We start from the raw sequence: 1,153,433 nt of genomic DNA, 5'->3' as shown, positions 1-1,153,433 counted from the left end.
GTTTTACTTCTTGATGATATGATCCATAAGGACGTTAAAAGGACTGGGATGAGAATATCCTTGCCTAACTCTTGTTGAGACTAATATCTTGTTTGTACTTTTGTTGCAGCTTATTGTTTACTCTTATTGCAGATTATTTTTTGGTTTAAGTTTCTTTCCTATATTAGTTTCAGAATATCGGCAAGCCTTATCCTATTAAAGGCTTGCGTTAGGTCAGTCAAGCACATAAAGGCAACTTTATTATATTCAATAGCTGTTTCGGCTATTTGTATGATAATGAATATTATATCTTTAGCGAATCTATTATTTTGGAATATTTTCTGTTCTTCATTGATGCCACTCTGTGACACTTCTATCAAAATTTTTGTAAATAGCTTTCTGTGCTTAATAGGCTGATACTTTTATAATTTTGTGGGTCTGTTTTTCCCCTTTTGTAGAGACTGTATGTAATAGATCTTGTACGTATTTCTGATATCACTACTTCTTGATAATTCGTCCCCTTCAGTGCTTTCCTGTTATTTATCTCAGTAGTCTTTTATATATTCCATCCTTGATTATTGACTTAGGGTATTACTTATATTGGTGTTTGTGGGGAGAGAAAACGTAGGGCATATTCCAAATTTACTAATATCAGAAAGTTTTTTTCTCTAGTATGATTTATTGTGTCCTTGTTAAGTCACTGTTTTATACTTTTATGCTGTAATTTCCTACTCTTCCGTTAAGATCTCAAATAACCACTATTTTTTTTATTTCTCCCTATCCCAACTATCGCATTTTGGAGAATATTATAAAATCTTCTGTTTTACCTTACGATTTGCTTATGTCTGAAGCGAAAACTGATGTAATATCGAGTTTACTGTTTCATAGTCAAGGCCGTGTTCGGTATTCTGTGGCTAATATATTCGATATCTTTCATGCCGTGCTCTTCACATTTCTCGTACCGTACAGTAAAAACCCGACACCTGAGCTTACCTAATCTCCTTTGTCATTTCCGCCGTAAATGCTTTAAATCTTCAAATTCACCTCTTTTACCCCGGATTGAGACTGACTGTCATGCTGTTAAGCTACTTGATCCACATAACAGCAGCACACAGAGTTGTACACAAATAGAAATAAATGAGGATAATGACTTCGCAATTTAACTATGAACAAGATCTGAAATTCCACGTAACTTATTTATGAAAATCAAACAATGCTTTTGTAATAAGTCTATTTGTATAAGATTGTAAGTATTGACATAAGAATATAAATGTTAATTTATGATTATTTTCTATTATTTATGAATGATGAGGTAGTGAACATGATTATAACGCAGACTAATAAATATGCTTTAGAACAGACACTTTTGAATAAAAAAATAACTTGGACAGCAATGACTAAAGAAGATTTCTTTAATTTTATTGTTGTTCTTTTCCTTGCTGCTTGTCATCGAAAAAACAAACTTGTCGAAAATTGGTCGACAGATGAATTGTTGTACAACATTTGGAAAAGTTATATCCAGAAACCGCTTTTAAATTATATTACGTATGTTACATTTTGCAGATAATGACCAACAAATTAAAGGAGACTCTTTCCATAAGTTACGAGGAATTTTCGAAAAGATCAAAAATACATTTGGTCAGAGATTTTCGCCATTCCAGAACTTAATTAATTAATTAAGATTAATTAATTAATTAAGTAATTAATTAATTAATGAATTAATTAATTAAGTAATTAATGAAAATGATCAGTCTTCACTTGATATCCAAGGTAAATTAACGCAAGTAGAAATCTAAAACATGTCTGGACGTGGTAAAGGAGGCAAAGTTAAGGGAAAAGCAAAGTCCCGATCAAATCGTGCTGGTTTACAGTTTCCGGTAAAAAGATGCCGAAAAATTTGGTGCCGGAGCTCCTGTATACTTGGCAGCTGTTATGGAATATCTAGCTGCTGAAGTTTTGGAATTGGCAGGAAACGCAGCGAGAGATAACAAGAAGACCCGTATAATTCCTAGACATTTACAGTTAGCTTTAAGAAATGACGAGGAACTAAACAAATTGCTTTCAGGAGTTACCATCGCCCAAGGTGGAGTTTTGCCTAATATACAAGCCGTACTGTTACCTAAGAAGACAGAAAAGAAAGCCTAAGAGCTGTACTCTTTTCCCTTTTTATACAATGTTTACATACAATTAGTTTAATGCTTTTTAAAGGACGCCTGCTTTTCAAGCAGTTTATAAGAACAAAACGTCATCGTTTTGGCATTAAACTATTTCTATTGTGCGGCTGTGAGACAGGATACGTTTTTAATTTTATTGTATATACAGGATCCAAAACGGAATAAGAGTGATACCAGGATCTGAGGATATCAGGGTCAGTTGTAACAACACTTATTTAAGTTTTATTTAGATAAAGGCCAAACTTTCTATTCACGGATAACTGGTATACATCTCCAACGCTTTCTACCTATTTATTTTGAACACAAAACAAATACGTGCGGTACCATTAGAACTAACAGAAAACAAATGCCTGCTTTATCGGGTAAATTAGAAAAAGGCGAAACAAAATCGATGGTTAGCGATAATATGCTAGCCGTTAGATGGAAAGATCGTAAAGACGTTAATATGTTGACAACTTTTCATAAAGATCAAATGATAAATATAAATAAAACAAACAGGAAGACAGGGGAATCGGAGAAGAAACCGGAATGTGTCGTCCACTACAACCAAAATATGGGAGCAGTAGACAGAATGGATATGATGCTAAGTTCCACAGAATGCGTTAGAAAAACATTAAAGTGGTATAAGAAACTATTCTTTCACATTCTTGATCTATGTGTCCTGAACAGTCATGCATTATTCCTTACGCAAAATTTAGGGCAGTTGCCCTTGGCAGATGTCCAATTGAGGCTAACTCGACATCTGCTTGAAAGGTAATTTTGTGAGAGACTATAAATTTATTTTATTTACGAAAATCTTTTATTACAGTTATAATGTACCAAAAACCATACTCAGGACATTGAATAAATCAAAATATCAGCGTCTGAGGGGGCGACATTTTCCGGCTATGGTACCAAATAAAAAAAGTTCGAAGATGCATTGTCCACAAAAAGAGGCGAGATTCAAGATATGGATATGAATAAGGATTAAGTTCCATTCGTCTGGCATTCATCCCATTTTCATAATTATATTAAATAAACTTGTTCGTTAACTTGTTCCTGTCTCTCCTAAAGCTGTGGAGAGAAGCTGTGCTAAGGAATATGAGCTGGTCCAACTTATTTACCTTTCTTCATTTTTTGAATTGCTAGAACCATTTCTTTTTAATTTCGGTGACCATTGCTGTTACTGTCTTCGTTAGTTTAACTAGGCTTCTGTCAAATTTTTTATTTAATAAACTGTCAAGGTACTTTTTCCATTGCCTTTTGACTAATCATCTAGAATACATCTAATCTGATTAAAATCGTTTGCTTTCTTTACTTTATATTTGGCTATTTTTTATATTTTTGTTTTACCGTCCCTGGTATCAAATTAATCGTGTAGATTTTATATGCTTCTATTTAGCTTTTGCCATTGCTGCTTTAACTTTCTTTTTTAAGACAGTATAATTTTGAAGATCTGTATTCGATCTATTTTGTTAAAACTTGTTTGAACACCACCAGGTCTTTTTATTCTTTCTTTTCTCAAGTATTTCAATAGAAGCAACTTTAATATTACTGTCCACATTCCTTGCCATTACATTAGAACTTTTTTTATATTCCAGCACATTTTTTCTACTATTTTTGCTCTGAATAGACCTTCTTTGTCATCTTTTACCATCCATTATTTATCTTTGTGGGGTCCTCTCCGATATTATGTCCAGCACAAGCAAAAATATCTTTTTTTCTTGTCATGAAATAATCTATTAAGTAATTTTGTCTACTTTTTTATGTAATAAGTTGACTGTCTCTAAATTTAACAAAAACTGTTGACCATAATTACATTATCCATAAAATCAGTGTAAAGAAAATCAAACAGCCTTTAAAATGAGTTATCAGTCGGTCCCCTTTGTATTTAAGATTTAAGGGTACTGCAGATATGATAGTAAACTGGTGGTTGATAAACGCCCCCCTTGAAAATGCCTCTGTTTGGTTTTCGGTGCTTTACCCTGTATAATTTTTTTGGTATCAACCGGAAAAATATACGTCAAGAAAAAAAAGATACTCATGACTAACACCCTCATGTGACCCATTAAGATTCTTATAACGTTCCTCGGATAAATGATTGATTTCCATTGTGAATATAATTTAGCCCAGACCCTCAAGATTGCACTTCTAATTTCACGCCATCGCCCTTAACAATGAATAGCGGATATAGAAGTTTCAGTGATAATAATTGATGAGTCAGTTTTATAGAATTAGAAGTGCAACATCACAAATGATAGAACTTTTCCTACTTTAATTTATATCCCACCCTTAATAATGTTTGTTATAATGGATATATGACTGACACTTTCATTATACCATTATTTGCATCATTTTTACAAATTTAATTAACATTCCTTAGAAAGATGATACGGAAATAATTTAAGCAATTTTAATAAATAATAAATATTACAGCTAAATAACTTCTTAAACTATATGTCGGGTGTTAAAACGCCTTAAGTTGTCGTTACTTTACTTAATGCCTAATGTACCTAATAATAATAGTATATATATTAGTACCTAATGACTGCCCAGTCATTAGGTACATTAAAGAGAAAAAATCTCTCTTAGAGACTATCAACTATCTTTTTCTTAATGCGCCATCTCCCTTAGAATGTGGACGATGCAATTGATTACAGCTACGAGCGAAACACCAGCTCTGAAGAACTCGATTGATATTTTGCTGAGCAAAATCGAATTTTTCATTCCATGATCAACCCTGTTGTATTCTGTTTCCCCTCATTTACATGCCCAATGAACGTTAATTTACCAATTAGCCAATTGATCGTTGGCAGCATTTCCTTTTAATCTTCTGCGTTATATTAAGAACTTCGGTGCTTGTTGCTTTTTTTTTTGTTCAGGAAATACGTAATATTCTGCTATAAAGGTACATTTCATAAGCTTCGATGGGTTTTTCTAGTTACCGGTAAAGGGTCCAGCTCTCACAGTCGTAAATAAAAATTAGGAATACTTATATTATTAATTGTTTTGCTGTTGATTATGATTCGTGCTATTACCTTTTAGAGCTTCTGCAAATATGTTTTCCACGTACAGATTAAGGAATCTGAATCCGAATACTCCTGTCATATCTCTCCACTCCACTAATTGAGCTATTTGGTACCAGTATAATTCTGTCATGATTCGTAAGTCAAACTCATTTATATTTATTGCTCTGGGTATTTCTGTTAGTTTCTGATGCTAAATGTAATCAAAAGCTTTGCAACAGTCTATAAAGCAGTGTGTGTACCATTCAAGAATGTTTTAATATGTGAGACATTAAGCTTGTTATATGGTAATCATCACATTTACATGCATTAGCTTTTTTGGGTAAGTTTCATTATTTTTGCTAATCTGAAGATATTTTTCTAGTTCTGTAGATGGTGATCTATCACATAGATTAACCCCAAACCATCTTTTTGTACCAGAAGCTTTAGAGTTTCGGCATGTACCTCATTAGATACTACTGCACCATCTCTTTTTAATAGGATAACAAGTTATCTCTCTTCTTTATGGTTGACAGGATGCCTTTCAATAATATATTTGGCGTGTTGGCATGGTTTTTTGTCGTTTAACATGTTCCTAATGTTTCCTTTCTAGCACTTAGTTTTTCTTTAGTTCGTACAAGGATTTGATTGCTGTTATTCTTCGATAGTCCATTGTTTTTTTTTTATTTTTGATGTACGTTGTGTAAGTCGTGTTTTTTATGTAGATATTTAATTTCACAGCATCTCTCTCTCACCCATTGCTTTGTGGCTTCTATTCACTTTCTACGAATAGTTTGAGTTCCAAAGAAGCATGGCTAAATTTTTCAAGAACAGCCTACGGTTTTCACAGTCATCAGCAGAGCTACTTAAGTTCGCAGTTCGTTGATGTATTTTTTGAAGCAAAATCTGTATGCACACGTCACAAAGCATAGAGATAACTGTAAGGCTGTAGCGTACTCAATATATCGAAGGTAGTTAGGTAGAAGGTTACATACACATCATCATAATCATACAACCTCTTCTGTCCACTGCTGGACATAGGTCTCTCCCATTTTTCGCCACTCTTCACGGTTCTGTGCTTCTTGTTGCCATTTCTTGGATATTCGTCTAATGTCGTCCATCCAGCGTGTTGGTGGTCGTGGTGGTCGTCCTCTGCTGCGTTTGTCTTTTCTTGGGAGCCAGTCAATTAGTTTTCTGGTCCATCTTGTGTCTTTCAGTCTCGCTATGTGACCTGCCCAATTCCATTTCAGCTTGGCTATACATACGTTCGACGACATCACTGATACCTGTTCTTTTCCTTAAGTCTTGATTCCTTATTTTGTCTTTTTTTGTCACGCCGAGAATTGATCTTTCCATGCGCCTTTGTGCCACTCGCATTTTAGTGCTGTTGTTTTTGTGAACGTGAGAGTTTCTGCTCCGTATGTCATAATAGGAAGAAGGCATTGGTCAAATGTCTTCTGTTTCATAGCTATCGGGATGTTGCTCTTAAAGATATCTCTTAGTGAACCATACGTCGGCCAAGCAAGTGTTATTCGTCGTTGAAATTCGTAGGTCTGGTTGTCCTTGCCTATTCTGATTTCATGACCAAGATATATGTACTTTTCTGTCAATTCAACCACTTGATTTTGGACGATTGGGTGTTCGCTGGGAACTAAGTTTGTCATAAATTTGGTCATACTAATGTTCATTTTTAGACCTATTGTTGAAGATACGTTTTCTAATTCTTGTACCATTTGTTGTGCTTCACCCAGATCTTCAGCAATAAGTAGTATGTCGCCGGCAAAACGCAGATGATTGAGCATTTTTCCATCTATTTTTATTCCTCTATTTTCCCACTTTAGCATTTTAAAGGCGTATTCGAGGACCGTTATAAATAATTTAGGTGAGAGAGTGTCGCCCTGTCTCACACCTCGCTTGATATGAATTTCTCTTGTGGTATCATGTAGTTTTACACGCATTGTGGCGTTTTGGTATAATGTTTGTACTAGCTTTGTGAGCCGATAATCTATTCTACTATTGTTCAGAGCAGTTATAATGCTGTCTAATTCCGCAGTGTCGAAGGCTTTGTGAAAGTCTACGAAGATAAGTACCAGTGGTCTGTTATATTCTAGCGACTTTTCTATTGTATATGTATATTACATAAACATGGGAGTCCAAATATCTTAGTTTTCGAAATAAAGAGAGATCCAACTGCACATGGCATATATTTTACGCCTTAGCGACTAGAGAACTTCTACATGAATGCCAAATTAAAATTATGGCATGACTACCACCGAATTATTACCTAAATCCCATTGGTTATTTGTAATTTTTTTACATTGACATAAGTTGCTTTTACAGCATATAATGTAACCGTAAATTATTGTTTATACACCATTTTTCAAAGTAAAAACGTTACACGTCACAATTTATATAAAGTGACTGATAAGCTTTCATATAAGATAGATTATTTTGAACAAGAAATAATGGCGGGACGTTTTTACTATTAATGCTCTAAAAGAGGTAAGTTTAATATTTAGAATATATAATTTTGCATTAAAATATTTTTTATGTATTTTAGTAAGTTGCAGTAGTCTTAAAACTAAGTGTATTTACTGTTAATATAGCAGTTTGACAAATAGTTGATTTTTAAAAATCCTAAAAAAATTAAAAAATAAGTGAGGAATTTTAAAAATTCCTCACTTTCTAACTATTCTGATGTTTTGGCAACGCTGTGGGGTTCTGACGTCGTAAATCTTAAATGACGTGCAATCATTTTTATATGAAAAATTTTATACCATTCTTTTTTATGATGATAAGTAGTGAACTTTGGTCTTTTAGAACCAAATCAAAGAAACTTAAAGCTTAAAGTTCATTTATTTTTGGCTTTAACTGCTAGAGTGCTAACTGCTGAATTGAAGAAGAATATTTAAGAACAGAATCTGTTAACAAGCGTTACAAAATACAATAAAGAGAAACGTAAAGGATTCAAAAGAAGCACACTATTAAGAAAAAGGAAGACTTGTAAAGCAAAAAGAATAAAAGAAAAAGAGAAATCAAACGATTTCTACCTGGCGAAACCGAATTCAAATTTGTATACCAAAATCTAATATCAAAATCTAATACCGTCATTATGTAGAATAAAAGAAGTTAAATTTGCATAAAATAGTCAAATAACTGACTGAATAAAATAACTAAAACATACTGCTAGACAGAGAGAAAAACAACTTTTCACAAAATTAATAACGTATTTAGCAGTTTTACTTTGGTAGAAATTATTGATAAGCCAACACATATAACCTCTGCATCGCAGATTCTAATTGATTATACAATTAATAAATTTAAACAAATAAATATAATTAACTCATTCACTATACGTTGTATTTATCTCATGACAGATGAGCGAAACTTTCCCATTGTGAAATCAATCTATTCACTGAAAATCTGCACCAAATTTTAAGACTATTACAATTTTTATGTCTACGCCTATGTCTAGGTATATGCCTTAAGTTTTAAGGCCACTTAAGGCGAATGCCAAGATATAGATAGCCTTTCAAAATATGGAAGTGTCAGCCAGCTCATTGAAGGTGAAGAGGACCAGAAACCTCCAAACCGACGATTGGAGAGATCGGAAGAGGTGGAGACTAGGAACCGAGAAACACCCACCGAGAAATAGTGTAGACCCACTCGTATGTGAATAATGAAAGAAATTTTTTATATAATTTGATGCAAATCTTGCAAAGAACTTGCTTATTTTAAAAATAATAAAGTCACTAGTTTGTAATTTTGTTAATTAAAGCGATTATCCACCGATCTTCGGCTTCCGGATTACTAGTTATACATATGTTTTCATGTATGTGTGGAAAAAAAATTTAGACCTTTATCGTTATTATTATTTTATTTGACAAAATCTACGGTGAGGGAAACAGTTTTAAAAAAATTCTTTTGATTTGTGATGGTTTTATATAAGCAAAAGTGTAGTTATTATAATAATATTTGAACAAATAATTATTTCTAAGTAATATGTTGTATGTGTATTGTTCCCGATCTTCGAATAAAAATATTAGGAGTAATTATTATACTTGAACGTTTTTAAAACCTATGAAGTAAGATCTAATAAATCATTCGATAAAAATGAATCCAAGCATGAGCAAAATAAATTAAAATCGTTCTCACAGGACGAATTATTCTTAAAATCATTTCCAATGCTCTCGCTGTGAAATCAAACCAAAACGACTGACACGAATCTTACGATTCAGATCAGACTATCTTTTTACCATAAATCATGGTGGATACAGAAAGGCGGAAGGTTGCGTTAATCGAACACTGGAAGTTTGTGTAATTTATAAGCAGTTAATTTTAAGGAGTGTTCGATTTTACGACCAACTCCACCAGTCTGCTGAGTTCCCGACCATATTTACGACCGCCCGGGATAAACACTCCCTATTACTAGCCGAATTATTTGCAGTCTTTTCTTGCCCTTGTCCCTTTTTTTTGGAACGTTGGGTCTTAACTTTATTTAACACTTCAGCGAACTTGGAAATTTTAATCTGGTAGTAGTTTCGCAGAGAATTAACCGTATATGGAACAAATCCGAAGGAAAGGGGTTTTTTCTCCATCTACTTCTACAATTCGCGTAGATTTTCTACGTTTTTTACTTTAGCTCTCTAATCTTGAAATCAATTAAACAACAATCTCAATGTATAATGATAAAGTATAATAATAAGGTAAAAAGTGTTTAAATACGCAAAAAAAAATTTGAGGAAATAAAGCATGTTATACAGGAAGTAATAAATAAAAAAAAGTTTAAAGATCCTTGGTTTCTAGTTAGATCTAAAGCTGGTATTCTGAATCAGTATGATCCATCGAACAAAAAGACAGAAGAGGGAATGTGAAGGTAGTGGGGGCAAAAATATTGTTAGACGGGAAGTGTTCTCAAGTGCTATTTTGAGAGGCCACATTAAACAAGGAAAGAGAGTCTCTTTCCTTGTTTAAGAAATCAAATTTAGTTGGGTTATGTTATTGTTTGTCCCAACTGTCACATGAAAGCTTATTTATATAGAAGTTTTTTTATAATTGTGTCACATTTTAGACTATTATCGTTATTATTTAATTAAAACTTTATTTTATCTTTTTTTGTTAAAATTAACAATAATTCTCGTCTAAGACACATTCTGAAAATATTTTATAGCTACTCTTTTATGAACTTATATGTATACTTATGAATTTATAAAAAAACATGAAACATTTTCCTAATTAAAACAATCATTATATTCAAATTTTCAAACTTTGTACTAATCCCATTAGATAAATTAGAACCCCTACACCACTGTATGATTATTATGAAGTGTCCTAAAATTTCAATTTGGCGCCGGATATATCCACCATATTAAGAAGCCACTTTTATGAATTTTGGTTTCCTTTTCATAAGGATCATACTTCCTCTTTTGTCTTTTTGATCTATGGTATGATCATAGTTTTACTGAAACGTCATTTAATGTTGTCAGAATATGATGCTGATCTTTAATTAAATAATTATAATTTACGATGATTTATGACTAACTATCTATATAAAATTTCTTCCATGAGATCCAGAATCTCCTCGGACATACATTTACTTTTACACATGACAATTATAAAACAAAATCGAAACATACTGCGGGATTAAAATAGTTCTACCTATAAAGAACGGAGATAGTACCAGAAATAGTGTTGCCCAAAATCAGTCTTGGTCATGCAGACTTGGTCTTGTTATTGCGTTTTAGCAAGGCCAAGGCCAAGAACAAGACCGCCTAGTTTTAGCAAGACCAAGACCAATACTGTCCGTGCAAGATTTGAGCAAGAACAAGACTAAGCCTGCGAGACTTTTGCGTCTTGCATTTAGGACTGAGTAACCAAAATATAGATAGTGAGGTGCTATATTTTTTCAGTGTTACTGTATGAAGTTGAAGCCTGGACATTGACGCAAGCGACTGAAAAGTGGATTGAAGCCTTCGAGATGTGGATCTACAGGAGGATACTAAAAATATTTTGTGTGGATCATGTCACCAACGTTGAGGTCCTACAGCGCATGACAAAAGGAAAAGAAGTCCTTAATTAAGTGAAACAACGTAAGCTTGAGTACCTCGGCTACGTGATGCGAAGCGAAGAAAAATATCGAATTCTTCAACTCGTTATGCAGAGTAAAGTATTTGGCAAGAGATGATCGGGACGCCGTCGTATCTCGTGGTTGAAAAACCTCTGACAATGGTTTGGGATTACCGCCGCGGAGCTGTTTCGCAGAGCAGTCAACAAAACCATGATAGCCTTGATGATCGCCAACATCCAGACCAGATAGGTCCGGCATTATAGAAGAAAGAAAACACGAACTAATAATAATATATCTACAAGAGTTGGGATTGAATGTCAAGGGTATAATAGTTATCGTCAATCTGTATTGGAACCAGCCAGCCACAACACGTCTAACGAAACAGATTTCTCAATAAAAAAGGGAATAAAATTCCCGATATTTATGCTTAAATCGTTTTTATAAATTTGCTTGATTTTTTTAGGTTGGAGATTGTCCCTTTTAATGTCAATTCAAATATTGCATATACGCAGTTGACGGATCGGGTCCCTGTTATTAATCACTCCTTGTCAGTTAGTGGTATTATAATGATTTCTCATTATAAATATAGCGTCGGTGCATGATCTTCCCGACCTAACACCCGTTGTTCTTCTCCCAGTGTTATAATTTTATCCAGTTTATTTGTTATCACTTGTTAATTTTAGTGTTTAATAATTTAATTCCTTTGTAGTTTTTCGAGTCCGATTTATCTCCCTTTTCAGAGAGAGGTGTTAGGATGCTTGATCTCTATTCTTGGGGAATTCCATTTGGTTCTATTATTTTTTGGATTAGTTTTAATGTTTGTGCGGTCAGATCTGGTCCTCCATACTTTGGGAGTTCATTCACTATTCTGTCCTCTTCTGGCGATTTTTATTTTTTATTTTTTTCTTTCCGCCTCAATATTTATTCCTTTTGTCGCCACCTCGGGTGTAAGTGGTTCATTATTGTCATCTTTAGTAAATAGGGATCCTAAGTAGTCATGCCAATGTCAAAGCCACGTTTTGTTCTGAATGTGTTTAGTTTTTGTTATTTCGTTGGTCCCTTTTCTATGTTCTCTGATCATTCTCCATTTCTTTTGTGCTCCTTAGAAGTCATGCTCCATATGTTTTGAGAAGCTCTACCAGCGTTCTCTTTTTATTACGTTATATGCCTGTTGTGTTTTTTGTGTTCTGTATTGTAAAAAGGTCTTTTTTTCACATTTTGTATTCACTTCCTCTCTAAACCATGGGGTTTTCTTTTTTGATATGTTAGTGTTCGTTACTTTCCTCTCTTTAAGTGATTCTGTTGCTGCGTTAATTATGTTATTTTTGAGTTTTTTTCAGCTTTCCTTGATATTATCGTTTTCTAATATTTGAATCCCAGCGATCTTCTCTAATATTCTTTTTCTGTATAACTAATCCATTGATTTCGTATTTAGTCCTTCGACTTTGATTTTTGTTTTTGTTGGCTCAGCTATCTTAGCTGCGAACTATTTTAAGATGATTCTTATTTTACATAATACATCTTACATCTTACGTCGATTATTTTCGATATATGTATATATCTGTTAGTTATAACATAATCTATCATAGATATTTGTCCACGATTGTTATTAAATGTACATATATTTGTGTTGGTTGCAAATACATAAAGTGGCAAATTAGAGACTGGAAAATATGTTACTAGCTAGCATCAAAGAGAAGATAACAATAAGTATATTCTCGACTAGTTAGAAATTTATAGACTACCAATTGAGTTTGAGTAAGAAAATATTGAATAACGCTTTGTATTATTCCTTACATACATATTAGTATAGAGATTCCTGACCACATATTTATATACGAGTAGTAAAAAAATCTATACAGCAAAAAAACGCGAATTAAACTTGTGAATAGTCACTTCATTTTTCTTTACAATCTCTAGATTTTCTCAGCTTCAAATAGTAAGGAGCGATTTTCTTTACTGCTAGTTTTGTGTCAAACTTTTTCAACCTTCCCGACGTTGACCTACATCTTATTTACTATGTATTTTCCTGGTTAAAAAGTTTTCCAAAGAAATGAAATCGATCTTTTAACTGTGCCATCAATTCGCTTTAGACGTCTTAGCGCAATTCCAAGTAAACTAACAAAATTAAAACCTAAATTACTAGTATCCTCATCCATCAATGCGCCTCCGCTGGTTGATTAAAGAATCTTTTTTCTTTCGCCTCGTCCAACCAGTAATTTGTTATGGATCTTTAAGGTTTTTGTGCAAATACTTGTTTTTAGTTTAATTATTGGGAATTAGAATTTAATTATTAAATTAAATCTGGGCCCTTAAAATTCTTAAGATAATTATATCATAATTAAAATCATTTGTTTGATGCTTTTTATTTTAATTGGACTGGGTGCTGATTAATCGTTATATATTTATCGTTCTTCCGAGCTTTTTCTGTAACTAGGAGATTTAATACTACTGACGGAAATTTTTACCGGTCAGACAGGAAAATTGAAGTTCCGTCAGTAAATATATTCTTTTACTAAAAACTTTAAAAATTAAAAGTAAAATACGAAAATGCAATTCATCATCATCAGCCATTTTTAGTCCACTGCTGGACATAGTCCTCCCGTAAATAATTCCATTGCATTTTATCTTGATAAAATGCAATTATCTGATGATAAATATAGGCCGTTCAAAGCGTCGACGACTCGAACATGTTGGTAAAACTACTGTGACGTAATTTATAGATACCCAGTTAATTTTTTAGGATTCTTTCATTAACAGCAGAAAAAACAACTTTTCATATTGTAATTGAGAGAAGAGAAAATACAAGTACTTATTTGCTTAATTTCCATTCTCGTATTAGTGTTTTTCACTATTTATTAATTATTTTAATTACTATTATTAGTTTGTAATTGAATAGTGTCTTTTTTTTAAATATATGTACCTAAGCAAATTAATGCATAAGTCGTGATTAAAAAAAACCTTATTGATTTCAACTACATCTATACGGCAATGGTTTATAGCCGTAACGGTAACCCTTAACCTCTATTTGAAGATTTGCATTTGTAGTGAGCTGCCAGTATCAAACAGATATAGTATAGAATAGAGCTGCTCATGAATAAATACAGAAGCATAAAGATACCGACAAATATACCTAGAGTAGGATGAAGATCAATTACTTTATTTATATAATACCAAAATAAAGTAGAATCCAAGCAGAATATACCCGAGTAAACGGTGGAACCAAGAATCGAAATAAGAACACAAATAAGAACCGAAATACGAAATGCCAAAGAAAATTATTTAACAATATAGTGTGAAGAGATAGAGTTGTTGGAACAAAAATACTGTTACGAACATGCTTTTGACATGGCTCATATAACGGTTACAACTCTAACAAGGCCATAAGAACATTCGCGATCCTTCGAGTGAGAGACAGAACAACAGGTCACGTAGGCGAATTAGAGGTGGGACAACTCCTGAATGTTCTGGAACTTAATACTTTTGGTATATAAATGACGCGATGTTAGAAGTTAGTTTAGTTGATAATAGAGTACCGAACTGTAAACTTATAAATAAATATATGTATATAAATTCGAACCGCTCGTTTTATTTAATCACGCTACAATACGATACATTTAATATGCATGAAAAATAAAACAAGCAGCTGGTCCTTAAAAATCCAACACAGCTAGCAAACTGCAAGATCAACAGAGGAACATCACCAAAGAAAAAAAGCAAGAAATATGAATATGGGCCAAATACATACAAGAACTCTTTAATGATAATAGGTCCGAACAACATCCGTCCTACATATAATAATTACTTACCAGTCACATCAGATGAAGTGAAAAAAACAATATCACAACTAAAAGATGGCAAAGCTCCTTGACCTGACAATGCATATGCTGAACTTATGAACTGCATATACTCAACGACTAAAAAAATATTCAATGACATATACACTCGCGATCATAAAATCCGGGTCACCTCGAAAATTTCAAGTTTATTGAATATTTTTGCATCTAGTGTAGTAATAACCTTTTTTTTTAGGCTAATGTACTTTTTATTTGTCATCAATGTTTGTTTTGAAAGAAAAAAAAACCGGTTTTTTTATTGTTTTTATTGAAAAAGCAGAAAACAAACCAAATTATTGATAAAACAGACATACGAAAAAAGAATGAAAAATACAGAACGTGGTAAAACAGTGGAATTTCGATGACTAATATCGTGTATTGCCTCCCCTTGCTCTTGTATAACCTGTATACATATAAGCTGTATAACCTCTTGCAGACGACGGGGCATACTCTCAATTTTTCTCCAAGTTAATGTTGTGGTATGTTATTCCACTCTCTCACTAACAGATCCTTAAGCTCCTGTGCGTTGTTAGGAGGTGGTGTATGGGTTTGAATACATTTTTTCAAATCGTCCCAAAGATGTTCGATGAAATTCAGGTCCGGAGACCTAGCTAGCCAGGGTAACCTCGTAATTCCAAACTCGTCTAAGTATTGCATACTGATCCTGGCAACGCGCGGTCGCGTGTTGTCCTGCAAAAAAACGGCGTCTTCTCCAAGCCCTGTCATGGTGGGCATAACATGTTCTTCCAGAATCTCCGCAATGTACCTTCGTGCAGTTAAGGACCCATTTTCGATGCAGGGTAATTCTATGCGGAAGTCGGAAGATACACCTCCCCAAACCATAACCGAGCCTCCACCAAATGACATTCTTGGAGCAATGCAAGCTTGTGAAAATCATTCACCGGTTCTCCTCCAAACTCTTACACGTCCATCAGATCCAGTTAGGCAGGAACGGGATTCATCTGAGAATAACACTTTGCTCGAATCATTAATTCCCCAATACGCGTATTGTCGAGCAAAAGCTAGTCGTGCAACTCGATGCGCCCGGCGAAGTGGCGGTCCTGTAGCCATTACCCGAGAAGATAGTCCAGTAGAACGAAGTCTTCTCCTGACTGTTGTAACGCTAACATTGCAATTTCGTACTTCCTGTAGACAATGTCGATGCATAACCGCAGTTGAGGTCCAGTTTCGTAATGCCTGAAACGTAAGGAAACGATCATCTCGTGCCGTGGTCGTTCTTCTTCGTCCAGATCCAGGTCGTCTGATTAGCAAACCCGTCTCCTAAAAGCGTTGAAGCACTCGTTGAACCGTAGAAAGGCTTTCGCCAACAGTTCTTACGATTTGCCGTTGAGTATGACCGTCTTCCACAAGCGCAACAATGCGTGCCGTTTCAACAACATTCAAAGGCATTTTTGGCAAAAAATAAACAATAATAAACACTAATAATGGCACTAATACACACTAATGGTGGCAATAATAAACGTTTGTTGCGTTTGAACAGAAAGTCGAATCACAAATGAGACATTTAAATCAAGCGGCAGTTACAGGTACCGTTCATTTTAGCAAGTGTATAGTTTTCCGCGAAATCGGCATTATTGGAATTTTTTGTTACAAAGGAAACCAATAAGGCGACAACAATTCTCAGAAACATGCATTAGTTTGTATTTGTGTTATTATCATTTACGATAAAGCTCCTTAAAAATGAAATAACGGTGATTTTCAAGGTGACCCGGATTTTATGATCGCGAGTGTATTTAAACGGAGTAATACTAATATCATGGCTAAAGTAAACGTTTATTGCTTTACCAAAGAAAATAAAATTTGTATCCTGCAATAATTTCCGTAACCTCAGCTTAATGAGCCACATGCAGATGCATGCTTCATTGATTACCATAAATCAATGAATACAGTAAAACACGACAAGCTGATGGACATATTGACAAATATTGGAATGAAAACCTGTGACCTAAGAATTATTAGCAATCTGTACTGGAATTAAACATCGTCTATCCGTACAGAGGCAGCAGAATCGGATGATATCAAAATTAAACGTGGAGTTCGACAAGAATGTATACTATCACCCTTGATGTTTAACATATACTTTGAGGAAATATTTCAAGAAGCAGTATATGCAACGATTTATCAGTACCCATACAAAAAAAGGTTAGTACAATGTTATATGTTTTCTATACTGTTGTACGGAGTTGAGTCGTGGACTCTCACAGACGCTGCATGTAAAACCACAACGTTTTACTAAGAATGCAAAAAGGAAAAGAGTTGTTAACCACAATAAAAACAGAAAAAAAATTGGAATACCTCGGTCACACCATGAGGAACAGCGAAAGATATGGGTTGCTGCTATTAATTCTTCAAGGAAAAGTGGAAGGAAAACGAGGACCAGAAAGGCGAAGAATTTCATGGCTAAAACATCTACGTACGTGGTTTAACACAGCAACCACAAATTTCTTCAGAGCCGCAGTTTGCAAAATACAGATTGCCATGATGGTCACCAACATCCGAAACAGATATGCAGTACAAGAAGAAAAAACGGTGAATGTGACATTTATTCTGACCACTGTTTAGTAGTTGGAATCACTCAGTAGGAGATTTTTAGCAAATATGCTTAAATCAACATCTAAGAAAATAATTTACCAAACCAGATATAAATAATAAATTTAAGAATTTGACAACATGCATTGAAAAAGGGGCTTATAAGACCATCGACAAAAAAAAGGAAATAAAACACAAAAAATAATCTGCATGATGATCACATTAATAATAAGGATAATTATTAACCGATTTTATTTTGAATGTAAATAGTTTTGAACTTTATATCTCATATTGAATTATTTGTATCGATTTCGTAAAATGCCGTTTTCCTACTCGAAGTTAAACTTTTTGAATTTTTTTTTAACACTTTTTAGAGGCTGTAAACATAACTGGGTTCATTTGAATTTTATGTGCTCCACCAGACCTTTTTTACACTGTCTGCACCTCGTTGCTAAAGTGATTCAGACTACTCCTTTATTACGTTTTACTTAGCCCTTATTCCAGCATATTTATCATCCCAAAACAACTTTAGTGTCTAATAAAATTACACTTGACGATAATAGGGTCCATTTTAAAAAAAATACTTTTTCGCACACATACAACCATACACCGTCTCCCGTCCCTTTCCGTAACAATCTTGCTTTCGCAGCAAAAATAAATGCAGGGCCCATGTTTACTCGTTATCATAAAAAGTTACCACCTAGGCAATTTTCCCTTCAGCCATAACACTTTTTACGTGGCTGAAAGATGAAAGCTGATAATAGCTAGCGAGTAACCATTACTCCGGCTAGCTCATCACATTCTCGACATTACTCTTTTGAGTGGCATCGGCTCTAGTTATATGAGCGGTTGCCAAATTTTATAAGCTGGTTGAGGAAGTGAGAAATTTTAACCAAAAATAGAGGTGGGATATTATAAAAAGAAATAATTGTAGGAAAAATGTTTTTTGAATCCCAAAGTATTATTAAATAAATAAATAAACATCTTTAAATAAATTATGCCTTTATTTCCACCAAGTTTGCACCTTACCACAGGAAATATATAAATAACTATAAATAATAATACTATCTCTCTCTCTCCAATGGCGCTCCAGCCCAAATCGGGCCTTGGCCTCCTCCAAACTATGCCTCCAACCTTCTCCGCGGTCCCGTGCCGATCTTCTCCAAGTTCTCACGTCTAGCAAATTTTGCGCGTCCGCTGCCACTTCATCCTCCCATCTTTTCCGTGGCCTTCCTTGCGCCCTGCATTTTACTATCAAGGGCTCTTTTCGGCAATCTTTCTGTCTCCATTCTTACTACACGACCAGCCCAGCGAAGTCTCTGAAGTTTAACGAATTCTGAGATCGGTGTCTCTTTGAACAGTTGGTAGAGTTCATGGTTATACCTGGATCTCCATATTCCGTTTTCGTTAATAGGTCCAAATATCTTTCTTAGGACTTTTCTTTCGAAGACTTCCAGTTTTCTTTTTGTCTCTTAATAGTATAACGTAATAATATAACGAGCTAATAATAACTCGTTACGACGTTTAGAGAGCTTTGTGATGTGGGTATTTCGTCGTATGCTGAAAATTCCATGGACCAACCGCGTTAGAAAAGTTTTAAGGCGTATGAATAGAGAACGTGAACTCACAAAAATTGTCAAGAAGCGTCAAACGTCTTATTTTGGACACATATTTAGACACGACAGGTATAACTTCCTTCAGCTTATTATAGAAGGGAAAATAGATGGCAGACGCGGCCCGGGTAGACGACAAATGACCTGGCTAAGCAACATCAAAGATTGGACAGAATTAGACTTTCAAAGTTTAATAAGGAAAGCCCAAAATAGGAAAGACTTTGCAGGGGTCATCGCCAACCTTCGTTAAGAAGACGGCACCTAAAGTAGAAGAAGATAAATAATAATTGAATATAAAAGATATTTTCCAATATAACCAACCCAAGTTATTCGAACATTTTTATATACAGAAGAATTTTCTGATACAGCTTGTTTTTGAGTTTATTGGACGCTGCGGTTTGTTCTATTCGGTAATGTAATTAATTGCTACATATAATGTTATGTGGCCTTAAAAGTATTTCTAAGTTGCCGATGTTATTAACCTATGTTTTTAAAGTTAAATACAAGGAATAAAAAACGTTGCAAAAGTATGTACTATATTTTCAGTAAATTTGTATTCCTTATTTTCAAAAACCATTGGGCTAGGTGTTTTAGTATTAATTTTGTTTTATTATTTACCATCTTTAATGGAAGTTTGCCACAACTTCAGGTTAAGATACGTTTGTTGAGGTGTTTCGATTTCCACTTCGGAATTCGTTCTCAAAGTGGAAATCGAAACGTCATAACAAAACATTGTGAAAAATTCCCGTTTTTAGTAAATAATATTAAAATGTCACAAGAGAATAGCTTCAGAACAATATTAAATTTCTTTGGTGTGATGAATCTTCAGATTTTGCTGAATTACTTTTAATATCATTTTACACTGTTTGAATATATGCTAAATATGTAATCCTAATTTGACGTTTCACTACTGAACGTAACTTTCTAAATTATCTCTGGTAAGTGTAACACTTACATTTCTTAATATAATTCCGAGCTGAATGTTTTTTTAATAGTTCTTATAGTATCCCCTTAAAACCATAGAGGATATTTTTTGTTATTACTACTATATAGCAATACAAATGACTTAAAACCATCATTAAAAAATATTGTAAAAGTTTAACAAGGGCATCGTTGGAAGTTTTCGTTAAATTAGGTTGAATATATTTTTAGAATTTAAAATCTTAAGTTCTAAATATATTGAATATATATTTAGAACTCTCAAAAATATATTCAATATTAATTGGTATTAAAGTATTTTTAACAATTAAACAAAACTAGTTAAAAACTAAGCAGAGTGCAAACTTCGACAGTGAAAATGTATTCTTCAATTATCTGTACAACTTAAGAAACAAATTGATCAACAAAAGTTATAGTGCAACCTCCATATCAACCTAGCAAACGTGGCGTAAGTACACCAAAAACCATGTCATATTATCTATATTAATAATAATATAACAAAGTGATCGATTCGAACGTTACTTGATGATAATTCATTTTATCTTACAATAAAACACTGCAAACTTTTGTTTTTAACACTTCCATAAAAGTTATTTTAAAATATTAAAAAATACCCTCCTTACAATCCACAACATCATCGACGCCAAACATCATAAGCAATCCTACCCCAGTAGAAATAACACCACCTTCAATAATTACAAACAATTTCAACTAAACATTAGAGAAAATCCAAATATTAGAGAAAATGCCTCACAATACGATTCATTGATCTTCACTACTTCTGTAGTAAGCAATCCATATGGTAAGGGGTCAAAAAAGTTAACCAGAAACTCCCGCGAAAAACTTTTGCTTTTTCTAGAGTCAATTAAAGACAATAGAAAACAGATCTATGCCATTTTTCCTAAACTATAGTGAAATATGTGACTTTTTAACAAAAGTGCATGAAAAGTGGCGATACAATTGTTTTAACATAGATCATCGCAAAAAATTTAAAGCAGCGGCTGCAGCAAAGGAGACTGTCTATCGAACTGCAACGAGGTTTGGCCATTAACGCAAGCGATCAATAACACAAATTTTAGCGCAATACAATAGTCCTGAAGTTAGTCGCAGACGTATAAACGGCTGGAAAGAACCATGGTCACTAGAGAACACAGTTTTCGTCTTTGCCAGATCAGCACACACACATTCACACGCAAAAAACACTGTTACACTCTTACGTCCTCTTTCTGCTACCGAAGCACTTCGCCGTTAGTGCACTCGGCCGATAACTGAATATTGTGCTCGCCACAAATTCTAGGGTCGGCCGAGGGCGTTTAAACGACTGACGGAACTAAAGCAGAGAACTACGAACAGCTCTCTGACTAAAGTAACATCGAAATGGTAGCAACCAATACTGTCATGCCATCTCACACATCACACTGGGCTACTTGTGGCAAAACCACCTCTCGAAACCCGTTGACGCAAACATCCAATAACGGAATTTTAGTGCAATATACTAGTTCTGAAGTTGGATGTAGACGTAAAAACGGCTTACAGGAACAAAAGTAACTAGAGACTCAGTCTTTATCACATTTAGCTCTTAAACATAAACACTACATTCTGGAAAGAACACCACATCTAGATTAATCCTTCCATCTCTTATTCAACTAGCGACTTCATCTCAACAGCCTTCAAGATGCTCAACAACACACGCCACGGCGCAGTGCCTTTTCGGTGCTGTTCTGCCTTGTACTATGCTAAACCAACACCATTTAAAGCAAACCTGAAAAGGATGACAATATCTCAAACGGGGACTTTATGTTAAATCCTTTTCGAAATAATGAATCCTTATCCTAATCCTCAAATGAACATTGTAGTAGTAGCAGCAAAGGCTAAATCAGAAGCATATAAAAGTGTATGCGATGAACATTATAGCCAAACATTAAGCGATAAAAGTAAAAGATTTTTATTAAATTAGATAAATTCAACTGAAAAATAATAAAATACCATATACAAAAAGCGATGGCAAAATACTTAATAATACAAATAATTGTTTAAATAAAAATTTGACAGAATATAGCTGAGCTAAGAGAGGCAGCAATAGTCACAAAAATAACAGTCCATAAACGACAATTATAAAGTGACTTAAGCACTTTAAAAAATAAAGAAGATGCTTAGTTGGACCAAATGATATTTCTGAGAAAGTATAAACATCTGTGGGAGATACAACCACAGCTGTTCTGTCTTCTAAAATCTCCCAAAAATGATTTGGAAGTCCTGGTCTGAAAAAAGGTATATTTCCAGAGTACCCAAAGACAGCAATTATTATTCCACTTCATAAGGGTGTTAAAAAAATTATTGAAAGACTTATGTCCTTATATAACACGAGAGAAATATAGGTAGACGGGGACCAGTAGGCAGACGGTGCCCTTGACTAAAGGACATACGAGACCGACCATACTTGGGCTTTGGAAAAAAAAAGGTTAAGGAAGACCAAAGATAGAGGAAAATTTGCCAAAATTGTCGGCGATACTAGATAGGATAAAACAATTAAAATAGAAGCAGAACACAACATCAAAAACAGAAAAGCAACATAAGTAGGCCACATAAATGGAGAACCTCTCAAATATCTTCATAATACTACATCAATGTCGGTTGGAATTAAAAATACATAAAACCCCAGAGAAATATTATAAATAGAATATTCTTAAAAATTATTAACACTAAATTAAAAAATATTACAGAAGCCCATAAAGTAAAAAAAAACACGGTTTTTTTCTTTTAGCTACTGCTTCGATTTCTATTATCAAACAGTATGTTCTACAACGGCTCTTATAAAGCTCGTCGGTCGTCGGATATACTAAATAAAGCGGCCATCTGGCAACAATGGTGGTGCTCAGTGCTTTTCCTTATGCACGTCTACAGCTTCATAATATTAAGGAAAATCGCATGGCACGACGTTTCGGAATAAAAAATAGTGGGTACGGCCCAACATTACTGTTGAAATGTGAATGGGCAATTTTCTTAGTAGCTGAACGAACGAGTTATGGCTTTCTTAAAATACTTTCTTTTTCCTTTTCTTTTTGCCAAAGCGTCCAGGACCAGATTGGCTTTGTTACATAAAAAATTAAAAGCTGCTTAGGTTAAGAGGGTTATTTTATTGACTGAGTTTTTTACTTTACACTTTTCTGTGCTACCTCAGAACTTTCTTATCGTCATACAAGTTGGCTACGAAAATAATTGTTTTAAGTATTTATAAAATGCATTTGTACAAATTCTTATAAAAACATTATAAATTTTAGTTTTCTAAATAAAATATTACGTTTATATCTTTCTTGTTTGCTATAAAATAATAAATATAAGTATTTTAAGTAATTACTATTTAAATGGGAATAAGCCACAATTAAAGGTTAAATTAATTTTATTGACGTTTCAATTTCCACTTCTGAAGTGGAAATTAAAACGTCAATAAAATTAATTTAACCTTTAATAGTAGCTCATTGCCATTTAAATAGTAATTACTTTAACGTGCCACAAGAAAATAGCTTCAGAACAATATATATATTTTACCCCATTTACAGAATTATAATATATTTTATATCCTATTTCTCTATCCTTGTCTTTTGCTCTATCCATCTCTCTCTAGCTTCACAAATCTTTATCGGAGTTTAGGTCATTCCTAAAGACAATGTTTCTGATTTCCATATCTTTTACACCAAGGATTTTATTTCCTCATGTAGCTGCTTTCCACCATGTGGATACGTAATAAGCTATTATGGTAACACTTCTAGAGTAGTTGTTTTTTAGCTAGTAGATTGCTTATTAAAACTGAATGAGTGATAGCTCGATTCTATCTATTCCGCTATTTTTTGTAACTCTTACAATAGTTCATTAAAACATTCTTTTTAGATTTTCTAAATTTCTCTTTTGTCTGTTTTTAAAGAGGATTTTGTTCAATAAGTTTGTCTGCGGCAAACAATAGGAACGGACATATAACTGCAGTTTCATCTTATAGTATCGCCATTATACCAACGTATAAATCGTTGGCGATACTTCTCTATGCAACTGCATCTTAACTACTTGAGAGAGGATTGGTAAATATATATTAACTTGTGAAGTATCGTTTTTCTTCAGTACTATTTAAAACGGGAGGATTTTTTAGTAAATAACATTACTTATTTAATGAATTACGTGTTTATCTTTACCTTAAATTACGAATAGCAACTACGAATGAATTACTATTATTACCTGACCGCGATTGGTATCTGTTTACGTTTTTGTAACATCAGAATTCTATTACAAATCGACTCGTTACTAGGCCAAATATGTTTATAAAAGTGCTGAATCTACAAGGTTAATTTTGAAATACAACGACAAAATTTTGAAACAGGACACGCATGTTATCGTGCCCTAGTTTCCCATTGAAAAACAATTATTTATTACAATAGAATATTTTTCATATTTCTTACATTTTTGGATCACGGTATTTTTCTCACTATTTTTAAGATACGTTTTTTATACTATCTTAAGACTATACATAGACAAGATGACCTATATTTATGTTGTTGATATTTTTGTATAACTTTTGGATATTTTGTGTAATTACACCCTTTTTTATTTTTGCAATGATTTTGTTACAAACTTCTCTCTTTTTCCTTTTTATGAATTTACTTCTATCTGCTCTGTGTATTTTAAATTGTCTGCTTTCGTCATTTGGAATTTGGATCATCCTTACTGATGCTTTGGTCTTCGTATCTTGCGCTTGCTGGCATTTTATTGTCATACGAGTATTTTCGTTTTGTACTTTTCCTTTTATCTGTTCTTCTTGTTCCTGTTCAAACACTTCTCATCTCTCGTTCTTTCTATCATGTGTTATATTTTAGCAGCGATTTCCACCTTGTATTTGAGTTTTATGCTATCTTATTAAATATCATAAATAAAATAATATCATTAGATTTCATAAAATAAATTAAAGGACTGTAGTATATAATAAGTCAATTTGTTCTTACATATATACGTTCTTTTTTATCCTAGCAAGTAATTTAAATTTTACTAACAAAGTAGATAATTTCTTAAGCATTTAAAATTTGTTAATTTTTTACAATCAATATTTTTTTACTTTCTCTACAGAATTCTTTATTTCTTTCAATTGGGCTGAATGAATCTTATTATAATTATCGTATGCAAACAGGACATCACATGTTGACCAATGGTCATAGCAGAAGAACATAAGCGTGAACAAAAACTAAAATTATTAGTTTTCAAACATTTTTTCTAAAATTATGCAGCGACAGTAGTCATTTTGTCCGGCTCTGGTTTCGTAAAATGCCGCTTTTTCTTTTCTGTTTGCCAGAAGGCCGGTAGGCTCTAAGCGAAATTGAAAAATAAATTTTCTTTTTCGGTGGCACTTAATGATCCTCGGAGCATTACCTTTAAAATCTACGACAAATCATTAGTACGTGGCGGCACGGTGTAGGTATATTTTTGAATGTGAACTTATTGTAAAGCTGACATTTCGATACGGGATTTTATAGAAGGATTTGTATTAACTCTATGCGATATATTTAAGATATACTATTAGGTATATTATAATTAGAAATAGAAAATTTCTGGGAATACAAGATTATAGAAGTCCAGCCTAGATAGAAATAATTAAGGGAAGAATATAGGACTATAGTTTCAGTGCATGGACAGTACATGATTTGCAGTACTATCATTTTACATATTCTATATATACATATATATATATATATATATATATATATATATATATATATATATATATATATATATATATATATATAACTATTTCCTATATTTACTGAGAACTAACCATAATTTATTAAAAAACGTCTATTTATGAAAATACGTCTATTTTTATGTTTTGATTTTCACTTCGTAGTAATATACGATCTTCTTCTTCTTTGTGTGCCGTGCTTGTATTCAAGCGTTGGATATCATCATATTGACAAGTTGATAAAATGATTATCGGTCGGCAGCTAGATGAAACAGTTCCTCGACCGTTCGACCTGTCCATTGTCTAATGTTACGCAGCCAGGGCAGTTGTTTTCTTCCGACCCAACGTTTTCCTTCGATTTTGCCCTGAATGATTAACCGGACTAAGCGATATTTAGGTCCTCTCATTATATGACCGAAGTATTGGACCTTTCTCATTTTGATGATGTTGATCAATGTTCGCTCTTTGTGCACGGTCTCTAGCACGCGTTCGTTAGATATGTGTGCTGTCCACGGGATTCTGAGCATGCGACGGTAACACCATAACTCAAACGCTTCTAATTTGTTTTTTATTTTTTATTTTTGTTGTCCAGATTTCACATCCATAGAACAAAGTGGACCAGACGTAGACTTCAATACTCTTAGATGTATGGTCAAGACAGACTTCTACTGCATAATACAGAACGCCAGTTAATAAAGTTTTTCCGCGAGTTCTATTCTGGTCGAAATTTCCTCGTCACTTTCAACCCTGCAGTCAATCCAGCTACCCAGATGTCTAAAGTGTTCCACCCTTTCCAGGATTTTGTTATCTAATCTTAGTACTGAGTTTTCGATATTAATTTTTCCGACCACCATCCATTTTGTTTTTTTTGCGTTGATTGTTAAGCCCTTTTCAGTGCATTCGTTATTCGCATATTCGTTAATATACGATAACACAAGAAAATATCTTGCGAATAATACCATACTATAACTATTTCTGTCCAAATGTCAGTCTTCTAAGTAAGCCAAATGTGCCATACGAGTACCATCAGCCGCAAAGATTCTCACTTACCGTTTGATTATACCAAGCAGTTACGCTTTTCATGCTTGTTGTATAATATATGCATCTCCATAGATTTTTTCAACGCAGTTAAAGGGAGTCTTTCTTGTCTTGCTCTTTAGGCAACTTCAGTCTTCTTTAATTTCGGGAATTGGATTTACTGTGTCTTTTCCTGTATTAGCTGTTGATAGGTGTGTCGCAGGGTCTCTATTATTTATCATGATTTCTAACTAATTAATTAATTTTTCTAAACCGTAATTTATCTGTATTTCATCAAATGTTTAAGAAACTTTTTATCTTCCAATATTACTTTGAGAAGTTTCTTTAAATATTGTATAACAATTAATATTTTTTTCATCGGGCTTTCTAAAAGTTTTATTGTTTCAGAAGATTCGTTGAATTCCTCCTTGTTTTCTTTCAATTTCCAAAAATTTCATAGACTGGAAATTGAATCTTTCTGGGTTTTCCACTGATAATGAGAAGTTTCTTTAATCGTTCTTAAAAAACCTGTTTGGTATTATAAGAATCTGTATCTCGTTCCTTCATTTGTCAACTGCTTTATGGCAAGATGTTTTAGTAGCATTGTTAATCGAATCTACAGGAATTTTAGAAATTAACTTTGTAAACCGTGTTTGAAAATAAGTATTTTTTTTAAATTTTTTTACACATAAAAGGCAGATATCAAGCACAGCTTTTTTTAAATAAATCTTTCCAATTACTTTCTCTCACAGGTCATCTTTAGGGGCATCTGAAATAAGCCCAGAAACGTTTTTTAAAGTGAGAGAAAAGTAGCAAACTTTGAAAAAACTCGAAGTTAATGCTTGATAAAACATTTTATATAGCGTTTTAGAATTACTGTGTAAAAAATTGTAGGCGATTTAGCATATTAATAAATGTTATATACAAATACATTTTCACAAATATTAATACTAGACAAAGGACAAACAGTTTAAAAATTGTTTCAATGCTACATTGTGGTTGACAAAAAAAGACAAAATGGCTCCTAGTCCTAACGGAAATGTTAAAGTGACATCTGACATATGACAACTAAGATGGGCAAAAATGTATAAATTGTTTCTTTATATAAAATGACCTCCTTTACTAGAGGTTTGCGATTACTACATTAAAATCTTCTTTAATCTGCACCTCTCTTAGTAATTGTTGATCATTCAAGCCCATCCAAGTTCTAATATTGCAAAACCATGACATTGTTCTTCTGCCCACTCTCCTTTGGCCTTCTTTATTATTTTCAGTTATTATTCGGTCCAGGTTATATTTAGGATTTTTCATTAAATGGCTTAGGTACAAATTTTTTCTTTTCTTAATCGTTGTTATATGTACTAAGTGTTTTTATACAGTTTTAATACTGTTTGATTCGTTATGTGTTGTGTCTATATATTAAGTATTTTGCAATAAAGACACAAGATTATTTACGGACATACCTACTAAATAACAAAAACTGGTTTTTTAAAGAAAAAGCAGAAAAAACTATTCAAGAAAATCAATTCATGTGAACTTTTCAAACATTAAATTTAGAACATCCTCTTTAAGATAAATGATGTCCAATAGGTATAGCATACAAGATATAAGGAAACATATAAACATATACTAAGACCAAGATTAACATATGGTTTGCAACTCTTGGGCTGTGCAAAAGACAAACAATAACTAGGTCATCCAGAGATTCCAGATTAAAGTATTAAGAAACATCGTTTATGTACCTTGGTTCATTAGAAACATCATCTTTTACAGAAACCTGGAAATCCACAGAAATCAAGATAATAATCATCACGAGGATAGTAGATTATCATAAAAAGCGATTTCACAGATTAAGCTCTTCGAGTTAATTTTAAGTCCGTAGTTTAAGATGAAACTTCTTCTTGCAAACAGCAGGGATCTTCAAAATTGTACAGTTGGTCGCCACCACATTGATAAAGCTACATCTGTCATATTGGCTGTCATTTATTAAATCTGTATTGCCAAATCATCATGAATGGCTACAGTATAAAACACTTACAAATAATAACATTGTTTTATCGAAATGGGTGTTCTGTTGTAGAAAATGGGCTTTAAGCAGTTTGCAGTCGTAATGTCCTACTAAGAGGATATTTTGCAGTATGGTGGATAAATTTAGGTCTACTAGTTCAATAAACAATCAACCAACACCCACATGACAAAGAAATGCAAGAGTTGCGAAAAACATCGCCGCTGTTTGTGAGAGTGTCCAGGAATTCGAGGCAGTCGATTTGAAGTCACTCCCAAAAACTCGACTTTTCACAGATCACAACTTAGCGAATTGTGTATTGTGGTATTGTGGCTTAGGTTTGGAGCCGTAAAATGTTTAATGTTTGTTGAATGGGCTCTGAAACAGATATATATATATATATATATATATATATATATATATATATATATATATCTGTTATATTATGAATAAGGATAATTATTCATAATATAATTTATGAAATAAATTTTTATTTTATTTGATATAAATATATGAATCCTTATGAATCATTGAAATAAGGGAGGCTGCACCGTAATTGGAAACGGTTGATAAAGCTGCACATGATGATGATGATGATATATATATATATATATATATATATATATATATATATATATATATATATATATATATATATATTTTCAAAATATTTTTCGACCGTACTGTTTTAATATACATTATATATATATATATATATATATATATATATATATATATATATATATATATATATATATATATATATTGTTATGATTGTTTATTTTGACTGTGATTTTAATTAATTGAGCCAATAAAAGAATTATAACTTAATTGTTATCAAATGTAAAATAAAACTTCTTATATTACCTGTGTTCGATGAATTCAAAGATTTTCTAGTCGTCCTTTATCGAGATAAAGAAGAAGGATAATAATACAAGAAAATAGTATATTACAAAATTTTAAGCATTCTTTATTTTATATGAAAAAGAATAAAACAATTTTCAAATTCTGCCGTTATCTTATCAATCAGCATACAAGAAAATAAATGAAATTTTTATAATAATAAGATTTTAAATCTACATAAATTTATAATAAGTGAAAACCAATTTTACTTAAACTTTCCTTTACTTAAAACAAAAAACAACAAAACTGTAACTTTTGATTAGTCAAACAAAACTTTAAATTTGAATGATAATGACCATGATGTCAACACAGATCCTTCACAGATACCAATTTCAATTGTACAAAACACTTACAGTTTTTTTTTCTTATTAACTTGTATGTTGGCACATACCCAGAAAAGTCCAGTCTCCTCAACGATGTGCTCTCTCCTCTTTGGCACCTCGGCTCCTTCCTAACGTCTCTGCAAACCTCCTGCAGACTACACAAAAACACCTGATTCACTTCTTCTAAAACTCAGCTACTTATTTATGACACAAGGACCTTTTGTCAACTTAATGTCGTAAAACTACATTCACATATACTTCACAAAATACCCACGGTAGATACAAGGTCCTCTTTTAATCTACTTGTTATCTCCTTCTGCAAAACTATTCAATTCTTTTCACAATGCTGGTATCCAAACTCACGAACCACACCCTATCTTCTAACAAACGACTGTTTCTTTCGATGGCCAAATTACAACTGCCTCTCCCCATCTCCTAATCAGGCTAACCCCATTACCATTCAAAAACGACTATCCAATCCAAAGCTCAAATCTTGTTTACTACTGTTAATGTTTGTTCTAAAAATTCTGTGTATTATTTGGGAAGACCAAATTACTGTTTCAGAAAAAGAATAAATAAAAATTGATTTTTCTATCCTCAGTCTGTTAATACACAATCTATACCTGTTTCCCAAGATTAGAATATGGTCATTTAATACACAAACAATGACCAGATTAACTTACAGTAAAATTCTACACAAAGGGGTTTTTTGATAATTTTGTTGGAAACGGAAAAGGTCGTTTGCCAAACAAATTTCCATTCTTATCTACTCTAAATCTTATCTTAAATTACTATATATAAATTTTGTATATAATGATATCTTAAAATTTTATTCCGATGGATCTTTTTATTTATTTTTTTCTTTGGTTGGGAAAGAAGAAGTATGACAATAAGTATGACATATGTAAAATAATCACTATTTTGTAGCATATTTAATTACTTCTGTCTTCAATGCTCATTATAAGTTATATTTGTGGGAGTTCAATGATTTCTGGATTCAAAATAATATCTTTTGCCTCCACTTCCGCTTTTTTTTATCCACCTGTCAAAGATACGAATACATAATTTTCAATCATCCAAAGTAAACCCAGCAGAGTTTCAAAGCATTCACTAATTTTGTCTCGAAAAGAACTCATCGGAAACCAGCTCAAAAAAGCAGTCAACTGAACGTTTCCAGTTACAGCTCCATTCGATTATATGACCGACCCCTACTGCAGGTATTTTATTTAATCTTTAATATGATTAAGGGATACAGTTCCTCGACCCCAAAATAATATCCTGCAATTTGCAGCGAAAATCCCGTTCGACTCTTCAGGCAAATATTTGTGTATTTCGAGCATAGGGAGGTCATTGTGTTTTATAAACTACATAAAATACATAAAGATATACTTTAGTTAATATATTTTTTTAAATATAGAGTTGTAAGTATAAAAAATAATAACTTATAATTTAACAGAAAATTATAAGTTTAAAATATAGAAACTTTAGGAAAAGGAAAAAAGTTTGTATTCTGTAGTTCAGAAACAAAGATTCTGTAATATAAATTAACAATATAAAAATTAAAATTTTATGATTTTATTAAGTTATAATTTACAGTGATTTATGTACAAAGGGCATTAAGTAGATGTTTATGCCCAAAGGCGACTGTCTTACAAGCAAGAGGGCCTCTGGCCCGAGTGTTTGCAAGTCGCCCGAGGGTATACACATCTATTAGTGACCACGGTAGATACAAACTTTTCTATCATACTAGTTTGTTATCTTATTCACAGTCTAAATATTTTTAAAAATTCAGAAAATTTCTTCTGTCAATTTTTAAAAACAATTAAAATAATCCTGTTATAAATTTTAAAATATAAGGCGTAAACTAGAAAAAAAGAAATAAAAATTGGAAATGTTCACACTATCTGCTTATACTCAATAACATCAGCAGTGTTGCCAAGCGACAGTTGAATGAAATGTCCCATTTTGAATCTCAAGCGTTGGAGGAAAAGTCCACTTTTGCATCTGAACCAATTCTTTCACACCAAATTACTATTAGGAACTGTCCACTTTTGCTCTTTATCAAATTGTTAATATGTGGATCTTTAATCACTGATTACAGGGGTGTATTTAACTGATTTTGACCAAAAAGTGGAAATGTCCAGTTTGCATCTAGACTCCTCATATATACTGATTACCATCAGATATCAACTTTTATTAGTTGTATATGAAGTGCTTTAAAATGTGATTTTTACTCAAAAGTATAATATTTTTATGTTTGACAGAATTATGAATGACTAGAATTAAAAATAATACAATAACAAAAGACAAAATAACCACAACAAAATAAAGGTAGAAACTATAAACAGAAAAAAACCTACAAACTACTTGTAATTACATTATTAAATCTACTATCCAAATCAATAAAAAACCACCAAGACTACCTAATTCAAATGCTACAATAACGAGCGATGTCCAACACCGACGAAAGGCTTAAACACCAAATGCTTAAAACTCTTAAAAATATATAAAAATAACAAAAAACCAGCAAAGGACACCAAAAAAAATCCAAAAAACACTAATACTATATTAAGAAAACAGTTAAAAACCAGGGCAAAATGAGAAAACAAGTCCTCGGGATTGCAGGGCATCACACAGTTCCGGAGATTATGAGAAGACTTTAAGTGAACATTAAATTACCCATCGCACTCACATAACTCGGACTCAAGAAATAGGTTAAAATAACAGTAGTCCTCCTTGGTGCAATGGTAATGACGTGGGCAGTGAAGTGTATGGTGCCTCTAAGAACTAACTCCTCCACTCAAGTCATGGACGTCCAATCTGTATTTACCTGCATGTATGCCTACCGAGTTCGGGTTTCCCACTGACTATCCCTCACTCCTTAAGTATACTAACCCCATTGCATCAACTAAATACATACGCTACATGTATAAGTCAACTAAAACAATCGATACCATTGTGTATTGTCTTCCGGCGTTGTTATTTGATATAAAAGTAAAGACTCTCTTAAAGAAAATGGTTATTATATTACTTAATAATTTAAGAAGATAATTTGTAAAGAAGGTAATAATCATGACAGTTTTACTTAAGACACTAAAAAACTGTCGACCCTACACCTGAGAAAATTAAACTGGGTTTAAATTTGCATTCTCAGATATTTTATAAAAAATATCAGGTGCCATCTAGTGTTCTGTGGATTACAGAAACAGAATACGTTATTGTAGAAGGTTTACTTAATTTAAACTAGATTACACTAGTCGGTGAATGAGAAAATGATTTTGTATTAACCACCGCTATACAAAGAGAAATATTTTCATTCAGTCTCACCCAGTAGGTCGGGTCTATCTGACAAGAAAAATATAGTGAAATACGTGTCATAGAATGGCAGGATTAACTGGATGTAAATATCACTTATCGTATATTATTTACACATGAAAAATAATTTTGTTTTAAAAATACCATGAGAATCATCCCACGTGAGAACTAAGGTAAATAAAATTGTGGACTTACTTGCGAATAAAGCAGCACTAAGTAAAAATATTTTTAAGTAGAAAATGCTTCTAAAGGCACACATACACAGACCAACTTATGTTAGCAGAGTAGCAGTAAAATCCTAAAAACTAGAATAGTAAACATAAATCACAAGATACGCAAAAATATTTTGGTTCTGACAGGAAATTAAAGTAAAATGCAAAAAAATGAGTCGCTTATTTTAAACAACAGATCACTACAAATACGAAAATCCTCTAATAATTAAAAAATAAGTATCGAAAATAAGGCATCAGCAAATTAATAAGCAATAAAGAAAAGGTTACCAATCATTTATTTTTTTACGCAACACCATTCCAAATTCATCCGGTATATAAAGCCACAAATAAATCTCGCCAAGAATGCGTTAACCTATTTTTCCAGGTTTCATTTTAAAAAGTTAATTAAAAACTACCATCCGTTTCAGTAATTGGTTAATAAATTTTCTTTCGGGAAAATGATTTCAAATTCGATCACGGCGCATATACAGCTGGAAATATCCGTCTACATCGTAAATCATGCATGTGTATCAACCCTCATGGGAGTATTCTCCCCTGCGAAGCGCCAGCAGAACGTTCTCAGCAACTTAATGAGGAAAGATTTGCTGCACTTTTTAAATTTTATTTTATATTTTTGCCGGTTGTCGACATTTTCAATACAAACGGCAAAAATTGCCTAGAACGCCATTTGTGACTTGTATTTATAACTTCAGCATAATATGAATTTCTTTCAAAAATATTTTATATATACAACTGACTTTTTTGAGTTACCAAATTTTCTATTTTCTATCCATATAAGTCTAAAACTATCAAATTTTTTATCAAAACGGTTCAAATTTCAGAGCTATCAGAGAAATCATTTTCAAATTGCAATTAAAGCGAGGTACATATTTTAAACATACAAATTTAAGAAAAGTAGACAAGATATTTGTTTAAAACCAAAAAATAAACTAAAATATCAGAATGCTCTGCAGAGAAAACTCTACTAACACAGCGAGTAACAGACTGAAGAGAAAAATATGAAAATAATTAAAAATTCTAGAAAGTGAAGCTGCAGAAGAAACTGCCAACAAATTAAAAGAAAAAAAAACGTGTAATTGTAAAATTAGAAATATAAAAAAATATATAAAGAAAAGAAAGAAGCTACACTTAAAAACTACATAAAAGGAAAGAAAAAGAGTGTGGAAATTTTCATCCAGAAGAGAGTACCCGTGAATGAAAAATGAATCAAAAAAAATTAAGTGAGGTCTTGCAAAAACAAGTATAACAAACCTTAAAACATAACACTGAAGCTTCATGAATCTAAAAGCTATAGAGTGAAGAAAAACTGACAAAAATATTTGAAATTAATGGGAAAGTGAGAAAAGCACTATAAATCATATTATTGCACCTAGTTTTCGAAGAGAAATCACCTGAAAATTCAATGTAACTAGCCAAATAAAAGTTAGCATGAATTACTGCATATGCAGATGTATATAAGTGAATGAGAGAGAAGAACACAAGAGTTATATAAATGAAAGAATATAACCAGATACGCACATAGAGTTATAATACCAAAAGAAAAAGCAAAAGAAAAGACATCGTTGTAGAGGATCCAACTACTTCCTGTCCAACTGTTCAACAATCTTAATCCTTGAGTATCCAGTGCCAACGCCTTCAACCGGGTGATTCCCGAACACTATGTGTTCAAACAAGAAAGATGGGTCAAACGACACCGTAGAACACACAGGGTGATTGCACGTATATATACCGTTAGTCCATCTGAGCAGGAACGCTACGTTTTGCGACTTTTTCTTATAAACGTTAATGGCGTCCACATTTTTTAAGTTTTACGGATGGTAAATGAAGTGGAACACGCCAGCTTAAAAATGCTACCGCTATGCTTGGCCTGCTCGTAGACGACATGATGTGGCGATCCACTATAGAAGACACCATTGTATTTACAGCGCCAGCCAAGCTTCGAGATTTATTCGCCTATATGCGTTTTTGTCCACCAATAAATCCGTGTTCTATGACTTTATGGATCATCTAACGGAAGACTTTTTGAACGGATTTCACAATCGACAAGCATAAACTGTGAAGCCTATGTCATGGAACTACTAAAAATGATGCAAATCTGTTAAAAGGAGAAAGGACAATGCATTCTCTACATTCAATACAAACGTTTGTTTCTAGGATCAAAATGACATTAAAATTCAGTAGATTTACTGCGAACTGCAAAATTGCTACTTACAGACGAATGTAAAATGGCTTCTAAGCACACCCTCCACGTGATTGATAGACTTTTGCGGGAGCTTATGACGGATGACATTCAAGACAAGAATAAGTTCCGTTTGGTGAAAAAGTTTTTGTTTTGGGTAGTGACTTTTAGCAATGTGTTTTCATCTCCGCTGTTTCTAACATCCTTTTTGTCCTCTTGTGCCAGGTCGTGTTTCTGCCGCCTATGTCATTATTGGTCTGATGACTGTTTTGTAAATTTTGCCATTCATTTCTTTCCCGATGTTTTTATTTCTCCATATTGTTTTATTCAGGCAACCTGCGGCTCTGTTTGTTCTATTCACTTGATCTTCTACTTCTGTTTCGAACCTTCCGTAGCTAGATAATTTGATGCCTTAATATTTAAAATCTATCACGTGTTACCTATTATTTGACCTTCCAGTTCCAATTTACATCTTAGTAAATTTGTTGTTATAACCATGCATTTTGTCTCTTTTGGGGAAAATAACATGTTAAATTTTTTATCGATTTTATTGAATTGGTGCAGCATACGTTGTAAATTATCTTCACTTTAAGAGTACTATTGCGTCGTCTTCATAGCAGATTATTTTAAGCTGTTTTCCTTCCATTTGGTGTCCTTTTTTGGTTCTTACTTGTTTTAATATTTCATCCATAATCATATTATCATCATATAATTGAGCAATAGAGGACTCAGGGAATCTCCGTGTCTTATCGCATTGCCAGCTTCAATTGGGTCAGTTGTTTTGGTAGATATTGTTGACCGTTTTGATTATTCCTAAAGGTATCTCTCTTGTGTGCAATATGTGAATAACGTCCTTTACTTTGACCCAGTTAAATGTTTTGTTATGGTCCACAAAACATAGATATGCCGGTTTATTGAATTCTAATGATTTCTCTTGCACTTGCCTCATTATAAATATAGCGTCAGTGCATGATCTTCCCGACCTAAAACCTTGTTGCTCTTCTGCTAGTGTTAGAATTCTGTAATTTTTCGGGTACGGTTTGTCTCCCTTTTTGAAGTGAGGTATTAGGATGCTTGATATCCATTATTGGGGAATTCTGTTTTATTCTATTATTTTTTGGATTTATTTAGTAGTTGTTTGGTCAGATCTGGTCCTCCATACTTTATGAGTTCGTTCGGTTTCTGTCCTCTCCTGGTGATTTTCTGTTTTTTGATTTCCTTATTGCTTCGTTATCTCTTCCTCTTCAATATTCATTTTTGGGTTTGACGTCCCTCTGATTTTGGTGGTTCATTATCGTCACCTTTAGCTAATAGGGATCCAAAGTAGTCTAGCCATGTTTTCTTCTGAATGTGCTTTTCTTTGTCCTCTGATCATTCCTTATATTTCTTTCTGTGTTCCGTAAAAGTCGTGTTTCATCTGTTTTGAGAAGATCTACCAATGTTCCCTTTTTATTTCTCTAACTAAAGTATTTGTTTCATTTCTGACTCATTTATAGTAGTTGTATGCCTGTTATGTTTGTTGTGTTCTGTATTGTAAAAAGGCTTTTTTTCACATTTTGTCTTCATTTCCTCTCTAAACATGGGGTTTTGGTTTTGGTGTGTTAGTGTTTGTTACTTTCCTCTCTACAAGTGATTCTGTTGCTTCGTTAATTATAATATTTTTGAGTTTTTTCCAGAATTCGTTTCTAATATTTCGTTCTCAGCAATCTTTTCTGTATTCCGTGAATTCCTCATATATTCATTTGACTCTTATTTAGGTATTACATTAGATTCTAGACTAAGCTTAAAAAGAAAAGAGAATAGCTTAATTTCAAGTATAAAAAAATGTACTGGTTATTGGGAAGACAATCCACTCGTTCAATCTACAACAGAATACTTTTGTACAAACAGATTCTAAAACCTATATGGACATAAGGCACCCAGTTATGAAGTTGTGCTAGTAATTTTGACATCGTCCAGCGATTCTAAGTGCTAAGGATTGTCAACGCTCCTTGGCGCTATATGAACAGTGACCTTCATAGGTACCTAAAAAGGGATACTGTTAACAAAACCATTAAAAAGCTTGCCAAGAGTCATAAACAACGAATTCTTTACCATGTCAATATTGAGGCCATCCAGCTCCTTAACAATACGAATCTGGTTAGAGTGCTCAAGAAGAACAAACATTTTGAGTTAGTTAAGTGAAAAATAGAATAGAGGAAAACCAATGGTATAGGTTTATATGTGTCTAACATATTAACAGATCCTAAAGGATACTAGGGAGTTTGCCATTAGTCTTTCAGTAAGTTTCCAGTAGAAATTTACACTTGAAAAAAGTTGCTTATTGATCATATTGTTTAATCAGATTCTAATATTCTTAAGCATCTTATTGGTGTTCATTAAATAAAATACATCAATACACAAACTAAACTGTACCCCATAAAAACAAGAGAATAAAGAAAATCATTCTTATTTATATTAACAAAAATATGAAAAATATTAATTTTCTTACCTTTGTATATAGAATTGCAACTCAAAATTTATTTTCTCTTCCTTAGTTGATCGTAATATTTTTAGTAAATCGTATTTTATCAACTTGTTATGATATCAACACCAATCTTTGTATAGAGCCGAACACACACCCCTGGGCTCCATCCAATATATCGAAGCCATTTGGCGCGACGGGGTATCAAATTTAATAGATTAATCTCAGAAGATTAACGTACTGAGCTGATGAACAAAATGAGGGGCTTTCTTGCACGTTGCAGGAGCTTTTTTTAAGTATTTAATAAATTTATAAGCGTCATGGGACTTCTAAAGGGAGCTTTTTGTGGTGGTAGAGCTTAATCCAGTAATCACATTAAGGACTAAATAAAATACCTGCAATAAGGGTTCAGTCGTAATCGAAATGTGAATGTAGCAGGCCAGTTCATAGCTCCCAGTTATCTGCGAGTTTCTCTAAAATCAATGATACACTTCTCCAAGAAATTAACGCACCACTTTGAAATACTAAAATATTTTACTAGCGTTAATAAAAATTTCCATTGTAATGTTATATTTAGCAAGCCCCTTGTATATGCTATTCGTACACTATATATTTATTGACTGTGTTTTATCGCTATGTTTTTTTTGCAACAAAACCAAAAGAAGCAAAAAATGTACTAATTCTATAAATACACTTATTTCCAAGTGTTCACGAATTTTATTCGTCTAGTGTTTAATTGTTCATTATTGTCAATTGTATTTATTATGGAGCGTCAATCACTTAATATAACCCGAGATCCCAAGCAGTGCCCAAGCAGTGCCTAAGCAGTGATACTGTCGGAAGAAGGTTGGAGTTATCGAAGAATTGGTCGTCGGTTTAATGTGTTCCACACATCCGTCTCACAGGTATTAGAAAGATTCCTCGAAATAGGATATCATACTCGCAGACCAGAGCAAGGACGAAATCGGGTAAAAACCCCTATTCAAGATAGAATTTTAAGGATTTGTGCTCTTCGACAACGTTATGTAACACATCGAAGTCTACAAGTTTAGCTTCGAGAAACAGAAAGCTCGAAACAGAAGTGGAAGATCAAGTGAATAGAGCAAACTGAGCCGCAGGTTGCCTAAATGAAACAATATGGAGAAATTAAAATATCTAGAAAGAAACGAAAGGCAGAATTTACAAAACAGTCATCAGACCAATAATGATATACGCGGCAGAAACAAGACCTGACACAGAGAGGACAAAAATGATGTTAGAAACAGCCGAGATGAAAACACTTGGAAAAATTGATGGTAAGACACTATGGGACAGAGCTAAAAGTACAGATATACGACGTAGATGCAAAGTGGAGAACATAAAGAAATAGGTAAGAAATAGAAGAGTAGAATGGAACGATCATATAACCCAAATGATAACAAATAGAGTAGTAAAGACGGCAAGAGACGGTTCCCCAATAGGTGTACGATCAGTAAGAAGACCACGAAAACGATGGAACGAAAACTTACTGGAAGCACATGTCTACAACAGACAAAGTCATGTCTATATAAAACGAAGAAGAACAAGAGGAAGACTAAAACTTTTTAAAATGTGTGTTCTTTGAATTCGGTATAGGCAACAAAACTATACTCTGATCCACTAACCGACTATACAATTGATAATTGCTTATTAAACAAGGGAAAAAGTTTGGGGATCTTCCAATAGTTAAACAAACCATTCATATTTTATTAATGACCCAAAAATTTTGTTATATAAAATCTCAGTAATAGTAGTATGCATATTATCATGGGTAGTAGCACAATATTATAAAAAAATGTACAAATAATCGGCATTTACGAAAAAAGGCAAAATGTACAAAAACCGACTAAAATAGATAAAAGGCATTTTGCTTATAATCCAAGCTTATATTATCAGTATGTAATTTGCTAATTAATTATTATATAATTTAATTATTAGTATGGAATAATCTTTTTAAATATTCGTTTGTATGTAACTACTAAATTGTATGTACATACTTCTTTACAAAAACATTTAGTATATGTTTGATATGTTTTGAAAATTCCTTTCTAATCTTTCCAATCGACGTCAGTTCGATTAGTACGCTTCTTGGTTTATTACAGTGATAATGTCTAATTTCCAATTTAATTTAGAGATAATTCGCAAAATAATATATTAATTAAAAGATACTTTGAATTTGATTGATCCTTTGACAATTACTTTATCAATTTATTATTAATTACTCATCTATTAAGCTTAAATAAATCAAAAGCACTTTCAATTTCGATATCAATCAGTCCTACAGTATCATATTCAGCTTTACCATTCAGCGAAACCGAAACGGGATTTAGATGAGTTTAATCTTCCCAGAAAATAAATTTAATAAGGCCCTTTTCACTGGTAAATGATGAACTTGCTAGCTGGCACAAAGAAGGATTTATCTTTTGGAAAGCCGATTATTATTGGTTCTTTGGAGAGATGGAGAAAACAGAGATGGACTGAACTGGCGACATCAACAGTAATGGATGTTTCTAAATAAATATTTTATAAAGAATATCTTTTATCTACCTTCTATATTACTTTCTACGTTTACTCCTATGATAATATGACTCATATAAGAATGTAAAAATACGGCAGATAGTAGAAAAGTAGAGTAGTTTATTAGAAATATAATTTCATATAATTATTTTTTAAATCATCCCCAGTCAGAGTTTGAAAATAATAATGGTTATTTGAACTAACGTAATTTAAATCCTAAAGCAATTAAAACTTATGGATAATGGAACCAAATGGAAATTTATTCTAACGCCATCAGAGTTAAAATATATTTCGCTCAAAGATATCGTTGCCTAAGACATTTGTTGGTGGGAGTAATGCCTTCAGATACCACGTCTGAATCCTACCTTTTAAAACATTAAAGACAAGTTTGATAAAACACAGCGTTATGATACAAAGAGGACTCGTATCTTGTGTTTAGGACCAAGATATGAGTCTTAAGATTAAAAGCGGATAAAAGACTAAAGCGGATCTAGCACTGCTATAAGAAAAATATTATTAAAATTCGATATTTTTTATACGTAACTGAATAATAAAAGTGTTAAAAATAAAAAAATAAGGGTTGAAGATAATAAATTTTATTAAAAACTAAAATTAAAATTATTTAAAATTAAATTCTTCTTTAACAAATCCGTAAAATAGTTTCGAAACACGATTCACATTTCTGCCTTAATCTGAGCCTTCTAAAAATTGCAAGGAAAAACAGACGTTGATAAAGATGTTAATAGAGACATGGGGAATCTAAAATTTGCATTCCACGACATGTCTCCTCAACTAAGCAGAAATCCTTAGCGAATTGGTTTCTTGTACTCATACAGAGTAGATCCGAATAAAATGAAAAAGACAGTCAAGATTTGATTTCACGTACTACTAAAGAAACTATTTTACGGATTTATTATCACATGTCGCTAGTGCGTCCATATCGAAGCCATTTTAGTGTTGCTTCTTAAAGACAGAAAAGATTTATTTTTCACGTTGAGAATGCCTATGAATATCTGTTCTGATGAGCCCTATTAGGGCGAAATACGTATAAACAGATTCATAGACACTTTGTACGTGAAATCAAATCTTGGCTGTCTTTTCATTTTCTTCTTTAACACTTAAAAATAACAGGATTAACATAACAACTATTTCACGGTTCGCTCATAACCAGCCACTTCCAATTATTTATATATTAACTACAAGCACCGTCGAGCTTTTGATCATTGTACTACTAGGAAATTTAAACACAAATGCCTTAGATGCTGATTCTGATTTCAACTTCAATATTACTCCCTATAATAGCGAAGACATGTCACAAAGCGAAGTGAAAACTCATTTGGTAAGTTTTATTGTGTTTATTTTAAATTTTTTATTAATACCGAACTGCCTGATTTTTTGTACAGATTAAAATTTATTTTATTAATTTCCTTTTTTTGTAAAAATTTTAATAACCTAATTTTTACAAATTTTTGCAATCGTTATAATAAATTTATAAACCACTTTTGTATATATGTATTTGTATATGTTTTTGTAGCATAATTGTATTTTATTTGTTTGCCTACTTAATTATAAAATAAGAAACGGTATATGTTGGTGTGGCCACATTTTATTCGTATTAAGTTATTATCGTGATGTCTCTTATAAAATTTGTTATACCTATTACAAAGAAAAGTAATATAAAATTTAAAAACTATTTCATGTAGACAAGGCGAAAAACTCGGATTCGTTCGGAAAAATACTACCATGAGATTTTGTTGCATACCTACTCACTTTCATGAAATACCTCAAAATAAGGTTCAAAAGGTCGCCCAGGCAAAAAGTTGTTTAAATTTTTTAAACAATTTTTTTTAAACAAATTGTAACATTCACTTTTTGGGTCAAGACATTTTATTTTATTTTTTGGATCATTCTGAACAAAATAGGTCTCTTGTAATTTTTCTGTAAACTTCATCGTGCGAATTATAAACAATTTAAAACTGACAAATTCGCAAAATTACTATTTTCAGGACTCAAAAACAAGAGTAAAAAATATTATTTTTGGATTCACCAAAGACCTTAATTCAAGTTTCAACCTTGCTCTATCATTTCTCGATAAGTATTTTGTATTTATTTCAGTTCAAAATATTGTTTTTTAAGTATAAAAGAGAGAAACAAGTTCTATGGCACACATTTTTATTGGTATGAATTTTCATTGTACAAATAAGTGCCCTGCTATACGCGCTTCATTCTTCTTCTTCAAGTGCCATCTCCGCGGCGGAGGTCGGCAATCATCACAGCTATTCGGACTTTTGAGACGGCTGCTCTGAAAAGTTCATTTGATGTACATCCGTACCCCTCTCTCAGGTTGCGCAGCCATGACATTCTACGCCCCCTATGCTTCTCTTTCCTTGGATCTTTCCCTGCATAATCAGTTGGAGCAAGGTGTATTTCTCTCCACGTGTAATATGTCCGAGATATTCTAACTTTCTTGTTTTTATTGAATTTAAAATTTCCATTTCTTTGTTCATCCTTCCCAGAACCTCTTTGTTTGTGACGTATTCTGTCCATGATATTTTTAGAATTCTTCTGCACACCCACAGCTGAAATGATTCCAGTTTTTTCATTGAAGTCGCATTCAAGGTTCAAGATTCCATTCCATAAAATAAAGTCGAAAAAACATAGCACCTCGCCAACCGAACTCTTAGTTCCAGTTTTAAATCCCTGGTACATAGAACTCTTCTCATTTTGTTGAAATTTGCTCTAGCCTTTTCTATTCTTATTTTTATCTCCTGATTGTAATCATTTTGTGGCGTTAATCATTGTTCCCAGGTATGCATATTTGTCCACTTGTTCGACGTTGGTTTCGTTTATTAGAAGATTCTCGTTATTTCTTTGAGTTTTCGATATTCTCATAAATTTCGTCTTCTTGACATTCATTGTTAGACCATACTTTTTTCCATACTCTGCTATTCTGGTCACCAGTCTCTAAAGATCTTCAATGTTTTCGGCTAAGATCACAGTGTCGTCCGCATATCTAATGTTGTTAATGGGAACTCCATTTACCTTTATTCCAGCTGTTTCACCCTCAAGAGCTTTTTTCAGGACCTCTTTGGAGTAGACATTAAAAAGAATTGGCGACAATACGCATCCCTGTCTTACTCCACATCTAATTTCAATTTCTTCTGACAGCTGTTCGTTAACACGTACTTTTGCTCGCTGTTTATAGTATAAATTTGATATGATCCTGAGGTCGTTGTAGTCAATCTTCTTTGATTTTAGGACATTCATTAAATGTTTATGTCGTACTTTATCAAATGCCTTATTATAGTCAATAAAACATGCGTATATATCTTGATTGACGTCCAGGCATCTTTGTATTAGTATATTAAGTGAAAAAAGAGCTTCACATGTTCCTAGGCCTTTGCAAAAACCAAATTGTGTATTATTAACGTCTATGTCCAGTTTGTGATATATTCGGTTATGGATGACTTTAAGTAGTAACTTTAGCGTATGAGACATGAAGCTAATAGTGCGGTAATCGCTGCATTCTCTTGCGTTTTTCTTTTTAGGGAGACAAATAAAAATAGATGTCAACCACTCTTTGGGTAATACGCTTGAACTACAAATTTGGTTCAAGAGTGTCACTAAAACATCAATCTGCTTCTCATCTAGAATTTTTAGGATTTCTATAGGAAGCATATCAGGTCCAGGGTTTTTCCCACTCTTCATTGTTTTTAATGCGTGTAATATTTCTTCTTTTGTAATATATGGACCTATTTCTTCTGACGTAAGTTCTATGTGCTCCAGATCTCCTCTTTCATCATCGAACAATTCATCGATATATTCGCGCTTCATTAACAATGATTAAAAACAATGTTTTAAAATAAAATAAGCCCAGAATTTTTACCAGGAGCCAATAGAAAAAGGCTTGAAGGTAAATATAGGCACTTGATGATTTCAAAAATAATACTGATTACTTGTGCTTTGAGCCTTGACCATTTTCATTTTTCGTTTCAGTATTTTTTAATAATAATTTTTAAATTTACAAAAACATTTAAATAACATTTACAAAAGACATTTTTTGTTTATATTGATCCAAAAAGCCCAAAAATTTTCGCCCGGGCGACCTCCTGACCCTTATTTTGGTGTATTTCATGAAAATGATTAAGGCAAAAAAATCTAATAGGAATATTTTTCCGAAAGAATCCGAGTTTTTCGCCTTGCCTAATGCACTCAAAAACTAAACAATTTTTGTTTGGAAAGAGGGGCAAATTCCACTTATCTTAGGGACCAATTAGTGGGCCAATAATAAAAATTAATCCATTAATACAGGAATATAGTTTATTGGGAATATACGGAGTAAATGATAATAAATTGGTAATCAACAAAGATTCTTTCTTCTAACAGTTAAATAAAAAAATAGGATGAATTGGTACGTGAAGGGAAATCATCTACGGCGGTGACTTCAACTCAAGAATAAGTAAAAAAACAAAAATGAAACGGTGGTTGGAAAATTTGGAGAATATATCTTGAATAACAATGGCCAAAGACTAATTTATGTATGTGAACAGAACCAACTGACTATTTTAATCAAGTTTTCAAAGAAAAAAATACACGCTGTAACGTGTCAAAAATCCGGTTGTGATACCTTACCCTAAATATTTTTCTTTCTCAGTATACACCAACCATTAGGTCCCCTTTTAAAAAGTCATTGCCGTAGTTATCTCCAAGTACAAATAAAACTTTATTACCATGTGCGCGTTTGTTCTTCTTAACGCTGTTAATCCAGTACGGACACTATGTTTGCAAATATAGACAACGATTTCTCAAAGATGAACGGTACATTTGAATCTTTTAATGTTTATTAGACCGTCCGGCCGACAGATCTAAGGTTCCTTTAGATTAAGTTCATTTTCGACTACCCTAATAGTTTCGTCAAATATAGGCTACCAACCAATCCAATGGTAAATTTTTTGTTAAAAACATTTTCCTATAAATAGGCTAACTCTGGCGATCTTTGTCATTTTCCGTTAGAAATTGAATTGTGAAGATCCGGTTTCGCCCATTGCGGAAGAAGTTGCAATTTATCACCCCCTCTGTTGATTAAAATACCTTATTTATTCGTCGTTCCGAATATCAGTGTTAATATACTATAGAGTTCAAAATTTGACTGGTATACAAGCCAAATTCTTTTACAATTAAGACCCTCGCTAATCCAGCCTTCATTATAAGAAAGCTCGATTCAATCGATTTACTTTACAGTTTAATCGGAGGTAATGTACATATCTCCTTCTTTTGCTCAATGATTTAAGTCAAGTTCTTTCTTGGAAAAATTACATATAGAAAAAGAATTACAAAATCTCAAATTGAAACAGTAAGTACTTTATTATTTTTTATTTTTTAATAAAGGTAATCTATTAAAGGAAGGATTCAGATAGTTATCGAAAGAGATCAATACGATATTTGTAATGTGTTGTGATAATAACTGTATCAATATCTGTTGTTTTAAATCATATTTATTTACCTTATTTAAATATTTACCTGAATACTTTTTTTTATTTTTTTACCTTTTTTATTTTAATGATATTTGAACTTTTTTCCTTTGATTTGTATATATATCCCATTTCTGATTGTTTGAGATTGAAATATTAAAAAATAATGGTACCCTTTCTTTTTTAAAGAGTTGTTCTCTTCCTTAATTTCATTTCTTTTTGGATTAGCATCTTTTTTCCTTACACTTACCTCTAAGATTACCCCGCCCATAATCTATCCGGACTGAGCACAGTGCCTTCGAACCTATTGTGTACCGGTATTCTAAGATTAATCCATCACATTCTATATCACTAGGTATGGTACACTTACTGATTTGGCACCCCAACCTGGGACTGTTTAGATGTAACACTAAATTTGACTCCTAGAGCGTATGATATTTTATTGTTTATCGCTTCTTTCATTTTATATTATTTTCTAAGTGATTTTACTTGGTCCTTGACTTAATTGTCCCAAATTTGTTGTCCTCTATTTTTATGTTGTATATTATTGAAATTTTTCATTTCTATTTCGTCGTAATTCTTGTTTTAATGATGGAATAATGAGTTGTGGCTTATAATAATAATAATAAGTATTAGTGCAGTAGATGACACAACACCGATCGAACTGAGGGAACAAGAAATGCGCATAAACCATCTTACTAAGAACGAAAAAATGCGCATCTGCCCGGGCGACATCCGAATGAAGTCAGTCAAGACTATGTCGACAATATAGCGTCGAACTATTGGCTGACATCAGGAAAGATGTTCCCTAAAACAGAAGGTTCATTACTAGCCATTCAGGATCAGGTTATACAAACCAAAAACTACCTGAAATATATCGTCAAAGACCCTCAGGTCCAAAACGACAAATGCCGATATGGATGTCAAGCCCAAGAAACTATCCAACATCTTACCGGGGGCTGCCAGGCATTTGCTGCAACTGAATATAAAGAACGGCATGACTCAGTAGGGAAGATCCTCCATCAAGAGATAGCTTTTAAACTGGGACTTCTATAAAGAAACCATCTCCCATATTATCAATACGTTCCTGAGAGTATGCTTGAGAATGACAACTACAAGCTATACTGGGATCGCACTGTGCTCACAGACCAAATTGTAGCACATAATAGACCAGATCTCATGCTAGTTAATAAACTAACAAGACAAGTAACACTAATCGATGTGGCCATACCTAACAACAATAATCTGCGTGTTAAGTATAACGAAAAAATCGCCAAGTACAGAGATTTGGAAATACAAATAAGGAGACAATGGAGAATGGAAAGTACCCAGACGATACCTATTATTCTTTCTACCACTGGAGTCATCCCGAAGAACCTCCTAGAAAACATAAAAAGCTGGGTCTAAATGAACATCTATATAAGATCATGCAGAAAGCTGTGCTACTTTCGACGTCCAGATGCGTGCGAAAATTTTTGGGAGATACACCGACGTACCAAGTCATCTAGGACTCGATAACATTAAAAGAATCCCACCAGAGCTCAATCCTTTTGATACCGTAGGTATCTGGGATGAGCGAATATTCCCCTTATAGGGAGTGTGAGCCGTATGGCTAAATCTATAATAATAATAATAATATAGTTTATTTATAACAAAAAAAAATGCATTACAATATAAATTTACATATCTTAAGGGAAACGAATTAGATTATGAACTCTACATTTGGGGCACTAAGACTAGGAAGAGTTTTTCCGAGAAAAGGGCTATTATAAACAAATGATTGGTAAACAACACGGGACTCGATCTGATTGCTAATTCTCCACAAGCTATGTGGCACTATTTGAGGATTTTTAGTAGAGACCCTACGAATATCTTCTTTTGGTCATCCCAAACCATATGATTTTACTAAATTTCGTAAGAAAGCATGCTGTCAGAATGGGGAACGAAAAAATCACCAGCGACTTCCAACTTCCGGTAAATAAAAGACTGAAGTCCAGACATAAACTCTTAGTGATAGTTCAACACCTGCCTGACAGAAACTTCTATGTTGTTACTTCCTAGCAGATGGAATCTGCTTCTTAAGAAAGACATAGATATATTTTAATAAAATTTATACAAACCATGGCAAATATGTGGACCTCCTAAGCAAGTAAGGAAAAAGCCATTATATATATCGTGTACGATTGTTGTTCTAACAGAATAGACGGTACAGCATGTAGTGAAGGAATACCATCTCATGGTTTACGAAAGCAATCGCGCGGATTTCCTGTTAGCTACGAATGACGCTATTTCGTATATAGATAAGGTGAATTTTGTGACTTTAAGATGTGTATATGAGAAACTATACGATAAATAAAGAAATAACTGTAATTAAATCAACTGCAATAAAAAATATTCTTGTTAGTAAATTACATCGAATTTTTTTTTATATAAACATTTTTACACAAAGCAAATATTCTACCAATTTTAAATTGTCTTTAGTGACTACCGACAAGACCGAACCTGTTCAAAAACCAATTATTATTGGCTCTTCACCGAAAAAGAGCAAGAGAGACGGAAGAGTGATTGAGCGTAGAATGTTGCAGCCTCACTGGGCCCCAATAGAAATCGAAATCGTTTGAAGTTGTTTTAAGAGAAGGTGGAATTTTCACATTTTCGTCGCATCTAAATCTTTCTGGTTGTAAATAGGTTTTTTAGGTTAGGTTACGCTAACCTTGAAAATGTATTGAAAAGGAAATAATTATAAAGAATTTAGGTTTAATCGTAAACTGTAACGAAACTAGTACTTTCCAATAAAATAATCTCTTTTAAACGTTCTATCATGAATATTATATGATCATTTTTACAAGTACAGCATCACATAAATGGATATAATAAAACTTTCAATGACGTTTTGACATTATGTTCATAACTTTTGGCTTTTGGCTTTTAGTTACCAAAAAGTTTTTTTTTTTATTAAGAAGAAACATTTCCGCATCCACCAAAAGGTTATTACCGGCATTACCCAGTAAACAAAACTTTAAATCTGATACAAAATATTAATTGACCTTAGGTAATTTAATAAGTTTTTTACTTTACAGTTTTCTCCTAATAAATCTGGTAGAGTATTTGGTATATTGTTTATTGAACGTTCTCTATGGTATTTTGTACACTCAATTAACAAATGCACTACGGTAAGAGGCGTAACACATAGGTCGCACAGCGGGCGTTCACTGGCCGAAAGTAAATACGAGTGTGTTACCTTAGTGTGTCCTATACGTAGGCGCGTTAGAACGGTTTGAATAAACCGTGGACTAGCACTAGTTTTCCACTGTCGTGTATCTGGTTTTAGCGATCTTAATTTAGATTGCAATGGAAACCATTCGCGCTGCCACTGACCCATCACTTTTTGTTTAAAAAACGTTTTGAGATCTTTACATACACTCTCACGCACTAATTTAGATTCCGCACTTGTTGCTGCATCACGAGCACTACTGTCTGCCTCTTCATTGCCGATACTTCCTATATGCGATGGGATCCATATAAATTTAGTAGTTATGTGGTTCTCTAGGGCAATTTGTAGTTCAGTTTTTATTAGTTGGTCCAATGGCTGTTTAGGATACAGATGCTGTATTGCAAGAAGAGAGCTGAGCGAGTCGGTGAGAAACAGAGGTTTTGAAATTCTTAAGAGGTTTGCACGTTTTATGGCACGGTACAAAGCAAACAGTTCTTTTTTTATGGCCTTGGCATAGCCAATTGACCAGACTATTTTGTAATTTGTATTCACAGAACAACAGTCAGAGTTCGAGTTAGTACTAAATGTAAGTTTTAATTTTTTTTTTATTTTTATTTTTATTTATTTTTTTTTATTTCGTTATATTACTTTTTGATATTGTATGTAATATGTATATATATTTATAAAGCAAACAGTTCAGTGGTGAAAACACTTGAGCTAGGTAGCTAAATTTGAAAGTAGACGTTGGAGTAACAAATGCACAACCAATGCCATCAGTAGATTTAGATGCATCGGTAAATGTTTGTGCAGTTAAGGTAGTCTCGTTCAAGAATCTCATTTAGTTTGTTTTTGATTAGTATGTTGTTATTGCATTTTTTGAAGAACTCTATTAAAGAGGTGTTGCAATTTGGGATTATTATCAACCATGGAGTCGGATGCTGGATGTTACAGTGAAATACATCTGGGATTGTTGTGTCAAAATTATTCACAATTGATCTTACTCGTGTGTAATAAGGTTTGAGGTTTATTAAAGAGAAAGTCAAGATTATTTTTAGAAAAAGTATTTTCGAAGAGTGGATGATTCTTATTAGCAGCTACAGAAGAAGCGTGTGAAAGTGTTAAAAGTGCCCGCCTATACTGTAATGATAGTTCTCCAGTTTCGGAATGTAAGCTTTCTATGGGTGAAGTGTAAAAAGCTCCGAGAACGATCTGAAGTGTAGCATTGTGGATTGTATCTAATGGTTTTCGAGTACTCTTGGTTGCGGATGCATAAACAATTGAACCATAATCGAGTTTGGATCTAATTAGTGTTTTATACAGAAGGAGTAGTGTAGAGAAGTCGGAATCTTTTACAGATTCCCGTAATTTGTCTTTCTTGTTGGAAAGGTCCCCAATAAGAAAGATCTTAATGGTTTTTATTGAATAACAAAGGGCCTATTGGACCTTGCTGACCTTTTAGTTGACTTCTCTGATGGAATTATTTGTTCTATAGTCGGACCATGGAGTTTATAATATTCTTCTCGAACGGAGCACTTTCGTGACATCTATCTTTCTTCTTTTCGATTGGTAATATGTCCAAAATTCACATCCGTATATTGATATTATGAATATTAAACAGGTGACCAATTTTACTTTTACAGTTATTAAAATATTGAATTGCATTTGTCTTTACATCTAAGTTTTATCTCCTCCTGAAGTGTTCCTTTGCTTGTGATCAATGATCCCAGAGACAATTCTGAGTTTACAACATCAAACTGGTTAGTCTTGGTTATGTGAGATTAGTTATGTTTCCTATCCATCATTATGATTTTTATCTTCGATATGTTTAGCTACAGACCAAATATTTAACTTTTTTTTAAATCAGTCGTTTATTGAGTATAGAGCGAATAGAGAAACCTATACAATCTAATGAGACACAAATGCATTAAAATCTCAATGATTCCCAAAAATAAAACATTACTTACATTAGTTCGCTGAGATTGTATTCACTTACCTGTAACAAAAAAATAAAATGTTAAAAACAGGCGACAAACAAGTAAAGAAATAATTTATCTTATAACTAGATAATTTATGCTGTATGCTACACTTTTAGCTACAAAATAATAAATACATACATTTAAATCACAGAAATATTTTATTTTAACGAATTGATTCAGAATCTATCTTCAGAAACAATTTGGGAAGAAGCTACTAAGGACAACTAAAACAAAAAGCCGAAATATATTTAAATTCTCCATTGTATACCGTATGAAAGAGTTTTTTCTGCAAAACGTGAGCTAGAGCGAGACGAATTCTGATTTCGACGATTTGGTTAATCTGCCAAAAAAAGAGAACCGGATTTATAATGGCGGGCTAGGGGTGAAAGTGCATACGATACGGGTAGATAAGTGAAATAGATTGTGGTAGATTGTAAGGATAATTGAAATAAATTTTTAGTTTAGGGCACTGCATGTACCCTTTTTGTTCCCGGAAGGGTGTATATGGCCTGTTAAAAAGTCACCAGATGGGAAATTAATTTAAATATTGTGTTATACAGTGATTATTGTTGTCATGAAATATGAATATGGAGTATCTTTTTCTGTTAAACGACATTAACAATTTATTTAATACTCCAGCTCGAAAAATGCTAAAAAAGTGCAATGCATCTGGCAAGATAGAGATAGCGATAGGAATACATAAATAATATGGTCAGTTGCCAAATGGTCAGGATTTTCAGCATGAAAAGATACAAAAGATAATATTACACCTATACAATATAAACAAAAACACACAAAATATTAAGTAAAGATAACTTCAAGAGATAAAGAAAAATATGTGTTAATTAACGGCATATATCATATTAAATTTTGTTGATAAGTTTACCGATTTCAAAAATTCTATTCTGTTAGCAACATATTTGGAGTCTTCTAACATTCCGTTTGGAATATTTGTAAATTGATATTGCAGGCCTTTATTGACGTATCATGAATATTTAATAAGAATGCTTTACTGTTATTTTAGTATCATATACCAAGCTCACTGGTTTTCCTTTTCTTTTTAGCAGGTACTTGTTAGTTGCTGATATATATATTCTATTCTATGACGTGATGTAAGGGCTTGATTCTGTTGCTTTGTACGCCAGAAGTTACAAGATAACACAGACTCTCTATCAATTTTTGGTTATAAAATTCAATTGGATTTGCCAACCATATTGCAATTTAAGTTTTAAATAAATTTTTAAAATGAAAACTAAATTTAAATGCACCGTCAGATATTTCACTCATTCGTCTGTCAGTACTGGTTATTGCGGATCTAGCTAAACTGTCTTCTTTTCATTGTCTTCTATTTCAACGTGAAACAGACAAAGGAACACCACTAATAAATTGTTTCAGTATGTTCTGTATGAAATTTACTTAATTTGTTGGATGGGAGGGATAATTATGAGAAATTATTCTCAGATAGCTAAGGTAATCTGATACTATAAGATACTGCATGAGTATTTTTTCTAGAATAAATTGTACGCCTTTAAGTATAAAAAATAGTTTCTGCTATTCGCTCCGTGGGTGACTGACGCGACACCTACCGCCTTCATCTGACAGTTTTGGACCTCCCAATTTGAGGTTAAACATATGTTAAATACAAACGAAAGTGACAATTATTAATAATTGGTTTTTTAATTATATTTTCACCAAAGAAAAGCAGGCCCACCAAATGCAACGATTTTAGACTAATCGGTTTGATGAGCACATACTTAAGATACTTCTAAGAATCATACAAAACCGAGTATTCTTTCTGAGCGAAATAGGAATGGGTAGTAAACAATTGGGATTAATAAATGATCTAGGAACTAAAGAGGCATTATTTTGTATGCCCGTTCTTTTACAAAAAATATGTGAGTTCCGAAGCAACGTTTATGTTTATTTCATCGACTTTGAAAAGGCATTCGACCGAGTCAAACACGATACACTTTTCTATTGAGTGCGGGCAACAGGACTTAAGATATATGACGATAAATGTGGGAGCTAAAATAGTACAATCAAGTAGCCTCTTTCCAAATTAAACATAGTCGTACTGAAAAATTATCAATCAAACTTGGAGTACGACCGGGTTGTATTGTGTCACCCAGTCTTTTTAATCTATACTTTGAATAAATCTTTAGGGAGGCTTTGGATGCTAGACTAGAAACCGTAAGACTAGGCGGAGAAAATTTACAAGATCTTCATATATTGGTAAATCTAGTCAGTAAAGCAAGTTATCGGAGAGGCCTTAAAATTAACGGTTTAAATACAAAGTGGATGGCGGTTGAAATGATTAATATAGATCAAGATCTAATTTCACTTAATCAAAAGAAAATAGAAAGCATTAACCATTTTAAATACATTGGCAGCTCGTTCAATGTAAATTGTGACTCTGATAAAGAGATAATAACCGGGATCGAAATATCACGTAAGGCTTTTATGACATGGAAGTTGTTTACTATTTACCTCGTGTTCGGCATCTCTTCTAAGTAGTCTTGCCATTTACGTTTCCATGCTTTTATAAACCCTATTGTTTATCTATAAGTTACTGCGTTGATTCATAATAATATTAATCCCCCATACAGATATGTCCTCTTCTTTGGTTTCCATCATCTCGATCTAACTCTACTGCATGTACTTTTAGTACTTTCTAATACAGACTCTAGATATATATTTATAGTGAATAATACATCTACTGCAGTTCCAGGATAGATCAAATCGTTAGCAGATTTTTTGTTCTGTTGAAAATTTCTGTACATTTTACCACTATCGTATAACAAACAGCTTTCTTTTGTAAATATCCAATAATCGATCAGCTATCAAACCCTGTATAACAAGTTATTGTTGGACAAATGTTCCTTTAGAAAAGAACTAACTGCAAACATTATTGACATCGGCAGCACTTAAACAAACAATAAACTCAAATAAACTCCGTATAATTCATCAATGAAGTTCCACTAATAAAGTAAGTTTTGATGCAGTACAAACAAACTTCTAAAACCAACATTATTCCGAGTTAATTTTAGCTGCAGCATACCGCTTAGCCACTGATTAGTTTTGAATATGAGGGTTCATTGTTCTCTACAAAAATCCTCTTACGATCACCCCACAACGTGTGATATACACACAGATTCGCCTGGGGCCCCTTTATGGGCCCAATAAAGGGGTTGCTAGCGCAGCTATCCGAAGCGACGGTCCACTGATAATACCTTGGATTATATAATAAAATACGTGCACCACCCGGGCATAATAGACCAAAAATTATAGTGTACCTTTATTCCGAGCAATATTCTGACCGGTAAATCGTCTCTAATTACAAATTCCGGATGCTGGAAATTAAAATAAAGACTTTATCTGCTCGTGTGCGATAAGTGAGATCGAGAGATACCTATTTCTGGTTTCTATGTGCTGTGAAAATTAAATTCTACGAAATTTATATTGTGCTGTAAACGAATTTACATATATACAAGCTGTTGTCGTTTCTAACAAAGCAAATAACAAATGCTAAGTATATTATACGAAATAAAGAATAACTAGACTCGTAAATGTTTTAGAAGTTTAGTATTCTGTATTAAAAACAATTAAACTTTGATTATTAAATATATTATTTAACACTAGGTACGGCCGGTGTTTTCTATTTTAATAGATTTGTGCAAAATGAAGATAGAAGTTCATACCTCATAGACTATGAGATGTGAAATGTACCAGTGTCGTAACAAATAAATATGTTTACAATTAATTAATTAAATTATTATATATTTTTATGATCCTGGGTTCATGTAAATCAAAAAGCGAAGAATGGATCCTTTCCTTAGTCATATTATAAGGTAAAATGATAAAACAGATGAATTATAAAATAGAAATTAGTATAAATATAAAATCGTAGTTAAATTTGTAATAAACTGAGAAATGTATTAGGAAAATGTATTAATATTTAAAATGTATTGTTGTATCAACACAAATTCCTAATTATTTAAATGGGATTTTCTTTACTGACAAAGCTTGATAACATTTTATACAAACTTTCCAAAAAAATTACTTATCGGCTAAGAAAAATCCACATGAAATCTTTGGAGCTTATGTTTAGCATCAATTTTCATTAAATGTATGGCTTGATTGATGATCATTTAATCGTTCCATATTTTCTCCCACAACGATTAACAGGCGAATCTTACCTTAGCTTTTACATATTTTTTTTTTTGTTTAAAGAAATTCTTCTACCGCTAAGACAACATTAATATCATACATAATAGTGCTTCATCCCATTTTAGCATTAATGTACGCAATCGCTTAGATATATTATATCCAAATCGTTAAATTGGTAGGAGAGGTACAGTAAATGTTGAAAATTTTGGTAACCCGAGGAATAGAATCACAGGCGGCTGTGAGAAGAGTTAAATCTTATGTCACGTCTAAGGGAGGTCATTTTGAACATTTATTGTAGCTTATTGTAGCGTTTATCTAAAATTTCTTTAGTGTTGCTTTCTGTTATATTTCTTATTTCTGTTACTGTTATTTTATTAGATAGTTCTTAATAATGTATTAAAGAAATAAAAAATACGCGTTAAGATGTTTTATTTTTTTGCGTAATACCGGGTCACCATATGAACGAGGCAAGGAAAATACTTTTTGGCAAATTAAACGAGGAATTTAAAAATGATTTTAATTTAAAACATTTTTTTTTATTTTAATTAATGTGTCTCGGCTGTGAAGACGATTGACAAACAATATTGTGGACAATAATTACAAAAAGCACATGTTACTAATTGCTACAGTTAAACTATAAGCTTAGAACCTATGACTAAATAATACAACAGTTTTATCACTAAGTTATAAGTTAAAGGTAAAGTAAAGTAAAGTTTCCTTAAGATTGGTTTCTTGAAGGCAGATGATATCTGCTTTTGTATTATTGATTAATTGTTGCAAGCGTTCTAATTGAGGGTAGAACCCACCGCAGTTCCACTGCAGTAACGTGAGAGTAAAATATATCTAAGATTGAGAACGCTGAGAGATTAGAGAAGAGTCGGTTAGATAATTTTCATCATTATTTGTAGATTGCGATGTTGTGTTTTCAATTTCTGAATTGTCTATATTAAGTTGCTGTTTAATTTTCTTAGAAACTCTTGTAAATCTATTCTTAATTTTTCTATCTTCCAGTAAAGGGTATATTCTAAACATGTCGTCGAGTAGTGATCGAACATTTAGAGTGAACTGCTGTGCTTCTTGAAGAGGGTTATTACTGCCGAATGAGTTTTCCAGAAAGGCAAGAAAATTTTCAACCGGTAAAAAGAATAAGTTTGGATTTTCTTGATAAAGATTATTGATTGTGATAAAGATTATTGATTATTTAATATTTAAATATTAAATATTAATAGTGGCGTATTATTTTTTCTTTAAAAACATTGAGACCATTAGACATACGTATGCCAATGATAAATAAAAATGTTTTTTTTTTAATTTTATGTCAAACAATGCCCAATATTTACCTCTTAAAACTCACGAAAATTTATTTGCATATTGGGATAACCCGTACTCCTTCCACATTGCCAAAGTGTCAAAACTACGGTCGAGTCCTACTCTGTTGCCGTTTACATTGTATTATATAGCAAAGTTCGGTTTGTTTGTCAAAAATGTAGTTTTCTAGTGAAATAGTACATAATATTGAAAAATATGAACTTGCTAAAAAATATCAATATTTTAAATGTGCTATAATTGGATGCAATAATAAAAGTGGTATAAATAAAAACCATTATATTCCGTTGTGTGCCTGCTCCAAAAAAAGGTTCTGAATTTTTACTGAGATGAGACTGTATTAAAATTAAAACATTTATGCTAGAAAGTAAGTTTGGTTTAATTATAATAATAATAAACGGTATAATGCTACTAATATAATTATAATAATAATAAACGGTATAATAAACGGCTAAAAAGCTACCAAGCAAATTTTTTTTTTTTTTTTTTTTTTTTTTATTTCAACTTTAACGTGCTCGGCTACTATGGCCACTTACACAGGTACTATAACATGAATTTTCATTACACAAACATTAAGTGTTACATTAAGAATATGTTACAATAATACGGAATAATAATAATATGTTATACAATGTCTAAATTAAAATCTAATTATATTTTTTGATATAAGTGTTCATCTCTAAGGAATTGTAGCACAGCTTTTATTTGGTCAGGGTTGTTTAGGATACCTCGTACTTCACTTTTGAGTTTGTATTGTAATCTTCTGGCCAAATGTTGATGGCATTCAGTGAGAATATGTTTGATTGTCAAATATGATTGGCAGATTTGACAGGAGGGACGGATGCTAGAGGACATTAGGTAGCCGTGTGTGAGTTTTGAATGTCCTATCCGAAGTCGTCTTATCACAATGAGATCTCGTCTTGAGAGGGCTGAATAGTCAAATGTAGGCTGACTGGTTATTGACGGTTGTATTTCGTGCAAGATCGAACGGTTAGAGTTCCAATGCTGCTGCCAAAGGAGTCTGGTTCTTCTTTTAATATATGATTTTAGGTCCTTACAAATTTGAATTTTATCGGTGATTTCAGGTGATGCTGTAGCAAGTTTAGCATAGTGATCTGCAGTTTCATTGCCTTCTATACCAATATGTGATGGCAGCCAGATTATGGTAACTGTTATGTTTTGGGACAAGATAATTTGGTAAGAGTCTAGGATCTTTTGGACGATTGGATGATCAGTAAATATATTTTTGATAGAATAGATTGATGCTAAAGAATCTGTGCATATGGCAACCTGCTTATTAGGTGGAGATATATGGTTAAAAGCTTGCAATATACTAAATAATTCGCCAGTATGAACGCTGCTGATGGCTGGTATAAGTGATGACTTAATTAGTGAATGAGAGGTTGTAACAGAGCAGCCTACTCCTGTGTCATTTTTTGAGGCATCCGTGTATAATATTAGGTCGTATTTATTTGTATTGTTACGATAAATATACTGGCCTAACTTTTATGACTAATTATTCTGTTTTATTGTAGAAATTTCGGTGGAAGTCTAGATTCAAATTATGGTGAATTCTCCAACTTGATGTTCTCGACTATTCCAGTATATCAGGATTTCGTATATAAATACAACATTTTTATATGGAGAGTTAGTTAATTCTCAACACCCGCGCTCGCGAATTTGTTACGTACGGATATAATAAATTATTGTCAGATAAGTTAATATAAATAAAGAAATAAATTAAATCCGTAAGTGTTATAAATATTGGACCTTTTAATAAATTCACAACAAATGGTGTCAGAGTGAGATCGAACATAAATTAGACTTATAATAATAATACAAGTGAATATAAAATAAATTGTAAAAATGGCTACGATTTATGAGCTGACAGTGACTAATTTAAGAAGACATCTTGAAGACAGAGAATTAGCTTCTACCGGAAAAAAGGCTGAGTTAGTCCAACGACTAAAGAACGCTTTGCTAGAAGAAGGACTAGATCCAGAGACTTATATATTTGAAGACAAACATGATGCTGTCCTCTCGTCGATTTCGAAAATTTCTGGTGACATCGCATCATTAGAGAACAAAGTTTCCGGCGACATCGCTTCTTTGGAAGACAAAGTTTCTAACGAGATTTCTTCGCTGGAAAGCAAAGTCTCTGCTAATATCTCTTTGGAAATCTCTAAAGTCACTTCTGAGATGTCTGCCCTGGACGATAGAATATCTTCGTTAAAAAACCAAGTTGCTGCCGATATGTTGGCCTTCGAAGAAAAGATATGGAAAGAGATGGAAAAGAAGCTGGAGGAAACAGGGACAGCAGAGAGAGGAAACAATCCAATTACAGTGGAGACAAAAGAAGACGAGACGAAATGTAAGTTGGAAACACGACCGAAATTTGAAGGAAGTGGAGGTTCTGTCCATGTGAAAGTCCCAACTTTCGACGGAAAATCATCATGGAACAACTACATGAAACAGTTCGAATCAGCCGCAAGAGCAAATGGATGGTCTGAAAAAGAAAAGGCTGTAAACCTGACTATCGCTCTTCGAGGAGATGCCTTAGATGTGCTTCAGACCATAGCCGTAGAGGAGACCGATGATTTCGAACAACTGAAGAAGAGGTTAAATATGCGATATGGCCACGAACATTTGGAGCATGTATATCAGTCGCAGCTTAAAAATCGTAGACAGAAGAAAGATGAGGCTCTTCAAGAATATGAGGTAGATATTGCCAGATTAGTACGATATGCTTATCCAACAGCTCCCGAAGACATGATGGAAAAATTGGCCGTTCAAACGTTTATTGATGGTCTTCGTGATCATGAAATGCAGAGAACACTACGATTAGCTCGTCACAAGACGCTGGTTGATGTCTTATCCGCCGCCCTCGAATACGAGTCAGCTACGCAGGCCTCTGGTGGGTACAGTAAAGTTAGGACTGTAGAAGAGGAAGGAGATGAAGATAAACTTGACCAGCTCGTTAACATGATGAAAAGCATGACATGCAAGAAAAAGAAGACCATAAAATCAAGAAACTCACCATCAGGAAAACCAGAACGAGTCAACCTTAGGGAGGCAGCTTCGACCCGGAACTCTTCCAAAGACCCTCTCATACTAATAGCTTCTTTGAAATGTCGTGAAGATAGTGTATATGTAGATGGAGACATAAATGGTAAAAAGCATACGTTGTTGGTGGATACCGGAGCGACCAGAACCATTATACGCCCGACAGTTATAAACAGCCGAAAGAAACTGTTACCAACGAGGTTGCGACTTCGGACCGCTACAGGTGAAAATGCCAACATTCATGGAGAAATCCAGGTACAATTGGGAATTGGAGCAGAAAAGTTCGTCCATACTGTTATAGTTGCTGACATCGAAGAGGATGTTATATTAGGAATGGACGTAATGAATATGCATGGATTCCAATTGGATTTTAAGAATAAGGTAATCAAAGTTGGCAACGAGGAGGTATTTCTCCATCCACATAATGATAACACTGTGCAAGCAGCCATTACAGAAGATACAGTCGTGCCTGCGAGAAGCGAAACGATCATAGTAGCGCGGCTACAGGGATTTGTGGACGAAGGGAGACCTGTTATGATGGAGCCTTGGAACCACGACGATGAGGTTGGCCGTGGAATCATAATTGGAAAGGAATTGGTGACTTCGGCTAAGGAAATTCCTGTGAGACTTATCAATGTCAACGACTACCCAGTGACCATAAAGAAAGAGACAAAAGTAGGAACTTGTGTACCTGTGACATCCATAATCCGTCAGGCGACAACATCTGATAATTCCAACGATAAATTCGACCAAATGGTTGCAGTTGCAGGACAGTCTCTAAATCAGATGGAGAAAAGGAAATTAAGGGAATTTCTTCGGCAGTATCGTGATATTTTCGTACCGAAAGGAGGAAAGACGGGAAGAACTACGGTTGTTAAGCATAAAATTGATACTGGTAATGCTAAGCCAATTCGTCAAACAGCTCGACGATTACCACAGGCGAAAAGAGAGGAAGCTGAAACGATTGTTCAGGAAATGAAGAAAGACGGGGTGATAGAACCTTCTACGAGCCCATGGGTCTCTCCGGTGGTCCTGGTTAAGAAGAAAGACGGAACGACGAGGTTCTGTGTGGATTACCGTTTGCTGAACAACGTTACCAAGAAAGATAGTTATCCTCTGCCTCGGATCGATGACACATTGGACACATTGGCTGGAAGTAAATTGTTTTCTACTTTGGATTTGAAGTCTGGATACTGGCAGGTAGAAATGGACCCAGTAGATAAAGAAAAGACAGCCTTCACCACAGGATCTGGATTGTGGCAATTCAACGTTATGCCATTTGGACTCTGTAATGCTCCTGCGACATTTGAGAGGCTTATGGAAAATGTGTTGAGAGGGTTATCTTGGAAAACATGCCTAGTTTATTTAGATGACATAATCGTCTTGGGGGAGACATTCGAAGATCATTTGAGGAATTTAGAAAACGTTTTTAATCGACTTAAAGCTGCCCAATTGATGCTAAACCCCAAGAAGTGCCAGCTATTTCAAGGTAAAGTCAATTATCTGGGTCATATAGTCAGTAAAGAAGGAGTGGCCGTGGATAAGGGAAAAATCGATTCCATTAAGGAATGGCCAAAACCAATTGACAAACATCAAGTGAGAAGTTTTCTTGGACTATGTACTTACTACCGGAGGTTTATTAAGAAGTTTGCAGATATCGCTAAGCCATTAACGCGACTTACAGAGGAATCAAGAGAATACCGCTGGGATATAGACTGCCAAAATGCCTTTGAAACGTTGAAAAAGCATTTAATAACAGCACCAATTTTGGGGTATCCACTGCCAGAAGGAGAGTTCATCTTAGATACGGATGCAAGTAATGTGGGAATTGGAGGAGTGCTGTCTCAGATTCAAGGAGGACAGGAACGAGTCCTCGGATATTTTAGTAAAGTTCTTTCAAAACCTGAGCGGAATTATTGCGTCACGAGAAGAGAACTTCTGGCAGTAGTGAAATCAGTAGAGCACTTCTATCAATACCTCTATGGAAGGAAGTTTTTAATCCGAACCGACCATGCCGCCCTTAAGTGGTTGATGCAGTTTAAGAATCCAGAGGGTCAGATAGCCAGGTGGATCGAACGACTCCAAGAATACGATTTTAAGATTGAGCACCGAGCCGGAGTTAGCCACAGAAACGCTGATTCTCTGTCCAGACGGCCATGCCCAGCAGAGTGTCCCCACTGCAACAAAACGGAATCCAAGGAAGCAGCAGTGCTAAGAACGACGATTGTCAACGACGACTGGACGCCTACTAAGATAAGGGAAGAACAAGAGAGAGATCCAGTTATACAGAAAATCCGAAAATGGAAAGAGGAAAACCGTCGACCACCTTGGCAGGAAATATCAAACCTATGCTCAGTAGTTAAGACGTATTGGGCCCAGTGGGACTCATTTATCATCGAAGATGGCTTGCTTAAACGAGTCCTGGAAAATGATGACGGTTCAGAGAAGAGAAGACAGTTGGTGATCCCAAAGAGCAGAATAGCCGAAGTACTTCGTCAGTTACACGACAGTCCATCGGGAGGGCATTTTGGTGTAAGGAAAACCCTTCAGCGAATTCGGGAACGGTTTTATTGGATAAACAGTTCCGACGACGTAAAAGACTGGTGTAAGAAATGTACTATTTGTGCTACGAGTAACGGGCCTCACCGGAAAAGGAGAGCTCCTATGAGACAATATAATGTTGGAAGCCCGTTTGAAAGAATAGCTTTGGACATTGCAGGGCCATTTCCAGAAAGTGAAAATGGGGGCAAGTACATGTTGGTAGTAATGGATTACTTCACTAAGTGGGTCGAGATTTACGCACTTCCAGACCAGAAGGCCGCCACCGTTGCAGATAAGTTGATCCAAGAATATATCAGCCGATTTGGAGTGCCTTTGGAGATCCATAGTGACCAAGGCAGGAACTTCGAAAGTGATCTATTCCAAGGAATATGTGATAGACTAGGCATGAAGAAAACAAGAACTACCGCGTATCATCCGCAATCGGATGGTATGGTAGAACGAATGAATAGGACAGTTGGCAAGTATTTGACAAAGATGGTGTCCGATCATCAGCGAGACTGGGACCAATACCTTCCGTTCTTCACAATGGCCTACAGATCTGCTGTTAACGAATCAACGGGCCAGACACCAGCCAGAGTCCTATTCGGACGCGAAATGCGACTACCTTGTGATCTAGAGTTTGGGTGTCGACCTGGAGAAGATGTAGCAGGTGAAGATTATGTGATCGAATTACGAAGAAGAATGGACGATGTACATGAGTTGGTCCGTTCCCACCTTCAGATCGCTAGCGACCGAATGAAGAAACGGTACGATACACAAGCCGAAAAGGGTTGCTTTAAGAAGAACGACAAAGTATGGCTGTATAATCCCAAGAAGCGAAAAGGTTGTTCTCCCAAATTGCAGCAGTTTTGGGAAGGTCCATACCTCATCATGGAGAAGATCAACGATGTCATCTACCGAATAAGCAAGATTCCGAGGGGAAAGCCGATGATAGTACACCATAACCGGTTGGCATCTTTCGAAGGTGACCACGACGTAGATGAAGAAGTGGAAGTAAACCAAGTCCAAGATGTGTCTGACCTCACGTTTGAGGAATTCATGGGTGCCTATGGAGGTACCGGTAAAGCGAGACATGGTGTTACCACTGAAGAAAAGCAAGATCTACTCGCGCTCCCCGATGACTACTCGCTGGCCCTTACCATCCCGGCCAGTATCAAAGACGCACCAGGGTTGGCATCCGTCTTTCGAAGGAAGTTTGGTCGAGTTGCAGAACTTCAATGCCAAGTGCCAGCTCCCGGTAAAACCTTGAAACTCCAAGATGCATCACGTTACCTTTTCTACCTGGTAACAAAAGACACTGCCCGTGACCAACCTACCTACCGAGATGTATGGGAAGCCTTACTTCAATTGAGAGGGCACGTACTAGAGTCCGACGTGCAAAAGTTAGCCATGCCAAAGTTGGAGTGCCGCCAATTAGATTGGAGGGTTATCCGAAATATGGTGGAGGAGATCTTTAAAGACACCGAAGTCCAGGTGTTAGTCTGTTGCAATCCGCATAGTTACTGGTGCGGAGAGAAAACCGTCCCTTGTCATTTTTATACAACTGGAAGTTGTAAAAGAGGGTCCAGTTGCCGATACCAGCATACAGTTCCGGTTCCAGTCCCGACAAGGTTCCAGGAGGAACCATCTTTTAAGAGGGGGGCAATGTTACGATAAATATACTGGCCTAACTTTTATGACTAATTATTCTGTTTTATTGTAGAAATTTCGGTGGAAGTCTAGATTCAAATTATGGTGAATTCTCCAACTTGATGTTCTCGACTATTCCAGTATATCAGGATTTCGTATATAAATACAACATTTTTATATGGAGAGTTAGTTAATTCTCAACACCCGCGCTCGCGAATTTGTTACGTACGGATATAATAAATTATTGTCAGATAAGTTAATATAAATAAAGAAATAAATTAAATCCGTAAGTGTTATAAATATTGGACCTTTTAATAAATTCACAACAGTATCTATAATGTCTTTAAATGCATTTATAATGATCTCTTTCGGATGTTTATTTTTATCGAAGTTGGTGAGCGAGGTGTTAAATTTGGGCGTGGACATGATCCAAGGAGGAGATGGAGGGAGATAAAGAGGAAGGGTATGTGTAAGAGAGATATCATTAAGTGTCTGTGCTAAAATTAGTGGAATAGGTTTTATTGGTGGTAAGAAATTGGTATTGTGTAAATTATACGTGGACATTACAAATAAGGGATGCACTGGATTAGAGGGGTTAGCTGATACCGATGCTGCATAAGAGAGTAGCAGTTGTTTTCGTCTTATACAAAGAGGAGGTTCGTTAGCTTCGCAATAAAGATTATCTACAGGACTAGATCGAAAAGCGCCAATACAAAGACGAAGGGCTGTGTTGTGAATTGAGTTTAGAAGGTTAATATATGTTTTGGAGGCGGATATATATATGTGACAACCATAATCTAGTTTGGAGCGTATTAGTGATCTGTATATTTTAAGAAGTGAGTTTTCGTCAGATCCCCAATAATGATGTGATAGAGTTTTTATTATGTTTAGTCTTATGCTCGTTTCTCTTTTTATTGCAAATATATGTTGCTTCCAAGTTAGTCGTGAGTCAAACGTTAATCCGAGAATTTTGCATTGTTTAACAACAGGAAGAGGGACATTGTTGATCAAAATAAGTGGAGATGAGAAGGGGGACGTCTACTAAAGTTTATAATTTTAGATTTTACATTGGATAAAGATAACCCCATGTCACTAGTTTTTTTTAAAAGTGTGTCAACAGCAGTTTGAATAAGCTTCGAGGTGGTAGAAGAGTTTTGTCCATGACAGTAAATTACTAGGTCATCAGCATACATGATATGTTTAATAGGGGAAATGAGGTGAGAGCATAAATCACTTATTGCTAGATTAAAAAGTGTAGGACTTAGTACCGATCCCTGAGGTACGCCATCAGTTTGAGTATAAGTAGAAGATAAAATACCGTTGACAGAGACTCTGAACGATCTAGAAGATAGAAAATTTCGTATGAAGTTAAATATATTACCATTAATATTAAGAAGGATAAGTTTGTTTAATATATATTGCCTACTTATAGTGTCAAAAGCACCTTCAATATCAAATATGGCAGCTACGACTTCTTGTCTTTTGTTTAAGGCCTCTGATATATGAGTTTGGAGGATTACAAGGTTGTCTTGGGTTGAACGGTTCTGACGAAATCCTGACTGTTCACTAGCAAATATCTTATGTTTTTCAATGAACCATAGGAGTCTTTTATTAATCATTTTTTCGAATATTTTGCACATCGTACAAGTTAGTGATATAGGTCTATAAGAGTTGGCCAAGGAACGTTCTAGGTTAGGCTTTTTAATAGGTATTACGATAGAGGTTTGCCATTGATTGGGAAATTGGTTAGATGACCAGATTAAATTATACATCTCAAGTATTTTGAGTAGGCTACAGTTTGAGAGCTTTTTGATTAATATGTAAGGAATGTCGTCAGGACCAGCGGCATTGTTTTTACAAGTTTGAATAACTGATACTAGTTCTTCAAAAAGAAAGGGAGAATTAAGATGTGTGATGTCCATTATTGTTTCGGGTGAGGAACAGGGTGGGGTGTTAGGTAATGGTTTTCGTAAGGAGGCATCTATTTTACTTTTGAATTTAGTGTCGAAGTGCGTTGCTAGGGTTTCACCGATTTCTCGATTGTCAGTGATTGTAGTGTTATTTACAGCAATACTAGAGATTTTGAGGTTGGTGTTGTTTCCTTGGATTTGCCTAATCTTTTTCCAGAGGTCCGCCGGATTGGTGTTTGAATTAATAGAGGATACATATTCTCTCCAAGATGATTTTTTACTTTGTTTTATAATAAATCGGGCTTTGGCTCTAGTTTTCTTTAGTTCAATAAGATTCTCCAGATTTTTGTTTTTACGGTAATTTTTAAGAGCTAATTTTTGTTGTTCTGTTGCAGTTTGGCAAGATGTATTCCACCAAGGTACTGCCTTTCTTTTATGGGAAATACTATTTTTGCCTATGTGCAAATTTGCAGCTTTAAGTATGGAATCTGTGATTAATAATAGATTATTGTTAATATTGTCGGATAGGGATAGAGAAGGTAAGATGTTATCTGTTTGTGAAGTATAGTCTATCCAGTCGGCATTTTTTAGCCGCCAGAAGTTTCTGGTTATAGTTTGTTCATGGTTGGAGATATCAGATGATACAAATATTGGAAAGTGGTTGCTGTCATATAGATCATCGGAAGTTTTCCAAGTTAGTGAAGTATATGTTTTTGGGTCGCTAAAACTAAGATCTATCGCCGAAAATGTGCCAGAGGAAAAGTTCAGATGCGTATTAGAGCCTGTATTTAGTAGACAGGAGCCTGTGCAATTGATAACGTTTTCTATAGTTTTACCTTTGCCATTAGTATGGTTTGAACCCCACATAAAGTTATGAGCATTGAAGTCACCTACTAGAATATATGGAACGGGGAGCTGATATATAAGATTTAGAATTTCAATTTCTTTAAGGGGGTAGTTAGGAGGAATGTAAACACTGCATATCGTAAGTTTATTAGGACACCAAGTAGTTACGGCGATAGCCTCGAGTTCGGTGGTGATGAGAAGATGGGATGAATATATTTCACTTGAAATAAAAATAGATGTCCCACCACTGGCTCTGTCACAATTAGTTCTGATATAATGATATCCTTCGAACTTTTTTAGTGTGGGAAGCTTAGATATTTTTGAGTTCGTTTCTTGTAGACATATGATATCGGGTTGTTTTTCTGTCACTAGTTGTGTTGCGTTCTGCACATACGATGACCTCAATATAACAATTGGGGTCATCCTGAAGGGGGAGAGAAGATATTTTGTTCAATCTAGAACACGCTGGTTGCCCCCTTTCGGATTGGGTATGTATATTAAAATAAAAGAAATGAAAACAAGTGGACTGTATAAAACTCTATTTTAACACGAAGTAAAAGCAATCATAAATATACATAACCCAATATACCTACAATTATAAATAAAGAAGAATATAAACTTAAAAGAAGAGGAATATATGTAGTACAAACTTACACACAAAAAGAGAACCATAAACAAAACAAAACTGTCGATTGTATATATACCACGTTATAGATAGAAATAATATACAACAAATAAAAAATATGAATATATATGTCATATAAAAACAAATTATTAAACTCAATGCAAAAGTATACTCATAATACACATTATGAGTTAATATTAGGTAATAAAATACACAACACTGTGATATATATACAAAAAGAATAGTGAAATTATTATAATATAAAAAATATACAAATCTACATAAAGGTAATGAAATGTTCTCAATCAAGTTCAATCGCGATCGCGGCACAACAGATAAAAGTTCGAAGCAAATATGACATCTATATACCAAGTAAACGTACTTGATATATGCAGCAACAAAATTATGGTGTATTGTAGCTTACCCCATAAATCACAGCACCAGCCGCTATTACCAACGTCTTCATCGACGTACACCAGGAACCACAAAATTTCTAATTTCAACTTTTCTACATCAAACCGACTTCCTCGGTCAAAGGACCGCTGGCAAGTGTCGTAAGGTACTCTTAACCCAAACGCACACACATGTGTGTGGTTTGAGAGATAAAATTCGACTCTGATTGTGTAGATGCATCGCTTATCTCCAATACACATCTGTGTCATTTTGCAGATTGCCCGTCTCGTAGCATGTAGTTTTTAACCCAGATGCACCCTTATACATGAAATCTTGATATACGGGGAGAATCAAAACTACCATAAAGTCTTAATATTTAATAAATGTTTATTAACAGTTGCGAAACTGCAACATTCTCCCCGCGTTGGCATACGTGCCAATAAAACATAACTGTACTTTGTACTCCCGACGCACTGTACAAATTAGGAAACCGTAAACACTTCTTCGGTTACGAAACGAACGCCACACTTACAATCCTACAAAGCTATACATTTACAAAAGAGCACAAAGTCTAATAACTTATACATACAACAATAAACTTATACAACAAACGATAATAGGTTACAAATACATAACTACATACTAAATATACATCACTACAATTATACAATTCTCAGTACTATACATAAAACAGATTTCCTCTCTTATAGGAAGTGCATTCCTCTATTATCCTAGGATACAATACATAAACTTGAAGCCATCGAGATGTAGCTATACAAGCGAATCCTCAGGATATCATGGATGGACCACTTAACCAACGGGACCGTATGAAAAAGAACGAGGAAAGAAAGAAAAGTGATGTATATGATTAGAAGGCAATAATCAGAAAGTCTCGGACACATGATGAGAGACGGCACTCAATATAAATACTACAAATAACCTTCTAATAGTTCTCGAAAAGCAAGGAAATGGGAGAAGACAAATATCCTGGTTAACAAACCTAAGGAAATGATTCTCCGCAACAACAACTAAGTTAAGGACAAACAAACAGAATAATTGTAGCCCGAATGGCTACTACAATATTCGAAACGAATAAGCAGCAAAGGCAAAAGAAATATCGTATGAATTATAACACTATCCCTAGATATTAGCAATCTACCTGGACAGACATAATCATGACGAAAATGTAAAATGAAGAAACTCTATTCTTCCATAAGCTTTATCCATAAAAGACAATTATGATAATTTAAACAACAATAAGCAAATTATATCAGGTTGAGACTCAGCTCCATCTCATAAAAAGGCAGTGAATAAGCTAGTAGTAGACTTAGTCAATTAGAATAAATCAAAATTACGATAAATAAGAAATAAAGAGAATAGATAAAATACGAACATTTATGCTATTCAATAAACAATGCTTTCTATACATAATAAGGCAATTTTGAAACGAACGAAAAACAAAAGTGGTGCGACTTCTAAGAATTCTTTCTACTTTAAAGAATTCGTACAATGTCAATAGAAAATGTCTTAACTCTCCAAACGTTGAAACCGTTATTTTATTATAACGTGGCGCAAATACATAAACAAATAAAGCTACGCAAGCTTTAAGCAAAAAGTATATCCCATAATCTATGGCAATAAACAGAAATCTCGAACTGGTAACACAATGATGGATAGGACTCTCAACATTATAAAAAGTGCAACAACTAAGTCCGAAATGATATCTACAATTGGACGTACCTTGGGGCCTTACATGTCCCAACCATACGTGTGTTTTAAACATCTTTAAAACAACTAGATTGTTCGAAGAAAAGAGAAAATGATGCTTCTTAGCATAAGGAATGGTATCATTCCTCAACATACCGCTAACTACTGTCGTACGGTGAATAATTTCCTCTGGAAATAAATTCGGAATATCCAACTGATTATCCGGATTGGCAATACCGGATGGCAACGATTCCAATATACGAGGAAACGAGAGACTTTTTAAGTGTTGAACAATAAGCAATTCAGCTTGCTTTTTACGAACGTTTCTGATGAAACAAAACACAAATTCCTTTACTCGGCGTAAACGAGAAAGATAGGAGTACATTTTAAACGTATGTACCCCGAATGTTAAATCTAGAGATGGGTGTAATGCCACTCTAGTAACTTTTGACCCAATTATGGTCGCAATATCTAAGTTAATAGCTTCTTTAGAATTGTCTCTGTCACGAGACGACAAGAATTTTGGCTCACAAGGCCAAGATTTCGATCGAGCAAGTGTATCGGGGTTAGCTTCTCGCGAAGCTGTATCGGCAACGTCATCATCAGACACCCCATCATGGATGTCGTGCAAAGAAAAATCCTTGGGTAAGGATTGAATATTAGGATGGACCTGAGGTCCAGAGAGATGTACATTATTAAAGGATAGCCCCGTAGAAGAACTCGCGTTTGTATAAGCGTCACGAGTCTTGTAGGACTCTCTATCATTTACCACTACAACAGGTGGAAGGGAATATGCAATACTGCTAAGGCCCGTAGGTAACGCCTTAGGGACAGTATCTACATGAGCTAAAGTCGAGGATAGCTGACCTGACGAACTAAGCGCCATCACATGAGGTATTTGAGACGTGGATGTCTCGAAAGGAGGTTGAGGTTTTGAAAAAGATGAGTCTTTTGACATATGATTTTGAGAAGATTTAACTATATTGAGTAGATGGCATAAATCTGAAATAAGTGTGGGAGGTCTTTCCCCCACATGTAACCTAGAAGAACAATGGGATGCACTACCTACCTTATAATACGTAAAGGATGAGAGGACGGGCTCCCATATTATAAGTCCCATTGCCTTACAAAACAAATCATCTACAATGTTTCGATCCTCGCTATCTTCAGCGGAATCTACCAATAAGTTCTCGATTGCATCCTGTGCGCATTCATATTTATCATACTCAACCTGTAAATACTCACGACGAACTTTCAAAAGATAATCAATATCGACCAATGAAACATTTTCTGCAATCCAATTACAGTGACGAATAATTGCATTCTTGGCAGACCGTCTCTTGAATTTGAGGGTATCCATTGTTTAGACAAAAATGGAGCAGCTAATATTTAAAAACTGACAAGACAAAGAAGAAAAAGATTGTGAACGAGTAAAAGTAATTGTAAATCTCTGGATTTTTTACAGAAACAAACCAAGGAGATACTTGTAATAGTCGAAAGCAGGTCTCTATAATAAGACAACTACAAACAAAATAAAAAAGAACAGTCTCCACAGACCAGGTATCTTATCAAGGAAAAGATATATCCCAACATAAAACGATTACAATCTGTTACTAATGTCCCTACAATCAGGAAAAATTAAACAAAAAAATGGTTGCAATAACCGAAAATACTTTTTCCAACCTCACAAACACTAACGAACACAAAAGAAGAAATGTCTCTACAGACTGGGTATCTTTTTTTACAAAATAAATACCCCAATGTAAATGGTTATACAAACCGCAAAAAGGTCTCTAGCATAAGAAAACCCTGAAAAAGTAAAAGTAAGAATGTCTTTCGGTAGACTGAGTATATGCTTAGACAAAAGAAATACTCCACTGAAAGCACTATCAAAAAATCAGCAAGAAATGGGTATAAAAACCCGAAAAAGGTCTCTGTCATAAGAGCACCTTTAAATAAAGTATATATATAAAAAAAGAAATAGTCTTTCGGCAGACTAATTATCTTTCAGTATAAAAGGAGTCTCAATGTAAAATGATTATAAAAACCGTAAAAAGGTCTCTCTAAAAAGAGCACCTTGAAAATTAATGTAAAGTACAAAATCGTTTTTCTGCAGATAACTGGATATCTTTTAGTATAAAAGATATACCGTAATGTAAATGGGTATAACAACCGCAAAAAAGGCCTCTGTCAGAAGAAAACCTCGAGAAAGCAATGTAAAAAGAAATAGTCTTTCGGCAGACTAGGTATCTTTTCGTAGAAAAGAAATATACAATAAATGGTTATAACAACCACGAAAAGAAGGTCTCTGTCAGAAGAGCACCTGGAACAAAGAATGTAAAGAAGAAATAGTCTTTCGGCAGACTAAGTATCGTCTTTCGGCAGACGAGTAGGTATCTTTTTACATAAAAGAAATACCTGACTATATAGTTATGATAACCGCAAAAAGGTATACAGTAAATAAACCTTGTACAATGTAAAATGTAAAATGTCTTTCGGCAGACTGGGTAACTTTTCAGATAAAAGAAATACCCGACTATACTATGGTTGTGATAACCGTAATAAGGTCTCTAGCATAAGAGAACCTCGACAAAGAAATAGTCTTTCAGCAGACCAGGTATCGTCTTTCGGCAGACGACTGGGTATCTTTTCAGATAAAAGGAATACCCCAACAAATAGCTATCACAACCGACTAGGCTCCTACCATAAGGAACCCGTGAGCAAGACACATAAAATGGTTATCATAATTGATAAGGTCCCTACCATAAGGAATCCGTAAGCAACGACATATTAGCTGGTTATCATAACCGACAAGGCTCCTACCACAAGGAAACCGCAACTACACATGAAAAAGAACATGGAAAAAAGGTATCTACTATCAGAGAACCCTAAACAAACAAAAAAACAGAAAAAGAAGAAGAAAATCCGGCTCGAAGGACCATTATGTTGCGTTCTGCACATACGATGACCTCAATATAACAATTGGGGTCATCCTGAAGGGGGAGAGAAGATATTTTGTTCAATCTAGAACACGCTGGTTGCCCCCTTTCGGATTGGGTATGTATATTAAAATAAAAGAAATGAAAACAAGTGGACTGTATAAAACTCTATTTTAACACGAAGTAAAAGCAATCATAAATATACATAACCCAATATACCTACAATTATAAATAAAGAAGAATATAAACTTAAAAGAAGAGGAATATATGTAGTACAAACTTACACACAAAAAGAGAACCATAAACAAAACAAAACTGTCGATTGTATATATACCACGTTATAGATAGAAATAATATACAACAAATAAAAAATATGAATATATATGTCATATAAAAACAAATTATTAAACTCAATGCAAAAGTATACTCATAATACACATTATGAGTTAATATTAGGTAATAAAATACACAACACTGTGATATATATACAAAAAGAATAGTGAAATTATTATAATATAAAAAATATACAAATCTACATAAAGGTAATGAAATGTTCTCAATCAAGTTCAATCGCGATCGCGGCACAACAGATAAAAGTTCGAAGCAAATATGACATCTATATACCAAGTAAACGTACTTGATATATGCAGCAACAAAATTATGGTGTATTGTAGCTTACCCCATAAATCACAGCACCAGCCGCTATTACCAACGTCTTCATCGACGTACACCAGGAACCACAAAATTTCTAATTTCAACTTTTCTACATCAAACCGACTTCCTCGGTCAAAGGACCGCTGGCAAGTGTCGTAAGGTACTCTTAACCCAAACGCACACACATGTGTGTGGTTTGAGAGATAAAATTCGACTCTGATTGTGTAGATGCATCGCTTATCTCCAATAAACATCTGTGTCATTTTGCAGATTGCCCGTCTCGTAGCATGTAGTTTTTAACCCAGATGCACCCTTATACATGAAATCTTGATATACGGGGAGAATCAAAACTACCATAAAGTCTTAATATTTAATAAATGTTTATTAACAGTTGCGAAACTGCAACAAGTTGTTGGATTCTTTCAATACGGGGAAAGAACCCATCGCAGTTCCATTGGATTAAATTGAAGGTGAATCTTGAGTTGAAGGGGTAAGGGGCAACTGAGATGGTTGTTCTGGCTGTTGGGAGATAAGGATTTTGGTTTCATCATCGGTTAGGAGTTCAGATGAGACGCTGATATTATCAGAGTCATCTGAGTTTAGCTGTCTTTTGATTTTCTTTTGAAGTCTCGTAAGTCGATTTTTAAGGGATCTTTCCTTAGTTTCTGAATGGAGAACTGTTATGTCTTGTAATAGTCCTTCAATATTTGACTTAAAAACAAAAGCTTCATTAAGTGGACTAGGATTACCATGTGTATTTTCTAGGAAAGCAATAAACTGAGTCTCGGTCAAAGTTAAACCAGTTGGATTATTTTTATAAATGGCCGCTACGGATTGTAGTGAACTAGCTGTTAGATTATGTTCCTCTGATTTTGTAGTTTTTGCTTTTTTCTTGTGAGGTTTGGAGATAGTGTTTGTGTTTGTGGATAACGGAGGAAGCATTTGGTTAGACGATGGTTCGGGTGTACTTGCTGAAGATAATAGAGAAGGAATATCAGAATTGCTGTCTGTTGATATAGCTCTTTTTTGTCCTTGTGTGGGTGGAATTGATGGGTGTATAGTTTCAGTATCTATTTCAGTGTGGGTTTCTGTGCAATTTAAAGTAGTTAGGTCTGATTGAACAGGAGTGTTTACGTCAGAAATTATATCAGTAATTTCAGATGTAGAGGGCTCTAGATGGGGTAGTTCAGTTTGAGAAAAAGTAGTTGGATTATTGGTACATGAGTCAGCGGTATGTCCGACCTCTTTACATAAAAAACAATGCAATTTATCCGTAGAAATAAATATTCTATAAGGTGTGTTTTCGTATGTAATAACGAAGTTTCTATCTATTGAAAAGTTCTCTTTATCGGGGATAATATACGTTACTCTTCGGAAGCTCATTATGTGTGCATAACCTTCTCCGAGTGCACCACATTTCACAAATGACACAGGAGAGACCAGCTGTAATCCAATATCTTTAAGGGCTTTCTCAATTATGGAATGTGGAATTGAAGGAGATACGTTAGATATAAGAAGGCGTTTAGCTGGGGTGATAAGTCTTCTGATGGGAACTACTGTAGAGTTGATAGAGATATTTTGATGTGTTTTTAGAAGGTTATCGACAACTGTAGGCGAGGAAAGATAAATACAGATGCGGTTATTTGGAATACGTGATGCAAAGGTAATGTTTTTTGGGATAACAATGTCCCCTATAGCTTTAACATAGTCAAATAAAACAGTATTTGGAATAGCGTGCATTAAAATGGCTTGCTCCTTACGTGGGAAAGTAGGAGGTGGAGGTTTGGATAAAGTAGCAGCGACATATGATTTTGTGGGGAGGACTTGTGGAGTTGTGAGGTTTTGATTTGAGTTCATTTTTGTGAGTGTTCCTGGATACCAAAAACACTTCACTTAATTTTTAGTATTGCAACAGTCGTCCTATTAGGACACTGTGGATAAAATAATAGGAATATAACAGTTACCTGTATCTGCAGTTTTACTTCAGTTGAATATAATAATATTATAGTCCAATAATAATTGCTTTTTCCATAACACACAAAATAATTCGAATTATCACATCACAAGGTAATGTTTACTCGTTGGCTACATCAATGGGAATTTTGAATACTAATTAATTGTAATATAACTATTAAATACTGTTTAATATACACACAATTATTAAAAATTAATAGGAGAACTTTTAATTATCAAGTTTAACTTTGACAGTTACCAAGCAAATTAAACTTTTAGCTTTGTATTTGTCTTTATATTTTGCAAAATGTATTCTGTAAATCTGTTATTACGTACTCAATAAACTCTTATGTTAGGATAAATATGTTTTAATTTTATTACTTTTATTACAATTACTTTTTAGTAATTTTGCACACTTAAAACCATGATAGTGTTTAGAAAAATTCCTAACAAAAATTGGAATTAAAAAAAATTTAATTCGAAATTATTCCACAGGGTGCTTGATATTAACGCTTTTACAACAGCCTTTTAAGTAACCCCGTATGATTACTAAAAGTCAAGCATTTAAGTCTGTACATTAAAATTGGTTATCTTGGCTACAATTTACAAAAAAAATATTAATATTGGAATAAATATAAAATAAGAAATGCACCTCAAATTTTGGTAAATATTAATTTACTTCATTTGTTCATGAAAGTATATGCGTTAAATAAAGAGACTCATGTCCTAATGCTTTAGTGAATCTTGTTTTGAATTTGTTGAATAAAACATAGCTTATAGCCTTTAGATATGTTTCCATTGAACAGAACCGTTGTATATATGTAGGTGAAAGGCTGAATCAGAATACATAATAATCACATAATTTCTGATATAACAGAGTTATACATAAATTTAGAAACCAATTTAGAGTATGGGTTTTGTTCATCAAAGCACGTGTCTGGGTTAATTATTAATTAATACCCAACCCTCATCTCGAGCCCTTTAAAACGGCAAATTTTGTACAAGAAACAACAATAATAAAGACATAAATCAACATTTAATTAAAGAAGTATATTGCCTAGCGATTATCAGTTATTATTGCTCTGTTTCGGTAATTACATTCAGTAAATGTCCGTAGGATATAATTAGAACTAAACTCATTAGAAGTTTGCCAAGGACACTGACTAGAATTTTCGCAGGGAAGAAGTTTTGGAAGTATTAGGCGGGAAGCTGGATTGTAAATGATGAGTGTAGTAGCTCTGTGGAGAAGAGATTTATCTTGATTAAAGATAAGTGATATACAAAATATATACCAAATAGTAAGTTTTAAGTTGCTAAATGCTTTGCGGCGTATTCTAATCAAATTTCTCAATTGCTGAAATTTATAAACATTTGATAGCTTACTTGGTCTTGGTATACTCACTCTCCAATAATGAATATTATAAGAAGTAAGTTATTTTTGAAATTATTAACTAACGTGGTTTATATATAGTATTATAAGTCCTACCAATTTCAAAATGGTTGTTTTGATATCATTTATTAATTGTCAATGGTAATGACGTTGTAATTGTCAGATGTCATATCATTTGTCATTGTTCATATGTTGTGTCAATTTTTTTCCAAACTGACTATAAGTTATACAAATTTTACAGTAGGAAACATGCGTTTAGTATGATAAAAAATGTGTTTTGGCAAGACATTACACAAATATCCGGTTTCAATTTTGTAATGGACATATTAGTTGAGAATTTTAAAATTGGACATAACTACTATTAACTGACGAGTCAAAATTAAGTATTAAGACGTTGTGATGGTAAACTATGTGTTGTCAGATGTCCCGGTGAATAACAATCTAGTGCAAGAGCTCCAAACATTCAGTGGCAGCTTTGTATTGGTTTAAAATACAAGCCTTAAGTAAAATAAAAAATAGTCAAACCTTCCTCTTTGAATCGGTATCAATAGTCTTATAACGTTATTTCTGCTTAACTCTTGCTTTGTCAGAGAGACGGACTGATAAAAATTACCACACAGAACGGTTGGTGAATGTCTCTTGCTTATTCATTACTTTAGGTAACTAGCTGGGAATCTGTTCACTTAATATTTTTTATTTTAACCAAAACATGTATTAAGATATTATGGCAGTACCACACTTCTCTATGTGTTATTTGTTATGTGGCTTCGCTGTATTCGCCCATATTTGTTAATCGTCAGCGAATCATATTTGTTATTCGTCAGCGAATAACAAATACGATACTCCAAACTTGCACCGGCAAGCCAAAAAAATGCCAAATATTTGCGTCGTGCGTGTTTGGCAGAGCCAAAGTGGACGTGGACGTATGCAACTTGATTTATATAGGTAATGGATTTTGACAGGTAAACTTGTGTAGTGCATCGGCATGACTCATAGCTCTTGTCAAAATCCATTACTTCTACTTGAATGCACTTTACCAATATTTGTTTTATTTTTATTATTACAACTTATTTTAAACTTAATTTCTGGCTTATTCCCACTAATAGTAATTTTCTTTGAAGTATGTTAAAAACTCAACAAGGGGACGGATAGGAGTATTTGCTATTTGAATATTTGCTTGCGTGCGAATAAAGCAAATAATTGACGAATGTACCCTCCAAACTTCGTCTTATGCGGTCGAATATGGCGCATAACGGTTAACACATAGTGCAGTCACACTATTATCCTAATACGCTGATCAGCTTAAGTCACTAACTGCCTAATGTCCTAATCAGCTTAAGATGGAATACTGGTAGTTCTGTTATGACATTGTGAAGTCACACTCAACTTCTAATACGGTGATTGGCTTGGGTCACTAATTGCCTTATATGGTCACGAGTAGTTCGGGTATGACACATAAACACAGCGGAACGAGAGATAATAATTTAGTGTGATTTTAATTATGACCATTGTGAACGAGTTTGATTTAATTTAATAAAATAGCTATATTTACGTAAATACGTGTTTTAACTATTTTAATAGACGATACTATTTTAATAGACGATATCAGAAGTGTGTTAAAGAACCTACGGTAGAATTTAGTGAACTGTTTTTAATGTTAAGTGATTAAAAGTGTCCAAAATGCCGAAAAGGAAAAAGTCCAAGCGAGATAGTAGTTCCAGTCATGGTACAATGAATACACAAGTGAAACCACAACAATTTTCGTCTACCGATTCTTCGCCGAGAAGGTAGTCAAGGTATACAAAAACGAAAAGAACACGTAGAATGAAGTAAGTGTACTTAAAGGTTTTTACTAGTCGATATGGAAGAGAAATTTTAATAAATCATACACGTAAAATGTATTAAAGACACTTATCACCTTTTTACTGAATATGGTTTGCAGTAGTAGAAATATATTGTTGTCCGGCATAATAATATATGTGGGCTTACTTTGTTTTACATGCAACAGAACTTTAATTTTATGGAAGTACGTAGCGATATATTGTTTTATTTGAAAACGAAAAGTTGATTAGGTGTAACTTATTTGTTTATTACACAAATTATCTGCTGAATGGTAAGTCGTATCATTTATTTGGTTTTACCTGTATGTAGAGCGGAAAAAGCTGAGAATTTTGGTATACTTAACTCAATATTTTAAAATTTGTCATTTACCTGGTTTTCGCAGTATACCGACGATATTTCAAGCGATTTCTAAGCTTAGAGGTACCTCTAAAACATGGTACGCTAGTTTTATTGAAAATGAAGTTGCATGGTCTCAATTTTCTTGGGCAGAATGGAGATCAGTGTTAGAAAATACTTTTCAAAGTACACGAAATACTTATGATCTTTTTATGGACGTAGCCCATCATAAACCAACAGAGGGTTCTTCATTATATGAATTTTATTTTGAACATTTAGCAAAAATTAATAAACTTAAAGTAAATTTTTCCAAGTCAGATAAGATTTCTTTAATAATTGGTGCTATTAGAGACGAACATATTAAATCTGCTATTGAAGTTGCTCAAATCAAAGATGTCAATTTATTGGCAGTTTATTTAAGAAATAAGCTTTATCACAAAAGTCCAGAAAAATTGCCTGATTTAACAAATCCAATTGTTTTTTCCAAATCAAAATTTGTACATAATAACAAATTTGTTAATAACAAATTTAACAAGAATAAACCTTGTATGTGCTGTGGAATTCAGGGTCATTTAAAAAAAGATTGTCACCACAGAAACCAAATATGCAGCTTTTTTTTTTTTTTTTAAATTAAAGGTCATATTGAACAATACTGTTTTAAAAAGAACAAAGAATGTCAAGAGACAAAAGTAAATAAAACGAACAAAAATTTAGAAAAAAATAAATCCGTTAAACAAATACAGTTTGATTCTTCCGAAAATAAATTTAATAAAATTATTTTCTTAAATGAGCACAGCCATACTGCATTCATTGATTTTGGCAGCGATTGTTCGCTAATTTCAAAAGAATTGGCAGATAAGTTTAAATTAGAAATAAAATCATTAACTAAAGATGTAAAACTATTTGGATTTTTGGGAAATTCTTTATCAGTTGAATATTATGTATTTGCTAAAAGAAAAATCGATTTTGTAGAATTAAATATTATGTTGTATGTCATGGATAAAGATTGGGTTATAATGACCTTCTAATAGGAAGAAATTTTACAGAAGATGTAAATATTATGTATTATAGGATAGATAATAGTTTAACATTTAAATTCCTTAGATAAAGAAAGACTTAGATAAATAAATAAGTACAGGAAATATATCTAAATACGAGAAAATGGTGTTGGAAAATATTTTGCTAAATCACGAGGACTGTTTTTATACAAATTTGAAAGCTCTAAAAAAATCGCATTCTGTTGTTATGAGAATCTATATTACAAGTTCAGATGTAGTTAAGTTTCGTCCCTACAGAACACCTGCAGCTGACAAAGAAATTTTACAAAAAACAGTACCAGAATTATTGGATGCAAATATTATTCGAAAGAGTAATTCATCGTTCGTAAGCCCTTCTTTTCTTATTGATAAAAAAAAGATGTAAATTGGACATGGACATAAGAAGAAACAAAAATTGTTAAAGAAATAAAGAAAGTTATAGTCTCAGAACCAATTTTAACAATATTTAATCCGTAACATGACATAATAGTTTACACGGATGCAAGTAGAGAAGGATTTGGAGGCATAATAACTCAAATTGTTGATGGTCGTGAAAAGTCAATTGCCTATTTTAGCAAGCAAACCAGAAAAGAAGAAAAGAAATATCCTTCTTTTGAACTAAAGCTTTTGGCTATTGTCAAAACCTTAGAAAGTTATAGATATTATTCAGCAGGAAGATCTTTTACTGTAATAACAGACTGCAATTCCGTTAAAAATGCATTAGTAAAACAAACAATAATCCCAAGAATAGCAAAATGGGTTTTGTGTTTACAAGATTTTTGCTTTGAAATAAAACATAAATCAGGAGTACAACTACAACATGTAGATGCCTTAAGTAGGAACTTTGAAAGAACTGAAGCAGAGGAAAGTCTTGAAATTAAAGTGATGCTCATCAAAGAAGACGACTATCTAAGAGAAGCACAGGATACAGATACGGAAATAAATAAAAAAAGATTATTCTTTTGTCAGGAGATCAGGAAAATCATAAAGATACTTTCAAGAAATATGATTTAAGAGGAAACAAAGTTTATAAAATAACAGAATATGGTAGAAGATGGTATGTGCCTAAAAATTGTCGTTGGCAAATTGTCAAAATGAATCATGACGATATTGGACATTTTGCGTTGGATAAAACAATTGAAAGAATAAAAGAACGGTATTGGTTTCCACGAATGCGAAGATTTATTAAGAAATACATTTCGGCTTGTCTTGCCTGTTTATACCATAAATAACCGGGAGGAAAAAAGCCTGGCTATCTACATTCCATTCGAAAATATGCTAGACCGTTTCATACACTCCATGCCGATCATTTAGGGCCATTTGTGTTAACGAAATCACAAAATAAATACGTCTTGGTTTTGATTGATGCCTTTTCTAAATTTGTGTTTGTTGAAGCTGTCCCAGATACATCAAGTAAACATGTTATTCGTGCTTTAGAAGAAATTTTTAAAATATTTGGTAACACCAAACGAATGATATCAGATGCAGGATCAGCTTTTGTTTCAAAAAAATTTTTGAATTATATGGCAGAGAGAGGAATTAGAGTGTTTACAACTGCAGTAGGAATGGCAAGAGGCAACGGCCAAGTAGAAAGGGCAAATAAAACATTACTGGATACCATGGCCACAATGGGTGCAAAATTTGAGTCCGATATGTGGGATAAAAATTTAAAAAAACATTCAACAAGGAATAAACGAGACAAAACACCGAATAACTAAATCTTCTCCCAGTGAAGTGTTTTTCGGGTACAAATTAAGAGTTGATGGAGACAAATACATAGATGATAATGATATGGACATTATTGATGTAATGTTATTGAGAAAGGATGTAGCTAAACGATTAGAAGAAAACAGAATCAAACAGAATAACGAATTTAATAAAAAAAGATGCTCTCCAGTGAAATATGCTGTTGGTGACCTGGTATTGACAAAAGTTACAAGTTTTCCAGCAAACAATGAAAGTAAGAAGCTTTTAGAAAAGTATAGAGGGCCATTCAGGATTGTTGAGGTTCTACCAAATGATAGATATCGTGTAACAGAAGATGTACATTCATCAAGAAAAAGGCGTCCTTATGAAGGAGTTGTTGGTGGAGAAAACATCAAGAGATTTAAGATTCAAAGATCTTAAAATTATTCAGGTTAGTTACATGATAGTGTAGTCATTTTGTAGAATGACATAAAGATATTCTATTGTTTAAAAGGAATTTGTTTGAATAGCTGGAACTAAAAAAAAAATATATTTTAATTGTCATTCTGAAAAATGACAACAAAGTGTTTCAATGATCTGAATGGGTTTATTTGAGTAGTTCTGACTATTTGAAGCAAATTTATTTTATTCGTCATTCTGCAAAATGACAAATAAATGTTCTAATGTTCTGAATGGATTTTCAGTTCGTCATTCTGAAAAATGAGAAATGTTTTAATGTTCTGAATGGATGTTCAGTTCGTCATTCTGAAAAATGACAAATAAATGTTCTAATGTTCTGAATGGATTTTCAGTTCGTCATTCTGAAAAATGACAAATAAATGTTCTAATGTTCTGAATGGATTTTCAGTTCGTCATTCTGAAAAATGACAAATAAATGTTATAGTGTTCTGAATGGATTTTCAGTTCGTCATTCTGAAAAATGACAAATAAATGTTTTAATGTTCTGAATGGATATTCAGTTCACCATTCTGCAAAATGACACCCAAATATTTTAATGTCTTGAATGAGTTTGTTTGAATAGCCGTAGCTATGTGAAACAAATTTATTCACATTGTCATTCTGAAAAATGACAGCCATATGTTTTAATGTTTAAAAATGAGCTTGTATGGATAGTTGTAGCTATCTGAAACGAATTGATTTAGACTATGTCATTCTGCAGAATGATGGAGCCTTTCTATAAATTGGCATTCTTAATAATAAAGAACATATTATTTTTTTTAATAGGTGTTGTACGATCGAGGACGATCGTGACGTCAGGATGGTCGAATGCAGTCACACTATTATCCTAATACGCTGATCAGCTTAAGTCACTAACTGCCTAATGTCCTAATCAGCTTAAGATGGAATACTGGTAGTTCTGTTATAACATTGTGAAGTCACACTCAACTTCTAATACGGTGATTGGCTTGGGTCACTAATTGCCTTATATGGTCACGAGTAGTTCGGGTATGACACATAAACACAGCGGAACGAGAGATAATAATTTAGTGTGATTTTAATTATGACCATTGTGAACGAGTTTGATTTAATTTAATAAAATAGCTATATTTACGTAAATACGTGTTTTAACTATTTTAATAGACGATACTATTTTAATAGACGATAATAGCGAAGTGTGGTGCCGCCATTAGGCATCAAATATTTGAAAAATTAAAACGATGCAATATTTTATGTTATTAGTTCAATGGTAGTACAAAAATTACACTTAAATACTAAGCGTAGTTAGTAATAATAATAATAAGTGGCGTAGTTATTTTTTTCGTAATCTAATATTGATAACAGTGAGGTCGATAACCACTTTTCATGTCGCAAATGAAGTACCCAGAAGTGAAGTCGAAAAAACATATGAAAATCATGTTCTTACGTCGTATTTATAGAATAACTTCATTTGGCATGCATTTTATCAAAATTGTAGACATAATTTATATTTGTATAGTAAGATATAAAATTATAGTTTTTATTTGAATAAATACAATTGATACGGTAGATGATCTGAAAATAGAGGCAAAACTTAACATTTAAATAAAAAACAAAACCAAAAAAAAAAATAAATTTTGATCCTTTTTTCGCCAAAGTATTAAGCTAGTTCGAGAAAGTAAGAAATTTATTAAATAATTTATATTTGGTTGTTTCTGTGTAGCATCTTAATTTATTTGTTAAGTTATTATTATCCTCCTCATTATATAGAGAACTGTTGTCTTCTGTAGAAGACTCACTTTTGAGTGTTAGAGATTACAATAATCCAGACAGTCTTTAGGGAACTTTCTTAAGTTTTCTCTTTGGCAGCTTCCTCAAAGATGTCATCAGGGGATTAGAAGAAACCACCAAATTTACAAAGATATCTGTATTTGTTGCTGCCCGGCTATATTTTTCCCGAAAACAAACGTCTATAAGATTTTAGGTCTTTATGCCTTGTCTCTTCAGCCTCTTTACTCAGTTGGCTTATTAGGACAATGAATTCTGAGACAATTTCTGCATCATACATGACATGTTTGTATACGATCAGAGACATCGGGCACTAAGGATTAAGAGAGACACAAAGTTCAGGTGTTCTTGGTAACTGATTAAATTTTTCAATATTATTGATAAGACCAATAGACACAGTCATCAGAATGCAGTAAAAAATTGTGATAAATGACAGGTCTACTCGTGCAATATCTGCCGAGTATTCACTGTTTAACAAGAATCTATGAGCGGTGTTACCGTCATATGAATTCCCAAATCCTACCTTGGACCGATCTACTAGTAAGTCTAATTCGGTATTGAATATCTCCTATGAAGTACCCTTTTCTTATGTATAGGGCACTAAACACTTTCTGAAGGATATTGAAATTTTTTGAAGAAAAGCATCTACACTACCGTTGTATTGCTTTTTCTCTATGCTGAGGCAAGCGTCACGGAAATAGCGCTGTTAAATATAGCAAATGCCGTTCATCAGTTACTAAAAACTATTAAAATAAGAAAAATTTGATACCTTTGGCATGAGTGCGCAATAAATAAAAAGTAAAATTAAGGGCTGCAGATGAATTAGATGAAAGCAGATATCATGGCTCAGGAACATTCGCGATTGGACGTAAAATTCACCTCGCATAGTTTTGCCGATTATAGCTATTTGTTTAACTGGGGTTTAACTAAATTTCAAAATGGAGTAAACATTTTTATTTTTTTTATTTTATTGTGCAACATTTTGATTTATATTATTTTATATTTTATTATTAAAGAAGGTACTTTACACACTAATTCCAAAATTAGCGTTTCATTCCATTTCAGCCATGGCTTATCGTTTTGACGTGACAACGTCTTAAATTAGGTTGTGGCTCGGAGTCATTTAAGAAAAAGTGTAACGCCCGCTCACGTCTGTTACAGTGAGTCACCGAACGAGAGAGAGGCCCGCCGGACCGGCGAATGCCTTGCGTCTCTCTCCCACTCAAACATGATCGGTCCGCTGCGCGAGGCACTAGAGAATTAGGCGCGTTGAATCGCTAAAGTTGAAAATCGTTGAAAGTATCGTCAGCTGTGTCTGTAGTGAAAATGTGGAGTGCTTACAGTGTCCTATTTTAGGGGGAACCACCAGTATCAGATATAATTTTAGGAAATTACCTAGGGACCTATATTCTTTTATAATATAGCTATGGATTTATCCATTTAATATTGAGCAATGATTGTAAACATTCTTTATAGTTTAAACTTCAATGAAAATTATTAACTGTGTCTAAAGACATATATGATATGAGGTATTTTACCCAAGAGTATTAAGTATAATGAATATACATAAAAACTTAATTTTGGTTTCTTAGGATTTAACATTTTGTCAGCACATTATCTCAAATTCACACTTAAATCAATATGTTTTTACTATTAGGTCTGTTGAATGTTTGTTCTTTACACAAAATTTAGTCTATACGTCATATTTATTAAAGGCGGTAAAATATACATTACAATTCAGTTGTTTATAAACCACTTTCAAAGCATAAAGAACCTTTTAAGCTTTGTTTATATTATTTTGTGTATATTAATTGAGTTAATTGGAGTAGCCCACTTTGATATAAAAATACAGTCAATTTATGGATATTTCAAGGCGACAATCTAAACAAAGCTGATTTCCTCCCATGCATTTTATTAGAAACACTTGAAATTTAAAAAAAAATTAAAAATCGTAAGATGTAAGACCTTAATCGTGAGATCGTGAGATTTGTCTTCAATTCGTAAGTAGATTCGTCATTTACAACAACTACAACAATAAAGGTAAATAATTGTACACTAATATTTCATTATCGTAAACTATGATTGATTGATTAATTGTTAGATTGACACAAAAGTTGAGAAACTGAGTTTATAGCGGCAATTCCTTGTTCCTATTGTGCAATTTAATAATATTCATATCAATAAATATTCTACCGAGAAAAAGACGTTGTCACGTAAAATCTTCGCCCGTAAAACCTACTTTACAGGCAACCGATTTTTTTGTATTTTTTTTTTGTAATTCGCAAATTTTGTTTTTTTTTCCTTTTTGCTATTTTTGTATAAAAACGTTTTATAGCATTTATTAGATTTAGGTATATTAATGTTCCGAAAATGGCTATGATGTTTTTTTCTGCCGATTCCCTGTAGGAGTAGAAATTTATCCCTGGTTGTGCATTGCCTAGAGCAAGACGAGCATAACCTTACATGTACTAATGGTAAATGATTATATAATCAAAACCCAAAAACAAACGAAGAAGAAGATTCCCACTTTGGCCATCTCACTATAAACAATTGTATCAATAATAATGCCTACACAGCGTCAAGGCTACATACTGGATTATAACTGAGCCGCGGGATTCCGTAGTTAATTCGGAGGTCTCCACTTATACCGGTTTCATGTTTGTTCAAATTTAATAAATAATCCTTGATTCATTACCTGTTAGGTACTGATTTTTGCCAGCTTTAGACTAAAGCGGTGACATTGTCAAGATAATAGGTACGAGGGACTTAACTTGTAGTATTCTATTTATGTTTTGAATTTTTATGTCAGTACATTGTTTTCATTTATAAGCTTATTGTTTGGAACAGTATTTAGTGCTTAGTTAAAGATCTTATTTTTTATTATTCTTAATACACTTATATACTATATCATAACCTCATTTAATTACTTATTTCATTGCTTATCTCTATTCTCATTGTTATTATCTTCTGTAAATTTCCCACGTTAAAATTGGCACTTTATTCCTATTTTGTCAAAGGGGGTAAATTAATGGAAATCATTAATTTACCCCAAAATCTTCGAATTAATAGTTTTTTTTTAATTAACTCAAAAATTACTTAATTTATTGCATCTTTTAAACAGGGTCCGATTCGAGTTTTGACTATAGTTTTCCTGCCGCTAATAATTTATGAGTTGTGCCAATTAATTATTTTCATAGTTACAACCACACGTTTAATTTTTTACTGATTTAATTAATTAACCAGTTAATTTTATATTTCTTATAAAAACAGTTAGAGTACACAGAAGTATGTGACCAATTCGTTGGGATCTTTGTATTATAAACGATTTGAAAAGAAATCTATTAAGAGCACGATTCATTCACTATTTACCTGTTTTTCACTATTTACCTGTACTAAGTTTTTTAAATAATTACTAAATACATCGTCTCCTAGAAGTCTGATTCCTTTAAAAATCGCCGTATGTAAATGAGCTCTTAGACTAACAGGAGAACAACGGCAGCCAACTCTCAAGTTTCCGGATGAAACAAACTACCGAAATATATAAAAGTCGAAGTCGGTGTTTAGTCGAAATTATTGGAAATGCAAATTCGCAATTAGGCCGAGAAGATACTTCCCTGAATGCGAAACGGTTGAAATGGTTTTCGGTTATTGGCTTCATTGTAGTTGTTGGATTTTGTCGAACAAAAGACAGGAGTTTAATTAGAGAAGTTTTGCTCCTAATTGTGATTATACAGAAAAAAAGTCCAATTTAACATAAAAGTTTCGGTTGAATTAGAAAGTACAAGGTTTGGCGAGAATGAAATTGAAAATTTGGTTTGGAATTTGGTGAAATTTGCTCAATATAATGCTTAATAGTAAATATATTTAATGAAGGTTCAGATTTTTTTTTATAACTAAAAACTATAAATGGGAAAAAAATCATTCATTAAACAGATTTTCCTTTAACTTTTACATAAAACTCTGCCTATCTATGGAATCCTACCACTATATTTAGAATAATATTTAATCTCAGGATAAGAAAATGGGCTCAATTCTCTGATGACCTAAATAACAAAGTCAGTGCAGCCGATCCATCCAACCCTGGAGATCTACGAAAAATTCGTAGAGATAGTTAAGAAGACATACAGGAGATGCATTCTCAGATGCTACAGACAACAATACTTTCTTAGAGTCACACATGAAACATATGCCTTTAAGGCTGAGTATAAAAGCCTCTTTGAAAAACATACTTTAGTAAAAATACCATTTAATACACCTTAGCATTGCTACAGGTGCTCAGCGAAGCAAAAAACAAAAAATGGGAATAGACTTAAGGGAGAATGAACATGACCTACAGCAGCAAAATATCCTTGAATGCGATAAAAAATAAGTGAAGATTCAACGGAACGACGAGACATAAGCAACGTAAATGACTACCAGGTAGCTCGCAAACTGCTACTGAACGGCAAAACTGACGGCAAAAATAAAAGACAAAAACTAATAAAAGACTCATAAGCCGAATCTAGTTTTTTCGCCACACCAGTTCACATTAATGAACTAAACCATGGCATATAACTTATACAGAATGGTAGTCACCGGGTGATTGGCAACATATTTACAGAATAGAACCATCCTACACCATATATGTCACCGTCAGTCAATTCAACCAATTATCGAACAGTCGGAATTTATACCTGGAAAATTCTGCACTGGACAAGTGTCTTATTTGAGTTTATAGAGAAGTAGGTTTCGAAAATAAAGAGATAACTGGTATCGCACTAAGTGATCTAACAGCTTCTCACGATACCATGAACCACAACAAACTAATAGGTACAATATATAAATCACTGAAAGATCCAAACCTATAAAGATAGTAGTCCATGCTAGAGAACAGGAAATTATTTTATAGTTATAGTATAAAAGGGATAGTTTTATAAAATTTTCCTTTTAGTTTCGTTAAAATCTTTCTATCACACAACACATCACTCGTCTCCTTCTATTTCATCCATCCACTCTAACTGCACCGCACCTATCTACATCTATTTCTCTATTACTTTATAATACCAATTCCAGATATCTAAAACTAATAATTTTTGCAAATGACTATCTTAATCTGCACTATTTTTGTCATATAGATAAACATCAAAAGAAGATGTTCGCAAAGTTAGGATATATCGGATAGGATATTAAATGTGCATAGGTAAATGAGGGCAGTGATCTTGGAATCGAGACAATATTTATATATAATAATACAGAGTAGGTATCGTGACGAACTTTAACTGGCGCAATTTATTTGGCCTGCTTGCCAAAGCAAAAGGTAAATTCCATTGGACATACGATGAGGTACAGAGACATTTACAAAGACATATCAAACCTCTAAGAAGCTTGGACTCTAAAAACCCAATAAGTAAAAAATAGAGGCATTCGAAATATGGCTATATAGGCATATTCTGAAAAATCTTTTAACTGAAAAAGTCTGGAGTTGGACATGGCAGAAAGCTTACGAACACAAATAAAATAAGAAAAACATCGTATCTGGGCCACATACTTTGAAACGATAAATACTATCTTCTGCACGTTATCATGAACAGAAGAGTAGAGGGAAAAAAAGGCTTGGTAAGGAAGAAGAAATCTTAGCTGAGGAATATTAGATTGGACTAACCTCAGTGTTGAATAGATATTTCACGTTGCAAAATATAGGGAAGCGTTTTAAGAATTGACCGAAAAACCTTCGTTAGAAGACGGCAAAATAAGAAGAAAAAGAAATTAAGTGACAACTTGACGATATTTTGAAGCTGGGTTGGGACAATCTTTCTCAAAATGTGATTTAAAATCGCATTTAAAAGCTTGCTTCGTCATTTGAACTTCTAGGGGCGGGAAAGAAATATTCACTACTATTGTTAAATTTTCTTTGGCTTCAGTGAGAAGAATATCAAAGTAAACTTTTTTTTAAATAAACCTTTATCAACAAAGACTTTTTTCATATCAAATCTTATTTTAACAAATCAGTGAACTATATTATAATCGAAAAAATCTGAAAAACGAAAAACTCCTAAAATAGTTTGAAATTATGGACCCTAACTTTACGCTTGGCAGTATAATTACTTTAACGATAAGCAAAAATGATTGTTTTACTACGACTGTGTTGTCACTAACAAATGTAATGTTAAGGTAAAATATATAAAGGTTAGAAGGTAAGCTATTTTTTCTTTTGTGTATATGCTGAATTGAATCGATATATGTGACCTAGTGGAAAAGCCCTCGGTCCCTTTTTACCTTTAATGACTATTCCCTTTTTGTTTTTATATCTGTAGCATATAACAAAAAAGCACACAGTCGCACAAAGAAAACCGGAGATAACCACATGCTCCCCTGGCTCCTCCGGGCGGCGGCGGGGACCCTCGTTCGAAAATCCACGCAATAACGTCGGTTCGACCTTATCTATCCGACTGCAACTCTCAGGGCTTTTCTCTTAGTCGGATAAATTTGAATTTGGAACGTATTCCAACCGCAAAAGTTACACGCACCGTTTGCCCGCGGACCGAAAGACGTGCACTACGTACCAATTCCCTGCACCTTTAGTTTACTTTTGGTTGGTGGTTGTTAAACGATCCCCAATTCCGTATGCCGCATCAGTAACGACTCGTTTACTATCGCTTGACTGAAAGCTTCAACAATTTTCACTGTATATAATTTTTAATTTAAATCTAAAGTTTAGTCATGGTGATTACAGAAGACAATTCATGATTGTACGGACCAGCAGATTATAATAAAAGACAAACAGATTTTTGACTAAGATAATTCCATGAAAATCTCAAAATACACTTTATATCATATCTTTCTTACTGGTCATGAACATTCTAAGCTAAAATATTAGGGAATAAACATAAGCAGCAAATTTTATGTCAACTCAAGAGAACCAAAATTTGGATAATTTATTCTTTAGAAAAGCCGTGAAAACATTATCACATCTAAAAGATCTGACAGTGTTAGAGACAGCTAGAACAATAGAACTTTTGCTTTATTATTTCGTTGGTATGAATTTCTAGTACCGTTTAAAAAAATATATATCGAAGGTAGCAGCGTAATACCTAAGTGCAAAAATAAAGGTTTAAAATGATTTTTATAATCTGCCCCTGCAAAAATTTATCACCAATTTGTTTGAATATAATGATTCTGCCATGATAGTGCCATTACAGTCATCGTTTCAGCAGGTAACCCTTGCCTTTGTCAAGATTCTAAAATGTACAAGATTCAAAACAAAAAGTTATTGTAAAATATATAAACAAACTTACCAAAACGTAAGGCGAGACACTGACATTGAAAAGAAAATGATTGAAAAGAAAAATTTTGTGGTTCACAAAAGAAACATGTTCTTTACAAAATTTCACCTATTAATCTCATCATCCATTCTTCTATAAAAGTCTATAATTGTGCTTTGCTGATAGATCTATAATACCAACAGATCCAGACTACAGACCAACTGCAATTAAAAAAGTAAAAAATGCTCCCCTTAATAATTCATATCCCGAACGTCTCATCGAAACTATTTTCAAAAGACTAAATAAATTTTACAACAATAACAATAAAACCAACAGTATTAAGACTACGTATACAACTCTTTTATATATAAAAAGTTTATCCAAACAACTAACGAACCTTTTAGCCAAATAAAACATAACAGTGGCTCCCAAGGCAACAACCTTTTAAATAAATATTTCACTAAACTACAAACAAAAACTCCAAAACTTAAAAAATTACCTGTTGTTTACGAGATACCATGTACTGAAGGTGCCGTGAAGGTGTTTATATTGGGCAAACTGATAAACTGCTTCAATCCAGAATTCGTTCTCACTAATATGACAAGAAATGTTGTTCTTGTTATACTCTCACTGCGCTCATAAAGCATGAAAATGAGAAGATTTATAAATTTGGCTTCGAAAACATTAAGTTTTAAAGCTGAACAAAAAAAAGAAGAGGGAGATATATAAATCAAGGGAAATAGAAAACAATGACAAAAAAGATATAAACAATTTAAATAAAATATATTTCAATCTGATTTAAATAATAACAAATATAACACCATTAAAAAATTATAACATATCTCCACTTTACCTTTTTTGAAAAAAACCAACGATACGCCCATGTAAAAATAATTATATAATAATGACAGTTAACTCACACCTTCAATATCACAGCAAACAAACTTAATATGAGAATATCAGTAGAAAAAACTAAATGTATAGTGATCAGTAAAGAGCCGTGTAGATGCAAACTAGAAATAGACGGCAAAATTGTAGAACAAGTAATGAAATTCAATTACCTAGGAGTAGAGATCACTAGTGACAGGGATATAAGAACATAGACCACAAGGCAAGCATCAAAAGTGGCAAAAGTAAGTGGCTACCTTCGAGAAACCATATGGAGAAACAAATCTCTGACCACGGAAAGCAAAATGAAAGTATACAAGACAACAGTAAGACCAATCCTAACATATGCAGCGGAGACAAGGACCGATACAAGAAAGACGAAATAACAAATCAACAATATCGAAATGAAAGTATTAAGATCAATATAGCGGGCATATCATTAAGAGACAGACAAACCAACAGAAGTATACGCGAACAATGCAAAATTCAAAATATTAACAGGTGGAAGAAAACAAGAAAAAAAACTGGAACGAACATGTAAACCGAATGGGACCAGATAGATTAGCCAACATCTGTAAAAACAACAAGCCGTATAGTAGAAGACTCGTTGGAAGGCCGCCAAAAAGGTGGAAAGATAATGTACAGTCAACAACGACTGAAAAAGAATAAGAGGCAGACTAACAGGAGTAATCCTAGTCGCGCGAAGAAAAAGAAGAAGAAGAAGACAGTTAACTATGAGATATCAGATATCTATTTTTACTCAATTCATTATTGTCAGTGTCTCGCTTTACGTTTTGATAAGTTTTTTTTATATATTTTACAATAATTTTTTATTCTCAATCTTGTAGATTTTAGAATCTTGACAAAGGTAAGAGTTATTTGCCAAAACGTTGATTTCAATGGCACAATAAAATCTATTTCCAAATAGATTTTATTGTGCCTTTTTCCAAATAGACATTTTGACCTCAGCAGTTAAATCCATTGTATTTCTTATGATTATGGTATCCATAGATGTTGCCGAAATAATATTTTTACCTAAATCCGTAGGTCGGTACATAAATATCGATCGTTTTGGGTAAAGTTCAAAGAACGACATTCAAACTACCTACCGGCTAGCTGGGATTTAACAAGTTTATCTTCGGTCAGTTGTATATTTACCCTGTATGTTTTCCCAGAGAATTGTGTAGGGAAATAATTAGTGAAATATCCAAAAGGATTTTAAAATTATTGCTATTGTTCAACAACATTTTTTAAAAATTGCTTTTTTTTACTACCTACATATTTTAATATACAATCTGTTTCATAGAAGCTATACCTAAGTAAATAGTTTGAAATGAATATTATGTTTTTATAGGAATGAGCCACAATTATTGGTTATGATGGTGATGAAAATCACATTTTTAATTAACTAATATTTGACGTTTCGATTTCCACTCCGGAAATCGTTCTTATCAATCAACTGCATAATTAAACATTTTTTAATACATAATCTCAAATTTGCCTATTAATATCGCTAGATATAAATATTATGTATAAATAATTACCAATCTAAAAAATCTAGTGTCTCTTCTCACGTTTATCATAAATTACATGACATATATATCTTTTTAACTATGACTATGACGAACCAACTAAACGAGACATTCCTCCTAAAGAGATTACCCACAATTTCCCACCCTACGGCCGTGTTAGTATTATAATTTACTCTATTTCCACTAAGTCCGCAAATCTCCAAACAATTTTACAGTACATCACATGCAATTATTTTATGTGTAAGTCTCTTTCGCTGTATATGTGTCGGATGCAAATTGAAATGTTATGGAATTCACACTCCGTGTAATTAGAAATTTAGCCGGTGAAAAGAAGGATTTGGGACTTTTTAATCAGTTCGGAATAAGTTAAGACGGATTCAATGCCTTAGTAAGCAAATGTGTAGGATTTAATTTAGAAATGAATCCGCAAAAAATACCTTTGGAATCTCGTAAAGAAATTTTTAAAAGAGTATTACAAATAAACCCAAGAAGTGTGTAATTAAAATGTACAAGGTGCACACGTTATTTCTAAAAAGATATTGGATAAAAGCTAAAATCCCATAAGGAAACACTTTTAAAACGACATTATTTATTCAAGTAATAAACAAATTTATTTCATATTAAATATTAATAAAATTGAAATTTTCATAACCACTTTAGGATTAGGAAACAATCCCTTCAACTAACTTTAACTAACCCTAGCCATATAATATGGTTGATTTCTAACACTGCGTACAAATATTCTGCTTGGTTAGGTTACAATGGCCTCTGGTATTATCCACCCGAATAAAGAGTTTTATAATATTTCTATTTATATGCAGATGTGTTATAAATAACCCTCACAATAGTTTTCCTCGTTGATGAGTAAGCAAAATTATAATTTTTGGTTTAATGTGATTGTGTGGAATTTCTTATATGTATATACAGTGACAAACCAATTAGGCCTAATAATGAAGTCGTTTCGGAATAAATTGTGTGTGTCAAATTCAAATTTATGCTAAAAGAAGCTATTTTAGCGTTGAAGTCACCCACGCATGATCTGGTTTAAATCGTTCATATATAAGATTATAGAGCAATCTTTAATTATCTTATCTGATTATTGAATATGAATATTGGTGCAATATATTTGAGCGGTGGTAGTTCCGTGGATGGTATTTGAAACCGGTTTTTTCGACTAAATTTTCCAATCTCTCTCTTTTACAATAAAATAATTTTTCTTATCTTTATTTCTTAAATTTATTTTTAGTCTTTTAATATTTGCTTCGTCTTAATTCTCATATTTACGAGAATACATAGCAAATTTTGCTGTGGTCCAATAAATATCGGTAGAAATTTCAAATAGTCATTCTGCTAGATAGATGCAGCCAATGACAAGATAAAACCGTTAAGTTTACTTGTCTAAATTATTTACGATTAGTGGTAATGTTCTCTGAAAAACAAAGGAACGTATTACGATTGATTTTGCGATTTGATCATCAATATTCTACAGGCGCAACGGGAAAATTCTGGGAAATGCACATTTACGACGAAACGAAACTACGACCAATCTGAGATGCAACGAAGTATTTTCCAATTACCGAACATTTTGCTCCATCTCACGAACTATTAGGTTATAAATTTTACCCGACGGGTAATAAGCTTTTACTTTCTCCCATTTCCCCATTTTCATCACATAAGATCTGCAGGACTGGCACTTCATTCATTAAAAATACGAATTTTTGTGATTTTCGAAAATGAGACTAGAGCGGAAAACAAAATGCCGTCGTCTGTTTCGTACTGTGGGTATCTTTATGGTATTTTCAACAGATACTAGTTTATTAAAAAGGTGAACATTATCCCAGAACAGTAAAAGGATTTATGTGGTGCAAATAATTAAGAAGACCTAAATTTAATGCTACCTCGTATAAATCTGTGTTTAAAAGACAAAATGCGATAAAAAGTAGATGTAAGTAGATGTAGTGGGTGTCAAACGTGGAAACAACAATCGTCATCATTCCAAAGAAAGAGCTAACCTTAAGATGGGGTCACTTTATTGTAAAAGTCGGCAATACTATACAGAATGACGACATATAGAATATGCTGGGAAAGTTCCCATAGGTCAGAGAAACTAAAGAGGGGGCCGCTTACTTGAGTTTGCTATTACAAGTAACTATTTGATCACTAATACTCGATTTAAACTCCATGTACTAATTTTATGCTTGGAAAAGTTCTGGACATAGGTTAAAAAATTAAATCGATTACATCTTTACTAATATTCGCTGAAGATCATCAATCCAAACAGTTAGATCATATCCAGGGCCAAATTTCAGATCAGATCATACTCTCCTCGTAACTAAAATAAAGCTCAACTTTAAGCACCAAACAAATGGAGAGAGATAAGGAGGATAGAACTAAGAAAAAAGGATGACATTCTACAAGTGCAAAAAAAGAATACCCTTTTCAAAATTTGTCATCAATTTCCGGATTGGATTTCCCAAGTTTTTGGACCTATTTTATTTTAAATCATTGTTTTTGAATCTTTAATCAAGCGCTTGTGACAGGACGGACGCTCGGGCTGCGGTGTGTATAAGAGAGAGAAACAAGATCTAGAGCACGAATGTTGGCTGGTTTTAATTCTCATTGTACAAATGAGCACCCGTTCTGCCAGACGCGCTTTATTATCAATTAAAAATGGTTTAATAGTTATTTATGCACCAAGAGAGTTATTAAGATAACTACGCACAGAGAGAAACATATTCTAGCCAGAGGGCCTCTGGTCCGAGGGATGGGTGTTGCTCGATGAGCGTAATCATCTGGTAACACCACCCTCGAGCCAGACTCGTTCCCTCCATGCGTAACCATCTTAATAACACCCTTGGTACGTAAATAACTATTAAACTATTGTTTTTTAATATATATATATATATATATATATATATATATATATATATATATATATACATATCTGCTTTACACAGTTCAGTATAAAAAAATGTCGACCTTTATTCTTTTTTCATATTTATTTGATGCTGGAAAAAAGTTTGCGTAGGTATTCATTCGCTTTTTTTCTTTATGAAAAAGTTATTACGAATGTGTTTTTGTCGACCAAAAAAAGACAATATAGCCCATAATTACTTGCTGTTGGTATGAAGGCTAAATAAAACGAAAATCTTTTGACACATATGCATTCAGTCCCATAAATATTCCCCATTAGACCGTAAACACCAAACACTAGTATCTTTTTAAAATAACGATCTCTAGTCGAGTTTACTTTTATTTTTGGTCAAAATTATGACACTCATTTGTGCTGTTTACCCTCGAGTAAATTACTTTGTGGATGACAAAAAATGTTTTAGTGACCCTCATTTATTGAAGGCGCCAGACAGAGCGAAATTACCTACAAATTAAACGACGTGTAAATTCCTGCTAAGAGAAGCGAGTAGCGGCGACGAAAAAAGCTTACATGTGAAATGCGAATCGTCGCGACGACGGATATATACGTCACTAATAAGTTCACCGACACCACGTGAAAACAATACAAATGAAGGGCGTATTCAAAAGTACCTGCTATTTCTGCCTTTCGAAGGAAGACAATACAAAGCTTTTTTAAATGGCGATTTCTAGACAGGAAAAAAGTAACAAAATGGCTACTCTCCTGTCTTTTTTACTTTGGACAAGAAGTGAGAATAATACACAAATGAAATCGATCTTATTATTATAAACTTTTTTGGTCTTTGTACCTATTATGTAATAAGATAATAAATATTGGAATCGCTGGAAGTTGTGGGCATGAAGAGATGCAAAAAATAAAACCTTCTTCTTCTTTAGATGCAAATCCACTAATGGATGTTAGCGATCACATTTTCCATTAATTCTCTACGTCTTGCAATATGTATCAGAGATTGTATGTCGTTAATCCCTGTCCATTGCCTTATGTTTCGGAGCCAGGACATTTTCTTGCGTCCCATTCCTCTCTTGCCTTCAATTTTACCCTCGATTATAAGTTGGAGGAACTGGTATTTTTCGTTTCGCATGATGTGACCTAGATACGCCATTTTCCTTTTCTTGATGGTTTCGAAAAGTTGGCGTTCTTGGTTTATTCTTTTAAGGACATCTATATTTGTGATTTTCGCTGTCCATGGTATTTTTAGGATACGGCGATAGAGCCACATTTCGAAAGCTTCTAATCTGTTTATATCCCTCGTTTTGAGTGTCCAGCCCTCTACGCCATATAGCAGCACTGACCACACGTAGCACTTAGTAAACCTTAGTCTCAGTTGAAGATCGAACTCTGAACAAGTCAGTACCTTCTTGAATTTTACGAAAGCTTGTCGAGCTTGCTCAATGCGACATTTTACTTCCCTGTCCGATGCCCAGTCTTCAAAAAGCCACGATCCCAGGTATTTAAATTTACTCACTCTTTCAATGGACTTAGTATTCAGTGTTATGGTGGAGTTTTCAAGTGCATCCAAGTTTCTGGAGATGATCATAAATTTGGTTTTTTTGGTATTAATCTCTAATCCCATTCGCTTACTGTATTCTCCGATTATAGTGACAAGTTGTTGAAGATCGACTATGTTGTCACAAATTAAGACACCATCATCAGCATATCGTATGTTGTTGATCAGTACTCCATTCACTTTGATTCCCATCTTTGCATCCTCCAGAGACTCTTGAAATATGGCTTCCGAATAAATGTTAAATAAAAGAGGGGAAAGCACACATCCCTGTCGAACGCCCCTTCTTATATGTATGGGTTTGGATATAGAATTGTCTATTTTTAACTGTGCCGTTTGATGCCAGTACAAGTTTTCAATGCATCTTATGTCTTTTTGGTCTATATCAACTTTCTTGAGGATCTGCATTAACTTGTGGTGTTGGACACGATCAAACGCTTTTTGGTAATCCAAAAAGCATAGGAATACATCCTTCTTCTGATCGTAACAATTTTGGACCAGCACCTGTGTTGCTACTATTGCTTCTCGTGTTCCTAAACCTTACCTAAACCCGAACTGGGAGTCACTGATGTCCCATTCACATTTTTTGTATAATCTTTGATGTAGTATTTTTAAGAATATCTTTAAAGTGTGACTCATCAGGCTAATGAGTCTGTGATCCTCACATCTTTTTGCATTGACTTTCTTGGGCAGGGAAATAAAGGTAGAGCGTAACCACTGTTGAGGATAGCAGCCAGTTTCATAAATTAAGTTAAATATTTTGTGTAGTGCTGAAATTCCCCTTTTATCCAGTAATTTGAGTATTTCTGACGGGATTTCATCTGGTCCAGGTGCCTTATTGTTTTTTGAATTTAATATTGCCTTTTCTATCTCCTCTTTGGTGATTGAAGGGCCAGTCAGCTGGTCGTCTGTATAAACTTCACTCATGGGTCTTTCGTCATGGAAGAGCTCCTGGATATAATTTTCCCATATATCAATTTTCTCCTTTTCACCCAGCACTATCTGGTTATCCTGATTAACTATGGTAGTTGGTCTTCGTTTTCTGTATATTCCAGCAGTATATATATATGTATATTCTGCATATTTTCATACATATTGCTGCCATCTTGTTTATTCTTGTGTCTTCGTCGTTCTTCCATTAGTAATAGTATTTCGTCTGTTATCCATTTTTGCCTCTTGTTATTTCGTTTGTACCCTAAGTTGTTTTTCATGATGTCTGTTACAGCACTTGTAATCGTATTCCATGTTGGTGTTAGATCTTCGGCAATGTTTGTCGTCAATATTTGAATTTGTGCGTTTATTTCATTGATTATTTCTGCTTGTATCATTGGGTCTTTCAGTTTGTCCAGTGCTATATGTTGTTGAGTTTCAGGCTTGTTCTTGCATGAAAGAGCGATCTTTATGACGGCCACTAATAGTACGTGGTCAGACCTAAAGTCAAGTCAGTCAAATAAAACCTAAATATATTCAAAGAACTGATTAATATTTATTTACTGTAATTTTTGATTATAGCACGCATACAAGTCGATATTTGATTTATTTACAATAAATTAGTACTAACTTGAATTTAATATGGAATATATACAACAAATGCAGTTGACATCTTCTCTATTTCATTCAAGTGAAAACATTTGGGCATTCTGAGTAAGTCTAGATAAACTATAATATTAGACAATCATATTTTACATTAAAACATTAGTCATTTATCTTTCAAATGCCGTTAATTAGATTTCTTATATGATATCCCCTTTCCCTTGACAGGGGATACCGAACATACTTGCTCAAGGAAAAATAAATTTAGATTAATAAATATTCCTTTTTATACAGAAAATATTCAAAGAGAGGATACAGTTACTTTGTTACTTTGTATGTATGTGGTAAAAGTTGGACGGAATAGTTTTTAGTCCATAACGGGATATTTTAGACACTTTTCTTCAGGGATGATCTTCTATATTTACAAACAAAAGATCCACCGACAATTTTAGTCAAAACAGCATTTAGATGAACATTTACAAAAAAAAACCATAAAAGATTCAAACAGAACCGGTGCAGCGATAACCTTAGAAAGATTTGTCGAAGGGTAAACGGTTTTCTTATCCAGAGAAAGAAACGCCGAATATGTAGATAAGGATTACTATGGAAGGTATATTACGGTATTTTTAACACTAAAAAAAATAACGAAAATTAGACAAAATATAAAAATCATCATTTTGACACGTTACAACTGAGGTTCATAAAACTCAAAAAATAAAAACTTGGGTGGGTTAAAGTCATGGGAATATCTTATGCTTCTTGACCATCATTGCGATCTCCTGGCAACATACACCTCCAAGTACAACGTATACACAAACAACCTAAGGCACTTTTCAGTGACCTATGACAAAAAATTTTGGATTAGAAAGTTATAAAATTGACATAGTAGCAATATAGGAGAACCTGATGTGAATGAAGACCAGTTGTGCTGTAAAGCAGAATGGCAGGATTTAAGCTACTAGGCGTAACATAACATCATACATATGGGGTAACTAGATAGTAAAGGCTAACATAAATAATGTGCCTTGTGCTCCTGTTTAACTCAATACAACATACGCATTGTAACTGTTAAAATACGCGAAGTTATAATGCAAACATTTGAATCGCATACAGACGCTGTAATAGTTATACTCGATGTATATACAAAGCATATAATAATAAGGATTGAAGTGGGTTAAACACATCAATGAGCATATTTAACACTAGAGAAAGGGGCACCTTCAAATCTGCTGCTTGGAAATATGAATTTGACAAGATCTGTTTTATTTTTATCAACCAAAAATATTAAGAATCACTGACAGCATCACAAAAAGTTCTCTCGATCTTTTTTAACAGTCAGCACTTATCTATAGTAATTGAAATTAGCACCACTATACCAATAGTAACCATGCTTTAAGATGAAACCTGCAAGAAGCCACCGGGGTCGCATTTACAAAAGAAATTACAGAATTATGCCACTAAAGCCTAAAAACAGTATAACCCTGCAGCCGTTTACATCTTTTTGTACAGGCCAACATCACTAGGTAAGATTTGCGCTGTGAGCTAATTTATTGTTGCTTATATTCCGTCAACTATGTAGGGTCCTTTATATTGAAAAAATTGAAGAAAGTATTTTTGTGACATAAAATCTTTCAGTGTACGCTTATCAGATTTTACTACGTCTTAAATATTAGTTTTAGATTAATTTATTTTGTTTTTTTTTTATATATATTTAATCTATTTTCTGCATTTTTCCACTCTCTTTTAAATACAGAACAGCTTACAAAATCAATTTTTCTCAAAGAAAATAATTAGTTTTAGGACACTTGATAGATAGACCCTTGAGACATATTGATTTCGAAATATGTACAACGTCTTTCCGAAAACCCTCTAGCGAACGACGAAAGAAAAAATAAGAAAAACTAGTTATTTCAACGGCTTAATCTGAATGCAATTACGTTTTTCTGACGCTTTATATAGAAATAAGAAAAGCTCCGGTAAAAACCTCTCGGAAAACTTTAATTCGCAAAAAGAATAAATAGCTTTTGAGTTGAGAGAAAGAAGTGAAACTCTCGACTACGTCGTTACGGCCCTAATAGGATTCCCTCTTTGAATCATCTGGGAGAGAATCGTTTCATTACTATAATGAGTTTCACTCACTCCGCCATTGTATTTACTTTGTTACAACCATTAATAAGACCGAGATAGAAATTAGGAATCCTGGCCGGAAGACGTATCATCTATGATGCACTTCTAATTTTATATAAAACTGAATCATCAATTATTTCTAGCAGAGTACTCCTCTATCAAACTTTCTTAATTTAAAGCAGAAATCTAAATTAGAGAGAGCGAAAATCTAGTGACGGGGAGAATCGTATCCTAGACACTTCGAATTCCCAACAAATTAGTAAACTTGAACCAGAACGAAAATCTAGAGTTACGTTAGTCAACACTAATAGCAAAGAAACGAAAACTAAGATTTGAACTACGTTTGTGTTAAGTCATTTTTTTAACATAGTATAAGGGTATTTTATTAATATATTTTTTTCATAGCTAATGTTAAAATGTTGCTATAACAACTATTTTGAGTAGATAAAGTATCACTTTAACCGCAAGGGTAGATAAAGTGACACTTTAACAGCAAGAGTAGGTAAAATGTTTTAACTTTTTTCTATTCAATAAAATTTATAAATTCAAACACATCAAGGATTAAAAACAACTGAAATTTTACAATTAATATTATTAGAAATATATATTTTTGAACCATCACAACTTGTACTCTTACTGCTTAAACACTTGATTCGAGGTACTGGATTGATTTTCTGGTCCGCCAAGTATACACTTAGATACATGACTCTTCAATGTAAGATTCTGCAACAGATGATGATTTCTATCCACCTAAATGTTTAACTTTTACTAGATCAGCTCCAGAATTTGCGAACATAGTAGCTGAAGAACGACGGAAATAATGCCCCGTGTACATTTCTGAATTTGCAAGTTTCAAAAAATCTGCAATCTTCTTGGGGATATTATATATAGTGTTAATCCCCACCGGTTGAGTAGTGCACTTTTGCTGTCGTTAATTTACAAAAAACTTACTGTGAGGTACGTTTTTGGGGTGCAAGGCAATATACATTCTCACAATTTCCAAATAACTCAGTCCACTTTTCTTGTCAGTAATAAAAAACGACCTTTCCTGCTTAGTTTTAGCATCAGATAATGAAAAGATTATCACCGATTTTCTGTCGTCGTCGTTCAAACTTCTAATTTGTACAATTACAATTAATAATACAGCAATAAACTTTCTGCTTCCAACGCTGCATTTTCTACTGATGCCAGGTTTTCCTTTTCTTGTGTCAATTTTTTTCCGTCCATTTCGTATTTATTCACTTTGTACACAAAATGCAACCATATTCTCCGCAAAAACCAAAAAGTAATATTTGTTTGACATTTTTTGACAGAGTAATTCATATCCCTAGCAACGGAGCAACACAATAATTGCAATTGCTAAAAATTACAATTTTCTTTGAAATTCTATTTTTCACCTGAACTTGAAGTCTTGCTATAGAAAAAAATGTTGTATTGCACACGACGATACAATCGCATTATATTCTCGAGCATAATTAAAGTCTCGACTGACGTTTCGACGTTAAAAAACGCTCTCGAAGATAAAGTACAATTTTATCGTCTTGTACAATCAATAACTATTTTATGATTTGCTCAAATGCATGTTTTTACAATTTACTAAATCTTATATCTACTTGAGCTTACCTTTACAAAACAAATATATTTTAATAAGATATCTGAGAACTTACTATTAACAAAAAACGTGGCTTCAAAGTAATTTTATAGTTGCACTTGAGGAAAGAGTAGACAATACGAAAATAAATTTACAAAAAAAACTATGAAATTATAAAGTGTTATATATTTTCAAGATAAATCAAGTACTATAATTTTAGAACATTAAATAAAAATTATACAATACATGAGTATCAGAATAATGAAATATCAAGCATTTATCAAATAATACACAAAATTATCAATAAAAAATTAAATAAACTTATATCTAAATCAAAGACCTCATTTTCATTTACTTTTTTACTAGTAACTTAAAAATTAAATCAAAATTATTAATATTACTCTTATTCATACAATAAATGATAGCTTCAAATTATTGACTATTATTGATGGAACTGTTTGTAATTATTGTATCCGTAGAAACTAATTGTAATTTTATGGCCAACTAGGAAAAAACTAGTTTTTCGAAAAAGTTATAGGAGGCAAAAATTTTTTAAAAATTATGTGTTAAACTAATGGTGCCACAAAATTCATTTGATTTAAATGTACTCAAAAGTTTGGTGGGATTTAGGGCTGCACACCCCCCTTAAAATTTTTCTGTGCGCTTAGATTTTGTTGTTTCTTTTCTATGAAAAATGCTTTCAGAAGAAGAAAGTAACGTGTCCATTTTTATTACAAAATGTCAATTAATTAGGGCTGCAGTCATACAATTTTAAACAAATATTATTGGCACTCCAATGGGCTGCAAAATATCCCCAATACTATGTAACTTTGTTTTGGATGAACTTATAACAACATGTAAAGAAACTATATCATTTCACATACCTTTCATTAAACGATATGTAGATGATTTGATTTTATCGGTCCCTGAAAACAAAGTAACTGATGTTTTAAACACATTTAACTCCCAATGTTAATACCTAAAGTTTACGGTTGAGAGAGAGGCAGATGGTATGATTTCTTTTTTAGACATGCTTATCCATCGTGGCATACTAAGAACGGAGTGGTATAGTAAACCTTGTTTTAGTAACCGTTTCATAAATTTTCATTCTCAACATCCATCCAAAATGAAAACAAATTTGGTTTTGGCCTTAAAAACTAGGGTTACTAACCTATCACACATCGATTTCAGGGACAAGGGACTAAAAAAGTTGAGATCTATACTACTAGAGAACTCCTACCCCATAGGGCTTTTAAATAAACTCATTTTCGATTCTTCTTTTCCTTCGCAATTTTCTAACACCCAAAATTTTCATAACAATGAGGTCCGACAATTGACATTGATAAACAACACAACAGTAATACCATCTAAAATAACTTATGGTTCCTTACCCTACATTCCAGTTCTGACATCTAAGCTATTGAACATTTGTAAAAATGTTAATGGCTTAAAAATTACAACAAAGAATGTGAAACCGGTATCGAAGTTATACACAAAGACAAAAAATCCTTTCACAATACAGGAGTCATCGAATGTTGTTTATTCTATACCGTGCGCTAATTGCAACAACGTATACATTGGAGAATCATCTCGTAATTTTCACAATAGGGTGATCTCACATCGTAGTGACATAAAAACTAACAAAATAAATACATGTGCACTCGCAGAACATGCAATAACTCGGAAACATGAGTTCAACTCAAGAAAAAATTCAAGCAGAATGTGGGAAGAGAAAGAATATCCCTTCTTAAGAATTTGAGCGAATGGTTTGAATGCAGTACTGCAAACTAGTTAGAGCGGCAATCATCAGGGTCCGCATAGCTATGATGATTTCCAGTCTTCGATAAAAGATGGAGCTTGAAGAGGAAGGTCTTTTAAACCAAACGTTTTATACACAAGAGAAAGAAAGGTCTACGAAGTCAAACGACCTCCTCATCTAAAATCTATGTCAGAATTTTGCATTTCTTGTCGAATAGATATCGAGTGCCTCTTTTGTCCAACACATTTAATGCCACTTAATAACATTTTAATTTGGATGAAAGATTCGATATATTATCACCGGTAGAAAAGAATTTTTATTTTGTAACTTCAAAGGGCTGTAACTTTTTTTGTGTACACTTTTGTACTAAGGTAAGTTGGATTCAATCAATTTATTTGTGTCCCGGGAATGCGTGATTTAATTTATGACATCCCTTTTTGAAACACCCTTGAAACACTCTTATAACAGAAAATAATTTCCACAAGGAAACTAAGTTCCTGTAGTTGGCTGTATACCATATATTAAAAATTTTTCAATAAAATCCTTTATAAAAAGGTACCGAAGCCAAACCCTGAGGAAGTTGTGTAGAAAAGTAAAATAAGAATTTAATAATCTGGAAGGGGGGGGATGACGGATGATCTAAATTCTAAAATCTAATTTTAAACAAGACATAATGTAAACTAAATTTCATTTAGTAATTTTTAAAGGGTTTTTACCCCCATATTTAGTGGCTACAATCATGTATTAAGCTGTAAGTAGTAACCACATTTTACATTAACCTTAGTCAAAATTTAAATTATTTCATGTTCTTTTTAATTAAGTGGTTAAATACTTTTTAGGACACTGATGATGGAATACTTATTCCGAAAACGTTTTGTCTATTTAACATAGCCCGACTGGGTTTTTATATACCTTTTTATAAAGGATTTTATTAAAAATTTTTTAGAAAATAATTTATTTTTAGGATTTCAGCAACGAAATCAAAATATTTCAACAAGTTTAAATTCTATTTATAGGGGCAATAAATACTGCGTAACAAAAATAACCTAGTTCGGTGAATATAAAATTGAATTTATCTTGTGTAGCATTATTTCTCCTCAACGCTTTCTGCAGTTGTCTTTACTTCTAAAATCCACTTATCCAACCTTTTATCGTTACGTTTGATCCAGTAAAATGGCAGTTTAAACGCAGTTATGTTTCCAATATACTTTTTGTCCCTCGCCTCAGTGTAAGCGACTGCAACTGCACAATTGCACATCTCCTATTGCACAATTATATACCACTGTTTATTGAACGGCATTCGACTAGAAATAGATTTCAATCGCTACATGTTTTCTAGCCGTAAGAAACTAAAACGAGACTTAAAATGGCCGTCCAGCCGATTTGAGCAAACACTGATGCAGATAATGAAAAATCTAAGGTTGCGATCTCGCCCGAATCTCCGGAGCAATTTTAAAGTAATGGTCAATGGATGTGAAAAGGAGTGAGGAAGGAGTGACCGGGAGACAATCTTTCCCGCATGGATTCTGTTCGCCTGTGCACTCCAGCGCCTTCTCAATTTCAACTTAAACTGAATTTGGATTCGGAATGGCTTTATAGCCTTGGAGATATTTCAGGAGATTTATTGGATTCCTATTTATAGTCTACTTCACAATTTATTATAGTTAAGTTTTAAATTTGACTGTAAATACAATTTATTGAATGTAAATTAATAAAAATATTGGTTTCTCAAAAAATACAGAATATAAAGTAAAAGCATTCAAGTAAAATAATAAATACAGAATACAGTTTCTTATTTTTCTTATGTATAAAAAAATTTAGCCGAGTTAAGGGGATTCTGGTGAGTATGTGTTCTCGACGGCGATAGGGAGTCCTTTTTGTTTAGCTTAGTTTGCTTAGCTCTGTTGTTGGAGCTAAGATTGTGTGGGGGACGTATATTTTGCGAAGAGATCGGACTCTGTCCTTTATTAATGGTATATTCCCAATCTGGTAAATCAGTGCTGACAGATAATCTGCACTCTTCGTCATGCACTTTCTGAGGATTATCTTTTCTGTTGTTACAATGGCGTTGGTTTGACGAAGATTTAGTGACGAGTAAACACACGCCTTGTATCCGTATATTCTCTAATAGGTCTGATGAAAGTCTTGTAGGTATGCAAGAGAGTTTTATTAGAGGTATTTCCGAGTTTTCCAGACAGCGCGCCCAGAAGTCTAGCTCTTTTTCTTACCCTGTCTAGGGTGTCTTTGATGGCAATGTCCCAGTTGAGAGTCCTGCTAAAATGAACAACCAAGTAGTACACCGAGTTTATAAAATCAAGATTGCCTCCTAGGAGGGCTATCTTATTCCTCCCAACATCGCTGCTGTGGGGGGTAAAATAAATCTACTTTTAAAAATACTTTTGAATAAAATTAAAATTTGGAGGGTTTGAGTGTGACTTCATTAGTTGCACTACCTGACAATACTGTTCACCTGGTCCTGTGCTCTCTCGAACACAGACGCATGTCCCAGCTTCCGATTGTTTGTTCCTGCAGAAAGTAGTGCAATACCGTCAGCAAATAAATATTCTTGAAACTTTCTTATTTATAAACGACAAAGAATAACCAATGTTTAATAAAACAGATGTTTTATAGAATTGACCAAAATTTTGTTTATAGAATACAATAGTTAATTGAAAATAGGTATTATAACTATATGATGTCAATGATTTTATTAAAGCTAATACATTTATTGTTGTTCTAATTGTTAATGTGTCATTATTCTTTAACTTTGTTTTGATTATTTTAAAGTATTATCTAATGGCATATTTGTTAAGTAAACCATATATGTCAAAATTTACCAAAATATTGTTTGGCTTAAACTCAACATCACTTTTAGATGAACTGATGATGTGTATGGATTTATATACGAAATGTCTTTAATAAAGGATAAAATAGCAATATATATATCGTATACAACGTTTATAAGACAATAGAAAATTTTATACCAAGACTATAAAACGAAATTTGGAAACCGAACTTCCCGCTTTAGATCGCACACAGACGACAGACGGGCGAAGTAGAGCCAACTCAAACCCAAGGAGTATAAAAAGATGAAAGTCTATGAGGGATGCGAAAGTTTCACTAGATTGAACTCCGGATAAGATACTTTTCGTTCCTTTACTTTGATTGTGCGAGCCGTTCACGATGATTATCTTTATCATTGAATTGGAATTTGCCGAGGCTGCACCAGCTCCACCCGCTATTTTTTTAAATCGAATCAAAAGAAGGTCTTTCAATCAGAACGGCGGAGGAGACGGCTTAGCGAATAGTTCTGCACGGAAATAGGGTTACTCCTTTTGAAACATCTGCTTATTACAATGAATCTTTTAGTGGAATAGTCTAAAGCGGGAAACGGCAAGACTATTTTCTTCCGAGGAACATTTTACTACTTTCACAAGTGTATTAGGAAACTCACTGTGCAGTATTATGTAATATAGTTTTGTGTAATCCGTTCAGCATACTGAATTGTTGAATAAGAACGTCATATTACTGCAAATTTAAAATTTGTAGTTAGGTTTTATCAAAATTTATAGCTTAAGCTGCTTACGTACCCAGTAGAAACGTATTTTCGTTATATTCTTATTAATCACCTGATCTTGATTGAAATTCTCACAGCCCATAGAAAAAGACCCAGAAAATTTGCTTATATAAATTTAAAAGATGCCATACTAACATACGGAATAAAATTGTCGTTTGTACTTTTAACAAATTTTGTAAACATAAAGCAAAGTTCAGCAGTGATTATTTCAGATATATTTTTATATAAGGGCAGAATTAGATAGCAACGGTGGATGCTGCGTGAGAGTAGTTCACGTTTATTATTATTTCTTGTTATCTTTTGTTTTTCTGCCCAAGTATATCCAGCAGACAGATAAAAACATGATATGTTGGTTCAAAACACGTTGCATAGTCTGTGAAGTACATTTTTCTGATTATAAACAAAATTGCCAATCACGCGCTAAAGCCAAATAGAGTAAAAGTAAATTTAGTAGGGTATATTTCACATTATGTATACAAATAGTTAAGAAAGGAAATATCTTGAAAAAACAGAATAAAATACCAAGAAAATGTACAGAGTATTTCAAGAAACAAATAATAGAAAACAGAAGCGAGGCAGAAAAACCTCCCCACAATTGCAGACATTAAAGAAGCAGTAAACAAATTAACCAATAATAGTTCCAGCATAAGATCCAGCCTAAGAAACAGCCTCCGACTAGTATCCGTTTGCTAACGATAGTTATGAGTAATCAAGCAGCTACGTGACAAATAGAATACTGAATAAATCAGTTTAAAAAAAACTACCGCAGAATTTCGCTCTCGAATACAGCGTACAAAATATTATCCAACAAAATTTATGAAAGGTTAATACCATAAGCCAAAGAGATTGTCGGCATATATTAACGTGGCTTCTGCAGGAAAAACAAGGAACACAACATTTAACGTTTGAAGGGATGATACAAAAATTGGAGACTACCAGCAAGGATTCAGGAAAGGCAAATCCACTACAGATGCGATCCATATAATTACACAAACAATCGAGAAATCCCACGAACACAACATAGAACTCTACATCCTCTTCGTAGACTTTAGACAATCCTTTGACTGTATTGGAAAAAATAAATTATTTAATGAAATGAAAAATCAAGATTACAAAAATGACTATAGATAGATCTCGAACTAAACTATCAACAAAAAAAGGTAGCAAAAACTCAACTGCAATAGAATCAGGCGATTTCTGTTAACAACACTATTTAACATAGCAGTAGAAGGAACAGTCAAGGCCAAAGGAAATAAAGGATCTATAGCCCACTCCTCAACATAAATAGCAATATTTCCAGTAGGTATAGTTTTTATGGGACGAGACAAGAAAAGATTAAAAAAAGCAGTAAAAATTCTGATAAATGAAGCATGGAAAAGAGGTCTGGAAGAGAAGATAACGTAATGAGGGAAACCAAAATAAAAAATTAGTCTTTCGAAAGAGTTTAATATAATAAAAATAATAGAAGTGAAGAAATAGCAGAGCGAATACTAGCAAGAAAAAAACTATACTGGAGTTATCATAGCCAAAACTGAAAATATATGTTGCAATCAGACCAGTAGTTATATATGCAGCTGAGACAATGCGCCTTACAGATAAAGGTAAAGAAATATTTAGAATATTTAAAAAAAAGATCCTCAGAAAAAATGATGAAACCTATCAGAATGAAAAACTAAGAAATAAGAAGAAAAATGAACTATTAACTAAGAGACTGAATGAAAGAAGAAAGTATAGCCAGATTTATTAAAGCGTAGAGATTAAGATACATATAGAGAAAACGATAAACGACCTACTGATTAAGAAGGTCACCAGATGGAAGCCAGAAACTAAAAGAGCAAGGGTGAGATCCAGAGAGAGATGGAAGGACCAGGTCATGAGAGTTATCAAAATCCTGAAAGTGAAAAACTGGAGAGAACTATGCACAGATCGAAATAAGTGGAAGAAAATTGTAACGAAAGTCAAATCATACAACAAACTGATGACAATGATGATATCATTAGGCCTTCCTTCGTTTAGCTTGGTCGGTGACCTTTTGCACTCTGAGAATAGAATCGGAGGGCCGGTGTCGCAGTAAATTATTTAATCATTTTTAAATAATGATATGAAACTTTTCTATTTGGTACTGAGCTCCAAAATATCACCTAAAAATTCTACCATTAGAGTATTGCGAGAGTTTTGGTCTGTAAATTATGCTGTTACCCTTTATTTCTTTGTTTTTTTATGCAAATGAAAGCTATCATATCGTTGCTTTAGCTTTTTAATTTCTAGACAAGCCTCTTGTAGCGGTCAGTGTATTTTATAATATAAGTCTTTTAGGATTTCCTTATGTATTCCACAACTTTTTTCTTTATATCTCGATTTGTAGTGCCTTCGAAGGTACATTATGTCTTGCGCCATCCCTAGACAAATGTAAACTTAAACACTAACCTAAACATACCAAAAGAAAATATATTTCACAACCACAATACAAATCATATTAAAATATATCATTTGTGGCACACCTTTTGTTAAAAAACAGTTAAATTATTTTCCCGTTTACAAAACGGAATGTTTGAGCATTTTCTTTTCATATATTACTACGAAATCTTTATAAACAAACATTTCACGTAAATAGAACTTTCCGATTTCTTCCGTTTCCGAATAAAATTCCAAAAAAAAGTTAAACAGTATTTACGGAAATATTTGTCTGGAATGGTAGACATTTTCTCGTAAATTCGATAAAAGAAAATGAGCTAATTTATCAAGCAGGGGAAAAATCGCACCGTCTATAACTCAGGCTTGCAGTAAATCAGCGGAAAACTCCGGAACTTCATCGTCCGAGTCATAAATTTGAAAAGAGTAGTAAAAAAAGAAGCCATCATGGTCGGTTTATAGTTAAATCTTGTTTCAGACAAGACCATCGTTAAAACGTTCATGGGAAGAGTCATTTTATTGTTAATTACTAAATATATAGGACGTTATTTCCGGGCAGTTAGGAGTTCGTTCACAGTTTAGACATAAATACCAAACTGATTACTTGTTTCGCAACAAATCAACCAAGAGTTTATGTAAACAACCAAAGTTTTAAACTTCATGAGAATAACATATCAGTATAAAACAACGAACTTAATCATAAAGGGTGGTAATGGTCTTTAAGGATAGCCTACAAGAATGTAATATGTAGTCCTACATATTTTTTTTTTCATGCTCTTCTATTTTGTTATAAAATGTTCTTTCTGTTGGTTGAGTTGTTTTGAAATTAGAGCGAAGAAATAGTTATAGTAAAAGATAGTAGTTTAGGTCACTCCGCGAGGGTATGGTGGTTAGTAGTTTACAAGTACAAATACTTCTTATAGCAGAATTACTTCTTCTTGTCCAAGTAATATTAAATTCTTTAGCTTCTTAAATCGACTCAATATTCGCATTGTTTCAACCACTATATAGTATAGTCCGGATATGTCACTTTTATCATATACTCGAGCATACGATTCGTACAACGATCCTTAAATAACGTTATGACCATGACAAACAGAAGCGATTGGAACTTACATGCCTTCAATCAGATAAATATTTACTACTTTATTAAATGTCCATAAATGTTTTTTTTTTTGTCGAATGATCTAATTCTAATTGAACGTAATACCAAGCTCTGCTTGGTACTTGTCCCCCGTACTATATTATTCCAAAGCTACCTCACTAAATTATAAATATTTTTAGTAGCCGTTCCACTCTATAAAAGCCGATACAAATTTTTATTCGCTCTTTTCAATCATATCAATACAATCATTCTTCATGAAACTCTAGTCACACAAATTGGTTAGTGTCTTGGCCGTATACACAAATAAGTATCTTTTTCTAGTTTTAGGCCTCTGTTTTTTACTTGTTTTTTTTTGCATAGCAGATAATTTCTTTCTTAAAATAAAGCTGGAAACATTTTACCTTTTATCTTTTTTTACTGTATATATGTACCTAGATTACCTTATTTTCTTTAATATCTTATTAATAATATCTTTTCCTACAAATTTATTTTTATTAATACCACACTGTGATTAGAGATTTTGCTAAGATCGTTTTTCTCTGAATACTCAGCTTTATTTCTGATCGGGCTTTTCTTTTGGGAGAAAACTAAAATAAATTTTCTAGCCACTAGCGTGGGGAGCAAGAAATAGCCAACCACACTACCGTGGCGAGCAAGCAATAGCCAACCACACTACCTTGGAGAACAATCAGCAACCGACCATACTACCTTAAATCGACTGATGCATCAGAACATAATTTGAAACCCATTTACCAACATGGCGACATAAGTGATTGCTATTATCTAGAACATCACCCCCGACAGCAGCTAACTTCCACAAAGATCGGACTTCCTAGAGAACTGAACGACTCCTTCAGAATGAACTAAAGCTGAGTACTGTTTTTATACTTTAATTATTTTATACCGGCAACCGGCCGAATCTATGAGTCTCAGTTTAAAAATTTGTTTCTCTTTCACATTCATAATAATTTGAATTCTGTTTATTTTTATTTAATAAATAAATATACCCTTACTATTACTTCGTAAGTTTTTTTATTTCTTGTACCTTTATGGAATTGGTGTGGGGAGAGAATGAACAGGGAACGAACCCAGGGCTGAGCAGTCGGGCAGAGCACCATTCTGATGGATGGATCGGTGGGCGCTGTTCTCTTGAGAGATATTCGAAGAATTTCTCCCCTCGTTTCTCCCAGCAGTGTGGTGTTGCTTAACGCCCTGGTGTTAATAAGATTAAGACGTTACAACATCCAGCCAAGCAGCTATAGGGGCTCTGATAAGCCGTAAGGTAAACTCTAGGCTAATGGAGCAATACGGAGAGAAACTCGACAGACTGGCGGAAGATAACAGTGCTATATTGGTGTGGGTTTCAGGTCTCCAGAAATACATGAAAATGAAAAAGCTGATGAACTTCCTAGAAGAGCATCAGTTTTAAAATACTTTGGTCCACAACCGGACGTAAGATTACCCCAAAGCATCGATAGCAACTGGAAAAAAGCTGAATAAAAAGGCAACATAAAACTCAATATGAAAATATACCTGATCTAATGGCAAAATGTATATTGGATGGAGATGTGTTAATAGAGCTAAAGTACTGCAGAAATTAGCTTACAGTTATAACAGACTTCCCCTCTAAATATACGACAGTCAAGATAAACCTGCATACAATGTGACTGTTGTATGGATATTTAACGCTGCAGACTCTACATCAGAAGATCTAAATCAATCAACTTTATCTTAAATGACTGCTATTCATTGGACCACAGGCGGTAAACACTTTTCGAAAACTACAGAGTGGCTCCAAAAGTATATGGTACCCATAATCTATACCTACCTTCCCTACGAGACAAGATCCCAAATCGCCAGCTACGACAAAGAACAGGAGTGGCTGATGCAGTAGAGAGAGTAGTAACACTAAAATGGAACTGGGCAAATCACGTGGCTCGAATGATAGACAATAGATGGACAAAGCGGATACTGGAACGGAGACCAAGAGATGATGCCTACCGAAGTAGAGGTCGTCCACCAACACGTTGGACTGACGATCTAAAACGTTGTCATGGGAATTGGATGCAAGAGGCACAAGATCGAAATAGATGGAAAATTATGAGGGAGATCTATGTCCAGCAGTGGATAAGCGAAGATTGAATGATGAATCTATACCTGTGTAAGCTGGTTCAGAGTTCCAGAATCTTTTCTGTAACTTTTGGAACGTACTTACTATAACCTCCTGAATGTACTTATAAATAAAATACTGATACCATGATTATTGATCTTATTATTATTGCATTGAGTACCTATGAGATTAGCATGCAAGAACCCAACTAACTATAGATCCCATTAGATCGCTAAGAACGAAAGAAGATGTTAAAGATAAAAAGGCATATTATACATAGAAAAGAAAATAGTATTTTCTATTTTTTTATTTAAAATTGTGTTAGATATTATGTTACGATAATGAAAAATCAATTAAATAAACCTTTGTTTGTCAACCGAGTCTTGTGAACAAAGATATTTCTATTCTATTTCTACCGAAATAAATGAATTACATTTGACAAAACGAAGATATCTAATTGGCTTAAAAAACTGACTGTAAAACAAGATTTTCAAAGTTATTTCCCGAAATTAGAAAATGCATCGTTAAAACCAGAATAATGCATTAAACTAAGTAAAAGTAGTTACTCTTCTACTCTCAACCATAAAAAACTTTTCACATCCTCCTGGAAACAGATCAAATTCCCAAGAATTATTTGAATATAGGGTTAAACTAGATCCGGATTATTCAAAAAAGGCATTGTTAGGTCCAGGTGCAGAGACACTAAGTAGTCTAAGATGTTATACATATGTATCGATTGCCGTACACTCAGCTATTCATGAGGGAATACAACAACTTCTCTTGAAGTAATTTTTTTTCTTAGTGTAACGAGTTTATCTTACAAATAATCAGGATAAATAATGACATTATTCTACCCACAATAGTTTAAAAAATTACTCACCGTTATGAACAAGAAGAGTAGAATCCCGTGCCAGCGCCAATTCTGAATCTGTCAGCGTAGCGTCCGAAGCGTTTTCGGAGGTCGGGGTGTCGCTTAGACCGGCGGGTTGTTGATAAAGAGGATGTTGGTAACTGCTGGGGTTCGAATTGTATCGACGTGGAGAATCTTCACCTTCCGAACCGCTAAGGCTATACGCTGGGTACAATCGACCCTTTCCTGAAACAATGGAAAGATGATCAGTTAATTATAATTTATTTTATATGTATTTTAACGATTGCCTGTATTCTATCACTGGGTGGCATGCACTTTATATGGGATACAAAAATATACAACATACTAAACACAGTAAAGATGACGCAGATGAGAGAAATTATCATCATCATCCAGGCTCAAACGTTAACTGTTGAACATAGGCCGCTTCCTTGTGTTTCCTTCCAACTCCGTAAATCTTGCGCCGTTCTCATCCAGTTTTTATTTAGCCTTCTAAAATCGTCAGCCTATCGTGTAACTAATCGGCGAACACTTCTCTTGTCTTCTCTTGGTCTTCATTCCAATAACCTCTTTGTCCATCTCCATTTTAGTATGGCTATCCTTTCTATGACGTTAGTCACCCTTGTTCTACTCCTGATCTCTTCGTTTTTTATTTTATTTTGCAGAGTAATTCCTAATGTAAATCGCCCATTTTTTTCTGCGTAACTCTCAGTTAAGTAGCCAAGGATTCTGTTAAGGTAAGTTTTTCTGCTCCGTAGGACACATTGATCAAATACTTTTCTCTTCAGCCATGTGGGTAGCTCTCTTTAAAATTTTCTTTCTATTTTCCATATGCCCCATATTTTCCAAGACCGATTATTCTCTTCACTTCATAGGTCTGATTATTACGGTCAATCATAATTTTATGTCCTAGGTATTTTTATTTATCTACGTGTTCTATTTCTTGCCCATCAATACTGATTTTTTTGGTTGGGTACCAAATTTGTCATTAACTTTTTTGTCGAGATGTTTGTACTTAAACCTACATTTTCTGTAGCCACAATGAGTTCTTGTACCATATCTCTTGCAATTCCTAGATTCTCAGCTATTATGACTATATCATCGGCGAAACGTAATAAAAAACGTTTTTTCTCTAGTTCTGTTTTTTAGTTTGCTAATTTATATTTTTTCTTTTGCACGCTTCTTCTCAAAACTTTTATGTCCTTATTTTGCCCAATTTCTTGTATAGTTTTTTCCATTTTCTTTATTGCCTTTGTGACCGTCTTATTTATTTTATTTAGTGCTTCTTTGCTTATACTATTATGTCCTTTCATCTTTTGCCTTAGTTTTATAAGGGTTTTCGTAAGTTGATTTAGTTTTTCATCCTTTTTGTTTATTGCACAATATTTAATCTAAGCCTGCTGCATTTTGTTGACTATTCGTTTGTTCAATATACTGATAAGAAAAATAAAAAAAAATATTCAACCGAATTAAATTAAGGTGATTAGAAAAACCTAAAATAAGTAGTACCAAAAATTGATAAATCAAAACGAAACTTGCACGAACACATCATCAGAATATACTAACGGAAAATAATAAAGTAAGTGATGCAATCCAAAATATTTGTTAAAAAGAAAGTTAAGGTTGATGAAACAGATTATAGAGATAAGAAGAGATAAAAGGAAAGGTATCAACAGATGGCAGAAGTTTTGAACACCCCTGATCTCCGGGAGCACCAAAGAAGAAGTAAAAAGAACATGTAAATGACCCTCGCAAAATAGATTATTTTGCAGCCAATGCCAAACACATACGTATAATAAAATTTTTTAACCAAATATACCATTATAAAAGAAGTTTATTCATTTTAAATTAAAATTAAAATTAAAATATGCAACTTTTTGCACTTCAATAAAAATTTCCAAAATAACAAAAGAGTGCAACTTTAATATAAGCATCGACAAAGAAACCCCAACAAACTTTACAGACGCAAAGGAGTCCAAAAAATCAATAGCTGCGGCGGCTGGAAGACAAATTATCCAATTTGTATCCAGGATTTCAGATACATTCCAAGGCACTTAATAAAATCCAAACAGAAAATCCACCGGCATAAATATGATGCGTGGCGAAAGAATTTCAATTTTCTCGGAAATATTTGGAATGTCAGATGCCGAACGTTGATGGAACACCTTGGATCAGGAACTGATTCCAGAAAAGTGACGGTTCTTTAGTTTCGAGCTTTGTTATTGTTGGATGGTGCGAGTTGAATACTGATTTTTATTCGTGATACGTCTAAACATTTTGTTTTGTTTAAACTTTAGATACAAACACTAAAATATTTTTATTTCGGTTTCTGCTTGCTATTATCTAAGGTCAACGTGTGCCTGAGCACAAAAATTTTACGCAAAATCCTTGTTAAATCTTAAGCGTCAAACTCTCATAAGCTATGAGTATATTTAACTTTTATAAGTATTAACGTAAGTCTTACTGTATCGATGATCAATGGCAAAAAGATATGCTTATAGATTTTTACAAACACACAAAATAACATTATGGAATATGACTAGAGATGTCTCTCAAGGAGACTAATATTGGTAGAACTTAAAATAGAAACAAGTGAAAAAACTGTCAACAAATTTCACATAGAAAGAACTGATAGAAAATGTTAATTTTAAAAAAGGTTTCGATACAGTAGAGGATCAGGCAATAATAAATGTCATACAGAAATTATATAGAACTAATATCTAATATATAGAAAAACCAACCACATCTGCCAGGCTTATAGAACAAACTCAGTCAATTAAAATGAATTGGGGAGTCAGACAGAAGACACCATGTCACCAAAAAGGTCAAGCACTCGAGGAATTATTTAAAAAACTAGACTGGGAAAACTGTGGTATTCATATAAAGGGTCAATACCTAAACCATTTTCGATATGCTGATAGTAACACACTAATATCTAGTAAAACCAATAATTGGCAAAAAATAATTAAATAACGAGTCAAGAAAAATATGATTAAAGATGAACTATGACAAAACTAAAGCTATGACCAAATAAAAACAAAGACCTGAATGTAACAGTAAAACAAACAAAGTTAGAAAAGTAAATGAATATGTAGGTATACTTGGGGCATATCACAACACTGAACAAAACTAGTCCCCCATGTAACAAAACCAATTATTGTAAATCTTTTATTTTTCTATTTGTTTGCTTGTTGCTTATTAACACTTTACAAATTAATAGTTTACGTTATTTTCGTCATAAATCTTCCAGTTTATGTACAACACAATTTGCTACATCGATACAAACCAAAAATGTCATTCGTGGAGCTCTATATCTCGTAAAATTAATCAAAGTACATAAACAACAGTCGTCAGACTGAATTACAAGCCAAAATTAATTCCCTTAACCCTCTCCTTTTCTGTAGCGCAATAATCCCAAAAGAAAAGGGAACAGCAATCGATGAGTTCCTCAAAATATTTTGACTGCAACTAATCGTGACTCCCGACATAAAGTGTCTCCTACTAAACGGGCCATTAAGCGAAAATTGGATATCAAGTCGCCTTCGGCAATTGTTTTAAGCCTCGCATAGCGTTTGGAACACTTCAAATCCAACGCAAAACACAGAGGGGGCTTAAGGTATCACCATTATACTGCCATATTTGGCACTATTTGCTTGTCTGTGTTCCGCTATACCACCTTAATATGCGCTTAATTTCTTTGTAGTTACATGTTTTATTTATAAAGAACACAACTACCTGGAGGTTAATGTATTTAATTTACTGTTTAGTTTATACCTTATATTTGACCCCACATATAACCCTTAATTAACTAATTTTCTTAAAACTAACAGGAGATACATATCCATATAATACTATTGGTAAATAATAGAAGAATAAAAGACCCAAAAAATTTATTTAAAAATTCTTTATAAAAGGTCGATAATTAAAACACTCAATCGGGCTACATCACAGAACGTTTTCGGAATCTATTTCCATTATCAGTGTGTTTAAGTGTACATGTTTTGAGCCACTAAATATTTGGGTAAAAACCCATGATGTTAAAGTTACAATTCGAATTGATAACATGGTAACGTAAGACTCTGCTGGAGGTTGCTGGTCCTGAGACAAAGTATCTACGAGGACTTAGCAGGATAGCAACTGCAAATAAAAGATTCCTCAAAAGTCTTTCCATCTTTAAACATAAGTCAAGCGGCTATGGAGACTCTTAATAGTTGAAGTGCCAGTCGGCAAAAAAGTTTATGACACTCTCTCCAAACTTTGGGTATCGCTTCAGTAGGCCGAGTCTGACATGATTTTCCTCTGCGACTTTTTTTGGTCCTGGGGAGTTTTTCCTTTAATTTTCCCAAAAATTGTCACCCATCAGATAGGAAAATCGAAAAACAAGTTCCAATAAGTTAATATAGGTAGTCTATGATATGGTAGGCCGCCAATGTAATATTTGAAGTCCATTGCTATCACATAATTTTATGGATGATCTAGAAACACAGATTTCAAATCAACCCGTATTAAAACAGTTTTTATATTGGTGGAGATACGTGGACGATATACTGGTCCAGGTGGTTGGGCTTTACAGGAACTAACAGACATCTTCACCAATTATTATCTTACAATAATTCACTTCATAGTTATATTAAATTTACAGTAGAAACAGAATAAAATCAATCCATAAATTTTCTAAATTTAAAAATTATCAGACTTAAAAACAAACATATATCTGTATTTCATAAACCTACCTATACTGACACCTTCTTCTTCTTCTTCTTCTAATGGCGCTACAACCCTTTGTGAATCTTGGCCTGCTTAACAATGTTCTTCCATTCTGCCCTGTCGGATACTTTCCTTCGCCACTGCCTGATGTTCATGGTTTTAAGATCCCTCTCTACGTCGTCTATCCATCTTTTAGGGGGCCTTCCTCTTGTTCTGTTTCCTTGGGGCATCCATCTCTGGACTACTTTTACAGCTCGATTATCTGGCATTCTTTCTAGGTGACCAAGCCAGTTTAGTCTTTGTGATTTTACAAATCTGACAATATCTGCGCTCTGCATTAGTTCATCCAGCTCGTGGTTCATTTTAATTCTCCACGAACTATCGCTGCATTGGGTTGGTCCAAATATCTTCCTTAGTATTTTGCGCTCAAATATTCTCAGTTGATTTTCATCAGTGGTTGAGAGGGTCCACGTTTTGGGTCCAGGGTCCATCCATGTGTGACCACTGGTCTAATTACTGTTTTGTAGATTCTCAGCTTAGACTCACGATTCAGTAACTTACTTTTCATTAAGTCTTTGTATGGATAAAAGCACTTATTACCGATAAGAATCCGTGCTTGTATTTCTTGACTGATGTTGTTGTTGTCATTTATTATTGAGCCTAGGTAGGGAAAAGTGTAGGCATATTTGTAGGTATCGTTGTCTACCTTCAGTCTATACTGACTATACTGTCTATACTGACACCACTATACACAATTCAACATCCCATCCGACAAAACATAAATTGGCAGCCTACCATAGCACGTTACATAGATTAACAGAAAGTTACATAGGCAAAGGCAAAAGCAAAATACTCAAAAAGAAAGGAATAACACCAGCTTTCAGAAGAAATAACAACTTATGAAAATATAAGTACAACAAGAGTCAAAAGAAGAAGTACTTTAACAGTTTAGTGTATACAAACTTGCATGCGGTGACTGTCGAAAAACTTATATCGGTCCAACGGGAAGAACCTTTAACAAGCGTATAAAAGAACACAAAAGAGCTTTCAATAATAGACAAAACATAATCATTATTTTAATGACAAATTGCAAATCCTCCATTTTAAAAATAAGGGCCTGAATCTATTTTTATTTAAATCTATGAAACTTAACAAATTAAAAAATAGACATATAATTCTAAAGAGCAACTTGAGACAAACAGCTCTTCCCTCCGCAACTTATTCAGCTAAAGTCAATAAAGTGTAGAAGAAGAGTAAAAAGACATCACTTGAGAAATGCACTCTATCGAAAGAGTTGCAGTAATAATATATAATAAATATAATAAATAAAGTGTTTTCGGTGTATTATTGTGAAATATCCTTAGCTTTACTTTTTATTTTATTATTTACATAGGTTATAGGTACGACGGGGAGGGTGGAGACCCAAACAATGGCTAGCGTACCACCCTCATCTGGAGATGGACTCGTCTGGGCATTGGTTCTGCCAAAACGGGATAGAATACCTTCTGAATCTTAGGTAAAACTTACATGCGCCCTGTTCTACGCAAATCGTGGCTTGTTGGGTTCGGGTTGCGTTCAGAAAAGTAAGTTTATTGACGTTTCAATTTCCACTTCGGAAATCGTTCTCAAAATACAAACCTTAGTAAATTAAACAAATTTTGTTTCTTTTTTGTTACTTGGTGAAAAATGCTTCTAATTTAATTTTATCTAACTCATTTATATTGACAATTCAGACATACATCATAAATTTTAAAGTAGACGACTTTAAAATGATATTGCCAATATTGTTGAGTTGCATTCCATGGACGACTTTTCTTGTAAGATAGTTCATTCGATTATAAAAAAATCAACTTTAACTTGAGAATATCCGTCAGAAAAAATCATAGCAAAAGACAACCACATGCCACGATGACAGTAAAATTCTCCTGTTAGTGATTCCATAGTAAATTATGAGGGAAAACCCAAGAAAGAACCTCATAATAATATCCCGACATGGTAAGTATTTGGTCGTACATTTAGTTTACTCTCAATAAAAATCAAATTCTGATTTTATACGTTTGTTATTTAAAAAACATTATTGATGTGTCCTCGATATGTTACTGACTTACTAATACTGGTATTTTCCTTTTAATAACTTCCTCTTTTAACATGGGTAACCAGATCCTACTACATTCTGCCGAGGAATTTGCGACACAATTGATCTCATTTAGCATAATTAGAGCCGCTTCTTTGATTTTGCTCTTTTTACGATCCGTTTCTTTTAGGAATTATTAGTATCCGTTTTGTTATTAATAGAAGAATTTTTCACCAACTAACAAAAAAAAACAATATTTGTTTAATTTACTAATGTTTGTATTTTGAGAACGATTTCCGAAGTGGAAATTGAAACGTCAATAACTTATACCTACTTTAACCTTTAATTATGGCTTGCATAAGCCACAGTAAGCTTTGTACATACAAATCAATCTCAATCTCCAATGCACAATGTTGGACTACACCAAAGGGAGAAAAAGGAACAAAGAAAGCTTTCTAAATGAACCACCCAAATAATCACGCAAAATTTCAAGAATGCAAAGAATGCAAAATTTAAAAATAAAAAAATAAGACATCGTGTAAAAAAGTTTTAGCTCCTACATAAAGAAACATTACATAAAGTTTCTCTATAACTTATAGTAAAGGGTAAGACCGGGTCTGAAAAGGTGACAGAAGAGACGGCGAGCGAGAAGGAGAAAACGGCGCAACACTTGAGCTAAAAATTAATACTAACGATGATTAAAAAATCTGCATACAGCCCTCGACGAAGGAAGGCAAGCAGTTGCTTATTTTATAGTCGTCTTGGGAGCAGCGGGTGCGTTTTCTTGTTTAGAATGGCAGCGGTGTTGCCGGAATTTTGATTTAGGTTAGAAATATCTACTTAATTAAATATAAACAACAAAAATGAATGACGATACAGTTTATATTCCTATATTTTAACCGACTAATATCTATAATGTCGACTACTTAAATGATACATTATTCTGGGTTTGCTATAGAAAGTAAAAGATAAGCCTTTGGAGTAGAATAAATATGTTAAAGGCTTTTGAGATGTGATGCTACCGACGAATACTGTGGATCTCACAAGATGTTGAGTGACGATTTCTGAAGTTCTCCACTAAATGGTTAAAGAATGTGAAAGAAGTATTTCACAATAAAAAAAAACGAAAATTATATTACTTTGGATATGTTATGAAAAATAATGGGGCATATGACTTCTTCAGTTGGTTGTTGAAGAAAATTAAAAATTGGTCAAGTAATAATCTATTTGCTCTAAAGCTTGCTCGATATTCGCCCAGATTATTCTCAATTTTAGTTTAAATTTTGTTTTTTATTGATTTAACCAAAACTTTACATTTTGCATCTTCTAATGCAATTCTTCTATAGTTTCGACATTCTGTACCGCCTTTTTTGTGTATTGGGTATTCTTTATTATTAAAATATTAACCAGATATTTGTAAAGTGTCTCGTGTCTTCAGTGTTATATTTGTTAATAAGTAATATATTGTTTGTTCACGTTTGGCCTACTATTGCAATACATATCAACGCGTGGAGGATGACCTCAAAAGGAAATACATAAATTTAGTAGCGGAACGTTGAGAAGTAGTCCGTGTAGTGTTAATATATATGGTCTTTGGGATGTGGTGAGTTTTATTAAATAAACAATATTTAGCAACCCTTGAAGGTAAGCCAATTAGACGATTAAGCCTGCAGTTACCTTTAACTAACCTTATAAGAGAAATAAATATACAGTCCACGAGCCATCGAAGAAGCAAAATATTTATGGGGTAAAGCTTTCCCTGATCCTAAGCATAAGCACCCTATCCGATCTTATACAGGTATACGATAGCTTCTTTCCGCTGCTTGGGTGTTTGTTCTTTGATGCACAGTTTGTGTATTATCTCAGTGATTACTTTTTGCATTATCTTATCACCTTTTTTTAGAAACAAAACCCTGCAATTAATATGGTGTTTTTTATGTTTTTTTATTATAGTTACAATTTCTCTGCTGGCGTTCCTTCAATACAGTTTTGGTATACTGCTTCTTTATCTAATAGTTTTATTTGTTACCTTTGATCTTAATCCGCTACATTTAATATATTTTAGAAATACGTTTTTCAAGTTTTCATGGTAGAAAGTTCCCAGTTTTTAGCAAATGCTCCTTTAGTTTCTGTAGTGTTTATCTTTATGCTGTTTATTCTGGCTGCTAGCAGCTGTATACAAAATCAAAATTGACATGATGATCGCCTACTAATGGATAAGCAGCACAAGAAAAAATATAATATACGTAATCTTTATAGAATATCTAGAAATATAAAAATAAATTATGATTATAATAAAAGTAACTATAACTTCACCATAAAGAAAAAACATCACGACTAACCCTTAGAAAACTTTTTGCCAAAACAAGTCCTCAAATGTGGAAAATCGCTTACTAGAATCCTTTTAATTTATTTCTATAATCAGTAAGTACTAAGAGAAGTTCGAATTAAAAAAAGAAAGGTGCTTAAGAAGAACTCTAAAAGATAATACTAAGACAAGAACTACATAATCGAGTATATTTTATTTTAATTTAAAAATTTGTTTCATTTTACTAAATAAAACAAAATGCAAAGAAAAATAACTAATCACGTCGCATTCCCGGCTCAATTGGCTAAGTTAAATATTATCCCTTCTGATTTACGCTCATGCCATAATATAGCATAATGTGACATCAACCATATTCTTTTCATGTGCGATAAACATAAGTATAAAACAGATCAGCTGTATTCAAAATTATCATATCTTAAAATTCAGACTCTCATAAACATCACCAATTTACTTTCCTTAGACAGTAGAGTTTTCCCTCTACCAAAAAACAACAATCCCAAATCATGTAGTGACTATAGATTGATAAGCCTAATGTGCCACCCTTTAAAGATTCTCTTGAAAATTGTTCAAAACCGAATTTATAAGAAATGTGAGGAGCAGATAGATGAAACTCAGTTTGGCTTCAGAGGAGGCATGGGTACAAGAGAGGCATTATTTGCGTTGACGGTACTCTTGCAGAAATGTCGGGAATATAACAAGAGTGCATATGTATGCTTCAAAGACTTTAGGAAGGCCTTTGACCGAGTGCAGCATATGAAGTTAATAGATGAATTAAAAAACATCAATTTAGACAAAAAAGACATTGAGTTTTTTAAGGCTATATACTGGAACCAGAAAGCAGTCGTAAAGGTGAACGATATAGAAACAAATAATATACCGATTGCGAGAGGGGTTAGGCAAGGATGCGTCTTGTCTCCGACGCTTTTTAACGTGTACTCACAGGTCATATTCAGAAAAGCCTTATGGGAAAGAAAAGAGGGAATAAGAATTGGTGGAGAAATCATAAACACCATGAGATTTGCAGATGGCACGGTAATTATGGCTGAGAGTATAGAAGAACTACAAACTTTACTAGATGCAATAAATAGTGAATGCATTCAAATGGGACTTGACATCAACACAGATTAGACCAAATTTATGATAGTATCAAGGAGTCCAATAAATAATGAACAACTAACTCTTGGTGGACAGCAAATAGAGAGAGTGACAAAATATAAATATCTGGGAGCTTACATCAACACAGAATTAGATCCAGACCAAGAGATCCGGGTACGAATAGAAATTGCAAGGGCAGCGTTCTTAAAATTCAAGCAATTGTTCTGTGACAAAAATCTGAATACTGCGCTGAGACTGAGGTTTGTTGAATGTTACGTCTGGTCGCAACTATTGTACGGGGTAGAAACATGGACACTAAAAGCGCAAATAGTTAAGAAGATTGAAGCCTTTGAACTTTGGATATACCGGAGAATGTTGAGAATTCCATGAACTGCCAGGGTCACCAATGAGGAAGTGCTGAGAAGGATGGGCCGAGACAAAAAATTGTTGGGAACGATAAAGTACGCAAGACTGCATACCTTGGACACATACTGAGAAATAATAAATATAGTCTTTTGCAGGTCATCATGCAGGGTAGAGTCGATGGCAAAAAGGGAATAGGTAGAAAGAGGAAGTCATGGCTGCGAAATATTCGAGACTGGAGAAACATGACTGTAGACGAATTATTCCACGTTGCAAAAGACAGAAAAGCTTTTAAAAATGTGGTCGCCAACCTCCGTTAATGGGGACGGCATAGGAAGAAGAAGAAGACAGTAGAGAAATATATAAACATTAGTAAGTCATTAAATGATAAGTACAAAAGATTCACGATTTGTGATTAATTATAATACATATATTTATATAAATAAATACTATAAAAAGTTGAGCTTGATTTCGATATTGGGAGTATTCTTAATCACGCAAATCGCGTAAAGGTAAACTTGTTTGATATCTTGTACTTGAAGCGATAGTATCGATGTATTATTGTACTTTAGGAGGAGTTAAGATTTCCTTAAATGCTACATGGTTACGGAAAAATTTTTACTTAACAACGAATATATTTCTTCTTCACAATTATTAGTTCTTTAATTTTTTTGTGCAAAATTACGTCTCTCAAAGATGCTCGAAGAGTAACCGCTGATAAAGAATCTTGTCATACCTTAAGATACGGTATGAGTTTTCTCCTAGCTTTTCCTTACATGAGGCTCTTGTACATGAACACCTCACTAGTAATATTCACAGTGTAATTTCTAATTGTTCAACCATGACCGTAATTAAAGAAGCAATAATTTATAAACTTGTAAACACGAAAGCAAGGAACTATTACCGAAGTATTGAAGACGTCAATACGAAGAAAACTCTAGCAAAGAGACGATATTGTAATAGCTTCGTACCCATCACAAAACAGGCTATTTGAGAGCTTCCTCTTTAGTGTTTTATTTAACTCTAGTTATATGTATATATATATATATATATATATATATATATATATATATATATATATATATATATATATATATATTCCATAATGATAAAGAGAGTCTCCAGAGATAACTCTTGTATAATACCGGTGCTCACCTACGGAGCACAGACATGGCCATTTACACAGGCCAATTTGGATAGGATAAGGAAGGCACAAAGAGCGATGGAGAGACAAATGTTGGGTATATCACTTAAAGATAGAAAACGTAACCAGTGGATCAGAACCAGAACAAAGACAGTAGACGCGATAGAACAAGCAGGAAAACTGAAATGGAAATGGGCTGGACACAATGAACGTCTCCAAGCTCCCACAGCAGCTCAAGATAGGGAAAGATGGAGAGAACTTGGGAGACCTACATCCAACAATGGAAGGATAGAGAATAGGTTCAAAAAAAAGAGAGTCTCTCTGAATTTGCCTCGTATATCTGTGTTAGGTTTTCTGATAAACGGATCACGTAATATTCGCCGCTGTACAACAAGTGCCAATAAAAATTTGAAATATTATCCTTTAATAGTTAGTGCTAAAACCGAGTACACGTTACATTTTATACCTTTCGACCAACCTTTAAATATTTCTCCCATAATCCGACAACAATGTATCTCCTTGGCAGAATTAAGTGTCATCAAAAGCACGCCCGATTCATATATGTTTACATGAAGGAAATATGCACGGGATGGAATGGGATGGCGGTGTTTTTACGAGATCGTAAATCTTCCATTTGTGACAAGAATCTCTAATTACATCGCGCCGTCGCTAATGCCAGAGGCGGGACAAAGGAGGACGGTATTTTTTCATTATGCCACTTTGGGAAGTAAGACAAGACGGTGGTAGACTCTGAAACAGCAAATGTCAACATATGCCGAGTGATTTCGTCTTTTATGCGTGCCAAGGGATTTAAAATATCACAAAATTGTTTCTTTTGAAGGTAAATACATTTTGTATCGACAAGAAAACAAAGTTGACACACCACTAAAACATTATAACACTGTCTCAAATATTAATGTAGTGTAAAAATAAGAAACCATGGATCGTTCGGCTGTAAAATTACCAAGCTAAAGTGCAATGCATTTGTATCATAAATACGTTGGAGTCGTTTGAGATCAGCTTATACCAGAGAATATTAATTTGTAAAAGAATAGAGAAACTAAAATATTTAAGACATAAGTGATACAATTAAGAATAATAATATCGTAACTACAAAATTTGAAAGAATGGTTTAGTTTTAAGTGTAGTTAATTATTCAACGTCACAAAAGACATATAAAGTGATTTTTTTTTAAATTCTTTAAGCCTTCTATTCTACACCGGTAGTACAACAGCCAGTTGGCTTATTTTACATCTTCAACTATTATACAAACCCTCGAGACTTTGGTAGATCTATTATCTACAGGCTTTTTGACAGCGACTGATAGACCTTTTATTTGGCACCGCGGCTAAATCGAAGTTTCTCATAGCAAAGTACCGGAGCTGTCTCATTGTGTTAAAGGTTCGCCTCGAGGAGTCTGTTTGGGGTCATAAAGATTTACTTGGGACAGATACAGTCCATAACTAGGCTCGCTTCTCTCCTCCTTCTTTTATATATATATACAAGGATTTCCACAGTTTTCACTGTATTCCTTCACTCAACCGTTTTCTCCAATTTTTCCTGTTTAGCCAGTCCCCTTCCTGTAGGTTTCTTCTACTCATTGCTTCGTCCACTTCATCTCTGAAAGATCTTCGGGGTCTGCCTCTCTTTCTTCTTCCTATCGGGCTCCACTCTGTTATTCTATTTATCCACCGATTTTGGTCTGCTCTTCTGACATGTCCGTACCAGGTTAACCTCTTCTGTTCGATGTAGTCTATTATGTCGTTGTTCATTCTCATTCTCGTCTTAATCTCCATGTTATTTATTCTATCTCTTCTTGTTACTCTGCAGTACTTCTCCTTAGGAATTCCATCTCTGTTGCTCTTGTTTTTGGTTTTCTTATTTATTGTCCAATTTTCACACCCATAAGTGAGGATACTTCTTGTCATGGTATTATATATTTTTTTTGTTTGTTTTCATGCTGATGTTCTTATCCCATAGTACCGGGTTCAATTTTCGTATGCAGTCTCTTGTTTGTCCTAGTCTATTTTTTATATCTTCCTTCGTTGTTCCTTTGTTTGATATTATGAAGCCTAAATACTTATACTTGTCTGTTCCTTTGATTTGTTTACCTTCGTCTATTTTCAGCTGTTTCATTTCTGTATTCTCCGTTGTTAGGTATTCAGTTTTATTTAGGTTTATTTCCATCCCATTCTTTGTATATTCCTGCTCCAGTTTTCTCATCATAAAACTGAGGTCATCCTCGTCTTGTGCGATCACTATTTGGTCGTCGGCAAAATTTAGAGTATATAGATATTCGTTCCTTACTGGTATACCCATTCCTTCGCACTTTCTTTTCCATGGTTTCAGGGTTTTTTCCAGGAATATTTTGAACAGGGTGGGGGATGTGGAGCAACCCTGTAGTAGTCCCTTTGTCGTCTTAAATGGACTGCATATTGTATTGCCCGTTTTGATAGCTACTTCGTTATTCTTGTAGAGTGCTTTTACCGCGTTTATTAATCTTCGTGGAACTTCGATGTCTTCCATTGCTTCCCATAGTTTGGTTCTAGGTATTGAGTCATATGCCTTCTTAAGATCAACAAAAGCCAGATGGACGGATCTATTTTTGGCCATTCTTTTTTCTATTAGTTGTTCGACCGTGTAAATGTGATCTAAGCATGCTTTCCCCGCTGTGAAATCTGCCTGGTCTTCTCCAATTTTATCTTGTATATATATTTCTAATTTTTCCTTTATGGTCTTTCCATACAGTCTGCCTGTAGACGATATAATGCTGATTCCCCGATAGTTTTCGCAGTTTTTTCTATTTTCTTTCTTGTATATTGATGTCATATATGCTTGGGTCCATTCTGCCGGTAAGTCTTCTCCATTCAGTGCTCTCTCAAACAATTTATGTATCATACGGAATAACTTTTCCGATCCATTTTTTATCAATTCATTTGGTATTCCGCCGGAACCTTCTGCTTTTTTGTTCTTTAGAGTTTTGATCGTTCTTTTTACTTCAGCTAGGCTTAATTCGATTTCGTCATGTGTGTAGATTTCTATTCCGTCTATTTCTGATTCTTTGAATTCGGGGTGGTCTTCGATTAGCAATTTTTTATAGTATTCTTGCCATTCGTTTTCTTTGATTTCACCGATCTTGATTTTCTCTGTCTTATTTCTTTGGAGCGACTTCAAGATGCGCCATAACTCTGAATTTCTCGTTCCTCCTATGTGCTGTTCTATCTCTGTGCATGTTTTTTCCCATCTTTCATTTTTTTCATTTGCCACTTTTCTTTTTACTTCTTTATTTTTTTTTCTGTATAGTTCCAAGTCCTCATAGTTTTTTGTGTTCAGGTATTTTATATGGAGTTCTTTTTTCTCTTTTATGCATGTTAGTGTGTCTTCGGTTAATTTCGTAGTTTGGTGGGTGTATTTTTGGTCCACTTCTCCAAGAGCTTCTAGGGCTGCTGTCTTCATGCAGGTTTTTATGTGTTCGTATGTTTATTGTAATGATTCATACCGAAACTCTTCTAGCTTTCTCCTTCTTTTTATATTAGTATTTGTAGACTGAGAACAGTCACTCATTTCTTAGTCCTCCTCTGAGCTACCTCTTTTTGACTCTGTAAATTTAGTTTCCAGAAGGTGGCAAGAAATGATGTTAAGTACGGCAGTACTAAGGCTATGTAATACTTTAAAGTAAGCCAACACTCTTAAGTATCACATAGAAGATATGCTATAGGCACAATGGTTTTAAACCTTGGTACTGGCGTATGTATCGCAGTATGTGTCATGCTTAATCAAGAAATAAGTTATTGACATAGCTGATGCCCCTAGGTAATGTTCTTAGTTGATCTGCGGGTTTTTATTTGGTCATACCTTACCATCTTATTAGTGTAGGAGCCAGATAAGTGCCTCCGTGGCCTTTTGAATTCTAATGGGTCCAATTCAGTTTTATTATATCATTTTGGCTGCCGGCTTTAGAACAAAATGAACCAGCTAGAAAAACGCTTCTTGATAGACCCATTGGTAAGAGAAGAAGAAGAAGAAGATCCAGAAGAAGGTTCCTTGATAACAGCGATAAAGAGAAAGAGAGAAATTATTGAGGAAGCTAGTACCAATGGAGGGTTGTAAAGCTAGAATGATGATGGTGAAAACAAAGATGATAAACTCGCTAAACAATAATATTTTTTATGTTAAGATTTTTTTGTTAACATTTTTATGTTAAATGACCATTTATTGTCCACTTATTTTGATATCCTGTAACTCTCAAAGTAGTTTATTTAACACTTTTATTGTTTATTTAACAACTAATTTTGAAGATTTTTTTCTTCTAGCTCTACATTTTGTGTTGATTTAACTGATTCAAATAATTACGAAAAGCTTTAAGAAGAAAGATATTCAAAAGATCCAATAGTTACTGAGGATTTTTTAATAAAAACAAATAAATATGTAAGAATCTACTTTTCGTATTTATTTTTATCCGTCAATTCATCCTAAGTGTCTTTTGTAATAACCGCTGAGAAAACTCGAATAAAAATTAAGTTGTTATTTGTAACCTGTTTTCCATTTCAAGATTACGACTTCTCCCGCCGATAACCCCAAAAAGACGGCCTATAAAAAGTAATATTCCAACTTTATCGTTAAAATTATATTTCTTCCCTAACACATAAAAAAAGGAACAATCTTTAAGACTTTGAACGATAAAAGCACTCAAAATTCCTTCTTTTCAAAATTCCATAAAACTAAGAGTAAAAAGTTCCTTTACGACCGATTCGAATGTTTTGGTTTTTGATAACCATATGGCGAGACTATTGTTTATGACTCTATTAACGATCGTGTAACTTGAACGTTTAATAGATCTTCATTTGTTTTTCAGCGTAACAGCTGACGGAGTGTTTTTGAGATGACATAAAAAAAATCGCCGCAGTTTTATAAAGGTCCCAAAGAAACAAAATTCCGGGAAGCTTTACATTTATATGTATTATAATATAATATTAAAAAGAAATACATTCTGATTTTAAAAAATATATACTTTTGACATGCTGTAAACATTGATAAACGATTAGACACATTTTAAAAAATTTAAATAAATGATTGAAGAAGAAAAATATAATTAAAAAAATAGGATGCTGTGAGATTTTAAATAACAATTTAATTATCACTCTTGTTATGAACTGTTATATTTTTTGAATGTATAAAGAATACAAAACTTTCGCGATTTCTTGTCTACTTCTGGCGCACAAAAAACATCGCTCCTGTCTGGTAATAACATTCATTCATAAATTATTCACGTTTAATTCTGGCAAAATGGTTAACATGAACTGATTTCCACTGAAATGTAATAGGTTGTCATTTTTGTAGCTACAAATTATATTTTTCGTAATTAATTGTTGGCTCAACTCCAATAAAAACAATCTCCTCCTATCTAAAAGAATAGTTTTCTCATCCAGATTTTTCAACATCTTACATCACTTACTTTACTTTTTTGTGTCCAAGCGTGATCATTTTAAGTGTTTGACCCAGAATCAGGCACAGTTTATTACCTTGGTGTTGGTCTTCTATAGGTCGTCAATCGTGCATGGCCAAGCCCGATCTCATTTGGTTCAGTATTGCCCATATCCTCCAGTCACAGTTCAAACCAGTCGGTGTGTTTGGTTTCGGGGGATACCAGTCTGGAGGGACCACAAACCATTTTTGGATTTCAGCCACAGGTCGTCATGTGAGTGTTCTACCGCACCAACGATCACATATCTGTCGTCAAATGACTACCTGAAGCGCTCGATGTACTCCGTGGTTCGTCTTTGCATGTGCGGTCGTGCTATTCCAGCACACTTACATAGTTTTTTTAGCAGCGTTGCTTTTAGGCACTCTGTTGCTATTCGGCATGCTTTATTTTGGGCCACGTCCACTTTCATAGCGTGTGCTCCATACTCCATACAGGGCTTGCATACTCGATTGTGGAGAAGCTGAGATCCTTTGCTGTGATTAACAGAACGTTCGGCTGGACGCTCTATATAGAGTAGTGGAGTTTGCAAAGTACGTTGTTACGGGATGCTACCTTCAGAGCGGTCTTTTGGCAGTGTGCTTTATATGTGAGTGTTCTGTTCAGCTTTACTTTGATGTATACCTATTGGATGCTCCGCGTGTTTCAATTGGTGTCTGTTTCATCTGATCTTCAGCTTTCTTTTTGTCTTTCTCCCTCTTAGGTGAAAAGAGTAGACTTGGATTTAGTGGTGTTAGTGCTTTTTTCAGCCTGGTTCCGATCCCTTCGAAGGTTCTGTTCTATATGGCCAAAGCAAGGTCATCATCATACAGGAAGTGCTGGGCAGATTGAATGATTAATAAGTTGTTAGTGTAAACGGTTAACAGCATGGGTGATAGTACCTCATCCTGCACTAAGCCATTCTTCCGGTTTGGCCAACAGTTTTTCTTGCCCTCAAAGGAGACGTATAATCTGTTTTCAAGAATAATTTTACGATGCCTGTTAATGCCCTGACCTTTTCAAGGAATATTCTATGACTAACAGCGTCATATGCAGCGGTTAGGTCTACAAACGCCACACCTGTAATTAATTTGTCTTGATAGCCCTGTTCTGTTTGCTCAGTGAGATGTAAAACTTGGCTAGTAGAGTTCTTTCCCGGTCCGGACCCAGCCTGTTCGGGAATGAGACGAGGCTCGAGAATTAACTTCACCCCCTCTAGCAGAATTCTTTTGTAAAGTTTGTACACGTAGAATAATAAAAAGATTGGTTTTTAACTACTGTTAACATTGGAAGGTTTGCTGGGTTTTAGTAGGGCAATAATTTTTGTTTTCCTCCAGATTTTGGGTATCTGGAATGAAGAGACATCAGTTAAACAGTTCTAGCAGCCATGTTTTCGTATCTGTACCAAACTTTTTGATCTGCTTCGTAAATAAGTCATCCTCGCCCGCTGCCTTGCCGTTCTCCGTGGATCTGATGCCAACGTTTAGTTCTTTGAATGTGAAAGGCAAGCAAGCACACTTTGGGGTTAGTTGTCAGCATGGCAATACGCAGTATTTTTTGATCTTTTTGGGCGTGATCTTAGGCTGGAATTTTCATTGACTAGTATTTGATGGGCGATTTGATCTGGTGTAACTTGACTAAAGTAAAAATGCCAAAAAAATAATAGTTAAAGTAACAAAGCTTATCCTTGTATCCATGTTTGGCTTCAGATAAAGTTATTTATCTATAGTACAGGTTCATAAGGTAAAAAGTTTGTTCAAAGTATTGCTGGATCTAGCTTAAGCCTTTAGGTATTAGGTTAAAAATAAAGGTAATCCAGAGGTTTCATAACAAAATGCTAAGGAATAGTTGTGATCCTTCATGGTACGTAAGAACACTTGTATTAATCTAAACGTAAAAATGGAGACAGTTGACCAGATGCGCTAGCAAATATGAACAATGCATATATGGAATTTTATTTGTAAATGGCATATATTTTGTTTTATTTACATTTAAAGTGAGCTCATTAAACTGAAACAATTTTTGAATTGTAGCAAAGTCTGTTTCGGCTTTTTGTTTTAAATAATACCACTCATTTGCATCATAGAATACAATTTGCCTGTAATATTGAATCCGAATAGATCATTGATGTATATATTAAAGAGAATTGATCCTAAGACTAAGATATAATTCTTTCCTCACTAATTTCTTTTTTATATAAAATGTTGTTGCATATTAAGACGATAATTTTTTAGAATATTATATGCAGGCCCTCTAATACCATAATTTTTAAGTTTATTTAGCAATATTTTATGTGAAAAAGTGTCAAATGCCTTTGATGAATGTAAAAATATCCAAATAAGATATTAGCAGTAGGCTAAGGTTTTAATTTTGGTGATAAGATTTCTATGCTATACTTTGTCAAATGTTTAACAGACACCTTAAAATGCAGCTTTATATAAACTTTGATTTTTGAAAGAATTTCTGATAGTTTTTACCAACGTACGAGTATGTTTAGTGGTGTCATTTTGTTTCTTAAACCTAAACTGCTGCCAAACTCTTCTACTACTTCATGCAACTTTAATTTGTGATCGACAAAAAATATTTTGAGACGTTTGTATGTTTTCAGGAAATTTGGCAGCCAGAGCATTCAGCATCATTTGTATTTGTACGACCGCGAATAAAATCAATATGTTGTCTCTTTATTATTACTTCCAACCGAGAAAAGTTGCTTGTTTCTTGAAGCAATGCTTTATTAACAAAAGGAATTAAGATTTTTCTCTCAGGAGAAATAAACTCATCTCATTGATATTAACAACATCATTTTAAGTCCTTAAAGTTTTAAAAGAAAAATTAGATATTATGGTTATTATAAGTGTAGCAATTGATTTTGGCTTATTTCCAACGTACAAATAAAAGAAAGGTTTTTTTAACCCTAAAGTTATATTTTATTCATTATATAATTATAATTTATATCATAATTTGTGATTCATTCTCATCGAGAAATATTTATATTTTCGTTTATTAGGGAGGCAAAAGGAGCTTTTTCGGCTCATCTCCCCCAAATTTTCAGTAGATACCGTACACAGTAAGGCCTCTACATTTTTCTATTTAAATTTAAATTCGGAATTGCTTTTCTATGGAAAATATTATCCTACCCACCCCCAAATCGAAAACTCGTTCTTTCCGGGCCATAATTTGATAATGTGTATAGAAGACTTTCCACATCCAGGCCTCGATCCTTACGGAGCATTTTCATATCACTTCTTTTTGTTTTCTTTGTTCTCGTAACGAGATTAGGCGAAAGCCTTCATTTTCTGACTGGGATGGTATTTTGTTTACTGCAATATCTCTTAAATGCTTTTGGGTCATTTGAGGTATACCCCAATTTAATCTGGGAAATGGGGGGATCCGCAAATGTTGGCAAGACTGGCTGACTTGCCGCAATATATTTAAACCGTATATAAAAAATAAAAAAAAACCGTGTACCAAAAATCATTTAAATATTTTAATAAGAGAGAAGAGTTTTTTTTATTATAAACTTATATTTTTGATCATGGCATAAAACTTAAAGTGAGAAGCGGCTGATTTTTAGAGTTTTTCTATATAAGCTAAAACCACTGTACTTTATCAAAAAACTAAAAGAAAACTATCGGTTAGTTTATTAAAAAAACGTTTCAAATTATGTTTTTTGGTCTACTGACTTATTAATAAACGTTAAAAAGGTAAACATTTTAAAATGGAATAAACTGTAATAAATAACTTCTGCAAAAATAATTTTACAACTTTCAATTTTGCATCAAAGTGAGGCTTTTATAGTGGATAAATATTTTGAAACGATTTATTGAATAATTTTGAAACAATTAAATTTGCTTATCCCAAATTTGTAAAAGTAAACAATTTTTGCATCTTTATAAGAGAGAAAATAGTAAAAGTAAAAGGATTCCACGACACTCCTGTGCTCGTCTGATCAAAACAGATCTCGGTTATCAATAAAGCTAAAGCTTATTGTATTTCCTGCCCATTGTTGTTTCCTACACCCAGTCTAGAATTTTTGTACCCTGTAGAAGTTTGTACAGGTCTTCTGTTTAGTTTGTTCCAAATATATCAGAGTCTCCTCTTGGTCGTTTATACTGTTTTTGTCTTTTATTGTCCAGCGCCTTGCAATCGCATAATACATATTTTAGTTTCTAGTTCCTTATCACAAAGTCTGCAGTTAGGGTCTCTATTGTAAATTCCTATTTAATATAGGAATTCTGTTCTCAGTTTGTTTCTGCCTATATAAAGCAGTTCCTCTGTTTTTTCTCTACATGGTCCAGCAATGACGATTTTCTCCTGTGTTTGTTTTGGGATTCTCTCCCAATATTGCTCATGACACTTTCTGATCCAATCCTTCACAGCCCTACAAACTGCAGCCTTTGGTATTCTCAGAGTTACAGCCGATTCGTTTAATTCGCTCTATTTGCAAGTTACCTTCGATGGTATAATGTCCTGGTATCCACACAAGCTTAACCTTGTTCCGGTCTCCCAGTTTATTCAGTTCTTTGATGCAGTCCCATACCAACCTAGACGTTACTTCCTAATAAACCAGTGCTTTGAGTGCCGCTTGACTGTCAAACAATATATAGATCTACTCTTTTTTAAAGACCCTGTGAATATTTCCTTTTGCACATTACAGGCTCGCATAAATGTCTGCTTAAAAAGCGGTACCCAAGGCAAACCTTTCTCTAATTTTTGGATTATTGGAGTATATTTCTGCCCTCACACCCTCTTTACTTTTTTGATCCATCTATATACCAGATCTTACCCTGCTAATTATGGTACTTCTTGTTTCTCCATACAGTTCTCTCTCGAATGGACACCCTATATGAATACTAAAAATTGTATTTTTTTTGTCGTGTCATCTCGTTTCTTATTAAAATTGTTCTTCGTCACAGTCCTTGTGATATACATAAGTCCCTTCATTGCAAAGCTTCATTGATTATTTTTTTCTGTAGGCTCCCAATCTTGCTTCTCCTTGTACTATCAAATGCAAGGGAGGCAGGTCTAGTGGAGCCTCCATAGCTGCTATTGGAGTAATATGAATGGCACCAGTTATCCCCACACATGCAAGTCCACCACATCGTCGCTGCATAGGCAATTGAGAGTTTGATCACCATGTTGTACACCCAGTGCACCATGTCCAGTTTAATCCCCATTTCTTCCCATACTTACGCTTGACCCTCATAAACGTTGTAACTGCACTGTTTGTTATTTTTTCTAATTGCCTTTTCGAGTAAGTTTCGAGTCTATTATAACCCCGAGATACTTTACCTCTCCCTTTGGCTGAGTTACTTTTCCCTACAGCTTTACAGGGCCTAATTTCTTTTAGTTTTCGTCTGCATATAAAGGTGACTATGAATTATATTAGCCCCTTTCCATAGCCCATTGCCTCGTTATTTCTAGGGCCTCGTTCACGTGATCTCCGACTACCATTTTGTACCTTCCTTACGAGATGATTACGAAATCATCCGCATATTCAATTGTTTTATGACTATTTGTCTTTAAACTTTTAGTCCGTCTATCACCCGTCCACAGTAAGAACAGAACTCCCCCTTGTGGATATCCTCTGCCCACCCGGGCCAACATGTCTTCCCAAGGATAGTGGTATTTATCACTCTATTTCTGAGCATAGACTCTATTTAGTTCAAACATATATGTCCTTGACTCCTTTGCGTCTCAGGGGATTGGATATGGCTGTTATCGAAGTGTTGTCGAAAGCCCCCTTTATGTTCAAAAAGGCTCCCAGCATCACCTCTTTATTTTCAATTGTGTTCTCTACTTTTTCTAAGAGTCTGTGAAGTGCTGTCTGGGTTGAATTCCCTGCTTTGTTGGCATGTTGTTCTTGATATATTGGAATGTATACAAATGTTTTATCTCTAATATACCTGTCAAGCAGTTTCTCTAATAACTTCTGTAGAAATAACATTAGACTTCTTGATCTTAGAGACTATGCCTTTTCCCGTCCTCTTGTCCCAGTTTAGGGATGAAAGTTACTCTAATGTCTCTACGTGCTTTAGGTATGTACCTAAAGGATATACTACTTCTGAGTGCATTGCATATTCTGCTTTAAAAAAGTTAGGGTCCCTCTTGTAATAAAAATGGATACATACCATCCATTCCTGTCGATTTATAGTGCTCGAATGAGTTTATTGCCCATGCTACTTTTTCATAGTTTACAATGTTGTGAATGTCTGCCAGTTAGTTCTTGAGGACCTCTGAAGAGCCTCTTTGCCTACTGATTCCCAGTCAATTGGTGATTCAACTATTTGTGATCCAGGGAAGTGCAGTCTGAAGAGATCTTCACCCGTGTCTCATCATGTATTGGTATACTCGCCCTTGTCATTTAGGAGTGAGCCGCAAAGTAGCATAATTAACTTTAGGTATTATTCAAGATTAATTTTACGTTATAATTTTACGATTTTGTTTGATAGAACAACTCTTCTTCTTTTATTTAAGCGTCGGTTTAGTTGTTTAGTTTTAGTATTTTCTGTCTTAAGCAAAAAATTGTTAATTTTTGCAAATGTGGAATAAACAAATGTGATTGTATAGAAACTATTCGATGAATCGTTTTGGCCTTGTTATCAAATATTATCCACTATTAAAATATTATATTGATGCAAAATTTAAAAGTGTAAAATGGTTTTTGCAAAAGTTTTTAACAATTTATTTCATTTTAAAATGTTTACCCCTTTTTAACGCATATTAATAAACAAATGCATCAAAGAGCTTTTGGCAAAGCCCATTTTAAAAGGTTTTCAATAAACAAACTGATCTTTTGTTCTTCTACCCATACAGACCCCAAAACAATTGATAAATTGTCAGTTACAGTGACTGCCAAAAAACATTGTACTTTTGCTTATTTTCCTAGGCTATTAGTATTGGTCGCTTACAATTATTTAGCAGTTCTCTATATTAACAGCTATAAAAATTATTATACAAAGTAAAGGGCCAATTGAGTATTTCGATATTACTGAATTTTATTTCTGGCTGCTAAAGAAAGGTGGCCAAAAAATAATTAATCATTAAAAATACAATCACAAAAGTTGAAAATCTACAGGACGACACAACAAGGTATTTATGCAAAAAAAAAGCAGATAAATGCAGAATCTGGTTAAAAATTAAAGCAAATATCTTAGACTAGACCTAGGGAAGTTCTAGGCGAAAGAAATATAAATAACTCAAGTATCTCTCAAAGCGAAATACTGCGTGGTTCTGTACAGAAGTGAAAGACAAATGTAAGCACAAGAAAAAGCTAAAGCTGAAGTACATAATACAAGTCAAATTAGACACAACAAGCGTACGGAAATTATAAAAAAATGGGAAATTAAACACACGGACTTGTAAGAAGACTTAAAAACGAGCACTGGGAAAGTTTCTCAAAAGAACTGGAGCATAATTTTATTCTTTTACAAAAAAAATGGCGCTTTATCAAAAGAGGTCAAAGAGGTCAAAAAACGAAGGTGAAGAATTAATAAACCAGAAACACATCGAAAAGGTTTATCTAAACAAGTTACAATATACAAAGGAATAATAAATGACGTTAATTAACAAGGTTATAAACACAATATATGTATATTGCATTCCATAATATGGGAAATAACATGAGGAAGACATGTAGGACGGTGAGAATTTATAGTCCTGTTAAAGAACTCTCGTTTACAGGTCAATAGTTTTAAAGCGAAGCATACAATTGTCAATATATGAAAAAAAAGGCGAAATAGGTATAAAATTGTATATGCTAAGTCAGCCAAGTGGCCTTAGAACATACAATTGTGAATAATGCAGCAAGCCTATTGAATTAAAAATCAAATTTTTGCAGTTGGATGGATCTCAATTAAACTTTTTGCATTCGGGAATTTTATGAACAAAAATAATAATGTGAAAATGAAAATTGCATTATGGAACAAGGAAAATGCATTTCTCAAAGTGCATTTCAAATAGTCTGGTCAATTGGCTAGTCAGTGGTCTAGACAAGACCATTAAATAAATAAAAAAAGTGCATTTCAAAGTGATGAAAAATAATAAGTTTGTAAATCAGAAAATAATTGACGGAAATGAGTTCAATATTACTACTCAAAAGTTTTTGGGGTCACTGAACATAATAAATTATCATGACGGCGATGGCCTTCCACATACCTGGTGCTCAAGATTGGCCTCGTTTCTTTAAGTATTGAGGAATTACATTACAAAATCAGGGCAAACTCGGTACTTAGTGGTTTTGAGATAGCTGATATCGTGGCGATATGACATCAGGACACGCCTCATTTACTAGAGTTTTGTACAAAAGTCGATACAAAATCAGTGCGGATTTGTTACTCGGAAGTTTTTGGAGTCGCTGATCGGCGATGGTGTGCGAGGCACCTGGCTTCCAGGACGGGCCTCGTCTACTGGTGTTCTGTGGAAATTCCATACAAAATCAGCGCAAATTCGCTACTCGTTGGTTTTTTTGGGTTGTATTTGGAGAAGTTTTGCAAAATCCTCTCAATGGTTTCCCAGCAGTTTTAAAGAAAGTTTATCTTAAGGTGCAAAATGGCTGTACGGAGAGCAAAATGGCTTAAACTCTATAGGCTGGGAATTAAAGAATAATCTTAAGTTCCCATAAAAATGACAAAATTACCTGCTTCGTCAAGCATCATGAGCTTGATATTTTGCAGGTGCAAAACCAATTGAGGAAATTCATATGGATGCAGGAAACACCGACAATATTGCAGTGCCGCGTGCAACAATTGTGCAGGCTAATTACACAATTCCAAAAAATATCCTAACTATAAACTTATCATTTTTTATCACTTCGAAATATACTTTGGAAAATGCATTTTTTTTGTTCAATATTACAATTTTCAATTCCACATCATTTTTGTTCAGAAAATTTCCTGACACTCTTATGAATCGAATGCAGCAAGTTTCATTAACATCCATCTGACTGCAAACATTTGTTAGGTTTATTGATTCATTGCCTCGCATCTTTAGAATACATGGAAAAGGTAATCCAAAACAAATAAAAAGCTAAAAAATAAAAAATTAGTTCATCATCATCATCAACTAGCCTCTAACGTCCACTGCTGAACATGCATCTCGCATGTCATCTGTCCATCTCGTTGGGGGTCAACCTCTATTTATATTAGCTTGTATTCGGGGTCTACATTCCAAAATTCTTTTTGTCCACCGGTCATCAACTGATCTTGCTACATGACCTGCCCAGTTCCACTTTACTGTTGTTATCCTTTCAATAACGTCTGCTACTCCTGATCTTTTGCGTATAGTAGCATTGGGTATTCTATCACGTAGAGAAATCCCTAACATTATTCTCTCCGTTACCCTTTCCGCAACTTGTATTTTACTCATTGTTGTTCTTGTGAGTGTTAGGGTTTCTGCGCCGTAGGTCATCACTGGCAAAATACACTTATTAAATACTTTTCTTTTCAGACACATTGGAATCTTAGACCTAAAAATATCCTTCATCTTTCTAAATGTAGCCCAAGCGAGGTTTATTCTTCTTTTCAGCTCGATTGTTTGGTTGTCTCGACTTATTCTAATCTCATGACCCAAGTATTTATAGGAGTCAACTGGCTCAATATCTTTGTCTTCTACTGAGATGTTTTTGTTGTGGACTAAATTTGTCATAAATTGTGTTTTTGAAAAATTTATTTTAAGACCAACTCTTTTGTGGCAGTATGAAGTTCTTGGAGCATTATCTGTGCCTGATCAAAGCTGTCTGAAATAAGAACGATATCATCTGCAAATTTAAGGTTATTTAAAAACTTTTCATGTACATTGATGCCCTTTTCGTTCCAATCTATTGTTTTACAAGCGTATTCTGGCAAAGTTGTAAATAATTTAGGAGACATATTGTCTCCTTGTCGAACGCCTCTTTCAATACGAAAGAGGGATACTGAGGGATACAATACAATAGAAATACTGATAGATGTATCTGATGAGGGATATGTATAGGTGATCTATTCTACATTGTGTTAGAGCTTGGAGCATTTCACTTTGATTGATTAAAATAAAAAAGTAGTTAGCCAGTCAAAAAAAACCTAATGAAGCATACTTTACACAAGTTCGAGAGAAGTCGTCACTACTCGTACATTATCAGAATTTAATTGTCAAGAAAATGCTATGCGGTCAATTTTGATCAACCAAAATAAAACCTTACACAACCAAAGTATTTCCTTATCTTTCCTCATTTTTGCCTAAATAAACTTTTGTTTTATTATTTTGGTGACGCCGCCACCCTTACTATTACTATTAATACGATAGTTTAAAAGGAAAATAAATTTCAATTCTGTTTGTTTATCGGCATATCCGATAAATAAAATAAACTAACATATTTTTCCAATGTGATATTTAACTTAATTTAACTTTATCTTAACTGCAGACTTCCAATCATAATATTTTTTCGTCGAATGAGAACAGTGAGCTAAATCAGAGACAATTTTAGCAAGTTGCGTTCGCTAATAATTCTTTCAGACTCATCTTTCCGTTAAATTAACTAGTCTCGAAAAGACATAAACAAGAATTCTCGTCTCTTTCAGTTCGAAAGACAACAATAAAAGTGAATATGTTTTGAAAATAGAATAATTCTCGGAGACCGTTGAGAATGGCCGATAAGAGCTTGCTTATGTTTATTTTTTTGTTTGCGTTGACCCATTTTGTTTATCGTTACGACGGAAAGTTGGATAGCGTGCCGAATGTTTGCCAAATAGCCGAATACGACGATAAGATATAGGGGTAGTATTTATTCGAAAAATGCGGCAGAGTTTTAGGGATTTGCTTGTTTTTAGCTAATGGATAGTGGAGATAATTTAACGAACTCGTTAAACGCTTTGTTCCTTTAATATTATAGTATATACGAGATGTATGGCGAGGTATAGCAAGACTAACGGTGGAAAATATTATTATATATGGATATTAAAAGTGATTATTTCATACGCGGCAGAAACAAGACCTGACACAGAGTGGATACAAAGAATGTTAGAAACAGCAGATATGAAAAGACTTAGAAAACTTGATTATAAAACAATATGGGATACAGCTAGAAGTACATATATACGACGTAGATGCAAGGAGTAGAACATCAAGGACTGGGTAAGAAATAGAAGAGTAGAATGGAACGACCATATAAGCTGAATGACAAAAAATAAAGTCTTAAAGACGGTTCCTCAATAGGAAGACGAATATGTTATAATCCAAAATTGGCTATACCAATAAGATCGAGAACACTAAACTGTTATAACATATGGTCTCAGACTCAATTTCCTAGCTTTATCTGAGATGAATTATATTTTAATAAATACTGACAATAACTAATAATTGCTTGATTAGTAAGTTTAATTAATAATTATTACCAGTTGCTCTAAAACAATTTAAACATTTTAAAATTAATAATAAACGAATGCAGAATAGGTAATAATTAACGAAGTTGTAACGTTATAAACGCCACATATTTAATAATTTATATTAAAATAATTTATTAATTCCTTTACGTCAGTTTCTTTTTTACTATTTTTTCTTCAAAAAAAGTAGTTGGCGCCCTCTCTCTCTTTCTGTCCGGTAGACTAAATATTCTGTTCTATGTTGACAGAAGAGCTAATTCCATCATAGGCACGTCCTATGGCATCTGTGCTAAACATCATTGTAGTCCCTCCCTACTTTCTGTCAATTAGCTTTTCTAAACGTAGTGGGATAAGATTTTTTGTCTTGTTCTGAAATTTATAAAAGAAGGCAAAAATTATTTTAAGGTTCATTTTATCGTCTCCAGAAATCTCTTGGGGTTAGTACTTTCATTGTATTCTATATTCTATAATTCTGACAGCATTTTCAATATTCATAACCTTACTTCTTTCAAAACCACGTTTTCAATTTTATGCATGTAGGTATCTAACAAAACTTAACTGGTTTTAATAATAATTATATTTCTCTTTATCCTTGCCATCTGCTAATTGCTTGTTTGTTTGTGATTTTGTAAAATAATGGCAAGAAAGTTAACCTCCTATGATGTCTGGTTAATACTGATATTTTATTCTAGTTTATTGGGTTAATTGGATATTTTTTTGGATAATTTTTAAAGTTTTATGGAATAATATGGAATTTATGGGACTAATCAACTGCAGCTGTATGCAAGGCCTCCCATATGCTCTGGAGGCGGCAACAGGATCTTCCCACATAATCTGGAGGCAACATATAATTGGGAGACAGCTTATCGATGCCATAAGTATCAGTTCCAAATTTATTTATTGTAAAACATAAGGCAGGGTTGTTTTTTGCTAGTTAAATATTATTTTTTATGATGAGTAAATATGATTATTCAAATCATTGTTTTATTTGTTACCAGCTAAATTTTCATGGTTGAATTCATAGTTGAAGACAAGACGAATTCACACTTGAGAGACTGAGCTAGGCGAAGCATAGACGATAAGCTCCCATGGTTGATTGAGGTATTATTTTATCATAGTATTTCAATTCTCTTTGGTAGTCTTATCGTTGGTGGGGACACAATTAGCTATTAGGCTGGGGCGCACTACAAGTGATTATCAAATCTGCCGCAATATGACTCCTCCTGAATTTTTGTGGTACCTTTTCATCAATAAATAATTTTAAATATATTTTTGAATAAATATACTACCTAAATAGAATTTTATCATTTCGTGGTCTTTAAAATATATAAATCACATCAATACTACAACAAACTTTTTTAATTTCAACAAAATCAAACGTTCCATTAAAATTTCAAGTGATATTACTAATAATTTAATAACAAAGGTATTTTAAAATTTTTAAATATCAATTTACCTCTTGCGGACAAATTTTAATTAGATTTTTAAATTTAAAACTGCGTTCAAACACAATATCATTTTTAATTTATTGATCGCCATCCGCTTTAAACAAAACTCGTTGCCCAAGAATTCATTTGAAGTTGTATTCAACAGCCTTCTAGAGCAGGCACTAGAGGGTGTGCTCTGGCCTTGTTTATCGCTCTCCTCTGGCGTTGTTTAACGCTCTCCTTTTTTGACGTAGGACCACTCACACTCAGTCCCACTTAGGGCGTTTATCTCCTATCACTTAGCTCCACGAGCCGTAGAAATCCTAGTATCATGCCTGCTGTTCACCGTTCACCCCGCCACCAGCGGCTGTTGTGAAGAGGGCTGGCTTCCAAATTAAAATTATTAATCTAATTATCTAGGCTTCTGGATACTGGTTGGGAATTAATGGCCGAATGGGCAATTGTGACATCTAGAGACAGGCCCTCGACAGGTTCTGTGGTCTCTGTATGATACAAGGGAACATGGCCTCCCAATTTGAATTATCCTTTTTTTGATACAATTTCCTGACCAAGATGGGTGAATAAAATGATAACCTGTACTGATCCATCAAAGCAAGCTCACCTAGTTCACGGATGGTGCTGGAGTATATGGAAGCGGAATCAGATTTGAATCTGTTCAGGCCCTCGGTTCCCATGCATCAGTCTTTCAGGCCTAGATATTTTCGATCTTATGTGTTCAGGAGATATTAGATAGGTTATGTTCAGGCAGGACCATCCATATCTCCTTTGACAGTCAAGAAGCGCTAATCGCTTTGAAAGCGCCCAAAGTCAGCTCTACTAAGGGAGCACTTGTTGATGTTGCGCTGACCAATAGAGTTAAATTGGTATGGGTACCGGGACACATAGGCTTGGAAGGGAACCAACGGGCTAACGCTTTGGCAAGCCAGGGCTTATCCACTCTGCCCGTGGGACGCGAACTTGTAATTGGAGTACCTTTAGTACTGGTCGATTTAGTCTTAAAGAGCTTCTTCTGTGGAGGTTTCAGGACTTCCGGGTCAGTTGTAAAAGTATTAGAATTACGCGGCGAATACTCTCTAGTAGTCAGTATGTTTACCGGCCACTGTAGACTCATGGCTGCATCTTTTTCTGCTTGGTGGAATTGACGGAAGGCCCACAGTGCCGTCTTCGTAATAAGGAGAAGGAAACCTCCTTGCATGTCGTCTGGAAGTACTCAGTACTGGCCTATCAGAGGTGGCAGATCCTGGGTTCGGTCTTTATGCAACCGAGCCAAATAAGGGAGTTACCCTTGAAGAGACTTGTGGCTTTCTGTGAGGCTACAAAGTTACTGAAGGATTACACGTTCGGAAGAAAGAAAGGCTTAGATTTGGAACTTTTACTGATTATATCAGTTATGGGGGCCCGTAGCAGCCTGGGCTTCAGAAATGGCGAAGACTAGGTCCTTATGGACCTATTTCGTATCATACGGGCAATACAATGGACCGGTCGTAGGAGATCTAAGTGACTGAAGGGCTCATAAATGGGCCCTGCCTCGATTTACTATAACAATATCCATAACCAAACAAGGCAACAAATATGACTGTACAGAAGAATGTTGCAAATAAGTTGGACGACAAGAAAAATTAACTTAGAATTGTTGTCAAGAATGAATACTATCCAATATTTCTTGAAGATCGTCAAAGTTAGAAAAACTTCATATCTCGGACATACATTATGCCACAAGGAATACAAACAATTAACTCTAATTATTGGGGGGGAAAATTCAAGATGTGTTATAGAAAGAGGAAAGAAATCGTTGCTCAGAAATTTAAGAGTCGGGACTAAAACTGAAGGAAACGCTTCCGTAAACCATGCCCAAAATAGAAAAGACTTTGCCATACTGGTCGCCAAACTTAATAGGGATAATACATAGAAGGAGAACGAGAACCGTTTATTGCCATACAATGATTTAAATACATATAAGTTTTAACAGCTATTATTCTGACTATCCTGTTAAATATTAAAACAATCCGTTGTTAAATTACACTAAATTTTTCAGGCATTAACAAAAAACAACGCTATAGAGAGGTAACGCTACAGCTAGACAGCTAGTTCCTTTTTTAAAGCGACAGATATTACAATTGAAAATAATTTGAAAGCTCCTATTAATTGTCAAACAAGAAACGCATATCTACTTCACTCCTTTTCCCTCCAATATTTTTTCTCTTGTAAAAATACCCTCCTTCGATTTGATAAAAAACTATGAACTTTATAATTATCTGTGTGAATTATCTCCCAGTACACGGTAAACTTTTGTGAAAGAAATCTTCCGGCTTTCGACAAAAACACGTACAAATTGCAATGTACGGAATTACTAGATTGAAAATTAATACCAGAACGAAACTGTTTATCTGCCTACTTGTAAAAACAATATCATCACATAAAACCATATATGTAGGTACATATGTGTGCACGTACATACGCCAACAATAATTTTGGAATAAATGTAACCTACTGGATCTGTGTATTTATTTTAGTTGTACAAATAAAGGACGTGCCTGTTGGTCCAACGCTACGGTTGAAACGATTATGCTAGTTAAAAGAATAAAAATGCATGGTTATCTTTATAAGGGTACACTGCTATCCCGTCTGAGATATGTAGCACTACCAGTGTCACAATTATCCTAAGGCTGTAAACATTCCAATTAAAAATATTGCAGGACCACTGCAGTGTGCAGTGGTATATTGTAAACCATGTAATTAATGGTTCATAAAGGAGCAACTGCCTAATAAAATAGGGAGAAAAGCTGGCAGGAATAGAATAAGTTATACTTTTTGTATGGAGACTCTGATGACTACTTGCACTCGGCGCTGTTTTAAGAACCTTGTTTGCTCGGATCTTTGAAGCCTTTAATGGTTCATAGGACGTTTTTTTGCCGACAGACTGAATCCGACTCTCAATTGGTGTGATGTTAGCTAATTAATAGATGTATAATAAGGCATAATGACGTCGCCTCATTATTTTCCTTAGGATTTTCCTTTTAGTTGCCTGTATTCGGTGATATGTCTTACGTACTCTCTGTACGTGTAAAACAGAATCCGGTAAGTGTTTTCTAATTTATCTCCTACAACCTGGTTTCAGAATTTCAAAGCTCCTCGTAAATATATTACTACTATAAATCGAATACGCTTTGGACATGCATGCTACCCATGCCATTTATTTAAAATTAAAGTCATCGATGATGATAGTTGCAAACATTGCGGCAAGCTAGGTGACCTCGATCACATCTTCTTTGAATGTCCTAAATTTATTCAGCATTCAAACTCCCTGTATACAAAATTAACTAAATGCAATACATACGCTCCATATAATATACAGTCTTTGTTAGCCATAGGTTCTGTAACAATATATAATTTAATTATAGAATTTTTGTCAGACACATGCATAGCTTTATAAATCTGGTACTCGTTCATGAAAATTTTCATGAGCGTGTATAGGATTAGACTTGTACCCTTTGTTTATCCTATATGTAACAATACCTTATCCGTGGTCCAGTATTGTTTGTCTGTTAAAATAAATGTCTTGACGGACCCCTAGACGAGAAGCGAGTGTCCTTGTATTTTCCTTCGACGTGTTCTTCTATTAATTATTCGTCTATTTCGTTTTAGGGATATCGCTGTGCATTTGTCTGAGAGAAATAATCTGTACTTATCTGTCCATACTTTTTTAAGGAATATATTATAACCTTTCGAGACTGGCTGAATGACGAAAGTCAATGCCACAAAAAAAAAAAATTATCTCCTAATGCTTTTAGGAGATTGGCTGTTTACACCTTTTTTTTTGAGTATTTTTTATATTGGTTGTTATGTTACATGTTATGATCTTTTCTGACGGATATTCTCAAGTTAAAGTTGATTTCATGTAATCGAATGAACTATCTTATAAGTAAAGTCGTCCCAGGAACGCAACTCAACAATATTGGCAATATCATTTTAAAGCCGTCTACTTTAAAATGTATAAGGTATGTCTGAATTGTCAATATAGATGAGTCAGATAAAATTAAATTATTAGAAGAATTTTTCACTAAGTAACAAAAAACAAAATTTGTTTAATTTACTAATGTTTGTATTTTGAGAACGATTTCCGAAGTGGAAATTGAAACGTCAATAAACGTATTTTAACCTTTAATTGTGGCTTATTCCCATTTAAATATAAATTAAGAAAAAAAATTAATTATGCCTTTTTTTCATTAGAAATAGAATAAGAAACAATGTTATCAGCTGAAAGTATTTAGGGGCAATTCGAGGCTATTAACAACAGTTTACATATACATTGGGTATTTTAGAAGGCCCTTTCTAGTTTTCGAACAATATTAAATATGTAACATAAATCATTGTTCTGTTGCACGTTTCATTTATAAGTCTATTTTTTTTTATAGTGGAAGGTCTTTAGGTAAACTCATTTTAAATATCTGCAAGGAGAAACAAAAATACCAAAAAAGTATTTTGATATTTAAACAGGTAGGTAGTATTTTGATGTTTTGGTAAGGTTTGGCGCAACTTTCCAGTTATTTCATCGTCTCACAATTGAGTCTAGGTGCATTTGAGTTTATCGAATACAAATTACTGTTCCGAACTTCGATAATCAGATACTGCGAATCTGCGAATAAGAGATCAATATTATCAGCAAACAGAATGTATTTTCGAATCGAATATTGGGGTGGAGAGGGTTCTGATTGGAGAATAAAGGATGTTGAGAGTTTGTCAGCGACTTTATCCCGAATTATCTGGTCAAGTCGAGAGAAATTTATAATTCTCATACATGAAATCAGTAGTCCCGCTTGGTGGATCAGGCTTGGGTGCCAGAAATGGTTGAAATCATTTTGAACATCGAGGTAGTTGTTCATTTTGTGTCTGTAATGCTGATTGATAGATTGTTAAATAAAGGTTAAACCAAACCGTTATGTGCGGATGAACTAGCTCTAAATCCAAATTCGAAATTGGGGACGATGTGGATTGATTATAGGAACTCTACAAGATTTTCATTAAAGATCCTCTACAGAACTTTAGAAGTGAAATTATTATTTTTTTATCTATTTTGTAATCATAACAGTGCTATTTTCCAGAAAATAAGAAACTCTGTATACTATATTATAATATGATCTTGTTTAACGATGTCTAACTACTCATTTACTTTGAAAGATTACAGTATATAATTTTTCTTCTATTCAGTAAATTCTCATTGCCAAACTAGCTGACACATAGTAATATGTTTCTAAGTTCAAAGACATTCACTTATCTTTAAGTTATTTGTTAACTGCCTCGCAAGCACACAAAACACTACAAAATATCAAATTTCTGTAAACCATTTATTTAAATTATGGTCTTTCAAGAGCGCAATACAATAGAGTTTATTTATGGGGGTGCATTTGTCCCAGTAAACTACGGATCATCTAAGAAGGGTGGTCAGAGGGTTTCTGCCTATCTCATACCAAGGGAAGAGACATCGAAACCAGACATGGTACTGTAAACATCTCCAGTTTATCGGAGACGTGAACGGATCGCCGGCGTCGGTTTTCTACACACCAAGGGACTCAGCCACTATTCTACTCCGATTGCTACAATTATTACACCATATTCAAACGGTAAGTGTTTTTTCTTTGTTACGTCAGGTATTTTCGTGATTTTTAAATTAATTGCTAATTTATTCACAATTAAAATATTGCATTTTTTTGTTATTATTCTAATCATTTAACCAGCGACCTCAGTAAGTTTTACAAAAGTAGTCTGGAGTACTGCTGTTGCGAGCGATTCTGAGTTTTTTATCTGATTTTTCATTAATGTTAATTAAAATTGTAATTCGTGCTACTAGTATTTGTTATTTACACTCTTATTATATAAGAGTGCTGACTATTTTCCAAACAATAAGACCATACTTCAATAAACACGCACTGATTATGCTGAGTGCCAGTGGGAATATACTCTCAGTAGTATTTTTGAGCCATCTTCTGTAGATGCCTTCTGGACCAGAAGCTGTAATTTTGTGATAATACCCAATGTAGAGTTATTATTTGTATCCAAAATTCTGATCGAAATTTGGTTTTTACGGGGTTTAGAAAATAACCTAGAGTGATTGTATGAAGGCTGAGTTTTTTTATCTGATTTGTCATTAATAAGTAATTCGTGTTATCAGTTTTTGCTATTTATTCAAAATTATTATACATCACCGTATAGCGCACTAATAGCCACTCCTTGGACAAATTGTAACTTTTCATGATTTTAGTCCTATTTACTTTGCATCGCGTTTTCACGGGTAAAGTAAATCTAAAAATAAATTTGTGTTGATGTTTATACATGCGATCAGTCGAAAGTGGAGAGAGCTTTTAACTAGCATGGATCCGCAATTGTGTTCATCTCTCTTTTAAAAGCGAAATTTGTTCGATGATATAATTTATCATGCAGTAAACAAATTTTTTAAACTACTGATAGACTTTAAAACCATATAGCTCATAGAAACAGGACTATGCCTCGAAAAAGGAAAGATTCAACGAGGATGAATAATGCGAGAAGGAGGATAGCAATATTACGGAAAGCGAGAAGATATATTTCGATATAAAAATATAGACATATGTGAATTACGGGAGATAAAAAAAAAGGAGAGTGTCAAATTATTCTGGATGACTTTCTGACAATCTACAGGGGTGTTGCGAAAGAAACCAGTACCAAAGAAGGAGTCGCCCTGTTAAGATATACAAAAAATTTTTACACAAAGTACAAAGTACAAGAATGTAATTATATATCTGAGGGAAAATATATTTTTACATAGTAATGTATATTTTTTGCACCAACTGAAAGTAGAGATTTCATCAAATAAAAAGCATACCTACTTTTTTCAGAAGCAAGCAGGTATTGTGATGTGAGAATTTTCGATTGAAAGTTAGGATGCTTTTTGGATTTAAATCAAAATAAGGGAGCACTTTAATATTTTAAATCCAAAAAATTACAGTGTGCTTGAGACGTAATAAGGTAGGTTTTTATTAAATTTCGTGAAAAATGTATGTGGAAGATAAAAATAAAAATCCAAAAACTTGATTATCTGAATTTTTTGTATCAATTTTGAGATTATTTAAAATAAGTCGTACAGTAGACGGTACTGTAGACTAGAGAAAAGCTTCATAATATGCTTACTGTATTTTTAAAATTGAAATAATATTTTAAAATTTAATATATAAATGAATTTTAATATCGAAATAATAAAATCGAAACTGTTAACATGTTGTTACGCAGACTCATTTCAATGCGTAAATGGACTCTTCCCACAGTTTTTTTTTAACTAACGTATTGCCAGATTCCAGTAAGAGCCTAAGACGGTATCCTTTGAATTCTGGTAGTCAACGTCAGAAGACCCTAGGGTAGTGCCGGATTAACCGTGTTCTGGCTAAAACTTTAACCACCGTTTCCGAGTAGCGGTCTTGCCACTTAATTAACAACTAAAATAAAAAATTAAAAACTTACAAACTATCCATAAACTAATAAATAATAATAACCATAAATTTCAAATCCCTGCTATAATTTCCTTCTCTGTCCCCCTATTTCTTCTTCTTCATCACCTCAGAAATCAGACAGTGTAGTTCTCTCCATTCTTTCTCTACTCTTAACATTATGTTTATCATGTTTCTTTCATCCAGCCCGAAACCCATTCGCCTCTCGAAGTCTCCCCTCTCATTTGCCCACCTCTGACAGTTAAAAATGTGGGTGAGAGCGTCCAGTACCTCACAAACAGTATAGTCTAAACAAGTAGATTTGCCTATTCTATTTGTGAAGGTGCCAAAACTACCCTGTCTGGTCAAAAACCGCGTCAGGAAGTAGTCTAGTTTTTTTAATTTACATTCCCACCACGGTCTCAGATCAGGAATAAGCTATTTCGTCGATCTTGTGTTTCCACTATCATTTGCCCATTCTCTCTGCCGCTCCATTGTCGTTCTCTCTCTCTCTCTCTTTCTCTCATTCTCATATTTATCTATTTCGTGTTTCTTTGCGCTACTTTCGTGCTGAAACTCGCCTCTGCATTTTACTACAGAGAAAAAGTAATACAACGCCAGTATAGAAGCTTCGCTTCAAAATGTAAATGCAAAAGTTGCATATCTTTTTATTACCTAAAACTATGCTGTTTAAGTTGTTTCCATAGGCTTTGCAATTTTGCCAGAAATCGTGAAAAACCATTTTTTACCCTTAAAAACCCACAAGCTTCCACTTCCCGGCCTCAGATTTCCCTTCAATTAGTTCTTCTTTATTTTTTTTTATATTTTCTTACTTTTTCAATGAGTTCTATTCTCTTTCTATTTTTTTTTTTCAGTTTTTACCATTTTCAAGGACCATATAGGAGAGATGCAAAGAAGCAGTAAAAATACAATATTAAAAAAAATTGTTACCCAGTTTCCATTTCAAGGTAGGTACTAATAAATATCGGAAAGTAAACGGGTTCCCTCCTTATCCTGCACGTTAGGGTTCAACTATGTTTAGCTCCTTATATAAATTTAAAATAAGTGGAACAAAGTAAATCGACAATATCTAATAAGGTTGTAAAAAAGAAAAAAAATATATACAACTTTCTATAACATAATAGGAATATAATTATAGTACAATTTATATTTATGAAAATAGTCAATGACAATCCTCCAAACCGCAGCTGAAATAAAAACCTTATTAACATTAGCATGTTAACGTGTGGAAAATAATGTAAAATGTATTACAGGAACAAACTACAATGAAAATACACACTTCTAACAAAAGTTATGCTCTTGACATATTTCAAAATTTCTATTACCTGCCGTAACAACTTAACATTATTTGAAAATGACTAAATTTCTACCTCCGACAAACGCTTTAGAGCATTTATCTCCCGCGTTTTGATCAAATTAAATTTTATAATGGTACCGTTGAGTCTCGACAAGGCATTAACCTTATTTATGATGCCATTAGTCTTGCTACGTTATTTGTACTAATAATATTAATAGGGTTGCAAGGGATCTATATTGGACTGTGCGGTGTTGAAGGATGATGGAAAGGATAAAAGAAAAAGCGACGACTAATTTTGTAGCAAAACGATTTTCTTTATCTAATAAATAACAAGCTAACAAAAGGTTGTGTTAATTACTGAGGTAAACATTTGAGGTATGTGTTTACATTTGGTACACAAATATATCAAACCCATAGGCAAACTTCATTACAAAAAGGGGCAAATAAAAAATAATTTTAATTTTAATTCACCTTAATTTAGATAGGTGGGATACATAGAATTATGGACTCTTATTTAACAAAAATATTAAAGTAATGCCAAATTTAAGGACAGAAAAAGATAAATTGAACTGTAACTTATAATAGCAAAAACCAGTCGTATGGTACTTAGTAGCTTATAGTTGATCATACACTGAGGAGAATAAAAATAAGGACTAAGCACCGAGCCTTGGTGCAATCACCCTTTTACATGAAATTTATAAGTCTCTCCCACATCTACACTAACACTAGTTGTCACTCTCTCATACATGTCCCTGACAATCTTTACATATTCACTGGGGTTTCCTTTCTTATTAATTGTTCACCATAGAATCTCTCGAGGCAGTCTATCATACGTTTTCTCAAGATCAATAAATATATCCAGCTAAGGTCAAACATAAAATCTTGTAGATATCTGATGATTAAAAAGCAAAAATAATATAGATATATAGACGTGACCAAATATCAAAATGCAGAGTAAATATCTACAGGTAAGATTCAATAGAGGGTATATCTATTAATGAAAAATTTTTAAATAACTTACGTTTTTCAGACGATAAAGTAATAATGACGGATAACAACAATGATTTACAGAACATAATGTAACGCCTATCGACTGGTGTCATAAATACTACTTGAAGATAAACTTAAAAAAACTAAATGTATGGTTATGACTAAATCATCATCATCGTCAGTGGGTGCTACAACCCTTCGTGAGCCCTGGCCTGCCTCAAAACATTCTTTTATCCTTTCCTGTCGACTGTCTGTCTTCTCCATCTCCTTACCGCAATCTCCCTTAAATCTACTTGCACATCGTACAGATACCTGAGTTTAGGTCGCACCCTTCTTCTTCTTCCTACAGGATTATTAAAAGTTAGTTTAGCTGAATCAGTTGTATCCATCCGCACCGCCCACTCATCTTATACGAGATCTGCTTTACCAAAAATCTATAGATCCAAATTATCTCGTCTTCTTCACAGAATCTGTTCGTAAACTCCGCCATATGTGGTCCTCAATACATTCCCTTCAAAGATTCGTCGTAACTCTTCATCTCGAGTTGTCATTGCCCAAGTTTTCAATCCGTAAGTGAGCATTGGGCGTATTATTGTTGCTCTTGACATATTTCTTGATCTTAGTTGAGTGCCTAGTCCAAAATAACAGCAAGTACCCATGCATATTTATTTTCTTATTTCTTTGGACGTATTGTTTTTGCAGTCATCCAGTGACCATAAGTCGCAGAATTCTTCCATTGTTTCTATAGTTTCGTATGGCACATCTAAGCTATTTTATTGCATTTTTAATATAGCCGGCATATATTTGGTTTTCTGCTTGTTAATCAAAAGTATGATATTTTCTGTGGGGTTTTTGATACATGGAAAAGTTTCAACTGCTTTATATGGAGTTCTTTCAATGATCAAGATGTTATCAGCATATACCATTAAGTGTAGACTACAGGTACTTAAATATCGTACCCGTTAAGTTTATTCCAGAATCTCTTATAACTTTTTTTAACAGTAGCTTGGACAGCGTGTATGATAGCGCATCTCCCTGACGAAGTGCTCTGTTAGTTGTAAATGGTTCTAAAAGATCCCCTTGTAACAGCACTTTACATATATAACTTTTCTTATTGTCATTTTAGTTAATTAATTTTTTTGGTATTACTAATTCGATCATAGCCGAATATAATTGGGATTTGTCACAGTATCGTACGCTGCCATAAAATCTACGAAGATGTAATGGCAGTCTATGTCGTATTCCGACGTTTTTTCTAATACTTGTCTGATAGATGATATGTGGTCAATTGAAAATCTGTTTTTCAAAAAGCCTCTTTGGTAGGATTCTATAATATTGTCAGTATACTGTGCCAGTCGTTCGTTAAGTATTAGGGACAAAATTGTGTATACCGTATTAAAAAGGGAAATCTTTCTAAAGTTAGAACAGTCAAGCACGTTTCTTTTTTTTTTATGTAGGGCATATGATTCCAGTATTCAAATCTTCTGGTAAAGCACGTTCTTGCTATATCTGTATTGTTTATGAAAGAGTGTTACAAATGTTTGACGCCACATTTAAAGATTTCTGCGGGTAGGTTGTCTGCACCAGGTGACTTGTTTCTGCCTAAAGACTGAATTACTTTATTTATTTCTTTCAAAGTTGGTAGATCAGTTTGCTCCAGATCTAGTTCGATATCATATCTACCTTCAGCTGTACTTTCTCCATTAAGTAGAGTACTAAGGTGTTACTGCCACCTTTTCAGTACTTCTACTGTCGTTCAAAACATGACTAAATTAGCAGATGCAATTATCCAATTGGTTATTGAAGATACCGTAATTGAAAGTGTGGATACCTCATAATACAGGGGAGCTTGGATAACATTAAATGTAGACCAAACCAAAGATATATATAAGAATTCTTCGAGGTTACGTATTCTCTACTTTTTTAGGGCTTGGAAACGTGGACACTAAAAAAAGTGCATATAATTAAGTTGTTCGCCTTTGAATTTTGGTGTTTTAGAGGAATCTTTTATTGAGACTATTAGCCGTTTCTAGGTTTTTTTTAGGATGACTCTGACTAAATAAAATTGAAAGTCTTGTATACGGTTGAACTGTTCTTGAAGTTGGTTGAAGTTGAGTTAATCTGTCACATAAGATTATTATTGTTATTACTGGTTGCATATTGCTTAAAAATGAGTTCTAAAATGGATTACCTTAATAGTAAAGCAGAATTGCGGTTATTAACACAAAAATCGGAAGATGCTTATAAAAAAGAATATGACAAGTTCATTAAATGGATGGAAGAGCAAAAGGTAACAGATACAGATGAACGAGTTGTGCTTGCTTACCTTCAGAAAATGACAGAACAGTACAAGCCATCGATTATTGGAAGTACAACTCCATTGGCTTCCGAGAATGTCGGTAGTATTAATTTGAACAGCATTTCCTCTGATTTAAAAAACGGAAGTATAAATATTTCAAACAATACCAAGTGTACTTTTCACATTCATTTAAAAGATTAAGGTTTTTAAAGATTTGAATAAAGCTTTTGAAACATTTGTTAGTAATATTTTATTATTTGATGAGTTATGCACTCCTGTCAGATCAGATCAATATTTAAAACTGTGGATGTTGGCATGGTAACTTTAAAATACGCGCGTTTTTGAAAGTTGAATTTAAACACACTGAGGCGTACTTTAAATAAGCAAAATGGGGTACCATTAAAAAAATTACTTAATTGTGTCATAAAATGTTTAAAATTACAATTGAATTATTCTACGTTAAGATATAAATAACATATTTGATAAGAGGCGTGATATCCTTCAATTAAAGACATATCTCACAATATATTAATAAATATATAACTGTTCCCTTTTTTTAAAGGTACAATAAAAAACCTTTCAACTAACCGCCGATGTCCCTATTGTTATAAAATTTTACGAGAACGCAGAACCCACACAAAAATAATTAAAATACTTTTCAATGGACCATAAAAAACTTCTATGTAATTTGCATATCTTAAAAAGCCATAAACAACTTTCAACTTCCGTAAAATTTTATCGCATCCTCGTTGTCCCGATACTTCTTCCTTCAAGTGTATTTTTTTGTCTTATTTCTGACTACAAATTTAAATGTGAATCATTGCCGCGGTGCATAGAAGGCAGTGCTGGGTGGATAAAGTTAGTCAACAAAAGGAATTCTGCTTTATTTGAATGTTTGTATACTATCTGATATATATATATATATATATATATATATATATATATATATATATATATATATATATATATATTTCTGATATTTTTTAAAAAAACAAAATTTGTTTAATTTACTAATGTTTGTATTTTGAGAAAGATTTCCAAAGTGGAAATTGAAACGTCAATAAACGTACTTTAACCTTTAATTGTGGCTTATTCCCATTTAAATAGTATTTAGTTATGTCCAAAGTCGCATAGAAAGTCATTGCAAGTGCACTGACTATTGAAATATAATATTATACCTAAACATCAGTTCGGTTTTTGCCAAAAACACGGCACAGCTAAACAAGTGCATAGGGTGGTAGAAAAGATACAATCAGTCTTCCAGGAAAAGAGCATTTGCAATGCCATTTTCCTGGATGTTAGTCAAGCATTTGACAAGGTCTGGCACCCAGGATTCTGGGTCTGCCCTGCGGGTCCCGCAAGACATTGTCTTGGGATCAATTTTCTACACAATCTTTACAGCTGATTTTAAAACTAAAGAAGAATTCATGACACTGAAACTACTGGTTACTCGGCCGTAAATCCACCCAATCATTATTTAACAAAATATTGGTATATAACTATAAAGCAATCATCCGACCCATCTGGACATACGGGAATGAACTGAGGGAAACTGTAGCAGATAGCAACGTAGCAATACTAGAGCGATTTCAACATAGGTTCTTCGCTCCATCATTGATGCGCCGTGGTTCATTCCAAATGCAGGCATTTACAGGCTGGAAGATCGAAAAAGTGTAAAAAATAATCGTTAAAAGCAGTAAAAAAGATTTTAACCGACTGGAAAAACACTACAACGAGTTAGAAGTCAATTTGTTGGACAACTCCACACAACCAAAGAGATTGAACATTAGAACTCCTCTTGACTTACCATTTAGAAAATAGGTGTCTAGACTTAGTTTTAGTAGTTATCAGTCATAAACTTACTAGGAGTTAATAGTCATTGGACTAAAACTCTTGATTACATAATATGTTAGTTTAGCAAAGATTCTTGGTGGTACTTGTTTGTATGTAACAAATTATATTTTAAAACAAATAAAAAAAAACAAATGCTGTATATTAATTTATGAAGCAAATTACCTAGAACAGATAAAGGTGGCACTGATTTTGTTCTTTTTTTTTATGCGCCATTAGGGCCAACGAGTCTTATTATCAAACCTGATGTTAGATATTTTTAGGTTTTTAGAATATTAAAATAGTACAATATAATATGTCGCTTAACTTTAGATGGAATGTAGCAAAATAACTGATGATTTACAACTAGATGTTTCCAAAGTAATACTTGTACCAAAAATTCATACAATATTCGTCTTTGCTCTATTATCAGCTCAATAAATACTTAAAACCTCTCCAAATACTTGAATAACATCATAACTTGTACATTTGCAGATCAAACCAACTGCAATGTAAAATATGCATTTACGTTTGTCGAAGAAATCAGAAATGTACTTATGTACTTACATCCCTAGATGCAGTATTTTGTGCAAAAAAGTGCAACGTACTTTTAAATAAAGGCTATCCTAGTAAAACTGTCAAGCAATCTACAACTCAGACTTATATGACGGGCAATGTGATGAAACAGACCAACAGATCCTGTTATTTACAAAGAGTTTCCCTACGCAAATGGCTCAACTAACAATATAATTAGGCGGCTCAGTGGAATTCCTAAAATCAAAATAGATAAATATAGCAGCATATCCAATTACACCTTATTTTGGAAGCTCAAGCACCAGACAGTGCTTCTAAATCAGAGTCATCTCATTTACAAACTTTCTTGTCTCGAATGTGATGGGAAGTATATAGGGCAAACATCGCAGTGATTGAAACAAACAATAACGCAGCATGAAAGTGATTGCAAAAACAGAGAAAAATTATTGTGCAATACCATACCATTCCAACACAATAGGTCACACATTTAATTTATCAAGATCTTGTATATAGAAAACAACTATTAAATCAGAGAATTTTTCTTTTTCACGCATTTTTTAACGAGGTTTTAGATATATATGTAACTTGTAACGTGTTTATCTCTCTTTTATTTCGTAAGTTGGGGGAGTACCTGGATATTTTTTTTCTTGTAAAAACTTTAATATTTTACCAATTCGTCAATTTGTATTGGTTGTATATTTACCCCTTCATGGGTAGTCTGCCTGAAGTTATTCAACAATTTCCATGTCTTTTGAACTTCTCATTAAACTATATATATTGTCAAAATTGTTTTTTTCTGCTCTTTATTTATTTTTTTGTTTTATAAGTTTGCCTTTTGTCTTATTTTCTGTCTTTTTAATCTCTTGTGGTCCCACTTTTAATAAATTTTCTTCTTTTCTTTTATTTGTTTTTCTATATTTGCTCTCCACCAATATGGTTTTTTGTTTTTAAACCATTTTATATTTTAAATATATACTTTTGCTTTTTTTAAATTAAAACTTACGTAGCAAGCCTTGTGTTAATTAAAATACCCACCTACATTTCATTCGTTTTTATGTTTAAGTTTATGTTAAACAAACTGGTACCATACAAAACTTCCCCTAACGTAAAGGTTAAGAAAGGCTCCATTCAAATCACTTTGGACTTCTAAATTCAATGGCCTCCAAAATCAATTACCAGTCGGACTTGGCGGTCATTACGGACCCCTTTTAAGATCTGTCACTGCAACTAAAGTCCCCCCTTCGCCCCTTGCTACTTCGTTTAATGTTATTTATGATTGGCAAGATCTGATAAGGGTAAAAGGTTGTATAGTTTGAATGGGGTTCAAAATTCGGGCGACGCTGGAGACACAATTAATAGGGATTATTTATTAGTATCACGTGTTTCGGGATTGTAAATCTTGAGATATGGCATTTGAGGAATGTTAATCATATGTTTGTCGTCAAGGTTGACCTGGTAATTAAAATGAGTCGGGACGCGCAGGAAATTGGGATGATTATGAATTGGAAATGATAAATTTAAATCTTCCAAGATAAACAGAATAAAAATGTTGTGTGTTACACGAGTTGATACGAAAATAAAGAAAAATAATTAAATCACATACAATAATGAGGTATACTTTAATAAATTAGGCTCAAATAATATATCAAAATCAACTGTAGAATTATTAAATAAACGCTATAAGAAATGGTAAGCTGAAGTTGACAATAAAGGGATAGTCATTTTTTCATCCTAAAGAAGTAAAACTGATACTAAATAAATGCTGCAAATGCTTTTAAATAAATGCTGACAATAAAAAGGATGTTTTAGTTCATAAATAAACTTCAAGCTGATTGGATCATTACCTATAATAACATTTTATATCTTGGGTTATACCAACATTACCCTCCTTCACAGATATGTATCTTGTAAGGGAATCCCAGCGTGTCTTCTTTGATCTGTCTATTTTATCGACTCTTCGTATTGGTCATAATCATTTCTTCAATAAACGTGCATTAATCACCTGTATTTATATGAAATTTTTTTCACGTAAGATATCAGCCCATTCTGGTTTTTCTTAGAGTCAGGAATTTCTAATGCTTATTATGTCAATGTCTTAATTTTTTCTGATTTGGTTATATAATTCTCACAAGCCATGTACCAATCTTTAATTTTTGAATAAGAGAGCAGCTCTCTGATCACCACTCATCCTTACCACTCATCCCTCATTTCTCCACCATTTCTCTCATGGAATTAAACATTATGCAGTTACACTCTCTTTCAAACTTCTCTCCTTCATCCGTCCAATGCTCACACTCCAACATCGTGTATGCCACAGTATCCGATAGACCACAATAAAGACACTCATTGGACTGTATCCAAAACCTGAAAAGATTGCTACGGAAGCAGCCATGGCCTGTAAGTTTTGTCTTTGTCTTCTCTACAATCACCACTCCATTTCTCAACTTGGGTTTGATCACTCTCGCCTCTTTACCGCACTTTCCAAACACTACGACCTTGAAGCTCCTGACTTTGAACATCCACACCGCAAGCTTTCTTGGTCATTTCAGTTCCCAGAGCTGCCGGAGCGGCAAGTCCAATACTTGATCTTCCACACTTTTTCATTTTCTGCCCCAGCAGCTTACATACCGACAGGAACTTAACTGTCGCAGGATACTCTCTCTTTCCAAGGATGAGCTTGTATATGCACTTTTCCGTGCACACTTGTTGCACATCCCCCTTCACCACTCCCACCCTTAAAAACATTGTTTCCATATCTCCGCTGGCATCACCAATTACCAGCACTCCCGGCAGTTTTGATTATCTCTCTCGAAGCTTGCCGATCATGGCGTGTCCGCAGTTATTGCAACGGCTAGATCGTAAGCGGATTTGAGGGGACTACCATTACACATACTTGTCCCCTCGAAAAGCACCTCCGGCCATTATTGACTAACTAGATCCATAATCTCATCAACACCCTTATACTCATTCCAACTCTTTCGAATTTCATTTGCTCAATTCTCATTTATGTGCAGGTCATCAGACACTGTAACCTGCACATCTGCATTCTGGCGCCTATTCTTTACTATGCTCCTGTCTGCTGGCCAAAGATAGGAGGTTCCCGGCATGGGATATCTCCCTCTCCAACCCTAATCCTTTTCACACCAGATTTTCATTTTGGTGTTGACGTTGACTTTCGTCAACCTCAACACCTCTTCTATCTCTACTTTTAACCGGGACATGTCCCTCCCAACCTCATTCAGATTGAGAGGGAATGCTACGGCGATTTCTGCGACTGCGCTCTCCTCTTTCACTTGCCGCTTACCTGGGACCAGCCCGCGTCATCTAGATCGACCGACTCCAAAGAATGTTTGGACCCCTATGAGTCAGATCGGGACTTCGCCGATCTTCTCAGATCGAAAGAACACTCCCGAGCCCTCGCCTCTCGCTCCCCCAGCATCATGTACTTTATTCATATCCATATACATTTCACGAGTATGGCCGAAATATCCATCCAGCGAGACAGTGTGCCCTTACCTCGCCAATGCTACTATACAACGAGAACAATGACGCTAGGCCATTCATCCCATAGGCACGGGTCGCATAACACCTGAAGATTGCGGAATTTATCCCAGTGGTTGTCGCACGCATGTATGCCGGTAAGACCGACACGCATGGGTGCAACTAGATAACCGACATAGCCGCCTCTTCCATGACGGTATATGGCAGAGCAGCTGGAATTTGCTGCTCTCGCCTGGAGTAGATGACCGTCGGTGGGAACAAGGCGTACCAACTTTGATTGCCAACCACGCTTATCTCCCTTAGTAGGCCTAATCTTGTCCCGTCGCGCTAGCTTCACAAAATTTAACAACCGCAACCGGACGCCAAAGAGAACAACCGCCTCTCCATTTAATCGGCTTTTACGACGAGCAGGAGGAACACTGTGGGGATATTCTACTTAAGAGGCCCGTATTGCACACGCGGAGGGCCCACATACTAATATTCTCATATAAGTTCATCAAAGTGATCCTGTACCAGATCTTGAACTACTGCCTTTCAACATAAATAAGATTAAAAATGTACCAATAACTTCTGTTGATGCTGAAAGAAGTTTTTCTATTTATAAACAATTATAGACAGATAGAAAGCATACTATTTTAATTGCAAATTTTGAAAAACACATTATTGTCAATGGTTTAGATAACAATAACACTAGTTTGCGAAATTGCCTATCTACTATGGTTACTGTATTTCTTAAAATATTGTTATTTTGTATTTATTAAAATAAATAAATGTCAAAATTGTATTTCAATCTTACTGCAGTTTTAATCCATATAAAAATACGACTTTTTAAATATTAGCAACAAGGCATTTTAGATTATTATAGGAATTAGTTTTTAAATGAAAAATTTATTAACAAGACGATAATTAACACCTGTATATTTGTATAAACGCACTGCTTGGGGTAATTGCGGGTTGTATTGAGTAGCTCTGCGGTTACCACAGCCGGTCCCAAGCCCGGATAAAATGTGGAGGGTGATTGGCAAGGTTAGCAACCTACCAATCGTAAAAACAAATACAGCTCAAAGAAACAATGTACAGCCTCGGAACCAGATTGATAGTACGAAGACGACTATGGCAAGAAATTAGGATAAGCGAAAAACATCCAAAACCCAGAAGGGAATTACTACTTGGAATATCAGATTGCTCGACTTAAGGGGCCAAGAAATAATCCTAGTGCTAAAAGAAAAGAAATAGACATTTGTGTTCTAAAGGAAACAAAAGAGAAAGGAAAAAGATTATCAAAATTAGGCGAATACATACGAATCTACAGTGGAATAGAAAAAGAAAACAGGACTAAAAAAGGCTTACTAATACATCAAAACTACCAAAATCACATCAAAGAGTGTCAATACATATCAGAAAGGATTGTAACAGCAAAGATAAGAATGGAGAAGGAAGACCTGAACGTCATCGGAGTAAACGGCCAAAAAATAACAAGCCTTAAACAACAAGGGAAACATTTTATGAGGAAAATTTAAATTTTTTGCCAGAAAATTTAATACGTTAATTTCCCCAAAAAAGACAAAAATGCATGGATTTGCTAAGATGTTAATAGAACAAGTAATGGAGTTTAAATATCTAGGCATCACATTATCTAGTTACGGAAAGCTTGAAACTGAAGTGGAAGATCAAGAGAATAGAGCAATCAGAGTAGCAGGTTGCCTGAATGAAATAAAAATATCGGGAAAGAAATGAAAGCAGAATTTACAAAACAGTCCAATAATGACATACGCGACAGAAACACGACCTGACACAGAGAGGACAAAAAGGATGTTAGAAACAGCAGATATGAAAGCACTTAGAAAAATTGATGGTAAGACACTATGGGACAGAGCTAGAAGTCCAGATATACGACATAGATACAAAGTGGAGAACATCAGCGATTGGATAAGGAATACAAAAGTATAATGGAACGATCATATAAGCCGATTGACAACAAATAGAGTAATAAAGACGGCAAGAGACAATTCCCAATAGATCATTAGGAAGACCACGAAAACGATGGAATAACATCTACATATATTTTTACTCTTTTTCTGTTGCGTATGTTCCGGTCTCCACTTACCACGAAATGGGTGTACCTGAGCATTTTAGTTTTCAGTATTTTCTTTTTGTAAATTAAAAATGAGTAATTGCTAATTACGCTTATTATGAAACATAAAGATATTAAGCAATCTATGGAAATCATACTAAGTGAGCTTAATCGAAACGACGAACAATAGTTTTATGCATAATTACAGCAAAAATTCAGTTAATAAAAATGCACTGCAAGAACGAAAAAATAATGTTAAATAAACTGTACATTAGAATAAAATTTATAGAGCTTTTTTATCGTACAAAACGTTGGATTAGCTAAAGGTAAACACAAGATCTTAATATTTCCTTAAAATATACCCCGATAAAATTGCTTACCTCGAAAAGTGAGTATTCATTCCACAGCCTGCATCTACTCACCAATCATAAAATTTATTTTTAATGAGCTCCTTTCTTTGAAAATGCACATTTCAAATAAAAATCTCGGCGAATAAAAGAAACCCGAAAAGCCGAAAGCGTAGGTATATAGAGTAAGAGAGATGAAGTATGCATGGAGGCGGACTTGCCACCTTTTCCAGTCTGCCAAACCACATGAAAGGGATCCGAATATCCAGAAATAAGAACTACTGGTTCTCAAATATTTATTAAATGGTTAAGGCCAAGTAGTTAAGTATGGGAACCGGCTGGAAATTCCAGTAGAATCTGAATAATATGTATCAAAAGATAATCCTGGTTAGTATTTTAATCTGATTTTTGAAGCGATAAGTGTTTCTAAGTTTTTCTCATTTTATCTTTTAAATTAAAAGTTATTTCATTAAAAAAGATTTCCTTATTTACGTTCGGAGGTATAAATTTATTTTATAATTAGTTTTTATTCTTCAAAATTAAGATAGACAAAATAACTTCACTCCTATACATATATTTTTTTACGTTCTATCTGATTAAAAAATAAGATTCATTGCAAATGTGTAGCTTTTTAAAATTCCTTGGTATATATTGACATCCCCTTATATAAGTTAAAACACCGAAAAATATTTTCAATCTTCTTTCCGTCGCCGAGTTGATATAAGCACATTTAACAGTTTGTTTAAATTTCACAGACACATATTCTTTGGTATTTTCTTTTGATCGAAGCCGTTTAATATTCTGCGTTTCAAATAAATATTCCCGTTAAGTGTTTTGTTTATATCAAGTTAAGCGAATGGTTTTTAAGAATTTACTCACTCTCGCCGAGGCCGTTGTCAAGAGCGGTTGGCTTCAGGTTAGTCCAAATTTTACATCGAATTTGTAATGTTTTCTCATTCCTCGTCCCTTTTCATGGAAATCTAGTGTGTAGTGGCAGTTAATTGTGCAGTATGTGCAGTTACAGAGGAGGTTTGAAATGTTGACCATTGTGAGCAGATGTGTTTAATTTAGTCGGAAAAAACCGGCTAATTTGTTAAAAAAAAGTGATTTATACTCAAACTAATGTGTCAGTTAAAAAAAGAATAATCACTGGTTTTTGTTGTATGCCGTCTCTCATTGTGAGATATTTGTAAAGCGGCGTTCCCAACAAATTTGAAAAATACCCACATGTTTCAGTTTTTTAAGAAGTGAAGCTTCAAATTTTGCATCCAGTGTGACAAGTTTCAACCTCAAATTTTGCTCTGTCCTAATTAAGAAGCCGTTTCAACACAATACGCAGTGTGATATGCAGTTTTTGTTCGTGTGGCAGAGATTCTAAGTCCAGTTCCTACCCCCAGAAACTTTAGTAAGTCTAGTTTCCACCCCCAGAAGTTTTAGTGTAATCCAGGTAACTTTTGTGTTTGATTCTTAAAGTAAAAATAAACACTTTTTAATAATAGTTGCTTTCATAAAAATTTAAATTGTAATAATTAAAATTATGTCTTGGGGCGTGGTTTAGCTGTTATTTTAATTGTTTTCAGTTTTAAGCTTTAGTTTTGACATATGACAGCTAGCTTTATTATTTTTGACATCTGATATATATCTAATCATAATTTGTGATTTTGTTTTGTTTTTTAGAAAACGTTTAACCTATATGCACAGTTTCACTTAAAAAGATAATTTTTTATTTGTAATAATTTATTTCTTCTACAAATTATAGCCCAGTAACATTTGTAAGTTTTGTAGTATCTCCAACTTTTAAACGGATGTTGTAAACGGATAGGACATAGTAAGTGTATGTTTTTGTTATTTTTGTATTTACCTTTGTGACTATTAATATAGTCTTTTTGTACTATTTACTTTGTAACTGTTTATGGTGAGACAGTGATAAATGTTTAATTTTTTCCATAAAACATTTTGTTTATTTATTTAAACAAAAAGTTCCCAACCTCTTTTGTGTTTATTAAGATGGAAGAACCTTTTCTTTCATCCAACAGGAAGTTTCCTCGAAACTGCGTCCATTTTAAATAGCTAGAGATCCTTCTTGTTGTTTTGTCCAGGAGATTCACGTAAGTACCCCTTTGTTTCATTTTTGTAGTTGCCCAATCCAATCCCATTGTTTCATTCACTTATCCACGACCCAGCTACTCCAAATAAACCCTGAAAGATGTTCGTATAAGTTTCGTTTATTTTGCTGGCCCTATCTCTAGCCCCGTAATTTCTGTTCCCAATTTTTAACCCCCATAATAATACCCTATGTAATAGGCAAAATAATTCGTTACAAATTTAAGCCACCTAGCTCTATTTGAGAGTGTCTTACCATCAATTTTTTCAAGTGTTTTCATCTCTGCTGTTTTTAACATACTTCTGGTCATCTCTGTGTCAGGTCATGTAGCACAGATTTGCAAGATCAAGTGAATAGAGCAAACGGAGCCGCAGGTTGCCTGAATAAAACAATATGGAGAAATAGTAATATCGAAAAAAAAAATGATTTACAAAAAAGAATTTACAAAAGAGTCATCTGACCAATAATGATATACGCGGCAGAAACGCGACCTAAACACAGAGAGGACAAGAACGATGTTGTTCTCTAAATAAATGCTAAGAACAGCAGATAAAAACCCTTCAAGGACTGGGTAAGAAATAAAAGAGTAGAATGGAACGATCATATAAGCCGAATGATAACAAATAGAGTTGTTAAGATGGCGAGAGATGGTTCTCCAGTAGAAAGACGATCAGTAGGAAAACCACCAAAACAACAACTTACTGGAGGTACATTGAACAATAGACATAGTCATATCTATTGATGGTTGTCATGTTATTCTGTTAACAGTTCGTTACAGTAGAAGTCAAAAGCTCCCAAAAATTTCTTGGAAAACTTCTAAACGAACACTTTACCTACCGACATTTTACCAGACTGACATAATTAGTTGGGTATTTTCTCAAATAAATAAACCAATATAATTTGTTATATTAGAATTTAAGGACATACTTGGACAAAATATTAAAACCTGCATCCAGTAGAACTTTTTTTTGCGCATAATATACTGTCAACGTCGGTTGTTAAGAATCCTTTAAAGAAATATACAGGCTCATATCTGAACGATTTTTGTTTTAAAAACTGTTTGTGTGAAGGTGTTAGTTGAATAGAGGCGTCCGTTAACAAAGAGTTCACTGCATATGAAAAAATACAGACATCTGTCTTCTTTGGAATTACAACTATAGTATTTACTTCAAAAATTATTAGAATCTTATAGTATATTACAGAACCATATATATTAGAGAAAACAGAAAATATTCTAAAAATGTTATTTAAAATTCTTGGTAAGTTCTTAAAAACTCCTAAAATAGATTTACCCCCAAACAGTCACTGCCTAATGCATTTATTCGATAATATTGAAAATCCCCTTGTCTACCCACCAAATCCTCCTAACGCTGCCGCCTTTTCAGGATCCCCTAATATGCGAACCCATAGAGTTGTTAAATCCTATCATCCTATTAGAACACTATCCGCGATCCTAGACAGACACAATTTTCGTTTTAAATTATAAACTTCAGATATGTCAAGCGTGTTTAATGCGATACCGATCACGAGGGAACTACCATGTTATATTGCCTGTCGAATTACCTAATACTATATTATATACTTTATTACTATGTCTGTCAATACAATATACAGATTCTGAAATATTTTAAGGCCTTTATGGCAGTTAGTAGTGCGAAAAAAAAAGGGGATAAAATTACAAATTTAAAGTTTTTAAACCATGGTATATACTGGCTGCTAATACATTGTTATAAAAGCGTATATATTGACGTGGAAAAGAAGCCAAAGAAGTTGGCTGTACACATGAAAACTGTAACAACGGTGTTCATCAAATCAAGCTCATAAAAATGGAATACCTCAACAAAAAAAGCTGACATAATGAAAAAATATGTGCGGAAATGTTTAGCGAGAGCATAATTCCCTTTGCCCGGGAAGTTCATGTCGTTAAGGATTTTATTAATATAGACCTTTCTGGTAATGATCTCTTCTCAATATTTGTAACTATCTATAAAATTAAATATCAGGTTCCTGGCTAAGTTCGTAATGGTATATTTAAGTTGGCATACCGGCGGCTTCTGACAAAAGTACAATAGACTACAAGCCCATGGGACATATTTAATTAATTATTAATAATTAATTAACCGCAAGTTATTGAATCTGATATCCTACCAAAAACACCAGAAGCCAGCAACATTAGTGAACCAGATCCTTCTGGTTTGCAGAAGTTTGTAAGTCCACAAGCTATTAAACCTGCTATCCTACCAAAAACACCAGAAGCAAGCAACATCAGTGAACGAGGTCCTTCTGGTTTGCAGAAGTTTGTAAGTCCATTTGAAATATCGCCAGTGCCGTCGATCAGGAAAAAATCTACAAATCATGGTAGAAAATCATCGAAATCAACGGTAATAACTTCTTCGCCTTACAAGGAAGCATTAGACCAGCAAAACAGCAAAAAGAAATTAAATGTACAAGCAGTAAAACGACACGTTACGGCTGAATTCACAAGAGAGGTGACTAAGAAAAAACTTAAAAACAAGTCAGAGAGGCGACATAAAAAGGAAATCTTCTGATAACGATGTGAGCAGGAATTTCAACCAGCTGATGTAGATATGGATTTAAAAGAGATTCCTGGTGTAACGGATCCAGAAAATATGGATGTAAATTGTATTTTCTGTGACGGAAAATTTTGTGAGGATTATTGAGATGAAAAATGGATTCAGTGCCTTATGTGCAACTTAAGGGCACATATAGATTGTTCTGGTGCAGAAAGAGACGAATATGTGTGTGAATATTGTACGTAAAAAATTATAAAATAAAAATGAAAATTTTTTTACTAGTAGCCCTTATTTATATCACCTTTCCATTTCTTACTTAAATAACACCGTGAGTGTTTTTATGACATTACAGAAAAAAATATCTTACTTGACAGAAAAACGAAATAGCCAAAAGAGTAAATCAATTCTACATGCCAATTATGTAATTTGAACTTTTTCGATCAAAAAATAGTCAAAATATCAGCAATAAACAAAATGGTAACCCATATTGGTACCTTTTCCTCTAACGTTTAAAATTGCATAATTACATTTTATCTTATTTAACGAGCGGAGAAATCTAATGTTACTTGGTTGGCAGTACTGTTAATAAATTGTACACTCTTTGTTCTTCTTCCTCTTCATGAACTTTTAGTTATTTTATTCTAATAAACGTAACCTCAATTTTCAGTGTATGGCATTTAAGTATGGCTAGTCGCGGTTGTAAAAATTGTCGAAATACATTTTGTTACATTTTTGTTATTATTAAACATCAGAGAAATATTACTGACATTGTAAAAAAGGTGTATTTTACATATTTTGGTTTGAAAATTGGTGAACAAGAGTGACCAAGTTAGGCTCCCCACAATGTATGTTATATTTGTGGTGAGGATTTAATGAAGTGGTTGAAGAAAGAAAGAAAAACCTTTCAGATTTGCAGTGCCTATAGTCTGGGGAGAGCAAAAAAATCATTGAAATGATTGTTATTTTTATACTATCGATGTTTCTGGATATAATTACAACAATAAGAAAGTGATTGTTTATCTTAACCTCCCGTCTGCTATCCGTTTGGTAGAGTAGGTATTGATAACCTTTTAAATACTAGTTCGTTTAAATACTAGTATCCAGGAAGTGATGGTGAATATCAGTGTACTTCAGAAAATTTACAAGCATAGTTGTTTACGTAAGCTGAGTTAGTAAGAGATTTGGGTTTGATAAAAGGAAAAATCAGAATTGCTTGGCTCAAGATTAAAAGAAAAGAATGTGATGTCGCCTGGTACATCTGTTTACAAATACAGGTACAGAGATCAATAGTTTGCTTAGTTTTTTAGACAGGAAGGGGATTTGGTCTACTCTCATAATATTGGTGGTCTAATGAATGAGTCTGTTATTGAGTATAATAAGGATGATTGGAGGCTTTTAATAGACTTTTCAAAAACAAGTATAAAAGCTGTACTCTTACACAATGGGAACATTTATGCTTTACTTCCTATTGCTCAATCAGCTCACAATTGAATGATCTGTAGAGATTTAAAAGTTGTTTGCATGCTACTTGATCAAGAAAAGGGATTTACGAAGTTTCCATGTTTTATTTGTGAAAGAAACAGTGAACAAAGAGATAAACACTGGTCCACAAAACATGTTTTAATACCTGGCGAGAAGATCCAAAAAAATCCTTCTTTCACCTCTACACATCAAGTTAGGCTTAATGAAATAGTTTGTCAAGTCCCTGCCTAAAGGTGGAGAATGTTTCAAATACTTGAGTGGAAAGTTTCCTCATTTATTAGAAGCCAAACCGAAAAAAGGTGTTGTTGTTGAACAATATATTCGTAAAATAATGTTCGAATCCACCTTTGAAAACAAGATAACTACTAAGGAAAAAGAAGCTTGAATTGCATTCAAAAAAGTTGTAACAAGTTTTTAGGTAATGTGAAAGACCCTAACTACAAGCTTAGAATAGCTAATTTATTAGAAAAGTTTAAAGATTTGGGATGTCTAATCAGCCTCAAAATCCACTTTTTGCATATCCATCTTGACTTTTTCCCTGAAAATTTGTGCGATGTCAGTGAAGAACAAGCCGAACGATTCCATCAGGATATCAACGTGATGGAGAAACGATACCAGGGATGTTGGAGTACCAACATGATGGGTGATTACTATTGGGCACTTCATTGGAAACAGAGTCCCTCATATAGGAAAAAAAGCTACTTGAGAAGTTTTACAGAAAAAAGAAAAAGAAAATACAACAGCATTGACTGCTGAAATAATTGTACAGACCTTGTGGGATATTAACAAACAAATGTACTATTACAAATTAATAGTACTTAATTAACAGAACTATTCCTTCGGTAACTCTGGCGAGAAAATGGACTTTTCCTCATTGGTGCAAATAATTATTAAAATTTAAATGGTTGCAATAAACAATCAAAAACAATTTATAGGTTTAGGTAAAACTAGGTAAAAACTTACCGCTGGGTCTAATTACCAGGGTTTGCACTACAAAACAACGAACGAAATCAATTTAATATGCGTGCATGGGTTCCCGTGCCGGGTTGCGTCTTTTCTTTTCAACGACTGGTGCTCTTCTCGCGATATGTATTTCCGAGCCCTCAGCGGTACTATTAGGATCGGATGAATACAGGGGAGGAAAAATGTAATGATTAATTTATACAACCATATTTGAATTTAAACATTCTCCCCCCTTTAAAGACCATAAGGTCTAAAAAAAACAAAACGAATTCTAAATACTATCATTACTTAAACAACTAAAACGATAATTAATACAAACAATTCCTATACAAATCTTAAACAAATATTCAAAACTTAAACTACAATAAAAAAATTTAAATTAAAATGGTGGTTTCGTCGCGGTTATATTGACAAAAGCCGAACAAAACAAAATTAATAAAAACGTTATAAAGCGGCCAAAAAAGCTTCCGCGGTCAAATCTCTAGCTAATTCAAGATTTAAAGCCTTTGTAGCGCCACATACAAATAGACACAAATAGGCCTTTTGAGTTCTAACTCCCCTGTAACGAGACATGGTTATCGAAAACGGTCCACCATAATCTAACCCACAAATCGAAAAGGGTTTAATGGCACCGAGACGAAATTTAGGCAAATTACCCATAGGGGGTTGTAAGTTTTTAGGAGATTGTTTCCAACATCTAATACATTTGGACAATACCGAATTAACGGCTTGTTTAGAAGACATTATCCAAAACCTTTGACTAACCAAAAACTGAGTACTCTTAAATCCAGCATGTAAATACTTCTCATGATAATGACGAACTAGAAGAGTAGTAAGGCGAGATTTTTTTGGTAACAAAAACGGGTGTTTTGCTTCATACGATAACGAAGACTGAGATAGACGACCACCTACTCTTAAACACTGAGTACTATCATCTAAAAATACTCCCAACTTACGAAATGGTTTTGGAAAAGAATTTGATTGAAGATGTTCTTCAAAATACTTTTCTTGTGTAAATCTGACGAGGATAATCAACGAGTCTTCTAATTCTACGAAAGTCAAGGGTCCTGACCGTTTCGAACTTTTATAACGAGAGTTGTGCGCGAATCGCAACATTAAAGCCAAAATTCTTTGGATCGAGGTAAAAGACGATTTATTTTTCAGCAAACAAGACAGAAAATGTTCCTCATGAGTGGAAACAAACACTAAAGCTTTCTTTATCTCTTCCAAAGAGGATTTTTCCTGCAATGAGGGAGGAACCTCTGGAAAAATTAATGGAATATTATACAAAAACGAAGGACCTGTTAACCAGTCTAATTTTGATAGAAAAGCGGCCGGTAGCATGCCTCGCGAAGGCGCATCGGCTGCATTATTTCGAGATTCGATATAATGCCAAGAATAATTTTGACTATGGGACTGGATATACGAAATGCGATTTGCGACGAAAGTTTTGAATCTCGAGTGGGAGCTTTTAATCCAGTGCAATACAATTTGAGAATCTAACCAAGCATACACATTTTGAAATATTATATGCTTCCACGACTCTAACACAAACGACATAAGTTTTACCAAATGAACAGCAGCTAACAATTCTAATCGAGGTATAGTAATCTGTTTTATAGGAGCTACTTTCGATTTGGCACACAGTTAATTAACTTGAACTAGGTTACGAGTATCAATACTACGAATATAAACGACACAAGCATATCCCTTTTCACTAGCATCGGCAAATCCATGAAGCTCCAAGATGGGACATGAGGAAATATTCAAAAAACGAGGAATTTTGAACTGTGAAATAAGAGATAGTTCGCTCTTATATTGTTCCCATACACGAATTATTTCCGAAGGAGGACGATCATCCCATTTAAGACCGGTTGCCCAAAGTTGTTGGATTAAATGTTTAATAAAAAAGGTAATAGGTGTTAAGTAACCACAAGGATCATAAATTCGAGCTAATTCGGACAAAAACGATCTTTTAGTACAAGGGACGTCTTGCAATTTGACTGAAAATTGAAAGACGTCGGACTGTGCAATCCACTTCAAACCAAGGATTTTTAATGAAGGACCATTTGCTTCTGGATCAAAATTAATGGAGTGAGGATTAATATGGGATTCAGGAAACTGCGACAACAATTTGGGTTCATTCGAACACCATTTCCGTAACTCAAAGCCTCCTAACTTTAACAAAGCGACTAATTCGTCAACTAAAGTTTGTGCTTCTTCGAGAGTCGAAGCACCAAAAACAAAATCATCAATATACGAAGCATGACGAATAAGCGAGACGGCGTTAGGAAAACGAGAGCCTTCGTCTAATGCTAATTGTTGGAGAGTTCTTAAAGCGAGATACGGCGAAGATACTATTCCAAAAGTAACAGTTAATAAACGATATTCCTGAATTTCCTCAGCGCTAGAGAATCTCCATAACACGCGTTGATAATCCGTGTGTTCAGGAGCGACTAAAATATTACGATACATCTGACGAATGTCCGCACACAGCGCAAAACGATTAAGTCTAAAATTCAACAACAGCGAGACTATGTTCTGTTGCAGCTTAGGACCGACCAGTAAATAGTCGTTTAAAGATTTACCGCGACTGGGACTTTTCTGAGACGCATTATATACAACTCGAATTTTACTTGAAACACTATCTGGTTTCACAACGCAATGATGTGGAATATAATACTTTCCCCTTTTCTTTTCGGCATTAGGGACTAACTCCATATGACCTAAATCAAGATACTCCTGCATATGAAAAGAATATTCTTTTTTCAAATTTGGTTGACGAGATAAGCGTCGTTCTAATGATAGCAATCTATTTAAAGCAATATCATAGCTATCTTGCAAACAAGGCGGCGATTCACGAAAAGGCAAAGATACAACATATTTACCCGAGACGTCCCGATTATGCGTTTCCAGATAAATGTTCTCACACAGAACGTCTTCTGGTTCTGAAACTGGCTTTTCCGGTACGTTTTCCAGTTCCCAAAATTTCGTTAACGAAGAATTTAGTGGGTCTTCAATATTTGAAAGGCAAACAAGCGAAGTCGACGAAAGGTTAGGTGTGCTAGTAGGTCCTAACAAAATATAACCAAAAACGGTATTTAGGGCATCTGGTTGTCCCGCTTTACCTTCAATTTTACCTTCTAACAACACCTTCGAAAATATGCTACAACCAATTAACAAATCTATAGATTGACTACAGTTAAATTCGGGATCGGCTAACTTCAAATTTTTAATATAATTCCACGTCGATATATCAATTTTGGTGCTCGGCAAATCCGAGCAAACCCGATCTGTAATAATAGCCTCCAAGTGAAACACCGGTGACTCCTGATGACCAGGTTGGATAGAAAAACTTATTTGACCTTGATTCAGTTTCGTTTGCATCGAATTGAGTCCGTTAACTTCAAATGAACAAGGAGTTTTAGGCCAACCTAATCTACTGGCAGCTTTACGACTAATGAACGAACTCATTGAACCTGAATCTAGCAGACATCTCAAGGGCTGTTTACACCCCTTACTATCAATCGCGTGAACTAAAACGGTACCGAGCAAAATTTCCTTTTTTGTCTCGTTTTTCTTCCCTATAAAACTAGCAGCACAATGTGATATTTCAGGCGAATTTTGTTCGACTCCCGATGCCCCTGGATTATTAGTATTTTCTATGGACGACTGACTATTGGAACGATTTCTATCAAAGTGCAACAAACTATTATGAAGGTGACTATTACATTTACTACATTTAAAGGCCTTTGGACACGACTTGACAGAATGATTAGCCTGATTAAGACACCTAAAACACGAGGAAGATTCTTTACAAAATTGGTATCTTTCTTTTGGAGATTTTTTCAAAAACAACGAGCAATGGTTAAGAAAATGACTTTGTTTACATAAAGCACAACATATTGACGACGAATTTGTAACAAAGGATGAACTACTATTATGCCTTGACTCATTGGAATGTTTATAATTACACTTTGGCTCCGTATAAGTTGGAGCCCTCGACGATTTCTTAGATTCACTTAAGCTACTATTCAAATTATCGTAAGCAATGTACTGAGTTTCAATAAACTCTACCAATTTTTGAAATGACGGGATTTTATTCGATTTATTTTCTAACTCAAATAACTTTACTGAATCCGCGTCTAATTTCGACAAAAGTAAATTAAACATAATAAAATCCCAATGTTCTGTCGGAAGACCTAATGTTTTCAATGCGGCTAAATTTTCTAAAAACGTATCTACTAATTTAGCCAGATTTTTCGAATTAACTACCGATATTTTCTGTACGCCCAAGATCGCATCCCAATGCGCGGTCGCACAACGACGAACATTTGTGTAGCGTTTAACAATTAGATCGTAAGCAATTTGATAATTATCGCTATTTATTGACAAATTACGAATCAAACTAAGTGGAGTCCCTTCTAAACATCCTTTCAAATACTTAAACTTTTCTACGTCTGCTAGGCCTGCGTTATTATGTACAACCGAATTATATAAGTCTAAAAATGAACTAAACTCCTTAAAATCACCCTTAAATTTAGGCAGCTCTATTTTAGGCAAGCGAATATTTGATTGTGGAACTACTACCGATCTAAATGGTTCTGGAGTTTCAAATTGTGGCTCAAATAATTCCGCACTAAATAGTTTTATTTTATAAAATTGTTCCAAAAATAATTCCCGAACATTTTCTTCAACCCTCGTATCCGCGTCTGGTACAGAAAGAATATTACTAATAATATTAGTGTGATGTTTTAAGAACTCTTCGCGAATCGAATCTAAATCCTCTAGTCTAATTTTAAATAAAGGGCGAATAGAAACGTCTGAAAGGGACTTAAAACCTAAATCGAAAATTAACTGAATATCATTTAACGCAGTTTTTCTTAAAAATTTGAGTTTCCTATTCTTTTCTTCAAGTTTTTCCATTTTAAATTTTTAACAAGTTCCAATAATATTATACAAACGAAAATGTATAAAAATGTGGTCTAAAACCCCGAAATTACCGATTTGTAATTCGATACTTTATTAAAACGACGATAATTCCCTTCTAAAAAGTCCCATATGGTCGACTTTACAAAAAGGTCATAAATTATTCTCGAGCCACGACAAGAGACGCAAACTTAAGATAAGAACCCTCAAAACGATAAAAAATACGACGAGACGAAACCAACCATTCAAATTTAAATATAACAATAAATATTTTTTCAACAAATGAGTTCAAATCCGGCTAGATAGGCCAATGTGGGGTATTAACAAACAAATGTACTATTACAAATTAATAGTACTTAATTAACAGAACTATTCCTTCGGTAACTCTGGCGAGAAAATGGACTTTTCCTCATTGGTGCAAATAATTATTAAAATTTAAATGGTTGCAATAAACAATCAAAAACAATTTATAGGTTTAGGTAAAACTAGGTAAAAACTTACCGCTGGGTCTAATTACCAGGGTTTGCACTACAAAACAACGAACGAAATCAATTTAATATGCGTGCATGGGTTCCCGTGCCGGGTTGCGTCTTTTCTTTTCAACGACTGGTGCTCTTCTCGCGATATGTATTTCCGAGCCCTCAGCGGTACTATTAGGATCGGATGAATACAGGGGAGGAAAAATGTAATGATTAATTTATACAACCATATTTGAATTTAAACAGACCTATACCATTACAACATAAGAATTAGATAAAAGGTTTTATTCTAATAATCTATCATTTTAATGTACTTTGGTATTTTGTTTTTTTTTTTTCAAATTATTATAATGTAGAATAAACCAGTGTCCAAAACCAAATTTGTGAGAAATGTTTTATAAATCTTTATTTTTTGTTGGCCTGTCTTATTTATACAAACATATTCAGTAGTTTAAATGCGAAGTAGAAAGTAATATAGTAGATGCATTACATTAAACTAATCTATCTATGCAACTTTGATCTGCTTATAGATTTACGGTTAAAGTTTACAAACGTTGAACGCTGCAGTTGATAAATTTTGGGAACCGCTGCTTAAAGGAGACGGTGGTTCGCAATTTCCGTTCTTTCAGTACGCACCGCACAAACAGTTGAGTTGAGAGGCGCAACCCCGATAAATAATAGCGCTTCGGCAATTTCCCGAACTTAAATCATTCGCTGTATACACAGACAAAAAAAGGAAATCTTGAATTCTCGCCATTTGGTTGAGAACTCAAATGTTTGCGTTATGGTTTATGGATACGATTTGCTCGGTGATCTTTAAATGTCACACTTTGCTATAAATCGTGTTTGCGTGTCACTGCTTACGCTACAACTTCACAAACTATATTTTGGACACTGGGCGAGAAGGAAACAAACAGTTTTTTTATACGAATATTTTTCTTGAAATTGTGCATGTTTCCGATTTAAAAATCAGAGATTGTACATTGCAAACGGCAACTTATAAAATTTTGATCGTTCAAGTCGAAATCCGCTACAGAAACGAATACAGAAACGCTAAAACTATGACCTAAATACAAAAAATAACTGTTTTTTGTAGCTGATAAAAGGATTGTCGAAAAGAAGCTATTTATATTCACTCATGTTTAACGACTGTCATATTTTACATTCTTCTTTTTGATGTACTTTTTTGTTAAAATATGTAATAAATCATAACTGTTGCACCATTTTAAATGTTTTTACCCACATATTTAGTGGCATGACTCACGTACAGCTGGTAAATTCGGTGATGATTAACTAGTAAGTCCGAAAACGTTTTGTTTTGATGTTTTTAATTATATACCTTTTGTAAAGGATTTTTAGATAAAACTTTTGTGATTTATGGTATACAGCCAACTACAGGAATTTCTAGTGTTGAATAGGTAGAGGAGAGCCTGGTAAATTTCACGTGAAAGTAAAATTGAACCAGGGCTGGGTACTTGGTCCTTATTTATTGTAATAATTGTTGGATTTGATAACTGCGAAACTACAGGGTAACATTCCGTATGTGGCTTATTCCCATTTAAATAGTAATTAATTTAAAATGCCACAAGAAAATAGCTTCAGAACAATATTAGGAATTACTTTAAGTACCTAGGATCGGTATTGTACAGTAGAATTAGGGTGGGATAGATAAAGTGAAAGGAAGCGACTGCTCTTTTGTATATATATATATATATATATATATATATATATATATATATATATATATATATAATGGCTATACACCCCAGTGTGGGGTTAAACCGCAAATGCTTTCTAGATCCTATTTCTTAAGTGGATCAGTCTTTTTTGTTTATCTTATCTTCTTGACAATATCTCTCCATTTTTTCCTGTCTCTAGTTCTTCCTCTCCATTCTCTGACTCCTGCCCTTTGGAGGTCTTCTTCAACTTCTTGCAGCCACTTTGATCTCGGTCTTCTCCTTCTCCTTTTTTCTCCTGGATTCCATTCTATCATTGCGTATCTCACTGCCTCATCGCCTGCTCGCCAAATGTGACCTAACCATCTAACTCTGCATTGCTTTATTTTAGTTACGATGTCTTCCTTAAGTTCTTCCTTAATTTCTGCATTTGTTCTGCTTCTATATTCATTTTGCTCTGTTCTGATTGGTCCTAGTATGGTTCTCATAATCTTTCTCTCTGCTATTCTTATAAGTCTTCTTCATCTTTTTTAACCATCGTCATTGTTTCTCCTGCATATAATAATATTGCCCTAATTATGGTGTTATAAATGCTCATCTTACTTTTTTTAGTCAGTGTTTTGCTTTTAAGTAATCTTTTGTTTGTAAAATAAGCTTTGTTCGCTGCTAATATTTTTTCTTTTATTTCGGATTTCCTTTCTCCGGATTTACTTATTTTAACTCCTAGGTATTTGAAGTATTCTACTTCTTCAAACTCAGAACTTCCTATTTTGATTTTTTCTTTCATTGGTTTTTCCCTAATCTTAATATTTTTGTCTTTTCTTGATTTAATCTTAGCCTATTAGCCCTGAGTAATCAATTGATTTCTCTTTTTCTTTTTAGATGGCGTAGTTACGTCCGTATATAGTTATTTTAATAACTATTTTCTAGGACGGAAGAGATTTTTGTTTTGGTTCAGAGCAGTGACTATACCGTTCTGACGAGATCTAAGGAGGTCGAAATACGTATCAGCGGTTGTCGCTGCATTGTATCGAAACAAAAATCTAATACCGTCATTCTGTTTTATTATTTACTTCGTTTGAAGTACCAGAAACTAAATTCACTACGAATTTTGACCAGGATGAACGGCTTGTGGAATGCAATTTTAGATTCCCTTGCCGAGTAATTTATCCAGCTGTTTGTTTCGCAAATTTTAGGAAACACAGTGGTTAAGATTTGAATTCGGTTTCGCTAGGCAGAAATCGTTTGATTTCTCTTTTTGAAATTTAATGATTACGTCATCCTAGGTGTCTCGGACTGGGTGACGAAAGTATATATTATTTGATCATTTAGGCAAATTATTCAGGAAAGCATAGAAAAAAATCGCGTAATTTAATAAGCAGACTCTCCATCTACGATACTATTTAATGTAGTACTAAAAGAAATACTTTAAAACGTAACATAAATACGCAACATACACTCTAAATACTAGGCCGGTCCGGTAAGTACTTAGCATAATGAAAGAAAAACAAAAATTTCGGAAAAATGGCAATTTATTTCTTAACATAGTCTCCTTTTAGCTCGATACACTTAATCCATCGATGCTTCAAGGTCTTTAACCTATCTAAAAAATGGGTTTCCTTACGTTTCAAAGTAGGTGTCCTTGCCGGCGATGGCCTCCTCATTTGAATAAAATTTTTTCCCGCTAAGTGATTTTTTGAAATTTGGAACCAAAAAGGAGTCGCACGGGGTAAAATCTGGGGAATACGGTAAATGATGCTGCAGTTCGTAGCCCAATTCAAGTAATTTTGCTATGACAACGGCAAAGGTGTGAGCCAGTGCGTTATCATAGTCTATGAGCACTTTTTTCTTCTAAAATTCGGCGTCGGATCGGACCAAAAAGTCGGCATAAAAGGGCCCTGTGACAGTTTTGCCTTTCTCCAGCTAATCGATGTAGATCACACCTTGTGAATTTCAAAAATCAATGGCCATTACCTTTCAGGCTGATAAGACAGCTTTGCCTTCGTCGGAGCACGTTTATTGGGTGAAGTCCACTATTTAGACTGTTACTTGGTCTCTGATATATACCATGTTTCGTTGACGGTTACAAAAGGATCTAAAAACTTTTTCGGATTAAGCGTAAAACACTTCTCTGAAGTAAGCTCACGGTTGCACACCTGTTGTCCGGAATGAGCAACCGAGTCCACCATGGCGCCGACAACATTCTCATGCCCAAAATTGTATGCCGGATATTTATATTAATTGATTTATTTGTCTTGTATCAATTACCGCAAAATGTGATCGTCTTGTTAATACAAAACTACAATGCGGTATTAAGACTAAGATATTTTCCTTCACGATGAAAAGTGGCTCAAGCTATTTCAGTCCATAACATAGGCAAAACTTTAGAATCCGTGACTTAAAATGGACTTATTAGTTTATTACCAATTTTAGCTCAAATTATTGAGAAACTATGTTATTAATAACATTAACCAGGATGTGGTGAAAAACTAAATAACTTAATAACTAAAGTTATTAATAACATTAATCAGGATCTGGAGAAAAAGCGCCATTGTCCGCCATTCGTCTTGGACATCACTCAAGCTTTTGATAAAGTGTGGCATACAGGTTAGCTACATAAAATTAAAAAACAACTATCTAATGAATACTATAGAATATTCAAATCCTACATAACAGACAGATATTTCCAGATAAAATACGGTAGTATAGTAACAGCATTGAGACTCTGGCGTACCTCAAGGTAGTGTGCTTGGTCCTTTCTTATACCTATTATACACGGCCGACCTACCCACTTCTGATCAGTATTGCTTAGCAACGTTTGCTGATGACACAGGTCATTCTCTCGTCCCATACAAATTCTATCCAAGCATCCGTAATGTACAACTAAACAGTCAAGGATTGAATTTAAATTAAGAAAACATTACTGGCTACTTGGAAGAAGATCTGAACTATGAGTAGAAAATAAATTATTAGTATATAAAGTATTTCTAAAACCCATCTGGGTCTATGACACTAAACTGTGGGTGTGTGCAAGCTAGTCCAACATTGAAATCCTGCAGAGCTTTTAATTGAAGGTTCTTAGGTAGATTTAATGCACCACACTGTCTCTAACGACGAAGTCATACATCGTGATCTTTCAGTGAGTGTTATGTGTTATACGCGAATAAAAAACGTGTAGTGATGAGCATTTAAAGTACGGTAGTGCGGTAAACCTATTGGACGACAGCAGGGAAGTAAGAAGAGTTAAGAGACACAAACCCTTGGAATTACAAGATAGATTTATGAAGTAAATTGCTTAGAATACAAGAAAATTGTTTAAATATTAATTTTAGTTCAATTGAATTAGAAAAGTACCTGCACTGGCAGGTAATCTTCGTTCATGATAATTTCGCTGATTGAATCAACAGATTTGATTGTCCACACAGGTCAGATTGCAAATCTTCACTTGGAAAATAAATAAAAAAAATGTCGACATCCGTACTAAAATTATCTTTAGTAACAGTTATTTAAATGTTAATAGCCAAACCATAACTCATCGTATTAGAACAATTTCCCAAGCCGTTTACTAAGTACATTAACACTTTTATATCTAAATGGGTTCATTATCACTTTTAATTAAAAATGAGTTATAAATTATAGAAAATATAATTATGGCGGACAATAATAAAATAAAAGTTCAATCGAAATTGTTGTATCGTACTACGTTTCAAGTTGCCTTTAATTGGATAGATTAAGATAAAATTTGATTTAGTAGTGGAGAGTGTTCGGCTTCAAAAATCTAGTTCAAAGGTCATTGTTTTATTACTTTATATATCATTGTTGCAATACGTTTGTAGACATATTTTTTACATATCAAAGCATTAAAAAACATTCTATTAATTACTTATTAAAAATACTTATCTGAAATTTAAAAAGAATGTGGTTAAAAAGAAAGTGCCACAACAAATTCATGTCGAGGAAATAGGAAACCTTAGATGGATAATTAGTAAAAGAGATTAATATTGATCCTCATTCACTAATGAATGATGACGCTTTAAATATTGTAAGCTTGTTTTCTCTATTGGCTGCGATCCTATGCCAGTTAGACGGCTTCATGTAGCCACCAGAGTCTCCATGTGGTCTGCTCATCGTGTTACGAGATTTTCGTCTTGGTCTTCGGCCTTCTACCTTTGTAATAGTTTCATAGTCGCCATTCTTCGAGCTAAAGTAATCAAGGCATGTTCGGATTACTTTTTTTAATTGCCTGTCATCATTCCTATCAATGATAGGCATTCAATTACCCAAAGCTTCTCCAGAACTGACAGGTTCGTTCCATGTTCTGTCCAGGACACTCGTAAAATTCTTTTATAAACCCACATTTCAAAGGCTTCGAGTTTACTGCTATCGATATTTTTAAGAGTCCATGTTGTTTAGGAAGCACATGTATCAATGGGAAAAATAAGAGCATTGAGCAATCTGAGCTTGCTATTCCTTGGTATTGTTCGGTCTTTCCATATTTTAGTTAATTTAGCTGTTGCGGTTCGGGTCACTGCCAGTCTGCGCTTGATTTCTAAGGATTAATCGCCATTATTGGTTATCAGAAAGACCAAGAGTACAAATCTATTTAACCATTTCGAAATTCGCCACTTGGTATATGTGCGGTAGATTATGATTGCTGTGTCTAGGATCTCAATATTTTTGTTTTTCCGGTGTTAATCTGAAGTCAGAATTCTTCGCTTATCTGTCTTAGCCGTTCGATGGTGGTAACTATTTTCACTTCATTCGCTGCTAGTATAAGTGTATCATCTGCGTGTCGCATGTTACTGATATGCCTCCTATAGTGATTCCTCCATTCCATTAGTCTAATACTTCTCCCATTATATAGTAAGAATATGTTGTATAACAATGGGTTCTTTCTTTGTTTTAAACACGTTTAAATATAATTTTGACCAAGTGAATGAGCATTCCCATATTTTCCATTTTACTTAAAAAAGGATCCCATTTTACTGAATCGAAAGCCTTTGTGTAATCTCCGAAACATAGCAGCATTGGTATGTAGTATTCACTTGATTTTTCTATTAACTATCTGGTGTTAAATATCTGTTCCCGAGTTCCTTTTCCTGGTACTAATCCACGTTGTTTTTCGGCCATCTCTTGAATTAGAAAGTTCTTTAGCCGTTCATTGATTATATGTAGCAGGATTTTGCTTGTATGAGGAATAAGAGCAATGGATGCATATGGTTAGTGATACTTTTTGATGGATGGGTATAAAGGTTGATTCTCACCACTCATCACGAAAATCACCCGTGATCCATATTTTGTTGTCTTCTTCTTGCAGCACCGTCTCCTATCGGAGGTTGGCTACCATCACAGCAATCTTTACATTGTTGGCTGCAGCTCTGAACAACTGTATTGAACTGCATCCATACCACCATCCTTGGATTATGAGTCTAAGCAGAGAGTACTTTTCTCCTCTCATTATGTGGCCCAGATATTCTAGTTTTTTCATTCGTATGGTTTTTATGACTTCGCATTCCTTCCCCATCTTCAGCAGAACATCTTGATTTGTTACTTTTTCTGTCCATGGTATTTTTCACATTCTCCTGTAACACCACATCTCGAATGCCTCAATGTTTTTGATGTTTATCTTTTTCAGTGTCCAGGCTTCCATGCCGTACAGCAGAACGGAGAAAACATAGCACCTTAACATTCTCGTTCTTATGTTTATATTTATGTCCCGGCTGCATAGGAACTTTTTCATTTTGACAAAAGATTGTCTCGCTATCTCTATTCGCCTCTTGATTTCTCTTGTCTGGTCATTAGTATCAGTGAATCAAACCTCTAAATATTTGTAGGACGCAACTCTTTCAACTGGCTGATTATTTATGGTTAAATTCACATTGGTGTTTAGCTTCTTTGTTACAATCATGAATTTAGTCTTTTTGATGTTCAGTTTTAGACCATACTTTTTGGTATGGGTGTTTATGTTATCCATCAAAAACTGTAAATTTGCTAGGTTATCTTTTACTATTAGCGTGTCATCAGCGTATCGTATATTCTTAATTAACTCTCCGTTAATGTTCATATCAATGTTTTGCTCTAGGAGCGCTTCCTGGCATATTGTTTCGCTATATATATTGAATAATAGTGGAGAAAGCACACAACCCTGACGCACACCTCGACGAATCTCAATTTCTTCGGTTAACTCATTATCAACTTTGATTTTTGCTGTTTGTCCCCAGTACAACCTGGATATGATGTTAATGTCGCGACTGTCGATGTTTTTGCTTCTTAGGATTTCATACAGCTTTTGGTGTCTGACTTTATCGACTGCCTTCTCAAAATCTGCATTTGCAAATTTGCATTAACACCCTCAGACCAAACAAAGCTTCCCGTGTTCCCAGTCCACCTCTGAATCCAAACTGTGTGGCGCTTATGTCCTCTTCTAATTTATTAAATATTCTTTTGTGAATTATTTTTAAAAATACTTTTAATGTGTGACTCATCAATGCTATAGTTCTGTGGTCTGAACACTCTCTGGCGTTATTCGTCTTCGGGATTGTGACAAAAGTAGAGGAGAGCCATCTCTTTGGTATGATGCCTGTTCTATAAATTGTGTTAAAGAGGTTCACCATTATTTCAAGTGCGTCGTCGTCTATTAGTTTCAACAATTTTACAGGAATTTCATCTGGTCCTGCAGCTTTACCCCCTTTTGTGTCCCTTATAGCATATTCTACCTTGCTTTTTAGGATTTCAGGCCCTGTTGTGTCGTCTGTAGGTTCTGCCACTGCTATTTGCATCTGCTTTACTATGGATGCTTGTTTCACTTTTTTACCTGTTATTTCCTTGATCTTTTTATGCATGTTAAAGCTATCATACTTTCTATCATATTCTTCTATTTCCTTGCAGTTGTCCACAACCCAGTTTTCTTTTGCTTCTCTAATTTTTCTCTTAATTTTACGGTTCACTTCTTTGTATTTTGTCTTGTTGGTTTTATTTCTTCGCCTTTCATCCATGAGATGGAAAATTTCGTTTGTCATCCATTTCTTTTTCTTAATTTTGCTTGGAGCTAAGGAGCCTTCACTAGCTGTCATAAGGGCCTTTTCTATCTCCATCCATTTATTCTCTACATTGTCTGTGTTCCTATTTTTTGCAGCGATGTTTCTAAGATTGTTGTTTACCTGTTCTCTTGTCCTTTCCAGTATAGTTGCGTTTTTCAGTTGCTTAACGTTTATCTTTTGTTTAACTGCACTTTTCTGTAGTTTCTTGAATCTTATGTTTACTACAGCCACCACCGGATTGTGATCCGATTCTATATCAGTGCCTGGATAGGTTTTTGTAGACGTGATGGAGTTTTTAAACCGGCTTCTGATTAGTATATAATCGATTTGATTCCTGACGATGTTGTCGGCATTATCCCTTGGTGATGTCCACGTGTACAATCTACGGTTTGGTAATCTGAACATTGTGTTCATTACTACAAATTCTTTTTCTTGGCAAAATTGTATGAGACGTTTACCTCGGTCATTTCGTTGTCCAAGTCCAAATTCACCAGTGCATCCATCAGTTTTCACCTTACCAACTTTAGCGTTGAAGTCGCCCATGATTACGGTGACCTCTTCTTTTTTGGTCGATTCCAGAATGTATTCAAGTTGTTTGTAGAATTCTTCTATTTCCTCATCCTCTTTCTCTGCTGTCGGTGCATAGACTTGAATAATGTTAATCTTTCCTTTGTTCGACTTTAGTTGGATTGCTATAATTCGTTCTGAATATGGGGTAAAACTTAGTACAGATTTGTTGACTTCCCTTTCTACTATTATTCCGACGCCATAACGGTGTTTTGTATTATCAGTTCCCGAATAGTAGAACGTGCCGCTTTTAGTTGGACATTTGCCGGAACCTTTCCACTGTACGTCGCTGATACCAAGTATTTTCACGCGTAGTCTTTCCATTTCTGTTGTTACGTTGATTAATTTCCCGGCTGCATACAAGCTTCTTGCATTCCAAGTAGCTATTCTCATAACTTTATTTTTAAGTTTCACGACTTCGTTCGCCACTGTCGTTGAAGTAGAGATCGCAGGAAGACGAGACATTGGGCGAAATAAGTTCTCTTGGCTGCAAAATTTGCGCCAACGGTTTTAGATCAGTGAGGCCAGCACAATTATACGATTAGCACAATATAGAGAAGAATTCCAGCTTAGGATCGCCAACCAGTGATAAGAAGATGTCAAACGAAGAAAAAAAATATCAAAGATAAACCTTGAAAAATATTTATCTTTTACGTTTATTTTGCATCTGAGTGTAGTAAGACAATAAAAAGACGGTTTTTTGAAAAAACCACGAAACTAGTCATTCAATATTTATCTATTTAAAAGATTATTTTCAGCCTTATGGTATAACCTGACGCACACACAGCCGCTAATTTCAGAGAAGTACACCGACCATTTCTACTGCTACTGGCTTAAACGATACCGGTATAATAGACAGGGAAAGTCAAATATCTGCTGACGTCAGGCAGTAGCCTCTTTTTTTACCCAATTCACGAAAAAAACAACAACATCGAGAACACAGTCAGAAAAGTGTCGTTATAGAAGACATAAATACTTATCTCTCGTGAAAGACTTGAAGGTTTTAAAGAACATCTCGTTATCATCAATCAGCTATATATCAAGAGACATCAATAACACACATTTGAATTGTAAGTCCCGAAATTAGTGAAAGTAAAATAAACTGAATGAAATTATAACAACACTAGCAGAAGAACAACAAGGTTTTAGGTTGAAAAGATGATGCACCGACGCTATATTTATAATGAGGATGGATGGTTTCGTGGATCTTAAAAATGCATTTGACCGGATCCAATTAAAAGACGTTGTCCACTTAATGTACGCAAGAGAAATAACTCTAGGAATAATCAAAACGATCGATAATATCTACCAAAACAACACAATCAAAGTAAAAGTAGAAGAAGAACTATTCGACCTTATTGATGCTGGCAATGGGATAAGACAGGGAGATTATCTGAGTCCTATATTGTTCAACCTGATTATGGATGGATAATAAAGGATACCAAATGGGAGAAAAACAACTTAAAATAAGCTGCTATGCAGACGACGCAATACTACTCTCTCAAAATAAAGACGATTTACAACGTATGGTGCACCAATTTAATATAATCGCCAGAAAATTTAACATGTTAATTTCCCCAAAAAAGACAAAATTCATAGTTATAACAGAAAATTTACTAAGACGTAAACTGAAGCTGGAAGGTCAGATAATAAAACAAGTGATGGAGTTTAAACATCTAGGCATCACATTATCTAGATACGGTAAGCTTGAAACTGAAGTGGAAGATCAAGTAAATAGGGCAAACAGAGCAGGCTACCTGAATGAAACAATATGGAGAAATAAAAATATCGGGAAAGAAATTAAAGGCAAAATTTACAAAACACTCATCAGACCATGCCATAAATGACGTACGCGGCAGAAACAGGACCTGACATAGAGAGGAGAAAAGGTTATTAAAAACAGCAGAGATGAAAGAATTTAGAAACATTGATGGTAAGCCTCTATGGGACAGAGCTAGAAGTACAGATATACGACGTAGATGCAAGGTGAAGAACATCAAGAACTGGGTAAGAAATAGAAGAGTAGAATGAAACGATCATATAAGCCAAATGAAATAAATAAAGTAGTAAAGATGACAAGAAATGATTCCACAATAAGACGATTAGAAGGAAGACCACGAAAACGATGGAACGACCACTTACTTAAGGCACATTGAAAAACAGATAGAGTCATGTCTATATAAAAAGAAGAAGAAGAAAATGGTCTACGTCCAGGGCCTCTCTTGCCTTAATCTAGCCTTGTAGAATCAACTGTAGAAGTCGGTATTTACTATTATGCATAATGCTACCCAAGCCAATTTTCTGTTCTTTACGGTGTTGATAATTTCTTTGTCTTTTTTTAGCCTCTGTAGAATAGTTATGTTTGTTTTGTGGTATATATGAGACCCTTAATATACGTCGGTAGCATCACATTTGAAATGACTCTAATGGTCCAAATTTTCCAAATACCTAGAATATTAGAATCTTTTGGATTAAAACTAAAAATCTCAAGTTTCTCAAGAAGTTGTTGTTTAGCTTCCTTTGCAGAAGGTTGCTCGCTTGGTATATTATTCTGTCTTCTAATCAGTAGTAGTTGTTTAGTTTTCTTTGCAAAAGGTTTGCTCTCTTGTCACATAATTCTTTCCTTTAATCAATAGTCGTTGTTTACCTCCCTAAAAAAAAAGATCACTCAACTGTCGCATAACTCTTTCATTTTTAATTAGCTGTTTGGTCTCGACACGATATCATTCCTACCGGTATTAGTTTTTTGTGAGTGTGAAACATTTTGAGTTATTCGATTTGTGTAACGAAAAGGACTAGTGTAGGAGAATAGCTTATCACATAAATTTTCAATAGACTAGTCCACTGCTCGCATCTTATTTATTATTTTACACTAAGAGCGAACAACAAATATTGATCGAATTTATAAACCAAAGTTGCAAAATGCAAATATCGGAAAAGACAATATTCTCTAAACTCAGATTTTATTTTTCAAACAATCGACCAAAAAGTACTGATAACAAAAACGTCCGTCATATTCTAAATGTCTAGGGCAGTCGCTGATATAGATATTTACAGTAAACAAAGCAAAATGCAATTGGCATCCTTATATATCGTCTAAGAAAAGTGCATCGACCCAATGTGTTTTGAACGACTGCCAATTCAGAAATAAATGACATTTTTTAAAAATTGGAAATGCACTCGCAGTATAAATAGTAATCAGATAATTTGTCTGGGGTAAAATATTGGGATTGGCGGATAGGATGTTGCAAAGGGTCACTATTAATATCCACGATATTTTAGATGAATGAAATATGAGGATAACTTAAATAGTCGGGAAGCACGATTTATATTTATTGCTGATGTATTTATATTTATTTAGGAATAACCAATATTCTCTTCAGATTATATTAATATTAATAATATTAGTTGAGAAAATGTACTTAAGGTATGAAAAGCGAGAATTAGCTGGTCATCTGCGCTCAAATAGAAAAGGTAGTTTCATGAGAGAGATAGGAAAGTAGAGAGATAGTCACGCAAAAAATTCTTTGTGGTGTGAATGTAACGAAATCAAAGTATATCTAATATTTTATTATTTTAGACAATATTTACACAATTACGGTTGATTTTAAATTTAAACCTGTAGAATAAAAAAGTAACACAAAGGTAAAACCTTATTTTAAACCAAAAAATTATTATTCTTGTTAGTTACATCATGCATCAGAGATATAAATATCTTCATCACAATCACTGACTGTAATGCAATGTATGTACATGTCTGTATACAAACAAGACAAACAACCCACAGTATGGTGGAGATATGTAGATGACGTGTTCTTCATTTGGCCTGACGGACCAGAAGCATTGAACAAATTTCTAATGGACATTAACAATAAAGAAAAATCCATCAAATTCAACATGAAAAAAGAAAACAACAATCCAGTTCCTTTTCTAGATGTGTTAATCATAAAAAAGGATGAACAATATTTTAATAAAGTCCACAGTAAACCAACCCACATCTACAGATATTTTAATTACCACACAAACCACAACGTAAACAGGAAGAAAAAAAGACTAAAGACACGAAACAACAAAATACCGCATACACAAAAAGGGATTAAAAGATGACAACAATATAATGACAACAGAAAAATTGAAAAGGATAGGAAATAATCAACATCACAAAAACATTTAAAACAACCAACATATCTGTCCTAAACCTAGCAGCACAAAAGAAAAAATCAAATACATAACTACATTTATAAAATACGTTATAAAACCATTTCTATGTGGCAGGAGCCGCAAGACCACCAAGTGTCAGGATAAACGAGCACGAAAAATACATCAAGAACAGAGATTTCAACAAATCTCAGATATGCAAAAATGACTGGGATAACGAACACAGAGTACAAGGGAAGGATGCGTCAATATACATAAAAGAAACAAACATGAAAAAGAGAACAGTCAAAGAAGCAACTCTCATTCTAGTTAATGAAAAAAATATGTAGCAAATCAGCAGAGTGTGGCAGGCAACAATAGCGGATTAATAGGAAGTCAAAGACATACATCTACAATTAATACACAATACCTATGCAACATATAATACACAAACATATAATCTACGTAAACACATATTACAAAAAAAAGCACACAAAGAACACAAAACAGTCAGAATTTGGTATTCCTAGGGTGAAAACATTACCCTCAGATTTTTTTTTAATCAAAAGTATAATATTGCTTACAAGATCAAGGCCAAGTGAGTCGGTTAATCAATTTTGAAAAAAATAACCCATCAGAAACTTCCTTAAAATTTATTTTTCACTGAACTTTCTATTTTAATTTAAAAATGTATATGTTCAGCTTCGAAGAAATATGCAAAAACTTAAAAAAACACTGCAGTGAATTTCACGTTAGGAGATCGATCTCCTCCGCTTGACGGTCAGAGAAGAAATAAATTATATAATAAATATTATTAAATTTCATCAACGAGCAACAAGTCACTTCTCAGTTGTCATACTGTAACTCTGTTTTGTTTGTTGCTAATGCTACCTTATATTACAACATTCTTGCATTAACATTTTTATTGGTGTGGAGAATTTCTTTTCAAACTAGGAATTTGTTTGTTTCTTCCCTTTCGATCAATATGTTACAACCTATTAGTAAGAATAGTCATTTTGTCGTTTTTGGGTATCACATCATATATATTAGTATATTCATTGGACTTTGCCGAAAGAACCGTACTTTTGTTAGTATTTCCCATTATCAGTCGGGTTATACACATAATTGAGTGTTAAATTAGATACTTGGTTTTTATTCTAGGACATCCACATATTTAAAATCTACCACGTTGTCTGTTAATTAGGAAAGCGGATCTATTATGCCCCTTACACTTTTCCATGGTTTTTTTACGCTAAGTGTTCAATATTGTACATTTTCATCCCTTTTGTCAGATCTTTTATTTTGCCAGCTCTTAATAGAGTCTTTAGATTTAATGTTCCTATTTTTGCTCTGTTATTTTTTTAAATTTCGATTTTTGTTTATTTTTGGGCTGTTGACATTCTTGTACTTATTCAAAGCCAATTTGTGTTCCTTATTTTTAGTTTCCTTTATTTTATTATTTTTTGAAATATCGCTTGTCTTTGCTATTTTCGTTAATTTTGTTTCTGCATTTCTAGATATTGTCATAATTTATAATAAAGACATTTTTATTTTCTTTTTTCGACGTTTCGGCAGGAAATCCATATCTTTTTCAAGAAATAATATTGACTAAAAAACATTTTATCAACGACATAATACTTTTTTATGAACCTAACCAAGAAAATCTACTAAAAAATTTGTATTAAGGTTCAAGAACTTAACTCAAACAATATATACAGGCATGGGTAAAAATATGCCTTTCTACCGTGGTATTGAAACCAACTTTGGAAGTACAATCGTCCAACAGATGAAACTCTACAAAAAATTAGTGGCTGAAAGGACAAATCAAAGAAATCGAAGATTTTTTTTACTTAGATGTAAAACAGAAAATTGAGTACCAAAACTTTTAAAATTTAAATATAGAACACATTATTATTAATTCTGTAAACCTTTATCGTAAATTTGGTAACGTTTTTACTGATATTATTGTTCTGAAGCTATTTTCTTGTGGCATTTTAAATTAATTACTATTTAAATGGGAATAAGCCACAATTAAAGGTTAAAATACGTATTGACGTTTCAATTTCCACTTCGGAAATCGTTCTCAAAATACAAATTAGTAAATTTACTAATGTTTGTATTTTGAGAACGATTTCCGAAGTGGAAATTGAAACGTCAATAAACGTATTTTAACCTTTAATTGTGGCTTATTCCCATTTAAATAGTAATTAGTTTTTACTGTATTGAAACAAACTTTCAATTTACTCGTAGAAGATACTACCATCTCATTAATTACCAGTTGCTACCTTTAATACAGTTAAAGAAACTTCCATACAATACAATGAACGTATTTTTTGTAAAATTCGCGATAAAAATATCAAAACAATTAATATGCTATCATTAAAATCAGATAATAAAAATCATAAAAATAAATTGCACGATACTTGGTTAGAAAATTTAACAAGTAGAAATTCTCAGAGACGTACAAGACGTTTTAAGTTTAAGAGATAATTTTGCAGTTCCCATCCGTAATAAAAATTATATTCCAATATTAGAAGTTATTTGTTCATTTGAGAGTTCTATTTCTAATTTAAGTACCAATGTACAGGATGATATTAGAACTAAATGTTTTAACATTTTAACAAATTTTAAAAACAAAAGACTACAAAAAAAATTAAAAAGACTAAAGTCTTTTTAAATGAGAACCCCAATTTAGTTGTTCTAAATCCTGACAAAACTAACAAGACTGTTATTATGGAGTCCGATGACTATGGCAGTAAAATAAATTCTCTATTGAATGACAATACAACATACCGTGAAATGAAAAATGACCCTACGAATATTTTCCAAAAAAGAAATAACGAATTAGTCGATACATGGGAAAAAATGTGCTATATCTCACCAAACATTGCTAATTCCCTCAAGATTCATAATGATGTAACTCCAAAAATATACGGTCTCCCCAAAACACATAAAGAGGATATGCCGATGCGCCCTATTATCGCATGCATTCAGTCTCCTTTTGAAAATCTTACAAAATATTTGAAAAACATTATTTCCAACGTAATAAATAAAAATCCATACTAGTTAAAAGACGCTGATTACCTGAAATTAAAACTCAAAAATAAACATTTACCTCCAAATTATAAATTAGTTTCTCTCGATGTGGTATCTTTTTATACCAATATTCCAATAGCTTTAGCGAAAGACATAAAAAAAAAAGTGGAATAAAATCAAAATGTTCACAGACATCTCTCTAAAAGAATTTCTACTAGCACTCGAAACAACATTAAAGTCAACCTATTTCCTATACAAAAAACAAAATCTTCCAACAAACATATGGATGCGCCATGGGTGCTAGCATATCCAGCGGCATCGCTCAATTAGTTTTAGAGCATCTAGAGGCAATTGTTTTAAATAAAATAGACTTTTATATACCTTTTTCCTATCGCTATATAGATGACTGCTTGAGTGCAGCACCAGAGGATAAAATGGATATTTTACTAAATGAATTCAATAACTTTCACCAAAAACTAAATTTCACATTAGAAGTTGAAACAAATTGTCAAATTAATTTTCTGGGCCTGACTTTACATAGAGAAAACAGCACTATAACTACTTCATGGTATACCAAAAAACCTGGTCGTCGAGATATCTGAATTTCAACTCTCATCATTCCTTTTCTTAAAAGAAATCTGAAGTTATCGGACTCGCCGATAGAGCTATTAGATTATCAGATCCTATCAATAGACCTTAGGCCATTAAAAAAGCAAAAACAGCACTAACACTTAATTCATACCCACATCACCTCATCGACAACACTTTCAAATCGCGACTGCATAAGTTTTACAATAACAATAATAACAATCAAACCAACACGGTAAAGAAAAACTATATGTCTCTCCCCTATATAAAAGGGTTATTAGAACAAATTGCAAATCTTCTGTCTAAACATAACATTACGGTTGCTCATAAGAGGCACAATCTTTTGAAAACGAATTTTACAAGACTTAAAACAAAAACCCCTCTATAAAAAAATCGCATGTTGTGTATGAAATTCCGTGCTCGAATTGTGATAGAGTATACAGGGATGAGTGCCTTAAGAACCGGCAAAATAACGCAAAAGATAGAAAACATAATACGTTGTGAAATAAAAAGAGATGAAAGTAGTAGAGGTGAGAAATTATCGATATTAACCTATAATTTACTTTACAATGCATTAGAATTATCGAAAATTTCTCACCTTTAGACGTTAGCTTATGAGCTGGTTGACTTCAGTCATAGTAATACGTATCACGTAATGTAAGTAAAAACAGTTTAAGTAGGAGTATTTTTTTATCCAAAATTAAAGTATTGATCAATAATAAACTATGATTTGAGACGTCGCATACGCTCTTCTCAATACAGAATTATCATAGCTTGTTATTCTGTATTCGTCAACACAGAATTAATTGTCAAATTACTACTAATTAAACTGTTTACCTATATTTGCTTTATTGCCTTCAATCAGTTTTTACTTTATGCGAAATTTAAAAAAGTAAATATTCGACGTTATACTTGTAATATTATGACTGAAGTCAACTAGCTCATAAGCTAACGTCTAAAGGTGGAAAACTATCGATAGTCCTAATGTAATTTAATGTAAATTAGAGGTTTCTATCGATAAGTTCCCACCTCTACTAATTTCATCTCTTTTTATTTCACAACGTGTTATGTTTTCTATCTTTTGCGTTATTTTGCCGGTTCTTAAGGCACTCATCACTGTATATTGGACACACCAGTCAGCTACTTAAATTAAGAATACGTTCCCACAAATATGACAAAAAAAACTCAACCGCCCCCACAAACATGAAACGAAAAGAAACAAATTTGATTTTGACAAAACCAAGATCCTAAAAAGTGAACTAAACAGGAAGAAGAGGGAGCTACTAGAGTTTATACAAATCAATACGAATAATTATGCAATAAATGATAAAAAAGATGTCAAAAATTTAAACAAGATATATTTTAATTTAATTTATAAACACAAAAAAAGATAATCTCAAAACGCATATGATGTTAAAATACCTAATGGTTTAAATGATAAACCCACATCAATAAACAACATATTAAATTTTAAAATACATATTACATGTAGTGACTTAGTGGGTCTGTCCTAGGCTTTTATTATTATTTTAATTGTGACGTTTAATGTAACTTGTTAGCACCGAATTTTTGCGTGCTGTGTAGGCTAGGTATATACGTATATAGATATATACGTATTTCTAACTATTGGTTATCGTCAGTACGGTATTGATAGGTTTTGTATCATTTGACTCATTTGATATTATTTTGTCTTTCTTTGCATTGCTTTTATTGTTCCAGTCTAGTGTATTGGGTACCTAACCTCCTGTTTCCAGAATTTAAAATACTTTGTATCTATGAACTCTGTGGTAGGATTTTTCAAAATCTATAAATTTACAATGCGTTTTAAGTTTTAAATTTTCATTCTTATCTTATCTCACTTCAAAATTTTTTATAACGTGTTTTATAACAAAACTACTTTTGTTAATATACTTGCGTTTTCAAGAAATGTGTTGTTCTTATTCTTCTATAATGACATGTAATAATATTTTAGTCTATTAATATTAATCCTGGAGTATAAATATTTTAAAGGTTTGCTACGTGAATACTTTCAAAATAAAAAGAGAGACTTTAAAATATGTAAAAATTGTGTAAGACTGTAGTCAGTGATATAATAATTATAATATCGATTATACATTTATTGACTGGACTATGATAAAATGGTGTAATATATTTCATATACTTTTCGCAGCTGATCCCGACATAAGTGTCTTAAATTCTTGGAAGTGCATGCACCTTGTAGTTGTTTAAAAAAAGGGGCGGGCGGGAGTCCGCACATCCACATCATCGATTTCTCATCACCGCCACCACACAGGAACATTGCGTGCTCACCTAAGGATATTGGTAGTACGTGTCAGATGGTAAAATCGTCACGCGATCTTAAAGTCAAAATATACGAAGAGTAACCACTATTTTCTTGAAAGGAGAGGAACCGGAAATTAACTTCGCCCGCACCTTTTGCTTTAATAACTTCGTTTCGGTTCGTTTCGTTGTTTGGGCTTCTTACCGTTCTTCCTCTACAGCAACAATCATTCTGTCAAATCAACAGCCGATCTGATTGTTTACAAATGATTTGCGTGAAAAGAAAATTGCAATCGAAAGAAACATTTTAGAATCGGGTAGTTTTATCTCTGCAGTTGAGGCGTGTTTTACAAAAATCGCATAGGTTTAAATTTAACGAAATTGAGCTAGTGACAATACCTAGTTTAAAGATAAAGATAAAGTGCTGAAATTTTGCTAACTAAAATTTATATATTTTTGCAAAAAACACATATCTCAATTGCGTTTGCACCAAATACAACACAAATTCATACGATAAATCTTACTACAATATATCAACTATGTAGGAAAATAAAAAAACAGGAAATGTGTAGGAACAAACAAATTTACTGTCTAATTAATCCACTTTGGGTTAAACATGTTTAAAAACTGCAGACCGCACAAGAATATTAAGTAGCATTCATCATCACTTGGCGCTACAGCCCTTCGTAAGCCCTGGCCTGCCTCAAAACATTCTTTCATCCTTACCTTTCTGGTGTCTGTCTTCTCATCCCCTCACTCCAATCTCCCTTAACCCTTTGCCGCTTAGTGGCTCCACGGTGGAACCACCTTTAAACAAATTTTTTCCTACTGTCCGAGTAATCGTATGCTGGGACCACCTGACAGAATGCGATGTATACGTCATATATTTCACTTCCCATGCGATTACAAAATTCCAGGAGCAGTTATGCATAGTATACATAATACATTTGGCGCGCTCATAAGTGAATGACAGTGAGTTTATTTAGTGTTGTAAATAAACAAACATTCTTCTACCGATGTATTAATAGACGTATTTATGTTTTACCGTATTGAGTCTTTATGATCTACGTAGATAACTAAGTGAATTTTGATATTTTGATTGGTGGTTCCAATAGGTGTCACTAGACCGATCAGTAACTAATAGGTGTGTTTGTTTTACAGAATTCGAAAATAAAAAGACGTCTTGATTTGAGTAAAACAACAAGTAATGACGCTTACGCTTTACTAACCGATATCTTATCGGATGGATCTGACGTATCCGATTTTCCTTTAGAAATAAGAACTGACAAAGCAGCCCATTTGCCTCAGCATGGAGCCAAAGTACGTTGTACATACTGCAGTATCAATGGAACTGCTCAGTGTACAAGATGACAGTGTACTACATGTAAAGTAGGTTTATGTCTATCTGAAAAAAAAAATTGTTACATTCCATTTCACGCTAAATAATTTTTTCGTTTGTGACCTAGTGGTTCCAAATAGTAGCACCTTTTTTTCTAATAATTACAAAAATAGAATATTAAAAACGTTTGATTTGTCTATCTTTTGCCCTAATATATGCTAAAAACAAATTATTCATTATTAAGTATAAACAAAAATAAGTACGTCCACAAAAGGTTAAATCGTCCCGTACATCGTCCAAATGCCTGAGTTTAGGTTGGCCCATTTTTCTTCTTCCGACTAGTTACATTGCATTATATTACAATTAAGTAGCATTCAATATTTAATAATAAGAAAATAATGAAATATGCACTTTTCAATAAAAGATTTTAAGTATTGATTTCTATGACGTAACTATATTTAATCTTTTGTTTTATTTTTAACTTTCTTCGTAACTTTCGTAACTTTGACGTAACTATATTTATAAATTTTAAAATGTATAAACTGGGTAATCTTATAAAATTTAATGAAATAACGAAAATGTAACATATGACAGAATGTAACGTATCGGAATTTTGACACTTTATAAGTTTTCATTGAAAATGGTAAATTATATTAAAATACCAAAAGAAAATAGCTTCCGAACTATATTTAAGTTCTAACTGAAGTATTGCCATATTTCTATGTCAACAAACAGAGTTTTCTAGAACGTATTCTATAATTACTCTCCAAGTAAACCATCCCTTCTTTTTATTTAACTGAAAACTCTTGACCAATACTAACTTCTGTTGGACGTAATCCTAGAGCACATTAAACTAATGTGTGACATCCCTAATGGCAGTAACAATATCCCTAATTGATTCTAGCAATTTTATCTGAGACGGATTCCAACGGACATTACGTATAAGACAGCTATTTTCGAGATCGCTGGGAAAATATCGGCTATTATGAGCACATTTGTGGCTAACTGTATTAGAGCTTAAGGGAAAGTAATGTTAAATGGTGAAAGCCATAAGGGAAATAGATTTTCAAAGCTGACAAATTACATTAAGAGTAATTAAAAGAATATGGTTAATCAGTATAAAATTATCTAGAATAATATTACTTGATGTACATTATAAAAGTTAAATATGGATGCCACTTTTCTGGTCATTTCTATAGGATGACATTTAATTGGCAATTAAAGATTTAAAATTGCCCTCTTAACTTTGAAATAAAAATAAAGGTTTGAGTTAAAATTTTTAAAGATTTTTATTAAGAAAAATTATATTTAAACAGACGAAAAGGAAAAACTTATCGAATTTTATTTTTATTTTCTGGTCTGAATGCAAATAGCACGCGGCAGTATTTAATTCTAAAATTTTCGTGAAGAATATATAAATTAGTGTTTGACTACAATAATTTGTACAATGCTTGTACACAGAAACTTGGGTATTCGTTAAGTTAGTTGAAAACCAACAGCATTAATTAGAAAACAATTAAACCTAAACACAAAACTGTCAATAAATCAATAAAATTTTGTCAGTCCTATCTCAGATCTTCGAGGATAAAATTATTGAGAAATCACCATAAGAAAGCTCCCACAGCCTAGGTGAATCAAGTCAGAGGAATTATTGGCCATAGTCTACATGAAGGTTCCCTAGCAGCCTAAGACAGAATAGGGTAGAAATCACGATCCGAGCAATGATGTCACGATACTTTTTCGAGAGTGAAAGACAAAACAAGAAATAAAAACTACAATATGTGTTCAAAATGCTATTAATTTTAGTTTAACTTGAAGTTAACTCTTCTCTACAATTCAGTAAAAACATTTTGCAAGATTTGGAATGAGTTGTTGATCCTTTAGTTTTCCTATAGAACAATTTCTCAGTTAAGAATATTAAAAGTGTTTAAAAAATGTTTAAAGAATAATATTGGAACTGGGATTTCCGTGTTTTTTCATATTATACTACAAAAAATTCTCAATAAAAAACTCTTTAGTTATATGTGATCATGTGTCATCATTTTAAAAATGGCCATTTTTAAATTTTTCATTATCCAGTTGATTTATGACTGGACAAAGTATCGTACTGCGATACCTTGCAATAAGCGTACCTAAAATAAATGGGACCAGCCAATCTTTTTTGACATAGTACAACTAAAACACCAATTGTTTGCGGTTATATTAGTTCTTCGACAAAAAAAATATACGGATTTTTTCGGAAAGTCCTCTATAAACAATAGACTGTGCATGTTTAAAGATAACCTGATTATATTTTTGCGTTCTGCTGTAACATGTTGGAGAGTTTCAATATTCTCACATGTAAGTTTAGCCAAAAAGCAAATAGAAGCTACTCTACAAGACTTTACTATGGACAAAATGCGAGGGAATCCTACGACGGGATCGAGCAAGGATTAAGGTGAAAGGATCGTGTGAATAAGCACGCCGGAAAACGCTTAATAAAATTTATTAAAATATTAAATAATTAAAACAAAAAGAGAAATCAAACGATTTCTACTTAGCGAAACCGAATGCAAATCTTAACCACTGTGTTTCCTAAAATTTGCGAAACAAAAACAAACAGCTGGATGAATTAATCGGCAAGGGAATCTAAAATTGCATTCCACAAGCCGTTCATCCTAGTCAAAATTCGTAGTGAATTCAGTTTCTCGTACTTCCAACGAAGTAAATAACAAAACAGAATGACGGTATTAGATTTTTGTTTTGATAAAGTGCAGCAACAACCGTTGATACGTATTTCGACCTCCTTAAGTCTCTTCAGAACGGTATAGCCACTGCTCTAGAGCTGCTCTAGAGCAGTGGCTATACCGTTCTGAAGAGACTTAAGGAGGTCGAAATACGTATCAACGGTTGTTGCTGCACTTTATCAAAACAAAAATCTAATACCGTCATTCTGTATTAAATAATTATTAATTATAGGCCAATTCCCAACCGAAATCATTCAGGCATTCAGAAATCGAATACTACCGCTGACCATTTACTTATACACCTCTACGGGAGTGATATTCAGTAAGTTTTGTTTGTATCTAAAAATTATGGTTTCAAATTTATCATAAAAACTTTAAAATACATAGTACAATAAGCAATTACGTATTGTGATACATACATGTAAAAAAATATAGGTACTAACGATATGAAGTGTAAATCAAATACGTCGTTCGTTAGCAAAAAAATCCTAATAATATCGGTTAACAACATTGTTATAATATCTCCAGGCTATAACATCAGACGTATTCATAATGCATTTCAGCAAATTAAAATTTGGTTAGTACAAATTTTTCGAAACCTACTCTCTATCACCTTAATTCCATATTCTCTATCAGTGGCGTTACATGAAGAAATCATAAATGTACCGTTTACATCGAAAACTGACTTTAAAAAATAAAAAGGGGTAGATAACAACTAAATTTATAAATCATCGAAATCCTGGTAATCACAAGAACGGTTTCTAAACAGTGATTGAAAAAACTCTCTAAGTATATGTTTTAAATAATAATGATTTCCGATTGACCATTTACCCGCTATGTAATTCCTAATAAAATATTATTTTTATTTCGAATTAACGTATCTCAACATCTTTTGTCATTGACACGTGTACAATAAATGATTACAATAGTACAGGGTGATGAGTATTTACATAACAGATACTTCTTCTTCTCATTGCGCCGTCTCCTTTCGAAGGTTGGCGATCCAAATGGCAATTGTAGTTCTGGAAACTGCTGCGCGAAAGATCTCTGCAGATGAGCGGTCGAACCATCTCCTCAGGTCTTTCAGCCACGAGTTCTGGCGTCTTCCTACTGATCTTTTGCCCTGTACTTTTCCTTCCAGTATAACTTGAAGTAATTCATATCTTTCGCCTCTCAGCACATGACCCAAGTATTGCATTTTCCTCTCTTTGATTATTCTTAGTAATTCTTTTTGTTTACACATGCGACGAAGTACCTCAACATTAGTAACTCTTTGTACCCATGGAATCCTCAACATTCGTCTGTATATATACATCTCAAAGGCATCTATTCTTTTTTCTACTTCGGAGTCCATTGTCCAACTTTCACAGCCATACAGTAAGACAGAAAAAACGTAACATCTGATCATTCGGATTCTAAGCTGTAGACTAAGGTCTGATCTTGTAAAAAATGTTTTAATGCTCATGAATGTTTTCCTTGCTTGTTCGATTCTTGACAGGATTTCTTTTTTTGGATTACACTGACTATTGATATTTGTTCCCAAATATTTTATGGAATTTACCTGTTCTATTATTTGACCCTTGGCATACACCTGTACGTTTATTGGTGTCTTTGAAAATACTAAAGTTTTAGTTTTGGAAACGTTTAGATGTAAACCGAACATTTCGCTGTGGTGAACTACCGCATTTATTATATTTTGTAGTTCTTGTGCGTTGCTTGCTATTAAGACGGTATCATCAGCATATCTGATGTTGTCTATGCTGATTCCGTTAATCTTAATTCCGCCTTGGACCTCGTCTAATGCTTCTCTGAATATAGACTCCGAATACAAATTAAAGAGTAGCGGTGATAAGACGCAACCCTGTCTCGCTCCTCGTCGGATTTGTATGTCTTCGGATGTTGTGTGCTCCATTTCAATTGTTGCCGTTTGGTGCCAGTATAGTTCTGAGATAATTCGCAAGTCAGATACTTAAGCAGTTCAAAAATAAGAATATTATATGAACTATATTTTGTTAAACAATTGTGAAGTCTATTAGGCTTTTGAGTCGGCTTGAACAGTTCAGAAGTTCTTTTAAATTGTGGGTTATATTGTTGGCAGTGCGAGTGGCCTGGTAGTATTGATATTATGTGAGGATGTGCTTGATGGTAATAGGAATACCATTGCAGTCGGAGCATAACTGTTGGTCTGTAAACGACATAAGATGACCGTGTGTGTTCTATTCCCAATCTTTGTTTTGTTATCTTCTCTTTTCTGTTCAGGGATGTTTGGGATAAATAGCTGTTAACATTAGGTTGTATTTCTCTGAGTTTTGTGTCTTTGGTGATCCAAAGTTCTGCCAACGTCTCTTGAATATTTCTTTTGAACTCTGATTTTATATCTTCTTGGAGCTGTATGTTGTAGATGGGTAAGTTGGATGAAAATGCTTCTGTTGCAGTGCTGTCTGCTATCTCAATTCTTGGATGCCGAAATAAAAAGCACCCATATTATTGTTATTAAAGTCCCTCGAAATGCGGGGAAATGAATCTATTCTAGTATTTTGTGCACTAAGTGCTGTTGATTGAAAATACTTTCTAACAAATAAATTGCGAATAAGGAATCAGTACACTTTGATGATTGTCCACAAGGAAATTCGAGAGGTTTTGAACTACTGAAGTGTTCTCCGGAAAACACGCTACATTCGTTGGATATTCGGTATTGCCCTAATACTGTATCAACTGTAGTGACAGAACAGCCAACTGTATCTGTTTCGGGATGGATCGGTAATAAGCACCTTATTATAGTGGGCTTATAATATAAGTAATATAAGTATAATTGCTTATTAAATTTATAAAGCAAAGTGTTTATAAAATAAAGGTGTTTTATCATGCCGGGGATCCTGATTTTATAGACGCAAGAGTTTGAGATTTCTTGGCACAAGGGTTGTAGGATTTGTGGGATTCAAACCATATATCTGAGCGAATTTACGAGTCCAGGTATTGGTGACGTTAGAAGATTAAATACTGGATTTGTCGGATTTAATGAAAGTCTTCTAGCATAAGATAGGAGTAGTTGCTGCCTCCGAAGAAAAAGGGATAGTTCATAAGATTCACAATAGACTTTTAGCGGGACTGGATCGAAATGCTCCAAGGCATATTCGGCAGGGCAGGGAACGATTGCGCCGATGGTCATTGTTATAATCCGGTCCGAAAAATGGTCCTTTAAGCTATGGGCATGATTGTGCCGGTAGCAGATTTAATTCTTATAGCACTTACAGTAACCAATAAAATATTAAATAATGTCAAATCATTTAATTTTCAACAATTAACAAAAATTTAGTATAAAGAGAACTTGATGGTAATAATGATCTTCTTACAGTCAACGCAGCACATTTTTTTTTTCTCGATAGTAGAGATTAGCTGATTGTTGTGCTTATGGGATGGTAAAGATGTAAAATGGCATTAGTTTTTAGATAACATAAATCATCGTTAAATGCTGTGTTTGGATTTAAAAAATTAATTCAGGAAAAAGCTTTCTTAGTAGGAAGTCAGGTACCTATATTACATAAGAAATTTACAGAATGAGTTATTACATGTCATCACGATCGAATTAGTTTGTAATAAAATTCAATCCTAATCATAATGATAAACCACCCCCACGGATTTAAGTAATTTTATATCGTAACCAAATTAGGATTTTTTTCGATGGTAGAATAGTATTATGAGAAGAGAAAATTGGGAGGTCTGATTGAAGGGGATACATTACAGAAGGAAAAATGATAATAACTTAAATAAAGAGTAAAAGAACTAACAATACATGTCAATATTAAAACTACAGCTAGCAGAACTTGTACATTTCGATTTACGTTTAAACGAATCTAATCTGATAGTTACTGCTTACCTGTTTTCATTGTTTCTGGATTTAAAATTGAAAAGATAATATTAATTTAGTAATGATAATTTTGCAACATAACCATTATTTAATGTTATTGATGGCAAGTGATAATAATTTATATACAATCAAACTAGATATTGGTTTATTAGACAATCAAACCCACATACAGGTAAAACTAGTGATTTAGTACATGTTTCCGACAGAATAGCATTTAATGACAATTATCGTTCCGCTTATTTTGAACGATTTCTTTTAACTACTAACCAATCCAGCACACTATGAAATTAACAATTATAATTTCATTATCGCACACAAAACAAAAGATATTTATCGAAACTACTGGCTTGAACATTCATGTGAACCAAAACTAAAGAGTAAATACGATTCAGAGCGATTAGATCGCTATCTACGGTTGACAGGCAATGTATTAAACACACCATATTGTTAAGCATGCTTTTGTATAAACGATAGGGAAGGTTATATTATGGAATGGTCACGTGCCGGTGTATTTCTAACTTGATTGACTTCAATGGAATATTATTTTATATCTGTGGTCGCTGCTGTGTTCTGTGGGGTATATATTATTCATTTTGAATGGACTGATAATGTGAAGACTTTGTTGGGGAAAATGATGAAAACGATATTTGTTGATTGCTTTTCAGTGTGGAAGTTATTGAAATTATTGTTAAAAAAAGTTATTAGTTGGACAAAAGTTTAAATAAAATGGTCGATAAAGAAAAATATATATGTTTATCAAACTAGATTTATGAAGACAAGTAATTTATATTTATTTTTAATGTAGCAGAGCGTGTAGCCTTCTGGTCTAATCATGTTACTTATTTACTAAATTTATAATATTCTGTTTTCCTCCATTCTTCTTTGTTTATTTTGTTTTTTCAGTTATAAACTTCTATTTTTCTGATATCTCTTTGTATGCTATCAAACCATTCTTGTATTGGTCGCTCGAATTATTTTTGTTATTGATTACCTTTTGGGATAAATAGTTTATCAATTTCGTATCAAAAATAGAGTAAGACAAGGAGATGCAGTCTCAACGGTACTATGTATTCCATCACTATACAAGATAATAAAAAAAAAACTGTTAAACGCAGGAATTATAAACAAGAATTCAGTACAAATAATAGGATATCTATCTATATAGGGATTTTTACAGCTGTCGCCGCCTTCCTTCTTTCAGCCAACGTCTACAGTCCTTTCTGTTTTGCCATTCTCCATCTCTAAGGTCTCGTCTTTCCATGGCCTCGTCCACTTCATCCCTCCATGATCTTCGGGGTCCACCTCTTTTCCTCCTTCCTATTGGACTCCAATCCGAAATCTTTGCTATCCACCTTGTATGATCTGTTCTTCTCACATGTCCATACCAAATAAAACGTTTTTCTTCGATGTAGCTGAGTATGTCTTGTTCTACTGCCATTCTTCGTTTTATCTCCTCATTTCTAATGCGATCCATTTTTGTCACTCTGCAGCTTCTTCTCATGAACTCCATTTCAGTTGCTGTGATTTTGGACCTGTTTCGTTTATTTATTACCCAATTCTCTGCTCCATAGGTCATTATACTGCGTACCAAGGTGTTATAAATTCTCTTCTTTGTATTTCTGGTAATCTGTCTATCCCACAGTACCCCGTTCATTTGTTTAATACATGTTCTTGTCTGTGCTAATCTGCTGGTTATCTCTTGCTCGATGGTTCCATTTTTTGAGAGTATGAATCCTAAATATTTGAATTTGTCAATGCCGTTAATTTCCCTATTATCGTCAATTTCCAAGTTTCTCACTGGTTCTTGCTCTGTTGTTAAATATTCGGTCGTTTCTAGATTTATTTCCAGTCCATTTTTTGTGTATTCCTTTTCTAATTTTCGGAGCATATAGTACAGATCTTCTTCATCTTGAGCCGTTACCACTTGGTCATCTGCAAAGCTTAATGTGTACAAGAAGTTTTCCCGGATTGGTATTTCCATCCCTTCACATTTCCTTTTCCATGGTTTTAATATTTGTTTGAGGAATATCTTAAACAGTGTAGGAGATGTAGAGCATCCCTGAAATAAGCCTTTTTGCAAATAATAGGATATGTGGATGGTATAACCATAGTAGCAACAAATAACAGGGCATTAAAGAAATGCCTTCCAAAAAATTAAAAGCGAAGCCAAATTGAGAAGACTAAAAATATATAAAATTAAAACAAAATACATTAACATAAGCAAGAAAGAGATTCAAAGAGGTTGAAACGTTTAAATATTTGGAAGTACACAACAGAAGAAATGAAAGTATAAATATGAAAAGAAAAGAAAAAAAAGAAATAAAAAATGTTTAAAGATAAGAAGATAAGTAGAAAGACAAAAATGTACAGATGTTTAAAATTTTAGAAAAAATAGTAGAAGAAAATTAAAAAGCATAAAAAATACATTACTAAGTCATCGCAGAGAACACCAAAGGTTAGAAGCAAAAACAGAACTAGACAAAAGCATTAATAAGTGGAGTACAACCAGATTCGTGGGATATCTATATAAGCAATATAAGGAAAGATAAGATTTGCTACAAGAAAAAAAAATACAAGGAATTTCCACCAACAATGCTGAAAAGATCTTGACTCTCTAATAGACGGACCATCCATCATATTGTCTTGTTATTCAGGCTTCCCAATTATAACTTATCTAATATTAATTCATACTGATGAATCAAAGTATAAGGAAGTGCTGATTTCGAAAAGAAAGAATAAACTAAAATTATAAAAATTTGGTATTTCTATGTTTAGACATGGTTTGCTTTTGTCTATGTTAAAAGTGATAATTGGTTATTAACTTATATGGTAAATGTTCAAAATTAAAATATTATATAATATTAGATTTAAAATATGTAAAACCGACAAATTGCTTCATTTAGCAGTCATGGAAAAAATCATCTACCTGTTTTTTAATAGTTTAAATAAACAAAACATAAGATTCAGGGTGCCTATTTCCCATGGTTTCTTTAAACCCTTGGGAATTTCGTAGAAAACTAAGTATTAAGGTCCATTGTTATTTTGTTTATAGAACACAAAATGTAAAGTACAGTCAATTTGGAGAAATTGGGAAATTTGGTTTGTTTTTGGAAATACGAACAATGATTTGTTAAAAAGATAGTGTGGAAGGAGAGTTTGAATGCTTAGTGAATTTGGAAGAAGGACAAGGGGTTTATCTAATGCTGACTTTAGAAGAAAGGACGCCTAATCCTGACAGTGTCGTTAGATGTAACCGATTGTGGGCAAAGTTAAACAGTGTAAAAGTAATCTGTAAATAACGAGTTAAAAAGTTCAAGTGAATAATGAGTTCCAGTCTATAAATGCTGCTTGGGAGAAGCTGCAGTTTAAGTTTTACAGTATTTATTGTAACTATAAACCAGTTATTATTCATCGGGAGAATCATAGACAACGAGATTCCTGGCAATCCAAAATGATCGAAAAGATCATCAAGGCCAAACAAAGTAGTTACAAAGGTTTTGATGAACGAACATTAGGGACATGTCAGAATATTAGGGACATTTCAGAATTGAAGTTAAAGTTAGAGGTTTATCAAGAAGAAAATTGCAGAGATATAAAGATTTGAAATGGAACAATAAAACAAAAGTATTTATATGAATTATAATGGTTAATTTTCTGTAACTTAATGCTGTTTTAAAAATCAGTTTAATCTGGGTTGCGCAGTTCAATTTATTAGGATAGGATAACGATTATATGTCATTTTTTTTTTATTTTCTTCTATTCCTGTTTTCTGATTAAACACGAGTTAAAGGTAAATGTATTTCTTAACTCAAATAAGAACCTGGAGATATATTAAAAATCTTATTAAGAATTTGGCATCTGTGATTAAAAGTATCCAGATATATGAATTAAAACTCAATAAACAAATTTTGCTAATTGGATTAAAATTCAAAATATAAAATCATAAATACATAAAATCGTTGATTGAATAACCCAAATTTTGGGTTATTCAATCAACGATAAAATACATGCATTTTTAAAATACACAGGTTTTGAGTTAGTTTCGGTTAGAGAACACTGTTACGCCAGCCTTGCTATATATCTCTAGTCGAACCGTCGCGGTATCCGACTAGTGATGGGAAGACCTGGTTCGTTTCGGTGACCCGGGTCTTCCAGGTCATTCATTAAAATGAGCCGTTCATAAAAATCGGTTCATACGAACGACTATAATTAAATTTGTTGTGTAAAGGTCAAGTGTGTAGAGTTTAATTTTGATATGTTTACAAATCTTTCTGAGAGTATATGAATTAATGATAATGCAGGACCCGTTCATAGAGATTCTTTCATTAGAACGACTTTAATTATATTGTTGTTTACGTGTAGAATTCGATATTGTTACTATAAATTTAAGAATGAAATATAGTTTAAGGCTGACATTAAGATTTGTATTTCTCAAATCTTCTCAAAAAGTTAAGTAAAATTACAAATTCCATATTGTTATGTTCATGAATGAATGAAAATGCAACATTTAAAATGGATTTTATTTCCTATAAATTTATAAATAGAACAGACTACGGGACTATTGACTCGAAAATTCGAATGTATCTAATTTTTCAGTTTTGCAGCGTAAGGTTTCGCCGTTCTGGGAAACTGAAATCAGCGATTGAACGATCCTTGGCGGCTCGCGGTTAATGCATTAATTTGACCGAGCAACGCGTCGAGATCACACTGGTCGTTTCGTAAACACTAGACAGTGTCATTCATAGGCATGATTGATAGGGTCATTCGAAAGATAGGGTCACAGAATGTGATTGTATCAATCACGGGTCTTCGAAAAGATCAGATCTTTGTGAACAGATCATTCGTGACCTCATCACTATATCCGACAATTCGAGCTATAGGTTCTAACAGCACCGAGAAAATTCCATGGGGTTCTGGGAACTTCCGAAAAGCGAGACAAGTATAATATGAGAGAATTCCGAATCTAAATAGGTTAGTCGAAAATATAAATTTGTACAGTTAAGTAAATAAATGCTAATTAATGGTGTTTTAGTATAAATGTTACAAAGACTTTAAATAAACTAAAATAAACATTATATCTGCACCTACGATATCAAAAATTACAACACTTTCATCTTTAAAAGGTCTTTTTTCTATTATCAGGAGTGATATCAGGAAAAGATTGAGATCAAAAGATAAAGTGATACAGGAGATATTCAGAAACTATTATTTTACTATTCATCTTTGCTTATAATATGATAAGCTCGTTTCCTGTAATTAAAAACAGTAGATTTTGACAATGATTAACTAATATTACAAAATTTGAATCCAATTAAAACGTTTCAATAGGAGATTAAAAAGTAGTAACCCGATTTTGCCCTTTATGGAATTTAAGAATGATTTTCTAATTCTAAAATTAATTCTTCATGTTTATTTAAAATTAAAGCCACTATATTATGCTACTAACGATTTAATATACAGACCATGTAGTGTTAATCTCCTATAACTTTTCCAGGTCGGTTAATACGTCAAATACCTCAGGAATCGATATCTTAAAGTAGATATTATACTCCATTTAATAGACATAAAAGAAAATTTTAATAAATAGTTAATTTTTGTAACTTAAATAAATTATGTAACTTTTCGAGTGTCACGTCAAATAAGTACGTAACTTTTTTTAATAAATATAAAAGAAAGTTTTATTTAATGAAAACTTGAGAAAGGCTAAATATATAAAATAAAGTTACAAATCAAGATTGTTTCGAAATTAATATTAATAATTAGAAAAATCTGTTTATGTATAAACAGATTTGTTACATACTTGGTCGTTTCTCGCATCCCGATTATTATTCTATATCAGTCTGTATGTAGTTGCTGTTTTTACATCGCTTCAGTTATTTTGATATTATACGCCCTTCTAGGTATTTCTCCCAATTTTATTTTGTTGGTTTATATTTCCTCACCTTTTGTCGTAATCGTTCAGTCTTCATACTTTTTATCTGCTCATCGTCAATTCTCATTGTGTGCATTATAATATATTTACAACATATTTTCAAGTAATTATTTAATGTTATTTTGTTTAATGTCCATACTTTGACTCCACAAGAGACTGCTCTCTATAAAAGCGTTAATAAGATGTTTTTGTGTTTTTTAAAATAGTATCTTTAAAGAAATTTGAACTTACTTGTCCAATCATTGATATTTTCTTGATACTTAATTTTGAATGGCGGTTTTGTCTCTTCCGTTCTTAGTTTATGTCACCTCTAAAAATGTTTTGTTTACAAAACAAATAATCCAAATACACAAAAAGCCAAAGTAAACAAAAGCTTTTTTTGTTTTTTGGTGTCATGATCATTGCGATCAGCGTGATCATTTTAGGTGTGTGGCCAAAAATCGGGCGCAGTTTATTGCCTTGGTGTTGGTCTTTCACAGGTCGTCCATCGTGCATGGTTGTACTAGGGCATGTGATCCATGTTCACTCATTGGCCGCACGTGCATAAGGTGTAATTTTTATTGAGCTGGTCCTATCTTGATCTTTACAGCGGCTATGATTGATATCACTTTGTTCAGTATTGCTCATATTCTCCAGAAGCAGTTCAAAACAGTTGATGTGTTTGGTTTCGAAGGATACCAGGCTGGAGGTTCCCCGGGATCGCCATTAAGAAAACCTTTTTTGGATTACAGCCGCAGTTAGTCGTGTGAACAACACATGTCTGCCGTCAAATGACTGTTTGAAGCGCTCGATGTACTCCATGGTTTACCTTCACAGGTCGGTTCGCTCGGTTTCCGCACACCGATATAGTTTATCTAGTGGCGTTATTTTTAGGCATCCTGTTACTACTCGGCATGTTTCGTTTAGGAAAACGTCCACTTTCTTAGCATGTGCCAAACTACTTCAGAGAGGGCATGCAAACTCGTCCGTGGAGAAGATAAGTTAGGAGGACGTTAGTTAGAGTAGCGGAGTTTGCAAAGTAGATTGTTACGGGATGTTACCTTCAGAGCGATCATTTGGCACTGTGATAAGTGTTCTGTAGAGCTTTACTTCAAGGTATATTGGATGTTCCGCATGTTCCAGTTGGCGTTCGTTCCATAATATGATCTTCAGCTTTTTTTTGCTTTTCTCGCTATTTCGTGGAAAGAGCATACTTGGGGTGAGGCTTTAGCGAGTTCCTGTCATAGTAAATTGTGAGTTCTCGCAGTGTTTCCTCGAGCCTGGTTTCGATCCCTTCGAAAGTGGTACGTACGCAGTACGACCAAAAGCAAGGTCGTTGGCATACAGGAAATGCTGGGCAGTTGGTCATTGGTTGGTCGTTACAGTATACGTTAAACAGTATAAGTTTATATTTAGCATATCATCATGCGCTAAACAAAAGTAACGACCAGAATAAACAATCTTTAATAAATTTCATTAACTTGGTCACTGAAAGTAGCAGGCTTTTATGTCTTTTTATGAAGAGAAATATTTGGGAAAAGCAGATCTGGCTAGATGAAACGCTCATGGCTAATAATCTGAAATATTGGATAATCAAGTATACATTATAAACTCCAATAACTGCACGAGACAGAAATTAATCAAATATATATTGATGGTTCACCTTCACTAACGGAGAGGGCACCCAAGTTAAAAGAATATTTATTTTTGTTATTTATTTTATTATTAATGAAGGATATATACCTTTTTCTAGATGTTCAATTTATTTCTACTCTACAATCCTATAAAATATTTTATTTCTGAACCTTATTATTACTGGACTAAATCTACTTTTATTTTTATATGGTTAAGAGATGCTTATTCAACCATTTTAATCCCTTTAGAAAAATACTATTACACAACGGTATTCAAAAACAACTTTTCGTTTTGTAATGCTTTAACTAAAAGGCAGCTTTTATTTTTATACGTCGACACGAAGGAGAAAACAAATTTCGGTAAATGTTATAATTTTATACAAAACCTTTAAACCTCGTTTTAACAAAGACGAATACCAAGTCCGCATGCATTTTTTAGGGCTACCCTGATGCACTGTGTTTAAATAAATTATATAAATTCAAAAATTGCTATTGGCGTTTCTTTCAGTTAGAATACCTTATCTCAAAGGCAGTGGCATACGACAGGAATTAAACTATTTGTTTTGAGTTATTTGAGCATATCATCCTAGTTATTTTCCAAGTTAATTCCTATAAGGTTTGGTTCTAATAATAAGGGCGGATAATAAGTACCTTGCACTTTAATGCACTTTTTGCATTTTTTTGTGAATTCGTAAACCTTCAACCTGTTATAACGTGATGGGAACTTAGCTTAATGCAGCAGTTTTTTATGTCAAACATTACGATATTTTAAAAGAATTCGTTCTCGACATCAGTGATTCTTCTCAGTAAACAATTGCAGGAACAACTTATTTTTATTAAAGTAAATTATAATTTTATATCCAATATCATTTTACAATTGGAAATGAATTCTGTACCTTTGATCGACCCCATTGATTTGGTGGAAAAGTTTTACACAAACTGTAAAAATGTAAAAAAATTTTTACCAACATTTGAAAATGTTATTAAAAATATTGTAGGTTTTAAAATACTGCAGTACTGCGTTCTCGAGAACGATTTCCGAAGTGGAAATTGAGACGTCAATAAACGAACTTTAACCTTGAATTGTGGCTTATTCCCATTTAAATAGTAATTACTTTAAAATGCCACAAGAAGATAGCTTCAGAACAATATGCAAAATACATGTTTATTACATTAATATTAATAGTCTTTATTTCAAAAAAGGTGCTATCACTGTTGACCGGATTAAATAATGAAATTAGCCGTTGACCAAAATACCTCATTAAAATGAGAATTGTTGTTATGCCAAAGAATATTGTTAACGTCGAAGAATTAAGAACGCAGATTATCGGTCAAAATTAAGAACATTATTGGCGGCGGGACTTAGCAGAGCACCGGTTGAAATTAGGATTAATTATTATCCAAAATTAATTATTCAAAAATCGGCGAATAAAAAACATAAAGAGGCAGAGAATACCAAGAAGACCTTCCTGGGCGATATAAAAGCACATTGGCAGGTACTTGAAATTAATATATGGAGAAGATTGGCTCTTAATGAAAAAGACTGGAAGGATCTTTTAAAGAAAACCAATGCTAATTAAAAAGAAGAAACTTATTTTTATATAGGTAACTAAATTACTACATGGTACTTAGGAACTTAGAATACTTTTTTTTGCGTAGATGCAATATTTCGGCCCAATGCTTTTAAATGTATTTATTTTTTTTCGAATCCTGAGAAAACTAATAAGTATTTTTGAAAAATTTAAACGCAGAATAAAAGATTACGTTATTGTCGAGGGCCAAAAGTCCCCGAGAACTTCCGAAAGTTACAGGGGTAAAAAAAAGAGAATATTTAGTGTGATTTTTAATTACAAATATCTCACTCAAAAAATTTTTTTGTTTTTTCTAAGGGACTTTCTGCCCTCGATAATAATTTATTCTGCATTTAAATTATTTAAAAATACTTACTTGTTAGTTTTCCCAGGATTTGAAAAAAAAATGAATGCATTTAAAAAGCATTGGCCCAAAATTTTGCGCCTACGCCCTTAAGTAAAAACTCTACTACCCGATATATACGAATCTTTCCATGGAAACTCTATGCTTATTGTTTTATTTATCTTTGTCTAGTTGAGATCATATTGATTTACTATGTGATTTAAAGCTTTACCTATTCCGTTTTACATACTTACTAACACTTTTATTATTTATTATACACTAAATGTTTATCATAAATCGAACAAAACAGCAAAAGATTCACTCATCTTTGTTGGTATAAATAATTTTGACAGTAAATTTTGACGAGATTCGTCTATTACAATATTGAGAAATTAGCAAGCTTGGTGTAGTCTTTAATATATCAGTACAACATTGGTATGATTAACTATCTGACCCATCTGTGCTTTGTTTTCGTTTGGTTACTTTGCAACAGTTTAAATAATACGTTTAATAATTCTTACCAGTAATCCCTTACGAATATCAAAAGTCCGCCCTTGACTCTTGTACAATATTGCATGTCAAAACGCCCGGAGCTTTTTTCTTTAACAGTAAACTCAATTCTCACTCGTGCTGAAATCGATCCGAATCCAATCGAAATTGATATTTTGATGTTTAACCCACTTTTCAAATTACAATGTACTTTGTTCCTTCTTATTGCTACTTTAGGAAATTTTAATCGGCTTCAGAATGTATTGTTTTCTTTCCATTTTACCAAGGGTTGTATTTTAAAACGATCTGGTATTAAGGATAGTAAATGTTCTTATATAAATATATCTTTAAGGTTACATTTATTTAATATACATTAATTTTTTTATTTATTAAACGACGACTTGATATGAAAAAAAAAACATAAACATCTATTTATAGTAAATATTTTTCGAAATATTACAACCTTCTTAAAAAATATAAAGTTATAATTCCATTTTTGTTAAGCTTTATATTCACACTTCTCCCACTAGTCTCCCAGCGGTTTGCTTAACAAACCCTTACGTTTAAGTATTTGCCAAGGGTTTATTTTAAAAGAAATCCTTTTGTCATTTATGGTAGTAAAACTTGAAATGTTAAATTAATCAATAAGGTTTTTTGTTTCTAAATGTTTATAAATAAAACAGTGTCAAATTATAAAAAGTGGAACAGTAGGCGGTACTGTAGACGAAGCTTCACACTGTTTTCTGTATTTTTAAAATTTAAATATTTTAAGAATTTAATAACATAATTTTATTATGTATATAAATTATATTTTAAACAAATTGTATATGTTATATAGGTGCTGTTATATAAAAATATGAAATAATCGAATAAGAGGAAACAATTTATATAATATTAAGTGTTTATAGGTGTCAGTTTATTCAGCGTCAAAAAAATCACTAAGGAGGGTCGTGAGGTCTTGTAAATAAACAAACTCTTGTGATGTTTGATACTGAAATTTTGTATCAAAGTGTAAATAACTTTAAACACTGTTCAAAATTAATTTTATGTTATATTTCGCGATATTTTTTGATAGACTAACTCTTCTTGTGTGCTTTAAGTGTGATAGAATCTTTTTAATTTTTTTCTGCCTTATAGTGTTGAAAAAAAAATGTTAGGTTTATCAAATTTAGGATTTAATAAATCACAATTAAACATTCACACAAGTAGAGTCGACAATGGAAGAGGCTTTAAACATGATGTCAACTTACTACAAACAAAACTCATTAAAGCCAAACCCTACTAAAACCCAAGTATGTGCATTCCATCTCAACAACCAACTGGCGCATGTAAAGCTGAATGTTTCTTGGGAGGGACAACGCTTGAAACATACTGATAGGTCCAAATATCTTGGAGTAGTACTAGACCGGTCACTAACGTATAAATTCCACTGTCAAAACACAAGACAAAAGGTTTTTACGAGAAACAACCTTCTCCGGAAACTTGTAGGGAGCAAGTGGGGTGCAAACCCCCAGGTCTTGAAGACAACAGCTGAGGCCTTATGTTTCTCAACAGATGAATATGATTGTCCCGTCTGGGGTAGATCTAGACACGCCCAACAAGTCACCACGGCGTTAAATGAAACATGCAGAATAATTACCGGTTGTATGAAGCCTACCCCCCTTCCCCTACTGTACCGGGTAGCTGGATTCTCATCACCAGATGACCGTAGATGCGCCTCTGCGAAAAGGTTTATAAGAAATGTCAGCGTCGAACCACCCGAACTGTTCCCCCTACATCCAGAACGACCTAATGGAATGAACCTGAACTGGAGAACCTGGCGGACACTGAATCGCATACGCACAGGTGTTGCCCCTGTAAAACAGAACCTCATTAAATGGGGCATCAAGACAGACAGCGACGCACTTTGTGAATGTGGGGAAATACAGAACGTGGAGCACCTGAGAGTATGCAGACTTTGCCCATCACAGTGCACCCTCGATGATTTATGGCTCGCAAATATAAAGGGTGTAGACGTAGCACGATATTGGGCAGAAAAACTGTAGTCGGATCCAGACACGAAAAAATAAAGTAAGGATAAATAAATTAAACTGTTTAAAAAGTATTCAATTTATTGCTTTGAAACTGTAAAATAAATTTAAATAATATATTTTCGACAACAAAAGCCTCCTTTTGGCACAAAATTGACAGTTATAAAGTCATTTTTGCAAAATGTATTAAGAATTTATTCCTTTTTAAAAATTTTACCTTTTTTTAAGGTTTATTTAAAAAAACTATGCACTAAAATTTACCGTAGCCCATTTTAAAGGTTTTTTAATAAAGTAGCCAATTCTTCTTTCAGTTTTTTAATAAAATGAAAAAACCGGAAAATTTTAAAAATTAGCTATTTTTCAAAAAATTGTTAATAAATAAAAACGTACGACAAAAATTTTCATAACTTTTGTTATTTTACCTTATATAGAACCTAAATAAATTTTTAGATAGTAGTTAGATAGTAGTAGAGCGATTGTCTTGATAAATTCTCATTTCCGTGGTCTCTAAAATTATTGTTTTATATATTACATATTATTAAGTGAACTCAACTTGGAATTTATTGATTATAAAACATTCTGAACGTCATACATACTGACTGTTCTCATGAAGTTACTCATTTTGAACGAAAATTCCTTATCTTGGATAGCAATATTTCTATTTTCATAGTTATTTACCGCAAACTTATGCAGTAGTCTTGGTTTATCTTGGAACGGAGCCCGGAAATACAAGTTGCTTATCAAAACATTGTAACAAGAAAGAACTTTCAAAAGTCCAACAACGAACGTACTTGTTTTATGCTTGAGATTTAATAAAGTGGTTTTTATTAAAACACTGTATTTGCCAAAGAACTGTCATCGACTACTTGCTTGCCTTTTTTTCCTTTTTTTTGGTGTTGAAATTATAAAGTAATATAAAACGATCGTTTTTTAAATTTTATTTTCTTAAGCTCTACACTCCTATGTGCAGATTGTTAATCGCATGATATTTTGATTTATATTTGTTTGTTGATACAATAATTAGAACTGTTCTTAAAAACCTGGATAATGTAAAAGCCTTTAAACCTCACGAACATGTTACAAGTGATGAGAACTTAGTATACTCTAGAGCGAGGAGCCTCTTTGTATAATCGATACGGTATCAAAATGTGAGCATTCGTTGGTGTTAAAATATATTTATAAAGCCTTCAAGTTTAGGCTTCAAGTAGTGAAAGATTGTAACGATTCAAAGATCATTTGTTTTAATTCCATTTGATTCAGAAAGCAGTAACTTTTATGCAATCCTATTTAAGGTTATAAATATGCGTTATAAAAAACCCCAATGTCTCTTTAAACAAAATAATCAAAAACTTAAATCTTTATTTTATTCAACTCACATTGAGTCTTAAAACCCTAAAATGGAATAATATGTACATCGAAAAAAAGCCCTGGCTCGAGATCCAACATTGCTTGAATTAGAACGCAAAAACATACTTTCAGTATTTGTTTATAATGGGACTCGTGAGATGGTATTTTTTTGCGAGTGTGACTTTTCGTCTTGACAATGGAAAAGACCGGTTAGCGAAGCTCTCCGCTGGGTGTTACCAGCTTTTCATCGTATAAGCGATTGTTTTTTTGTTTAAGTGTTTAAAAATATCTTTATCTTTAGAGATCAATTGTATCATTGGGTAGCAGTGTTAGTGACAATATGCAGTCATCGGAATAGTACCAGATAATTACATATTTAGCCATATTTTACCAGATAATTACATAATAGGGCTCATCAGAACAGATATTCATAGGCTTTCTCAACTTGAAAAATAAATCTTTTCTGTCTTTAAAAAGCAACAGTAAAATGGCTTCGATATTGACGCAATAGCGACATCTGATAATAAATCCGTAAAATAGTTTCGAAACACAATTCAGATTTCTTGTTTAATCTGAGCCTTGCAATTTTTAGAAGGCTCAGATGAAAGAAGAAATCTGAATTGTGTTTCGAAACTATTTTACGGATTTACATAAGAACTGTTGCTTTTATTGTTTTATTAAATCTGTATGGAGATTGTAGAAGGCAAATTTATGATTTAGCTGTCAATAAATATAACCAGGATGTAACAATTCTAAATTATTTAATTTCTCAGCACATAGGAAAAAGGAGAGTCAGTTTTGTGCAGACATTGTTTATCAGAATAAAGATATTTAGGCAACAAAGGAAACAAAAAAGATAATTATTACTATTTTTTTTATAAAATAGTAAGAATATTGTTTTCGTCTAAACATTGCTTATATTTTATATATATTTTACGTATGAAATTACGTATGTATGTCATTCTTACGTTTAATAAATATATATAATGGCTATACACCCCAGTGTGGGGTTAAACCGAAAATGCTTTCTAGATCATATTTCGTAAGTCGATCAGTCTTTTTTGTTTATCTTATCTTCTTGACAATATCTCTCAATTTTTTCCTGTCTCGAGTTCTTCCTCTCCATTCTCTGACTCCTGCCCTTTGGAGGTCTTCTTCAACTTCTTGCAGCCACTTTGATCTCGGTCTTCCCCTTCTCTTTCTTCCTCCTGGATTCCATTCTATCATTGCGTATGTCACTGCCTCATCGCCTGCTCGCCAAATGCGACCTAACCATCTAACTCTGCATTGCTTTATTTTAGTTACGATGTCTTCCTTAAGTTCTTCCTTAATTTCTGCATTTGTTCTGCTTCTATATTCATTTTGCTTTGTTCTGATTGGTCCTAGTATGGTTCTCATAATCTTTCTCTCTGCTATTCTTAAGTCTTCTTCATCTTTTTTAACCATCGTCATTGTTTCTCCTGCATATAATAATATTGGCCTAATTATGCTGTTATAAATGCTCATCTTCCTTTTTTTTGGCAGCTTTTAAGTAATATTTTGTTTGCAAAATAAGCTTTATTCGCTGCTAATATTTTTTCTTTTATTTCGGATTTCCTTTCTCCGGATTTACTTATTGTAACTCCTAGGTATTTGAAGTATTCTACTTCTTCAAACTCAGAACTTCCCATTTTGATTTTTTCTTTCATTGGTTTTTTCCCTAATCTTAATATTTTTGTCTTTTCTTGATTTAATCTTAGCCCCATTACCTCATCTTTTTCTCTTATTTCTTCTAGCATTTCTTTCATTATTTTTCTGTTCTTTGCAATAATAGCAATATCGTCTGCATATGCAATTATTTGACCACCTCTTGTTCTGAGATTTCCTTTATTTATATTTCGTAGTACATATTCTAATGCTAGATTAAATAGCGTTGTTGATAAGGCATCTCCTTGTTTCATCTCTTTATTTATACTGAATTCCTTTGTTTCTCCTCTTTGTGTCTTTATGCTTATTTTTGTAGTTCTCATTGTCATTTCTATTAATGCTTTGAGTTTATGTGGAATTTTTAATTTTTTAAGTGCTATCATTAATCCGTTCCTTTTAATTAAATCAAATGCCTGTTTGAAGTCTATGAATAACATTTCCAATGCTAATTTATACTCGTTTGCTTTTTTCATTATTTGTTTTATTGTGTGTATTGCATCTATTGTAGATCTTCCTTCTGTGAATCCACATTGGTACTGCCCTACTGTCTGTTTAATAAATATAATTTAGAATAAAAATAAATCTTCGTAAAAACTCGAACGTAAAAATGTACGGGATGCCTATAAGACCCCACTAATCTCTTAAGATTTGTAAGTGTCCTGGGTTTTTAGCTTCAAAAAAGTTCCAAAAGCATTTTCGTAGATATTTTAAAAGAAAAACTACAAACTGCTTTCAATATGCCACACAAACTTAAAAATATCGATATTTTTGCATAAGTTATAGTAGTTATAAAAAAATTAGTATTTCTGAATAATATAACTTTCATTTATTCATTTATTCTACCGAATTAGGTATTTCGATCGAATTCAGAATTGCTATGCATTTACTAAATAATTCGACTAACTCGAGGCACGCAATAGGGAAGACATTCCAATTGAAATTTATAAGCACAGAGATTTGGACGGTTTTTGGGGTCAGTCTGTTTTACTAGTCTCCTTAGTATAACTGAATTCGTCCTTTTTTGTACAGTTTTTACTTTTTACTACATATTGAATTATTGAGTGATGTTAAATGACACAAATAGACAAAATGGACAATACCACAAATAAAAAAATAGACCAGGAAAAAATTCAAATAAAAACAATAGTAAGAAACAATTATAGAGAAGAGTGGAGCTTTCATCCTCACAGGAGTTAGATATAAAAATGTGATATATGATATTAGAAACAAACAAAATAATGACATCAATCAGAAACTTTTTTATAAAGTATTTGAAGAAATAAAAGAACTAAGGTTAGAAAGCAAAAAGGAACTATTAAATCAGAGAAAAGTTCAATAATGAAAATATGGAAATAATACTTTCAATACTGATTATGCAATAAAAATGAAAATAGGCACACTAGAAATAAAGTCCTATATATTGTGGACAGCAGTAGCTCAGTGGCAAGAACTGGTCTTCTAAACCAGAGAGTTTGAATCTTAGCACCAACAAGTGATACGATCTTTTCACCGTGCTTAGAAGGGCACATAAACCCGTCGGTACCCCTGAGCTAGTGTGCACCCACACTAGCTACTTGAAACAGGAGTAATTGTGCTATTGGCACCTTTACAGAACAACAAGCCAAAGAACTAAAAATTAGAACTCTGACATACCCAAATTATATGGCCTAACAAAAATACATAAAGCGAATATACCATTATGTCCAGTTATCACTACTATAAACTCCACAACGTACATCCTATCCAAATTCTTGGGAGATATGAAACAAACATTTGAAGATGAGCCAAGTTTTAATATATAACAGGTTCAGGTTTAGAAGGTTCAGGTTTAGAAGGTTCACAAAACACTTTACAAATGTAGTCCAAAGGGCGGACGAAAGAACGGAAGCCCTACAAAGGATCATGCCGAATATAGGAGGCCCAAGCAGCCAAAACGAAGAATGTACCTGCAAGAGGTACAGTCGACCCTCCTATATAGAACCTTCATTTGAGCAGATGTACTAAATTACAAAAAGAACAGAGACATGATAACCAAAACCCCTATTAAAAGTAACAAGTGCGTACAGGATTACTTCAACGATGGCCCTACAGGTAATAGCGGGCACGCTTCCTGTTCACCTCCTATCGAAAGAACGGTCACCTACCTCAGGTCATAGTCGCATTAGAGAACAATTACTAACAGAAGGACAAGCAGAATGGGAGTAACAGATAGACAAGGCACAATGGACCAAAAAATTAATACCCAATGTGATAGTGGTACAAATGTAAGTTCAAGCGAGAAAATGTTTATTTTATGCAGTTCCTGACTGGACATGGATCTTTCAGGTCTTACACGTATCGTATACGAAAAACCAGCGATGATAGTTGTGTCATATGTAAAGTAGAAGACGATGCGGAGTATTGTATCTTCAGGTGCAAGGTGTTTGCGTCGGAACAACATATAATATGAACAAAGCTAGGAGAGATATATTCTGAAAACTTAATACGTATCGATATGGAAAGCAGAGAGAACTTTGAATTTCTTACAGACCAAGTAACAAAAATTATTAAGAGAAAGTTCATGATAGAGAAAGAAACTGAGACAGGATGAGAGTGATCTGGGGCAATCCGCCTCCATTCAAAACAGGTTATCATTATATATTATATATGAATATATAGATATGTGTATATGTGTGTATATATGTATTTGTGTGTACGTAGGTGTGTGTATGTCTATGTACGTATGTATGTATATACTACACTTTTTTACTATACTGACTTATTGTTACCTATTATTACCTAATACTTAGTATTCCTTTACCTTGTATACCTATACATTCCATTAACTTTTCCCCTAGTTCCTTATTGCTCTTAGATAATACCATCGGCAAGGCCATGTCACTATTTAACATACATTTTCTTCTGGTTTCTCACCGCTGCTAGCTAAGAACCGGTAACAAATCTTCATTATCAATTCAGGTAGTACAAGGCACCCCTAAGTTTCGTTCGCTAACTGACCACGTACGAAGGTATCTTGACGAAGAATGGGTGGTTTTAGTTGGTAGGCAGGGCAACAGGAAGGCATCCATTTGCAGGACCTCCTCTACACAGGGGGAAATGGGCTCGGATGTTTTCCTCTGCCCTGAATCCAACACACACCGAGCAATGGTATGGTGTTTAGAACATTTCCACCCTCACCAAAAAAAAAAGTGTTAATACAAAATAAAATCTGCAATCTATGATATCCAAATCATAAGGACCAATAACCACAAAATAATATTAGATTGGTATCAAAAAGATACTGCATAGGGAGATTTATAAATTATTATTCTAATCATCAGTCTGCATTCTAATTTGCAGTTTTCTTCTGTAGAAGTCACAAAATCTTGACGAAGTATTGAGAGATATACAACAAATAGAGTTTTATTTCCTACTGACCAAATTGCTAATATTTTAAACTATTATTTTACATAGTACGGTTGAAAATAATTCATAAATTCACTCTAAAATTAAAAATCTATAACCAGACTAATTTTCTAAACAGACTGAAAACGAAACTGACACAATGTCATGTCCTGACCACCAACTACGACCGACCGACGTGACTAATAACACTGATAAATCATTTCAGCGTGTATTACACGCTTCAGTGAAGGTTCAAAACGTGTATGACATCTTCAGGACTCTGAAAATGCATTTTTCCTTTCAACTGCTTACGAAACGAAAAGGGAGTCTTTGTTGATATCAATCATACGCGAGCAAACTTTCTGTTATTGAAATAAATGAAGTCATTCAAAAAGACTAACGTTGTGTGTAATTCTAAAATTGATCAGCTAAGTTTATAATTAAATATTTCCTATCTCTAGATTATTAGGCGTCAATGTATAATTCCTACTAAAAAGAGGAATGCTCATTTTGATTTTTAAACTAGTAGGTCGTAGTAGACTATATTCAAACTTATTTTTGTTTACATTTTATATAGTAAAAGTTTTAGGGAATATTTGACGAATTTTTTAAATAAAATTTTTAAGTTGATTTTAAAAGAAAGATTCGTCAATTATTATTGTCTAGATAATGATGAATACTAATAAAGAGCTGTGATTTGAAGAGTTTTTATTATATAGGTATAATAAACAGTGGGTCACCTTGTGGCAGTTCTTTTTTTACTTTAAATGTGTTTGAGCTAAATACTTTCAATGCAATTTTGCTATTTATTATTTCCATTATCTTTTTTTTGCCTTTATTCTTACGCGGGAACGGCTTTACAAATTACATTTTTCCATGACTTTCTAACTTGGCTAGTACTAATGTCAATCCTTTCATAAACATGTGCTGTCTAAGCATCTCCCACAAAGAGGTCTTTCTCTCCTACTGCTTATAGGAAACTCTTTGAATTGGCTGACTAGCTTCTCGAGGTTTGTGGCACTTTTAAATTCTGTTCTTTATAAAATTTTATTTTACATATTTTAAGTTCCATTCTGTATAAGCTTTTAATCTACGTATTACAAATCTTCGAAAAAGAAACACTTGAATTTTGAACGGCTAGACATGAAGACATATAAGTGTTTATTTATACAGTCTTAATTACACCAAACAAATTGCTGTCTCTTTAAATCTAATAAGTTTCTATATCGTTGTTTTAATACTGCGTCTTAACAGCCTAGATTGGAATAAGCAAAGTTATATCATTTGTTTGCATTGGAAACTGTTGCTAAGAGAATTAAAAATGGAAGTACGCATTTGCCAGATGTCCTCTGCAAGGGCAACTAATCTCGTCCGAGGAAGAAATGAGGAGATTGTGAGAATCGACTCGAGATCCAAGGTTAAGAGGTTTAGCATCGCAGTGACAAATTTTTTATTCGATTCCCGTTTGAGTTTTTGAAGAAGCCAAGGATCTGCCTTATTTCGTCAGGTACTGTGAGTTGTCCCGGTACCAACAATTTCCAGTTTAACCCGTTGAACGTCGAGTAAAAATTTCTGTCTTCGTTCGTTCACCAGAGATAGGGGTGAAAATAGCTAACTAAGTTTTTTTAGGATTTTATTGTTGGGAAACCTATTATGGTTTTCTTCAAATTGTCCGCTGGCAACTAGTTTCTTCTTCTATTAAAAAAATTTAGGTCTTTCTTCTTCTTATTGCTCCATCTCATTCCAAAGGTTGGCGATCCAAATGGTAATTGTAGCTTTGGAAACTGAGCACAAAAGATTTCTGTGGATGAGCAGTCAAACCATCTCCTCAGCTCTTTCAACAACGAGTTCTGGCATCTTCCAACTGATCTTTTGCCCTGCACTGTACCTTCCAATATGATTTAGAGTAATTTATATCTTTTACCACTCAACACATTACTCAAAAATTTTATTTTTCTGTTTTTGATTATGCTGAGTAATTCTTTTTGTTTACTTATGCGCCAAATTACCTCACCATCTCAAAGACATCTATTCTTTTTTCTATTTCAGAGTCTATTGTCCAACTTTCACTACCTTACAGCAAAACAGAGAAAACGTAACATCTGATCATTCGAATTCTGAGCTCTAGACTCAGGTCTGATCTTGTAAAAAATGTTCCTTACTTTTTCGATTCTCGACAAGATTTCTTTTTTGGGTTAAACTGGCTGTTGATATTTGCTCCGAAATATTTTACGGAAGTTACCTGATCTATTATTTGTTCCTTGACGTACGTTTGTTGGTATCTTTGAAAATACTAGAATTTTAGTTATGGAAACATTTAGTTGTAAACCTATTATTTCGCTATAAAGAACTACCGCATTTATTATATTCTGCAGTTCTTGTGCATTGCTTGCTATTAGGATGGTATCATTAGCGTACCTGATGTTGTTTATGCTGGTTCCGTTAATCTTGATTCCACCTTGAACCTCGTCTAATGCTTTTTTGAATATAGATTCTGAATACAGATTAAATAATAGTGGCGATAAGACGCATCCTTGTCGCACTCTTCGTCGAATTCGTATAATTTTGGAGGCTGTGTGCTCTATTTTATTTGTTGCTGTTTGGTGCCAATATCGTTTTGAGAGAATTCGCAAGTCTTGTTCGTCAATTCCAGTTGTTCTCAGAATTTCGATCATCTTTAGATGGTTAACGCAGATCATTAATAAGCTGAATATTTCCGTATGGTGGTCAATACAAAAAAGCAAATAAACCTGTTATTACTTAAATTTTCTTCCATATAAACCTAGCGCAGTGCAGTGCTACAGTATTTCTTTAATGGGGTATCTCTTCGTAATTTTTTGAATGTTTTGATTACTATTGTTGTTTTATATAAAACACCTAATTTGTATGTAGAGTAGATAATAATTAATGAGAAATTATCTATATACATACCATGATGGAAGACGTCAATCAGATAATCAAGAAATATGCAGGGAGCCATGAACAACGACTCCATCATCATGTAAACGTCGAGCCTATCCAGCTCCCCAACAATATGAACCTAAAGAAAAGGCCCAAAAGAACAAAGCCTTTTGAACTGGTATAATGAGTGAGTAAAAAGCAGAGCAAAGTGTTGTGCGAGTATGCATGCTAAATTTCTGTGTGAAATGCTTCTGTGTCTTTAGTAAAAAAAAATGATATGATAATGAACAATGTAAATTTAAATTTAAATTAAAATTTTTTAGTTTTTTTTCTAAATAACATTTAATATTGAGATCATTCTTAAATATATTTACGAGGTCATCGAGAGAAATTATATTAAACTTTTTATAAAAATGTATGAAGGCATTAATTTGTAATGGACATTTCTATTTGTAGGATGTAAATTAATTGGTCATTTAAATCTACGTTGCCTGTAACAAGATTGTATATAGTCTTTTTGATTTGTTTAATCTTCCTTTCTTTTGGATCATATATAAATAAATGCTAACAGGTTTGCTAAACTAAAATACAAGCCAGGTGTGACGGTTTCTTGTTATTTAGCTATATATGTATTTTCTTTATTGTTTCTTGTTACTTGTTTGTATATGTATTTTGGTTTTAAGAGTTTCCTTTGTCAGTCGAAGAAAAGACATTGAAAGTGTTGCCATTTTTGGCATATTGTTTATAATTTTTTTTGTTGTATTTCTTCTATGTTTCCAGTTTAACTCTAGTAGCTATCTTCTCCTAATTTTTCTCCAATTTTTTGTTTATGTCGTAATAAGACTGTCGCAAGAACCATCTCCACATCTCTTCCTACTCTAAACAAAGCGACCTTCTTAATCTCCACTCGCCCATTCTTATATGTATTTCGTATATTAATACGCTATGGTTATGGTTGTGGTACATCGGGACAGGGCATTTGTGAGCCCTTCAGATACTTAAAGCTTCTAATATAAATAAATTAATTTATTTTTAACCTGAAGATTTTTTGTTACTTAACTCATCCATCTAAGCAATTTCATTTGTTGTGCTGACGCCCCTTGTGGAGCTAGGTTTGATTCAAGAATATTTGCCTAAATCCTGGAATGAAGAAGAAGGTAAATTTCTTGTGCTCATCATTTTTCTGCTATAACTTTTTAGTTTTTACTTATGGATTTTTTTCACTCTTTTCCTTCTCAGTTGTTTCTTATTAGATATTGCTCTCGATAGTGGTTTTTCTCCCGTTGGGACTACGTTCTCATACTGTTCTAGCTATTATTTTTCTGCGTCTTATTTTTTTTCGCTCAGATAATTTCTTTTATTTATTAGTTTCTACGAATAGAGGATGAAAATAAATTATAAAAAATTATTTTGCTACGTTCTTAATACTAGATATTTCCTAAAAACATTTTCCAAAGACACATATTTATACTACCCCAGTGAAAGAAGTTCGTCGGCAACATTCACTCTCCGACTGATTTAAATCGGTTAAACAAAGGATCTATAATTGATTACTTAGGGAGTTCGGCGACCTTAGCGGTTTAAAGGGCAATAGGGAATTTTACTAATAGACTGAAATAATGAAGAGTGGACAGCGTCCGACGAAATTTTCTAAATTCGGATATTTAATGACCGTCAATAAACAATCAATATTAAATAACTAAAACAAAGAAAATTAATTACTGTTTTTCTATACCAATCTTTTAGGGCTGTAACAATATATTAATTAAAATGCTTATTTGTGATTTGATAAGGAGGGAAAAACATAACCTATTTGTGACCCCTTCGGACAATTAAACCTTCTGATGCGGGTCCATCATACGAACTATGCCCTTAAGGACCTTGTCTTCACAAAAAAATTAACTATTTAAAATAATATATAAATATTTAACTAACTTATTTCTATCTTCACAGTTTCAGTGTAATAGACCTCAACTTTTTAATGCACCAGTAACAAGTCTGTACTTAGATTTTTGCAGAATATTTAGCCTAATCTACTTTCCAATGTAGCCATCGAAGGTATATATAACAGGGACCATATTTGTCACTTGCTTTTTGTCAAAATATTCATGCTATCTACGGAAATAGGTAAATAGGAAAACAGTGTCCCAATGCATAGTGGAGTGTCTAAAGCATATGGAGTCGATTTAAAAAATGGTTTATTAAGAAAATTTAAATACACAGCAGGAACACAACTATTAATTTCTATATCATTATTAGAAATGACCTTTTAACACTCGGGAACACAATTAGTGTTTTACTGTTGTATAAACGATTGCTACAATGCACAACAAAGTTCTGTACATCTAAATCGAACACTCCTCTTCAGTTTTTACAATTTTACGAAATTCAGTACCTTGTCCTACATTGCCTGTGTTCTATATCTTTTAGATTTTATCTCAAGCGATCTACAAAGTTATTGCCAACAACTAAAACCACATCATATTATTTTTGGCGACATGATCTTTCTTTGCACATTATGTTTTTCTACGACTTTCCCAGGTTAACATTTTGATCTCGATTACAACGTTAATTTCTGGAACAGAGGGAACATTGTTTTTAAAATAAAGTATATAATTTGCGACCGGTCCTTCGTATATATTTCCGTATTCCATCCACAGCGGGTTTCACTTTGTAAACACCAATTTGGAGTAAAGTGCGTGTATATTCCGGAGTCCAAAGCTCCAACTCAACGCTAAGTCCCGGTGTGCGGTGACGCGAGCTTTTTACATGACAATAGGCGTAAGTATTCTCGTCGTTGTATTCATGTGGCATCTCCCGGCAATCATGCGGGTTCCATTGGGAACACCGAGAATTACGTCAGTTGTAGTTCCCCGGGGAATATCCCGACAGCAGCGACGCACAGCCACTGCCGTGCCATAAGGAGTCCGAGATATGTGACGAACTGTTCGGCGGATATGAACGACGGTTGGCGAGGTGTGAGACGTAATGTTACCCCCGGGAAGAACAGCTGATTGCTCTACAACGACAACTGAATCATGGCTCGGCTGTCTGTTCTGTTCGGCATCGTTGCCACTTTTTATACAATTCTATAGATTACCTGTTACACATATTAATTAAATTGGTTTAAGTACGGTTTAAGTAAGTTAATAAGTAAGTTAAGTAAGTATTGGTTTAAGTAAGTTAATAATATTCTGTATTGTCTTTGTGAAATTAAAGTAATCTATCTTATCCGTACAGGTTTGAGACTATAAGTTTAAGCTTGTCAGTATCCCACGCAGAACAAACATGAAACATATCTATATTATGGGTCATATCTACAACCGGTTGAACGCAATCGATTGTTCGATTGTGACTAGTAGTCCGATTGATCGCAGGAATATAAAAACATATAGGTTAAAATATAAACTCACTATTGGACCAAATAATTGACAGTTTAATTGAAGTTTATTTAAATTTATGAAGATCATTGCCTAAGAACACTTTGCTATGCAGATGATACTATCCTGCTAGCTAAAAATGAAGAGGACCCACTACTAATACTCTACAGGTTTAACCAAGCAACACAAAAACTGGTGCTAAAATACACAATTTATGTTAAAATCCAAAGATCCGATATCCGAGTCAAATTTTATGTAGAGTATATATATGTAGAGACAAGTAGAGTGTAGACATCGACGTTTGTTTACGATATTCGACCCGACCTGATATAAAATGAATTGTTAAGTTACCAAATAAAGGACGCAAAAGTACCTTCTATATTATTTTGAAAGTACAACATTAGAATCGGTTGAGTTAGCTTAGTGGGAGCCAAACACCACACATCAATGTGACAATGTCTAGATTAATATTTCCGACCGTTTTGAGTACGATTTCATATTAATTTTTATATGAGAATTCTACTGCTAATATCGGCGAATTTTTTATGTACTACCAATTGTCAAATAAATGATAAACCGAACAATCAACTACTTTTGAAGAAGTTTAATTGGACTATTAACTTGACATCTAAGGATGGACTTTACTGTTTAATATAAGAAACTCTATTTTGTATGCATATTTTCAATTTCTGTTATAGAAATAAATGTTTCTAGATCCGTACATATCGGAGAAGCATCGGCAACACCGCGTCAAATTGCCGTCGTCGAAGACATTCCTCACTGAGACTTCCGTCGAAAGTTGGCAGGAAGGGAGTCCTTCCGGGAATGATAAGTCCTATCTTAGAGAGAGAACGCACAAACGGCACATAGGCTTTATGCCGAGCTGAAAGCCGCGTTTGTAGTTACTTAGAATGTTCACTCCGGAGGAATATAATGGGTTCAGACACGTTACGGAAACAGACAGTGCGTAAGAAACAATGTTAGGATTCAGCATGGGTTATTACTGTGCTTTAATCAGGAATTGGATACGTGGAATCTTCATGTTAATTCACGGATGAATGCTCGCTATATATCTCCTTTGAAAGAATTATATTATCCACAAATTATACATATTGTAAATACGTCTCTATAATTGGCTGCTTGATGTAAAGGTTAAAGACAATACAATAGGATTTTATTTTGATCAAATTATAACACGTAAACTGTTATGTACAGACCCTTGGACAATCACATGGTCTATTTTATTGAATTTGCGAAGTATTTTAGTTGTACCCATCTAAACGGTTATTAGCGGGAAGTATAGTATACCAAATTAGATATTATAAAATATTCCCAGCTCTGGAAGAATATATTCCTATAGATTTGAAAACATCTACAATATTATCATCTCCAGTCGATAAATTGGACACCAATAATAAATTGTTTATGCTGTAACTTTGGTAAATGTGATTTAATAGCAAAACCAGGACCTATAATTTTATTAAAACCCATTATAGGCCAACGTTATATTTATAGATCACTGAAAGTTTTATTTATTTTTCAACTGTTAAAATTTGTTTAAATTTAAAAAAATCCATATTTATATTTATCTAGTAAAAATTTTATGAAATAAACTGTAGTAAAGTGAATTATAACATTTATTGTATTATATTTCCAATATCATTTCAATAAAAAAATTATGAACATCAGACAAATTTTCTGACAAAGGATAAAGAATAGTACTTGTTAGATTGCATTTCTGAACATACAGGCCACTTTCTTAACACACTCAGGTGCAAAAAAATCGATACATTCCTTATTTCTTATTTATTTGAAGTTTTATAATTTTAGAGACATTAAATTACGTATATAAAATTTAGGTGTACCCTCGTATACAAGAAATAAAATAATATTTTTAATATTGCTTTTTATATTTCTTAAAACAAATTGGTATTTCAGGTTTTTGTCAAAAAGGGTCAAATAGATATTTATTGAATGTTGTTTTTAATTTAACAACCATACTAGTGTAGTGATTTTATTTTCAAAACGTGTTATATTTTTATTTAATTATCCTTCCTAAATGTCTCTAACTCCGACAGATGCTGCAAGGGCGGTGACTTTAGTTCAAGATGGTCGTAGCCAATATTATGCAGCTGAAATGTTGGGTGTTGGTCGATCTTCGGTTCAAAGAGCAGTTCGGCGTTTTAGCGACACCGGTAACTTCACAAGAAGACCAGATCAGGTCGTAGAAGGGTAACATCCGAAAGAGATGATCGATTTCTGGTCTCATCATGTTTTAGAAATCGACATCTAACTTCAGTTAAACTGGCAAATTGTCTGAGCGAAGTGAGGAATGTGGATGTAAACAGATGGACAGTTCGTCGACGACTTGTAGAAGGTAATTATTTATTATCCAGAAGGCCAGCCCTATCTCCAATACTATCCATAGAACATCGCAGAGCTCGCCTTGCTTTTGCAAGAGAACATGAAAACTGGAGTGATGCAGATTGGAGCAATGTATTGTTCTCAGATGAGTCAAGATTTTGTCTAAGGCCACCAGATGGCCGAGAAAGGGTTTGGAGAAGACACAGAAGGCGATATTTTCAATGTAATATTGCGGAAAGAATAAGTTATCGGGGGGGCTCCGTTATGGTTTGGGCTGGTATCAGTTCAGAAGCCCATACTGATTTAGTTATTGTAGATAGAGGTTCTATGACTGCTGCAAGATACATAACAAGTATTTTAGATCAGCATGTGGTACCTTTTGCTCCTTTCGTTGGACCTAATTTTATTTTTATGGACGACAACGCGCGTCCTCACCGTGCTAGAATCGTAAACCAATATATAGAGGAGGTGAGAATTGTCCGTATGAACTGGCCAGCTTGCAGTCCCGATCTCAATCCCATAGAACATCTATGAACATCTATGAGATGAGATATGATGGGAAGACGTCTTCCAGCACGAGTACCCCGTCCAAACAACTTGGCTGAACTTACAGCGGCTCTTCAATAAACATGGGACCAATTGGATCAATTTGATATCCAGAGGTTAATTACCTCTTTGCCTAGACGTGTACAGGCTGTTATAAGGGCACGAGGGGGAAACACTAGATATTGATTTAGTATCAATGTTTTTCTTAATTTCAGAAAGTTTTGAATATTCTTGTATTTTTGAGTTTTGGCGTATGTCTCTATAAATAAATGTTTTTTTTGGATAATCTGTAAACATTATTTTAATCTAACATATACTTTTGATATATACCTTTATTTAAAACTAATATCTTCAAACGTTTTCTATATTCAGCAAATAATACCCATGTATCGATTTTTTTACACCTGGGTGTAGTTTATTTACCAGTAAAACTTTATTATTTCATAAAAAAAAGTGAATACCAAACAACAGGAGACCTGCGGGAAAATAGATTAACGAAGTCACTAAGACACAAAAACTTTTTTAAAAGAAGCTCGTGGATCATATTATGATGCTCGAGTTGATTTAAATGGAGAAGTACTTTTTGTAGAATCGAACGATATTAAGTGTATTACAATAGCAGCTAATTTTGATAATACAAAACCTCTCGCACAAGCTAGTAGATGGAATCACAAGCTCAAAGGAAAACGTTTTTATTTCTTAACCGCAATTATATAATACATTCATAAGAGGCATGGCTCAACACTACTGCTTTGTTAAAAAAATGTACCACTAAAATTAGAGCTAAGAAGTAATATTGATCAATATTCATACGACTGATTTATATGGCATTAGTAAATTCATGGGTTCTCTAAAACGAGTAAAAAAGTCAAATATGACATTATTAGATTTTCGACGTTCTCTAGCAATTATCTACATAAACTTGACTCTTAGTGCAAGAAGTATAGTAAGAAGATCAAGAACATGAACATCTAAAGTATTTACGGACATAAAATTGGAAATGAACACTTCATGGAGAAACGTGAATAGCAGTGGCGATGTCCAGGAGAAAATTGTAAAGCCAAACCAGTAGCATATTGTAAATATGTGGAAAATGTACTGTAATATTCTCTATAAAATTGTTTTATACAATATCATACAACATAAACATTAAACACTGTCAAAGAAAACCGATAGCACACACATATAAATAACAAATAAACAATTACATAAACTTGATAAACAAATTGAATAACTTTATTAAAACTAATTATTAAATCACTAAAATTTTAATCATATTTTTAAACACTATAGTGTTTAAATACTATAGTAGTAGACCCAACTTTTGCAATATTAAGGTTGTAGTTTTATTTTTACAACGATCATTAAGATTTATTAAAAATGAACAATTTTTAGGTTTTTTACAGTTTTCTGAGCCACAAAATAGGAAATCAACATTTGTAAATCGCCATTTTATAGCCTTAAAGTTGTTTTATCAAATAAGTACCTCCAAATTCGTTCAAAGCAAATTTTAATTTTTACTGGTACACAAAAGTTTTTAAATGGTGCATTGTTGGCCTTAAATTGTTAATAACTTAGAAAGTCCATCGAACTCGCAGCAGGAATCATACAGGTTTAGATCTTCAAGGTCCACAAAACTCAAAAAAACGGGAATATCTTATTGCTCTGGACTAATAATGATGACCGAGAAATAAACTAAATTTAATATTGATTGGGAAGTTATCTGGGAGTCCGATATTGCGACTTATCAGGCAAGATTGTATTCCTTTATAGTGAGATTTGTGTTTGTTATTATTGGTAAGAAGATTTGCGTATTTTTTATGTGATATTGTGATATTGAATAGATGTTTGTTTATGTATGTTTAGAGATGTGGTAGTGATGACTTTCCGCTTTTCCTATATACACTTCCACATCATGTGATGTATATGACCCGAATTATCTATTGGACAATGTTCTTCTTAAAATAAGTTTTTTATTGCAAGATTGGACCAACTACTTAATGTGTTGTGTCAAAGCAAATTGTTTATCAAACCACATATTTAAGAATTTCACAGAAAATTTAAACGATAAAGATGAAAACGATTGAAAGTATTTGAGATTGGGATTGTTTGTCTATTTGACGATTATTTGAAAAAAAAACACTATGCCTACTAATGTTAAAACCAAGAATTGAAAACCTGTAACTAAAGGATCACTCTTGGCATTTTTGTAGAAAGCTTTGGAAAAATGTTGAAGTTTAACTGATAATTCTACCTTTAACGTAAACAATCAAGTTATCTGTATTGAAAAACGTGCTTTTAACTCTTTCATAAGGTCGACCAAAAGGAGTCCAGAATTAATAATTTACATTTGAGAAGTCTGTTCTACAGAAAATTTCCTGCTGTTCTACAGAAAACTGTTTGTTGGCTTTTACACGAAATGATCGGTTTCCGAAAAAGTTCTAAAATTAAGGTAGTTAAAAAAAATGTTCCGTGGCTGTAGCTTTTTTAAGATTTAATATGTTTAAATACTTTTTTAAGTAAATAAATATTGCGATAATATAAATATTTTATTATTGCGATACAATTTTTTGTTGGTAAGAATTTGTGAATAACAATATTGTAATATTTTAGGTCTAATATGTTATCTATGCTAGATATGTTTTGTCAAAGTTAATTTTGTTCATTTATAAGATAATTTAAATTTTCTTAAGACAAATCAGCCCTAAATTGATATTTTTTTCTAATAACTTGCACATTGCTTTAATTAGATACATAAGTTTTTAGGAATGAGGGTTTAGACGATATTTTTGGCTTTTACGAAATGAAAGAATGATGGGTTTTGACCAAACAAATTTTCACTAGTTGCTAGTTGGTTAATGGGATAAGGGCAATGGAAAGAGCAGCGAATAGGAAGCCCAAATTGGATAAAATAAAGGAAAAAAGATATAGAGAGTTCTATAAAAGATTATAAAAAAATTTTGATTTGTAGTTTGAAAATATTAAAAGACAAATATTATCTCGACTATATTTTACGACAAGTTAATAAGTAATATTGATAATATCCTAGTTAACCTGTTAACAGTGGAAAATTAAGCAGTATTTGAATAGCTGAAAAATAGTAAAATTTGAAAGCTGGAGTTTCCAGCGAATTAATAATGATAGAAAGTAACACATGGTAAAAACATCAAAAGACCTGAATAAACTCAATAAAATAAAAAAAAAATAATATAAATGCTTGCGCGTACATTTTACAAATACATGGTTAGATGTAACGGGTATAATTATCCACACTCGATTATATAAAATTAGGAGCAATGGTGAAAAGATGCTCACTTCATGGCTTAGTGACATGGGTGACTAATAAAAAAATAGAAATCAAAATAAATGCAATAAAACTGACGTCTTGGAAAAGAAACTGGTAAGTAACACTAATAAACAAAGTGCGAAATTAACGAATAAGAAAACTAATGAACCTTATGAACAATGAACTAGAAATAGCTAATGAACAAGAATAGCGGAATGCGTAATGAAAAAAACCTCACTGAAGAAGATATATGACAAGAAGAAATGGCGATTGGGATTGTGATGTTGATGCAGTAACGACAAATAAAATATATTATTTAAAGCCACGGATAAGTAAATAATATTCTAATAATCGGTGTCGTATTTATTTATTACTTTGTGTGGCAATTAATATTGTTTTGTTGCGCAACTTTCGCCTTAACAAAGTTTTTATGGGTTACCTAGTTAGGTAACTAAATAATATATAACAAGAAGCACATAACAATGTATTTCCTAATATAACGCGCCCCTAATTCGGAGTTTCCCAACAAATTGCTCAACGTCAGATAGCATCCTCATCGCTGAATACCCAAACAATATCCGCATTGTATAACTTTAAGATATAATTTAATTTTATATAACTTAGCGGGAATTAGCCATCATTAAAATTACTAAGTTCGTACTAATTCGTATATAAGTAACGAAACTCCTCAGCCATTAAACTCCACCGAAACGAAAGTTTCCCACTCTATTGTCATATTTTCCGCTCACTTCCTATTCCAAAAGTTGGCGTGTTATTCCGTTAAGGCTACACTGCTTCGGGGTCCCAACAATAGCCAGAAACTACGTTTTCTCTATTCATCCCATAGTCTGGCCCATTTTGTAAACAAGGGTTTCAAAAGTAAAGTGCGTGTAGGGGGTGGCCCAACATAAAAGGATTTTTCTTAAGTTTGGAGGTAAGAATCAGATTCAGATGTGGCCCAGAAACTTTTCAAACAATGATTACCTCTCTTTTGTTTGGAAATAAAATAATTTGCAGTAGAAATATCTTATTATTTTCAAAATTTCTACCCATTGTCTGAAATAAATTTTAATCTTCCAATCTGCGACTATTTTGCAATTTTACTAGAGACTTCAGAGCTAGTGTCCTTTCTATAATCTATATACTTAATTTATATAATCTAACCTTCCAATTTGGCAGAAATATCCTGAACTGACTGCTCTAGGAGCCAAAGAATATTAAAAACCTTAACAAATCGTAAGTTCGCCAGATTTTTGTGAATATCAGCTAAATTCCGACAAAAATAATCCTAGACTTAACTGATCGATATTAGCAGTTAGAACTAGGAAAACAAATGTTAAATCAATCAAGTAGTGCAACTTTGCAACATAATCAAGACTTTTTAAGATCTATGTATGTCTTTTATTTTTATTGTTACATTGCATGTTTACAATCTACTATATACACAAAGTAATAAGTAAATAGTCTTCTTCTTCTTCTTTTCATATAGACATGACTTGGTTTTTCAATGTGCCTCCATTAAGTTGTCGTTCCACCGTTTTCGTGGTCTTCCTACTGATCGTCTTTCTATTGGTGAACCGTCTCTTGCCGTCTTTACTACTTATTCGGCTTATATGATCGTTCCATTCTACTCATCTATTTCTTATCCAGTTCTTGATGCTCTCCATCTTGCATCTACGTCGTATATCTTTACTTCTAGCTCTGTCCCATAGTATCTTACCATCAATTTTTTATCTCTGCTGTTTCTAACATCCTTTTTGTCCTCTCTGTGTCAGGTCTGGTTTCCGCCACGTATATCATTATTGGTCTGATGACTGTTTTGTAAATTGTGCCTTTCGCTTTTATCCCGATATTTTTATTTCCCCATATTGTTTCGTTTAGGCAGCCTTCGGCTCTGTTTGCTCTATTCACTTGATCTTCCAGTTCAGTTTCGAACTTTCCGTAGCTACATAATGTGATGCCTAGATATTTAAACTTTATTACTTGTTCTATTATCTGACTTTTCAGCTCCAATTTACATCTTAGTAAATTTGCTGTTGTAACCATGCATTTTGTCTTTTTTTGGGAAATTAACATGTTAAATTTTCTGGCGGTTATATTCAATTGGTGCAGTATACGCTGTGAATCATCTTCACTTTGAGAGAGTAGTATTGCGTCGTCTGCATAGCAGAATATTTTATGTTGTTTTTCTTCCATTTGGTATCCTTTTTTAGTTCTTACTTTTTTATTATTTCATCCATAATCAGGTTGAACAATAGAGCAATGAGGAAATCTTCCTGTCTTATCCCATTGCCAGCTTCAATAGGGTCGGTTAGTTCTAGTTAGTCTAGTTAGTTAGTTAGGTCGAATAACGAACTAAGAATAAACAACACATTTTTTGACCACAAAGACCAACACAAATATACATTTAATAACACCCGTGGACAAAGATATATGATAGATTATGTTATAACCAACAAATATATACATCCATCGAAAACAATAGACGTAAGATGACTCAACTCAGCAGATGTCGTTATTGCAGCAAAATTGTGGCTTATTTCCATTAAAATATTATCTACTTTAAAATGCCACAAGAAAATAGCTTCAGAACAATATCAACAAGATACACATCAAGAATATGGCAGTTTGATTTTCTAGATGAAATTGGAGATAGAATGATATTATGTCGTTCATGGCAAGAGGAAAATATGAGAAAATAAGATCTGTAAAACCTATCAAAACTTATGTAAAACGGTAATAAATTGAATCACATTGAAAATATAAGGTGAAATAAAGTATTACGTCTGCCACCATACCACTGTATTTTCAATGCTGTAAGGTTAATATGGGAAATTGTCAAAAACTATTATAACCGACATATTGATTTAGATAGCTATCAACAATGTGATGCTTTAAATATGTGGAAAAAAGCTGTGACAACTGTAAGAAAATCTTTATAGAGATGGCTCTCATCTGTGATAATTGTATCAATAAAAAATCAGATATTAAACATTTGAGTGAAATATACACCTACTAGCCTTTGACCAGAAGAACAGAAGTTAAAAGTGTTTGCCTAGAATCTGTCGCTTAATTTATTGATATGGTTATACACTGATAAACTATTTAAACTGTTTAACATAATACAACAATGACCAAAAAAAAATTTTACTATCTACCTATATATATATATATATATATATATATATATATATATATATATATATATATATATAAATCAAAATTGTACATCAAATAAATGTCTAAGCCTACTTCAATTTATAAATCTGTCAGATATAAAAAAAAATTTATTGAGTTTAACATATCGCACTTTAATTTAAATTGTAGATGTCAAATATGTGTACTTTCTGTGCCTTAGTTTTAGTTTTTATTTATTGTTATGTATTACTGCTTCATTTCTAACATCTTGACAAACATCTTCACTTGGTAAGTATAAAAGAAACTAATTCATCATATGTAAAAGATGCCTAATAACCATCACTGTATTTGTCCCTGATGATGCATAAGAAAATAAGCGAAATATATTGAATATTGTAAAAGGGGTAAACTTTTTCTAGCTGTTTACCCAATTATTTTCCTCCTTTGAATATATATATATATATATATATATATATATATATATATATATATATATATATATATATATATATATATATATCTACATATGTATATACAACTCATTCCAACATGTCAGGCTTTCATTTTTAAATTGAACTATAATAATAATCATATTTATCATATAAAAATAATAATGAAATAAGATACAAAATAATTAATAATAGAAAAGCGCCTTACCAACCAATGCCATGGGAGATAATGATTCTTACCTGTAACAAAATGAGAATGGATAAAAGAAAATAAATAATATTATTATAATTTTAATAAATTGAAAATTATTACAAATTTTTATTCCATGTATCAAAAAAAGAGTAACGAAGCGTAAAAAGTTTATTTATTGATTTAGTTTCTATACAGTTGTATAGTTAATATTTGCAAATCTTATCAATTAAAAATATAAATTTACTTAGAGGAAACTCTCAATTTCTTACTTCCAAAAGACGAAGTGAAAAAGACAATAGGCGAAAGAATGAAGTGATGAATTCAAGTTATGTTATGAAGAGGAAGTACAAGAAAATTAAAGATGGTAAGAAAAGCGTTAAAAGAACCAAACTTACCAAATATGCATATTTATACCAGTATATAAATATAAATATGCACGACTTTTTTTGTCAATAATATGCAGAAAAAATTCCACAGAACATTCCCTAAAAAACACACTATAATTTTAAAAAATATTTATTATATTAAGAGCGTAAGGCACAAAATTTCGGGCCAATGCATTCGTTTTTTTCGAATGCTGAGAAAACTAATAAGTATTTACGAACAATTTAAACGCAGATTGAAAGAATAGATTATTACTGAGGGTCGAAAGTCCCTGAAAACTTCTATAAAGTTTGTTTTAATAAGTTACAGGGGTAAAAAATAGAAAATTTAGTGTGATTTTTAATTTCAAATATCTCATTCAAAAAAACTTTTTGTTTATTCTAAGAGACTTTCGGCCCTCGGTAATAATTTAATCTTTCATTCTGCGTTCAAATGTTTTAAAAATATTTGTTAGTTTTCTCAGAATTCGAAAAAAATGAATGCATTTAAAAAGCATTGGCCCGAATTGCGCCTACGCTCTTAATATATACAATAAGTAATATTAATAATTATATTTAAGTCATCCTAATTTATTATTGTAATTTTATTGCTTAGTTACCAACTACATAATAGTTTACTTTATGTCCATGCGGGCATAAAGTGCACTGGCACAGGCATAATACAGGTATATGCGGCAAAGGCAAAACACAAAAATTGCAAACAAACGCTGCGCTTTGAACCATTAAAATGCGTTTTGATTTTTGTCGATAGGAAATTCTGATTAAAAGATACCGAATTTTTACCATCCAGTTAATACAAATTATTTAATTAATTATTTAAAATTGATTTCGTGCGCGTAGCTGACATTCAAAATCGCCGGTCGCCTCATGCGTTGTTTCTGAGAGAACCGTTCATTCTACACAAAAAAAGCTAATAAAATTTTTTTTTCAAAATTATCTTGGTAAATCGATTTTTTCCCCCTACGAGGGGATGTTTTAGGAAAAGCCAGGGAGTAGTAGTGGTAAACCATTTTGTATCTTTTTTGGTGTCGCAAAATTGACATTCTCAGCAAAATTCAGCTTGGTCGTATGATTTTTAGGGGTGAAATCTTTGATGACTGGACTATATAGCAAAAAGTTACTTGGAAGCCAGTTTTTTATCATATTGAATACATTTTTACGTATTATTTACGACTTTTGAAATTTTACCAATTTGTGCAGAGAGCAGAAAGAGAAAGTATCCGAGAAACAAGAAAAGGATGAACGCCGGAACTTGTCTACCTGATTTATAAAAGTACTTTATGGCTCAAGCGTACTTCTCTCACCAAGATAATTTGCGGTAATTTTACTGAGCATCAAGTGAGCGTGCCGATTGTAGTATTTTTAGTCGTTTCTAGGTTTGACAAACTGTATAGGGCTACTTTTAGAAATGTATGAAAAATGCGCAATTTTTGTAAGTGTCATTAAAGTACATTTTGCAAAATTTGACAAGTAGATAAAACTCTCATTTATATCTTCCTAGATCTTCCTCTACATCGTCTATGCTAGGGATGGCGGTTTTTGACAAAACACCGCTTTTCGGTTATGCCGGTTTTTTTGTTTACGGTTAAACCTGGCGGTTATAACCAGCCAAAAAAACCGGTTTTTCCAAAAACCGGTTTTCGGTTCTTTTAATCCAATAGGTTACAAAGTTACATTTACAATGCGATACTTCTCCAAAATAATACCTTACCTAATCCTAATCACCGTAAAAACCTAATAACCGGTTTTTAGTTTAAAAATAAAAAACCGGTTATAACCGGGACAAAAAAAAACCGATAAAACCGGTTATTGTGAAGTAAAAAAACCGGTTTTCGATTAAAACCGGTAGGTATTTCCCATCCCTAGTCTATGCACCTTTTACGAGGCTTTCCTCTTGTTCTATTTGCTTGGGTTATCCATCTATGGGATAATTGGTCAGCCTAGGTTACTAAGTTAGCATCATATAATAGATCAGTGTTCATAGAACCAAGGATGTGTGTGTAATAGTTATAATTTATTTGGCATTAAATACGTACACCTGTTCCGCACTTGGCTACTCATTTGGTAGTGTTGCTATTGTATTATAAGTGGACTTTTTCTATTTACTTCAGAAGCATCAGATCGTCTGAGTCCACTTAACGTTTAGCAGACTTCAGAAGCATCTAATAAATATTAAGTGGACTAAGACGAATATACATAAAATTTTCAGTAAAAAAATAAGAACATATCTCACTAAGACACGTAAATATTATCCTCGCAATGCAGTAAAAAGAACAACGTTACAGGAAAAGAATTAATTACTATTTAAATGGGAATAAGCCAAAATTAAAGGTTAAATTACGTTTATTGACGTTTCAATTTCCACTTCGGAAATCGTTCTCAAAATACATTTCTGATTTAAAATTTCGAAATTTAAATAGTAATTACTTTAAAATGCCACAAGAAAATAGCTTCAGAACAATAGGAAAAGAACTTTTAGATAAACTTGACCTAGAGTTAGATAATATGGAAAGAGTTCTCAAGAGCTCAATTCTTTTAAAACACAAGATAAATAACGTTAATATAACATTAATGATCATGAAGTTTATATATCTATAAAGTATTGCTTTTCCTTTTTTAATGCCTTTCTCCAAGCATTCTCTCGTCGCGCTTATTGAATTTCAAAAACCTCCTGCAACCAATACAATTCAATTGTATTCAATAAAGTAAAATTATACCTTTCATTAGAAAAAGTTTAATAAACGAGCACATTGACGAAAGTTAAACAGCGTAAAAATATAAGCGATCGCTTTGGAAATGACGACAAGGAGCCATTCGCATCGATAGCGCGCGCCTGGCGAAGACCAAAAAAAGGACAACTCCGAATTTCTCACCGGCAATAATTCAGCGAAAACTTCTATACAGACCGACCAGATGCGATTCTCATTTGCAATGCCGATTGCTTCCGTATCCGCTGACGGTTTCGCAGTGACGACGTAGGTCTAGAGGGTAGCACAGCAAAAATGACAGTTTATACAATAGACAGTTTCCCATTCAAAGGAACATCTAACAAAAATATGTATTTAATCTTTAATAAAAAGAAATATTTTTCATATGTATTGACTATGTTTAGGCCGAATTTGGGACTCCGATTTATAGTTAGCATCATTTATACAATCAGTTTCTTCCCTTATTTCTGTGTTCAATGTTCCTGAACTAAACCATTATTTATACTGTATATACACACAATAATTTTAGTAAGGTAAATGTGGGAGTAATTGAAACTTTGATAAATTACACTACTTGAGTACATATAATTTAAAGAAAATTCAAATATGCTTGTTAATTTTTTACCAAGATATTCTTCAGATAAAATACTTTCTTCTAGAACTAACAGTCATTAGTTATAGTTGAATTTTTTTTTTATTGTGGGTTTAGAAAATAAGTGAATTTTTTCTATTCTTCATCTGAATCACTGCTAGAACTTTCAACCTTTTTCTTTTTTCTTTGATTTTTTTGTTTAAGTTTTAATGCCTCTGTCTCTGGTTTTTTTAATTTTCTGTTTTCTGCAGAGTTAATTTTTTGCCTTTTCTTTTCTTCTTTTTGTTTTTCTTTGTTTCTTAAATACAGTTGATACGAATCAAAGCTTACTACAAGGGAGTTTTTCATTGGGCTGTCTTTTCAAAGTACAAGGATGGATTTAAATGGAGATGGGATTATTTTACCCCCCTGTACACTGAAGCTATTATTGGCGTGGAACAAGCCATTACTGCATCTTCAGTTGTTGATACTGTAGAATTTTCGAGTATATGTTTTTTATCTATATTTTGTGCTGTTGGAATCACATGAAGTCTACTGCCATTACTGAAACTAGAACAAACCATTACTGCATCTTCAGTTGTTGGTATTGTAGAAGTTTCGAGTATGTGATTTTGATCTATATTTTGTACTGTTAGAATCACATGAAGTCTACTGGTTACATTTTTCCATGTAAGGAATAGAGATTTGTCTTGTTCTTGGCCATCCCAATCTTCATGACAATTTTTAAATACCAGCAATTTTTTCTCACCTATTTCCTTTTCCAGGAAAGCAGGGCTATTTTCATCATTTAACGTTTTAGTTATTTACTGTATTGAATGATCTTCTAAATCATTTTGATTTTCGTGACAATTGTCTTTTACTTTTGAGTAGTCTTTATGTAATTTTGAATATTCTTATTCCAAGGCATTAAACTAATTTTTCTGAAGGCATTTTTCATAATTTGTTTCTCAAAATTTTTAAGAATTTTATATACGAGAGGTGCAAAATCAGCTTTTCTTAAATTGGGTGATTGAATATTATCTACACGCCATTGGTGAATTATTGCTTCCCACCTTGATTTCATAGGCTTAAAAAAGTTGAATTGGGGTGTAATGCTATGAGTATTATTCTATTTTTACTACACAATTCACTGGTATACAGTGTTAAATGACTAGTATGACCGTGAATAAATAATACAACAGGTGTCTGTATGTTTCTCTGGTAGGTACTCTAATAGGTACTCTGAGAACCTGATGTCTTTTTGCTGCAGAGGCTATTGGCATCCCAGGGCGAACATCCTCAAATACAGCTGTCATAGCTTCTTCAGGACAAGCTAACATTTTCTATTTCACAGGAGGCATTTTTACCTACAAAAAAACCGTGATGTTATAGTTGAATATTGTGTTGCAATTGTTAACATGCTGTGTCATTTACTGGTTCGGAATAGAAACAGAATAATAATAAAAATACAAAATGCTAATTACTATCTAAAAAGAACAGATATCTACTTTGTCTAGATCTGTGTCTTCTCCAGTAGTTGACAAAGTATTGGTGTAATGGCCAATATTTGGAAAAGTATTACCAAAGCCCTTATCTCTTGCCGTACTGCTTCGCCATAGGCTGATTATCAGACAACAGCATATTCTAGTCTAAGCTGCATTTTAGAATTTGAAACTGCTGCGTTAGCCTTTTTTATTTTTCTGTACACCGAGCCAGAGCTTGAACGCACATCCACTTAACCCTACGACAGTGAAGTGAATGATAGTCGGCCGCATGACCCGCTTGGCTATCTGACCGCTATATGCAAGAATACTATACATTATAGAATGTACTTAAATCAAAGGTACTGCTGAGATCCTCGAAGATAAATATATGCAACTTTAATTATGTTAAATCATTATAGAAACCTGGACCATCAAGAAATACAACTAACTATGAACAAGGCTTAACAAGATTTTAATCCCAAAATATCGAGAAAAATATATGGACCTACATTTCATAAGTTATATGGATAAATATAATAGACATAATTTATATACCATTTGTATATAAATCTCAACGTCTAGTTCCTCAGATACCTACTATCTCTAGTAGCAGGTAATTTGTTCAAGTTGCATATTTGACTACGTTCAATATTTTAGATGATCCTAGATTGTTGATTTTCACTTTTGCTCCTGAAGAGCTGAAAGATTGGATTTAGTTTAGAGCATAGCAATTTGTTGCCTCTCTCCTTTTTTCATGAACCATCCTACACTTTTTCTATCTTGCAGTTTAAAATTCATTATTTCTTTAATTAAAAGATTTTCATTCATTCTGTTTATACTATATGCTCTTTTCTTGTTTGTTCTGTATTCTTTTATTTTTTCATTATCTAATTAGCCTTCTTCGGTCCATCTTTGGACATAGGCCTCCACAATCATTTTCAATTCTTCTCTGTCTGTCGCTACATTCATCCACCTAGAGAACACGTGCTTCTTGATATCATCTGCCCATCTCATTTGGAGCCTTTCTCTGCTTCGTTTATATTCCCACGGTCTCCAACTTATAAGAATTTTGTTCCATCGGTCTTCTTTTTGTCTTATATTGTTTCCGGCAAATCTCCATTTCAATTTTGCAACTTCTTGTCTAACATCCCTAACTTTTGTTTTTTCTCTTATCCATTCGTTTCTCTTTTTATCCATTAGTCTTATGTGCAACATTTGTCTTTCCATTGCTCTTGGGTTTTGGGTTTTTATGATTTTGTCCATGTTTGCTTTTGAAAATGTCTACGTTTGGGAACCATAAGTGAGAACAGGGAGTACGCATTGGTTGTATACTTTGGTCTTAAGATGCTGTGGATATCTTTTGTTTTTAAGAATGTAGCTTAGTTTGACAAATGCCGCCCATGCCAGTCTAACTCTAATTTGCTGTATGATGTCTACTTCATCTATATCTTTATCATCACTGTCTAATTTTTGGGTAAGTTGTTCTTTTAAAAGGTCTTTGTATATCACTTTATATTGCCCTAGTTTATTTCTATCTACTAGATCCCAGTTTCTAATTATTTTTCTTTTTATTTCATAGTTACCATCAATACTTATTTTTGCTCTGACCATCCTGTGATCGCTACCTGTTGTGAATCTGTTAAGAAATTTACATATTTAATGATATATCGTTCCGTCGATAGTATGTAGTCGATCTCCTTTTTTGTGGATCCATTAGGGCTGATCCATGTCGATTTTCGTTGGGGCTTCATTTTGTAAAAGGAGTTCGTTGTGTATAGATGCTTTTCTTCTAGGTAGTTCATCAAAGTAGCACCACAACGGTATCCACGGCGGAGAAGAACATTTTTTCATTATTCTGGTCGAAATTCAGTTCGTGCCTTATTTCGTGTGCTAATTTCATTTAGCGTTAACATCCATATAATAGAGTAGGTGTGACCAATATATTTTAGATTTTTAAATATTATGTAAATTAATTTACACACGTACTGAAGCTTGTCAATTTTGAGACTAACGTCTTTAATTGACAGTGATCCGGAAGACCATTGGTTAATTCTGACTTTGGTCATGAAAACCTTCTATTTTATTTAATCTTCTCATTTATAAAACTTTAGAGTGCTGGTATGTAATGCAACTTAGTTATATGAGTCGCCCTGTATATAAAACGTTGGCAAAAGACAGGTGAGTTTGTTAAAATCGTCGTTGTACACGTGCCATACCGGGTGTTTTCTTAAACGGGTTTCTCAGGTGGTAGGCAAAGGTGAAATATTAAATGTTATGGCTTCTTTTGTTACCGTCTTATCGTCTCGTTACTCTTTTTATTACACGTAAAATCTAATTAAGCTCGAAGTGGAAAGTTCAGATAAATGCTTGAGGTTTATGACGTAACAGTAGGATCTTTATTACGCACACAGTGAATGTTTTTTTATTAATATTTTGGCAAAAACTACAAACTGGGGATGTACTACAAACTACTCTATTAACGTCTACATATAAGTTCAGAAATTTAATTGATTGATAAGAGGACTAGGCTATGGAACTAGAAATTAAGTCTGAGAGGATCTGCTTGAATTAGCAATAAGGTTAGATATGGCGAATGCTAACATATTCTTTTCAAAGAGAGAAAGTCAACTTATACAAATAGACAAAATCACTCCCAAATTGATTATTTCATGACAATAAATGATCATCATCATCATCACTGGCTCGACAACCCTTTTTGGGTCTTGGCCTGTTCCAGGATTCTTCTCCATTCTGATCTGTTTCGTGCTTTTTTTCTCCAGTTTTTTTTTATTTTTAAGGTTGTTATATCATTTTCTATTTGTTCTAAGTATCTCAGCTTCGGTCTTCCTCTTGTTCTTTTTCCTACTGGTATCTGTTTGAATATTTTGTTTGGTATTTCGCCTTCTTCAATTCTTTCTACATGTCCTATCCAACGCAGCCGTCCTATTTTAATGAATGTTATAATATCTGGATCCTGGTATATTTTGTATAGTTCAGAGTTGTATCTTCTTCGCCATATTCCGTTTTCTTTTGTGCCCTTATATATGTGTAGCAAGATTTTTCTTTCGAAGGTGGTTAACAAAGTTTCCTCTCTTTTAGTGAGTGTTCAGGTTTCTGAGCCGTATGTGAGTACCGGTCTTATTAGGGTTTTATATATTTGGTATTTTGTTTTTCTTGTGACGTTATCTGATCTTAGTTGCCTAATTAACATTGCCAATCTGATAACATAAAATCTGCTATTCAAGCTGCTCACAGCTTGAATAGCAGATTTTATGCTATCTGGATCCCAGGACTTTCGTTGTTTTGGACTTTCAATACTTTTTCTAGGCATTCTGCAAAAAAAAACCCTGTATATTACACTGATACAAATATGGGCTAGCTCATATTTGTAGCACCACACTAGTCCATATTGCAACATAACCAAACATATATTCAAATATTAATAACTAAAATTCAACACAAATTAAAAGAAAAAGTCGAAAATATTATGAAAATATTAGGCTTTCGCTTACGATGTGTGATAAAATATTAAATTTTTTCTTAGTTTTCACCGAAAAAAAAAATTGAAATAAAAACATACCTGAAAAATTTCTTGAACAGAGTCAACACTAACATGTAATTGTTTCAACAATGACAGGACCTTGTAACGTTTAAAACGTTACATTTTTGTTCTTATTAATTTCAAAGTACTTTCCACTATTTTCTGCGCATACTATTTGATTTTTATTGATAATAAGTTCTTTTTCCTTTGTTTGTATTCCTATATTTTATTTCAATATTTTCCTATTACAAATAAATCCGCTGATTAATTTCTTAAGTCCCCTCGTAGTCCTACCTTTGCTTACTTTATCGTACAAGAAACAGAAACCCCACTCCTAAATAATTTACTTCTATCAATCCGACCCGATTTAATTTCTTTTTAAAATGAACCAGCAAACAAGAAGGTATTATTATTAAAAATGTAAGTCCTCGTGGTCAGAAACTTCCAACGGTCTGGGTAAGTTAATACTTTGCTCTTTTTACAACAACATATTTTCATACTTTAATCAAGAACACTTTTAGTTTTTCGTATAATTTTGTGTACGCAAGTACTTAAAAACTGCTTACAATTTTTATTTTCTTTTTACCTTTGCTGTAATAATAATAATTCAATATAAATAGTATTTATCGCACAACTTTGTCTTTTTCATTTTTCATTTAATAATTTATCTATTGATTACAATTATTAATTTGTGAGTTTTGGCAACATCAGAGAATTCTGGATCGGTATACAGGTCTCGGAGAGAAGAGCTTTCCGCTTGCCAGAATTCTTCTGTTGTTGGACAAAACTCGTGCCATGACGAGTTTTATAGCGGCTTTTGTTTTTCTAGCCACCTTGGTTTTTATTCAAGAGAATCCACCTTGGTTTTTATTCAAGAGAATCCACCTTGAAGAATACGAAAATGAAATTTTTTTTGGAATAAGAAATCCATCTCGATTTTGAAAGTCCGCATGGCTTTGGATTGGAGAGGGATCCACATGGTTTCGGCTTAGCGGCATGGTTTTTGCAGACATTGTATGGTCCGAGTTGAGAAGGAAACAGCAGGAGGATTTCTCATAGAGTAGAGCTAAGTTTCTTTATTTCTTGAGATTTTGTATATAGATGCTTAATTCCCTGTTGTTAGAACCTCAATTTAATTGTTATTACATTTTGAATTATTAAAATATAAATAAATAAAGATATGTGTTAAAGAAATTATTTTATTAATAATTCCCGATTTCTCAAATTAAGTTAGTTTATGCCGAACATCACCCCTGAGGGGTTTCAATGTGCAATGGGTGAGCTAGCCGTTACAACCTAGGTCAGTGTAAGCTTTATTAGTTATTATTTTACACTAAAGAGTGTCTAGTCAAGCTATTGACGTATATATGGTGGTGTGTATTTCATATTAATTGCGATATCCCATATTAGTAGCATAGCCCATATTTGTACCTTATCTGTTACGATTTCATCATATAAATTTATCAGCAAAGGTGTAATCATTGACAAATTTAATTTCATTTAAAGGATTTTTACGCACATATTTAGTGGTTTTTCTCCTGTATACCTGGTAATAATACACGAATGATGGACTTATTAGTCCGAAAACGTTTTGTGATGTAGCCCGAAAGGGCTTTTTTTTTAGAATAATACATTTTATAAAGTATTTTGTAAATAAATTATTTGTGATTTATGGTACTTATACAGCCAACTACAGGAATTTTATTTTCCTTGTGAATATTAATTTAAGTATAATAAGTTATATAATATTAACCAATTAATTTAAATTTAAAATGGATGACCTACTTTATACACATTAAATTTTAAAAAATAATAAAACCGTCTGTACTTTCCGATAATCGTCTAAACTACGATTCAACTTCAATAACACTAAAACTTTAAAACTGCCATTAAAATGTCGTCCTAAGGGGAAGTTTTATTTAAAACAAAATTATAATATGTTTACCGCTCAAAATGTAGGCCACTTTTAGTTATCCCGTACATTTTATGAATTATCATTCGTCTACTTCTTTCGAGACAAAATACTGTATGCTTTTCTATTCAGCGTTAAATAAAGATCCCAGTCTCATTAATGCTTTTATTTATGAAGTTTATCTTTTGTATATTCTGCCCTCCATCTCTCTTATCACTAATTTTCTCGTTTTTTGCCTCTGGATATTCCCGTTCGAATTCTTTTGTTGGCTCAATTCCATTCAACTTCAAGCACAAAAAATGGAAAATATCTTTCTTATTATGTTAATTATTTTTTAAAAGAAACGAGGCTGACGATAAATTGACTTTGTTGGAGGTGCTAAATTAAACATTTTAGAATTAAAGCAAAATTTGTTCACACTACGTTAAATCATACATAATTAATATTTTCTTTTAAATTTAACTTTAACTTTAAAGTTGTTTCTTTTGTGCATCAATTCGTAGTTAGTAAATGTAGTGAATTGTGTACGGATTACTCGTATTTTCCACTACAAACCACTGAATAAAGTTTTTCAAGTAATCTGTGAATTCATCGCTTTTCTTCATAAACAATTACAAGGATGCTTAAGTTGTGTTTAGTATATTAATTCAACGAAATGTTTTTAAAAGTTCAATTCTATTAAAAAATATGTACGAATATATAACTCCGGTTTGAGTAACTGTTTAGTAAGAGGTTGACCTATTCCTAGGGATGGCTGGCGTGTATTGGATTTAAAGTAGAGAAGTTTATCCGAGCTCCTTTACCTTCAAAAAAAAAACTTCCTGTTTTCCTGCCTACCAACTAAAACTTACTTGTATGTAGTTGACTCCAAAAGTGGGATGGCCGTTGTAAGGCTAAAGACACTTTCGGAGCACTCTATTTTCCTATCTAGCTCTTATCACTGTCGTTGGCCTGGTTGCTGCTTCTCTTCTTATTTCTTCTTAATAACTGCATGGAAGTAATTGTGTACACTATTCCATCCCCCCTTAGTTTCAGTCATCTTCGCAATCATCTCTTTCGCTGTCACAGGGCTCATACCTCTTTCTCTATGCATTCTGTGTACACTGTCCGTCTATTACACTCCAGCATTATGTCGGTAAGACTGCCAGAGTATTCGGAGTATTCGTACTATAGGCATTTTTCTGCATCTGCCTTTTCAAACATACGACGATAGGCCCTAAAACACCCGTGTCCTGCGAGCACTTGCGTCAGGAACTAATTCAGTCCACCCAGACCCTTAAGCTCGGGATTAGCATCTTAGTCCACTGGGCAACATCTTCCGTGTTGTTCCCTTTCTTGTTTTCTTATGTCTGTAGTCAAATGCTCTCTTCTCTCATAGAGATGTATTCTACGACTGACACATGCAGAGGAACACAACCCGTGATATTCCACGACCACCGCAGATACAGTCCTGTAGGTGCATACTAGCGCACACAGTTCTTTACGGTGCCTTCTTTTTTTTGCACAAATCTTTCTGTAGAGTGCTCTTTCGTGCGCGGTATTCTATGATTTGCTGGATTTGCTCGGCGACAACCGGGTTTTATTCATTGTCTTTCTCCTTATGGCTATGCATTTATCTATGAGCTCTTAGATGTCCGCACTTTACCAGTATGACATCCTGCTTACCTCTCGATGATCTATTCTACTGCCTTTCTATAGCTTGTGATTCGTCCTAGGTTTCTCTCATTTGTATGCGGTATTCTATTTCGATTTGCTGGATTTACGATAAAAGGGTTTATCTTTGCTCTACCCCTTGCCCTTGTTATCCTTCTCCTTATGGGTATGCATTTATTTATGAGCTCTTAGATGTCCGCACTCTACCAGTATGGCATCCTGTTTATCTCTCGATGACCTATTCTTACTCCCTTTCTATAGCTTCTGATTTGTCCCAGGTTTTTCACCGTTGGCGTTTGACCATGCGTTGTGCCTACTCCTAATGCGAACATCAACTAGCTTATCAGTTATTATTGCTGGTCCCAACCCCAAATAAAGGTCAAGGGTTAAGCGAAAGGCCAACAAGCTGCCCTTGTAAAAAAACCAGAAAAGTGTCTCGGAATCGAACGTAAACATATAAAAAATGACAATCCTAATAGACAAGGACAGGAGCATTATATACATATACAGTAAAACAGGTAGAAAGAGTAGAAAGAGACATTATGGCAATACAAGAATTAAGCTGGCTGGAAACTAAAAACATAAGACAAGGCGGTGATTTTCTACAGTGGAAACCAGACTCAAAACACGAATACGGCACAGGTTTCGTGGTTTAAGAAGAATACTTAAACAGTATATAACAGTTAACTTCTAATGAAGCTATCAAATAAATAGCGAAATATTGAGTTTCTTAGAAAAAACAAAGATTTTTATTAGAGACCACTTTACCTGATAATTCCAACGTATGTATATATATATATATATACATATATATATATATATATATATATATATATATATATATATATATATATATATATATACTATTTACAAAATTCCCTCTACAGAAAAAAAATTATAGTATAGTTTTCGGAAGGAATGTCTAATTCCCACTTGTATGAGTTGGTGCACTTGCCGCCTACGGGTCGGCCTAAAAACTTTTATACCCACGGGAAATGACCATTCCAAGCTCATTGTAAAATATACATGTTTTATGAAACGTGAAGCAGAACAAGAATGGAGTAAATTAAATAGGATTCAATAGTCGATAACCAACAAATTGACTGGTCTGCAAGTGATAAGCGAAGTTATCTTTTAACTAGACATGAATATCCGAAATGCACCCAAATTATTGATATGTTGAATTCAATAACAGCCTTCTCCCTGAAGTCATTCATCTCTAAATTAAGTTCTCGAATAACTCGACTACAAGGGGTGAACAGACTTGTTGTAAAGTTTCATTGAGAGAAACTTAGATATATACAGCTAGCTACGTACTAACCAGTAGCGGTGGGCTGAAAACTAATCCAGAAATGCAATAGTCTAAGTTTGGCATTCACGGAAATTAGAAACCCGTCCAGATGATTATAGATTTAATTGCATCTGTAAGAGAATAGACAACAGCTATTGTGAGTCAGAGTTAACGCATGGGAATTAGGGGTAATGCGGACGATAGAGGTAGTTACTGTGGACAACTTTTTGTTAGTAGAGGAGCCATCTCTTAGCCGGCGTCTGTTCAGTTTGTAGTTCGAAGTGTAAGGCGCTAACAAATGCTGATAAAAGATTAGCGAATAGTAGCAAAAACAAAATGGTGAATAAAAGCAAGACGAAGACAAACGATGGAAAGAGAGAAGCAAAAAGTTCGAAAATTTACTTCCAATAAGACAAATTTTGCTCAAACGACTTTTGCACAGTATATACCCTAATAGGCCTGGACAGATAATTTTTAAAATGAAAAAAAGATGGTACAATAGGCGGTACAGTAGACTAGATTTAATTCTTGTATAAACTAAGCAAGATGTTTAAAAATAAAAATTGTATTTGTATGAAATTATTTGTAAACGAGAAGTGTCATAAAAATTTAAATCAATGATTCAATATTGTTATTTTTGACTTTTAAATTTTGACAATCGCTACCAATCGAATCTGTCATTGACAGATATAAACCTGCTTAGAATAAATATATAATGACTAGAATAATAGTGTTGTGTCAATCGTTCATTTTACAAGGACCGAATCAATTAGTGACCGACTCTGAAAACGATCGAATGATTTCAATCGTTCGTATATATATATATATATATAATAACGGATTGATTACGGCTGTCGCCGCTTCTTCGCCCCCAATTTCCATCTTTTTCTGTCATATGCAGTTGCCTCTTCCAAGTCTCTTACCGCCATTTCTTTATCAATATGGTTGCGCCAACTTCTCCGTGGTCGTCCTCTCTTTCTTCTTTCAGGAGATATCCATTCCAGTACCCTTCTAGGCTATCTGTACTCTGGCATTCTTTTAACATATCCGAACCAGATTAATTGTTTTCTTTCCATGTCATCATTGATATTTCGCTCCATTTTCATGTCGTTTCTTATTTGTTCGTTCCTAACTCTCTCCAGTTTCGATCTACCGCAGCTTTGTCTCAGATAATCCATTTCTGTCTTCATAAGTTTATTTCTATTAGCTTTGGTAACTTCCCATACTTCCGAACCGTAAAGTGTAATAGTTTGGACTATACTACCGTAAATGTGTTTTTTTGTTTTCTCGTCGAATTGTTTTTTGCCAGAGAAGAGAGTTTAAGGCATGGGTCGCTGCTCTGCCCTTGTTTATTCTTTCCCTGATTTCGTCTGCGCTATTTCCCTTCTTGTTGAAAATGACCCCCAAATATTTGGACGATTGCACGCTTTTGATTTTGTCGTCTTCCAAGACTAGGTCAATAAATCGTTCGTTCGTTTCAATAATTTTCGTTGCCGTTTAAAACAAATAACAAATAACCGATTGATTGAGCTGAATGACTAAATTCCGGTAGTATTGCTTACCGTATTTCATATATGTGTATTCACCTTCATTGTCCTTCGTACATGTTTTTGTTTTTGGGTTCTTATTGTAACTCAGAAATAATTATAAATTTATTTGGAAATATGTGCTGCATCTAGAAATATTTACTGTCATTGTGCAAATTTTAATTTTGCGATTTTATAATTTTAACTACCTAATAACTATTAACAACACAAGCGAAAGCAATCACTTGGACTCGGAAGAATATTTTCCACTCCCGGTCTCTATGTTGCTGCCTTGCCCGCAATTCTTAATTTAATATGTAGTATTTTAAGTTTTCAATCGTTCAAACGAACGCAATCATTCATCCGCATATTATGTCATACATCGGTTCTCGTTGCAAGTGAGGAACGACCCAGGACCGAGGACCGAAAGTCATGAGAGTATAGTCGGTTCGCTATATTTACGCGGGTTTCGAATTAAAAATTTTATTGTAAGTACCCAGTTTTAATTACCTGCTCTTTGGGGAAATATCAACTGGTCAAATGAAATGAAACATAATCCATAACTTTTTTTAATTAATAATATCATAATCATAATAATAATGGAAAATCTTTTATATAATTGACAGTATAATAAGGAGAATTACTTCATTAATGAAGTCTAATGTGGCTAATATAAACCTAATATTAATTTTATATTACACTTCACACAGAAAATATGGTATATGTATATTTGTTCCATGGAGAGAATTTCTAATGAAAAATAAAAAAATTTAACTTGCCAACAAAAATGAAAATTAGTCATTATCATCAAAAATATCATAATCGTCATCATCATCACTGTCATCACCACTAATTGTTATTATGATTGGACTTATTTCGTTTATTTTATTTTCACGAGTCCACCAATCTTCTATTAGTTTCTCGCACTTGAATATACAGTTGCACCACACTTCTGGAGTTACAATTGAAAGTGCCTTTCGCCAAGTTTCCCGAACTGCGTCGTCGCTATAACCGTTAGGCTCAATATGGTTGTCATAATATTGTTTTGCTATTCCCCATATATATTAGATGGGATTAAACTGGCAATGATACGGTGGCAGACGTAAAACTTGATGACCGTAACTTTCAATAATCTGATCCACAACAAAGGTTTTTGGTTTTGCGTGGATATTTGCCAAGCGTAATAATTCTGATTTTAAAATATGTTGTGTAAATGGTATATGTTTCTTTGTCAACCATTCTTTAATTTTATTAACAGTCCAAGAATTCGTTGGACTTTTGTTTAATACTTCAGAATGGTAAGGTGCATTGTCTAAAATAATTACGCTGGGTTCATATTATCGTGATAGTCACTTGATTTTGATTTAGATGAAAATATTAAATCAGCACCTTCTATAAAACCCGATTTCCCTTCTGCATGTAAAATTATGTGTCGATTCCCTTCTCCATCAGTATGTTTGATAGACTTTACGTTATCATCTTGCCATATTCTCTTGGTTGCACCCCTAGAAAATATCCATGTTTCGTCTAAATATATAAAATTTGCCCTTTGTTTTTTTAATTTAGAATATTTTCTTAGAAAGTTAATTCTTTTATGCACAACAGAACTTCTTTCACAAAGGGCTTTTCTGTTATCCTCCTTTTGAAATTTGAAACCCAAAATATGTATCACTTGCCATAGACTTGTTCTGCCAATTTCGTCAAATTTTCTATCTTTTAATTCCGAGAGAATTGTATTTAAGGTCACATGTTCCTTGTTGGCTCGCATTCGATAAATGGTATCACGAATTTCAAATTTTTTTCCATCTGGAATATCTTTCGTTTTCAATAATAGGCGAGTTTTTCGGTGATCTTCTTTCGGCCGTTCATTATTGCGATTTTGTAATACTCCTCTTAGTTTGGTTTCACTAATTCCTAGAGCATCACATACGCGTTGTTGAAAAGACATTACCGATTTTAAAGGACCGCCATTTTCTTTTTCATCCGTAAAATACTTATGTACACTACAAATTAGACTATCTACATCCAACACGCGTCTAGGCATTTTTAAATATTTCCACCAAACATACAATGTCAACACTGGCAAAGAATCAATTCAACTGCAATATTGTAACAAATTTATACCTACCCTAATGTTATTTTAATGTATTTTAAAATATGACCATTAATGCAGTTTTTACCTAATTTTCTGGGAAGTCGTTTACTGCAACTGGTTATCAATAAGTCATTAGCATAATTTAGTTAATCCGAAACCCGCGTAAATATAGCGAACCGACTATATTGGCTGTGCGATTTTGTTCTGGTTCAATCTCGATCGGCGCCGTCGGCAGTCGATCAATAGATTTTTGTCACCATACGATTCGATCGTTATGAACTAGCGGGATTTGGTCGTTCAATACTTTAAAGTGATTGAATCAAAACGAACGAATCAATTGCGATTGATACAACACTACAATAAACGAATTGATCGAGAGTAGTGAATCGATAGGATGAACCGCTATTTAGTTTACTATAGAAAAAGTAATACAACGCCAGTATAGAAGCTTCGCTTTAAAAAAAGTAACAGGATGTTACTTACGAATGTTATTGTAAAAGGAAGAAGATATAACAAAAATTAAAGGAAAAATAATTTACGGGTGATCTAAAGTGAAGAAATAGAGGGGTTTAAGTTTTTAAGGGTAAAAGTGGTTTAAAAAACTACCTAGGAAACTACCTACCTAAAAAAAACTAAAACTCCAATGGAAAAAGTTGCATAACTTAACAGCATAATTGTAGTAGGTATTGATCATTAAACTATTCTGTGCAATTCTTTCATAGTTTAAATTTCTCTTGTGTCAAATTAAATATTTTTTCTTTCGTCCGTATCTATTAGGTATCATATCTTGTAGTTCAGTACTCAGGTAATCGCCTCCTGTGCATTAAAAGCTTTATAAACTTTACATAATATAAAACAATGCAAAAACCAGTTTTTATATAGAAGCGCTGACTCTTCTCTATTGTATTGATTTTAAAAAATCTCGTTCAGTTGGTTAACTTTGCGACGAATGTTCAGGATCCCGAAACGACGAAAACGAGGACCAGATGGGAACGATGCCAGTGCCAGGCTTACTAGATTAGATACGTTGGGGCCCGATTAAATCTTCGTATTGTGTTAGTGAAATGGGTTAATTTTACGCCCATGTACCTCTAGGGATGAATGGAATTACAATGAAGGGTCGAAGCTTATACCTCCATCCGTCTTATCGATGAGATTTTGAGTCCGCGCCACGGTGATGCTCAACTTTTTTGGAGTCGTTCAATTAAGGATAAATTGTTTCAAATTATTGAGTAGGGATAATGCGGGGTTCATTATGTCCCCAAATGAATTGACTGTACGCTGTTTTTGTTTGTTTTTATTTGCGGTTTGATACCGGAATCGTTGGAGCGGAGATAAACTTTTTTAAAATAAAAGTTAATTGTTTGGGAACCTGAAGATTTAATCTTTAGATTTTTGTTCTCTTTAGATATATCCCGATCTCTATTTTTATTATAAGCTGAGTGTTCAATTATTCGTAACAGTTAGTGGTTTTTACTGATAATTGCCTATAAGAGTGTATCGACATCCTGAATGCAATATTACTGAAATAATTAGCTTTGGAATAATTCACTTATGGTCAGAAAATATATAATTTTTAGAGAGCTGGTGGTATTTCAGGGACATGATTTGATAGCTCATGGGTACATTACTTATATCCTAAAACCTCATATTATACAGAATTTACCGCCTATTGGTAATGATTTTCAATCTGAAGACAGAAAAATTAGCTTTACGAGGTAGAACTTAGTACAAGGATTGACCACAAAAATTCCACACTTAACCTCCATCAAGTATTTGTGGGATATTATGGAAAAGTAAATAAGAGCTCTATAACCAGCATCGGCAAACTTAATCAGCTGACATTAAGATTAGTAAAAATGTGGAATCAAATTCACTGTTTGTTTTTTCTTGTTAATTAAGATTTTTTAAACATTTGCCTTCTTCATTATTTCTGTTTTTATTATCATGCTAATTTTCTTTAGAAAATCTCTTTGGGAATGCTAAAAAAATACTCCCAAATATGAATTAATAATTTTTTTTTTACTGAATGATATTTTATGTGCCTCATATTTAACGTCACATTAACATTACGTATAGTTCTTTTTAAGAAAAAGTATTTGCTTTGATATCTCTAAAAACTGTGAAAGTAATCATATTTTTTTCCACCACTTTGAAACTTAAATTTCCGAATCCCGTCGAGAAGGAGGAGGGCAAAAACCGAAAGTTTCAACCGAAAGCGATATGCTCTTGGTATAAATCTACTTTTGGAAAACCAACAGAGATTCATTTTGATCGGGTCTTATATGTCACTTATTAAATGCTATAAATTCTGCCATGTCGGAGTCCACTGCATAAATCGTGGAGTTCAGGAGATCCTGCGGGATACGGCTGGGGAGAGGAAACGAACCGCAAACTCCATCCAACCATTACGATTTCCAACGGAATGTTTTATGCCCTTATTCTCGACGCTATCAATACAAAAACATACAAAATTTTATTATAATTAACTGTATTTACTGAACTGTGGAGCGTTCTTTTGTGTTTGCTGGTTTCTAAGGGTGAGTTTACCATACGAATGAGATTTGTGTTTGGAATTAATATTTACTACCCGTTTATAACATTAATTAAATTCAGCATTTTTAATATGTAACAAGTAAGTAGCATTACATTTTACACCATTATTGTGTTTTGTGTAGTAAAAGACTGATTTTAATACTACTGTAATCTCAAAACTTCTGAACCAAGAACCAATGAACCAATAATCAAAGAAAAACCTTTTGTATTCGATATAAACTATGTAATATGTATATAGACTTTAATCAACCTATTGCTAGTGTGAAGAAAAGTGGTGGCTATAGTATTATATATATATGTAGTAGACTATTTGAAAGGAAATTGATCCATCCTAAAAATAAGGGATTCCGAAACTGTTTTCGTGACATGTTTAACTTTATTTTGTTTGAGACTTTAGCACAATAATTGATTGTGATGATAATTACGGATGCGTTTTTACTAATTTTCTAATTGTCATTCTCAATAGAGATAAACGTTTTCATTAGCTCTTCTACCGTTGATGTTCCAGTTCTATTAATTAGTTTCTCATCTATTGTTTATATAGTATCTGTGTCAAATCATCCAAGTTGTAATTATTTTCTCTAAAATGTATTCTTGTTCGTCTGTCTACGTGGCTGCTTTTCTGTTATTCTAAAAAGTTACTTAGTTAAATGTTTAGATTATTATTAACATTGGGTTGCAGTTATTATTATTACTAACTAATTACTTTGTTGCCTAATCCTATGGGTTGAACGCTTTTTCCGATAATAACAATGACAAGGATTTATTTATCAGATTAACAATTTTAGTTTAGAAAACAACAATATACGCAGACATTTTAAATTAAAAAGAGAATAACAATAATGAATAATGGCACTGTATATTTATAATTTTGATTAAAAATTTTTATTTGCAAATATTAATTTATTAATAACTGCAATATTCCAAGATAAATATTTCAACCTTTGTTTTAATTCATGTAGGTAGATTCATTTTGCTGATGAACTGAATGTGAATATTTCGAATATTCGAAATTATTTGTCGACATCAAATGTTCATCAAGGTCTCTATGTCTCTATTTTGCGTAGAGTGAACATTATACGAATGGTTTTGCTTGCATTAAAATTGGAAAATACTTGCCAAGTTGCTGGTATGTCCAAATTTGAATAAAAGACATCCAAGACTTTACTTTCTGCAGACACTGTATTAAATATAATCTTTGTACTGTATTAAACAAATTGGCACTAAATCACTTCCGAGTTTTCAGCCAAACAAAAAGTTTAAACACGTGTAGTCCAGTAATTAATACCAAAGCGATTGAGAGTATGCAGTCCAGTAATTAGACCGAAGGTACTTTATCGTTTAACTAAAACACACTACAAAGTGCGAATTGAATTCCCGAACGAATTAACGAATTTTTTGTTACTTCTTGTTAGCAAACCATTTGTACTACTCACTGTCTGATATTTCATTATCGTCACTATCTGAATTGTTTATCCTAATAATTAGATGCCGGACCTCATCTATAACTCGCTCGGTTTGAAAAGACTGAACGATTATATCTTCCGTATATCTAATACAATGTTGCTATTGTTCTGCCTTTATTTCTTCCAGCAATTCTTCCCATAAACTAAGAACGCTAGCGTCATTTGTCGTTTTGGATGCATCTTTATCATAAAAATTTTTGGTTATGCCCCAAACTAACTCAAATGCATTATAGTGGCACTGGTAGGACGGAAATCGAAGAACTTCTTGGCCATATTTAAGAGCCATTTAGTCAGTAACAAATTTCTTTTGAATTTTGTGCTTTCCACACCTTTGAAGTAAATGGATTTTTAAAAATATGTCACTGTGATACATTTTCTTTTTTGTCAACCACAATTTTATTTCTTCTTTTGTCCAGCTGCTTGAAGGAAACCTCTCTTTTACTCTTGAGTGGTAGGATGCATTATCCAACACTATTATGGATGGTAGCTTCAATTTTGTTAACAAATTTTCTTCAAACCATTCTTCAAAAATATTTGCATCCATAGTTCCATGGTATTCAACTTTGTGGACCATTGTGGACGAAAAACTTAAACTAGCGTAAGGAATAAAACCCTCATCATTTTCAGGATGAAGTATAATGTAGCGTTTACCATTACCGAAACGACTAGAAGAATAACATTTCGTGGTGTCATATTGCCACGATGATTTTGACATATTTCCTTTAGCGAAAATCCAAGTTTCATCTAAAAATACAACTTGCCTCGGACTATCAGACGTTTTATTGTTCATGTATTTTCTTAAAAAATGCCACCGTTTTGAAACAACATTAGAGAGTTCACACAATACTTGTCTATTATTTGCCTTTTTTTATCGAAAACCTAAATGTTTCAGCACTCTCCACAAACTTGTATAACTAATATTACACAGTTCCTTGTCTTTTATTTTATTTTTTGTAACACAGCACTAGTTGTTACATGTTCTTTTCTTTATACATATTATATATAATATTTTTAATTGCAAGTTTAATTGATTGGTGTAAATCTAAAGTTTTTGGATGTCGACGATTTCTCTTGTTTACTTTACTTATTTTATCCTCACTCATGTTATTAATTCTTCGGAATGTTCTCTCTGAGATACCGCAAGCATCGTACGTGCGTTTCTGAACTGCCATAACTGATGTCAATGGACCCATATTATTTTTTTCCAAACCTTCGACTTTCAGAACTAAATGCCGTTCTTCTGCAGATAACACTCTACGTTTCGACTACGTTTCGACAAAATATAAACTAAACAACATCCATGTTGTTTAGTTTATATTTTGAAAAAGTTTTTAAAAGAGAAAATCGAAAGGTTGTAAATATAACTATTTTTAATTAGTGTCCATTAAATGTAATAGCAAATATTACGAGGGAAGATAACGAGGGGAATAATTTTAGTAAAGCCCTCTGGAAAACAGGAAAGTACAAGAAAGACAAAGAATCTTCATATAAATATGGCAATAGGTGACAAAGGAATCACGCTGTTTCAAAGTGAAAGAGACAGTCAGCTTTTATTAGTAAGCAAAAACTATCTAAAGTAGTCAAAGACGTGAACATTAGCTGACAAGGTTGTATTCTGAGATGACACAGATAAAGAAGAAAAAAGCACAAATTGCAACTATGGCCAAAGTACATGAATTGCACAATATTTCCTTTCCTACTTACGTAAGGAAATAAGGCTCCTAGTGAGAGATTTTGATGATATGTAAAGATCATTAAGATCAGAAAATAAGGAAATAAGGTAAATTTTATAGCCGAATATAAACTCTTAAAAAATATTAAACTGTTAAGAAGCCATTGTAATTAGCTAGAAGGTCAAATTAATTTTGTTATTTAAAATTTTTTTTGTTAGTTGTGCCTGAGATTATTTGAGTAAAGTATTATTTTTGCTAATAGTCAACTCTAATAGTCAACTCAAAATGTTTCTGCTACCTTTTTATATAAAAATCATGTTCTTATATATAGATATATATATATATATATATATATATATATATATATATATATATATATATATATATATATATATATATATATATATATATATATAACGTCCTGGAGTAATTTTCTACCTCATTAATTTTCTCTTTTTTTACACTTCTTGAATACCTATTGATTTTCACCACGCCCTAGTTACCGAAGAAACTTCAACAGCAAAAACCTTCAGTTACAATCAGAAAATTCCGTTTCTTACAGATACGACTACTCTTTGTACATACATTTTAGTTATTTTGATAAAGTTTGAGTCTTCTGGAAAAGTTCTCCATTTATATTAGAGAGTTTCACACTATAAAATAGGTCACACCTCATATCTGCGCCTGGAGAGACGGGACCTATATTCCATTTATAACAATCTAAACATGACATTTTAATACTATCTCCTGACAAGGTTATATATTTCAGGACTATTTTGCAACAGCTGTATAAGTGGGTTGTCCGTTTTATTTTAATTTGTATTCTAAGCATTACCATATCGTCGGAAAATGCTGCCATAATGTATATACAGTAAATTTAACAAGAAAAATCCACAAAAGTATCACAAAAATTAAACTATAAAAAAGGTAGAGCTGAAGCTGATGATTTTGCTTAAGAGAATATATTTTTAGAATGGTCCAAGTCAAAATTACGCTCATATTTCGACTAAAATTTCGTGTATATATATATATATATATATATATATATATATATATATATATATATATATATATATATATATATATATAGTAAACTCTTAAATATTGGGGAAATCTGCAAGAAAGACTCTAATGAGTATCAATTGTTTCGCCGAACGTTTTCGCCAAAGAGAATTCATTTGACTTCTTCGGGGCTAAAAGAGAATAAATTATAATTAGCTACCATATATTATCTATTAAAAACATTATTGATCTTACCGTAACTTAGAATTGTAGAGTTAGAATGTTAAAAAACTTTGCTAGTAACAACATAGTGGTGTTTTTTGTTACTATGTGCAAAAAAAAGTTTTTTTAACGTTGGAAATGTAAGGTAGCTTTGAACTTAAAACGCAAAGGTTTACCCAAGGTTAATCGAAAAACCCAATGTAACTACATTTAAAAGGAGGTAATTCTTTGAATTGTCGGCAAGAACTAAATTTTTGATTGTTAGAAAGTTTAAATGTGAGGTTCTGATTTAGCCAGAACGCATGTGCTGACAAATTCAAGTATGTAGTTCTTTTGAATCTTTATGTCGTTAAGGTTCATTGGTAAAACCGAATAAAATTAAATCCCAGTATAGGGAAATATTATTTTAAATTGTTTATTTTAATTTATTATATTGTTCATTTATTATTATAATATCTATCTATCTAATATCTGAGATGTATCTAAGACAATCAAGGGAATGTTATCTTTTTTAGTTAATGAAAATTAATTATCTTTAGTTAATTCTCTCTTTTCATTCTGTGCAACACACACAGCTTCCACCTTTCTCAATAAATTAAAATTAGCAGTTCCACCTTGGGCTCCATACAGAAGAATAGAGTGGATATAAACAATATTTTACCGTTCGATATTGAAGTTACAAACTTTTGATTACTTAGAAATTCTATTATCTTCAAAAAGGCTGATTTTCATTGCTTTATTCTTGATTGAATGTCTGATTAAGGCTCGTAAGTATTTAAATGTTTCCACTTTTTCAATATCTTTTTTATCAGGATTCTTGTTGTTACTTTTTCCTCTTCCTGATAGCAAAAGTTTTGGGTCTCTTTATATTTATTGTTAAACCAAACTGTTCCCCAGAATCGCAAATTTTTGAGGCAGTAGCTCTAAATAGTTGTTTTGAGCTGCATCCAAACCATTCTTTCAGGTTCTTAAACCATGAAATTCGTCTTCTCCCGACGCTTCTTCTGCCATCTATCTTTCCTTGCATTATGAGTCGTTGGATGCCATACTTCTCGCCCCGCATCACGTGCCCGAGATACTGTAGCTTTTTTTTTCTATAATTGTAAGGTCAATTTCCTTCTCTTTACCTATTCTACTCAGTACTTCATTGTTCATTATGTGAATACTGATTATTAAACATGAGAAAATTTAAGAATGTATAAAAATATTGCCACCACCATCCAATCTCGAAAGAATATTTGGAAAACGAGGTCCAGGAAGAAGAAGAACATCTTGGTTAGAAGCAGATAAGATAAATATTGCCATGATGATCGCCAACATTCGTAACGGATAGGCAAGAAGAAGAAAAACTATTCCAAAGCTTTATTAAAAATAACATAACTTAAGAGCGAATGGAGTTTAATTTAATTTAATAAAAAAACAAGTTAAAAGGGACTGAATTTCACACAAAGTAGTAGGAAGTATATTGAAAAGCTGTACTTCACCACAAGGTGTCTTAAATGTAAATGATAACAATATGAATACCTTTTTCCTTATGTAATATCAATAAATCCAACCTTATACGGAAATCTAATTGTTGGAAATTAACTTAATAATCCAATTAATAAAATTGGTCTATAAATGAAATCCTTATTTAAATCCTCATGTAAGTCATCATAATATAATATTTCTAACTATTTAGAAAACACTATGAACAATAAAAAGTACAAAACGGAAAAGTTTACGTACAGAACAGTTCTTGTGAACATACCTCATTAATTAAAAAAGTTTTCCTTTCCACAATTTCCGACATTTTCAACAAGTGCCTCATTTCCAGATAAATAACCCGCACAAACTTTTCATTTGTTCTGACGACGACGACGTCGCAGAAACGGATAAAATAATAAATAAATTATACTTAGTAAAAACTTGGAAGTTTCGGATGGAAACTGAAAACAGACTTAAGAAAAAATAATGATATCTTTAAGTGAGGAGTCCAACATCTGGGGAGTGCGGGAGCAAATGAAGAAATATCGAGGACATAAACTCACCCTTAACGACTTCCTTACATCCTCACCAGAAAGAAGTTGAAATATGGAATTATTGTTTGTTCTTTGTGATGTTATACTTTTGAGATGACCCTGAATGAGATTTGGGAGGGTGTAAACTTTTTATGTCGGGATTTAATTTCTTTAAAACCGTAAATCTTATCTTATAGATCCTATATATATATATATATATATATATATATATATATATATATATATATATATATATAAATAAAGTTTTATATTGAGGTTGCAGTCATTAATAGGGCAGGAAAGTAAAACTCTTTGTTCTTTAATCAAGCTTTCGCAAAATTTATTTGCTTCTTCAGGATATGCTAAAATATGGTATCAGTAAATACAACGAAATTAGAACTAAATAGCATTGTATAAAACTAGTAAAAAAACTTACAACTTGAGGTTAATCCATTAAATTTTCAAATTTGCAAAACATTAAAACTTAACTTATTTTAAAAATTATACAGTTATGTAAGTACAATATTTCAATTTAATTTAATTTTGTAAAAATTCATTTTGACATCGATTATGTTGATGTTTGATTTATGTCAGAAAGACACTCGTTTCTGTTTATTATATTTTTTGTTGTTGATAACTAGCTCTTGATTGTTATTATGGTTACGTACAAAGTGGCGCCAAATATGAATATTTAAATTTTTTGAAATTCTAATATTTATAGTCAGAAAATCTAATATTGGAAAATTATAGTATTAATTTTCGTAAGACAGAATGTAATTATAGATATTGCTTAGTTTATCAATATCAGTTTTTTTATTAACGCATTGATATTTATTTATGCATACCATTTCTAAGAATTCTCTTTTATTTAATTGGTTTTCGCGTCTTAATATATTAGTTTCATTGAAATTAAATGAATGATTTTTATTAATTGCATGATCTATTAATGCACACGTATTTTTATTATTTTTATTATTTCTAAGGTCACTTATTTCATATTTGGCGCCACTTTGTACGTAACCATAATAACAATCAATATAATAAACGTATTAAACATAACAAAATATAATAAACAGAAACGAGTGTCTTTCTGACATAAATCAAACATCAACATAATCAATGTCAAAATGAATTTTTACAAAATTAAATTAAATTGGAATATTGTACTTACATAACTGTATAATTTTTAAAATAAGTTAAGTTTTAATGTTTTGCAAATTTGAAAATTTAATGGATTAACCTCATGTTGTAAGTTTTTTTACTAGTTTTATACAATGCTATTTAGTTCTAATTTCGTTGTATTTACTGATACCATATTTTAGCATATCCTGAAGAAGCAAATAAATTTTGCGAAAGCTTGATTAAAGAACAAAGAGTTTTACTTTCCTGCCCTATTAATGACTGCAACCTCAATATAAAACTTTATTTTACATAACGTGTCAGTCAATAATACCTAACTACTTATATATATATATATATATATATATATATATATATATATATATATTGTTTTATAGTATCCGCAGTAAATTATTTTTTTATAGAGTGAAGTCTTAATAGTAGAGGAATGAGAAAGAACATGTTAAATTATTATATAAAATGTAATTGATGGTACGTAGTCAGTTATTGTATTACTGATATTGAGAAATGGAATAAAATTTTGTTACAGTTATTTCAAACTGTTACTTTAAAATCAAGAAAAGAGTTACGGAATAATTGAGCATTCAGTTAAATGATCTTTAAATAATTTTTAACTTTAAGAACAATTTTTAACGAGGATTCAGTCACATTAGCATCTTCCTCTTCACAAAAAATTTTGATACTACTGCACCCTTTGGCCAAAAATTTTTGTGTCAGGCTCTCTTAAGGTTTTTTTGATTAATAGTGACGTCATCATAATGCGTTTTGAGACGTACCTATGACATCGATTTTTCCTCCTTATTTCTCCTAATTAAATACTCACATCTACGTTACGATGATTCTGAGTTATTCATTCATCTCCCATCAGTTTTATGGTTAAAAAAATATCTTTTCTGTTAAATAAATAATTTCTATTATTGTTTACAATAAGATTGTTATCTGCTGTTCCAAACTGACTTTTAACCTCAATGATATTATAACCAATGAGAGTCATGTCAGGTGAAGTTTCGGATCGATATTTAGATTACTTGTTTTGCAGTGCAGTACATATCGGATGGTAGAGTGGTGAGAAATCTACGGCGCAAACCTTGATTTTAACCACCATTTGTTGGGGTCATTGAAAATGTACGACATCAATCCCATATGATTACTTGATGCGTAAAAGAAATTTTGGCAACTATGTCGTCTAAAAGTTGTGTTTCTTGCAAATGTTTATACACAGAAATCTATATTTGGGAATAGAATTGTTGATTTTTGGGTAAGATAATTATTTCTTGTACCATAGTCACATGTTTGACAAAATATAACTAAAAACTGTAAAACTAATTTATATATGGTCATAATAAATGGTACAAATTAAAATTTTGCCACGGTTCTAATGTGTAAAAGATCGATCAAAGAATACCCAAAAATTACAGATGTAAAAATCATAACCAATATCGAACCAATCGAATTTCAACTAGCAGATAAATAACTGGCTTCAGATCCAAAAGATCCAATAAAGATGCGGTTTTGACCCTAGGCAAATTATAAAAATTTAATGAGAATATAACATCCTCTCCTACTGTTAATTTTTACATCCATAAAAAAAATTGACAAACTTACTAACTAAAAATATAAAACCATAACAAATCTGTACGACTATGGTTAGAAAATTTAGATAAATTATTTTAAACAGATACGAAAAAAGAAATAAACACAGTTTGTTTTACTTAGATGTTTTTCTTATACGTATTACTTTATCATTTACTATTCCTATCAACTAATTAAATCATTACGCTCTCCTACACATTATAATAACAATAAACATTACGCTTGATTCAAACCAGTTTAATGTTTCCAATACGAAAGGGTTCATATACATAACCTTAAGTGTCTCCTTCAAAAAGAACAGATCCTTTTTACTCTACTATCTACCGCCCTAATAGGATTAAAGATAAAGCGGAAATAACTTAATAACATTAATCTTATCGAGTGTCGTCTTTATTAACCATTAACGATATAAGAAAACAATTTTAATAGGTTCTGTTGGAATAGTTTTATAGTATTGTGTATTTACTAATTAAGATAAAAGCTACAAAAAAGGAAATTTAACACTAGCGGCGCCGAGCAGGTAAAGATGTTTGACAAATAAACCATCACATGGCTTTAAAATAATTTTGGTGTGTAATTCTCATAACAAAGTATAAGTATGATGCCGTACAAGAAATAATACTAGGAGTGGTTGCATAGTTCGTACTGACTTATGTTCCACTAAAAGAAAATCATGTTTAACTGTATGAAACGTATATTCTCAGAGCCCTCACGGTGTTTTAGGCATGATGAGAACTATTAAAATGTTATAATTCACAATGAAATGTTAATTTCCATATGCCAGCGCAATATAAGACCCATAAAATCGTATTATTATAAGTAAGTAAGTGTTAAATGGCAGGCGAATTTCGTAAAATAAATAACTTTCATGCTAGAACAAAAAGATTGGTGGCTGCCGCGCAGTGTCCTCAGATTAAAACTGGTAAGCCGCAAGAGGCAAGGAATTCAGAAAAGGCAGAATCACTTATTACAGTTAACATTTTGAACTCAATATAAACTTTAATAAAACGTTTAGCAATTTAGCATAATTAACAAGGAAAAGATCACAGATCGTCGACTCTCCGTCAACCAAACCCCAGTTAAAAGTGTGACACACTACAACTATCTCGACACCATAATAAATAAAAAATGGACCAACAACCATCAGAAATTAAGAGCGCGCATCGGAAAAGCTAGATCTCCACCTTGAAAAGCTAGAGCTACAACCTCTCTCCCAGTATAAATGACAGAATGTTGCGATGCTATGTCTTTTATTATGTTGTTGAATGTTATGTGGACTTTGAACGAAGATATATGCAGAAGATATGTGCATTTGAGGTGTAGTGATATCGGAGAATACTAAGATCGCTTAGACTGACCAAATCACAAATGAGGAGGTCCTCAGAAGAACCGAGAGGCACTGACCACATTCAAATCTAGAAAACTATAGTACTTCGGACACATTATGCAAAATGAATACAGATTTGCCCTCCTACAAACCATTTTGCAGGGAATTATTTGGAAGGCGCGGTCTAGTAAGAAGAAGAACATTTTGGATACATAAACTCAGGACCTGGTTCTACACAACATATGTGCACCTTTTTAGCGTTGCGGCAGACAAGACAAATATTGCCATGGTGATCGCCAACATTCGTTAGGGGTAGGTAAATCAAGAAGAAGAAGCATCAATAGTTATATCAACGTTTATTGACGTTTCAATTTCCACTACGAATTCCGAAGTGGAAATTGAAACGTCAATAATCGTACTTTAACCTTTAGTTGTGGCTTATTCCCATTTAAATAGTAATTATTAAAATTCAATTTACTTAGTTGTGAAAAAAATGACATCTGGTTTTTTCACTATACCCTTCAATTTTTGAAGTGGAAATCTAAACGTCAAACAATTATAAAATGTAGTTTTCATGCAATGTATTGTGGCTTAATCCCATTTAAACATAATACAGATTGATCATTCGGTCAAAAAACAGAAGAAAAAGTCGAAACAAGACAATAAGAAAAAACGACAATATTAAAAATGTTATTTCCATGGAATATTTTAGTGAGGTTCCTTTTTGGAATAGCTACAGTTACAAATCAAGCCGTTTTTATTAAATTAAGGTTATTGAAATTATAAGACTTTTCAAGCTTCAAAGCATCGTTATATTTCGTCAATATGAGGAGTAGTTATTGCAAATAATAACATTGATAAGATTATGTCAAAACTCTTTAAAAAAAATTTACCCTTTTAGTTCTTGGAAAACATCACGAAAGTATGTTAAACATTCTTGGTGGTTAGATAATTCAAATTAAATAAAACAAAACTGAAATTTCCGTAGTTTTGTAATCAATTAAACTTCCGTATACAACTCTCAACCGCAGTCGAATTCTGGAAATAGTGGAGAAATTCGAGAGAAAAGGTTGAACAGCGGACATAGCGGAGCTGATGACGAGGTGACCGCTGCGGCACACAGGTTGACTCCGTTCGAGCACTCAGACTCGACTACGACTAGAATCGGTTTGTGAGAATGCCCGGAATTCAATTAGTGATGTCCTAACACAATATCTCAGACAAATGGGAATTATTGGCGGAAGGTGAGACGTGGATTGTGCTCCTCGATTTTGGTTTGGTCGAATCGATTTCACAGGGCTTTAGGAATATTTGACAATGCTTGTTACGTCAATAAAACTAAAAGAAGTAATAATACTAATACGAATGTTAAAGAAATAAAATATGTAATATATATTTTCAAAACATATATGTGATTCAGAAATGCGGCTATCATTAAACATGTAATTCATTTACATTATAGAGGCATCAAAAAAATTGTAATTGAATGCTACGAAATCATTTATTTCTATGACTCGGTAATATTCTAAGCACCATGCAAAATAAGGTGACATTAATGATTTGTTAATGAATATTACTTTCTACATATCTAGATATAAAAGTAAACAGGAATATTGACCTAAAGTCTGATATAAAAACAATATTTTACTATACCAAATTTACTTCATTTTTGCCTTTGTCAGGTTAACTTTCTAACGTTACTAAAATTTATATACGCTGTAAATTATGAAGTGCTTAACTATAGTTAAGCACTTGCCTTAGATTTGATTAACTTGCTGGAGTATGGTATTTATTACACCAGTATTAGCTTTCTTTAATTTTTTTATATTGAATTTAAATATGCAGTTTATCGTCAGTCAAGATATTTATAAATACAAAGTAAAATGCCATAATGTACGAGGCGTGTTTTTTAAGTAAGTACCGTTTTGGAATTAAAAAAAGACGTGCAAAGATATGGCAATAATTTTATTTTTACATGAAAGCCTGTATCTTAATCTATTATTCTACATAACTTCCGTGAATATTGAGGCACTTGTCATAACGTAGCACCAGTTTTTGAATACCCTCCTGATAAAATTCTGCCGCCTGACTTGTTAACCACTGCATCACAAATGATTTGACTTCGTTATCGTCTTGAAGGCGCTGACCACCCAGGTGTTTCTTCAAGTGCTGGAACAAATGGTAGTCGCTGGGCGCCAGATCAGGGCTGTATGGAGGATGATCTAGAGTTTCCCATTTAAATGATTTGATGATATCTTTGGTCTGATTAGCTACATGTGGACGGGCATTGTCATGCAGCAAAACGATACCCTTACTCAACTTGCCACGTCTTTTGTTCTGGATTGCACGATGCAGATTTTTCAATGTCTCACAATAAGACGCTGCATTGATTGTCTCATTACAAGGCAGAAACTCCACTAGCAATACTCCTGTTCTGTCCCAAAAAACTGTGCACATGATTTTCCGGGCAGAAATTGTTTGCTTAAACTTCACTCTTTTGGGTGATGATGGATGTCGCCATTCCATGAATTGTTGTTTCGATTCTAGTGTGACGTAGGCCACCCACGTTTCGTCACCAGTAACAATTTGGTCTAAAAAATCTTCACCTTCACTGTGGTACTCAAAAAAAGTCAATGCACTGCCTAAACGTTGGGTTTTGTGCAAATCCGTCAACATTTTTGGAACCCAACTTGAACACAATTTCCGGTAATTCAAGTTCCTGGTAACAATGCGATACAAAACACTACGAGAATACTGAGGAAAGCAGTCGGACAATGATGAAATTGTAAAGCGTCTGTTTTCTCTCACCTTTTCGTCCACTTTCTGCACCAAATTTTTGATTAACGACCGAAGGACGCCCACTCCGTTCTTCATCATGCACATTTGTGCGGCCATCTTTAAATGCTCTCACCTATTTCCTTACCATTCCATCACTCATAATGTTTTGTCCGTAAACTTCAACGATCTCACGATGAATATCGATCGGTTTTACGCCTTTAGCACTAAGAAATCGTATAACAGCCCGTACTTCACAATCAGCGTGACTCACGATTGTTGGAGGCATCTTAAACACCGGAGTAAACAAGTATACAATGAAGAATCAGACTGTAATGGCGTCAGTGCGTAGACAAGAGATGTAGGTAACCAGCGCTCATGCGCGGAACGCCGACCGTAGCGCTGCGGCGGCGGAATCGCAAAACGGTACTTACTTAAAAAACATGCCTCGTATGATATAAATATTATATAATATTTCAATATTGGAAAATTATACATTTTATCATTAAAAATTTTTAATCATACATTGATTTAATAATCTAAAGTGTCAATGGTTAAACCTACGGTAGACACTAAGATACCATAATAACAAAAAATAATGTTGTGACCACATACTATGAAGGAAGTTTTTAATATACTAATATGTCACTCCAACAATGCAACTATCTTTCTAGATTTTGTATCTACATCTAAGTAGAAAACTTAAAAATGCATTCCAGTATAATAAACGGCTCTTCGGCTCTATATTTTGCATTGAATTATGAATCGCAGTAAACCGTATTGTAAATCATTTTTAATTTAAATTATAAACTTTTTCCATGACTGATGACGTGTTTGTTTTGAAACACTTTTTGCTTTAATCTATTTTCCTTTTTCTTACCTTCATTTGTAGCACAAACGTCAATAATTGTAGTATGATTTCTGCTTACTTTTGATCTTATCATTCATTAATATAAGTATATTTTAAAAGTCCACTTTTGTATAATATTAATATAGTTACACCACAACTAGCTCTTTCGTTTTGATCAAATCTGATGTACCAGGGAACCATGGAAAATGACTAAGCTGAACAAGACTTGCGGGACGAAACTGTCCAGCTAGTTTCCTGCAAATATTAAACTCATGTATAAGTTGCCCAAATTGACAATTTGGTTTTCTAAGTCCATTCACTGTAAGTATTTGTTTCTATCAATAATATACTGATAGAAATGTCCTCGTCCTAACAGATTGACTGCCAGAGCTAATACATAAAACTTTTACTGTTTACATATAAAGTTTTACTGACATAAATAATAATACATAAAGTTTTACTGACTAAACTACTTTTGAAAAAACTACCTTATGTGTTTATAAAGTCAACATAGATTTGGAAATTTGCCTATTTTTTATTTTTATTGACATTTATAGCGTGTGTATTATGGCATCTGAGATATTTTTTCCAAAAAAATAGGTGTAGGTGCCAATGTATCCTATAGAACACATGACATTATTGTGGATTTTTTTTTGTTTCAGATAGCGAAACATATTGAAAATACTTATAGAAAAAAACATTTTGTTACTCTACTTTGGAAATATTCTCCATTGGTAAGAGAGTCATTATCCAAATGGGCTAATAAAGTGTTTCTTCTTATTTCAGATTTAAAGTGATTTACTAAAAAGCGTATTAATAGACTGAGACTTTTCAGCTACCTCTTTAGAAAAACAAATATACCTATAGTAGTGAACAAATAATAATAATAATGGACTTTTTAAGTGACGACTCCTTTAAGTGACGAGGATCGTATGACGATCCTGATTTTAAGCCAAGTGAGACAGACGAATAACATTAAGATTCGATTGGGTATTCCGACGAAAATTTTTATCATGAATTGACTCTACGAGTATGTATCTCCATCAGCTTCTAGTTCAACCTTTAGGAATGACAACAATCAACCATGTACATCAAAAGCTTCAAATAAAAGATTGTTGAAAATCAATCAAAGAATGTAGTCTGGGAGATGTGTCAAGAAGATATGTAATCCAAATCAGTTTCAATTTTTTGCAGAATACAACAGTGGTCTAAAAGAAATATAGAAAGCAATGTTTGCATATGCTGAACCATTGGAATATTTCGAACTATTCTTAACTGATGACATAATTAGTGTAATAATTGATGAAACAAATCTTTACGCCACTCAAATACTTACGAATGGTCAAAATATCTCTCAGCAATCCAGACTTCATCAATGGCAACCAGTTTATAAGGCGGAAATATAGCGATTATTTGCTCTTGTTAGATGGATGGAATTGGTGAAAGTACCAGTTCTTCGCGACTATTGGCGAGCAGATACTTACTTACTTAATCAGTAGACCCATTTGTACCTTTCGGTGTTGGGTCGTTTAAAATACAATTCATTACAATACACTATTTGACAGTCTTCTGAGGTGTCCTAGCTCTTAACGAACTTTCTCCATTCCTTCCTGGCGAGCAGATAATTTTATATAATTTCCCACTAGTCAGATTATCTGTTGTTCAGACCTGGCTACTGGAAAGTTATATAAATATTATATATATATATATATATATATATATATATATATAAATATTATATATATATATATACATATATATATATATAAATATACATATATATATATATATATATATATATATATATATATATATATATATATATATATATATATATATATATATATGCACCAGATGCAATAAAATGTTTTGTTTAACGTGCTTTAATAAATATCATTAATTATTTTTTGAAAATAATGTTTTTTTATTTATTATTTCAATTTTTTAATATTTACGCATAAGTATCCACAACCCATTCGAGTGAGATATCCTATGGAGTCACTAATACACGTCTCCAATGTAAAATGCATTAAAGTGTGTATTCTATAGGAAACACCGGCTCAAGGTATACTAATCGACTGGTGTGTCCTATAAGAAACACTGGACTCTCGTCTAGCGTGTGTCCTATAGGAAACACTGGCAGTCAACCAATACGTATCATTTTGTTGAAACGTCGGCAAGGTACACCGAGTACTGAAAACATCGGGTACTCGATGTACTCGGTGTATTCGTTGAAACAAAATATTTATTTCCAAAAAAATATATTTGCATCAAAAATTTTCTTTTTTAAGTATATTTCATACACGCAACTTAATTACTTATCATTCAGAAATCGTAACTTTGAAGGTTACAAATATGAAGGGAGTTACAATAATGTAGCAGAGACTTATAGCAACTTGGTTTTATAAATTATATGTGAAATAAGGTACTATTGAAAAGCATGTTTGGTTCAACCCCATAGATTCTAATAGTACCACGTCCTTATCAAATATTCTTGTTCTCATACTGATTGCAGATTTATGTTCTTCTTCTTCTTTCGGTACCCTGTTCGATTATCGAACGTTGGCGATTATATTGGCAATATTAACTTTGTTTACGGGGGCTCTAAATAAATTAGCGGTGGTCTCTTGATACCATTCTCGGAGATTTCGGAGTCAGGATGATCTTCTTCGGCCTGGGCCTCTCCTTCCGGCAATCTTACCCTGTATTATGAGGTGTAGAAGGTTATACCTCTCTGGATGTCTTATTACATGACCGAAATATTGTAACTTTCGAATTTTTATCGTTTTTGTTATTTCTGTGCTCTTTTTCATTCGATGTAAAACTATTTCATTTCTTATTCGATCAACCCAACTTATTCGCAATACTCGTCGATAAATCTACATCAAATGATTCATGTTGACAATGTCAAAAATATCCGTAAATGGTTTGATTTTCGTCCAAATTAAGCTGCAAAGTAGCTTAGTGAAAACATTAAGCGCCTGGTGTATTTTATTCTAAACAGAGTAACAAAATATTACATAGTCTAAATCTCCCGGTCGGCACTATTTGCAAATCCAACTCAATAACAGACAAATTCAATATCGGCGAATGCATCCACCGATCCCGAAATGCAAGCCCGAAATGATGTCATATATCGGTAAATAAAAACTGTGCAAATGTGTCATTGGTAATGGCTGCAATAAAATCTCGTTCAATAGACTCGATGGAAAACGGTGAATTTCCATATCATTTCCTCGTTTCGGCGCTGCAACGCCATAGTTTGTTTTTCTCATACAAGTTAATAGTCAAGTCAAACAAGATAACATTCATGACTATTGTTTTGAAAAGATCGTTTTTGAATTGAATAATTTTAGCATTCGGTTTAGTGGGTCATATAACAATAACACTCTCTACGCACGCGTCGGCTACCATTTGAAAATTGAATGAATCAACACCACTCATAATTTAGTATTATTTCTGTTGCATTATGTGGTAAATATTTTGACAATTTTATTAAAAATATTTCTAGTAAAAACTTCAATAATTAAAAAGAAATGGCATATCATAAATACTTGCAAAACAAGATAGAGAAGCTTGGAACAGAGGAAGCAGTTTTATATAGAGCAATGCCAAACAACTGTGATACAATCTTAATAAATCTACTCAGTAATTGGTATATGCAGATGACGTTGTCGCACGAACGACCGGTTACTCGAAGAAGATGTTTGCTGCACTGTCAAATGCAGCAGGTAAAATAACGATCAACTATAACAAAATATCGAACAGAAGGTTAACTACGGTAACTCTAATGTAAAGCAGTGCAATAGTTTTCTTACCTGGGAGGTCTGGAAAACATTACGAACGTATTATCTACCTAGATAAATCCAAGACTAAGCCATTTTTTAGGAAGAAAACCAAAAATAATGGTATATCGAAACTTAACACTCCCAGTCCTAAGGTATGAATTTATAGCATCGATGCTTTTTAATATAGATGAAAACAGGCTAATAATATTCAAGAAAAAAACTTAAGAAAAATCTTAAACCTAATAAACGATAATTGAAATTGCTGTCGTTGATATGAGACGGCAATAAACGAAATAGCCGAAGCCAAAGATGTAGTTACTGTAGTAAATATTAGATGCGTACAATGGATACGACATCTGGCCATAGTAAATGAAAGCAACGCTGCAAAAGGACTAGCGATACCCTAGGAGACTAGATGACAAAGTAAACTAACGTTGAAAAAAAACGAATGGTGTGGTCAAAGACGCTAGGAGAATCGATGTGCCAAACTGATAGCAAGCTACAAAGATTAGAATCGAATGGAGGAATCAGGACTAGGCAGGTCGCGGCTCAACTATATTGACAGCACGAATGCTGATAATTATGATAAAGGTAACATTTATTGAGTGTAATATATGAAATTTAGTCCAAAATATTAACAATGCTCTAAAAAATATAACAATCTTCTGAAAATGAGATAGAAAGAGCAATCTACAAACTTTATCTATCAATTGTGTGTCACAGCATGATTATCCATACTCCAATCAACTATTTACGACACTATTTTATAATTTTTCTTTAAATTAATAAAAATAATACTTTATCTCAACTATATCATCTATTTTGACTTTAATAGTATTTGTGTATTCTTTAATTCTATAGGTATATCTGTTTACTCTTTCTACCTTAAAGATCTAACTGCATTTCAAAATTTTCTTCATTTTCAAAATTTTGTTACATAGGGTCTTCCAGTAGCGACTTACAAACTTATTTGACAGTTGGTAGCTACATCTGTCAAATTGGCTGCTGTTTATTTAGTCTGTTTTGCCAAATCACCATGGTTATACATACAGTACAACAGTACGCCCAAATGATTATATTGTTTTAGCAAAATGGACGTTCCGTTTGGACAGCATTCCGTCTACTTCACCCATTTTACGGTCGCCCTAATCATCTTACCGAGAGAAAAATTTGCAGTGTAGTGGACAAATATGAAGTCCACTGGTTGAGTAAACAATCAACCATCACCCATCGTCGAAAAAACGAAAAATCTGCTAAAAACACCACCGCTATCCGTCAGAGTGTGCAGGTGAATCCGAGGCAGTTAATTTTACATCACATATAAGAACTCGGCCTTTCACAGACCACAAACTTGCGAATTTTGCTTCATAACTTATGATGCCTGCATTCACACAAGGTTTAGTTGACGGAGCTAAAGCTAAAAGACCATAGCAACGAAGTTTGTTCACTGAATGGGCTCTGGAACAGTTGGAAACAGTATAATTTTTCGCGAAAAATAATTTTTAGCTATGAGGCCAATTTTTGGATAAATGTAAAGTACCTATGTCAACGAACAGAACTGTCGAAATTAGGACGACACCAATCCATACTGTTACGTTCAAATTAAAAATCGAAATTAAGTCGATAAAATGAAATAGATCAAATCATTTGTCTTTAACAGGTTCGTAATGTATTGTACGAAACATCCTCCGTAAATTTAAAACTCCCGGTTAAAACTATTAGCTCCTACGCCAAAAAAAAGCACGCTATTAGCAGAACGCATTTTCGCGGAAAATTATCGTCGATTGCCGCGAGTTAGGTTACTTTCCAAAAATTTTTCACTCGTTTTTGTGGAGGTAAAAGTAGCCAGTCGTTTTGTCGTGCATTGTGAAAATGTAAGTACCGCCATTTTACATAAATATTTCTAATTTTTATTTTAAATCATTTTATCATCCCTCTTATTTATTTTAAATCATTTTATTATCATTTTTTACTTTAAATCATTTAATCATCTTTCTTATCTTTATCTTAAATAATTTTATCGTCTTTTATCGAAATTAATTTGGACTGCGAATGGGTCTTAAACGAGGATTTTTTTTAGATTTGCACGAGACACCGACATCCACACTACAAGTCCCAAGGGTTGCTGAATAAGGGTATACAATTTGTATTGTATATTGTATATCAAAGTAATTATATTCTCTTATTTTTTGTTTCGTTGCTGGACGTTGTAGGTAAACATGCCCACTTATAAGTTTTCTTGCTATACGGATCTCTCCAGCGGCCTACGCTTTCGTTTTTGGATGTGGCACTACAAAATTATTTGCTGTTTTACCTTACAACGGCAAAGTGTGTTTTTTTAATAAAGACAATAATTAATGTACAAATGTGAAAAAAAAAAATGTAAAAGTGGGTAACCAGGGTCACGTTCCTTATTTGTATGCGCCTAGGGGCGATCTTCATTCCTCCCTTTTTAGAATCCGTTTGGTGTCACAAAATGAGAACTAAAAGCATCCAATGCGTCCCGAAAAGTCAGTGTTTTGTGTATCCGTAATGACCATACACGGCGAGCGCTATACGTATTTTGGAATAATTTGGCAGCGATTGAAAAGAGTGGTCATTTAACGTGAAGGCGATGTGAAATGAACCACCGAGATCGTGCGATTTAGACTTTTTTTGTGGTGTTTTTATTCCACACATAATAGCATTAAAATGCCTTTCAAACGAATAAAAAAATTATCTTACACACTCTTTGTCTTATTTAAATTCAAAGATGGGAAACGTTTAATTAAAGACCCTATATCTGGTTTATCTCATTCCTCGACCCTTTCTAGTACATATTTTTTTGTGCTTTTCTCATTTTTGGCATTATTTCATATATATTTTCTATTTTATATTTTTTTTTGTTTTAATATATATTTTCCGAAATATTTTTGGTTTTTATTGCTTTAACTTCTAATATTTTACGAAAAAGCCTTTAAATATTCCTATTTTATGTTTTCAAATGGTGCATGTCTAAAATTTGTAATTTTCCATATATTCTTTTTTATTCTCGCGAACGTGGTTATTTATAAAATTCTTCGTATGATGTTTCCTGATTTTTCATCTTTGCGGCTTTTACTTTGTATATCACGAAACTGTAATCATGAAAAAAGCAACAACAGAGGAAAAAATTACACAGAGATTAAGACAAACAAGAACAGCAATCCGACAACTTAACTCACTATGGTGGGATAGACACCTAAATATGAAGACAAAAACACGAGATTTATAAAACATTAGTGCGAAGTATTACGACATATGGGGCTGAAAATTGGATCATAAACAAGAAAACCAGCAGTAAGATAGTAGCAACAGAGATGGAATGCCTGCGAAGATACTGCAGAGTAACAAGAATGGATAGGAGAAGTAATGACGAAATAAAGCAAAGAACATTAATAGAAATAGACATACTAACATATATAGAACAAAAAAGACTAAAGTGGTATGGACATGTAAGAAGATTTAGCGACAGCAGATGGATAAAGAGAATAACCGAATGGAGCCCCATAGGAAGGAGGAAAAGAGGACGACCCCGAAAATCCTGGAGGAACAAAGTAGACGACGCCATGAGTAAGAGAGGCCTAAACGATGGAGAATGGGACAACAAAGAGAGATGGAAACGATTGATCGAGGGAAGGCAGTGAATCCTGTAGAATCCCTGAAATTTCTGATCACGTTTTTAAAATTGTAATAATAGTCCCATAATAATAGTAACCCAATTTTACTGGTCTAAATCTGTATAAGATAAAGACTAGGACAGCGACATTAGTGCTCGTTATTATTCGGTCCGACGCTTTGGTATATACCAAAGATGCAATAGCACCCACTCGTTCTAAGTACCCGACAAATGTAGGGAAAATTGAGGCAAATCTTTGTAGGTAAAATTTTCTATACAGCAACTACGTACACGGAAAAGATCTTAATTATTTCTTTAATTTAAAAAATTATACCAAATTGTCTATCATAATAAAAATAGAATGTTCTGGTATTAAGAATTTGGCGAATGTTTTTATTTTCAGTGTGTGTATACTTCTAAAACTATTTTCTTGTAGTATTTTTATAGTTTTTTCACGAGTAGCGATAGGACAAAGAAGAAAAATTGTGATTATAGATGAAGCAGATATTCGAATATAGAGAAGGTATAACCCTTTTCGCTTGTGCGGATAATTTCGCTGTGCTGATAGTAGCGCCGGACGAGCCGGATCTTAGATTTTGGGTAAGAGATACAGGCAACATCGTGAAAGACTGGATGACAGATCACGAACTAGAACTTGCAGCAGAAAAGACCGAGGCCATCATTCTAAAGGGTAAACGGAAAAGACAAGGGATGGATATCCTATGTGCAGGGGTACAACTAACATCAAAGAAATTCATCAAATATCTTAAAGATACATTACACACATATGGTAGCCCAGAAGACAGCGAAGAGTGCGGCTGCGATAAAGAGGGTAATTCCTAACATTGGAGGTCCCAAATCGGAAAGGAGAAGGGCCTTAAATGGTGCAGTCAATCAACCTTTACGCGTTACCAGTCTGGAGTAAGGCGATAGAGATACCGACCTACAAAGGGCTCATGATACAAGTAGACAGAACAAGTCTGTTGCGAGTAGCATACGCCTACAGAACTGTACCTGCTGCGGCTTTGTGGACAATCACGGGTTGTATTCATCTGCATGTGTTAGCAGTAGAAAGGTGACATCTCTATGAGAGAAAAGAATATTTGACAGCAGCCATAAAAAAAGAAGAAAAAGAAAAATCAATAGAAAGATGACAAAAAGAGTGGACCAACAAGAAAGATGTTACTCACTGGACCAAGATGCTGACCCCGAGCCTAAGGGACTGGGTGGACTATGTTCACAGGCGACTGGATTACTTTCTGACTCAAGTTCTGACAGGACATGGGTGTTTTAAGACATATCTTCATAGATTCAGAAAAACAGATACAGATAAATACCTATACTGTGAATACTCTGATACTGTTACTCACACAATGCTGGAGTGTAATAAATGGACAGTGGAGAGAAAAAATATACAGAGAAATAGGTATGAACTGTGTTACTGTGAAAGAGGTGATTATGAAGATGATGGAAAGTAAGGAGGGATGGAATATTGTGGAAGAAAAACACCAGCTAGACCAAAGGCAGAGATAATATATAGATAAGAGAAGGTAGTGCTCTGAAAGTGTCGTCAGCCTTACAGGGGCCATCCCACTTTGGAGAGGAGAGGGTTTTATTTGGTAGGCAGAATAACAGAAAGGCATCTGTTTGCAGGACCTCCTTCTTCTAAGGGGAAATGGGCTTGGATGTATTCCACTACCCTAAATCCTAACACGCCAGCCATCCCTAGAGATGGGTTAACCTCGTACGGTTTTTTAGAAATTTTTATCCTCATAGAGAAAGAAAAAAAGGTGAGGCAGATAAATTGAAACTACTAGAAAATTGGTTCTATTTCCACGTAATAAAACAAAATAATTTGTTTAATCTGTAATTCGAGAAGGAATGTCGAGATGTAAATCCAAAGATATATTAGCTAATTTAAGTCAGAGTTTTATAAGTTTGAAAGGAAAAACGTTTGTCCTAAGTATTAAATTTGCGAAACGTGGAGTATGTAAAGACAGAGTAGGGCTATGTCAGCTTTTTAAGTTCTTCATAACACTCGTTCTTCATAATACAACTATTTCCCAGGCATATAGTACTTCCCATTATTAAGGAATCAACAGGTTTTTATTGTAATAATGTCACTTTGGTTCACCCTTATGTACGATAACTCTTAGAAGAAAAATGGTTGAAGTCTTAAATGGAAAATTGGTACATAGATCCTCTTGGGGTTATTAAGATTTCTTCATTCACTCATATTTTTATGACTTTTCTTTTGTTTGCAGAAAACGACTTAGTATCTCGAAATTCTAAATGCTAAATAAGTTCCTCCAATGTTATGTTCAAGATTTGTCAGGTAATTTGATTTCTACTGTATCGATTTATTAGTAAAATAAAATTAACGTTTATTCATTTTGTTAAGGCAATAAATTATCCTTCGTAAAATTGTCCGTAATATAAAAGTAAAGAACTTAAAATAAGTTACTGTATACACTGCCAACAAAACGACTCTTTTGAGTGAATAACTGTTCAAAATTGTTTAGAAAACAATACATTTTACGTTGTCGTCTTATTTTTAATTTCGTTATTTTACAAAATTGTATTCCATTAAAAACCTTCTTTCAATATAGAAAACAACATAATATATCTAACGTAAATCATGATTAAATAAAAAGGGTTTGATACCAACCTTGAGAGTAACTGCTCATTTCGAAGCGAGGGCATGTGTCGGAGAGCTTTCAAGGATGTAGCGAAGGACACAGACTCACCTGGAAAGACATAAAACTTCATTAAAAATTAAACTCACTCGTAAGTACTAAGATCAACTAGAAATAAAACTCCAGCTCTCTGGTATGTATATAAATAGTACATTATAAGCCAATGTAGATCCTTTAAAGTACATAAAACTATTAAGTAAAAATGGTTAGCTACTAAAAAGTTAACCTAGATAATTCGAAAAAGTTGGCATTGAGGCCAATTCAAGCAACCCCGATTAGTTGGAGATAAAATAAAAAGATGTAATGGAATTTACACTGTGTTTACAGAAGTTTTATTCGTTATAATTATGAAATAAAAGTATAGTGTAATACAATTCTTCTTTTTCTAATTCGTCCTTACTCGACGCAATGAGTACAAGAAAGATGGTAATTTATATGGGTAAATTGTTGATGCATAGTGGAATATAAATATTCCCAGCATCGCTCTTAATGGCTTGATTAAGCGTGAGTATACAATTTACTTTAATTGCTATCGACACATTTAACTTCATTTTTCTAATTCGCTAACATCATACAGTTATCATATTATAAGTTGTCATAAGTTGGTCGTGACGATGTTCCTTTATTTTGTCAGTATATGGTGCCTTTGGAAAATAAACATAGAAACCGGCAGTAACCAGCTGTAAGGTAAGGTTAGGTTAGGTTAGGGTAGATTAGATTAGGGGCAACAGCTGGTTGACTTCTTCATTGCCCCAAGAGTTTTACAACTTCAGTACAACAGAAAAAGTCCTATGATTTCTGTTAAGCGTAATGGAAAAATTTGTCAAATAACCATTGATATTGACCCAACTCACACTATAATCCATCCAAGGATGATATCTGTTGCGGAGATCGCTCGATGCAAAAGAAGTTATACTTTAACAACCGCAACCGGAACAATAGCTCCTATTCAGGGTTATACCGACGTGGAGTTGCAGCTCTGAGGGTAGAAAATCATACATTGTGTGCTGGTAACTAATATCATGGATGATATCAATATTGGTCTAAATTTCTTGCTTCATCATATCGTTAACTTGGATTTAAAAGCAACTGTTTTTCAAATTGAAGATGTTGGTGTGGACGTCAACAAAATGTAGTGAAACAATATGCCGCATCTGTATTAAAGAAGATGTTCTATTACCAGCTCGATTAAAGACTCTAGTACCCATTATTGCGAAACCAGAACCAGACCCATTACCTACTATTCTCAGAAAATTCGAACTAGCTATCCACAACTCTTTAAAAGCATCCTTCTAGGAAGAAGACTAGTTAGAATGCACGGCAACTCGTTTCCTGCCCGAGTAATAAATATCAATGATTACGATGTTCGATTAAAGCAAGTAGTTTGAACGACTACTCTCGAGGGTGTCGGAAATTGTATTGTGCAGCCACAAAAATCCCCGATAGCTTTTAAATTAACAGCACCGCTTTAACTTATATAGCAGAAGTCTCGTGAACATCTCGACAAAAATCAGACAAATTCTAAAGATGTATTCTTCTTGACATCCAACGATTACGGGTGAACGAAGGTAACCCAACATCAAATAAACACTGGAAATGCTACTCCCATAAAACAAGCTCCTAGAAGAGTCCCGTTTGCAAAACAAGAGAAAGTCGAGACAATGTAAAAGGCAATGCAGGAACAAGGTGTAATGGAACCATCACAAAGTCCATGTCTCAGTTGTCTTGGTGGAAAAGAAGGATGGCTCTACTAGATTATGTGTGGATTACAGGAGACTAAATGACGGTCCTGTCAAAAACAGTAATCCATTGCCTTGACACCTTGTATTCTGTGATCAGAGCAAAATGGTTTTTAACATTAGATTTGAAAAGTGGATATTGACAAGTGAAAATGGGTCCAGCCAACTTAATCGTTTATAGTTAAACTTTTGACAAATATCTTTACAAACTTACCAGTGTTTTCAAAGAATTGAGAAGTGCGGATTTAAAATTACCTCCCAAGAAATCTCAGTTAATCCAAAAGCAAGTGGCATTCCTTAGACATATGATTTTATGTAAACGTTAAGAGATGGCCAATCCGTGTAGATAAGCATTGATTGAAAACCTTTTTGAGCTTGTGTTTATATTATCGTCGCCTTGTAAGAGAATTTTCTGACATAACAAAACTTTTACATAAGCTAACGGAAGCATACCAACAGTTTAACTGGAACGAACAGTTACAAAAAAACTTTTGATATACTGAAAGACTCTCTCAATACTGCACCAATATTGTCACCACCACATTCCAAGGCAAGTTTTATAGTCGACACTGATGCCAGAAACGTAGGCCTTGGTGGCGTTCATTCGCAAAACATCAAGGAAAAATAACGAGTTATTGGATACTTTAGTAAAGTCTTCTCTGAAACCAACAAAAATGATTGTGTAATACGAATAGAATTACTAAATATGGTGAAAACATTTAAACACCGCCATAAGTTTTTATATGGACGGAAAAACCTTCCGATATAGACTGATCACGCCTCTCTTCAATGGATACTCCAATTTAATATCGAGATACCCCGAAGGACAGGTATCTCGATGGCTTGAAAAACGGCAGATGTATGATTTTGATATTGAACATCCTAAAAGTTTGCAACATCATAATGCCGATACACTTAATAGACGCCCTTGTCCAGAAGGCTGCAACCGCTGTGGTAAAGTTGAAGCAAATGAACTTTTAGTTAGCCAATTGTATTATGAACCAGATTGGACGAGGAGACCATTAGAATTCCATAATCCTTCGTGCTTAATAACTTGCAGATCGTGATATTGCACTAATCCTTACCATGATAGACAAAGGTATGGATCGACCAATCTGGACTGAGATTTTTGACAAGAGTGTGATACTAAAAAGTTATTGGTCACAATAAGATTTCTTGGAATTAGTGTTTAACATAGAAAATGGAAAAGTTCCGATGGAAGTCAGCACAAATTTTAACTTGTTTTCCCAAAAAGCCGAGTTAGTCAAGTACTTTTGGAGCGTCAAAGCAGTGTATTTAGAGGACATTTAAGAATAAACAAGACTAGCAATAGTCCGAGAACGATTCTACTGGATGATATGTTGCTCGGATGTTGACAGATTGCGTCATGAAGGTATAGAATAAGTGGCTAGTAAAAGTGCTAGAATAAGAGGAAAGGCCTCATTAGGCAATATTTGGTTAAAGCTCCTTACGGAAGGGTCGCTGTGGACATCGCTAGACCATTTCCTCGTACAGTATTTGGTAACCGGTGGAGTGGCCATGGAGTCTTTCAATTAATGGCCGGAAGCATATGCTCTTTTTGATCAAGAGGCCTCGACAGTCGCTGAAGTACTAGTTAATAATTTGTTCTGTCGTTTTGGAGTTTCAAGAGAAATACACTTCAAGCATGGTCGAAATTTTACATTAAATCTGTTATTTTATAGAAAATGTGTGGGAATTGTGAATACCAGAGCTACACCCTTGCGACCTCAGTCGGATGAAATAGTGAAGACATTTAACCAAACTTTACTTCATCACCTTTGAATTGATATTAGTGAAAATCAACATAACTGAAACAACTATTTTCAGCTCTTTCTTCTTGCGTATTAAAGTTCTCTCCATGAGTCCACAAGCGAAGAACCAGCGAAAGTTTTATTTGGGAAAAAGTTGCAACTTACAGCTGATCTATTATTTGTAACTCCTAAACTCCGTAAAGAATATAACGACAGCTACACCTAAAACTTATGACTAATTAAAACTTAAAACTTAAAACATATCTGATAAAATTGACAATGTTAATGAAAAGGTTTGAGAACATTTGAGAATGAAGCGCGATAGGATGAAATCATGATATTATGACAGACGAGTTAACTGCACCGGGTTTAAGGAAGGAGACTTGGTGTGGTTTTATAATCCAGTACGTTATAAGGGGCGATGTCCAAACCTACACAAGTCCAAATCAACACAAGTGATGGGAAGCTCTTTATTCTGTAGTAGCCTGAATCAATGATGTTGTCTACCGAATCAAACGACCAAGAACAAAGATGAAGATCGTACATCTGCTGGTTAGCCCCGTATCAAGGAGACTGTGGACAGGCAAGGTCACCAGTCTAAAGGAGGGGACAATGTTACGAGTGACAATGAAGTGACAGCCGTTGGTATTTGGAATCAACCTTAAATCAGAAGAGTCATGGTATGAAATTTTTATAGAATGTACGGGAGGACAGTTGAGGGTCGAAGTTATTTGTTAAATTAATTAATTTTTGAATGTCAGTATTTTATATACTTTTAATAAAGTTTGAGTTCTTGATTAACGTGTTTCAAGAAACCACGGTACAATATATATCGATACATATGTACATAGCACATCAATGTTATAAAATTTAAAAATTTTTCGGGGGCATCTAATTCTTTCATTGTTAGGAATTAAGGGAATATTTTAGGGTACATTTTTAAAGATATGGTAATATCCTTTGACTGTTGAATAAAAAGATACAATACTACATCTTCGTCCTAATTTTGGTGTGTTCATAAAAAATTATATCGCCTTAAATATATCGCCTATATCGCCTATAAAAGTATTGTCGACTTTACGACATCCAAATGTGGGCAATCTTTATTTTCATTATGTAGATATTATGATGTATATATTACCAATGAGGTAATAACCAGTGTCTATTATTTTCCCCCAAGTGCTATAAAACCGTAAAATGGCTCGTTTTAATAAGGATACTATTCGTTGTTTACGTGAACGTCGACGCATCAGTTAGAGTTAGCTGAGACGTCACAATTGTTTATGACCTATATAATAAATTAACCTTCCATAATAAATTACTGGACCCCCAAAACTAACTGAAAATTTATCACATCTTTTTCTGTAAATTTATGTGAACCAAATATGTAGTGAATAAATTTGTAACAATTTATGTATTTACATTTATTACTTTAGGTTCTATTGATCTATTTATAGTTTAAAAACAAGGTTTCGACCAGTTCGATAGATACAAACTAGACTACGTTCTTCTATATCGAAATTAAATCTGATAAATCGTATTTAAACGGATCCGAAGTAGCAATACAAAATCAAATATCTTTTATGATGATTTCCCAGGACGCTTATTCATGCGGAAGATAATTTAAAAATTCACGTATCTTTTTGTGTTTGCAGCGTGTTCTCAAATCGGTTAAAGTGGGTTGGTGGAGTAAAAAGTCAATTAAAACATAATACAATACATCAAAATTTCTATGGAACGTTCCTATTTTTTTTATTTTTTAACACTTTTATTTATTTTTGAACACTTGTTTGTAAATTTATTTGATTCTTATACTCATTTTCCACAAATTAAGATGTGTCATTTATAAAGAATACACAAAATTTGTAAAGTAAATTATCAAATATTTAATTTAATTTAAATAATATTTTAGTAAGTTTTGACATAAATAGTTTATTTACAAATGTACCATTCAACAAGACTTTGAATATAATCAAGACAAAATTAGACAGTTATAATACATTCGCAACTAGAGCAAGACTAAATATATCAGTTATAATGGAGGTATTGACATTATATACTGATAATACATATTTTTAATTAAATAATGAATTCTATAAACAAAATTTTGGTCTAGCAATGGGCTCTAGTTTATCTGAAATAAATTCAACATTTCAACAACATTCAAAACAACAAACACATTAAGATCTATTTTATAAAACCGGGAGACAACTAGTCAATTTTTTATCTAGGTTAAAGGTAGCCGGTCGATAATTACTCGACACTGACAAGAAACGTAAGCGATAGTTCGATACTTGAACAGACGAGAAGGACGGTTGCCTTTGATAAATACTTAAAAGATAGCTCTTACCAGCTAGGGTAGGAGCTCTTACCAGATCCATATTCCGGATCGAATTCGGTTCGTTGTCGTTATCCATGGTATTTTATACCTTTCCAGTGTTCCATCTCCAGCGCACATTGATGGTACTAGTAGGTTGCGGAAGCAACTACCTGCGGAAGTGCTAATGGTGCTAATTGTCACAAAATATAAACTATCCAAAATCCTATAAAAAACAGCTGCAGCCACCAAGATCTTTTATATGGAGACAGTAGAAAACATAATCCCCAAATATGACAGCAGATATAAAGAGCGTCTCTTTCAACATGTGAATATCAAGGTCATCCAACTCCTCGACAACATAGATGTAGAAAAAAGGCTCAAGAGGACAAAACCTTTCGGGTTAGTGAAGTGAAAATAGTTAGTGTAAAATCAGAGCGTTGTTGGAGCTTAACATACCTCTATAAAGTGTCAATATTACTTAGTGGCAATAAAAGTAAATTAATACCTATATAAACATCACTGAATAATACTATATTTCTTAAAATTGCAACTGCAACAATTTAGATTAGAGTAAAACCACTCATTAATCATGATCATATTCTAGTACAAAGTACCATTATTTTTTTGGTATAAAAATTTAAAAAATCATCTCCGATATATCTTTTCACAGCTTTCTTTACTTTATGTTTGGCTATTTTATATAACTCTGCTTGACTCTCCTTGGTACCAAGTTGATCGTAGAGATTTGGATACGCTTCTGCATTAGTTTTTGATATAGCTACCTTCGATCGCGTTCTGAATACACCAAAATATTTTGTACTTGGCAAAACAAGCTATCATTAAATGATAACTATTTGAAATACTCAAACGAAAACTATATTCCTATATAACCAATAAACATTTTAGTACAAATACTAAAATAATTCATCGGAAAAAGATGAAACATTTGTCGTCACTACGACTACAGTGAAAATATAGGACTTTCATAATAATTTTGTTTATCAAACATTAATAACTGAATCAAATCCAAGTTGATTCGTGCATGTTATGACAAATTTCATACTCTCTTTCGAATAGATTTATGTTTCGGTTAACATAGCGAATTTCACTTAAAAGTGTAAACATACTCCAAACGACTATTTACTTCGTTATGCAAATTGCATTCAATTAAATTTAATAGAGTAAAATTAAAACAGTTACTAATAAACGAAACTAATTCTTGTTCGGGGCTGTAGCTCGTAACATACAGATGGAGCTGAATAAATGGTCGACAATTATTATCATGTTCATTTTTGTTGGGTCTTTATTAAAACGAGATGGCGTGGGAGTAATCACGACGATTTTGTTGTGCATGAAATTTGCATAGAAACAATTGAGATGCTTTGTGATTTAACAAACTGCTGCTTTGTTTACATCTGTCACCATCGCAGACTGCTAGTATCGTAAAAACAACAGTTTTGTCGTAGTTCAAAATCTCGTATAGTATGCTTTGGTTTAAACCTCGCCAAAATAAAATAATTTGAGAATAATTAGATGAACACTATCCTTGTTGGTATACATTGGGAATATATTGGGAACTTTTAACAAGAAATATGTACCTATTTCTCTTAAAAACTATCTTTTTTTAAACTTTTTAAACGTTTATCCTATTTAATATAAAACATTCAGATTCCGAATTTAGACCTCACGCTGAAATTTTGATTTAAACTGATGCTAAAATACTTGGCTTAATAAAAGATGATGAATCTTAAGATGTGGCAAACGCTTCTGCCAGATTATTTAAGTCAACCTACAGAGCTGCAAATATACAGGGTGATTACCTTTTGGGACAAAGTCCGTTATATCTGTTGTTATTATAGATACATTAAAAATGTATATACAAAAACAGAAGGTGGCTGTTAGCTTAACCTTTTAAAATTAGTTACAAATTTAAAGACAATCCTGAAGCCCTAACCCCAGATATCTTTTTCGAGATCCTGAAGCAGGTTACTCCACCTTTCCTTGTTATATCTTCTTATCTCACTCGTGTATTCATTCTGCATTCGCTTTAATTCATTTATTCTCTCTTCCAAATCTCCTACTTGTACTCTTCTTGACCTCTTACACTCCCTTCTTACTCTCATGCAATTTGTCCTCAGATGTTCAAGCTGTTGGTTTCACCAATATGGTTATTTTCTTTCATATTTCCCATTTGATCTTACATAAGTCAACTCCTGTGCATCACTCAGACCCTCAATTAACTCACGCACATCCTCACATTTCGGACCAGTCAAGTTAAAAGCATCTACAAAAATCTCCTCATTTAAACATCTGTTTAGATTGACATCCCCCTTTTTACGTTTCTGTCTTTTGCTAGCTATTTCAAAACTCACATAATTGTGTAAGCTGAACGATTCTTCTCCCAAGGCAGTCCAGCTTATGATGCTGTTTAAGAGTTGGCTCAAGAAAATGACCTCCCTCAAAAATGATTATCTTTTTTTGATTATTTCTATCATTTATATCTCCTTTCTTTACATTTCAAGAAACCATCTTTACCTTTTAATTTTTTGATTAATTGGGTCATTCAATTTATTTAAATGCATTTAAATTTATTCCCTACCTCGCAAGTAGTATATAGCCAAAATAAAATCATCTTTTTTGTTATTCTTTTATCTGATTTATTTTTTACAAAAGCTGTTGTTTCATTTTGCAGAATAATCTGCTATAATATAAGATTGGTAAAAGACTGATACAATGTTAGTACCTACTAAAAAAGTGACAATAGAGTCGTAGAACTTTTTTCACCGGATTTTTTATATAACATTTTATGTAGCGCATTTAAAAATTTGCTGTGCTGATATCGCATTAGGCTGTTGCCCAAATTAAATTAAGCACCCGGTTTTATTTAAATCTGCTAACTTAATTCATCTGGCTTTTAAATCCATTACGCGAATTGCGTCTGTTCTTTATCAACAAAAAGTCCGAGATGATCTCTCCGGCCAACGTCAAATATCCACTCTGTATTCCCTATCCATTCCCTCCGATACCAATCTGAAATAATACACACACAAGCGATTCCATCAGAAAATTGAAATAATCTCTCCGAAACCAGATCCGCAGCTTCCCTTGCCGTTCCCGCCGTGGCCGGAGTACAGAGAGTCGGAGTTAAAGCGCCTGTATTCCGTTATTAGTTTGGTGATGCCATTACCAGAGTTCCATTGGAGGACAAATTGGCTAAAATTATAATATTAAGCCTCGATCGATGGATGCTAAACCTTACCACAACGTTGTTTCACTCAACTGTTTTAGTAAATAACTGGACAGTTGCGGATCTTCTGAACTACAGCAATAAGCCGAACTTGGGCCAACTTTGTCGACCGACAAATAGTTAGTTCATTTATTCGATAGATCGAAAATACTTTTCCTGTTAACGTCAGTTGTTTGGGTTCATTTTATTTTCGAAATTTTATGACAGATTTTATTGTTCACTTACGAAATTCAATTTGGTTCCGTTCGCTTAGGAAAAAATATACGAGCAACAATAAAAGCTTGATTAAAAATATGGATTCCATAAATTTTTATATTATTTCTAATTAAGCAAAAGATAACAAAAAATTCTATCACAGCAAATAATTTAATATAAAAATATAATAGATGTGTATGTGTGTGTATTTTAGAGTCGTTTGAACTGTATGATAATAGTATTAATAGTTTTGGCGTCGAATTTTAGCATGTAATCGCTGTGAAATCAAACATATGATTTTTGACATATTTTATGTACTTCTAAGTCATACTGGCATATAATTTAGTTGAATAAGAATCTTGTTGAGTAGAAGACAGATCTATTGCGCAATACGCCAGTGACTTCCTAGATGTCAAGGGTAAGGGATACGCTTTATGTAAAATAATGACACCATTCTCCATTATCCTAGAAATAGATTATTAAATAAAAAATTTAAAATAAATTGACACATAAAAGCCCAAATTCCGGTTTTCTGTTTAATTTTCTCCCAGAAAATAATTAAAATGTCAACTAAAACGGAGTTAGGTGTTAATATTTAAATTCAGTTTAAATGATTTTAAAACATAAATTCTTTTTAAAACCTTGTCACAACTGTTAACTTAAGCGCAATGATATAATTAAGGAGAACACGTAACTCGATAATAAAATAAAAAGGAACATTTGGTTCTGTAAAAGAAATTAAAAACACCTTTGACTTCTTTAACAGAGCAATTCGTACAATTTTCAAAAAACAGGCAAGAATACAGTTGTGCTGAATTTGAAGAGAGGCAATCATGATCAAAAGTTAGATGAAGAACTCGTGATTTGTACGAAGGTTTACTTAAAAAAAATTCCAAGAATTTCAAGTCATTATGGTAGGTCTGAAAGTTTATGGGAGTACATTGACGGTGGAAATCCATCGCCGAATTTCACAGGGATTACCTAAGAAAAAGTAAGGCGTCAAACCTCCCAGATGTAATCTACTGCCAATACCGAACTTTTTCAATCATACAGTATAATTTACTACAAATTCAAAAAACACAAGTGCAGAGTTTGTTTTATTTACAATAATACAAAAAAATAATCCCATGGAAAATAAAAATCATATTTCAAAAAAAGACTTTTCCAGGCAAAAAAAGAACAATGGCAACAACAAATTAATTCTACTATCGTTGTGAAACTCAAAGGCCACAAAATTGTACAATACTTCATGATGGCTATGCACAAATATGCGGTACACAGCAGTGGCAAACAAAATTAAACACGCATAAATTTTTTGATTAAAGGTCATACCCAAACCGAGGGAGACACAAATCATTCAACCATGGAGAAAGAAGTTAAAAGAACTCTCCGTAGCACACTAATAAACTTTGCCGTCGCAGTGTGTAATGGCAATGAAAACTGCCAAAAAAAAAATTGGCATATCGTGCCAGGTGTATGAGTTGAGTCATAATGAAGTCTTCAAGTTAAAAGCACTGAAGGGCTCCCAAGTAATTGATGTTACTCTTGACAAACATTTGAATGATAAAAGTAATAAAAGACGATGTCACTTTTTACATCAAAACATCCTACGGATCCCACGTTTTAGAGGAGGTAAAAAAACGAAATAGTAAAACAAAAACAACGTCACAACCCTTCTGATTCCTAATAACAAAAATGATATCCCAAAGTTGGTTACTAAAGGAATTATACCAGCAAAACCACATGCTATGATGATAATAAAATTCTCCTGTTAGTGATTCATAGTATCCTATAGTAAATCGTGAGGAAAAAACCAATTAGTCTTACATTGAGTTTACTCTCAATAAACACCAGATTTTGATTTTATATGTATGTTATTTAAACACATAAATGATGTATCCTCGATATATTGTTGATTTACTAATAGTGGTATTTTCTTAGCTTACTATTTGTTACTAATAAAGAAATGCAAAGTCTACAGCCTCGATAAGCCACCAATTGATTTTTTAAAACTTATTGACCACGATTCCACCCAAATTTTATGTTCATTAATGTTTTGTATTTTGGGAACGATTTCCGAAGTGGAAATCGAAAAGTCAAAAATAAACTTGTTTTAAACTTAAATTGTGGCTTATTTACAACAAAAATTGTTATTACGGTAAAGGTTGATATTTCTACATACAAGCGACTACAAACTACAAACAATTAGATAAAAAATACACTAAGGAGAGTTCGTAAGCATTGCGAAGACATTTAAAATTATGAAAAAAAGTACGATAGCTTTAAGCTTCATAAAAAACCATAGTAAAATTTTATAAGCAATGTCAAATCAAGGTACATCAAAAAACTTTCTCGATAAGCTACTCCAAACTCCTAACTCTCCTAACTCTCGATAAGTCCAAAGTCTCGATAAGCTACTGTGACCTTCTAAAACTTATTGACCTCATTGCCATCCATCGGCCTTCCCCTTTTTCTTCTTCCTTGTGGTGTCCACGTCAAAATCTGTTTCGGAATCCTGTCATCTGGCATTCTCTGTACATGGCCGTACCATATTAACTGTTTTGTTTTTATGTGTTATAACTATTGTATGCTTAACTCGTATTCATATACATATATACATCATTTCTCGTATTCTCTCATTTGGTATCCGATCTCTTCTTGATTTGTCTGCTGCTCTTCTCCAGAAGTCCATTTCTGTTGCTAGTAACAGTTTCTCTGTTCGTTGTTTCATTGGCCAAATTTCATTGCCATATGTGATTACACTTTTAAGTATGGTGTTATATATGAGTTGTTTGTTCGCTTAAGATATTGTTTGGTCCCACAGAATGCCATTCATCATGGATATGGCTTTTCTACCCTGTTTGTTTCTGTCTTTTATAGCAGCATCGAGTGTTCCATCTTGAGTTATCTTCATACCCAGGTACTTGTATTCATCACAGTGTCTAATTTCTACCCCATCGTTTAATATAATGGACTGATTTGTCCCTCCAATACACATGGTTTCAGTTTTCCTAATGTTGACTTCTAGACCCCATTTGTTATATTCTTCTATTAGCTTCCGAGTCATGTAACTCAAGTCGTCATGATCCTGAGCAATCAGTATTTGGTCATCAGCAAAACATAAGGTGTATAGTGTAGTCTCGTCATTGAGAGGGATTCCCATGCCATTACGTTTTCTTTTCCACAGCTTGAGTGCTTGTTCCAAATAAATTTTGAAAAGGGTAGGCGAAATACAGCAACCCTGCTTTAGTCCTTTCGTGACCATAAATCCCTCAGATATCCTTGATCCAGTTTTAATTTTTGCAGTTGTTCCATTATACAGACTTTTGACTGCTTTGATAAGACCATGCTTAATGTTGGTTTGCTGTAGGGTTGACCATAGTACATACATAGGGGTACACTGTCATATGCTTTTTGTAAGACTACGTACATCAGATGAACTTCTATATTGACGGCTGTTTTTTTCTCAATAACTTGCGTAATAGAGTAGAATCGCCCAGCTCTAAAACCAGCTTGCTCCTCTGCTTCGTAATCTCTATAGTCATTTTCTATTTTGTTTTTAACAAGTTTCCCATACATCCTACTTATTGTGCTGTTTACCGCAATTCCTCTGTAATTTTCATACTGATCCTTGCTGCCCTTTTTGTGGATAGTTGACATGATAGATAATTTCCATTCTTTTGGTAATTCGGCCCCATTCAAGCAGTCTTGAAAGAGTTTTCTTAACTGTTCCTGGAGTTTGTCTGTGCCGGCTTTCACTAATTCTGCAGGGATGTCACCCGGGCCAGGGGATTTTCCATTTTTCAGGGATTTGGTTATTTCTTCCATCTCTGATTTACTATTTGTAATGGTGATGAATTTATACGTATACCTATCGTGTTGTCTTCCATGTTAGTAAATTCTGGTCTTTGGTCTGTTAGTAATTTTTTGAAATATTCTTCCCATTTTTCTGTTGTTATTGGCGATATAACGTCTTTTTTCTTATTATTTATCATACTTTATAGAATAGTTACCAAATTCTATAAAATATCTATAGGATACAAACCAACCTACATGTTCTTTGTCGATTTAAAAAAGCCATTCGAAAGAATGCCATTATTAGAGGCTATAGCAGAGATTCATCTAATAATAGACAAGAAAGAAGCAATATTGAAGAAAAACGTAATATGCTTAACTCAATTTAGAAGATAAAGAAGAAACCTCTGAAATCTAAAGACTTAAAAGTGACAATCAGGTCGATTCGAAGAAGCATTAGACAGTATCTGTTTGATGTAAATGTACTAAGAAATAGACGCTTTTTGAAAAATCATTCGACAAGTTGAATCATCAAAAACTTATTATTTATAACATGTTTTATTTTTGATTTGAAAAAAAACAAAAATTAACAAAAAACCTTATATTGTGACTCAACTAGAAATTGTCTGTATTCTGTAATACATAAAGCATACTCTTCTATGAAGATATTAGATCTCATTGTATTTTTAGCAGTGTCAATTAACTATCGGCTTATTAGCTTGAAAAAGCGTATTTTGTTCTTGGTTGCTGCTCAAAGATAAATAAACAATTTGACAGACTTTGATGCTCTTGAAACCGTCTATTTACTGGGTTAAGCGAGATTGGGTTACGGGTTTGAAAAGCGGTTGCCTTTCCGCAGCATTAGCGAAAAGTTATGAAATTTAGCGTACACAAGTCCGGGACAGAAATAAGCAGAGAGAAACAGCGAAACAGAAAGAGTTGGGGAGATAGAGAGGACTAAGTTGTAAATAAATTATATCGTCAGTGAGTGTAATTCATTCTGACACTGACAGCATAGATAATGTGGGTCTGAATGAAAACCCAATGAACGCTACGGCCACGGCTTGGCGCGGTAGCAGTAGGATCCCGCTATTGTGTGTCATTAACACTGGATACCGAGCATTTTTTAATTTTGCGGTTTTAATATCACATGAAAGATGTTAGGGAAATGGCGTAAAATATGCGGATTACGAATATTTTAAACGAGATATGCGAATTAAATGCTGGTGACATTATTGCTACATGATAATCTAAATAATTGAAAGGAATATTAATTTTTAATACAAACGAGAATTTCAGACAACAATAATTATTATTACGATATATTATAATGAGTTCTAGTCAGATTTTTTTTTATAGATGATAGAGGCAATATTATTTAAAACAAATGGTGAATTTTCACTTAATAAAAAACTAGTTCTTTTTAGTTATATAATAGAAAAAAGTGGAAAGAGATAAAAATATCACCAGTGAGTAGATAAAAAAAAGGTCATATGAAACTAACGGCAAAAATAAGTATGCTTTTGTGAAAAGTATAAAAACACGAAGACCACTAAACAAAGGTCAAACAAACAAATTGGACAAAACGTTAAGTTTGATGAAATATGTGAAAGTCGGAATGGATGATACAAAGAAATTAATAAAGGAAATGAGAAAAGAGTAACAAGAGTTTCGACAGGAAATGAAAATACTAATAAAAGAGACTAAAGCACAGCCAAAAATATTAGAAATTAAATGCTGAAAAAAGGAAAATGAAAAAACAATTAGATGGGGTAGAAAACAATAGAAAATGATTGAAAAGGAAAGAAAAAAGGAATAATATTTTGACTGGAATATACATGAAAATAATTAACAGTTTTTAAAATTTCGGTTATAAACATTTTCAGGAAGGATAGAGATACCTGCGCCTGAATCCAGTTCCATTAAAATAGTACAATCATTAATAATTAACATGTTAGTCTTATGTGGTTTTACAAAATTATTAACATTATCATATGAGTTGTGGTACATATTTACAACAAAATCAAAATCTTGTACATTCTCTGAATCAGAATGTTTACTATTTAACGGTTTTACATGCTGGGTACTTTTCCCTTTGGTTTTAGCCAAATGGCCAAACCTGGGTACACATTTTAGCCAAATGGCCAACTTTTCGACAAATCTTACAATTATATTTTCTATTTATTATTAATTATACAATTTTTAAAGTCGTGTCTAACACTTAAACTCCACATACGAACCTCCATCTCCTCTTTTTCCTTCGTCACGTGGTTCTCTGCCTCTGCCTTGGTTAAAACTGGTACTGGTACTAGCTATCTTATTAACTTGAAAGGAAGTACTCGCTTCTGTTGCTAAAGTTTCTTTTTTAAAGCCAACTCATAGAGATGTTCTAAGGTTACCATATTATTCAACATGGTACCAAACTTGAATTTTGCTTTATTCTTAATTTTTACATAGAAGTCCCCAACAGACTCATTTTCAGCTTGTGTCAAAGCATAAAATTCTATTCGTTGCTTAAAAACAGAAACTTTTTTGGAGAATTGGTTTTTTAAAAGGATATATGGCTCATCCAAAGTCTTATTTTTGGGTAGAACTGGGTCACATAATCATTTTTATACTTCTTAAGCCCTATCGCCAATTATGGTCAGTATAACAGAAACCATTCTATCATTCTCTACATAATTTGCAATAAAATATTGCTCTAACCTCTCCTGATATATATTCCAATCGTTATCTATCCGGTACTCTTGTAAGTTGCCTATTGTAACTCTTTTAACACTCACCTAAGTGGCAGGAGATTTAATACCTTCCATTTTGCACCTTGCAAATACTAACTAAAATGTCCAAGCGCCTTGCTTGAAATGGTAGTTGTTATTTATCCTCGTGATTGCACCAATCAATATTATGTGGTATCCGCATCTATTGAAATAAATGATCATCAATAAATTAAGGACTTTATTAGTTTTCTCAAACACGTGTATATGAAATATATATATAAGAATACTTATTCTAAGTTATTATATCTTATACTATATGAAGTTAGTCATAAACTTCTACTCGGTACAGGTGGAAGATAACGTACTTGATATAACTGTCACAGGGTGTATACATTACAATAGATACCCAACGAGCTGTAACAAACAGTGAGTAAATTAGTGGAAGAGCAGCTGAATATCTAAAGAAAGTTAAGAAATGCAAACAAACTAGTAGCGGTAACGTGTTTAAGTTAGCAAACAGCTATGCGAAATGCACAAGGTAAAATAAGAAAAATAATAAGGGAGCGTATATTTATTAATCGTAAAATAAATAGAGATTGAAAAATACTGTGAAAACACCAGAAGAGAAGAAACAAGAAGAATCAATGTCAAATGACATATGATAAAAACGAAAAAAGGTGTGAAATCCGGAGACTAGGGGCAGGCACCAAAAAAGATAAAAATAAAAGATTAGTAAATGAACAAATAAAAACAACGATGATAATGGGGCTATACAAAAAAAAACAAGAGAAGAGGTAAATTGATCAAATAAAAAAAATTGGAAAAACAAAGAAGAAAAAAAGAAACTCTAAAAAGTAGCAGATTGTTATAAGGTGCTTAACAAAGCCTTACAAAGAGTAAATGGTTGTATACATAAACAAGCTTTTATTCTACAGAAAAAAAAATAAGTAAACACTAAAAATAAAAACTACATAGTCCAAATAAACTGGCTCGCAGTCTTACATCCAACATACTTGTAATATGTAAACTCATGTAGAACATACCAAATAAACTAGAAAACGTGATAATATGTATCTCTTTAGACATCTCATATGAAGAAAACAGATATTATCCAAACAAAAAAACTGTATAGTAAACTTAGGGAGCTTTCACTGGCTGATTGGTCCGAAAACCAATTTAAACCTTAACAACAAACTGTTAGTCTACAATACAATATTAAAAATTAAACATACTAACCGCCTAAACACTTGCAGTCATATCTAAATCTACTATGAAACGCCTGGACATAAATATTTTGGGATGCAGTAAAGTTCAATTTCCAAATTTTGGATACATAATTACCATTAATGAACACCGTATCTATTATTCGAGAGACGACACAACACGAAACAGAAAAGGAAGATAATGGAGAAATGTTGCGTTATTGAAAATTAACTCCAGTCAATGTAATATAGACTACACTATATAGAGTATAGTACTCATTTAGGTTTATGCACCGACAGCCGAATCTACTGAAGAAGAAATAGAAAACTCTATTCGTTTTCCGTCCCTTAAATTTTTAGTACTTGTTGTAGGCCCTGGTAAGCGAATTATTATGTTAACCTGTCTTGTTCTAGCGGTTCTTGCCTTTGGAGGATGCTTCTTCCACTGAGTTGTACGGTTTTTGCCTGAAATAATAAAAATTTAGCATGACTCGCTAATACATATTCTAGTTTTTTAACATACCTATATAGAAAAGACGGGCAGACTGACGAACCGCAACTGTTTCATCTGCATCTGATATCTCCTGTTCTGATTCACTGTCGTGATTTATAACTTCCTCAATGTCCTGTTCCTCTTCCTTTGATTCATCTTCGCATGCCACTGATTCAATATCACTATTATCTAGTCCCTACTTCTTCTAAAAGTCTCTGCAAGTAAGCTTGCCCGTGCTCGTAATCCCCCATTGTTAAAATCTAACAATATTTTAATTAGAATTAGAGAAATGTACAAATATCTAAGAGCTTACCTCGGAATATTTTTGTATCGATATTAGTGGCGCCGGTCTGAGACACCCGAAAGCTAGTTTACTATAGCACACTATTACACTGTAATGGTCACACGATGACTAACCGTCAGTCACAATGGTACATGAAGGTACTGAAACGTTCGATTCCTTACAATAACCTGTTTAATACCAACATCAAAAAAACAGTCTATCCGGTCTCTCACACAGTGACGCCACTACCCAAAGGTTAAAATTAATTATCAAAGTTAAATTAAAAGGCCGTAGAAAACCAGGAAGAGGCAAATATTCGTGGTTAGAAAATATAACAGATTTCACTAGTTTTAACGCACATCAATCGTTTAGAGCTGCACAATATAGACATTTCTTTGCTGAGATTGTTCTCAACATTTAATAAAGGTAAATATACCTTAAATATAAAAACCTCCAATAGAAAAAAGAAATAAGGAAGGAAAGACGGAACATATTGTAAATAGAGTAAAATTTAAAAATCAGATGATTATTTCTGAACAGATTTCTCGGCCTTTTTCATTCTTTTTAAATTATAATTAATCTCATATTACATATAACTCACATCTTAGATGAGATAAGTTTTAACAAATACTGCCCGTTTAATAAAGTAAGTGCATTCTTCCGCCGATGGCAGACTGCGATGTTGATCTGAACTAAGCGAACATTTCCAGTCCTAACTCGGGATTTGGGATGCATGATGCGAGATGCAGAGTTCCCTCTCATGAGACAATCGCAGGGGAAATCACTATACGTTCCATTGATGTTTGATTGTGTTAGACTCTTCGTTGTAAAATGAAAATGTGAGAAAATGAAAAAGGAATCTCTTTTACGTTACAGAAATAGAGTTCAAACAAAATAACTTTGTTGGTTATATATATATATATATATATATATATATATATATATATATATATAAAGCTGCTATCGCTTTGTTGAATTTAATGGTCAAATCTATGGCCCAGGAGGACAAATTCGTTAAACTTCCCGTTCTCGAATCGTTATCAATAGAGTATTATGACTCATTTCAGTATCCCTGATTCATCAGACACTCGGGCTGATGCAAATTCAAACTCAGAAAGTCCAACGAATGTCTTCTAAAACTTAACCACTGCAGTGGTTAGCGTACAGAGGTGCCATCTACTTTGGTGGCCATGAACAAAAACGATTAGACAATATCGTTTCCTATCCTCTGGAATAAGCGAAATGTGTAGAAGATTAAATCTTTTAGCACAAGCTGCTATCGCTTTGTTGAGTCGAATGGCCAAATATATGGCCTATGAGGACAAATTCGTTAAACTTCCCATGCTCGAATCGGTATCAATAAAATGTTATGACTCATTTTAGCTTTCCTGTTTCATGAGACACTCGTGCTGATACAAATTTAAACTTAAAAAGTCCAACGAATGTCTCCTAAAGTTTAACCACTGCAAAAAGCGCTCCATCTAGTTGAAACCAACAACTTTGTGGTAACTGGTCATTCTGAGTAAGTGCAGAAATAATTTGGTTACTTATTAAATCTAAATACTTGTCACCAGTCAAGTTTCCGTGTATGAAAAAGAGCCTATAAGACTATTTTGGAAAATTTCCATCCAAACACTCAACTTTTTTGGAGACAACACGATCATCATAACTGATAATTCTTAATATTTCAATGTACCTTCAATTATTTGACTGGTGACTACCGTAAGACCCAGAAATGGGTGCAAAAATGCGGATTTATATCGGACCATTTTACTGGTAACCAGATAACCAGATATTCACAATAAAACAGATAAAAAAAAATGCTGGGAGTTTTATCGTAGATGGAGAGATAAGATAATGGAAGCAGCAAAGGCACTAACAGAGACAGAGAAGGTACCCGGACCTGACAGAATTGCGCCGGATATAATATAAACCATTATTGAAGAAAGTCTGAGTGGGTGAAAAACATAATGGACGGCCTCCTTAGCATACAAAAATTCCCCACAGTGTGGAAAGCAGCACACCTTATCCCCCACCTTAAAAATGACAGAATCGAGTGCTTTTAGGCTAATGTGCCTGCTAAATATACTAGGGAAGCTATTCGAAGCATAAAATCAAGGCTCGAAAATAAATAAAAGCAAAGCGAGGTCTGACAGACTGCGAGTATGGCTTCAGAAAAGGCAGATCTGCAAGAGATACCGTAAAAAAATTAGTAAGGGAGACAGAGGCATGTATGTAACTGGATGGTGGTACTCTTGCTGGACATCAAGAACGCATTTAACAACGCGAGCTGGGGGAAGATCATCAGACTCTTAGTAGAAATAGACATATTCCTATACCTGCAGAACTTAGTGAGGGTTTAGTTCATAGACAGGAGCATTAATATAACTAAAGATGATACAATGAAGACATCTGCGGGAGTGCCACAGGATTTAGACCTGCTAATACTAGTGTAGTACTTCGAGAATGGGCCCATAATGGATAGGACAAACACCACTTGAACTAGTTACGAGGTGATTAGAGGATAGAGAAGTGACGCTAGCCACGCAGAAGACGGAGGCCATAATCTTTAATGGTCAAAAAGCGACAGGGAGAAAGAGTATATCTTCTTTACTCTGGAAAGAGAAAATATCCTACCTGCTAAGAAAGACAAATATCTCCGTTAAGAGACCCCTCTCTTAGCGGAGTTATAAGGATACGCCCAAGTGTATTTTCCTTCTTGAAAGTCGTGGCCTAGGGTGTGTCCATGATGCATTGCCTACCAACTAAAACCACCCTCATCTACAAACGTGCGGCTAGTCTTATTTAGACTGTCCTAACACTAATGGGGGGCTTCCTTCGGTTCTGTTTTTTCCTTTAGCGTTTATGTCTGTTGTTGTTTCCTTTCTAAGATCTCCTTCCCTTTTATTATTTTAGTTATTGCCCCCAGGATTTCTTTGTATTTATATCGTTCGATATTTTTCTGTTCTAATAAATTATATAAAAATATTTGCCAAATCTATTAGCTACGCCAATGTCGTGTCGTACATTAGCACAAAGAGAAACTTCTGTTGCCACGATATGTGGAAAATGTTTCAGAAATATCCTGCTCCGTGTATCACTTAACGTTATTGAAATATCAAACAAGGACTATTAGATTTTGGTGATGTGGAATTCTTCTGAAATTGTAGACGCTACGGCTGGTTTAGCAGAATACAATATGTTTAGCTTTGACACAGTTGCCGAGAATATTTAATGTAGTGTGGGAAGCGTATCATTTCCGTACATTTTGGCCTAGTTTAAATTAAACCCTGTTGTCCTGTTCGGGTATATTTGACTCGAAAAACATCGTTTCTTGTATTACAAATTATTACGCGGGATAACGATTTGGCGTTCCGTGACTTTATTATCTAATATGGGGTCTTTTTCAAAAATCAACCTGTACATTTTTTATAAAAATTTAATAGTAAATTATGAGTATAAATTATGAGAATTAGTAAAAATAAGCCCTTTTTCGTCACAAACTGTATAGAAGGTTGAAACGTGTAATAAGAGATAATACAAAGAGACTCCGAGGATTTATCAATTTTTTAGTGGTACTATTTTTAAATCAACAATGAAACGTTAAACTCATTATTTGGCTTAGAACTTAAAAACCACTTAGAGATTTGACATCAACAGACAACTTTTTCAGAAAAAAATATACAAAATGAAATATGCTATTTTTTTTATTTAAATTAATGTGTCTCGGTTCCAAAGACCATTGACACAAACAATATTGTGTACAATAATTACAAAAAGCACATGTTACTAATTGCTACAGTTAATATATAAGCTTAGAACCTATGACTAAATAATACAACAGCTTTATCACTAAGTTATAAGTTAAAGGTAAAGTACATGGAAAATAAGAGATCATATTCTGTTGAACAACTGAATGTCTTTCAAGAAACCAATTAGGTTAAAGACTTGATCGGGTGAATTTATAACGTCTTTGATATTTGACTTAAGTTTATATTACATTCTGTGTTTTGTATACCGGGGCCACTCGATCAGGATGTGTTTCACAGATAATACACTTGAGCAGGTTTGGCAATTGGGCTTCGGCTCAGACTTCATTAAGTATTTATGTGTGAGTCGGGTATGTCCTATTCATAATCTTCGGATGACAGCTTTTTTTTCTAGAGATTGTTGGAAGTTCAAATTTTTCAACAGTCTGTCGGATCTCATGTAATGCATTCTTGATTGTGAATATGTTGTGTTTTTGAGGCTTGACTGTGTTACACAAGAAGCTTGCTTGGCTGCTTGGTCTTCTTTTTTACTACCGGGGATGCCGACATGGGATGGTAGCTAGATGACCGTGACATTTACACCTTGAAAAGCGAGTGCTCTGTAAATCCTATGGATTTCTTGGGTGAATGATAAGGGATGATGAGAGTATAGACTTTTTATCGAGTGTAGTGATTACAGGGAGTCTGTGCATATTGCTTGTTTTTATCATCTGTTTTTAGTTAACAGCTTCTAGTATCGTATAAAGTTCTCCAGTGTAAACGCTGCATAAGTTCGGTAAAAAAGATGATTTTATTATTTCATCATATGTGGTAACGGTACATCCAAAGCCTGCTTCGCTTCTATAGACAGAATCTGTCGACAGATCTGTAGACAGAATTTTTTGGAATTGGTTCTTGCTTATGATTTCTTCGAAGTGTTGCCTTATAAGAAGGTTTGAGGTTTCATGTTTACTGTATTCTAATAGAGAAGTGATTACGTATATTAAATACGTCTACCTCCAGGGCCTTTCTTACCCTAAATCTTGCCTTGTAGAATTAACTGTAGAAGTCGGTATTTATCAGTATTTATCATTACGCATGATGTGGCCGAAGTAAGCCAACTTTCTGTTTTTTATGGTGTTAATAATTTCTTTGTCTTTTCTTAGCCTCTGGAGAATAGTTATGTTACTTTTGTGGTGTATATATAAGACCCTCAACATACGTCGGTAGCACCACATTTCAAATGCCTCCAATCGTTTTATGGCATCTTCTGTAAGGCTCCAGCTTTCTACTCCATATAGGAGGACACTAAAGACGTAACATCTAAGAATTCTTATGCGTATACTGATACTTAAAGATAAGTTGCAGATAATTTTCCTAAGGCTGTTGAAAGAGCTTCTGCCTTTTTCAATACGAGTTTCTATTTCGCAGCTGTGATCCCAAGTATCCTTAATATTGCCGCCCAAATAGCATATTTTTTCACTCTTTCTAACGGTGTATCGTTAATTGTAATTTGGGCGTTTATGCCGGTGTTCTTACTAATGATCATTATTTTTGTCTTCTTGCAATTTAGTTTTAGACCATATTTGTTACATGCTTCTACAACGTTATCCATCATCCTTTGGAACCCCTGCGCACTATCTGCCAGCAACACTGTATTGTCTGTATATCTAATGTTGTTTATAAGTTGGCCATTTACAGCAATCACATCTTATGATTCGTCCAAGGCCTCTCTAAGGATGTTTTCAGAGTATATGTTAAATAATGCCGGTGACAATAATATGCCACCCTGTCTAACTTCTTTTTTGACTGTGAAGATCTCGGACAGTTCATTTTTTAATCGTACTGTTGCTTTTTGTTGGAGATATAAGTTTAAGATCAGTCTTATATCCTTACCATCGAGTCCTGATGTTTTTAGGATATCGATTAGTTTCCCATGTGGGACATCAAATGCCTTCTCGAAATCAATGAAACATGCATACACATCGCAGTTGACATCCTTGGCTCTCTGTATTAGAACTTGCAAACTAAAAAGTGCTTCTCTCGTTCCGAGTCCTGCCCTAAATCCAAATTGAACTTTACTCAGGTGTTCTTCTAATTTGGTGTATATGCGCGAGTGAATGATAGTAAGGAGTACATGGTTCATCAATAGGCGGAAGTTACGAAAAAAAGGAAAATGTGAAAAAAAAACACCTAAAATAGGCAAAAAAGTAGGCAATTATGTATAAGTAATGATTCAGAAGTTACAAAACTTCGATATTCAAATTTCATTTCACATGTTCTTTTCCTAGATAGTTGCAAACAAAATTCTAAATATCATTAACATAAAGTTTATTACAAAAATAATAATTATTATAAAAAACTTGGATAAAATTGATTTTGAAGCATACAATCTACTTTTATCATTAGTTGTAGTTTTTAAGCCTCATGACGAATCAACTAAAAGTTTGTTAAATGGAGCACAGGATGTAGTATATGTCGGGGAACAATGCCCTTTGAAATAATTACAAAAATTTTGCAAGTTATACGTTTTGACAACAAAACTACTAGCCGGGGTAAATTATGTTATAATCTTGCAGCAAAGCCGGAAATTTGGGAAAAATGGGTAAAGAGCCTAGTATCCCAATATCCCTTTAAGCAATACATTTTAAGCCTTATGTGAAAGACTTCTGAGGCCCAAAAACTGTGAATCTATACAGTAAAGAGTATACAGTATCGTGCCAGAACTAAGTCAGGGAGTACGTATGATGTGTAACTTGAGTAGTGATTTAGAAGTCATAATTACTTGTTAAAACATTTTTACATCATACAATTTAGCAAAACTCCTAAAAAGAAAAAATACAATAATGGGGACTACAAGAAAAAACTTAACTATAGGTTCCCACACAAATCACGAGTAAAGAAGTAAATATGTAGTTCGCCTTTTTAATTCAGACTAGATCTTCTGGTATCAACTATATTTCTAAAAAGAATAAAAATGTTACTTTTTAAAAAAAAGTACTTTTGCACCATGAAACGGCTAATAGTGACTAAAATAACAAAAGGGTGCAAATGATTTTAGATTACAATTCCCATATTAGTTCGTTGGTACATAATATACGAAGAAGAAGAGAAATCGTTCCCCAATGAATGTGTTTTATATAATGTTTGTAACAACAAAATGACTAATATTTCTTGTCAAATTGCGTATTTTTGCATTTTATATTGTATTGTAATCGAAGGTTGTCGGAATGATCATAATATTTTTATAAATTCCTGTACAAACCTGAGACAAAAAGTTATCGATATTTGTAATCTTTCTGCTTTGACCATTCCTGTATAATGTCCGTTAAAATTTTCAGCCATTAACACTGTGCTATCATACATTTCCAAATAAGGTATAGAAAAGATACAAAAAAAGTGAATATAATTTATAGTTTCCCTTTTTTTTTAAACCGTTACATGTTTAAAAATCCGAACTGTTGTTTCCGTTTTGGCTACCCGCCTAAATGTGTGGTGTTATAAATTGCTGTGTTGTGGGCCCTAGGGAGCCTGTAGAGTAAATGAAGCTGTCTTAACGGAATCTAATTTCAGTGATGGAGTCAGTGTCATAAATTGTGCCCGAAAACGGCACTTCCTAAATTCTACGACAGCCTGTTTTATGTAAAGTGTTAGTAAAGATTCATATCGGAAATATTTAGAGGAGTAAAATATAAAGCAGCCTGGAAAGCTGTTTCTTTAGAAAGAATATTTTATTGCAATGCGGCTCGATTTAGTTATTGTTGTATTCTAAAATAAATACATATATTTCATTATATTTCATATCATATCATCATTATTTCATAAGCCATTGCTCTCTTGTCAGCGGATTTTGATAAATACTTACTATATAATATGTATGTTTTACCACTTATTTAATAACAAGATATTAGTTATTAGTCTCGACAAAGAAAACTGTCTCGGATTCTATAGCGAATTTTTTAATATTTGTATATGTTACATCTGAATTCTAGACTCCTAAAATCTAGATCTCCTAAAAACTAAAAGAATAAAACTAAAGAGGTTATAATAAAACCTTTGACCTACATTTCTGATCCCAGAACTAATCTACCGGACTATGAGAGCAAACAACAAAGTAATATATAACGCGATATAAGACTCGGAATTTTTTAAGTAAATCAAGATGCTAGCTGCCTCGCTTTGTCTGGAACGAATGGCAGCAAAAACTTTTTGTTTGCTGCTGCGGTTTGGGAAAAAATACTAAAAAAAGCGAAGACAGTCGCTGAGGAATAGATTTATTTGCATGCTTTCAAGGCTTTAATTGTGATGAGTCGGTCGAAAGTTGGAAACCGGCGAAAATTAATTAGATAAAAGTGTCCTAAAAAATTAAGTAATCTTTTATGTTTATAGTAATAAAATGATAAAACCGTTGGACCACTTATTTAACTATAAAAAACTGCATAATTGTCATTTGGTTCCCATTTTAACACAGTTTTCCCTATATACAATCACCCTGTCTTCTCAATATCTCGTTGACTTAGCTTGGGTGTCCTTTTTATCTTATACATCATGATTTTCAGTTTTTATTCGTTTTGTAGCTTAATATTCTTTTTGTAGCTTTATATAACATTCTTGTTATATTTTCGTACCTGATGAGTTAAGTCTGATGTCAAAAGTCATTAACAGTTCTTTCTCTTATAAAAATTGTTCTGGTATCTTTATTTCTAATTTTTTTTATAGTTTAAATTGTCAAACTGATCTTTTAAGACTATTTTTATGGTCATTATTTTGTTTTCTGTTTAGTAATTTAAATTTTAAACGTCGCTTTCGTATCTGAGTGAGATTTCAACAGAGAATCATAAATGTGCAGCTTCGTTTTATTTTTTATTTATCTCAAGTTATCTTAAGAAAAATTGATGACTTTCCATAGAGAACAATTTTTTTTTAATTTGTTTGTAAAAAAACGAAGAAGTTAAAACAAACACGCAAGAACTAGATATACACATCAAAATAATCTAGGGGGGACACCTATATTAATTGCTTTAAATTAATATCAGCTGCAAATACAAAAATAAATTTAGGATTTTAACTTTTCTTGTTGTTTTGTCGATTATTGTACCAACTTGGACGGTAACGCTGATAAGAATCGCTATAAAAATTTAACAAAACTTCAATATGTGTTTTTGGCTATAAGAAAAAAAGTAATATTTCTTTATGGGTTCTTGATTTTCGATGTCTATGTAAATTTTTATTTAGTTTTGCAATTGCTAGAGGTGCTCCAAATGGAAAGAAGTGTCATTGATCGATTGTTGTTAAGACGTCAAGAAACTAGTGATGTTCTTGAACGTCATAGAGGCATAATAGGTCGCAGGCTTTACGAGATATCACTTCCGACTTCTTCAATGGTAATCGGGGGTCCTGTTTGGCATTCTATGTCTTTAATGGCAATCTGCCTTTCTCTGCAAATGTTATTTCCATATATTTCTTTCAAGTGTTTAGTCTCTCTTCCATATTTCAATCTTTATCATGTGATTTTTTTATTGATTAATTTGGATATGAAAGCGTCTTTGATCGGTATACCGTATTTTGAAACAAAATAAACCAATTTACGATGAGAATATTATTTGTTTTTACTCGTTTGACTCAAAACTTGTCTCAATATGTACCAAAGTAGAAACCTTCTTGCACATGGATGGTTTTGACGTTCCAATTATAATTTTACCCAATCCTCAAGAATTAACCAAGCAGAAAACAATAAAAAGTAATCGGAAAACTAGATTCTGCACTAAAGGGAAATCAATGCTCAAATTCCGTTACACCTTGGCATCTATTATAAAGCGGCATTGTCAGATTCAGTTTGGATTTACGAGACTTTATAACGAATCCCCATAGGATGCATTATTAATGTCCCCTCTGGGCCGAGTTGACGCGATTCGCTGCCAATCAATGGCGATGGTCGTGGCAACGCCGGACTCCAGCCACCGCAACGGGCTTAACTGGGATGAATTAGGGCTCCCCCGATGCATTTCCTACCCGTAGTTGGCCCACACTTCAGTGGAGAACAGCGACTTAGAATTGGGGCTTTGATAATGGGATAACGGAAAACGGGCTTCAATGTTTTCTATTTTATTCACAGTCCTCTTAATCATCTACATTTTTATTTGACAATTGATCAAAAATATTTCCTGTATGTGCAATATCGTCTTCCTTTTTTGTTCGTTTTCTTTCTTTCCTTTTCCGTGTTACTGTCATCGTTTGGGGATGACCTTCACCTTTCTATATCCCGTTGATAATTTATCTTTAGCAATTATTGTCCCTTCTTTCTTTTTGTGTAGTGTTGATATGATCATTCTACGTTTTTTGTCTAATGCTCAGTCATTCATTTTTCCATTTAGGAGTGTCCAAAAATTTGTCACTTGACGTATTTGGTTAGATTCTGCTTTATATGCCATTATACATCTGACTTTTTGATTCTAGATTTAATCTCAATGACATAATTTTCATTTGAGCTCATTGTACCATGTACAAATATTGCCATATATTTGGCACAATTATATTTTCGGAAGCCATTTATTATTAAATGATGGTACTGCAGCTAATTGGTATACTTTACACCTTTCATTACTTGTTCACGCTACGCATTCCATAACTTTGGAACCTTGTACTAGCTTTTACAGGTGTAATCGATGGGCATTATTATATGCTGTTGAAGTCACTTTAGAGCCTGTTAGTTTAAAAAGCGTTTGCCATCTTATCTGGTACCTTATACTCATGCAATATTTGATTAACTGTTAGGTTATCTGCCAACAAGTCTATAGCTTAAGTCTTATTCAATTAGTCTCATTGTATGCAGGTGCCATGTAACGGACGCACGTCAATACATGTCCAATATACATTTTCAAGGGGTTCTTCAACAGGTGTTCAGATTAAGGCCTTTTTTTTAATCGCAAACAATGCTTTTTAGCAATTCTTAAGTGAGCTCAGGACCAAAGTATTTTGTAGCTGCTTCTTGTTTTTTTTAGAGCTTATCTAATACCTCCTGAGGACTCTCCTGTTATTATATTATTTCTGCCTGGAATACCTATTTTCTTGGTGAATTAGAATATAAATTCAATTTCTATATTTCGAGCTTTATCTTATCTGATAAATATCTTTCCCTATTTATTAAATCATCTTGTCAGATGATTTTATTTAGAGACGGAAATTATTATTACTGTAAAAATTTTGTCTAAAGGTTTTTTTATAACTATAATTAAAGTATATTTTTTATGATTGCATTCGTGAAAATATTGAATAGAAGGGGCTTAACTCGTCCCTCTGGCGGATCTCATTCTCAGTCAGTACTGATGAGTAAAAAATTGGTAAAAAAAACGTTACTAATAGCAATATACATATATAAAGATAGATGAAAAACTACCTACAACGCGAATTAGGTTTTTCGAGCACTATAAACATGTTTAGATAAAAAAATCAATAAACATAATCAGATAAGTAAAATTAAGGAAAAAGTAATTAATATCAAAAAAATTTGAAGTCGTGCTTCAAATAGGGGAATTGATTTAAGAACAAAATATTAAAAGGAAAGGAAAGCACAGACAAATACAGAAGAAAACCTTAGTATTTAAGATATACTTCATGAACGCGTTTAATTCTAACGTTATTTATTTATTGTGCTGCAGGTCCCGTATTTTCTTACACCATGCAACGCCTCTGGCGGATTTGACTGGACCTCGTCGGGGAATTCTCCACACTTAATTCCTTGATGCATAACTATGTGTTAGGGTGACATAGAGAGGTCGATAACGTAAACGGATATTCAGCCGGATTTCGTCTGGATTTGCCGGACTGTGGGTATTAAGAGTTCAATTGCGACATGTCAAAGGATTAGTCATTAATTGGGTTCCAAGGTAAGAAATACGGGGAATATGAAGACGACACTGAAATTGAAAGGAATGGAATATTCATAAAAACAAAAAGAAAAAAATGGTTTATTTTATGACTAAACTTTTTATGAAAGATTTAAACATTGTGTTTGAAAATTATATCCTACGATGACTTAGTTTAGACGATTTAAGTCTACCAGTAAAGGCCATGGAACCAATAGAGAAATAAGAATTTCTAAATAAGCCGGAAAATAATAATAAATATTAGATTTAGGATCTAAGATTAGGCATAATAACAGTGGGGCAATATGAAGGGTGAGGGAAATATAGTTAATGGGCAATTTATATTATAGCAATAATAATAAAGGTAAGGAAAAATTAAATATGTATAAGTATTAAAAGTAAATACGGTAATAAAACAAATAACGGATATAATGGTATTACAACAACCATGGAGCATGAAATCAACGAATGTAAAATCTCTGGCAATGAAATAGAAGCCATAGAAGAAATGGAAAACATGGATGCCCAAATATTGAGAATAAGCGAAATAAAAAAGATAGAGAGGTGAAAGATCAATATCAACAAAAATATAGCCTATACTATTCCAGACTACCACAGGGACGTAAACCATCCATCGCAAACTAGCAAACAGTGTAGATATAAATATAAATTTTGTTAGATACGTAATGGTTTTTGATTTAATTTCCTTTTTAAAATCCTTTTTTTTTCTATAATTAAAAATAGTTTCTAGATGAATAGACTCTACAAAAGATGATTATCCAAACTGACTATCTCTAACGATTTAAAGTACTCGGTTTCGAAAAAAACTAAAAACCTTAAGCAAATACTGTCTCTGTCGAGATACCTCTCACAATTATAGAACTAAACCGAGCCATCCACTCATAAAAAAATGGCAAGGCATCGCGAGTGGACGCTATCTGCGGCAACAAATAAAAAACTTGAAAACAGTCGCTAGTAATCGGATCTTAGAGCTACAGAGCAACTGCCGGCACAACTGCACAAATCCGAAACTATAAAGTAAATTTAAAGTAATAACGCTTTTAAAGCAAGAAAAGACGTACCTAAAAAATCCGAACAGTCGCTTCTCTATTCCATATCTTTAATTTTTATATAAGACTCCTCCTAAATCGAAGAGGAAGCATAGCCGACAGGATTGGAGCGAAAGAAAAGTCGATGGAAGAGACATAACAAAAGAGTAAAAACCAGACACAACAGGAAAGTGCTCCTAGCTCTTAGCTCCTATTCTCCTCAATATTTACACAAATGAGCAACAGAGTATATGGAATACTTCCTTTATGCTAACTATCTGGCCATCACCGTGCAAGGAAGAAATTAAATCCAGCTAAGGCGCAAGTAAGTATCTCCACACTCACCAAGCAAAAAGAAGGCTCTAAGTCCGATTGGATGGTGTCATTCTCGAATACATAAAGAAACCAATCTGCTTGGTTATTATGCTATGTCGCTTATATATAGACATTAATGCGAGAAAACATGACATAAGTGGTAGACGGTAACAACATCTTTAGAAAACCCGTCAATAAGAGGTGGGGAGTTAGCTTGACCATTTTGAGAACTACCACCAGTGCGCTAAACGAAAAATGCAAACAACAGGTTGTATGAAGTCATCTCCGATAGAAAAACGCCCTCAAGAATCGCAGAAAGGCTCACGCATTTATCGAACGGACCAAGTTAAGCGAAAACTCCAAATTTCTTGCAACGGCAATATACTGAAACACACCACCAACCTAAATATATTGATGTTACTTTGGATTGGTAACTTACCTACAGACAACACTGTAAAAAAAGAAGACAACAGAACAAACAAATAGAAACAGAAAGTATCAACTAGAAACAGCCTATCCAAGAATCTAACGGGAAATCCATTTCCTTAAAAAAAAGGTTGATCCTGCACTGTTTCAGGAAAAGCATCCCTAATGAGTTTTCTCCATATTTTCTTCCCAGAAAATCTGGGGGGAAATGTGAAATATGAAACATCTTTTTACATGAAAGAACGGTCCCCATCGGTGTTCCATCGAGTACTTATGGCTCGCCAACAAAGATGGAATCGACGTAACCCGATATCGGACCAAAATTAAATGAATATCACGTCCGGACACGATAAAGTACCTAAGTAAAGTACGTTGCATTTGTTGTTATAAAAGCTATTTAAAAACTGAATGCTTAAATACAGAACCAATTTTTTTATGTAAGTGAGTGTGTCGAATTTATATGAAGGCCACCGACGACAATACGTTGTAGTTGGTGTTTCAATTCGTAGTGTCTTTGTACGGTTAATTATAAAAAACTCTATAAACTATAAAAAAAATTATTTCTTACAGTGTCAAAAGTATAAACGTAAACAAATACGAGATATGCCAGGTAAAATCATTCCGAGCTATTATAGTTAGATAACAAAACTATTCAGTTTATTTCAATTGACTGCTATGACTAAAAGCTAAAAATGTTAATGACTAAAGTTGAGCGTACGTACAAACAGAACGAAATAAAGCTGAACATTGAGAATGTCGACGATAAAGTGTTAAGTACAAAGTGAATGCATAACTATAAACACGCCCTAGCTTCACTCTCTCCTTTAATGAAGCCTCTGCTTATTTATGGGATACATTAATTAAATTCTTTCCAGCTGTAAAAATTCGAAGAACTCGTCAGCGTGTGCGCTTCGAAGGTAAGACTATCCGTAGAGGAAGGTAACAAACTTAAAATTTTCAGGAACGAGTTAAATCATAATATTTTATATTTCTGTGGTGGTTTCTGGTTTCAGTTTAATTTTTAATAAAAATTGTACAATGAAATTTTTTTTTTAAATAGTAAAAATATATACTTAATAAATTAATAATATTTTGCTGTGATCGAGTCAATTGTCTCTGCTGCCGTTTTGAGTAGTAAAATTAAATAAGTAAGAATCCTCAGTAGTATAAATATCGTCAACATCAGTTGAAACTAACCAAAATAGGGTTTCTTTTTTTTTTTCATCTCGCAACTTCTCTGAAAATAAAATAGAACATACACCAATATAACTGCAAAATCTTATAAATTAAACAATGGAAGTCTAGATACATTCTTATAACAGAAAATACTGGACACAAAAACATACTTACTCAGAAATATCGACTTCATTATGTACACCTCATGTAGAAAATTAGCAATATCACGAAATTAAATTTGCCAAATCAAAGCCAATAACAACAAAGAAGCCAAGAATAAACAAGGATTACAATAAAAATTCGGATTAAAATAAAAAAACAGGTTCCATCATTTATCGAATCAACAAAGGAACTAGTTTTTACTGAACAAGGAAGAATTTGCCAGCTTCCTAGTGTTCTTCTAATCTTCTAACGCGTTAGGCTTAGTTAGAGATGTAGCAGAAACCATAAACTTCAACAAATGAATCCAGAATAACATATAAATTTAGAAAATTGTTTAAACGTAGGAATCAGATAATAATACAGCGTATGAGGATAACACACGAATATCTACAGAAGAAAGAACCTTTCAGAATCTATTTTGTCTGTCTTACCTTTTTAACTGTACTTAAACTTACGCTTCTAAGAGTCACCGTTTTATATAAATTAATGTAAATGAAGATATTGTTAATTTATATATATAAATATATATATATATATAAATATATATATATATAGATATATATATATATATATATATGTATATATATATATATATATATATGGGTAAATTTAGTAGTTTCTTATAAATCCAAATTAAATTAAAACTAATCAAAAAAATAATAGAACAAAATAGAATTCCTCAAGAATGGAGGTCAAGTACAAAAAGGGAGACCCAAAAAAATAACAGAGAAATTAGTTTATTATTAAACACAACACTAAAATTATCAATCAAAGTGATAACAAATAAACTGAATAAAATTATAACACTAGCAGAAGAACAACAAGGTTTTAGGTCGGGAACATCATGCTCCGACGCTATATTTAACACGAGGCAAGAGCAAGACAAACCATTAGAATACAGCAAACCGGCATATCTACAGCCGGAAAAATGAAAGGTTACCCATGAAGGATCATATCAATCACTTATTTTGTATTTGCTGTCTTTTTCTATAATTAACAAATGTTTGTTATAGAAAAAGACAGCAAATACAAAATAAGTGATTGATATGATCGTTTATGGGTAATCTTTCATTTTTCCGACTGTATGTTTCGTGGACCTTACAAAGGAATTTGACCAAGTCAAATTAAAGGACGTTATTCACTTAATGTAAGCAAGAGAAATACCTCCTGGAATAATCACAACGATCGAAAATATCTACCAAAACAACACAATAAAAGTAAAAGCATTTTATATAACCGCCAGAAAATTTAACATGTTGATTTCCCCAAAAAAGACAAGATGCAAGGTTATAACAGCAAGTATACTAAGATGAAAACTGGAGCTGGAAGGTCAGATAATAGAACAAGTGATGCATTTTAAATATCTGAGCACACAATATCTAGCTACGGAAAGCTCGAAACAGAAGTGGAAGACCAAGTGAAACAATATGGAGAAATAAAAATATTGGGAAAGAAATGAAAGGCAAAACTTACAAAACATTTATCACACCAATAATGATATACGCGGCTGACACAGAGAGGACAAAAAGGATGTTAGATATAGAGGAGATGAAAACAGAAAAAATAATGATAAAACACTATGGGGCAGAGCTAGAAGTACAGATATACGACGTAGGTGTAAGGTGGAGAACATTAAGTACTAGGTAAGAAATAGAGAAGTAGAATAGAACCATCATATAAAGCGAATGACAACAAAGAGGGTAGTAAAGGCAGCAAGTGACGGATCCCCAATAGAAAGACGATCAGTAGAAAGACCACGAAAACGATGGAACGACAACTTACTGGAAGCACATTGAAAAACCGACAGAGTCATGCCTACATAAATAGAAGAAAAAGAAAAAAAAAAGATGAAGACAAATAATTTTGTAAAAAATACTGTATAGTGTAGGTTTAACAATATTTACTGTTGTTGTGAAAATATATGTATTTACTATATATATTATTACTAAGGGCTAATATTATTACGTCTACCTATAGGTATTAGTTAATGATTTACTAAACCAATGGATAAATAGTTTTTTTCGGTAGGATGGCTATGGTAACAGTAAAAATAACGACGTGCGAGTAACGTTGTCCGAACAGAACACCCATTATAATAAAACAATTTTATCATTTGGTGATTACCACATAATGTGTTAATTTGGAAAAACATGTTGAATAGACTACAGATAATTTGACATATAGCTTTAACAATATGACCGCTACCTACTGCCAAAGTTCGTATGGAAAAAGGTTATTTAACATGTACATGTAAATTATGTTCATGACTTATTCTTCATATTTTTTGTAGATGATTTTTATCACCTTTAGAACGAATTTAATTAACATTTTTACTATAAAATTTTCTAAATAAAATTTTGGTTTATTTTCATTATTATATTATACAATTTATAAATGCAGATGGAAAAGAAAAATTAAAAATTGGGATAGATTTTACTGAAAAAAAAGCTTGCGTGATACATCACCCTGTTAGTGTCAGCCAAAAAATTAAATCATCTCATTTATGAACAAAAATTTAACAGTAATTTTTTGCTTTGTTAATTACAACAGTAATAAAGCGTGATCATTTGGCACATCCGACATCATAAATACAACATTTCATCCAAATATAAATATAGTTAAACTGAAAACAATAGCAGAACAGGATTTCGAATCAGTTGATAAATTTTGTAGAAGCTGCAGTTCATAAAGATTAATTATTCTGATCACAGTAAAACTTAAATGGAATACACGCCCCGGTTTCAATTTACTCCATATATATTAAACAGAAATTATACCAAAACAATGGTATAAATAACGGGAATATACAGGTCGGTCCTTTAATTTGAAATATACAACTGTGTTTAGCATTTCCATACCCTTTTAAACTAATTCCATTTATTATATGCATATTTATTTATTTTTGATACTACCTAAAATAAGAATGAACTTACGAACAAGATGAAGAAGAAGAAAAATTGACCCATACAGAAGTAAAAGATAAAATGTTGTCAGATGTTTGCTTCTTGCCTACCATTTAAGCACAGTTTGTACTTTCTGTAGCAAATTTGCTTGTGATGACACTTACTAGTTTTAACTTCTTTAGTTACTTCAAGGTACATAGTAAATGATATTTTTCATACATTTTTTCAGACATTTCAAAACTTTAAAACTAAATGTAAATATTTATATGCCTCATAAAATCAATTGTTCTACCTTATTAAATTACCATTTTATAATATAAAATTTATCTGAAAATATACTTATTAATACTTTACTTGAAAATATGTATTAATAGAGTATTTGCGAAGGAAAGAAATGTAGGCAGTACAGCGTTGATCATTTGAAACGAACAATAACTGATTGTGTCAGCTGTAAAAGAGGCATGAAAAACTGTTTTACATTAGTGTGAATATAATATACTCAAAAAATTTCTTTGAATAAGAGCACAGTTTAAAAAAGTGTTGATGAAATAAACCACGATTTTGAAGATTTCTTGTGTATTCATCTGCAAACGAAAAAATTCTCAATTTAGTCGGACGAGACAATGTTATCTAGTAATAGAAAACTACTATTGGCATAAATTCGTCTTGTTATACACCAAGTAATCCAAAAAGAAGTCTTTGTAAAAACTTAACGGTAATAGGCACAAATGGCGTTTCAATATTAAATGTTTTAAAACTAGACTATTTTACTGAATCGAGAGGTTGCTTTATCAAATATATTATCGACAGCTGAAAACGTTTAGAAATTAACCAAAATGTACCCGTGCTGCTTGCAATTCATAGATAGCGTCATTTATCGATAACATTTAGTAGCAAAAATCTCAATGCCAGATTACATGAATCTCTTGAATTAGTTATAAATGCAGTAAACAAAAATCGTAGCAACAACGCATTCTATTCTACACTACTTTTTTAATTTGTAAAGAAAATAACCAGTATTTTCATAGACTACTACCTCATACTGAATTGCGCTGGCTCTGGAAAGGATTGCTTTTACATATATGAGTCATTTTATTAAATTTTTAGATATTTTATTTAGACATTCCCTGTTTATAAGAAAACTTAATACGGAGGAAACCGGACATTGCTTATTAAGGAGATTTGTTAACTGAAGTTAAATACTAAATTAATAAAGTTATCTTGCACGAACTAAGTATGAGTCTGAATATAATAAAAGAAAAGCTCATCATTGCAGCTGTTCTTTGAAGAAGTCATCAAATGAATCAAAATATTGGATGACGCGAATTTTGCCAATTTCGTAACTTGTTGTTAAACATCCAGGATCATGACATTTTAGTCTACGCTCGACATTTAAATACCCTTCACGCATAATTTACTACTACGTTTAAGGATGTATTGACTCTGGAAATTACACAGTGGATTATAAAAACCCACATTTCAGAAATGGATGCAACTTATTCAGCATTATGGACTGTCGTGAATAAGTTTTTGATAGCTTTTTCATTCTTTCTTTTAACGTAGTGAAAAAAAAATATTACCATAGTTGTATTTATTAACATAGTAGGTAGATATTTTTATTTGTAAGATGTATACACTATGTATTTCACATGACGTCTGTCAACAACTAAATTATAGTAAAGGTATAATATAGTATTTATTAACATAGTATGTATGTACATTAAGTACGGAATAATTATATTATTATTATATTAATCATGTTTCACTAATTCTTTAAATATTTATATGCATATTTAAATTCTAAAATAAAGCTCATGCTGATTGTGACTAGCTAAATGACAATTGTCCAAGCCAAGAACAAAAAAAAATTCTAAAATAGCCTTGCTACAGGCAACATCGTCTTTAGTTATATATGAGCCATTAGACAGTTCCCTTAAGCCATACATTATTGTATCTGTATCTTTATAAAAAAGATCTGGCCTTATGGATAGAGAGATTGCTAAAATCAAAACAGTAAAAACAAAAGTAATATGAACTAAATAGCATTATCAAACAAAAACGAAGATAAGCTAAAGAGAACTGGGCAATTGTCGAATGTCAAGAAGCAGAGTGTCTGCATGCTATGCATGACGATCTATATTTTCATTGAAAAGTTAAAGACATTTTTAGAATTAAGATAATGCTAATATCATAATCCCATTACATCCTATCTTGAGCTCCCCGAATCCCTATCAAGTGCATCCAGTACTAGTTGTACTGGAAGCGCTTGAAGCACCTTGTTGAAGGACGTCCTCGATTACGATAAGCATTGTGTCTAGGTGTTTATTCTAAAATTTTCTTGGTCCATCTTTCATCTATGACTTCGGCAACATGTCCTGCCCAGTTCCATTTCAGCGTTATAAGTCTTTTAACTGCGTCCATAACAAGAGATTTTCTCCTGACTATTTGATTTGAAACTGTGTCCCTGAGGGATATATTCAACATTGACCTCTCCATTGTTCTCTGTACCACTTGTATCTTATTGATTACTTTTTTGGTAAGGGTCAATGTTTCTGCTACATACGTTAGAACTGGAAGCACATATTGATCAAAAACATTTCTTTTCAAGCACATGGGAATATATGATCTAAAGACTTTCCTCAGCTTTTTGTAATCCGCCCGTGTTAGTCCTATTGTCCCGATTGACTCTGTTGTTTGATTGTAACTTCCTAATTTAATCTCGTGGCCCAGTTACTTATGGGTATAAACTTAGTATGTTTGCGTGCCATTAGTTGAAATGTTTTTGGCCAGTACAAGGTTGGTCATCTATTGTGTTTTGGAAAAGTTAATTCTAAGGCCAACTCGTGTAAAGAGCTTTGACGACCTTGAAGAAGTTGACAGGCATACTCTACCCGGTCTGCAATAAGGACTATGTCGTCTGCAAACCTCAAGTTGTACAGAAATTTCCCATTTTTGTTGACTCCCAATATTTTCCCAATTATTGTTTCTCATGGCACTATGTAATAAAGCGGTGAATAGTTTAGGAGAAATAGTGTCTCCTTGCCTAATACCCTTATCCAAGAAAAATGTGTTTGTGTCAGCATAATTCTCCCTGCATTACATTCTCTCCCTAGTAATTCTCACTGCAGCTGTTGCGCTATTACGTATATATATTTCGAAGAAGAGTTGTATACCTATGATCAATCCTCTGTAAGAGCTCTTAACATGAAGCTATACTGGACTAAGTTAAATGCTTTCTTAAAGTCTACAAATATTAATATGAATGGCTTGGTGTATTCTATACCTTTCCCTATTCAGAATTTTATCCCTTGTGGGTGGTCATTCATTCCAAACCCTTTCTTAAATCCGGTTTGCTTTAGAAGTTGGTGAAAATCTAGCTTAGGTCCCAGTCTCTTAGTAATTATTATTCTCATAAAGAGCTTATATAAATAAGATAAGAAGATGATAGGTCTGTAGTTTTCAATTTCTGTTAAATCTCCTTTTTTATGCAATATTATTATAATGGTATTCCATTTTTTTGGTGTATATTCTTCTAAGAGGCAGGAATTATAAAGAGTTTTTTAACCTCTTAGGACTCATTCACATCCTAGTTTTATCATTTCACTTACAATGCCATCTTATCCAGGTGATTTGTTATTCTTTATACCTCTTAACGCTGAATTAATTTTCTCTTCGGCTATATCTGGAAGTTCTCCCTGATCCTTGATTTTGTATTCTTGGGATTTTTCCCTATGGAATGTGATCATCTTGACTATATAATGCTCTGTAGTAGTTTTTGCTGATTTTAAGGATTTCTTGTGTTTCATATATGGCATTCCTTGTTTATTTTTTAACTTATAAATATTCTTCGTTCCTGTCTTCAACTTTCATTTTGACTTTTTGGCTCTTGTTTTGTTTTATGATATTAGCTAATTCTTTAGTGTTAAAGTTCCTTATAGCTTTCCTAATGGCTTTTTAAATGGTTTTGTTTAAATTCCTTAGCTCTCCAATGTTCGTTGTCTTCTTATTTTTAACTTCCCTTCTTTATTGCATTCGGTTGCTCGTGTCTTCTGTGAGTTTTTCATGTGTGGTTGTTTGCTTGGCTTATTTATGGCATCCACCAAAATTTTGTTAGGCTGTTCGAAATTAAAATATACATTTATCCATTAGTTACTTAATTTTTTTAACTTCCGGGAAGCCTCGACCTAATCAGAGAAGATAAGTCACCCTATATAGAATAGCATGCACTTTTGAATAGTCCAACGGGCCAAAAGCAATTCAATACATTTATGTGAGGCCAATTAACCTTCCAATTAAAAATAGTATTCAAATCTATGGACGAACGTTCATAATATAAACGGAATACGATTTGCATCGCATTATTGGATTTCTCCATCAATTATATATTTCGGATCGAATCGATCGCTCGGTTGGGTTACATTTTACATTTCGGGCTATATAAGTGTATAATCCTACATATAAATTAACTGTGTATCGAATATAGACCAATTACCATCAATAACAGTCGGGCTGCAAATTTTTAATCCCTCCGGTGCATCGGACGCCAACTCGAACACCGTCACAGGTTTTAGTTTATTTTTAAGCCCGATTAGGCTATGTGTATATGTGTGATGCTGGGCCGCTCGATACCATGCCAGTTTGATTAATCTCCGATGCGATTATTTGATGGAACTATGTTAGAATGGTTACCGTTTTTTCCAAAAACAATTCACAAAGAAATTAAATTTAACAGAAAGATAATCCGGGATTTGGCCTTGCCGTTGGCCATAACCGTCAGGAGCGTACAAATTAACAATGTTTTTTAGGTTAACGTTTAGATAGCGCTGAAGGACAGAAAGCGGATGCAATTTTGTCGAATAAGCGTGAAACGAGTCAGGACGTTTTTACAACAAAATACATGCCATACTCGTATATTAACCTTTGATAACGGCAATTGCTATAACTATTCTAATATTTTAAACTCATAAACATCAATAAACAAGTATCATGCGCATTTTAAATGTCTCACCAAACTCTTATATTTCGCAGCCACGAATATTGCTTTCTTCTGAGCCACTTCGTCCTTTTATCCTACCAATTAAAATTAATGTCTCATTTCACGTCTTGTTATGTTCCTAATAAATTTTTTTTTGTTGTTTTATAGTTTGTGACAGTACACGTTCGGTTCTAGCTTGCTTAACATTATCTCATTCATCACATGATCAACCCATTAGATACACAATAGTTTACGTGATATTAACCTTCCAGTAAACGAGTAGATTTATAGGATTTGCATAGTCGCGCCGGTCGAGGAGACTGGTATTGATTGAATATTGTTATAAGAATAAATAATATGTTACCGTTTCATTAGTAAATAGCTACTTTTGGTTTTATGATTAATATACTAATGTACATACACATAGTACAAGAAAAACATATGGTAATTTTAATTTTATTCAGATAAAACAAAACTGGTATTACTACTAATGCACTTAAAAATTTCAATCAAAAATGTAATTGTTATGATAATTTTTCGACTGTGATAACAACCATTCAAATTTCGTCATTTTGTGTCATGTGGAACAATTTCACCCAATTATGTCAACATTAGACTGATAATTGCATTCAGTGCAATGTCCCTCGGACATTGATGAATGCCTCATAATATAAAAATTAGATTTTAATTTTCAGTGGTAATATCCCTAGGACATTGATAACAGACGAGATAATTTCATGACAAATTTCTCAAGCTCGTTGCTTGGTAACAGCGCTCAGCCTTCGGCTTCGTGCTGTTACCAAGGAACGAGCTTTCGATTGTCATGAAATTATCTCGTCTGTTATCAATGTCCTAGGGATATTACTACTGAAAATTAAAATCTAATTTTTATATTGAAATCTATATTATTGAAGTCTGTAAGTCAATAGTTAAACAATTTAGAAAATTGCCATTACTCTGGTTGGACATTTTCATGACAAATAACTGTAATGTGTTCAAAATACATGTATTTATTGCATCTAAAAACGTACTTTGTTTTTCGGTTCTTTTACCAGTCACGATAACTGCATCTTTCAAGTCTCTTGTTCTTCGGAAGAGTAGAACAAACAGCACCTTCAGTGCTTTAACAGCATATCTCTTAATCGAACCTGAAGATTCATTGGTATATTTGTCATTATAGCACGTGCCTATAAATCAGGATCCAATTATGTATTTGTCAGTTTTATCAAATATTCTCTACTCAAAATATTATTATTAGGATTGTTGAAACAATATAATTACTTACAAATCGCTGCTACATGTAAAACATCATAAAAAAATAAACTAGGCTAAAAAATAACCATTGGCCATCTTCCGAGTATTTCTTGAGCAATTGTAACTAGCCTAAAGTTTGTCTACAACATTAACACCACATTTGGTACGGTTAAATTCCGAGACAATTACTGATTTCCATTTTCACCAGTACTTTCATCTATATCGTCTTAATAGTGCACAGTTAAAACCAAGAACATATTTTTTTCTTCCCTTGCATATATAACAGTAGGATGTATTTAGGTCTACAGACAAACATACTACTATTAGCTGGTCGTGCTGTAGGTTCGGTATACTCTATTGGCTATTCAGATTTGTTCTTTATGGTCGATCCTATTACAGTCAAGTTTTTATCAATTCTTCACCAAAGCGATTTACGTAATCCAACTGCCAATCGTCAAAATGCGATTAGATGTTCAGATATTATTAGTAAGCGGTAAGATATCATCTTTGACTCTAGTTGAAATCTTGAACGGTCCATTTGGCTGCTGTCTAACATACACTTGCATTTGACTTGTATAATACCTATAAATATGTATCAGATAAAAACATTTATATGATTGTGATGGTACTTATTGACGGAAGTCACATCTATATCTAAATCCTGGTAGCATTTCGTCAAAAGTTACATATTTAGACCATTTTGACTGTTACAAAATTATCGAAAGTTTATTTATATAGCTTATCTAGTGATCTTCTGTATTTAAAAAGTGTTTGTTTTGGGCCCAGCATAGTTTTGCAAATTTGCAATTTTTTTTGTGAACGCTGGATTGCAAAATATTGCGCAAAAACTATTAAACTGATCCTAACGAAATCTAGCACATGTTTCACTCGTATAATAAAGTTTTTCTATGCGGAATATAAAGACTGCAACTTAAGGTAATTACTATTAAAATGGCAAAATAGCTTCAGAACAATATTATATTTAAGGTGTCAAAGGCATTTAAAGGAAAAACTCTATTTTTAAGTTTTTTTCTCAATTATTGCTATTTTTAAACAAACAATTTTTAATTTCTAGCTAGTCAAATTTTCTTTTTTTTGTCTTATTTTATTTTGTATATCACTGTTTATTAGGGGAAGGTAAGGGAATATCGACTACTTAACACAAAACTGTTATAGACTGTTTTGCTATAGCTTTTACGTTTTTGAAACTTATGATATGGACATTTAGTTTATTCAGTTAACCAATTACTGCTTTAAAAATATGATAAAATAATTATGACAAATATTTTCAAAATACATATTTTTTAAACTCAAAAAATTTCGGTAATTACATTTACAGTTTGAGCAAATATAAGGAGTAGCAGTATCCGCTTCCGTTCAGTCTGCATGAGCCCAGAGACCACAGAGACGACATCTACACCATAATTCATAACATACTGCACATAGTTTGCTTTTTCGTGTTTTTTGTGCTTTCACGCCATAAGTCTTCTTCTTGAGTAATTTTTCTGTTTTTATCTTAGTAGCTCAAATTGTTCATTGAACTTTCTTAATCTCATTCTTCTTTTGATTTTTTTATTCCTTATTTTCTTATCGTTATTTTAACGGCGTTGATGTTAAAATGGTCGAGTGTTGAGTTTGCCTGCTTCTAGTTTTTGTATACTACTGACTGGTAGTCCCGGTAGAGGGCATAGTTCACTAAAAGATATACGAGATAAGCTTTTATTTTTTAGCTGCACAGATTTATCCTTATCGTCGCTCAGATCAAGGTCTGAAACTTCCTCTAATTCTGATTCAGATAAAGAATCTTCTGATGATCGTGCTGCTTTTGGTCTCAGTTTTTTATTTTGGACTCCACTGGGCCCTGGTGGTTCATCTAGGGGAACAGGTGTTGGCGATAGTGTTTAATGTGTATCGGACAGAGAAGACACATTATCTTGATATTGTTCAACTACTGGTATAGATATTAATTCTTCTTCACAAAAAACATCGGGATTGAAAGGAAAGATTCCTGTGGCTCGAAAATTGAAAATCATTTATAGCCTTCTCAACAGACGCAGCCCTATTCAAGGCATTTTTAAGAAGTTCCGCAACGTCTGTTGTCACATTCTTGGTAGTAAGCTGTCTTGAATGGAGAAAAAAACGTAATATCTAGAGGCTGGAGACGGTGGGAGGTGTGCAGTGGCAGTGAAAGGAGATTTATACCAGTGTCGCGACAAAAATTGTAGAAAGCCATACTTGAATGCGTTGTGTGGTATCTAGCACTAAAAGAACTGGATGGTCTTTAGAAGTATTAATGTGCCGCTGAAAATGTTTCAACCATTCCAAGAAAAGTTGTTCCGTGATCCACCCTGATTTGGAACATCTGTATATTGCACCAATAGGACCGTTTTGGCCAAACTTTCTTTCATCCGATTTTTTCTATAAATACACATAGGTGGAATATATTGACCTGAGGCACTAAAAGCGCATACTAGCGTCGTGGTTTGTCCTCGTTTACCACTGGTAATTGCACCAAGTTGTTTTTGGCCTTTGGCAGCAATAATTTTACAGGTAATATGAACATTACTGGTACCCGTCTCATCAACATTAAAAATTTGATGACATTCAAATTTGTAACAATCACATAGAGTTGCTAAGTTTTTGAAAAATATCTTTAGTTCTTTACGATAAAAAGCAGTAATTATACTCTAACTTGTTGCTTCTGGTTTACGCAAACTGAGTTCTGGATGACGATGCATAAATGAATAAAACCAGTCTTTTCCACACATTTTCGTTGCCATTTTAAATAAATTTTTAATTTTGTTTTGCTCTGCATATTCAAAACCATTTGACGTATGGTACGGGACGTAAGGCCAAAAAACGCCTTTGACAGTTCTAAAATTCTAGATACAAATTCGGATTACTCTTCCTTGGTAAAGACAGCTTTTCGTCCTGGTGTAATTCTTTCGGCCTCCAAACGACCTCTTAATCGGTCTTGCAATGTTCCATAAGGGATGTTGTATAACTTGGATGTTCCTCTTATCGAAAGTATTTTGTCAGCTATATCGCTAAGGGCTCTTTCATCGCCTCTTCGTCCCATGAGGACCGTGTTGTTTTTCTGTGATATGTTCGTGACATCTGAAATAAATAACATCAACTGAGACCTATCACAATTAGGTTAATATCGATTACGTTGGGGTAAAATCGACCACTATGATCGATTTTATCCGAAAGTGTGCTCATTGTTGACATGAACTTTTTTAGAAAACACATAACCTGAAATTATATGATTTTGTGATATCTGTATTCTAGAAATATCTTTTCATGCATTGTGAATACTAAAATATTGACTGCAGATAAGAAAGGAGTCCTTACCTTAAAATACGATTGTAGAATCTTACAAAAATCTTCCATAAAACACAAATTTACTAGACGTTAAGTGCCTATGGCGTATGAAAAACGACTAAGTGGATAGTGCATCAACTGTTGTTGATGCCTATTACCCTGCGGTCGATATTCCCCCACCTTCCCCTATATTATACTTTCAATATTTACCTCTTTCAATATTTTGCAACCGAATATTATTTAATCCTCATCGTTCATGACTTATCACTGAGTCATAGTTAGCTTAACCTTAGTCCTAACTAATGCGTTTTATGAAAATGTGTTTTCGCCAAATTGTTTTTGTCTAAGTGGATTAATAAGTACTTTACCTGTTTAGCTAGGGAAATATAATATTCAGGAATACCGGTTGTTAAATGTTGTTGTTTTGTAAGCAAAAGTTTTATAAATAATATCTAGTAAGCAGTAATAACTATAAGCAGTATCTAATTTTACCAATAGTGTACAATATAAATACCTCCTACACTGCAAATTTCCACTCTTCTATCTTTTAGCAACGAAAAAATCTCTCAGAGTGTTTCATCACAGCTCGAAACGGGGCTTTAAACCATAAAAAGTATAAAACATTCGCGTGAAGGTACTACAGAACGATACAATGTCTTTTTGTTATATAGTAGAAATAGTATTCGACGTGGCCGTGCCAACAACGAGCGTACACACAAATAAATACAAAAAGCAACCCTTCTGTAATACATTTTTTAAATAGCCTGAGATTTGTGCTCGAAACCATAACCGGTGAATATTTTAAAAGGGAAAAGAAGAAAAGATGATAGCGTCGAAAGAAGATGGCGATGATAGATGTAAAAACGACGTGCACATGTTACATGCAAGCTTCCGGGAGAACAGCAATCTGCATAAATATGACATTTTTATTCCAATTCATTCCTTCGAATAAAACACGGTTAATATAGCAAAAACATCGGACTTACGTGGTGAATTTGCGTCAATTTATAAGTATCGAACACGTTTTCGCTGCAACATTTTAACTGTATTTAAAAATAATTCACAAAGACATACGAAAAAGGTAACATAGCAAGATATGGAATAAAGTAGAAATTAAAATTATTTATTGAACATTCTTAATACAATCCAGAAAAATAAGATAAAAAAGTACCCCGTTGAGGACTTTTTATCTTATTTCAGACTTAGGGACCCCTGACTCGGCCAAGTATCTCACAAGTTTTTTAAGTTATATGGACCTCGATTACCAAAATATATACATATGTTTCTTGCAAAGGGTTCGGTGGACTTTTTAAATTGTTAACAATTTAAGGCCAAAAATGCACCATTTTAAGACATTTCGTCTAATAGTAAAAAGCAGGTTGAACGGATTTGGAGGTAATTATTTGATAAAACACGTTTAAGGCTTTAAAATGGCGATTTATGAATGTAGATTTACTAATTTGCTGCTTAGATAAATGTAAAGCAAATGAATTCTTAATTTTCAATCAATGTTCATTGTTTATCCCAAACAACTTTTTTTGCAATAACATAAGCCAGAAAGAAAATTATTCTATCAAAAGGTTTTAAAAAAAGTTGGAAAAAACCATATCCAACATTGCAAAGCTTGGTTGCAAAAACATTGTAATTTCTTGATTATAAACAATTTGAATATTTTTTTTGCTATTGCTCGGGGAGAAGTTATTCATACTCGAAAAGCTGTCATGTTTAAAAAAAAGGTGTTACGATTATTCTGGACAAAGTTAGTACTTTTTTTTTAAATCGGCAATGTCTAAAAATAAAATCTGAATTTCAAACTCGAGCTACAAAATATTTCTGGTTCTTATTGATGGATTTTGACATTTCTTTTTATAATTTGTTTAAAAAATTGTACAGCAAATTGTCAATGATAAAGCATTTACATAAAATTTAACTGTGTGAACATATCTGCCATATTGTTTTAAAAGATGTATGAAATTTGGCAATTATAAAACAACATTATGTAGTTTTAGATAATTTAATTGTAAAAATCATTGATATGTATTACATTTTTTTGATTTTTTTGACACCTTTATTTCTTCTTTCCATACCATGTTCCTAAAAAACGTCTGCGACTACCATGCCTATAATATTTTTATATTGATCTCGGTCATAGGCGACGTGTAGCAATTGGTCTACTCTTAAACTTTGCCGCTAGTGCAAATTTTTCAACCAGGAGAGTTTCGTCGAGAGTTTCGTCCGTTCTATCCACTTCTTCTCTTTAATTTCTGTTGAGGATTAGCAGAAGGAATTTATATCCTATTCCTCTAATAACATGCTTAAGATATTCTAGTTTGTCTCTTAATGATATTTAATAGAGTTCGTTGATGTCCTATTCTTCGAAAATCTTCGTTTCTGGTTCTGCTGGACCATGGTATTTTGAGTATTTTTCGAACAACAATAGTTCAAATTTCCTCGATTTCATTCATGGTATGGACATTTAAAGTCCACCTACATCTATAAGTACAAACCAAATGAAATATCTTGTAAGATTTTTACGAATTTCGATGAATTATTGAAAAGGCGCCTTTGAAAATTTGGCCGATATGAGCACTTTAAACGTGTCGTATATCCCCTCCCGTTAGCTGCACAGAACGAATATAACCCTCTCTTATCCGTCGTTTACCATTCTTTGGTTCCAGTAAAGTTTGGCAAAAAGTTTGATATCTTTGTCATCTAGTTGGATGCTCTGCAAGGCAATTATTAATTTGGTAAACAGTTTGCAAACAAATGCCTTTTCAAAATCAATGACACACACGTATACTTTTCACCACCGTTGAATGGGTGTTTCCATAAAAAAATGTTTTTCTAGTTACAAGGCTTCTCCTGAACCCAAACCGCCGTTAACTAATAATTTATTAATAATAATAATTACCTTAAATTTATTGTTAATTCTGTTTAGAAAAGTGTGCAACAGTATTTTAACAGCATGGCTCAGTAGACTAAGGAGTCTACAATCGCTACATTTCTTAACGTTTGGTTTCTTAGGGAAAGGAATAAAAATCGATGTTAACCAGTCTGATGGAATTTCACTGGTAGTATATATTCGATTGAACAGTACAGTCAGTTCTTTTATATTATTATTTATGAGTAATTTTAGCTATTCGTTGTATTAATTACTATTTAAATGGGAATAAGCTACAATTAAAGGTAACTTAAACAAATTTTGTTAAAAAAAAAATTGTTTAATTTACTGATGTTAGTATTTTGAGAACAATTTCCGAAGTGGAAATTGAAACGTCAATAAACTTATTTTAACTTTTAACTGTGGCTTATTCCCATTTAAATAGTAATTACTTTAAATTGCCACAAGAAAATAGCTTTAGAACAATATATTAATTTTATATTTGATCTGGTCCACTGGCTTTGGAGTTTTGGCTTGGCTTATGGTTGTTTCCACTTCAGCTTTTAAGATTATTGGCGTTTTATTTAAACTTAAGTTTGCTAGTGATTCTCGGTCATTCTTAAACAAGTCTTTTATGTAGTATTTCCATTTGTTTTATTAATTCGTCTTTGAAAGATAGTGCATGGTCTTCATCATTCGTCAACGTTACGGATATATTCCTCTTGTGCAATCCAGTAACTTCTTTAATAGTCTTATGTGTTAAATTGTGATAATTGTGACAAATAGGGTGAAGAGGTGAGATATTTGTAAATTCTGATACTCTCTTAGCATATTATATTTTCCAATAAGTAGTATTTCCCCTTAGTAAAATAAGAAAATTTTTTTTTCTTCTAAAAAAATTCCTATTTTCTACACAATTCCCTCAGGGTTTGGCTTCGGTTCTCTGGGGACCTCAGCTTTCCGTAGTCTATCCGTTTATCACAATTTTCTCAAAAACACCTTAATTTTCATTCTCTTTACTCAAATTTAACAGAGCCACCTACAACAATTTCATTTTACTATTATAGTCAATATAGACCAATAGTTCATTTAACTAACCAACTTATAACTTAATCTTTTATTTTTCTTATGTACCTAGTGTTGCTTTATAACAGATAGGGCCTTTTCTCAAGTTATAAGTTGAGTACTTTACGACCAATATATTACAAAACCACTTCCAACCATCAAATTTTGTCCATTTCATATACTTGTCAACACACAAAATATAACTACATCACTCAGTTTGTCAACACCCAATCAGATATTTATATTCATGAACTCGCAACTCAAGAAGTTTTACATTTTCCAGGTACCAAATGTTGTTTTTTGACATACAGAGCCTAATATAATTGAGTTATAAGTCAATTTTTACATGAACTTTATATCACAATAGTTTATTTCATTCATTGAATAACATTCTCACATATTAAATATATTAATTCCTATACTTTTTTAAGAACCCAACTTTCCACCTGTGTCTAGTTTCCATTTTCCAGGTACCAAATGTTATTAAAACATAAAGGGCCTTATATTAGAATCTTTTCATCACACCACTTGACACTGTATAGTTGGTTGCCTAACTATAATCACATAATTTTCTCACCACAATTTCATTTCACATACATAATTTATAACAATAACATTGATGGTTGATACTGTTATAATTTTATTTTATTTCAACTTTCTCAATTTTAAACAACGTTGGCTTCTGTCTTAAATAGACATATACAGTTACACTGACTGCTCTGTCACAACTTCCGTCATAACCTGCCAAGATTGTCATTTCAATCAGTTGCTTTAATAAAGTCCTCGTAGACATAGCGTCTCAGGATTTGCAACTTAATGTAGAGTCATATGTCGTCTTGTTATCAATCCAACGGTAACTTTACCATCTTAATTGTAAATTAGACATAATGTAAACTAAATTTCATTTAGTAATTTTTAAAGGGTTTTTACCCCCATATTTAGTGGCTACATCCATGTATTAACTAGTAAGTATTAACCACATTTTACATTAACCTTAGTCAAAACTTAAATTATTTCATGTTCTTTTTAATTAAGTGGTTAAATACTTTTTTTAGGACACTGATGATGGAATACTTATTCCGAAAACTTTTTGTCAATTTAACATAGCCCAACTGGGTTTTTTATATACCTTTTTATAAAGGATTTTATTCAAAAATTTTTTAATATATGGTATACAGCCAAATACAGGAACCTAGTTTCCTTGTGGATATTATATTTTTCCTTATCGGATTTTACGAGCTTACTAATATTTCACCTTTTATATACGTAGAATTTAACCGTTCATATATATATAGTAATTTAGAAACATTGGTTAATTCCTCATTAAACTAATGATAAGACTACAGTATAATCTGCAACGTTTTTGTTTTATAAGTCTGCGTATCATAAATTTTTCGTTGGGCCATTCGCAAGATTAATGTTCGCCTCCACCAATGCTTTTCATATTGGATGACAAATAACATCACATAAAGTGAAACCATGCGCCATCTAATACGAAAGGCACTAAAGCATAAAGCCTAGGCCGCGGCAATTAAAAGAATCGTGAAGTGACTACACGAACGATAAATATTTCGTGACAGGACATTAACTTACATGAAACTACATATCTGTGTTTTAATTGATACCGTGCGTACCTATGTACGTAGTACTTATATGAAATCGTTAGGATTGTACTCCGACCCACACGAAGGTATCTTGTTTGCCAACTTAACAAAGTTGATAATAGTGTAAGAGACAATAAAATTTTTAGAAATTATAGAAAATTTAAAGAGAAGTTTAGTATTATTTCTCATAAATATTAGATTAGTTTTTGATAGTATGGCTATTTTAACTGAGCATGGCAATCTTATAACTGTTTTAAAAACTATCATTTATTAATAATTTTAAAAAACTTAATAATAAACTTACTTAATCAATTTAGTAGAGCTTGGACGACCGAACACTAAAATTTATTGTTCATTGTCAGGTCTCCGGACAGGTTACTTAAACACTAAAAATACAGATTGCTATTATTAGGTTCTATAAGATATACCAAGCCAGTATTATATACGCTTAGTTTTAAATAGAATATAACTTGTACTTACATGCCGATACAAGGAATGCAGATATATAGACCCATAAAGAGGTTATTGGATAAAAAAAAACTTGACAAAACGTAGAAACAATTTAAACACACACATCAAGATATTATACATATTAAAATAATATGAATTGAGGTTAAATGTGATAGTTTTTCTTTTTCTAGAGAATTTACGATGTAGTCATGGTCTATGTAAAGGTATTGGCTCTGTCAATTGTAAGACTATTTTGAAATAGACGTTGTTGTTTGTTAATGTCTATAGAATATTGGAAACTTTTTTACAAAATTTATTTCTCCTTAAAATAAATATGTATGTATTATAAATTATAACCTAATTATCTCAATTATACAATTCATTTTTACGCAAAAAATTGTTAACAAAAATTAAGGTAAATTTTTTAATTAAAAAAACGAAAAATATGAAGATTGAAGACCGTAGACCATGGTGTTAGTTCGACTCAATTACTTCTCAATTCAATGGTATATATAAAATAATTTAAATTATTTTTCTTCAAGTTGAATTCGAGGTTTATGTTTAATTTTAATAAAGTTGGTAATAAAAAATAGAAAGTTAGGATAGGGAAAAGATAGGAACCGGATAGGATGTCTATTTATTATGATATCATTGTCTATTTAAACAGATATTTGTCAACAATCATTCTTGTTTTAATTGAAATTTAACAGGGACAAGATAATTATTATGAACTATCATCATCATCGGTCTACTTAAGAATATTGCATATTACGTACACCACTATTTAGAATTTAATTTCAATTTTAATTAGCTATTTAATACAATACTTGTAAACCCATTATTTATTTGTAACGTTTATTAGTAAATAGCTGACCTGGCAGACTATGTTCTATCTTAGCTATATGAGTCAAACATTGCATAGAATCTAGATCGTTTTCGGAAACCAATATACGAGTATGGCGTCAATTTGACTTTGCTACACAATCCACGGCTTCATCTGTAAACTTAAATGCCTTGCAATGTGGACACATAACGTTTATCTGTCATCTGTAATCTAATACCACGTTATAAATGAGTGCTGCTCGATGGCGATTAAACGCAATATTGTTACTATCGATTCCATGGATTTCGTTCTTCTGATCTTTTGCGCTTCGCGCTACTGTTCAGTTTGACCTGTATTTTTTTATTACATATAATACATCTAATTGTTGACACTTTTAAGACTCATAATTAAACTGAAAATAAAAAATGGACTTAACTACTTTAGTGTTTCTATATAATTATGTATTCATGACATTATATAAAGCATGACTCCGATAAACTAACTGCAACCCTTCTAAAGTCCTGTTTGTGTTTGAAAAAATCTCAAACTCTAAAAACATTCACTGAAAAAATTAAAAACTGGATAAACCTTCCGCTTCAATTGATAATGCACTAAGAACATGGTTTTTTTACACAAAAATTCTCTGGTCGAAACCTATCCTACTTGTCATAGAAATATCCGCCTTTCTATCAAATTAAAAAAAAAAGTAGAATATTACAATAAACAATAAATCAATACAATAGAACAATAAAGTATGAAATAATTTTTTTAAAATAAAGAATACGTCTTCTAAATTACGAATAATTCTCTCATCACTATCTCCATCTCCGTTAGTTAAAGAAAAAAGCACTTAAATAGATAGATAACTTTCTGTAATCTCTTATTTATGCTAAATTCTTTGCCAATTCCGCTAAATTCTGCCACATATGTAATTAAATAAATAAACGTTATAAACGTCACACGTTTGTTATTTTTCTTCAAATAATTATTTTATTCAAATTTCTAATTTCATTTGTTGTTAACTCTGTTTTTTTTACAATTTTTCTTCTCAAAATAGTTGTCACTCAACTCTTTCAACTCCAAGGCGATACAAAATAAAAAAAAGTCATTTGGCTACTCTGATTTCCGATCTGCCATGTCAAGTTTTACTTCAATTCAGAAGAAAAAATATATTTTTTGATATCTTTCATCTATTTAAAGTGGAATTTTTGTTCACAAATTCATTTATATTTTATCTTTGTGTGAGTACATATTGCTATCGTTTCATATTTGTAATTAATAATTTTTATATTTTTAGTTAGATTACTGAATCGCATTGAAGCATTTGAAATGTGGACTTAATGGAGACTCTTACAAGTGTCATAGACCGCACATGCCACGCATTAAATTTTTTTAAAAAAAGTAGGTTGCTAACGAGAACTTCTCATCATATTTAATGAAAGAAATATTTACTACCTCATCCATATTCTTAGGGGAAGCAAATACTACATTATCAAACTAATCTTACAAGGAAAGATACAGGGTCGCCGAGGTCCAGGAGAAAACCACATTGGTGGTTGATCTACAAATAGTTTATAAGGTACAGACAACTGCCAATGTGTGACCACGCACATAGCAAACGAAGAAGAAAAAAATTGTTATGATTCTTTCTGATATAAGTAAAACACTTATTACATATTTATTGAACTAAAAATCAAATTGACTAAAGTTTTAATGAGATTATTGTTGTTATTATTTGAGGTAGTGTTTTGTAAGCTGTTGATTTTCAGAATTATTGGTAAATAAGTTTTATTGGTATAATTGGTAATAAATAACTTTTTTAGATCAACTGATGATGCTCATTAAACAGTGGGCGAAAGGTCTTCTTTAAATAGATGAAGTAGCACAACTCTTGTCTTTTTTTTATCTCCAAATTGACCGAAAACATCCCATTCACTTACGAGTGCACCTTTTATATATATATATATATATATATATATATATATATATAAGAATAAGAAAAAAGAAATATATATATATATATATATATATATATATATATATATATATATATATATATATATATATCGAGAAAAAGAGTACGAGTGTCAATCCAATATAAATTAAGGATCACTCGAAGAGTGGTGGGTTTTTCGGTCAAAAGGTGGATATAATAAAGACAAAGAAGGTGGCTACTTCATCTATTTATTGAAGACGTTTCGCGTTCTAATCAAAAAGCATCATCAGTTCATCTAAAAAGAACAATATGAAAAACAATTGAAAATTTCTTTTTTATTGGCGATTAGATAAGAAAGCTAAACACGATAAAAGTTAGAAAGAATATTTGATTTTTTTTGGGTAGAATAAATATATGGTACTTTATGTTTTAAAATATTTGTGTTTTCTTATATTTATTTGTTTATCCTGGATAAAGCACGCAACTAGGAAATGCAAGAAGCCACGAAATAAAGGTAATTAATATAACAAATTAGCCCTGATTGCAATTACATTGAAATTAATCTATTGCATAATTTTATTTATTTTTGATTTGCTTTGTAATAAATAATTAAAGTAAATAATTAATTAAGTTAATTAATAAAAATTGGCTTCATCATACCATAAGCACGGAAAGCAGATCAGAATAATACATATAAATATATAAACAGACAGACTCAATACATATTGTTTATTTATTGAATACTGCTTGTACTAGACACCATCTGTGGCCATAATGTAAATGAATAATCTTAACATAATTAAAAATGTGAGAAACTTCGTGTAAAATATTTTCATTCGCATCTTTTCAGCATTTTAATCTTTTTTCTGTTTAATCAACCTCAGTAAAGTCCGTGTTTAAAGACATTCCAACTAATTGTCCATATTTATCGAGACAGATGGTTAAAGTAAACAGAAATCCACGACCTCGCACATAAATACACTCCGAAATCCCGTTTTATTAGAAATTCTGTCCTCGAATACACTTCTTAATGGAGCAATTTAGCGGCGACTTAACCATCTGTCACATATTTCGACTAACTCGGCTCATAATTGGAGGGTTTCGATCAAATTGTTAAACCCTGATTCAAACAAGAAACAAATCCGTGAAAAGGACCTTGAAAGGACTTGTACTCGTAATATTTATAGATTATTACTGGATTTGGGTTTATGGGAGTACCATAAGGTGTTTTAACGAAGTGAGTATGCTTAATAGCGGAAACACTGAAAGTATACGATCGTTTTATTGGTAGTAGCTATGAAGATTTTAATGATTTTCGCAGACACTTTTAATTTTATTTGAGACATATAAATATTTATTGCATTAAGTTCATATGCATAAAGTTCAACTGTACTATTAACACCCGATAAAAATATAATATTGATGATTTGATGAAAGCAGTTCATAAATTAGTAAATTGATAGTTTTAGATAATCCAGAAAAAACAACACTTTCTTAACACTTTCGTACTGCAACTTTCTTAGATAGTCAGCAAGGTTTGATAATATCATACACCAAAAGTGTAGAAAGCAATGCAATAAAAATAATAATGTCTATTCAATGTAATACAGAATACAAAAGTTTTTAAAATTAAAATGCAAATAGGTTAAACACGCTGTAAAACAATTAAATTGTGGGACACAAAATTAATTTAGTGGTGACCGAGATAAGATAGGAGCATTATGGATGCGCACGACTTTCCCGAAGAGTATATACCTTTTATCGGGATCGTCCACATTAAGTATCACAAACAGAAAATAGTTCTAGCTTATTAATCCTCATAAGATGGACTTTAACTAAGTGTCTCGACGTATCAAAGCTGTGAGAACTACATTAACATGCAGGTTAAACTAAGTTAAAGTAATCAGATATGGCAAAAATCGACTGGCGGCAACTGATTGTTTCTGAACTGACCACAGAGTAGCTCAGAAAACGAAAAGGCCCTGTACTGAAGAGTAAACAGCATAAAAGTATCTACAGAACTCATGTTTGTACATCGATAAGAAAGTTAACGGAAAACCACCATATCAATAATTTTTCTCGTTATGGCGATAAATTCTTCTTTTCCTTCTTCTTTTTATGTAGACATGTCTATTTTTCAATGTACCTCCGATAAGTAGTCATTCCTTGTGGTCTTCCTACTGATCTTCTTCCTGTTAGGAAACAGTCTCTTGCTGTGTTTACTACTCTGTTGTCATTTGACTTATATGATCGTTCCTCTACTCGTTACTCTACTCTTCTATTTCTTACACAGTTTTTTATATTCTCTAACTTGCATCTACGTAGTATATCTGTATTTCTAGCTCCATCCCATAGTGTCTTACCATAAAGTTTTTAAGTCTTTTCTTCTTTGCTGTTTTTAACATCATTTTTTCCTCCCTGAGTCAGGTCGTGTTTCTGCCGCGTATGTCATTATTGGTCCGATTACTGTTTTGTAACTTTTATTTTTCATTTCTTTCCCAACATTTTTATTTCTTCATATTGTTTCATTCGGGCAACCTGCGGCTTTGTTTGCAGTATTCACTTGCTCTTCCACTTCAGTTTCGAGCTTTTGGTAGATTAGTGATACCTAGATATTTAAACTCCATCACTTGTTCTATTATCTGACCTCCCAGCTTCCATTTACATCTTAGTAAATTTTCTGTTATGACCATGAATTTTGTCTTTTTTAGGGAAATTAACATGCTAAATGTTCTTTCGGTTATATTGAATTGGTGCAGCATACGTTGCAAATAATTCTTCACTTTGAGAGAATAGTATTGCGTCGTCTGCATAGCAGATTGTTTTAAGTTGTTTTTCTTCCATTTGGTAATCCTTTTTTAGTTCTTCATTGCCAGCTTCAATAAGGTCAGTTAGCTCTTCTACTTTTACTTTTATTGTGTTGTTTTGATAAATATTTTCGTTCGTTTTGATTATTCTTAGAGGTATCTCTCTGGCGTAACATAAGTGTTTAGTGTCCTTTAATTTGACCCGGTCAAATGCCTTCTTAAGGTTTATGAAACATAAATATGCCGGCTTGTTGTATTCTAATGATTTCTTTTGTACTTGCCTCATTATAAATATAGCGTCAGTACATGATCTTCCTGACCTAAAACCTTGTTGTTTGTCTGCTAGTGTTATAATTTCATTCAGTTTATTTGTTCAGGCGACAAACTGTGATAGGAAAATTAGTACTGATGTCGGACCTGGGAAGCCCAGATCCGGCAGGCAAATTCTATATATATTATTAATTCCATGAACCTTCGAAAGCTCGGGCCCTAATAAGGAAACTTGGCGATGGTAAAAGCTTTTAAAAACGGAAAGTACCTATAAATCCAAGCTCAATGGAATCTCATATTGTTAAGACATTAATAGATACCAGAAATCGGAATCGATCGAGACCGAACATTCTCATCCTTTCATCTCATTTCTCATCCAAGGGAAGAAACAGAGAACACCATGACGAAATTTCTCCTGGAAAAGACCCAGGTTTAGGTGGCATTTACCTCAAATTCATACTTAATTGATGGAAATAGGCAAAAATCTGGTTAGCACATTTCTTCACCAACATCATTCAGATGCACGGGAATTTAAAAACTCAAAATTAATACCAATATTAAGACCGGGTTAACCAGCCTACTACCCCAAAACATTGTCGAATAATTTCTTTATTGTCTATAATGTATAAATTACTTAAAGGACTTATTTTTAACACAATAAGACCAATAATCCTCAAATCTATTACAATCGCACAATCAGGTTTTAGACCAAATAGAGGTTGCAGCGACGGAGTAGTATTTCTCTGTACTTACATAAAAACCTATTTTCAATAAACAGCTATAACGCTCTGTTCCTTTTCTATACCTAGCTGCTTTCTGAATATACGATGAACTATATATAATAATTAAGACCATCAGAAAGGGAGGGGAATTTCTATATTCAATCTAGAACTCGCTGGTTTCTAGCCTTCGCCTTGGATGTGTATATTACTATAGAAAAATAAAAGCAAAAGGACTATATGAAACTCTATTTAAAAAGTTAAATGAATAAGCAAAGATATAGCAACCAGTAGTTATTCATAACCTAAATTGCTTTACCAAAGTTGAACAAATTAGCGTAAAAATATAGCTGTTTTCAAAAACTGCCAAACACCTAGGTCAACACAGTTGGTGAAGAAGGAGTTAATTATAAACCCTTACGCACTATTCTTTGCAAATCCGCCACCATATTATTATAAATACACTCACCGACAGAGTATTTTAAGACGTGGTTACAAGATTAGATCAGAAATAAGTATCCCTAGAAAACCCAAAAATGTTCTGCCACAAGGTTCAGTACTTGCACCACTACTTTTTAGCATTTACATCGAAGACATGCCAACAACCAAATCAACAGTTTGGCTATGCCGATGACTGCGTTTTATTAACACAAACAAGATTCCTAAAGGAAGCTGTAAAGATTCTAACCGAAGACCTAGAAGCTATGAGAAATTATGTTAAAAAATGAAGACTACAACTTAACAAATCTTAACTCGAAGTAACCTGTTTTCACATAAACAAAAATTTGGCTTCAAGAACACATAACGTTTACTTTTATAATACACGACTCAATCACAATAAACACATGTAGGCTAACTTTGGATAGAACATTAAGCTTTAGAGAATATTTAAGTACAGTTGATGAGAAGCTAAAAATCAGAAATAACATCAATCAGAAGCTATGCGCCACAACACAAGGAGCATTGGTATCCACACTCAGGTCTTCAAGTTTAGCTCTTGTTTATTCTGTAACTAAATATTAATTAATAGTAATTAACTAATTAATAATATTTAATTAATAATAATAAACTAATACCAATACACAACAGTGCTCAAGTCAAAATATTGATGTTCAGCTAAATATCACCATGAGAATGATCGCTGCAGTAATTAAATCTACAACAAGCCATTGACTACCAGTGCTGAGCGACATTACACTACCTTTGCCGACTCAACCTTCTAACCAAAGAATATAAAAATATACTTAACAATATAAACTATATAGAAGGTGCAACCAAAAGTCCACTACGCTCTAGAAAATTTCCCATAAAAACCGTAGAAACATGATTACTTAATGAACCCATGAATGGACGGAAGCTCAACCACATACAATTATACCTTGCATCGCTGGGAGATCTCCTGGATTTGACATACCACGTAAGACCTGCAGCACACTTAACCGCATCAGAACTCAACATGGCCGATGTGCATATATATTGCACAGGTGGGCTAAGCTACAATTCCCGTCATGCAGCTGCGGCGAGGATACCAGGGACTGCCACCAGCGCCAGCGGGCGGGCCTACAAGGGCAGTCCCCAAGATTTCCTGTTAGCAGCTCCCGAGTCGATTAACTACAAAAAATTGCTTGATATTTGCCGATATATTGGATATAATTATGTTTTTTATATACAGTTAATTTTAATTTAATTGTTTATTGTAGTCTATAAATTAGATTTATAAGACCTTTACCCAAATTAGCCTAGTATTAACTGTTTTAAATTTAAGCTTTTATTTTGATAAGATATAAATTTGCAAAGCTTGAAACTTTTTAAAGAAACTGCGAATTCAAACATCTACAATATTTATAAATAATAAAATTATTCCACTCTACTGACACTCCTCTCATAATAGAAAATCATGAATAACAATAATGTTCCTTCGTTTTCTTTTTGTTGTGAATTACCAACAACTAGACTTCTGTAGCTATCTTGTTCACATACTTCGTAGGCGGATCCTTATTGTCATAATCTGCAAAACTGTCACGGCCTACACACCAAATAATACGACGAAACACAGAACTCTCCTTACCGGCCTTATAAAACCTGCCTTATATTATTAACAATCAAGCCAACACGTAATCCCGATCCAAATAAAAGTTCATACGTGTTTGGCTATAATAATGTATTCCCAAGTTATTGTCAAGTCAATTATTTGAAGCCATCGAACAAGATTTCTTGTGTAACGTGGGCAGAAAGGATTTCAAAACAAAGAACTTTTCAAATAGACTTGTAGGTGGGGCAAGTATTGCAAAAATTATACACTTGCGAAACGGGCAGGGTAAAAATGAAACTTTATATACATCGTTTAACCTTACTAAGTGAGTTCTTTGTTTATTCTGTTTCTTTTTTAATTTACAGGTCATTTGACCGTCGACGTCAGCTTATTAAAAATTGTGTTATAAGAATTATGATAAAAAAACAATTAACTTGATGTATATATGGAAATACTGTATCCGTCTAAAGATTTATAAAATATGGATTTATACGCTTATGATTTTATGTTAACCAAAAGAAACATAAAAATGTGTAAGAAAACTCTTCCTCTCTCGAATATAAAAATGTTCCTTTTGTATATATAATTTAATATTATATATATTGTATAAATATATATATACATATAATATTATATATATAATAAAATATTTATTAATATTATTATTTATGTGATATGTTTTGTATTATTTATTAAATGTTCATAATTATATTAGTCTTTTGTATTTCAAAATAATAATCTCAAAAAATCACTGTATGATCCAGAACTGTCAATTTTGAAATACGTCTGTGTCATGTCCTCGGTAGTATAGCAGTCAGTATCCCCTCCTGTCACGCGGGAGACCGGTGTTCGATTCCCAGTCGGGGAGGACTTTTTGTCCTCCCCGACCAATGTATAATGGTAAAACATATATGCGTCAGTAGAAAAGTTATGTATATTATTGTCATTTTTATATACTTATGAATATTGCATTTTAATTTGTATTGAATTTTACTGCAGAGTATGTGTAAAAAAATGTTTGCATTCAACTCCTTTCATACATATATGAAAATAAAAATATACATTTTCATCAAAATATTGATTCAATCCTTCATTTACTTATTACAGGTCAAAAGTTGTTTATTAATTGTTAGTAAGTTGTTATTAATTCTGTTTCTCTTTCTGCTATGTCTTACCTATAGCATTACATATGTAATGATTGTGCAGATTGACTCCCAAATAAATTTGTAACGGCGAATGCGTGTATAGAAGTGTAACTTCCACCGGCAGTCCCACTGGACTGCCACACCCGTTTTATTATTATTCTTTTTCCTTAGTTTCTTTTTATTTTTATGCGATTTTAATCTTTTTTGATATAATTTTGTTATTATAGGCTATATAGCTAACTATGACTGTATAGACTTCATACCATTTTTATAATTTCATACTACACTCTTGTATCACTTAATACTGTATACTATATATTACTGACCGCCTTTTATATTGAAGCATTTTACCAATAACACGAGGGGCTCTAATTTATATAAATATATTTATTTATAAGTTTACTGTACGATAATATATTATCAACTTAATTAAACTAATATCAGCGCTGCTTATATATACAAGTTATTATGTACTAAAATAATCTGAAATAGTCTACCTCTATATTCGCTTGAACGTCTCGATATCTCACCCGGTCGATACATCAGGAACAATCTCGAACACACATCATCGTCTCGAGATGCAACCGTTACATGGGGTACGTCCAAATAAGCTCGTTCGTTACACTGCTCCCCTCTTAGATCTGAGCGTCCCGATCAGCAACTCTATAGGTAGGCCCAGGATGGCGGAATCTACAGAACTCTTCAGCTCTGCATGAACCACCCAAGAAGAAATAACAGTCTACTGACTTTAACGGACACGATAATTCGAGTTTAGGCAACACAGTAATTCGTACTCTGGTTTCTCGGAAAATCATCTCAAGCCTGCTTCTGACAATTTTTCAATCCAGGTTTTATAGTGCATGGCCCATCTTGGGTAAGGCCAAATTCTTGAATTTATAATTGGACACGATTTTCTTCAAATTAGTTACAGCACACCATATTTCCTCGTAGCTTGCCTTGTCTGTATACGACTTCCTAGTTACCATATACAGTAAAGATCGGAGACCATCTTCTAATGTCCGTACCCTTCCAACTTTAGGCTGCTGCTTTTTTAACTCGTCCAAATGATCGAACTTGTTATAGAATACCTTTAGTCATCTAAAGGTCTTTGGCAACACAGTGGGCTAGAGAGATGTTATGCGGAACAGTAAAAAGATCCTGCTGAACTTCTGTGGTCAGACCATAATTTAATATAAATTCATTAAAGCTTGGTCGCTGGTTATCTTTGGTCTTATGTTAAAGGATTCGTGCTTCTTCTGTTTCATTTGAGCCAGCCTAAGGTGCACGACGATTTATGTAAACTAGTTTTGGTTTACCTTTCGGCAACTTCTTAATTCGGTATATTACGTCATTTATTCTCTTTTTAATTTCATACGGACCTTGCTATTGTCTTTGCAGTTTAGGAGACAAGCCTCGACGACTTTGTGGATTATAAAACCAAACAAGATCACCTACTTCAAAGCGTTCATTCTTGCATCGAGAATCATATTAATCTTTCATTCTGCCACTGGCCAACTGGACGTATTGTCGGGCAAGTTCATGAATGTTGTTCATTCCTAACTTCAGGCAATGGACATATTCTTCGTTGCAACATGTTCTTCGGAAGGTCTGCAGCCAAATTATAGGTCGCAGGACAAACGAACTTAACATCAGAAAATTTGAAGTCTGGCCTGTAGTTTTATTCATGGCTAAGCGGTAGGCCGGAAATAAATATATGTGCTGGTCCCAATCTTTTTGATGTTCGGATATAACTTTGGACAGGTATTTAACCATCGGACGATTCATCCTCTCGACCATTCCATCTGATTGAGGATGCAGGGGTGTCGTTCTGGTCTCAACCAATCAATTTACAAACGTTTTGGAAAGGGACTCGAAGTTTCGTCCCTGGTCGGAGTGGATCTCCAAGGGAACACCGAATCGGCTAAAGAATTTTTTAACAAGTAGGTACCTCTGCAATGGTAGTAGCTTCTTGATTTGGTATCGCATAGACCTCAGTCCATTTCGTAAAATAATCCATGGCAACCTGGATATATTTATTTCCATCGTTCGTCTCTGGACATGAACCTGCAATGTCGATTGCTACTCTTTCTATTGGACTACAAACATTGTACTGTTTTATGGGTGCCCTATTTTTACCAACTGGACCATTACTGGTTGCACACAGTTTACATTTTCGGCACTACCTTCTTACATCATCTTTACAGTTCACCCAATAGAACCGTTCTCGGACCTTTTATAGAGTCTTCGTAATACCAAAATGTCCACCTGATGCACCGTCATGCAACTTACGCAATACTTCTGACACTTTACTTTTAGGTACAATCAACTAAAGCTTAGATTCTGTAACATCATCGTTTTCAAAGGTTCTATACAGAAGATTATCTTCTAGCACTAGGCAATTCCATTGGCTCTAGTAAGAGGTGACTTCTGGACTACATGTACTAATATCTTGCCAAGTAGGTCTCTCACTTCGATGTATCCAATCCTTTACTCTTTTTATACATTGATCATCTGCCGGGGCATCTTGTAGCTGTTGAGACTGCCATTGATCATTAATGACAGTGGTTCGTCCCACTGGGCAAAGTCGTTCTTCTAATTTAAGACAGTGATTACAATTTGCACTGCACAGCCGTTTCGAAAGAGCATCAGCATTTAAGTGAACTCCTTCAGCCCTGTGTTCGATCTCGTAATCATATTCTTGTAATAGTTCTAACCATCTTGCCATCTGGCCGTTTCGAAAGAGCATCAGCATTTAAGTGAACTCTTTCAGCCCTGTGTTCGATCTCGTAATCATATTCTTGTAATAAACCATCTTGCCATCTGGCCCTCTGGAGTACGGAATTGTAGGAGCCATTTTAGAGCGGCGTGATCCGTACGAAGAAGGAACTTTCTGCCATACAAGTATTTATGGAAATGCTCGCAAGCCTTCACTACGCCTAGCAATTCTCTTCTGGTAACGCAATAGTTTCTTTCTGGTTTCTACAAAACCTTGCTGAAATATTGCTTTTAATTATGTGTTTCTAATATGTCATACGCTAAATAAAAGATACATTTTCCGCAACTGACACGTTTGTTGGTAAAATTAATATGTACAACTAAATTATACCACACATATAATGCCACAATATGTATTTATTTCTTATAAGTGATGTTTTTCTGCAGCCTTTAACTCATCTTAGAAATCTCTTCTGTGCTATACCTGTATTCTTTTCTCGGAGTTTTTAATATTTATCCAACATATACTCTCATAAATGAGCATAGTTTCATAAATGTATATGATGACGTATAATGTTTGTATATATAATGTACATAAATTAAATAAAGTGGCAATAAATCAGTAGGCATTATCAGCTTATTTTTAAAAATGATTATTGTAATTCTCCTATAAAATATTGTTATTATAATTAACAAATAAATTAATGATCCATTACTGTATTTCATGTAAAAACGTTTAATTAACAACATTATCTCAAACCACATTTCTCTCACGTCAAAAATTTAAAAACGTCCACATTAACTGGTGAAATTAAAAAATAAATCTTCACAAAGTTAATATTTATCTAATTACGATAAAATCCATTAATATATACCAAAAACACGTTACTGAAATGTATATTATATCTCCGAATATTAAAAGACATTTTGTTATCCCTAAAATTTTATCGTGCTTCGACCAAATTCTCCCTATCTTAATGACTATAATTATTAATACCTGATTTATCTAAATTGAATTTAAAATAACACGTCTACAATCTTGGATTTAGTTGTTCAACGATCAGATAAGGTTTGCCCGAAAGAACTACATAATGTCTGAATCAGAAGCGGAGCGAAGTGGACAAAAGTAGAAAAAAATTATATGTACCTAGAACGTTTTAAATTCAGTCGTACCTTATTAATAATTACTAAAGTCGTTTTTTGTCCGTCAATTTCAAACAGGTAACGAGTTGTCACGAATGAAACTTTCGAGTATTAGGTACTATATTTTTCTCGGTGTAAAGAATTAGTTACTTTTTACAATTAGATACCTGTATATCAATTATCTTAATCACAAATTATGATCTCATAATTTGTGATTAAGACAATTGATATACTTTTTTTACATTTCGCTCTCGATTAGATTATGGAAACTTCATATATATTTAACGTGAAAATCTGATCTAAGAATCCTTGCTACTAGTCAAAATACAGCACTAGGTACTACTCATATATGTTTCTAGAATGTCTTCCAATCCAATTAATTCCGTATACGAACAAATAAAAACGACTTTTAACTAGGGACCTTGCAGACATTACCAGAGGTACTTCTGACTCTGACTTACTCTATTGACCTTTCATCAACAACAAACTATTAATATAATTTTATCAAACCCTCCCTGAACGGCACTGTTCCTGATCTAAGATTCCAAAACATTTCAACCCTGAATATTTTTATCATGAGAATATAGACCTGATTTTAAATAATTATTAGTTCCTAATGAACGTTTATTACAGAAACACATGTCCCGCAACATTCAGATTCACACCGTATCATTTTCAGGTAGATGTAGGGTGTACGCACAAAAAATTAAACCGTTTTCTATTATACCATAACCAGGTAGAGGTAGCATGTGTAGAGAAAGGAGTCATGTAAGTGTAAGTAATATGTAACAGACTCAGGCCTGCTCGGTGGGATATATGATATTTTTTGATATTACGCTGTATTTTTTTACATATATACGAAACCCTATAGTTTATATACACTGGCGGTTACAGTATCTTATTAAATATGATAGCCTGAACAACGCGCCAAAGAAATTTGACAAGCCCAACCGTGATGAAGGTAATTTTGATACTTCTAAATAGTAAAAAATAAAGATGTTCAATTTTATTACAAACGTACATAAACTTCTTATTAAATTCTAAGCAGATACTCATGTTTATGTAGGTTTATCACAATCTGCTTTAATATTCAGCTCGCGCCCTCTAAACTAGTTTTCGTGTTAGTTATCTACCACCATACCAATCAAAATTAGGTTGACAAACTTCGTTAGAGTCCCACGTTAATAAATCATTGTTTTTAATAGGTAGTCCAGATCGTTCCCCACGATCTAGATGAGTAGCACAGATTTTCAAAGTTGAAATGCTTCTTTAATGATTTGTTGAAGGAAATGGGCATCTGAATTAACATTAACCGGAGTTAAAAGGCCGACATGGGTGGTGGAACGTGACTTTTTAGGCAGTTCATAAAATCCCGATGACTGATGTAATGTTGACGGGACGGGAGAGCGAAACATGTGCAAGAATGAGGGATTTATATATTTAATGGGATGGGTCGATTTGGTTTTATAATTTTAATTGTAATAATTCTTTACTAGTTTGTTATTTTAAACAATATGTATATTAAATTATAATTTTATGACCTCAAAAGAAAAACATAAACAAAAAAAGGAAGGTTGTTCTTGGAAAGGATAATATTTTATTGTTGGAGAAGAATGTATTTTTAATTTCTGTCTGTTTTAAAAGTAATGAGGTGTTGGGACTTAAAATAAGGTGTATACCTGCAAGGTTATTGTATATGGTAGAGCAGCTTTCACTGCGATAAATTAACACTCAGACCTCAGCAGGTCTGAATGTAATCTATTAACACAAAAAAATTGGAAAACAAAGTATATGGAAATGGGGCAGAATGCTAACGGGGATATACATCTAAAGACTGTCACAAATAATTAGGGTAAAGAGTATAATTTCAAAAATGTGCAGGTATTTGAATACACAAGGGTTACTCTGACAAGTAAAGGAAACCAAGAAGAAGATCGAGAAGAGGATTGCAATTGGAAAAAAGCCGGTGGAGCGCAGCACAAACTATTGAAAGCACAAAATATCTCGAGGGCGGCGAAATTGGGACTATACGGACTATACCGAACAGTAATACAACCCACAGTCCTTTATGGCAGCGAAATATTTATGATAAACAAAAATCGAAAATATGATGCTTAATATAAGAAGAGTGTTTAAAGGAAAAGTTAGAGATTGACAAAATATTTGCAGGAGGCGAAGAAATGGAGAAATCAGTAATGACACTCAGATAAAGAACGACTGAACAACATAAGAAACACTGAAACACTGGAACAGTCCAATGTCATTTTTTCAGACAGTGTGGAAGATCTACAGACGCCTGTCTCAAGATTAGTAGCAATAAATAGTAGGGCTGAGCTTGATTTTAACAACAAAAACCAAAATACATGGCTATAAGCAAAAATAGGACGATACTGGGACAATTATTAGTTACACAACAACCGGTATCACAAATCACCAACTTTTGCTATTTGAGTGCAACTTTAAAAGAACAGTGGGAACACTCGACGGCAATTAAGATAAGGATCGAAAAGGCAAGATCAGTTTTAATGAATAAAAATCTTTAACAGTCAAAATATAAAATTGAAAATAATCGTTGGCTTACGAAATTGCTACATATTAACGGTTCTTCCGCCCAAAGTCAAGTCAAGGACTTTAACTGAAGCGTCACTAATGAGACTGAAGCATTTGAAATATGGTGATATAGACGCATGTTGAGAATTTTATAAATAGACAAGTTCACCAATGAATACGTTCTGAACATAATGGGTAAAGAGTCCGAAATAGTCATGACCATACATTGTCGCAACCTAGTATACCTGGGCCATATAATGCGTAATGAACAACGATGTCTATAAAATTAGGTGCATGAAAAAGGATGTCTAGAAAGTAGAAGAATGTACTGTTGGCGTAACCTACAAAAACGGTTTAACTTTACCACTTTTTTTTAGGGCAGCATAGCACCAAAGTTAAAACCATGTTAGTGTTCACCATCCGTAACAAATAGGTACCATAAGTAGATCATCGTCAATTTAGCTTTTAAGCTTACTCCAATAAGAAATTATCTCACCCAAAAACGTAATTTTAATATAATATTACTATCCAATAAAATTTATTCATTTTCCATTTATCTTCAACAAAAATACCTCTGAAAGCATTAATCAGTTATCTTGTCCTAGTGTATTAGGGTTGATTTTCCACCAATACCTCCATTACTCAATATTACCCCGTATCACATCCAGTGCCTCACTACAAATCGAATCAAGTGCTCCTGTTCTGTGTCTCTTACGTCTCCACTGAACCATTTAACTAATTACAGCTAAGTAAATTGGAAGTCGACGTGGAGAAAAATTCTGGAAGAATAACCATAAGTTCTGACTACACAGATTTTCAAGTTCAGCGGCGGAATACAGGGTCTTTATTTTACATTTATTTGTTTTTTTTTTTAATAAGAATCTCTTTACCGAATCAAAGAAAAGGGATAACTGACATGTTGGATATGGAATATATATTTCATATTAAACAATAAAACATAAAAATATAACAATTATTATGAAATATTAAACTGGTTGGTAGCGAAAAATGGGAAAGACTGTGATAACTATAGAGAAAAAAGAAAAAATCATAGGAACTGTACAAGGCAGATGAAGAACATTGAAAAATAATGAAGGAGATAGAATATAATATGCAGGACAAAGATAAAAAAAATAGAAGAAATAATAAGGAAGATACAGAACATTACACACACAATACACAATACAATACAATTGAAAACTACCTGATGAAAAAAGGAAAAATAAAGTCCGTATAGCGCTTGTTAAACGAAAGTGGGAGAAATATTTAAGAGAATTATGTCAAAAGAGACATGTTTAATAAAAAGAAGAAACTATTTTGCATACTGCTGAAGTTAATGAATATAAAAATAAATAATGATAACAAATTAAAAAACATAAAATGTTCGGGATGTGATAAAATAAATTTAGAATTGTTAAAATTGAACTTTTGAAACGAGGTGGATAAGATAATTAAAAAAACTGAAGAATTCCTGCTAGATTCACAGAATTATCATCTATTATCCATATTTAGGACATACAGCATTCACTAAATTTTAGGGCAAAATTCAGTAATTCCAGATACGGTTCCAAAACGACTGGGCTCTTGGAGACCTTTCCATGTTATTGAGCAATAGGTGACCTGGTATGTTGGAGTATATCGTAAAAATTGCACGGTAAACGTCACATACACACAATAAGAAATTCAGAAAGCCTATAAATTTTTTTAGGCATCGATTTGCTTGAAATTTTGATAGTAGTTAAAATATAGCTCAAAGATCAATATCTACCCTATGGCAGTATGTACTTTTTCTCTGGAGGTGGTTATAACCCCAACAACAACCAAAGTTCACAAATTACACGTCAAAAAATTAAAATTATAGACTTACTCATCTAATACAAAAAATCCAAACATATGATATTAAGTACGCTGAAAATGGTAAGTTTTTCATGGAAAATTTTCACAAACTTTTTTAGAGACCTTAAAAAACCTTTAAAACGACTACTGGTAAAAGTAATTTGCATAAAAATTAAGGTAAGTTATGAAATAATTATGAAATATACCCTCCAAACGCAAATACCTTGCAATTTACGTTGATTACAAATAAATATTTAAGATATCCTTAGCAGAATTTGTATATTTTTGGGTCTCCGTTACTGATAAAGCCCTAATTAGATACGTACGTTAGAAATAATTGGTTTCGATTGCGTACAAGTGGCGAATCCCTTGATCTAAATCGAATTAAACGATCGACTTGGCAACATAGAACATCCGCCCACTGCCTTCAGATGTCGTTCTCATCAACAGACACCTCTCATGGCTCTCATTATCAGCAAACCGACGTTAGTTTATCTCCGTTGGCTGTGATCAATCTCTTCCCTGTCAAATGCATGTAAAGCTTTACATGGAATCACACTTGCCACAAAATAAATATCTACTGGATGGCTGCTACGACGATGTCGGATCGCGCCGCTATGAGTCATGTTTGCGAATTCGAATGGGATTAAATATCAATGTGGAGACATGAATTTTGTACTCCTCTAATATAAGAAATTATCATACAGGAATTTTTGTTTCATCGATATTACCGAAGAAAATCCACATACAACAAAAATATAGAAATAAAAACAAGTGTTTGGTGATTATTTATCCCTTTTCAAAACAAGAATATTTCGAAATGGAGGTATTTTTTTTTTTTAGAAATGTCGTAATGTGGTACTTACAATTATTGTTAATAATGAAGTTTATATTGCGTATAGTAAGTTCTACATGCAAAAACGCTAAATACAAAGATACGAAAGTAACAAATATCTATATGATATCCGTAAACTCATACAGAGACTATTCTGTCTAAATCCTATTATCTTCTGACTTTCCGTAAACATGACATCTTTAAAATCATTTTTATGCTCTAAACCAATTTCTACATCCTATCATCTCCATTTATTTCTTATACTGGCGTATTTTATTTATAAAGATTTTTTAATATACCTACATGGTGGCCGGGCAAAAACGAAACAGAGGTATTATCAGAAACTACATTTTTGAAAAACCCAGGTCAATGGTTAACCCTTTACTGGTGGCGTGGTGCCACTCAGTACCCTAGAGAGGTACGAGTTTAATTGTAAAACGATTGCACATTTAACAACACGCACGAACTTTGATGTTGAAACCACATTTCGTTATGTGTTATTCGTTATGCGACATATTCGGCCGTATAAGACGAAGTGTGGAGAGTATATTCGTCAATTATTTTCTTTATTAGCAAGCATAAGCAATAGCAATACCCGAAGAGCAAATACGTCTATTCGTCCTTTTGTCAACTTAAAAGGACACGAATAAGCCAAATGCACGCCGAATGTACGTGTCAACTGCCCACACTTCGCTCGCACCAGTAGTTGTCCCGCTTTTTATCTTAACCTAACTTAATTGTTATTATTTTAACCATTATTTCGACAAATATATGTGTTTTTATACAAGTATCGTACATATTACGCTTTGATTTGTGGTGTACCTACTGTGAAATGGAGTGAACAAGTGAAAAGGTAATGAGATTTCTGGATTTAAGTAAAACTAAGTTGTAACCACTATCAATACGCCCACGTCCCTTTTGATTCTGCCAAACACGCATTAAGTAAATATTTGGCATGTTCGTTCGGCCCACCGGTAAGGGTGGAGTAGCGTATTTGTTATTCGCTGACGAATATCAAATATTTTGACGAATACAACGAAGTCGCATAGCAAATAACACATAGAAAAGTGTGCTGTCGCCACGAGATATGTATTACTTGGTCAGTTTTCTGTGAACAGTGCAAACATCAAGTACAGGTATGCTCTTATCTTCTCGCTACTGGACACGTAAAATACGGTGGGGTCTGCAGTGACCCCATGTCACCATGCATGCAATATTGACATAAATTCTTTTTTACAGAGAATTGGCCAGTACAAGTAAAAAAATTAAATATAATCATAAAAAATACAAATAGACTGTAATTCAATGATCCGATGAACCAGATCCTTATACGGAAGACGATATGGAAGATCAACAGCAAGAGGTAGCTGTATACAAACTCCCATTCAAGCGACGAGACCAAGTTTGCATATCTAGATTACGTATAGGCCATACAAAGTTAACACACGATTACCTTCTAAGTAAAGAACAAATTCCCATGTGTTACAGTTGTGATTGTGTAACTTCAGTGGACCATGTGCTAGTGGACTGCCCTTTGTACACCCTAGAACGACTTCAAGCTGGATTACTCACTTCATCCAAAGAGTGCTTAAACAGCTTCGATAATGACAAAACTATAAACTTTTTACAAAATGCAAGACTACTTCACAAAATATAGTGTAACATATTAACATTTATGTAGTTTATTGTACCATGCTAATAACCCCTAGTGGTTGAAGAATAAAAAAAAAATCAACAATGATCACCATAAAGAAATTGATAATGATACGACAGATTATAGTGAATAAAATGTTTCGGAATCTAAACAAAATACACAAGAGTCTGTTATTGAGAACTAGCACTGACGGTGAATATACTGAGCAAGAATTGGATTTTGAAAATTATTATGAAGATTTAATAGAATTAAAAGGTATCTACAGTACAGTACTTAAAGCATTATTTGGTCTGCTGTTTCTAACAGCAACTTTTAAATCAAATGATGAAGGCTTGAAATCAATTTATGCAACAGATGGAACTGGCAGAATAATTTTCAAGTGCACAATGTCAAAGTATACAACGTATACTTACCATATTAACTTGTCTAAGATTTGATGATCCACAATCCAGAAAGGAGAGGGAAAGTATTAGTAGAACGGCAGCCATCTCTTGGGGTTTCAATATAATCATCGAGAACTCGCAAACAAATTACTGCGTTAATGTTAATGTTAATTGGATTTAGAGGAAAGTGCAAATTTAAAATATGTATGCCCAATAAACTCAATAAATATGATGGAAAAGTAATGACCCTTTGTGATGCTCGAACCTCTTATTTATGTAATGCGTATATATACACTGGTAGAGGTAGTAATGAAGAACGATTATCAGATCAAGAAAAAAAAATTTCAATTCCTATACTCCCAAAGACAATTTTTGGAAACGGTAGAAATATTCCTGCGGATAATTAATTTAGCTCTATTCAGGTTTTAGAAAAGTTATTTGCTAGAACAATTGCATACGTGGGAACACTCAAAAGGAATAAACGAGAAATTCCTAACCAATTTTTGCCAAATAAAACTCGTGTAGATTAATCATCGATCTATGAATTTAAAAGACATGACACTTCTTTCAGATGTGCCTAAAAGACATAAAGCTGTGATATTGATTCTGTAATCTATGCATGGGTCTGAATCAGCTTCTAGTCAAACTAGAAAACTCGAGATGATCTAATTCTACAATAAGAAAGAGGGACTGGATAGTTTTGGATTAAACATGTGAGACTTATTATTCTACTTTTCTACAAACAAGAAGATCATCATCATCAGTAGCTCGACAGTCCGTTCTAGGTCCTGGTTTGTTCTAGGATTTTCCGCCATTCTGTTCTGTTCCTTGCTTTGTTTTTCCAGTTGGTAATCTTAAGTGTGCAGTGATTGCTACTATAGGCCGACTATACTCAAAAGTACTACGAAACCTGATAGAAAATGATATCAAAGACAAACAACCCGAAGAACAAGCGGGATTTAGGGCCGAACGCTTCACTATGGATAATATCTTCACATTAAAAATTGCAATGAAAAAACGAGTGCAGAAAAATAGAGAAACTCATATAGCTTTAATAGATTTGGAAAAAGCATATGACAGTGTACCGATCTCCCAACTATGGATAGAAATGGGTAACTTGAAAATAAACCCAATTCTTATTAACGCCACTCAAAAATATTACGAACAAAACTTTGCAAGAATTAAAATGGGACAAGAAATCACCTCTCCTTTTCAAACAACAAAAGGACTAAGACAAGGCTGCTGTCTGTCACCCACCTTATTTAAAATCTATTTGGACAGATCCTTAGTGAAATGGGTAAAAAAATGTAGAAACATGGGAATAACGGTGGAAGAAAACAAGCTATATACACTTTTCTTTGCGGATGACCAGGTAGTAATTGCCGAAGACAGCTACGATCTTAGCTATATGGTAAGAAAACTGCAAGAAGAATATGAGGTGGCAGGTCTAAACATGAATATGACAAAATGTGAATATCTTTCAGTGGGAACAGATGAAATATGTGACCTAGTCTTGGAAGACGACAAAATCAAAGGCGTGCAATCCTGCAAATATTTGGGGGTCATTTTCAACAAGAAGGGAAATAGCGCAGATGAAATCAGGGAAAGAATAAACAAGGGCAGAGCAGCGACCCGTGCCTTAAACTCTTTTCTCTGGCAAAAAACAATTCGACGAGAAACCAAAAAACACATTTACGGTAGTATAGTCCAAAGTATTACACTTTACGGTTCGGAAGTATGGGACGTCACCAAAGCTAATATAAACAAACTTATGCCGACAGAAATGGATTATCTGAGACGAAGCTGCGGTAGATCGAAACTGGAGAGAGTTAGAAACGAACAAATAAGAAACGAAATGAAAATGGAGAGAAATATCAATGATGACATAGAAAGAAAACAATTAATCTGGTTTGGACATGTTAAAAGAATGCCAGAGTACAGATGGCCTAGGAGAGTACTGGAATGGATCCCTCCTGAAAGAAGAAAGAGAGGACGACCACGGAGAAGTTGGCGCAACGATATTGATGAAGCAATGGCGGCAAGAGACTTAGAAGAGGCAACTGCATATGACAGAAAAAGATGGAAATTGGGGGCGGAGAAGCGGCGACAGCCGTAATAAATCCGTTATTATATATATAATCTTAAGTGTTTTCAGATCTTGTTCCACTTGTTCCATGTATCTAAGTTTGGGTCTTCCCTTTGACCTTTTCCCTACTGGTGTTTGCCTCATTATATGTTTTGGTATTTCAGTCTCCAACAATTGTTCAACATGGTCCATCCAGCGCAGATGTCCGATCTTTATGGATGTTAAACAAGAAGATATATATAGGGCTATATTCTATTAGGTGCTAAATATCTCCCGCAAACTCATATGTTTTATACTCTTGTACAAACCAGAATAACCGTATAAGATGACAAGATTTCAATGAATTAAAGAATTATATGTTTAATTTTAAAAGAACCAATCCCAGTAGTAACGATTCCACTTGCACATAATAAAAGAAGACGATGTAGAAAATGTCCTGGGACCAAGGATAAAAAACTTTTGTGTGTTGCAAGTTTTCTATGGTACCTATTTGTTTAGACTGTACACAAAAAGTATAAAAGAACTGTACAATAATTAAGTAACTGAACTTTTTTGTGAAACGTTATATTTTAATGACTATTTCACTAGACTATTTTTAACTGATAAAACGTCATAACAACGCCACGTTTCCTACTGACAACTCCTTCCTGCTTGTGATTTCTCAGCGACAAAATTATGACAGATACGTCACTATGGTGACTGGTAATTCTATTGTTGTCAGTTTGACAAACGTCATTGAGGCGTAATCAATTTTGGACACATATAATGAATCCAGACGAAAAATCAAGATTTGGATGCCAGTCAGGCGAAGAAATAAAACAATCCAGAGGTCCAGAAGCTCTATTTGGACCCAATTTTCGGGGTTCCTACGGGTGAGAAATTTTACGCTTGAAAGATGTACTAGGAGCTAAATACTGTTTTAATTTGTTAAATACAATCCTTTTGCAACTGTTTTTATTTTTTGTATGGCAAAATTAATACTGTCATTGCTTTTTTATTATTTTAAAAGGTTGAGGAGCGTTTACACCCCACGTCACCGTTTATTTCAAGATTATCTCACATCACCAGTGAAGGGTTAAAGGGGGACATATTTTTTCGTAATTTTTCATTATTTTACTTCCACCTCTAAGCCAGGGTAAGAATATCCCAACAATTTTAAATGGCCATGGGGGGTCAATGATGCTTACCTTTTTAGTCGATTTAGTAAGCCAATGGTTTAGATTTTAATTTTTTTTTAGCCCAGCTTTTGATTTTTTTGTGACCTAAATAAATGATATGATATAAACACATAAAAAACCTGAAATTAGAAGATTCTCTTATGAATATTAGTTCTAAGCATTAATTTGTGGTAGTTGAAAATTTATTACTATGGTTTATTTCATTTTGGAAAGGGTAGATATCGTTTTGTTGTATTTTATGAACAATATAATATGTGTCAGTATGACAGTTTACAATTTAGGGAACGACATTAGTAACGGAATTAGTAAAAAAATTTAGGAAGCTGGGAATGAAGATAATAAAAAACTAGAAACGGAAGGGCCTGTAGTTGATAAACCTAGCGAAGTTTCAGTATTAGGACATGTCCACCTAGATTCCATATTAAGAACGAGGCAAGTAGCAGATGTATCTGAAATCAACCGAACTAACGTCCAAGCTATTTTCAAGAAGAACAAATTCCGTCCATGTAAAATACACTTTGAGGACAAGTACAGTTGAAAAGAACTGCAGGAAATATGAAAATTGCTAAATAGCTCTAAGTATTATTAAATAAGAAAAAAATGTTTCCAAGTGGTAATATGCAATTTTTAATATTTAAGAAAAACTAATAATTATAATGAAATTATTTTAAATTTAAAATATGCATAAAATCTAGATATCCATAGCAATTACGATCTATCTGTCAAAATATTTTATATGGTTTACAACTTAGAGCCCTTTCTTTTAGTTTTTCTTTTTGATCATTAAGAACAATATTGAAATTGTTAAATACTCAAATATTTACAAAGGCCTTATGTTTGCAGGTGTAGGCAAAACCATTTATATTCATCCAATATTTACTATAACGTTAGTGGATACACAAAGTTGCCGGGACGAACAGCTGTGGATTAATTTAGATCAAGGAATAATATTCAATTCTGTGATATTCATTAGTAGTAGAGAGGAATCTGTCTATAATGACGTAATTAGTGTAAATACGATATTTGAATCATTGAATTTGCTATATATGTTTATTTAGTCATAAGATTATAGGTAGCGATTCAATGTACTTCTACTAAATCTATTTGATTGACTAGCGAATTGTATTTTTAGCTATAATTGCTTTGGGTATTTTTTGTATTCTAGTTTTTAAATAAATCAATTTAACAATACACTAATGTATGTGAGTCAAGTACCTGGTTCTAAAATGCCATTTTATTATTATGATTATTATTCCCGAATTCTACCTTAAAAGAAAGCGATAAGCAGAATAAATCAGTTCTATTTAGTGATATTTTTATTTGCTCTGTATTCACGCATACGTTCTGCAAAACGATGTTTTTGTTCTGACTATTGTGGTTCGTATTGCTTCTGCATAGTTTGCACTGGCGTTATGTCCCAGTTATCAACTTTTTCTCAGGAGATGTTTTTGTCAGTTTTTTAGGATGTCGGTTTTTGAGAGGAGTTTCTACGTACTCCATTATTTTTTTGTTGGCCTATTTCTTTGAAGTCTTTGTACATGTCCGAAAAATTTTATATGTCGTTTTCTGATTTTTATTTTATTAATTTTTAAGTTAAAGATTTTTTCAACAGCTTCTGCATCTGCTGTTTATTTAGCACCGACTATTTTTCTTCCTTTTTTTATGTTTTGTAAGTCACATGTTTGTTATTTTTCTTCAAATAATTATTTTTATTTCAATTTCTTTTAAAAAATAGTTGACGCTCAACTTATCTATCAACTAAATATCCTATTTAAGCTTTATTTTTTAATTTTAATCTTTCACTTATTATATTCTAATATTAAGTGATACTATACTATTTCTTTTTGGGATGCCGTCTTACTGCTCATAAAGAGCATCTTATGCTTTCGACCACCGTGGTCTAAATATAACTTTTATCCTCAAAACCACCAGTTCAAACTAAGTGTATTTTTTGCCAATACAAATATACTTAAGTTATCAAATCTAGTCGTTTTCCGTCTGCTAACGAAGAACATGTAACAACACTTTTCACTGTTCGTCGAGAGACCCCTTCTTGGATAAGATATGATATAATTGCCTTAAAAATATCGTTTTAATTTTTGTATTTCTATTGTTTTCAGTGTTCCAATTGTCACCCATACTGTAAATCTTCGCAACAACGTTATTGATTTCCACCGGAGCTCTGCAAAGATTCACCGATAGATAACAGTCTTATTGTCAAGTGTTAATCTAACAAATTCCTATTGGAATTCAATTTGTGGACTTTAATGGATATACGTTGCATTTAATTTAGGGAGAGTACATTAAGTTATTTAATACTGTTGATATTTTTCATTTACATTAAAGTTTTATCACGATTTAAGTTGAATTGGATTAACTAAACTTAATTTTAGATTCTCTTCATAGTCTTGTTCGATCATTCATAGAGAGAACACTTATATTTACAGGTGCTTAACTAGTTATTAAGACCAGTTTTTTGTGACTATCAATAATAAAATAATTTCACTTCGGATAAATAAACAAGAAATATACGAGCATATAAAGGCGAGTATAAAGCAAGCAGCATTCGAAGCCCTTGGGGAAAAAGAACATAATATAACAAATAAACAGCACTATAATGAAATAAATGAACCAACAAAAAGAATAATTGAAGAAAAAAAGCAACTATACAGAAAATGGCTGACTACAAACAACGATGAAGTTTATAAAGAATATAGAGAAAAAGATAGAGAAGTGAAAAAACAAATAACACAGCAAAAGAACGAAGAATGGGAAAGAATCTGCTTAAATATTGAAACATATATAGGAGGTACAAGAACTTCGGAGTCATGGAAAGTACTGAGAGGATTGAAACAAAACTCAAAAGAAAAAACTAAATTGGGAAATATACAGGACAAAGAATGGAAGGACTACTACAAGGAACTATTAACAAAACAAAGACCACAATTCATTGGAAAAGAAAACAGGCGAAGACGAAGCAGATTCCCACAACAAGAAATAGAAATAACAGATAGGGAAATGAGAACGGCCATAAAAGCAATCAAAAATAAGAAAGCACCGGGACCTGGAGGCATCTCACCTGAGCTTATAAAATACGGATCACAAAAATTACACCGGATGATACAATGGATATTTCAGAAAGCCATAAATGGAGAACAGCTCCCAAAGGAATGGACGGCGGCATATATGACATCTATATTTAAGAAAGGAGATAGAAAACGATGCGAAAACTACAGAGGAATAAGCGTAATATCATCAATAGGAAGATTATATGGAAAGATACTGCGAGAAAAATAGAGCAAGCGATAAAAGGCAAAATCGGGGAGGATCAGGCAGGCTTCACGGCAGGAAGATCATGCATAGACCACATATACACACTGGAACAACTGTTGGAAAAGAAAAAAGCAAAAAATAGAGATATACATTTGGCATCTGTGGATCTGAGAAAGGCGTATGACTCTGTACCAAGGTCAGAACTATGGGAGGCAATGTACAAATTAGAAATACAGACGGAACTCATAGAAGCTACAAAAGCTCTGTATAAAGAAAATAAAGTGTCCATTAAAATGGGAACAAGAATCATAGGAGACTTCACCACAACAAAAGGTCTCCTGCAGGGTTGTTCCACATCTCCAACCCTATTCAAAATATACTTAGAGAAAGCCTTGACTACATGGAAAAGAAAATGCGAAGGCATGGGAGTACCGGTACGGAACGAATACCTATATACGTTAAGTTTTGCAGACGATCAAGTAGTGATTGCACAAGACCAAGACGACCTCAGCTACATGATGAAGAAACTACAAGAAGAATATACCAAGGCTGGCCTAGATATTAACCTCGCGAAAACAGAGTACCTATCTACAAGTGAAGAAGACATAGAAGATCTACAGATTGATGACAACGTAACAATCAAAGGAAAGGATAAATTCAAATACCTGGGGTTCATAATCACGAAAAAGGCAACAACAGAGGGAGAAATTACACAAAGATTAGGACAAACAAGAACAGCAATCCGACAACTTAACTCAGTATGGTGGGATAGACACCTAAATATGAAGACAAAAACGCAGATTTATAAAACATTATTGCGAGGTATTATGACATATGGGGCCGAAAATTGGATCATAAACAAGAAAAACAGCAGTAAGATAATAGCAACAGAGATGGAATGCCTGCGAAGATGCTGCAGAGTAACAAGAATGGATAGGAGAAGTAATGACGAAATAAAGCAAAGAACATCAATAGAAACAGACATACTAACATATATAGAACAAAAAAGACTAAAGTGGTATGGACATGTAAGAAGAGCTAGCGACAGCAGATGGATAAAAAGAATAACCGAATGGAGCCCCATAGGAAGGAGGAAAAGAGGACGACCCCGAAAATCCTGGAGGAACGAAGTAGACGACGCCATGAGTAAGAGAGGACTAAACGATGGAGAATGGAACAACAGAGAGAGATGGAAACGGTTGAGCGAGGGAAGGCAGTGAATACTGTAGAATCCCTAAATATATATAAATAAACCCAGTTTTTGTGTTTATTATTGTTTTTGTTTGTGTGTATGTAGTGGTAGTTTACAAAAATGGATGAAAACTCTCCCCCTGACAAAGGTGGGATCCAAAATATGGACCAAATGGAAGAATGCCTACAAACCAAGGAACAGGAAAAAGGAATTAAGCTGTTTAATCTACAAAAAGGTTATCTCTATACGGATAAGGTATATGTATTCGTTGAAAAAACAAATGAAGAAAATATTGGCAAACTGCATCCTATGAAGGTAGGTCATATTTTATATAAAAAATTAGCAATCAAAAATATCCTTAGTATTGACAGAGTAGGGAAGAATAGGGTAAGAGTACAAAATTTAAAAGAGGAACAACTAAAAGCATATATTCCAAATAATTTGCTTCAACGAAAAGGCATAATAAGAAACGTAGATACTGCTCTTAATGACCAATATCTTTTTGATAATATAATATCCAATATAACAGTAACGGAAGTCTTTCGACTCAAAAGTAAAATTGACTTAAATGGAGAGAAAGTATATGTCCCCAGACAAATGGTATCACTTACTTTTGAAGGAAACATTTTACCCAGATATGTATATATAAACAGTGTTGCCTGTTCCGTAGAACCCTATGTGCATAGAGTTAGACAATGCTTCAAATGCTTGCAACATGGACACATATTTCGTAATTGCAACAGTACAAAAACCAGATGTATTAACTGTGGACAAGAGAAAAACGATGACCATAACTGTAGAGACCCACAAGACAGTTATTGTATACACTGTAAAAATTATGGGCATAAATCCATTTCTAAACAGTGTCCAAAATTTAAAGAACAAAACGAAATTAAAAGACATATGGCCGACAAAAATTTAACTTTCTTAGAAGCAAACGACAGTCTAAAAAACTGTTACACATCTGCTGTTAGTACGAGGAATAGTTTTGAAGTATTAGGTATGCTAAATAATAAAAGCTTTCCACCTCTCACAAGTCAAACTAACACCAAATATATACCTAAACCATTCTCATCCAATACCCAAAAACAAACACAAAAAGTACCTCCAAATCAACCTGAAACTTCTTCACATTTTAAAAAAAGGAAAGCCCAATCTCCCTTACCTAAAGCTATGTTTCCTTTTGAATTTGGTCCAAAAAGGTTCCCTCAAATATTTTACACAGTGCCGATCCTGATCCTAATACAGATGAATATATAAACATATTTTTCAATATTTTTAAAAGTGTACTCGAAGAGTTTGATTCTTTTAGCGATTTAGAAAAGTTAGATAAAGCATTTATGATAAAATTAACAATTTCAATAAATTTAGGTAATGGCTAGTAAAATAAAAAATAAAATAAAAATTTTACAATGGAATGCGCAATCTGCTGTAGCCAATAAACTGAGTTTACTTAAATGTTTAAATGGAAATATAATTGATATTGCCTTAATTTCAGAGACATGGTTTAAGCCAGATAAACAATATAATTTCAAGGGTTATAATATTATTCGTAAAGATAGAAATGATGGTTATGCAGGTGTGGCAATCCTTGTCAGAAATGTATTTTGTTTTAAAGAAATTCCAATTAAGAAAAATTTTAATGAAAATATTTTAATGCGTGGTATACAAATATTGAATAACAGTGAAATAACGCTAACATGTTTCTCTTTATACTGCCCACCTGATATACGAACAACAACTGCCGATTGGGACGCAATTCTTAACTGTACCAAGTCAAATAGTATATTTGGAGGTGATTTCAATGCGCATCATTCAACATGGGGATCATACAAAAGTAACACCAAAGGCACGCAAATTATAACCGCTTCAGACAATACGGAGTTAGTACTTTTAAACACCAGATCACCTACACGGTTCACAAATAATGGGAATCATTCAGTGGTGGATGTAACTTTTGCAACTCCAGATATAGCAATTAATTGTGCATGGGAAACTTTACCTGATGTACTGGGTTCAGACCATTTTCCAATTATTATAGAAATTAACAAAGGCATGGAAAGTAAAGACATCATAATACATCCAAAAACAAAATGAAATTTGAATAAAGCAGATTGGACTCTATATCAAGAAGTTGCGAATAACTATTTCTCACAACACATTAAAAATAGCAATAACGCGGAACATAGTTATAGCTTATTAATTGAAGGGATAGGCAGTCAATGCCTCTATACCCATTTAGCAACCCTTTAAACCGAACAAAAAAACTCTTCTTCCACCATGGTGGGATCAAAGCTGCGAAGAGGCTATTAAAAAAAGAAAACAAATGCTCAACACGTATAAGCAACAAAGCACCATGGAAAATTATGTGAAATGTAAAAACGAAATTTCAAAAACAAAAAAGTTTTTAAAATCTAAAGCTAAACTACATTGAAAGCTCTGGTGCGAAAACTTAAATAGAAATACACCATTGACAAACATATGGACTCAGGCCAGAAAAATGAATAGGATCTATGGAAAAGGTAATACATCGGGGAATTATGAATGGCAAGAACAATTTTTAGATAAAATTACACCAGCTAATGCTTTGGATGATACCTCACACATTTTCTCAAAACAAAGACAAAATAACACCAACCATAAAATTTTTAGTCAACCAATTAGCTTACCAGAATTAAATTATATCATAAAAAACAGAAAGAATACATCACCTGGATATGATGATATTAGATATCCTATGATATTACAATTACCAAACAATGCCAAGATGCTTCTAATCAAAATTCTAAATGATATCTGGGTCAATGGGGAAAGTGTAGAAGAACGGGAAAAGGTTATTGTAATACCAATACACAAACCAAACAAAGACCCCCACCTATGTGACTTATATAGACCTATTGCACTTATGCCCTGTATACTTAAGGTTTTCGAAAGAATAATTAAAAACCGATTGAAATGGTGGTTAAATACAACCGGTGCTCTGCCAACTACACAATATGGTTTTAAAAAAGGTTTTGGCACCATAGATGCGGTGACACACTTAGTTACAGACATACAAATAGGCTTAACTGGAAACGAGTATAATGGAACGATGTTTCTAGATGTTAAAGGGGCCTACGATAATGTCAACTGCTTCACCTTACGGGAAAAAATGATACAATTACAAATCCCTCAAGAAGTTGCTAACACGATATGCAAATTATATATAAACAGGCAAGTAGGGCTCAGAGGACATTATAGGTGCCCAGTAAAATACCAAACTGCAAATTTAGGTTTGCCACAAGGATCAGTCCTTGCACCATTACTTTTTAATATATATATACTACTAATTTACACACCTCCATATCTAAAGCAACTATTATACAATATACCGATGATTTTGTTATTTATACACGTAGCAAACATCTCGACAAATGCATTAATCGTTTGAATTGAAGCACGAAACTCGTTTTAAGATCCATAAGTGATTTAGGGCTTCAAATCTCCGCAGAAAAATCCAAAGTTATAATCTTCACCAGACATACCATGAAACCGATGCAGAAAATTACAATAGATGGTATAGAATTTCCGGTGGATACCAATGTCAAATACTTAGGAATCACATTAGACAGAAAATTAACCTGGAAACTTCATATTGAACAAATAGAGACAAAGTGCAATAAAGGGCTAAACTTCTTAAAATCCATTATGCGAACTTGGTGGGGTGCAGAACCTCAAACAGCTCTAATCTTCTATAAAGCTTACATAAGATCAATAATTGATTATGGTTGTACACTTTATGGAACAGCCAATAAAATAAATCTACGTAAGCTGGATATTATACAAAAAAAAATCACTCAGAATATGTCTGGGAGCAATGAAATCTACACCAGTTGAACCGTTAAGAGCTGAAGCAATCGAATCTCCATTAGAACTGAGATCATTTTTAGCTGAAAAAATGATTATTAAGTCGCTAAAGAAAAACTCACCATTCATTAGCAGTATATATAAATTAAACGAATACGACCTAACTAAGCCTTTTTAGATTCATAAACACTCTCCTCCTATTTGTGATGGATTAAGAAACGTGACCTTAAAACCACAAACAAAGGTAGAGACCGACTACCTTGATCACTTTGTTTCCTGTGATGTGAATATACCCCTTTATTCGGAGTTAGCATCATTTAATAGTATAGTCATAAATCAAATTTTAGAGGAACATCCAAACTACGTCACTATATACACTGATGGATCAAAAAACACCTATTGTACAGGTTGCGCATTCGTAATACCTAAACGTATACAGAAAAAATATAAGTTAAACAAAAACACATCTATTTTCACAACTGAGGCAATAGCAATTCTAAAAGCACTAGAATATGTTCATCAGGAAGAGGATCAGAATGCTATAATCCTTTCCGATTCACTTTCCGTTCTTAAAATTTTAAAATCAAACTCAAACACAACTATACCCGGTTCACAATTTGTTGATAGCTCACTACAAGTTTAACCCTAATTAGAAAACTGAAATACAGAGAGGATAAGTAATACGATATAATAGTAAAAACCAACCTAAAACTGACGGTTTAAGACGTTTTCGACTAACCCACCTTATATCTGAAGGAATACAATACCTTATAATCCTATTACGGGGGTATTTTGAATGGTTAGATATGAACGACCAGTGTCGTAGAGTATATGATTGAAACATTTATTTGAACTAAATAAATATATTTTTTAAATTGTACTTATGTAAATTGTATTTTTTAATAAAACTTATTTATTTTATTCAAAAATAAAAAGTTTCTTGCCATTTGTAAAAGATACATTTATTTAATTAAGGAAAAAGGCGCCAAATGTCGCCTGGCAAAATTTCCAATGTGTTTTAAATGTATCCATTATTTTCGAATCCGGAGAAAACTAATAAATATTTTTGAAAAATTTAAACGCAGAATGAAAGATTACATTATTACTCAGGGCAGAAAGTCTCTGAAAACTTCTGCAGTGTTTATTTTAATATGTTATGTAACAGGGGTGAAAATAAAAGAGAAAATATAGTATAATTTTTAATTGAAAATATTGCATGCAAAAGAAACTTTTTATTTATTCTAAAAAATATTTCATTCTGCTTTTAAATTTTTCAAAAATGCTTTTTAGTTTTCTCAGGATTTGAAAAAAAAAATGGATACATTTAAAACACATTGAACATTTTGACAGGCGACATTTTGCGCCTTTCCCCTTTAATACCTTACGATTACAACTACTATTACTTACCTTATATAATTACGATTAGGAAACTATTCAAATTCAAAATAAATAGGATCAACTTCGGAATCCGAGTCGTCTTGAGGGTTAATAATTAGGTTAATAATCTCTACGGTCGCATCAATTATGTTATTAAGATCCCACAATTTTTGTTCTTCTTCTATTACATGTCTTACTGCATCTTTCCAGTTTTGTTTTGTAATATGTCATAAAGACTCGTATAACAATTCACGTACAACTTGTATTTTATATGACGTATTTTTTCTAGCTATATAACTTTTCATTTGTGCTCAAATGAGTTCAATTGGATTTATTTCGCAGTGGTAGAGTGGAAGTCTAAAGACTGTGATGTTTCGCCTTTCCGCCATTTTGTCAACTACGTATTTCTTGAACTTAGATTTGTGTTGCCGGGCAATTTTTAAAAGTTCTGCTTTTACCATTCCATCTTCGTAATGCAGATACTTATTCCGCAGCCAGTCAAGAATATCCTGTTTCTTCCACGCATTCGTTAGAAGTCTTTCTACTAGTCGTGAATGATAAAGTACATTATCTAATACTATAATTGTATTTGCTGGTATGTGTTCAATCATTTGCTCAAAATACTCTTCTAAAACATCAGCTGTCATCTCCTCGTGATAGTCTTTTGTGCTTTTGGAATGAAATTCCAACAAACCATGCTTAACAAATCCTTTTTCACTGCCAATGTTAGAAATTATTAATCTACTGCCTTTACCAGAAGGTGGGGAGATACCAGTAGACCAACCTTCCATAAAGGCTTGCCTGGAGCTTAATATATTTTTATCTGACCAAATTTTTTTTAGAGTATGACCTGAGTTTACGCACTTTTCATCCTGGTAGAAGATGGGCCTTTCTTCAGCCCGAAATTTTCGTATGAATCTTAGATAATTTCTTCTCCAACATCATCTTCTCCTCCCGGTCAATCAAAAGTGATTTTCGGCCTGATTTCTCCCACCGGAAATTTAATTATTTTAAAACTTGCCACAATTTAGTTCGTCCGATATGAGGCAAATCCGGGTCGTCTCTAACTTCTTGTAAAATTTTGTTTAGGTTTGGTATTTCTTTTTTGAAAAAAAATCCATGAATTTTCCTTCGAATACCATTTTTGGCAAATTCATCAATTTCAATAGGCCTTTTCCCTCTCTTTAAGTGTTCGTTTGTGTTTGGGTTAGCTATACCGTGTTTTTTTTCTTTCTGATAGGAACCTATATAAAGTTGACTCTCCTACGCCAGTCATGTTGGCACAACTTTTGACTATGTTGCGAACAGTGTTTGTGGGATTCTGAGAAACCAGAGCATCGTAAACATTCAGGACAATAGTCTCATCTCTTGGTGAATAGATAGACTTACTGACTGTACGCAACAGTACCGGTGTAAAACTTGATGATGAAGCCATCACAAACAATCCAACAAAACGAGCACGAGCGAAAGGTACGTATATGTTCGTAGGTATATGGAATAAAAAATCACTCACGCACTGCATATAATTCGCAAAAGAAATATTCGAGACGCTAATTACTGCCGTAGACGCGGAAACACCGACGAGCCGTAAATTACATGCGATCAAAAACGTACTAAACAAAAAAATTGTTTTCGTTCGTAATAACTTCACCCTTTCAAGTTAAGTTTCGAATATAATTATATTATTAAAAATCTGGGGAATTCCATCTTAATTATCTTGCAACGAATAGTACCTTCGGATATGAATTCCAGGTTTTCTAGTAAAGTAATTAAACGCGAAGATTAGTATTGAAATATCCAAAGAGATAAGGTATTCTTATTTACAAAATTGTTAATGGTTAAATTCTTATTTTTATTAATATAATATAATAACCAACATTAGTCGTGAAAGTTTTAATTGTTTTTTTTTTGCTAAATATATTAGTATTAAAATATTACAATATTATATATAACAGTATTAAAACATTATATTATTATTTAATGAACAAACACCTTAGGAACGCCTATGATTTACGACCGTTTTATGAGTTTGAGGCATATTTCGTGCTCTCAACAATTTGTGAACGAAGAATAATGACATTATTTTTAGCATCCAAGCAATACTCAAACATTTACAAGATCAAAATAAATATATAAAATTCTTCTGGGTCAAAGCACACGCAGGAATAACAAACAATGAAATTCCAGATCAAATTGTCAAAGAAAGCATAGTAATGGGGGAACAAATAAATTACGAATTAACTACAGACGAACAAATAATCATAGCAAAACAGAGAATGATAAAGAAATGGTCCTATTTATGGCAAGAGTACAGCTTTACAAATCCAACACGTTACACCAGACTTAATTAACCAAATTAAGGAGAAAACCTTGGTACAATAGGTACGATTACAGTCTAAAAGTATAACTACTATCAGCAGAATGAAGTTTGGTCACGCATGTTATCCAGCACATTTATGTAAAATAAAAATACTTGAGAGTGATCTTTGTGAAGCCTGTAATAAAATCGGTGACCTGGACCACATCTTTTTTGATTGTTTAAAATATAGAGCTCAACCTAATGAGCTTTTTAGAAAACTTTTAAAATTAAACGCCCATAAAATTGAAAGCCCATATAATATACTGCATCTTCTTGCTTTAGACAGAAAAGAAATTTACGATTGTTTGCTGTCTTTCGTTAGAACAACGAATATACAAAAACATAACCACCTTTGTTAATACCTGATGTCTTTCCTTAATGTACGTATACCTATCTGTCTGAGGCCTACCTTTTATCGTTTATAAAAATGCCCTGATCGGCCCCTGGGCGAGAAGAGTGTAATCCCTGTGTAATCCTTGTATCTGTTTTAAAAAATTTGTGTCTGGCTGTGTGGGTATTTACCCTAAATTAAAAAAAAATATTCTCTTCATATTCATATAAAACATTGCTTTTTTTTATTGTACACATTTTTATTTTCAATAGATTTAATCCTTTCCAAAGAGGACTTAAAGTAAGTTAGGAGTTTGTTTATTCTTGTACATATATATGAATTTGTATAAAATATTTAATTATAGTAAATATATTTTTTATATATTCTGAATGTAGTTTTTCTTTTTGTATTATGAGCATCCCCTTTCAGGTTTTGTTTGGGATTCAAATATATAAAAAACATTGCAAAAATATAACAAACAAATAAAATAATTTCTCAGAATTTTCTCCCACTCCACAACAAAAAATGTGTTTTCGGGACGTCACTGGTAAGCCAAAATAATAAAATGTTCTCTAGTAATTATATACCACTCAATTTGAATTTGACTGTAGTAAATCAATCAGTTCAAAACTTCAGTAAATTATATCTATCTTTCTCTAAATAAATTTTCCATTCAATCTATGATAATATAAAAGATTTCTTTCTTTTTGTTCGCCATCAGATATGCGGATTTCATCAGGTAATGACAGTTGTGAGGCTATGGTAATTAGTTTAGTTAGAGTTGTGTAAATCTTGTGCTTGACAACATTTATAGAGCTGAAGGAATTGTTTCCAACTGAAACAACTATTCGGGAAGTTAACCCAATTACATATTCATTTATGGTTATGACAGTCTTGGATTGAAATTTTGTTGACCTCCAGGAATCTATGTGATTACGTAACGAATAAGGGTACAACTAAAGACATATACACATAAGAAAATGATAAAGTATTTAAGGTAAAAACTTTTTAAGAACATACAAAATGAAATAAATTTGTTTAGATCCTGTACTTATATTTAATGACTATACACCCCGACGAACTGGAACCAAGTTTTCGCATTCTACTCCTTTAGCCCGAAGATATTAATTAATATTAGGTAAAAGCAGGGCAAAAAATGAATCAGTAGTTTGATAATGAGTGCGAGATGGCAACAAACAGTAAAAACGCAGCATATCAAAAAACTCATGAAAAAAGTTCAAAAAAGAAGAGTACAGATGCCTCAGAAGAGAGAAAAAGCGAAAATTCTAAGTGAGATACAAAGTTTATTAATTATTATTTAAATGGGAATAAGCCACAATTAAAGGTTAAAGTACGTTTATTGACGTTTCAATTTTCACTTCGGAAATCGTACTTGTCCGAAGTAGAAATTGAAACGTCAATAAACGTACTTTAACCTTTAATTGTGGCTTATTCCCATTTAAATAGTAATTACTTTAACATGCCACAAGATAGCTTCAGAACAATACAAAGTTTATTTGATAAAAGTGAAACAAGAAAATACTACAAATCTCTAAAGAGTAGCCGTCAAGAATTTAAGACAAAATTAAAAAGTTGTAGAGATATTAACGGTAAAATCCTACATGACACAAACTCAGTTTTTAATGCATGGACCAACATTCCAGTGATCACCTCAGTTTAGACTATATTGAAGAAGGCGAAAACATAGAATACATAGAAAACATCAGCAACTACATATTGACCAATAGGAGAAGTGTCAAATGCCTTCCAAAAAATAATAAAGCCCCAGGTATCACCGAAATCTGGTCTGAAATATGTAAGGAAGGTGGTGAGCATCTTTTGGCAGTAATCCATAAACTGATACCATAGGAGTGGCTAAAGAGAATAATATGTGCTTACTACAAATATAACTTTCGTTTGAGAACATGTAGCTCTGGTATGGTCATCTGTTCTCTCATGCTACCTAAATCGTTAGGAATTTATTCATGACTCGAGTTCAGTGCCTTTAATTTATTTATGATTTGTTTGTGTAATTTAACTGTTCAATAAAATTTTTCTAGAGCATTTACTTTAACTATACCTCAATATAACCCTGTTGATGAACTATTTGCCTGTTATTTTTTTATTATGTATATATTTATTTCATGTGCATGGTGTATCTCTTTCAAACATCAAAATGAAATAGACCAAAATGGAACAACATATAAGAAGAACATGAACATCGAGTAACTATACAGATCTTAAGTTACAAAATTTAAGAAAGAAGAAGTCTAGGACGCCCCTACGAAAGATCTTTATTTCCACCTATTGATGCTAAAATGACAAGAGATTAAAGTCGCTAAGAAATGCAGATATGAAAATTAGCCAGCGGGAAAATTGCTAATAAAATTAATATTTTAGTTTACAATAATCAAAGGTACTGTCTTAGAAAGAAAAATAGTCATTTATGATTATAATTATAGTCAATAAATACATGTCAAGTTCATGTTTTGTTATATTATAAAGGTGTGTAAATCTTCTAGATCTAGAATATCAACTGCTATAAAATAGAAAAAAAAAACAGAAAAATGACACCGCACATCACATTAATATAAACACTTTAAATTATACCACATTTATATCGTTACTCTAATGCCTTATAAGTACTTGGATTATGGTCCAGACCACTAACTTTTTTATGAGCATTCTTTTATCTCGTAGAATTCCCAAGACCACATTAAAAACTTGTAGTTGTTTATATTCATGTAGGCGGAACCCATTACGGGAACCACATGTTCTGCATCTGACAGATTTGTGCATAGGGTTCCGTCAATGCCGCACGAAAAACCAGTTACAAAAGGGTACTACAGATGACAGATATTACGGCACTACGAAAAATCTTTATTTCACATCAAGAAATTATTGCAAGAAGATTAGTAAATGTAGTAAAAAATTGACGAACAAAAGTAAATCAAATGCGTTTAAAAGCATGTGTAAAAAAAATTGAACGATTTGATACCTACTGATATTACAATTGCAACAAAAGTTCTCATCAGAAATCGGTATTTTGAGAACGATTTCCGGTGGAAATTGAAACGTCAATAAACGTAATTTATTCTTTAATTGTGGCTTATTCCCATTTAAATAGTAATCACTTTAACATGCCAAAAATTTGCCTATCGGCAAATCTACCATAAATATTGAAGATCTTAAAACGTGATCACGTGAAAAAATTGCCATTATGTTCGTTCATAAAGCAGATATTTGCGTTCTAGAAAATATCAAAATATTAAAAAAAGACAAGAAATCAATTCCGGTACTGCATGAAAAAAACAGAAGGGTATATACTGATAGAGACAAAGCAGAAGTCATGAAGAACACATTCAAAAGGGGATGTAGGAATAACTACCACCCCGATTTCACAGGACAAGTAGAAAGGAGAAGCCGAATACTAAGAAGAAGAAGGGGTGCAATAAGACCTACACACACTTTCCCAGAGAAGATCAAACAGCTGACCAAAATGACTAACGCAAAAAAGGCTACAGGATCAGACAACATAACCAACAGATAATCTCCCAGCGAAAGCAATCGTACACTTAACAAACGTAATCAACTACATCCTAAAGTTAAAGTACTTTCCTGGCAGATTCAAATAGGCTTATGCAATCTTCTTCTTCTTCTTAGTCGTTAACCTGATGCAGGTATCGTGATATCATAAAGCTATTAGCTAAATTTCCCAATGTTCCTCCACGTTTTTCTATCTTCTGCCATTCTAGCACATTCTGACAATGGAGCGCCAATGGTAGCAACAATATGGTCCGTGTATCGTGTGGAAGATCTACCTCTATTTCTTTTGCCTTCTACTTTTCCCTGGATGGTAAGTTTTTCAAGACCATTTCTTCGAAGCACATGTCCAAAATAGCTTATTATTTGTTCTGATATTTGTGTTCTTAGTCTTTTCTTTATGTTTAGCTGGCTATGACCAGCTAAACATAAAGGCTTATGCAATAATGATAGGAAAACCCGGGAAAGACGAAACCAAAGAACTAGCGGCCTATTATCTTATTACCAGAAATAAGTAGGATTGCAGAACGAGTTATCTTAGCCAGGCTAAACGAGGAGTCCGAGAAGATAGGGACAATACATGAAGCGCAGTTCGAATTCAGAAGTGAACATTTAAAAGAACTGCATGTACTGAGACCAGCCGAAGACATATCTAAAGGCTTCAATGAGAGGAAGTATACAGCAGCCGCTTTTCTCGATGTTAGCAAAGCTATTGACGGAGTAGTGTTATCGCCATACCTAGACACAATTTTCACAGCGGATACGCCAAAATCTAGATTAATGCTAAGCCTATATGCTAATGGCACTGCAATAATAGCCAGCAGTAGCATTCCCGACCTGGCAATAAGATACTTACAAAAATTCGGTTATTTCATAGGGAGAAAATCCTTTTTGCCCTACAGCTAGGGGGCCTAACCACAATCATGAAAAACAGAGGATGCCTCATTACTCATAGCATCCAAAGTAACGATCATTTCATAATCATCCCCATCGTTAGTCACACGTTGGGAAGGGGTGGTGGCATAGCTTAGGGGACAGATAGGTACCACTTCATATTGAAGTGTTACTGGTTTGATCTACAGACATGTGGGTCCCACTGTGCAATGGTACACATATGTTCCTAGGGGCAGCGTTGAATGCTTATGTGTGAAGCACGCTTCCTTGCGGATTGTCAATAAATTTATTGTCAAAACTTCTTTTTTATATTCATAAGAATTACATACTTACTGTATACATAAATCGAAACATATTGTAATTTGGTTAAAGTATAAGGACCAACGAAGAGTTAAAGTATAAGGACCAACCATAATCAAAGTTAATAGTTTAGTCTATGACTACGTTTACATTTAAGAGCAGCTCACAATGTAATTGCCATTAGTGTCAGTAATATAGAAAAGGAAAAAAACACCGGGTTTAAGAATTTAGAAACTGAAACGTTCTCTTCAGGAAAAATGGGAAGAGCTAGCCCAAAATTCATTTACGAAAAAGGTGTCATACTCATTTATATTTCTTGGACGATTATTTTTACTTATTTTTCTGTTTCTATAGACTTTAGGTAATATGTACAATATATTAATGCCACATTTAGCAATGAAAATTTGGAGTATGTTTTTTAAAGATTCGACAATTTAATCGTACATTTTGTATCTTTTTTGCCAGATATAGATTTTATCCCTTTCATACCATTTTATTATTATATTTGCGTATCTATCTCAAATATATTTCTATATATGTATAACATTTAAAAGTAACCAACATTTTCTATATTTTAAACTTAAATTTAATTTATAGTGATACCGAGCGTCATATTCGATAACGGCTGCTCCTTCCCACGCCCTCGATGGTACGATTATGGTTGCCGTCGGTTACAAGGGTCCAGTGATTAATTTCAGCACGCCCTCTTCTGCTGTGTTGCTGCATATGGAATGATTGGTGTTCGATATTGAATATCAATTTATCATGTCTAATGTCTTGGGTGTAAGGATCGGTATTGTAAAGGGATGAGCCGATTTTAAATGAACACTGAAGAATTGTGCAAACAACAAGATTTATCGTGGGCTGTTCCGTTCGACGGAATGAAACAAAGACTGTAAGTGGATAAATATTCTCGTTTCCTCAATGTAAAGGAACATTCTTAGACAAAATTAAAAGCTACCACTTTAATAAACTTAAATTAATACAATTATGAAAAATATTATAAGGTAGTTAATGGAGGTGAAAGAGCGGTTATGACGCAAAAACAGATAACTAGAATTTAAGATATTAAAATCGGGTTTATCAAAAGAGTGAATCACATTACAAGACTTGATCGACAGGAAAATGAAGACGTTCGAGGAGAACTGAACTACTCGATAAATAAGAAAATTAAGAGAATGCAAAACAAAATGGAAACAACATATAAGAAAAATAAATGAAATTCGAATTACTAAACAAATACTAATTGTGGAAACGAATGGAAGAGGTGACCGATTAAAAAATGGGGCGTAAACTAATACAGGAACAGAAAAAATACGGAAACACAAATATTTTCACTCTAATCTTCAACCCAGATATAAAAAAGCGTTATTATTTTCACGTTTGGAACATCTTTCATTCCTTATCAACCTTAGGACCGATTGTTCGAACGCTAATCAAAACTTGATTGTAATCAAATATTTAATTACAATCAAATACGTCACAGCAGCTGTCAAAATTATTAAAATATGCTTATTATTATTATTAATTTGTAAATAAAAACATGAAATTAACATCAGTTATGGTTTATTTTAAAACAATGACCAAGGTGGAGAAATAAGGACATTGAAATTGCAAGACAAGCATTTATAAACATAAAAATAATGTTTGTCAATCGAGACCTTCCTCTGAATCTGAGGATAAGAGCCTTAAGATGCTATGTATTCTCGACTTTGTTGTATGGAATGGAAAGCTGGACACTAAAAGTGGATAATATAAAGAAGTTGGAATCATTTGAGATGTGGTGCTATAGAAGGAATTTGAAAATACTATGGACCCAACGAGTTACAAACGCAGAAGTGTTAAGAAGGCTACAAAAGGATTGCGAGGTCATAAAGCACATCAAAACAAGAAAGCTGGAATATTTAGGCCACATTACCAGAAGTGCGAAATATGAGATATTAAGGCTCATAATTCAAGGTAAAATCAAGGGTAAAAGATCCATAGGAAGACGAAGAATTTCCTTGCTGAGAAACCTAAGAGACTGGTATAGTTGCAGCTCAGTAGATCTTTTTAGAGTAGCCGCCAATAAGGTACGGATAGCTGTGATGATAGCCAACCTCCGATAGGAGAAGGAACTACAAGAAGAAGAATGGTTTATTTTAAATTAAAACGTAAAATAATAAAATTGAATAAAATAAATCAGTCAACATAACCTCAAAATGTGGCGTATTTGATTTTAATTAAATATTTGATTACAATTAAGTTTTGATTAGCGTTCGAACAATCAGCCCTAAGTGTAACGATATTTTAATTAATTGTTTTAGTTAAGCTGTATTTAATTATTACAATTGTCTTTTTCAGCGTTCCCTTCTATTAAGTAAAATATATTTTGTGATCGAGATATCTGTAAAAACAATTCTAGTCAGGAATTCGTTTCGATATATAAACGCAATATTTTGATAAATTGTGCGACAAAATTTAAACTCTACTGCAACCACTCTGCAGCACAACCTAATTTAAACTTAACATTAATAGCCAAAAAAATTGTAACATTGATAAGTACACTTATCATACATTCAAAAAGAGATTACTAAAATTATAACGCAGGCAGGGGAATAGATTCCTCTTCTAAGTAACTAAAAAACTTTCTTTTTGACTTTAGAAGCAAGAAGCATTAAAAACCTAGAATGTTTAAGATTTCATCAAAAAATTCCGAAATATCTCGTAAGGTCTGGAACGTCAGAAAAGTTACATAAACAGAGGTAGATAAACATAAGTTGACAGATCATGTAACAGTAGTAATAATAACGATATAAACCGATTTAGAAAATAAAATACTACAAAAATAAAACAATTTAAAATTTGATTTGAAAATACAAATAGATGAGTTAAAAAGAAAAATTGGTACCCAAGCTTCTTTAACTAATATTGTTTCAGTAACTCATGCCAAATCTGAACTAACAGCCTCATCACCTTTCCTAGTTGAACCAGGCAAAATTAGAACTAGCAAAATTCTAAGCTTGCATTCAATTCAATGCTGCAGCTAGAGCAAATGGCTGGACTAACAAATAAATGGCATGCTTCCTAGGTAGTGTCACTTCAACTTCATGCAATTTCTTCCTCAGGATTTACCCAGTTATAACTCTCTCGTTCAAGTTTTAAATACAAGATGTTGCCAACATAATCTAAAGCGGGCTTTCCAAAGGCAGCTGAAATTTGGATCAAAAACATAACGAAAGCATGAAAGAATTTAAAGCCGATATTAAAAGATTATTAATTATTACATTTGGCATACCCTCAGACACCTTAAGATTTTCTGAACAAATTGATATATAGGCATTTATAGATGGACGACAGGATTTAGAACTGTAATAAGCTCTCGAATTATAACATTATTAAACGCCGATAAGTTAAAAATGGTCCATTATATCGAAAGTAGCAAAGTCCCGACGGGGTACGTACAGTTCAACAATTGGTACTATTAAAATCTCACCATAAAAGTGTGTAGCAGGAACTTCATAGCAGCCTTTCTGGAGGACTTTGGTGTCAAAAGAACACTTGCCAGAGTTCGAGACACATTTTACTGGGTCAATTGTTACCGATATGTAGAAGATTGGTGGACAAAATGCGATTTACGTAACAGTAAAAAAGGCCCTAGAACAAGAAGTCGTGTGTTACAATAAATATACTGGCCTAACTTTTATGACTAATTATTCTGTTTTATTGTAGAAATTTCGGTGGAAGTCTAGATTCAAATTATGGTGAATTCTCCAACTTGATGTTCTCGACTATTCCAGTATATCAGGATTTCGTATATAAATACAACATTTTTATATGGAGAGACAGTGAATTCTCAACACCCGCGCTCGCGAATTTGTTACGTACGAATATAATAAATTATTGTCAGATAAGTTAATATAAATAAAGAAATAAATTAAATCCGTAAGTGTTATAAATATTGAACCTTTTAATAAATTCACAACAAATGGTGTCAGAGTGAGATCGAACATAAATTAGACTTATAATAATAATACAAGTGAATATAAAATAAATTGTGAAAATGACGACGATTTATGAGCTGACAGTGACTACTTTAAGAAGACATCTAGAAGACAGAGAATTAGCTTCTACCGGAAAAAAGGCTGAGTTAGTCCAACGACTAAAGAACGCTTTGCTAGAAGAAGGACTAGATCCAGAGACTTATATATTTGAAGACAAACATGATGCTGTCATCTCGTCGATTTCGAAATTAGAGAACAAAGTCTCTGGCGATATTTCGAAAGTTTCCGGCGACATCGCTTCTTTAGAAAGCAAAGTCACTTCTGAGATGTCTGCCCTGGACGATAGAATATCTTCGTTAAAAAACCAAGTTGCTGCCGATATGTTAGCCTTCGAAGAAAAGATTAAAGAGATGGAAAGGAAGATGGAAGAAACAGGGACAGCAGAGAGAGGTAACAATCCGATTACAGTGGAGATAAAAGAAGACGAGACGAAATTTAAGTTGGAGACACGGCCGAAATTTGAAGGAAGTGGAGGTTCTATTCATGTTAAAGTCCCAACTTTCGACGGAAAATCATCATGGAACAACTACATGAAACAGTTCGAATCAGCCGCAAGAGCAAATGGATGGTCTGAAAAAGAAAAGGCTGTAAACCTGACTATCGCTCTTCGAGGAGATGCCTTAGATGTGCTTCAGACCATAGCCGTAGAGGAGACCGATGATTTCGAACAACTGAAGAAGAGGTTAAATATGCGATATGGCCACGAACATTTGGAGCATGTATATCAGTCACAGCTTAAAAATCGTAGACAGAAGAAAGATGAGGCTCTTCAAGAATATGAGGTAGATATTGCCAGATTAGTACGATATGCTTATCCAACAGCTCCCGAAGACATGATGGAAAAATTGGCCGTTCAAACGTTTATTGATGGTCTTCGTGATCATGAAATGCAGAGAACACTGCGATTAGCTCGTCACAAGACGCTGGTTGATGTCCTATCCGCCGCCCTCGAATATGAGTCAGCTACGCAGGCCTCTGGCGGTTACAGTAAAGTTAGGACTGTAAAAGAGGAAGAAGATGAAGATAAACTTGACCAGCTCTTTAATTTGATGAAAAGCATGACATGCAAGAAAAAGAAGACCATAAAATCAAGAAACTCACCATCAGGAAAACCAGAACGAGTCAACCCTAGGGAGGCAGCTTCGACCCGGAACTCTTCCAAAGACCCTCTTATACTAATAGCTTCTTTGAAATGTCGTGAAGATAGTGTATATGTAGATGGAGAAATAAATGGTAAAAGACATACGTTGTTGGTGGATACCGGAGCGACCAGAACCATTATACGTCCAACAGTTATAAACAGCCGTAAGAAACTGTTACCAACGAGGTTGCGACTTCGGACCGCTACAGGTGAAAATGCCAACATTCATGGAGAAATCCAGGTACAATTGGGAGTTGGAGCAGAAAAGTTCGTCCATACTGTTATAGTTGCTGACATCGAAGAGGATGTTATATTAGGAATGGACGTAATGAATATGCATGGATTCCAATTGGATTTTAAGAATAAGGTAATCAAGGTTGGCAACGAGGAGGTATTTCTTCATCCACATAATGACAACACCGTGCAAGCAGCCATTACAGAAGATACAGTCGTGCCTGCGAGAAGCGAAACGATCATAGTAGCGCGACTACAGGGAATTGTAGACGAAGGGACACCTGTTATGATGGAGCCTTGGAACCACGACGATGAGGTTGGCCGTGGAATCATAATTGGAAAGGAATTGGTGACTTCGGCTAAAGAAATTCCTGTGAGACTTATCAATGTCAACGACTACCCAGTGACCATCAAGAAAGAGACAAAGGTAGGAACTTGTGTACCTGTGACATCCATAATCCGTCAGGCGACAACATCTGATAATTCCAACGACAAATTCGACCAAATGGTTGCAGTTGCAGGACAGTCTCTAAATCAGATGGAGAAAAGGAAATTAAGGGAATTTCTTCGGCAGTATCGTGATATTTTCGTACCGAAAGGAGGAAAGACGGGAAGAACTACCGTTGTCAAGCATAAAATTGATACTGGTAATGCTAAGCCAATTCGTCAAACAGCTCGACGATTACCACAGGCGAAAAGAGAGGAAGCTGAAACGATTGTTCAGGAAATGAAGAAAGACGGGGTGATAGAACCTTCTACGAGCCCATGGGTCTCTCCGGTGGTCCTGGTTAAGAAGAAAGACGGAACGACAAGGTTCTGTGTGGATTACCGTTTGCTGAACAACGTTACCAAGAAAGATAGTTATCCTCTGCCTCGGATCGATGACACATTGGACACATTGGCTGGAAGTAAATTGTTTTCTACTTTGGATTTGAAGTCTGGATACTGGCAGGTAGAAATGGACCCAGTAGATAAAGAAAAGACAGCCTTCACCACAGGATCTGGATTGTGGCAATTCAACGTTATGCCATTTGGACTCTGTAATGCTCCTGCGACATTTGAGAGGCTTATGGAAAATGTGTTGAGAGGGTTATCTTGGAAAACATGCCTGGTTTATTTAGATGACATAATCGTCTTGGGGGAGACATTCGAAGATCATTTGAGGAATTTAGAAAACGTTTTTAATCGACTTAAAGCTGCCCAATTGATGCTAAACCCCAAGAAGTGCCAGCTATTTCAAGGTAAAGTCAATTATCTGGGTCATATAGTCAGTAAAGAAGGAGTGGCCGTGGATAAGGGAAAAATCGATTCCATTAAGGAATGGCCAAAACCAACTGACAAACATCAAGTGAGAAGTTTTCTTGGACTATGTACTTACTACCGGAGGTTTATTAAGAAGTTTGCAGATATCGCTAAGCCATTAACGCGACTTACAGAGGAATCAAGAGAATACCGCTGGGATATAGACTGCCAAAATGCCTTTGAAACGTTGAAAAAGCATTTAATAACAGCACCAATTTTGGGGTATCCACTGCCAGAAGGAGAGTTCATCTTAGATACGGATGCAAGTAATGTGGGAATTGGAGGAGTGCTGTCTCAGATTCAAGGAGGACAGGAACGAGTCCTCGGATATTTTAGTAAAGTTCTTTCAAAACCAGAACGGAATTATTGCGTCACGAGAAGAGAACTTCTGGCAGTAGTGAAATCAGTAGAGCACTTCTATCAATATCTCTATGGCAGAAAGTTTCTAATCCGAACCGACCATGCCGCCCTTAAGTGGTTGATGCAGTTTAAGAATCCAGAGGGTCAGATAGCCAGGTGGATCGAACGACTCCAAGAATACGATTTTAAGATTGAGCACCGGGCCGGAGTTAGCCACAGAAACGCTGATTCTCTTTCCAGAAGGCCATGCCCAGCAGAGTGTTCCCACTGCAACAAAACGGAATCCAAGGAAGCAGCAGTGCTAAGAACGACGATTGTCAACGACGACTGGACGCCTACTAAGATAAGGGAAGAACAAGAGAGAGATCCAGTTATACAGAAAATCCGAAAATGGAAAGAGGAAAACCGTCGACCACCTTGGCAGGAAATATCAAACCTATGCTCAGTAGTTAAGACGTATTGGGCCCAGTGGGACTCATTTATCATCGAAGATGGCTTGCTCAAACGAGTCCTGGAAAATGATGACGGTTCAGAGAAAAGAAGACAGTTGGTGATTCCAAAGAGCAGAATAGCCGAAGTACTTCGTCAGTTACACGACAGTCCATCGGGAGGGCATTTTGGTGTAAGGAAAACCCTTCAGCGAATTCGGGAACGGTTTTATTGGATGAACAGTTCCGACGACGTAAAAGACTGGTGTAAGAAATGTACTATTTGTGCTACGAGTAACGGGCCTCACCGGAAAAGGAGAGCTCCTATGAGACAATATAATGTTGGAAGCCCGTTTGAAAGAATAGCTTTGGACATTGCAGGGCCATTTCCAGAAAGTGAAAATGGGGGCAAGTACATGTTGGTAGTAATGGATTACTTCACTAAGTGGGTCGAGATTTACGCACTTCCAGACCAGAAGGCCGCCACCGTTGCAGATAAGTTGATCCAAGAATATATCAGCCGATTTGGAGTGCCTTTGGAGATCCATAGTGACCAAGGCAGGAACTTCGAAAGTGATCTATTCCAAGGAATATGTGATAGACTAGGCATGAAGAAAACAAGAACTACCGCGTATCATCCGCAATCGGATGGTATGGTAGAACGAATGAATAGGACAGTTGGCAAGTATTTGACAAAGATGGTGTCCGATCATCAGCGAGACTGGGACCAATACCTTCCGTTCTTCACAATGGCCTACAGATCTGCTGTTAACGAATCAACCGGCCAGACACCAGCCAGAGTCCTATTCGGACGCGAAATGCGACTACCTTGTGATCTAGAATTTGGGTGTCGACCTGGAGAAGATGTAGCAGGTGAAGATTATGTGATCGAATTACGAAGAAGAATGGACGATGTACATGAGTTGGTCCGTTCCCACCTTCAGATCGCTAGCGACCGAATGAAGAAACGGTACGATACACAAGCCGAAAAGGGTTGCTTTAAGAAGAACGACAAAGTATGGCTGTATAATCCCAAGAAGCGAAAAGGTTGTTCTCCCAAATTGCAGCAGTTTTGGGAAGGTCCATACCTCATCATGGAGAAGATCAACGATGTCATCTACCGAATAAGCAAGATTCCGAGGGGAAAGCCGATGATAGTACACCATAACCGGTTGGCATCTTTCGAAGGTGACCACGACGTAGATGAAGAAGTGGAAGTAAACCAAGTCCAAGATGTGTCTGACCTCACGTTTGAGGAATTCATGGGTGCCTATGGAGGTACCGGTAAAGCGAGACATGGTGTTACCACTGAAGAAAAGCAAGATCTACTCGCGCTCCCCGATGACTACTCGCTGGCCCTTACCATCCCGGCCAGTATCAAAGACGCACCAGGGTTGGCATCCGTCTTTCGAAGGAAGTTTGGTCGAGTTGCAGAACTTCAATGCCAAGTGCCAGCTCCCGGTAAAACCTTGAAACTCCAAGATGCATCACGTTACCTTTTCTACCTGGTAACAAAAGACACTGCCCGTGACCAACCTACCTACCGAGATGTATGGGAAGCCTTACTTCAATTGAGAGGGCACGTACTAGAGTCCGACGTGCAAAAGTTAGCCATGCCAAAGTTGGAGTGCCGCCAATTAGATTGGAGGGTTATCCGAAATATGGTGGAGGAGATCTTTAAAGACACCGAAGTCCAGGTGTTAGTCTGTTGCAATCCGCATAGTTACTGGTGCGGAGAGAAAACCGTCCCATGTCATTTTTATACAACTGGAAGTTGTAAAAGAGGGTCCAGTTGCCGATACCAGCATACAGTTCCGGTTCCAGTCCCGACAAGGTTCCAGGAGGAACCATCTTTTAAGAGGGGGGCAATGTTACAATAAATATACTGGCCTAACTTTTATGACTAATTATTCTGTTTTATTGTAGAAATTTCGGTGGAAGTCTAGATTCAAATTATGGTGAATTCTCCAACTTGATGTTCTCGACTATTCCAGTATATCAGGATTTCGTATATAAATACAACATTTTTATATGGAGAGACAGTGAATTCTCAACACCCGCGCTCGCGAATTTGTTACGTACGAATATAATAAATTATTGTCAGATAAGTTAATATAAATAAAGAAATAAATTAAATCCGTAAGTGTTATAAATATTGAACCTTTTAATAAATTCACAACACGTGGTAAAATAGTACAATATCTTTTCGGAGAGTTTTTTGAACGACTTGTAGTGTCCGGTCCACGTCTGATTACAAAGAAAGAAAACAAGTAGGTAATAACCGCAATGGATTATTTTTCATAATGGCGTGAAATTCTACCGCTTCCTAACCAAGAAGCGTCTACAGTCGTAGAAGCATTTAAACATATTCTGATCAAGGACAAAAATTTGAATCAGAATTATAGTCCAGTCGTCAGAGAGTTGACCCCTAAAAATCATACGAACAAGCTAAATTTTGCAAACAATAATATTTTGGGGTCTCAAAAAAGACGCAAAAAGGTTTACCAGTTTTATCCCCGAGCTTCCCCTTACAAACTCTCCTCGCAGAAATCGATTTAACAAGAATCTGTACACCGTAGAAAAAAATGTTTTAAATAAAAACTGTAGCTGAAATCTTCTTCTTCTTGCAGTACCGTCTCCTATCGGAGGTTGGCTACCATCACAGCTATCTTTACTTTGTTGGCTGCAGCTCTGAACAACTGTACTGAACTGCACCCATACCACTGCCTTAAATTTCGCAACCAGAAAATCCTCCTACGTCCCACATTTCTCTTTCCCGAGATTTTTCCTTGGATTATGAGTCTAAGCAGAGAGTACTTTTCTTCTCTCATTATGTGGCCCAGATATTCCAGTTTTTTCGTTTGTATGGTTTTTATAGCCTCGCATTCCTTCCCCATCTTCAGCAGAACATCTTGATTTGTTACTCTTTCTGTCCATGGTATTTTCCACATTCTCCTGTAACACCAAGTAGCTAAAATAATTTTAAACAAAAACGTTTAAAGCATTTTTTGTGTATAATGAACCGTTCTCTTAGAAACATCGCTTGAAGCGACCATCGATTTTGCATGTCAGTTACGCACGGAAATCAATGTTCAATAAAATTGGTATCAGCTCGACGTTAAAAATTCGATATCTTTTGATCCATATAATGTCCTATCGATAAAAATCAAGATGCGTTTGAAAGGCAAAGAGTGCAGCTTACGTATGCAGTTTTTGTATTTTGCCGCGAATAAACTCAGTTTTTATAAAGATGTTAAATAAATTAACGTTGCGCGATTTTTGTAATTTTTAATAATTCTCGTGAGATCAATAAAATTCATCACTTTCATTCACCAACTGGTAATATTCTATTTTTAAAGATCAATCTTTAAAACCTATGACATGAAATTTAAATTTTGGGTTGTGGTAACAAATATTAGGCAATTTGAATTATGAATAAAAAACGCAGAATTTAATGGTTTACATTACAAACAATCACACGTCACGGGAAATGCATTTAAGAATACGGTTGTGGGTGTAGTTTATTGCAGAAATTTTTTTTAATGTTTTAGATCGTTTGTTGTGTGAAAGTTTAAACCCAGCGTTTTTTAGGCATATTTCAAACGACTCACATTTGTTGCCAAAACTCTAAACTAAAATTTCATGCCACGGGTTTTAAAGGTTGTGCTTTAGTATTCGAAACTTCATAGTAGCCAGTCAATAAAAGGGATAGATTGTATTGATCTCGTGAAAATCATAAAAAACGGCAAAAATCGCGCACGTCTACTTATTTAATACCTTATAAAATCTGAGATTATTTGCGGCAAAATACAAAAACTGCATACGAAAGCCGAACTATTTACCTTTAAAACCCATTGTGATTTTTGTCGATAGGTCTCTTGAATCAAAAGATATCGAATTTTACCGTCGAGCTGATACAAATTTTATTGAACATTGATTTCGCGCGCGTAACTGACATGCAAAATCGACGGAAACATTTTTCTCTACGGTGTACAGATTCTTGGTAAATCGACTTTTTTGCTTTTTTACCCACCCTCAGGGGGGGGGGTTTAGGGGGAAGCGTGGGGGTAAAAGTGGTAAACTTTTTTACATTTGTTTGGGAACTTACAATTAATATTCTTGGCAAGATTCAACTTGTTCGTATGATTTTTAGAGTTTCAGTGGCATTTTCGTCTCTAACGACTGGAATATTATGGCAAAAATTAATGAAAATCTGGGGTATTAAGAAAACTCACACTACCCCTCTTTATTACCATTCAGATGGAATGGTCAAAAGATTTAATACAACTATTTGTCAATGCCTTTCAATTTTTTTCGCTGATAATATAATCAAAATTTCGGATACTTTAATTTTTCTAATTCTGCTATCCTACAGAAGTTCCGAACATGAAATGTCCGGTTATTCTTCATCCATGATGACCACTTGAAGAGAAATTAAGCTCCATTAAGATCTTAGTTTTGTAAGACTACGTCGTTGCGAAGATGAAATGTAATTTAAATTACATCCCTGATGTATATCCAATATTTGAAAGAAAAATTGGAAATGTCTACAAATTTGCTTATAAAAGTTTGAACCTTCAAACTGATGAAGAACAGATGCGTCATGCATATTCACTCGTAAGGAGTGAAATGTCAGAAAATGTATATAAACACAGTAATTTGATAGTTCAGGTAATAGTAGTAATTGAGCTTCTGAATATTTTCGTCATTCAGTTAAAGTTGTTATCGAATATTGTAATATTGTTGCTGTTTTAATAAAAGGGTTAAAAAAAAGTTTAACTACTGTTTAAAATGCGTTGGTACTAAAAAATAAATGTTTTGACACTGACAGAGACTAGAGTGAAAACAACGATAACTTTGCTAATTTTGTCAATTTGCGGTCAAAAATTTATTAAAACAAAGTACCAATAATTAATAAACAACTACATGTTAAATAGCTCCTTATTTTATAATAATGTTTTTAAAAAAAGGGATTGGAGATCTAAACGTCAAGACAAATTTAAAATCTAATTCTCATCACAAACAATTGTGCTTTAATGCTATATAAATATGTATAATATTTAACTTAAGCCACATGCCACAAGAAAACAATTTCAGAACATTCTTGAAGATCAGGATTGTTGGATAGATCAGCTCATTCCGCGTATGCTGTGTGGTATTATAACTCATTGATGTTGGTGTTCATGTTTATAATTTTTGATAAAATTATGATCATTTATTTTTGCATGATTATTTATTTATTTTCATTTTTGCATGATAATGCAACCGTCCCTTACTTGTTTTTACGCGACCTAAAATTAAATATGTTGTTCTGCGTCAAGTCTACGAAACTCTAGCATATCTTATTTTGTTAATCCAATTTTATGTCCCAGTGTAAATATTTTATTTTGACGTACATGTGAAAGACATATAAAGATTTTATACTTCTGGTTTTAAAGGAGGCATTATATATAATCCCGGCTTAAGAAAGCAGTCTTGGAAGTAATAATGTAGCGACCGGTCGATATGCGTAAACAGCTTGCGGACTAATAAACGATGTAAGTAAATCAGGATTAAGAAATTTGAATATTTTCAATTTTACTGTCGATCTCTTACTTTCAGATTATGATTTTTATCGTCTAACTTAAGGTTATTTCAATAGTGTATTTATTAGCATTAAGACTTAATTGACTCTAGATTAAATTGCTTGATATAAATTCTAATACAAAAATAAATAGTCGGGGAAAAGAAGAAATATTAGGATCTTTTTATATATTTAATTTTATATGAAGGAAAGAGAGATGATCGTGAAAATGACGGGAAGTAAGGAGGGATGGATTATATTGTACATAATTACATTCGAACAGTAATTAAAAAGATAGAAAAAGAGAAAAAACATTAGCCAGACCTACGACAGAGATAAGATAGGTAAGAGAAGGGAGTGCTTTAAAAGTGTCGTCAGCCTTACAGCGGCCATCCCATTTTCGGAGTACGGTGCTTGCGACAGTAAACTTTGCACAAGTAGGAGAGGATTGTATTAGTTGCTAGGTAGGATAACAGAAAGGCATCTGTTTGCAGGACCTCTTTCTTCTAAGGGGAAATGTACTCCTCTACCCTGAATCCAACAAACGCCAGCCATCTCTAGGGATGGGTTAACCTGGTACGGTTTTTAAAGATTTCCACCCTCAGAAAAAAAGGTTTAGAGGTCAACAACCTCTTCTAGTTTACAGGTAATACCGGTTTTATATTTCCTGTAATTTTCCCGAAAATTTTCCGATTTTTTCGATTTTAGTATATACCGAAAATCTATAGATACTGCTATTCTTCAAATTAACTAGATTAAAATTTAACGGGAAATATTGAAAAAATTTAACAAGCCATCGAAAAATCAAAAAAAAGTCTAGCTGTAGCCTATTATACACTCACCCTTGATATTCACCAAGGTATACCATCTAAATAAAGACTTCCACTTAACGAATATCGTCGAGGGTATGTTGCAGAATGAAAGATTCTACGTGAAACTGCAAGGTAAGAATAGTCATTGGAGGAACCAAAAGAACGGTTTGCCCCAAGGCAGTATGTTCTCCCCTTCACTATATAATATTTATGTACACCAATGACTAACCAAACAACTATCAAAATACATATTTATTAGGATAACTATCCACTCTTAAGGCAACCCTGATAACATACAGATTTGTGTATTTCACGTAAGTAACAGAGATGCTGGGAAAAATTTAATATAGAGTGGTATGGATTTAGAATGCAGCATTGTAACTACTCAAAATATTTGGGTGTCAATCATTCAAACAACACTAACATGAACTAAAACAAGTGACCGTAAGGAATAACATCATTCGCAAACTGACACGTTCAAGCTGGGGAACCCAGACATAGGTATTGAGAACATTTACCTTAGCACTTCGCTTTGCTGCAGGTGAGTACCGCGCTTTGGTGTGGGTGGTCCCAGTCCAAGCCAAGCAAAGTGATGTTGCTTTTAGCGATACCAGGAGGATTGTTAGCATATCCCCACCATATGCAAGGCAAAGAATAGCAGCAGAAGTGAAAATAAAGAAGCAGATAACAGAATCAAGACACTATGCAATTCCATCACTACTGTACCTTGACTTTATCAAGACACAGCTTCAAACAAAGAACTACGCCTGGAGAAATCTTAACTCATTGAGAGAAGGAGTGTCAAATTGTAGAAATAACAAAGTAAAGTGAGGCTATACTGAAGTTAACCGATGTGATTGTGGAGAGAGACAGACTCATGATCATCTATTAGTCAGTAGAGATACGAACTTTGTGTCCTTATAAAGATCTTTTTGTAATGATCTGACAAATTAAGTTGCAGAGTTATGGTATAATTAAATATAAACATTTAAATGTTGTTAAGGGATGGTTCACTGTTATATCAATTTTAGTCATTTTGTTATACTTTACTTTTATTTCCACAGTTCTAATTTGTTTTTGGTTCATCACATATGTGTTCCAGACACGGAAATGAAATGAATGACCAAGTAATTATTCTAATAATTTTGTTATAACCTACAAAAACTAAATATAAAACTAAAACTTACCAAACTATAGAAATTTTTTTACATTCGATGCTTACCTGAAACCAAAAGCATAACATTAATAAAATTAATTATATAATTTGTAATTAAAACGAGCAGCTACTACCCTGTTCCTTTTGATCTTTTTTTATGTTGTATTATATGGCAAAATATTAAATTAAATAAATGCTGTTTAATAATGTCAGTATAAGGGAAATAATTTGCATAATTTTTGTATGATACTTTCATAGGCGTATAAAATTTTGCGAATATATGGTAATGAGTACTAAAAAGTATTATTGCGTATTATAAAAGGGGGAATTGAAGCCATAGAAGGTAGAGTTAGATTAGTTTTTTTACAATAAAAAAGTTTATTGTAAAAGCAGAACAGTCATTAACAAAACAAAATAGTTTACGAAACACAGAAGTCATCACTAATGGTCCACTTGATTGACTAGAATACAATTAAAGAACATTCAATAATTGCTATACTACTATATTATATATATGTATATGTATATATATATATATATATATATATATATATATATATATATATATATATTATGATCTGCTTTTAACCTGTTGGTGTTGATGGGACTCAACCACTTTAATTCATTAATCAAAAAAAAAAATTATTAATTAAGAAAATTAAAACATAAACAAAAAACAAATCTCAGGGCTCAAATTTCATATAAATCAACTTCATTTGTGGCTTCTAGTATTTCTTAGTTGTTCCTTATCGGTATAGACACGGGAAAATAAAATTCACACATAAATTCAATAGAAATTATCAATACCATTTATTTTATCAAAAGGAATTAAAATATTAAATATTGAAATTTTCTTAATCCTAGTATATTTATATCATACTAATAACACGAAAAGAGAATCTTATTTTTTATTGTCCCCTTTGTAACTAGAACCAACTTAACAATTTATAACAAACAAATCTGATTGAATTTGGCTTATTTTATAATAATGAATGGTTATGAAATTTAATATGTAATATGGTATTTAATACGAAAAACCCATACATTCATGTCAAAAAAGAAAACGACTGACCTTTGCTGATAAATCGACAATGTCTGCACATGTAAAATTGTTCCTTCCTGGATTATGTTGTAACCAAAAGAACTCGTCCACGTTCTCCAACAATGTGTTTCTCATCAATCATCATCAATTAGCCTATATTTGTTTACTGCTGAACGTAAAATTTTCCACCTATTTCTATCTTGAGCTTCTTGCATCCAGTTTGTGGTGATGCGCTTGATATCATCCGTCCATCTAGTCGGTATTCGTCCTCTGCTTCGATATGCCTCTTGCCTTGGTCGCCATTCCAGAATCTTTCTGGTCCATCTATCATCCGTTAATCTGGTAACATGTCCGGCCCAAGCCCATTTAGCCATGGCTATTTTTTCAACTGCATCTGTGACTCCTGTTCTTCTTATTTCTAGGTTTGGTACTTTATCTCTGATGGTAATACCTAATATTGATCTTTCCATAGCGCGTTGTGTAACTCTTATTTTATCTATTGTTCTTTTTGTCAGAGTCAGTGTTTCTGCACCATATGTAAGAACCGGTAAAACGCACTGGTTAAAAACCTTTCTTTTTAAACAAACTGGAATAATAGACTTGAAAATGTTATTCAATCTACCAAAGGCAGCAAATTTGAGACCTATCGTTCTTTGTATTTCAGTTGTCTGATTATCTCGGCCTAAGCGAATCTCATGCCCTGGATATTTGTAAGCTATTACTTGGTCGATGCTATGGCTCTCAATCAGAATTTTACCGCTGACCCAAGGTTGGTCATAAATTTTGTCTTTGAGGTGTTAATTTTAAGACCAATTGTTTTTGACACTTTAGATAGCGTGTGCAGCATTTTTGTGCAGCTTTATCAACTCTATCAGATATTAAAACGATGTCATCGGCAAATCTTAGGTGGTTCAGATCTGCCCCATTTATATTAATTCCCATGTTATCCTCTCGTTCCATTTGCTTGAACATATATTCAAGAACAGCTGTAAACAATTTAGGGGAGATAGTATCACCCTGTCTAATTCCACATTATATTCGAAACTTCTTGGTATCTTCATGAAGGTGGATACAAACTGTACCAGTTTCGTAAATACTTTTAATCAAGGCGATATATCGGTAGTCAATGTGGCAGTCAGCCAATGCTCGAAGCATTTTATGATGATCTATAGTATCAAACGCCTTTTCATAATCCACGAATATAAGAAAGATAGGCTTTTTATACTCTGTACACTTTTCTATTAGCGTTTTTATAACTTGTATGACCATTTGTTCCGTATCTGGAGCGGAACCCAGCCTATGCACAAGGTTGGTAACTATCCAGTTTGTTCACAAGCCGTTTTGTTATTATCTTTATGAATAGTTTGTATGTATGGGAGAGCAAACTAATAGGTCTGTAGTTCTTTAGGTCTGAAATGTCAACTTTTTTGTGCATTATGGTTATTATTACATTATGCCACTAGGAGGGGGTTACGCCTCTTGTCAAACAAGTATTGAACATCTTTTTCAACACATTTACTAACGTTCCTTCTCCTTCTTTGATTTGTTCAATGACTATCCTATCTTCTCCAGGTGATTTATTGTTTTTCATCTCCGGGAGAGCTGATTTTATTTCCTCTGTTGTGATATCTGGGATGTCTTCTGAGCCTACATGTGTTTCTGCTACTCTGCAAATTCTGCTCTCCTTCTTGTTCAATGCCTCCCACAATGCTCGTTCCTATCTTTTCCTGATGCAATTCTCTTTTTTTCTAATCACTTTTACTTTTTATGACCCAAGGATCTCTCTTATTGACTCGGTGCCACAAACTCAAACAAACAAATTCAAACAAACTTTTCCTCGTTACTAACATAACTGGAAACATCAGACTCCAAGGAGTTTTCAAAAGAACCTCTCTACTTGGTCTATCGCCCGTTCCACTATTCTGCTAATAACAGTAATAACTTTTAACACAACCTGCGGTACTTTTCCAATACACGGTCTTTAAAACTGGACTTCTCCTTTCGATCGAACAAACGCAACTTCCAAAATCATTTATTCTAGATATCGGCTCGTTCTCCCTTCCATCATTATTTTTCATCCAATCAATCAACCATACCATATAATTTACCAAATTTAACCTCTCTTGTAATTCTAAAGAAATTCTCAAACTTTCGTATTTGTTTGTTCTTTCTGGAGTTCCAAGAATAAACAAAACTCCTTATGCCTTTATAACCACAACTTAATTCTACACTTTCCAAAAATTGTGTTATCTATTTTTAACTAATACAAAAGAATATTTTAAAAGCTGTCTACTTTATACAATAATCGCTCTTTGAAATATATACGGGTTACTGGACTTTCCAGCCTACTAATGGCTATCCGAATAATCTTTTATGGTTGTGACTCCTTACCAAATATTCCTATTTCGGCAAAAACACTTTCTTAAAACTAGTTATAAATTATTTTTACAAATTTTGTCATACACAGGGCATTGATCGTGGTCTATGAAGATGCAATTTTTATTTCATTTTTGATTTCAAATAGGAACATAGCAATATATATACATAAATTGTTAAATATGATTTGACATTGCTATTAGTCTAAAAAAAATATTTGTAATATAACATCAAAGTGGTAAATTTCTATATTCAGATATTTTTATATTTTATTAGATCTTAAAATTTTGTATAACTAGACTATGCCTTACTATACCTTACAATAGTTAATGGTGAAATACCGTAAATAAACGAGTAAATAGAATACGCTGTTTCTAAAGTTCTTAATTCTAAGTGAGAGTTTCTTTTCTTACGCCTCATTTTATTTAATTTGTTTTATGATAGTTATATTATAATAATGCTAATACTTATTTATATTACAGAAGATATACACTTACTATTTAAACTGAGAATAATCCTTAAACATATGTCTACATTAATTTTAATTAAACCGACTCCCACGTCTGTCATAACAACTTATTTTAAACATCTTCAATACGAACTGCACGTAGTTCTCATAAGTAATCAAAGAACGCACCCCCATAACTTCATCCGAGCGGTTAAGCAGCTGTCGCATTAATGTACATGTTTTATATACACAATATACATGGAAGGGTATATTAATTAGGTTTTATATCTTTCGTAGGTTGTAAAACACCTGTTTTGTTACATTTTTATTTCCCCATCTTATAAATCTACTGTCAGCACCTCAATGTCAGTAAAAGCTTTTGTATTTTTGGGATTAATTATATAGAGTAGGAACATAAAAAGGTATAAATGACACTTTAACGAAATAACCATTTAAGATGGGAGAGGTTTAAGCTATATGGTTTTATTTACTTTTTTTTATAACGGCCGAAACCGTAAAGGTTCTTGGAACGGGATAATTGGATATTGCAAATTTATTTAATAAAAATTGGTAGGTATATATTATGGAAAATGCAGCTATTTTATTGATATTCTAATACTTCTAAGTAATTCCAGTTGCAGTATCTCTAGTAATACTACTAACAATGTATTTGTCCACAACCAAAAAATATTTATAAAAACTATAGAAAGCGTCTATAATGATATAGTATTTAAAAAGTATTTAAAAATTATTAAAAATATCGCTTTTTTATACTTTTCTCGCTTATAACTTTAAAAAGATTTATTTTGGAACAAAGTTGTTATGAAATAAAATAGTGATAATAAAATTCGCTATAAGACACGACTGGTAAAAATGTTTTAATGTATTACCTTTGCTGCAAAACAGCAATTAATACAAAAAAATGTCTTTAATTTTTCATAATCTAAGTCAACTCAAACTTCTGGTATATTTAGCTCCATGACTTCGATTCCCACAAGATCTATGGGCATATTCTCCATGAACACGGAAAAAGTAGGCGGAGAAATATACAGGAAAAAAAAACAAAAATTATCACAGTATAAAATAAGTCGAATGAAAAGTGATGAAAGGTCGAAAGAAAATTACATAAATTCTAGACAATAACAGATATATCATTAGCTTGACCAGCTGGTCACAAAGGCACCGTAACCATACGCAGAACTAATTACTATTTAACTGGGAATAAGCCACAATTAAAGGTTAAAATACGTTTATTGACGTTTCAATTTCCACTTCGGAAATCGTTCTCAAAATACAAACATTAGTAAATTAAACAAATTTTGTTTTTGTTACTTAGTGAAAAATTCTTCTATTAATTTAATTTTATCTGACTCATCTATATTGACAATTCAGACATACATTATACATTTTAAAGTAGACGACTTTAAAATGATATTGCCAATATTGTTGAGTTGCGTTCCTGGGACGACTTTACTTATAAGATAGTTCATTCGATTACATGAAATCAACTTTAACTTGAGAATATCCGTCAGAAAAGATCATAACATGTAATTCGTCTTTAAAAAGACAAATACATGCCATGATGACAGTAAAATTCTCCGGTTAGTGATTCCATAGTAAATTATGAGGGAAAAACCAGGAAAAAAACCTCATAATACTATCCCGACATGGTAAGTATTTGATCTTGCATTTATTTTACCTTCAATAAATACCAAATTCCGATTTTATATGTTTGTTATTTAAAAAATATAAATGATGTATTCTCTACATGTTACTGACTTACCAATAACATGTAGAGAATACATCATTTATATTTTTTAAATAACAAACATATAAAATCGGAATTTGGTATTTATTGAAGGTAAAATAAATGCAAGATCAAATACTTACCATGTCGGGATAGTATTATGAGGTTTTTTTCCTGGTTTTTCCCTCATAATTTACTATGGAATCACTAACCGGAGAATTTTACTGTCATCATGGCATGTATTTGTCTTTTTAAAGACGAATTACATGTTATGATCTTTTCTGACGGATATTCTCAAGTTAAAGTTGATTTCATGTAATCGAATGAACTATCTTATAAGTAAAGTCGTCCCAGGAACGCAACTCAACAATATTGGCAATATCATTTTAAAGTCGTCTACTTTAAAATGTATAATGTATGTCTGAATTGTCAATATAGATGAGTCAGATAAAATTAAATTAATAGAAGAATTTTTCACTAAGTAACAAAAACAAAATTTGTTTAATTTACTAATGTTTGTATTTTGAGAACGATTTCCGAAGTGGAAATTGAAACGTCAATAAACGTATTTTAACCTTTAATTGTGGCTTATTCCCAGTTAAATAGTAATTAATTTAAAATGCCACAAGAAAATAGCTTCAGAACAATACGCAGAACCTGACGAAATAATTATTGCACCTAAAGACCTAAATATTACCAAACCAGCATCAAGAACATGAGGTCAAAATTCGATAAAATGTCTTTTCCCATCCATCTAAGTGCCAAGAGAGGAAAAAGAGTCCATAAGAAATATGGCCACAATAAAGAACGTATAAGTGGTAAAAGAAAACTTTTTTTTTTTCGTCTTTATAGAGAGGGGGTCTGGAATCTTCAAAAGACATCTCAGTCCAGGACGCCGCCAACTTTAGTGCAGGATCTGCTCTTCGTACTCCCGGCGATAGTTCCCGAGGTTCTTTAAAATGCCCTCTCGTCGCCGAATCTACGCCGAACGCCTACCTGCTAAACCAGACCCTCCTCTGTCATCCAGCGATCCGGAAGCGGAATGGCCGCTGTAAGGCCGGCATTACTTCCGAAGCACTACCTTTATTCATTCATTCTCCATTCATACACATCCACACTCTATTCATCAGCAATGAGGCTCCCTGTCTCGTTCCAGGTAGCGCGTAGAAGACACTCATCGCTCCTAGTTCGGCATCATTCCCATTCCCTTCCTCCAAAAAACAGACTACAGACACAGTCCTGTAGGCGCATGCCACTCGGAACAGACTTGCTCTGTCCACTCGTGTCATGAGACTCTTATAGGCCGTTATCTCTACCACCTCGCTCCAGACTGGTGCCGCGTAGAGTACGATCGACTATACAACACCGTGTAAGACCCTCCTTCTTTCGAATTTGGGTCCTTCAATGTTCGGCATCACCCTCCCCAACGCAGCCGCACTATTCGCAGCCTTCCGGACCACCTCCCGCACGTGATCCCCCCATTTTCCATTCTGGTGCAATGTCACTCCTAGATACTTTACTTGTTTCTTGGGTGTTAGACATGCTCCTGTACATTATAATTCAATATTTTGCCTGTTCCTTGTCCCCTTCAGAATGATGGCTTTGGTTTTCTCTGTCGCAAGTTTCAGTCCGTGCTGCGTTATCCATTTCTTTACGACGCCGCCTGCGTTTAGAACCCGGTATTTGAGATCTGGCTCATCCCGGGCCACTACCAGTACAGCGAGGTCATCCGCGAATGCGGAGGGAGTTGTACCCTCTCCGTATTCACAGTGCATAACCCCGTCATATGCCAGATTCCATAGCGTCGGGCCCAAGACAGATTCCTGGGGAACCCCGGCCGTCACGTCCACGATCGTGCACTTTTCCACCATAATCCTTCTCTCGGACAGATACTCTGCCACCACATTCATCAGGTAACCAGGACATTCTCTCTCTTCTCCATTGCCTTCATTACTTCGTTCCACTGCAACGTATTGAATGCATTCTTAACATCAAACAACAGCAAGGCCGCCCAGCGATGTTCCTCCCCTCTGTTGCGCAATGCTTCGAGTACACTCATGATTGCATCAATCGTCAAAAGAAAACCTAAACAAACCGACAAAAAATTATGGAACTATAGATGACATCCCCGTCCGTCAAATCTGGGAAGTACAACCGTATCAAATAAAATCGACAAGGAATAAGAAAACAGGAAGAGAAAGGTGTTAAGCCGGGATCTCACGGAGAGGCGCTTTTGTCGGTTCACAATTGTCGAAGAAAAATAGAAAATATGTAATAGAAAAACAATTTCTTCTATTATGTACTATATAAAATCTAAAGACGGGAACTATCGCAGCGTGGAAAACTGTTCTTTCCCTTAATATTTGTAGTTTACGATCCGTAAGATTGGGCAAAACAATCTACTTATGGGAAGTGCGTATTGTCCCGTCGTTTGTTGGTAAATCAGCACGGTTCAAAGGAAGGTCAGAAGTTGATGTAGAATTGATACTTACCACTACAACCCTTCCGAAGCATCTAGGGTCTGGTACGGTTAGTATTGTGGTAATTTTACTATGGAGTGGTCTAAAGACGTTGTGTTGGAATTTTTATCTTTGTATAAATTATCCAACCTATTAAAATTTTTACCGCCAACACTGGTGGTGTACAACAGACTAAATTAAATTAAAACCTTGATATTCGAAAGCCCACGTACTATCGGAATTATACGACCATATTTTGGCGTAGGTTGAGTGAATTTATACTAAAATAAATATTTACTAATTTCACAGTAACGTGGGTTGCCAACCGTGTTGTTTTTTCTTTTTATTAATATTTATTTTCTATTTCTCTTCACCGACGTGAACCGGCGAAAAACGTCTCTTCACGCTCCGTGAGTTCCCAGCTTTATGAAATTTCGTTCAGCGATCCCAAAGAGAAGTTCTTATGTAGAGTATAAGAGGATGGAAGAGTACCTAAAAAGGTAAGGTACACTTAAGTGCGTTGGTGAGTGAGCATTAGATGTGACTTTTGTCTTGATTAAATTGTTTTCTATTAATAATTCTATTTTTGTTAACCTGAGTTACCATTTTTTTTTATTTTCAAGTCTTAATATATGAAAAAAAAGTGGTAGAGTAGGCATTACTGTGAACTAACGTAAAGCTTCATACTATGTTTTCTGTATTTCTAAATTTTAAATAACATTTTAAAAATTGAATAAAGAAATTTTATTATTCAGTTATTTTTTGTATTTTAAACAAATTATTTTGTTTGCTATTTATATTTTAAATCATTTGATCGTAAGTTTAATTATTATTATATAAACTAAATAATATGTTTAAAAATAATAATTGTATTTATATGAAATTATTTTAAAACGAGAATTTTTATAAAAATTGAAACAGATAATTAAATGTGATTATTTATCGGGATGACATCTATAACTTTTCTTAAATTTTGACAATCGTTACGAATCGAATCTTTTAGTGACATATATTTTTTTAACTTTTTACTTCTTATTTATTGTTTATATTTTGTTAATTATTTTTCATGCAGTTTTAATTTAAACCTTAGAGTAAATATATGATGACTAAAAACGAATTGACCAAGAGTAGTGAATCGACGTCGAGAACAGCTATTCTATGACGCTACTCGTGACGGCGCCATCTTGTGGCGCCAGTTCTATGACGCTCACCTCAGCATTTTACTTTAGAGAAAAAAGTAATACAACGCCAGTATAGAAGTTTCGCTTCAAAAAACTTTGAAAACTCTTATAATGTCCCCCTTTTCTTGTAACTTAACGAAACACCTTTCCCTCATATTGAATTTATTGAATATTCTGTTGGAAACACGAAAACTTTAAAATTCATTACTATACCACGTAGCTAGCAATAGCGAAAATCAATATCGAGTCTAATTTTCCTCATTCTTGATTAATGGTATAGGTGCTCATAACAGTTGCATGATTCTCCAGTCGCTCGCATGCAGCTGTTTTCCGACTAAAGCTGAAAAGGAAGTAAAGCGGCTACGAAAAATAAAGGAAATTCAGTTAAATATGTAGAGCTTTCTGAGTTTTTCTGTCAACAAATCCAATACAATTGCAAATTTTATTAAAACATTGCGGAAAACGTGTTGAAAATCTGCTTTAAAGCGTTTTTAAATATATTTTTTGATAGATACTACTGTATTGGTATATTCAAGTAATTGTAATAGGATTTTAGTCTATTATCGTCTATTTATCATTTAGTAAAATTGGGTACATACATATTGTGTTTTTTATAGCTTTTTACTGAAACGGTCATACTGGCTTCGAAGACGGCGGAATCAAGAAATGATTAAAGCATAAGGATGTATAAGCCAATTGGGAACAATTGCATTAAAAATCCATAGAGTAAATTTAGTCATATCATCGTCTCCAAAATGACGAAACATAATACTACTACTGATCTTAGAGGTCATTTGAAAGAGAAAACACATCACAAAACTACAAGGATTTCTTAGTCGTAACTATGAGAAATCCTTACATTAAAAATAATCAAATAACAGCTTTAAAAATTATACGAAAAAAAGCTTGTTTTCTGCAAAAAACGACAACACAACTTACTCCTAGAAACTTAGAGCTATTGTATTGTAACGTGTCAACAATCCGGTGATTATATCACTGTCCAACTGTCCAATTTTCGTTATTTTAAATAAAATAACGAAATCTTATTTTGCTTTGTACATAAATGATATCTTTTAATTCTCATAAATATCTTCCCATTAAACTACATTGTTAAGACTCATTTATTTGGACTTACAACTAGGTCCAGAATAATTTTTTTTTAAATACCTCTAGGTGCTATAAAACGATTCATGTTTTGAAATTTCATTGTCCTTTATGTAGTTGCTTATTTATACGCTTATTAATATAGTCCTGATACCCTTTTTTGGGTACGAATATAGTAAATATTATGAGAAATTTAAGAGAGTGGTTTGGCTGTACCACTAACGAACTATTCAAAACAGCAGTAAATAAAATTAGAATCGCCCTAATATTATCCAATCTCCGATAAGAGAGGCACTTAAAGTAGAAGAAGATAGTAAATATTCTTTAGAAGTTTGACCGGAAAAGGTACTGTTAGATGCAGTTCATATCCGACCACCCTAATAATTGCGTCGAAATTTAGGCCACCCAACAACTAAACAGTATTTTGTTATTTGAATATTCTTCCTATAAATAGGCTAACTCTGGCTATCATTTTCATTTTACGTTAAAAATTGAGCTGTAAAGATCCGTTTGCGACAGGAGCTGCAATTTGTGCCACCGCCTGTGTTGGTTAAACTAACCAATTTAATTTTGTAAGTTGAATGCATTTATTGTTTTTAAGCGTTAGCTAAAATCGTATTAACAAGCTGATGTAATGTTTCTAAGGGCAGCAGCTGGATGAAACAATTTTTGACCGTTGGACCTGTCCATTGTCTATATTGTAACGCAGCCAGGCCAGTTGTTTTCTTCGAGTAAGCGATATTTAGGTCCTCTCATTATATGACCGAAGTATTGGACCTGTCTTATTTTGATGATGTTGATCAATTCTCGCTCTTTGTTCATGGTCTCTAGCAACCGTTTGTTAGATATGTCTGTGGTCCACGGGATTCTGAGCTTATGACGGTAATACCACATCTCGAACGCTTATAATTCATTAAGACTTTTTTGTATTTCCTAATATGTCCTCTTTATTTTTCTTACCTTCACCTTTTACACTTTTACTTTATTCTTCGTCTTTCCGTCGATCCGAATCTCTTGTTGCTATATTACCCTATTCAAGATGTGATTGGTGTACAAGCCAAATTCTTCTTCTATTAAGACCCATACTATTTGCTAATGTCCAGCCTTCTTTATCATAGAAAGATTACTACATAGCTAGGTCAGCCTACAGTCGATTCATTTTACAGTTTAATCGAAGGTAATGTGAGTACAAACTCCCTTTCTTTTGATTGACGACTTAAGTAAAGTAATTTCTTAAGAAAATTACAAATAGTGGCTACGACTAGACTAAATATAGTTACCTAATTGATGTCATTCCTTAAAATCTCATATTGAAAAAATTAATACTTGTTGTTACTTAATATTCTTATACAGTCTCAAGCTTAAACATGTTTAACCCAAGGTGGATTAACTAGGCATTAAATTTTATTTATTATTGTTTTTATAATTTATATTGTTTGGCACATTTTAAACTTAATAGCATATTTTTTGTATTTTCTAGTATTGCAACACAGTTAATCCATTAAAGAAACGACTTAGTAGGTTGTTAACTAAAGAGATCAATAAGATATCTTTCATGTGTTATAATACATTTATCAATAGCTGGTATGTTTTATACAATATTTATTTACCTTATTTGAATATTTTACCTGAATGTTAAATGAATGGAGAAGAAGACACAATGATGAACTCCAGAGATTATATGGAGATCAAAACACAGTAGGTACGCTACATTAAAGCAAACCGAATAAGATGGGCGGGCCACGTACTAAGATCGAGTGACAAAAGACTCCTGAACGCCACATTCTGGGAAAGGCCCGAAGGTCAGTTGGTCGCCCAAGAAAGAGATGGAAGGACGCAGTAGCCAGTGATCTACGCAAAATGGGAATACAGCAATGGGAAATAGCTGCTCAGGACCGTCAACAATGAAGAGAAATAGTAAACGCAGCCAAGACTCACATAGAGTTGTAGAGCCAAATGATGATTATGATGATGAATATTTTACCTGGATATTTATGTCTATTTTGTGATATATATGATTTTAATATTTTAGAATATAGTTGATATAGTGTTTTATCTTTTTTACTTTAATGATATTTGATTTTTTTCTGTTTCATATAATATTGAGAAATGAAAGTGAAGAATAATGAGAAAACAGTGGCATCTTTTCTTTTTAGAAGAGTTGTTTTCTTCCTTAATTTCATTTCTTTGTTGCCTAGTATCTAAACTTCCTTACGCTTCTCACCTCAGAATTACTCCGTCCATAATCTACACAGACTGAGTAGTGGTGCCTTCGAGTCTATTGTATACCGGTGTTCTAAGATGAATTCATCATAATCTAGATCACTAGGTATGGTACATTTTTAATAGTTTTATATAAATATCCTTTCTAAAAGGTATATAATTAAAAAGACCCTTTTAGGCTACATCACAAAACGTTTTCGGACTAATAAAAGTCGATCATCAGTGTATTATTATTACCAGGTGTACATGAGTCAAGCTACTAAATATCTGTCCAAACGACATAAACATAATGATCCATGTTGGAGACCATTTGCCACAAGAAATAGCTACCGAAGAATTATGCTTTAGATGTTCATAAAATAAATCAGAAATCCGAACTAGGACTATTTTTCCAGTGTGTAATGTGACTTTATGCAAAAATTGTTTTTTACCGAATATCTCAAAAGAAGTAATATTTTTTGTGTAATGTACTGTTATTCTAATTTTGAATATAAGTTTTTCCTCTATAACACTTTATTTTATCCTAAATAGGATTATGCAAACCCGTTGGTATAAAGAAACAGTTTCAGAACCACATGAAACATGGATTTACACCTTTTATTATAAAGCAAACCCACCAAATGGTTGGTTGCTGTATCAAATCAATGTAGTGTTAATTAAATTATTTAAATGAACCTTTTAAATTCTTAAATTACCAGAAAAATACAGTCTTAAAGGTAGAATTGACCAATAAAACCCATCGCATTATTCATAGGAACACGACGAGATTTGTCAAACAGGCGTGAGAATCTTCCCAATAAATCACTAAAAATTCTTCGTGTTGTTGCCCGATGATGCAACGATTTAATTTTATGGGAAGTATTTTAAAGTTTAACTTTTTAGTAATCGATAATTAAATTTCCTAGTCAACACGGGCCGGAGGCATTTAAAAAATTATTGTGGTACCGTTAAATATTCCAAAGGCGTTATTAACTGAGATGAATATATGTGACACTTAATGTTTAGGTATTAAGTTTATGAAGCGAGGTATTGTAGTTTTTAGTTTGAAAGTCGTAGAATTTTTATTTTAAGCACCTGTGTAGAATGTCTTTCGAATTGAATATGGTAATTTTTTTAATAAAATGCTCACAGCTATTCGTTTATGGTAGGTTAAATGGTCGTAATTATTTTATTTCGTACTTTTTCTCATACCACATGTTCTTTGTTTTTAAATTGCTTTCTTGCATTTTATGTTAATTAAAGAATATCTATCCATATTTAAATAGCTCCAGTCTTCTGAAACAAATTGCCGTAATTCGCTTTGATAAGGGCATATTACACAACTGGAAAGCATAAATTTACTATTATTCCAGTCTTCAGAGACGAAAATGGCACTAAACCTCTAAAAATTTGAAACAAGATTCAAAAAAGTTTGAAACTTCTACTCCCGAGATTCTCCGGCGAAAACAAGAAACATTGATTTACCAAAAATTTTTGCGCAGTAGAAAAGAAATGCAGCTCAAAACCTAATTTTGTAATTAGCACTTTTTCTGTAGAATGAACCGTTTAATCGTACCCAACCGAATGGAAAGGAATAAATATGAGGTATTTGAAATTTTTCTAAAAAACGCAAAATTTAACTTTCACATTACAAACGATCGCAGGTCAATGAAAATGCTTCCACGAAGTTGGTAGTGGGTGGAATTTGTACCTGAAGTGTTTCGAAAAACGTACATGTGTAATCGAGAAAAATATATAATATTGCATTGTCAATAAATAGATAATTGTCAAGATAAAACTAAATTATTAGAGGAATTTTTTATCAATTAACAATAACATTTTTTTATTTATTTTGACGTAAACTTGTGGCTTATTCCCAATAAAAATAGTAATTTTCATTCAGATGCCACAAGAAAACAGTTTCAGAATAATATGTCTTTTGGTAATCAACTTATTATCCTAATTTAACAACTTAATACATTCTTAATAATTAGCTCACGGAATATCAGCTTATCCTTAACATAGTTTTGTTATATTTTTTATTGGGAAGACAGAATTACTCACAAAAAAAAAGAATATTTACTCGGTTGGATTGCATTTGTATTGTAAACGCTTTTTTTTATTTGCAAATCGTTTGAATTTTCTACTTTCATATTGCCCAGAAAATAATCCGTTATATTTCAAACAATATAAATAATACCATTAATAAATGACATAAAATGTGGGAGGTTCTTTGCCCACAAAAAAGTTCAAACGATATGAAAAATTACAGCAGTAAATTTAATTACGTCATAATCATTTTTCAGCAGGCAAGAGCTCTTCTTTTAATCCACTGGAATATTTACTATCTTGACACGCCTTTCAACTCTTTTCCTTTTATCTAATTTGATAGAGAAAAATACGAGGTCGATCCTAAAAGTGATGAGAAGAACTGTTCAAAAATTTAATTTTTCTCAAATACATATCTGTCCAGGAAGACGTCCTTAAAAATATTGACAATACCATTGTAACGTTTATATTTTACAATGTAATTTAATATTTTTGTTGCGCATAAGAATATAATAAGAATAATAATAATTTAATAATAACAAAATCGTCCCGCTTGAGTGAGCGCCGGCTGATGTTCCAGCGCAGCACCTTCAGCAAGTGGAGCTCCTGTTGTTGTTTGGCTCACTTATGGTTCTTCTTGTTGTTGGGCTGTAGCTAATTATATGACAGGGGTCCTCAACACACTTCCACCGACGTCCCGCCTGCTGTCACGTCCAGCGCCGGCTCCAGAAGTGCCCTGCGATCTCCAGGCAGCGACCCTAAACAAAAATTATTAATCTCCATTTTCATGGGTGTGCATTTTATACCTACTGCCAGGTGTCAGTTTTTGTTCCACGGCAAGTATTCCTGCTACCCTATGGGTATTGGTGCTACGAATAGCCAGAAAACATTCTTCATTCGCAAGGGGGCCACGCCTGATAGAAGAACTGACAAGAACTCTCACAGGCTGGACAATATTAATAATAAATAATAATAATGAAATCTCATACCATTTAATAAACTTACTAGGCAAAACAACACTTGGCGATACCTAACACCAATAATTATTTATATGTTAAATACAACGAAGAGATCGCCAAGTACAGAGATCTAGAAATACAAATCAGGAGACAATGGAGAATGGAAAGTACTCAAACAGTACCTATTATTCTATCTACTACTGGTGTTATTTCATAAAAACTCTTGGAGGACATAAAACAGCTAGCTTTAAACGAACATCTCCTCTCGACGTCCAGATGTGTACGAAAATTTTTCGGCAGCATACCAATCCACCTAGGGCTCGATAACTTGGAAACAGTCACACCACATAATACACTTTACAATATATTTATAATTACTAATATAATATATATATCAACATATTATTAATGAAAACGTGTCAAATGAAGATAGTTAGAGAATCTAAACAATAATAAACACACGTACTTTTTCTTCAAGTGCCATGTCCACTATGAACGTTGGATATTAACATGGCAATTCTGATCTTGTTTGCGGCACTTCTGAATAGATCGACCGATGTAAGCCCGAACCATTTCCGAAAATCTTGGAGCCACGAGAGTTTTCCCCTTCCTGACCATCGCCTGCTGTCTATTTTTACCTGAATAGCCAATTAAAGTAGGTGGTCTTCACCGTGTCTCAATATGTGGCCTAGAGAATTTAAGGTTGCTTTGAGTTAATTGTGTCTACGATTACTTCTTCTTTTCCAATTCTGTGGATTTCCTTTATATTGGTGACATGGTCGGTGCAAGATATACGAACAATGCGTTGACGTTCCCACTTTTCGAATGCTTCTTAGTTTTCTTTCATGAGCGCCTCTCATGAGCGTCCAGGACTCCACACTATATTTATCTTAAATAAAATCTGAACGTTATGAAACCTTGCCTAGACTTGCACTTCTTTAAGGTGGGACGGCTCCCTTTTTTTGTTGCGGGAGCTTGGACGAGCAGTACCAGTAGCAAAGTGGGGAGACTAGCAAGGTTTTATTTATTTGGGTGGAGAAGCCAACACAAGCTATGAGTAGAAAATAACCTCAGGTGTTACCAGCTACACATTAGGAAAGGCTCTTGTATCAGCGTTTTAGGATTGCAGTGTATTATTATCTTCGATATCTAAGGAAAGTTACTTCTACTCATCAGGAAGTTCGTTGCCAGTCAAGTGTAAAAGTTTGACTGGAGGGAATGAAACTTTTTTCTTGGGAAGCCTGGTGAAGTAAGAGCGGTAAAATGTAGCTATTTAACTAGTCGTAGTTTTAGGGAAGAATGTAGCTATTTAACTAGTCGTTTGAACTGCAACTGGAGGAATGAGTGAAACATAACCAAATGAAATCGGGCGTGGCCGCTGTGAATACCAATAGAGCAGCTCGATAAAAATGACACCTTATACACGTGCTGCCAATGACAGGACATTAATCAACTGGTCCAGTGCAACTAATGCTGGTTTCCATGTAAGATAGACGACCTATGGAAGGCCAACACCACGATTGACGAGCAAAATTACAAATAGGAGGCCAAGAGCAGAAAAACGTAGTAGAGGAAGATCACCTACACGTTGAGCTGACGGCATCAGGCGTATTATTAAAAATTGACAACAAAAAGCACAAAATCGTAAATATTGGAGGAGTTTAAAGGAAGCATGTGTCCAGCAGTGGACGTGATAGTTCTTGTTCTAGTGATTGTTCTATTCTGGTATTAATTTCTGTACATTGTTCGCTAGAATAGACTAAGTGTGAAGATTGCATGAGACATATAAGAGGGAGTAAAAGCTAGTTTTAGGACAGGTGTGGGAGAGACTGATTAATCTCACGTGAAAGCAGAATTGCAATAACGCTCGATGCTTAGTCCTTATTCCTTTTCATTAGTTGTTATCAGAATAACTACACGGTAACATTCACTGATTCTTAATATTATGATGATGAAGGTAATATTAGTAAGAAGTACTAAGAGTTTTGGATCAAAAACTGAAACAAGCTCGAGAGGTAAAAGATTTAAAATTTAATAGGACAATAGGAGATTATTAAGAATGTTTGTTTAAAAATAAAGTTATTAGATATAAAATGATAATTTTGGTTAGTAAGATGATCGTGAAAAGTAGTAGTTTTAAGTACCTAGGATTACTATTTCAAAAAAATAGGGATAAAGATGGAGATGCATGTAATATAATTAGGTGGGATGGAAAATGTAGTGGAAGAAAGCGAGTAGTATGTTATGTCACAGAAAGATGCCAATGCAACTAAAACAAGAATTGTATAAATCTGTCATAAGACCAGCTACGATGTACGAAACTGAATTTTAGAAAGTTAAAAAGAACAAATAACAACGAATGCATGTGGCGGAATTGAGAATGGATAAGTTCAGTGACAAAAGCCTAGGAGTGACCAATGGATGTCAAAATAAGACAGCACAGATTAAGATGGTTCAGGCATGTTTAACTTTTAATAAACTTAGGTTAGAATAGATAATAAAATATATTATCAAAAACAGTTTAAAAATTCTCAAAAACAAAATCTTTTGAGAAATTGGGAACTTGGAATTCGAAGCGATTGGCAATCGTAGTTAATATCCATCACATATTAAGTACAAAAAAAATAAATTAAAAGAAATTAGTTTTTCTAGAATTTAGAACTAAGATTGGCATACAATCTACAATTTTGTTAGCTATTGATTTAATTTTTCTTAGAAAAGTGTAAACAGAAATAGCGTTTTTAGATTCTCTAAGAATTGCTGAGTGTTTTATGGAGCCTGGTACTTTTAATTAAAGTCTAGGTAGAACTTCTCGAGCGAAACCCGTAAACCGAAAGATTTAGTAGGTTGCCACCTCTGAATACGTTCGCGTTTGTTTCATAAAAAGAATGCAATTAAGCGGATGCGTGCTAAATCCGAACTCTCCTGATTAGATATTCCAGGAATTTCAAAGCTGTAAGCGGGCGGGCACAACTAATACATCACATTTGTCTTTGAAGCTCTTACATGAAAAAAGTCATAAATAAGGGTACGCCTATTTTGCAACAGGCTCTAGAGACGCTATTAATAAAAAGTCTCAGAGAGCGTAAATGTTGTTATAGGTAATAAAGTCAGCGGTTATTAATGTCGGCCTTAATATCTCATAAAGCACTACAAAATAAAACAAGAAGGGTGATTAGAACTGGTTTCTGATTTTGTTACTGTATGATACAAATACGCCTATTATTTTTATAGCCATCACATCATAAATACTGACGGTGTTCTTCTTCAGATGCCCTTTTTATGTTTGAAGGTAGGCCATCTTTAAGGCAAATTAATCTATTAATGTACTAAAATTATTAGCCACAAGCATTTTCGTCCTCCTAAATCCCTTTTTTGCTCAGTCATTCTCATTATGTATTTGTTATGGAATACTATGCGTTTATTTCTTCTCCGGACTAACTCTTTGTTTTGGAATTAAACAGAATATATTGACATGTATAAATTTATTATATTAGAGGATGAAAATTACACTCTGCTTGTTATTTCTTAAAACTATGAATATATAAGTTCTGTTATCTACAATTATTTAACGATGTTTCTGGATGGATTTGAGTACAAGAGATTGGACTCAAATATTAATATTAAAATAGCAAATACGGATAGCTTATCGAACAAAGAAATAAGAGAAATAAATTATTATTATTCCATAGATACGAAGTATTAGGTGAATAAACTAGCGAAACTTATTTATTCTAAATAGGAAAATATTTATGAAGAGTATTGATTCTGATTTCTAACAGCAAATAATTATTAGTGATTATACATGAGAACTTTTCATAATTGTAAATAACATATACCAGGTGACTAAAAACTATATAGAAATACATAGATACTTTAATTATCTTACATGTGAGTAGGTAGGTACATTACACCTCCTTTTGTAAGAATGAAAATAATTGTAAAATGAATTTTCATTTAAATGGTATAAAACATTTGTATACATTATTATTTTATTTTAACACATTTAAATAGTTTCTTTTAGTCTCGATAGTCTTTCACTTCGTCTTATCGGTGTAGTCTCTGTGAAACTAGTCTCTTCATACTTTTTGGATTCACTATAATTATTGTCTTTATTATGTTTACAATCTATACTTAAATCTGTCTCATGTACATGTTTTCGTTTACTTTGACATATATTTAGTGTTAAACAATTTGTAATTTGTTGACAACTATGTGACGGATTTCTACGAAATCGTCGGTAAAAATATTTAATTATCCTGTATAAAATATAAAGTAACATACATTTTATCAAAAATAAGATTGCATAAGTGAAATAAGAACTATTTTTTATTGTGTCTGAAAAATTAATATTTGTTTCTGAGGTCATTTTCTCTAAATTATCTAGTTTATGGCTTGCTAAATTTAATGCATCTCGATCGAGATTATTTAATTGTAAGGGAACAAGGTGTAATTTGGATTCATTATTTATCTTAATATCATCACAACAGACTTCTGGAAGGGATAAATCTGGAATGATAGACTGAAAATTACTTTCTTTTGGATTTGAGACAGATATCAAAATAGTTGATCCGGTGTAAGTTTTGCAATTATTCGAAGTAGAAAAAATACCTGTGTTTGAAAGAACAATAGATATTGGCGTACTAGTCTGACAGCTTAAAGTTAAATCTGTTGGTTTGGGTAAAACATATATCCAAGAATTTGGTTTGTTTAATTTATGCCAAATTTCATATTCTGTTTGAATTATACGAGTATCGCAACTAGATGGTATGTTTGTTATTGAAGTTAACAATTCAGTTTCACAAATTGGATTAGTGTGTGTAAATCGGAAAGTATCAGGATTTTTGCAAATAAGTTTTTCTTCATCTAATGAATAACAGTCTTCTAATGTATCAATAGTAACATAAATGTTTCTATTTTCTGAAAGAACAAGATATTTGACAGATGGAAGAATAAAGGTAAGTCTCTTTAATGTTGGATGAATTATAGGAAGAGATATTAGTTTAAAAAGAGAATAAGGAGTATTACTAACCAAAGGTATACTAACCGTAATTAAAATCTTGTTATCAAAATATATATATTTAAGTAAAATGATATCGAAATATTTATGAGCATAATCGATAGTCAATGGAAATGGATAAGTCGATGTACTAGGTAAATGCGTTACCGTTTTAGATAATTCTTGAATTAGTTGCTCAGGTGTTATAACAGAAGGATGAAGGTTATTATTTCTTGCAAATAGAATAACGTTTATTAAAGTAGAATATTCTTGTTGTAATTCTGTTATAAAGAAAGTTAGTAAGGTAAAATGTTCTTCAATTTTTTGTTTTAAATCTAAATTAAAATATTTATTATTCATTTTATCTGTGTAATTGGTAATTGATTCAAAATTTTTATCAAAAATCACTTTGTTTCGGTCTAGATTTGTAATAGAGTTATTAAAATTTGCAATCGTGGCTTTTACTACATGAATTTGTTGTTTTAGTAAATCAAGAAGATGATTTTCGTTACTTTCAGCTTTGTTAATAGCATTATTGAAATTTTCAGCATCATCACTGTCTAAGGTACCGAATAAGGTCCTGAAAACAGATCCAATTGCATTAAATAGAGCGCGTTTTGGTCTAAAATGTTCATGCAGAATTATGTTTTTTAAAGTTTGTTCATCTTGAAAGAGTCTAGGTATGATTTGTCCTAAGAGTTTTAGTGAAGTATCGCATAATCGTAATTCAATAAGAACTGGTTTGTTTTGACACAGTCTTAATGTTTTTTGATAGGTGAGATCTACAAAATTTAATTTGTCTGTAAAAGGTTGTAAAGGAATATGACTTAATATGTTCCAATGAGTTTCAATAAATTGAACATTTTTTATGTGTTCGTAATAGATTCCAGGTGATTTGTTGATAGGAGTATTGGTATATTTCTTGTGAATTTGTTCACTATTTGTCAGCCATATTATTGCATACCTGAAACAAAAGCATGTTTCAATCTATTCATGTGAACTTTTATTGGTTTTTTATTTACTAAAATTGTGCAATTGACAGGAGAATTTATCTCTAGAATTTTATAAGGTCCATTATAATTTTGTGTAAGTTTTTTGGTTTGACCCTTCTTTGTTTGCTCATTTTGGAGATATACTAATTGTCCTTCTAAGAAAACGGTGTCATTAATCTTTTGGTCATAATATTTTTTACTGACTACTTTAGATTCTAATAGATTCGTTTTTGCTAACTCATGAGATTTTCTAAGCTTAAGTGTTAAATTATCTAAATAATCTTCATATGTATATTTGAGTTCTACTGGTCGTATTATACTGCTAGGTAGATTAGGTGTATATCCAAATATTAGTTCATATGGTGTGAATTTGGTTGAAGTATGATTAGTTGTATTATATGAAAACATAGCAAAATCTAGCCATTCGTCCCAATCGGATTGATCAGCTTTAATATAATGTTTAAGGTAGTCTGCTAAAGTAGCGTGACTCCTTTCTAATGCAGCATTTGATTCTGGATGATAAGCAGTACAATTTATATGTCTGATTTTAAAAAGCTTGGCGATTTGAGAAAATAATTTGGAAGTAAAATCTCGGCCTTGATCAGTAACTATTATATCGGGTTTTCCAAACTTGCAAATAAATCCACGAACCAGATTTTCAGCGATAGTCTTGGTTTCATGATTCGGAATTGCATAAGCTTGAGAAAATTTTGTTAAGTCATCTTGTAATGTTAATATGAACTTATTACCTGACTCGGTTAAAGGTAAAGGACCTACTATATCTAAAAATATTTTTTCTAATGGATTTGAGCTTGTTGTTGTTATCTCCATGGGCTTTACGAATTTTTTTCTAACGAGTTTATTTTTCTGACAAGATTCACAGGTTTTTATAAAGTTTTTAATATCATTTTTCATATTATTCCATTTGAAATGTTTTTTTATACGATTGTATGTCCGATGAAAACCAGAGTGTCCAGCCGTAGGACTAGTGTGATTCTCTTGTAATATTGTAGTTATTTCCTCAGGTTCAGGATTTGTTAGTATATCATGATAAATGATAATAGATATATCAGTTTTTCTAAAAATAAATCTAATCATAGATCTAATTTTTCCCCAACTTAATTTATCGTAGCTAAAAGTTATTCTGGGTAGGCAAATTTTTAATATTTTATCGTTTAATAACCAGTCTCTTAATTTTATTAGGGAATTAAATATATCTTCATAAGAGGTATTGTCCCAATAATTATTTTTTATAAATATGTAATAAAAGTTTTTATTTTGATCAGAAATATATATAATGTCATTTAGTCTTGGATTTTTGGCTTTCAATTTTTCTATATGACTGAATTGTTTATTTATTTGTTTCTGAACGATCTCATTAAAATTTAAATCTACGGAAACAAACAATGCTAAATTTTGTGAAAATGATGTAATCTTTTCATTTGTTTCTTTTATATTATCATTTGTTATTAATATAGTTTCGGATTTAGATAAGAACTGTGAATAAGTGTCATTATTTTCTTTACTCATTTTGTTTATTTGTAAGGTGATTGTTGCCGGGTTTTTGTTTTCTTCGCAAATATTTGTTTCAGATATGGTTAAAGGAGGACGACTTAAACAATCAGCATTTTGATTTAATTTACCTGGTTTATAAATAATTTCATAGCTATATTCTTCTAATGCTAATCTCCACCTAACGAGTCTTGATCCGGGATCTTTTACATTAAATAGCCATGTGAGTGGTTTATGATCCGTATAAATGAAAAATTTATTTCCGTACAAATATGGTCTAAAGTGTTTAACACTCCATACAATTGCAAGTAATTCTTTTTCTGTTGTGCTATAGTTTGATTCCGCTTTGTTCAAGGTACGACTAGCATAAGCAATAGGTAAATCATCTGGTACTTTACCTTGAGAAAGTATGGACCCTATTGCATAATTACTAGCATCCGTTGTTAAGACAAAGGGTTTGGTAAAATCTGGATACTGAAGTATTGGTTCTGAACAAAGTATTGATTTCAGGTTCTCAAATGACTGTTGTTGAATGCTTGTCCAATTAAATTCAACATTTTTCCTCAGCAGTTTTGTTAAAGGTTGTGTTAAAGCACTGAAATTTTTTATAAAGCGTCTATAATAACCAGTGAGACCCAAAAAGCTCTTAATATCTTTTTGTGTTCTGGGTATAGGAAAATCTGTAACAGCACATACCTTTTTTTCGTCCGGTTTGACACCAAATTCAGTTATTAAATGTCCTAAATACATTACTTCGCGACGAAAAAATTCGCACTTATCTGGTTGTATTTTTAAGTTGAATGTAGACAATTTTTCGAATACTTCTTTTAATCTTTTATTATGATTTTCTAATGTATCGGCATGAATGACTATATCGTCGAGATAGACAAAACATCTGTAATTTTGTATTCCTGAGAGGACAGTATTCATTAGCCTTTGAAAAATACTGGGAGCATTTTTTAATCCAAATGGCATTCGTGAATATTGATAATGTCCAGACGGAGTTGAGAAAGCAGTCTTTGGAGAATCCTCAGGATCCATTTTGATCTGGTGAAATCCTGATGTTAAATCTATTGTTGAAAAATATTTTGAATGACCCAATTGGTCTAATATATCGACTATATTCGGAAGTGGAAATGAATCTCCTATAGTAATATCATTTAGTCGTCGATAGTCTATAACAATTCGCCATTTCTTCTTTGCTGAAGCATCGGCCTTTTTTGGCACAACCCAAAGGGGCGAATTCCATGGCGAAGTTGATTCTTCGATAATACCTTGATCTAGCATACCTTTTATTTGAGTTTCGACTTCATGTTTGTGTACTTCAGGATACCTGTATGATTTAGTGCTAATAGGTACATTAGAATTTAAAGGAATTTTGCAAGTTATGGCATTTGTACTGGTAAGTTGATCTCCTTCCAGATAAAAGATATGATTGTACTCCTTGCAAATAGAAATTAAAGATGATTTTTCTTCACTATTTAAATGATCTGTTCTCAAGGCATTTTTTAATTTAGCAATTCTGTTAGAATTCGTATTATCTTTATAAGAAGACATTTTTCGTATATTTGCATTGTTTTGTAAATTTGGAATTTTTTCTATTGCTACTTGAATATCGTTTAATTCAACATCCGTTTCAGTAGTGTTTACGATTGAGGTTAAAAAGAAATCATTTTTTACTTTAACAACACTAGGACATAAAAATACACCTTTAAAGATTTCGCGTTCGGGACATAATCCTTCGCTTAATTCATTATTTATTACTTTAATTTGAACAATTGTTTCAGTTCTTGCGGATAGAATAGTTTTATTACTTCTTGAGTTAGAATTAGAGTTTTGATTTAGTATAAGATCGTCTGAACAGGATTTTTCTTCTGAACAGGATTTTGATTTATGATTTCGTGAAGAGTTACAAGTTTTATTTGTGCATATCTCAGTGGATTTTACACATTTTGGACTTGAATTTTCTTTGGATTTAGAGTTAGATTTAGATTGAATTGGATTGGATAGTAGTTCTTCACTACTTAAGGTTATTTGGATATCATTGGTTTCTAAATAAGAATGATCCTCTATGGATTTAGCATCATAAGGAAATATTTCATCGATATTAGAACTTGTCTCGATATTTTGATCTCTCAGAAATTCGTCATTGTCATTGTTTAATGGAGATTTTATATATTCGATTGAAATAGAACAATTTTTAAAGTTTAATTTATTTTCTTTATAATCAATTTGGCATTTATTTATTTCAAAAAAATCGCTACCTAATATACCGTCGAAATGAAGAGGAAAATCGTCTTCTACGACATAGAAAACATGAGTTTGGACAAAATCTTTTATCTTGAAATTTACGTTACAACTACATATAGTTTTATTTGGATTTAAGACATTTTTATCAATGCCTCGTAGAGTAATAGACTTAGAATAAATTTTTGGAATGTTTAGTATTTTTGAATATTTAATTAAAGAAATATCTGCGCCTGTATCGATTAGAAACTTGCAAGAGGATGGATTAGAATTATTTACTAAGGGTAAATCTACATAGGAAGTGACTGAGAAGTTGATGGTTGTGATACGGCCTGAACTGAACGAACTCCTCGAGAATCGACCGTTGGTTGTCGAGGATTCTGGAAGTTTAAAGAATTTGTTGGATTTTTGTTTTTATTGTTAAATTCGCGTTTTCTACATTCTTCTATAACGTGACCTGGTTTTTTGCAGTATCTGCAAAAACGTTGGGAAGTGTTGGTATTTTCTTTTCTTAAGTTTGGAGGAAAATCAGAATTGGAATTTGAATTTGAAGGTTTATAATTTTGATTTTGAGAATTTGACCTTTGAAGATTTGAATTAGGATATTTTGGGTTTTGAAAACTAGAATTTTGAAGATGTCTAACATTTCTATCTGAATTGTTTTTATATCGACAGTTATTTGAGGAATGGTTATTTCGTTTGCAAATATTACAGAATGGTCTGAAAATTTCTTGTCTTGATAACTGTTCTTGTTCTTCGGCAATTGCTATAGCAACAGCTCTTTCTAAGGAATCTGGATTTCGGGCTTTGATTAAAATAGAGAGGTCTTTGTTTAATCCTCTAATAAAGACATTTAGTGCTTGAGTTTTTAAGAGTTTAGTACATGCATTTCTTGCATCTGGAGATAAGTCTGGATCAAGTGTATTTATTAATTTTATATAGCAATTTTCAACTTTATTTGCAAATGACATTACATTTTCACTGGGCATCTGACGTAAGGAATGTAATTCCAATTGCCACTGACCTTCAGTTCGGCGTTCAGAATAAGCATCTAATAAGAAGTCTTTTAAATCTTTCCATTCGTCAAATGTTCTGTTTCTAGTTATGGCCCTAGCTTTATCGGTTAATTTAGTTTCTATAATGGCTAATAAGATGGGTTTGGATTGCGGATTTACTAAATTGTATGCTTTATCACAATTGTCTATGAATTCGTATAATTTTGATTTTGTACCATCAAATCGAATGAGAAGTTTTTCAGCTATTTCAATTGATACTGACATTTTATTTGAATTAGAAGTAGAAGAATTTGAAAGAGAATTTGAGTCGGGAGAAGGTATTTGTTCGTCAAATAAGTTACTTATATCAGGATATAAAGTAGACATACGTTTACAAGATTTTTAAAATATGAGACAGAATTTAAGATAGAATGTACTTACAAGTAGAATATTGTTGTTGGTCGCATAGTCTATTATTCCACGGGTTCACCTCTACTTCCGATGGAACTACAATTGGGTTATGACTGGAACTGGATTTCGAACTGGATGTACTGGACCCCAATGTAATTAGTTGTAGTGGCGATTTTTCCACACTGACAGTTTTTTTTTGAATGATTCCTCGAAGGAAACAAGTCAATTCAAAAATTCCTCAGCTCTCCTTCTATCAGCAATCAGAGGAACTCTGCTACTAATATCCCACGTTCTGACACCAAATTTTGTTATGGAATACTATGCGTTTATTTCTTCTCCGGACTAACTCTTTGTTTTGGAATTAAACAGAATATATTGACATGTATAAATTTATTATATTAGAGGATGAAAATTACACTCTGCTTGTTATTTCTTAAAACTATGAATATATAAGTTCTGTTATCTACAATTATTTAACGATGTTTCTGGATGGATTTGAGTACAAGAGATTGGACTCAAATATTAATATTAAAATAGCAAATACGGATAGCTTATCGAACAAAGAAATAAGAGAAATAAATTATTATTATTCCATAGATACGAAGTATTAGGTGAATAAACTAGCGAAACTTATTTATTCTAAATAGGAAAATATTTATGAAGAGTATTGATTCTGATTTCTAACAGCAAATAATTATTAGTGATTATACATGAGAACTTTTCATAATTGTAAATAACATATACCAGGTGACTAAAAACTATATAGAAATACATAGATACTTTAATTATCTTACATGTGAGTAGGTAGGTACATTACATATTTAATGGTTATCATCATTTTAGATCACTTATTTATTTTTAGGTTTCGTCCAGCATTCTTATATATTTGAGTATAAAATAATTTTCCCAAGAGAATTAAGAACAACATTCCATGTTGGTGTTTAAAGGAGAAAAGGAGAATCTAGTGAGTTTTATAGTTTCTCAACATAAATGAGTGCCATTTAAAAACCAAGCTAATGTTGCTTTTCGATTTTATTTTTTTTTAATAGCATATTCTCAAAAAAGTCAGAGTACATGTTATATGGATCATTAACGTGATACTGACATAGATCAAAATACTAATGGCAAAATAATGTTTCACTTTAAGAGAATAATACGAACGCAAGACTCGTTTTTAACGTTAATTTATAATTATAAGAGTCAGAGATATTATTTTTACTATGGTAAGTCGAGTTCAATTTTTGTTAAAAGAAAATACACGAAATATATATTAAATAAAAGATAAGTAAAAAACAGCACATTTAAACACATATATGATAAAATTAATATAACTACTAATGCAGAATAATTTACAGAACCTCCAGTTGCAACTAAAAAAATTAAAGCTTTTACATATGGACTACAATACGTTTTTTTAAACGTACAGTGTGTGATCAAATTAATACAGCCACCCCATAAAATTTTACTTTTTGTTTAATAATGTTATACAATTGAGCTATATAACATATTTTTATGCTTAATTTTATTTTACTGTGATTTACGAATATTCACAAAGAAACGAGTAGTTACATGAAAAAACACTTGAAATTATGCCTTAAGCCTAATACTTGATAGTGATATCTTTGCAGCAATACCTGCCTGGCACCTTGTTGGCATACTTTGCATTTCTGGCAATTTTGTTGAATTGTTCTACTTTTGTGACATACTGCTATTAAGCGTTCTATCAATTGACACTTTGTTGTTATAATTTCATTAGAAATTTCATCCTTCATGAGCTTCCAAAAATTTTCTATTGGATTCAGATCTGGCAAATTGCCAGGCCAGTCGAACACCTTTATCTGGTTGTCAGCAAGGAATTTTATAACAGAGTTTGCCTTGTGCCGAGGTTACAAACATTAGTTTGTATTTTGAGAACGATTTCCGAAGTGGAAATTGAAACGTCAATAAACGTATTTTAACCTTTAATTGTGGCTTATTCCCATTTAAATAGTAATTAATTTAAAATGCCACAAGAAAATAGCTTTAGAACAATACAATTTCATTGTTAATAGTCCTCCTCCTTTTGTTTAATTTTTTTTCTACATCTGGTTTATTTATCTATGTCTGGTTAATATTTTCTTCTTCTGTAACGTTATCTGTCATTTTATCTTCTATTTGCTCTCTATTTACATTTGTTATGTCCATTTCTTTTAACTAGTGAATATTATTTATTTCAGTTCCTGAGTTCGCATTATATACAATTTCATTGTTAATAGTCCTCCTCTTTTTCTTTCTTTTTTTTTATATCTGGTTTATTTATCTACATCTGGTTAATATCTTCTTCGTCTTTAACGTTATCTATTATTTTATCTTCTATTTGCTTTCTATTTACATTTGTCGTGTCCATATATTTTAACTAGTGAATAATATTTATTTCAGTTCCTTTTTCAATATCCTTTTTTATTGGAAATTTTTTCTTTAAACCGTATCTTAAACAAATAGTGATCAATATTTATGTTTGCTCTTCTAAAAAACCTAACATCCAAACGGTTGGAACAGTGTCTTGCATAAATGACTTTTTTTTCGAAAGCCGTCTATTATAAACCATCCATACTGAAAAAATAAACGTCGATCAATAAAAAAAGCATGAATATATTGTCACTAAACGTAGACATAAAAAGGATTTTATGGATTAAGAATCTTACGCACTAAATTAGAATATCATCTAACACTCTGTTCAGATCAGCGATGAACAAAATTATCTGGACAAAAGTCATCATCCACATTTTTCAATTTTTTTTTGTTTTTTGTATTTTAAGCAGTGATTCCTAGTACTACAAAAAATAGTTATTTTATTGGATTTAATCTTAAGGTATTTAATATGCTTTATTTGTGTGATTTTTACTGATTTTATTTTAATTATATATTAATTTCCTCATAAAAAGTTCTTTGACCCTGTAATTTTAAAACACCATTTATTTTAACGAATCATCCAATTTCCTGTGCCTAAAGCCGTCATTATTAGACCTCTTATACCGGTCCATGTAAATCACCGAACTCTGTCATCATCAATAAAGACGACAAAAAATAACGAGCCAACAAAAACAAAAAAGTTTCTTGTTCCAGCCGAACTATTTTTCTCACTTTTGCCATAATTCATAAAGGAAAAGGGGAGCCCGAGCAATTAGTATGACATTCAGCTGTCAGAAAGTATTTCTTGCCACACACATCGTACATATAGCGCGCCACATGAACGGCAGACTTCCAGCTTGGTTGCTCCTCCTTACAATGTTTTCTAACCCATTTAAAGCAAATTTCCTGGTGTTTTATGATGACACCGGGTAGTAAGAGAGAACGAACAATCGAGAGGGTAGGGAAAAGTTATAAATTTTGATAATAAACATTGAGTTTAACATACAATGGGAAGTTTTATATTTACACACTGTTGCCAGAAATTATCATATGAACAGGACACACCGAAAAATAAATTATTTGTCTAAAGTAACGTTTAGATTTACACAGGAAGCTTAGTTTAATGAATGCAATAACTAAGAAAAAACAAGGGATCATGTTTATAAAATAACTTGAACATTAATCTATAATTAATTAAAATTTAAAAAACCGAACACTAAAAATAAAAAAATTTAAAGAGATGAATAGGCCAACAAAAAATAAAAAATAGACTAATACAAAAAATGGCACATGCTAACAACAAACAAAAAAAACTTAAGAAACCGGGAAAGTTAATTAAACAAATTTTGTTTAATTTACTAATGTTTGAATATTTTGAGAACGATTTCCGAAGTGGAAATTGAAACGTCAATAAACGTATTTTAACCTTTAATTGTGGCTTATTAGAGAATATAATATAGATACTAATATCTAAACTAGATAAACTAGATAATAATAGAACAAGAAATTAAAGCGAGATTGGCTCAAGCTAGAGACAGTTTCTTTAAGATGCTGGTCTACTCTGCGAGTATCTGCGCTACACATATCGATATCAAACTAAGATTGAAAGTTATAAAATTTTTTGTCTGATCTTTTGTTCTCTATTGAGTTAAAATGTGTACTTTAAATATAGTAAGAGACTGAATAAGTTAGATGCATTTGAACTGGGGTGTACCGTAGGATTTTTAAAATTACTTGAACCTCACGAAAAACAAATAAAAGGGTGCAAATAGACTAAATATCGAAAAAGAACTATTTAGAAAGATTAAGAAGAAACAAATTTTCCTGGCTGCGTATTATTGGAAACTAGATAGGACTAAGCTTTAAAGAACTTATGGATACAGCTGAAGACAAGGAAATATTTTCCACGATAATTGCTAACCTCCAATGATTGTCACGGCACATCAAGCAAAAGAAAACTATGATTATCAGTGGCGTGACAAACGAACTCGATAGAATGGTGGAACATAACTGTCATAGTGGTATGGGTGCTAGGTAATCAAGAAGGACAATTAAAGAGCTGATGAACTTACCAGGAGAGGATCAGTTACAAAATATTTTATCTTTTTATCTTTTATAACGAGTATAATTTTAGCCACACAACACTTAAAGTTTTTCCTTATAATTTAAAGAATTCTAGTATTGATTTCGAGCAATCTATTCTGCACAGTCGGTATCTTTGTAATTTCAGAATAATTCAGTAGCTGTTTATTATGCACCGAATAGCATACTAAATATTGTGCTAATTGTATAGAAAATTATTAGTACAAAACTAAAACGCCTCGCTGGGAAACTTGGTTGATTTATTGAGAAAGGGTTAATTGTATCTTGTGTGCTACGAGGTTCCTTTACATTTTATGTAACAGAATGCATTTTAGGTGAGAGACACTAATGTAGTGAATTAATTAATCGAGTAATGCAGATTTGAATAGTCACGATAGCGTGTTGGTATTGTAGACAGACAGATTTATAGGTATTAGGAAAACAAAGGCAGTTCAAATACTCTTCACGAGGTTAACATACGTTAATTTTAGAATAAAGATACTCTCATATTATTGTTGTGTGTCATTTTATGTTATAATTATTATATTTTGGAAAATAAACATTAAATTTTCATTAAAATTATCTGTTATTCGTGAATAATAATAAATCTGTTCGAAACTCGACATAATTAATTGAGTTTAAAGTTTCCTTAAATTTATATTTTCACGAAACAGAAAATTAGACAATGGAATATGGATGGATACAAATGCAGAACAGCATTAAAAAATTAAAGTAAGGTCTGCTTGCCAATATGCTAAATTCAGTACTGAATTTAGTACTAAAAATATTGTATCTACAAATTAGATGCCCTTGCCGATTCAGTACTAAAAATTAGAGCATGTTCTATTTTCTTGTACTAAAAATGAGGAACTCGTGTCGATTATTTTTATTGAATGTCGTTGTAATATACCATATTTTTTGGTATGTTACCAGACGCGCGAATGAACAAAGTATGTGCTTTGCCTACACGTCAACCCAATACGTATAATTTACCTTGAGTGAAACGATTATTTTCCATATTTAGTCCACCAATATTGAATTGGTTTTGTCAATTATTTCATACAACCAAATGCGCCCCATTACATAGTTTTCGTTGTATCAGATTTCTAATTATGATGACGATCTAGCCAACCTTTAGTTTTAAATTGTTCAGTGGTAAGCAGAGCACACGCCTTCGTTTAGTACACGGTGAATGGATTTAAATGAGTGCAGTGGACAAACGATTTTATTCTGACTTAGTTTAAGTCATCAATATTCATGTTCGTTGCTGCTAAGAGAACGAACGATTTTCTCAATCAGTAGTGATTTTTGTGTTTATCGATGACACTTAATTAATAAGCTTGTTCTTCTTTAAAAAAATTGGTGAAAACGAACGAAATCAATTCGTGGACAGTGTATCGATAGGACCATCAGCCAGCAACTGCTTGGAGATTTCATCTCGAGAAAGATCGTTTAGAAATGCAATTTTGTTGTTATTAGATAGTTTAATTAGCTTATCGTGCAATTGCTCCTATTGTGAGTTTAATACGGGTACATTCGTTTCAACTAAATGGTTCATTGCATCTCGATCATATTCACTTTTATGTCCCAATCTATCTATTCATCAGTGATCCGTTTTATAAATCCCATCAAACATGCAATTTCTCCTTAGCCCTCTTCCTCCTTTATCAGCATATTTTCAACCAATGATCTTTTAGTATTTTTAACAAACCAACAGAATTCCTAGTTTCTACGAAATCCATCAAATTTATATTTTTTTGTTTTCAATACACACTCAACAATAAAGTCTGCATACATTAACTTTCTAAACTTTCCCATATTTTATATAAAAGGCAATAGCTTAATACGATTAATCGCTGGTATCATATTCCCTTCGTTAAAATGGTTTTTCGTGGTCGGTCAGATAGCCACGCGGGCTGGACGGCCGTTTCTCATTCTCTTCATTGCGAGTGGTTCAGTGGATGTGAGTTCGTTTTCCAGCTCGTTGTACAGAAAACAAAAAGGCTAACGTAACAGTTTAAAATTCTAAATGTGTAACGAAGATATTTTGCCTACCACATGGGGTATTATTATAAGGGGTAGAAGATTGGGGATAGAAATTACTGGGGGCGAAGATAGAGCAAGCAAAATAAACGCTACTTGTGCGAACGGCACTCATAGTTTCTTAGGAGAGCTGGGGTCGTGGATAAGTAAATAACAAGGGCTTTGGATTGGGGCAACTACAAAAATATGAAACAAACGGTCATGAATCTCTTGGGACAAAATAAAAAGAAACAGGAAACACCTCTAGTAATTTATAAAGAGCGCCACTTCAAGGTGCCTAATTATAACTATTACAAACACTAGTTGTAACTAGAGAAATAATTATCAGAAATGCAAAACATATCTTTTTCAAATAAAACTCAAAAAAGGGTTAGTTAAAAAAAATAAACAAATGTTAAGAAACAAAATTTAACATTTATTTTTGTGTCACCACAAACAGTTACAAAATAGACAAAATAAAACACTATATCAGTAGTCACAATTAAAAAAAAAATACAGAAAAAACTTACATGTCATCCGTTTACAAACTCCAGGAGTTGGAGATACTACATAAACTTACAAGTGTTACCGCATGGAGATTAACCTTTTTTTTTAAACAAACAAAACAAATAAATGTCGAAAATAATAAAGCTAGCTGTCATAAACATTAAATTTTTAAAACTGAAAACAAATAAAATAACAGCTAAAGTCAAAACCCAAAATTTACAATATTAAATATTACTATTTTTTAAATTTTAATGAATGCAATTATTGTTAAAAAAAATGTCTGTCTTTACTTTAAAATTTGATCAAAAAGTTACCTGGATTTTTCACTAGCAAACTGCACTAAAATTTCTGTAACCACACTCCACTGGAACCTCCGAAACCATAAAACTGTGGGTAGACCTGGGCTTCACTCTCTATGCATCGAACACACGAACAAATCTATCTCCATACTACCAAAAAGCCTTAGATGACAACCAGGGAGAAACAAAACGAGGATGGAAAGGACGATTCTTCCAATCCTCACTCAAAACAATAACTGAACCATTAACTGCTACAAAACTAGTTTTCACTGCTACATATTTCCATAAAAAGGGGCCAAAAACAGAAAACTACAAATTCGACAGATGAATTTAGACAAGACGCTGGAGATCACCGCTCTTCACCGCGGCTCCAAAGAAAGTGCTGAAATTATCTTTAAAAATTGATCGCATAAGTTATAATAAACAAAGCACTTTGGGTATAAACAAAACACAACGGAAATTAAGACGTAGATTATTAATTTGAAAACGCAATAGCGGGCGGTTTGAACAAAGAAATATCGAATAATTTGCGCCTGTGACATAAACAAACAATTAAATGATTTATTATCGACTGAGGCGACGTGAAAAGAACGAAATATTATTTGGGTTTTAAAGTGAAAGATACGAACTAAGAAACATTGAAAACATTCTTCGTTATTATAATGCATATATAAGGGCATTTCAATTTAATACATATACGAGGGGATTTCAAGAAATTTACAAATGCAACAAATGAATCTACGGCTTAGACTAGAATATGCTGGTATCTGATCGGCCTATGGTGGAGCAGTACGGCAAGAGATAAGGGCTTGCAGCTCGGTGATACTCCTCCATAGATCACTACCGGAAAAGCGTACCGCCTAAAATACCGGTGTATATATAAAAATGGTTTTTGCTGAATATTGAAACGAAACAATTTCTATTCATACATATTTATACATTTATTTATAACTAATTTTTTAAATTTCACAATTCACCATACGCCTAAAATAAGTCCATTTCACTTTCAAAAGAAATAAAACATATGAATATAATGTCAGTCTCAAATTTTTTTACCATGTAGAAATAACAATTTTTGTCAGTCGTCCTTTTCCCTGTCATTTAAACTACTTTTGAATCATAATATATATATATATATATATATATATATATATATATATATATATATACAGTATTGGCATTTATGACATTGAGGTTTATTTGTAATTGTTCGCTATTCTTATTTATAATTCATCAAAATTCAATTGTTTTTTGTTTACGTAAGTTTTTCAAAATTATATTTCAAAAAAAAATGTAAGAGAAACATTTATTAGACAAACTAATTTTTTAAATAATGTTTTTTAAATATGTGTAGCAGCATAATTTTATGAATATATGTATTTTTTTAATATTAGGAGATTTGCATAAATACTCCGATTAATATTAAACCGAATTTTAAAAATCCGATGTACAAATTCGAAATATCTCACACTCATTCGACAACTCAAGCATGTCAGTTTTAACCAAGGATATACAATGCCCCAGGTGTATGGCATAACGAACACGAGCTTGTACGTGTTGTCGCAAGTTCTAGCTCTATGAAGCGAAATTTCGAATGCATGTTTCCGCAAAGCAGGCTTTGCAAGTAAACAAACGCTTCACCAAAATTCTTATAAGGGAATCTGGAGTTAGTTTATGTCAGCGGAAGTTTTTTTTTGAAAAGTAAATAATGCACAGATCTTGTGTTTTTTCTTTAGATTATTAAAGTGGTGTTTTCTAAACCATAATATTTTAATATAAGAAAATGAAATGTATATATATATATATATATATATATATATATATATATATATATATATATATATATATATATATATTATATAATATTTTACATGTTGCAAAGCAAAGTTTTAAAAAAATGACTTTCGATATAAACCATTAGCTCAAGTATAGTAGCAACGGCGGAATCATAAAATTTATCTAGTTAAAAGTCGCTACAACGCATTGCACTGAAAAGCTATGGAGGAAAGCACCAAAGCACCTCCAGGAACTCACAGTTGCGCTTTATTAAATACTAACGGAGCCCCGACCCGACAATTAAGAATAGCAATATGTGACGTCGTTAGACCACCATTAAGAGAGCCCCGGCTTACAGTAGAGTTCTCAGGAGCGGGCTGAAGTTGCACTTTGTGCCACTGTACTGTTTGAATTTTAAATAACTCTCTAGTTTTATACATTATCTGGATTACTGGAGGGCCATTGATCAAGAAAAATAAAATAAAGAATTTGGAGGTTACTAAATGTCTCGAAAATCTAAAATTCATAACTTCCAAAGTTATCGACGAGACTATATTACAGCACAAGTTTTTTTATCAAGCTTGTATCGAATATGTCCATTTTACATGTACATCCTTTGACAATTTTGTACAGTTATGGTGTTAACATAACCTTATGAACGGTGCCCACTATTGTCTTAAAAATTATTAAAGTTAAACTTCTTATTAAAGTTACCTCAAAGTATTTATATTTATTTGTTTGTTTTATTAAGGTGTTTCTTGTTATTTATTTTAATTTAATTTATTTATACTACTACTTGTCGGTTTATAACGTTCTCCGCCGTTTTTCGACTTCCAATCGCCACTTAGTCCGGTTGTTCCATAGGTCTTATTCTATAATCCTCTCCCTCAGTTCTTTATTTATTCCTTCGCTCCAACTTTTTCTTGGTCTACCTCGTTTGCTCTTTCCTTCTGGTTGCCATTTTAATATTTCTTTTGGTATTCGTTGTTCATAAGTTGTTTTGTTGTTAGATCATCTGTGATTGTTCGTTTGATTCCCATTATTTCTCTAATGCATTCGTTGGTAATCCTTTCTCGTCTAGATCTTCCAGCGGCTCTTCTTCAAAAATCCATTTCCGTCGCTTTCAGCTGTTATTTATTTATATGTTATTTATATCTAGGTCTTATATGGTGTTTCCAATAACCGTATATTGCGTTTTATCATAATTATTAATTTCTAAACACCAGCTTCCAAATTCTTCTTCCAGCTGATACAACATGTACCTATACGATGTCGTCTTTGTTTTGTGCTAAAACTATTTAATCATCAGCAAATAAAAGGCTGTGGGTATAATTATTGTCAATTTTTTCTTCAATCTACCCATTTGTTGTCCCAGTCTTTTATTGTTTCATTTTAAAGTTTCAATAAGATTGGTGACAGGCAGCATCTTTGTTAAAGTCTTTTATCGACTTTAAAAGGTTCTGAGTAGTTTTGTCCAAATTTTATTTTACACTAATTTTCTTGGAGATGATTGTACGGCTAAAACGCAACAGCTAGTGTTAGAGTGGGTGATCTTCAAACTAAAAAATTCCCGATATAACGTGGAGTATGTCAGGAAGACGTATTCACGTTTAATTGGAATTTTTGGAATTAGTTCAATGTCATAACGTGATGCTAGTATACAGAAAAATAGGGTAATATCCTATCCAGCATACTCCAGAACAATATTCTTAGTGGTGAGACAGGGAAAAACTCTCTGTTAATTCTAGTAAAACAGGAGTAGTCAGAAACTGTCAAAGAAACGAATGAGGTCAAATATCTAGGAGTTATTCTAGTTAAGAATTACCAACAAAGTAAAGCTTACCTTTGTCATGTCGAAGGATATGTGGTAAATTATGGAGTATAAAATCCAAACAGATGTACTGGCTGTATATGGTGCGCTAAGATGATGGTCTAAACGCCGTCAAAAGACTAAAAAAGAGAAGCAGAGTTGTGAATAGTAGCAGATGCAACGCAACATAAATACAGTCCGAAAAATGAAAGATTACCCATGAAGGATCATAGCAATCACTTATTTTGTATTTGCTGTCTTTTTCTATAAATAACAAATGTTTGTTATAGAAAAAGACAGAAAATACAAAATAAGTGATTTATATGATCGTTTATGGGTAATATTTTATTTTTCCGACTGTATATAATTTCGAACAGCCGTTTACCGACCTTTTTAGTAAAAGCCTAGGTTATCACTCAAAATATAAATAAATCTATGCCGTAGAGATGTGCCTGCCGAAACTAATACATACAAGGACAGATCTATAAAAATTATATCTGATAATAAAGCGGCATTAAAGGCACTGAAATTGAGAAGGATTGACTCCAAGTTAGTTTGGAACTGTCTTCAGAATCTGATTTGTATTAGAAAAACTAACAAACTGAGTTAACTCTGGGTGTCTGGACATACTGGTATTGAAGGGTCACAAGAAACGAATCTATTTGCCAGGGGAGGGGCAAAAGCAACATTCATAGGTCCAGAAACTGTCTTAGAAACTGGCATAGCAAGAAGCACAACCAAAAGAACAATATTGGACTGGGTGGAACATCTAAAGTGTAACTACTCATTCAAAGACTTATATATATATGAACCTTCCAACAAGAGATCCAAAGGAATAAGAGAAGATTTACTAGACATGAATAGGAAAGATCTGTGAATTATCGTAGATCCTTCTATAGGACATTATCGCCTCAAGGGGCACATGAACAAAATCGCAGAGAGTGCGAATTGCAGACATTATTAGGCTGATAACGATACAGCCCAGCGCATTCTGTGCAACTGCTTAGGGTGGATAGGACAAGGCTCAATACACTCAATACAAAGCAATTTCAGTTCGAGCCCTACGACTTTGTAAAAGTGTTCTTCTTCTTTAATTTCCATCTTCTATCGAAGGTTGGAAATCATCATGGCTATGCGGACTCTGTTAACTGCCGCTCTAAAAAGTTCTACACTACTGCATTCAGACCATATTCTTAAACCAGGAGTTGCCAATAGACTCAGATGGGCAGGGCATGTGATCTGCAGTAACGACAATCGCCTTATAAACAATGTGTTCTGGAATGGCCAGAGCAAAGAAGGTCTGTAGGGCGGCCTAGAAAACGGTGGAAAGATGCAGTCAAAGAAGATCTAGAGAAAATGGGAGTGCGACAATGGGAATTACTGACACAGGACCAAAAAACATGGAAGGCAATAGTAAACGCGGCAAAGACTTACGAAGAGTTGTAGCGCCATTGGTGATGATGATGATGATGATGATAATAAGTTGTAATAATGAGTATTTTTGCCCTCTCATCACATGTCCTAAGTACTCAAGTTTTCGTCTTTTGATAGTTAATATTATTTCCGCCTCATTTCCTACCCTTCTAGTTACTTTTACGTTTGACATTCTTTGAATCCATGATATTCGTAGGATTCTTCTGTAACACCAAAATTCAAAGGCGGCTAAATTATTAAGATGGACTTGTTTTAGTGTCCACGCTTCCAAGCTATAAAGAAGAGTAGAGAACATGTAACATCGAAGCATTCTCAGGCGTAGTTCTAACCTTATATCCCTACAACAAAGAAACTTTTTAAGTTTAATGAATGATGCACGTGCTATTTCAAGAAGTGTTACCTAAAGTCATTACAGTTAATAAGGCTGTAGATAATTATTGACCGCTAACCCACTTAGGTCGAGTGGGAGGGTGGTTTAGCGCCCACTTATATTGAACCTAACTTACGCTTGTAGTATAGAAAAATTAGATGTTTCTACATTCTACGAGTGTGATGAAAAGGAACTGGGCCGTTAGATCGTAGATCGATTACACCAGACGTGGCAGAGATTACAGCTTCTAGCGAAGGTTGACGATGACTTCTGCAAATTCTTTTCTATCTTGGACCTATTGGACCTGTGTTAGAACTTTGTATTTGACGTGGTCTGATCCATGAATCTTCAGCATGCGGCAAAATATCCACAACCCAAAACTTTCCGGTTTTTGTAGTGTACTGATTTTTAAAAAGTAAACAAGAGATCAAAAGAAAGAAAAAAACTGCTTTTTAGAAGATTCTTTAGCAAACATAAACAAGTAATAGTAACCAACAACAAAATAAACGTTCTTAGTCTATCTCTACTTCTGGGCTCATCTAAGTTTCCGTACAAAATTTTCTTCTGCGCATTTCTCCATTGCTCGATGGAGACAACAGAACTAATTTACAATATATCTTCGAGGACGATACGACACTGATACTTTTTTAAATAATATAAACTATAACACCGATAAAAATTAATTATATACATTATAAGTTATTAAAATGTATTGCTGTATAGTCTTATTTGATATAAATAAAAAAACTATTTGAATTAGCAATAATAAAGTGCCTCAGGTCTTTCATTTAAACGGTTTCAATTTAGTTTTCGACGTTGATAAATGAGCTATTACTCGAAAAAATGAGCAGAGGTGAAAAATATACATTAAGTTGAATACAGCTATTAGCAGCCTATTAAAAGTAAATTAGGTCAGATTATTTTTTGATTAATTGGGTTGGTGTATTAGAGGTTTCCAAAAAATACGTATACAAGTTTTAGTAGCTAAAAAAGATATACAAGATAATAAAATAGTTTTAGACAAAAAACAAAAAAAAAACGAAAACTTCGAATGACGTTAAAATGATGAAATCTAAATTTAATTATTAACTTGCTTGGTTATCAGGTTAAGTTTTTTTATTAGGTTGATAGGTTACAGTTAATTTATCTTCAAGCTCTCTCTCTCTCTCTTTCTCCCTCTTAAAGCTGCCCAAATGTGCCTACTATAAAGATACGATCAATGCAGTTCTTTTATCCAACATTTAGTTTTTGTAACTAGATACAGTATGTGTTGCTTATGTGAGTCCATTTTAAAAAAGGTAAAAAAGAAATAATTAGACTTACTCACAATCAGTTTAATTTTACTATCTGAGACGACCGGTTTCGCTTTCTAAAATTTGCAAAGCATCATCAGGTCGGTGGTACAAAGTAAATTAAATGCTGAAATTATAAAAAGCCCATATTAGGGTGCTGTCTTATAAGGATATAGATCAAAAAGTTATAGATCAAAAAAGTTTTAGTAATTATGCCAATATTACATGTCTGTGTTAATTAATATGCATAAATTGCATTAGCAGACAGAGTAACAACCCACAAATTGGTAAGAGAAAAAGTCTGTTTGTTGAATTGTGATACATTAGAAATAAACAAAATACTAGTTACATTCCGGCACAAGAATTACTATATAGTGATTCGTGATTCATAGTTAATAATAGTAATAACTATCCCTTATTACTGATAATGAATGATCTTTGGAAGATAGCTGGAAGCTTCGGAAGTTGCTTCTAGATAGCAACTTATTTAAAACCATTTTAATAAGTTGCTATCTAGAACCCATTCAGACATACTGATCATAGATTTTTTAGTCCGAAAACGTTCTGTGATGAAGCCCGAAAGATTCTTTTTAAATATATACCTTTTATAAAGGATTTTTAAAATAAAACTTTTGATTTATGGATTTATGGTATACACCTAACTACAAAAATCGAAGAAGATTAGAAAAATAAACAGTAATATAAATACAAAAAAGAAGAACACTAAAACGACACATGAAAAAACTAATAAAATAAAAAAAAATAATATCAAAATAATTAACAAATGACATCCATGCAATTAAGGAAAGACGAAAACTTTAGCTTTCTGGTTCCAACAAATTTTTATTTATTAGTAGATCAACATTATGTATATCTTGATTTTCATAAATATAGTATATGAAAGTATATTTCAAAATCTTATATACTCTGTAAAAAGCTTTTTTTTATTCTATAAAGCAGGAATGTATTTGTCGGTTACCAACCAGACATCTTAATGTACATTTAAAGAGGAAAAAGTCTCCTCCATAGTAACTAGTTTATTTAGTTCTAAATCCCATCTGTCAATATCACTTTATAACTTCCTATATTTCCACAAAGAAACTAAATTCATGGTTGTATACTATGTTCCAAAAAATTTTCATTTAAAAAATAAAATAAATAAAGTATAGGTATATTAATAAAAACCCTATCGGGCTACATCACAGAACGTTTTCGGAATTAATATTTCATCATCAGTGCTATCCTAAAAGTATAACCAATTTAATTAAATCAAACGTGAAAGTTGAAAATGTGAAACGTGAAAAGTTTGACCAAGGTTATTACAAAAAGTGTGGTTGATACTTACTGAATGTACATGTTTGAAGCCACTAAATATATGGGTAAAAACCCCTTAAATATGGTTAGATTAACTATGAGTTACATTTTAAAAAATTCAGTTAACCTATGCTGTTTAAGTAACAAAATTAATTGATTATATGGCACCGTAAGACTCCACTGGGGATTGCTAATCCTTACACGAAAGATCTGTGAAGACTTGTTGATAGCTACTGATCAGATGCTATCAACAAAACGTCGTCAGAAACTGTTTTAATAACATATTTTATGGTTACTATTTTTATTGGGAATAAGCCCCAATTCAAGTTTAATATAAGTTTATTTTTGATGTTTCGTATTTACTACGAATATCGTTCTCCAACTACGAAACATTAATAAATTAGTTTCGTTACTTGGTAAAAAAATCTTCTAATAATATAATTTTATCTTACTTATTTATATTGACAAATCAGGTATATATTATACATTTTAAAGTAGACGACTTTAAAATAATATTGCCAATATAGCCGAGTTGCGTCCTTGGGACGACTTTTTAGTAAGATAGTTTATTCGATTACATGTAATCAAATCAAAACGATTTCAGAAGTGGAAATTGAAATGTCAATATACTTATTTTAATTTTGAATTGTGGCTTATTTTGACTATAAATACTTTATATATCGTGTGAAAAATTTTTGATTTCAGTTTTTCACTTGTATTAAATATAGTGAATTATAAGTAAATACAAAAGAAGAACCAGCAGAATCTAAGTACAGATCTGGAAAATTTAGTTGCCACTTCGAAATATGGCATTAGTTTCGAAAGCGTAGCATTAGAGCTTCAAGCGAGTCCTAATGTGTTGCAGGTTAATTGCTGCCGTCACTTATTTGTCCTTTTATAACAAACCTTTTTGTTCCTACTAAAAATTTAGACCAGAATAAAACCATGGCCGAAAAATGTCCGGATATGTTAGTAAGATATATTAAAAGTTTTATTATTTTAGATTTTTTAAGCGTTTAAACTTATTAAGTCATAAGAAAAGTATAATATGCACGTTATATCTTCGTTATCTTTATTTACCTGAAATGGTAGTCGCGATGGATAACGGAATGAACACGAGGCCAATAAAAATCAACCGAGGAGTAAGACAGGGAGACACCATATCTCCAAAACTATTTACTGCCGCACTTGAAGACATCTTTAAATCACTAAATTGGGAAACGAAGGGACTGTCGATAAACGGAAAGTATTTAAACCATCTAAGATATGCAGATGACGTAGTACTAATAGCCGACAGCTGGAAAGAACTGAAGACGATGATCGATGAGCTTCATACGGAATCCATAAAAAAAGGACTGAAAATGAATCTGAGTAAAACTAAGCTAATGTCGAATAAAGATGATCAACCGACGATAACCATCCAAGGAACAAAAATGGAACATGTAGAAGAATACATATATCTGGGTCAGAATATCAAGGTAAACAAAGAAAACCAAACTACCGAAATAAGCAGACGAGTAAGAATGGGATGGGCCGCATTTGGAAAACTCTCATACATACTGAAAGACAAAAAGATACCCCAAAACCTTCGAACCAAAGTGTTCGATTCTTGTATCCTTCCCGTTCTCACTTACGGAGCTCAAACCTGGACATTCACAAAAAAGAACATGGACAAGATTCGAAAAACTCAGCGAGCCATGGAACGACAGATGCTTGGTATCTCACTAATAGATCGGCAAACGAACGAAGCAATCCGGAACAAAACAAAAATAAAGGACGCCGCGAAACAAGCAGCTAAATTAAAATGGAAATGGGTTGGACACAACGAACGTCTCGAAGATGGTAGATGGAACAAAGAAGTCGGAAACTGGCGACCGTACGATGCGAAGAGACCAAGAGGAAGACCTCAAATGCGCTGGAGCGACGATATCAAAAGAGTCGCAGGACCAATGTGGAAACGCCTAGCACACAACAGGGATGAATGGCGAGAAATGGGAGAGGCCTTTATTCGACAATTCGGATAGAAAAAGGGCTAAAAAAAAAAAAAAAAATCTTTATTTATAGCAATAGTGGTGTTACCTTAAAATAGAATATAATAACAAAACAACAGAATATTTAAATATTCAAAATATTGAAACGGTAAAAAAAGATCCGACAGAAAAGTATCAAAAACAAATTAAAGTAAAGTTGAAAAATTCAAAATCAATAGTAAATTTAACAAAACAGAAATACCTCAATATCATGAACCCCTTGCCTCCTAAATTATACTCTTTTATTAAATTACACAAAACTTGATCATCCAATAAGACATGTAGTTTCTTTTTATAAAGCTCCGTCATATAAACTTCCAAAAAAAGTGTTAGAGATTATTTTAGAACACACGAAATTTCCACCTAAATTTACCGTAAAAAATACAATAGAAAAATAATATTCCTCTTACAGAAACTTTTGTTCTAGTAAAGAACCTTTTAGGCCATAATAATACAAATCCAATCATTACATCTGAAATTTTACATCTTCTTGAAATTTGCATAATCCGTAATTACTTTAAATTTAATAATTAAATATATACATACAAATAACAGTGCAGGACTTATAACGGTAATTCTCTAAACCCATTGCTACCAGATTTTTTATGGATCATCTAGAGACAAATATTTTAAAACGTCCCGTATTCTAACAGTTTTTATATTGGTGGAGTATGGAGAAACGTAGATGGTATGTATTACAAGAACTAATAGGCAACTTGACCAATTTTTATAGTATATTAATTCACTCTATAGACATATTGAATTTACAATAGAAATAGAACAAAATCAATCCATCAATTTTCTAGATTTAAAAATTATCAGACTTAGAAACAAACATGAGTTCTCCATATTTTATAAACCTACCCATACTGACACGAACATACACAATTCATCATCCCATCCTACACAACATAAACTGGCAGCCTATCATAGCATATTACAAAGATTAATAGAAATTGTGATATTGTAGTCAAAATACAACTTTGCAACTGAATTAAATATCAGTCAGCAAATACCAGTAAACAATGGGTACAACGAACAAACAATTAATAAAATTTTAAATCAAAAACTACACAAAAAAGTCCTGAAATTAGTCTTTCCTCCTCCAGAGAAAAAACCCAGTACCTTCTGGTCGATTATATATACAGGAAAAATATTAACAAAAATGGCCAAATACATACAAAAGAAAGGAATAACACCAGCTTTTAGAATAAACAAAAACTTAGGAAAATATATTTAAAACAACAAGAGCCAAAATAAAAAGCACTTACATAGTGATGTATACAAACTTAAATCTTTCCACTGCCCAAAAACTCACATTGGTCAAACTTGTAGAACTTTTAATAAACGTATATCAGAACATAAAAGGGCTTTCATTAATAGAAAAGCAGATTCTACATACGCACTTCACCTTCAATTTCAATTCTTCACATCCAAAATAAAGGCCTTAAGCTATGTTTGTTAGAATCTTTGGAAATTAACAAATTAAAAAATAAAGATATAATTCTAAAAAACCAACTTAAGACAAACAGTTCTCCCCTCTTCAACTTATTCCGTTAAAGACTATAATGTGTAAACACATAAAAAATAGATCACTTAAGAAAGGCAGTGTGCCGAAACAGCTGTAGTGATAATTTATTTTAATAAATTTTGTGGAAGTTTTGAAAACAAAGTTTTCAGTGTTTTATTATTATACATATGTAAATAAAATATAAATTCTCTTAATTCGTGGGTCTGTCGGTCTGTCTAAATATAATAGTTAATTAATTACGTTTTGGTTATTTGTTTAACACCGAACGTAAGAGTGGTATCTCTCCAAATCCATCAGGCAGGTACTTCAAAATAAGGATGGTTCATGGTCTGATTTTAAATACCTGCCAATGTTGGATCTAAAAAGTTATGATACATAAATTCGATATTAAAGTTGAACCATGTTAAAATTTAAAGTCCAAAGATATTTTATTAATATCTTCCGTTGCGTAAATCACTTTGAGATTATTTTATTTAAAGAAAATTATCTTTACTTCTTTTATTTCCGTTTATATCATCGTAGAAAATCTTTGCCACCGCAATCAGAGCAAACGAAATCAAAAAAGAAATCCAATTATCTAGATGTGATTCCTTAGTTGCAATAACTGCATATCGTGCTTCCTGCTGCTTCCCAATTCAACGGATAACAAAAATCCACTCCCTACCTTCGGGATAACTAATTGCAGAACCATTGTCGTGCCGGCGTGTGTATAGCCTGACCTGGCTAAACAATAACTTCGCTGTAACTAGTATGATTGCCGCTGCCAGATTTGTTATTAGGCAACACGCGATGCTTCTGTGTGTTCCAGAACTCCGTAATCAGCTGACGGGCATGCAAAGTCACTTGTCACTCAAATTTTTTATTGCGTTAAAAGGCTTGAAGTTTCTCTTAAAGCTCGCAGAAAAGTTGCTAAAGCTACGCGTGTGGAATGTTGAAGTTGAGGGTATTCGTGGAAGTTGATTCGACTTGAAAATCGTGTGATGGATAGAAATGGGAATGGATTACTTTTAGGAGGAGGCTCAGAATTTAAATTTAATATGACATGTCTTTACGGAAACGTTTTTTAAAAGACTAATATTATCACAATGTCAAAAAATCTGAACAAAATAAAACAAAATAATTATTCGAAGTAAAATTTAACTCTGCCTAAAAAAACTTGCTTTTTCATATAGTTCAAAAATGTCTGAATACGATATACAATAGGGAATATCCACATATAAGTAGGTTCCATATATTTCATTTATCTAACTAGTTAGTCAAAATTAGTCTTACATGGTGTTTTTTTAGACATGTGAAAATGTGACACCTGTTTGTGTATACCACATGTGTCTGTAATCAATCACACATGTATATGATTTTCACGTGTTTTGATATTCTTTTTACGTGACTTGATTTGCTAGAAAATCTAAATAGAGAATACTAAGCAAAGGTTAAAATTGGCGAGAATCGTGTACAAAAAAGCTGCCCTCTTTGGCAAAAAAAGCAAAGCCTAGCAAAGGATCACAGGACATTATGAAAACAGTATTGAAAAAATGGCGGTGTTAATTACGTAGGCTAGGTAGATAACTATGACAACTATAGCTTCAACTGTCTATGAAACTATGCAAATATCCAATTTAAAACGCTACATTCAAGCCCAGCGTAAAATTATCTTGGTTCCACGTCCAGATGTTCCAAGTTAATATAATTCTTGTCAGCATAATACTAGGGTAGTGGGTAGATACTCTTTTGGTTCTCTGTAGAAGATAGTTCCACTTCAAGGATTCGACCCTGCTCACGTGAGCCATAATTATCTCTCAATCTTGTGATACATGGGCTAAATTATGTCCTAGGCACGTTCTTCCACCTTTCTACCGAAATTTTCTATCTTATATTCTACTCTGATGTCGGGCAACAGCAATATCAGCACCAAGATAGAGTGTAAGGAGATGATAATGGATCAGTCTCTTATCGGATACTAGAAGTTTTATTGGCTTTTAGATTGCGACCGAGAAAGCAACGGGAAACTATCGTAATACTCTTCCTTAGTATAATCATCATGACAATTTTAAATACAATATAAGATAAGGCTCTCAATCCACAGCAGACTTTGATAGATGGAGGGTGCTAAAAATCTCCAAGAGGAATTTAAAAATTAGAACATGAAACGTAAGAAGTCTTTGCCAAGCTGTTAAATTATATAGAAAAAAAAAATGAATGGGCATACTTAAATTTGATATTCTCGGAATTATTGAGATTAGATCAAAATACTATACTATTTGGCGAGCGAAAATTAGCAGACCCATCCAAACGGAGTCGGAATTTTAGCTGATAAAATTAACCATAGATCCATCACTGGCTTTATTCTTAAAGATATAAATATAAATATGTGAAAAACATGAAATACAAATGGGTAATCTCAATGCCAAAGTAGGCAAAGGGAATGCAAAGATACAATTGAAGAACATGGAGTTGCTAAGGGCAATGAAAAAGAGAAAAGCCCAAAAATATTTCCAAAAAGAGGAAATGGTAATAAGAAACATGTACAAGCTTCAACCAAGAATATTATACAGTAGACTCCCTCTATAACGAGAACTGAAATGGCAGACTAATTACCTCGGTATAAGCCGATCTCGTTATATCAAACAACAATAATACTGTGCATACATATGAATATGTAGTTTTCTAAAACATTAACTTCCTATGGTGAAGCTATTCGGAGCAATATAAGATGCTAAATATTGTTTGAATGGCGTTTTTAAAAAAATGTTGTTTACTTTTATTGTCAATGAAATGCATTTAAACAAAAAAGACTAGTTTACTTTTATTGTCAATGATCTACGTTAAAACGAAAAATCTGTATTCTGTAAATCTGTATAAAGAGTATTTTCAAGGATAACAAACCATTGCTTATGCAATTGGAAGAAGTCTGTCATTTTTAACTGCTTTATATTTTCCAGTAGTCTATCATATTTTCTAAAGATGTGAAACAGTTTTATGCTTCTTCATTTGCTTTTTATCTTTGGATACAGTTTTTTACAACGTTTTTTAAAGCCCTTTCGACATCTTGTCTATTAAGACCTTCTTATTATTAGGTGCGAATGGTCAACCTCCCACAATGACACTTGTGAATCATAAATTGTAAATTTTCAAAGAAGTTTATTGCGGGCGGCAGTTACAAAGGGTATTAATTTATAGCCACGGCCGGGCCAAAAACATAAAAAACACGTTTTTTGATTTTATTTTCTCTCGTTATAACCAAATTTCCCCCGTTATAGAGGGTTATAGTTCAATATAAATTTCACGGGACATCTAATGTACCGCGTTATAAGCGAAACCTCGTAGGATGCCTTGGGGTACACAGGATAAAATAATAATAAAGCAGATAGACTGTATTATAATAAAAAAAAAATACAGAGAATATCAAATTCGCAGAGACGTATCCAGGTGCTGACGTAGCTTCTGGTCACAATCCAGCTGTTGCTGAATTTAGGTTAAATCTATAAAAATCTAAACAGAGCCAAAAAATGCTCAACATTGATTTCTTCACACTAATAAATAGAGAAACAAAACGTTAAAAAAAGGATACATCTAGAACTACTGCTAGTTACAACTAATAACAGAAAAGGTCATGATGCAGATATCCAATGGAAGAAATTAAACGATATTATATTACAAATAAGTAAAGATGAACTTAATAAAAAGTGGAAGAAAAAAGAAAAAAGCATGGATGACTGATGAAATACCTAAGTTGAAAAGAGAACATTACATTAAAACTGTAGACAAAACAAAATATACAGAAAAATACAAAAAAAAATAAGCAAAATCAGCAAAAAAGCGAGTTCAGTCGCCCACTCTGGTTTAATCGCTCTTCGTAACTGCCCATTCTTAATTAAGCACTGGTGTTTTTCTTCACGTCAGATTTTTTTCCCAATAGCATCCGTATATCCCAGACATTTCCCTAAATGCCACCTAGAAACGCGGTCGATGGAACGTGAGTTATCACATACGAATACGTACATTATATAGTAAAACGTTTCCTTATTCAAACATTGCATACACCACCAAACATTATAAAAAACATTAGACATTATAAAAAAGACATTTTTGTCCTATCTTAATTGATCATAAAACATTAAATACTAAATTATTATGCATAAAGATTTCTGACCAATATATTTAATAACAGTTTAAAAAAAATACCCGTCAACCCATCTCAGCCCATTACATAAAAATAGTTGTCAACGATGGAATGTAGGGAAAGTCCTTCTTCAATTTTAGTTATTTTCGTGTATTTTAGTCACTCGCAGTCCCCCGAGAGAGCCAAAAGAAGTCCTATTTCAGCTTGATCTGTCTCCAACATTCATGAAATGCCCTTACTTCCGGTTCATCTGTTTTTCAATCAACATCTGAAATCGATAAAGTCAGATTCAAAGAGCCTAATTCGACTTGCACTTTTTGATGTTCAGGTACGGCGGAGTTTATGGTTAATTACCTTTTCTTGGTATAATTCGGTCCGGGACTGAGGAAAATAAAATTGTTTTGCAATTTTGTAACTTTCACTGGTTAATGGAGTGAAACTTTGCTGGAAGTTATGGTAAAATCTCCAGAGGGTATTACGTTTTAGTGATAATATTTTGCAGTAACCTTTGACAAAGTAATCGTTAAGGAAATGATTAGTAGTAAAGTATAATATAATAAAGCTAATTCAAGAAAAGTAGTGGCTTTTTTGTCTTGTTTAATTATTCCGATAATTTTTCAGTAAGTAATTATTGTAAGTTTACAATTTCTTCTTTGGATACCTTGACCATTGGTATAAATGCCTTATGGAGAGGACTATTTGCTGTATGGTTATATATTTAAGTCCAGTTTTTTAGTAAACAATCAACCATTACCCGTACATAGACGTAACGCAAGATATAGCGAAAACATCGTCGTTGTCCGTAAAAGTATGCAGGCAAAATCCAAGGCAGTCGATTTCACATCGCTTTCAAGAACTCGGCCTTTTACAGACTATAAAAATAATGCCATATTAGTATTTTGATCATAGCAGGCTCGTGGCTTGGTTAACAATCTTTCTCCTTTTCGGTTTGTTCTTCGCCTTTTCTTTTCAATTGATTACATTGGGATACCTCAGGTCGTCAGTTTCAATCTGTTCCTAGGCCTTCCTTTAGCAGAATTTTTAGCACTCCAACTTTAGTCATGCTTGGGACTTATCCTAACCACCTAAACGCAAGTTAACGAAATTCTTTGAAACAAATTGAAAAAAAGCATCTTTACCTATTTTTGCGCCATTACATGCAACATATTTAGTAAATTTTGTAGCTTGTCTTCATTTCCTCGCCACAACTACGTCGTTTTTTGTATCTTCCAAATCTAAAGATGCTTCTGTTATATAACTTCTCTTTGATAATCTTCTAATATAAGTGGATACCGTCCTTTAATTTAATCATCTTAAATACCTTTTTTGGCTCCACGAAACATGTCGGTTTGTTGAATTCTAATTTTCCCTGATAATTATCCATATTTCCCTTTCTATTCCGTAGGAGTAGTGTTCCATCTGTTTTAAGACACTCTCTCAGTTTTATCTTTTTATTTTTCGGACCAAAGTATTTGTTTCATTTCGGATTTATTTATAGTTATTCTATACTTGTTGTGTTTGTTCTGATCTGTATTTTAAAAAGTCTTTCTCATTTTCTTCACATTTTGTCTTTACTTCCTCTCTAAAGAACGAAATCCTCTTTTTTAATTTGTTAATACTCTTTACTTTTTTCTCTCTTGTTGCTCCGCTAATTATGTAATTTCTGAGTTTTTTAATTATGAATATTTTTTTAATTATTGAAAGTATATTTGTGTTGGCTTTTGAATCCCTCAAAGTGAGGATGATTTACAACGTGTGCTGCACGAATTTAATATATATACTAAGACGTTAATTGGACAAAGAGTGAAAGGCAATAGAACAAGTGATGGCGTTTAAAAATCTAGGCAACACTTTTTCTAGCTACAGAAAGTTCCAAATAGAAGCATGCCTGAATGAAATAATATAAAAGAATAAAAATATCGGGAAAGGAACGAAAGACAGAATTTACTAAACAGTCATCAAATCAATATTAACGTAAGGGTCAGGGACACGATTCGAGAGACACAGAACAAAAATAATGCTAGAAACAGCAGATATGAAAACCGTTAGAAAAATTTATGGTAAGACGCTATGGGACAGGGCTAAAAGTAGAGATATACGACGGAGATGCAAAGTGGATAGCATCAAGGAGTAGGTAAGAAAAAGAAGAGAAAACTAAAACGTTTATATAAGCAAAATGATAACAAAGGGAGTAGTAAAAACGGTGAGAGACGATTCCTCAATAGGAAGAGGACGAGTAGGAAGACCACAAAACGATAGAAATAACTTACCAAAGGCATATTCAAAAACAGACAGTCATGTCTACATAAGAATAAGAAAGAGAAGATTATATTTAGCAAAATGAACGTAAAGTAAAATGAGTCTAGCTTCTCATTTTTTCAAAATTGTCGAATTTTGTCTATATTTCTTTCTGTATATATCTTTCTGCTCTACTTAAATTGTTGTTAAGAAACAATTATTCATCCTTGAATTAACCTTAGGTTACTTTTAAGTACTAATAACTTTAATTGCGAATTATGATTTTTGTTTATGAATCTATATTCAGATTTATTAAGATCTGTCGCAATTTGGTACCACGTTTTTTATTGTGAATTTTCTAATAGAAAAGAAAATACGCCTCCAGTATAAAAATTTATATCCTCCACTTAATCCATTCTTCGCGTTAAATATTATTTACGACCACAACTAATTCCCCGCTAGAACTATTTTAAGCTTATCCTTTCTGAAAAGCGTCAAGAAAAAATGTCGGAACTTCATCTTGAAGACGTATTTTACTTTATGCTTGCTCGAAATAAATGGACGAGATGAATCAGATTAAAACGTTTCTAAAAAAAGTTCGTTGACCACTAACAAAGATTTGTCAGTCTGCTTTACGTTTCGACATTTTAAAGTGTGGGAAATGAACTATGTGGTAATAATTGCTCAGAGCAAATTGTTAACTGACATTAGGTACGGATATTAAGTCGATCGAGACTGAATCTTCGAAGGATGTAAATGGAATCGAATTGATTTTACAAGCTTTGTTAAGTAAAGACGATCGTAAAATCTATAAGCTCGGAATAGTTTCACAGTATATTTATATCTAGTTCAATACGAAAAACTCACTATACCGTTTCACTAACTTTGGGGGAGAGAAGGAAAGAAATGGCTTACCAACATTTAATTACACTACTTTATGCTGTTCTGAAGTATAATTTTTTTGTGGCATTTTATTATAACTTACAATTTTAATTGAGAAACAACCTTAAATTTTTTTAAATAAGTAGTATATTTTAACCTTTAGATTTCCACTTTGGAAATCGTTCTCAAAATACAATTTACTATACCTCAAAATACATATCAATTTATATTTTGAAAACGACTTCTGAAAAAGAAATCTAAACATCAACAAAAGAACCCCGCAAAAACCTTATAAAAGTACCCAAAATTTGACGTTGAAATATTCAATGTGCCCAACAAAAAATTCAATGGGCACAAGACATAAAAATAAAATATTATGAAGAACTTTGAAGAATGTCAAAGTTGGTATTTATTGCAAGAATTTAATGGCATTAGCTCGTTCTTGCAGATCACTCTTAGGAATACAATTGCACTTTAAGCATATGATCAGCGAAGGTATTTACTCTGTCCTTGAGATTGATTCGAACGGTCATTTGGGGGGTCAAAATGACTTCGTCATGAAAATCAGCATTTTTTTTTTCTTTATAACAGAGGTCTACATTTTTATCAAGATGTATCAGAAGATTTGGTAAAGATATAAAAGGATTTTGGTGTTGCTGTTTGCGAATTAGTTGTCATTTGACATCTATAAAGTCGAGATTGAAGTCATTTTAAGGTTTATCTGAAGTTACCTGAAGGTTACCTCCGAACATTTCGGAACACCTACCAAGTCGGCTCGCTCCTCGGCAACCTGGACATGCGCTCTGTAGCTTACACTACCTGGACTAGCTTAAATGTGTCGCTGCAATGAGATATCATATAGAGTTTTTGCTATAAATAATTTAAAGCTGAAAATAAAACAAAAAATCATGATTTTCAAGGCTCAAAACACATTTACAACATCATCTTTTCGACGGATGCAGCTTTTTGAATAATTTGATAAGACGCCAGTTTTACTAAGTTATTGTATGTTACACTGGGTTTTTTAACGAATTCATATTAAACTATTAATAATTTCTGTTATCTGTGACTATGAAAAAGACATCACTGATATGTTTCTAACAATCAACTAAATAAAATGTATATTTAAAAAATTACAAAGGCACTGAGAACCCTAAAGATAAATAAAATACAATTTCGGCCAGACGCGCGGCAGCTCCGGCGCACTCCCTGTCATAAGCGCTTTATTAACAATTAAAAAATATATTCCTGAAGTTAGACGCTTGAACTTTTTGCTTGTGTTTTTGATTTTGAGCTTTGAAAATCGACATTTTTTCTTTTTATTCCTAAATTGTTTACCGAAAACGATTAACTTTTGGAGAACAGTTGATAAACACCATTTTGTGTCTTCTTCTTCAATCATCATAGATATTCGGACTTTTAAGACGGCTGCCCTGAAAACTTTATTTGATATACATCTACGCCTACCTATGCTTCTTCTTGGATCTTTTCCTGCATAATCAGTTGGAACAAGGTGTATTTCTCTCCACGTGTAATATATCCGAGATATTCAAATTTTCTTGTTGTAATTGTAAAAGAAATTTGTCCGAGTCAAAAAAGTTAAGTTTTACATTTTGTTTAACTGAATTATGACTACTTCTTGCATAAGTAACTTCTTCAATCATATTCTGAAGTGTATCACCAAAGTGATTATGCAAAAATATTTAATTTTTTTTTTAAATATGACCATTTTTCCTCCTCTATTAAGACATGGAGAAGTAGCACAAAAAGACACACTATAAGAGAAGAAACACAAAATACTTCAGCGTGAATTGCAAAAAAAAAATTGTAAATCTTCAATGCACAAAAGCATTTTGCAATAATTGTGTTTCAAAACGTTAAAAATAAATTGGTCCATGCTGGGCGTAGAAATATTTTTCTTTCTTTTGACTTGGACATTTTCCTAGTTTTAATATTTTTTTATACTATTACCAATGTGAATAAATATTCACATTGGTAGTATTAGTGAATAAATATTTTTATACTACTAATAAAAATTGTAATATATATACACTATACCTATAGGTAAAATAGATATAAAGTTACTCAAGATCAAGGTACGTATAAAATGTAGAGTTTGTGCGTATTGTGTAATTTTTCAAGTGGGCAATTTCCAAGATAATCAAAACGTTAGCAAAATAATTTAGTATTATTTTTTATAAATTACATTGTGCACCTTCTGTTCTAGAACAACACAGAAGCTTTCAAAATAATGATCTAGACATTTACTTAGGTAGATTCTATTAAACAACTGGACCACATTTGTATGCACTAACCTAATATTTCACTGTCAAAACAAAATTATGATTCGTTTTATCAATTAAAATATAGTGGACCGACTGATAGCGTGAGTGGAGTGGTAGGTTTAGGGTGGTCTAATATCACAAATGAATATTTATCTTTGTATTATAGAAAGTACTACATCTTATTCCAATTAAAATTTTAAATTTATAACTATTTCATATTAACATTACCAATTGTATGTTCTGTGAGGTACAGTGCAAGAGGCTGTTGACTTTTGTATAATTACTGGTAGACTTTAGATTTTTGGAATATTTAGGTAATAGTAAATGCTTTTTATTACTTTTTTGTAAAGGTTAAGATGATATTCTTAGCAATGCAGCATCCGTCAATTACTTTTGTTTCTTCTCTGTATTTATTTTATGTTTATCGTTTGATTTTTGTTTCTAAAATTTTGCTCCATTTTTATCTTCACTATTTAAATAATTCTTCCTTGCATTAAAGTAACATATTCTTATATCTAGCAGCCATGAATTTTGTTTGCCCCCAGAGCTTCTTCGTCCTTCTATATTACATCATTTTACTTTTATTCTTTTTGATTGGTTTTGAATCGCTATCTGTATCTGGATATCCTTGTATCGATTTTTTTTTCTCGAGTATGTTTATTATTGTTTGACGTTTTATGCTATTCAAAGCTTTTTGATAATCTAGAAATACTATATAGTTATCTTTATATAGAAGACATATATGGTTTTAATATATGTTGTCCAGGTCATTAGAATTTTAAAATCTGTTATTGGTTGTTTTTTTTTAATGGACATCATGTATTTACTCTTAAAACAACTTTAGTATGTTTAAGTTACTGATAGTAATTAATTAAGTCATGTTTCTAATGTAAACTGTCTGCCTCTTGACAGAGAGTCCCTTATGGGAAGATTCCTGTGATTTTTTACCTTAGCTTTTAATTTATTATAAACTAATTTTTTTTTCTCAGGTTTCTTAAATTTTATCAGCATGAAGTAAAAAAGGCTTTGAAATAAAAAATACGACTAGGTAGTGCATTATCAACAATCATTGTAACGCGTCATTTGAGTATGTATAATTAATAACCAGTTTTATCACGAGTAAAATATAATAATGCCAAGTGGTAACCTACTGATCCAAAAGTTGGAGAAATTATTATTTATAGTACCATAACTGGAAAACAATGCGTGAAATCTCCAGTAAATTGACTGTACCAACAACTACTGTGTTTAATATAATTAAGAAATATAGTGAAGAAAGAAACTGCCAGTATTGATGTTTGCGGCAAAAGCTCAAGTCGTCCAAGGCTGTTTCTCAAAGGAGTATACGGTATTTGTTTGGAAAATGTAAGTCTGTAAGAAGAAATACACTACGAGAAGTAACTGCTAGGTGGAATAGAGAAACTGGGATGAATGTTTCCAGATAATGCTGTTGCAAATATATCTACAAAAGCGGTCTTAGTTTTTATCAGGTATGTTTGATAGGTTTTTCTTTGCACTATAAATTTTATAATTTTGATTTTTTTTTCGTAGGTCTTCAAACTTCAAAAAGGAATCGTTACATTTAGGCTAAATTAAAACTTTTGTGAGTTACACATAACTGGGACAAAGTTATCTATAGAAACGAAAGGAAATTTGATGTCTGTGTGAAAGGTTACCAAAAGCCCGTGATTCGGAAACAAATAGAAACATTCCATAAGGATTGTCTCAAAAGGACTATAAAGTTTCCACAGGACATTATGGTGTGGGGTTATATGTCGGCTTTGGAAAGTTGGGAAAGTTAAGAACTTTACATTTTCATTTCAATAAGGCATAGTAAATGCAGCCAAATATCAAGATATTTTTAAACATTCGTTTCTACCAAGTGCGGCAAAGTTATATCTATCCGGGGATTTTATCTTTCAGCAGGATGGAGCCTCAGCCCATACGACTAAATCTACCAAAAAATGAATGGAAGGACATGACATTAAAGATAAATGAACCAAACTTTAATCGATATGAATTTCGTGAATAGAACAGCATCAGTGCATGAAAGCTAAATAAAAACCTGAATAACAAACCTATTTTACCAATTCCATACCTATAAAATGTAAATACAGAACAAATATTTAGCCAGCTATTATTAAAATAATAAAACTAAAGATAAAACAGTAATGAGAATGTTATCTTTAGTCCTATTATTTATACTAATTTTATTACAGTTTATTATATACAAACAGTGAGGAGCAAAAAGTATTGAGGACCATATATGGCAGAGTCAACGAACATTGTCAGTGGAGAAGGCGATATAATTTCGAACTTAATAGACTTTTTGGTGATGCAGATATCGTGAAAAATAAACCGCCTAAGATAAGTGGGCCACGTTATGCGGATAGATGAAAGTGATCCTGCTAAAATAACCATGGTAAATGGGCCGGTCGGAGGAAGAAAAGGGCGACCCAAACCCAGATATCTGGACGATGTGCAGGAAGATTCAAAGGAAATTGAAGTAAGAAGATGGAGAAGACAGACACTCGATAGGGAAGGATCGAAGAATATTTTAAGGCAGGTCATTGCTCACGGAGGGCTATAGCGCCAACTAATGAAAAAAGATAAAACAAGAGAGACTAGAAAAATATTTCTTGAGAAGAAGGAAACTTTTAAGGCCACGCTGTTTACTCTTGAAGAATTTAAAACAGCTATTTTAAACATATGAGAAAAACGTCTCTGGTCCAGAAGACCATCATCATTAAAGGCTTTATGTCAATAAAACCATGATAGCGCATGAAGGGGCCAACATAATATCCACCGACTGATAAAGGTCATGAAAGTACAAGAAGAAGGAGCAGAGTACATCAGAGTAGAAAAGATAAAGCATTTTGGGACTTTACAAACCAAGAGGTTATTACTCTTGGAGTCGGGAAAATCACCATCAAAGCTAAGAACTTACGTCCATTTAACTATTGTAGCTGATGAATTTTTTATCTAGATATTTTTATACGATCCTCGATACTATAATGTCGAAGCATATGTGGGGAAATATGATGTATGAAACCAAAATAGATGTACTGGCTATGCATGACGCTATGTCAGACCTATGAGTACATATGACGCACTAATATGGTGGTCTAAACGCCAAAAAAAAAACCACCACCAAGGAAAAGCTGAATAAACTTAACGAGAAGTATATTTAATCATAACAGAAGCGATGTTGACTACACCAACTGCCCTCATGAAGGACCTCCTTCGATTACATATATAAATGGAAAAGGAGACGAATAAAAGAGCATAAAGAAGGCGAGTAAGACGCCAGAAAGCAGGGTAAAAATGATTCAGAATCAAAATTGGAGAGGATATCAAAAATCACACAGATTTGGAAAGACTAAAAAGCCGTTTACAGTACTCTTTCCAAGAAGAGACGACTGGAAGTCAAATAAAACGAATCTTTTAATGGCAGATCAATGCTGGTATAGAGACAGCTGTAAAACCGATGAAGGAGTTGGAGCTGGAGCATAAAGAGGGAAACCAAAGATAAGTTTTAGTTAAAGCCTAGGTAATCACTCTACTATCTTTTAGTCGGAAATTTATGTTATAGAGATATGCCTTCAGAAACTAATAAATCGGAACTACAGGACAGATCTATAAAAAAATTATTTGATAGCCAGGCAATAAATGCACTGGAATCGAATCGGATTGACTCGAAGTTAGTTTGAAACTGTTTTCATATTCTGATTTGGATCAGAACAAGTAACAAGGTAAGTTAATTCTGACAAGCTGAACATACTGGTATTGCAGGAAACACAAAGCGAACCTAGTTGCCAGGGTAGGGACAAAAGAAATATTCATAGGCAAGAACCTTTCGTTGGACTAGCGAGACGCACAGTTAAAAAAACAATATCTAACTGTATGGAACAGATGAAACGTAACCACTAGTACGAAGTAATATTATTGAAACATTTAAAGGGTTTTGTGTATGAAAGAAGAGAACCAAAGATCTTCTAGATATGAAAAGGAATAATCTGCGAATTACTGTAGGTATCCTAACAGTTAACATTAACAATTCGAACCCTTCGTAGAAGTATCAACTAAGACTATAATGGACATTGTTAAAATGGCTGGGCTATGAGGACAACTTTAACCTAGGGATGAGCCATAATATAACTCTTAGATCGTGTGAAAGGGTGGTTTGCCCCCATTCATATTAAACCTATCCTGACCTAACCTAACATAGTAAAATAAACATACATGAAATACAGACACTATAGTATAATTTGTTAAAATAAACAAACCTCCATCAGTCAGTGTATTGTACGTAAATTTTCAAAAAGAAAAATGTAAAAATCAGAAGAAATTTGTATAGAGAAGCCAAAAAATCAGGCAGTTTGTAAATAAAAAAGATAATACAGATTATCAGATCTGACTATTATGGAAAAATATTAATAACGAAGCAGAAGATGCCTAAGAACAGAATAAAAAGTAATAAAAATATAATTGATAAGAAATTCCAAATAGTAATCATAAAAGATTCTCATATAATATTAATAACAGGAAGACACGATGTATAGAAAGTAGTGTACGGAAATGTAGGAGAATAATTAATTCGGAATAATTTATATAGAGATTAATTATAGTAGTAAAGTTTAAAAGTAAAAAAAAAACAAATTGCACTACACTTAGAAGTAGCCTTACCAGAAAAACCATAACTTCCAAAATCAATTTTTCTAATAGATATGAAATTAAATAATCGTTTTTGGTTTCTTAAAAGTTTCGAAATAATAACAAGAATCCATTCATAAAAAAGGAAATAGTAATTAAGACAAATATGACTATAATGTTTTATTTGTATCAACTCTTTAGGACAGTTTAACTTCAAACAAAAAAACAACAGAAGGAAAACAAAATGACCAATGCGGACAACCCTGTAAAAATACTTTCACTGCTGACTTGCCGAAATCGTTGCGCGTTGTAAACAAAAACACAGGCTCTTATAAATCTATAGATTTAACACTCCCCTCAGCAATTTATAACTGGATGGTAAACTCCGGGCAATTATCATTAATCAAACGTTATGAATGGCAAAACTTACACGTTCGCCATCATCGCCTGCCTGCCTGCCTGCCGTCTACGGTGCCGGAGTTAGGAGTTGTACGGTTGTGTTGCTCAACGACTACGAAGCGTACTTTTAATTTTCTTCGCTGTAATTTCTCAGCAATTTTTTGCCTCACAAAGTCTCTCTGAAGATTTACGTGAACGTTCTACATGAGCAAAATGCGCAAACGGTATAAAATGAAAAAGATCTTTTTGTAACCAGTTTTATATTGTGAGTTTGGTTATGGAAATATTTGTTTTTATATACATTTTCTAGAAAGCAAAGCAAACAAATGAATAAAATTAATATATCAATAATTCAATAATTATAAGCAGTGAAAAATGCAACATATTAACTGGTCAAATTATTTACGCATGTTACACATATTATATATATATATATATATATATATATATATATATATATATATATATATATATATATATATATAAACTATAAAACGAGTCTGTAGTCTAAATACAGACGAAATTAGTTATAGTCGGAACCGAAAAAGAAGACGTAGTCAAAGTTAATAAAGACAGTCTACGAGATATTGCAAGTATAGCAAAATCAAAATTTTAGGGGCCGTTACTACTATAAGAATAAAACGCTATATTCTGAGGCCTTAGTTTTTAACGTACTTAGATAATTTCGTTCTTACATAGTTAACTCTTCACTGCATTACTGCGTGTGCAGTGAATTGGTGTGAGAATAACGGTTGTGTAGGGTATATGTACATGTTCACAGTAGTTTAGTCAGAGCTTACAGTCCAAAATTTTTTGATAGATATTCTAATCATAATGAAATCCAGAAAATTATAAGTAACCTACAGAGTTCAACAAGTAGACGTGGCTAAAGAATCACCGGATGTTATATCCATAACATTTTGCAGCCTCCCAAATCTGAGAAATTTTTTTCTTAGGGAAGTCTGTGCAAAGTTTTATGTCCACGATCAAATAGCCAATTCTTTACTAAGGTCGTAAGACGACCAGAATACCCTGTTCGGCCTGTCTAATAGTAGCAACGTCTGGTATTTCACACCAGTCCATAATATTTTTAACAAGGAATGTTGTGATCTGCTAGAAGTAAAATACTTTTATAGGTTTTCAATTTATAAAACGATTTATGATACGAAACGTATCTATGTACAACCTAAACGAAATATCCATGCTAGAAGGCACGAACTCGTGGGTAAATACAATATTTATACCTGACGGATTGCACAAATTGCCTGCATTAATACCAGAATTTTCCAAACCCTTGCTTTTTATTTGTCTCTCAATTTCTGTCTCGGCTCAATGACAGTAATTTGGTAACCGCCATTGTGAGAACCCGATAAAAAATGCATGGGTTTTCGTTCAAATCCGACTCGATATTCCTTAAAATTACTTAGAACGACGTGTAATTTCAAATTCAAAGTAATCATTAATATGAGAAGTAAAAAAATACTAAGATTATAAAATCAGTGTCTGTGTGTAAATGCCGAAGGTGACTGACTTTCTTATGAGTTTGTTACAATGCAATGAGTGAAATGCTAATAAACCAATCCCTCATAAAGGTTTGTGGAACGCATGGTTTTAGCCACTCATTGTTTTCGATTGGTCCTTGGTCTTCTTCTTTTCCGACGTTTTGTTGGTTGTCAGTTCGATATTTCCGTTTTTTATATTTATTAATATTTAGTCAAATATGTTTTCTTGATGATATTGATAATATTTCTTTAACTACCCATATTTTTTAATGTTATCATTTATTAGTGTCGTTTTTGATCTTCTAATCGAGTTCATTTTTTTAAGAAGTACAATTTTTTTCTCATTGCAAAATCTTGGGTTTGTTTGGAAATATATTCCCATGGGATTATTTTGCATAATTACTTTCGTAATATACCCCAAAAAAGATTCAAGAGGTCGCCCAGGCGTTTTTTTTTTATTTTAAATTGTTTACTATTAAAGGAAAAATTACAGCAAGACCTATTTGGTTCAGAATGATTGAAAAGTCAAAAAAAATTTGTCCAGGACGAAAAAATGAATTGCTACAACTTGTCTAAAAAAATTGCTTAAAGAAATTTAAACAACTTTTCTCCTGGGCTATCTCTTGAACAATATTTTGGGATATCTCATAAAAGTGAATATGCAAAAAAATCTTATGGGAATATTTTCCCGAACGAACCCGAGATTTTCGCTTTGCCTAAATGGTTTTATTACCTAGTATCCAAAGAACGACAATAACATTACCTAGAAAAATCTTAACTAAATTAAACATAAAGGTTAATAAAGAGTGACAACTTACTATAGATATACACAGTGTCCTAATGAAAAGTTTTATCGCGGCAAAATGCGGCAAATGTACGACTTTTATATTGAGGGTAACCGTTTTTTGAATTTTTGTCAAAACAAGCACTTTGCCGAATTTTAGAGGATACAAATTTTTATAGCGACACCGTGTATATAGTGTCTACGATATATGTAACACATAAAACATAAAACACACAGCAAGTCACAGATAGTCAAACAATAAATATCATAGACCATGTTGTAATCTATCGTACTGGTCTGAGACTGATTGAACTGATTGCAATTTGTTGATTGAATATAACACAAACTCAAACATAAACGCGAACATTGGCGCCAAGTGTGTCTGGCTGTCTGTCTTATACTACTCATACTCTACTCTTTGCCAATTTTGTAACTACGCCCTGTATAATATTATCATTGATGTGCCATGAAAAATCAAACATGACCTGACACCATGTTTGGATTTTCAATGTCATCATATTGGTTAAATCCTAAAATGTCGCAAATGAAACAAATTTTTTGACTACACCTGTATATCAATATTTTTACCTGCACATCTGATACGCGTCAGCTGCCAGATATCCAGTTGACAAATGGCTCCGATTCTGCCTGTTTTGACTAAGCTGAGCCGGTAATGTAGATGCAATGCTTATCGAGATTGGCGCCATGTCTGTCGGGCTCAACTTTAATTTTCTATGCCGTCATATTTTATTCTATCACATTACATCTTGCACGTCACCAACAGAAGAAAATAAAAGCAAAGATATATCTATTTGACCCTTGTGCTTGATGTTATCTTTTATTAGCTAAAAGGTGTCTAATGACACCACGAACGTCACGATAGGACCCATACTCTCCCATACTCTCCTTAATAGAATAAAATGAAAAATCAAAGATAACAGTGAAATAATGTCTGGTACAAGTAACAAAATCTACGTAAAGACATACACACCTATATCACGCTTAATTTTAAATTTTCCAAATGGCCGTGTTACGAGCAAAGCCCGAAATTGGACAATCCTAGCATTGTACGAAAATTATTGTCCACTTTTAACATTGTACCCCCAAACTGTACAATGTCCGAAATGATCAAAATTAAAAATGATTATCGAAACGTTCATCGATTCGAATCGATTATTATTGACAAGCGACACACCAAATCAAAAATCGAACATTCCTTGTTAATTATTTGATATTTTCTATTTATGTATAGAGTTCTTCTTTTTCGAATCGTCAATGTGATAAAAGGCTGTGTCAAACTAAAATATAAATAATAAGAATTTGTTCTGCAATAGAGTAATAATGTGAGTGAAACATTTTAAAGCTTCAAGAGATAGGTACATCACTATACCAAAATATAGGGAAGATGTTTGTGAATAGATATCTGTCATATTCTCCAAAACTTTGACGAATGGCTACTTACTGAAATTCGAACATTGTACAGCAATTCTTTTATACAAAGTCCGACGATTATGTCTATTTCGGAGATTGTACAGTAAAGGGGTACAATGCTAGAAGTGGACAAGATTTTCCGTACAATGCTAGGATTGTCCACTTTCGGACATTGCTCGTAACAGCCGCATCACAACTGGTTCGTTATGTTAAAGATTTGTGCTGCGAATACTACGTTCCGCAATGGCTAGTTGGCAAAGTGATATTTCAGGGAACCAGCGAACTCTAATTGATTATAGCCTTGGCAGAGTATGGGCGCATTAACCCAACAACAATCAGTGTCGGAGACAAAACAAAAAGGGAGGAACCAAAATATGAGTCAGAAATGACCGATACACTGAGTGGAAAACTTAAAATATAAAGAGAATGAGCAGGCGGGCTACTCCGGTCGAGGACTTTGTCTCTGCCCCAGAAGTCTCAATGATCCCAATTAGGCTCTTATAGGAGAATATTTAGAATAGTAAGGAAGATTTGGTAGAATTTACTGTTGGTACAAAAAGTTAGATATAGTCTTAATACAAGACTCCTGAATATATTGTGGCCAAATAAAAAATAAAAAACAAAATTCAGAAGTTTGATGGACAAACAAGCCAAAATACTGTGATATCGTCAAGGGATATCGAGAAAATGACGATAATGATGACATGCTAATAAAACCTGATAAGTTCCACTTTGTCCTTTCAAATTCTAAATACGAAAGCCAGTAAACTATGATCCTTTCTGTTTAGTATACATTAAATCAACACTAAACCAAAACGTTAATTATATTAGGTCAAAAATAAAACCTCCCTTTACTTTGAACAAATTACCTCGTTTAGTTTAATTTTGAATACTGATTTATATCCGGAAATGCGGTGACGCGAAATTTAAATGTCTCGTTTGTTATCAACCGCATATGTTGGTTGCTTTTGATAGGTTAATGCCATCAGATAAATTGAAAATTAGAGCGAGTACAGACAAAATAACCGACGCGAATTTTGTAATGGGAAATTACCAGATTATTATAATTTAGCGGTATGACACCGAGTCGACCATACAAAGTTGCCGAGCTTTATGATGAGATTTGTGACGGCGAATTCGTTCAGTAGACTATTATTTTGGCTGGGTACACCCATGTAACTCTCATATAGTAATTACCAGAAAGCAATAAAAATAGTTCTAGAAATAGTTCTCTAAGAACTTGGTATAAATTTAATTACTGTTTTGGAGTATCAACACACTTTATGCCGAGGTTAAAGTAAATACAAATATAAATTTAAAAATAAGATTACGTTTTTCATGGCGATATAGGTTTATAGATACGAAGAACACACATGCCAAGATCATAATCACAATAAGAGCAGTCTCTCTACTTACGAATTAAAAAAAAAAAAACTCTACTACAAAGTCATTGTTTTGCTACTTAGGACTTTAAAAACAGAAGGATAAAATCTTACCAACTTATTAGACTACAGATGAGAAAAGATCCCTCGACTCTAGATTCCTTTATCATTAATAATATTTCAGCTAATTTTCTACACATTGACAATCGCTGAATAAACTCTGATAAACTCTGAAGGATGAATGACAAGAGCCTTAAAAAAACATCTAACGTTAAACAATAAACTGACGAATTGGGAAAGTTTTAAACTAAGTCTTAAGCCAACCTAAGTCTTCTGCCGAAGTATGGACGAAAATACGACAAATGCAGGGCCGTAAGACAAGTTTTGGTATTCAAAGTATAAGCTATGAAAACATCGTTATCAATGACACACAACGCATTGCCAATTTACTAGCTGATACGTTTGAACAAAAATCCAAAAGACAATACTCACCTAACATATTATTATCATCAGGCACATTAACCGAAAAGGCCTCCACAATAAAAACTGTACAAGAAATCGATCCTATTAACACACCATTTACATTAGAGGAACTAATGACGGCACTCGATTTGTGTAAAAACACAGCCTCTGGTCCAGATGACATTCCTTTCATATTCTTAAAGAAATTATCGACTCCTTGCATCATTGTTTTATTAAAATTTTACAACGGTATTTGGAACAGTTATGATATTCCTAAGCTGTGGCGAGAATCATATATTATACCAATTAAAAAAGTTCATAACCAAACACGAAGCTTATCTAATTCATATAGGCCAATATCACTGACGTGCACCATGTGCAAATTAATGGAGAAAATGGTGAACAAAAGATTGGTCTGGTTTTTGGAAAAAAATAGAGTTATTTCACCGGCACAATCCGGTTTTAGATCTCATCGCTCTACATCAGATAATTTGGTAATTTTACAGTCACATATTTCCGACTCTATGGCCTGTAAACAAGATTTATTAGCAGCCCTTTTTGATGTAGAAGGAGCCTTTGACACTGTTCAAAAATCTATAATACTCCAAAATCTTCAACAATGTGGACTTGGTGGAAACATATACTACTTTGTGCAGAATTTTTTAGATGATAGAACTTTTAAAGTCATTTTAAACGGAAAGCGGTCATCTACTCGTATTCAACATAATGGAGTACCACAAGGTTCTGTTATAAGCACAACTCTGTTTAGTTTGGTATTTAATGATGTAGGCAAAAGTATTCATCTTCCAGTTAAACACGCATTATACGCTGATGACCTTGTACTCTTTTACAGAGGAAAGAATACCGAAACAACCTCTCGACTAATGCAAACAGCCATTGATAATATAGAAAGGTGGTCGAGGCATATTGGGCTTTCCTTCTCTTCTCAAAAAACTAAAATCATGAGATTTAGCAGAAAAACGACAAAAGATAATCCAATTTTAACATACAACGGAGTATTACTAGATATTATTGATCACCATAAAGTCTTAGGACTGACCTTCGACTCCAGACTTACTTGAAATACACACATACAGGAAACGAAAGGCAACTGCTTAAAAAATATTAATATTCTAAAAAGTTTAGCACATTTTCATTGGGGAGCCGACGAAGAGGTATTGCTTACAGTTTACAGATCCATTATTCGCTCAAAAATAGACTATGGTAGTTTTGTCTATATGTCTGCCTCCAAGTCACATCTGAAAGCTCTTGACTCCGTACACAATACGGGTCTTAGGATCTGATTAGGTGCCTTCAGATCTAGCGCAGCTCAAAGTATGTACTGTGAAGCTAAAGAACCACCACTCTGGTTAAGGAGACAACATCTTTTTTTGTCATATGCAGCTAGCTTATCAGCCAATCCACAAAATCCAGTCTATCAACTAATTATACAACCAAATAATCTCATTCATCATTCTCAGACCACTAGAGCTGCACAGCCCCTCTCTTGCATACTAAATTCTATTCTCGATGGTTTTGATCTTTCTGCAACTTCACCCTTTCATATCTCTACACATCCTCCGTGGCATAAGCAACTTCCGAATGTCAATACTTCCCTTTGCTCTTTCAATAAACATGATACTCCTAAAGCTATAATTAAACAATTGTTCCTAGACATACTTAATCGAAATCAGTTTTGTAAAGTTCTTTATACAGATGCCTCTAAAAATGATGTAGGGGTGGGTAGTGCTGTTGTTTCCTCTTTCAGCACTACAAAACTAATTAAACTTCCTGCCGTTTGTAGTGTATATGTCGTAGGCAAGTATGAAATGCAGGCATTCTCGCAAAAGCCTAGTCATTTTCGTAATGACTTGGCAGTTTGTATAACGTTTTCATTTTTACGAAATGACTTCAACCTTTTAGGCATTTGCGAAACTACCGGAAACGGTAATTCCATTTTGAAACAGTGTTGCAATTTAGGCACAGATCATATAATATAAAAAAATTGTTTCCTTTCCTAAATGAATTATTAAAAGCTCTTCCAAAATCATATTCTTTTGGTGAATAAAAATTTAAAGTCAGTGCAAATGTCCTTGATTCTAGAGAATATTTGGCACCTTTTAAAAACCATCGAATGCTTTGGGTGATTTTCGTAAAGAGGCCTAAAACAATAAAAATGCCGAAATAATTATACAAAAATACAAGTACATAATAATAATTTAATTCATTTTCTCCTCCCTTTTTTATATTATATGATCTGTGCCTAACTTGCAACACTCTTTCAAAATAGAATTATTACCCTTGATATCATGAAATTATCGTTTCCGGTAGTTTCGCAAATGCCTAAAAGGTTGAAGTCATTTCGTAAAAATGAAAACGTTATACAAACTGCCAAGTCATTACGAAAATGACTAGGCTTTTGCGAGAATGCCTGCATTTCATACTTGCCTACGACATATACACTGCAGAACTATATGGTATCGTCGAGGCTTTTTGTATGTTGGAACCAACTGACCGCAATGTAGCGATTTGCACAGACTCCTTATCATCAATACAAGTAATCAAAAACATGTTCTCAGATCATCCTCTGGTAAATTTAATACATGACATATATAATAAACTTACGGATCATGAAGTAATTGTCACTATTGTCTGGGTACCTTCACATGTAGGAGTTGTAGGAAATGAGGCTGCAGATGTAGCCGCAAAAGAAGCTTCTACTTTGGATATACCTATATCAAATATCCAGTTGCATAATGATATTAAGAAAATGTTTAAAAAGCGTATATATGACAAATGGCAAGCTAATTGGAACACAACTCAGAGTCACTTACACGATATACAACCAGTTATACCTTCCTTAGAGCTACCACCTATGCCCAGAAGACACAAGGTTATTCTAAGAAGATTAAGACTTGGACACACTCGTCTTACAGATGGTTTTCTAATGGCATCTACCGATCCACCTTCATGCGGCCATTGCAGCAGTCTCTTAACAGTCAGACATTTTCTTATAGAATGTCCGCATCTTTCTGCTAAAAGAAAACAACACCAGTTGGGAGATAATATTAAAGAAATGTTAAGTGAAACTCAGAAATTTGTAAACCTGTTTAAATATTTAAAAGACATTGAAGTGCTTAGTAAACTCTAAAGTTTAATAATTATGTGTAACGGTTAAATTTGTAAAAAATAAGTACTGTATATTGTCAAATGTAAAATTGTATATACTTTATATTGTATTATACTGTCATCCTGTCAATGACCTCGTAGTCGAGACACGTTAATTAAAATAAAAAAAAAACTAAGTCTTAAAACTACAGTTTCAAATATTGGATCAACGTAAAAATTTGATTGAATTTTGACAATGTGCCAGTTTCTTGTATAGAATTTCCAATCTCCGAAAAATTTGAATAACGCTGGGCCCATAACGGTTTCTTAATATTGTTCTAAAGCTATTTTCTTTTGGCATTTTAAAGTAATTACTATTTAATTTAAATTTAAATTTACACTAATGTTTGCATTGGGTCAACGTATATATACATACGATTTTTGTTTCCTCTTTTTAAACTATCACCTATCAAATAATCCAGAAATGATATAAATTGCATTCTAGCTCAAAACTGCATCATAACACACAAAGCTTTCCGCGTTGAAAGCTTCGCAAGTAGCGCTCTAGAGCTAGAAAAGTATCTAGCTAAAATCTCACTCTCAGCGTGCAATAAAATTGCCCTTACTTTGTGCCGTAACAGCGAACTGATGAAAAATTACGAGCTAAAAACTGAGTCATAGCTATTCGCTTTATAACTGTACCTACAAATTGCTCTTAGAAAGACATATCTCTTAGGATTTTTTTACAAAACCGTGCTTCTTCGTAGTTGGAACAAGCGGGGGAGCCGGAGAGAGAGTAACAGAACCGGTAATTTGTTTTCAAACAATGCACGTTTTTGTTTTCAGTTCGTTGTAGGAATTCTTGTCAATTTTAAATTATAACTTATAGAAATATTCTTTATTTTATCGCTTTATCAAAATAAGTGACAATAGAAGTGATAATATAACACGGAGCTATCGTAAAAATATTTCAGACAAAATTTGGTTAGGGAAACATTCATTTTCCTACCGAAAGAACAATGTTCCTACATTAAGAACTTAGTGTTAGTGAAATAAGCTTTTATTCGGACACGCATCTATAGTTCACCTTTGAAAACACTATCTTTTTCACTCTTTACGTAGAGAAAAGACGTTAAAGTGAAAGTAAGATATTGTATTTTATTTCAATTCGAATTCCACCATTGTACTACACGTGTTTAACAATCAAAAACGCATGTGAAAGTTTAAACTGAAGTGAACTTTAAATTTACGGTTTCCGATTTTTTGTTGCTTCGTATAGATGTTGATAGCGTACCAGGCGTGTTATTTTTATTATAACGGCTAAATACTACACTACGTTTCATTTCGTTTTCAACTTCCTCAACAGTTCCTGATGATATATATATATATATAAGTTCGAATTATCGGGTAAAGTGGTCTGTAATGAAAATCTTTCGTTTTTCTTAATTACTCAATATTTCGCTATTTATTTAACAGCTTCTTCAGGAGTAAACTAAAACAATTTGAACATTACAAAAAATGGCGTGCGTACAAATACATTTTAAAACACTTACAGAATTTAAAAGATTTCGCAAATCAAAAATGACATTGAAGTATTTGAAATATTGACTGTCAAGATTAAATTGTCTTAAGCACGTTCGTTACAGCTATACGATAAAAAATGAAAATTATTTCAAATGTAAAAATAAAAATAACAATAAAAGAAAAGTTAAAAGAATAATATTTCTTTGATGAATTATTAAGGTTAGTTATTTTTAAATTATTAAAATAATTTTAATTTTTTATCGTATAGCTGTAACCAACGTGCTTAAGACAATTTAATCTTGACAGTCAATATTTCAAATACTTCAATGTAATTTTAATTTGCGAAATCTTTTAAATTCTGTAAGTGTTTTAAAATGTATTTGTACGCCATTTTTTGTAATGTTCAAATTATTTTAGTTTACTCCTGAAGAAGCTGTTAAATAAATAGCGAAATATTGAGTAATTAAGAAAAACGAAAGATTTTCATTACAGACCACTTTACCCGATAATTCGAACTTATTTATAAATTTTTTTGTCGAAATAATCATTTCTAATATATATATATATATATATATATATATATATATATATATATATATATATATATATATTAGCGATACCGATATATATATATATATATATATATATATATATATATATATATATATACCACTCATAAAATGAGTTAAAAAAATTTTTAAATTGACAAATTATATAAACTGACACATAAGAAAAAGACAAAATTAAACAACTGAAGTTTTTAGAGAGTAGGCAGATTAAGATCCCGAATTTTAAATTAATTTATATTTAAATGGGAATAAGCCACAATTGTTAAATTACGTTTATTGACGTTATAATTTCCACTTCGGAAATCGTTCTCAAAATACAAAAATATTAGTGAATTAAACAAATTTTTTTTTTAGAAAATTGAGAGAATTAAGACTGCACCATATGGGAAACTTTTTTATTATTGTTGTTATTATTGTTAAAGTTGTCCAAAACCTAAGATGCAACCATCAAATATCAAATTTTATCAATCTTATTCGAGGTATGTCAAAAAATATGAATTTCAGTCAGGAGTAAAGTACCTTTATATTTCACAATATCGAAAATTGTTAATATGACAAGTTGTTTGAAATTAAAAATATATTTTAATAAGCAATTATATTCTTTTAATTGAAAAAATAATTAAGTATGCAAATTTTTCTCAAATTACTGATACCCAACATCATTTTTATCTATTACAAATATAACTATTTAATTATAATTTTACAAAAAAAGTTATTTTTTATAAAAACGTATCTACATGGTCTGAAACTTAAGATGCAGGCATCAGTTATCACGCCTGTTATGAATTTTATACGAGGTATGTAAAAAAATATTAATTTAGCTCCTTTAGCCTCCTAAGAGTAAAGTACCTTTTATTTTTCACAATATTGAAAATTGTTATTATAAAAAGTTGTTTAGAATTAAAAACTATGTTTAAACATGTACTTTCGTTCTTCTAGTTAAAATTTGTTTTCATTTTCAAGATTCATGTTTTTTGACGTACCTCGTATAGGATAAAGAAAATATATTATCTGAAAATTTGCTTGTAAGGTAATGACCATGCAGAACTGTTTATAAAGAATAACTTATTTTTGTGAAATTAATAATAAAAGAGTTATTATAATTGTAGTAGGTAAATAAAAATGATGTTGAATATCAGTAATTTAAGAAAAATTTGCAAAATTTTAGTTTTTTTTTATTATTAGTATGTACTTGCATATTAAAACATAATTCTTAATTCCAAATACCTTTTCATAATTACAATTTTCGATATTGTGAAATATAAAGGTACTTCCGTTTTGAGCAAAATTAATATTTTTTGAAAAACTCCGTATATGACTTAAAAAAATTGATATTTAATAATTGTGTTAAGTTTTGGATCACGTAGAACTTTTTATAAGAAATAACTTTTTTTACAAAACCAAAATTAAAAAGGTTTCCCATATGATGTCGGCTTTATTGGACACCCTATAACTATAATAACAACTATCCCAAAATTTTGGACTTGTCTTTAAACAGAACAGTTTTAAAAAGAATCTTAATTTATTTTTCTGAGCAAAAGTTCAGAAACTGTATCATTCAATAATTACCAGCATACCTTGGCTAGACGTGGGGCATGGATGCTCTCAAAGATACTCTTACAGATCTCTACGAGAGAACTACCACTACATTTTAATTACTATATTTAATTTGCGTCATTAATGTACTAGAAAATGTAAAATGTCACGAGTGTGTGTTTTAATTTAACAAACGTTTGCCTGATATATAAAAAATATTTTACGTACTTAAATGACTCGAAACGTCAACGTGACATCTAAATAAAAAAATCTATTTTCAAGTCAATTTTAATTTATTACGTCGATATGAATTTTGTATACTGACAGTGTTATTATTCGGCGTGAAAAATTAAAAATAATTTGAAACTCGAATGAAAAATTACTCCAATTTGATAATCGACTGTATAAACCGAATGACCGATGGATAGTATGCAACGAGCTCAGGTGGCTGTGATATCATTCATCCTTCCTGTCATCCATCTTGTCTGTTTCCTAAGCCCTTTTTGACCCTTGCTGGAAACTGGTAGCTAGACTTTAAACTTCGCAAAGGCGCTATATGTATGCTTATGATGGCATTTTCCTGTATTACGGGCCATCATTCATTATTCTTTGTCAGGAAAAGTCGAATTTGTAGCAGATGCTTGGTTGGCTTTTATGGCATATTGCACTTTTTTCGTGAATATCGGAGCGATTTCGAGTCGTAAATTTCAAGGGTGGAAAATTTGTTCTTTAATAAAAATGGGTTGCGTTTGTCTTGTGGTGACACACTAACGACATATCGGTGCATTGTTAAACAAAAAATCCATTTCTACAGAGTAAACCGCTTCATAGCTTTTCTAGAAAATATAGCTATTTGTGCTTTTACCTGCTTCTGAGAAATCGAGGCTATGAAATTCAAATGTTTTCTGTTGCTATTGAATTCTGTTGCTATATTTAATATATACACTATAATTTTAAACAGAAGGACAAGAGTTGAGGGAAAAAATATTTTTCGCTATATTAAGGTCAAAATTATTTTTGTATAATCTCGTTAAAAACTACATTTTCACAATAAAAATAGCATTTGCTGTACAAAAAATTAAAAGGTTACTTACTGAATTAAGATTAAAGGGGATAATAAATAAAAATAGCATAAAATAGGATAATAAATAAAAATAAATAAAAAATAGCAAGATATTGATCTTAGTCCCCAGTCAACCTTTTAAATAGTTGAAGGCATCGTTAATAGATATTATGTACATTGAGTTTTAAAAGTGTGTATTATGCACGAAAGATATATTATGCACTCAAAGAAGTGGAAACAATGAATATAGACATAGGACTTCGGGTACTATCTAATAAATGAATATGAACATGAATAAACATTTTACAAATAAAATCCTATCCAGTCAAGATGAACAACAACAGCTGATAAATCTGAAGAATGCAAAAACGAGTCCTATAATGATCTTAGAGTCTTTAGTGCCAAGGCTGAAAATAAAAGATATGATTAAATCGTAGGGAAGCTTTGGATATGGTAAAAAAAATAAAACAGTCACCAACACTTACTTCAAATTTTCACCGGTATGCAGGTAGAGGTGAAGATCACCACAAAAAAATGTACATAGTAGGATCAAGATCATATTGATTTTGTCGTGACTAATAAGACCTATAGAAATGAACTAATTTAAATAAGGATATATTCCGGCGCAGATAAAAAATCCACTGATGTTCAAACGCTGAATCACATTGAAAACAAGAAAAAAACCAAAATTGAATATGATTTAAAAATAATTAAATATTCGTTTCAATAATATCACGAATTCTACAGGGTGATTATTAACTACGTGGTAATACAAACACAATTTTTTAAAAAGTACACCCTGTATATTTTCTCATATTTAGATTCTTCTTATAATCCCTGTTCTTAGAATATGGGATTTGGCACTAATATATAGGGTATTAAACGAGTTATGTTATGACCATTATTATTTTCGCTACGAAATGAACACACTGTATATAAATAAAAACTAAATAAATAAGTATTCATTTTACATAATAAGGTAAATAATATGTTCTTGTTTTCAAATTTAGTTTAACAGAAATCATTCACAAACATTCATATACATGGTGAACTAAAAAAAATTACAGTCCTCTCATATTTTTTTAATGTATCAACCTATATTTTATTATTATTATTTTTTTAATTGCATTTATAATACTCTCTTATTTACATTAAGCATTTCCAATAACTATACCACATTAATTATACTTTATAAATCTTTTATTTGGTCAAAAATCGACTACTGCTCAGTTGCCTACTCATCCGCAACCAAAACAATGTTAAAACAACTTGACTAAATACACAATAATGCCCTTAGAATTGCCCTTGGTGCTTTTCGCACTACCCCCATCCTTACAACATATACGCACACTCCTTATAGTTACTTAGGCCATATCTATCGCAGCAAATAAAAACCATCCCCTATCTCAAAATATATTTACACAACATTAGTAACATAAATATCTACTTTAATAAAACCCGAACAGCAAAACCTTATTACCGACGGGTGAATTTAGCACTTAACTCCATAGACATTAGATTTCCAATCGTTCTTCCAACAAACCTTGACCATCGTTCCCCCAGTGATAGTAAAAGCACACCGAGTGTGTATCTTCTCTTACTTAATTCGGAATACTCTCATTACTTTAATTAAATACTTCACAGCCAAGAGAGCGGCACAAACACAAACAAAAATCAAAGTCAAACGACCAAATACGAAATCTATGAAATACTTATACAGAAAAAGAATATCAGAGAAGATCGGAGGGAATAAAATATTAGAAAACGATAACATGGGGAAAGCTGGAAAAAACTCAAAAATTACATAATTAACGCAGCAACAGAATCACTTGGAGAGAGGAAACTAACGAACACTAACATATCAAAATAGAAATCACCATGGTTCAGGGAGGAAGTAAAGACAAAATGTGAAGAAAAGAAGAAAGCCCTTTTACAATACTCTCTCTCTCTCCAATGGCGCTACAGCCCAAATCGGACCTTGGCCTCCTCCAAACTATGCCTCCAACTTTGTCGGTCCCGCGCCGATCTTCTCCAGGTTCTCACGTCTAGCAAATTTTGCGCGTCCGCTGCCACTTCATCCTCCCATCTTTTCCGTGGCCTTCCTTTTGGTCTTGCGACCTGCATTTTACTATCTAGTGCTCTTTTCGGCAATCTTTCTGTCTTCATTCTTACTATCCTTTTACAATACACAACACAACAAACACAGCAGGCATATAACCACTACAAATGAATCACAAATGAAACTAATACTTTAGTTAGACAAATAAAAAGGAACACTGGCAGAAATTCTCAAAACAGATGGAACACGACTTCTACGGAACACAAAAAGAAATATAGAGAATGATCAGAGGACAAAGAAAAGAGATGAACGAACTAATAAAAACGAAACACATTCAGAAGGAAACGTGGGTAGACTATATTTCGATCCCTATTTGCTAAAGGTGACGATAATGAACCACCAACATCAGAGGTGACGACAAACGAAGAAATAAGTATTAAGAAGGAAGAGGTAAAGGAAGTATTAAGGAAGAACAACAAGGTTTTAGGTCGGAAAGATCATACACCGACGTTATATTTATAATGAGGTAAGTGCAAGAGAAATCATTAAAATACAACAAACCGGCATATCTATGTTTCGTGGATCTTACGAAGACATTTGATCCGGTTAAATTAAAGGACGTTATCCACTTATTGTACGCAATAGAGATACATCTACGAATAATCAAAACGATCAAAAATATCTACCAAAACAACACAATAAAAGTAAAAGTAGAAGAACTAACCGACCCCGTTGCACCTGGAAATGGGATAAGACAGGGAGATTTCTTGAGTCTTCTATTATTTAAATCCTCATTATGGATGAAATAAGAAAAAAGTAAGAAGGAACTAAAAAAGATACCAAATGGGAGAAAAACAACTTAAAATAATCTGCTATGTAGACGACGCAATACTACTCAAAGTGAAGAGGATTTACAACGTATGCTGCACCAATTTAATACAACATCTAGAAAATTTATAATGTTAATTTCCCAAAAAAAATGCATGGTTATACCATCAAATTTACTAAGATATAAATTGGAGCTGGAATGTCAGATAATAAAACAAGTGATTGAGTTTAAATATTTAGGCATCACATTATTTAGCTATGAAAAGCTCGAAACTGAAGTGGAAGATCAAGTGAATAGCGCAAACAGAGCCGCAGGTTGCCTGAATGAAACAATATGGAGAAATAAAAATATCATGAAAAAATAAAAGACAGAATTTACAAAACAGTCATCAGACCAATAATGACAAACGCGACAGATAAACGACTTGACACAGAGAGGACAAAAAGGATGTTAGAAACAGTAGAGATGAAAACACTAAGAAAAATCGATGGTACGATACTATGGGACAGAGGCAGACGTACAGATATACGACGTAGATGTAAGGTGGAGAACATCAAGAACAGGGTAAGAAATAGAAGACTAGAATGGAACGATCATATGTTCAAACTTCCCTTAGAAACAACCATCTTGTCGACAGAAGTTTATGCCATATACCAAGTTCTAAAATATTTAAATACCTTAAACATTCCAGGAGCTCTTATTCTTACCAATTCTTTTATCTTTATCGCAGCCATACAATATTTATATGCCAAACACTCCATAGAAAAGAAAATTAAATCCGAACTTTCAATGCCCAGGAAACAAATAACCTAATAAAATTTGTATGGATCCCATCAAACATCGGCATCGAGGGTAATGAAACAGTAGACAAAAGTGTTGTGTGTTTATGGAAACGCTAGTGGTGCCAATCTCATTCTAAACTTTAATGTATCTAAGATGGCATAATACCTTGGTACCAAGGAACTGAGAATCGCTGTCTAAAAACAGTTTATATATAAACCATAACAATATGCAATGAACATAACAATTAATGTAATATTAGGAAAATAAGTCTAGTTTGTAGTCCATTTCAATGCCATTTAATCTTTGTTTCGCTAGGACATTAGGTGTTTAGATCTCGATTCAGCAACATATAACAGATTTTACCCATGTTATTCCAACACATTCTTACTTTTTCGTAAGCGTACCTTTTGGCGATATTTTTAGGAAACATTTATATTTCTACGTTTTTGTGGCCTTTCAAAAGGTCAAACATATGTAAACACTTCCAATTTCTTCGTTTCTGATTGTGTGTCTTGCTCAAATCGTTGGAAAGATCGACTAACTCAAAGTGGATGTTACTGGTTTCAAGTTCAAATTAAGAGGAAGTGTTCCTAGGTTAGCTCCCTACCCAGGACAAAAAATAGTCCAGGCTCAAAAAACGTATACAACGCCTCGCAAATCGGACGTTTTGTGATCGCCACAACATTGTACCAATACTGAAAAAAAAAAAAAATGAACAACGCATATGTCGACATAATCGAATAAAACCAACACTTACACCGTGCATCCAAAAAGCATCAATTTCGAGCGATGCAGCTAATATTTCAATTAATCAATTATCCTCAGTACATGAAGTCAGCGTTGGCGAGACAAGGACGGGAGAGGGACGTGGGGCTAGGCTGAGGCGCAATGAACAAATTCAATTTACTGCTTGCCTGACTCCAATCACAAATTTCAATTTATTTTAATGTTATATTGTAGGGACAGATATATAAACTGAAAAAGGAATACAGAATTATCTGAATGTCGAGTTCAACGGACGTTTAGAATACACAGGTAACTATTGAAAAATCCTAGTGAGGAATTGTTATTCAAGGATGATAAATGCTAAGTATTTCATTTAGCAAAATTACCACATGCCGTAATTGAAAATGCTATAGATGCAGATTTATTTGAACCTTCATTAAAATTAAGACTAGCAGTCGTAACAGTATGGACGACTTCTTGAAAATGAATTGACGTTTATTGGTGGATTGTGTGTATGTGGGAGTATTTCAGCGAGAAATTTAACAATAAGAAAGGAAAAACAAGGACTGATAATTAAATTTTAATTAATTTAACAGCAGGCAATACATTTTACTAACATCAACACATATACACAAGATAAAGACGAAGCAGGGATAAAACATCGGCATTATATTATATAGTAATTGTTGAAAAATATAAACAATTAACAATTGTAAAGAGCGAATGATTAAGAATTTGGATTATTTGCCAGTTGTAGCTAAGATAAATAATGGTCATCTGTGATTTATGACGAGCAATTTTTATAACACTGGAAAATTCCGTTTAAATTAGATTAGTAATAAATAATATCAAATATTATTTATTACCTATTTGGGTTAACTACTGCGTATTATAAAAATATTGGATAATTGTTGGATTGTTAATTAATTTATATACTGTAAAATGATTTTATTCCTAAACAACTATTCTGTTGTGTAATCGATGCTGGGATTGCAATTATTTACTTTATCGTTAAATTGATAAATAGGTTGATTGAAGATCAGTCTGAATTCTTCTTTAAGCACTTATCATTGAAAAAATATAAATTTTATTTTAAATTACAATAAATCATTAGTCTTTTTAATAATATTTCGGTCCTCAATAATTTAACGCATTTCTTGTAAACATTTTTGCCATTGATATTAAGATACCCCTTAATTTTGGTAAAAACTTTCTCATTTGATGCAAATGTTTTTATTTATAATTAAGCAATGTATTGTTGTGTTTCATTTTATCAATCAAAGATAGAATAAAAATTTTATTTTGTTATAGAAGTTATAGAACGCGGGCACATAAATTTGCAACGCCCTGTACATCGATTTGTAAATATTTGTTATAAGTTAAATATAAATACTTAAATACTTATATGTGAATAGACAATTTGTTTCCCGGTATTTGTAGATACCTATTATATTTTAAAAGCCTTTCTTTTTGTTTCGCTGGAAAGGCCAAAGCCACCAGGTAGTTATTGTATTTAAAAAGTATAAGATAAATCCGTTATCATTTTCAAAGAAAGTTGTTTAGAAGCGATGCTTGGGTTTTTCTGGTGTAAAATAAGAAGAAAGATATAGGAATTTTTTGATTGGTTAGCGAGTTTGGAATGGGGATGAAAGAGAGTGAATGTTTTGAAAGTTTGCAGTAGAAAAGATTATTATGTGATGGTCATCCGAGAGAAGCATTTGAAGTTTTGTATAGTTAGTTAAGAAGCAAGTACTAGTGTTGTTAATTAAAAGTGTGTGGCTGAAAGGTGGAATGAGAGATAGGTCAAAGTTGAGAAGACGAATACCTCCTTGATTCTATAAAGTCCAAGTGAGTAAGTCACAAGGACTATAACTATTAAAAATATTTGCGACAATAAGTAAAACTACTTGGGTCTCAGGCGATTGTTAGTATATGAAAGAGAGGAGAGAATTTTGGAGTTTGTTGAACGAGTACTGGTAAAAGAGGCCTGCTCGTGTTTTGGAGAAAGAGTTGGTGGTATGCTGATAGTTTAATGCTTAGAACGGAGAAGGCTTTTGATTGGTAGCCTAACATAATAAACAAGAGGGAGCTATTTTGGTCGAAAGGAGACAGCCTCGTATGTGAACTAAAAGATCAGTCAATAATTTTTGTGACAGAATTTTTGTATGTTTCAAATACAAGACTATAACATCAAAAGATCATAAATTATCGCTATTTTAAAATACCTTAAATTTTATAAGGTTTTTTTTAAACTTAAACTTAAAAAACGGAGAAAGGTGCGAACATATACGCACCCTTTCTCCGTTACTCGACAAACTTTTTAGTAAAAGTTATAGCAACAGGTCACCGATACAATAAACGTAAGTAACACGCTCATGACTCATTTCATCTTTTTTTTTTGGACTATGGAAGAAGACAAGAAAAAATAAAATAGACAGAGAGTATTGGCAAAAACCACAGTAAAATCAGCTAAAACAAAAACGAGGGAGGAGTGGAAGATGATTACAAGAAAACTATGTCACAAATAATACATTTTTTTTACTTGTTTTGATAATTGTAACTGATTTATATGGTTTATGATGTGCTGAATTTAAAACTGTACTTCGTTTCGTCATAGAAGTTTACGTTATTTTTACAAATTTTGGTATCTATTTTTCTTAATGGTACTCGAAAGAGATATAATCAGTTCATGTAAAAAAAGTAAAGTCACGTTTATTATTTTAAAGAATTATTTATTTTTAAATTAAAACTAGCAAGAGTTATGTTAAGAAAAAAGATATACTAAATAAGAATTATTAGTAAAAAAAACGGGAATCGTATTATAGCACCAAGCCATATTTTTGAAAAAGGTTTATTGTGGACCTAACTGAAAGTCAAAATTAATGTTTCTTAACAATTTATTTTCTTCGGAAGATATTTATGAGAAATAAAAGATGTTATTTATGTACAGAGTAAATCTTTATTTTACAATCAAATATCGAAAAAAATGGACAGGATATAATCACCTGGTTTTTGACAAGTTACAAGGTTGATGGAAGTTTTTCTGTTTATCGCGAATAACAAAAAGCGTTGTATATTCCGATTTTTAAGAAAGAATTTTCTGGAATCAACTTGATTATTTGTGTCAAATATTCTTCAAGGACATCTCCATTAATCTCTTCATGGCAGTCTTTGGTTGGTATTGACTGACTCTCCGGTAAATCACGTTCAACGATCCTTTCACAGCACCCTATATGTGTTATTATTAGTCGGTGGCAGATATTTTTAGTCTCAGCCTTCAATAAAAGTTTAACGAATATTTTAAATACTTTTGTTCTGCTGTTTTTGGTGAGGCAGATAACGTGAAAACCATCAAAATAAACCGTCTTAGATGGGTGAACCACATTATGCGGATGGATGAAAGTGATTCCGCTAAAATAATCATGCTAAATAGGCCAGTCGGAAGAAAAAAAAGATATCTGGACGATTTGAAGGACGATTTAAGTTGAGCCACGTTTAATCTAGATAATACATTTTTTTTTTTTTCATTTTTGTCTATGTTTTTGAATCTCTTAATAATATCGTATTAAACGTATTAATTTTCATAAGGTATGGATTCAACCCTCACATGATGGAAATTCATTTTATCTAGCAATAAAATACTGAAAACAAAATTATTTTAAATTATTATCACTACAGTTGTTTCGGCAAAGTGACTTTCTCAAGTGATTGAAGTATTATTTTGTTCGTTGTCGATTGCCGATTAGTAATAACTGACGATAATTGTTGCAACGACGACATTTTACTTTATAAAGAATCGGTTTAGTTCATTATTCATATTAACGAATACTTTTATTTCACGCTTTTACTTGCAGCCAAAAGAAAATCAAAATTATCATAAACGTATAAAACGCATAAAATGTTCGCGTGACTTCCTCTGTGAGGCGTTAAGAAATAAAAGAATAAAAAAAGAATTACAGATATGTAGTTTTACTCGCTATCCGGTCTCTTTTTCTCCGGTCTCGTCAAAATGAATAAAAATAATCTGTGGCAATGAAATTGGATTCATGTCGAATTAGTAGGGAGATATGGATTCGAAGAGACACCTGGTGCATTTTTAACGACCTGTCAAATCTTCCTCTTTTCCTTCGAAGGCGAAAAAGCGCTAATGTTTAGCGAGATTGGATGTTTTCGGTTTTTTAAGATTTTTCATGCAGTCGAACGATATTCTTTCTTTTTGGAACGGAAAAGATATGATTAATGGTGAGCTAGCGTTTGTTTGTGTTTTTCAAAAGTTGTTTTTAGTAATTAAAATACTGAACTAGAATGAAATTATAAGAATATATCTTATTTTAAAACTGTCTTGTGAGGTTTTTTAGTTTTTGACTAAAAAATATTTTATTTTTAACGTTTTGATTTACTGAAAAGTATTAAATCCGGTGGAAATCTAAATGTCAAAAATTAAATAATTTTATCACGTTGGCGAACAGTTATACTTTATTTCTTTATGGTTAATAGTGGGTACGAGTTCCTAAAGAATCAAAGGTTGTAAATCCGTTATAAACCAGAAACGTGTAGTTTACAATTCACAGAAGAAATTTATTTTACTATAATATCAATAAATGCAGAATGAGGGACACCGATGAGAATGCAATACCTAGGATAGCGAGAGATGAGGTTGTCGAGACGTTAAATAGGATGATGGATGATAATGCAGTAGAATATGATGGAATATCTGTGGAGGTTTGAAAGGCTCTAGGAGATAAAGGGCTTGATGTTTTGTGGCAAATGATGAATAGGATATATACGGAAGAAAGGATGCTCAATGCATAGAGAGAGTGAGATTGTATAAAGATCAAGGGAACATTGAGATTGTAAGAACTATAAAGGGATAAAGTTAACGTCTCACATAATGAAAATTTGAGAGAGAACTGTAAAGCGAAGGTTCAGGAGAGAGACATAGATAGGACAAGAACAATTTAAGTTTATGCCAGGAAGTATGAAGAATAATACATTGCTTGTTTTGAAATTTGGTATTTATAGATCTTAAAAAGTCATACGACACAAGTCCTAGACAAGAGCTATGGAGATGTCTTTTTCTTTGTGTGTCTCATCATTTAAGGACCAATCATCACGGCCCATTTTACTAGATATGCAGCAGCTCTGAACAGTTCTGTTTTTTCTTTCCACTGCTTTAAATATTTCGCTCAGGACAAGTGTTTTCCTTCCACTTTCCTTTGTATAACCAATCGCTTCAACGCATGTTTTTCATTTTTTAGTGTGTGATTAAAGTAATTCATTTTTCTCTTCTTTATAGTAGTGAGCTTTTCTTTTTTTTTATCTTTCTTAACGTTTCCGTGTTTGTTACGTGGTGTGTTCATGATCTGTTCCATATTCTTCGATAATACCACATCTTTAATAGAAAAGTTTGAAAAATTTTAGTTGCGTCCGTAACTATCCAGGCTTCAACTTTATATAAAAGGGTAGAGAGAATACGTAGTATTCCAAGACCCTAGTTCTAATTTCTATTCACAGTTTTCCATTGCATAATACTGCTTTCATCTTATACAAAGCGCTTCTGGCTATCTCAATAAGTCGTTTTATTTCAAGGCTGTGGTCCCATTGTTCGTTTAGTAATTGTATTCTAGACTGCGTTCCAAGTAATTGTATCTGGATACTTTCTGAAAGCTTTTCCTTTAATGTATTGTTTCGTTTTCAAGCTTGTTCTTGCTGACAATCATGATTTTTGTTTTTTTTTGTGTTCAATTCCATACCTCTCGCAGTACTGCGAGAGGTATGGAATGGCACTGAACACAAAAAAAACAAAACTCATGATTTATGGATATGATGAGAGAGAAATGGGTTCCTGACAAGTACGTAAGGCTCGTAGAGGATATATATAAGGGCGCGTATACCAAAGTAAGGACTTTTTAGCGACAAAAGTTTTCCAGAAGCGGGTGGTTTGCATCAAGGCTCTTAACTGAGTTTAATTCTGTTTAATCTGTTATTGATGTCCTGACAGAGAACGTAAGGGAATGCTCTTTGTTGACGATATCATGTTAGTAGAGGAGAGCAAAGAAATGTTGGTGGTTTGGAGGGAGAAGGGCTGCTGAAAGTTAGCAGGTCAAAAACCGAGTTATGTGGTTGGGAGTAATAGGAATGATTGGAGACATCGAATTGCTTGCATAAAGACTAGAACGAGAAGGAGAATTTAAATACTTTGGTTCTTGTATAACAGAAAATGGGACACTAGATCAAAAAATGGGCTGAAGATACAGGCTGAGCGAATAAGTGGGGTACTCTGTGATCAAAAAATCGGGAAAAGGGTAAAAGGAGAGATATATAGATATATAGATAATCCATAAAAATATCTGATAGCAATGGGCTAAGATATATTTGGTAGCAATCATGGGTAATTCTCTAATGCTATTGCTATTAGGTATTTTTATGGATCGTCAAGAAACAACAGGCAACTTGACCAATTCTTATCTTACATTAATTTAGTCTTTAGTTATAGTAAATTTACAATAGAAACAGAACAGAATGAACCATAAATTTTTCTTTATCATTTTAATTACCAATTTTAAATTCTCCATATTCAAAATAAAGGCCTAAAGCTATCTTTATTAGAATCTATGGAAATTAATAAATTAAAAAATACACACATAATTCTGAATGACCAACTTAAGACAAATACCTCTCCCCTTCTTAAAATTGTCAGCTAAAAACTATAAAATAAGGACGCATTTTAAATGTAAAGTCCATCACTTGAGAAAGGCACTCTGCCGAAACAGCTGTAGAGACAATAAATTATTATAATAAATTTTGAGGAAGTGTTGAAAATAAAAGTTTTCAAAGTTTTTTATATTTAGATGTTTTGTAAGTACTATAAGCTGCTGTAGGGTATAATTCAACAATGAGTTTACAAACATTTTTAGAATGCAGCTTATCGAGTGTCTTGGGAATCATTAAATACCTAATTCAATTAAAACTAAAATTTCAGGCGATGCATTTAGTAATTTAAAATTTCCTTAATTTTGTCGTGTCGCAGCCAGTGAAAGTATAAATTCAACATATTTTCTTAGATCAAAATGATTAAAGCTTATTAAGTATTTAAACTCTGCCTCTTGTAAAATTCAGTTAAATACTCAATATTCTTGTATATTTGTAAATATTGTATTGTATTTAGATATTGTAAACCGACAAATTATATTTCGCATATTATATCATTAAAAGTTAACGCACGAAAGGAGTTTTTATCGTCGAAAATAAAAATAAAACCAAAAAAAGAAAAAAAAAAAGAATACATTTGGTAGATGTTCAACTACCTATTGTATTAGTAAAAAAATAAAATCAGTTGAGATAAACGTGGTGTGATTCTCTCGTATATATTTCAAAAATAGTTTGAATAAAAGTCACGTGCTACAAGCCGGCGACTTTATTTTTACGACATGGAATGTTTTTCTTTGTTCCTCATAATCGAGCAAATTGGGCATAGGATGTGGTTGGTTTAAATTAAATTTTGTAGAAAATTACTACTTACCGTACCGCACGTTTCAGATATTCCTAGTCTGCCGTGGAAACGAGTCAATAAACTCATTAAGAAAACCCACCTGTAACAAAAAATCAAATTAGTTTCAAATTACTCCTGTTCTATTTCTGGGTACGTTGTGAGATGCAATTAGTGGAGCATCAGCACTAGGTGGTGATTTTCGTCAATATTTTTGTTGGACCGCAGAAACACGGTGATTTTTTTAAACCAGCTGTTGATTTATTAAATGAGGTCATTTAGAAATATTTTCATAAATATTTTTCATCAGTTTATTTCCATTGGATAAGCATGAAAAAGTGAAAAAAAAAACAAACATAATACAAACACACTAAAATTGTACCAAAACGGTGATTTCAACGGCAGTGTTTAATGCCAGCAGAAAATAACTACATATTCGTTGAGCAAAGTTAAGAACAAATAAGGTATAAATTCTTATACAGTATGATGCAAATGTATGGAATAAATTCATTATTTCAGAAACAGAAGATTAAAAAAAAATCTTAAAACACGTCAATTTTAATTTTTTAATGATCACCAACTGCTATATATGTGTTGAACATTACGTCATTAGTGTCGGCGTAATGACGTAATCGAAGGTTTTTTTTAAATACAAACCGAGGTCACGTGATAGCTCATGTGAAAGGTCTCCTTATCGCCTTTACAACGATATAATCATTTGAATATTTATTTCTACAGTGTTAATCAAAACTGTTGGTTTATTAATACAATTAACTTACAATAAATGTTTACTTAAATACGATTAAATTACAACAAATGTTCAAATTGACCATCTTTAGCAATATTACAATGTGAAAGATGGGCAATAAATTCTTTCCTAACGTTTTCGATGACTTAAGGTGTTATTTGTGCAATTTCCGTTCTGATGTGCTCCTTTAACTCTTCTACATTATTCGGTCGATTTTGATATACTCTGCTCTTTAAATATACCCACAAAAAAATATCTAACAGAGTCAAATCTGGAGACGTTGGTGGCCATTCGATGTGCTCTATTCTACCTATCCACCTACCTGGAAAAAGGTTATTAAGGTAATTTCGTACCTCAACAGTGTAGTGTGGGGGAGTCCCATCATGCACACACACACGCAGTGATCAACCCTGCCCCTAGGAACATGTGTATACCAATGTAAGAATGGGATCCACATGTCCGAAGATCAAACCGGTCACACCTCGCTAGTCGAAGTGGTACCTATCTGACCCCCAGGCTTTTCCACCACCCCTCCTCATCGTGTGACTTACGTGAGGAGGCTTATGATCTGAAATTTACTTAAGATGCCCTGGGTAATAGGACATCCTCGGTTTTTAGTGAATGTGGTTATGCCACCTAACTGTAGGGGTAGCCACATCTAGGCTTTTCTCCTCATTTACTTTACTGACTCAATTGATTTTACTCTAGCTTTACGTCGGGACTTGAGTCCCTAAAAAAAGAAAAAAGAGCGTGTGTTCCGACCATAGAGCCATCAGCCTGAGCTGATGACTCTATGTCCGGAAAAGAGTGTGTGCTCGGTCACTCAGCCGCCGATTTGGCAAAATAAATTTTGTTCTCCTCGCCGGCTGAGCACCCGAGAGGGGTCCGGCCACCAAGCCCATGCATGCCGCACATGACCTCAGTACTCGGATTTCGCGAGTAGATCTTTCATTTCGATCTGCCTTAAGGGCCTAGTCCGCGGAGCGGTATATAGAAGGCCTGGCGGGCCCCTTCTATATTTGCTATATAAGGTAAATTTACGTTAAACGGTTTAATGAAAAGTATGAATGTATCAATATGAATTTACGTTATTTAATCAGAAAACACTTTTTTTGTTTTTTTTTTTGTTTTTTTTTTTTTTTTTTTTTTTTTTTTTTTTTTTTTTTGTGGACTTCCTTGTGGCGTCGGGACTATAAAATGCCTGGGCAACAATTCTTTCCTTTTTTCCTTAATCCTATTTGTGTGCGTGTATTGGGGTGTGCATTCCCAAGTGTATAATGCTCTCACACACCCCGGTGTATATTGGACTTATAATTACCTAAAAACCTAAAAACCTAAAAAAGAAAAGCGTACCCTCTCGCCAGAGTTTTTTTTTGGTGTGTTTTCTGATTGACTGCATTTCTTTGTTCGTTCTTCTTGCAACCATCTCATTCTTTATTTATTCGTTCGGGTTCTCCCTATATCGAGCTATCTGTTGTTTTGGTCTTCTGTGTACCGTCCTTGTGTTTTCATTGTAGTTAGTCAGCTCTCTTAACATTCTGTTGGGGTGGTTTCTTAGTCCGTTAAAAATTTCATATGCTCTCTCGTCTAGCGTGCGTAGGATTCTTGTTTGTCCTGAGTCTCTATATACATATCTCAAGGGTACGTACCTTGGTATCTTAAGGGCATCTCTGACTATTTGATTTTGAGTAGTCTGTATCTTTTTCCTGTTTGTTTTACAGGTGTGTCCCCACGCAGCGGATGCATATGTTAGGACTGGCAGGATAATACTATTCGCAACCCTGATTTTGGTTTTAAATCGTAGTTTACTTTTCCTTCCAATAAGTGTTGAGAGCTGACTTTTCAACGCTTTGGCTTTGCGTATTTGCTGATTGATGTGCTCAGTGAACGTTAGCTTCTTATCTAGATGTACCCCTAGGTATTTAGCCTGGTTGGTCCAGTCTACTGGGGTGTTTTCGATTGTAATTTCGCGATTTGGTACACTTCTTCTGTGACTAAACATTACAGCCTGTGTTTTATCTGGATTTAGGGCTATTTTCCATTTTATGCACCATCTTTGGAATCTGTTTAGTGCTCTTTGCAGATGATTAGCTGCATGATCCGGGTTTCTCCAGCTAACAGCTATTGCTGTGTCGTCAGCGTAAAGACTCAACAGAGAGCCTGGCTCTTTTGGCGTGTCGGCCGTATAGATGGTGTACAGGTACGGCGACAGCACCGCTCCCTGAGGCACACCCGCCTCCAGGGTCCCGACTTCGGATAGGGTTGCCCCTATTCGAACTCTGAACCTTCTGTTGGCAAGATATGATGCAAGGAGGCATGTCATCGCCTCACTGTAACCAAATTCATTCATTTTATAGATGAGTCCATGGTGCCAGACTCTGTCGAAGGCTTTGCTGACGTCCAGAAAAGCTGTAGCTGTGTACATTTTTTCATTAAATCCTTTGGTGATGAATTCTGTAAGTCGTAGTACCTGTAATTCACAGGAGTGTTCGCTTCTGAACCCGAATTGAGCCTCTGGTATGGTTCCTAGCATTTGTGATTCTTCATTGAGTCTTTTTAGTATAACTCTTTCCGCTATCTTGCTTATAGATGATAATAAGCTAATAGGTCTGTAATTTTGCGGAAATGTGCCGTTTTTACCAGGTTTTGCAATCATTATTACGTGTGCCTCTTTCCACCTATCTGGGAAATATCGTAGTTTTAGCATGTTGTTTATTATGTTAGTGATATAAACAATAGCTTTTGTTGGTAGATTTTTCAGCGCCCTATTTGTGATGTTGTCGAGTCCTGGGGCTTTTTTGGCATTTGTCATTTTTATAAGTTCCTTTATTTCTTCGGGAGATGTATGTGTAATACCTATTCTGCCCTTTTTCCTTCTAAGTCTTCTCGCTGTTCTTTCTACCTCTTCTTCAAAGTCTATGTCATCGTCGGGGTCTTCGTTGTTTCTACACGCCCTTTCTAGTTCGTCCTTCATGACTTCGGCTTTGTCGATTTCCGTATGGACAATCCCGTTTACTCCGTGTAGGGGAGGTATGGGTTTCTTGTCCTTTCGAAGGATTTTAGATAACTTCCAGAAGGCGGATTTGTTAGGATTTAGCTCATCGATATAGGAGTCCCAGCTTTCATTTCTATGATTTTGAAGTTGTTTTTTCACTTCCCTGTCTAGCTCATTTGCAATCCTTTTGTCTTCTACCATTCTTGTGCGGTAGGCTCTTCTTCTTTTCCGGTTTTTCTCTTTGATTAGGTTTTGAAGTTCTATACTTATATCCCTGAATCTTCCTTTTTGTCTTGTGATTGTTTCGGTTTTGGAGCTGGCATCGATAGCATTGTTTATTGCTTGTTCTAGTTTTATTACACTGTCTTCTAGTTCTGTAATATTATTAATTGTTGGGATGTTACCGATGTTCTCGCTCACAATTCTTCTAAAGTTTGGCCAACTTGTTTTCTTTCTGTTGTGGGGCTGCAAATAGTTCAATTCTGTTGCGCCCAGGGTCAGGACGATTAGGTTATGTGTCGAATCGCCTTCATTTAGAGAGTGTATCTCGTATTGTTGACCCACGTTGTGTAGGATTGCAATGTCGAGATATGTAGGGAGTTCTCCGTGGAAACATGTCGGTTCTGTTGGTCCGATGACATATGTGTTCGGTCTGTTCTCGAGATGGTTGCAGAGATATCTTCCGTTTCGGTTGGTCGTCCTGTCAAACCAATTGGGAGATCTAGCATTTAGGTCTCCAATAATTATAGTTGGCTCTTCTGAGTTCAGTATTAGGCTCAAATCTTCGTTGAAAATCGGATCATGTGGTCTAACGTAAGCTGACACTATTTTTAGTGTTTCGTTGTTGGCCTTAAGTCGAATAATTGTGGCTTCCATTGTCACCAGTCCGTCTGGTGTTGGGATGTGCTCGTGTTCGAGTCCCCTTTTGACTAATATAGCTGTTCCTCCTGATAATGCTCTATGATCCGTTCTATAGATATCGTAGCCTGGAAATTTTGTTTTTTTCCTTTCCACTAGTTTGGTTTCTTGAAGGGCTACGATATCGAGCTCTAATCTGTTTATTATTTCATCCAGAAGGTTGATTTTTTTGAATATTCCGCCGGAATTCCATGACCCAATGCGTAGATCTTCGTTTTGGTTTGCTAACATTTTCGGACGGCTTCTCCAAATGCAGTCATCATTTTTGTTGCTTTGTCCATCATGGACATCATTTCCATCATTTTGTTATTATACTCTGTATGGAAGTTTGCGATGAGGGTAGCTGCGTCCTGTACCGACACTTCTTGTGGTTGTGCTGGAGATTCTGAGGTGGTTTCAGCGGATTTTTTCGCTGCCTGTGCGTAGCTGACTCCTTTGTTGATTGGAGCGCTGTTTATGGGTCTTCCTACCGGTCTTGTTGGGGCAGGTGTTTTCTTTTTGGGGGCCTTAGAGCATCCTCTATAATTTGCTGTGTGCGCTTCACCACAGTTTGCACATTTGGGGTCGGTTTCCCGGCTTTTCTCACAGTCGTTACTGATGTGGTTTTCTCCGCATTTTACACATCTGGATCCGCAATGGCAAGCCTTTGAGCTGTGATAGAACCCTTGACAGTTATAACACTGTAGGGTGTCTTTTGTGATTTTGAATTCATCCTCCACATAGATGCGCATGTAGCATATATCAGATATTTTTTTAATTTTTGCAACGTCTTCCTCTTTGAGGGTGACGATAAAATGTGGCAGTACTTTTTTATCAGCTTTTTTGGAGATCATATTGATCACCCTTGTTGCTTCTATTCCTTTATTGTATAGTTCGTCTTTAATTGCTACTGTGCTAGTAGTAGCAGATAGCCCTTTTATAATGACTCTTTTTAGTTTATCGCTATCTATGGGATATGCGATGAATTCTACTTTTAAACTGTGTTCTTCTAGGATGTGTACCATTCCTAGGTAATCTTTTCTGGTTTTTGTGTTAATAACAATCGATCTGCCTGATCGTGCAAACTTATTGACTGATATTATGCCTTGGTTGGCTGCTCTCTGCAGGATTTTTTGGTGTTCTCCTACAGTTTTTAGGATTATCGCCGGTGGTTTCGGCTCTTTTACTATAGGCTCCTCGCTTGTTTGCGGTGAGTCTTTTGGTACGTCGTTTTCTTTTTCAACTTGGCTATTTTTGCTCAAGTTATTTTGGGCAGTTTTCTTTTTCTGGCTTCTTTCATGAGCCTCTTTCGCAGCCCTGTTAAATTCGATTTCTTTCCGCTGATTTATTATCTGCGTCTGCTTTTCGGCGACGCTTATTTTTGTTTTCACACTACTGTCTGATTTCTCAGTAGTGGTGCCTGTCTTTTTTCCTTTTTTGTTTTGGACTTGTGTCCAACCTGCAGGTTCTTTGGTTGTTATGATTCTTTCCGGCTCTTTAGGCTTGCCTTTGCTACCGGATGGCTTTACGGGGGGAGGTGAACCGATTCCTAGTTCCACTAGCTTTACAACGTCATTATCGAGGGAGGCTTTCCACGGGTCGATTTCCATTATTGACTCTTCTTTCTCCTTGGCTGCTGTTAATGCCATTATATGTTGTACAAGTTTTTGTATCTCCTTGTCCTTTTCTTTGTTTTCGTTTCTCAGCTCAGTCATCTGAGCGAGAAGGTCTTGGATTTGTTTATTTGCCTTTTCCTCGCGGATACGGCTTTCTTCTTTAAGGGATTTGATCTGTTCCGTCAGTACATTGACCGATCTTAAAAGCTCATTGGCCTTTTCCCTTTCCGCCATTTCTCTGGCCTTTTTCTTTACTTCTTCGTCTTCCGAAGAGTCTTCTTTGGGCCTTAGCCTTTTCATTTTCTTGCCGATTTCGGGCTCGGCTTCATTTTTGGAGACGTTGTCCACGGCGGGTTGTGTCTCTACTACAGTTGGGGGTGGGGCTTCGCGCGATTCTGCAGCTGGGCTCGGCTCTTCGTCGATGGCGTCCATCGTATTGATATCGTCATCGGTGTCGATTTCGCTTTTTTCTTCCTCTGACTCGGGCAGATAGGAGTCATCGTCAGATATTACGATTTCTATGTCGTCGATCGCGGGATTAGTCGATTTAATAAATTTATTATATAGCTCGATCGAGCTGTCAACAGAGGGGTTTGATGATTCGGCTAAATCATTCTCTTCTTCTTCTTGTGTTGTCACCTGCGTGACAACACTTTCTGGGGGGGGAATATCACTCATATTGCCGTAAGGCAGTGAACAAATAGTTCATAAGATATAAGAAAATTCTACTTAGACGACTCTGTTTTTTTTCCACCGACTGACCGCTGTCAGTACGGCTTACTGGGTGCCGTCCCAGGTACCTCGCGGTAGTTCACTCCCTGTATTCACAGTGAGGGATCCTCTTCCTGTTTCTCACACCTCAGGAGCAGGGGCCGTTTCTGTCCGACCTTGTCAAATGTCAAGGCCTTACAGTGTCATCCCTGACGACACACTGAGGTGATCCCGAATTCTTCGCAAACGCGAAGCTATTATAGCCTCCGCGAGGAGCCTATAAAAACAGCTCCTCGACGGTTTAACTAGTAACAACCTCGCATCCGCTTTTCGCCAATATGTAGGACAAGTGCCTATGCCACACTCGGTGTCTTACCCACCGGGAGCTGAAAAGCTCCGTTGACAATAGGTCAGTCGCCCCCACCTAAGCACGCTTCTCTCTCACGTCCGTACTGTTCGGCTGCTAGAGTCGAACTCAGTCCCATCATGTTGGTACTACAAATCATTTTTATTTGGAAATAGCTGATTCAGCTGTGGCAACAGATAATCCTGAAGGAATTCTAGATAACGAGAAGCAGTTAAGTTTTCCTTAAAAAAATAAGGCCCAACAATTTGATTATTTATAATGCCGGTCCAAACATTCACCTTCTCGGGATATTGTGACCTGTACTCTTTCATCCAATGTGGATTTTCACTTGCCCAGTATCGATATGTCTGGCGATTTATGTGACCGTTCAGCATAAAAGACGCTTCATCAGAAAAAAATAGTTTTGGTTTTGACTTGGTGATGTTCTTCAGTTCCTTTTCGCGCAGTACTATGTATTGTTTTAATATATAGTACTGCGCAAAATTTAATTTAAGAGAGTGGTATGGGTGCAGTTCAATACAGTTGTTCAGAGCTGCAGCTAACAATCTAAAGATTGCTGTGATGGTAGCCAACCTCCGATAGGAGACGGTACTGCAAGAAGAATATATTGTTTCTTTTCATATGTTAGTGGTATTTAACAGATTCTTCAACTAAACTAATTATGTCCAATTTTGGAACTGATGTGTATGTAACTGCACAATTCAGACCGTTTGAGAGCACAAGGTTATCTGTTGCTTTAGCTTTGTGTAGGATGCTGTTCAATCTTCTGCTTAAATAGAATGGCCTTCTTAAGAATCTTAAGACCTTCGAGAATGTTATTGTCGTGGCAACGTCTTAAAAATTTAATGGATATCGATACATGAGCTAATTTCTTGTAAAGTGAGTCTAAGTTTCTATAATGTCTGGTAACACTTCGCCCATACCTGTTGTTTAATAAGGTTCTAAAACTGTTTTCTTGTAGCATGTCTAAGATAATTATTATGTTTGTATGGGATTAAGCCATAATTGATTATAATTAAATTTTGACTAACTAAAATTTGATCCCACTTTTTTTTTAAATCATAAGCTATCGAGAACAATAATTACTATACAGATTTTCTCGTTTTAGTCATTTAAACAGCCGTAGTTTGCAATGTTTATTTATTAAATTAATTTTCATTAACTATCGGTGAATTTCCTCCACATTGCTATCGTTGTTTTGTTGTTAAACTTTTGTATTTTGTGTCCCAATTTATGAATAAATACCCGTATTTAATTTGGTCAACTCGATCGTAAATGCATTGATAAACATATTATGTAAATCATTTTTTTGTTCTAAATTATATATAAATAACGACATAATATTTATTTGACGAAATACATAAATGCATATCAATTTTTATTATACGAAATTTATTCAGTTGCATGATGTCAATATAGTAGCCGAATCGTAGGTAATTGTGATCATCCAACCAACTGAACGCCATGATAAATGACCTTAATTTTTATTTCAAATGACCGGAACTGAATTATTGTTCATTAAAACATTTTTAATGTTGGTACTTGAATCGTTTATAAAGTTCGATATTGTACAGTATGCTCTTGCCTTAATAACAAAATAGACCTCATATGTATAATAAACAAAAGGTAAAAAAATTCAGTACTAGCACACACATATATATATATATATATATATATATATATATATATATATATATATATATATATATATATATATATATATATATATATATATATATATATATATATATATATATAATTCTTTGGTAGGTAACTTTCGGGAAAGCGTAAGTCAAGGATCTGCTAGAGATGGTATAAGCCAGTTTGGTGTAGAACTTTATTCTAAATGTGAAATTTTCGGTGATAGGCTGTCACCTTCATCAGCACCTAAATGGACATACTTATTTAGTACAAATGGTGGAAGTTAACATTTAAAATCCTACATTGAAAATGTTCAGTTGGTCCTAATAAATATGTTAAAATTGTTAAAAAATACATTTAAAATTTTCAATACAAACATTACAACACAAAAGGGTATTTTTACAAATACAACACAAAAACATCTAAAACCAAACAAAAACCGGATCTTCATGTTTAAGGTAGAAAAGAAGAGGTAGAGAGTACGGTAGAAAAAAAGTTCTTTTTTGATGACAATGTTTCTGATTTCTGTCAATACCTAGATGTCATATGTAACAAGGTTAACAATCAACATCTAGGTATTGGCAGAAATCAGAAACATTGTCATCAAAAAAGAAGAAAAATTCAAAATTCAATATATATATATATATATATATATATATATATATAAGAAAAATGTTAATGCGAGTTAATAGTAAAATAAAGGTAAAAGATATCGGCATAGCTCGCAACAAAGAAAAATAAAACGGATGTGGCCGTCCAATCGGACTGCCGGTAGAAGTTATACTTCTATACACGCGTTCGCCGTTACAAATTTATATGGGAGTCAATTTGCACAATTATTACATATGTAATGCTATAGGTAAGAGAGAGCAGAAAGAGAAACAGAATTAGGTATATAGGTATATGGTGCCTCGTTTGCTGTATATAAACAACATTTTACCTGTAATAGGAGTATAATAAATAAAGGATTGAATTATTATTTTGATAAAAAGTAATGGAAATAAAATACCATTATTACTAATGTGCAGCTACATTGTGCAGCTATGGGGTCTTGGACAAAGAAGTGATAAATCAAGTACAAAAAGCAAACAGACTGACAAGATGAATTAATACCATTATATGGCAAAACAGACACATTATAACACTGAGATAAAGTCAAGAATTTATAAAGTCAGTGTAAGACCAATAATGACATATTCCTCAGAAACAAGACCCGACACAGCCACAATACAAAGGCTACTGGAAACGGCAGAGATGAGAGTGAAAGTACTGAGAAGAAATACAGGAAATAAGCTGAGAGATCGAAAAAGAAGCGAAGACATTAAAAGAAAATGTACGTACAGTGTATAAGCGAATAGACAATAAATAGAAAAAAATTAAATGGAAGAACCCCATAAGTAGAATGGGGGAGACCCGCGTCGTCAAAATAGCAAGAGGTAAGTCACCAGAAGTATCGGACAGCCGGGCAGAAGAGGGATTGACAACCTTCTATATATGTATTAATTCGCCAATGAACAAGCAGAATTGCTTATAAAGAATAAGAATAAGAAATTCAATAGGGTTGGACCTTGGTCCACGCTATATATCAAGTATCAAGTTTTTAGAATTTTTCCTTTATAGTTATAGCACCTAAAGGCAGAAAAACAGACAGACAATAACTAAAATAAATAAATAAATAAATATTAAATAAATATTAAAATGTTGTTCTGAAGCTATTTTCTTGTGGCATTTTAAATTAATTTATATTTAAATGGAAATAAGCCACAATTAAAGGTTAAAATACGTTTATTGACGTTTCAATTTCCACTTCGGAAAACGATTTCCGAAGTGGAAATTGAAACGTCAATAAACGTATTTTAACCTTTAATTGTGGCTTATTCCCATTTAAATATAAATAAATATTAAAATGATCAAAAATTTTAGTATATAGTTTGATCTCATAAATTGTGGAGATAATTACAACATATTCAACATATATTCTAGCGAAAATGCTAACGTGGAAAAAAATACTGAATAACCCAAACAACTCTTTTCTGAACCTTAAAACTTGAATTACTAAATTTTAGGTAACTGAACTAAGCATCAGTTTTATTAATAGCGTCTTGGCGCCATTTTGTAAGATACGTTTAAATGGGACAATGGAGAAATTAATATATTATTTGAAAACACTGGTATAAATCATTAGGTCTCTTGATTTTTTTGATTCTTTGTGGCACCGTTTCAAAATCCCCACTAAATTGTGAAAATCTTATTAAATTAACTCTTGGTGAAAGAATAGTGACATTATCCATCTGTCTTCCCAGATGGATAACGTCACTAGTATCATATATATGCCAAAAAATCTTTAAAAATAAAATCGACTTTTTTGAGATTTATATCCATACATATAAACATAATATACATAAAATTATATTTTTCCCTTTCATCTCTACGCCGAGGACTACTATAATATTATGTTCTAAATATTCAATGATAAATAAAATAGTTTGGAAAATTCAATAATGTATAAAATTATCGAAACAATATTAAAAAAGATATTATGATTTTTCCATTCTTTGATTTTTAAAACCAAAGTTACAAAAATCAGAACATAATAATTAAAAAAATATATTCCCTCATTGGGATCGAACTCGAGACGTCGCGACTTCTGGTTCTAAATACCGCGCTTCAACTCATTCGACCAGTAACCTTAAATATTAAGGTGGCAAATAATCAATGTCATTATTTGAAAAGAACATTATTAAGATGCCAATTTTTTGGTTGTATTTTGTGTTTGTGTTTGTTTATTTATTGTATTCCAAAAATGGAAAGGTTATTATGAATCATCGAAGTTCCAGGAAGAATGTTTATTTGTAAAAGACTTTGGCCAAATGTATATATCTACCGAATTAATTTGAAATAATAATAATAATAATAATAAATATTAAATATATACAAAAGGAACATTTTTATTCTCGAGAGAGAAAAAGAGAAACAATATATCGTCTGTCTATCTCTTACCTATATCTTACATATGTAATGATTTTGCCGATTCACCCCCGTACAAATTTCCAACGTCGAACGCGCGTATAGAAGTAGGTATAACTTCAAAAAATATAATAAAATATGTGTATAAGATGGAAGGCAACCGTATATACGTATTTATGACTATTGGTCGTCTTCAGTACAGTGCAGCCAACTTAGAAAAGGAGCATAAATTGGGAAAGGATCACTACAGGAGTGGATTGGATGACTTGAGTGGATAAGCGCATTTAGCTTTTTTTTTGGATAAGTACTTTTATTAGAAATTACTTAAAACAGTTTGTTTCGTTTGTGTTTACGTTATTATAATAATAAAAGTTTAAACAGACTTAAAAATAAGTTTTTATTTTAAAAATACAAGTGCTCGGTTTTTCGTGCCGGTGAGTTTAGAAAAATATCAAAAAATTGACCCCCAAGGTCCTGTCTGAAAAATAAATAGAAAGTTATATTTTATCCCACAAAAGATATCACGTATCACTCTGTATAGTCGGTTCAATATTGTATGAATGTAATTAAACCGCATGGAGCTCTGTTGGTGTAGTCACCGCAGAAATTTATTGTCTGGATACGTTTACTACGTAATTTAGTTTTTTACTGTCCAATAAATGTGAAAATTATTCAGTGTTCTCGCTTAAAAAAACTAAATAAAACAACAAATTTATTTTTGTGCTTTGTCTTTTTTTTCAATTTTGGCAGGCGTATTATTAACACATAAGCTTCTTGTAGAGTAATTATTTGATAGGTTTGCAGTGAATTATTATGAAAATCTTATGCATTCTTCAATAGGAAGATTTTATAAGCATTGTCTGAGTATCTGGATGGTGAATGGAAAGTAAAAACAAATGGACCATACTGATACTGCCTACTTGCGGATTTTGGATTTTTTAATATTTTGAAGGATAAATAGTTTTTATTTACATACTGTTACTGTCACTGCCAAATCTTTAAATTTGTCAGATAACTTATTCTGTTCAACCTCGAAAAATGGCTCCACATGCTAGCAAAGAACTAAAAACAAGAATTGTAACAACAGTTTCTAATATTAATAAAATATAGAGAGAACAATAAAGTCTCTAGAGAAAGCAAGGTTCTGGAAGACCAAAAATGTCTACCGCTCATGAAGATCGTACGCTTTTGGAGAGTTTAGAAGAGAATCCTTTTGAAGATGCGAAAACTGCAAGAATCATGTCACAGTTTCTGGGAAGAAAGACAACAACTTGACGCATAATTAAAGCATCGCGTTTTAGGTACCGAACTGCAGCAAAAAACAAGCTCTTACACCACAACAGAAGTAGTCAAGACTTATATTTGCTTTAAACCATCAGCTACAAAATCAAGATTTTTGAGAGAGGGTAATATTTACAAATAAAAAATTTTTTCAATCTTCTGAAAAGGGCAAAATTGGGGTGTATAGTCCAGATAATAATAGATTTAATCATCTATATGTTAATAGATATTGAGCAGCTGGTCATTTTAGCGCCAATGTATGGGAATGAATTTCATCTAAAGGAATAGGAATGGTATAGCCTATTGATAGCAGGTTTGTTGGGCAGACTTATCTAAAGATTCTTAAAAACATTATGTTTCCCAGTATAGAACAGTTGTAACCAGAAAATAATTTTATTCTCCAACAAGATAATTGTCCTGTTCACACTGCAAATATAATAAACCAGTGGCTCCAGAATAACAACATCGAAACCTCTTCATGGCCCAGCTACAGTCCAGATTTAAACCCAATCGAGAATGTCTGGGGGTTATTAAAAAACAGTTTTATCGGCGTAATTTTACACCTCAAAATGCTGAAGAGGTATGGCATGGTATGCAACAGGTTTGGGAAGAGCTCTTTGAAGAAGACAATTTCATAGATCCTTTCACGCAGATGGATCAAATACTACAAGCTGTTATCAATGTTAATGGAGATATTACAAAATATTAATATTATTCTGAAGCTATTTTCTTGTAAAGTAATGGTAAAGTAATTACTATTTAAATGGGAATAAGCCACAATTAAAGGTTAAAGTTTATTTCTTTATAATTATAAGTACTTATATTATAAGTACGTTTCAATTTCCACTTCAGAAATCGATCGCAAAATTACAAATATTACAAACATTAGTAAATTAAACAAATTTTATTTATTTTTTGTTACTTGGTGAAAAATTCTTCTAATAATTTAATTTTTTATCTGACTCATATATATTGACAATTCACATACATTATACATTTTAAAGTAGACGACTAGTACATTGGCAATGATATTGCCAATATTGTTGAGTTGCGTTCCTGGGACGATTTTACTTATAAGATAATTCATTCGATTACATGAAATCAACTTTAACTTGAGAATATCCATCAGAAAAAAATCATAGCATGTAATTCGTCTTTAAAAGGACACACACATGCCATGATAACAGTAAAATTCTCCTGTTAGTGATTCCATAGTAAATTATGAGAGAAAAACCAGGAAAAAACCTCATAATACTATCCCGACATGATAAGTATTTGGTGGTGCATTTAGTTTACTTTCAATAAACACCAAATTCTGATTTTATATGTTTGTTATTTAAAAAACATAAATGATGTATCCTCTATATGACTTACCAATACTGGTATTTTCCTCTTAATAACTTCCTCTTTCAATATGGGTAACCAGATCCTACTACATTCTGCCGAGGAATTTGCGACACAATTGGTCTCATTTAGCATAATTAGAGCCGCTCCTTTGATGTTTCTCTTTTGAACGTCCTTGTCTTTTAGGACTATATTTGAATCATTCCATTGAACCCATCTTCCAGACCCTCGCTTTCTTTCGAGAGTGTCTCGTTCCCTCCATTTTTTATTAATAGAAAAACTGTGGTTCTGCTTATGTTAAAAAGTTTTGCTGCCTCTGATAGTGGCCAGTTATCTTTTAATTTGGTTACAATTCTTGCTTGAATATATTTCATTTGCCATTTGTTTTATTCCTTAATAATTATAAAAATAATAACAACAACCCTATTTTGTGTAAAAACTATCATTTATATACTCAAATATATATTCAAAATATTATCAAAATTTAGACCTTAATAATTATTTTATAGTCTTATTAAAATTTATGAAATAACATATGTAATCAATTGTTTGTTGTTTGTTTGTTTATTTTACTATTTGTCTGCCATAATGAATATAATATAATCTCAGACTAACAAATACACTGCTCAAAATGATCAAATCTTACTAAGGGTCGTATCAGTTTTTTAGGAACCAGTTATACATTGTTAAGATCAGTACTTTTAAAAGTTTTAAATATGTTGTCATGTTACTTATGTTTATTGCTACAATTTCTTTGTATTATTTTTCGTATAAAATAGTATTAATTTTATCACTGATCAAGAAAAGTGACTTTGAATTTAGAGATTGAAATTTGTCAAAAGCCACATATATTGCACACATAATCAACACATGCCATATTGTAAGGAAGTTCCGGAAGACAAACAGGTCATATTGTATACTGACATATCGTTCATTATGCATATAAACAATAGGATTTAGATCTGCGACTCCCCATATTGTTTCATTGTTTCATCACAGGTTACGGAGATGATGGAGGAGTAACAACAATAATGCGTTTGCCGTTACAAACATTGCATTCGAATCGACAAATTTAGTCTTTAAATTTATCAGTTAAACGTAAAGTCTATCTTAATTAAGCAGCTACTTATTTAGATAAAATTAATTAATTAACAACTGACAAAATTTACCATAAATCTTTAGCATAAACCATAAACTGAAATTATAACGCATTAATTGTAAAAACACTATTTAATTAATTTTTAATACAATTTTTGGCGTGATATATTATATGGCCTATTTAATAAAAAATGCTACATAATATTAAAGTTAAAGCTTATTTATTAGTAGTTTGGGTTAAAAATTGTTGTTCTACGACTTTGTTTATTTTCGACCTTTTTCCAGAAAGTAATTTAAAAAAAATCTGTCAGCATCGCAATTGAATCGCGTATTTGATAAAACCCACATGTCAAAAAATTAAAATTTTGAGAAAAGTTTAAAAAAAAATTTTAATGTTTTTATTTTTTCCTACGATAAACCTCTCATAAACTTTTTAATACTCAACATATTTTTTGCACTTATTGGAACTTTTGTATTGGGGTATGCAACTACTTCGGGAAAGGATGTGACAACAGTAGATGTTCCTAACCTAAATTTTTGCTTTATTAGGCCATCAATAAAATCACGAGCAGACGCAACACCTTGCTGTAGCTAATATGAATAAAATTAGAAATGAGAAAAGAAAATTTATATTCCTTTCTAACACCTCTTCCGTAAAATGCTGTAGACAAAGAATTTTTTTTGTGTAATAAATGGGCCACCATTTTTTGTAATCTTTGATCAACGTATTCTCTTCATCCATAACGTATACCCAAAATTTGTTTTTTGTGCTTAAACTGACAGTCAATGAAACATAATCTTTTACTAGAATAAGATGGTTATTTTTATTAAGTTTTTTTTACCATAGCAAAATCCCTGCCACATGGCATAAAAAAATGTCCCCTTATAGGGAAATACTGGTTCATACTTTAAAATTGTCCGAGATCTGTAAGAGCTAAGCATATTCTACCAAACTGTGTGGTTCTTATTGTTACCACCACATCCATCAGAAAAAATATGGAAATGTTTAACGTTTGGTGGAACTTCTCTGTTTATAAAATCCTTAATAAAGGAGCAAATCTTATTTGATCCTTTTTTGTCCTTCATACCTTCGTGATATACATAAAACATGGTTTTAGAGGAATTAGAGGGAGGGCAAGATTTTGCATGTAGTTCATGCAAATTGCCCCTACTGTGGCATCTGCTTGGCATAACTCTTAAATCGACTTCATCTTGCTATAAAATTTTTTGGCTCTTCTTTGTTGAATAATTTTCTCCGCCACAGCTACACGTTTAGCAACGTCTAGCTACCGTCAAGCTCTACAACTAAAAGTAAAAATCTTACCTAAGTGATTTTGATAGACAAAAACAAAATTATTTATCTTACCGTCCGTTGATTTACTTGGATGCCTCTATAATTTAGATGTTCTTTGCTCCTTACTCGTGCATTTTTAATAACTCTATTTTTATAACTAACTTATTTCAGTTTCTTTTTGCGTTTTTTAGGAATAACTTTCACAGAACGATACTCCTCAAACGACGACATTGTAAAAACTAAACATTTAAACATAAACATATTCAACACACGAAACTTTATTATGTAGAGGTTAGAAGTTATCATGTAGAGGTTAGAAGTCATTTATTCGGGAAACACAAGACTTGTGGGATTCTTCAAATAAATAAATATTTTAAACTAGCAATTACTATTTTAATAGAAATAAGCCACAATTGAAGATTTAAGTAAGTTTATTGACGTTTCAATTTTAACTTTGGAAATCGTTCATAAATTCGGAAATTCCAAATACAAACATTAATGTTTGTATTTTGAGAACGATTTCCGACGTAGAAATTGAAACATCAATAAACTTACTTTTACCTTTAATTGTGGCTTATTCCCATTTAAATAGTAATTACTTTAAAATGCCACAATAAAATAGCTTTAGAACAATATTTTAAACTAGCGTAAAAAGTGTTATATGGGTTGGACATGTGTGATTTCTCTTCAAATCTATGCGTTTATATGAGGATATATTGTTAAGCTAAAAATGTCGAAATGTCATATTTATGGACATGTGAGATTTCTCAAATAAGCGATTCAATTACGGTTTAACTAGTTCCACAGCAAATACCTCTTTAACATGGTATCTCCTGTAGTAATAAGTGTAGGGAGAGAGTTTATCGCGCCTCACGTGTTCGGGTCTTCAAATAAAACATTTGGCGGCAAATTCAAAATGTGTGCCTTAAATAATTTGCTACTAAACAATCAAACATTACTAATTTTCTGTACCAATATATATATATTGTATTGTTTTCTGTGCAAACATAATTGGTTTTCTGTACCAAAAATTAATATTACGTTCTAGATACTAACAGAGAGGCAAGTCTAGTATCAAGAAAATACGTTAAACGTTCATCACCTTCTATGTTTAATTCTATATCTGGATAAAAGTCAGCAAAGGTCTTGGCAATAGTTGCTAACTCCTTACGAAAATAATAATGTCTACGTATTTTTGGTAAAAAATAAATAAACAAGAAGTAAGAATATGACTCTATCCAACGGGTCATCCATGACATATAAATCTAAAATTTAACCTAATTAATTTTATTATATAAACAAAATGAGTATTTTTTTTTTTTTGATAAAATGAAAGGCAGATATCGAGCTAAGCTTTATTAATTAAATCTTGCCCAAGTACTTTCGGTTCCTAGAGCATCTTCAGGGGCATCTAAAATAAGCCAAGAAACGTTTTCTTAAATGAAGAATTGACTTACTTCGTCAATTTTGGACTATCCAACAACCGCAGAATGTCAAACATAAAATTAAACATAAAATTGTACATAACACTACACTAAACAAGGACAAACAGTTTAAAATTATTTAAAAAATAGTCAAAGCTACATTCTAGTCGGCAACAGGAGAGAGTGGTTACCGGTATTAACGGAAATGTTAAAGTGACATGTGACATATGACAGCTTGGATGGGCAGTCACAATCATGGAGATGTGATCTGCACAATTTGAAAATTCTATGTAAGTAAGCATTGACCAAAGGTCCAACTGACACTACTATAGGAAATCAACTGATGAAATATGACATATAGAATATTTTAACTAGATTGCATAATCCAGATCTCACACATAAACCTGTCTATAATAATTAGGGTGTTATTTTGAGAGCAACTGAAGTAGACGTAAAGTATGAATGCATGCTAATTGCGCGGACCTCAAATTCTAATGAGCAAAATATAACAATCCTCTGATCAGTATGGATTAAAACTCAATGTTAAGAAAATTAAATATATTTTGATAGTTAGGAGACAATTATATACAGGATAATGGTATAAAAGTCAGAGATGCTGTACTGTAGAAACTCATATATCTCGGCAGTAATATTAATGAGAGCTAGGATCCAACTGTAGAAATTAAAGCCGAATAGAACAAGCCCGAGCTGCTTTTGTAAAAATGAAGAACTTACTTTACAGTTACGATCTTAGTATTGACCTTCGCGTTAGAATGCTATATTGCTATATATTTCCAGAGCTACTACAGGGAGTAGAAGCGTGGACTCTAATTGGGACTATGCTTAAATGCTTGGAAGTCTCCCAGATGTGGGCATACAGATGACTACTAACAATAAGAATATAATAAAGAAACGCAAGCTGGAATACTTCGGTCATTATGAGACACCCTGAAAAATATATACATTTGCATCTGATCACTCAGAAAACGATCTAAGGTGAACGTGGTCCTGGTAGAGAAAGAACATCATTGCTAAAAAATATAAGACAATGGTACGGAAAATCGACTACATCAATATTTATATCTGCTATCAATAAAGTCGCGATAGAGAATATGGTAGCATACATGATATCCAACTATCGATAACGGTCATGAAACTGGAAGAAGAAGATTTATTTCTATTGTTTGATGGCTGTAAAGACCTCAATAAACTTTAAGTATATGTTTATAAACAAATATTCAATGATTTGTTGATGGTATGTTTGATATAAATTTTCGTTATATATTCAGAATTATTTTATGGCAAATATTCATCGTTTTGTTTCAAAAATATATTTGGCATTATCTAAACGTCGTAAACATAAAATATGTTTGTAGCCAAGTAGCAAAACAAAACTTTTCTTGTTTTGTTTTAGTTAAGAGCTTGGCATAATTATAGTAGATGCCGTGGCATATCCGACTGGCAACGTGAAAATATTTCCAGGCGAATAGCAAGGATTAAACACACATAATATCTGCTTGTCATAACTTTCCGGTAACAAGAACCCAGTTCCACCGCCTTCTGCCCATTCGACGACAATCAGGCAAAGGTAAACAGGAGCGATAATACCCCCTAGGGCGTTAATCACGGCTTAAATCACAATAAACTAGATTACAATAACAACCAGTAGTTAGACATCATTTGGGGGTAGGTTGAGTTTATGTGTTCTACACACGATCCTCATTGATAACCGTAGTCATATGAGGTCAGAAACTCAGAAAGCGAGTCACGCAACGTTGTCACGAGGCTATGAATCTGAGCTGCCTCCTGTCAGCGTGTCTACAATGGCTCGGGTGCTTCGGCAAATGCCTTTATCGCCTGTCTATCTAACCTTTCTCGTAGTTATTAAGTTATTTTAATCAAGTTAATGTATTCATCGAGATCATTTCTCGAGATTAGTCTCTTAAATAAAGGTTTATCAATTTGTTGTCTAAACTTTCTTGTCGGCCAATTTTTAGTATCGATTACACGGGTACAAAGTGAAGTCGGTTATGAAAAAGGGTTACAACGAGCAGAGCCCGTTGCATGTTTCTTTAGCGTTTAGATAAAGTATATAAGAAAAGTTTACAGTTAAATATATTACAGGTAGTAAAATATTTGTTTAAAAAATATATTTTCATTGCGTTTTAAAATTATTTTCTGGTGGCGTTTTTATATTAACTACTATAATTTATGGTAATAAACAGCAACTTTAATTAAAACACGTTCTAGAAATATAAATAAGACAAATTATTTCGTATAGCTACTTGGAAATTGAACAATTCTTCTCATAGTTTAAATCTATTTGCCTTATACTTGATACACTAGGCGGTATCTGTTCAAAAGCACCCCCATTTAAGTCAATCACATAAGATCCTATTTTTTTCCTTTACTTACTTCAGAACATCATTAAAAAGAACATCATTAAGAATTGTAATTTCCTTAAATAAATATACTTCAAAAGATGAGCTACATTTTAATTAAACAATTTGTGAAAAAAATTAGATTAGTTCAATTTTTTTCTTCTTTTCTTTGCTATATCTCGGTAGCTGTACATTTTAGAAAAGTTTTGTAAACAAAAATTTAAAGTTTTGATTGAAAATTTAAAAAATAATTCTTTTTATTGCAAAATTCACTAAATTCATTAAAAAAGATCAAAAGACAATGTTTTTCAATAATCTGTTTCAGATATTCAACAACCACATAGAACATTCAAAATTTACTCTACTACTAGAAAATTTTTTTGTTATATAAGTTATTTTATCTCTTTATTAGCGTAAAAATTGTACAGTTGTTCTTAAAAAACATTCTCAAGGCTCTTCTATTCGACGAATTTCAATGAACGGAAATTATTTTTATTTTTCACTTGCATTTTATTTACACACTTCGCACTCTCAATGGAACACTAACATAACTGAAAACTGTATAGTTTTGAGATAAATCAACCCAGTTTTCATTATGGTAAAAAAAAGTCACGATCGATCTTTCTGTTAATAAATTTTAAAACTCAATTAGTTCTTCCTATTGTCTAACTAATGGTATACAGTAAAATGATTTTTTTAAATAATAAGAGGTTTTAAACCAAATTGTTTATTATGCCGTCATGCAAATTGAGTTCTATGGTGGTGTTACATTAAAATTTTGTACAATTTTTGTTTTAAGTTTTACGCAAGAGAACTTTAATTTGATTCAAAAACAGTTACGTTAATAACTAAATAAACTAATCATTTACTAACGAACCAAGGTTATTAAATTGACTTATTTGCTGGTTAATTAGAACTAATTGGAGAAACGGAATTAAGGTATAATGATTATAATATTTACAATGTTATCACTCACTCCTTAAATTAAGGTAAAAATTTTGATAAGGTTTCTCAATCAGATTCTTATTGCACAAAGTGACAAAGCCTTCCTTTTTTTTTTCGTGAAATTTTCAGTTCTTCTTGGTAGGCCTGTTTTAGAAGAAGTGTTTTAGGACGACCAACATAAGCTCCGCGCTTTTTTTGTGGATTGTTAACAATAATTAGTTCCTTATATGACACTTCAGAACTGTAATCATATTTATAATAAATTGTTTTTGTATCGTTGTTCTCACTAGTTGCTTTGACTTGCAATATTTTAATATCGGTCCACTTTACTTTGTTCTTCTCCTTGTCCAGTACGAAATTATTTCCGACATTAGCGCTCAATATTTGTAGGTCGTATATTTCGGTTCTATCCATTTCCTTCACCTTATAAGGCTTTCCTCTCTTTTTAGCTCCTTAAATAATTGGTATCTATTGTGCAGGAATAAATATTGGACCTCCTTTTAAAATCCTTTTTTTCTCTTTTTCTATGCACGAATGCATCGAGTCACCTTCATTCTGTGTGTGTCCAGTTATGAAAAATTTGTGCGTTATGCTGGACACACCAAGAATGTAAAGGGCATAGAGATACAAGAAGGCAATTTATTTGTTTTTATTTTGTCCTGCACAATTATCAGAATAAAACGTAACATCTTTCCCTATGCAGTACGACTTTAAAAATTGGAGGACACAACTTTCGATTTCATTGGCTCCGCGTTTTGCGACATTTTCCGACCAAATGTAGCAAAACCCTTCCTTGCTCACAATATTAAATATTGTCAAGTTGTAGGTAGCCAATTTACTTTTATAGTAAAAATCTGACACCTCAGATGCCGGTGTAGAAAGAACCGCTTGTAAATCATAAACGGCTACAATTCTATCTTCACTATTTTCCGCCTCTTTAATATCTTTTTCTTTCTCTTCTCGCGACAAATCTTTCAGTTTCGTATGTAATGAATATTCTTCTTGCAATTCTTGTTTCTCTTCCGGTGAGGAATTTTTGTACGTGCTGCACTGGTCTTTCTTTGATTAGTGCCACCCAATGTTATATTCATAATTAAAAATTTGTTCATAAATGCAATTTTTAACAAACTCCTTGCCAGCTTCTTCACATTCTCTCTTGTAATCACGGTATAACGTTGCAAGGGTTAGACTTCCTTCAATAAACTGTCTTTCTGTCTGGTTTCTTAAATAGTGGGACTCCACTGTGGGTATCGATTCAATGTGCTTCCTAAGACCGGATCTAACTTTTTGTGGTTCTTGTGTTTTCCACGTTGATCAGTCATAGCAATGTTTTGTCGTTCCTTTTTTTAAATGTCGTGTGTATCATCATGTCACCCACGTCTAGAGTTGCCATAAAGAATTTCTTGCAAATTCGAATCTTTTGACCTTCAGAAGGTAGGTAGAATCCTTGATTTTGTTTTCTCTGACTACCTTCTCTAACATAACGGTATTTGGGAACAATTATTTTGGTGTTAGAACAAATAAATTGTCTTTGTCTCGTGTTGTCTCCCAAGGCCCAAAAGGACGTCAAAATATCTTGTCGTTGCTCCACATTTATTTTATTGTTGCACTCAAATTTACACTTTTCTCCACAGGGTTCTCTCAAAGCTTTTCCACGAACATTCTTATTTGACTTCACATAGGCTTCCCCTAATTTTTTTTGTTTTTTTCTAATATTACGTGCCCATTCTTGTGGGTTCCTTTTTCGCTTTCTTGACTTTCCATTTTTTTGGTTTTCATTAGCTGGTTTATTTTTAATATTGTTTGTTGTAGTGGTAGGTATTAGGTCTATACCAACAGGATGGCTATCATTTTCTACAATTAATACTGGAAGATTTTCATCTGAGTCAGAACTATCTACATTATTCTCTGGATTGTATTCTTCTGATGATTCATTACTGCTATCTGATATAATATCTGATCTATACATTTTATTATTATCTTCATATTTTTCATTGCCAATGTTTGACCCAAGTGTAATCTGAACATTATCACCTTCATGTAAAGAAGATGCCATGTCATCATCACAAATAGAATATTGTACCATTTGGGGCTCAAAAGAGTTACTTTCGATAATGTTGTTCTCACTGAAATGCATTTCGTTGGGAACTTCAATGATAACTCCTTCGTCCTGGTGGGCAAGATTGTTTTCTGCAGCAAAGATCATGGACGCAGACATGATAATATCAGTAATATCAATATCATTAGAAGCCAATAAAAGCTTGGGACCTATGGGAGTAGCAGTTAGTAGTAATACCATTGTGAGCTATTGGATCGTCATCATTAATTATTGTATTATTTTGGGGGACATTATAAGTAGGAGAACTTGGTGGTGAATGAACCTGAAACCAATATACCTAATATTGTCATTCTGTAAAATAATAAATTAAGATAACTGGTAAGGTAGTACAATATTGAGTAAGTACATGAGCTTTTCTCGACCACTCATTTTAAATAATAATCCTTGTTTATCACTGAAAACAGCTACCACGCGAGTGCAACACCAAATGCAACACAACTTAAACAAACCATTGTAGACAAAACTAACCTCACATTTTAGTATTATGGCAGTTTAACGGCAGTAAATTTTAGATTACAATTTCATACTCAAAACCGACATATTTCATTTTGCGTTAGTTTTACACTTATATAAAACAAACGTTATTATAATGTAAAACTAACACATTTTGCCTTATGTTGATATAGCATTATAAAAGGATGTAAAATAAACTGGCAACAACAATGAACAAGCACCATAGTCTGATGTTATGTTGGTTTACCACTAGTAAAAAATATTACTAATATCAGCATTTTTAATGCAAAACTACCATGAAAATTTATGTGTTGCTTTTTCATTGACAAATTCAGACAATTTTTAAAATGTTATCAGAACATATCGGCAGTTTTCTATGTAATGCATATAATTCACGAGATGTTGTGGTTTTCCATTCGAAAGATTACAACTTTTGCAGTTCAGTCAGCACAATAACTAAAAATTGTTTTTTTCTGACTAATGTTAGTCTTCCATTGACAGTGCGACTTGTTATATCCTAGGGCATAATTATTGCCTATAACGCACTTTTGTATAAGAAAAAAAAGCAAGTTTTTTATTTTAAACAATTTTGAAAGGAGTAAATATTTTAAATAAGTAAATAAGAACTAAAATTTTTTAACCTTAAAAATCTTTATAAATATTGAAAGTACAATTTTTTAAAAACTGAATATAAATAAATGACATAAATTCATAACTGAACATAAATCCAACTGACAACCACATAATATAAGCAAACGTCAAAATATCATCTCTCTCATCATAACTGCCATCTCTCTTCAATCCTGAGCCCCCGGAGTAAGTGTAGTGGTCATCGTGATTTCGTGTATTGTGTGTCTCCAAAGACGTCTGTCTCTGGTCATTTCCTTTAACTCGTGCATAGGTCTTTTGCATATGCTTGTAATTTAATGGATCCATCTTGTTGTATATCTTCCCGTGAACTTCGGCCTTCTACCTTTCGTTGGCTAATAAGTCTTTCCATGTTTTCTGTGTCTGCTCTCATAGCATGTCCAACGTATTTTAATTGTTGGTGATAAACTTTGCTGGATAGCCATTCGCTGACTTTTAGCTCATTTATAAAATTGAAATATTTCTCCTGTGGTCGGTCCACGGAATTCTAACCATCTTTCTTTCCTACGGCAACTTTTGCTGTATCACATCTGTTTTTTATTTCTTCCTGTAGTGACCTTGTGTGATCAATGATACCAAATATAAATATCAGCTCACAACCTCACACCGGTCAATCGTGATTATGTGTGGATGATTGTCATGTAGTCTATCTACAATCGTGATTTGTCTCTTTGATATGTATAGTACAGACCAAATATTTGACTTTCTATAGAACAACTAACTCTTCTTGACTATTTGCAAGAAAGGCTGTGTCGTCTACAATATATATATATATATATATATATATATATATATATATATATATATATATATATCAAGTGGTGATTCCTGAGAATGCAGTCAGTCTATTTGGCCCACAAGACAAAGAAAACTCTGACTTACTGTCAAGCTTTCGAATTTATTTTAATTCTTTTTCAAGACATCTGTTAACAAAGAAATATAAAAATTATCTAGTTATAATTGTTAATTGTCTTACTTACTAGTCGTGAGATTACAGTTTATGTTGACCTTATGAAACAAAACATTATACATATATTAAAAGAATTTTTAAAAAAAATTTTGTTAAAATAACTATATTGTCATTATATATGTCATTGTCATGTTGGTTTGATTAATGGACATATATGAATGAATATACAGTTATTTTACGTGGAAAGCAAAACCAGTAACAATAGTTTTTATTATTATTAATTTAATTGTCGATAAAAAATAAATTAATCCAGTCAGTTTGGCTTAAGCACATATCAATTCACAAGTTTCAATTCTAGAGAGGCAGAAAAATGAACAGAAGCGGTTATTTTTAGAAATGCCATATACAGAAAAATAAAAAATGTATAAATAGAAAATCAGATATTGACAAATTAAGTAACATTTATTGTTACATATTAACATATCAATAAGCACCATCATAATCTCATTTTCTATCGACATCCCAACATTAAAAAATTGATATATCTCGTGTGGGTGTAGTGACATAACCGTTAATTTTTTTAAATAGAAATCGGTATAATGCGACACCTCGTTTGAAGGAGAATTTAATTCTCTATTTAACGACATTACATTTTTAACTTAAACATTTTTTTAACGGTACAAAAACAATTTTTTTTAATTTAAATTCAACTAAATTACAACTAATGATTTAATTAATAATGTACTTTAAAGTAACCAAATTATGCATAATAATTATTTTAAATTAAATGTTCGAAATGCCATCCATCGGTTTCTTGACAATATGCGAATCTACGGACACATTCATACCGATTTCTATTTAAAAAAATTAACGGTTATGTTACTACACCCATATCGGTGACGTCATCCCTACTCCATGTACGTTATAAGATGGGTATTTTATAACAAAAATCGACCTGTTTTGGGATTTCCCTCAAAACTCGACGGTTCTCGAAATAATGATAATATTCCATAATTTAGCCGTTCACTGTATACGTACTGGCGCGTGTCACACCTCGTAGACCAAAATATGTATAAAACTTTTAAGTTAAGTTAGCTTTTATGTATCACAAAGTATCGTTAAAGATGCATTCGATAAATTGCAGCTCAGTTTTATTGTACGCCATGTATTAGTTAATTTGACCACTATAAATCCTAACAAGTTTAATTTCACTCCTTAGTGTATTTTAATCACTAATTGTGTTATTAAATAGTGTCTCTAAAACGTGGTAAGTTGACGCAAATAGCTGCAAGTCGATTGTGGTCGTCTTTGACTTCGACATAATACGCACACAAGAGAAAGATAGAGACAGCGTGAAAGCGTAAACTAGACGTCTGAATGAATTATAGCGACCGCGAGATTGCGCTATGTACGACATCCAATTAGATAGCTGTAATTTGAGTTTATAAATGGCATACTAATCATTATTAATTTAACGGGTGCCACCATCGCGCCGAAAATTAACATTCTTAACGCACCAGCCCATTCTTCCCGCTAACCGAAATTTCAGCCGCCAAATTTTGCATACTAACAATAAGAATTTACGCTCAAAACAATGATTTATTTGAAATTTGTCAGTTTTGTTGTATATACTAGTTAATATTTGTTACATTAAGTCAACATAAAATTGAATCAACAATAAATTCTGACTAACTTTCGGTAGTAGAGTATCTTCCGAAAACATATCGTCCATTGAAACTGTAACTGTTTAAAAGTAAGTTGGTTTAATCAAAGAAAACATTAAGGAAATTAAAAAATAGAAAATTACCACGAGAGGACAGAACACCGAACGAACTCCTAAAAGTACGGAGGACCAGATCAGATTAAACAACTATTACAACTAATCCAAAAACTAGTAGAACAAAACAGAATTCCTCAAGAATGGAGATCAAGCATCCTAATACCTGTCTTGAAAAAGGGAGACAAATCGGACCCGGAAAATTACCGAGGAATTAATTTATTAAAGACTACACTAAAATTAACGACTAAAGTGATAACAAAAAAACTGAATGAAATTATAACACTAACAGAAGAACGACAAAATTTTAGGTCGGGAAGATCATGCATCGACGCTATATTTTTATAATGAGACAAGAGCAAGAGAAATTATTAGAATACAATAAACTGGCATATCTTTGTTTCATTTGACAGGGTTAAATTAAAGGACGTTATCCACTTATTGTATCTCTAGGAATAATCAAAACATTCTAAAGTATGTACCAAAACAACACAATAAAAGTAAAAGTAGAAGAAAAACTAATCAATCCTATTGAAACTGACAATGGAATGAGACAGGGAGATTCCTTGAGACCCCTTTTGTTTAACCGGAGTATGAATGAAATAATAAAAAACTAAGAATTAAAACATGTTATATAATGGGAGAAAAACAACTTAAAATAATCTGCTATGCAGTCTACGCAATACTACTCTCTCAAAGTGAAGATGATTTACAACATAGGCTGCACCAATTTAATATATATAATATAATAATACCGGGTTGGTTACGGCTGTAGCCGCTTCTCCGCCCCCAATTTCCATCTTTTTCTGTCATATGCAGTTGCCTCTTCTAAGTCTCTTGCCGCCATTGTTTCATCAATATCGTTGCGCCAACTTCTCTGTGGTCGTCCTCTCTTTCTTTTTTTAGGAGGGATCCATTCCAGTACTCTTCTAGGCCATCTGTACTCTGGCATTCTTTTAATATGTCCAAACCAGATTAATTGTTTTCTGATATTTCGCTCCATTTTCATTTCGTTTCTTATTTGTTCGTTTCTAACTCGCTCGAGTTTCGATATACCGCAGCTTCGTCTCAGATAATCCATTTCTGTCATCATAAGTTTGTTCCGAACTTCCGAACCGTAAAGTGTAATACTTTGGATGTAATAAATAATCTTCACTTATCGTCTTGTATGGTAGATTTATTTAAACACACTAGATACTCATAATTTAGCTTATTAGTTATCTAAGTACAATACTAGATAGTACTCAGTTGACGTTGACTAACTTAGACCGTTCTCTTCATTCTTCATTCTTAACAATATTGATAATAATACCCCTAATCCCGTGATTTCCAGCTATTTAACACACGTTAGTTTGTTATCATAATACGTTTGTTATTTGTTAATTGATACACGTTATTTAATAATCTTTCGACTACCTTGCAAATTTCACTAGGTCAGAGTGTGTCCTCGTTACAACGATATTTTCAATGTCGTAAACAAACAATCATCCGTTTAGCAATAAGCAATAAACTGAATTGGGTTACTTAGATCTGATGCTTAATTAAATCCCAATACATCCCTATCCCTCAGAAGAAAAATTTTCTGAGTGCTGTTCGTTTTCAATCAATTACATGAACTGTTTTTACTCTTCCCTTCCGAAAGAAGAAAATTTTTCGTGTCATCATCAACTGATTACTGTACATATATACATTATTTACATTCAGTATTTACATATACATATTTATAGAATTATATACAAATTTTTGGTACATATTTCCTTATATCTAAAAAAATTTAGTAACCTAACCTAACCTAACCTCAGCATATTATAAGGTTACCCAAATTGTTCCCTTATAATATGCTATCTGGTATCCTTCATTATGCCTTACTGGTATATTAATTTAATATTTTACGTACGTTTTTTCTTACCTTACGTTAAATCATTTAGATTGTATTACCTGATATTACCACCTATTATGTGGTTGATTACATATTATATATTACCCCCTATTATGTGCACATAATATTTACAATAACCTTTACATATTTTAAATAATAAATAAAAATTTATAATAATAAAATCTTATATTAATTCTTGTATTAATTCTTGCATTAATTCTTGCATTAATTCTTGCATTAATTCTTGGTACCAAGTAATAGTTCTGTTTTCACTTTTCATATATACACTATTAATAACTTTGACATCTCACAATAAAGTTTTGTCGTTTTATTCATTTATTCATTTATCCCTATTTCTTTTGTTTAACTACTACTATACAGTCTAACGTTTTTCTTTTTGTTATACACATTCTAAATATATATATTGTACGAACTTAAAACTATATTTACACATTATATTCATTTAAATATATTTTTATATATTATTTGCATTCAAAAGTACATGTATATATTACAAGTATATTCATTGACTCTAATTGTAGCAAAGTATTGTTTCCTTAATTATTCTAGCTATAAACTCTGTGCCTTGGTCTGCTATTATTTTTCTGGGTACTCCATACCTCAAGATAAATTTTTCTACCAATTATTTGGCTACTGTTTTGGCTTATTTTATTTTCTATTACATATTCTTCTACGTAGTTGCTTAATTCGCATTGTACGTCAATATATCTGTTTCCATTTTCATCCATGTACATTTTCATGGGTTCCTTGTTTATGATTTACTGCTTATGCCTTTGGCAGTCATCGCATCTCTTCGCATTTCACATATTTCTCAACATTTCTTCGTAATTCGTTCCACAAATAGTATTAACTTATATTTCTGTATTTAACATATCCTATTTATTCTTCCATATCCTTCCTGTAACATGTGGAAGTCATTAATTATAACTCTTCTTGATCTGCTTATCTTGTACTATATTATGTATTGATTGTATTATGTTTATCTTGTACTATACAAGCTTTTATACTTTCCTTAAAAAAATTATTATTTTTCTCTTCGTATTTTATTAAGATTTGGTTAATTCTTTTTTCATCTCGTTTTATTCTCATTTCATTATTATCATTTTCTTTATAATCTTCTGCACTCACATTTGTGAGCCAAAATCTCACCAAGTCTCTCCGAGGGTCTTAATATTTCCTCTTGCATCGTAAATAAAATTTTAAATATACGGATCTTAATATTAAAATATTTAACCTGGTCAGTTATATTTTAATTATTTCAAGTTTATGGACATGCTTACTACGTACATTCCAACTATATTAAATATCATACTATTAACCTAATGTCATTATGTAATGTTTTTATAACTAATACTGTGTTTGCTTTCGTAATGAAATTATTATAGTTATGGTTTTTTTTTTGTTAATTGTTTGGTTTCTCGTCTTTTACAAACTAACTTTTGCTTGTACATCTGGGTCTTTTCCAAAATAAAAACATCTGCAAATTTTGCACTTTTTCTATGGGTCTTTTTCTTCAAATATTAATGTTTTTTACTGTGCTTAATAGTTGTTTGACACTTTTTTACTCTTTGCCGTGTTTCTTCCATATAAAATATACAAAATTTTTTCCTGGTTTTGTATCTTCGGAATAAAACTTCTAATTTATATTTCTCGATTATTTACATTTATGATTCGTATAGATAACATAATTTTAATCGGTTTATCTATTAATCCTACTGTAAATTCCTTCTCAACTTCTGGTTTCTTTATTACTGTAACTGTTTCTTCTATTTTTCAGTTCGATCTCGAAATTAATTTCGTCAAATATGTAATAATACTGACATATACTTTTCAAAATAATCTGTTCATCATTTTTCGCCTTTGTGCGTACTTAATTTACTTAACATATTTTCTTCTCTTGCATATAAATAAAATAATTGTAGGGAATCGTCTTTCATTGTGACAAACTTCCTTTTCAATAATTTTCCATTTACTTTATTAAAAAAAATCATTATTCAAAATTCGTTTCGCAGTTTTTATCCATTATGTAGTTACTGTATTGTCGTGCTGGAGCCGCAGGACTCTCAGCGGGTTGGGATTCAAGTACCACCCTAGCTTATCCTCTTAGCAGCCTCCTGCTCGACGTAGGTTTCAACCATTAAGGTCGAACCATATGCAGTTTGCCTACATTTCTGTCAAAAATCTACTTCTGTCACTGTATTCATATTCGCATGCGGTGCGTAATATGCTCTTGCTGTGCCTCTATTTCTGTGGCATCTCACCTGTGTCCATTGATTATTCTTTGTTCTACGTTGTGATTGCCAATCTGCTCTGTTTCTATTACGATATATCCTCGTATTATGTCTTCCATATTCACTTATATTTCTATAATTTTTGTTTCTATATTGTTTTCTTTCTTTGAATTTATTTTTATAATATCCATATATTGTATTCTTACTTTCTTTTCTCATATCAAAATCGTATTTGTTCCTGTAATTTAATACTTTTCCTTGTGTGCTATCTTCTGTCTCGTCGATCGATAAAAATTTGTACATTATCTCTTGTGTGGTTGAAAAGTTACAAGCTTCCAAAATGAATTTAGCTTTTTCTGTGTTGACGTTGCGTTTCATTGCAGCTACTACTGCCTCCGTTGTGTATTTTTTTGCTAGTTCCAATGACATTCCTTCCGCTACGTATGCAACTTTTAGCTGTTCCGCTAATTCTTCCACTTCAGATGCATAGACCTCTGCATCTTTATGTCCTTGTCTTTTCTTCGCCAATTTAGCTATTACCGTCTTTGGACTGTCGCCTCTCAGTTCTCTCTTCAGTACCTCTGCTATTCTTGCGATTGTATCCTCTGTAGCTATAACGTTTCTGGCCTTATTCGTTAATCTTGTCTTTATTAATGTTGTCGCTGTCTCCCCGTGTCCTATCGCTATTTTCTCAAGGAGTTCTAGTGCATCTAAAAATGATTGCAGTTTACCTGCTTTTCCATCAAACTCGCTGGGTAACACCTTGCTTGCGATATTTAAAAATTCGTTTGTTGTAAGAGCCATACTTATTTCTTGCTCTGTGTCGCTATGTTCTTCCTTCTTTATAGGTTGTTGTTTCTTTGTCACAGGTAGAGAAACTGGTTTAAAATCTTTTACATTTTGAGTATATTCTTTATCCGAAATTTCCATAATGTTATTATCATTTAAAACTTTTCTATTTCCACTGAGTCCTTGTATTTGCAATGATTCGGCCGTTTCAATGAAGGTATTTAAATCTTCTTGTCTAATTTGTACTTCTCCATGGTATATAAATTGTAGTAAGTCTCTTAGTGCTTCGTAAGTCACGTTTGTCAAAATTACTATAGGATGTTGACAGGGATTTGACATAAAAATTTCTTTAAAATATGGGCTACAAACCGAAAGAACCATTTTATGCGCTTTTATGCATTTTCCTTGTGCTGAAAGCGTTACGTCTACAAAATCTTGACTCTTCCATAATGAATTTATTCCTGAACTCATATTTTCGTAGAAATTGTTCCAACATAATGAAAATTTCTCTGACGCCATGGTCAATTGTCTTTAAAAGTTCTTTTAAATTCGTTTTTCTTCCTTATAAATGTAACAATAATTCTAAATATCCTAATTTATTGTAGCTAAATAGTAAAATAAAAAGTCATATCCGATTTCTTCGTCTATATTAATTGAAGAATTTGTCATTTAAGCAAAATCATGTCGTAATTTAATATTTTCCGACTTAGTCACAGTATATTTTCATGGTCAAATATAAATATTTTTTAAACTATACCTTAAGAAAATAAAATTATATGTCACATTTGGTTCATTAAAAAATAGAAATAAAAATAAATAGAATTTGATATATAAACAGTTATTTAGCGATAATTAAAAAAAAAATAAATTATATTCTGTACTACTTTTAAAAGCAATAAAAATTGTGTACTCAACATTCTGAACTTGAATTAGTTAAATTCTTATATTCAAATACTAAGTAATAATTTCTGTTAGACTGTATAATTTACATAAGGGATAAAAAATAAAATTTACTTACATAATATATTTCACATATTGTTTTTGATAATTCACATTTGTCCATTTATCCATTTTTCCCATTTATTGTCCGTTATCAGGAGCTGGAATTCCGTCGCGGGACTCCTGGCCGGTTTGGTTCGGAATTTGGCGGTAATTTCCTTACCTGCTGATGCATTTTCCACAGTGGGTTCCATATATCATCTATTATGTAAATTTCCATTTAAATTTCCAGTATGTGGTTGGCATTTTTGATTTGTTTCTGCGAATCAGAAAACTCCTTATTCGAAAGGTAGGATCGCCATGTAATAAATAATCTTCACTTATCGTCTTGTATGGTAGATTTATTTAAACACACTAGATACTCATAATTTAGCTTATTAGTTATCTAAGTACAATACTAGATAGTACTCAGTTGACGTTGACTAACTTAGACCGTTCTCTTCATTCTTCATTCTTAACAATATTGATAATAATACCCCTAATCCCGTGATTTCCAGCTATTTAACACACGTTAGTTTGTTATCATAATACGTTTGTTATTTGTTAATTGATACACGTTATTTAATAATCTTTCGACTACCTTGCAAATTTCACTAGGTCAGAGTGTGTCCTCGTTACAACGATATTTTCAATGTCGTAAACAAACAATCATCCGTTTAGCAATAAGCAATAAACTGAATTGGGTTACTTAGATCTGATGCTTAATTAAATCCCAATACATGGACTATACTACCGTAAATGTGTTTTTTTGTTTTTCGTAGAATTGTTTTTTGCCAGAGAAGAGAGTTTAAGGCACGGGTCGCTGCTCTGCCCTTGTTTATTCTTTTCCTGATTTCATCTGCGCTATTTACCTTCTTGTTGGAAATGACCCCCAAATATTTGCAGGATTGGACGCCTTTGATTTTGTCGTCTTCCAAGACTAGGTCACATATTTCATCTGTTCCCACTGAGAGATATTCACATTTTGTCATATTCATGTTTAGACCTGCCAACTCATATTCTTCTTGCAGTTTTCTTACCATATAGCTAAGATCGTAGCTGTCTTCGGCAATTACTACCTGGTCATTCGCAAAGAAAAGTGTATATAGCGTGTTTTCTTCTACCGTTATTCCCATATTTCTATATTATTTTACCCATAATATTGTTCTGAAGCTATTTTCTTGTGGCATGTTAAAGTAGTTACTATTTAAATGGGAATAAGCTACAATTAAAGGTTAAAGTACGTTTATTGACGTTTTAGAAGAAGGATTCCCGAAGTGGAAATTTGAACGTCAATAAACGTACTTTAACCTTTAATTGTGGCTTATTCCCATTTAAATAGTAATTATTGTTTACCTATTTCACTAAGGATCTGTCCAAATAGATTTTAAATAAAATAGGTGACAGACAGCAGTTTTGTCTTAGTCTCTTTGTTGTTTGAAAAGGAGAGGTGATTTCTTGTCCCATTTTAATTCTTGCAAAGTTTTGTTCGCAGTACTTTTGAGTGGCGTTAATAAGAATTGGGTTTATTTTCAAGTTACCCATTTCTATCTATAGTTGGAAGATCGGTACACTGTCATATGCTTTTTCCAAATCTAATAAAGCTATATGGGTTTCTCTATTTCTCTGCACTCGTTTTTCCATTGCAATTTTTAATGTGAAAGTATTATCCATAGTGGAGCGTCCGGCCCTAAATCCCGCTTGTTCTTCGGGTTGTTTGTCTTTAATATCATTTTCTGTTAGGTTTCGTAGCAATTTTGAGTATAGTCGGCCTATAGTAGCAATCACTGCGATCCCTCTATAGTTTTTAGGATCCGAAAAATTTATTATAACCTCTAAAAAATTTATCATGTTAATTTCCCCAAAAAAGACAAAATGCATGGTTATAGCAGCAAATTTACTAAGATGTAAATTGGAGCTGGCAGGGAAGATAATAGAATAGAAGATGGAATTTAAATATCTAGGCATCACATTATCTAACTACGGAAAGTTCGAAACTGAAGTAAAAGATCAAGTGAATAGAGCAAACAGAGCCGCAGGTTGCAGAGCCATGCAATGAAAGGCAGAATTTACAAAACAGTCATCAGACCAATAATAACTTAAGCGGCAGAAACACGACCTAACACAGAGAGGACAAAAAGGATTTTAGAAATAGGAGAGATAAAAACACTTAAATTGATATACGACGTAGAACATCAAGAACTGGGTAAAAAATAAGACAGTAGAGCTGAATGACCATATAAGCCGAATAACAACCACTACAGTAGTAAAGACAAGAGACGGTTCTCCAATAGAAAGACGATTAGAAGGAAGACCACGAAAACGATGGAACAACAACTTACTGGAGGTACATTGAAAAAAAGACAGAGTCATGTCTACATAAAAAGAAGAAGAGGAAGAAGAAGAAGAAATTAGTAAAAAAATAATCTTTTTTTGTTATAACTGTACTTATAGATAGGTTTGCCAGTTGAAATGTGTAGTATGAGATAGTATAAAAAAAGACTCTCATCTAGGGATTCATCAATTTTTTAATGGAAATATTTTTAAATAAACAATCAAAACGTCAAACTAATTATTTCTCTTATAACTTAAAAACTTTGTGCATTTAGAGATATAATCTCAACAGACAACTTAAAAAAAAAGATACACAAAATCGCTGTTTTTAAATAATGTTAATCATTTTTTTATTATTTACTAATGTTGATGAATTCCTAGACATGAGAGTCTTTTTGTAATATCTCCTACTATACATTTCAACTGTCAAAACCGTCTATACAGTTGTGTCGAGTAAAAACTCAACTTAATTGGACTAATCATGAATTTTCTGATCGGTTTAAAAGTACATTTTAAAAAACAACCCACATTTACTACCCATTTTATATTCGAATACAAATCCATCCTCCATGAACAAACCCTCTTCCTTCTACCGATGTAAGTCTAATGAGCCTAACCAAATCAAAGATATCATCAATTCACATAAAGCAACATTTCTACAGATTGCCAAACACATACGGCAATGCGAAGAACATATCAACAAATGCGTCAAAAAAGGAAGAACGAAACTGGATCAATCACTAAAAATGAAATAAAAAAAATTTAAAATAAAACCATTCATAAATCACCAAAGTAGAAATGCAAAGATTTCTTTGACGAAACCAAAATTCAGATTTTTGCTTAAATCATTGCCGTCTATAAATTGCAAGACAAAACAGACGATGAAAAAGGTGTAAGAAAGACAGCAAATCTAAATTTTGCATTTCACAACATGTCTTCTCATTTAAACAAAAATTCTTGGTAAACTTGTTTCTTCTGCTCATAAAGAGTACAAGATTTTTTGGTTTCGTCAAAGAAATCTTCCCATTTCTACTGTGGTGATTTATTCTCAAATGTCGCTATAGCGTCCATATTGAAGCCAGTTTATTGTTGCTTCTTTTGACGGAAAAGATTTGATTTTACTTTTAGATCTTCTATACCAGTCGCTGTGATGAATTCTGGTAGGATGAAATAGGTATAAGCGAATATACAGAGACACTATAAGTGAAATGTCTTTTCTTTTAAACCATTCAGGTTAACTTTATGTGGATACCTTCGCACACTGGAATCAACAGAAACAAAGCTGCAGATAGACTAGCCAGATGCACACTGGTCAATACATTTTCTGAAGAAAACATTATATTTGTACATAGGTACCCAAAATCATATTTTAAACAACAATTTACTAACATATAACAATATTTGGGACCATAAATGACGACAGGATATGTAGTAAACGTTAGAATTTGGAGCTATATCACTTGTATAGAAAACTAAAGATCATAAGATCGATTAAAATCAACAGATCGAAATGGTTTACACAACAAAATCAATGTTAAAAAACCTGCAAAACGATATATAAGTAGGGAATTACGACATAAAGAAAGCTGGTCCTGAACAGGGAACAGTGCAAGACTATTTTAAAGAAATCCATGACCTATCAAGGGTTGTAAATCTTAAAAAAGCCAAAAAGTACGTTACAGTAAATTTATATTATACAAACCTATCACCTTTAGGGTAATCTTTTTGAAAGATATAAATATGTTAATAATCCCCTAAGCGCATTTAAAATACATAAGCCTTTTCCAAATTGGTGTTCTATATTTAGTTCAAATATAGGAACGAATTGATTTTATAATAAACTCTCTCGGTTTTAGACTAATATTGTTCGTTTACCAACCTCAATAATTCACTCATTATTTGCTTTATTCCTTTAAGGTTTTGCTATTTACCTTCGAGCTATAGGTTAGAAGTTACTTGCCGCTCTATCGCCAATATCATTAGTGTTAATTGATATAGTAATATCTCTTCGAACTTTATTAAACTGACGTGTATTGTGGAATAAATTTAATATAATAATGAATGTTGTTGTCGGCTGTTCTATAGTTGGATTTTTGATACTATATTTGGTTTATTGTAGTGGTTTTAATGGTTTGCTTTTTATGATTGATTGGAAATTACTTGATCTTACTGTATATATAGCATTATGGGCTTTTAACACATACATATATCAATAATTAAAGATAACAAATCAATATGTCATAGAAACATGAACCGCAAATATATAATTGAGAATACTATTGAATTAAACTGAAATCAAGGGAGAATTTAGGAATGGGAAATTTCTTATATATTTCCTACCATATCATATATACTGCACCAAAATAGCCATAAACATTGAAGTATTGTTCGTTAAAGAAGATTTTTTTTTAAATCTTTATATTTGAATGTAGATATAAAGTGGTCATTCCATTATTGGTACCTAACCTTATCCCATGTGTAAGACACTTATTGGTGTCTTAGCATGTACTGGAGGTTTTTATAGTGACAGCTTTCTCACTTTCTACATTAATAAAAAATTCTGTTAGCCCCAGATATTTTAAAATATTCTAAATAATAATCCCTTTTAAAGATGCCTTACTGCCCATAAAAAGCACCGTTATCTTTCTACCACTCCGGTGTGAATTCAACGAATTCCTTTGTTGAAGGCAATTCCTAAAACCGTTGGTTCCAGTTAGTTCCTTGTTTTCGGAATATAAATATACAACATTTTTAGATGTCGTCTAAAAATGTTGTATATTTATATTTCGTCTGTTAAAATAGTAATCGGGAATTATAACGCTAAACTAGGCCAGGAAGACTATTACTCGTATATTAAAAAAAGTAACTGGTAAGTATAGCCTACACGACACAACAAATGATAATGGACACTGGCTAACAGAATTCGCAATATTTAATAATATGATTGTTAAATCCATTCAATTTTTAAGAAAGGACATTTACACGGTCACATGAGTTTTAAATGATGGAAAAATAAGTAACCACGTAGATCATGTCTTCATTGAAGCAAGACTCTAGTAGCATTATTAATTTGAGAAGTATGAGAAGAACGGACGGTGACAGTAATCACTTTCTGGTAAAATCTAAGTAGAGAACACGTATATCAGTACACAAAACTGTAGCAACAAGAACAAAGAAAAAGATGAGACATAGAAGCTCTTTAAATACCAAGTAAAGAACCGGATTATCATATAGCCATTTAACATAATTCCAATTGCCGGGAAAGCTAGAGCATATTGTAGACTTGGGATAAGCATGGCAGCGAGTGGCATCAGTTATAGAACAAGAAGCGAAAGTAACTATTACAAAAAAGAGGACTTGCCAAAAATAGACATGATTTGACAGATAATGCAAAGAAATGCTGAAAATAAAAACTCACATAAGATTAAAAATGCTAAAATACTCTATAGATGAGAACAAATTAGATTTTCACAGAACAAGAATACAGACAAGGTAAATACTCCTAACTAAAAAGATTAGATACATAGAAGTGAGATAGAGGAAGCAGATATTACATTATATTCTGCAGATGTGAAAATACCAGCAACAACCTTTCAAGAAGTTAAGAACACAATACCATCTCTTAAAGATCACAAAGCGCCGGAATAGATGGTATAAAGGATCAAAAATGGAGGAAACGTTTTACATCAAAAATTGTATGACATTATACTGAGAGAATGGCAACAACAGAAATTGCCTAGGGAATGGATTGGAAACGTTATAATACCCATACATAAAAAGGGAGACAAAGAGCAATTTCGAAACTATAGAGGCATATCGCTTATTCGCATAGCATATAAGGTTCTTTAAATAGAATATAGATCGGAATTTATATTTAATAGACAAATGGCATGATATGGATTCGATTATAAATCCCCATGCCAGTGTATTTGTCGTCTGCTTGTTTTGCAACGTTTAGAGAACACAGATTTATTCTGAATCCTGAATTCGATTTCCGATTTATATTCTCATTAGTAGACGTCACTGCAGCGTCTATTTGTAAATATTTTTCAAATATTTACTTTTATAGTCGAAGAAGGTTTCATTTCCTTAGAGCTTGCAATAAGTTCGCCTGATGAAGCCAAGAGGCAGAAATATGCATATCAGCGAATGCCGCTGTAACAAAATCAAACCTAAATTGTGTATTTCATTACTATAAATTATTTTGCTAAAAAGGCTCACTCTATATTCGGAAGATATTTTAGGCCAATGTGGTTTTCATGCTGAAATGTCAAGAAACGATCCGATAAATATTAAAAAAACTGGGAATTCAACCTAGATGTACATCAAATTTTTGTAAATTTCCAGCAAGCATGTGAAGAAGACTATGGCTAGCGATGCTAGAAATGGGAATACCAAGATAATTAGTGGATATAGGTAACTTAAATGTACATGATAGACTCATATGCACAGGTAAAGATAGGAAACAGAGGATCAATGATATTTCGTATAAATGCAGGACTTAGACAAGAGACCCCTTATCACGATTGGTGTTCCATTTGACCCCGGGATATGCAATCTGGCTCTTGGATGTGGTGGATTATTATCGTTAACTTCGGTGAAAAGTAGTTCTTTATAATGACCCGCAAACCTATCTAATAAGTCCTCTTTTGTATTGATTAAATGTGCCTTCTTACTTTTACATATTCTCATCCTTGGATTAAATTCTTTTTTTTTGCATTATTCAAAGATTAGTTTTGTCTTTTTAAGGTTTTAAATTCTTCAAATATTCCATTTTTAAAATCTGGCGTTTTTCTTTTGTGTAACTACTTATCTTCTCTTCTAAGATCTTTGCAATTTTGTTACTTTTCTGCTGCTCTTCTTTGTTACCAAAGTGTATATGCATTAGTTTTTCTTCGAGTAATGTTCTTACACTTAGCATCGAACCAGTTATTGCATGGTGACGGTCTTTCAAGTCCTGGAATATTATTTTTGGCGTCATTTTGATTATTGTTCTTGCTTATTTCCCACTCTTTACTAGTTGCTAGATCCTAATTGGTTTTGAAACCTTTCTAGAATTTGCGAATTCTTAACGAGTTGAATATTGTGGTGGATTTTTTGGTGCTTCTCTCCTTCTTAGCATTTGAGACTATAGCTCTAATCTGCGTGCCAACTAGAAAGAGGTCTGACTTAATGTTGGCGCCTCTTTAGGTGCACGCATCCATTAGCTTGGAGAAGTGTCTCCATCTAAATAATATATTGTTTAAATTTTTGTATTTCTAGTTTCTTCAGGGTTCTAATTTCGACAGGTTCTATGCAAATCTTGGCAACAATATTTTAAATTTCGACCTTAAAATAAAAATTTTTCCAACGATTTCCGAAGTGGAAATCGAAACGTCAAAATAAACATATTTCGAACTAAAACTGTAGTTAACTCCCAATAAAAATATTAAATTAAAAATTACGTATATAGTGTATAAAACTTTTTACATCAGATAATAATATTCTGAAACAAAGATGGTAAAAAGTTTCCGATTCGATATAGTATTTAAGTAACTGTCAAAATGTGTTTTAGTACATTGTTAGATGGTGTAGGAAAATTTTATACCTGTAGCATATGCGCTTTCAGTTTTACTATTATTTTTACTCCACCCATTGATATTGCATATATCGATATTTTTGTTTCAAAATATCCTGTAACGTTATAGAAATAGTGCATTCATAATGTGCATTTCACCTTTTATAGTCGTTGAAAATAGGGGCCAATCAAGACATATTTTACAGTACATACATTATTTCATCCCAAATAAATCATTATTTAAGTCATTATTTTACACCTAAAACTAAAAAACTGAATAGTTTGTTTTATACATCTATGACTTCAATACTCATAATATAGATTACAGTAATATAGCATGTCGCAAATATTTTAATACTAAATAAACGTCGTCAAACTATTAACTATCTTTTGACAAAAAAAAACATGTCAACATCAAAAATATCTTCACTAATAACAGAGTAACCATGAACGTTCGGAACGCGTTACATTAATTGACAGTGGGAGAAAGAAAGTTTCAAACAGAAATTACATGAAGCATTGGCGTTTCATTTATTCACATTTATTTTTATTTATTTAGACTATTGTTTTATGTTTGTTCTATATATATATATAGAACAAAAAAGACTAAAGTGGTATGGACATGTAAGAAGAGCTAGCGACAGCAGATGGATAAAAAGAATAACCGAATGGAGCCCCATAGGAAGGAGGAAAAGAGGACGACCCCGAAAATCCTGGAGGAACGAAGTAGACGACGCCATGAGTAAGAGAGGACTAAACGATGGAGAATGGAACAACAGAGAGAGATGGAAACGGTTGAGCGAGGGAAGGCAGTGAATACTGTAGAATCCCTAAATATATATATATTGTTTTATGCCATACCTAATATATGTACGGTTTAATAGGAGACTTTATCTGCGACTGCTTGAATACCCAGGTATTTTCCATGTCTGATATAGTATACGAAGTATTCATTCATTATTTATGAAGCTGATAACTGGTATGAATTAAAAATAAAACCAGAAACTGATCTACAAGTCGTAAAAGACTGGTTTGATTATAAAATACAAAAAATTTTAAAAAACTGTTTATTTACCAATTTCTATCTATACCCCGAATATTGATCTATTCAAACCTCTTCGAATAGCACATAATAAAAATAATTTTTGCATCAAACCAGTAATGAATGTTAAATATTTAGGTGTTATAATAGACACACAATTAAAATGGGATTGTCACATGTCACAATAAAAAAACACATACCGAATATATACCTTCGCACATTATATTACGGATTAGTAGAAAGTCATCTCCGTTATGGTATACTGGCGTGGGGAAGTGCCCTAAAAACTCACATTCTCCCACTAGAAATCATGCAAAGAAAATTTCTGAGGATCATTAAGGATAAACCTTACACTTGTTCTACAGATAGACTATATAAAAAGAGCAAAATATTTGACTTAAAACAGTTATATTTTCTTTGTATATCTGTAAAATATCACACCATGAAAGTGAAAAGCAACTTACCTTCACATGGATATCATACTAGAGGCAAGAACCTCTATATGGCTCCAAAAATGATGAAATCTTTCTGTCAAAGAACTGTCTTATTTTTAGCCCCTAAAATATACAATCATATTCCCCTTGATATCAAAAATACGAAGAATGTCTTTCTCTTTAAAAATAAATTAAGATCATATCTCATGGAACAGACAAGACATGTCTGTAATATCATTATAGTAGCATAAGTTATAAAGCCATATTCACCTAAACTAAAAAAAAAATTTAATTTTAAATCTACTCCTTTTAAAGATAAATTAAAAATATAATATATCGTGTTGTTTCTATTGTTTTATTTAATGTGTTTATCATATTTACATGAAGCATGTGTGTTTACACTTTTGTCCTTTCAAAAATCTTACTAACTAATTTAGGTTAAGGTTTCTATTAACATTTTATTTATGATTGTTTTATGCTTCAAAAAGCAGTATATATTATTGTATTGTATACATTATATTGTTTATTTTATTTAGCATATTTACCAGAACATAATTGTGTGTTTGCAGAACTCGTTAAAAACTTATCAGTATCTAAGTTTAATTTTATTATTCATCTTTGATTGTTGTATCTAAATTTTCAATTTGCTTTTATGGCTTAATTTATCTTATATATATTTATAGTTTAGAATATTATATTGTATTTTCATTTATTGTATGTTATATTTACCGAAACAGGTGTTCCCACACCTCTCGGAGACCTTCGGGTTATTTTATTTACATATTTTTAATTATTAAAACAAATTTTGTATGATTGTTAAATAAATTATTATTATTATTATTATTATTCCTAATCTCCCTATTTATTATTTCCCTATTAATCTTGTCCAATTCACAATTCTTGTTGAACTATAATTTCTTTCAAATTAAATTTTTTTGAGGATTTAAAAATTTTCTTCAAAGTTTTAGATCTCTATAATGCTCATATTTTCCCTATTTCTTTAATTTTTCCCTCCACTTTCAGTTTACGTTGGAAGAATATTCCAATAGACGGAACTAATATCGAACGAATGGACAAATATTCATATCTTAGAACAATAATTAACTCTACAAATGATTACTTTCAGGAAATCAAAATCAGAATAGCTTGGGGTTTAGCAGAAAGGCTTGGGTTAAGACAAGGTTCAGGTAGATGAAGAACCACAAGTCAAGTTGAAGATCGCTTTTTTAGTTTAAACAAATATGAATAAAGGTCCAGCATATTTGTCACAGCACCTCTAATCTCAGCGTAACATCAAAGGCAACGTTTACACTTCGCTCACGATCATCATAATTGGTGTGTTAAAAAATTGGGTTTGGTTAGGTATTGCGAAGGTAGTACAATGGTGTGGGCAGGAATTTCCCTAGAGACTCACACAGAAATTGTTTTAGGGGGCAATTTAAATAATAAAAGGTATATTCAACAATGTTTGGAAGATCATGTAGTGCCATTTGCTCCATTTGTTGGAGAAAACTTTCGTCTGATGCAAGATAATGTTCGTCCGCAAATTGCAAGAGCAACACGAGCGTTTTTGGGTGAAATTAAGGTTCCTGAATTAATAAGGCCCCAAGAAGTCCAGATTTTATTCTAATAGAACATGCATAATATGTTTTGGGACGACGTATTCGACGTAGGATTTTCAGTTTCAAATCAATAATGACTTGAATCAAGCAGTTTGTCATGAATAGGAGCAAATTCCTCAGAAAGAATATGCTGCCTTAATCTAAAGTATACTTGATCGAATCGGAGCCGTAATTAGGGGTCGTGAAGGTAATACACCCTACTAAATATCGTTTTTCATTAAAAAATGGTCAAATGAAAAAAATTAATTTGTGTTTCTTTGTAGATTTTCAAATTTTTTATTCTTTTTTTCTGCTAAATGTTTGATTTTTATTAAATTTTACTTTTAAATTTCTTTTCTTATTAAATACTCAATTAGAAATATCTTAAACTTTCTTAAAAGCTAATTTTTAGGAAAAATCTGGGTATCTGGTTAATTTTGCCCTCCAGTGTAAAACACGTCACAAAGAGGTTTTGAGGAAAAAGAAATGGAAATCTTAAATACAATTAATACAATAAAATTGGAATATTTCGGACATGTTACACGTGAGGAGAGGTACAATTTGCTTCAACTGATTATGCAGCGAAAAATCCAAGGAAACAGAAGCATAGGGAGACGAAAATTTTATGGCTGCCAAACCTGAGAGAATAGTACGGATGTACATCAAACGAACTTTTCAGAGCAGCCATCTCTAACGTCCGAATAGCTACGATGATTGCCGACCTCCGTCGTGGAGATGGCACTTAAAGAAGAAGAAGATCCGTAGATGTTTATATCTTTTGTGTATAATTTTAGTTTCTTAAAAAGTCTTCTAGAGTAAGAAAGTTCTCTCCGTTGGGGTATCCTAGCGTTGGTTTTTACAGTTTCGTCTAGGTGTGTTAATACGATTGTATTTTCCTATATGTTTGTAATGATGTTTGTATAATAATATAAAATCAATCTTGGTGTTTTTTAGGCACTCTAACAGTGCCCATAATTTGATAGTGTTAAACACCTACTAAAAATCTACAAAAGCCCTAGGGATCGATATATTTTACCCAACATAACTTCTCTATTAATGTTTCTATTGTGTAAAAATGATTTATGTTGCTACAGTGTTTTTTGAGTCTAATCTGTTTGACAGTTTTGATATTTAAATCTACTTCCGAGGACGAGAATAAAAATTCGGCAACCGTTAGGTTGAAGCCACAAATTCAAATAAATTTTGTTGCATAAAAAATTTGCAAATGTTTATTTGCAACGGCAAATTTTTATTTTGGTGAAATCATAAAGCAAATCCAGCGGTATAACGTTTCATAGAATTCGTGTAACTTACTCTTTCTTTTCCTGCAATTACTATTTTTTGAGACTTTGTTTTAGTAATAATTTTTATACTTTACTACTTACTTACCTACTTTAGACTTTATTTTTAGTCACTCTATATTAATGTTCCTACAACATTCCAATTTTTGGTTAAAATTTTTTTTGTTTTTTGTTTTATTTGATCCCTTTTTAGCCGCCCCTGCTCGAGAATCCTGCGACATCCAAAATATGGTCACTCCCCCGTTTGTCTGTCTTCTTATTTCTTTCCGTATACTTGGAAAGTCGAAAGTGCTGAGTCGACAGGGTTGTAACGGAAATTGCAAAGTTTTACTTTTCTCCCCTCGCACGCAAAATTGTCAACGTCACTCACACTAGTAGTACGTACGATATCTATTATATAAAATAAAATAATTGGAGGGCGATTTTCTTAAGAAAGCTTTTTATTTACTTCTTACTACGTAATAAATATATTGGATAGGGAATTTTATATTATAAGGTCATAGTAAACTATAAGAACGACAATTAAATATTTTGATATAAATAAATTCTAGAAACAATTTACCCTAAAATTGGGCAATATTCATTAGATTTTAGAAATACGCTAAAACATGTCTATTTTTATTTTGCTTCTTCAAGTGCCGTAGACGTTTATCTGTTATTTATTCGTACTCGTTATTTTCTGGCTAGTATATAAATTGATGATATCTTGCAGCCAAGAATATTTCTTTCTCCATGTGCCTCTTATGTCTTCTATCCTACCCACACAATCAATCTTATTATCTTTATGTCAATCCGCAATGTTTAATTTTTCTTGGTTATTGTATTATATTCGCCAAATCTTGCCATATGATACCTCGCACGTCACACTATTGATACCTCGCACTACTTGATAGTAGCAAAGATATGTGTCTAAAGTCCCTTTGACATACCGCCATGTAATTTTTCTTAGTTATCGTATTCTGTTCAATAAACCCTCCCACATGACAATTCCTATATCACGATCTAACTAGCTGTTCTACCCCCACCACAAAAAGCGTCAAAAATGACCAGACCTCTCCTTATAATTTCTTTCAAATTTCCCCAGAATCTATAGATTTCCCAGAAAAATAAATTTTTCTCATTCTAATACATTGAAAAGTATGTAAAGCGCTGTTGCCAGTTGTTGCAAAATGCCCAGTTTGTCTGAAGATCTGGGGAAAAAGTATTATTTTGGTCTAGAGAGCGCATATTATCTCATATTATCATCTAGCATTTTATGTCCCAGCTCCCGCTGGACGTTTTAGTCCAACTCTTGTTAATTCCCCGATTGTCACATGAATGACCCATGAAATACGCAGTAGTGTACGTAAGTAAAGGCCAAATTCATGGAATTGAATACATTGATGTAAAGCGCTGTTGCCAGTTGTTGCAAAATGCCCAGTTTGTCTGAAGATCTGGGGAAAAAGTATTATTTTGGTCCAGAGAGCGCATATTATCTCATATTATCATCTCGCATTTTATGTCCCAGTTCCCGCTGGACGTTCTAGTCCAACTCTTGTTAATTCCCCGATTGTCACATGAATGACCCATGAAATACGCAGTAGTGTACGTACGCAATGTCCAAATTCATGGAATTCATTTATTTTAATTTGCGAAATCATATTTCAGACCTGTATTAATATGAGTATTATGATTCGTTCCAGAATATGCAGCGACACGAGTTAAATTATTTTAAAAGTGTCATTTTATTTAAGACAATTTAGAGTTAAATAATAGATTAGATTTCTCATTTCTTTAAGTTAGATCTTCTTTTTACAAAACTGAATTAATGTTTCTCCCACTTATTCCTAAATTTTTTATTTGAAATTGGATATGATTTAGGAATATAGAAACCCGCTCGCAGTTTCTTAACTCCAAATTTTAAATAGGAAATGGAGTATTATTCCTTTAATGGAAAGATCTATTTTTGTTTAAAAAATAATTTTTTTATTCGATGTGTGTAAAGGCAACATTTAAAAATGTGAAAAAATGTTAAAGAAATTTAAATTTTTTTAATTAATTTTTAAGCGTAGGGGGATAATAAAATGGCATTTTAGATACACCTATAGATAGCCATTACTTCTTCTGTTGCATGGCGGTAGCTACAGCTACCAAATACATTCAAAAAATAAAAAAAATTATATTTGATGAAAATACAAAAAGTGGTTTCTAAAACTTTATAAACCACAGTGATTGATGAAATATCAAAATATATCTTCTATATTTTGTATGATATGGAGCAAAGACGTCCTCATACAACTGCAAGGAACACATCTATGGTAAGTCTTTTTGATGAATTCTGTGATACTGGTCCAGATTTCTTTCACTGAATAAATGTAGTAATTAACTCATCTGCTAATTGAATTCTAAATTGTAATGCAATTATCGGCTTGGCACTAACATTTGCCATATTTAGGGTTTTTTTTTATAAACAACGTAGCTGTTCGATTGACGCATCTAACAAATAATAAAAGAATGTTAGCCACCAATGACGAGACTTCCTCCCACATATCTATTCTAGTCTGCAATACATTCTGGAAGTGGCACATAATCTCTCTGTATAGTTTTATTGGTTTGCAATACTTGAGTTTCACTCCATTCACAGATACATCAAGAGATATTTTAACCCCCATTTTTCCATTTGCATACTGATCGGAAGGAACAAAATCGAATTAAAGCTAAAAGCTAAATCGGTTTACACAGACGAGGTACAAGTGATATATTTGACGATTCAACAAAATATTTTCCTGCTGGCTGTCTACCAACATATAGGTATTTCCATCTTCGACGTATAATACATCTCAGCGTCTGTTAAAGCATATATTTTTATACCGTAACGATTTGGTTTATTCGGTATGTAAACCCTGAATGAATATTTGACGCGAAAGTCTTCTAACTTTTCATCTATCGTAGTATATGCTGAAAGATTGTAATGCTTTGGTAGATTCGAATTAAAAGCTTCAAAAATCTCACGTATCGCGGCCAACTTGTCGAATTCTTGCCTTTGTATTCTAGTACTTTTGTTATCGAACCGAATATGTCTTAAAATGAACTGGAACCTCTTTAGCGACATCGTAAGGCGATAAATCTCCATTGACCTTCCATCTCTTCTAAATAAATCATTAGCATTCTGATGATTGCTTTTGTTAGCGCCAGATATGTACAACAGCCCAAACAGAGGTTTTAATTATATAAGATCAATTGGCCTAGCCGTTCTGTTATTGAATAGAATATCTGTAGTGAAAAAACATTTCCAAATCTCTTTTATTACCAATTTTTACCTAATATAACCTTTTGGTACTGCCAGATTGGGTAGAAGATTTTCAGTACGAGATCGAACGTTACGATTAAATTGATGATGTTTCCTCCACCTTGTTCCATCTTTCCCAAACAAACGTGGTATGCGCGGTATTACTTCTACTGGTACATGATTTTCGAAATATTCTTCATCACAGAAATCCTCCTCTGAATTGGTATCATATTCTAGAAAGTCTGAACAATCATCTTGCAAACTTGCGTGGTCATTTTCTGGTTCCGCTTCGGAATCAGCAACAATTTTGTCAAAAAGTTGTTGCAACCTGATTTGTTCTCTTTCGTAAGCCATATTCACATAAAACTCCTAAAATGAATATCTATTATTTAAACTGACTATGGACCAAAAACGACAAAATCTTACCGTTGAGTATAACACAAATGGTAACCTCGGTCGAATAACATTTGAACTATCCGCACTCGGCCACAGATTTTTCAAGACTGAATAGCGTGATGAGGATTTGAAAGCTACCTGGCCGCGCGGACAAAACAATATGCGCATTTGAGTTTTAGCGCGAAAAATGTACTACGTCGGTGTCAGGGACCGTACGTTACCACTCGAAGGTTAACTATATTTTTTAGAAAAATAATTAATTTATTGACACCTCTTGCACAGAAGTAAGTGTTACACCTCTTAAAAAGTAAACACACTTCCTATGTTTCGATAATGTATCAATTTTTTTTGCTTCATGTAATATTAAAACGTATAATATTTTAATATATGTTATTTAAATTTACGTTTACGTTTTTTCTGTAAATTTTTATCACATATATCACAGTTTCTTTTTCTGACACTGTAGCACACAACTCAATTACAGTGCTTACACAAAATATTCCGTATGGCATTTGATGTGTGAATCACGTTAAATTACAAAAACGGGAAATAGTATAAGCAGTGGGGAAATATTGCAATATTTATAATAGGTATTGAAATAATTTTCGATATTGGATTACAATTACACAAGCAATTATCAATGATATCGTTATTGTTTACTGTAATGTACCGTATTATTTATTCAGCGAGGTTGGTTAAATATTGAGAGGCGATAATTATACCAAAATATTTGATTTTGATGCAGAAATAATCAGATTGTTGGTGTATATTCAACGATTTGTAGCAAATTATTTTTTATTGCATTAAAAAAATCGTTTGTAGTTAATATATAAGTGGAATTAACCACAATTGTAAAATTAGAGGTACTGATTTGTTTCAATGGAGAGTGTGGAGAGCCTTAGTATTTTTCTTTTGAAACATCCTAACATGATTTCATTACTTTTTGTTAGGGTTATTTTGTTAAGAGTTCAGGTCTCTGAACCATATGTTAGGACTGGGCGTATTATTGTTTTGTAGAGTTTTATTTTTGTATTTCTCGATATAATTGAGGATTTAAGAAGGAAATTGAGCTCAAAATAGCATCTGTTGGCCGTACAAATTCTGCAGTCTATCTCTATAGAGACATTACTTTCAGTGTTAACGAGCACTCCTAGATGTTTAAATTCGTTCACTAATTCAATGTCGTCGTTTTCTATAAAAAGTGGTTATAGGATTTGTAGCTTATACGTGTAGGTTGTAGGTAACGTGCTTATTTTCATAGATGTACTTCGTTTCATTGGTGTTTATTATTAAATACCATAAGTGCTTGGCGGAGGAAGCTAACTATGATGATAACCAACGTTCTGAAAGGTATGGATAGAGACGACTGGAGAGGAATACTTAAGGAAGCCAGGATCCGTGATGGGTTGTAAATCGAGAATGAACGATGATGATAAACGATACGAACCCTACTTTGTTAAGTTCTTTTAACTTTTCTATAATCTGTTGTATCTTTAGCATATGTTAACGCCGGTCTCTTCATCGGGGCATAAATCCCTCTTGTTCTTGGGGCATTTCTAGACAAATGTATGATTTGAGTATCTAGTGAATTACATATAGTAATCTTGCAAGAAGAGACAAAGATTTTTGTCTGTTGTTGGAACGTTCTGTTTTTGACCCTTTTTTTAGATTAGTATGAAGATGGATCTAATCTAATCGGTTGAACAAACTTCTGTTTTCCAGAATTTCTCACATGTAAAGCAGGTCTATCAAATGTGTGTCAGCTGTTATCATTTCAGCTTTTAGGCTTTAGTTTTCGTAGAGCTTCATCAACTTTTGTGCATAATATTTCGGGTTCTTAATTCTCTGTTGTTGTAAATATCTGTAGGTGATGTTATGTCTGGTCACTGAAAAAAAGACTGGTGGTACTCTTTCCATGTTTCAAGGATCTTCGTCTTCTCTCTTAGTATTCGCTCTTGTTGATCTTTAGTCGATAGTATACGTGGTTTAAAGTTCCGAGCAATTTGCTTGATTTTTATGAATAAATTTCTTAGTTCATATTTTTCTTTTCTTGATCTCGATTTATCTATAAATTTAATATAGAATAGACATATCGTTAAATTTAATTTTATTCTTATTTGTTAATAATTTAATTGTCACTTTGTATTATTTTAAAGAATATAAAAAAACTATTGTGTTCTTATCGCATTTCATAGCTATAAAGATGTCCATATTCTTTACAAAACTCGCATTCTCATTATTAGTATTCATTTCTAAGGCACCTTGTTTCAATAGAAATTCCAATAAAGCAAATATTTATATATTTTCGTTAATTATTTTCTTTTCTTAATGCAAAAATTCGAAACCTTTATCTTTTAACGATCTTAATAAAAGTTTCCTTCAAAACTCTATTTAATCATTATTTGAGATGCCTGTATTTTACCTTTTTTTAAATCTTTCTGCTCAAGGAGTAATAAAAATATCCAAGAATATTTAGGTAGCTATAAAAAGAAAAGAAAAATAACGATGACTTGGCTCTTTAAGTAATTTAGCTTATATTATTTTTCATCTTGAAGGTAATATACACTAGGAAAAGTTGTTTCGTGAACTAAATTAAATGGCAGGTGGTTTTTTGCAGTAAAACCATAATAAAATCAGTTAACATAAATTAAAGTATTAACTATGAAGAGCCAGAAATGGTTGATTAGTTTAGTATTCAAAAGAAGAAGGAATTCAACAACATGAAAAAAACATAAATTATAAGTAATTTAAGATGTGGATGTGTAGTTTTTCTTGTCGATTAAGCGTGGTGTTATACTAAAAAAGATATAGTTTAAAACCGTCAGAGGCCAGAGTCATGTGAGTTGTTGATGTGAGAAGGTTCGATGTAACTTTGGTACAAGAGACCTGAGTTTACAACGGCAAAATAAGAGGTCCATTCAGCATTGGTGGAGAGTTTATATACAGCTGACCTGCAAAAGTGCCGAGGACCTGTATAATAGTTGACCGACATACCAAAGCAATGCCGTTAATGAATCTTTATTCAAGAGATTTAATAGCGGTAAAGATCAACACCATACATTGAGGAATTATGAAGGAGATAATTCCCGCAACAGAATACCTTCCGTATTATGATCCCGAGCAATCTCGACCAAAGGAGTTGAAATAGCTAGTAAGATCTTTCAGGAAAAATGTACTTCAATTAATCATCGGCTTTGCTGTGAATGTACATCATGTGATTTGGAGAAGTACAAACAAAAGCGAAAGGGTTGAGTCATTGGTACATTTTATTCTGGAACATAATTTTAACATCCCAAACAAAGAAAAGAAATAAACCAACTTTTGTTAATTCATAACGAAAACATTTACTTTCATAATCGAATACAGGCAAAGATAAATGCAAAGCTAACATAGTGCATACCAGTACAAGAAAAATAATAAAGCAGGAAGCAAGGTTTAAATATCTGGGAATAGATTTAACTAATTAAGGAGATGTTGAAGAAGAAGTACAACAACAAAGCTTAAAAGCAAGTAAAGCGGCGGAATCTCGTAATGACATACATCGGACAATTTTAAGAGGTCATGTCAGCGTTCGATGATATTTGTCAGAAGGAATTTAAATAAGAAAGTACTGTGGTGAAATGACAACCTTTCAAATCAAATGATATTTTGATTAAAAGTCAGACAAACATTTTAAGTTGCCAAAGAAAGGGACCATTATCGCGAAGATCTGACTAAAAAATAAGCAACCGAGGAAATAAAAAAAAAGAGATCGTGAAGAAGTCATTGCAAAGAGACCTAACAGACTGCAAAAATGTCAAAGCTGCATGAAGTTTTCTTAAAAAACTGTTAGGTAAAATTGTGTTATGCGATATGAAATTGTTTAGGCTCCCGGATTCTAAATCTTTTGCTCAAAATAAATAAGTAATTACCTGAGTCAAAAGTGTACAAAGTATCCTACCCATTGAATTAATTAATGTTTATACAGATTCTGACCTTTATCGGATAATTAATAAAACAAATTCTTCAGTGTAGAAAAGTACACGGCAAATCCCGACCTAAATATTTGCATCTTGAACGGCGTCCTAATTGCGGTACATATTGGATTCCCTAATTATTGTGCGTCTCGTTTAATAAAGCTCAATTTCCTGCTTTAATGACGTCTTTCATTGATTGCTTGATGCTCTTTGTCCTTTCTTCATTTTCCTTTATTACGCAGAATAGCTTGATATTCGACGACGTCGCTAATATTCTTTCGTTATTAGAAATAAACGATAATAATATCAAAAGAATATATGCGATGTCAAGAAAATATATTTTTATGCTTTTTCCAATCAATACATCTTAACAGATGCGTAGTGATTATGAATATTGCGGTTCTACTAGAGATCATATTGCTCTGTTTACGCTGTGTCTCCTTCTTCTTTAAGTTTAATCTTTTATCAAATGTTGTAAATCATCATGGTTCTGCGGGCCCTATTGACCGTCGTTTATAAATAGATGTGCACTACTGAATTCAAACAAGTCCCTCATGTTCTTAAGCCTGGATATTCTTCGTTTTCCAACATTTCTCTTTCTTTGAACTTGGCCTTGCATATTAAGTTGTAATAATAAATATTTTTGCCCGCTCATCACATGTCTAAGTACTCAAGTTTTCGTCTTTTGATAGTTAATATTATTATTTTAACTACGTTTCCTATCCTTCCAACTCCGTATATTCGTAGGATTCTTCTGTAACACCAGAATTTATACGTATTTGTTTTGGTGTCCATGCTTTCAAGCCATAAAGAAGAGTAGAGAAAAAACGGAACACCCAAGAATTATTATTCGTAGCTCTAACCTTATAATAATATATCACGACAAAAAAAAATATTATTGAAAATATTATTGAAAGGTTATTGAATCATGCACGTGCTATTTCAGTACCAGTCTTAATTTCTTTGGTTTGTTCTACATTGGGTATTATCCATGTTCCCGAGTATTTGTAGGTATCCACACTCAATAACAGTATCCTGCGGTAACGGTATCCAGTAGCCACGGGCCACTAATCACACAGCTGCTGACCTGTGTCATGTCCTCAGTTGATCCACCTCAGATGGTTAAGTTTTGAAAAAAATTTGAAAAAACTTGAAACATTTCCGTTTCGCAGATGACATTGTCCTTATCACAGATAATTTAGGAGAAGCCACAGATATGTTAAATGAATTGAACTTTGCATGTTTGAAGGTGGGCCTTAGAATGAACTTGACCAAAACTATATTTATGACAAATATGGTCCCCAATAACCATTTAACTATTTAAAACGAAGTGGTAGAACTGGTGGAGAAATATACGTATTTGGGTCACAAAACAAGAATCAGCATGGATAATCAAACATGCGAAATCCAAAGATGAATTACTTTTGGTTAAGTGTCAAGCACTTCTTTTTCTTTTCTTATGCGCTGTAGGACTAGGACGTTAGTGACATGGTCTGTATAAAACATCTTCAATATACTTCTGTTGTAGATCCACATATAAAAGGTTTCCATCTTGTTTTCAGTGACTTGCGTCTTTGTGCACACTTTGACTTCGCATAGTAGTACTTCACTATCCGCATCTTGGTCTCTAAGCTCAGGTCACTGCTGCACAATAAGAATCTCATCTTTCGAGCTCTTCCTTCGCTGCTATAACCGTGATGAATTTGGTTTTCCTAATGTTGAGGTCTAAGCCATAATTTAATTTAAGACATAGTAGAAAATATTTTTGTAGACAAAACTTGTATTTTCTTCATTGACCAAGGACTTATTGAACAATTCCTGTATAATGTAAATCAATAAAGTCTTAAAACTCGTCTTTTCCTTTTTAATTTTTGTTGTAAGTAAATTAGTTTTGACTGGAACTTTTCTTTGCTTTTGTTAATCTAGACAATACTTCTGCGTTTGTGAATAAAAACATCATTAAATACAGGCGAATGCGAGACAGGTGCGAAAAACGAAAACGAATAACAAAGCTGTCGGTATTCTTTAGTTCTTCGAAAGGATACGGCTATAATCCCACATGGTTGCAAAGGGAAAGAAAGGCCAACTGCGTCAACAAGGATTGTTTGAATTTATTTCGAGAGATGATAATCAGGCTGAGCGCTAAAATGTAGCGGAAAAGTTGCCAGAGAAGGCTTTAAAATAAGTTGCCGCTTCGTGGGTAAGTACAGAAATAAAACGTTGGTATGCTTTGTAGTTATAAAATACTATGATGTATCTAGAATATCATCAGGGGTTTCCAAAAATGTTTTTTTAAATAAAAGACTCTTGGAATTTAAGAATATTTATGATATTCATCATAAACAAAAAAGATTTTAACTTAGAAATGATACTACAACAAAAAAGTTAAGTAAAAACGATAGGTAAAAAAGAAACTCTCAGTCCCTAGAGCAGAAAATAATCGATTATTGATCAATCCAGTATCAGTCAAGACCTTAATGAGAGTGGCAATATGTAAGTATTACGAGTTGGTAAAAACTTTTAAGATAAAGTAAGACCATTAAAGATAATTTAAAAAAACTCTAATATAGTAAAAAACGCTTCTTCTTTCTCTTCTTTCTCAGATTTTCCTTTTTTAGAGGTCGCAGTTCATTATCCTTCTTCGTCACTCATTTCTGTCCATCCTGTCTTTTTCAAGTCACATTACAATTGAAACAATCATCATCTGTCAAACTGAAGACGCCATCTCCAGTTTACTCTTCGAAGATGCTGAAATAACTAAACAAAACATCGCTCAAAATCTTAGAAACTCAATGCCTTTTACTGCAAACATTAGCCAATTCGAGAAAAAGCTCTGGTCTTTCAGTCAAATCCAAATCTAGTCATTCTTCCCGCCGATAAAGGCAATGCCACTGTCATCCTTAACACTTCTTCTTACATTAATAAACTCTCAAATCTCATTAATACTCCAGACTACAGACAAATTTCTAATAATCCGTCAATCTATCTGATAGAAACAACAAAAGCCATTATCAATAAAACCTTTCTTTCTGTGGACATAAAACAATCTCTAATTACTCGTGAAAAATCTTCCAGAATATCCAGAATATATGGCCCACCGAAAATTCACAAAACTCGATATTCCACTACGTCCCATTGTCAGTGTATACAACTAGCCAGACTAGCCTACATAACCATTGGCCAAGTACTTGGCCAAAACTCTACAATCTTTCACCGAAAATGCTTCATCCTTTGTTAAAAATTCTTTTCGACGGCTGAAAGGCAAAAATGACCAAGCGACATTTGGCTAACTTTAGAGTAGAGCATTTCAAAAACTCTAGATATTGTTTGTAAAAAATCACTACTCGCCCAAACATTTAAAATACAATCTAACAAAAATTTACTAACTGTAAAGGATTAAAATGGAATAGGTACCAAATGAAAGCTGTCCTTAAATTTACAAAGTTCTAGTCGCTTGGTCGCCGAAAATTGTTAAAAATGTCAATTATTTTAAATTACCAAGCGACAAAAAATTCATTATAGCTACATGAGGATACAATCAATCGACGTAAAAAAAATTTCTGATTTCAGTGATATATATAACTCAATATCGCCCAAATTGGCGTTTGGTAACTTTTGCCTTTCAACCGTCGTTTTATTTCATCGAACTTCTTAAACAATACCTTCTAGTATGTTTCGATATCGTTTCACTATTTACAAAGATTTCTATAGACGAAACTCTACAAACATTCTAAAAACTAAATAAAGTATCCAGCAAGACCACTTATCTCTCATTAAACATTATATTTCCAACACTTATTTCATGTTTTAAAATCCATTCTACAGACAAATAAATGGTGCCCCAATGGGCTTCCCACTATCTCGGGTAATTGCCAATATCTTTATGAAAGACTTCGAGACCCACGCACTATCCACAAAAATGCTCAAACCCACATGTCGGCTACAATATGTTGAAAATACATTCACCATTTGGTCCCATGGCAGGGATGATTTGGTGTCTTTTCAAACCCATCTGAATGGTACACATCCTAGTATCCAGTTCACGATAGAGGTGGAAACTAATTCATCCCTACCGTTTCTCGACGTTGTCATAAAGAAAAATCAATCCCAAGGTTTTCATTACTTTGTTTAAGGAAAACATGCCCATACCAATCGCTACTAGCATGCTAACTCTCATCATACAAATTTCACAAATTAATGTAATTTATGAAATAAATTTGTCTCCAGATCAATATGCCTTTGCGATGATGCAAATAGTCCCGCTAAACTCTCTAGTTTAAAACAAGCTCTCATCCAATACGGTTTCCGCGAAAATCACATCAATAGGAGCATCCACAGATACCAATCTCCCACTCAATCTCATTTCAAAGACTCAGACCCTCATCATACGAAAGCTTTTCTTCCTTATATCACAGACGTCCCTGACAAACTCGACAAAATTCCCAAATCAAGGGGACTAAAGATAATATTTTCCCCCCAAACAAAACTTTCATCTATTGTCCGATCAATTAAAGACAAAATTCCAAATGAACAACATGGAGTTTACGAAATTCTTTGTGCAGACTGCCCCCGATCCTATATAGGCCAAACGAATTGTAGAATCCAAAAAGTATTTATAAACATTTAATTTCTGTTCGAAATTTTGATTTCATTGCAGCTCTAGGTCAACACCAACATTCATACAGTCCGCTTCTATAAACCAAAAATTATCTGAGAAGCCACAGAAATGGAAAAAAGGTCAAATTGTTTCAATAAAAGAGATGACGGCATACGGGTACCTTCGACATGAAGACCTCTTGTAAATAAAATATCGTCCGCGCCAATCTCCGCACCAATCCCCGCGCCAATCACCACGCTAACCCCCACGCCACCATCACCCAGACCACGTCACCATCGACAGTATAAATGAACGGTCCTCTGTTCCTAGTAGCAGTAGTGCATTGATTGGTGGTAGTAGTGTCGGGGGGCTCGAGGGACGAGTACTCGGAAGCCCTGAAGAAGACATCAGAAAGGATGTCGAAAACTCGATGCAATAATATTCAACGCAGGTCAAACCGGAAGACTGTTGAGTTTAATATTAATTTTTGTAATAGTATTAATCTGAGTTCTAGGTTTAATATACCAATTTTTATTTAGTTTCAAATGGTTATAAAATTCTTTTTGTTGGTAATTCCGAAGTCCGATTGTCTTTTATCACATTAATATAATAGAAGGGAAAATGTTTCCTGTATCCCTTTTATCTATTTAAAGTAGAAGTTTCGTCCACAAACCCATTTTATTAGTTGAATCTTTTCTTTGGGTATTATTCAAAGTTGATAATTTTTTATAACCTTTTTTTAATATTTTTTTATCATCATAACATACCTAACCTCTAAAAGCCAAGCTTTATTTAACCTAGGTATATGTAGATTAATTTAATTTTTAAATGTCATAGGTTCTTGTAATAATTAATTTAAAAAAAAAGATATTTTTTTTCCTTAACCAAAATTTCAAGTTGTAGTTTTAATCGCATAATTGCCCCTTTTTCTGGGGCGAACCAACTGACACCGTGTGGTGTTCACCTAAACTGTAGCAAGCTGATGAAAGCGATGTAGTAAACCTACGGTCTCAGTTTCTACCAAGATGCGTCAACATCTCCGTTGAAGCATACAAACATCCAATACTTTCAACTTTCCTTTAGAAGTGCCATATCCAGAAGACTATACTAGTCTCTTCAAAAGAGATAGTTATATTATTGCCGTATGTAACATTCTACATTTTTCTTTTTACTTGTAAAGCTTTTCTACTTTTTCTTTTCTACTAAATGTTAATTTCTTCATAATCTTGAATATGTTTAGTTAGTATAATATTTTATTTAACCCTACCAATTTTTTAATTAAAAAATAAGATAAGATGTATCTACACTTGAGAAGCTATACGAAGCCTTAACAATAAATCTCAAGTGTGGTTTTACAGTTACACGACTGAGGTGTCATTTTATTGTTAAACCATTGGCATCCAATGATCTAGGTGGTAACTTTGTCGTTATCCATTGGTTGCTGTTTTGTTACAGGTAAATTGTGTTGCATTGTGAAAATTACATTATGCCTGCAAAATAAAATAGTATACGACTCCACTCACCGATATCGTCATCACAATATTCTTGCCCCTACACTGTACTCACCTGAAAAGAAAAGAAAAAAATAATTTAAAAATTTAAGTAATTAATTTAATAGATTAATTTCACAAATAAAACTCAAATAAATAAATACCTATACAAATTAAAGTAGATACAAAGATTTCAGTTAACATTTTTGTTATCTAGTGAATCACAATTTCATAGAAAACAATACAACTGCTTTAACTGCTTTCCTGTTGACAAGACCATTTATTAAGTTTCAAAATTTTAATTTTAAGTCCAGTTTTCATCACTGGTTATTAGATGGGGCAAAATATCCTTCGAGCTGTGGTGAAGTCTGACAGAATGTTAGAAAACATTAATTCTTTTATCAAAGGCATCAAAAATATTTAATTTGCAATTTTTCAATAAAATTTTTATGCCATTTCAATAACTCTTATTAGACACATATCTTATATAGATACAGATTGTGTAAACCTTTTTGTAACAGTTTTTGGATGTCATCTATTTAATTAATCACAGGTGAATTCACTAAGCCATCTGTTTTTTAATCTAATCATGGAAGAAGTCATAAAAATCATCAATTAAGAAAGAGTATACATAATGTAGAACAATGAAATTAAAATTCTCTTTTACGCAAATGATGTACTCGTAATATTGATGACTGAACATGAAGGTAGCCGTCAAAGACTAGTTTACAGATATATTACAAGAACAAAAGAATTTAACATCACGATTTGAACTAGAACAATAGTAATCAGTAAAGAACCAATAAGATGTAAACCAGAAGTTGATGGAGTTAGCAGTGACTAATAAATGGAAATAAAGCATATAGAAATTAAATTGTTCAGCTATGGAAATGTTAAAAAATAAGAAAAAGATCAAGTACAAAAGGCAAATAGATTAGTAGGATTAGCAGCCTTAATGAGAGTAAACAACATAAAATATTGTGAGCTGAAATCAAAAATTTTTAAAGTCAATATAAGACTACTAATGACGAACACATCACAAACAAGACCCGATACCCGATACGCTAACACACAGAGAATGCTAGAAACAGTAAAAAAGACGCAGCCAACACAGTTATAATGCTAAAAATAGCAGAAATAAAAATAAAATATTCACAATAACCAAAGGAAATACGTTGAGAGAACGAGTAAGAAGTGACGAGATCCGAACAAAATGTAATGTACAGGATATGAAGAAGTGGACACTAAATAGGAAAAAAAAAGAATGGAACAACTACATCAGTAGACTGACGGTAACAAGCATCGTTAAAATAAGAAGAGATAAATCACCACCTGGTAATAGTCTCGTCCGACCACAGAAGAAATGAAGTGACAATCTCTCATAGAAACATGAGCCCGCCAATGAACGAGCAAAATTTGTTATAAAGGGCATGAAGAAGTCCTCCATCTTAAGGTCTTGATTTTATTTCTTTAGACAGGTCTTGATAATTGCTTCATAATTCTAGATAAGACTATATTAATATCTTCTCCCTCCCACAGGGCCTCCACTGTCCTCGCCATCTCATTTTTTGTATACATACTTGTTAGCACAGTTTTCTGACTTCCGATAGGAGCCTCATCCACGGCTTGTTCTAGTTTATAGATGAGCAGGTCTGCATGAGCATGATTTTGTTGAGTATTAAGGTGGCGTCTGTAAACCATCGTCATACTGAGTACATGTTCCGACACTGCTATATAACCTAGCCTAGTGCATTGCTATGACCTGCAACTCTAGTTACAACTTCTTAAATCGAGAATAATTTCAGAATAAAGTGAACGTTAAGAACCCCTCCACCTCTATATTTAAATTATTTTTTATTCTTTTTGGCACTGTATTTAGAAATAAAATATTCATTAGGGTTTTATTATAATATATTATCAACAGTAGAGGAGTTTATTAAAAACGTAATATTGTTAATAAACAAGTAAAACATGAAGTATCAATATCCAACCATTAATTAAATGAAGTGAAATGGGATAATAAATAAACTGATGTGGTTATGGTTAAAACAAGCCTTTTAAGATAAAGTATATTTATATTTCGCTCTAAAGTGAGTTTGCCAACTATAAATCATACTTGTACTCAGTTAATGGATTACTAGTTTTGAAAGTAATAATACGTTTATTATCTTCCCAAATGGTGTGATCATAAATCATTTTTAAGTGAAACATATTTATGAATGCCTCAACAACAGTTAAAAGAATTTATGTTTAAAAGGTTATTAGTAAATAATAAAAAATAAATAAGGATGCAAATTACATATTTTACACATAGTGCAAATGTATACATATACATAATGTTTGACATTTCTTTATTACGGTTGGCATGATGTTTGCATATTTGTTGAAATATCTATTTTTATTTTGACGTTATAAAGGTAGGTGATATAGATCAAGTATCTAACCATATTTATGTCTGTCATGGAATGTGTAGTATTATTTAAAATTAATTATTAAATTAGCCAAATAATTTTATTTTAAAGGTAGGTAATATTTATTATATACGTCAAAAGCTGTTATGTTGTCTCTCACTAAACCTTTACCATGTATCTCTGTTGTTCTATCTCTTGCTTTTCGTACTTTTTTTGTTAAATAGTGACTATGTACCTGTTCTATTTACCACATAATTGTTTTGTATTATTAGATTATTTAACTATAGTTTTTTATGTTTGCTTCTCAGTTTTTAATTATATTGTGTAAGAGCCAAAGCTGGCAATCCTATTACCAGTGCGCGGTTATACCGGGTCAATAGATCTATTTATAGGAATAAAAACAATGGAATTAAAAACCTGGAATTCCCATATTAGAATGGTCTACATTGTAACGACTAATGCTAAGAAAAGAAAATCAAAGGGAAGAAGGAACATATTTTAAGAAAAGGTTACTGATGACTGATATCTTTATCAGGAATTTCTAAAAAACCTAAAAGAAAAACACTTAGATATATACAAACTGTCATATGACCATATCACGTTCAACGATTACTAAAACATTACAAAGTTTTAATGCACCTGGGATAGTCAAAAATTTGCCAAAAACTGGAAAAACGCGAATCGTAACAAACGAAGTTATTGGACAAAACATTGCAATTATTTTAGAGAATTAACTCAAATTTCCACGGCAAAATTATACCTGCACTTTAACATTCAACAGAATGGCCAGTTACCAGTTTCAACAAGATGGAGCGCAAACACACTATTATCGGGGGATAGAGATTTTTTAAATGCGAATTTTCCAAATCAATGGATTGGACATAAAGAATTCATAGAGTGTCCTGCTAAGGGACCTGAACCTGTCTTTTAACTTGACTTAAGTTTTTTCTGTGGGGTTATCTAAAATCACATTTTTACTTTAGGCGAGCAGCATGCTTGCAGGATTTCACACAAAGAAATATTGACAAATATGAACTAAATGAAATAAAATAAATAAAATACGTGTAGAAATCTTGAAAATAGTAACTAACGGAATTATTAATAGGCTTGCACATTATCAGGAAGTGAAATAAATTTACCTATTCTTGAACTGTAAAGTAATTTATTTTTCGTTTTAATGAATGTTTTGTAGCAAACTTGGTATCTATGAACTTCCCAATGTTCCATTTAAAATAAATAGGTCTAGGATATTTCCTGTGAAACTGAAAGTAGAGTAGTAACAAAAAATAAATCATCAGATGCGTAATGTGCCATTGTCCTTGCATGTAAAGTTTCATGAATATAGTCCTTTTCGTTTCAAAGATATTCACTTGGTTCCATACTTTATCTTAACTCTGTATACAAAAGACCAAAAAGAAAGAGAAAGGACAAACAAAATATATAAAGTTTGTGATGCACTACAGTAGGATAAAAAATGAACGGATTTAATTTTAAACGTAATTAAAATAAATGAGCGATATGTATAATATTTTTGGGTAGTACTGGATGGATCCTGAAATACTGACTTCCAGATGTAGTTTCTGTGGATGGTAAATACTGGGTTCATATCTATGTTTTATTTTGTTTGTTTTCCGATACCTCAACTTCATCATATTTTGTTTATCACATTCGCGACCAACCGTTACACATGTGTGACGGTAAAGTTATCGTAAGGACTGCTGACACATATGTGTGACACCGAACTTACGTGATGAAATGTAAAATAATTTTACCACGGTTTATCACAGTGGGTCTAAATTTGGCCACAGTCCACCTAAACAATCCTTCTTTCACACGCTATGGCTGGGTTGTGATTTGGACGTTTAAAAAAAGAAGAAATAACCTGTAAATTTATGGAACGTAAATTTATAGAATGTAAACGTCGAATACGAAAAGTATCGTAATTGTGTATAATTTAGAAAGGTAATATAAAAATGTAACTTATTTATACACCGTGTAATAACTTATTATTTATTTTAGACGTATTAACAATGTCAAAACGACATCTAAGTACACGAGACCTTCAATTAGAGGCCGAGATGGTTAGTAGGGAAGTTAGTGAGTACAGAAATGCCGAAAATATTGAATATGAATTCGAGGAGGACCATAATGATGAAATGTTTTATTCTAGTGGAAGTGAATATTCTCCTTCTCATTCTGGAATAGAGACTGAGGATACTAGCAATGATGGGGGAGAGTCGAGCAATGACGGCGGTGAGTTGAGTAATGATGAGGGCGAAGCGAATGATAGAGAAGAGATACATCAGTTTACTGAACAAGAAAATTGTGTAGAAATTCCTGTTGATGCAACTCCTATACAATATTTTTCATTACTATTTGATGAAAAGCTTTTGATAAAAATCATAGAGTGGACAAATCACAGAGCTGCTTCACGCAAAGAATACCCTACTTTAAAAAAATATTCCTTTTTAAAACGCTGGATGGATATAAATATTGACGACTTAAAAAAATTTTTGGGTCTCTGCATATTAATGGTAAACATTAAACTCCCCTCCTTACGTTTATACTGGAGCACAGATCCACTATATCACTTTTCAATATTTGGAAAAACTATGTCCAGATCAAAGTTTGAAGCTATTCTTCAAAATATTTGTTTTTACAAGCCGGAAGACGTAAAAGTTCAAGATCGACTTTACAAAATTAAAAACGTTATGAGTCATATTATAAATAATATCTCTAAAGTTTACTATCCAGGAGAGAACTTATGTCTTGACGAAGCCCTCTTACTGTGGAGAGGGCGGTTAATATTCCGACAGTATATGCCAAAAAAACTAGTAAATATGGAATAAAAATTTATGAGATTACTAGCTCTGATGGATTTTTACTAAATTTCCTAATCTACAGCGGCAAGGGGACAGTAGTAAATGAAAATAGGCATGCGTTTGAAATAGTTCACAGACTTGTTACTGAATATTTAGAGAAGGGGCACACTATCTACATGGACAATTATTACAACAGTTATGAGCTTGCCAAGTTTTTACATGAAAAGAAGACCTACACGTTTGTGGAACATTAAGAAAAAATAGAAAAGGTAACCCAAAGAGTGTTATTACAAAAAAATTAAAGAAAGGAAAAGTCGTATGGCAAAGAAGAGGTCCAATCATAGTATTAAAATGGAAAGATAAGAGAAATGTAATAATGATTTCATCCAAGCATGGTTCCGAAATGGTTGAAGTTGAAAATCGTAGAGGCCAGAAAAAGTTGAAGCCAGTAATGATTCGTGACTACAATTCCTTTATGTCGGGAATTGACAGAATTGACCAGATGACTTCATATTATGGCACACCACGAAAAACTCTGAGATGGTACATGAAAGTTTTCTTTCACTTACTAGATATTTGCATGTGGAATGGCAACTGGTTGTTGAATAAAAATGGGAACACGTCAAAGAAAACAAGAATGTCGTACCTTCAGTTTAGAGAGGAAGTGATCAAACATTTACTGGGACAAACAGAACGGTCAAGCAGAAAAAAAGTTGTTGCGGCACACAACTTGAAAAAAGAAAATAAGCGGAAAAGATGTCGACAGTGCAGTGCAACCAAGAAAAGGGCTGTCACCTAGTATACATGCCAGGAATGTAAGGGGAGTGATGGACAGCCCATTGGGCTATGTGTTACACCCTGTTTTGCTGAGTGGCACAGAAAAGAGAATTAAACTTATACAATATGTTTTATTTTTTATTGGAAGTAAATTTTAGTTTTGTTAATATTGAATAAATAAATGATTTTTTATAAGTAGTAGCTAAAAATGTTTATGTCACATATTTGTGACACTTGGATTATGTTCAAATTTTTATTACTATAGACCAGTGTCACATATGTGTGATATTATCCAAAACATTTTTTTTATAATTCTTGTTCAATTATAATACTCCTCCCCAAAAATGGTGGATTTGGCATGTTTCTTTCATGTTTAACCAAAATCAGTTTGACTGGACAGACCTAAAAATAGGTTGGTCGCGAATGTGTTAAGCAGCATATTGTTCGTCTGGCTTGTATTATTCGTAAACATGTCTCCACTAGACATGTGTATGTAAATTTGTATTTTTAATTCGCATTATTTTTCATTTTGCTTCTAGTAAGATGTTTTTTATTTAGCTCCTATTCGAAGGTATTTTGTGTTTTAAATAATCATTTCTAGACTCTATTTATTGAATTCCTTATGCAGTTTTCTTGTCATATGCATTGAATGAACTGTAATGAATATATGTATTTCTCTTCAAAATCTATTTCCATTCCATTCCATTTTTCGTTCCACTTATTTATCGCTCGTGACAAATCATAGACAAACGTGACAGACATAAGTTTTAAAAAGTGTAGGTGAGGTACGGCATACCTTTGTACACGAAATTTCTCTGATATATTGTACCAATGTGTATTTTTAAAAGGTTAACTTACTATATAGATATTTAAGAGCATTTCTGAGAGTGTGACTAATATTTTGTTGTACTGCCTTCCCGATCAATTTTACAGGATCTGTATATTAACTGCGTATTAACATTATTCTCATCTTCTCTATCATCGCACTTCATCACTTTCATTACTGTCACTGTCATCCGTCACATTTATTACTACAGGATCAATATCGTCTATCAACCCGTCAATGACCCAAAAATTTTTGCTCTTCCTTAATAGAAAGCTTACAATAGTTTGAGGCAATATGTCTTTTTATGTATTTTTCTTTGTATGTGTTGTCAACTTTTATAAGTTCTGATTTTAAATAATCTTCTTCAAAAAAGATATCTTTCTCTAGCAACCATGTATTAATTTTGTCTTTATTAAAGGCTTGTGTCGAAATTACTTCTTCTCTCCTCGACTGGTACGAAGCGTTGTCCATCACTACAACAGTTTTCTCTAAAAGATTAGGAAGCAGCTTTTCCTTAAACCATTGTTCAAATATAGGACCATTCATCTCATCATGATAGTCCGCTGAGTGTTTTTAGCTAAAAACCAAAAAGCAGCACCTTCTACAAAGCCCAATTCGCTACCCGCATGCACTATAACAAATCGGGGGCCTCGTTGTGTCGGCTGTTTTAGGCTTGTTAACAACCGCTTAACAAACGCATCCCTAGTTGAAGTCACTGAGAGGTCCTTTCATTCTTTGGAAACATTATGTCCAACATTCACTAAAGTTTTGTCCAAATAAACTCCAACCGACGGTGTATCCTTGAGAACGAAATTTTTTTATCTTACGCAAATACTGATGCCTTCATTATAGAATATCGGGCCGTTCAATCATGCTTGACTTTACTCTTCGTTTACAAAAAACAAAGTTCATTTCATGGAGTACTCTCCACATTGTTGTGCGTGGCATGTTTGCTAAATCTTATGTCTTTTTTAACCAGTGCAAAAACTTTGTTCAATTTAGGCGGTACATTTTTAAAGAAAAAACTATGCAAGATGGCACGTAGCTGCGTACGAACTACTGCATCGTAAGTGAACTTTCTGCTGTTCACTCTACTTTTGGTACGTTCTCTATGGGCCTTAGTCCTTCTTCCGCAGTTTCGTTGCGTATTTTAGAAATAGTACTAAAACTTACTCCCGTCATAGCACTTACTTTATCGGTTAAACTCCTAACACTTTTACTACTTCTTAAATTTAGATGATAATTAAATACATTTAAAATAATTTGTTTTGCACGGATGTCGAAGATATTCCCTTGGTTTAATTTTTGAATTTCCATTTTCAATTAACATTTAACTGTAAAGTCACAATAACTACTAAAGAACCGCAATGAATTATTATCATTATGTAATCAGAGAACGACATAAAATCACTGACATACGCACTCCGTATTATTTTAAGTTGCAATTAGTAATTAGATACACGCGAAGCGGTCCGTTTAATTGCTTATCATTAATAGGCGGTAAAATGCATGATTTAGCTAAGCAATATTTTCTATTGATTACCATGATTCATGGCATATGGTATTCTCACCGAAAAATAAATAAACTGTCGTTACTATAATTAAAATAATATAAAATAAAATTATCTTTTGTAAATACTATTTATTTAATTAAAAAATAAATAAATCATTTTCCCTACTTTTCATCTCTTTTTTCGAATTGGCATTTTTGGTCAATTACGTTAAAAAACATTAATTTTAATTCATGTCTGTGGAAACGAAAATACAAATAATACAACCCTGAATCGTGTTTGTGTTCATCCTGGCATCGCTGCGCTTCTATCGTCCATAAGAAATGCCCTATCTTTGCAATGTTATTTTCTTTTCGTGGAACGCTCTATAGTTACTGATATGCCCTATAGTTAAATCAGTCCAATGTGTTACCTTTATCGTACATTGAAGTTACGTAGTTCACCGTACGTGTTTTTTAATTATGTCACAGTCAATGTTCTTTATGTCGCCCTCAATGAATATTTCGATTGGTAAGGAAGTAAGATTTTTATATTTGTTTTCTGTGAGCAACTATTCGTAATGACTTTTCCATTTTGAAGTGTAGCTTCTGTACTGGTGTTGTATTAATTCGTCTCTACAGTAAAATGCTGAGGAAATCACCACGAAATTAGCTACACGAAATAGTTGGGCAAGTCACACTTTATTCGATTTTAAAAACAATATTTAAAATGTAAAAACAGAAAACATGGTATGAAGCTCCGAGCTAGTCTATAGTATCGCCTACTATACCACTTTTTATGTTATACATGAAAAGAATTTTAGTTAATAAAATACAATCATAGATTTTAACCACAGAAATGCCAATGAATAGAGAAAGACAAACAATGGCATTTAGATCTAAACATCTAAACGTTGACACCTAGTAGAAACAACCAAAAGGCAGAAATAAAGGAACAAAAATTGTTCGTCAACATAAAGGCTTATTAGACTTTTTTCCTTCATATTGTTGCCAATTATTACCTAATTTCGAGGAATTTGTCATCTCCGTACTTCTTTTTTCTACAATTTGATTTTAATCTCAAGTATGTTCCATAAATTTTTCGTAAACTAGGAAAATAATTTTAATGTAATGATTAAGACAATTAAAACATTTTTACACAGTGATAAAAATTTTCATTAAATAAACAAATTCCTTTATTATTAATTATTTTTCCTGTTTATGACAAAAATCGATACCTACGTCTAGACATAAAAAATTCCCCTTCTTCGTAAAAACCAACAAGAGAGCCTTTCGACACACAAAGTGTTACTCTTTGAGTTTTCAACGCGTTTTTTGTTTCTTTTCTCTAATTATGCTAACACAAGGAGGGTTGCATGGGAGACCCAATCCCCTTGGATGTATAAAGTGTATTTTTCATCGTTTCTAAATGCATAGCTTACCACTCTACAGTCTCTCCCTCTTTATGCAATGTATGCAGAGACTCGTTTGATAAAATTTTGCAAGTGGGTCCCCCATGTGGCGGTAATGTCCAAATTCCATTACGTAGGACGCCCCAATCTATGCTAGATATAGCTATTTTTCAGGGGTGGATACTGTTACTTTTATACAGTATTAAAAATATTGTTTTAATAATTTATAAATGTATATATATATATATATATATATATATATATATATATATATATATATATATATATATATACAGTAGTTAGATATTATTGACTGACACGTTATGTAAACCAAAGATTTATTTTGAGGTTTCAGTTATTAATATGGCAGGATAAGTAAAACTCTTTTTTCTTTTTTCTTTTATCTAGTTATATATATATATATATATATATATATATATATATATAAATGTTTTGGATGGGTTGGAGTTAATTGGCTGTTGAATGTTGAATATAACATACCTATTTACAAATTGTATATCGATTTCAAACAGGCGTTTGATGGAGTAGATCGACAAAAAAAGTTAAAGCAACTATCTATGTTAGGGATACACAATAAGTTGGTTAAACTTATACGAATGACTCTGGAGGGTTCCAAAGCTATGGTGAGAATAGATGGAGATATGACGCAGGTCTTTGATATTGAAAATGGAGTAAAACAAGGTGATGCCTTATCAACAACACTTTTTAATCTAACTTTAGAAGCTGTTGTTATACGATGTTATTGATATAAATGGCTGTAATAATACAAGATCAATGCAAATATGCGCATATGCGGATGATGTTGCCATAATACGACGCAACAAAAGGTATTAAGCGAAAAAGTCATAGAACTGAAACGAGAAGCTTCTACGTTTGGTCAATATATAAATGAAAGCAAAACAAAATATATGGAGTACACAAAATCAAATGAACATGAGAATATGAAGGTAGACAACCATACTTACAAATATGCCTCCACTTTTCCCTACCTAGGCTTAATAATAAATGACAACAACAACATCAGTCAAGAAATACAAACACGGATTCTTAGCGGTAATTAGTGCTTTTATGTATACAAAGACTTAATGAAAAGTAAGTTACTGAATCGTGAGTCTAAGCTTAGAATCTACAAAACAGTAATTAGACCAGTGGTCACATATGTATGTGAAACGTGGATTCTCTCAACCACTGATGAAAATCAACTGAGAATATTTGAGCGCAAAATACCAAGGAAGATATTTGGACCAACCCAATGCAGCGATGGTTCGTGGAGAATTAAAATGAACCACGAGCTGGATGAACTAATGCAGAGCGCAGATATTGTCAGATTTAAGACTAAACTGGCTTGGTCACCTAGAAAGAATGCCAGATAATCGAGCTGTAAAAGTAGTCCAGAGATGGAAGCCCCAAGGAAACAGAACAAGAGGAAGGCCCCGTAAAATAGACGGATAGACGACGTAGAGAGGGATCTTAAAACTATAAACATCAGGCAGTGGCGAAGGAAAGTATCTGACAGGGCAGAATGGAAGAACATTGTTAAGCAGGCCAAGACTCACAAAGGGTTGTAGCGCCATTAGAAGAAGAAGAAAGAAAAGCTCATTATCATACTGCTTGCATGCCTAGTTTTTTTAAGGAAAAACTAAAAAAAACGGGTTCTAAGCATATGATAATACATCCTTAACAAACGTAATTTTATAATTATCTTATTACTTTGAATAGATTTAAAACGGAAAGCTGGTGTATTTGGTCTAAATATAAATAAAAGGAAAACAAAATATATGAAGTGCACAAAGTCGAATCGACACGAAAATCTGAAGGTAGACAACCATAAATACGAATATGCCTTCACCTTTCCCAACGTAGGCTTAATAATAAGACAGTAACAACCCCAATCAAGAAATACAAGCACATATTCTTAGCGGTAATAAGTGCTTTTATGCATACAAAGACTTAATATGAAAAGTAAGTTACTATCGGAATCGTGAGTCTAAACTTAAAATCTAAAAAACAGTAATGAGACCAGTGTTCACATACGGATATGAATCGTGGACCCTTTCAACCACTGATACAAATCAAATAAAAATATTTGCGCGCAAATTGTAGCAACAACCCATTGTAGCGATGGTTCGTGGAAAATAAAAATAAAATATGAGCTGGATGAATTAATGCTGAGCGCAAATATCGTTAGATTTATAAAGTTACAAAGACTAAACTTGCTTGTCTACTTAGAAATAATGCCAGATAATCCAGCTGCAAAAGTAATCCAGAGATGAAAACCCCAAGGAGGACAAGAGGCAGGCCCCGTAAAAGGTGGATAGACGACGTAGAGGAAGATTTTTAAACCATAAACATCAGGCAGTGGCTAAGGAAAGTATTTGTCCGACATCAAGGGAAAGAATCTGACAGCACAAAATAAAACAACATTGTTAAGCACGCTAAGAACTACAAAGGGTTTAGTGCCGTTAAAAGAAGAAGATCTTATTACTTTATTAGTAGATTTTTTATGACAGAAATGTAATTAGAAATTAACAAATCAACTTTTATACTGAAATAAATTGCAGCAGTCATTAGTTACATTCTATCTTAAATATTTAATAAATCAAATATTTTCGCATTTTTTTGCAATTGCTATCTATGTAATAAATAGAAATCTGCTTGTATAGAGTCAACTCACTCATAAAGTTAAAAGAAGAATATCATCACTTCTTTTTACTAAAACAGGTAATTCTATAATAGTACCTGCATATCCTATTGCATAATATTAAGTGTCTATTAGATAATAAATGTCTCAGGAAATCCAACATTGGCGTCAGTCGCGGAATAAAATTAAAATAGAAAAAAAAAACATAAAATAAGGAAATAACTATATACCACTAAAGACTTAAGTCTGACAATTGGAAGCAAAAATTACGTTTGTTTTAATAAGATTTGTAAACTACAGGTGAATATAAAATATGTTATTCATAGGTGTTTAAGTTAATATTAAAAAACATAAGTACCTGTTTAAAATCTCTAACATTCGTTGTTAATGAAGGCCTTTATAGTTAAGAAGTTGTGTTAATGTCTAGCGGAATATTCAAGAATAATAATTTCCTGGATTTTCTTAGAAATTTATAATTACAAGAATAAGTATTTTTTCGGGAATTACTTAACAAAAAAATTAAAAAAGCCATAATTTATACTTTTTAAAATAAAATATTATAACAATACCATAATTATTTTAAGTTATTATCTGCCACTTCAGTACCAGTATCGTATTAACCATAATATATTTTTAATTTTTACTACCTTCGCATTTTTACAATTTTCTTCTTTCTCGTAATAACTCTGAGTACAACAGCAGTTGTCTTTAGAGGGAAAAAGCTACAAACTTTTATAAATAAATCATTAGGAAAGATCCTGGAAATATATTGGACCAACAGTATAACGAATACAGAACTATGGGAAAGAACAAAACAAACTAACTTATCCATTACAATTAAGAGAAAAAATAAAAATGGATGGGTCATACCTTGAGGAAACATCAAAGCAACATAACGAGCCAAACGCTTAAACACCAACCCGATAATAAAAAAAGAGGGAATGACCAGACACGAGCTGTAGAAAATACACAAGCTAGAGTAGAGGACATAAAAAAATTGTGCTAAGATGGGGTGAAGTCAAAATCAGAGCAAGAACTAGAAAGAGTGGAAGGAACTAGTGCAAAGTTTATCCAGAGAATAAACGGGAACGAAAATACGCTAAGAAGATGACGCTCATGAGAGAGAAAGAACGAAAGATAAAGAGAGAGAGAGAGAAAGAAAGAAATGCACTTCTAAATTATAATGTTTGAGAAGTGCAGTATTACTAAGAGTGCAGCTATACGTACTTCAATTTAATCATAGATAAAATTATCAAAAGTGTCAATGGGGCTGCTAATAAAATTTCTAGCCCAAGTAATACTAAGTGCTGCCAACTAACACCTGACAGTTGCACTGGCAAATTTGACATTATTAAGAATATATGCACTCAGAACATTTTGACGTATGAGCAATATTTGTGTTGTTAAAAAATGTGCGGCCTAAAAAATTTGTCTCGATCAAAAACTGGAATTGAACCGTTAACATTTTCGTGTGATAAATTATCGTAATTTTCAACATAGCTTATTAAAACAAAAATGCATTGATGAACTTTATACGAGGATTAAGCACCATCTTCTAGCATTGTAAAAAATTGCTACAATTAATTCAGTCGTAGTCGACGCTCTCTCCAGAACGAATTCCGTGGAAGTCGCCCATAATCGGTTGTTATAGCATATAGACGATAGACACTGCTTGTGAACTGATAAATCAAGATCTTCATGTGACATATATAGTAAGATTGAGTTATTCTTTGCCATTAGTATGATATGCATCAATAGGATATTGCATGCTCATTTGGCTGTAAAAAAAATTTGTTCACGTTGGATCCCACATAATCCGAAAAAAGAACAAAAGAGGTTCGTGTCAATTGGTGCAAGAAAATGTTTAAAAACTGGAATCACGGTGCACTAACTGCTGTGTAAAACATCTACACAGGTAACAAAATATGGATCTAAACATATGAGCCCGAAACAGCAATCGACCATATGGGTGTTCCAAGATGAACAAAATCCAACAAAAGTTGTTCGTGGATCAAGCATATCGAAACAAATGGTCGCTTGTTTCTTTGTAACTAGTGTGTCGTTTCAAGAACGTAAGAAGGTCAATTTTGAATAGTACACCATCATTTCTTTGACAGAAATATAAGAACAGACGAATCATTCTTCACCATGACAATGCAAGCTCTCACACATCAGCATACACAATGAAGTCCTGAATTTTCACCCAATTTTTTTTATTCCCGCATCTTTATCATCAAATTCATAGAATATCATCGAATTTTTATCATCAAAAATAAACTGCGTGGTCAACTACTTTCGACGCCCGAAAAAGATCGACTTTTGCTAGATCACAATGGACACTAAACGAGAAAAAAAGAATGAAATAACCACATAAGGAGAATGGCAAGAGATAAATCACCAATCGGTAGAAGAAGTATAGGACGACCGCGCAAAAGATGGAGTGACAATACAGTGCTTCTAAAGAGAAAGAAGAAGAAGTATTATCGAGAAATTTTTAATTAACTTACACAATTATTTGATATATTTAATTAAATCAAATAAACAGAGCTCAACGCATGCGATTTTAGAATAAAGTGTGTTTTAAATTGAGTCAATACCTGAATGGTATATTACCACAATAAAATGTTATACTACCAATTCAAATATATAATAACAAAAAATAATATCAATAAATTTGATGATTTTTATTTAATGACTACATATACCAGTTTCGATGGGTATTAAATACAGAGCAACAAGAACAAAAACAAATAGTTATATTTACCGATTGAAACAATTTAAATCTATTATTTTTATACTGGTGTTATTGTTGCTATTATTGTATAAATAATGTATTTTCAAAACAATGCTGTCTAAATAAATCGACACTGATACGAAAAATATTATTACTCACTTTTGATTAGTTTACAGGACTGCGTATTTATTAAATGTCCTACCATATTTTAGTTTTTCACTTTATTTATTTATATTTTTCATACCACAAAGTTTATTATAAAAAATATAAACATAAAAATATTAACAATTTACATAATAAGTAAGCATAAGAAGTAACAAAACTGTAGATATATAAAATAGATTAAATATAATCAAATAGATTATATTATCGTCAACAGAAGATCCAAACCTTATCCAGGAGTGGATATATCCTCCGATCACAATCCGGTTGTTTTGTCAATAAGAGTGAAAATAAAGAATGTAAAGCATCCTAGCTCAAAGAAAATCATGAATACAGGGCGGCTCAAACAAGACAACACATATGCGGAAACGAAATTTAAAATAAACGAGAACTTAAGGAAACTCAAAGAAAATAATGCAGAAACTCTAACTATGGCCAAAAATTGGAAAAAATTCAACATGCCCTTGTGTCAGTTGGAAGAGAAACCCTCAAACCACTTGGGGAATAAGCCAAACTTTGAATGATAGTAGAAATTCTGAACTTATGGAGGAACGAAGAAATCAAAGTAAAACAACTGAGCAAATACAAAGAATAATAATTCAGAAAATCGTCAGAAAGAAAATTCGAGAGGCAAAAGAGAGGTGGATCTCCGACAGATACAAGAAAATAGCGAATAACGAATATCCTTAAAAATGATAAAGAAGATATTATTACTGACATGAAAGAAAGATTGTGTCGCTGGACCAATTACATCCAAAAGCTATTTAATAATGAAATAGAAGAACTATCATAAGAAAACAGAGAGTATATCGAACCACCAATATTACGGGAAGAAGTCATCTATGCCATCAAAACCACAAAAGATTGCAAAGCTACCGGACCAGATGATATTTTCATCGAATTACTAAAACTCATTGGCAAAGATAGTATTAATGTAATGGTTGAACTCTTTAATCTAATATACTGGACTGCCACAATCCCCAGACAATGGCTGCAATCGACCTTTGTGACAATAGTCAAAAAGTCAAGTGCTCAGATCACAAAACAATAGCTTTAATGAGCCACACACTTAAAACATTTTTGAAAATATTACACAGCAGAATTGTTAGAACCCTTGAATATGAAATTAGTGACACACAATTCGGTTTTAGAAATGGTATGGGCACAATAGATGCATGGATATGAATCAGGACATGTAATTATGTTTTGTAGATTTTGAAAAGGCATTTAATTAGGTTCAACATAAAAAGGTTGTAGATATATTGAAAAGTAAAAATATTGAGAGCCGTGAAGTGGAAATTATATTTAATCTATATTAGAATCAAACTGCTAAGTTAAGAGTTAACAATCAGATTACCCGAGATATCAAAATACAGAGAGGAGTCCGCCACGGTTGCGTGCTCTCAACGCTACTCTTCAATGTCTACAGTGAAGCGATATTTAAAGAAGCGCTCTCAGATTCAATGAAGGTATATCTATCAATCGAAAAGTTTTTAACAACTTGCGTTTTGCAGACGATACAGTAATAATGACAAATAACCACAATGATTTACAGAACGTAATGCAACGACTTAATACCAGAGTCGTACGCTGCCATATTACCAATTCCACTGGTAACATCTCAACTTATAATAACATATAATGTAACAGAAATTTAAACTAACACCATTTAACGGGTTTTTACCCAGATATTTTAGTGGCTCAAAACATGTACACTTAGTTACACTGATGATGGAATATAGATTTCGAAAACGTTTTGTAATTGTGATATAGCTCGTTTGGGTATTTTATTATACGACTTTTATAAAGGATTTTAAATTTTTGTGATACACGGTATACAGCCAGCTACAGTAACTTAGTTTCCTAGTGGATTTTGGGGATACAAAAAATTGTAACACAGCAAGGCTCGAAAAAAATCGGTGTTAAGGTCGCGGCATATTATCGAGCACGTATAGTTTCCGGCACGTAGTGTTTCCACTCCGACAATTGGGCTGCGCGTTCACATTTTCATACATAGAACGTTTCAGTTTGGTTCGGTGAAGATATGATCTCGGTTTTCTTTCTCGGTTAAGAGAAAGGAAGAAGGAATGTGAATACTGGACTTTATACAGAGAATTAATTGATGACGATGAAAAATATTATGGATATTTTAGAATGAATAGGATTCAGTTTAAATGTTTTAAATTTAATTTCACCTTCAGTTAAAAAAATCGGTTGCCTGTAAAGTCGGTTTTACGGGCGAAGATTTTACGTGACAACGTCTTTTTCTCGGTAGAATCTTTATTGATATGAATATTATTAAATTGCACAATAGGAACAAGGAATTGAATGAAAATAAGAATTGCACAAATTTTAACTATAGAAATATATTTTGTTTACTAAAACATTGTACATGTAAACTTAAACTTAACTAATTTCTATTTGAGTGATTTTGTTGAGGATAGGACGATGATAGGAGAAATAGCATCGCACCAGCGGACCGATCGTGTTTGAGTGGGAGAGAGACGCAAGGCATTCGCCGGTCCGGCGGGCCTCTCTCTCGTTCGGTGACTCATCGTAACAGACGTGAGCGGGCGTTACACTTTTTCATGAGTGACTTCGAGCCACAACCTAATTTAAGACGTTGTCACGTCAAAACAAAATACTACATTTAACGAAGCCATACATATCAAACCAAAGTATTTTTTAAAAAAGAAGAGGTATGACTTCCGTACAAAAGTAGTAACTGTTTATCATTTCTGTGATTAATTGTCACAAAGCAATAAAAACACATGCATAAATGACAAAATAGCCTTGAAAATTATTTTTTTAAATAATCTGTATCAAAATCAAACAAATACCTAAATAAACAACGAGGGTAAAACGACGGACATCTAATTCACATTATCGTTACCAACCGGTTACGACACGTTACGTAGCCGTCGGCATCAGTAAAATATTGTTTTCAAATATACTGAAAGGAAACGTTAAGTGTCTGAAACGCTATGTTCCGGACAGTGTGCGTTGTTCATATTTAAAACCATTTAAATTATATTTTTCAGAAACTAAACGCTATGTGCTGGAAACGCAACGTGCACGATAATATGCCGCGTCCTTAGACTGATTGGAAACAAGTTTCAGCCGGATCGGCTCATGGACGAATTCCCATGCTTTCGCGCTACCAAGATCACTAAACAGTTACGACCGCATTCGGTTTCAGACCGACTGAAGTTACGACCGTAGTTTTAAAAGAGTTGAGCCTTGGACACTGGCCCTAATATAGAAGTACAAGTTGCTTCAGACATTTTTTCTTTTTTTATGCCTGTCAACCATTCAAACGTGTTAGTATTTCCGAAAATATATGATAACGTTTTTATGTGTAATAAAAGCTGAATTTTCGATATAACAAAGTAAACAGTAGAAGAATTTTAAACTATTTTTAATTCTAAAAGAACACAACGATAATAAATTTTCTCTGTTATATTTATAGCGTAAAAGGATTTCAATTATTTATCTCCCTGATACACAAATCACTGTTGATTTAATTCCAAAAATTTCAGTCTTTATCACATGTTTGTTTCCTCTAATGACAATTAAATGACTTTTGGGATTTAGCGGTCAAACGAATTGTTTTAGAAATATATCTTGGTTATTTCAGTCGCCTATAAATAAGACTAAAGTACACGACAACGGAGAAATAAGACCAAGACTTTTCAAAACATGCACCTAAATGTCGCTGGGGATTTAGAACTTTAAAATGTGAAACTTATGCAGCAATAATATTTTATTTTCTTTACTTAAAATAGGTAGCTTTATAAATATTTCATTTACTATACACCTGCCTTTATTATATTATATTGTTGGGTACGATAGTCGCCACTATATTAATAAAAATTAAAATAATTAAAAATTCCACTTAATTTAAAATAATAATTTAAGTTATTTAGTCAACAAAAATCTAAATAAGCGAAGCGTAAGTGGAAGGTTTTGTTATTTAAAATTTTACTTTTCTTTTTAATTTTTTTAGTCGATTATTTACTTTCTTCCAAAGACTGTTTCATTTATACAAGTTGGTCACCACTGGTTTAATGATACTTCCAGAAAGCAATATTTTGATTACTTTTAACCGATATTTAACCGGTAACTCTAATATTGAGAGAAATGTTTTCAAAAACGTATTTTTAGCAATAAATTAGTACAATTAAAACAAAAAAATAAAAGAAAAATGGAAATTTTTTCTTTTTTTAAATAGAAAAACAACTTTTGCGTTTATGCACTACTAGTAAGGACTTTTATTATTTTTTTATTTTTTAAAAACAGTTTAGAAACAAAATAAAAAATATTTCAAAATTAAATGTTATTTATTTTTCTATTGACGCAAAAATGCACCACTGGCAAAATACCTAATTTTAAATAACTACAGATCATGAAACTTTTTGAAGCAAGATACATGTATATGAAGATTACACTTACGCACATATATTCACTTACGTGAATTATATTGCTTCTTGCTTTCTTGAGGAATAATCCGCAGGTACATGTATAATTTCGCCCATGTACATAGATACATAGATGTTTTTACCTTGTTTCAAGGGACGGTGCTCCATTTTTTTTTGGTACCACACCCCCCTGGTTTCGCAAAAAAATGGAGCACACTCCCTTGAAGAGGCAAAGCCTAAACAAGGTAAAAACATGGTCTATATATAGGTACATGGGCGGAATTATACAGAATTATCATTATATCGTACCAATAAAATTTTTGATTCCCCATCAAAAACTACATTGTATGCACCTCGTTCCTTTCTTACCGGTAATGTTACTATTTTTAAGTGGACAGTGATTTGTTCTGTTTTCGTGGATTGTATCAGTAGCAAAAAACTCTTTAGATTTTAGATGTAATAATAAATACAGAAGAAAATAATTATTAACAAAAATGTTATGACTGCTCGGTTTTCTTTTTTTTTTATAGCAGTTCTAACTCTGTATCGCCATCGAGACCGTATTCAAATTTCTATATCATTCAATGCTCCGCCATAAGGTATGCTATAAAATAAATAGCCATTAGAAAGACACTTAAGTTAAAAGTTAAACCTTACAGGCTTTCCTTTTATGAATATCTTGCAGGAATATCTTCTAAAATAGGGGACCATTTTTGTTCATCAATTGATAAAATGTATGCAAAACTTCTCCTCTGAACGTTTCGTTTGTTTATTATTTTTATAAAAAGTGTGATTTTGGCATATTTATGATTTTTATTTAGATTTAAACTATCAGAAAGATGTAAATTTTGTTTGATTTTATAAGACTTGGTGCATGAATATATTCAATTGGTCATTTTGTTTATTGTACCTGTCGTCTCGTAAGCTGCGAGTTGTTTCTAGATTTAAATAACATATGCATTATATATAATACAAATAATGTCTGTTAATTTTTTGTCTGATGAGTTATAATTAGTTGAAGGAGTTGTACTTAAAATTCCCTGTAATATCCTACGAAGTTCTAGTCTCTCCAAAATGTCAATGCCCTCTAAACATTCTTTATTATCAGCATATACAACGACAGATGAAAAACTGGAAACTTTTCGTGGCAGGTGTGGCTTTAGGGTACATATGCACAATAAACCTAATAAATACGGAATAAAAATCTACGCACTAGTAGATGCTAAGTTTCCTTATACCGCAAATCTAAAGGTATACGTTGGACAACAGCCACCTGGCCCATATAAAGTTATTACGAGCAATATTTCCCTCGTTCCTTGACTCTGCAGTTCTATATCTGGTTCTCACAGAAATGTAACAATTGACAATTTTTTTACGAGCCTTAGCTTGGCCGATCTTCTTTTGAACGAGCATCTTTTGACTATGAATGGAACTATGAGAAAAAACAAAAGAGACCAGAAAAAACAAGTATGTTTGCTGTTAGAGAAAAATATACTATTGTGTCGTATATACCCAGAAAACACAAAAACGTTATTAAACTCTCAAAGATGCAACAACAAATATAAATCTAATGAGATAGATAAAATGCCTAGAAGACATTTTCTATAAGCTCTTGGTATGGAACTAGTAATCATCTGCAACGTCGATTTTTGAATAAACGTATTCCTAGATCAATAAGGTCAAGAATAAAAGAAATTTGCCGTAGTGAAGAAGAAATTCTTCCAACCCCAATTCCACAACATAATTGTCGAGGCCAACCAGATATACCTGTCAAAAATGGATGGTATTTCCGAAGACAGCAGCAAAGATTGACTTATTTCCGTTCATTCATGTATCTATTTCGCACATCTCAAACATTTGTTTCTTATTTATTCTTTGTTTAATTTCTTAGAAAAAGTTGTTTTGTATTTGTTTAATTTGGGGTTTTGTGTTTTATAGTTTATATAGTACAATGTGAAAAAGATATATCTGTTAACTTTTATTTTCAAAGCATGAGTTTAAATACAAGTTATAATAAATTTGTATGCAAATGTTTTTTTTTGTCTATTTTAATTACATATTTAAAGAATTGACAAGTTCTTGGACCGTTTTCCCGAAAATATTTGTTTGTTGGACCTTTTCTAGATTTGCGGACTACTAGTCCGACGTTACATTTTGTGTACCATCATGTCAAGTTATTCCTGAAAGATTAATTCTATTATTTTTATTAAGACTTTACACTGATAAATGTTAAACCTAATAAGGCTGCAGATTTTTTATTGTTAGAAGGTAACAAAACAAAGTAAGTTGTCGAAAATGCACCATTGTTAAGTAATAGCAAAAAATTATATAGCGCGCATAAATTAGTAACTAAGATTAGATAAAATAAGCTCAATTCAGAATAGGATTTACTAGTTCTCAGTCAAGTATTATGTTATGTACACCTATAGAGCTAAAACAAACTTACCAACTTTAACCCTATATATCAAGTAATTGAGTAATTCTAATGGAAATCAATCTGAATCACTCATTAGGGGCCAAATGTGACCCGATGCATGTGTGTGTATGTATTTGTGGCGAAGGGACTCAAAGCGGATAATGCTAGTGCTTGATTGTGTGTTTATCGGCAGAAATCCTGGCCCGCACCTCACAATCGGACGGCATGTTTGCTATCGAGATAATAATCATTCTGAAAACAGAGCTCGGTAACTAGTTGGTTTTTAATAGCATTACTAGTGTTCGATAATCGAAGAGCCTTACTATCCGACACTTATACACTCCTACTAACTTATATGTATATGAACTACAAACTTTCTTACAAAGATTTTAAAAATGAATTACCACTACATTAAAACATTATATTGCACAAATTCACGGCTATCATATTAAAGTTCTACATTTATTATCTCTGTTCACATTTTAAAGCTAATTAAATATTAAATATGCTTGTTTTAAAATATTGTGCTCACCATCATCAATTTGCAGTTTTAATCCTCCTTGCGTCGGCGTCGTTCTCTACATTCGTCAAATCCTTCGCTCGAACATTATCGGGGGATATTGAGTTTACACTGTCAAGAAAAACAAAAGTTTCATCTTCATTCATGTTCATAATTATACTGCCTGCATTCTACAATGTAGTTTGTAAGTTTCTGCAGTTAAGGAAGAAACTTTATTGATTGTTTTACTGTTGATTGTAATACCAGAATGAGTATCTGTAAAGCCTAGTTCGCACTATGCTAGTATTATAGTCGAGTAGCGAGTAATTTAATAACTAAACGTGTCTGAACTACAATTTAGTCGAGTAGATTAGTAAGTAATTTAGTGGAGTCGATCCATTTGATTATATTTTTTCTAGCGAGTAGCACCTCCCACCGCTCACTGGTTCACCGGTTAAATAAGCCTGAACCATTCGAATTGGTCGAGTTCATTAGTTGACGCAAAAATGTCGCTTCGCTGGTGCGAAGAAACAAGTTTGAAATTCGTTTACAAATATTTAGAGCGTAAATGCTTGTGGAATATTAAGTCCCCACATTATAAGAACAAAGAAATAAACTACAACTAAGTATAAATAAATATTCTGCAGTAAGAAAATATAGAAATGCTTGTAATTTTGTTATTGCAGGAATCGCACTTCTTAAAACGGTATCTTTCTAACGTATTTGAGAGTGTATTTTCATCAACAGAAAATTTACACAACTTTTAGACATTCTAAAACTATCGAAATATTCTTTGGGATCTTCCAATGCTAATTCCTTCAGAAGACAATTGGTAGCTACTATTATAGTTTATCTCTTCTATCGATCCATTTTCGTATTTATTATCGCATATACGCATTATCGTATCTGTAGCTAGTTTTCTTAACTACACAAATTTCCTCATCCATCTCTTCTAAAATAGCAGTTACAATTAGCATAATCAGTTTATTTACTTTATTGCGGTGTAGGCTGTTCATCTTGCAAACCACAACTTACTGGTGAACTCTACTCGTACAAGTGCGAACGATTTTTGGGCAGTAGTTAGTATTTTAGTTCCTAAATTACTCGCTCCTCGACTAAAATACTAGCATAGTGCGAACTAGGCTTAAGAGCTTCTGCAAAGATATTTTATAATACAAATGAAAAAAAAAGTGGGGATAATATAATACATGTCTATCGGATTTCTCTTTTCCTCTGTTGGTTTTCTGAAATGTTGCTCTTCACTCGTACTTGAGCTATCTAATGCCAGTATAGTTTCGTAATGATTAATAATTATTGCTCTAAAGCTGTTTTCTTTTGGCATTTTAAAGTAATTAATATTTAAATGGAAATAAGCCGCAATTTAAGGTTAAAGTACGTTTATTGACGTTTCAATTTCCACTTCGGAAATCGTTCTCGAAATACAAACATTAGTAAATTAAACAAATTTTGTTTTTTTGTTACTTGGTGAAAAATTCTTCTAATAATTTAATTTTATCTGACTCATTTATATTCATTTATATTGACAATTCAGACACATATTATACATTTTTAAGTAGGCGACTTTAAAATGATATTGCCAATATTGTTGAGTTGCACTCCTGGGGCAACTTTACTTATAAGATTCGATTACATGAAATCAACTGTAACTTGAGAATATCCGTCAGAAAAAAATCATAGCATGTAATTCGTCTTTAAAAAGACAAACACATGTCATGATGACATTAAAATTCTCCTGTTAGTGATTCCATAGTAAATTTAAATACTAAATACCACTTAGACCCATTTGTTGTACCATGAATTCTCCTTGTAGTGAACTATCAAAATTTCTATTAAATTTAATAAAACCATTTGCAAATAAAAATGACACATTTATAAAAAATACACATCTTTTAAATAAATTATCAAATATTGAATATAATTCAAATAATACTTTGGTAAGTTTTGACATAAATAGTTTATTTACGAATGTGCCATTAGATAAGACTTTAAATATAGTCAAGACAAAATTAGAGAGTGATGATACATTGGCAACTAGAACAAAACTAAACATATCAGCTATAATGAAGCTATTTAACATTATATACTGACAATACATATTTTCAACTAAATAATGAATTTTATAAACAAAATTTTAGTCCAGCTGTAGTTTATCTCCATTATTAGCAGATATAATATTTATGGAAGATTTTGAAACAAATATTATTTCTAAACAAATTTTAAAACCCACAGTATGGTGGAGATATGTAGATGATGTATTCTCAATATGGCCTCATGGATCAGAGTTGTTGGACATATTCATAAATGATACCGATAAATAAGAGACAATAAAATTTACCATGGAAAAGAAATATAATAACACACTACCTTTCCTGGATGTTTTAATCTCCAAGAACGATACTGGATACGAAACTCAGGTGTATAGAAAACCCTTGGTATATTTAGAATGACGCCTAACATAGAGATCTGCAGGTATTAACAGCGAAGAGATTGAATATGCAGCGAAGAGATTGAAGCGATATGATCCCTTGGACCTACATACCAAACCGTTCCTGACAGTGCCTACAGTAGTGGAAGCTACGCGTTCAACAGCACCCAGCCATTGTGATCTGTGGCGCTTTTGGTATTTGTGTTTGCGTATCTGTATATGTGTGCATCCCACGGTAAACAAGCCAATATTTGTGTTATGATGCTGTGGTCACTGGACCTTAAATCTCTCTGACATTGTAAAGACAAACAATTTTACTTATTGTTTTTATTGTAAAACAGATTATAAAAAATCTTGATGTTAAAAAAAAAACTAATTTAACAGCATACAGGCATTATATCAGGAAAATCCGGTCCGAGTTTAATACTGAATATCGCAGAATTAACATAAGTCGATTTTACGCACAGATCTAGTGGGAGTAACTTTGAGAGACTTCCAGAAGGCATATGATCCTATAAACTACAGCACCTTATTGACCAAGATCTGTAACACTGTGCCTGTTTTTAATCTAACAGTGGTCATTGAAACATTGCTGTATTATAAGCGCTTCTTTCTCTTTTCAAATAAAAATAAAAAAAATGTGATTCCAGAAAATTTTCTGCCGCAGAAAAGAGTGGTGGCCACATCTCTATTTAGCATGTACACAAACAACTATATATCTTTGGTGTGGGAGTTTTGTTTATCTTGTTGACCTTGATATCACTATGAAAAGATAAGAAAATAAATATAATGCCAAATAAAATTTTTGTATAATTGTTTCATAAAATTTGTAAAAATTTAATTATAATTTTAAACATAATATAAAACTAAATACACCCTAACGTCATGCTCACTAAGATAATAGTATCAATGTTGAAATATAAAAGAAAAAATTACAATGAGAGACAATCTTCTTCGAACATTTTAGGCAACGGAGTAAATTAGGTGCGAATTCTAATCTGATGATTCTTTGCAGGAGAATATGCTGGTCTAGAGTAGATCTAGTTACGCCCAATAAATCCGCATTGCATTGAACGATTTCTGACAACCAATAATTATACGAGACCAACCCCTTACCCCCACACCGCTGAGAGTTGGCTTTCTTCATATGACTGCAGACCTATAAAGGAGTTCAGACTTTGGATGAAAGTCACATACTACATCATCTGGAATACCGGAATAATACATTGTTCCATTTCTGGTGTTACATTTTCCTGATTCAGGCTTATATTAATGTATATCGCTAAGCCTCAGTATGTTAATCTTCATTCTGCATATTTTCCCAACAGCGTTATCAATTTTGCCTGATCGGTATAAACTTTTTATGTTTCACGTTCCAATTTGCAAGGTTACAGAGTTATTCTAATTTGTTTGACAGGAATTTATCTTGATGACGACCTGAGAGGTCTTGTCGTCTAAATATGTTTGTCCTTCTCTATCGGATCTTGGATTCCCTGCTCCATGATCATTTATTAAATTATCGATTAGTGACATGATGATTTTTACTATAAAAAAGGATATATATGCCGATGAAGGATTTTCAGGATATCTATACTTCTATCTATACTTCTATCTATACTACTATCTATACTAAGAAAGGCTTTAAAAAAATGCGGATTGTTAATGTGGTAGTCACCCTGTGGCTTTCCATATCACAATGCCATTATTGAGTAATTTAATTAAGTATAATCTACTTCTTAGTTTTCTTATAATACGCTGATTTTAAGTGTACAAACAGATGGATCAATATTGAATTCGTTGGATTTTGCCTCTTTTAATATATCGGGACACCATTGACCAATCAAAATAATAATATATGTCTACTATATTCCAGAAATTAACAGGAACTTAATTTAAATTTCTGGAAAACTTCTGTTTTTATAAATTCAATGAAACCGCTATTATATTCTCTTTCTTACCCCTTTGTTTTAATAAAAGTTGTAAAATAAACAGTAACTCGGAGCTTGTTGCGCCCATAATCCTACTTGTGTATTTATAATGATACAATATCATTTTACAGAGTTATCGCTTACTCCAGGCGACATTATTACAGTGTTATACGATCTTCTAACTGCACACTTGGATGGTTTTTACTGCGTCTAGCCCGTTCCCTAGGGCCAACTCTCTGGATTTAAAGTGATCCCTAGACTCTTTGCCAATTAGGTTTTTGATACTTCCCTGGCAGCGGCTATTCTCCAAGTATTTTCCGTCGGCTCTAGGATTTTTTTGTTTGAAGTAGTTTGCGGAGATTGAATTGTATTTTAAGTAGAAGAATTAGCTAATTGATTATTACGATGTAAAACAAGATACATTTTCTTTTACATAATATAGGTTCGTCGACAGCTGTCAAACTTAATCAACATCTAGATTTTCGACAGTAATTCAAAGATAATCATTCGAATTGGCACCATCTTTGAGGTAAACTACTCAGGTTTCATACAGTTATTGCAAGTGCCGTAAAAAGGGTTAAAAATAAGAGTATTTACAAAATATGAAAACTAAACCGTTCATATCCACTATCACCACACTAAGATGTTTTTTGAGAAATTTTAAATGAACCTTATATAGACCTAGATCTTATTACATATAAAATCGTTAAAAAGATAACTACAAAATTTATTCTAAATGATTATTCTAATATAAATGGATAAAGCAGTAATTCTTGAACTTGCACATAAATAACATTACTTACAAAAATTATATTTATTTTGGCTATTTAACAAAAGGTCTCAGTTATCTCTTAAAAATAAGCTGCTTCTGTACAACGCTATACTCATACCAGTTTGGGCATATGAAAAAGAACTATGGGGCTATAGTAAACTTTCAAATACGAAGATACTTTAAACAGTCCAATGCAAAATATTCCGTGTGATAAGTAAATCTCCATGGTATGTATCTAACCAAACACTTCACAATGATCTAGACATCCTATTATTTAAGGAGATAATAAAGAATCACTCAGTAAAATATAAAAATCGTACAAATGATTCTCTGTCTTTGTCTTCGGTTGAGTTTCGAAGCCGGGTTTGTTGAACTCAAAGCAGAAGTGCCCCCCCCCCGTATCCGATGGGGGTGTGGATTGCCATCCGGGGATTAATTTTAGAATTTTTCATTTCTGCCAATTGTTCGTTAGCCCTTGGATTTTTTTAAGTGTGCTAGGTTGCTAACGCCTAACGCCACAACCCCCTTTTGGAGGACCTATTGTTCAGCCGCCCACTCTGGGTTAGACGCTACTGTTGTCAGTTTTGGTCCGCGTCGGGTATTTCATTTCCCCGATACCACCCATATCTGGGAGGCATTCCCCTATCCGCCACCTGGGGACGCGTCCGGTAGAGGATTGACAACCTCCTCCTCGGAGAATATATAAGAGAAGAGAATATATAACACCCTGACAAGAAGTATCCTGACATATGGGTCCGAAAACTGGACAATAAACAAGAAAAATAGAGGTAGAATAAGAGCAGTAGAAATGGAGTTCCTGAGGAGAAGCTGTAGACTTACAAAAAGAGACAGAATTGAAAACGCAGAGATTAAGCGGAGAATGGGAGTGCAATCCGACATAATCGAATATATAGAGGAGAAGAGACTATCCTGGCACGGCCACGTCAGAAGAGTGGACAGAGGACGCTGGATAAACAAAAATCACAGAATGGAGCCCGATTGGAAGAAGAAAGACAGGAAGACCCCGAAGGTCATCCGGAGATGAAATCGACGAGGTTATGGAGAAAAGAACCCTGCGAGATGGAGACTGGAATTTATAGGATATAAATGGAAGTGATATGGAAGTTATATCAAAGGGGTAAAACTCCAGTGGTCCTAGTGTGTTAACTGAACGACCATCGGTTGGAATGTTGATCTGAGACAGACCTATTCTTTTCCGTGGCTATATGCTGATTAGTCGCTTCCTGCTCCTCGCAGGATTGAGTGTTGATCGATCCGTCCATCTCTACTTTTCTATCTCGTCCTTCCTTTCTTTACCGCGTGTGTATTAACACATCGTAATTGTCGTTTAAATTTTATGACATTAATTGAATTTTTTTTTTCGCAGGTATTAAACAGTGGATCGCCGAGATGTGACCTGTCACCGCCACCATATGATTCGCATTTGTTTGTACATAGCCTCTCGAGTATAATTATATTTTGTTATTTATTTGTTTTAAATATATTTTTATTTTAATTAAACCTAAGTTTACCTGAGTCTGCTCTCTAAAAGAGCTAACCGGTACAGGTTTTGGGATCTTCTCAAAATGGACTGTACATAATATTATTTTAAATTATTAATTGCATTATAATAATAATGTGAAAAGTTATGAAAAACAAATTATTTAAAAACTTAAAAATAAATAATTACTATAAGAGACAAAAGTAAATATAAAGTTTAGCAACTGATTAATTAAAAGAATTACAAAGCCTAAAATTTTTAATTAGGAAAAAACTAAATCTAAAACTCTAGCATTATACATTCCTCACAATATCCAATCAATGCAACCATATTTTAACTTCTTTGATATATGGCATTAGTTTCCCTTTCAGCTTTCTCTAAGCTTCTCAGACCAGGTCAGCTGTAAAATCGTATAGGTGTAACCGGAAAGGAGAAAAAAAATCAAACTTCAATTTCCCAAATTCCGAACGCGGTGAAACTTTCTCCCGAATCCACCGCACACAAAAAAACTAACAACCAATTTCACTTTTATCTCTCCTCGTCCTTCTGATTCTGTGATCCATTCCGAAAGTTGGGCATTTATCGCTGTTCATTCTCCGACACCTATCCCTCAAGCTGTCACTACTGACCCGTAAGGAAGAATAAGACCGCCCTTTTAAAGCTTTTTCTATAGTGCCGATAGTGCGGGTAAACTTATAGGATTTTTCCATTTTCAAAAATAAACTTATGAACCATACTTTATTCTTCTTTAATATACCACATTTTTTACATATAAAGTCACACTAGTACATTATAGTGATTTTAAGTCTTCGTCTTCTTCGTTTCTTTTTATGTAGATATGACTCGTCTGTTTTTCAATGAGCCTTCAGTAAGTTGTCTTTCCATCATTTTCATGGTCATCCTACTGATCGTCTTTCTATTGGGAAACCGTCTCTCGCCGTCTTTACTACTCTATTTGTTGTCATTCGGCTTATATGATCGTTCATTCTACTCTCCTATTTCTTACCCAGTTCTTGATGTTCTCCACCTTGCATCTACGTCGTATATCTGTACGTCTATCCCTGTCTCATAGTAGGTATCTTATTATCAATATTTCTCTCACTCAAAAGTGTTTTCATCTCTGCTGTTTCTAACATCCTTTTGACCTCTCTGTGTCAAATCGTGTTTCTACCGCATATGTCATTATTGGTCTGATGATTGTTTTGTAAATTCTGCCCTTCTCCCGATATTTTTATTTCTCCACATTGTTTTATTCAGGCAGCCTGCGGCTCTGTTTGCTCTATTCACTTGATCTTCCACTTCAGTTTTAAGCTTTCCTTAGCTAGATAATGTAAAAACCAATAATAAAGGGCAATATAGAATAGGATAAAGCGAAAGTGGTAGAAAACACGCAACATGCCTCTCTAGTATTGTAGTGTTGACCAATGAAGAAATTTTGACAACTAATTTCTCTATCGCGAAAATAAACAGTACGCCTCTGGCTATTTATCTATTCATTATCGACACAAAGGGATTGCCTATTTCTTCGAATTTTTTAAATAAAGCAATAAATCGTAATTTGGTCTTTCGACGAAATACCAGAAAAATGTCTCTACAAATCTCAAGATTTTCAGGTAGTAGTAGTAATAGATGCTTAGCTTTCTTTACAGGAGGTTGCTCACTTGTCACATAATTCTTTCCTATAGTCAAGAATCGTTGTTTAACTCCTTTAACAGAAGGTTGCTCCCTTGTCGCGTAATTATTTCGTTTCTAATCAGTAGTTCGACCTCCATGCGACTTAAATCTTACCTGTAGCTTTTTGTTGTGAATATAAAACTTCCCAAGTTATATAATTTCTAAAACGAAAAGTGTTAAAATCTATATTCTAAGCTTTACATTACGTTGTCGTAGGTCGATAAACCTTGTTAGATAAACTTTGTTAACATCCATCCTTTTAAAAAGACAATGATTTGCCGGTGACTGTGACTATTCCATTATATTTGCTTTTTTTTATTTTGCGTAAAGCAACCGAATGTTATTTATTTTTTTGTTTGATCTGAAATATTCCGAACTTTTTCGACACTATATCAAGTTTCTCGCAGCCGGGCGGGCAGGCACTCCCGTGTCTAACGATAGATCAAGGGGTGGTGTTGTTGGCCGACGATTGTTGGCCCTTACATCAAATTCCGAGCTTTGTTTTCAAACGACGGCGTGGGTCGCGGCCGTAATTCGAGAGCGTGTCTTTGTTTTGCTGCTGCCTGTGCCACCAACAAGCGCACACAGTATTTACTACCTTATCCAGTGCTAACCTACCGGGGGACATTACGATGTTTATAGAGCATTACCACGTTGCGAAGCCACGTCTTAGCTGGTTATTATGTTGTCGTAACTTTTACAATATGTTTCTTATGAGCGGCTACATTTTGCAATATTTTTTTTGTTTATGTGTTTTACAACATTACTTTTTTATGGTAAGTAATCAAACTGGATGGTATAAATATAATTCCTATAGCATTATAAACAGTTGTAGCAGTTTAATCAGTAAGATAATTCGTTTAATATTGTAAGGCAAAAAAAATCTTCAAGGTAAATGAGTAAATTCAAAGCAAATTGTTTTACATGCGTTCGAATTGAAATTAGTTCAATGCCGAATGTGATAATGGTAATACAATTAATAAACAAATTAGTAAGAAATGTTATTGTAACTAATCACTTATTTATTTTAATTGGCCTTGCAAGCCGCATACTTATTTAAAACAAAGAACATATCGTTGTAATGTAAATCGCATCCGCGACCTAGGTCAATAGTAAGCACATTGAAGTTTTGTAATAAAGTAAAAAATACCATATGTGTTTCCTAAACCCCAGTTAGGCTAGTATAGTGAAAGCCCAATGCAACAATATAACTACGATAGAGTTATATTTTAACATGTGTAAAAAACTATCTACAGTTTGTCAAATACAGGAATAGGCCAGAGAAATGATAATATATCAAGAAATTTGCTGTAACTACTATTTAATACTTGTTGAAATGAAATAACAAAGGTTATGTAAATTCATCAAAATTTTTTGTTTATTAACAATTAAGTGAAAAATGACTGATTTTTAGAATTTTTGTCGGAAGGTAAAATCAATATATTTTACTATTTTTATTGGGAATTATAAATAATTTCAGTCTAAAATAAGCTTATTCTGTTATTTCGATTTAGGAAATCGTTAAGAATTTTCTATAAATATTCTAGAAAATTAGATATGGTTTAACGTCACCTCCCTACCAGATTTTTGAAATTATTTCTTTTAGAAAATTTAATTCTTCGTTAAGTACGTTTGTTCAGCATAAATTCAATATGTAATTTTTATGTTATTTTCCGATCAAGTATTATCTCCATATCTGATAGGAGGTTGCAAACTATACTCATGATATCGGATGAAAATAAAAATATTTGATTTATTTGGAGAAATTTAAATTCATTTTCTTGGAATCAATTATTAAATTTTACTTAATGTTTCCATAAAAATCTTATATTTTTTTAAATGAGTTGCCAAGTAACTTGTCAACATATTATATTACCTTCAATTTGCAGTTTCCAGAGTGACTATTATGCAGGTCGGCAGGATGAAGAATAAACAATAAAGGGACGAAGACTGATCCTCGAGGCAGCTCTAAGTTATTGTATCGTGGACTGATGATACCACTATTGTTTGTTTTTAACTATATATCCAGATACTCTGGGATCAAAGCATTTTATCATCTATATAGAAATTACCCATATTCACTTACCCGAAGAAGTTATCCCTAAAAGTAAATGGAATATAAAAAGGTCTAATTGGTCTGTGTATCTCAGCGTAGCAATTTTTCATTAAATACATATCTATCACAAAATAAAAAAACGTGGGATACATACAATTTTTTGATTCATTGTATAAATTATGCAGCTCAACTGTCAATTCCACAATATAAAGCTTTCAAAAATGAAATTTGAAATTCTAAGCCTTGGATACAAATTGTGATAACATTATCAAAGAAAGAAAAGAAGCATTTATCAAAGGAAGAAAAGACAATACAAACACTAATCGCCCTTTTTATTCAATTATCCCTACTTCAGCATTAAAGTGTGACATGACAGAGCAGAGTTGTCAAAGCAGACCAGATATACTGTCTATTGAAGTGAGCCATAGAAATTTATATAATATGTTCTATCAAAACCTAGATGAAAGAGATTTAAGGCTAATAACAAACCTTAATTACAATCATCAGCAAGCAATAGTACGAATTGCAAAAGAAACATCTGAAGAAATAGAAATAAAGAGAGGAGTCAGGCAAGGCTGCATACTATCACCTCTATTATTTAACGCTTATTCTGAAGAGGTAATTCGAGAAACTCTAGAAGATGAAACAGTAGGCATAAGAGTAAATGGAGCCTTAGTTAACAATATTAGATATGCATATGATACAGTAATAATAGCCGATAGTTTACAAGACCTGGAAAGACTCATAAGGAAAATAGTAATGTGTAGTAGGGTGTACGGATTCTCGCTCAATATCAAAAAGACGAAGTTTATGAAAATTTGTAAAAACAACCATAATACTAACGAAATCTTGATAGTAGAGGCCCAGCAGATCGAAATAGTAAAAAAGTACACTTACCAAGGACCACTTATAACTGAAAATAATGACTACACTACAAAAATCAAAGTCAGAATCGAAAAAGCACATTCTACTTTTATGAAAATGAAAAAGGTCCTATGTGGGTACATAGAGTTACGAACAATGAAGTACTGAGAAGAATAGGTAAAGAGAAGGAAGTTGAACTTACAGTTAAAGAAAGAAAGGTACAGTATCTCGGACATGTGACACTGTGCGAGAAGTATGGCATCCTGCGACTCATAATGCAAGGAAAGATAGATGGCAGAAGAAGCATCGGCAGAAGATGAATTTCATGGTTTAAGAAACTGAGAGAATGGTTTGGATACAGCTCAAAACAACTATTTAGAGCTACTGCCTCAAAAATTAAAATATATATGATGATTGCCAACCTCCGTAGCGGAGATGGCACCTGAAGACGAAGAAGATCATCTCATAGAACATAATAGGGTCTGAATAAAGAAATTATATCATTTAGTTAAAATGAATATTGAAAAATAGAAAGTTGATTGAAGAGTTGAATGAAAATTTGAGCGCCAACCATTTTTAGAATAAAAATACTAAAATTAAAGATACAGTTAATAGATGAATAAAACTAAAAGAAATTGAAATAAAATAATAATTAAAAAGAATAACAAACATGTGACGTTTATAAAGTTACATGATACATTAGTCAATTAAATGTTTGATCAAACTGCTTCTTCATCAGTTCAACAATCTAAATGTTACAGTTGTGCTTCAAATGAGCAAAACCGTTTCTGAAAAACAGAAATAACACAAGTCCATAATAATTTGACAAGATTAAATAGCCTATTAAAAGGTGTGGGTGATTCTTGAGAATGCAGTCTATTTGGCCCACTAGACAAAGCAAACTCTTTGACTTACTGTCAAGCTTTCGAATTTATTTTAATTCTTTTTTGAGACATCTACGAACAAATAAATATAAAAATTATATATTATATAATTTTTATATTATAAATATATTATTAATTTTCTATTACTAGTCGTGAGATTACAGAAAGGTTGTACTTTATCTAGTCTAGTAGGTATTTTATCTAGTCACGAAGCTCTTAAAAAGTCACGAAGGTAAATAAAACTTCTTATCGCCAAATAGTTTTAAAGTAATTCAGTAAATATAGAATGCTCTGATTTTGATCTGTGATTTTTAATTCATAAAACTAACAATAACTTGAAGTTTATTGAAAAGTTTTGTAAAATAAATTGTCTATAACTAAAGCTAACAGTTGTTTTATACGTTTTTAAAAGCTCGACAATAAAGATGGTATTTAATAAAAAAGGGCAATTACTGTTTTATTGATGAGGGGATACGGCTCTAGAAAAAGATCTTATAGTGAAAGTATCTTATGGAAAAGATCTTATAGTGAAGTAGTTAACTTAGTAATTCAACGATACTTTACCAAACTATACTCTTACAGATAAGGTGACGGTGCAAGAACTGTAAAGCACTTGAGGAAACAGGCGAGTATAAGATGGCATTCGTACAGGTAGACCAAAAACTGTTAGAAATTACAATAAATCTTTAGATTAAATGCAGAGTTTCCTTGAAGATGTACATACATCCTCACGCAGAACTTCACAAATACATGATGTAAGTATTTCTTAAGTCTGGCGTGTATTACATGGGAATTTATTTAAACGCTACAAAATTCAGTGGTTGAAAGAATTAAATGAAGATGACTATGACTATAGATTACATTTAAGTGACGTAATAATTAATAAAAGAGTAACTGACTTAAACTTCGTTAACAAGATATATTTTTTCAACGAATCAATATTTACGCTATGTTGAAATCTATATCGCCAACATTTAAGGTATTGGAGTGAATTAAATCCACAACAGATACGTGAAAACCATATTTAATGACCAAAAAAATTAAATGTATGGTCGTGTTTAGTGAGTAATCAGTTAATTAGCTGTTTTTTATAAAAGAAAATTTAACAAGCAATAACTATAAAATGCTACTTAGAAATGAAATTATACCTGGGTTTAAAACAAGTTTGGAGGAGATTTTAATAAGATATGGTTTTCTTGAAACAGAGTTCCAGCTCTTTTTGGTGTAAATATTCGGTATTATTTAGATCAGGCATTTCCCTGACGATGAATTGGTAGATTAGGTAGTATTTGAATCCTCTTTCACCCGATTTGAATCCTAAAGATTATTTTTGTTACAGCTACTTGAAAAGTAGAATTAATAAAATCAAATAACAAGTGTTGCAGAACTAAATCAAAGAATTATCGACGAATCCATATTAATTTCTATAGGAACATAGTGAAATGTAATAGATGCTTTCTACTATCGTTTAAAATAGTGTCAAATTAACAACGGAGGACATTTTAAATACTTGATTGATTTAGCAATGTAGTAAACTTTTAATTATTATTTTAAAATATTAAAGCTAATATCAAAGTTTTCATGCTAGCTTAATATTATTAATGTAACTTTATATGAAACAAAATAAAAATCTTTAAATAAAAGGTTGTCAACTAAGTTAAAATTATAATCAAATGCAGGGTTCGAAAAGATTTATAAGTAGAGTTGAGATTTGTGCTACCAGTATGTATCGCTTAAATCTACTACATTTTTCAGTTTGTAATCTCTCTTTAAATACCCCTCTGGGGCATTTTTCCTCTATTTTTCCTGAAATATTTCAGCCGTTAGACAGAACAATCGGTAAAGAAGTTCTGTCAGACAATATAAAAATATGTTGTTGCTGCTCTTAATAAAAGTATCTTAAATAAATTAGTCGTCAGACGCATTAAATAGAATATTTATCATCAGACACTTTTATTTTTGGTGTTTATCTTATAACTATTAAGCTATTTAAACAAAAGAATATATTGTCTGGGGGAACCTGTTTTCCAATTTTCCTGTCTGATGGGTAAAAATTTTCGGGAAAATTGGAGGAAAAACGTATTTATCATAAATTTTTTTGCCGACAGTTACTCTAAGAATTTAGATATTTATTCATCAAATAAGATGCCTAAATTTCTGGCTAAGATTTTTTCTTTTATATTTGTGTTGAATTTCTAAAGCTTCAATACGTAAAGCCCTATTTGAATTTAACTTCATAGCTTTCCAACAAATGCAAAATAAGTTTTTTACAACATCTACTAAATTTATAAGCTGAACTATATAGAACACACACATTCATAAACAATAATAGATTTAAATATAATCAATAGAAAATTAGAGGTGTTTTTATCATCATCTATCCTTCACGTTTTTGAAATTGGTTTAAGACACAATTACATCCATTTAGTATAAAAGCAGTATGCAATTTCTAAGTAAGTCAATTCACGTTAAAGAATCATCCATATAAAGAATAATCCATTTTGGGATAAGTTAAGTGAAAATGCAGACAGTTGATGTGTTTCAAACAATTTCAAATGCGTTTTATGCGAACCATAGATCAACACGGCTTTGTATATGTTCTTATAGAACAGAGTTACATAAGTTCGCCTGTGATTACAAATAATATCCGCATATTGTGTTATTTGAAATTTTAAATATACTCCATTCGCTTAGCTCGGGCATATTTTGACAGATTCAATGTCGGAAACCTACAACACAACAATTCCTACTTCTCAGTATTAATAGCTCAAGTATCCTACTATTGCAGACTTCTTTCTTTAAAAAAAAAGAATTATTCTAAATAGTGGAAGTGTATACTAAACCAATCAAATTTTGGGTAGTATATATTTAAAAAATATATTTTAGTTGTTATAATTTAACATAACTATTTATTATATGGTGCAAATAAATAAATATTGATTGCCGGTAATTTGTAAAGTTCTATTTTATATACTATTTAGTTAGTTTACTATTAATATTGGCAATGATTGCGTGTGCTTGGTTGTATAGTAATTTCCAGCCACTTTTAGTCTGTCAAAAAGTAACTAACTTCGCAAAAAAATAATTACTAAATTCACTAGACAGTTCGGACTGGGAATAGCGAACCGAGTGTAATTGTTGGGAACTTTATAAAAATCCACAATTTAAATATTCAATCATAGCTAAATAATAGCTTTTAAAACTCAATACCAGTTATCATTGCACTTATTTTTAACTTCTCTGTACATCTCTGCATGCTTGTCTGCTTGTCATTATATCTGTATTTTATCTATTCAAGAAGACTGTTATTTCCGACTTCGTAGTGGTAGTCTATTTTGATTGAAACTCTATTCTCGTTATACGTTCAGTCAATACTTTATTATTGCACACAATCTACGCGATTTCTACCATATGAAAGTAGCACGTAGTGAAGGTTCCTACATTATTAACTGTACATATTTTTAATAGTGTCATAATACAAACCAGTCCACGAAGAATTGCCCGGTATTATTCAATCATCCCCTGTAAATATTTGCATGACGAAGGATACGTTTATTCTCATCAGGAGGTGTTGTAATGCCCGTTGAAACCATTTAGCCGGTTATTTATTGGAATTGTAATTCATATCAGCATGAAGTTAGATGCTGACAATACAATACGGTCCGTATGTGAGTATATGATGCAACGACATACCAATATTGTCCTTATGGAATTTAAGATTTAAGGACAGATACAGTTTTATAGGAGCAGTAAGCGAATGTTGTGCGGATTTAAAGAACAATGGGCGAGATTTATAAGTAGGGTGAGTTGGTGTGTGGGTAACAGGTTGAGTTATTAAATTGCCGTTTATGTGGTGTGAATTGCTTGTGTCGTATGGTCATGCACCATTTAAGTATGTGTTGTAAGTCTGCAAATATAATTTTATTGAAAGTTTCTTTAAATAAAATCATGTAGAAGTAAATTGATACAATGTGGGTTCATTAAAAATAAAGTTAAATTACAATTACAAAAAAAAAATATTAACAATAAAATTAAAGCTAACAAAAAAAAAACAAAAAGGCATATTTTGTATTTTAAAACGTTCGGCTACATCATTTTTTGTTTTATCAATTATAAGATATAATAAAAAAGAATGAATTAGAAATAACACCTACACAAATAAAGCATATTAATGATAAAAATCAAAGGCACAGACAAATTACAAATTTTTAGTAGACAGTAAAAAAACAAGAGGGAAATTAAAGAATTTTATTAAAGAATAAATGAGGATTATTTTGGCGAAATAGCAAAAATAGCATAGACTAAACAGATAGAGTTACGACAAATAGCGTACACGATAGCGTAACTAAACAGATAAGCAAAGCATTTATACGACTTATTGTAAATAAGTAAATCTACTATAATACAAAAACTAACCAGATAAGAAGACGATCTGAGTCTGAAAATGTCTACTATACAAAATCAAAGAAAATTATTAAAACAAGATTTAAAACATAAGCAACAGAAGCAATTACGAAGTATCGAGGTGGTTTTAGGGAAAAAAGAACAACAACAGTTTTTACAATAAAGGTAAAAAAGAGCTATCGATAAAAACCAAATTTAAGTAGTCTTTACAATCAAAGAAATAGCGACAGTTGGGATGATATTAGACACATAAAATGATTTTTATAGTAATTTTCTAAAATATTGAAAGCAATCAGTTTGTAAACAATATTTGAATTGACAACAATGATGACGTAAATATGTCTGTCACTGTCATTTATGATTTGCAAAATATCTGAAATATCAACCATCAGCGTGTCAAATCCATACCCTACTTAACCCTTTCAGGACGGTTGAACGATATATCGGACAGGAGGAAAATTGCCACACGGACGACTGACCGATACTACGTTTACCCATCTCCAAAGACCAGTTTATGATTAATCAGCCAAAATTAACAAAAAAATTGGCAGGTAAATGACTGGCAGATATATCTTGAGTTGCTAATTTGCCACATAGACGAGTGTCCTTTACATCATTCACCGAATGATATTATGTGACACTTGGCTAGAGAGAAAAATGCGGACGCAGCATACAGATTACTTGAAATTTCTGGTCGCACGTCGCCACTTGTTTCAGTAGTAATTAAAATGTGCAACGAGAACGCAGGGCCTTCGCGCAAAAGAATTAAATTTAATAATAATACTACAAAAATGATTATTTTGCGTATTGTGGATTAATTCCACAAGAAGTGTCTAATTTACAAAAGATGGACACAGCTGAGTTTTCTGATAGGTTGGAATGAATATTTGCCAACTGGAGGAAGTGATCAGGAACACAGTGCTGAAGAAGAAATTGATGAAGATGTAAGCTTAGAGAATTGTGACAACTTAGATACAAACGATCAAAATAATATTGAAAAAAATTAGAGTGACATACAAATCCAATGGGGAAAAAATCAATTCGTCCCCAAGTTACATAAATTTGATGATAGTCAGAACCGAGTACAGGACATGATAAACTTAACAGAAGAATCAAAGGCAATAAAATATTTTTTAAAAATTTTTACCGAAGATACAGCCAAATATATAATTTTGCACTTTGATCAGATAAAAGGCATATATCGAGCACAGTTTAATTAAATCTTGCCCAAGTACTTTCGATCCCTAGATCATCTTCAGGGGCATCTGAAATAAGCCAAGAAACGTTTTTTTATAACCAAAGAAATTGATTAACTTCGATAAAAACTCGAAGTTTTATGGTTGAAAAAAGGTTTTTTATATGATTAACGTTTATAGACTTACTTCGTCAATTGTGGCCTATCCGGCAAGAACAAGATGTCATAAACATATAATTGTACATTACACTACACTACAAATGGACAAACAAACACTTTAAAATAATTTAAGGAAGGCTACATTACTTGAAGAAGCCGGAGACAGAATGGCTCCTGATCTAACGGAAATGTTGGGGTGACATGTGACAAATGACAACTTGGATGAGCAGTCACAATCATAGATATGTGATCTGCACCTTTTACAATTCTATGAAACTAAGTATTGACCAAAAGTCCAACTGACACTACTATAGGAGGTCACTGATGAAATATAAAATTATATAGAATATTTTTAAGTAGATTGAATAATCCAGATCTCACACTCAAACATGTCTGTAATAATTAAGGTGTTAGTTTGAGAGCAACTGAAATAGACGAAAAGTAAGAATGCAAGAAGCGGACTAAACAATATGTTAAACAGTGGGTGGTTGACTACAATAAAATGGTCTACCAAGCACTATCTGTAATATAGAAAGGAAGAGATCTGACTATGTAATTAAAATACTAATAATTGAAAATCAAAATGGAAAGCAAATATATAAATGGGGTGTAATCCAAGTAGTTCAGTTGAACCCACAGTCAATGGTATAACTATAAAATTACTATGGATGTGCTCAGTGCAGGAAGTCTAAACAGTCGAGCTGGGTCCCCCACGAGGTGAAGCTGTAATAAAGTTTTTAAAAATAGGTTTAAATTTAGTACAATTTAAATTAATTTGAGTATTAAGACAGTGAGAGTTTTCATTTGTTTCCCTTGTAATTTCCAAATCTTCCAATAAATCCAACTCCATATAGTTTTTCTTTCTACTAATATCATGTAAGATAGATGAACCAGTGTTGATGTTAAAATTGTGTTTACTGGATAATAAGTGTTGACCAAAACTTGAAGAGTTTGGTCTTTTCAAATGTTCTGAAACTCTAGTGGATAACTTTCTAATGGTTCTACCTACATAAGAGGCATCACAATCATCACATTTTAATTTGTAAATACCACTGTTGTCAAGTGTGTTCATCCTATCTTTGGTGTTGATTAAGAAGGAACCTAAGGTGTTGTGTGACTTGAAGGAAATTTTGATGTTATCGATTGTAGAAGTAAAAAGTTTAGATATTTTATTGGAAATGCTGCTAATGTAGGTGAAGGAGAAATATCTGGTGTTATTTGAAGCAGTAGGTTGAAGAAAACATTGTGATGAATATGCAAGCTTTTCTGCAATTTTTAGTTTAGCTCTATTTAGAAGCTTATAGGTAATGTTAGGATCATAACCATTATTGAAAGCAATTTGTTTAAGAGTGTTAAGTTCTGAATTAAAATTATCATTAGAAAGTGGAAATTTGAGTAACCTATGAATGTAACTGTTGAAAGCAGCCTTTTTTTTTTTAAATATATAATTGATGAGACTAAGAGGTATGCTGTGCAAGAAAATGATACAAAAAATGGAAACATCTTTATTTAGATGAGTTCTTTACATTTCTTAGATTGAGTATGCTTATGTCCAGAAACAAAAAGCTTGAAAAAAAGGAAAATTGGTCAAAATATCCTCTTTTATACTTCTCAGTTTTTAGCAAACAATGTCAAGAAACAGATACTTATAAATTATGAAATATTTGCATTTCCCTAACAATGAACATGCAGAAGCTGGAGATCGCTTCTATAAAATAAAGAAGGTTTTAACACAAATAAAACAGAGATTTCAGTCACAATTCTATCCCTTTGAAAACCTCGTTGATGATAAGAGTATGATATTGTTTAAAGGAAGACTCCTTTTTAAACACCTAAAAAACCAAACGCCAACTTTTTGGTATGAAACTTTATGTTATATGTGACTGCAAGACCAGTTTTGTTCTGGATTTTATTGTTTATGTTGGGAAGAATACATATTCTACCGAAGAAACTATCAAAGGCTTGGGTGCCACTGGAAATATTGTGGCTCAACTTATGAAACCTATCTAAGCAAAGGCCACTCACTGTTCGCTGACAATAATTTTTATAGCAGTCTAATCTTATCATATTATTTGTATGAACATAAAACAAATTCGTATGAGGATGTTAGATCTAAAAGACTTCATATGCCTTCTTTGCAAGAAAAAATGAAAAAAGGTGAAATACATTGGAGAAATTCTGACATTTGCTTTAAATGGAAAGACAAAAAAGATGTTACAATGATAACATTAATGCATGAAAATAAAATGGTTGTTCTTGACAAAAATTGATCCTACTACCAGTAAAGAAACCATATTGTGTTATTCAGTAAGACCACAAAATGGTATAAAAAATTATTTGTTCACACAGTAAATATCTGTGTATAATGTCATGCTATGTTCTTGACAAATCAGACTATGTCAATGCCGCTTAGCTCCGCTACCCTCAGACTTCACCCTAAAAACCCCCTCATATGGGGAGGGGAGGGAAAAATCGATTTACCAAGAATCTGGTTGCTGATTTGAATGTCAGTTATACGAGCGAACTCAATTTTAAATAAAATTTGTATTAACTCGACGGTAAAAATTCGATATCCTTTGATCAGAGTGTCCTAGTTAATTATTGTTATTAACCTTAGGCGAATGTTTAGGATGTTCTAGTGCAGCTGTGACACGTTATGCAGAAAAGTTTCCTAGAAGAAACTTACCAAGTAAAAAAACATTTAGAGTCGTTGAACGACGTTGTCGAGAAACTGGGAATGTGAGACCAAATAAAATAAATTCTGGTAGACCAAGAACAATAAGAACAATTAATAAAGAAAATAATATTTTAAATTTACTTGATCCAGTTTCAACAGTTAGCGTAAGGAATATAGCAAGACAAACAAATACTTCTTCTTCAAGTACTTGGCGGATACTGAAAGAACAGCAATTACATCCTTATCATTACAGACAAGTCCAAGAGCTCTTGCCAGATGATCTACCGGTTAGAGTGGATTTTTGTGAAACATTGCAACAAAGGACAGCCAGCCCACAATCCAAATTTTTTAAAATGCATTCTTTTTACGGACGAGGCCACCTTTACGCGACAAGGTATGTTTAACTCCCATAATGCACACTACTGGTGTGATGAGAATCCACGAGTCAAAAGGGTATCACATTACCAACACTCATTTAAAGTTAATGTTTGGGCAGCAACTTTAGGTAACAAATTAATAGGTTATCATATTCTACCAGGAAATTTAAATGGTGGTATGTATCTTGATTTTTTAAACAATTCCTTATTCGAGATATTAGAAGATTAAACGCTAAACGAGCGAAGATCTTTATTTTTTATGCAGGATGGAGCTCTACCACACTTTGATAGAAGATGTCGTAATTGGTTGAGTAATCATTTTCCGAATCGATGGATTGGTAGAGGTGCAGAAGCTCCGATTCATTGGCTTCCTCGGTCATGCGATTTTAACCCTTTGGACTACGCAGTTTGGTCGTATATTAGGAAAAAAGTCTATGCTACAGAGGTAAATTCACGCCAAGAATTGGAAGAAAGAATTCAACATCAATTTAATGACATCATAGCTGATCCCCTACCGTTTAGAAGGTTAATGGAATCTTTAGAAAAAAGAATAGACTTGTGTATTCGCGAAAACGGAGGGCATTTTGAACACTTACTGTAATTGAATTTTATTTTGTGTTCTTAGTTATTAATTTAATTTTCTTCTTGTAAGTTTTGTTTAAATCCTAATTATTTTATACCATCATCAATTATTACTTTATAATTTTCAAATCAAAATATTCCGAAAAAGGTACACAGTATCGAGTTTTACCAAGAGTACCTTTTTCGTGTAAAATTGAATGATGTTTAAGTTTACTTGAAATTTTGATTATTATACTGTTAAAAAAGTTATATTGACTAATACTTAGTACGATCCGTGTAACTAGCGACCTCTATGAGAATCAGATATAAAAACAAATTCATGGGATGTATCAGCTTCCAAAACATATTCGTATAAAATTTCATTACAATGTTGCCAGTAAAAATGTTTCGGCAAAATCGTAAAAAATGCGTAAAATTTTTTTTTCTTCAACGCCTTGTATCTTGAAAACGGATGGTGTTACAAAAATTTTTTAATAAGCAAACCCCAATTATTTTTCAGTTTTTTACCTACCCTAGAGACGGGGTTACCTTTTTTTGAAACACCCTGTATATATAATATATATATAACTCTATTTTTTCTTAATTGTTATTACGGAATAGTCAATAAAATGTTCATTACGCAGAATATTATTCACCAACTTTTATTCTATTTAGTTATTTTAGATATAATTTAAAATTGTTTCAACTGTGCACACTACACTGCAATAAAATGCTAAGTTTGCACTTTTTTGGGAAAAATTAATTCGGAAAACAATTAATTGGAAAAACTTTTGTATTTCTAATAACAGTTGTTACGTGCCAAAATCGCCGTGTTAAAGCAATTATTTTCGTGTTTGAGCGAGTGCTTTTTTGACCTGTTTGCTGTAAATAACCTTAAATTCTAGAGAAATTGAGTATATAAATATAGAGTTCGCGTTAGATTTCCCAGTGAAGCTTAAAAGCTTTATTTATTAACGTCGAACACGAAATATTTAGAAGGTCGGAACTTTAAAACAATCAATCAATAGTTTATAGAAAATTCGTATAGATCTTTAGAGTAACTCAAGTTTTTTGTTTATTTAAACTTTTACTGTAGAAAAAGTACGAGATTTAAAGCTTAAGCTAAAAAAAAAAAATTTAACTTTTGTTAAATATAAATGTGTTAAAAGTACAACTGATTTGAAATGCAGTGGAAATTTCTCGGATCAGTACTGAACCTATCAACCTAATGGCGTTCCAAAAAGTACTTCTTATGACTTATAATAGGTCAAATTGTTAAGGATAGACACAATGTATTAATAATTAATATTGTAATATATTTGGCAAAATTTTTGTATATTTGAAACAACACGTGTTACGATATGATAAAGATTACTTTAACTTTTTTATTTGTAGTATTATTACTAAAGTAACTTATGAATAGTAGATGATAATAAGATTTATATCATTATATTACTCTATATCAGATTCATTTTCGTCGTCGCTGAAATCATTTAAATCAATTTTTAATTCCTCAGTAATTACATCTACCAGCCCCTTCCCACATCAGATGGCCCAACGTTAGATTGATAAGAAAATTAAATTTTAGAGAACAAAAATAAAAGCGCAGAGTAAATTTTAGAAGTTTTAATGCATCAAACAACCTTTTTGAATTTCCTAATTATAGAAAATATTTTATAACGTAATGAAAACTATTGATTAAACAGAATAATAATTAATTTTAAAAAACGCATAGAACATGTAATACTAACTATGTAACTAAAAAATGTAAAAGTTTACCACTGAGTTTCATCCACTTAATTTTTAATGACATTCACAATTGTTCTTATCCCCTCCAACACCCCCCTTAAATTTTAAACACCTCCTCGAAACTTTTAAATAACAAAGGGAGTCGTCACCTCGTTAGAAAGGGATTTTAGTCATCTGTTTAGACATATAAAGTTTTTTAAGTTATATGTATTATTTTTTTTGCCATACGGTCCCCTTTCTTGTTTAAAACTTTCGAGGGGGTGCTTATAATTTAAAAGGGGTGCTGGTGGGGTATAATATTTTCATACTGTAAATTGTCAATTGAAGAATAAAAATCGACCTGTTTCAGGTTTTTTTTATATAGTACATAATAACGCTAAAAATAAATTTATTCCATACATATGAACCGCATGGTATAAATAGATTTTAGTTTATTATTAACAATATTATCCTTCATATTTGAGTTAAACATACTTGTCTTCAACGAAGTGTATTACAAACAAATACATGGTACATCCATGGGAAACGAAATATCACCAATCCTATGTCACTTTGTACTGGATGAGTTAATTGAAAGCTGTATTAGCAAGTTACCGTTTAATGTCCCATTTTTAAAGAGATATATGGACGATTTAATTCTTGCTCTCCCAAAAGACAAAATAATGGACACACTACACATATTTAACAGTCACTGCCCAGACTTCCAATTTCTAGTAGAATTAGAAAACAACAAAAATTCACAAAAAGTTTGTGAGTTTCATTTTTAAGCTTACCAATTTACATTAAAATTGGAATAGTGCCATTTTGGAATTACTTATATAGACAGAAAAACCTACACGTCAAGTTCATTGTTTTATTATTTACTACCAAAGTTCTACTAATGCTCTCTACTACCGAATGCGAAAAGTATTACCTTACAAGTTTTGAAAGGCACAGTGACCCCTTTTCCGTCCATCTCACCGCGGAATCTAAGATGATTTACCAAGTTAATGCCGGGAAATGGAGACTGCCGGATCGATATGTCAAAGATTAGATTTCCGAGTGGTTTGGTGAAGGTATTGGATTTCCAGATATACCTCTGGATGGGATTTTGTCTGATGGGTGTACTGGAATGCCCGAGGTATTATTTTAGTTTTAGAAATTTCTGGAATTCGGTTGAATTGCGTGCTCTGGGCTATGCCTATTGTTAATGGTGATTTAATGGTTGTTTAAATACCTAAACGATGTATAAGTAACTAGGTTATATTGTTTAATGAGCGTCTTGATCTAAGTCTTTAAACGAGAATTCATTAATTAACAGATAACTCGATGTTGTTATTAACGATTTTTATTAAATTTTGACAATCGTCAAGAATCGAGTCTGTTAGTGACAGATATTCTGTTAATTTTTTACTTCTCATTTAACGTCTATATTTTGTTAGTAAGTTATGGTTCTTCGCGTGACGCCGCTATTTCGTGGCGCTAGTTCCGTGACGCTCGCCTAAGCATTTTACTGTAGAAAAAAAAGTAATACAACGCTTGAATAGAAGCTTCGCTTTAAAAATGTGTCTGACAATAAATATACATAAAAACAAATATATGGTGATCTCAATAGCCTCTATTGACGATGTATAACTAACACTAAAAGGTAAATGGCTAGAGAGGATAAAGAATGGACAAGTATACATATCTAAAAGCAATTTTAAACTTCCAGTAAGACTTAGATGGGGAGATAAAATGTCAGAACAGATATAACAGATGTCCAAACAATAAATATAACTCAATGTTCACTTATATTGCAGTTCCTAGAATGGTATGCTTGGTTACAGCTGCTAAATGAGTTTACCTTTAAAAAATTAGAGGCATTCGAAATTTGGCTGTACAGACATATTCTCAAAATTTCCTTAGACGAGGCTAGAATAACAAACGAAAAATATTTAGACGCATTGGACACAATAAAACACTTCTCAAGATAGTTAAAATAAAACAACATATGGGGCACATACTTCGAAATGATAAATACCTTCTCTCACACGCAATAAAGCAAGGTAGGAGAGATGGAAGAAAAGGTGTTAGAAGAAAAAAGCAATCTTGCCTCAGAAATATTAGAGATTGGATTTACCTCAGTGTAGAACAGACTAGGACAAGTAAATATGTGATATTTGCATCTAATAATACTAAAATATTTAAAAAACGTACCAAAATTTTTTTAACTATAGAGTACTGCTATACTTGTGAATAGAGATATAGCTAATAAACAGGAAAACAAGCAGTAAATCAATGTTGTTAAAGAAAATTAAAAATAAAAAAATTATTTAATACGTTGGAAAAACAATAAATATTACCAAATATTAGTTCGGTTAAGGCATGAAAATAAACTGTCAGTGTTAATAATCAAATCCAAAATACATGGTTAATTTTCGTGAAAAACGTCTTAACTTGTACCGTAAAATGGGGGAATAGGATCAGCGAGGTGACTCGGTACGAAACTTCTTTGATAATTATATATGGATAGTAAGCTTATTTGTTTAATATTTTTTTTATTTGGCTAACATGATTTTGCGACGGAAAATTAAATATCATGATGATGGTAATATTGTATATGGATAATATGATTGCTGAAGCAACATGTGAAAACAATTTTGATTTTAAACCTCTACATAACTTCGGTGGTAAGTTCGATCCTATAATTAGCATAGGCTTTGTCTATCACAGATTACTAAAAAGGCAAAGAATAAATTATTAAAACTATAAATACGTTTTAATTGGTTTTTATTTGTTAAAATGCAGCAATTTCCAGTATAATTGTATAAGGTTGCCTGTTAAAGTACTGTCAATTAAATAATTGGGAAGCTTCCACACTGAATTTAAACGAAAACCTGTTGTCCCTGCACACGTGGTGTATAACAATAGGCATGAAGCATGGTGGCTTTCGTTACGTGTAAATCAGTACGCAGCCCGCATTGTTTTAAATAATTGAAATTGACAACAAAAGCGTACATAATAGCTTTGTCTTCAAAAAACAAAAGCCGTCACACTTGATTTTAAACTGTAATACGATTAAAATCTAATCGTTGTCCTATCACGTACTCGCCGCTTATTTTGAGGATTACAAAAGCAATCAGTTTTAGAATAAAAATAAATTTAAACAGATAGATATTTTATTCCTTTTAAGGTCTATACAATAGATAACATTTTTTGCATAATAGCATCACGTATATATATATATAGAAGTGGTAAAAGTCTATTTGGCCCACAAGACAAAGAAAACTCTTTGCCTTACTGCCAAACTTTCGAATTTATTTTAGTTATTTTTCAAGACATCTGTTGTCAAATAAATATAACAATTATTTAGTTATAATTAGTAATTTTCTTACTTACTAGTCGTGAGATTACAAAAAAAGTTGTACTTTACAAACCCCATTACACATATGATGAGGTGAAATGCAAACAAACTTAAATCACAAATAAGTAATTTTTCAGGGAGAGCGAAAAACTTGGAAGCTCTGAAAAGGGATAATGAGTTCTAATCAATGTTATTGGTTCCAAAGATGCGATTATAATACTCATTTCAGTTAGTGTAGCTAAAACATAGTTTAAAAAATTGATTTTGTTTTGGCAATAAGATCTTTTGCACGAACTAAAGGTTTAAATAGTTTTCTGAATAAACTTTTATTTTTAAAAAATAATATTAATATAGGCCTTACCTAAGCGACAAACATTGTCATAATATGTAGTTAAGCCACAAACAGTTGCAGTCACATATATCTTCCTGCTCCTCACCAGCAGCTGCTGTAGTGGGTTCATCAAAAATAAAACTCTTGTATCAACCAAACCGTGGATCAGAAGTAGACCAGTCCTATCCAAACATTTTTTTCAAAAGTTTGTCAACGTCTTTGGTCTTTTCTTTGGTTAACACATGATGAAGTGGTAGTTCTTCTAGTCTCACTTGTCTCAGATTTTGTTTCCCTTTCTTTTTCAAAGATACAAAAAGACTCTTCTTTATACCTGTAGTTTTTCAAGCCTCTTACTAACATAATCTTTTTGTAAGACTTTCCATTTCCTTTTCTCAGTTTTCAATTTCTTCTTGTATTCTGTAGCGTATTTCAGTTCTCTTCAGTTCACTAATTGATTGGATGTCCTTATAGTATTCACTAAGCTTCTTAGTATCAAGTAGTGACCAATTTTCTCCTAGTGCTTTTATCTTGCCTAGACCTCTGTAGATGTTATGGTATTCCTGTTTAAATAAAATAATGGTTTTCTTTTCGCAACTGCTTTTCTACTCCTCCAAAAACATGGTTGGTGGGTAAAAAACTATGTCCGCGTACAAGGAAATACAATCAAATCTTTTGGATTGGTGTTTTGTGTGTTTCCAAAAAATGAATAAGTGTAAGGGACAATATTATTTTTATTTTGAGAAACACAACCATCGCTAAACAACCTTAGTACAGAAAAGCCCTGAAAATCAGCTGCTTTTTCCTGCCTCCTCCTCTATCCAAGTATATAACATGGGGTTTTGAGTTTTTAGATCAGTAATACAAAAGTTATAAAACCCAATTTGTCTTGTGTAATAAACTTCTTGAATTTGACTTCGGTAGTGACTGAATTTGTTGAAGATCAAAGCAAAGGCTAACAGAATAAAGAACATCCATTTTTACGTACTCATAAAACTCCTTTGCTCTTCTTGAATGGATCTGCTTTTCAATCATTCGCTGTGCCTTTTCAGCAGACCGTGCTGGTGCACTTTTAATTTGTTCTTTGAGAAGGCAACATGTACTGCAAGTATCGGCGGCAGGTGACTTAAAACCTATATTAATCTCGTCTATAAAAATCCTCCTAAACATGCTGCATTTTACTTTTAACCCCTCTTTACACTGATCGTTATACATTTTACTTAGTTTACACACTACTTAGATACAATCTCCTGGATTTCTTTCTGTTGTAATGTGATTCAGTTCCTCTGAGCTTTTTTATTTACTCTTCAACACTTTTTTTCTTCAGATAGTTCTTATTTTTGGTAGTGTCACCTCCTCTTTTCTCTTCAACAGAAAACCCAAAATGCACTTTTTTGGCTCTGTTTTTTATTCTATTTTTACAACACCAATAACATTGCGAAAAAAACTTAAACCTTCAGAAGTTTTAACATCAGAAACAGTTGGAAAGAAGTATTGTATTGAATACTTTCCGTGCTTAGGTCCGGGTTTTTTCTTGTTTTTGTTTACCGTCCTAGGTCTATGCTTTTTTCTGCCATTAAAACAATGCTACCAAGCATTGCCAAATAGAGTATAGTTTCGTCATTAGTACCAAGAGTTCAAAATTATGTAGAACGGCCCTCAATTCGATGGAAACGAACTATTGGGTTGATGGATAAATGCCTTTTAAATATTATATCGAAACATTGCAGAATGCAAATAAGTCTTTGTATCAAAGGTACTAAATTATATACTCGCCTGGAGATCGATAAATATTGAACACGTGACCTATATACATATTAGGCAACATAGTCCGGCCAAAAGCAAATTTTATGCAGAGAGTAAAGCTTAGGCGGCGGTTGACAAACTTATTATGTATTCAGATTATAATCTAACAGGCATTTGAACTTTAGATATCGCCGTATCGGTTCTGTGTGATCTGATAGATATACCATCTCTGTAATATTTAATACTGTTATGAAATATAACATTTCGATATAAATGACTGACGTTTATGTGTTTCGAAATATACACGGAAGTAGGAATATTTCCTCCTAAATGTCGCTCTATGTAAAATATACAAGTAAAACCCATATTTGTTAAATTTTTTTTCTAAAACTTACAAAGACATGCATATTTGTATTAAATGTAAAGAATGCTTTTACAGTTATCATACAAAACTCAATTCGTATACTTGATTTGGAAATCCATGATAATACAGGGTGTGCTAAATTGGCATGTTTTGCAGGGTATACCAAAAACTTGAGGAGATAGAAACAAATAAGGCAAGATGTCATAACTTCTTTTTTCGTAAGGGTTGCGACTGCCCAATCAAATCATCAATAGCTCCCAACTTTAGCGAGATACAGGTTAATATTAGTTATACAGAGATTATTGAAGAATGTCGAAAACGACAGGGTTATAGATTTCCTTTATTAAGAAAGGTTTTATAAAACTTTATTGAAACTTCTGATAGATATATCATAGAAGGGTTCAGGGGCGTACAAAAAAAGTTTTTAAAGGAAAAATACTACCAACTTATGTTTGTTTATATGAGACATCCTGTATTTTATTAACTATTTCATTTCATTTTTTAATTGTTTATGAGATCTAATATTATTGCCTTCTATTTTTATATCTGCCATATCTTGTATATCTTGTAAAGATATTCATTTCTTCGAGTCGGCTTTGATGATGTTAGCATGGAAAATAAAACAAAACGTCGGTCATATGTACTACCTATCACAATTACTGATGCGATGTAAAGAATTGTACAAAAACATGATCTTTAAAATTCATGAAAAATCCGATATGCATTTGGCATATATTGAATACCAGACAAGAGAATTTTCAAAAATCTTGATTAAAATTGATTACAGTAAGGTTTTTTAGGAAAATCCATACTCAGGAAAAAAATAATAAAGCAAGATATTTAAATACCTTACGTTATATAGAAGCATACTCTTTTTTACACCAAATTGCTGCATCTGTTTCATTCATAACTACGGATTTTACAGTGGAACTTGATGTGTAGATCTTCGAATATGTTTTTAACTTGGATAATTCTATGTGTTTCCTGTAGCAAACATATACCTAATTAATCTGACTCCGGCCTTGAAATCCTACATTTTCAACTTCTGTAATGCTGGTTTTATTTCAATCGCCCCCAGGAAGTTTCTCCGAAAAACAGACCATTCCACACAACAAATCGAAGCGTTAAAGCCGGGACAGGGATGTCATAACTTCGATTTAACATTTAAAGTTAAACTCAGAGATCCGTTGTAACCGGCGATGAACGAATATCCCGTTCTCTTAGTGTGTATACAATTCTGGTGGGGAATTAATCCGCATCAGTGTGAAAATCGACCAAGCACGAAATTCGTCCGCTTGATCGTTATAGAAATCTCCCTTTGTTTATTAAGGTCAAGTGTGAGTTTATGTCCCTTAATATTTGATCTGGAAAAGCTAACAAAAACTTGAAATTATGAAAGGGGCTTTCTCCTCATTTATAAAATATATCCTGGATTCCGAAAGAGATGAAAACTTAGTAAAAAGCAATGCAAATATGGAAATTATAAACATGGCAAATATTGATTATAAAAAAGATTATATAAAAAATTTCCGAAGTGGAAATTGAAACGTCAATAAACGTACTTTAACCTTTAAAAAAAAAGATACATTTAATAAATTTTCAAAGATACTAGCTATAGTTTCAGGGTGTCCAGAAACTCTCCTGGCAAACGAAGACTGGAGATTCCTCAGATAATTTAAAGACGATTTAGCCCAATTCACCTAGTCCGAAAATGATTCCTAAGGGAGCTAGAGCTCTTTGAAGATGGCGCATTGTTATTAGTTTTTTTAAATACCTTCAGAATGCTTCTGTTTAGAAAAACAAAAACTGGTACGATTATTTACTGTTCAGAGTTGAATCATAACTTTTTTGTCTTTACTTTTTGAGCTTTTGTGATACTAGATTATTAAATTTTCAGTTATTCTAGTGCTAAAACGCACTCTTACTCTAAGTAGATAGAATACAATATTTCTAGAAAAATCGATTTGAAAATTTTTTGTTTTTTTTGTCATGAAAGTTAAATTAATACTTTTTGCACTAGTTGGCCGCGACCTGTCAACAGAAGTATAACTTACGTTTTTCATTGTAAAATTGTGGTCAGTTAGCTGTTTATCTTTTAAGTTAAAAGTTTATCTTTTAGTCTTTTACTTTTTGGCATTCAATTATAATACTTTTAATTCAACAAAAATGGTTTTTCCTAATGAGGAATAGTCATGATGTAACAGCAGCACATGAAGATGTTATTTTAATTGAAGTTGAGAAAAATCCAGAAATTAGTATTCGAGGACTATCTTTTATGTCCATTTATCCATTTATACCCCAATTTCAAAATCTTCCGTAGGAAATATCTCACACAACGGAAAATTATATCCTTTTTATTTTACAAAGGTACAAACACTACTACTAGGAGCTTTTCTTGTTAGTGAAAAATTTTCTAGATGGTTACAAAATCAGAAAAACCAAAATGAAGATTTTTTCAGATACACATTGTTTTGCCACAAAGCTACATTCACAGAGAATGGAATTTTTTAATGTGCATAATGCACAATATTATTTGTACGTTGGTGACAATGCATCAGCATAGGTCTAGCATAAAAGTCTGGATAGAAGTAGATAACGATTATCTGCTTGGGCCTGTGGAATTGCCGATTTGTTTAAATGGTGCTGATTTAAAGATCAGCTAGATGATGTGCCTTTAAATATTCGCCAAACCTTATGGTTTTTATATGACGGCTGTCCGGCCTACTTTGGCAGGAATGTACGAGACTTTCTTGATAATAACTACGAAGACCAAATTCCGATAAAAAATCGTGCACAACTCTAGCTAATGATATAATTTAGACATAACTTTGGAATTTTTGCAAGAATTCGGCGTTCTCTAAGTAAAAGGGCAAATTTGTGCATAGAGACTAATGGTCATCAATATCGCGCATCTTTTGTAACTATCTACTTTTGATACTTGTTTTTTTTGCGTTAGTTTCTTTCCATCGTAATAAATAGTTTTTAAAACCCTTTAAATAAAATTTTGTATCAGTTTGATTTTTTGCTTCTTTCCTTAAATTTTTTTTACGAATTGTATGTCAGATTCATTGAAACAAAAGATAAATTATAAAATTAATTAAGGTACCTATTAAGTTACCTTTTATGACGAAAAAACGAAAAATTTTCAAATCGATTTTTCTAGAAAACGGTTTCCTACCGACTTAAGGTAAGAGTACCTTTTAGTACTAGAATATCTGAAAATTTATTAATACACTATCACCAATGCTTAATGGTTTAAGACAAAAAGTTATGCGTTAAAATAACCGTTGACCTACCTAAAACGAAAGCCTATGATCAGTACTAGAAATTCGCATATAATGAAATTAATTCAACTCTAAAATAGAGATCTTATGGATAATAAATCATCGTACCAGTTTAAACGAAAAATTTTAGGTTATAAATTACAAACTGTCAACCTCCTCCAATTAGTAGAGAACATATTGAAATAGTAGGAAAATAATTCACTATAAATACTGGAAAAACTTATTTACTACTTGGAAATTAAATTTAATGGAAAACAACGAGTATATATAAGATCTGGGATATCTATTTTATTTTTCAACTTTAAATATATATATTATTTCAACGTTAAATTAATAATTATGTTGTTCTAGCTTTGTTTTTATTTTTATTTTACCGTTTCTTTATCAAGTACAAGTCTGTAAACACTACCGAGACTACGACTATGTAAATGCGCTTGTCAATGATCAGCTGATCGGCCTTTGCGCATGATCACGTTCAAATATAAGATCAAGATATCGTCAAATTTTGATAATAAATTATAACTGAAAGTAATTAAAGTGAAAAATACTAAATACATGTAAAATTAAATACTCTTGTAATATAAATTAAAATTTATATCTAACAAATCACAAAAGTAAAATATAAAGAATATATTCATTTACTCTATATTTATATTCTACAAAACTAAAGAGATATCTAAAGATAAGTGTCATTCCATGCTTTAAAAATATAATATAAACTCCAACAGTAACAAAACTATTACAACTTTTCCGGAACGAGAACACAATCACATCTATTTACCAACTTGTTTACTTTAATAGAAACGGTGGACCAAGTGCCGACAAAGAGTCAAATAGCCACTTAGAACACAAACGGCATTATTCAATCCACATGATCATAAAAGGAAACATTCTATTAACATCCAAATTTCATAAAAGAGCGTCCTCACACGAGCGTTCGGGTCTCAAACGATTACCGACAAAACAGTCATCGACTCTCCCTTCGAATACGAAATAGGACTGACTCGTCGTCAAAGTCGAAGTTTCTACTTGCTGGGGCCCAATGGCATTTCGCTCGATTCGCTTTAATGGCACTGTTGCCGATTTTTTTGGATGTTTAATAAATTCAGAACATGAGCAAATGTAAACTGATTCATTTAAACACGTTAAAACCATAGAGAAACTTTTTCATTTAAGTGTCCTTTTGATCAAACTTTTAAATCATCTGCGATATGCTAACGATGTTACTCTGATAGCAAAGGCATATTTGTATGAAAATTTATGCTAGAAGAATTTGCAGTCCAAAATATCTAAAACGGGGCAGAACAATACACAAAAAACATTACCGATGCCATTAAATGTTTTCATCGTAAAACATGTTATCGAAAAGGAAAATAGTTAACATGGAAACGCATATTATATTTATATATTTTGCAAAAGACAAAACGGAGTCGATAAACAACAACTATTTGAAATCATAAAAAAAGTGAATATCCCTATATTAGAACAATTAAAAATACTACAAAATAAATATCACCACTAAAATGTAGTCAACCAAAACAAAAACAATACAAAAGAAGCAATAAACCAAGATTGTAGTTTTTATATATAAATATTATGTTTATATGGGATACAATCCCATCTCAATTGATAGTAATGAAAACTACGTTTTTAAAAATTAGATTATTTAAAAAAATAGTAAGGGGTGTTTTTAGAAACGAAATTGTTTAGGGATATATTTCTTCAAACTTGACGGGTGACTTACTTTGGATTCAATCTTGTAGGCAAATAACCATGCTTTAAGTTGAAAATTCATAGGCTGGTATTTTTACCCTGAGGATGATATAAAATTTTGATTATTTTGTGATTTAGTGTATGATTTCTTTGTGTAATATGTGTTTATTTAATATGTGTTTATGTATTATATGTTTATGTATATGATGGGGATGCAAGGAATTGTGATGCAGTACGAATAGCCTTTCCTATCCAAATGTCAACCTCACCTGTCCGTGTAATGATCTTGATCCTGATTATTAAGTGCATCCTGCCAGATAGCAAACGAGATACTGACGTTCAAGAGGTTGCCGGTATAACTATTCCTTCCCTTACTAACCAACGGCTCTCTGTGGATGAATTGGTAAACGGATGATGAATGCGGTAAGATGGATCAACCTATTAACAACGCAACGGTAAATGGGGAAGGACAAGCACAAGATGGCAAGGTCTTTTCGGTAGCCTACAGACGAAATCCTTACCAACATGGGGCAAAAATAGAAATAAGTGAAATAAGATGGACGAACTCTCTGTCTATGTGAAATTAGTGATAATTCCATATATTATTCAGGTAACCTCAACGGAAGATACGAAAATGGAGTATGTATAGTCTTCTCCTTCTTCTTCTTTATCAGCAATTCTGCTTGTTCATTAGTGGAGTAATATCTCTATATAAGGTTGTCTATCCATCTTTTTCCGCAGTCGTCAGATACTTCGTCGGAAATAAGGTGACATTTCTTGCTATTTTGACGACAGACACGGGTCTTACCCCCGTTTTGCTTATGTGGTTATTTCATTCTTTTATCTATTTAGTGTCCATTCGTTAATACACTGTACGTTACATTTTCTTCTAATGTCTTCACTTATATTACAATCTCTCAGCGTATTTCCTGTAACTCTTCTCAGCACTCTCACCTCTACCGTCTCTAATAGCCTTTGTCCTGTGGCTGTCTCGGGTTTTGTTTCTGAGGCTCGTATTACAATCGGTTTATAAATTCTTGATTTCATAATAGTGTTAATGTTTCTGTTTTGTCATATAGTGTTAGGCATCCTGTCAGTCTATTTGCTTTTTGTACTTGATCTCTTACTTTTTAGTTCAAATCTCCATAGCTGTACAGTGTAATTCGAAGGTATTTTATTTCAATTGCTTGTTCAATACTGATGCCATTAATTTTTATTTTACATCTAATATATATGTATCTTAAATCTTAGGTATAATCATAAATCAAAAAACTGCCAGAATCAAATACCATGTCAAAAACTTTATACCCATATCGGAAAGAATACTTGTCCTTTTATTTATTACCTACCAAATTATAACTAACAATATCCAGGTATATGCCTCTACAGCTGACAAAACAGACGACATAAGTGAAGCATTTTATAGTGAATTATTCAACACTTTAAAAAGCCTTCCCAAAATGGATTTAACTTTGATTATGGATGATTTAAATGCTAAGTTTGGTAGGAAACAATCGGGAGAATGAGCTCATAGGACAATTTGTACTTGAAGAAAGAAATGAGCCAGGAGACCCATTGGATGAATTTGTAGCAGAAGAATTCGTGATTATTAACACTTACTGTAAACTCTCATACAGAAGAATATATTATACGTCTCCTTCATCGGAAATCCCCTTGAGATACTCTGGGCCGCATAGTGAAAAATCAAATTGATTACATTATAACCAATAAAAGATTTCGTAACATCATAACATCCGTCAAGTCATACCCCGGTGCCGGTATCAAGTCAGACCATAACCCACTGATTGACAAAATTATGCTTAAGTTGAAGAAGATTCGGTGTAGTATCAACCTTAAGTACGACGTCTGGTTACTAAAAGGCCAACATACAGAACAGAGTGTAAACAGTATATACAGAGCAATTTTAAAAACCGTTATTCAAACAGATGTTATTGACCAGGAGCTAGAAAAGATGCACAGAGTTTCAAGAGACATACAAGACAAGTGTCTTAAACTATCAAAAATAAAGAAAAAATTGTGGATAACAAACTGGATTTTAGATATTATGAAGGTGAGGTAAAAGTTTAAAGATCAGCATAGGACATTATACAAAATGATATATAAAGAGATCAAAAAAATGCTTTGTAGTTTCTTCGTTATTATATTGAGTAGAGGCCTAGACATTTTCTAAATATTCTTTAAAAAAAGCTCGAGGCCTTTGACATGTGGTGTTATAGAGACATCTTAAAAATGTATTGGGTAGATCGTGTGACTTATATTGAGGTACTACGTAGAATGGGCCATAAATGCGAGACTATTAAGACAATCAAAGAGGGCAACTTAGAATATCTTGTCATGTTATGAGAAATAAACAGAGATATTGCTTATTGCAACTAATTTTTCAGGAAAGGTATTTGGAAAAAGAAAATCAGGGAGAAGAAGAATATCTTGGCTTCAAAACCTGAGAAACTAATTTATTATGTCTATAAACGTATTATTCCGAATAGCTACAAGCAAAGTTAGGATAGCCATGCTGATCGCTAACATCCGGAACAAATTTGCACCGTAAGAAGGATATGTTTATGTATGGTGTGTTGTATATTATATTTATGTATATTTATTGTAGATGATGTGTCCCCTTTCTTTTATTCCAGTATTATTAGTAGCATTTTTGTAGCTGACTTCTTCTTTTAGTATTGGCAACCAGGTCTGCTACATTCTGCTGATGGGTTTGATATACATTTTTCTTCATTTAGTACGATGAGAGCTGCTTCTTAATTTTTTTTTCTTTTTTATATCTATTTTTTTTTCACGATTATTAATGGATCTATTCATTGTACTCTATATTCATTGTCTCAAGTATGTTTGCTTATCTGTGATTTCATCATTTTTTTTGCCTTTATCCCTATGCAGGGACGGCTTCCCTAGCAACATCGGTATGAACCAGAAACATTTACTTGTTTCTGGTTCATACCGATATCAGTATCACATTTATCGACATGTCCTACCTAGGAATGTCTTCCCTGGTCTTCTTTGGTCTTTCTCTCCTACTCCTTTCAGAAACTTGAAAATCAGCAAGTGTTCGTATCAGGTGGTTAAAGTGTCCACGTTGAACATGTCCGAACCATTTTCACTTATGCTCTTTCATTTTGGCATAAATTGTTACCCCTTCACGGGGTAACCTAATATTCTTGTTCTTAATTTTATCTCTTTTGTTACTCCATTCATTCATCCAATTTCATTTTAATTATCGCCATATGCATTCGTTGGACTGTATATCATTCAGTCTCGTACATAGCTAGTCTTATGGCAGTTGTAATTGTAAAGTATCTTGCACACACACATAAGATAGGTTGAAGTATTTTTTATTTGATTGGAAATTTGCTACCAAATTAATAACCACCAAATTTAAAACAACAAACAAACAAATCTTGACTATTACACTAATATTACAATTTATATTAGAAAAACGCAGAAAAATAGACAAATTAATCTATATATTTGTAAAAATTCGAAAGTGTGTTAAGTGTGATTTTAATGGTATAACTGCATGGTTGTTCAAAATTGAGGTATGAGAAAACCATTTGACCATTTAGTCAAAAATTTTTAGTAAAATGACATTTATACAGTCTATTTTTCGATAGTGAACAGATTTTTACATAAACACAATTCAAGTAAATACAAGGAGAAAAAAACTAGCAAAAAAGTATGTTGGATATTTCAATAGCAGTTTTATAGAATTTTTCCTTGAATTTCATTAGGATCTTTCTATCAGACAACATACCACTCACCTTTTTCTAACTTAACCTAATTCTGCTGCGTACATATCCATATAATTTCCCATTATTCCGTAATAACGATCCTGGTACTCAAAACTATTACTTTCTATAATTATTTTATCATCCAAAGTTATCATTCCAAAGTTATCATCATTTTTAGAAAGTACATCTCAAATGAACATTAGAAATAGGTAATTTGACTTTGCCCTAATAAATATTTTAAGAGACATTTTTTACTTAGATATCTCCTACGATATTCCAAAAGTGCCTGTATTTTCTACGTAAAGGGAAGATAAAGATATATTTAAATGCACCTAACCAAAGATGAAGAGCAGTATTTTTAAAAAATTCAAGTATGTTTAAAAGAGCATTGCTAGCAGAACTATACAAAAATCAACCATATTCTAATAGAGAACTATTTCACATTACAAATTTCTGTAATAATAATAATATTGTAGGTACGACATTTTTGCCGGAAAGATCCTTTCGGACAGTTTCTGGTGCCAAATGCATCTTTAAACCTGTTTCAAGTAGCTGGTGTCGATGTCGATAATCTAGACCATTTCTATTCGTATAAATTTGATTCCCACGAATTAAAACCAAATGCTGTCAGACTCGGCAGTGCATCCATATTGTGTTATACCTCGGGGGTGTGAGGGAGGGGGCAATAGATTTACCACAAATCTCACCGTATAATATAAGCCAGTTGGGATGTGGGTGTGAAGTGATTTGCCGATTGAGCATAATATTTTGTTTTATATATCATATTTATTATCTTAATGATATAGTTGCAATCACTATGCTATATTTTCAACTAATCAGCAAGTATTCATTTGGCTGTACCTTATATATACAGCACATTCCTTAATATATCGTGGAACTTACCTTATTGGAGATGAGAACTTCTTGCTTCTGGTATTCTGAACGTGGTATTCTGCAGAGCTGTTTGGCTCAAACTGTGGTACTCAGTTTGGCCAGCCGATGCGGTATTTGATATATTATTTAATATTTATTTTTATGAGATAATAATTCCCACATAAATAGCGATTATTATGCTAAGTTGCAACAACGTAGCGATAAAACCAAAGAAGAACGTCTTTGGAAAAAGGTACTTTTCTATCAGTATAATACAAACAATTATGTTTACAATTCTAAGATTACAATGACTACAATCCATGACATAGGTTTCCAGTTAATGCCTTATATTGGCCTTATTCTCCAGATTTGGTTCCCAACAATTAATATCTCTATAAAAATATAAACACCACTCTATGAAGACAGATAACGGACTTAGTGCAGCTTTTTTTCTTCAAAACTGGTATAATTTGTATTTTGCTTAATGTTAAAATATTCATTAATGACGTAAGACCTTAGTATAAAGGAAAAACATATCTCATATCCACAAAAATCGCAGACAAACTATTTTTTCTCTATTACTGTCTTATTATCAACAGGTTTCTGCGATTTTGCTCTACTATCTAAATAAATAAATAAAAAAAAATATTCTAATATTGTGCTTATTTAAGAATTATATATAAACGCGGCAACCTCGCACCCTCCCTCATTTCTAAGATCTATTGGGGTAGATGGAGGCACAAAACGTTAGCCGTATGAATTCTATGCGACATTCAAATTACCCGTGTATTTGCTCTAATAGAATACATTTGTAGGTTGTCTAATACAATTCAAACGACCAGTGATATCTTTGTCTGAATTACAACGCCGCGAATATAACATGGATGTTGGTTGGTCTGATGAAAGGGTGTTTACTGCCGGTTATGGCGTCAACAGACATTGTTGAAAATCATCGAATTCATTACATATTACATACGTTCGCTAATTATGGTTTTAGTGTCTGGAATCCATCCTCGTACATGTTTGGAGGTATAGAATTGGCTTTGGAACTTAACGGCCGATTGAATTGATGCTAGTAAAGATATTTTATTACCATTGATTTGTTTTGTATTTTATTCATACCGTAATGTAAATATGCAAAACGAAGGCAATAGCAGTTTTACAAGAATGCTATAAAATAACGGCCGAGTGTATGAAAAAAACAAATTAAATACACAGAAAAAAAATGCAAGAATACCAAGCAGGATTTAGGTGTAATTAAAATATGAGTGAAACAGTTTAGTACCAAACACACAACGAACAACGATAACTATAAAAATACTACATTTATTCCTGAATGTTAAGGAAATAAGTCTTCTACTCACAATCCGTTGTAGGTTTTATTAAAGTTGAAAAAAGAAAATGTGCTACCGGTTCTACTATTTATAAACTTTTACTGGGTTTACTGGGTTTAGTAGATGTGCGGGATGCAAATGATACAAAATTAATTATTATTTAAATGGGAATAAGCCACAATTAAACGTTAAAGTACGTTTATTGACGTTCCAATTTCCACGTCGGAAACCGTTCTCAAAGTTTCTGAAGTGGAAATTGAAACGTCAATAAACGTACTTTAACCTTTCATTGTGGCTTATTCCCATTTAAATAGTAATTATTTTGAAATGCCAAAAGAAAATAGCTTAAAATTAGTTTTGTGAACAGTGAACAGGAGCGACTCATTACTGGATCAATCAGAGAAGTTCTTCAGTGGGTTGGTTATTTTATCTTGTAAAAAATTTATGTCTTTATCGCGATATGGCATTGTTAAGTCATCCGCATTAACTGATACAAATGCATCAATTGTGGTACTCAATTTTTATTATAAATCGGACCAGACATTGAAATTTTAAAGTCATTTTTTATTTTAACTATTTAATGTCGGTCTTTCAGATACGATCCAAACCAACTATCGCAACTTTCCTAACACCATACATGTCCAATCTATCGAGGAGTAGAGGTAATGGATTTTGACAAGATCTATGAGTTATGCCGATGCAGTACACAAGTTTACCTGTTATTTACAAGGTCATAGCTCTTGTGAAAATCCATTACCTATACATCGTATTGCACACAATCAAAAGCAAGACTGAGGTCACAAAAAGGCATTTAAATTTTCACTTTTTTCAATTAAGATTAAAACTTTCTCATAGAAACTGTTAACTTCTGTGGAAGTAGAAAATTTATTTCGAAATCCATGTTGATCTTTTGTGATAATTCGGTTAATATCTAAATATGATAAAATTACATATTTATTAATATTAGATACCACAGAGGAAACAGTTTTAATATAGGTGAAATGATAGAAGTTTTTAGCATACTAGGAAAAACAATAGTATTAAAAGAAGCATTTATAATTGTTGTCAAAATCTGAAACGCAATTGATTACTATACCTGATATTTCATCAAAACCACACAATGCTTTGATTTTAATTTTATATTTTATTATGTCAAGATGTCCTCTGTTTTACTTACGAACAACTATTTTGAACAAATAGAAAGAGATAAATCACCAATCGGTAACAGAAGTATCAATGAACAAATGACCAGAATTGCTTATAAAGAGGAATAAGAAAGAACCAGAATTTTAAATATCTAAATGCAATGTTCCCACTTAGGAATACTGGTATACAATGTGTAATGTGTGTGGCGGCTGTAAGAACTATAAATACCAGGAATTTCAGAAATCCAACAAATAAAAAAATAACTTTACACTTGTTAGAAAATGAGATCACATGAAAATAATTTGGGTCAAAAGAATATGAAGTAAAAAAACAATTGCCTAATCAGATACACTATCTACAGAATTTTATAATCTTACTACATTATCCAGTACTTTGGAGATTTGGTTGGGACAAAAAAAGTAAAGAGTGTTCAAAAATCAGCAATGTTTAATTTATTGTTGCCTACCAAGTCCACTGCGGTTTAGGAAGCTTTTGAGCTTTTGACTTTTACACTTTTGTGCCTAGGCGTGAAAAAGCTTCACTTCCAGGTCTAGGCGTAAAAGTAATATTTTTATATTGTCAATCACGTCACGAAAATTAATACTTTTATGAGGTTTAAAAGAAATAAGTTTGTAGATGATTTAATTTTTTTTTCAGAATCTATGTTAAAAGAGTAAACTCTTTATTGTCTATAATTCACTTCGGATTACAATAAATTAAAAACTGTACAATTTTGTTTTAATATTTATGATAAACTTGTATTTTTACTTAGGATCAAGCGTACATTATAACAGATCATAATATATTTCTTACATAATTTCGTAAATAAATCGTTTTTTACGTAGGTATAATTCTATTGAAACTTACTTTTCAATGACAAATTTATAAACTATTATATTATTGACTCCAATAAAACATTATATTGATCTTATCTCCAATATCCTCTTTGACATATCTCAGAAAAAGAAAAGTTTAAGTTGGCATAAAAACCTGATATCTACCAATATTGATTCTGAAACATCGCCTCTCATTCTTGAACATACTCCGTTTTCGCTAAATATTTTAGTGTTTGGTACATTCAATATTAAACTCTAACTCAATGTAGGCCAACTTACCGAAGTTGTAGTACACACTTGCCGCAAGTCTTAACAGAGCCTTGGTATTAATTATTTAATCAAAACTTGGGACTCCCTGGTGAAATAAAGAATGTTCAACAACACCGAGAAGTTTACTTTGAGGTCTACATTCCTATATGTGGGACTAAAAGGAAAAGTTATCTCTTGAGAACTTTTCAGAAACTATTTGAGAAGTATTTATTACTGATTTTAATCAGTTGTACTTTACTCTAATATTAAATAATTTCTGCGACAAATAGTTTTGCAAAATTAAAAAAAAAAAAAGATTTTTAAAAAAAGATTTGCAAAAGATTTTTTTAAACATGCGATCGCAGTTTTAACGCAAGGATGGATAACTTGACCGTTCTTTACATTTACATAACATGGGTGAAAAATACCCGACAAGTATATTGGCTTTTATTAAGTAGTTTTCTTAATAATTCATTAACACAGATAAAAGTAAAGAAACCTTAATTCAACAGCATGTTTTGCATACGTAAATTGAATGTTCTTTGCAAATAAATGTATTACACTTCGCACACACACGTTCCTATTTTGGATCTCTTTTGAATAGACGCTTGGAGCATCGTTTTTTTTTAATTTTGTTGACAGTCAGGCCCTCATTGTTGCCGAAAAAGAAAAGCTGTATACAGTAAATAAAATCTCCAGAAACGACAGAGATACAATTATACAAACAAGAAATCCAGAGGAATATAGAAAAATGACACACATGTTAGAAGAATATAACAAAACAACAAAAATACAATGGATTGCATTCCCGTTAGAGGAAGACATCAAACCAAATTGGTTTTAAGATGACTCCCCCCAAATATAGCGGCCAAATGCATTAAAAAAATGCATGACATATTCTCTCTTTAAGGAGAGAGAATATGACATTAAAACACTAAATATTTCTAACATATGATCCAGGAAAGAGGATAAGAGATCTTTGCTTATGTTTGTGCTAACGGTAGAAAAAGAAGAAGACGTACAAAACAAATTGAAGATCTACGAAAAAGTCAAAGGCCAACACAATGTTTTCATTGACAGGGCTTCCACCATGCCCACAATGCCTGCTACAAAGAACCAATATGTGTAAAGTGTGGTGAAAACCACCTAACATAATGGTGCATAATCCCACAAGAAAAAAAGGCATAATGTGCCAACTGTCAAGGGCAACATCCAGCCAGTTTTAGAGGATGCCCAAGAATACAAGCAACAAAAATACCAGAAACAGACAAGACCATCCTATTTTCCAAAGAACGCCAAGATGGGATAACCCACATGCTTAGAGAAATAGTCACCAAAGTGGTGTATAAAGCAATAGGGGTGGTAAAGATGGCACTGAACTAATGTACGAAAAATAAGGATACTTAAAAATGGCTCCTGGAATCCAGGTGGTATAGGAACAAGTGTAAATGTTTTGGACGAACTAATTAACAGACACGAAATGGACGTCGTAGCAATACAGGAAACCAAATTAACGAACAACATAAACAAGTTTCCTGGCTACGATATCTACAGAAACAAGCATAGAGCAAATTCAAGAGGCACTGCTATCCTAGTGAGAAAAGGAATTCCACACACCAGAAACTAACTTAAAGTACAAATGAGGCAAGAAGATATCTTAATCACCTCTGCATACGTTAGGCCACGAGATCTTATAATAGACGACGACCTAAACGCGTTTCTGAATATAGAAAAGCCGTCCATAATAATAGGAGACCTAAAAGCGAGATCTCCAAAATGCAACGAGAGAGCTACGAATAGAAACGAAAGATTACTGAACAACTATCTAGCAAACAATGAAGACACAAGGGTAATAGATCCCATCGAAGCGATACATTTCCCAGGAAATGCTTAATCTACCCATCTAGACATAGTAGTAGTTAAAAATCTAGGACTACAGACCGAGATCAGAACTTTAAACGAAGGATCATAAGACCACAACCCCTTACTACCAGAAATAAAAAGATGGGAAGAAAACAACACAACAAGAAAAAGAAAGAAAACTAATTGGACAAATTACAAAAGACTTGTGAGTATTAGAATCAACAACGTCCCAGTGATAAACAATCCACAATAAATCGAAGAAAGAGTCATAGAGTTCGAAAAAATTGTACAAGAAGTACTCACAGAGAGCGTACATTAAATTATCATTAAGACAAAGATGTAGACCTTATCGAAGAATTCAAGGAACAACAAGAAATGCCCGAAGAATCAGAATCACAGAAGAATCAGAAGAAGAATCACACCTACATCTCTTCAAGAAATAAATGAACTAATTAAAAATACCTCACCGAGAAAAGCACCTGGTCTAGATGAAATTTCAAATAGAGCTCTGAAGTATCCACCAGCAAAAGCAATAGTACTTTTAACCAACACAACGAACGCGATAGTTAGATACAAGATCTTCCCAAATTAATGGAAGGAAGCCCATGTTATGATAATTCTGAAGCCAGGAAAGAATACCATGTTTCCGCAAAACTACAGGCCGATAAGCTTACTGCCAGTAGTTAGCAAGATCGTAGAAAGGGTAATACTAAGACTAAAAGCTGAAACATACGAAATAGTATCCACAAGGAATCTAAGTTCCTGTAGTTTGGCTGTATACCATATATAACAAAAATTTTTATTAAAAATCCTTTATAAAAGGTATATAATTTAAAAACCCAATCGGGCTATATCACAAAACGTTTTCGGAATCTATGTTCCATCATCAGTGCACTAGGTATACGTATTGAGCCACTAAATATGTGGTAAAAACCCGTTAAAAATTGTGTTTAAAATTTGGTTTACATTATATTGTGATACCTTCTATGATGTTAAAGTTACGAGTGGATTTGGTAACATGGCGACGTATGACTCCAGGTGAAGTTGCTGGTCCTGAGACGATGTGTCTACGATGACCTGATGAAAGCAACTTGCTCAGTTGTTCAGTTAACAAATGTTTTTCCTCCAAGAACGAATTTTCGTTAAAACAAGTAACTTTGGCTCTATCGTATAAGGATTTAATGATTCCCTTTTTAATATTAATATTGTGATTTGATTTGAAATTAAAAATCAAAGAAGCGGCTCTAGTTATGCTAAATGAGACCAATTGTGTCGCAAATTCCTCGGCAGAATGTAGTAGGATCTGGTTACTCATATTAATAGAGGAAGTTATTAAATGAAAAATAATGTTTGTATTTTGAGAACTATTTCCGAAGTGGAAATTGAAAGGTCAATAAACGTACTTTAACCTTTAATTGTGGCTTATTCCCATTTAAATAGTAATTAAAATGCATAAATATGAAAAATAGAAGTGACATGAAAACCAAATTAATAAGTTTTGAATGAAAGAAAAAAGAAAAGCAAATTAATTAATTTATCGTCAAATGTTAAGTAATTCTGTTAATTTTATAGTAACATCCTCACAATTATAAGTCTGTTGAAGATACAACTTCATTGTCAAATGTAGTTTTTTGTTTTCATTATGGTTTTTGGCCATTTATTTTTTTTTGTGAATTTATTCTTATTTTATGTAATTTAAATTCATTTAATTAAAAAAAGTAGAAAAACATCTATTTTTGTTTCCTTTATTTACTGAACAATGTATTTTTTAATACAGAATAATAATTGAATTATCATAGAAAACAAACATCTAAAAACAATTTATGACAATTATAAAATCTTCCCTGTAAAGAACAATCAACATACAAAGTTTAGTTTTAAAATTGTGGCCATTCATTGTTCCAAAGAGACTGACGTTATAATTAATGCGAGTACGTGATTAGGATTATGTCTAGAGTTGAAAAACGTGCGGATTACGACATGAAAACTCATAAACATAGTAGTTCTCCGACGAGAAGTAGAATTAATCTTTAATGTGCACTTGTCTGATTTTTAAAGCTTTATTTCTTTTAAATTACAGAAAGAATTTAAAATTTAAACTACTGAAAAGAGAACTTGCGGACTACGAGAGGAAATAAAGCACTTTATTGTCAGTCCGGATTACTTCAAATGTACGAAAGAAAATTCTGTTCTTTGTGTTTAATTGCTGCATACTAAACAGAAGAAGTGTGAATGTGAAGTGTCTATATTTTTTTATAGTTTATGTTTATGTTGCTACTATCTTAGATTAAAACAATCTTACTGTGATTCTAAATCCACATTATATCCCTGTTCTCCAAGAAGATCCATTTGATCCAAAATTGATGATGTAAAAGAAATTAACATTGAAACAATTGACGTTCAAAAGAACCTTGTATAAAAATAAGTAAGAAAAAAGGATATAACCGCTATAAGGGATAATATAAATGAAAAACAGTCTAGTTTAGACTATCGTGAACATATCAGTGCAGAACTTTTGAAAATTGGTTTCAAAATTCAAGAGTATTTCAGATCTCAGAACTGTTATGAATAATATGTCGGTAGAAAGCTGCAAAAATTCAGAACACATTGTAAAAGTTGAACAGTCATGTCTCTCTATGCAAAGTTATAATATACAACCCATTGCAATTAATCCAAACGAGGATTCTAACAGTCAAACAGAACTAGACAGTGAATAATATTTAATATTAATGTTTGTATTATTATTATATGATTTCTATAGCGATCAATTTAAGCAATAAAACATTTTTTTACAATAAAATGAAGGTCTTGAAATAAAATCGCTGTACCAATATTTTTACCTGGAGACCGCATCTGATGTTTTGTCAGTAAGAATCAGTAACTTTGGTTATGCCATTGAAGACAATGGCACTAATAACACTAAGTCTTTAACGAGGGAAAAACCAAGACGATATATTTTGAGATAAGCTATACATACCAGATACTTGACATGATCTTTTTGTAGTAACTATTGGTTATTTAAAGACATTGATAGGCAAGCGTTTTTTCTATTAAGAAATTTTATATGGATTGACTTTCTGCCGTTTGCTTTTATTTTCCAATTTCTCAGCCAAATGTATATTTTGTTAAGATTCCCGTGTAGTAGCTGGGAAGCAAGGGTGGGGTTTGGGTGTAAAGCTAATATTGCTTTGTCGTCTGCGTACGTTGTTGTAATAATATCATTCTACGTACGTAAATCGACTGTAAATATCAGGTTGAAAACAGGTCCCAGAACACTAGCCTGTGGTACCCCTGCTTTGATTGGATTTAGACTTGTGTATTGATTGTAATGTGTTACTGTGAAATGCCGGTCAAGGACATAGAATTTGTTTGGTATTATGAGGGGATTTCCATGCAGTCAGAATCATTAATGATATTATTTTAATTAAAGGATTTAACAGGGATTACACTCTTCTCCTTGTTCGTGATTGCTAGATCTAGCAACAGGCGGCGCCTCCCCAGATGGCGGATAGGAAAATGCCTTCCAGATATGGGTGGTACCGAGGAAATGAGATACTTGGGATGACAACTTTCATTACTGAGTTATGGTGTAGAAAAATTTTTCGTCACAGTTTAATACGAACACTTTTAGGTGACAATTGCCACATATTAGATTGATACAAAATAAAGAACCCACATAAAATAGCTACATGGAATATTGCAATTTTACATAAAGCCGGTAAGCTAAGAAATATTCTCTCTAAAATGGACAAACTAAATATTATTATCATGGGGATAAGCAAATACAGGGAGTTTCATAGTAAACGGATACGCCGTTTATTTTTCTGGAAACTCAGACCATACACATCAACACGGAGTATCAATAATGATGAAACAACATATTAGTGAGTATGTTACTAGCTTCATTAGAATATCAGACCAATTAATGGTAATACAGCTGAATCCCAAACCCGTAAATATAAATATAATTCAAGTTTATGCTGCCACTGCTGACACAGATGAGCAGAAAATTAAGGAATTTTATCATCAAATACAAGAAATGCTAAAGATAACAAAGAAACACCAAACAACAATAGTTGTGGGAGACTTTAACGCTAAAATTGGACAGAAGATAATGCAAAACATCACCGGAAACTTTGGTTTGGGAGAGGAAAATAAAACATCCAACCGAATTTTGCCAAGAAACTGACTTTGCTATTACAAATACCGGGTTTCAACTTCCAGAAAGAAGTCTGTACCCCTGGAAATCTCCTTAAGATGGATAACACGATAGAATAGTACGGAATCAAATAGATTACATCTTAATAAACCACCGAGTTCCAAACAATATTAAATAATATGTAAAAGCTTACCTCGGCTCTGATCTTAAATCATAATGAACTCTGCTCCAAAATACAAATTAAACTAAAGAAATTAAAGAAGCCAACTAAGCCTAGTACGATAATATCTCGACCGTTTTAGAAACCCCCAAACACGTGCATACATATGACAGCAGATAAATAGAAAAATACCTACATCAAATAACCAATATACCAAACCAGTATTTTTTTATATATAGATTCGGCAGTTTGCCATACAGCCAGTTACATGATCTTTTAATCTCATTAGGCGCAGTAAAAAGTTTTTGAATTATTTGCAATCGAATAGACAAACAGATAAATTTAAAGTTGGGAAATCAGTACAACAGTTAATAAAAAGAGAGGAAAAAATATATATCCATAAACACATACAATTAACATGAGTCACTCGCTTCACGTCCAGGGTCCCATCAGGACAATATAATATATAACATACACAAGAGAACTAGGCCACGGTAAATAGGATTAAACATATAAAGGTATAAAGGAGGGAAAACAAAGGTAAAAAGTAAAAACAAAATTTTTTTTTTAACTAAAGAAAATATTACATTTGGTCAAAAAATCGATTATGCAATCGTAAATTAATATATTTCGAGTCGCTACGGCAGATAAAACGTTAAACGGAGATTTATATGAATTAATATGAACTATATTATTGTATAATAAGGTGGATTCCAAATTATATTTGGCACAACCAAATATTACATGATCTAGGTCACCTTCTACTCCACATTCCTAACGAAATCAGAAGTCAGAAAATCAATACAGCAAGCCTAAAATAATAAAGCACCTGGACTAGATCAAATCCTTGCTCAGCTACTTAAAATTTTGGTATAGGAAAACATTACCTACTTAACCAATTTCTTTAACAAAACTTACAACTAAGGGATAATACCAGATAATTGGTTGGAGTCACTGTTAATAATATTACCAAAGAAAAACAGACCCACCAAATGCAGCGATTTTAAACTTATCAGTTTGCTGAGCCACACACTTAAGATACTTTTATGAACTATACAAAACCGAGTATTTCTACTGTGCTAAAGTAGAATGGTTAATATGTAATTTGAATTTAGAAAAAAATGGTCAAGAAACTAGAGGCACTATTTGTATGCGCGTTCTCTTACAAAAAACCGGAAGTTTCGAAAAAACGTTTATGTTTGTTTTGTTTCAAGAAGTAATCTTTTGTCTAACAAGTAACTAAGTTTCTTTTCCAAATCTTTAAGGAAAGGTTTAAATTTAGCAAAAATATAAAGTTCACCCTCTTATGGCTTTTTCAAATGACTTTATACACTGGTTCTTTAAGCTGAATGTAACAGGAAAAAGAGAAAAATTAAAGAAACAGCTCTCATCCTACTTAATAAAAAAAAAATCAGTAGCAAACCCGTCTGCAAAATGTAGCAGGGTTTGGTTGCTACTAGTAAAAGAAGTCAACAACAAAAACGTACCAACAATAGCCGATTAACAAAAATCGCAGATATCATTTACAAATTACGCGCAATACTTATGCAATACACTTGGTTTTGTACAATTTTCAAATATCTTTTTTTTTGATCATAAATTTGAAAACGACTGCAGGAGTGGAAATCGAAACGTCAAACTATATTACCAATATACTTTTCATTACAGTCAATTGTGGCTTAACCACATATAAACAGAATAAATATTTATATTTGAACATGAATTGAATCTTTAAAATACGTAAGTCTGGACTTGTGAAGTGGAGGATTAGATGAGTTGATAATTATAAGGAAAGCCCATGCAATCAAAAAAAAAAATGGGAGCTTTTCATATTTTCACGTTTAGTAACTATATTATAAACCTTTTCAACTGACGTACGAGAGTCATTTTTGCCGACAATTGACTATACTGATAAGTGATGACTGTTTTATTATCTTTGATTTCACACCGAATGTACACGGTATAAAGCTATTATTAGTTACGGATTCTGCATCACTATATATTTTTTACATGCTTTTTGTTTAAACCTCACGTTATGCACTTTTAGCAACAACCTTCATGAGGAAGTAAAAAACGCTAGAGTAAAAAGCTTGTCCGAAACAATAGTTTTCTAATTAGAAAATGCCGGTTACGAGGCTCTCCACAAAACTTGTTTAAAAAAGTCACGTCGGTCGGGAAACAATCTCCTTTGAAACAATCTTTCCTAAGTGAAGCTTCTGACAAAACTTAACCATAGCCTTAGCCGAAGAAACAATATCTCACATACAACAAGTTCAAAGTAAAATTGAAAAGTAACAGAAAAGAAATAAGAAAGAAAAACTAAGCAAAGTATAAGTGCTGCTTTCCTTCTTCTGGAAACGGGAAAAACTTTTAGTCTAGAACAGTATAAAATATGCGCATGAGTTTTCGAGTGACTTTAGTTAAAGTTGAAGAACTTAACACGCAATTATTCTGGGGATTTACTTCGAATCGGAGGAGATAAGAGATTTTATTTTAAATGTTTGAGAAAAGGCTTAAATTCCTAGGAATCGATCAGTTTGATCAGAGTGAATTTCCAGCGATCTTCCAACTTTTGACACTTGGGTAAGAAATCCGTGTGTGTTTGTTCATTTTATTTATATATCTTGTACAACTTTTTGTAAAAAATTGGTTTCATACTCGTAAGTCTAGATCGGTTATCTTTGAGTAAATAGGGAAACCTACGCATACCATACTAACATAGTTAGTGTTTTATAGTCCAGGAAATCACAAGTAAAATCACAATGGTTTTTTCTGACAGTCACTGTATTTACTATCTAACAAATATTTTAGGTATTCCTATTTAAATGGGAATAAGCCACAATTAAAGGTTATTGACGTTTCAATTTCCACTTCGGAAATCGTTCTCAAAATACAAACATTAGTAAATTAAACAAATTTTGTTTTCTTGTTTAATTTTTTTCAACAAAAAAACAAAATTTTTTTAAATTTATTAATGTTTGTATTTTGAGAATGATTTTTTAAGTGGAAATTGAAACGTCAATAAACGTACTTTCACCTTTAATTGTGGCTTATTCTCATTTAAATAGTAATACTTTAAAATGCCACAAGAAAATAGCTTCAGAACGATAGATATTTTAGATTCTATAAGGTTAAAATAATAAATAATGAGTTACAAAAGTTTGCAAAAAAATGCAAATTTATCCTATTTAACTTATATTTAACCGACAACTCTAATAATGAGAAAAATATTATTATAAGCGTGTTTTGGCAATAACTAGGGTAATTAAAATACAAATTTGAATTTTTTTATATAGACAAACGACTGGTGCGTTTATGCAGCACTGGCAAATACCAATAATTTTGTTTACTTTTTCTTTAATTATTTTATAAAGGCTTAAGTGAGATTTTTTGTTAACTACTATCACATAAACGTTGTGTAAGTCAGAAAAATTTAAAACAATATTTTAATATTTAACCTTCTAGTCTAGTCTAGTCTCACAAACCCAGACGCTCGAAAAGTGTTTCACAAAATTGTAATTCACAAAATAGTGATAATCTGTAATTCGTCTTAAAACAACCATGAAATTTAATGCAATTAGGCTGCAGTCCTTTATTATTAGAAGAAAATAACAAGAAACTACAAATGCAGTAAAAAGTGATATTTCGTAATACTGTAAAAAAAACGGGTGTGGCAGTCCAGTAGGACTGCCGGTGAAAGTTACACTTCTATACACACATTCGCCGTTACAAATTTATTTGGGAGTCAATCTGCACAATCATTACATATGTAATGCTATAGGTAAGACATAGCAGAAAGAGAAACAGAATTAATAACAACTTACTAACAATTAATAAACAACTTTTGACCTGTAATAAGTAAATGAAGGATTGAATCAATATTTTGATGAAAATGTATATTTTTATTTTCATATATGTATGAAAGGAGTTGAATGTAAAAATTTTTTTACACATACTCTGGAGTAAAATTCATTGTTTATTTTGTTATTAATATAATAATACAATACAAATTAAAATTCAATATTCATAAGTATTTAAAAATGACAATAATATACATAACTTTTCTACTGACGCATATATGTTTTACCATTATACATTTACCATGTAATAATAATAGTCTCCCGTTTTATACCGCTGTCGCGGCTTTGGGAGTATAGCAGGGTAGTCTGCTATATCTAGGGCCTACGGTATACAAGGAAGGTAACATGGCCAGTGCTACGCTTCAACCGTCTATTATTACCCCTGGTTTTACCCAAGGTACTCATTTTTATTCAGGCTGAGTCGACCTGGGGCCTATAGACATTTTAAAATGTCTAGATGTTCTTGCCGGCGGTGGGATTCGAACCCCGGACCACCGGCTTGCGAGTCAAGCATCCTACCACTTGCGCTACGCAGGCCATTTACCATGTAATAATATTAATAAAAAAGTCCTCCCCGACTGGGAATCGAACCCCGGTCTCCGCGTGACAGGCGGGGATACTGACTACGATACTACCGAGGACATGACACAAACGTATTTCAAAATTGACAGTTCTGAATCATTGATTTATTAAGATTATTATTTTGAAATACAAAAGACTAATATAATTATGAACATTTAATAAATAATACAAAACATGTCACATAAATAATAATATTAATAAATATTTTATTATATATATAATATTATATGTATATATATCTTTATACAATATATATAATATTAAATTATATATACAAAAGGAACATTTTTATATTCGAGAGAGGAAGAGAGAGAAAATATATCTTCTGTCTCTCTCTTACTCATTATCTTACATATGTAATGATTTCACAGATTCACTCCCATACAAATTTCCAACGTGGAGCGCGCGTATAGAAGTATAACTTCAAAATGCAAACTTTGTTTGAAAATACACCACTGGGAAGAAATGGGTTACAAAAAAACAAAACGAATTTGGAATAACTGTAACTAAAAGTGACTTTAAACATGTAAATCCAGCAAGCATTGATGATAAAATAGTAGTTATTCCGAAAACATATTGTGATATAGCCCAATATGATCTTTATATTATACCTTTTATAAAGGATTAAAAAAAATTTTGATACATGGTATACAGTCATCTACAAGAATTTAGTTTCTCTTTGGTTTTTTTTTCATTTTCATTAAGGCTTTACATTATTACGTTACGAATACGTTGTAGGAATACGTTATGTGCAATTGGGCTCCAATACAAGACAATATAAAGTGCAAACAAAATGTGATATTTCGGAACACTGTTGTTTAGAAAAAATTGCAAAGTGAGTGGTATGAAAACGCACCAATGAGAAGAAATACGTTAAGTATTTAAAAAGCTGTCTAAAGGCCGGTTTTCACGCTACGTCTTATTGTACGTTTTGTTGGATAGGACAAATCCTATACAATAAAACGTGGCATGTAAACAGCAAAACGTACGTCTTGTCGAATCGAAATGAAATCCAAGGTCAGATCGTAGAAATGATGGGAAAAGCATAGTTTTGCGAGAACTGATAAGATAAAACGTTACGTGAAAATACATGTTCAGACAAGTCGTCCGATCTTGACTTATTTGACGACTAGTTCCACTGCAGTTCGTTTCATTTTTCCCAAAAAAAGCCTAATAATGTCATATTTGCGGCAATGCACCCACGATTTTCTCGGGGAATTTATTGAATTGTATAAAAGTTTTTAAGTAGTTCTGTTTTAAAACCAAGTAGATTGCATTACAGGTTTCAGGAATTATTTGGCTCAACGCTGGTTTGAATATTATGTTTGTGAACTCCAAGTCCTTGACGCTGCGTCTTGTTGTAAGATATCTGAGAGTTGCTGTGAGTATTTCATAGGGTGTAATGGCTTTTCTCATGAGGTGTCTTATTTCAATATGTATGGTGTTACCAACTCTAGCAATTGACAATTGAGGTGTCCATTCGCAAATAATTGTGCCAGTCACCTGGTTCGCCTCTTTTAGTAACGAGACGTGGGAATACTGGCTTCTTTTTAGAAGCCCACTCTCTTGACCATCTTGTCTTTTCCCTCTTCAGCCCCTTTTTCCTCAGTCGTAGTATCTTTATAGTTAAAAAAAAACAGCCGTGTTTCCTCCATAATAAAAAAAAACACTAAACAAACTTCACACAACTCAATACTCTGAATTAGAAATGAGGTAGAAAACGGAAGGAAAAACGTAGTGTGTATACACTGGACAAAACGTACATTTTGTCGTACGTTTTATATGACCCACAAAACGTACAATAAGACGTAGTGTGAAAACGGGCCTTTATGCAGCAATACTAAAGAATGTAATTAGAAATCTTATACTCTGATTTCGTCACTGTGAATTTTTTTAAAACCAATAAAAGTGTGAGATAAGTAAATTTGTCATAACGAGTTTGAAATGAGTCAAAAAATGTCGCTAATTTATTCATTTAAAGTCCAACCACCACCGAACGCAAATTGCTTATTCTACGTACGTTTTATTTGAACAGACGGCTGGTCATCAATTATTCAATTAATTTCAATTAGTTCAATCAGCCAATCAGACTGATAATTATCCAGTTTATTTGGACCGTGAATTCGAGTTAAGATTTTTTAATCAGTTCTTTGTAGCGTTCTTTGTGCATGTGTTAAGGCCCATTTTGTTTTATAATTACAGCTGGTAGTTTTAAAGCATCATAGTAATGACTTTTGATTAGTTGGGATCCCATTTGAATGATAATACGTTGGATGAAAAAAGTAGTTTTAATTTTCGTGAGACCTCACACAACAGTTTTCGCAATGAATTAAATAACTGTTCTCAACTGTAAGCATTTTTGAGTCGTGTCATTTCAAAGTTTTTTTTTTTCTAAAGCTTACTTGCTTGGATGTTTTTCCATACGTCTGGCGAATCCCAGCATACCATCTTCGAATTTCAATATTGGCGTATTTAGTATTGGTTTTCTCTTGTAGATACCGATAATAAATATACTAAACTTTGTTCAATCAAACAATTATTTTATAAACAAAAAGACCTTCGCAACGTAAAGAAAGGTAAACTGTGTAGGATAAATATTGATTTTTATTCTGACGGTATAAATAGTAAATGTCGAGTTTTATTGTAATTTATGCTTTTAGGCGCATTTCTTTGTAGTTTTAGATCTAATTGAAAGTTGGTAGGTCTTAAAGCATCCATTAATTGAGTTACACTTAATTTATGAATATCAGGGTGTATAATATTTAGTTGGAAACACCGATAAAAATAGTTCAACTTGTCTTCCAACTTAATTTTGTGTTTAATTTTTTTCCTTTAACTTAATTTATTTTCTCTTAACTCTTGAATGTACTCTTTCCGTTGAAGAGGAAAAAGAAAAACAAAAGAAAATACATCCAAAGAAGTGTTTCCATCCAGAGAAGAAGAAAATTGACAAAAAATATTATATCTGGATATAAGCATGTTATATTGTAGTGAATATTAAAAGGAACTTTACGGTGAAAATTTGTGTGTAACCAAATCTAGTGAATAAAGTTGGGATTGTAATAAGTAATTAGGTAGAAATGTGGGTAGTATGTATAAATAGAACAAGGTTTCGTTTTAAAGATTCAAAGAAATGATTAGGGTTTTTACAAACGTTTGAAATATCCAAAACCCACTAACGACCTATTATTTTGGAAGCCGGTGGACAGAGAAAGTGAATGTATGCAAAGTCTGTTTGTTTGAGTATTATCGAAAAAGCCAGGAGCTATAAACGTTTTTTTAATATTGTTCTGAAGCTATTTTCTTGTGGCATTTTAAATTAATTATTATTTAAATGGGAATAAGCCGCAATTAAAGGTTAAATTAAGTTTATTGACGTTTCAATTTCCATTTTGGAAATCGTTCTCGATTTGTTCGATCTGTTCCTGACCATCGGACGATTATCATCAAAGAGTTTTTCATGACGTACGGTTTTTTTAAGGTAAAAAAGTTGTGTTAAAAAAAGAAAGTAATTTTTGTTTTTCGGAAGTGTTTGTTTTTGAAGAAAGTGGAAGCAGTGTTGATTTCCCTGCGTGCTGATCGAGAGTAGTGGAGTAATTGATGTCAACAGCATTTGTAAGTAGAACAACATTTATCATTGCATCGGGAGCATTTATAATCCAGAGGGGATACGAGTTTTGGTTAGGACGAGAGATCGAGATTCGGTTTTCGACGAATCGACAAGAGGGTCCAGGTTATTTTTAGAATAATATTAGAGAGAGAGAGAGAGAGAGAGAGAGAGAGAGAGAGAGAGAGAGAGATAGAGAAAGAGAGAGATAGAGAAAGAGAGAGATAGAGAAAGAGAGAGAGAGAGATAGAGAGAGAGAGAGATAGAGAGAGAGAGAGGTAGAGAGAGAGAGAGAGAGGTAGAGAGAGAGAGAGAGAGAGAGATAGAAGTCTTTATTTAGTTTTTAAAATAGTATTGTTCTGAAGCTATTTCCCTGTGGCGTTTTAAAGTAATTACTATTTTTCTAATAATTTAATTTTATCTGACTTATTTATATTGACAATTCAGACATACATTATACATTTTAAAGTAGACGACTTCAAAATGATATTGCCAATATTATTAAGTTGCGCTCCTGGGACGACTTTACTTATAAGATAGTTCCTTTGATTACATGAAATCAACTTTAACTTGAGAATATTCATCAGAAAAGGTCATAGTATGTAATTCGTCTTTAAAAAGACAAATACGTGCCACAATGACAGTAAAATTCTTTTGTTAGTGATTTCATAGTAAATTATGAGGAAAAAACCAGGAAAAAAAACTCATAATACTATCCCGACATGGTAAGTATTTGGTCGTGCATTTAGTTTACCTTCAATAAACACCAAATTCTGATTTTATATGTTTGTTATTTAAAAAACATAAATGATGTATGCTCTATATGTTACTGACTTACTAATAATGGTATTTTCCTTTTATTAACTTCCTCTTTCAATATGGGTAACCAGATACTACTACATTCTGCCGAGGAATTCTTGTTCAACACTATTTTTAAATAATAGTCTCCCGTTTTATACCGCTGTCGCGGCTTTGGGAGTATAGCAGGGTAGTCTGCTATATCTAGGGCCTACGGTATACAAGGAAGGTAACATGGCCAGTGCTACGCTTCAACCGTCTATTATTACCCCTGGTTTTACCCAAGGTACTCATTTTTATTCAGGCTGAGTCGACCTGGGGCCTATAGACATTTTTAAAATGTCTAGATGTTCTTGCCGGCGGTGGGATTCGAACCCCGGACCACCGGCTTGCGAGGCAAGCATCCTACCGCTTGCGCTACGCAGGCCCTCAACACTATTTATTCTTGTAATAAATGATATTTGTTTCAGTATTTGTCCACCAGTCAAGCACTTAATATATGCAGATGACCTTATTTTATGTTGTCAAGGAAAAAGCACAATTGCCACATGTAAAGTGCTCCAAAGCGCTGTAAATCAACTCAGCGAATGGTCCAAAAAAACCGGATTCGCTCTTTCAACGACTAAATCAAAATTAATACGGTTTAGCAGAAGACCCTGCAGCCAAAGTCCAATTATCGCCCTTAATAAAACTCCATTGCAGCTAGTTACTTACCACAAAATACTTGGTTTAACGTTTGACAGAAGGCTAACGTGGAAACAGCATATTAGTGTATTAAAGGGCAATGCAATGAAGAGACTCAATATCATCAAGGCAGTATCAAAGTGCACATGGGGTGCGGACGAAACCATCTTACTTAATATATATAGAGCATTAATCCGCTCAAAACTGGACTACCGCAGCTTCATATACATATATAGCTGCATCAAAATCTGACTTAAAGCTACTGAACTCTGTTCATAACACTTCTATTCGTCTTTGCTTGGGCGCTTTTAAATCTAGTCCCATAGACAGCTTTTACTGCGAGGCTAATAAACCACCTCTCTGGATTCGACGAGAGTATTTTCTTCAATCTTACTTTGCTTCCGTACCCGCAAACCCATCCAATCCAGTCTACCATTTAATTACTTAATTAACATCATCTCCGGAGACCCCGCAAAGGATCCAATCAATAATAGACATCCTGATATTAACTCTAAGAAAAACCATCGACCTTATTAAAACACATCCCTTTCCAATCCCGGATACTCCGCCTTGGAATAGACCAATTCCACATTCAATCACTTTTCTATTAGAATACAGTAAACATAAAACCTCAAGATTTCTCATACGATAACACTTCAAAGAAATCATAAGCAAGAACCAATTCCAAAAAATTCTCTATACAGATGCCTCCAAAAGCGAAGCAGGCGTTGGATGTACCGTTACCACATATGATGAAATAATGAAATCATCTTTTTACCGAATTTATGCAGCGTATACACTGGAGAACTTTATGCGATACTAGAAGCTTTTAAAAAACTAAAAACAGATGATAAAAACCAATCAATATGCACAGACTCCCTGTCGTCACTACAATTGATAAAAAGTCTATACTCTCAGCATCCCTTAGTTTAAGAAATCCATAGGAGTTACAGTGTACTCGCTTTTCAAGGTGTAAATGTCACGATCATCTGGATACCATCCCATATCGGCATCTCCGGTAATGAAAAAGCAGACCAAACACCCAAGCAAGCTTCTTGTGTAAACAGTCAATCCTCAAAAGCCCAACATATTCAAATCCATAACGACCTAAAGAAAATTTTCAAGCAACAACAGTATCATACCTAGCAAACCCACTGGAACACAATCAAGAGTGCATTACATGAGATCCGGCAGACTGTTGAAAAATTTGAACTTCCAACTATCTCTAGAAACGAAAAAGCTGTCATCCGAAGATTAAGGATAGGACATACCCGATTCACACATGAATACTTAATGAAGTCCGAGCCGAAGCCCAATTGCCAAATCTGCTCAAGTGCATTAACTGTAAAACACATCCTGATCGAGTTTCCCCAGTACGCAAAACACAGAGTGCAACATAAACTTAAGTCTAATATCAAAGACGTTCTAAACTCACCCGATCAAGTCTTTAACCCAATTGGTTTCTTAAAAGACATTCAGTTGTTCAACAGAATATGACCTCTTTTTTACATGTAATTTACTTATATTATATTATTTAGTCATAGGTGCTAAGCTTATAGATTAACTGTAGCAATTAGTTACATGTGCTTATTGTAATTATTGTACACAATATTGTTTGTGTCAATGGTCATTGCAGCCGAGACACATTAATTTAAACAAAAAAAAAATTAATTAATCAGTAAATGAAGGCTTTGTTTTGAATATGATGCTTTTAGAATTTATGCAGACCTAATAGTTTATGCATAATAACGTTGTAGATAAAAGCTTTCCTGGATAAACAATTTCAATTTTGGAATAATTCTTATGTGTAACTTCTTGAAATTTTTACAGCTGAAAAATAACTTTATAAACTTTTATTTTAAATTGCTAATTTCTCTGGTCTATAGGCCAACCCATACTCTACCACTTTGGTATATGATTTGAGATAGTCGATATGTATCATAACATGTATCCAATTAGTTGCGAGATCTACTACAGTAGTCTCAGGTGTTTAAAGTCTATCACATTAGTCATGGCAGCTATAGTAAATAGGGAATAGTAGTGACAAAACACAGCTCCTTGTCGAACTCCAGAATATTTATTTTAAAACTTATAGTTGCAAATGTAAATACGTAGTTGTAAATGTTTCTTTTTTATATTTATATAATAGTAATTTAAAGTGTATTGTCCTATTTTACAGCCTTTTGTCGTATGTTGGTGAACGAAGTTTTAAATTCCTATTGCAATAGGATATTGCAATATATTATCTCTTTCTTTACATTCTTATTCAAAAATATTTTTGGTATATTATTTATCATACGTAAATCAAAAAATTCAAAACTTTGTTTATATTTTAAAGTATGTCACGGCTCTTAAAAGTTTGTATTTACTATACAGCTAATACATTACTTTCCATCTCCTGCTCCGCATATCAAAGTGCTTTTATAACTAATACAAACTTAGCACAACCCTTGTAGCACCACCATGATTTCCATTCATCCACAGTTTTAACAACCCAGTGGCAGCAAGAAAATAAGTCAACAAACATATACCAACCCCGTGTTTGTAGACCGGCATAATTTTGAGGCAGGAGGCGGTCGATAACTAGAGCCGGAGGCCTCCTCCTCGCCATCGCCAAGCCATTCCGTCGCACACTCAGATAACCGCCACACTAAAACAAAGAGAATGATGAAGGCGGCAAGCCAAATTATAGTTATTGTCCGAGGGAGTTAGTTCCTTAACTATTTACTTTTGACTTGTAGATTTGTATCTCGTCGTCACGAGTGACTTGACTAATGAGGACGGAGGGTTTACGGGGTTGTAAAAGGGATTTATTTGGTCAATTTAATTATCGTTTTATTCTTTTTTTTTGTTTGGTATGTATTCTAGTTGGTCCTTTTTATTGAGGTTATGTTTACTACGAAAGACAATATGGTTTGGGATTTTATACCCTGAGAAAAATCCCATTGGTGTCGTTTACGTCGTAAATATTGACCTTTGTACCTACACTGTCTATAGATAGCATATAAGAAAATGTTAATAAAAACACTAAGAATGCTTCGCAAAATATCGTTAAATGTTATTCTCCACTGCTAAGTAATTTACTTTATTTAAAATAATATATAGTATGTTCCGAAATCAAGATGTTAAACAATTAATTATTTGAGATAAGAAAATAGCTTTAAAACAATTATAATATCTACTGTGTATAAGGTTCTTGCGGAAAAAAATTGCGCAGAAAATTTTAAAACTTTAGAAAAATTAACGAATATTTTAATTTCGCCCATTATGGGGCTGAAATTGGATTATATAGAAGAAAAACAGCAGTAAGATAGTAGCAACAGAGATGGTATGCCTGCGAAGATGCTGCAGAACAACAAGAATGGATAGGAAAAGTAATGACGAAATAAAATAAAGAACATCAATAGAAACAGGCATACTAACATATCGCTGTCCCGGAAGAACATTGACATAACTGCAAATTTATCGAAAATGAGTTTATGTCGTCATTGGGTTCAAACTTGGTTACCCCATTCGTTAGATCACTGTCAAAATTGTTGTTCAGCTTTTAGCCACCAGGGAGCAGATGCGCCATAATTGAAAAATCAGCCGATCTGGAGAAACAATGACAGAATGTATAGTTGTGCTTCGATAGGTCGAGTGTGTGCTTGTACGTACGGTACTACATTGACGCAGTTGTATTTTATGTTATTCTTGCTCTAAGGTTTTTTCACAAATACGTGGAAACATTGACGTAACTGTATTCTGTGTCATTTTTCATCTAGATTTCTCCTTATTGTGAGGCAACATTGACAAAAGTGCATTTTATTTAAGTAAAATATACACCAAGATCCCCAAACACCAACACTTAGTAATGCTCTCTTAGTTAAGAAGGGAAAAAAAGGCAAATGAATGTGGATAATTGGATGAAAGAAAAGAGGAAAAGACTAAAGAATTCTGGACAGGGGTATACTTCTAGAACAAGAAAACCTGTACCTGCTTAAAAAATGGGACCTGTTGGTACCGACAAATGCCGTTTGAAATGTCCAAATAGGGTATCTGAAAAGCTGAGAGAGACAGTTTAAACAGTATTGGGCATTAGGATCCTTGCAAAGACAGAAACTGCACTCCCAGAAATACAAACTGTGCATTTTTCATTACAGCCAAGGGAAAACAAGAACGGTTATGTAAAACGGTTCTTATTAATAATTTTGAAATAAATGAAAGACCTATTAGCTTTATAATTTAAGCAGTTTCAAGTAAAAAAAAACTACTATTATACCAGAAGATAAACGTGGGAAGCACGAAAGTCACAAGAAAATAAGTGACAAAATTTTGGATTCTGTTCGTAGCCCCTTAAATTAAATTCCACCAATTGAAAGTTACTATCTTCGAAGTGATTCTTTGAGGCAATATATAGACGGTGGTTTAATTATTGCCGAACTTCACAGGAACTATATAAAGGAACGAAAAGAAGCAAAAGAAGAAGTGTCAGCAACCTACGATTGTTATTTCCAACAGCGAATTTAATATAGGGTTTTTTATCTCGAAGAATGTTCTTTGTAACCAATGCGAATTTTTTAAAAATGCCGGAGCAAAAGAAAAAGAAAATATGCAAACAACCATTGAAGGTCACTTGTACCAATAGGACAAAGTTCTGTATTTTTTTTTCTCGCTTAAACTGTTATAGCTTTACAGTAGTAGAAGTAAAGGTGAAAAAAGACCAAGTCTCCGAAACAGATAGCACTGTTACTTTTGAAATAAAGTGATGGGGAATAGAGGGGCAATAGAAATCGGATCTTGCGTTTATTACTATCTAAAAGAATTGTCAATAACCAGCCCAGGAGTTAATGTGATTTTTTATTCCGATAACTGTGACGGCCAACAAAAAAATAAATTTCTAATAGCCATGTACCTGTTTGCTGTCAATACTTTGGACATCAAGTCTATTACTCACAAGTACCTTGTTGGCGGTCACACCCAAAATGAAGGTGATTCAGTCCACAGCATAATAGAAAAAGCAGTGAAGAAGTCAACCAAATCAGGGCCCATATACATTCCCGAGTAATACGTTGAATTAATTAGGAATGCTTAAAAAAAGGAGCTTCTTTAACCGTTAAAGAAATGGATTTCACTGAGTTTTACGATGTAAAAGCACTGTACGATGAAATGGGACTAGATTTCACCAAAGACGAGGAAGGCCGTGACTTCAAAATAACTAAAGTAATGCAACTTCAAAGCTTAAAAGGGAAAGATTATTTCGTGTATAAAAAAAATTATAAACAATCAATGTGGACGAAAGTTAATGTTTGACCCCTTAAAAAAGAAGGGATCGGAGTTCGTCGGAATTGTTTTTACATAAATGCCAGCTGCGTAGGGCTTACTCTTCAAAAATTCCTTTAGGTGATAACAAACTAAAAGATTTGAAACAGTTACTTTAAAAATATATAATTCCTAACTAGTTTTTGTAAAGCCTTTTACGATTAAATTTTTCGTTGATACATTTATTCCAATTTCAATTTTATTTTTAAGTTCCTTTTTATTAAAATTGTGTGCTTTTACTACAATTTTCGATTTGTTGAATAAACTTTTTCAATGACTTTTCTGCTTATTTCGATTCCACCTTTTAAAACTAGCTAGGTAATCACCACAAGATTAGACAAGAAATTAGACCTATATCAGAGTAGAGAACAAGCTGGAGTCAGAGCAAATTTTGGAACCAACGATCACCTCCAAACAATAAAAAAACTCATCGAAAAATGTATAGAATATAACAAGCCCTTAGTTTTAACATTCGTAGATTTCCACAAATCATTCGACTCAGTAGAACTCGACAGTGTTATAGAAGCACTAAACGAGAGCCGCATTCATAGCGGATATTCGAGGCTAATATGTAATATATATAAAAATGCGACAAGCTCGATACAACTACACGCTAACAGCAACCAAATAAAAATCCAAAGAGGTATCCGACAAAGTGACACGTTGTCACCTAAACTTTCCATATCGGCTATAGAAAAAGCGATCGAAACCCTCGAATGGGGTAACAAAGGAATAAATGTGGACGGAGAGATGCTACACCACCTAAGCTATGCAGACGATATAGTCCTGATTGCAGACGATTTGGGACAAATAAAGAAAATGTTGGAAGAACTTAGTACAGCCTGTCATAAAATAGGCTTAAAAATGAATATAACAAAAACAAAAAATATGACGAAGTTAGTACCAAGTAAACATCTTGAAATACAAAATGAAAATGAAGAAATAGAAATGGTAGACAAATATATATATCTGGGTCACGAAATAAAGATAAGTAATGATAATCAAACAACGGAAGTATCCAGAAGAATAATACAAGGATGGGCAGCATACGGATCTCTTAGTAACGTTTTTAAGAGTGACATCCCAACTAATATGAAGAAAAAAGTTTTCGACCAATGCGTGCTACCGGTGATGACCTATGGTGCATTATCATTATCGCTCACAAAGAAAAACGCACAAAAACTAAGAGTAGCGCAGAGAAGAATGGAGAGATCAATGATCCGCTCTGCGATGAGGGGCCACTCTGCGATTAGAAACAGTATTAGAAACGAAGATCTACGAGCTAAGACCAAAGTCATGGACGTCATTGAAAGAAGCTGTAACTTAAAATGGAAATGGGCTGGACACGTAGCCAGAATCAAAGACGGAAGATGGACTCGCAAACTAGTTGAATGGATTGAATGGAGACCCAAGAGCCGATAAATGTAGCAAAGGAAGACCACCAACACGATGGCAAAACGACTTACGAAAGACAACAAATAACTGGATACAGCAAGCACAAGATAGAACACATTGGAGACAAACAGGGGAGGCCTATGTCCAGCAGTGGGTTGAGAGAGGCTGATGATGATGATATACATAAATATATATATATATATATATATATATATATATATATATATATTGTTATGATGTGTTTTTTTTGTTTGAATGATGAGCAATGAGTATTTTTAATAATATAGGGTTTTATCGCGGTTCTCAAAGAATTAGCTTGTAAGTACTTTTTTAAATTATCTTTATTATAACTATTATGAAACACACATATATATCTAACCTAGTCAATGTAAATTTAAAATAAACTATCTTTAAACTGATATCCTTATAAAACTAATTAAATTCTATAGACAATCTAAAATTTAAACAAACTATCTTCAAAATTGAAATTGTTATGACACTAACTAAATTATATTAACAAAATTTTGTACCTTTCTTTCACTGAATGCCTAAATGAACTGTTTTCCACTAAGTATATAGATTCTAATCACCACTGAATGTCTTCGTACTTCAGTTATCCTTGTTTTTGTGAAATTACTTTTTTTCAATTATCAGCTTCTACCAATTTAAGATATAGTTTTCTTCACCAGCATTTATATACCACCAAGCCAACCAGCAAACACCATTTATATTTATTCTTCTTTTCAATATACCAATATCCAATTATTATAAGTTGATTTATACCAATCTCCAATCATAATATAGTTTTAATTCCTTCCAATGTCCATCCAATATTATTCTAATATACTTTTATAATCTTCAATAATTATTTGTGTATAATTATAAATGTGCATTAAATATATGCATAAATTTTAATCTTCATTTAACTCACTATATTAAACAATTTGACCATTTGTAACTGATTCACTGACTGTCTTGAAAATTCTGAACAATTTACTTCACTCTACTAACTTTCATAATAAACTGGCCTGACTTCTGACTAAAAACTTCCAAAAACTTTTCTGACTGCACTATCTAAACTTTTCTGACTAAAAAACTGCTAAAAACTTCCAAAACTGCCATCTTGAATCCAAATCACGGGTATTTATATGTTTTTTGGATTTCTAGAACCATCTCGTAAGATATCATGTTCCAATTTGTTCTATCAAATACTTGTCTGAATTTTCTGGAACAAACCATTTCGCAAACATGGCCATCTCCGGAGATCCAGAGAATTCCATTCTTTTCTATTAATAATTTTGTTTACATTTAGGCTTTTCAGATCAGAATATATAATTAAATTAGTAACTAACACTCTAATTTAATAAAATACACATTTCAAACAATATATTATTATAATAACCCCACTTATATTCGTATTATGATTCTTAATTTGACACTTGGAGTATGTATAGTTGGTTGCCTAGGCACATGGCTCACTTAAATCTATTATTTTACAATTTATTATATTTTTCTATTATATTTTTACAATTATTATATGCTAATTTCTTAAAATGCCCTCACATAAATATATTTTTATAAAATTCTCTAGTATATAACTTATTTAAAATAATCAAATACTTTTTAATATCTAATATTATGTAGTATATAACTTATAAATTATTTTCTATAAACCCCAATCGTCACAATACCCCAAAAATAATATTTAAAATAAATAATTTACTTATTATTTTTTTAAATATTAATTTTCTCATACCTTATTAAATTTAATAAATTAATAATTCAATTTTTTTTTATTTAAAAAGTGTTAAATACATCCCTGTTCGCTGTCTATATCAAAGCATAGAACAACGGATCACAGTTCGGCTATTCTATGGTCAAACTGTCATGTCAAATGAAACAATGGATGCGATATCAGAGAATAAAATATAACCTTAATTAAAAATATAATCTATATTGTGTTCTGTTTATTTATAGACAAAATCTAGGAATTATTTCCATTCAAAATAACTTTCATCAATATAAATTGGTAAGTTTTACACTTTTTATAAAGACATTTACACAATCAATTCTGTATCTAACCCCAAATTATGATTTTTAGGGTACCAAACAATTTCCATATGTACAAAATTCAACAAGTATGATGTCAAATTTATTCACAACAAAGAAATCTACCATCTATCTATGAAATGGATCTATCAGTAATCTGTTATAGTAACAGTAAGTATTTGTATATTAGTGTTAAAAGGTATAGAAAAGATTATTCAATATCTTCATGATACTTATACTTAGATCTGGTATCATCCTTTTATAATAATTAATTATTCCAATAAATCCTCTTAAAGTTCTTAAATTGTGTGGTGTTTTATATTCCTGAATGACTTGTGTCCGTTCTGGATCCATTTCGATTCCCTTAGTGTTAAGTTTATAACCTAGATATATGACTTCTTTTTGAAAAAATGTACATTTTTCTTGATTTATTTTTAGTCCAACTTTGTCTAATCTATTTATTATAATTTTTAGGTGTTTCTCATGATCTTCAGCCGTTTTAGAAAAAATTAATATATCATCAATGTAGTGAATTACAAAATGTTCATATTGATCCAAAATATCATGAAGACATCTACATAGAGCACTGCAAGATGATTGAAGTCCAAATGGTACTACTTTGAATTGATATACTACTCCATCTATCTGAAATCCTGTATACTGTCTACTTTTTCTTTCTAGAGGTATTAACCAGAAACTATGCTGTAAATCGATTTTAGTGAAAAATGACATTCCTGTAATTCTTCCTAATATTCCATCTATACTCATTGGTGCTTCAAATTGCTTTTCAGTAATCTTGTTAATATTCCTTGCATCCAAACATAACCTGATTTCACCTGATCTTTTTCGTACTACTACTATGGGGTTAATAAAACGTGTGTCTGCCTTCTCAATGATCCCATCTTCTAACATATTATTAATTGTTTTGTTTACTTCTTCTCTGTATTTATATGGTATTGGGTATGATTTTGTTTTAAAATCTTTTTCTTCTTTAACTTTTATACTATGGATATAATTTTGTGCAATTCTATTTTCTTTATTGACAAGTCCCTTGTGTTGCTGCAATATGGAAATGACTATTGATTTATATTCTTCAGGGCAATTTAAAACTTTCATTATATCTTCTTCTTTACAAATAAAATTATTCTTCATTATGTACTCATTATTCCTTGCTTCCAATTTTACGCACTCCGCCTCGTAGGCATCCATCTGCTTAAAATTTCCATTCCTTAAATATTCACTACAATAATTATTCTTTACATTCTTTTGGGACATTTCCCTATCATCAAAATACATTTCTTCTTCATAAACATCATTATTTTCTTTTAATAATATCCTATCAACTCTTATTCCTTCTTCCACCTCATCTTTCTGCATAAATTTAATTATTTGCCCTTCCAAAGTTACCATTTTTTCTTCAAAATCTATCTTTACTTTCTTCTTTTCCAATTCATCATTTCCCATTAATATATCAACACATAAATCCTTGACAATAAATCCTTGCATATTAATTTCTTTATTAAGAATATTAATTTTAAAATTGGCTAGTTTATCAATTTCACCCAACTTCTTATTATTTGCACCAACAATTTTAATTTTTGGAATCTTTATTTTATCTGATAGTTTTAATGTATTAAAAATAAAATTCTCCGAGACTAAAGTACTTTCTGAACCAGTATCTATCATAATCTTAATCATTTTATTTTTGGCCAAAGCATTTATATAAATTAAATTAATAGAGTCAATAATTTTATCCTCATCTAAAGAAATAAATTCAGAAGGTTTTTCATAATAGCAATGGCCTAACTTGTAATTCAGAAAGTTTACTGCACAAAATTTTGATTATTAGAATTGTCAGATTGTATCTGACCACTTGAATCTGATGTCCTATGTCTTTCCCTACTATGACTTCTACTCACATTTTCTTGCCTTGTACTATTTCGTTCCCTGTCTTCGCAGCTTCTATTCCTTCGAACACAATTTACCTGTCTGTTATAGTTAGGTCGCTCTGTATTTCTTCTATTGTTAAAATCTTGTTTATTATTATTAGTACTGTTATTAAAATGTTGTCTATTATAACTAGTATTGTTATTAAAATTCTGTCTATTTTGATTACTATTATTATTATTAAAATTTTGTAAACTATCAACATATCTATAATTATTATATGATTGTCTATATTGTTGATTATCATTTCTATTATATTGAAAGTTACTATTGTTTTTTCTGTTATTATTATTACTTGTCATATTGCCTCTTTGTATTCTTTGAATAAAATTAATAAAACTATCTATTGTTTGAATATTTTGTACAGTTACGGTTTGCACAACATCAGCATCAAAATGTCTAGATACATTTAAGACTGTTTCATCCTCTCTAAGTGGTGGTTCTAAATATTTTGCAACTGTTATCAATTTCAATGCATAATCTACCATATTTGATTTTAAATTTTGATTATACTTTCCAAAATATAGAATTTCTCTAAACTTGGCTTGCTCTAATTCACCCCAATAATAATTTAAAAATTTATTTTCAAATGTTTGAAAATTATCTAAATCATTCTCAATACTAGCAAACCAAGTTGCTGCATTGTCATTTAATGTCATTCTAATATAATCTTTAATATCATTAATATTATTCACAAATCTTAATTTATGTTTTAAACTATTTATGTATACTCTAGGATGCAAATTTTTTATATTACCAGAGAATTTAATCCCAGTCTCATTTGTTAAATTTAAGTAAGGTCTCCCTATGTCTCTCATTTGTGAAATATCATCTATTCTCTGTTCCACATTTCTTATTTGATTACTATTTATTTGGATATTTTGTTGTATATCGTCTAATTTTTCTTCTGTGTTTCTCCTGTCTTCGTTAATTTTTACTTCTAAGTTACATTTCTGTAACTCTATTTTCTGTTCTATATCTATTTTATTATCTTGAATAATCCTCTTTACTTCTGTCCTCTCATTGTCTATCCTTTTCTTGTAGTCATTCCGTATACTTTTTATTTCATTTGCTACTTTTTTCTCTGCAGCTTCAAGTTTTTTATCCATTTGTTTTTCCATTTGTTTTACAATTTTATTATTATTATCTTCTATTTTCTTTTCTAATTTTCTATAATTCTCTTCCAATTTCTGTTCCATTTTTTTCATGTCTTCTTTGACTTCTTGTGAATTCTGTTCCATTTTTTGTTCTATTTTTTTCATGTCTTCTTTGACTTCTTTTGAATTCTCTTCCAATTTTTTTATGTCTTCTTTGACTTCTTTTGAATTCTCTTCCAATTTTTTTATGTCTTCTTTGATTTCTTTTGAATTCTCTTCTATTGTCTTGTTCATCTGCATCATTAATGACATCAAAGCTGCCATATTGACATTTTCCTCTCTTTCTGGATTCATTTCTGCAGTATCTTGTGGAACTTGAACTAAACTCTCCTCTTGTATAGGTTGTGTTTCTACTTCCACATCTTCTTCATTCTTTTTGCTTCTTGTACCTTTCTTTCCTTGAGACATTTTGAGACTTTACTTGTTCAAATATAATTAATAATAAAATCTATTATTTTTCCTTTCTACTGATAATTAATTTAATTATATGAGAGCACTTATCTTCCCAAACTAATTCTTTTAAATAGAGAGCCACCGCGTTGGGTGCCAAATTGTTATGATGTGTTTTTTTTGTTTGAATGATGAGCAATGAGTATTTTTAATAATATAGGGTTTTATCGCGGTTCTCAAAGAATTAGCTTGTAAGTACTTTTTTAAATTATCTTTATTATAACTATTATGAAACACACATATATATCTAACCTAGTCAATGTAAATTTAAAATAAACTATCTTTAAACTGATATCCTTATAAAACTAATTAAATTCTATAGACAATCTAAAATTTAAACAAACTATCTTCAAAATTGAAATTGTTATGACACTAACTAAATTATATTAACAAAATTTTGTACCTTTCTTTCACTGAATGCCTAAATGAACTGTTTTCCACTAAGTATATAGATTCTAATCACCACTGAATGTCTTCGTACTTCAGTTATCCTTGTTTTTGTGAAATTACTTTTTTTCAATTATCAGCTTCTACCAATTTAAGATATAGTTTTCTTCACCAGCATTTATATACCACCAAGCCAACCAGCAAACACCATTTATATTTATTCTTCTTTTCAATATACCAATATCCAATTATTATAAGTTGATTTATACCAATCTCCAATCATAATATAGTTTTAATTCCTTCCAATGTCCATCCAATATTATTCTAATATACTTTTATAATCTTCAATAATTATTTGTGTATAATTATAAATGTGCATTAAATATATGCATAAATTTTAATCTTCATTTAACTCACTATATTAAACAATTTGACCATTTGTAACTGATTCACTGACTGTCTTGAAAATTCTGAACAATTTACTTCACTCTACTAACTTTCATAATAAACTGGCCTGACTTCTGACTAAAAACTTCCAAAAACTTTTCTGACTGCACTATCTAAACTTTTCTGACTAAAAAACTGCTAAAAACTTCCAAAACTGCCATCTTGAATCCAAATCACGGGTATTTATATGTTTTTTGGATTTCTAGAACCATCTCGTAAGATATCATGTTCCAATTTGTTCTATCAAATACTTGTCTGAATTTTCTGGAACAAACCATTTCGCAAACATGGCCATCTCCGGAGATCCAGAGAATTCCATTCTTTTCTATTAATAATTTTGTTTACATTTAGGCTTTTCAGATCAGAATATATAATTAAATTAGTAACTAACACTCTAATTTAATAAAATACACATTTCAAACAATATATTATTATAATAACCCCACTTATATTCGTATTATGATTCTTAATTTGACACTTGGAGTATGTATAGTTGGTTGCCTAGGCACATGGCTCACTTAAATCTATTATTTTACAATTTATTATATTTTTCTATTATATTTTTACAATTATTATATGCTAATTTCTTAAAATGCCCTCACATAAATATATTTTTATAAAATTCTCTAGTATATAACTTATTTAAAATAATCAAATACTTTTTAATATCTAATATTATGTAGTATATAACTTATAAATTATTTTCTATAAACCCCAATCGTCACAATATATATATATATATATATATATATATATATATATATATATATATATATATATATATATATATATATAATCAACTTCTATTATGGATATATGAAACTATAATAAAATTTAGCGACTAGTCGTTAGTATTATACAATTATTTTTCCTATATTTGTCATACTAGTCGGTGCGTTTTAATTTGGTTTGAGTCTTCTTACGAGTCTCTCTGATGACGGGTAGATCCAGAAACACGTCTTAGAGAATGGTAAGATACTCAAATTAAATCGAACCGCAACCGTCTACGTATATTTATTTTATAATAGAATTTTTGTGACTGGCTAAGTGGCGGTAGCCAATGCCAAAAAACCAAAAAGAAAAAATAAAAAAGAGCCAAACTGACGAACAATACGAAGCGCGAAATAAAGTTAAATGGAATCGATGCATCGAGCATTCAATTACAATGTGGCTATCGATTACAGGTTACAGAAAATCATTTTTTATTGGATAAATGAACCTTGTATGTCCACATTGCGAGGCATTTAAGTTAAAAGGCGAAGCTCCTTTATTGTGTTTTGCCAGTTGACGCCATATCTTGTTTTCTGGAAACCGACCAGATTCTATTTATTTTTTAAATCATATAGCTAAGACGGGACAATATATTCCAGGTCAGCTGGAATCATATAATATAAAGTATATTATGTGACACATTACTCAAAGACTATTAAATTAAATTCTGATATTTTATATCTATCTTATTTATTCTGAAGGTGTATTTATCGATCTGATCAGCTACATAGCATGTAAAATTAATGCAGACGTAAAAAAAATTAGGATGATAAAGATATTTGTGTTATTAAGAATCTGTACTGCAATTAAACCGCCACCCCGCCAGCTCCCACCAATGAAAAGAAAGGACAAATATATTATTCGGAGATTAAGATTAGAACACACACGCCTTGCACATCGACAACTATTCAATTGCAGCAATCAGACTTTGTGCCAGTACTGCAAAACTACGACTTCCGTAAAACACGTACTACTTGACCTTAAACACTACCTTATGGCCAGAAGTAAATACAATATTGGTAACAACCTAAAAGACATGCTTATCTCACACAGTAGCAACTATAAAAATGTATTAAACTTTTTAAGAAACACAAAGCTATACAATTTAATTAAAAAAACATGTATTCCAAAACGTGTATTGTACTAATAATGATAATATTGTTCCCAATGTAAAAGTATTAAAAATGTAAGTATAAATGTAAATTGTACCTGTGTCAATGACCACTAGCAGTCGAGACACATATTTCGAAATAAAAAAAACGCCACCGAAAAAATTGGAGCTGCACCGACGAAATCTCCATACAATGAAAATCAGACAAGGTTACATTTTGTCCCAATATTTCATGTTTACTAGGACCATTTATTTAAAACATTGCGTTAAATACATTTGGTTGACCTTTACAGGTCAGTTATAATTTGTAAACTTATTATATTATAAAGAGTTGTGTCAAATATTTTTTTTTACTGTTAACATGCATGTATTATTACAAACATCACTTGCCAAATAATAACTAACAATTTTTTTCGTCCTTTTGTTATACCGTCACCTATCAGCCATCTCCCTTCACCTTATCAGATGCACAGACTTTCTTAATCGATTTAAGAATTCATTGTGGCACAAAATAAGAGGCGGAGAGACACGATCTCAAAGAATTAAGCAACAATTCCCCTGTCACTAATTGTAATCCGAACTTGTTAGGGATTTCTTAAAGTATTTATCAGATTTATCAGATTACCGATAAGACGGCACCGTGCGCTTACTCTCGTGATGATTAATATCGGAATGTTAAATAAGCTGAGTCATGTTTCGACGACGAAACTCTCATCTGCATATGAATTTAAAATATTTCCGTGACCCTTTTAATGACCTGTAAGCCACACGATTAAGTATATTAAAATTACATTATAAAAATTACTAGAAGACATTGCCACTATGATCAAATCTCTTTAAAATAAATCACAAATTTTTTCACGATCATTACATACATTATTTGTTTTGACGTTTTTATTTCCAATGCGGAAATCGTTTTCAATAAATTTAAAATAAAAATTACTATACCCCATCTGTTTGCACCTGGCAGATCATTACAAATGCAAATCTTCAAATAGAGATTAAGGGTTAAGCCGGAGATACACATGCCTGTTACTAGCACAATGGCATACCAGTACTTACCTAGCAAGCACCAGCTACTGTCCCCAAACTGGCAAGTGTGTACGTTAACTGGCATGCTAGTTCCTGGCATGATAGCTAATCGCAAAAAATTTGATTTTTCTTGCTAGTAGCTTGCTGTAAGATACAAGACGCATGCGTGGGGAGTACCTATCACTGGTATGTGTGAACCCGCGCTACCGCTACGGGCATGCCAGTAGCTAGCAGAGAATTGTCAGATCTGTTATGTTGGTGATAAAAATTTTTTATTATAAAGAAAATGTTTTGGTGTTATTTTCATTCTTAGTTTTGCTAGTACTAGTTTGTGTTCACTTCCTGCGTCTGCTGAGTTTAAAGTTCGGATATCTAGAATCTGCGTTGGGTGGATTTTTCTATTAGTGATTAAAAAAGCAATCATAGATTTGTGCTCCCTAGAGTTTTAAAATGAATATTTATATTGGAGCTTATTGTCGAAAAATGTATTATTGATTATCAGTTCCTTAAAAGAACAGGGATTAGCCATGAGTTCTCAGATCCGCTTAATATTAATTTTATTTAACCTATAAATCTACCCCTTTCTTTTCTCTAACATCGACTCATAATTTTCATATCTTTTGGGTTTATAATTCATGGGTTTGTATTGTTATTTTTATGTGAACATGGTAAACTATTTTAAAAATAATAGCTAAAACCATATTTAGGATTTGCATTTGTAATGGGTTGCCAGCTGCAAATACATAGATATTTGCAAAAACTGCAAGAATTTTTTCATAAAACTACTAAGACCAGCTATGGTGCACGGAATTAAATGTTGGGCAGTTAAAAAGAAACAGGAACAACAAATGCATGTAGCTAAAATGGAAGAGTGGAGCCGCAGAAAGGTTATATTAGGAAGTCTAGAGGTAGCAAAATATGATTCTAAAATAAGAGAAGGTAAGATAGTTGAAGTTTTTAAACGTTAAAATATTAATCAGGGAATACGAAGAATTGCGGATTTGTAAGTTCTTGGAAAAAGTAGGAGGGGACGGGGAGACGCTTTCGCAGAGCATATCTGTAAATGGAATTGCTGTTGAAGAAATTTAATTAGTAAAGCAAATTCTACGTGGAGGTAACGGCAAATAGAATGACAGAGTTATGTCCATTGCACCTCTATTTTCAAACTATTTTATCAGGCGTAGTTGATCTGGCACACAAATATATAAATAATAACAGGATTTTAAAAAAGTAGCAGATTGTTAAGCTTTTTGGGGCAGCTGTGAACACAGTTATTGATGATTGTCAACTTTCGAAAGAAAGGGGGACCTTAAGAAAAGGAAGCAAAATATATCTACCAAAATTGCACTGACACGACGGTTGAGAAATTATGAAATCGAAGGTAAAATACGCTATAAAAAGTGTTGGGCCTATACCCCTGCATGAAGCAGAAGTATGGATGCCAAAAGTATCACGCATGAACGAAATGTAAGCATCCGAAATGTGGATTCATAGACGAAATTTAAAGATACTTTGGACTGTAAGTAAAATTAAGGAGAAAGTACTAAAGAAGGTCAACAAAGATGAAGAATTAATAAGACTGTAAGAATTACTGTCAAGAATTACTTAAGATTGTAAGAATTACTTACGGAAAGTGTACATGGACATATTTTAGGGTGAAATCGATATAGAATCCTAGAACTACTTCTTAAAGGCAAAACAGAAGGCCTGAAAGATGTAGGAAGAATACATGTCTCAGGCATCTTCTGAAGAGATCTATCTCAGCAGGAATGAGATATAAGAAGTATCTATGAAAATGAGGAACACCTGCAACTGTGATTCCTATATTCTAATTAAAAAAAATAATATTGTTCTGAAGCTAGTTTAATAATAATATTTGTATTTTAAGAAAGATTTCCGAAGTGGAAATTGAAACGTCAATAAACGTACTTTAATCTTTAATTGTGGCTTATTCCCATTTAAATAGTAATTACTTAAAAAAAATAATCTTTCAATCGGCAACCTAGTAATAAAAATTTTATCTTTTTAATTCTTAATTAAATATTTCATATTTTTCACACGATCGTCTCGCCGCTTCTTCTTCTCTTTTAAACGTCAACCCCGCTCGACTTTCATCTCCTTATTCAATTAAAATTGTATTTCATTCACCTCAAATTACTTCATTTGGAAAGGAATGTCAATTTCGACAACTCAAATCATTCATTTCCCCTCTTATTCTCAAATTATTAAAATTTCTGGCTGGTTTTCAGGACAGAAGCAACTCTTATTAACAAGAGGTGAAATATGATCTGACAGACTTCTGAAAAATCTGAAATCTTTAATCTTTTGGCGAAGTAAGAATTTGTAAACAAAAAGTTTATAATTTTAAAGGCATCAGGAACATAGCTTAAAAATATAATTTACTTAAATCGTTCTCAAAATATAAAATTTAAAAAACAGATACTTTTCAAAATAATTCAACAATTTCTTACTACATATTTATATTATGTGTTTAATACTTACAAAATTTAGCTTAGAAACTAAGTAAAAGGACGTACCTGAAAAAATAAAAAAATATATCAGATATAATAAAAACATAATAACTATTAGAAACAAAGCAGTTTGGAGGTTCGGTATAAAATTAAAAATAATATTTTTACTTTAACCGTTATGTCAATACCCAAGTACCTGATACGTGAGTCTATACCCGTGCTACCCAGGTACCCGGCATTGTTTCGGTAAACTTCGCTTGTACATTCCAAAAATAACAGACAATTGGGATTTTTCTTTGTTGGCTATCAGTGTTTATTTAACTGTGCTTACAAGTTGTTAATATTTTTGTGACTATGCGTGTTTTATGTTGTAATTACTTGTAATAATGGCAAGAAGAGAAGTGAGTGCTAGCGAATTTAGAAGGTAAGTTATTACTGTTTATTTTTACAATGTTTTATACATAGATCATTCAATTTTAGAATGACGTATGAAAAGCAACAGAAGTACTATGTTTCGCAAAGCAAACCGGATGGAGATGAAGCTTCTGACGTAGAGAACGTTTTTACTGATATCAATAATAAGATTGAAATCGATACCGACGGCGACGATAGTAGTGATGAAGGTTTTGACGATTTTCAAGAAAGTTCTTCCCAAAGTGATGTTCTGGTTGCAAAAGATAAAACGATTTGGCAACGAAAACCGTTTACTGCAAGTCGAAAACTGAAACGTAACCTTTTGCGTGAAAAAACGGGCCCAGTACGTTCTACTAAAACTCTTTCGATTGGAGATACATTTAAATGTGTTTTCAGTGACGTAATGTGTGACATAATTATACGCGAAACCAATCGAAAAGCTAATAGCGTTTGTGAAAAGTATAATGTTGAAAACCCCGACAAACCTCGAACTATTTGGAAGTCACTCACAACAGAAGAATTTGCAGGAGTACGGCATTCAAATTCAGAGCACTCGAAAGATTTATGGAAAACAGACTCTCATCCTTTGTACCGAGCAATGAACAGTTATTTCCTTTTAGAGGTAGGACACGTTTTACGCAATATATGCCAGCAAAACCTGCTAGGTTTTGTATGTAAAGTATGGCATCAAGGTTTGGTGGGTTTGTGACGCCAATAATTCGTATCCACTTACTGGACAAATTTATACTAGAAAAAATTCGACTGGACGTGAAACTAATCAAGGTGAACGCGTAGTAAAAGATTTGTGTTACCGATACAAAAATTCTGGACGAAACATAACAATGGATAATTTTTTCACAACTCTTCCACTAACCCGTCTCCTGTTGTCTTGGAATTTATCATTAGTTTGTACTTTGAAAAGAAACAAACCATATATTCCACAAGAAATGCTGCCTTCGCCAGAGCGTGAGCCTGAATCGTCATTACACGGATTCAGTGCAGATCGTGTTACTATTTGTTCATATGTACCAAAAAAGAAAAAAAGCGTTATCTTGATGTCAACAATGCATGACAACGATAATGTAAGTGGCCCGAAAAATAAACCTGAAATAATTCAGTTCTATAATACAACTAAAGGAGGCGTAGACAACATGGACAAAATGGTTTCTCATTATTCCACTAAACGCAGAACTTTGCGTTGGCCAGTAGCCTTCTTTTACAATATCCTAGACGTAGCTTGCCTAGCAACCTATATAATTTATACAGAGAATAATCCACAGAGTTCTACTGAAACCAGTAAGCGTAGAATTGTTCTACAAGACTTATGGAAACAACTAGTGATGCCTGCAATTTCTGCTATATCTAAAGTACCAAATGTATACCGAAATTTTTCATCAAGGTCAGGAATTGAGTGTATGTTAGGAAAACCTCTACCTACAGATTCAAGTAATACTGCAGAGTCATTACCACTTCGAGATTCCACTGGACGCCTCAAAATTGTTGGAAACTGCTACATTTGTATGTCTTTAGCGAAAAAGCGGCTAAGAAAGACACGAAAATCATGTAATGTTTGTAATCGTCTACTATGTAACGAACACTCAGTAAATATAAGTAAGTGTGGACAATGTGTTTAAAATGTAACTTTTATTTACGTTTCCATATCACTTTTATTATAAAAAAAACTAGACAGAGCTTCATAATTTACTAAACATTAGTGTTACCCGGGTGCCACGGGTGTGGACGTAATGGTGTAAAAACTTTGACAGGTAATTTTAATATATTATATGCATTTTTTTCTTTGGTTTTTATTATACATCTCTTCGTTCTAAATAATTTTAGGAATAACTAGAAGCTCGAATAAAAATATTTATACTATCGTCAATGATTCAGATAAAACAATTACCAAGGATACCCAGGTACCTGGGTATAGACACAAAGGTTAAGAGTGCTCAAAATCAACAAACAGAATCAACTGGATTAAAGAATCTAAAGAACAAGTAAACGAATATTAGCAACATGTGAACATAACTTAATGTAAAGACAAAATCAAAAATGAACAATTCTTAAAGCGCCATGATTGTAGTAGGAGAAAAAAAAAACGATAAAGAAGATCAAAGAAAAAGGTAACCCTGGATGATCGATGATATACTGGATGTGATGGAGGTTACATATATTGTTAATTACAAATTAACTCTTTGGAAACCATAAAATAAAGAACTTTATAACTAACTAAAATAAATACAATTTATTTTTCATTATAAGAAGTGCAAATACACATTCAGTATATTCAGATCTTCTCATATTTCGTTGCGATGGGGTTTTATTGCAGTTGTAAATGACGAAGCCATTGATACCAAAAGTGTCTAAAATGATTAGCGTGAACATATCCTAGAAAAACTATAGCTGCCACAGATTTGGTCAGCTGTATCCACTCTGCATTTAGTATCCTTGTAAAATAGAATCATTTCTGGTTTCTGTTAATTTGTGGTAGTTGTGGTAATATTGTCATTAGTATCGTGTAATGTATATATGAATAACACACTTTTTTCCGTATTGGATAGTACGGCACTAGAGTATATGTTAGTTTATAGTGAAATCCAAATTTTCAAAAGCACTTTTACCAACGAAACAGATGGTATTTCTTGTTTATTTTTTCGTAATGTACTCGCCGTGATTATTTTATTTTACAAAAATTCTTTAGCTAATGGTAGGCTACGGTACCAATTATCACGTGTCAGGTTTCTTCCAGAACACAAACTAGATGTACATAATCTCATCACTATATCCTTTGGCTTATGACTTACTTTAAACGGCCCTTCTGGTTATTTGCCAAGATATGGTTCACTACAATAACTATAAAAGGTTTTAACATCGCATAATGCAACATTTTTTAAGCTGTATCGCTCAGACTTACTTGGATAAGATAATCAAAAGATTGCTTCTGTATGGCTGCGAAACATGGACACATCAACAAGCCGACATTAACAAGTGACAACCCTTTTAAAATGTGCCCGTATAGAAGAATGTTTCAAATAAGTTGGACTTCAAAAACAACCAACATATCAGTATTGCAGAGATGAATACTCGCTCTCTGTTGCAGATCTTCAAAATTATGACAATCTCATATCTCGGATATACGATACAAGGAAGAAGAAAAACTACAATTATTTATTGAAAGAAAAATTTTGTAAAGCATTGTAAGTTCAATAATTGTAAACGACCATTTATTGTTGCATTTTATGGATGATTATACCAAAAAAACATAGTTATAGTTATTTATTTTTTACCAAAAAAGATTTTAACAAATATTAGTTTTAAAAGTTTTCTTTCATTTTTCCTCAGTCAGTTTTCTTTATTTTGCAAAGATCTTTAATTGTAACTGATTTGATTTATTTAACTTATACATTTTATGGATGATTTTTTTACATAATACAAAAGTATAAAAATCCTTAATTTTTGTAAAAAGTGAGTCAATAATTACAGTTTTTTCAAAATAAACTTTAGCCTTTATCAAAAGTACTATATGTATATGTAGGATCCTCCCATGACTTAACTATATCTGTTGTAATGTTTCTCTTCCTTTATCGTTTCCATAGAACTGCTGACCATTCAAATTTCTCATTAAGATTGTTCGAGCTGATATTGTTAATGAGAAAACTTTTCTTGAAGAAATTTGTTCCGGTCGCTTTCTATGGGGTTCGTTTCTGTTCTCTTCCTAGGCCGCAGTCTTTTAATTAGACAACTTTCTTTCTCCGAAAGAGATATTCAGCAGTTAAGGGAAACAAAAACAAAGTAAATTTTAATTTATTGTTCTCGAATCAATTAACGTACCTACTAAAAACCAATACTCGTGGAAATTTTAAAATTAGCTGTTGATTGAGGCCCTCGAAGTTTGGAAGTTTTTAATTTGAAATATGGATGTTTATTAAGGGGTAAATATTTTTAATCTCTTGTTATCAGAAGTCTTCAATAAAGGTGTAAATTTGCAGTGGGGACCGAAGTAATCAAGGATGTATTATTAGCATCTTTAAGGTTTAATTAGTTTTGAAATGATATTATACTACTTTACTAAACACAAAACGTTTCTTTTTTATTAGTATTAAAGATACCTTATTGTTACTTTACTGTATAATAATTGATAAAATAATAAACTTTAATGACACCTTTGTCCTTTATTTTGTCTATATACGGTCACAAATGTTAACAAAAGCCTATTAGACTCTAGTATGGACTAAATTTGAGCCAACCGCGGCCACCATATGCCAGAATTCGTATTTAAATACAAATGACAAAAAAATATCTCAGGAATAAAGTCACTTTCATACTTATTTAAAAAATATTGTCTTATTTTGTTTTGTCTCGTCTCATTCCATTTTATAGTTCTATACATCTAAGTTCTACCGGGTAACGGGTAAAAACTTTTCCACGATCTTAGTAGAGAATAGGTTTACTTCAGTAAAGCGACCATGCTTACGCAAGCCCTTCTTTACTCCCAACTACTTACTGAGAGAAAACATGTTCCATCCCTTTATCCTGTCAAAATCTAGTTACCTTTTTCATATCTCTCTCTGATGAAGGGCAGCAGCGATCATCAGTACTAGCTCAGGACGCAGAGAAAACGATCAAAGATCGGCTTGAAACTAGACTACCACAAGCGCATGACGGGAACAGTTTAAATGGTTGTGGTACTGTGATGGAAAGGGCAACGGTAAACCACCCCAGTGTTATTCCCTAGTCTATTCATAATGTCACTGACATAATAATATATGTCTTAACATATAGGTATATAATAAAAGGTAGGAGCACTGGTCATGGTCCTCGGACAACAAGATCCAGCAGAAGAAGATAAACACATAGGGCTTCTCAGGCCGTGATCCAGCGAAATCCTTGTGACAATAAAAAATAAGAATACAATTAAGTATGAGAATATGTACGTGAAATGTGAAAAGTCGAACGTCAAGAAGACGAAATTTATGAGAACATCGAAAACTCGAAGAAATACCGAAAATCTTTTAATAAACGGAACCAACGTTGAACAAGTGGACAAATAAGCGTATCTGGGAACAATGATTAACTCCACAAATGATTACATTCAGAAGATCAAAATCAGAATAGAAAAGGCTAAAGCAAATTTCAACAAAATGAGAAGAGTGCTATGTACAAGGGATTAAAAATTGGAACTAAGAGTTAGGTTGGCGAGGTGCTATGTTTTTTCGACTTTGTTTTATGAAATGAAATCTTGGACCTTGAATGCGACATCAATGAAAAAACTGGAATCATTCGAGCTGTGGGTATATAGAATAATTCTAAAAATATCGTGGACAGAATATGTCACAAACAAAGAGGTTCTGAGAAGGATGAATAAAGAAATAGAAATTTTAAATACAATTAAAACAAGAAAATTGGAATATCTCGGACATATTACACGCGGGGAGAAATACACGTTGCTCCAACTGAATACGCAGGAAAAGATCCAAGGAAAGAGAAACATAGGGAGGCGTAGAATGTCATGGCTGCGCAACCTGAGAGAGTGGTACGGATGTACATCAAATGAACTTTTCAGAGCAGCCGTTTTAAAAGTCCGAATAGCTATGATGATTGCCGACCTCCACCGCGGAGATGGCACAAGAAGAATCTGTTGAAATCATTTATCACAATATCTCCTCCTCGGTCCTAATCCCTTTTGGGATGTGGTGACACCACCAGGCCTTTACAGTTTGTGAACGATTTCTCTCCATCATTCTCTGTCCTGTCTCTGTCCATTATCACAATATACCAATTAACAATATGCTTAGGAGAGTTAAAACAAAAAATGATGTAGTTTGAGTTATACCCAATAGTGAACACCCTTTACCTAGATTTACTTTAGGTACTTTCTGACTTTAAGACAAATGAGTAACTTCTAAAGTAAACTAATCTAGTTTTTAGCGGTGAAGAGATCTGGATAATCTAACCTTTTTAGTCTTCTAAATAGTGGTGGGCTCTGGAGGCTGTGGGCGAGTGGATTTGGATTAGGTACTGAGTGACGGTTGCTTTTTTAGCAGTTTGAACATTCAGGTCGTGATAAATAACATAGTTTGTCACATACCTACCATGGGACATTGTAGACATCATGAAAGATATTGAATTGGAATCTTGTTAGTCTTTGCGTATTTGTATGACTGGCAGTTCGTCAGATTTGAAGCCCGCGCAATCCATACCGAGTTGTAGTATTGCCTTATAGAGAAGAAGTTTGTTTTTGATACTTAAACCTGTTTTCCGATTCATAAACCAGTACATTCATACCAATCCATATATGTTTTCCCAAATTTCGGTGATTATTTATGTGCATACCCAGATATTTAACATCGTTCCTAATTTTAGTATTATTTACTTTAAAATGCAATAGTCTTAACCAATTTTCCAGTTTTTTAAACTTTAACCAAATGAAAGGCAGATATCGAGCACAATTTATTAATTAAATCTTGCCTTACGCTTGGGCAAGATTTAATTAATAAACTGTGCTCGATATCTGACTTTCATTTACAATAAAATAACAAGTGTAAGAAAGTAGACAAGAAAACATTCTATTCAATTAAGGATTCGGACAACATAATGACAGAGGATGTGTATGACAAATACATTCTTCAAAGTATCGTTTATAGACTTGGAAATCATCATCAAATACTAAAGATAAGATTATAAGAAATTGGATCAACTATATAACAATAACTAAACGATACCGAAATTCAATCAAGATAACTAAAACACTACATATAGTAGATGTCTCCTCAGATCATAACTTATTAATCAGTGACATAAAACTCAAACTTAAACTAAAGCATCAACAACCGACTAAACGAATAAAAACTGACTGTATTCAAAATAATAGCCAAGAGATTATATACAAGATAGAAAAACAAATTTAAGAAAATCGGGAAAACAGAACGTCGAAGCATTGTGCAAGAAATAACAAATAATATTAAAACCAACGGAACTAATGGCAACAATCTCAGATATTTAGACGACACGGTACTGATTGCTTCCAATGAAACATTGTTGCAATGCCTTATAAACTTTTATAACCAATGAACATCAGACTGTATGAAGTTAAGTTAGAAATAGTCAACAAAATGACCTATTTGGGCGCCAACGTTAACAATAACTGGGAATGTACAAAGAATACGCATTGAAAAAACGAAAGCCACCTACTATAAACTAAGAAAAATTCTCATTACAATATTTCGGCCATGTAATAAGACATCCAGAGAGATATAACCTTCTATATCTAAAAATACAGGGCAAACCGGAAGAAGAGCGCCCAGGAAAAAGATCAACATCCTGGCTCCGAAATCTCCGAAATTGGTATTAAGAGACATCTGCTAATCTGTTTGGAGCTGCCATAAACAAAGTTATTATTGCCAATATGATCGCAAATGTTCGATAATTGGACAGGGTACTGAAAGAAGAAGATAAAAATCAATATTATGATTATTTAAAAATAATTCAAATAAAAATAATAATAATCACTTATTGCAAGCGAAATCAATTGTCCAGGATTTACATTATAGAAGAAAAAACATTATAAAAGTGTCTCTATTACCACCCAACTAGTAAATGAGCATTCAGTCAAATTTTATAAATACAATTATCTCATAACGAACATCTTTGTTAAAAAATACGATAGCACTTACATATGTTAAGATGTCACGTCAAATAAGAAAACTGACAATATTTTTCATAACAAACCACTCCGTCATTTCGGTGTGTTGTTTTTCCAGCTTCAACACTCATGAATTATTGTAAACACAAACATATGTTTCCGAATAGAAGTTAAGAGCATCGCGGGATGATGCGATCTCTGAACAGAAACAGAAACAGAAACACCCGACCACCCGGCATGGCTACCAAGAATTATGGTACGTCGGAGACGAAATTTCATTTCCGCAAATGATGAAACTTTAAGTGTAGATTATAGAATCCATACATTATTTCTGTTGAGAGGTCGGGTTAAATGCTTTTCGATGTCAATAATTTGCTATCAAGTAAATTTATATTTAAAACAAATAAAAACTGTATTAAGATGTTGAAGAAGCTTGAAAATTGTGTGGGTTTATAAATTTTAAAATAGAGAAGTATGTTATTTACAATAAAATATAAAAGAGGTGCAGAATTTAAGAGAAATACCTTAATTTTTTTAAATATTGCACACAAACAACGTGAAGGTGGGATGAAATAAATAGAACATGATCAAATTCGTCCTATCATTGATCTTAAAAAACAAACTCTTCTTCAATCTTTCAAACTAAGATGATAGCTATAAAAAGGAAATCTTTGTGCGACGCAATAATTTAGATTTGTTCTGAAGCTATTTTCTTGTGGCATTTAAAATTAATTACTATTTAAATGGGAATAAGCCACAATTAAAGGTTAAAATACGTTTATTGACGTTTCAATTTCCACTTCGGAAATCGTTCTCAAAATACTAATTCTATAACATGATATGTTTTGGTCCATTAAATCCCATGGAGTTATTATACCTCCCAATTAAGTCTGGTCTGGATATGTTGATGTATTTTTTACATTTTACAAAATTATCCCCATGGTCTTCATGTATGGATGAAGTATACGAACCTCTTTCCCAGTTTTTCATGGATTTTTTCAAGACAATGGGACATGTATGTTGAATGCGATTTTCACGAAATGTACCCGTGATTTGATATCCTTTTTCACGCAAAAAGTTAAACAACGCAATACTTGTAAATAGGTTGTCTACAAAAAAATGATAGTGATATTAGGGATGAGGTACATCTTTAATTATGGATATTAGTGGAGAAGCAGCTTTACCAAATAAATGTTCATACTGCTCATTGGAAGATGGTCCTTTCCCTTGGTAAAGGTCAAAATTTTTCTAAATATCCATATGTACTATTAACCTTTGGGTAGTGGCGTCACTGTGTGAGAGACCGGGTAGACTGTTTTTTTGATGTTGGTATTAAGCAGGTTATTGTAAGGAATTGAACATTTCAGTACCTTCATATACCGTTGTGACTGACGGTTAGTCGTCGTGTGACCATTACAGTGTAATAGTGTGTTATAGTAAAGGAGCTTTCGGGTGTCTCAGACCGGCGCCACTAATATCGATACAAAAATATTCCGAGGTAAGCTCTCAGATATTTGTACATTTCTCTAATTCTAATTAAAATATTGTTAGATTTTAGCAATGGGGGATTACGAGCACGGGCAAACTTACTTGCAGAAATTTTAAGAAGAAGTAGGACTAGGTAATAGTGATATTAAATCAGTGGCATACGAAGATGAATCAGAGGAAGAGGAACAGGACATTGAGGAAGTTATAAATCACGACAATGAATCAAAACAGGAGATATCAGATGCAGATGAAACAGTTGCAGTTCGTCAATCTGCCCATCTTTTCTATATAGATATGTTAAAAAACTAGAATATGTATTAGCAAGTCATGCTAAATTGTTTTAGTCAAGAACCGTACAACTCACAGGAAGAAGCATCCGCCAAAGCGAAGAACCACTAGAACAAGACAGGATAACATAATAATTCGCTTACCAGGGCCTAAAACAAGTACTAAAAATTTAAGGGTCGCTGTCGGAATTTGGAATTATTGTTTGGATGGCACGATAATGGGTATCATTGTGGAAAATACAAATAAATACATAGTCTCCATTCAAGAAAACTATTCGCGAGAGCGAAATGCTAATCTCACTGATGAAATGGAAATCCGTGCTTTTATAGGACTTTTGTATTTATCTGGGCTAGGTCACTGTAATCGTGCCAGTGCAGTAGATGTTTGGAGGAGAGATGGTTATGGTATAGAAATTTTTTATCTTACGATGACTCTACAAAGGTTCAGATTTCTTCTTCGTTGCATTAGGTTTGATGATAAGGAAACACGTGCAGAACGATCAAAAATTGGCAAGCTAGCTCCCATTCGTGTGGTGTTTGACCATTTCGTGAAAAATTGTCAAAATGGTTATAATCATTCATCATTTGTTACCATTATTGAGTAGCTCCCTGCTTTCAGAGGGAAATGTTGGTTCCGTCAGTAAATTCCCTCAAAACCTAATAAATACAGACTCAATATATTTGCAGTTTGTGATTTAAAAGTATTTTCACTTCAAAAATGGAAGTCTATGTGAAATCCCAACCCAATGGCCCATATAAATTTTCTAACAACCCTAGTGATGTGGTTTTAAGAATGTGCAAACACATTTCTGGTTCACGCGTTAACTTAACAATGGATAATTGGTTTACATCAGTTCCACTTGTGGAAAAGTTGCTTCGGGATTACAAAATAACTACTATTGGAACACTAAGAAAAAATAAAACAGAACTACCAGTCGAGTTTTCAAACCACACTAAACGTCCAATCTATACTAGCATGTTTGGCTTTACAGAGGATATCACAATTGTTTCTTATATCCCAAAGCAACGCAAAAATGTGATTTTAATATCAAGCATGCACCATCATGATGATATTGACATAAACAGTGGTGATAAATCTAAACCAGTAATAGTCACTACTTATAATAATAAAAAAGGGGGTGTCGACGTTGTAGATAAGTTGTGCGATAGTTAGAACTTCTCCCGAAATAGCAGAAGATGGCCCATGGTGATATTCTACACATTATTAAATGTTAAAGGAATCAATACTCAGGTGATGTATAAAGCAAACAACGGAGATTTAAATATACGGCGACGACATTTGTTAAGAGATTTAGCAAACGCATTGGTTCACTCATCATTTGAAAAGAAGAGCAGCTCTTAGTAAAATTCCGAGGACGCTGAAGCTGAGACTTATGGAACTAACTCGAAGTGATGCACCAAAAAATCAAGAAATGCCATTACCTGCTGGAAGGTGCACCTACTGCGGCTGGAGAAAGAATAGAAAAACTCGTTTTTCCTGCTACAAATGCAATGCATTTATGTCTTAGGTCTTAGATCATATCACAAGTATATGTCAGAACTGTAGGGAACTACAATAAAAGTATATAGTTTTGTTTTTTTGTGGCTATTTGTTGCATTTATGTTCATTTAACATTTGTTAAGTATGTTTGTTGTGTTACATTTGTTTATTTTTATTTTATAAGGAAAATTTAATATACATGACATTTAAATTATTTTTTTTTACTAAAACGTCTTAATATATTTACCTATTCTAAATTCCTACCTAATAAAAAAGAAAAATCCTCTATTTCTATTTTTTAGACACACCTGGTCTATGAGACCGGGGAAACTAAACTTGTAAGAAACTATAGCTCCACTACCCGAAGGTTAAGGGACCACATTTTGAAGCTGAATCGGATAGGCTTGCCTTTAATAAACTGTTTACAACCATGTTTTCCAAGTACTTAATCCTGGATTCGCCATAATCGAGATTAGAGACAGGAACAAAAGTTTTTACAAATTTTGGCTGTAATAGATTTATAAAAGGTCGCAGTTTGTATAGCTTGTCACGTTTGTCTAATTTTGTGTTATCGGCACAGTAGAACAATTGAAGGATTTGTTTGGATCTATCTCGTTTGCTATCTATCTAACTGTTGCCCAGTTGGTACAAGAACGAGTGGTGTAAACGGGCGTAAAGAAAAGGGTTGAAGGACCAGCAGCCTAGGCTGGAATGAAAAACACATTAGACACTAATTTATATTTAAGGCTAAGATTAAATAGCAACTTCTGATAGCTGTCCGATAGCACTGTGTTGTGGGATATTTCACTACGTCTAATTTCACTATTACATCTAATTACAAGTATAATTGCTTAGCGGATTGTCATTTCTATGTTTAAAGCGAACTACTGGCAACACATAAATGCAATTTTAGGAAACACTAATTACTAACAATGATTGATTTAATAATATTTATAAAGAAGAATACGATGCGAATTAATTAGTTATAAATAGTTATAAAAGATACTACTAAACGAAGCGAATATATTGCGAGCTAGCGATTCGAGCTAACGAACTTAACGTAATATCCAAATTATGCAAGCTTCTAGCGACGGGGTTTTTACCCCAAAAAGTACCGTCAGATGACTTCCTTCGTAATCCCTTCTAAGAATCGTAATAAAGTCATGGTTTAGATTCTATACCGCGTGAAACGGAATTTCACCAACGAGATAAACGTAGGAGAAAATGGTTAAAAACTTTCGATATATTTGCCTATAAGATTACCACCATAGCTGATGATTACCACTAATCCTGAAGAATAGAAGTATTCTAGTCATTCAAAGAAATGGGATTCCTGTTGTAAAAAGTCCCAACAAAGTATCTTATTCGCTCAATTATAGAAATTTTTTTTGGCAGTCTTCTCAAGCCGCAATTGCCACGTAACAACTCCCGCTAGCCTCTCGCTTACTGAGTTTACTAAGCAACCTACGTTTATGATAGTACAGATCTATTTTCCATTTACTAATTTCTATTATTTTCGTTCTTCCGATCACAGTGCAATAAACCTAAAATCTTTCTCAATCATTCACGCGGTAATCCGGCAACCGGCAAACAAATTTGTATTTTTAACACCACATTTAAATCTTGTAAGAAACCAATTGCGCCGTATAACAAACTCATATAAATTCAAATAGTTCATAGAGTTTCGTAATAACTGCGCAAAACTGCAAGATAAAATGTTTGTAAGTGGTGATTGAAACGTCAATAAACTTGTTTTAACCTTTAATTGTGGCTTATTCCTATTAAAATAGATTTTTCCCTTCCTCAGATTTTCCCATTTTCCATTTATTTCTGTCCATTCATTTCTGGTTCAAAATAAAAACCCCCTTTTCAGAAGCTTTTTTACAAATAACTCAATAAGCAAGTATTCATCGAAAAAATATTCTTCGCAAATATGTAGCTTATTGAAGAACAAAAAAAATGGTTTACTTGTGAAGTCTGCAGATACAGTAGAAGCAGAGTTGTAGCTCATGAAAGCTGGTTTCTTGTTTGTCAAATATCAAATCGAATATTTTAACGGGAAATAATCAAAACTTTTTAAAAGGTTTTAAAAAATTGTATTTCAATTCTTAACTAATTTTCCTAATCTTCTATCCCGCTATAACAATTATATTTCATAATGTTCTCTAATAACACTAAATAATACTGTTTTGTTTCCATTGTAACTAAAGTTGCTCCAACAGGTCTTGGAAATAATCACATTAAAGGAGACATAAATACAGAGGTGCAAATTTATGGGTCAGTGTTACAAAAGTAGCCCCATTTATTACCAAGTTTCCGTGTACGTTGAAGTAACTCTACTAAAATATTTTAAAACGAAACTTTGACAATATTTTTCTTTTCTATTAGGAAGTTTTAAAGAAACTATGATTCATAATATTGCACTTTTCGTGTGTGGAGCTTTTTACTATGTGAATTTATTTTATACGTAGATTATGTTTGTTAGAATAAACCTAGAAGGAAAATAATTTTTGATGCTGAGTATGAATAATACAGTAATTTTTTTATTAGTCTTGAGAACATTTATTTTACAGTTTTAAAACCACACAAATTTTCTTATTCAAACTTTATTAGCACAGTGTATTTTTGTATTTACTGTAGCACTCAGTAATTTACACTACGCAATATTTTTTTGTTTTGGAGGCATAGTTACTCAGTCGATAAAGATCGTCAATCAATCATGAATTCATTAAAAAATGAAGATGATTATTTGTTTTTTTTTTTGTTTTTTTTTTGTGGTTTTAACACTTAGCTATTCAGCTAGACCGTTGAGAAATAAATGAATAAAAAATTACTAGTATTAATGATCTAATATAATTAATAGGTACTAAAATAAAAGTTTATATCTACATGTATACTAATAATTACTAGTGCAAAAGTATCTCGAATGCCCTGTAATGAAAACAGAACAAGTATAGATAAAAACTTCTATTCCAATATTATCGAATAAGTGCATTCAAGATATGATTAACAATATTTATTAAAGGTATCAAAATCTTAAGCGATAGAGAAAAACTCAGCAAGTATATGAGTCATACAAAGGAAAGATTTTTAGTTTCGAAAGAAGTGTGAAAAGTTATTTGATATCGCGGCTTGCAAGTGCAACAATACTGTAACTATGTGTGTGTGTGTGTGTGTGTACCTGTATTAAAATCAATAAAGGACCACAAAATTAGCGAATTTTTCGTTAATATCAACGATCTTGTCGAAAAATGGCAATTAATTGCTATATTGGATATTGCAGCATCTGCATAAGGAAGAACATGGAAAGAACCATGAAGGAAGTTCTCAAAAATATAATACTGACGAAATTGTTCTTAAAGCATCTACCATTGATTTCTATAATCGTTTCACAAGTAGCAGCTTGTTTGACTCGAATTCTTCTGATGCAGATGATTATAAAGAAAAAATCGTTGCTTATTTGCCAACAATTACAGTGCAACCATGTACGTCAAAATGCTGATTTGCTTGTCAAGTTTAGCGACAGAACCGGGGTATCTGATCGTTCTGCTGCAATTATAGCATCAGCGGTCTTGAAAGATATGGGAGTTCGAACTGTGACTGATAAATCGAAAGTAAATCTCATACATTATCTCCAGAAGTAAAAGATAGAACTGTCAATCAGAATACTGTCGTGCAATAGAAAAAAGGTAATAAGTTTTTTCAAAAAGCATTTACAGAAGAATATATAACAATTATTGAAGAACCAGGCTCTTGATATATAGTGCACGTGTCTGCTTTATCAGGATCGGCTGCAAACATCGCTAACAGCATAACCACATGTATCGTAAAAAATAATATTGATATATCGAATAAAAGCATAGTTGGACGCGATGGTATGGTAGTGAATAGAGACCTTAAGTAAGCGTTATAACGAAACTGAAAAAATACTGCGGCACCTCACTTCAATAAATAGTATGCTTGTTTTATTGCAATAAACTACCCCTTTAATGCAACAATTAGATGGTCGCATCAGTGGACCACTTCGTTTTTCAGGGCCAATAGGGAAACTTCTGTAACGCTGAGAAGAGAAGGCTGTCGTAATTTTGTCGCAACAGAAAACAACCTATTAATATTATTAAAAACAGACGTTTATAAGGTCCGGTACCGATTAAAGGCATTTGTACCAAATTAGTCGAACAGTTACTGCAGGAGAATGTTTTAATAAATTAAGTTATAAAAAACATGGGAAAATGTCACACACAAGGTGGCTGACAGTTCGGTTATTAAGATTGTATGTTAGAACCTAATGTCCCAGCCCTCAACTAATTATGTTATTAAGTTTCATACAAAAAGTGTATGCACCAGTTTGCTTCTATATAAAACTGTATTCCAGCTGTTATGATGATTCAAAACATTTATGGCAATTATTCACGATTTCTACCAGTCGAACAAAGAAAAACTGTCGATGTCGTTATACAAAGCAACGCTTATTTTTCCAATTCCGCAAATTTATTTCTCGGTATGATAAAAGTTGAAGGAAAACATATACGGGAGCTAGGACTACGCAGAGTGTTAAATCGGGACATTCAAAATACCACCATTAAATTTCTCTGTGGCAGATTATACCGACTTAATTTCTATTTCTGAATGCAGTGTTACGATTCCTCCTTTGCTAAAACATATTTCCAATGAATATGTAAGGAATTTGATTGAGTCTGGGAACCACATGGAAATTGAAGTCTTAAACTGCCCTACCATACACAATCCATGGAAAGAACTCTCAAGTTAGTAAATAAAGTATCAGCTGCTGTTTGTGGACCAGAATCAAGGGATGGCTTTATTTGTTTAAGGTTGCAGTCTAGAAATAATATGCCGTTGTTTAACAAAAAATCAGACTACCGTATATATCGTAAAATGTATATGGCACCATAAAATAATAAAGAACTGATAAAAAATAAATTTTTTAAATTTTGTTTTTTATTATTCAAAAGATTTAAATTTAATATGGAACCTGAAGATAGAGTTCAATACAAAAAAGATTTTTTCCAGTTTTATTCTACATCAAAACTAGCTTTTCTGCACTAGCCCCATAACAAAAATGACATCGAATTTTTCGTTTCATCCTAATGGAAAGTTCTAATGTATACAATGAACACTATACAGTGTAGCACGTGTGATAAATGTTACCTCGGCCAGACCTCACGTAACCTATCTTTTAGATTACTTTTGCATAAAAGTGATATCAAGAGAAATTTTAAGTGTTATTAATTAACAGAGCATGTGATCAATGAGGATCATGTTTTCATTTTTCAAGAAGTAAAAATTTTGGAAAGAGAAATTAATTTACGTAAAACAGAATTTAAAGAAATAATAATAATTGATAATTTAAGGATCATTTATAATAAAATTTTGTCTTATTAATCATTAAATTTTAAAGTAACAAAGGAGAAATAAAATAATAAAAATTAAAATAATTTCTTTCCCAATCTACCGAATTATTTTATCAATGTCAAATTAACATCAAATAATTTTATTATTTCGTCAAAATTATATAAATGTAGTGTAGTTTGAAATTATAATTTGTTTAATTTTTATTTTATTTAAATTTTTCATGTTATTATATTGATTATTAACCATGAGCAGTAAGTGTTTTTTATATAGGTTTTATCTAAATGTAAGCTTTCATTTTTAGGTTGTCTTGAGAAATGAAAAGAAATAAAAAGATTTTTCCAAAAGCTTGACTAAGCTCAATGAGTTTTTTGGCCCAAATTAAATTGACTACACTACCCAATAATAAAAACAGTTTTACTATGTGTTCATAGCGAAGTATGCCTTTCTGTTCATAATCGCCAGTCTAAATGGCAGTCTCTTTCCCTAAGATTTTTTTTTCGGACATCGCCCTTCATCCATGTTGTTACTAGTCGTCCTTGTTTCTGTTTTTTTAAGGTTCAGTCTAATTTTTTTTAGGATTCTGTTTTCCTCACTTCGTCTTACTTGTTTGACCATACAAGTTGCTGTTTTTCTGTATGTTCTGTTATAATATTCCTTTGTACTCCCATTTGTCTGATTTCTTATGGGCTCTAATTAAAATTCACAAAGAAACTAAGTTACTGTAGCTGGCTGTTTACCATGTATCACAAAAAATTAAAATCCTTTATAAAAGATATATAATTAAATTTATTATTAATTTTTTATTATTAAAAACTTAATTTAATTACATACTTTTTATAAAGGATTTTAATAATTTTTTTGTTCTAATTAAGATTTTGTTTCGGCTCTATTTCAAAAGTTCTTTTCAGTACTTAATAGTATATGGCTAAAATTTTTTGGGTGTTTTGTATTTTTTTTGTAATGAAACTGAATTCAGGGTCGCTATTACTTCTCTTCCTTTTACTATCCGGTCTTATATATATATATATATATATATATATATATATATATATATATATATATATATATATTAATTATTTCCTCCTAGTTAAATCACGAGTTAGCTTAATTCCTAGATATATAAATTTCTTGTAACTTTCAATTTTTTCCCGGTTCAGATTCAGTTTTTTGCCAGTTTCTTCCTGTCCTATACATAGTTCCATGTTGTTCTCCAGATACCACTTTCTATATTCTTCCGCATGACACCTATTCCAAATTTTTTTTGTCCAGAGCAATAAAAATTCGATTATCTACGTAATGTTTAAAGTAATTCTATCACTAATTACTATTTAAATGGGAATAAGCCACAATTAAAGGTTAAAATACGTTTATTGACGTTTCAATTTCCACTTCGGAAATCGTTCTCAAAATACAAACATTAGTTTTGTATTTTGAGAACGATTTCCGAAGTGGAAATTGAAACGTCAATAAACGTATTTTAACCTTTAATTGTGGCTTATTCCCATTTAAATAGTAATTAATTTAAAATGCCACAAGAAAATAGCTTCAGAACAATATTAATTCTATCACCTATCGGTAGTATCATTCTCTTACATTTCTGTTTCCACTATTTTATGTCCTTATCAAAATATATATTAGTGATACTGTAGATAATTTTATACAAGATAATTAAAACTTGTAATCAGACAAGAAACGTTCAGATTACGATCCGTTTTTGGCACTACAATCTAACGATGTTATTATATTTAACTACTAAAATTGTGTACCAGTGGTCAAAGTTTTTTAAGATTTATACGGAAAAATAAAAGTAGCAGTAATAGCAGCAGCATATTTGCGATATGTTTTATTTGCTTTCCTTACAATACCTTTACAATGCTCCACGGGAAGCACTTCGCTTTACCTTTTGCCTTTTCCACAAGACGATATGTATGCGCACATTGAATCCTTCTAAGACAAAAGCTTTGAGAATATTTCAACTACAACAAATCCGGTGTCATGGCTTATCTACGATGAAACATATTTTCTCTTATTGTGTTTATTTCTATCCTTTTATGTCCATGGAAAATTCCATGCTACAGATATTGTATTCTTTTAGAGAATATGTGGCCCAATTTACTGGCTTCGGCTTTATATTTTACTACAGAAACGTGTTTTATTTCTTGTCTTGCTGAGAAATATCTGTTTTGTAAATAAGAAAATAAAAGCAGCATTCTTTGGTGTACATATATTACCACAAACTGTCTCATTTACGACCCATCTTACAATTTTATTTTAATAAATTTCACATATCATTTGCATTTATTCGTACTTGAATTTATGAATATTGTATTCGTACTTGAATTATTGTTTGGAATTCATTCTTATAGTATATCAAAGATGTAACCTACGACATATTTCTGTTTTATCCGTGACAAAAGATAGCAGTGTCACTTCAATTGAGGACAAGGATCTATCCTATCATATGCTTTTTAACTTCTACTCGGAACATATTTTTAAAGAGTTCTAAAAAACTGCGGGAAAAGTGTATATGCACAAGATAACCCAAACAACGTTGAAATATTGTAATAAATTGTAATTCATAGTTTAAAAAAAGCAAATATGCATATATCCTAATTTTTAACTTTCAATACTTCACATCTCTTTCGTGAGATCAAAAGATCTCACCTCTACAGTCGGTTGATTTAAATATTCAACATATTTAATGTTTATCGACATTTTTATAATCTAATATAAAGATAATAATTATATTTTAAATACCTATGTCATATTCTTTTTTTTTTCGCCTGTATTTGATCTAAGGTTATGCTCATCTAGTATACGAAATATCCTGACATGCTAATGATATTGGCGTTTCTTTGGGGTCCGCTCATAATATTCTAGACGTGTCTTAAATCGTTTTCACGCTATTTTTCTCCAAATGTAGGTCAGAGTAAACGTGATTCGATTGTACATGACACCTTTCCCTAGACACGACCCAACTAATTGCAAACTTTGAAAATTAGGGCACAGCATGGATTCAGAAACGAGACATATTTTCTACTTTAATGAATTAGTCGGAGAACGACCAGATTTTCTTTGATAGTATCTGCAGTAGTGTTTTGTGTAATGGTTTATTGTTTTTTACTATTTACTGTTTAGATACAACAGAATATTTTATATCGAAAGTACAAAAACTGAGCTTCGGAAGCGATAAGAATATAAAAAGTTGTTCTTGTATGCGTTACATATATTTTATTAATTTCAAAAAATTAATAAAATAGTTTTTTCATGACACATTATTGGTGAATCTGCAGAGTGAGAGGTTTAGGAGTTAAGATTCAAGACTATTTTGGTAACAGCTACAACAATTTTCTGTTCAATATACTCTCCTTTCGTATCCGTACACCGTTTCATGTGAACCTTCCACTTTGAATTTTTTCTTGTGGACAGATGGAAGTCACAGTGTGCTAAATCTGGCAAATGCGCCTACTGCATGTTTCTAACTATTTAATGTTTATACCAACGACCAATCTTCACCAGCAATTCTCAAAATATACAAATTGATTCCCACGCCTATAGCTTCGAAGAGCTAGAAACCACAGCTGGACTACTGCTTTACACCCAAAGTATCTGGGTATATTTTACGATTAATCTCTAACATTTAAGAAACACTGTCAAAAACCCAAAATAAAGACAGCGACATGAAACACCATTAAAAGAAAATTAACTAAAACTTTTTGAGGAGCAGACACAAAAACATTTAAAACAACAGCACTGGCTAAGTGCTACTCTGCCTGCTGGTGAATATGCTAGTCCCGTATGGTATAGATCCGCTCGTATAAGGCAAGTTACCTGAACGAAACATGCAGAATCATAAAACTGAATGCATGCGATCAACACCTACAGACCAAGTTCATATCCTATCAGATATTCCCTCACAGATATACTAAGGGATGGAGCTGTCTACCAAGAGAGACTGTCTTTTATAAACGAGAGTATCCCATTGAACAATTATATATCCTTATCCAACGAAGAATGCGATCACGCAAAAGTTTTCTGTCAACTTATACTCTCCCATCAGAAAGCAACAGACAAACTCTTAGAAAAAGTTAGTCCTGGTATCTCCGTTGCTTTCTCGTTCTGACCTCTCGATCACAATACTGCCTGGACCCTAAATGATCTGAGATTGGGAGTAACAAGATGCAGATCAAATCATCAGAAATGATAATTCTTAAAAGCGACGTTGTGTATACATGCGGAGAAGAAGAGACGGCCTCCCATCTGCATCAGTACAATCCACGTCTTGGAAGTACACCTTACAACATCCACACCAAATACTATCAATGCAGCCGATTTCTAGTTAAAATTGTAATTAGTAGTTAATTTTTATAATGATTTTAAGACTGTGTATTTGTTCTACTTTATTTTATGTTGCTATTGTCTAGTGTTTATTTATTAATATATGGTTGTTGTTATAATTATTGTTGATAAGATGTTTTTAACACGAATAAATAAGTATATAAATTGAAACATTTCATCACAATTTATAACCCGTGAAAAGATTTTTGAGTTCTTTTGATGCATTCAACATTTAAATTAAAACAAAGTTACACCCATTAAAACATTTGGGGTGACACTTATTATTGATAGACTTTAAATTGATCTACGACCATCCACAACAAAATACTGAAAGTGAAGGTTAATAAATAAATAAAATATTATAGAGGGATAGGTGCAGAAAAATGGATAAAGAATATACATATTAAATTATAACAAAAATATGTGAATAAAATACTGAACAAACTTTAATGACAGAACAGGCAGAGTACAAAATACTTCTTCTTTAGGTGCCGTCTTCTTAGCGAAGGTTGGCGATGACCTCTGCAAAGTCTTCCCTATTTTGGGCTTTTCTTATTGAACTTTGAAAGTTTAATCCTGTCCAATCTTTGATGTTGCGCAGCCAGGTCATTTGTCGTCTACCCGGGCCGCGTCTGCCTTTTATTTTCCCTTCTATAATAAGTTGAAGGAAGTTATACCTGTCGTGTCTAAATATGTGTCCAAGAAAAGACGTTTTACGCTTCTTGGCAATTTCTGTGAGTTCACGTTCTCTATTCATACGCCTTAAAACTTCTTCATTTCTAACGCGGTCGGTCCATGGAACGGTCCACGAAATACTACTAAAGAATATTTTTTTAATCTAAATATAGAGCAGTATATTATACGAGTATTACATTCCGATACAAACATTCGTCTAATTCGGTATATTATGCTGTTAACTCGTTTTAATACCTTTTTTACATCGGTTATTTCTGTCTTTATTTTATTAAATCCACTTCCGTAATGTCGTGTTTCCGTTAACATGTATATTATCTAAAGAAAAACAAAGTAAATTAGCTTACTGACTTGTACAAACAATCAGAATACACGAGCCGTCTTGTACTTAAATGAACCCTTTCAATAAACTGTTTAACCGAACTAATTGCACCGTGCTACTTGATTAGAAGACAGTTTGTTTATTTCGATAAATACCTCTAGTGAATAAATCATTTAGAGTTAGATTGTTATTTATGAGCGATTTAACCTATTTTCTTTTAAATGTATATAAATATTATAGAGCCGTCGCAAAAAAAAAACGTAATTGAGATGTAATCATATAAATTTACGGCTCGATAGTAGTCTAGTGCCAATAATTGTGCTGAATGACGTAAAATTATGGTTTGAAATTTTTAATTTTTTTTTATTTTTATTAGAAAAAGATGTCTCATCCACCAAAAGATTATTAGCGACGGAACAAAATATAAATAACAAAGTTAAACACCTACAGATTGTACAAAATGTTTATGAATCTGAGATAATTCACTATATTGTCACAGGAACAGTTTTGACCTAGAGCCTGTAGAGCCTAGGTAGAGCGTTTGGGATCTTGTAGCGCTGTCTTTCTTGGTCATATTTACTACAAATTGTTAAAAAGTGTTCGACTGTTAATCGGACGTTACACTGATCACATATAGGTGGATTTTTCTTTGTTAAAAGGTAGGAGTGCGTTAATCTGGTAAGTCCTAGACGTAAACGCGCAACCGCAATTTGTTCTCGTCTATTGCGCGACGATGAAAACCACTGAGATACATTATTTTTGATTTTATTTAGATTTGAATTAGTTTAACACCACTCATTTCGCCACAAATACAACACTTTATTTTTAAAATCAGCTTCTTAATTAAAAATTCCTTATTAAAAGTCACTGGAAACACACTTCTATCGGCTCCGACAAATCACTTAAAATTGCCTCTCGTGCAGTCCTGTCAGCTTCTTGATTTTCTGTTATTCCGACGTGTTAGGGAACCCATAAAAATTGGACGCTTCTTCCATGTTCATGAGCTTGGGAAAGCTGTTACTTTAGCAACTTTTCAAAAGGATGTTTCGAAAAAATGTGTTTTAATGAGTTTAGAGAGCTAAGGGAATCTGTTATGATCAGAAACAAGTGAAATTTTTTGAATTGTCCAACTGATTGGTCTTTAAGTTTGTCTTCTGTAGACAAATAATATCTGGAGAATATTCAGATAAAAGAAACTGTAGCATAGGGAGACGATGGAAAATCCATCAATGTTCCATTGAAGTATCGAGTTGAATGTTGTTAACAGATTCAGAGTTAGATGATACTGAACAATTGTCTACAGAAGAGTCACTATCTAAGTCAGGAATCTCTTTTCCTAAATGGTTGTGTAGTTTCTTTTAAAGTTTTGTAAACTTGCTTTTTGTATATTGATAGCTACTTAAAGAAAAAGATGGAGGAAACCAGCCATATCAGTTGTAAATTCATTAACGACGCTAATAGTGTCGGGGGAGCCTTGGACATTATCAATCAGTAAGGATAATTGGTGGTAATTTAAAACAAATGGTGGGGTATGATCATCAATGAAATTTTTAATAGTTTCCCATGTAGATGGGACTTAATGGGATTAGATAACCCATTTAGGTTATTCAATCAACGCTATAATATAAGAATGCATAATCTTCTGTTGTACTACGCATCGCAGTAATAGACAAAACCATTTAAAGAAATCATTTCAGTACATAAATTCTCGGCTTGTATTCTGTAATGATAATAATTATAATAAGACATTTCTTTTTTTAGTCAAGTATCGAATTAATAACTTTGAAAATCAATTGGCATTGCTGTCTCTGATAATTCCATTGATTTTCTATTAAACTCTTCCTTTTATACTAAAACTACAAAATTATTTCTTCATCAAATCTTATGTCATCCGTAATAAATGTAACCAAAGAGTCCACAATAACTGAGAATAGTCAGAAAGTACCATTTAGAAACAAAAGAGGAATACATTTGGTATGTATTTGCCTTTCAATTTTTAGTTTTCTTATTTCATCTTTTAATTCGTTATAATATGTAATATTTTCTGTTATGGTCATATTCTTCATTATAATCGAGTTATTCTTTGTTGATTCTCCTTGATTTTTTGTTACTGATGTATACTGGTGATCTTTTTTCCCAACTTTGACAATAAGATTTCCTAGTGTAAGTGTAATTTAAAATTAGCTTTAAAATATTTATTGGTACAGGAATATTTAAATAATTAAGACGTCTGTCTAATATTTTAATCTTTTTTGTGCTTTAAATTATTAGTTTTCTTAACACTTCCCATATGTTGTAGTTTTTTGTTTTATATGGAGATTTAACTAACCCTGTACAAATTGTATCTGTGTAAATAGATTGTGATTTTAAATCTCCAAATATAAAGTATAAATCTTAAAATAAATTTTGAATATTACTAACGTATGGAACGTTTTTTTTTTAAGAAACTGTTAGCAGCATTAAAGAAATGCTCAATTTTTCTAAAGCTCTACAATATAATTTCCCGTACCGGCTTACATAAGACAGCGGCACAGTTTCAAAAGATATTTTCCAGATGCTTTTAAAAGCGCGTTATCGGAGCCAGTTTCTTTTCTGAGAGTAAATAAACACCGAGGAAACGTAAGCAGAGTTATTCGAGCAAATATTAGGCAAACGTTATTGATTACTATAAGATATTGGCGTTCCTTTGAAAGCATTTTTCTAAATGTACATACAGAAATTTGTAGCCTTCTCCTTCTCTCTTTACGGTTTCGTTCGGTTCGCAAATCCGTCTTCGGGTAAGGTGAGTAAGGTCGTAATGCCAATTTACCAGTGGTATTGCCAAAATAATAATACCCCGATGTAACGTAATATGATTCAAGACACGTGGCGCTCTTGTCTTTATTATATAAAATACTAATCATTGATTTATAAATATGAAATTTGCAACACTGTCTATTTTTGTGACAGACATCATGCATATATACAGGATCTGTATATTTTTGTAACACTGTCTATTTTTGTGACAGACATCATGCATATATACAGGATCTTTCAAACGAGACTTCCGAACGTTGACAGTTGATAGCTGCCATGCAGTTAAAGCTGTCATCTGTCAAATTAGCTGTCATTTATTCAGTTTATATTGCCAAATCACCATGGATCGATACAGCATACAACAACACTTGCAAATAATAAAATTGGTTTCTCAAAATGGGTGTTCTGTTCAAGCAACGCTCCGGGAGGACTATTCGAAATGTGTTGGAGAAAAATTAAGTTCATTGATTTAGTAAAAACGCGAGATCTTCTGAAAACATCGCTGCTATTCGTAATAGTATGCACAAGAATCCTTTAAAATCTATTTTATGTCGTTAACTAGAACTTGGCTTTTCACAGACCACAACTTGGCGAATTTTGTGAAGTAATTTGGCTTGCAACCGTACAAAATTAAAGGTAAATGAACATAGACAACGACGTCTGTCCACAGAATAGACTGTGGAATAGTTGGAAAAGATACCAAGTCAGATGAGATTTAAGACAGTCCAAAGGCACCCAAAAAAGTCCCTGTTGTGAATGAATTTTCTACTGACGGTATATTTCTTTGCGAACGACGTAGACCAAGCCAGGTCAGGCGAGAGCCATAGGTCAATGATTACCAATTTACTTTAAACGTAATTGAATGATATGAACACCAACGACATGTAAGTTTAACAGAACGATGCTACTTGATACACAGCTGATGCCACATTCGAAATACTGCACGAGCGATTTGATAACATGATCTTTTCATATGGTAATGATAAAAACTTTCCAACGAGATGATACAATTTGACCCCATTAAACTCTTTTTTGTGGGGTTTTTATAAGTCAGAGGATCTATGCAAGTAAGTTACAAACCATAGCCGTCTTTTATGGTCCTACATTCAACAATAAGATGTAGAATTGGTATCTGATATTGTCATCATAATATATGTCTATCTAGTGTAAAATATGTACAATTTTTTTCGTCTTACTTTTTCGTTCTGGAATTGTTACAACTTGGAGATTATACAGGGTGTCCAGAAACTTTCCTGACAAACAAAGACCCAAGATTCCTAAAATAATTTTAAAAAAATTTAACTTAATTCGCCTAGTACAAAAATGCTTCCTAAAGGAGCTAGAGCTCTTTGAAGATGGTGCCTTGTAATTAGTTTTTTTTAAATAACTCTAGAACTCTTCTATTTAGAAAAACGAAAACTTGTATGATTATTTATCCTTCAAAGTTGAATCGATTTCAATAACTGCGAATTTCTAGTACCGATAATACTCATGATAATTTACATTAGTAAATTGACTAATGTTTGTATTTTGAGAACGATTTCCGAAGTGGAAATTGAAACGTCAATAAACGTACTTTAACCTTTAATTGTGGCTTATTTCCGTTTAAATAATAATTACTCTAACATGCCACAATAAAATAGCTTCAGAACAATATTAAGAAATATATTTCTCATAAAAAAGTTATAAAATACCGCTCGATTTCAATCAGTCCGTTTTTAATCTCCGAGCTATATGCACTTTGACATAAATATCTCTTTTGTTTGGAGTTGTGGTAAAACCTGCATAAAATGCGATAAGCTAAATAATTATTCTTTGTCAATTTATCGTTAATAAATTTGATATATTATTGGGTTTCATAAACCTTTTTGTCAATGTCGAGATCAACCACTTTTATTAATATTTTTTCCGAAAAGGGCAAAAATACCCTTTTTTTATCACCTATATCGCCTACATATAATTAACCTTTTTGGCAGCTTATGAGTAAATATGTAAATATGTCGATTTTTATGATTTTTGTGATAATTCTTTGATATATTTTCTGACGTATGCTTTTCTGATGTCTTTGAGAAAAATGTTTGTTTAATTTATTTAATCTTAAGTTCCTTCATAAGTTTCAGGTTAAAACTCATTGGCGCCCATTTTGTTTTGCAGTTTAGCTGTATTCAGTGTTTCTTGTTTTTCTTTGTCAAACTGTTATATTTTGTTATTTAATTATTATCTATCATTTACCTATCTGACCTTAACCTATACTTTTTTATAATCTATATCCTTACCAACCCCCAATGAAGCTCCTAACTTAAGCAACTTGGTCTTCGTTAGGTATTCTCGGTGAACGAGAAGCTTTTTATTATCCACTTTTGGCAGTTCATTCGCCACAGTAGTATGTTCTGCGCGAATACGCACATTTGGATAATGAGAACTATCTTTTTTGTGAGTGTTAATGTTGTCGTTTCATCTATATATATTTATCTCTATTACAATTTTTGAAAAAATATTTTTTAAATTTGAAAAACTTAGTACGTAGGTATGCTGTCCTTGATGAATTCTATACAATTTGGGACTAATAGTTCGCCTTTTTCTTCTATACATTTTACCTGTTTGGTTTTATTGTTCTGAAGCTTTTCTTGTGGCGTTTTAAATTAGATTATCAATTGGAAAACGTTCTTAAAAAGTGGAAATTGAAACGTCAATAACTTTATTTTAACCTTCAATTGTGGCTTATTCCCAATAAAATGGTATCTGTTAGTTTTTCTTTAAGAAAGCCGTCGTATGGGTTTCTTTTTACTAAGAATCATATATTCTGTGATAAAGTTATAATAAAAATTCGATATGAGTGGAAGATTTCGAAGGCGAGCGTTAGCGAGACACACACACACACACACACACACGCAGTGATCAACCCTGCCCCTAGAAACATGTGTATACCAATGTAAGAATGGGATCCACATATCCGAAGATCAAACCGGTCACACTTCGCTAGTCGAAGTGGTACCTATCTGACCCCCAGGCTTTTCCACCACCCCTCCTCATCGTGTGACTTACGTGAGGAGGCTTATGATCTGAAATTTACTTAAGGTGCCCTGGATAATAGGACACCCTCGGTTTTTAGTGAATGTGGTTATGCCACCTAACTGTAGGGGTAGCCACATCTAGGCTTTTCTCCCTATTTACTTTAGTGACTCTATTGATTTTACTCTAGCTTTACGTCGGGACTTGAGTCCCTAAAAAAAAAAGAAAAAAGAGCGTGTGTTCCGACCATAGAACCGCCAGCCTGAGCTGATGACTCTATGTTCGGAAAAGAGTGTGTGCTCGGCCACTCAGCCGCCGATTTGGCAAAATAAATTTTGTTCTCCTCGCCGGCTGAGTACCCGAGTGGGGTCCGGCCACCAAGCCCATGTATGCCGCACATGACCTCAGTGCTTGGATTTCGCGAGTAGATCTTTCACTCGATCTGCCTTAAGGGCCTAGTCCGCAGAGCGGTATATAGAATTTTTTGGTTATATAAAGTAAATTTACGTTAAAACGATTAAATGAAAGTATTGAAAATATCAATGTTAATTACGTTATTTAATCAGAAAACACATTTTTTTGTGGACTTCCTTGGTGCTTCGGGACTATAAAATGCCTGGGCAACAATTCTTTCCTTTTTTTCCTTATAACGTCGCATTTGACAGTTTAGAAATCCGTAGCAACCTACTATTGATTGCGATAAATATATTTTTGGGAAAACTATTTTGTTCCTTGTTATAGAATGAAATATAAAATATATGTTATAAAATGCTAAATATATAAGGAACAGGTGTTTCAAAATACATTTTCTATCTACAGAGAGAGAAGTTTTACCTTCTTTTATTATAAATGATTTTAGATTCATTTTAACATTCGCTAATGGTCTGGTGTAAAGTATTTATTACAGTATTGATAATAGCTTGTTACGACAAATAAGAATATTCTTTAAAGAGCCCCGGTAGAAACTTGTTTGCAGTTTTTCATCACCATCTATTTCTGACTAAGGAAGGTGAGGAAATAAGACGAAATATATAGCAAGCCTTGAGTCGAGTTGAGACTTCAAACAAAAAGAAAATAGGGGTATGAGTAAGAATCTGTGTATAGGCATTGCATGCATTGTGAGTTTATTTAATAAATTTCCTCTTTTCGTATGCTGTTTCAACTCTTGTACAAATACAAGTCGGGAGTGGAAGTAATAAGAGAAACGAGCTCAGAAAATTGGAGTTTTTTATTTGGGAACCGTCAACGCGATGAATTTGATCGAAAAATTTATGAAAGGCTGTATTTTACACCTGCTTTGAAATGGAAAACTAGTCATTATTAACTACTCGCTGTATTAATAAAATATGAACTGTATATTTGATTTTAATTTTTAAAAATGAAACAAATTTCCTATAAGTTAAAGTACAGGTGATGGTACACGAAATACTGTTTTCTCATAATGTAATACAGAATTGAGAAATATTATTTATCTATTTTGAGAAAGAATTCTGAAGTAAAAATGGAAACGTCAAATAAAATTATAAAAATCAAATTGTTTTCTATCTACATTGGGCTGATTAGACGAAATGGCATTGACTATAGTTTATTTTTATGAACGAGAGAGTAATTAGCATAATTTTAACTGGTAGCTCCGACCACTCCATGGGCATGCTCAAGATTAATTGAAAAATTACTTTGAATAATTGTAAAAAATAAATGAATTCTTTCAGTGTTATAAAGTGTTATTTGTATGTAAACAAAAGTGACCTCTTTTATCACACACTATATTAGAACTGACTGGCCTACATTAAAAAGGGTTTTAAAAATTCACATTTTTTTTAATTTTTAAAAATTACAAAAGAGAAAAAGAGTTTTTAAAACCGTCTAAGGTATGTTAAATAGATGAATAAAAATATTAATATAAAACTTACAGCTACTTGTTACAAATCCAAATCAGATTCAGAAGATGAACTTTCAGAACCAAGATTTATAATAACTGGCTTGATCATTTTATCAGTAATATTGTCCAGCTTCCACATTTTTTCCTCTTCTTTAATTGTGTGATTTACTGCCTTTTCCCAGTTTTCAGCTTTTACATTATTTACGGCCTCCAAAAACAACTGTTTAACATCATGAATTTTAAAAGTGGTATTTTTTCTTGAAACTTCACTCTTTATCTGTGCCCATACCAGTTCAATCGGGTTTAATTCACAATGATATGGTGGGGATCTAAGTACTGTCATTCCACGATTTTTGGCAATTTCATCAATTTCGTATTTTTTAAATTTTTCTTTATGAAGGGCACACAACGAATAAAGTTCCTTTCTTATAGATCCGGGATGGTACGTAATATTTTTTGAACTCAGCCAATTCTGCAAGTCTTTTTTTAACCACTTGGTTGTGGGCAGTCCTTCTATAAGTCTGGAGTGATAACTTGCATTATCCATTACTATTACACAGTTCTTAGGAAGAAGATCTATCATTTGTTCGAACCATTCTTGAAAGACATCAGCGTTCATGTCTTCATGGTAGTCACCGGTACGAGTTGATTCAAAAGTTAATAAACCACCTTCAACAAAACCGTCTGAACTGCCAATGTGTACTATTATCAGCCTGCGTTTGACTTGTAACAGTTTCATTCTGCCAAAATTTATTTGGTGTATGACCCTCGTTGATCCATGTTTCATCAAGATAAAATATTTTTCTTTTTTGGTTTCTCATTTCCTTTATGGTTCTTAGAAAATGTCTCCTCCATATGACAATATCGCTTCTTTCTAATAAAATAGACTTTCTGGGATTCTTTTTTCAGCGGAAGCCTATTTCTTTTAAAAGTTTCCATAACGTACTTCGACTCATTTCTGGGTAATCCTTATCATCTCGAACTGAGACAAGAACTTTATTCAATGTTGGAAATTCTTGTCTAAAGAAGAATTCATGCACTTTCCGTCGAAGTCCTTCTTTAAAATGATATTCTATTTGAAATTTTGGTTTCCCTGGAGCATTACGTGGCATTTGAAAACTACCACATTTCTCTTCTTTAATAACTCTGTAAATCGTAGATTTCCCAACACCAAGTGTACTGCTAACTAACTCAACGGTCTCATCAACACTTTCACATAAACGTTTGTCTGTAAATGATTTAAAACAATTAAATATTAATGTTTTTTCATTAACTGTTAGAGGACCAATTTTTCGGCGTTTACACGGCACTTCCAAATTTTCCATAACACTAGTATACACAATAAACTGCACCTTGCAACTGAAGTACCTACTTTTAGTGAACTGTTAAGAATTTTGAATACGCCACTTGGACCTTCCTATATACAAAATGGAAAAACCCACTATCACATTTTCTGTGGAATAAGTTTAGAAGGTAATTATCTAGTCAATTACTGTCGTAGATTCCTGGAATTAAAGAATTAAATGTTTGATTGTTGAAACCCTTACTTCGTGGAATGCACTCATTTCAGATAAAATAAAACGTTTTATTTTATCCAAAGAATTAAACTTTATTTTGCAAATAGGCAAAGAATTAAACTTTATTTTGCAAATAGATAAAATAAAACGTTTTATTTTATCTAAAGAATTAAACTTTATTTTGCAAATAGGTAGGTACTTATTAAACTTTTATTGGTTATATATAACCAATAAAATAAACATCTTACATTTCTTGCAAATTCATTAGTACCTGTTAACCTCCATCACTCCGACACTGGCAACCTTATTTAGGGATTAGTAACCCTCACAACTATTGTATTCTATTCTGCTCCAACCTTTATACCTGGTGTTCATACTCAATTTAAAATTGTTTTCCTATATACTTCTGTAAACTTGTTGACAAATATCTGTTTTTCATTGAGTCACCCGTATCAACAGTTTAGGGATTTGCATACATAATTTATTGTTTTATTACTCTCTCATACATAAAAATACACTATAGTATGGCAATTATAGGAAAAATAATTACCAGAGTATGCTACTAGCGACCTCTAGTGAGGGAAGATGAAGTGAAATGTCGATAGCAATTAAAGTAAACTGTATACCCAAGCTTAATCAAGCCGTTCAGAGCGATGCTGGGAACATTTTTCTACCACTATGCATCAAAAATTTACCCATATAAATTACCATCATTTTTGTACCTAAGCCTGGCCCTGGCCTAAGTATATTTTGTTTTGTGTCGCTGACTTAACCTATGTTATTAGTTAAAATCTAATTACATAGTAATGTACTAAAAAAAAACAATTAGAAAAAAATAAACTGTCAACTATCTGAATTTTGCATGTTTAGTGCATTGTTTGCATTTTAGTTTGTCCCATTATAGTCTTAAGGTTTGTAGTTTACTACGGTCCAAAATTATTAATATAGCGGAAATGGATGTGATCGGCGGAAGCATTGTATAAGTATTGGGAAAAAAATTGAGTTTTGCTATCCAGAAGAACAAAACCGCTCACGAATTAAAAGCTCAAACCAGCAAAATAGTTTCAAGTTTCAAAGCTCCACAGTATCCTTGTGCCTTGTTGACAAAGTACGTGGGACACAAGGATGGTATTTGGCAAGTATCTGTAGCTAGACTATTGGTGTTCCTGTGGTTGAAAGTGCTTCCGCCTTCACATTGTCTATTGTGCGATCTATCACACTGCCTGTTTATAGAGAATAGATCGTGCAAAATTTCTGTTACAGTATCAAGGTCACACAGGATCTGTAAATTCAATCAGGTTTCATCCAGCGAAAGATTCAGTCCTTACTGGAAGCGGAGACTGTACAGCTCACATCTGGCAAGCTGCACTTAATTGATAATTACCGAGGGGACAATCATCTGAAGAAGAGTTAGAAGCTGATGAGATGGAGGATAAATCTGAAATAAACAAAATTATTATTGTTATTGTTAATGCAGATAATCGTGGCTACTATCGGATATTTCAGGAGTTACATGTTTGTTTGATCCTCTTGCTTTGTGTTTCTTCGATTTTATATTGGCCTTACAAAGTTCTTAAATTGTTTTATGGTGAAGTCCATATACAGTTTGTTATGGACTGCTGGACGTTAACAACTGCTAAGCTACAGTCATAAAATCATTACATCAATTAACTCCAAACATGTGTGGTAAACTTCATCAATCTTATTGCAATGATTAGTTTCAGTTCGATATTCCTATAAAGATTATGAGTTATATGCATTTTCTTTTTCAAGGAGACCCTGTTATTCCAATAATATTTTATCACGGCCTCTCTAGCGTCTCGACTTGATTGTATGAATCAGATACATTTTTTTGTTTGCATGTTAACGGCGTGTACGGTGCAATTTATGGTTAAGATACCACCGATCGATGAGTCGCAAACGCGAAAATTAAGGAAAAAATTAGGTTTTTATGTGTCTTAGTCATAATATTTAGATTGCGAAACGGAAAACTTGTACTTGAAAACGATAATTAACTTATCGCATGATTGTTTTCAGGAAATTTCTAAATTGGATTTACACAAGGGTTGGGTATTACAAACTTACAAAGACCCTTACAATATTATCATACATAAAAGAGCGATATTAAAATATTAGCAAAATTGAATTATATATATGTATATATATATATATATATATATATATATATATATATATATATATATTCAATCATGCTGGAAAAAACTATGGCCTGTCCTGACTGCGGGAAATAAGGAAGGATCTGTGCAAGTTCGAATTTTCACTGCAAACATTGCCGAAATTGCGAGAAAAATAGGATAAAAAAGATTCGATCAGATAGACAAAAGTGACATTCAGGAGTTGCTTGGATCGCAAGATAATAATAAGTTTTAACAAGAGGATATTTTGGTTTTCGCTTACGGGTCTTTTTCACTTACTTTGGCCATTTATAAAAGGATATAACTATAATATCACAAAGCCAAAAGTAAATGGATTAAAGAAAATAAAATATTAAGAGATAATACAGAGCAAATAAAAACACATCACGTAAGTGATTATTAGAAAATAAATACGAGAGGAAGGCAAAATGAAAGCAAAATGACTACGGAAAAAATAGATTGATTGCCTTCTTCTTCTTCTTTACTGGCTTTACAACTCGAGGCGAGTCTTCGCCTCATCCACTATCGCCCACCATCCTCTACGATCTTGCGCTTCTATCTCCCATTGTTGTACCCCAATTCTAGATAAATCGGCTTTAACATCATCCTTCCATCTTTTTCTTGGTAGGTCTACTGATCTTCTACCATCTGGTCTTTAAAAAAACACTGTCTTTAACTCTCTGTCATCCTCCATCGCACCAAGTGATCTGCCCATCTTATTCGGTTTGCCTTGATATGTCTAACTATGTTTTCAGTTCCATACGGAGTCACCAATTCAAAATTTCGGCGTCTTCTCCAATCCCATGTGAATTCATATCTTTGAGGACCAAATATTATTCTAAGAACCTTTCTTTCAAACACTAGAAGCTTATTGATTTCCTGCTGGTTGAGAGTCCATGTTTCACTGCCATATGTAATAATTGGGCGAATAATCGAGTTGTACAGTATTAATTTAGATTTTCTCTTTAGTAACTTCGATCTTAATAATGTTGAAAAGGAGTATAATGCTCTATTTCCCGCAGCTATCCTTGCTGAGACCTCTTTTTCTATGTGGTTGGCCGCTGTGATTATCGCCCCCAGGTATTTAAACTCCTTTACTACTTTGAAGTTGTGATCAAAAATACTGATGTTCTGCCTAACTCTTGGTCTTGGATGTTTGGTTACTACCATGTATTTCGTCTTTTCTTCATTTACTCGGAGACCCAGACTACCTGTTTCCTCCTCGAGCTGTAAAAACACCTCTCTCACGTCTCTCACGTAGAATGCGTGACTGCATCTATATTATCAGAAAAGGCCAGCAACAGTTTTGATCCTTGATCAGCAAATTCTCCTGTCAGTTCAGACGGTACTTTACTTAGTCATAAGAAACAATCTAATGGGAGATGTCCGATAACGTCACTGGATTGAGACTCCAAGGTGACTTCTTATGTCAAAAAATTAATAACACTAGAAATATCACTCCTATACACCTAACTCAACTATAACTCAACAATACGACAAAATTGTTAATATATATATATATATATATATATATATATATATATATATAATATGTATTGTCTACCAAATAATTGAATCAGAGATACAATTTTTCTTATTATATTGCCACGTTTATTAAAAAGACCACTTCACATAATGGTTTGCTGAAAATATAACGCCAAAACGATAATGGATTTTCCGGCTAAAGAAAATATCTTTTTGTCTGCTTCCTTTTACTATTCCCTCTGCAAAAAGAAACTGTTTTGTTTAGCGTTCCGGAGATAAGGGGTTTAAATAAAGTGGTCTATAAAATAACTCTTAGCAGAGTGTATTTATATCACGACAAGATATTTATGGAATATTATAAAAATATGAACGAAGATTGTTTTTAAAATTACCTAAATTATTATTATTATTATTTTCTTTATCAGTGAAAAAATTAGTTAAAAATTGTGTAGCTAAGAGCAAACGGTTCAAAGTTTGTTTGTTTTTGTTTTTAACAACAGTCATTGTTAACACATTCTTTCGAAATATTTAAAAAAGTATCACATACAAAAGCCTAAGAATGTAATTATTTTTTTTTAAATAAGCTAGATCTTAAAAAGACGGTAAATAAGTTTGATAATAAAGCGACTTGGTAATAGTAAAAAGAACTTCAAAAAAATCAAAACAAAAATAAAAAAACATAAAAACAGTTGCAAGAAAATATCTTAAACACAGATCTTCAAAACTACAAGTTTAAAAAAAAAAGAACGAAAATATCAGTAACAAAATCTTAGGCAGAAGCTTATAAAAATCTGTAAGATCTAGAAAAAATAACCAAATCCATCATAAATAAGTCTACACCTCCATACCTCAAAAAAATCTCTTATACATAGAGAAAAATCATCCCGAATACCAAGAATATAAGGCCTACCAAAAATACCTTATCCCAATGTTCCCCTAAGACTCATCGTCAGGGCATAAAACTGCCCTACTCAGAAATTGGCAAAACATCTTGCCTTATCCTTACAATCATTAGCCGAAAACGCCTCGTCCTTTATAAAAATTTTTTCATTTCATTGATCTTCTGAAAAACATTTCTATTTCACCCTCAGAAATACTATTTGACATTGTTTCTTTATTCTACAACATTCCTATTGATGAAACCATTTCCATCTTGGACTATAAAGACACATTATCTCTTACAAAACACTGCATGTCTAATACATACTTTTCATTCCAAAATCATTACTATCGTCAAATCAAAGGAGCCCCTATAAGATCCCTACTCTCTTCCATACTAGATGATATCTACATGGAACATTTGAAAACAACAGCCCTGTCCTTAATAAATCTCAAACCCATTTGCTGGTTATGGTACGTTGATGGCATCTTTGTCATTTGAGTATGGCGTATGAGTAACCAAAAAAATTACTCAGCATAATCAAAGAGAGAAAAATACAATACTTGAATCATGTGTTGAGACGTACAAGATCTGAGTTACTCCAAATCATATTGGAAAGTGCAGGGCAAAAAATCAGTTGGAACACACCAGAAAGGTTGAAAGACCTGAGATCATGGTTTGACCGCTTATCCACAGAAATCTTTCGTGCAGCAGTTTCCAAAGGTGCAGTTGCCATTTGGATCGCCAACCTTCAAAAGGAGACGGCACAATAAGAAGAAGAATCACAGATCAACTGAAATAAATTCAATAAGACAAACACTCTTACAAAACGGCTACCACAAAACCCAAATCAATAGGAGCATTCAAAAATATTTAAATCACATACCACCCATAAAAGAAACATTGCAGCCCAAGATCAACCCAAAATCTTTTTACCTTTTAACAAAAGTCGCACTAACAAGATCAGTAGAACTCTTAACTTTCTAAACATTAAAACCATCTTCACTACTAACTTCGAGTTTTCCAATCTCGTCAGATCCCCAAAAGATCAAATCCTCAATGAAGACCATGGTTTTACGTTGTTCCAGTTGCATACCTACATACAAAGGATAGACCATCGAAATTGAAAAACGTCCTAACAGCTTAAACACGCGCGATGACGTATTTAATTCTCGTATTTCTGGAGACGTATTCGCGTATTTCTGGAGAACAATATACTGGTACGTCACAAATGAGGGGAGTAGGCAGATTGAGACCCCGATATTGAACGGAACCATATCCCTCTTGATATTTGCTTTAAAATGGGTGCGGAAACGTCGAGTTTTAAATTTTCAACACGGTTCTTCCCGAGAATTTAGTATATATATATATATATATATATATATATATATATATATATATATATATATATATATATATATATATATATATATATATAAGTAAACGTTAAATAGTGGGTTTGCAGCAATATTGCTGCATACTATTTAACGTTTACTTCCTTACTTTGTCAGCAAATACTTCTATATATATATATATATATATATATATATATATATATATATATATATATATATATATATAAACAGGTACTACCACATAAGTACAATGTTTCATGAATGCAAAGAATTCCTAAAAAATTATCAGGATTTGTACAAATAAGAAGTAACAAAGGCAATGTTACAGAGGCTATGTATAAACAGGACTATATCAGCAAAAATGAAATCATGCCTAAAGATACAAAATACTACAAAAACCTAAGTAGAGACCCCACTACCCCACATAAAAGTGTGAACAGCTTTACCTAAGACCAGAGTGAGTTGGCTAACAAATTTTTTAATTGAATTATGGAAGTGGGACGAATTCCAGACGAACGAAGAAGCGGTTTATTGTACCTGTTTAGAAAAACAAAGGACATAATCAACAATTCACAAATTACAGAGCCAAAAAATACCTAGTCACACCTTGAAAATATGGGTAGTATTGTTCTGAAGCTATTTTGAAATTATTTGAAATATTATATTTGAAATAAGTAAAATTAATAATAATTTCTAATAAAAGTTTTATATCAGACCGTATGTTAATGACAATATTATACTAGAGTATATTAAGTCATCGTTAAGAGAAATTTTTGAAGATCTTTAGAAAGTGACACGAAAAGGAGAGTTAAGGGTAAGTTAGCGCAAAACTTAATATATGCTAACAACGGCAAGAAATCACAACGCATTTTCAAATCTTTACAAATACATCTTTACCGCTTTAGAGGGGTATAGTATTTCACAGATAGTAGTAAAAACCTTAATAACTAGAAATAGTGAAAAACAGGCATACAAATAAGGATATGTAAAGAACATCTTCATATATCATTGAGAGTTATAATTGCACAAAGTCCTAAAAAGATCTACTGTGATCACAGATATATTGTAAATTTAGTACATTTTGGACAATTCGCTGACTAGGTCACTTGCACTGTATTTACAATGACAAAAAGCCTACTGAAAATAGTATACGGGAATGTTCTTAAATAGTTAGAACGCACCGAAAATACTTTAAATATTAAAAAAGTCCATATTTAGATTATTTTAGTTAAGTATAATATGGATAATAGTCGTACGCGATAGGTAGAAAAGGTGTTCAATAATTTGGAACAGAATAAAACAGAGACCTGTAGAACTAGAGGTCGAAGAAGAAATATGAAAATTGATATTTTTTAAAATACACTTTTTGTATGTTTTTGTAGGTGGTTTTGTTTATACGTTTTTGTATTGTTTGTTGAAATATACTTAAATGTATTATTATTGAAGCTGAAAATGCTTAAATTCATCGTATAAACTATACACGTCCTGTTGTTCAATTCCCGACCATTATTCAAATCAATCTGAAATAAATGCAAAACAAAACACTTTTTCCTTTGTAGCAGAAATAATATCGGGAAGCAAACGAAAGTTATTTTTCTTTAGCCAGAGGGTCCATTATCCGTAGAGCACGGTATATTTTTCGAATGGCCTGAAAACAAGTAAGTGATAGAAAAGTGGGCTCTTGAGAACGATGCGTCTCAAGCGGAGGCGAAAAACCGAATGTAAATAGGATTCCTTCAGGACCCCGGGAAGGAAGACACTTCCCTGGATACATTGCCCGAGGCTGGTGAATTTGTTAGCTGAATTTTTAGCCTTAGACGAGTACAGCGTTCGGGCTTTTGTTGGCTTCGTATGCTCGATGGGGGATATTTATTTTTAAGCGGGTATCGATTTAACCTGGTGGATAACGGGTTATCTATATTTGCAATCCAAATAGAAGGAATAAAATACTTTGCTTATATTGGCATCGCTTTTATTTTGCAATAGCGATCTACAATAGCGACCGCCATTATTTAAAAAGAATACAGTACATAGCTAACCTTCGTATACACCACAAGTATTCATCAGTGCTCTGTATAGATTAGACTGCAATTTTTTAAAACTATTAACAATCTTCAACTGTTCCACAAATTCATAGTAATTTTGCTAAAATAAAGATTTAGTTAAAATATTGGAGAATTTGCTCTTTCTTAAGTATTAGAGAATCCCTGCACTTCAAAATCGACTAGGAACATATTTTCAAAAAAAACTCTAGCAAAGATTATAACGAAAATATGCTTATACATGAAAAGCATATTAATTTCAGATATTTGGAAAATGTCTGTGTTTTATCGTATATTTGAATGATATTCAAAAAGTAATATCCCATATAATCTAAACCAAACTTGATGTATTCATTGCAACTTAAAATAAAGGGAAAATAATAACACATAACAAAACGATTGTAAAAGTTTAGAGAAGAATTATTCTATGAGTAACTCAAACGGTAACCTAATCACCGGAAATTGAATTTTTTCTTTCGAAACTGCACTTATTCATTTATGTTTTCTATCCTATATGTAGTCTAATGAACGTCTGCTAGAGACCATGCAAAAAAGCGAGAATTGACCAACATGATCAAAATGAGAAAGGTTTTGTACTTCGATCATATAATAAGATAATTACTATTTAAATGGGAATAAGCCACAATTAAGTTCATCATTCACGGCAAAATCGAAGGAAAACTATAAGTCAGAAGAAAACACTGTCCGCGCTGAGTACCATTAGACAATGTGCAGGTCTTATGGTCGAGAAATTGTTTTATCTAGCTGTCGAGTGAGAAACATTTCATCAGCTTGTTAAGCGTACAAGAAAAAGATCTTATACGTGTTGCTCATAGTTTTACTCCTTGATCTGACCATAAGTGGTTTGTGTTTTTCTTCTTGGGATTCTCATTTCACTTTTTTCGCGATATTTGCTTATTGTCCTCGTTTCTGGTTTCATGCGTGTTTCTCTGTTTGAAACTGTTTGTAAAATTTCCTGGCCATTTTTGGGTGAGGTAATTAAAGTTTCTTTTGATAGAGTGTTTTAATAATTTAGCTAGTTCTTAATGTTTTTAATGTTTTAGCTAGTTTAGCATCTTCAGCGTTTCTAAGTTCAACTCCGAGTCTTTCATATATAATGCTATGCTTCATATCGTCTTTAGGATTGTGAATTACAATCACCTTCAATTATGTTGTTCTGTCAACAATTATGCAAAATTTATTTCTACTGTTAATTTTTCCTACTTATCACAAACTATACCTAATCTCAGTGTTACTTTTTTCTACATATAACAATTTGTATCCTGTATCCTTTTTTTTACCTATTCATTCGTTCCTTGAATGCAAGCTACTCGTACGTTTTGAACGTACAAGTAGTAATAAATTCTTAAGTGTACACATGTGTTTAGGACCCTACTGTTTTTACTTTATTGAACAGTTTGGTATCACATTCCAAAACGGCAACCCAATTTTTTCTTGAGAGGATTGTTCCTGTCGATTCTTCCTGTCGATTCTTCCTTCTTTACACATCCTTTTGGGTACCATCGCTCTATCAATCGTTTTCGACTGACTAAAATTTTGATGTCATAAAATATTAAATATTTTTGAAAATGTTTGTACGACATTTTTAACTTTTTATTAAATCAGTTTGACATTTATCAATAAACCGAAACCATGAGTTATTGATTGTCATAGTCACTAAATCAAATACACTATTCGAGTGGAAATTTCAAGACAATTTTTTTCTTAAAAGCTGAAATTATTGACAATGTAAAATTTTATGTCCTTGGAAAGTTTAAATTCGTTCTAAAAAATTCAGGTGCTTCTTAATTATAACGTAACGTAGGTTCTCAGATTCTTATTTTATAAAACTTTTAAATACTTTTAAGATTTTTCGTCAATAATTTATAACATTAGGTTGACAATTATTAGCTGTTTCATAAAAATAATGCTGTCAATAATTTTCGAACTCAGTATAGCAGTGCCGTGATTTATGATACATTTTCTCTTCATACGAAATATTCCACTAAATGTCAGTCCTAAATAGTGAAGACACAGCAAAACTGCCACCAAATAAAGCACAGCGTGCATATATTCCACATAGATCCAAGAGACCTAGACGGTTTCAGGAGCGTTTCTACTCATCAATTATGCAGCCTCTATGCGAAGGGACAATGCCCATTGTGCAGAGTGGCGTGCCGAGGGAATTAATTACGGCCCTTCTTAGAGACATAATGAGTCGGTGCGCGTTGACTTCCAAATTATTAACCTCATGTGGAGGAGAGCTTTGTTGCTTGAGCTCACGCTCCTCTCTTCGGCCGGCGCCTCACGCTCTTTCAAGGATTTTGAGTGCCTCGAGTTATATCGCGAATCTTTTGAAGTTTCCTTACAATTTTCACGGCGACTCTAATTAGCTAGTAATGCAAATGGTAATTAAAGAAAAGACTTGAGGTAGACGACCTACCTATAATGTTTTATTAACGAGTACTTCATAAGTGAATGGTTTAATACCACCTCTCAGGAAACAAAATTTTATATATATATATATATATATATATATATATATATATATATATATATATATATATATATATACTAAAGTTCTATTTTAAGGTTGCAGTTCATAGGGTCATTATTTCATTAATTAAGTCATTAATTTTTGTAGACAAAAAATAGCTTACAACAAAATTAAAATAATTAAAATACGTCTTCGTTTGTTACCATCGAGCAAAAAGACAGAAGAGGGAATCTAATCCTTATGAATAGGAGACCAAAATTCATAAAAGTGGCCTCTAATATGGCGGACATATCCGAAAATGCAAAGGCGCCCATTTAAGACTATGTTCCAATATTATTATAAGCACCATTTTCCAAACACTTAAAATAGTTTTTTTAACACTAGAGCATAATAAAGTGTTAATTAAATAACGATAATAGTCTGCAATGTGACACAATTGTTAAAAAACTTCATATAAATAAGCTTTTATGTGACAGTTGGGACAAACAATAACCTAACCCAACTAAATGTGATTTTTTAAACAAGGAAAGAGACTCTTTTCCCTTATTTAATGTGGCCTCTGAAAATGGTACTTCCCGTCTAACAACATTTTTGCCCCAACTACCTTTACATTGCCTCTTCTGTCTTTTTGCTCGATGTTTGTTACACAGTCGATAAATTTGAAAAAATGAAGTGGACTAACGGTTTGGTTTTGTAAAATTAAATTTAAGTCATGTCTATCCTTGTTCTTTGCTGCAAGTATTCATTCACTCAACCAATTGTGGTTTTTATGGTCAGCAATAATGTTCTGGAATATTGTATTATTGACATTGTTCTCCGTTGCGACAAAATGTCAAAAATTTAGCAGAAACATAATTAAGTCTTTCAATTCGTCGACAGAAATATGGCCATTAACGATGACCAGCAATTGCTTAGAGATTTCTTCAGCGGAAAGATCCTTTAACTATGTAACTTACTTGCTTCTTGCCAGTCAGTTTCATAAGCCCATCGTACACTTTCTCGTATTGTTAATTCAATATTAGACATTGGTTTGAAGTAATTTATTTAGTGCATCTCGATTATTTTCACTTTTACGTTCTAATTCTTTACTGAAAGCGTCCCTCAATTCACGATTTGACGTGGCGTTCCTAACTTAACTAACGAAGTGCTGCACACGATGTAATACATGCCTTTAATCCAAAGAAAAGACTGGTTATGTATCTACTTATTCACCTCTTTGAACTGACACAAATGTAATGTAAAATGTCATCTGACATGTCATTCTTTTATGTTATACCCATTGTACAGCTTTATAAACAGAGTTGTATAGAGATTACAATTTGAAGAAAAACAATAATTATGTGCTGTAACAATTCTTAAAAATTTAATATGGTTGAACTATAATAAATAAATATCTTCAGATAACTACCTATTTTTTGTTTTAGCTATATCATGTTTTTCTGAAGCTATTTTCGTTTAGTATTTTAATATAATTTACTATTTTTACTGATAATTAACCACAATTTAAGTTTAAAAAATGTTTATTTTGACTTCTCGAAATTTATATTTTATGTTAAGTTATGCGGTCTTAGGGAGTTCATCGAGCTTGGTCAATATACCATAAGCGGCAAACCTGTCACGAGTATTTTGTTGAAAATGGGATTTTTTTCCCAAACAGAATAATGTGTTCTGAAACTATCTTCTTGAAGTATTTATATGTTATTTATTGTACTTGATGGGAATTACCCATGAAAATACATTTTTGTTGACGTTTTCATTTACACTTCGAAAATTGTATTACTTCAACAACGAGTTTAAATACTGTAGATAACAAAAGAGTGAAGGGGTCTTAGGTAAAAAAAACTTGTTTAGCCAAATCTTAAAGAAAAAGAAACCTATTCGATTTTCTTGAATTCTGTATAATAATCTTAACAAAATGAAGGATCTTCAAGTTTAATCTTTATAGAGTAATAATTAGCGTATTTCATATTTACCGGACCATTACTGAAACTTCTTCAGGCTTATAACGCCTTGGACTAAACGAGGAGTTTTAGAAACATCTCCAAATAAATTATTATAATTTCCTCGTGAGCGAGCTAGTTTTTCAGAATGAATTGTAGAGTGATTATTCATGAAAGATATAAAAACTTCACTTAAAAGCTACCAGTCTTATAAAAATAGCTCATAAACAGGGCAATTTAAGTATTCCGAGACTAATCTTCGGAGTTCCCACTACAAAAATAGTAAATTCGACTTAACTAGGAAACGAAAGAATGACAAATGGCCCATTAACAGCCACGACTCTAATAGGCCAGTCCTTTGGTCGATAGAAGTGAAATGATTAAAAAAGTAGTTTTCTTTTTAGAAAATTTGCTAAGGTTTCAATATTTATTGTATGTACTATTAAGAAAATATAAAATGAGTTATGGAAAAACAAATATAATTTAACGTAAAGACGCATACTGCATTTATAAGTTTTGGAAATACTTTCTAGTTAGCCATCTTCTAGTTAACGTGATATGGAGGTTGTCGATGAATTCTGCAAACGTATCTATCCTGTGCTTTTCTTACTAACGTTAGGAGGTCTACTCCTGTCTGATTCTTGATGTTACGCAGCCCGGACCACGCTTTTCTTCTATTTTTCTTTATATGACCCCTATTATTAGTTGAAGGAAGTTATATATCTCGTGTCTCAATGTATGTCCAACATAAGATGTTTTCCATTTTTTAATAAGTTCTAATATGGTCACGATCTCTATTTATATATCTGAAAACTTTTTCATTTCTAACATGGTTAGTCCATAAAAAAAAGGAATGTCCACATCTCAAAGTTTTTCGGACGTTGTAACGAGCCGATTGTTGGCATCCAGTCTTCCATGTCATGTACTAGGATAAAGTGATTATAGATTTTACAAAAGAATTATTATTTTTAATTTTCCTGTCTACCACGGGTGAAAATCGAATCTATACGTATTAATAGTAATTTAGCAATAAGACATCTACAAAGGGCACTTAACGAACTACAAGATTGATGTGTACAGTGGAAGATAACTGTCAATCCTAACAAAACCCAGGCCGTCATGTACCAAAGAAAGGCTTCAAACCTAGATGCGTCTCTGTACTCAGAAAAAATGATTAAGTAATAATAAATGAAAAAGAACTGCTCCAAACATGACAAGAATATTTCAAAACTTTATTAAACATACATCAAAAAGAAGAACATGTAGAAAATATTTATTTTAGGGTGGACCTACCGGTAGAGGACCCCAAAATAGTTAAAACATTGCAAGCACTTAAGAAATTAAAGAACGGAAAAGCTCCAGGCTCTCACAATATACTGGCTGAATTCCTAGTACGGAGAAGAAACTCTTCTTCTTCTTCTTAAAGTGCCTATCCGTTCCGGACGTTGGCGATCATCACGGCTATCTTCACTTTGCTTATTGCAGCGCGGAACAGTTCAGTGGTAGTCGTGTTATACCACTTTCGCAAATTTTGAAGCCAGGAAATGCGGCTTCTTCCCGGTCCTCTCTTACCATTTACTTTCCCTTGGAGAATCAGCTGGAGAAGGCCGTAACGTTCTTGATTTCTCATTACATGACCTAGATATTCCAACTTTTTAGTTTTGACGGTCATGAGAATTTCACATTCTTTCCCCATTCTACGCAGGACCTCCACATTAGTAACTGTGTCAACCCAGGATATACGTAAGATGCGCCTATAACACCACATTTCGAAGAAACTCTACATAGACAAATACACAAACTAATAACACTTATATGGAAAGAAGTGAAAATGCCAACAAAATGGCACGATAGTGTAATAATCCCCATCTATAAAAAGGGAGACACAACCAAGTGCTTTAATTATAGAGGCATATACCTACTTAATACGGCATATAAAATCTTAACGAACATCCTATTAAGTAGGCTGACATCATTTGTAGAAAATTTCATGGGGGAATACCAAGCCGGCTTCAGAAAATATAGATCGACCATAGATCAGATCTTTACTCTAAGACAGCTGCTTGAAAACGGATGGGAATTCAATAGAACTATCCATAATCTCTTCATAGATTTCTGGCAAGCGTACGACATCATTAAAAGGGATCTTATGTGGAATACAATGGCAAAACTTTCAGTTCCAAAAGAACTTATCCAGCTTGTTAAGTTATGTGTAAATAGCTGTAGATCCAAAATACGGATAGGTAACAAACTCTCAGAATCTTTAGAAATAAGCAGTGGCCTGAAACAAGGGGATTCGCTGTCATCTCTTTTTAATATTATCCTGGAGAAAGTAGTAAGAGCAGCACAACTTAAAACAGAATTACTGACAGTAAATGGACCAAAATTACTACTAGCATACGCAGATGACATTAATATTGTGGGAAACATAGTCACCAATGTGAAGGAGACTTTTAATAAATTTGAGGTAGAGGCAAAGAAAACTGGTCTAAGGGTAAACGAAGAAAAAATTAAATACATGTGCATTAACAGACAAAAGGGACGAGATAGAATAGGGCAAAATGTTACAATAGACCCATATAACTTTGAAAGAGTGGAGAGTTTTAAATATCTTGGAGCAACAATCACTGCAGATAACGATATCGCGGAAGAGATAAAAAGAATTCAGGCAGCAAACAGATGTATGTACAGCCTCCACAATACTAATAAATCTAAAAGCCTAACACGAACATTAAAAATTAAAATATATAAAACGATGATTGAACCGGTGCTCATGTATGGGTGTGAGACGTGGACCCTGACCAAATAAACTGAAAGAAAACTTAGATGTTTTGAGAGGAAAATCCTCAGAAAAATCTTTGGGCCTTATCATGACATTAATAGCAACCAATACCGAATGAATGGATACCAATACAAATGCTGAGGTCAAGCAGATGTATAGAGCGAGCGATATAGTCTAAGAGATTAAATCCCAACGTCTAAGATGGGCTAGCCATATCCATAGCCTCCCTAATAACCGCCTTGCCAAGCTAATATGGGAGAAATCCCCCACAGGAAGAAGGGTTACCCACTGACCCAACTATTATGGACGACAGTTCAAGATGGAAGCAAGTTGTGCAGTCAGCCAAAACCCACCCCGGGTTATAGTGCTACGAGAAGAAGAAGAAGAAGAAGAAGAAGAAGTCATGTACCAAAAAGAAGAGGAGGACCAAATGGAGTTATATCCCTATTCGATACGCAAATCGAATGGTCAAATCAAACCAAATACCTAAGCGTAACGTTGGACAAAAAGCTGACCTTCACAGAACACGTAAAACAAACCGTCCAGAAAGCTAAAATAAATAGAATTCAGCTCTCATGAAGCAAGCAAGCAAGCATTACGTTTGGGTGCAACAATTCATTGGAGCGAGGTGTATTAACTCAAGTTAAAAACAGGAGTCACTCCGCTGCTCCAATGCTTCAGGCCCTCCCTTTCCGCCCTATAGCACTTTGATGCGCGATAGGGGCATAACTATATGTTTGCCAGGATTTGCTGTTGTGGTATTTTGTGCTTCCATCGATGAAATGCATCATATCTTACTATCTCTCGCAGGATCAGGCTTGGATAATTCTCTAATTCTGCAAACTTAATTATGGCTTTTTCTGTCATTTTCTCTATCACCCTTACTTGTTGCAGTTCTCTAAACAGAAAGCGTTCACCGACGTATCTGGGTACATTTGCGGCTTTTTTGAGGATGTTATTGAGGGCTGCGTGTATTTTCTTTGTATTTGAATTGCTTATGTGTCCCCACGCGAGAGATGCATATGTGATTATTGGAAGTATGATGCTGTTTATCAGTGTTATTTTCGTCGTTATGCGCAGTATACTTTTTCTACCTATGAGTCCTCTTATTGCTGCTTTGGCGGTTGCTGTTTTTTGGATGGTTGTGTCCACGTGTTGCGTAAAGGTTAAGTCTTGGTGCATAGCAACTCCTAGGTATTTTGCTTCTCTTTTCCTTCTTCTTCTTAACATGCCATACATAAAAGTGCGTAGGCGACTATCTCATTACTAGAATTCTGTTCTTGGCGGCGTGACACAGCTCGCCTGTATTGTGTATTCCTGTCCATTCTTTAATATCTCTTAACCAGGATAATTGTTTGCGGCCGACTCCTCTCCTACCTTCGATCTTCCCTTGTAGGATTAACTGTGGTATTTCATATTTTGCTCCTTTCAATATGTGCCCAAGGTAACCAATCTTGCGTTTTTTAATTAATTTAAAGAGTTCTCTTTCCACGCCGGCTCTCTTAAGGACGTCATCGTTTCGAACTCTATCCACCCAAGGTATGCGCATCATTCTTCTTAATGACCACATTTCAAATGCTTCAAGTTTGTTGATAGATGTTTTTTTCAAAGTCCACGTTTCCATGCCATAAAGCAAGATGGACCATATGTAGCACTTGACCATTCTGTAGCGTATTTCGAAATGTAGGTTTTGATTACATAGGAGCGGTCTGAATTTCACAAAAGCTTGTCTTGCCATTTGTATTCGGGTTTTTATCTCTTGTTGTGGATCCGATTGGTCATTGATTGTGGTGCCAAGGTATTTAAAAGTTTTCACGCATTTTATGCGATCGTCACCTATGCATATTATCGGGTTTTCTGGAGGGTTTCTGCTAATGAAACCATTCTCTTTTCCATTCGATGGGATTTCCGGCTCTCATCATTAATAGGTCGGAGAGTAAACTGAGATTTAAATCAAAGATTAGGATGGCAACCTATAGAATTTTATCAACACTAATATAGGCCTCGGCCGCATGGGAACACACTTGCAAATCTAAAGGTGCGTAGACATGTGCGTTGTATATTATTCTTAGTGAAGCAGAGGCCGTAAAGTTGAAAGACCTCCTAAAATAACGACGAAAAAGGCGCTGGTGGATACATCATTGTTTAAAAACAGAAGTTAGTATAAAGGAATAGGCTTATTTAATGATCTAAAAGCTGAAATGGAATAGGAGCTTTATCAAATTTTTTGTAAAACGTGGTTTACACATATCGAATGGTTATTAAATGAAATTGGTTTAAAACTCACAAAAGAAGATACAAAGTTTAGAGAAACGATACCGCTAACATAAAGGTTAATGTTAACCTTACGATATTTAGCTAATGCTGACTTACACAGTTTTATGCACTTAATTCCCGCTCTTGATTTTAAACCAAGTTTAAAACAAAAATAATTAGTCCACTTTATGATTGCAAATTAGAAAATAAAAATAAAATCGCGACGATCTTCGACACTTTCACTTGAAAGCGTACACACCAAACACAACCAAAGGAATGCGTTCTTCAATTTTTTTTTAATGTCCTGCCCAGTGATCAAACTCTAGCGAAGGCAATTACATGCGTTTGCTGTTTGTTGGGGCGTACACATATATCGAAGGCGTTTATGGTTTAATGTACGCGCCTATTTTAAAAATAAAATACCAATAGTCCAGAACCATATGATCAGAAAGGCTCTTAACTTACCTAAGTACGTTCTGTTAAGGTACGTATTTAATAACTCAGAATAAAAGAGAATCCTAAGAACAATGAATGAAAAAGCACAGGTGAGATTCAACGATGTCAGGAACCATCCTAGTATACTATTAAGAGAGTTGACAGACTATCATGAAAACGAAAAGACAGTGTATACAGCAGCTAGCTGGATATTTTTAATACTTATAACCTTCATGCAGCGCCAATACCATACCAAAAAGTAGAGTGAATGCTGATCAGCAGCAAAGGCAGAAAACCCGTTCAGGTAAAAGGCCATTCAGGTAGGTTGAAAGGACCAAGTTCGCGCAACTTGAGCATTGAGGTCACGTGCCGCCAAATTTAGGCTCAATGGCCAGACCGTTCAAGCGCTCAGCCGATGAGGAGGACAAAAATTATTTTGATAATTCGGCGGCTAAGTGACCAAGCTCACACAATCCGGACGGGGAGTTACTGACTAAGTCGGTGACCCGCTGTCCGGAACACAGATTTTAGGACACAAGTCCAAATTCATGTGAAAATTAACTTCAGTCATTTATAGGGAGAAAAGGTCTTCTAGCTACCCATAAAATCAGTAATAATAATCAGTTAACAATAATAACAAATGTCCGTATTTTTGTTTCCTGGACTTAAATGTCTGACTATATCTTCTCTTTCTCTTATAAATGTCTGCCGTATTCACTTATTTAATTCCCTAGCCTGTGGTCTAGTTAACCAACCTAAATGAATAAATAAATACCAAATGATTGTCCACGTTACGTCTTATTTTAACGCTGAAATCCCTTACATAATTAAATGGAGTAATAAAACGCCGAAGAAAGCCATTTATCTAAGTACAATCATTACTACTTAGCGTACAACGCCAGCAGTTACTATCGGTTCCCTATAAAATAAGCAATTTAATTAGCAAATATTAATTCAGAAACAAGCCAACGAATTCCCTTCCAACCACAATACAAGTTGCGTCACAGTTTAATTGTAGTGTTTTGTCGACTATAAAAACAAGAGAGTAATGTTCTTATTATGCTGGTACGGTTGATGTTTTAGCTATTCAAAGCTTATGTCTAGATAACGTGGACAAACAACTTGCTAATGTCTTGTGTACAACCGGGAAATGAGATGCAAAAACAACATATTTATGGGCGTATCTTATCGGCGTCCTAGACGGTGGTATTAATATTATTTGGAGTTGTAACGTGGAGTTACATACCCAGAAACTGAAACTGAACTACTAAAAATATTGATTCTTTTCGACATGAATAAATTTTTAGCTTTTTGTGTATATGATAGATGAGATAAAATCAGCTCTGAAAGACATGAAAATAACACCGGGTGAGGATGACATTGTAATAGATACAATAAAAAAAGGAGGTCAAGAACACATCGAATACTTAAAAACTCTATTTAATAAACACTTGTTTGAAGGAAAAGTTTTCTCGCATTGCATAAATGCGAATATCGTTCTAATGCACAAAAAGGAGACATTATTGACATCGTAAATTATAGACTTATAAGTTAGCTAAGTTATATACACTCGCGATCATAAAATCCGGGTCATCTTGAAAATTTCAAGTTTCTTAAATATTTTTGCCTCTGGTGCAGTAATAACCTTTTTTTTGGCTAATGTGTTTTTTATTTGTCATCAATGTTTGTTTTGAAAGAAAAAAAAATGGTTTTTTATTGTTTTTATTAAAAAAAAACAAAAAACAAATCAAATTGTTGATAAAACAGACATACGAAAAAAAATGGAAAATACAGAACGTGGTAAAAAATCAGTGAAATTTCAATGACCAATATCGTGTATTACCTCTCCTTGCTCTAATAACCTCTTGCAGACGACAGGGCATACTCTCAATTTTTCTCCGGATTACATGTTGTGGTATGTTATTCCACTCTCTCACTAACAGATCCTTAAGCTCCTGTGCGTTGTTAGGAGGAGGTGTATGGGTTTGAATACGTTTTTTCAAATCGTCCCAAAGATGTTCGATGGGATTCAGGTCCGGAGACCTAGCTGGCCAGGGTACCCTCGTACTTCTAACTTCGTCCAAGTATTACATACTGATCCAGGCAACGTGTCGTCGCACGTTGCCCTGCATAAAAACGGCGTTTTCTCCAAGCCCTGCCATGTTGGGCATAATATGTTCTTCCGGAATCTCCGTAATGTACCTTCGTGCAGTTAGGGACCCATTTTCGATGAAGGGTAATTCTGTGTGGAAGTCGGAAGATATACCTCCCCAAGCCATGACCGAGCCTCCACCAAATGGCATTCTTGGAGCAATGCAAGCTTGTGAAAATCGTTCACCGGTTCTCCTCCAAACTGCTACACGTCCATCGGATCCATTTAGGCAGAAACGGGATTCATCTGAGAATAACACTTTGCTACGATCGTTAATTCCCCAATGCGCGTATTGTCGAGCAAAAGCTAGTCGTGCAACTCGAGCCACCCGGCGAAGTGGCGGTCCTTTAGCCATTACCCGAGAAGATAGTCAAGAGGAACGAAGTCTTCTTCTGACTGTTGCAACACTAAAATTGCGATTTCGTACTTCCTCTAGACGATTTTGATGCATAACTGTAGTTGAGGTCCGGTTTCTTAAAGCCTGAAACACAAGGAAACGGTCATCTAGTGCTTTGGTCGTTCTTTTTCGTCCAGAGCCAGGTCTCCTGGTTAGCAAACTTGCCTCCTGAAAGCGTTGAAGCACTCGATGAACCGTAGAAAGGCTTACGCCAACAGTTCTTGCGACTTGCCGTTGAGTGTGACCGTCTTCCACAGGTGCAACAATTTGTGCCGTTTCAACAACAGTCAAAGGCATTTTTGTCAAAAAATAAACACTAATAATGGCACCAACAAACACTAATGGTGGCAATAATAAACGTTTGTCCGTTGTATTTGAACAGAAAGTCGAAGTACAAACGAGACATTTAAAACAAGCGGAGTTACAGGTAGCGTTCATTTTGGGAAGTGTGCACTTTACCGCGAAATCGGCACTATTGGAATTCTTTGTTACAAAGGAAACCGCAACAATTCTCAGAAACATGCATTGTTTGTATTTGTGTTATTATTATTTACGATACAGCTCGTTAAAAATGAAATATCGGTGATTTTCAAGGTGACCCGGATTTTATGATCGCGAGTGTACATAGGTATAAACCATATAATAAGATTAACCAATAAAATTGAATTCTGTCTTGCAAAACAACAGACAGGTCTCAGCTAAAGATACGGAAAGAATGACCATCTTCTAAAAATAAAAGTTCAGATCAAGAAAGGCATTGAATATTTATTTATTTCGCGTACGAATTACAGTATGCGGTTAAATTAACAGAACTGAAATAAATATTAAAATGTTTATTACTATTTATATATTTAGTATACATGATACAGCCCTGCAAATATCATTCACGACGACGTTCATGATAAAACAGATGCTCAATTAGCCCTCCGTTAAGTTTTAAGCATTTTTCGTAGCATTCACGAAGGTTCTCAATCATATATGTGAACAAAGGCACGAAAAAAATTTTAAATTTTAGTCCGCAATTCCAATATACCAAACGGTGAATCGATACGAAAAACAGCCTTCTTCAGTATTCCCCATGTGTAAGCATCAGGTGACTTTAGCTCTGGTGAGTGCAAAGAGACTTCCTTGCCTTGTAAAAGGTTGTCCCGTCCTACTTAAACCATAGTTGATTAACTGGTAGGTTCCTGGCTTGACAAAAACGATTAAGATCATGTAGAAATGCAGTGGTAATTTGTAGCGCTCCTGATTAATAGTTAACGGCGTTCCAACATTTGCTTCGATAAAATACGGGCCCAATATGCCATGTGCGGCTACAGTACATCAAATGTAACACGGTCACTATGAAAGGGGTGCTCGACGATTACATCATGGCGTTCGAACCCAAGAAACCATGTTATCTGCTTGTTAATGGATCCATTTAGATGAATACGGCTTTCACCTAAAAATTAAATATTTGATAAGAAAGACGCGTTCTCATAACTCTTACACCTTACCATCTACACTCAGACGCTGGCCGTCCTGTATTTTGTATATAAACCCACCAATATATTGTATGCGTATTCACTTTTAAAGATGTACTTCTGAGGCTTCGTTTCGCCCGTGATTTATATTGGTTGTGACTGTCACTGGACGACCCAGGTGACCTTGGCAAAGCACTACATACTACGAAACTTGTCAACAACTGCTAACATAACGCTGCTACTCGAAGGCTGTTTGATAAGCTTAAGTCTAAATGCGTCGGCAACTGATTTTAAGTTTGGATCGTTTTTGCGATCTTTTCCGTATGACCGAAAAGTATTCCAAGATAAAAACTTTTTCTGTAATACAGAGAACCATCCTAAGGCACCTAACACGACATTCACGTACGTTATAGCGACGTTCGGAAACCACTCAGTACATTTCATCGAATGACACATACAGATTTGACGCATTTAAGTACTGTTTACTGTTACTTAAAATAAAAATAAAATACAGCACAGTAAAATTTTATAAATAAGATATATTCAAATATTATGTCAGTTCACATAAAAATCGATTAAAACAATAAAACTTTAATATTTCGTTAAACTAGTGGCTGACATAAGCTATTGTCGTTGCATTTTAATAAGTCTGCGTCACAGCACTCTTGCTCACAGTTTACCAAACAACACTGCAGTTGAGGTCTCATTGATTGGATCACACAACACGCACATATGTCATCTCCCTCACTGTATTGTATATACCTCACTCTACTTAGTATTTTTTTATCCTTTCCAGATAAGTTGTTAACCTGGCGAGAGTACTGCTCGTTGTGGTACTTCGTTTTTTTAGACATGGTATATACTTGTTTTTACCTAGAACTAAACACGAAAACTTCGGTTAGTTAGAATTGATAGGAGGATTTCAACTATTTTGTAGCTTTTTGATATATTGTATGTACTGTTCAGGATTGTTCGATAGTTAACAGTATTATATCCGGCCATTAAAACTATAAATATTACTTTAGTCTTTAACCCCTTTTGATATTCGTCCTCGATTAACTGGGTTAAGATTAAGTATTTACCTAGTACATGCCCTTGGTGCTCCAAAGTCTGCTGGTTCCTCTTTACGGCTTTCTTCTGTGTGGATCGATTCTATTCAATATCAATCTTTGGTACAGCTTGAATGTTAAACATAAAAGAGAGATAGAGCGGTAGCTTTTTGAGTTCTTTTGATCTTTATCTCGATTTGATACAGCTACCACTTTAGATTGTAGCTATAGTTTTGAGATCTTAGTCTGTATCCAACGTTGGTTGAGGAGCTGTAATAGCCTTCGAAAATCCGCTCATACTTAGCTAGAAAGAGAATTGCTAGAAACTGGATAAAAGATTACCGGAAAGATAGTGAGGAATAGTAAAAGCTTAGCTTTTACTATTCTTCACTATCTTCATTACCTTCCTCAAAAAATGAAGGCGTACTTTTAGCACAGAACAATTTAAGCTTTTTAGATATAGGAATTGCAAAGTGTGCAGTTAGTATTACATACCGTACCATTTTCTGGTACATCATCCAACGAGGATATTAACGTGATGTTAACAACAGAAGTGGTCTCCTTGCAATATTATTTATAAAATTTGTAATAATTTATTGTAACTTTCAATATACACAAACAATATTAGTATTGTTCTGAAGCTATTTTCTTGTGGCATTTTAAAGTAGATACTATAGTAGTAGTATACTATTTTCACTTCGGAAATCGTTCTCAAAATACAAACATTGATAAACTAAACAAATTTTTTTGTTTATTAAACAAAAAAATTAAACAAATTAAACGAAAAAAAAAAATAAAATTTGTTTAATTTATTAATGTTTGTATTTTGAGAACGATTTCCTAAGTGGAAATTGAAACGTCAATAAACTTACTTTAACCTTTAATTGTGGCTCATTCCCAAAAAAATAGTAGGTATTAACAATATTAATATGTCGAAACGTCAAAGTTCTTATTGTTGTAGTTAAAACTCACTGTAGGTATATACTTAGGAATTAAGTTCACGAGAATCTGGAAACGATGATAATAATATGTAATATGCTATTATATCTCTGACTTTCTTCTCATAATGTTGTTTTTTATTATTTATATCTTTAAATTTATTAGTCTCTTCGTTTGGGAGTCTCTAAAAATATTATTGCCATTGCATTGGTTGGTAATTATTATTCTTGTTTGATTTGTACTTTGGAATTTAAAGTATTGGAAACATTGGTAAACAAATTTGATGATAAAAGTGGCTAGTAATTTAGGTAAATTGTTTTAAACTTAGAATATACCAAAATATTTAGATCTTTTATAAAAATTTTAATTAGTGATTTAATATTTAAAATCTTCTGTATCTTACCAAAGTAGGATTCAGCGGCACTGATGCCCTCGTATATTATTAAAATTCATCAAAAGACATTTGGTTAAATAATTGTTTCATCTGTTCCAATTTAAAATAGCAAAAATAAATTAAAGTTTCACTAACATTTATCTAACTAACGGATAATTTTAGCATAAAAGGCGCAATTGCAAACAAAAATTAACCTGTAAAATAATTTTGTGAAAATATTCAAAATATATTGACGTTATTCCAACTCAAAAGTCCTCACTGTATATAGATGCCAGCATACAAGGCTGTGTAAAAATTGTTTTTCATCTGAGGAAGCTAAAGTTTGAGCAAAATATTGATTATTTCGGTGGAAATCATGTAAGTATATAATTATGATTCATCAATTACTGGGAACTCCCTGTAGAATAGTGTTGTCGTTAAACAGAGACCCTGCACGTAATTTTGTTGGTAACTACATACCAAAAACTTTATTGTTATTAGTCACAAACTTAATTAATCTATGTGCTACATTGATTAATTAAGTTATTAATTTTCATTTTAAATTATCATATATAGTTATAAGTTAATTTTATATATTTTTTAATTTATTCGATTTTGTTATAAAAAATTAGATTCATTTCAGCTATTAAATGTTTAATTGTATAAATTCTTAATCCACTTGACTTCCTTATACGTCAAACTGGCATACAAGCAATAGTTAAGCCTTTCCCACAAGTTTTTCATGACGATCTACTATTTCTTTGGCACACACACATACACACACCGCTTTGTATCTACTTGTGAATTCTAACAATGTTCCAACGTTCCTTCAATGCTGTCTTCTATATATTTCCTTTTACATATACCGGGAGTTTTTCTATACCTTTCAATGCGTGTCTCAGTAAATCTGCGGGTTTAATTTTGTAATGTCAATGTCGGGCCATCGGGAAGGTCTAAGGCAACCATTATATTAGCTACAAAAAAAAAATATCAACTTTTGGAACGCGGTAGTCTCATATAAATATATTGCGTTTTACTTAAGTCAATATTCTACATTTGCCTCTAATTTCAAAGCAGCATAATTTAAGCCGGATATACACATGTCTGTTACTAGCACAATGGCATACCAGTACCTAGCAAGTTCCAGCTACTGTCCCAAAACTGGCAAGGCTAGTTCCTGGCATGCCAGGTAATCGCAAATAATTTGATTTTTCTTGGTAGTAGCATGCTGTAAGATGAAAGGCCCATGCGCTACCGCTACGGGCATGCCAGTAGCTAGCAGAGAATTGTCAGATTTGTTGTTTTGGTGATAAAAATTAATAGTTTTATTTTTAAACTCGTTAATTTAAAAAATGTTTCGTTGGGACGATAAAAAAAACATCAAATTTATTGCTATATAATAGAGAATTGGAGTGGCTTTTGAATTCTAAATCATCTCTATATAAAAATAAAATAGCCCCTGACAATGCTTACACAAAAATTCAAGAGGAAATGGATGAAGAGATTACTATAATGGAGATAAAGGCCAAAATAAAAAATTGCTTCAAGATTTTCTCGCGTACCAATACCAATCCAATTTCTTACCCAAATTTTTCAATTTTTTGAGTTTCGCTTCGGATTCATTATTAAATGTTTAACAATATTCGTGGTCATCAGCAATATTTGCTTGTTTTTTTCATTTCGAATACCTTCCATGGATGCCCTTTTTTTTATTGGAAACTTAAAAACTTTTAATTACAAAACAAGTACTTTAGTTTCAGATGAAAACCATTCGATTGTTTACTAGCACTGACATGTGTAAAAATCTACCTTGCTTTTTCGCCTTGTGTGGCCAAAAATGTGTTTTGTGCTTGCCAGTTACTGGCCTATGCCAGCAACTGGCATGCTAGCTACTTTTCCAATTTACTGGCATATGTGTGTACCCGGCTTTAGTCTCTGCTACGATTTTGGAACTAGTGCAGCTTCATTGAGTGTGCAAGTTTTAATTAAGCGAGATAAAGTGGTGATCTTTTTCCATATTTTATCGATTATGCAAAGGATTTTAACATTTTACCTTAAGGAAAAATATAATAATTACTATTATCGAAACCACATGACAAAAATAAGTACTCAGAAAACCAATGTGATGACTTGACAGCAATAAGAATAATTAAATTAAAATAATAAATGTGACAGACTATATTCTCCTTCTGTCATATTTTTACTCATACGTTCATAATATACTTAGTTCATCTATTCATATTGACTTATTGTATACCTACACATATGTCCAAAAGTTTGGAATATTGGAATATTTCATCTTTTTATTGATTTTTATATATAAAATCTTCTGAATAGTTAAACATCATTTTGTTTCAATTATCAACAATACTAAATAAATCTCAAAACCCGATAAACGATATGCGAAAAAAATATTTATTTTCTTGGAGTGAAAAACTTACAATATACAACTTGCATTTAAAAATAAATTAGTATAGAAAAAAATAATTTTTAATAAAACTAATAATAAGTATTTTCTCCATTGGCCTGTATGCAAGATTGTATGCGATTTGACATGCTGCCGATTAACTGGTCGAGCTGGGCTTGCGGGATTCTCTCCAATTCTTCACGAGCAGCATCTTTAAGTTCTGAAAGTGTAATAGGGGGATTGTTTCGCTTCTTGATGCGTGTTTTGAGAATATCCCAAGCATGTTCAATAATGTTCATGTCGGGGGAATTCGAGGGGCACTGTAATGTAGATATTCCTTCTTCTTCAAGAAAATTTTGTACTGCTGATGTTCGATGAGGAGGTGCGTTGTCATGCATAAACACAAATTCATCACCTACTGTCCCTCGTAATAGACGTACGACAGGATTTAAAACTTCCTTGATGTATACAGCACCAGTGACTTTTCTCTCCAGAACCAGCAGTGACGTCCGTGTACCACTTATAATACCACCCCAAACCATAATACTGCCACCTTCAAATGGGACACGCGGTTTAGCTGTTTCTAGTGGGGCTTGTCGTCCTGGGGCCCTCCAAACCAGTGTTCTTCACGAATCAGATACCATGTCAATTTTTGACTTATCAGGGAACATCACGTTATTCCAGTTAGGATCATGATGCGCCATTTCTCTAGTCAATTGCAACCTTACTATTTTGTGTTGGTAGGTTAGTTTAGGAACACGTAGCGGTCTTCTACTATACAAATTTACCGCATTTAGTCTGCGTGTTATTGTTTGCCGTGAAATATTCAGTCCTTGAAGCCTAGAAATTTCTCTGGATATACCACTTTTAGATTCCAGACGATTTCTTCGAGCTATAAAATGTTATTTGCCGGTCTTATGCTGCTGTTGTACATCGATTACTACCACTTCTGAGACGATCCTTGACTTTATTTGTATCTTGGAATTTTTTTTTAATTTTCGATACAGCACTCTGAGTAACATCAGCAATATTCACGATATAACTTTGACTAAAGTCCTGTTGTAACAAAGCAATTACTCTGGATCTGTCAAAATGAGATATCAAGTTTTTAGGCATTTTTAAACGGCTCAATTCAAATTTAAACGAAGACTGAAATAATGTGTAAATAAGCTAATCAGTTGAATGTGACCAAAATCATACAAAAACAATTCAAATTTTTTATCATTTTCATTTAAAAACCCTCTAGAATGAATATCAACAACAGTTTTAAAACCACCATAGGCGTAGATATATTATTTGTACGTATTCCAAACTTTTGGACATGTGTGTATATTAAGTCAAATGAATAATGGAAATTTATTGACGCTGTTAAAAAGAGAATATTAAAGTACTTTGCCGCGGGAAACAAAAAATTTGATCTGTGACAATAATTAATATCATTGAACGAATATACGATAAAAATATAAATTAAAAAAGCGACAATAGAATGCCAACATTACATGAGACTGTTACAAACAATTTGAAACAATTAATAATAAGTATATAATACATATACTTCATCTAATTTACTTCGTTGTACGTCATCCGCATCATAGCCCGTGAGGTCACATGATACCAACACGAAATATTTAGGCGGTATGTGTGTTCTTTTTTAGAATCACTTTGCTGAGTACACTGGCATTACAACCACTAGACATATTTTATTATGGACGCGTAGAAATAATATTTAAAGATTTCTATTAATGTTAACTTAAAGAAATACACAATAATATGTTTCATTTAATTTGTATAAATGCATTGTAAAGCGTTTTTATGAAGAACATTTGTTCGGAACACACTGTAACTGTAATCGAACAAAGGTTATATTTTGGCATACATTGGTAACACTTATTTGACAGTTGCGGTGTTGACTAATGTTAATAAGTAATGAAAAAAGTGTTGTTTTTGTTTAAGTATTACATTTTACATCTTTATACGACGCGTACAAGCGGCTCAAATTGTTTTTAACAAGATGTTTTTGTAACTCTTGTTTTGTTTCTATTTATTTACATTAAATATTAGTTTGTTTTGTTGTATAATCCACTTTTGCAATAATTATGTAACCTATTTGATTTAAAATGGATTCAGGATTTTTTTATACTTTGGCAACTATGTCTGTCTATCTCTGTCAATGATAATGACGTGCAACGGTAAGTAAATTAGATGGATTAGATGGAGTTATAAATAACAAAATCACATCTTGATATAATTATTTTTTATCTTTTACATTCATCGCTTGCATAAAATCTCACTAATCCCTTAAGATCCCAATTTAGCGACTCTCAACGTCTACAAAATTAATCCAGTTATATTGTCCCACCTGTATCTTCAAGATATTTTAAGCAAATGCGTAAGCTTATGCGTGTCTTTCTGGGCCTATTTCTGGCAAAATACCCGCGTCCCGACATGCCGAAATACGTGAAAGACGCATCTCAGGTGTGCTAGGGCTCTGTAAAAGGATTGGAAGTGTCACTAGGTGTTCAGACTAAAATCCTGAAAATTCCTCGCGTTTAGCAAACTGAAATATGTTTTATTTAGTATCTTACAAAAAGCTGCAACCGTTCAAGGTCAGTATTTTAAGACACATTTCTGGTTGTAAAAGATGATATGCCGTGGATGTTATATCCTTTCGAATTTAAAAGTACTTTCTATTATTATCGCATGCGTTCTGTATTCTTAAATTTAATACGTGAAGAATAAATTAAATATGTGAATACATATAGGAAATAATAAAAAGAGTGACGGATGGGAGCAGACTTGATTAAATTTAGAAACGTACATAGCGCAAACAAGGACTGAAAAAAAAACGCAAAAGGAAAAAATGTGACTAAAAAATACTTAGGAAAAGTACTAGAAAGACTTATATAACAAACTTGTACCGAAACATAGTCAATAATTCACAGAAACAAAGTGAGTATAAAATCAAAGAAACGATCTCCAAAACTAAAAAATTTAAGGAAGGAGACAGAACCCAGTAGCCCCACCCTACCTGCCATGCACTTCAAGCGATTTTTTATGAGAAGACAATTTTTTGTCTTAGTTATGCAAGCTGTCGCGAGGCGCAGCACACAAAAATGTTAATATAAAAAGTTCTTGACAATAAAATGTAATTTGTTAAAAAATTATTTGATTTGGTAAGAAAAGATGATTTGTTAAAAAAAAAAGCCTACAATCACATGGCTAGGCAGCAAATGCGTGCCATCTTAACGCTTAAATATCTGGGCAATCAATAAATTAATTGAACTTGTTTTTTGGAAGAAGCGTCTTTCAAGGTTCTATCAAAGTGTATAAATTTTGAAATTGATATGTGTAAAACTCGCGAAGTTGTTTCGCTTATTTCTTATATTATCAAAAAATTGTTCATAGCTATAAAAAATTACTTAGGCTCTCCTGGTTGACCGATTTCAATTAAAAGCTTTCGCCTTGGTTTATAAGTAAAAAAATTCGACTATTTTTGATGAATGTGAACTACTAGTACATGAAGAAGTCTTGAAAACAGTCATTCACGAATTTAATAATAGGCCTGTACATTTAAACATTTGAAGTGATTTTCTCAATTATTATTTTCATTTTATTAAATTATTATTCTCGTCTAAGAATAGGTCAATAAATGTAAGTATTTTTTAACTGTAAAGTGATTTAGTTGTCGTTTTGACAATATTTTTCTCCCAAACTTGGCATATATGGTAATAACAGTTTTTTTAGTCTGCAAACATAGACAGGGTGTCCCATTTAAGTTAAATAAGTAAATGGGTTAAATAAATTTCCGGTAAAACTAGAAGTAGAGTAGTAACAAAAAAATGACGTCAGTTGCATATCATTGTATTGGCATGCAAAGTTTCATGAATAGCGTCTTTTTTGTTTCAAAGATGTTCAGTTGGTTCGATATTTTATGAAATCCCTGTATATAAATTTTCCCAAAATAAACAATACATTGTACAATACAAACTAATGATAATCTCGAAAAACCTCAAATTCTCTCTACAAAAAACGGTTATTATTACAGCAATTTTAACTTTCGGGGCGATTGATCGAAACGGTTAAAAATAAAACGGCATGAATAGTATTTTCTGCGATTTCACAACTAAGATTTCTCCTCTCAATGTTTTAATTACCCCAAATCTTTCCTTGCATAACCAATTATAGTAACGGGTACTTACCTTTACCTGTAGAATGTAATAGATACTATAATTTTCTCGTCCGCCCCATCCCCAGAGAGTGAGAGTGTGAGATCGTGTTTAGTGCCATTCGATAGATTTTTTAGAAATATTAAACACGTGTTTAAAATGACACAAAAAAATAGATTCAGAACGACGTGTTTTTTAGTTTTTCACGTTTTGGAAGTGTATTTTCAGAGAAATTAGACAATTTCTATAATTTTCCTAGGGTATCATGATAAATAGTTTTTACCAATTATAGCGCCATCTATGAACAATTCGAAAAAAATTTCCCTATCAAAGATACTTATTTTTTATATGGAATCCAAATCTTAAATAAAAATGAAACTCCTATTCTATAATTCAAAGTTGCCCCCCTCTTAGCTCTAGGGGATGTGATGGAGGGGATTGCTTGGTGCCATTCAATAGATTTTAAAAAAATATTGAACACCTATAATATTTCAGTTTTTCGATCCGATGTTCAATTCGCGAAATATTCGACCGTCCCGCTTCTTCACACATTCTGTATAAATTTATATTGGGGTGCAGATGTTAAAGTTGGATATATCTGGAAATACGTGTTTTGTGCAACATATTCTCACAGTAGTTCACTATTTTATACTTATTTTATTTTTTTAAGGCATGTAAAACATCTGATATTGTACAAATATTGTCGTTATATCGGTAGGACGATTATGGTCACTGCAAAATGTGAGAAGCGGACGGAACCTTGCCCAAACAGAACATTCATTTTGATAACGTAATTTTATTATTTCACGTATTATACACTACAGAGTGGCCAAATGAAAACGAAACGGAGGCATTATCAGGAACTACAATATTTTTGAAAATCCCAGCCATAGGTCAATTTTTAATTAAGGGGTAACACCTTTTACCGGTAATTTAAATTATTTTTCTTTCACCCCTAAGCCAGAGTAAATCAATCAATATTTTTTAATAGCAATGGGGTTAAATAATATATCTTTTAAAAGCTTATGCAATTCTCTATATACTAGTCTTTAATTTTTTAAATTCGGTGTAATACTCATCTATTTAAAAATAAAGTTTAAACTTTAAATTGTATTTACCTGCTTCATAAGTTGAATAACTACGCCAATGCTTTAATTTCTTTCTTGGCATAGTTTTTATTCTGTTGTTTATTTTTGTTACATTTGTCACACTAAGTAAACGATATGATAAGAACTCATAAACAACGTGAAATTAGAAGATTCTCTTGTAAATATTAGTTGTAAGCAATAATTTATATTGTATGAAAGTTTGTTACCAGGGTTTATTAAATTCTGGAAAGGATAGACATTCTGTCGTTGTATTTTATAAACAATAAATCTGCCATTGCGACCAGTCAGCAATTTAATAAATGACATCAACATAAACATGTCAGTAGAAAGATGTTTTTATATAATATAATAACGGATTTATTACGGCTGTCGCCGCTTCTCCGCCCCCAATTTCCATCTTTTTCTATCATATGCAGTTGCCTCTTCTAAGTCTCTTGCCGCCATTGCTTCATCAATATCGTTACGCCAACTTCTCCGTGGTCGTCCTCTCTTTCTTCTTTCAAGAGGGATCCATTCCAGGAACATGTTTTTAAAGCAATAAAAAAACTTCACGAAACCGTGAATGTAGGTAATAAAAAACGGGAAACTGAAGAGCCTACTGTTAACGAAGCTAGTGAAGTTACAGTGTTAGGACATGTTCACCTAGATCCAATGTTAAGTACGTAGCTACAAGCAGGTTTATCTGGAATCAAACGAAGTTGCGTCCAAAATTTGAAGCATAAATTTCATCTATATAAAATACGCTTAGTGCAGGAACTTAAGTAGGATGTTTATGACCGCCGTTTACAGTTTTGTAAAATAATGAGTGAGTGAGCCGTGAGTGATCTGCTTCCCCGGTGAATACCTTTTTTTTATAAACGGAACTGTAAATCGTCACAATTGCCGTTATTGGTCTGATTCAAACCCAGAAATTTCCACGAGGTGCATATACAGCAAATTAAATCTATGGGCTGGTATTTTTGGTAATCGACTAATGGCACCATTTTTTATACCTGGCAGTTTGACTTAGGAAGTGTATTTACAATTACTGGAGATTACTCCTAACTTGACTGAAATTATTTAAAGTTATCAACAATTTGATGAAGATCGTTTGAATTTTCAACAGGGTGGTGCACCACCTCAATATGCTTTACTTGTTCGCCAATATTTAGACAAATATATTTACCGCCATTGGATTGGAAGAAGAGGCAGCATCGAATAGCCTTCTAGGTTACCAGATTTGTCTCCTCTGGATTTCTTATTGTGGGGATACCTACACAGTCAAATCTATTGAACACCACTTGCATCTTTAGAATATTTACGTCAACAAATTGTAAACGAAGGACTACGAATCACTCCACAAATGCTTTGGATTGTGAGAGAACGTTTAAAACAAAACCTTTATCATTGTATGGAATCCGGAAGTCATCAGTTTGAACATTTGATCAACTAAGAAATATGTAACCAGTTATATATATATATATATATATATATATATATATATATATATATATATATATATATATATATATATATATATATATATATATATATATATATATATATATATATATAATCCTAAACCCATTTACCCTAAGGTGTCGGGTGTAATGTCTTCAGTTAGTTGCATGTATAATTTTTCTCCATTGCTTTTTATTCTTTGGTTGGTTTCTTGCTTGTTCTTTACTGATTCCTCGTGTTTCTAAGATTGAGGTTACATTATCATCCCATGTCTTTATTGGCTTACCCCTTGGTCTCTTGGTTTGTCTTCTGGCTTCCCATACTTTTTTAACTGGTCTTTTTTGATTCATTCTAACCATGTGTCCATACCATCTCAGTTGGGCCTCTTCAATTTTCTTAATAATTGGTTGGACCTTAAGATGTTCTCTGTCTGCCTCATTTCTAATCCTGTCTAACCTGGTTATAACCATTATTCTTCTAAGAAACTTCATTTCTATGCTCAGTATTTTCGATTTTAATTTATCAGTAAGCGTCCAACTTTCACTACCAAAAGTTAAAATCGCAGTTAAAAATAATAAAAATATTAATTTTCAAATGTATTATTTTTTTTTAAATCAAATATAAAGTCCTGGACGAAATTTAAAAATTTAAAGACTACTCTAAAGGGACTTGTAAGGGCTTTCAAACAATATCTTATTTGACTCCCATTGTTGTTAAAAAATGTTGGGATGAATATCCCTTTATATAATATTAAAAGTGAAAAAAAAATAATCGACTATGCCAAAAAATGTGTCCCCTTTAATCAAAAATTGACCTGTGGCTGCTTTTTCAAACATGTTGTTGTAGCTCCTGATAATGCCTTCGTTTCGTTTTCGTTTGCCCTCATATCCTTCCATGATGATTTGGCCAAACAGAGCTAATAAATAACAGCTAATCTGACACGTGTACTTTCAACAACGCCGCTACCAACTGTCTTGTTAAAAAAATCAATTTTATACTGCCTTCTTGACTAAACGATCTGATTTTTCATGACTTATATATTATTATTATTATTAATCTTCCTAGATTGGAAGCCTCCACGAATGCAATCAGGAAAAAGGCGTTGCAAAACATTGAGAGGGACAACAAACAGTCCGGTCCAGATAAGTAAAACGATTACCTAGTTATTATCTTTTTAATGTTAATAACAAGACAATTATCATGAATAGAAAAAAAATGAGCAATTATTGTTCAGTTGTGTTAAAAGTTGTAATGGTTTGTTCACACACGACAGCTACAAAAACGACCATCAGTAATAACCCATAATTTAAATACTCTTGGAAGTCCAATCACCACGAGGATAAACTACGTAATCAAAAACTCATTACCGACAACTCTCTACCCTTTTCTACCCGCTTTTACCACTCCACCTCCATCCCCAAAATCCTCTCAAGGAAAATGATGGCCGAATTAATTCCATCTAACCCTCTTTCGGGGCTTCCACGCTGGGAGCGACATAAACAAGCCTTTGTCTCTTTCCCCTCTCCTCGTTAACAGTTTTTAAATGTTCAGCTCTTAAGAGTCGAGTCTGTATTTACGTAGGGAACGACTGAAATTGATTATTTTACACAGTAATTGTTTTTAAATTTGAAAAGTTCATTTGGATTTTTTTGCTCCGTTGATTCACTCGAAAATACAAAGGATTTGGTTTAGAATCCACCGGCCTATAAAAATTTAATGAAAATATTCTAATTTACTAGAAGGATTTAGCGAAAAAAGAGTTGAATGGAAACAAATTGTACATTTGTATAGCATCTTTTAAAAAGTTCTTTCATTCTTATTATATTATTTATTCAGTGAAAAGTCTATAGATGTCCTAAAAATAAAGTTAGGCATACATCTTTTGTGGCCCCTAAAAATACCATCTAGACCGTCATTGGGCTAATAGTCTTTGACAGATCCGCTTTAGTCTTTTTCTTCTCCTCTTTTCAGACTCTTTCCAACTAAACTAATTTTAATTCTTTGAGTTGATCGTGTAATGTTTTAATCTACGCTTTTCACAAAGATTATCAAAAAAAAGACTGGGCGCTAAGTTAGACTTCTATCAGTCTAAAGAACAAGATGGATTTAGATCTGGATACCGCACTAACGACCACTTGCTAGTGATAAAGAAGCTGATAGAGAAATCTGCAGAAAACAACAAACCATAGGCACTGATATTCGTGGAATACGAGAAGGCATTCGAAGCCATCAGAAAATGTTAAAAGCATTGACAGAATGACGAATAGACCATCGCTATACTAATTTAATTAAACATAAAGAAACAAATAAATTCTGTATACAGCGAGGAGAACAGCAAGTAGACAACGTCAAGTTTTATTCAATTGTAGACAGATCTGAACGAGCATGGTATTAATATTTGAGATTTTCAGATGACATCATCCCAATCGTATGGATGATCCAATAATAATATTTGAAAAATTGTATCACGCTTCCTGATTAGGTAGGACTACAGATTAATATGAACAAGACGTAAATTATGAGTAATCTGGTGCTAAATCGAAATATTACTTTTGATGGAAGGGATATTATGCATACTGCCTTGTTGAACATGAAATTCGGTTACGCAAAGATAACCAGACATGTGAGCTTCCACGTTGCATAGGATTAGCCTGGGCAGCGTTTGGTAAATTAAATTATGTATATAAATCGGATCTACCCATATGCGTCAAAAGGAAAATCTTTGACCAATGTGTGTTACCTGTACTCACTTATGGAGAGGAAATATTAACACTTACAAAAAAGGTAGTGAATCAGATTCACGTAAGTCAGAAGGCTATGGTGCGCCAGATATTGGGTGTCTCTGAGAGACAGAATCCCAAACGAAGAAATACTTCGTAGAACAGAAATAAAAGACGCCATCGAAAAAATCGTGTCGCTAAAATGGAATAGAATAGAACACGTCGCCAGATTGTCATACAACCGATGGAAGAAACGTATCGTCGAGTGGAGAACAAGACAAGAAGCACTACAAAGCAGAGGACGCTCACCAACCAAGTGGAATGACAACCTAAAGCGTGTTTTAGCAGTAACTGGGTGCAAGCCACATAGGATACTGACAGATGAAAAGAGCTGAGGGAGACCTATGTCCAGCAGTGGACGCATACAGTTTCGCGTATATTACTTCCCTTATTTATCTAATATTTCGTATTTCCTCATCAAGCACTAATTAATTTTATTTCTTGTCTTGAACTTTCTAACATTCAATGTCTTGTATCAGCTGGTCTTGTGGCACTTTTGTGACATTTTCCTTTTAGTTTCATTGGAAACTTTATTTTACTCTAACTACTACTACTATTTGTGCTCTAACACTGAAAAAGGAAGTCATACATCTTCATATATTTCCCTATTAATCTTTAATACCGATCATAGATATTTATAGACATTAATTTTTTAAATCATTTCACCATCCAGAAATATCATTTTCTTCATCTGAGTAACTTTTCTTTAAATATTTACTCAAGATAATCTATTTTTGTGTTACAAAAATTTAAAATCTTTTTTTTCCAAGAAGTTGTCTTCATTTTCCAACATTTTTCTAATTTTCTTTTAGTGTTTCATACAAACACTTAATAATAGTTAATAAGGAGTGCTAAGAGTATTTATTATTAGTCATGAAATTTGTCAATGTAAAGCAAAAAATAATCATAAATGTCTATACCTAAATCAACGATACAAGAAGACATAATAACACAATTTAGTATTTTGTTAATTTTAAAAATTAAAATTATAAATATTAATTTTTCTTTTCTATTAGTGGTAAACCCACATAACCTTTTACAAAGTCACGCACGAAATGCATAATAAACACTATTGCATAATATAAAATATTATACATTGTATGAAAAATCTACGTCAGTCTTTGCTGTAATCATTGCATGAAGCTTAAACCGTTTCGCTATTTAAGGACATTAATGCAAGGTTTCATAGAGCACAATTTTTTTCTAAAAATAACAAATCTCGACCTTACAATCACCCTCTTCGTGCCACTCGCTACTTCGCATGAGCTTTCTCTCGCAATTGAAACGGTGAATGCAGTTCAGGCCTAGACGGCTTGGCCTCCATCGCGAGGTTCTTCAGACAGACTTGAGGGATACTTAAATTCTCTCACTTGTACTTTAAAATCTCAAACAGAGTTAAGGAAGGGCTGGAGCAGGGAGAGAGTCGATATTTATCGCGCTCTTGAAACTTAACGGCACGGGAGCTTGGAGGCGGAGTAAGTGGTTTATTAGGATAAACAAAGCATAAATTTTGCTTGGAATGATCGGTAACGAGAATTTAATAATTAAATTGAAATTTTTAATTCAACAAAGCATACACTAGAAAACATACTGCGCTTAATTTTTGCAGATATTTACTATTTTTCGTTTATTTTAAATTCGTTTTAAAAATTTAGTTTATTTATTAATTTTCTTGACAGTACGACTACTATATTAAAGTAATTACTATATAAATGGGAATAAGCCACAATTTAAGGTTAAAGTAAGTTTATTGACGTTTCAATTTCCACTTCGGAAATCGTTCTCAAAATACAAACATTAGTAAATTAAACAAATTTTGTTTTTTGTTACTTGATGAAAAAATTCTTTAAATAATTTAATTTTATCTGTAATTCGTCTTTAAAAGGACAAACACATGCCATGATGACAGTAAAAAATCTCCTGTTAGTGATTCCATAGTAAAAACCAGAAAAAAAACCTCATAATACTATCCCGACATGGAAAGTATTTGGTCGTGCATTTAGTTTACTTTCAATAAATACCAAATTCTGATTTTATATGTTAGTTATTTAAAAATCATAAATGATGTATCCTGTATATGTTACCGACTTACTAATACTGGTATTTTCTTTTTATTATTAGTAAGTCGGTAACATATAGAGGATACATCACTTATTTTTTTTTTAAATAACTAACATATAAAATCAGAATTTGGTGTTTATTGAAAGTAAACTGAATGCGCGACCAAATACTTACCATGTCGGAATAGTATTATGAGGTTTTTTTCCTGGTTTTTCCCTCATAATTTACTATGGAATCACTAACAGGAGATTTTTTACTGTCATCATGCCATGTGTAGGTCTTTTTAAAGACGAATTACATGCTATGATTTTTTTCTGACGAATACTCTCAAGTTAAAAATGATTTCTTGTAATCGAATGAACTATCTTACAAATAAGTCGTCCCAGGAACGCAACTCAACAATATTGGCAATATCATTTTAAAGTCGTCTACTTTAAAATGTATAATGTATGGCTGAATTGTCAATATAAATGAGTCAGATAAAATTAAATTATTTGAAGAATTTTTTCACCAAGTAACAAAAAACAAAATTTGTTTAATTTACCAATGTTTGTATTTTGAGAATGATTTCCGAAGTGGAAATTGAAATGTCAATAAACGTACTTTAACCTTTAATTGTAGCTTATTCTCATTTAAATTGTAATTACTTTAACATGCCACAAGAAAATAGCTTCAGAACAATACTATATTAAATATAACAAATGATTATGGCATTTTTATATAATAATCTAAAAAAAAGTGGAATAGTAATCGGTACTCTAAACTAGGGCGGAGCTCCATACCTTATTTTCAGTACTTTTAAAATTAAAATAATATATTTAAAATTAAATAAAGTAATTGTATTGTTTATTTATTTTTTAAATTTTAAACAAATTCAATGAATTATTGTTTGCGCCTAATGCCACCTGTTAACGTATTAACAAAGCATACGTTGTTTACTTATGACAAACCTGTTAAATTCAGACCAAATATTAATAATTAAATATAAATAAATTAAGTATTAATATAAATTGGATAGTAAAATTTAATTAATATTGTTTAAATTTAAATATGGTTGTGTAAATTAATCAATACATTTGTCCTTCCTGTATCCCTACGATCCCTGTAGTACCACTCGGAGAATGAATCTCGCGAACCACAAGAGCGTGACGGTCGATAAGAAGGACAGACGCAACTCGACAGTCAACCAATGCACCCATATTGAATTATTTTTGTTCGTTGTTTCGCAAAATAGTGTAAACCATGGTAATTAGCTTTAATTACCGGTAAGTCTTACCTTATTTTACCTGAACCCATAAATTGTTTTGATTGTTTATTGCAGCCCTTTAAAATTTGATGATTATTTGCACCTATGAGTTAAAGTTCATTTATCTCGCCAGGATGAAATTTATACTTGCTTTAATCAAATTTTGACAATCGTTACGAATCGAATCTTTTAGTGGGACTTTTTTATTTTTTTACTTTTCATTTAATGTCTATATATGATAACTAGAAACGAACTGATTGAGAGCAGTAAATCGATGTGAAAAACCACTATTCTATGACGCGTTATTCTTCGCTTGCCTCCGTCGAAGTCCCATATTCCTCATCACTTCTTTCAAAGTTTCATATAACGTATTTTCATGTCACGTAATTTCAGTAATACGTAGAAAGTTAACCTTTATTTCTCAAACCTAATTGGCTTGAAATTCAGTAAACATACTATACAAAATATTAAAATAATAATCGTAAAGCTTTATTCATACCACATGAAATGCGACACACTGCGCTCTAATACCATAATTTCTATTAATAAAAACGTTCTATTTTCATTAAGACCGTTAACTTTTTTACAGTTAGATGAAAATAACAGTAGGAGCCGCAATATTTTACTTCTTAAATGAATAAATCCTTTATGTTTGCGTGATTTTCTCCATTTTTCGTGTACACTTCAGTGACCTACTTAACCGTTCATGTTAAGAAATAACCAAGACGTAAATATCACACCGGAGCCTTAGCACAAACGTATATTTATGGCATTAATTAAAATTAATTTAATTAGGCTCTCAATTGTTCAGGAAACTGAATGATTATAAAATGATTTATTAAAACAGAATGCTTTAATAGTATAATGTGGAGTTAAAAATTGTATTTATATTAAATAATAATCCACCATTATTATATTATATGGTCATATATTTTCTTCCAGTGCGCATTTTCAGACGTGGGCTATGTCAATGATAATTTCTGCTCTACTCCTTGACCGGTCCAATGCCATATGTTTCGTAACCATGAGAGTTTTTTATGACCTATCCATTTTTCAATCTTCACTTTGTCTCCGATGATCAGGCGAGGAATGTATTGCCTTGTATATATATATATATATATATATATATATATATATATATATATATATATATATATATATGTATATATAAGTAAACGTTAAATAGTGGGTTTGCAGCAATAAAAAATGAAACGTGTACTCTTTTAAATTTTTATTCCAAGCTTTCGGACATTGGTTATGTCCTTCATCAGGAAGATACAAGTGTGAGGAATAAATTGTTGGCGTTGGTATATTTAATTAAAAAATTCACTGCTTACAAACTTAATGAGGTTGTATCAACGAAGATGTATTATAATGTTGATAAAATTATCATAGTCTCTCATCTTTTTTAATATATAAAACCTATTTTTATGTTTAAAAATTTAAAAAATTACTGTACATCCAAAAACACTTAATTATTCTAGATAAATACATGACATTATTCTGACAAAATTCTTTTAAATGTCAATTGATAAATTATTGTTTGTGTTATTATTGCATTTATCTAGTAGTAACAAATAGAACATTTTATTTAGATGACCAATATCTGTTCTATGATTCATTGCATTATTATTTTGGCAAATGTAGGCCATTTCAAGAAAAAGTCTTTTGGTGATGTTACTTTCCTGTTCTACTACTTTGATATTATTATAATCTATCTGATGTCCATTTTTAAATACTTGTTCACCCAATGCACTTTTTTCAGGATGCAATCTATTATCTGACTTGTGGGATGTAATGCGGTCTTTAAGGCATCTTGATGTTTGACCATAGTATACTTGTTCACATGATCCGCACGGTATACAGTAAACAACATCCGTTAAAGACAAGAGTGCGGATTGGTCTTTTTTAAGTTTAGAAAAAACTTTGTTAACTGTTAGTACCGTTTTGTGCAATTTTGATACTTTTATAAAAAGGTATTTTTATTTAAAAATGAACTATAATTTGAAAAAAATGTCTATAACTTCTAAAAATTTCCTAGACTCTCTTAGTGGGCCGATTTCATTTTTTCAAAGTACGTTTGAAGGCTTGTGCCTTTATTTATACGTAAAAAAATTTGACTGTTTAGCTTAAACCCCATTTACACCCAGCATAATTTTGAAAATTTACAATTTTTTCTGCGGACCTTGGCCTTCAAAATTATTATACAAAGACTGTTCAACCCATTGTAACGAAATTTAGTAAACATTTCAATCGTATTATAAAGTTTTGTAAGGTCGAAAAAATTTAAAGAAAATTTTTTTCACCTCTTTTTCCAATTATTGATATTTTTAAAACAATAAACATTATATTTTTAATTTCTAGCTAGTCATTTATTATGTACAATTGAAAAACGAAACTTTTACAATTTTTTTTAAGAGTTAAGAACATCGTTTACGATTGGCGCATATTATGAATATTAATACAAGGAACATACTGAATTGATTTTAGCAAAATTATAGTCATCTATGCAAAATGTCGAATTCAAAAGAGACCCCGCCTGGACTATGATCATATAAATATTTATTTAAATTCCCATATATCTTGACAACTCTGACAACAGAACATTTTGATTTCATCTCCTTTATTTAGTTGAGAAAATCGGTCATTTTAATATCCATTTTAAAATAAGAATTAATGAAGAGTAAAATGTTATTTCATTTCAAGAAAAAAGTTTGTTTTACGACTTTCGTAGTAAATTTCTGTAAAGTTACTTCAACAAACTATAATTCCAGATTATGTCACACTACCATTAGATTTATTAGGAAAATTTTAAGGAAATTTTTTATTTCACCTGTTATACGAAACCTATAATTTTTTATTTAAACCCATTAGTCATTTTATTGTCGTTTTTCCTATTAATGTTAAAACTTTGCCATAAATGTTGTTTAGTTTCACTGTTTTTGTATTTTAATGTTTTAAGCTTTAATGCACAAAAAGAAATTTATGGGATTTATGTATTTCTATTTAGGGTTTTTATGGTTTCAATTAAATCCGAATCGCCGTTATCGCTTTGGTACTAAAGAGTCGATAGTGTGGACTTAATGAGCAATAAACGGTTATATCGTTGTCTGTAAGTATTTTTGTATTTATTTCATCCTAATGATCTGTCGGCGCTATTGGAACGAAGTACCTGCTCACAAAAAGTATTTTGTATTTCAAGATACTTAAACGTAAATACATTGTAATACATAAAAAAAATCAAGAATCATTCGGTCTTACATTTAGTTTACTCTTAATATAAACATCAAATTTAATGTGATTTGTCAAATCTTTATTTATCAAAGTCTTCTAACTGGATGCAAGCTCCACAAAAAAACGTAGAAATCAAACATGCAATTAAACTAAACTAAAATTAAACTAAAGAAAACAGAAAATTAAAATTGAAGTGAAACAATTATGAGACAAAATGGAACAACTGGAGGAACTAAGCAAAAATGACAGTTTAATTATAACTGAATTAAAAATAGATAAAAATGATGATAGGAAACAAAAACTACAGACGCAAATTAAACGTAACAAAAATAGGAGAAGTAGTCAACGCCATTAAAAGAGTAACCTTCAAGCATTAAATGAAAATATTAAATAAAAAAAGTAAGTTAAAGCACCATAAATATTGTATCTACATAAATATTGATCGGACAGAAAAACAAAAGAAAATACAGAAAGAAATAATTAAAATAACAAAAGAATGTAGACAAAAGGAAAATAATTAAAATAACAAAAGAAAAGTAAAGGAAAACAGACAAAAATAGACGAAGAAGTTGATTGTAAATAGCAAGGAATGGATATGGAATGAAGAAAAATCAAGAAAATACCAAAGTAAAATTACCAAAAAACTAGTAGAAGAAAGGCAACTAAGGAGGTATGATACTGAAATGAAAGGAAAAGAATATGACTATGGAATTGAAAAAAACTAGGCACAAAAGAAAGGCAACAATCTAATATAAAAAAATCGGTAAGATAGTTTCGAAACAAATTCATATTCATTCACATTCATTCAGTAAATAACGAAGCCATTTTATTGTTGCTTCCTAAAAGACAGAGAAGAATATTTTTCACGTTAAGAACGGCTATGAATAACTGTTCTGATGAGACTTATTAAGTCGAAATACGTATCAACAGATACATAGACGCTTTGAACGTGAAATCAAATCTTTTTCATTTTAATCTAATATTATAATAAAAAGTGGGACATGGAATGTAAGAAGTACCTATAAGCAGGGTGCTTTAAGAATCAACTGGGAAGTGAAATAGTAAAAATAAAAAAGACCCTCCTACTCAAGAGTGGAGAAATCAAGAGATATTTTGGAGTGAGATTCATAGTATCCAAGAAAGTAAAGCAGATAGAATCTGTTAATTCAGAGTAAGAGAAAATTATACAAAAAAAAATATAATATAAAAAGATAAGTCTCACTAAGGTATCTGCAGCCACTGAAGATAAAGATTTAAAAACCAAAGTAAAGTTCTACCAAGATTTAAGCACTTTATTAGGGAATACACAGAAATACGATATAAAAATGTTTATTGGAGACATGAATGCGAAAGCCAAAAAAGAAGAAATATATAAAATAATGAAAGGGGGACGAAGTTTGTATATAGAATCAAATGAAAATGGGCAAAAGTTAATCGAATTTGCTGCAGAGAACAAAATGAACAGATGAATTATGACCTAATACAAAGCAAACATGAAAAGGAAATATTCAATTGCAGGAGTTATACAGGAGCAGATACCGACAGTAGCTATACACTAGTAGTAGCTAAACTAAAATAAGAATTACCAATAATTCCAAAAAATGTTAGTTTTTAGATTGGGTTTAGACCAGAAAAAACAATTACTGATAAAGTAATTATGGTAAATTTATTCAAAATAATAGCTACGAGCACATCTTAGAATTATTTATGTTATTTATTTATTTTAATCCTGATTTGATCATGAATCAGATCAGGAGAAGAACCAAGGTGACAAACGTCATCGAACGACTAGCCAGACTAAAATGAAAATGGGCTGGACAAATAGCTAGAATGACGGATGGGCGATGGACAAAGAGGTTATTGGAATGGAGACCAAGGAAAGACAAGAGAGGCATACATACATACAGAGGCAACACATACACTCTGGGTTGACGATTTAAAAAGACACAATAAAAACTGGATGGGAGTGGCACAAGATAGACAGGGTTGGAAACAGGAGAAACAGGTCTCTGTTTAGCAGTGGACTTTTAAGGCTGGATTATAATAATTAATTTTAAAAAAGCATACAACTCCTTAAACTGAAAGCTATATGAGGTTACGAGCACATTAGAAATACCAAAAAAGCTTATAAGGCCAATGAAAATGACGCTTAAGAACGTGGGAAATCGGGTTATAATGAACAAAAGCATTTCAAGGCAGTTAACAGTGAATAAAGGTTTAAAACAAGGAGATTCGCTATCAATAAACTTAATCAACTAAGTATTAGAACAAATATTAAGAAGATCAAATATGAGCACAAACAGAGCAATTTCAATAGCAAGTAACAGTGATGATACTAGCCAGAACAAGAAAATATTTAGAAAAAGTTTTCCATAAATTTAAAAAATAAGCGAAAAGATATGAACTGACAATAAACCAAACAAAAACGAAATATGTGGAAATGAGATGAGACATAAAAAAATGATAGCAAATATATTAAAATGAAAGGAGCGGACGCTGTCTACAGTTTTTAAAAGTATCAGAATTTGAATACTTAGGAGTTAACATAATGAACACAAGAAAATAATAACAGGAAGCAGAACGGTAGGGTCACTAAATTCTAAGCTACACTTTTGGCAAAAAATGTGACAAAAATAGCTAAACTACGAGTCTACGAGACAATAATCAGACCCACGGTGATGTATGCCAGCGAAACGTAAATCATGAACCGGCAGGAAGAAACGAAAGTTGAGATCTGGGAAAGAAACGTGCTCAAAAAAATCTTGGGAGGTATACAGACAGCAAAGAAAATTTGGAGATGAGACAAGAATACAAGATTAAAGAACTAGATCTTGAACACATCATACGAATGTCAGAAAACCGAAATATTCAAACAATACCAAAGCAGGGAGTAATGGGAAAAAAGCAGAGAACATCCAAAGAAGAAATAATTGAAAGCAGTAAAGAAAGACTTGTCAGAAATACGCGTGAGAGATTGGAAAAAAATGGACCGGAAAAAATGGAAGAAAATGTCCAAGTTTGTGAAAACCATGGCTTGTATAGCGGTACTAGGACTGTAGTGCTGTTGTGTATATAATATTAGCATTTGGTTTTTGTTTATCTCTTTGTTAGTTTGGATTAATTACTATTTAAAGGTTCATGTAAGTTTATTGACGTTTCAATTTCAAAGTCAATTTACTAATGTTTGTATTTTGAGAACGATTTCTGAAGTGGAAATTGAAACGTCAATAAACTTACTTGTGGCTTATTCCCATTTAAATGGTAATTACTTAAAAATGCCACAAAAAATAGCTTCAGAACAACATTAATTTGGATTAGTTTTACTTACTAATAATTAATTTCCTACTTAAATTTACAGTACAAAAAAGTTTTCTTGTTTGCTTACTACCTTATTAAATAACTTGCAATTTTTTGGTGTATAGATATTTAATTATTGATGATTATTGACGTTACTTTTCAGTGGAAACCGAGACATATACTATTTACACATAATAATCGGCTTGTCAGTCAATATTTTTCAAGTATAACACAGGTTGTATGAAGTATACATGAAACTAATACAATAATTTATGTTAATATCTAACAAAATTCGATAATTATGACATGCATATTTGCTATACGCTGCACTGTTTGAATAACGGAAAGGAAAATAATTGCTTCATGTATTTTATAATTGTTGATTTAAATTAAATCTAATTATTAATAAACACGTTGCGTGATTAAGTAATTAACGTGGTAGTATTTGTGCTGAATGCTTTATAGAATTTAGGAGAAAGACAGAAGTAACAATTACAGCATTATGCTTAATATTGTATAGTAATTGTATAGACATCTTACTTAGACTCTCAGTATTCTTAATACCTTTAGTTATTCTTTTTACGATTTTCTGATTCTCCTTATTTCTGTTTGTTAGTGTTTTCACTGAGTAAACGAATTGTCCAACAAATTTAAAATCAAAATCACTAATTGGGTTATCTATTTTAAAACTGTCTTAAATAATTCGGATTTCCGCTCATCGCCATATATTTTGTTTTTTCCTCATTTACTTCTAATCTGTACAAGTTGCTTTTCTCTCTAATTTATTACAAAATTTCTTTTAATTCAGACGAGCTGTTTGTAATTAAGACAAGATAAGATTAATTTTCAAATACAATTGATAGGAATCAGCTTATAGTTGGTATAACTGTCCATAAAGTTACTTTATTTAGTTCATTACATGTACATTCTTTTCAGTTCACAAACTGATTATTTTTTATAAAAATTTAAAATAGTGTAGTGCTTCTGAAAGTTTTGTTTTTCTATTTATTATATCATACAGCTGTCAGGCATCGATAAGCAACATGTTTAATTATAAATTGAATTAGTATGGGCTAGATTTCTTTCAATGTAAAATATGATCTGCTCTATAACCTGCTTTATATTCGCAGATTATTTTCAACTGTGGTTTTAAGAATGTATTTTATCGATGGTCAAAAATGATTAAAACTGTTTTTCTTGTATCTTGCAATACTATTCTACTGTAGTTTTTACATTCTGTAAAGTCTCCTTTTACTTAATTTCCACTGTTTGTAAATTCGTCCTTTAATCCACACCTTATACATTACCTCAATGATTTCCTTCTGCAGCTTTTCTCTTCTCTTAGACACTTAGTAGTACTACAGGGGTTACCATGTGCCTTACTGCTTTTCAAGTTTTCATTAATAGCTGTAATTTATTCCTTGATGGGTGCCTCGTTGTTGTCGTTTTGGCCTTTTTCTACTCACTTTATCTGGTGGTTTTACTTGTTGGCTTTGACAGATCAACAAAGATTTTGAGAGATGCCAGATATGCAAAAATGCCTGAACAATGAGCACAATGGAAATAAACAGCAAAAAGAGGAAAGTGAAAGAAGCAACCATCATCTTACTAAATAAAGAAAAATGTGTAACAAACACATCAGTGGAATGTAACAGACTCTGGGTACCAATATTAAAGAAATTAGTCAGTAGTAATAATATACTAACTAATAGATACTTGAACTTAATGGTTTGTTCTCAAATATGCCCATTTATTAAGTCGAGGGACCTATATTTTAATTTTTTGGATTGAGATCACTTTTGTTTTCTCAATGTTTCTTTTCATATCGAATTGCTCACAGTATTGGTGAGTTGATCCTGTCGACGTAACATTGTAAACCCAAGGGGGATTTCGAAATCAACAGCGGATCATCGGCGTGTCTGATGTTGTTGATGTTTATGCCGTTCGCCTTGACTCCATCCTTGAAATCCTCCAGTGCCTCGTGTCTTATTCTTCGAAATTCTTTTTCAAAGTCTATGAAGTATATAAATAATTGTGGTTTAATCCCAATATAATATATAATTAAACATGCTACAAGAAAACATTTGACGGCCTCTTGAGTTTGAGAACTGAATAATTTAACAAGTTATAAACCGAAAGGGTGAGTCCCTTTGAAAGATGGAGTCAAATTTAAGATATTTAGCTGACAAAAAATACCTATCTATCTATTTATATAAGGATTTTTACAGCTGTCGCCGCCTTCCTTCTTTCACCAAACGTCTCCAGTCCTTTCTTTTCTGCCATTTTCCATCTCTAAGGTCTCGCCTTTCCATGGCCTCGTCCACTTCATCCCTCCATGATCTTCGGGGTCTACCCCTTTTCCTCCTTCCTATTGGGCTCCACTCCGAAATTTTTGCTATACACTTTGTATGATCTGTTTCTCTGACATGTCCATACCAAATTAAACGTTTTTCTTCGATGTAGCTGAGTATGTCTTGTTCTACTGCCATTCTTCGTTTTATCTCCTCATTTCTGATGCGATCCATTTTTGTCACTCTGCAGCTTCTTCTCATGAACTCCATTTTAGTTGCTGTGATTTTGGACCTGTTTCGTTTATTTATTACCCAATTCTCTGCTCCATAGGTCATTATACTGCGTACCAAGGTGTTATAAATTCTCTTCTTTGTATTTCTGGTAATCTGTCTATCTGACAGTACCCCGTTCATTTGTTTAATACATGTTCTTGTCTGTGCTAATCTGCTGGTTATCTCTTGCTCGGTGGTTCAATTTTTTGAGAGTATGAATCCTAAATATTTGAATTTGTTAATGCCGTTAATTTCCCTATTTAATTCCTAAATACTTAAATGAATAAGTAGGGTTCTGAAGCTATTTTCTTGTGGCATTTTAAATTAATTTATATTTAAATGGGAATAAGCCACAATTAAAGGTTAAAATACGTTTATTGACGTTTCAATTTCCACTTCGGAAATCGTTTTCAACATACAAACATTAGTAAATTAAATAAATTTTGTTTTTTGTTACTTAGTGAAAAAATTCTTCTAATAATTTAATTTTATCTGACTCATCTATATTGACAATTCAGACATACCTTATACATTTTAAAGTAGACGACTTTAAAATGATATTGCCAATATTGTTGAGTTGCGTTCCTGGGACGACTTTACTTATAAAATAGTTCATTCGATTACATGAAATCAACTTTAACTTGAGAATATCCGTCAAAAAAGATCATAACATGTAATTCGTCTTTAAAAAGACAAATACATGCCATGATGACAGTAAAATTCTCCTGTTAGTGATTCCATAGTAAATTATGAGGGAAAAACCAGGAAAAAAACCTCATAATACTATCCCGACATGGTAAGTATTTGATCGTGCATTTAGTTTACCTTCAGTAAACTTATAAGTAGGGATAAACTTATTATTTCTATATATAAATATTGTTCTGAAGCTATTTTCTTGTGGCATTTTAAATTAATTTATATTTAAATGGGAATAAGCCACAATTAAAGGTTAAAATACGTTTATTGACGTTTCAATTTCCACTTCGGAAATCGTTCTCAAAATCATTTTGAGAACGATTTCCGAAGTGGAAATTTAAACGTCAATAAACGTATTTTAACCTTTAATTGTGGCTTATTCCCATTTAAATATAAATTAATTTAAAATGCTACAAGAAAATAGCTTCAGAACAATATTAAGAAACCGTTATGGGCCCAGCGTTATTCAAAATTTTCGGAGATTGGAAATTCTATACAAGAAACTGGCACATTGTCAAAATTCAATCAAATTTTTACGAAGATGTAGAGACAACAACCTAATACCAAAGGGCTTGAAGTTACGTCCAGCATATTCAAGCAGATTTTGAGAACGATTTTCGAAGTAGAAATTGAAACGTCAATAAACGTATTTTAACCTTTAATTGTGGCTTATTCCCATTTAAATATAAATTTACATATAAATAATGTGATTTATATGTAGACCTTAGTATACTAAATAAACAGTACACAGGAAAATACTGATATTAAAAAACTGCATTTTAAATGAATATAAAATGAACAAAATCCAGATCTACACTCTGATACAGACCAAATATGATAGATAGTAATGTAATCGATTCGGGCTCCGAGAATAAAATTTCGAGCTCTTGTCAGAAAATATCGACAAATACTAATCTAACTTCATAATTTTATCTCGCACAAAGCTAATATAAATTAAAATTGTTCCGCTAGCGCGATATCAAAATAGCTTTTAAAATTCTGATTTTCACAAAAGGCACGCTAGAAAGAGAAAGATATCGAGCTGCAAAATGTTTAAAAGACTAACTTGGCGATTTAATGGGTTAGAAGTAATCGTTTCAGAGGCACTGGAGCATATTCCTCTTTGTATTTTCTAATAGCCTAATTAGGAATTAATAGGTATTGACCGTTCTATCAGCGTTTTGGTTGATGGCATGATACTTTAGAATTTAATTTGATATCAGCGAATGGCGTACTGTAAGGAAAGTTAAAGGATTTGTATTTGATTAGGCTAAAGATTGTAATTGAGTTACGGAACTCAGAAGTTACTGATAAACAATAAGGTATTTCATATTTTTTTGTATAATAAACATAATTACTCTAAAAATTTTTAACTAGCCGCAATTAAAAAAAACCCAGAAACCGCAAAAAAAAAGAAAAACCCTGACCCAGATTTTGAAAAGATTATACAAAGATTACTACTTGCCGACAGATCACGAACTTTTGGAATAAGATGAACCGTCGAATGGTTTACAATCCGGAACCGAATTTTTACAAGTAGAAGGGGATGTGAACATATTCAAAGAAAAAAATGGTTTTCAGTGACAGGGAACGGAGCCTCCGAGAAATACAAGGACACGAACACATAACATTTCAGAGAATTACGAGGCCTAACAGCGGTAAGCAGGACTCTGGGAAATAGCCCTTCTAAATCAGTTCTAAATCAGATATTTGGAAGTTGTTGATTACTGATGAAATTTTGGAACAAATTTTAATATGGACAAACCAAAAAATTATTATAATGAGAAAAAAGTTATCTGATTGAACTAATCCATCAAACTACAGAAGCACAAATAAAGTTGGGTTGAAGGCTTTGCTTGGGCTTTTTATGCTATCTTCAATTATAAAATCTTTTCATGAAGACATGCTTTAACTGTTTTCTAAAAATGTTTTGGGTCGGCCAATATTCAGAATGACGATGTCTTTGAAAAGATTTGAAATACTTTTGTCGTGTCTTAGATTTGATAATAGCATGGATCGCGAAGAGCGGAAGAAAACTGATAAAACAGCGGCTATTTAAAATATTTTTAATAATTTTGTGACTAATTGCCAGAGGCTATACACGTTGTCAGATTGTGTAACTGTGGATGAGATGCTACTTCCATTTAGAGGTCACTGTGGTTTTCGAATTTACATGCCCAGTAAACCGGCGAAATACGGCATAAAAGTAATGTGCATGACAGATGCTAAGAGCTCGTATTTCTATAATGGATATATATACTCAGGGAAAGATTCGGATGGTGTTGGACTTTCAGAAGAAGAACTAAAGCTTTCCAAGCCTGCTCAATGTGTCATTCGACTATCCAAACCAATAGATGGCTCTAACCGAAATATTACTGCTGACAACTATTTTTCTTCAATAGAGTTAGTCAGAGAGTGTCAAAAACGCCACGTCACGTATGTGGGTACAGTAAAAAAAAATTAAGCGAGAAGTTCCTTTGTAATTCCAGGCTAATAAAAGTAGGGAAATTGGTACAACACTATATAGTTTCTCCAATGACATAACCTTGATATCATATGTACCGAAAAAAAAATAGAGCTGTTCTTTTATTAAGGTCTATGCATCACAGCAAAGACAATGAATTAGGAAAACCAGAAATAATTCGATACTATAACAGTACAAAATCGGAAGTTGATGTTTTAGACATGAAGTGTGCCAATTATAGTGCAAATCGCATAACAAGGCGTCGGCCCTTAGCCGTATTTGATATACTTATAATATAAGTTCAGTCAACAGTTACATCCTTTATCTTTGTTACAAAGATAATAAATTACTTCCATGTTTTAAATTTGTAAAAGATTTGGCCTTTAAACTAATTTAGCCTCATCTAAGGCAAATACTTAAAACAAATCTTCCCCGAGACCTTAGAAAGCAGATAGAGATTTTTTTGGGAATAAATGCCGAAGTGCCTGTCGAGAATATCGACGACAATGTTCCAGATGATAAGCTTCCCAAAAGAAAATTGTGTAGTATTTGTCCATCATTAAAAATGAGGAAGACAAATTATAAATGTGTGCGTTGCTCAAATGCTGTTTGTTTGGAGTGTAGTAGAAAGGTTTGCGTTACCTGTCTTCAAAATTGGTAGGTAGCTGTAGTATATTTTTTGTTTTATCTAGAAACATATATGTTTGTTTACTTAATTACGCCTAATAATGTTGTTTTCTATATTACACATTTTGTTTTATGTAAGTATTATGTATGAATAAGTTTTTTTGCTCGTTTATACCTAATAAACCCTTTAATATTTTGCTTTTCTCTTCAAATGCTACATTTGTTTTTGATGATTTATTTCAATTTTTACCTATACTGGTCCAATAGACCATATGTTTCACATTAGCAATAAAATTACCACGTTTCGGGTTAAGGGTTAACTTTCGAAGAAATTTTGTAATTTTCACCAATAGGATCCCTCTTTAGTTATTTTGTGGTACTTTTTACATTTTTTACCATAGCCATGAGAATGGCTTTGTAAGCCTAAAGAGCTCAATTAGGAATTAAATAGTAAACTTTTAAAATACTTTTTTGTTTTTATTTATTCATTTGTCATAAGTGTGTACAAAACATATCAGTATTTTTCAATACTTTTAGTTCCAGTTTTTTTAAGCACATTTCGGCAGATATTGTCGCTTCAAATCCATCCAGATGACCTGGTGCTTGCATAATCTGTACCATAAACAAAATTTTTTAATGTGATTTTGTAAAGTTTGAGAATATGCTGTCTTATAGATGTTCCTTTTTAAACTTTCTAACTTTTTTAACTTTTAAAGAAGTTTTGTATTTTCTCACCAATGGGATCACTCTTTAAAGGTGGTACTTTTTAAATTTTTTACCATAGCTCTGAGGATGGCTTTGTAAACCGAAAGGGCTCAACTGAGAATTAAATATTTTACACACTTTTAACATACTCTTCTTTTCCATTCATTTATTTGGCATAAGTGTGTACAAAAACATATCAGTCCTTTTCAATAATTTTGTTTGCAGTTTTGCAAAGCACATTTATTGTGTTATTGACGTTTCAATTTTCACTTCGGAAATTTGAAGTGGAAAAACGTACTTTAACCTTTAATTGTGGCTTATTCCCATTTAAATAATAATTACTCTAACATGCCACAAGAAAATAGCTTTAGAACAATATAAATATTGAGTGAAGTGTTAAAAAAATAAATTCATATAAATATTCAACCGGTATGTAACATCTATTTAAAAAAATCCAATAACAAACTTTTTGACAACCTAAAAATATTATTGGATAAGAACTTTTCTAAAAGAAACTCATCTACTTTACAGATTGAAAAGTAAAAACCGGAATGTCGCTAATAATCATGAATAGTTTATGAAACAGATATTACAAACAAAATTACAACTATGAAAGTACCCCGTTTTTGTCCAGGAGTGCTAAATAAATCATAAAGGTTAAAACCTAGTTAATAATGTACCCGTTAAAATTGTTTAATGCAGCACCACTGAAAGTGGCTAGAAAGGCAATTTAGGTAGCCGAGTGGCTTCTGAAACGAGGAAATAGAGGTAATAACGATGTCATTTAATAGGCGTGCCTCCATTAAATATAATTCAATAAAACGAAATAATATTGTAATTTGATTGATACAATAATTTCGTTTAATATTAGTGTTATTATAACGAAAGAGACAGGCAATATTGGTATCTCATAAATTATAATATGAGGAGACTTAGATAAAGATATTCATCTGTAATTTTTATACGACATTTAACTCATATGCTGAAATTAGATAGGCTTGCTCTAGTGCGTACGCTAAAGAAAAAGGAACCTTACGTTCTAAAAGACAGCTAAAAAGGAACGACCAGTATATTAAACTAATAATTCTGCTTTTAATACCCATGCTACGTAATTACTATTTAAATGGGAATAAGCCCCAATTGTACGTTTATTGACGTTTCAATTTCCACTTCGGAAATCGTTCTCAAAATACAAATTTTATTTGTATTTTGAGAATTTACTAATGTTTGTATTTTGAGAACGGTTTCCGAAGTGGAAATTGAAACGTTAATAAACTTACCTTAACCTTTAGTTGTGACTTATTCCCATTTAAATAGTAATTCCTTCAACATGCCACAAGAAAATAGCTTCAGAACAATATTAAGAAACCGTGCTACGTGTATTTCCAAAAAGTAAATAAAGCCGTAGTTTTGTTGTTAATATTTTTTTTTCTTGTGCTGCCTATCCATTCCAGATATTGGAGATCTTCATGATAATTTTATCTTTGTTTACATACAGGTGTTGTTCCAATCCGGCTTCCTATCGTCGCATTGAACTAAATCCTTAAATTATGATGGCAGAAAATACCTCATCTCCCAAACCTATTTTACCGAACTCCCAAACACTCTCCCAAATAAACAACATATAAATCATATAATTTGAATTTTTTTATTATGATCAGCACTTTACGTTCTTTTCCGATTCTGCGGAGAAAATTAAGTATATCTCGCAATCAACTCATAACATCTCAATATTTTTGTCTACCTCTTCTTCAACTGTCATAAGCTTTCACCTTGTAGACTTTCATCTGCAATTTATTTATTCGTGATGATCTGCATCCAGCGAGTATAAAAATTTCCGCACTAACCTCTTATATCTTGCAGACAAAATGTTGATTTCTCCCTGGGCCTTTTCTTCCTATTCTCTTATCCATTAATATAAATTTTAACATCTCACATTTGCTACCTTTTTATTATATGTTCCAAATAAAAAAGACAACGTTTCAACTGGCACATCAAATTTTATGGTGCAAGTCTCAAGCTTAGAGGAATATCCCTCCAGCATAGGTATTTTAGGAATTTAACCACTGCTCATCTTGCTGTTCTAATTTGTTACAATTTCAATTAATCACAAGTATTTTGTCATTTATGTGCATTGAAGATATTTGAACTAATATTTGGACCTGATTATATTATCTGTTAAGGATCATCACATTGATTTTATCAATATTGATTCTGAGGCCAGTTTTTTTATTCTGTCGACATCAGTCAAAAATTCTGATAAATTCTGTAACTTACCTGCGGATATAACAGTTTGAATAGCTTAAACTATATCGTTTGTACAGTCGCTACCAATTTATTGTAGAATTTATAATCCACATGTCATTATAAAGTCGTTTCTATTTCATCGGTTTAGTAATAAAAGCAGGTAGCAGTTATAAAAATAAATAAATAGTCCTTTGTTTTGGTCGATTTGTTTGTCGTAGATGCCACTCGAAACTAAACGCCACCATTCACATACAAATGACGTTGTAATAGGTTTTCTAATATAAGAGATTGGCTGGACTGTGGCCACAGGCGACTGGATTATTTCCTGACGCACGTGCTCACAGGACACGGGTGTTTTAGGGCCTACCTCTATAGGATCGGAAAGGCTAATACAGATGAATGCCTATACTGTGGATACTCGGACACTGTGACACATACGATGTTAGATTGCAGCAGATGGATAGTGGAAAGGAACAGAATGGAGAGAGAGACAGGAGTGAATTTTGTTACAGTGAGAGAAATGATTGAGAGAATGATTGAAAATAAATTAGTTTGGACTAATATACACAGCTATATCCGTGCAGTAATCAAGAAAAAGGAAGAGGAAGAAAGACTGCTAAACCAACGCTAAAGGTAAGAGTGAATGATGCTGAAAGGTGAAGCTAGAAAAGTGGGTCACACTGTATGAGTTGGAATGCGTGAGTCAGACTGTGGGGAAGGAGCAAATGCCCATCTGGAAATAATGCCAAACTAGGAGCAATGAGTGTCTTCTACGCGCTACCTGGAATGAGACAGGGAACCTCCTTGCTGATGAATAGAGTGTGGATGTGTATGAATGGAGAATAAATGAATAAAGATAGTGATTCGGAAGTGATGCCGGCCTTACAGCGGCCATTCCGCTTCCGGATCGCTGGATGACAGAGGAGGGTCTGGTTTAGCAGGTAGGCGTTCAGCGTAGACTCGGCGACGAGAGGGCATTTTAAAGTACCTCGGGAACTATAGCCGGGAGTATAAAGAACGAATCCTGCACTAAAGTTAGTCAGGCGGCGTCCTGAACTAAGATGTCTTTTGAAGATTCCAGACCCCCCCCCCCTCTATAAAGAAAAAAAAATAGGTTCTCTGCAATAACTTGTTATCAATTATAAGTTTTTAGTTTATTTTTAATCCTTTTGTTTGGTTTTTAATTGCCATTTGGAGTGTTGGCTCTATATAGATAAAGAGGATAAGAGGCGAGGAGTTAAAATGCAGGTCTGGCCTACACCTCTTGTAATTTACATTTCTTTAGTTAGTCAGTGAATTGTTAATCCTTAGCTTTGATGATTATGGCAATAGATATAAAATCCGGAATTACGTAGCATATAAGCTGACTTTGTGTTGTTAGAAAATTGTTTCGACTTTTTAAAATCAAATTCATTTTAATGAATGTTGAATGGTCCCAATCTTTATTAATGTTCATACCAAGGTTGGCGTATGATTTTACTCATTCATAGGTTTTTGTTTATCAATCACTAAGTATTTAATATTGCGTGTTTACTGATGACCATATATTTGATCTTTTTTGTTAACAATGCACTTCATAAAAGTAGGTGATAAAACAGTGTTAAGAAATCCCGAAGTAGGATGTTGAAATGATAAAGAAAATATTGCTAACAGTAAAAAATAAGAGACATAAAAACCGTTCTCTGATTTTTTTTAAATGTACTGAATATAATAACTCCGATTGTCCATGTAATATATACCAAAATAATCTTCCGATATATACACAAATAGGATATAAAATTCTTTAAAAATCTAGCGCGTTATTTGCTCTTATCTCCTTTGAAACAAAAAGCAAGACTTATTAACATATTAGAGATTTATAAAAACTTCTGAAAGAATATTTAATACAAATTGCGTAAATAATTGTTTACCCATTTTTATTATGACAATTGTATAACACATGTGTATAACACATGCGTGTCTTGTTTCATAATACTTTTACTACAAAATCTGGCCTTAAAGACAGCATTTTAACAATAACATCATCGTTGGCCTAATAACCGATATTATCATATAAATATAGTAAACAGAAAAATAATTTAGTTCAGAATAATATAAGTTCGTTAGTCAATTATATTAGTTAATTATTTCGAGATGTAATTATAGTTACTATTAAGTTGTGCTTATATATTAGGTATATATAATATTAACTAATGTCATCGATACGCTATTCCGTGTATATAAGCAACCAATAAACGAGATAAATCACAGTTCAACCAACCTTTCCAACCATCAACCTCTCCCAAGTCAAGATGTAGTTCCATAAGTAACCTAAGTTTCATGTATCTATTTATTTATCCAGATATGCATCCAGACAAATAAGATTATTTATTGTTTCATTATAGAGATACCAAGCATGTCACTAAAATTTTTTTATGACCATACCAGTGAATATATGAAAGAAACTGAAATTAAGTTGTTCACGACCTTATTAAAAACAATTGTCATCTACGCTAGTAAAACCTGTTGCATGAGTATCTGGTGTAGAATTAGAAGTAATTTTAGAGTGGTAACAGTAGATGCTAGGGGACGACGTAGTTTAAATTTGTAAAGTTCGATAAGACTGACGTAACTTAGACACGTGGAAGAAATGTCCCTAAGTAAAGTCCAGAAAAAAATCTTGTGCGAAAGAGTGCAAATAATAATAAGTACTGGCAAATAAATAACGTGAAAGACGTAGGACATGTAGGAGAATTTAAGAGCTATGCTGGTCAGGCAGCGGATAAGTAACAAAGAGGAGAGGAGCTTGGCGGTGATTTGTGGAACACACTTAAATCTACCACAGTAAAAATATCCACAAAATTGTTAACAGTAAAAATCATAAATAAAAATATCAAAGGAACTACTAGAAAAACTATTTATTTGACTATGATTACCTGAACTGGGATTTAGAGTTTTTCCCTTATTCCTAGTAGAGTGTTTTAACATACCTGAAAAAAAAAACATAGTTAATATACTAAAAGAATAACAATAAAATAAAATATGTAACTATTCAAAACGAGCACTTAAAATGCATAATTGACTTCCGCATTTTTATTATTCAATAATTAACAACTGAATCGTTTTTATGACACCTATGGTCATGTTTTTTGTATTTGCAAAAGTATGAATGTGTGATACAATTCATTTTGTTATTTATTTATAATAAATCAAGTTTATTAATGTCATTTTAATCTATCGTTTGGTTATCGAAATCACTGATGGCATTTTTCTTAAATAAATCTCATCAAGGAATACCAATTTTTTCCGTAATGCTTTTATAACAGTCCAAATTTCATTTTATCTACATAATTTAGTAAATCGATTGTTACTAAATCATAAAAACTAACGACATTAACTGTAAGATATTAAATTAATTAGCCACATTCAATTTAGCTGCCACTATCAGCACTTAAATATTGATTTTCCATCCGAGCATCCGTGTCCGCATCTTGGGCCATGTTTCAATTTTAATTCGACATAAAGGCACTCAATTTCTGCTCTGCGGCTCTATCCTCGAGACATTTAAACTACTATAATGACGTCATCTATTTAGAGCTGGCAAGCTCTTTAATTGAATATATGTCACTGAAAGTGTTCTGTTCAAAGAGGATAGTGTACAAGGTGCTGTAGAGAAAGCTTATGAGGGAAATCTTGCGCCAAATGTATAATAGTGATATTAGAGATGTCGCACTGCGGTTTATCTATAAAATGCAGTTAGATACCCTACGAGTACGTTTGCTGAATATGCAGGGTTTTTATTGGACCCTTTTTTTTTATAACATATTACTTTTCTGCAAAAACGAAAACACTCAAGAGGCGCCAAATAACACAAATTTAAAGAAATTTTTTAATAATTATTACAAACGTCATTAGTTGGTTTTCAAACAATTTTTTTAGAGCCCTGTTTCAAATTTTCATAAATATTGTGTCAGAATTCAGGTGTTTAAGTACTTAAATTTATTATTTGCCTGTCTTATTCGTAATCCAGTCTCGATTTAAATCTAAATAGTTTATTAATTCCAGTTTATCGGTAATACAGTGCAAGGTCAACGTATTTAGACTGAACAAAGTATAATCCATAAAGATAATGTAACAAAATTAACGCCTATCAAAAAATGTTGTGTCCCAATTGTGTAACAAGAGAACCGGACTCAATTATTTAACGGCAATATTATCCTTCAGATATTCTCCAGTTATTTTCCATCTGCTTCATTATTTCCTTTATCTCCTAATCTGATGGTTCGTTTATTTTGGTGTTTTGCTATGGTCCTGTTTGTGTTTGTATGTCATTGGTATTTTCCTCTAGATATAGAAGTTTCTCAAAGTATTCTGCACATCGCTTTAGTTTTCTTGTTTCTTAAATTAACGTGCCTTCTTTACTTCTGTAGAAGCATGCGATTTTGGAACCCGTAGCTTTATTGAATTGACCTTTTGGTAGAAATTCTTAATGTTGTAACTTCATTTCCCAGTATTCTTGCTTCTTTTTTCTGCGGGTCAGTTTTGCTTTCTCATTTGCTGCTTTATAACTTTTTCTCATTCCTGTTGCATTCAGTATATTAATTTTTATTTTCGTATTTCAGCTTTTCTTCTTATTTTAGGTTTTAGATCGAGAAGATCATGTACCAATGCTATATTTATAATGAGGCAAGTGCAAGAGAAATCACTAGAATACAACAAACGGCATATCTATGTTTCGTCGACCTTAAGAAGACATATTTTGACATGGTCAAATTAAAGGACGTTATCCACTTATTGTACGCAAGAGAGATACCTTTAGGAATAATCAAAACGATCGAAAATATCTACCAAAACAACACAATAAAAGTAAAAGTAGAAGAAAAACTAAGTGAGCATATTGAAACTGGCAATGGGATAAGACAGCTAGATTCCCTGAGTTCTCTATTCATTATGGATCATTATGGATGAAATAATAAAAAAAGTAAGAAATAAGGACTAAAAAAGGATACTAAATGGAAGAAAAACAACTTAAAATAATCTGCTATGCAGACAACGCAATACTACTCTCTCAATGTGAAAATAACTTACAACGTATGCTGCATCAATTTAACATGTTAATTCTGGCACCGTCAGAAAATTTAATATGTTAAATTTGCCCAAAAAAGACAAAATGCATGGTTATAAGAGCAAATTTACTAAGATGTAAATTGGAGCTGAAAGGTCTGATAATAGAAGAAGTAATGGAGTTTAACTATCTGGGCATCACATTATCTAGCTACGGTAAGCTCGAACCTGATGATAGAATAGATAGAATATTGATGGTGAAACGCTATGGGACAGAGCTAGAAGTACCAATATACGACGTAGATGCAACGTGAAATACATTTGGGTAAGAAATAAAAGAGTAAAATGGAACGATCAAATAGAGTATGACAGCAAATAGAGTAGTAAAGACGGTTCCCCAATAGAAAGATGATTACTAGAAAGAGCACGAAAACGATGAAATGACTTACTGGAGTCACATTGAAAAACAGACAGAGACATGTCTACATAAAAAAAAAGAAGAAAAAGCTTTTCTTCTATGTACTAATTCCCTTTTGATTACTATATCAAACCAATCTTTACTGTTTAATTTAATTATTTTTTCTACTGCCTTTTCGGTCGCTTCCGTTATTATCTTTTCGATTTGTGATAATTCTTGGTTAGTATTTTTATTTGTAGTTGTGTCTTCTAATCTTTTTGTTATTTCTCGTTTTAACTGGTTTTTTACTTTTTTATATTTTAGCTTTTTAAATAATAACTTTTGGTATTATACTATTGTATTTAGTTTCTGCTTAGATTCTTTCGAAATTTCTTATTTTATAGTCGCTAGTACGATAAAATGATCTGTGTTGCTGTCTGCTCCTCGAAAACTTACAATATTTTTGATAATATTGGCGTTTTTCTTTTCAATTAAAACGTGGTCTATTTGATTGGCAGTGTTGCCATTCGGAGATTTCCATATTGTTTTAAAGAAATTTATTAGCAGAATGTCGTTTTCATTTGAAGTTTCGTGTTTACTTTTCCCTTCCCTGATATTTTTGTACATGTTTTCTTTTCCGATTTTTGCATTAAAGTCGCCTATTACTACTTTTAGATCGTACTTCAGTAGAACGTTTAAAAAGCTTTAACTTCGTTAAAAACGTCGTCGTTTAAAAACTTTATCTTCGCTCAGCGCATGTACTTTGACTACAGATATTTTAAGATACTTTTCTCTCAGACTTTAACAGTAGATAATAGTAGCAGGTAATATTTATATCAGATATGATCTATATAAGAGCTGAGAGACTCTGGAATTATTGCTGGAATTTTGTTGTTATTTTTTATAGGCATTTGTAACTAAATGTCCATTACCTTTTCCATAAATTATCATAGTCCATATAAGCCCATCGAAGATTTTTAATGGGTCATTTGACCCAGAATGAAGCACATATAAAACATTACTACAATATGTTATGTGATGAAAACTTTAGGAACAATGCCGTTAATTCTTATCGGTATAATATGTGAGTCACAGGCAAGAAAAAATTTTCAAGTGGGTAAGTTTATTTGGACAAACGTTTTTGTACAGCATTAACAAACTTAGGTAATACAAAACTAATGATTTGCGATCTAATGTCATACGAAAATATTGGTACCAGGAGCAGGGGTAGAGTTTATTTTCGGTAAAATTTTTCCCCTTTTTGGTAATTTGACACAGTACAGAATTCGTACACAAAAATTTCGAATCGCTATCCCGACATCCGACTTCCCTATTATTCAACCTGTCGAGTCGGAACGTGATAACTATTTTTGTCGGTCAACAAGATTACACACACCAACCATTGGGCCCAAAGTTGTCGCGTTTACGCACCCACGACAATTGTTTATCGACTCGTGCCGTGCGAATATTGTTTGAATATTTTTACGAGAAAATGACATTACTCAATTTAAAACCGTTTATTGTAGAAACGTTCATCGTAAAGATAATAAAAGAAGTCGAGTAAAGACTTGCGCTTAATAAAAAATGTTTATATCTCAATTTCCACCACAGGAAAGTTTTAAATTGGTATCCTTCTTTGCTACAACTGGTCCAGTTAGCACGACTAGTTCATTGAAGCTGGTTATGCTCATCATCTAAAAGGTGACAAACTTTTTTAAGTTAACAAGTAATTTAGAATGCATTGTGTAGAATTTTCCACTATATAATCCACTACTAAGAATTGGATGTACCCACTACCCTCGGAAGCTCTTCTTAATTTTTCTCTTTCGTTGTACGGTAACAATAATATCATTTCTGGACAATATTTGTATTGTGAGACCACTCACTTTAACAGTGAAATACGAACCTTAATACTAAATCGTTCGAGAACAGTCGGCCAGTTGTTGCTAGTCTGTGCCCTCTTCACTAACCCGACTGTTTAGTTGACTCGGTGTGTGCACTAAAATCCCATTCCGACTTAACTATCTGCCGATAAAAAAGCTGCAGTCTGCGAACGCCCTTAGCTTCCGCTAAGTGGGGAATCCATATTTCGGCGTAGTTGCAAGGACATAATTTTGTTTCTCTTTTTTCCAAGTAACGTTTCGATCACAAACTCTTTACATAATGATTTAATTATCGCATCTTCAATCTTATATTTTATTATAAACCTATGTAATAGATCTTTGTCAATTTCATCTATTTCTAGTTATGATATCCATTTTTTATACAGCAGGAGAATTGAGTATATTATTTATTGAACTATTATTTCTACTTACAATTTACGGCTTCCCTTAATTATCTAAATATATAATCAAGGCAATAAATAAAACCAAAATACATTAAAACTACTTACAGCTTATACCATAAAACTCAAAACATATCACATAAACCAAATAAAAAATCCACAGCAGAAAAAATATCGTCAATTCATTTCTATAATTAACTAAGAAAAATCACCCCTTATTAATACTTAAATCGAGTCTTATTCTTTAAATGGACAAAAAGAAATTAATAAGTTATTTAAAAAAAAAGTCCTTGGTTACAAACAATAATAATGAGTTAGTTTTTTAACCGTAAGTCACAAAAATATTCATTGTGTCGTGTTCCAAATATTCCTTACCACCCTTATTCCGCATTCCGCACTTCATTGTATCCACACCGGAAAATCAAAAGCATTTTAACGGCAGTATTTTCGAGAATGGTACGTCAATATCAATGTACCAATGGGAGGAAAATGAATTTTTCCTACTGATTGATGACAATTTAATGCAGGCAGAAACGTCGGGTCGGCCTGCCGGAGTGAGAAAAGAAACTCGAGCGATGTTTCCATCCGAAAGTTCTTCAAGTTGTATCTCGCTATAATTGAGTCGTCACACAAAGAGGAGAAATACGAGGGATGCCGTTCCGCGCCGAAATTTTCTGAAAGGAATGTAGGTCTGTAGCTCTAGCTACAGGTTTTTGACGGGTCTGAGATGTGGGTTTATGAATAAATGATTCGTAGTTTACATCAAATTATTTATTGCCCTATATTTCAATTCAAAAATGTGAATGTCTTTTTTATTATTATATTTCATATTGTGTTTTTTATGCAAACCATTCTTCTATTTCTCTTCATTTTATTTTATACATATCAAGAAGTTTAGCAAAATAGCAATTTTACAGACAATACCTAGATTAAATTCCATAGTGTTGGTTTGAAACGATTTGCTTGAGGAATTTTAGTTTTTTTAATAACTGTCTTTTTCGGAAATCACAACTTATTTACAATCTAAAGATCTAATCCAATGTTAACGATAGATCCTACCGTAAATCGATAATCTTAACGAAAATAAGTTCTTGTGTGACAATTGTAACTAACTAACATTGCTTATTACTGTCACATTGCTTTGAGCATCTCAATTAACCCATCTTCCAGAAGGAAAACGACCTTTGTTTACGCGTAATCCCACGGAAAGTAACTGAGCACAGTTACCTACTATTGTTACATATTACTCTAGATGTAACAATAGTACGTAATTGTCTGCAGTTAATATCCGTGGGATTAATTACTCCAGTATTGCAATATTTTCTTTTACCCAATACTACCTCACAACCTCAAATTGTCAACCATTTAACCAAGACAATAGCCAGATTTTTAAAATTATCTATAGAAGCTACTCTATCAAGAGGCATCACCCTCCAGGAAAGATTATTTGTACTTGCTACAATTTTCAAAATATGCAAGTTAAATGCTTTGCCTAACCTTAATAATAAATTTTTAGTTTTCTGTACTCAGAGGGATGTAGTTGTATCGATTTTAACTGATATTCTATTGAATACTTCGCAACATCATTCAGTTTATACTATATTTTATTCTTTCATGCCGCTAATTTAAATTTGTTTCTTTAATATGATGTCTTCTATCATGATATTTAAAAAAAATGTAATTATTTAATTTTAAATGAATATTTAGCCTTAATTCCTAGGAACAAGGTATTAGATGAATCAGATATTAATTGCTGCATAGAAAATTTTTATCATGTTTTATATGATGCCATCAATATGTTTGTTTCTATCAAACGGTTTAAATGATTGAATTTTCCAGTTTGGTTTTCGTGAGAATAAATGGAGCTTGTCATAAAAAAAAATATCTTACAAGAATTTTAAAGCATCACACAACTCATGTGAGTTATAAAAACTATTTAGAGAATATTCAAGCCAATCTTTCAAGCAATCCCTGCTCTTTTTGACGGCATGACGTGGGCCTTGTGCTAATTCTAATGTATTGTCTAATAAAGGTGGGGATGTAGTAACTCAGAGTGGCGAGAAAATAATGAATCTATTTGCCAATTATTTTTGAGGTACATAGAATGATAGTGAGTATAATTTACCTAATTTTGAATTGGACTATAGTGTGAATTTCCAGATTCTGAAATTTAGTATGATATTATCGAGAGGATTATAAGTGTAGAAAATAGTTTGGAAAAATAGTTTTCTTACAACGATCCATAAATCTGGCAATCGTGAGTGTATTATTAATTATAGGGGTATAACTATTTAATCAACAATCCCGAAACTGGTTCTGATAAATTCCACTCAATTCCAATCAAAATACTGTCAGAAATGTTCGCACCAACCCACGCACCAATCCCCACCTTATATATATATATATATATATATATATATATATATATATATATAATTATTTTCAGGATAAGGATAAAGCATTTCCTTGTCCTAAATCTTCTCTAACATGACTTGTATCTGTTTTACTGTATCTGTAAGTGTTTGTTTTACTATCGCAATAAACCGTGTTTGAACTGAAGTTGCTACCTAAGGTCTATATAGAGACTATGTCTCCGGGTCAGTGGGAGTTTAACGTTACTATCTATAAAGTGAATATTTTAGAACTTTAACATTCTATAACAGGATGGGTATAGAGCTTAGCAATGAATGTATATATACACTCCAGTTTGCTGATGACCAGGTAGTGCTAGCGACCGACAGGGAAGAAATGCAGTACATGCTAAGAAAACTGGTAGAAGAATATAACGACTGGGGAATGAATGTCAATACAACAAAAACCAAATATCTTTGTATTGGAAACGAGTCAGATAACATAGACCTCGAAAACGGATAACATATTTCCTGCTGTCAGAGCTATGACTACTTGGGTGTTGCCTTTGACAATACAGGAACTGATACACGGGAAATAGAAAAACGAATCACTCAAGCAAAGAAAGTCTTAGGATGTCTCAATGGTATACTGTGGAGTAAAGAGATAACGAAAGGAAGGAAATTTAATATATATGAGACCAAGATTAAAACTACTCTTCTTTATGGCGCTGAAACATGGAGAATTAGTGAAAAGAACAAAAAGCGAATAGAAGCAGTAGAGATGGATACAATGAGAAGATCTTTAGGTATTTCAAGACGAGACCGAATCAGAAATGATGTAATAAAACAACGTATGGGAATAGAAGGAAATATAACTCAAGATATAGAGAAGAAACAATTAAGGTGGTATGGGCATGTTCAACGGATGCCAGCATCAAGACTCCCCAAAAAAGTAATAGAATGGCAACCGATAGGTCGACGGAAAAGAGGAAGACCCAGATTAGAATGGCAACACGGCGTAAACAAGTCCATGAGCGAAAGAAATTTAACAACAAACGACTGCGAAGATAGGAAGAGATGGTGTTTAGGTATCGGACAACGTCGAAAGACGTTCTAAACCGATGTGTATATATACATTCTATAAAATTATCAGCAACAATGTAACAAAATTAATTTAATATCATTTAAAGGGTTTTCACCCATATATTTAGTAGCTTGAAACATATATACCAAGTAGCAGCACTGTAGATGAAATATTCATTCCGAAGATGTTTTGTGTTGTAACTTGAAAGAGCTCTTTAAAATAATCATACATTTTAAGAATTTTTTTAATTAAAATTTATTTACAGCTTGTAGCCTAAGACTGTATTGTGAATAGTGCATAAATATTACACTTAAATAAAAAATATTAAAAATATAAAAAAATATTAAATTTTTGTAATTGAAAATCGAATTAAGGGAAAATCGAATTAAGGATATTCAAAAACGATATATTACATAAATGACGATAGCATGCATCTCCAAAGTTTAGTCGCTTTGTGGCAGTTTTATATTTACGTAGACGAAATTATTTATATCGATCCCACTTCGACCGATTTCTACTTTCCGTTGTATAAAAAATCGCATCCTTGAATTCCTAATTTTCTATTTATAAAGTTTTAATACATTAAAAAAAACAGATGGTATATCAGCAGACGTCAGTGGCCAGAAGGTCAAAAGAAATACCCAAAGTTAGATAATGGAACAATATTAAAAAACTCTAAAGAATACCAAGTGGAATATGACAATAAAGATCCTGACTCCAGCTAAATATATATCAGGTATCATGTATCAGAATTTCGAATCTAGATATTCATTTATTTGAGTCTACTGTGAACCCGACTCTAAATTAATAGTTTAACTATTATTAAAAAGCATTTAAAACCTAAAACTTTTGGTACGACCTCGGTAGTAATCGTGATTCATAGAAGATTGATTCGTCACAAAGGAAAAGCGAATACAGAAATATTTAGGGAACAATTGTAATATAACTCATAGATACATTTAATACTCGGGAATGACAATGTACTCGGGATAATGGGGGTTTATGACGATTCATCAAATTTATTCGGGAGAAATGATTAATTGTGGCATGAGATCTCGTTGTAATTTTCGACAAATTTCATTTAACATTAAGTTTTTGTTAAAAATAGAAATAATTATAATTAATATTAATATAATAATAAGCAAAAAAAATAAATAGCTTTCTTTTTTATCAGGATTTCGGATATACATAAAACAAATTAACAAATCCTTTTTTTTACCGAATACTTCGCTAGTGCTTTATGAGCTTTATTAGGACTGTAGTGCAGCAATTAGATAATAAACTTAAGACAGTTAACGTTATTTACAAAGGTGGAATTGCTCAATTGACCCAGCTATCACCAGGAAAGTCTATATAACCGGGCATATAAATACCAAGTCAACCCGTCAATTTGAAAATATAAGCAATAAATAACTTTGATTCTGACAATAACACCCTAATTTTAAATAATTATTTTTGAAATCGATTTCCGGAGTGGAAATCGAAACGTCCAACAATAATATAAAATGTAATTTTTATTAAAATCAGTGGCTTAATCCTATATAAACATTATTAGTAAAGTTTGCAATGAATTTAGTATACTCTTTATATTCTTCGAAAGAACATTTGCATGTATGGTCCTCCCATAAAATATTTTTGTTGTAAATCAACAAAAACTCTTTGGGTTGCCTTTATAAGCAAACCAGTCAAGAAGTTCCTTCAGATGTTTTTTTACTAAGTTAATCAGTATATACAGGATTATATTCTTCTTAATTAGTGTATTCTGTTGATTTCCGGCTTTTATATTATAGGATATTTGGAAGAATAATTATTAAGGAATCTTTGATAGATAATTTTAAGGCAAACAATTGTTTAAAATAATCTTCTGCATAAGCTTGATATATAGCAAAATGTACGATAACATTTTACCAAATTAATCCGGTTCCCATAATTAAAAGTTGGCAATGCCCGCCCCCAATAAAATACGATCGGCAACATTTGTGTAAATATCGTCGAAGACTTAACAGCGAACTGCCATAGCCAAAAACGAACAGATTTATTGACTGCATTCCGTTGGTTATTGGAATTTAATATTATTAGAGAGATGCAATTAGTTGTTGACGCTGTCTGAAAAACTCTCAGGCGCTGGTTGCGAATTTTATTTATCGTCCATTTATTATGTCTTTTAGAAGATGTATTATAAGCTCTGTATGGGATTTTAAAAGATTTTCAAATACTGGTTTCCAAAACTAATACTTCTATCATTCGCTTAATCTGCTCACAGGTAAATTATTATTTGATTTTGTTTTTATCAATAATATTTTAACCTTACTGTTAGTTTCTACCACTTATCCAAATCTTTACCATGTTTTTTTGCTCTTAAAAGAAGACGACTGCAATTTGCTAAAGGTGTGGAATCTAGTAGTATGGATATGGAGAATATTACGGATAAGATGGGTAAGCCAAACGAGCAAGGGACTAATTGTACATCAAAGCAAATTACTAAAACACTTGACATGTAAAAATCCTTCAGAAGAAGACGTAATAACTTATAATGACTGGTAAAAAGAAGTTTAATTTTACCAACTCGTAATCCACATCAAGATTGCCGGAACAACAAGTTCAGATCGAAGGTAAATATCCTAGCCTTGAAATTCCTTAGAGTTTTATCACAAGAACCACCAGATCTAAAAGACAACCCCTGATAAAATATGTAAAAACTATTAATACTTATACACCTTTATCAAACATATGGAAAAAAAAAAGAATATAACAGGCTCCAGTTCATATCAAGGAATAAATTAATTATAAATAGACAACAAATCGTCAATACCAACTCATGCAGAACTCGTAGAAAAAATAGCGAAAACATAGTTAATATCCACAAATTCTAAATACGATAAAGATTTCTTAACATCAAATAACAAAAAGAAAGTATATTTAAAGGACACATCCCCTGTCGCCGATCATATCACAGCTTCTTTTATGAAATACATACATGATAAAGCTGTAAAAATAGTATTAAGAATACAATAATATAATCGTAGATGGACTAAACATGAGTTTCCCAAATTATGGAAAACAGCTATAACTACTCCCATCTGAAAAACTAACAAGCCACCAAACAATGCAATTCTTATCGTCCTGTGTCTCTAACTTGTGTAATGTATAGCCTTTAAAAAAAAATTAGAAACAGACGTATATTGTGTTGACTAAAAGAAAATAACCAAGGAATTAATAAACAATAATTAAAATTTCGTCTAAATAAATAAAGTTTCGTCCCTTAAAATCGACCACCGACAATTTAGTAGATATAGAAACACATTAACGCCTTCTGCAACAACCAAAAATATATTGCAATTTGTTTTGATTTGCACAAGGCATTTGATGAGGCGTGACATCACAAGAAAATATCAGCAATGCATTTATGGTACTATCAAGGAAATATACCTGATTTTATTAAAAAATTTTCCCTAAATAGGAATTTCAACGTAAAAGTACCTCAAGGCTTGGCAATTAGCCCGACGTTTTTCTTTATAGCTATATAATCAAATTAATAAATAAACGGAGTTATGCAATATTGTATGCAGATGACCTTATAATATTCTTGAAGGAGACATTTTACATAGCATGGTCTAAAACGTGTGATTTTCACTTTGGTTCATCTAAAATTCGTTGCATGATGTTCTCAAAGTGCCCAAAGCAGATAAAGGAAATATCTACTTTAAAACTTGGGGGTCAGACACTTGACCCCCAATATGTAAAAACATTTAAATATATAGGTTTAATATTTGATCAAGCTCCAACCTGAAAGGACCACATCAAATATATTTCACTAACATTTCAAAAAAGATTAAATCTTTTAAAATGTCTTTCTGGTACGAACTGGGCAACGGACGGTAGAACTCTGCTTAAATTATATGAAAATCAGATGGTTTGGAATGCGTACTAGTCTGCTTTAACAATACTAAAATTCTTAACACCATTAAATATAACGTTCTTAGAATAATATGCGGTGTATTTCGAACAACTATTATTAGTTTTCAGGCCAAACTCTGTAAGCTACCATTAGATTTAAAAGAACAGGAATTAAAACTCTCATATGCAGCGAAGCAGTACTCTTTATAGTGCCACCAGCCCATTCGATTTTCGAATATTTGGCGCAGAAAAACCCAAATTCCCTTTTATGAAAGATACAGACGAATCATAAATGAAATAAAGCCTGAAGTCCCGGAATCTATTCTTTGCAAGATGCCAACTCCCCCTCGTTGGCTAATATCTTCTCTTCATATAAATATGAATTACATCTTGAAATCCCCGAAATCTATTCTAGCAAGATGCCATCTCCTCCTCCTTTGCTAATATCTTCTCCTTATATAAATTTGGATCTATCGTCAGAAAATAAAAAAGAAACCAATCATCATTTAATTAATTCTAAATATCAAACCTCAATTTCTCAATTTTCCTTCTTTAAACAGGTATTCATCGATGGAATAGCAGGACATTGCGTAGGTTCTGGCTTTGTAACAAAGGATGAAATGAAGAAATATAAACTAGCGAAGACAATAATACTATCTTAACAGAAGAACTCTTTGCAATATACAAAGTCGTATGTTACGTTAAAAAGTTCTGAAATTAACTTTATAATAATTACAGATTTAATAAATTCTCTAGAAATCATCCCGAAAATCTATTCTTCCCATCCTGTGACATAACTCATTACAAAAGAATTGTACAATCTAAATCACAGAAACATTGCATTCTGTGGGTGCCATCTCATACTGAAATCACGAGAAATGATCTGGCAGATAAATGTGCACGGGAAGGGACTAATGGGATCCATCCCAAAATTCCAGCGACAGATGTGTGCGTGTGTGTTATTATTTTATTCTTATTCATTTTTTAATATTTTTTTTATTAATTTTTTTTTATTTTTTTATTTTTTTTTTAATTTTTTTTATTCATTTATTTTTTTAATTATTTTTTTTAATATCAATTGTCATATTTTTTAGATGGTTATAAACAATTTTATAATTAGATCTTAAATATTATTTCCACAGCAAAATAATTGACATATAGAATAGCAGATTGAGATAAAACCAACATTTCAACCATGGCCTGATAGTTCCACCAATCGTCTTTTTAGGTAATCATCATGCGACTGCGACTGCGGCTTGGTTATAGTCGCCTTACGCATGGACAACTGATGACACGACATCCCCAACCGGAGTGTTATGCTTGTGAGACCCCGCTTACAATAAAACACCTTCTAGTGGAGTGTCCGTTACACACCATTTTGAACTATTTATACAAAATTTGATTGTACTATTCTATGAATATTAATATTGTTTTTTTCTTTTTTTTTTTAGTAAAAGCCATATGGACTGATGCGCGTGACTAAAAAAATGTCCGATAACCTATCAAAAATATAATTATTATTTATTCATACAATTTCCAACGTTCAATAGTTGTATAACAAGAACATTCTTCTCTCCTATCCTACGTCTCTATTTCTTAGTTCTATTAAATACCTTGTGAGATAACTATTACCGTTCAGTTTAACGCTTTCCCCTAGTTTTTGTATAGTATCATTTAGTTCAATTGCTTTATTTTTTCTTATTTTGTATTATTAGATTATTGATAAAATTAAACGTTTGATTAATTTCCATTAAATAAAACTATTACTCCTGGTTCCATCAAGCCATCAAAAAATGTCTGCTTTACGTTTTGGATATTTTATATATCTATGTATATAATATATATCACTTTATTCGGACGTCGTTACTTTACAGTAAGAAAATAAAATGTTTTTCAAAACAACGACTTGTCTTAAGAACTTGATTAAACTGCTCTTAAACGTAACACCAAAACGAACTATATAAAGACACTTCGCCGTTAGACGTAAAATGCGAAGAGACAGTTCCAGTCGTAAGGCAGTTTTTCAACATCAAAAAACGAAATACATTCATAAATTATTTTCAACAAATGTTTCACACTGAATCAGTGACAGTTTACATTTTAGTTCTGCCTTGTGGAGCAGCTGTTTTATGGAAATTGTAAAATAAAACGTCAGTCCTGAGGGGACTGTATTAGAGAAATTTTGTATTATACAATTACCTTTGCAATCTTTGTGAAATCAGTGAATAATAAATTTATATCTTATTTTTTAAAAACGAAATAATTATTATAATGGGTAATATTCCAGTCACTCGGGCTATTAATTTTGTCGGAGAAAACTGATTAACTTATAATTTGGTGAGTTGATGCAAAAGTACTCGAATAACAAAAGGTATATAACGCCGATGTGTGCTTTTAAACCAGGGGTAGTTACCTCCCTTTCTGGGGTAAAAATTCTTTTTCTCAAAATAATCATAGGAGTCGATAGAGGATTAAATTATAAGCAACTTTTGTTTTATAGAGTTTTTTCAGAAAGTTAACACTTTTTGAGCTATTTATGATTGAAAACAGAGAATTTTCATTGAAAAAAAGTCACGTTTTATAACGGTTTTTCATGAATAACTCAAAAAATATGCATTAATTACACATTAATGGAAAAAGTATGTAAACAAAAATTTTTTATCAAGGAAGAATAAGATTCATTTTTTATAAGGTATTCTAGATACATTAAAAAGTGAGATATGGTCGGCGAAAGAAGACATTTTGTATACAACGTTAGATTGTTAGAAAATTAAATTAAAATTTTAAGAAAAGGGTTGATTTTTAAGAAGTAATCATATTAAAGGTTTTTTTTAGTCAATGAGAGGACCTGTAAAATAAGCAATACAAAAAGTCATTTATATGTAAACTGATACAGCTGGTAAAAGATGGACTGACTTTTTATGGCACTTGCCAGTAGCCGTTTCTTAAATCTAGGGTCGAAAACCAATTAACACCTGACAAAATGTTTAGTGTATCATCTATTCGTAGCAATGGATAACTGCCTTTTTGTGTGAACTGATTTAATTTTCTGTATTATAGACAAAATCAAGTAGATCCGTCTTTCTTAGTTACTAAGGCTCCTAGTTACTAAGTGGTGAACAATAGTAAATTTACTAATGTTTGTATTTTGAGAACGATTTCCGAAGTGGAAATTGAAACGTCAATAAACGTACTTTAACCTCTAGTTGTGGCTTATTCCCATTTAAATAGTAATTAATCATTTAAAGATCGATTTATTAAAGACCTATCCATTCTAGTATATTAAGTAGGACTATGTAACGGGCTTCTGGATGTCGATCTAGGGAACTTTTGATATATCCTTTGCTTCTTCTTTTTTTGCTTAGGATCGGCTTCTGCAATTGATTTGCAAATGTCTCATTCTTTCAAAATTAAAACATTTCTTTAGTCTCTGTAGTCCATCTACGAACGCTTGTATACCAATTTGATTCAGAAAATCTTTAGGTGTCTGAGAGTAGGCCAAACGCAAAAATCTGTTAATATCGGCTTTAAATTCTTGCAGGCTTTCGTTATTCTTTTGATATAGAACTTTCAGGTGACTTTAAAAAACCTTTAGATGCTGCTGACCATATCTTGTCTCTAAATCTTTAACGAGAGAGGTATAACTGGGTGCATCCTGGGGAAGAAATTGCAAGACGATTGCTCCCTGTCCTCGAAGCGACACTACTAAGGAAGCCTATCATTTTTTTCTCAGTCCAGACATTTGCTCTAGCTGCAGTTTCGAATTGTAAACGATAAGTTTTCCATACTGTTTGAGAATTGAAGGTGGGTGGTTTTAAAATTTTACTTGTTCTAACTGTGCAAGGTTCAACTATAAGTTTATATAATGTTTATTTCGATTCGATATTAGTTAATAAAACAATATAAGATAAAGCCACTTAGATAAATTATAAGAGTAATTTTAGTTCGGCTAATAGATTAAGTCCACAGTCAAAAGAAACCAACAGCACACAAAGCCACTTAGGTATTAATTTTTCTTTCTGATTTAACTATTTGTTTTCAAATTAAATTTTAAAACGTTTTGTTATTAGAAATTTAAATCGCCCGCCAAAATTTTTTTAAGATATACCATGATATAGACAATAAAATAACCTACAAATGAAGAAAAGAATAAGTTTCTACCATCATTACAATCGAAAATATCATCAAAAAATGAAAAAAAAAAATGTTTTAATGTTTTTTGAGGTTATGTTTGGGTCCGATGTGTTATCCGACCAAAATTTCTTTTGGTCGGATACTTCTTAATGTAGAACAACATGGTATTTTGACGTTTAAAATATCGCTGGGGTTATTTTTCAGCATCTTAACCGCCTAGACCCTTTAGTAGATCTTAGATTAACAATAAACAATTGCTTAATTTTCTTTTATCTTACTGCTGTCACCAATGTTACACTTTAAAATAGTTTTATTCGGAACAACAACAACAACATTACAATGCTTGTTTACAATAACTCAAAGACAAATATAAACTTCAAAATCTCAATTACAATTGTTGTAAACTGTCAATAACATATGTTTATATATATTTTCTGACATTTCACACTTCACTATTCACTAGATATTTCAGGATTTTTTAATGATTCTCGAAAATTTTTGACTTTTTCATTACTTCTTCTTTTCCATTAAGATACTTTTTCTATATTAAGTAAATTTACGGAATTGTCGTAACAATACTAATACTGGTAAAACGAAGTATTAGAAAGTGACAAACGGTATGCAAGTAGCATAATCTGAAGATCTAACGATTGGAACATATACTTTCGAATAAGTAAAAGAGTATAAATACCTAGGTTCAAAAATTAATCAGAATAATGCAGTATATCAGAATAAATTTGGCAAATGAAGAATATTTTGGATTAAAGAAACTTTTAACAAAAAGCATATTCACAAAAATGCTAAAAATATTGACATACAGAACTCCTATCAAGCCCGCCCTTGCCTACACATCAGACACATTGAGATGACAACAAGTGATGAAGAACGTTTTGGGCTTTACCATAGTTATACTGAACTATATAAAAATTAAATATGGAGTTGCCGAAACACATTTATAACCAAAGAACCGATAGAGTAAGAAGAAGATACAGTCCAGGGCACCATTTAAGGAGGAGATGGAAGAAGACTTAACCCATTATGTACCAATGTCCTATTATTGGGACACGTTTTCAATTTTTTTTTTATTTTAATAACCAGCTTTTTATTAAAAATAGGCTTTAAAATAATGATCTTAGAGACAAAAATGCCTCTGAACCTCTAAAAATCATACAAATAAGCTGAATTTTGCTGAGAATGTCAATTTTGGGACACCAAAAAACATGCAAAAAAGTTTACCACTTTTACCCCCCGGCTTTCCCCTAAAACGCCACCTCGTACAGGTGGAACACACGGAAAAAATCAATTTACCCAGAATCTGTATCCTGTAGAAAAAAATGTTTCAAATAAAAAATGTAGCTGAGATAATTTTGAACAAAAATATATATTTTAGTAGCACTTTTTGCGTAACCGTTTTTAATCAATTTTAAATAAAATTTGTATTAGCTTGACGGTAAAAATTCGATATCTTTTAACAAGAGAATCCTATCGATAAAAATCAAAATTGTGATATTTTAAATGTTTTAAATGTGAAGAGCGCTGCTTTCGTATGCAATTTTTACATTTTGCAGCAAATCAAGTCAGTTTTTATAAAGGTGTTAAATAAATAAACCTTGCGCGATTTTTACCATTTTTGAAGTTATACTTCTATACGCGCGCTCCACGTTGGAAATTTGTATGGGAGTGAATCTGTGAAACCATTACATATGTAAGATAATGAGTAAGAGAAAGACAGAAGATATATTTTCTCTCTCTTCCTCTCTCGAATATAAAAATGTTCCTTTTGTATATATAATTTAATATTATATATATTATATAAAGATATATATACCTATAATATTATACATATAATAAAATATTTATTAATATTAATATTTATGTAATATGTTTTGTATTATTTATTAAATGTTCATAATTATATTAGTCTTTTGTATTTCAAAATAATAATCTCAATAAATCACTGTATGATCCAGAACTGTCAATTTTGAAATATGTTTGTGTCATGTCCTCGGTAGTATAGTAGTCGGTATCCCCGCCTATCACGCGGGAGACCGGGGTTCGATTCCCAGTCGGGGAGGACTTTTTTATTAATATTATTACATTATTGTTATTTTTAAATACTTATGGATATTGAATTTTAATTAGTATTGTATTATTATATGGAATTATGTTGCACTGTATTGTAGTGTATTTTTTTATGTATATTATTGTCATTTTTAAATACTTATGAATATTGCAGTTTAATTTGTATTGTATTATTATATTAATATATTATATTAATAACAAAATAAACAATGAATTTTACTGCAGAGTATGTGTAAAAAAATTTTTGCATTCAACTCCTTTCATACATATATGAAAATAAAAATTTTTTTCATTTTTTTTACATTTTCAAAATATTGATTCAATCCTTCATTGTTAGTAAGTTGTTATTAATTCTGTTTCTCTTTCTGGTATGTCTTACCTATAGAATTACATATGTAATGATTATGCAGATTGACTTCCAAACAAATTTGTAACGGCGAATGCGTGTATAGGAGTGTAACTTCCACCGGTAGTCACACTGGACTGCCACACCCGTTTTTTATGATTGTCATGAGATTTATCACTCTCATAGCTTCAGCTATGTACTTTCGAAATGTAGTTTCATATGTGGAAGTATTTCCTGTGGTGTGCGATCGTTTGTGCTTTAAAAGTTTTTAGCCATATTTTAAATATCTCATATTTAGTTTGAATATATATATATATATATATATATATATATATATATATATATATATATATATATATATATATATATATATATATATATATATATATATTATCAACAATATGTATATATATATATATATATACAGTAATAATAAATCTACATGAAATATTAAATTATTTATAGCAGAATTGCTTAGCAAATAAACGTTAAGTTTTCTTAATTGCTGTTTAGGTACAACAACAAAACTTTAACATTGTAACAACAAAAATAATTTAAACCATTTATACATTGTCACAAAAGAATAGCATTTGCTGCGAACAATGGTCTTTTAGTTTTAGAATAGCTGATTGTCGCGTAAATTGAAAATCAACTCAAAGACAGTAGAAGACAAATGCATTTAAAATAGAAACTCGCAAGTCACAAATTCAATACTGCAATTAATCTTTCAGTATACATAAAAGCGGTTCAAAGCTTGTTATAAATTAACTTTAAAACCTTTCTGACTCGGTTCATTAATTGCACTTTTTATTCATTGCTCGAGATCGGTTCGGCATTCTACCGGATATCCTTTGTTTATTTTTGCTGTAAATCTGCCAATTCGATGGTGAAAGTTCAAAGATGCGACTCTTCTTTATTTGCTTTGCAAACACGAAAGGCAACTTCAGTTGTAAGATGTCAAAATGTATTTATGTAAATTCAAAATAAACACTTTAATTTAAAATTTACACGACTTAGACTGTAAACTGTCATATTTAATGAGATTCTTCGAGTTGTTTAAATAGTAAAAACAATTAATCAATCTGATATACAAAGAATGTTGCTAGCGCAGCAAGAATAAAAAAATAAGGATGTAGTCTAATCGTGGTATGCTCATCATTGCTCAACTCAACTGGTTATCAACAATATATTTCTTTTCATATTGTTTACTATAAGCAACGTCTAACAACTTCTTTTTACTATATGAATCTTCAAAATCAAATTTTCTTCAAATAGAAATTTTTGAATTTAAAATTATTGAATTTAAGTAGTATTTTGAATTTTTCGAGTAATTTACGCTATCTTTTATTTTTTCGAGTCATTACTCAAAAATTATACTTTCCATGTCCTCATGGTAGTCAAAAGACGCATCTTTAACTTTTTTGGCTTGTACAAATAATGCATAGTAATATCCATCCATTTATCCACTACAATATTTTTATACAACCGTTTCTTAAAGAAAACTTTTTTTTTGCCTAAAATTAAAATATTTTTAAAATATTTGCTTTTCATGAAAATATGCTAAAATGATTAGCTTTGAGGAACAGTGTCGTATTTGAACAAGAAAGTATTTATTTTCAATTCAATTTATTTCCAAGGCTTTCAATAGTTGGTAAAATATTTGCAGCGTACATTTCGTTTATTATTATTTTTATAGGTTCAATAAGGTAACATTATATTTTCCCAAACTTATGCCATTTTTTTTCTTCCTAGATGAATATGAATAAAAAGATGTTCCTCCTATTATGGCCTAACTTCATAAAAAGTTCAAAAATGTGAATCTTTTCAGATATTTCAAATAGAAAGTGAATTTTTACTCTGAAATAAAGGTAATTGTCCGTTTTATAAGGACAATTGTGGTATGTTAGGATGGCATCGCTTTTTGAGTTGTATTGTTGGACTTTTAACTAAAAAAAAGATGCTCATTTTCATCCCAAAAAAATTTTGCCTGAAGGTACGGTAATGATACTTTATTTAACTTAGTTTATTTCTTTAAAAATTGCTATGACTATTCTATAAACAAAACTCAAATTGTTTTATCCACACAAAAAATTATAACTTGTGATAAAAAAGTATCTTTTAGTTTATGTCATATTTTTACAAAACCTAGGGTGAATAGTATCACATTTTTGTCTTTTAGCATATAAATTTGCTATGCATTTTAAATTAGATCCTAAATTATTTAAATATATATATATATATATATTATATATATATATATATATATATATATATATATATATATATATATATATATATATATATATATATATATATTATTTCATTACTATCAGTTATTCCTGTTGTAAACAATTGTTTTTGGTTTCAGGAATAATGATCCAGAAGTAATTAAAATAGCAATTAATAATGTGCAGAATAGTGGTTGTTTTAGAAAAAAAAATTGAAATAGTCTAAAGAGTCTGATTATTTACTCCAAGATAGTCATGAAGAATGGAGGAAGAGTTTTTCTAAACGGTTAAGATTTTCGCAAAGGAATGAAGAACAATATGAGAATGTGATCAGCAAGCTTGGAAAACCAAGTTGTGCACATCTACAAGATTCCAAGGACTAATTACTTTTGAGAATGATTTAGAAGGTTCAACAATACATTATGTTCATTAATTATCTTAATTGTTACCAGAAGTTAATAATTAGGTACCATTAAGGTTACGTAGTCCTTTCAAAATGTTATTTGTAACATGAATGAATAGCAACAGACATATTTATATATATTTTTTATTATTAATAATGTTCTGAAAATATTTTCTTGTGGCATCTTTAAGTAATTTCTTGTTTAATGGAAAGAAGCCACAACTAACATTATCACCATCATTTTGGCTTTTCAACCCTACGTGGGTCCTATCCACCAAGAATTTCTCTCCAGTCGTCCCTATCCATCGCCTTTCTTCACCAAACACGTATTTCCATATTTCTTATGTCTTCATCGATGTTCTCAAGGAACCTAGTTCTAGGCTCTTCTAGGTCTTCCTCTTTTTCTCTGACCAATGGATCTATCAAGGAACGTTTTTATAGCTGGGTCATTTTGTTCCATCCGCATTAAATGCACTATCCACCTCAGACGTCCTATCTTAATATGTTTTACGATATCAGGTTCCTGGTATATTCTATAAAGTTGTCATTTACTGCTCCATAAATTCGCCTTAGTACTTTTCTTTCGAAACAACCTAACATGTTTTCATTATTTTTGTTAGAGTCCAGGTCTCTGAACCATATGTTAAGACTGGGCGTATTATTGTTTTGTAGAGTTTTATTTTTTATTTCTCGATATACCTAATTGTGGATCTAAGGAGAAAATTGAGTCCAAAATAGCATCTGTTGGCCATACAAATTCTCGGTTTATCTCTGCGGGAGTATTATTTTCAATGTTAAGGAGCGCTCCCAGGTATACAAATTCGTTCACTGCTTCGATCATGTTGTTTTCTATAACAAGTGATCGTACTATTTGTGGTTGCGTGCTTATTTTTATATACTTCGTTTTATTGGTGTTTATTAGTAAACCCATTTTTGAAGCTGATTCTTTTAATGCTACATACGTCTCTCGTACAGCGTTTTCCGTTTCCCCAACAATATTGATATCATCAGATAGGTCAGGATTTGCACTAATTTATTATATATTGAAGCAGTAGTTGTGATTTGTGACATACTAGAGCTAAATTGAACAGTACACAGGAGAGAGGGTCTCTCTGGCGTAGCCCGTTATTTGTTTTCAAAAGGTTCAGACAGTTTTCCCTGAATTCGTACTCTACATTCAACTTTTTTGAGAGTTAGTTTTGTTGTATTTACTAACTAATTTGGTATTCCTAGCTCTTTCATTGCTTTGAACATTTTTCTTCTGTTCACAGAGTCGTAGGCTGCTTTGTAGTATATGAATATATGATGAGTATCAATGCCATATTCCAGTGTTTTTTCCAAAATTTGTTTTAGAGTTGCAATCTAATGAATTTTCGATTTACAACCTTTGAAAGCAGCCTGGTATTTTCTTACTATCTGTTCTACATATGGTGCCATACGATGACATAGTACTGTGGGTAATATTTCATAAGCTTCATTTAGAGGCGTAATTGCTCTGTGGTTAGAGCATTCAAAGGTATCTCCTTTTTGTGTATAGTGCAAAGTATTTCAATATTCCAATCATTGGGGAGGGATTTCTGTGTCCATATTTCTTTTATTATTGAAGCCACAATTATTGTGGCTTTTTCATCAAAATAAAATGTCAATAAACTTATTTGAAACTTCAATTGTGGTTTATTACCATTAAAATAGTAGTTAATGATAATGAGCACAACAAATTTCTTAGTTTAAGCAGAGTAGCTTTGGTAATCAAAAGTCAAAAAACGGTTGCTATACACCCCATTTTACAATATTCGTTAAGAATTTGTGTCTCTAATTGCCTCTGATATAGAAAATTCAGTACAGAGAACTTCGTAAATATTTTTTAGCATACGTTTGCTACTCATTACGAGTGTTAAGATGTGCATGCGTTACGAGGATTTATTTGCAATTAAAGATATGAAGAAAAATCATTTTTTTAAATTTTAAATTGGGGACTTTTTATTTTCAAAGTTATGAAAAATACCAAAAATTCTTTTCGATTATTATGTTGCCAATGTTGTTAATTTGACGAGAAAGGATATATTTATAAGAAAGTTTTACCAAAAAACCTATCATGGTTAAAAATTTCAAAAATTTCATTGATAACATCCATAATGTCCACTTATTTTATTTGACTATTATTTAAAAATAGTTGCTGTCCAAATGTTCCAAACACCAAACTAAATATCCTGTTTAATTATTATTATTTTTCTATTTCGGTTTTATATACCTACTATACTTATTCTTATATAGGGTGTTCCAAGACGTATTTAACAATCTATAGTTCAGGAAGTAATGCATTTTATTTAATTAATTTAATTATTTTATCTGATTTTATTTTGAAAATTGAAAAATGTTAATTGGACCTACAATACTAGCAATTGATGTATACAAGATATCTGCACGTCATCTCGAGCGCTGTGACATCATTGCAATAGAAAAACTTTATTGTTTACCAAATTTAACGGTGTACCATAATAAGGGTATTAATTTAAATAAGTATGCTAAATTGTAAATTTAATGTTTATTCAGTAACAAATGTAAAATAATTATAAAACATAATGTTAAACCATTTAAACAGTTTACGTGTACATGCTGCATGTACCATCTCTGGCATAATCAGGTAATTGAGTACAATACCGCTATTATTGGTGGAGGGGGGATGCGCATTTTTGTTGCATTCCATAACTCCTCTTTCGCGTAGAAAGAAATATTCTCCAGTAAAAAAGGTAGCTCATTTTTCAGAAAAAAATTTACTGACCACTAAAATATTCTTCAAAAAATATGGACCTATTAAACGTCCATTAAATACCCTACATCAAAAATTAATTCCCCATCTTGTTTTAATGCGAATTTCCGTTAACCAGTGTGAATTTTCCACTGACCAATAATGAAATTTATGATGACCTACAATCCCATTTTTATGTAAACGAGCTTTACCACTCGTTAAAATTTTTAACACAAAATTCTAGTTAAAAAGTCATGAGTGTCTTGCATCATCACTAGCATTATGGCGATGAAGGTCAGTCTTCGATCCAAATCAGTGGATCGCAATTCATAAACTAAACATACTTTAGATGAATGGTAATTGTGTTTTTTTAAAATCGTTTGAACTGTAGTTAAAGACACTTCAGCTTCTGCAGTAATGAACCTTATGGACACATGTGGATTAATCGTTACATGTTATGCTAAAATATTCACCAAGTTTTGTTCAGTATGTATATCTTGGACATGATCTCTATGTTTAATGTTTGGAAATTAACCTTGCCGCAGCTTCTCCTCAGCTATAGCAAAAGTAACATAAGACGATGTACTTTTCTAGGAAAAGCGTTCCGTGTATAAGGCTTGATCATATCTATGTATAGTCTTTAAATCAAACTTACCAAATTTGAAAGACAAAAATTTTAACCATAAAAATTTTAACATTAAAAATAGTTTGCCGGTCCTGACTTATGGAACTAAAACAGGAGCTTTTATCAACAACACAGTCCACAAACATCAACTGACTCACAGAGCTATGGAACTGAGAATGCTCAACATTAAGCTCAACGATCGCATAGTCAATAAAAGACGATCAAAGTAACAGATTTAATCCAAGAGATTTAATCAAGATTTGATCCAATATTGAAAGACAACCGTTGTATAAAGCGAATTGTTAAATGGTGACCTAGAGCAAATAATAAAAGTAAATGCAGACCTCAATCCACACGGACTGATGACATCAAGCAAACAGCTGGTTACGAATAAATGCAAAAAACAACAAACAAAAATAAGTGGACACACCTAAGGGAGGCTTACATCTGACAATGGATGAAATAGCTGTTAATTTTGTTGATGAAATCAATAGATCCCCTTTACATGTTACAAAAGTATTAAAACTACGTGATAAACGTATTTTATATTACTTCATTTTCTTTTAATTTGAGTTTTAAATTAATCAAGTAATTTTATCTAAATATTAGTTTTTATCTACATCTGTTTTGAATTCCTTTTGTGGGAGTTACTAACTATGCAAAAGAAGAAATGTTATTTTATGTCCGATCACAATCAGGATTTTTCATCATAATTAAATTTTGTAATAATAATCATACGATTTAATCTTTGTTCGGTGGCATATTTTCAAACAACATAGTTTAGTTAAAATTTTACAATTTTTAATGTCATTGATTAATTTTGTCTGATCTTTTATAAGATAAAATTCGACCTCTTCGATGACTACACATTCAACCAAACAAAAGAAGAACAAAACATTTAAAATAACTATAACAGAGAAAATGCGGCCACAAATAAACAGGTGAATAAACCGTTGAAGTTATTGTCATTTTGAATTTCGTCGAATTAAACTCGAACGTGATTCAATTAGGAAGAAGGAAGGTTTGGTGGATTCAAAAGGCAACAGGAAATTGAAATCAGCACATGACGGCGAACAAAGAAGATGCTAGTAGACTTAGGTGTGGTTTCTATCAAATTAGTTTTATTACGGATTAATGATATATTGTTTTTGGAAAATTCTATCTAATTTTCGTTTAAAAGTGAATGTCTGCGGTAGGTATGAGGATCTAATTTCTTGTCCGTTAAATTAATAATACGATGGACGAAATTTACATAATAACTTAAATTGTTTTTTAGTTCTCGTAAAATTGTATATTATTAGTTATATTAATCGAAACACGTTTATCTGGGACATCTCAATTTTCTTTGAAATTAAAAGAAATACTCGTATGTATGTTATTTAGTTTAGATTTTGCAGATTAATTCAATATTCAATAAATCTCGGGTTTAAAAAAAATAGATAACACCAGTATAACACAAAAGTTACAATCACAATGGATCGAATCACAATGGATCGAATGATTAGCTTACAAGTAACAATTATTTAAATACCGCCTTTGTTTTGATTTTAAGAGCATTTATATATTCTTCTTCCAACTAATCTTATAACTTGCAAAAATTCAGCTGCAGGTTTCGACAGCATCCCATTCACATTTCTCAAAAATCTTCCCATATCTGCCGTTAAAAAACTTTTTATACTGTAAAACATAATATGAACCAATCAGAAATTTCGAATATTATAAAGGTAATCTATAGTTATCCCAAACAAGAAAAAGAAAAAATTCCCGAACAATCCAAATTCTTAACGTCCTATTAATTTCACTAACATGCACCTTGTGTAAGCTGCTAGAAAAACTAATAAACAGAAGACTTAGTGTATCTGGAAAAACACAAAATTTTAGATTCAGCTCCATCCGGATTCCGTACAACCAACTCAAAGCACGGCTGACAACTTGGTAATGTTACAACAGGGGATCACAACCCATTTCAGAATAAGCAATATTTAATAGCAACATCATTTGACATCGAGAGCGCCTTCGATACTCTATTATGTTCTACTGTATTGACCAAATTAGAAGAATAAAATATTACAGGAAATAAATTATCTTTTATCGAACAGTTTCTTTTTAATCGCTGCTTCAAAGTATTAGTAAACAGAAAAGCTTCCTCAGTCTACGTTTAGGAAAACGGGGTACCCCAAGGATCAGTTCTAAGTTCCACTTTATTTATTATAAGTTATTACAGTGTCCATGATATCTGCAAGAATATTCACAACCTACTAAAGTACAACTTATATGCTGATGACCTGATTTTATATTGCCGCAGTAAAGATACGTTCACAACTAAACTTAATCCAAAAAGCAATAATGAACTAACTTCTTGGTCTATAAGTTTTGGTATTAATTTCTCTGCTGAAAAATCAAAAGCACTCAAATTTAGTCGAAGAACATGTAGCATATTATTACATTAAATTATATTAAATGGTACTCCGCTCACAGTAGCTAATGAACACAAGATACTAGATTTAATTTTTGATAGTTGACTAACATGCAAACCACAGATTACAAAAGTCAAAGCTAATTGCTTAACTAGATTAAACATTATTAAAATCTCTAGAAAACCATCCCTGGGGAGCTAATGAAGATATCCTAATTAAGTTATACAGATCCTCACTCGCTCTCGACTGTATTATGGATGCTTTGTATACATGTCAGCATCATATACTTACTTAAGGATTCTTGATATTACTCAGAATACCGCATATGTTTTGGTGCTTACGAATACTTACGAAATTTGGTGGTGAATACGAACATGTTTTGGTGCTTTCAGATCCAGTCCCACCAAAAGTCTTCGCTGTGAAACAGGTGAACTTCCCCTTTCGCTTCACAGGCAACAATTTCTTCTGACATTGCTAGAATGTCTTCGAATCAAAACAACCCTATATATGAGCTAATTTACAAACCCTATAACTGTGAGACTTACAGTAAATACCAGACATTACCTCAAATTTTACTTCTTCTTTCACGAACTGTTATTTTTCAACAACAGATACTCATATACTGTCATCAACTCCTTCTTGGATTAATAACATACAAAAAATTATTGCTTAAACTTTTGCTTAATAATTATTACAAAAATGAAACTAATAGACAAAATGTGAGGCAATCTTTTCCAAAGCTGGTAAATACAAACTCATTTAACGAAATTAACACAGATGCATCTAAAACTGAGACAGGTATAGAATATTCTGTAACAACTGCAAATAGTATATTTTAGCAGTTTTGGCCTGCACCATCCACCTTTATCCATACAGTAGAGCTGTATGCAGTTCTACAAGCATTAAAATTATTATGTAACCAAACTAAACAGAGAAAGAATACTGGAATATGTACACATTCTAAATAAAAATGTTCCAAAATAACAAGAAAAATATATATTCCAAACATCCATTATTTTCTATTGCCATACATGAACCAAGAAACTGTCTGTCTTCTTCTGGAACAAACATAAAAATAATCTGGATTTCTTTACACGTTGGCATTTTGGGTAATGAGACTGCTGATACTGTTGCAAAAGAAGTAATTACAACCAAATTAGACATCTAATCTATTCAATTAGCATCAGATCTAAAACCACTTTTCAGGCCCTAAATCAAAAAATCCTGGAAAAACCAATTGAAGAATTCAACCTCGAAATTACATAAAATACAACCTATCATCGAAACCTCTCAGCTACCTTAATTAAGTAGAAGAGACAAAGTAATCATTCGCAGGCTAAGGATTGGTCACACACGGCAGACACATGGACACCTGATGGTTTTGGAAAAATCACCGATTTGTAAAAAGTGTAGTGAATTATTAACCAGTTAACATATTCTTTCACAGTCTGTTAAGTACGAGCAAGAACAAAAAAATATTCTATACAAGGTTTTACAAATGTTATTTTCAGCTAATAAGAACTTGTTTAGAATGTACTAGATTTATAATTGGGTATTAAAAACGTGCAACTTGTGCCATCAGTATTTTTTGACCCATCGGTATAAATTGCATTGAAGTATTTACGTTCCGCCAAAATTTGGCGTATAACTGTAATAGTATAAGATACTTATTCAGAGTAATCAGAAATATTTACATCACATAGTGTAAAGTAGCTGGAGTAATCGAATTCTCTCTGTGTTGTTTGTTGTGAAGTTACATTTCTACATAGTCCTTTACAAATCGGAGGAGAGTTTTTTATTCTCCAGAAAAGGTCAGTTAAATCATATTCGTTTCTTAAATATATTGCTAATAATATTTTTCTTTGTTTTTTTAGCGAAAAATGATCTTTTCTGAGTCCGAAGTGAGGTTTGTTGGCTTCTGCTCTTAAGGTTACGAGAGGTGTGGATTTTATTGCTCCCATACATAGTCTTAGTGATTTGTTTGGTATAATATCCAGTTTACGTCAGTTAGTCTTATTGGCTGTTTTGTAAAGTGTACAACCATAATCAATAATTGATCTTATATACGCTCACCTTCAAGTTCGCATAATGGATTTTAGGAAATTTAAACATTTATTGCATTTTGTCTCAATTTGTTCAATGTGTAATATCGAAATAAGTTGTTTAATTTGTATAATTCCTAAGCATTTCGTATTGGCGTCCAGTTGGAAATCTTTTTTATTAATAGTCATTTTTTTAATTTGTTCCATGTTATGTCTGGTAAAGATTACAACTTTGAATTTTTCTACGGAGACTTATAGACCTTAACCACTTATGGCACTTAGAATAGGTCCCGTAGTTGAGGTCGAAATATTCATACATTGGTTGAGATATTTACTAGGTACATAACCAACAAAATTATTAGCGTACCGTATAATAGTTGCGTTAGATAAGGAAGTATGATAAGGAGTACTGGATTCCCAGGATGTTGCTACTTAGTTTCATTTTCCTTCTATGTTTTAGCATTATTTTGGTTCTTTTAGGTAGGTTCTTATGTTTATTGTGCTATTGAGTTCCACCTATTTCTTTGGCACTATCAGGAATGATTTCTATTAATTGAGAGCTCCCGATTTAGTTATTGTTGGTTTTGTGAATAACTTTATATTTTCTAGTTTTAGATCTAGAAACATGTTAGAAACTCTTATTGGTCTATGATCGCTGCCTGTTTTTTATTTATTACACTGACATATTTTATTGTAGCAACCTTGTCGGTTAGAAAGTCAATTTCGTTCTTAGTGGTTACAAGTCCATTTTCTGTTCGCTCTTTTTTTTAAAGAATGTATTTGCAAAATTCTTGTAGAGTGCAAACTGAATTAGTCTTTCCCCCCTAATTCCAATAGTTTTTTATCTTTTCGTCTTGCTTCACTGATTCATTATATTTTCAGTTTGTTTTTCCAGTTTCACAAGTCTGAATTGATTTCATTGGCAGTTATATCTAGCTCTATAAAGCGTCGTTCTTTAATTTGGGTAGCGGTTTAGACTTTGCAGATTCTTAACGTTCTCTACTCCCCTGGCTTGATCCCCAAAGGTACCCAGTTCAGGGCGGTTTGGACGTACGGAGATTGAGGGCCACGATTTAAGCGTCTTTTACATTGTAAGGCGTACGCTGGTTGTTCCGCTGTTAAGGCGCTGTTACCCGCCTTTCATTCTCCCCGTTTTCCTATATAGCCTACTCTTATAGTACGCCACATATTTCTAAGGTATCACTCGTCTTTTATCTTAGTGGACTTGGATATAGGATTCGTTGGAATAGCTGACTGACTTTTTAGATCAGCTGTAACACATTCGTCATTATCAGTTAGGCATTATACTTCTATATTTCGTTTAAATACTTCTTTTTCCACGTTTTCTTAGTTAAAACAATCTTTGTAATTTTAATTCTTGTATTTGTAGTTTTGATTCTCCAATTAATTGTTACCGTTCTTCAGCATTACCACCTTTTGTTATTTATTTAATTATACTTATTTGTAATATTTTTTTACTTTTTAAGTAATGTTGTTAAAATATTAATGAAAACTACTTATTCTTATAATGCAGATATGATATTAGGGCACAAAACAACCGGTGGTAATAATACTGAAAAATGCATTTTACGTTATATAAAATAAAAGGTGTAAAAATAATAAAGTGTAAGTGCACTATGCTCCGATAGGTTTTCCGGTGCGAAAACCTACATTAAATCAATAACGTAAGTAATCCCCTTAAGTATATTAGGAAGTATATGTCGTGTAACGCCCCAGAGAATAATAGACAAACGTTAATAAAACCGATATTTCATAGCCTTCTGTTGTCACTTTGAATTTTCGTTAAATTACGTTCGAACGTGATTCAATCAGGAAGCTTTGTTGAGCCCTAGAATTAGCAGGAAAAGAGAGGAAACATTTGGCAGATGACGCGTTCGGGGTCTAAGATATTAATTTTGTGATTTTATTAGGCGAGTAACTGTAATTCGTATTAATGAGCCTAGAGAATACACCAAAAACAGTTTAACTATAAATGCTCCAAATATAATTGATTTGAAAGTCAATGTATTGATTACTACTTATATCAGAAATTTGGTTATGTAGGTAATGTAAGAGTGAACAACGGTCATTATAATGGATGCTTATTTTATAAATTTAGCACGTACAAAAATTCTAGAGTAAAATAACCACTGGGAACGTTTTTCGGAAATAATTGAGCAGGATTTTTATGGTATGCAGAGAAAAATATGGTATTTTTTGAGAGGTGAAAGAACGATAATAAGGAAACTAATAGATTCGAAACACATAGCAAATTAACTGTAATACATAATTTCCTATGTGTTTACAGATAATTACAGTATAGATAGATTATTTCTACAGATAAAGTTAAACACAAATAAAATGGTGTATATACAAGGATTAACTGTCTACAGAAGAACAACAAATGACGCTAAAATCGAAAACGTCAGAATTGCCAACAAACAAAAAGTTAATATAAGAAAACAAAAAGTTCAAAAAACACTTAAAAAGATGAAGTTCAGAAAAGCTAAAAATGGTTAATGGAAAACCTACAGAAACTAGAGATATAGGCAACGAAATAAGACATGGAGTTCATTAAGCCTTATTTTATTCAACTAGTTTATGGATGAAGTTTATGAATTAAGAATGTAGAGAAAAATGTATGTGTGACAAATACATTCTTCAAACTAACCCAAGAGTCGTTTATACACTTGGAAGTCACCAGCAGATATTAAAGAGAAGGTCATAAGAAAAATTGATTATATAACAATTACTGAAACATATCGAAATTAGATAAGATAACTAAAACTCTATCTGGAGCAGATGTCCCCTCAAATAAAAACTGATTAATCAGCGACATCAAACTAAGTTAAAAAAAGTGAAACGCCAGAAACCGACTAACCGAACAAACACTGACTTTATTCGAAATAATAGCCAAGAAATCATACACACAGAAGTTCTAAAAATCGAAAAAAACACAAACATCGAAGACCACCAGAATCAGATCAAAACCATCATTCAAAAACCAACCAAAAAATAAAACCATTAATAAATGCAAACAACAATGGATGACTTATAAAATATTAAGACTAGTGGAAAACTGACGAAAATATAAAAATAAAAACACTGAAAAATAAAACAAAATCAATAAAGAAATCAGAAAAAAATTCCGTATGCAAAAGCGAAATGGTACAACAACAAATGTATTGAAATAGACGAACTGCGGAAAACGAATAAGTTTAATATATGTACATAGTATATGTATATAGGTCAACTTTAAGAAGTATACTTGATAAACAAGGAAATTACATTTGTAATTTCTGTTTGATGATGAAAGAACAAAAATATAAATCACAAATATATCGGCTGGTCCAAACATAAAATGGAAATGGAAAGAGGTATAAAACTATCAAAGAACAGGACTACTCGACGATAAAGGCAAACATTCTCTCTTTAACATCTTCAATAAAATATACGAAATAGGGCATATACCAACATACTACTGTCAATATTTGTAACGATACCGAAAAAAATAAACGCTAACACTGTAGCGATCACCGCACTATCAGTCTAGTGAGCTATATACTAAATATTTTCTTAAGAATAGTGCACTTGAGAATTTACAACAAAATAAAGGTATAACTAAGCGAAACACAGTTTGGTTTCAAAAACAACCTTGGAACCAGAGAAGTTTTACTTTGGGAGTTCAATTTGGGAGTTTTAAGTAAAATGCAATCTCCTTTGCAGCACTGACGATCTTGTGTATACCTAATTCGATTCCATAGTATACCCCATTATGGTACTTTAAAACATCGGTTTTCATTGCATCCAACTATACGAAGAGCAGCCTATTTTCTGTATAGTTTTAAATACTTATCTCCTACTATAGTAAATGATCTTGGTTTTCGAGTTTTGCTGTCTGAAATTTTCACGTGGAATAAAGCGCCATGATCTTTAATATTTTCCATCTTCAAATTGACTAACTCATCACATCTCAGAACCTTAGATAGTCGAAATATCAATATAATATATGATGGCAAATATTGCCTATCTGGAGCCTCACCTAAGAATTTCCTAACTTGAACTTGAGAAAAAACCTTTGATTTTTAGGCCTGTAGCCTTCACCTTGTTTTTTTCAAAAAAGCACGTAGCTTAAGATACCTGCTAATATCAATATTCTGCTTGATATTCAGTTATATTGAATAATGCGACCACATGGTAGAACTTTTCATATTTGTTTTTCTTACATATTTTTTTAATAATTCTTACAAAATCATGTTTATTATATTTGTTACTTTTTATAAGAAAATTAAAAATTTTTTGCTAAAAAATAGCCAACCACGACTTCACGAGGTTTAAAATGATTTTTAGCAAAAATTCGGTAACGAAGGTATTTTATTCTGCAGTTGTCAATAAATCTTGAACTATGTCCAAAGTACTAGAATATACATCGAAAATAAGATTTTATATATCAATACAATTATGTATCAATGCATTTCATGTGGTAAAATTATGAATTCTAGATAATTAATATCCATCTAGTATTTTCTTTGATAAGATTTTTTATGAATTTTCGAATCCCCATTAATACGAGTAATAGTATTAATGTATGTACCTATGTGTCCTAATACATTTAATATAATTTCATCTTAATCTTGAAACATTTCACCTTACCCTTAAGCATTGTTTTCGACTGTGGTCGTTATAAATCACGGCTTCAACAACAACATCACTCTTCAGGCCTTACCATCCGCGTTTATCACCGCACTTGTATGGGATCAACCGCCTATCTATCTCGGCATTGCCCTCTTGCGCCTCTATTCAGGGGTGGCTTTTACCAATATGGCCGCAGATCATAAGCTTATGTTGTACGTATATTCTTTAACAAAAAATAAAAATGATAATACCGTAGATGAGTGGTTCAAATTCTATTACAGTCTATTATGAGCCAAAATAAATCGTTTCTTAAGCTTTAATTAAATTTTAAAAAGTGGCAACAATACAAAAGACAATTAACCATATCATAATAAAAATTAAGTGTTTCTTCATTTTCCACTACAAATTTGTAAATCCTTTTCAAATTTTTTTTTTAAATAGAAGATTGGTGTAACTTGTAAAGCATTGGTTATGCTGTCAATTGGCGATCAATCAATTCTTGACACTTCAGCCTTGGCCCAGTCGTGATAGCATTAGACCTTGCATGGCAAGCTGCCCCAAATTTTATTATTTTAACCTTTAGGGAAAGTCTATAGTACTGTTAATTTAAAATTGCGACTGAATTCCGCAGCTGCCATCTTGATTTTAAAGACTAACCGTTCTGCTCAATATCTCTGTCATTTTTTACCAATCGACAAAAATGGCAAGTACTGAAATTGTCGCAAATGCGATTTTCTACAATTTTTTTAACAATTTTTTTAAAGCTAAAGGAAAGAATAGTGGAAGGGAGAGAAAGCAATTATCGAATTATCTCGTTTATTATTAACTTTAAGACATAAATGTACATAAGCAAAAATGAAGGTAATTAGATTTTATACAATTTTGTAATATTTATAAATTCGTAGGTTTGTTCTTGTTTATAACTTGCTGCTGATAACATCAGCTTCTGGGGTCGTTAGGCTTAGGACCCTAAATGTTGACTTCGACAAAAAAAAATGAAAAAAATCAAAATTGTATAGAATATAATCCTCACCATTTTTGGTTATGTACATTTAGGTATGTCGTAAGGTTAATAATAAACGAGATATTTATTATGCTTCCTTCCACCACTTCCATTATTTTTCCCCTTAACTCGGAAAATATTCACCACAAGAAAAAATTTGTAAAAAAAATTAACTGTAGGAAATCGCATTTGCAACATTTTAAGTCATTAAGATGGCGGCTAACGCAAGAGTTGGATTCAGTCGCGATTTTAAATTTACACTACTATTGATCTACCTAAAAGGTTAGCATAATAAAATTTGGGGCAGCCCACCATGTAAGCTTAGGCCTGTTACCTACCTACCTTAATTTGTCATGATCTTGGTAACATCAGCTACCGTTCTAAACCTACAGTTCTTGAAAAGTGTTTTTATTGACTTATATTGACTATAACTTTAGATTGACATCAAATTATGTATTTTTTATATTACTGATTTGTTCATTATTAATATATACTTAATCAAATATTGTTTGCAATATATTATTGAGTTAACTACGCAAATAAATAACGTAAAAAAGCCAAAGGCAATTTTTAAAAATGAAACTTTTCTCCATCAAGAAAAATAACAAAAAAAAAGATAACTTGAAAATATCACAAGAGGTAAATAAGCAGAAAAACTGTGGTTAAAAGTAAACTACTAGTGAAAAAAAACACAAATGGAAAAAAAGTATAAATTTGTACAGGTGTAAGTCTAATGCAGGTATTTCTTACAACTTTAAAAGGGTGAAAGAGCATACGTACTTGGGTGTAGAAAGAACAAACAAGAACATCAAGAAATAAAGAAGAGATTCGCAAAATGTAAACGTAAATATTAAGCATAAATAATTAAATTTATTTCACGAATGTGATAAGAAAAACGGAAATAAAAATCTAGAAGAAAGCAATCAATAAACTAGTACCACATAAACGTGAATTCTGGATATTGAGAAGATGCTATAGTAGAAAGACGGGAAGTGAATATGTTAAGATCAATTTACCGAGAAGCTAATACAAAAATGAATTTAAAAGAAAAAACAAACACCCCTTGGGTATTGTTTGATCTTCGGAAGGCATATAAAGGTTTCTCAAGAAGTTCTAGGGTGTGCGCTCAATAAAAAAAGTACCCTTGGGCCTTAGGGGTAAGTACACGGGTATTGTAGGAGAGTATACAATAGTAGCAACTAGACTAAGAGCAGAGTGTATCACTTTTCATTCACTATTTTCATTCTTTGATCTTGGGAAATTCTTGGGATTCTTGCATATTGTTTAACATCGCGCTAGAAAGAGCCATAGAGAAATTGGGCATAACAACCAGAGGTACGATCATCAATAGAAGTGTACAGATATTGGCCTACGCAGATGACATTGACATAGTAACACGGACAAAAAGAGACCTGATACAGGCTTTTGAAACATTAGAAAAAGTCGCGAAGACAATGGGACTGCAGGTCAAGGTATCCAAAATAAAATACATGAAGATCAATGAAATGCAAGATCTGGTGACAGAAGCACACACATTCAAAGGGGTCTCGGAGTTTATATATCTTGGAACACAACTAAATAACAGCAACCTAGTAAGCGTAGAGATTAAGAGAAAAATATACCTGGCGAACAGAGCTTACTTTGGACTAAAGCAGCTTTTAACATTACACATAATTAGCAGAAAAACCAAGATACTAATATATGAAACTCTTATTAAACCTGTCCTGACATACGCGTCAGAGACATGGACTAAGGTAAAAAGCGACGAAGAACTGTTAGGCCGCTTTGAAAGAAGAATACTTAGGCTCATATACGGAGGAGTACAAGAAAGCGGGATATGGCGCAGGCGCTACAATTTTGAGTTGTATCAATGCTATGAAAAATGCAACATCGTCCGGTCTATTAAAATTAATAGACTAAGGTAGCTAGGACACCTTGAAAGAATGGACACTGGAGATCCCCAAAGACAGATATTATATCAAGAGCCAGTAGGAATCAGGAAGAGAGCCAGGCCAAGATCTAGATTTAAAACTCAAGTCGAAGATGACTTGAGGGATCTAGGGGTCAGAAATTGGAAAGCCAGGGCGAAAGATAGGGTGGAATAGAGACTAATTCTTGAACAGGCCAAGACCCACACAGGGTTGTAGAGCCAAAGATAATGATGATGATGATGATCTTGGTAAATTCCTTATTTCTAAATGACAGTGATAATAATTTTTTATTTAAACCTATGTTAGTTTTTTTGGTAACTAACTTACAAAAATACTTCTAACGTCTATTTTAACAAACCCCTTGTTATCCGTTTTTATTAGTAAATAAGGAATTCTATAATATTAAAGAAATGAAAAAACAAAACACTAAACCAGATTCTGAAACCCTCAAAAAAAAATCGATAAAAATAACAATAACATACGTAAAAGTCTCATACGAAAATTTTTAAAGGGCAGGAAATAAATGCAATGTATAACTAAATTATTATTTATTACAATATCAATTAAAACAACCAATATATTTAGATATATTTTATCCAAAACCAAACCCAACAACATACAAGAAAGATCAATACATGTATGTATAAAATAACAATTTTAATCCAGACAACAAGCGCTGAGGTTGTCAAGGCTTAAAATAGGATAAAGAATGAAAAGGCAGTAGGACGTGTGATGGAATACCTATGGTGATTTGAAAGGCTCTAAGAGAGGAAGGAGTTCAAGTATTGTGGCAAATAATAACTATGATATATTAGGAAAAAAGGATACCCAATGAATGGAGAGTGTTCTGATATAAAGGGAACATTTAGGACTGTAAATCCTAAATGTTCCTAAAATCTAAATAACAATACAAATTGTGTCGCACACAATACAAATTTCGGAGAGAATTGTACATGTTGTGTTTATGCCAGGAAGGAGGACAAAGGATGCCTTGTTTACTTTGAGACTGTTAACAGAGATATACGGCAAGAAGAAAATAAATCTACACTTGGTATTTAAAGATCTTAAGAAGGAGTACGACATAGTTCTAAGACTAGAGCTATGCAGATGTATCAGAGAGAAATGGGTTCTTAAGAAAAACGTAACATTCGCGAAGAATATGTATGAGAGAGTGTAAACCAAAGTTAGGACTTGTGTCGGATTGACCGAAAATTTTCCAGTGTCATGATGGTTGGTTTGCCTCAAGGTACTTCACTGTCTCCCTACCTGTTTAATCTTGTCATGGATGTTCTGAAAGAGAAGGTAAGAGAAAAGGCTCCTTTGTCAATGCTTTTTGCGGATGATATCGTGTTATTGGAGGAGAACAGAGATATGAACAAACTTGAAGACCACTTAGTAGTTTAGAACATAAATTAGTATGAATTCTAAATTAAAAACGAAGAGTTTTATAGAGACGAGATATGCAAACGCGCTTGGTACAATAAACAATAAACACTACTAAATGGAGTAAATTATTTTCCAAACACATCCATAGAAAGTAGCATTGTCTGGTTTCCAATCCTGATAGAAGAAGTTACCTGTAAGTAAATATTAACATTTACAAGTCACTGGTTAAATTGTCAAATTAACTATTTAAACTTTTTCTTAATGGTTTAAAAAATTATTAAGCTTAATTGCTTTCGTCTGAAATATAAAGGAAAATTAATTCCATTGGGTTTTCAAATGTATTTTCTTACTTATATACTTTCATCGTACAAATCCGTTTAAAAATTGTAATAAACTGAAATTCGCAATATTACTTGGTGGTTAAAGATCGCTTAAATCCGGTGCTGTTATCCTTGTACCCGGTTCCACCCAGAAGGAGACCAGACGAGCCCTTCGTTGAAAACCGCTAAGAAACGGCCTCGCCCTCCGGTTTTATTGGCCTTTCGGGAGATATGCACAGCTTGGTTAAGGGTTCAATGACGTATGTAATGAGTTTTTGGTTTAAAGGCTGCAATGTTCCGGGCCTTGGACATCTAATATTTTCTCGAGAATAACATTAAAAAACACTTCGTATTTTAGTATTTTAAAAGTTTTCTCATTTAATTTCGTTAGTAACTCAGAAACTAAAATAAATGTAATATACATAAAATATGTTACTTAAATTATGAAAACATTTTAGGAGATTCGATAAACAACAAGGTAATAACCATTATTTTTTTAATATTCCTAAGCGTTAAAATAAAAATTTTCAACACGAGGACCTGCGTCGTCTTCCCTGTCCTCTTTTTCCTTGAGGTAGTATTTTTGAGTTGAGTATTTTTTCTTATCTTTCATCTTTCTTAATGTTTGCGTGTTCCGTATAAATAATGCTTGTCTAGTGCCAAATAATACTAGCGCAACTAGCGGAAAAAATCTTTACACAAAATAAAATCGAATGGGCCGTTAAAAGCTTTAAACCTTTTAAATCCCCTAGTAAGGACGGAATATTTCCTGCTTTACTCCAAAAAGGCTTCATGCAAATACAGCCGCAACTACAGCGGCTTTTCATAGCAAGCCTGGTGTTAGGTCACATTCCAAAAACTTGGAGGGACGCAAAGGTGGTATTTATAACAAAGGCGGGGAAACGTCCTACAGACGAAGCGAAGTCTTATCGTCCTATATGCCTGACCTCCTTTCTCCTAAAAACAATGGAGAAACTAGTAGATTACTACATAAGAAGCGAAACATTAGCGAGGAAACCACTTCATAAACATCAGTTTGCCTACCAGACTGGCAAATCTATTATAAATGCTCTGAATTCGCTAGTCGAAAGAATTGAAAAGACAATAGGGGCAAAAGAAATAGCTCTTTGCGCTTTCATTGACATAGAGGGATTCGATAATACCTCTTTTGAATCCATAAAAAGAGCACTAGTAAAAAGGAGCATTGAAGTCTCACTAATACAATGGATTTAGTCAATGCTAAAAACGAGAATCATCACTGCTAGTATTGGAGGAGAATCTGTGACTGTGACAGCGGTAAAGGGGTGCCATCAAGGGGGAGTATTATCGCCTCTGCTGTGGTCTTTGGTTGTGGATGACCTTCTCACTAAGTTGCATGATCCTGTTTTTATAACCCAAGGTTACGCAGATGACCTAGTTGTTACTATTAGAGGCAAACATGACCAGACTATATCTAGTCTCATGTAAACTGCTCTTAACGAAATTAAAAGTTGGTGCTCGAAAGAGGGCTTAAATGTCAACCCCAGTAAAACGACTTTGATACCTTTCACAAGGAGACGTAAATACAATTTACAGGCCCCAACTATGAATGCCATCACATTAGACTATTCCAAGGAAGTAAAATATCTGGGGGTAACCCTAGATCAAAAACTCACCTGGAATAGTCATATTGAACAAATTTTATCCAGAGCTTTGGTGGCAAGTTGGACCTGCCGCAAGACGTTTGGAAAGACTTGGGGCCTACAACCGAAAATGAGTCTCTGGTCATATATGTAATGTATTCCTCTTTAGGACTGTTGGACATAACATAAAGCTACTTACGATAGGTTTTATTAATTTATTAAGCTTTATAAGAATTGTATAACTTAACCTTAATTCAGTTCACATGTCGTCCATGACCTAAATCTATTGTCATGTGTGGTTGTCATGTCACTGCTGTCACTTAAGGTTCCGTTTGCCAAGTGCAACGTTGCCAAGTATATCCGTACATGAAAACCATACATAACACGTCCCCTTTAATAAAAACAAAATAAACAAAAATTAATTCACATAATATATCATAAGTACATAAATAACAATAATTCACAAATATATCAATAGGTAAATCTATCAGGAGGGCGAATGACTCTACCACTTCTGGAGGTTTTCAAACCAGGTGAAGTACTGTATGATGTAGAAGGTACATTAATGTCATTGATGGGTGATGTTCTATTAGATGTTGAAGGTACATCAATATCTTTGATAGTGTTATTTGTTTTACAGTCCCTTGTATCATCAGGTACATCAGGACAAAGAACTGCTCTCATATTTCCCATACTTGTCCTTCCAGTAGTCACAATATCATTTTCATGACTAGTTTTCACATATGCTTGCTCACAATTTGCATTTGCATGTTGCTGTGCTTCTGACCGTACAGGTCTAAGATAGTGTCTATTACGTCTATAAGCAGTATCATTTACTTTAACCATGTAATCCCTTGATCCTTTCTTTGCCATAACCACTCCAGGGTTCCATTTCCTTTTCTTTTCTTGAAGTAAAATTTGTTGTCCTGATTTTAATTCTGGTAACCTATTTGTTCCTTTGTCATAATAGTGTTTTTGTTTTCTTTGATTTTCTCTCAATTGTGTAAAATATCTTTTATTAGAATGTCTGGGCTTTAGAAATTCCATACTGACTGGTAAGTTGGTTCTGAAATTTCTTCCAGTTAGCAACACACAAGGAGCAGGTAAATTTTGTTTTGGAGTTGTATTATAATCTAATACAGCTAGAAATGGATCTTTCTTAGTTTGTACAGATTTTAAAAACAAGTTTTTTATTGTTTGTATTGTTCTTTCCACCATGCCATTGCTACGAGGATATTGTGGACTTGATGTTGTTACTCCAATATTATATATACGGACAAAATTTAAAAATTCATGAGAGCTGAATGGAGGACCATTATCAGAAAATATTTCACAAGGCAGTCCATTAATAGCAAACAAATTTTTTAATTGTGTTACAACACTGCTAGCCGTTTTGTTCATTAGTTTATTAACAATTGCAAACTTCGAAAAATAATCAACCACAACTAAAAAATCTTGTGAGGCTACTGTCATGAAATCAATACCAATTTTTTGCCAAGGTATTTCAGGTACATCATGTGATTTTAATGGCTCCCTATTGTTGCTCTTATAGCTCATTTGACAAGTCAGACAGTTCAGAACAATTTTTTCTATATCCTTCATCAATCCCGGATAATAAATTGCTTCTTGAGCCTTCTTCTTACATGATACTACACCCCGATGAGACTGATGTATAACATCAAGAAATTCACCCTTCAATTCTTCAGGAATAATTAACCTTTTTTTATAAAATAATACATTCTTTAATAAATATATATCATGTCTGTCAGACCAGAATTTTTTCACCTCAGAAGGTACAGAGCTTTTATGCTCAGGCCACCCATTTAAAACATAATATTTAACTTTTTGTAAAGATGGGTCAGTATCAATTGCATTTTGCAATCTTTTTTCATTTTCTTTTGATGTTGCTACAATAGAATACACTTTTAAATTATTTTCATCATCTATAAAATTAGTATTTATGGTTTTATTCAAAGGATCTCTACTTAAATTGTCAGGAACTTTGAGATTTTTACCAGGAACATATTTGAGTGAAAATTTATATCTCATTAATTGCATTGCCAGTCTTTGGATCCTAGGTGACATTTCATCTAAAGGTTTTTTTAACAAACCTAAAAGAGGTCTGTGGTCTGTCTCTATTTCAAAATCTATGCCATAAAGATAGAATGAAAATCTTTCACATCCATACACTATACCAAGAAGCTCCTTTTCAATGTGGTTATACCTCCTTTGGGTTGGAGTTAATGACACTGATGCAAATTCAATTGGAAACCCATCTTGCGAGACCATGGCCCCCAAACCATATGGGCTGGCATCAACAGAGAGTATGGTCTTTTTGTCAGGGTTAAAATAATGCAAAGTAGTGGCTGACGCCACAAGATTCTTTAGTTTATCAAAACATGCCTGTTCATTATGTCCCCAATGCCACTCATTTTTACTAGAAAGTAAACGTCTTAGAGGACTAGTGTGTTCTGACAGATTTGGTATAAATTTTGCAAGATATACTATGGTTCCCAAAAAACGTTGTAATTCTTTTTTATTACTTGGTGGTGTCATTTTTGTAATAGCTTCTGTTTTATCATGATCAGGTGAAATGCCAATATTACTAATCTGATGACCTAAAAATTTCACTTTTGTTTGACAAAATTTAGATTTTCCTAAATTCAAAGTTAAGCCACTCTGTTTAATTTTTTCTAAAACACATTTCAAATTTTTATCATGTTCATTTTTAGAACATCCAAAAACCAAAATATCATCAAAATATGTTATTGTTCCTGATATACTATCTAAAAGTTCAGACATATATTTTTGAAAAATTTCAGGTGCACAGGTAAGGCCATATGGTAATCTCAGATATCTATAACGACCAAAAGGTGTAGTAAAAGTACATAAAAGTGAACTTTCATAATTCAAAGGCAACTGAAGAAAAGCAGATGACGCATCTAATAATGTGAAATAATTAGCCCCTGAAAGCTTAGCAAATAAAGTATCTTGAGTAGGAATTGGAAACCTTTCTCTTTTAACATATTTATTTAGATACACAGGATCCATACATATTCTAATATCAGATCCCTTATTTTTCGGAACAACTACAATAGGATTTTGCCATTCTGTGGGTTCACTAACTGGTACAATAAGGTTTTTACGTACCATATCATCAAGTTTATCTTTAACTTGGCTCCTTATAGCCAGTGGAATTTTTCGTGTCCCACTTATGAATGGCACTGCATCACTAGATAAAGTTATATTAAAATACCTGTTGACCTTTCCTACACCTGAAAAAATGCTCTTATAACTATTTATAATATGATTTGTTTCATTATCTATCATACTAACACTAGGCTGATCACAAACAATTTGGAAGTCTCTTGCTGCCTTTAGGCCTAATAGAGATTTTTGTTTATCATTATCTAAAATATAGAACAGACAATCTTTAAATATTTTCTTGAAAGAGCAAGGTATATAAATTTTACCAACAACATTAATAACATGTCCAGTATAGCTAGATAATGAACTATTAGTATTTTCAAGCATTTTATAATCAATATTTAAATTTTTAAAATCACTACTGTTCAATATATTGACTTCACTTCCAGTATCAACTTTTAAAATACTCTCTTTACCGTTAATAATGATTTTTTGGAACCATTCTGAAGAGTTCGGATTAATTTCATTAACAGTCCACACTAGTACCTGTTCATCAGTTAAATCAGTGTCAGAATTGCTACAACTACTATCGTTATCATTGATTTCATGGACTTTGTTGTTATTATCAGGACAAAATTTACGGTAGTGTCCTTTTTTGTTACACAAAGAACAATATCTGAAAAATGCAGGACACTTACCCCTAATATGCTGAAGTCCACATTTATAACACTGAATATAATGGTTAACTTTATTTTTGTCAGTAACTTTGTGGCTTGTAGACTGCTCCTTCTCATACTTTGAACCATACCTTGACTGTCCTGTAGATCCAGGTCTGTTTTCTTCATTTCTTTTCTTCACAACACCAACACTTTCACTTTCTTTGGATATTTCACGTTGAGTAACAGCACTATTTTCCATAGCCCTACAGATGTCTATAGCTTGTGCTAGTTTTAAATCAGCACATTGTAATAATTTTTCTTGAATTCGTAGATCATGTGAACCCAAAACAATCCTGTCCAAAATTAAAGTATCCTTTTCTTTAAACTCACATGTTGATGCTAATTGTTTCAAGGCAGTTACAAACTGATCGATACTTTCATTTTGTAATTGATCTCTTTTAAAGAATTTAAAATGTTCATAAATTAAATTCTTAAGAGGGCTGCAGTATGTATCAAACTTACACAAAACAACATTGTACTTCTGATCATCTCCAACATTTTCATACTCGAAGGTATTGAATATCTTTAGCCCTTCATCTCCCAGCTGATTTAGGAGAATAGCGATTTTTATGTGGTCTGATTTTTCACTTTTGCCGGAGGCTGTTAAAAATAACTGGAACTTTTGCTTCCGAAATTTCCACTCGTGAGAAATATTATTTCCTTGGAAACTAAACGGTTCTAAGCCTTTACAAGTATCTGTCATCTTGATTCGAGCACAGTATAGCTCCTTTACTTACATATATTTTTTTATAGGCTTTTGTCACATGCACCGGCTTTTAACACAACTTAACCTATCGTCACTTTTCCGCTGCCACCATGTAATGTATTCCTCTTTAGGACTGTTGGACATAACATAAAGCTACTTACGATAGGTTTTATTAATTTATTAAGCTTTATAAGAATTGTATAACTTAACCTTAATTCAGTTCACATGTCGTCCATGACCTAAATCTATTGTCATGTGTGGTTGTCATGTCACTGCTGTCACTTAAGGTTCCGTTTGCCAAGTGCAACGTTGCCAAGTATATCCGTACATGAAAACCATACATAACAATATAAAACAATAATTAGGCCCATGGTCACATACGCATCATTCGTATGGTGGCCAAAAACACAACAAACAACAGCTAACGCCAAGCTGCAAAAAGTGCAGCGGCTAGCTTGTCTGGGAATCACAGGGGCAATGTCAACATGTCCCACTGCAGCTCTAGATGCGATGCTGAACCTTCCTCCCTTGCAGTTCTGCATAAGGAGGGAGGCAGTAACTACCGCCTTAAAACTGCGACAGACACAAATAATGAAACCTGGAGATCTAGTTGGCCACCTGAAAAAAAATCTTAGAAGAAATTCCATTGGATTCTAAGGACATGCCGACAGATGCTATGCCAGTCAAATTCGACTTTGAAACACCCTTTGAAGTGGTCATAAAAAACCACCAAATGGGTGAAGAAATGGAACCAAAAGTGGAAGAAGGTTCACTCGTATGGTATACGGATGGATCTAAGATAGATGAAAGTGCAGGAGTGGGAGTTACTGGGCCCAATTTCAGGCTATCTAAATCTCTTGGAAACGCCCCAACTATCTTCCAGGCAGAAATACATGCTATAGACATAAGTGCCCAAGAATGTCTCAACCGAGACACCCGTAGGGCAAAAGTCCTTATTTTATCAGACAGCCAAGCCGCCTTAAAGGCTCTAAAGTCATTTACATGTGAGTCGAAGTTGGTTTGGGACTGTAAACAATCTCTCAAGAAGCTGGCGGAACGCAACAATGTAACTGTGATGTGGGTGACAGGTCACAAGGGAATTGCAGAAAATGAGGAAGCTGACAGCCTCGCAAAGGAAGGAGCTAATACCCCATTCCAGGGTCCGGAACCCTTCTGTGGACTATCGAAAAGCCACATCAGACAGGAACTCCGTACGTGGGAACTCAATCAACTAAGATCATATTGGTCTAACACACCAGGACAAAGGCAAGCAAAAAGGTTCATAAAAGTGTCGCCTACTGCAACAAACCGCCTTCTCGAAATGAGTAAAAAAGATATCAAAATGGTCACTAGCCTTCTCACTGGTCACTGCCCTCTAAGATATCATCTCAAGAAGATGGGCAAATCAGATAGTGAGAACTGTCGTTTCTGTCACAATGAAAAAGAAACGGCAGAACATATACTATGCAACTGCGTAGCACTGTTCTGCAAAAGACTAAAATTCCTAGGAGAGGTCAGTCTGGCGTCCTCTGACATAGGAAACAAGTCACCTAGGAAGCTAATCAACTTCATCAGAAGTATTGGCATTCTAGAGTTTAACTAGATTAAGCTTTGCACAAAAGATCTCTATAGGTCGAAGTGCGGTGAGGCCGCATGGCCTTAACGACCTCACATAATCTAATCTAATCTAGTGCCAAATAAATGCCAATTGGCTTCCTGTGAATAAATCGTTTAGTTTTTTGTTCATATGTCACTTGTAAGAAGACTTTTTTAAAATTTTGAAATTTGAAATTAACGGGTCTCGATAGCTTATAATCATTGACATTGACGAACATTGATTTCGCGTCAGTAACGTATGCAAAATCGACGGTTGCTTCAAGCGTTATTTCTAAGAGAACGGATCATTCTATACAAAAAATGCTTACCAATATTTTTGTTTAAAGTTGTCTCAGCTACATTTTTTATTTAAAACACTTTTTTCTACGGTGTACAGATTCTTGGTAAATCGATTTTTTCCATTTTTAAACTTTTTTGAATCTTTTTTGGAGTCCCAAAATTAATATTTTTTGCAAAATTCAGCTTGTTCGTATAATTTTTGGACGTTCAGTCGCATTTTCGTCTCTGACGACTAAGATATATCAATGTGGTCCTCGTGTGGTAGTTTTAAGATTTCTGTGGGTATTTCATCCGGTCGTATTTTGGTGCGTGTTCAATTTTCCCTTTGGTAATTGTAGGTCCATTTCTACCTCTTGGTTCTATTGTCTCCATTCATTTGTCTTCAAATAACTCTTTTAAATATTCTTCCCATTTGTTTATTTTCCCTTCTCTTCTTTGTTAGTTTTGTTCATTATATTTCCAATACGTCTTTTTTTGTATATGCTTTTTCTGCGTTTCTTTAATTTTTCTGTATAATATGTTAAAGCTGGCATGTTGTTTTCCTAATCTTTCTATTTCTGCACATTTTTCTGATAGCCACAATTGCTTCGCTCGTTTCTCCATTCTGTCTCCTAATCTCTCCCTCCATTTGTGTACAGCGTCAAGTTGTCTTTCTACTTTCTGGTCTTCTTGTGGATTTGTTCATAATCTGTTGACAGAGATCAGCTTCTTTTATTTTTTTATATTAATTGTATTTTAGTGTCTGTTTTTATTTTTTTTAGCGTCAGATTCATATCTGCTAAAACAAGATTATGGTCACTTGCTATATCTGCCCCTGGGTAAGCTTTAGTTGACACTATGGCATTATAGGCCATCAAATTTTAATACGAAGTTCGACCACGATTATATTCTTCATGCCTTTTTCTATACTGAGAATGTAATATGTGATAAACAAAAAAAAACGAACATTGAGAGTTAATGAAGAGAGCGTTTTCTTTTAAATTGAATTAACTTTTCCAATGTAAAATTTTTTGTCATTATGCGTTTTTTTGCAGGTTCTTTATCGTAAACACACAAACAAACAACGAACACATACGAACAAACTTACAAGTGGCATGAAGTAGAAACTCAAGAACATTGACCTAAAAACATTACATGTTAAGGTCATAAATAACACCCTTAGGGCATCAGTAGCCCTTATGCCAAATTTTTTAAAAATTTAATCAATAATCCTCTATTGATTCGTAAAATGGCATAAGGGAGAATATTTTTTTACAAAATGAAATTTTTTTCCAAAAGAAAATTTAATTTTTACGACAAATTCCCCAGGTAACTACACAGTTTTCACATAATTTACTCGCTTCGATTTCATCTCTAAGTATTCTTAACGCCATTAGGAATCAAATCAAATTATTCTGGTTGTGTACATTTTTCGGACTGGTAGTTTTTACCATGCGTTTTAATAATGAGATCGTTGATTTTTGAGTCCACTTAGAGTGAATAAATAGCCAGGAGCGTATTGTTTTTCATTTTCAATTTTCTCTGGCCATGCTTGAATTGATCGAAGGAAGTCAAAACGCTTGCTTGATATTAATGTTCTTTTTGGAACTGCTAATGCTGAGAGGTACTCTATAATTTACTAAATTTACTTGCCTGCCATTGGACTGCTAATACGGTTTCATGTTCAGTTTTTAATATAAATAAGTAAAACAAAGTTCAAAATGATTCTTCAGTCAGTATTTTAAGATGCGTTTCTAAAACGACTTTGTTCAACACCTAATTTTTTTTTTTTTTTTTTTTTTTTATTTAAACAAATATACCCGCATCAACCACTAAGGGTTATTAGCGGGGGGACATACACAAACAGTAAGATACATATTGTTGCATAAAAAAAAATATTTTTTACAATCTGGTATATAGTTTAGTCATTTTAAGATAACTTAATAAAGACTGTAAATTTGACGTTAGTATACTTTTTAAATTATCACTAAGGGCACACGCGATTCTTTCGTTCTGGTACACTGGACACTCAACAATTATATGTTTCACTGACAACTGAGTATTGCACTTGGTACACAACGGAGCAGCCTCCTGGTTGAAGATATGCTTGTGTGTAAGGAAAGTATGTCCTATTCGGAGTCGGTTAATGATGACTTGGTCTTTTCTATTATTTGGTAAGATGAGTTTGGTTCCTACTTGACTTAGACATTCTTTGAGTTTATTAGCAGTGTGATCCCAAGTAGTTTGCCACGCTCTGTATACGTGGGCTTTGATATTTACTTTGTGATCAGTCCAAGGCATTTGATTTATGATAGCAATACTTTGGTCGGTGGTTGCATTGCTTGCCAGAGAGTCCACTTCCTCATTACCACTTATTCCCATATGGGAAGGTACCCAGATAAAGGAAATATCTTTTTGTTGAGTCTGTAGATAAGATAACTCTTCTCTGATCTTGAGAAGTATGGCGTGAGTTGTATATAGCTGTTTTATTCCAAGTAATGCGCTCATTGAATCGGTGATGATAACAAATTTGCTTTCATTGATAGAACAACATTTTTTCACGGCCTGATGAATTGCCGTAAGTTCTCCGGTATATATACAACAATTTGTTGGGATTCGTATGGTAGACTTGACGTTTTCGTAGATGTAGGCTGCAGCATGTCCTTCATGACATTTGGAAGCATCAGTGAAGATTTGATGGGTTGTTGGGTATTTGGATATTACATTTTTATAAGCTTGCTGTATAAGGAAAGGATGTGTGGAATGTTTCGGGAGTTCTTTTAAAGACGTGTCTATTTTTGGATGTTTAATCATCCAAGGAGGAACATTTACATGAATAGGCATAGTAAGACTGAACTGTTCTAAATTAAAACCAATACGTTTTATTCGTTCGGGAAATGGTAGTTTTTTTATTGCAATGTTTCTGTAAAGATCGGACGTTATATTTGTTCTGCAAAGTATTGTTGAGTAGGTTACGATGCTGTTGTTTGCTGAAATTCTGGCAACGTAATTTAGTGATAGGAGTTGCCTTCGTTGGCTTAAGGACAGTTCATTAGCCAAAACTTGTAAGCTACTTACTGGACTAGTTCTTGTGGCACCTAAAACTAATCTCAAGCACATATTTTGAATGTAGTCAAGTTTTTTTAAAGATGTTTTGTTAGCAGTATCGTAGCATAAACAGCCGTAGTCTAGTTTACTTCGTATTAGTGATCTATATAGAGTAAGTAAGGTTGTTGTATCTGCCCCCCAAGAGGTATTTGACAGCATCTTTAGTAGATTAATTCTGGATTGGCAAGAACGTTGCAGATTGGTGATGTGGGTTTCCCAGTTTAATTTACGTTCAAAAGAAAGTCCTAAGAAATTTATTTCTTCTGCTTGTTTCAAAACAACTCCATTTAGTGTTAATTGAACATTAGGATAATTTTTTCTTTTGCTAAAAATTAAATAACGTGTCTTTTCACTAGAGAATATAAAACCCGTGTTTTGCGACCAGCTTTCAATTGTGTGTAAGGTAGTTTGCAGTATATGTGTTCCCAGAGTTACATTGTTTGTTCTTAGATAAATGACTAAGTCATCTGCATATAGGCTAGTAAATACAGGTAGTTTTATTTGATGTATAATACTATTTATTGCAACTAGAAAAAGAGTAGGACTTAGAGTAGATCCTTGTGGAGTGCCGTTTTGAAGTACTCGTCTGGAGGATGTAAATCCATTGGTTCTGACTCGAAAAGTTCGTGTTTCTAGAAAATTCTTAATAAAGGACAACATGTGCCCTTGAACATCCCATTCTTGAAGTGTTTTTAGTATAAGATGTCTCCATGTTGTGTCAAACGCTTTTCTTATGTCAAAAAACACGGCAATAAGTTTTTGATTGTGCAGAAAGGATTCATGTATACTTGATTCAAGTGTTATTAGATTGTCTGTTGTGGATCTACCCGTACGAAATCCACTTTGTCTGATACTTATTAGGTTATTGTTTTCGAGGTACCATTTAAGACGATAATTAAGGATTTTTTCTAAAAGTTTGCAGGTACAACACGTAAGTGATATTGGACGATAGGAATTTGGATCGTCTTTTGGTTTATTATATTTAAGGATTGGAATTATAGTTGCTTGCGACCATAGATCAGGAAAGTCATGATGAATAAAAATATTATTAAAAATATCAACTAATATTAGCTTTGCATTCAGAGGAAGATTTCGTAAGAAAAGAGGGTGGATATCATCAGGTCCTGGACTCGAATTTTTAGCACCTAAACAAAATTCTAATTCTTGAAGACTTACTGGTTTGTTTATTGGATTGCCACTCTCTGTGATTTGTATATTTGAAGACTCCGTTAGTTTTTTGTGCTCTAGAAAGGATAGGCTGTAATTAGAATCACTAGAATTACGTTCGTATATATCTGCTAGTATTTCTGGAATATCTTCTTTGTTTGAATGCATTTGGTTATTATATGATAGAGTATCTATACCTCGAAAGTATTTTGTACCTTTTATTCTACGGACTTTGTTCCATATGTTGCCTAAGGGAGTGGAACGATTTATTGAAGAAACGTACTTTTTCCAACTTTCTCGTTTTGCTTTTTTGATTAATTGTCTGCTTTGAGCTCTGAGATTTTTAAACCTTAAAAGGTTTTCGATAGTTTTATGTTTCTTGTAAACGTTAAAAGCGTGTTTAGACAAAGTGAGTGCTTGTGCAATTTCGTTATTCCACCAAGGAACTGGCTGCCTTTGACTCGATTTTGTTTTTCCCACTGTGATTGTTGCTGCAGAAATAATAATGTTATTAAATATTTCCAGGTTTTGGTTTGCGTTATTGGTTAAATTATATTTGTTTGTTTGTTCTTCTATCAGTGTTCGATATAAATTCCAGTCAGCTGACTTTATTTTCCATGTCTGGTGAATTGGAAAAGTTGATTTATCATTAGTGTTTATGGTTATCGTGATAGGGAAGTGATCACTATCATATAAATACCCCAATGTGTCCCAATATAATAAAGGAGCTAGCGACGGACTGCATAAAGAGAGATCTATGGCAGAAAATGTACCATTGTATGAATTGAACCTAGTAGATTTGCCAGTGTTTAGTAAGACTAAATTTAAATTATCAATGAGATTATTTAGGAGATTGCCACATTTGTCGGTTTTGTTACTTCCCCAAGTACTGTTGTGACAGTTAAAATCGCCTAATATTATTTTTGGGTGTGGAATTTGGTTTAAAACATTGCTTAGTTCAGTTATGTCTAAATCAGTAGGATGAGGTAAGTATACATTGCAAATATTGATTTTCATTTTGTGGGTGACTGACACTGCAACTATTTCGAGATTTGTTTGTAGTTGTATTTCAGTTGACTCTATGTCATCCCTTACAAAAATTGCTGTTCCGCCGCTTGAGTGATCTGCAACTCGGTTTCTTAGAAAAGGAACATAATTTTTTAATGTCACACTTTGGTGCTTGAAATGGGTCTCTTCTAGGCATATGACTAAAGGAAGATATTCGTGTATAAGAAGCTTAATGGATTCTATATGTGTAAAATAACCGTTGGGGTTCCACTGTAATATGAATGTGCTGGCCATTAACTCTTTATGTGTTAACTATTTATTGTTGAGAACTTGATTCTTGGTCAGTTTCGTCAGTAGAAGAAGGACTGTTGAAAAGCAGTTTCTTCTTCAATCTGGTGATATTGTTTTTTAAAGTTTTATTTTGTATTTGGGAATATATAAAGTTTAAAATTTCTTTTATTTCTTGGCTTTCATTTGAATAATTTTTAACAATGACTTCAGGATGTTTTGAGTGAAGGGAATTTGCCAGAAAATCACATATTTCATGAAAAGTAAGTGTAAAGGAAGGGTTTCTATTTTCAATTTTTTCTTTAATTTGATTTAGAATAATTGATATATCTTCTTGGGTTTTAGGCTTTTTCTTAGGTTTTTGAGTATCGGGAGGAGGTAGGTCATTTTCAAGAATTTCAGGAGAGGATATTTGTCTTTTAGTTGCAGGAGTAATTTTAGTGCTTTTTCTATCGCTTTCAATTACTAAGGAATTATCTTGGAATATTTTTGGTTGATTCAAGATTTGTAATTCATTGTTTGTTTGTGAGGAAGTGGTTTGGTCTTTTGTAGCTGATGCGTGATTTTGTATGGTATTGGGTTCTGGTTCCATTAATGTTTCGGTATCTTCTTGGTATTGGTTTCGTGGTTGATCTTGTAGCTGATTATATTTTTCATTGGTGGAGTTATGTATATTCACGTGGTGGTCAGTTTCCATTTGATTAATTGAGTTGCTTGATGATGATAAAGAAGGACAGTCAGAGTCTTGATGTCCGACAATCTTGCATCTGGAGCAGTTTAAACCATCTATGGAAATGTATAGTCGATATGATGTATTGTCGAATGAGATTAGAAATGAGTCAGGAATTGATGCATTTTCTAAAGGACTTATGAACATTTGCCTCCTAAAGCTGAGTACGTGGCTGTATTCCAAGTCTTGCATGCCTACTCGTAGAAACGTCATGTTGGAGGCGGATTTTATACCCATAGTTTTTAAGTGCTCTTCAATTAAGCTATTAGGTATAGTAGGACATACATTAGATATGATGAGTCTCTGGGCGGGGGTTATAAGTCTTCTTACTTCAATCTGGTTACCATCAATATTTATATATTTGTGGGAGCTAAGAAATTGATCAACTACATATTTAGAGGAGAGGTAGATGCAGATGCGGTTGTTTGATATTTTGGATGCCCAAACAACATTTTTGGGCTGTACTATTGATCCAACAGCTTTTATATATTCGAAAACTTTTATTCCTTGTATGGTTGAAAGTATAATACCTTGGTCTTTTGAAGGATATTTGAAACTATTTAATGCATTGGAGTAAGATATATGTGACGTAGTGGGTATATTTTGTGAGGTAGTAGCTGATTCCTGTTCATCCATCTTCCCGCTGAGAATTTACGTACATTGGCACAGAGGATCTAAAGCCGGACTTGGCCACTTAATAAAATTAAACAGCAGCCTAGCCTAATTACTTGTTAGTAGCAAGAACCAGCAAAAAGTTGTTGTCAATAATCGATAAGTTGAATTGAAATCGATAAAATATTTTGCTTTTTAAACTTCTGATTTTAAGGTTATTAATAATGCAGTTTTGTACTCACAGAATTCTACGATTTTCAGTACACTGTCACATTTAACTTTGAACAGGATTTTGATTTTAATATTATTCACTAATTACACGTTCAGAACTAAAGAAATAATAGTTTAAATATTTAAATTTTTAAGAGAAACTTTGAAATGCGTCTAAACACTTTGACAGTTTTTTGACAATCCCAACACCTAATTTATAATACAATACTTTAGGAACTTACTGAAAATAAATGTTAGAATGTATATGTAGAATGTATAATTTACGAGGAAACTCATTAAATTTCACGTGTATATGTAAATACTCTGCTGTTCAAAGCAAACAATCCGTCTTGTTGTTTAACATGGTCACACAGCGGTAAGAAGTATATTTAAAGAAAGCTACTTAACGCCAATATAATTCCAATCCCCTCAAGCGATACTAAACGACTCCCATTTCGGTATAACAAGTCGACATGTACTGTTTTGTAAAACAATATTGCGGACAGGCCATTTCGGGGTGGCACAAACGACACGGTCCACTAGTTTGAGTAATGATCTGTTGTCTTCAGAGCTGTTTCGCATACATGAATGTTAAATAGGAGAAAACAATGAAATATAAACAACTATTTATAAGGAAATGTCGCTACGACTTTTTTTTTGAATTCGTCCCGTATTTACGCGAGTAGTGGACCTATGAAAATTTATTCAAATTGGAATTCTAGCACGAAGTGCAATAGATTGAGTCCATAGAGCGAAAGGCATATTGTTTTATATTTAGTATCAATATTTAAATACATATTTAAATAAATAATATCATTAAAGTCGCTTTAACAACTATCCAAAAATTGTTTTAAAATATTTATGGGTATAATAACAAAAGGTATCCATATTTATTTAAGTATTTGTAGTATACTTTTATTTATTAACAATCAATTTAAGTGTAGTCCAGTTGTCAGAGTTTGACCTCTAAAAATCATACGAACAAGCTGAGACTGTCAATTTGCTGAGACTGTCAATTATAGGACGCCAAAAAGATGCAAAAAGGTTTACCACTTTGACCCCCCGGCTTTCTCCTAAAACGCCCGCTCGTAGTTGGGAAAATGAAAAAAAATCGATTAATCAAAAATCTTTACGCATTAGAAAAAAATATTTTAAATAGAAAATGTAGCTAAGATAATTTTTAACAAAAACGTTTATTGGCATTTTTTCTGAGAAAATGAGTTAGGCTTTCACGGCTTTCACGGCTTTCACTTTTGTGATTTGGGGTCACGGAGTAGAAAAACTTAAAAAAAAAAACGATTTGCGAAATCTAATATCTAAATATCTTCCACCGCGAAAGCGGTGGAGATATATAAGCACCCAAATAATTTTAATCGGATAGAAGAAGGACTAAAAATCGGAAAAAGGACGGTATGTTGACTGGGCGGAAATACTTGGAACTTGCAAAATCAAATTGTCCCAGCCCTTCGTAATTTACCAATACCTTTCGATTCCATATGGTTTCAACACGATGGTTGTCCTGCACATAATTCTCGCATCGTCAGTGAATATCTCTGTGCGACTTTTCCTAATCGATTGGTTAGTGGTCACGGAGATATTTTTTGGCCTGCAAGATCACCTGATCTTGCACCTTGTGATTTTTTTATGTGGAGATATATCAAGTCCGAACTATATGTAATTGAAGACGATAGGCCTAATTCTCTCAAAGAATTAAGAGAAAAGATCTTTGATTCAATGAGAGGTATTAGTCCAGAAACATTAACTAATGTTAGACGAAACTTTTATAATAGATTGGGTTATTGTTCTGCTGCTAATGGAGGCTTATTAGAACATTTTTTGTAAATACATTTCATTAGAATAAAATACATTTATTTAGAATATTTTTATAGAATTTCTACCTATTTAAGCATTTTTTGTAAGTACATTTATTTAGAACGTTCTTTTATGTTTGAAGAATTTTTACTTTATTTTCGAAAGTACGACATTGTTTTTTCAATAAGATTTTCATGTTTTACTATAAACACTTCTAATAAGGACTGAAATAAATGTTTAGTAATTTAAAGAAAAACGATATAATATATGCATAATTTCAAATTTCAATTTTTAAAAAAGTAAAACCTCCATGTTGAATTCGAACCCTGAGCGCCTGGATGAGAACATCGTGCCTTGAACTCTGATCTATCAGACTTTTATAATTATTTAGTGACAGTTTGGGTTATTGTTCTGCTGATGTTCAAATCATAGTAGAAATTATTCTTGGTTAATAATTTAAAACTTTAGATTAAATAATCACTATTAATTAAATTATTTTATTCACATTTTTGTTTTATAGTGGTCAATCAGTTTTTACTTTATGCGAAATTAAAAAATGGAAATACGTCACACATACGACGTTACACATAATAATTATGACCGAGGTGATTTAGCTCGAAGCTAACGTCTAAAGGTGTGAGACTATCGATAGTGGTAATGTAATGTAATGTAAATTATAGGTTTCTATCGATTATTTCTTACCTCTACGAGTTCCATCTCCTTTTATTTTACAAGGTAACTGTGTTTTCTATCTTTTACGTTAAAAAGCCGGGTTGTAAGACACTCATCACTGTATATAATATCCCCAAGAAGATTGCAGATTTTTTGAAACTTGCAAATTCAGAAATGTACACGGGGCATTGTTTCCGTCGTTCTTCAGCTACTATGTTCGCAAATTCTGGAGCTGATCTAGTAAAAGTTAAACGTTTAGGTGGATGGAAATTGTCATCTGTTGCAGAATCTTACATTGAAGAGTCAATAAGCAATAAGATTGCTGTATCCAAGTGTATACTTGGCGGACCAGAAAATCAATCCAGTACCTCGAATCAAGTGTTTAAGCAAACGAGTACAAGTTGTGATGCTCCAAAAATAGATATTTCTAATAATGTTAATTGTAAAATTTCAGTTGTTTTTAATCCTTAATGTGTTTGAATTTGTAAATTTTATTGAATAAAAAAAAGTTAAAATATTTCATCTACTCTTGCTGTTAAAGTGTCACTTTATCTACCCTTGCGGTTAAAGTGATACTTTACTCAAAACAGTTGTTATAGCAACACTTTAACATTAGCTATGGAAAAAAAATAATAATTTTATTTAAATTTTAACTTATTTTTACTTTTCTCTATATGCTTTACTGTACATTTTTTATTTCTCTTAATAAATTAGAGAATGTTTAGAATATTATGTCCTAGCTAGACTTTTAAAAATTTAAATTTATTAACAAAACACTCAGTTGCCTGATTTTTTCGCCAGCGTTGTAACTTCGCAAATTTATGAATTTCACTTCTACAAAATAAACAGTTTATACAACTCCCAAAAATGTGAAATAAGTGAAACAAATATTTCCGAATAAACAATTATTAGCACTCATATATAAATACACAATATATGTAGGCGAGTTCCATCGAATCCTACCATGATATCGGTCGGATCTATCTGGTTCGGATATTAATATACGATAAAATCAATTAAATTGTATTTGTTTAAAGCGCCACATTTAAATTCGTTTCAGTTTCCATGAGAATAATTTGTTAATGGAAATAGATTTCAACATTAATTATACAGTATGTTAATTAGGTTTTGATGATACCGATCTAAATATTCATTACATAGTCGAAGGTGTCATCCTACACTTCTAATAATAGACGGTTTCATTAGATTTAATAGCGGTACTGAATGAACATGAACCGATGAACAGAAAGCCAATACCATACTAATTAGTGGTTAATGCGGTTAATTAATATAGCTAATTGTGATTGATCTTAAACACCATGCATTTTACATCGATATATTTTATTTAAAATATTTGGTGGGTAGAACCATGTTACACAGGACTTAATTTATTATTACAAAGTACGAATCATCAAATATCTTAATTTAAAATAGAATTTTAGTCAACTTCCATTTATCCGTTTGGTTAAATGGCACGGTTGCCGCGGATAACGAAAATCGTGAATACGCCGGTAACTAGTTAACGGACGTCATATTAAAGCAAAAAAATTAGGTTCATACAAAGTTTTTATTTGCAATTTTCAATGAACTCTTACAGTTTTTCAAGTAGTATCTTACCGAATATTGTTTTGAAGCTATTTTCTTCTGGCATTTTAATGCATTTTACTATTTTTGTTGGGAAAAACCCACAATTTAACTATAAGATTAAGTTTATTTGGCGTTTCGATTTTCACTTTGGAAGTCATTCTCAAAATACAAAACATTAATAAATTAAACAAATTTTGTTTCTGTTGCTTTGTAAAAAATTCTTGTAGTAACTTAATTTTATTAAAATACAGAAAGACAGCAAAATTCTCTTGGGAAATGTGTTTCTTATTTTAACAGTGCACTTTACGAAGCATCAGTTTTTCAGTTAGTAACTGGTCCCCTAGGTATTCTGGAAGTTCATTCACGCGACACAAACTACTCTTCCTCCAGGTGCAAACCACTCTTCTTCTTCACCCTTTCCCATTCGTATTCTGCTCGGCATTTTCTAAGGAAGTCTATCTATTAGATGCTCAAATCACAGATCAATAGCATCACTGTGTAACTTCTCTTGTAAGTGAGTACTGAGCATTGGTTGCACTGGAGCAGATGATCCATGTCCTACATTCGTCCTGTTAGTTGTGCATTATATAAGTTGTCATTGTCATCAACATGGCCCAATCTTGCTGTATTGGTCTTCACTTGGCCATATCTCATTTGGTTCAGTATAGCCGTGCCCTTTAGTCGCAGTTCAAACTATTCGGTGTGTTTTATTTCAGAGGATACCAGGCTGGCACGGGGAAGCCATTGAGAAAACCTTTCCTGGATTTTAGACAGACGTCATCGTGCGGGATTTATTCTGCACCGAACATTACATGTATGCCGTCAAATGATTGTCTGAAGAACTCCCGTAGTCATATAATTTTAATATGAATTAATTTTCAATAGCTTTAAAATAAAGGTTACATTAAATGTTGTCTTTGTATTGATCTAACTTGGTGCTATTTCCAAGAATGAATTACTTTAACCATTTTTCTTATAAAGCCAGCATTCAATTTATCATTGTCACTATCTATGAAATTTTCTTTATCTCTTACATTACTATCTATTATCATATTTCTTCTAAGAGCTTTGACATCTTCTGGATTGTCGATGTTAAAACAATTTTTTCTAGTATATCTAGCAATAATTGCCCTACTTCCTTAAAAAGAGCTATAATCCATGACCGGTCAGGCTCATGTAATATCTATCTATATAAAAGGCTATGATGACAGTGACAGGTCACACTGTAAGTCCAGTCAACTAACGGCGCCATCTAGAAAAGATATCATATTTTATTCTTGAAACGGTACGTTTTATTAATAATACTGTATTAATTATATTTTAATTTAATTAATAATTAATTATAATAATATTTTTAAGGTAGAATCTATTATAAAATAATTTAACTTTACGTTATTTAAGATTTAAAAACTAGCGCCATCTAGGAAAGAAAATCTAAACTACCGACATCTGACATTTCATTCATATTTCCTGACTGACTGTAGATGACAATTGATTGGATCCCCCGTCGCATGCGACGGGCAAATTTACTAGTAAATTTACAATTTTCAAATCACATTTTTGTAATTATCGCATTAAATATATAAAAATAAGTTAAATTTACAATCTACTCGCAATAGAGTAAGTAAATCTGGTTTTAAGCAAATAGATAAAAGTAAGAGCCCCACTCACTCAAATTTACATACATGAAGGTTGGAATATAAGTGTCCGTATGTACATTTGAGTCCACGGTTCTTTACCCGTGCGTCAATAATACCTGGCGGGATAAAACACATACTTTTTATCTATTATCATAGTCTTCCACTCATGAAAATAAAGACAAACCAGCTACCGCCTGTTATTAAGTAAAGACACATGTTATTTGTATGAACGCTTACAACGGTTGGGGATGGTTTTACTTTTTAAGTACAGTTTGTGACGTTTCTGGTTTGTTTACTTGTCGCTGTCAGGTTGTTGGATTTTTTGCTGATTTTTTGTCGTGTTTTTGATTTTAGAAGTCATTTATATTACACATACAGTTACACACTAATTTTATGTTGCGAATTGCCATGATGGTTGCCAACCTTCTTAGAGGATATGGCACATGAAAAAGAAGAATCACTCAATCAATTATAGCTGTAATTCTGTACAAAAATTTTAAAACTAAACAAAAATTTTACGTTCTATTAATTTGATAACGTCAACTTTTATAATATAATCCCTGATCGAAGCAGTAGCCATTTTCTGTTACTTGCTGTAACTTGTAGTAGATTTCTGATTTATTTCATATGCTTTAAATATATGACGCACAATTAAAGAACCATGGACTTACTCCATGAATAACTGTAACTTACTTAACTGTACTCCATGGTCCTATCGGAAGATTGAAGAAATGAAAATACGCTTTAAGTAAAAAAGTAGAAAATCCTAGAATATAATTAGGACACAATCGCTTTGTAACAATGACAATTCAATGGTTATTTCCTGAATTTAAGGAAATAGCTCGGTTTCGACTAATCACAAAGAAGCAGACAAAAAACTTAATTTAAGATGTATTTTTTTAGTTTTTAATCAAGCCATATCATACACTTATAAAATTAAATGTAATCTCTTTTCTCTCTCACCGTGTTGATACATAGTTAACATGCCTTTTAACGTTGTTATTAGTTAGCTACTTTAGCCCAACTTTCCGTCACATTTCTATAATTCCATTTGTTATCGAAAACAATCGCAACGGTGGCAACAATTGACAATCATCGTGGAAATTATTCGCAGCACCAGCAAGTCCGCCGCAATTCGAAGTATGATGTCGAAAACGTAATTTGTAAAAGGCGTATTATGTCATTGGTAATTGTGTTATTTCAAAAGTACGATTCTGTTAAACATTCGTTTCAATTAATATTCAAAACACGTAGAAACAACCCGTTCATTCTGCAATTTTAACGTACGAGACTTGACAGAGATTTAATAAAAACTTGAAAGCATTCAACAGCATAGCAACGGCTGTGCACTTGTAGAATTGTGATTATTTCTCGTTTTCCAATTTCAAATAAAAATTCCGATGATACTAATAAAATTAAAAGTTTTTTTTATGGAAACATTCAAGAATGACGGGTCTGGAACGTTGTTTCATAAAAATACTTCGTCGTAGAAGCGTTGGGCGATGTAACAAAAGTTTTAGCAGACAAGAATATAAATGAATTATTTTTAAGGTTTAAAACGATTACTAATAGATTGTATGTTTCGTTTTTAATTAATAAAAATGCTTAATTTTTGGAAATAATAACTATTTATACTACCATACCATAATTTATTATACTTTATTTATAAGACCATCGACCACATCGTCAGACATGTCCATTGAATGAGGCTTATTTTCATATCTCAATATTTCTTCATTTTTTTTTAAGTTATTGGCACACAAGTTATTTAATCTTCCATGATCAATAAATACTTTGTAAGCGTTTGTTTCTTTATTGCCTGTTACTTTTTTGCGTTCCCAAGAATCAGAAAGAAACTACGCAGTAAATGTTTTAAGACGCCAGATAGGACGATCGAAGCATACAAAAATCTCAAGTTTGTGATACCTATTTTGACAAGAATACACTATTTAGACTGAGGTCTACATTGAAAGACATAAAGGAAGGCATACAAGTTTGACATAGAATTTGTCTATATTATTATGCGTATCTCTTAAAACATATTTTACCCACACTCATTTTAAGTTTCATTATCCATGAACCAGGTCATTCTCTCTTTTTTTTTAATAATTTTTCTAGATATGTCAAAACATGTACCGAATATTTAAAAAACAATATTGGAAAACACGAGAAATAAACCACGCAAACACGTTCAGATTCCTAAAAATTGATCACACTTTTTATAGGGCTTCTGTTAACATACTTACAGTGTAATTCCTTATTAGAGATCTTATAACAACTATGTACGTCTCACTTTAAATAGGTAATCTGTTTAAATATACTCAATGACATTAGAAGTGTTACACCTAAAGGAATAAATTCTTGAACTTAATTTTTTGGCAACAGAATGACAACATTTAAGAGATGCTATGATAACAATATCAATGATTTATTTTTTCTATTTTTTGTAAAAATAAAGTTTTAGCTTTATATTTTTTTGTGAAGATACCGATTTGTAAAAACCGGTTTGTATAGAAATTTTTAGTTATTATTCCTCAGTCTAATTGTATTCAGTGTAAGAAAATGCCTCGAGTTCGAAGACATCAAAATTATCACCATGTAAGCGATTTTGACAGGGGCAGAATTATTGCGTATAGAGATATGGGTTTGTCGTATCGCGAAATAGGCCGTCGTGTTAATTGTACGGCAATGACGGTTATGCGTGTCTATCGTGTGTGGACAAACGAAGGTAGAGGAACACGAAGAAGACCTACTGGTCAACCGAGGCGTACCACAGAGCGTCAAGATAGGCGCTTTAGATTACTTGCTCTGTGGGACCGTTTTGCTACTACGCGTCAAACTGCTGACCAATGGTTTGGAGTAGTAGGTAGACCTGTTAGTATGCGTACACTATATCGTCGCATTCGAGCCTTTGGACTGGTTTCATTCCGCCCACGACTAGTGCTTCCTTTGACTGCTGATCACTGTCATCAACGTTTGAATTGGTGCAGAGAACGGCAGCATTGGGTGGCAGAATGGCGTAATGTAGCATTCAGCGATGAATTAAAATTCTGTTTAGGAACGCATGATGGTCGTAGGATGGTAAGACGCCGCAGTAGAGAGCGACGAGATATCGGGTTTGCTGTTGAGAGACATGTACACAGGACAGCTGGAGTAATGGTTTGGGGAGTTATTGCCTATGGTAGCCGATCACCACTTGTGTTTATTCGAGGCAATATGACAGCTGCGCGTTATGTTAATTACATCTTACAAACCACTTTACTGCCTTATATCGACGGTCGTCGAGACGTCCTTTTTCAGCAAGACAACGCGCGTCCCCATATTGCTCGTCAAACTATTGACTTTCTCCAAGAAGCTGGCGTTAATGTTTTGCCGTGGACACCATGTGCTCCGGATTTAAATCCTATCGAACATGTATGGGATATGATGGGAAGGAGACTGTCCACTTTGCATTATCCTCCACAGACTCTGGCACAGTTGATAAATGAAGTTCAAGTTGCTTGGAACGAGGTGCACAAGCAGACATCGATCATCTCATTTTGTCAATGCCTAGACGTATACAGGAGTGTATTCAGCTACGGGGCCGCCAAACACATTAATTTTTTTTTTTGAATAATTGTTAATAAAAATTCTTGACAACGTTATCGTTTCTTTCTTGATGTAAATCTACCATGTTGCCAAAAAATTAAGTTCAAGAAATAATTCCTTCTGGGTGTAACACTTCTAATGTCACTGAGTAATAGAAGGTGATACCAATGTCTACGGATGAAATTATTACTAGAAGACTACTTAACGATATATATATATATATATATATATATATATATATATATATATATATATATATATATATATATATATATATATATATATATATACGAGGAGCATCTGACCTTTTTGCTATAGATATTGATAATTTGTGGTATAATTTTGTGCTGTTAAAATTTTTTATGTTTTAGTTAACAGGTATATGGTATATATATATATATATATATATATAATCTGATCTGTATTATCTTTATCATCTGTGGTCTGATGTGGTATAATATATTGATGAAATTTACTAATTGATGAAAATTTGATAATTTTATTCCTGTGGTTTTTATTCATTTTGTGCTCCTAAAGTCCTAAAATAAATCGAGTTATAGGTATGTTCATTAATATATAATAATATAGCTTAAACTTCATATTTTTGCTTACCATAACAAAAAAAAAGTTCTGTGCTGTTTTGATGGATATGCATTATTAAGAGATGATTTTGTTTATACGTTCAATATAAATAGAAAAACACGAATGTGTACTTCAAGGAAAAATCAACTTAATCTATAAAAATTTAACGGTCATAAAGTCTCAGTCAATGCGATCGTGAATGCTATATTTTAATGTGTTTGATCTAAGAGGAATAACTTTTATTATTATTTGGTGCAGTTGGGTTTATTTTCCTGACACATAATTATTGCTCTCTTAATATTCTAATATATATATATATATATATATATATATATATATATATATATATATATATATATAATATAGTTTTTAAAAAAATATTTAGCAATACGTATACTTTAGGAGTCTTATTAAACCAAATCTTGGAAAATATTGTTAATATATTATCATATTATTAGTCTATTGATGATTAAATAATGGTACTCTCAGAATGATCATTGAACAATCATTTAAAATACACGCTTCATTGTATCGTCTCTTTATAGCCAACTACAAAATCTATGATTTTCATAATCGAAGTTGTACCTAGATCAAAGTGAAAAATCTTGCCAAAATATTTTTCTTTTATTTATAATAGTATTCTGATGAAAAATAATATTTAGTGCATAATGGGCATACTTGATATTACCACTGCTGTTTATTCGCTAATAAAGCAAAAAAAAATCGCTCCATAGGAATCTTTACGTTCCCAATTAACGATTGTGATACTAATGGAAACTATCACTGTGAATTTATAAACTGGAAAACCTAAACGGCATGTTTTTAGAGCCTTCAAACTTAAAATAATAATAATAATAATAACTGACTCTTTAATTGCTCTCAGCTCTATGAAACAGTTATACACAAACCATCCCATTCTATTGCTTATAAAGTCAGAACTAATGAGATGTCAAGAAAACGACCGATTTGTTAAATTCCTTTGGGTTCCATCACACTGTGGTATAACTGGAAACGAAAAAGCTGATCAGTTGGCCAGGGAAGCAGCAGAAAATCCACAATCAACATTATTCACTAAATGCGTTTATAGCGACCTGAAGCAATATTTTAGAAACAAAATAAGCGAGGAATGGCAACTACACTGGAACAATTCAGAGACATCCATGAAAAACATTAAGCAAGAGGTAGCTGTATACAAACTCCCATTCAAGCGACGAGACCAAGTATGCATCTCTAGATTACGTATAGGCCATACGAAGTTAACACACGATTACCTTCTAAGTAAAGAACAAATTCCCATGTGCTACAGTTGTGATTGTGTAACTTCAGTGGACCATGTGCTAGTGGACTGCCCTTTGTACACCCTAGAACGACTTCAAGCTGGATTACCCACTTCATCCAAAGAGTGCTTAAACGGCTTCAATAATGACAAAACTATAAACTTTTTACAAAATGCAAGACTACTTCACAAAATATAGTGTAACATATGAACATTTATGTAATTTATTGTACCATGCTAATAACCCCTAGTGGTTGAAGCAATTTTGTAAATAAAAAAAAAACTTATAATAAAAGGTAGAGCGACAAAGGAATTTGAAATAAAAATAAACATACCAGTAACAAAGACAAGAAAGAGGGAAAATAGAAAACAGATGATATAAGCTGAAGCAATAAATAGCATAAATTAAAAAAAGCATTAAGAAAATTAATAAAGCCTATTTCTCGCTGAGTCACATATTTGTCTACAACATCATTAGCCAATACTAACTGTCAACTGGTCTAACAGTTTTATTTTATGGACCCAAGACCTAGATGGTTATAAAAATTCAGATACAGATAATAACACAAAAGGGTTTATCTTTATATTCTTCACTTCAGAATTTAGGCATTTTGTGCTTCTCTCACTCCATTAAATTTCGCTGTATCTTTTTATGGGCATAACACACTTTTTCTTTTTTTTTGTATACTTATTTGATTGTCATCCATTCATTTTATATTTTGGTTCCATTGTGTTCCGTATTATTTTATTATCTCTTTGATCGAGTAGATGTTTAACTCTTATCTTTAGTGTTCATTTCTCGGTTTATCAATTCTTCTTTTACCTTTTACTCTTTAATAGCTCTTTGAAACCTATTATAGGCCAGCGTCTTATTTATAGATCACTAAAAATTTTACTCTTTTTTAACCTTATAATTTTCATAGATGTTTTAGGCTGTAGAAAACTATTATATTTACGATATGCTTTTAATAAAAATATTATAAACATCAGACAAGTTTACTGACTTCCTTAATGTTTATACATTTATTAATAAAAGTTTCATATCGGCTCTTTTTTTCATTTACTGAATTGTGCTTCTTGAATAATGTTTATTAAAAACTACATTTAAGAATAAATATCGTAAATACAAATTGTTGAATCTTCATCAAAAGTTTTATTTTATTGACACGTAAATACGACACTATGCACAATGTGACTCTGTGCACAATTCGTTGTATTTTTTTTTTAATTTTATATTTCTGTATTGCGATTTAAAATAAAAGTTTTATATTTTTTCATATTTAGGAGAAAAATAGTCGAAAATAAAGTAAACGAAATGATTGTGAAATAATATGGACGTAACTTATTGAAGCAATCTATTCTACGTGTAGTCGTAGATTACAGGATCTGTTTTGAGTTACCATTTTTCATAGAAGTCTATTTTTTTCTTAAATCACTTCAGGATGTACCTTGTATTAATAATCACGATTATGCGAAAGTCGCAAACCTTATGCTTAACTTTTTATTCAACAAAATCTGAAAAATATCGAAAATTTTTAGTTTTTCTGCCAATATTTTCGCCTATAGCTCAAGAGATATACTCCAGTCGTCAGAGACGAAAATGCTACTGAATTTTGCCAAGCTTGTCAATTTTAGGATGTCAAAAAGATGCAAAAAAGTTTATACCCTCGGGCTTACTCCTAAAACCCCCTCGTGGAGGGGGAAAACCGAAAAAAATCAATTTACCAAGAATCGGTACGCCATAGAAAAAAATATTTCCAATAAAAAATTTAGCTAAGATAATTTTGAACAAAAAGGTTTATTGGCTAAAGAAAGCCTTAATGTATGTTCCGCCAGAAAGAAGGAAAAGGGGAAGACCACCAAATTCCTGGAAAAGAGAAATTACAAAAACAATGCAATCTAGAGGCTTAGAAGAGGGAGATTGGAGAGATAGGAAAAGATGAAGGCTGAAATGCGGGAAGCGGCAATGATGATGAGGATTATTGGCATTTTTTGTGTAGAATAAACAATTCTCTCAGGAAAAACGATTAAAGCGATCGACAATTTTTAATGTCAGTTACGCGCGCGAAATCAATGTCCATTAAATTTGTATCAGCTTGACGGTAAAAATTCGATATATTTTGATCCTAGTGTCGTATTGACAAAAATCAAGATGCATTTTAAAGGCAAAAACTGCAGCTTTTGTACGCAATTTTTGTATTTTGACGTAAATAAACTGAGTTTTTATAAAGGCGTTTAATATATGAACGTGGCGCGATTTTTGCCAATTTTTATGATTCTCATGGGATCAACAGAATTTATTGCTTTTATTAACCTGCCACTATAAAGTTTCGATAGCTAAAGCCTTATTTTTAAAACCTATAACAGGGAATTTAGTTTTGAGTTTTGGCAGCAACAATATTGAAATTTTGCGTATGTGCCTTGGGACAACATGCTTATAAAACGCTAAATTTAAAAATATTACAAACGATCTAAAACATTTAGAATGGCTGTTTTTCAATCACACTATACGTATTTCAAAACTACTAATTTTTTTACAAATTACACTCAAAATCATCTTTTTGGAGGCATTTCCGTGACGTACGATCGTTTGTAATGTAAAAGTTTAAATTCTGCATTTTTTAGTCATTATTTCAGATGACTCGTATTTGTTGCCACAGTTCAAAATTTAAATTTAATGATATAGGTTTTAAAGATTTATCTCTAATTATCAAAATTTCACTATAACCGGTCAATTAAAGTGATACATTTTATTGGTCTTAAGAGAATTGTAAAAATGGCAAAAATCGCGTAAAGTTTATTTATTGAACAGCTTTATAGAAACTGACTTCATTTGCGCGCAAAATACAAAAATTGCAAACGAAAGCTGAACTCTTTAACTTTAAAACGCATCTTGACTTTTGTCGATAGGACACTTTGATCAAAATATATCGAATTTTTAACGTCGCGTCGACTTGATACACATTTTATTTTATATTGATTTCGCGCGCAACTGACATTCAAAATAGCCGGTTGCTTCAAGCGTTATTTCTGAGAGAACGGTTCATTTTACAGAAAAAATGCTAATTAATATTTTTATTTAAAATTATTTTAGCTACATTTTTTATTTAAAACATTTTCTTCTACGGCGTACAGTTTCCTCGTAAATCGATTTTTTGAGATTTTACCAATCAGCGAGTGGGGTTTTAGGGAGGTAAAAGTGGTAAACTTTTTTGCATTTTTTTTTGCATCCAGAATTAATATTCTTTACAAAATTCAGCATGTTGGTATAATTTTTAGGGGTCAACTCTCTGACGACTTCGAAGTTACGATTTTCAATTTTACATAATAATATGTGACTAGTTAGAAATTAAAAATAAATGTTCTTTGTTTTAAAAATAGTAATAATTAAAGAAAATTTTTTTAAAAAATGGAGTTTTTCCTTTAAATTATTTTCACTTCTTAAACATACCTTACAGGATACATTTCCGCCTAGAAAAACTTGATTAGATGATTAGAAGGCGTGATAAACCTTTAGTAGATTTGCATAATAATTTTGCAATCCAGTGTGCGCAAAAAAAACATGGAAATTTGCTATATTATGCTGGATCTAAAATAATCATTTTAAATAGTCAAAAAATTTTTTACATATAAATAAAGACTCAAGTTTCAAACGCTCTTGATAGAGGTAAAATAGGTCTACAAGTAGAGGATAAAGAATTTTTTAAAATTAGACACAATTTTCTGGCTTTTGTTAATATTTATCTTCATTCCGTTTTCAGTGAGTACTTCTTACCATATTTCCAAATTATTCTGAAGTTCTTTTTCAGAAATCATCACCAAATCGTCAGCAAATACTCCTTCCGATATTTCTACTCGTTGAAGATTTCTAAACCCTACATTCAGTTTTTTACTTCTTGTTGTACAGGTGTTAATACTTTCGTCCATAAATATTATGAATAGTGTTCTCCTTCCAGTCTTAAGCCTTTATTAATTGTAAACGTTTCTGATGTTGTATTACTAATTACGGTATTGTTGTTTTCATTGTATATTTTTTGTATCATTCTTAGTAAGGTCCATTTTTTTTTCTCTTAATATTTTCAATAGTTTCTGTCTTGGTACTTTATTGAAATCTATAACAAGGATATTAGCTAACAGGGGTTTTATGTAAGTCTTAAAAAAATTTTATTATCTGTTTATTTGGATCATCTATAGATTCACTACGTGGTTATTAATATTACACGTATAACTAAAATTATAAATAATAAAATTACTGTATTCGGTTTTAAAAATATATAAATTTTACAAATACAGAAAATATAGTATGAAGCTTCACGCTAGTCTACTGTACCGCCTACTGTACCACTTTTAATTTTTTTTAGATTGTTGCTTATTTTTTTGCCCCCTTTTACGTAGTCTCATTTTTTCCATTCAAAAAACGTTTAAACATCACAAAACTGTGAAAGAAGTTTTCGGAACTGACACAGCAAAATATGACATGAAGATCCAGATAGAACAATGAGCTTGACCAACTATTCAAGTTCAAATAACCATTTATTTCAGAATTCGTTATAATGAAAATTGATAACTATAGATTACTAAGAAGAGCTCTATCTAGACCTAAACAATAAAATAAATTATACACGGGTAAAAACAAGGTCAGTGGAAAGATAAGAAATTATTTATCCGCGTATGTTCAAAATTTGATAGGTATGAAAATTTGTAACTAAACGGCCGGTAATCGGCAATATTGTAGACAAGATTTATAGAAGACCAAGGTCTGATGTTTATATATGGCCATTAAAAGAAGACAAAGAAAAATTTTGTCCGTCTAATATTGATGAAATAATATTGACTGAACACTAACTAAATACTTATTATTTCATTACTCACATCTTATCACTTTCACTTAGGGATGTACAGGTACTCTCATGTACCGAATCTACTTCCAAAACCGAACTACTAACATACTCTATATTTAAAGTAAAGAAAATTTCCAAGTGTGACATTCGGGTTAATCTAAAGTTAGATCAAACACGTTGAACTCGGATTATGCAGTTGAGTCACAATTTTATTTACGGCCAGGGTCAAATGTACAATATGTAGCAAAGTGGGATTATAATAATTGCCACTTGGCGCAACTTTTTGATTTTGATTTATTAAAGGCGGTATTCACACCACTTATTATGTTTACACTCCTAGTTATTTGCTGAAAATTCTCGGCAATTATGAGATAAACGTTTTGTTTGGCATTCATTAATTTATTAGTTAGATAATAAATATTTCATTTTTTAAAATGTTGAAAACTAAATTAGTCTTAAAAAATATTATTCTAATGGAGGAATGGTTGTCAAGTAAAAGTTATTTAGTAAAATTGAATAGAAGCTTTTACTTCTTTTTAAGGTCCCTTCTCCGTTCGGAGGTTGGAAGTCATTATGGCGATTCTAACTTTATTTACCGCTAAATTAAAATAATAATTTGAGAGTAATTCATAAATCACTCCCTTTAATTTCTAACCACGAAATTCTCTTTATTCTCATTCTTCAATAGTGCGGTTGTCCTTTATATCTCTTTCCATTATTAGCGTAGCCTTTCATATTTGGCGACTCTCATTATATGACTAAAGTACTCCAGTTTTATCTTTTCGCAGTTCGCATTACCTTCCGTTTTTTGTTTATTTATCGCAACACTTCTTTATTTGTAATACGGTCCAACCAAGATATACATAACACTCTACGGTAACACCACCTTTAGAACAATTCTAATTTTCTAATTTATGTAAATCGGGTTTTTTCAACGTCCACTCTCCAACGTCATGCTATAATGTGTAGAATACGTCATAGCTTTGTTTTTAAATCTGATTAGTCCAGTAAATGAACGTGAAATACAGGGATACCCTGTATCTGTATTTTCTGTTTCACCACTGAATTTTATGAAAATTTGGATTTGGGTTCTACTTAACCTCTACTTTACTTTTGGTCTTGTGCCTTTGGTTGCTTCTTATTTTTTAGGGGTGAAAGCTACCAGTTGTAAATATTGTAAATTAAAGCGAGTACCTGATTTAAATAATCTTTAAATGAATTGAATAAATGTCAATTAACATTAAACAACATAATTTCAGATTTTATCATAGTTTAACCCCTAAATCTTACCCTCTAGATTAGTTATAATTAAAACAATGTCACTAAATACCTTGTCTCCAATGATTTGCATGGAAATTTACATTTAGTTTAGACTTACTCTTCACTTAAGAATTGGACTTAAAAACTATTGAATTAAGAATTGAGTAAAAACGACCCCTAGTAAAAAGAAATATTTAGTTGTAAATTCAAGTAATTTGAAATTATTTAATTATACAGTGACGTTAAATTTAGATTTCTTTATTGTATTAATTTTTTACCACATTTGTTTTTAAGTCTAATAATTTTTAAATCTAGAAAATTTATGAATTAATTATATTCTCTTTCTACTGTGAATTCAATATGACTATAAAGTGAATTAAAATACAATAAGAATTGGTCAAGCTGTCCGTTAGTTCCTGTAAAACATACCAGTACATCGTCTGCGTTTCTATGCCAATAAAAATTTTTTTGGATTATTAGAATTGAACTACTGGAATCTATGTAAATCAACAAATTAAAAAATACAATATAAAGTGTAAACACATACCAAAAAAAGATCACTTGAGAAAGGCACTCTGGTCGAAACAGCTGTAGTGATATTAATTTAAAATAAATTTTATGGAAGTGTCAAAAACAAAACGAAGTTTTCAGACTTTTAGTGTTAGATAAAATGAATTTACATCAAGTAACGGTCGAATGCATCACTTATTTAGTTAACATTAAGTTAATTTACTTTATATAATTAATAATGTTATTTGCCTATATTGCCTATATTTTGCCTATTGGCTTAGATTTCTGCCTTTTAAATAAAAATCTTTCCCTATATAGGCGCATATTAGGATAAATTCAAAATAGTGTAAATAAACTTAATCCGACTGTTTTCCTATCTTCAAGTCCTGTGTTTGTAGCCAAATTTAGTGTTACATTTTTTCTTTGTTGTTGTTGTCCATTTTAACTTCAAGTTTCTGTGGGTTTAGTTCTTTTAGTTATAAATATATTTTTTAGTAGTCCCAAATCATCAATACAAATGAACGTACAGGAAACCGTGAGGTTAATATTATCTCGAAAATTTTGCAAATATTTTTCGTAGATTTTGTAAATTTATGGAAGATTCATTATTATTATGAGGAAGATTCTATACTAATAGTATACTCTTTGCTGACCTAACTGTAAATTGATTTAAAATGAAACACTGCAGTTCACTTCGCTTTATTAAAGAATCCTACGATTCAGCCTTATTGTACTTGCGCACCCTACTAATATCTGCGATATTAACTCCAAAATGCAGAAAATAAATTATTTGGCTGCAACTGGTGCGCCAATAATAAATTCAAACGAACGCAACGCTAAGCCGTTACAACTTTAATTATTTATTTTAATATTTACGCCACGATAACTGGATGTGTGTTATTTGCGAATTCCATGAATCATATGCAACGAAAAGGTTTATGTGGTCCACCACAAATAATTTTAGTAATTTATGCTTTTGTTTCTAATTTTGTGTGGTTAGTTTAGATTTAATGGACTTGTTTATAATAAATCGCTGATAATTTGAATCCAGGTATGTTATATAAACGTGCTGTCACTGGGGTATAAGTATACTAGTACCATCTGGACAAAATCCTATTTGATGCTAATATTTTGAAAGCAATAAGACTAAAAAAATGTATTTAAATATCCTTTATAAAAGGTATATATTAAAACACCCTATCGGGCTACATCACAAAACGTTTTCGGAATTAATATTCCATCATCAGTCTTATGTAGATGTACATATTTTGAGCCACCAAATACTTAGGTAAAAACCTGTTAAATGTTGTTAAATTGAATTTGAGTTATATTATTTTTTGATCTTATATACTAGGATGTTTAAGTTACAACACAAATTGATAACATGGCAACGTAAGACCCCACTGGAAGTTGCTAGTCCTGAGACAAAGTGTCTACGAGGACTTGTTGATATGATGGCAACTCTGCAATAGCAATAAAACTAACAAAAAGTTTTAAAAAGCGACCGTTCTTGATCAAGTACTAGAAGAAATAAATGAAATTTCAGAAAATGTAGATTAAAAGTAGAAATACTCCAATAAGCACTAGAGTATCAATTGCGGGTATAATATATGTGGGCAATATTATACGAATTGCAAATCGCACAGGATTTATTTGGCGAATGCCTGGAGAATCTACAAAAAATAGTTGACATAGTAGTATAAGTGAGAGAAGAAAACGGAATATTTCTTATCATTAAAATTCACTACCGTTTTTCGTGATCACAAAAGGACAGTGTCAAAAAATGGTTAAAAACACACCAAGAATAAATAAGTTCAAAACTATAAATATCTGGAAAGAATAGAAAAAGGGAAAAATGCAATAACAAAATAAAAAAAAAATATGAAAAAGACAGTCAAGATCAGAAAAAAAATAATCTGAGAAAAATTGGGACAATAAGGTAAACCGACCTAATAACGGCCCAGTTAAGGAATATTTGACTTTAGACGTAAATATTAAGGAAAAGAAATAATAAGAAATTGGATTTTTAAAGTATATTTGATAGCTTAAGGTTTTCTTTATGAAAATAATTAATAAAAAAACAAAAAATGTGTTTTCTATTCGCAAAAAAAATTATTTTTACTAAAATAAAATAAAAAAATGTACATACGTAATACATTTTGAACCTAAAAAAAACAATAAAAAATACCTTCTTTTTTATCATTTATTGCATAAGAGCAAAGATCTACAAATTATTTATATTAGGTTCAGAAAAAAGATCCCGTTTATTAATGTCCCCTTATTATTAAATTAAATTAGGACCCCTTAACTGAGGCGGTGCAGTTAAACAAACAATTTCCTTTGGATCATACTAAATAATATAATCTGTCTCTGGCAATCTCCAATGATATACTATTTTTTCCGTAGCTTTGATTTTGAATTTACTTTCTGTTATTTCTTCTACTACTTCTGGAAAATATTTCTCCCCGTAAACTACAATGACGTAGTCACCTAGTTCGTAGTCGCCCACCTTTTAATCCATAAAATTGTTACCTTTTGACTTTTTAGTTCTTTCATCTGTTTTTCTGCCAGAACCAACATTTTTGTTTAAAATTTCATTTTCTCTTTTATTTGCTTCACCTATCTCTCCTCTTTGTTTTTCTTTATTCTCAATGTTTCGATTTAATTTGACAGCTTTTGACTTTTTTTTTCGGAATGCTGTGCTACCAAAACAATTTCATTTTCACGACAGAACTCGCTCAATTCCAGATATATATGGCTCACATGTTCGTCCAAAAATAACACGACAGGTCACTTAATATTTTTTCGTTCAACCATTTATTAAAATAGTTTGCGACATACTCATAAAATATTTCTGTATTCATTCATCCAATTTCATTGTATCCGATACCACAACCTATTGGCATTCTTCTTCAAGTGCCATCTCCGCGGCGGAAGTTGGCAATCATTATACCTATTCGGACTTTTGAGATGCTCTGAAAAGTTCATTTGATGTACATCCGTACCACTCTCTCAGGTTGCGCAGCCATGACATTCTACGCCTCCCTATGCTTTTCTTTCTTTGGATCTTTCCCTGCACAATCAGTTGTTGCAAGGTGTATTTCTCTCCATGTGCAATATGTCCGAGATATTCCAATTTTCTTGTTTAATTGTATTTAAAATTTCTATTTTTTTATTCATCCTTTTTATAACCTCTTTGTTTGTAACGTATTCTGTCCACGATATTTTCAAAATTATTCTATACACCCACAGCACCGAATGATTCCAGCTTTTTCATTGATGCGTTCAATGTCCAAGATTCTATGTCATAAAAAAAAGTTGAAAAAATATAGCACCTCGCCAACCTAACTCTAAGTTCCAGTTTTAAATCCCTTCTACAAACACTCTTCTCATTTTGTTGAAATTTGCTCTAGCCTTTTCTATTCTGATTTTGATCTCTTGAATGTAATCATTTGTGAAGTTAATCACTGTTCCCAGAAATGCATATTTGTCCACTTGTTCGACGTTGGTTTCGTTTATTAAAAGATTCTCATTATTTCTTTGAGTTTTCAATATTCTCATAAATTTCGTCTTCTTGACGTACATTATTAGACCGTACTCTTTTTCATACTCCGCTATTCTGGTCACCAGTCTCGGAAGATCTTCAATATTTTCGGCTAAGATCACAGTGTCGTCCGCATATCTAATGTTGTTAATGGGAACTTCATTTACCTTTATTCTAGCTGTTTCACCCTCAAGGTCGTTTTTCAAGATCTCTTCGAAGTAGGCATTAAAAAGAATTAGCATTTAAAAGAATTAAAAAGAACAGGGATGCTCACAGGGAATGAATGTTCGAATGCTTTATTATAGTCAATAAAACATGCGTATATACCTTGATTGACATCCAGGCATCTTTGTATCAGTATCTTAAGTGAAAAAGAGCTTCACGCGTTCCTAGGCCTTTGCGAAAACCAAATTGTGTATTATCAATATTTGGCTTGGATCTTTGCTTGCTTCTTTTCGATGAAACAAGTACACTGTCTTTCTAAACTACACAACTTTTGCTACAAGCTTCACTCAATACCGTCTTCGTGGAGACATTTCTCGTGCCGTGCGGTGGTTTGTAATGTGAAAGTATAAAATCTGCGTTTTTAGGCATATTTCAAATGCCTCTTTGTAGTCAAAACTCAAAATCGAAAATTCCTGTTATAGGTTTTAAAGATTAGGTTTTAACAATGGAAATTTCTCTACGACCGCTCAGTAAGCTTATAAACTTTATTGATCTCATGAGAATCATAAAAAATGTCAAAAATCACAAAATGTCAAAAATGTCAAAAATTTATCGAAACTGACTTCATTTTTGGCAAAATACAAAAATTGCATACAAAAGCTGTATCACCTTTAAAAAACATTTTGATTTTTGTCGATAGGGCACTCTGAATAAAACAAAAGATATCGAATTTTTACCGTCCAGTCGATACAAATTTTATTTAAAGTTGATTTCGGGCGCGTAACTGACATTTAACATTCCCGGTCGCTTCACCATTTAACAAAAAAATGTTTCTGATAGAGAAATTTATTCTACAAAAAACTGCTAATAAACATTTTTGTTCAAAATGATCTCAGCTACATTTCTCATTAAAAACTTTTTTTCTATGGGGTACAGATTCTTGGTATATCGATTTCTCACTTGTGAGGAGGGTTTTAGCGGAAAGCCGGGGGTAGGAGTGATAAAATTTATTGCATGTTTTTTAGGATCGCAAAACTAACATTATAAGCAAAATTCTGCTTGTTCGTATGATTTTTAGTAGTCAAATCTCTGACGGCTGAACTATTATTATATTTAGAATTATAATCAGAAAACAGTTAGACGAGTTTATAATTTTAATTTTATATAAATGGACAGAACTTGCGGAATTTTGAAAATGACTGAAAGATGAAGAGATTTTTGGAAGAGATTTTATATATACACTAATAGTGACTATTTGATTTACTAGCTCTATTCCGATATATGTTTCTCACTCGCGTATCGTGTAGTCATGTTTTTAAATCTGTCCAATATTCAAAAGCTATGTGACACAAAATAGGGATCATCGGCATTCATATACTCTTAAATAATTACAAAAAAAATCATTGACATTTGTAACCTACCAATCTATCAAGATATTGATGCAGATAACCTAAGCAGACTTTTCACCAAATAAAACACTTCTCCAAAACGTTTCTCCAACAAAATAGAAAACGCTAAAGGTCAACCTCAGGTCCGCATGGACACTAGAATCTTAAAAAAAAATACCAACATGCCTTGTATCACCCAAATACTACCAGGCTTTGATCTAACAGTCTACATAGCGTCTATGCTAAACAGAGTCAGAACCCAACATGGTATGTGTGACTCTATATGATGCAGAAATGGGGTAAATTACCATCACCAATCAGTGACTGCATGCAAATACTGCGGAAAACTAAAAATTATCAAACTTATCATAGAATAGTGTCTTATAAAATTATATGACGATAGGTCAGAATACTTCCTAACGACTATCCCAGAGTCGATACATTATATAAATAATTTAGAGGTACGTTTGTCATCTTATAATATGTATACTATGCCCTATACAATGAAATTATGTATGTGTTAAGAGTTATACGATAAATAAATAAAACATAAGTAAATGGTTATAGCCTAAGATCCCACTACAGGATCACTACGTTGATAACGTAGTTAATCAAACTCATATTTTATATACATTTAAAATTAGGGGAAGACATTGATAATACGTTGCAAGTCAAAAAGTGGCCGCCAATATTTTTAATTCAATTAATAATAATTAATTTTTGACACAAAGTTTATTTCGTTCATTTATTTTTGAAATAAAATACGCTGCTTATGCCGTATATGCATGTTTTATAAAAAAAAAGCTGGTGTTTTTTTCTTAATTTAATGATATGATAATGATAAGGTTGACTGAAAAAAAAATGGTCAAAAATTAGGATTAACAGCTCAGCTGTTAAAAAAGTATCAAAGATAAAATAAAAGACAGCTAGCGCGCAACGCTACTGGTTAGAAGTGTCAGTTGTGCGAGTTTTTAAAGCATCGTCCATAGATATAATATACATATTATACTTGTCTAGCTAGTGTCGTTGCGCCCTTACTTTATCTTTTAGATACCTTGCATTTTTAACAGCTGGCAACCCTAATTTTTGACCATTTTTTCTCAGGCAACCTTATATCATCATATTAAGAACAAAATTAGCTTTAATTTGATATAAAAAACCATGCATATACTTCATGAGTAGCGTATTTTTTTTTTAAATTAAATGAACAATATAAAATATTTGTCAAAAACTTCTTCTTCTTCTTGATGTGCCTATCCATTACGAATGTTGGCGATCATCATGGCAATCTTTATCTTATCTGCAGCAGTGCGAAAAAGCTGCACAGATGTTGTATTGAACCAGATTCTGAGATTCTTTAACCAAGATGTTCTTCTTCTTCCTGGACCTCGTTTTCCAAATATTTTTCTTGCAGGATGGCTTGAAGGAGAGTATATATGTCAAAAACTAATTACGATTAATTAAATTAAAAATATTTGCGGCCCCTTTTTGACTGAAAACCTATTACCAATATTTTCTCCTAATTTTAAATGTATGTAAAAATGTGAGTTTGATGAACTACGATATGAAAGTAGTGATCCTGCAGTAGAATAATCTACTATACTATTACAACATAGATTAAATATGTAATTATTTTTATTTTTTGTTATATATCATACTGACAGGTATACAATACTCTTTCCGTATTTAACACCCAAACTTTGTCAAAGGAAATTATCATAAAGAATGCAACATATATTGATATTCCCTATACTATTCCACTCCCACAAATACCATATTTCTATACAGAAACCTGCCTCAACGAACTTCCTCCGGATATCCTATTACTCCCAAAATATCATCGACAACTTCTTTCAAATTATCTCATCTTTGAAAGAAGAACACCCCTGCAATAACGACTTACGCTACATTAATGCACCCTTCGAATTCATCCGACAACAAGGGTTTATTCGAAATTAATAATGCCGAAAGAAACCAAATAAGAACAACTGTAAAATTAATTACCCCTTTTATGGCGTCATATTTCTTCGGCTGTTGGAGAACAAACCCCGAAACCGCATTAAAAGTGAACGTTACAAGTTTTCTCTCCACTCGGTTAGTAATTAAAATTACGAGGATGCATATTAGTGTGTAGGGAAAAGAGTTTATGCTAGACGTGATACATTCAGAGAGCAGGATAGGATTGCTTTTTCAATTAAAAGAATATATAGCATACTTTGGTTTGAACGTATATAAGATTTTTCTCTTATAACTTCTCCTTCAAGGGGTATTAACTCTTATTCTATTTCTTTTCTTTTAGTAAAAACTAGGTTTTGATTGTTTATATTTCTTTCTTGTTTTAAAGCATGATTGTGTGACGTAATATACAGTGTTATACAATTTCTTATACTTTTTATAAATGGCGTCCATTGTAGCAATATATTGAGAGTTATTAATCTTCAAACACTTTAACCAAATGTAAACAGATTTAATAAAAATAATAATTAATAAAAAACATTTAAAACCAACCATGTTTCCACAGAAAAAAAAGTGTTAGTGTTCGACGAATTTTGAAAAACACACTTGAATCTTTAGTGCTACAGTTTCCGAAGGTACAATTGCAATTTGTATTGGCAGGATCTTCAGAAGGAGGAGTTTATAGTTTTAAGTTCAAGTAGTAAAAGGGTACACGAAAGGCGAAAGAACAAAACTATGATAAATCATAAATTAATTTCATATTTGTTGATTCAAACGGCTCATCTCCTTGTATATCGTGCAGCAAATTTCTTCCTAATAGTTCGATAGTACCTGCTAAGATGCGCCGACATTTTAGAAACTGTGCATCCCGACTTCAAAGACAAGAGTAAAGAATTTTTGTATAAAAAAAGAACAATTATTAAGAAACAAAAGAAAACTATGACGTATGCGACTAGGACTGTGAATGAAAATACCCAAGTCGTCGTATTTGGTTAGTTATTACATTTATCAAGCAGGAGATTTATCACATTATCACATCAACTTCAATAGTGCCGTTTCGAACGATATAGTTTCGCGCCAGATTGGGGATCTCGCAAGATACATAAGAAAAAACTGGTTGCACGGCTTTAAAATAATAAATTCTTCTTGCAAATGAATAAGTCGACTGATGTTACTGGACTGTGAACATTCACTCGAAGAAGATTTGCTTATCGCTGCCAAATAATCCAACCGGAGAACAGATTTGTAACAAGATTTACATATTTTTTAAACAAAACCAACTAGATTCGAATAATTGCATGGATATATTAAACGATGGAGCTATACTACGAATAAAAATAAAAACAAATTGTAGTTCCAGCCATTGTATTCTGAGAATTATCGTTTCGAAGTATGTGGCCCAAATACGATGATTTCTTATTTTAATTATATTTATAGGCTTTCTGTCATGTCCAATTCGTCTTAACACTTCTTTGTTAAGATTTTTGCAGCTCATGCAATTTTGGGAATACGCCTGATTCCAAGCTTCTACCCCATATTGCAATTGCGACCATACATACAATTCGAGAAGAACATAATACAAAACTGAAAATAAACTCATTCATTTAAAAGTCTTTTTCATCCAATTAGCAAAAGAGTAAAATATGACACAAGCATAGGATGATGTTTTAAAACAATTTTACTGAACGATTTTTAATAGAGGGTTTATGATGAATATCCGCAACTTGTCACAAAGGCTTTTAAAGTTCTTCTGCTGTTCCCAACAACGTATTTGAGTAAAACGTGATTTTCAGCACATACAGCTACAAAAACAAAATAGCGCAATAGACTGAATTCCTAACCGAAACATAAGAATTTAACTTTCTTCTATAATTCTTGACATTACCTAGTTGATAAGCACTAAAAAACAATTTCATGCCTGCCATTCACTACTTACTCAGTAAGTCTTACTGTATCTACCTTTTTTTGTGTTATTAATAATAAACAATGCATATATAACCAGTTTTGCTTTAAAATTAGAACTTTAGGGTTTAGGGTTTCGTTCAAAATTTGGTTTTTTAAAAGGTTTCCGCAACAAAAAAGTTTTTAAACCGCTGCCTTGAAGAATAAAAGCTAATAAGCTACCCACTGTTAAATATTCCTTTGTTGCCATATCTATAATAATAGTAAACAATTTTGTTATACATATTTACTGCATATATTATGTGGGAGAATAAGCTACTATGCAGATGACGCAATACTATTCTCTTAAAGTGAAGATGATTTACAACGTAAGCTGCACCAATTTAATAGAACTGGTAGAAAAATTTTTAAGGTTAAAAAGGTTAATTATGCAAGGCAAGATACAAGGGAAGAAAAAACCCAGGACGACGCAAAATATCCTGGCTAAGAAATTTGAGAGAGTGGTTCGGTTGCAGTTCATTAGAATTATTCAGAAGCGCGGCCAATAAAACTAAAATAGCGATGATTGAAGAAGAAGGTAGAAAATTTAACATGTTAATTTTCCCTAAAAAGACAAAATACGTAGTTATAATAGCTAATTTACTATGATGTAAATTGGAGCTGGAAGGTCAGATAATTAATAGAACAAGTGATGGCGTTTAAATATCTAGTCATCACAATATCTAGCTACGGAAAGTTCGAAACAGCAGAGATGAAAACACTTAGAAAAATTATTGGTAAAACACTATGGGACAGAGCTAGATGTACAGACATACGACGTAGATTTAAGGTGGAGAACATTAAGGACTGGGTAAGAAATAAAAGAGTAGAATGGAATTATCATATAAGCCGAATAACAACAAATAGAGTAGTAAAGATGGCAAGAGACGGTTCTCCGATAGAACGACGATCAGTAGGAATACCACGAAAACGATGGAACGACAATTTACCGGAGACACATTTAAAAACGGACAAAGTTATCTCTACATAGAAAGAAAAAGAGAAGAAGATATTTACTGCCACTATAAATTTTGGGTGCATTTTATATTTGTCTGCGATGAAATATTAAAATTATTATTCATTTATTAAAACAACTTTGTGTTGTTCTTTTCTATATGTAAAGTATGCTTTTTTCTTAAAAACTGAAAGCGCATTATGATTTATAAACCGATCAAAATTGAAACGATATTTGCGAATACACAGCATTTATTAATGACTATCTCCTCTTTTTACTCATTTTCAACAATCTGTAAAATTCAGATTTGTCCTTTACATCCAACACGTATTTGTCATAATATCGTGGAACTACTAAAAATCAAAATTGAAGGTTGATCAATTCTCCACGGGAAATGAACATTTTTCAGTAAAAGAGTAAATTTAAATCTGTCCGTGAGTTTTGGCAGCGAGCCAAATGTTCCTGGCTCTCTCTTTTGCTCCCTTTTCTAAAATAAATATCGAACTTTAGTTTGGCCGATTTGGGGCTACAGTTGGAATATTTCGACTTATGATGAATACCAAAAAAAAAACTGATAAAAAACTGGGTCGAATGAAATGTATAATATGTACGTCAAGTATGGAATATATTGATTATTTGATTTTTTTACATGAACTATAAAGAAAATTATCTATCTAATAGCAACAACTATTATTAATTAAGAAAGTTTAAATATTAATTAATGTACTGGACGCGAAACCTTTCGAATTTCTGGATAAGGACTATTTCAGAGGGACCATTAAATTTAAGAAAATTAAAGATAGGATTGATTTACTATTTTTACTAGGAATTAACCATAATTTTTAAGTTTAAAATATACTTGAGTTAACGTTTTGATTAACAATTCGGAAATTTCCAGTAAAAATTTTAATTTGTAAAGATGCCACAAGAAAATAGCTTCAGAACATAATTAGATCTTGAGATCTTGAGTCCACAGGTACGAGTATGTGCGAGCATATACGAATTAATAAAGGTGCTTAAAAAAGGAGTGTGCATATTGCTTACATTAAAAAACGAGGTAAAAAAGAAACGGGCGAAAGAATTATGTGAAGTATACAAGTTAAGGAATGAAGAAAAAACTAGAACTAGAAAGAAATACTCAACGCTATCAAGAAGAGGAAAAATGAGCTACTTTGGTCCCATACTAAGAAATGAAAAATATGTGTCGATGCAGTAAGTTATACCAGAGAGAAAGTGAAAGAAGGACTGCAAGGTAATAGTCAGTAAGAATGTGAGCCAACAACATAAGTTGATGGTGCTGGATATAGAAGTAGAAGGTAAAAGGAAATCGAAATATTAGAGAAGACGCAAAAAATCAAATGGTGGATGTTCAAAGATGAGAAAGAGCGTCTATTCAGGACAAGAATAGTACAAAAATGAGTTGAAACATACAAGAAAAAACGCAATTTGTAGGAATATGACTGATATTATTAGCTGTATACAAAACTGGTGGTGATTAAACAAAGTTTGATAAAAAATATAGAGGAAAAGAAAATTATATAAACCGTGGCTAAAAAAGGTTCTGACAGATCTTCAAAATTATAAATATGCCAAAAAGGAAGGGAAAGTAGCAGTAGCCACAGCTAAAGCCGAACCTAAAGCCTAAGAGTTAGAGCGGGATCGAATCAGTGGAAAGATGGGTGTGATGTGCTAAGTGATAGACAAAGTCCAAAGAAACTGAAAACATAATTACATAAAACTGTTATACGATCAGCTGTGATGTGTGGAAGTTAACGTAAGGCGTTAAAAAGTAAGACAAACAAGAAATGCATATTGTTACAACAATAATGTTTAGATCAAAACGTGGAGTGTTAAAAAAAGATAAAATTGAGAACGAGTATACTAGGGTAAGTCTATTGTTCAGTAGTTATGTTCAAAGTCGAGACACTAATATAAAGAACTGCCCATTTGCTGGATCCTGAATAACGTAAGAGAACAAGACCAAAGAAGACTTCGGGGAAGACGTTTAGACGGGACATGTCGATAAAGGAGATTGATATTGGTATGACCAAAGGTAGAAGCTTGTCTAGAAATGTAATTGAGGGAGCCAACTTATCATAGGAATTAAGAATTTAAGTTTATATATATATATATATATATATATATATATATATATATATATATATAATAAAGTTTTATTTTGGGGTTGCAGTCATTGCATAATAAAGAACAAAGAGTTTCACTTTCCTGCCCTATTAATGACTGCAACCCCAAAATAAAACTTTATTTTACATAACGTGTCAGTCAATAATACCTAACTACTTACCTATATATATATATATATATATTATTATTAATATATACCTACCAACTTATATTAACATAAAATGTGCTCAGCATATGACGGCCAATGACATTACATTTACAAATTCTTATATCACGAAATATTGTGGTAGATTATGTAGGCAATAAAAAGATTTTTAGTGGTATGTAGAAAGTTTTAACTACAAAATAATAACGGTTAAACTTTAAGCAGTAAGCAACAGCCGCAAAGCACTAACGTGTAATTATCATAAAACTGGATAAAAAGTGGTGGTCGATGAAATGCCCCGATATAATACACAGTTAGCATTTAATGCGTAGATCCAGGGTTGGCAGGAGACTGACTATATTTGGCTCTATTTGGCCCTAAAGTTTAAAGTTTATAGAGTAGCGGCAGCCTCGAGGGTGCAATTTCTGAGAGAAATGACTGCTCGACTTGGTTTAGAGCAGAACTAACCCTGATTTACATACGGGAGCAACGTTTTAGTTGGCGAAGGTTTAGTAAAACATCACGAGAACTCGACAGACTGTAATTAAAAATATTAATTAACTCGAGAATTATTAGGGTTGTTTTTACAAGGAAGTCGCTTTCCTTAATGCTAAGTATTTATTTCAACTTAAAGATTACTCAGTTTCATTATTTATTCCTATTATTATTGGTTAGAACCAACTTTCTATATATGTATACATATATATGTATATATATATACATATAATATATATATATATATATATATAATATATATATATATATATATATATATATATATATATATATATATATATATATATATATATATATGTGGGGGATATCATGGCATCATATAAAATGTATTGGTCACAAATCATGAAAGTTATATATTTGAAACGTTTCAGGTTGTCAATTTCTATAAACTATACCACTATTTTTCTGATAAACTTGATGATGGAATCAAGTACCGATTTATCTGAGGAAGACAGGAGAGCTGTAGTATGGAAACACATTCATTGTGAATTAGTTCTTGATACAGAATTGAAGAGAGACGAGAGTTTAGAGAACATTTCAGAAATATATTATTTAGATTACCAATAAATACGTTGTCACAAACACAGACAGAAGAGTTAATTATTCCAAGAATGTTAGGGAAAGAAGTCTTTTACTCATAATTCGTTATAAGTTTTCATGACAGTTGGTAAAAGAGAAAGGTCTACTAGTTTAGCTGTTGCTGTTACTGCATGAAAGCGGACATGGTTTAATTTTAAACTAGTCAATACTGACATTTTTGTACTCTGGTATAATCATAGGTAAGGAACGTTTTTTGGAAGTGTAGGGTGAATGCTAAAATAATAATTTATAGATTTATTTGCAATTTTTTTGTAATTAACTTTCCATTTACAACTGATATTAGGTTTGAGAGCATTATTCAAATCTTTTAAATTAAATACTTTGTCAATGTCAATATGGCGGCAACTCTGAGTACTTTTTGCGGCCATATCTGCAAAATTCATTACCTTCGACTCCCCAATATCCCTTCGTCCAAATAAACGAAACAGTTACATTATTTTGCATAAGAAAAGGATAATGCGAGATAATAGTAAAATAAAAGTAGAAAGTATTGGCATAGCTCGCAACAAGGGAAATACAATAATAAAATATGTATATAACATGGAAGGAGAAGGATAAGACCAAGCTAGAATAGGATATTGCTAACTTGGAAAATTCTTTTATTTAGTTTAATTTAATTTTTAACTTGCTCCTGTAGTGATCCTTTACCATTATCAGAAAAATTAAGTTTAAAACAAGCATTCATTTTTAATAATGAATATCAACGTCCAGTCTATATTGATACAATAACCATAAGAATAATAAAAAGGTTAAAAAAAAGGAAAGTAACAAAAAATATGATATTATACTGCAACTCACGGAAGAAATAAGAAAATCAAAGAATAACAAAAGAATGTACAAAATTATTCAGAGACAAATAAGAACCAAAATACAATAGACCAAAGAAAATTGGTTAAAAACACAATGTAAAGAGTTATTGGCACAAAAACACGATACATTTTATACGCATAAAAAGGTAAAACAAGTAGCTGGTCTTCAAAAATCAACTTCAAAAATTAAGAAATATGCATATGAGCCAAATACATTCAAGAACTCTTTGATGATAATAGGTCCGAATAATCTTGGTCCTACATATGTAATAACCACTTACCAATCACATCAGATGAAGTGGAAAAAGCAATATCACAACTAAAACATGGCAAAGCTCGTGGACCTGACAATGCATCTGCTAAACTCATAAAGCTATTTAACACCGACGGTACTCAACGACTAACAAAAATATTCAAACATATATTTAAACGAAGTAATACCAAGATCGTGGCTGAAGTCAACTTTTATTGCTCTACCAAAGAAAACAAAATCCGTATCCTGCAATGATTTCCGGACCATCAGCTTAATGAGCAACATTTTAAAGTTATTTCTATATATTATACATCAAAAGATATGTAGACTTTGCGAAGAAAAAATCAGTTGTACACAGTTTGATTTTCAGAATGCAGTGTGTACGAGAGAGGATCTCTTTAGTATACAAGTGCCATTTCCACAATGTAGAGATGTGAATTGCGATTTTTGTGCATGTTTTATCGATTACCATAAAGCATTTGATACAGTAAAACACGACAAGCTGATGGATATATTAACAAATATTGGAATAAATAGCTATGATCTAAGAATTATTAGCAATCTTTACTGGAATCAAATATCGTCTATCAGTAGGGAGGTAGGAGAATCCGATGATATCAAAATCAAACGTGAGGTCTGACAGGGATGTCTACTATTACCCTTGCTGTTTAACATATACTCTGAGGAAATCTTTCAAGAAGCAGTAGAAGATGATTAAGCTGGAATTCGAATTAACGGAGAATGTACCAATAACATCAGATACGCGGATGATACGGTGGTATTCGCTGACAGTTATGAAGCCTTCCAGGAATGAATGAATAGAATCGCAGAAGTGAGTCAAAGATATAGACTTTTACTGGACATTAAGAGAACAAAATATATGATGATCTCTAAGAAGGAACACAAAATTGAAAAAATGAGTGTGAATGGTCAATTAATAAAAAGAGTAAAAACAAACACCTAATTTGGTACGAACGTCAATGAAAATGGAATTATTCTCTGGAAATAAAATCTAGGATAAAGAAATCAAGATCTGCGTTTTAAAAATGGCTTCTTCTTCTTTTTCTTCGTCTAGCCATTCACGTCCACATCTGAACATAAGCCTCTTCAAGTCTTCCTTTCCATTGTTTTTTATTGTACGCTACTTGTAGCCAATTTTTCCCGGCAGTCCTTTTCAGATCATCTGTCCATCTCATAGGAGGTCTGCCTCTGGGTCTTTTGTGTTGGTATGGTCTCCAGGTTAAAATTGATCTGTGCCATTTGTTTAGATCGCTCCTAGCTACATGTCCAGCGTATTTACATTATTAAAAATGGCTAATCTATTCAAATTCCACGATTTATCAGTACCCATAAAAATCAGGTTACTCTGATGGTATATCTTTCCTCTACTATTATACGGGGTTGAGTCATGAACTCTTATAGACACTATTGGTAAGAAAATTGAGACTTTCGAAATGTGGCTTTGTCGTAGAATCCTAAAGATATCCTATACCGACCACGTTACTAACCAGAATGTTTTATTAAGAATGTAAAAAGGAAAAGAGTTGTTAATTACAGTAAAAACAGCTAAAATTGAATATCTCGGTCAAATCATGAAGAACAGCGAAAGATATGGGTTGCTGCAATTAATTATTCAAGGAAAAGTAAAAGAAAAACGAGGACCAGGAAGGCGAAGAATTTTCTGGCTGAAAAATCTACGTCCGTGGTTCAACACAACAACCACAAATCTTTTCAGAGCCGCAGTTTACAAAATGCAGATTGCCATGATAGTCGCCAACATCCGAAACGGATAGGTACTACAAGAAGAAGAACCACAGGAGCGACAACGATGAAGGAACACAAGAGAAAAGATGAATAGTTTGCCTTTAATCTCCTGAAACAATTTAATACAAATTTAATATAAGTAAGTATTTTGTCGATTAGATGCGAGGAAATTATATAACACTTTTTGGGAAACCTAAAGTTCATTAATATAAGTCTAAATATATTTTAAAAATAACCAAACTAGAATGAACACAAAGGTGATAAAACCCGCTATGACATACGGCAGTACAATCTGGAAAATAAATAATAAGAAATAAAAAGAAGTGTTTAGATTTATATACATACAGAATCAAATAATGAACTTTGAAATTAAAATACCTAATAAACCTGGACATTGGTACCTACGTCAAGATATAGAGAATAAGATTGAGAGTGTAAATACAACACGACTGCCAAAGATAGCTCTCAACAGGAGAAGAATGACATAAAAAAAGAGAATCCAAGGCGACGATGAGCAGAAAATTTACACGTAGGTCTCAGGAAAATGGGGTTAACTGATTTGAGAGAAATGTTAACAAATAGATCAAAAAGGGGTAAAAGAGTCCAAATTTTATAAGTTCGGCAGGCAATAACCATCGATAGGAGCAACATATATTCAATGGAAACAGAGTATGTTATTATTTGTCTTACTTTTCTATATAATTATTTTTACAGTTTTCTTATGCATTATTTTTTTGTTACTGGTATATCTACCATCTTGCATGACAATTTAGACAATTTTAAATAATCTTTAACAGAATGTTATTCCTATTTATTGGAAGCATAGCTTTCGTATCGCGACCTACGGATGGCTATCGTACTATTTATTGGAAAGACTGAAACAACTGTAATGACAGATTGCGTGAATCACAGATTGTATAGCTATAGGTATATACAACATATATATTGCGTTTTAATACTGACTGTGTATAGATGCAGAATCAGTTTCCTCGTCTTCCACTTTATTTCATTCCATCTCTTGTTTGCTGTTGCAGACACGTGCTATTTTGAATGTATAATTGTTAATTTCATTTTGACATAATCATAAAAAATCTATGTTTCCCCTACTCGGTCACTCCCGGAGTACAACATCTGGTTTTTTTTTCATTTGATTTTAGTTTGTAGTTCCGTTATAATAAAATTATATTGATATTTTGAAATACGTCTATTGTGTTCAAAAACTGATTATCATAGTTTTCCAACTGATCAAAATTCATTACAATTTCTAAAAGGGTATCAAACGGCCTATATCATTTTTTTCGTGTGTAGTTCCGTAACCATATGCAAATCTCATAAATGGTTTTTCTCAGTCTTTTTGGTTACAGACAAATGCGGTCGCAGAATTGTAATTATTCAATTTCCAACACGTAAAAAACGAATTTAACCATTGAGTCGGAACGATATGTTAATAGGTCGGGACGGGAATTCAACGACCCTTCATAATCAGCTATTAACAAAGTGTGTTTTAATGACACAACGGCTAGTGTTAAACATTTGTAGTGTTTATTATTTTGGATTACTAGCGTCAATATAAAGATAAATTAAAATTGAAAACGAGTATTGTGACATTTTATTATTATTATTAATCGAAATCAATCAGAATAGAAGCCGAAAAAAGAACACGGTGTAGTATCGCATATCGCATAATAGAAGGGAAAAAATGTACAAAAAGAACTAGCTATCTTTATATATATATATACTAATACCAAATACGTATTTGCAATTTCTTGGTCTTTATTTAATTAATTCATTACGGTTGATTTTATGTTTTACTGATTATGAATTTCGAAAAATAGAATGCGGCAAGGGATGCATATTTCAAACAGACCACAGGACCTCTCCGGTCGTCAGTAAGCAAAATGCCTGAGAAACATCACATTAATATAAAGTTGTACTGTAAAAGCCTCAAAAATGAACTTGAATACATAATATTGTCCGAAAAATTAACAGCCGATATTGACATTCTAGAAATTAGTGCAACAGGTACAGAACAACAGCAAATAGGAAACGATTACAAAATATATTTCTCTGGAAGTAATGAATGTCAATACAAATATTAATTTTATACCTTATTCTGAACGAACAATGTAACGCAAGCTAAAATTAACACACAGGAAACTTAATATAGTCCAGATCTATACACCTATGGCAGATAAAGATGATGAAGAAATAGAATGCCTATGTGAATAAATCAAGGACATATTAAAACAAAGCCTAAAAATGCTACAATAATAATTTTAATAGTATATTTTAATATGAAATTAAGTCAGGGTAAAATAGTAAACTGTGTAGAAAACCATGGGTTCCGCTTTTATTGTTCGCGTGACATGCCTAAATGTTTTCACACATATATGCTCATCTATTGACGAATTTCTACTTCCAGTTTCAGTTTTGTCTCAGTGCGTCAACAATCAACTTATTTTCGAAAAGCCTAAAGTGCTCTCGCTGAAAGAAAAGTTATCTCGTGCAATAGAGAAAAGCGATCAGTAATCGGATGTCGTTCGCCGTACGGGACTGTCTTAGTCAACTGTGGCTACGATATAAAAGAACGAAAAAAAATGGCTTAAAGCGGAAATGGAGGGCGGTAGTAGAAAAAAGTTGCGGAAATCTTAGAGCACGAAGATTAATATCGCGCGATTTGCTTCAGTGGTTCCAGCAGCAGCGTATGAACATATTCCACTTTCTGGATCTGTGATCAGCATAAAAGCTAAGTTTTTTGCAACTGAGCTTAAAATTCAGAATTTTAAAGAATCTGAAGGTTAGCTTAGCAAGTAGAAGCTGGGGCGTAAGATCAACTACTGGCAGATTAGCGAGGATAATCGTGATGCTAACAAAAACGTAACGATTGATTGGCTAGAAAATATGTGGCCTGGACTAAAGGCACGATATGCATCACACGACATTTATAATGATAATAACTGGATTATATTTAAAAAAAAAAAACACCCAACTATTAACTTTTAAATTTAAATCAGTGGTGCGTTGGTGAAAAGCTCTCTAAGGAATGGATTATGGTTTTAGTGGCCGCTAACATGACCGGTTAAATAAACTGAAAGTTCTTAGTAATAGTGAAATCGAAAAACCCACGTTGCTTTAAAAAACTTCAAAAATCTACCCGCGACCTACAAAGCAAACAAGAGTGCATGGATGACTTCGGAAATTTTTGACAAAGCGATAAGAAAATAAGATGTCGAGCGAGAAATATTCGAAAAATATTTCTGCTTGTAGACAATTATGCTGTTTATCCTGTACTATACGACCTTCAAAACATTAAACTTTATTACTTGCCAGCAAACACAATGAGTGTCATTCAGCCCATGGGCCAAAGTGTCATCAAGAGTTTGAAAAGCCATTACTGGAGAAGAATTTTGATGGAATTGTATGAGAATTATGGCGATCTCAAACATGGAACATGGTGACGAGCAATACGATAAAACATTCCTTAAAATACGCAGGATGGCTGAAAGATTAAGGATTGACTAAGAATGAAGATGACCTGCCGTTAGCTGTTTGGGTCAGATAGTTAGAACTTCCTATCACATACGAACTGGAAGAGCTAACAGCTTTCAAAGTTGATGAAAATGTAGCTACAACATCTATACTTTCTGAGAGCATTATGCAAGCAATTTGTGTAGAAGAAGAAGAAGAAGAAAACAGTGACTTGGAAGTCAAAGTCGAGCCAGAACCTGCTCCGACCGCTCAGCAGGTATTGGATGCTGCAAAAGTACTTCATAGGTTTTTCATCCACCAGGAAGACGATATAAGTGCTGTGGAAGATTCTATGTGTCTTCAGGACAAGGTCAGGTCAGTTCTGTGGAAAGGGAAAAAGAAACAGACCAAAGTAACAGACTTGTTTGTTAATGTAGGCTAAATATTAGATGTAATCTTTTGTCATACTTTGATGAAAATACTGTATCCATTATATTTTGTTGTACCGTATACATTTTTTAATTGTACAGCCATTTTTTTATACTGTATTGCTTATATCATTATTAATGATATAAAAACAAAAATCTGTGTTGTGTACAGTATATATAGTGTTACTTTCGGTTTGATTTATTTTCTGAATTAAAATAGGTTATGTAGTACAGTAGTATTATTATTACAGACATATTGCAAATCGTTATATTTCTCTTTTTTATCTAGCTATTTTTCTTTTTTGTTATTTGTAAGCTTTATTTGCATTTTCATATAGTATAATATATTCGACACTACTATGAAATATTCTTTTCCTTTTGTCTTTTCATATCTTTCTATTATATACCTACCACTCTATTTAAACAAATAAGCCGTAAAACGATTAATTAAGTTTAACCAGAAATCTATACAACACACAATTTCTAATTTTAACTTTTAAATTATAAATAAAATTATAGACTAAATTTTACACAATGTAAACCTTTTTGGGTTGAAAATTATATCAAAAGCGTTTTTAACTAGACGATGATTAATGTTTTTATAAATATGCCATTGTTCAAATTACCCACTAATGTTCTAACACAAAGGTGTCATTTTAAATGAATTGGACCTATCATGAAAGGGTATTTTGTTGGTTTATAATATATGGGTTAATAATAACTTTATGTCAGTAACAATATTGATAGTTTATTTTAAATTAACACGATGGAAAAAATTGTGTTTGATTTAAAAAATCTTTAATGAAAATTGCTTTTATTATATTAATAATTTATTGTATATGTAAAAGTGAATTAGAACCAACAAAATTAATTTAACCTTAAAGTGGTCGCTTGGCTTAACATGTTTACATATTTTTAGTAATTATTTATTTCTTTTACGTTAATATAATATTGTTAAATACATACAGTAATGTAAAATAGTAAATTTTAATAAAGATTTAAAAAAAAATGCAATAAAAACCTAAAGCTAATAATAAAAAAATTTTACAACAAATTACAAAAAAATAAAATAAAAAAAGTTGCAAATAAATGAAAAAAATACAAAAGAATAATTTTAATCGTTTATTTATCTCTATAACAATTTGAACAAAGATTTTTTTGGTGTTCTTGGCAAATATTTTTCTGGCAAATGATGCAAATTACCCTACTAGATTTATTTTTTTTTATCTAGGGCAAAATCCGAGTATCTTGTTGTTCTTGTTGAGAACTTTTTGAGGTTCCTCTTCAAAATGACTTTGAAGTCGTTTTCTGATTTTTCTCGGAATGTGTGAGATCGGTTTATAGGTTTCTAAATATTTGAATCTTGTGAGTTACAAGATTGTCTCTTCCCCTAAAACTACGTCTAGTTAAATGCTAGATTTTTCCGATCTTACTGTATGGTGTGGAGGCCTGGACGCTGACGGAGACGCTCACGAGAAAACTAGAAGCATTCGAAATGTGGGTGTACCGACGCATTCTTCGTATATCCTGGACCGAACATGTCACCAACACAGAGGTAATTCAAAGAATCGGAAAGGAGAAAGAAATCGTGAATACAATTAAACAAAGAAAGCTTGAATATCTAGGCCACATATTGAGACACGATAAGTACCGTCTACTGCAATTGATTGTCCAGGGAAAAATAGACAGTAAGCGAGGGCCAGGCAGGAGAAGACACTCGTGGCTCCAAAATCTGAGGAAGTGGTTCGGGCTCACATCGGTCGAACTATTCAGAAGCGCCGCAAATAAGATCAGAATTGCCATGTTAATAGCCAACGTTCACAACGGACAGGGCACTTGAAGAAGAAGAAGAGTTACAAGAGCATTTAAAGCGCAAATATTTATAAGATGGAAAAAATAATCAGAGGTCATCTTCGTGTGCTTCTTCCAACATTTAATGCAGTACTTAGCTTATCGTTAGTGTCCAGTCCATTTTTTGTCATATTATAAAATGTTAAAAGTTCTGGCTTGTGTCACTCTCAAGATTTAGTAACAATACCTGTTCCCTCCCTAAACTACAAATCAGGGTAATTGATTTTGATTCTTTTGGGACATACATCATGATAATTGTATTAAGGTGAACTCCAACTACTCGTTTATTTGACAAGTACACCAATATTTGCGTATTTGCCAAATACAGAAATACACCAAATTACAAACACTATTTCAAGTACTACAGCGCTCCCATTATAGCGGACTCCCAGTACTCGTCTATTTATATACCCAGTATACTCGCGTATTGGGAAGTATTTGCAAAATGTTAGATGTATTTGGAAAATATACTTGTTCTTGTTGTAGACTGTAATATAATTGTTATTCACATCTCTAATAGAAAGATCATAGTAGCAAATTAGTGAATTCACTATTCCTAATTTATGCAGATGTGCCGCATATTTTTCGTGCGGAGTTTTAAATCTTATATAATAGGTGATAATCTCGATTTAAAAGTCCCAACGTAGATGGATCGTTTGTATTAGAATTTATGTAGTATTTGTTTTTTTTTTGTAAAAGCTGTTTAGAAATATACATATATGTTGAGTTTCACATAAAACAAATAAAAAGCACAAAGATTATTGATCAATCTGCTCCGTAATAATGAATAACGCATGATTAAAATTGAAAATAAACTATAAATAACATATAAAAAATAATTTGAAACATCGGGTTTGTTTGTTTAAACGAGCGTCACCAAAACATTATAAAGCTCCATCAAAACAAGCAAGATATTCAACTTTTGCCTGTTTCGAATTTGCGTTTTACCAAATGAAGCTTTTTGCTGTCACATCATATGTTTACACAACATCGCCCTCGGTGTTCTTTTTAAAGGTATTTATTGCGTTGTTGATTTAGGCACAGCATTTATTCTGTTAAATTATTTATTTACCAACAGTCGGTGATTAAAAATAAAATCATTTCACGCTTTAGCGATATATTTTTTTTACAAAAAACTATTTCTCTAATGAAGTTGCGTATATTTTCCGAAGGTACTAAACAATTTAAAATTTATATAAAACGATATATAGAACAAAGAGACAAAATACTAAGTTTAGTGTTATACTAGGCATACTCTCGTTCGCAAAAACCTACACTTCCTTGACATTAATTTATAAATTCCTCGGTTTTTACGAAAATTTTAAACACCTTGGCTGGTACGAGAATTTTGCAGAGGAAGAGCAATCCTTAATCTCTTATTTTTATCGCAGTTTCTGACCTTACATTATCCTGTATATAAGTCGCTCGGCATCAAAGTGGTTGTAACGTTGTAAACGTCACATCTTTATTAATTTATATTTAAATCATTATTTTATTTTAATTTCTTTATTAATTTCTTAATTGCTTCACATTTAGTTTCTTTTTTACTATTTTTTCTTCAAAAAGTAGTTGGCGCCCTCTGCCTTTCTTTTCTTCATTTCTGTCCCGTAGAATAAATATTCGCCGTCTTTCTTTCTATTCGATAGACTAAATATTCTGTTCTATCTTGACAGAAAGGCTAATTACATTATAGGCATACATCCTGTGCCATCTGTGCTAACTATATTTCAGTCTCCCACTTACTTTCTGTCAATCAGCTTTTCTGACATAGTCAAACATGTTTTTGTCTATAGCTAAAATTTATAAAAGAAGGTAAGAATTATAATAAGCGCTTCATTTTTATGGTCTAAAGAATTCTCTTGGGTTTATTGGCCGTATTATTGGGTTTATTAGCTTTATTGAAGATTTTATGGGATATTTCTGAAACCACCTAATTGGGAGGCCAAACAAATTTGCTCTGGAAGACCTAATTACCTAATTGGGATGCCACAGATACCTAATTGGTAGCAAGCAGCACATCGATGCCATGATGCTATATGTATCGTAATATTTTATTTACTGTAAAGCATTGGCAGGGTTATCTTTTGCTATTTAAATATTATTTTTTCTTAAATAAATATGTCTAGTTAAATAACTGTTTTATTTGCTAGCAGCTGAGGGTTCATGGTTTAATTTCTAGTTCAAGACAAGACGAATTCACACTTCACAGTGATACTGAGCTAAGCAAAGCATAGGCGATAAGCTTCCATGGTTGATTGAGGTATTATTTTTATAATAGTATTTCATTTTTCTTTTGTAGTATCATTGCTACATGGTTCAAGTGTAAAATTACCGTTGAGATAATGGCAAATAAAGAATTTAGCTAAAACCGAAATCAGTTTATGTATTATCCAGTACTACTATATTTACTTCTCATGGAATACTCCTGGATTCTTATACAGTATGTAAGTCTAATGAGTAAAAAAAAAATCAAAAAAGTTCTCCGTAAAAAAAATCAATTGGACCACTCTGCTAAATATATATAATCTACAAAAGAATACAAAACTTTCTCTTAGGTCACCTATTCATCCTTTTTCGATCCAATATCATCTATGGCCTGCTTGTTTGTCCTCAGATTTTTGTAGAATTTATGATAAAGTGGAGGAATGCATGAAAGAAGACTCTGAAGGTCTTTATATTTTAGTTTTTCAATGGATATTACAGAAAGATAGAGGATATCTAAATAGAAGTCTTCTTGTTTTGTCTAAAGAAGTTCGTTTTTTCTTTAAAACACATAATAGAATCTCGTTATTAGAATATTTAAAATAAATTTTAAAATCTGTTCTTCTGCTTTAAATATAAGCCAATCTCTTTTCAGCAATTAGTTTTTAAGTAATTTCTCTAGTTTTCCAGTATTCTTAAAATTGTCATTTTTATTTGAAATTTATTAGTTTTTTTTTGGAGCTGGAAATACTTTTTACTCAATTATTTGACAAAAAAATGTCACAAACATGTCGTTTTTTATCACTCCATAGTCTCTGTCTTATGTATGGCGCTGGGACTAAACGTCTTAGAAACCACCATGTATGTGAAAATAGATGTAATTTTCCACCAATTCCATCATAAACCATGTAATTTTCCATCAATTGTGTGTTATATTAATTAACAAATTAAACCTACCTAGAATGTCTTACGATTAAGAACCGAAACGGGCTCAGGCTCTACTGGATAAGTTTGGCTCGTTGTTTGATGGTCTCGGAGGCTAATGATGAATCAGTCGATAAAGGCGAAATGTTGTCGTTCAAGATAACAAACAATAAAACTCAGGCACTAGATAAAAAAGTAAACAGAGAAAAAAGGAGGCAAAACTTTGTAAAACACATTAATTTTTTTCTTGACAAAAATAATGTCAGATTGTCCAAAAAGTCGTATAAAAGAAATGTAAGAACACGTATAGAAAACATAAATACCCATCTGTCTAGGGTGAAAGTAAATCCACGAAACAGACACACAATTTTTCATAAACAGGATGTTAAAAGATATTACACAACACATAAATTTAAAAAAACTAGTCACAGTTACATAATACTCTACACAAATATTTGGTGAAACCAATGGATCTAATATAATTAAAAGCGACAGTAGGCTTACTTGGCTGAATTATATACAGATAACAGACAAAAAACTTGGGATTTTTAGGCCACAGATTACATTGTAATAGAGTTATGTAGAAACACCATGTCAAAACAATGATCTTATATATTATTACAATCCACACGTTTGGACAATATACGATCTAGAGCCCAAAGATGTGAAATTCACAAAATGGTGGCAATTAGAGCCGTTTATGAGCTACTTATTGAAAATTTTCAAACTTATATTTTTAGCGAGTACCTCACAATTGATGGAAAACTGTAAATCTTTCCAGATCGATTTCCGTTTTGTCACTATATTCTTAATAAACCGGCAAAATATGAACCTTCCGTCAGAAAGCAACGAAAAGGACTCTATAAAAAAAATTTCCCCGTAGGATGTGGTAAAACGTGTTGTTGATCCTGTTAAAGGTATCAAGCTGGACATTCCATATGATAACTGGTTCAGCAGCTATCCATTGAATATAGAACTATTAAATAATAAATATCAGCTTACTTCTGCTGACATTTAGAAAAAGAACAAAAAACAGATTTCTCGAATTTCATTTCAACCCAAAATTACTACTGCTCATACACAAAAATATAAAAATGTGATTTTTGTTTTCTACACCGCTTTACACCGAAGACTCTGTTCCGGAAAGTTTAGATATGATACTAGTAGAATACGTTCAATGAACTATAATGTCACGAGAAATAGCCGACGCGACGGTGGACAATGACATTTTTTTCTTCTTCTTTGCGTGCCATAAAGGAGTTATCCGACGTTGGCGATCACCATTGTGTGAAGGATTCTCGATCTTCTGCCACAAGGAATAATTATTGTCCTGCATTTGATATATCAGTCCGTTCACAAATGTTTTTTAACCAAACACCTCTACGGCCTTTAATTTAGCCTTTAAGTATAGGTTATTATATCCAAATTCCTCTTACTATATATCCCAGATAAGACATTTTCCGATGTTTAACAGTCTTTAGCAATTCTCTATATTTGTTTTCCATCCTTAGTACTTTCTCATTAGTTTTTCTTGCTGTCCAAGGTATCTTCAACATCAGTCTATGAATCCACATTTCCAATGCTTCAATTGTGTTTATAATTGATACTTGTAGTGTCCAAACTTCTGTTCCATACAAAAGTACAGACTAAATATAGCACTTAACCCTATTCTTTGTCCCAGTTCTAAACTGAACTGATTATTGCAAAGAAACGTCTTCATTTTCATAAAAGTAGTTTTAGTTATTGCTATTCTACGTTTTATTTCTATGTCTCGATCTAGTTGGTCCGTTATAACAGTTCCCAAATATGTAATTTTCTAAACTTTTTTAACTTAAACTCCATTCAATTGAAGCTCTGCAACTGGATGTGGGTTACGAATGATTACTAAAAATTTGGTTTTGTTTGAGTTTATTTTAGTGCCCATTTCCTCTCCTAATTCGTGAATATTCAAGATTTTCGATATTTTCTGACATAATTACTGTATAGTCCGCGTATGTAATGACAATTTGTTACTCTATACTAAACACAGCAGGTGTAAGTGCGCAGAAAATATAATATAAAACAAATACTAAAGATTATGCTCTGAAAAGGAATTAATTTTTAAAACAGTTAGGTATGTCTCTGATAGATGATTAACAACAAATACGTCACGAGGATCCCTGAATTCATCGAATAAACCTAAAAAAAAGACAATGGACAATGTCCACATGTTAAAATATTCTCGTGCAAAAGATATAAATACTTTTTACATTTGCAAAAATGCTACATTTGGATTTGTCGAAATCATGCAAATTTAAACTGCAACACTTGTACTTATTTTTAAAGAATTATAACTTTTTTATTGTTTTTATGTTTTTTTTAGTCAATCTTTTTGCTTCAATAAAAATATATTTTATTTATTTTTTAAATAAACAACATTTTGTACGTCTAAGATGTCATGGCCATGTCCATAGACTCCCTAATAACCGCCTTGCCAAGTTAATATAGGAGGAAACCCCCACAGGAAGAAGGCCCTTAGGACGTACACGAAAGCCATGGAGAGACAATATATGGTCAGATCTATCAACATTGGGGCTACTCACTGACCCAACTATTAAAGACGACCGTTCAAGATGGAAGCAAGTTGTGCAGTCGGCCAAAATCCACCCCGGGTTGTAGTGCTACGAGAAGAAGAAGAAGAATATTTTGTACAATTTATTTAATAAACAGATTTTTATATCATTCAAAAATATATCTCTTGGGAAAACGTTACTATATAAATTATTTGAAGTGTTTGAAATCGAGTGAAGTGCCCATTTTTCTGATACAGTAGTAAACTAATGTAATACCCCTACACTAATGGTGCCACTATTTCCCAACACACCAGCGAAGGCTTAACAAACTTGAAGCTTTTAAAACGTGTTGCCACACATGAGTAAAACGATACTTTTTTAGAAACTAGTACAACAAAAAAATATTAAGGGTAAAAGCAATCTAAAATGTACGAAGATATGATGTACGTCTACCCGATTACTCTTAATAAACACTTTTTCTTCAATAAACAATTGAAAGAAAGTAAACTTATCGTTATTGCCTTATATATGGTTTTCTAATATTTGCCAATGGACGGAAATTTATAAATAAGAAATGTTTTAAAATGCTTTGAAAAACAGACAAATTTAATCCTCCCTACGTATCATCTCGTATTAGAAACCAATCAACATTAACCTATTCAGAACTACACGGTACTTTCAATAATAATAATAATAAGAACATCTATTGATGTGGCGATACCTATCACCAATAATTTACGTGTTAAATACAACGAAAAGATTGCCAAGTATAGAGATCTAGAAATACAAATCAGGAGACAATGGAGAATGACAAATACCCAGACAATACCTATTATTTTATCTATTTCTGGTGCTATTACCAAAAACCTCCTAGAAAACATAAAACAGCTGGGTCTAAATGAACATCTTTATAATGCCATGCAGAAAGCTGTACTTCTCGCGACGTCCAGATGTGTACGAACATTTTTGGGAGATACTCCAGCAAACCAAGTCACCTAGGGCTCGATAACACCTAAAGAGTCCCACCAGAGCTCAATCCTTTTGATACCGTAGGTATCTGGGATGAGTGAATTTTCATCTTAGAGGGAGTGTGAGCCGTATGGCTAAATTTGGATAATAATATTATAACAATAACATCTTACCTGGAGCTGCCAGGCGTTTGCCATAAAGATTATAAAGAACGTCATAATTAAGTGGAAAAGATTATTTACCGAGAACTAGCTAACAAATAAACAGCCTATTATAAACCGACCATCACTTTTATTTTTAATACCTACCTGACAGAATGCTTAAAACGGACAACTACAAGATATATTGAGATCGTACTTGCTCACAGACCAGCCAGTGACACATAGACCGGATCTCACACTAGTTAATATACTTATTAGGCAAACAACGCTAATAGATGTGGCGATACCTAACAATAATAATTTGTATGTTAAATATAACAAACAGATCGTCAAGTAAAGAAATAAAATAAGGAGGCAGTGGAGAATTCAAAGTAACCATACGATACCTATTATTCCTTTTACTACTGGAGTAATTGCGAAGAACCTCCTAGAGAACATAAACTAGCTGGGTCTTAGTGAACATTTCTAAGACCATTTAGAAAGCAACACTACTTTTACCATCTAGGTGCGTACATATCGTCACTTAGGACTCGACAATACGGAAAGAGTCCCACCAGAGCGCAATCCTTTTGATACTATAGGTATCTGGGATGTGTGAATTTTCTGCATAGAAATAGTGTAAGCTATATGACTAAATCTGGAATAACAACAAAAAATGATAAAATATATAAGTAAAAAAATAAACAGCGAATGTTACAATTGTACGAAAAAAAAAAAAATATTGAACAACAATATTCGATTCCAAAATACTCGACTCATTTAATATAGTCGAACATAAAATATTTTTACAGTATTTTGACTTCTATGCAGTTATCCCTAGATAGATTGATATTTGCGATCAAAACACTGAAAATGCTGACTTTATAACTACAGCTAAAAATTCATAACATGTTCTGGTTGTTATTGGTGAAAATCCACATACATCCATTTGAGTAGTGGCCTTATAAACGAATTTATTGTATTTCTATCTACTCATCACCTTTAAAAATCACGTTTTGCTGTAATTTACAATACAGATTTGGTATATAATAAAATTTTTAGATATTTTAGATATTTAGAATATTTTTAAATGATTTCTAACGTAATAAATAAATAACACAAGAAGATTTTTAATGTAAAACGACAACAAAACCAGATAATAAATCATGAGTAAATGGAGAAAGTACAGCAATCCATGAAAGGATTTAACAGTGACATCCTAAAAACAACTAACCTTAAGACGATTAACGCCAAAAGACTAACAACCAATATCTAAAAAGAAAACTCGCTAGAAAACTCTAAATTAATTAAACATTTATGAGTAAATCATCAAAAAAATCCTGGAATGAATTAGACGTAAAATTAAAACATGCTACAATTTATCATATTAAAATTTTCATATGGAAAACATTTCTAGGTATGCCCAGTAAAATATATTTTTATGGGATATTCTACACCAATTCTTATATAAATTAATTGACTTGTAATAGATACCATGCAATAATAACATCAAAGAAATTGGACAACGATGTGTTTATTATAACAAAAATTAATATAAATAATAAAGGCATACATAAACTTTTAACCAATAATAACATGCATTTTGAACTGAGTTTGTGTTGGCGAATCTGTCGTCTGGAAAAAGTTGGTGTCAAGTTCTAAATTGTTTATGTTTTATAGTTTTTTATGTAAAGCAATGTATAATTTAAAGCCAGTAGATTTTATAGATGGAGAATTAAAGGGAACTCATTTCAGTGCGTGTGTATCTATTGGGGTAGGTCAGGTACAAATTAAAACGCATGGCTGCACTAACAATTCTATCATTTCAAGCAAATCCTTTAACTAGTTCTCAACTCACCAGCCACGGTGACGAGAAAAAATTCCCGTAGAGCGTTTTAGACAGTTATTTCAAATATAAACAAACACAGTCACACAAAAACCAAAAAGTATAAGTTCTTTTTTTAAATAATAATTAGGCCCTAACACTCGACTTTTAAATTTTACCAAATTAAAATGGGACACTAATATCGTGCAGCCAATATTTCAGTTATTATTATTATGAATTTTGGGAAATGCAGAGAGACATCAGATTCGCAAACCGCTTCCGGAGATGCCTCACAACATACTGCCGGAGATTTAAATAGAGAAAACTTGCTGAGGACGGTGTCCACGGAATCAATGCGCGGAATTTACTCCTGCGCCATAGAGGTCCTCTAGCGGGAAAGTTTGGAAACTGACAGTAGCGGTAAGTTCGCAGGATTTGCAGGATGAAACTCCCGCAGCAGGATAAGCGTTGATCCTGCGACATATTTAATGCAAAAAGGAGGAATCGTTCATTTGAATGATTAAAAAGTACATAGAAAGTAAGCGAGCGGAGTTTGAGGTGGTCAGGAGGCGATAAGACGGGACGAATTAAGGCAGGATCTGATTAAGAATTTATTGAATATTATAGTATAGATAAATAAGTAAGCCAAATTTTATTTAAATGATATTACCGAAATACAGTTATCGTCGAAGCATAGAAGTGAAAAAACAAAAAAAAAAGTGGTAAAGTAGGTAGACTGTAGACTAGCGCCAAGGTTTATAATACGTTTTCTGCACTATTAGATTTAAATTGAAATGCAAATTTAAAAAATTAAAAAAGTTTGAATTATTTAAAATTGGATAAAGTAATTTTATCATTTATTTATTATTTTTATAGATTTTAGTAAACTTGTAAAATTTACATGGATAACGTACCCCTCCTCACGTAAATGGACTATTTGAATTGTTTACTGCTTACTGTTTACTACTATTTCGTAAAAAGCCATATTTAAGATGTGCTAATTTATAAATCTCTCTTCCAAAGTATAAATATGAAAGTTCAACTTAAAATGTTTTACTTTTTGTCAAACTTTAATATAGTTTTTAAACTGATAATTGTAAAAATCCGACATTATATTTATATAAAATAGTTTTGAAATGGGAAGTTTACAGTATAAAAAGTAAAGCCTGATGTTACATTGACAATTTAAACTAATGTTCACTTTAGACTAAAGTACACTTTAGTATCATACCCAGATTATTAAACGTAAACTTAGGTGTTTATAAGTTGGTAATTGTGCTTCTATCAATATTGCATTATTTTTGTCGAAATAACCGTATGTTTAATAAAATTGTTAATTTTATTAATTATGTCTGTATTAAAAGAAAGTAGTTCTTTAGATAAATATACATCAATTAAGTATAGAAACCAAGAAAAATATTAACGAAAACTGGAAGTTTTAAATAAAGAGAATGATCGATAAGACCCCAAAAAAGAGAGAAAAACGCCAATCGTGATAGATATTAAAAAACAAGTATTAAAAATCAAAATATTAAAAATTGAATTTTAATTAAAACAAAATATGCTAAGAAAGTTTATAATAAATATACTGTACAAACTTTTTTATTGTTATTTATATTAAATAAGTAAATTTAAACTATACACAAATGTTAAGTATATGTATATATATATATATATATATATATATATATATATATATATATATATATATATATATATATATATATATATATAGAGCAGAACAATGGAATATGATCTACCACTGGCGCTAGCATTCATAGACTTCAAGAAGGCATTTGACTCCGTATACCCAAGAGCAGTCATAGAAGCTCTTGTCGACCAAGGAGTAGATAAACCATATGTCGAAACGCTAGCAAATATATACAAAGAGGCCACAGCTAGAGTAAGCATATATGAAAATACCCCAGAATTTCCCACTCAGAAAGGAGTCCGACAAGGAGACACCATATCCCCTAAGCTCTTCAATGCAACCTTAGAAAATATCTTCCGGAAATTAGACTGGAACAACCAAGGTCTATGTATAGATGGAGAATACCTAAACCATCTTAGATTCGCTGATGACATCATTCTAATTGCTAGAAGTCCTGAAGAATTACAACTGCAAATTAATGACCTTAATACAGCCAGCAATGAGATAGGCCTAAAAATGAACCTAGCAAAGACTAAAATAATGTGCAATGATCTGATCGCCAACGTGGAAATAAAAATTAATGAAACCTCGCTAGAAGTAGTAGATGAATACATATACCTGGGACAGCTCATACATAAATCGGGATCACTACTTCCGGAAATCAACAGACGAATAAAACAAGCGTGGTCAGCATTCGGACGAAATTCCATAGTCTTCAAGTCCAAAATGCCACTATACCTCAAGAAGAGAGTATTTGATCAATGCATATTACCCGTCTTGACATATGGATGTGAAACTTGGATATTAAAGAGAGAAATAACGTCGAAACTCCAAGTAACTCAAAGAGCAATGGAAAGATGTATGCTAGGGATAACAAAGAGGGATCGTAAAAGAATTGAATGGATACGGAGGCAAACCCAGGTGACTGATGTAATCTAAAGAATAAAATCCCTGAAATGGCAATGGGCAGGACATATGGCAAGAAGAACAGATAACAGATGGACCACTAGAACAACTATGTGGTACCCCAGGAACGCTAAGAGACCAAAGAGGCGCCCGAATCTCAGATGGGATTATGATATTAGAAAATTAACAGGAACAACGTGGTCTCAAATAGCACAAGATAGAAAAATATGGGCGCAAATGAGCGCAAATTATTAGAACAACGTATAACTAAGACATCGTCGAATAATAATAAGAACATATAACATTGAAATAAGGGAGGCTGCACCGTAATTGGAAACGGTTGATAAAGCTGCACATGATGATGATGATGATGATGATATATATATATATATATATATATATATATATATATATATATATATATATATATCGAAAAGAAATTTAATCTTTGCAGATAAGTTAAATAGTAAACTCTTAAATATTGGGGAAATCTGCAAGAAAGACTCTAATGAGTATCAATTGTTTCGCCGAACGTTTTCGCCAAAGAGAATTAATTTGACTTCTTCAGGGCTGAGAGAATAAATTATAATTAGCTACCATATATTATCTATTAAAACATTATTGATCTTACCGTAACTTAGAATTGTAGAGTTAGAATATTAAAAAACTTTGCTAGTAACATAGTGGTGTTTTTTGTTACTATGTGCAAAAAAAAGTTTTTTTAAGGTTTGAAATGTATGGTAGCTTTGAACTTAACACGCAAAGGTATACCCAAGGTTAATCGAAAAACCCAATGTCATCTCATGGACTATACGAACACTACAATTCTCCACCGTGAGAACAATAAATCTAAAAGACAGTTCATCGAAATGTCTTATATTTTCCTTAACGATTTCTCCATTAATGTTAAGAGTGACATTAAGAATCTAAGCGATATATACCACTTCTTACTTAAATCAGATACCAAGAACAATACAACATCACAGATAACTAATTTGACTGATATATCCATTAACAACTAACCTACCTTTATAATTAATTTTCATTAACTAAAAAAGATAACTTTCCCTTGCTTTTCTTAGATACATCTCAATAAGATATAATAATGCATGAACAATAGAATATAACTAAATAAAGAAAATCAAAATAATATTTCCCTATACTGGGATCTAATTTCATTCGTTTTTTACCAATGAACATTAACGACATAAAGATTCATAGGAACTACTAAATTTGTCAGCGCTTGCGTTCTGGCTAAAACAGAACCTCACTTTTAAACTTTCTAAAAATCAAAAATTTAATTATTGCCGACAATTCAAAGAATTACCTCCTTTTAAATGTAGTTACATTGGGTTTTTCGATTAACCTTGGGTATACCTTTGCGTGTTAAGTTCAAAGCTACCATACATTTCAAACCTTAAAAAAACTTTTTTTGCACATAGTAACAAAAAACACCACTATGTTACTAGCAAAGTTTTTTAATATTCTAACTCTACAATTCTAAGTTACGGTAAGATCAATAATGTTTTAATAGATAATATATGGTAGCTAATTATAATTTATTCTCTTTCAGCCCTGAAGAAGCCAAATTAATTCTCTTTGGCGAAAACGTTCGGCGAAACAATTGATACTCATTAGAGTCTTTCGTGCAGATTTCCCTAATATTTAAGAGTTTGCTATATATGTATATATATATTTGATCAATACATGTAAAATTATTAAAATGCAAATTACTGAAATATAATCATCATAATATCCAATAAAATTTATCTTCACAAATTAAGTATAGAATTTATACATCGTAAATTACCTCAGAAACCAAACAATTGGCTTAATAGAAAATACTTTTTTAGAAATTGTGGTTAAAAGGTATTTTGGGAATGATTTCCTAAGTAGAAATTAAAATGTCAATAAATTTTAATTGTGGCTTACTCCCATTAAAATAGTTATTACTTTAAAATGAAACAAAAAAATAGCTTTAGAATATTAATTTATTGAAATATTTTTATACATATATTTTTTTAAATATAAATAATAAATACATAATCAAATTATTTTATTCAATTTTAAAAATACTATTTTAATTTAAAAAATATATAAAACAGTCTGAAGCTTCGCTGTAGTCTCCTGTACTACCTACTACACCAAATTTTTTTTGTATAGGAATACGTAAAACCAAATAGATAACTAAATAGTTATTAGAAATACACAACCCAACCATGGCTTTTAGAGGATCTTCAGAGATATACAGAGAACTAGTTAAAAAAACGTTCTACAGTTAGGCCAGGATATGGAAAAATTTAGACTTTATCGGGAAAACTGCTTAGATATAAAGTGAGGCTTATAAAAAAAGAGTTGTTTCTTATTACATATAATACAAAAATCCAAACATATGATTTTGAGTAACCGGAAAATGGTAAGTTTTTCAAGAAAAACTTTTTTAAAGATCGTAAGTTTTAACTAATTATTTTTTGTGGCGCAGAAATTCAAAAACTCACCCCCGCCAAAACTACCCTGGTTCAAACTATTCTCTGTTCACTTACAATTTACAGTGCTCAACAATTGGAGGATTACAGTAATATTTTACCCCAGAAATAGTTTGAGTTTGTAAACGATTAATATAATTAAAATTATATTAATATGCTGATTATATGTTAATATTATATATGTTTATCAATTTTAAACAAAATAAAATGAATTTTGTTATTGCGGCCATTCGTTTTTTTGCTATCGTCTGCAAAACCTTGAATATTAAAATCATATATTTACATTTCATGTTAACACAGTTTGGGTTCAGTTGTTTTAATTAATGGAGTATTTTAATTAATTAGTTATAAACCTTGCCTCGGAGACGTTTAGATATTGTCCAAATGCAACAGATTGTTTGCATAAAGGATCAACGAAGGGTTATTGCAACAGTGTCCCAACGTATAGGGTTTTCACAAAGTGTTTTAAATAGAGCCTGATATCGTTATGTATTTGTATGATTTTGAGATGTCAAATCGACTGGACTGAAAGAATCGAATTAACTCAAAACGCAAACATCTATATGTAATTTATTTGAAAACATTAAAACTAAAATAAAAAGACGTATCGAAATTGTCGGGTTAACTTTCATTGAGATGAAAAAATTCTTTCTCTATACAATATCAACACAAGTATCTCTCTACGATTAAGAATGTTGAAGAGGCTATATATTTATTACCCTATTATATGGAGCAGAAGTCTATTTTTCTATTGAACTTTCCAATAGAACAACATAAAAAGTAATGAATGATTCAAGACGTGGTGCTACCGTCGAATAATAAAGATAAGTTGGATTGATCGTGTCATAACCGTGAAAATGCTACGTTGTATAAGAAAAACCCGAAAATTATGTTAACTATAAACCGAAGAGAACTCGAATATTTAGGCTACCTAATGCGAGGATAAAATATTTTGCTGAGGAATATAAAAAGAAAAACAAATCTAGGTGGTAGAAAAATACCATGGTTGCAAAATTTGTGAGCGTGGCTTAGCTGCACCACAAAATGAGCTCTTTAGATTAGCTGTAAAAATATCAGGATAACGTTGACCATTTTCAATTTCCGATAGGAGCGGCACGACAACAATTGGACATTCCTGAACGTTACTTGACGTAAAGGGTCACTAGAGAATAAATATTGAGAAGATTTCTGCAAAAAATAAATTATGTAAGACCAAAAAATACTTGTCCGTTGAACAATATTACGGATACTAGAGATCGCTTAAAAACACAAATTGTATAAAAATTTTTTCATATGACACAAGATAGCACCATTTGCTAAGATGATTGACAACTTAAGATCATCTTAATATCATTTCAGAAATAGAGCATTTTTATTTTATTCTATATACTTAAATTAATTTACAGATCCTTCTTCTCTATTAGCAATATATATATATATATATATATATATATATATATATATATATATATATATTGTTCACAATCCATACTTTCGATGTCTTTATTATAAAAAAATATATATACTTTCTACCTGTAAATTTAATACATATTTCAAAAAATATCTAAATATGTTTTAATATAAAACGTCGTCCAATCCGGCGCTGTAGAAAAGACGATAAAGTTGTGGAGTTTTAGAAGTTGTGTATGCAAATGAATACCTCCAACTCCTAGTTATGTGCTACCGGTTGAAATATGAAATTAGAAGGAACTTAAACAAAAACATTTAGAATATTACGTAAATTTCGTGGCTGGTGTTTTGAAGTTGCAAATGAGTCGGCTGATTGTTTCAAACAGATCTTGAGAGTTTTTTGTGGGGAAAACTTTGGACAAATATTGTCTTACATAATGTTAGAGTAAACTGTCGTATATAAACTGTTTTTAAATTATCTTCATTTCTTACCGTGACAAAATTTATATTATTTAAGCATTTACGGGGTAAGTTATATATGATCAGTCTTAAAAAATTTTGAAAATTGTAGTAGCTTATCACTTACAGTGGAATTATTAAAAAAATATAGCACAAACAATAAAATATTAAATTCAGAAAGATCAGATACTTCGAGTTTTTCTCAGATACCTAGGCAGAATATATATAGTAATATAATTATTACAAAATGCGCTTTTTCAATGAGTACGAAAACAAATACGAAATACTTATACTGTTACGGAATCCATTAAAATACTCCATTATATTGGTAGCATTACTTTTAAACCATCGGAAAAACTTGTAACTGAAGAAGGTTTTGGAATCGTTTATTTCTACACATCGATATGATATGAAAGAGGTATGTCCTCACAGATTAATGCAAAGTTGAGATCTACATTAAAGATAAAGGTGTTTTTTGTTAAATCCTTGTTCACGTCATTTACGACAACTTACACTAACTTTGGCAACACCCTGATACCTCAACTAAATTACCATTCTGTTAGTTTAGCTGTATAAAATGTCACTCTTGTTTTACGCGTATATTCGTATTTTACGATTCCACTCAGGGTAATTAACATAATTTCAAACTAATACTTCTTGAATTTGTGGATCTCTTCTGATTCAACTTTTGAAGTGAACGCATTGTGCCTTATTGCTTGATAAAAGTAGATTAAGTAATGTTTTCAAAAGTTAAATATAAACTATTATAATTTCCATTTTTGTTTGTCATTTATATTGAATGTTTTTTGCTTTGTAGGTACTTACACCAAATCTTTTTTAACATGTCTGTTGTATGAACTTTTTTTAACTCTTACAAAACTGACATATATATATATATATATATATATATATATATATATATATATATATATATATATATATATATATATATATATATACTATAAGGAGACAGCTAGTCGCAAAGCAGTGTTAATATCTACGTCATTTTTGATGGCGGAAAAAAAAGCTGACCTTTTTGACTTTTGGAATTTTTTACCAATTTTTGCAGTTTTACATATCATTTCTTTGTTAAAAATATTCGTTTCAGTTTTGATATAGATAAATAATAAAATGAATCTCTCTAATAAAATATAAGCAAAACAAGAAAGGAGGAAAAAATACTGAAATGACAGCAGTAAGAGCAAAGCGCTTTGCTGCAATGGCGTCAACAAAAAACGAAAAAACTATCACAGCAAAAAGCCTGGAGGGCTCTTCTGCACAGATAACAAGGTCATCCAAGGGTGGGTGGGTGTCAAAATCGTCTTTATTGAGAATATGTTTAGATGACATATATGTACCTAGAACTATGTATAAAAGTACGATGAATTCGCTCTTTTTTAAAAGCTTCCTTAAATTTAATCAGTTACCAACATCTGTAAAAAAAAATGTACTAGTCTTAATAATTTCAAAATGTTACTTAAACAATATATCAAACATTTATAGTATACTTTCTTTATATTTTATGTATATTAGGTTTTTCTATTTAAATAAAGATCTATCTATCTAAAAAAAGAATATGGACGTGATGTCCGATGAAGAAGTCCAAATGGCCGTACTATCGGGTGCTTCAAAGATGTGACTAAAAAAGTCCAAGATTTCATTAATGTCCAAGCTTGATAATCAAAACTAACTACAGTTCTAAGATCTAAACCGCAAAAATATTGGCCAATGGCCAATCATAAGCCTGAGAAAAAACTGATACGGTCGGATAACACTACTCTTTCTAAAGGAGATGTCTTTCGTGAAGGCCTTATCCTCAATAAACCTGACGACACACAAATAAAAGACCCAGACCCACAAAATCAGAGTAAGTCAGGTAATTGCATGTGTAGATAGTGTTGGTGTACAATGGCTTAAGGACGAACACTTAAACAGTATAATACATTGCAGACAAATATTACACGGAAAATGGGCAAGTTTGGGTCTTCTTGGGTAATAAAAAGTACTTTAAGGAGATCAAGACGCTAGACATGCTTCCATATTTTGATGTAGAGAGAAATAGGTAAAAACAGAACAACAAGAGTAAAGTAAAAAGGTTAGTGTCTCAGGAACATCAGAGTTGCAGGCTTTAGCGGTCACAACTTTGGCAGTTTAAGCAAAACAAAGAAAAATGGTTATTACAATAGGAGTACAAAGATCTTAGGAAGCACTCACAATAAGTAAGACTTGAACATAAAAGGACTTTATTTAAGAAACTAAGTCCAAGAAAAGCACCAAAGGTATTGCTAATCTTACAATCAAGGGCCGCACGAACCGACATGAAAATCGTCTCAGTCCTCTGAGATCATCGTAAAGGCCAGAAACCACTGAGGGGGCAGAAATAATCATGGAAGGGGAAGAGGTTTCGAGTGAGGTAGATCAGTAGTCTTTACTTACGGTGGTGATAAGTGTTAGTATAAAGGTTCTGTAGCATGTCAAAACTGCATAGGCAACAGATTTGACAAAGAAGTATTGCATCTAGCACTACTACACATTAGGAAAACTGCAGGTTTGATGCCAAGTCCAAGTTAAAGTACTGTACGATTTCTTTAAGGCAAAATCCAAAAATGGTAAAGGTTTTGCAGCAGAGATTTTATTACAGGTATTCTAACCGTATCTACAAAGGCAGTTAAAAATAACTAGTCTACTTTGCCTACTTTGCAGGAGATGAAAATGCAAAACTGCAGGCACTGCTCTAGTAAAAGTCCTTTACTACATCCCAAGTGTAGTAAAGGACATCATTGCCAAGGGCCAGAGAAATAATCTTCAATAAATACTGGAATCTGATGCTAACATTTAACATTTAGTGTGGGAGAGTACAAACATTTACAGTGAAGGTGACCCTTTACTACAATTTATTTTAAGTACAGGGTTAGAAATTTTCAATATAGGAATCCTACTTTTGTCACAGCGACTAGGAGAGAAACCCTAGATTTTAAACTCTGAAATGGCAAAATATATGATATAAAGAATTGTCATGTGTCAGAAGACCGTTTGTGTTACGATCACCATAGATTTGATCTAGTCACTTGAACTTTGATGGTATCAAAGTTCAGAAATCCAAGAAAGGTCTCTTTAGGGAAAGATGGGTACTATAAGGATATGATAGGAGATAGATTAGAGATGTTGAGTGAGGTTAAATGAGGCAATAATGGGGGCTTCTCACGAAAGATCCCAGATAGATCAAGACAGAAAAAAAAGAAAATATCTTGGTAGAATTAATACTTACAAATGATTAAAGGATATGTAAGAAGGCTAATAGGGCAAAATTCATCCAAGTTCTTTTAATATTATTAAGAAAATCTGACGACGCAGTAAAATAAAGAAATTAGTAAAGCCAAAGGGAACTCTTCAATAAAGTTCTGCTAAGAAATAGAAGGGACTCCCATATGCTATAAAAATCACAACGCTTTGACTAAGGATAGTACTGCGACTCAAGTCAGCTTTTCGAAAGCGGAAAACGAAACATACAAAAAAGCCTAAAGAAAGCTTATTAATGCTTACCAAGGGACACTTTCCTAGCTCATCTACCAATATGTAACCCGTCTAACCCGTCGATAGAGTCGATTCGTGAAAGAAAACCTTCTACGGTGGACTAGCTACCGAAATTATGTGGCCGTAGAAGGTTAGGTGGGCTACAAAAAAATTTAGCCATATCAGTCTTCCGGAATGGATGAACCTTATCCAGTCTTTCTGCAAAAGGGACTGTGTATGATCATACCACACCTAAGTCAAATTCTGAATTGGCGTGAAGATATATACTACTGGCCTATCAAAAGCTAAAGCCCATCTATATTCCAAAGGTCGGTAGAATAATAAACGAATTGCCAAAGTCATATATACCAATAAAACTATTCTTTATTGTAGCAATACCTTTACAAAGGCTTTTTAGATAGGGACATCAGGAACGAAGTGCTGAAAACAGAACCACTTAGCAATCGTCAATCTGTGTATTAGCCAGGAAAGTTGACAAACTTTGCGCTGGCCAATCTTAGCAGATTATTCTTAAAATCAGCTTTTCTTTCGAGTCTGCGTGGAAAACGCTTAAAAGATAAGGTGTGCCTAGCTTCATATGCATATATACAAAGGCAACTTTAACAAACAGGAGAAGTTATAAAGTAAACGCTTATAGGGAGGGATATTATCCCCACTGTTGTAAGCAAGACTAGTATTTGCCTCTTTTTCCATAAAGCTTCACTGATGAATGTAGTATTAAGTGAGCGTTTTGCCAAAACAGTCTCAGCATGAATGCAAATTGCTTTGATGGAAGTGGATAGTTGGTGTAAGGCTAAAGGCCCAAAGATTAATTCGGGGAACGCAGCAGTTGTTATTTTACTAAAAAACATACACCACAAAGACTCCATTTGTAAGTCAGGTCAAGTACGTAGGTATAATATTTGACCAGAAAATGACGTGAAATTCACACATAAAAAATGTTACATAGAAGGCTACAATGACTCTTGGCAGATGTAGACGAATATGTGGAAAGAAATGGGGATGAAGTTCAAAAATGAAACTTGACTGCTTAGTGTTACGAAGAAGGTATTTGCTTGAGAGTCACCGCTATGTGTGCGGCGTGTGATATGGAACTAAAAGGTCAGCAAGTGGAGAATTTCTCAATCGTGATCTATTCTGATAGTTAAGCACCTTTAAAGTTTGCCAGTTATATGCAGATTAATTCAAGGATTATCTGAGACTATTGGGGTGCCCTCTTTTAGATTAAAACTCTAAATAGATTGACACTAGCCTAGATTCCAGGGCATAAAATCTACCGGGGCATCTAGAACGCCGCTAATTGACAAGGAGCTCTGCTTTTTGGTTGCAAATACACACAATGTGCAGCCATTATTAATAAAACCAACATAAGTACTTTATAATTGCTATGTAGAAATACACCAAGACGAAGAAAAGCTGTCATTATGGGACATTTAGTCACATTCACAGCCGACTTATTAATTCAAAATCAAGAGAATTGTTATAATGATAGTGGTGTTGCTGACTGGAAACTGTAGGCCCAATAAGAATTTAAGTCGTAGATTTATCTACAAGAACATAAAACCGCTCTGTACGTCTTGGGTTGCGATATATAAATTTGGCAGAAAAAAAGCAGAAGTATCAGTTTATACGAAAAAGATCTCGGTCAAAGCTAAGGAACCTCATTAAGAGGATAAGGATAAATGAGAGTAACAAAGAGTAGTACAATAGATTTTCTGTAAAAGATTACAGTGTGTCAGATCAAGAGTCGCCCTAGTTAGTCATCTTTACCAAAATAAAAAATAAAGATGGAAAGGTATTAAACAGGCAGAAATTATTGGTGTAATATATTAGATTTTGATAATCTTTTAAATATGATATCCCATTAGTCTCTTTGGTTTTTAAAAAAATTAAGGGTTTGGTTTTTACCTATTAAAGATTCAGCAAAATATCGAAAATTTGGATAAAGGTAAATTTTAGAAGTTGAACAATCGACGTGTCCGACCATTTTATCTGTATATTCTGCCACTGTATAATCAAAAATAATATTTAATAAAAAATTGTTTTTACTTACAGATCCGAGACCAACTGAAGATTTATACTTTTCTCGAAAACATACCTACGACAAAAAAATGTAGATTAAAACAGTATTTTTAAAAATAAACATGGAAATACTTCTTTATTTGATATCATTAAATTTGAAAACCAAAACCTGATTTTTTGTCAGTTAAAAACAAGACTTTTGAATATTCAATTACCCCAACAATATAAAAAACCTTCTTTCTGTATTAAACCAACAATAAAAACCCTTAACAATGCAGTCAAAATATCGATCGGAAGCTTAAGCCTCTTCGTAACCCTTGAGAACGGTAAATTCCCTATATCTGATTTTGTATTTTCTTACAAAACATACATCTCCGCTTACGTATTCTACAAGTTGTACATTCTGCATACAGCAATCAGTAAAATTAAACTTGATTTGCTCACAAACTCGACATAAAATCAAATTGTCCCTTTCCAGGAAAGCGGATGGAAAATAAATTTCGGCTGGGACAAATTCTCAAGTGGAGGGAGTCGGATCGCATGGAAAACGAATATATATACATATTATGTACACTGTACATTGTGCTGCTGGAGAATTTGGCAACGTTTTCCCATTGCAAAATACATAAAATTACCATATACTTAAATTTACTACATGGCTAATATTCTTTTAAATTAAGAGATAATTTGGCTGAAGTTCAATACAAAAATATATAATGAGGAAATAGTGGTAAAAGAATGTTTTACAAAAAGGTAGATACACATTTTAAACCTATACATTTTATTTTTCATTTTATATTTTTCTTGGAAAATCTAAAAAAATATATCATCCTACAGACCTTTTCATATTAGGATAACACAATATGGACCCGAAATTATTTTCGTTTCAAATATTTTATTTGATGTGAGACACCTAGGAAATAGATTTCAAGTGTCAATTATATATTTTCAAAAGTCGTTGAAAATATATAGTTGATCTGTTTTTAATTTAGAATTTTGGAAGATAGAGAGTACTGAAATACATAAATTGCACACAAGTAACTCGTAACACGTTTTTGAAAAGTTAATAAAAGCTAAATAAAAACGGTTTCACTTAGAGTACCAGTTGACGTACTCTGAGAGAAAAATGGACTAGAAAAACAAGCTAACCAAAAACCGCAATTAAAGTCAACAAGAACAGAAAAAAGTCCAGAGAGTGAGCATGAACTGCCTAACAAATGTGCAGCAAGGAGGTCCTCTAATAGGTGCTTCAGTCACAAATATAGATGTTGGGTATATCCTAAAGATCTCTTGGGCTGTAACGTAAAAAAAATATGAGATTAAATGACTTCTTTACATCTACAATACGCAAATACGCAAAAAAAGTAGGAAAATAGTAATACTATGTCAAACCTCGAAAAGTGCAGTATAAAAAGTTTAGTCTTTCAGAATTTTAGAAATTCCAATATTCATTTGAATCCCGTTAAGTACACAAGGTGCCGATAGCAAATGAATAAATCATGATTACGGTGATAACTAAAAACCCATTGTGATAAAGTGTTTACTTACAACATTAAAATCCTATTGTGATAATATATAAAAGTTTTATATTCACAAATAAGTAGTTAAACTTGTAAATATATAAATAGTCCAGGCAGACTTGGATGTCAGATGAGTATGCGGAAATCCAGAAAAAGACAATATGTTTTCACAACCGAGAATACCAAAAGAGGCATAACTTGTTCAACAAAATCAATTGTTCTTTACTGAGAATCAAGCCAGAAGTCAATACGGGCAGATCTTATAAAAAGTACGGATACAGGAAAAAAAAAAGAAACACAATCTAAATATGATCATATACAACAAATCAAGCAATGTTCCATGAAAATAAAAATTACCACACCAGTATAGCTTACCCAGTGAATGCCCAATATACACAGCAGAATTGATGGCGTTAATGTTAGTTCTTCAGTATGTAGTACTGAATCCCACTAGCAACTATGTTATATTTACAACATTCAAACAGTCAAACACATAAACCACATTGAACTGAAAATTCTTCAACTTTTTCATAAAACTATACAATTAGGATTAAATGTAATAATTACATGGATCAAGGGCGATTCGGGAATAAAAGGCAATGAGATCATTGACAATTTGGCTAAATCAGCATATGTGCTTGGAGAAAAAGTACATAAACAGAAATTTAATTCCAGCGACAGATATTGACACCGTCAGTAGACAAAAACTTAAAAATAATTGACATTTACATTACAGAGAATGTAAGACTGGCTTAAACTTTTATCATTGTAACACTAGGATACCCTCAATAAGATGGTTCTACACAGATTCTAATCGACATTTTATAAAGACCATTAATCGGCTGAGAGCAAATCATGCTTATTTATTAGAATTATATTAGAATGTGATTTACAAATTATTAATATAAACGAACTTATAAGGAATTAATAAATTCTAAGTGATGTTTTCCAACAAACAAATCTTTTAATATTTTCAAATAATATTGAAATTCTTCATTGCATTTACAAATATGTTAAAATATGTAAATATAAGTTGTAAATAGTATAAAGGCATAATCTGTTAATCTGGTTTGAAAAAAAAAAAAAACAAAAAAAATTAAGAAAATAGAAATAGAACAACAAACAAAAAAATAAATCCAAAACAAGAACAAAAAAAGCAAAAATAAAAAAAAACAAAAAAGCAACAAAAAAAAAGAAAACAAAAAAGACAAGAAAATAATAAAAGAATAAAAAAACAAAATAAAAATATATCATATCAAAACAAAATTTATGTATCCATAAAAATATTAGGTATATGTAGTACTAACTGATAACAAGAAAATTTTGACTATGAATCTGCAATCAATAATAATTAAAATTCAGTCGATTTTAACAACAAGTCTGGCTAATTGGCCAAAGCCATTTTTCAGAAAAAAAAACAAATCAAAAACTAAATTGTCACACTAAAATATAAAATGCATAAACGCAGTATACAAACAAGAAAATACCTAGGAATACCTAGGCCACTTAATAATGGGACCTTGATCACCCAGATCGATTAATTTGTTTAGTGCAGTAAGTTTAGAAACAAAAATAAGCATTATGATTGCCAACCTCCGTAGGAAGATGGCATTTTAAGAAGAAGAATACAAAATAGAGAAAGAAAAACAAAGGCAAAATAAAACTGTAGAATATATATCACAGTTGAGGTTGAACTAAGTAAAGAAACATAATGGATTCGAGTTCGAAACGCAAAAAGAGAATGGCAGACTCCCCACTAACAGAGAAACCAGAAGAGGCTTAAACAGTCATTATTTAACATTTAACAAAAGATTGTGAAACAAAATAAAGTACTTAAATGTGCAAAGATAATTATGGAGGTTGCGCAACTGCTACAGCCCTTCAAAAGTTACGGAATAAATAGAAACCTAAAACCACACCACAAAACAATGTAACAGACATGGAGAATCCTATACAAAATCAACCAAGAGATGTTAACCAAAGTAATAGGGAATTACCCCAATTCCATATCAAACATGTTACATGAACGGATGAATAATCAAGAAGGACTCAATAAAAAAAATCCTAAAAAGACTAAATAGCATAGGAACAAATAGAAGATAAAATGGCGGAAGGAATGAAAATATTACATTGGAATACAAAGGGCCTCTTGAAACCTCAACTGTTTAATTTCAGAGACACACTTTACAAGACAAACATACATTAAACAGAAAGAATATTATATTATGCTCTTTATCCTAGAAACACAACTAGTGAAAGAGCAGTAGTTATGGTATAAAAATAATCGAATTCACTTTAAAAGAGAAATTAGATATGGAGACTCTTTATTTATGTAGCTAATATAAGTGTCAAAATAAATAAATATAACTTAACAGTAGCAGCTTTATATTTTCCACCAAAACATAATCTAAAAAAAGGAAATTTACGCCCAGTTACCACAATCAGAAAAAAAATTATCATTGGTAAAGACTTTAATGCTAAATACACCATAAGTGGTTCAAAGTTAACCAAAGGATAGAAAATTACATGCACCAATAGAAAAAATAAACGGAAAACCCTATATTCCGAATTACTTTAATCACAAAACAGGAATAATTAGACAGGTATGTACTTCTTTGGACTCAAAATATATAATGAATAATATTATTTTCGACCAAAAAATAACCGATGTAAGACGTTTGAAAATTAGGATTATCGATTCAGATAATAAAACTATTTTTGTTCCTAGACAAATGGTTATTTTAACATTTGAAGGAAATATCACTGCTCAATATAATACGTTAGATTTGATAAGGTTTCAAGTTAAACAATACAAGGGTTTTAAAAGCATTTTAAATTTAGTCATACGCTCATGCAGTATATGCAAAAAAGTCCACTTCCAGTTTATGCAAAAATTGTGGTAGAGAATACGAAGACACCAAGAGAAAAGCTTTCATCTTTTTCTTTAGGTGCCGTGTCCGTATTCAGACGTTGGCCGTCATATTTACAATTTCCTTTTTCTATCGCTTCTTAAGTTTCTGTACTGGCGTTGTATTACTTTTCCTACCTTGTAAAATGCTGAGAGCCCAAAATATGTGATTTATGCACGATGGTACATCATCACATTCTAGAGAGAGGGCAGTGAGAACATACATACAACTTTTCTGAACGTTGGAATACAATTATTTAATTATTAAAAAAATGTTTAAAGAATACTTATTATTCTTTACGCAAATTATTTAACCATTTTTATTGAAACAATTAGAAACTACAGCACAGGTATTGAATAATACATATGTATCTTGTTTCATACTTTTGCTACAAATCTAACTTTAAAGACTAAGCATTTTTACAATAACATCATTGTTGGCTTAATAACCGATATTCTTATAAATATAGTAAATGCACAGGCAATTTTGTTCAGCATATTATTAATTCGTTAGCAAATCATAATAATCCATTTGTTCGAGATGTAATTATAGTTACTCGTAAGCTGTAACGTAATCATATAAATAAGTAATATCATAGATACGTTATTCTGTGTGTATAAGTAACCTATAAACTAGATACGTCACAGTTAATTAACACAATAATTAACTTTTGTCACAAATAAGATGTAGTTCCATAATATACCCTAAGATTTGAATATGTATCCAAAAGAATACATTTATCCATTATACATTACAGCCACCACGTAGCCCAGAATTTAATCCTATTGATGTTGGTGTATAGGGCGCTTTAAAACAACGTGTCTATAACAATCTCATTAACATCTGCAACCAACCATGGAAAGAAATAAATACTGCAGATGATAATATGAGACCTTTAATGGAATATATTGACAAATGAATAAAAGAAAATGGTAGATATCGAACAGTTACTTTGACAAAAAGTTACGTTTTTTAGTTAAACTATTTTCTAATTTGGTTTGAAAATAAAATGTTTCGACTATGGCTTTAATTTAATATAAAACGTATGTCAAATCCTATTATTCTGTTATTTTGTGAAATACTTTTATTAAATAATAATTTAAATATAATTATCCTGCTAATATATTTATTTTATTTAATATTTCTTTATTTATTAACTTTAACTAAAGGTATTTTGTACCAAAATTCAGAAGTATTGATGTTTTTGACCTTGTGTCCTTCGTTTTCTGGAGTAATTGCGTTAAATCAGAATTATGCAGCTGACTTGTAAAATGCGATTATCTCGAAAACTGTTGAGTTTTAAGTTATTAACTAGTATATCTTTTTTTTTTTTTTGTTAAAATATTGTATCTTTTTAGTCACAAATACGTATAACTTAAAGAGCAAAAAAGTTAAGTGCAAATGTATGGCTACATATGTGGCATATGTAGCGCCCTCTATCAACTATATAAAAATATGCATCAAATTATAATGTCTTATATTTAAAAAAGTACCCAGTTGAAAATTTTTGTACATAAATGTTTTCAAACATATAAGTTATAGAGAAAAATAAAATTTTAAATTTGCACTTTAACACCTTGTATCTTTCTTATTATATTATCTTATATTATCAACATTTTATTCAAGCAATTTGGCGTCTTAATCTGGATCTTAATCTTTAGAGTGTAGAATCTACTGTTTCTTTTTGTACAATTACTTAAGGACCACCCTGTATATATATATATATATATATATATATATATATATATATATCGATATTAAAAGATGAACCGATTACTCAATTTTACATATGCCCACATATTGCTTTAGAGTTGTTACCTTATACATCTTCGTAGTACTAGTCACATATAATTAGAGTTCCTCAGTAGTAGTTTCAGATTCACTTTTTATTTTAAAAACATTGGAAAATATAAGACTGCTTTCTGTCTATTTCCTAAGAATGGTACAAAAGTTTTCCAAATAGTTTGAATTTACAAAGACATGTACATTTTATTAAAAGTTTTATTTAAACGTTTTTAATCTATACAGAAACAGTAATCATTCCTGACTTAAATCTACCATTGTTCCTTCCTAGTCACTTTTGGGCTATTCAATAACTCATTCAATGAATCCAAATTTGTGTCAAATTATATCCAACCCTTTGTGACCCTTGCAACATGCAGCACCTCCCATAAACATCAATTACTTAAAAATAACATCCAAACTTTACAATAGCTCACGGGCCATTAAAAAAGATACACGACATGTGGCTACCCTTGGGGTTGTAGAATTGGGGTTTGACTAAACAGCATTAGTTGGGTACACTCCCTTTCAATATTTGAGACGAATTGCAGCGGTGTGTGATTCGGATAAATGAGAGAAAGGGATTATTTGTCACTGGATTCAGCATCGGCCTTTGAAATTATTTTTAAACTGTATTGGTCAGTGCAGTCCAAAACTTTAGTAATGCGTCTTTACTTTAAGGGGATACACAAATTTTTATAGATTAAATTAATATCAATTACTATAAACTTCTCTGTAAGCCTTATTCTTTAAAATAACCTTTTTCTTTCTTCTTGGCTTGGACAATTGTCATTCAGCCAGTCTCATTCAACATAAGTTTTATTAAATAATTTAAATATGCATTAATATATTTAAAAAATTGGTGAAACATGATTAATAAAATAATAATAATATAATTATTCCGTAATTAGCTAATGTACATACTATAGTAATAAATACAACTATGTTAATATATATATTTTTTTTTTCACTACGTTAGGACACAAACCCGATTCAAGACCTAGGAGGTTTAGATTCTTTAGTGATTGTTATACTATATTTTTATTCATTTACTTATTTTTTTTCTCATATTTTTTTTTAATTTTTTAATTTTTTTAATATATTTTTTATAATTCCCTTTTTTATTTTTTTTTTATTTTTTTTTTCTTTTTAAATCCATTTTTTAAGTTTTTTTTATATTCCTTTTTTTAATCCTTTTTTTTATTTTTTTTTAATTAATTTTTTTCAAAACATAGGTTATAAATCTAACTAATTACAGTCATACTTTACTATCATACAAAAAGGTTATCAAGCAGTCAAACATTTTCTTATTGACTACTAGTAGAAAGAGAATATTAACAGGAAGTGGGAAGGTGGAGGAGAAGGTGGAGGGAGAATGAAATTATTATACCATTTTTTTTTTGAAATAATTGGTTGTCAAACTGTATTGTATGTCAAACAAATTGTCTTCTTTATGTCATTTTCCGCCACGTGCGATCTTTTTTTATGTAAAAGATTAAATTCTGCATTTTTTAGTTATATTTCAAATGTCTTATAGTAGTTGCCACAACTCAAAATTAAAATTTCATGTTCTAAGTTTTAAATATTGGTCTCTATAAATAGACATTTCGCTACGACTGACTGGTCAATAAAAGTGAAAAATTTTATTGATCTAACGAGAATCGTAAAAAATTAACAAATCGCGAAACGTTTATTTACTGAACAGATTTATAAAAAGTGACTACATTTGCGACAAAATGCAAAAATCACTAGGAAAATTGCACTCTTTATCTTTTAAACGCACTTTGACTTTTGTAAACAAGACACAGATCAAAAGATCGAATTTTATATTCCTTTTATATATAGTATTTTTCATATTAAAATGCGAGCACGTCATTCAAGATTTACGACGTCAGAATCGCACAGCGTTGCCAAAACATCAGAATAGTTAGTAAGTGAGGAATTTTTAAAATGTCAACTATACTACTATATTAACAGTAAATACACTTGGTTTAAAGATTACTGCAACATACTAAAATACATAAGAAAACATTTTAATATAAAATTATATATTCTATATTTTAAAATTACCTCTTTTAGAGCATTAATAGTAAAAACGTCCCGCCATTATTTCTTGTCCAAAACAATCTCTCTTTTATGAAAGCTTATCAGCTTTCTACAGACTATTTAGTTGTTTTGGCATAGCACAATCACAATACACAACAATAATTAGTTTTTAAAGATATTATTCTAAATTTAATATGTATTTATAAATAGAATTTATTAATATGTAACATATTATGATCAAATTGTGTAAGAAATCAAAACATAAACAAAATTCTTACTCTAAAAAAGCGGTAACACTTTAACAATTTTGTCACACGCTGTACTGTCAAAAAATTTGAAGTATTCTCGTATCATTTGCGTACAATTGTCTAATATATTTAATTAAAATTATTATTTTGTGGAATATTAGACTTTGTATTATTAATAATAACAAATAATTTTGGTTATTTAATCAATATAATTCTAAAATTCCCAATATAATGATGATTACATTTTTCTGATTATTATACCATGTTGACGCCTATGAAAGATCGAGCAGTTTCGTATGGGTTTCGTATTATTAGCTGTGTTAGGAAAATTTGAACTCTAAGGTTGAAGTTCTGGAAATTTGAAATATAAGTGACGTCACTTGATATAAATTATGACGTGCACGCATTTTTATATGTAAAATACTTTATATAGAGTTGATACATATTTTATTTCACATTGATTTCGCAGGTGCAACTGATATTCAAAATCGCCGGTCGATTCAAGCTTTGTTTCTAAGCGAACGGTTCATTCTACACAAAAAATGCATATAAACATTTTTGTTTAAAATTATCTCAGCTACATTATTTATTTGAAACATTTTTGTCTACAGCGTAAAAAAATTGTTGGTAAATCGATTTTCTTGCGTTTTTACCCCCTACGAGAAGGGTTTTAGGGGGAACTCCGGGGGTAAAAGTGGTAAACTTTTTTGCACTTTTTTTGGGGTCCCAAAATTAATATTCTCGGCAAATTTCAGCTTGTTCGTATGATTTTTAGGGGTCAAAACTAAATGGACTAAATGGTAGGTATTTCGTTAAAAGAACGAATTAGGGTTTATTGCTTTATTTAAAAAAAGAAACTGAAGAAATGGGTAATATCTTTGAGTCATATTAACTATACAAATAGTCAGGGCGTACTGTTTGTCACCTTAGAAAATTTAGTAGGCAAAATTTCTCTAAAGTGGATAAGCAAAGAAAAGTTATAAACGATAAAAAATCAAAATTTATTTCAAAAGTAAAGACAGAAATAGGAAAATATATGCTAAGGGAGAAGGAGACAAATCAAACTATCTTTTCGATTAAAAGTATGCACTACAGACTAATAGAATATACACATAATGAATAAGAGATAATCATTTTTTAAGCTTTAATGGCAAGTAACGATAAAAGTTTGGAAGTGTCTTCGCAGAAATAGAATTTGATATTATTTTAAGTCCAAACTGTCATTAAAATATGATTAAAATGGTGTTTTGCATTTTAGGCAACAACATTTTTGGTAAATTTTCGGTATGACTATGTTTTAAATAATATTTACCGGATTTGGTTTGACTGAAATTTTCCAATTGTTAGAAATTAATAATTTACATATTTCGATGGATATATAATTACATAAATTAAATAACATTTATAATTTACTTACGCAAACATTAATTATATTTAATGAAAAATTATCCCGCTTTTAATCTAGATGTTGTGTTATTTAATATTTTTTATAAATAGTCATCTACTGGTGATGTTCATCATTAATTAATGTAATTATAAAGGAAATTCAGATTCAAACAAAAGTATAAAGTTGTATGTTCTAAAATCTATACTTTTTTCAGTTTTTATGTTATTTTACCCTTATTTTGAACTATTTTCCATCTATGTTTGGATACAGCCCTAGAGATGAAAAAATTCTTCGACAGTTTATTTACTTAGGCATTAGAAAACCAGTTGATTTAAGGTGTTACAATTATAATTAGCTTATTGGGAGTTGAAAGAGGGAACTGAACAATTAATGGGCTTGGAGATAGGGTAAGCAAATAAATTGAAACGTTTGCGAACGGCTACTCGTGTTTTTGTTGGAGAGCTGAGTCGTGGATAAGGATTCCTTTAATTTGGGGAGGACTGGGAGGACTAACTACAAAATAGAAATCAAAAAACACCTACAAAAATGTCCTGGGCAACACCACACAAGAAGATTCCTACACTATTTAAAATAGGACGTCGATTAAAAAAAATCCTCTCGTTAGAAAGAAATGCTTTTTTTCCTAAAAAATTTTAAGGGTGAATGTCTTTTTAATAGAAATAATGTTTAAACTTCTGATTTAACGGGAAGCATTACATGTTCAATTTTATTTCACATAAACAGTTATTACAAATAAAGTATCTAAATTTATCAACAAACCTTATATTGAATTGGACGTTTTAACAAAACAAAATTAAAACTATGTTTTTTAACAAATGTTACATTGAACTTTCTAAACATCTGGTTATGTACCAAATGACAGAAAAGGTGTACCAACTGTCATATGTTGAAATTAAACCACTCAACTTTTCTAAATTATTAATTAATGATCAAAAGTTAATTTTATATAGAAAAAAAATCTTCTCAATCTTTTCTTCTTCGTAAGGATGTAGTGGCGTCATGTAATTTGTTTGACTATTTTTGTCCAATTATCTCTCCTGTGCGTGTTGTTTTGCTTCGGAGAATGAGTAACCAGTCATCTTCTTTATTTGGTCCGACCATCGTACTGGAGTTCTTCCTCTGGATTTTTTACCCGCTCCGTTACCTTCAACTATTATTCGCTCCGTTCCTTCTCTTCTTCTAGTTATATGTCCAAAATATCTCAGTATATTTTAGTTGATAATTGTGATGAGTCTAGTTTTTATGTTAAGTTCTACTAGAATTGAGTTATTTGTGCAAGGGACGGTCCATGGTATGCGCAACATTTTACGGTAGACCCACATTTCAAATGCCATTATACGCTTTGAATCCGCTTTTTTTGTTGTCCAAGTTTCTAAAGCATAAGTGACGATAAGAAATTATCAATGCTAGAACAAGGCGCAATTTTGTGTTTTTTGTGATGTCAGTGTTCTTCCAAATTTTTGTGAGTTTGCCGGGTGTTGCCGATCTGGTCATTGTGATGCATCGACGGATCCCGTCTTTGAATCCTCCACTGTTAGTAAAAACGGAGCCTAAGTAATTAAATTGCCTGACTACTTCGTAACCTACTATGATTCTTATCTCTGCCTGGTTGTTTCTGATTCTATCGATGATCATCACTTTGGTTTTCTGCATATTTAATTTCACGCACTCACTGTGTGTAGCCTATTCATAGTTTGTTCCAGTTCTTCTGGTGATGACGCCAATATAACAGTGTCATCAGCATAACGTACTGTAATGTTTACTGTATATATTGAATAGAATAGGGGATATTATACATCCCTGTCGAACTCCAGATTTTAATTTGAAGTTTTTCGAAACCACAGTATTAATACTTACATTAGCAGTATTATTTACATATAGTTTTTGTAATAAATAGATTAGATGTTCTGGCGTACCCATTTCTCTAAGTATATGCCACATTTTATCACATTTTGCTACATCGAAGGCCTTGGAATAGTCAACAAACATAAATATGGTACTATGTTAAACTCTCTAGATTTTTCGATAATTTGACGAATATTAAGAATATGTTCTCTTGTTCCTCTACCTGGGACGAATCCGCATTGTTCTTGGGGAATTTGTAGTAAGAGAATTGATTTTAGTCTTTCATTGATGATGGTTAGATGTACTTTGCTCGCGTGTGAGATCAATGCTACTGTACGGTAATTACTGCAATCTGTTAGTGGCCAAGTTTTATAAGGGAATACACGTGAGTTTACCCCAGTTATTTGGCCACTTTCCGGTATTCCAGATCTCATTGCAAATTCTAAGCATTACTTCCGTCCCTAATTTTCCCATTTCTTTGAGTTTTTCAGCTGTTATTCGATCTTCTTCTTCCGCTTTTCTAAATTTTAGCTTTTTAATTGCCGCCTTAATTTCTGATTTCAATATTTGAGGGTCTTTTTCATAACTTCTTTTCTCTGTATTATTGTCTAGGTCGTTGTTAGAGAATAGTATTTCGCAATATTGTGTCCACACCTCTACGATACCGTCTGGGTTTGTTATGGTATTTCCACTATAACCTTTGATGATCTGTGTCTGCGGTTTGAATTTTTTTTGCTACATACTTGACTTTTGAGAAAAGTTATTTAGATTCTTGGCGGTCAGCATGTTCCTCTTGTTGTACACATATGTTTTTAATGTAATTATTTTTGTCCCTTCTGCACAAGTGTTTTATAGTTGTATTTATGGTGCATATCTCTATTTCTTTTTGTTTTAAATATGATGTGCCGTTGCTATGTTTTTATCTTTCTTATACAAGAAACTAAAATATGACAATTAGCTGATCCATAAAACTTATTTTTTATAAACTTTCTAAATTGACATGAGAGCAAATCTTATTATATCTAAAAAAATGTTTATTTAGAAAACTTTAACAAAACCAACTACTTTACAGGCTAATTATTTCTTTTAAAATTATTAAAAAAAGTTTGTTCCCTTAGATTTGAATACAAAAAACAATGTCCCACACAAACTTCAAACGATCTAGATCCGACCGGTGGGAGAAAAAATGGAAGCTGGATAAATCTTGGGAGAGGTTAAAAATCAAACTGGGCTTCAGGTTTTCCTGGATGATAACAATATGTATTCTTTAAAACTCGGCTACTTATTTTTCAGTCAAAAATGTGCCCATATAGACCCACTTAGCCCCTAAAAACGCTGTCATGAGATCTATTAACACGGAATACAGCAACAAACCGGTACTTGGTGAAATATTTTTCTGACTTATTCATATTGACAATTTATACACATATTATATATTTTAAAGTAGACGACTTTAAATTGATATTGCTATTTTTTACCCTGGTATATTTGTTTTATTATATCTATAACTGTTTAATTTAACTGACAACGTTTATTTCTTTCAACTAGTCAATCAGTAAGTAAAGCATTCTTATCTGATGAAAACTTAGTAGTAAATACTCTCTACTAATTGGGAAAGACACTTGTTTTGTTGTAGATTGTAATATAATTGGTCTATATATCTCTCGCTATTATTGTTGGTTTTATTAGAGCAAAATATGATCTAAATCTCTAATAGAAACAATATCACAAAAGCCAAACTGGTGAATTCACTATTCCTAATTCATGTAGATGTGATTGTAGTGAACACCTTCTCAAAATAAACTGCAAGTACAATTTTCTGATATATTATTATATTCTTTTATTTGAGAGTTACATACATGCTCCAATAGTTGTTTATCATTGGTTATCATAGGAATTAGTACTTTACGTTATATTGTTATATATAACTTTATGGTATATACACTTAACCGTGTACTGTTATATAATATATATAATTTATTTATCATCATCCTTCTAAACATCTCCCACCAGGTCTTTTTCTCCTACTTCTCTCAAGACCTTGCAAATTAGTAATTGTTTGTATTGCTGATATATATTCTCTTATTTTGGTATCAATTGGTCAACTCTCTCATATGCTTTCTGAAGATCAATGAATGCCGTATTATGTTAAAATATCAGCATACTTTGATGCTTATTTATTTTCCGCACGTAGTTGGTCAAATTACGTTTACTTAAAAACCATCCACTATCAAAAAGTAGACTAATAACGGACAATAGACAATAAATGTCATTTCACTAAAAATGCATATGCAGCATATACATGGACATATACGTATTATAAATATCTAGACGTAGCGTAACGTAAAAAGACAGACTCTGTGTGTAAAAGAAAGAATTATTAATTCATGTATTAATTCCCTCTCCGACCACCACTCAGATTTAAAATCACTTTTATGCACTTCCGCATTTTACACATAAAGATAACTTTTCTCTGTTTTTCTACGGTTTAACTAATATAGATTTTAACATAGTGTAGTAGTAAATCGCTTGTTTTAATAAGTAACAATACAGATTTCTAAGTTTGCATTAGACATCTGGTGCTTATTAATTTGGTAGCAGTTTTCCCTATTGAAGAACAAACAGTTAAACCCTTCCTTTGTGTGTGATAATTACAGTACACTATACAAAGCGTTTCCTTTATTCCTGCATTTTTCCATCAGCTGCAATAATAATGACGTTCCATCAATTGTTGATTTGCTTTGCATAAATCCAACCTAATTATTGGATATTTTGGTTTCTTTACATTTCCGCATGTCAAATACTTTTTCCCATATTTTCATGTTAAAATTAAGTAATGTTATGATGCTGTAGTTTGTACATTGTTGTATATCTTCTTTGGTTTTGTAAACAAATTAATATGCTTTTTTATTTATCTGGCGTTTGTCCCACTTCCATAATTTTATTAGAAAACCATGTTAGTCTCCTTTTTTGTGTCTTCCCTAAAGCTATTAACATTTTTCCAGAAATATTATATGATCCGACAGCTATACCTGTGTTTTTTAAATACTGGAGTAATTCTCTTGTTTGCCTCTGGTGATTGTTACTGCCTCTTAACTGGTATTCAGCTGATTTTTTCATTTAATAAACCAGCAAAGTATATTTATTATCGCTCTTTAATAATATTCAACTTCTTTTCTGAGGTTTTGGAAGTATTTTAATAGGAGTATTTCTAGTAATATGCTGATATAACTACAAAATAATTATAATCCAATGTCAAAATTTAGAACTATAAATTCCACTTCTTCCCCATAAAATAGGGTATCTAGCATTCTAATCTTTCCCCCAACTACCTTCATCACCCTTACACCAAATTAGTCCGCACAATATACTTTCAAATTAAGACATTCGTTTGAACCCGCCGATCTGGTAACTCGTCATATATATCTGTAACTGTATACACTAAAAAAACCCAAACAACTGTCGCGGTAGTATGCTAAATTAAAAAGGGGTCGCTGAGGCTAATGTTATTAGGGTGTACTATTAGCTTATTCATTTTTGGTGGTTGTTACATATGTCGATAAAATATAAATGCTGTTCATGTATATACTCGTTGCCAACATTCGTAAATAGATATCTTTAAAAAATGTAAATTTCAGACTAATTCAGCCTCTTTGTTTCTTATTTATCTGAACGATTTATTTCACTAGTCTTTTCCTATAGAATGTGTTAGCTTCGCAGATGATACAACTCTCATAAATACTGATATTAATCAGAATAATTTAAAAATTAAATAGATAGTGATACCCAGAAAGCTAAAAACTGGTTTTTACCATAATGGGCTGATGCTAACTGATGAGAAAAATAAGAATTTGATTTTTAGTTCCGATTGGAAGTATATCTCAAGAAATAGTGTTAAACTATTAGGAATCTTTCTAGATGATAATTTGTATTGGAGTGCTCATATAGATTGCAACTATTTCATAGCCAATTACTATTTAAATGGAAATAAGCCACAATTAAAGGTTAAAATACGTTTATTGACGTTTCAATTTCCACTTCGGAAATCCGAAGTGGAAATTGAAACGTCAATAAACGTATTTTAACCTTTAATTGTGGCTTATTCCCATTTAAATAGTAATTAATTTAAAATGCCACAAGAAAATAGCTTCAGAACAATATTTCATAGCCATTTACAGTACGGAATAACTGTTAGGGGTAATTTTTCTAAAGCAGATCGAATTTTTAAACTACAAAAAAGAGTAGTGAGGATACTTGCGAGAGCAGAGTATAGGGGACAGTGTAAACCTTTATTTCTGGATTTAGGTATTATGCCACTACCTTCACTCTATATATATATATATATATATGAGACGCTGATTGAAATTCATGCCAACAAAGGTAAGTTTAACATAAACTCCAACGTCCATGATCACGATACAAGATCTAGAGATGCTATTAGACCACAACGTTTTAGGTCGATAAAGAGCATAAAAAATTCGACTGATGTTAGTTTGTATGACTTTTTGCCAGATGAAGTAAAAATGGTGGCGTAGTTACTTTACCGAACAGGGTGACTTGTCATGCTAGCCTTTTTTTACAGATAAATATACAAGGTCTCAAATCGGATGCTGATTCAAAATAAAAATGGTCATATATCGTAAATCACTCGGTATAAGATAGTATAATCTTATATTAAGAGGATTTTTAATAACTGTTATATCCAAATCCGTAATAATGTATTATATTTAAGGTAAGGAAGGTTTAATTAACTTCCGATATAGCTGTAAGTTGTAGGTGGGCTTCATATATTTATTAATAATATAATTGGGCGCATCTAAAACCTTGTATGCTAAATTTTCAGATATGAATTGTATCAAGTTTCTCTAAAACATCTAATCTCCCAAAAAACTCCCAAAAAATCACCCTGTATAAAGTGCCTATCCCGAAGTGCCACAAAAAGTGTCCTCACCAAATATTAATATTTTTTTTTTTTTTTTTAACATATATCTTTGCCTGAAAAACTTCTTTTTATAATCCTGTCCTTGTTTTTGTAATCTAAATTCGTACATAAAAAATAAATACAACATCCAGAACCAAATATTTGTTACAAAAATCAGTTTAATTAGAAAAAACAGAAATATATGTACTCCAATTAAAGATTTATGCACCTACTGACAAACAAAACAAAAATTAAAATTACTACGGTTTCGTTTTATAACGTAGATATGAACTGAAACTTTACGTACTCTCTGATATTCTTACAACAAAAGATCCATTCAATTTTAGTTATACTTTCTATTAAGATATTTCGAAGTACCCTACTTCATTCCGTTACACAAATATAGCAATTTGTTCTGATTCTAATCTAATACAGTACGAAAAACCAAGGGGAAGAAAGATATTATTAAGATTTAATTGTTTTGTAGCTCATCTCCCCTTACAGAAGAGCCTAAGGGGATATTAACGAACTAATAGCTTCCTTTTTGGCCAAATTATTCGACAAGACATAGGAATTACTTATATAGATATTTTTCTTGCTGCTTCGCTTAATTCGGCAACGTAATAAAGTAGCGTGTATAATAGGTTGTTGTGATTTCTTTTCGGAATGATTAAGGCAATATCCAGACAGCCCTGTGCCGAAAAATGTATAAGAGAGAGATATGAATTGTGCAATAATTTTGTATGAAATGATTAGTATGTTAATAGAAAATCATTTCGGATGAGTTAAATAATATATATTTAAAAAATTCACTATTAAGTTGTATATTATCAGCCAATAATAGGCGTTCACTATTGAACATGGACGGTCTCTAAAATATTTTATTCAGATCTATCTTGCGCTATTTCAATTCACTTGGTACATCCCCTTTGTTTCTGGTGTCATCTATCCGCACTTGTCTTTACCCCAAGCTTCTTTTAGCCCATCCATTCTCTTTCACTCTAGCGATATATCCTACGTATTTCCATTAAATTTTTGCTATATGTTTTATATTGTTATCTATAGTACCTGTTCTACGAATTTTTTCGTTTCCCACCCTATCTCTCAACTTTATACCCAACCATGATCTTATTAGACTACGTTATGTCACTTGTAATTTATAAGCAGATGTCCCTGTGAGAATAAGTGTCTTGCCTATATTTAAAAATCGGGCAAGACACATTAATTAAAGGCTCTTTAGCTTGGACGTGTACAAACTCATCACTTTATAGCCACTCATAAAATTATTAGACCCTCCGAGATATAGTAAACTGATCACCGGCATCCTTTGGAGATAGGTAAACTCATCACCGCAGATACGTAAACTCATCACTGTTACCTGTTACACTTTTCGGTGGTAATTGGTAATTTATTAAATTCAAAAATTATTTTAAGCCAATTGCTTTAAAATAGATATTAATATCGGGTTTCTTACGGTGTGGTCTCTTAGACGTGTCTGCCAATCTAAATGGTTTTGAGATCTAAAAATTTAGTTACATAGGTTTTCGATAATGAACTTAATAATGAAAATATTTATTAAAAACGGTTGGAAAAATGAGAATGAAAGAATCCGCTTGGATTTGTGGTGAAATGTATATGGCTAGACTGGGATGCCCAAAGAGGCCATTTTCATAAATTAAGGGAGGTTGGGGATATCCGCATAAAATCGTTGAAAAAATTATCGCCGACTCGCTCTGGGTCCAAAAATGGCAAGCCAAATAAGTGGTGCAGACACTTGCCGTTGGAATCTCCCCTCAATCTAAGTGGTTACAAAACCAAGTTTTTGGATTTTGCAAAACCAACTTTAAGTCAAGTGAAATAAACACCCAATTCGCTTCGCAGATGGCCAAACGGTAATTACTGCCTTGTGAATCGAAGTTTCAAAATCAGCCACAAGTCATGATGGACTTAAGACGACACCAACTTCTTCGAAGCAACGAATTAATTTTGTAAGTACCATGACGTACGTTTCTATGCTTTTCTCGGGAAGGACACAGAATATAAGAGACACGTAATGCCCATTTAATAAGCTATGGATGATAAATAATTGCAAGAAAATTTTGAGCATATTGAAATGTATCATCCACGTTAAATCCCTCTGCTTTCGCCAACAATAATAATATTTTGTTGCGAATCGTTATGCAACACAAAACATTATCGCGGTCCGTATTTAGATTTATCTGTCGGATTGCTTGATGCGCTCCTCCATTGTCTTCGGTACAGGTGGCATAAAAGGAAAACGAGCAACAATGAACATCTCTTATATTCGGAGGAATATGAGCGATGTCTATTTTGTCAGGTGTACTTTGAAAGAAGAAGTTGTAATCTTTTGGTGAATGATTTTTGATGGCCTCTCCAATAAGTCCTCTTGAGCTTTCATCTTGCAGGATTTGCTGATGACTTGACGGCTTAGTTTTCGAAGTTCGCTTAAGTGATTGTGTCTCAAGTCGCAGTGCAGAATATTTTTCGCAACTAAAATAATTATAAAAATATAAACACATACTGGTCATTTCAGACAACTGGACTTTATTTCATAAAATAAAATCTTCAGTTTTAAAATTTTAATAAGTTCTTTGCATATTTTTATGTTTCATGTGAAAAATTACTTTATTGAATTATAAAAAACGATCCATTCATGGTTAAGTCAAAAAAATATTTGAATCTTCAACTGGTATTGCTAAACTTATTATAAGTACAATTGCAATTTTACATAGAAAGTAGTTATTTATACTAAATGATTTTTCAATCCTGGCACTTTATTCCTCCTGAATTTTTATCAAAAATATCTAGCAAGAGCTATATGCAGGGTGTTTCACTCTACCACCGTTTACGAAACATGGAAATTGTGGCAAGTAAAAAAAACTAGCGAAGTTCTGTAGAATCAAAGAAAAAATATTTTTGGGTATACAAGATGTTGTATATGGCATGATATAGGTTGTTTTTAATAGACCGCCATCTTCAATATTAAACTGATTCGCACTTATTATTATTACCGTTCTTTTCTCAAATGCACAATGCATAAGTAACATAAATATTTTATATACATAGTGTGGTTTGTATCTAACAGTTTTGGAAATATTAATTTTCTTATTCTTATTGAAATTACACAACAAAAAAAGTTAACCAACAATCAAACTTAATTAAATGGTGTCTGATGTAAAACTGACAAAATAAAAAAAAAACCAAAACTCTTTTTCGTCACATCGATAGGTGATAAGTCAACGTGATATCTGGCATACTTTTTCAATGATATTCAATGTTTTAGAATGATCTACCTAAAATCTAAAACTGTGAGAATGTGATTTTAACAATTTAATTAGAAATCTCACAATGTAATATCAGAAAGGGTAATCTACTTAAAGCAACAAAGTAATATCTTGTATCGTTGACTTAAAGAGCTTAATTAAGCTGATTTTTTTTGTTTAATCAGAAGACGCCCTTTCCACCAGGGCAAGTGAAGAGAAATTTTTTTTCGCATAGTTTTAGGTAGCTATCAATAGAATTTTGTGGAATCCGAAATAAAACCCAATGAATTGCTTTTATATTTAATACATCTATTTTAGATTTATTCTGTCTAATTGCCAAGTCTTAGCAGTTTGCAAGGGTTTTATGATCTATACCTGCCACAGGGTGCAAGTAGGCCAGTGATAAGTTTTCCAATCTCCTGAAGTCTATTTTAAAATCCCTAGTTTTATGACGGTGATGAGTTTGTACTATATACAATGTTTTTTTTGTTAATTGGTGATAAGTTTACGTGTACCCTTCAGCTTTTCAGCTAAGTAATTAGGCTGCTCTAAGCAGGTGCATTACCTTTAAAGATATCACTCAGTCTTCCGTATATTGACCACTCTATAGAAGTTATTATTCTTAGCAGCTTAGTGGTTTGATTATTTCTGCTTATTTTTGCCACATGTTTAAGGTATATGTAACTATTAACAGCTTTAATTTCGAGCTTAAAAAATTAGTAAGAATTAGAATCTTAACCAAATAAAAGGCAGATATCGAGCACAGATTTTATTAAATCTTGCCCAAGTACTTTCACTCCTAGAGCATCTTCAGGGGGATTTCGTCAAAAATAGGCTATCAAACAATATATAATGAATGTTCTGAACATTAACTAATACATTTACTCAACACGAGACAAAGGACAAACAGTTTAAAAAATGATTAAAATAAAAAGCTGCCTCCTCGATTTACGCATATGAAAACAAATTGAATATATTGAAAGAGGGTACACAAATCAAGAACAAAGCTAATCATAAATACAGAATATTTGATAAAGGAGATTAAAAAGATAAGAATGTCAAAATAAACATATCTTGATACTATGACACTTTTATAGAAAAATATATCCTAATAAACACCAAGGAGAACTTAAAATGATGGAGAAAATATAATAAGAATTTTCTTAAGAAGGCCCAGAATGAAGCACAGATTCGTCGCAGAAAGAGAATACTATAAAAAAATTACAATGGGAGGAAGATAACATTGAAACAACTCATAATGAAATCGAAATACATAGATTACATATACACTCATTTTTTTTGTTACTTTTATCTACTTTTCCTACCTCTTTTTTGTATTTTTATTTCGATATACAGTTAAGTAACGCATTAAGAAGTTAGAAGCAAGAAAACTTAGAGTAAGTTAAAACCTTTTTTATGTTTGTAATGTACGTACCAGAATTTGTATATGATATTTGCTACTTTAACTCTACTTTTTATAGAGTGAATTTTAACATTTTTTATTATGTTGTTTGTGCTTTTCTTACATCTTTGTAAGATTTATTTATTATTTATCAGCATCTATATTGGTAATATTTTTATTTCTGTTTGATATTTATATCATGAGCATTCCGTTTCTGTTTTTTTTGGGATTCAAATACATAAAAGCAGTGGCCACCATTATTTTTTCCTTTAATAATGTTTTATGTCTATGTTTTACGTATTTATCACCTCTATAAACGACTGTGCTCATAAACTACCAGGACTAAGCAACGGTTCCTTCGAGTCAAATGTATGCAGTGTCCTGAGCCTACTTCTTGAAAACTCAAGTTTACTGAGTATGTTGCAACATTGCGAATACACCAATAGGTTCTTTTAAGCTGTTTAAATCTTTTTCCCATTTTTTTCAAAATGAAGAGGTGCTTCTAAAGAATTTATTATATTTAAAACTTAAACGGAATTTTGTCAAATATTTTTGAATATGAATTGAATGTTTAAAATACGTAAATCTGGACTTTTTTAACTTATTTTTATAAAAGCCTAGTTTTTATTCTCACATAGCAAAAAGCTTCCATCGACACAATATAACGTTTAGAGTGGAGGTTCAGATGAGCTGGTATACTAATTTTTACAAAAATCCATGAAATCCAACAAACTTAGCTTTTATCTCATTTTCACCTTTAGTATCTACATAGTCCAGTCTATTAAGCTGAATTTTTGGTGAGAATGTCGTTCAAAATCATTCAATCTACATAAAAAGTGCTAATAAACATTTTTGTTCAAAATTTTTTTAACTACATATTTTATTTAAAACATTTTTTCTTCTACGGCGGACAGATTTTTGGTAAACCGAGTTTTTCCATTCCCCTCCCAATACGATGGAGATTTTAAAGGGGAAGTCGCTGGGTAGTAGGTATAAAGCTGATAAACTTTTATGCATATTTTTTTGGGTCTCAAAATTGACATTCTCAGCAAAATTCAGCTCGTTCGTATAATTTTTAGAGGTTCAGTGGCATTTTCGTTTCTGACAACTGGAGTATTATTGTTGATTATATCGTAATTCCTTCTTGCGTCTTATTTTTCTTTTTTTTGCCTAGGGTCTCATAAGCCAATTTTTAAGATTTCTTACATGTAATTCTTAATTAAGAATTACATGTAAGATTTCTTAATTTATTTCTATGATTAAAACTGGTGTTAACTAAAATGAATTAGTTTTACATTTAGTTTACCGTTTTTAAGTTTACCCCCTGGTGTTTTTAATTTTATTCGGTGATATAGAACTGCTCTATTCTAAAACTCAATACAACACTATATCAAGTATTTTGGTACTATTTAGTTTTCTTAAATAATGTTGAACCAAGAAGCTAAAGTAGACATTAGCTCGCACGCATTACTCTGGTTTAAACTGTAACTACATAGAATCAAGTAGTATGATCATTTTATGTCCTCTTACTTGATGTCGTTATCAAAAAGCTTAAGAGATGGTATGCAAATATTAAAGAGTAAAGAATTAAATAATTAAGGCAAAAGAGGGAAGGAAGTTAATATCGGAAGCAAAAAAATGGTTGAAAAATGGTTTAAAGTGCACGACTACGCCGCTGACTAAAAGGTAAATCCAATCTTCTTTTCCGATACCAATTAATCAAGAGAACAAAATGCAATTGCACGCGTAACAGCAAAATTATTCATTGAATTTTATTCGGCAAAGGTGGCGGCTGGTGTACAGCTAAAATTGAGATAGGGCAGCGGCGCTGCCGCCTTCACCATCGCCGGCAACTTCTAATGAAATTTGTTGTGTTGCGAACAAAGTCAAGGCTATACTGATTAATGTGCACCGTTTTGCGTCGCCCGTTAGATTTGAGCTCATCAAGTTAGGGCTATTCATTAGTGTCTACTAACGTTAACCCCGTATGTGGGGTAGATGCTGCGTTGTCATACTTCTCTTGTTCGTTGCTAATATATTGTTTGTTGCTAATGTGGTCATAACTTGTTTATGACTGTTATAAGATACGCTCTAAAGTTTTAGTACGATTCTTTAAAGATAATTTCAAATTAAAATTATCGGAATTTTTGGTATCAATAAGATTTTAAGATCATAAATTAAATTAATTACTAGTTAAATGGGAATAAGCCACAATTAAAGGTTAAAATACGTTTATTGACGTTTTAATTTCCACTTCGGAAATCGTTCTCAAAATACAAACATTGGTAAATTAAACAAGTTTTGTTTTTTGTTACTTGGTGAAAAAATTCTTCAAATAATTTAATTTTATCTGACTCATCTATATTGACAATTCAGACATACATTATACATTTTAAAGTGGACGACTTTAACATGATATTGCCAATATTGTTGAGTTGCGGTTCTGGGACGACTTTACTTATTAAATAGTTCATTCGATTACATGAAATCAACTTTAACTTGAGAATATCCGTCAGAAAAGATCATAACATGTAATTCGTCTTTAAAAAGACAAATACATGCCATGATGACAGTAAAATTCTCCTGTTAGTGATTCCATAGTAAATTATGAGAGAAAAACCAGGAAAAACCCTCATAATACTATCCCGACATGGTAAGTATTTGATGGTGCATTTAGTCTACCTTCAATAAACACCAAATTCCGATTTTATATGTTTGTTATTTAAAAAACATAAATGATGTATTCTCTATATGTTACTGACTTACCAATACTTGTATTTTCCTTTTAATAACTTTCTCTTTCAATATGGGTAACCAGATCCTACTACATTCTGCCGAGGAATTCGCGACACAATTGGTCTCATTTAGCATAATTAGAGCCGCTTCTTTGATTTTTCTCTTTTTACCATCCGTTTCTTTTGAATCATTCCATTGAACCCTATGTTCATTATCCCATGCGTGTTTACATATTTGAGATCTATCAAATTCTCTATTTTTAATATAGGATTGATGTTCACTTATTCTAATATTTAATGGCCTTGATGTTTCACCTAAATAAAACTGATCGCATTCACAAGGTATGTTATAAATGCAATTCCTTGTCCTTTCTTGTTCATTGTTAGGTTTGGTTTTGGACAAAATAGATCTCAACGTGTTTGTTGGTTTGAATGTTGTTTAAAAAAACAGTGTTTTTCTGTACAGTGTGTTTTTTCTTTATAAAGTACCGAACAAATGTGTATTATTTGCAATTAGTGCTTTAGCTAAACCAAAGCTATTATACCACTTATCAGCGAACGGTGTACGGCCATTTACTAGCAACCCATAAATTTGAGAAATATTTTGTTGGTCACTGAAATACTTTTAGTGTTATCTAGTGTTGAGAGATAAGTTGAAAACTTTAATACCACACTTGTGTTTATTCCTGTTTATATATTGACGAAATAACCTTCTTCCAAAGGAAAATAATTTCGTCAGGTATATGTTTTCGTCAGGTTTCATTCAGATTTTAAAATTTCCATTTAGAATATCAACTAGAGGTTCATCTTTATACAGCTTACTTCCTGGAGGAGATTCTTCATTAATCGAATAATGGCATAATTTGACCAATAATTCAAAACTATTTGTGCTTATAATACTACAAAATAATACAATAATATAATATAATACTACAAAAATGACAAAATATCCTTATTGTGACATAAAACATTTAATTAAAGATCATTGCAATAACATTTGGCAAAATTACTGGGAAAATTCAGTAACCAAATTAAACCCAATATGCCCAAAGGTGAACAGCTCTTTGAATAACCCCACAAGTAGACGATATCAAGTAATTATAAACCGTTTAAGAATTGGTCACACTGCCGTCACAGACAAATTTTTAATCAGTAAAGATCCACCACCAATTTTCAATAACTACTCCACTTCATTGACAGTGAAACACTTCCTGCTTGACTGTCCATGTTTCCAAAATCAAAGAAGAATTCATGGAATTCCAGACGACCTCAAATCCATCTTGACAGATAAAAATTTAAATGTATTAAGTTATTTAAAAGATATAAAATTGTATTATTCTATTTAATATACATAATCGTATTAAAACTATTGTGTTTGTCATCCCACTAATAACCCTGCGTGGTTGATGTGGTATAAGTGTTTTAAATAAAAAAAAAAAGAAAACTGGAGTAATTTGGTTATATAAAGAAGAATTTTTTAGCTTAAAAATTTAAGAGATTTAATATACATTCCACTCAGTTATCTAGGACAGCTGCGAATAAAGTTAAAATTACCAAAATGATCTTAAAATTACCATAGGCGAAAGAACTGTAAGAAAAAGAATAATTATTAAATAAATTGTTTAATGACAAATTGTTATCGGTTTGGTCGTATTAAGTAACAAAAATTTTTTTAGGAAAAAATCTACAGTATGGCAACCGCGTTGGATGGTAGTAATAGATCTAAGTCGGGGGTATAACCCCCGAACATATATAACAATCACGTAATCTTGTTATAGGCTGTACGTGCTAATCTACTATGTAATTAAATTTCCAAAAGTAAGTATCACGATAATCCCATGGATAATATAAAAGAATTAGCGGTTCGACTTTTTCCCCAGATTTCGGTTTATTTGTTCATCAGCAGGACACACAAAGGACGAGGGTCTCTGTTTATAGCGAAAGTTTTGTGCGTGATCTATTATAAAGGGGTCTTGATAATATAACGAGAAAGAAACAAAGAATTTTATAAACATTCGAGTGCATGTTAGCTGACAGAAGGGATGAGCAGCCAAATAGACGCTAACCTTTGTAAAATGGTATAACTTTTAAAAAATAGTAATAATTAGAAGTAGAACAGTCGTACTTTAGACAATACTAGAAGAGCCAATGGCTTAGTTAATCATGACACAAATAAACGTGCAGAAAATGATATACCTATTTATTATCATTGAAATATTTTTAATTTTTTATTTAATACAATCTAATGGAATAGTAGAGAATATCAATAAGAGAATATAATAAAAACATATTATGTTATATAGATTTTCAAAAAGCATTTCAATGAGTTCCACATGGTAAACTCATGTATGCATTGAAACGCATACACCAAGATCTCGAGAATATTAATTTAATCAAAAATCTATATTACAATTAAACAGCAGTCGTATGGGTGAAAGATAGTGAGACAAACCAAGTGGAAAATCAAAGAGGAGTCAGACAGGGATGTGTGCTGCGACCACAAATATTTATTGTGTACTCTAAACTAATATTTCAGGAGGCACTATGGAAAAGAGCTCAAAGTGTAAGGATTAGAGCGAGTATCAATAATAACATAAGAATTGCAGACGTTACCGCAATCATGGCAGAAAATATAGAAGATATAAAATTGTCTACATAAAAATTCCTATAGAAACCATTAACAAAGAAACCAAAAAGATAAGACTAACAATAAATATAGATAAAACCAAATACATGGTGATCTTAAAAACCCCTGTTGACAACATACATCTGACATTGGAGGGTAAACCGTTAGAAAGGTTGACACGTATAAATAACACACAATAAATACCTCAGAGCAGTTCGATGGCTTGGTTCCAACAGTGGCTAACTACAAAATCGTCGTTTTCGGTTAAACGAAATTTTAAGTTTAACCCTGTTGATCAAATCAGGTCTTTCAAATAGAATTATTGTTTCCTTATAAAATATTAGGTTATCATACTGACAAACACTTTAGATACAATAATAATAAGTAGTTCTTTAAATTATTCGTCTGGGGAGGGTTTTGCGAAATAAAATGCACGTAGCTACATTTGGAACTTAACTTTATTTTAAATTGAAAAATGAATACTGGTTTTCTACAATATTGAAACTACTATAAACTTTATAGAAATATCTAATAAATAAACAACGGCGTAAACTTCTTGTAAAATAAATATTTCAAAAAAAATCTTCTTCTTCCTGGTCATTTATATCGGGTAATACCGTCTCTTCCTCAATATTCGGATCTCCAATTAGCTCTCTATAAAAGGTTCTGCAATCGTCGGGAAAATTTGCGGCACTACTAATTTCTTTTAAGTTTTTTAGTTTTGCAGCCGATATTTTTCTTTTTTCTTGATACAAAGGTTTTAAACATTTTTCCATGGTGGACATTGTAACTCTTCGACCTTTACGGGGAACAATCAATATTTTGTGAAATATTTTTTCATCTAAATGGGTTTTAACCTGCATTACAAAAGGATTAGCTTTTTCATAACGAATCCACTTAATGTCACGCCAATTAATCACAGTTCCATCTTCAGCTTTGTTTCGATTAACCATTATAAGTTTTGCAAGGGGTTTCCAATCAATAAAGGTAAGTTCAGGTGTTGTATAAACTTCATATTTTGGAGCATTTCGTTTTGCGTTCTTTGCAATAGTTACCCATTCATGCGGCAAGTATACGGGGACATTTTTGGCCACGGTTTCTATTCTAGCATGCATTGAGTCGCTTTCCATTTGACTGTGACCAGAGACAAGAAATTTTTGATCGATTACTTCAATAGGTAAAGCCTGAACAGCATACAGAAACATGGTAGCAACAAACTGATTTTTGTTCTGACCACCGCAAGTGTCACTGAATAGTCTAACACTTTTAATTATTTGGGGGGGGCTCCTAAGATGGTGAAACAAGCAAGACGCTACTTCTGAGGGCCCACGTCCACCCTGAACCTCAGTCCACATGAAACCCTTACCAGTATTATTTCCAGTATTGAAAATCGTAAAATTATAAGTAGCAAGTTTGGTTTTATAAAATAGAACCGAATTTGTCGGATCTGTTGGAACATACAGGACCTGTTGCAGGTCAAAATTACAGGAGTGTATGGTTGAATCATTTAACGCAGCGGCGATTTTATCAGAATTTTTTTCATCTCTTGCTCTGTTCTTTAATTGTATGTGGCAATCGTAATTCTGCTGTAGCGTGGTCTTGTCTGTAGGATTTGCTTTTTCATAAGTAGTACATGTCACACACTGGTCTTTCTTTGGTGTGTGAAAAGATAAATAAAAATGATTATTAAATACTTGTCGGTAGTATGATTCTTTGAGACAAGTTTTATTGTTTTCCATGCACTCTGATTGATAAAGTTTGAACATGGTAGAAATATTCAATTTTGGATCTAAGTAAAATCTTTTTGAGTCTTTGCGGCAATAATGAGATGCCATGGTGGGAAACTTTTTGATATGTTCTTTCAAAAATGTTAGTGATTCATCGGATATTTTTGATGTTCCATGGCCGCCCCTTCTATCATGTTCAGTAGTAGTACTATTGGGGAAACGTTTTTTAATTGCAAAATTTAGTACTCCTTTTTTTATGCCTAGAGTTTGTAAAAACATTGTCTTACATACTCTTTGACGAATATTTTCAATCATAAAATGAAAGTTTAAAGTTCTTGATCGTCTTGAATTTTCCTCTGTTACGATCCTTCTTTTGCAATCTCCAACTTCTACTAAACTATTTATAAAATCACGTTGTCTATCAATGCTTCCAAGTTTCCAGTAAGATGTAAAAATAAGAAGTCGCTGTTCCTTGTCTATTTTTGCATTGCATTTGAGCCTAAAATTGTAAAATATGAAGATTAAATTTGTAAAAATAGTAATATATACATTACCTACAACTGTCATTGCAAGGTTTACCCATTGATTTTCCTGGTACGTAGTTACCCTTGCTACTAATATACGGGTTTCCACAGTTTTTTTCCATTTTGCGAATGTTTTTTTTTCCAAAGTTTTGGTTGTCTTCGTTTCGGGTTTTTTCGTTCTCTGTCAATATTGGTCTTAATCGCTTGGGAATTAGAAATAATTTCGTTAATATTCTCAATATTACTATTTTCATTATTCAGGATGTCGTCACTTCCTAAAATATCGACAGGTATTTTAGTTTCATTTTTTAACTGAACAATATTACCTACCCGAAAATGAGTTCTGCGTATCCTCATTGTTAGGTATATAATCCATATCACGATCAGAGTAGTCAGAGTCAGAATCAGTTACCTCCTTCCTAGGTTGTTCTTTACGTTGGTCTAGAACAACAAAAGTATTAACAGTTAATGCTGAATCCCCATTTTCACCATAGACAATCAAAAATTATTCAAAATAATTTGAAAACCATTTACGACACTTTTTATTTTCTTTGAATTAGAATTTTTTATTTGTAGCATGGTAAATTATTTTAAATTATTTGGGTGTTCATATTCAATTCATTCTTCTCTATATTTCCCTTATGCGTTTCTTTAATTAAACTGGCTAAAGCAACATAAAAATAGGAACCATAAAAGGTACGTCGGTGTAGAAATTTATCGTAAAAATAAAACGGTTTCAACTTATTTTGAAAAATTATTCAGTCTAAATACGTGTGCTATTACTCATAAAAATGTTAAAGGATAGTATTCTTAATATCAATTTACCTTCAGCATGATGGACAATTGCATCGACGTAAATTGACCGATTCGGAACAGATGTTTCATTATTACTTAAATCCGCTTTTAGTCCTAAATTTAATATTTTTTCCGCTCTGGAACTCATTTTACAACAACACTAACAAACACTAAAATATACCTGAAATAAGTAGATACTCTATAAACTCGGTATGCTTGTAATTACAACAAACACTGATAATATTAATTAAATTTAATTATAGGTTATAATAAAACAAATGGCGCTAACTTCACATACATCGAAAGATGTCCCTTCCAAAGGTGGCTATGTGTTATTAGCTACTTATGGAATTGCGAACTACGTTCATTGTGTACATAGATACTAATGGTTTTATTAATTCTGGCGCCAATTTTAAAATTAATGCAATTCGCCACATTTGGAACAAAACTTAAAGTAATTATGCGGTGTACTGTGTAAATAGCCCAAAAATGGAAAAATTGTAGTTAGCCACATTTGGAACCAAGCCATCGAGTTGTAAACTCACGATTACGTCAGATCAAGATGAGGAGAAAAAGGTCAAAATTAAAAAAGCTCGAAAAGAATATATATAAACTAAAAGTCAATATTTACAAAATAATATCTGCAAATTAAGTATCATTATCAGATTGAGGTTCATTGAATGTTATGTACGGTCGCAACCGCTATATAGGGTAGAAGCTTGGGTTCTGAACCCAATCGATAAAAAAATTGGAGGCATTTAAAATGCGGCTATATAGGAGTATTCTTAAAATTTCTCTTCTTCTTCTTTCTTTTTTTTGTGCTTGTTTTTATGTAGACATGACTCTGTCCGTTTTTCAATTTACCTCCAGTTGTCATTTCATCGTTGTCGTGGCCTTCCTACTGATCGGTATATGCTGTCATTTAGCTTATATAATCATTCCATTCTCCTCTTCTATTGCTTAAACAGTCATAGATGTTTTCCACCTTGCATTTAAGTTGTATATCTGTACTTTTATCTCTGTCCATGGTGTTTTACCATCGATTCTTCTAAGTGTTTTTATCTCAGCTGTTTCTAACATCCTTTTTGTCCTCGCTGTGTCAGGTCGTGTTTCTGTCGCGTATGTCATTATTGGTCTGATGACTGTTTTGTAAATTCTGCCTTTCATTTCTTTCCCGATATATTTATTTCTCCATATTGTTTCATTCAGGTAGCCTGCGGTCCTGTTTTTTCTATTAACTATATCTTTCAGTTCTGTTTCGAGCTTTCTGTAGCTAGATAATGTGATTCTTAGATAAAGTGACTTTATCACTTGCTCTATTGTCTGACCACCTTTCAGCCCCAATTTAAATCCTATTAAATTTGCTGTTATAAGCATGCATTTTGTCTTTTTTGGGGAAATTAACGGGTTAAATTTTCTGGCAGTTGTAATATCATCATGCAACCTCTTCTGTCCACTACTGGACATAGGTCTCTCCCATTTTTCGCCACTCTTTATGGCTCTGTGCTTCTTGTTACAATTTCTTGGATATTCGTCTAATCTCGTCCATCCAGTCTGTTGATGGTCGTCCTCTGCTGCGTTTGTCTTCTCGTGGGCGCCAGTCAATTAGTTTTCTGGTCCATCTTGTGTCTTTCAGTTGTAATATAACCGCCAGAAAGTTGGTGCTGCATACGTTGTAAATCATCTACACTTTGAAAAAATAGTATTGCGTTGTCGGCATAGCAGATTATTTTAAGTTGTTTTTCTCAGATTAAGTAGCTTTTTTTTAGTTTTTATTTTTTATTATTTTATCCATAATTGGGTTAAACAATAGAGGACTCAGAAAATCTCCCTGTTTAATATTGTCAGTTAGTTCTTAAAATTCCTTGGACTGCAAAAGTATTAAACGAAGAAGTGACTAATTAGACATGGCGGAAAGCTTATGAACACAATTAAACTAAGTAACACATCGTATCTGGGCCACATAATTCGAAACGATAAGTACTCTCTTTTTCACATCATAGTGCAAGGAAGAATAAAGGAAAGAAAAGGCTTGGTAAGAAAGAAGAAATCTTGGCCGAGGAATATTAGATATTGGACTAACAATAACAAAGAAATAAAGCGTAGAAAAAAAAACAGATGCTATCAAAAAGATCGCGTCGCTAAAATGGATGGAACCGATGGAAAAAACATATTGTCGAGTAAAGAACAAGGCAAGAAGCATTACGAAGCAGAAGACGCTCACCAACCAGATGTACTGACAGATGAAAAAAACCGAAGACGACCTTTGTTCAGCAATAGACGCTTACAGGTTGATGATGATAAATGTAACAACTTAAATCTGCTGTGAATTCCAAGCCTGGGATCTCATCATGCAAAACATGTAAGAGAAGGATAGGAACGAGTAACAAACTCATAAAAAATCGAAGTTTAGCTGGAGCCGGTTAATAGTACCCTGTAAGGACACCTCTTTTAAAAGCAGAAGACACAGTCGTATCTCTTCTGATCGATAGAGCAGAAGAAGCAAACAAGGAAAAATAAGAGAAAAAATACCTGATCTTTCAGAAATAAGGGATGGATCGGCTTGGTTGTAATTCGTCATCTAAAAAAAAACTTAACCCCAAAAAATTGCTCCAAAAGCCCAAAAAAAAAATCAACAATGCAAACGACAAAGGACTATGATTTTTGGAACCTGGAATGTTGAGAAGTGTAACTAGTAAATGCACAAAAGTAACACAGTAATTAAAGGAACACAACGTAGACATTGTTACACTTACATACACTAAGAAAGAAGGGCAGAGGAATTAACGAACGTAACAATTACATCCACATATACAGCGGAGTTTTCAAATATATAAGAGCAAAAGCAGGATTTATTACCCTAATGAACTTATTATAATGAAGATATTTATCACTAGTTGGAATCAGACTAACGAGCGAATAGTTCAACTAGTAATAAAATTAAAAGGTTATGACTTAGAAGTCGTAGAAATGTAAAAACTGACGAGTCTAACGCAGAAACAAGTAATTTCTTTAACGAATTACCAAGCATTATGGACCAAATAAGGCACTCTAAAGAAATGGTACTGCTAGGTGACATAATCAGTATAACTGGCAAAAATCCAACAGCTTTGGAAAAGACATCCCCATCCCCCAATGAGAAGAGACTTTCAATAGCAATGGTGAGAGACTTACATTTATGTCATCAAACATTGAAAATCGCTAATGGATGGTTTTAACACAAACACATACACCGTTTAACTTGGGCAAATCCAACACATAATTTTAAGTCCATTGTTGGCTTCACTATTATTATTATTAACATAATTCCTTTGCAAAAAACACAGAGTAATTGGCTATTGTGTCTTTTATTTAACCTTTCTCTAGAAAAAGTAATTCTAGATTATTATAAGTGACACTATCTTTTACAAATCTGAGAAGTTATTGGATATGCAGATGCCATCGACATCATAGTCCACAGAGTCTCTGACCAAAGTATTCCGGTCGTTAAGAGCATCTAAACGGAGGATGGGACTATAAAAATTTAAAATGTTCTAACAGCTCAAAAGGACAGAAAACGATTTTATTAAATAGTGATTCGTTCATGCCCATCAAAGTAGATAACACCCAACCAATGTGGGAAATAAGCCGAGACATTTGCTGACTGTTCTGTGTGTGAATTTGTATCTACCTGAGGCTCTGACGAAGCAAGAAGAAAAAATGCTTTCTAAGACTAATGTTGTGTAAGTACTTTAAACAAATGTAAATAGATAATTTTATTCAAACACTAACTTTTAGTATTTAAGTATTTTAAATACGTTATTATACTTATTAGGTATATGATTTTGGGTTGTAATGTTTATAATTACATTTGTTATTGCCTTTACTTTTTTAGTCATGTAATCTTTTATATTGATGAGAAATGGGCATGATCCGGACAATAATTAAATAAATAGATTAGTTCATTTAAAAAATCAAATACAAATAAAATAGTAAGATTTATAATTCTCAACTTCTTTAAATCATTTTGTTCCGATATATAATTGTTGAGTAACGTATCTTACCGTCTACGGTCTAGACGCACATCGACATTTCACGCAAAGTTGGTCAACCTTCTGAAATAATAATCATCTCATCAACCGCGGTGACATTATATATATAACGTATTGCATAATATTCCAGTGCTTTGTGTGGCTAAAGCTCCGGCAAAGGAGTCCATTATGTTGCCTTTTGTTAGAGCACGCACTCGACTCATCGACTGAGTCAACTTCGTCGGGTTGAGGACGGCGCACTGGAGGACGCCGGACGAGGGGTCTGCAAACATTGTAGGGAACTAAAACGGTAACAATCAAACTGGACCCACTAGACAAGAAGGACACTACTCCAATACTGAGTGTTTTAAAAATGAAATATATTGCATGTTCAACTAATGATATAAATTAGACAAAATTTCAAGTAATTTCTTAAAATTTGTGATTAGCGTAAAGTTGTAGTTCATGATTAATAATTGAAGAGTGGAAATTAAAAAGGAACTGCAAAAACAAAGTTTTAAGAAAACAAAAAAAAGTATAAAGATATAAAAAAATTACTGCCAAAAACTATATTTGGCACATATATTTAACATGAATTGGTAAATATATCCTAAGAAAGCACAAGTAAATTTCTATAATCAAAAAATATTTTAAAGAAGCAAATTAGAAAAGGGCGTAAGTGCCTTAGCTTTTATAAGATACATTTAAAGAAGTTATCTTGTTTTTAAAGCATCTTCTTCTATCTTAAGCTGCTGTTTATAAAAAAGTTCAGCGGTCCACTCTTGACCAAACGCTTCAGTGGGGATTTAGCTATGCTTCTGTTTTCTCTATATGTCCGTATATCTGAATTATATGTATCTTTATATTATCTATCTCTTCACTTTCACTCTTTACTCCAAGGCATATTATTCTTGACGATATTAACGATATTAATTCATATATATTCACTCTATGGCCCTATTCACTCTTTATTTGGTTTAACCATCGGAATGACGATCTTCCTTGGGTTGTTTTATCATCTACTTTGCCTTTATACACTAATCTCTCCATACTTTTCTTTCTTCTGTCTATGCGTTCAAAATACCTTAATATATTTTGGTTGATGATTGTGGTAAGCCTAGTGTTGGTGTAGAATTCTGTTAATATTTAGATGTTCGTGCGGTGTACTGTCCAGGGTACGTGTATCATTCTACGATATACCCACATTTCAAAGGCCATTATACGTCCACTACCCTGGCATTCTCGTATTTACGGCTAGTTATTTGTAGTTCAATCATTGATGATAATCGGTATAAACACTATTACTTCGTTTTTAATTTCAGTGACTTGAATTCGAGAATAGTACCGGATCAATTATTATTCAATTTATGTTTGTTCACTTTTCGTTGTTGTTCTCGCTGTAAAGTATTTGTAGACCCTATTTATCCATTTTTCCTCAGTTTCCATTTTTTTGCCGTTTATGGTTGTAAAATTATAGGTTCCAATAATTATTATCTTGTTTATTTATACATTTTCATTTTTTCCTTCTAGCGTCCATAAGTGCTTTCTTTATCTCTTGTCATGTGCCTTGCTCTCTACACAATTATCTATCTATTTGCTTCTAATCTTGAGTTGCATTTTGTTTGATCGTTCCTATTTGTGTCCAATGCCTCAGTATATCGTGACCATTGAGCAAAAAGACAAAAGAGGGATGTAAAGGTAGTGGGGGCAAAAATATTGTTAGACTGGAAGTGCCATCTTGAGAGGCCAAATTAAACAAGGAAAGAGAGTCTTTCCTTGTTTAAGAAATCAAATTTAGTTGGGTTATGTTATTATTTGTCCCAACTGTCACATGAAATCTTATTTATATTGAAGTTTTTTAACAATTGTTTCACATTTTAGACTGTTATCGTTAATATTTAATTAAAATTTTCTCGTCTAAGACACATTCTGAAAACTATTTTATAGCTACTGTTAATAAGTGTCGGAAAATTTAAATTTGGCGCATTCGCATTTCCGGATATGTTCGCCATCAGAGGCCACTTTTTTGGTCTCCTTTTCATAACGATTAGATTCCCTCTTTTGTCTTTTTGCTCGATGATCGTGACGCAGTCACAGTCAAAGAGGAAAGAGCAGAATCAAGGTATCTGAATTTATTTTATATTTCCCGTAAAATCCATTTGTGTTTACATTTTTAATCATGTTTCATTACCAATTTTTATTATCACTAATGCCACAATTATCAATACTATAGTAATGTATTATTGTAATAATAAAATTATTATTTTTAATGATTTACTTATGAAATCAAATTAGATTATTTAACTTTCTAAGATTTTTTTCTAATTTTTCGTTCATTTGGAAACATATCGACGGAATAACCGATGTCGCGCCGCTGATATGTCACAGTAATTTTTGTTGTATCGTATTTTCGGATAATTCGATGTCCCAAAGTCCACTATAAGCCGGTATTTATTTTTATATGATGCTGCGCTGGCAGAATAGTACTTTATCCGATATATAAAGCCGGACCGTTGGCGGCTTCAGGGATACACTTTACTGGCGTTGTGCAACCCCAATTTCACACCCTGCCGCTTCCGTTAGACCACTGTGCAGTTCATATCGATGCCAATTCGATGGCTAAAATTCATTTGGCCGTCCCTTTGCGCACCCGACCGTTCATCTATCCAAAAAATTTATTTTCCCCAGCAACAGTCGCACTTTGGTCTTTGTCTCGTTATTGTTGGAAGACTCACCAGCCTGTTTTTTAGAAAATAGTTTGCCTTCAAAGAGGTAAATTTAGAGTGATCGCTCTTTGGGTCTGATTTTGTCGATGTGGACTGCATTGAAAATGTTTCGTTTAAAGTTTCAAGAGAAACAATAGACCAGTAAAACTAGTACAGATTTTCAGATTTCATAACAATAAAAATATTATTTTACGAGTATGGTTTCACATGTTTAAAGCATTTTATATAGAAAATAAAGTACAAAAAAGGTAAAGGACCGGTTTGTTTAATAATTATTGTGTGTAAAGTATGATGGAACAACAAAAAAATGGCCTTAAACAAATGAAAAACATACCAAAGAAAAAATAGAAGAAAATAAAAAAAAACGTAAGAAAACAATTATTATACCAAGAAATAACAAGGATAAAAAAAATGATATTATAAGTATAACCGTTGCAGGTAAATAGAATTGGATACCTGAGTGAGAAATAAGAAAACGTGAAATATTGATGAATTTAAAACTCATGTAAAAAAAGAATTGTATTAGAGCATAAGAATTTTAATCAAGTTAAAATAGGTATCCAGAATAAAATAATAATAAAGTCGGCATTAAGACATTACAAATTGTGTAATAAGGGAACGCTGGGTTCACTTATTTAACAGAAAGAGAAACAGAATTAGGTATATAGGTATATGGTGCATCGTTTGCTGTATATAAACAACATTTGGCCTGTAATAGGAGTATAGTAAATGAAGGATTGAATCAATATTTTGATGAAAATGTATATTTTTATTTTCATATATGTATGAAAGGAGTTCAAAAAGGAGTGCAAAAATTTTTTTTACACATACTCTACAGTAAAATTCATTGTTTATTTTGTTATTAATATAAAACTACAATACACTGGAACATAATTCAACATAATAATACAATACAAATTAAAATGCAATATTCATAAGTATTTAAAAATGACAATATACATAACTTACTTACGCATACATTTAATTTACCATGACAATAATATTAATAAAATAAAAATATTGTTTCGTGATACAACGGTCAATTTGTCTGACATTGACAGATACAAAATTTAATTGTTGTTTTTGTGTATATAAGTACACATTTGAACTTTCTTGAGATATTTACAAGTTTTAGTTTATAATTCAACATGCCTAACGACCCTCAAGACAAATCTGAACAGAATGGAAAAATAATAATAATATTAATAAATATTAAATGTATTTATAAAAGAAACATTTTTATTCTCGAGAGAGAAAGAGAGAAAAAATATATCTTCTGTCTCTCTCTTACCTATATCTTACATATGTAATGATTTTGCCGATTTACTCCCGTACAAATTTCCAACGTCGAACGAGCGTATAGAAGTATAACTTCAAAATTATTGAATAGCCTAAGCAGATATAAATATATTATTAATTTAATAACAGGACTGGTAATTGTTGGATTTTTATTTAAGATGGTATAATTAATTATTATACCGTTAACCTTTAATAACTTACTTTACTCCAATTTGACACTAATCTACCACTATTTATTTACTTTTTCACCGTTACTATCTTAAATCTAAGTTTTGTAAAATAGCTTAGAGTCCATATTTCATATTCCTACGCTTTTGGCAATCTCTGATTTTTCTCAATTGAATTACGTATTCTAGATCTCAATCTTTGTAGACCGCATTAAATCTGGATAAAGCCGCCATCGCCTGATTGAAACATATTCGCATGGATAATTATTTTCCAGTGGTAGGAGCGGTACCGTTTAAAAGGGTTATAGTTAAACAATGAGTTGTTATAAAGAAAATTGGTCCAAATAAAACAAGTATTTAAATAATTATTAAAATAAACCAATTTAACAGACTATTCCACACGAAAGATCCTTAAGAATTTTTGAATGCAATGAAACACTTAACGATTTGGATAAGGATGTTTCTATTTAATTATAATTTTGGAGATCACTAAGCGCAAATCAATTGGTTTTAACCTGCAGAATACTAACAACTTATGTATCTATGGACTGAATAGAATCTGACAATGTTTAACATTTATTTTTGCAAATTCTTCACCTTTTTACTGCAAATGTGGCACACATGTGTGTATATTAATGTCCTTATTAAAACAAAATACCGAATGTTTAGACTATATGGCACAATTTGACCTATTGATTTTAAATTCTTACCTAACAAACCTCCTTACTAACCAATTCAATAGCGACCAAGATAAATCTATATTCCAAATTTTAAGATTTCTTCTTCTAGGGTTATTGTGTAGACACTTCAAGGCATACGCTTAACGACACAATTCCGAAGTTAAGTTTAAAAAAAATATATTATAATTTGTGGCTAGTTCGTATATTAGTTTTTTAAATTCGTTTTGACACTTCTACCAAGCAAGTTAAATATGGACTACTAAACAACCATATCAGCTTGCTTGAAAAAACACCTTTATCTTCTAGATGTTACTAAAGCGACTATATCGCTGGTGCTTAGGAAAAGTAGAACTCCAAAAAACGGAGCGAAAAGTATAATTTTCAATAAATGCGGCAAAGATTTGTAACTGTATGCCAGGGAAACTATAACCCTTAATAAAGCGTCAGAGAAAATAACTACTTTTGTCTTCTTTTTTTGTGTAGACAATGACTCTGTCTGTTTTTTAATGTGTCTTCAGTAAATTGTCGTTCCATCGCTTTAGTGGTATTTTTACGTGGTCTTACTATTAGGGGTCTCGCCGTCTTTACTAGCCTATTTGTTGTCATTCAACTTATATGACCGCTTCAATTTGCTCTTTTATTTTTTACCCAGTTCTTAAAGTTCTACATCTTGCATCTCCTTTGTACGTCTATACTTGAAGCTCTGTCTCATAGTGTCATACCATAGATTTTTTTAGGGTGTTCGGCAGTGCTGTTTCTAGCATTATTTTTATTCTCTCAGTGTGAGGTCATGTTTTCGCCGTGTATGTCTACTAATCTGATGATTTTTTGTGACCATGTTAAATTGGTGCAGCATACATTGTTAATCATCTTTACTTTGAGAGGTTAGTATTGAGTCTTCAGCATAGCAGATTATTTTAAGTTGTTTTTCTCCCACTTGGTGTCCTCTTTTTTAGTTTTAACTTTTTGTATTATTTCATTCATGATCATGTTCAACAATAGAAGATTCAGGACACTCTATCTTATAGCAATGCCAACTTTTATTGGATCCGTTGGTTCTTCTTCTACTTTAACCTTTATTTTGTTGTTCTGATAAATATTTTTGATCGTTTTGATTGTCCCTATACGTATCTCTGTTGTATAAAATAAGTGAATAACGTTCTTTAGTTTGACCATGTCAAATAAAATCTTAAGGTCCACGAAACATAAATATGCCGGTTTAAGAATAACTTTAAAGGCTAGAATTATTTTTTTTTAATTTATAAATCTTAATGACTATTTGCCTATATAGCTACTCTCCTCTTTATTCTTGTATCTCTCTTGTATTTCCCTTCTGCACTCTTTTACATTAATAGTTCTTATGTAATCCTCCACATCGTCTAGCCATATGCTTATAGGTTTTTCTTTCATTCGTAAAAAATGCTTTTTTTTCCTTATTTATTCTGGACGAATCGCTTGTTAAAATTTCATCCATCTGCACCAACGATCAGATTGTCGCTTTACCTTCTTCGGGGTTGGCCTATACTTCTTCTTCTTGGTAATTTATCCCTAGCGTTCTCACCATTCTTCTTTCTTTCATTCTGCTCATATGTTCATTCCTCTCTTTTTTCCTCTTTTGTACACAACGAATTATATCGTCTACATTACATTTATGGTCTGGTTTCTGCGGTGTATGTCAATATAGGCCATATAGCGGACTTGTATATTCTACATTTAGCCTGAATGTCAATGTTTTTATTACAACATATTGTATTGCTTTTTTTTCTATATTCCTTGAGCCTCTGTCAGGGCATGGTAACACTGTAAATATTATTAGTTTGACGACTCCATTAGCTGCGATCCTGTGCCATGTGGATGGCATCATGTAGAGTTTTTCTCACCAGAGACTTTATTTGGTACTTCTACCTTTTCTTCTACTACCAATAGTTTTATGGTCCCCGTTCTTCTAGCTGTATGGTCGAAGTTAATTAGGTATGCTTGGTTTACATTTTTTAATGGCCCATATGAAGCTCTTCCAGAATTGAGAGGTTAATTCTATGTTCTGTCCAGGACACGTGTAGAATTCTTCTATAGACCCACATTTCGAAGGCTTTGATTTTACTCTAATCAATTTTTTTGTCTATGCTTGATTTCTGAGGAACAATCGAAATTGTTGTTTATCAGCTCAATTAATCAGTTATATTATTACTATTTGTTTCTTAGTCGGTTGAGAGCATTATCTACTTCTGCTCGTAAGATTATTAGTTATGCCTCTCTGATTGCATGTTTCTGGTGTTCTGAGTATTGTATTGCTTAGACAGTCAGATATTTTTGTTGGTCTGGGTGTATGTTCTCTTACTTGTGCATTAACGTTGCCATACCATGTTAGATTTTTGACTAAGTATTTAAACTATATCTCTTGCTAAATAATTTATCCATTTACCTTGAGTTTACATCTTACAAGTGTCTTTGATGTTGTCATACATTTTGCTTTAGCGGCTGATACCACCATACTAAAATATGTGGCTGTGCGGTTAAATTAATATAGGAATCTTTGCAAGTCATCTTTATTTAAGGCAACCATTGTCGCGTCATCGGCATAACACAAGATTTTAATCTCCTTAAATCCCATCCTGTATCCTCTCATTTTGTGCACTTTCTTCATTATCTCATCCATAATATTGTTGAAGAACTTTAATTGAAAGGAGTGTAAAAATGTTTTTTTTAGGAACAATGATTTACGGACACAAGCGCCAGAAAAAAGAGGCAATCATAGGATAGAGTTAACATGAGGAGAAAAAAGAAGCAGAAAAGGACGGCAAAAATTCGCACGATATTTACAATAAAAAAATTTCTCCATTGGTTTCGTATCTTTAGCTACTTTAAGTGTTCCGCAGAATGAGTTATCCGTTATGTGCTGCTGTCGAAAAACAAGATGTAAAAACTTTTCGTAAGTTTTCTTTGTTAAATTATAATGGGGAAGATTAACGTGTATATCTTATGATTACAGTTCGATAAAAACGTTGTGTAAAAAGCTCATAAAATTTTAGCCTTTCCATTATATTCCAAGTATAAAAATAAAAGTAACATTACACTTTTGGTAACTTAAATCCTTTTCTTTTTTAAGTGTTAGAATATAATTTTTATTAAATATACAATATTGGTTATGGTTTATTAAATATACAAAATCGTTTCAGGACCCACTTATGAGCCTTTCAGACACCTAGATTTCCTAAAACAGATCCATTATATAAACCCTATTATACGGAATAGGTCCATAAGGACCTAGTCTTTGGCGTTTCTGGGGCTAAAGCTACTCCGGGCATCCATATCTGCAGTAATCAGCGTAAACTCTGAGCCTTTCTGCCATTGTAAACATCTAATCCTTCAGTAACCTTGTAGCCTCACATAAAGCCACAAGTCTATTTAAGAGTAACTCCCTCATTTGGCTCGGTTGCATAAAAATCAAACCCAGGATCTGCCACCTCTTATAGGCTAGTGCCGGGCCCTTCCAGAAGACATGTAAGAGGGTGTTCTCCTCCTTATTACAAAAATGGCATCATAGACCATCCGCCAATCCAAGCAAATTAAGGTGGCCCCTAAGTCTACAGTGGCCCGTAAGCATACTGACCACCAGAAAGTATCTTCTACGGTCTAGAAGCAGAAGTTGATCTGTAAGACTTTTGGATGGATCCACTATGTAAAGCCTAACCTGTCTTATCCCTCCACAACTGGTTCAGGAGTCGTGGAACCTCCGCAGAAGAAGGTCTTCGAGACTACCCCGACCAGTACTGAAGGGCACACCAATCAGAGGTTCAGGTACCACCGGTAAAGTAAATGAGCAAAGTCAGGTCGTCAGCCCATTCGTTCTCTTTCTTGCTTGTATGTCCCGGTACCCATACCAAGTTAACACTATTGGTCCGCGCACCTTTGGTCTTTGCAATATCAGCAAGTGCTCTCTTGCGTTTAAAACAGCTTAGAGCTGACTTGGGGCGCTTCAACGCACTTAGCGCTGATCAACTGTCAGAGCAGATAGATATGGTCCTGCCTGAGCAAGAATTTTTTGTGTCTTCTGTAGGACATTTAGTTAATCTATTTTCCCGCAAAGTTCCTGTTACTCGGTATCCATATTTTTGTACACGAAATAATAAATTTCTACTGTTAAATAAATCATTAAAAAATACTCAGTGGCTTGCACGTTCTGAAATGCGATATTTCCACAAAGAAACCAAAATTAGTAGCCGAACCGAATAAGCTTTGCACGTATAAATCGCTTCAATGGGTTATGTCCATATCATTTCATAATCATTTATTTCATTTACTTTATTTTGATATTTATTATCCAAAATAATATTCGATAAAATATTAGTTGCTGCGGAATAATTTCTTCTAAATGTGATAAAATATAAAACTTTTTATGCCATGTACATATTACATTCATATTAAGTGTATATTGCATATGTGTGTGCTGTTGGTTTCTTTTGACTGTGGACTTAATCCATTAGCCGAACTAAAATTACTCTTATAATTATATCTCTTATACTCATTATATTTATAACCTATTTGATAATAATAATTTACAATAGTAATTCACACATATATTATATAGGTACTTACATATATATTTTGGTGAGCGTTTTTGTTTGTTTTTATGCTATACTAAATACTAATACTACTAATAACTATTAAATTAGATATATGTATATTTTTTTTATCTTTTTTTACACAGCGCTAGGGCATAAACCCGGTTCAACACCTCGGAGGTTTAGGCCCTCTTTGTGTGTTTTTTTAATTTTTTTTTTATTCTTTTTTTAATTTTTTTATTTCTTCTTTAATTTTTTTTATTTATTCTTTTTTTTCTTTATTTTTTTTATGTACCTATTTTTTTTTTCTTTTCATATTTTAATTTTCACAATAAAATTTCACAATTTTAGTTTTATATTAATAATGTGTTTAATTAAGATCTCATAGATAATTTTATCTTTAGTAGCAATCAAAGCTTGTAGATTAAAAAGTTTTATTATATATTGTGTAATATAAATTTGATCTATAAAATAATCTATTTCTTTTTTTTTTAATTTACAATCTAATATCATATGTTCTGCGGATCCTAATTCTCCACATTCACAACAGTTTGTGTCTGACAGTCCTATTTTATGTTTATGTTGTGGAACTAAGGAGTGGCCAAACCTAAGTCTACATATATTTGATATTAAGACCTTGTTGCCTTGATAGTTGCCTAAACCAGCTTTTAGATGGGATCTCTGTTTGGATAGTTTTATAATACAGTCCCTTTTTGGAATTAATATACCATTCTTTCCAGTTGTTGATTTTATTAATATTAATATAAGCATAGGCGTCATTTAGTGTTAACTTATATTCATAGTTAGTATCTAATTCTGTAGCACTCTTTGCTAGTTTGTCTACAATTTCATTATTTTTCAAATTGCAATGGGCTTTTATCCAACAGAATGATATTTCTTTACCTTTAGATTTAAGTCCAATAAAGTTTTTTATTATTTCTATAATGATATGATTGTAATGGTCGGTCCACTTCTCCAATTTAGTTAGAGCACTTTTGCTATCTGAAAGTATCACGAATCTATCATTATTGGTGATCGTTGCTATGCACTGCATTGCTCTTAATATTGCTATTAGTTCTCCTGTAAATACCGTGGTATCTGCATCTAGACCTATTCCTTCTCTGTATTGTATTTTAGGGTCCCATATAGCAGCAGCAACCTTAGAGTTAATTTTTGAGGCACCTGTATAAATTTGGTAATATTTTGGGCATACTATTTCTTTATCCGTATTAAACATAGAGTTCCTTAGATTCACCGGGAAACTCGAGTAATCTCTCATATAAATTGGCTGTATATTAGGAATACTATTTAGATATATTTGAAATATGGGTGATATTCTTGATGTGGATAATTTATATGTAATTTATATTATATGATACATTTATATTTATTACATATTATAATATAATAATTTTTGTACACATTTTCACATTCTCCTAAATACTAACTTTAATACACATTGTGAGAACGCTAAGTACGAGTTTTCTATTCATACTTCAGCAAAATTATTAAACGTTAATGACGATTTAATAATTTCTATTTCAAAGATTTATTTATAAACATAGCTTATAATTAAAATTTATCAACAAAACAGATCAAAACAAAATCTAAACGAATTCGGCAAATTTGTCCAATGTTTATAATTTTTTTATTGAGAGGATATCGGAAATATAATACAAAAACAATTAACTCAGTTTCCTACAGGTTAAAATATCTATGGAAAATTTTTCTTTAAATTAAGACAAATTTTAATGGATGAAAAAAATTAAATTTTCAGGAATTTATAAATAGTACGCTGGCCTATAATGAACTTTAACAGAAACCATTGACAATATATAGGGTAAAGTACAAATGATAGACTAAGCCTAAAAGATCCAGATGGTCGTGAGCTTGTCTGGCGAAGGCGAAGAGAAACGTTTGCCAGCTGCAATATCTCACGTAAAGTATCTTTTGGTGGTGACTCTAAAATGTTTTGGGGCGGGGGGAGAAATTTGTTTTGAAGCTCGTACGGAGTTGGTCCCCATACGTACGAGGTCTATGATTGCCCATTATTACTTAGACAACATTATAGTCAAACATGTAATACCTTTTGCTCCGTTTCTTGAACCTAATTTTTTATTTATGCAAGACAACACTCGTCCTCATGTGGCTCGACAGGTTATTGGCTATCTAAATGATGTTAATATTTCATTATTAGACTAGCCACCTAACAGTCCGGACATGAATCCTATAAATATATGGGACTATCTCAAAAAAAAAGATTCGACGTCGTTGACCCCCTATTGCCAATCACAACCAACTCATTGAGGCCGTTATTAAAGAATAGGAGAATATTCCGTAAGCTTTTGTTGAATATTTGTAATCAAGCAGGCCTTGACGCATAAATGCTCATAAGAAGTAGAGGAAGGCATACACAATATTAGTGTTGATCCAGATGTATTTTATTGTTTTACTTTACAAATTTGTTTCTTTTGCAATTTGGAGTTATACTAAGCTTATTTATGCATTTCCGGCAAAAACGAATTTTTAAACAAACAATTAGACAAATTAAGGTCATGATAAAGTCATGTTGGACTTATTTGTAGGTGTATATTATTATTTCAATGTAACTTAGTTTTATTTGGTGTTCATAGTGTAAATATTTAGAAGAATTAAAGTGGTGCATTCATTTTGTTTATTATATACTTTATAATTGAAAATGATTCGCTACCGATTATTCTCAATTATAGTATTCACCTCCGTACCTTTCTTTAAAAGATATACAGACTGTTTACACATTTTTCAGCAAACACCCAAGCTTCACATCCATACCTCACTATTGGTCGGATACCCTGAATCTTATATTCGGAGTCAAACCCCGAATTATAAGAACAGAGATTATGGTAGGAATCTAAATATACAGGGTGTACTATTCAGAAGCATTCGGCAAATTTTTTGAGCCTGGAGAATATCATTGCCTACATTTTTTCTAGATAATTTTTTTGGATATCCTACACCATTGTAATATTATTCCTAATATATTAAAATTCAGAAATAATGTTAGTCATATTTTACGTTACGTTATTGTGTAACTGGAATTGTTTTTAATCAAGAATCGGGGATGCACGTAGTAGGTCAAGTTTAACAAATACATATTACTATAACACATACCTATATTTACCATAAAAATGGTAAATAATGAATTAAGGACAGTTGGGTTGAGTTGGGGTTAAGTTTAGTTGTAAAAAGTAAATTATTAAATATTAGTATGTAAATATACATATATAAAACCTTGAAAAGGAAAATAAAAAAAATATAAAGAAAACATTGCAAAATGTTATAATTAATATAAAATATAGCAAAAATTTACAGAAATAGATATTTTATTTTAATATAACGATGTGACGCCCAGAGTAGCAGTTGCATTTAGACTGCCTTGTTGAAATAATTAAACACCATATTATTTCATGGTGTTCTCTGTTATCTCAGTGCCTAGGGTGTCTTTACATTGTTAAAGGGACAATAAGGCAGGACCAGTACAAGCGCATACTTAAACCAAGAGAATCATTGTCAAAAAAAAAAAATCAAAAAAATAATTCAATTAAAACCCATCTTTTGTCAGAATAGTCTTGGAAACATTTGCAATCACTCAATTAGATCATATAGTCCAGATTTATAATCTTGCCATTTTCACATCTTTAGTCCACTGAAAAAAGCGTTAAAAGGTAATCGTTTTCACAGACGCAAAAGTGCACAATGCCATAATGAATTCTTCAAGCAGCAGCCACAATAATTCTTAAAAGAGGGTACACATTAGTTGGTGAAATAATGGGATGTTTATATTAATTTTAATTCTAGTTATTTGTAAATATTTTTATCAATAAATTTTTTCTAGATGAGTTTTATTTGAATATGCCTCGTAAATAAATGGATTGTGTGTATTTATTAATAACTCACCTGTTTATTTGTGATGCCGCTTTCTCCGTCTTCCTGTTGTATACTATTTTTCCTCCCATGCATAAAAATCTCCAATAACGATTCACTACTCACGATCCCGTAAACCGAAATCCGCACTGATATATCACGCCGAACATTCATTTTTGACGACGACCAACTCATTCTGACATGTATTCACACTATCAAAAACAGTTTTTATTAGTCAACCCTCTAGCTGTCTAAATCTAGAATTTTGAAGATGTCGAGATGAGGTGTTGCTCACGTTTACAAAAGTATATAGTAAATGTACTCAGATGCAAAGACTAACAGCCTGGTAACAGCATAAGCAACAGAACGCAAGCACTGGATGTAGCTAGATGTGAAACGTGACTTCCATGTTAACATGTATAAAGTAATTTACTTTAATATTTGAAATCTTAATGTAGTTCTGATAAAATATCTTTCATTTGCTTTGTTTCCTCTTTTTACATCTTGTTGTTCCTCTCTTTTCTCTTTCTTTCTTTTTCTTCTTCTGACATTGTCTGCTACTTCTTTTTGCTTCATGTCAAAATTCTTATTCTAGACAACTATTGGGAAGTACTTGGATCAGCCTTGCACAACTAAACCTTGAAATGCGACCATTTCAAGAATTAGTCAACGTATTGACCCAAAAACTGCAAGTGATCTCATTTTAACAATCATATAATGATATTTCACACTCAGATACTTTAATTGTGGAGTTCCTATTTTATAAATATAAATTTACTTCAATTATGTATTAAGAATTTCATTACTAATAACTAATATTAATAAATATGAATTTACCTTACTAATAAATATTAATTTAAAATTAAATCGTTGTTAAAAACAGTTGTTAATTTATTGTATAAAAAGATGTTACATCTCCACCACATGCATACCCTTACCTTTACGCGTTAAGTATGTAGCGATACGGTTGAAGGATGAGTTTCAACGAAACTACTGACGTACGAATGAACGACACGATGGAACTCTGCAACAAAAAAGAAAATGTTATTTTTTGGAAGTAAAAGTATAGACTCAATTGTCAAATATGTAATAATAGTTAAATTTGAAAACATAAATCAATATTATAAAACTAAATAATCATAAACTGTACATTCCAATTAAGTCATTAAACAGAATGGGCTAGGTTTAGGGAGCATGAAAATAGAAAAAACGAACGAGGAATATTTTAGATTGGATTAACTGGTGATTTTAGGATTTATATGAAGAAGGCAATAATAACGCTACTGCAATGAAAAAAAACGCCTCAAGCTGACTTAATGGCTTTTATTCGCAGTCCAAGACTTGATACTATAAAGTAAAACCGATAACCGTAAAATCGTAGCAGCGAAGTAGGTGGATCGGTAATGCCAATGACAAGTAATGTTTGCAGATCTTTTTGAGTAGAAGCTAGATGTACTGTGTGAACGTTAAAAGTCAGTGGAGATAAGAGGCATCCCTACCATACTCCCCTTTTAATATTCAGAGACTGTGATTCCAAACCGTCCACTAAAATTGATGTTATTTGATTAAAATACAAATTTTCAATTATGAAAATGTCTCAAAATATCCAAGCCTACATCTAGAACTCGATTAATATAGAGTGCTTAACACAATCAAATGCCTTAAAGTAAATAAAACAACAGTACATGTCTACAGGTATATCATGACATCTTTGAGCAAGGAATTTCATCCCAAACAATGCCTCTATAGTACCAAACATGATGCAGAAACCAAACTGTGTATTACTTAGGTATTCTGCCTATTTATTATAGATACGGCCATGTATTATCTTTAGAAAATGTTTTAAAAAGGGCTTAACAAACTGACGGTTCGATAATTAGCACAATGTTTGCTTCTGTCTTCTTAGGTAGAGCTATGAATAATTAATTTGACCAATCATTAGTTAGGTGTCCTTCTTCTTCTTCTTCAGATGCAAATCCACTAATGGATGTTAGCGATCACATTTTCCATTAATTCTCTATTTCTTGCAATATGTATCATAGATTGTATGTCGTTAATCCCTGTCCATTGCCTTATGTTTCGGAGCCAGGACATTTTCTTGCGTCCCATTCCTTTCTTGCCTTCAATTTTACCCTCGATTATAAGTTGTAGGAACTGGTATTTTTCATTTCGCATGATGTGACCTAGATACGCCGTTTTCCTTTTCTTGATGGTTTCGAAAAGTTGGCGTTCTTGGTTTATTTTTTTAAGGACATCTATATTTGTGATTTTCGCTGTCCATGGTATTTTTAGGATACGGCGATAGAGCCACATTTCGAAAGCTTCTAATCTGTTTATATCCCTCGTTTTGAGTGTCCAGCCCTCTACGCCATATAGCAGCACTGGCCACACGTAGCACTTAGTAAACTTTAGTCTCAGTTGAAGATCGAACTCTAAACAAGTCAGTACCTTCTTGAATTTTACGAAAGCTTGTCGAGCTTGCTCAATGCGACATTTTACTTCCCTGTACGTTGCCCAGTCTTCAAAAAGCCACGATCCCAGGTATTTAAATTTACTCACTCTTTCAATGGGCTTAGTATTCAGTGTTATGGTGGAGTTTTCAAGTGCATCCAAGTTTCTGGAGATGATCATAAATTTGGTTTTTTTGGTATTAATCTCTAATCCCATTCGCTTACTGTATTCTCCGATTATAGTGACAAGTTGTTGAAGATCGACTATGTTGTCACAAATTAAGACACCCTCATCAGCATATCGTATGTTGTTGATGAATACTCAATTCACTTTAATTCCCATCTTTGCATCCTCCAAAGACTCTTGAAATATGGCTTCCGAATAAATGTTAAGTAAAAGAGGGAAAAGCACACATCTCTGTCGAACGCCCCTTCTTATATGTATGGGTTTGGATATAGAATTGTCTATTTTTAACTGTGCCGTTTGATGCCAGTACAAGTTTTCAATGCATCTTATGTCTTTTTGGTCTATATCAACTTTCTTGAGGATCTGCATTACCTTGTGGTGTTGGACACAATCAAACGCTTTTTGGTAATCTAAAAAGCATAGGAACCCATCTTTCTTCTGATCGTAACAATTTTGGACCAGCACCTGTGTTGCTACTATTGCTTCTCGTGTTCCTAAACCTTGCCTAAACCCGAACTGGGAGTCACTGATGTCCCATTTACATTTTTTGTATAATCTTTGATGTATTTTGAGTATTTTTAAGAATATCTTTAAAGTGTGACTCATTAGGCTAATGAGTCTGTGATCCTCACATCTTTTTGCATTGACTTTCTTGGGCAGGGGAATAAAGGTAGAGCGTAACCACTGTTGAGGATAGCAGCCAGTTTCATAAATTAAGTTAAATATTTTGTGTAGTGCTAAAATTCCCCTTTTATCCAGTAATTTGAGTATTTCTGACGGGATTTCATCTGGTCCAGATGCCTTGTTTTTTCAATTTAATATTGCCTTTTCTATCTCCTCTTTGGTTATTGAAGGGCCAGTTAGGTGTCCGCTGGAATAAATGTTATTGAAAAACAAAACAAGACATTAGGGGTTCATCGCAATAGTAACATCCGGAAGTGAACTAATCCTATCGTCTTTGAATGGGTTCATCATGTAATTTTCTATCTGTATTATTATGTATCTATTTTCGAGTTGTTTAATTTTATGATACTGTTTGGCTGGATATTTTTTTTCTTTGTGTATACTTTTAGTAAGTTTTTAGTTGTTTTTGCTCGTCGCCGTTGCTCCATCAAATCCAATATATGTTCTGTCATCCAAGCCTTCTGTTTTAGCTTTGACCTGCCTTTTAAATTGCTTCCACAGATTTTTTTTACTATTGTTATCATTTTATTTGGGCCTTCATCAAGATTCTCACCGATATTTTCCTAAACCAAATTTTCGTTCAGTTGTCTCGAAACCGTTTGACACATTATTACTTTTATATATTATTTCACTTTGCATATTTGAATTTTTCATTTTTGTTCACTTTTGATCAGCTATTACAATTTTATTGACAACATATCACAGACAATTTATTAACTCTTCCAATTGTAGGAAGTATCGTTTGACACATTCTAGGAGAAAAAATATGTTGAAGTTAAAAATTTTAAAACGTTTTTTTACCTTTATAAGACCATTCTCCCTATTAAGTCTTCGATGATACGTCCTTGTAGGAATACCTGCCCACTACTTCGTAAATACATAACAAGTTATTGCATGTTAAGTCTAAATAATTCAACGAGGTCGCTGCATTCACCTTATCTTTAGGATCTCTCTCTATTCTTCACTTCACTTGGTTCTAGTTCGCATCGAATTGATTGTGATGGGACAAAAGGGTGTTTTCGATTTATTAGATAACATTTTGAATATTTTGTTGTTAACAAATGCGTTCATTTTTCACCAAACGTACACGCGAACATGCAGTAAGTACGTAATAAAAACTTCGGAATGAAAAAGTAGTGTCAAAAGTCGTGCTTGATTGACTGTATTTGGATAAAATCAATAAAACCTTTTATTAATCTTAACAAAGGATAGTGTGGGCAATGTTATGAGTCCTTTCTTTAACTTTGAACCTTCTGCAGTATGATTAGATAATTTGATATTGTTCAAACTTAAAAATTATCTTACCTACTAGATAATTATTTAACTGTATTAAAAAAATGGTACAGTAGGCAGTAAAGTAGGCAAACGCAAAGCTTCATACTATGTTTTCTGTATTTTTAAAATTTAAATATTTTTTAAATTAAATAAAGTAATTTTATTATTATTTATATTTTAAACAAATTATATTATATTAAAATAATTCAATAAATTAGTATGTTTGCTCCTAACGCCACCTGCTAACGTATTAACGAAGCATACGGTGTTTACTTCTAAAAGACCTGTCAAATTCAGACGAAATATTAATTTAATAATAAAATATAAATAAATATCATTTGATACTAAATTTAATTATGTAAACTATATAAGACATTTAAAACTAATAACTGGAGTTATATGGAAAGGTGTTAAAGAACCGAATCGAGAGAGAATACTTAGATTATGAGGCAGAATAACAAGCAGGATTTCGTACGGGTCGATCCACTATTGACCACATTTTCTCCTTAACCCAGATAATAGAAAAAAAGATGGCAAGGAATCAAGAGATTCATATGTTGTTCGTCGACCTACGGAAAGCCTACGACAGCGTTCCACTGAAGAAGCTGTGGCAATCAATGGAAAGCACGAATATTAATATAGAATTAATAAAAACCGTCAAAGTGCTATACAACCAACCAATAACAAAGATAAAAGCAGGGACACAAATAACAACAGGATTTATAACATCAAAAGGAATATAGCAAGGATGTTGCTTGTCTCCCACTTTATTTAAAATATACCTCGAAAGTGCTTTAAAAAGATGGAAACAAAAATGCAGGACAAAGGGGATATCGCTTACCAATACTATGGTATATACGCTGAACTTTGCAGACAATCAAGTAATAATGGCTCAAGACTATGACGATTTAAACTATATGGCACGAAAATTAATTGAAGAGTATGATATATGGGGTCTAGAAGTAAATAAAAAGAAAACCGAATACCTGTGCATTGGAGCAGAACAAAAAGATCTCATATTAGACGATAACACTACGATAAAGCACTGCTGTGACTACAAATACCTAGGTATCACTATTTCACAAGATGGAACATTAGACAAAGCCATAAGAGAGAGAAATACGTCAGGGAGAAAAGCCATCACAATGTTAAACACCATTTTATGGGACCAATCCATCAGCAAAGAAAATAAAGAGAGGATATATGAGACTATAGTAAAAAGTATCACTTTATACAGCTGTGAGGTATGGCCACTGAAAGAAAGAACACTGTCAACGCTGAAAGCGACGGAAATGGATTTTTGGAGAAGAGCCGCAGGAAGATCTAGAAGAAAAAGGATTACCAACGAACGCATTAGAGAAATAATGGGAATCAAACGAACAATCACAGATGACCTTACAACAAAACAACTTATCTGGTTCGGATACATACAAAGAATGGACGAACAACGAATGCCAAAACAAATACTAAAGTGGCAATCAGAAGGAAAGAGAAAACGAGGTAGACCGAGAAAAAGTTGGAGCGAAGGAATAAATAAAGAACTGAGAGAGAGGGCCATAGAAGAAGATCTATGGAACAACCGGTCTAAGTGGCGATTGGAAGTCGAAAAACGGCGGAGAACGTTATAAACCGACAAGTAGTAGTAATAAAAATAATAACTGCATTTATATAATGTTATAATGAACTTATATAATAATAAATATAAACGTTTACTGACAAAAAACAAGAGGTAAGAATCTACGAGAATAGGAGTAATAATTATTGAAATATAAATATTTATTTTGATTTTCTTTATAATTAAAGAACTGTAGAAATAATATAAAATGTTTCTCATGAAGTTTCTGTACTGAGCTAATAGTTTCTGCAATTCTTGCTGTCAATTTGTTCATTTAGTGACATTAACTAGTATTTTCAAGAAATTTTAAGACTTTTTATACATTCTTAATGTAAGTTTTTCTGTGATTTTTAGCTTTATTTATCCAATTCAAGGCAATATTTTTGATAAATTACTCTCCTGTATCTTCCCGAATTAGAAATAAAATATGACTCAACTGGTATAACAATGTTACTGAGTTTTATGAAGACACTTTCCCCAAAACTTTATCCTACTTGGTATTAATGAAAGGGCATAAATCTCGCGACGCACAGCGTAATTTCGTAAATTAGAGAACAAATGACCACTTTCCGCCCTTGAAGGTGTCTCAATGTGTATCATGAACATCCCTTGAGCATAGTACGAATTCTCCGTGCAACAAATTATGTAAAACACGTGCTATCTGACAGCTCACTTTTGTGTTAAAACGCTAAATTATTATCGTTGTAAATTCATTAGAGGAGCTATAAATAATTCGGGTTAAGAAGATTAGAGTCGGCGGAACAAATGGTGATAGTTTACTGTCCAAAATTTCAAAGGATTAGAGGGATTATATTAGCTGGCTTGGTCGCTCACAAGATTAAGTTATCCGGGCTTTTTTAAAACGATTTTACCCTTTTATATTATACTTTGCTTTTTGAAAAATATTAAGTTTTATACTCTTCAACAAAACGTTTAAACCTCTACAATATTTTTTGAGGATGAATTATATATATTTATATATATATATATATATATATATATATATATTATTCGCATCTGTATATGTATATAATCACAAAATTAACGCGAAAACTAAAGTCCATACTCAATAAATGTTAAATTAAAACCAATATAAAAAATTACACAACTCCCATGAAAAGATGAAACGAAATTAGATGACTGTCTATTAATTTAGCTATGTAGTTTGAAGGAAAAATGGAGTATTATTTAGTATTTAGTTTTAGATTAAACATATATCGCAGATAGTGTAGTTGCCAATAATGCCAACCTAACATTAATACACAATGTAAATTGGAAGTGATTTTTCCTTGGAAGGTGTACCATTTCAATTGTCCAGAAATGCTTGATAAAGCTAAGAATGGAGAAAAAGACGACAATACGAATCAAATTAGAAGACCACATCATCATTGCTTAAATATTAAGCAGCTTTGGCGGAAATAGTTACCCTCACCCATATTTTCGAAATTCAATCCATTCGAAGGGATGCTAACAGTCTTTGTACATCAATTTTGTTTCCGATATGCCGAAGAAGTTTAACATAACTCATATCTTATGTATAATTGCATTTTGTGTAAACACCTGTATCAACAACTTTATAACGTTATTTTATATCACACTTTACCATAGGAATTCAGTTCTCAAATTCTTTGTTGTCAATGTGTTTTTATCGCCTAACTATTCACTTAATTTGGCTACCTGCTTCTATCACACTTAATTGATTCACAGCCTACGATGGTCAATATTGGTTGTTTTGTGAGACTGTGACCGTTTTGTATTATTGTCAATTATATTATCATCTTTGTAAGGGTCACATCGCATATTAATTTCAGTTTTGAGGATCTTAATGAACTATATTGTGATACTTTCTTTTTTTATTTCAGTTGGTATAAATAGATTTTACAGCAGTCCTAATTGCTTTTTTTATTTGCATCTCCTAATATACATACTTAATTTGAAGGGGAAAAATCAGCGTGTCCTAAACTAAACGTATTTATTCCAAACTCCCTTTCAGATGTCTTCTTCTGAGATGTTTATGATGTTTATTCACCTACCACATAGAAAAATAATGAAAAGAATGGTCGACTGCAATATTAAGTCAAAAACGAACGAGACACGAGCGAATGTATAAATTACAGGGGCATAGCATAGCATTGTTAAATGTCGCTCGCAAAATATTGGCAACACAAATATGAAAATACTAAAAACAAGAATATAACAGATATAATATTTACAGCAGATATAATATTTATAGCAGATATAATAATTGGTAAATACCAGACGGGTTTTAGACAATAGAAGCACTACGGATTTTCTTCCGAGAAGACGAAAGTTATCAATACTTAAAATCAACTTTGATATTATTTTTATATTTTAAATAAAGATTTGAATAATTATAATTTTAACTAAGGTTGACTAATATATTATCACAGAAATAAGAAATTGTTCAAATTTTTAAAAAAATACTTTCAAGAAGATTTACTCCTTAATTATTCTTTTTGTAACATTATGTAAATATTGGCTATTCGTTCGTATAAAGTCTTCTTCTTCAAGTGCCTTCTCCGCGGCGGAGGTCGGCAATCATCATAGCTATTCGGACTTTTGAGACGGCTGATCTGAAAAGTTCATTTGATGTACATCCGTACCACTCTCTCAGGTTGCGCAGCCATGACATTCTACGCCTCCCTATGCTTCTCTTTTCTTGGATCTTTACCTGCAGAATCAGTTGGAGCAAGGTGTATTTCTCTCCACGTGTAATATGTCCGAGATATTCTAATTTTCTTGTTTTTATTGAATTTAAAATTTCCATTTCTTTGTTCATCCTTCCCAGAACCTCTTTGTTTGTGACGTGTTCTGTCCATGATATTTTCAGAATTCTTCTGTACACTCACAGCTCAAATGATTCCAGTTTTTTCATTGATGTCGCATTCAAGGTCCAAGATTACATTTCATAAAATAAAGTCGAAAAAACATAGCACCTCGCCAACCTAACTCTTAGTTCCAGTTTTAAATCCCTGGTACGGGCCATAATCAATGGGAAATTTTTATAAATTGTTGAATCCCTGCTTCCCTAATTATTTTACACCAAAAGTCATGGGAAATTATTTGTAAAGGACTAAAATCTGTATCGAAAACAAATGTTAAAATTGTTCTACGAACTAAACATAGTTTGCAAAATTCCAAAATTTTGCAAAAATATAATACATTTTTAAGGCTGTGGAATTATGAATATGACACTGGTTTGCAATACTAAACATGTCTGGTCTAAACTTTATTGTTTTTTAAACAATAAATCACAAAATAAAAATTTTGGCAATTCACATATTCAAATATTAGAAACATCAATATGACCAATGGCAACACGTCATACACATTCTTGCACTACGTGTGGCCTGACTTTTAGGGGTGGCCTAAAAAATGTATTATATTTTTGCAACATTTTGGAGTAGGTTTAATTCGTAGAACAATTTTAACAATTGTTTTTAATACAGATTTCAGTCCTCTACAAAGAAGGGAAGAAGAAATTCAACAATTTAGAATTTTCCTATGGCCCGAATTTGAGTTTCCTATGGCCCGTTTGATGGTCAACACCCGGTATGTATAAGAGCCTGTGTTTTTAGTAAAACTATTTGAGTTAAAAGGCATGTTTAAGTTTCTCATTAAGTATTATCCTTAGATGGATGGTACCTATTCTTGATTGGTATTTGTTTTTAAATTAAAAGTTTTTTATTACCATTTTTGGTGGATATAAGAACATAAAGAAACTATGTTAAATGCGTGTCGAGATTTTTCTGTCACATTATCTCAAAGTTTGATCATTTTTCCGTCAATTTTTTCTTAATAATTGTGTGAACTTTTTTACATAACTTAAATACCAGATCAATATTTATATGAGTTAGTGATAGGCAAATAAGTTATATATAATAAACACATATTGCGCTTGCAATTTTGTAGCAATTTTATTTTGGATCGTGTTTATTTTGGCGAGTATGTAATTTTATGTTTTTCCTCTTTATCTTAAACTGAAAAACATCTCTACTTGGCTTAAAAATTTATGCAAAATTGGAAACTTATACTTGACTCGTTTTCTTTATTTCATTACCGAAGTCATAAATAGCAATTAGAGGTTTGAAGTCACCGTCGCAATTACGTCGCCGCAAGGTGGTTCTGTAAGAACGTGGGAGACACCATCACGAATGCCTCAAGTAGGATTTGTTGAATGTTGTTTTGATCACTGCTTGCCTTTTATTTTTACGTGGAGAGCTGCCACGGGACACAAACTTTTACAAGTAATTTGCATTAGTATTTTTTTGCCAATTGGCTTTGGTCAAGTACGACAATTTTTCTTGAGTGCTTACTAGCAAATGAATAAAAAGCCTGTGATTTATGTAACAGACAACTTGTTTGTAGGATTTATTGCTTTTATATGTAATTAATTATAAAACAAATAAATTCACACACAGTCTTTTTACAGGAATGTACAAAACAAAATAATTATTAATATCTATACGTTTTGCCTCAGTTTTGTACAAAAATTTATAAAAATAAATCAGAAACAAAAAAAAAACGCAACGGAGGAAATTTTGGTCAAATACAAAGTATTATGATTTTTTTTATTTTGAGCCCTATTTTAATTTAGTATAGTCAGTTTTTTGATAAAATTTTATATTTTACTTATTGTACGAGGTTAATTAATACTTGGTTTTATTATCCTAACTTTAAAACATCCTGAGGAATAATTCCGTTTGCGAATTTTAGCGAAAGGTAAACTTTCCTCGACCTCCTGTAATTCTTTGAGATAGACGATCAAGCACATAGTATGAGACTGTTCATGCAGAGCATATATACATGCGACCCTACAGACTTTATAAAAGCAACCGATGAGTTAATAGAATATTAAAAAAAAACTAGAATCTTCTTATAACTCAAATTATTTGTATAATGTATAACTGTAAATTTAATCATCCATTCATTGGTATTCAACTACGAAAATCCGGTGGGACTAATAAAAATTTTAAACGATGAAAATGTAGTTTCTAACTGAATTAATTATTAAAATATACTAGGACGGCCAAATACCAGATAAATGGTTAAATTCTGTCTTTTAACCATTGCCCAAGAAAAATATTTCAGAATACTGCGATGAGTACCGACTAATTAGCCTTATGATCCACACATTAAAAAATATCCCTCTGAAAGGTATATAAAAAACGTAAAAAGCAATAATTGACAACACAGTTTGAATTTAGAGGTTAAATGGGCATACGCGAAGTACTGGTTACAATGTCGGTAAGATATTTTACAAAAAGGCAGGAAATATAATAAAATTGTTTGTGTATTTAACAGGTTTCCAGAAAGCGTTTGACAGAATACATCGCCTTAAACCTATATATGCACTAAGAAACCCAGAAAATATAAACCCAGATTCAAACCAAAGATATTGCTCTAATTAAAAATATATACTACAATCAAACAGCGGTATGGGCAAATATTGAAGGTAAAAGAATTGAAGGAAATATCATCAATAACATAAAATTTGCAGACGATACCGTTATTATGGCAGACAATACAGAAGACCTATAAGTCGCAGCCAATGAGGTCAATCTACCGACATAAAACGACGCACAGGAAAAGCAAGATCAGCGTTTTTAAAGATAAAGTATCTTTTCACAAGTCACGATTTACCACTTGGTATCAAAGCATACATTGGAGCAGACTTCAACGATAGGCAGTACACCGAAGCAGCTGTCCTGGGAAAAGCACAAATTAACATTCAGAACAAAAACAAGACTTATCAAAAACACCACAATGCTTATCCTGACATGCGCGTCTCTCGCATGGGGACAGAAGTACAACACGAACAGAAAGAAGATCTGGAGTCAGCATCTACAGACAGGATCTACAGACAGAAATGTTCACTTTGAGAGACATCTAACATATCAGAGTATTAGACCAGATCGACGACTAAACGAGAACAAAATTCACCAAACTAATGAACCATTACAACCACATCTTGTGAGAGATCATAAGCTCTGATTTCTTACACCGATGGAAACACAGAAGACCCAAATAGCAACTAATTGGCAATAACTAATAAGAGACTCAAAGAATGTCAAACGCAGAAGTTACTAGAAGAATAGGAAATAAAGTTCAAAATAATATTGACTATTAAAAAAAAAAAAACTTGAGTACTTAGACCATGTTATGAGAGGACAAAGATGCTTATTATGGCAGCTTATTATGCAACTCAAAATTCGAGGAAAGCGAAATGTGGGAAGACGAATGGTTTGAATGTAGTAGTGCAGAACTATTTAGAGCGGCGTCAACAGGGTCCGCATAGCCATGATGATTTCCTACCTTCGATCGAAGATGGAACTTAAAGAAGAAGAGACAGTATGTAAGTAGCTCTGCAACGCTTGACGGCTTGACTAACTGCCACCCTTATCTCAACCTTATCTCAAACTCCCTTAAAAAATTTAAATAAAAACAAAAAAATCTCACCCAAACACCAAACATCTAAAAAAATAATAAACAACTAACACAAAACATAGCACATGCCAACTAAAAAATTTTAACGAAACGGAGCTAGAAAAGCCTATTTTTCTATGCAAGGTGAAAAGTCGTGAGTCTGCTCAGCCGAATGGCTCTGGTAATCTTATGGAAGCTCGATGCTCGGACGCACAAAATACATCAAAGCGACAAGAAATAGAAGACCATGGTATTCACGCTATTCTAAACTTCACACGAAAAAGTGTGAAAACGTCTCGTTTTCCAAGACTCTCACGTGACAGGATTGTTAAGATAGTAGCCTCTCATAGCGCATCAGCATGTTATGAGTGGGGTTATGAGTTGGTGTCTGGAGAGTATTCGTCTTTAATCTACACTTGAGTGCAAAATAATCGACTCAAAAGCGATATTTAAGACTACACCTTCTGTTTCAATGTAAGAATTATGAAAATAAAAAAATGTAATGTGCAAACAATAACTTTATTATTGAACTTACAAAAACTTCTATTGCATTATTTGAAAGACGCATTTTAAAAGTAATATGCAATACAAACAGAGTTTCCTAAATATTCATCATTGGAACTAACGCAAGAAAGACGTTATGAACAGAGAAATCATCAGTTACAACATGAATTTCTTAATTATTCAGTATTTAATATTACCACCCCTAGTCCTAATTACACTTTCCAATCGATTTCGCATGAATCGGATGACTTTTTAATAAATTCTTGAGGCATTGCTTCACATTCATCAATAAGCGCAGCTCTCAATTCTATTGTGCTCTTTGGTGCATGATTTCTGTTCCGGACCCAACGTTTAAGCTTATCCCAAACATGGTCTATTGGATTTATGTCCGGGCTTAACGCAGGCCAATTTATTGTAGGTATACCGGTCTTAGATAGATAGGTGGTGGTAACTCGTGCGATATGGCATCGTGCATTATCGTGTATTAAAATAAAGGCATCACTAATAAATCCCGCGTATGAAACCATATGTTCCGCCAAAATGTCTCTGATGTTACGATCTACCGTAAAACTCCATCCACGTCCTCCACCAGGCACGAAAATCAACGAGGTTTTCCCATCCATAGAACTGTCTGCCCAAAACATACAAGAATCGCCTTCATGGCAATATTCCTCGTATACAAAATTGAGCAAATTACTCTCTTGGCCTTCCATAGACTCGACGACTGTTGTCTTTGCCATGTAGGCAGATCCTACTTCCATCGGAGAATAATACCTAACTCCATTGATAGTCGTTCCAATCCAGATGTTCGCGAGAAAATTCCAATCGCCTTTGCTTCTGGGCTGCAGTTAGGTTGGGACCCATAGCTGCCTGTTTTGGTGTCAGTTTGGCTGCCTTTAGTCTCCTTCTGACTGTCTAAACGCTGGTTACCACACCTCGAACCTCTCTAAGCTCTTTTTGGAGTTTAGCACCACTCAAATGTCGATTTCTCAGGGATTTCGATACAAGAAATCGATCATCTCTCTCCGTTGTTATTTGTTTACGGCCTTCTCCTTGTCGACGGATATAATTAGCAGTATCTTGATACGGACGATACACTCGGCACACAGCAGATTGGCTTAAATTTAGTCGATTTGCCACGGCCCTCTGGCTCAGGCCTTCTCTCAATAATGCTACTGCTTGAATTGCGATGACGGGTGTGGTATCCATTTGTAATGCAGTTGCGAACTTAAGTGACTGATGTTTTAGTGAGTTGCTATGAAAATTCATGCGTACGATATTAACCGAACGCGTTAAGTCGGTGCGTGTCGAATTCAATTAGGTAAATTCTGACCCCCTCTCCACTATTTATTATTTATTTGTAATGCGTCATCCAATTCATCAAAAAATAAATTTTTTTTTAAACTTAATAATGAGGTTAATGATTTTACACTAAATATTTTTAAATTTACACTTTTTAGATTGAAACAGGAGACGTACTTTCGAAAAATAATTTTGAGTCGATTATTTTGCACTCAAGTGTAGTTGGACCAGTCCTGTTTAACCCAATTACTTTGACCTCGTCAGCCCAAATGTTTTTACGGGTATGTAAGTCTCATTCAGGTCGGGGATGAAAAAAAAAAACAAAATGATTTGCATAAAAGTTCTTACATATGTTTCTGTGCCTTCACCTTAGGCATTGGTTTAAAAGTAAAGAAGGAAAACTTTTTTTTTTATTGCTGCATTAGTAAATATTTTGTAGTTTAGTAATGAGTCACATTTTGTGTTTTACTTCAAATATCCGTTTTAACTAATGATTTAACCAATAAATCATTTACTTGGACCAAAAGACAAATTTTATGTTGTAATCTTGTTGCAATCTCAAATATTTCACTAGTACTGTATAAATAGAGATATAAACTTATAATGCAGGAATGTATTTAAGCTGAAAAACCTCTCATTTTCACAACGATACACTGCGATGACGGGAAGTGTAGAAGAATCATATTTTAGTATTCGCTCGATAAAAGCAGACAATTTTATCCCTCTAATGGTCCATTAAGTCACAATGAAATACTAGGCGGCGTAAGATGAAAAGTTATGTACAAGGTAATTATTACCACGATCGGTAATCTTATAATAACGTGAAACCAGAACTAAGTTCACCAAGTAATAACAATGATGTACGATTATAGAGAGTTGTGGTGTTTTCGTTTCAGTCTTTGTTTCAGTCAAAAGAAAAAATGGAAATATATGTTGTATTTACTTAAATATATTTATGTTTATTCATTTTTTCTTATTAAACTTGATAAATTATGTAAACATAAATTTTTTCATTTAGCAAAAAATTAAAAATAACTTAAAAACAATAACCAAAGAAGAAGAAGAAAGAAAAATAAATAAAGATTCAAACACGAAAAAGCGTGCACCTATTTTTGTGACGAAAAAAAAAATAAACTAACAAAAAAAAGTATGCTTACTTGTAATACGCACTTAAAAACACAAAAAAAACTACAAAAAGTACAGGGAGTGCATAACACGAAACTATTAAGAATAAGAAAGCAAAATGCAGATGCAAAACAGCAGTGGGTGAAGATGTTTAGAAAAACTGATCATGACTTCCTGAGCAACAGCGTTGCATATGGCCAGTGTTAACACATTCTTTCAAAAGAGAGAAACTCAACTTGTTACATACAAAAGTGGACAAAATCAATCCCAAATAGATTATTTCATGGCGAGAAAAGAAGATATACATGAATGTAAGGACTGTAAGATAATAGTTAGTGAGACAGTAGGCCAGCAACATAAGTTTGTACTGGACATCAAAGTAAAAAGTGAAACCAAACCAAAATATCGGAGAGGACCACAAAAAATCAAGTGGTGGATATAAAAAGATAGGAAAGAAGGTCTATACAAGGCAAATATGGTAGAAAAATGAGTGGAATCATGTGTTGGAACATGAAAGGAAATCCCAATACAATTTGAAAGAAGATAACCAGTATCATTGGAGATACTGCTATTGAAATACTTTAAAAACGCCAGGGAAGAAGTTTGAGAATAAGGAGACCTAGTGGTGGTCTAACGAAGTTTAAGAAAAAATATCAGAGAAAAAAAGATTATTTAACAGGCAAGAAAATAGGTCGGACACAGATCTTTAGAACTATACCGTCGACAAAAAGAAAGCAAAAGTGGCAGTAGCAAAAGCTAAAGCAGAAGCGTATAACAATATATACGATCAACTACTAAATGAAGAATTTGACAGACAACCAGTTAACGGAGACAGCAATAGCGATGGTAACCGAAATAACAAACTAAGAAGTGGCTCAAGCAATTAAAAAAATTAATAAAGGAAAAGCAGGTGGGCCAGATGATATTCCTGGGGAAGTGTGGAAAGCGTTAGGACAGACAGGGACAAATTGGTTAATAGGTCTATTTAATAGAATTATGGAAGTTGGACAAATGCCAGACGAATGGAGAAGCAGTGTATTACTAGCCATCTACATCTACAAAAACAAGGGAGATGTATAACAATGTACAAACTACAGTGTCACAAAACTGCTTAGTCACACCATAAAAATATAAGAGAGAGAGAGAGTAATCGACAGACGGATACGTGAAGAAACCGAAATATCCGATAACCAGTTTGGCTTTATGCAAGGCAGATTAACAACAGACGCAATTTTCATTATAATGAAGTTGATAGAAAAATACAAGAGCAAAGAAACAAACGCTCATATGGTATTCATTGATCTTGATAAAGCATATGATAGATTATTCAATAAGAAAGGAGTCCCCAGAGAATTTATAAAGATTGTTGTAAGATACATGTATGAGGGAGTAACAACTAGCAATAGAACAGGTGTGGGAGAGACTGATACATTTCATGTGAAAGTAGGATTGCACCAAGGCTCGGTGCTTAGTCGTTACTAATTCTCATTAGTTCTGGATCAAATAAAAGAAAAACTACAGGGTAATATTCCGTGGTGCTTAATGTATGCTGATGATGTAATGTTAGTAGGAAATAGTAAAAGCGACTGTTAGTATGACAAAAACAGAGTATTTGGAATGTTCATTTAAAGATGGAGTTAGTATTATAGAAGGATATATTTGGATGGTGAAATGATTGTAAAAAGTAATAGTTTTAATACCTAGGATAGGTGTTACAGAGTAATGGGGGAATAGATGGAGATGCATGCAGTAGAATTAGGGTTGGATGGATGAAGTGGAAGAAAGCGAGCGGTGTGTTATGTGATAGAAAAATTCCAATGAAGCTGAAGAGAAAATTCTATAAAACAGCTATAAGACCAGCTATGATGTACGGAACTGAATTTTGGGCAGTTAAAAAGAAAGAGGAACAACGAACGTATGTGGCGGAAATGAAAATGCTTAGATAGATGAGTGGGGTAACAAAAAAGGATAAAATTAGGAATGAGTATATTAGAGGAAGTCTAGGGGTGGCACCAATTGTTGGTAAAAAGAGAGAGCATAGGGTAAGATGGTTTAGTCATGTTCAACGTAGAGATGTTAATCACCCCATACGAAGAATTTTTGATCTGCGGGTTCCTGGAAGTAGTAGGAGAGGAAGACCAAAAAAGACCTGGGGGAGACGCTTAGGTACTAGAGTGATGATAATGCGAGAGAGAAATGTGCAAATTCATAAGACGGCAAGGAATAAAAATGAAAGATCTACTAAACGTGAACCAAATTACCAGATATCTGTAACTCTTATAAATACTCATATCTGGTAGAAAACACAGAATTAGTTACCTATAATATTGTTAATATTATAATAAAGAGATAATAAAGAACCATAAACATCTGACAATATTAGAAGTAACAAAATATACCAAAAATATCACAAAAATACAAGTATCTACTAAACACAAGATTAAGCTACATAAAGCAGTCATATTTATCAATACATATACAATATAAACAATCTGGATAAATTACCGATAAATAAAACTTTATACTAAAGAAAAGTTTATAAATACTTTTAAAAGAATTGGTATACTCAGGAAGTATACTCAGGAAGGAGGACTAAGACGATTATTTAATGATAATGAACGAAGATGCACTTTAAAGAAACTATTAAAAGTAAAAATAAAAATATCGAAACCTCGATAAAAACAAAAGTGAAGATGAGAATACCAACTCAGAGCGATATTAACACTTTAAGCGCCGAACTGAATTTTTCAATCGGGTTCTTAGCGCCGTAAAAATTTTATTCTAAAATCGTCTTTAAAATACATCCTTAAGAATACGTTTATATTAAAAAATAAAAAAGATTGGTATTTAGCCAATTAAAAATGTGTATAATATATTTTGTATACACGCGTGGCCTAATTAAAATATACGATTCTATGCCATGTGTATACACAACGGATTTGAACTGTCAGACTTATGTAATACTAAGTAATATTAGCGTTTAATTAGTGGTTACTTAACGTTTTTACTCAACAGTAATGTTTTAAGCAGGTAGTATTATCTGCAAATACAGACATAAATCTTGGACCCTACGATAAGCGGAAAGAAGAAAGATAGACGACACTAACATGTTCTCTTGGAGAAGAATGTTGCAAATTCCATGGACCAACCACAAGATAAATAATTAAGTTTTAAATGAGCTACAAGTGAGCAAACAGCTATATCCACAAAAGTCAATCTCCAGCAAATAAAATACTTTGGACATGTTATGAGATCAGATATATAAAACATGGAAAAACTTATTATCAAAGAAAAGATAAAAGGCCGAAGATCGCGAGGATGATCCCCAACAAGATGAATTGATCAGATTACAGGAATATGCAAAAGACATGCATTAGTTAAAAGAAATGATCAGAGACAGAGATCTTTAGAGACGGACAAAACTCTACATCACAAAGACCACTATACTCCCTCCGGGGGGTCAGGATTGAAGAGAGAAAGTTATTTGTAAAATTAAAAGTAAGGAAAGAAAGGTAAACATAACAAGACCATAAGTGATGAAGAATTAGTTGATTTTTATTCAAAAGCTAGCACGAGCTAAATGTAATCATTTCCTGACGATTCAGATGGTGATCCAGATTATACCAAAGATATTAAAAATTCCGACTCTCAATCTCAATCTAAGGAAGAATGTTTGCAAGTAAAAAATGACAAGTTGCATCAAATGCAAATTATGCATGTTCCTTGAGCATGTCTGACAAATATTACAATAAATCGTTAAAAACTTTGTTTTCAATGAACCTGTAGTAATTCCTAATGAAATTGCCAGTAATATTAAAAGTGAATTAGACTTATTTCAACAAGTTGTAATTGACTAGATATTTAACCTGGAGGATAATGGTTTACCAATATTTATGCCGATCAAAAAATTCTGAAAAAAAAACAAGAAACAATTGGTTCAAAATCAAGAATAAACGAATGGGCTCCTACAGATAAAGCAGAACCGAAATTTCAAGGAGATATCTTCTGGAGGGGACTCGATTAAAAACTAACTTTAAAAGATTACTGAAAACGAAATAAAATTTCAAGTGTTATGAGCAGAAATACTTTTGAATTATTGCTCAAATTATGCCATTATTCATTAATGAAGAATCTCCTCCAGGAAGTAAGCTGTATAAAGATGAACCTCTAGTTGATATTCTAAATAGAAATTCTTAAATCTGAATAGAACCCGACGAAAACATATACCTGACGAAATCATTTTCCTTTGGAAGAAGGTTATTTCGTCAATATATAAACGGGAATAAACACAAGTGTGGTATTAAAGTTTTCAACTTATCTCTCAACACTAGATAACACTAAAAGTATTTCAGTGACCAACAAAATATTTCTCAAATTTATGGGTTGCTAGTAAATGGCCGTACATCGTTCGCTGATAAGTGGTATAATAGCTTTGGTTTAGCTAAAGCGCTAATTGCAAATAATACATATTTATAGGTACGTTATAAAGAAAAAACACAGTTGCCAGTTGTCCAAAAAAATTTAAAAATAGTGAAATTTATGGAGAAGAAATTTATGGCATAGTTGTAAATAGGTATAGAGGCAAAAGAGATATATTTATAAGTACTTAACACAGAGATAAAATGGCAAAATTTAACGATAGAGAAGGGGGTGTCTTCTCTAATGTTAAAATAAGAAGAATATATCACACATACATTTAATTTTAACTTATAAATTTCTAGAAAATTAAGATATGCTCCCTACTGCAACAAATTTTTCTTTTAAGTCGAGAAAAATTACAAAGATGATTATTTAAAGCAACAATTAACCAACGCAATAATATACGCTCAATACGTTAATAAAAACAGGTAGAAATCTGTAATGATAAATAATAATCAATATCACGTACAAAGGAATAATGGGCATCACAGGCAGGGAATAAATTATCTCGACATCAGGTACCCAATACTAAATGAATTAATAGGGCGGCTTCTAGCTGCAAAAGAACTGCGAACACCCTACCTGGGCGATTTTCAAGAACTAAGTGAAGTGAATATCGATTCTAGATTTCCTCAATGCTGCTAAACTCTTAAAACAAGTGGTGAATTCTTCTTCTTTTATTCGTACCTTCCGCATTTAGGTGTGATTGCAGTACTGCAACAAGTGATACAGAAGAACGCAGAGAAAACGAGTGTAGTATATTTGCGTATGTTAGATCAGAATATCCCATAAGTCAGCGTATATTCATATTTTGAAGTTTCGGGTCTATATAACGATAATATTATTTAACAACTTAAAATGAAATTGGAAAAACTAAAGACGAATCAATTAGTGGCTATGTAAGAGAACCATAAAATAACAACATAACTAAAGAAAGGATTAAGAGATTAAAAAGATCAATCTTGCAAAATTTTTAAAATTTTACTTCGTCAGTATAACTTCTGTCGTTTGTTTTTTTATTTCGTTATTGGAAATATTAAAGCGTTATTCAAGACGTCATGCTAAAACCGCTTACGTAGCATTTCAGATTTCACTTTATCATTCTCCTTCCGTCCGATTTCCGTATATTCATGTTATTTTCTTTTTGTTGGTAATAGCCTGGCATTGGATTCACTTACTTGTGGTTAGAAAAAAGGGCGAGACGTCGAAAAAGAACAAAAATTATATAGCCGAAATAGGGTGTTCATTGGAGCGTAAGGAACAAATTATCATCAATTTATGATTTTGGAGTTTCCGAATATTTACCTCACTCATCCGACAATGGCTTTATTATATCAACACAAAGAGCTGGGGGACTTCCAGACATGGACACTAAAAAAGATTATCTAGGGGGAATCGCCAGGCATTTTAAGGGCAGAATAATTTAGGTATGAATTGAATAACAACGATTTTTTTTGGAAAGCATTAATGTTGACAAAGGGTCTTACTTAATATTTATTTAATGTGCTTGTTGAGATATATTACGTAAAATATATAATTGAAACAATTTATGTCTGTATATTTTCGTTATTTGTTCAGCATTCTCTAACGAAAACAGATTATTGAAAAAACATTTGGATTAAATCTATTTTAGTAACAATGAGTATTTGTTATTTGTCTGATTGATAAATACGAGAATTACAACAATAAAAAACAACGCTAAAATACAGGTTATACAATTTATAACAAATGGTACTACAAATATGAAAACACTATTATCAAAAGCTTTTAAAACTTTAAATTTTAAAAACAGCAATAAAATAAAACATTGAAACAATATTTAAATCAAGTAATATGTTTAGACTTATTTTTTTTAATTTTGTCGAAACCCAACAAGCCCTATTTGATTAGGAAGTGTTCCTGAAATTGCAAAATGATTGTAAAAGTAATAATTTTAAGTACCTAGTAACAAATATTGTGTTTATATAAGATTACGCCACATACTAATTGTAATAAAATAACACTGAACACGCAGAGTAACGTATGGTCCTAAAGTTTTGGGAAAAATTTCAAAAGCATATAACTCTGACCACAATAATCTTATGTTTTTATTAAATTATTCAACAATTTAACTTAACTATCCTTATTATAAATCAAAATTCAAATGACAGATAAGGGACCATTATTTTCGATTTGCCTAATAATTTCCCTGACACGTTGCATCATCCTTTGGACGACCTCGGCGTCAATTTCTTTAATTTTTGTATATATGCGGCGTCTTAACTGTTCCTGATTCTGTGCTTCCCATCCGTTATTATAGACTTTCCGACTTAATATTGCCCAGAACTCTTCAATTGGACGAGCCTGAGGTAGGTTGGGGGGATTGTCTGCTTTCGGTACAAAGGTAATGTTATTTTCGTACCCCTTGCCTTTCGTACACAGTCCCTTGTGATCCTCGCGTAATGACATGAAGCAAGATCTGGTCAAGACTATTTAATCATTTGCATGATGTATGTTCAGAAACTGAAGCAATTTAGAGAGACATCTTTGAATATAAATATTTGCGTTTAAGGCTTCGCTTCGACCAACACCAATGTAGGGCCGTGAGATAAAGCCAGCCTCAGAAATTGCACACCATACCAAAATTTTGTCCTCAAATTTTTTTTTACATTTGAATTTTATTTCATCAGGTACATTTTCGTAATCGATCGTGTAAAACCCATCGTTACCCTTCATCTCAGAGTTGGACAAAGTAAAATATTTTTCATCGTCCATCACGATCAACTTGTTGACGAAATGCACTCGCCTTAACGTGCGGCAACATCTCGGAATTCTCTCTAATTGATCCTCTGTGTATTTTGGAGCTTTCCTTCTTTTCCGGTAGATAATATTGTTACTCAATAGGGTCCTGTATACTGTAGTCTTTCCAACATGAAATCTTCTGGCCAGTTTTCGCTGTGAGACCCCAATTTTGTTCTTAGCTGTTTCAATCAGTCTTGCCTCTCTTATATGGTTCAAAATCCGCGGTCGGCCACTTTTACGCAAGTTAACACATGGTATCCCTTCTTCACATTCTCTGATTGTGCGATAAATTGTCGATTTGCTTATGTTTTGATCTCGGTAAATATTAAAAATATCTCTTTTCGACATTCGCCCAACCATATTATAAGACGAATATCAATTTTGCAGAGCTCAAACCAAAATATTCTGCTTTGCTTATTAAATGTCAATAACTGATGACATTTCAATTCCATGGCTTTCTTTGTTAAATGCATTTTGCTTCTCAATCAGACCAGGCGAAATTTTTCCCAAAACTTTAGGATCATACGTTATACAGACACAACAGACAAACAACCACACGCACTAACAAATTTATCAGCCTTTTAGAAAACATCAGAATCCTATAAAACCAGCAAATAAGACAAAATACAAACAGCACAATAGTTTTCAATCTGTCTCCAAGACAGTTGCATGCAACGGAGAACCTGATGCTCTTTAAAGGTCTAGTTTAGACAGTTACAATTATTACAGTCATAATTAGTGCAGTTGACAATACACAAAAATCATTACAACCAATACACAAAAAGAAAGAATATAGAATGTTTAAAACAAACTAAAGAAAAGCAATAAATCAAAAGCAAACATTAGTAAAGAAGAACTCAAAGCTATCCAAGCTCTAAAAGAATATGAGTTGATAATAATAATAATATTACTTGCTGACAAGTGCAATGCAACTGTAATTATGGACAAAAGCCAATATCAGAAAAAAATTGGTCACAAAATGGACCTTACGCAAAACTAACAAAGGATCCAACCAAATAACTGGAAAACAAAATGTATAAAACACTGCACAAATTTAAGAAAAACCTGACCAACTACCAAAAAAGAACATTAACATTATACTACAGCAGCTTATATCTATTATTAGCGGATATATTCATGGAGGATTTCGACCAAAACATTTTACACAAACAAGAAAAGCAATCCAAAGTATGATGGAGATATGTAGATGATGACCATTTTGTCCATTTGGTCTCATGAACCAAAAGCATTGAATAAATTCTTGAAAAAAGAATCAAATTCATCATGGAAAAAGAAAACATTAATCCACTTTCTTTTCCACATGTGCTCACAAAAGAGCATACGGGATATGAGACCAAAGTTTACAAAAAAACAAAATCCACCAAGAGATATTTAAGTAACCACTCAAATCACAACGTAAACATTAGAAAAAGAACATTAAATCTTTAAATGATAGAGTTCAAGACACCCGCCCAAATGAAAATCAATTTCTGGAAGAAAAAAATCTGCTAATAAAGGTCACTACCCATTGTAATTTATAAACAAGCAATTCCAAAAAATAGAAGAAATAAAACAACAAAATACAACAAGCAATCCGGAGACACCCATAAGAAGGGATTTGAAGATGACAAGACCATACGTAAAAGGCTTATCAGAAAAATTAAAAAGGATAGGAAATAAGTACAACATCAAAACGACTTTCAAAACAACCAATACAGTCAGATTCATCCTGTTCAAAACCAACCTAACACACAAGAAAGATCAAATAACTGCATCCATAAACTACCCTGCAAATGCAACAATTTTTACGTGGAAGAAGCTGCAAGACCACTAAGTATCAAATACTTCGACAGATCACAGATATTTAAACAGGACTGGGACAATGAGCACAGAGTACAAAAGACAAATGCATTAATAATTACGGAAGAAACAGACATAAAAAAGAGATAAATGAGAGAGGCAGCTGTCATCCTATTTAATGAAAAAAAAAATATGTAGTAAACCTATTAGCACAATGTAGCAGGCTTTGGTTGCCAATACTAAAAGAAGAAGACACCAACAAAAATTTAACAACAATACCGGATAAAGAACACATTGTGCACAACCATACACAATACATAAATACAATACACCAGCACACATACACACACGCGTAATGCACATACAAATAATGCAGAACACACACAAATAATCAAAGTTTGATGTCCTGAGGGCACAAAAGTCACTCTCAGATTTTTTCAGCCAAAAGCATGACTATTGCCTGCAACACCGTGCCAAGTAGTTCAACCGTCAATTTTGAAAAGAAGTAACCCCTTAACAACCGTTGCGATTATACTCCCTCCACATAATTCTTAAATAATCTTTTATTTGATTTCTACATTAGAAATCAAAATGTCAAATTTTAATTAAAATGTTATTTTTATTAGAATCAACAAGAAAACAGTTTCAGAACTTAAATTAAACTAAAATTAAACTGAAAAAATTCTCAACATTCTAATAAACGTAGCCTGCGTTCACAGTTAACTCGAACTGTTATACAGTTCATCTAATTTACAAACCGTTGCACGTCATTATCTACGTCAGAGATCGAAGTTGACATAGTTGCCAAAGTATAAAAAACCCTGAATCCGTTTTAAATCAAATAGGTCACATAATTATTATTATACTCTTTACAACGACTATTTAAATTCTTACGTGACATTTTTGAAATAAAACACACTAATTTTGTTATAAAAAGAACAGATTTTATTAAATAGGTAACAATATAAAACAAGAGGTATTCACTTTAAAATTTAAAATATTAAGGTACAAAAAGTGTCAACACCGCAAGTGTCAAATAAGTGTTACCAATTTATGCCAAAATTTCACCTTCGTTCGATTACAGTTACAGTGTGTTCCGAACAAACGTTCTCCATAAAAACGCTTTATAATGCATTTATACAAATTAAATTAAACATATTGTTGTCTATTTCTTTAAGTTAACATTAATAGAAATCTTTAAATATTAGTTCTACGCGTATATAATAAAATATGTCTAGTGGCTGTAATGTCAATGTACTCGGCAAAGTGATTCTAAAAAAGAACACACCTACCGCCTAAATATTTCGTGTTGGTATCATGTGACGTCACGGGCTATGACGCCGATGACGTGCAACGGTTTGTAAATTCGATGGACTGTACATACTTATTATATATAATAATTACAGTGCATTTTTTTTACACAGAACTAATGTCACTCTTAAATTTAGGCAACACTGCCATCTAGTAGATGATTCTAGCTCTCATGCCGGAGGTGACAGAACTTAATAACTGTGCCTGTTTCCTTCTATTCCATTACCTCGCATTTTTCTATGTAACACAAATGTATCACAAACTTAATAATGGCTAACAAAATTATACTAAGTTCATCTTGTCCACTCAATATTCGATAATATCCGATGAAAATAATTTTGTTACGGGGAATCCTTCTCATTAAACTAAAAAAGTATCAAATCATACCTTATACAGTCGATCTAATTTACATACCGTTGCACGTCATTATCATTGACAGAGATCAAAGTTGACATAGTTGCCAAAGTATAAAAAAATCCTGAATCCATTTTAAATCAAATAGTTCACATAATTTTTGCAAAAGAGCCTACGATCTCTTTACAACGACTATTTAAATTCTTACGTGACATTTTTGAAATAAAATTTTATTAAATAGGATAAAATATAAAACAAGAGGGATTCACTTTAAAATTCAAAATAATAAAGTACAAAAAGTGTCAACTCCGCAACTGTCAAATAAGTGTTACCAATTTATGCCAAAATGTCACCTTCGTTCGATTACAGTTACAGTGTGTTCCGAACAACGTTATAATGCATTTATACAAATTAAATGAAACATATTATTGTGTAATTCTTTGAGTTAACATTAATAGAAATCTTTAAATATTATTTCTAAGCGTATATAATAAAATATGCCTAGTGGCTGTCATGCCAGTGTACTCGGCAAAGTGAATCTAAAAAAGAACACACCTACCGCCTAAATATTTCCTCTTGGTATCCTGTTACCTCACGGGCTATGACGCGGATGACGTGCAACGGTAAGTAAATTAGATGAAGTATAGTGGTAAAATAAATGCCGCGAAGAAATAATTGCTGAAAGTGTGTATCCTCTTTTTCTGTCTGATCTTTACGAATGCTGTATTCATCTCTAGAGGTTTAGAGTTTTTTTAAATATAAGTATCAAAATGTAATCTCACGAAGTTCCTTAAAAACTAAACAATATTTTTGTTTTGTTTTGATTATAAAAAATTTATCTTTGTAGAAAACAACATATTTATTTACCACTATCATATAATTTCGTACAGATAAACTGTATCGCTCTAACAGGCAATAAAATTATTCCGTTTATGAACAACAACATCATCATATTACCATTAGGACTGCTACAAAACAAAGAGAAATATAATATATCGAGTGAAAAAGCAATAACATAAGAAGATTTAAAAATATTACTGCGACAAAGTCGTGGCTTATCTTCCAAAGAAGGAAAACAACTCGCCAAGTATCTTATTTGACTTTCAACGGGTATACTGTTTCGTCCAAAGTTTCAGAACGAAAAATCGAAAACAACTTCAATATATACATAATGAATTTACGAGATATATACCGGTTGGGACAGATAAAGGATTATAAAAGCTTAATAGTACCACTGAAGTAAGTAAAATTAAAAGATTAGAATTAGAATTACAAGAATATTAAGGTTTTATCTATTTAGAATATATCATTATACACCGATTGTAGGTAGCTCATTACGATATATGATACAGTTATGGCAAACCAAATCGGATGCATCTAAATCCAAACTTAAAACTATCAAATTATTCCTTACTACCAAACATAGGCAAAGAGCAAGCCATTATTATTGATCTAAGAATCTTTTAATTCCACAATTGGCAAGGAACACGTTAATGATACTGTGTCTGGCACATACTCACTCTATATCGAAACTAGTGAAAATTGATGTTTTTTAGATAAATTGCCGAGAGTGACAAGGTACTTATATGAAATTCATATTTCGAGCATAAATATTTTAAAAAAAGAACCGGGAAAACATCCAGAACTAGTTTATTAAATTAGGTTGACTACATTTTATTGTCGAAGGCATTCATTATCTGTAAAGGGCATGTAAACTTTAAGAAATATCAACTAAGATTGTGATCACTATATAATGCGAATGCTTTTTCGGGAGAAATAAAATTACAGTAAGAAACTAAAAGACCAATAATACCCAGATAAACAATAAAAAAAAGCGGACTAAGAATTTATACGTAAGCGCTGGTCGTGAACCATATTCGTTTCCCATAGGGAAAAGGGAAATAAATAAAAAATTATAATTAAGGTACCATATAAACTGTTTTATATATATATTAACAGTTAATATGGTACGGCCATGTACAGAGAATGCCAGATGACAGGATTCCGAAACAGATTTTGACGTGGACACTACAAGGAAGAAGAAAAAGAGGAAGGCCAAGAAGAAGCTGGAGAGAGGGAATTGAAAAACAACTAGAGGAAAGAGAAATCCCTCCAGGCCTATGGTTAAATAGAAAAGAATGGCGGTTAGGAGTCGGAAAGCGTCGGAGAACGCTGTGAACCGATAGTAGTAGTATAATTAAAGTAACGCAAAAATAAATGGGAAGGCTCCAATACCTAGGAGAGTACCCATAGAACTAAATAAATATATCCCTGATAAACTATTTTATCTCTTGGCTTATACCTTTAATTTATTCTTGAGAGGTGAAGAGAAACCCCAGAATAAAAAACTGCAAATATTAGAAATCTATGCAAAAATTAAGTTAAATTAAACGCTACAGACAGGATTGTCAAAACTACCAAGGGCTTAATGTAATTAACTCAATCTGTAGAATGCGCGGCAAGATAATTAAAAGCCAAATTGAACATTGTTGGGAAGACGCTGAAGATCAGAGTGGCTTTCGTACTGGTCGTTCCTGTGTATAGACAGGTGTATTTATTGATTTTCAAAAGGGGTGTGATAGCCAAGTTGTGGCAGGTGCTAGAAGACAAGAAAATTTCACCAATTTACATTAATGCTCTGAGGGAGTTGTACGACGATATGGCGAGTTCAATAAATTTTGGACAAAAAGTGACAAAAATGACGGGTGACCAAAGAACTACTGCTACTGCATTGCACTTAGGCTCTTTAAGATTTATTTGGAGGGATTATTGGATATTTGGAAAGAAAAATGTGAACCTATTGGTGTTAAATTTGAAGATCATAAACTGTACAATTTGAATTTTGCGAATGACCAAGTAGTACTTACAGAAGATCAAGATCATATCCACCACATGTTGCGAAAAATAGATGAAGAATAGTTGAACAGGTGTACTAAGTGAAGTTTATTAACTAATTTATCAAAAACAGAGCACAAATTGAAAATATTACAAACGATTAGGAAAATACAAAATAAATAGCTACTGTAATTGGTCAAAATATTTTGGCAATACGTCAACTGAATAATACACTTTAGAATCACCATATCACTTGAAACACAAAAATTAGAATATGTAAAAGGGTCATAGAAAATTTTTCTACATATGGTTTAGAGCTTTGCATAATAAATATAAACACGCATCCAAAACAAAAGCAATCGAAATGAATTATTGGCATAGATAATGCTAAATCACAAAAAAGATAGAGTAAGGAACTGAAACTGAAATCAGCGAGTGTATGGGCATAGACATTGACAACCTGGAAACTATAGAATGCAAAAGGCTGAAATGGTATGGCCATGTCAAAAGAATAAATGATTAACGATAATCAAAGAGAATTTCACAGTGTATTTCCACCAATCACAAGAAAAAGATCATAGCGAAGACAAAGAGAATTGTGGAGACAAGAAGTAAATGGTGCAATGGAAGTTAGGGGTCTACAAGCAGATGACTGGAACAAACGCAATTTTAAAGTTCTTTGATGATATTCATCAAAGAAATCACAGAAAGGTGCGGTTGATGATCCAAGTAAGGTGTTAAAATCAACGCCAACGCCGTAGATCTCCACAGAGATGTGCAGACATTACAAAAAAGCTTCTCAAAAAACAGTATACTGATGCAGTATATGTAACAGATTACCGCGAGCAGTGGAGAAATATCAATTATCAAACTATCCGCGCTGCTGAAGTTTAATGATGAACCATAACACACATCTGCTAAGATGTTAGTGTCTATGGTGATGATTTGATTTAAAACTCTGTCTTTGGGGGATATATTTAACATTTCTTTGTGGGACTTCTCCATTTCTCTCGGTCCCACTTTTATTTTATGGATTACTTTTCGGGTAAGGGTCAATGATTCTACTCCATACATTAAAACTGGAAGTGATCAAAGATCTTCCTGTTAAGCACACGGGAATATCTGATCTTAAGATTTTCCTCAATTTGCCATGTGTCATTTGTGTTTCTTTTTGAATTTAATTTTGTAATCTAGTACAAGATTGGTCCTGTATTGTGTTTTGGGAAAGTTAATTTTTAAGTTAACTTGTGTACAAGAGCTGAAAATATCTTTAATGGCAGGCATGATCTACCCGGTCTGCAATAAAGACTATGTCGTATGCAAACCTCAAGTTGTTTAGAACCCCCTTTAATGTTGATTTGAATACTTTCTCAATTCTTGTTTCTCATCACAGCACTCTGTAATAAAGAGGTAAATAGTTTTAGGAGAGAAGGTGTCCCCTTGCCAGTTGCGGTATTATAGATATAACGAAAGAAAGTTGTATGCCTATGATCAATAATGCAGTCTGTAAGAGCTCTTAAGATGCATTCGCAAAAAAATTGAAAAAGGATTCTATATCCACTGAAGTAGTACCAAGAACTAGTAGTACTACATAGGGATTTAGAAGTCTTTTAAATAATTTAAAATTGGAAGCTTGAATATCTAGGCCACTTAAGCAAAATGACAAGAGATATAAAGTAATAAAGCTAATATTACAAGAAAACGTACGTGATAGAAGTCCAGGAAGCAGAACAATTTAATTAGATAAAAAACCTAAGGACATGGTTTTAGACAATTACTGCAGAGCTTATTCACGACGCTGCCAATAAAGTAAAAATTAGCCATGATGTTCGCCAAGATTCGGTACCGAATCGGCATTTAAAAGAGAAGAAGAAATAAAATAAGTTAACAAGGGACAACCTGTAGAAAAATATAAATTTTCACCGGCATGTAAACACATCTAGTTATTTCTTTTTATTAACATGAAGTTCGGACACAAATAAACGAGAGCTCCTCGATTTCGTTCGAGTATAAGTCATTGATTTAATGGAAAAACTTGGACGTTATTAAAAGTTAAGATATTACCTATCCGCCGCCCCGGTTACTCCATAAAACAGAAAACGTATTGGTGTAGGATAAAGGGCACCCACGGGGAAATATTCCTATGGGATTTGCAGCCGAGCTATGAAAAGTTATCTTGATGGTTAATATGAATTCTCGATGATTTTCCGTCCGATCCAGACGTGTAACTGGTTGTGTAATATTGCGAAGATGAAAGTGAGATTAGAGATCGGTAAACACGCGAAAATTTATATACTTTTATAAAATCAACTACATGTCTTATATATTACATATTTTTGAAGGTTGTTTCTTATATTTCGGACCATATTTTGGAATTTTTAACTGAAATTAGTAAACCAATTAAATATTTAAATAACGTAAAAGAGGATTTATTCATTCGTCATGTATTTAATTTAAGAGGACGAAAAATAAAAAAAGAAAAAAATAATGGGAATATCGATTGTTGGAATAAATAAGTAGAAATAGATGCATAATTGCTGACTGTTATCTTTTGTTTTTATTAGTTTCATTTGGCTAAGTAATATTTCATGTTTGTAATGTTTCTTGTGAATAAAGATAGATTCAAGATACTATTATATAAAATTGTGTGAACTTACTCAGATAGCAATTTGAGAAAAAGGCGTTCTAATTTTAGGTTTGAACAGACTTTGTGCATTATAAAGTAACCTATTCTAACCTAATATTGAAATACACTTCTCAACAATTGAAGTGGATATTATGAAAATATGTATTTTATTTTTTGTTCATAAGGTCAAATAGAAAAATGAAATGATATAAATAAGGATTTATTTTTACTTCGTATTTTCATACAGATGAACCGAAAGAAAAAAATTCTTAAAAAAAAAATAGAAAATAAACAAAAATTGTAAAATTAACAACCTAAAATTTCTATTCCTGCTCAATTTCTAATATCCCGAAAAGAAAAATTAATAGTGTGTGGGTCCACCTCTGTGTCGCCTTAGTGCTCTAACTCTATTTGGAAGACCTCTTATTAAATTATTGATGAACTGTTGTGGTATACAGTCCCAAATCGCGCGTAATGTATTGTCCAACTGATCTAAGGTTTGGGGCGGTTGAAGGAGCCTGTTTTGTTGCCTAGACATTTCGGCCCATACATGTTCAATGCAATTCATATCAGGTGAACACGGTGGCCACTCCATTCTTGTAATGCCATGAGCTTCTATACACTCGTTGACAATTCTCGCACGGTGAGGGCGAGCATTATCATCAATCAGAACAAATTGTTTGCCTATTGCACCAAAAAATGGGACAACTATTGGTACTATGACTCTGTCTTGATATAGTGTAGCAGTCATTGTCTCATTAATTAAGACGACTAAGTCCGTGCGACCGTCAAAACATATGCCTCCCCACGCGCAAACCGATCCACCTCCAAAAAGAGTGGTTGGGACTCTCAGATTTTCATTGTAACCTTGTCCTCTTTCCCTCCACACCAATATTCGGCCATCATTTGTATACAAACGAAATCTAGACTCGTCAGTAAAGAAACAATTCCTCCAATTTTCGAAATTCCACTGATAGTGCTCCATCGCCCAGCGATATCTGCATGCACGCTGCTCCCTAGTTAGTCGTGGATGGGTAGCGCGCCGTCTAGCCCTTAAATTGGATGCATGTAACCGTCTTCCAACAGTTTGAGTGGAAATAGCTCGTCTAGTAGCATGCCTGAAGATACTGTTAATTCTGGAAGCCGTAAATGTTGGGTTCCTTCTTGCCGTCAGAACTACAAAACGGTCTTGCCGACGAGTTGTAGATCGTTCTCTTCCTCCTCCATGCCTGTATGTTGCAGATCCAGTTGCTACATACCGATTCCATGCACGACTTATCACACTTTGCGACACATTTAGCCTCATAGCAACCTCTTGTTGAGTTATGCCTTGTTGGATCCAACGAGCTATTTGCTCGAGCTGCACTAGTTCTAAACGTCTTTGCGGCATAATGTTTTTGTGATAAATAGATTTCTTGACTTATTGACAACTGGTAAAGCCAATACAAGCACTTTTATACGAATGATATATTCATGTTTGGAACAACATGTCTCTTTTTGGCCGCAGAGCAGTCAACAAAACCATGATAACCTTGATGATCGCCAACATCCGGACCAGATAAAGCACTGAACAAGAAGAACAGTGATTATGGCAATCACAACAAGAAACGCAAATAATACTGCTCACGGCAATCGGAATCCGAGATCCGGCAGGAGAGGCATAACCCACGACGATCACAGGGCCTCTCAGGTCGTCAGCAAGCGAAATCCCTGTGATATGCTAAAAAAACACCTATACCATCTGAAGTTTAACTCAAAACACACAAAAGAATAGGTACGTGGAATGTACGAAGTCTATTCCAAGAAGAAATGCAACGCTTGAAGATAGACATTTTTGGATATAGTGAAGTTTGATATCCTAACAGCGGCAGAAGTGTAATGGACAAGTACGTATTTTATTAAAAGATCAGTCAAAGGGTTTGTAGCAATAAAAAATATAATTGCACTTATGAAAGTAAATGCCATGCCATGCAATAAACACATCATTACAGCATACGCAGCGACATCTGACAGCACAAAGGAAGAAATAGATAGCTTTACTAAACTATATGGTCTAAACTAAAATAGTTTAGACCAAACTCTAAAGGAAATTAAAAAAGATGAAATTGGCTGGTTCAATGTTGCAAGGACAACCATTATCAAGGACACATGGTAAAAACTACTACTCCGAAGAATATACACCTGGAAAGCCCCTTGGGGGAGGTGACGGTAAGAACAAAGTAAGAAACTAGATTGTCTACATCATTATAAAGTAAAGATTACGTAACTCCATAGTATCGACTAAAGCTTATCCAGGGGCAGATATAACAAGTGACCAGAACCTTGTTTTAGAAAACATAAAACTCAAATAAACAGCCAGCAATAAATTTAAAATTAATCTAAGAAGCAGATCCCTGCCACAAGATCAAAGAACAAATACATAGGGAAGTCCAGAAAGTAGAAAGACAAGAATATAATAACACTACAGACAAACGGAGAGAGTTAGAGAAGATTCTGAGAAAAATCATACAATAACAACTGGAAGGCGATACATTTCCTAAAAGTAAACAATGAACAAAACAATAAATAAAGCCATTGATATCGAAAAGGAGAAAATACAAGAACAAACACGAACAATAATACAAAAACGTATATAAAACAATCAAAAAAAAATCAAGGAAGTGAAGGAATTGTGGCTTTTAGAAAAATATGCAGAGATAGAAAGAAAAATATCACAGCTTTAAAATATACAAAAACATAAAAGAAACAGCTGGCATATACAAAAAAGGGGTATTGGATACATAATGGACAAAAAAACATAATAACTGAAAGTGCGATAAAATACCTACAGACATTTTGAGACTACTAACAGAGAACCACAACACAATTCCGAAAAAATGGCTAATATCTGAGTTCATTCTAATACCCAAAAATCTTAATGCAGTAAAATATGAAGAATATAGAATAATCAGCTTGATGAACCATGTTTTAAAAGTCTTATGGGGATGATACATAAAAGTGTCTACAAAAACTAGACGATAGAATAACAGGAAACCAACTGGGATTTAGAAAAGAGTTTGGCACTAGAGAGGCATTATTTACTATACAAACACTTATAGAACAGTGTCCAGATGTCCACTATGACGTATTAATATATCTGGTTGAATTTGAGAAAGCCTTTAAGGAACACAGAAATATATGATCCGGATATGAGAATCATTACAAATTTATACCGATACCAGAAAGTTAAAAATTTAGAAGAAGTACTCAGATACAATTACTTGGAAAGTGAGCTAAACGAACAATGGGTCGCCTTGAAATAAAACGATGCATTGAGCCATAAGCGTTTTCAATAAGATGAAAGCAGTATTATGCAGTGGATAACTGGGAATAAAAATGAGAACTAGAGTCTTGAGATGCTACGTATTCTCTACTCTTTTATACGGAGTTGAAGCCTGGACAGTTACGGACTCAACCAAAAGAAGACTTGTTAGCTTTGAGATGTGGTGTTATCGAAGAATGTAAAAAATATCATGGACACAATACGTAACAAACACGGAAACATTAAGAAAAATAAAACGAGAAAACGAAATACTCAACACTATAAAGGAAAAAAATACTACTAGTATGGAGCTACTTTGGTCACATGTTCAGAAATGAAAAATATGAGTTGACGTGATTGGTTATACAAGGAAAAGTAAAAAGAAAAAGAGAACCGAGGAGACGACGCACGTCTTCGTTGAAAAATTTAAAGCAGTGGAGTCGAGAAACAACAATAGAACTATTCAGAACTGTTGGAGACAGCTTAAAATGGACCGTGATGATCGCCAATGTCCTTAAAGGATGAGTCACACAAAGAAGAAAAAAAAACACTGTGAGGGTATTAATAGAATAATCGGTCGAATGGAACAAACCGTTATACTTGATTTTGTTGATTTTGAACGTAAGTTTGATAGTTTATTTAATGATGTTGTTTGGAAAATCTAGAGCTAGAAAACATCCCGCAAAAATACTCTCTATTATAAAGTCACTATACTTTCTCTTCTTCAGGTGGCGTCTCAAATAAAGGCTGGCGATGACTTCTGCAAATTCATCTTTACCTTGTGCTTTTCTTATTAAGGTTGGGAGATTTAGTCCCGTCCAATCCTTGAGATTGAGTAGCCAAGTCATTTGACGTCTGTCAGGACCAAGTTTTTCTTCTATTTTTCCTTTCATTGTTAGTTAAAGCAAGTTATATCTTTCGTGTCTGAATATATATCTAAAATAAGATATTTTCCATTTTTTACTAAATTCTACGAGTTCACGATCTCTGTTCATACGTCTTAAACTTCTTCATTACTAACATAATCAGTCCATGGAATTTGTAGTATGCGGCGAAATACCTACAAAACAAAGTTTTCCAGACGTCGTAACGAGCTAATTGTCAGTTTCCAGGCTTCTATAACATGTAGTAGGATAATGTATATTCGCTCCGTGCGTGACTGACGCGACACCTACCGCCTTCATCTGACAGTTTTGGACCTACCAATTTTCAGGTTAAACATATGACATTAATGACATATGTTTGACATTGCGAAATTGACATTTATTAATAATTAACTTTTTAATTATATTTTTTCAGTTTATGTACGAAATAAATGTAGTATTAAAAACTGGGTTTCTCAAAATTCATCATAATATATCTTTTTAAGCCCAAACGGAAAAGAAAAGTTAAAAATCTAGTACTGGCAAATCAAGTTTTTCACGTGAAAGAGCATATAATTAAAAACAGTAATAGTAAAAGTTATGATATAAAAGCTAAAGTCATCAGGCACTCTGCAGTTAGCTTGAAGCGTTATAAAATATCATTTAAGGTAAATTATTTAAATATTTCAATTGCATAAAAATGAGGTTACGTGATATTTCCTTTTTCATATTAATAGCGCGGATCCATCTTTTTCTTTTCTCTAATTTATATGTAATCTTTGGGAACCTATAAAAACTACACTTACTATTTTTGATATTATTAGCACAACTAAATACGCAACATGTATTTGCACACATTTTTGATAAAATTTATGCGTAAAAAGATAGTGTCCAATTTTGTCATATTTCGCCGCTACGCACGCTGACATCGTTTCAAGGTACCCCTACCATGGTCACGCACGGAGCGAATACAGCATTTTTTCATTTGATATAGTAGAGTTAGATCAATATCTCGGCTGGTGAAAGAATGTTTCATTTTTAGAAATGCTTGTCTGACCTGTTCTATCTGTATCTTAGATATTTAAACTTTTTAATTTGTTCAATTAGTTTGTCATTTACTAATACGTTTATGTTTGGGGTATTCTTTTTCGTGATTACCGTGTTTTTATTTTCGTTACATTAATTTTAAGGCTATATTTTCACCCTCTTTCAGTAACTTGTTTAGCAGATTTTGTAGTTCTTTACCCCATCCAGAGCTCGTGCAAATATCTTCTCTTAGTACAGCTTGAATAATAATAGCGAGATTATATAACCTTATCTACCTCCGCTTCGGATTTTTAGGGTTTCAGTGTCCCCCATGTCCGTTGCAATAAATGAATTTTTGGTTCCAATAGAGTTCACCTATTATATTTATATAATTGGGATATATGTTCTTTTTTGTAAACATTCCCTTAGTTTGTCGGACTTCATTTTATCAAAGGCTTTTTCATAAATTAAACATAAATATGCACCTATTCGTTGATGTCCAAATTTTTGGCATGAAACTAAACAAAATCTTTTGGGTATGGGTCTTTGGGTCCCATACCATTCCTAAAACCAAATTGTTCTGGGCCCATATCTTCTTCACATTTTTTAAATTATGTTATGAATTATTTTCAGATATAACTTTAACATTATGAGACATAAGACTTACTAGTCGAAAGTCCTTACATTTTTTAGCGTTGTTAAATTTAAGGAGTGGTACAAACGTAAATGTTAGACAATCGTGTGAAATTTTGCTAGGTTTATATAATATTATTAAAAATTTCTACAGGAAGATCTAAGTTTGCATCTTCTAAGATCTTTACAATTTGACTGTGAATGTTATCGGGACCAGGTGCTTTTCCAGTTTTTATGTTTTTCAGTCCGTATTTTATTTCTGATGTTAAAATGGGTAAATTATGATCTACGTTATAATGTCTTTTGCCGTGTCCTCAGTTGTTGCAGCTTATTTGGTTAGACCTTATTTACACATATCCGTCATACACGGAGACTGTATCACTATACAAGGAGTAGAAATGCAACGTGACACAAAATGGGATCAATAGTGACGGATTTGACCTTGTTACTGGAGTGAGACAAGAATGCGAGCTTTATCTGTTTCTTTTCAATACAGTTACAGACTATTTTATCTCCAAACTAGACTACGACATAAGAGACATACAATAGACGTTAATCATACGAATAAACAATCTAGAATACGCCGATAATATCTGCATCTTTTCCACTAAAGCTAATACGATAGTTAAATAATCTGTACAAATAAAACCAAATCAATAAAAATCAATGCAAGAAACAAAATACCATTTACTATTGATAACTGGCAGAATGAAAATATGGTCAAGTTTACATACCATGAAATTGTTATAACAGAAAACCAAGGCACGACCATATTTGTATCTCAGCAAGCATTTAGCATGTTTAGCTCAATTTGGAGATCTGACCAGTATATCACAAAGACAAAAAAACCTGAAAAGTAACAAAAACCCTCATAGGCAAACTGCAGGTCTTTGTTAGCTAACAACTATGAAGAACTGTTCTTATTTCATGGTCTTACACAGTCAGAAACGTAGATCTTCTGCACCTGACCAAACAGAAGGAAATAAAGAATGACATATAGTCCAAAAATTAAGGTTCAATTAGTCACACACTTCGTAAAAATAGTTCCTATATTGCAAAAACTGCCATAAAGTGGAATAGTCAGGAAAAAATACGAGAGATTCAGCATAAACTTGAAAGGGATTAATTATGGACGAGCTGAGAGATCAAGGACAGTCTTGAAACGAGGTAAAAGTCTAAACGTAAAATAGGAATCTATGGCATATTTTTACCGAAGTTTTATGCTTCAGTTAGAAAAAAACATCATATATTCTATTACTAATAATATAATCAAAACTTTTGCAACATTATGCCATACAACAGCATTCAGAGGACAAAGATATGGGCGAAACACTAAATGCATCTTCAGAATAGAATTTGAAATAAAAGACTTCAAGTGGAATCAAAAATATAATTAAAAATAATGAACTTTAAATTGAACACTAAAAACGCCCCATGACATGGTCTTATCATAAAGTCTATGGTACTCTAAAGTGCCTTAAAAATCTAAACCTAAGTGCTTCTAACTAGTAATACATCGACAACGCTGCTGTGAACTTACAATAATACTTCTTAAATATCTTGAAAATCGCACAAATATTAATAATCCTTAATCTAGTCAAACAATTAAATAAAGTTACCTCTTACTGGCCAATTAATCTAATACCAACTGTCTCCAAAGTGTTTTATATTAACAAAAAGTAAAAAATTTTATATTAACAAGCTGAAGTGAGAAGAAGTTAGGCTCCTAATTCTAGATTACCCATTAAAGTTTCTAAATCAATATGAGACCAAGTATATATAATAATAGTCAACGTAACGAAAGTCTATCTATCGTTTAACGTATCTAACGTTATCGTCTAACATCTATCGTTCATATGAAAACTCTCATTGAAATATGAAAAGAATAGCCTTAGCAGAATAATAACTCATGGAATATCGTTTTTGTCGATTTTCAATAATCCATACAAATTATCTATATTGTTAATTGAGACTTTTAAGTAATAATGTTGTAAAATGATAATCAATGGATTATTAAGACTATGAATACCAGCGTACCTTAATAATAGGAATTATTGTTGCCAATATTACCTTGTGTAATGGAAAAAAGGCACAAAGAACTTTAAAATTTAGATTTAGTATTCAGTCTGATTCGGGTTTTTGAATAGTTAACTAGAAAAAGTGCATAAAGGAAAGACCCTGAAAAATTATATTATTGTCATCAAAACCGCTTATTATGAGTATTGAGATTGCTGATTAAAAAAATTTCATTTTATAAAACATTGTTCAATGCCAACAAATATGTAATTTCATATTATATTAACTCCGCATGCAAAAAACGCAACAAAATTTGCTTATCATAAGCCTTTGATGTATATATAGCAGTAACGCATAAAAAATTAATAAACTGTTTTAAATACCTCCATTATCGTAATGAAACGACAATTACACTATTGCACCTTAACCGACAATAGCGAAATTCCCTTGCACACTAAATTGATATGTATGTGGAATTCGAAAGTGCGCTGATAAATTGTTATGGAACATGCGGATTATGCTAAGAAATTGCAAATCTGATAATAGTTACATAACATATTCCGAAACGTTGCATATTGAATAATGTATTACACGAAAACTTAATTTACCTCTTCCGGCGAAGGCAATTACATATAATTAGTATGGAAATTAATTAGTGTCAGAGATGAATGATGGCATGGTTTCAACGTATTTTACAAATAGACTAATAAGTAGTTTATTGAATTCTTTGTTTGTATTGTTTTGTTTAAAAAAATGTATCTTTAATTTTTTGTTATTTTTTTGCTTGATATTTAATAAGAAATCAAGATGACAAAAGAATAAACATTGTAGTCGAATAACTAAAAAGAAAATTTGCCAAAGCTAAATTTGACAATATAATAATTGACGAAATAATATAAAAATTAGATAAAGCTAACAAAAAATTTGAAAACCCAACAAAGAACTATAGACCAGGGAACTAAGGGTTTTTGCCATAACATTTGTTGATACAAGTATCTACAGGTTGATACACTTGGTAATAACAGTAGGTAACAAACAAAATATTTAAAAGATTAAAAGTTATATTTAACTGATAAATAATATATAAACAATGTAAGATCGTTATTTGATATTAAATACTAAAGGTGAAGACATGTAAACTATATGGAAAAGTAAAAATTCTACTGCAAAAAACATAGAAAATCGTTTAAAATATGAGGTTTGTAAAGTAATTTTTGTTAATTTGTTGGTTAATTATCGCAAAAATAGCTTTAAAAGTTGATTTTTAAAAAAATGATTAGTAACTTTTCTAAAAATGCACAAAGAATATAATTATGCTTGAGAATAAGGACCATGCCACTAATATTCAGTTTAAGAAAGTTTTCACCAAATAATTATTGCAAAATTAAAATTATTTATACCGAAAAGCTTTTATCTACGTTATTGTTCGTAAACTATTGATTCTACATGAATTCTAAAAGCACCAAATTGAAGAAAAAGAATTACTTTATCAAATTAAATTATTTAAGAATTAAAAAGGTATACGTAAAATATGTTGCAACAGAACGCAATAACGTATAGTAAATTTTTTTTTCTCGTTTATGTGGCATTTTAAGAATTAAAAAAAAACTAATGGTCTTACGTCCCTTAAAATCCAAGTTTTAAAAGTCTTTTTTCAGAAATTCATTGAGGCTTTATTTATAAATATTTGGCAATTTAAAAAAAAAAACATTTGAAACATTAAAATTTCCAAAAAAAATGATACCTTAAAAAATGAGCCTCCCATGAAGATGCCCCTGAAGATGCTCTAGGGAGCGAAAGTACTTGGGCAAGATTTAATTAATAAAACTGTGCTCGATATCTGCCTTTTATTTGATCAAAGTTCATTTAATTATTTGTTGATACAAGTATTACTTTATATCATTCTATCTTGCCATAATAATTTTCCTTTGTTATTAAAATAGCGTTCGAAATATTCCCGAACTATAATAGAAGGACCTTATCGTCTTGTTTATATAGAAATACTTTTTGACTAAATTAGGCTGATTTAACAACAAATGGAGCAAGTAAAACTAATTTAGTAACGTATATGAATAAACTATTTTACTCATATTCGGACATAGTGCTGATACTCACTTAACAAATTCAACAAAGTCTGGCTAATTGGTCATAACCAAAGCCATTAATACCAGGAAAAAAAGGTAGATATACTTGTACAATTTTTAATAGAAACCACTCTTATTTGTAAGAGACAAACCTTTTTAATAATATCCAAGGTTGTATACATGAAACTCATCTACGGACAGAGAAGGAAGAATCGTTCGGAGAAAAATTGACCTCATTCTTCTCGGCCTAAAATTTTATGTTATTTCTAATTTCATTTTCTGCAATTTTTTTTATTAATTAGTTCTGTCATACAAAATGAGTTTGAAGATTAATAAACTTCTGTATGTATAAATTTTTGTTGTGAAATACACAGCTCATATGTGTGCCATTAACTTACATTCATTTTTTTTGTACAATTTTGCCACCGTCGAATAACTTTAGAGCAATATTGAAAGTTAAATACCAAAACATTAACAAGCATCCTATCAGTAATTAAAGTAAAACTTCAAAAAGCCTCTATTTACGAAAGTTAAGGCGTATTTTGTTAAAAAACCAGATTAATCAAATTCATATTTACCTTAGAGATCAGTCAATGCCACTCCACCGTCAGTACATAATACTTAAAGTTTTAATAGTGCCTCGAAAAAGTTTCTGGACTGTCGCAGTTCCTTCCGGTAAATCCGGTAATAAAAAGGGATTGGATGTCATCATTGGAAATACAAATAATCCAAGAAGATATGAAGTTAGGTAACCATTCGAGAAAGACGGAAAGTTTTCTGTTTAATGTAATCAAGAGATGGGAGATAAAGTTGAGAGATGCTAAAAGTGAGCGTTAGATTAGATTATAGGAAAACTTTTGATGCGGGGATACAGCTTGCAGCGATATCGCTGCATTTTATTCATGAGTGTACTCTAGGGAGCGGCTTTGGTTATTTTTACGACGCATAAATAAAAAAATGCATAACGGAGATAATAACTGCGTTGATAAAAAATAATATATGGTTATAATGTATACACAAACATACATAATATATATATATATATATATATATATATATATATATATATATATATATATATATATATATATATATGTTCCGGAGGGGTTGTTCTTTTGCTGGTAAGAGCAAACCTCCTATGTTCGCAAAGAGATAAGTCGCGTGATCCCCGGCAACATATCGCGTAATATGGGAGTACAGTAGGGTGTAGGTGTAGGGTGAAAGGCTGGTTTCAGCGGCTTATAATCGGAACAAACCAGTGAATCCTTAGCAACCCCCACTGATGCAGCGTGGCAAGGTACGCCTCAAAATACCTAACATGAAAAACACATTCAAATCATGGCCCTCATTCTCCGTAGGCCCAAATGGACTTGAACTGGGTAGCTTTTGTGATCAAGCCGAAAGGGACAAGAAACTAAAAATATAAAATGGGACGTCTTAGCAACCAGCGAAGTAAGACAAAAAAATAAAGAGTTATTGAAAGTAGCGCCAGGAAATACATTCTACTACCGAGGAACATCTACGGGCAAAACAGGCGGTATTGGATTGCTAATCAACAAGAAATGGAAACGAAAAGTAGCCCAAATAACAAATATCTCGGAGAGAGTACCTAGTTTAATTTTACAACTTTAAAAGATATACAATATACAAATTATACATGTATATACGCTTTTTCAATCACACACATTGACGAAGAAATAGAGTAACTCTACAGTAAGAAAAAATCAAACAGAAAATGGACTGAAGAAGCACCGAATGGAACCAAACCACTAACAAAGAAATTTACTTTATTTTAAACAACAATATTGCTACAATAAAAGATGTCAGTGTAATTTCAAATAAGCAGTGACCATAGACTAATCAGAGCAAAAATTGTTAGTAGATATGAAACTATGTAGTATAAAATTAATCACAAAATCAACAGTAACTAGTATAAATATTTATTTATACAGTATATTACTATATCTACAAAATCAATGGTGATATTATAACAAAGAACACACAATAAGGCAGTTGATGTAAAAATACAAGAATAAGACACAAACGTTCATATGGGACCTATTCATTGATATTAAAAAAGCACTCACCGAGAACTTAATAGGAAAGGAGTTCTCGGTGAGTTCTAAATAGTGAAAGGCGAATATGAGAGAGTGACAGCTACTGTTAGGCAGGTGTGGGAGAGACTGATAAATTTCGTATGAAAGTATAATTGCACCAAGGCAAATAAATTTATTAGATAGTTCGAACTTGTGTAGGCAATGCTAGCCAATGTGTAACGATAAGACTACCAAAGAGAATTGAAATACTATTGTAAAAATAATACCTCAATCAACCATGGGAGCTTATCGTCTATACCTTGCCTAGCTCAGTATCTCAAGGGTGAGTTCGTTTTGTCTTAAACTAGGGATTGAACCTGAGTTCTCAGTTGATAGCAAATAAGACAAATTTTAACCAAACATATTTATTTAAATGAATAAAAAAACAATAATTAACCCTGCCAAAGCTTAACAGTTAATAAGTGTTACTTATTGCTTCGATGGGCTGCTTGTGTGTTCTAGCTGTTGGGTCCGCCAATTAGAAGTTGTGGCTTCTGGAGAGAGAGCTGCAGTCACACGTGGCTGTATGTCCTAAGTTTTGGTGTCCAAGAAACCAATAAATTCAACAACTCCAATTAAGTTTTGATGTGTCCAACAAACCCAATAAAATATCCAGTAAACCAATAAAGTTTTGATATCTCCAATAAACCCAAGAGAATTTGTAGACCATAAAAAAAAGAGAGAGTCGACAGATTCACTTACCTCGGAACTACCCTCAACGTACAATGGGACTACTCTCAAGAGATTAGATCCAGAATTGAAATGGCACGGTCTACTTTTATTAAGTTGAGATCCTTGCTGTACTGCAGTGATCTCAGTTTGGGAACCAAGATGCGGATAGTGAGGTGCTACGTTCTTCCAGTGTTACTATATGGAGTTGAAGCCTGGACACTGACGCAAGCCACTGAAAAACGAATCGAAGCCTTCGAGATGTGGATATACAGAAGGATACTAAAAATATCTTATGTGGACCATGTCACCAACGTTGAGGTCCTACAGCGCATAACAAAAGAAAAAGAAGTGCTTAATTTAATTAAACAACGTAAGCTTGAGTACCTCGGCCACGTGATGCGGAACGAAGAAAAATATCGAACTTGTTATGCAGGGTAAAGTATTTGGCAGAAGAGGACCGGGACGCCGTCGTATCTCGTGGTTGAAAAATCTCCGACAATGGTTTGGGATGACCTCAGCGGAGCTGTTTCGCAGAGCAGTCAACAAAACCATGATAGCCTTGATGATCGCCAACATCCGGACCGGATAAGGCACTGAAGAAGAAGTTCGAACTGGAAGTTTACCAAAACGTTGGACAAGCGTAGGAACAGGATGAATCAATATGTTAAAGATATGATAGATAGATATCAAGTGGACCTTAAAACCAAACTGATCAGTAACAGACCAGATATTTACTTTAAAGGAATAACAAACTAGTAATTACTAGAATAAAATGTGTAATGTAATAGAAGAGCTAGCGTATGTCTATGAAGATAATTTTAGAACAGATCCAGGATACAGTAAGCGGAAAAAATACATGTCTTAAATGTTTTCAGGTTTTAACAAACCTAATTCAATCAAATCTAACAATATATTCATGCCAATTTACTGTGTACCTAATAACTCTTCGACAAAGTCAAACTTCTCACATGTAAATTGAGGTAGAAATGTTGGTCTATCAAGGATAGTAAAGGCAATATACACGCGGATTTGGAAAAAGGTTTAGATGTTTGGAGGTCATAATGATAGATTTGCCAGATTTGGCACGAAAGCATCTGGCCTGAGGATTGGAGAAATACTATAATCATAACTCTACATAGAAAATATCCAACAAAAATAATGTAATAACTATCGACTACTAACTCTAATGTCACGCGCCAGTGAGGTTATCCTCTACATCCTTTAACGTGGTGTAGAAAACTGCATAAATTGACAAATAGCACATGAGCAGGCTGGATTTATAAAGGGCAGAGGTACGAGAAAACAAATCCATATTATAAGAAACATCAGCTTCCGATATTTATTTCCATATATCAAGACTTTACAAGACACGATTATACCAAGATACAAAATAAAAAAAGCTTTTCAACAAACTACATAGTGAAGAAAGATCATTAATTAAACTGCTCGAAGCTAAAGCTCAATAATAACCCTTAACATATCTGACAAGATGTTAATGATTATGATAATGATGAAAATAACAAATACAAAAAGCCAAATTAAAATTAACAAAATAATATATAGGAAACATGCCTTACATATTCTGTGGATAGGTTGTATACGAAAATCATTAAAAAAAGATGGAGGAATAGATGCGAACTTCAGAAGAACAGAATGGTTTTCATCCAGGACATTCATGTACTGATAATATATTTTCTATAAAACAGCTGTTACGAAATAACAATATTTGAGCCTGAATTGCACATTGTATTCGTGGATCACCGAAAGGCGTATGACAGTTGCCTTTACGAAGATAATGAATGTAGAGTAAAATTTGGACAAAACTACTTAGAACCGTTTAAACATATAAAGGACTTCGATAAGGATGCTGCCTGATATATAATACTAACATCATTTAAACTTTATGCAGATGAAACACTAAAACAAGTGGAACAAAAAATATGAACAGATAGAATGATTTTTTGCTGATGAATAAATAAGTTAATTAAACACAAGATAAAGACGGACATCGTTTACATGATAAAAAAGCGGTAGAAGAATTTGGAAGCTGTAGTTTTGAAATTAAATATGACGAAATACAATACATAAAAAACAAATATTACAGTCAAACGTTACAAATGTTACAAAAGCAAATGTTACAGTCCTGAACCATTTTTTAACATGTTATATATTAATATATTAATATATACCTATTAGTACATAAATATACGTCTATGGTGGCGAGCACTAAATGCTAAACCGTTGGTCAGTAGAAATAGAGATTGTGACAGGGAGATAGTACATGATCAAAACTAAGTCTACACCTACCTGAACAGAGCCTAATAATATAAATGCGTTTAAAGAACATATCCACAGCATTCTCGAAAGCAATAAGAATACAGACCCAAATATCAGCACCCTAAATGACATTATAATAGAAGCTATAGAAGAAAGGCAGCAGATACACTACCAAAAGAAATCGTATAACGAAAGAATAAGTCCCCAAACACGTGCATTAATGCACGAGCGAAGAAAACTGCAAAGTAAACGAAGCAAAGAGCATTATGAACTTAAAGAGATTAGTAAAAGAACACAAAAATCTTTTGGGATGGACAACCGAAAACATTAAAGATGAGAAAATAATAAGAGTCCGAAACTCTCAATAATAAGAGAAAATGAAAGGATAAAGATGGAAATATCATTACCAATGGAGATGAATCACTAAGGGTAAAAAAGATTTCTATACAAACTTATACAGAAGTCAACAAAACCATGATAAGCAACTAACAGAAAGATTAGAAAGGTTAGAAAATTCAGGAAAAAGATTAGTCAACCAAGGATCGGAATTGATTTCTGATATATCAACAAAACAAATAAGTAACGCACTATATAAAACACAAAAGAAATAAAGTGCCAGGAGAAGATAATATCGTTATAGAAGACGTAAGATTATAGGATACAGACTTTTAGAAAATGTAAAAAAATTGTTCAACTTATACCTGCACCAAAGTGAAACACTTACAAGATGGCACTCTGCACGTACCATTTTATTACACAAAAAGGCCGCTTAAAACAGACCCCAAAAACCATTGACCTATAAACCTGTTAAACCACCTCTAGGTACAAGTTATTCACAAGAATAATAATAAATTGACTGGAAACAAAATTATATTTTTACGAACCTAGGGAACAGGCAGATTTTAAGAAACATTTTAGCACCAACGACCACCTCCACTGCATAAAAGAAATCATAGAAAAATCCATCTAATACAACCGACCATTAGTCTTTGCTTTCGCAGGCTTTCACAAAGCATTCAATACGATAAAAATTAACAGCGGAATGAGAGCGTTGGAAGAAAAGCCGCATAGATTATCGGTACTCCAAACTGATCGCAAATATAATAATGCAACTATGATTGTAAGGCTACACAAAGATACAAAATGTATGAAAATCAAAAGAGGAATCAGGCAAGGAGACATGTTATCACCCAAACTCTTTACGGTCTAGTTCTGGAACATGCTTTCAAAAAATTGGAATGGGACGCCAAAGGAATCAATTCGCCGGCAAAATGCTCTTCCACCTACGATTTGTGGAACAGATAACTTAAAAGAGTTTGGACCTATGCTTACTGAGTTATTTGTGCCTGTAATGAACCGCAACCACAAATGACAACCAAACTGCCGAACTGTAAAGAAGAATCACATTAGCATGAGCCGCATATAGAGTTGTATGAGATATCTTCAAGAGCAACATGTCAAATTACTTGAAAAAGGACAATCGACCAATATATATATATATATATATATATATATATATATATATATATATACATATATATATATATATATACATACATATATATACATATATATATATATATATATATATATATATATATATATATATATATATATATATATATATATATATATGTGTACTTTCAGTCATAACTTACGGCGTCGAAACACTATCTTTAACACAGGCTACAGAAACCAAACTCAGAGTTTGGTTTCTGTAGCTTATGAAGAAGCTCAAATGAAATGCCCCGCTACTTGGACTGACTCTGAAAAAGAACAGAGTTAGAAACGAAGAAATAAGAAGAAGGACAGCCGTCACAGATGTCATAGAGTGTATAGCATGACTAAAATGGAACTGGGTGGGCAATGTGAGAGGAATGAATGATGGGTAGTGGATTTAAAAAATTACAGTGTGAAGACCACGAGCTAATAGAAGAAGCAGAGGTAGACTACCTATACGGTGGACAGATAGACGTCAAAATTTTCGCTGGAAATTGGCTGCAAGAAACTCAAGACCGACAGAACTGAAAAAAATTAGGGGAGACAAATGTTTAACTTTGGAGCAAAAAGATGGATATTGGTAATGATGATGCACATATGCAAGGGATAGATAAGACGAATACCGCTGAAATAATTGAAGTCGAAACCAAATAGTACGAAATAAGGACTTCCCAGATTACAGTGGAATGGATAAATAAAACAGCAATGAAAAAAAGAAACCTAACTAAAGAAGATATAATGACAAGAAGAAACGATTGGGATGTTGTAAATGCCAAACAGAATATGCCCAGCAAAGCCACAGATAAGCAAGTAAGTAAGTAAAACTAACGAAATATTTAGAAATAACTATCAGTACAAAGTTGTCCTGAACGTCTTATACTAATACCAAAAACCGAACTAAAGACTTTTAGAACAATTAATACTGGAGCGGGCAGGAAATTATTAACTTAACAATAAACCAAGGGAACATAAAGAACATGTTTATGGCAAACATACGACAAGAAGATGAACCAGATTTAAGGATATAAGAATAAAATTAAGGTATATCTCGAAAAAGATAAAAAAACATACAGATAATAAGAGCAACAGTTACACATTCAAGTGAAATGTGGCTTAAAAAAATCAGAGCAGAAAGAAATAAAGCTGGATAAGAAAAATGTTAAGGATGTTAATAGGCCGTACGTATGAAGAGAAACAACTAAAAAATAGAAATATAACATAAATATAAAATATTATCGCACATAAAAGCACTACAGAATAAGATGGTTGGAATATATAGAGAGAACAGAAAATATAAAATGTCAAAAATGTATGAATTTGTGAATAAAGATTAAGGAAACCTTAAAACTAACACAAAAAGCTTTACTAATATTTAATAAATTTATCGACAGTCTAGCGTTTTATCCAAGAAAATTAAACGATTGTGGCAACTAAAAATTTCATTATTTTTCAAATTCGTTTATGTCTTCATTAGTATACAAAGAGTTTTTTTAAAAGTAAAATATAAATGAAAGAAATTAAAAAATTATAATCAAAACTTACAGGATGGATCGGTAATAAAAGTAGACGTACACATTACTTGCCGTTTTACATGAAACTGACCATAGATAAATAATATGACACAGACAGTTTAAAAAAAATTTCCAAAGTTTCAGTTACCAAGATATCATAATCATTCAATTTTTTTGACTAAAACATGAAAACGTCTAAAATAATGTCGTAATATTATAGATATTATTTATCTATAATAATGTCTTTTATTGACCAAACACAATATTTTATTATATCTGCTAAATAGTATATTTATGTAAACTATGAATGAAATCAAACCTATTAGATTATCAATTGAGATATAAATGTTTTAGCTTTTTCATTTTATTTAATTAGTACCCAATAAAAAGGTGATTAGTCTTTATTTTTAAATAACGGAGATATACAGACAAAGGAATAGGAGATAAAAGAAAATATGCAGTGTTATTATTTGTTGAGTTTAGTACAATAATCGAGAAAAAGAAGAAGGTATTGCCAAACTAAAGAGATAGTGGGAATTTACACATTATAACAAAATACCCAAATAAATTTGGACTAAATAAAAAAAAAGTCAAGATATGATTATGAAGAAATTAGTGATCTTAATCACATTATTCGTGATGACATTCTAATACATAACCAAAACAGTAGACATATACACACTATTCTAAAAACTCTCTATTCAATGCCCTGTACTATAAGCAAGAAAATCAGTAGAATGTTTCATTTTCTATATATTTTCCAAGAATGACTACAAGATTAAAATGATGCTAATAAATATCTTTTTGACAATAATACTGTATACAACTATACAATTATGTAAATCTATCCTCCATTTGTAAATAATAATATAAAATATCATATAAACCAACAAAATTCTGTTTTTATTTAATTATAAATACCTCATACTATTCTAATATTATAATAAATAATATGAAATATTATCAAAACTTACCCGTCATTTACATAAATTGGAAATATCAACAACATCCGAACAAATCGCTGCAAACAATTCCCTTACCTATTTATTACAATGCATGGCATACCTGATAAGTTTTTAATGTTTTGCTCATAGTTTTTGTGTCTATTATCGGCATTAGGATGTTTCTTTTACTATACGCTGTTAAGCGTAAATAAATATCGCTGCAGCGTGTATAATCAAAAATTTTAAAGTTTTACACAATAACGTTTACAGAGAAGGATTTAAGAAAATCCAGAAATTAGGTTTAGTAAAAAATTTAAATATTAATAGGTGTTATAAATAAATAAGTCTCCTACTTAATAATTTCTTAGTCCAAGATTTAATACATTAATTAGTTGAATTATTTTATTATAATATACGTAATAATAATAACCTGTTGTATTGTACTTTATGTTTTTTAAATTATAGGAAGCTTCCCATAATTTCGTAATTTGGTACAATATGCTCCTATTGCCGTAATGGAGGAGAATATTTAATTTGGAGTCAACAGGTCTTCTATTTCCTTTAAACTTATTCATTCTCTTTTTCTTGAAAGGAAAATCCAAAATTTTCTTGAATCATGACATGTAGGTTGCTTTTGGGATACAGAAGAAATATATTAAATTTGTAGTCAATATAACTTCTTCTTTTCGACATTTCTTTTTCTTCAAAGGAATGTCCCAAGGTCCTAAATTTAGTTCATCAAAATATTTATCGGATTTTTGTTTAAAATAGAAATTTATTTAAACTCTAACTAGTTATCATAACATTATAACTGATAAATCGTGACATTTGAATAGCTTAGCCATTTTTTGAAATACAGATCTTGCTTTCTCTATCCTAGATTTTATTTCTAGGGAATGGTCCCAATTTTCATGGACGTTCGTACCAAGGTAGGTGTATGTTCTTACTCTTTCTATTGGTTAACCATTCACACTGACTCTTTCAATTTGCTGTTCCTTCTTAGAGATCATCACATTTTGTTTCTTAATACTTACACAAACTATACTATCAAATTATGTGGAGTGGCCTGATCTACTAAACGAAAACTTCTTCGAATATCTCATATAAGGTCCTGGACGGAATTCAGACTAATTTTTCTTAGTTTTTCGTAAATTCACCGTTTTAATTTACTTTTCGTCTTGGGCTTCCTAGCCTTCATAAACCTTCCTGGGCAGTTTGTGCTATTGTCGCCTAGCAACAATACTTATGTGGTGTTTTCGAAGCCAATTTTGGATATCTCTTCAGTAATGGCGTAATGCTAGTTCTGGCAATTTGGAAATGGAAAGGCAGTTATCAATATAACGCTGACTAGTCAAAGCTTCATCCCTTACTCTTCCCACAAAAGGGCGGGATATAACCCTGCTAGAAATTTCGAAAACTATACAAGGGAAAATCCAAGTCAAGAGAAGTGTAGAAAGGAAAAGAATCTCATGGTTGCGTAACTTGATGGAATGGTATGGATGCACATCAATCAAACTATTCAGAGTGGCAGCATCTAAAATCAGAATAATCATGATGATTGCCAACCTCCGTCGAGGAGATGGCACGTAAAGAAGACAAAGAAATTGCGCTAAATTTCTTATTTACTTACTCCTTACTCTTCTCACAAAAAGTCGGGATATAACCCTGCTAGAAATTGCGCACCAGATAAGGATTTTATCTGCAAATTTTGCTTTATTTTTGTATCTAACACTACATTGGCAGGGCATTTTTCAGGGCAGTAAACTCATTTTCCCTCTTTTCAGAATTACTTAAATTATAAGTAATCTTAAATATTATTTTTTTCATTGCCAAAATGTATCCGCCTTAATTGACGACAACATCTTGGTATACGAAGGAGAGTATTTGGGGAACTTACAATGCTTTCGATATTTTTAAGACCATTCCTTCTCAATTGCCAACGATATCGTACTCTTAGAAGATCTGTGTTGACGAACCAGTCTTCTCGTTGTCATTCCAACCTAGTTTCTTGCTCTTCTCGACAATTTTTCTGACCACTGTGCAATAAATACACGTGGTCTTCCACTTCTTGGAAAATTCCTACATGGTATTCCCTACTCGTAGTCCATTATTGATCTAAAAACGGTTCTACGTGAAATGTTTCCATTCTGGAGTATTGACAAATTTCAGTTTTAGGTATTCGTCAAACCAACAAGTAAATACTTTTTCTTATCTCTAATTGATACGAATATTAAAGCAAAATCTTCAAAATTAATTAATTTTAACTTAAATAAATTAAACAAACTTTTGTTTCCAGAAAAAACTTATTATTTTGTTTTTGTTAAAATTAAAGCCAATGAATTTTGTGCCAAAACTTTTAGAACATATGTTAAGTTATTCTTTATATAAGGAAAAGCTGTGTTGTCGACAAGTATTTATTTTCTTCTTTTTATATCCTTATGTTAATACAGATAATATTGATTTTATTATTCTTCTTCTTTTTGTTGAAAGGGCAGTTCTATAGTATTGAAATTTAGTAAATAGCTTTGTCTTCGTATACAAAAAACGTTATTTTCCTTGGAACTCTCAGCATTTTACTACTTTTTATATTATGAATTATCTTTTGCCTTTTTCTTAAACCAAAAGTCCTACAATTTAGTAACTAAAATTAGGCAAGTTTCTTTTAGTGCAGTACTCTATTAAATTTGGATCACAAAGTTATTCTTCTACTTCTTTTTGTTATTTTACGACTTTTTTTGGAAAAGCTAGATTTACGATAATGGCATTTAGTACAAGAATTTGTGACATTAAGTTAATACAAAATAAAACTTGAAACTAATGAAACTTGCTTATACCACTCGTATCATTCTTTTCTTGATACTAGCATGCTTTTCTTTTATTTTAAGAAAACGTCCTCGAGTATTGAAACTAGATACCCAGGTTGCTTTTAGTGTAAGGAAGAAACCTATTAATTCGTGTTCAACAAGTTTTCTTTTTTATTTCATATTATTATTTTTTTTCTTTTTTTTTTACTTAGTTTCTTCTGATGCAAGAAATAACTTGAAGTCTGCAGGTTTTCTTCATGTTTTCTTATTCCTACGCCTTTACTTGTTTTGTTTAAGGAAAGTTCTATAGTTAATAAATAATAAAGTTCTCATACAAAAGTGCTACAGTCATGGGACTTGTTAAACTGTATTACTTTTGATACACTAATGAATTATATATCTATTAAATTTAGAGGCTCTATTTCTTTTTTTTTAAAGAAAGTCCAACTGTCTAGAAATTTAGCAATAAACTTATCTTGATGTATGAAAGAATGGTATATTCAGGATCAAAAGCTCTAAAATAAATGGTTTTGTTAGAATAAATACATTTTTATATAAATCAAGATCTAGTGAATATATTAGTGGGTCAAATACCTGTTAATTACCATATAAATTAAAAAATACTTCATCAGCAAAGATTGGCAAAATTCACAGTTGTATGAATATTACATTGAGTGATGCCCGGGATTAACCCATAAAGATAATTTAATATCGGAAGTGCGGCTTTTGGCGGTTTTCTAATTAATCTCTCTATACAGTAGCGTACCCAAGCTTGTATTTTACAAATAGCAATTTATTAAAATTGAATAGTCGAGCCAAAGATGATGGAGGATGTTTTATTAAAATTTGTACAAATTTAGGGATTTATTTGGAAGATATTGTTGTGAAGCTATTTGCTTCAGGATTCTTAGTGAAATTTAGGTACCATTTTTGTTGGGAATAAGCTACAATTTTATTTTAAAATTAAATTTATTTCACGTTTCGACCTCCATTTCGGAAATCGTTCTCAAAATAGAAAACATTAATAAATAATTAAACATATTTTGTGTTTTTACTTGGTAAAAAAATGTTATAATAACTTCATTTAATCTGACACATTCACATTGACAATTCAGCCATATATTATACATTTTAAAAGTAGATGACTTAAGTATAAATCAGATTGTCAATATTCCTGACGAAGATGCGACTTAGTCTAATCGAATTAAAAAATAAATGAGGCAGAAACCTATATCAAATTCGGTAAGAAGGAAAATAGTAACTCATTCCGAGTTTCGACCAACCCTATATATCAAAATTAAATATTCCGCTATGTTAATAATTTTATACAATAATAGACTATATTAAAAATCTTTTGAACATAAATATATTGTTTGATAAAAAATCTCTACCATTCTACGGGGTGTTAATTTTGCTACGTCAATAATAAAAAAACGTAAGTATCTTTTAAATTAGCTTTTATAACACTACCAAACCTTATATTTAAAAAACGAGAACATCGAGAAGAGTCCAAAAATGTACAAATATACAGGGTGTTCCACGCCCCATTAAAAAAGTTTGTTTCACCCTGTCAATATGAATGTATATTGTACATACATACTGTATATTTAAAAATATTTTAAGAGTATGGTCCTATCTCTAATCCAAATTTTACCTTAATAATTTTTTTCGTATCTCTTAAGACAAATAAGTCATTTGACTTTCTCGCACTTCTTCTTCCAATGTTCATTTGTGGGATAGGGTTAGGTAGTGCTTTATTACGATAGGGAATGAACATAAGTACCCATTTAGGATTACTTGATCCTCGTCAGGCTTGAGTTGAATGTGTTGAGGTGGCACACAAAGCAAAATAGTCCGAAAACCCGCTGAGGCAGTGGCAATCTTCTTCCAGTGGAACATTTTGGAGGCTGTTAAGATGGAGTCACTATTCGAATCAGAGGCGAAAGGCTTGTCAGGATGAGGTATTCTTTCCAGAAAGAATGTGTGGGTTTTTTGGGCTAGTTGCGACAGAGTCGAATCTCTAGTTACTATTGTTCCCTTAGCACTGAAAATTGGGGTACTACAGCTCGTGGGTTGCATGGATTTGGTAGTTATTCGCTTATTATCGCCCTAACAGTTCGATTATTGAGGTATGAATGTAGTATTTTGATGAGTTGTAGGGGTAGCCTGATGTCAATTAGCCTCCGAACCAGTCCGTCGTGCCAGACTTGATCTAATGCGTTTTGTATGTCCAGAAAGGCGGCAATGGAGATGAATTATTGTCATTTAGTAATTGTGTAAGCTTGGAGGTGAAGTCAATTAATGCATTTTGTGTTGATTTGTTTGATTGGATACCATACTGAAATTTAAGGATGATATTGTTGGTTTCAGGAAAGTCATTGAGTCTCTCTTTGAGGACGAGCTTGAGGACTTCCCCTAGAGTATTGATTAGGGATATTGGACTGTATGATTCTATGTTTGTTTGAGGTTTACCCGGTTTGGGTATCATAATAGTGTTAACTACTTTCCAAGGAGTAGGAAAGTAGCTATTTTTAAGACATGCATTAATAGTTTTTGTCAGAAGAGGGATGATACTCTCTGGAAGGTGTTTTAGGCACCTTCTACTGATATTGTCAGGTCCGGAAGAGTTATTTGGCAAAAACTCTCCGTTTCTTTATCAGTAATAGGGTTCATGATCGGGTCATGTTCTGGAATTTGGTGCATAAGAGGCCTCGCACTAATACGGCACCCTATATATAAGTGCTCGCAGTCGCATGTCACCTCACAGGTTCCAATGTTTAGTATTATAACATTTGAAGGTATTATTGTTTTGTTGGGCTTTTATGTAGTAAAAAATTTTCTTTGTACAAAATAAAATATTTTATTTTTCAAAAAACATTACAATAAACAAAAGACAAAAATGATACAAGAAAAGAAACTAATATCTAATGATTATAATATTCAGTAAAGATTTTTTTTATATGTTCTGAGCAGGCGTTTTTTCTGCAGTTTGAACATTTTTGTTTGGAATGCCGATTTCTTGATCTCGGACATTATGCATCTTTTTCTATGACCTGTAGTCGGCAGTTTATCTAATTCTCTACTCTCTACCCGTACAGAAATTAGTCTTCTAATTTTTCTTGGAGGTTGTGGACCTTTCAAACGATATGATGCTCTTTTTCTAGCATCATATTTAAACAGCTAAATAAGAGCTGTTTTAAGAAATTTCTTCTCTGAAAGACAAATATTTCAGCGACATTCTTTACATTTTTTGCAGGTCCCTTACAACCAGGTGGATGAATTCTTGTATTATGAAAACTTGTTCGGAAAGTTGGTGGTGGTATGATGCTCCATTTTGAAACTTTTTTTGTAAAAGGGTTATAATCTAACAAAGGTTTTATGGAAATCAAAAACAACTGATATAAAAGTCATCAGATTTTATTTCGTCATTATCATCCTTTCACTTTCTTCAATTATATGATTGCTACCATGGCTATCTAAACTTTCATATTCTGATTCTAAATCACTTACAAAATTGATTTCGATATCACTAAATTAATCGATGTCATCATATAATAGTTTTTCTAATGCATGAGTTAGAGAACGTTTACACTTCTCTGATATAACAGTACGTACTATCTATCATAAATCATTATATAATATGTAACTGAGAAATATTTAGCTGAAAATCTCATAGAATTACATTGTACGATACGAATATTCCCGAATTAACTAGAATGTGGCCCGATTCTAACGCATCGGGATTCTAGAACGTACGATGTTCTATTAGAATGCTTTTGTTTTGTCACACTAAAAATATTCTATGGAGATTTATTATAAATGAATATGAATGTGAAAAATGCAAAATAAAACTTTTTAAGGAACACAAAACAGTACATTACAAATAAGCTATAGTATCGTGTTCGCCACTTAGTAAAAAACAGATTTCAGTTAGTAGTCGTCATCGTGTCTCCACGGGTGGTTACAACTAAAAACTGATTAATTTTTTTTTATCTTAACATATCGTTATTCCCTCCCCTTTCATTTGCTACGTGTCGTGTTAGGATTCGATCAGTTGTTTATTTTGTATTAGTTAGAGGCCTTCTTTAGGTTAATAAAACAAATTTACCTCGTGTGTCTATTATTATCCATACTATCATGTGATATCTCGTATGTCGCTATAAATTCATTAACAACAAAGATAAGATGTAGTACCTTTTGGTACTCACCTTATTTTTTTTGTATCTTAATATAATCCTTATTCTCTCTTCTATCATAACAGATCACACGCTTCAATCGGAACAATAACAACTGAGGCATGATATATTGCTGGCGCTAAAGTTTTCATTACGGAGAGACAGACACACAAAATTAGCAAATTATATATATTTATTGTGTATACATTCAACATACTTCTTAAGAACAATAATTATTTAACAATATTTTAATTTTACAGTCAAAACATTTAAAACCCTATCTTCAAATGATCATCGATTTTTTCATTAATTTCAAATATTTAATACTTATTTAATTCTATATAGAAACACTTTTATTGCAAAACTTTGTCCGTTGGTCAGCCATTTTTTAGTAAGTACAGTTTTTTTGTAAACAAACATATTAGATTAGGTTAGTAATATAAATAACAGTTAAGTGCACACATAATTAGGATAAAAAATAAAAAAAGAAAGTCTAGTTATTGAAAAAAAGGAAATACGAAAACAAAGAAAAAAGTGCTTTAATGAGCAAATCAATTTTTTTAATCGATTATTATTCTAGTACCTGTACGCGAAACAATACATATTATTTTATAAATTTTCCAAAGCCTTTAGTTATTTCTAAACAACGTTATTTTTTAATAAGTAAATAAAAAATATTTTTTTAATAAATATTTCTGTATAATAAACCAGTGACATATGACGTATAATATATATTATTAAAATTAGAAGTAGTTCTTGTGGATAGATTGCGCTTGGGTTTCCATATATGTTGTCAAATATATGTTTGAGGAACACATAAGAAAACAAATCCGCACGAAAATAAATAAAAAACTTATTGCAAATCACAAACCACTTGGCACTCCTCAGACGCCATACGAGTACTAAAAGGTTAATATTTTTTAGTCTTATATTACCTCACCTGTTTGATGACACGTTTCGTTTTTACTTATTTTATCTAGATCTTTCGAGATCTCTACTGAACGGCTTTTAGCAGTAATAATTCACAATGTATTCCTTTTTAATAACTAAACTTTATTACCATTTATTTGATTAAACTACGGTCAAATTATTCATCTTAAACTATAACTCTTACTCCGCCATTGTTCGTTGAAAAGTCGCTATCTAAGCACAAAGGCAGGAAACTGCAAAGTCATTGGAACTAAATTCGAAACTGCTTTTAAGGCATCTGAAATTTTCGGCCAAAGTTATTGCAGCGTGTAACATTAATTTCAGATCTTAATTTTTTTAGAGTTCCGTGATTATATGGAGATATGAAACTTAGTAGCTGCTAGTGCTAGACAAGCGTGAAGTCGACTTCGGATATGATTAAGGGGCTTGACGTTAAAGAAAGTTCAAATTAGTTTGAATTATGGTCTAAGAAAACTACTTTGCAAAAAAATAAAGTGCTTAATAAAATTACGTACGCGGGTATACAAATAACAAATACGTTGTAGAAAGTAAACTATTTAACTTCTATCTGAAAATTTACTCGGAAAAACCGTTCAGGAGATTTTTTAATTTATTTTCAGTTTAACTATCATCGTTGTTTTTAACAGTAAATACTATCTAGCTCTATCAGCTTTAAGGATTTTTATATTTGTGGAAAATCCAGTATTCTAGATTCATGCGGAATATTTACGATTGCTCTAGCTGGCCCATTTGCTATTCGCCAAATTGCCTAAAATTGCCGGAATATGACCGACCGAGGTCGTTTTCTAAAAAAGCAGAGGAAGCAACCGTTACCTTCCCACTTTAAGACGTTTTCCACATTTGCATAGAAATGATGATTGGGTAAGTGAAAAGGAAATGGAGTGACCATTGTAACATCGGCCAATTTGAACTCCCGTTCGAATTTAGATGCTCTTCACTCGGAAATTACTTTAAAACTACGGTTAATCCGTACAATTTTCTCAGCAAATGTCTCATAAAAATTTACGGTTTTCCGATTTTAAGGGCTGTAGAACAGGGACGATCTGGCACAAAGTACGATTACAAATGAAATTTTTAATAAAAAAAAGTTATATAATAAAATAAAATTAATAAATACATTATCAAAAATACTAAAAATTAAAATTTAAAAGCATTCAAAAAACTACAAATAACTAAACGAATACGAAAAAAATACCTGAAAATAGAATGATCCAGATGTTTCTATATAAACAGTGTAATATTATATTCTTTTTTTTTTAATTAAAAACACTTATAAAACATCAACCACGCAGGGTTATTAGTGGGATGACAAACACAATAGTTTTAATACGATTATGTACAATAAATAGTATAATACAATTTTATATCTCTTAAATATAATACACTTAAATTTTTATCTGTCAGGATGGATTTGAGGTCGTCTGAAATTCCATGTATTCTTCTTTGATTTTGGAAACATGGACAATCAAGTAGGAAGTGTTTCACTGTCAATGAAGTGGAGCAGTTATTGCAAATTGGTGGTTTTACTGATTCAAAATTTGTGTGTGACGGCAGTGTGACCAATGCTTAAACGGATTATAATTACTTGATCTTGTCTACTTGTAGGGTTATTCAAAGAGCTGTTTACCTTTGGGTATATTGGGTTTAATTTGGTTGCTGAATTTTCCCAGTAATTTTGACAAATGTTGTTGCAATGAACTTTAATCAGATGGTTCATGTCACTATAAGGATATTTTGTAATTTTTGTAGTATCTTCTACGTTGATACGGTTTGTAGTTGCTAGTTGATCTGCTTTTTCATTTTTTCAGATTCCAGTGTACGATGGTACCCAAATGAAAGCTGTGTCCTTTCCCATGGAATAAAGGGTTTCTTATTCATTTTTTATTGCTTGTATAATGGAATTTGTTGTATAAATTTGCTTTAACTTCAATAACGCATTAAGTGAATCTGTAATGATGACGCACTTCACCGTGTTACTCGTTTTAAAAAAAGTTAAGGCTTTTAATAGAGCTGTGGTCTCGCCTGTGAGTATACTACAATTTGTAGGCTGTAAGTGTATGCTGTAGGAATTTTCTTCATCAGAATAGTAAACAACAGCAACAGCTAGGGTTATAGAGACGTCGGTAAAGATTGTATATGATTTGGGATACTTTTTTAGTGTTAGGTCAATGGTCAGTAGGCGGGTTGTCCATGGAGGAGAGATTGCATTTGTATATAGCTATAGACTAAGTTGATCCATTTTAAAATATGTGACTTTTATTTTTTCTATTAAACGAATACACTTTGTTGTCTTTTTAAAAGAGAGGATGCCAGGGTGAAAAATTTTAAGAGAAAAGAGGATGTTGTTTTTGAATTAAAATTTTGGCAATGTAGTTTAGTGATAATTGTTGTCGCCTTATGTGTAGAAGTGACTCTTTAGATAGAACTTGTAAACTACTAGTGGGGCTAGTTCTAAATGCATTAAGTGCCAATCTCAAAGCTGTAGATTGACTACTGTTAAGCTTTTAAGGTAGTTTTGCTTGCGGCATTGTAACAAATGCAACCGTAATCTAGTTTACTACTAATGAGTGATTTATATAAGTTTAATAATATTGTAGTATCTGCGCCCAAAACTTTAATGGAGAGAATTTTGAGTATACTTAACCTAGATTGACAGGAATGTTGTAGATTTTTGATATGGAAGTTCCAATTTAAGGTTCTGGTGAAAGTTATACCTAGAAAATAAACTTCTTTTGGTTGTTTTAATGATAAATTATTTAAAGTTAGATAAGTTGAATACCGAGATCTGTTTTTATTAAAAATTATGTATAGCATTTTTCATATAAAAATGCTTGCACGTTACAATTTATATAAAGTGACGTTACTTATATTTAAAATTCCCAGAACGTCAACCTTAGATTTTAAATTTTCCTAACACAGCTAATAATATGAAACCCATACGGAACTGCTCGATCTTTTATAGGCATAAACATGGTGTAATAATCAGAAAAATGTAATCATCATTATATTGGAAATTTAAGAAATATATTGATTAAATAACCAAAAACATTTGTTAATATTAATAATATAAATTTTATGAAATAACTCTGTAAGTCTAATATTCCACAAAATAATAATTTTAATTAAATAGATTAGACAATTGTACGCAACTGATACAGGAATACTTCAAATTTTATTGACAGTTCAACGCGTGGCAAAAGTGTATAAAGTGTTGCCGGTTTCTTAGATTAAGAATTTTGTTTAATACCTATTAAATTTAGATTAATAGCTTTAAAAACTAATTATTGTTCTGTATTGTGATTATGCTATGCCAAAATAAATAAATAGTCTGTAGAAAGCTAATAAGCTTTCATATTAGATAGATTATTTTATAGGACAAATAATGGCGGGACGTTTTTACTATTAAAGTTCTAAAAGAGGTAAGTTTAAAATTTAGAATATATAATTTTGTGTTAAAATATTTTTTTATGTATTTTAGTGTCTTGCAGTAGTCTATAAACTAAGTATTACTACTACTGTATTTACTGTTAATATAATAGTTTGACAAATAGTTAACATTTTAAAAATTCCTCACTTACTACTCTGATATTTTGACAACGCTGTGGGGTTCGGACGTGGTAAATCTTGAATGACGTTTAAGCATTTTTATATGAAAAATTCTATAATATGTTTCTTCTGTAGAGAAGTTAAACTCAGATTTTAACAAGCTTTTTAATCCGAATTAAAAAATGTTGTAAAATTTTAGTTGACGATTCTATATTGTTTGATTAAGTATAAACGATGATGTCGTCTGCATAAATACTGGCTTTAAGAGGTACTCTAATTTCATGAATAACACTATTGGTAGCAATTAAGAATAATGTGGGACTTATTATGGAACCTTGAAGGATTACATTTTCTAATGTTCTTGTTGAGTTTTTAATTCCATTTATCTTAATTTCTATTGATCGATTATTTAAAAAATTGTTTACAAATGCTAGTATGTTACCTTCAGAAATTATCTTCAGAAATTATCTTTAGAAACTATCTTCAGAAATTATCTTCAGAACAATATAAGTTAAAAATATTTCAATCCCCCCCCCTGTTCATTTGATAAAAGAAATTAAACTAAACCGCCCCTATCTTAAGAGATGCCCAGCGATTACTATGTTACACTTAATCCATCCCAAACAAACTTTAATATAAGTTAAAAATATTTCAATCCCCACCTGTTCATTTGATAAAAAAAATTAAACTAAACCGCCCCTATCTTAAGAGAGGCCCAGCGATTACTATGTTACACTTAATCCATCCCAAACAAACTTTTAATAATTGCAGTTTTAATAAAATTTTTAAATGTTACGATTACGGTTATGAGTCCGTGTTTTTAGGGATTAAGTTGATGTACCAGGAAATAGCAGGATAATGCCATTCTCCATTTTTAACGATATTATGGACGTTAAAACTAACGCTCCGAATTTATAAATTAGTTAACAAATTTTATGTAATTGGGTTAGACCATAGTTTGCATTAACTGTTTAGTACAGTCATACAACTTAACAAAAGGGGTAAAATTCTTAAGGCGTAATAATCAGCGATGAAATAATAGGAAATTTTTGTTTTTCAGTATAATATTTAACTATGATATAAGAGTAACAAGATAAAAAAATCCGTTTTAAAATTTATGGAAAAATACATTATAGCAATTTTAGTTCAGTCGTCAGACAGCTGACCCTAAAAATCATGCGAACAAGCTAAATTTTGCCGAGAATTTTGGGACCGCAAAAAAGATGTTAAAAAGTTTACTACTTTTTCCCCCAGGCGTCCCCCTAAAACCCCCCCGTAGAGGAGTAAAAACACAAATGGAAATGAGATTATCGCAATGGTGTATTTAAAAAGGTTAATCATGTGTTTTTCTCATAATATTAAATAACACAAATTTTGTATCTTCTTCTACTTTAATCCAGTGTCTAGATATTTAATGTTTATTTCGAAGTCAACTTTCTTTTATCTTTTCACTTACTACACTAGACATCTTTTTTTTTCAGTTTGTAATTAAGTATTTTTTATTATCTCCACTCTTTTCTGTATCCTTTATTTTATTATTGATTAAGTAGATATTGAGTTTATCACTGTATCATTTATTGCATTATTTTACCATGTTCTGTGAATTGTTACGTAAGTAACTGACATCTGTTAACTTTGTGACCAATGTCATATTTTTCTCGAAACTTGTATAAAACCATAGGAAATTGAAATAATATACTTATTGCAGCGGGTGATGGTAAATATTGTTTTGTTCTAATGGAGCATTTAAAAAAGTTTCAATACACTCAAAAACGAAGAACTACAACTTTTATGATCCTTTAACTAATTTACTGTAAACTAACCCTGTAAAATGGCTCGTTATTCGAGAACGGAAAAGAAAAATTTATATTTTTTATATAAAACCGCTCTCGGGTAATCGCTTAGAAGTTTTTTTATCCACCTTCAAAGATAAGTAAAAAAATCTGCATATAGACACCTTTTACTCACCCAGGTAGTGTTGGGTTATTAATATCCTAACAAAGTTGTGCCAGGACGAAATGCCCGAGGGTTTTTTTTTTGAAAGATATCTATTTTAAACCAGTCGTATCACAGCCAATTGACTTATTGTATATTTTTAATTTCTTTATGATACGCATTCCAAAAGTTTGGAACCCTGTACTAACTTATAAAGGTTTAGGTGAATGGGTACTATCAGAGTGTTTGCCATCTGCGATCCAGTGCCTCGCAGTCATGCAAGATATAGTTGACTATTTTAGGTTCTCTACTACAGAGTCGGTAGCTCAACTCTCCATGAAACAGTCCCATTGTATGTAGATGCCATTTAACTGGCGCATGTCCAGTAAGGAAGACTGTTATGACTTTGAGCTGATGCCTGCTTACTTTCCGCAGTACTTTAGCCTTGTAAGCATATGTCTGTCCAATAGACATCTTGGCATGTATTTGACTGGGTATATTTTTCCAGTGTGATTTGTGTTGGCTTCGAATCCAGGCTTTTTTTGGTCGCGGATGCTGCTTTGTGGCACTCAGCCGGCTCTGAACTGAAGTATTTTGTAACTGATGCTCTTCTTTCAAGTGCATCAGCTCTTTCATTATCATATATGCCTCGATGTCCTGAAACTAATACCAGTGTAACACTGTTATGTTTCGCCAGTCTGTCGAGTTCGTGTCAATATTTTCACACTAGCCTAGAGTCCACCTTAAGGCTTATGAGAACCCCCATGGCTGTTTGGCTATCTGTGCTTATATTAATCCATTTGTGTTCGAAAGCCCATTTAATTAATTTATCTTGAACACTGCAAGATTCCAAAAATATGTACCTAAAATATAGAGGTTTATTCTCCTAGAGGAATGGAAATGTTTAAATTATTCTCGTGGGCAAGTATCCTCTTGGAAAGGTACTTCAGGCTTGTATCTGGGTGCCATATATTCAGAGATCATCATCGATTTGGGATCCCTAGTTTCATTTATTATGTTATGCCCGAGGAGGTTAGACCTCTGACACTTCAACCCATCACCACTCTGAGACTGTTAGCGTTTTCTCTCTAAAAACCTCTCCTTTGTCACTCCAGATATCAGAATGAAAGATGGTTAAACCAAAAATTTTTACTGATGGCCTGCTATCAACCGATTCCCAATATTTATCCCTCATATTCATCTTCACTTAGAACTTAAATTGCACTTAAAAATATAATTCATATAGGTTACAAAACAAAAATAAAAAAAAATTTTTTGATTTATTTTATCACATAAAGTAAAGCTTATATTTCCAATATTTTTTATTACTTACTTCTTCTGATATTTATAAATAACACCGCAAACAAAACAGAACAGCAAACCGTTTGTGTTTTTTATCTTCCATACAACTCCTTTTCAATCGTTGCTATCTGACTAAATGCACATACCTGAACTGCTCATAAATATAAAAGTGGCAGCAAATTAGATACATCACAGGATCAAATATTTACAGTCAAGCAGGTCTTGAGCAAATCGTGGGAACACGACATTGATGTTCACAACGTGTTTGTAGACTTCAAACAGGCATACGATTCAGTCAAAAGGGACAGACTATACTATATATTGGCAGAATTAGCAATACCACATAAGCTGATTAGACTCATTAAAGCCACAATGGATGAAACTCAGGCATGTGTACGAATACAAAACAACCGGACAGACTTTTTCAAAATCTCGCAGGGACTAAAGCAGGGAGATGGGCTGGCACCAACATTGTTTAACCTGGCACTGGAGTATGCGGTTAGGCAAATGCAAACTGGACGAGAAAACCTACTGACCAATAAAACGGTTCAACTGGCTGCCTACGCCGATGATAGTAATATTATGAGTAGAACATCAACAGGAGCACAGGAATCATACGCAGAGTTAAAAACACAAACGAAAAGGCTAGGTCTGGAAATTAACACAGAAAAAACAAAAATAATGGTACAGACGAGAAGAAATATAATCCCATAAAACATTATGCATGAAGATGACATTGAAACGGTTGGAAAGTTTACATACCTGGGAGTAGAAATATATGCCGATGGAGCAGAGGATGGAGAAATACGAAAAAGGATAACGCAGGCAAACAAAGCTTATTTTGCCCTCTCCCATATATTTCGGTCTAAAAGTGTCCACCGAAATACAAAGATGAGAATCTATAAAACTTTAATTCGGCCAATAGCATGTTATGGCAGCGAAGCATGGGTCCTGAAAGAAACATCCAAAAACAAACTCGACACATTCGAAAGAAAAGTACTGAGGAGAATACTAGGACCTGTGAGGGAAAACGGAATCTTCAGAATTCGATATAACAACGAGCTCTATCAACTGTATAAGGAAACACCCCTGTCAGACTTCATTAGAATACAAAGATTGCAATGGGCCGGACATGTTATACGAATGGGAGAGGATAGGCTACCAAAACGAGCACTGAACGCCAGAATGCAGGGAAAGAGACCAGTTGGAAAGCCAAGAAAGCGCTGGGAAGACACAGTAAGCAGCGACGCACAAGCACTTTTAGGAGTCCGTGTATGGAGAAGAGCAGCCACAGACAGACAAGGGTGGAGGCAAAAAATAAAGGAGGCCAAGGCTCATTTTGGGCTGTAGTGCCGTAGAAGAAGAAGAAATTAGATACACGTTTTTTGAAAGTCATGCTATGTCCACGTGGTACACATGTGTCTAAAATCGGAGACACTAAACGTTCAGAGATACTGTCGGTGATAATAAGGATCATGTTCAAGTGACTACTGTACTTACTTCCAACTTCAACACGAGTGATAAAGTACGTAACCCCTAAATACTAATCTATTAGAAAACATGGTGAAGGTTAAAGGGTTAAAATTTAAATAATACATATTACAAAAATTGTTGAAAATATTCATTCAAGGCTAATTCTAATAACTGAATTTCCAGTAAGTTATTGTCATATTTACCGTTGTCTGTGAGTTAACAAGACTTATGATTGGAAAAAAATAAATATTGTTGGCAAATTAAATTTGTATTGTAAAATGTATCATCTTGCAAAGCATGTAAAATATAAATTAAATAATAACGGACTTAACATTGAACTTACATTTTTATATGTTTTAATATTTAAATGGTCTGTTTAACTAAATCAAAATTAGGTTTATAACCAGCTTTTTACATTCATTTGACCGCACAGGATAAAAATATTAGATTTACTTTTATGTGAGTGCTAGACTATCACATCACATTACTTCAAAAACTTTTTAAAATGTGCACAATCCATTATACCTAATGGAAACGCTGGCGCTGCTCTGTCAAAAATAAAATTGGAACAAAATTAGAATATTCAAAATGCAAATATCGTAAATTAACAAAATCGCCCTAATTGTGATGTTAGCATTTATTCGGGATAATTTCGGTAAGTTACACACACTCCTGATTTTTGCACCGCAATTTAATTCCGCGTTACTGTTAAAATTTTCCGTCATTGTTGATTATCTCTTTTCGTAACTGTTAGTGCAAATTAGCAGGGCAAATTATTAGTACAGTCGTATAGGGTAAGGAAAGAATAAGTCTCCAACTAAAAAGTGATGATCTATAAGCATGAGATTGTATGAGATTTCACATTTAATTTGTTTATATGTACACTGGATTATACAGCATACCAAACAACTTTGGATTGTGGACTTTTCTGTTTCTTTTGAAAGACTTTGTTTTTTAACGTGTGTTTAATCCTCAATTAATTTGACACCAATTTTTGCTTTGGTATAATAGTGCTCTTCTTCGGCTTGACAATCGGTTCCTTACTATAGAGCCATCGAAGAAAAACGTTAGTAAAATAGACACATGATATCTCATGTTTTTACGAGTTATATATATATATATATATATATATATATATATATATATATATATATATATATATATTATATATATATTATATATATATATATATATATATATTATATATATATATATATATATATATATATATATATATATATTTGAATGGCTATATATATATTTGAAGTAAAAGTGGAAGTTTAACATCTAATTTTCGCTGAATGACATGACATTTATATAAGGTACATAAGGTAAGGTAAGGCTATATAAGGTACATTTTTAACTTTTTTTCGTTTAATAAAAATAGCACCGCAATAAAAATGGTACCGCACAGCACAAAATCAAAATTATCGAAAACTATTTCTATACAGAAAAATTGACAAGATCATAAGAGAATGAAATAAATTAATAGGGAGAGGTATACAGATCAATCAACACATACAGCATTACAACATTGCAAATTTCATGTCTACAAAATACGCTTGGTACAGGAAATAAATAAAGATGATCCAGACAGGCGACACAGTTTTATGAGAATATGATAAAATAAAAATGTAATCCAAACTTTCTATTTAATATTTGTTTTTCGAAATGAATGTTTTTTCTTTTTATGTCGTGCTATACATTGACACAATTGCCGTCATTGGGCTAACAAAAAAAATATAGTTTTTCACGAAACAAATACTCAAGAGCCATTAAAATTAAGCGTATGAGTAGGAGTTTATATAAACGTATTTGAGAACACAGTTAATTCGGTTTCGACAGATATAATTAACATAATAACAGGTACTCAGAGGATGATTTGTTTTTCCAACAAAATGGCGCACCTTAGCATTACAACATAATAGTATGGCGGTACTGTAATGAACGGTTTTCTAGGTAATGGATTGGACATCGTCATTGTCATGATATTACAACTCTATTGTGGCACTATTTACTATTGTCTCACTCCCATTTTTTTCAGATCCTCTCTGACTGCATATTTTCACTTTTTTCTAGGCCCTCCTACAGATCTTCTCTCATCTAGTCTTTACAAAAATACGTTGTTTATAGGTAGTTGTCATTAATGCATATCACCTGTCTTGAACATTGATCTTTATATATCTTACTAAATTTACCTTTTCGAAGAGAGAATCTAACTCGTTCTTGTGTCTCCGCCTCCATTCATTTGTCACGCTATCTCTGTAAGGACCATATATTACTCGAAGGATTTTTTCATTTTTTATTAGCGTCCATATTTCGCTATGATAGGCGACTACTGGTAGTAGTATTACCGTTTTTTAAATCTAAATTTTTGCAACAAGCGAGAAAAGTTTCGACCTCATTGGATGTTGTATCGCAAAAAAAGATTTGTCTTCCACCATTATTTGCGTTTTAACTTCTTGTTAACGTTCTTGTTGTTGTTAAAGGCGAGAACGATGTTTGCTCCCCGAGCACCTATGTCTAGTTTGATTTTCGGATATATTTTTCGCAATTCAAATTATTCTAAGGTCACGTTAAACAACAATAGGGCAGCGGATTTCCCAATCTCAGTCAAAAATTTACGCAGAAATCATTTCATGTTTTTTCTCCTAGTCTAACTTGTGTAAAGGAAGTACTAACACATAGAGGCATTACCGCAGCTGATTTCTTTGATATGCCTAGCTCAACCATTACTTGGCATAATCTTAGACAATTAATCGAATCATAGGCTTGTTTGAAAACTTTAATAGTCTATTGTACCTAAATTATCTTGATTATGCTCCCCATACTTTTCAAGCATTTGTTTGTATAGTATTTTTTTTTATTTAAATTAATGTGTCTCGGCTGCAATGACTATTGACACAAACAATATTGTGTACAATAATTATTACAATAAATACATGTTACTAATTGCTACAGTAAGTTAATCTATAAGTTTAGAGCCTATGACTAAATAATACAACAGTTTTATCACTAAGATATAAGTTAAAGGTAAAATACATGGAAAATAAGGGGTCATAATTTGTTGAACAACTGAATGTCTTTTAAGAAACCAATTAGGTTAAAGACTTGATCGGGCGAGTTTAAAACGTCTTTGATATTTGACTTAAGAGTTGCACTCTGTGTTTTGCGTACCGGGGACACTCGATCAGGATATGTTTCACGGTTAATACACTTGAGCAGATTTGGCAATTGGGCTTCGGCTCGGATTTCATTAAATATTTATGTGTGAATCGGGTATGTCCTATTCTTAATCTTCGGAAAACAGCTTTTTCGTTTCTAGACATATTTGGAAGTTCAAATTTTTCAACAGTCTGCCGGATCTCATGTAATGCACTCTTGATTGTGTTCCAGTGAGTTTGCCAGGTATGATATTATTGTTGCTTGAAAATTTGCTTTAGGTCATTACGGATTTGAATATGTTGGGCTTTTGAGGATTGACTGTTTACGCAAGAAGCTTGCTTGGCTGTTTGGTCTGCTTTTTCATTACCGGGGATGCCGACATGGGATGGTAGCCAGATGATCGTGACATCTACACCTTGAAAAGCGAGTGCATTGTGTGTCCTATGGATTTCTTGAACTAAGGGATGCTGAGAGTATAGGCTTTTTATCGATTGTAGTGACGACAGGGAGTCTGTGCATATTGCTTGGTTTTTATAATCTGTTTTTAGTTTTTTAAATACCTCTAGTATCGCATAAAGTTCTCCAGTGTATACGCTGCATAAATTCGGTAAAAAAGATGATTTTATTACTTCATCATGTGTGGTAACGGCACATCCAACGCCTGCTTCGCTTTTGGAGGCATCTGTATACAGAATTGTTTGGAATTGGTACTTGCTTATAATTTCTTTGAAGTGTTGCCTTATGAGAAGGCTTGAGGTTTCATGTTTACTGTATTTTAATAGACAAGTGATTGAATGTGGGATTGGTCTATTCCAAGGCGGGGTATCCGGGATTGGGAAGGGATGTGTTTTAGTAAGGTCGATGGTATTTCTTAGAGTTAATTTCTGGATGTCTATTATTGATTGGATCCTTTGTGGGGTCTCCGGAGGCGAAGTTGAAGTAATTAAACGGTAGACTGGATTGGATGGGTTTGCGGATACGGAAGCAAAGTAAGATTGAAGAAGATACTCTCGTCGAATCCAGAGAGGTGGTTCATTAGCCTCGCAGTAAAGGCTATCTATGGGACTGGATTTGAAAGCGCCTAAGCAAAGACGAATAGAAGTGTTATGCACAGAGTTCAGTAGCTTTAAGTCAGATTTTGATGCAGACATATATATGAAACTGCCGTAGTCCAGTTTTGAGCGGATTAAAGCTCTATATATATTAAGTAAGATGGTTTCGTCCGCACCCCATGTGTACTTTGATAGTGCCTTGATGATATTGAGTCTCTTCATTGCATTGCCCTTTAATACACTAATATGCTATTTCCAAGTTAGCCTACTGTCAAACGTTAAACCAAGTATTTTGTGATGAGTAACTAGTTGCAATGGAGTTCCATTAAGGGTGATAATTGGACTTTGGCTGCAGGGTCTTCTGCTAAACCGTATCAATTTGGATTTAGTCGTTGAAAGAGCTAATCCGGTTTTTTTGGACCATTCGCTAAGTTGATTTACAGCGGTTTGGAGTACGTTGCATGTGGCGATTGTACTTTTTCCCTGATATAAAATAAGGTCATCTGCGTATATTAAGTGCTTGACTGGTGGACAAATACTGGAACAAATATCATTTATTGCAAGAATGAACAGTGTTGTACTGAGTACTGAACCTTGTGGAACTCCATTATTTTCCCCGAATGTCGCCGAAATTTCCCCATTTGTTTTCACTTTGAACGTTCTTTGTTGTAAAAAGTTTTTTATGAAGGAGTAAATAATTCCTGTTATCTTGTATTGACGAAGCTTTTCAAGAATGGCTTGGCGCGATATAGTATTGAAAGCTCCTTCTATATCTATTTGTGTTTGTAATAGCACTAAATTGTCAAGGGTTGAACGGTGACCTCTGAAACCGGATTGCGCCGAGTCAATTATTGCATATTTTTCGAGAAGCCATGTTAATCTTGAATTAATCATTTTCTCAAACAGTTTACATAATGAACAGGTTAGAGAGAATAGGTCTGTATGATTTTGTTAGGTTTGAGGGTAGATCAGATTTTTTTATTGGTATGATAATTGATTCACGCCACAGTTTGGGTAATTGCTGAGTATGCCATATCTTGTTATAAAGATTCAGCAGTGTTGCGAGGCTGGAATGAGATAAATTTTTGATGAATATAATTGGGATATTGTCTGGTCCAGCGGCGGAGTTCGTACAAGAGGATAGTGCAAGTGCTAATTCTTCTTGTGTAAAAGGAAGGTTGATAGCGTAAATGTCGTGTCTACTAATTTGTGAAGCAAGAGGAGTTTGTATATTCTGGTCATTTGGACTTTCAATCTATTCGACTTCAGACCTGAATTTCCATGCAAAACTTTCAGCTATGATTTGAGCAATTTTTTGGTTATCTGTTATACCTTTTCCATTCAGTGATATTGCTGGAATTTTTGGAGGAGTTTTATGACCTTTCATTTGTCTTATTTTTATCCAAACTTTAGATGGTGGAGTATCACTAGTAATTGTAGAGATATACGTAGTATTGATCAGTAAAATTCCTCTATAGTTTAAAATTACAGAATGTAGAACAAAAATTATTTTTGAAGTGTGTGAACATTTATTTCTTAGCTGGGCGCTTTCAGCTTACAAAGCCAAATTCCGAGCTATGGTCAAGTATTTAAAGTAGCACTACTAGGGGAAATCTCATTTTGTAAAAAATAACAGAAATTTTCTTTTTAGAACAAATTTTTCATAAAAAACACAAAAAAGGGTGTACACTAAACTCCACAAAAAACACATTAAAAATTTGGAGATGGTACAAGTGTCAGAACCCGACCATTTGTTGAAATTGAAGCAGCAGATAGAATCAATATCTGATCGATTTCTTAGTAGTAACTAATTGATAGTAATTAGTAGTAACTAATTGATCTGCTATCCAATATTGCCGGATAGCAGGTATCAAATCTCTATACAATTTAGATCCCAAAATGCAACGTCTAAACTAGGTGACTCGTATAAGATTGCACAAAAAAGGTTTTTAAATATTGAAAAAAGGTTGATTGTTAATTACAAAGTGTTTGCCCAATATCGTTTTCTTATAAATGAATAATTAAAGGTAGAAATTTTACAGATCGTCAAAGATCTTCATCCCGTAGTAGGTAAAGATCAACACTTTATTAAAAAAAATTGTTATTAAAAAAAAATCTTTATAAAAGGTATATTACTATAAAAACCCTATAGGGCTACATCACAGAACGTTTTCTGAATAACTATTCCATCATCAGTGCTATCTGTCTTTACATGTTTGAAGCCACTAAATATGTGGGTAAAATCCCTTTAAATGTAGTTAGATTAACTTTGAATTACATCATTGATATTAAAAAGGGAAGCGCTTTATGATCAATTACAACAAATTGTAGATCAAGTCAGAGGAAAAATGCTAATATTGGGGGATTTTAACGCTTAAATAGGCAATCAAGTAATACCCGGAATTAAGCAAAAACAAACGAGGATGTCAAAAACGAAAATGGAGAACTGGTGATCTCTAATATTCCTCAGCCAAGATTACTTCTTTCATCCCAAGCCGTCTTTTCCCATAAATTGGATATATACCAGAAAATTTGTCAAGCTCGACAACTCTTTTGGAAAAGGTGGAAGTTGGAGTACCTTTATTAATTGCAACATTGACCTAAATGGTGTAAACCTGTTAAAAATAAACAGGTTAATAATCTGGTTATCTTATGCGACGACGATTCTTCTCCCTTTGTCGGTCACTTACTCGTGTGATTGAGACATGTCCCGGTAAGGATGGATTGGTTCGGTCTATTAAAGTTAAAACTTCATCCGGAGAATATGTTAGGCTGATTACACGTGTTGTACTTCCAAATTTACGGAAACTGGAATGTCATAACGCAGGACATGATAGTCTAGTCAGATTAGTCTAGGTGTTACAATTTAAGTTTAGTTTACTCTTAGTATATGTTACAGATTAGTATAAGTTTTATTACGATTACATTTTAGCCCATCTGGGATCTGGTCCTTCGAGTTTTTTTTTTTTTTTGTTGTTTGTTAGTTTATATAGACATTTTGACAAGACACCGCCTTGTTAAGGCCCGCCAATATATTCCAAACTTTATTCAAATATTATTTTACTTGTATAATTTCTACAAGAATTCTACAATAATATCTATGTAAGAGATATGTTATCCCAAGAACACAGCAGATACAGGTAAGAGCATATGTTTTATGAGCTCGTACAGTATTTACTGGTAGAGACCGGGAGCAAGTATAAGTCTGTTTTAGTGTGCGGAACTTATACAGATACATATTCAAAGTTTCAGTTTCCGGTCATTTTCATTGGTTGTAGTAGGGATATTAGTAATATGTTTTATTGTTATTAAGCATTTTATATATTTAACGTATCCCTTTGATAGGTTTCTATGGATCTTAGCATTGTAGGAAGCACTCTCACTGCTACATTACGTACACAGCTAATTACTTATTCTCAGTGATCGAGCACCTATAAAACCTTTCATAAATTAATAATTTCATTCAAATGGGAGTCTAATTCTCCATCAATGGCTTACGTTTTAACCAAACACACAAACCTTAAAAACATATGCAAAAAATAAAAATAAGTCAGATATCAGTAAGTACCTATATAAAAATTTAGTAAGAAGTACAATAAAAGAGATAAATTGAAAAATAAATTAGAGGCAGGATAGAAATTACAATAATAAATAAAGACGATTATTACAAAATCTACAAAGAAAAAGTATAGGTTTTAGACCTGGTAGGTCGTAATTTAGATAACGGTTTTTTAGAGTTATCAATTTAGAAACATTGTTAAAAAAACGGACAATACGTTTAAATAAAGTTCTATTGGAAAAATATTCTACGTGTCATCCAAAGGTTATGTCAAAAAATATTAAAAATGTCAAAAGTTTGCTTGTGAAATATACTACAAATGTATATATTTCGATAATAGTAAATCGTTTTAAACATTATCTTCTGAATTTTGACAAAATATAGCTTTGATAGCTATAAATAAAAAAAACGTGTTTTTTTTTCTAAACAATGTATTTTTTGTTATAGACGTAATAAAACACATATTTACGCTTTATATTCAGTTTCAGCCTGTTGTTTTCTTTTATTTTTTATAATTATAATCCCGAAGTGAGTGCGACATCAATTTTTCCAGCAGGGAAAATACGCTCCATAATAAGATCAAGGGGGGTTTAAATTGAAAGTTCGCGCCGTACTCACACTTAAATTGGTATAAAGAATATAGTCTTTTCGTTATTTTTGCTGTTTATTTACAGTACCGAACTTAGGTTATATTCATACTTTTTTCTTTTATTGCGAAGTGGAAAGTACAAAGGAATGGGGTGGGCGATAAAAAGTTACGACAGGCCTTTTACAACACGGGGAAAGAAATTGTGACAACTGGGTAGGTAATCGGAGTTTTTATTCACTACAATAAAATATGAAATAATTACGTAAAAAAAGAATAAAAGATATTTTGATTTTGTTCTTTGAATCGGTAATCGGTAAATATTTATTAAGTCGACTGAATAGTGATAAAAATCAAGTTATTTCAATGGTTTAAATCGTGTCTCATTGACGAACATTTTTCATTGAGCCACATTAAACTTGTGCGAATATATTTTTTTATTAAATTACGTCAAAGCTTTAGACTCTCTCTCTCTCTCTCTCTCTTTTTCTATTTATCTCTTCTCTTTCTCCTTCTCTCCGGGATCGTCCTGTCATAATTAAAAATCAATATAAAACGTTACATGAAGTATTACAAACAAACATCTAATGTATTATTAACATAATGTAAAACATTTTCGGTCGCATTCAGGAACTCATCGAAAACTCTAGGGAATCGCTTTCGGGGGCATTCTTCAACAATGTGATGGACGGTCTGTCGTTAGGCACCACAGTCACACTCAGGAGTAAGGGCTTTTCCCCATCTATATAAGCTGTCGGCACATCTATCGTTACTTGTTCTTATTCGGTTTAGCGTTGTCAATATATTGTGGCTCAGTTTAAAGCCTGGCGACTTCTGATCGAAGCAGGTCGTTTGGTGTGCTTCCTGTGGTTGGTCGCTCTCCCATTGTCTTCTCCAGGCGTTGGTGAGGTTAAATGTTCCTGATGTAAGGAGGTGGCTCTTAGCACTGGTGGATATCTAGAGGATATGGAGGAGTGCAGTCTGTTTACTTCCATATCAAGCTTATCATGATTTTTTGATATTCTCTGAGAAGAGAATGATTTCTTCGCAGTTTCGGCGGTGCAATGTGACTCAGAATGTGAAGCCAATAGTTCGGTGTGGGTCTAATTGTACCTGAGATCATTTGCATTGTCTAGTTTAATTGGGTGTTAATAATTTGCGTGTGTTTGCTATTGAGCCAAACCGGGAAAGCATGTTCATCCACTGAGTATACAAGTCCTAGAGCGGATGATCTGAGTACGGAGGCTAAGGACCACCATGTAGTGCCACATAGCTTTTGGACGATATTATTTCTCGTTTTCAGTTTTGCTGCCGTTCTTTGTAGGTGTTCTTTAAAACTTAATGTTTTGTCCAGGAGTCACTCCAAGATATTTTGGTGTTGAGTTATGAGTGAGCAGTCTGTTTTCAAAGTGAACGGAGAGTTTTTTGTTGACTTGGACATTATTCAGATGGAAACAGCATCTGAATACAGTAAATTAGAGTCAGATCAGGTTTTATTTTAAGTAGATCAGAAGTTATAGTTGCATGAAGAGTTGCAATATTAGGGGTTTTCAAGGTGATACTGGTATTATCAGCAAAAATAAAAATGTTTCCAATGATTTTCAAGTGATGTCATTTATAAAGGTAAGTAGAGGATCCAATACTGAATCTTTTGGTACTCCATATAGAATTATTTTGTGAATAGTCAGTATTACATGCTAACTGACTAGTTTTTTTTTAATTTTCCAAGTAAGATTAAAACCAAATGAAATAAATAAATCAAGTTCCTTAGAAATTTAGATTTTTTATCAAAATGTCATGATTTTAAAAATCAAAAACTTTGGTATACATACAATACATATAAGGCCGGACATAAGTCGGGCCTTTATAAGTTTCTCAATAATTTTGGATAGTACCGGTAGTAAGACACTAGGTCTATAGTTGCAGGCATTCGATTATTTACCACCCTTATAAGAAGGAATAACAATGGCTGTCTTTAGTGTGACCAGGCCTTCCAACACATTTTTTGGGATATTTGAGAACAATTTTATGGATTCTACTATTAAATCCTACAGAAAGATTTGCTTTTGATATTTTTTATCATTTGAATTATTTTAGATTTATCAACTGGTCTTATAAAGAATGAATTCGAGACCTTTTTTGAATTGGAAAGATAGGAAATGGGATCTTGTTGTGGCAAAATAATTTACGTTATATTTTTACACACATTAATAAAACATTCATTTAGATATTCAGGGTTGGCAAGAAAAATGTGAGCTGTGTTATTTTTATTTTGAAGATCGTTTAGTATGAACTAAATTTCTTTTGCAATACTTTTAGAGCTTCCCAGACGATTTTAACAGTACATTTTTTAGTCATTTGAATAAGTTTTAGATAGGTTTCTCTGTCAATCAGTCAATCTAAGTCAATCATATATTTTGTAATTTACGAAAGTTCTGAGCGAAAAAAATCCTACCTTAACGTCGGGTTTTCGAGGAGGGTTTGCTGAGAGTGTTAAAGTTGGCATATACTGCTTTATGATCGGATAGTTTTGCATTAATAATTGTAATACATCAAGGGGTGAGAAAGCTGAGACCATATAATCAATTATGTTAATTCAGTAATTCTTGAAGGTGAATTAATGTGGATTGTGAGAACATATGATTCGAATAGATTGACTGAGAATAGTTGGGTAGCACAAAGAACAGCGTAATTATTCAGTTGAGTAAATAGTTGTCATCACTAAAATAATTTAAGGTTTCTAGTCCCATAGAACACGTCGTATTGTTTAAAAATTGCGTTTTGACAAGACAGCGGAATAGTAATTTAGGTGACATTTTTTTGATTTTATAATATCTAATGAAAGTATCCAATATAATTATAAACTTGTCTTATCATTTCCGGTGGAATGCTGTTTGGTTTCTTATGATGTTTATTTATCATAGCAGGAGGTGCAGTAGTTGCATTATTAACAGGAATAGTTAGAGAAAGTCGGTCAATTATTCTTATTGAAACTCCGTAAAAACCTTTTTTGCACATTTTTTGACGAAATGTATCCAGTCAAATTTGCAAAAAAATTGTAAACAACATAATTCTAAATACAAAATAAATATAACATTCTTACCACATACCCAGAAAGACACCTTCTACGTTTTCCCAGGCTTCTATTCAAATTGATTTCTCTTTATTTCAAAGCACTTGTAATTACAGTCAGATTCTACTGCCCTCGTTGGAGTAAGTTCATTTTGTAAACTAACATTTCTATTTCCTTCTTCTGTAACATGTCAAAAATCCGGTTGTTGTTTCCTGTCCAACTTTCGTTGTGTTATTATAAAATAACCAAATCTTATTTCACACTGTACATAAATGAAAACTTTTAATTCCCTTCAATATTTTCTTATGAAAATATTTTAAGACATAAGTATATTCATACGATTCCCGTTTGAAACGTTCTTGTCCTTTATTTGTCATAACCTGTTGTTGGAGAACAATAATCTCCAACCAAATAATTCTATTTCAAACAAATAAAAATATTTCCGCCGCATCGGTTACCTAAATAAATCCCTTGTCTGCATTGACTTATTTCTTAGAATGTTAATCTCCGCCCATATCGACCTTAAACCGGTAGATCCTTCAAAATGCATAGACAATTATTTCGGAGGGGCTAGGGGAAGCCAGTGAATTAGCGATCGTCGTAGGGCTTAGACGTACTTTTCAAGTTTCGGAGAGTTTTTCTCCACGTTCGCAATCGCAAGTTACGCAATATATCGGGAACCCTTAATGTGAAGTGTTATGGTGTTTTCGTTCGTAAACTGTAATTTTCTAATTAGGTTCCTTACGATTACGATTAGTTATTCACTCACAGTTTATAAGTTTCTGTTTCTTGTCCTTTTTCAATTACAGTTCTAGCTAAACAAGTTATTGTTTTATTTCACTCTAGATATCAATCTATTCAACAGGCCAGACTAAATCACATTTAAAAGTCCATTTAAGTTTCTATTACTGAGCATTCGAAGGCTAGCGGAACAATTGGACTTACAGCAAGTACAAACCGCTGAAAGAGACACTGTTAGCATACAAGACTCTCCCTGAAGGGATGTTGAAAACCGGCATCCCTCCACCTGTAATCTCCATAACCAATTTTCATAAATATTGTGTAAGTAGTTTCTGATCTAGAGATATAGTGTAAGCTCGTCGTGAAACATCCTGTATATATATATATATATATATATATATATATATATATATATATATATATATATATATATATATATATATATCATGTTTGTGTATTAAGTAAATTTTAGGCCCTCTTCTTGTAGTATAAGATTGGAATAATTTTCTTTATGTGTTTCTAAGAGTAATATATTAAGTTAACGTGTTTTTGTCTCTAAAACTATTTTCCTCCTTCTATTATTGGCTTTTTCAGGCCAGTAATTTTTACGATAGATACTGCAATGGTAAATGGTAGTGGTAGAAGTAGGTATTACACTTTCATAAAAGTGCTTTTCTTACAGACACTATATTTAGATGTTCGACGTAAACTACTCCTCTATTCGATTTTAAAATTGATAATGGAATTGTAGCTTTAAAATAAGCGATTGGAGGTTATTTTCCATACCAGAGACTATAACAAATGGGTCAGATACGACGGTTTATGGCCTGCAGCGAGCGAAATACTTATTGCCAATTTCCGATCATCTTGAACGACGCAGTGTCCAGTGGGGGTGCACGTCAACCATGGGCGTAGAAAATTGACTTTCTTTTAACATTCTCGTTTAAATTTTACACAAAAATTAGACGGTCTAGATTTTAATACTAATTTTTTATTTAATATATTAGTATACCAGGTATTCTTGGTAAATTGGAGTTGTAAGTTTTAGGTTAGTTTTTAACAAGTTTATACCTCTGTAGTTTTCTGACTATTTTTCATTTTCTTTTTTGAATAGTAAAATTATTTCGCTGGTTCTCCATTCTTTTGGTATTTTTTTGTGTCATATTATATTTGTTATATTTTACGTGTTATATTTTTTTTATTACTGTTGGTAATTGTTCTGTCATTGCTGCTCCACATTATTTCAATAATTCATTTGGTATCCCGTCTTTACCTGCAGGTTCTCAGTTCTTTAATTTTTCAAGTGTTTTTCAAACTTACTAACAGCGAAAACGCAAATATGATATCCAATGCAAATCCTATCCAAATTAAGAGAGGAGTTACTGGCGACGTAATATACAAAGCTTTGTAATCTACCTCTAGAAGAGTTCTTTAGATTATATTATCGTCAATAGAAAATATAAAAATTCTATAATATTATCCAAAACTTATCTAGAACCGGACATATCCTCCGATCACAATCTAGTTGTTTTATCTATGAGAATGAAACTAAAGAATGTAAAACACCCTAGCTTTAAGAAAATCATGGATACAACGCGACTCAAATAATATAACACATATGCGGAAATGAAATTTAAAATAAACGAGAACTGAAGAAAAGAAGATAAATCAGGAATTTTAACTATTGACCAAAAATGGGGAAAAATTCAACATGTTGTTCTGTTAGATAGAGAAGAAATCCCCAAACCAATTGGGGAAAAAAACAAAACCTTGGATGATAGTAGAAATTCTTAAACTTATAGAAAAACGAAGAAAACATAATGCAAAACACCTGAATAAATACTGAGAAATTAAAAAATTTATATATATATATATATATATATATATATATATATATATATATATATATATATATATATATATATTAGAAAGATTATTCAAGGGGCAAAAGGGAAATGGAATAATAGGTTTAATTTACACAAAAAATAAAAAAAAATAACAAGTTCTAGAAAAAACAGAACAACAGATATCCTTAAAATTGATAAGGAGATGTGATTCCTAATGTAAAGAAAAGATTTTGTCACTGGACCAATCATATCCAAAAGCTATTTAATGATAAAAGAGAAGGACTATTATTAAAAAATCACATAGGATACCGGACCACCAATATGCCGGGAAGAAGTCATCTATGCCATCAAAAACACAAAAGAGAGCAAAGCTACTGGACCAGTTGATATGCCCATCGAATTATTAAAACTTATTGATGAAGATGTAATTGATGTAATGATTAAACTTTTTATTCTAATATATCAGACTGCCACAATCCCCATACAATGGCTGCAATCGACTTTTGTGGCAATATTCAAAAAGTCCAGTGCAACATCCTCCTCAGATCACAGAACAATACCATTAATGAGACACACTTAAAACATTTTTGAAAATACTACAGAGCATAACTGTTAAATCAATTTAATATAAAATTAGTGACTCACAATTTGGCTTTAGAAATGGTATGGGCACAAGAGATGCTTTGTTTGGCTTGAATGTGCTGTCCTAGAGATGCATGGATATGAATAAGAACATATACTTATGTTTTGTAGATTTTAAAAAGGCATTTAATAAGGTTCAACATAAAAAGCTTGTGGATATAATAAAAAAGCAAAAATATTGACAATCGTGATATGAAAATTATATCTAATCTATATTGTAATCAAACTGCTCGGGCAAAAATTGACAATCAGAACACTCGAGATATCAAAATACAGAGAGGAGTCCGCCAGGGTTGCGTTTTGAACCACTACCGATGTCTACAGTAAAACTGCATTTAAAGAACTGCGCCCTCAGATTAAATAGAAGGTATATCTCTCAATGGAGAAGTTTTGAACAACTTGCGTTTTGTAGACGATACAGTGATACGGATAACAACAATGATTGGCAGAACGTAATGTAACGCCTTGATGAATCCTGTCATGAATACGGACTAAAGATAAATTTAAAAAAAACTAAATACATGATTAAGACTAAATCAGCAGATGCAAACGTTGAATTAATTGTTGAAAATATTGAAATTAAGAGTGTAGATAACATCGGATGTACACCAAACCAAAGAAATTAGGACACGTATTGAAACAGCACGTGCATCATTGATTAAATTTAAAAAGTTTTCTAATTGTCAGGATATAAGGTTAGAACTACGCCCAAGGATGCTTTGGTGTTACGTATTCATTACCCTTCTTTATGGCTTAAAAGCATGTACATTAAAACAACTACATCTGAATTAGTTGGTTGCCTTTAAATTTTCGTCTTACAAAAGAATTCTATGAATATCATGGACTTAATGAATATCAAACGCAGCAGTTACAAGAAGAATGGGAAATAAAGCTAAAATAATATTGACTATTAAAAGAAGAAAACTTTAGTTTTCTTCTTTTAAGAAGCTAAGCCATAATATAAGAGCATAAAAATACTCATTATTGCAACTTATTATGCTAGGCAAACTTTAAGGAAGCGAAATGTGGGAAGACGAAGAATATCGTGGCTTAAGAACTTAAGAAAATGGTTTGAATGCAGTACTGCAGAACTATTTAGAGCGGCAATCAACAGGGTCCGCACAGACATAAGGATTTCTAACCTTCGATATAAGATAGAGCTTGAAGAGGAAAAAGAAAAATAAATTATTTATGTGCGACACGTTTCTCTGGGGGCATGTCTCAATCTAAGGATCTCTTTAGTTGGAATCAAAAATTTTTTGATTCCCAGTTTTGCTAGAGCATCGTTAATAATCACGTACATGCTTCTGAAAATACATGACATAGTCAAGGTGTGAATTCGTTTTAGTTTTAATCTTATTTTTACAAACAAAATATTAAGATTATTTAATATATAGAGTAGATATTATCTACTCCATAGTATGTTTTAATTTTTGAACCAGCTCTTTTATTATCTTGTCAAAATTGTTCTAATCTCTTACCTGTTTCATTTCTATCTCGCACATTGTATATTTTTCAAATTATCATGTCTTTTTTTAACAATATTATTTAAATTACTTATTTTTATTGTTATGTCTCTTGTTTTCTTTCCTTTTAATGTCGCTTCAGTTCGTCAATGAATATCAGATTTTATAAATCTTCTTGAGTACTTTTAATTAGACAAAATTATAAAGTTTATGTACTTCTCACTCAATTTGATTTTATAAATTTTCCAAACAAACTGTCTCATATACCTTCAACTACTCATTTTAATTTTCCGATAATATTTCGCAAGAAATTAATGTTCGTCTCGTGCCGAGATCAAGATGCAAGTAGTTTTAATACTTGTAATATATTTCAGGGATGCTGTTCAAGACTCAAAGGCCAAAAGAAGCTAAATGAAAGTAGTAATAACGCTTCAGTGAATGCAAAAGTATCAAAACATCAAATTTGGCAGCTTTAATCGAACCATAAACGTGCAAACGAACCACATTAAAGGATGCTTCAAGTAAATGAAATTGGTAGACGAAGTTCAAGCAATCACGAGCACAGCGGCGTCGATACATTAGATAAAAAACGTTATTTATTATTTTTTCCACCCATAAAATAAAACATTTTTTATTAATTTTTAGTTATTTCTTCTGCTTATGCTACCTTTTCGTTATGGATGTTGGACACTATTTGGCTAGATGGCTATTTTAAGTTTATTAACTGCTGCCCTAAAAAGTGTACTAATTTTCAAGTTAAACCATTTTCGTAAGTTATTCAACTGGGCTATTCTTTTGTTTTCCTGGCCCTCTTTTTTCCATGCACACATATTGAATACGCATTATATGGCCTAGGTATATATTGTTACAGTTTGTGTCGATTTACGTTCGTGACTAGTTTGCGTTCTTTACCCATTCTGTGCAGACCGTCTTTGTTCGTAACTTACTTTATCCAGAAAAATTTTATTTAAAAACATTTTCTCTTTTTGTACCATGTTTTTCTATCGAACTTTGGCAATTAGATTGGCAATTAAATTTTTTATGACAGTAAGTTTGTAGTCGTAGTTACGTCTACACTAGGCAACCAAAGATGACTGTGGGTTTAGTTAGTCTCCCCAAAATAGCATTTTAACTTAGGTACTAGCTGAAACTGGAACTCCTAATCTAGCTGACGTCTACATAGCGTTGGTCGCACTTATAGTCCAACCCAAGAAATTAATTTAAAACCTTAAAGGGCTTTTCAATTTAAATGCCAGAGTCCTAGTGAGAACAACACGGCACCTGATGGCTTTGGTCGAACCAGTGTTTCTCTAGTTATTCAAAGGTGGTTAGAGTCTGCTCTAGTACTTTTAACTGGCTGTCAAATTCAAGGTTTCGTCCTCAATATTTTATATCGGCTCATTTTTATGCAATTAATAATCCCATTATAAAATCTCACAACTAAAATAATGCTCTTTAACCAATGCGTCCTACCAATGATGGCAGTCTTCTTTTTAGCCTTATATCGTTCATTTTTGTACAAAGGCCTCTCCCAACTCCTTCCATCGATCTCTATCCTAAGCAACATACTTCCAATTTATTCCGGCTATTCTTTTTATGTCATCTAACCATGTCACTAGTGGTCTTTTTCTTGGTCGTCTACCTTTGTAAGGTGTCCAATGTTGAATTATGGCGTTTCAACGTTGGAACTTTACTCATTGCATTACTCTTTCTGTTGTGACAAGTTTGTTTATATTTGTCCGAGTTGCGGTCCAGGTATAATATACATATGTCATGGTAGAAACCATGCTCATATTAGGAAGAATATGAGCTATGGGGACTCAAGGTAAATATGTGTAAGATCAAATACTTATGTATTGGATCCGAGATCGCAGATTGAAACGTAAGAGTGGAAAAAGACACTATTAAGAGTGGTAAGAAGTAGTTAGGGCCAATGATAAATCAAATTGATACTTGTATGAAAGATAAAGAAATAAATATGGCACGGTGAAAACAAGCCGCGAAAGCACTCCATGGGGTGATATTAAACAACACTCTAAACAAAGAAAACAAAAAAAGATCTTTCACAGAATATGATGAATAATAATTACCCTATATGGAGCGGAAGTATGGCCACTGACAACATTAATACGAAATATAATTATAACAGTTGTTAAATTATACTTTATGAGAAGATGTCTACAAATCACCAGATCCGATAAAATAAGAACAGAGGAAATAAAAAACAGAATAAAAGTAGAATGCTCATTTACAAATAGTTGGAAAACAAAGCCTTGCAGTGGTACAGCAATGTACAAAGAATGTGAGAGCATAGCTGGCCTAAAAGAATATTGGACTAAGACCCACCGGAAAAAAAGACAGAAAGAAAGAACTGCTACAAGATGGAAAACATACATAGGAAATGATATGATAGATACAAACCTCTCAGAAGGTGACTGGGAAAATAGAGTGCTTTAGAAGACAAAAAAAGCAAACTCATAATGGAAAAAAGCCGAAAAAGAAGAAGAAAAAGAAAAAAGAATGCAATGATTGAACACTTCGTTCCGGAATATTGAGATATTTGCAGTTCTTAAGTATCCAACAAAAATAAGCTATTACTCTTCATTACTTTACTGGACACTATAAACAAAAACACTAGGTAAAAAGTTGGCAAAGAATCAATAATAACAGAGAATCACTTCGGGAACATCGCAATAATTTATCAATTAGAGAACTAGTACGCCTAGAAGATGGTAGATGCAATAAAGAAATAGGGAGTTAAGGACTTTACGGAGTGAAGAGATCACGAGGAAAACCCCAAATGTAGTAGAGCAATTACGTCAAAAGTGTTACATAGCCAGCATGGAAACGTTTGTACCATTACAGAGAAACATGGAAAGAAATGGGAAAGGCCTATAATCAAACTATCAAATAGAAAAAAGGGGTTAACAGACAAACAAAATACAGATAATAGTAGAATATTATAGACGTACAAAGGTAAAAATAGAGAATATATGCTCTATATGAATAGGTCTTTTCATCAGCCGCCATGATTCTCATATAGTTTCGATCAATGACGTATAATATATACTATACGTCATACTTAACTGGTTTAAGAGTTTATGGAGACATATTTATTAAATAAATATTTCTTATTTAATTAAGTAATAACCTTCTTTATAAAGAAATAAAGGCTATGGAAAATTTATAAAATTATATGTATTGTAATCTGTAAACTAATTTTCGAAACCAAATTTAGCTTTTTGCTTTAATCTGTGCCTTCTAAGAATTGCAAGGCAAAACAGACGTTGATACAGATGTTAATAGAGACGTGGGGAATCTAAAAATTGCATTCCATAACATGTCTTCTCAACTAAGCAAAAATCCTTAGCGAATTTGGTTACTAGTACTCGTACAGAGTATATCGGAATAAAAGGGAAAAGACAGTTAAGATTTGGTTTCACGTACAGTGCGTCTGTGTATCTGCTTATACGTGTTTCGCCCTAAAAGGCTCTATTAACATCTTTATCAACGTCTGTTTTGCCTTGCAATTCTTAGAAAGCACAGATTAAAGCAAAAATCTGAATTTCGAGAGTTTCGAAAGTTTACAGATTAGATTACGGATTTTAATATCAAATGTCGCTATTTGCGTCTATACAAAGCCATGTTAGAGTTGCTTTCTAAGACAGAAAAGATTTATTTTTACTTTCAGGGCAACTGTGAATATCCGTTCTGAAGAGCCCTTTTAGAGCAAAATACGTATAAGCAGATACACAGACGCACTGTACGTGAAATCAAATCTTAACTGTTTTTTTCCTAATATGTATTGTCTTTAAATGTTTTACAAGGTGTATCACTCTATACTCACTGTCAATACGATAATCTGATGATAAGATATAGAATTTTTGCCGTCGAGTTGATACAAATTTTATTTAAAATTGATTTGACGCGCGTTACTGACATCCAAAACCGCCGCGTGCCGGTCGTTTTATGCGTTGTTTCTGAGAGAACTGTTTATTTTACAGAAAAAGTACTAATAAATATTTTAATTCAGAACGCCCGAAGATAAGAGTGGTAATCTTTTTTGCATCTTTTTTGAGGTCCAAAAATTGACATTCTTAGCAAAATTCAGCTTGTTCGTATAATTTTTAAAGGTTCAGTGGCATTTTCGTGTCTGACGACTGGAGTAAGAGCAAATGTTTATAAAGAATGTGTAAAGTAACTTTTTATCTTAATTCTTATATTGCCAAAGTTTGTGTGCTTTTTGGTTTATTTTGTTTTTTTATATTTTGTATATTTGATCTTTAATTTTCCATAAATATATATAACATAAAATTTATAAACATTTTAAAGAATAAAAAATTACGATATGTTTAGTAAACCGTTTTATTGTTTGAGATATTTAGACATGTAATTTGTAACATATTTGACTATCATTTAACTAACAATTTAAAACAATATTACTAAAAAAAATGCATACACTAATGTAAAATTTATCAAAGAAATTATAGTTAACATAATTTGTCATATTTTAAAAAATGTTGGCAATGACAAATAGAAATTACAAGAAGTCTACCTTAGGATGGATGCAAATAAATTAATAAAAAAGCTGTAGATTGAAATAGTTATGTTTGTATACAATGTCATGCTGAAATTTTTTCATGACTTCCAACAACAGACAGGAGACAACAAAGAACAGCATGTATAAAATATATTGTGAATGTAACAATTTTTATCCAGTAAAAACTTCAAGACCACTTAGTGTTAGGATAAATAAACATTAATAATACATTAAAAATAGACACTTTAAAAGATTTCAGATATCCAAATATGCCTGGGATAATGAACTAAGCGTCAATAAAGAAACAAACAGCAAAAAAGGGCAAATTAAAGAAACAGCCCTCATCTTACATCAACGAGAATGAAAAAACACCAACAATAATGAATTATTAGCAGGTCAGACACACATCTCCTATAGTTCACTATATACAGTGCACAGAAAGATCAGAATTTGATACCAATTCGAATATTCTCAGAATTTCACACACACTATGGTCATTTGCTCACAAAATCGAGTCTTGTCGATCTTGTTAGCTCGAGTAAGTAAGTAAGTTATCTGTCAAATAGGTTTTTGGGAACCCAGCGCCAATTTGTGAATATTTACAGGTGAAATCTAATAATTCTCTAATTTAAAAATGAAAACGATTCCCAAATTGATAATCAAAACGTCAAAACAATTGTAAAACGTAATTCTCACTACAATCAAATGTGGTTTAATTCCCTATGACATACCTAATAATAAACATTGAGGATTTTAGAATGTGGTACTTTTAAAAAATATTAATAAGAGGCTAGGTCGAGCAAAAATTTAGGTCGACAGAATCACCAAGGAAGAAGTACTGCATCTGACTAACTAAAACATGTGAAAAATTATTTTTGGCTATTGTTCGAGTTGTTTAAAACATCTGTAAATACAATTGGAACAGCCTTTACGACATACAACCTCCAATAAAACAGGAACATAAAAAAGAACGAGAATCCAAAAGTAATTACAAACAAAAGTTTTGTTTTTTGTTCCATAAAATATCACAATAATTTATACAAGTGCACATTTTGCTGATACAAACTTGCTTCTGATTGCTTCTTTTAATTCACCTACCGAACACACTTTATTCAGTTTTAAATAAACATATTGACATACTAATAAAAACGTATAATGTTTTTACAAGCACGTCCATGCCTTAACACGCTCGACATGTCGAAAACGATAGATGATGTACCTACCAATAAAGTGTCTGATGGTAGATTTTCCCGACTAATATATACCTCGACAGGTTATAAGATTGTCGCAATATGTCATCTCCGAATCTTAATCATTGCAGCGTCAACAGCAGTTCAATCATCTTGCAAGTTATGTCCCGTGTAGTCTGTTATGCCGTGGAATATTGTACAATATGCATTTTCTGGCATTTCATTTCGGTTAAACTGAGGGTTGCGACGAACACGTATTTGAATTATAGTTGCATAGTTTCAATTATATTTTACTAAGAGAAACTGAGAATTTCCGAGGGTAAGTCAATTTACTAGAGGAAATTGGTATTTCGTTTTGTGTTATGTGTTTAATAATGTTAATTATTTTAAGAAATATAATGCAAGTACATTTAACTCTTTGAGTACTTGTCAAACATTCTATAGAATTTCACACAAACTTAGCTACCTTTTGTATATTTTCTTCACAAACTCTAGGCACTATAAGTGGGAAATAATAAGCATTTACTCAGAAACTGTGTATTTATTAATATATTGATGCAAAGCATACAATAATTAATATAATATGGGTGTATACGTTATAGGAACAAAACTTGCTTTATAGGCGGTTCAGTTTGTGGGTAAATTCTGGCGGAACAGTTTTGTACTTTGCCAATAATAGTTAAACGTTTCGGTACTTTTATAAGATTGTTCATCTGACGGTTTTATCAACTGGAAATCATTTATTAAAATGTGCACTTGTGTTGTTTGATTACCATATAGTACAAACATAAAATGCCGAAAACAGTCTTAAAGCCTGAAGAATTTGAAGAAATTATGGAAATTATGATTGATATTGCTGGATATGATATGATTCCGTCATGATCCAAAATTTTGATATAACACCTGACAGTAAACAAATTACAAGTTCACAAGAATAAAATAAACCAGAGAAGAAATGATTTTACATTTAGAAAATGACTATAAATTTGTGTCGACGGTAAAACAATATTTGCAGTTATTGCATAGGTAAAATGTGCAAGATTTTTAATTTCGGTTTTTCCTTCACACGATTATTTAATAATACCATTTTGAATTGTTGCAAAATGGTCTAAAATGTTTTCTCTCCATTTGTTTCTATAATTTGTTATATAATTTATAATTTGTTCGCAACAACAATATTTTGAAACATCACATTTCGACTGCATTTTTGTTCTCTTGTTATCTTCTTCTAACAATAATATAGTTACACAATCCTCCATACTGCAACCAGTGTCAAACCAACAGTACAGTAAAACATATTTTAACCGAATGTCAAATTTTCCAGGAAACGAGAAGTAAACTCAACCTTCACAGCGACATAGGCGAGCTTCTTAGAGACAACAATCATCTAAACAATATTATAAAGTTTTTAATGGCTATATCAGAAATACTGGATATTATTGACTGTCGATATAAACAAACAACACAGTTTATTAGGGCTGCAGTCAGTAGGTTTGGCCGGGATGTTATAGAAACACTCTTTTGACTTTTGGTCGAGCTTTCGGAATTCTTTTATTCCTTCTTCAAGACACTGTAATTAGAAGAAAGTGTAAATATTTACAACATATCTCACATTGTCATTACAACTTACTAGTCGTTGAGATTATTTTTCTAAAGCTACGACACTCAACATGAAAAACACACATATAAAATATAACATTAAAAATAATGGACAATATACATTTTAAAATTTAGTTGGAAAGTTAAAATTTTTAAATTTTGTTAGTGACATCTTTTCATGGTGTGTTTTAACTGATCCATAGAGAACAGAAAAAAAAACAAACAAAAATAGTGTGATTAAAAAGTAATTAGGAGTTCTTGCTATTATATTAATGGAAGTAGTATCTTAAACCTGTCTTGATGGTATGCAACATGTTTTGTATGCAGGTGTATTACGGTGTGTATATGTAAAAGTAAATCTTTATTTTATTTTTGATGTTTTGTCAGTAAGTAACAATAAATGTTGCTCAATTTATCTATGTCTGACTTTTTATTTATACAAGACGTATTAGATTTTATGAAACACATTTCCAAGAAAACACGTTTTAAATGGTTTTTTTCCTTAGCCAGAATACAGGAATCCTCGAAATTAAATTTATGTTTTAAAGTTAATGCATGTTCTGTGAGCGCACATGCGTTTATCTTTTTGGTTTTTATGTCGCTGCGAAGTGATATTACTCTATTGTGAAAATTACGAGATGATTCTACGATATACACGTTTTTACAATTGGCACACGGTATAGAATAAACAACATTCGATGACTCCTGTATTGTAAAATAATCCTTTGCCTTTGTGTACAACTTCGATAGCGTTTTCACATTCTTAGTTATAATTTTTAAGCCACTAACATTTTTGAAAATGTTCAATAGCTTAGGTGTGAGAACTGGAATATAGGGTAGGCTGGTTATGAAAATTTTGGTTGTCAGAAAATTGCAAAGGAAAAGGAGAACCAAAAATAAGTTTATTCAAAAGCCCTGTAGGATATGAGTTCTCTTGTAGTATAGATCTCAACTTTTTTAGTCCCTTGTCCCTGAACTCGATGTACGATAAGTTGATAACCCTAGTTTTAAGGGCCAAAACCAAATTTGTTTTCATCTTAGATGGATGTTGAGAATAAAAGTTTATGAAATGGTTGATAAAACAAGGTTTACGATACCACTCCATCCTTAGCATGCCATCACTGCCACGATGTATAAGCATGTCTAAAAACAGAAACATATTATCAGCTTCTCTCTCAACCGTAAACTTTAAGTGTTCACACTGGGCGTTAAAAGTGTTTAGAACATCAGTTACTTTGTTTTCAGGGACCAATAAGATCAAATCATCTACATATCGTTTGATAAAAGGTATATGAAAAGGTATCTTTTCCTTACATGTTCTTATAAGTTCATCCAATACAAAGTTACATAGTATGGGGGATATTTTGCTGCCCATTGGAGTGCCAAAAATTTGTTTAAAAAAATTACCATTAAACAAAAAGATGTTAGAGTCAAAAATGAATGTTAAAATTCTTAAGAAATCATCTCTGACATGCTCATTTTTGGTTCTCCTTTTCCTTTGCAATTTTCTGACAACCAAAATTTTCATAACAATGAGGTGAATGAGGTCCAACAACTGACACAGACATTGACACAGAACACATCAGAGCTACCACAATCTAAAATAACGTATGGTTGCCTACCCTATATTCCAGTTCTCACACCTAAGCTATTGAACGTTTTTAAAAATGTTAGTGGCTTAAAAATTGCAACTAAGAATGTGAAAACCGTATCGAAGTTGTACACAAAAACAAAGGATCCTTTCACAATACAGGCGTCATCGAATGTTGTTTATTCTATACCGTGTGTCAATTGTAAAAACGTGTATATCGGAGAATCATCTCGTAATTTTCACAATAGAGTAATATCACATCACAGCGACATAAAAACCAAAAAGATAAACGCATGTGCACTCACAGAACATGCATTAACTTTAAAACATGAATTTATCGGTAGGATAGTTTCGAAACAAATTCAGATTTCTGCTTTAATCTGGAGCCTTCTAAAAATTGCAAGACATAGCCAGACGATGATAAAGATGTTAAAAGAGACATGGGGAATCTAAAATTTGCATTCCACGACATGTCTATTAGGCAGAAATCCTAACGAATTTATATTTAATAATAAGACAGAGAAGATTATTTTTCACGTTAAGAACGGCTATGAATAACTATTCTGATGAGACTTTTTAAGTCGAAATACGTATCAATAGATACATAGACGCTTTGAACGTGAAATCAAATCTTTTCTGTCTTTTTCATTTTATTCGGATCTACTCTGTATGAGTACGAGAAACAAATTCGTTAGGATTTCTGCCTAGATGAATAGACATGTCGTGGAATGCAAATTTTAGATTCCCCATGTCTCTTTTAACATCTTTATCATCGTCTGGCCATGTCTTGCAATTTTTAGAAGGCTCCAGATTAAAGCAGAAATCTGAATTTGTTTCGAAACTATCTTACCGATTTTTCTATCAGATGTCGCTATTGCGTCCATAACGAAGCCATGTTATTGTTGCTTCTTATAAGACAGAGAACATTATTTTTCACGTTAAGAACGGCTATGAATAACTATTCTGATGAGACTTTTTAAGTCGAAATACGTATCAATAGATACATAGACGCTTTGAACGTAAATCAAATCTTTTCTGTCTTTTTCATTTTACATGAATTTAATTTCGAGGATTCCTGTATTCTGGCTAAGGAAAAAATCATTCAAAACGTGTTTTCTTGGAAATGTGAATTCTTTTCTTGTATAAATAAAAAGTCAGACATAGATAAATTGAGCAACATTTATTGTTACTTACTGACAAAACATCAAAAATAAAATAAAGATTTACTTTTACATATACACACCGTAATACACCTGCATACAAAACATGTTGCATACCATCAAGACAGGTTTAAGATATTACTTCCATTAATATAATAGCAAGAACTCCTAATTACTTTTTAATCACACTATTTTTGTTTGTTTTTTTTTCTGTTCTCTATGGATCAGTTAAAACACACCATGAAAAGATGTCACTAACAAAATTTTAAAATTTTAACTTTCCAACTAAATTTTAAAATGTATATTGTCCATTATTTTAAATGTTATATTTTATATGTGTGTTTTTAATGTTGAGTGTCGTAGCTTTAGAAAAATAATCTCAACGACTAGTAAGTTGTAATGACAATGTGAGATATGTTGTAAATATTTACACTTTCTTCTAATTACAGTGTCTTGAAGAAGGAATAAAAGAATTCCGAAAGCTCGACCAAAAGTCAAAAGAGTGTTTCTATAACATCCCGGCCAAACCTACTGACTGCAGCCCTAATAAACTGTGTTGTTTGTATATATATATATATATATATATATATATATATATATATAGTTGCAGCCTAATTGCAAGTTTTTCAATATTTTTCATGTTAATGAAAATAAAAAAAAAAGTAATAATTTTATGGTTGTTTTAAGACGAAATACAGTTAAATGCCACATTGTATATAAGTAAATAGGTAATACTTTATAAATTTGTTGGTTTTCCTCTAATTATGACTTTAATTTATTTTGGGCATTTTTGCACCACTGGGAAGAACTACGTAACTGATGCGGGTTTACCGGAAATCTGTAATCTTAATAATATAATCTTATTCTGTTTTTTCTTCCATTATAGATTTAGTTATAATCCTATTAAGTGATTTGGTAATTTTAGATACATATTTTCGTAGTATTTACAATTGAAGCAAGGCCAAACCTTTTGTCAAATTATAAATAAATAAATACTTCTAAGTCTTCATCTAAATGAATTATCTAAATTTTGTCGGCAAATTTAACTACCTAGTTTCTTCGATTTTATTTAACAAACTTCTTGAGATAATTAGAAATATTCCGGCACAGTTCTGAATTTGCACTTAGACAAGCATGTTAGTCCGAAGTGTTTAGTCAACAAGTTTCAGTTAGTGACTATGGTTTTTAAAAGATTTCTAAAGAAGCAAGAATTAAAAGATGCTTTGTAAGAAGCTGCTGATGAAATTTAAAACTATGTGAACGGTAAATATGTTTTTCTTATATATCACCATTTGCCATATATATTCATGATATATATGTTGTAGTTGTGTATTATTTTACTGCAGTAGTCAAAATTACCGATAAAGGGTATATTTCCGAAAACAGAATTGCTTATAAAGAAGAATCTATATATAAATATATATATATATATATATATATATATATATATATATATATATATATATATATATATATATATATTGTTTATGGATCAGTTTATCGATCAGAAATAGAATAGAAAGTTTTTTTTATTATTTTAATATACCGCGGGCATATAAGTTAAAATACAACCCTGTACTTATTTGTAATAGACCATAAGAGAAAACATTGTTCCGTGAAAGACTGAGTGAATAGTGAAAGGACAATGGAACCCGTATAATTATAGATTTAAGGAATAAACTTTGTAATTGTATTTTGCGGTGGACATTTTTCGAAAGTAAATAAGAATTAGATTTAGATATCAGATAACAAGAATTTGGAAACTTATTTCTGTTGAAAAAGGTAAAATTGTTAATGGTTTCTGAAAAGTAATTTGAGTGAAAGTAGTTTATTTGTTTTAAATATCATGTTGGAAATTTTCTAAATCGAAAATAAGTGGGAAAGATGAATGCTTATGATTGGTTAAAAAGGAATGGTGGAAATGAGAGAGTTGAGAAGGTTGTCTGGAGAGATTGAAAAGATTATTATGTTACCGGCAGACCAGAAGAGAAGACGTGTTTTCGTGTAGTCAATCTGACAATCTGAGTGCCAGTGTTTTCGTTTGTTAGTGAAAAAGGTGGAAGCTGAGAGCAGATCAAAATTGAGAAGATTAATACCTCTTTTGAGTCTGCATAGTCCACGAGATATAATTGAGAAAGAAAGGAGAATTTGTGAGTAAAGAGTACCGGTCAAAAGAGGATTGGGCTTGTGTTTTTTCGGAGGAGTAGTTTGCTGGTATGCGGTTTGGATCGATGCTGAGAACGGGAAAGATTTGATGGTAGCCGGACATAATCAATCAAGGAAAGAACTGTGGTTTGATCGAGAGGAGACATCATTGGTGTAAAAAAAAATCGGTTGTCTGTAAAGTTGGTTTTACGGGCGAAGATTTTACGTGACAACGTCTTTTTCTCGGTAGAATATTTATTGATATGAATATTATTAAATTGCACAATAGGAACAAGGAATTGAATGAAAATAAGAATTGCACAAATTTTAACTATAGAAATATATTTTGTTTATTAAAACATTGTACATGTAAACTTAAACTTAACTAATTTCTATTTGAGTGATTTTGTTGAGGATAGGACGATGATAGGAGAAATATGAAATGAAAGGAAGTGTTTCTGCTGTAATGTGTCTTGAACGCCAAGGACGCTCGAGAAAGACAGAGACACAAGCACGTAAGCACGCACCGATTCAACGCGCCTAATTCTCTAGTGCTGCGCGCGCAGCGGACCGATCATGTTTGAGTGGGAGAGAGACGCAAGGCATTCGCCGGTCCGGCGGGCCTCTCTCTCGTTCGGGACTCACTGTAACAGACGTGAGCGGGCGTTACACTTTTTCATGAATGACTCCGAGCCACAACCTAATTTAAGACGTTGTCACGTCAAAAATAAAGGTCAGTCAAATAATTTGAATGAAAGAAAAATCTAAGATATTCTAAAGATAAAATCAAATATAAGCATACGAACTAAGATTCCAAGTTTCAAAGAGTTATTTTTTTGTGAATAAATTATATTTTTATATGGTCATTTTTTTTAGTAGATATTATTATAAAACAGATCAATAGATAGTTTGTAATTAAAATTAAATTTAGAGTATAGGAGTTTGTTGGGAAAGATAATTGCCCACAAAAGTTATTTATTAATATTCATCGTATTGCTTATTGAAAATAAATAATAATTTGTGTGCATATTTATGTTGTTTTAATGTTAGTTTCGTTTCCTGTTCTATCCCGATTATGAGCAACTAGGAGATACTGAACCCACTAGAAGAGATATATAAAGTAAACTGATTAAAGTAAAATTAAAAAGGCACCCTGAGAAATTTTAATAGTAATTGATTTGTATGACTCTGCATAAATTAATGAAATAATTAATTAAATAATTGGATTAATTAAATTAGTGTTAATTAATAATAAAACATCATAAAGCAGATCACAACAATATATATATATATATATATATATATATATATATATATATATATATTCTTTTTTTTATTATTTATTAGAAAAAACCTTTATTGAACGCCCTCATGCCGCGCGCATTTTTAGAGAATACTTAAATGAAGTTGATATTATCTATATGATATGGCCAGCGCATAGTACTGATTTAAATCCAATCGAGCATGTTTGGGACAGACTTTGTAGAAATATTCGAAGCCGATTACCTGCTCTTCTTACCTTAGATCAACTCAAAGTGGTTCTTCTAAACTTTATTAACAATATGCCCAGAAGAATGAATGGCGTTATACAAGCTCATGGGGATTATATAGGTATTACTTAAATCGAAAAGTATTTATAGGTTTCCTTGTTATTTTTATTATGTTTCTAAAGGTAATTGAATAATTATCAATTTATTTTTTTTATGCGAATCAAAATCCTTTATCGGACCATGCGGATCGTCGATAAAAGTTACAATGTATGTTTCCACAATTTATTTAAAACTTCAAGGGGTGCCCGGTCTTAGTGTCAGTGAGAGTATAAAATGGTAATAAATTAAAATCGACTAACTAAACACATGGTGAATTGTAAAAGCACCAAATACCTAAACTCAGAAATAAATAAAAAGAACATAATTTCTTTAATACAAAAAAATTAACGTTCGTTCATTACTTTTGAATTTTTGTTTTTAAATTTATTTATTTTTTTAGTTTTTTGCTGTATTGAACTTTTTGAGTTCATTTAAAATGTATAAATACTTACAAATCAGTAATGCAGTATGATCGTAAGAATATTATTGAAAAAATTACTTTGCTATAAACATACGCACAGAATTCGGCCCTAATATTTAGAAAGAGATCCCTCTACTAATATTTCAGACAGTATGACATAATAAACAATAATGTATCGAATGTGCATCGTAATGAGAATCCATTTGAAGTGAACCTGCCACTCACTAGTCCTTTGTCACTACCAGTATTCATCATCAAATTTGTGCTACACCATTTGTTATTACAGAGAATGGCAGACTGGCAACGACTGATTCTATTCATTCAAATGATGGTAGGAAATAATGACGTGAGCAGGGAAGTGAATGTCATGATTGCGATTCTACTATTTTTTTTTTCATTTTCTAAACAATTAGGTCCTTTTAAAAAAGTGTGTCTAACGGATTTGAAATATGTTTCTGTTTGTAAATTACATAAATATTTTTTATTTATTTGTACATATTAAGATTCAAAGACAATTTTATTTACGCTTTAAAAAATAGATATAATTCAATATGGAATTAAACCGCAATTGATTGTACTGGTAATTATATTTTACGTTTGCTTCGCCATTTTGAATTCCTAGAATCCTATTTATAATAATACCAATTTCACAGTTGACTACCTTGGCCTTGATTTTGTATTCATTAGCCATGTCTTACTACATTTGATTAATATGTTGACACATTTTTCTTTAGTTAGTGAGATCAGGACTGACTTTTGGATTTTTTTTTGTTTCTTTCATGACTAGTGAGGCAACTTTTCATTGAGCTCTGTGTTCATTATTCTAGGCACGTTTGCATATATGGGATCTGAAGTCCCTATTTTGAATGTATGATTCATGCTCAGTTATCCTGATACTTGGTGGTCTTGAAATATCTCCTAGATAAAAATTGTTGAATTTGTAAGTTGTTCTATACATGCATTACTTTGATATGTCCTGTGTGTTGTTGGGTTCGGTTTAGGAAAGAATAGATCTTCGTGTGTTAGTTACTTTAAAGGTTGTAATATATTAGTTATTTTCTTTTAAATTTTTCTGCTAAGCCTTTTCTAAAGGGTATTGTTGTTTCCTTTAAATTAGATTTCAGATTTCATAATGTATTTTCGTTGGACAGGTGCTTTGGGCTCTATCATATAGTGATTTGATGAATTCCTTTTTAATATTTATGTATTGGTTTAAGTGTTAATTTAAATATCTTCTAATGTGAGTTGGTTTTCTGTAGACTTTGGTTCTTTTTCTTGCAGTACCGTCTCCTATCGGAGGTTGGCTACCATCACAGCAATCTTTACTTTGTTGGCTGCAGCTCTGAACAACTGTATTGAACTGCACCCATACCACTCCCTTAAATTTCGCAACCAGGATATCCTCCTACGTCCCACATTTCTCTTTCCCGAGATTTTTCCTTGGATTATGAGTCTAAGCAGAGAGTTCTTTTCTCCTCTCATTATGTGGCCCAGATATTCCAGTTTTTTCGTTTGTATGGTTTTTATGACTTCGCATTCCTTACCCATCTTCAGCAGAACATCTTGATTTGTTACTCTTTCTGTCTATGGTATTTTCCACATTCTCCTGTAACACCACATCTCGAATACCTCAATGTTTTTGATGTTTATCTTTTTCAGTGTCCAGGCTTCCATGCCGTACAGCAGAACGGAGAAAACATAGCACCTTAACATTCTCGTTATTAAGTTTATATTTATGTCCCGGCTGCATAGGAACTTTTTCATTTTGACAAACGATTGTCTCGCTATCTCTAAACTTTGGTTACATATCCTATATTCACCTTTGTAACTAATACATCCAGAAATCAAGAGTCAAAAAGTCAGAAATAGAAACTCTTTTGACTTTTGGTCTAGCTTTCGGAATTGCTTTTGTTTCTTCTTCAAGACACTGTATTTAGAAGAATTGTAAATATTTACAATATATCACAAATTGTCAGTGGTATGGATCAGTATGGATCAGTTAAAACACACCATTAAAAGATGTCACAAACTAAATTTTTACTATTAATAACTAAATTTTAAAATGTATTTTGTTCATTAGTTTATATGTTATATTTTACATGTGTGTTATTAATGTTGAGTGTCAGCTATAAATAATCTCGACGACTAGTAAGTTGCACTGACAATTTGTGATATATTGTAAATATTTACACATTCTTTCAAACTTTCTGACTGCAGCCCTAATAAACTGTTTCGTTTATATATATATATATATATATATATATATATCAATTTTTATAATACAATACCTTGTATATCAAAATTTTCCGTTAAGATCTTATAAATATCCAATTTTTAAGGTAAAAATGAACAAAATAGCAACAGAAAATCACTTTTCATTATTTAATAGATCATGAATAATAGCAAGCTGAAGAAGATCTGAATAAATTGGATATTTCTGTAAAGATTTACAAAAAGATGTTACCACATAATTGGATGCAGTCAGATGTAGAAATTAGTAGTGCAACAAACTTTATTGCTAATCTGTTTAAATAATTTATTTCCAATACAACTGATTTAAGTGAAGACGAAATTATTCCCACGTCGAAAACATATCACGCAATGACACTAATTATCAACGGTAAGATAAGAACCGGAATTATAGTGTTTTTGACAATTACTTATGAACATTTTAATTTTGTATATGTGTCAGTTTGTGGGTTTGTTTACGGTACCCCAAAGTACCTTTTTTATGAAAATGCATCCAGTTGATTATTTATATAACAAAACTGTCAAAATGACAATATATGAAAAATTCCGTTAAGATCTTATATATATTAAAATTTGAAATTTGGTTAAGTAAATGGATAAAATAGCAACAGAAAATCTCATTTTGTTACAGTTTTTATGAATAATACGACTTTTGATCCAAAATACAACAACAATGATGATAATTTTGATGAAAAATGTGAAACATTCAATTTTTTAGATAATGTCTGGGAAACTGATTTTAATCAACGATGGAACTATAAATCTAATTAATATAATATAACTCAATGGTTACTGGCAAAAGCCATTGTACGACAACACTTGCCCCTTACCAACCCGACCTGAGGCAGCGTGGTAAGGTATGCCTCGCGACCCCTTATGAATAAAGGAAAAAGAAAGCCACGGCCCTCATTCTCCGTAGGCCCAACTGACCCCGAGATGGGTAGTTCTCGGGAACCAGTCAGGAGGGCAGAGGGTGCTAAGAATCTGCGGAGTCTAAACCACTACCCAGCCAGATCAACAACACTATACGTAGCGACCTATAACTGCAGGTCGTTAGCGAACCAGGCAAGACTCATAGAGTTAGAAAATGAAGCAGTCAATATTAAATGGGATGTCATCGGAATAAGCGAAGTAAGACGAAAGGACGAAGAGTTAATAGAACTTGAATCGGGCAACATCCTCTATCACAAAGGAACAGAAAATGGACGAACAAGTGGAGTGGGGTTCCTAATTAATAAGAAATGGAAGGATAGGATAATCGACATAGCAAGCACCTCAGACAGAGTAGCTAGTCTAAGTCTAAGACTATCCAGAAGATACACCATCCAAATTGTGCAAGTATATGCACCAACCATATCCCACTCCAATGAGGAAATAGAGGAATTCTACAATGAAATAACTGAGGTGCTTAACAAGAACAAAAGCCAATTTAAGTATCTAGTCGGGGACTTTAATGCCAAAGTGGGTAAACAATCAAATCAAGAACAATGTGTGCTCAACAAATTCCGAACAGGTAGCGATCACAGACTAATTAGATCTCGGGTCGTTCTAAACACTAAACTAGAAAGAATGAAATTACTCCAGAAACCAACTGCAGGGGTAAATATCACTAACCTAAGCAACAACTCGGAACGCTATCAAAATTTAATTCAAGAAAAATTACAAGACCCAACGAATAGCACACACTTAATGGAAACAATCTTAAATTGCGCCAAAGAAGTTGGAGGATCACAAGCACACAACAGCAATAGAAAACTTTCAGATGAAACAACAGCTCTCCTGAAACAACGAAGAGAAATGAAAATAATATAAGGTATATCAAAATATATACAATATATTTTGATATACCTGTGATATACAAGGTATTCACCAAAATCATTAACAACAGAATACAGAACACACTTGACGCTGCACAACCCCGAGAGCAAGCAGGCTTTAGAAGTGGCTTCAGCACAATGGATCATATTCAAACATTAAGGGAAGTAATGAGCAGAACAAAAGAATATGATCTACCACTGGCGCTAGCATTCATAGACTTCGAGAAAGCATTTGACTCCGTATACCCAAGAGCAGTCATAGAAGCTCTTGTCGACCAAGGAGTAGATAAACCATATGTCGAAACGCTAGCAAATATATACAAAGAGGCCACAGCTAGAGTAAGCATATATGAAAATACCCCAGAATTTCCCACTCAGAAAGGAGTCCGACAAGGAGACACCATATCCCCTAAGCTCTTCACTGCAACCTTAGAAAATATCTTCCGGAAATTAGACTGGAACAACCAAGGTCTATGTATAGATGGAGAATACCTAAACCATCTTAGATTCGCTGATGACATCATTCTAATTGCTAGAAGTCCTGAAGAATTACAACTGCAAATTAATGACCTTAATACAGCCAGCAATGAGGTAGGCCTAAAAATGAACCTAGCAAAGACTAAAATAATGTGCAATGATCTGATCGCCAACGTGGAAATAAAAATTAATGAAACCTCGCTAGAAGTAGTAGATGAATACATATACCTGGGACAGCTCATACATAAATCGGGATCACTACTTCCGGAAATCAACAGACGAATAAAACAAGCGTGGTCAGCATTCGGACGAAATTCCATAGTCTTCAAGTCCAAAATGCCACTATACCTCAAGAAGAGAGTATTTGATCAATGCATATTACCCGTCTTGACATATGGATGTGAAACTTGGATATTAAAGAGAGAAATAACGTCGAAACTCCAAGTAACTCAAAGAGCAATGGAAAGATGTATGCTAGGGATAACAAAGAGGGATCGTAAAAGAATTGAATGGATACGGAGGCAAACCCAGGTGACTGATGTAATCCAAAGAATAAAATCCCTGAAATGGCAATGGGCAGGACATATGGCAAGAAGAACAGATAACAGATGGACCACTAGAACAACTATGTGGTACCCCAGGAACGCTAAGAGACCAAAGGGGCGCCCAAATCTCAGATGGGATTATGATATTAGAAAATTAACAGGAACAACGTGGTCTCGAATAGCACAAGATAGAAAAATATGGGCGCAAATGAGCGCAAATTATTAGAACAACGTATAACTAAGACATCGTCGAATAATAATAAGAACATAAAATAACATTGAAATAAGGGAGGCTGCACCGTAATTGGAAACGGTTGATAAAGCTGCACATGATGATGATGATGATGATATATATATATATATATATATATATATATATATATATATATATATATATATATATATATATATATATATATATATATATATATATATATATATATTTAAGCCCTTCTCTCTATTCGGATTGCCGAATATAGGCCTCTCCTAATTCTTGCCATTCATCTCTGTTGTTTGAAAGACGTTTCCACATTAGTCCTGCAGTTCTTTTAATATTGTCGCTCCAGTACATTTGCGGTCTTCCTCGTGGTCTTTTGGCTTCATGTGGCCGCCAATTCCCGATTTCTTTATTCCATCGGCCATCCTTAAGACGTTCGTTATGTCCAGACCATTTCCATTTCAGTTTAGCTGCCTGTTCGACAGCATCTTTTACTTTTGTTCTATTACGAATGTCTTCATTGGTTTTATGGTCTTTGAGTGAGATACCCAGCATTTGTCGTTCCATAGCTCTCTGAGTTTTTCTGATCTTCTCTGTGTTTATTTTAGTGAATGTCCAGGTTTGAGCTCCATATGTAAGTACAGGTAGGATACAGGAATTAAACACTTTTCTAGTGGGCGAAGTCCATTTTTCTATATTTTGGCTTTGATAGTATCTATTATGTCTAGGTAAATTTCCATTTCTCTTCTAATGTCTACGTTCCCCACCCTATCAAGTCGAGTGTGTTGGCACAATAGTCATCCAAACATTGTCTCCAATAGTCCATTTGTATTGCCTTAATTTTTGATTTGTTTTTTTGATTGATTTTTCAAAGTTTCGTACAACTCAATACTTTCTATTATTGATTTATAAATTCTTCTTTTATTTTCTTTTGTTATTTTATTATTCCATAACAGTCTAGTGTAGCTGTCTAATGGCTTATCTTGCTTGGAAAATCTCAGAATCTATTTCTTTTTTCTCTTCCTACTTTTGATGTTATTTGGACTCCCAAGTAGTTAAAGGTTTCAGATGATTTTATAGTTCCCATTTTAATTTGAACGCTTTCTGAGTTTGCTTCTGTTACTAAATACTTGGATTTTTGTATATTAATTGTAAGGTCTCACTTGGTGTACTCCCCCTCCCGTTTTCTAAGCATATAGTCTATATGATTATCGTCTTCAGCTAGAATGGCTTGATCGTCAGCAAAATGTATCGTGTACAATCTCTCATCTTCGATTGGAATGCCCATATTACTGTATTTTCTTTTTTCACACTTCTACTTCTTCTTTTCTTCTTCCACTATTCAGATGTATTTTAAAGAATGTAGGTGCTATTTTTTTAATTAATTTGTTTCCAGTTTTAATTAGTCGGTTGTTTCCGACATTAGAAGATCCTCTCAATAAACTCAATAGATATGATATGGCATTGGAAGTAGGTGCGGTAGAACAAGTTTGTGGAAGTATTTATAAACAAAAGGCAGATAATTATGGAATTAAATGGAGATATTTAATGAAAATAAAACAGTTTCAAAGAGAAAATAAATCATTTATATAGATGAGACATGGTTCGACACACACGACACTGTATCAAAACGTTGTTTTGACAACAGCGAATAATGTGCAACAAATACACCTTTAATAAAGCACAATGGGTAACGACATTTCACACCAGATCAGTAGACGGATAATCTCCACACAGTGTCTTTATCTGTATGTATATATAGCACCAAACCATGTAATTATTATGAACAATGCGTTTTATTATAGTAGCCAAATAAATAAAGCTCCTTGTGTCAATGATAGTAAAGTTACGATACAAAATTACCCTTTTAATATTAATATTTATTTTAAAGAAACATATACGAAAAAAAATTAATTGCCAATTCTAGAATTTATAGAATGACCTTAGGACTTTCTATAAAATAAAAAATAAGTTTGTGATAAATTTGCGGAAACTATGGCTCGTATAATGTTAAGGCTAGCACCACATTATTGTATTTTTAATCCGATAGAACACATGGGACATGGAACAACGGCATCAATTAAAATCTCGCATAAGGAAGGGCTACTCAAGGCGCTCCCGTAATTTTACTTTTTAATAGTGAAGTACAAAATATTATTATTTAATCGGTAAAATGAAAATACAAAAAATTACGGGTATTGAAAGTAATTTAGCAGATGACACTAACCTCACATATTAATATTTTGTATAGCTGTATTATAATTTTTTATATTTTTTTTTTTTGCTTTTGACATTGATTTTATTATTCTAATTTTCTATGTAAATCGGGATATCTAGTGGCTTAAGACGGCCATACCCTTACAATTCTACGATTAAAGAATTTTTTGGTAAAAAATTATTGACTACGGTAATATATTTAGTACATTAGGACTTCTGTGTACTTATTTCTAGCTAGTTTTGCAACAATTTTTATTTAGTCACATCTTACTATTAGATATTTACGACATAACCGTATTATTTTTAATTAAATTTTAATGAAAATACTAAATAGAGTATTTCGGTCATCCCATACTAAAATGTTTACATCCTTTACTCAACATTTCTTCCGCAATATTAAAGCGGCTTTATTTGTCATTTATTTCACCTAAGTTTTTCTTTGAATGTACATTAGTTCTTACCGACCCCTCTGTAATAACAATTTTCTATTCACGGTAGATCTACTCCGGCTTCGACCATCAATAATATCTAACCCCTGGCGTGACATCAATGAGGAACTGTCTGTATGAAAAAGCTTACAAACAAAAAACTAGATACGAATTATCTTTAAGAAAATAGTTATCTGGTAGAAAATAGATTATTGGCGTATGATAAAATATAGTATAATTATAAATAAAGGAATTTGTTTCGTACTGATTTCATTTTATATCGTTCTTTGATCTGTTTAATATAATATTCGTTCCTATTTTCGAGTTTGCATAATCTTCTGATATCTTTACTTCTTTATTTGATCCATGAAAGCTTTTTTAATTTATTGTTCGTATGTCGATACAGAAAAAATCATGGATGACAGATGAGATACTGAAACTAATGGACGAGAGAAGAGAAGCCAAAAATGACGCGGACAAATATAAAACCATAAATATACTAATAAAAACGAAAATCAGAAAAGCGAAAGAAAAATAAGCAAGGGAAAGATGCGAAGAAATTGAGACTCTGCAGTCAAAGTACGATAGTCACAATGTACATAGGAAAGTTAAAGAACTCATAGGGGGACTAAGACGAAGGCAGAAAGGAAATATAACTGATTCTGACGGAAACATCATCTTGGACAAACAGAGTAAAATAAGAACGTGGAAAGAATATCTAGAAAAACTATTTGAAGACCAAATAGATAACACCTCTAAGCTAGAAGAAGAGGTAAATGATGGACCGAGAATATTACAGCAGAAAGTTTATTCCGCAATAGCACAGTTAAAGGATGGCAAAGCGGAAGGCTCTGATAATATACAAGCAAAACTACTCAAACTAATGGACAACGAACAATAGCAATATTCGCAAAGATATTCACTAACAGTTACAACTCTTGAGAAATACCAACAGAATGGCTGAAATTTTAATTTATTGCACTTTTAAAAAAACCAGGAGCCAAAAAATGCAAAGATTACCGTACTATAAGCCTCATGAGTCATATTTTAAAATCGTTTCTAAAGATAATTCATAAGAGAACCTACAAACTGTGTGATAGTCAAATTTCCACCAACCAGTTCGGGTTCTCAAATGCTATTGGTACTAGAGAGGCTTTGTTCTCAGTACCAGTCTTATTCCAGAGATGCAGAGACATCAACTGCAAAGTATACGCATGTCTGGTTGATTACGAGAAAGCGTTTGATCAAGTACAGCACGCCAAGATGTTGCAAATACTAAAAGAAACAGGAATTAACAACCAAGATAATTAATTAATTGGAAATCTTTACTGGAATCAAAAAGCAAATCTCAGAGTTGAAGGTGAACACACTGAGCATGTGAAAATCATGCGTGAAGTGAGGCAAGGCTGTATTTTGTCTCCTCTAATCTTCAATCTGTAATCTGAAAGAATATATTTATCAAAGCTTTGCACGAAACTAAAAAAGGTATTCTACTAAATGGTTACCGGCTAAACATCAGATATGCAGATGACACCATAGTATTTGCGGAAAACTTAGAAGACTTTCTAGGCTTTCTAGACTTTCTAAAAGAAGTTCTTATGAACAAAATCACGTATTACAGTCAACAATATGTACCTAATATAAACGTAATGAAGATAAAGCTTATGATAATAAGCAAGAAAAGGATAACAGTAAGTCAACTCTACGTCAACCAATCCCCTGTAGAAAGAGTGAAGTACTTTAACTACCTCGGCACCATAATAAATGAAGAATGGACCAACAACCAGAAGATTGGAGCACGCATCGGAAAAGCTAGATCCACCTTCAATCAGATGGGGGCCTTCTTCAAAAGTCACAACCTCTCTCTTGATACAAAATTAACAATGCTGCGATGCTACGTCTTCTCTGTCCTTTTTTATGGTGTTGAATCGTAGACTTTAAACGAAGATATGTGCAGCAAAAAACTGGAAGCATTTGAGATGTGGCTATATCGGAGAATGCTTAAGATCCCGTGGACTGACCAAGTCACAAGTGAGGAGGTCCTCAGAAGAATGAATAAGAGCCGAGAGGTACTGACCACCATCAAATCTCGAAAGTTACAGTTCTTCGGACATATTATGTGAAATAAATCCAGATATGCTCTCCTTCAAGCCATCCTGCAAGGAAATATATTTGAAAAACGAGGTATAGGAAGAAGAAAAACATCTTGATTGAAGAACCTCAGAATCTGGTTCAATACAACATCTGTGCAGATTTTCCGCGCTGCTGCAGATAAGATAAAGATTACTATGATGATCGCCAACATTCGAAATGGATAGGCACATCAAAAAGAAGAATATAGATACAAAGATGAATGGAAAATTCTACTCAACTCAACAATTAATAATTGATAAAAAAGGCAAACATCACATGGAAAACTACATAGACTCTAGAACTAGAAATAAGGCTGGATATAATATAATCATTAGCAACAGTATTTATTACGGCGATTGTTAACACATTCCTTCAAAAGAGACAAAGTCAACTTATTATATACAAAAGTTGGCAATGTCACTTCCAAATAGATTATTATTTTATGATCAGAAAAAAAAAAGATATGTGAATATAAGGAGTGCAAAGTAATAATTAGTGAGACTGTAAGCCAAAAATCTAAGTTGCTTGTATTGTATATCAATGTAATAAAAAGAACACACAGGTAAAAGAAATAAAATTAGACTTACTCACAATCAATTTAATTTTACTACCAAAAACGATCGGTTTCGCTTTCTAAACTTTGCGAAGCATTTTCAAGTCAAACGGTCAAAGATACTTTGCAAAGTTTAGAAAGCGAAACCGATCGTTTTTGGTAGTAAAATTAAATTGATTGTGAGTAAGTCTAATTTTATTTCTTTTACCTATTTGAAATGGACTCACAAGTAACATATTCATGATTTAAAAAGAACACACATTAAAATATCACAACGGTTCACAAAAAATCAAGTGGTGAATGTAAAAATATGACAAGGAAGATGTGTTTAGGGCAAAAAAAATTTGAAAAAATATGCTGGAACAGGAAAGGAACTCATAATCCAATTTTAAGGAATATGGCCAATATTACCAGATATAGAGATAATGTTATTGAAATACTTGGAAAAAGAGAAAATTATACAAACAGTGTGAAGAAAATAGGTCTTTAAACTTTACGGTCGCCAAAAAAGAACTAAAAGTAGCAGCAGAATCACAACGCGATTAACTAGTTGTTGTAGATCTTCGAGGTATTCAGCTATAAGTACCGCATCATCAGCGTAATATAAATTAGTGATAGGTTTTAAGTTCACTTTTATTCCTACTGTTTGAATTTTTAGCTCTTCTTGGATAATTTCTTCGAAATACCTCTTTTAATTTCAATTCTTTTTCTTTATTATGGCTGTTTGCTTGCAGTAAAGTTCCGCAATAATTCTTTTGACCTTCCAATCCAAATTCTTTCGTTGGAGTAGTTTTATGAGACAGTTTTGTCTAGATTTTATCGTACACTTAGTTCTAGTCTAAACAGCAGACGTACAAAGATTAATTTATATCCATGCACCTTTGGACCAACACATTCATGGTAAATAAAGCTTCTCTTATTCCAAGAGCATACCTAAAGTCAATTTCAGTCGTGGTGATATATTGTTCCATTCTGCGATAGATTCTGCTGTAAAAATTTTTAAGAATATATTCAAGGGTGTGTGTTCTGTACAATACGAAACCGGAAATAAGTTTTTTCAAGCGCTAAGATGTTATTTGTTTTTCTAACATTGTATATTTACTTAAATACCAATGGTAATAGGTTTTTGGGTTTTTAGATCTAATTAATTTGTTAATTAACTATCTGTCTCTCCCCCTGAATGCTTAACACAAACTTAGTAGTTAATATTTAATATATTAGACGTCAATGGTTACGTTAACGCCGTTACATTAATTAGCTTCTATTAATAGCAAGCAAAATTGGTGTTGTACCTAATGATGTAATGTAGTTCTGAACCAGTACATACAGTCGATAACGACGGTAATTTATTGAAACATTTACAGTTTATAAATTAGATATTACGTTTTTGCATTAAATATTTATAATTTTTAATTTCTAAATATTGTCTAAAACATCTTACGAATATAGAAAGCGAAGAAATAAAAATAAAGAAAAAGTTAAAGATGCATAAAAAAATTCGACTTGTTTTTTAAATCCTTGTCAGACACTTCTGTATTTAAGAAAAGTGAATATAAAGTGGCAAAGGAGATATAAAGTTATATAATATGAGTAATGTTCGAGTGAGTTTAGTTTACTAATCATCAAAACTATTTCCACATCCATCCAAGGTTTGTTTCGTGACACTAAACCGTCCAGGCAAACGACAGTTGTTTTGAGTAGTAGGGATCTCTGTAACAAGAACCTATGTTTCCTGCAGTCAATTTTTTGGAGTGAATTAATTATTAACAAATTATTAAAAAAAAAACGGTATATTTTCACTATTTTCGTCGGTACAAAGTGAACCCTTAAAACAAATTTAAGAATAATGAACTTATAAGTCATATAAAAATCTTTTAAGTGGCGGTTTTTAATGTTTTTATCTTTATTTGTTACTTAGAAAGTGGCAAAATAAGTCGAATATTTAAGTTTTTTTATAAACTTTTTTAAAAATAAACTTAGAACCGTCATGTTACACAGTGTATTGGTTCTTGTGGTGATTAAAGTATGGTTAAAATTTCAAAGTAATCGATTAAACAGTTAAAGGTATTTCATTTGTTTATCCCAAATTAAATTTCCTTGCAACAATATAAGTCAGAAAGTTATAAAGCTACAGTACTTCTACAAATAGAATATGAAAGAAGATTTATTTCATCAATATTATTAAAAAAAAAAAAAATTGAAGAGAAACGATCCTAAATATTGCATAATTATTTTGCAAAAACATGTTATTTTTTTTGTCTATAAACAATTAGAATAACTTTTTAACTATTGCCTACACGAAATTTTTTGCACATTTGAAAAACTTGCATTTTTTACAAATTCTAATAAAGAAAAAGTTGTTTTAGGACAATTTGGTACAAAGTTATTCCCTTTTTTGAAGCGACGCTTCTATATTGGCGTTGTATTACTTTTTTTTTCTACAAAATTTAATAACAGTCATAAATGACATCCGATTAATAACAACATTGCATCATCTGTTCAAATTTTTATAGTAATTCTGGCAATAATAATAACACAACATATTATAAGTTTATGAATTTAGTTTATATAATAATTAAATTTATTTTAATTAATATTATTATTATTTTGACGTGACAACGTCTTAAATTAGGTTGTGGCTCGGAGTCATTTAAAAAAAAGTGTAACGCCCGCTCACGTCTGTTACAGTGAGTCGCCGAACGAGAGAGAGGCCCGCCGGACCGGCGAATGCCTTGCGTCTCTCTCCCACTCAAACATGATCGGTCCGCTGCGCGCGGCACTAGAGTATTAGGCGCGTTGAATCGCTAAAGTTGAAAATCGTTGAAAGTATCGTCAGCTGTGTCTGTAGTGAAAATGTGGAGTGCTTAGATTCGTCATTTACAACAACTACAACAATAAAGGTAAATAATTGTACACTAATATTTCATTATCGTAAACTATGATTGATTGATTAATTGTTAGATTGACACAAAAGTTGAGAAACTGAGTTTATAGGTTATGTCATACTATTGACAAATGTTGATAGTGTTAAGTAAATTATTAGTTTAAATCACTCTGCAATCAATCGTAATTCAGTCGATTGAGAAGAAACAGCGCGTATTGCTAGTCAAACATTTAAAATAACAAATTATAACTTCTAACCTGTCAAAACAGGGCGACCAAACAAACGAACTAAACCGACCAATCACCACGCGCAGAGTTAGAATTTAACTGTGTTTAGCAAGAATTTCAAATTCCAATTTTAGTAAATGTTTTAATTTTCAACTTTACCATTTACATTTACAAATTTTAATTAATTTCAAATTTATTTAGCAAAAATTTGAACCTTCGATCTGAATAAGTGTTTTGATTTTCAAATTGATTCTTTAAAATTAAAAATATTAAAATATATATAATCAGAAGTGAACGTCACATAACATTATCTGTACTTATTATTATTTAATATGTAGGCAAATACATGTGACCATACTTGGTAGACACAATTGGAAATAGTAATTTTTTATAACTGAAAAAAATAAATATATAAAATACTGGTAGCAAACAATAACTTCAATGATCGATATCTCCGCAACTAATTGATATATCGAAAAAATTTTCAAATAAATTTTGTAGAAAATAATAAGATCAATAATATAATATAAAATAAATAATATATAAAATAATATATAAAAATATAATATATAAAATATAAATAATATATATAAAATACCTAATAAATCGGTAATGCAATTCTTATTTTCATTCAATTCCTTGTTCCTATTGTGTAATTTAATAATATTTATATCAATAAATATTCTACCGAGAAAAAGACGTTGTCACGTAAAATCTTCGCCCGTAAAACCGACTTTACAGGCAACCGATTTTTATTTTTTTATTAACATTATTTATTATTAATATTTGGTCTGGATTTGTCAGGTTTGTTATAAGAAAACAACGTATGTTTTGTAAATAGGTGGCGTTAGGAGAAAACATTTATTGAATTTGTTTAAAATATAAAAAATAAATAAATAATAAAATTGTTTTATTTGATTTTAAATACGTATATTATTTAAATTTTAAAAATTTTATTTTAATTTAACTTGTTATTTTTAAACATCTTATTTAGTTTATGTAATAATTAGATTTACTATTAAATGATATTTATTTATATTTTCATAATTTTACATTAATATAATATAATTTCATGAAAATACAATGTTGGATTTTTGCAATTATCAGTTCCACTATTGTATTAAAGTGCGATAAACAAAGGTATTAGTAAAACATTTTCATATTTATACATTCATAGCGGAAGAGTCAATTTTTGTAACTAATGAGGTGGTGACCGTTAGGTATACAAAATGTCAACATTGGCCATAATTTGTTATTTTAACCCACATAACCCTGACATGTATGTACGTTATTGAGATAATATTACAAAAAATTGCAGTGTACAAAAAAAACTGAGCGTCCTACATCAATGACGTCAGGATAAAGCACTACAATGTGGAAACTCACAAAGCAGCCTATATAGACACCAGCATAAGATTTTTGACACCTTGTAATAGTTTTTTTTTATGGCAGTAGCGACATTTGGTTTATTTTTCTTGATCAATCACATAATGATGTATTCCGTTGAAATAGGAACCAGCATTTTCTCTTCGACTCAGCCGTCAACACGAATATATATCAGCTTTTATATAAAGTTGAAAAAGTAAAGTTGCAATTCGTCATCGAACAGCTAATTGATCTAAAGTGTCATTGCTTCGATGAAGTTGTCAAGCATTGTGTTTAGTCAAATCAATACAATAAACAAACAGAAGTACCACTTTTCTCCTCTAACACCAGTTCCATATAAACTTACGTTTTGATCGCATCGATCTACTCCGCCCATATTTCGATAAACAATTTTTACGATAAATGGTTAAGGAACAAGTATCGTTTTTTTTTTCTCGTCGCGAGTATTGCTTTACTTGATGAATAGGATTCGCACCAAATGCGTTAGAGCTCAGCGATACAACACTATTATCGTGTCAGCTGACAATTGTCAATTTCTTATTTGCGTCACGTCTTAGTACCGTACGACCTCTTTTATCTTTTTGTAAGTCCTTTTCTGATTTCAGCGGATTTGTATTCTGTTACTTATCTTATATAAACTGCTTACATCCATGACGATCGAAATAAGGAACCATGGTTGCATCAACGCTATGATTCTCTTCTAAAATTGCATGTTTTAAAAAAAATTAATTTAGTAACCTAAAGAGACATTTAACTTTACTGTATTTGTCAGAATGGTCCAAGTTATTATAATCCGCTATAATCCGCTATATGCAAAACGCTCATTATAAAATTAAACCTATCTCTAGAAAGTGCTCCAGGAACTAGGAAATTACAAACGTATATGTCTATATCCTTTTCCCAATACATTTTCTTCCTTGGGTACGAAGCATAGCCACTAAGAATAAGAATTCCCACAAATGCTTTAATTTCTTGGGTAGATATAGGCTTATTTTTCATACTTGCATATTAATTGGATTCGACAACCAGTAAATGAAAATTTCTTCATAGAACAACTTCATGAACCAGTCTATTGGAGTATCTTTTGTATTAGTATTGAGATTATTATCCTTTAACCAATTATCAAGTATTTCTGCTTCCTCTGAGATGTTTGCTCCTTTAGACCAGTGGTTTTTCAAAACTTTTTTAAGTTTATCCAAATTTAATAATGGAACATCATCATCATTTCCGCTTGATAATGGGGAAACTCATCTTTTTCCATCATCTTTAAGGCCTCATGTCGAGAAAAACCTCTAAAAAAATAAAAGCAGTATGTTCATAACACTATCAACAAATTCTTTTGTGCTGATGAATACTAAGTGAGTAAACAAATAAATATATTGATTACTATAAATACTCATTTATAATTTTCATGCTATAATAGCGCATAATCCTTACGTCCTCCTTGTAGGGCTGTCAAATTTATGACCACCTGGCAGCTATCTGGCAAACATTTTGGATAAATTATTTTAGGATTTAAATAAATGAACAATTATATATATATATATATATATATATATATATATATATATATATATATATATATATATATATATATATATATATTTTATAAATATATATATGTATATATATATATATATATATATATATATATATATATATATATATATATATATATTATATATAATATATACATATAATATATATTATTGTGATATTTAAAGTCTTGGTGCGCCAAGCAATAATTAGCTAATTAATTTTTTTTGATTAATTAAAATTATTTAAATGATATGATTATGACTCTATCACAATTTTTAATTCTTTTATCTCAGGGTTAAATTCGTGCTTCAATATCTATGCTATTACATGTGAAAGGTAAGGTCCAGAGGATACCGGAATAATAAAAAACACATATGATCTAACACTATATATTGAAATAAAAATAATGAAATAATTCACACTCAAAAGTTTTCAATAAACAAATCTCATATAAGGATTCTCAAAATTTTGTTCTCCGTACGTGAACAATCAAAATTTATGGTACAAACAATATTAATTGAAAACTCAAAATCCCAAACTATTCTAACTCTCTTAATCAAAATATTTATATCCTTTCTAAATTACGTGTAAAGATTGTGTTATCAATAAAAGAAAAAAAAACTGCAGAAAACAAAAATATCTCTCTCTGATGATGAGTGGTCCAAATCCTTGTTCCTTGTAGACTATATTATCTCCTCTCAACCGCTCCCTATGTAATCAGCAATCTTACAACAGATTGTTGCAAGTATATCGTCCTTAATGATCTCCTTCAAAAGCAACAATCATTCAAATTATGATAGCCTTTCTCCTCTCGATAAACTGAATCTCTCGTTGGCCCGAGTGAAAAATGACTCTTGGAATATCTTCTCTTTACGATAAACTGAATCTCTCGTTGGCCTGAACAGTGACTCTTGGAATATAAGTAGGAAAATATGACTTACAATATGTTGCTGCTTCAGCTTCTGTCAGATACACTAATTCCACAAAAACTCACTAACATTCAACACTACTGCTTGCTACTTCTTTGGAACCACCAGAGAACAATCACTGTTCCTTTTCAGACTTGGAAAAATCAACTGATCATATCTTTTCTCTCTCCCCAATCTCGCTAAACTCCCTCCTACATACTTATCCCACCTTTTTCAATCTCCGCCAATCAAAACTCGTCACAATTCCCCCATTTTTTCATTTCGATAACAAACAAATTTTTACCTATAATTATAAATTTCCTAAAACTTATTTACAAATAATATTTTTCTATAAATCTTAAAAACTAACAAAAACCTCTTTCTATAATCCCTTCTATTGTCTTTAATCACTGCATTAATGGATTTTGAAAAACCCCGTTCAATTCTTTGGCTTTCACTTAAACTTATGCGGGTCACTCAAGTATAACAAAGAAGTGATTGATGTAAAGCTTACATTTTGTTTAGTACAGGTAATTCAAGAAATTAATAACTCTCCTTCTTCGAAATGTTTGTTGGATATTATCCTACTTATCTGAATTATTTTGATGTTATTGAATTTTGAAATATTTTTAAACAAACCAATATTTTTCTCGATTTTACATATCATAACAAATCCCCGCCATTTGATCTGCCGAAAACTCTTTGTTAAATTTTAAAAATGACAAAAGTTTTCTAGGATCAAATTATTTCACTATGTTATTAAAATCTATTCATGATATTGATAGATGTCGTGAATGTTAAAATACCCCGTATATTGCCTGTCTTTATACGGGATTGGATATATTTTCGTTTTAAATTTTTCCAAGTATTTTCCCTTAAAAGAAAGTTCATAATTTTTAACCACTTGATTTACTTTATTAACAAAATCTCCATGGTTTCCTAAAATCTTCTCTATTTCCTTCTCCATGTTTTTTCCACAATTTATTTTTCTTTCATTCACCTTTTGTTCACATGTGTTCACTGTCCATAATACTTCTTCACAAAATTCTGGATTCTCGTCCATCAGTGACATTTTTTCTTTTGTTTTCTTTTTATCCTCTAATTCCCTTTGGTATTCCGAGCACCATGTTTCTATTCCTTTCATTTCTCTGATGATACCTTCTTTTTCTTCCTGCTTCCATTCTGTTTTATCGTCGGTTGCCAACAATTCTTCTGTACCTTCTATTTCCTGTTTTTCTCTGGTCTCCATCTTATTTTCCTGCTTTCTTTTCGAACTCTTCTTCTTTTTCTTCCTTCTCTTTTTCTTTTCTGTTAGATCTTGTTCTTGTACTTTCGGTTTATCCTCTACAGTCATATCGATTTCTTTGCGTTTTTCCTGTGCATTGATCCTTCCAGAATTTGTTTTCCTATCTGTTTGCTTTTCTTCTCCTGTGTTGTCTGGTTCTGCTCTGATTTCCAGTTTATTTTCCGAAAAATTTATGGTGATATCTTTTTTCCTCAATTCATCAATTCCCGCTATCATATCATGATTTAAATCTTCAATCACCACACATTTCATAATATGGAATTTGTTTCCCACTCTTATCTGTACTCCCAAGCCTTCGTTTACTGTCGTCAAATTTTTATTGTTTGCACCTACTAAATCAACCCTAGGAATCTTATACACAAATCTGTCCAAATTTAATTCTTTTACTAGTTTTTTATTGATTAGCGATATCTCCGATCCAGAATCAATCACAATTTTAATCGCTTTATGTTTTATAAATGCATCTAAAAATATTAGATTATAATTAGAAATTTGTCTGTCATTTCCTATTGCTACATGATTCATCTCCCTTCTATTTTGTTGTTGGAAGCTCTGGTTATTTCTATCGTCCCTTTGTTCGTTAGTATTCCTATTCGGAGGATTTTGTGCATCTCTATTCCTGTTGTGATTTTCATATGTTCTGTGTTGTGTGTCATTCCTGTTATCGTAATTTTGTTGTCTATTGTAATTATTGTAATTTCTCGGCCTATATTCGTTTGTTGATCTGGGATGTCGGTTTCTCTGGTCATAATTTGATGAATACCTTCTTTCCGCTCCATTATATTGGTCATGTTGTCTTCTATTTCTCATTTCTTTTCTTTTCGCTTCTTTTAATTGAAGGAATTGGCACAAACTATCAATATCTTGATAGTTTCTCAAAATCACGTGATCTTCCAACGTTTCCTCAAAATGTCTGCTGATCATTTCTACCAGCTGTTCGGTAGAATATTTGTATTCTAGATATTTTGAATTGTTATATATCTGCAAAGCATATCTTTCTTCAGATATTCCCATTTTTTCGTGATATTTTCCATTCTGTAGCTCTTGGTTGATTTCTCTCTGTTTATTTTTCCCCCAGAAATAGTTGAGAAATTTATTTTCAAAATCTGTCCAATTTTCAAACTCATCTTCCTTGCTTTCATACCATAACGCTGCTCCTTCTTTCAAATGGTTTCTAATTGTTTCTTTGCAATCGTCAAAATATCTAATATGTTGTAATTTGGTTTTCAAATTTTTAACAAACGGTACTGGGTGTGTTTTCCGAATATCCCCGCCAAATTGTATTTTCGACTGGCTTGTTCCATGGATGATAACTTCTTTTCTCTCTACCCCTCTTAGTTCAATTTCTGCCATTTGTTTTTCATTTTGCTTTAATCTTCTTTCTATTTCCTTTCTGTCTTCTTGTAGCGCCATTTCAAATTTTTCTTCTAACTGTTCTAATTCCTTTTTCTGGACAGTCTTACTATCTTTCATTTTAGTTTCTATTTCTTCTCTATGCATCTCTAGTTCCTTTCTCTGGCAATTTTGTATCTCCTTCATTGTATTTTGGATATCTTTAATCTCTGTCTCTTGTTTTGCATTCTTTATGGTTATTTCTTCTATCTGTTGTATCAGTTCTTTCTTTATCCCCTCAACACATCCTTTAATTTCTTGTTCATAGTTTTCCAAACGCTTCTCTATATTCCTGTTATTTAGTTCTATTGCTTGCCTTGTTTCCCGTTGGTTTTCTTCCATTGTTTGTTTCGTTTCAATTTGGTTTTTTTCCATTTTTAGTGATGTTTCTTGTTGATTTCTATCCATTTTCTTTGATGTTTCATTTTGGTTTTTCTCTATTGTTTGTGTCTGTATTTGCATTAGTTGTAATATTTTCTCTATTCCTGATAATTCTTTTTTCTCCTCAACTATTGTAACATTTCCTTCATTATCCGATCCTTCTTCAACAATTGTTTCCTCTTCTCTGTTATCCTCCTTCCTTTCTTGCATTTTGCTTTGACTCCTTGTGGTCGACATGTTGTTTCTTTTCGTTAATGGTTTTGTCCCCGCCAAATGTGAAATTTTACAACACTCTATATGTTTCAGAACACGACAATATTTCTCCCCAAATGTAATAAATTTTCACGACAAATATCAAATATGCAATCAGTAAAATTCAAATAATTCAAAATAAATATCAAATGTACGATTGGTAAAGAAAATAAAATCAAATAATTCAATAGCAGTAAATATCCACTAACTACGATCAATCAATAAATCAAATTTATATTCCCTGGAAAAATTGTCAAAATACTTTCAAATTCAAATTCCCTCAATGTTATATGTTTTTATCTCTGGATCACCTGTACTTATTCCAGATCTCTTTCCCTTCCTTCAAATGTAAAGCTGCGATATTTTCAAGCCCCACGTTTTGGAAGCCAGTTATTGTGATATTTAAAGTCTTGGTGCGCCAAGCAATAATTAGCTAATTAATTTTTTTTGATTAATTAAAATTATTTAAATGATATGATTATGACTCTATCACAATTTTTAATTCTTTTATCTCAGGGTTAAATTCGTGCTTCAATATCTATGCTATTACATGTGAAAGGTAAGGTCCAGAGAATACCGGAATAATAAAAAACACATATGATCTAACACTATATATTGAAATAAAAATAATGAAATAATTCACACTCAAAAGTTTTCAATAAACAAATCTCATATAAGGATTCTCAAAATTTTGTTCTCCGTACGTGAACAATCAAAATTTATGGTACAAACAATATTAATTGAAAACTCAAAATCCCAAACTCTCTTAATCAAAATATTTATATCCTTTCTAAATTACGTGTAAAGATTGTGTTATCAATAAAAGAAAAAAAAACTGCAGAAAACAAAAATATCTCTCTCTGATGATGAGTGGTCCAAATCCTTGTTCCTTGTAGACTATATTATCTCCTCTCAACCGCTCCCTATGTAATCAGCAATCTTACAACAGATTGTTGCAAGTATATCGTCCTTAATGATCTCCTTCAAAAGCAACAATCATTCAAATTATGATAGCCTTTCTCCTCTCGATAAACTGAATCTCTCGTTGGCCCGAGTGAAAAATGACTCTTGGAATATCTTCTCTTTACGATAAACTGAATCTCTCGTTGGCCTGAACAGTGACTCTTGGAATATAAGTAGGAAAATATGACTTACAATATTTTGCTGCTTCAGCTTCTGTCAGATACACTAATTCCACAAAAACTCACTAACATTCAACACTACTGCTTGCTACTTCTTTGGAACCACCAGAGAACAATCACTGTTCCTTTTCAGACTTGGAAAAATCAACTGATCATATCTTTTCTCTCTCCCCAATCTCGCTAAACTCCCTCCTACATACTTATCCCACCTTTTTCAATCTCCGCCAATCAAAACTCGTCACAATTCCCCCATTTTTTCATTTCGATAACAAACAAATTTTTACCTATAATTATAAATTTCCTAAAACTTATTTACAAATAATATTTTTCTATAAATCTTAAAAACTAACAAAAACCTCTTTCTATAATCCCTTCTATTGTCTTTAATCACTGCATTAATGGATTTTGAAAAACCCCGTTCAATTCTTTGGCTTTCACTTAAACTTATGCGGGTCACTCAAGTATAACAAAGAAATGATTGATGTAAAGCTTACATTTTGTTTAGTACAGGTAATTCAAGAAATTAATAACTCTCCTTCTTCGAAATGTTTGTTGGATATTATCCTACTTATCTGAATTATTTTGATGTTATTGAATTTTGAAATATTTTTAAACAAACCAATATTTTTCTCGATTTTACATATCATAACAATATATATATATATATATATATATATATATATATATATATATATATATATATATATATATATAAATATAAATATATATATATATATATATATATATATATATATATATATATATATAACATCATACAGAAGTACATTTTACCAAAAGTATAATATTAATTTCTTATTGCAAATCTGATTCCATGCTCAGCCATTTTTTGCGTTTTTTATAACCGCAATACAAGTAGATGTTTTAAGCGATACAAACAAACTAAACAATAATGGGACTATTCGTCCTTAAGTAACATTTTGTGATAAACGGCGTTATCGGTTAATCCAGGGCCGCATCCTATATGTAAAACGTCATGGTCATTAGGGGTCATTTTTAAAATGTTTCATAATTTTTTGTACAGAAAACGTAAAAAAAATCTTACTAAAGAATGCAATAAAGTAAGTAAAAGGCTTAAAAAAGATTCACCAACAAAAACTGCTCCTAAATGGAAATTTGATTAAAAATATTTTGAAATTGCAAAGAGAATAGTGAAAACAGCAATCTTGTTTATTAATATAAAGCTTTGCGCTAGTCTGCAGTACCGCCTACTAAATCCTTTTTTATACAAACTGTGTTTGGGAAAGTATTGAGTCTATATTTTCATATTTTACATTCACTATTTGTTTTTATTCTACTATAATATGGTCTTATTGAATGGTCCATTCTAACTAGTTATTTGCTTTAAAAGATATTATTTCCTAAAATTCAGTAAAATCTCATTGTTAAATTGGCTTAAACACATTTAGTCTGTTTTTAAGTTCAAATAATTTAACTTCTTTTCTTGTTTTGGAAATAAATATGTACCTAGCACACAAACTGCTGGAAAGTATCATATTTCAGTGATTATTAAGTTGGATTATCGTCATTCAAAAGCGCCATACAATAGTGCTGATTTATGGGGAGCACTTGTCCCATAGACTGACTACCTAAGAACGTCCAGAGGGTTTTTTCTGACCATCTCAAGAAACACTTCCTACCGAGACAGCGTACAGTAAGCATATCGAGTTTATCGGGACGTCCCTTCTTTTGTGCCTCGGATGGCGTCGCGACGGTCAACGCTTAATATTCACTTAATTGATTAAATCAGTTTAAAAATTCTTACAAGCTATGAAATCTAACAGACCTCTTGGTCCTGTAAGAAGTAGGTACATATTGCTAGACAGTAAACATTTTATATTTATATAGCAAACCGTGGTATCAGACTTTATTAAACGCCTGCTCAATATCGAGAAATAATGAGGTAGACAGATAGTGAGATATTCTTTTTTTTTTTATTTATTTTTTTACTATTCTATGACATTGTTGGATTGTTGAATATTTTTGACGGAAACCAAATTGATGTTCGGATATTATGTTCTCGAGTGCTATAGCTTCGCTTATTTTATTTACCACGAGTCTTTCAAATATCTTGGGCATCAAGGATAACAAGCTTATTATACGATAGGAACAAGGTTCTGCATGCAATCTATCCGGCTTACCAATCATCATAATGTAAGCATATTTCTACTGGATTTGAAAATGGCTTAACTATAGCATTCTATTGAAGATAATAGTAAGCATAAGAACTGCTTTCCTGGGTAGATTAATTAATGTTCTTTAACATTATTCTTCCTTAATATTCCTAATGTCAATTGTGTTTAATAAGTTTACACTATTATAGTAATTAGGGTTTTTACGATCTCCTTTTTTAAATAACATGAACATTATTGCTATTTTTCATTCGTGTGGCATTCCATTTTTTGTAATAATTTTTGTACTTGTCGTTGGATTTGTTTAATAAGCTTGTTTCATCCGTATTTAAGCTAATCATTCATCATTTAATCTTCCCCTAATTAACTTCGCGTTTTAAAGTGATTTATTTGTCTTTTTTATATATGTGATTTTTTGAAGTTGAATTTGTTGTCTTATGAACGTCTTTATTGGCTGTTGTTCGCCCTAAAAGGCTAACTACTAACTAACTAACTAACTTTTTAGGCTAACTAATCTTTTTGGTAATGTCTCTTAATGGTCTGCCTTTGTTTTTTCTATTAATTTGTACGTTTTCTTTTTATTTTGTTATATTCATTGTACGACTTGTGCAGTTTGCAGTGATTTTTGTCTTGAGCTGTCTAAATCAAGATGTCCTTGATTTGACCTTTACATTTTTGTTTGTTTTAGTTTCCAACGCTTTGTTTGCTGCTTTTTAAATACTTTTCTTTAGCTACATCTAGTTTGTTTCTACTTCATTTATAAAGTACATAAGGAACAAAAAATGGAGTATATATCGACTATGAATAAAAAGGAAAATGCACAAGATATGCAACCTACAAGGAAATAACGATCAAATCTTCTATTCCAATACTGTGTGGATAATTTTTAAAAGAAAATCTGTAGAAGCAATTTAATCAATCAAGCAAAATCAATTGTTTTATGCAGTTCTATTAAAAATTCCAATAGGTACACTTCGAAACGGAGAAGGCGAGCCAAGAAATTTTTTAATTATTTGTCTCTTCTGCTGGTAAGCTACTCTCTTATTTTTTATAACATAAATAATTATTATTTAGCATTTTTTATTATATATTAATTCTACATAGCCTTACACCTAACGGTAGAAAGGCTTAGGACTAAGTGAGTAAGTAAATCTACATGTAAAGTGTTAGTATAATGTGCTAATTTAAAATATAATTCAAAACTTTTTATTTTTTAATATTTTTCAGCTGTAAATAAATCGATTTTTGTCTGGCGCATTATTATATCCAGATTGAAAGAGGGATTACCCTATTACCATTCCACGTATGCGCTTTTGCGAAAAGGGGCATATTCCTCGACTGACGCGTAATATAGTTCCTCAATCCGTCCCACAGGGATAGTGACAGAATGAAGCGAAAATTGAAAGAAATAAAGGAAGGTCTCCTAATAGAACTTATAAAAAAAGTAAAATGTTCTCGTATGTAGAAGAAAAGGCAACGAAAAGAAGTGGCGTTGCTGACGCTATTAGATGACTTGTCAACTTGTAGAGAAAATTTCATTTCGCAAACTTTTGACAAAAGAATTGGGTGGAATTGGAGGGAAGTGGGCTTTCGAGGGAGATGTATAAGCAGAAATTACAGTTTATGTTGTATGTAATGGCTCTTTGACACACTTGAATCCCTAGTTTCTCGATTGAAACCTTTATGATGACCGACGTTTCTGTTCTTTCAATTTCACGCCAATATAATTTTATATTTTTATCTTTAACTGTAAAATGGAATTGATCACTTTGATTAGTTTTTTATAAATATTAATATATTGAGTCCACAGAAGAAGAATTGTCAGCGCCGTTTATTTAACTCGACTGGTAAATAACATCAGCTGTGGAATATATAAATAACCTCGAAAGTTTAAATTTTGTAGTTTAAATCAGTATTATGTAAATTTATTATTTATTTATGTATTATTAAACAGCTGGAGTTTAGAAATCATCACAAATTCTTGGGTTTAATCTTTGATTTAAAGCTAACATGGAAGATCACGTCCCACCACTCATCCTTTCCTGTAATAAAATAATAAATGTGTTCTTTCTTTAAACAAAAATTGGGGATGAGACCGATCCACTCTACTTCTTCTGTATAAAAGAATCAACTCCATACTTTAAAATCTGAACACTAATTTTCTGGATATTTTCTCCTCGTATATTAAATACCCTGAGCCTTGCCTGATTTATTTACCAATCTGCGACACATTTCTGGCCTTCTTTTGATAAATCCAGTACAAACAAATTCCCTGATTGGGCTTAACTTTGAAGCGCTCTTAGAAAAGTACCCCGACCACTATAAAATCTACCTAGGTACAACTAAGTCCGAAGACGGAGTTTTTAATCAAGAAAACAATCTTCTTTTTCGTCAACCCCCAGTATGTAGCACATATTCAGCTGAGCTCTGCGCTATATACCGTACTGTGGAAGTTTTTAACAAGCTTACCTTCACAAAAGCCCTAATCATAACAGATTTCGTTAGCTCTCTAAACTCAATAAAACATATTTTACCGAAACAACCTTTTGAAAAGTTACTAAAATACCAGCTCAATTCAATTTTTGTGGGTACTCTTACACTTCGGAATAACGGGAAACGAAGAAGCTAACAGAACTACACGACAGGCATTTTTAAGCGATTATTCGGGGCCTATAGGCAGTATAGACAATGTGTTTCCAGTGACTTAAAAGCTTATTTTAAAAATAAAGTGTTGTGTTTACACGAATTTTTGATGTCATTATGTTTTAATTTATCTATCAGCCTCTTCTTCCTCGGATTTTATTTACTTCAGTCTTGTTTGTTACTTCTTCTTCTTTATGTACCATGTCCCTTCAGAACTTTGGTTACCATCATAGCTATATATATTAATTTTATTCATTGCTACCCTAAATAGCATGCTGTTATCAACACCAACACGTATATATGTATCAGTTTGATCATAATCTAATGATCAATTTGTTTAGTAAAATCTTCTGCCAAACCACTTTTTAATTTAAGAATAAACGATGCTATTATATTGCCTACATTTTTAACAATTAAAACTCTAAACGCGCATGCGAATAAATAGAGGATATATAGTTAGATACATATCTCTCGGAAATAAAAGTTAGCGAAAAAGTTTGATACGTGACAATGCAGTGACCGTGGATTTTCCAGTTTCTACTCGAAGAATGTAAACCATTCTTCTCTTCCTTGCCATCAAACTTTTCCTAAAACTCAGATTGCAAAAGATTGTTCGTATAGTTTTAAACAAGGAAAGACCTTTTCCAGCTCCCCTCGTTCCACTTCGAACGTCTGATAGGAACCGTTACGAGGCGACATTCTTTTATTTTAGTTTTATCAGTTCCTTTCATCTTTATACTATAGTCTGAGAAAACATTTATTTCTTTTCATCAAGAGGTATAACTTCTATCTGCCGCGAAATATCGAATGTTCAATTAAAAAAATTAGGTTTTAATGCAAAAATTTGTTTTTATTTAATATTTGTCTTGAATTTAACTATAATTCACAATAAAATAACAATATCAAAATAAGAATAAAATAGTGCTGACATGGGAACATGGACCATTTCCAAAAATTAATTCCCAAATTAATTTTTGAAATAAGTAAATATATTTTTGTAATAATGGTATAAACACAAATTTAATATTTATTTTTTTTTCTGAGCATATTTGGTTTTTACAAATTGTCACAACAAATTGAGCATCAAAATTATATTATTGGACTAATTTAATAATTACTTTAATTTCTACAGGTGGCTTCTTTTCCTATACAATATATTGTGTATAAATATCTATTTGTTTCGAATTTGTTACAGGATCGTTCACGCAACAATTCAATTAATAGTTTTCAATGTTTAATTGTCGTATATTTATAAAAATTTAGGTCAGCAGGGGAGGTAAAAGATATTCAATCTTCTAATTTAATCTTCTTTTAATATTTTTTTGCGTTAGACTAAAAATCGCTCTAAGCTTTTTTTATTTTACATGGAATGTTGGAATTCTATGAGCAATTTAGAAGTATTATTATAAATTATATTATTGATAAAACATGTTTATTATTTTTATTTTTTTTTTATTTAATATTAATTTACAATTTGTCAAGACATTTATTAGACATTAATTTACAAAGATTTCAATCTAAAACTCTAAGAATAATTGCTAATTTCCCTTGATATATCCAGAATGACGCCTTACATAGAGATCTCCAGGTATTAATAGTCTCTGAAGAGTGCAAAAGAATTTCTGAACAATATCAAAACAGGTTGCGCGTGCATCCTAACACCCTGGCATACAATCTTCTCCACAACCAACAAGCGAAGAGATTAAAGCGGTATGATCCCTTGGACCTACCAAACCGTTCCTGACAGTGCCTACAACAGTGGAAGCTACACTTTCAACAGCGCACATCCATTGTGATCTGTGCCGTTCTTAGTATTCGTGTTCGCGTATCTGTGTATGTGCGGATCCCACCGGTAAACAATCCAATATTTCGGTTATGATGCTTTGGTCACTGGACTTTACGTCTCTCGGACATTGTAAAGACAAACAATTTTACTTATTTGTTTTTATTGCGAAACAGATTGTAAAAAGTCTTAGAGGTTAATAAAAAAATACATAAAAAGGATTTTAATGGTATTATTTATTAGATACTAGATAATTCTTCGAATACACTGAAACCGTCAATTAAGATACCAGAAACGGGAAGTTATTGTATAAGGTATGATAAGTCGCACTTTAGTATATTAAAGCATGGTGGGATATACTATTACAAATAACTATTTTTTTAGAAAACAAAAAAGGAAGGAAAAGGACAATCAAAATTAGGTAAATACATACTAATATCTACAGCGGAATAGCAAAAGAAAACAGAGCCTAAGAAGGTGTAGCATTACTAATACACCAAAGGTACCAAAATTATACCAAAGAGTGTCAATACATATCAAAAAGGATTGTTATAGCAAAGATAAGAATGGAGAAGGAAGACCTGAACATTATCGAAGCATACGGCCTAGAAAATAACAAGCCTCAAAATGATCGATCGACTAAATACACGAAATACTTATACAGAAAAAGAATATCAGAGAAGATCGCTGGGAATAGGATATAAGAAAACGATAACATCGAGGACAGCTGGAAAATACTCAAAAATAACATAATTAACGCAGCAACAGAATCCCTTGAAGAGAGAAAAGTAACTAAAACTAATGTATCGAAAAAGAAAACCCCATGGTTTATAGAAAAAGTAAGGACAAAATGTGAAGAAAAGAAGACAGCCTTTTTACAATACAAAACACAACAAACACAACAGCATACAACCACTATAAACGAATCAGAAATAAAACGAAAGCTTAATCTAGACAAATAAAAAGGAATCACTGGCAAAATAAATGAAACACGACTTCTACAGAACACAAAAAGAAATATGAAGAATGATTAGAAGGCAAAAAAAATAGATAAATAAACTAATAAAAACACATTCAGAAGGAAACATGGGTAGACCACTTTCGATCCCTATTTGCTAAAGGTTACGATAATGAACCACCAACACCAGAAGTGACGACAAACAAAGAAATAAATATTGAGGGGGAAGAGGTAAAGAAAGCATTAAGGAATTTAAAAAAATAGAAAATCACCAAGAAAGGACAGAATACCGAACAAACTCCTAAAGTACGGAGGACCAGACCTGTCCAAACAACTATTAAAATTAATCCAAAAAATAATAGAACAAAACAGAATTCCTCAAAAATGGAAATCAATCATCCTAATACCTCTCTTTAAAAACGGGAGACAAATCGGACCCAGAAAATTACAAAGGAATTCTTTTATTAAACACAACATTAAAATTAACAAAGTGATAACAAATAAACTGAATGCAATTATATCACTAGCAGAAGAAGAACAAGGTTTTAGGTCAGGAAGATCATGGATTCGTGGATTTTAAGATGGCATTTGACAGTGTTAAATTAAAGGAGGTAGAGAACTAAAAAAGGATACAAAATGGGAGAAAACCAACTTAAACTAATCTGCTATGCAGACGACGCAATACTACTCTCTCAAAGTGAAGACGATTTACAATGTATGCTGCACCAATCTATCTATATAAAAGGCTACGATGACAGGTCACACTGTTTGTCCAGTAAGGTAACTACGCCACCTAGTAAAGAAATCTGAACTACCAACATTTGACATTTCAAACATATTTTGTTCTTGAAAAAATACGGTTGATTTATTGTTAGTTCATTCTACAAATTGATGATTCAAATATTGTTAATCAGAAATTTTACTACTTCACAGTAATTATTCTGTTCCAAAATTGTTTAAAATATACGTTACTGTAATTGTAAGGTAAGGTCAATGACGTATAATATATTTTTATTATATGTCACTGAGTAAGACACACTTACTATAAAAATGACGTTTAACAAATGTCAATGCTTTACCAAAATAAAATAAAATCTAAATAAGGTAAATATAAGGTAACTTTGCTGTATTGATTTTTAGTTCATTTTATTATTTAGAAGTTTATTATTTTAAAAATTTAATCACTGAATGTAGATGACGATTGATTGGATCCTCTGTCGTATGCGATAGGGAAAGTTACTAGTTTAATATAACCGTCAGAAAACTTAACATGTTAATTTCCCCAAAAAATACAAATGCATGATTACAATAACAAATTGACTAAGATGTAGATAATTGGAGCTGGAGGAATAAATAATAGAACAAGTGATGAAGTTCAGTTTCTAGCTACGGAAAGATCGAAACTGAAGTAGAAGATCAAGTGATTGGAGTAAACAGAGCCGCAGGCCATCTGAATGAAACAATATGGAGAAATAAAAATATCGGGAAATAAATTAAAGGCAGAATTCACAAAACAGTCATCAAACCAATAATGATATATTGACACATAGAAGACAAAAAGTATGTTAGAAACAGTAGAAATGAAAACACTTAGAAGAATTGATGGTAAGACACTATGCGACAGAGTTAGAAGTACATATATACGACATAGATGCATGCAAGGTGGAGAACATCAAGAACTGGATAAGAAATAGAAGAGTAGAATGGAACGATCATGCAAGCCGAAGGACAACAAATAGAGTAGTAAAGACAATAAGAGACGGTTACACAATAGGAAGACGATCAGTAGGAAGACCACGAAAAAGATGGAACGACAATTTACTGGAGGCACATTAAAAAACAGACAGAGTCATATCGACATAAAAAGAGGAAGAAGAAAAAGAAGAAGAAATAACTGTCTTATAGGGACACAAAAACTGATTTCTATTGACTCTAAATGGATATTTAAATACGTTCCGCAGCTTGCCCGAAAATGTATGTATAGTACTACTGGAGCTGTAACCAGCAATATTTTTAAAGAATAGAATATGATATTTGGTAAAATTGGTTTCTTGTAAACAATATAACTTAAGAGATTAATCAGATATAAAATTAAAAATGTTTGAAAGCATTGAAATTAGTGTATTCTTACACAGTTCCGTAAGATTAATTCTATATAGAATACGTTCCTTGACAAAAAAGAAGAAGTTTTAAAACTCTAGAATATTCTAGATCTCATCGCAATATTGTCTCGCAGGTTCTAGAACGTTAGAAAATGTGTACAAATAGGAAGTATTATAATAAAACAGAATTTCAAGTATTATAATATTGTTTGCTGTTTCAATAAAACTGATTATAAAGAAGTGTACCAGTATCGTACTAAAATAAGACTATATTGATGAATAAGACCTTGCCGATTTTGTCTAAAAGTTAGGGTGTATGAGGATCATTAGAGTGTTAAGGAATGTTGAAATAGAATTTGTAATTATTTTAAGAATTTCATACTCTCTGTTTCACTATGTGTATTAATTAATATTTACACTATACTGGAAGACTATTTTCCACTATAATTAAAGATTATCTTTGAGTTGTGTATTTTTCTTGGTGTAAAATGTTTTATTTTAACCTTATCAGTTTTTGTCATCTTATAACTTCGCACTGTTTACAAAGAACACTAGCTTGTCTGATTATCTATTCACGGTAAAATTATTGTGGTCATAATTCTTTGGGAATATCGCTTTTTAGTGCGGGAAATTTTTTCTGGGACGCTACGAAGACGATAAAAGGAGCATAAAATTTTCTGCTTATGTATTTTGTTAAGATTTATGGAGAGCTCTGTTTCTAACCTTTGCTAGAACCATTGTTTATTTTTTCGGGAAGGATATTTTGTTTAGTTTACTTTTGATACAAATTGCATCCATTTATCATTTCTTTATTTAAATAGTAATTTACAGAGTTAATAAAAATCAAACGTGCTTAAGACAATTTGATATTTCCTTGGAAATTTCAATAGTCTAATTGAGTTTTCACCAATATATCATATCACATATCACGTTATTCATTAGAGTTTGAAATAATTTGTGTGTCATCTGCAAATTTGATGTTTTTGATAGTTTTTGGTTTACCATCATCTGATTACTTTTATTTGGTGGTTCCTCATTTTTATTTATATATGTTTATTTGTTCAGTTTGGTTACCTATGATAAATTGTGTATATTTCTTTAGTTATTTATTATTATTTAGCACTACCCTTCCATTTTCATCAGTTCCGAATTCTATTTCCCTCTAGATTTAAATTATTCTTAGACATCTTTTGTATCTATACCGCTGAGAAAATACGTCTTTGTTTGTTTGTTTTATTTAGATATTTCTTGTATCATGATTGTCAAGCTATTTTCTCTGTTGTTGGTTTTATTGCACCAATTCCTGCTTTTGTGTCTTCTATTCTTTTGGATATTTCCTAGCCATAACAGCCTCTGACTTATCCTTTATATACTATTATCCTCTTGTACGTTTTCGGTACCTTTCTTAATCTCTTCCTCTCAAGTGTGGTAACTTTTTTGTTTAAGTGATAAGGCAGGTCTCACGTTCGTAGGTTGTTACAAGGTCTAATTAGTGTTCTGCATGTTGTTATAATTTTTTGCATATATAATAATCTGGAAGTCATCGATAGATTATAGACATAGGCAGTTTTTTGTATTTAAGAAAGTAACATTTTAAATATCAATAAAAGTACAAAGAGTGCTGCTTCCAGATGCAACAAAATAAATATGCTAAAATTGATATGTGCGTTTGATTTTTTATTAATAATATTTGTCATAATTTGACAAATAGTATTAACGTTTGCATTATAAGAGCAGAGTTATCATCGACGTGAAAATTGCTAAAATTGTATTGTTACCGATAGCGAATAATCCAAGAGGATTTAATAAAATACGACCAATTAGCATACTGCTTATTTTTAAAAAAATCGCTATAGCTTCACTTAGATAAACTTAAAAGTCTGCCACAAAACAGTCTGGTTTTAAAAAGGATCACAGCTGTACTAGTGCCCTTTTAAAAATAACTGATGACATATTCGGTGTCTGCGATAATGACTTAATTACATTGCTGATTCTTTTGGATTATTCGAAAGCTTTTGATGCGCCTAAACATTCTCTACTGATTTTAATGTTAAAGTATATTGACATGTCTAAGCGGGCATTTGATATGCTATTTAGTTGTCTCAATAATAGAAGTCAAGCGAAAAATTAAAATAGTAAGATATCAAACTATCTTAAAACAAATAAAGAGGTACTACAGGGCTACATATTGGGTCTCAAAATATTTAGTATGTATATCTCAAAGTTCCTGCTAATTTTCTTTCCTGTAATCAGTACTATTTTTCTCATGACACTCATACCTACTTATCCTTTAAGCTTGATAAGTTTAAACAGGCAGTGGCTACAATTAGTTATGATTAAGAAAAATTTTCGCAATTTTTTTCTAGCCAGTCTTCGTCTTAATAGCAACTAATCTGTAGGTATAGTGTTTGCTCCAGTTACACAAAGCAACATTTCTGAGAAATTTTGCTCATATGATCACCATTGATAATTCTTCAATAGAATTTAAGAGAACTTTAAAAACTTAGGATTACATATAGATCAAAACTTGAGTTTGTGCTTATTGCCGCCCAAAATGTTACCAACTCCGTTCACACTTATTCTTGTTTATAATAAGGTTAGATGGGGCAAGTGCGAACGAAAAAATTCATAGTTAATATTCATTTAACTACAAAAATTGCCTCTTTCAAATTAAGATTTTTTTAAACTTCTGTCGTATAATTGTGATTATTAACCGACCAATTAAAACTATTTAGATAACAAAAATACATTACCTACCAAATTTGCCTATACATTTTTTTTCGCAAGTACATGTTACGCACTTGCCCCACTGATCCGGGGTAAGAGCAGAATGTGCCATTATTTTTGCTAATAATAATAAGTGTTCCATACGGGGCTAGTGCAGAAATCCTACATATATGTAATCTTTATTCTTTATGCTTAACTTTAATAAAATATTAAGAAAAAAATGCTACGAAATATTTTTTAGGAGAGAGTCAAAACAATTTCAGATATTTTGACTGAAAAATATTTATTTAAAATAAAAACATAAACTAAACGTACCAGAATGAATAAATCCTGTTAACAGTAACAAAAAATAATAATAATTGGAAAAAATACTTATGCTATGCTTCAAACACTTCAGGTGCAGTCTCAAAAATATACTTTTCGTAATCAGCAGTTATTGATATTTTTGGAACAGGTAGTTTTGTTTCTATGTCCGACAGTAGAATAGTGCAGACATCGTTGGGTTTTAAAATAAAATGGCACTTATTTGTGAGCCTTTTCAAGCCTGTTACTTCGGCTTCATCACCATTGATCAGTTGTTTCACCAAACAAACATATTTGAACATTTTCTTTTTTCCAGGAAAATTTACTAATACAAAATCCCCAATTTGTATTTTGGTAAATGTAAGTTTGTCAGTAGGGTTTTTTTCATCAAACTCTTCCAAATCACTTTTGCGTAGCTCGTCAAATTCAACAATTCTGTTTTCGCTTGAATCACTGTACCAAGAACTATTATCATTTTCGGAACTGCTTTCAGCAATTTTTTTTTTGTAAATCTTTTTAATTTTTTTTTCTGGTTTATATTTTTTTGTTGTATTTGAACTTAAAATTTTTTCAACATCGGCTCTTGTTATCACCTCTGCACCCAAGCACACGCGTTTTCTTTTCTTCGAATTAGAATTGTTTTCACGTTTGGTTGACCTCAATAACAACTCTTCGAATGAAACATCCAGAATCTTCTCAGTTTCTTGAAATGTTTGTATATCTGTCGAGCTGGAAGTTGACTGTGCTTCGACTGTGATTGGATTTTCATTATTTTTTGCTGATGTACTAGGAAAAGTTAAGTCAAAACCATCAAACCTAGCCACGTTACGGGTTTTTTGCCAACGTTGGAGAGCCACTGGGTCAAATAAATCTTGCTGAATAATATTCCTATTCAGCGGAACTATTCCTGCTTTAATGAAACCACTCACTAATATTTCGGGCCTGGTTTCCTGCCATATTTCTCCTATCATCTTGGAAAACATACTTTTTGTTACAGCGGCCCCCACATTTCTTCTCTGCCATTCAACAAGTTTAGCATCCCAACGGGTCTTCAGTGATTTAAATACACACAAATCTAAGGGCTGGAGTACATGACTGGTGTAAGGAGGGAGCTTAAGTATCGTAATATGGTTTTCAACAGCTATATTTATGACATCTGCTCCAAGATGACTCGCGTGTCCGTCGTAAATTACTAATACCGGTCGTTCTGAACCAATAAACTTTAAAAAACTGTTTTCAAAATAGTTTCTAAATACAGTTGTCTCCATCCACCCTTTAGGAGTGGCAGCGTAGGTAGTATCTAAAAACTCCGTGCCACGCGGAGCAGTCCACTGGTCCCAAACATGTTTACCTTTGAAGACAATAAGCGGAGGTGCTTTTTTGCCACTTGCGCTGCAGCACATAAGAACAGTTGTATTTTGTTTGCCAGGCCCACTAATAGTTCTTGTGGATGGAGCTCCCCTTTGTCCGACAATTTTTGTTTTTGACGGATCTGTGCAAAAACTGCTTTCATCCAAGTTCCAAATTTGCGACGGGCGTTCTTGTAAACCAAGTTCTTCTATAACGTTTTCAAGTAAATCAAAATAGTTGTAGATCAGGAATGGATCAAGGTTTTTTTTTCTAGCAAATTCAACACTCTGGGGTTTTTTAATAGAGAGGTTATGTCTACGCTTGAAATTAAGAAACCAATCTTCTCCTGGTTTACCATCTTTAAACTGTGTCTTAATGTTATTCTCTTTGACGAAGTCAGCTACAACCTGCAACACTTCTTTTCTAGAAAGGCCAAAACCCCATTTTTCCATAGTACGAAGGCCATTTGCTAGTTTTTCTTCTTCCTGTTGAGGAATGTCCTGAGTTCTTCCATAGCTGGAACTTTTTTGTCCTCTCCTACCTTTAAGGTGATCATGGAGAGTACTTCTTGGAATTGTGTACACTTTAGTAGCTCGGTATAAAGTCATTTGCGCAGATTTAATTGCCGACAGTGCAATTTTTAAACTCTCTTTCGTATATCCTTTGCCCCTGCTACTTCTGCGAATGTAATTTTTCACCATGGTGGAACTAAAAGCATAAAGAAAAACTGTGTGAGATTTGGGGCAAGTGCGTAATATGTGCCGCTCTTACCCCACAATTTTATCCGCACTAGCCCCGACTTTAAAAATACGTGGGGCAAGAGCGGTACAATAAAAACTGTCAAAAAGTAAATATTTAAAAAATATATTATGTTTATCATAAACTATTGTGCCTAAGATACTTACCTACCAAAAATAATATAAAGATGTTCACAGATTCGGTAGATATAAATGGATTAATTTTTATCAGTGACCTTGCTCGAGAAGTTGCAAAACACAAGTGACACTACCGTACCTATAACATCAGTGAAACGTAATAAAGCAGCTCGCTGTTGTTAAAGACTGTTGTCACGGGTATTAAAGATACCAAATAATAGATGGCAGCCCATATTTCAAAAGTGATAGGTTTTTATGATAATGTTCTGCACTTGCCCCGATAATGCACTTGCCCCATCTTACCTTACATCTTACTTAGTTTATATGAGAATTAAATTTATTATCAAATCATATATAAATATATATATATATATATATATATATATATATATATATATATATATATATATATTTATATTTTAATAATAATGTACTATTTCGTCTGACTTTGACAGAAGTCTGGCAAAAGTAAACAACGTATGGTTTACTGTACCATTTTTTAAATGGCTCTATACAATACTTTGAAAATAGCCTAATAAAAATGTGTTTGGCATACGAGCCTCTAGAATACAAAAAGCCCAAATAAATTTAGAGACCATAATTAAGAAGTCACTAATAATTTGATTAAATTGAACTTTCACAATTGGATTTTCATTGCACAATATTGGTATCAGTGATGATAACTAGAGTATCATAACAATTTAGAGCTTATTATAATTACCTAATATATATTATATTCCATTACCCTAACTAAATTTTACATTAGAAATCCTAGTGATATTATAAACACTTCTTTATTAAAAAAGTAATAAACGTTTACATTAGAGACCTTTCATTTTACAAACAATTTTCGATGCATTAAACGTTAAAATGCTGGCAGTTGAAAGAGTAACACGGGAAGGGCATTAAGACGGTTTGAATCTTGTATACATAGCTAGGGATAACGGATACTGCCGACGTTTAATTACGATGCTACGTGTGAACCTTGTATTGACACAACTCGAGCGTTTTGTTTAGATGCAGAAAGCTTTTGATGATACTCTACGAAATAGCTCGAATAAAGTACACGCATTTGTAAATATTGACGGAGGATAAAGCTTTAGCGGTGGACTGTCAATGACTTTGATGCAATATTTTTCCATGCGACATAAGCTTGATACAGAGTGTTGTAAATAATGGTGTGACAGAAGTACCAAAAGGAAACATAGTCCCTGTTGGGATCATAAAAAGTACATTGGATAAAAGAAAATACTTCTTCTTGGACGTAGCACAGGCGTTTGATAAAGTCTGGCATGACGGTTTAAACTATGAACTAAGAATGTTCAACAGTATTCAGAAATCTTGAAATCATACATTGCGAATAGATATTTCAGAGTAAAACAAGAAGTGTACGCCGATATAAGGAAGATCAAAGCTGGCGTGCCATAAGGGAGTGTACCTATTGTATACGTGTGACATTCCAGAGCTAGAACAAACCACTATTGCCACCTTCGCGGATGATACAGCCATACTAGCGATAGGAGACACTAGTGAAGAAGCGACTGATAAGTTGCAACTATCAGTAAATAAAATACATAACTTTACCAGAAAATGGCAAATAAAATTAAATGAGACTAAATTTGCACACATTACCTTTACAGATAAAAAAAAATTTCCCAGTTAGAATAAATGTTACCCATATTTCGTATGCAACATCAGCAAAAAAGCTTGATATTAGATATAAGAAATTGTATTGGCTGATTGTAAAAAATTCAACATTATCAATTCATAATAAATTATCCATCTACAAGCAAGTACTGAGGCCAGTATGGGTATATGGGTGCCAACTCTGGGGCTGTACCAAAGCTAGTAATCTACACATTATCTAGAGATTTCAAAACAAAGTACTGAGAAACATTGTTGATGCTCATTGGTATATCCGTAACAGCAACATCCACCAGGACCTGGGTATGGAAACTGTGATCGAAATAATCAAGAGAACAGCAGCAAGTCACGAGCAGAGGCTGCATAGTCATGTGAATGTCGAGGCAATCCAGCTTCTTGACAACACTGAACTAAAGAGAAGACTCATAAGGACAAAACCATTTAAGTTAGTGTTAATGTGTAAAAGTTTAGTGTAAACAGTAGAGTATAGTGCTGTGAAGTTATTGCATATTAGTTGTAGTGTATTAGTTGATAGATAAAATAAAAGTAAGCCGTAGGGTAAGCTCTTAGATTTAAGTATTTGCTGTTTATTAAGTTAGGTCAAAAAATAACTGATAATTGGTCATTTGTGACCAGATAGCAGTATACAAACACCGCACAGTTGTTAAAAAAATATATCGCTGATGAATTTTTCTAGATATATACAAATTTATGGAACCACGAGCTGGATGAACGCAGAGCGTAGATGAATTAATGTTACAATATATTATTAAGTGTACACAACCTATGGTCTCTTACTGTTTATTGTTGGTGTACTGATGTATTTCGCTTAACACATTCTTGTAGTATTGCTTTCATAAACTATTAAGGTTAGTTTCATGTACTAAACCCGATTCACTAATCCCAATCTAACTATCTAGTAAATTTAGTAATTATTTTTTAGATTAACGTAACTTTTTAACTTGGAATAAGTAGGTTAACTTTTTTTCAATTGAGGAGACGTAGTATTCTTTAAAAAAGTAATGCCTGTTTAAACTATTTAGCAAGGATAATAATTGTTGATAAATAAAGGGTGACATCCGTATCAATTGTAAAATATGTTAACAATTGTATAGCAAATAACTCACAAATTTCCTACTTTTAACATGCTTTAAATTTTTCTAACAATGATATAACAATCATAGCAGAGTATTTAGATAATACGTACTTCTAAAACTCGTTTAGACCTTTGGTACTAAGTTTGTTTTTATGGTTACATCTGGCCAATTATTGTAATTGCTTTAGTAAAAACTTCTTTTAATGTAAACAGCCAAAGTTAGTTACATTCTAGTAAGAAAAACGTAAGTATTTTTTATAACATGCATTTCACCATGTATGTGCCTTCTTTCATTTAACTGTCTGTTTAAATATTTTACTCCTAAATATATTTAGTTTTGATAAAAATAAGTTTTAGCCATTTCCCGCGCAACCGAAGAAAGTCTCACGCCCGTTTGATCTCACATATCGTAACGTGATTATTTATTAAGTTAAAAACCGAAACGGAGAAGTCGACGAGTCGCCTTTGAGTCAAAAGCCAGCAGGCAGGCCATCATAAAGAGTTCTGGTGCATCCTGCAGTGCGCTATGGTTTAGCTAACGAGATCCGGACTAACTGATAAACGGGAGCAATCACAATCTCATCAGCTATGAAAGCTGCAGCTTGACCACCCACTCCATTATGGCGATTATCCGACGTAAATTGTGCCCTCCATTGCCGGCCGGGACGACGATCTTCGTCGCAGTCAACTTACCTGCCTGGAGCTCCGGCCATTCGAGTCACTCCTCGTTATATAGAATAGAGAAAAAAGAAGAAAATCGCATCGGGCGATACGATCGACATTGAAAATATTCGGTCTAAAATATTTCATACAGATTGCAAAAATGGTTTTTTAATTAAAGCGTTATACATTACACAAACGCAGATATAATAAAAAAGCACTAATATATTACAAGTGACTCTATCATAGAGGTCATTTTAGATATCTTTATTTTCTTTAAAAACGCTACTAATATACAGGTGTGTAAGAAATTTACAATAAAGTAGGTTGTACTACTGTAGATTTTTATAATATACCAATTACAATAAATAGAATAGGGAAGGGAAAAGAGATATACACATTACAGAGTTATGTAAATACTTAATAAATGATAATTGTAGAAATATAAAATATAAAAATAAAACATATGAAAAGAAGAACAAATGCGCAAAAAGTTGAGCTTTAGATATGTTTTAATCAAAGAGAAATGGAGCGTATTCACAAAAAAGATAACATACATGCCAAAATAGGGGCGTAACGCTGTCAGTTAATTATAAAAACCAAATACAGTCGGTTCGTTAATCCCATTCCAAACTGTGTAATGACATCAGTAATTCTTTTTTTTTGCCAAGCTAGTTACTTTTTGACAGACTAGAGGTGGCTGGAAATTACTATACAACCAAGCACACGTGCTCATAGCGTATTTCATTAGAGTAATTTGTCGAATTTTTTTTGCAAACTTATACTAATATTCTATTATTTATATTAGAAACTAGTTTTGGATGACTCGGTATTTTACCTTTTTTATCTAACGTACTTTAATATGTGGATTATATAACACAATATTGAGTACGTTTTGTGATTATATATCATTTGAAATATTGCTTATTTAGCATTATTATAATCACTTTTAAACAAATAATAAATTAACTGGAAAATATCACCTAAACGTGTATTAAAAATATTTTCAAGAAACTCAAGCTTAATGCTACCAAAAAGTTTAAGTTGGTTGCCTACATTTGGCGCAACTCAACGATATAAACTAAATTAGCCTAACTTTTTTTATAAAATAAATTTTTTTATATATAATAAAAACTTACTTTCTTTATACGTGCCATAAATTTGTAAGCGAATTTGATTTTTGACGATATGTCAAACTGAACTGGATGTTAACTTAAATGTTTTTGTTATTAAGAACATTTGTAACTTTTACATAATTCGATAAATATATTTTAATGATCAACTTACCTCAACAGGTATTTTGAATAAACCTTTGTGCAGTTTCATTACCTTGTAATTTAACAGCATCCTTACTCACCTAAAAATATTAACTTTAAAAGAACATTTATCATATTTATTTAAGAAAAATTTACCAACGCATTAGCTGATGGAACAACTGGAAAACTTTGACTATCCATAATAATAAAAGTCAAAATAGAACTAACTAATTAACCAAATAGAACTAACAAAGAATTAAACAAAAATAATAGAACAATAAAACTATATTAATTAAAATAAACAACGCGAATAATACAACTATTTACTACAAGATGTTAAATTGTAACAATTTAAATATTATATTTTAAATATACAGGGAAAATTTTATGGGTTTAGTATACACTTCTACTATTTAGACTAATTCTTCTTTTTTCAATGAAACAAGTCTGCAAATGAAGTATATTTGAGCTCCTAATACTGGGAGGTAGGAATTTTTGTGTTGTAGGTTTCCGACTATGAATCTGTCAAAATATGCCCGAGCTCAGCGAATGGACCTTATTTATTGTAATTTTCATTACAACGAATTGTTGCTTAATCCCTTACAAACCTAAGATTAATCCTATACAAACATAATACTTAACAGTGATATTTGCCAAATTGATCCAATTTGACCAATATCACTTTCACCTTTCAATTTGATTGAAAAATGAAGTACATAAGTCAAAAAATAAACAAAAATAGCAAAAAACATCGTACAGTAGGCGGTACTGTAGTCAGTGCTAAGCTTCATATGATGTTTTACGTGTTTTTAAATTTTAAATAATATGTACTGTACACCGTAGGAAAAAATGTTTCAAATAAAAAATTTAGCTGAGATGATTTTAAACAAAAATGTTTATAAGCATTTTTTGTGTAGAATTAACCATTTTCTTAGAAAGAACGCTTTTAGTGATCGTCAATTTTGCATGACAGTTACTCGCATGAAATTAATATTCAATAAAATTTGTATTAGCTCGAGGGTAAAAATTCGATATTTTTTGATCCAAATGTCCTATCCACAAAAATCAAAATAATTTTTAAGGCAAAGAGTGCAGCAGTCATATGCAGTTTTTGTATTTTGCCGAGAGTAAACTCAGTTTTTATAAAGGTGATAAATAAATTAGCGTATCGCGATTTTTGCCATTTTTGACGATTCTCGTGAGATCAATAAAACTGATCATCTTCATTGACCACTTGTAGTAAAATTTTGATTTTTAGAGATCGATCTTCAAAACCTATGACACAAAATTTCAATTTTTAGTTGTGATAACAAAAATGAGGCATTTGAAATATGAATCAAAAACGGAGAATTTATTGTTTTACATTTCAAATGATCATACGTCACGGTAAATGCATTTAAGAAGACGGTTTTGGGTACAGTTTATTGCAGTAGTTTTGTTCTTCTGAAAAACGTATTACGGCATTTAAAAAAATATTTTTAAATGTTTTAGATTGTTTGTTGTGTGAAAGTTTACATCCAGATTGCCTCACATTTGTTGCCAAAACGTAAAACTAAAATTTCATGCTATAGGTGTTAAAGTTAGGCCCTAGTAATTGAAACTTCATAGTTGCCAGCCAATGAAAGGGATATATTGTATTGATCTCCTTAGAATCATAAAAAATGGCAAATATCGCGCCACGATTATTTATTTAACAACTGTATAAAATCTGAGTTTCATCATCATCATCCAGCCCCATTTTCACATCCATTGTTGGATTTAGGCCTCCTCCAAACGTCTCCAGTTCTCTCTATCTCTAGCTGCTGCAATCCAGTTTGTTTCTATTCTCCTTAGGTCGTCGGTCCATCGGGTGGGTAGTCTGCCTCGACTTCGCTTATCGGCTCTTGGTCTCCACTCCAATAATCTCTTCGTCCATCTTCCGTCTTCCATTCTAGCAATATGTCCAGCCCACCTTCACCTTTGTTTATTGATTCGCAGTATAATATCGTCTACGCTAGTTCGTCAGCGTATCTCCTCATTTCTCACGCGATCTTTCAAGGTCAGGCCCATCATTGATCTCTCCATTCGCCTTTGTGTTACCCTCACTTTTTCGGCAGTAGCTTTCGTTAAAGTTAGGGTCTCTGCTCCGTAGGTCAAGACTGGTAAGATTCATTGGTTAAATGCCTTCCTTTTCAGGTGAATTGGTCAATTTTTAAAACAAATACCCCAATTCACCTGAAAATCTGAGTTTATTAGCAACAAAATACAAAAGCTGCGTTCGAAAGCTGAACTCTTTACCTTTAAAACGCATCTTGACTATTGTCAATAGGTCACTTGAATCAAACGATATCGAATTTTTACCGTCGAGCTGATACAAATTTTATTGAACAATGATTTCACGCGAGTAACTGACATGCAAAATCGACGGTCGCTTTTGCGACAACAAGCGTTGTTTCTAAGAGAACGGCTCATTTTACAGAAAAAATGCATTAAACATTTTCAACAAAAAGATTTTTGTTTAAAATTATCTCAGGTCCATTTTTTATTTGAAACAATTTTTTTTACGGTGTACAGATTCTGAGTAAATTGACTTTTTGCGTGTTTTTACTCCCCTGAGAGGGGGTTTAGGGGGAAGCTTCGGGGGAAAAGTGGTAAACTTTTTTTCATCATTTTTGGGGACCCAAAATTAATATTCTCGACAAAATTCAGCTTGTTCGTATAATTTTTATATGTTCAGTGGCATTTTCGTCTCTGTCATACTAATGTATTAATAATATTGTATATATAAATAAAATATGTTTGTTTATAAAACATAATTCAGTCGTTGTTTATATAATTCACCTCATTATAAGTGAAGGTATCAGAAAGTTATAAATCAACATTTTTACAACTATTATAACAAAAAAAGAGAGACTAGAATAACAATTTTCGATAAAGGCATTGGCGGATTATAGTAAAGTAAAGAGCAATACTCAAATTTAGAGTAATACATAAAAAGAAGACTTGTAAGATAACAATAAACTGTAAAATATTTTATACAATGAAGAAATAAAAAACGTAATAATTTTTTAAAAACTAAAAACGACTTTAACAAGAAAAGTTAATGTAAGCAAATTCTGAATAACTACATATGGGATGCTTTAAAAGTTTATATGGATGAAGATAAAAACATACAATTGAATGGTTTTTTAGTGGGACTACAAAGTATCCAATGAAAAATTTTCAACACAATGGCTGATGTTTTAATAAAAGCGTTAGACATAATTCTGGAGAGAGTAATTAAGTATAATAAAAGACAGACAAAATCATAAAGAGCTTAATTGAAAAGAATATTAGAACAATTTATAACAGAAAATATCACAGCACATAAATATTAACGACTTATAATGTATCGAAATCTTTGAAATCGAATGCACGAGATGAGAAATCTAACACGATACGTATAACATTGGGATGTAAAGATTATTTATAGAGAAATCATAAATTTATATAGGGATTATATTAGGTATTAATGCTTATAAAAATATGTACTTCAGATCATTTGAAAACAAATTAATTAATTGCTGTTGGACTTCCAAAATTTATGGGACAGAATTGATAGAAACAATTTATACCAAACTGATAAATTATTTATTAAATTATGAGATCTGCAAGATCTAGAAAACAGAGACAGAAAAAAATTTAAAAAGTATATTTTTTAGAGAAAGTTTAAGATATATTATATATAATACCTTATAATATATATGAAAAAGAAACAAAAAGCCTTAAATTTTTCTTGAACCTCGTTTTACCACACTAGATCTCTTTATTATCAAACTTCTTTTGTGAAGTTTCTCAAAATATTTTAATAGTAATATTGGCCACATTCTTCCAAATTTTATTATGACCTCCTTTCATGCTACAGTACATTTTTGCCCTGAATTTTTGCCCTTTCAACCTCCAGGAATTAGCAGTCTCATAAAAAAATAAAATAGTAATACTAATTCGGCTTGCCCTCAGCCATACAAAGTATTCTAAATTCAATAATAAAAATTGAACAAGCAATTCGCCATAATTTCATAAACGAAAAATTCAGCAAAGTGTAATAGTTAACTTTTAAATAAGATTCTGAATAATTTGGATTTTGCAATTCAGATCAGTCTCAAAAACTTATTCTTTCTTAATTAATGATATTGATTAGGCAGAGAGATTTGGTCAGATTATTTGAGTTTTATAAAGGATTCGAAGGAATAAAGAAAACTTTTGTTAAATTAGATATCATGTTAATTTTTCGGTTTAAATAATGGGATATATTCACAGCAATTGGATTAATGTATTTTTTCTAAATTTGTATAATATTTATGTATATATATATGTATATATATATATATATATATATATATATATATATATATATATATTCATGATCCGAAAATGTAGTAGAAAAATTTAAAAGACGAGAAAGGAAAAATAACCCAAATTTATAAAACATTGTAATTTCTACATGTAGATATAGAAAAAGAAATAAATTAAACAAACAATTACACCTTATGGTTTTTTTTGTTTGTATTAAAAGTGATATGAACTTTTGATTTACTTTGTATTGTGAATGGTTAAATTTAGAATATTAGATAGAATTCGATTTAATATATGTAATAACTTCTCTATTAGAATACAGTTAAGATAAAACCTCAAACCTTCCTATAAGGCAACACTTCGAAGAAATCATAAGCAAGAACCAATTCCAAAAAATTATGTATACAGATGCCTCCAAAAGCGAAGCAGGCGTTGGATGTACCGTTACCACATATGATGAAATATTAAAGTCATCTTTTTTACTGAACTTATGCAGCGTTTACGCTGAAGAACTTTATGCGATACTAGAATCTTTTAAAAAACTAAAAAAAGATGATAAAAACCAAGCAATATGCACAGATTCCCTGTAGTCACTACACTCGATAAAAAGTCTATACTCTCAGCATCCCTTAGTTCAAGATATCCATAGGATTTACAGTGCACTCGCTTTTCAAGGTGTAAATGTCACGATCATCTGGCTACCATCCCATATCGGTATCCCTGGTAATAAAAAAGCAGACCAAGCAGACAAGCAAGCCTTTTTGTGTAAACAGTCAATCCTCAAAAGCCCAACATATTCAAATCCGTAATGACCTTAAGCAAATATTCAAGCAACAACAGTATTATACCTGGCAAACCCACTGGAACACAATCAAGAATGCATTATATGAGATCCGGCAGACTGTTGAAAAATTTGACTCTAGAAAAGAAAAAGCCGTCATCCGAAGATTAAGAATAAGATATACCCGAGTCACACATGAATACTTAATGAAGTCCGAGCCGAAGCCCAATTGCCAAATCTGCTCAAGTGTATTAACTGTGAAACACATCCTGATCGAGTGTCCCCGGTACGCAGAACACAGAATGCAATATAAACTTAAGTCAAATATCAAAGACGTTATAAACTCACCCGATCAAGTCTTTAACCTAATTGGTTTCTTGAAAGACATTCAGTTGTTCAACAGAATATGACCCCTTGTTTTCCATTTACTTTACCTTTAACTTAACACTTAGTGATAAAACTGTTGTATTATTTAGCCATAGGTTCTAAGCTTATAGATTAACTGTAGTAATTAGTAACATGTGCTTTTTGTAATTATTGTGGACAATATTGTTTGTGTCAATGGTCTTTGCAGCTGAGACACATTAATAAAAAGGCCTACCTATTTTTCAACTGTTTGAATAAACAAAATACTATCCATTAAAATCGATTAACGGTTTAGTATTGTTCTCTTTTGTCTTCTATTCATTTTAGAAACTGGGGGAAATTTGTAGAAAGCTAGATATTGAGGTCCATTATTATTTTGTTCATCCATATGTATGATTTTAGATTTTGAAAACCAATAAGAATTTTATCTGTTGCTGTCCTTGTAAGGAAGAATGTCGAATCCTGAGAAGTGATTTAGTGCCTTTAATTGTGGGCGGCGTAAAAGTAATTTTTTTTTTTTTGAGTAAGTTTAAAAAAATGGTAGCAGTTCTGGTCTAAAAATGGTATTTGCGAAATATTGCAGTAGTTAAGCTTGCAGTATTTGTTGTAAGTACAAACAATTTATTATTCATCTGGAGAATCATAGACATGGAGATTTCGGGCAGTCAAAAGAAATAGAACGGATTATTAGGACGTTTGAGGTAGGTTCTCTGTAAGCAGACCGGCGGAGGGAGGTAGACAAAATGTCCAAGAATTTTACTAAATTCCTAGGCTAAAATTATTGACTGTTACTTTACGATAAACTTTTAATATATATATATATATATATATATATATATATATATATATATATATATATATATATATATGTATGTATATAGATTTCTTCTTACTAAAAATACATAAAAAATATATAGACATTACTATAAAAAGCTCCTTTTCATAATCATGGCTGAGATAGAACATTCAATCCTGATTCAAAATATAGTAAGGAATTATGTATTAATTAAATATTAATATCTAAAAACAAAACAGTTAGGACATGGTATATATATCAAATCTTGGACAACTTGGGATGCAAATTATAAATAAGTTGACTGCTATATTTGATCAAGATTAGGAGAAGCATGGAACTCATTAATTTTTACTTTTTATTCCAATAAACACGCAGAAAGAACACTACCCTAAGTAACTACAGGAAAATAGACAAAAATATTATATCTTACCCCCTTTAGGGATAACCATTTGGGAGAATATATTTTATGCAAGCAGATATCATATAAAAATGATTGAAATCAATAAGAATCCACAAAATATAAATTTTTAGAACTATTTTGCCACCTAAAGGTACTATATTATTTATACTAGTAACCCAATTTTCAAATGAACATTATAAATACTATGTTTTGTCATTTAGTTATAAATTTTTTCATCAAGACACTGTCTACAATATTCTAATTTTTTTAATTTAAATTACGTCTCTTCTAACACAAAATCCTCCCATAGATAGAGAAATCCCCCAAGATAAGCATGAAAAATATTGCATAAATAGATTCGGTAAGAACAATTGGGTAAATTTTTGTAGTTGTTTCTATCAACCTTGACACTTTTTGACATATTTACGTAATTAATATTTTGATAATACTATCTTTTAGAATGTAATTTATGACACATATTATTTTCATTAGATAACCATTAAAAGTAAATTTTCAAAATATAAATTTTACGGGAATATGAAATTAGGGTTTGTGTTTTTTAAGAACTATCACGTTGAAACTATGGGATCTAATATTATTGTCTGACTTACCTGGTGGCATCTTTTTTATTGAGTACAGGAACAAAAACATCCTAAAACAAAACATAGAAATTAGATTGCTATAGTTAATTATACCATACTTAAAACGTGTAACGAAACTGAAAGAATAGTGTAGAGAGGTTAGAATCATCAGAAAAATCTAAATAAAAAAAAGGTTTAATATTTTATCCACAGAATGCACAAGCTAGCTCACAAGGTTATTATAGTAAAGTTTTCCTGAAAGTGGAATGGGTATCTTAATAAATTACATAAAAAGAATAATTTACCAATATATTTAAATTATATTCAAATAAGTTAAATAGAATAAGTAAAGTGGAATAGAATAAGTAGTACTGGTTATAGACAGTTTATAAAATGTATCATTATTTCTCTAAATTAACTTCATCGGCTAAAGATATGCTAATAACATTTAAGCGATGGCTTCAAAAATCCTCAAAAATCGATAATAAATTCTACTATTAGGAATTATTAGGAACTATTAGGAGGGATTGATAAAAAATAGAGATACTACTATAAAAAATAGAGTTAAACTATAAAGAAGTATCTCTATACGACAGTAGTCCTGTCGTATAAATACAGGAATAATAGTATACAATCGCTCAAGAGAGGAAAACATTACGTGGTGTAAATCGTTTATGTAATTTTTTTTTATTTAAAGAAATAAAGTCGCATCCACCCAAAGGTTATTAGCGAGATTCCTGTAACATTTGTAATAATATTAAATTTAACATTTGTAATAATCAATCATTGTAACAATTAATTACAATTTGTGAACAATTGAACATTTGTAACAATTAATTAAGTTAAATTTTGTGTAACATATTTATACATTTTAAGTAACCTAATAAATTGTTCGGAACTAAACTTTTGTTTAGGAGTGCTTTCAGGTTATTTGGCAAATTGTAAGACTGTCTTTGATTTACATATTTAGGATAGTCTATCAAGAAGTGCTTTATACTGTCTACTGTATTGCATGTTTCGCATTTTGGAGGTTCACTATTTGAGAAGAGATTGGCATGAGTATACCTACAGTGTCCAAGTCGTAGACGTGTAATAATAGTTTGGCATCTTCTACTTCTGGCTGTGGACTTCCATGAAAAGATATCACTTTTGATGGTTCTGAGTTTCGAACTAGAGTCATTCCACTCCCGATTCCACGCACTCAACACCTTATCTTTGAACACTTTTAGATCGTCTGCGATACTCCGACACTCTGTTTCTGATGTGTCACTGATGATAGCGTTACGAGCACTAGTATCTTCTTCTTCATTCCCCTCTATGCCCATATGAGAGGGTATCCATAGGAAGTGGACTCTTCTGAAATTTTCTTAAGCTTTCATTAATTCGGCCCTGATAATTTTCTCAATGGGGTGTTTAGGGTATACATTTTGCATAGCTTTGACTGCGCTGAGAGAGTCAGAAAGGACTAGACAACAAGGGATGTTTTTAATTAATGTTGGCTTAACTGAGATGTGTCACTTTCCGCTTCCAATGCCTCACTGCTAATATAATTATAGATTTTTTTCATTATGGACGTGAATTTACGTTTTATGGATCTTTCCTTTAAATGGGGATAAACTTGACTGAGCATATGGGACAAAGCTGGTAGGTCTGTCGTATATTCTTTAATTGTGGTTATAGGATCTGCTGACCCCGTGATATTCATTAGGAGCATGTTAAGTTGATCAACGTTTAGAGGGAAAGGTAAAGGGTGATTTTCTATGAAGTTTTTAGCAGGGTTAAGTAAGAGAGAAAATGAGGTTTCAGAAGTGCTTGCTGAACTAATTTTAGTTTTTTTAGATTTTGCTTGGACTTTAGGTGTTGGAAAAATAATACATTCTTTTGAAGATGGATCTGCTTCAGGTGAAATAATTTCATCAAAGTTTCTTTTTGGTTGATTAATTATGTGACTGTCCTTATTTGATGAATCTACTTTGTTCGGTATCTCCGGGATATTAGAAATAGACATTTGTTCACACTGAGAAGGGTTTGTGTCATTGGATGCTTGCAAGGATATATTTGTTGCTCTAGATACCGATGCTTCATTGTTTTGGTTGGAGTTTAGTTGAGCTAGTGGTTCGGAGCACTGTGAAGCGATGTGTCCTGGCTTCTTGCATCTAAAGCAAACTAAACTGTCTTAAATGTCTCAAATGACTCTGGTAGTGTTAGATTGTGAGGACTGATATAGATTTGTCTTCGAAAACTAAGGATGTGATTGTACTCAGGCACAGAAGCACTTATTTTAAGGAAGGTCGTGGGGGAGACAGGAACTATGCCGATTTTTTGTAACTCACTGATTAGTAAGTCGTGCGGTATTGAAGGACATACGCCAGAGAGCACAAGTCGTTGCACTGGTGTAACTAACCTTCTTGCTCTGACAATTTTACCTTGTATTTCTATTTGACCATGATTATTTATAAAATCGTCCACTATTTGTTTATTGGATAAATACATACATAGGCGAATATTAGATAATCTAGAAGAGAAGATTATATTTTTGGGTTGAATTATATTTCCAAGTTTTAGAAGGTAGTCTTGAAGTTTGGTGTTTTCTAAGGCACTAAAGATAATTGCTTGGGACTTTAAAGGAAATTGCACTCTCGACGCTGCCGAAGAGTATGACTGTGATGTGTTTATTTGATTTTGATGGTCTTGTATTGTAGAACTGTTGTGTGATTCCATGTTTGAATTCATTTTGATAAACGTTTGTGAAAAGTAAGTCCGACTCTGTATACCTGATAAAGCAGGTATATCGGTCTTTACTAAAAGCGGTTTTTTGCTGGTAAAACTGGATTTGTTTATTGACAACAATAACAAATAATTGCAATTTGCTGACTTTAATGCTAATTTAACTGGATATTATGTAAGGAGTTTGTACACTTACAGTTTATTTCAATATATCACTAAGATTCATAATTTATAACTTACATTAAACTTTGTTCGGAGCCCATATTGAATACAACATTAAAATTATTATCGATGCAGAACCGAACTGCCCGTTTATGTAATTGTTAGCAATATTTCGTCACTCTTTGTGCTACCACACACGAGGCTTGTCCATTAATAAGTTGAATATTTATATAAAATAAATCAATAATGTAAATATATGTGACGACGAATATAAATATAGATATACAAGTACTTTAAATAGAGATTTAAGCTCAGCTAACTGTGTATTGATCACAAATTGGTTCTGGGAGAATACAACAGCATAATCTTCTTCTTCCTATGCCGTCCCCATTAACGGAGGTTGGCGACCACACTTCTAAAAGCTTCTCTGTCTTTTGCAACGTGGAATAATTCGTCTACAGTCATGTTTGTCCAGTCTCGAATATTTCGCAGCCATGACTTCCTCTTTCTCCCTATTCCCTTTTTGCCATCGACTCTACCCTGCATGATGACCTGCAGAAGACTATATTTATTATTTCTTAGTATGTGTCCAAGGTATGCAGTCTTGCGTACTTTTATCGTTCTCAACAATTTTTTGTCTCGACCCATTCTTCTCAGCACTTCCTCATTGGTGACCCTGGCAGTCCATGGGATTCTCAACATTCTCCGGTATACCCAAAGTTCAAAGGCTTCAATCTTTTTAACTATTTGCGCTTTTAGTGTCCATGTTTCTACCCCGTACAATAGTTGCGACCAGACGTAACATTCAACAAACCTCAGTCTCAGCGCAATATTCAGATTTTTGTCACAGAACAATTGTTTGAATTTTAAGAACGCTGCCCTTGCCATTTCTATTCGTACCCGGATCTCTTGGTCTGGATCTAATTCTGTGTTGATGTAAGCTCCCAGATATTTATATTTTGTCACTCTCTCTATTTGCTGTCCACCAAGAGTTAGTTGTTCATTATTTATTGGACTCCTTGATACTATCATAAATTTGGTCTTATCTGTGTTGATGTCAAGTCCCATTTGAATGCATTCACTATTTATTGCATCTAGTAAAGTTTGTAGATCTTCTATACTCTCAGCCATAATTACCGTGTCATCTGCAAATCTCATGGTGTTTATGATTTCTCCACCAATTCTTATTCCCTCTTTTCTTTCCCATAAGGCTTTTCTGAATATGACCTGTGAGTACACGTTGAAAAGCGTCGGAGACAAGACGCATCCTTGCCTAACCCCTCTCGCAATCGGTATATTATTTGTTTCTATATCGTTCACCTTTACTACTGCTTTCTGGTTCCAGTATATAGCCTTAATAAACTCAATGTCTTTTTTGTCTAAATTGATGTTTTTTAATTCATCTATTAACTTCATATGCTGCACTCGGTCAAAGGCCTTCCTAAAGTCTATGAAGCATACATATACACTCTTGTTATATTCCCGACATTTCTGCAAGAGTACCGTCAACGCAAATAATGCCTCTCTTGTACCCATGCCTCCTCTGAAGCCAAACTGAGTTTCATCTATCTGTTCCTCACATTTCTTATAAATTCGGTTTTGAACAATTTTCAAGAGAATCTTTAAAGGGTGGCACATTAGGCTTATCAATCTATAGTCATTACATGATTTGGGATTGTTGTTTTTTGGTAGAGGTAAAAATATCGATTTAAGCCATTCTTCCGGGATGTTGCCCTCTACATATATGTGGTTGAGAATTCGGGTGAGTCTCTTTATATTACCGTCATCTAAGGCATTTAACAGTTCAACTGGAATTTGATCAGGACCCGGTGCTTTTCCTTGTTTTGCATTCTGTAGGGCATTCTTTACTTCTGAGGGTAAAATTTGTAGGTATTGTTTTTCTTCACCTATATCTTGTTCATTTTCTCTCTCGTCATGGAAAAGATGGATTATATATTGTTCCCATACTTCCTTTATTTTGCTCTCTTCAGTAAGTATTTCTCCATTATTATCTCTTGTTATGAGTGTTCTTCTTTGTCTGGTGTTGCCTGTAAGTTCTTTCATTTTTTTATGTAAGTTTGAGGTGTCATGTTTGTTGCTGAGTTCTTCCAATTCCTGGCATTCTTTGTTCATCCATTCCTCCTTAGCCTTTCTGATTTCATATTTGATTTTATTCTTGATGGTTTTATATTTATTTTCATCTTTATTTTTGTATTTTCTTTTTTCAGTTATTAGCTCAACTAATTCCGGTGTCATCCAGTCTTTTTTAGTTATTTTCTCTTCTTCGCCTAGGACCCCCTTTCCCGCTTTTAGTATGGCTTTTTTCATATCTGCCCATTCAACGCTTCCTTCAGTTAATTTATTTATCTCTGCGTTTAGTTGCTGTTGGCAGTTGTCGTCTTTTAGGTTTTTGATGTTAATTTTGGTGGTTTTAACTTTTTTCTCCGGTTTCCTGAGTTTAATGTTGACGTTTGCTAGTAATAGATTATGATCCGTATCTGCATCTGCGCTTGGATAGGTTTTTGCACTTTGTACTCCATTACGAAACCTTTTGTTAATCGTTATAAAATCTATTTGGTTTCTGATTATATTGTTGGTGTTATCTTTTGGAGAAGTCCACGTGTATAATCTTCGTAGGGGTAGGTCGTAGTATGTATTTGTTATGACTAATTCTTTCTCCTGGCAGTACTGGACTAGTCTGAAACTCTCTTTCGTTTCTTTTACCTAACCCAAAATTTCCTACTATATTTCCAGTTTTTCCTCGACCGACTTTAGCATTAAAGTCGCCCATAATTATTTTTACCTCCTGCTTCTTTATGTTTTTTGTTAACAGTTCTAAGTCCGCGTAGAATTTTTCGACCTCAGCATCATTGCTATCAGATGTTGGAGCATACACTTGGATTAGATTTATGTTTAGAGGTTTGGCTTTCAGCTGAAGTAGCATTATACGTTCGTTAAAGGGAATGAAATTTGTCACAAACTCTTTTAAGTTATTGTTGATAATAATACCAACACCATGGCTGTGTTCTCCAGTGCTTTTGCCTGAGTAGAAAATAGTATTATTATCCTTGGTGTAGTTTCCAGACTTTGGCCATCGGACTTCTGAAAGGCCCAATACTTGTATGTCTAATCACTCCATTTCTAACATGACTGTTGTTAATTTTCCTGCTTCATAAAGTGTTCTTATATTCCACGTTGCTATGCGTTTTAAATCGCTTACACTAAATTTGTTTCTACACCCGGGGATTCTTCGCACCCCTGTCCCATTAAAGGGACGCCGGGCACTCGGAGCCACTGTTTGATTTACGTCCATTTGTGGTTGTTCTTGAGAATCCTTAGGGATCTTTAATGCAGTGGTTTCTCCTTGCCTTCTGCATCCTTATGCCGTTGATCTTGGTTTATCCTCCTTTGTGATCGATTTCTCAATCTCAGGACAAAAGAGTGCCCTTCCACTTACCAACTCATCCGCCCGAAGCCGTTGGTCAGTAAGTAGGGGTTTGCTTATACCGGCAAACATTCGGTGATTTCGCAGTGTCACAATCGGTTAAATCAATTACCGCCTGTGATTATTCAGTATCAGACCGGTAAAGAGATTTTCTCTAGTAATGACATAGCAGCTGCCCTATGCCATGTTCTCAGTTGATCCGCGGGTGTTTATTTGGCAGAGCCTTATTCACACCTGCCCCACATATCTGTAGGACATTCCCTATCAGCCATTGGGACGCGCCGTGTTGAGGTTGAGAACTACCCCCCTCCGAGTGTGTTTTCCAAGAAGTACTGAAGAGCCCCTACTCAATTCAGAACTCCTCCTTCTTGGAAACTACACCGGCACGGAACAGCATAATAGACAATGACAAACTAAACAGGCAATACAGAACCTATAGATAAAATATTATCCATAATTAATGAATCACCCTATACATTAAAACTTCATTTAATTTAAAACCATTTATTATTTGCATACAATCCTAATCACCGCTCACCACGAGCGACTTATAATTTATAACTGCTTAATAATAGTTGATAAAAGATAAAAGGTTTACTGTTATCGTTACGTCGAGCAATTAATTATTCTTCAAACGTTAAAAATTCGCGTAAAGTTACTACATTAAAATGGTATTAGAAAAATCGTACATTGACAATATTCTTAAGAAAATCTTAAAAACAACGCATTTAGAACATTACGACTTTATTACTGAAGAGCACAAGCCCAAAGAGACAAAGTATGAAGGTGAGAAATATTTTGTTACAGTTAAGAGCAATGTAAACAGTGATAAACTCTGCTTATTTATTAAACGTGCATTAGTTGACAATAAAATTAGAAAACTGTTACCAATACGTGAATTTTTTATTAATGAAAACTATTTTTATGAACATGTTTGGGCAAGTTTAGAACAATTTCAAGAAAGTTATGAAGGGAAATTTTTATTTCGTAAAATACCAAATTGTTACATGACGAATTCGAAAGAAAATGCGGAAACGATTGTATTAGAGAAATTGAATCATTTTAGGGCTAATGATGTTACAGAACTTTTTACAAGAGAACAACTATTACTAGTTTTCCAAGAATATGGAAGATTTCATGCACTTTCCTTTGCGTATAAAGAAAAACGTCCAGAAGAATACCAAAAGTTAGTGAGCCAAATTAGAGACAATTATGAATACTACAAAGATATTAAAATGTACGTAGAAGCTATGAACTACTCTCACCAGACATGTCTAAGTTATTTAGATGACAAAACTGCCAGTGATATTAAATATTATAACAAATATGCCACAAATGCAATGGAAATTTATATTGAAAGCAGTCAATATAAAGGCAATAAATCTGTGGTAACGCATGGCGACGGTTGGATTTCAAATTACATGTTTCACTATGACGTAAGTATTTTAAATTTAATAAAGCTGTGAACAAAACAACACCTTTTATGACTTTTCCATTAGTTGTACTTTTTAAAGTTTAAGTTAAAGAAATCTATGTTAATAATTTACCGGTCATATTGCAAACAATTCATCTTCCTTAATATACATCCTCCGTTAACTGTTACAAAGGTCCTCTAGACTTTCGCACCCCTGCCTTATATAAATTAAATTTTTCGCCAGTACTCAATAAATATTTAATTTTTTCTGTTATATTTAGGTCTCTTGTATTAAAGCGACATAAAAGGTCTACCTTTAAGGCTCGTATTTGCCGTATGGACAGAGTCCGCAACTTGGTTTATCCATTTGCTCGTTTCCTTTATATTTTTTTGTAGATTAAGAAGAATCACTGATTTCTGGTTCTCCTCCGAACCATCTATTTTTGTATCGTCTTCTTTTTGTTCTTACCAGTTAAAAAGAAATGCTTCTCTCCCAGCCCTTTGGACCACCGTCTAGACAGCACCTTTTTACCTTTATTATGCATCTCCTAGGCACTGAATGTTACTTGTTAAAATTGAATAAAACAGGAGTCACAGAACAAATTTCACTGTGTGATGCGTTAAATATGATGGGACTGTTGAATGTTAATGGTATTATGTTCAGTGAGCATGGTAATGGTAAGCATGTATGTATGTGCATTTTATGGATTTGCGTAGGTACCGTGAAGTAGGGTGAATATGGATGGTTTTCAACATTCAACTACAAAAAAGCCACTAACACATGTTGCAAACATAAAACCTGATGTTCCCCTTACACCAAGTGGGGTGAATAGGAACAACAGTATGAAAAATTATTGTCTTCCAGTTCATACAGTTGTAGGGTCAATAGGAACAGGTAAAAAGTGTATAAGGTGTAAAGTAACATACACATATAAATATAAAGTTTGTTTTATTGGAAAAACATATTGTTGAAATTTAAAATACACTTTTAAGGTCCGCAAATATAAACACAAATCACTAAGATCATTGTTAAAACTAATCAGGTTTTTAAACCGAGATGAGGTATTCACGTTTATACATACAGACAACTGTCTTATAATATCATCGGGTTTAAAAAATGCTTTCTCTTCAGTTTCGGAAAATTTCCAAGCCTGGGGAACCTTCTTAAAAAGATTTCTACGTAGCCACCATTTTGATGATAGAGAACTTTAGTAACGTAGAGCCTGAAAGATTGCTTGGTCTTGCCATACACTTTGACCACTAAGAAGTCTCTAGGATTAACGCAAGTGTTTCGTTTCTTTATCAGATGACAACACTAGCTCCTTGTCACTATCTTGAAGAGAGTTTTCTGAAGCACTGTATTCTCGTTTTAGCTTTTAAGTGCCACTGGATATTTATTTTGAGGGATTCAGTTTTATGTACTAAACTCCTGATAGTCCTGCTTCAGGTGTAAACTCTTGTTCTTCTAAATCTCTCGCCATAACACTTTTTCCTGATTCGACATTTATTTTTGTTTTCTTTTTCTTTTGTCTCTGAGTATAAGACTAGCTAAATGTCTACAAAAGTTCTTTAAAAATGTCATCAATCACTTTCACGCGAACAGAACCTGACGAGGGCGTTTGTGTTCCAAATTATCTGGTATTATCATTGTCTGAGTTTGGCAGCATCCTTAGGTGCAAAAGGGCCCGATGCCACATTTTTTAAACCCTGATTTGGTATTTTCCTCTGAAAGGCTATCAACCAGTTTCTTTAATAGTCTAGGAAACTTGTCTTTAGCTACTGTAGATTCATTCCTGCCTGCTCCTGTTTTCCATTCCTCAATTATTTTGCGCAACATAATCTTCATGGGTCCGAAGAATGCCACATCGAGGGGCTGAGTAAAGTGAGTGGAATTACTTTTACATTTGAATATTTCTTAAGTGGAATTATTTTGGGATTCCATAGTATGCCCCACTTGTAAGATTTATTAGACTTTTAATTTCTTTTGTTTTATTGGTAGTAGTCACTAGCGAGCCAAGGTATGTGAAGCTTTTAACACGTTGAAAGATATGACTTCCAAATACTGTTCCTCATTTGCTATAAGATCCTTAATGACCAACGTGTACTTGGTTTTGTCGTTGTTGATGAATAGACCGACCTGTTTCGCCGTCGTTTTTAATTCTAGAAAATATTGCTTAACATCTCGCTTGCTACGCCCTATTATGTCAATTTCATTAGCGTATGTAATTTGTATCGATCTATTTAAGAAGTACCGCCGTCTCTAATTCGTGTGTATCGGACAGCCTTTTTTAAGGCAATGTAAATTAGGAGGCTAGCCAGGGCATCCCCTTGTCTGAGTTCATTCTTTATCTCAAAGGATCGAGAATTTTTTTCCTGTATCCTAACGCTGGCTTTTAAGTTAGACATTGTTATTCTCTTTAATCGGAAGTTGTTCTGGAATACCAAGTCAAACCTTGAAGTCGACGAATAGGTGATGGGTTTCAATGTTAAATTCTTATGCCTTCTCAAGGATCTGTCTTGTTAAATGCATCTGGTCAATTGTTGATTTTTTGGAGTAAATCCGGCCTGGTAAGAGCTTTTCGCATTTTTTTTTACCGAATGACTAAATTTAATGCTGCTATTATTTTTCTTTGTACTTACCCAATAAAGTGTAAAATACAAAGATCAGCAGATTAAAGCGACAATTTATAGTTGTGAGGGTATTCTTTAACTAATATTTTCGAGCTTCTGCTTGCCTAACTAAAATCTCCATTTCAATCGCCAATCTCTGTAAAGAGAGCTCGTAAATAAAAGAAGATGATATTTGGATCATTAAGTCTATTATTGCTTTAAATGGCGATTTTAAGATTCTCAATTTTCGACGTACGGTTTAGGAGCGTAATATATAATATAATATATTAAATAATACACTCTGCAGTCCATTATTAGGTTTTGTTTGTTTTCTAGTTCTACTGTTACTATTGCATTTATTTATATTTTAAGCATTATTTACTTTTCTAGTATAAATGCAAACTCTATTTATGTTCGTATATCCTAACAACACGATATCTAGCATACATTAAATATCATTAATATCTCTCTAGAAGGTCTCTAAATTATATTATATAACAAATTATATTTCTTTTTTTTTTGTTTTAGGCAACTGGAAAGCCGTTGGACCTTAGATTTGTTGACTTCCAATTATCACGCATAGGCACACCTGTTTACGATTTATCTAGTTGTTTATATGCTTGTTCTTCTCCAGACCATTTGTCAGATTTCAATAGGTTACTCGAAGTTTATTATAACAGTCTGTCACAATCACTAAGAGCTATGGACTGTGACCCTGACAAAATATACAGTTTTGAAGATTTAACAGGTGATTGGAAAACGTATTCAAAATTTGGATTTTCGTATGCAGTGTTTGCAATCAGAAATTCTCTGGTCGAAGATCAGAGCGACATTGATGACAGTTTAAAAGTATGGAACAATAATATGACCAAAAAAATGGAAGAACAAACTATTGATGTAGTAAATGTAAAATCTAGATTAACATTATTATTGCGTCATATGGTGACAAATGGTTTTCTGTAAAGTTAATAATAATATATATTAGTGTGTTTTGGTTTCTCCTTAATTTACCACGGAATCGAAATAATTTAAACAGAACCTAACGTTTTTTATGTTCTTTTCGAATTCTACATCAAATTTTATATAAAATTTGTACACAACACCCTATACGCAAACTGAAGTATTTTCAAGATATTTCTTTTTTTTTAATTTTGAAAACATACTAGTCCACATTGAATAACGAGATCTCCACTAATAAGAAGCACAAGTAGTAACTAGTAACTAGTAACAACAAATTGTTACCAATAAACAAAAAGTACTTGTCGGTTAGCAGAATGTATACAACTTATTGATATTTCATACAAGGTGTTGTAAACTTAGCCGCCAACATGCACAATTTAAATCATTTATAAGTTGCTTACTTAAGAACTTCCTTTAAAACGCCTTAAAGTAGAACACCCTGTATTTTATTACATTTTTTTCTGTATTTTTCTAAGCCAATTAATTTGGTATTCTCTATACCTAAATCCAATCACTTTTGAGATATTTCATTATCTAATGTAAAACATAACAACATATTATTTATTTCAATATTAATAATAGGTACGCCATGGCTGTCGAAGATGTGATAGTTAGAAGGTTAATTGTTTGTACAGTATTGTTCTGAAAGTTTTCTTAAACAGTTTGTATATTATAGTAATAACTATATTATAGTAAACGTAGGATTTGTTTAAAAACAATTCTTGGATTGAGTTCGGTTCTGCATCGATAACTATAATGTTGTACTCAATGTGGGCTCCGAATATTTTTAACATTAACAAAGTTTAATGTAAGTTATAAATTGTGAATCTTAGTGATATATTGGAATAAACTGTAAGTGTACAAACTCTTTACATAATATCCAGTTAAATTAGCATTCAAATCAGCAAATTGCAATTATTTGTTATTGTTGTCAATAAACAAATCCAGTTTTACCAGCAAATAACCGCTTTTAGTAAAGACCGATATACCTGTTTTAGCAGGTGTACAGAGTCGGACTTACTTTTCATAAACGTTTATCGAAATGAATTTAAACATGGAATCACACAACAGTTCTACAATACAAGACCATCAAAAACAAATAAACACATCACAGTCATACTCATCGGCAGCGTCGAGAGTGCAATTTCCTTTAAAGTCCCAAGCAATTATCTTTAGTGCCTTAGAAAACACCAAACTTCAAGACTACCTTCTCCCACTTGGAAATATAATTCAACCGAAGAATATAATCTTCTCTTCTAGATTGTCTAATAATCGCATATGTATGTATTTATCCAATAAACAAATAGTGGACGATTTTATGAATAATCATGGTCAAATAGAAATACAAGGTGAAATTGTCAGAGCAAGAAGGTTAGTTACACCAGCGGAACGACTTGTGCTTTCCGGCGTGTGTCCTTCAATACCGCACGACTTGCTTATCAATGAGTTACAAAAAATCGGCATAGTTCCTGTCTCCCCCATGTCCTTTCTCAAAATAAGTGCTTCTATGCCTGAATACAATCACATCCTTAGTTTTCGAAGACAAATCTATATCAGTCCACACAATCTAACACTACCAGAGTCATTTACTCTTGTTTTTGACAACACGACATATAGAATATTCATTTCTCAAGACAGTTTAGTTTGCTTTAGATGCAAGAAGCCAGGACACATCGCTTCACAGTGCTCCGAACCACTAGCTCAACTAAACCCCAACCAAAACAATGAAGCATCAGTATCCAGCGCAACAAATATATCCTTGCAAGCATCCAATGACATAAACCCTTCCCAGTGTGAACAAATGTCTATTTCTAATATCCCGGAGATACCGAACAAAGTAGATGCATCAAATAAGGACAGTCACATAATTAATCAACCAAAAAGAAACTTTGATGAAATTATTTCACCTGAAGCAGATCCATCTTCAAAAGAATGTAACATTTTTCCACCACCTAAAGTCCAAGCAAAATCTAAAAAAGCTAAAATTAGTTCAGCAAGCACTTCTGAATGCTCATTTTCTCTCTTACTTGACCCTGCTAAAAACTTCATAGAAAATCACCCTCTACCTTTCCCTCTAAACGTTGATCAACTTAATATGCTCCTAATGAATATCACGGGGTCAACAGATCCTATAACCACAATTAAAGAATATACCACAGACCTACCAGCTTTGTCCGATATGCTCAGTCAAGTTTATCCCCATTTAAAGGAAAGATCCATAAAACGTAAATTCACGTCCATAAGGAAAAAAATCTATAATTATCTTAACAGTGAGACATCGGAAGCGGAAAGTGACACATCTCAGTTAAGTCAACATTAAATTCAAGTCTCTACTTCAGTGGAATATTGATGGTTTTTTCCATCGCCTTGCTATGCTCCATCATCTAATTGGTGAACAATCTCCTGATGTAATATGCCTACAGGAAACTAATCTGAATCCCCCAAAAAAATATAACTCCAACCAATATGACTGTTTTCGCAAAGACAGGATAACAAATAATAATTTTTCTTCAGGCGGAGTAGCCACATTAGTAAAAAAATCACTATCGGCGAAAGAATTTCCAGTGACTACAAATCTGGAAGTTGTAGTCGTGGAAATACAATCATCAAACAGGTATTTTATTTGCAACGTTTACTTACCCTCCAGTCGCCAAGTAACGTACAACGATTTAAAGGAGTTATTCAATCAAATACCATCCTCTCGCATCATCGTGGGAGATTTTAATAGCCATAATATTATTTGGGGCTCCTCTTATTCAAATGCTAGAGGAAAAATTGTCGAAAATATAATTTCAGATTTTCAATTGAATTTTCTTAATGACGGATCTCCAACCAGATTTAACATTAATACCGGAAATTCTTCAGCAATTGATCTAAGTCTTTGTGACCCTGCACTCACACCTCGATTATTTTGGGAAGTTTTACAATACACTTATGGGAGCGACCACCATCCTATAGTAATAAAAAACTCTATGGCTCTGACCCATGACGTTTTCATACCCAGATGGAAAACTGAAACTGCTGATTGGTTAAAATTCGAAAATTATATCGAAAACTCAATGCCGAATTGTAAAATAGCTGAAAGCATTGATGAATCCTTACACAATTTGAATAGCATTATCATAAGTAGTGCTGAGCAATTCGTTGGAAAATCAAAAAAGACAAAGAATAATCAGACTCCTGTACCTTGGTGGAACTCAGAGTGTGGAGCAGCTATTAGAGCAAGTAAAACTGCATTTAATAAATATAAAAGACATAAAACACCTGAAAATAAAACCATGTTCAAATCACTTAAAGCTAAGACACAACTTATTATAAAACAAGCTAAGAAGGCTTCCTGGTCCAAGTATGTTTCAGAAATAAATACCTCAACTCCTGTCAGCGAAGTATGGAAAAAAATAAGAAAAATTTCTGGTCTGAAATACACGCCAATGATTTCTAAATTAAAAGTTGACAATAGGATTTCAACTTCTCCTCAAGAAATAGCTAATACCCTAGCTGAATCTTTTAGAGAAATGTCTTCAAACACTAACTACAGTGATACATTCCTTGAAAGGAAAATAATAATAGAGAATACTGATCTTTTTGCAAATGACAATTTAAATGATCCATTAGATCTACCTTTCACTTTTGAAGAACTGGAAAATGCTTTATCCGAATTAAAAAATACTAGCCCGGGCCTAGACGATATCCCGGCAATATTTCTAAAACATCTTCCTTACTCAGCAAAATTATTTATTCTTCAACTTTTTAACTTAATTTGGCAAAATAATAAATTTCCATCAATTTGGTCTAAAGCTATTATATTACCTTTTTTAAAACCTCAAAAATCAATCCTAGAACCTGACTCATACAGACCAATCAGCTTAACATGTTCTATGAGCAAATTGATGGAAAAAATGGTAAATCTTAGATTAACGTGGACATTAGAATTATCAAATCGTTTAGTTCCGGAACAAAACGGTTTCAGACAAAATCGTTCGGGCATTGACAATATTCTTGATCTAGAATCTGACATTCATGAAGCGCTAGCAACCAAACAACATTGTATTGCAATATTTTTCGACTTGAAAAGGGCATTTAATACTTGTTGGAAATTCAATATTCTGAAAGAACTACATTCATGGAATATTCGTGGAAATTGCCTGAAATTTATTAAACACTTTCTACAGAACCGATCTTTTTGCGTAAGAGTACATAATACTTACTCAGAGGAGAAAAGTGAAGAAAATGGAACACCCCAAGGATCAGTCCTAAGCCCTACTTTATTCTTAGTGGCAATAAATAATATTATTAACAACCTTACTAAACCTCTAAAGGCTCGACTTTTCGCAGATGACCTTGTTGTCTATATCAAAGGAAATAACACCGAATCAATGACAAACGCTTTGCAATGTTTTCTAAACCAATTAGAACAATGGTCTCTAACGACCGGATTCAAATTTTCAGTAACAAAAACATCAGGTATACTCTTCTCCAAAAAGGTCTCATCAATGCCCCCTACATTAAAATTATACAACACTACGCTACCATTTAAACCAACGGCAAAGTTCTTAGGTATGTGGTTTGATCAAAAACTTACTTGGCAAGAACATATAAAACAAACAGTTTTAACATGTCATAAAAGACTGAATCTAATGAAAACATTGGCAAACCGAAATTGGGGATCAGATCAGGAAACTCTGTTGAGAATATATAAAACACTAATTAGATCTAAATTAGATTATGGATCAATTGCATATGCATCTGCTTCAAAAACACTACTTAAAAAACTTGACAGCATACACAACGCTGGTATTAGAATTGCACTCGGAGCCTTCCGGACAACTCCCTCCGAAAGCATACTGAGCGAAGCCGGCGAACCACCTCTAAATTACCGAAGAATGTACTTAGCTCTAGCGCATGCTACATCTATAGCCTCAAATATAAAAAAACCCCTCTACTGTAATACTTTTAGTAACAAATATATTAATTATTACAATAATAAGCCCCGTGCTCCCAAACCTTATTACGAGAGAATCCGATTATATAGCTCCAGACTGAACATTCAATTCCCAACAGTATTTCAAACGAATACCAATAACTATCTACCTTGGACTATCAAACAGCCCAAAGTCATTACAGCGTTAAGCATATATAATAAACATGAAACTAGTCCTATTATTTTTAAAGTTAAACTAAATTCAATCCTAGATCAACAATACAATGAGTGGATTAAAATTTATACAGATGCATCCAAAGGGGAACTTGGCGTTGGAGTAGCAGTGGTAACCCCAAATGACACTTTTCAATTTAAACTTCCTCTAAATTCAAGCATCTATACTGCAGAACTATTTGGTTTGCTCAAAGCCATCAAGCAAGTAAATATTAAAAACATCCCTTGTTGTCTAGTCCTTTCTGACTCTCTCAGCGCAGTCAAAGCTATGCAAAATGTATACCCTAAACACCCCATTGAGAAAATTATCAGGGCCGAATTAATGAAAGCTCAAGAAAATTTCAGAAGAGTCCACTTCCTATGGATACCATCTCATATAGGCATAGAAGGGAATGAAGAAGCAGATACTAGTGCGCGTAACGCTATCACCAGTGACGTATCAGAAACAGAGTGTCAGAGTATCGCAGGCGATCTAAAAGTTTATTTCAAAAATAAGGTGTTAAGTGCGTGGAATCGGGAGTGGAGTGACTCTAGTTCGAAACTCAGAACCATCAAAAGTGATGTTTTTTCATGGAAGTGCACAGCCAGAAGTAGAAGATGCCAAACTATTATTACACGTCTACGACTTGGACACTGTAGGTATACTCATGCCTATCTCTTCTCAAATAGTGAACCACCAAAATGCGAAGCATGCAATACAGTAGACAGTATAAAGCACTTCTTGATAGACTGTCCTAAATATGTAAATCAAAGACAGTCTTACAATTTGCCAAATAACCTGAAAGCACTACTCAACAAAAGTTTAGTTCCGGACAATTTATTAGGTTACTTAAAATGTATAAATATGTTGCACAAAATTTAACTTAATTAATTGTTACAAATGTTCAATTGTTCACAAATTGTAATTAATTGTTACAATGATTGACTGTTACAAACGTTAATTTAATATTATTACAAATGTTACAGGAGTGTCGCTAATAACCTTTGGGTGGATGCGACTTTGTTTCTTTAAATAAAAAAAAAAAAAAAAATTCTTGGATTGGAACCCCAAATGTCAAAAGAAAATAAAACTATAATTTTCATTACAATTAATTGTGATTTGATTCTTAAACTGACAAAACGGACTCTAAGACCTTAAGTGTCACAATATGCTGAACTTTACTTTGATACCTACTCTGTATGTAACGCACACAACAACAATTAGTATGTTTTCTGCAATTACAAGATATAATCCGGTATTTTAAAGTGATCTAGTTACACCGGCCGGGTGGTGTTTCGCATTACGCCATTATCATGAATATTCCTTTCAAGAGTAGTGAGAGTGCATTAAAACGCCCAACCTGACAAACAGTTAAGTTCGGAGACCAAAATTTTCAGCAAATTTTGGCTTCTTTCTCTCCTATTACGATCTTAATATCATTTCTCGTTAAGCTGTCGTATACTTCCTCTAGCTGTTCGTAAAAATCTTGTTTTATTTCCATGTTTTGTTCTGCTGTTGAGCTATGTATGTTATTAATTAAGAGGTTAACGAATTTTGTTTTTATTCTTTGTTTACATATATTCTTATTGACTGCTTTAAAATCTAATATGGCACATTTGATCTTATTGTCAACTATAAAGGCTACTCCAAATTCGTTTTTTTTTCCACTATCTTTTCCGCTATATAGTATTTTATATGTTTTTATGTGTTTTATTTCGTGCTCTAGCCATTTAGTTTCTTGTATTGCTGCTAGTTCTATTTTATACTTTCGGAGCTCATTAACTAGTGATGCCCGTGCTCCTGGTTTATTTAGATCAGCACGTTCCAGGTACCGATTGCGTAGTAGTCGTCGTCGATAAGGCGGATCTATCCGAGGCTTATTTGAAGGTTTCGTTGTTTTGTAATTTTTACGAAAACGGATTACTGGCCCATCGCCGATTCCCCAATCTGGAAGACCAGAATTTTCTGTTAGGGTTTATTCCCTTAGACGAATCATTTCCAGTTTTTAGGCGCCAGAAACTGGACTTTTGCACTCTCTCGTCTGCTACATAACACACAATCATTGTAAGCCATAGTACGCCATACCCAGTGGCTACGCGGCAAAAGACTTCGGGGACGTGGAGATAGGATTTGTTGGCAGAAATTGAGTTCAATTTCGAGAACATCCGACTCTTTTGTCAAAAACAGTGGACATTATTCGGAGTTTTATTACAGTATGAGCATCGGCAACCCATACTGCCTCCATCTTTTACCAACCTTAAACCACCAAATTTTGACTTATAAAGTGATATTTGAAGAAGGACGATAAAACTGATGGAAACGAGGAGATTGACGACTCGGATACAGATCCAGACTATGTATAAAGTGATAAAAAGCAGCAAATATCACAAGAAGAATTTAAAATAATTGAGAAAACTGAAACTAGTGTTGGAAAAGATGATCTTTTGGAAGCTAAGCAATTACTTATTGGTAAATTTGTCAACAAATATAAAAAAATAGTAACGAAGAACCGCAGTTTTATATTGACCGAAAAGATAATAAAGAATACAAATGGTTAAAAATATATTGCAAACTGTTCCAAAAACATTATTTGACAACTTCACAGACTTACCAGAGAAGCTACCCGAATAGTAAACTCTGGGAGTATCAAGGGTTTGATAAATTATCCAATGCACAAATGGTAAATTGATTTAAATTGGAGATAAACTGAAACTTAAAAGCAGTAAATCAAATTATAAAAATACTGATGTTGTGAAGGTACATGCATTTATGGGTTTGCTTATGAAACATTGGTTTTCAAATCTGGATATGAAACTATAAATTTGCTATTTGCAAAGGGCTTATCTAAAAGACCTAGTTTTAAAAGCAACTTTGTCTGTTAATTCCTTTGAAATATTAGTGAGTGCTCTTCGGTTTAATAATTACACAACTCAAGAAAAAAAAACGAACCGTGGTGACCCTATCTCCGAAATATTTATTGCTTATATTTAAAATCTCTAGAAATGTACTGTTCCAGTGATAACGGAATACCTAAGCCTATAAGAGGACCAAAATATATAATTTTGAGACTCATAATACAGGGAAAGATTTAAGGACGATCTATTGTCCAAAGGCAGAATTATTGGTTATAGAATCTGCGCGATTGGTACCAATTCAGATCGATTGATTTATTTAGAGCAGCAAGTTTAAAAATAAAAATAGCCATTATGATTGCCAACCTTTCTAAGAGATGGAGAAGACAGCACTCTAGGAAGAAGTGATAACGTAACAGTGGATAAAATTCTTCGATGATTTTATGATGAATCTGAATCGTTTTTAATGAAAACTGTGGATTTCAGATGTACATGCCAGAAGATCAAGCTAAATATGGCTTACAAATTCAGTGCATTTACACAGAAAGGACAGCGACAAAACTGAACTTTACAAAGAAGGATATACCGCTAGAAGTATCGCACCGAAAAATTGTGGGTTGTGTTTATATCATCTACGCATGATAGGATTGAAACAGATTCTGATAATAATAAACTGCAAGTTGTCTGTTATAACAAAACAAAACGTGGTGTAGACCTTTTGAATATAAAAATTGCTTTATAGTCATCGAATAGAAGAAATAGGTAATAGCCATTATTCATACTTTACACCCTTTTAATTTTAAATATTTTTAGATATACATGATCAGTAATATGTAAAGGCATTCCAAAAAAATTGGATAACGCAAAACGTGTTGCATATGCCTACCTCGAAAAAAGGAAAAAACTTAGTAATATTAATAACTTATAAGTAAATGTATATATATATATATATATATATATATGTATATATATATATTTGCTTCATCATATCATCTTTTCTCTGTTATATGTTCGTCCCACCTAAAAGAATTAAGACTTCCAACTACATTCTTTTCCTATTCCATTCGGTGTCTAATTTTCTCTTGCCCTAGCCCGTTTGTTGTCAAAATTTTTCCTCTATATGTTAATGATTTTACTTGTTTTATTTCCATGTTAATAATAATCACAACCTTAAAATTAGCTTCGAAGTTGAACACTAAATATTCTGTTTTTTGCAACTTATGTTGAGTTTCCATTTTTTATATGCCTTGTATAGCCTTATCACCATCAATTCCAGATCATAGGAGTCCTTAACAATAGTATCTTGATCATCTGTGAATGATTATCATACGCCTTTTTACTTATTTTTAGTGCCATTGTCATTTCAAGCCTATTCTTTATTATCTTGTAAAAGATTTTACTAAGAGTACTCTTAATCGACAATTCTCGTAGTTTAAAGAATCACTTCTTCTCCTTTTTTTATGTAAGGAAGTATCTTATATATTTTAAGTAATGTATTCTGCGGTGTTGTCTCTTACTTTCTGTCAACAGCTTTTCATAATGAGATTTTCAATCTTGAATCAAAAAAATGCCGATTCTCTGTTCTGTACGGTTGCTTTTATTCATTCTCCACACATTAGGTGGACTGCGAACCTTTTATTCTGTTTTCTATATTAATGTAGTGCAGATAACACATTAAATGTTTATCTTCTCTAACCTTATGTTTTACTCTTCGTTGTAACTCTTTATGTTCATTCCATGTTACTTCTGTTTTTTGGTTTAAATATATTTTGTATTTTTCATTCTTTGCAAAATAATTTGTTTTGTTTTTTCGATCATCTATAATAGTTTGCTTTTTTTGCCATTTTATTCCTTGCAAATTGCTTTCTTAGCAGTTTAATGTCTAGCTTCTGATATTCTTTTGTGCTCTTCTTCGATATTCGTCCTAATCTAGTTGTTTCTACTTTGCTGATTCAATCAATTACCAAAAATAAATCTTACACTCTGTTTTTTTAGCAAGGATATTGTATAACGCAGCCACTTCTTCCATTTTTTATCTTTGTTTTTAGGTTATTTTGTCATCTTTGATTTTCCTGCAATACTGGGTAAATGATCTCACACAGCACTTATTTGTGATCTAATCCACACCTGACTTTTCTTTTACCTATAACATTTATTTCCTCCTATGTCATTGTTTGCCGTGTCATAAAGAAGTCCATGATTTATCTTTAATTAAGGGCAGCTTTTTCCTCTGGCGAATTATTTTATGGTGGAAGAATTTGTACTTTTGCACACATTAGTGATGCTTTCTTCATTATTGTTAATAGTAGGATTTGCATATTATCCAAATAATTTATCATGTCGAATTTCCACTTTTCTATTTAAGTCACCTGCAACAATAAGTGTTTGTTTACTTTTTATTACATCCGGTTGCTCTAATAATTGGTACAAGTCGTCCTTTTCTCTAAACCAGAGCTTCTTCAGTTGGCTCGTAAACAAAAGGATTATCGTTTCTGTTCCAAATCACTTAAATATTACCTTGATAATCCTTTCGCTAACATATTTAATATCTATCTGAAGATGTTTATAAAACATTATTTTTAATTATTTTTTTGGTCTCTCCACATTGACCTTTCCTGTTGAGGTCTGTCAGACACACAGATTTATATCCATTTATTATCGTTCGATTTCCTTTGCCACTTCTTTTGTTTTCGTTGATATCCCCTGTATATTCTATATTCCAAGTTCATAATTTCATAATCCTTTTACTTTGCCTAGTTCTTCGTTTATTAGAACAGTCTTGTGTGCAGGCTTACTTGTAGGCTTTTTTGCAAGATTAATTTTTTTATGAATGAGGAGGAGCAAGCCCATCGCCACAACCTCAACTTCGATGACCAAAATTTACTGTCAAGGTTTATTCCTTTAGCGGATCAGTTTCAGTTTTGTGGCGCCAGGACTTCTCCATCCACTCCCTTAGGGCTGCTATATATAAAAATAATACTCATTAAAAATGGTTTTGCTTACTTTAGTTCCAAGTTTTTTAATATGCTTGTAATTACGTCTGTGCTAACAAAATAATTAATAAAAATATAAAGTTATGCATCCAAAATAAAGATAAATGGAAATTTAGACATTTTTACGCGAGACTGGATGTTTTCCATTATGTACTAAAATATCTGTTACGGTTCAAGGGTTAATCTCACCTAAAAAATATCAACATATAGTAGGTATATTTCAATCTGTTAGTTTTAAACCCTTCTTTCGTTTTGCTTCTTCAACATTAAAAATTAAAATTCTTGAGTTGTGTACCGTATACTGTGTTTTGTGCTCTTACTTACAATTTCAGTACTTCTCTTCGAAATAAACTACTTATTAACAATTTAAGATCAAAAGCTGGTATTCACCAGTTTTCTTTTTCTTTCGTTTTTCTTTGAGCATGTTTACTCCTATTACATAAAACCGATATTGACAGAATTAAGTAAAGGAAAATTTCATTTATTAATAAAATTTCCCAATACACGAAAAAAGACCACTTGAAGCAATTTGCTGGTGTCGGATGAGAGCAGAAGGCAGGGAAAAAGAATGAGTACAAAAGGTCGCTTAGGGATTTCGAATATTAAGAATGTAGGTTGGTATGGGCAAAATGTGGGTTGTCATAAATAGAAAACGCGTTGAAATATATGTGATTTCGTTTCGAGAACGGCATGAGAGAAAATTGGGAATGAACATGGCCGGAGATGTATTTTGAGAGATTTGGTATTCGCTAAAAAATAAAAAAAAACTTATATAATACAAATATTCAAAAAGCGATATAAATAAAGACTTCACAAGAATTTTTAAAATAAGTAATTATATTTTGCATACAAAGTGGTAATAAAGTAGACGAATTCGGTTATAAGTCTTCTTTATAACAAAGGAGCTAAATTCGAGAAGAAAAATAGATTTCTACCAGTAGTGTATACCAGTGCCTCAAAACTCTAGTTAAGAAGTCGATTAAATTTAATAGACCCCGGATTCCGGATCCAAACAATTTTCTTTATTACCGAAGGTGAAGCTTATTTTGTTTGCTACCCATTGTTGTTCGTACACCCAGTCTATAATCTTTGTATCCAGTAGAATTTTATAAATGTCTTTTGCTTGGTGTGTCCTAAATATACCAGGGTCTCCTGTTTGTTGCCCATATTTTTATGTTTTTGTCGTTTGCAGTCCAACGCTTGGCAATCACATAATAAATGTTTATTTCTTATCGCAGAGTTTGCAGTTCAGGTTTCCATTATAAAATTCTGTTTGATATATGGTATATGATTGGTCAACATTTTTGTTACTATTCTCAGTTTGTTCCTGCACATATCGGCAATTTTTCTGTTCTTTTTGTATATGGTTTCTCTCTACCAATTAAGATTTTCTCATGTGGTTATTTTGGAATTCCCTCCCAATATCGCTCATGGCTTTTTCAGATCCAGTGGTCTATACCACCATTTACTGTAGCCTCTGGTATTCACAGAGTCACAGCAGGTCAGTTTGATTCGTTTGATCCTCTCTTAGCAAGTTGATCTGCTTTTTCATTTCCTTCGAAGCCCTAATGTCTAGAAGTCTCCCAGTTTATTTATTCATTTCTTTGATGCAGGTCTACACCAGCCTTTACTCCACTTTCTCACACGACAGTGCTTTAAGTGCCACTTGATTGTCAGCCAATGTATTTTTTCAAGCGGTTTTTTATTTCCGTTTGCACATTGCAGTTTTGCATGGATCTCCGCTTGAAAAATAGTGCAGTTCCTCCTTCAGGCAAAGCTTTTGCTAATTCTGGAATATATCCCTGCCCCACACCCTCTATTTTCTTGGATCCGTCTGTATACCAGATCTAAGCCTGTTGATTGTGGTGCTTCTTGTTTCTTTATACGTTCCTCTCTGGGAGCTCAGCGTTACTAAAAGAGTTTAGAAGAAGTCTAAACAGACCGGGGACAACAGAGAGAGATGGAAACGGTTGAGCGAGGGAAGGCAGTGAATACTGTAGTATCCCTGAATATATATATATATATATATATATATATATATATATATATATATTAGAAGTGATTATTTCGACCAAAAAATAATTTATAAATAAGTTCAAATTATTGGGTATAGTGGTCTATAATAAAAATCTTTCTTTTTTCTAAATTACTCAATATTTCGCTATTTATTTAAAAGCTTCCTCAGGAGTAAACTAAAAACAATTTGAACATTACAAAAAATGGCGTACAAATACATTTTAAAACACTTACAGAATTTAAAAGATTTTGCAAATAAAAACTGACATTGAAGTATTTGAAATATTAAATGCCAAGATTAAATTGTCTTAAGCACGTTCGTTACAGCTATACGATAAAAAATTAAAATTATTTCAAATGTAAAAATAAAAATAAAAATAACAATAAAAGAAAAGTGAGAAGAATAATATTTATTTGATGAATTATTAAGGTTAGTTGTTATTAAGATGAATGTTGGCTATTTTTAATATTTATAAGTTTTGTTCAATATGTTACAATATATGTTACTTAACTGTCCAGTGTCCGTTTTATAATTTAAAGTTTTTTTATTTTTATTAATGTAATACATTTCAAGAAATAATCTACTTTTGTAGTTATCAGTCTGTGCCAAAATGTGAGCTTTGTTATAGTCTAGCATATGACCAGTGTTTTCATAGTGTTCAACCACTGCGCAAGTATTTTTTCTCAAGCGGCAATCACTTTTATGTTGTGTGATGCGTTGTTTTAGCCATTGTGATGTTTGACCAATATAGCTATTTTGACATCCTAAACACGGTATTTCATAAACGACATTACTTTTATATAAGGTTGGTACTGGGTCTTTGATTTTTGAAAATAGTTGTTTGTTGTTCATGGTATTATATTTAGCTATACTAATATTAGGAACATTTTTGAATATGGATATGACAGAATGAGTTAGACCATTAATAAAGGGAAGTTTTTTATATTTGATTGATTTGTTATTAGAATTATGGACGGGACCGTCATAGAAATTAGTGCTGTAAATCAGTTTTTTTAAAATTTGTTTCGGATATCCGTTGTTACGAAAAATTTTGTATATTATGTTCAGATTTTTTTGTAAAAAGTTTTCATCAACAATGAACATTATCCTGTTTTTTATACCTAGTACGGTATTATATTTTTGACGGGTGGTATGGTTTGAATAGTAATTTATATATCTGCCTGATGCTGTCGGTTTTTGGTACCAATCCAATGTCAAAATATTGTCATTTGTTCTTATTACTCTTTTGTCTAAAAATGGTATACTAAAATCTGTCTCAGTTTCAATTGTAAACTGAAGATGTTTATTAAATGAATTAAAAATGTTTAGTGTGGTATTGATGTGATAAGATGGAACTGCACATATGATGTCATCGACATATTTATATATAAACGGTAATTCAAAAGGTAATTGCGTAATCACATTATCTAAGAGATGATCAGTTACAATAGTTGCAAGGATTGGACTAATCGGGGAACCCATCGGTGTTCCAAAAATTTGAGAATAAAATTTACCATTGAAACTAAAGTAAGTGTTGTTAAAAATGAACCTAAAAATTTGTAGAAAATTGTCTTTTGATATTGTCGTGTAGTCTTTTATAAGGTTCCAATTTGATTCTATAATGTCCGTGACCATATTTAGTGGAATGTTTGTAAATAGCGACACCACATCTAACGAAATTAAAACGTAATCATTTGGTAACTGCATTCCACTAACAGCATTGACAAAGGTAAATGTGTCCTTAGAATTATAATTATTGTGATATTCAAAGGCATCAGTTAATGTATCAGCAAGGAATTTAGAAATGTTGTAGGTAGTAGATTTTACAGAACTTACAATAGGCCTGAGAGGAATGTCAAATTTATGAATTTTAGGCAAACAATAAAGTTTAGGGAAACATGAGTCATAAATTATCAACTTTTTTGCAACTTGTTCAGTAAGTTGATCTTGGTTTTTTAAGGTTTTTATTAGGTCATTATAGTTTTTTTGTATCACTGACGTAGGATCTTTGTCCAAACCCTTATAAGTCGATTTGTCGTTTAACAACGTTAAGGTTTTGTCACAAGTAAAAAATGTAGTAACTAATTACTTACAGAATTCAAAATCTAAACCCCCCACAACAATGAATAAAATGTTTAAGTATGTAAAACAATATTTAAAGTTACATTCAGACATATACATTTTACAATCTGACAAAGGTGGATGTACGGTAGCTATGAACAAACAGGAGTATATCGACAAAACCTTAACGTTGTTAAACGACAAATCGACTTATAAGGGTTTGGACAAAGATCCTACGTCAGTGATACAAAAAAACTATAATGACCTAATAAAAACCTTAAAAAACCAAGATCAACTTACTGAACAAGTTGCAAAAAAGTTGATAATTTATGACTCATGTTTCCCTAAACTAAAAGACTACACGACAATATCAAAAGACAATTTTCTACAAATTTTTAGGTTCATTTTTAACAACACTTACTTTAGTTTCAATGGTAAATTTTATTCTCAAATTTTTGGAACACCGATGGGTTCCCCGATTAGTCCAATCCTTGCAACTATTGTAACTGATCATCTCTTAGATAATGTGTTTACGCAATTACCTTTTGAATTACCGTTTATATATAAATATGTCGATGACATCATATGTGCAGTTCCATCTTATCACATCAATACCACACTAAACATTTTTAATTCATTTAATAAACATCTTCAGTTTACAATTGAAACTGAGACAGATTTTAGTATACCATTTTTAGACACAAGAGTAATAAGAACAAATGACAATATTTTGACATTGGATTGGTACCAAAAACCGACAGCATCAGGCAGATATATAAATTACTATTCAAACCATACCACCCGTCAAAAATATAATACCGTACTAGGTATAAAAAACAGGATAATGTCCATTGTTGATGAAAACTTTTTACAAAAAAATCTGAACATAATATACAAAATTTTTCGTAACAACGGATATCCTAAACAAATTTTAAAAAAACTGATTTACAGCACTAATTTCTATGACGGTCCCGTCCATGATTCTAATAACAAATCAATCAAATATAAAAAACTTCCCTTTATTAATGGTCTAACTCATTCTGTCATATCCATATTCAAAAATGTTCCTAATATTAGTATAGCTAAACATAATACCATGAACAACAAACAACTATTTTCAAAAATTAAAGACCCAGTACCAACCTTATATAAAAGTAATGTCGTTTATGAAATACCGTGTTTAGGATGTCAAAATAGCTATATTGGTCAAACATCACAATGGCTAAAACAACGCATCACACAACATAAAAGTGATTGCCGCTTGAGAAAAAATACTTGCGCAGTGGTTGAACACTATGAAAACACTGGTCATATGCTAGACTATAACAAAGCTCACATTTTGGCACAGACTGATAACTACAAAAGTAGATTATTTCTTGAAATGTATTACATTAATAAAAATAAAAACACTTTAAATTATAAAACGGACACTGGACAGTTAAGTAACATATATTGTAACATATTGAACAAAATTTATAAATATTAAAAATAGCCAACATTCATCTTAATAACAACTAACCTTAATAATTCATCAAATAAATATTATTCTTCTCACTTTTCTTTTATTGTTATTTTTATTTTTATCTTTACATTTGAAATAATTTTAATTTTTTATCGTATAGCTGTAACGAACGTGCTTAAGACAATTTAATCTTGGCATTCAATATTTCAAATACTTCAATGTCAGTTTTTATTTGCAAAATCTTTTAAATTCTGTAAGTATTTTAAAATGTATTTGTACGCCATTTTTTGTAATGTTCAAATTGTTTTTAGTTTACTCCTGAGGAAGCTTTTAAATAAATAGCGAAATATTGAGTAATTTAGAAAAAAGAAATATTTTCATTATAGACCACTATACCCGATAATTTGAACGTATTTATATATATATATATATATATATATATATATATATATATATATATATATATATATAAACATACTGAACATTGAAAAAAAAATACGCACAAAAAAGTAATGAATGTGATCTAAAAATAAAGCCATTATGAACGGAAATATTTTTTTGTAATAATACTATATTTTTGTATTAATTAGTAGTAGAAACAAATAAAAAATACTACTTTTCCAAAAAATAAATTTATTACCGCATAAAAATGATGTTCCTCTGTGACGCTAAGCTCTCATGTAGACTTTAACGACAGTTTGTATGAAATATGTTACAGTCCAAACACATTACAACATCACACTTGTTGCAAATAGTTCTTATACTTGTATTGGAATCTAAAAATATTACAAATCTTTTTTCTTTGTTTTGTTTGTATATTTCAATTCATTTTTTTTAATAAAATTACTTTTCGACAATCTTTGAATCCTGCTGATTAAAAAATTGAGAGCTTATATAGTCAGATGGTGAATCGACATGAATCAAAAGCCAAAAAATCTTACTCCCTTTTCTCCCTTTCTAGATGCGCTATTAAGCACAGTATTTTAATAAAACTTCCGATAAAAATGACTTTGTTCTATAATTAACAATAACGTAAATTAATATTTGTGAAATAGTAATATTTAAAATATTCACTAAAAAAATTTTTATTAAACGAATAATATATGAATTAAATGATTCTGTAAATACCTAAAATTCGAATTTGTTTGCCTTGCAAATCGGAAATTCATCGAAGCAAATAAAAAAAATTACCTGCGGGCTATTTATTCTGCGCCACTGAGCTGAACAGGTTGAAGTGCGTTTTGAGTGTGCGATATCACAATGGAATATGTAGAGGCGAAGTCGGAACCGATAATATGTGCCCACTTGGCATTCTTAAACCTTTGGATCCAATATGCTGCAGGTCATATCCTATTTCTATACCCAGACCCATATCGGCCGCCGGACTTAACTATTTCAGACTATATTCAGAAATCCGGAAGGGTATAATATGAACACAGTTCGTAAAATAAAATTGTATTATTATTGGCGAGGTATAGCCATAAGAAAGGAATTTTTCTTGTTATTAATAAGCTTATATGAGAAATAAAAATTAAGATATATGTATTGATAGCAGACAAAAACACTTTACACGTGTGACATATAATACATTTTAAGGGTTAAATGATATAAAGATAATGAAGAATTAATAAATAACTTTATTTCTTGTTTATATACAAATTTAATAGAAACTGAGTTTAAAAAAAAACAAAAACCAAAAAAAATACTCAAACATGAGTATGAAAGCAGTTGAATCAGTTTATTGCTTTTGTCCGTACTCGAAACATGGAAACTCTTATTTTATTCAGTAAACTTTTAACGGTTACCTTCTTGATTTATTTATTGTAATATTCTCATTATAAAAGCCAAACGTACGGGAAATTGTAAATATTTAAAATCAAATGGTTGATTCGTTGGAATCGTCGGTATAAGCGGGATCAAGAAATCCTCTTCTCTGTATTTTTTTCTTGATGACAGTTGCCACAATGACAATATTCATGAGCCTGTGCACAGTCAATATAGTTCCATGGTCCAATCCAGGTTGAATTATTTTACGCAGCATAATGGCAACTGATCCTAATTTTAATTATAAATTGTTAGGAGTCCAGAAGTTAACCACAGTTTTTAGAACCAAAAAAGGGGGCGCAGGAAAATGGGACAGAAAGCCTCCTTGCTGATAGTTTGTGAATAAATAAAGGTAAACTTGCTAATGGATCGCTGGATGACAGAGGTAGGAATTCGGCGTAGACACGGAGATCAAAGAGCGTTTTAAAGTTCCTCGGGAGTTTTCGGGAGTACAAAGAACAAATCATGCACTAAGGTCAGTCAAGCAATATCCTGAACTGATACGTCTTTTGAAGATTCTAGACTCTATAAGGACGAAAAATAAGGTAGGAGTCCAAGAAATTCCAATGAATTTAAAAAATAGGTAGGATACTTGACTACGCCATCCTGATTTATAACGTTGTCAACTGATTTGAAAGAAAACAATTTTCCTGAAAGTCGCATTTAGATAATAGACATTTGTATTTTTTGTTGCTAATATTGCTCCAATTATGGTTTTTAAACTGGTGAGCTTTATCCAGAAAAGACGTTGATTAAGCTGGGTCCAGCAAATTAACAATGAATTTACTTAAGAATTAAACTGTAAAAGTAAAATAATAATTGTTAACATCACTAGTACGCTCGATGCATAAATAATAATAATGGCCGAAAACTGTGTAGAGTTTTCGGAGTAAGAGAAGGCTTATTGTGTGAGAGAGATAGGAGTCCGGCTTTATTCTCATCGCTAATCCGTGCTGTTTACTGAGTGAAAAGTGACGCTGGTGGAGTCCTGACGGGGATAATTATTAATAACAATTATTATAATGTTTATTTAGGAAAACATGTAGATTACAAGAAACAAAAAGCATACTAAATACTAAATAAACATGAAACCTCACTAAAGTAGACCTATCATAAAACTTACCTAGACGTAGAGCTATCTAATACTTGTGCGTGAGACTTAAAAAATATATATTTAAGAAAGAAATGTTTAACAAATGTATAAATATAAATAATTGGTTACATATGTGCACTTACAAAATACATTAATTTTAATCTAAATATAGCATGTGACACAAAATCTGAGTACACTAATATGAGTTCATAAAATTAACTGAACTTGGACAGTCCACAGTAAAGTAGCTATTGAATTAAGTAGATAGCTGCAGAAGAGTTTGCTGTGGAACTCTGAGGACCTCATCACCTATTTTATATATAAATAACTAAAAAGCACCTGATAGAAAAAAAAACTAGAAACAAATTACCAAAAAAAAGACTGTGTATTAGAGATCAATACTACCTAGTAATAGATTTAGGATAAGATTGTATAAGAAACAATGATTAATAAAAAAATAAGTAAAAATTGTAAGATTGGCAAATGGATTGTCCGCAGTCATATAAACCCAACCAAACAAAAATATTAGTAAATATTTTCTGGGGTAAGTTATAAAATATTTAACCAATATTTATTGTCTATATGTTTATAATTTAAAATTTAATTTAATTTTTTATATATTTACATTCCTCTTCCGCACATGTTTTTATCAAACTTAAACTTTAAAACTTTTAAACTAAATAATTCGTCCAATATGCAATAAGAATCTTTGGCCTAATTTTTTGGCCTAATCTATTTTCATTTTCTCACTTGTTGGGTAGAACTTAAAAAAAAAACAACCTTGTGGTGCTCCAAATACATGAGATGATAACTGCAGCAGGTATGCAGAACCTAATAACTGCTCAGAAATAAAACGAGCTCGATCTCGGGATCTCCAGCAAGTTATCCCGAGAAGGCAACATCAGCAACTAACCACTACATTCTGCAATCCTTTGAAGCCAACAACTTATCCAGTGATGCCATAAATATTATATTTTATATTTGTAAAGCTTATTTTCAAGATTTGCTTTGATTTTTAATATCTTAAAAAAATTAATTTTATGTTTTTATGTTTTTATGTACAATAAAATTGGGCCTGCGTAGCGCAAGCGGTAGGATGCTTGCCTCGCATGCCGGTGGTCCGGAGTTCGAATCCTACCGCCGGCGAGAATAACTAGACGTTTTTAAAATGTCTATAGGCCCCAGGTCGACTCAGCCTGAATAAAATGAATACCTTGGATAAAACCAGGGGTAATAATAGGCGGTTGAAGCACTGGCCATGTTACATTCCTTGTATACCGTAGGCCCTAGATATAGCAGACTACCCTGCTTTACTCCCAAAGCCGCGAGCGGTATAAATCGGGAGACTATTATTATTATATTATTATGTACAATAAATATGATTAGTTAATATCTTGGTTTTTTTTCCTAGCCAAACTCATTGTTCAGATTTACTTCTAAGATAATACGTTCTTGCACCTGAGAGACTGAAAGCTAAACGAGGTCTAAGAATTGGCTACCAAAGAAAGTTCTGAGTTTTATTGTTCTACAGTGGCTCCCAACTTTCAAAGGTAGTTCCCATTGGCAACCACCATTTCTGATGGGTCGTTTAATGGTTACAAGTTTATTAACACATAGTTACAGGAGAGACTAATTTACATATAAGCAAAATGTAATATTGTTTTATCGTTTGTGCATAAGAAGTTTATTTTGATAATGCCGAGATTCACCACTACACGCTCACCAGTAATCGAAGATAATCTAAATCTAAAACGAAGATGAACTCCACCGCTCACGTTCGTCGTTCGTCGCGTATCGACTTGAAGATTCAAACTGAGCCACTCCTGAACGATGAACGACTGAGTGTCATCCTGGTGCCTTTAGTAGCAAACTAATACGCACCCTGATGCGCATCGCCCGCCTTCTTACATTTTATTCAATTTGCTATTGGCCAAGAGGTCCGAAAATCTCATATAAATATTAAAATGTCTTTAAATATGGGATTATTCGGATCTCAAGGCAGTCGAAGTCGGTCCTTTACGGACTCTCCTAGAGCACTTCGCTCTAGGGGCTCTGCTTGTTTTCTTTTAGACTCTGTGGCTGAGTCTTTTCTACCTACAAACCTGAGTTTTATTTAACCTTAACAGTTATAAAACAAATAGATCTTGTCTTTTTCAAGACAATATCGAAACATAGAGCGTCCGGAGTGGTAATTTTGATGCTATTTTTCCAAAGTATCACCCGTCCGGTACGACAGAGCGGGTTAAGTCAGCTCTCGCAAACTAGTTTATTTAATACACGTATCGGAGCCGATAGTTCGCCCATGAACTACATAAGTCTAATAACTATCACTATAACCAACCTCCAATAGGGGAAGGAATCACAAGCAGAACAATCTACAAATCGTGTATTGGTAATGGGTTGGTTACCTATTTTTGCAGCTGTCGTCAGTTGTTCCAAACCTTCGGTGATTATTTCTTCTAAATATATGTTTAACAGGAGATGGGATGATAAACAATCCCGGTTAGCAGTTCTGTTATTTTATATTTTTCGTGACAACTCGTTTTTGTCGGAAATTAGAATATCTCCTATATTCAAATTTTTTTTTCGATTAATGATGTGAGGAATTTTTGCTTGGTTTTATCAAAATATTTAATTATATTTGGAAAGAAAACGTATATTTGTTTGCGTAAGAGTGGATCTTTGTAATTCTTAAAAAATTATAGGCAAGAAAAATCAGAGCAGAAAATTGAAACAAGGATTTTGGTCTGAAACAGATGTTGGTAGTTGCTTTAGAATTTTTAAATATAACCTGTATTAAAAAACTTTAAGCTTTATAAATACACAGAACCAAATGAGAATTAAATTAATAAAATAAAGAACAAATGTATAATATGAAGTATACTGCAAGTTACTTAATTTGTTGAAAGTGAATGCAGAAACGGTTTATCTTAAGGATAATCGAATGGCAAGAACCTTGCCCTTTAATGCTTTCAAAACTAAATACATTCTGATTAATTAAAGGGTAACGTCTAGTGTCTAGGTCAGGCCAAAGTGTATAGGGTTACGATTGTGCGACAAAGTCTGGACGCTAGAACTAAAAGGAAATGGTCATTTTGAGAATACCGCAAGTTCAAGTTTTCGGCTTTGACTTAGTGGATTTACAGTATAAAGTTGTATATGTATTTGAAGAGGTCGTTTAACATACTCGAAACAGGAAAAGTTGCATACGAGGGGCTCTAAATAAATTTTAGAATAAACTAAAGTTGTATATTAAAATATGATATGTAAATTTTAATAGATAATAAATTTCAAAATATAAAAGGGTTAACGAATATTTTTAAAGTACAATGAAAACAATTCATTAATAGTATTAAAATAAGCTAACTGAGAAATTAAAGAAGCTGTTCTTGTTTCTCTATCGAAATTACAACAATGAAACGATCGTTCTAAGTTAAATATAAAAATCATGTCGGTATATTATATAAGTAATATTTTCAAATATTATTAAAACGCAAATCAAATATTATTAAATTAAAACATCAAAATAAAATATAGTCCACGCGTCAAAGAACTGACCCTTCTTCCTCCTGGCTTTTCCCAAAACCCTCGCCCGTAGGGAGAAAATGTAGCTGATATACTTTCACTCAGATAATTAACTCGATGGTAAAAATGGATTTTAAAGGTAAAGCGTGCAGCTTTCGTATGCAATTTTTGCATTTTGTCGCAAATGAAGTCAGTCTCTATACATTTGTTAAATAAATAAACGTTGCGCGTTTTTTGACATTTTTTACGATTCTTGTAAGATCAAGAAAACGTATCACTTTTATTGAGTGGCCGTTCTAGAATTTTCATTGTTAAAGCCTGATTTTCAAAACAAAATATGAAGCATTTGAAATATGCCTAAAAAACGCTGAATTTAAACTTTTACATTACAAACAACCTCACGTTACGGGAAACATTTTCACAAAGACGGTGCTATATGTAATTTGTAGCTAAAATTGTGTAGTTTTGAAAAACGTGCCTAAACAATCAAAAAAAGGAATTCATGATATGAAGCGCTTTATGTTTATGATATGATCAGAATGTAGGTTCTGATTTTATTAAAATTTATTTTCTTGACGTAACTTAAAACTTAAAGTGAACATTAATTAAAAACCAATTTAGTATTGTCTTTGTATGACAGTCTTCTTCTTGAGGTGCCTATCCGTTACGAATTTTGGCGATCATTATGGCAATCTTTATCTTATCTGCAGCAGAGCGGAAAAGCTGCACAGATGTTGTATTGAACCAGATTCTGAGGTTCTTTAACCAAGATGTTCTTTTTGTTTCTGGACCTCGTTTTCTAAATATTTTTCCTTGCAGGATGGCTTGAAGGAGGACATATCTGGATTCATTTCGCATAATATGTACGAAGAACTGTAATTTTCGGGATTTGATGGTGGTCAGTACCTCTCGGTTCTTATTCATTCTTCTGAGGACCTCCTCATTTATGAATCGGTCAGTCCACGGGATCTTAAGCATTCTCAGAAAAATAAAAAGTCATTGCAAAAGTACTTCTTCAAATATGCCAAAATCAACGTAAAGATATTTATGTGGCTTTTATCAATTATGATAAGGATTTTGATATAGTACAGCATAAATAGATTTAAAACATATTAAGAACTAAAAATAATTGATAATAGAGACCTACGTCTCATAGAAATTTCACGAACTCTAAAAATAAGGTTGATCAACTGCTTAATATTCCCAATACTAACATACGGATGTGCATCTTGGACCCTAAGATAAGCGAAAAGGAGAAAGATAGACGACAACAATTAAAATACTTTGGACATGTTATAAGAGCAGACACAAAAAACATGTAAAGGTCAATTATCCAAGGAAAGATAGAAGATCAATCATGAGAAAGATCAAAAATAAGATGGATTGATCAAATTACAGGCATATGCAAAAGACATATGGTTGAGTTAAAAGAAATGACTAGACACAGATATCTGTGGAGACGGACAATACACATTACGGTGACCACTACATTTCCTTCGTGGGGTCAAGATTAAAAAGAGATCATTGAAAACTTGTATTAAAAGCAGAAAGCAGTTATATTAGGCGATAGGAAAATAATCCGATACATGTTACATTCAAATAGGCGTCAGAAAAGGATGCATTCTTTTTCCGCTATTATTTAATATCTAGTCGGATACACTTTTCTAATAGTCTTTGCAAGATAAAGTGTTTGGAGTGAAAATCAATCTGATCAATAATCTTGGCAACCATGACGATATTGTTAGTTTATGCGACAGTCTCCAGTTTTAAGAGGTATTGAAATAAACACAATATTGTGTTAACACGACAGAAAGAAATATGGGTCTAAAAGTAAATGCTTCTAAGACAAAAGTCATGATATTTAGTCACCAACATCACTACAATGCTTCTCATATCAACAAAATATTAAAAGAGTTACTCACTTTATGTCAGGAATGACAAATAAAAGACCAACTAAATCCAAATAGAGATCAAATTCAGAATTAAAGCAGCTTATACAACGTTTCTAAAAATGAAATCATTCTTCTGTAACCACAGTTTAAACCTAAAATTACGTCAAAGAATAATCAAATCCTATATTTGGTTAGTGTTGTCACAAGGCACCAAGACCTAGACTCTGAAGGCTCTTCCAATTAATTGCCTAGAAGCGTTTGAGATGTGGTTACATAGAACAACGCTTCGAATTGAATACCCTACACAGCAATGCAGATCAGCAAAGCTATAGTAAATAGAGCAAATGTCATTCGTGAGTTACTAAAAACTATTTAAAAAGGAAAAAATTTATATCTAGGGCATATTCTTAGAGGAGAGAAAAGAAGAAGGTAAAATCGAGAATCATAGAGGAATTGGAATTAAGCAGATGGCATGGCTCAAGAACAGTAGCGATTGTACAGGAATACGAAATGTCGAAAAACTTTTCCGATTAGCTGAAAACCGTAAACAATTCGCCAATGTAATTGCAAACGTTAGGAAGACCTAATGTGGCACCAAAAAAAAATAATTGTTAAAATAAAGGTATTCCTAACCTCGTCTTGCAGATTTTGTTTCTTCGTGTAGAGGTCGCTACAAGCTTGTATCGGTACATTATTTGATAATAATTGTTAGACAGACGGTTCGTTTTATGTCACTTCGAGTCTCACAAAGTCCTCCTGATGATTAATTACCCATGAAATACGTATAGGGTAATAGTGAGACCCGAAATATGTAAATAAATATTAAACATTTGTATTATTTTTCTTTATATGTACCTATAATAAAAATTTCTATTTTTTAATCAGGAAATTCACTCGTGTTGCCACTTTTTACATTAATTATAGGTAAACTTAATTTCCGTTAATGCACATGTATTTGGTTTGAACGTCTTGAAATTAGTATTTGCGTTAATGCAGCTACATACTTTAAATATTTGCTAAACCTCTTTAAAACGAAATAATTACCCCAAAAACTCAATAAATTGGAATCTTTTGTTAACCAAAACATTTGTCGAGCTTTAACAACTGCGTCCAGAATCAAATTCTGTTGGATAATTGAAATAGTTTTCCTGACCCGAAGTCGACATGTTATTCAAGTTCTTTCCGCCTTGTTCTTTGCTACACAGAAAATTTTCACAGACAATGGTTTTCCTTGTAAAAGTTGCTAAAATAGCGGACCCTTTCAGAATGCACTTTCAGCCGAGTTAGGTATTTAATTGAAGAAGAACTTGTGGGGATGGTATACACACACATAAATACGTTGTTTTCGACCTACAATCAGAGACAGGACTATATAAATTTAAAAAGGGGTATATTTTAGAACATGTAACATTTTAATGAGGATAAATTAAGATAAGATAACTTCTAGGATAATAAATAGGTTGCTCAAAAAATAATCAAAAGGACAAATTAAGCAAGAGCAATTTACTTATAAGATAAGAGAAAAAACAGGTATCTACCTGTTGAAAAATATTATTAAGAGAAGGAAAATTATTTTGCCATTACTAGGCCAGGGAAATAAGCAAAAAAAGTATCCTGTTTTTGACACTCGTCCGACCAGGCAACTGACAGTTGTTTTGAGTAGTATGGACCTCTGTAACAAAAACCTATATGTTTCCTGCAGTCGATTTTTTTGGACTTAATTAGTTATTAACAAATTAATGTCAAAAAACGGAAAATTTTTGCTCTTTTCGTCTATCAGCAAAAAGTGAAGGATTTTAAACAAATTTTAATATAAGAAGAAACTTTTAAGTCATATAAAAACCTTCAAAATGGCGTTTTCTAAATGTTTCTATCCTTATTTGTTGCTTAGGAAGTTGCAAAATAGGTCAAAAATTTCGGTTTTTTATAAATGTTAATAAATTATTTAAAAATAAACATTTATATTTCACGGAATCCTGTGTCTTGTAGTCCTTAAAATATGGTTAAAATTTCAAAATGATCGGTCAAATAGTTTACAGGTTATTCTATTTGTTTATCCCAAAATAATTTTTTCTGCAACAATATAAGTCAGAAAATTATATAGTTTTAGTAATTGTAAGGGTAGTTTCTGTAAGAAGAAGACTTGTTCTATTATTAACATTAAAAAAAAATTATAACATTAATTTTAAATATTGCAAAACAATTTTGAAAAAACATTTTTTGCTTATAAACATCTAGAATAACTTTTTAACCATTGCCTGTAAGAATATTATTTTTTTAAATTTAAAAAGCCTGAATTTTTTCACAAATTCAGGCTTTTTTCACAAAAAATTTGTCCTAAAATAATTTGGGACCAAGTTAGCCTCTTTTTTTATATAATTCAGCAGGTTAACAATTTATAGCAAATAAGAAATCTTATTGAGTTATTTAAAAGCACATACTTTATAGTTTTAATGTACCAAATTTTAAAAATATTGTCCTTTAATGAAATCGTCCACAAAGCTTCAAAATGTGTTCTTTAAAATCGGCTGGCTTAGAAATTCGAGAAAGTTAAGGGGAAGGGGAAGGCGCTGTTAACTGTATCTCTGGTCCTTTTTTTATGTATTTCAACGTTTCTTTTTGAATTTATATGTAATATTTGCGTACATTACGAATATATATTATTTCAATAAATAAATTGTCAAATAAACCACCTAATTTGTTAAAAAAAAAAAATTTTTTTCAATTTTTTTTTAGGATTATTTAAGGTAAGTTTAAATGTAAAACAGAATTATTTATGATTAATGTATACTTCTTTAATAAAATTGTAAATAATTTATTAATAATTTAATATAAATAAAGTTAGAATAATTTCTTTTCATACAAATTTTACTTATATATTTTTTTATCCTATCTATGTAAATTTATCAATATATTTTTTACAATATTGTACGTAAATCTAATCTAATACATCTAATTGCAAGTATTCAAATATACATTCAAAGAACATGTGTTATTCCCATAATGAAATTTTTACATGTTGTAAGGGACTCCGCTAGTGTCGAGTAAATGGACCATTCCATTTTGTTGAACCATTTTGTTTCACTAATTAAATTAAATGTTTACAATATTTCAAAATTATACTGAAGACAACTATTCGAATTCACAATGAATTCAGAAAGGGAAGAAAAAAGAAAATCAGAAGGAGAAAGTCTACAAAGGAATAGTTTTATTTTTATATGTTTTTAACTCTTTTTTCAACTTAATTTATTATTAGGATTACATTACCAATAATTTACAAGTATACCTAATAATTTTTTCCATACAATGTTAATAACTAATATTGTGCTGAAGCTGTTTTCTTGTGGCATCCTAATGCCATTTCCTACTTTTTGTGGTGATAGTGATATAAAATACAGGGTGTTCTATTTAAAATTACCAAGAAAATAATGTACTTGCATTTTGACTTACCCTGTTTATTTTCAAAAATGTTATAAGTTTATTTTTAAAAAAGTTATTAAAATTTATAAGAAACCGAAATTTTTTACTTATTTTGCAACTTCCCAAGCAACAAATAAGTATAGAAACATTTAGAAAACGCCATTTTGAAGGTTTTTATATGATAAGTTTCTTCTCTTCTAAAATTTGTTTAAAATGCTTCTATTTTTGCTGATGGACAAAAAAAGCAAAAATTTTTCGTTTTTTAACCTTAATTTGTTAATAACTAATTAAGTCCAAAAAATCGACTGCAGGAAACATATAGGTTTTTGTTACAGAGGTCCGTGCTACTCAAAACAACTGTCGTTTCCCTAGCCGGACGAGTGTCATGAAAAAATGCTTATTTCCCTGTACTATACAGTCAAAGGTTAACATCTTGGAGATAATTTCTTGCCTCAGAAGTAAGTTGTTAAATGCGTTGCAGGTTGTCTTTTAATTTAGTAGCTATACATTCAAAATGGATTTAGTTAATTGTTTATTCAGCAGAGCTGAATTTGACTTATGCCGGGCAGGCCCACAATTCTGTGTTTTCTTCTTCATAACCATTGTGAGCGCTTTTTAATCTGTCACATGAAATAATTGTCCTGCATTTGGTATCTGCCTTCATTCACAAATGTTTTGTAGCCAAAAAAACCTGTTTTCTACCTACACATGTACGACCTTTTACTTTGTCTTTTAGAATTAGTTGTAGTATTGTATATCGATTCCCCCTCACTATATATCCCAGATAAGACATTTTTTGGTGTTTAAGAGTCCTTAGTATTTTGTTATCTTAGTTGACCCTCCTTAATACTTCCTCGTTAGTTTTTCTTGCCATTCAAAATATCTTGAACATCTATTACTATACATTTCTAATGTTTTTATTCGGTTCATGCTTAATAATTTTAGGGTGCAGCTTTCTGCTCTACAAGGGTATAGACCAAATATAGCACTTAATTATTCTTTGTGTAATTTCTAAACTGAGAAGATCATCACAAAGAAATGTCTTCATTTTCAGAAATATGGTATTATTCATTGCTATTCTGCTTTTTATTTCTATATTTGGATCTAGTTGGTCCGTTATGATAGTTCCCTCTTATTTTTCTTCTGCTTCTTTTTCTTCCTCTTTATAAGCAATTCGGCTTCATTGGCGGATTAATGCCTCTATGGAAGGTTATGACTGTATCTTTTGTATGGTCGTCCGATACTTCTTTTGCCGATTGATGACTTATCTCTTGCTATTTTGACACGGGTCTACCCCATTCCGCTTATGTGGTTATTTAATTCTTTTTTTTATTTTGTGTCCATTTATTTATACACTATACGTTACATTTTCTTCTAATATCTTCACTTCTCTTTCCATCTCTCAGCGTATTTCCAGTAATTCTTCTCAGTACCCTCATTTGTCTAGGTCTCCATAGCTAGGCAGTGTAATTCGCAGTTATTTTATTTCCAGTACTTAGTCAATACTGATACCATCAATGTCTATTGTACATATAGTTGATTCTTTGCATGACGTAAAATTAAAAAAACAATTAAGAATTTTAGTTTATAGCAATGGCGATTTTTTTTATTTTTGTTTATTTGGATTTACTGACAAATTCCCGATAAACCAAAATATGCACTAATTCTGTTTTTAAATTTAAATTATATTTTTTGTGAGTATTTTAAAATTTATTTAACAATTATGCTATACTAACATGAGTAAACAATAAGAATTTTTTAAAACAACTACAAATGAAGCAAACAGTGCTGGTTTCAAAATTCTCTTGATACTAGAAGACTAAATGTGTTGTGGCAATCTATCAGCAGATTCAAACATATGGTCAAAGTCGTCAAATTCCGCATACTGTTTTCTATCTTGAAAGCTTAATTGAAATTCAGCTACCACGATAAAAATATAGGACATTTAAATAAAATATACATTTAATTGAAAACCGACTTTGACCACGCCAATGCAACTCAATCCCTTATTGTTTACATTCCCTTTATTTCTGACTTTCGAAGTTCCAAAAGGGAGAGCCAGCGACTTTATTGGAAGCTGATCTTTGCAGGCGAAGGTTGGGAAGAATCTTGTTGAAGTTAGCCAGACTGGAAATTTAATGTTGATGAAGCGTAAGCTCTTCGATGGTTATCAGGTTCGGGGTTAATCTCTTAAAATTACTACGACTACCACACACATGTTTTTTTAAATTACTTTTAAGTACATACTAAGAAAACAGAAGATAAATTACTAAATAAAATTAACAAACTTGTTTTAACAAATTTAAACGATTTTTTGAAAGAATTGAAAAAACTTGGCAACAAAATGTTTTGGTAATAAACTTTGCAGAAACTGTAGAAAAAGGCAATTCCTATACCTTTATATTTCTATAGCTTATTAACTTAAAGAGTTAAGGTAAAAAAATTGTACTTTATTTTATTAAAATATTTGAAAAATGGTTGTGTTAATAAACAGAACCATTTTTCAACGGCCATAATATAATACCTAACTATCAATCTGAATGCAGAAAAAATTATAGTGTTATATATGTGGTATAATTGATAATGGGTCGTATCTTAAATACAAATCTGAAGAAAAAGAAATGGCAAAGACAAATTAAAGATTATATTAACAAATCATTTATTATACACAAAAAATGAACTTCTGCCAAAGCTGCACACACTGTAAAACGGATACTGACAGCAAAATGTATGGTTGGCTTCGTGTAGTTGAAAGGATTGTATGTTTCTGTGCAGAAAAAAAATAATTTGTTGCTGTAGTTGTAGTGTGGTTGTAGTTATTCGTAGATAAATTAATATAAATTTATTAGCTAAAAGTAGTTCTCCATAGTTGTGGTCATGTTATGTCCCATGCGTGTTTCCTTTGTGGTTCACTATGTGATTCGAAAAGTCCTACCCAAATAGAAGAAAAATATAAATTGACAATAAGGTCAAAAAAACTAATATAAAAGACCTAAAAAACTTGGAAACAGCATAAATTTTAAACATTTCGTAGCCACGAAATTATTGTTGTGTCAATCGTTCATTTTACAAGGACCAAATCACCAAGTGACTGACTTTAAAAACGATCAAATCATTTCAATCGTACGTTCGTTTCTATACTTTTCGTTGGCGTTTAAAACAAATAACAAGTAATCAATTTAACAACAAAGTCGCTACCTAGCACGCAATCATTTAGCCACATGGCGTATATCGGTCTTCGTCGCAAGTGAGGAACGACAGAGGACCGATGACCGAATGGCAAGGTTTAAATGAATTTAATTATTATTAAAATAAATGACTTAAAATAAATAAAAAAAATTCTAGCTACATATACGTTTTTTTAAGGTTGAAAAAAGCGTGGCTTTGAGGTTACGCTATGTCAAAAACGTTATTATAATAAAATTATCAAAAGACAATGAAAATTGGTGATATATTAAGTATAAAAAGTCACTTTAATTAGACAAAGGAGATACCAAAAAATGTTTATTTTTCATTATTTTGAAGTAAAACTGACAGACGGCAGTTAAGAGTTGCCAACTGACAAATATTTTGTATAGACTTGGAGTATGTCATAGACATTTTATATCTGTTTATGGAGTAGATACAATGTTTGAATACGGGGAATAACAAAGACTTAATGGAAATAGAATCAAAATAACTGAAAATTTAAAATGGCGAATAAGTATTAGAGAAAATGTTTAGTTGATAGAAAGTTGAGCGCCAACTATTTTTAGAATAAGCGTAGTAAAATAAAACAGAAAGTAAAGAAACAAATAAAATCAACAGAAATCTGAATAAAATAGTGTATTTTGATAAATTCCAAGATTAAAACGGTTAACAAAGGAGAATTTTTAACCTTAGTCAAAATTTTAAACCACTTTTGCTGTAATTAAATGGTTTATACTTATTTTAGGTATTTTAACCTGATGATGGAACAGTTGTTCCGAAAACGTTCGTGCTTGTAATGTTGCCCTTTTAAGGGTTTTTATAAAATAAAATATACCCACATACAAAGACTAACCTCTTTTTTTAATTTACATTGGTAAAAGAAGAAGTTTCTCTAAAATATATCCTCTCGCCTAAACGATTTGCTTTATATGTTACAGATATGGATTGAAAGAGAAAGAGCCAGAAGTAGTTTCCACGATCTCCAGAGTTAAACAAGCTAGAGTTTTTCTGGGACTATATTAAATATGAGGTGTAAAAAGCACCAGTTACACCTAAAAGAAAAATGAAGGAGAAAATCTCTCCTTTATTAACTCGTCACTCTTTCAAAGATTGCTTGCAATTAGTTATCGACGTCGTCGGTGGCTATTTTAAATATTTCTTATAAATTCATATTTTGTTAAAGTTAATATATCGTTTTATATTTAATTTTATGTTCACTCACCCCATTTTATGTATATTTATATTTATTATTGGGCATTCAATTTAGATTTTAATTTTGATTGTGATGCGAATATCTATTATCTTTACAGTTTAATTGCAAAGTGTTAGCTAATGTGTGTTTATTAATAATATTTTAAATAAGGAATAATAAAAAGTCTTTAGTAGTTTCTACAAAATAAATAAGACATTTAAATTTAAACGACATTTAAATTTAATAATCTTTGGCTAAAACAAGTGAAAAATAGTTAACAGTTAAGAAAACAAAAATGTCACTTTCACTTTTAATGAAAAAAAAAAAAAAAAAAAATAGTGAACTGGCAAACCAAAGTATTTTATTTGAGTCCTGCCTAATCAACTGCTGGGCGTTTGGACCTATATAAATAAAAGAAGGTTGTAAATTTGTTCTCATTTTGATTTCCAACGAGTGTTCATGTATTTTTATTCTGTCCTTTCTGGTAAAGTATATTGTTCTACAAATTTAACGTTAAAGAGAGATTCAAATGGAGCGTGGAATTCAACGCAACCAATATTTTACTCAGTCAAAACACATAATTAGTCTTTTGAAACTTCTTTTGTTTTGTTTTTTTGGTCTGGTATAATTTAATATAAATTGGCGGAGGTGTTCTCGCATGCACCAAAAACTTTATGGTAGCACACACCAACAAAAAATAAAATTTACCAATGAGATCCTCTGATCCTGCGTATGGATAGGCCAGAACCAACTATGTAAAACCCTAAATTGCTTGTAAAGTACTATAGCAAGCAAACGTTGAGCGCCAATTTTAGAATAAAAACATCAAGAGATTTAAATCCAAATACAAACGTTTTAGTTTTAATACAATGAATAAAAAGGGTTTGCTGCTATGTACAAATAACTCACCAATTGCTTTTCAATACTTTGTTGTTCATTTAGACCCCAATCTTACTGGAAACCAAAATACATCTTAGAAAAAAGTAGAATGCACTAAAAATAAAATAACACCACTTTTTAATTAAAAGATAATCAAAATTAAATTTAGAAAGCAAATTATTATTGTATTATGTTTTCCAGTATGGACTTCCTAATCCTAAACAGTTGTTTGCGGCTATATTGTTAACGCTACATCTGTCAAATTAGCTGTTGATAAATAAATCTATTTTGCCGAATCACCATTGATAAATAATATAGTGTACAATATGTGCAAGTAATATATTATTTTATTAAAACGGGCGTTTTGTTCGGGATACTTTCGACGCCGTTCGCCAATTATATGATCGTCAAAATCGACCTAGTGAAACGACTAATCGAAATGTGATGGATAAATTTAAGTCCACTGACGACACACAAGTTTTGTCGGAAACAGTCCGTCAGATTATGCAGAAGACTTAATAAATTAAACAAACATTTGTCCTAAAAACATTAGAAAAACGTACGTCAAAAAACATATTAAAGAATTATCAACGAAAATCATAAAACTGTCGTATTAGCCCATAAGTTGTAAAAGATTTATGATAAAATATTTTAAAATGATTTGTATTGTCTCTACAAAAATAAAATAATAAATTTTGAAAAATTGGTTATTAATACTTTAAAAAATAAATATATACAAATACATGCTGTCTGAAATTAGCAAACCTGTATGTACTAAACAATCAAAAAAACACATTTTACATATGACTATATTCTCATCCATAAACTTATAAATAAACAGATTACAGCTATCAATTATAAAAACTTAACAACTGAACATAAGTTAATTTAATAATTTCTTTAAGTGTCTCAAAATGAATAAATGAAAATAACTAAAATATGAGCCATAATCTAGTAAAAACCGTAAAAGAATGACACATAACATTTTTTTAATAGCAGAAAAATACATTAATTTTAATATATACATGCTGATACAGCTACTCTGCTATATTTATATAAATCACTCATCCGTAGTAAATTAGATTACGGTGCAATGTGCTATTCTACTGCTAGTAAAAAAATTCTTAAAGTCTTAGACGTTATCCAAAGTGCATCTTTGAGACTTGTGCTGAGTGCCTTCCGTACTAATCCGCTGGCAAGTCTTCAAGCTGCACTAAATGAACCACCTTTGTTTATAAGAAGACAATATACTACACTAAGATATGCTGCTAAACTATATAGCAATATTAACAACCCTAACTACCTACTCCTACATACAAATAACACCACTCACAAAAGTAACAGACAATCAAGATATTTTACCCTTTAAAGAACTTGTAATGAATTGTGGATATAATACCAATTTGTTGACATACTCGCTATCTACATACCCAACTGAACCCCCCTGGACAATTAATACTCCTACTATTAATAAATCTCTAGTAGCTTACGCAAAGAATACCACAAATCTTACCCTCGTTCGTACATTTTATAAAGAAATTCTATCAAAATATGACAATTATGTTAAGATTTTCACCGACGCATCAAAAACCAAAAATGGCTGTGCCGCAGCCTTTTTAACAGATGATATCGAATATGCTATACGAATACCTACTTTTTGCAGCGTATTTACTGGTGAAGCTATTGCAATTTTAAAAGCACTTGAATTTTGTCAAAAATATACAGACACTAATCTTTTGTTTATCTCAGATTCATTGTGTGTACTCCAAAGCATCAAACAAGTCTATCCAACACATAAAATCATCCAAAACATAAAATCTATGCTTCATTACTTACAAAACAAAAATGTAAACACTCACTTCCTCTGGATACCATCACATATAGGTATTTCAGGTAATGAAAACGTTGACGCCTTAGCGGTTAAAGCAACCTCAAATGAAAGCATCGATATTATCAAACAAATTCCAGTCACAGATATCCACCTTAATATCAAACAATACTGTACAGAAGTTTGGCAGCGATGCTGGGATTCAAATAACTCAAATTTTAAAGTAATTAAACCCTCTATCGGTGTCCGGCTCCAACTTCCAGAAAAAAGAAGAGAACAGGTGGTTATAAATCGCCTAAGAATTGGTCATATAACATTAACCCATCAACACTTATTCACGAAGCAGCTACCACCAGAATGCTCATACTGTAGATGCCAAAAAACAGTTCAACACATACTTACAGACTGTCCACTTTACTCATATGAACGAAGCACCAACAACATTTCTGAAGAATTAGGTCAACTTAAAAATATAGTAAACTGTAACTTAACCAATACGATCAAATATCTTAAGGACATTAACCTATTTAATAAAATGTAATTTTTCTTTTAGTTGATAAATTTTTATGTTGCCTAAGCTTATAATATGTACACTGCCATATATATTGTAATAAACTTCCGCTAATAACCTTTTACGGTTGATGCGGCTTTTTGAAAATAAAAAAAAATAATTTTAATATATATAAATTGATAGATAAAATGAAATAATTATTAAATATTAGTTTAAATAATTTACTGACAAGACGTAATATATGACGAAGCAAAGACGTAACGATAAGACTGTCAAAAATAATTGAAAGACTATTATAAAATAATATCTGAATAAACTATGAAAACTTACCTATCTTCTATGCTTCGCCCAGCTCAGTCTCTAAAGTGTGAATCCGTCTTGTCTAAAACTATGAATTAAATAATGAAAATTCAGTTAATAACAAATAAAACAATGCATATTTATTAAGCATAAAACAAACAAAATAATGATATTTTGCACAAGCAAACCCTGCCTACTGCTTTACAATAAACAAACTAAAAATTGATACTTACGGTTTTATGTGGTTGACAGGGTAACTTGTTGATGGCTCCCTGATGGTGGTTGGATGGATTGTCACTAAATGAGCAGATTTCAAGTTGGTGGAACGCGTTGTAGCTTTAAGTAGAATTCATTGATAAATTTCATCTCCGTAGACATTGTTCCATCTTACTATACTAGTACCAATAAATTATTTCATAAATTATTTCATAAACTAGGATATAACATGGGGTGTATTAGCGAGACATCAAAGAGGGTTAACTTCCTTGTAAATTATTTTACAAAATCACAATTAAACAAATGGCAGAAGGCAAGGATAAAGTGAAATAGAATTATTATAAAAATTTGTTTTGTAAGATTCCTAAACATAAATATAGAACATGTGTCTATAATGGAATTAGCTCTTCTGTCAACATAGAACGGAATATTTAGTCTACCGGACAGAAAGAGAGAGAGCGTTAACTATTTTTTAAAGAAAAAATAGTAAAAAAGAAACTGAAGGTTCAGAAATTAATAAATTAATAAAGAAATTAAAATAACATAATTATTGTGGCGTTTATAACGTTACAAGATACGTCTGCAATTATCCATAAAAAATAAGAATAGTCAATAAATAAGTCAACACCCACATTATAGTTCGATGACATTTGTAGAGAACATCTGATAATGGTGAAAACAGGTGCATTTGGGATGGCATTTTTCTAATCGCCAACCCAGCCGCCGTCTTCCGACAAAATAACGCGATAAAAGAATGAAAAAGACCAGTGACGGTATGGAACCTGGCATTGAATGTGCGGGCCGACATTAAAAAAAATTGGTCTGAGAAACCTGTATTTTATGCAGGCTTCACCACTGAACTTTAATCAAAAGAAAGGTTTATTATTGCTCGGAGATTAAAAACGGACTGAGAACTAAAATTAAATTTTGGTTTTTTTGTAAGTTAGTCCAATCTAATTAATTTTTATGAAGGGGGAGTGTAGTTATGTTTAAAATATTTGTTTCTTTGAGAAAATAATAACATTTTACCTAAATTATAGGCCAGAGGCAATAAAATTTTAGGAGTGATTATGTAAAATCGCCCTCAAATGGATTAAATTAAGAGAAAACCGTGTAAGTGGGCATTGGAAGATAAATAATCTAATCCCAAACATAATATATTACGAAAACAGAACTTTTAAGTACATACACTTGACGTGTTCGAGACAATAAAAATAACAATTTCTAGACAGATTTAACTGAAAATACAGTCCCGTCAAAAGTTTAAAGTTTAAACTTAAGAGAAATTAATATGCCACAATGTTACTGGCTTAACAAGCAGGAAGGCATGGGTTTGATTGTCAGAACTGGCCAAATTTCTAATTTATTATTAAACTGAGCCATTAGCGTACTTTGAATGCAACGTAACCTAAAAATTCTAACACTGTAACTTAGCCAGAAGGCTACACCAACTTTACTTTACTTTTGGACATAATAATCTCACTTAGAGCTGATTTAAACTGGCCACCAATATTGCGTGATTTAACCCCGTTAGATTGTTTCTTATGCGCGCCACGCAGCGAAGCTGCATCGAATATTTGAACGATGGTGATATCCCATACTACAATCTTATCGAGAAGCTTTAAACAAATAAAAATTTTTAAAGATATCTCACTCGCATTTTATGTTATTTATGTTTAAAAAAGGGAATCGCTTAATTAAAGACCCTGCAGAAAATTAAAATTAAAGCAAAGACGTTTTTAAAGAAAAATACATTAATTACCACAAAAAAATTGAACAACATTCTTCTATAAACTTTAATAGAGCAATCAACTTATTTGAAGATGAATTAAGCCATATTTGCTTTAGCATTATTGGTTTCAAAAACTAATATTTATGTTTTACGTGCAGTTCGAATCCAGATTATTCTCAACAAGAAAAATTACCTTCCTCTTTCCTTAATTTTTTTTTCTATTAGACTATGTTTACATTATATTTTCAAAAATGTATATAACAAACACATGGATAATAATATTTTTCCTCACTCTTGTAGATACCCTAAAGGTGCTTACAACTGTAAATGTGTTAAAGAATAGAGCAAACAACAGAAGCGTTTATTCCCCGAAGAATTGCAGCTTTGCACTATCGCTTTCATTTAAATTAATCTTAACATTTATGTAATCTTTCTAGATATTTATCCACATTGCAGCTTGACCTAGAACGAAACATTTTCTTCATAGGTGGAGGTGACGGTTTGTTTAAAAAAGTGTTTCTTGACAAACTTAAATACAGAGTGTTATAAAATAAACAATCTAATATTGTTTGTCTAAATTTTGGTAAAACTGTTCCCTATACTTTTCAAAATTAAATTAATTACTTAGACTAAATACAAGAAATGTGTTTATGGGAACTATGTATGTGTTAATACGTAAGGGGAAATAAAAATTTGTCAAGACAGTTGCTGCCCCTGCAACTACTAACAATTTTTTAGATTCCAAAATTATCCAAATGTTTTTGTATTGTTTATTTTTATTTAGTAACTAAGTGACAAATGGTTGATTTTTAGAACTTTTGTCTATAAGTTTAAACTATTTATATATTTATATATTTTATCAAAAACCTGAAATACGAATCAGCATGTTTATTGTAAAGGTTTTAAAATGAGCTATGCTAAAGTGCTAAAAGTTATTTGGTACATCTATTCATTAAAAAACGTTAAAAAAAGTAAGCACTTTAACATGGTATAAATTGTTAATAACCTTTGCAAAAATAAATTTAAAACTTTTCATTTTACGTCAAAGATGGGCTTTTATAATAAACAATATAGGATAGAAATTTCAAAACGGTTTATTAAATAGTTTTTATATATGTCATAAAATAATAAAATTTTAAGAAAGACGAAGAAAAAAATGCAACATCACACACACTGGAAAATTTGTTCACGTTTTGCGGTGTTTAAAAGACAAGAGAGCAGCCCAGAGGGTATATATGCTTATTAAACAGAAACTTAAAAACAAATTAAAGTAGAAAACAATTAATGAATGGATAGTAACTGTACTCTTAAAAATTGACAATCAGTAATAGAAATAATATTGATGAGCGACCTGAACACAAGAACTGGAAGAAGACAGAATAATCCAGTAATAGGTCATTTCGGCAAAGAAACGACAAATATCGGACATATAAACCTATGCAGAGGGTGTCCTAAATTGGCATGTTTCGCAGGGTATACCGAAAACTAAAGGAGATAGAAAAAAAGTAGTTAAGATGTCATTACTTTTTTTTATTTAAAGTAATGATTGCATAATCAAATCATTAATAGCTCCAAAATTAGCGAAATACATGGCGCTAATTGAAAAATGTCGAAAACGTCAGGGTTGTATATCTTTTTTATTAGAAAAATTAAAAAAACTTTATTAAATCTTTTAATAGATATATTATAGAAGAGTTTAGTGGCGTACAATAAATTTTTTTAGGGGGTCTCACTACAGAAATATGATACCAACTTATGTTTTTTTATACGGGACACCCTATATATTTTGACATTTTTCGTTTACATTTTTAATTCTTTTTTAACTAATATACCATATTATATATCTACTTTCAGTCGTTAAAGGTACTCTTCTAATAAAATTTAGAGTTTACGGAGAAAATTTTGGTTAAATACATTAAATACATATTTTATTTTTAGCCCTCTTTTGATGATTTTTTTAGCAAACTGTGTAAAAATTTATATGTTTTAATTTAGTACAGTGAGTTTTTTAATAAAATTTTGTATTTGACTTATCATACCGGGTTAATCAAAGGGTGATTTTTTATCCTAACTTTGAAACATCCTGTAGAATAACTCCGTTAGTGGATTTTCGTAAAACCTTGTTTTTCGTAAAACCTTTGTTCATGTCTTTTAAGTATTATGTTATTTATTTCATGTAAAAATATAAATTGGTTCAGGAGCGATATGATTTTGCTACCCAAAATTTACTACTTTTTCCATTATCACCATTATCTTTTGTATTAATTTGTAATACGACGATGGGTTTTTTTTGGTGACTGATATCGAAGGAATGTCATATCGACATCCCAGAAGCACTGTATATAAATAATGATTAAAGGCAACGACATGATCTTGGTTTCAATAACAATAATAACAATAACAAAACATAAAAAAAACAATTTAAATGTAATTTAACCTAACGCAAATACCAAAGGAAAACTACTAAAAAATAACTTAATACTTTGTACTGCCTTCTCTAGCCTCTATAACTGCCTTACTCGTCGGCTCATGCTGTCTATGAGGTTGCAAATATCATTTTGTTGGATGTTTTGCCATTTCTCTTCAAAAGCCAAGCGAAGTTCGTTAATTGAGGCTGGTGCGACTTCGCGATCTCTAATATTCCTACCAAGCATGTCCCAAATGTGCTCTTTTGGGTTCAGATCTGGCAAACACGCTGGCCAGTTCATTTTATTATTACTAACTTTCTCTAAATATTGCGTGACACACATTGCAGAGTGGGATTGGGCATTATCTTGCATTAATAGAAAATCATCGCCGATATATTGAGAAAAAAATACTACGTGATTCGCTAAAATTTCCTGAATATACCGGTGTGCAGTCAATGAACCCTCAATAAATACCAATTCAGTGTGCGCCTCTCGGGATATTCCTGCCATACCATCACCGAACCCCCTCCATGGCTAACTCGGAGACTGAAAGTGCACTCTGCGATTTTCTCTCCAGTTCGACGCCATACTCGTTCTCTCCCATCTGATGAGTGAAGACAGTATCTCTGCCCATACGTTAAAAGACCATTACTCCATCGTCCTAAATTCCAATGTAAATGTCCCCTGGAAAATTGTAGTCTAGCCACTCTGTGCCATCGAAGTAATTTGGACGCAGTTGCTGATCTGCAACTTTGCAAACCAAATTCATAGAATCCTCTACGAACTATAACTACACTTACATTATTGTCTCGAACCTCTTAAAGCTGATTACAAGTTTGCACCGCTGTTAAAGGACGATCCCGCGAAGCGTTGACTCGCATAAAACGATCATCAAAAGCGGTAGTTTTGCGCTTACTGCCACTTCCCACTTTACGCTTGTTTGTTTCAGTTCGTATAGTTCGTATAGTTCACTACCCTTTGGATGGTAGAGCGGCGAGTTTGTACTCTAGCCACATATTCATAATTTCGCCCATCTTCAATGGCTTTCGCACAATCTTCGACACTAAGAACAATGATCAATTATAGGTAAACAAAATGTAAGCGTCAATATGATATAATGATAACAGTCACCTAAACCACCTCGTCGTATTACAAAATAACTCCAAAACAATCATAATTAAAAAAGTCGTGGTGGCAAATTCATTTGGATCTAAAAAATGAACCACGACATATTCTGACATGAATTAAAAACCAAAATACTTAGGAGACATGTTTGCAACCGAAAAATAAGAATTTATGAAAATTAACAAACGGAATTATTTCACAGGATGTTTCAACGTTAGGATAATAAAACCACGTTTAAATTAACCTTGTACAATAAATCAAATTTTAAATTTAATCAAAAAACTGAGTATACTGTTACGATAAATTCTGACCCTAAACTGTAAATATTATGACTAATTCTGTTTTTGTTGTAGAAATTTTGGCGAAGGATCTAGACCCAAATTATGATGAATCATCCGACTCGAGGTTGCCAGGTAGGCCGAATAAGACCGGTCTGAGCTTCTGATTACTTCGATGGGAGATCGCCGCTGTTCTCGAATAACAGGATTTTATATTTATAGAGGAATTTTGTTATGAAGAGAGTTAGTTAATATCTGAAGACCCGCGCCCGGGATTTTAATTGTAGCGTTCGTATAAAATAAATTATGTATTATTAGTGGTTAATAAACTTATATAAATTATCGTGCTTTTTAATAAATTAAAATAAGAACAATATAGTAAATTAATAAAGACATTATAAATTAGATAAAGACATAGCAGTTAAATAAATTTAAAACAATACCAAATTAAAACTTACTAATTTGTATACAGTGTGCTAAAAAATCATCATAATAGGGCTAAAAATAAAAAAATTTAAATAATTGTGTTTGACCAAAATATTCTCTGTTGTGTTTTTTGCACCGGAACTTTTTTGATACATTAGCAGGTGGCGCTAGGAACAAACCTAATAATTTATTAAAATATAAATAAATAATAATATTACTAATAATAATCAATTTGAAAAATATTATTTAAATTTAAAAAATACAAAAAAAAATTTTTTCCTTATTTTATAAATAAAATTATTACGAAATACTCTGTATTTTATTATATTTTTCGTTTCCATTTATAATTTGTTTACCCGATATAATATTATTGTCTTCTATTTTTTTTTTTACTAAAATGACATATTTTTACATCTTGTAAGAACACTCATTTTATTGAGCAGGCCAATTATTGTTGCCACATAAGTATTGTCAACAAAATCATGCATTTTGAAAATAATAAAAAATACGAAATGTATTTGGCATATCTTGAATGTCAAAAGAATGATATTGCTGCATATGAAATGTATTTTTAACGATTTTCAGAGAAACGTTGTAGATACGTTGAGTTATATACAGCATATCATAAAATTTTCTCTTCTCTTCTTCTTCCTCTTTATAAGCAATTCTGCTTGTTCATTGGCAAGTGAATACCTCTATGAAAGGTTGTCCCTTCATCTTTTGCACTGTCTTATCTCTTGCTATTTTGACGACACGGGTCTCTTTCATTCTGCTTATGTGGTTATTTCATTTTTTTTTTTAATTTTATGTCCATTCATTTATACACTCTACGTTACATTTTCTTCTAATGTCTTCACTTCTCTTTCGATCTCTCAGCGTATTTCCTGTAATTCTTTTCAGTACTCTCATCTCTGCCGTTTTCAGTAGCCTTTGCGTTGTGGCTATGTCAGGTCTTGTTTCTGAGGCATATGTTATTATTGGTCTTACACTGGCTTTATTAATTCTTGATTTTATCTGTGTTAATTTGTCCGTTTTGCCATATTGTGTTATTAAGGCATCCTGCCAGTCTATTTGCTTTTTGTACTATGGTCTAACAATGGATGTCAAGAAGACGAAATTTATGAGAATATCGAAAACTCAAAGAAATAACGAGAATCTTCTAATAAACAAAACCAACGTCGAACAAGTGGACAAATATGCATACCTGGGAACAATGATTAACTCCACAAATGATTACAATCAGGAGATAAAAATAAGAATAGAAAATGCTAGAGCAAATTTCAACAAAATGAGAAGAGTTCTATGTACCAGGGATTTAAAACTGGAACTAAGAGTTAGGTTGGCGAGGTGCTATGTTTTTTCGACCTTATTTTATGGAATGGAATCTTGGACCTTGAATGCTACATCAATGAAAAAACTGGAATTATTTGAGCTGTGGGTGTACAGAAGAATTCTGAAAATATCATGGACAGAACACGTCACAAACAAAGAGGTTCTGAGAAGAATGAACAAAGAAATGCAAAGAAATGGAAATTTTAAATTCAATAAAAACAAAAAAATTGGAATATCTCGGACATATTACACGTGGAGAGAAATACACCTTGCTCCAACTGATCATGCAGGGAAAGATCCAAGGAAAGAGAAGCATAGGGAGGCGTAGAATGTCATGGCTGCGCAACCTGAGAGAGTGGTACGGATGTACATCAAATGAACTTTTCAGAGCAGCCGTCTCAAAAGTTCGAATAGCTATGATGATTGCCGACCTCCGCCGCGGAGATGGCACTTGAAGAAGACTTGATCTCTCACTTTTTTGTCCAAGTCTTCATAGGTAGACAGTGTATTTCTCAGGTATTTTATTTCCATTACTTGTTCAATACTGATGCCATCAATTTCTATTTTACATCTGGTTGGTCCTTTGCTGACTACTATTTTTTTGGTTTTCTGAGATGAGATTGTCATATTAAATTCTTTTGCTTTTATGTTAAATCTGTGGACCAGTCTTTGAATAGAGATAATTAGAGACCGCATTAAGAAGAATTACAAAGACCAAGAGGAAGAAGAACAATCCGGTTTTCGAACAGGAAGAAGCTGTACTGATAATATCTTCTGCCTCAAACAACTAATAGAGAAAAAATTAAGCACAAATCAAGAAACCCACCTCATGTTTATTCACTTGCAGAAGGCGTACGATACAGTTCCTGTAAACAAACTCTGAAACGTGTTACGATAGACGAATATTAGTGTCACGTTAATAAAAGCCTTAAGAAATTTGTATGAAGGGTCAATATCACAAATAAAAAATGGAAACAGACTATCGCAAAACTTCCTGGTTAATAAAGGTCTACATCAGGGGTGTTGTATATCACTGACCTTGTTTAAAATATATGTTGCAAAAACATTGAAAGAGTGGAAACGAAAATGCAGAGGCATGAGCGTAGACCTTGGAGAGATTTGCTTGTATACATTGCAGTTTGCTGATGACCAGGTTTTTATAGCAAACGATAAAGATGATCTGGAGTACATGGCAAGGAAATTACAAGAAGAATATAGAAAGTGGGGGCTAGAAATTAATACAGAAAAAACAAAATACCTACCATTAGGTACCGAACTATCGAACATCACATTAGAAGATAACGAAATCATCATGCCCTGCGACCATTACACATACCTAGGAATCGTTTTTGACACAACGGGGAAAGATCATGAAAAAATAAAGAGAAGAATAACACAATCCAGAAAAACGATAGGTTGTTTAAACAGCGTACCGTGAAGTCATGAAATAGGAAAAAGAAGAAAACACAATATCTACGAATCTCTTTTTAAGCACAGGCTATTGTACGGAGCGGAAACTTGGCGAATAACCGAAAACAACAGAAGAAAACTGGAGGCAGTAGAAATGGACGCTTTTAGAAGATCAGTAGGAATGATAAGATAAGACAGCGAATGGGGTTGACGGCTCTCTAACAACAGACATAGAAAACAGCTGATATGGTACGGACACGTCCAGAGGATGGATCACTCAAGACTCCCAAAAATATTTATGCAATGGATACCACCAAACCGCAGAAAGAGAGAAAGACCCAAGAAATCTTGGAGAGAGAGAGTAACGAAAGCGATGAGCGCAAGAGATCTTAGAGAGGGCCAATGGGATGATAGAGTGTCATGGAGATTAGGCATCGGACAACGTCGCAAGACGTTTTAAAACCGATTGATATATATATATATATATATATATATATATATATATATATATATATATATATATATATATATATATATATATATATATATATATATATATATATATATATTATGGAGTTATATTCTAAAATAAAAGAAACAGATAAAGTAACAAGCGCATCAGAAATGGCTTTCCTTTCAAGAAGTAGACGACAAAAACCAATACGGCAATTCATAAAGAATTTTAAAAGAATAGTTTATGACATTAAAAGTACTGGAAAGTGCTTCTATTAATATTACACTTGTGACAGCAATACACCGATTCTACAATGATCATCGATTAAAAATAATAATAAACAACCAGTTCCTTAAAAATTTTAGGGTAATATAAGTAGTATTAATTAGTCAAATTCCTCTATAGTTCACACATAAGGCGTTTTATCCTTTCATATGTATTGGTACACTAATAATGGCACACCATTATTTTGGTATTATTTCTTATTGCCAGAACTTTTCTATAAACTGATGGATTTTTCTACTACATTTATGACCGCCAATATTGCCCAAACCAAAGGATTTTTCGTTTTTTAATGTTATTATGGGATTTATAATTTATTTAAGGCTTGAAGGTATTTCTATTTTATTTAATACTAATTTTTTCCATTTGATACTTATTTTTTTCATTTTTCCATTGTTTCATTGTTTTATTGTTCTAGTAATTCAAAAGTTGTTTAAAATATTCAGACATCTTCCTATTATTTTACGCTGAGATGGTGGGAACTCCATTTCTCCTTCACATCTTGGGTGTATGTTCTGCTTCTACCTTTTCAATTTATTATAGGCTTGGTCTCTTTTATATATAAAATGCTAAAACTTAAAAGACAATCATTTTGAATAATTAAACTGATGTTATGGCGTCATCTTTAAACTGCTCTAGCTCCCTTATAAGCGATTCATATACGCCACATCCATCGTCATAAAATGAGACGACTGATGGTAAAACAATAATTTTTCCACATTAGGAACACACTTTATAATTACTTACATTATATAAATCACATATACTATGTATATATAATTTGTGACCGGAAATCGGTGGACCATTGTCAATTGTAATACATGCAAATTGTTTAATATCATCCTTAAACTAGGATAGAAAAACTAGGATAGATTTAACGTTATGTGTTTTAATTAAAGGAAATTTAAAACATTTTTAATGGCTTCTAAAATTATAACCTGGAATAAAGCAACACTTTATGCGGTAAATATATAAAATTTTAGGTTGAAACTGTTGATTTATGAAAATTTATGATTTTTTTACCGATTTTTCTATATTATGATTTTTCTGTCATGAATATCTACAGAACTACCAAAATTCATTAAATATTGAAAATGTATATTGGTTTAAGTTAAATACTTATGTTTTTCACTTTTCTATTTTTCCCCGAATCTTTTTATTAATTATAACATTTTAGGCAACTTTATCTTTGTGATTATTTCCGTAAAACCCGCCATTGATTTCCAGGGTGAGTATGTAGAGCAGAAATGCACAAATTAAAATTCTACCCCATTTCGAAGCGCAATTAAAGGAGCAGCGTACGAAACTTACCTTTTTACTTTCATGATCAAAGTTGTAACAAGGCTTCAGCGGTTCTCCCCGAGTTCTACCACTACTTTTTCAATTAAGTTTGAGCCGCATAATTAAAACAGTTTGGAAAACTCTGCATCGGGATATGTTTTCAAGTCTCTTATGTCCATACTAACACAACTTCAATTAATAATTAGTTTTAAAGAAATTATGAACTTAGTGTTTTCTATCGTTGAACAAGCTGTGAAATTGCATTATTGCAGAATGTATTTAAAAAAAATCCGTGATATGCAATTTTTCTTTTTTTTGTAAATTATTGAAAACAGTTTTAAGTCATTTGGTTTTTCATAAAATATGCAAAAAAAACCATACATTAGTTCCTTTTTTCAACATATTTTTGAACCATCACTTGTATTCCCGTCATCTTTCGTACTATTCTCCTATAAAATATATTATTGTATATATATTTTTTTATTTTTTATACAATTTTCTTTATCTTTATTGTAGTAAATAGATCTATGGTATTTTTTTAAATTTTATAAAAAAAAGACGTAAAACTCTGCAGTGAATCCAAAAATTCTCTTCAAATTTCTTATTTGGCAGGAACTTGTTGTATGAACAAATATCTTTTTTTTGTCATACCCACTTATTATAGGTAAGTGAATTAAATAGGTATGTTATTATTAAATAGGTATGTTAATTTAATGATGTACAATTAAGAAGTGGTTTCGCAGAAGAGTGGACTTTTATAGTGATTTAGTTTCTAAGAAAAATTTATGTAGAAAAACATTTCAGATTATTTAGAAAGTTACTGATTACTGCTTAAAATCTTAAAAATAATTATACACAGACTTTTAAGTAAAATATCTTTTAGAAATTTAGAATTAATAAACAAAACGTTTTGGTTTTGTATCACATAAAAATTTCTTTTTTTATAGAGAATGCCTTTTGTATTATTTTCCTCGAAGGTAATAATACGAAGCAGACGTTGTTTTAACAAATACGGATTTTCCTGTAAACACAAAAGAAATGTTATTCAAATTATCTTCTATAAATTTAGGGAAAAACCAATTGGGTATAATACACTTGAGTTCTTAAAAATAAAAGTAGGGATTTTCAGAAAATAGATAGGAGAAATGAATGTGTATAATTAAAGTGGAAATAAAATTAATTTCGAGCATTGTGTTTTTATCAGCGAGAACGAACAGTCCAGTATGAAAACAGTGTGTTAAAAGATAAGTACAAGTTGTGTTGTTTTGTGAGTTAAGTTGGTGATTGCAGAATAGTGAAAGACGAACCGAGACCAAGTAGAGAATTTCAAACCCCTTGTGTCCGAAGAAATTTCAAATTCTGTAAGTAAAAAAAAGAAACATTATATAAGATTAAAATTAAAAATTAAGAATAAGTATTAAAATCTGTTGGCGCTAAGTTAGTAACACGGCTCAGTGACGCCTTCTTACACGAAATCCCAACGTTACGTAAACGCAACAATATTGAAATAGATTAGGCATGCAAAAACCAAAAAAGATTTTTCAATCTGTTCCAAATGTCTCTACAGAATTCTCATCCCATCTAACTAACAATACAGATTGTTCAGTATCATAATAAATATGGTATGTACCACGACCTTTTTTGTGTTTTGCTTGTAAGATAAAAAAAAAGTTTTCAAAAAATAAGCATGAATAGATTTACCTTAGTATTTTCCCACTAAACTTTACATTTATCGTTTTAAGTTCAAATAAATAGATAATTACTATTAATTCTAACTTTAAATGATTATGTAAAATTGACCAAATGCAAAATTTGAATAAGTATTAAAATCTTAACACTTAAAAAGTTATTAACACGGCTCAGTGGCGCCTTCTTACTCGAAATCCCAACGTTGCGTAAACGCAAAATTATTGAAATAGATTAGGCATCAAAAACCAAAATAGATTTTTCAAATAGGATGTACGATCTTTTCTACTGATAGATAGATCAATATGAATTAATAATTTTAGACAGATAATTTTACGTTTAGGGCGGCAATAACATCAACATAAATATGAAAAATTGTTTTTAAATTTTTTCAATATTTAATAAATTAAAAAATATATAGCTTTTTAATTACCTTAAAATATTTTATTCGATTTTTACTTTTTTTTTGTTTTAAATTAAATGTAGCACCCAATAAGATATTTAAGTAGTGACATTAAAAAAAATTAATTTAAGAATGTTTCGTTTAGGCAACGCTGTGACTTAATGGGTTAACCTGTCGTCAAAAATGTTGAATACTAGTTATCAAATAACATCACGTAACTGAAATAGTTTACAGTTTCCATAAATTTGCAATATGAAAATGCTAAATGTTTAATTGTCTTAAAAGATCTTATCTTAATAGGTTCGATATCAAGAAAGCATTCTTTCTCCGATCAAGGGCCAAAAAAAATCTTTCGGTTTCTCATTTAACAAAAAAGGTCGTTTCCAGACAACACTAATTACGAAAAAGCACCCCCGTTTTACTGCAATTACCATCCTTATACGAGGAAAACTATTGGAAAAAAGTAAAAGTTGTCAGGGATCGTAATATAAGAGAAAACGTGCCGCAGATTCAGTGATAAATGGGAACTTATACAGAGGCGTATCTTTAAAATCTGCACTTATTCTTTACTTTTTTTTTAGTGTGAATACTTTTATCGTCATAAAAAGGATTTAAAAAATTACTGTTCATTTTCAAAAAAAAGTTATCAAATATTGCCACAATATTTCTTTTGTATTTTTAAACTACGGTAAAAGCTCCTAGTGGGATTCTATAAGGTATACTATAAATTATGCCAATATTATGTATGGATAGTTTTAAAAGTATAAAAATTATACTTCTATATACTACGGCGTACTTCTAGCATACTACGGTCATTGGATACAAAAGAAGGAATAGGACAGAAACATAGAAATAGTTCAAATACATACATACATACATACATACACACACAGACACACAAACACACACACACATCAAAACACTATATACATTAAAATAATTGCACTACAATTGGATTTGTTTTTGTAAAAATTAGGAGAGGTGACTCTGAAATGACATTTTAATCTGGGCTTTATAAAGTCTATTTGAGATAAAATTGACAATATTAACATGAAATGTCAATATGAAATTTCATATTCGCATAAATTTGCGAAGGCAATCAGGAGAGATTTATGGAAATTTAAAACCGATAATATTAAACACACTATAGAGGAAAATAACAGCCTAAAAGTTCTATGTAGAAATCTAACGAATGAGAAATGCGAAATTCATAAATTAAGAAACAAGAAAATGAAACAATATCACGTAGAGACGAGTTAATACTAGGTTAGTGACATCAAGATTGGAGAGAATATTAGATTTATACCAACCGAGAGAGCAAGCAGGATTCCTTTTAAATGATTGTAGCAACGATCACCTCTATACAGTAAAGACGCTCATTGAAAAATCTATAGAATACAACAAATCTCTTGTTTTGACTCTCATAGATTTTCATAAAGCGTTCGACATGATCAAAATAGACAGCCTTATAGAAGCACGGAATGACAACAGGATTTACCATAAGTATAGTGAACTTATTTACAATGTTTTTTACAAAAATAACGCTATAAGTCTTAAGATACACTATAAAACCCGACCAATAAAAATAAAACGTGAGATGCGGCAAGGAGATACATTGTCACCGAAATTTTTCATAACGGCGTTAGAGTATGCCGTTTAGATGGTCAATTGGGACCGCAAAAAAGCTTAGAGCCAAGATACCAATTAGCCTTAAAAGAAAAGTATTTGATCAATGCGTATTATCGGCCGTGACCTATGGGGCGGAAATGATGACTTTAACCAAAACTATGACTTAGAAATTGAGAGTGGTACAGGAACGAATGAAACGGTCTATGCTGGGAGTGACGTTGCGGGACCGAATAAGAAACGAAGATCTGCGAAAAAGGACGAGTATTGCTTATGTTGTGACTTATAACTTAGTAGAGCAAGACCACCTACACATTAGGCTAACGACATCAAGCTTATCGCCAAAAATTGGCAACAAAGAGCACAAAATCGTAAAGAATACAGCAGTTTATGGCAGGCCTATCTCCAGCACTGGACGTGATAAATGAAGGCTGAATGATTATGATGATGAGACAGACAACGATAACAAAGTAAAGACTACAAAAGCCCAATCTTGATAAAGTGACAATAATTAAAAACGTGATTAATAGTTATTTATTGTACAAGTCTCGACGCTAAAAAACGCTCTTGAAGATAAAGTACAATTTTATCGTCGTGTGCAATACAATATTTTTTTCCATAGCAAGACTTCAAGTTCAGGTGAAAAATAGAATTTCAAAAAAAAAATTGTAATTTTTAGCACAAAAATCGCAATTGTGTTGCTCCGTTGCTAGTGATATGAATTACTCTGTCAACAAATGTCAAACAAATGTTACGTATTAATGACCAGAAAATCAATCCAGTACCTCGAATCAAATGTTTAAGCAAACGAGTACAAGTTGTGATGCTCCAAAAATAGATATTTCAAATAATGTTAATTGTAAAATTTCAGTTGTTTTTAATCCTTAATGTGTTTGAATTTGTAAATTTTACTGAATAAAAAAGGTAAAACATTTTATCTACTCTTGCTGTTAAAGTGTCACTTTATCTACCCTTGTAGTTAAAGCGATACTTTATCTACTCAAAACAGTTGTTATAGCAACACTTTAACATTAGCTATGGAAAAAAGTCAATTATATTTGCCCCTAATTTTATACATTAACAAATTATTATTGTTTATTTTAATTAAATTTGGTTTTATACTCTTAGATTTGTATAAAGAAACAGTTACTTACGAGTATTTTAAGTACGCCTCTGAACTACCCTATCAAGAAAGTCCATCCCGCCTTTTGCGCCCCTGACATCGAAAAAACTAGAAATAGAAGAAGTCAGATTAGTGAGATCCGTCTGATAGGGGGTGTTTCATGGTCTCATGTTACGGGAAAAGTCTGATAAAACCGTATAAATTTCATTTTGAAATTACATTAGGAAGTAATAGAAATTCTAGTAAGGTCTGAAAACCATTTGGAACTTTTTATGGGAAATCCTGTGCGGTTGATAAGAGATTTTGCTACAAATCTGAGATTACTTTAGAAGACTATTAGACGATATTGTTTGAATCAAATCTCTACGAGTAAAAGGTAGCTTTTAATAAATTCAATAATAAAAATTCAACTTTAATATCAAGTTGATTTTTAAAAATAAATTTAGCAGATATTAAGTGTTTTTGTGATTTTATCTGTCTAATAATTTTAGACAATTATTACAAATTCCTCATTACTCTTCATAAGGGGATATAAGTTCTCATTATGACTATATTGCCTGTGATTTTTCTGTCTTTTTCCCCGTTTTTTACACATTCTCTTTTTTTAGGACGATATCAATCAGGATAACATCAAATAGCTTAAAAAGCATCCAGAAAATGTCGCTATTTGGTGGGGAATTTGGGCTGACAACGTCATTGATCGATATTTCTTTAAAACCGACATTGGCCAGGCAATTACCGTTAACGAGTGCTACAGGACGATGATTACTAACTCCTTTGGGTCTGAATTAGATAATATGAACAACAACGACAAATACTTTTAACAGTCGCCGCTACATGTCACACAGAGCATGCCTCATTCGCACAATTAGATTCTTAATGAGGGTTTTTTTAAGTTGCAGGTAGCAAATAAGCCCAAACTACAATGGCCCTCAAAGCCAACATAACCCATGTCATTGGTCAAATTGAGACGATATTTAAACTATGTTATATTGCATACACAATGCTATCAAGAGGCCTTTTAAAGGGAAAAAAATTCAATGATATCTCAGACACGTTTTCTTTTATTTAAATTAAAATACAAGATACGCTTAATTAAAGACCCTATATAAATATTGTAGAAATTATTACCTTTATTCTGCATATTACGATTTTCTTTCTTTATATTATCTTGTATATATTTAGCATCTTTTAGACATTTGTGTTTATTTTTTTGTTTGGTAATGGAACTGTTGTTATTGCGGAATTTGTTTTCGGCTAGAACTAAAATAAATAAACAATAGGGGATGCAGTTTATGCAAGAGCCCGTGTAACCGTCGGCATGGAGCATTTGTAACCGCGCATTATAACAAATTTATCGATAGTGGAAAAGCCTATGATGGGAGTATAATCAGGGCTGATCCCATTATTAAAACGGCCGCATCCACCAACAACCGCAGTGCGCTCGCTCTCTGTACCCTGATAGTTGGTTGTTGATACACGCCTGGCTGCTTCCAAGCGGTTTAATAAGGTTTTGTATATTCGTTCCCAAACTATATATGTATATATATCCGTATGCCGCCAGTAAAATCTCCTGTTATTAAATTTTCGTTTGTGTAATTACTTTTTTATAAAAAAAAAGTTTGTGGTATTTTATTGCATTTAGCAGGCGCTATAAGAGCGATTCTATTGCTTCTATTTCAAGCTGAAGTGTTGTTTGAAGTTTATTCCGCTTTTATTAAAAATTTCTATAGACCATTATGTACCTTTCGTAAAAACAACCTTAGTAATTATGAATCTGATAATATTTAATTGGTGATACTAGTATTTGACGACATAAACGTTGGAAAATTAAAAATAAAACAAAAAAATTACAGAGTTTTACACAAAAGGCAAAACAATTAAAGAATCTTAGCCATAGAAATATAAATAAATATTTGTTTTAATGTTTTCTTTTTCTCTCTCCATGTATTTTTCCGCAATGTCTTTAGAGCAATCCCACTCTTTCCTACCGAGGCATGTTTAAAGTTAGGGCTCATTTCAATATCTACCTTTTGGATTTCTGTGCTTGTGTCCTATACATTTCTTTCTTATAATAACAATTTCAATAGGTTCTTCCATTATAAGTATTCACAGGTTTATGGTTAATATGATTCTAAAGCATTTCTTCTGCCTTCAAAGTTTACGCTTCATACAGGAGGTCTATTTTGCAATGGCAATTTTGAACAAATAATTCAAAAATGATGGAGCATACGGACAAAATGTTTGACATCATGATAACTCTTATCTAAAAACTAAATGTAAAAATTTAAAAATTGAAGTCTGGAACGCCAGCTGCTTGATAAACCACAGATAAGAAGTAAAAGCATTTATTTCTCAACACAACATTGACGTCATGATGATTTATCAGGCACATATGACAAATAGTTTAAGATTTAGGTTAAGTTAGTTTAAGGTTCAAAATTATCAAAACTACTACAAAAGAAATAGTATAAGGCACCGTGAAACGAGAAAAACTAGAAAATTAAACATACAGGCCACCTTGATATCAGTAAAAGGCTGGAATGAACAAATAATCTTTGCTGTTTTTTCCTCACCGAACAAACCAGAAAAGGAAAATGATTTTACTACCTACTGTAAAACACTTGGACCAAAATTCATCGCAGCTACGACTTCAATTCTAAGAACTATCGATGGGGATCAAGGATTATAAATACACGTTGCCGAACTCTACTCAAAAGTACCGTAATAAAAAAGTTTAACACTCTATCTACAGGTCAACCTACCTTTAGGTCTACTGATAGGCGAAACATATCGGATCTCATTGACTTCTGTGTCATAAAAGGCATCGCTTCTAGTTACTTAAATATAGAAGAAAAAGACACATTAAACCAGTGGTCTGTAAGAAAGTGTATATTTCTTATGTAGGAAGAGAAATCAGTAAAAAATCGACATGGAAGAAATTCCGCCGAAGCCTCCAGATAGAGGGAAATTTTATATGGAATTAGGAGAAGATAGGATGATGGAATTTGAAGAATTAAAAAAGAATAGAAGTATTAGGGTAAATGATAAGGTAACAAACGAAAAAAGCCAAACAACTAGCACTAACGAGGTAGGTAACCAATTTGATTTTAATAACGATGCAACTTTGACCCAATTTAATAAAATAGATAGATCAGGTAATCCAAATTTAAATAAAGTTATAAATTTAAGATTAAATAATAATCAAAAATTAAAATATTAAGATATAAATTAGGAGATAATGCACCATATATAGTGCATATAGAAAATAAAAACGGTAATATCGGCAAATTACACAGGATAGGCACGGCCCGATTAACTTTACGTTCAGTACCTGAAATTGAAAATAATATCACACAAATTACGGTAGTTGGTAGGAATAAAATTAAGGTAGAACTCAATAATTTTGCTAGTGCTAATAAATTAATTGAATCTGAAAAATCTGAAAATTTAAACAGCAAACAGTACGAGGCATATATTCCAACGTTTTTTACACAAAGGAAAGGAGTTATAAAATCTGTAGATAAAGAGATAGAAGAGGATGATTTGTTATCATTAATTCAACCTAGGTTTGGAATGAGGTTTAAAGTCTTACATGTAAAAAGAATAATGCGGAAAGTGGTACAAGAAAATGGATCTACCATTTATGTAAAAACTGGAACTGTAATAGTAACGTTTAAAGGTCAGTCTATACCTACAACTGTAGTAATAGAAAAAATGATATACGAGGTTGAAAATTACACACCCAGAATGTTACAATGTTTAAAGTGCTTGAGATTTGGGCATATACGAAAGAGAAAAACAGGAGTATTTTAAAAAGATTATGAATACTGAAAATATAACATATTACGAAGCTAATAATAAATATAGAAAATATTATTCAACAGTAAGTAAAGAACAAGAAAGTACTTCCAATAAATATACAATCTATAAAAGAAAACGATCAAGTAGTATTGATTCTAGTAATGTAGACAAAGAAATAATGGAAGCGCACAGAAAAATCTTGCAATCACCAAAAGTACAAAGTCAGCCTTGTTATAATTTTAACAACCCTATTTATTATAATAAAACACAGATACAAAACGATAATCAAAGTAATATATGAAAAATTATAGTAAACTTTATTTCAACAACTTTAAATCAGATTAATCACAATTTAGATGAAAAAACGTTGCTATTACTGAAAAACAATATTTCACAATTATTATTAAATCGTGATGGCTAACATATCATTTCTTCAATGGAATGCGCGGTCAATTAAAACAAATAAGGGTTATTTAGAAAAAATTTTGTATGACAATAAAGTAGATATAGGACTTATATCAGAAACATGGTTAAAAAAAAGTAACTTTATTAACTTTACGGGTTATAATATCTTTAGGAACGATAGGGATGATGGATATGGTGGTGTGGCCATACTATTGAAAAAAAAATAATTTTTATAATAGTCCTACTTTTCATCCAATCAATGACGTAATGTGTAATAGCATATCGATTAAAATTAAAACCGGTAAAAAGATTAACATTTATTCTATTTATGTAAAACCAGATCTCAAAATTACAGTAAATGAATGGAAAAAGTTTTTTAATAGTATGGAGAAGCCTTTTATAATTGGTGGTGATTTTAATAGCCACAATTATGTTTGGGGTTGTAGTACTGTAGACACTATAGGAAAAAATCTGTTAGAAGCTATTGAGGACTGTAATCTCGTACTTTTAAATAATGGCAAAGAAACTTTGCTGCGTAGACCTAGCAGTATTAATAAATCGGCAATAGACCTTACAATATGCTCAGCAAATATTAGTCATTGTTTCGATTGGGATGTTGTGGACACTACTTTGAGATCCAATCATTTTGCTATTGTTATAAAGTCAAATATTGATGTTAATAAAGCTGAATGTGTAAATACAAAATTCCAATGGAATATAAATAAAGCGAACTGGTCTCTTTTCTCTTCTATCACTGATAATTTCATGGAACTCGATAATAATTTAAGTTACCAACAATTTTTAAATAAATTAAACGAATATTGTAATATATGTATACCGGAGAAAAGAACAGGGACTAGTCCACGATTTAGGAAAACTTGGTGGAATGACAATTGTAAAAAGGTTATTCAAGAACAACAACTTGCTTTGCGCAAGTTTAAGTTACAGTCCAATATACAAAATTATATAAATTATAATAAATGTGTAGCAGAAACCAAGAAATTTATATTAAGGAGTAAGCGTAATGCATGGAAAAATTTTTGTGAAACTTTAAACAAAAATACACCAATAAAAAATATGTGGAATCAAGTCAAACGTTTAAAAAACATCTTTAAACAACAAATAAATCCAGTGACCGAAGGAGAATGGGTTGAGGAGTTTTTGAGAAAATTATGTCCAGATAATATATTTTCAAAAATTAATTGTAATGGAAAGGAAAAACTCTAATCATCCACTTTCAGTGCCATTTAGTTTATACGAATTAGAAATAAGTCTTAAGAACAAGAAAAACACTTCTCAGATAATATACATTATATTATGTTGGCAAATTTAAATCAAAAAGAAAAAGAAACATTATTAAAAATTTTTAATCAAATATGGCAATCAGAAGATATTCCAGATAGTTGGAGAGAGTACCGGGTGATTCCCATTCTTAAACCAAATCGAAATTCTGATTGATATATATGTATATATATATATATATATATATATATATATATATATATATATATATATATATATATATATATACATATATATTGCATTACTAAAATAGAATATATGAATATGTTTGTTCATAGTAAAATTGACTTTATTAATCAATTTATCGCGAATGGTCGAAATGGAGCCCTTAGTGCAGTATCGCAAACACTGATTAATTACACCGAACGAAGGAGGAGGAGGATATGTATATTGATAGAGGGATTTTCTAGGTCATACTGATTTGTGTTTGTTGTTGACAGATGGCATGGCAGCTGACCCATGATGGCCCTTCAGGGCACACGCAACGCATTTCCATTTCCATTACGTGTTTTTTATTACACTTTGAGCCATTTACCTTGTCAAATGTCGATATTATCATTTTTTTCATTTGATTTAAGCAAAGATTGACTTTTACCGATTAAATGATGAAAATACTGTTCATCGGATTAATTCAATTTTCACTCCAGCCCTTATATATATATATATATATATATATATATATATATATATATATATATATATATATATATATATATATATATATATATATATATATATATATATATATATATATATGTATAGATATATATATATATATGCTATTTGAATTTAAATTAAAAATATATTATATTCTAACCTCTAAAATGATGAAATGATTTTTTCGTGTAAATTTAGATGATATCACACTATAATGACCCACAAAAACAAAAACACACTAGTCTATTCTTATTTTTGTTAGTTTTAAAAGACTTTATCTTAGATAAGTTTTTTATAGTACCAAATTAAACTAAAAACAAAAACTGTTGCAATAAAACATTTATTTTGAAACTTTTTGCATTTTAATAATACTCCTTCGTAAATCTTTTACATTAGAAGAGTCTTACTTCTTTTCGATCACGGTATTGTACTATATCGCTATCACAATTTTGACATAAATTAAGACTGTTCTATATAAAAGACACAATTAAAAAATTTCTGAATTAAAAGTTTCTTTGAAGTTTAAGTACAGGGTTCACACCAATCCTTAATATCTTGTTTTTTGATTACGATTAAGGTACGCAAATTACAGTAAATGGGATTCCAGAACTGAAACGAATAAGGGCAGGAACCTCAACTTAAATTAAGAAACAGAGAAGATATACCAAAGTACTGGATAACCTACTTTTTGTCCAAGTTATCTAAGAAAACTTATTTACTGGTTAACTGAATCATAAAATGTATTGATACAAACTATTTGGAGACAAAGTCTAAACTAGATTTAACCTCAGTCCACTTGCCAATAATAACTAAACTATTTAATAAGACTACTTTTAAGAAGGAAAATCACCGACCCTGCATAATTATCAAACAAACTAAAAAGAATTTAGAACACACTTAGATACGGAAATGACAAGACATTTTTAAAATTACACTGACACCATGGAGAAGAAGGAAACTAGCAGTTAAACAAAAAATAGTATTAAAGAGGTATAACTCGCGGGATTTGGCTGTATACCATATAAGATCAAAACTCCAACACCGAAGAAAAACTTTTGTTGTAAGTGGTATTAATTAACTTAATTAAAAAATTAAATTATAAATTAAAATGGATTATAATAAAGTTTAAAACGTTTTTAGGACTAATCAGGCCGTCTTTAATGAACTTTTGGAGTACTTGCATAACTAACCGCAAAACCGAACATGATCTAATAACTAGCAGTATATTGCAAAAACCTACATTAAATGATACAAATATTAACAGCATATTTTCTACGAAATAAATGAATTGACTATTATCATAGCCGTTTAAAACAAAAGTAACTCAATCAACCTAAAGAATTAAAATCTTACAGGCCTATAAGTTTATTACTGACATTATCGAAGTAAGTTGTACACGTTTTTCGAAAATGACTATTTTTAATGTTAAAAGAAAATAAATTTATTGTAGAACACTTACTCACCAAAGGATGTATTAGTTAAACAGGTAAAAACTAGTAAAAAATCTCATGCTCAAAATAAAAATCCCAAAGAAATTAACGTTTGCGTGTCTATTTTGTATGTAATAAAGGACGAGTTGTATTTGTTGCAGGATAATATGTACTGGATATATTTGCCTTAAGCTGTGAAGAATAGATAACAAGTAAGCAATGAGAGGACAGTTTGAGTTTGCATGACTTTTGCATAAGACGTCAAATGCCTTTAAAACGGCGATTGCTTCTTTGCTAAAAATGCTAAATTGAGAGATCAGAATAGTGGCATACTTAGTATTTTCTAGTACAAAGGCCGCTACATGTCCGATTTCAGTTCTTCTGATTCTGTTCTTGGTATAGGTTGTTTTTATTATGGGATTTATGATACTCTTTGGATAAGTCGTGAGGGATATATTAATAGTGGGAATATTGATAGTTTAGGAAAATACAGCTCGTTGTAATGAATAAGAACGTGTCTGCTGCTACAGGTCAAAATCATATCTCGTTAAACATTCTTTAAGGGGTGAATATTTTGATTGTTTATGGCAATAAGTATGTGGATGTGTGTTGTAAAGAAGTGGGCAGTTATGTTATTAGGATTGAAGACAATATGGCAGCATAATTAAAAGACATGTGTTGTCTTTGTATTGATATGTGGTTCATCTAGGATAACTTAAAAACTTGAAACAGAACTAGTTCGGTAAGCTCCAGAACAAGTGTTAAACATGTGCTTTGTACAACGTTTGGTGTTATAAGAATATGATTACTTGCAGTTGAGTAATATCAATTTGAGAAGGTAAATCCAGTTTTTCGGAACCAGTCTTCTAGTTTATGTAGAATGTTTGCAGAATTTTTGCAGACTAGTGTAATATTATAGCAGCTAGTATATACAACTAAGTCATCTGCATATGCTTTCTAAGATATCTCTTGTGCTATATTACTAATTGCTATTAAGAATAGACTGGGGCTGTAGGTTGAGCTCTGTGAAATTCCATTTTGAAGATATCCTGTTTTTGAAGTAATTTTATTCACACGTACTTGGAATATTCTTTTGTTCATCAAACTTTTTACGAAGGCAAAAAATTTTCCATGGATATCACAGCTACACATGGTTTGTAAAATATTGTACCTCCAGGTAGTATCAAATACTTTTTTAATTTATATTTAAATGGGAATAAGCCACAATTAAAGGTTAAAATACGTTTATTGACGTTTCAATTTCCACTTCGGAAATCGTTCTCAAAATACAAACATTAGTAAATTAAACAAATTTTGTTTTTTGTTACTTAGTGAAAAATTCTTCTAATAATTTAATTTTATCTGACTCATCTATATTGACAATTCAGACATACCTTATACATTTTAAAGTAGAAGACTTTAAAATGATATTGCCAATATTGTTGAGTTGCGTTCCTGGGACGACTTACTTATAAGATAGTTCATTCGATTACATGAAATCAACTTTAACTTGAGAATATCCGTCAGAAAAGATCATAACATGTAATTCGTCTTTAAAAAGACAAATACATGCCATGATGACAGTAAAATTCTCCTGTTAGTGATTCCATAGTAAATTATGAGGGAAAAACCAGGAAAAAAACCTCATAATACTATCCCGACATGGTAAGTATTTGATCGTGCATTTAGTTTACCTTCAATAAACACCAAATTCCGATTTTATATGTTTGTTATTTAAAAAACATAAATGATGTATTCTCTATATGTTACTGACTTACCAATACTGGTATTTTCCTTTTAATAACTTCCTCTTTCAATATGGGTAACCAGATCCTACTACATTCTGCCGAGGAATTCGCGACACAATTGGTCTCATTTAGCATAATTAGAGCCGCTTCTTTGATTTTTCTCTTTTACCATCCGTTTCTTTTAGGACTATATTTGAATCATTCCATTGAACCCTATGTTCATTATCCCATGCGTGTTTACAGATTTGAGATCTATCAAATTCTCTATTTTTAATATAGGATTGATGTTCACTTATTCTAACATTTAATGGTCTTGATGTTTCACCTAAATAAAACTGATCGCATTCACAAGGTATTTTATAAATGCAATTCTTTGTCCTTTCTTGTTCATTGTTAGGTTTGGTTTTGGACAAGAGAGATCTCAACGTGTTTGTTGTTTTAAATGTTGTTGAAATGTTGAATTTATTTCCTATCCTTTTAAGCTTTTCCTATTTTATATAAAAAATACTTTTTATATAAAAAAATATGGCAAGAGGACAAATACACTCAGGGACAGTACAAATGCGCTATATTTGCAATGTATTACCAAAGTTCAATAATAGTGAAGAGGGCGGTATCAATCTAATATCCGATTAAGACTGCAGCCCCCACTCCTTGATTGGCGTACACTTCGCTCAGGTCTATGGATCTACCTAAAAAATACAAATCTTTTAATCTTTTCGCAAAATGTGCGCAAGGTGTCCCCGACTCCCCTTTAAAATTAAATAATTGATGTAATAGACTTAATAAAATTATTTCAATTTGAATATTTCTTACCTGGTAATTATTCTGTAAAATATAACAATTTTATTGTATTTACTAAAACTCAACTTGTTTTCAGTTATTTTATATTCATAAACGGGACTCACGATTCGATTTCTCTTAGCCATGTACTCACAACTCGAATCAGAGGGAATTTTTTAAAACAGTTAAAAGTTATAATTTTTGGAATAACGTATTTCCATATTTTAATATTTACATTTAAGTTAACACATAGTAACATTTCAGAATAATTTCAATTAGGGTAGTTGAGAAAAAAAATGACCAGGCTGGTAAAAATATAGAAAAATCTAGCAGAGGACTTTTGTATTTTCAAAAATATTTTGCATTTAGCCAGCGTGAATGCGTAGCTTGTTGAATGTTTCCCATTAACTGTGGCCTAGGGTGTCAAAAATTTTGAGTGTGGATAAAATTAAGTAAAAACCTGGCAAGCAATGGTGTGGTAGTAAATTCGTGAAAACCTAGCAGAGCACTGTAGTATATCATAAATAGTTTTTTGGAATTTTACTAGCTTTAACCGTAAGCCAGAAGAATCGCTCCCCTTACGGGTGGTTTGGTGGTGAAAAATTATTAGGGTAGCAATAAATTAGTGAAAATGGGTGAAAAAATATTACGTAAATTAAATTGGATTCCGCTCAATAATAAAAAAAGAAATATATTAAAAGAATAGATTTCTAGAGGATCTGTTAATATCTGATGTCAAAATAACTCAAAGATCATACAGCTACTCTTCTGTACCATATCCTAAGTTATTTCCTGGATACTAATTTAGTTGTCAATTTTAGGACATACAAGAACAACGTTCAAATTCTTAGAAGAAAAAAGGCTTAGTGTATATTTCATGTGTAAGCTAAACAAAACTAAGAAGTATATTTATCACATGCGTTTATTTGTAACTGCATAAAAAATTTCAAATGCCTGCACCAAAAATATCAAATTGGATTACTGCAGTATATAAAGTAATTTTCCGGCATTTACATGCTCAGTGAAGAGCATATTCCAAACAATTTATAGCTAACAAATATATTTTCTCCGATATATTGAATAGAAAAGCTCAATCGAATGCCAGTTGATTTATTCAATGGCCAATATATAAAGACAGTCGCATTTAGAGATACATCTTTATAGATTTTTCAGCTAGTGAACAAAGACTATTCTTGGCCGTCGTCCAAGCGATCTATTTTGCATTTTCCTATTAGAAATTTATTATTGTCATAATAGTACTTTTATCTCTATAATTGCATGGATTTTTAAATGACAAACATTTTATAACGACATTATATTATAGATTATGATGATCGTATATATTAAGTCGGTAATATTGGTATACGAATAATAATTACAAAGAACAAACAGCAAAAAAAATATTGATAAATAAAAGCTTTTTAAACAAATCTATATATTTTTTATATATATATACACTAAATATTTCTTCCACATTACGACATTAATTATATTTTTAAATAGATGAAGTTAGCCCTAATTATTTTTTATTTTATCACCCCAGTTTTATAAGAATTATTTTATTCCCATAATATAAAAACTGCTACTATTTAAGTAGATTCCTCTAACATACATAATTTGAGATTTAACATAACATATACATTTTGTCTACGGTTTTGTCCATTGTGGGTTTCTCCTATTTTCTCTTAGTTAAAAAATTATCCTATTTACTAATGCCCCTATCTTTACCATAAATATTTATTTAAATTATATTTCATACAACCGATCTTACAGTTATTTTTCTTTAATCCTTATATCCACATTGTCAATGACATTTCTATCTTTCCGTCGTTGTATTTTTGTTCAGATTTCTCACAAAATTCTATTTTTTTTACAAATTCGTTAAAATGAAACTCCTAAAATGAATTCGACATAAATATAATAAACAGTAAGCGAAAGAGAAAAAAATAGGTAGTTATGGTAAGTCACAATATTTAATAATATAAAAAAAAGAGCAACAAAATTGTACTGACGCCTATGCAGAGTATGTAAACTAAGTAAAATACAAAGAAATTATTATCACATTAGTCTAACTATAAAAGTCAAGAAAATGTTTTTTATGCCCTATATCCCCAATCATAATTATTATGAAATGAAAAGCTTTAGTTTATAGTGTACGATTGTACTAAACAGTGTATTTTATAAAAAGCTAGTCACATGAGGTTCGTTTATATCGTCCCATTTTTACATCTCCATTTTGGACAGTTCTCACAATTTAAACACTTAGTCGTTTTCTGAACTCTCAGCTGCTTCCTAAATTTATTATACAGCATAAATATCGCATTGCGATCGTTACCACAAACGTCGATACACGTAGCAATTGTGGGATTGTCAGAATCAAGCCTTGGAATACTCCAGTTGTTGCTCCATCACTTCTCTATGTGTGCTTCTGTGCTTCTCCTCTTTTTCATTAATGTGCTTCGCTAACATATTCATGTAATTTTTGTTTCTAATATTACTGGAAGGGTATAATGCAACTATGATATATTACCATGCTTAAAAAAGTTACATCTGGACTGGCAGTATTGCTAGGATTGACAGGATTGCAATGTAATTATAAACACATCTTTAAATTTTAAAAAATCTTCGTCAGTTTATTTGAGTTTCTAGGATTCTATGCTTCTTAGGAAGTTCTAAGAAAGAATAAAAAATTAAAATTTAAAGCGAAATCGATAATAGCAACAGGTATACGAAATACAAAAAATATAAGAGAAAAAAGTAAAGAAATGGAAGAAAAAAATTAGATTGTAATAACTTTTATCCACTAAAAAGTCAAAACAAGGTATTTTTATTTTAGTCAAATTTTAGGTAAAAGAGATAAAAATTTAATATGCAACCAAAGTTGCAGGAATTTTACAAGCTTGCACTAAACGACATAAAATGATTTTACCGCAACCCAAGCTGTCTAAAAATACAAAAAAAAACAAGACGTGATACTGACTTTTTTAATATTTGTTTGCGACAATAGCATATGGATTAATTTTGAGTTTGTTGATGAGATATTTATGAAATTATGATGCTATTAATGCTTAAACAAGATATCGTTGATTTTGTTCTGGGAGGGAAATAAAACTACTAAATATTTAGGATGTTAAATATTTATTATTTTTCTTCTTTATAACTTGGGCAAAATACGAATAAGTGTTTTTTACAAATATAGGTTTAGCAGTGTTTACATTGATTTTTTGTTTGTCTGTTTTTTATCTGCAACCGAATTGGCATCTTTTAGGATAAAGTTGACTTATTTCTCCTGTAGATACTTTACCAGGCTTTCCTAAAATGTCCTAAAATTCCTGTATACGGTTTTTTAGATTAATTGGAAAAGTAAATCGACATTCCAAATATTTATGTATCAGTTCTATCGCAAGAATTTTCAAATATTTCCGCGGTGCTATGTAGTCATTAGTATTTTCTTGATATATTATTTTACTACTTATACCTGCAATATTTATTAGGAAAAAGAATAATGCAAGAGAGTACCTGCAACTTTTTATATACACTAAATAATTTAACTTTAGTTCATTCCCTACGTCCTTTCATTCCTTAGTGCTTATGATGTTATCACAGCAGCACGTTGCACTTACGTTTCCATTGATCTCATCTCTATAGGGCATTGTTAAGAGCATTTTCACTATTTTATTTAGCTTAGGTTTACATGACACTAATGTCATATCTGTAGCAAAGCCAAATATACCTGTAGTCGTTTTTCGTTTCTTTTTAGTTTTGCTAAAAAAAATTCAGGAATTTACGTTTATTTCTTCACGGAGTTCCTACTAAGGTTAAATTGTGTCTTGGGAGTAACTCAAGTGCCAAAGTTATTGACGTGAACTAATTATCGCACGTTACAAGAATCGCTGCTGTCTAATCGAAAAGATCCATCAGGCTAAGTTCCAACGTAAATTTCCAAATTATTTATATAAAAAGTTTTAGCGTCGACCATTGCTAAAATTTTCAATATATACCTACTTTGTTCACTTATTTGGAATACACTGCACGTGCCATGTATTTGATCTGCAATGATTCTAGCATTGACTTAATCGCTGCAAATTTAGAAACGTTGTAGAATCGTCTTACTTATTATATAAACAAAATCATTTAAAATTTTTCTTAAGAGAGGTAATTCATCAAACTATTTCTTAAACTCTCTGTCATTAACATTATCAAATTTTAAAGCACTCAATAGAAGCTAAAAATGATCGAGTCCAATGGTATTAACCTATTTCTTCGAGTACGGAGTTCGGAAAATACAATTTCCAAGCTTGAAAAACTGTATTAGGTTTTTTGGTAATTTTGGTGACTTTGCTGGACTGAGTGACAATATTCTTTACTTTGCTTTTAGTTTTTGATGAAACTACTGGGAATTTGTTCCATAAAGTTTTCTTGTATTTTCCAATAAAAAACCTACCTTGTCCGATATTTGAGTCAACTAGTTCTTTACCTTCAGAGAACTCCGAGTCTGATTCGTGGTCACTAGTTGTCTCTTGACCTTTCTCCATACGTTCTTTATTATCAGAGCTTAACACTTCTTCGTGACTTGAAACTTGAAACAGTTCAAATACACAATTTATTCTGTAACAACACGCGCTGTTGTCGAAAACAATGGGTAAGAGTAACTGAGGATTTAATTCCTCACCGTCTTCGATGTAAATATCGAAACTACCTTAAAACATATGTAATTTATAAAGGATAACCCTTAATAAGCATTCCTAGGATTGTAAATAAATATCTCTTTAAAAAATCCCGCTAGTTAATATTTTAGAAACACCCGGTCGAAATGACCGTAGCGCGTGTACTCCCGGGATAAGTTTAACTGCACAAATTATTGATTTATTCTAATAAAATAACATATTATAAAGCAGTTTTTATTTGAATACAATGTGCCTCAGTTGATTGACTGTTACTCATGTACCGATCCAAAGTAACCCCGCCCCGAGTCACAGTGAATCTTTCCTTTCCACCTACTACCTTTTTTATTACCAACATTGTTCAAAAGCTATTTTCTTGTGACGTTTTAATATTATTTACTCTCTTTAATATAAATTAACCACAATTTTTGTGTATTAGACTGGTTATCAAAGCTTCCAAAGCTTTTCTCGCTAAAAAGGTGATTGGAAGGAATCAGAGAACACTCCGTTTACCAAAAATGGTAAACTAAGTATATTTGAATAATAAAATGTGAAAAATTGTTAGAACACACTTATTTGCTACTAGTTTTAAGTTCGTTACATTCCAGAATCATATGAAATAAGTTAACTACAATTGCCTAGCGTTTATAAAATATCGTTCGAATTAGAATATTAGAAAAGTACATAAAGGTCCCTACATAACTAAATTTCAAAAAGAATTGGTCCAATTTGTCCATTCAATTTTAAATAACCATCGTAGATTTGTTCCTGAGGAAGTTGGTCCATCGCAGAAAATTTCCCCGAAATCAGAAACACTCGTGGACGAAATAATGAAGTCGTTGTTGGTCCTCGTCGTCGTCGTAGACCCGCCTCAACTGTCCTGGTCCTGCACTATCCAAACAAAACGAAGAGCTGTCGGTCGGTGCAATCAGAAGTGCAAATAATAATGGTGATTGTTAATGTAATTTCTATGAATTTGACTATTGAAGGGACTCGCGTCCATTGATGAATAAACAAAACGCTCTAGCCGACCGATATAATGTGAAAGATCCACATAATTCCGCATACAATAGAATTCCTCTGTTTGATTGGCTCCACAATGGGAACAGCCATAATTGCATAATTGTGAATAACAATTTCCACGAAATTATTTCGCGTGTGCAACATTTGTTGAACCGGTTTTCATAAGTCTTTTGTTGTCACCAAATTGTCATTTCGCATTTTAATTGTCGCAATGTTTTTGATTTAATTTTCCAAATAAACGAAACGAAAGAGTGCTTTTCGAATTTAGCAAAGCAGAGACAATAGCTGCAATATAGTAGATAATAACCAATCACGTCACTTAAAGCAAAACTTCTTCAATTTGTTCAATAATTTAGAAACAAACTTGATGAGTATTTCAAAATCTTTTGGTGGTGTCTCGGGAGTGTATATTCATTTATACTAAACGATCTGTAAATTTATTGTGCCTTTCTTAAACTCAAACTTAAACTAAATATAGCAAACACAAAATTTTTAATATTTATTTATACTACTTATATTCATACATACTAGGGCGGTCCGATAAGTATTTAGCCTAGAAAGAAAAACGAAAATTTTGGTGAAGTAGCGATTTATTTTTTAACGTAGTCTCCTTTTAGCTCGATATACTTAACTCAGCGATTCTCCAACTTCACTAATCCGTCTAAAAAATACGTTTTCTCGAGGTCTGCAAAGTAGGTTTCTGTGGCGGCAATGACCTCATCATTCGACCTAAATTGCTGCCCAGCGAAAGCCTTTTTAAGTTTGGAAACAAAAAGAAGTCACACGGGGCCAAATCTGGAAAATACGGTGGATGAAGTAATAGTTTGTTGCCCAATTGGAACAATTTAGCTGTAGTAAAGCTCTTCTTCGGTTTATTAATGTAGATCACATTTTGTGAATCCCAAAAAATGGTGGCCATTACCTTTCCGACCGATAAGACAGTTTTCGCCTTCCTTGGAGCAAGTTCGCCGCATGCCATCCACTGTTTGGACTGTTTCCTGGTCTCTGGTGTATACAAGTGGATCCATGTTTTGTTGACGGTTACAAAACGACATAGAAATTCCTTAGAATTACGCTTAAATAACGTCAAACACTGATCTGAAGTGGTCTCACAGTTGCGCTTGTTGCCCGGATTGAGCAAACGCGGTAGCCATTGCACCAACAGCTTTCTCATGCCTAAAATTTTATACAGGATATGACATATGCAGTCTTTTGAGATGCCTGTCTCAGCTATGTCGTGCACCTTCACTCGGCGATCTTCCCATACTAGATCGTGGATGTTTGTCACGTTATCCTTCATGGTAGCCATTTTCGGGGTACCAAGGCGTGGCTAATAAAAAACTGACGTGCGATTATGTTGAAATTCTTTAAACCAATTTTTGACGGTTTCTATCAAAGTAACGAGTCACCGTACACAGCATACAAGCGCCATTTGATTTAGCTGCGCGATTTTCCTTTCAAAAACAAGAATCGAGTCACCGAGCAATATTGCTTTTTTTTTTAATTTTTCTAATATCTGCCGACACGTCCGCTTTCACAAGCGGTCAAAACAAAAACTATGAGTCCAATTTAGTTAAAATTTTGACATTAGCCATATACGAGATTATATTAGACGATTACATCAATGGACAATTCGATGTAAATATCAGGATCGAATTGTTTTCTAATGCCCCTTTCTCCGATTCTTCGATCTAGGAGGGGTTTTCTCTAAAGTTTTACTTTAATTTAATTGTGATACCGTATGTCTTCGAGGTGCTGAATGAAGTTTGATGCAAGAACCTTGATGCCTTTGTTTTCCGGCTCTCTGAGTTTCGAATGTATCTGACTAGTTTCCATATAATGACAATCAACATAATAATAAATATAGTGACTAGTCCCGTTGATAAATCAGGAATCCACTGATGGTTAGCAATGGTTTTCCACGTGTGTTCAGATTTATCTTGGTCAAAATGCTCTGCCTCAAGTACAATATTTGGCAACTCATCTCCCCGAATATTTATAATATGTCTGGGAATGTTAATCTGCTTTATGATTGGCCTCTGCATAAGCTATTCAATGGTACTGACGGGAGTCTTTAAATAACTTTTAATTGTTGTTTCCAATCCATTACTGGATGTGAGTAATGTTATGTTTCGGGTCAGAGCAACGCATTTTGGTGACAGCTTTATAAAACTCGTTTGATTGATTATATGTTCCGATCAAGCACCGTTTCACATTATAGCTAAATTTATAGCGTATGGTGGAATAACTAGCCAGAGTTTGGGTCTGCTCATTTACATTCAACTGGCTTCCTTTATCGTGTTCTCTATTATATTGCAGGTGGTGTTGGTAGTCAATTATTAGGAAATAGCCAATAATGACGATGTCTCCTTCATTTTGTATGACCGTATATATTATTGGCTGCCTTCTTATATCTACTCCTTGTGGAAGGAACCTTGTAGCATTCGAAATAGTTGACTCTATTTGTCCGAGTTTTATAATATATATGAAGTGTATATGATTGTAATGAAGATTTATTATTTTTTCGTATGTGTTCATATATTCTTTTGCATATTTCATGGCACGGTTATAAGTCGCTTCCACTTTAAGTCGTTTATACTCTTTCTCTAATGTGTCGACTTTATACGAGACATTACTTAGGCCTTTAGACATTTCCTTAGTTCCACTTATCAGTGTTTTTCGCAACCTATTTAAATGTCCCTTTATTCTTTCTTCTGTAGAGTTAATCAAATCTATTGTTTATAACATCTTCTTTGTCTGATGTTTTGAATTTTTAATTAGATTCTTCTGATATTCGTCCAAGGAATTTATGTCCCTGTATACTTCATCGTTTATCCCAAATACTGATGTGAGGACTGTTCCTAGAAGACCACTCTTCGACCTTCTTTTAACTTCCGGATCTAATGCTCGACTTATCATTTTTGCTCGTTCTTGTTCCTCTTTTAGCTGGCTCGATAGTGAATCACAATTTATTATATTGCTTGTCTTATACACATCTTCCAGCGTTTCTACCATTGAATCTATCGTTTGTTCATTATGTATTTTTTTTTCTTTTCTAGATGAGTTTTTATTCTAAATATCCCTCGATCTATGTATACATCGCTTAGATGCTCTGAATATAATTCGGGGGATGGGGTACAAATTTTGTACAAATCTGACTTTGATGGCTTCAAAAATACTAAAAATAGGATGCAAAACATAAGTTTTCTCCATAGACTACGTGCTCTCTTTGTCTTTTGCGAGGTGGGCACTCGTACTATTGGTATTAACTTGTGTATAGGACGAGTAGTTACTTTTCCGTTCGCCTTTTAAACTATAGCGACTCTTGTCAAACCTTTAGCTCCAAGATGTGTTTCAATTATTTTTGCTTTTATCCCTCTAGATATTTGCTGCTGGGTTTTATTTTGTATCTACTTTAAACCAGTGATCAGATTGTATGGTGTCTACTATTTCCGTTACTCGGTTCGCTACAAACGTCTTCCATCTATTTAAGGTATAAACTTAACAATCTGTCGGTTTAAACCTGTCGATTATCATTGCACCGAGCTTTTGACATCCTCTTCGACCTCTTTTTCAGGGCTTCCGAGCTCTCAGTCTTCCCAATACACTGATCACTAACCAATGCATTACTGTTACTGGTTTGTATTTGTGGTGGTTTGGGTGGAGGTTGGCGTGGGGGTTAGCGTGGTGATTGGCGCGGAGGTTGGCGCAATCATTTCTGACAGTAGAAGTTTGAGTGACAGGTGGGGGGACGATATTTTCCTTATGAGAGGCCTCCAAGTTGAAGGTAACCGAATGCCGTCATCTCCTTCATTAAGAAAATTTGGCTTTTTTTCAATTTCGATGACTTCTCGGATAATTCTTAGTTTATAGAAGCAGTTTATAAGTATCTGACTGCAATACGAGTGGGTTAGGGTTGTATCTTAAATATCTGCCAATAATGCATTTTAAAAACAACTTAATTTATTAAATTATAAGGAAGGATCTATATACTGGATATATACTGGAAAAGTCTTTAATATCAGTCTTGTTTTTGATAGAATGTTGATTTTTTTTATATGAATCATCTCCAATATACTTTTTTTGTTTTAGTTTTGTTTTCGTCCAAAATTTGTAAATTTTCAAAATAAAAAATAGCTATTTTCTAGAAAATGCTTGGCTAAGGCTGTAGTGTTTAATTTGTTGGATTGTGTACTATGATTGTGTGCAACAACTCTTTTATGCAGACGTTGGTGTGTCTGTCCAATATAATATGTTAAATTGCAGTCTTTACAATTCATTTTATAAATAACATCCGACTGATGATCTTTATTAGCATTGTGTTTAAATTTTTTTAAAATATTTTCCAAGCACCCGCAGTAGCTAACAAAAAGTAGATTAGCGCACAAGCACTGATTAGCGCTCCGAAGATGTCAATCTCGCCAGTGATGCTGTCGTATCTTTTTTCCCGACGTCGTCGAGCGTCGAGACGGTAATTTTCTACCCTGTCAATCAACACATTCTAACAAAACTAATTGATAACAATTATAAGTTACGCCAGGTATTTATTTCATTTAAATATATCTGTTTTATTCCATTGTTTACGATTTTAATTTATTAACCAGCTATTTTCAATCCGTCATGTATAAAAAGCTTTTCAAAACTATTGAAAACGAAAATATATCTAGAAAAAGTTTACCAGAAATTTAAAGAAAAAGAGAGAAGATACATACTAACAATAAAAAAATCAAAAACAATACAAGGAGACATAACAAATACATAATAGCAAATGTATCAAAATGGAAGGAGCAGATGCTGTCTACATATAATTTTGAATAAGTGACAGAAATACTTAGGTTAGGAGTAACCATAACGAACACAAGAAAAAGAGGAAAAGAGAAAGACAAAAGATTATCTAAGGAGAGTAGAGCGGTAGAGTGACGAAAGCCAATACTGGAAGCAAAAAATGTATCCAAGATAGCGAAACAGTTAGTCTCGTAGACAGTAATAAGAATCACAGTAGTGTACGCCAGCGAAACGTAGATTATGAACTAATGCAATTGTAAAAAAAGAAGACAACTGAAAGAAAATTTTGAAAACATAATAAAACGAAGAGTTAATGACGATATGTGAGAAACCACACTATATCAATGAAATAGAACCGAAATGTTAAAGAATACTGAAGGATGTAGAAATGGGAAAGAAAATGACGCCCAAATAAAAAATGGGTTAAAGCAGTAAAGCAAGATTTATCAGAAATAGGCATGAAAACTGGAGAGACAAAGCAAGAGACCGGAAAAATGACTGAAAATACCAAGGTTTTAAAAGCCAGTGGCCTACAAGAGCTTTAGCGCTGTTGTATATATACAAATGTATAATAAAACAACTTAAATATAAATAAATTGTACAAATTATATAAACGGTATTTTCGATTAAAATGTTCATATCTGACCTTTACCTCCGCCAATGTAATCTCCCGTGATAGCCTCTACCCCCAGAGATTCCCAATTACCTTTGCTATTCGCCTTCCTCCCTCTGCCCGCTTTTTTCCCCGTCATCCAGTAGGCTTTGACTGGTCAGCCAAGCAGCCATCGTGTACTCACTCCCCTAAGCCGCCTTGATCAAGGATTTTAGATTTTTATTTCGATTTGAAGTCGTATTGCCCATAAAAAGAAGAAGAGTCCGCAGAGAACACTCTGGAAATTATTTGAGGGATTAGGGTCAGCGTGTAAAAAGAAAGTTCGGCTTTTTTATGTATAATTAATGAACTTTCTTTAAGTGAAAGGACTTTTATTTCTAAACAATGACTTTATTTTTGCTGTTAATACAGTAAATAAATTTTGTGTCACGTATTTCTATATCAAATATAACTTGGATTAAGTCGAAATTTACATTACATTTATTTGATTATTCATTTTTTTTTGAAAAAATTAGATCTTTTAACTTATGTATATTTCTAAGTTTAATTTATGTTATGTGATGATGATTGAAGTATCTTCGTATTTGAAGGTTTAGTGCAGCCCCATAGTTATATTCCATACGCCCAAACTGGTATGAACATAGCTTCGTACAGAAGCAATTTATTTTCAAAGGACAACTGAGACCTTTTGTTAAATAGCCAGATCATAATTTTTAGTTTAAGACATAATTATTTTTAAGATAGTTATTAGACATAATTAATTTTTAATAATTATTTAGAAACTTGTGGGCATGTAAATTTTCTTGTTGTATAAGTAATTTGTACTGATTTGCTGAGATTACCATTGATCTTCCATCGCTCAAGCCAGTGTCTAAATGACTTTGTACTTTTTGTGATGCTACATTATGGTCGATTACCACTGTCAAAATTCCCGTGTCATCGACAAAAGTAGCTATCATTGCTGTTTGCTACGTCTGCTGTAAATATCAGATACAGAAATGGCCCAGAACGCTACCCTAAGGTACGCCAGATTATATGATGTGGTAATTTGAGTACCTGTCTTTAATTTTGACTTGGAAGTAACGTTTAGTAATATACGATTTTAGTATAAAGTATATTTGGTCTGTTAGGTGTAGTTTCAGTTTTTAGAGGAGACCTTTATGCTATACTCTATCAAGCGCCTGTTGTATATCTAGAAACACTCCGGCGCAAACCTTTTTTTGTTGGAGGGTTGTTTTAATTAAATTTACTATTCTGTGGCATTGTTAAACGGTTGAGTGTTGTGGCATAATTTCGTTAATGGGAACAACTTGCTCGATTTTATGTTATAGTAGCCTTTCTAATACTCTTGACAATGTTGGGAGTAGGCTTATAGGGCAATATGAGTTTGCTTGTATTGCGGGCTTACCGAGTTTGGAAATCATAGAAACTTGAGCTAATTTCCATTGTATTGGAAAGCAGCAAAGGCGTAATATGCTATTGTATATTATTGTCAATAACACCACTGCTTTTCTAGGTAGGTTCTAAAGTAATTCTCCTGTTATCAAATCATAGCCAGGAGCTTTCATCGGATTTAGCATTTTTATTTACTGTCGAACCTCTGTCGGAGTAAATATTGTCAGAGGAAAAGATAGTTGACATGGAGTTTATAGGTACATTTTTATATCATTATCTTCATCGTTATTAGTATCTGGTGCTGCGAATACAGTTGCAAGATGCTCTGCGAATACTGTGGTTTTTTCTGCATTTTTGCGGATCGAGGTCATATCTGTGTTTCCTAAAGGTGAATTTGTTATTATCGGTCATTTAAATTTTTTTGTAGCTTTCGATATAGAGCGATTTTCATCGTTCAGGTTCGAAATAAAAAACTGGTAAATGGCGTTTTTTTCTTCACGTAGTGCTCTATTTAGCCTATGACTTATCCAGGTTCGTTTTATTTAGTGGAACTCTCGTTTGTTGCCATATGCCTCTAGCTCTTCTTCTTTTTTGCTACAAGTTCTCCTATATGGAGCTGGATATTATGGTTGCACACTTCTTTGTCGCTGTGGTGTTGCTTCCCATCCTTTTGTTTGTAAAACTGTTGTTAAATAGTCTACTGCTTCCTCTACATCTTGGTTTTCTTTTATCCTAATATCTAGTCTAATCTTCGTATTTACAGAATTTTGGAAAACACACCAGTTTGTTTCTTTTTGTTGTAAATTTGGGTGGTGTTGATCACCATAATATTATTTCAAATATAATATTATTTCAAAATATTAACACCAGAATTAGTATTGTTTAATTTTAATAATGCAAAATTCCAAAATATATCCACAAAGAAGACTCCTACTGGAAAAAAAACAGGGGATTTAATTTCGAGGACTGTGATGTCAACATCCACCTCAGTGGAAAATTCTTAAACATAGTAGAATTTCGCATAACAATGTTCCTCTTCAACAACATATTTAGAGGTATAACAAAGGGTACATTTTTTGTTTCTCACACAAAATACAAAATGATTTCCTTGAAATTAATGCCAATAACATAAGACCAGAAATAATACAAAATATTTTGAATGCGAGATATGTTTCCTTAATATTTGACTGTACTTCAGATATAAGCCACAGTAAGCAAATGGCTGAGGTAATTCGTTACATCAAAACAAATACATCCGAGAAAGAGGAAAGTTTTATTGATTTTTTCTCAGTTAATGACAAAAGAAGTGAAGATCTCAACAAAAAAATTTAAAAAAGAATTAGACAAAGATGTTCTTCTACTAATTTACTAATGTTTGTATTTTGAGAACGATTTCCGAAGTGGAAATTGAAACGTCAATACACGTACTTTAACCTTTAATTGTGGCTTATTACCATTTAAATAGTAATTACTTAAACTTATTAGTTCGTAAAATTTTATTATGCAATTTGCAATTTATTTAAATTTTGCAATGGTTTGTGTATTTTATTACCTTGTATTTTGTGATTTTGACGATTTATGTAATTTCAGTAAATTGTAAATTGTCGTTAAGTAAAAGGAAAAGTCAAGTAAAGTAAAAAAATAGTTCTTTTTCTTTTGTAAGCTTGATCCATAAAACTGTACAAATTTCAGTGACATTAAAGCATATTTCTATTCTATTCTATAATTTTAAAAGTTAGTTTCCAACCCACAACTCGATTTCCACCAACCATCTAGCTGATGGTCACAGTGTATCAATTGGTGACCTTTCTATAGGATAAAAAAGGGTTACACATTAGTATAACCTTTTATATCCATCTGAAACTATTACTGATGGTTAATTCTTAGCAGGCACCAATGATCTACCATCTGAGTTCTTAGAAAAAGACAAAGAAAAATAGTTCGATGAGTTATACGGCAATGAAGCTCGGACAAGTGCTATGCATATGAACCAAGTATTCGAGATTATTGAATGCATGATTATAGAACAAATAAACGCCTTTAAGGCTTTAGACAACCTAAACAGCAAGTTTGGATTTTTGCAAATTTGAAATGCAAATAAAATACCTAGAAATCAAAGCAGAACAATTGGCAAACATAAATTTTGCGAATATCAATATTGGAAAATTTAAATTTAAAATAAAAAGTTTCAAGCACTACGCTTTATAAGTTGAAGAAAATTTTAAGACAGTCGCATGAAGAGAAATAATATGTTCTATTTATAAAAATAAACTTTAAAAAGGCTACCCCAACATTGGTACTGCACTAAGAATGTTTGTGTACTGCAAGTCACAGTATCATGTAGAGAATGAAGTTATAGCAAACTCAAAATCAACTACATGAGATGTAGGGCTGGAGCAGGAGAGACCTTTTAATGTATCTAAGTATAACAATATTTAAACAAACAAGCATCTCTTATTAACTTTAAAGACATCATTAGCACATTTACAAATATCATAACAAAATAAATATCATAATACAATTTTCGTTATGCAATTTTCGTAACCCCTAAAGCAAAATATATGATTTATCAAAACATATGATTTATCAAAATTTTTTATGTCTGAATAGGAATTGATTAAAATAATTGTATTTTTTGAAGTAGAGGGTGTCCAGAAAACCAATCCAATTTGTTATTTCGAAACTTGATAGAAATGAAAAGGTTTTTTTTCTGATTACAACATTAACGAGAGCATCTACTACGCTGAATACACGGCTTTAAAAGTGCTATTGAAAATAACTAGTATTTGCACAAATATACCGTTACGTGTACTACACAAAACTCTTTACATCAAATTGGAAGAGTTTTAGAAACGAATCCAACCAAAAATCCCTTTTGCTTTTTGTGCGTTTTATTTTTTTGAAATGTTTCACTATGCACTTCGTAATATTTCATTTGATGTAATTACCTTCAGCTCTAGGGTTTCCCCATCTCGAAATTATTTCTATATTCTCATGTACTGTAATATTTTACATTATATATCCTTTGATTTTTTTTGTACCATATGTTTTATTTTTAAAATTGTTCTTGTTATAATTGAGTTGCATATGTTTACGGTTCTATTGATATAAAGTATAGAGTTATAAAAAAATCGTAATCAATAGTCCACTAATATAAACATTGGGAAAATGGAATGCAACTTCTTTAAAAGAACCTCAAATAAAACTGACGAAAGAAATGGCAAATTATACTATTAACGTCTTTGGTGTATCTAAAATAAAAATACCAAAAGAATAAATATGCAGATTGGACATTCTAATCTCTACTACTCACTTATACTAGACCAGAAAAATACAAAAAAAGGGTAAAATAGTACTAACACGCACGCTAAATAAAAAAATGATTAATTTTAAACCCATAAAAATAATTATACTAAAATCCGTAAACTAATTTTCGAAACCAAATTCAGATTTTTGGTTTAATTTGTGCCTTCTTAGAATTGCAAGGCAAAACAAACGTTGATAAAGATGTTATTGGAGACATGGGGAATCTAAAATTTGCATTCCACAACATATCTCCTACACTAATACCAATAAATTTGTGAAAAGTCCGACCATAAAAACGATTGCGCAGTTTCAAGTAGATTACAACTAATAATACCTATCGATACATTTACGTTGGGTCTTTTCTGATCTTTATTTTCTTTTATAATATGAAAATTTTTACTATGGTAAAATATTAATAAAGTAATGTTCATTATGGATATTAAAAATTTAATCTTTTGTAAAAGTAGCTTAATAACAAAACAAAATATTTAAAACCCCCGTTCCACTGTTTATACGTAAACAAATTTACCTTTGTTATTGTTCATCGACGATGTACGAAGATTTAAGTCTTATCGACCAGATACCGTCTCGTCGAATTATCGTAGGCGATTTTAATGTTTATAACTTTATTTGAGGCCTAGCGTACTGGCCGCAATGAAAAACTTCTAGAAAAACTAATGTAAGATGTCCAGTTAAATTTCCCACATGATGGCTTACTTATAAGTTTCTGCGCTAGAGTATCCTCCGTAATAAACTTAAGTTTGTGTAAAATACAAACAGGTCTAGCTGACTTGAAAAACTTGAAAAGTTCTTAATTATAGGTAGTGACCACCAAACTATTATTTAAAATCTCTGATGATGTTGGGCAAGGCTAATCTCAACATCTTTTTTGTCCAAATTAAATTTTTTTCATTTTCAGGGGTCTCTGTTCTTTACTCTTCTTCGCCACTTATTTCTGTTCATCGTACCTCTCTTTCACTCAACTTTTAAAATCCCATAATAGGCAATAATATAAATGAGTCTTTATGTATATAGTATCTCTTGCAGAGTGCAAAACTCTTCATCCGCAAAACCAAGCCCATTAAAAAGTATCTCCCTGTGCATTGGCACAGCATATTGCTTAAAAAAATTCTTTTTAAGTAATATACTGTGGCATTGGTTTAACAATTCGGAATGTAACGAAACCGTACGTGCCAACAAAACTGGTTTTAATAGATTTCAAAAACATAAACATTTGAAAACAAAATTAACTATAAGATAAAAGCTATAGCCCAACGGTTATTAAAACAAACAAAAAATCTAGTTTTCACCCTTAATCAAGTCTAAAAATAGTAACCAAATTATTAAATATCCACAAAAGTGTTAATGCATAACCTAAAAATTACAGCGAAATATCTTACAAAAACTATATAATTCCATTAAATGTTTCTTTTACCTTACAAGAACCAAACCGGCATATCTAGGAATAATCAAAATGGTTGAAAATATCTTTCAAAATATCACATTAAAAGTAAAAGTAGAAGAAGAACCAACTGACCCAATTGAAGCTGCCAATGGGATAAGACAGGGAGATTCTCTGAGTCATCTATTGTTAAACTTGATTATAGATGAAATAATGAAAAAAGTAAGGACTAAACTAAAAAAGGATACCAAATGGGAGAAAAACAACTTAAAATAATCTGCTATTCAAACGACGCAATACTACTCTCACAAAGTGAAGATGATTTTCAACGTATGGTGCACCCATTAAATATAACCGCCAAAAAATTTAACATGTTAATTTCTCCAAAAAAGACAAAATGCATTGTTATAACCGCAAATTTACCAAGATGTAAATTTGAGCTGTAAGGTCAGATAATAGAACAAGTAATGAAGTTTAAATATCTAGTTATCACATTATCTAGCTACGAAAAGCTCGAAACTAAAATGGAAGATGAAGTCAATAGAGCAAACAGAGCGTAATAAGTAAACACCAGCATATAAAACCGTCTATATATGTAAATAATACCAAACTTGAGCAAGTTGATAAAATCGTTTACCTTAGACAGCAATTAAATTGTGACGCAGAAAGTCACGGCGAAATTAGATCTAGGATAGAGCAGGCTAGAGCGGTTTTTAGAAGGATGTCCAAGGTGTTATGTAACAGAGACCTAAAATTGGCATTGAGGATCCGCCTACTTCACTGCTACGTGTTCTCGGTCTTACTTTGTGGTGTCGAGTCCTGGACTGTGAATAAATGTGGGGCTATAGAAGAATTTTAAAAGTTTCCTGGGTGGAGAAGATTAATTAAATTCCTGTAATGAAAACAATTATATGCGAAGAAGAATTCACGTTCTAGTACAAATATTTTATGGTAGGTAATCATAACACTCAACGCTTTTGATTGGATTTGTCTTTTAATAAACTTAAAAAACCAACCATTTTTCATTGATTTTAAAAGGTCATTCGCAATTTGCTTTAGAAAAGACAAACAAACATTAATAGACAATGTAAAATTCTTTTACGGTAAGATCATTATTTAAACCTATACATTAGCATAGTTTTTTGTGTTCTTAAAAAGATAAAATTTCGTATTAATTTAAATTCACAAACAACCGTATATTCTGCGATAACATATTCTCACAATTATAACTTTTTCTGGAAGAATTTATGGGGGTACCTGGGAGTTAATTGCTGGTTTCTATCGCGTTTGTTACAAAGAAGAAAGAAATGGATTAGACTCGGCTCGGATTTTCTTGCTAGCCACAACTGCTTAATTGGTTTAAGTAAAAAATAGTCTGCGAGATGTGTAATGAGAAAACTTTTATAGAAACAGACGTAATTAGTAAGAAATTGTGACTACGATAAATATTGCTGGGAAACTAAGTCAAACAGTATAACGACATAAACGTTATTATATATATATATATATATATATATATATATATATATATATATATATATACACTGCGATAAACACAGTATTTTTAATGCAAGATATAACAATATATTCTCTAAATAAAGTAAAAACAGTATCTAATTATTATTATTTTTTTCATAATATACTTGATCAACTAAAATATTTGTTTAAAAAATCTGGAAAAAATATTAAAACATATTAAGATGGTTCTATTAAAATTGTGACATATAATAAATAAACAATCAATACTTGAAAATAAGACATATCATTACAATAATGCTTAGAAAAAAGGTTTGTACTATGTTGTTTTTTATATTTTTAAAATTGAATTAAATTGAAGTAATTTTATTATTTATTTAGTATTTATATCTTAAACAAATTATATTATATTCAAATAGTTCAAGGAATTATTATGTTTGTTCCTGATTACTTCTGAGAGACCTGTCAAATTAAAAAAATATTAAATTATAATAAAATATAAATAAATACCATTTCAGAGTAAATCTAATCATTATACACTCATGGACAAAAATATCGAATATTTTGGAATTTTCTAATTTTTGTTTTTTCAAAATAAATTCTGATCAATTCAGTCGTTTATTGTAAAATATAGTTTATTTTAACAATGTTTAATAAACAATTTTAAGTTTTTATGCGGAAAATTGTGAAAAAAATAAATATTTAATATTAGGTAAATAGGGTTATTTTACTCTAAACTTGATATGATAATTTTAATTGCTTAAACAAGTCGTTTTATCTGAAAGAAGTGCATGTTCAGTAACGAGTATTCCCCCTATAGCTCTTATTATTGCTTGCTTGTTTCTCAGCATGCTTGCAAAAAAAATTTGGACATATCCTTGGGAAATTGCATTCCATTCATCCTGTGCAGCAAGCCGAAGCTGCTCTATCGTATTTGGAACAGGATTTCTTTGTCGTATGCTGCGTTTTAGGTAATCCCACATGTGCTATATTGGATTAAATTTGGGCTAAACGGTGGCTAATCCAATCTTCGAATTTGGACCTCAGAAGATAATTACTCACTATGGCAGCGGCATGTGGTCGTGCATTATCGTGCATTAACGTGAATCCTTCATATCCAATGTAACCAACATATAACAAAACATGATCTTGTAGGATGTTTTATTCGTAAGAATCACCACTCATCCGTCCAATCACTTCCTCCAGTGCGGTACGTACCTCTCAACTCATACCTTCCCAAAGAATTATGCCATCAACTCCAAAATAACGGTCTGGGCGAGACTTCAGCTGGCGAATCGTTCTCCAACTCTTTTGTAAGTAGTTTTGACCATCTGGCTTCCATAGTAAAATTCTGGTCTCATCAGTGAAAAGAACGTTTTTCCAGTTGTCAATATTCCACTAAATATGTGTTCTTGCAAATTCCAAACGATGAGCTTTATGATTTTGGAGAAGACGTGGAACTTTGGCGGGGCGTCTGGGCTTTAAGTTTGCTTTATTTGATCTTCGTCTAACTGTTTGTTAACTCACATTAACTTGCCTAACATTTAATAGCTCATTTCTGAGGTGCATCGATGTTAATGAACGATTTCGTGTAGAATTAAGAACCAAAAAACGGTCATCAATTGCGGTTGTGCGCCTTGGGCGTCCTTGACCAGGCCTTCGTACAAAATTTCCTGTTTCGCGGTACCTTCTTAAAGTATTCGAAACTATAGATTCAGTTCTGATGACACGTCATGCGATACCTTTCTGTGCATATCCTTTCTAGTACAAAATTACAATATGCGCTACTTGGGCTTCATCGCAGTGTCGAATTGGTGGCATACTTGTTTTAAACTTAGTTAAATCAAAACAATATTTAATTAAGCTTAATAAATCAAACTAAAAATAACCTAATTAAAATAATTTTTCCTTTACGTGAAGAAGGTTTTGTATGATAAAAATGTACGAATGACACTAACCACTGAATAAACGTCAAAATATTTCAAACCAGTTTAGTACATCAGCCTACTATATGAGTATTATCAGTAATCTAAAATTATTTTAGTATCAAAAAATTGTAAAATTCCAAAATATTCGATATTTTTGTCCTTGAGTGTATAAACTAAATAATATGTGTTAAAATAATAAATGTAGTTATTATTATAACTATGTATATTGTTATATTGTAGCTCATTTAATTTGTGTATTTTTGTAGTTATTTTGAATTTTGTAACACTACCCATGACGACCCCATCTTGTGGCGACAGGTCTGTACCGATGCCATCTTGTGGTGCAAGTTCCGTGACGCTCGTCTCAACATTTTACTATAGAGAAAAAATTAATATAACGCCAGTTTAGAAGCTTCGCTTCAAAATCATGGTAACAATGACAAATGTAGTCAGAAACAGATGGAAGCAATACGTCCAGGAGTTATTTAAAGAGGAGATTCAAATATGAGAGATCTAACTAGACAACAGTAGAGACACTAGGCCAAATATAACAAAAGAAGATAAATAGACACATGCAGCCAAATTAATAGATAATTAAGCTACAGGTCCTGACGAGATACCAGCATAAATCAATAAACTAATCACAGAAGAACACCATTATGATACAGGTGCAATTCAAAAGAATGGCTTCAGTTGACGTTCGTTACTTTACCGAAAAAAGCTAATTACTAGAAAATTTCGTGATTAGTTTACCTTTAGCTTAATAAGCCACACTCTAGAGGTATTTTTGAAAATCGAACATAATATAGGGATTTACAGAAAATTTGAACAAGATATTATTAACAATTTGTAACTTTGGTTTTATATCCTGAATGAGTATACAGGAGACCTTCTTCTTCCTTAATATATTGGTACAAAAAGCCATGGAGCAAACCGACCCAGCTAGAAAAACGCTCCTAGATAGACCTATTGGTCAAAGAAGAAGAGGAAGACCCAGAACAAGATTCCTAGATAACATCGATGAAGACATGAGAAATATGGAAATACGTGCTTGGCGGAGGAAGGCGATGGATAGGGACGACTGGAGAAAAATTCTTGGGGAGGCTAGGACCCACACAGGGTTGTAAAGCCAAAATGAATGAATGAAGAGCCATGGATGTTAACCAGCCTCTATATGTCTGTTTTCTTGATAACAACAGGGCATTTGACAAAGTTCGACATAACCGCCTCCTACTTGGAGATAAAAATCTAGATATTAAAGACAAGTGTATCGAGTCAGTTTTTTAATTAAACTGCTTCTGTAACGGTTGGTTATGAACTGTCAGATGAAATAATGATATAACAAGGGCTAAGGCAGTGGTGCATGCGTACTTCGCTGCTCTTCAACTTGTACTCACAACAAATAGTTCAGAAAGCGTTAAAAAAATAATTGATTGGAATTAAAGTCAACGAATAACCCATCAATAATAAGGGATACGCGTATGATTATACGCATGAAATCAAATCAAGAATAGGAAAAGCCCGATTAACGTTTAATAATATGAGAAAAATACTTTGCTGCAATGATTTTAGCCTGCAAATCAAAGTACGAATATTGAGATGTTATGTGTTTTCGATGTTAATATATAGAATATTCTTCTTCTTCTTCTTCCTCTTTATAAGCAAGTCTGCTTGTTCATTGGCAGATTAATATCTCTATGTAAGGTTGTCACTTCATATTTTGCGCGGCGACCGATACTTCTGCCGATTGGTGACTTATCTCTTGCTATTTTGACGACATTTGGGGCATCATACTGATGCCATCAATTTTTATTTTACATCTGGTTGGTTCTTTGCTGACTACTATTGTTTTAGTTTTCTAAGATGATATTGTCATATTAAATATATGTATAGAACGTTGGTATGAAAAGCTAAAAAGGGCATTAGTAACAGAATTAAAGCATGTAAGATATGGACTAAGCACAGGACAAACTTAAAAATAAGTTAGGTGGTTAAGATTGCAAACAACGATGTTTTGAAAAAAAGGAAACAGATGAATAATGATTTAAATACAATTTAAATAAGCATATTGCAGTTTCTGGGCATTATCATAAAAGGGAAGAGATATGTGTTGATGCAGGTTATTCTACAGTTAAAGATACTCTACAGAAGAAGTCTAGAAGACGACTTAAATCCTGATTAAATAATTTGAAAGAATGATATAACAGACTCTGTTGATCTGTTTAGAGCAGCAGTATCAAAGGCGTATTGATAGCCAACCATCTTAAAAATGACAGCAAATAAAGAAGAGGGAATTCAGAATCCGGTGTTCCATTAAAGAATCAGTAGCGTACATTAAAATTAAAACCGAGTTGCTTACCCATGTCGTAATATTGTATACCACGTTTATGAAAATTATACTGACTTTTTTTTGTTCAATTTTCATTAGCTTTCTGAAACCTGCATTTCGGAAACAAGCAATACTTTACCTAAGCACTTTTTATTAAAATGTCTCATTTTAAAAATATCATTAAACTGATTTAAAATGAAGAACGGCTATGAATAACTATTCTGATGAGACTTTTTAAGTCGAAATACGTATCAATAGATACATAGACGCTTTGAACGTGAAATCAAATCTTTTCTGTCTTTTTCATGATAATAAATCATTTACACCACATCATTTGACATCTAATCATTTCATATCAATATTGAAAAATCCGGCCGTAGAGCATTCAAATTATACAATTAATAAACAAATGTATCAGTATTGGAACAACCTAAAGTAAAAGATAAATTGCTCAAACTAATACAACAGACATATTTGCAGTATAAGAAAAAATACCTAGGGAACAAACCATTGGGTATATCAAATTAAAATACTGATTATGCAATAGTTACACGAAGACAAAAAACTAGCCCAGGACAGAGAGAATCAAAATATAAGAAAAAGGTGATGGTGGCACCACATCTCTAAAATAAATAACGACTAAGCAGGAGAAAGAAGCAGAATAGAAGATACACTGATGGACAGATCCAAAAGCAACTACATCAGAAAAACGATCACGAGACAACACAAACAGATGAATTTTGAAACTTAATTTTTATAAAATAAGTAAATAATACTAAAATGCTACAGGAAAATAGCTTTAGAACAATATTAATGAAGGTTATTTCAAAATTAATAGAAGTAAAATGCATTAGTTAAAAGTATCATAGAACATAAAACAGAATAGACCAAGATAAGTCACCAACCGTAAGAAGAAGCTTGGCTCCACCTAAAAAGAGATATAGATATAAATAAGATTAAAGAAGAAGAATAGCCTACCTAAATTTTTTGGATGGTTTTATATATATGTATGTTGACTAAATAGTTGGAAATGGTGTGTAATTACTAAAAAAATATATGCTTTATATACAAACAAAAAACTATCGTTTATCATTAAATAAACAGTTAGTTTAAGTTAGAAATAAACAGTTTTAAGTTAGTACATTAGAAATAGTGATACCTTTTTTGAGTGTAGATTCTAAAAAGTCGATCATGGAGAAAGCATTTAACGCGTATGAAAAAAATTAGAAAAAAGTAATTCTCCAGAGACAACTCACATCTATTCAGGGCGGAATTCTTTAGATCCCAGTGGTGATTGGAACTACACTACTTCAAACGAAACTAATGAACTATACGTGCTCAAACAAGAAATTCTATTTTTAAAGGCTTGAACTCGAGGCGACGAAAAAAGACGAAAAGGTAAAAATTTTACCTTTTCTCTTTATTTTTTCAATCATTAGAGTTCAAGAATAATTGCTCCTGCGTTTTTTGTAATTAGGAAGTTTTTTCGGGAAAATATGTAGGTTCGAGTTTTCTGATTAGAGGCCGAATTACTGTCGGTGATTTAATTGAACAAGTTTTCAAAGTTACAGTTTTAGTTTCGAGAAGTTATCGGGAATAGAAAAGAAATCCGAATGTAAGCGTAAAGAATAAAAGCATCTTTGTTAATATCCTGATAATGAAGCACAAGTATGGTTAAATTCAAATGTGAACTATTTTAAATATAATTTTAATATATTTTATTTAGAAGCAGTTTACAGAAGACAAAGAGATTTTTTTAATTTTAATTAACGTGTCTCAACGACAAAGATCTCAAATACGGTTAAAAAGTAAAAAATTACTATATATATATATATATATATATATATATATATATATATATATATATATATATAAATATATATATATATATATATTATATATATATATATATATATATATATATATATTTATATATATATATATATTTATATATATATATATATATATATATATATATATATATATATATATATATATATATATATATGTAAAGAAAAACTATTGTTTTGTTTTCCTTTAATAATATTTCTATTTATATTCTCATTTTGTTACGCCACTGTCAAAACATTAAGTTCTTCTTTTTGTTTTTATGTTAGACATACTTGTGAGGTGTTTTGACAGTGACAATTCATTAATCTTACGATTGTCAATTGTCTGGCCATTATTACTTTTGCCTGTAATTTGTAAAATTAGAATATAAGCTTTAAATGTTGTTTCTTTTTTACAGGTAATGTATTTATTAATAATTATTATTGTACAAAAAATAATAAAGTTTACTTTTTTACAGAGAAACGCAGTTGAGTTTATTTTAAAGTTTGCTGATAAAAAACCTTACAAAACAACATTTTTGCTAACAGAAAAAGGTATAATAATTTTTAATTATCAAAATGGCAAAACTGAGATTTGAATTTACTGTTAAATCATTGCAAACAGATACTAAAACAAATATTATTAGCATAACCACAATTGAGAATGAAGAAAATGAAATTTTTGCAATGCCCCATGATATGCAAAATATTTCCTATCATGAAAAAATCCAGACGACAGTAGCTTTTCAGAAAGTAAAAAGGGCTCTAACAAAACGGGGTACTACAAGAAAAGTTTGGATTGCAGATGAAAATATTTTAAAAGTTTATATGGATAAAGATGGGAATATACAATTCAATGATTTTCTTTTAGAACAACAAGATATTCAAAGGAAAGAATCTCTAACATCCACAACTGGTAACAATTTGTGATAGAAAAATATACAGGTAAAAATGTGAACGTTTTACAATGGATGGAAACATTTGAAAATGAGTGCACAAGATTACATATAGATCAAAATACAGAAAAAATTGAACTTCTAAGATTATTTTTAGAAGGATCATGTGTGGATTGGTATAGGTCAATGCTTATAAAATATTCAATAAATTCTAATTGGGATGAATGGAAAAACAAATTTTGTGACACATATGCAGACAAAGGGTGGACTCCAGTGAGGTATGCTTTTCAGTTCAAATACAAAAATGGTTCCTTATTAGAATATGCTCTTAAAAAGGAAAGACTCATACTACAAATAAACAAATCATTAGATAAAAAAAGTATGATTGATTTAATAGCTATTGGACTTCCAAATTATATAGCTGATAGAATTGATCGAGACACTTTGAAAGAAACGGAAGATCTCTTCAATGAAATTAGAGGTTTAGAACACTTAATCAAAATTAAGACTTCAAAAACAAACGAAAAATGTTACTTTGAGAAAAAACAAGCCTGCAAAATTTGTGAAAAAGAAGGAAAAGGTTTACGCTACCACCTGGAATCAAGTTGCTGGTTCAGAAGCAAAAGTGATATTTCGAAAAATCAGCAGGTAAGAACTGTCAACAACCATAAATTAGAAATAGAATTAAATGAAACAAATCCAAAAAACTGTTAATACCACCACTAATTAGAATCAAGTTACTATTGAATGACACTTTAGAGATCTATGGAGTATATGATTCAGGAGCAAATGTGTCATTGATTAATGCAAAATTATTACAGATAAAAGCACATAATAGAGGTGATCTTCAAATAGTAAACTTGAGGACAATTAATGGTGTTAAAAAAACAAATGGTATAGTAACACTTAAGATAAAAATCTATGATATTGAAAAAGAAATGGATGTATTTATTGTAGATAATGAAAATTTCAATTATGATTTTTTAGTTGGGTTAGATTGTATTAAGAATTTCAGATTAATTCAAAATGAAGATCTAAGAATCACACAATACAACAACTCAAAAGAATTTGAAAATTTGTCAATTATTGATAATATGAGTATTCCTGAGTTTCCAGGTAACATATATTTAAATGCATCTAAAGAAAATATTAGTGATATATACAAATATGAAATAAATTTTAATGAGAGTATAAATACTGACAATTTTAAAATAGCAATTAACCATTTAGATTTAAATCAGCAATCAGAAATTGAACAACTGATTAATAAATATAAATCAGCATTTGCTAAAGACAAATATGATGTAGGTACTATAAGAGAGTATGAAGCTCATATTGACTTAATTGTAGATAAATACTGCTCCAAACGTCCATATAGATGTACCATTGAAGATAGAAAGGAGATAGAAAGTCAGATAGCAGAACTTTTAAAGAATAATTTAATTGAAGAGTCATATAGTCCATTTGCGGCTCCAGTGACACTAGCATACAAAAAAGGAGAGGACAAAAAGACAAGACTGTGCATAGATTTCAGGGAACTAAATAAAATCGTTGTTCCTCAATCACAACCTTTTCCATTGATCGAGGACTTAATGTTAAAAACTAACAATTGTAAATATTTTTCTACTTTAGACATAAATTCAGCATTTTGGTCAATTCCAATGAGAGTACAAGATAAAGAAAAAACAGCATTTGTGACACAAGAAGGTCATTTCCAGTGGACTTGTCTCCCATTTGGTTTGAAGACGGCTCCAGCAATTTTTCAACGGATTTTAAGCAGCCTTATAAGAAAATATAAACTCTCAGACTTTACAGTCAATTATATAGATGATATCCTAATTTTTTCAAAAACCTTTGATGAACATATATTACACTTGTCCAAGTTATTTGATGCAATATTAAATAAAGGTTTCAGACTAAAATTTTCTAAATGTACCTTTGCAGAACAATCAGTAAAATACTTAGGACACATAATAGAAAATAGTTCCATAAAACCTTTAAAAGACTACTTGATTGCTGTGAAAAATTTCCCTGTTCCAGAAACTAGAAAGAATGTACGTCAATTCTTAGGAAAAATCAATTATTATCATAAGTTTGTCCAAGATATTGCAATAATTTTAGACCCTCTGCACAACTTATTAAGAAAAGATGTTGATTTTATTTGGTCTAAGGAGTGTCAAGAATCTTTCAATAAAATAAAGTCATTACTTTGTTCAGAACCAATATTAAGGATTTTCAACCCTGATTTACCAATTAATATATATACAGATGCCAGCATAAAAGGAGTAGGAGCTGTATTAAAACAAATTGATGAACACGGATGTAGCAAGCCAGTGGCATATTTTTCAAAAAAATTAATGGAAAATCAAAAGAAAAAGAAGGCAATATATTTAGAATGTCTAGCGATAAAAGAAGCTATAAAATATTGGCAACATCTGCTCATTGGAAAAGAGTTTATAGTATATTCAGATCACAAACCTTTAGAAAATTTAAACATAAAAGCTAGAACAGATGAAGAATTGGGAGACTTGACATTTTACTTATCTCAATATAATTTTAAAGTAAAGTATAATCCAGGAAAATATAACCAGGAAGCAGACTGTTTAAGCAGAAATCCAGTTTTAGAATCTCAAGAAAATACAGATGAAGTATTAAAAATAGTAAACCTGATCAATCTGGAAGATATAAAAATTGACCAACTCTCAAATATTGATTTGCAAAATAATAAAAGTAAATACAGTTTTAAAAATGATATATATTATAAAAAGTCAAACAGAAAAGACAAAATTATTTTATCTGAAGCTTTAAGTAAAACATTGATAAAAAATGTACACAATACTTACTGTCACTTAGGAACAAACCAGATGTTAAATAAAATATCACCATTTTATACAGCCAAAAATATGACTACAAACATTAAGAAAATATGTGATAACTGTGATATCTGCATTAAAAATAAATCAAGACGGAAACCTAACTATGGTTTAATGTCACAATTAGGACCAGCTACATATCCATTTGAAATTGTCTCCATTGACACCATTGGTGGTTTTGGAGGATCTCATTCAACAAAAAAATATCTTCATCTATTAGTAGACCATTTCTCAAGATATGCCTATTGTTTGACATCAAAAACACAAAACTCTGATGACTTCATAAAGATAATTAAAATGGTAACACAAGATCACAAAATTAAAACTGTTATGACTGATCAATATCCTGGAGTCAACTCAAAAGAATTCAAAGATTTCCTACAGATCAATAATATCAAAATGATATTTACTGCTGTTGATGCACCATTTTCAAACGGTATCAATGAAAGATTAAATCAAACATTGGTTAATAAAATTAGATGCAAAATAAATGAAGGTGGCAGGAAAACAGCATGGACAACAATTGCTCAAAAATGTGTAGAGAAATATAATGAAACTGAACATACCATCACAAAATTTGCACCAAAATATTTAATAGAAGGAGAAAATATAAGCATCCTGCCACATGAATTATCATCTAAAGTCGCACATGCTGATCTCGAACTAGATAGAACAATTGCCTTAGAAAATACAAAAAAATCACATAATTATAATAAAAAGCAGTTCGATTTACATAGGAAGGAAATTGATTTAAACATTGGGGATTTAGTATATGTGGAGAACGGTAACCGCCTAAATAGAAAGAAGTTAGATGAATTAAGGATTGGACCATACAAAATATTAAAGAAGATTTCCAATTCAATTTATGAAATCGATACTGGGCATAGGAAAACAGAATCAAACTTCTTTCATATCACTAAGCTTACTCCAGTATTGAAAACAAATATTTAGTGAACGTTCAATATTTGTTTTAAAATTTCTTCTCCAAGGGGGGGAGATGTAAAGAAAAACTATTGTTTTGTTTTCCTTTAATAATATTTCTATTTATATTCTCATTTTGTTACGCCACTGTCAAAACATTAAGTTCTTCTTTTTGTTTTTATGTTAGACATACTTGTGAGGTGTTTTGACAGTGACAATTCATTAATCTTACGATTGTCAATTGTCTGGCCATTATTACTTTTGCCTGTAATTTGTAAAATTAGAATATAAGCTTTAAATGTTGTTTCTTTTTTACAGGTAATGTATTTATTAATAATTATTATTGTACAAAAAATAATAAAGTTTACTTTTTTACAGAGAAACGCAGTTGAGTTTATTTTAAAGTTTGCTGATAAAAAACCTTACATATATATATATATTTATATATATATATTTTTCAAATGATTTTTTCTTATTTTCATTCTTATAGTTGTAAGTATTAAAATATTCATTTTGTTTACATATAATCATTAATTATTCTAATAAATTTACAGTTTTCTCCTGAAGAAGTCACAAAATCGTGACGAAATATTGAGACTGAACAAATAGAGTTTTATTTCCTGACCGATTGCTGATACTCTAAATCAATATATATATATATATATATATATATATATATATATATATATATATATATATAAATATATATATATATATATATATAAATATATATATATATATATATATATAAATATATATATATATATATATATATATATATATATATATATTTATTAAATTTGCAAATTTATCATCTGCTATTACAAGCTATTAGTAAAAGTGAGTATTGCAAATACATGAGAGGAGAAATTATCCACTGATATCACTCCCACTATTAACAAATTAAATTAATGTAGGATTATAATTTGAAACTAAAATTAAAATGAAAATTAATATTTAAAATTGAAATTAGTTAATAAAGTATGTTGGCCACTGTCTTTTCAATCTTCGTCTGAATTCTGGTTAGAGGTGTAGTCTTGCTTCCTTCTTAGGGTGGGCTGGCAGATGTTCTAAATAATTTCTTGTTAGTCTGCTGATTTCGTCTTCAATGAACGGTATACCAAAGTCATCATGCAGTGTTTTTTTTACTAACGTACTGTGTTATGGTTGCCTAGGCCGTTGTCATTCCATTGTGCAATTCGTAGTGACTTAAGTTCCATTACTGGATTTATTTATTACAGTGGAAAGCATGTTAACCAATTCGTTAAGGAAACTCTTCATCATCTCTCCAATGTCACTGTTCGTATTACTTACATGTGTTCCACTTGTTATTTGAGCGTAAGTTGCATGATTTTGGTTGTATGAGTTCGTATTATTGTGGACATTATTTAAATTTGTTCCACCTGTTGCTTTTGTGTAAGTCGCGTGATTTTGATTGCTTAAATTCGGATTATTCTGTAGTGTATTTCTGTTATATTGCAATTGATTGTTAGCTGGAGTATGCGATGATACTCCTCTTGCTCTGTTTTTACTGCTAATTAACTCTTTATATACCATGCATCCTTTGTAATTTGCGGTGTGTGCTCCATTACAGAGAGCGCATATGGCAGGTGTGTCCCAAGGTTTTTTACAATCGGCTGACATATGGTTGCCTCCACATTTGACACAGTGATAAGGTCTATTACAATATATCTTAGAGTGTCCATACAATTGGCATCTGGTACATTGGACAATATTATTCTTTTTATACGGTGGCTCAATTACTAATTTCCCGTTGTTTATAAATTAAATTTTATATATTTTTTCTGTAGCTGACATTTAACTAGTATGTGTTTAACGGTGACACGGATATTGCAGAACCCAAGGAGGATTACTTTGATGTCCTTTTATGAGTCTTTCTATGAGAACTTTTTCCCTTCTACATAGTGCTTGTATTTTTAAGGTAGGAATTATGTGTTAAATATCACGAAGTTTTAGTTCTATTTTATTCCAGAGGTTCAGCCAGGATCTCAAGTACATTTATTTAACTATATGTTGAATAGTTGAGTTTCTATTGATGCATCAGAATCAGAAATTCACTTTAGCCGCCTGGTCTACATTTTTATTTCCGGTAATATCCATCTATCCACGCAATGGAGTCCAAATGTTGTTAATAAATAAGTTTTTTTTAATTGGTGGCATGCGATGTGGATACTTTAAATTAGTGTATTTTGGGAGTAAATATTCCTGATAGATAGGATAGTGAATAGGCTCAGATCGCAATATTTTTTTTCTGTTCTTTGAACTCACTTTGCTTTCATGTTTCACATGTTTTTGGACAAAAAAAGTTGTTTGTTTGTATTCTAAGAACGATTTTCGAAGTGGAAATTCAAATGTTAATAAATTTAGTTTAAACTTTAATTGTGGTTATTTCCATTAAAACCGTAATTACTATAAGATGCCACAAGAAAATAGCTTCAGAACAATATCATTGTTTTTGTGTTTATACTATAGCTTAAATTTTACCTATGTAGATAGTTAAACCTGTTTCTTTCGCATTTTACTAAGTTCCATATAAAGTCTTTTAATATCATTTGCGGTTCGGCTCATTAAGTTTAAGTTGTGTGCGTACACCACATTTTGTTACTTATTAAACAATATTATTTTTGGATTTGCAGACATTCTTCCTATATTATATTTCATATTGAGGCACATTCTATGAGCACTGCCATATTTATAGTCCTCAGATAGACTGCTAACCTAGTCTGAAGACTATCTCCTTTTTTATCCAATATTGGTACCAATTGTACCGACAGTGACACTTCACAAGAAGACTTCAAAAAGCGCGATACACAGCAACCAAATCACGGACAACACGCCATGCTTCTGTAATAATGTAAAAGAGAAATGCAAGAGGAAGTACAAAGAAAATTAAAGAAAAGCTGCAGACATAGGCAGAATAGCAATTGAGTTATTAAAATATTGCGGAACAACGATGACATAAATAACATAAATAACGAAATAAAAAGGGCTATTAAAATAGCAAAAGAAAATTGGTTTAGCTCGAAGTGTACAGAGATAGAGTCATTACAACAAAAACATGATTCATTTAACCTCCATAAAAAGATTAAAGAAGCGGCAGGCTTATATAAACACAAGAACACTGGATTCCTGACAGATAATCAGGGAAACATAGTACTGGAAATAGAGCATAAAAGAGATATTTGGATCAAATACGTGGAAAAAACTTTTGAAGATATACGAAGTAACACTGGTATTACAACAAACACCAATTGCGAGTCTGGACCACCATTTACAGTCGAAGAAGTAAAATATGCCATCAAAAGCACCAAAGATGGTAAAGCAGTAGGCCCTGATAATTTTCACTTAGAATTCTTAAAACTTATGGACTATGATGGCATAAAATGGTTGACAAATATATTTAACAGTATATATGATACGGGCGTGGTTCCCCAAGAGTGGTTAGTGTCAACTTTTATAAATCTTCCAAAAAAACCCAATGCGAGAAAGTGCGAAGACTATAGAATTATAAGCCTTATGAGCCATTTACTTTAAACATTTCTAAAGGTCATCCACAAAAGAATATATACAAAATGTGAGGAACAACTAACAAGAACACAATTCGGATTTCGTGATGCTCTGGGAACACGGGAGGCCCTTTTTGCTGTACAGGTGCTATTTCAGAGATGCAGGGATGTGAATTGTGATATATACGTATGCTTTATAGATTACCAGAAGGCATTTGACAGAGTAAAACATGACAAATTAATGACTCTAATGCAAGAAATTGGAATTGACAACAAAGATCTTAGAATTATCAGAAACATTTACTACAATCAAACGGCCAAAATCAAAATAGAAGACCAGTTAACTGATAAAATTGCGTGGAGTACGACAGGGCTGTATTTTGTCTCCATTGTTGTTCAATATTTATTCTGAATGGGTATTTAAGGAAGCTTTAGACGGTTGTGCGAAAGGAATACTAATAAACGGTGAATGGTTGAATACCATTAGATATGCAGATGACACTATAGTTTTTGCCGATAATCTGAATGACTTACAGATATTAACAAATCGCATAACAGAAGTCAGCAACAGATACGGACTAGCTCTTAACATAAAGAAAACCAAATTTATGACAATTAGTAAAAAACCAATACTAAACGCTCAACTTACAATCAACCAACAGAATATCGAAAGAGTCGAGCAATATACATATCTAGGCACCAATTTAAATAGCCAATGGGACCACTCAACAAAAATTAAACAGCGAATAATAAAAGCAAAAGCAGCATTCGTTAGAATAAGAACTATTTTCAACAGTCGAGACATATCATTAAAAACAAAATGCCGTCTATTGAACTGCTACATATTCACAGTTCTGCTCTACGGAATGGAAGCATGGACACTGACTGTTGCATCTATGAATCGGCTCGAAGCTTTCGAAATGTGGTGTTATAGGCGCATCTTACGTATATTCTGGGTTGACAGAGTTACTAATGTGGAGGTCCTGCGTAGAATGGGGAAATAATGTGAAATTCTCATGACCGTCAAAACTAAAAAGTTGGAATATCTAGGTCATGTAATGAGAAATCAAGAACGTTACGGCCTTCTCCAGCTGATTCTCCAAGGGAAAGTAAATGGTAAGAGAGGACCGGGAAGAAGACGCATTTCCTGGCTTCAAAATTTGCGAAAGTGGTATAACACGACTACCACTGAACTGTTCCGCGCTGCAATAAGCAAAGTGAAGATAGCCGTGATGATCGCCAACGTCCGGAACGGATAGGCACTTTAAGAAGAAGAATGATGATAGATCAATTAACACAGCTTATGAACAAAATAATACAATACAACAAGGTAACTAAAAAATAAAACATTAACGTACTAATCCTGATGTTTAAAAAAAGGTGACAAAAAAGAACCTATAGAGGAAAACTATAAAGGAATTAATCTATTAAACACCACGCGAAATTAACGACAACAATTTTAACTAAATAAATTACCGAGAGTATATCGCTTGAGTATCAATCAAAAGGCTTCCAAATAGGAAGATCATGTACAGACGCAGTATTTGTCATAAGAAAAATCACAAAAAAGGCACTAGAATATATTCGAATAGCGTTACTTTGCTTGATTGACTTAAAAAATCCTTTTAGAAAATAAAGTTGAAGAACTTTTACACAATAGACAAATTAGGCATTAGATATTATTCAAACAATTAAAAATATATACAAGGACAACAAAATGCAGGCCGGAATAGATGCACAACTGACTGCACATTGCGCAAGTATAAGGTAGGTTAGGTTAGGTTAGGTTAGGTTTAGTGGAGAATACGGACTCTCTCTTAACATAAAAAAGCCAAATTCATAAAAATGAGCAAAAACAACAAATACAAACGAAATATTAACGGTAAGCGGCCGGCAGATTGAGAGAGTAAAAAGATATACTTACTTTAGAAACAGAAGATAACGATTATACTGCAGAAAGAAGAGTCATAATTAAAAAAGCACGTGTTAACTTCGTGAAAATGAAAGAGATTTTATGCAGCAAAGCTATGACACATTGGCCCTCAGAATAAGGCAAATCAAATGCTATGTACACAGTGTACTCTACTATGGAGCTGAATCATGGACATTAAACCGGAATATAATAAATCGACTTAACGCGATTGAATTGTGGACATTTAGGAGATTGTTAAGGATTCCATGGGTATATAGAGTCATGAATACAGAAGTATTAAGGAAAATAGGCAAAGAGAAGGAAATGGAAAATACAATAAAAGAAAGGAAATTGCAATATCTCGGACATGTGATGAAAAGAGGGTAGGAGAATCATAAGAAGAAGACACGTTTCCTGGTTGAAGAACCTGAGAGAGTGGTTTGGTTGTAGCCCAAGGCAATTGTTCAGAGCTGCCTCGAAGGTCAGAATAGCCATGATGATTGCCAACCTTCGTCGCGGAGATGGCACGTAAAGAAGATACCTAGGTGTCATAATTTTTGCGTAATTTACAATTTTCTTAAACGGTAAATCGATTATCATCGATAGATACCCTGGATTTTTAAACCCATCATCTTGGCATAGTTGTTATAAATGAAACCAGTGTAGATGTAAATATATATACATATATATATATATATATATATATATATATATATATATATATATATATATATATATAGTAGTTAGGTATTATTGACTGACACGTTATGTAAAATAAAGTTTTATTTTGAGGTTGCAGTCATTAATAGGGCAGGATATATATATATATATATATATATATATATATATATATATATATATATATATATATATACTTTTAGTTGCTGATTTGTATAATAAATTTTTTCGTTATTGAAAATAATTAAATACATAACAAAAAAGAAGGAAATCGGATAAAATAAAATACATAAATAGTACAAAACAAACCACAACTTACTATAAGTACAAAATGATCGGTTATGTAAGAGATATTCAAAATGTTTGCCATCTTGTGCAATTCAACAAGTATCTTCAAATGATTTACTTACATTATTTAATATATCTGGTATTATAGGTGCACGATCGTTCGAAATTCTTAATTTCATATCATCTGGAGTAGTAGGGGGTGTAGTATATACAATATTCTTAATATAACCCCATTTAAAGAAATTCATCTTGGTCAACCCTTGTGACCTAGGTGGCCAATTATATGGACCGCCTCTACCTATTTATTTATTTTAAAATTTAAAAAAAAATCCACAAGGAAAATAATTCCTGTAGCTGGCTGTATACCACGTATAACAAAAGAGGTTAGTCTTAGTATGTGGGTATATTTTATTTTATAAAAACCCTTAAAAGGGCAACATTACAAGCACGAACGTTTTCGGAACAACTGTTCCATCATCAGGTTAAAATACAGGTTACCATGCCTGAGCCACCAAAATATTTGGGTAAAAACCCTTTAAAATGAAATGTTTTACCAAAGATTGTACATGATGTTGATAATATTATATGATGTTTAATATTTTAATTAGATTTTACTTCAGGTAACATACACCCATGCTTAAGTGGAACTCACCCATGCGGACACTGGAACTCACTTAAGCATGGGTGTATGTTACCTGAAGTAAAATCTAATTAAAATATTAAACATCATATAATATTATCAACATCATGTACAATCTTTGGTAACACATTTCATTTTAAAGGGTTTTTACCCAAATATTTTGGTGGCTCAGGCATGGTAACCTGTATTTTAACCTGATGATGGAACAGTTGTTCCGAAAACGTTCGTGCTTGTAATGTTGCCCTTTTAAGGGTTTTTATAAAATAAAATATACCCACATACAAAAATTTTAAAATTGTCTGATACGGTAGTTCCTAATGTCATGTGAATAACGAGCAGAAGCTTTGTCCAATTGGTGCCAAATTTTTGTTCGGACAGAAATTGTAAGATTTTTAAGAATGATCCAGAAATCCTCTTAGGGAAATTTAAAAAAGATGTTCCATTCGAATTTTCGTCAAAAAAATACAGGTCGATAACATACTCGCCCATAGTGCCGCCCCAAACGTTGTAACTCCTTTGGTGTTGACGATCAAACGTAAGAAATAAATGTTTGTTTACTGTATCATAATAATAAAAATTATGCCTAATTACTAGACCATTATTGTAAAAAGTAGATTCGTCTGTAAACAATATATTTTTAAAAAATCAGAATCTTCTCCAACGTTATCTAAAGTCCATAAACGTTTATTACAATCCTGTTTTGTCAAATTCTAGTGTAATTAAGTGTCACGCGAATGATGGTGGTTTGACTTTAGTATTTTACATACACTCGTTTGACTGATTTCTAATTCACCCGAAATTTGTCTAGTACTAGTATTTGGGTTTCCCGTAACAAAAAGCAGGGCATTAAGTTCGTTGAGGTTGCCACCATTAACTGGATTATTTTTATTTACCTCTTTGTAAAAAAACATTACCAGTAGCATAAAATCTATTGTGCAATCTCTCAACAACTTTCTTTTCTAGATGTGTTCTATCAGGAAACTATGAGACAATTTAAAAAAAACTAAATTTAAAGATATTACACAAATGTTTATTATTTATTATTATATCTTTTATTCTGATAAATTTAGTACAAGAAGTAATAATTAAGGGAACTTATTTGGCAAATTGTTACTACCCTTATGGCGACTAATTGATTTTTTTCACCCTTTACCTTTTTTTCTATATTTCGAATGGAAATTTACAAAAGTTTCCTGTTTTTTCTATTCAATCCGACCGAATCGAGAAAGAAAAAGTTTTGTCCCTGCTCTCTGCAAACAACAACTCTCCAGAGTCTATTGTGATTTTTTAAAATTTGCAATCGACGTTGGAAAAGTTTGTGAAAACAATTTGTACGCTTGAATTTGTATTCATTAATGCAAAACTCAAGGGCTAATTGCTATGCTCGAAACACCAACTAAACGCACCACTGTTTTAATTAAAGCTGAATTTTGCTGTTACTAAAAATTTTTAAAAGAACTGCAGCGAACGGTTGTTAAGCTAAAGTTACTCTACTGCTTACTGTACGAATACGAAAAATAAATAGAATAATTAGGCATTGGATTTCCATTATTGCTAATTGGAAATTTTGCTGTACGAGGTTGTAGTTAAAAAAAAGCGTTGGCTGTCGCACGCAATCTAAATTACGGGAATGGTATTTTTACAGACAACATACGGATGGAACTAATATCCAAGTTTCATTACTTCGGCCGTTGGAAAATATATCATCTTTATCATGACTTAGAGAGACTAAATTGTTAGTTGCTAGTAGGGAAGACAAAAGATCAATGGAAAGAGAAATGATCAACATAAGACTATCAGATAGAAAGGGAAATATCTGGATAAGAAAGTCATTTGAAGTCAAGAAAGTCAAGAAATTTGTTAAAATTCTTTATAAAAGGTATATAATTAAAAATCCCAATCGGGCTATGTCATGAAGACAAAACGTTTTCGGAATCCATATTCCATCATCAGTGTCTAGGTGTACATGTTTTGAGCCACTAAATATCTGGGTAAAAAACCGTTAAAAGTTATACGTTACAATTTAGTTTACATTATTCAATCTTATAAAATAGAATAATGTAAACTAAATTGTAACCTATAACTTTTAACGGGTTTTTACCCACATATTTAGTGGCTCAAAACATACCTAAGTACACCTAGACACTGATGATGGAATATGGATTCCGAAAACGTTTTGTCTTCATGACATAGCCCGATTGGGTTTTTTAATTATATACCTTTTATAAAGGATTTTAACAAATTTTTTGTGATACATGGTATACAGCCAGCTACAGGAAATTAGTTTCCTTGTGAAAGTCATAAGAGTTAAAGATACTATCAGCCAATTAGTAAAACTAAAGTGGAAAACCGCCGATTATACTATTAGACAAAAAGGTGAAAGATGTACTAATATTCTTACATATTATTATAGAATCTGGACATATAAACGAAACCGAGGGAGATCATAGATGAGGTGGGTGGATGACCTGAAACACCACACTGGTTTAAGGTGAATGTACATGGTTCGAGATAGAAAAAGATGAATGAGCGAAGGTGAGGTTTAGGTCCATACTAAATGTCTTAAGGCTAATAGATAGATAGATATATAGCTTAAGTGCTAGTTAAGTGCGTGTTGGTTGGACACTTCTCTAGTCTTTCTGTTCAATAGATTCTTCTTCATATTTGAGGAGTACGGTGTTAACCATTATTATTGTATTATTATGCTGACTATACACTATTCTTTTACAAGGTTACTTTCTTCTTATAGACTCTCACCAATTTCTTTCTACCGTTAACTTTTGGCGCTACATCTTCTTTGGAGCCCTGGGTTCCTGCACCCTCCTCTTTCAAACCTGATGGTCTTGAATTCGACGCCGACGTCATTGTAATTAAAATAACATACTTTTAGTTGTCAAAATTAAACTTTACTCATAAATTGACAATAATAGGGCGTTGCGAGTATCTTAGACGTATAGGCCAGCTGTAAATATACTAAAGTTCAAATTTTTAGATTTCAGATCTGATTATTTTCAAAGATGAGTTTAATATGTAATCTACGTGAAACGTCATGTATAAGTTATTTTCCCAAATGCTGATCAGTCAAGTCTTATGCTTCTCACCATATCCATAGGCCAACCAGTGAAAAATATATCTTACACAAATTAACAAATGACAAATCTATGAAATTTATAAATTTTACTGCATCAGTAACTGTGAGAGCGGCTAGTACCTGCTTTAAACATATGAGAATTTAGCTGTTAATATGAATGTCATCTGACGGAAGAACTAATATTTAGATAAGATTATGGTGTTCATATTCAATGCAAAAAATGTATGTAGTCACAGAGGAGAAAATTACAATATTGAAGTGCTAAAAATGGAATAAAATATAAAAAACCGAGGTTGGGAAAAACAAAGAGTTATTTAACTAAAGAATGCTAGAGATGTAGATGGAGGTTGGACAAAGATGGAACAAGAACAAACATACCTTTATGTGAGGTTAAACAAAAAAAAACACAAAAAATCTTCCTTGAACAAAAATAAAAAAAAAATAAGGAACCTAGTTATAGAAAATTTTATCAGATAGTCAATATGTTTAGAAGTAATTACAAATCGCATAAAGCACACTGTCCTAATAGCCCAGTCGGGTTATACAAAAATCATCGATTTCACGGCAAAATGTTTCACAGATATCTAAAGCTTTTAAGACATAGGTGGGGGTTACTAGATGACGAATAGATAAAAAGATACTCCTATTTTTACCTTGCGTTTTTTTTTTAAAAATAATTTATGATCAGAATTTGATTTTTTATCTATAAGTTTTTTCCCTTATAATTTAAATAAACAATATTTATACCATTTATTTATACCAAGAATATCTTTATTTTCCCGTTTTTTCACTTAAAATTGATAAATAATTTACGGAGATATTTGCAAAAAAGCAGTTTTTTTGCACTAATTTATAAATTTAATTAATCTTTTTATTAACAAAATAAAATGTTATTAATACATTTCAACATTGAGGAATTACAGTCCTTTAAATTTGTGCGAAATTTCCCCCGATCGGTCAAATAGTTTAAAAATTATTCAATTTGTTTATCACTGGGACTAATTATTCAAACCATTGAACTTGCCCTATGAATGATGCTAGACACATTTAACAAATTTCATAGGATTTTTTAAGACTTATACTATCTCAGAAGTTAAATGAATATTGAGTTTTCATCGAAATTATTTACAAAATAAACGTTTGCAAAAGGGGTATGTTTTTTACTTATAAACAATTATAATAACTTCTATATTTTTTAAGCTACAGACTTGTACGTACAACCATTAGATAGCTGGTAAAAAAACTCACATTTAACAAACAAAAATAAACCTTCTATGAACAATAGGAACGAAGTTACCGACAATTTTTTTGTTAATTATATCTCCATTGTTTATAAACATTAAGAAGTAAAATTTGCACAAATTTTGTATGAAAATCTAAACTTTATATTGAATTTTATAGCTTTACTTAAAATTCATTCAATTTTTCGAAACTTAAAACCTTTCGAAACGAAGTTACTTTCGAAAGATCGACATAAGGAAGTGTAGGGGAAACTGTTTTAGCCCCTTGCTGCAAAATTTAATATTATGGTTACAGATTTATCATTCAAAAGCTTCAACAGTTCTGTAGAAATTTTATCAGGTCCATTTGCTTTTCGATTTTTAGCGTTTCTTATTGCGTATTCTACTTCTTCTTTCAATATGTCTGGCCCAGTTGAATTGATTATCTGAGTTAAGTTGTTTATATCGTCTTCAAATAATTCATTCAGGTATTCTGTCCATCTTTTAATTTTATTCTCTAGATCTACAATAAGGTTTCCATATTTGTCTTTAAGTTTACTTATCCACGCATCGTACTTTTTCTCATAGGTTTCCATTTCTTCACATTGATCTTTAATCCACTCCTCTTTGGCTTCTTTTATTCTCTTTTTTATGTGTTTATTTATTTCTTTGTATTTGTCTGGGTAATTCTTCATCTTTCTTCTTTGTTCTATCAAGTCTAGTATATCTTGTGTCATCCACCCCTTATTCTTTGTTGTTGTTTTTGTAAAATGTTTCTTTCCTACTGTTTGTATAGCTGTATTTATGTACTTTAATTTTTGGTTAACGTTGTTTGTATCGTTAATTTGTTGCTACACTGAACGGAGGTTTTCATTTATTTCTTCTCCTGTTTCTTGTCGTATATTTTTGTTTCTAAGTTTATTTAAATCTAGTGCCTTTCTATGTGGTTTTCTAATCTTTTTTGGTCTCGCCTCTATCAAAGTAACTACCTGGTTATGATCTAAGCCTATATCAGCTCCTGGGTACGTCTTAGTACATTTAACAGCATTATGATACCTCCTTGCTATCATAATGTAGTCTATTTGATTTCTCACTATTTTTTCTTTGATATGTTGTGGAGATGTCCATGTATATAACCGTCGAGGAGGTAATTTTAAAAAGGTAGGTATTTGGTATTACGAAGTCTTCACTTTGGCAAAATTGAATCAATCGATCTCCTCTGTCATTTCTGTTTCCAAGCCCATATTTTCCTACTTGTTCTTCTACCTTACCTTGACCCACCTTGGCATTAAGATCGCCCATTAATATGTTAATGTATGGAAAGACTGACTTAATAAGTGAAGATAAACAACCTGCAACAAGAAGGTTCAGACCTGACAGTGAAGTCGAATAAATGAACCAAATTTTAACTTTTAAACCAATGTATGTAAAGAAAATAAGTTCAATAAACATTGCAAAATTTAATAAGGCAAGTGATGAAAAAATCGACTTATTTTATCAAAGCAGTAAAGCAGATTAGATTAATATTGTATATCATATTTGTAAGAAAAATAGAATAAAAATCAATATTGTTAATTATAAAAATACCAACAATTATAATTAATATAACGAATATAATAATATATTGTGTAAAAAATTACCTGAAATTTAATTTATAAAATATATAAGTATTATTACATTATTGATATAAAACAAAAAAACATATGTTCATTTTCCGGGATTTTCCGAGATTTATGGGGGGTGAAAATTATGTCATCATTATTAATACTGCGACAGACTATTCGAGCAAATTAAAAAAAAGTAAGTATTTAGGGTGAATTTCAAATGGACTCAATTTTTCCGAGTTTTTCCATATTTTCCGGCCAGTGAAAAGTATGTAGTTATTCATATTTCGACGAGCTACCCCAGAATAATAAAAAAAGAGACTTGCAGCTGCAAAGGAAGCCGAGATAATGTAAATTTTTCCCACGTGCTGCAATTTGAAGTTCTGATGCCGAAAAAAAAAACGGAGCTGAAACAGATATCCTCTCCACTTTCCTATGTCGATCTTTCGAAAGTACCGTCGTTTCGAAAAATTAGATAAATTTTATAGCTATAAGTTTCAATATAAAGTTTAGATTTTCATTCAAAATTTGTGCAAATTTTACTTCTTAATGTGTATAAACAATGGAGATATGATTTTTTTAAAAATAGTCACTAACTTCGTTCCTATTGGTTATAGAAGGTGTTTTATTTTTTAATGTGAGCTTTTTTACCAAAGTAAAAAACATACCCCTTTTTCAAACGTTTATTTTGTAAATAATTTCGATGAAAACTCAATATGCATTTAACTTCTGAGATAGTCTAAGTCTTAAAGAATCCTATGAAATTTGCTGAATGTGTCTAGCATCATGCATAGGGCAAGCTCAATAGTTTAAATAATTAGCCTCAGGGATAAACAAATTAAATAACTTATAAAATATTTGACTGATCGGGGGGAAATTTCGCACAAATCTAAAAGATGGTATTAATACCATTTTATTTTGTCAATAAAAAAATTAATAAAATTTATAAATTAGTCCAAAAAAACTACTTTTTTGCAAATATCTCTGTAAATTATTTATCAATTTTAATTAAAAAAACGGGAAAATAAAGATATTCTTGACATAAAAAAATGACATAAATATTGTTAATTTAAAATATAAGGGAAAAATTTATAGACAAAAAATCAAATTGTGACCATAAATTATTGCTTAAAAAAAACGCAAGGTAAAACTAGGAGTATCTTTTCATCCATTCATCATCTAGTATCCCCCACCTATGTCTTAAAAGCTTCAGATATCTGCGAAACATTTTTCCACCTTTTTTTTAACCAGACTGGGCTATAAGTAGATATGCTGAGCTTGTAGACAACAAAATAGATATTTTGGTATCTTATCAAATTTGACCAACAGAAGTACCTAGGGATACAACAGTATAACGACTATGAATATAAATAGAAATACTTTATGTATGATAAAAAAATATTCTCTTAATTTCTTCCTAAATGTACAAAGCACCTGTGGATACATAACCTATCTTTATAAAATTAATTTTAAATTGTACCAAATATACAAAAACACAAACATTGTCAGACACGTCAGCTTATCCGCCCAGTACAACAAAGCCAAGCAATGCGGTTACAAAAAATAGCCTCAAAAATAGTTATATTGCCTCGGTAAATATTGAAAGGGAGAAACAAATAAGGTAAAAAAAAACTATGTCAAGATGACATTAATAACAATTATTACTAAACATTGAGGGGACGTGCTTTACAGAGAGAAGAACTAAAAAAATTATTGTAAAGGCTAGTGCTCATAAGACCTTAAAAGAAAAAGACGGAGCCAGTGACGACACTAATCAATTTACCATAATTGTTCTATAACTTTAATATTCCTAACATATTAGAAATTATTATTAAATACTATAAACTAAGATCTCGTTTTCGATCTTACTACATAATTTAATATAACAGGTTAGTTAGACTTATATTATAAAAAGAGCTCCATTTTACCAGATCGCTATAATAAATTGAGGAATATACAGTAAATAGACTACTACCTTTGCTCACTCCCTTATCTTATTCTCAATTGAAAATTAATCCCGATCGAATCCTCCCTCGGAGGATTCGTATCAGCGCATTATCAAATAAATTCTATTCTCTTCATATCAATCGCGTACGAATCCTTTAGATGCCATTTTGAAGAGAGAGCATTTTCTTTGTGATTATAAGGCAGAGAGACGAACGACATTTATGTCAAATCCGGATGAATAGATAATAATCGTGATATGCTCCATCTGGTGCCTTCTCCTCCAATCAAACTCAGCCCGTCGAATCCTGTGCGAATCCTTCCCGTGACACATGTGTACCTTGAGTTCTTGATTTCGGGATTTCAGACTGAGAGCGCCCCAGAATTCTGTATGTCACCTTTTGTTTCTACATAGGCGGAGCATTAGTTTTAACAAGTAATAAATTGCAAGGGCGATCCTTACATACCTTCAGCAAGTTGTTATAAATTATGAGCATGCTTACTTGTTTTTTAAAAATAAGTAACCGTGTATGAAATTGCGAATAAATAAAGTTAATGTATGGTGGATGCAAGATATATTAATATATATCAATGATGTGCTGGATTTAGCCAACACTATGTTGAAAGGCTCAAGAAAATCAGCTCAAATAATTATTTTAAAAATAAGTACCAAATATATACTACGTATATACTATATACTACAATTATTATCATTATCTTCAGAGGTCCAACTTGTGGTAGAAGGTTTTAGCTTCCTTCACAATCCAGTCTCCTGTTTCCTTCACTACATCTCTCTAGCGACTAACCTGCAACACTTTTCAAGTCTCCTCTACGTTCTTCTACCATTGCTTCCCTTGTGTACCTATCCTTCTTCTACCTTTTCTATTTTATTATTTTCTACAAAAGTTTTTCTGTAGTCTCTTCAGCTGCGTTTTTTATAGTCATACCTTTTTACCAATTTTTAAAGTTTCTCCTACTTTTTACGGAAAACCTTTCCCCTTTGTTCGGAGACCCTTCATAGTATCATTCTTTTTAAATTTCACTGTTTTGACATTGTTTTACATTTACACTGTTTTGACTTGAATTTCAATGCATTATTGTTTTCCGCGAAATCTTATTTTGTATCCAAGCTGTTATGTATGGTTTTCATGTACGGATATACTTGGCAACGTTGCACTTGGCAAACGGAACCTCAAGTGACAGCGGTGACATGACAACCACACATGACAATAGACAGGTTATGGACTACATGTGAACTGAAACAATGTTAATTTATACAATACTTATAAAGCTTAATAAATAAGCTTTATGTTATGTCCAACAGTCCTAAAGAGGTATACATTACACAAGCTTTTCCTACATTTTTCATTAAACTATTATTTATTACTTTTTTTAATATCTACTTCTATTATCTCCTTTGTAGTTAAATTAATAACAGTTTTATTCACCAGATATAATATCTTTTATTTGCACCATATTGTCATCCAAATCGTAGTTTAACCTCCGTAAAGTTTACAGTTTCACTACATATAAATAGTTTTTCTTATATATTAAGACGCGGTCAATTAAAAAATATTTTTAACCTCCAAATACGTATCTTGAATCACCAATTTATTAACCTTGGCATACTTGTCCAAAAAGACATAGGTTTCCACTAATTTTTGTGTTAAGGGAGTAAGGTTCACCAGTTGTTTCAATAAAATGTTATATTCTAGTTTTGACAGTTAAATATTCCTCTAGAAGCAGGACGTTATAGGAGGTATCAAAGTACAAATCTATCTTGTCGTAGAAATCACTTTTATCAGATCCACCTGCAACTTCAGTGCAAAAATACAGCCCTTTTAAATCTGATTTTGGACAGCTTATCACATGACGTTTTAAAAATGTTTCTCGTTTTACTAAAAATAATTAATCCTGTTTCTTTTAGTTCTGTCCTATATTCTGATACACTAAAAATAAAAAAAAGATCCCCTTCATCTATCCCGCGTTTTCCATCCCACGTAGTTTCTTGCAATTCTGTCACATTTTCCTTGTACTTTAAAATCTCATTTGTAACTTCTATCTTAAAATATAGTTAGGCGCATTATCAAAAAATCCACTCTGCTCACGAGGCTCATTTGAAGTATTTGTTAAGAAAATTGGTTTACCAACGCCAGGTTAAAGACACCAAACAACAGATTGGGGATGAATGAGATTTTCGCCAGGTTCGAGAAGAAAGCAGAGAAGAGGGGCTCCTAATCAATAAAAATTTAACTAAATGTATACATATTATAAGCCATAATAACCAAAACAGAGATAGAATCAGACAGAACATCACCATCGATGATTTTAACTTTGAGCGCGTCAGATAATTTAAGTATCTTGGAACCACATTAACCGAAGACAATAAGGATCAGCAAAAATAGAGAATAGGATACAAGTCGGCAACAGATATCTTTGTGTCCTTCAAAACCTTATAAAAGTGAAACAACTAACAAGACATACAAAAATACAACTATGCAAAACAATCATACAAACCGTAGTGATGTATAGAAGCGAAACGTGAACTTCGTTGGGAAAGAAAAATCCTAAGGAAGATCTTTGGGGCTGTTTTTGAAGAAGCAGCAAGACAATATAATATAAGAACTAACAAAGAGCTCGAAAAACTATATTCAGATGTCAACATAATAACGAAAACGAAAGAATAGAAAGGCTGGAAGCTATGGGCGTGGAGAATTGTATGGAGATTGCACAAAACAGAGAGGAATGGAAGCATGTTTTGAAGTCGACTAAAAACCATGAAGGCTTGTAACGCCATGGAGTAAGTAAGTTGTTTGCCAAAGTAATATTGTTAGGGATGTGCCTAATCCCAAACCTTTAGGACCTGAAATAATGAATTCCTTTCCCTAATTAAGCCGTCTTCACTGACGTTGGAGAGCTTCGTCTATTTGCAAAATACTGGCAAGGTGTTCGATATTCGCAATATTCGTTATAAGGCAAATTACTGAGAAATCACTAGAGTATAATAGACCAGCATGTCTGGGTGTGATTGACGTAAAGAAAGCGTTTGACAAAAGTAAGACTCAAAGATGTAATCCACCTTCTGCATAATCTAGAAGTTCTTTTAAATATTATAGAAACTATCAAAAACATGTACCAACAACAAAATGGAAGCCAGAATAGATGGACAACTTACAAACCTTAAGAACTAGGCAACGGAATAAGACAATGCATTAAGCCCCACGCTCTTCAGTTTAATCATGGATGAAATAATCAAAAGCGTTAACAAAGAAAGAGGATACATAATGGGAAACAAAAAAAAAAAAATACTCTGATATGCAGACGAAGCAATACTGATAGCCCAATATGAAGATGCACAGATTTAACGTAAGAGCAAAATAATTGAATATGATAATCTCATCTTAGAAAACTAAAACTAAATAGTAGTCAGCAAAGAACCAACCAGATGTAAAATAGAAATTAATGGCATCAGTATTGAGTAAGTAATGGAAATAAAATACCTGCGAATTACACTGTCCAGCTATGGAGACCTAGACAAAGAAGTGAGAGATAAAGTACAAAAAGCAAATAGACTGGCAGGATTCCTTAATAACACAAAATTTAATGTACAGTATATAAATTAATGGACAAAAAATAGAAAAAAATAATGAAATAACCACCTAAGGGGAATCAAGGAGACCCTTGTCGTTAAAAGAGCAAGTCACCAATCGGCAAAAAAAGTATCGGACGACCGCGCTAAAGATGGAGTGACAACCTTCCATAGAGGTATTAATCCGCCAATGAACAAGCAAAATTGCTTATAAAGAGGAAGAAGAAGTGTTCAATATAGGCCACATATTTTTTCTGTCCAACACCTGAACCATTGTCCGCTAGATCTTACACGGTGAAGTGAATACTATTCGCCTACCTGGCCAGCTTGACAAAATAACAACTTA

General features: G+C 32.4%; 2 protein-coding genes, 1 long non-coding RNA gene and 1 pseudogene across 3 annotated transcripts; 3 read left to right on the top strand and 1 right to left on the bottom strand.

The window, feature by feature from the left end:
- Positions 1–1,778: 1,778 nt before the first annotated feature.
- LOC140445908 (histone H2A-like) lies at positions 1,779–2,147 on the top strand (annotated as a pseudogene).
- A 281,422-nt stretch (positions 2,148–283,569) lies between these two features.
- Positions 283,570–826,413, bottom strand: LOC140446996 (uncharacterized). Its single transcript, XR_011951550.1, has 3 exons — positions 826,170–826,413; positions 476,249–476,318; positions 283,570–283,634 (listed from the first exon to the last, which is right to left on the bottom strand). It is a non-coding gene; the product is annotated as an uncharacterized lncRNA (long non-coding RNA).
- A 159,686-nt stretch (positions 826,414–986,099) lies between these two features.
- Positions 986,100–1,012,247, top strand: LOC140446650 (uncharacterized). The gene is made up of 3 exons (XM_072539239.1): positions 986,100–986,501; positions 1,011,928–1,011,964; positions 1,012,099–1,012,247. The coding sequence occupies exons 1-3, from the start codon at positions 986,100–986,102 to the stop codon at positions 1,012,245–1,012,247; spliced, it is 588 nt and encodes a 195-aa protein (XP_072395340.1).
- Positions 1,012,248–1,038,671: 26,424 nt separating this feature from the next.
- On the top strand, positions 1,038,672–1,043,104 carry LOC140446995 (uncharacterized). Its single transcript, XM_072539589.1, has 2 exons — positions 1,038,672–1,039,522; positions 1,042,639–1,043,104. The coding sequence occupies exons 1-2, from the start codon at positions 1,038,755–1,038,757 to the stop codon at positions 1,043,071–1,043,073; spliced, it is 1,203 nt and encodes a 400-aa protein (XP_072395690.1). The 5' UTR covers positions 1,038,672–1,038,754; the 3' UTR covers positions 1,043,074–1,043,104.
- Positions 1,043,105–1,153,433: the final 110,329 nt, after the last annotated feature.

Source organism: Diabrotica undecimpunctata, chromosome 7 (assembly GCF_040954645.1).
Source record: "Diabrotica undecimpunctata isolate CICGRU chromosome 7, icDiaUnde3, whole genome shotgun sequence".
NCBI lineage: Eukaryota > Metazoa > Arthropoda > Insecta > Coleoptera > Chrysomelidae > Diabrotica > Diabrotica undecimpunctata.
This window is presented reverse-complemented; position numbering and strand designations above follow the sequence as displayed.

Bases quoted from the DNA above. Each gene is read 5' to 3' on its own strand.
- LOC140446650 (XM_072539239.1), top strand. From the start codon at position 986,100: ATGGGTAGTTCTCGGGAACCAGTCAGGAGGGCAGAGGGTGCTAAGAAT. The intron at 986,502-1,011,927 runs GTATATGCACCA...CTATTTTTTTAG, and splicing joins ACACCATCCAAATTGTGCAA to AAAACAAAAAAGGAAGGAAA. The intron at 1,011,965-1,012,098 runs GTAAATACATAC...GGATTGTTATAG, and splicing joins AAAAGGACAATCAAAATTAG to CAAAGATAAGAATGGAGAAG.
- LOC140446995 (XM_072539589.1), top strand. From the start codon at position 1,038,755: ATGGTATTAGAAAAATCGTACATTGACAATATTCTTAAGAAAATCTTA. The intron at 1,039,523-1,042,638 runs GTAAGTATTTTA...TTTTTGTTTTAG, and splicing joins ATTACATGTTTCACTATGAC to GCAACTGGAAAGCCGTTGGA.